Source organism: Xiphophorus hellerii, chromosome 19, assembly GCF_003331165.1.
Source record: "Xiphophorus hellerii strain 12219 chromosome 19, Xiphophorus_hellerii-4.1, whole genome shotgun sequence".
In the NCBI taxonomy this organism is placed as follows: Eukaryota; Metazoa; Chordata; class Actinopteri; order Cyprinodontiformes; family Poeciliidae; genus Xiphophorus; species Xiphophorus hellerii.
Window position 1 is genome coordinate 15,472,693 of NC_045690.1, and position 1,153,433 is coordinate 16,626,125.

At 38.6% G+C, this 1,153,433-nt stretch overlaps 40 protein-coding genes and 1 long non-coding RNA gene across 70 annotated transcripts; 21 read left to right on the forward strand and 20 right to left on the reverse strand.

The window, feature by feature from the left end:
• Nucleotides 1-19,880: 19,880 nt before the first annotated feature.
• On the reverse strand, nucleotides 19,881-25,097 carry pcare1 (photoreceptor cilium actin regulator 1). The gene is made up of 2 exons (XM_032546557.1): nucleotides 21,392-25,097; nucleotides 19,881-20,593 (listed from the first exon to the last, which is right to left on the reverse strand). The coding sequence occupies exons 1-2, from the start codon at nucleotides 24,688-24,690 to the stop codon at nucleotides 20,470-20,472; spliced, it is 3,423 nt and encodes a 1,140-aa protein (XP_032402448.1). The 5' UTR covers nucleotides 24,691-25,097; the 3' UTR covers nucleotides 19,881-20,469.
• Nucleotides 25,098-27,071: 1,974 nt separating this feature from the next.
• Nucleotides 27,072-28,799, reverse strand: LOC116708731 (uncharacterized). The gene is made up of 4 exons (XM_032546705.1): nucleotides 28,529-28,799; nucleotides 28,392-28,450; nucleotides 27,210-28,051; nucleotides 27,072-27,135 (listed from the first exon to the last, which is right to left on the reverse strand). The coding sequence occupies exons 1-3, from the start codon at nucleotides 28,549-28,551 to the stop codon at nucleotides 27,231-27,233; spliced, it is 903 nt and encodes a 300-aa protein (XP_032402596.1). The 5' UTR covers nucleotides 28,552-28,799; the 3' UTR covers nucleotides 27,072-27,135; nucleotides 27,210-27,230.
• Nucleotides 28,800-31,454: 2,655 nt separating this feature from the next.
• Nucleotides 31,455-34,550, forward strand: spdya (speedy/RINGO cell cycle regulator family member A). Of its 2 annotated transcripts, XM_032548320.1 has the most exons (6): nucleotides 31,455-32,093; nucleotides 32,267-32,325; nucleotides 32,409-32,494; nucleotides 32,581-32,752; nucleotides 33,445-33,775; nucleotides 34,275-34,550. In XM_032548320.1, exons 1-6 carry the CDS (start codon nucleotides 31,883-31,885, stop codon nucleotides 34,334-34,336), a joined length of 921 nt encoding a protein of 306 aa, XP_032404211.1. In that variant the 5' UTR covers nucleotides 31,455-31,882; the 3' UTR covers nucleotides 34,337-34,550. The 2 variants fall into 2 exon arrangements, with proteins under 2 accessions (XP_032404211.1, XP_032404210.1); XM_032548319.1 differs by having other exon boundaries at nucleotides 33,445-34,550.
• Nucleotides 34,551-34,893: 343 nt separating this feature from the next.
• trmt61b (tRNA methyltransferase 61B) lies at nucleotides 34,894-39,833 on the reverse strand. Its single transcript, XM_032548318.1, has 7 exons — nucleotides 38,886-39,833; nucleotides 38,693-38,795; nucleotides 37,178-37,368; nucleotides 37,009-37,100; nucleotides 35,874-36,076; nucleotides 35,717-35,791; nucleotides 34,894-35,642 (listed from the first exon to the last, which is right to left on the reverse strand). Exons 1-7 carry the CDS (start codon nucleotides 39,618-39,620, stop codon nucleotides 35,608-35,610), a joined length of 1,434 nt encoding a protein of 477 aa, XP_032404209.1. The 5' UTR covers nucleotides 39,621-39,833; the 3' UTR covers nucleotides 34,894-35,607.
• Nucleotides 39,834-41,385: 1,552 nt separating this feature from the next.
• Nucleotides 41,386-55,568, forward strand: wdr43 (WD repeat domain 43). Its single transcript, XM_032547795.1, has 18 exons — nucleotides 41,386-41,626; nucleotides 43,278-43,412; nucleotides 43,679-43,800; nucleotides 46,093-46,213; nucleotides 46,331-46,449; nucleotides 47,792-47,894; nucleotides 47,981-48,045; nucleotides 48,370-48,529; nucleotides 49,228-49,314; nucleotides 49,426-49,551; nucleotides 49,638-49,787; nucleotides 49,891-49,977; nucleotides 50,064-50,095; nucleotides 50,190-50,253; nucleotides 50,338-50,451; nucleotides 51,345-51,414; nucleotides 54,680-54,738; nucleotides 54,833-55,568. Exons 1-18 carry the CDS (start codon nucleotides 41,420-41,422, stop codon nucleotides 54,962-54,964), a joined length of 1,953 nt encoding a protein of 650 aa, XP_032403686.1. The 5' UTR covers nucleotides 41,386-41,419; the 3' UTR covers nucleotides 54,965-55,568.
• A 5,735-nt stretch (nucleotides 55,569-61,303) lies between these two features.
• On the reverse strand, nucleotides 61,304-67,951 carry LOC116709510 (excitatory amino acid transporter 3-like). Its single transcript, XM_032548102.1, has 13 exons — nucleotides 67,834-67,951; nucleotides 67,600-67,740; nucleotides 66,343-66,435; nucleotides 65,548-65,644; nucleotides 65,418-65,460; nucleotides 65,277-65,339; nucleotides 65,001-65,179; nucleotides 64,793-64,900; nucleotides 63,235-63,357; nucleotides 62,921-63,112; nucleotides 62,664-62,798; nucleotides 62,220-62,333; nucleotides 61,304-61,415 (listed from the first exon to the last, which is right to left on the reverse strand). Exons 1-13 carry the CDS (start codon nucleotides 67,937-67,939, stop codon nucleotides 61,337-61,339), a joined length of 1,473 nt encoding a protein of 490 aa, XP_032403993.1. The 5' UTR covers nucleotides 67,940-67,951; the 3' UTR covers nucleotides 61,304-61,336.
• Nucleotides 67,952-140,657: 72,706 nt separating this feature from the next.
• alk (ALK receptor tyrosine kinase) lies at nucleotides 140,658-571,383 on the forward strand. Of its 2 annotated transcripts, none has more exons than XM_032546829.1 (29): nucleotides 140,658-142,044; nucleotides 325,047-325,157; nucleotides 345,277-345,435; nucleotides 415,204-415,408; nucleotides 479,133-479,266; nucleotides 498,367-498,498; nucleotides 506,991-507,119; nucleotides 508,708-508,811; nucleotides 513,156-513,328; nucleotides 515,927-516,021; nucleotides 526,194-526,307; nucleotides 535,760-535,925; nucleotides 537,581-537,728; nucleotides 540,086-540,196; nucleotides 542,039-542,180; nucleotides 544,131-544,298; nucleotides 546,539-546,637; nucleotides 552,275-552,430; nucleotides 553,316-553,429; nucleotides 555,543-555,729; nucleotides 556,454-556,544; nucleotides 556,722-556,786; nucleotides 556,871-557,000; nucleotides 558,349-558,446; nucleotides 561,531-561,623; nucleotides 567,546-567,647; nucleotides 567,743-567,877; nucleotides 568,064-568,154; nucleotides 569,141-571,383. In XM_032546829.1, the coding sequence occupies exons 1-29, from the start codon at nucleotides 141,303-141,305 to the stop codon at nucleotides 570,170-570,172; spliced, it is 5,226 nt and encodes a 1,741-aa protein (XP_032402720.1). In that variant the 5' UTR covers nucleotides 140,658-141,302; the 3' UTR covers nucleotides 570,173-571,383. The 2 variants fall into 2 exon arrangements, with proteins under 2 accessions (XP_032402720.1, XP_032402721.1); XM_032546830.1 differs by having other exon boundaries at nucleotides 140,659-142,044; nucleotides 345,277-345,423.
• LOC116708797 (uncharacterized) lies at nucleotides 319,045-319,847 on the reverse strand. The gene is made up of 2 exons (XR_004336780.1): nucleotides 319,704-319,847; nucleotides 319,045-319,633 (listed from the first exon to the last, which is right to left on the reverse strand). It is a non-coding gene; the product is annotated as an uncharacterized LOC116708797 (long non-coding RNA).
• A 4,481-nt stretch (nucleotides 571,384-575,864) lies between the features above and the next one.
• On the reverse strand, nucleotides 575,865-605,462 carry LOC116708719 (CAP-Gly domain-containing linker protein 4). 5 transcript variants are annotated; one of them, XM_032546689.1, is made up of 17 exons: nucleotides 605,350-605,445; nucleotides 602,552-602,614; nucleotides 602,150-602,296; nucleotides 600,840-600,979; nucleotides 600,158-600,251; nucleotides 599,848-600,009; nucleotides 598,909-599,027; nucleotides 593,508-593,756; nucleotides 589,529-589,664; nucleotides 589,296-589,421; nucleotides 585,895-585,990; nucleotides 584,285-584,479; nucleotides 584,070-584,204; nucleotides 582,592-582,715; nucleotides 579,420-579,484; nucleotides 578,357-578,435; nucleotides 575,865-578,112 (listed from the first exon to the last, which is right to left on the reverse strand). In XM_032546689.1, exons 2-17 carry the CDS (start codon nucleotides 602,589-602,591, stop codon nucleotides 577,746-577,748), a joined length of 2,274 nt encoding a protein of 757 aa, XP_032402580.1. In that variant the 5' UTR covers nucleotides 602,592-602,614; nucleotides 605,350-605,445; the 3' UTR covers nucleotides 575,865-577,745. The 5 variants fall into 5 exon arrangements, with proteins under 5 accessions (XP_032402580.1, XP_032402579.1, XP_032402581.1 ...); XM_032546688.1 differs by having other exon boundaries at nucleotides 589,529-589,667; XM_032546690.1 differs by lacking the exon at nucleotides 602,552-602,614 and having other exon boundaries at nucleotides 589,529-589,667; nucleotides 605,350-605,462.
• A 90-nt stretch (nucleotides 605,463-605,552) lies between these two features.
• On the forward strand, nucleotides 605,553-607,701 carry cimip5 (ciliary microtubule inner protein 5). The gene is made up of 3 exons (XM_032546694.1): nucleotides 605,553-607,118; nucleotides 607,229-607,268; nucleotides 607,382-607,701. Exons 1-3 carry the CDS (start codon nucleotides 607,006-607,008, stop codon nucleotides 607,577-607,579), a joined length of 351 nt encoding a protein of 116 aa, XP_032402585.1. The 5' UTR covers nucleotides 605,553-607,005; the 3' UTR covers nucleotides 607,580-607,701.
• An 848-nt stretch (nucleotides 607,702-608,549) lies between these two features.
• Nucleotides 608,550-614,080, forward strand: slc66a3 (solute carrier family 66 member 3). Its single transcript, XM_032546693.1, has 7 exons — nucleotides 608,550-608,695; nucleotides 610,028-610,110; nucleotides 610,758-610,827; nucleotides 610,931-610,988; nucleotides 611,327-611,447; nucleotides 612,350-612,391; nucleotides 613,121-614,080. Exons 1-7 carry the CDS (start codon nucleotides 608,550-608,552, stop codon nucleotides 613,219-613,221), a joined length of 621 nt encoding a protein of 206 aa, XP_032402584.1. The 3' UTR covers nucleotides 613,222-614,080.
• A 19-nt stretch (nucleotides 614,081-614,099) lies between these two features.
• rock2a (rho-associated, coiled-coil containing protein kinase 2a) lies at nucleotides 614,100-648,937 on the reverse strand. Its single transcript, XM_032546687.1, has 32 exons — nucleotides 648,122-648,937; nucleotides 634,176-634,257; nucleotides 633,985-634,085; nucleotides 632,203-632,340; nucleotides 631,830-632,090; nucleotides 630,585-630,729; nucleotides 630,362-630,500; nucleotides 630,186-630,277; nucleotides 629,923-630,082; nucleotides 629,769-629,823; nucleotides 627,278-627,366; nucleotides 627,144-627,192; nucleotides 626,918-627,053; nucleotides 626,483-626,574; nucleotides 624,845-625,091; nucleotides 624,515-624,621; nucleotides 624,144-624,303; nucleotides 623,272-623,432; nucleotides 622,987-623,171; nucleotides 622,836-622,905; nucleotides 622,121-622,224; nucleotides 621,844-622,030; nucleotides 621,675-621,768; nucleotides 621,500-621,594; nucleotides 621,221-621,412; nucleotides 620,981-621,149; nucleotides 619,317-619,387; nucleotides 619,146-619,234; nucleotides 618,987-619,065; nucleotides 618,625-618,892; nucleotides 618,315-618,528; nucleotides 614,100-615,502 (listed from the first exon to the last, which is right to left on the reverse strand). The coding sequence occupies exons 1-32, from the start codon at nucleotides 648,218-648,220 to the stop codon at nucleotides 615,499-615,501; spliced, it is 4,134 nt and encodes a 1,377-aa protein (XP_032402578.1). The 5' UTR covers nucleotides 648,221-648,937; the 3' UTR covers nucleotides 614,100-615,498.
• A 3,581-nt stretch (nucleotides 648,938-652,518) lies between these two features.
• sobpa (sine oculis binding protein homolog (Drosophila) a) lies at nucleotides 652,519-695,186 on the reverse strand. Of its 5 annotated transcripts, XM_032546463.1 has the most exons (9): nucleotides 694,832-695,186; nucleotides 684,346-684,466; nucleotides 683,331-683,540; nucleotides 681,623-681,814; nucleotides 679,785-679,936; nucleotides 677,483-677,506; nucleotides 669,795-669,890; nucleotides 661,897-663,871; nucleotides 652,519-656,015 (listed from the first exon to the last, which is right to left on the reverse strand). In XM_032546463.1, the coding sequence occupies exons 1-8, from the start codon at nucleotides 694,925-694,927 to the stop codon at nucleotides 661,898-661,900; spliced, it is 2,865 nt and encodes a 954-aa protein (XP_032402354.1). In that variant the 5' UTR covers nucleotides 694,928-695,186; the 3' UTR covers nucleotides 652,519-656,015; nucleotide 661,897. The 5 variants fall into 5 exon arrangements, with proteins under 5 accessions (XP_032402354.1, XP_032402359.1, XP_032402355.1 ...); XM_032546468.1 differs by lacking the exon at nucleotides 681,623-681,814; XM_032546464.1 differs by lacking the exon at nucleotides 677,483-677,506.
• Nucleotides 695,187-699,852: 4,666 nt separating this feature from the next.
• Nucleotides 699,853-733,396, forward strand: pdss2 (prenyl (decaprenyl) diphosphate synthase, subunit 2). Its single transcript, XM_032546469.1, has 8 exons — nucleotides 699,853-700,362; nucleotides 707,279-707,413; nucleotides 715,670-715,868; nucleotides 723,024-723,098; nucleotides 723,691-723,861; nucleotides 727,335-727,466; nucleotides 728,986-729,021; nucleotides 732,642-733,396. Exons 1-8 carry the CDS (start codon nucleotides 700,109-700,111, stop codon nucleotides 732,795-732,797), a joined length of 1,158 nt encoding a protein of 385 aa, XP_032402360.1. The 5' UTR covers nucleotides 699,853-700,108; the 3' UTR covers nucleotides 732,798-733,396.
• A 6,943-nt stretch (nucleotides 733,397-740,339) lies between these two features.
• bend3 (BEN domain containing 3) lies at nucleotides 740,340-747,052 on the forward strand. The gene is made up of 4 exons (XM_032547148.1): nucleotides 740,340-740,531; nucleotides 742,124-742,178; nucleotides 742,258-742,424; nucleotides 743,003-747,052. Exons 2-4 carry the CDS (start codon nucleotides 742,127-742,129, stop codon nucleotides 745,229-745,231), a joined length of 2,448 nt encoding a protein of 815 aa, XP_032403039.1. The 5' UTR covers nucleotides 740,340-740,531; nucleotides 742,124-742,126; the 3' UTR covers nucleotides 745,232-747,052.
• A 242-nt stretch (nucleotides 747,053-747,294) lies between these two features.
• mtres1 (mitochondrial transcription rescue factor 1) lies at nucleotides 747,295-750,368 on the reverse strand. The gene is made up of 4 exons (XM_032547151.1): nucleotides 750,284-750,368; nucleotides 748,674-749,097; nucleotides 747,750-747,822; nucleotides 747,295-747,668 (listed from the first exon to the last, which is right to left on the reverse strand). The coding sequence occupies exons 1-4, from the start codon at nucleotides 750,300-750,302 to the stop codon at nucleotides 747,486-747,488; spliced, it is 699 nt and encodes a 232-aa protein (XP_032403042.1). The 5' UTR covers nucleotides 750,303-750,368; the 3' UTR covers nucleotides 747,295-747,485.
• A 956-nt stretch (nucleotides 750,369-751,324) lies between these two features.
• On the reverse strand, nucleotides 751,325-758,186 carry LOC116708965 (transmembrane protein 151B-like). The gene is made up of 2 exons (XM_032547149.1): nucleotides 757,487-758,186; nucleotides 751,325-754,881 (listed from the first exon to the last, which is right to left on the reverse strand). Exons 1-2 carry the CDS (start codon nucleotides 757,562-757,564, stop codon nucleotides 753,472-753,474), a joined length of 1,488 nt encoding a protein of 495 aa, XP_032403040.1. The 5' UTR covers nucleotides 757,565-758,186; the 3' UTR covers nucleotides 751,325-753,471.
• A 3,451-nt stretch (nucleotides 758,187-761,637) lies between these two features.
• Nucleotides 761,638-762,637, reverse strand: grxcr1b (glutaredoxin and cysteine rich domain containing 1 b). Its single transcript, XM_032547152.1, has 2 exons — nucleotides 762,124-762,637; nucleotides 761,638-762,021 (listed from the first exon to the last, which is right to left on the reverse strand). Exons 1-2 carry the CDS (start codon nucleotides 762,526-762,528, stop codon nucleotides 761,983-761,985), a joined length of 444 nt encoding a protein of 147 aa, XP_032403043.1. The 5' UTR covers nucleotides 762,529-762,637; the 3' UTR covers nucleotides 761,638-761,982.
• A 1,553-nt stretch (nucleotides 762,638-764,190) lies between these two features.
• Nucleotides 764,191-769,802, forward strand: utp25 (UTP25 small subunit processor component). Its single transcript, XM_032548212.1, has 12 exons — nucleotides 764,191-764,322; nucleotides 764,877-764,916; nucleotides 765,145-765,325; nucleotides 765,408-765,620; nucleotides 765,708-765,796; nucleotides 765,983-766,393; nucleotides 767,182-767,398; nucleotides 767,483-767,685; nucleotides 768,012-768,194; nucleotides 768,657-768,766; nucleotides 768,856-769,101; nucleotides 769,191-769,802. The coding sequence occupies exons 1-12, from the start codon at nucleotides 764,222-764,224 to the stop codon at nucleotides 769,441-769,443; spliced, it is 2,247 nt and encodes a 748-aa protein (XP_032404103.1). The 5' UTR covers nucleotides 764,191-764,221; the 3' UTR covers nucleotides 769,444-769,802.
• Nucleotides 769,803-771,182: 1,380 nt separating this feature from the next.
• LOC116708843 (b(0,+)-type amino acid transporter 1) lies at nucleotides 771,183-786,031 on the forward strand. Of its 2 annotated transcripts, none has more exons than XM_032546903.1 (7): nucleotides 771,183-771,934; nucleotides 782,091-782,224; nucleotides 782,302-782,431; nucleotides 782,514-782,638; nucleotides 782,725-782,812; nucleotides 782,891-783,137; nucleotides 785,947-786,031. In XM_032546903.1, exons 1-6 carry the CDS (start codon nucleotides 771,233-771,235, stop codon nucleotides 783,119-783,121), a joined length of 1,410 nt encoding a protein of 469 aa, XP_032402794.1. In that variant the 5' UTR covers nucleotides 771,183-771,232; the 3' UTR covers nucleotides 783,122-783,137; nucleotides 785,947-786,031. The 2 variants fall into 2 exon arrangements, with proteins under 2 accessions (XP_032402794.1, XP_032402795.1); XM_032546904.1 differs by lacking the exon at nucleotides 771,183-771,934 and adding an exon at nucleotides 773,241-774,324.
• On the forward strand, nucleotides 780,594-782,082 carry LOC116708845 (b(0,+)-type amino acid transporter 1-like). Its single transcript, XM_032546906.1, has one exon. The coding sequence runs from the start codon at nucleotides 780,772-780,774 to the stop codon at nucleotides 781,417-781,419; it is 648 nt and encodes a 215-aa protein (XP_032402797.1). The 5' UTR covers nucleotides 780,594-780,771; the 3' UTR covers nucleotides 781,420-782,082.
• On the reverse strand, nucleotides 784,408-788,411 carry adprs (ADP-ribosylserine hydrolase). Its single transcript, XM_032546905.1, has 6 exons — nucleotides 788,095-788,411; nucleotides 786,552-786,648; nucleotides 786,261-786,468; nucleotides 785,981-786,168; nucleotides 785,744-785,844; nucleotides 784,408-785,034 (listed from the first exon to the last, which is right to left on the reverse strand). Exons 1-6 carry the CDS (start codon nucleotides 788,285-788,287, stop codon nucleotides 784,670-784,672), a joined length of 1,152 nt encoding a protein of 383 aa, XP_032402796.1. The 5' UTR covers nucleotides 788,288-788,411; the 3' UTR covers nucleotides 784,408-784,669.
• A 1,039-nt stretch (nucleotides 788,412-789,450) lies between these two features.
• Nucleotides 789,451-813,605, forward strand: LOC116708842 (zinc finger MYM-type protein 4-like). Its single transcript, XM_032546902.1, is given in 30 exon segments — nucleotides 789,451-789,696; nucleotides 790,903-791,488; nucleotides 792,509-792,561; nucleotides 792,653-792,799; nucleotides 794,439-794,502; nucleotides 795,660-795,856; nucleotides 795,987-796,111; nucleotides 796,905-797,130; nucleotides 797,335-797,547; nucleotides 797,694-797,844; nucleotides 797,955-798,070; nucleotides 798,599-798,979; nucleotides 799,081-799,231; nucleotides 799,962-800,116; nucleotides 801,162-801,336; nucleotides 801,422-801,535; nucleotides 802,091-802,134; nucleotides 802,313-802,451; nucleotides 807,738-807,859; nucleotides 807,938-808,055; nucleotides 808,784-809,029; nucleotides 809,132-809,208; nucleotides 810,061-810,190; nucleotides 810,269-810,420; nucleotides 810,497-810,623; nucleotides 810,626-810,680; nucleotides 810,682-810,962; nucleotides 811,781-811,874; nucleotides 811,959-812,033; nucleotides 812,491-813,605. Coding segments are annotated over 30 exon segments (4,695 nt in total). The 5' UTR covers nucleotides 789,451-789,657; the 3' UTR covers nucleotides 812,633-813,605.
• A 1,198-nt stretch (nucleotides 813,606-814,803) lies between these two features.
• Nucleotides 814,804-824,035, forward strand: nrde2 (NRDE-2, necessary for RNA interference, domain containing). Its single transcript, XM_032547970.1, has 19 exons — nucleotides 814,804-814,929; nucleotides 815,180-815,285; nucleotides 815,443-815,646; nucleotides 815,743-815,883; nucleotides 816,226-816,500; nucleotides 816,666-816,886; nucleotides 817,139-817,363; nucleotides 817,536-817,725; nucleotides 817,874-818,007; nucleotides 818,696-818,816; nucleotides 819,253-819,431; nucleotides 819,539-819,710; nucleotides 820,130-820,350; nucleotides 820,588-821,080; nucleotides 822,052-822,437; nucleotides 822,527-822,669; nucleotides 823,293-823,434; nucleotides 823,617-823,688; nucleotides 823,777-824,035. The coding sequence occupies exons 1-19, from the start codon at nucleotides 814,869-814,871 to the stop codon at nucleotides 823,900-823,902; spliced, it is 3,612 nt and encodes a 1,203-aa protein (XP_032403861.1). The 5' UTR covers nucleotides 814,804-814,868; the 3' UTR covers nucleotides 823,903-824,035.
• Nucleotides 824,036-825,757: 1,722 nt separating this feature from the next.
• On the forward strand, nucleotides 825,758-834,128 carry calm1a (calmodulin 1a). Its single transcript, XM_032547976.1, has 6 exons — nucleotides 825,758-825,904; nucleotides 831,593-831,623; nucleotides 831,707-831,850; nucleotides 832,606-832,712; nucleotides 832,810-832,945; nucleotides 833,037-834,128. The coding sequence occupies exons 1-6, from the start codon at nucleotides 825,902-825,904 to the stop codon at nucleotides 833,063-833,065; spliced, it is 450 nt and encodes a 149-aa protein (XP_032403867.1). The 5' UTR covers nucleotides 825,758-825,901; the 3' UTR covers nucleotides 833,066-834,128.
• A 2,226-nt stretch (nucleotides 834,129-836,354) lies between these two features.
• Nucleotides 836,355-856,677, reverse strand: ttc7b (tetratricopeptide repeat domain 7B). 4 transcript variants are annotated; one of them, XM_032547971.1, is made up of 23 exons: nucleotides 856,477-856,677; nucleotides 854,534-854,688; nucleotides 854,372-854,447; nucleotides 852,990-853,082; nucleotides 852,571-852,728; nucleotides 852,111-852,232; nucleotides 851,383-851,461; nucleotides 850,608-850,783; nucleotides 850,446-850,509; nucleotides 850,222-850,359; nucleotides 849,931-850,119; nucleotides 849,710-849,827; nucleotides 849,037-849,094; nucleotides 848,798-848,870; nucleotides 848,492-848,652; nucleotides 848,292-848,408; nucleotides 848,109-848,206; nucleotides 846,497-846,772; nucleotides 844,723-844,773; nucleotides 841,290-841,430; nucleotides 839,934-840,136; nucleotides 837,773-837,846; nucleotides 836,355-837,481 (listed from the first exon to the last, which is right to left on the reverse strand). In XM_032547971.1, the coding sequence occupies exons 1-23, from the start codon at nucleotides 856,595-856,597 to the stop codon at nucleotides 837,334-837,336; spliced, it is 2,889 nt and encodes a 962-aa protein (XP_032403862.1). In that variant the 5' UTR covers nucleotides 856,598-856,677; the 3' UTR covers nucleotides 836,355-837,333. The 4 variants fall into 4 exon arrangements, with proteins under 4 accessions (XP_032403862.1, XP_032403865.1, XP_032403864.1 ...); XM_032547974.1 differs by lacking the exon at nucleotides 846,497-846,772 and having other exon boundaries at nucleotides 856,477-856,676; XM_032547973.1 differs by lacking the exon at nucleotides 844,723-844,773 and having other exon boundaries at nucleotides 856,477-856,676.
• Nucleotides 856,678-857,400: 723 nt separating this feature from the next.
• fam177a1 (family with sequence similarity 177 member A1) lies at nucleotides 857,401-861,638 on the forward strand. Its single transcript, XM_032547489.1, has 5 exons — nucleotides 857,401-857,526; nucleotides 857,719-857,898; nucleotides 859,521-859,587; nucleotides 859,683-859,780; nucleotides 859,863-861,638. Exons 1-5 carry the CDS (start codon nucleotides 857,512-857,514, stop codon nucleotides 860,073-860,075), a joined length of 573 nt encoding a protein of 190 aa, XP_032403380.1. The 5' UTR covers nucleotides 857,401-857,511; the 3' UTR covers nucleotides 860,076-861,638.
• A 1,183-nt stretch (nucleotides 861,639-862,821) lies between these two features.
• ppp2r3c (protein phosphatase 2, regulatory subunit B'', gamma) lies at nucleotides 862,822-867,342 on the reverse strand. The gene is made up of 13 exons (XM_032547488.1): nucleotides 867,157-867,342; nucleotides 866,926-867,050; nucleotides 866,724-866,828; nucleotides 866,347-866,459; nucleotides 865,810-865,907; nucleotides 865,647-865,717; nucleotides 865,411-865,543; nucleotides 865,115-865,170; nucleotides 864,905-864,980; nucleotides 864,666-864,802; nucleotides 863,391-863,528; nucleotides 863,241-863,300; nucleotides 862,822-863,153 (listed from the first exon to the last, which is right to left on the reverse strand). The coding sequence occupies exons 1-13, from the start codon at nucleotides 867,221-867,223 to the stop codon at nucleotides 862,959-862,961; spliced, it is 1,374 nt and encodes a 457-aa protein (XP_032403379.1). The 5' UTR covers nucleotides 867,224-867,342; the 3' UTR covers nucleotides 862,822-862,958.
• Nucleotides 867,343-867,825: 483 nt separating this feature from the next.
• On the forward strand, nucleotides 867,826-879,621 carry prorp (protein only RNase P catalytic subunit). The gene is made up of 10 exons (XM_032547143.1): nucleotides 867,826-868,489; nucleotides 868,589-868,727; nucleotides 868,825-869,059; nucleotides 869,136-869,434; nucleotides 869,537-869,584; nucleotides 869,668-869,800; nucleotides 876,891-877,001; nucleotides 878,768-878,916; nucleotides 879,053-879,251; nucleotides 879,408-879,621. Exons 1-10 carry the CDS (start codon nucleotides 868,150-868,152, stop codon nucleotides 879,534-879,536), a joined length of 1,782 nt encoding a protein of 593 aa, XP_032403034.1. The 5' UTR covers nucleotides 867,826-868,149; the 3' UTR covers nucleotides 879,537-879,621.
• Nucleotides 879,622-880,318: 697 nt separating this feature from the next.
• On the forward strand, nucleotides 880,319-884,026 carry psma6a (proteasome 20S subunit alpha 6a). The gene is made up of 7 exons (XM_032547145.1): nucleotides 880,319-880,511; nucleotides 880,956-881,050; nucleotides 881,161-881,242; nucleotides 882,096-882,251; nucleotides 882,389-882,567; nucleotides 883,175-883,269; nucleotides 883,385-884,026. Exons 1-7 carry the CDS (start codon nucleotides 880,436-880,438, stop codon nucleotides 883,440-883,442), a joined length of 741 nt encoding a protein of 246 aa, XP_032403036.1. The 5' UTR covers nucleotides 880,319-880,435; the 3' UTR covers nucleotides 883,443-884,026.
• A 2,676-nt stretch (nucleotides 884,027-886,702) lies between these two features.
• Nucleotides 886,703-890,304, reverse strand: nfkbiab (nuclear factor of kappa light polypeptide gene enhancer in B-cells inhibitor, alpha b). Its single transcript, XM_032547144.1, has 6 exons — nucleotides 889,829-890,304; nucleotides 888,064-888,169; nucleotides 887,764-887,974; nucleotides 887,584-887,672; nucleotides 887,246-887,503; nucleotides 886,703-887,146 (listed from the first exon to the last, which is right to left on the reverse strand). Exons 1-6 carry the CDS (start codon nucleotides 890,287-890,289, stop codon nucleotides 887,111-887,113), a joined length of 1,161 nt encoding a protein of 386 aa, XP_032403035.1. The 5' UTR covers nucleotides 890,290-890,304; the 3' UTR covers nucleotides 886,703-887,110.
• Nucleotides 890,305-903,284: 12,980 nt separating this feature from the next.
• Nucleotides 903,285-906,019, forward strand: insm2 (insulinoma-associated 2). Its single transcript, XM_032548310.1, has one exon. The coding sequence runs from the start codon at nucleotides 903,703-903,705 to the stop codon at nucleotides 905,491-905,493; it is 1,791 nt and encodes a 596-aa protein (XP_032404201.1). The 5' UTR covers nucleotides 903,285-903,702; the 3' UTR covers nucleotides 905,494-906,019.
• Nucleotides 906,020-906,053: 34 nt separating this feature from the next.
• Nucleotides 906,054-967,663, reverse strand: ralgapa1 (Ral GTPase activating protein catalytic subunit alpha 1). 7 transcript variants are annotated; one of them, XM_032548305.1, is made up of 47 exons: nucleotides 967,526-967,663; nucleotides 964,181-964,291; nucleotides 964,014-964,063; nucleotides 963,039-963,096; nucleotides 962,800-962,843; nucleotides 962,508-962,685; nucleotides 962,295-962,410; nucleotides 961,860-961,998; nucleotides 961,557-961,765; nucleotides 960,235-960,549; nucleotides 959,224-959,403; nucleotides 959,057-959,128; nucleotides 958,819-958,967; nucleotides 958,306-958,429; nucleotides 958,021-958,167; nucleotides 957,850-957,940; nucleotides 957,023-957,184; nucleotides 956,341-956,487; nucleotides 950,808-952,574; nucleotides 947,438-947,562; nucleotides 947,117-947,351; nucleotides 946,177-946,362; nucleotides 945,906-946,076; nucleotides 945,580-945,773; nucleotides 945,387-945,485; nucleotides 945,022-945,177; nucleotides 944,225-944,353; nucleotides 943,969-944,094; nucleotides 943,388-943,446; nucleotides 943,131-943,239; nucleotides 939,839-939,949; nucleotides 939,680-939,748; nucleotides 939,450-939,587; nucleotides 939,173-939,356; nucleotides 937,669-937,787; nucleotides 937,428-937,547; nucleotides 936,577-937,201; nucleotides 936,273-936,388; nucleotides 935,716-935,840; nucleotides 932,500-932,571; nucleotides 932,254-932,377; nucleotides 931,867-932,022; nucleotides 928,620-928,778; nucleotides 926,873-927,000; nucleotides 911,105-911,229; nucleotides 909,951-909,979; nucleotides 907,926-908,036 (listed from the first exon to the last, which is right to left on the reverse strand). In XM_032548305.1, the coding sequence occupies exons 1-46, from the start codon at nucleotides 967,629-967,631 to the stop codon at nucleotides 909,954-909,956; spliced, it is 8,151 nt and encodes a 2,716-aa protein (XP_032404196.1). In that variant the 5' UTR covers nucleotides 967,632-967,663; the 3' UTR covers nucleotides 907,926-908,036; nucleotides 909,951-909,953. The 7 variants fall into 7 exon arrangements, with proteins under 7 accessions (XP_032404194.1, XP_032404198.1, XP_032404193.1 ...); XM_032548303.1 differs by lacking the exon at nucleotides 909,951-909,979 and having other exon boundaries at nucleotides 906,054-908,036; nucleotides 962,304-962,410; XM_032548307.1 differs by lacking the exon at nucleotides 909,951-909,979 and having other exon boundaries at nucleotides 906,054-908,036; nucleotides 952,371-952,574.
• A 162-nt stretch (nucleotides 967,664-967,825) lies between these two features.
• brms1la (BRMS1 like transcriptional repressor a) lies at nucleotides 967,826-971,631 on the forward strand. 3 transcript variants are annotated; one of them, XM_032548312.1, is made up of 9 exons: nucleotides 967,826-967,949; nucleotides 968,803-968,966; nucleotides 969,477-969,567; nucleotides 969,649-969,776; nucleotides 969,855-969,934; nucleotides 970,027-970,123; nucleotides 970,209-970,298; nucleotides 970,380-970,444; nucleotides 970,528-971,631. In XM_032548312.1, the coding sequence occupies exons 2-9, from the start codon at nucleotides 968,828-968,830 to the stop codon at nucleotides 970,624-970,626; spliced, it is 789 nt and encodes a 262-aa protein (XP_032404203.1). In that variant the 5' UTR covers nucleotides 967,826-967,949; nucleotides 968,803-968,827; the 3' UTR covers nucleotides 970,627-971,631. The 3 variants fall into 3 exon arrangements, with proteins under 3 accessions (XP_032404203.1, XP_032404204.1, XP_032404202.1); XM_032548313.1 differs by lacking the exon at nucleotides 967,826-967,949 and adding an exon at nucleotides 967,968-967,987; XM_032548311.1 differs by lacking the exon at nucleotides 967,826-967,949 and adding an exon at nucleotides 968,219-968,353.
• Nucleotides 971,632-972,572: 941 nt separating this feature from the next.
• Nucleotides 972,573-993,734, reverse strand: mia2 (MIA SH3 domain ER export factor 2). Of its 6 annotated transcripts, none has more exons than XM_032547764.1 (29): nucleotides 993,519-993,734; nucleotides 993,256-993,389; nucleotides 991,983-992,069; nucleotides 987,715-991,861; nucleotides 987,532-987,590; nucleotides 987,372-987,492; nucleotides 987,061-987,161; nucleotides 982,784-982,915; nucleotides 982,295-982,316; nucleotides 981,541-981,629; nucleotides 981,363-981,434; nucleotides 980,672-980,782; nucleotides 980,509-980,580; nucleotides 980,278-980,382; nucleotides 980,041-980,163; nucleotides 979,784-979,933; nucleotides 979,508-979,598; nucleotides 979,319-979,386; nucleotides 979,167-979,237; nucleotides 978,996-979,097; nucleotides 978,435-978,531; nucleotides 978,266-978,333; nucleotides 977,774-977,859; nucleotides 977,539-977,652; nucleotides 976,483-976,632; nucleotides 974,411-974,566; nucleotides 974,225-974,277; nucleotides 973,974-974,154; nucleotides 972,573-973,893 (listed from the first exon to the last, which is right to left on the reverse strand). In XM_032547764.1, the coding sequence occupies exons 1-29, from the start codon at nucleotides 993,616-993,618 to the stop codon at nucleotides 973,682-973,684; spliced, it is 7,074 nt and encodes a 2,357-aa protein (XP_032403655.1). In that variant the 5' UTR covers nucleotides 993,619-993,734; the 3' UTR covers nucleotides 972,573-973,681. The 6 variants fall into 6 exon arrangements, with proteins under 6 accessions (XP_032403655.1, XP_032403656.1, XP_032403654.1 ...); XM_032547765.1 differs by having other exon boundaries at nucleotides 991,588-991,861; nucleotides 993,519-993,721; XM_032547763.1 differs by having other exon boundaries at nucleotides 987,372-987,590.
• A 2,656-nt stretch (nucleotides 993,735-996,390) lies between these two features.
• gemin2 (gem (nuclear organelle) associated protein 2) lies at nucleotides 996,391-999,306 on the forward strand. Its single transcript, XM_032546998.1, has 10 exons — nucleotides 996,391-996,638; nucleotides 996,764-996,848; nucleotides 997,459-997,548; nucleotides 997,685-997,744; nucleotides 997,848-997,952; nucleotides 998,255-998,299; nucleotides 998,376-998,444; nucleotides 998,604-998,714; nucleotides 998,819-998,877; nucleotides 998,994-999,306. Exons 1-10 carry the CDS (start codon nucleotides 996,517-996,519, stop codon nucleotides 999,031-999,033), a joined length of 786 nt encoding a protein of 261 aa, XP_032402889.1. The 5' UTR covers nucleotides 996,391-996,516; the 3' UTR covers nucleotides 999,034-999,306.
• Nucleotides 999,307-999,874: 568 nt separating this feature from the next.
• pnn (pinin, desmosome associated protein) lies at nucleotides 999,875-1,005,249 on the reverse strand. Its single transcript, XM_032546995.1, has 9 exons — nucleotides 1,005,088-1,005,249; nucleotides 1,004,609-1,004,686; nucleotides 1,003,918-1,003,989; nucleotides 1,002,953-1,003,028; nucleotides 1,002,730-1,002,824; nucleotides 1,002,554-1,002,629; nucleotides 1,002,240-1,002,395; nucleotides 1,001,995-1,002,133; nucleotides 999,875-1,001,541 (listed from the first exon to the last, which is right to left on the reverse strand). The coding sequence occupies exons 1-9, from the start codon at nucleotides 1,005,198-1,005,200 to the stop codon at nucleotides 1,000,337-1,000,339; spliced, it is 2,010 nt and encodes a 669-aa protein (XP_032402886.1). The 5' UTR covers nucleotides 1,005,201-1,005,249; the 3' UTR covers nucleotides 999,875-1,000,336.
• Nucleotides 1,005,250-1,005,597: 348 nt separating this feature from the next.
• Nucleotides 1,005,598-1,013,696, forward strand: spata7 (spermatogenesis associated 7). 2 transcript variants are annotated; one of them, XM_032546996.1, is made up of 12 exons: nucleotides 1,005,598-1,005,818; nucleotides 1,006,319-1,006,381; nucleotides 1,006,705-1,006,794; nucleotides 1,007,164-1,007,211; nucleotides 1,008,040-1,008,158; nucleotides 1,008,283-1,008,722; nucleotides 1,009,468-1,009,513; nucleotides 1,010,100-1,010,218; nucleotides 1,010,318-1,010,368; nucleotides 1,010,528-1,010,605; nucleotides 1,012,343-1,012,400; nucleotides 1,012,489-1,013,696. In XM_032546996.1, exons 1-12 carry the CDS (start codon nucleotides 1,005,776-1,005,778, stop codon nucleotides 1,013,098-1,013,100), a joined length of 1,767 nt encoding a protein of 588 aa, XP_032402887.1. In that variant the 5' UTR covers nucleotides 1,005,598-1,005,775; the 3' UTR covers nucleotides 1,013,101-1,013,696. The 2 variants fall into 2 exon arrangements, with proteins under 2 accessions (XP_032402887.1, XP_032402888.1); XM_032546997.1 differs by lacking the exon at nucleotides 1,006,319-1,006,381 and having other exon boundaries at nucleotides 1,005,599-1,005,818; nucleotides 1,006,719-1,006,794.
• A 464-nt stretch (nucleotides 1,013,697-1,014,160) lies between these two features.
• ptpn21 (protein tyrosine phosphatase non-receptor type 21) lies at nucleotides 1,014,161-1,031,312 on the forward strand. Of its 2 annotated transcripts, XM_032547785.1 has the most exons (20): nucleotides 1,014,161-1,014,372; nucleotides 1,016,343-1,016,641; nucleotides 1,017,574-1,017,743; nucleotides 1,017,917-1,018,014; nucleotides 1,018,808-1,018,875; nucleotides 1,018,974-1,019,044; nucleotides 1,020,172-1,020,259; nucleotides 1,020,386-1,020,474; nucleotides 1,021,222-1,021,309; nucleotides 1,021,964-1,022,043; nucleotides 1,022,137-1,022,244; nucleotides 1,023,014-1,023,074; nucleotides 1,023,789-1,023,864; nucleotides 1,024,092-1,025,590; nucleotides 1,026,924-1,027,064; nucleotides 1,028,502-1,028,720; nucleotides 1,029,134-1,029,262; nucleotides 1,029,948-1,030,182; nucleotides 1,030,288-1,030,445; nucleotides 1,030,540-1,031,312. In XM_032547785.1, exons 2-20 carry the CDS (start codon nucleotides 1,016,462-1,016,464, stop codon nucleotides 1,030,666-1,030,668), a joined length of 3,687 nt encoding a protein of 1,228 aa, XP_032403676.1. In that variant the 5' UTR covers nucleotides 1,014,161-1,014,372; nucleotides 1,016,343-1,016,461; the 3' UTR covers nucleotides 1,030,669-1,031,312. The 2 variants fall into 2 exon arrangements, with proteins under 2 accessions (XP_032403676.1, XP_032403678.1); XM_032547787.1 differs by lacking the exon at nucleotides 1,022,137-1,022,244 and having other exon boundaries at nucleotides 1,014,162-1,014,372.
• Nucleotides 1,031,313-1,032,843: 1,531 nt separating this feature from the next.
• On the reverse strand, nucleotides 1,032,844-1,038,948 carry fam98b (family with sequence similarity 98 member B). The gene is made up of 8 exons (XM_032548274.1): nucleotides 1,038,756-1,038,948; nucleotides 1,038,449-1,038,597; nucleotides 1,037,870-1,037,998; nucleotides 1,037,617-1,037,792; nucleotides 1,035,578-1,035,658; nucleotides 1,035,387-1,035,503; nucleotides 1,035,141-1,035,308; nucleotides 1,032,844-1,035,041 (listed from the first exon to the last, which is right to left on the reverse strand). The coding sequence occupies exons 1-8, from the start codon at nucleotides 1,038,791-1,038,793 to the stop codon at nucleotides 1,034,760-1,034,762; spliced, it is 1,140 nt and encodes a 379-aa protein (XP_032404165.1). The 5' UTR covers nucleotides 1,038,794-1,038,948; the 3' UTR covers nucleotides 1,032,844-1,034,759.
• Nucleotides 1,038,949-1,040,925: 1,977 nt separating this feature from the next.
• Nucleotides 1,040,926-1,080,820, reverse strand: spred1 (sprouty related EVH1 domain containing 1). Its single transcript, XM_032548272.1, has 6 exons — nucleotides 1,080,071-1,080,820; nucleotides 1,064,119-1,064,377; nucleotides 1,058,033-1,058,201; nucleotides 1,052,762-1,052,808; nucleotides 1,046,850-1,046,993; nucleotides 1,040,926-1,045,548 (listed from the first exon to the last, which is right to left on the reverse strand). The coding sequence occupies exons 1-6, from the start codon at nucleotides 1,080,100-1,080,102 to the stop codon at nucleotides 1,044,868-1,044,870; spliced, it is 1,332 nt and encodes a 443-aa protein (XP_032404163.1). The 5' UTR covers nucleotides 1,080,103-1,080,820; the 3' UTR covers nucleotides 1,040,926-1,044,867.
• Between the last annotated feature and the right edge of the window lie 72,613 nt (nucleotides 1,080,821-1,153,433).

Here is a 1,153,433-nt window from a genome sequence, read left to right on the forward strand (position 1 = left end):
CATCATCTCATATCACCCACAAGCCCCCGCCTCCTCAACTGTCTCTCTGCTAAATAGTTGACATTGGTCCATTTGCTGTAGCTCATGACTCACTGGTTTCTGTAAACTGAAAACATTTCCTCCAGCTGTCCTGCCACCTGAGGGGTTTTGCTGCATCCTGTTTCAGTCTGCCACGGATGCTCATCGTTGACAAGAAGCATTTAGGATAAAATTGAGTACATGATTTACACCATTATTAGCTCTTCAGAGAGAAAAGACAGTTTCAGGGGGTTTCAGGTTCTTGTACAAGGAGCTATTTGCTCCTTGTACAAAGCTGAATAAGTAAATGCTATGACACAGATAATTTATGTTCCAAACTTCAAATCCTATACAGTTTTTTTATGTGTAGTGTTTTTAAAAAAAAAGGCACAGAACCCTTTTTACACTCACATCAAATCAGACTGAAATGTTCAGCTAGGATCACCAAACATTTCTTTTTTGTTAAATGAATGAAAAATGAGACAAAGAAATTACTGTCACATACACCAAGATAACACTAAGATGTATTTTAAGACAACAACTTTAAGACTTCTTTAAAATACAAAATAAATCCGTCAAGATGTCAGGAAAAGAATTGTGGACCTCCATATGTCTCATTCGCCCATATGTATAATTTTCAGATGCTTGAAGGTCCCATATTTGTCTGGTTGACACGGAAATTTCCAGTCAATATACTGTTCATTTGCCAGCTAATAACCTACTGTTTATTAGCTAGGACTACAAAGTCAGTATTTTGGAGCAGTCATCAAACTTTCTCATTTCAGAAGTTTGAAAATGCCACGTAAAATTTGTGAGCAGACCTGAAAAGGTGGTTAAGAAACCCTGATATGGTTACATCGCTTCTGTTAGGAAGTTACAAAAAATGCTGAGAAAGTGTTTATATAAGTTGTGAGTTTCAATTCATCCATTGTATATAACCACCTATCATTTCAAGATCCTTAGTGCCGATCACCAGCAATCGCTGCATACAAAATTTTTGATTGCAAGGGGAAAGTCAGTTGAACTTTAATAATTATGATAAAAATGTTAAACAGTTGGAGTTCAGATTCACACAAAACAAGGCAAATAGCACCTTATTTATCAAACCCATAAAAAATATAGAATTAAAAAATAAAAAGTTTAACTTTTTAACTGTTAAAACTAAAGTCCTTTTGTTATTCTCTTGTGGCAAATTCAAACAAATCAGTCACTTCTCATAAATACTTACCCAGATCAGTGACATATTTAATGATTATGTATTTATTTTTAAACATTTTTTTATTATAGCACACACTCTAAAATTCACAACATCCAAAGAAAATGGAGGGAGAAAATTGTTCCAACAAATTGCTTAGATTGCTTGTGCAAATGAAGCAATTCCCTGAACAATTACAAGGCAACCCACAAAGAAATGTGATTTTTCATTTCAAGGGGCAAAGCCATCTGAAGCAAATAATGACTACATTACATTGTTTCTGAGCAAATCTAATTTATGTTATGTCTGAGTGAAAACAAAGCTATTACAACCCCCCACCCCAAAAAAAAATTCCAGTGAGTGTTCTCAGCACTGAAGGGGGAACTGACGGAGCAGGTCAAAGTGTGAAACTGTGTTTTCTGCTGTGACAGTTTAAATTAGTGCTGCAACTTCTTTGGTCGTCTTTACAGCTGTTAACCTGTAGGTCTCTGCTCACAGTCTTTCTGCCTCCGGACCATCATTAATAACCCCTTTTGACTGCCTGCCTTCATGTCATCAACACGGTGCATAACATTTGGTCTCTGTCTTTGCGCCTCTCATCCCTCGGTTCATCAATGCCTTTCCATCTGTCGCCACACCTGCCCAGAGAGTCTGGAGCACAGAGCTGAGGACGTCTTGAAGAAAGTGACACAAGCCCATCTCTGCTGCAGTGCTGGCTGTTTGCTCTCTGGTATACTCACCACCACTTTATGAATAGGTCTTTCATTCGGAAAGAAACAAGAAAAATGTGGCATCAAAGCCTTTTTTCATCATGTCCAGCAGTTTCTGGAATGGCTGACAAGGCTCCTTCTCAGGGTACCGAGGTGTAAAGGGGCGGCTCAATCAGATTGATCTGTGGTTTGCACTATGAACAAGTTTGGCATGTCTATTCAGTCAAAAAGGAGTAGAAGAAATGGCTTTACCCAAGATTGGTAATGGATTTATGTCTCTGAATCAGTGCTGACTTTGGTGTGCAACTGAGTGGCATATACTTTATAATGCTCTGTCATACGGTGCAGTGTGAATGAGTGGTGAGGCAGACGCAATGGAACCAGGTTAGATGAATAATGATGATTTAATGACGAAAAAGACAACACAAAGTCCAAATCCAGGCAGCACTGCAGAGCGGAGACCAGGGTTCAACACAGGTAACACTAGCTATATGAATGGACATCAAGACAGAGACAGCACGCACAAATGACTAGGACCCGACAAGGACACAAACACACAGGTGGCATTAAATACACAGAGGGTAATCACAGAAACGAAACACACCTGGGAATGATCAAGGGGAGACAGGACGGCACAGAGACTCAGGGACACAGAAAACTCAGAAATAAATACACAGAAAAACACAGATCATAACATGCACAAGATGTGTATATTTGAGCAAAGAGATGTGATAAACGACTATTTGTTGAGACAAGCATGAAAGCTCGAGACAGATGGAGCGGGGGTTATATGTAAATTTTTGAGTGTTAACTATGGGGGAATAAGGTTATGTGTCATTTTATGTAGCATATGTAAGTAAATATGTGGTTTTAACTAAGGTCCATATGTGGACCTTAATTAAAACCCCGAAGTGTAAGTTAGTCCTGAGAACCAGCTGTGCAAAAAACAAAGTAAAACAAAAAGAATTATAATAAAATTGCTCCCCAACTTCTCTTAAATTCAATACATTGACCATTTTTATTTGCTCAACAAATACAGTACATATTTTTATAGTTTTAAAAAAATATATGTGTTCACATATCCCAAAAGTAATGAGCACCAAAGAACTGAGAGCAGCAAAACATTGCTATTGGATTTTATCAAATGTATTTTTGATTTTTTTTTCTTTGAGGATCAAATCTCTCTTAGTGGCAAAGCAGAGGGATGTGAGCTGGTGCAGAAATTAAAGAGGATGGTGCAACAACACTGACGTCCTTTTCCTGGAATAGCTCTCAATCAGCCTTCAGCTCAGACTCAGCATCCAGTCTGTAAGTCAGGACTCAAGCTACTGGCAAACAGAAGTGAGATGAGTCTATAAGCTTGTCTCTTTCTAAAAATATTCCAAAATAATGAAGCACCTGTAGGTGTTGGAGATGTGCCTGTCCTTATTATTTCTTCCTCTTAGATATTACAAAGTCAGACTCTTCTGAAAGTTTCTGGGGAATGTAGGTTTTTATTTGAATTCTTCAGACTGGGGGTTTGATTTTAGCTGTAGTCACAACTTATCTAACGGTGTACAACAGGTATCCAAGAAAGGCTGCCAAAGATTTTTAAGGATTTTACATGGGTGAAAGAATTTTTTTCCAAAACCTTTATTATATCTTTTTTTGAACTATATCTTTTTACTGCCACTTGTGCAAATTCTTTACAACTGAATACTCCCTTTAAGACCAACTAAAAATATTCTCTCATCAGATAGTCATAACAAGCCCTAGTTTTACTGCCCTTGTTGCTGGACAATCAGAAACTCTGAGTCTATTGACTTCTCCTGACATTCTTTTTTTATTATTTATGCTTTTATTCAATGTGTATGTGTCATGAATTGGTGGATGAGGTGGTGAGGCAGACGCTTGAGACCTAATTTGAAATGAGAAGATGATGGTTTAATGCTGATAATCAAGAAAGTAACACAGTCCAAAAACAAAGTCCACAAAACCTGGCAGCACGACTGAGCGGAAGCCTGGGCTCAACGTCGGTAGCGACAGGATAAACGAGGGGACATAAAGACAGACTGATACTACGAACGACAGCGTAGACAGACTGGTGCACACAACAAGGACCCGACAAAGACACAGAGACACAGGTGACACTAAATACACAGGAGGTAATCAGGGAACGAGACACACCTGGGAACCACTGTAATCAAAGAGAGACAGGACAACACGGAGATACAGAGACACAGGAAACTCAAAATAAACACACAGAAAAACACAGATCCTGACAGTATGTTCAAAGGAGAAATTAAACATGACACACAGAAACAACATGGGCTGAAACAGGTGGCAAGGTGGAAGCAGACAAGCCATCATCCAGTGAAAAAGTTTATGATATTCTCCAATAACTTTGCAGTACTCTGCCATTTAATTGTTTTGGTGAACTGAAACATTATTACATTACAAAGAGTAACACCAAAAAAAAACCCAGTAGCGTTCGTTTTCATACAGTGCATGTAAATAACTAGTCCCAGCTGAATTTATACCTGGCGTGTTCAACTGCTTGAGATGAATTTAGCCAGGAATAGCGGAGTAGAGACGGCCTTCAATTGAACTCAGTGGTAAATGTATGTTTGTCTTTTCACATTAATCAACCTTTCTGACACCTTCAAGTAAAGTAATCTACACTTGTGACCTCCTATGTCAGATGTACCAAAAGAGAAATCAAGTGGCTGGCTATGATTCATTTTCTTCGGAACATTTCATTTGATTAATTGGAATAGAGCTGGAGGCTTAATGTGACTCTGTACTTCATGGAAAGAATCAGGGCTGATACCTGATAATTTAGTACAGCCAATGACTCATCTCACTACTCTGACTAATCCTTTGAAACTGCGCTGGTGTTAATCCCAAATTTGTCTGATAATCCTTCCAGTTTGTAAATTACAAATCCTGTCGGGGTTTGGTTTTAATACGACTCAAGTTTCGTTTAGTGACTATTTGTCGGGAGGTGCTCCGGTAATTTATTGCAACAATTTTCACTTAAATCAATGCTCATGCACTGTCCTCTATAAAACACTTAAAAGTATTTTTTTTCAATACACAGTCATATATATAATGATTTGGGTTTCTCCTCGCGTTCTCACCAGACATTACTGTCACTGCATTTAAGAAACAATTAATTAAACCTGGTACTTGAAAATGAAAGAAGAAGATTTACAGAGGCAGAACTAGAGGTTCAAGGTGTTAAGAGATATTTAAACTGACTGGAGGGAGAGGTTGTAAGCAGTGGTTTTGTGAAGTTTTTACAGAAGCAGTGTAGAATTGACATCCACTGATTAGGGATATGAGTTAAACAAATTTTTAATGATGCCTTTGTAGAAAAAAAAATCTATAATCTTAATACTACAAGAATTTTTAGAAACACAAATTTGGTTTAATGTGGATTTTGTGAAATCCGCACAAGGTCAACATTTTAGACAAAGGCTGAAATTCAACCAGATCCACTTAAATCTTGGAAGAAGTCAACAGGTTGCATTTGAAAGTCAGACTTGTTTCACAAAAGACATTTTTTGTTTAGATATCTTAATAGGTTTTAACAGAAATCATCAATATCCCAGTCTAAATGCATAAAAGTTTCAAACCAACTAGAGAACACTAGTTGTTTGGCTATTGGTGATATAAATCACAAAAACCTAAATTTAGACCTTGTTTTTATTTATTCATTTCGAACATGCTAGCAGTACAAAATAACAGAAACTTATGAACTCCTACCCCATAAACTCTTAACATGTTTTCAGTTATGGACCCTCATTATTAATAATAAAAAAAAATAAAAACATAGATGCATTAATTTCCCATCTTGTATGTTTTTGGGGTTTTTTTGTTATGAACTCACCAAACACACATACAGTATGTCTAATAGACATCCATACATCCATATCCACACACACTCATATGCATTGGCCTCAGTTTACACGTTACATATTAGTGCTATCTCTCACCCATGTTTCAATACCTTATAAAAATGGCTTGTTGTATGAAATTTTGACTTTGTTTCAACTTCTCATTTAACTTGTTCCATAATCTTACACCATGAATTGAAATACAAAACCTCTTTCTTGTTGTGCTTTTAAAAAAGTGTTGATCGACAGATCCAGTACATGAACGCCACTGTGTCTAACAAAGGTACTGAAGAGGAATTTTTAACTTGTTTATCACTTTTTCTCAAGATATATGGAGCTTTGCAGAAAACAATGCACAACTGTGCTGCAAGAAAAATATATCAATTTTCTTATCAAGCTGTGCACAAAAATAAACTCCATTTTGTTTCTCTGATTTCCTGCTGTTTCTTATGCAGGAATTCATATTCCTGTGTCAAAAATGTAAATTGATTGTTTTCCGCAATACTTTCTTTGTCATTTCCACTTTTCAGCAATTATGCCACCACATCCAGGAAGGAAGGATGAAAAGAGGGATCTTTATGATGTTAAATAAATTGCATTCTAAGTGGATCTATCAAATATTAAAGACATGCAAAGTTTGTTTTGAATCGCATATCTTTTTCAGACCAGCACAAAACTTTTCTCAATTGGCTTTGCTTTCACTTTTGAATGGGCCCCTATATTAATGTGGAATCCTTTAGCTCAAATTCAGTGTTCAGTTCAGTGAAGTTGGAAAAAATTCGCACCACTTTTCAGGCTGACTAGTTTAACTGTCTTAGATCAGATGAGAAGTTTAGAAAGCCAGAAAAGCAGAATATCTGCTGCTTCACACTGACACAAGACTTGCTTGAGGCACTTTCAGGGCAAATGCCTCCAACAGGCTCCCTAAGGGTCAGAGGGACCGAGAAGTTCAAATTTACAAAATGCTGAAGTGCTCTCAATTCTCGCTGCAGACAGAACTGAGATGATGTAATAACCAAGCTGCAGCAAAAGCAAAAATCATATCAGATTTAAGCTTTGAAGGGTATGAGTCATGTTGTGATGTTTGTAGGATGCCCCAAACACAGAGACTGACGGTGGCTGAAACAGACAGAGATATATTACTCATGATAAACAATAAACAAAGAGAAACTTACAGATATCATGGAGCAGAACATAGAGCATACCGAGGATGGGAGCTGAGGGAATGAGTCTAATTAACATCCAGAGAGCAGAACCAAAACACACTACTTACAAGATCAAAACTAACATGGGGGATTAACCCCTGGGTTTTCTTCTATGAAGACACACAACGTTTTACAAAGGTAAACTAATGAGAATTAATTCTAGAGATTGGTTACCATAAAAGGGATGATTAGAAGTGTCACACCTGGCTGACACAGAGATATTACAAACAGATTCAGACATAAAATCGGGGACAATTTTTGTCACGCAGCATTTGCCCTTAATCTGACCCCAATAAAGCAGCAGGGTTATGCACATTTAGGAGTGGTCAAACATTTGCAAAAATGAAACATTAGAAGCAGTAAATGACAATTATCTTCTCTTGTTTCTCAGTAGGAAATTAGAATTATTATGGCTGATATATGAACTGACACCCGAGCAGGTTGAAGTTTATAACGGATTTAAAGTCCATGCTGTAAAGGTCAAACAGAGTTTCAGAGCTTCAGACCAGGAGTTTCCAAAGTTGGAGCGGGGAAAAAATGAGAAGACTAAAGCAGTTGATGTTACTAAGCAAAGGTATTGTGGCAGGTATGGAGATTATTTGAGTTTTGTTCTTGACCTATTTCATTCAGTTTATGAAGATGAATGTGATGAAGATGAGACAAACCAAGACTTTCAGAGGCAACCAGTTGAAGTTGGTCTGCTTCTGCCAACATTTGTTGCTTTCCAATCCAAGAGGGAAGCTGGCTTCAATGGTAAAGCCAACAATAAAAGTGAGGTGGAGAAGGATTGTCTTTAGAACTTCAATTGGCTCTGACAGATTTATTATTCATGTTTGGGGGTTTCTCTCTGTTTATGCTCACTGCTTATAAATCATAGATTCTGCTTGTAACTTATGTGACAGGCTTGGCAGTGCATGCAGCTTTTTGTTACTTCTGCCTGCTGGTGTTGACTGGTATGATGACAGTGACGTGGGTTGTTCACTATGTGAGGGCATGGTGGAGATAACCGGCACTTCTGGTAGTCATGAGGATGTATTCCTTGCTGTCATTCTTGCTGGTAGTGACAGGATGAGGCAGCAACTCTTTGGGATAGATTGTTGGACTTGGAAATCATCTTTCAGTTCCAGCGTCTTCACAAAACAAGTATTAAATGGCTTTTAATACTATTTCACAGTGAAAACTCCCTCATTTCAGGCTGATCGTGCAGCAGTGACATCTATTTTATATTTTATGACCTTTCATGCATTTTTAGGAAGTTTTACAGCTGCTTGTTCTATTTCTTGTTATTGTTGTTTGTCTCTAAGTCCAACCTGCCAGTAGGAATAGAGATGGAAATTAGTCACTTAGCTATAATCTCATTGATTTACATGCTAATGTTTGTCAGATTTTTTAAAGATAAATTGAACTCAACCTTTTATTTGGAAAAGAAAAGTACTCAGAAAGAGTACTTTTCCTTGAACCATGTAGGAATCCATATCTGTATGAAGGTCAGCACTGTGGAGCTTTCCTGTAGTTATTTTTAGCTTTTATTTAAACCCAAACACTTCCGCCTTGGACCTCTGTCACTGTGACAGGAGCTCCAAGACTTTTATAATGCTGCTGCACAGTTGTCACCACTTGTCAATCTGCTAAGGAGAATTTTTGTGCTCCTGTCCTCCTTGCTGTTCATTAGTCTGCTGCTGGCCATGCAGTGTGGGCAGGTACTTTGGATGACAGCTTTGACAGCTGTGGCAGTGCGGAGGGGGGGGAAAGTGGCTGGAGCTCAGTATCTGCATCCTCATCATGCACTTTACTTGGCATAAAAGTGACCAGAGATTCTAGTCCTAATGATAGATTGCTTCTGCAGATACACTTGGGATTTCCACCTCAGTACCTGTGGAAAATACACCCAGAAATCATTTCATGTAACACTCTAGCAAATTCAGTTCGATTTTTTAATTTAGTCTTATATCTTTTCACATATGGCTGCACAGATGAGCCCGAGGCGACTAACTCCAAGGGGTAGCATATCGGGTTGGCTTTTTAGTAAGATTTAGCATTTCATTTAAAAACCAAAGTGTTTCAGGACCTTACCACCTATTGTTGGGTATTTTATTTTTAACAACAAGCAAATATCTGCAGAAAACCACAAGAACCAACACAAAAGATCAGAAAGTGTCGACTTTTTGGAACACAACATATCATTTCAAAAACAGAAAACGAAATAAATGCTAACATTTAACACGGCTTCAGAAGATTTTATTTTATTTTATTTTACTTATTTACTTTTTTGTTGTCTGATGTCTTCATATTTTCTCTTTCTGAGGAAGCTGTTGTCTGTCTCACATGGTGAGGTCACATGGGGAGACATTTTGGCAGCACCGGCCACAACAGCTTGCCAGTGCTTCTCTCTCAGCCATTGCTGCTCGATGCCAAACCGAGGGATGAAGCATGTTATCTGTAACTAATGCAGTCCATCTCTGCTCTGAGATTATCTGACATCTCATACCAAACTCTCCATTGCGCTGTGGCCATAGTCAGGGAGGAATGAACTACGAGCGCTGTGCCAAGCGGCCAGAAAACCCCTTTGATATTTTAATCAGCATGTTGGGTTATTGCTTTGCAAAACATAAAAATTCTTCCAACGGGCAAAGAGGTGCTACAACCAGCAGGTTTACCTTTGTGTATAAGCTTTAATTTGATCACAAGCACCACGTGGTTTTGGAGTATGAATTTACAAAGTTGAATGAAGTTATGAATCTGAAGTGGATTTCTTTTTACAATAAGTTTTGCATTTTTTTATTATTATTATTTTCTTACACATTCAATATTTGTAAATCCAGTATTCTGCTAAGCTAATTGTAGGAAATGCCAGTCCCTTGACAGCTCTCGAAGACACACACCATTGGCATAATTATTAGGCATGGAATCATGATGACATTATCATTTTCAAAGCATATTTTACCATTTCTACCTTTTACAACCTGGTAAATAGACTGGCATCTTTTGGAGTGCACTCCTCAGGACTTTTGCTGACTTTTGTGAAATCAGGAATTTTCTATGGTGTTTTTTTTTTTTTTTTTTTTTGAAGCAGGAGATAATTCACACATGTGGTTTTCCACATCCATGCTCAACATTAATGGACATCTTATGAAGTTGATTAAAAAGACAAAATGGATGAACTCAAAAAAGATGCATTTTGTGGCACAACAGCTGGAAAATGGTTGTAATGGTGAAATGTTGCTATGTTTAAATTATAAATTGTAACACAATAGGACACATAGCTATTACATGTTGTTTATAGTGGCAAACTACATATAAGGTTAGATTAATCATATTATGGGTTCACCCACTGCATGATAGCAGCTCTATGTGGTATGTCATAGAAAACAAACATATTTGAGCCATATTTGAGCCACACAGCAAGAAAAAAAAAACCCTGCCGATTCTTGTGTGTCAATTTATTTAACAAATCCTCCGAGCTTAAGCTTAGAGAAAAACAGAGCTTTCAAACAGTCATTCAGCACAGAGTGCTGCCCTGGGGATGGTTAATGTCATATTTCTTTTACTCCTGCAGAGAAACTGCTGGGGAAGACACAACAATCTGTTTTAAATTAACATATTCCTCAATAGTTTGGTCCTGATTTCTTTGCAACTTGTGAAAATGAGGACATTGTTTAACATGCACCATTTCTAAGCAACTTTTTACATTGTCAGCTACAAAAACGGTGCTATACTGGTTGTGTTTGTCATTTACTATCACTGCTACACTGTTTGAGAGACATATGAGAAATGTTCAGATCACTTTTGGTTAATGTAGACTTTTGCCACTTTAGAAAACTCTGTGTGCTACCTTTTAATTATATACAAAGTGACACTGCAAGGTTTCAAGCGTGCCTGTTGTTGAAATCCTAATGAGTCTACTCATGCAGACAGACAAACTGTGTACCAGCTTTAGCTGCAAGCTTTAAATGATTGTTCTGCAGATATTGCAATAAAAGATAAATATAAACAGACTCCTGGGTTCATGCCTGTTTTAACAAGTAACAAACTGTGGATACATCATTATTTTTTAACAGGCTGCATATTTACTGTTTCTCCATGGTGAACTTTTTTTGTTTATTGTTTTTTTATTTAGGGCAGACGGTGTTAATTCAATTGCCTAAGACACACTGTTGTGTCATTAAGTTTATTTTTAAATCTACACTGTTATTAATGTTTTTAATAAAAAAAAAAATGTATGTATCCCAAAAATCTTAATGCATGAGAGGAGATGAGGTGGAGGTGAAATGGCAATATATATATATATATATATATATATATATATATATATATATATATATATATATATATATATATAACAATGTCTCTATGTTAGTGTGAACAAGCCCCTAACAGGATTTAAATTTTGGTCTGCTCGGTTTGTTTCTTTCAAATACCTTAACTACCTTTTTGCTGAAAGAACGTTTTCTGCTTAGGCAGTTCCTCTCCTCATTCATTACAGAACTGTCTCTGGTGTGCAGGGGGAAATGCAGCTGCATCTAATTACTCAACATCTAGAACTCTTTGGGTTCTACCTCCAAGCGATGCCAGACAACACAGCGCGATGCTTAAAAATAGAACCGTGCTTTAAAGGATCGCTAGGTGGAGCACAGAGAAGCGACAGGTGGCAGACACACACTAGTCTGCACCTTAGCGCTTTATGTGAAAATCCAAACACTGATTATGAGGTTTTCTGCCCAGAGTCTCTGTCGTCCTTCCCCTACCACAAAATGAAGCAAGTGATGTCTAGAGTTTTTATATTTTTATTTATTGAAACCACCATCCCACACCTTTCTGACTCAAAATCTTGTAATAAATGCTTTAAAAACTCACCCAGACCAGAATCCCCCCCACCTAAAACCCTTCACATTTAAAAGTGGGCACAGGCACCAGATGGGAGGCTGATTCCCCTCTGCATGCCTGTAAGTGTGTCTATCCCCAAGGCCAAATGTGCATTTCATGAGATTGTGATCAGTTAAAGAGTTAAAGAGTTACACAATGAAATTGGGGCCCACAGCGCTATTCTAAGCACAAAGGCCTACAGATAGTGGCAAATTTCACTTGTTTTTATCCCTAATTTAAATTCATATCCCACCAATGGAAATCTTTAAAATTTGAACGGACCAGTACATTAAGATCTGCATCTTTTGCCTTCAACATTATAACCCAGTACATTGACCTCATTATGGCAGACAAAGCCTTGAATTGTCCTGGCATCACTTCTTAACAAGGAAACCAAAATATTCATTTACTTACCCACCTGACCTGCGGGATCCATTGTACAAAATTCATTAAGAAAAAAAAACAATTAAATGTATTTCTAACTCCTATACTACTTTATCATTATTTTCAGCTTTTGTGAATAATAAACTAAACCTTGGCCGTGTCCTTCATCAATAGAGAAACTCACCTCACCCCAAAATTAATAAAGTTTTGAAGCTCAGAAGTTTCTTAACACACATGCTTTTGGACATGTAAATTGACTCTAAGAAAGACTCATGTACTTTTCCTTAATTGATCGGATGAGTGGTGAAGCACCCGAGTGTCGCCCAAACAGACGTCACTCTTTTTAAATCGTGAGTGAATTCAGAGTTTTCCAGGATTTTAGGGATGAAGACGGAGGCTTTACACAGGATTTCGATCATTACAGAACAAGAGGAACAGGGATGAGCTGGATTTTAATCTTGGCTCCTTTAATAGGCTGGGGGCACCAAATGTTTAAAAGACGTCTTTAAAGAGCTTTGTCCAGGGCGCAGAATAGGTAGGTAGTTTCTTATAGTGGCACGTACTAATTTGCTGGGGGTTTCTAAAGATGGTATCGTGGGAGATTTTCTCAACCCGGGTAATTATAAGTGGATTGCAGGAAACGGGAAGTGCATGTTAAACAGCTTCCAAACCATTTTTCACAACAAATTAAACTGTTGTTCCAGTGAACTGATTAGTTTCCATCAAGAAAATAAATTATGTGAACAGTCTGACAATACGCATAAAAATGTGCTCATGTTCAATATTTTTTTAATAAATATCAGTGCTGTTCATTATTATGACTAAATCCAAATGGATATATTTGTTGTTCATGTTTCTTCTCACTCAATAATATTTGATGTGTAATTCAATAAATATCACACACTGGTCCACGGGGGAAAGCTTAGCAGGCAAACAAGCATATCACAGAAATGCCTCGTGTTTTTACAAGCCCATCTTGATGTTTGCTTTCATGCTGCTTTTCCTCCTCCCTCTCTTCTTTATAGATCCCCACAGATCTACAATCTCCACAAAATGAGGTGGGCTTTCCCTTCTGTTTTCCACCTGCATGTATAGATCCAAGTCATGGCCATTATTCCGAGCATGTACCATGCCCGGTGGGAAATGGCAACGTTGCCAAAATGATGGATGGAAAAATAAAGGGAGATGAAAAACAATTCCATAGAGAGTGGTTAAGGTGCCGTGTGGAAGTGCCGGAGTTACAAGGTACGGTGCAGGAAGTCAATTTTAATTAAAAGTTTCTGTCAAGTCAGGGGACTTGTTTGTAGTGTGGAGAGGGCAGATCAGTGGCCATCAAAGAATAACGAAATATTCAGGTACATAAAACAATAGGGCACATGTGACAATTTTCTCTGAAAGACTGATTCGTAATTTGGATCATAATTGTCTTTAAACCGATTATCAAAATCCAACATTACCTCATGCTAACTTGATTATAAAGCAAACATCATATTTTATTTCAGCCATAAAACTTGTACATTTTTGTACATTTTTCAAAGTTTCTCAAAGGAGATAATTACTTTTAGATCAAATTTTTTATTGTTTTTAGTCATGCCTCTCTCAAAAACAGGAAGTAAGAACCACATATGGAAGAAACTGTGCTAACAATCCATAAACTAAGTTAAGATGGTGCCTCAGGTTTGGGAGCTGGGCCACACCTCAGCAGTCTTACCCAGCAGTCCACTTACATCCAACGTCACCCATCCTTCACAGTCTGCCAAATCCTTTCATCCCCACCCTCTCTTACTCTCTGTCGGACCTCACTTCATCCTCTGTCATCCCCTCACCCTCATTCCTTTAAACTTCCCAGCTTCAGTCGTCATCTTTTTCCATTCCTCTTCATACCAGGTTTCATCTGGAAGTCTTACATTGACTCAAGAACAGTCCACTTCCTGAAGACTGTATCCCCATGCTGAGTCTCCTCCTCCCAAGCCTTCATCAGCATTACTTATCGGTTGAGCAAACTGTTCTGTGCATCTGCTTTAGATGGATTGGAAGGCAGTACTGAAACATTAATTTCCTTTGGCATTGTCTTTCAATGCCTTTAAAAGAGACAACCAGACAATAGTGTGAATAGGATTATGAAGTACAAAAATAGCTGGATAACGCAATAATCTTGTTTTAAATGTGTTTTAAGCTAATTAAATATATATATACATATATATATATATATATATATATAGAATATCAGACAAGGAATATCAGAATATTCCTTGTCTTCCAAGAGTTCTTGAAAAAATCTTTGCAAGTCTTCAGGTGCATGTTATAGAAATATAGAGCGTTGGAGTTCCCAGTGGGTTTTCAACATACACAACATTTCAGTAGGGAAGTTATAGTTGTTATTTATGTCAGGAGCTCCATGTTGGACCCAATTTTGTATCATGTTTTAGTGTGGGAGCAGTGGATTGATGAAGAAGGGCAGTGGGGTTAGACTGGTAAGAATTTGAAGCAATACAGCAACCCCATTATAGCAGCGGCATCGCGTTAGCAGGCTGGTATCATTAGGTGAATTGCTGCATCCTGACTTGGTCTGATAAACTTTTGCCATGGTGTGGCAATGGGAATTTTGTGGCAAAATGAGTCCGCAGAAGAGATGCAATACATCCTTTTGTGATGTGGCAAATAGAAAAAATAGATTTAAGCACCACAAAAGTCAAGAAGCAAACTGATTGCTGCCCATTGAAGGAGGATTTCTAAATTGGCCCATGTAATGTGAAGACACCCTAATAGCTGTCAGACAACCTGATCTGCAATAGATTTCCTGTAAATTTTTGTTCTACTGCCAAACACGAGGACATCTTGTTCTTTGTGGCACATTTCAAACAGTTAATTAGCTCCTCAGCAAGAGCTTTCGGGTATATGCAAGTGTTAACTTTGGTGCACAGAGCTGATGCTGTGTAATGTGTCAAGTCCTCACATTTAAGTCCATCACTGTCATGGGAAAACCTCTCCACAGCCTAGAAAGCTGCTTTGGGCAGCAGGTACAGGAAATTACAATTCAAGAACTTGATTCATATTTACCTAAAGACAGTCTGCTGTAAAATTTAGGCTCATCTCCCCCCCACTGACTCATCATTTCTGTTGGAAAAGTCCTCTACTAGCACTGGTGTTATGCCACCAGATAAGGTCCTCCATCAGTCACATCAACCCCCGAGACATTGTGACATTTGCTGGGATGAACAGTGTCGCAGCTGCTTACCTGACCTTTCACAAAGGCTCCTTCAACACTGTGTCAGATTGAATGCAGAGTTACCCTCGACTGCATTTCTGCCTTGACCGCAATTTAAAACTCAATCCAGACTCCCGAATGAAGGGTGTGATGATGTTGTACGTCTAAAAAAAATGTGTCTCAGAAGGCACTATGCACACACCTGTCTCCCCAAAGAGGATTGACTGAAAGTGTTACAAAGGATTGGACATTTTGTATTGCCTCTGGAGCATGTTAATCTTTATAGCATGTCAGATTGAAATTTTCTCATTAAAGAAAAAGAAGGAGAAAATGATCAGAAATGGACTTCAGGAGATAATCGCAAACCTTTAAAATGTGTAATGACCCAAGGTAAGAATGCCTTTGCCAACACTGCCACCCAGTGCACAGAAGAGTTGGTGCACTTATTTTTTTCTGCCATCCAACTTCTCAATGGCAGACCTAATGACTAAAAATATTGCAGCTTCTCCACAATTACCTTTTGGGAATAATGGCAGACATCTAAAGATAGAAGAAACAATCTGTGTTTACATTAAATGTATGGAATCAATCCATTTTTAAGTGCCCCACTACTTTCTATTCCAGAGTTGACAAATCTTGAATACTGATGTCATTATTAGGATGCAGTGCACACCAACACCATGCAGGGATTCCAGCCTTCAAACAACTAGAAAACTCCACACTTACACACTCACACTCTGAGGTAATTGTTTGGTCTGCATTTCAAAAGATACACCATTAGTTTTTAAGGATTCCTCTTCTTGTCTTTCTTAAAGCAACATTGTTCATATGTTGCTTCTTTATTCTCTCCCCTCTGAATACCAATGACGATGACCTCCTTGTCCTTTTCTTTCAAGTTTTTCCTTTTTATATCCACTGATGCTCGTTACCGCGCAAGCCAGCTGATTGAAACCGTTGCCGTTAATCATCAGATTTCATCCAATCATCACTTCGACACTCAAGTAATCTGAAAATTCAGGCTGTCATGTCATTGCACATCTCTGATTGTGCTATCTATATGCAAATGATGTGTGAAATGGGATGGTGGCTCAGTGCTACATCAGGCTTTTGTTGGAGAATCTGTGCTTAAAAACAAACCCATGTAACAAGGCTTCTTATATAAAAATCCATTTTGATATTTTTCATTTGCAGCCTCCTTAAACAAATAACCGAGGCATGAGGTATCATGTGAACAATGTGACTTTAAACCAAGGAGAACTTACTTCCAGATTTTCAAGGCTAGGGCAAACAAAACAAAATGAGGAAATAACTTTAATAAAGACACTTAAACCTATGGTTTTTAAATGTTTCCATTCAGCCTCTTACAAAAAACAATGAAAGTAAAAAATAGTACTAATAATTTTGCACAAAAACTTTTTAAAGTCAAGTGCTTCAGCAAAAATAACAACAAAAAATTTGTTTAAAATAAAAAATATTAGATTGTTTATTTTGCCCACAGCAATTCCTTATTCTTATAGTTTATCTTGAAAAATAATGTATGTTTCAAGTCATTTCATTCTCTTTTATTAATTTAAATACTACCATGTCACAACAAATTGTCTTCTTAGGGAGTAATATTAAAACAGCTCCAGTTCTAATCTAATGTCATTAAATGAGACTTTGAGACTGTCAGATGTTATTTTGTCAGCCAAGTTAATACAATTCCTTATCAATCAATTTTAATTAAATTAAATGAAATAAATTAAAAATTAGCAACAAACAATGTAAATAAATAAATAAAAACTGTATAGTTTTATATAGATGATTCAGTCTCCATTTTTGAGACAGCGAGAGGCCATAGTAGAAAGGAAGAACTTCTTTTTAGGAGGATGAAACTTCCAGATGCATTAGATTAAGATGAGTCTCCATCTGGCTATCTGTGCAGACTATGCATGCAGAATAATAATCCTCTTATTCAAGAGGATATTTTTGGTCACAGTAGAGTTGCTAACAGTTACAAGAGATTTTAAAATAACATAATCGGAGTATCGACCACAGACTCCAGACTTTATTTCATCCTTATTCTCAAGTAGTTCCATTCATCCATCTACTCATCCACATTTTTAATGGTCTGGTTGTAGGTTATACTATTAAAATATGATCACTGTAGAACCTTCTGACAGATCTATAGTAAGGTCATGTAAGCTTTAAAAAACTCTAAAAATGACTCAGAATTTGATTAAGTAAAAAAAATATTTATTTTGACTTTAACATATGTAGACAACTTGTGTCAAATATCTCAGAATTTTGCCTATTAAGCTCTAAAGCGCTTGGAATTTACTAACAAAAATGAATAAAAACCTATGTTCTGCCATAAATCAACAAATTCAACAGTCAGGACTCTGGACTGTTGAATTTTGCTCATTGTACAACTCCAAGGAGCCAGAGAATATGCTGCAAATGTATATGTTTGTATATGCTTAAGTTTTAAAAGAAAAAGAAAAAAAACAGTTTAATACGCTATAAAGCTGTGCTGTAAAAGACCAACCTGCCTGTATTGGATGTTGGTCAGGCAGAATGCCAAAAATCCCCACAGACTCTTTTCATGCTCATGCTTCCTCTTTTTAGTTGTGTTTTCTAAATCTCTACATCTATGTTAGTCCCGTCCGGCCGGAGCTCACCTTTAGGTTATGCCTATTTGACACAAATAGCTATCAGGTAGTAATATCAGGAAGCAACCATGTCCAGACCAACAGTGGGAACTCAGTGGGTATGATAAGAGGCGTCTGTGACAGCCAGCAGGTCATGTTTTTCCCTCTTCCCCACTGAACCAGAGCATTCAGCTCCACTGAGCCAGCAGAGGAGTCCAGTTGTGTAAAGATGGAACTCTGTGGGTTTATTGAGTTTACTTTGGTCTTAGATGTTGTGTGATGAACAGAGTCTGAGACTAGGTCTGAAAGATAGGTGAAGCTAGTTAGTTCGGCTCACTTGTACAATAATAGTTATTATTTCTTAGGGACTCTCTACTGACTGGGCATGCTGGTTTTACACAGCTCTACTGTATTGTACATAAATCTAAAGCCATTAAAAGTTTATTGATATTTCCCTTCCAGAAAATAGATTTTTTTCCCCCATGCATTTCTTTCTAGTAGCTGAAGAGATAAAGTTAAAGTTTTTACTGTAAACTTTACAAACTTTCTGCATCAGTTTTCTTCTGATTGGACCCATGTGGTTGGGTCCAGTGAGAGTGGCTCAGTACAATGATACAAGAGACATTTATTATTTTTCTAAATTAACATTCTTGTTCATCTGCAGTTTCATAAAGAGCATCTCCATTGGTTGAAATTCCACTAAAATGCATTGAGAATGGAATAAAAAGATGATTAATTAGGGTTGTAGCAATACACATAGTGTATGATATCGTGCTTTGTTGATAAAAAATTCAAATTAGACAGAAAAGAGTGGCTTTATATTAAATGAATACTGTGATACTCATCCACAGGCCTGTTTGATCTATTAAAACATGGCTCAGCTGTGGCAAACGCTCTTTCAGCATGAACCCAACCTGCAATTATGTCAGCATAATAGTGCTACCGCCACTGAATATTATGCCAAGAATGAAATTTCTTCTGCCATTTTTCACATCCCTGAGATGCTTTCAGCATATACTTAGCCTTGGGTTTATTTCTCCCTGGAAAGCACAATAAAAGATGTCCTCTGATTGTTTAGTTTAAGGTGGAAACTGTTTCCATTTCAAGGAACAGAGAACATGATCAATATGATACCCACGAGGGGATAGAACTGGAGATCTCCAATTATACAGTTTTCACAGCAGGTTTCTTCCACTTCCCTTTGGGAAAACAATCACACTTTGCACTTGGCAGAAATTAAATCACAAGTCTATTTTTGTCCCACTTTAGGAAGACTGAGGATATTCTCAGGGAAAGATTGCACTTTTATATTTGAATGTGTTTTCTGCAGGACAAAAAGGTTATCTTCAAAAGCCCTCAAATGCAAATGTCCATCTACATACAATTTATCAGGATCTAACTACGGTAACTACTCTAGTAAATAAGTCTAAAAAGGTGGAAAATTCAATTGTTTGAAAGGTTAGTCCTCAATGTACAAATATCCATCATCTAAGACATACAGAGAATACTTGTTTATCTGCATTTTATCCAATGAAGTTTTAAACTCTCCTTGCAACTCTCCCTGATGGGAAAATGGCTTCACTGCAGGACAGAATATGTTATAGGAGCAATTTTGAACATTAGCAAACTACTAAGAGAGAGCTGCTGCTGGACAGCAGTTAAGTGCACCTTTTTTTGGATTAAGCACTATTGGTCATGGAGACAATGGCGCAAGTAATGGCTTTGTTCTGTTTTTTTGTTTTTTTTATTAACAATAATTATAAAGAAATAGTAAAAATGACAGACTGAAAAAATTATGAATGCTTTTTAAAGAAAATTAAATAAATTTCACATCACTTTGCAGAAAATTACAGCATGGACAACAAAAATTAAAAACAAATCACAAAAAAAATATCAAAAAGTAACGACTATGATTTTTCAAGATGTTTCTCTTCATAAAAATGTATGTAGTTCAATTTAATAGATGACATAAATGTTTAGCACTTAGTTTTCTACCACCAGTTTTGACCACACTTGTCTCAAATTGAATGTCTGAGCAGAATTTGTTTTCTTTAATTTGTTAAATGTTACCTACAAAAACCTGATCATAATCCTGATCAGACTTGTCCAACAGATGCTTTATCATAATCTTCCATAACTAATAAACAAGTCTTATATTTTGTAAACATAAAACCCAAAAACAGCACAATAACAATAACAGCTAACAGCAACACAACTTGATGAGAAATAAGCCAAGTACAGAGTATCTGGAGGTGTGTTACATGACATAGTGGATGGAATTAGCTCCTCTTCTCTTCCAAGTGAAATAAACAAGACAATTTTAAATCCACAGTAATGCTTGCTAATCTGTAATCCCACAGCCTTGGTGTTGGCCCTGTTTAGCTCCTGTGTAAGGCCTGTCCGACAACACACAGATCCGGGTGTGATGCAGAGCGTGGCGTTGTCCTGAGGTCTGACTGGCTACCCCATAATTCACGGTGCCTGGCTGGATTGTCATCTAGCCTGTTAAAGTGAAAATAAAATTTACTTTAGTGATAAGCATAGCATGCCTGGTGGGCTCAAGAGGGTTGTTAACAGAAATCATCCTTTAAATTAAACGCTGTCAGGTCACATTGTGCAGAAGGAAAACAACCCTTATCTAATCTGAAACTGTTTCTGAGCCTGGTGGTCGGGCTCTGGATCCTCCTCTGCCTACTTCCAAGGGACGAACCACAGTTGTGTTCACCAACATAAAACTTAGCAAAGGATCAATTTCCATTTGGATCATGAGGCTAATTTTGTACCATTTCTGACAGTGATTTGATTAGAAATAACAGATGGACAGAGAATTGGACTTCACCTCTAATAAAGTAATTAAAGAAAAGGTTATTAAAAAGACAATGTGGCTTTTAGGTCTTGTGTCTGGTCTTTGATGTCCAATAGACTACAAATACTGTTGATGTGCTCCACAGGCTTTGAGACCTAACACATTAATTTGTTCTACAATTATCCCTTTTCCTTTTGTTTCTTCAGTGTCCAGTGTCCAGTGTCCAACAACTTTTAGCTATCTCTTCGCTTCATCACACCTGGCTTCAATAACTCATTAGCAGAGCTCTCTAGAGCTTGACTGCATGCTGGTGAGACAGTCTTGCCATTGAATTAAAGTGTGTAGGGAAAGAGACACATCTAAAAGTTGCAGAACTCTGGCCCTATAGCACTGTAGTTTGAGACCTCTGTTTTAAGTCAAAGTCAACATTTTGAGAGACCTTCAGAAAGCATGACTATTTTGTTGAAGGATTTAGAAAAAGAAATAAATCTTACCCCTTTGTACATATTGCTGGCTCACTTCCACATGTTTCAGCCACTGAGGTCCCTTGAAATCGAGAAGTCATGTTTAGACTTGGCCTTCTGTCTGATTGGCTACGTCGAACAAAGGGTCGTGGTCCTTGTACAGACACAGGGAACCTTCCGCGACTCCCCCAACAACTGGAAAGAACTGAAACTCTGTTCGAAGTCCATGCTTGAGATGGTTGGATAACTGAACAAGGCTGGGCCTCAAACATGGATGGAGAGACTGGGCAGAAGACCGAACGAGCATTACTGAACATCTGTGCACTTGATTCTTCAGTGCTGTTCTTTCTTGACCACTTTTGTACCTTTGGTGAGGCTGGTGGAGATGGTGCTTTGAAAGGGTAGGAGGTGCTAGAGTTCTGGTTTGCAACAGGTGGGCTGGGAAGTCTCCGTTGAAGTGCTGGTGGTGTAGGAGGTGTCTTGTTAACAGGGGAACTATTTGTTGAGGGTGTCGTAACTTCCTTTTTTGAACCAAGAGGGCTGGGAAGTCTTCTATGCAAACTACTTGGGGTAGAAGGAGTGGAAGGTAACATCCGTCCTTTAGAGACAGGCGGAGTGCCAAATGGTTGGCTACTGGCAACTGAGGAAGGAGGCACAATAGTTGCACTGGTATTAGGTTGAGGCACTGAAATCTTGCCATTATGCTGTATTTTAGGTGATTCTCCTTGGGGTTCTGAGGTTGCTTCCCTACTAATTGAGGAGCTCTCCGAGTTCGAGTCGGAAGATCGTTGTGTGTGTAAGATATTTCTAACTTGATGGTTTGAAGATTCTGTCTCCCTTCCATCGGTCTGACTGACTTTTGAAAAAGCAGGTGTACCTTGAAAAACAATCTTCGTTGACTGTGGTAAGCCTCCTTTGCTTGGTAATACTGTGACAGTCTGAAATGAAGCTCTAAGTCTTTGGGATACAGCAGGCCTTTTTAGCACAGGTGACTTTCCCACTTTTGTAGTCCCATCTCCTGCTGCAGTCGATCCACTTTGGGCACTTTCAAAAGAAGTGTCCATCAGTACTTCCAGAGGAGGTGGAGGAAGATTGTCGATATCAAAATAATAATTTTTTTCAGATGTTGTGGACTCAGGTCTACAGCTGGTCACTCCAGTACTAAGAACTGCTTCTACATTTCCTAAGCCAGGTAGGATGGGAACACCACACTTTTGTACCCCTTTTAAAGGCCCAAGAACTTTAGGAGTTTCTCTTACCTCTATACCCTGGCTGAAGGTGTCAATCAGCTTTTTGACTGAATTCCTGCCCCTGTGAAAGCCAGATGACAGTTGTGGTGATAAAGGAGGGGTAGGTGGAGGAGTGGCTTTTATATGACATGTGGATTCTGTTTTTTCTTCCTGTTTATCTTTGTCAACATCACAGATGATTTCATTTTTGTTGCTGTACTTTAAGAGTCGTGTTTTGTCTTTAGGTGATTGGCTATTATTGTTTTTACCTTGTGGAGGCTGTTTCCGATTTATTGCTGGAGATTGAGCAGGTGAATTTCCTTGAGTTTGTTTAAATGTAACCGACTTTGAGTTTCCTCCCACTTTGGTTTTACTCATCCTTTGTAATCTCTGGTTTAGAGCATTCTGAGTCCTTTCTAGTTCAAACAGAGTTGGATCTTCACCTTTACTCCGCAACGATTCTGCTGACCTGGAACGTTGACCTCTGGCAACTGGGTTCTTTTTTATTTCTGTTTTCCGAACAGTTGTTGCTGTTTGAGGCCTCCTTGGAGATTGCACCTCCTCATCTGTCCAATCTTGTCTAGTGGTCTTTGGAGTGCCTGCTACTTTTGCTTTGGCACCAGTGTTCTGCTTTTGTACAAACCGTATTCTATCACTTACAGCATTTTTCATTTTGAGAGTCATTTCTACATTTTGAGGATTTTCTATGCGTTTTCTTGGTATGCGGAGTGGAGGAGTTGCTGAACTCGTGGTTGAAGAATTAGATCGTATCGGGAATGCTACTTTTCCATCCTTAACACCTCTATCTCCTTCCTCTTCATCATTGTTGTTGTCGTCACCATCATCTAAGGAGGCCAAGCCAAACAGCAAATCTCTTTGGTCATTAGGCACTATGGTACATGTAGAATCAAGTGAGTTGAGTGAAGTGAGAGAAAAACTTGGACTTATTTGAGTGCCATATTTTTCTATTGTTGCTCCAGTGTTGTTTATAGCAGTGTACTCTGTAGGACTGAGTGGAGTTCTGTTTGTCCCATTGGACCCACAACTCTCTCGTCTATGATGCTTTTCACATCCATTAACGGATTCATTCTCAGCCCCAATACCACTGTCCTCACTAAACAGAGCTGAATCCTCTCCTCCAGGCTTGCGTAGGGAGGCCATTTCTATTTGGGTTAAGAGTCGCATCATCCTGGCCTCCAAAGTGCGTTTGATTTTCAGTTTCTCTTCTAAAAGCTCTGACACTGAGGCAAAGTAATCCACTGCTTCCTCCAAAGCAGAGTCTCCAATTCCACAAACAGTCCGGCTCACATTCCTCATCCTCTGAGTGGTGTACTGAAGAAGCTGTTGCAACAAATCTGGTGGCGATTCTGAGCTAATCGGACCAGACATCTGCTGCGAAGAAGATGAGAGATTTTTCATTTGGCTTGGCCAAGCAAGATGTTCTCCATTTTCTTTCAAAACCTGTTCCCCCTCCTCTGTTATTTCTTCCAGTCCCTGAATTATTTCCTCATAGCGCAAAGCCATGAAGGCTATCATTGTCTGCACAGAAATCTGAGTTTGGGTGGCTTCTTCCATGAGCTCAAGTACAGAATCATATTTGTTTATACTGGGATTCAAAAAGGCATATGCAGCTTGATGAGCCTTTACCAAAGGTTCTGGAAAGTCTACTTTTTGATCTGTAGATACCTTTTCCTGGTCTTTCCTTCTGGGACCTTTAGTACCTTTGGCTGATTTCTTTGGTTTCCTGTGAGACTTTTTATCAGCCAACTCCTGCTTGTCAATGTTTTTATCCTTTCTTAGGGGCAGTGTGACTTTTTCTGTTGCTGTACTCTCAACTTTATCAGTGTTCTTTACCTCCATGTTCACTTCTTCAGTGGCATATCTCTTTTTTTGTGGTGTCATTTGTGCTTCTTTCTGAAGTACCTGGACATGTGGAGATTCCTTGTTCCCCTTCACTTCCCCTTTTGCAGATCCTGTTACGTTGTTCTTCCTTCCATCTTCATCTATCTTGTTTTCTTGAGGCACTGCAGGTAACATTCTTTCCCTCCTCATGGCACCCAAGCTGCCCAAATTGGTGCCTTTGGAGGGTGAGCAGCCCATTTTTTTAAGTCTTGAAAATACAAGGTGACTTCTATGTTTTCCCACAGAGCAATTGCAAGAAAAATGAAAATCCAACCAAGATTCTTATCCACCTGCTGTATCTGTCATTTTCAGATGGCCGAGGCTGTACAGAATTACACAATCCCTTACAACAAGTCGTCCATCGAAACAAAAAGCAAATAAATCCATTTCAAAAATTGCTTCTACCAGTTACAAATACAGAAAATAAATCCACAGAATTGTGGTCATATTAAAATTTGTCTGTAGCCTGCTGTGAAATGCGTCCCTCTGAACCTTCTGGAGGACAAGCAGCTGAAAGGATTAGTAGGGCTTTCAGTGAACTCCTCCGCATTAACATATGGCACGTTAAACCAAATAAAACTCACCTACTTGTAAGAACATAAGCTCATTTGTGTAATAGGGGCTGGCCCATGATGGCTTTTTATAGCCTGCAAAACAATATTGTAGTTTTTACTCCTCACTGAAAAGGAAAAGTGATTCATTTTCAGCAGGCATTCAAAAACATCTTTAATTGTATTCTCAGTTATACATTTACATGAAGAGCTTAAATTTTACTAGAATATATATATTTTAATGTAGCATTCAGCTTAGAGAGTCATGACATGACTTGTACAAATTCTGAATTTTGCAGTCAGAATGGAACTAAAATGGAAAAAACAGGTGAAGATTTAATGTCATTTTGTCTTTTACATTCCCCCCCACCCAAATTATACAGCATTTTAAGTAAATTTTTCATTTTGGCCTCCATCCTCTTTTATAACCATACAAAAATCAGATTAGTCCAGTCAAATGCTGACTAATGCATAGAAAAGTAGGTGTAGTGATGTTACGTGATGTGCCGAGGCTTCGAGGCGTGTGTAGAGTAATGGAGGGGGCGTTTCCGTAAAGCGCGTATCGAGGCTTGCTTCATTTAGGGGAGGAGCCGAAAACGATTACGTCCGAAGCCTGGCTGTACCACGTGACTGCTTCGGGAAGTGGCTCAGATGTTGGCGCGGGGTTTGACAGCTTTAAAAACCCCACAGGCTCCATTCAAAATGTGGGTTGTTGTAGGCGAGTTGCGGTCAGTTGAGAGAGTGGATAGAGTTTTGATAGTAGAGTTTGGATAGTGGTTATTTAGTTTGAGACAGTTAGTTCGGTGTTTGGAGAGTTTAGGAGAGAGATAGATAGATAGATTTAGGAGCGCGAGGACAGGATAGGAGTAGGATGGAGCCGGCGAGAAAGAGGAGGATTTCCCCTATGTGGGAACATTTCGATTTGATCAGCCCTAACAAGGTAAGGTGAGCTGAACATTTGCAGATGCATTAGGTTTGCTTATGAGGAACTGTATTTTTCACTGTTTCTTATTTTCTGTAAAGGTGAGGTGTTTATTGTGCTCCAAGGAGTTGGGGTACAATAATAACACCTCATCCATGTAGTGTCAAAAAAGAGAAATCGTTTGAAACCAAAAACTGTGGAGAAATTGTTTCTTAATAAAAAATGCATGAAATCATCCAAGTTACACAAGCATTAGCCTATTCACTACCCCCTCCCTAGTTCCACAAGCACTTTCACTGTCCTCTGCCTGATTAAGCCCATGCCATTTTTCTAGAGTCACATGAAAAACATTACACAACATGCCATATCACATGACACTACTATTTTGGGAATAATTACACACAGAGGATACATTCAAACAATATTTTATTATACACATATGTGTATACATAATTTATGTAGACAAATGATTTCATCCTACACCTTTTGTGAAGTCATTCCCAAGAGCCATAATAGACAAAAATTCAATGCATCACATGTGTTAAGATACAGCTGGCTGTGATTATACACCTGGCCAGTAGGTGGTTTCGTGTGCACATGAAGCCTCAAGAAATGAACCCTTTCTCGAACCAGTTGGCTCAAGTGGTTCAATGCCTCATGAGGCTTCATCTCACCATCACTAAGTAGGTGTAATTGACTCAGACCTAAAAACAGAGTTAAAGTAATCTCCTTAAAATTTCTATAGAAACCTTTAACCCATTGAATGACTTAGCAAACATTCCAGATCACTACAACCCAATCAGAAAACAAACATGAAGCAGCATTCAATGCTCCAATCTCAGTTCAGAAAATGAAGCCACCAGGTCTTCCAAAAAAAATGCAATCACCTACTACCTATTGGTTCAGCAGCAGCCCTTCATGGGTCAGTTTGACTAATCCTTTACTCTAGTCTTTCCTGAAATCCAGGGAAGTGTCTGAAGCAGTCTGTTTAATCATAAATGAAAGTCAGCACAAACCAGCTGAGTCAGTTTCATCATGAAGTCCCTTTTTGTCATACAGTTGCTGCAATGTTGCATGATAAAGATAGGAGTCAAGCCAGTTTGAAGTTTCCCCATCAGTTTTATTCAGCTCTCTGTCCACATCTGAAAAGTTCCAGATAAAAAGTCCACCCTGAAAGACAAGACAGGATCATGGACACAGATGTCAACTTGTGTTCCAGCAGTAAACACTCAATCTTGCCTTACCAAAAAGAGACAATTTGCCTTCTAAAAGTCAGTTTCTGGAACATCTTGTTGCTTCATTGTGTCAGTTTCAGGCTCTAAAGAATAGTCATTGCTGGAGTACAGATTGTCAGAAAGGAGGTCTCCTGCTCTGTGATAGCCTCCGTTTGACTGCATGAGGTGAGATGGAGGGTACACAGAAGGCTCAATCATGCCCACTGGCACCATGACATATGGGCCAGCCTGAGCAAGTGGCATTTCACGAACTTCCATTAAAACATTTCCAATGAGAAACAATTCAGGATCAAGTACTGAAGGCTGCCAGGGCAAGTAGCCATATGGAGGGGAAGGGCCCACCCCATAGGGAGGAGATGCAGACATCCTGTGGTCATATGCTTGGAGAGGCAAACCATTCATGCCATAAGCATAACTGTAGTGAGGAGACCCAGCAGTGCCATAATTGTAGCCATAAGGAAGAGATGCTGCATGAATGCCACCATAATTGTAATAAGGAAATCCCCTAGAGCCATCACCATAAGTATATGGATGAGAATCAGGGCTTGGATATACAGCTTCATGGAATGGTCCAAACCAGGGATTGGATAATGGATACAAGCCTCTAGGAGTTGAGTTCATCAGTGGCTGCATTGAGAAGCCAGCTGATCTCTCCTCTGCATGCAATGGAGAGCCAACATAAAAGGCTCTTGGTGATAGAGTATCTGGGGCACTAGTAGAGTTGGAGTTAGTGGTCTCAACAGGAACTTCAATGGTGGAGTTTGATTCATTTCCAACAGATGAGGATGCAAACTTAGAGTCTGGAGTTGCTGAAGATCCAGAATTCAAGGAAGTTGTTTTATTGCCATGATCTGGTGAGGGAGAGAGAAAGTTACACAAAAGTGACCAAATGTGTCAAGTCTCACAAGTTGCATGAATGCAAGCTGCTAGGAAATGAGTGGTAGTTGTTAGGCACCATGTTGTCTGTATGGAGCCAATAAAGGTTGAATTGTACTGTTCTTGTCACCAGCACTGTGAAGAATCTGTTAAGGTTTCTCAAAACATCTACTTTTACACAACTAGCAGATTTTATTTTTGTCTCTACACCTTGTCTATTGCAACTAAAACCAAGAGAAAACTGACAGGAGTTTGAATTGGTAAAACCTAAGTTTCATAGTGTCCATACTTTCAGGGTTTGAGATTTTGACTCACCAGTAGGAAAACAATTTCCAAGGCAAAAAAGCAGGCTGATCCATGGCACCCCACAAAACCTTTGCATTAGAACCAACATTGAGACTCATTTTACTTTAATAAGTTAGTCATCACACCAAGCCACTTCACTAACAAACCTTAAACAGCCTCCCAGGAACATTTCTCCCTCAAAAGCATAGGTCAGCTACAGTGAGTGATCCTTAGAGAAAAGAGTCTGCTCTTAAACAGCAGGCTTTGCAGTCATTGTGCTTATTGGAGACACCTGTAGCATAGTGAGCAGGTGCAGTGGTTCTTTAATTGGCCCAAGAAAATTTATGTAAGTGACAGACAATCTGGTTTTCATTTAGTAAATGTCAATGTTTGTTGTATTTACTAGTAAATAAATAAAATGTCTTCTACATAGTCATTAGCAAAAACCTACTCAAAGTACAAGTTAAAAAGGACATTTCAATATATGAATATGAAAATACTAAGAATACACATAAAACACATACATTTGAATAACAGCACTGTTGATTATGGTATAAATTAAAATTAGTTCATGTATCTTTTTTTGGTAGTCAAAAAATAGATAAAACAACTTTTAGCTGGCTTTTATTTAAAGACTGAGTCACTGAGACATGTAGTTAATACTGGGCATATTTAAGGCTTTAATTTTGAACTTTAGCACTAGATTATCTTAAAGACTTTACATGACATACTCTTGTGACATTTGGAACAAAAGTCTACATTTAAATAATAACAAAGATGTGGTAAATAAATAAAACAAAGCAGCAATTTCTGTGCAAAATATAAATTAGTGGGTTGCTCATAATTCTTCTAGCTTCATGCAACAGAGACAGAATTAGTAAAAGTTTAGGATAAAAAATAGAGAGGTAAGTGCTGTCTATAATGTTTGCTATTTTTAAATCTAGATATGTATACATTAGCTATAAATGCATCTGAAATGTTTGGGATTTTTCCCCTGTGGTGTGCAACATTTTGCTAGATTATCTTCTACATTGCTCACTGAAAGATGAGCCTCCCTACTTTTCCAACATGGTCTTAAAATGTCTTGAGATGTATTATCTTGTTTAGGAGCCTACACCAAGTCAGCTTGATAGGTATAAAATATTGGAAATGTTTTATTAGTTGTGCTTCTTTCATTTCTACTCATACCGCTGATGTTAGCATTGTTCTAACGACTTGATTTTTAATATTGCCCAGCTTTTTTAATGATGAAATGAATATCAAATAGGCAAGGACTGGCCCTTATCTTGCCTTACCAATATGGCGGGCGCGTCGACGTACTAGCGTACTGAAGTTCAACGCCACGTCAAAGAAGAAGAAGAAGGGAAAAACACTACGAGTTGTCAGCGCGTCTCGCGCTAGGGAGGAGTGCTTGCTGCGGATCCTCGAACTCTGTGAGTTGCCATCTACTCGGGTTAGTGTCTGTTTTTTGTCTTAACTTTTATGGAGCTCACCAACCAACAATAGCTTTAACTTTTATTTAACGCTGATACTTTTCGTTTTTACCGATGAGAAAAGATTTTCTGAAGAAAAACCGAAAATGTGTGATTTCGGTGAGCTTTTAAGCTAGCTACGCCATTCTTAACCTAGCAGAAAAGCTATAGACTTGACTAATTTTGTAAAATGTCAATTTAGACCAAACGTTTAAGTAGCATCTTAGTCAAAAACTAAAAATAGTGACCTGGAGATATAATGGAAGGGGTGGCCAAAGTTGGCCGGACTTTAATGTTCAGATTAATTACGCAGACACCTGCAAGTATGTGCGTAAGACTTTTCCGCTCCAAGTAAAAACGGATTAAAATGTATCTTAAATTCATATAAAAATCCAATTTTCTTGCATATCACTTAATTGTTACGGACAGCTGGAAACATATTTTTGTGTCAAAACTTGTACTAAACTAATGCAATACGTTAACATTATTAGAGATTTTTCAGCATATCGAAAACAGTTCCGAATCAGTCATTTTTTTAATCTACTTTTATTATTTAAAATTTAATATAAATCCCGTTTTGGTTAGACACGTGTGTTTTGATCCCAAAATGGTTGATCTTCATTTTATGTTATATTCAAAACTCTTGCCTCACAGAGCTTGTATTACCTTTTTCTGAATAAATAACGGGACCTACTGGGTATGACCATATAGAAAACATCTGATCAGATCATCTCTACCTTTGAATATTTAGTTATATGTTTTGGAAATACTGAGCTTTGGTTTTCTTTAAGGTCAACAACAATTCACACAATGAGTCAGTGAAATGTTGGCCAATTTTCCATTACTTAACGATACTGATTTTATCTTCTTCTGATTTCTCTCTTAGAACTCCAAGTAACAATAAAACACTTGTTTGATAAAGTGTTTGTGGTAAAGCAAAACTTGATTTCTCCAAAGCATCTCAAAGTTGCGTAGATGTGTCGTTGCTTTACTGAACATCTATGATTACAGTTAAAATCTCTACATTATGAACCAACTAAAAAGTACAACAGTATATCTCACTTGCTACTTAAGACAGATTATGCATTTTTTTGTGACAGTGAGAATCAGAGCGTTCAGAGTGAAGGGGGGGGGGGGAAAGAGTCCTTTTGTTGTCATACTTTCAACTTTCTGTTATGTGTTGAAGTCTTGCTCCAGTATGTGTTGAAGTCTTGCTCCAGTAAGCCTCTGTAGGAACAAGTTTCCTATCTAGAAGACCCCGCTTTCTCAAATTTTGTCTTTATTCACATAAGCGAGATTGAAAATTGCAAACTTTAAGTTGCTTTCGCTCAGCTTTAACTTTGACACTGAAGAGAGTTTTTGACAGATTCAGGATGGATTTTTGTTGTTGTTGTTGTTTCCAGCCGGCCTATTGGATCTGTCCAATTATAAAATTTGTCCATTTTGCCTCCAGTTGTTTATCCCACTGCATTTTTCTATTTAATAAGCTCATTTATTTAAACTGATTAAATCCAACTCTTTTTGAAAAAGTAGGATATTTTGTATTTTCATACATAATTTATTATGCATACTATTGAAAAATGTATTTTTACATTAATATATATTGAATTATAATTCCCCATCAAATTATGTCTTTAACATTAAGAAAAAGGTCTGTGCATTTAATCAACTGGAAAAAAAAAGATTATATTTTAGTCAACATGAGATGGTTTGAGTTTTTTTTTTTTTTGAATGTCGGGATGAAATATTTCTGAGTGCTTACATTTCTTTAGTAGAAACAAATGTTTGTTCGTGTTGTATGTGCTGAGATAAACTACTGATGTTTTCTATATGTTAATGAAGTGAAACAAATGTATGTGATGGAATTAAGCTAAATTTAATCAGATGTGCCTGGACTGTCGAGTGGGATTGCTTCACAAATCACCCATCACCTTTTGGGCTCTCTCAAGCCTTTTAGAGAAGTGGATTAACTTAAAGATCTTTGACTTTTCTTCCTTCTCCAATCACCAGACAGCAGTAGCCTCCTGAACATATGACACAAGCTTTGGCATGATGAAAACTCCTCCCTCTGCATCCCTGCGGGTCAAGCGCAAAAATGTCCGTCAGATGCGAAAGCATTTCTGCCTAAGCAGAGCGAATAGTCAGGACTCTGAAAGTTCCCTGTGGAAGATCCAGTCCGGTCAACGTGACCCGTATTTTACCAAAATGCCTGCAACGGTCATCCAGCGGCAGGAAATGGCTTCGTACTTGCGTCTTTTTGGTAAATTGGCATGTGAACGTGTGCATGAGTGACTGGATGTAGTATGAAGTACGTTGGGCTCCTCTGGGCCTGATGAAATACTATACAAATACAGGACATTTATCAATTACCATTTAAATTAAAAACATCTGGTGAGAGAAGCTTAAGGAATAACATAATGATTTTGGTTTCAGATGATGACCTGATCCAAGACTTTCTCCGGATGGACTGCTGCTACAAAATGACTGACAAGGTAAAACCCTTTATACTTTATAACAAACCTTCATTTTGCTTAATTACTGTGTGCCGACTTCAGGTTTTACCCTATTTTGTCAGTACCTTATAGCCATGACCTTTGTGTACTTCAAACGGGCCCACTTCTCTATTGCTGAATACACCAGAAAGAATTTTTTCATGGCCCTGTAAGTCCACAGAAATCAGAAGAAGCTTTACAGATTTTGTTGGAAATACAACATTCCTGATATCAGCATTTGTTCTGTATCTGTAGCTATCTTGCCAACACCATGGAAGAGGATGAGGAGGAAAGCAAGTATGAAATTTTCCCGTGGGCTCTGGGAAAGAACTGGAGGAGACAGTTTCCACGTTTCCTTAAGCAGCGAGATGAGTTATGGGCTCGCATCTGTTACCGAGCTGCTGTCAGTAAGAGCTGCTGTGAGGAGGTGCGAACATTTGTCTTTGAAATGAGGCTGATAAACTCAGCGCCATCCAGAAATTTCTATCCTCTCAGCATGGGCATTATGATTAATTTTGGGGCTTTTATTCATACATTTGAAGTGGTTTCTTTTTATGGTTGAAGGGTGTTATAACAAACAATATTAAAAACAATTTGATGGGGTGCTGTGCACCTTGGTTGGTGGAGGAGGCGCCCCACATGCAGAAGTCATAGTCCTTGACGCAGTTTCCCTGGATTCAATTCCTGGTTTCAGACCATTTGCTGTGTGTCTTTCTCTTTTCTCTGCAGCCTCTTTCCTATCAAATGACTGTTCAGTAAAAGCCATTAGTGCCAAAAATAGTCTTTTAAAGAAACACTTTGACAGACGAACTTCAGTGATTAGTTGATTTTCTCAAATCCAAAAAGGGTGAAAGTTATAGATACAGCTCTGAGACACACAGATGCACTTTGAGAAAAAAAAGTTAGGCAACCTCCTTATAGCCAGTGTTGAAATTGGTTCTATAATCACTCCACCCTAAAAACAGAATGGGTTACATTGAGTATTAAAAGCCCTCGAATAATGGCATTCATACTGATCAGTGTGTGTGCATTTCTGACTGGTACCCTGGCTTCTTTCAACTTTAACAATTTTGGATTAGTTTGGGTTTTGTTGACTTGTCTCCCTGCCTCTGTCCCCAGGTAATGGCCATTGTGCCTTCTCACTTTGTGTGGCAGCGGCAGCGTTCCGATCACCACAGTGGCGCCCTGAGACAGTACAACACACAAGGCCCTACTCGTTTTCCGCGCGGCCCATCCGCCTCCCCCGTTTCCTGTGCCCTCTGCAATTGCGGCAGCAGGTTGCATCGCATCTCCTCCAGCCAACCATCTGCACAGACCACAAGCTACCTGAACCCGTTTGCTCCTGCCTTTACATTCGAGCTGACGCCACCCAAAGCCTCCAACAGGACGGCAGAGGAGGATAAAGACGAGGCACCGAAATTGTGCTGCTTCTGTCCTGAAAAGCTTCCAAGTGAGGGCCAGAGGTTATTCAAAAGCCAGAATGCAGAGCGCTTTGCTAAAGATGAAACAAAGTGATGGATTTCTTTGTTTTGCTTTCAGTCTTTTTACTGATCGTCTAAAGTCATCCTGAGTATTGCTTCTCCAGATTTTATAGAGCTTTTCTTTATATTATTGGATATCCACTAGCTATCAGCAAAAAAAACAACTTAATATGACATGGCATAATGGGCAATGTGTATTTAAATAATTTAAGCAAATGCATAAGATTTTTTTTACATCTGTCTTCAGAAGATGGTTTAAAAAGTGATGTATTTGGGAAACCAGAAACAATCCAGGAAAGAAACCAGACATGCATCATCCTTGAACAGATTAAGTGAAATAATTTTTAAATTAGGCAGAAATAAAGTAGATCCTTGTTTCCTGCCTTTTTGAAACAATTGCTTGCCAACTAATATAAGGAATAAATTGACATCTCCTAATCTTTCTTGTTTGTCCTTTCTCTTTGATAGGGGAGACTTCTTCCTGCGACTCTTCCTGCGACCCCTTCATAGACTGGATCAGCGAGATGTAAAACCCAAAGCTAAACTTGGCTGTTCCACCTTGTTCCTCTTTGAACCAACTGAACCGTTCTGTGCAATAATCCTTTGTTTATCTAAAACTTTGAAGGTCAGAGTCTTCCAGTTAGTGGTAACCTGAAACAAACATAATAAACTACGCTTATTCAATGCACATAAATATGAAATAAGTTGCACACAAGCTAAGATTGTTCCAGCTACAGATTTCTCTACATATTTATCTACAGTATTTATTTAACTTATTTGTAAATGAGATGTTTTGCAACATTTCAACCCTGGGATGCATGTTGGATTGAGTGGGGGAATCTTGTGGGTATTTTTATTTTTCCAGTTGTGACTTTTTGATGAGCCAATGCCTGTGAGTTTAAGAATACAAAGGCTGAACTTAAATTTGTCTCATTGTTTTTTACTGGGCTCAGGTGCCAATATGACAGCTGTTTTATACTTAGCTAAAACATCTTTGTTACTGAGATACCTACACACAGGCTAGAAAATGTTGGAATCTGAGTTTAGTATGTTACACATCTGGATAGGATTGGAAAAAGACAATTGATTCAAGTCTGGTTCATGAGTGTATTAACATGATTTGTAACACAATTTCTAAAAGTATTTCTATCACCTGTGAGTTTTCATGCTGTCTCTTTAACCAAATATGCACATAAAAGTTGCATCCTCGTCAATCAGTCCTTCCATCCATCTCAGTCTGGCTGTATATCAATATGCCTAGTTATCCATGCATCTGCCAATATATCAATTGGTTCTGCTATTTTCTCCCATCAGTCATCCATCAGTTTCACCATTCACCCAGTTGTCCATTCTTTCATTTGTTTGTCCATCCATCATTTTGTGGATCCTCCATCTGTTTTTCCATTCATCTGTCCATCCAAACCATCCATCACTCATTCTTCCAGCTGTCCAACCATTGTCAGAATCCAACTGTACATCTACAAAAAGTCATCCATTCACTCATTCATCAGTTTATCAATTTAAACCAGCCTTCTAAAGTCTATTCATCCACTTGTACATTCTGTCTTACAATCAGTGCATTTTTCAGGTTTCATGTTTGGACCTTTCTTGGGATATTCTATTTAAACTATTTCAAACTTTTCTATCCCTTTGCCATATAAATTTTAAATGTATAAATTTTTAGATTAAAAAAAATATAATGATCCATATTTCCATCAGTTTCTTTTACTTTTCAGGCTCTGTGAGGTAAAATTCAGCTCTTAAATTATGTCTTGTATCCAGGGGTCTTCAGTGACTGCGGCTACTGCACAAACTTCCTCAGCTTCACCAGGAATGCTGAAAAATGAAATGTCATGATCAGAATTTCCTACAAACATGAAACAAAACCAGAGATTCTACCTCATTCTAACCTGTGTGACTCATCTGTTCTGGATGGGGTCTGGCTATGTAGGGAACATTGCCAAATGCTGGCCCAAAAGGGGCTTCTGAAAAGACAACCAACGTTTACAGGGAGAAAAATTCAACCATTAGGTTTCAAAGAAATCATTCGATTTCATTTGCATTTACCTCCATCGGCCCCATCGGATGATTCTTCTTCGCTGCTCGTGTCTTCACCGAGGTTCGGAGCTTTCCTGGTGCAGTATTGTCCGTCTTTCTGCAGGGCAGGGGCCACCAACCAGTGCCTGACAGGAACCTCAATGATGCGTTCACAGAAAACAGGAAGTGCAGAACACCGGAGACCCTCCAGCAGATCAATAACCTGCGTTATACTGTGAAAGGAAAATAGTGCAACAGAATTCAGTTCCTGCTCATATATACAACAATTTGAAACTTGAAATCCTTAAACATAACACCTCTGAAGGATGTTGCCTGTTTGTTTGGTCATAAGCATTCATTTGACATAGATCTGTCAAACTAAAACCAATACTCGAAAACTGCCTTTATTTAAAATTAAAAAACACATTTAGAAAGTTCATAATTCAGAGACTTATAGAACAATCAGCATTGAAGTCCCCTTTTCTTTCATCTTATTAAGACTTGCAGGCATGTTTTTACAAAGCTATCCCAAGTTCACACTACAGCATGTCAACCATGTTGAGATCTGGATATTTACTGTGCCGTTGTGACATGATTGTCCTGCTGATCCACTCTGGGCCAAGATTCAGCTGTCAGATGAACTCGCATCTCACTCTAGTAGAAAGGGGAGTTCATGGTTGAAACCTAAATAACTGAAAGGTGTTCAGGTCCCATGGCTGGAAAAACAAGCCTAAATTGTCATTCCTCCACCATTGCCCTGCATTTGGTTTATTTCTCAAAAGGTGCTGTCTATATGTATCTCTATGTTAGTCTTGTCTATTAAAAGCCATTATTTAAGACATCCTTCAGTTTATTCATACAGAATTTAGAACATGGGCTGTGCTGCAATGTTTGTAAAGAAAAAAGACTGTTTCAACCTTTAGAAGCAAGCCATACTTGTTATGCCTGAACTGACCTGTCTTGAACATTATCATGATATTTAAAGCATGCAGCTTCAGATTCAGTTTTTTGGGGTTTTTTTGTTAGTGGCAGCATTTTTATTTTTGACATTGTCGCCTTGTGTTGATACTTCAGGGTTTTCAGAAACACAAGAAATGTTTTAATTTCATAAAATATCTAGTCTACTGCTGTTGAAGCCTTTATGTGTTTTGAAGCGGCTGCTCACTTTGCGAGGTAGATGACGCAGACAGCTCCAGGATGCAGGTGTGGCAGCACGGTGGGTAAAACCAGATGAGGGTGTATCAGGTCGAGCGCAACCTGCAACAGAAAGCAAGTCTGACGAATGAGCAGATCTATTAATGTCAAACGTGTTAAGAAAACGTCATGACACTGACCGAGTGAAATCCTCGACCAGCGAGGAGTGACGAGGCTGTGCTGAGGTCAGCGTTCAGGAACTCCACGTTGTTGGGCCACTTCTGTCCTCGTCGGAGAGCCCAGGATGTCCTCCAGCGCTCGTAGTTCTTCACTGATCTTCTGTGGTGATCCTCCCTCACCTCTATGCTCAGCACGCTCCCTCTAGAACCAACTGGAGGAAATATCTGGACCATATCATTTCTGAATGTTGAATGAGGTCTCATTTTCATCATAATCTTGATTCACATTATTCATTTATAACATAGATTACTAGAAACTAGTCTTAAACCTTAATGTATTACTTAATATCTTCCTTTCTAAGAAACTAGACTTGGATACCTTTTGATATGAGCTTAAATATGCAAATGAGATGCTCCTAACTGGATCTGTCAGATTTAGTACAACCCTGCAGTGTCATTCATACTCATGCACTTTATTGTTGATCTACAATGTGTTGACACCCCGTCAACTACTCCACATGTTGTTGCTTCACAATCGCAAATATCAGTGTATTTTATTAGGATTTAAAGTGATAAACCAACTTAAAGCAGTGAATTAATGCGAAATTGAGGAAGAGAATAAATGGCTACAAATCAAGACCATTTGCATTCAGCCCCCTGAACCAACTTTTTAATGTTTCAAATTTCACTGAAGTTACAGTTGGGGTATGTCTGTCTACTTTGCACATACAGAGGCTGAAGTTATGCCCATTCTTCTTTGCAATGTAGCTAGAGCTATTGGAAAGAGTCCTTCTCTGGACATCAATCTTCATGTCTTCATTGTCCAGCTGGGAGGTGAACCTCTACAACATCCTTAAGTCTTTTATAACCTCTCACAGCTTTCCTTTATTAATTGCCTTGTGTTTAGTTCATTCATCTTGGCATCCTCCAAGTCAGCTTCTATTTCATAGAAATAGAAGTTTTGTGTGACCAAGAAGGTCTATTTTGGTCATATCTGATCACAGTACAATCTCCTAAATGTTTACTTTGCCACATACACCGAATGGTATGTGGTAAAATCAAAGACTTTATTTTAACAATGACTTTCTTCTTGTCACTCCTCCAAAAAGGTCAGATTTGAGCAACAACCAATTGTTGTCGTTCTGTAGCTTTTGCCTGAGACTGGTATCGCCCAGTTGGATGTTGGACTGCCCAGTACTGATACGTTTGCAGTTGTGTTATACTCTATGATGGATGTAACAAAGTTCTATGAAATATTGTCTTGTGACCTTATTCTGTTTTAACTCCTCCACAGCTTAGCTATCTTGGTCTTCATGATGCTGTTTGCTCTCTAGCAAAACTTTGAGGCCTCAAGAGAATAACATTGCACTGAGATAAGTCCACTTCACAGTTATGTAGTAATTTGTTTTGGTCTCTCACATAAAAACAAAATAAAATACAGTTTGAGATTGTAATGCGACAAAATGTGGAAAAAAGTAAAGTTTACTAAAACCTTTGTAGTTGGGATGCAAGATAGGAAAAGTGAGACAGACAGACCTGCTCTGGACAGAAACAGGGACATTGCTCCAGACCCAGAGCCTGACTCTAGCACACAATCTCCCTCTGTAACATCCATCATCAGCAGCATGTTGGCTGCATCCTGAACACACAAGGAGACAAAGGTGGAGGTTATTAATCTGACACTGCTAATATCCTCTGCATTTAACATCTTCACTCATACAAGACCTACCTTAGGATAGGCGATTGCAGGACCCCTCTTCATATACAGCACATAGTCCTCCAGACTGGCACGCCGAAAAAAGATGGGAACATCCCTGCCTGTCTTCAAGAATTTGCCTGCCGGTTGCCCAACGATATCGTCATGCTTGATGATTCCCCAGCTGCTCTGCAGGCGGGCCCCTGGCTGAAGCTGGAACATCTTCCTGAACTCCACCCGTCTCTTCTTTCTGTACTCAGCAATAAGCAGCTCCCCAAAGGTGAGCAAGCTCTCCCCTAGGAGATTGGGGTACACATGCCCCTCTGCATGGTGAAATGCTGCAGCTTTTGGCTCCTCTCCTACCTCATGGCCACTGTGTGTCTCCAGATCTTCTTCATCAGTGACTGTCTCTGGATCACATCTCTGTGGATCCTCTTCATGCTGTTCCTGCTCCCTCAGATGCATCACCTCTGGGCTCAAAACATCCTGGGGCAGCAGACTGCTTATCCTCTCCAAAGGGGACAGGGGCCGCTTCCTCCTGAAAAGGAGATCTTGTTTTTCTGCCTGCTTGGGAGTTAGTTTTAAGGAGTCTTTGCTCTGTCCATCATTCTCATTAGATCTCACAGAAGCAGTGAAAAAAGTTCTGTTGCAAGGACTTTTCACGAGTTTCTCAAACACATCTCTGTTCCTGCTGTGAGTCTGAATTGATTTGCAAGCTGTCACCAGTCTGTGCAAATACATACATCTTTGGGTTGCATGCACAGTCATCACTGCCAAATCTTTCACAGAAACTAAAGGAGAGAATCCCTCTGAGAGAATCCCCTCTGTAGCCAGATAGAGACGTACACAGGGACATGCAAGATAATAAAAAAAAACTAAAAACAGAAATACGTTATTAAAGTGCGTTATTAAAGTTAACTTACACTGAAATAACTAACAGTTAACGCGTGTTTGCACGAGGAAGGAGGTCTTTGCTTCTAAAAGCACGTGTGACTAGCGTCATAAACAAGCGCCTGCAGCAGTACTTCAATCTTGCCTGCAGATGGCGGTATTTACTGAGAGGCTTTTTTTTTCCATTTTATCTTTATACATTTAAAATATTGTTCTAATTGATGTTATTCCAAAGATAAATTAATAATTATTAAACAAAATAATTCAATAGAAAATAGTTATTTCATTTCAGACGTCAATCTCACCGCCATATTTTGGCATTTTGAATTGATAGTTTTGCAAAACTGTTGAACTCTGTTTGTTGTGATAGGATGACATCAGCAGCGCAAGTCTCTTATTTTACATTGGAAAGTAAATCAATGAAATAATTGAGCATGTGTGCCAAAATCTACTTCTGTTACGATTTATTTTAGGTGCAGTCACAAATTTTGTAAGTAAGCAAAAATTATATACACCTTACCCTGTTGTAAGGTGTATAATAAGCATTACCTATTACAGTAGGTTATACACATTACCTACTACTGTAAGTATTCTGATTAGGAAAAGTTTTTGTTCTGCCAGAATTTGTTTTGTAATTATGCTATTTTTTGGTGTTAATTTTCTTCATTTTATTCTTTAAAATACCAGAATTTGCACTTAAAGTAATATTTATTTTTCCTGTATGATGATATTACTTTTGAATATTAGATGAGTTAGCACCAGAGAACCCTTTTAAAAAATACTATTTTATTTCTTGGACAGCTGAGTGAAAATATGTTAAAGTAATTCTTATTCGTTTACAATTGTGAGTATACTCTACCCACCGCTATCAATTCCTGACAGAGCTGCAATTTAGTCTGTTTAGACTTGCTCACCCAAACCTTTACACGTCTGAACTTTCTTCTGGGACTGATATCAGGGCTTTACTGTAAAACACTGGCTGTGTTGCTTAGCCACTTTGAAAATAGTTGGCAAATGATTGGAATCATTGTCTGTTTGGAAGCCCTTCTTTCTGATATCTTGAGATTTGGATGGCAGTTTCCCTATTTTATCACAAAATACAGCAATAGTCATTTGGCCAAAACGTTTCAGTTTTAGTTTGACCAGACAAGCCAGGACATGTCCTCAAAAATGCATTTTTTTCTTAGTTCAGATATTAGATGCTCTTCAATATCTTTAGTCACCTCCAGGCTCAACTCTTTGTTACTGACTCTTCATTAGTAAAGACATTGATGTAAATGATACGACTTATGAGAAATTGTTGAGCTTAATTTAGAGTCTGCTCTTGTTGAAAGCTATTTATCTATTATACTTGTGGTGGGGTGTTCTTATATGTTTTTATGTGAGCAAAATGTGAAAATCTGCAACGTAATTTTGCTGTGCATTGTTTCTTTGAGATAGCGTTGAATGATAATAAAATAAATTTTAAATCTTCAGCCTCGAATGCCACTAACAATATGGCGGACGTGTTTACGTCTCATTTCCTATGTGGGTTGAATTCTGTGGGTTGAACACTGTTTGTTGTCTAGCAGCAGCCAATGAGAAGTCGGAACCCGTGACGCGTTAGTGCGCATGTCCTATCACGGTCACACGTGGTTTGTGTAAGCACGTAGCAGACCCAAATTAGCGCTGCAGAAATGGCGACGGACGGTGTTAGCCTCTCGCTGAAGCTCCCGTGCGTTTTTTCACCCAAATCGCGACAGTACTTAGCCGTGTGTGCCCAGGATGGCAGACTTCGGGTCTGGAACACGGACAGTAAAACCCTTCACCAAGAATATGTGCCTTCAGCCCATTTAAGCGCCACCTGTACGTGCGTAGCTTGGGGACCATGCCGGACAGTGAAGGTAGGAGAGCCCGCTGTTAGCTGCTGCAGCTAGGCAGGCCTAAGAGACTTAAATTGGTGTTTACTTCACCCCAAATCATGAAGTAAGCGACTTGTTGTTTAGATAAAGCGAATACAAAGATTGAGAGTTGGCATCGGTGTTACTCCAGACAGTTTATATGTTATAGCTGGAGCAAGGGTGCTTCAACTCGACTAGCTGCGCAAACGCACATGTTACTCCACATGGTAGTCACAAAAACCATGGACATCGTCTTGTTACAATTTTACAGTTTAACCTTCTTCTAAAGGTTATGAGACTATAACAGACTTCTATTTGTTATTCAATACTTTGTTTTTATGTTGTTAATTATATAAAATCGTTATTAGAGTCAGCATGAGGTGTTTATGAAGTGCGTGGGGCGCTTTCAAATGGTATACAGTAAAGTTTTGAAGCTTATTAATGTCAACTAATTGACATTAAGTTTATCTGTTGTTAATAATGCCTGGGATAAGATGAGGTGGAAGTAGAGGATCTGGAAAGTGATAGGAAGATTTTCCGAAACCTCTATGATGCGTGTAAATTTAGGATGCTTAAATCGATCCTAAATCATAAATGATAGAAGATAGCTATATTGATTGTGTAAATGATTGTAAAAAATTGTCAGTCTCTATTTGCATGTTGTGCCCACTTGTTGCCTTACCCAGTAGAGAAACCACCATAAGCCTGGATTTAATAATTGTCAGTTTATTCCTGTTTGTGGTTTAGTATCATTGATTATGAATTGTTGAGAAAAATATTTAAATCTCACAGAAGAACTTGGATTTTATATTACACCCTGTTTCCATTCATTGTGGTTCTGATCTCAGTGGATGTAAGTTAACTCTTATGAAGTGACAGATTTTTGAGCTGGGGGTAAATCACAAAAAAATCCAGAGGAACCGCCTAGAATTAAATGTGATCAATCAGAGTAACATTACATTTCCTTACAATAGATTGAAGTAAATCACTTCTAATACTTATTGTGGGTAAAAACATTATGTAGGGTTTCTGTAAAACATTCCTTATCAAACTACAAAAGGATAAAATGATGAAGAGGTGAAACTGCCAGTACCCAAAATAATTTTTCTGGATATAATATGGCTTACCTGAAACTTTCTAGTTTTAAATAAAAATCATCCAGAACGTTATGTATATATTATATATATATATATATATATATATATATATATATATTTATAAATTTAAATTCCGTATTTGTGATGTACATTTGTATTTAAAAGAAACATTCCAAAATGTGTGTGTGAAGTACTAGATTGACCAAAGGGACAATCTAGTATATAGATAGTCTATATACTATATACAATCTAGTATATAGATAGTCTATATACTATATACAATCTAGTATATAGATAGTATGTATATAGATATCAAATATACCAATATAGATTGGTATATTTGATAAACCAATATTCTTTGGTTTATCAAAACCAAAGAATATTCACTCCAGAATGCTGACTGACTTCTTGGTCAGGTGTGTTTGGTAATGTAAATTATAAGTCAACATTTTGTTTTTATTTTTCTCTCTTTATTGGTGCAAAAATGACCTGAGAATTTAAACACAAGTTGCTGTGATTTGGAGACAATCTCTTTCTTGTTACAAATCTGCTTTTAGGAGGGGCCTCAGAGGAAGAAGAGGAAATCAGAGGCAGCCCAGGTGGAGGAGAAGGCTGATCTGTTGGCTATGGGCACAGCAGCTGGAACTGTCCTCATCTACAGTACAGCGAAGGGATCCCTGCACTGCACTCTGGTAAACACAGAAATTATTCTGTACTACAATGTTAGTCCAAGCTGTAACCTGAAGCGTTGATATGTCTGACCTTGCAGAATTCTCCACTGAAAGCTTGCATGTTTACTGTAGAAAACTGCACTGTTTAAAAAGATAAATGCAGGAGAAATTTTTAGACTGATATAAGCTCAGTTTCTGTTTCTGTACAGACTGTGTAAATTGTCTGTCTTTTGGCATCCTCTAAAATATTTTTCGGACTTTAAATCCTTAATACTTTTCCCTGGTAGGACGGAGGTCACAGTGGAGGAGTGAACTGTGTCCACTGGCATCCAGAAGACAGCTTGTTATACAGCGGCTCAGACGACACAAACATCGTGGAGTGGGACCTGCAGACCGGGAAGACACGGAGGTCAGTGGCTGCTCCTCCTTTTGAGATGCAGTACCTTCAGGGTGAAGACGGTGGGAGAGGAGAGCTGACTCAGTAGAAAATATATAGTTGGAGAAGATTCTGTTGATATATTTTTTAATTCATTATAAAATAAATTTTATTATAGAATTGCTCCGCTCATGGTAACAGCATGTTGAAGTAGCTCTGTTATGTTAAGTCTGGTTTGTTCTATCTGTAGACTTTTTTTTTTTAAGTCATTGCATGTTTGGGTAATTGTTCCCTCTGATTTGGGATCCTGTGCAGCTGGACGGATTTTTGCTCGTACATTGTTTGTTTCAGACATGATAACACATGACTGTGGCAACTGTGTGGTGTTTTTGCAATTGGGAGCATCTGATTAGCATCTCAGAAGCTCAGATAATGGCTGACTTACAACCCCAAATCCAACCAGAGTTGAAAAGGAGGCTTCATACACTGTAGATGCAGAGCAAAAAGAGGAGGAGGAAATTCAAACCATCTCTTCCATCGATCATAATGGACAAGGATCACATCCCTGAATAAACTGCATCACTCTCCTCGGCTTTCTAACCATACAGCCAGACAGAAATTTAAAGATAAGAAGCAAAAACAAAGGAGCTGGAATATCAGTGCTTGCGACAACTCATGGTGACATCCTGAACATGTTAATGTGGAATATTATCTCTGCTGCCTGGAAATTGAGCTGTTGCCATGTCACAACAGCCATGAGACTGTCATATACCAACTGTCCTCAGAGGTCTTCCTGATTTTTCTTTTTTTTTTTGTAACACTGACTGCTACTGGAGATTCTTCCTTCCCACAGCATCAACATCCACAGGGACTCTCTTAAGATGCCTGGATGATATAAGTTATAAGAATATTTTATTTAAATTTGGGATAAAGTATTTCTGAATTGAATTGTTATTGGGTGCTATTTATTTTTTCTGTATTCTACCTCAGTTCAAAATCTGCCCTTCTAGCATATTGACTCTGTTCAGCTAACATTTAAAAATATATATCAGAACGATTTGTTCCTGAAGTACGTTGGTGGATAAATCACTCTGAAAGTATAATTGAACTGCAGGACCAGGGTAGGAATCATTCACCGCTCCCTCCATTTCTTCTGGATCTACTAAGTTGTGTCTTCAAATGTGTTCAATGTGTGCAGCAAGATGTTGGAGACCTTCTATCACAGTGTTGTTGCCGGTGCCATCTTCTTTGCTGCTGTGTGTTGGGGAAGCAGCATCAGAGCCAGCGACTCTAATAGACTAGACAAAATCATCAGGAAAGCTGGCTCTGTACTGGGACTAAGGCTGGAGTCCCTGGAAACTGTGGTGGAGAGGAGGACATTGAAGAAGGTTCTGTCTATTATGGACAATAAACAGCACCCTCTCCACAACATAGTGGACAGACAGCAGAGCACCTTCTCACATAGGCTGCTCCAGCTCCGCTGTCGTAGGGACAGATACAGGAAATCCTTCCTCCCACATGCCATCTCACTGTACAATAAAAGCTAAATCACTGTTCTGCACTAATCAGTCTAATTTTGCACAACTGCACTGTGGCACACTTGCTGTACATATATTTACATATACATTCTGTTCTGCATTTTGAATCCTTGCAAGATCTACTCTAAGCTGCTTTTTATATTGACAGCATGTTATATTTTATTCTTATTTTATTTTGTCTACATTGCTACTCAGTGGTGGATGTTGTGTGTCTTGTCTCTATGCTGCTGTAACTGCGAAATAATTTCCCTGCTGGGATGAATAAAGTAATTCTATTCTATTCTAAGTTAAACTCATATAACTATATTGGCCATTTACAGATATTTGTGGAGAAAAAAGGAGTTAATTCTTTAGAGTTTTGGGATTTAAAACTACTTATTTTGTGAGGCACAAATAAAATCACCCACCCAGAAAAGTACCAAAAACAGGCAGCTGCTCACGGTTAATGTTTCTCGTCTCTCATGCTTTACTTGTACGGCAAAATCCTTACAGTTGCACTTCTCTAGTGGTGACTTTTTGTAAGTTTTAAGTTGCTACTGGAACAGAGTAGCTAGAAGGACACTGGTTGTTCTCTTAGAGTTATTTTCTGCTTCTAATTTGAGCAAAGAAAGTGTGATGAACGTAGATAGCTTCTGATGACATTTGTCTTTTTTTGCGGTAAAAATCAAGTGGAAAGTCAAAACTGCGTCTTAAACACTTGGATCAAAACTCACTGCCTGTGATAACTCCACCTCATTAATAAATCTCCTCCCTGTTTTTTCCTCTCTTTTTTTTCTCGTCCAAACAGTAAGTGGAAAGCAGACCGAGCAGCAGTGACCAGTTTATGCGTGAGCCCCGATGGGAAACTTCTGCTCTCGGCTGGACACGTGATCAAAATGTGGGATTTAGAGACGAAGGTGGTCTACAGGGTGAGTGTTCTCATTCTAAAGGTTTTATTTTATCTATAAAGTCTGTGCTGGAGCCTAGTGAGAATAATACGGTTCTGTCTTTTTGATGAGTTCTGCGGTGGGTTCTTCTCTTTGCAGAAATTCACAGGCCACTCCACAGCTGTAACGACCTTGCGATTTGCCACCACGCGGCCTCCCGACAGCAACGGCCTTTACTTCCTGTCAGGAGCAGCACACGATCGACTGCTCAGTGTTTGGTGAGTTAATGAGAACCTTGAATGCTTGAATTTGGGTTATGTTGGTAGATGTTCAGTAAATTTCAGGCTCTACCCTGGCCCACTGGGAAATATGCCGTGAGTTAGACTATTCTAACTCACCACAGTATAGTCCATGATGTTGGGAAGTTTTTGGGCTTTTGACCTTAAGACGACGTCAGAATAACAAACTGAGTTTCAAAATATTATATTTAGGAATCCAGATGACATACCTAACCACATTAAACCCTGAACCATCCCATCTTACCGAACTTCATTACAATTTGCTCAGTGAATGCGACAATCTACTGTTTTCCTCCTGAAAGCCAGAAGGATTTGATCCTCACCACGGCTATCTCACAACAACTTAAAAATGTTAAGGAGAAACTAGATCAATCTCAACAGGCAATTGGTTGTTGAGTCTGACAAAATATAGACTCTGAGCACAGAGCAATGACAATGGGAAACAATTGTTTCTCTTTAAAAAAAATTGCCTTTAGGGGTAACAGGTTGTGTATTTGGAATAAACAGTGAAAGTCACAGGTGACCTCTGAACCAGAAGAGGATGCTGACAAGCGTTCATGTAGTTTATCTGTAACCATCACTACGGCAAATGAGTGGATGAAGCTAACATCTGAAGCTCTCCACACTGAAGCAATGCAGTATTGACATTGCTTTGATATAGTGAGCACTTACACAGTCTTGTAAATTAACAAAATAGTGAGAAATGTTAGTGCTGGTTTGTGCAGGTATAATTTTCAAGGTATTAAATGCTTTAGGCTACATGCTTAAGCTCAACTATTTGCCTTCATATTATCTGGTCCAGAAGAAATAAGTGGATTTTGTTCTGTTGGTGCTGTGACCTTTACTCTTTCATTTATGGTATAGTAAATTTTTCCAGTACACAAGTTCTGCATTGTTGTACATGACCTATTTTATATTTTATCTTGTTTTTAGAAGTTTGCTTTACATTAGATAGAAACTCACTGATTCCATTCGTTTCTATTTTCAGTTCTAATGTGGCTATATGGAATCATGACCCAAAAACTGATGTAAATATGATTATGATTAACCTTTAGACTCCGGTTTTTAACCAGTAGCAGCAGAGATCAGATCAGTGAGCATAAAGTGGAACATCCATCAAGACTAATCTGGGTACAGAGCCCAGTTCCTGTGAAATGTGACCCAGCCTGGGGATCTTTTAAAAGTCAAAGCGTGAAACATTCATCGAAAGTCTATTGTCATCTCAAGTTTAATAGGATCAAGCTGGATATCACAGGTCAGCATGTTTTGATAAACGGCTGAATTAATAAATTGCTCCTGGCCGTGTGTGTCTGATGTCCAGGCAAGTACGAGAAGATGGCAAGGACAAAAACTCTGTGGTTTCCTTCACTTTGACGGATGAACCCCAACACGTCGACCTCATCACATCCAGCAGCAAGGAAGAGGTCGGAGCCTGGCATAATGCGTCTGCAAGGAATATATTGTTGTGTTTTCTGTTCACTCCTGACTTGCATGTTTTTATTCCCTGCAGGCTGTGAGGCTGGCAGTAGTGTGTAAGGACGGACAGCTGCATCTGTTTGAACACTTTTTAAATGGGTAAGTCCTGTTTCATCCTTTAAATGGTGGGAAAACCTGAAAGTGGTTAGAAGAAACATCTTAGTTCATATTAAATCTTATGTGCAAAAAAACCCTGGAATAATTTAAGGAGGCACATGTGAAAAGTGACTTAGAACTCAGTAAATTTTTATCTGCTCCAGCATTATTATAAAAAAGCCTGCTTAAGAGGGGAAATGTTATGGAGCTACATGGGTTAGCCTAACATTAAAAACGTAAAGATGATTTCAAAGTGTTGGATTTGTTCTCATTTAATCCTTGGGTCGTAGGAAATACCGCTAGATCTAACTTAAGATGTCCACACAGGCCTTGTAAGAAGCCGCTGTCACCATCGTGTTCGGTGCAGATGTCTGACACGAAGGAGTCCCCGATGCCGATCCCGCTGCTGGCCGCTGCCCTCGGAGCCGATCCGCGGTCGGTGCTGCTCGCATACGGCAACTATCTGCAACCCGTTATGGAGAACGCAGTAAGTGGATGTTTTTATCTGTCACAATTAAATGAAGTTTTTAATTGATTTTGGTAATGTGACTCCAGTTAGTGAACTGTGGTACAAATCCAGATGGCACTAAACCTTTGCCTCTGAAAGATGTAAATAAATGCTGGTTATTAGTGTTTTTCTAATTTTTTTTATAAAACATTTTTTGTAAATTTGTTTGTTTTGTGCATTTTACTTAGATTCCTTTTGGGCACATTGTTCAGAGAATAAAACATTTGAATGAAATTAAAATCATCTACCCATTTTTTCTACTTATCCAGAGTCTTGTCATTTTTTCTTATTTATTTGCATTCATAGATTTTTTTTCCTTGAACTTCACAGACCAAACCTTTGCAAAGAAATTTTATGATGACTGGGATTCAGTCACATGAAACTAAAACTGTTCCATCTGTTTTTGTAACTCCACTTTTTGTCTTTTCAGTGGAAGATATTCATTTTGATGCTATAATTTCACAGAAAAAAGTAAAAAAATCTCCGTAATGCATGTGTGTGCTGTTTGGTCAGATAAAAGAATTTACACAGAGGTTTAATAGAAATCACAATAGAAAACATCAAGACCTGCCACTCACTCTTTTTAGGAAGAGTTGTGATTACACCTCAATGTTTTTGTCTAAAACTCTGCTCTGGTGGTCTGATTACCTTCTTCTGTTATTCTTCCACCTACACAGGAGATCAACACGGCAGAGAGACATGTCTGTTTGGCTCGAGACCTTAAGACCAACCTGTCCCTTTCTATGGAGACCACTGTCTCTAAGGTAACCAGCCCTTATTTTTTTTCTTCTGTTTTTGATTTGAGGTAGAGAAAAGTTTTCAGCAGGTTATTGTTTCCAGATTCATAATCTGTTCACTAAATCCAACTTGTTCAGGTGAAAACTCCAATCGTCAACGCCAAGAGCAAAGTTTTGATTCCGGGGCTGCCCGGTCACAAAGCTCCAGTAGTGTCGGCTCCACAGGGAACGGAAAAGAGGAAAAAAGACGCAGGCAACAAAGAGGTAGGATCGTCACCACAGACACGGAGCATGTTAATGAGGAATCTTCTCTGCTTGGATTTACTGCATCCATGCATGTTTGTTTGCAGATGTCCATAGCGGAGCGGCTCGGTGAAATAGACCTTGAAGCATCTTCCAGCCAGAAAGGCGCTCCTAAAGCAACGGCCTCGCTGCAGACGGACAACTATGCGGTCCTGCTGATGCAGGGCTTGGAGAGCAAGGACGCCAACATCCTAAATGTACGTATTCAGACGTTTTCAACATGCTCATTAGTAATTAAACACCAGTCAGAGAGTTCAATGGTCAGTTAAGTAAAACAATATGTATTTTTTTTTCTTGCAGAAAGTTTTCCAGACCCGTAAAGAGGCGGAAATAAAAAAGACGGTTGCTCGATTACCGCTGCCTGCTGTCATACCGTTGGTTGAAGAGGTGAGAGCCACTAAGCTTCATTTGAACTCTAGAGACACAAACCTGCATCTCAGTAGCAGTAGTTACTCATCCTCTGTCTTTCACAGCTAACAACGAGGCTCCAGGGAAACCCTTTAGTGTAAGTTCAAGACATTTTCTCTGCAGCCTTTTCCCATTCATGACAAAGTCAAGGTCCTGTGATTTGACATAAAGCCTGTTGTTCCTTCCTGCAGGGCGTGTATGATGGTACGGTGGCTCAAGGCGGTCCTGGTGCACCACACATCATACCTGGCATCCGTAAGTCCATCTTTTCCTTCTCCTCTTCTTGACGTCTAAAGCCAGCAGCCATTAACACGTCACTGTTTCTGCCCTCTGATGCAGCTGCCGGACCTGGTTACCCAGCTGGGTGTCCTGTATCACATGATCGAGAGCAGAGTGAAGATGTTCCACAAACTGACAAAACTGCACGGGAAGCTGCATCTCCTAACAACCCAGGTAAGGGGACTAAAGTATTTTTAAGTCATGTTACATCTGACTCCTCAAAGAAAAGCATCAGTTGCTTTCAGTGATACCTGAAACATACATAAAATGTATACACAGCCAATCTGTGAGCTTTTCAAAATAACCTTTTTTTTATATATATTATTTATTAGCCAAACTGTGCAGAAACATACAGTGACTACAGCAGAACAACCTTATTTTTCTTTAGTTCTATGATTTGGTAATATTGGTAGATTATTATAATTTTTTTATTTATGTTTCTGATGGTTACATCACTGATTGACATTAATTAGCATTGCTAATCATGAATTATTCTTTCCCTTGCCATTTGGTTTATTGAGGTCAAGATGTCGAGAATCCAAGTCCTCCTCAATTTGCCCTTTTGACTCCAATATCCAGAAAATAGCTTTTGGTTTTGATTCATAAAAGAAATTGTTGAATTTTGCCTCTCCTTCACTTGCACCAAACATGTCAAAACCAATATTTTAAATCAATGAATTTCTCGATTTTTCTTTAAAGGATATTTTTTAAATGTCTGCTCCAAGGTCTAAATTGCAGCTCTATCCGTGCGTCAATCTGTTTTTCCTGTGACAAATGGACAGTAAAAATTAGAGCGGATAAACCAATTAACATATCAATTTATACTTTTGTTTTTATATTTTGATAGTTATTTGTTTGCAATTAATAACATGGGCTTAAATGTGAGTTTGATGGGCTTACACTCGTATGTAGAACGTCCCATATTTTTTCCTATCAGGAATCAGAAAATATAATCATAGTGTTTGTTGTGCATCAGAATGACTTTGCAAACCGAGATCTTCCGTTTCCTCAACCAGTCAGTTTCTGAAATAGTTTCTTAGTAATGCCTTCTCTCATTTGTCCACTAGGTGGCAGCAAACGACGACAGAAACGCTGTGTCAGATGTCGACCATACAGCTAAACTGGTGTATGAGGAAGGTTAGTGTGAAATCCAAGTGTGTTTTTCAGCTGTTTCCTTTTGTGCCTTTCTTTCTGAACAGTTCTCTCTCATCAAAACCTCCTTTCTGTAACTCAGGAGGATTCAAATGAAAACTTTATTTCAGGTGTAGTTCATCTGTTTTTTTTAGACACCAGCTTCTGACCTTTCATCATCCCGTAGTTGACTCAAAGACCTTAGACTCGTCCATCGTTCATGCAAACATGATTCTTGTTGCCTGGCAACCCAACCGTCCATGTCTCCTTTGAGTGGAGCAACAAGTCTGCGCTCTGTTGGCTCTCATTTCTCATTACCTTACTGTATGAAGTGCTTAATTGAACCACGTGGCAGGAGAAAACGAGCTTTGCTGAAATAATTAACCTGAGCCTAGAGTTCCTCTCCCGCTACACCTCCCACCACCACTGGTCCAGGATTTTAACAAAAAACTGCTAATGAAAGAAGCTGATGAGCAGGAAGAGGAAGTTTCTTTCCCCTTTGTATCACTGCTGCTGCTGCTGCTGCTGCACTGAGTTTATTATGAGTTCAGCATGGGAGCATGACAGGAAGCTTCGAGCCTTCCTGAGTGCTGAATCACTCAGTGAACTCAATTACTGTGGTTAAAATCCCCCCAAACTGAATTAATGATGAAAATCTGATTATCATGTAGATACAATTGCTACAATTAAAAATAGCCCCATTGTGAGATTAAATATCCAAATATTTGTGAAGTTAAAAAAATGAATTCATTCATTGACTTGACTGTAGTTGGGTTCTTCATTTTGCTGTCATCATTACCTTCATAAATGTAATGGCTGATAATTTCTGTTCATAAAAAAAGGTCCAAAAACAATTTCCTAAAATATAAAATTTGAAGCCAAAGATCTGATTCCTGAAGGGTTATAATGCTGTTTTAGTTTGTTTTTTTTCCATATTGACATTCCAAAGGAAATAGACTCAAACAGCCCTGATTCTCTTGTGTTGTTGCTCATAAGTTTAAACCTATCTGTTTGAATCTAAAGATTATAATCCCATAAATAGAGACAACTATCTGAATTGTGTACTATCTAGTAACATTGTTTCCTTCTGCAAGCTAAAAATCTGTGTAAAGGTTCTGTTTTATCAGTGGCTTTAGCCTGATATACATGCAAGGAGTCTGTATCAGATTAGATTTATAAAATAATTTCACTCTATAATAATGCTTGTATCTGAATCTGACTTTAAATACTTTCCCACATTGCCTTAAGTTTGTACAAACTTTAGTCAAAGCCATTTATTGATTCTTCTAATTAAAAGCTGCTTCATGATAACTCCAGTGTTCAATTTAAGGACGGCTTTCAGAGTCATGAAAGAGAGATAAAAAGAGCAACGTCTGAGATTTCTGTGTTTTCCTGTCTTAGATAATTATAGAAAATAAAACTAGAACAGGGAAACTTTAGATTATATTCTATGTCCTGTTCTCTGCATTGTAAATGTATGAAGGTTTTAAAACAAGCTTCTCCCACCAGTACACTGGTTTCATAGAGATCCTTATAGTTGCCTTATTATCAACTCTTTCTTTATCAGGATATAAATAAATCCAGAACTGTTTCTGTGCTGAGTTATTACACGGGTAACAGGAAGGATCTTACTTCTTTTGCTTTTTACCCCAAGCTGATTTATTTTTTCGTGTGTTGATCTCATCTATCAGCTTGTGTCCCTTCAGCTCCTTTCAGTCAACTCATGTCAGTAGTCTGCTTAGCCTTCAGTCCATTTGTAAAGCTCTGTCCTTTCAGCCAGCAGTCCACTCGTTTGGTCGTCCATCGAAGAGTCTGTCCATCTGTTTGTTAAGCCAGCAGTCTGCTGGTCCGTTGATTCAGTTCTTCAGTAGAGTAGGCATCCAACTGGCCCTCAGTCCTTAGGGTCATCCCGTTGGCCACTAATCTGTGGTGCATTAGTCAGTTCTGCTGTGCTTTGGGTCAGCTGTTCTTCCAATTCCTAATTCATCTGTCTACTCTGTCATCCATTGAGCCAACAGTACTCCCTCTCTCCTGCATGTTTTATTTTCATTGATTCAGCTATCTGTCCATTTCAGTCTTTCATTCATCTTTTTTTTAGATGCCCTGTTGCGACATCTGTCTGTCCATTCAGCCAGGGAATTAAATATGGACACTTGTAGGTTTTGTATTTATTTAAAGGCTGAGAACACTTTTTACATCAGCTGTAAATTTGCAGAAAGTCTACATTTGTTTAAACCAGGGGTCTTTAGTGCCCTTTTCCTGCAACTTTTGGATTCATCTCTGCTTTAGCACACCTGAAACAGAAGTCTGAATTACGTCCTTGGCATGTCAAAAAGTTTTGCAAAGGCCCGGTCACTAACTATTTATATGATTCAGGTGTGTTAAAGAATGGATGCATTCAAACGTTGTAACCCAGCAGGGTTTCCCCCAGAAAACCTGCTAATCCTGGTGGTAGCGGTGCTAAGGCAATCCACCAGCAGTTCAGTGTGTCTGTCTTAAAATATTTAAAAAGTTAAAAGAAATTTGAAGGCGCACAAGCTCAGTTTAATGCATCAACTACAAACCTAGCTTAATCCGCTTTTACTGTCCCTGTTACTGGTGCATAAAAAAAAAAACCTACATAAAATAAACAAAGCTTAGCCTGGCGGTGGGCAGCTAAAGCCTGGAGGCCCGCCAGACTATTAGGAAACCTGTTTAAACCAGCAGTCTGGTAAACAAAAGGGCCAAAAATAATTCTGATATTTCAGTCTGGAAACGTGTTTAAGTTTTCATTGAAGCTTAAGAGTTCATTTTTTTAAATTCAGTTACTTAAAAAAAAGCTAGAGTACTTATGTTTTTTGGTTTTTATTGGGGGGAGGTTTAGTCAGTTTGTCCTTGATTTTTATGTCATCTTTCTTTTTCCAGAGCAGTCATATCTTTATAGGCTGATACTGTTCTGTCTCCTCACTACTGTGGGGTAGCGGAGCAGTAACGGAGTGCATTTAAATCCCATGTAGTGGTAGTTTTACGTTTCTTCAGTAATGATAATGGCTACCTCCTTCTACAGTCTTGTCTCTGTTTATTGGGACCTAAAGCTGCAGAATATGCAGCAGCATCACTGTGTTGGCATCAAATAACAGCGTACTGTCATTACAAAATGGCCCGGCCACATTGAAATGCAAATGCTAACACTTTGAGCCCTTTTTTTTCTTCATGAGGGACGGCTGGTTTCCAGACATTCAGGATGAAAGCCCTGCAGCTCATTCACTTTCCTTTGTTTGCCCTTTTGCAGAGTCATCTGACGAAGAGGAGGCCTCTGGTGACGAAGCTTTTCCCAATGAAGACTCTGATGTAAGTTGAACTGACTCATCAAAACACCATTTTTCTATAATAGATTTTCAGATCATCCCTGAAATTATTTTCCTTCTTCTTCTTTCTGTCTCAGCACTGGGAAGAAGAGGAGGCAATGCAGGAAGACGAAGGTGATGAAGAAGATGAGGATCCAGACAGCAGAACGGAGCCCAAAGCGAACGGAGACGAAGACATGGAGCACGAAAATGAGAGTGAAGAAGAATGAGAACAAAACCATTTCAATGATCCACAAGGACCTGAAAGAGTTTATATATGAACTGTTGTTTTATTTTCAAACTTTTTGATTTTATTATCAGAATAAAAAATTAAGGGACACATTTCAGGTAGGCCTTCCCTGCCTCTCCACGTCGGCTCGGCCGCTAAGATCTCCAGCTTGTGGTTCTTCTCACCGACTGAGCAACGTTCAGTGAAACTACAACTGATGGAAATCCTCAACTGTTCTGCGCCAGCCTGCATCCCAGCTCCACATCCACCATCATAGAAAAGCTCGGCTGCTGCTCAGTTCGTTTTCTGCATTCCTAAATGTGTCCTTAATAAGTAAAGTATTAGAACATTGTTTGTTCATAGTAATATTAGTCTCTCTGACTGGTTTAATTTAACTCTCTGGAGCAAACACATGCAAGCTGAGCATCGGAGTGGAGCTGGGATGGAGACTAGCCTGGTTGTCAAGGATACAGGAGTTGGGACTGCAGGGTGAGACCATTCAGTCCCACACAGTGTAAATCTATATGTACAGTGAAGTGTTTGTACGAGCTCTTCCCTCTACACAAATCTTTGGAATTAAATGAACTTCTGTAAAGTCTCCTGAATGACATCTCTTTACTGTTTTTTTTTTTTTTTTTTTAAACATGTCCCATCTTAAACCGGTTTCTCTCCACTGCCTTCAGCTTCAACCCCCCAAAGCAGAGGACCAGCTTACTGAAACAAATCAGGACTTTTGTGCCGAGTCGGGTGGATAAACGAGGTTTGACTTTACCGTCTGAGGTTGTGTGTGTGTTTCAGAGGTGTTGCAGAGTGGCTGGTGAAATGGCTTGAGGTCAGAGTTCAGCAGATGACGATCCAGAAGTAGATGGTGTGTATGATGCAGTCAAGCAAAAGGACCAGGAATGTCTGATAAAATAAAACTTCCTTCCTGAAATGTACTGGATTTTGTAATCACCTTAAAAATTCTTGAACTGTCTCCAGCAATAGTGTGATAGAAACGTACAACCCCATTTTGCAAATGTCCAGTGTTTAAAAAGAGGTTTTTCTGTTTATTGTAAATTTAGTGAGCAGGTTTTGGTACATGACCTGACATGCCACACTGAATTGATAAATTATATTTTTAAGTCAACATACTGAAATGTTTTGCTTTATTTTTAGCAGCAATAACCCCCAGTCATCAGTTTCTACATTTCTATATTACTATCAGTCTTTGAAGCTCTCTTTCATTAACAACATGACTTCAATTCATACATTTTTTGCTGCCTACCCGTTTTTGCTTAGCTTTTTTATAGTTCCACCAACACAATTTGAGATCTGGGCTTCAATGAGACCTCTGCAGTACCTTTATTCTTTTTTTGGCCTTTTTGTTGTTGATCTGATGCTTTGATTTGGATCATTGTAGTGTTTGGTGAGTCTTGCACATTATGTAACAAATGTCTGAGGACAAAACAAAACAGCTGGATTTATACTGTGATCAAATCACACACAGGTGAACTATGTTTGCTAGCTGGGAGACTTCTGGAGGCAATCAGCTACATGATTTTACTTGGGGACATTGGAGTAAAGGGGCAGATATGCATTTTTGTTTGTAGAAACTACTTTTTGTAGTTTCTTACCATAAAACCCAATTAAAATGCACCGAGGTTTATAGTTTTAATGTGTTAAAACAATATAGACAGTTGTGAATCCTCAATTATCTTCATGCTTTCACTTTCTGGGTTTCTTTATTTTAACTTTCGATAAATTAAAAATAACTCAGAGAGGAATTTTAATGTTAGTAAAATTTGATGGAAAATGAGTACAGAATAAAGATTAAAAAGATCCAGATTTCAAAGTGTCATTAAGAAAATAAACATTTCACCAAGTTATATTTGCCATTTCCTCATCTCTTCTCCAATTCTATTGTCCATTTTAAAGTTTATGGTTTATTTAAAGGTCGTTCCTTTCATCTTTCATATTTAAGAGGCTGGGCTTAAGTAGAACTTATCTATCCGTTTCATCATTATTTGCATTCTCAAGCACATTAAAGCCAGAGTCCACTATGAAGTGAAAACCATTTCAGGTGACTGACCCCTCTTAGACTGTCCAAGGGCAATCATTTCACCACAGCACACGACAGCCGGATTAATTTGGCGTCACGTTCACAGGCCAGTAGCTGCGGTTCCTTTGTCCTTTGGCCTCAGGGTCTCTTTAAGATAAGCAGAATCCGTCCGCTCTGTTCATTAAAGCTCCCCGGAGAGTTGTCTTCTGGCCGTGCAATTGACACCACTTCGTAAGAGAGTGGATAATCCAGAGAGGAGGCGTTGGCTCATTAGTGGAGCGTTTGAGTTAAGTTCAGCTGAGGGCGGTGAAGAGAAAACAGTCTGTCCTTTCCCCAATGATTAGTGATGGCTGGCTAGTTGGAGCCTCCAGTGCTGGTGGTTAACCATTCATGGACTAAAATGTCATTGTTCCACTGAAGCTTTAATTGTATGAATGAACACTAGGCTCTCTGCAACACTGAATAATGCATTTATGGGTGTGCTTTAAAAATGAATGGGATGCATAATTCACAAGCTACATTAGTTCAAACTTTTTAACAGTGCAGAAACACTTTGAGGCACATTGTTCCAGTGGTTCAGGCTGCAGGGAAGGTGCAGAAACAAACATCCTGATGGAGACACTGGGGAGACTTTGACTTTTTAAATGTTGAGGGTGAAAGCATCCAACTGTACCGTAATGATGGATATCAAGTTGTTGTAACTATATATATACTGTATATATGCATATATATACAGTATATATATATATTCATTTTCAAAGAAAAACATCAACTATAACACTGAGCTAATATAAACATTTCAGAGGAAGCAGCCATTTCAGGAAGGAAATGAAAGCAAAATGAGTGCATAAATTAATGAGGTTCTTAATATCACTGCTGCATAATTAAAGCATAAGTAGATCCTATCAATGTGTGTCTCTTTATTAAATGAGACGTGGATCTTTAAGGCAGAAAGTTTCAGCCCAGGTTCACATGTGCAGAGCTTCCTCTAAAGCAAGGGTCTCAAACTCCAGGCCTCGAGGGCCGCAGTCCTGCAGTTTTTAGTTGTGCCACAGGTACAAAACACTGGAATGAAATGACTTAATTACCTCCTCCTTGTGTAGATCAGTTTTCCAGAGCCTTAATGACCTAATTATTCTGTTCAGGTGTGGTGCAGCAGAGACACATCTAAAAGTTGCAGGACTGCGGCCCTCGAGGACTGGAGTTTGAGACCCCTGCTGACATGCCACCATGTGGTTTGAAAATGCTTTCAATTCATTTCCATATTCAGGGTGCTGAAGGCAGTGATTTTAACAGTCAGATGATTTTTAATGTTTAAAAATGATACGCAGTTGATAGATCACTTTTACTGCTCAGGACTCTCTGACCTGATAAGTGAATCTCTGCAGCTCCTCCAGAGTTGCTGGATTTTATGGTCGCTTCCGTAGTCTGTCGATTTTGACGGACAGCCATGTCTTGCCTGCTGATATTTCAAACTGAGTAACACGTAGATTTAGAGGATAAAAATAATGCAACAGAACATCCTGTTAAACGTTTACTCTAAAATCCCCATAAAATCACATGATCTTGGGCGTGCCGTGGTGGCGGAGGGGTTAGCGTGACCCACATTCAGAGGCAACGTAGCCTCAACGTGGCTGTCGCGGGTTCGACTCCCGGACCCGACGACGTTTACCGCATGTCTTCCCCCCTTTCCTGTCAGCCTACTTTGAAAAAGGGACACTAGAGCCCACAAAAAGACCCCTTGTGGGCGATAAAAATAAAAAAAATCACATGATCTTTATCTCCAGCGTTTATAATTGACAAATTGTAGACATTAGAGATATTCTTGCGTTACCACAAGCAACGAGTCCCAGGATCCTTATGCTGAAGTCCCACAACGTCTCTATATGACACACCCTAGATGTTGTCTTTGTAGGCCCTCAGTGAATTTCTATAAGCCCTTCAGAGCCACGTCCTGTTTCAACAGAGCAGGCCACAGGAGACAGTGGGAGCAAGCTAAAAGGAGAACATCAGTCCAGGAATAATAAACAGCCTCTTCGGAGCACTGACAAGTGGATGAAGCCAACTTGTGTCATTCCTCATGCCCACAGAGAATTATGTGAGAAAGAGTCGTCCACCTGAGAAATGTTTCTCATCTAACGCCTGAGGGCATTTTGACAGGAGCGTCTTACATATTTCATTAGAAGTCTGACCAGTCAGAGCTAAATTCTGGAGTCCTAAACAGAAAGGTTGACAGTGTTTACTTTCTGTCTGACATGTGGACACCTTGTTATTTACACCACAGGCAGAGAGGGGATACAATCTTTACTCAGTGTTATGTTTTGGGGGTTTTTTGTTGCCATTTTTAATGGTTTGACGTTATTTCTGTTTTGCTTTCAGTCTCAAAATGTTCCGTTTCAACCTACAACATCGCGAGGGCGCAGAAATTACACTCCTACTCCAGCTGTCGCTACGCTCTTGTTCAAACTGTCATTTACAGAAATATTGTCAGGTTTCAGGTCTAAAAATGGCATTCACTGCATTCCTGAGCCATGGTTTCCAGGCTTGTTGATGCTTTACATTTGAACTTTGGCTGCTTTTATACATTTTAGTGGTTTAGATTTTAGAGTTTGTTTTCTTTATATGTTTTGATTTACTCTGACCTGTGAATCAATGGGGTGTAAAAAAAAAGGAGACAGCCCGTGGTTGCTTTCTTGAAGGATGTTCCTGAATCTGTCCCACTGTTATTTTGTTGACCACCTTGTCTCTCAGTTTGACAGTTTTCTTCTTGACATCAGAGTGCATCAGACCAAAGAGCATCGCCTTTTTGAGGCAAAATGGAAGGCGGCAGCACACGGCTTGCAATTCGGGCCATTGATCATGAAAGACCAAGACAAACATCATTTCAAATAGCTCGGAACAATCTTCAATTCAGTTTTCATAGCTTTATACAGATTATACCTAAAAGAAGATGGTGACTTTCTCTTTGGAAGCAAATGACAATCACTGACAGTTGTACATTTTTATGTCTTACACAGTTTTTCTCCTATAGTTTTATGAACTACAGGTGTCTTTGAATGGTTTGTTATAACATAAAACTTATCGTACATAATCAGTCTACAGTTGATTAAGTAACGTTAAAAATGCTTGCAGACCATAGTTACTATTTTCATTTTAATCCTTTTTTTCCCACTTCTGCCATCAACTGAAGCATTCATAAATGCAACATCTAGTGTTTGTGTTTATTTGACATTATACTTTTTTATCTTCAGTGATATAAAATTCTAACATTCAGGCCAAACTAATAGGACTTAGCTGTGGCAGTTTGCCGAGACCTGATTTGTGAAAGGGACATGAAGGCATGGAGGTCTGTGTGTCCTCCCGCAAATTCTGCAACGTCCATCATTTGATGGATTGTTATGCTACTTCTGATCCTGTAGGTGGAGCTGTTTGCCTGCAACAGATAAGTTTAAACCAGGGAGGTTCAAATTGCAGCCTGGGGCCATTTTCAGCTCTGGGAATTTTTATTTATTTTTATTTTTTTGGCCCCAAACTGCATTTTAAGACAGCCACAAATTAGGCCCAACAGCTCAGATGGTTGACACAGACTGACATAAAAAAAAAGAATAAAGAAAGAAATGCAAAATAATTGAAGTTTTCTTAAAATAGAAAATGTTAGGCAAAGCCCAATGAATTTGTTGTTTAATTAATAAAATGAAATGGTTTTCATAGTAGATTTGACCACAAATAACCAGTGACTTTTCATCCAAAGGGACTTTGGTGCAAACAACACAACAAGCATTTTTAAAGCAGTCTCCCATATCCCGTTCAAAAATTTACTGGGCTAGAAAAAGAGAAAAGAATTGATCAGATTTTTTTTGTTGTTTCTTTTGATAAGGCAAATATACAAAGCTATTTTTTAAAACAAATATTCCAAATGGACAATGATTTACAGATCCCTTTTCTACAAAAATCATCATAAAACATGATGATTGTGTGCTTAATGTATTCACAAATAACTGACTTTTTTTTTTTAGTAAAAAAAAAGAAGTCACAATTCTTCCCCCTTTGGTGAGTGGACACTCACGGATTAAACAAACGATAAAGACGTGAGATGAGTTTCTGGCTACTACTCACCAGAAACATACCCATCATGCAACATCTACAGCAATCTTAAATGATCTTAGTTCCAAAACATCTGATTGTCTATGTGTTTATGGATAAATTGCATCACGAAGAGATAAAGACTGCTGCAGTGTTTAATGGTGAATGGAATAAATGAAAATCTAAAGAAAAAAAGAACCAAGCCAGTAATCAAAGTGAGCTCAAAAATTCAGTTTAACTGATTGGAGTTCACGAGGCGGATGTGTAGGCGTTCCAGTGAGTTTGCACTTCTTCATACTCTTCCACAGCAGCTTGCCAGTCTTGAGCCCTAAACAAACACAACGCAGGAGGAAGACGAAAACACTTTGTAATTCCAAACATGGTCTGTATTAAAACCAAGTCATTGATGAACATCATGAGTCTGGAGTGTACAGCGTGTATGTTCATTTAACCTAGACTGAATGGTGGTATAAGTCAAAAATTGATAGATTTCTAAAAATTGTTTACTGTGTTTTTGCTTTTTTGCCACACTTAAATCATTACTAAAGCTGATTGTTTTATTTTACTACAGGAAAAAAATAGATTTTTTAAAATTCAGCCATGTAAGAGGGTTTTTGAGCGTAACCCGTCTTTCTAAGGTCATTCCAGCACATTCCAATATAGGAATGTGATCTGGTCACTCCTTATGAGTAACCATAAGGAGTGACCTTATAGTGTGCCTTGATTTATTGCCATGATGCAAAACTACAGTTCAACCTAAGGTCATGAATTGGTGGCTGGATGTTCTCCATCAGGATTTTTATCCATGAGACAGTGTTCATGGTAATTCATCCAGATCCTCAGATAACAATAGCAGCCCTGCATGATATTTGAGCCTGCTTCATGTTTTCTGACAAGCTGAATGTAAGTGGTTTCTTAGTCTGGCGGTAGCAAGCCTTCTGGGTGTGAGTAGTGAAATAGAACCCTCTTTTGGAATAAAGAGGGTTCATCAGATTTAATTAAAGATCTAACTCAAGTTATCTTCATCTGACGGTAAAAAATTGCTTTGCAATCTAAAAAAAATTTTTGACTAAAAAGCGAAAATCTTATAATGAAGTACTTTTTCACTGCATTGTGTGTGAGGAAAAATTACTTTGCTCTTCTCTGGTGAAGGCTCGCAGCTATCAGTTCGTCTGTGGACAGTTCTTGGACAAGAGCGATGCCGATGCAGTCTCCCAAGACGTTAACAAGAGTGGCGGGGTGATCTCTGAAGAATGGCAGTCAAATGGGAGAGCCAGAATCAAGGTTAAATCACACTTGAGTAGTTTTACATGAACTCATTCTGACTTGTAGCACTGTGTAAAAAGTTTTAATCCACCGGTAAACTTTAAATTAATTAACAACTTCCACAACGGCTGAGCTTTTGTTCTTTGAAGGCGGTCTTTGTCAATAATCAGATTATTATTATTATTATTATTATTATTATTTTTTGAGGAAAAAGATAAAAAATTTAAAGCGAGAAATAAAATGCTAATATTCCTGCCTGAACTCTTCCTTGTAAACCTTGTGTCTGTCTTAAAGTCGTGCCGAGACTTACAGAATCCACTCTACCGTCACCAGGATCCAGGCGCCACTCAGAGGCAGATCTGTGGCGTTCAGGATAAAGAGGGACGTTAAGGCTCCGCACGCCGGGACCCCTTTGCTTATAAAGCTGAACGCTGCTGCCGCGACCCTGCACAGGGTGACAGTTTCTTACACTTACACCATTTATTCAATCTCCATCCACTTAAATGCTGTTTGACAAAAAAAAAAAAAAAAAAAAGTAATGATGAATAAATCAAGACGGCAACTGACCCAATACTGAACAATAGGTTGAAGTCCAGATAGATGTTGTGCACTAGGGCGATGAAGACTGCAGCCGCAGCCTGATACAGAGCTGTCCCGTTCATGTTTATATTGGTCCCGATGGGCAGCATAAAACGGGTGACTTTGTTGTGAATGTTGTTGTTCTTGCAGCAGTGTAAAGTGACCGGCATTGTAGCAGCACTTATCCGCACATAAAGGAAATAAGAGCAAAGGTTTTCGAGTGTGACCGCGTTCAGCTTGACAACGATTATACAAGCAAACGGCCGCTATAAAGGCCAAATAAGGCAGTGGACGTGGGTCACCTGGAGGAGAGGAGTAATGCAGTCCGCAGCGCAGGTAAGACCCCGCGGATGACAGTGAAGGGATTACTTTGCGCAAGCACAAGATAGATCAGAGGCAGGACAATGGCTCCGTGCAAGAAGAGCCTGAAACCCGTTGTAAAAGAAGTCAGCCAAACAATACGTGGTACATAACATACAATGCATTGCAACATGTCCACATTTTTTTTTACCAGCACAACCACAAACTTCACATTCGATCAGGACTTTACGCGACAGATATATGAACATGAATGGAAATGGCAAACGACAGAACTGAAAGTGTCTAAAAAGGAAGTGAGAAGCCCCGCTGCTCTAGTTGTTCACTTCAACAATTAGTTTATTCGTGGTTCTTGATGAAAGTATTTCCAGGAAGGTGGTCATCAGTGCAAAGAGAGACAACCTCCATGTGATCAAGTTAGCCACAACATCTCCACATGGAGTTTGGTGGCTGTACCAAACTGTACGGCCACCAAACAGTTTGGTGTACTTGGTGTACACTGTACTGTATGGCCACCAGTACAGTGCCATACAGTTTGTTTTCGGAGTCAAAACACCAATGTTTTGTTAAATGAAGAAGCTCCGCTGATCATGATGGGTCCTCCCACACTAATATTTTCAATGTGATCTTGTCATGTCAGGCTTTCTGCCCTTTTCCATCAGGGCTGTTATGCCAAACAGAATATAGCATAAAATTTAGATAGGAGTGCAGATTATTATTTTTTTCATTAAATCATGAGCTGCCTGCTTGAGTTTAAAGGGGCAGTATTATTTAAAATCGACTTTTTTGAGCTACACATCATGTTATAATGTTAATCCCTCAGCAAAAACATACCTAGAATGTTACCTTGATTCCTTCATGCATGTTTGAAAAATCCTTTAATCTCCCATGGCAACCATTCAGCTGCACAAAAACGCCTGGATGGACCTAGCACCACCTTGCCAGCAGCAATTAGCAAACACCTGGTGGAACCGCTCACCTCCTTAAGGTTAATAGAGGAGCGACGTTGTGATGACTTCTTGAAGGCAGAGTTTCAGAAAGAACAGGATTTTTTAAAGAGACAGAGGCCCAATTGTAAGAAGTTAAATCAGGAAGTAAAATTTCTTTTAAGTTGTAATTAATATAAATTGCATTTTTATGACCACTGAAGGTAACATAGTTACTAGGTTATACTATAAAGTGGCACAATGTGCCTGGAAAATATATAATACTGCCCCTTTAAATGTGGTTTGTTCACAATTTTCTTTTCACTTGCTCCTGTTTCCAGGCTATATCCTTGACTATAAAATCCACGTACTTGTAATGTCTTCCTTGACTATTTTTATATAATCTCAAGAAAAAACAACAACACTTGCAACACTTGTTTATAACACTCTGTTAATTGCTCATGTGACATTGCTTTGGTCTTTAAAGAACTCTGCCAGCTGCATCTGTGTTTATAATTCTGAACAAGCGACTTCCCACACTCAAACTTTTTATGAATTAGAACCCTCTTTGTCAGGATGGATAAAAATTAAATTGAAAAACTAACAAGTAACTTACCCAGCAAGAACCATGCCAACAAATTTCACCAGATGAAGGCCTATATCAAAGTCATTAATGTTGGTAACCTGATATATTGACATGAACAGGACTCCCACTGGTAGGTAACTGTAGCCGGAAAAATTACAATTCAAATGCTACCGTGAGAAAACAAATGACAGATGCTGAACAGTTTTACGCACTCGCTGGTTACAGAGTTCATTCTTACCTGCGAATCAAGTGGAAGAAATCGTCAGTTATCTGACTGATGGTGCAAATCAGCCGCACTATGACCCGCGACTCTTCCATTTCGTTAAACGCCAGTCCAGACATAAAAGAAATGAACAAGAGGCCGAGAATGTCCACTCCGTATTGGTAGGTACCTTGATAATCTATGCCAGTCTTGTTCTGAAGATTTGGAAGGACCCATGTCAAAGCTGAGGTTGACCTTCATCGGTTGTCACAGCTGATATATGCTGAAATCATTCTAGACCAGAGTGGTTACCTCAGTGATGCCAGCGTTTGTGGCGACTCCAGAAACGGTAAATTCCTTCTTTTCCAGACGGTACTAAAAAGAAGGGAAATAGCTAATGTAAAACACAACATTGAATCAAAACTATGAAACTAAGTCTGAAACAAGCCGTACGTGTTTGACAAAGGACCGCATCATACTGTCTGGAAAGATGTTCCTGTAGAGACAGACAAAACATTTAACTGAGGAGAAAAAGAGGCTTGCAGGAACCTACAGAATAAACAGCCTGCAAATGTCCTCCCACCTGTACAAAACCAGGAAGGTATCGATCGAGAAGAAGTTCTGGTCTTCCGGATCGGGGTATTTGAATCCTGACCGCAGCACCCATATCAGAGTCAGTCCTGCAACATACATGCATGATAACACCAAATGCTGTAAGCAGTATGATCATTTTTTTAACCAGAGCTATTGAATTGTTGCCACTAAAAATCTATTTTATTTTAATGAGACTATTATTGTTTGGATTGTTTATCAATTTGAAAAGAAATAACAACGAAGTGCAAACAGTTTTAGACAAGATGCTGCCAAAACTTGGGCCTCCATTTAAAACTGTTTCTTTGTTGAATACGCACACTGCCTTGCAAAAGTCTTCATACATGCTGACCATTTTCAGAATTTGTCCCATTACAAGCACGTGTTTTATTAAAATGTAATATCTTATTACACACTGTTATTAAGACAGAGTGTACTAATGACATTTTTTCCTGTGATGGAGTTGTGTAACGCTCCTCTACCAAGAGCCTCTTAGCTACGCCTCTGGTTAATGATCTAACTGTCTAACCTGAATTTATTTGAAGGTATCAGAGCAAAGACTCTGAATATGAATTCAGGCCACACTTTAGAGATTTGTTTTACATAAAATGGATTAATACAAAAAATGACAAAGTGAAAAGCTACAAGAGGTGTGATTGTTCCGGCAAGGCTACAGAATCAAAAATTTAATCAGAATTAAAAGAAAATAAGCCTCAAATGAGATTGATTCCAGTAGTGGTCAATAATTCAGTTTTTGCACCATTTTTTTAAAGAAAATTTCTCTCACCGATGACCACAGCGATCAGAGTTGTTGAGAGGAAATAAAGTCCTGTATACAAGGCAATTGTCTTGGAGGGTGCGGTCTTGAAAGTACGAATTCCTGTAAGAAACAAACAGAGCTGAACATCGTCTGTTGCTCCAGATCCATTTAAAGTTTACATTAACTTGACAATATATATCTGTTTCTTCAAGTTGACAGTAGAGCTGCTACATTTCATTCAGAAAAGTATAGTCATCCTTAGCCCTATCTTTTTTTTTTTTTTACTTGATACTCCTTTTACATAATTTTATTATCTGTTGGTAGATCCCTGCATCATTCAGACACCAACCTGTAATTGAATAAAAGTGGATCTAAATCTAAATCTGCCAAGGGCATGAATAATTTTGGGAAAAACATAGTTGTTACTTTACTGTTAACATTTAGATTTGCATTCTACTTCATGTTACCCATTTTTACAAATCTTTTTTTTTTTTTGGTCTTTTTTGTAGTTTTCACAAAGGCCATAGTATGAGAATTTCCTAGTTATATTCTTGCTGGTACATTTGACAACAAGCTTGATTAAATTTTTGAAAAGAAAAACAAAGACAAAAAAAAAACACATTTCAACTACAAATTACATTTGGTAATGAAGTCCACTTTAACAAATAGGCGCAGTCAGTTCAAATTAAAGCTGGATAAATGCTCTCAATGTACTCAATTTGTAGGATGGAGTTGAAGTTGTCTTGCGTTACACATATTTGACATGTAATATTTCTAAACTGCCATTATTGTGTATTTATCTACTTGTATTTCTGCTTTCTGTTAATCCATTAAAATTTACAAACACTATTTTGAGGCCAATCACAGTTGTACACCCTAGTTGTTTATTTGATTCATATGGAGACTATTGTTTCATTTATTCATTAACCCCATGTCTCACATTAAAGTCATAAAACAAGTCATATATATATATTTTTAGCTTAGTTACAAAACAAGCCAGTTTGTGGCAAGAAAATCATGTCCTTGCTGAAAGAAGTGGAATTTAAAAGATTACATGCAACAATCTGTCTGCCTGTATTTTTCACATAGGTATGCAATGATCTATTAATTAGTTCTTTTTCATAGTAAGGGAAATACTTCCTATCCAATTTGATCTTTATAGGAGAAGAAAACAATTAGATTAATAGAAGGTAATTAACAAGAAGAGGCACAATTAAAATGACAAACATTTTTCTGTATTCAAAGGGACATGTGGCAACACTGAACATAAAGAGTCTCGCTCACCCAACACCACACTGCTTGCAATTAGGGGGATGGACACCCCCTTAATCATGTGAGACAGTATATCTATTGGAAACATCAAGTACAGCTCTTCCACTTGTTGGAGTTCATCAAAGGTCTTCACAAGCACGCCAATGATTACCCCTTAAAACAAGCAACATGCAGAAGTGAAGGTGGCTAGTCAATAATAACCTTCTTTTTCTGATGATTCTGAAGCTGTTTGTAAAACAAACTTACCCAGTGCAACAGACCCCAAACAGGTGAACACCAACAGGTTACTGACCATGTAGCTCACAATTCCTTCCCATATCCCAAAGGACTTCGCTGAGGGTTGCTCCCCCATGGTCTTACCTGATCAGAAACAAGAAAACGAGACCTTATGAGATTTCAAGATTCAAATAAAAGTACCGAAGCAAACTTGAGAAACAACTGTTTAGTGTTGACGTTCAAACAAATGCACATTTTGCTGGTTAAAAATACATAAATTAAATGTCAACAGAAAGATTTACTATGAGAACAGTTAGCTGGCTATTTAAACAATGGTTACCTAGCAACGCTATTATCTCTAATCTGTAACTGAATAGCAACAACACTTTTATAAAAGAAATAATCAGGTCTTATGTCAATTAGCACTTTTCAGGACAATGTGGACCATTTGGAATTAGCGTTAATTAGCAAAAATATCCAGCCATTGCCAATATTTGAAGATTATCTGGGGGGTTAGAGTCGGTTTATTTGTTGTCCAAATTGACAAATTTGAATTAAAACTAAGCGTTTTAATTCAGGATAACAACCGACAGCTGACAGAAAGTTCTTATAGCCACAGTGAGCTTTTGTCTTGCATGTTAATACACAATTTGATCACTAAGTTGTTTTATGCAACCACTGCACATAATCAGTTCAGTTTTACTGCTATTTTAAGTTGAGTTTTTTTTTCAAAACACATTAAAGACAATTGAAAAGTGAAGGAAAACTCTGTTCCCTCTCTCCATCCATTCTGGTTTCCTCCATCTATTCTGGTTCCCTTCCATTCCTGGGACTTAAGTGACCATTTTGATTTCTTTCCAGGGATGTTCTCACAATCTGATAAAATAAAAATGAATAAATCTTTTGTCTTTCAGTGTGGAGATTTGACATGAAGATTCCTTTGAGATGACAGAAAGAGAGACAATATTAAACATTGGGGACAATGTTATCTCCAATGTTTAAAGTTGTCCAGGATGTTTAATGTTGTCCCCAATTTTTTATTTTATCTCCAGTGCTTAATATTGTCCTTGATGTTTAAGGATATATAAGGTTAAATTGTCATTATTACAATGTTTACTACAATGTTCCAGATACCTTGTATTTGGAATGTTTTACTTTATCTCCAAGTTTAATGCAAAAGGAAACTTCTGGAGATGAAATTTGACAGCTGATAAACATTGGCAATAATGTTAAACATCAAGCATAACATTAAGCATTATCCTTGATGGGATAAGGTCAAATATCCTGGATATTAAATGCTAAACATTGGATATGAAGTTAAATATCCCGGATGGTGTTAAACAGCCACAATAACACTGAATGTTAAACATCAGACATAACAATAACTATTGGTGGCTAAAGCTTAACATTGGGGACAATGTTAAACTTTGTAGATAAACATTGGTTATTATAACGTTATTTCCACATGATTTATTAATTTTGAATTCAAGTCTGCAAATCTTGGAACCTTAAAGTGTTTTTAATTAAATAAATCTACTTATGTTCAGCAACAAACTTCTATCTTTTTTCCTTTACAATTCTGAAGTTAGTAATTTAGTTATAGTAAAGTATGTATTGTATGTTTACAGGTTAAGCTAAAGTTTCAACAAAATGTTGGAGAACGCTGATTTCATGGAACTACATTCAGCCAATAAATTAAAGTTTTTAAGGTATGGTGAGTTTTGAGAATTTTCACTGTCAAATATCTGACTTTGGATGATGTGAATTTTGATTTCTTAGTTTGATTGTAATGGATCACAACTTTTCTGACTTTGTTTTAGAACTGGTTGAACAACGACTCCAACTTTTCTGCTGTATTATGAAAAGGTATTATGGAAATGTACTTAGTGCCTCATGTTTCTTTCAACACCAACACCCACTCATATTTTTCTGAGCTTCTGTTAGGGTCTCCCTTGCAAGAATATACATTACAGTAACTATAATCTAAACTACTGAATGCAGTAGTTTAGATTAGTTTAACATTTACTTCTATGTTAAAATAATTTTCTGTAGGAGGCCGTTTTTGTTACATAATAAAAAAAATGACATTTTCAGGATGAAACGAGTCGTGACTCTCTTGCTCGACATTCTTTATGTAGGTGTGATTTCTGTGATTTTTGAGCTCAGAGCAGCTGTACTTGATAGAAAACTGCTGTATCTCTTACCGGAGATACATTTGGAATACCATAAGAGTATGCTGCAGAAAAGAGCTACCGTGTTCTTAAATTGCATGCATCAAGCAAATTAACTAAATTTAAACCACTAGATGTCAATGTTGTTCAGTCTTTCATTGTGCAAAATTTACTGTCTGATACTTTCCATAATTTAAATTAATCTGCAGGTCCCATTATGTTACAGGCACACCACAATACCCAGAGCTGTTTTCTCCAAATAGGACCAGCTGCCACATCAGAGAAGGTCAAGTTACTGAGTGACCAGAATGAAAAGATCTTCTCCTTGAGTTTCCTGAGAACAGCTCCAACAATATGTCACTCCTTTAGAAGTGGATGCCAATGTGAAGTGTGTCTTTTAGTGTGTCTAAGTCGGCGCTCACTGACCTTGCCGGCTCGTGCTGCAGCTTTCTGTTGGTCCTGTGTCATTGCCTGGAGACAAGGACAATGGCCATCATTGCATGCTAAATCTGTTTGAGGCTTCAGGCAGCGAGTGTCTTGCCTTTATGCTCCAATTTTGTTTTGCTCAATTAAGGAAATTTACAGATAAAACAGCAGACATGAGCCAAAGCCTAACCCTACAGGGGATTGTCTCAGTAATAAATAAGCCAGTAGAGGAATAATACTTACTGGAATTTTCAAAAACGTTCCCCAAAAGGGACAAATGTTCTGAAAATTTTAATAGTTTAAAGGAAGAAATCAATATTTTAGGAGGGCTTCATATTTTAATTTGGGAAGGATTTTAGATGAAATGCTCAAGGGACAGATGCAGCTGATTAGAGAAAATAAGAGATGCAAGAGTGTCACTTTGCAAGGCTCATGGGAAAATTATTAGTGTAAAAGATTGAAAAGAACTGTTTTGTTTTAATTTTTTGTCTTCAGACTGATTAGTATTATTGCACCCACAGCTATGCTTATCGCTGATATTTTCACCATAAGAAACAAGACAGATCAATTCACATTTCCCAAACTGAAGGACTGGTGACTGGCTTCTCTTATAGACTGGCTGAAGACGCAGATTGGTTACAGGTGTGTGGAATGAACACCTGAGACCACCCTCCGGGCAATGCAGCCTCCTGGCTCCATCTGGTGGATGACCAGAGGAAATGGAAGAAAAACCCCAAAGAAATCAAAACCCCAGCTTCCCAACATTCATCTTTTCACAACAATTTCATATAAACTCTAACACATATCCTGTACATTCTGGGTGAAAAACAAATATTAGGAAAAAAAATGTACAAAACATTACATGAATGTTCACACCTTAAAACGTGTACATTTACTGCAGAATTACGAATCTGATCCTATAGTGTTTTGGTGTTAGTTTGTGTTTTGATATCACTTCTGAGTTCTTTATTATTGTTTGAAATGTCTTGCTGAATTAATTTAATTCCTTTGAGTTTATTATTTATTATGGAAAGGTCGTACCATATAGTTCATTCCTTTGTGTTTAGTTTTCTTGTGTTGTCTTTGAACATTTTGTTTTTGTTCTGCTTGTATGATTCAAGATCAAGCTATGTGCTTAAATAGTAATTTCTCAAATCAGTTTTTATTTGTGTACTGTCAAATTGTACAAACGTAAAAAAAGTCTATATTATTGAACTTTAACTCATTCCTTTAACTCGTGTGTTTGTAGCCTTTGTGTCAACGTCAATTTATTTATATGTTGTTTATATTTATATTTATATGATGTTGATCAAAGTATTGCGCAATTAGATAAAATGAAGCAAAATGGAAAACAATAAAAACAAGAGAAAAATATTTAAAAATAAAGTTAAATCAAAATACAAAAATATACAACAAACTATCATACAAGGCCCTCAGTCTTTGTGTGAATGCCAAATGCCAAAGAATAGAAATTGGTCTTCAGGTAAGATTTACAAGTCATGAAAAGATTAATTATTTTAAAGATTTGGAGATCAAATAGTAAAAGGCAAATCACCTCTGAATTTTTGTTTGGACCTAAGAGCATCTCAAAGAAACTGGTTGAATAAAGTACGCTTACTGGAGTGTGAATGTTAAGAAGATCACAGGGATATCATGGGGCTGATCCTTTTAAAATATAAAAGTAAGAGATAAAATCCTGAAATCAATCCTAAAACAAACACAATGCCAATGACGAGAAGGACTGGAGATATGTGTACACATTTTTAGTACCCGTTAAAAGACGGGCTGCTGCATTTTTGATGGTTTTCAGGCAATGCAGATATGATTTACCCAACCCAATATGCAAGGCGTTACCATAATCCATTGAGGTAATAGTGTGAATCGACCTTTCATGGGAGATATGACTTCACTACAGCAATTTGTCTTAGAAGGAGAAAACTGGATTTCACAATAGCATTTATATTTTTATGTAGTTTAAAAGCCTTATCAAAACCCAAAATTCTTGGCAGCAAAATGACTATCAAGCTAACAGCCAAGATTGCCAATGGTTATGCATTTCCCAAAGTTCATGACATCAGTCTCATTTTCATTTAATTTCAAATAATTCATTTTCAGCCAGATTTCAATATCACTCAGGCAGTGCAAGGGTGACTGAAGTGAATTGACCCTGTCTTGCTTAATTTGCAGATTAATTTTGATATCATCAAAACAATGTCTAACAGTTTCTAAAAATGAACCCCAAAGGAAATATGTAAAGGTTAAAAACAGAGGACTTGGAGGGTCCCCCAAGACACCTTTCCAAGTCAAAGGAGCCATAGAAGAAGAGCATTCTCCTAAATAAACACAAGAGCTGACTAACCTGAACTAACAGAACTGACTAACCTGAAGTAAAGCTAAGTTGTCCTTACTGGATTTTCCTCACTTTTCCATTTGTTAGCTGAAGACAAAGTTTGAAAACCAGTTACAGCTTACCAGTTACAACATTGTTGAATTATTTCATAAAATCCTGCAATTCTTAAGGGAATTGTTTAGTTATTTATATTATTTTTTTAGAAATAAGCCTTGTTTGGGCGTATCGTGGTGGCGTAGGGGTTAGCGCGACCCATATTTGGAGGCCTTGAGTCCTCGACGCGGCCGTCGCGGGTTCGACTCCAGGACCCAACAATATTTGCCGCATGTCTTCCCTCCTCTCCTTCCCCATTCCTGTCAGCTTACTTTCGTAAAAGGGACACTAGAGCCCACAAAAAGACCCCCTGGAGGGGTAAAAAAGAAATAAGCCTTGTTTAGTTAATATATTATTATTTAAAAATTTTCTTTATGTTTGTATTGGGGCAGACGTTATCTTAGAAACTATACTTTTCATTTAAATACATATCATCAGAATTGTCAACACTGTTCAATACAGGAAAAAATGCTGTATTATAGTTTCAATACCTCCCACCTCTAGACAAATCTTGTAAAAAACATCTTGATGACAGGATGGAGCAGGAGATGGATGAACTAACTGAGGTGGGAGTTGCTCTGGTCAGTCATCCTGATCTGACAGGGGAAGCTTTTGATTTATTAATCTGTCTGTCTTAACCCCCTGTAGTTATGAGATCATGCCCAAAAGAAGTAGTTCCTAGTAGTGGTTGAAATATAATTCTTTTGTAGGAGCTCCTCATCTCAAAAGATAAAAAGAAAAGCTCTGTCATCTAGAAGAAGTTCAGAACTGAGCCACCACTTTTCACCATCAAAGCTAAGGTGACTCAGGTTTCTTCTATAGGTTATTTAACTTTGAAGGGGGGAGGAGTCAAGCCCAAACCACAAAGAGGAGACCCTGGGTAGCACCTAGACATTATAGTAATGAATATACAGCTCTAACTAATTAAATTAGATTAGCTCTTAAATTATATGCTACTTTAATAATTCAACTGAAAAATTTACAACTGGAATGTTGTACTGAAAAGTGCGTCACATATTCTACATGTACTGTATTTACCCTTAAATACTGGGCTGGGGTTCCCTTTGAATGGATTATTGCATCAGTGCAACATAGCATGGAGGTGATAGCTCTGTGGTACTGCTAAGATGTTTAGGAAGTCTATCGTTGGCTCCCTCTGTTGTCTTTCATCTGTCACTTTGGGGTATTAGACAGGCTAATCTGCTGACCAACCAAGCACAGTGATGCCATGGTCAGTAAAACAGGTATGTTGGCATTATGACCATGTGCTAAGTCCTGCTAGTAAAGGGAATCAGCATCTCTATAAAATTTGTCAGCTGAAAAAATGACACTGACAAGAAGTCAAGCAACTTTTCTCTTTAGTCACACTGGGGTAGAGCTGCTTCCTTTCCTGTTCACCTTTTGAAAGTAAAATGCAAAATTTACTGTCGTCTGAAGAGAAAACGTATGAGTTATTTTTCTCCTGGTGGTACCAAAATGCTTCTGGTACCACCGGTTCAGTATCCCATGCTCTGTATCTGTCTGTGTGTGGTGGCTCTTGAAACACTTAACTCCAGATACAGTTCACACTTTGTGAAGCTCCTAAAAAGCTCTTGAATTGGCTTCTTCACACAATCAACTTGAAAATGTCATTTCCCATGTGGCTTTTGAACATTTCTGTACAACATTTTTCCTCCTATGTCGAGTAGTTGCCCACAGTTTGGGAACATAAGTCATCTCCAGGATTGTATAGTAATGGGATTTTGTAACTGGAAAATGCCTCAGGTGGATCCTCCAGGGGAAGTTGCAGAATGTCATTGAGGAAAAAGATATGTGGATTTCCCCAATTCCTCTAAAATCCAATTTTTGGAGAACTGATGTTTGTAGGTGCTAATGGCTTGAAGAGTTTTATGGTTCAAAATATTGCCATAGACAGAATTGTTCAATAATCCTGCCCTTTTCTGTTATTTTATTAATAGCAAACTTTGTTGCATAAAATGGGATATTTGGTGAAAATGGTTATGACTTTGAGGAAGTAATTTATTTTTCTAATGAGCTATTGCTATTTTAGGAGAAACAAAGCAATTCAGAATGTTCTGTTACTGCCACCTGCTGGAGAAGTCTTGTTTGTTTTGCATTGTCACTTTTGATTCCTGTTTGAGGTGGTGAAAAGATGGCTATTTATGTTATTAAAAACAATACCCAAACAGAATTGGGCTCAGAGACTAAAATTTTCTTTGACCCCCACACATTTCAACACATTTCACAGCATCCAGGTCTTTGTTTAGCTATAAGTCATACATATGTGAGGTTAAGAGACATTTAATTGTATTCCAGCACATGATTTTGCAAATGAATGCAGTTTGTCTGCCTGTTTACCATCCATTGTAATGCTACAGCCAAACAATGACGGTGTCAAAGCAGATTAATTAAATGACTCCATGCAAATTTGCAATATGTATCAGCATTCACAATATTGGAGTTTCTGTGACACTGCATAATGAAAAACATTCACAGGTCACTGATTCTATAAAGGGGAAATGCGACCAAATCAACATGAAACAAGATGCCAACTTTTGTCTGCCCCTGAAGTTCGAACAGAAGCACTTGATGTATATTTGTTGTGTGATTTTTCATGTGTGAAACCATAAAGCTCAGCAGAGTTAACAATGGAAATGAGAAAAGAAACAACACAAGGACTTGCTGATAATTTATTCAAGCATGGGAATTCATATGAACAGGGGAGGCTGGAAGAAGAACTTTAGGCTCCTTAGTGATCTGACGTCCCACAGTGTGGCGTCGATGATTCTCCTACCACATCTTGCAGGAAAACAAAGACCAACAGACACATGGAAAAGGTGTAAATGAGTTACTCAGGAGCTCAGTAAACTGCATTAGTCTTTGTGCAATGCATGTGGTGTTTCTGTGCTGCTTACACTCTAAACGTTGACAAGTTAACTTAAAGAAAATATTGGAAACTGATTGCCTTAAAAAATGTAAGTAAGTTTAATTACTTCACACATGGTGTTACTTCTGAAAACATTAGAAATGTTGCAATTTTGGTCCCCAATCAAACCGAGTCTTACTATCAGGTGTAAAACCACAGTAAGGCATCTTTACCAGTTCACATATTTACTGCCATGTAACATGAAACAGCTTTTTTGTTTATTTTGGTTTGTTGTAAATTGTTACTAGATGGCATAAAATTTACACCAAAGTGTTTAGTGTTGGGTTACATGCATTGTTTTAATAGATGTTGTTTAAAGATTTATGTATTTGTGTTTTACATTTCTCCTAGCAAAGTCTGTGTGCCTGACTTTTTAGAAGAAAAATGCATTCCTAGAAAAAATTGCTACTACATTAAGACCCCATGTTAAGATTATTATTGTTCAGGCATTCTGTTACCTTGTATATGACAATAGAGCTTGGTATAATGACTCTATGGCCTTTTCACTGGAGCATGAGTGTTATTTTTACCGTCTTAGGATTGGACTTGTTGTCTGAGGAACCAACAAGGCTCACTATTTCACATTTTGATTTTGAAATGGCCAGTAAAGAAGCTTATTGTTTTCATGTGGTCCTAAAATGTAGTATTACCCTCTGATCCAGTTTTAGCAAAATCCCAGTCATTTCTTGATTTTCGCTAAGATGTGGCTGAAGGCTGGTGTGGCTAAGATAAGAACTGATCCCCAGCTGCTGGGAGAGAGATATAGGAGCAGGTGATCAGATGTGATATAATAAGCAGCAGAGCAAAGCGCTTGGTTGTGCAGCTTTTTATGCAATATAGCACATAGAAACCAGTTTAAGGGGTAGTTTAAGGAAACAGAAATACAAAGAAGTAGGGAAAAAGAAGTACATATAATATTAGGAGACTGGCTCATTGAAAATAGCAACTTTCTCTATTTTGAGTGACCAAAGCAGATTAACATAAACTATTTTCCAGCCAGTTGTATGATAGACATTATGCAGCAGATTGAGAGCTTCCCTGATGGACCGCAGTTTCTTTTGTGTTGTGAAATGTTTTTACTTTACCTGCTTTAAAATAAGTCTCTCTAGTCCACCATTCTTTAACGCAACCTGGTGGTTCGGGTCAAAGAAAATAAGGTGTAAAATGATTTTCCTATTCCATAGGGTCTATAGTTTAGGCAGATGCAGTCAAAATGCTGAATTGTGGAGCTGTTTTTGTGTGGTTGAGGGATTTTATACCTATTGGTCTGCTCTAACAGTGGAAATTCATCCTGTCACACTCCTGCATGTCAGCATTTGTCATTTGTCTTGATTAGCTGTCTTTGGAATGATATCTTGCCACTTCATAAACCAAAAATGGAAGAAAAAAAGGTGATGGTGAATCCAATCAATACAGTAGTAAAACATACAAAACATGCAAATATTTTTCTTCTCTGCTGTTAGGATATGTTTAGACAATATCCAAACAGTATTAGAATACAGTAGCAAAAAAGATGAATATATTGGTACAAAATAATTTGCTTTTAGTTACATCACATCTACAATTGTAAAACCACCTGTAAGGGCATTCTGAGAGAAATTACTGTTAATGGGGTGAATAACAGAAACTACAGCATTTAGTAATAATAATATAGTAAGTTGTTAAGGCAAGCGTACTATATTTCTTTAGTTTGTCAATGTTTCAAATTGAATAGTTGCAATATCAAAATAGTTTTCCTAGGTTTTGAGGTGATAAAATTAAAATCAAGAGACTGTAAACAGTTTTCTTCATTGTGTGTTCCAACAAGGTGGAAGAAACAGAAACTGACTGAGAAGAAGCTGCTGAACAAGCTGAAGAGTCGGGTCTTTACTAAGAACCAAACCAATTTCAGCTAACTACTATTAAACAGAAGAAGAGTGGTCAAATAGCCAGCTAGAATTATTGTTGATGTCAATGGAAATCATATACTATATGTGAAACTTTCTAAATGCCATTTATCTAAACATGTCTCATTAAAGTTGTTTGTTGTATAATTTTCCTGTGAAAAGGTGCTAGAGTAAAAATTAGTTTTCAAGCTAATAAAATCTGTGTAAAGTTCTGAACGACATTATATATTAGAACTAGAGATATAGCTAAACATGGTTTTTTGTTTAATATTTATAAGCACAAAGAAACTGTTAACAATATAATTTGCCACAAAAAAACCAGCATGTTTTTGTCTAATAAAGACTTTAAAACATTGGGTTTCATACAAGCTTGTATTCAGAACTTATATTCAGAATTTCAACATTTTTAGGTAAACATTTTTGGGAATAAAAACCATAAGTTTTAAACTTATTAAGCTGTTCAGTTTTAATATATATTAACTGGATGAAGACAAAATTGCCTTTATAAATGGGGTTATACTACTGTACAGTACAAACTACATAGCATTCCTCAAAATTGTCTTAAGTCATTCTTTAGTTGAAGTCAAGAAAAAAAGACAAAAATGTTATATAAGGTATAATTAAAACATTTCTTTGAAAAGAAAGGCACTGACTAACTGCTGGTCACATTATTGCTGTGTGATGGAACAGTGTCATAACTGCTGATTACAATAAGTGGGGTTCGCAAGAGTATGACGGGATGCATGTGCCGCTAGGTTTCTAAACGTCCCGGGTGCCGTCGCATGGGAACTGTTTGCTGCTGATGAAAATTGAGGTAAATCAATTTTCCATTTTCTTTCAGGACTTCACTTCAATCTGGTGTCAAGCTAATGACAGCATGAGCCTCTGGGACAGGAGTCATTCATCAGAGGCATTTAAAAGCAAACACAGCGCTGGTTTCTTTCTTGCTGCTCATTAGTTCAAACAAAATTACCTCTGAGGAGAGCTGCTTGCAGCTATCATGTTCTTCTCTGTGAGGTAGAGGATTTTTATTCCCCACAGGAGCTGAGGGGAATAAAATTGTGAATTACATAGAAGACATGAAAATATATTGTCATTTATTAATTTTTCTTATATTGAAAAGTTTAGCCAACGTCAACATTTTGTCTCCTAAAGCTGAATAATTCATTTTTAAAAGTGGATGGATGGATGGATGGATGGATGGATGGATGGATGGATGGATGGGTAAAGGCAGGCTGAAAGACTGATGATAGAAAATCAATGGATGAGTTGATTAGGGAAGATGGATGAATAAATGGATGGTTGGATGACTGATAAAGAGATGCATAGATGGACATGGATAGGTGGGGAAAAAATTTACTTGTGAGTGAGTACAACATTTAGAGGAGTCTGAAAGTTCAAACATCTTTCCATGCTAATGAGGATCTGGAAAATAATAATATTATTTTTTTACTTTTTCAGACACTTTTAGACCAGAAGGAAATCCTGTGAATTTTTATATTGACCGTATAAAACTAATAACTTATCTCCATGAATCATGTTGGATAGAACATTTTGGAACTGTTAACCTTTAACATGAGGTAAAAGACAAAAGTGATTATTTTCCTGGATTACATTACATTCAGTAATTTCTATGAACACAATTCTTTTGTATGTGTAATGGAGACAGAGTAGTAAGAGGACTGTGTTATAAAGGAGAGAGATGCAGTGGGGTACTCTTTAAAAGGAAAATCCATTGTAATCTCATCAACCTTTGGGTCAAAATTCAGGCAAACTTTGCAACCATAGAACAGCTCTGCACTGCCATGTTTGATTTAGGTCTCTGCTTGACATGCAAGGCCATTACACAAAACTCACAATGAAATAGGTTCTCATTTAACCAAAACAGATAGATGGGTTTGGGCACAGGAAATCGGGAGGTAAATTATAGATTCATAATGGTTTTGTAGCTGCTTTATTGGCTTTAGGCTACCCTGCAGCCCCAGCCCTGTAAACCAAGTCAGACAAGCTCCCATGTTGAGCAGAAAAGTCAGAATAAGCCTCACATTATCCTTCCTTCGCTGCCTAGAACCTTCTGGATCACCGGGAATGCATCATGAAGGAACCCGATATAGAGATTAACTCCCTGAGAGGCAAGTAAGGTCAGCTGCACCATATACTGCTCAATACTACGGTTCTGAACAAAATGCAGCTCAAAAGAAAAAAAGTACTGGTGGAATTAAAACTGAAACATCATATTTTTTCCTTTACTCTGTAAAGTTTTTGGCAGTATTTAGAAAGCAATTGAGGGCATGATACAGACACACCTGATTCATGTGATGCATTATATCCTCAACATGTCATTAAGTACCAGAGAATCTGAATGTATTTAAGTCAAGTATGTGGCATCAGAGAAACACAACAGGGACTCCTGAGCACCAGGAGAAACATATTGTCAAAGAATTAAGGCAGTTGTGAGACCAAAAGGAATCTAGCCTGGTTCCTAATACAGGGCTGGGAAGTTGCTAATCTATTCTTTGTATTCTAAAATGATAAATATCAACATCATCATATGCTCTAAATGAAGAGCTTTATAAAATAAAGTTTGTTTGATGACTGTTATGGGTCTTTAGAGAGAGAGAATGCAAATTTTCCAGTTTGGAAAAAAAGCTGGAGTTTATACGGAAAACTGATGGGTACATGATTTAGAGTTAAATACTATTGAACATCCATCCATCCATCCATCCATCCATCCATCCATCCATCCATCCATCCATCCATCCATCCATCCATCCATCCATCCATCCATCCATCCATCCATCCATCCATCCATCCATCCATCCATCCATCCATCCATCCATCCATCCATCCATCCATCCATCCATCCATCCATCCATCCATCCATCCATCCATCCATCCATTTTCTTACACTCTTGTCCCTAATGGGGTCAGGAGGGATGCTGGTGCCAATCTCCAGTGAACATTTTGGGCGAGAGGTGGGGTACACCCTGGAGAGGTTGCCATGACATGTTCACATATATTTCAAAAAGCATATAGTTGCCCCTGGCGGTCAGCAGCTATTTACTCCACCAAAGGTTGTTGTTCTCTCCAAACTATGCACTTCAGTATCCACAGACCCCACTCAACAATTCTACGTGACCTACCACTTACTAGCAGAGTTGCTGTTGTTCACAATCTCGTGAACTTTATTATACCACTACCAGTCCACTGTGAAAAATTTGGTAGCAAGAAAAGTTTGAAATTGGTTGTTCTGTAAAGTAGTCATTCTTTTGACTGTAGAGACTGTTTGCATGCTTATGAGCTGGATTTTAGTTCTTCTTGCCGTAAAAGAGCAACAAATTTCCTAATTTTGTACAAAGTGTAGAGATTGTTACTAGTGTTTTGCAAGCAGCGAATAAATAAAGGCCTATATACAAGACCTTTGATTAAATATCAAAGACCTACACATTTTCTTGGCAAGCACTGGCATTTGAAATATGCCATTGCATATAGTGAACCCCAGTATACTTTGCATTTGCAATATTGCAAGCACTAATATTGCAGCAACAAAAGTGATTCCACACTCGCACATAGAGAAATTTTGTATTATTTGAAAAACTAACCAAAAAGACAAGTATAAGCAGATCCTTGGCTGCTACAGTTGTCTGTCATTTGCTAAGTTAAACTGAGAAACCAGATCATCCATAAGGCCTCAAGTATCCAGCTTAAACTTACCTTATTTTGCAGTACCTGCTCGGGTGTTAAGATATACTTTCATCACTTAAAACCCCCACCAATTACATTTTTTTTTTGTTTTTATTGCCAGTGTGGCACAGTAGATCAACCAGATACTGCAGAACCAGATGCTGTAGCAGCAAAGTAGTTGGGGCCATTTGTTCCATTATGCTCCCAAAAAGCTGTGCTGAACTCTTTTAAGAGCATCATTTTGACATAGAGTTCATTTTTTGCACTTACTGACTTTCTGGCTCAACCTTTGGTGTGAAATTATCACTTTCCTATATGGTTGCTAGGTTCTGGCATCAGGAGAGAAAGCTGTAACATTTGCTTTCTAAAATATTTGCTTGTTAATCTTTCTATTTTATCCTCCTTTCATACATATATTTTGCCTCTTTATACAATGAAAAGGTTTACGAGGGCGGTTTTCCTTTGAACTGTATAGATAATTACATTTTCCTCAAAGAGAAAATTGAGAGTGCTGCTACAATAAACAGTTACTTAGAAGTACTTGATCTTAGACTTTAAGAAGGCTCAATTCAGTGATCGCAGAACTGATCTTCAGAACCCAGTGTTCTGCATATTTTGAATGTTGCCCTCTTCCCACATCCAATTTTCTATGAATGGGTCAACAAAACGTAATGTATGATGAGTGATGTAATCATTGAATCAGGTGCAGTAGAGCAGGGACACATTTAAAATGACAGGACAGTGGGACTGAAAACCAAGGGAAGATTAGAAGGCAAATAGAGTGCTCATGATTTTTTTTTTTACACTTAAATGTTTGTAAAAAAAAAACCCTGTATTTTTGTATTAAGATAAGAGATACCTAAACCAACCAGGCCATATGTGAAAATGTAATCCCTACACATAATAACGATTCCTTCAGGTGTTTGTAACCTTACAGAAAAATCCCATAAATTTGGTATATAAAAATTAGAAGTGAAAACCATGTGGATAATAGGAACCATGTCTGGATCTATATTCATGGCAAGTTTCTGCAAAGATGATAGAGGTCCGAATGTCTTACATTGTGAAATTATGAGCCTTTTGTTAGCACAAAGTTATTTTAATTTAGCCACACCCTAATGCCTGGTTCACACGTCTAGATTTTAAAACCGTCTGCTTATTTTCAAAGCCTGAAACATGACAGTTAAAGTCTTAGCCACAACTGGTTTGGTTGTACATTGTGATGTACAGTCACAAGGCAGGAGCAACACACCACACAGGATTCGATTTCACTCACTCATATTCAAACGTCAGATGGGATATCTCGCAAAACCTTTTGAGACTAAACAGAAGTTTGGAGTAAACAAAAATGGCAAAGTTTGTAGACTATATTTAACAGAGAGAAAAATACAAAGACTTCTGAGTGAACTAAATAATTCTTAGCTGACCACACATGGCAAGAGTATCTCTTGAGATCATATTTAGAGCCATCCCAATAATCTTGCAGCTGATGAAAGAGAAGATGTAGTGGTTGAGCAAGTTTGCAGATGGTGATGCAGGCCAATTTAATCCCAGACATGACACCACATGATGTGTGTAGCACATTCTGAAGTGTGGGTCTGAATGATCAAAAGCCCTGGGTGTTGAGGATCAACAAATCATCCCACTGGTTCCGGCAGGTGAACAAAGATCCACTCCTCGTTGTGAAAGTGGTCACAGCTTGGGATTTAACTGCAAGGATTGATGAAGTCACATAAAAGGAAAGACAACAGCAATCCAGAGAGAGTAGACAGGTCACATCTCCACAGGACTGAGGCTGAATATCACATAGTCACTGGTGCATCATGCTGAGGACACTGACAGGGGTCAGGTGTCATCTCTGCTGCCAGCCTATTCAACAAGCTGTCAGTCAGTCTGAATGGAAAATCAGTAAAATAAAAAGAACAGCAGCAGTATATTTCAGTGTGTGTTTGAATAATGTTATGTGTGAAGGCAGGCGAGGTTGTTAAATAAATATAGATTTCCCAGTTATAGTTTTAGTACAACTTGCCTTTTATTTTTATGGCTTTGTCTATAACAACTGGCCCCTATTATACCACTTCACACATCAACACATGAGCCATTTATCTGTGAAATACAGACATTCACTGATAAATGTGACAATTTGTTTTAAATGTATGTGTCTAAAATTACTGGAATTTTTTTTTCTTAATTAATCAAATCAGTCAGGTTTATTTGTTTGGCACATTTCAGCATCAAGGCAGTTCAAGATGCTTTACATAATAAAAACACAAAATTGCAAAGTTATAAAATAAACAAACATTTTACCATGACCAAAATCATAACATCAAATGTGTTGGTCATATTTGATGATTATTGTGGTTCAAAAGCCATTCTAAACAAGTGGGATTTTAGTCTTGATTTATAGGAACTCAGTGTTTCAGCTGTTTTGCAGTTTTCTGAAAGGTTGTTCCAGATTTGTGGTGCATAGAAGCTCAATGCTGCTTCTCCATGTGTGGTTCAGAGCAGACCAGAACCAGAAGACCTCAGTGGTCTGGAAGGTTGTTACAACAACAGCAGATCTTTCATGTATTGTGGTCCTAAGCCGTTCTTCCGAGCAATCTAAATCACTTTTTTTAACACATTGAATATGTCAGGAATATCTATAGGATTTCATTTCGAGCCAACACAATAATAGGAGTACATAAGATTGTCAGAAAAAGAAAGATTGGGTCAAAAATCTGCATAATTTGCTTGTCCTATGAACCCAGCATAAGGGAGGAACCAGGACTTAAAAAGGAAGATTGAAGAACTGTCTTCAATCTATTTTCTGTACCTCCTTATACTCGCACAAGGAGCAACATTTTCAGTGGTTGTTGGGCGACGCTTGGACTGTTCTCCACTGGATAAATATACACAAATTCAATTTTTTTGAATTTTTGCATTAATAAATTGTGCTGCTGCTAAACAAATAATTAATTGAAAGTCTTTTTTTATATATTTATACCAGGGAACCTGGTAAAGACATGTACTTTGTTAAAAGTTGTAAATGCTACGTACCCATGTTAACATCAAGATTTACGATACATTAAAATATACGTACAGCTTCTTCTAAAATAATAAATGAAATATGAGTATTATCCCTTGTATACTGAAATAAAATTTTCCCTCATAGACAGTTTCACACATGTGACTGTTAATCCCATCAAGAAGGAACTATTTGTGGAACATCCATGATTTAAAAGTCGACAGAAGCCTAATGAAGCCCCTGGGTCAGAACAAGTATGTCGTGATAATAAACTGAGATGAATCATTGATTGTTCGATGGTCCTTGATGAAAACTGTAATGTTACCTTGTGGTCTGCTGCTGCGCTCCAGATGAAGCCTGTTTTCTCTTCCATTCAGCTGAGTTCCCTTGTGGTTGAGTAAAAATGTCACGACGCTTGTAGCACCAGTTGTGCAAAGCTCCCTGGAGCTCTGTGACCTATATAGAAAAGAAGCTAACTTGAATGTTAAAACTATATTGGAGGGTGGCCACGTCAATCAAGTACACAGGAGTATACAGCGACATATTCAAAGGAGGAAATCATTATAAAATAAAAGCAATAGAAGCTCAATTATTTTTTTAGTGCAGTCTTTTAAAGAATTACACTTGTAGGCAAACTGAGTCCAGATTTTCTAGCCTCTTCATTACCTTAAAGTTGATTAATTTCCTCCACGGTATGCTAAAGCTGTCATTGTATTATGTCATCAGCATACAAAGATGCCTCTTTATTTTCAGGATGAAAAATAAAACCTTAATTTTTTTTTTTTATGTTTGTGGATTTCAGCATCACTTGTTTTCCTAAATATAAATATTTCTGTATTCTACTCCCACATACTGATATATATATATTTTAAATCTGTGTTTTATGTATTTATGCAAGTCACTATAAGTGATTTGGACATCTGCTTAAACTGCCTGTAGGAGTTATTCCATGGAAGATTTTCAGACATTTCCCAACAAGAGGAGACTTTGAGACACAGGGCACAGTGGAGTGACTGCTGTTCTTGGGAATGTCTCAGAGGACTCCCAGATGAATGTAGCTGTGGAGAGGCTGATCTGTCTGTTGCATCCTGCAACCTTATCCCTGACATGCGACAGAAGATAGATGGATTCATACTTCATTCTTCATTTTACCAAGTGTATTTATTCATGTTTTCCTTTTTGACATTCCTGTGAATGCTCTTCACAGCTTCATTCAGAGGCCACAATAACCATCACCTATATCAGCAACAGCAAAAATCATCTCCATGCAGGCAACCGTGTTATGCAGCTTCCTATTATAATAATAATCCCATAGTGGGAAAACACACATAGTGATAGCTTACTGTATGAAGCAAGTGCTGTTTTACTATTCCCCTGTCCCATTTATTTAGATCCATTTCAACAGAAACCACAATGCTTACTATCTAGCCTGATGACCCTCAAAGCACATCTACAGCTGGATGTATTGGGTCAGGAGTTTGCAACCTACAGTCTCTGGAACTGCATGTGGCTCTTTGGGCCCTCCACAATGACTTGTAATAATTTTGTTAAAAAATTATGTAGAACTAAGAAAAACTTTCTATAAGAGCAGACTTATAGCAGGTTTTCTCTCTGGTTTGATTCAACATCTGTATGGAAACTCAAAAGAGCTTAATAGAACAACAAATACATACACATTTTTTTAGATTTTAATCAGATCAATCGATGGAGATTTTGATGAAACAACATTGTTTTATGTCAAACATAAACACAAAATAGAATGAAATGAATTAGTTTTATATTATATGAGCAAGGACCTAACAGTTGTTCAGTATTCCAACAACTTGAGGCAGGTCCTTTGTAGAAGTTTGAATCTGTTTATTGGAAAAGTTACATTTTCTTTCTTCTAATATTGCAATCAATCAAGTTTAGTAATTTGTAAAGGGTTTGGCTTTACTCAAAGCTGGGTCAGAAGTTGCTCTTTGTTGCTGAATTGACTGGTGACCCCATGTCTAGGTTAAAGGACGTATTAGAATGGCCTACCCAAAGCCCAGACCTAAGTTTATTTGAGAAACTCCAACAAGACCTAAAAACTTGTATAAACTTCTGCTCCCCATCCAATCTGACTTAGCTTGAGCTGTGTTGCAAATAAAAATGGCCTCTATGTACAAAACTGCAACACACTTGTGGCCTAGATAGCAGAAAAGGACTCTAGGACTGACTCTAAGTAACTGAATACGGATACCTGCCAAAAAAATGAAAACCATGTATCATTTGCATCTCTCTTCACATATAATAAAATACATTGTGGTTGTAATGTGGCAAAATATGAAAAGTTCAATGGGTAGGAGTACTTGTGCAAGGCATTATGTAGATTTATGTTTCTAATTTCAGCAGATTCAGTCATCTGTAGAAGAGATCTCAACATCCTGAGCCATTTTGATGTCCTCTTCTGAAAAGAAACCAGTCAGTAAATCATCTTTCTCCACATTTTTGTCCTATATTTCATATAAGCTGGTATTTGCACAGTGGCAGTAATGAGATTGGCTAAAAAAAAGAAGCAAGAACAAGAATTGATGAAACAGGCCTTACAAGATGACCAATGGAGCCTGGCCAGTGAATGTGCAAGCCAATATTACAAAAGACAGAGTGTATGATGCATGAAGAAATTTCAGAGAAGGAAAGAAACAGAGAGGATTTAGAAATGGTGTTGCTGTTGTTTACCAGCTTGTTCACCTCAGCTTCTCAGCAGTCAGCTCAAGTACAGGTAAATAGTTGGGCCTTTTTAAAATAAATTTAATATCACTTCTGGGCTTTACTTTTCATGTGAACACATACCAGTGTACTCTTAAGCTATTTATTTATGTATGTTAAAATTTCAGAAAAATTTCAAATTGATAACTGTGACACTGTTAAGGTGTGATAGAATGATTCCCCCCCCCCCACAATTTCCCTAAAGAATAAAAAACTCATCAGACACTTCCCTTTATCCCCAGGATTAAACCTCTTTGTGTAAAAATACTGTTGAATAGTTTAAACATATTAAAAATTAAATGTTTCCTTAAAATATTCTAATATTTTACTATGTGAGAAAGGTAATGTAGTTTTTTTTTGCTTCTGTTAAAATGCAGATTAAGTTAATTATTTAAACTCAATATTTTAGTGGTGTTATTCTATCTATCCACCAAGGTTTTACTGATTACAACTTAGTCATGGGAAGAAAAAACTAAGCTGAGATTCCAAGCTCTCCTTCCTATCTCTAATTGTTCTGGAGGGAAAACTGAGGCGTTTCTAAGCCAACTGCACTGCTATTCCTCAAACGAATATTTGGTCTGTTGTAGAGGTTTCTACCTCTATGGAGATGACTGAAATATTTCTCGAGAATCTCCTCAAGAAAAAACCTTAACTAGAACCTGAAATCACTTCACCTGGTTCATTATGATGCATGCTTTGGGGCAACGTTCAATCAACTATCCAAAAATGCAAGTGGTCTGGCACAACAAACCCACCAAATTGTGTCCATCTATATAAACTGACAAACCAATCAAGCTGAACCTTAATCAGAGAAGCAGATAACTTTAGAGATTCAGTTTCGAGAGTAGAAGCATCATAACGTGGGCATGTCTTTAAAAAGCTGGACACTGTTGTCGGGAGAACATCAGTTCTCCATTTTTGAAGGTTATGGATTTAATTACTGGATTTTTGCTGATGATGTGGTCCATTTGGCTTCATTCAGGTAACTCTAGCAACAGCTGCAGGGATGTGCGGTCAAAGTGTAAAAACATTTTTTGAAGTCCTCTGCTGGTAAAAGGAGCAATTTTCCTCTCCCATTTGGGAGTGAATCACTGTCCCAGAGCATTGTTCAAGAGAGTGTTGTAAAAACACCCAGGCAATGAGGTGATCATTTTAAATAAAAATCATTACTTTATTGCTAAGAAACTGCATGTATTTCTTACATATGAAGTTAAATATATTTATAGATACATTTAATAAGCAAGCACAGATATACCAGTGCTAGCAATGTTTATAAGACATTAAACACATAATGTCTTATGTGTTTGTAACCCAGGGTAAAAACTGACCTTAATCCCGCCTTTGCTTCTCCATTGGTTAGAGTGACAGTCAGTCACACAGTGCATTCAGCCAATCACTGCGTCTGGAGTGGTTAATCAGGCCTGCTCCAGCTTTCCCAGTCAGGTGTGAGGGGGAGAGCTAGAGACAAAGGAGCTACAAGTTTGTGCTTCCAAACAATTAATTCATCTTTTTGTTTATTATGCACTTTTAAAACTCACAATATAAAAATCATTTAGATCTGAATACCCAGTGAGATTGGAGCCATGAAGTTGTCATGCACTGAACTACAGTATATATGGAATTGGTGAGTAGTGAACACAATGTTGTTTTGTTTGGTTAGCATGTTGTTGGTGGTAGCCAATGCTAATTGTTGAGTATCAATTGTCACATGATCTAACTTCTTAAAATCAATATATGTGTTTAAGATAATTAGATAAATGCTGATATCTTTATTTTGTCTGAAAGATTAGATTGTGGATATAATTGCATTCATTTCTGTATATAATAACTGAAACAAGTCTAGTTAACTAGCAGGCTGGTCCTGTTTATTTCAATACCTGCCAGGTGACCCTTTTAGGGTTAAAGGATGGCAAGCTTCTGACAACTGGCTGGGGCCAGGAGAACCTGAAATTCACTCCATACTGGTCTGGTAGGAGGCTGATGGTCTGTAGCATTTCCCCCTCATCATATAGACACACAATCCATTATTCGTCTTTTCTCCATTGGGAACCAATTGCGCTTGGACATTTTCACCTCAAATAACTGGACAATTGAAATATGAACATTTTAAATGTGTGTCAGACATTGTGCTGACTGGTGGGGAAATCTAGGACTTTGTGCACATTTATATGGGAGATCTACTGCAGTACTATGTGTGTATATATACAGTATATATATATATATATATATATATATATATATATATAGTATTTTTGGGGGGGTTCGATGTATGTTTTGTGTCTCGTGGTGTTAATTTTAATTTTCCCTTCTATAAAATACATGGCATTGAAAGCAGTTATTCTTTTGTATTGTTTATATTGATTATTGACAACAGCTCCAGTAGATGAATTTAGTCTTCTGATATTATATGCCATCTAGTCCCTTAGTACATTAAGTAGTGCTACATATTTAAGACATTATGTGTCTTAAACACATAAAGTTTAAGACATTATTATTTTAAGACTGCATAATGTTTGGTCTTAAAATAATAATGATAATAATAATGATAAAATATATTCTTGTCTTGTTTACACAAAATAATTCAATCTGAAAATTTGAATACTTTTTAAAGTTTTCTAAACCGATATTTTTGCTTTGCTTCTCCAACTGTATTTGTGCAGCTGAAGTTAATGTTCTAATTTTGTGGAAAATGTCATTTTACTTTTTCAGTCTATATTTGTTATAATTTGCTGGCAGTGGCATTAAAGAGAAAACATGTTCTTTCTTTTCCTTTGTTTCCTGTTGAATTGAGCAAATATTTAATTACATTTCACTTACATTGGCTATTACCTATTCTTCTTTTACATCAAAGCTTGCACAAACAAATAAAACCAAACATGTATCTGAAGTATTTAATCTTTGTGAAAGCTAAACCAAGAATTACAAAGACTTTGTCTCCTAACCAGAACAGATAGATGCACTAACTCTGTCATCCAAAATATAATTCTCTTTGTTAGATTTTTTTTTTAATATCATGTAGGAGATTTTCTATAGTCTCTCATAACAAGTAGAGAGACAGCCTACAAAGAGGAGCAAAACCAAAGAAAAGTTTTCTAGAAACTTAAAGTTGACATTTATTGCATGGCAGAAAAAAGTTGAAGCAAGTCTACTAATCTGTTCTAGGGAATGTTTATAGCTGTTAAAACGTTTTTTTTTTTTTGTGTGTGGGGAAAATTTCAAATAGTTTCCTGAGTTCATTTTAAATCAACACTGAACACCCTTATATATGACATTTTTCCTTCCAGACTAGAAACCTTAGTGGGTTTAGAAGAAGAATGTTGTTCCATATGCACAAAGGACATGTCACTCTGGTCTGCCCATAGTTTTGTTAGATGCCCTCGCGCCTTCTTTCAACCTCCGCCTCCATGAGCATGTCTTAGTTTTTATGTCCCTTATCTTATTGTCTGAGGCACCTCTTCTTTTAAATCAATTTCATCCATGGGGATTAATAAAGTTGAAATTAAATTTAACCCAAGCTGCAGAAGATATAAAGATGCAAATGCCAGTGTGGCATCTCTTTTCACATATTGAATCGTGATATAATGTGCTTATCCGGAATGCCTCCGACAGGATTAACCAGAACGATTTAAGATTCCCTCCCCCCCTTCTGGGAGTTCAGGGCACCAAAACACTGCTAGATACAAACACAAACACAAACACACACCACCCACAATTGTGTTGTAATTGACTCGGTTGGTGAAAGCTGAATAGCACAGAGCAGTAACTCACAGACTCAAAAGTCTTATTTATGTTCAATCCACTCTGCTGCTCGCTCCAGGCGAAAACTGTACCCGCTCTGTCAGCATTGTGTTTTGGAGCTGAACAGAAGTGTTCTGTAATAAGGAGCTGGGTGGATGCTGCTAACATTACCTCTACTGAGGATGGATACTTCCTGTGGCTGTGTTGCTCCAGCTAGGCGGTAAGTATGAAGCATATATGCTACGTGGTTCCTCGTCTGTGACTTCTTGGTTTATATCTTTTATACTGTGATACTTCAAAGTTTGGTCCTAAAAATGTTCTATTGGAAAAATAAATGGGCATAGCCAATTCTGCTAAAAGGATTTTGTTGAAAGAATTTTGTGACGTGAAAAATTAGATAAACGATTTGTAATTTCAAATCTTTTTTTTTTTTTTCTTTTAATGTGACATTTATTCTAAGGACTTTTGCCATTTTATTCCAATGTAAATAAAACAGAATTAGGTTTTTTAAAAATGAACACAAATTTTTGCATTGTTTTAATATCTTTATAGTGATGCCTGCCTCATTTCTTATCAGAAGCAAACTTCTTGGTTCAATTAAAATAATTTTAAATCTACAATTAAAAAAAAACATGTGAGATGAGGAATCTAAATTAAAAACAACCACTGATAACCCTGCAGGTGTGCTCCTTGCACTCTGTGAAAACGGCTCACAGTGGAGAAAAATCCCTACCTCATTTTGTTCTTGAACAATGACAGACCACAGAGGAAGAACTATCAGCCCTTTTCACAAAACGGTTCAAGCAGGGGTGAAGGCACCTTTTAGCAGTCACCATTGTTTTGTGAATGGACTGATGTGATGAGGGTTGTCGAAGTCAGCCTGCCCACCTCAGTAACTCACCTGACTTACCAAGTGAGGGAGTCATCACAGCCCTGCATCAGCTGAATTGCGTAGGAGCAATTCAGATTTGGAGGTCAAGGAAGTAATATAGTGATGCAGGGTAACACAGACAAAAATGACAAACATACAATCACTTCAAATTAAAAAAATTAAGTTGTGGGAAAAATTTAATAACTAAGAATTGCATGTGTAAATATTCAGCTCTACATCCGCCAAGACTAAAGATGGGGGTTATCGTTCATTCTGCATCCTGTGTTTGAACTAACCCTTAGTGTTGCAGATTATTTCCCAGGACTTTTAACAAAGCAGTAATTATAAAAAAAAATGAGTAGCTGTAAAAATAATGGTGCACATCTCCTAAAGTGCTTAGCCTTATCTCCACTTATAAGAAGTGGTTTCAAATAGGTTGCAACCACACAGCTACTCCTACTGTATGTGCATTTGCATTCCATCATTTTCTGTGCGTACCTGTTGGTGACGCATTTTTGCGAGGCACCAACCCCAGAAGACCAGAGTTTGACACCTCCTGTCCGGAACTTCACCTCAGAATCATTTACATAATTTATGTTGTTTACTCTCATTCGACTCGACTAGTTCATTTGTAATGAGACTTCAGGCTTTATTTATCTACAAAACAGACTTTCACTCCTCCCCCAGAAGATGTTCTTTTTGCAAAATGCATCCCTAAAGTGACAAAACAACCCCAGCCACAAAGATGTGACTCCTGTAACTGACGTGAAGCTTCAGCTCACATCAAAGCTCTCACTAAGCTGAGACTTCATCTTTCTCCGCCCACCCTTTCTGTCTTCAGCCATCGTTCAGGGAGAACATTTGAGCTGCAGCGATGTCTGGATCAGAGAGTCGCAGTAGGTAGCGTGATTTGTCTACACTGATGACACACTGCTGTGGGGCAGATGGCAACTTCTGATTCTGGGCCAACATGCTTCATGTTTTTGGCAAAGAGTTCATATTTTTGTTGTTCATGAAAATTACATCAGGTGAAGAGAAAATGGAAATCTGCTAAGTACACATCCAAGTACAAGACTTTGACCGTATACCCAATATCAGCTTTAACCAGATTCGGTTTTATTTATGAACCATAATGCTACAGAAGACACATTTGAGTTTGGTTGCAGCTGTTTTGAATGGAAGTTATTGTTAGACATTTGTCTAAGTTGTTTAGATGTTTCTGAAGAACACAGCTCTCGGAGAACCCAGCTCCTGGAGTATAACCAGCTGCCTTAAATGACTGAAATACTGGCAAGAAAAGTTGCACAAAGTCAATTTTTTGTTTTGAGAATGAATGAATTTATGTGATTTGTCATTTCATATTTTTGTTAAATTTATTTTATTTAGGTTTTTTGTTTTGTTTTATTGCAGAGCTTGAACTGAACATCAGCAATTGTGCAGCTTTTGTTTGTGCTCCAATTACTTGATTTAGAATTACTCTAATGACTTCATCCTCTGAAATAACAGCTGTTTATTTGCTTTTTGCAGGTTTAGAGAATCCCACTTGATACAGTAAACACACCTAGAATATCACTTATCTGTTATTTCATTACTGTGAAAGATGGTAATGTAGTAACTTGCTGTCAAAGTTTTGTTCTGACAAATTCTTAATATCAACCTTGGAAACAAATACCGTTGGCTAATGTCACGAGTACCTATAATTTAAAATTGATGGGTTGGATGCATATAAGACACTAAATTAGCAAATCGTATCAAAAATTCTAAATATGTTTTACCTCAATTTTAGAAGGACAGTGTTTGTAAATGTAAGCAGAATATATGTTTGAGTTGAGGCAGACTACTTCCCATTGTGTTTAATCTTGAAAATATCACATTTTACAGTAATAAAGCAAAAATGACTGAATAAAATGACTATTCATTCTAACCACTGAAAAGGCAGCTGTATGACTAAAGCCAAATTGCCATCAGGGGCTCTATATTAAACAATTGATCTAATGTTGTTCTTAAAGTCAGGATTAAATAAATTTCAAAATATACTAGACCAACAAGTAAGAACCTAGAACTCAAAGATCACTCTACAATCAGAAAAATGAAATTGCTGTCAGTTTAGGTTTAAAATTTTGGACTTTTGGATGTTTACCATGTCCATGATTAAATTCAGTTTTAATCTGTGTGAACTGAAGGTCGATTTTCGTGCAATTAGGAGTTTAAAAAACTCAATCATATGAAAGTATTCATTGTTACAGATTTGAAATTGAGGTCTCTAGTCTGCTAACATTTCTGAAAGGCAAACTGAATAAATGGAGATGGCTAGAAACCTGCTTCAAATGTTTGACTTTTAGAAGATGATTACAGATCTTAAGGAAGAGAAAAACATATTCATACTGCTCGTACGGTGAAAATTTTGTCCTTTTTTTTCTTATTGCCTACCTCCATCAACAAATGACAACCAACCAGAACAGCTGACGGCATTGGGCGGCATTAGAGGTTTCATTATGCGACTGATGAACCAGTGAAAGCAGTGGTTGCAGTGTGTATTTTGGAGCTAATGAGGAGAGTCCTGGAACTTTTGAGGCTTTGAAGTTGGGCGCCAAAACCCAAGTGGTCAATTTTCTCACCCACTGGCGGATTTAAGCGCATCAAATGCTTTGATTGGTGTAACTTGGTTCCCCTGTTTCGGTTCTTAGTGCCAGAGTGACAGCTGAAAGCTCAAGCCTGTTAAAGGAGGGGAGTCGGGACAAATGGAACAGCGGAGACACAGCTGTGGGGGAAAAAAAAAAAGGATTAATGGGGAATCTGTTGCTTTTATCGTGCACTACATAAAAAGCTGAATTTGACATGCATGTCAAGTTGAGGCATGAGTGTCCTGGAGTATGTCTTGAAGAATAGAAGTGTTGAGGAGTTGTCTTTAAGGTAAAGAAAATAGCCTTTGTGCTTCTTTTCCTGATTTTAGATTGGGTACAATGAATGATGATTAAAAGCTAAAGAATACATCAATTAATTTCTGTCCGTCATGTTAAATTATCAGAAATATCACAGCTTAATTACGCCAAGAGATTACCTACTACAGATTACCAATTGGATTTATATGTGGACTTTGACTGGGCCGTTCTAACATTATGCTTTGATCTAACTTTTCCACTGTAGCTCCGGCTGTCTTCAATGCCCCCCAGAAGGTGAACTTTTCTACAAGCCCAATTATGCTTTCTCCCATGATTGCCCTTGAAGGCAGTATTTCATATAAATTCTGACCAGTTTCCCTGATCCTGGCAAGAGAAAGCTAATCCCCTTAGCATAAGGCCACCACCACCATGTTTTATTGCAGAAATGTAATGTTCACAAAGATGTTCAGTGATTGTTTTTACCAAACATAGAACACCCTTTGCATGTTATTAGTGTGTGGCCTTCCTGGCTTGGAGAAAACTTTAAACAGGACGTTATCTCGCAGCAATGACTCTCTTCCTGCCAGTGTTTCTATGAGATTTGTGGAGACCATGGCTGATAGTTGTTCTGTCAACAGATTCTCCTTTCTGAACTACAACTTCTTGTTGGGAATCATAACATTGTGAGAAGGTATAAAAGTTTGTGAACCTACGGAGCCCCTACGTGAAATGGGGATTTTTTTTTCTTTTGCCTGACCTAGCAAAAATATTGCATTCTCTTGCAAAAAATTTAGCAAATATACCCTTGCCTATTTTGTACACAGTCGGTAGTAACAAATGTCAATTTAAAAATCCAAATACATTTAAAGAGCCTCAGTGAAAATGTGTTTATACATTCTTAACGCTGATGCAAAAACCTGATTGAAAATTGATTTATTACTGCATGTTCATGTTTGTTTGTGTAAGGGTGAGTAGGACTGCGCATGATAACAGACCTTTATTATCAGACTATCACCACAAAAAAAAAAACATAATCAAAACTGCTAGATGATTTTATCATCTAGCAAAATGATTCCAATTTATTTTTTCATTTATTTTTCCTTCTTATAAAAAGTTTCTGTTTATAACTAGGGACTGAAAGAGATGGAATGCCCATGATTGACCTGTTTTGCTTTTACATTTTGCACATACAGTAGGTTTGTGGTGCATTTGTATCCTACTGAAAAACACATAAAACTTGAGATATCTCACTAACGAGATATTAGCATACATGTAAAACCCTTAGAAAACTTTATATCATAGTAGAAAGACTTTCAGATTCAAGAAGTACATTATTGCGAGAGAATCCAGAACCTGTTATGAGGGAACGCTACATGTAAATTATCCTCTGCAAACCAGCTTGGAGCATGCTACAGCTAAGAGCTGGTAATCTTTAGATCTAAGAGGTCTACTGAAGAGTATTGTACATATTTGTTATGGCATAATTCAATATTTTAATATTGGATATCACAATGAATAGACCACGTGTTGTATCATGGGACTTAAATATCACTCCATCAAATAAAGACGTTTTTTTTTTCATTCTACAAAATAGAAACTTTTGTTCCATGTTTTGTCTCCAAAGATTAAATATTTTCTCACGCTTTTTTTGGCAAAGATTCGAAAAAAATCCTTAACCTGAAGGAGAGCAATGCCACATTGGAGTGAGTTTAATGGGTATATCACTACAGTAACATGTTTCTTGGTCACAGTTTCCTTCACTAAATATTTACTAATAAGGATCAATTTCTTCTGCATTTTCTCCTCTCACTTTCTCTCTCTGGCCTGTTAGTAATGCTCAAATATTGCAGAGGAAGAAGCTGAAACATAACCTCTTCTTTCATTAAATCACAATTACACCATTTTCATAATTAGTTAATTGGCACATCTAGAAACCTCAGCTCTTGTTTTATAAAGGAAGAGGGCTACTTTTTCTGATTTGAGTCACCATCTTGTTAATATCCTGCCACAACCGCCTTGAGTGTTGTAAAGCAACACTGTGCAATGATTGGAAAACAATTAAGGAACTAATGAACTGAACATAACGATTCATCTTCAGTCAGATTTCATTCTTGCTTCCCATAACCAAAGAAACAGGAAGACATGAGACAAATAAGTGACATTTAGAGCCATCTTGGGGGAATTGATTACTGAAGGTGAAAGAACTGAGGTGTAGTTGTGCTGAACATAATTAGACGGGAACTATGCATCATCTTATTTGCCATAATAGAGGAAACCACAAAGTATTTCTACTTTTCCAATGAGTCCATCATTATCAGAACCTTGCCTGAGGTTTCAGTGAAATGTAAATTTCTGCTTCAGCTAGGGAGTTGTTGAGCAGGTTTGGATTTGATTGGACAGTCAGCTTGTGGGTATTATCAGTGTTACAGCTGATATTTCATGACTCATGCTTTAAACCCGAGAGCTGAATACAAGCATGTTTGAAACTGTTTCCTTTAATGTTGAGTAGATGATGCATCCAGACATTTACATTTAGGGAAAACCTATTTGCATCAAAAATCTTGTAAGATTTCGGATACAAATAGATTGATATCTAGCTGTTCTTTGCCTGTGTATCAGACTAAGTTTTAATAATGACAGCTTTCTGTTCATTCTACTTCCTTTTTGCTCACTTTTATCTTCTCTTTCTGCTTTTAGTCTAGAAACCGGAGAGATTTATGTCAAATTTAAATAAATTAAGTGTCCTTAACATCAGACAACTGTAGTTTCAGAGACTGGACTCTAGGAACAAATAAATTTGGACATCTACTAGCTACTGTATATGTGAGATTTTGTTTCTCACATATACAGTAGCTAGGTAGTAAGGACAAGGATCTTTTTGAAGTGGGGTTCTGTTGAAACATTTTAGTAATGAATATCTACTAGTACACTTTACTGTAGATTTTATTATGTATTGGATACATAATAAATACGCTCATTAATCCACTTCATTGGTCCTGGAAGCTAAAGGTTTGTCTCAGAGATTTGAAGATAGATATAAGAACATCACACCTGAATTAAATGCTATCTTGTTGCAACTCAGAAAAAAAGTAGGACTGAGGTCAAAGGCCAGGCCATTTTACATGTTTTAGCATTAGCTTAGTTTTTTTTTCAAATTACATATAAAGAATTTACACAACACATGAATTTAATGATGATACATAATATCAAAACTGCAAATACATATGTTCTGGAGAGCATTTACAGTAGTGGGTAATGAAGTTGGGAGTCATGACTCTTAAGACTTCTAGTAGTCATTTTGGTTTTGGGACCAGGGATTATTAACAAGCTTCTGGAAGACTTAATGACAGGTTCGGACATTTAATCATGTGAATTTGTTGCCAGAATGAATTAAATCCTGCTCTACCATGCCTTCCGAGGACTTTTATTGAGAAACATGTCTTCATGCCTTTCGAACACAATGAAACTCATGTTTCCGAGCCTAATCAATAGCGCTCACATTCTCCTGTAAACCATGGTTGAAAAATAATAAAACTTTGCAGAGAGTCTCTAGTGCCACCACTCCCCTCATTCTTCAGGCAAAAATCCAGATATCACATAGTTAATGGGGGCAATGGAGGAGAAGCTGCTCTGACTGCATTTGTGTGTCCCCAAACTGAAATGTTTATCATCGTAATAAAAAAGCTCATTTGTGGGAGTCAACACCGAATTTAGAGAATGAATTTCTTTACTACTGAATGCTTTGTAAGCTTTTTCTGTCAACTGTGTAACTCCTGTGGGTGGGATCTGTCTTCTGAAAAGACTCTGTGATGAAGGGCTCCCCAGTGCCCTGCTAGCCATTTTCAGCCATAAAAAAATCACAGTGGACACAAAAATGAAGCTACATGATGCACTGAGAAAGAGTGGGTGAAAGTCTCCTAAAAAAAATGAACTGTAGCCCTCTAAGCTGGTTGTAAAAAGTGTTACAAGCTGTGATTCTTGGTGGGCACAGGGGTTGATAAAAAATTATTGAAAATTCAGCGTGACAGTAAAGACAGCCCTTTTTTGTCTGAAACTTTAAGATAATATTTATCCTTGATGTTTGTTACTGAAAAACAAGTCAGAGACAGGGCAGCTGATTTAAATATATATATATATATATATATATATATATATATATATATATATATATATATATATGTATATATCAACAATACATGGACATAAAAATAAGAAAATGCATAGTAAAGTTGCATTTGCAAGAGGTGATGAGGAATGTGTCTAAGCAACCAAACGTAATGGAGCCATTATTAACAAAAGTTTAAATTTGCAGGAGTGCCCTACTATAGAGGGTATGAGAAACTCATTTACACTTTAATAGACTGGATCATCACAATACTACCATGTTTAAATGTTAAGTGCCATGATATTTTTATGCCTGATGTCATAGGATGCACATCTTCTAAGACTTTTGTACCAACAGTTCACCAAATATTTTCTGGCAAGACTTGTAGATCATCAACATGGTTGTTTTTGAGATAGGCTTAAGTATTTCTGCATGATCAGCAGTGGTTTCACCTTGGAACTCTCATCTGAGTCCAGTTTTTACCCAATCCAAATGTCAGGAAAGTTGCTTGATTATGTTTTTGTCCCCACAATAAATTGAATTATAATTTAAATAGTGCTTTTTCCATTTACTGAACTTATCTCAAATTTGTTTTGGGAATGTCTTAGGAATTTAGAATAGGAATTATACATTAACAGCCTGTTTGAGGTTACATGGTGGCTCAGCACCAAGAAAGTCCTGGGTTGAAGTCACAGTTAGACCATTTCTGTGTGGAGTTTATATGAGTTATCGCCTCCATCATTTGACAGCATTGGGGTAATTTGTCTCTATGAATTGTCCTGTGTGCACCCCTGTATGCATCCATCCATCCATCCATTTTCTGTTCACCCTTTGTCCCTAATGGGGTCGGGAGGGTTGCTGGTGCCCATCTCCAGCTACGTTCCAGGCGGGAGGCAGGGTACACCCTGGACAGGTCGCCAGTCTGTCGCAGGGCAACACAAAGACATACAGGACAAACAACCATTCACACACACACACACCCCTAGGGAGAATTTAGATAGACCAATTAACCTAACAGTCATGTTTTTGGACTGTGGGAGGAAGCCGGAGTACCCGGAGAGAACCCACGCATGCACAGGGAGAACATGCAAACTCCATGCAGAAAGACCCCGGCCGGGAATCGAACCCAGGACCTTCTTGCTGCAAGGCAACAGTGCTACCAACTGCGCCACTGTGCAGCCACCCCTGTATGCATATAAGGTTATTTATCCTGTGTCTCTCTGGTGACCTGTCACTGGTCACCAGAGAGATAAAGGTCACCTTTTGCCCATTAACCTCTGGAGACAAACGTCACCTCTACAAGAGGTGTAGAAAATTCAAGGATGAATGAAAATAATCAATTTCAACATAAGCAGTACTTGTTGAGTTATATGGGTTAGCAGTATTTTGTTGGTCCTCTCTTTAGAAACCGTAACATCAGATATAAAAACTTACCCTAGTAAGTAGTAGTAGTATGCCACATCAGACCCATAATCTTATCTGCCCCTGACTAAAACAATCTCTTCAGGTTTCGCTCTACTATGCTACCAACAATTAGTCTGACGTTGAAAAAAATTCTGCTGCCATCAATCGTCTTCCAGCACTGTGTTCTTTTTCTTTTGCATGACAGTCATGCATTTTGACTTCTTTTATAGGCTGCACTCATACACAGAGTCACTCATTTTGGAAGAGAGTGTCAGTAAAGAGCGTTCCTTGTAAACTATGAATCATTAATGCCTTCACATTCGTGCCAGTGCGAGCACTGTGAACATTATGAGAAGCAGCTTGATGTTTAATATGCAGCTGCTGTGAAAAATATCTAACCCCCTAAGCCCCCATACGAGTGACTCTTGTCATACATTTACATGTCTGAGGCCCAGTGAGATGACATTGCAGTGAGTTGACTTTTATTTGACTCAGTGATTCAGCCTGATGGAGGAACTTTTATGAAAAAAAGAGAGAAATAACCCTGGCCTTTTTCAGCCTCTGCACACTGAAGCTGGTAGGTTGAACTCAAAGAAGTGTACAGAAAGTACAACCCTACAGCGGCAGTGACTAAGCACCCAGAAACTTTTGCTAAAATGAAAGCAAACATCCTCACCTCTGTGAAATTTGTTAAACTCATCCTTTGCCTTTTCTGTCTGACCCCCAAAGGCCCATCCAAAAAAGATATAGAAAATTTGCATTTAGATTATAGCCTGAACTATGTCACAGCTGTACTGCACAATGTAACGGTCGCTCTAATGTTTGATTCATCAGAATTTTTTTTCTGATCTGATGCTATGGTGGTTAATTTGCCCAACTTTGCGATGGTGTCAGATTGAACACTTTCAGTCTAACTGTGCCACCCTGTGCCCCGTCTCTCCTCTAATTTCACTCCTGTGCGGTAATTGCAGTATTAGGGTCATGCTGTCAACAAAGAGGCGTCTCTCTGCTATGTAAGGACTTCCCAGTGAACATTATCAGGAAAAAATATAAGATAATCAGCGTACAGCGAGAGCCCTCATTGATTTGCTCGTAAAAAAAGAGTGCTCAGTGTGATAAATGAAGAAATATTGCTCTGCAAACTGCAATATCGCCTGAGCGGCAGCAGTTTTACAGGCGTGATATAACCATTTAGTGTTTTTTATTTTTGACTAAACTATGTCGTAAAAAATCCCAGCAGTGTAGCTGCTCTGTAAATCACAGAAAACAAAGACTTATCCATCATCCTTCAAAAGCCTGTGTCAGCAGAGAGAGACAAGATGGAAAAAAAAACTGGCATCTACTGTCACATTCATTGCTATTCCTCTGCTCGTATCTGCAGGTGCTGAAATGGAGGTCTACAAATACAACCCAAGTGTGCATAAATAAGGCAATTAAAAAGGTCTTGGAAAGCAGAATGATGTTGTGCAGTTTTTAAGGTTTTTCAGCCAACATAAGTTTAAAGAGGTCTGGATCCGTAGCTCCCTGGGGTTTCTGAAATTATTTCAAAGTTTGGCTAATTTTTATTTATTTTCTGGCTAGTTCTTGTACCGCCAACCATGTCAGCAAAAAATGGAGTGCAAACATTTAAAGCACATGTGTCAAACTCAAGGCCCGTGGGCCAAATCTGGCCCGCCATATGTTTTATGTGTGCTTAAATATTATGTTATCAATCAAATCGATGCAGTTTTTATCTGTTTACTGCCAAATTATATCACTCAGTCCCTCCAGTTTCTTGAGAATTATTGTGGAAATTCACACAAAATCAACAAATCCCTGCACTTTTTTTACACTAATAATTGGGAGTTTATTGCAGATTTTTCTCAAAAATTGTCAAAAATGTTCTTGTACTAAACAGCTGCCTCAGCTTTTATTGATGTCAGTTTATAGTCCATGTTCTATACAGTGAGTAATAACTATCCCAACTAAACGCAAATGTCTCCAACAAACACTTTGATTTTTATTGGGAAACTCACAAAAGGAATCACAAAATCCTGGGGGGACTGAAAAGATGTTAAATGTTATTTCGTTTTGAGAATTCATTGATATTTTAAGTTTGGTGAACAGGTTTTATTGATACAACTGGTTCTGGCACAACCGGCCCTTTAAGAGCATTCATGATCTTGATTTGATAAAACAAAAATTACTTTGACACCCTTGATATAAAGTCTACAGCAGATCAGCAGTATCTGAATGCAGATGGTTAAGCCGCTTGCCCCTCCCCCACATATTGCAAAACACCTTATAGAGTATTCCATGCTCCCTGTTTTTGGTGTCCTTAGCTTCCACCCTTTCTTAAATGTAAAAATGTTCACAATAGCTAAAAACTGAAATTTTACTTTCATGAGATAGTAGAATATGTCTTCATTATTTAAGGTTCAGAGTGCATTGGCAACTGTGTAATTTTTTTAAATATCTTACTTTGAAGGTATGGCTTCTTCTCTGAATGGCCTTTCAGCCTATATCGGTTGCGAACTCTTTTCAAGGTGAATTATGACTCTTACCAGATTTAGTGAGCGTCTTTACAAGGTATCTTCTGGGGTTGTTGCATACATTTTTCCCTCTAGGATGCACATCCTAAAGGTGTATCCTTGTTCACCACTTCGATACAAAACCCATGTCCTTCCTCAACAAGAAGAACATATACAAGAGAAATAGAGAGACTGTATTCAGTGAGGAATAATTTGCTCCAGGTTTGACCTGGTTGTATATTGTGTTTTCTAATTTGTGTTGATCTCAAACAGTGTTTGAGGAATCTCTGTTGAATATGTTGAATAATTCAGTTCAGGTCTGACTTGTCTAAATATGTATGAATGTAAAATAGACAGGGTCAAATGAAGTGCAGACTCAAAACAGACATTTGTTGATGCAAATCGCACCTGAACTTCAGTATCATCAGCCAGCACTGGTGTACAAGGATATTTGTTTTGAGTACTTTCATTGCATACACCAAATGGGACACTACAACAAAACGGTTAGAAAATAATTGTTGAAATTACAGTGGGTGAGCAGTTTGAGTTTTTGAAACCTAAATGATTATTAGGTCAAAGTTTAGTGACATTCTCCTGAAAATGGTCAAGTAGTAAACTAAAAATGGAGATCTTCTAGAAATTTCTTATCGTATCCTGACAATCAACAATTACAACCGGCCCATCTAGAAGTACTGAATGCATGACCACATTTTTCAGCATGACATTGGAGGAGGATACTCCTGATTATGTAGCAATATGCAGATGAAAGAAAAAGGGTTCTATAGTCCAAGTTGATATAATTCAGAGTGTGTTACAGTCTAAGAAATGTGCAGCGGATCCCAGGTCCGAAGACGATCTCGTAGTTCTCCACAATGCATTGGAGTACGAACAACTAGTTGGATTTCTGTGTGTTTGTCTCCTCTGCAGAGTCTGTGATCCTGTTATGTACCAAGCTTAATTGGCGATTATCTCACTGATGTTGCGAGTCTTTTATCATCCGTAACAAGTTTTAATAATGCGAAGGATGCCTGCACAGTGATGCTCAGCAGTGAAAATGACAGAGCTTGTATGTGGGGAAAGCTAAAATCCATAAGTTCGTTGTATTGCAGTCTACGTAAAGAATGGGAGTTGATAAATCTTTTGCAAAAAGACAAAACAGGCAAAGCATGCATGTTTTATCAGCCCTTGGGATGTGAATATGATGCACGACAGTGTAATAAAGTATTTCAGTGCGGCTTCGGATTTTATCAAAACGCGTAGATGTGCTGCTGTGGCTCGGCTACAGCACTTCAAATCCATCAGGGATGAGGGACTACATGAGCCACTCTTGCCTCCTTATTCATGGTGAAACTGGAGCCCTGCTCTCGTTGATGCCGGGGAGTTTAAATTGAGCATCTGTTTACAAAGTAGTTTTTTTCAAGCATTAATCAGGGAGCATTTCATTTTTTTATGAGGAGACCGTCTCTATAGGTGACAGCATCATTTAGCTTGAGAAGGAATGATGTCCGACTAGATTACAGGTTCATCGTTCAGGAGCACTGATCAGGAGCCGTGCGTGGCTCTGCATCATTATGCACTGCCACAACAACACGGTTGCTTTTAATTAAATGACATAGATACTTTTTTTAAAGGCTCACTGTAACTACACGGCATGCATTTATGAGGTGATTCAATCATCTGTGGAATATTTATTGATATGTTTTACAGTGTGCAGCTCCAGTTTTTCATCCAAAGACAAAAGTTTTAACATCACAAGTTGCAAAAAAACTTCTTGCTATTATAAAATCTATAACAAGAACACATTTTTAAGAGCAGCTTTGCAGCTGTCTGAGGACCCATGTTTTAGATGAGAACTGTTTTGGGATTAGTTATCCACAATTTAATGTCACCAGGAGTAACTGGAAGCCTCTATATCAATCTTCAGCAGTAATTTGCTCCTCGGTTATCACCACAGCTGCTTCACTGAATAGCTCTCTGACTTCATAAAAAATAAATGAGTTTGTAACCGTTACACTGGTGTTCATGCTGACTTGAAATGTTAATGTGCCCAAACCAACTTCACTCGCAGTGTTGCAGCTTCTCTAAAGAGAAGGAAAGTAAAACACAACATATGTACTAGAACTATAAATAATCAAATGCCTTAAAACTATTCACTAGTGCAACACATCTCAACCTCTGGAGCTATTCCTCCTCTTTTCAAGTCTTTATTGTTCCACACAATGACTTAGATTGATTTAAGCTAAACATAAAAGCAATTAGGCAGTTTGTATAATAGTTTTTCAAATATCTCTTTAAAACAATATAAATGGTAAAAATTGCCATCTTTAGACACCGGCAGTAACCTTAAAGACGCGACTGCTCATCAGTACGTTAAGAATTTTGAGGGCTTTAAAGGAGTTCCTTAACGGACATAACTTGGAAATTTTTGAAGCCATTAAGTCTACATTTATGTGGATTTTTAATGATATATTTTTAGCAGTGAAATTAACATGATATTTTTTTTATCTCTTAGCTGGAGCAGCTGGTAGGGATCACCTGCTTTGCCCTGCAGTGGTTCAGATCCCGAGTTCCTGTGTGAATATTCATGATTTTACCTTTTCCCCCCCAACTGCTGTCCCTTGGGGAGTACCACAAGGCTCTATTATAAAGCCACTACTATTTTTATTTAGTTGTTGCCTCTTGATATGATTTTTAAAAAGCATGGTCTTATGTCCCAGTTTTATGTTGACTGTCACATTTGTTTTCCTCCAAAGTGCAACAGGGCAGCCACTGTTAAACCTCTCCCCTACTACCTCAGTGACATCAGGGAATGGATGGCTCTATTTCCTTAGATTTAGTTAAATAAAGTGATGCTTTCCAATCCTTCCTCTTCCAGTTCTACTCCTGTTGGTCTCTTACTTCATATGACACCTTCAGTCTTCCAGCACTGTGTGTTCTTTTTCTTTTGCATGACAGTCATGCATTTTGACTGTCATGCCAAAAATCTCTGGTTTACATCTGCTGACTGTGCTTCCTCTTTCCATGTAGCCTTTGACCTTTGTGTGTCCCAGTAAAGATTGGTCCCAGTTTGGACCAATAGCCCTCACAGATGTAGTAAGAGTGTTTTTTATTGCTTTAGCTGTAGCACTAATGTAGTTTTCAGCAACTACCTAAACTTTACATCAGCCTGAATACTACAAAAAACTACTATATAGTATAGTTATGTTGTTCTTTTCAGTGAACCTTCTCTTGTGTCTCATCTTTCAAAGAAGAGCCGATTCTTTTGGCTCCCAAACGTCTCTTAATTTATTATCTTCTCAATAATTGAGATTAATTTTATGTATTTGTTCTGTTACAAAAACAGGAAATCTTATTTTTGTATATCTTAGTTGAACTTTTAGTTTTTATTTAATACAAAAACGAATTAATGAATATACTTTAATCCCAGAGGAGAAATTCACAAATGAACAAAACACTGCAAGCAAATCTACCAAACAAAAACATAATAATAATAATTTACTATTATATAATATTTTTAAACTGCAGATAGACCCGACTGTTGTCTGTCCCGATTTCTGTGATGGCATGATCCTAAATCATCACAATGGATTGGCCACAAGGCTGCCATGCTGATTTTTTTCTTTTTTCATCAACAGTCAGATCATGTAAGGAATTTTCTTTCTTGATTAAATGTATTAACTTCACCAAGTTATGTTATCTCTCACCAATAATTACCTAGAGCAGCATCACAGCATCATCTTTTTCTCTGTGCTTGTCCCACTTAAACCAAGTGATGGACATTAGACAGCAGGTGGCTTCTGGGTATTTTAACTTTTCTTTCTACCACCAACAGAGTACTATAAACTACCCTTCAGCCAAATGACATGTAATTGAGTTTCAGTGGCAAGGCAGACTTTGAGTAACTTTATAATTGCTGCATTCCTGTGGTGACTTTATGCTGCACATCATGTCTCTCTGAACAAAGATGAGAAGGATGTTTCTCAGAAGCATGACCAAATACATACAAAATCTAAAATAACTGGATTATTTGGCAACCTTTCCAAATAATGGCAACTAAAATTCTAATGTATTCAGAAATGATTTACACCCCATCCTGTTTAGGTTTCATATCAGATGAATAGAACTGTAGAAATGTTCAGATTGAATCCTGACACCACAAACAGAAGATCCCGCTGAGAGGTCGCAACAAATATAGATTTTACCATCATAATGTCCAGATGTCAGAGTGATCAGGGTGAGTTTGCTCACAAAGCCTGAGTCAATATTTCACTTCTCACAAACTGGTTGTACTGACCTCTCTAGGTTCACTGTTCTTGTTGCCATACCAACTAAGACTTATTATTGTAAGTTGATTTTTGTTCAAAAAAGTTTTCCTGTAATTGTGTAAGGATATGACTTGCAGTGTTGTTGATTATATTTGATCACTCTAACTTTCTTTTCCTTATTAAGCTTATGAAAAATTGAGTTCCTCAAGGGTTCATAGATATTAGACCATAAATTTTATACCATACAGACATAAGAGTGTATGCGTTAAAACTAAAGCTACACAGGCATGGGGTCTTGGTGGCGATGACAGCCCTTCAGCTCGGGTGGCCAATGGGCGGTTGTGTACCTGGCCATCGGTGGTGTGTTGTGGCGATAGGAGGCATGGCTTTGCTTTGGCGGAGGAGCTGGCCAGTCGGCATATAGGCTGGGGAGACATAGGGTAGGTGCTGCTTGGATGCCTCCAGGTCCTTGGTGTTGGGTTGGTGGGGTTCCAACCCCGATGTTTGGCCTCCACTGCTTCTCCCTGCTGCTCTGGCCCCCTGCTGGTGGCCTGTCTGTGGTTGGGTGGGCGGGGTAGTGGAATGCACCTTGTTGTGGTGCCGGGGTGGCTGACTGGTTGTGTTTGGCCTGCTACGGTGGGTCTGTGCAGGTGCCTAGCATCAGTAGTTTCATGGACAGGTGGTGGGGGGTTTGGTGTTGTTGGCCAGGCTGCTGGGAAGGGTTCATGGTTTCCTGCTTTGTTCACAACTGTGTTGTGGGGTAATGTCTGTGATGCTGGTGGGAGGATGTCACCGAGGGATTGCAACGTGTGCTTTGGGGGTTCTTTGCAGCCACATTTGCAGCAGTGATGTTGGTTTGTTTGCATGGTTGCAGCATAGCTGGTTGTCTGCAGAGCTTGTGGGCGCATCGTTGCAGTCCCCTGACGGTTCTGGCTTCTCTTCTGCTGTTTCTGGGAGAGCTGCTCCCAACCCCAGATCATACCATTTTCTGAAAATGATATGATTTGGGGGTAAGGAAGTCAGTGGGACAAACGTGACAATGAGGTGAGTCCATTCCCTCAGTCAAAAGACATTGATGAGAAGAGTGAGGCGCAAAAATCCATAAATATAACTGACACCTGTAAGCAAAGCAGCATCTGGCTGCTGTTTAAAGGTATTATGTAAGATATAATATATTGAAAAATATTATCATGGGTCTGTTTAGTAGATTTGCTTGCAGCGTTATGTTCGTTTTTGTGTTTCATAAAACTTAGAAGCTTGATTAAAATACAAAAGTAAGAATGCCTGCTTTCGTAACAGAATAAATACATAAAATTAGGCAAGTATAAGGCTTTTCATATACTGAACACTGAAAGCAAAATGATTTATCATAAAAACATTTATATTTGCCAAGTTAAGCTAAAATATGAGGCTACGGCTGAAAATAAATTAAGAGCTGTTTGGGAGCCATGCCACAAGAGCTGGTTCTCTGAAAAGAGCCAAATTTTCCATCACTAAATCTTAGTGACAAAGATCCTGAAGCAGAGAGAGAGAGCTGCATAGTTTGAAACATATAGTGAAATAATTTAAATTTAAATCTGTAAATTAGCTATGCAGCATGGTTAAGATAGGTTAAACTATGTTGATGTTCATAAATCAAGAATTAGACTACACTTTATTAGAAATTAAAGAAATAAGAACAAAAAATATAATAAAGATACTACATTAATTCCACTTTAACATGGAATAAAGTATTTATAAGAGACAGAAATACAGGTAAAACATTTTCAGGGGGTTTTATGGACACATTTTGAATCTAAGCTTTACTTAAAACAAAGAAGGAAAAGTAAAAAGGGAATGCAAATTCAAACTGCCGCAGAGGAAGGATTTATATTTTAACGTGGTCTGACAGACCACTATCTCACTGAATTATCTGAACAGCAGCTTCCACAGAACCATTAAGATCAGCAGAATGAGAAATCTGTACTCGAACAGCTGTTGTTCCGACTGTGAGGTCACTCGGACACTGACGGCCTGTTGGTTTTGTTCCAGTTCGTTGGAAATTTTGGTGGTTCTACTTTTTATCTGGAACTAGGTTAGATACAACTGGGAACGCCAAAGAAAGCCATACTATATGACTCAGCATAAGTTTGAGGCACTGAGATAAAAGTAGAAACAAACTCCTGCAAGAACTCAAACCCAGAGTTAAATGAAGAGAGTGAATCATACAATGCAAAATAAAAATGTGTTTTGCAAATGAGTCCAAAAGAGTGATCAGACCTGAAATCTGTTTTTGTCTGTTTGGGCCATTCATCTGTCAGCAACAACAATGACACGAAGATTCACTGATGTTCTGGTGGGGAATCTTTTGACTCTTTCTTTAGTTTTTTCTTCTTCTTCTTCCTATCTGAGTAGACGGTGTGCAAACCAATGTATTTTGGTGCTGTAGTTAAAACTGTATATCTGTGAGTTAAGTTAAGCTAAAATAGAATTAATATGGGCGTGTTCTCAAACACAGAAGAGGTACATAAATGTCAAGTGGGATTTTTTTCCAAGCCATCATAACTGGGACACCAATCTCAACACATTTTCTCTTTAGACATTAATGTAATTCTCCTAACAGCAACCTGCTTGACTGACATCAGCTCCTGCTACTCGGTGACAAATGCAGTTTGGTGATGTTCCAGCAGTACTTAGAACAACACGCCTTCCTGTTGTGCTGTATTATGAAAAAGTGCACAAAGTCATGTTAATAATGAGATTCTGTCATGGTGTGTTTGAAAACTAGTTTGTCTTGTTGGGGCTATGGGAGGTGGGAGTTCCACGTTTGATTAAAAGGTGTGAACATTAGTGTTAAAATATATCATAAATCCTCAACAGTCTGTTCCGCCAGTGCGAGGTCTTGTTAGGATCTAGAAAGATGTCCCTATCCTTTTCAATGCCTTTTGTCCATCGTTTTAAAACTTTTTGTGTCAACATAAAAAAAAAAATGTGTGAGCAAAAATAAATAAATAAATATATATATATATATATATATATATATATATATATATATATATATATGTTGATAAAATACTTGAAATGTGTTAGTTGTAGTTCAGATTAAATTTTTGTTGCTTATTAGCCTCACATTGTTGTAGTGTAATTAAATCACTTAAATCTCCTCTGATATATCCCACTCCAATAATAAATTATAATTTAATAACAGTAAAGTATCAGTTATGTTTAGTCATATTTATATCTGTTTCCATGATTATTGACAGCTCAGGTAAGGATGTGTAAAAGTTTTATTTTAATGCAGTGGCAATATCTAACAGTTTTTAATTTGATATTTATTCAGCTTTCTACAGTATAGAAAATGATTATTTTCAACAAATTGCCACATTTATTTGTGCCTGTGAAAATGTCCCACAGAAGTTTTCATTTTGTTTTTAGAAATTATTCTTAGAATTACTACTTTTCTGGTCTTAACATACAGCAAAATAGGCAGCTTTATTTTTCGCACTTCAAAATGGGAAGAACAAGAAAATGCTGTTCAAGTAGGGCAGCTGTGTAATCTCAGGTCAGAATATGGCTGCAAGAAAATGCCTACTTTCCTATATTTACAGTCTTAATGTCGAAAGAGGCATGAGCTGAACAGAAAGCCTGAGAGAGAACTCAAGACTCTGGATGACATGAAAAGAAATGGTTATAGATATATCTCTTTGTATCAGTCACCCTTGGGATATATTATAGAAAAAGCCTACTTGTTCTCTTGCTGGGAGAGTATTAATGCATAGATGCCAGAAAATGTGACAAGATTTACTAAAAATAAAAATGTCTTAATATGCATATTTTTAAAATTCTTCCCACTGAAAATAAGGATTGATCAAAGAAAGAGGCTGTGTCTAGGAGCCTTGCAACATTTAGTGAATGTTGCAAGGTGAATTATTACTCTACAAAGCCTCACAAGGCCGACTATGCCGACTTGTCATGGGAACTGGAAAAAAACGATCCCTCTTGGTTTTGTCATTTTTCTGTGAGATAGGTCACCATCGGCACGTTTTAATTCCTGTAATATCTTTGGATTTGGTGCAACATGAGTAGAACATGATGATGAGCTGGCTAACTGTAACCTGTGTCTGCCATATAGCTGTAATCAGCTGGATCTCATTTTTTTACTCCCACTCTTTACTTTTCTGTCAGTTCACCTCTGGTTGCCAAGCGGCTCAATGAAATTTTTATTTCCAGTATAAGGTGCTACACAGAAAAGGACGAAATCCTCACAGCGTATCAGTGTATGTGGGAGGGGATGTCAGTCTGTGAGATCGAGGCATCGATTAATGGAAGTAAATAGCACATGCAATCGCTGCTGAGGTTATCCAGACTGACTGAGCTCCGTTGGAGGAACGGCAAAGGTCTCGAAATTCATGTTATCATCCTGTAGTAATTGCAGTAAGGTTTGATAGCCTGCTTCTTTTTATGGGAAGAACAGTTCAAGATTAAAATACTCCTACTGTTGCATTTAAAGAGTTGTAAACTTGCATCTTTGCTTATCTCAGGCATTCTGCTTTTCTGTTGAAGGAGACAGAAACTGTATATAGAACATGTTTTGATCTCAGTCTGGTATTTTTTTTGTTGTCTTAAAGATCTATGCGTAAAAGCAACGCACAAAAAACTAAGTTATGCCTAAATCAGGAATGTGAAATAATCAGTGGTAAATCATTGTTTGAATATAAGCATTTGCATCAGATTTGATACAGACTGAGGCATTTTCTTCCTAAGTCAATCAAATAATGGTGTTGGCTGCAGACACACACACAGACATGGTTTTTTTCTTTGCTGCCAAGTGGTGGCGACAAAGCCAAGTTGCTCTACAACCCTGGTGAAACATCTCAAACACTGGCACGCTCATGTTTAGAATGAACTTCCTTTATCTGCAAAAGTGAAGTAGTAAATATGTGTGGCAGCATAAGTCAATATTATCCAAATATTTCCAGAAAAAGAGATCCAGGCTTGATAAGAATCTAATAACTTTGCATCCGTCTCCTTTAGATGTTACGGCGAGATGCAGGTCTTCATCTGTTGCTTGACTTGGCTTCCAGAGGGTGACTTTCTCACCATCCTAATCTATGACTATGTGGTGGGAACCATCCAAGACAGCGCCACAACATGCCAACGTCACCTGCTTCAAACTGACCATGTCGCCCTTTGCAGTCATTTTACTTCCTAGACAAACACACAGGTAAGATTATTGCGCTATGGCTGAAAGAAGGTCGTCATGTCTACGAGAAGGCTATATGGTTTCCATGACAACAGTTTCTTTCTATCGGTCCATTTGTGTTCTAGTCACATGATTAGTGAACACGCTACTGCCTGCACCTTCCCTTCAAAAGCAGCTATTTTACTTGCTGTTGCGTTTTCTAGAAATCCTGTTGAGATGCGCATGATGTCATCCATTAGCTTGTTTTTCCTCATTCGGGTGTCAGTAACGTAGCCAGGACTTGTTCAAATTTCTGACTGAGAAGATAATCACATAATGGTGCTAGTCAATGACTTTAACTAAACACTCGGGGCTCTAAAGTGCGACCTAATTTCTTAATAGTCCTCCTGAGTCTTTACACTGAAAGAATCCCTGAGGTTCAACAAGACACACATGCCCTAAATAAGACAAAGAAAGCATAGTCATACTGTAACTGATTACTTTTTTCTGGTGTTTGCTAGAAAGAGTCCTATGCTTTCATAAAATGTTTCCCCAAAATCTAAAATGGCATCTGGTATTAATTATTTTGCTGGTATCGTATTGTGCTAAAAAATTAGTTTCAATTTCAGTTCAGATAGAAAGGTCATCTTAGATGCTTGTGAATGATTTAATCTGTTTTGTCTGATGTCAGAAAATGCATCAATTCCTAATGATTTTCAAGAAGTTTCAGAATTTTTGAAAGAAAAGTAAAAGCAGAAAATATGTAAAAGCACAGCTGAAAAAAAGACAGTCCAGTAAGAGGCCTTGTTCAAAATACATTGTTCCGCATGGGATTTGAGGCATGCATGTGATTGGAGGTAAGGAGAAGAGCGGAGAGAGAGACGGCTGTTGGATGTATTTTGAGTGCAGCCTGAGCTTGAGCAGTTTCGTTCATGTATCAGCCTCGTTGCAGACAAAAGTAATTAAGTTTATACAATAAAGCCACAGTTATTCATGACTTCCTCGGCCATCTGGACATGGGAGTCTCTGAAAAAGAGTAGCTGGATCACATCAAATTTGAAAACCAGCTCCATGTAAACTGTCTCAGTTTGAAAAGGCGGATGTTTTTGGTTTTGCAACTGAAATGCAACTCAAGCCAAACTGGAGTCACCATCTCAGGCACATGGCAATAAGCCATGTATTGCCATGGCAATAAGCATGGCAATAAGCATGGTAATTATGAAAAATAACTATACAAAAGCACATCTCGAACACAGCTGAGGAGTGAGTGTGAAGAAACGATCCTTCCTTATTAAAGCATTCCTGTCGATCCATTAGATAAAAGCCCCAAGGACAGAAAAACAGCACACCACCTGAATGGTCCTCAAACATACAGCCAATTTAGAAGCTAATTAAACCTCAGCTCATCACACAAGATAAAGCAGCTGTTAGTTTATACAACATTCGCTGGACGGAAATGTTGATGGTGCTGCATGCTGTCAGACCTCAAGCTCCAGACACTTACACCTGTCTCCCACAGAGACGCCTGTGCGGATAATCAGTTGCTTCTGTCGCACAACACGGAAATTTAATTTTTGCCCACAAAAGAGAAACAAATCAGTGGAAGATAAACCAAGTCTCTGTGAAGCACCATATCAATGATTTTAGTGTTGATTCATCTGTGCAGCATTTCATCCTGTGGAGTTTAAATGATGTTAATGGAGAACGCTACGTTACCATTAATCAAAGCCAAGTGATATGATCAGGACTGACAGCTAACATATTGACTGGGAGGTTTCAACAACTGTCTGTATTTATTAGTACTGCATGCAAGAAGTAGAGTGACTGTACCTATCATCCTGGTAATAATGATAGACGAATAATGATCAGACAAATTAAGGGTAGAAGTTAGAAGTTGCTCTGTAGCAGGAAATCACAGTTGTTTTATTCCTCTAACTTCCCACAGTCTGTTTACATTACTCTGTCAATATTCTGTCCTGTGGTACAAAGCAGACAATTTTTTATGACTTCTGTGGTTAGTCTGATTTCCCTTTATCAGAAAAGGCTTTAGTTGGGTTCAATTGGCTGTTACCACACTAGATTAGTCATTCCTCTGACCAATCTAGTTGTAGATCTCCATTTAGAATTTAAAATTGTGGCTGCTGGAAAATTTGAAGTTGGGTGGCCACATAAAAAAACTTAGTTTTTCTAGACGAGGATAGCAGATTTATTCATTTCATGGATAGTGGCAGACTGAGCAATGTGTTCAACATAGCTTTAGTGTCCTCCATTGTTTTTACTCAGTTGTGATTTGTGAATTGTGTGAAAGTCACTTGAACACCGATGATCTGAACCAAACCCAGTTGAGCTGTGCTGCTTGGTTCTAGTGGAACAGGGCCTTTAGATAGCTTTGCTAATACATTTGAACTTTGAAATTGATGAAACAAGTCACAGTTGATGCAAAGTAAGATGTGCTCTTCATATCATAGTTTCTGAACAGACTCCATTTTTCCATTTTTTGCCACAGAATATTTGAATCGGTATAACTTGGAGGATTAAACATTATCCACACAGACAGGTTTGGTCAGGATTAGCTTTTTTGCAGATGTTGTAGTGTAAATTAATAACTATAAAGGGATCAAATCTTTTGTTTTCTTTTTTGTCCAGTTAAGAAAATTGGATTGATCCTCTTTATATGCATCTGTAAATAGCAAACCTTAGGCTGCAAATTCCTCTTCTGCACTGCATCAGTAATTTATAAAGACTCGAGCTGTTTGTTTTGTCTGCACTCCTTGTTTGATTCCCCCTTCGCCCATTATTTGTATGGCTTTGCACAGTAAAATAGTCAACAACAACTCACAAATCCCACAAAAGCAGCATCTCTGTTTCTCACCAGAAAAGCGGAGTTCTCATAAACTCTCTTGCCTCTTTGTTTTGTATTAAATCTTAAATATGTATTCAACATAAATCGGTGGATCTTCTTAATAAATTGCATTAAAGTCAGATTTAATATTCTTGTTGCTTATATGATGTTGGTGATGCTTGTATAATTCTTAACTGTCATGGGTTATTAGTCTTCTTTTAGTCCTAAATTCTGTGTGGGAATGGATTTGTGATATTAAAACATAATCTTCTGTGACTGTGTCAGTGAGTTCACAGGCAGAAAATATAAAAAAATTGTCTTCAAAGAACAAACCTTCAAAAGAAGCCTGAAAACCTTTTGTTGCTCCTCTTGTGGAAAAGCTGCTCTGAGCTTCCAGAGTGTCTCACACTTTATAAAAATACAAGAAAAGTGGACAGAGTTAATTTAGCTTAGGCAGCGTGGACTGAAAGGCCGGTGTGAGATTGTATGCGAGTGAGATTACACAGAAAAAGAAAAAGAGACTCAAAGTCAGCGGCAGATCCTCCATCATCTGCTTTCAAAAGCTTAAATCTTAAATGCTTGAAAGTACAAATTTTGGCTAAGAGGCTGTTTACATGGCAGATTTGTAGGTACTCCAGTATGACCACTACTTTTGTTTCCTTTTGGTATTTTTTTTGTTCATACTCCGTGATAATAAACTCACTTTCATGCATCTAATATATATACAAGAGACTGTCTCTGAAACAGTGAGTTAAATTTGATAAAAGAAGTCGGTTTTCTTGTGCGTTGTCAAACCGCAAGAGGCATAACTGTGTTGTCATATAGATTCAGTTCACGTGCGTCTACCCTGCACAAGGATCATTGAACCTCTTATCAATGATGTACCAAAGGTTGCTCAGATGGTGGTGTACCTGTTGGGTTTGTATCGTTTCACTTTGTCCCTGGCTTTTGTTTGGTGACTGTCTCCCTCCATCACAAAGTTTGCCTTTGGTGGCAAAATGCTAAAGGGTTGTTTACACGCACCCCGTGGGAAGGGGTTGGGGCATGAGGGGGGCCATGATCTGAAACAAAAGCCGCCTGAGCTGTTAGAGAAGTGCTGGGCTGACGAGGGAGCGTGCTGCAGTATAAAACCCATGAGAGAAGTGCCGTGTCAGCGCCGCAGGCTTTTAAAATCTGCCGGTTGGTGTTCTTGCACTGCGATGTCTGCTTTCAGGAACATGTAGATGTAACAGAACCCTCAGAGAAGCTTTAAGAGGATCCCGAGGCAACAAGAAAAGCTTTATAGGGATGGAGTAGAAACGGCTCATCCTTTTTAGTAATGACATTGTTGTTGTCAACCTCTATTAGCATCAGTTTACATGTCCTTTCTGTCCAGCCATAAATTATTAGGTCGTGAGAGCAGCCTGTGAAGGAAGGAGGAAAAGTCAGACTAACTCTGGCCTTTCTATGGTAAGTTGTTTTATTTCATCATAAGCTGGAGCTCCCAAGATCAGCTTAGCATTTTTTTTTCCACCGTGACAAATGTCTATTCTGTGGTTTTTGATGTTTCTTTTCTTTTCTTTTTTGAAAATCTGTGAAAAGCATGGTCTTATGGATAATTCTTCAAAGGTTTCAAATCCTCTTTTGTCAACGTTTTTGTAAAGACAAGCATCCCTGCATATTAATATTAATTGGTTAGAGAGAGTACAAGGGAAAAAAGGTATACATAAAAGATTCTAGTTTTTTTGTTTGTTGTTGGGCCAAAGTTCTGCTGTCAGATAGGACATTTAATGAGTTCATGTTCAAATAAATGACAGCAATATTTCCAAATCAATGTGGCAACAAAACGGCCCATGTTATCACCCCTCCATCACTGTCTTAGACACTTAGTATACATTATTAAAATGCATTTCTAAACTCAGAATGCTGTTTTAAAAACATAAATTATTAACATTATCTCCTTTAATTTTTTATCAAACATCTCTTTAGACTAGTCTAAACGTCTTAAATGTCTTAAATATCTCCAGCTTGTCAGTATTATTTATTATAATCTGATTTTATTTATCTTGGAAATATCCTTATAATTCTTCCCAGAATCAGTAGCAGCAATATCAGCATTGTGTTGACAATGTTCCCGACAAATAAACTACCAAAACTCCTTTTTTCAATTATTTTTCTTTTTACTGCTACTTTGTAAGAGTGTACTTACTTCTCCAGTGACTGAATATTGTTAGACTGTATGACCACCTGCATTCAGTTGGAAGAAAAAAAAGAAAATGTACTGAATCGATGTCAAAATGCTTACATTTAAATATTAAGCTCATTTTAAATGAAGGAATGTTTGCAGCTGATCATCACAGGTTTATCCAATGTCTTCAATATCAGTATTTCTCCGGGATAACAAACCTCCCACGCTGATCAGAATGTTGAACATGTACAGTAGCTGATGAAAGCTAGGAAGTGGCAGACAATGTAAGAATAGCCGATTGGTTGGTGATGCTAAATGAGACCATGTTTGAACGTTTCTCATCTTCTACATGAGTCATCCATCGAGGTTCATTTAACATATATTCACCCTGATGTGTTCACAGTGTCCCTGATGGCGTTTAAACATCGCTGAGCCAGTACTTAACTTTGTCATCACTGCTAATATATCCCCAATTAAATCAGCTGGTTTGACACCAGAACAACACTTGAGTTGTTTCCTAATTAGAATTGTACGTCTCTGATTGCTGTTATGCAACTGATCTACAGAAAACATAAGTTGTTTTGAGGCATTCCTAACTTTAGAGTACTTTGTTGTTGTTTTTTTCCCTCTTGTTTTGATCTTTAGTTCTCCAAGCATTTTGAAGGTCTTCCAAAGCTTTTTTTTGGACTTTTGCTCACCCAGTACCTAATAATTTTTCAGAGCAATATATTTTTGTTAGTAAAGCCACTTAACCTTGTGTTTGAGAGTGACTATACAGTGACTCTGCATCAGCCCATTTGGCTTGCTTTGCCTTTTTTTTTTACTACTTTCAATAAATATAATCATTTTATGTTTTTTTTTTTTTTTTTTTGCCTTAGTGTTTTACTTAATTTTTATTTATTTATTCTTTTATTATTTTTTTTAGAATTTCATCATTATTATCCTAATGTTTTGTTTTATTCATTATGTTATATATTTTGTAAATGTATTTTGCAAAATCAACTTTTCTTTGCTTTAAATCATGTGATTATGCTTCTTCTTCCTTGAACTCATACATGGAGCATTATTTTGACTCATCCATTCATTTTTGAGCGATTGTTGGGGACAGAGGCCAATTTCAAGCCGACAGATAAAACTTTGCTGCAATGTCAAATTTCTTTCTAGTTGTTACAGCATTTGCATAACAACTGGACTTAGCACAGTTATTTGATTGTGTTATAAAATGGCACCATGTGCCTGGAAAATGCATAATACCTCCCTTTAAATTTATGATTTTTCTTGTTTTTCACAGTTTTTTAATAGAAATGGGGAAGATCAGATGGCAAGCTGAGGGCACTGATCAAGACAGCATGGTCCTGACTTCCTAATAGTCACATGCTGAAGGATTTTACTCTGGATGATTATGATGTAAAAGAAATATACACAGTAGTCTCATAAACTGCATACAAGCAAGTGTTTCAAATGTCAAAGTGCTTTTCAGATATGTCAGATTAAGTTCAAACATAAGAACACAGCTTGTTGTAAAAGCTTGCTGTTAGTGGCTTATCAGCTATGACTGACTGAGCCCTTTGCTGCTTAATGTTATCTTCCTCAGAGATATTTTAGTGTAGAATAAAATGTAAGGTAGGCTTAGTTTTGTAAAAACAAAAAACAAAAAACACAGAGAGGTGAACGTCACTGAAAATGTTACAGTGAGTTAGAAGAAAACTCCGTGGCTCCATTGGGTAGCAGCAAGGAGCTTCAGTAGACAACAGCAAAGCTGACCTGGATACAAACAGTTGTTGTTTGGTAGTTTATTGTGCAATTGTTTACTATGTACAACATGTTAGAATCAGTCAGCACTGCAGTTCTATGATGATGCCACCATCTGGCCTCATGCATCCCAAAATTACAACCTTACCAAAGTCTTTCAGTGTTTCACCTCCTGATTTTCACTTCCTCTTGTGACAGATTGTTGACTGACTTGGTAACTTATTGCTTAATTTATGATGCTTATGATGCCATCACTTAAAATCCACCTAATTTCCATTCTGGACATATAAGCTTGTTGTATATGTCCATTGTAATTTTGAATATGCACTAAATTACATCCAAGTCAAACCATTCATCGCTGATAAGATAATGTACACATGTACAGATGAGAAAGCACACATTATTGCTGGAGACAACAACTGGAGGCCTTTCCATTGTCAAACACATTGGACCTCAATTCACATAATTTCTTAACACAATGAGCACGGTGAAGTTTATTAAAGAGTTTCACAGGGCTTGGACTGTGGTTGGTGACTTTACTTCAAGGACACCATGCAAACACATTCAGGAAGCTACAATTGTATTCCTCATGTCTAAAGAATCTGAACTGAGTTGAAAAGTAAAATGATTGGACTTTTGCTCCTAGAGTTTAGATAAAAGTTTGTTCTGCAGTAGAGAAGCACAAACTCCAAACTGCTTTAGAAGTGTAAGCTAAACATACATCACTCTGTGTAGTGACTCTATAATATGTTACTTAACATTTCAATAATCTAAGTTATGGATACGGACCTGCAAGATGAGTGTGAAATTAAAATCTACTGTTTCAACATTTAACATTTTAAACCTCAAATCACGCCCAGATGATTGATTAAAAAACTTTCGGGTTGCTTTTTCAAAACTCATTGGAAACCCCAGAGGGCATCATGCAATTTTCATGGACTAAATAGTTCTCATTATGTAAACTCATCTCCATGTAAAGAAGCTAAGTATGCCTTGCAGCTCAGCAAATTACAGTGTCAGAGCCTTAAAGCTCCATTAAACATGATCCACTTAACTCGTGAATTTCTGGCTGATAAACCTCATTCACACTTTCACTCTTCAACGCCGTCTTCTTTCGCTCAAGCTTGTACACCTTTTTAAAAATATGGTGAAAATATTTATTAGCAAAGGCATTAATAATTCACTGGAATTAAACACGCCTCCAAGGACATGCCCTGAGACGCTATTAGAGGTATAATAAATGTGCAGCATATGGCGACACGCGTGCAACTGCCACCCCTCATTTTTGCTGAATTTCCACGTGTATGATTCATTCAAGACCAGCCGCCGCCAAGTGCTACTTGTGGTGGCAGCTTCCCAACTTTATTTATCAAGATCGACAGAGGCGGGGTGTCTGCCAATTTCTCCGCCATCCATTTCCAAAGTAGCATGTAAATATAATTAAATTATGACATAACCAAATCATGTAAGAGGCTCTAATGGAGTTGGTAACCGTCCTCAGGTCTCTGCATGAACATTGTTGTGTCGGACTGCTTTAGACGCAGGGGACGACAGCTGAAGAGCCCAAGTGATGTGGAAGAGAAATGGAATTCTGGTAGGATCCTACCTTACCTGACCCAGTTTAATATTTCTTCTAAAAGGAAATAAAAGTCTGTGTGAATGAGCAGATTCCTCTCTGCTCGGCTACCCAGAGCAGTTGTGACAGTGGTGGGACACAGCCAGAGAGAGCAGCAGACTGAGAGTAACGCGGAATAATACAGGGAGTCATGTCGGAGAGAGGAAAAGATGGGGAGAATGTAAGTAAACAGGAAACAGCCCCTCAGGCAAATGAATATCATTGAGAGGTATCACTGCAAACAGAAAGGAAAAAAAAAAACTCCCTCCAGGGGAAAAAAACTTGCCCTAAAATCTACTTTTAAGCTCCATGCCTTTAAATAAATAATGATAAAAAAGCATTCCACCTGCTCTGTGGTGTCTTTACACAGAGCAACTGATTACTCATAATTATTTTTAGCTATTATTACTTTCTTCATATTCAGATGTTTACATACATGTCCTCTGTATTTAGTACAAATATGTTAAAGCTATATGACTATATGGTAATCCTGACTGACCTATCACATAGAAAGTTTTGGGTGAGACAGTGAGAACAATGAAGTTCCCCGCTCTTTTATATAGAGTATGTAAATATCTGGCTTCATCTCCGAGTTCTTGCTTGGAGCTTTAATTATTGCTCCTCTATTCTTAATAGAGTTCTTAATAGCACAGGGATTAGTTGGTTCATTTAAACTTCATGCAGCCCCCTTGTGATTTAATCCAAGAGAGAGGTTAAAGAGGAGCATTTTCCTCCCAGGAGCTAACCAGATGTACACGATGCCTCTCTTCTGAAACGTCTTCTTTTTTTTTATTTTTTATGACTGAACGGTGTGAGGATGGGGAAAAGGAGGAAAGGAGTATAATTAGCAACATATGTACGGCACGCTACCATTCACTGCAGATACACCTTCCTGTTCCCAGCACTTAAGAAAATTCTCGTTGCGCTCTCGGCGCTGTAGTCTTGTTGTGGCAGCTTTATGAGGCAATTTTTCTCTGAAAGTGTGAGTGTGTGTGGGAGTGAGGGTGAGAGGGGTGAAGATGGTGGGAGGGGAAGGGTGTTTGTCCTGTGTAGAGATATAGACCCTTGTAAGCTCCTCGTCCTTGAATCTGGCCTTGGACCTCTGTTGCATTTCCTCCCTTGTGCATCTCTGTCAAGAGATCAAATAACAGCAAAAACTAATCTGAGGAGTGGATTGGCTGTGGACCACCGTTTGGATCTTTATCCAAACAGAGCAGCAGGATGAAATAGTCACTGTGTACTTAGTGAGCTGAACATACAGCACTGATACCAGCAGCTAAGAGAAAATAGAACAAAAGTATTTGACACTTTTTGTTTTTCATAATGCTGTTTGTGATTTAGTTTCTTTGCTGTGTTGCTGTAATAAAAGAATCAAAGGTAACACTTTGATGGGTTGTGAATAAGACTGTCATGACACCGTCATAAACATGACATAACACCTGTCATGAACATGAGTAAGTCTTCATGAATATTTATGACTGCTGCCATAAAGTGTCATTCGGAAAATCATGAGACTTTTAATACAAAGTTGACATTATTCAAAATGTCTTTGTTATGACGACTTGACATTAACCAAGAAATCATGGTCTGACATAAATTTGTTATAAAAGTATTACTGATTAAACTTTAGCTTTTATAACGTAAAGCTACATAATTTTTAAAGTTTAATCAGTAATACTCAAGTAAAAGTACCTTCAACCTGATATTAAACATACTTCATATGAAACTAGTTCTGTATTCAAAAAGTATTTGATTTTTCTCATGCAATATTCTAATTTTAAATGTTGTGATTTCATTAATTGTAGGCAGAAAATTGTCATAATTGAGAAGTAAAAGCTTAAACACCAATCTGTGTGTAAGAATATAGAATGTGTTTCACTTAGTGAATTGAGTTACTAAAATACATTATCTTCTCCAATGTTTTGAATATGACTGAAATAGAGCCAGGTTAGTTTAGATAGCTTCTTGTTCCTTAAGGAAAATTTGTTTGATGATCTGAAACATTTAAGAGTCACCAAAAACAAAAGCAGAAGAAACAACCGAGGGTCCAAATACTTTTTTCAAGGTATTTTGTTAAGGTGTTAGAGTAATCTCTGTACACAAGCCTCAAGTCTAACCTCTTGATTTTTTTTCTATTCAATAGCAAAAACATTTGGAGCTGTAAATAGAATAAAGACCCACAATGGAGATCCTGTACAAAAGGACAGTCCAAACTGCCTGCAGGTGTGAGAGTCTGTGTGAAGTTTTGCTTTGGTGTAATTCTCAAGCTTGTGAAAGGATGGGAAAATGTGTGTTTGCTGCAACAAGCTGCAGTTCCCTGTGTCCCTGTATACAATGCTGCACAAAAAGATGGATGAATGGCTGAGTGTGTGTATCGGTCCTGGGGTTGTTTTCTGTCAGGAACATTAACCTGCAGTGTTGTTCCCAGGTCTTGTTTCGGGGTGGAGGTTCAGTGTCTTATGATAGAGCAGTTGGACCCATCCTCATGTTTTATTTTGCTCACATGCGATGCCTTCCCGACTGGATGTAGCCGACTCGCAGCAGGAAGGAAACTTATTTTTCAGAACATTTGGAGAGAGAGGCAGAATACTGAACTATTATCAGAAAGTTGAATGTTTTCTTTGTTCTATTTTTGTTTTTTGGAACCACAGTTTAAGTTTGAAGTTACCAAAGTTAGTTATCGCCTTAAAGAGGTGAAGGGAATTAATAAAGCATAACATTATGTCCAAATGCCTAATAGTCTGTTCCCCCTTTTGCTGTCAAAGCATCCCTGACCCATCTATGCTACTGGGCCATTCAGAGTTTGCGATGGTACCTGTCTCCTGTATGGTAGCAGCACATCCTTCAATTCCTGAAAGATGGTTGATTGACTTTGACCTACTTGTTCAGCACACCTCACAGATGCACAATTAGACTGGAACCCAGAGAATGTCGAGAACAAGTCAACACCTCAAACTCCTCCTGCTGCTAAGGTCATTCTGGTTTCTCCATCAGCGCAGACAGAGCCGGGCGCTGGGAGCATGTTGAGATGGAAAAGCCGCACAAAGTTCTTAGTCCACAAATATAAATCCTTCTCACCACTCGCTCAACGCACCTCTGAAAGTGCCACTACAAGTTATTCCTGTGGTTCACGTAGATCTGTGCAACCTGAGCTAATGCTGTGGGGTTTAAACTCCTACCTTGATCAAAAACTCTGAAAAGAAACAAAATTCTTCACAAGGGGTTGATGTAAATATCCATACAGGTCAGCCTGTGTCCAATTTGAGTAAAAGGAGGCTCTCGGGATCCATGCTGAGGTAAACTTAAGCTGCTGCAGCGCGAGAGGCAACGTGCAGAGGCGCCAGCGGTGTGATTGGTCTGGCTTTAAATGGATAAACTATAAACCTACCTTCTATAAACATATCCTTTAGGAATACATCTGCTCCGCCAGTGAAACACTCAAAGCAACAGAGACGCTTACAATCCGGCTTTAAGAAAAAAAAATTGTTTTTTTATTTATTATTATTTTCCTAAAAGCATAAACAAGAAAGGCTTAGCCTGGCGGTGCATGGTGGACCGCCAGGCCTATAATATACTGGGGGAACCCTGCCTTCTCATCGTGCATGCCCTGTCCTGATTTTGGATTATAGCAACACCAGTGCATGGCATGATCTTTATATTACATTAATTATTAGAACTGAATTAATTAATTAAAATCTCAATGTTCTAATTTATTGAGATGTTAAAAATGTTTAGTTACTGCAGTTTCAAAGGATTAGTTTCTCCTTTTAAGAGAGCCTAAACAGAGAAGTACCTTTTCTGTCAGGTACTGTTGAAGAGTTCAGGTTTGGGTGAAGTTGTCGTAAAAGGTTTTTCCTGTCAGCACTCTCCAGACATCAGAAAGAATAAATTTAAATGACTCTAGTCGACTTACAAGATGAAGGCATCAGATCATTAGGCAGTAACATGTGACTTGTATTTAGTTCTAAGTTGTCTTCCAGTTTTTGTGGTTAAACACTGGAGTATTTGATAGCAATTGAGTGAAAATATGCTAAAATCAAATTATCTCCTAAATTATTTAGTAATAACAGGCTGTTCCTATCTTGTTTCGTTTTGGGCCTGACAACACTGGAAGATATGAAGAGAGGAAAAACGGTGCTCGTGAGAACAGCTTGTGGATGTAGCAGTCTGAATTCTGCCAAACTCCTGCTTTACTATTCAGAAGACAGACCAAAACAAAGAGGAGTGGGGGGGAGGGGAGGGGTGTCTGCTGGATCCACGATAACAAGGAAACCTAAAAGAAAATGGAAACACTGGGGGACACGACCAGTTGAATTCAGGGTCGCATCTGCTTTTACTTGTAGCAATTTAAAGAAAACGAGAAGCCAAGATGAGGGCAATTTCTTATTTCCGCCGGCTCCTGGTGGTCCGCACATGCTGCACATCCTACACCATCCTGCCTTATTCTTCCTTTACATGCCACTAAGTTATTCCGCTTCTGGAATCTGTAAATATGCACAGCTGCTAAATAAATGCCGTATTTATATTGCAATGGAAGAACGGAAAGCATCGGATGTGTGTCTGTTGGAGCAAGACTGAAAGATAAAAATAAGAGGATAGGGATGAATATAAACTGATGATTCTGCCAAAAAAGGTCGTGCATAGCTGAATAGCATAGCTTTAATCTATTTTTATTGCTCATTTCCTCCGGATGCAACCCAATTGAGAGATTTTCCTTTTTTTTTTACATTCAGACCAGGATTATTAATGTGCCAGTTCGTACTGTATGCATCCTGTCCAGCAGTTAATCCACCATTTATTCACCTCTAACCCCTGTAGTGACCACAAGCAGTTCAAATCTGAACTTTCACACACACGTGACTGCTTTCATCAAGGCCCTCTGAAATATAATGATAAACCTTCTGGATTCAGGGTTTCTATGAAGTCCAGAATGTCCAGAAATGTATAGAATTTGATTTCAGTATTTTACTTGTTTGGACAAGTACAGAAAAAGAATAGAAGTATGGAAACATATCCAGGTTTCCACAAATATTTTTGTAATTCCTTTTGTTTTAAAGTTGTATTTTCTTCTATTTTTTCCTTTCTTCGTTCTGTTCATTCTGTCTTGTGTCTTGCGTCTGACCTGTCCTTCATTTTGTCCTCAACTTGTTCGTTCATTCCTTACTCAGTTCCTCCGTCTTTCCTTCAGGAAGGCTGATCACCAGTAAGAACAGCCTGCCTTGCTGTTCTTACTGGCGATCTACCTCCCTTTATTCTTCCTGTCCTTTCTGTCTTCCTTCCTTTCTTTATCTAAACTTCCTGCTTTCTCTATTTTTTTTTATTCCTGATCTGCTTCTGTCCCTGTCTTCCTTTTTCCCATTCTTTGTCTTTATTTTTATAACATTGTTATTCTACCTTCCTTCCTTCAGTCTCTAAAATTAGATAATATTTTAAGTATTTATTTCTTATTCAGAAAAATATCACTTTTTCTCTCTAAAAAAGCAGACAGTAGATTTTGTGTTGGCTCTGTTGATTGAATTAGTTTTTGTATTTTAGTAAAAATAAATAAAATAATCTGATAATAAATATATTTGCTGGTTATGTGTAAATAACCAGCGAAATGAATCTTATTTCTGAGAAATATATAATCTCTTAAGATTTTTTAAAGGTTACTGATTTGGAAAGAAATGGTTCATAACTGACTTTTGATATATTGAGACATTTGATGCAGACTGATTATAGTAACACGTCATCTGCTAAACCTCTGCCCGGATATTTATGTCACAGAGTCTCATTCTGTGACCTTCTCCTCTGTCCACTCAGTACATCATCTTGAGGTTTGATGCCCAGTAGCAAGGCGCCAGGTCATATTGACAAGCATCTGTTGAAGAATCACCCCAAAGCCCCAGACAGCACCGTCTCCTCTCCCATTTTTTTTCCTCAGCCAGCCTGGTCTTCGAATTGGTCCTCACCATCCAGCCGCTAACGTCGTCTCCAGAGTGGGAATTCATCAGAAGTCGGTGCCGGAGTTGACCGCAAATAGGCCATTAGGCTCCAGCAGGTCGATTGTGGACTAATTGAGAAAATATCCAACACCGACAAACTCACCTAGCTGTGCACAATCCATAACTCTCAAACGAATGATTGCTGGTGATCACTGGAGATTGTGTGACGGGTTTCCATGACTGATGAATCTGCATTGCAGCTAACAAATCATGACTATAATATTTTTTGTGCTTGTTCATTCATTCAGGAAAAGGGTGAGTAAACAAGAGACTCGTCCTCTGTTAGTCTGGAGGCCTTCATAGGAGTTTTAGCCGTGCACCACCTCTGATCAGTAATTCCCATTTCCACACAGATGGGTGATGAATGATCCCACAGCTAAACACATTCCAGCGCACAAAGGCAAGACTGTACTCATTGATATAAGAATATAGCAGCCCTTAGAGAAATGTTTTTTTTTTTTTTTTACAGATGGAGGGATAAACCTCGACATGAAGGAAATTCGTATTTCTAAGCTATAAGCATATTAAAGCATACAGATCCAATCCCAAGCATGATGATAAGGACCTGAGGTAGTGTGTGTTGGCGTGTGTAGGCGTTTGTGTGTGTGTTGTTTCATTTTTTAAGAGGCTCCCAGTGCCAGAACCGCTTCCTATTTTACCCTGCATGTTTTTCATCATCTTCGAGGCCTGTGGTTGTAAAAATTCATTTTCAGGAAAAGATGGATTTCTTTTAGAAGTGGTCAGCTTGTCAATTTTTAAACATTTCCAATGCACTCAGAGAACCGCGGCACCCATTGAGGCAGTGAATTCATTGTGAGGTGCCCAGCCGACAATAACAACATGAAGTGATGAAGCAGAGGAAAACGAGTTGCAGGTTCTTTCCTTCACTCCCGGAGAACATGTTTTCTATCAGCAAGTGAGGAAAACTGAACTGCATCTGTCCCAATCTATTTGGCTCATAATCAAGTCAGTTGCAAAGGTGGAGATAAACACAATTATTATCCTTTTCTGTACAGATGGGTATAAACTGTATCACACCTGATGATCGCATGTTGTTCATAGTAAAATCAGGTGATCCTTCAAGAAAAAAACCCTCATATATGCCAAAGAAACGAATGTCCACAACCCGGTTTCTAGGGAAGCTGAAATGCAACGGTGAGTATTTCACAAATCTGGATTCTGACTCAGTAGCTTATTTAAAATTGTATGCACATAAAAAAATTAGAAAATCAAAAAAAGAAATAGCTGTGTTGCATCATTTGTTCTGGGAAAGATGTGATGAAAATTACTCAAAATGTTTTCATGTTCTTATTGAAGTTCTCTTCTTTTTTGTGTGCATTTGCGTGTGTGTGTTGGGGGGAGGGGGTGAACATCAGCTTTTCAATGCTTTTATAAATAAACATGCTATGGTAAGACGTCACTGACTTAGCAGTTTTTTTCTTTTAACATCATAGTAGTGGGTTTAAATTGGTATTAACTGCTGTTCAAATTAACACAAAGTCTGCTAAAATACTGAAATGCCTTGATGGTTCTCATCCATCCATCCATCCATTCATTCTTCTTCCATCTATCCATCCATCTTGCCAGTTTTTTCATCCATTTATTTGTTTATCCATCATTCTATCTAGCCACTCTTCTGTCCATCCATTCATCTGCCCATTGATCCATGAACCCATCTACTTGTACCTATCCTTCTGTCTGTTCATCCATCCATCTCTCCTTCCATCTATCCATTTGGTCACCTGTCCTTCCTCTTGGTTCCATAGAATTGAGCTTAAACAATGCTGCCAAGAATATATATTCAAATAAGATGGCAAATATCAGTGTGCTTGGTATTCTCCGTCCATCCATCCCTTAATTTTTCCATCTGTGTATTGGTTTATTTATCCACCCATCCATTTATTTGTCTATCTATTGGTTCATGCATCCATACGTCTGTCTCTGTTGGCTAAGTCATTCATCCGTTCGTCCATTATTCCATCTGTCCGTTCATTTGTCCATCTATCATGCTTAAAAAGTAATGTTTTTGCTCGTTCTTACAATTTACCCTTCATCTAACTGTCTACAGTGATATTTTCCAAACCATGCTTGCATGAGGAAGCATGAGCAGAGCAACTGTACAGTATCACATGGCAGTGATAGTCCAGTAATTCAGTGCTGAGCTTCCGTAGTGTGATTGAGGGAAATCTGCAAATACAAATGACAGAGCTGTAACAGAGAGAAATGGCCCCTGCAATCAAGGCTTCAAAGCTGAGTTATACACAGTGCCAACTGAATATGATGGCTGCTTAAATTTTCTAAACATTTACGAGAAATAATATAAAGATACCCAAGCTAAACCATAAACCCAGTCACAATGATCAAATAGCCCATAAAACATTTTAACTATTACACCGGGAAGCTTCAATAAAACAGCTTTTAGGACGTTGGACTTATAATATTTGATCTGATTGGGATCTAATAGGATGTAAGTGAAAATAAATTTGCATTTACTGCAAATTTTTGTCTCGGCTGTTTGGTTTGGTTGTTTTAAGCAGAGTTTCACATCATTAAATGATTCTGATATCATGCTGCTTGTAGCTGCGCTCATATGAAAAGGGTCGTTGATGTTACATATCATGTTTTTGGTTATCATTAATTCTTTCCATAATTATCTTATTAGTGGTTTTGGTTAACTTTTTTTTGTTTGTTTTTCTCCTTTATTTTCAATTGTCTTTTAGAAAAGCTCATTCTTAGTTCCATCTGACTAAAACAGACATTCTCAGTCAAAGTCCTATTAGAGTTTAGCAAACTTGCATGTTTACTTTTGTGATGTTACTAAAAAGGATTTTTTTGGTACTGGAAACACTCAATGAGGGATTACAGTATGTTGCTATTCTAAACTGGTTGTTATGGAAACTTGGTGACCCTAAAATGCCACTTTTTACAGCTTTGTTTCTCACAGTTCCACTTGTTCTAAACTGTATGATAATTGCTCTGATTATAGAGATGAACAAGTTCAGGCAAGAATCTATTTTTTTGTTGCTGTGTTCTGACTCATCTCTGCCTTACATTAACAAGATGTTCTCTCTTCTCTCCCACCTCGAGAAGAGGCTAAGAGAAATTGCCCTTTGTGCCATGTCATATTTACTCTAAAGGAATCAAGATGTTCACAATTACCAATTCAGTTCCTCGGCACTGATCAACATAATAAATTATAAATTATTGAAGGTTACATTCATTTCATAAGGATAGGTAAGGGTGCAAGTGTGTCAGCAATAAATTGCGTTTCAGCGATAATTTTTAAACGTGGGATTTTGGTTCCTTCTGTATAAATGTCGTCACATTAAGGATTTCATTATTTTTAAAAACTTTCTTTGTGAGAATATGCTTGTGAAATAAAAGGTCAAGTTATTTCACGGCTTCTTTTAATTTTTCTGCCATTGTTGCCGATAAGTAAGAAACCAGTCTAGAGATGCAGCAGTCTATTTCCGATATGATTTTCGTAAAGCTTTAAAGTGGATGTATCATGCTTTTAAATATTTACTTTTCACATTTAAATCATTCAGTTGTGATCCATGTAAAGTGGAACTGCAATACTTTGGTCTGAATGCTGGTTATTGTAGCTCCACAAGCCCGTCTTTCCGCTGTTTTAAAGTGTGTCTGAGAGCAACTCGTTTTGGCGCGAACTGCAGTACTTCACACAAACATGTTTGTCTTTAAGGAGCTAAAAAGGGAGCACACGCCTCTAATATAGGCAGAAGGTACAATGATACAGTGATCAAAACAAGGGGTAGGATATCATATAAACACATAATAAATTCATATCTATTTTTTTAAGACCATTTGCGGCTTATCATTGTACTGTGTTCATTGTTTAGACAGACAGTTTAGATTAACAGACCCTTTAATCAGAGTCTTTCAGCAAACCCATCTTGAAGAACTCATCCTTTAAGTGCTTCATGTAAACAAAGGGGACTTCCCCCAGCAATGTGGGAACATTTCCAAGAAAAATAAAATTTAACCAGGCACTTAGAAGAGGTTCTGATGTCATTTGATGGTGCGATCAATTGTGTAGTTTAGTACTCATAGCAACCAAACATTTAGACAGATCTACTTGTTGCTTCAACATCCTTGAAGTTGGATTATGATTAGCATGTTTACCAAAACAGCTGCCTCTGAGTATTTCCTCACATTTTCAAAGGCTGCAACCATTTCAAAATTCAGAATGTTTTCATGAAAGACTCATGAAACACTCAAGGATAAAAACTAAAACTTCCTCTGACCTTCCTGTTACCTGCTACAAATTTTCATCATTCTTGCTGTCTTCCAGTCTGAATGAATGATAGACCTACAGAGACATGCTATTGAAAAGTACAGGAACAACATCTTTGTGCGTTCTGTGTTTAACACCTCACCAACACTGAAAATTGAGAACGTAACAGCTCTTACATTGAAGACCATTCATCCACATGGCAACAAACACAATGGAGCATTTACTGATTGGAGAAAGATCAGAACTTCATGTCAGGTTATTTCATGTCCTGTTTAAAATCTGGCAATTTCAGTCACCAGCCAATTTCTCGATGCATCTTTGCAGTTGCTGTAGTTCAGTAGGAAGATTAGTGTTTTTGTGCATAATGCTTTACCGTAAGCTGCCTACTGATTGGAGTAGGAATCTGTGAACTTCTGGGAATAGAGATGGTTGAAAGCAACTTTAAGTGGTTTGCATGACTAGAAAAGTGTTTTATTTCACACAAATAAACCAAGTGCTTCCTGCTGTAAAAATGCAAATTTGTGGTGCATTGCTATTTTGCTGTAGGCTGTGATGGCGGTCTATGTGAGTCCATAATGTCTGGTCATAACCAAACTGCATTCAGAAATGTGCAGCATTTGCAACTTTTAATATTGTTGCCGCATGTGTGTCACAACACCATCTTCTGCTTATTTTAAATTTACCGTGGACTGGAACCCAGTAAGTAAGTGATTCTGGCTGAAGCTGAGGATGACAATTTTTTAGAATAGCTAAAGCAAAAATGCAAATAAATCTAGTCAGTGACAGCTTGAACACTAAGCTGAGACCGTTTTGGGCTTTCATGAAAATAAATATCTGGAAAATATCCTTATTAAAAAGTCAGAGTAAGATTTAAAAGTTTCCTTTTTGCTTCAGAGAAAAAGACTGTTAACTAGGGTTTAAAAACCAATGACTGTGACACTGAGGTGACTGAACACATTCCAGGCCTGCATCAAGAAATGATCCGACCCTTTTAGTCATGTTAATGGCAACCAGTTCCTTTTGAACTGGTAAAATGCTAAACTTTAAAAGATAAAGATGTTGCTTTATTCTCACTGATCAGACTTTGTGAAGACGTGGTTTGAGGAAGAAATGAAAGCACAGTGACATTCAGGGTATCATGTGAATTAATGTCAATATATGTTGTGAATAAAAGCATATTTATGTTCAATAATCCACCGCCCTCCGTCCGTCTTTCCAACCATCTGTTTTTCTGTCCGTTCTTTAAGTGGTCTTTAGCACTTCAGGCTTTCTGTGTGTTTCCAGCATGTTTCTTGTGTTTTCGCTCACACACCAAGTTGGGTACTAAAAAAGAGAAGTGTGAACCCTAAAAACATCTTACATAGGAACTTTATTTGAAAGTAATTTCTCATAAAGAAATAAGAAAAAAATCCAAAGACATAGCACATTGCCTTGATCGTTCATCTGATCATCTACTGAATGCCATATTCTTTATCTCTTTGCTCTTTGGTAGTAACTGTCTTTCTGTTGAAATTATATCTGTTGTTTAAGCACAGATTAAAGAGGCAGATTTAGATGCAAATAAAACCTGAATAATTTCCAGATAATCCATACTCGTACAATAAGGTAGAAATAATATACCAGGATGAAACATAATAAAAAGAATGTTGAAAATACACAGGCGAGGAATAGTTGTCTGAGGAATAGGTCTGAGATTTTCCTCTGAAAATCAGGAAAAACAAGGAAATGCAACCCAAACTCAAAGAAAAGCTTAAAATTTCAAAATTCCTCAAAACATTTTGGTTATGATGGACAGCATAGTGAAATAGTTGGTAGTTTCTCATTTTTCACAGTACTCTAAGTGCTCTTTTTAAAATGTGCTCTGTTTATATCTTCTGAACATAATTAGTGTCCACTGTTGCCCTCCATCTGTATGTTGGAGGCAGAACGGGAAGCGTCGTTTCTCGTGTGTGCCTTTGAGGCTGGCGTTTGGTAAACACGATCACTCTGTTGTAAATTAAAGAGAATTTTCAAACAGTTCCTTTGGTTCAGAGGAGGCTGGAGGTCGACAGTGTCATGGTGAAAACAAGTTTGCCCACGCTGCATCCTGTGTGCTTCTGCAACCTTTTTATTTATTATCTTCCTCGCCTGAATCTGAATACATAACAGTTTTTCACACCTTGATGAGGAGACGGAGGGACATGTGTGCAGCCTTTATAAAAGGCTAATGCCTGCCATTAGTCTAACTAACTGTAGCCACTTTACGAAAGATGCCTGAATTTAATTCGCAGTCATGGTTGGCAACATCGTAAAGTGACATTTGGCAGGTTTAACTGTCATACAAAAAAGATACATCTGTCCATTTACTGCAATTAACACTGTTGTCCAAAACTGTCCTGAATGGTGTTTTTTTTTTTTGTACCAACTGAATCAGGCTAAAGTTTTGCTGGATGCAGGCATTACATGCTAACTGTCTGGCTATAGCAGGCTCAACCCCTGCAGTGCAATGATTAATGTGAGCATTGGTCATGCACAGGGCTCAGTGGACCTGAACTAAAGCCTGACATTTGTCAAGTTCACCACCCAGAGCATTGCCACTTATCAAATGTTTACCCCACTGTACCTGTAAGCATGAACTATACGAGCTGACCACCCTGCTAAGCTCTTATTGGAGCTGTCTGCAGGAAAATCTTCAACACTTTCTCTGCAGAATCATCTGTTTTCCACAGTTTTCCTCTTAAACCCTTATTGCTTTTCTTCAACACGGCAGGTCCACAGGGTTTGATTTATGGAACCAAAGTCATGAGGTGGGAATGCTAAAGGAAGCTGGAGTTTTGCCTTGATGTAGCAAAAAACACAGAGCTGTCTCTTGGAGCCCAACACCTCCTTTCTAAACCACTTATGTTTCATGATGTGCATGCAACATCTGCAAAATGTAAAATATGGCTGGAAGAATGTGTAATTGGAGGATTTTTATTTTTATTATTTGTTGCTTTTCTCAGGCCAACTCTCAAAACATCGAGATCTGCGGAAGCAGCACGGAGCAGGCCGTAAGGTTTAATCACGCTGGCTGCAAGAGGCCACCATTTGCAGAGATTCAGCTGTTGATTTATGGGTTTTGCTGCTCAACATGAAAAGCAGCGCCCGAAGGGGGGCGGAGGGTCTTTGTAAGAACTTATCTGTGTGTAATTTATCACACTACCACTCCCCCACCAACTCTTTATTTCATGGACTGACCTGTGAGCTGGATTTCAAACACAGCCCCTGGGCAAAATGGAAACTGGGGTATAGATGTGAAAAATGGATGGACCCCTGTTGGGTTTTCTTTTTAAATATGGGGGACATGGCTCTTTGTCCAGGGATTCGTGACCTTTTGGACACTAAAGAAAAAAAAATAGAATAAGTTGATACTTATTTGCATGGTCAGTTTGTTTAAATAATAATAAAAAATATCAAAGATTTATTTGCATTGTGCGAGAACTCCAAGAAAAGTAGATTAGAGCCTGAGACAGGCTCTTTGGACAATGGAGATGGCCCCTTTCTGTTCCAACATGACTGTGCACTAATTCACAAAGCAAGATCCATAAGGAAAAAGAAGGGCAATTTTAATGTGGAAGCAGGAGATTGCATAGTCTTGACTTCAACTCAGAAGAATACTTTTGAGCTAAATTAAAGGCAAGACAGTAAACCAGCTCTTTTTGTCAAACCTTAGTGTCTTACCGACGGATGGCTGTCCAAATATTCCAATAAATGCACTCCTATATCTGGCGGAAATTCTTCCCAGAAGAGTTGAAACTTTCATCTCTGCAATGGGTGGGCTGACATAACGGTTCATGTCTATATGAAGGCAAGTGACCCAACACTTTTGGCAATGTCGTGGACATCTAACCTATCTTTGTGGTTGCAGAGCTGACTTTACAGGACTGCATGTGTGTGTGTTTTTGAATGTGAGGCAGCAGAAGGATTCCTGCAAAGAGCAGCACCAACACCTAGTTTTGGATTTGTTTTACTCCATGATTACTGATGAGTACAAGTGACTGATCAACCACAAAGTAATGAAGTTGTCTTGGTGGTCTGTGTGTGCTTATTACTGGGAATAAAGCAATAGGCGTCAAGAGGGAGAGCCCTTCTTCTCAGCCAGCAGAGCTCCAAATGAACCCATCTGAATCATCATTATGTGCATAAATATCTGTTCATCAAAACCAATTTAGCGTGAGAAATGGAACGGCGGCTCTGATCCTTGATTTTGGGTTTTGCTAGTTAAAAATCAATTTAGCCAACATTACGGATGTATTTAATCTTTTATTAATAAGTCCAGATATTGTCTTGTTTCACTGAATGGCTTCACAATTTCCACTGTTCATTTGCCCCGAGAACCCAAATGATCAAACTTCCATTTAATCTTGGAAAATCATCTGCTATTGTCTGATTAAGTTTATCTGCAGATACCTGTTTGAAGAGATTAACTGGCATTTAACCATGTTTTATCTGGCCGCAGACGCTGGAGTAACAATGAGGCAATTACGAGGCAGAGTCTCAAGCGTTAATGTGAAATATTATGCAGAGAAAGGGAGCAGCTTGTGTAGCATCAAGCAGCAGAGATTAGATATTGAACAGATTGAGTGTGTCTGCAATGTGGCCTCATTCACTCCATCCACCGTCATTTTTGATTCCTCACCTTGTCCCACTATGAATAAAACAAGCTTGTTTTGAATAATGTGGTCAGAAAGTGGATACATAATTAATCTAAAAAAAAGTTTTTTGCAGCGTCTCCTTCCACTTTTTCTCCATTTCAATCAGGTCAGATCAAAATATACAGACATATCTATAGGTTCTCATGAAATAATCTGATGTTTTCCCACCATTCAACCATGCTATTCCAAAGAAATATCATGGACTATGTCTGGAATTGATCAGCTCAGATTATTTCCCTGCCCTTTTTCTTAAATGCACTATAGCTGAAAACTCCTCATGGTTGGACACATTTTATGTTGTTAGATGCACAAAACTACTTGTAAAGATGAGAAACAGATGCTGAGGTCATTATAAGTACAATTTTATGTTTAAGGTTGTGCCACAGCATCTCAATTGGGTCTAAGTCCAGAATGGACCAGACTGTTCCCTAAATTAAATTTTGGATCGGTTTTAAGCTCTCCGGACGTAAACATGTTAGTTTTACACAGTATGTAACGAGACACACACCAACCAGAAAGTTAGATTTATTTTCTAGTGAGTGTGTTTTCCCACTCCCCGAACCCAAAGATACACATTTGCCATTACCTTGCAGCTAAAATCCAGTAATTTTTTCGGTAAAATACTTGTGCTTGATGTGTAAGGACGGACAACTGTGTGGGTGTTTTTCAGTTAAAAATTACATTTTGACAAATTAAGAACAAGACTGCAATCTACTGCTTTTTCACACTGCAAAAGTGAAATTGTCTGCCTTTCAGTGCATCATGTTGTGAACAGCCTAATCACAAATAGACCAATAGGACCTTGTCCCTTCTACTCAATCCGATTCAAACAGTAAATCCGAGTCGAAAAGGAAGGGGGACCAGACTGTCGGACACTTAGGCAAAGATCTATCAGTAATAAATGTTTTAAATGACCTCTCCATTAGTAAATCTTAATTACTCAATAGGTATCAGCACAGAGGAGGAACAACATATTGACTGGTCAACTGACCTGATAATTCAGTTTCTTTAATATCAATATTGGATTTTTTTTCTCTTGTGATTTAAATACAAAGTATTGTTGTGCAATCAGAGGGCTGCTGCTGCTCAGAGCCAGGGCAGAAAATGTAGGACTATGTTATGAATAATGCTGAGTAGCTGTGGGACGGCGGTAATAAAGCACAGCAGCAGGGCAGCGAGCTCAGCTGGGTTACTCTCTCCTGCTGATGGGGGTGAATATGATGTGCTGATAATAATCTGCTACACACACACACACACACACCCCCCCCCCCCCCCCCCCCCCCCACACACACACACACACACAATACAGGGATGGTTCTCTCTAAAATGCATTCAGGACAACTTTAGATCGGTTCTTTTTTTAGGCAGAGATCTTCCTATTATCAAGAACCATTTCTTTCAGGGTCCTTGTGCATTGCAAAAACATTTATAGATCCAGGCTTCATCCCCTGTCCTCTTGACCAAAAGTTGACCATCCTTTATGTATTTTTTCTGTGCCTCTTTACCTTCTTCTGTCCTTCCTTCTGCCTCCCTGTGTTTTTCTTTCTTTGTGTTTTTTCTTCCTCACTTTTCTTCTTTTATGTTTCCCTCTTTCATTATTTCTGCATTTTTTGCTTCCTTGTGTCCTTTTGTCATTCCTTTGTTTCTGGTGTAATCACTAGACTTCCTTATTGGCGTCTCTTCAATTGTCCTTACTTCCTTTTTTAATTCTTTCTGATTTTCCTCGTCTGTTTTTCTTTCTTCGTGTCCTTCTGTCCTTTTCTCCCTGTGTCTTTCTATTCTTCCTTCCATGTGTTATTCCTTCTTTTCTGTTATTTTTCTTTTTTCTTCACACTGTTTGTTATTGTAATTTGTAATTATTGTAATTTTTCCTTTTGTCTTTGCTTTCATGTTTCTCTTCCCTCTCTGTCCTTCCAACCATTCTTCCATATGCCCTCCCTCTCTTATGTCCTTCACTTTTCATTGTTCCTTTACTTGTTCTTTTTCTTTACCCTCAGTTTTTTGTCATGTTTCCTTTCTACTTTCTTTCTTTCTTGAGTCCCTTTTTCTTCTCCTTCCTTCTGTCCCTCTTTCTTTCCTTCGTTCCTTTTTTCCTTTCTTCTTTCCTTTGATATTTACTGCGTGTATGTGTTTTGCAGGTTCCACCTAGAAAACCTGGATAGTGTAAAAATGTTCACCATAATGTCCTTGGGTAATGTTTGTTTGTCATATCATAAAATTAGGTGACATGCATTGAGAACTCATAAATGATAAGTCTGAAAAAGAATTTGTATAAAGTTTGGAAAAAGTATTTTCTTTATCTTATTTTTTATTGTTTTACTTGTTTGCCTCCCTTGTTATTACATTTCTTGGACAGTTTATCATGGCTTGTATCTTCATCCTGTTCTTGAGTTTCATTTATTTAATCTTTGGTTGCTTTGTTTTGTTTTGCTGTCAGCTGGACTGTCCTTCAGTTGAGTTTTATTTTTTGAACTGTTCTTTTGAATTTACATCTTCGTGACCTCCGCTGCGCTTCTCCTCATTACACCACTCCATATTCACAATCAACCCCATTCTGCTTTATCGCTCCAGTCAGTGCATCTTTATTTACTTTTTTTTTTCTCAGTCAGTTTCTCCTGCATATCTCTGATGTTGTGAAGTAGTCTGTCTGCTGGTTGGTACTGTACACTGATTTTAATATCACAGAGTTGGGTTTTGCTCCTTAGTCTTCCTCTAATGTACAAACAACTTTCATCAAAAAGAGTTCAAGGGATTATTAAATAAATAGCTATATAATCTTGTCCTGTTTTTGGTGTCTTCACCACAGAAATATTCTTGGCAGATAGGTCAGTCCAAGAAATAAGTGATCTTATCAAATTAATTCAAAGTAAGAGATGCACAAGTTTGACTATATGGCTAGTAAACTAAAAAAAAAAAAAAACGAGTTATGATCACATATTTGTGGGTTATAGGAGATTTTAAATGCCTTTCTAACTGCAAACAACATTTTAATTTGTATAATTATTTTACATAACCCGCCAAAGCAAATCTCTCTCTCTAGTCTTCCTAAAGATGCATAAGCACATTTTGTGCTTACCTCTATGTTAAAATTCAACTGTTTTGTTTTATTTTAAAAGGGGACAGTACATATTCAAGGTTTCCCCCAGAAAACTTGCTCAGCCCGGTGGTTGGGTGCAATCATCCAGCAGCCCGTCATGTTTTTGAGTTAAAAAAATGTTTAAAGTTTAAAGGAATTTTTAAAATTTATCTTGATAATTATGTGCTATTAAAGATTGGAAGATTAATATGTGAACACAAACTATAAAGTCTTAAAAAATGCAAACATTTTTAAAAGACTTAAAAAAATAAGCAGTGCTTAGCCCGGTTGGGGTCACAAGGAAGGAACCCTGGTGGCCCGCCAGGCTTACACAGGGGGAAACCCTGATATTAATAAAGATTGTTAGACCTTGTAAACACAACTTTTTGAAAACATTGATGTGAAAGCAACACGTTCAATTTAACTCGAAACCCTAAGTAAGTTAAAAGTAGAAAGAAGTAGCTTTATGGGGATGCATCATCATGCTCTGTTCTCTGTGCCATTTTTAGTTACTGCATTCACATTTCAACCTGCAGACCTGCCACAAAACATCCAGGACCTGCTTTCATAATTTGTATGAATGCCTCTCCACTCTTCCTCCAGATGCTGCTATCATAATTTCCAAATAAAATGCTATGTTTACTTTCATCTGAAAAGTGAACCTTAGATCAGTGAACTGCAGCCTGGTCTTTTTTTCTCCTTAACCTAGATAAAAAAGCTCCAGCCATTTCTTTTTCATAGCTGACTTAACACAAAGAATGCAAAAGTTTTAGCCCAGGCTCTGGATGCAGCAGTGTGTGTTGCCGCTTCAAGCACCGACTCCAGCTGAAGTCCACAACGTGTGAATCTCCCCTAAACTCTTAAATGGGCTTTGCTTCACAATCCTCTCAAGGCTGAGTTTATCCCTGTTACTTGGGCACTACTGTATGTTTCCTCCCTCTTAACGTCCAGTTTATGTGGTTGCAGCACAGTTTGAACAGCCAGCTTCTTTAGCAACAGTCATTTGTGAATTACTCTCCTTTTCAAACTCTGTATTAAAATGTTGTTTTTTAATTAGACTGGATATTCAACTTTCCACAAAAACTTTGCCATCAAACGTATTTCTTATGCTCTTGGTCAACCTTAAGTGCTTTTAGATTAAACTAATTTTGATATTAGATAAGAATAACCTGAATAAATACCAAACAGCGTTTTAAGGCTTAAATTCTTCATAAAGTGCTGTTGTATGACTATAAATGGATATATTAGGCTCTTATATTTTAGAGCCTGAAATATAAGAACCTAATATTGAGCCAAATGTTTTAATTGGCTGAATTAAAACATTTCTGCAAAGACGACTGGGCCAAAATTCACACTCGGAGATTAAAAAGAGTTACTGCCAGTCATCTTAAATACTTGATATTAGGTTTTTTCCCCATAGATCTGGCACAGCTAGTGTTTAGACTTAAGGGGAAAATTCTGTTTTATATAGTCAGATTGATTTCCTTCTAACCCCCATGCTAAACTAAATCATGTGAAAACTGCATTTTGTAAGATTTAGGTCATTATCTGAAAACCTGTTCGATGCACTGGAACCCTTTATCAGTGCTAAATTATAGTTCTAGTTTACTAAAATAAACTACTAATTACACAAATAAGTAAATGTCTATCAGTATTCTAAAGAAATGACTCACCTGTATGATTCATGTAATATCGCAGGTAAGGCAAGTAATGATACAGTATTTAAAATACAGATTTTTTTTTTTTTTAAATGAAGGGATTTATCAATGAAACTGTATTTAAGCAGGAGTATGCGCTAACGCCATCTAGTGGGTGTCCTCTTTGATCAACTTCAACGAACAGAACAGAAACGGGGTGGGGGTATCTCCAGGTGAGGGGACGTGGCAGAGGAGCATTTTCTGGCAACGCTGCGCCTACAACCCAACAGACCTCCTGATTTCCAAGTAAGGAGGCACGAACTGGCAACATGGCACCTATTTGATCTTCAAAACAAAAAAAAAGGGCCTCTGGTCGTAAAATATAACAAAGCAGAATGGGACCCAAATTGCCGCCCTATGAAACTATGTGATTTGCACACAGCTTGGGGAGAAAGCGACTAATCCAATCCAATTTCCGGACACGTAAATAGACTAGATGATTCATTGAAAAAAGGGGGGGAGAAAAGTCATGAGGGACAATGCGGAGTTGTTCTGAAATATCTTGAGGCATTTCTAATTCCAATAAAGATACAGACTCCGTCACTGCTGCTCTGAGGGCGCATAAGATGCGTCCGCGGTGCCTGCTGAGGGATTTTTTCTCTCCTCCTCTCTCTCACTGGCTGACGTTGTATGGATGTGTGAATGACTTTACCGCATGTTCACGCACGGAAGAGGCGACGATCAGAGATTAGAAGCAGGAGGAGGATTCAGATGTTATTTCTTAACTTTAATGGACCACCGGAATTTTCTGCTCCCTTTCTGAATACACGGTTGCGGCGTTCTCGCCCCCCCTCCTCTCCGCTGACAGAGAGACCACTTGTACCGCCGTCACAACTGTGCCAAGAGACAGGGAGTCTTTGAAAGGCACCGAAGCGGACCCGAGCGGCATATAAATCACCGTCCCGGAGTGCGTCTTGTTGCTGGCACAGGCGATATAAGGCATTGTGGCAAAAGCACAGAGTGGAGGGAAATGAGACTCTTTTTTTTTCTTCCCGTATGAAGAGCTGAGGACAGCAACAGTGAGAGGAGAGCGGATGTAAAAGCCTGTTATTCCTCGGGTGCGCACCGGAGAGGAGGCGCAGGACACGCAGTATCCATCCATACGCACTGTGATTATTTTTTATTTATTTATTTTTCATTCTTGCATTGCTTATGTGATAAGAGAAGGGCATATTTGGGATCAAGAGGCGATTTTTCCTGAACCTACCGACCCCACTTGTGAAACCATGAACGTCGGGTTGTTGCTTTTGCTTGTTTGTTCTGCGGCATTTTTCACCGGGCTGCGCTGCGCCCCGCCAAGGACCACGGCTGACATGGATGTCCCCGCCGCGGGCTTCGGCGGCACGGGCGGCGGCAACAGCGGCGAAATCGGCATCAAGCGAGACTCGAACCAGACCATAATGTCAAGAAACAAAAGGAGAACCCTGGCCGTGGATTTCGCCGTGCCCTCGCTGCTGCGATATTATCTGGCGGAGTTCATAAAGAGACCCCTAAACGGAGATTGTCGGAGTTTGAGCGGCTGCTACACGGTGCGCGCAAACTTAAAAATGCATTGCATTCCTCTGCAGAAAACCATCGCTACTTTTGTGGAGCCGAGATACGCAGGAGAGTCGGGAAACAGGTCCGCTGATGGACAGCTCCCCTTCTTCTACAAGCGGCCGCTGTCCAAAGTTCTGAATCTGGGCTTAACCAAGGCGAACAGGAAATCCAACCAAGTGGTGGTGGAAATAGGAGAAGATCTGGTCAAAAACGGATGCGGGGGGCTGGAAGTGTACGAAGAGGAAACAGTGCTCCTGCTTGAGGTGGACCTCAGGGAGATCCTGGAGTGGTGGCTCGGAGCGGACGGGGGCCGGCTCAGGGTTCGACTCATGCCCGAGAAAAAGGCGCAGGTGCCCGGGATAGAGGACCGCTACACAGCCGCCATTCGGGCTGCAGATCCCCGCCTGCACCTGGAGATCTCCTCCCGCGGTGAGTTACCGTTTCTCTCATGCCATGCTGCTCTCTGTTTGATTGACGGTCCGCTATGATCAATTCTTCATAATAAGTTTGGTGCGCAAAATAAAGCGTTTGGAGTTGATTGGGTGTAATTGTCACAGAGTTTACCCAAGGATTTATGTGACCCTAAAAACCTAATTTCAATTTACGGGGGCACGGAGTGGAGGGAGCACTTCTGGTGGCTTTTTATATGGTCCATGAATAATGACACAATGCTTACATCTGTAGACTCAGGAAAAAGCCCATTTCAATTTTGCTTTTACAACCTACCATGGGGGGAAAAAACCCCAAAAAACAAAAAAACTTTTACATGATGATTTATTTATAAACAGAAAGGTTTTCAGATACAAACAGCTGCCATTTTTAGTGTTAAATTATAATTCTGTTGACATAACCTTTAAACTGTGAAGCTTTTGCTGTAGTATGTTTACAGCGGGTCGAAGTTTGTTTGCGTTCTCTTGGGCCTCCTGGCCAACAGGGGGTCCCTAAGCAGACACAAACTTCCCTAATAGCTCTACCAGGTGCAGGTGGCAGAGGATAATAACGCTGCGAGAATAAAGTGATTTTTAGTTTGTGCCTTTGATCTGGGTGACTTGCCAGACTCTTGTTTCATTATTGATGTGTGCAGCAGCTCTGAGAAATGAACTGCATGTTGATTCAACCCCCTAACTTTGGTTATTTACATCTGCCACCCCTTGCTGAGTGTGTGCAGCATCTACAGCATCTATCTTCCAGAAAGAATGAGATGCCTCAGTGGAAAGGGTTTATTGCATATGAATGAATAATAACATAGAAGAAGCTGGAGTTTTATCATAGTCACTTGTTTCTTCTTACCTTGTTGCCTGCTTCCCTGATTCTAAAACAAATGTGCATATTTAGGCCTTATTTTTATTAGACCCAAATTATGCTGTTATCTCCAAGAAAGTGTTTGCAGTCATTTCTCGAGGGCTCTCGCCTTGTTCTTCTGAGCATCGGCACAATCAGTTTAATTGCTTAATCACTTTGATGAGGGAGGTTGGCCCAGAAAAATGCACAAGAATCTTTTTTAGACAAACGGCACAGCAGAGGTTAGCTGTACTGGTAGTTCTGAGAGAGAGGATGCGCCTTCAGGAGGCAGATCAGGTTTAAACTCCCATACACACATGCACACACACACCCCCACACACGCCCCCACGCACACACAGCCTGAATACAGGAATGCAGTAAATACATGTGAAGTGATAGATATTCTGAATGTTTACAGTCCTTTTGCATGCTGCTCAAAGGAATTAAATGGTATGAAAATAGTTTTATCCAAATGTCTTGATTTTTTTTTCCTTTTTCCCTTCCTGTTTATTATTGATACCTTCCAGTAAGAGTCTTGATAGTTGATCATGGTTCAAGTTAAAAGACTTGAACTGCAGAATTCTTTTCTGGAACCATCGTGGCTTTACAGAGCCATTAGTTTATCCCTTGTATTTCCACTGAAGCAATCAGGGTCAGAACAGATTATGAGGGTAGAAATTTATCCTAGAAGCCTATAATAGTACTTTTATCTGTAGGTTGGGCTTTGCTGTGAGACGCCTGCTTGCAAGTTGAATTTTCCCAGCATTTTCTTCCAGTCAACTCTTGTCTCCCATCTCTCTTTTAACTTTAGATTACACAACACGCTTTTTCTACAAGTTTTTTTTTTTTCAAACACGGTCTAATTTATTGACTCTTGTCAAATTTACAACTCTTACATTCAAACGCTTTAATATGTTTAACTCAACTTTATAGAAATATACATTTTGTTAATGCAATCAAGCGTGTATTTCTTTCCATTCATGTTTATTATATCGCCAACAGATTTCATCTCAATGCACTTTATTAGACAGATTCAATTCTTTTCCAAAATAATTAATCAAATCTAGTTAAATTTAGCTTTATAATGCAAGTTGTAAAAGGTTATCCAATGGAAGCTAAGCTGATGAAGTCATTAACTTTGCAGCACTCCCTCCTACTGAGCATGCAGTGACAGTAGAAAGAAACAACTCCCTTTTTAGCTGTCTGTGAAGATGAACAGAGTCAACTCTTTAGTTTTAGTTTATTATTTTAATGTGTAAATCTTTCATATGTAGATTTTTTTTTTCCAGTTTTAAAGAAACAAAACATACCATCAAATCTTGTGTGTGTGGTTGGTCTTCCTTTAGAATCAATCTCTCTGACTTTATTGATCAAAACTCTTATATCACTCACCTCATGTAAAACTATTTCAATCCAGTTTAATAGTGAATCCATTGTGACATCCTTAGTTATAACTGCAGAACACAAAGTCATAATCCTGACAGCTCCTGGCTACAAATGAGAGTTAATGTGTTGGCTCTGCATCGATAAATTGTCTTGAAAGCTTAGTTGTGTTTAATAAAGTGTAATTACTGTTAAAAAAAAAACATTGTTTACAGTTATTTTGCTGGAAATCTTGTTTTTACCTCAACAGAAGCCATTCTCATAAGATGTCTGTATGTTTTATAATATTTCCAGACTCCCATAGTGATAGGAATCACCTCAGCATTTAAATAAACGACACTGTTTGCACCTCTAGGTAGAAATGCTCACAAGAATCAACCTGAGTAAAATAAAAGATTCTGTAAAAACGTGTTCTATGGCTTTACGTTCCATGTTTAAAATAACCTTCTGAAATACTATGCCTCAACAAGACTTTGCAAGGTTACAGTTTCTGGATTGTAGTCTTGAAAATTATTGCAGTCAAATTCATAATCCTTTCGCTACTTCTATGGAAAATATAAAGAAATTAGAATGAGAATCAAAATATTGTCATACTCAATAAACCTTTCAGTCTTTCCTGCCCTTTTAGACAAAGTACTTTGTTATATTCCACTCCCATCTTATTAGAAATGTTCCACCACTGGATAAATGAGAATGTTTTATATTAATCTGCAGCTGACCTTCTTTGTAGGCTGACAAATTGATCCTCACCATTCCAAGGCTCTAGCCTGCCAGATGCTCTCTGCTGGACAACTGGAAACTTAGCTGTGTGGCAGAATATTTTACTATTTTATAAAACTGTTCTGTTATTAGCTGGAAGCCACAACTATTGAACTCGACTCTTATGAATCATAGCAATATATTGATTTCACTCAGTGATTGAAATATTACCTCTTTTGTGATATTTTGATTAAGTTGCATTAGGTCGTAGGTTTTCAAGGTCATGTTTTTAAGTTTCTTCACTTGTACAGTTTTCTCAAAGATCTGAAAAATTCTAATTATTTACATAAAATTGGCAAACCCGAGGTTTAAAGCTTTTTTGTGTTGTCTTCTTTTGCTCTCTTAAATATTTCTTTATAAAGCAAACACCCATTCTTGGATTTACAACCTTCACTAAATATTACACTGCAATTGCACCGAGCAATATTTTGCAGATTGTCAGGAAACATTAAGGTTGTCCGAAACTGTGTTGCAGAATGAGGATGGTTGTCTCTGGTGATTGAATCGACTTTTTTTTCTGACAGCATCTTTCTTTTTTACTGTATGAGTCACTATTCGGCAAAGCTGTGAAACCCAGCTGTACAATTTACTTCAACTAAGACTCACGGATCTGAATAGCAGTGGCGCTCAGCTGCAGGCATGTATCTGCATGATATTAACAGCAGGAACGGGGACAATATGACATCTGCAGTATGGGAGGTTGAGCTAGTTGAATATCTCTCCACACTATCTGACGTAGACAGGAAAGTTTACTTTAATTCCCACATACATTCACGTGGTTGCGACAGACTGGCGACCTGTCCAGGGTGACCCCGCCTCTCGCCCGGAACGTTAGCTGGAGATAGGCACCAGCACCCCTCCCAACCCCACTCGGCATAAGGATGTACAGAAAATGGATGGATGGATGGATTCACGTGGTTAATTGTTTAACCAGGACAACCCTGACTTATCCACAAGTTATCCCAAACAAAACGAGCAAAGATACTCTCCCACTGTGTTTTATTTTATATGCATATGACATCTCATGTCATGTAATAGCAGGCTTCTCTTCCTTCACAGCTATAAATACTTGCAGGTGTGAGGACAGCTGGGATTTGATCAATTTTGTTTCACCAGGAGCTCCCGGTGGAATTTTACAGAGGTTTTTTTTCTTATTAAAATCGGAGACAAGTTTTACTCTTCATGCTCATGTAGATCCACCTAAATCTGACCAACAGCTGTTCATACTGATGGTCACCATCTTTTAAAAATATATTCTCATCAGCCTTGTTTGTTTGCACAGTGTTTTGGAATAAAGAGGAAGAAAAGAAGGTGAACAAATGGATGTATAGATGGATAAACGGATGGATGGATGGATGGATGGATGGATGGATGGATGGATGGATGGATGGATGGATGGATGGATGGATGGATGGATGAATTGGTGAACAGATGTGGAAAGGCGAGCTGATGGATGGAGGCAGAATGTATTTTCTTGTTTAGCATTTTATTCAAACAAGCATATGTGAACACACTACAACAACAAGCTGTAAAAACAACTACTGACAATTTCAACTGTTTAAAAATGTAATTATTTTTTGGTTTAATTTAATACTAAAACCCTAGCTATATTAATGTTGTAGATTTTCAACGTGCCTCTGGTCTTCACAGTGAACATTATTATTTCAAAATAAGCTTGGAAATGATGCTGTCTCAACGACTCACTCCCACACCTCACAAAGTAAATCACGAGCGTGGACAAGTGATTTGGCGACTGTGTAATTAGATGTAGGTGTCAGTCTGAAAATAAAAGCTTTTCTCTATGAGTCAGTTATCCTGTTAGATGACGAGTAACCTGCTGTGAGAGCCCTGGGCCTTTACCAAAAGCACAGAATGGTATTTAATATAAAATTCATCAATGTGCTGGATTAATGAAATTCTGACGTCCACTTTGTAGCGATTTACAAATTTGTTATTACAGTTGCAAAGAAACAGTTTCTTTGGGGGCAAAATGAACTGAAATCATTAAAAAGTTGCAGGTTTGCCTCCCAGCATGCGTGTTCTTCTGATTCTGTAAACCTCCCGCTAAATGTCCAGCGTTCTGTGGAAAACCACTGAGATACATATTTGCAGTCACAGTTTTCGTCCTTCTTAAATGATCATTAGATTAGCTGTTTCTGCAAGGCACTGCTGTGTTTACCTGTGTGTTGTGCGCAAACAGTTGCAGTCCCTAGACACACCAACCACACACACCTCTTTTTTTCAGCGTTCCCATCATGTGTTCCCCATCCCAACTGCATGTTAACTTTAAAGGATACGCCAGAAAAAGGGGGGGAAATTAGAAAGACCTGTTAGTTCATATTAGTAATCTTAATTTTACGTTAGACCAGTGTTCTGTTTTAATGTTAGACTGCCTTAGTTTCTAGCACCCCTGGTAAAGATGTGTTAAAAGCCTTAAATACTAAATTTTATTGCAATTGCATAATCTCAAGTTAAAATGAATAGAAAAAAGTGAAAATCAAGCTTTTGATTTTTACACCCTTAAACCCCCTGTTTAGTGCAGTGGAGGAGTCATCATGCTGTGGGACTTTTTGCCATTAAAATGCCTGGCCTTTTAAACAACAATCTTGTGAGCTCTACTAAAAAACTTTGAATATATTTTATCAGATCTTTAAAAAAAAGGGAAAAAAACCCACACACACAGCATATTGGCCAATCAGCACTGAATGATTTACTAAATGAATCCCAACCTGTGGAGTTGGGGCAGTAGTGAGAACCCAGGACTCTGGATGATCTGGGAAGGAGGTTCAGAGAGAATTGGTCAAATATCTCTCTCTCTCTTTATGAACCAACCTTGAAGTGTTATAAAAGAACATCAGTAGCCTATTGGGAGTAGTGGGGTGGACAAAATATTGGTAGTATACTAAAAAAAGTGCCACGAGTGATTTTGTTCAAAATAAATGTTTCATTGTCTGAGGTGCCAATAAGTGCAGAGGTCAATATGCACTTCTTTGCTTTTTTTCAGTTTTTCTCCCATGTCTGATGACAGATCCTCACATATTCAGAGTCATACAATTTGGATTTACTTGCTAAATTAAAGTAATTAGTATTAAAAAATTCAATTCCCAGGAATAGTTTAATGCTGATACTGGAAAAGAGAAGAAACACTGTCCTTATATTTTAAACTACTACTGCCTATAATTAATGTTTCCTTCTAAACAACTAGGCTTTCTTGTCTTTTTTTAAAGTAGTTTTGGTTTGTAGATCTGCAGACTTTCTGAAGAGGTTCAAAGCTTTTCTTTGGGTTTGCTTTTCAATCCAGCCCTTATGCATTACAACATGTAGGGTTTAAAAAAATTAAAATTTGACAGTAGAGGACTCTGTAGCAGATGAAGATCATAAAAAAATTATGCATTTAAGAAACCAGATACAGAACCTGAGAGATGAATCATCCTCCGCTATGTTGAGTAGGTTTTCTTGTATCAACTCCATATGAGGGTGCTGGAAACGAAGTACATAAAGTATCAAGTTTAAAATTGGATATTTTAGTAGTTTTTTTCATGTGTTCACAGAACACTAGTTAATCTCAGGAAATTTTGAGAAATTCTGTGCTTGAGTTATTAAAAAGGTTAAAGTTGAATGACTTAAGTAATAAAATAAAAAAGCTCAGGTAAAGGATTAAAAATGACAGGAAATCAGTAAAACTCTAAAGAAAAATCTAAAACTTGATGTACACATTTATACTCAACACCAGGGGTCTGCAATTTATGGCTCCAGAGCTGACACCTACTATAGTTATTATGTTTAAATAACTTAAGCAAACATTACATTTGGGCTTGAAATAACAATGAATAAATCAACTGACGTAGCATTTTACCTAAAAATAGCTTTAAGCAATGTTTACTAACGATAGCTAACATGCTAACGGTGGCATTTCCAACAGACATCATATAAACATCAAAATATTCAGGAATATTTGTCATTCAAAGATCTTGTTTCTCACTCAATACAATATACTAATTGTATTGTATACTACAATTGTAATGTACTTTATACTAATTATATACGCACACAATCTTACACTTTTTCTCTATATAATAACACGTATTCCCATCTCAGTGTCAGATTCTCCCTCCTACATACAACACAACGATCCTGATGAATGCAAACTGTATTGTTTCCTTGTTTTAGCACTTTACACCCCTGCCTTGCCAATGTTTCACATTTTCTCTGTGTACCTTCAGCAGTAAGATGCTGGCTATTAGGTTTAAATAAATCACCACCATGGCACCCACAGTAATTTTACAAACAGGCCTGCAGGAATCCGTGCACTAAACTGTGCTCTGTGCATTTGTACTTACTCGTCTTATTGGCCCAATGGGCGACATCATTAATGAGAAATATTTCTGTGTTACAGTAGAAGAGAGAGGAAAACAATGCTCAGCAGGGGCGATAAACCACTCACCTCTACTTTATTAACCCATGTTAAGTTCTCCAAGTGGCACAGTAAAATAGGCTGCACAGGACTCATTAACCAATCTCAGCAGAGGGAGCTGGAGAACGTGGGGACCCCTGCTTCATTAACCTGCACATATCTTCCACCGAGTGCATTTCGATGTTGATGTTTCCAGTCGCACCATTAGCAGAGATAGTCTTCATGAACAGAATGAGACCAAGACCCTGAAGGAAAATAAAGATGAGCCCATCACACTTGAGAGGAGCAGCTGTTTACTTTCACAGTTCTCCTCCCTGTGTTTGCCCCCCAGATTTGCCCCAAATAGAAACTCGCGCATTCCCGATTTACCGTTTAGCATCCTGCATCTGTCAGTCGCTGTGAGAAACCTAAAACTGAATCCCAGCACACGGACGCTCTTGCTGTTGGGCAAATGTGAGTGTTACTCCTGAATCATACAGAAAGTCGGCAGTAAATTTGTTCTTAAGTTGGATTACACGCTCAGTAGCCTACTTTGTTTACTGGATGTGGCTTGCGGCTTTTTTTGGAAGAAGTAGCTTCTTGAAAGATGAATAAAGTTAATTTTCCATGTCTCGAAAGCGTTTCTCTTGTCTACTGACAAAGCAGCTGGTGGAAGAGCCTCAAGAGAAATTTTACAACTCAGAAAAAGTTTACAGGCTTTGTTTGTTTGTTTAATATTTATCGTGCATAACCATTAAAAAACTTCTAAATGTGATTACTCAGGCACGCTAACATCCAGTTTCATTAACTTCAAAGAACAAGATTACCGGTACTTGTTTTTTGGAATAATGAATACACGTTTGTTCATTATATAAGCATTGAATTAATTTAGAGGTCTTTAAGTTCAAATGTAGGGTCTGCAACTCTAACGTACTTAGAAATGTGCAATGCTTTTTATAGTGGTAATGTGCTGGTTCAACTTTTAAAAGCTGAATTTCTGTGACATTCTTTCTCTAAGTTGTAGAGCAACTCTATATGTTGAGTAAATTAAATGCTCTTTGTTTTACAGGGTTTTGTAGGAGGTTTCATTTTTTACATTTTATTTATTTTAATTATAAAAGTTCATGCTTAGTTAAAAGAAATACAGTTAGATCATAATTGTTTTGGTGTTCAGAACAGCCACCATAATGCAAGAGACTTGACTGCAATTAATGTTTTTAGTTCTCTTGTAACCTTTCTATTTTGTACAGATTTGACAATATTATGGTCTACAAAAGTTTTAAAGGGATCCTCAGTAAATACATAAATTAACTTTGAAGTTGCTATATTGTGTTGATGAAAAAATCAAAAATCTGCTGCAACAGATTCCCTTCATTTTATCACTGAATTCACTGATTTCAAGTTTCAAATTGGTTACAAGGACGGTACCTGGTTCAGGTGCTTAAACTAGTGGGTGACTTTTTTCCCCTATTGCACATTTAAGTAATTACTGGTTTTAGATCATTCAGATTCAAGGTGACGCTCCCTTACATCTGAAAACACTTTGTCAGCCGCTGACTGTAAATCAAGGCAAGTTTTCTTTGTATAGTACCTTTCACGCTCAAGGTGATGAAATGTCCTTTTCAGAATCAGTCTAAATAATATATGATTAAAGGCAAGGGATATGTTAAAATTAAAAAATAGTCAAATAGAAGCATTGCTTTGGTGGAAAAAGTACAGTGTACATTTAAAACAACAAAAAAATGCTTAGGATAAGAAGATGATAAAATAGCATCTGACCTTGATGGGAACGCTATCATAAATTCAGCCCTGATTTAAACAGCACATCTTAGATTTTCTGAGAGTTGCCGCCCAACCTGAGGAACAGAAAGTAAAGGTTGCAGCCTCATGTTTAGTTTTCCTTCTGATAGCGAAGAGTAAGAGAAATGTTTTTTTATGATCTGATATGTAGATTCAGCAAAAAAAATTTAGTGAGTTGTAAACCAACAACAAGAGCTTTTCTTTTAGAAACAGGGAACCAGTGCTACAATTTAAGGACTGCTGCTATATAACCCATTTCTTGGTGTTAGTCAGACTTTTGGCAGCAGCATTTTGGATGAGCTGCAGCTGCCTACAGCGCCTGAAAATACATCTCTCTAACAATAACTATGCTAAATATAAACACATAAACCAGTTTTTTGTGTGCAGTTTTGAAGGAAAACCTTTAATTTTGCCAATGATTGTAATGCTTTTTGAGGGTGATTTAGTAATTAATTTAAAATTTAAGTCAGTCTAAAAGTTCTGTCTTGATCTATAGTTTTTAACCAGATTCAGAACAATGACTTCTGTCTTTTTTGCTGTATGTTGGGTGAAATTTTCCCCATTCACACATTTATATATGTAACTGTAAATAGGCACTCTGATTCAAGTAGCTACCATCATGGCAACCTGCATTAGTCTGAAGGAATCTCCTCTCTTACTACTTCTCATCACTTCTAGTCAAGTCATTGGTCAACCGTCTGGTAAGAAATGGATCCACTCATCTTCTAAGAAGGGATTTTTCATAACCGGGTAGTTGACCAAATTGTCAAGCCAATGTGGCAAGTTTCTCTGCTCAAAATTATACAAAGTAAAGTACCAAGCAATGCAACGCTTGTGCTAAATTTGGTGTAAACCCCACCAGGATGAAGACGGTCTAGATTAGACAGAATCAAAACTGTTTGTGAAATAATAAGGTTCCATAACAAGGCAAGTGAAGACCTAAAATCAGCTGATAATTATCAGGTGAGCGAGATCTGCTGTGATCATTGTAATGATTGATCTGAAGAGCTGCAGTTTGAATGTGAAGGTTTCAGTGAAAATTGTAGGAAATTGTGTAGTAAATTTTGAAACTAAAGAAGAGACACATTTTCAGAGCTTATGTTTGTGGTTTTGTGGTAATGTTTTTTTTTTTTTCCCCTCAGGGCCACAGCACTCACTGCTTCAGGACCAGTGTGACTTGTAATTAAGAGCAGGGGAGAATCCTGCTTACTAGTAGGTAGTCCTGAGGGAGAACATCAGGTCATTTGTTGTGAGCTGAAGCTCAAACAGAACTGGGTTATGTAGCCTGATATACTGTGGCTGAGAGGGAGAAAAAACATCTATGATTTGGAAACTGTTGCAAAGAAGAAGGTGTGTAATGTCTAATAGAGCATTGTCAATTTGTTTGGAAGAAACCACTTACATTTGCTGGATTGGTTTTCAAGGTTGTCTGTCAAGCTGAAACAATTTGTGTTTTTGGTGGTGAAACGGCAAAATTCACAAATTAATTTCCATTTGATATCCTAAACAAACATGTGATGGGAACACAATCTAATTGTGTCTTAAAGGTGGAATCTACCTGTTGACCTTTAATTTAGTGCCTCAAAGGGGAAAGGCAGCAGTGTCACCTGAAAAGTGACATCACATTGCATTCTGGCGTGCAGATCCGAGGTAATCAATGAGACTCTTGACATTTAAAGCTTGTATCCATCAGCTGCTAATAGGCAAATCAATAGGAAGCCAGAATGACATGCCACTTTATTATTTATGTGTTTGTATGATCAATTTGCTGAAGGAGCTGGCAGCATATTGTGACAGCTTTGGGAAACTCTGGAGACCTTCAAGCTGTTGATCAATACTATAAGTTGGTGGTGAGTTGAGGGGTTTAACAAGGGTGCATTTCATGAAACTGGGGGTGAAGGCTGAACAGGGAGTTTAGATTGAAAAAAAAGAAGCTACTGCAGCTCTAGAGTGTTAGATTTGGATTATTTGTCCTTAAGTGTGAATGATCAGACAATCATACAGTTGCATCTGCATGAGGAGCTTTTTGCCTTTCATAGTGCTCAACAATCAGTGCTGCATGAAGGAGCTAAGCATGAAGCATTGATATAATCACTGCTATGTCACCACATTCATTCCCATGCTGTGTTCACTTGTAGACTAACAGGAAGAATGGCTGATGGATCGGTCTCTGTTCCAGCGCCTCTGAGTTAAGAAAACTACAATTCTGTGTCCATTGCAGATGGTTGAATATTAATGCATTTTAATGAGATGCCCTCTGAACCTGCCCACATTCATTTATGATGGCCGCTCTCAACCAGGCTGCTGTCCACGTAATGAGACGGCTGATTTGTCTTGACTAGGGGGGGATTGTTAATTTGGCTGCCTGAGATGGAGAAATGTATGCTGAACAACTCAAATTATTGGCTCCGTCTCAAGAGCTCACAGAGTGCAAGTGTAGCCTTAAGCCACATGCTGTTAGCTACATGCAACTAACAAAGCAGTTCCCCTGCAAAGCTTGCAGAACCAAATGACCTCTTACAAATTGCATGGACTTTGGTACAGCTTTGTTTTTCAAGTTAGTCAAAGCCACCCCAAGATGACCGCCTCGGATCCTGCTGCAGGCCTGAGGGCATCAAGAGCACCAAACATTTGACAGGAATAAAAAAGTGAAACTACTTCTGATGTGGCATTGTAAATACTATTACTAATGGTTTGCTAATTAGTGCCTTCAGAACTGCTTTAAAATTCTGGAGATTTGGTCCTGGCCCCATTCTGTTTGGCTTCTACCTTCCACCCCCAGGCAAATCTAATTTATTTATACAAAATAAAAACAGGATAACTATGAAAAGCAGGTAGCGCAGTTACGGCTAATGACCTGTAGACAAAAAAATAAATAAATAAATTACATTTGTTGATTGCAAGAAGTATGGTAAAACTGTAAAGTACCCCTTATGAGTATCCAGAACCTTCTTCACAAATAAATTTTTTTATTAAGGATGGTATATTGTTTTACCATCCTAACAATATAAGAGAGATTTTAATAAGATAAACGACAAACTTACAACCTTGGGCCAGCTCTGGCACAAATGGTCACTTATGATAATTGAAATCATAAATGCAAAAAAAAGACATGTTCTTTGACATGCATGTGTGTCTCTATTATAAAGCTAAGTTGATACAAATAGATGGCTTTAAAAGTTTGAATTTGCCAAAGGAAACTTGTACTTTGTTCAAAAGAAATATCAGGGGTTCTCTTTTCCATATTAATGGTGTTAGTATCCATATTAGCTGCTTTTATAAGTCTCCACACTTTCTTTCAGCATTATTGCACCCGGTTCAGATCTTTCATTTGGTCTTTCAGGGCTGTTGATGGGGTCAATTTTTCCCTTTTCATACTCCCTTTTCCTTGTCCATTTAATGACATATCAGGTGTTCTTGTTACCAAAGTGATCCCTGCTTTGAACAAAATCAGCGCACGTACTTCTTGCTCTAGTTGGTTTTCCTACGAATGTCATTCTTTGAAAGGTGCAGAAACCCTACTACTATGTTCTCATATCCTATTGTTTTTGTCATTTTTGAAGAAAATGTCAACTTGAAACTTGTCATAGAGCTCTTTTGTGTTTCTTATTTGGACACCAGGATGTCATATATGTCTTTATTTGAATAAATACTGCTCAGGCCTTTTTGCATATGAGTCAGGAGTAATTTGGCCGCCTGGGTTGGTAAAATGTAAGGAGAACATACCTCTGACATTATTTCCTTAATGTTAGGATTGCCCAGAGAGATACTGTTGCCCAAAATCATGACTGGCTATGCACTGAAGTAGAAGCTGGATGATGATGGAGGGGAAAGCAGTAAAAGCCTTAACTGGTTTTATTCAGTTCAATTTTAGTTCCTCTTAGGTCACTGTGATTTAGTCGGATTCAAGGTGACTTTGACTTTGATTTCCTCCTGTTTTGTCATCCTCCTCCACCCCCTTTGATGCTTAATCTTTTTTTATGCCACTTGCTTTTTCTCTCAAAAATCTGCGAGCTGCCTGGTTGATTAATGGCAAAGCTTGTAGGAGGCCTCAGTGCGGGTGTTAAGTTCAGAGCTTGGTGTGAAGCAGGGACGCGCATCATGCATGAGCTGAATGTAAAGCTCACACCCTTGGATGCCCCACTTCCATAATGAGGGAAGTAAATAATGTGCATAAATCTGTGGCCAGCCTTTTCTGGAAGCTCCATGGTGCATGGTGTGGTTTTTGTAAACATTTTCTAAATTAAAGGCCATGATGCCAGCATGGGTTCAATCTAGAACTTGCAACACTTCTATAGGCAGAAGACACCATTAGTTCTGTAAAGCTGCCAACAATGTTTGAAATTTCTTTGTATTCTTAACCAAGCAACTGTATACCATAGTATATCTCAAATACAAAAATCTGTGGCCAGATAAAATGGCTATTGTTCAGACTAAGTCACACATTCAAAGTGGTTAAAAGCCACAGTATTGATTTGTGTGTGTTTTCATATCATTATATGTCTACTGTAATGCATATAAATTTATTTTCAGGTTTATTTCCCACCTATAAGTTCCTAGATCTAATGAGATTGAAGGATAACTTTTCAGTCAATTAAATAGCTACTAGTGAACTCAGAATGTTTCACATTGCCATTTGCTGCCAGCTTATTTTTTGTTGCCAGTTGTCAGAGAGTCACCAAGAAGCTTAATTAGAAAATAGGAAAGCTTGATGTTTTACTGAGTATTGTTTTATTTTGTTATTTTCACCCTTTAACCCGTTTCTACTGTGGTATGTGTGTGTTTTGGAAATGTTGAAAACTTGGTGTAGGACCTCCATCCATCCACCCATTTTCTGTACACCCTTGTCCTTTAGAGGGGTGCTGTTGTCTATATCCAGCTAACGTTCCGGGCAAGAGGCAAGGTACACCCTGGACAGGTCTGGTGTAGGACCTGACTTTGGCAATATTTACAATTAGAAAGTAGATAGAGAAACTGCTGCTTGAGTTAGAAATGTTAATTGCACTACAGATCTAATAACTTAGCAAAGCTGTGTTAGATGAAAAATTTTACCAATATACTATATAATTTTTAATTTGGTTCACCTGAATGGAAAAATCAACTTCTCTTAAGCTTTCACATACACATGCAATGAAACGTCACCTCTACACATTACTAATTGACCATTCATCCAAAAGGCTTTTTATTTGTCAATTTGTCACTAGACATAGTAGTTTTTAGACAATTTTACCAATGTTGTTCTTCCATAAAAATAATAAAGGACTTGTACTTGTTCATCAAGTCCAGAGGACCCCAAGGTGCTTTATACTACATTTATTCATTTAAGCCTTCACACACACATTCACACACTGATGATGGCAAGCTACACTGTAGCCACAGCTGCCCTGGGTCAGTCTGTCAGAAGCGAGGCTGCCATGCACCGGGCCCTCTGACCACCACCAACAGGTAAACTGTAGCGGTGTTTCTTAGGTTGATAAAACCAAATTGGAAGTGTTTGACCATAATGACCATGCTTACATTTGGAGGATGAAGGGGGAGCTAGCAAGCCCTGGGAACACCATCCTACTATGAAGCATGGAAGTGGAAGCATTATTCTGTGGGAATATTTTGCTGAAACAGAGATTGGCACTGTGAGGACAGAATGTTAAATTGAAATACAAGAACAACACTTTAAGACATCAGCCTGGAAATTAAGCTTTTATACAAATATATCATTCAAATGAACCTTGACCTTCTGCATTCCACCACAGTAATTACAAAGTCACTCAAGGACAAAAAAAGCCTTTTTTTTCTGTCAAAAAGCCTTTTTCTCTGTAAAAGAATCTCTTGATCAATGTTCTGACATTTAGCAAAAGGAAAATGATTTTTGCTTGCTTGAAATGGCAAAAATGTGTCTGATTTTATGTCAGATGAGGAATATTTATATATCTTTTTGGAGTGCATGTTTTAACTGCAGATCTTTTAGAGGATTATCTCAAGTCTTAAATGATTTAATGCATAAAAGGCATATATCTAGTAACATAATGAGGTTTTTCTCCCAAACGGATGATTACCGTTTATATACAATGATCAGTCAGGTGGCAAGATGGCAGGGAGGTGTGGAAAGAAAAAAAAAACACTATACGAATTGTGTAACACACAGCTGTGTGTTGTCAGATCCAGCCTTCGTACGCCAGACTCACATGAGTTGAACCAAGCCTGTCATTGTGACTCTTTCATGGAGAGCATGAAACCTCAGGGGTGAACACAGTCTAAAGGGGAAAAAAAAGCTCCCAACATTCAACCCGGAGTTAAAAAGCTATTAACAGATGTGACGGGGTCGCCGTACACATGCAGCTTGGCAGCCTTAAAGGAGCAGCTTGAGTGCTCTCAGGACACATCCCCAGCTCCCTTTATGATCTGTAATGGGATTGTTGGAGAGCGCCAGCAGCATCCTCATCACAGGACAAAACCCACTTAATGGGATATGATTCGCCATGAAAGGGCAAAGAGGAGCAGTTTCTCGCTGAACCCACTTATCCTTTGAAACCTCCACACCCACTCATGCCCACCCCCTCCTCTGACCCTTCCAGTTGACAGCTGGAGTGTGAATTTTGCCCTGATTGTCCTGCTCCTGTGCCATGGATGGGTGTGCGTGCATACGTGTTTGGAGTGCGAACAGACAAAAGTAGAGGCAGAGGATCAGTGCCATGAGAGATGCTGTTTGTGTCTTATTGAAGCCGCAGCTCGCTCGGTGGGCTAGGTTGACTCAGGGGATGGCACTGCAACAAGCTCAGCCACTGAAATCTGTGGAAAAGAATACAGAGCAGCAGCTCCGCTGTTCTGAGCACACCGATGCCTCAAGACGGCTTATCTGAGACGGAGTACGGAGAAGTGGAAAAGTTTGAAGTTTCATCTTCTGCCATGCCTCTGCTGCTGTTTGTGTTTTAGTTTTGCTTGTGGAGCAATAAATCATTCAAGTCTGACTATCAGAGTCTCTCCTGCTATCCATTTAGTTCCAAAGAAATAGTTGAAGATATGATGTTCCTCATATGCAGTGGACAAAGTTTATAAGCTGTTCTTTAAAGAACATTTTGTTACAAGTTCTGTCACTGTAAAATCATCAGAAATACAGATTTTATGTAGTGGTCATGGTGTGAAAACATACTGGATTTAAATATTGGCTTTGTGGTCTGGATGTGTACTGCATCTCAATAATTTAGAATATCATTGAAGAGTTAAAGTAATTTGACTTGAGAAGGGAAACATATGCATTTCAAGGGTTTATTTTAGTTCAGCAACCTTTAGTCAGAGGAGAAACTTTTGCTCTTGCACCTGTACTGAAGAAAACTGAACAAAAGTTGTTAAAATTGCTATCTAAAGCAGCCATTTTAGCACCTCATTCATCATAAATGTGTATTTATGATGAGTGAGGTTTATTTGATGGCATTCGCAAAAGTAGACATTTTTAATATTTAAAACTATTTTGACAGTAAAATATGTTAACCTTTATAAAAAGACAATAAATACATAATTGAGAATGGAACATTCAATAATTGTGGAAAAAGAAGGGAAAAGTTGTTCAGTTTTCAGGCCAAAATAAGAGAAACGTACTAAAACCTATTAGCTTGTAACGTTAGTGACAATCAATGAATCTATTGCTGTAAGAACCAGCATTTTTGGTATACCTTTAATTAAACCAGCCTACAGATTAACATTTTTGGATGTCCAGTACATAGTCACTGACACCCTGCAAAAAGAGGGTGAACCACCATAGGTCATTACTAAAGAAACTGGTTGTGGCGGTCAGAGCTTTAAGACACAACACACACTATCTATAGTCAATGTTATTGGACATATCCAGGAAATTGGCTACAGCTGGAGAAAGAGTGAATAGGCACAGAATCTACATTCACAAATACATACACGAATCTATGTAATATGTGTTTACATTTTTCAACCAAATTGAAGAAATATAATGGCATTACAATTTATTGAGATTTACCTAAATATTAGGGGATCAAAGAATGTACAGGAGACTCCCTTTAGGGCCTTATTTGTGATCTGGAGTTCCGTCAGAGAATCTTTGCTTTCATATCAATCCCATAACTGTGAATAAAATGTTACACCCCTCAGGTTGATGCAATTTCTGGAGAACTCAATGAAATGTCTGCTTCATTCTTCAAAATGAGGGTGTATAGAGGCACTTGACTCAATCCTGAGTAGTGTGGAGTGACATGCTCCTTTGGGACTGTTTGTACTGCTTTGCACCACCATGTAAAGGCAAGTTTAGTCTCAAATTATGCTCATCTGTCAAAGCAGGTCATACCAAATGTCAGTATTGAGGAGCACATAGAAAGGAGAGGAATGCAATTTGTGAGTTTTTTTAGCAGCTTCTAGATGTCCGTATTGTGTAGATGGACATTTCTGATCTCTTTTAACCATCCATCCACTCTCAATTTAACGAGGGGTCATCTCCCTGTCAACAGAACAGGCGTCACAGTAAAACACACTTCATTCAAAGTGTTCAGTTTATTATTCACTTAATTTATTTCAATTCATCTTTATTCATATTTGTTACATTTCTTTGGAATATTTATTAATTCAAACATGAATTATATTCCTATTCATTATTTTACTCAAGTTAATCTTTACCAAAAAATCCCAAGTTATTACTATAAATACGGGTTGGAAATGTGATTATATTGATTGTGAGGGGTCATTACTTAGATCTCTTTTTTGACTACATATTATGTAGCAAGGTTAGGCCTCACCTGGGTGTTGATCTTTGTTCCTTTTGAAATTGTAAGATGGTGTTCAGATTAGTCTGAGACTAAATGTATTTCATGTCTTGAGTAAATGTTATTAAATGCCAGTTGTCAAAAGTTCTTCAGAGATGTTTAAATGTTATTCTTCAGGGGGAGCTCTTGTTCAGGAACATGTTTCACATAGCAAGTACATCTCACCCAGTCCTGTGGATATTTTTGTTGTTCTTGTTGTTGTTTCTTCTTCACCGTTGAATTCGTAAAACTTTGTGCTTTTAAGTAAGGAATAGGAGTTCTGCTTCTCTTTTTCGCCAGTTTTATTCAAGCATTGAGGAGTACAACAGGAAAAAGGCAATGATGTATTTTATACAATGGAATGAATGTCAACAAAATCATGACAGGTTTGTTCTTGTGATGATGTGACCTTTTCTTGTTCCAATTAGATAACTATTGATGAATTATATTATTCAGAAACTGTCTAAGCAGGTTTTTTCTCATGCTGTCTACAGTATAAGTGTGAGAGAGCTTGTGTCTAAGTCTTCTGTGTGTGTTTGTCTGTGTGTGAGTCTTGACCTATTTAATCAGGCCAGGGTGTCATATCACGGCTGGACCCAGGACTGTCCTTGTTACAGACTAGAGCCAACAGCAGTTTCACTATATCTTATTTTGACACTGTTGCTCAGTTTTGACCTGTAGAATGCCCCAAATACAACTACTTGCACCCACTGCAGGCATCCAGACAGACCCTAAAACTACAGATTTGTTTTTGCTACTGCAATATCTCAACCCTTTGACAGTTGTGGCAACAGCATGAACTGCTGGGTTTTTAATTGCTTCGTTTTGTGGGCGTGGCCCACTGTCACCGCATCCTGGACTAGAAAGACAGATGCAACTTGCATTTTATGATCATCTGTAAAATCTAACTAAAATAAGCAACATTGACCGTAAAAATGTCCATTAATGGAGAATGCCATCCTTATAGAATTACAGTTCTGCATATTTTTCCAGTTTGTGGCTAACACATATTCCTAATTGATCATTAAAAGCCATATACGTTGTGTTATTGTTGTTGTTTCATGCAGATTTAATAAAATGTATGAATATTTAAGAACCATTATGTTACTAGAAAAGTCTGAAACTGTCTAATGAAATGTCTTACATAGCCTTGAAAGACGAACTGGCTATTATTTTCTACATACTAATAGACTCCAGCTCTGGTTTTATCATTCCACACACCTTTTCTTTCAGAATAATATCTTCTAGCTCAATGCTTTTCCTTGGCCATTCACACTGTTGACAGGGTCAATTATGTTCCACACATGCTTCCTTTGCATTGTGCATATAACTGCATATTGGGTGTTCATGCTACCAGAGGAGTTCTTGTTTGAACAAAAGCTGTGCTGTTTTCATGTGGCTTGCCTATTTGCACAAGACGTATTTCCTTCAAACCTGAATGCTGCCTTACATCTGATAATCAAGCAACTTCTCTGATCATGTTCTAAATATGATTGACTTAATAGATGTTTTCAGGGAAATAAAAAATCTCAGTAGCACATTATGACCTAAATACATCAGTCATGCAAACTTCAGCAACCTTATGTGGATATTGTCTTTGTTTAAATTTAATTACATTTGTATTTGTGTTGCATGCACAATGACTTCCACAGGTATTGTTATAACCTCCAACTTCTATGTAGTTGAATTTTATGTCAAAGGTGATCACAAAGTGATGCATAACTGCAGTTCAAGCAAGAAAGTAAACTAAAATGTGTGGTGTGATGTTAATATTCAGTACCCCGAAGACTTTATAAAACTACATTTTGCTTCATTTACAGCTGTCTGTTTGGGTTAGTCTCCATAAGCTTCGCATATGCAGAGACTTGGAGTTTTGCCCGTTCTTCTTTGCAGAATAACTGAAGCTCTGTCCGAGCACCATCCGATTGGATGGTGAGCTTCAGTGAACACCAACTTTCAAATATTTCCACATATTCTCAGTTCCTTCTTCATGTCGGTCTTTCTGGATAAAAGAAAAGAAGGGTTTCCCCCAGTGTATTATAAGCCTGGAACAGCGTCCCCAACATGCTGATATTCTATAATATCAGAGACTGTGATGAAGTTAAATTCTGATGGTTGGAAGCCCCCAAACATCAGAATTATATCTGCCCTTTAAAAGCAGTGTTTTCGAGGCAGTGCTTGCATGCTGTGATAAATATCTTAGCAAAAAAGCCCTGATGCATGATTAGGTACTTTCACACTTCTGTTAATATCATAATAAATAAAACAAATTATAATAATTATTATCTTGGGCCAATATTTCCTGTCTTTAATTCTGCAACCATGATGTTACCACCACCATGTTTCACCATCAGGATGGTGTGCTATTTTTAGCATATAGTGTTTTGCATGTACACAAAAAAACAAATATAATAGATTAAGGTTTGTGTTTTATGTTCAAAGTTTTATAAAAAAACATTGCGTGACAGTTCATTGCATCTTAATTGTGATGTTTCTCTAACCATTCATGAAGACACATCCACCATCAGTGCAGTTCTTCAAAACTAAACAGTAATCTTCCTAAAACAACACCTGCTACATTGACAATGCAGCGTGAGAGACCAGAACAAAGATCAACTCTTCAGTTTTTAAGTTGGTGCCAGCTGGATGACACATTGTCGACCTTTCTTTGTTTATAGTGAGTCCATGAAATAAAGCCACAGCGCTTGCCTCAGCACCCTAAAATCAACTTATTTTAACTCCACCAACAAACACACTCACACAGCATGTATTACATCTACACCCTGACCTTACTGTTCCTGTGGTGTAAAAGTAGCAACAAAAATGTTGAGTTGCACAAAACGAGTATTGCTTCTTGGGTTATATCCAAGGGAATGGTTTAGACTCGTGGCGGTGGAGCTGTCGATTGTGCTGCAGAGTTTTGCTTATCACAATCGTGAAGGTTTTGCTGACCTGAAAATACAGAGAGGATAAGAGCCCTCTTCTCACTCTAAGGGCTCTGCCATGCTGCAAGCGGTCACTATGGGTGGCCAGGCCTGATGCTCTGCAGGGAGGCTTATTAGCATGGGGCTATAGTTATACAGTAAATCATCTGCTAAAGAAGTGCAAACGGTCTTGAACAAAAATAGCAGAGAAACCCATGCCAGCTTCCACTGTGAACAAACAAAAAACACTTTTTAATATTTACTGCAATTGCTCACATGGTTCTTTTCACAATATTTTCCAAAAGTGTACACCACACAGACAAGATTACTGCAGATCAAGGCCCAGTTAAGTGACTTGAAGCCTTGAGAGTGAATTCTTTATGCAGTGGCTGATGAGCTCAAATAATCTGACAACGTTGACCACTAAAAAACATTTTACAGTGTTTTTCCCATATTGCCCGCCCCTATGACCTGTATTTGTCTTTAGACAAACTGTCTGAAATGGGTTTTCCAGAAAAGTCTGTCATATTAGCTTTGACTGCACTTCAAGGGGACATCCGATACGTGCGAAGAGGGCTCGTCAGGAGTCTGATAGATGACAAGCACTTTAAGGAGCATGCTGCTAAATCTTTTATTCTCATCTGCTGTTAAAACAAAAAGTCTGACTCGACTTTCGTGTACGCTGATTCATGCTTCAAGTTTCCACAAGTCTAAGCTGCTGACTGACGAGAATGATAGGGGACCTTATGTGTCACCTTCCCGGCTTTTCATTACAAAAAAGCTTGGCTACTGAAATGTGATCAGAGATGGAAAAAATGCAGCTCTTTTGAGATTGGCTTGGTAAAGAAATGTTGCAGTCTGCATTTCTTGTTTGTTTCTTTGTTGTTGTTTTTTTTTTTTACACTTGCAGGATTGTAGTTCTTAACTACCCACAGTGGACTAAAATGGGATAAAGATGTTTCTTAACAGACTGTGGTATAATTCTTCCAACTCTTCTTTTCTAGGTGCAAATACGGCACCGTGAGGTGCAAGAAAATGACATGACTGGCTGGCTCCATCTTTACTTAGAAATGACAAGTTGCATAACAGTTGAAACTCCAATAATTCAATTTTGGGACTGATGGTGCAGCTTTATGTAGTGTGACTGGCCCAGTCATGATTCCAGGACAATAGTCCTCCAAGAAATGACTTTCTAGACTTGATGAACTTAAGAGACACATTTTGGCAGGATATGTGCCCTAGGATGCATAGACTGGATAAAAAGAAACACAATTGTATTGCTGTTTGGTTGGGGAGGCAAATGAGCTTTAAATTAATTCAGGTTCATTTAGACGAATGGACCGACTTGGTATGTATTTCAAATACTATCCTACAGTGAAGCAGTACTATTTCCTCCAAACCTATTTTTGAGGAATTAATCTGTTACACTGAGAGGTGTGGTGTGGAAGAAAAAACTCCTCAAAGTTGGCTGTAGCATAAACAAAGGTGGTTTATTAGGCCTCCTTTAGCACAGCATGGCTCACAGACAAGACAAAATGACATCTTCTCAAGCTTTCTTCCCCCCCTTTTGGCTCAGCCAACAGTCCTCTTATATACTGTTGTCCCCACCTTCTCAATTAACTGCCCAGCCAATCAAAGTCCGGCAAACATGGGCCTTTCTATAAAAGAGCTGGGTTTGAGGCGGGCCTCCTCTTTGGTAGGTTCCAAGATGGCCGCTACAAGGACACACCCAAAAGGTAACAAACATTTCACAAACAAAAGGATCACATACACATTCTAGAATTTAAATGTTACAGAAAAATATTATTGCTTCTTAACATTTACTCACTTCTTCCCCCTCTGGTTTACAAAACTCAGGTAAACGAGAAAGGTAGTCAGCAATAAGATTTTTCTTACCTGGACAATGCTGTATGGTGAACTGGTATGGCTGAAGGGCGAGGCACCAACGTAATATACGGGCATTCTGATGCTGCTTGGAATGCATCCACTTCAGAGGTCTGTGATCAGTTTGCAGAGTAAACTCCCTTCCTAGGAGATAATATTTTAAAGAGTCCAAAGCCCACTTTATTGCAAGTCCTTCCTTTTCTACTGTGGAGTACTTTTTCTCCCGGTCAAAAAGCTTTTTACTTAAGAAAAGGACAGGTTTCTCTTCACCAGCTTCTCCCTGAGCTAGCACTGCTCCAAGACCAACATTTGAAGCGTCCACTTGAACAATAAACGGCTTGGAAAAGTTAGGACTCTGTAAAACAGGAGCTTGACAAATCAGTTTCTTTAAAGATTGAAATGCATGTTCACAGTCCTCCTTCCACATAATTTTAGAAGTAGACTTTTTTGTCAACTCAGTCAGAGGGGCTGCCAAAGTTGAAAAATGGGGTATAAATCTTCTATACCACCCAACTAAGCCCAAAAATGATCTCACTTGCTTCTTTGTTTGAGGTCTGGGAATTGTTTGAATGGCTCTTATTTTTTCAAGTTGTGGCTTTATCTGTCCATGGCCAACAAGGTAGCCCAGATATTTTACTTCTTCTTGTGCCCATGCACACTTGTTCACATTCAGAGTGAGACCAGCATTCTGGATCCTTGCCATTACCACCTTTAGATGTTGTAGATGATTCTCCCAAGTTTCACTGTAGATCACAACATCATCCAGGTAGGCGGCAGCAAACGTGGAACAGTCACTAAGAATAATGTCCATCAACCTTTGAAAGGTAGCTGGTGCTCCATGAAGACCAAATGGTAGAACCGTGTAATGAAATAAACCCATTCCTGGAATCTGAAAGGCTGTGTATTCCTTACAGGATGGATCTAAAGGCACTTGCCAGTAACCCTTACATAAATCTAATGTTGTGATGTATTTGGCTTTCCCCAGTCTTTCCAGTAGCTCGTCAATGCGTGGCATGGGATAAGAATCAAAACAGGAAATGCTGTTTAACTTTCTTAAGTCAGAACAAAAACGTAGTTGATTTGAGTCTTTTTTAGGAACCAACACAATGGGATTTGACCACTCACTTCTTGATGGCTCTATAACTCCCATTTCCAGCATCATCTGGACCTCTTTTTTCAGTGGATCCATCATTCTTTCTGGAATCCGGTAAGGCTTAAGACGAACAGGTGTTGTATCTTTCAAAGTTATTTTGTGTGTTATAATTTCAGTCCGCCCAGGTACATCTGCAAACAGGGATGGAAAAGACTGTTTAATCTCACCCAGCTGTTGCCACTGATCAGGAGTCAGATGCTTAGGAGCCTTTTCAGATTTGGTCAATTCTCTGCATGGACTCATTTCAGCTTCCCCATCTTTCAACACAGCACTATCTTCTGGCTGAACATCTTGTACCATCAGGATCTGCTTCACATCCATTTCTGGAACATTTCTTTCATGATACTCCTTTAATAGATTTACATGAAGCAGTTGCTTTGACTTTTGTTTTTCTGGACAGATAATTTCATAAGTCACTGGTCCTGCTCTTCTAACCACAGTGTAGGGTCCTTGCCATTTAGCAAGCAACTTACTTGGCCCACTGGGCAAGAGTACTAAGACTTTCTGGCCCGTCTTCAGCTCTCTTTCACGGGCACGTCTGTCGTACCATACCTTTTGCTTATGTTGAGCCTTCTCCATATGATCTTTAACTTGTTCTCTGTACTTTTCCAGGTTGTCTCTCATCTGAAGTATGTAGGAGATGATGTTTGTTGGTGAAGCCGCTTCACTGGACCCTGATGCCACTCCAGCCACCCAGTTCTCCTTCAGCATATCCAAAGGGCCTCTAACCTGTCTTCCATAAAGCAACTCAAAAGGAGAAAAACCAGTTGAGGCTTGTGGTACTTCTCTGTAAGCAAACAAAAGGAAAGGCAACCATTTATCCCAGTTTTTGCCAGCATCATCAATAAACTTTCTCAACATTTGCTTTAATGTACCATTAAATCGTTCTACCAAACCATCAGTTTCTGGATGGTATGGAGTAGTACGAATACCTTTTACACCCAGTTGATCATAAAGAGTTTTCATCACTTGTGACATGAAATTGGTACCCTGATCTGTCAGAATCTCCTTTGGGATACCAACTCTGGAGAAAAGGTCCACTAAACACCGAACAATGTGTTTAACCTGCAGAGAACGTAATGGATAAACATCTGGATATCTGGTTGCATAATCACAGATGACTAATGCATATTTATAGCCATTACTGCTCTTAGGTAAAGGACCTATGATATCCATGGCGATTCTCTCGTAAGGAACACTCATTATAGGTAATGTCTGCAACTGGGCACGGTCTGAAACTTTAGTAGGGGCCACCAACTGACAGTCATGACATGTTTTGCAGTATTCAACTACATCTTTATATAATCCTGGCCAATAAAAACGTTGGGCAACACGATTATAAGTTTTTGCCTGTCCTAAGTGCCCTGACCATGGTATAGTGTGACCCAAATGCAGAATTACTGAACGGTATTCTTTTGGCACAACAAGTCTGGGTTCATCAATGTCTGCTAGATACAAAAGTTTATCCCTTATAATGAAAGGCTCTCCTGCTAAACTTTTAAACTCAGCAGCACTCTCTTTTCCACCATCTTTATGTGCTTTATTAAAGAGAGGTTTCAAAGATGGATCGTTTTCTTGTCTCTCTTTAAAGTTATTAGGAATTTTCCACTGGAAATCAATACATGGAGTTAATGGCAATGCAGGTTCAGGGTGTTTTGACCTGCTTTTGTTCCTATTTTTCTCCTGTCTACGCTGTCGTTTTGATTTCCTGATTTTATTTCCTACTTCATACAGATCATCATCTACATCTGGCAGAGGTTCTAAACCCTTTTTCATGGAACGTGTGGTGACAGCACAGGAATAAGCCACCGAGTTTTCTTGAACCAAACTGTCTAGGATTGGTAAATCTTCTCCTAGGATAACATCATATGCTAACTGATTCAAAACTCCAACAGTCAACATAAAAACATGTCCTTTAACATTAATAGTGACATCAGCAGTTGGATACTCTTTCTGACATCCATGAACACAAGTAATGTTTACCGGTTTGTTAAAGTTAGGCAGTACATTACTCAACAAAGATGATTTCACCAGAGTTTGTGAGCTACCTGTGTCTGCAAGAGCTTTTACAGCTTTGCCATTTATCACCACATCAACTACATGTTTATGTGGAATCACGTCATCAGAAAGTTCATAATTATGTTCTTTGGAAGGTACCACACATAACTCTACTGACTTACTTTTTCTTAATGGACATAAAGAAGCTTTGTGACCAGGCTGCTGACAATAGTAACAAATGAGACCATACTTTAGTCCAGACTGTGTATACTTCTTACCACCCCTCTTGTCCAAATTGTCAGCATTAGTTGCACCTGGAGGTTTTACCTCCATAGACCTTGGTCTCTCAGTCTCTCTTGACTTAAAAGGTTCTCTGTGAGCAGCCAGGTAACGTTCAGCCAGGTCTGCCGCTTCTTCTCCAGTCTTTGGATTGTTCTCCTTCACCCATGTGCGGACGTCTGGTTGAAGCACACGAAGATACTGCTCCAAAATGATTGTTTCCCCAATCTCTTCTTTACTCCGACTGTCAGGCCGCATCCATCGCCTGTAGAGTCCCTTTATCCGACCATAGGTTTCACGTACACTCTCTCCCACTGGAACACTGATGCTTCGAAACCGGAATCTGTAGGTCTCTTCTGTTACATTAAACTTAGACAACACAGCAGCTTTAATAGCGTCATAAGAGTCAGACTGGTCCTCATCCATTCCAGCATATGCCTCAAGGGCTTTTCCAGTCAATAATGTGACCACTCTAGCAGCCCAATCAGCTGGTTGCCATCCCCATGTTTTAGCAATGCGTTCAAAACGTATGAAAAAACTTTCAGGATCCTCACCCTCCTTAAAGTCAGGTATTCTCGGATCACCTCCACGGGTTGGTTCCACTCTTTGTGCTGGAGCTCCTTGTGCTATATGCCGCTGGGGCTGAGATGGAGAATGAGGTTCAGCTTGGTAATCAGAGGCTCCTTGGACTTCCTCTGTTGCAGACAGCTGAGACAGTGTCCTAGTCTCTCGCTTTGGGAAAGCTGCTTCTGTAGAAATGCCAGTCTCGATAGACAGCTCATGTTCAGCATAAACATCACTTCGCAGTTTTGGCATGTTACTGCGCAACTGTTTAATCTGATCAAACAGTATTGCTTCTGTACGTTTAGAACGTCGCATAAATTCTCTTATTTCATCAAAGATGTCAGATTCAGAATGTTCTTTACTCACAGCACCAACTGTAGTCTGCTTAGGCCGCACAACCGGTTCAAAAATGTCTTCACCAGCCATGGCTCCTTCAGGTAATGAATCCGGCTCTGCTGGTCCTCCGCTTTGTCCTTCTTCCATCTCAGAAAGGGGGCTTTTCTTTGTCCCACGAGTTCTTCCACGTCCTACTCCTCTCATTTAGCCTGTCGTCTTCCTTCATTCACAGGCGTAAACCATCCCACTTCTGACACCACTGTTACACTGAGAGGTGTGGTGTGGAAGAAAAAACTCCTCAAAGTTGGCTGTAGCATAAACAAAGGTGGTTTATTAGGCCTCCTTTAGCACAGCATGGCTCACAGACAAGACAAAATGACATCTTCTCAAGCTTTCTTCCCCCCCTTTTGGCTCAGCCAACAGTCCTCTTATATACTGTTGTCCCCACCTTCTCAATTAACTGCCCAGCCAATCAAAGTCCGGCAAACATGGGCCTTTCTATAAAAGAGCTGGGTTTGAGGCGGGCCTCCTCTTTGGTAGGTTCCAAGATGGCCGCTACAAGGACACACCCAAAAGGTAACAAACATTTCACAAACAAAAGGATCACATACACATTCTAGAATTTAAATGTTACAGAAAAATATTATTGCTTCTTAACATAATCATTTTAGTTCTGAATTAATTAGAAATCAATAACATTTTTGAACAGTTGATTCTTTATCAATTACTGCAGTGATTGATAATATAATAATTTGGGTAACCAATAATAACATTTTTGTTGCTCTTAAATGATCACTTTCAAATCCAAAAGACCATAAATAAAAGTTTTGATTGTTTATGAGCAACAGGCAGTTCACTACAGCTGACTGTAGGAGAGGGAAAAGTTATGTTTTTAGAATGCTACATCCTTGAACTTCATTTAGCTTAGCTGCTGTTAGCTTTTGGAGAACAAGATGTTGTTCTCTGGAGAACAGGACATACATACAGTATATATACTGTATATATAAAATGTAATCAAACATAAGTACTGTGCTTTGTGATAGCATTAATAGAAAGTTTATATTTGGTCATGAAATAACTACTAACCTCAATGTATTTCATTGTATTTTTATTGTCAAGTGGAAGAAAAATTATTTCGTGGCATGTTGTTGCCCTTGATTTTATTTTGGGGTATCTGCGTTAATAGACCTGAATACATATGCAATTTTATAACAAAAGGCAGTGGGACTGCTTTGGAGCCTGAGGAAATCATTTCTGTTCATTGCTTTCTGTTGTTTCAACACTCATTTTTGGTAAAAAAAAAAAAAACACTCCTTCAGGACAAAATATACAAGCTGTCTTTTTACAAGTACGCTTTACCTTATCACACAGTGCAACAATTATTTTCCATTATATATAGATAAAACTGTTTCTCAATTCAAAATTATTTGAAGGAGTTTTGATGTTAACAAACCTCCTAGAGACATTATTTATTCGCTCAGCCTCTAGGTGTAAAGACTCTGTTGCAAAATTTGGAGTTCTACTTCATGTAAAACTTTACTTTCTGCTGCGTGAACAAACCTCCAGATGGAAAGTGAATTAATCAGCAAACACCTCAGAAGCTCATGCATCAGAAGGCATTCTTATGCATGACTGCATTTCTCATTGCACACCAGAGCATGTTTTTATAGGATCCAGTAAAACAAAGTGCTGGTTAAATGTCAGCAGGGTTAAATATCCTTAAATCACTCCAGTGAGGCAAGACTTGACTATGGCCTGGTGTTATTTTTCTTTCTTAATGACCAGTCTCTTGTGAATAACCATTGTTTTGTTACATTTTTGTTTGTTGATTTGCACACCTATATATAGTTCCATAAGAAATTGATATGACCTTGGGTAAAAATGCTGTGGTTATTCAAGATTTTTAAACAAAGGTTTAATTTAAAACAGAAACACAATTATTTCTTAAGCTGCAAAAACAATACATTGATTATAATGGCATTGATATTATTCAAAAACTTGCATGTCATGTCAAGATTTGAGCATACATGTAAAATAGATACTGGCTGGGGTTAGTAGAAGTTAAGTGCCTGTAGTACAAAATACTTAACTTACTGAATTATGTTCACTAAAATTCAACTTCATACTTTTCTGGGAACAGGAGTATGTGTTGTTTTCCTTTTCTAGAGATACTTTCAACTTCCCTCTGAAGTTGAAAGTATCAGGCCTGAGATAAAAGGCCTGGGGTGATCCCTGGTACACCAAAGTTTTAAACTGTTCCAGTTTCCAACTGTTTAAAATGTCTGCCATACTGGCATTTTAATGAGATGCCAGAGAAAGTGCCAGAGGGAGTCGAGCTTTCTCTAGCTCTACTGAGCGTGGACCTGGGGGTCTGCAACCTGTGGCTTTTTTTACCCACCAGTGAATTTTCTTTGCTTTGGCCAAAAACAAAGAAATGAACAACAAATTTAAGAACATTTTAAAAAAGGATAGTTAGTTTTTCTCTGTGTTTTTAAGCAGAAAAACACACAAGGTCAAATATTTTTGTGCACTTAGCAGTAATTTTTTTAATCTGTTTGATCTTTTTAAATGTAATATGTGTTAACGTAAAATATATTTGTACCAATTATTAATTTAGCTGCTTTTCTGTTCATTCTTCAATTAAGCTTTCGTTTTATTACCAAAATACTGTGATGTTTTACCTGAAGTTATCAAATCATGAAAACATCATGTTCATTTTCAGCTTACAGAAGGGGACCCAGCCTGCAGATCATTTGAACTTCTGCAGTTTCTTACTTCACCATGCAAAGCTAATCAAGTCTTGGCTACAGCATTTTATTCAGCATAACACATTTTTATTTCTTCTCCGAAAACTTTTTTTTTTTTTTTTCCCCTTGGTCAAATGTGCATCACTGTTATTTTAATTATCTCACCAAGTCAGTACAAATATTGAGAAGGGCTGCAGCTCATCTGTGACTGATTCCTTGTGCATCTTCCTCCTCCCTTTGTTTTTCTAAATCCTTCAGTGCATTCATCTTTCACGGCTGCTTGTTGGCACTCGAGACAAAGCTCGGCACATTTTTCAATGACTGGGCAAAGCAATGCGTGGCTATTACTAAATTAAAATGAAATACAATATTGGCTTCACCAATTTATGATCTTTGCTCCTCTGCTCACACAAGATTAATCTCTTTCCTCATGGATCTGTTACAACAGTTCAAGCAATCTATTTACAGTGATTTATGCTGCAAACACTATTGTATCTTTATAGTAAACAAGTGTAATTTAGATAGCTCCATGCCGTCACTAAAGGCAAACCCCATCAGGAGCTGAGCCAAACACGACAATGACAAATTCTGGCACGCATGTAGAATTAATGGACACCTCATTTGGGTCTGAATCTCCAACCTAATGGAGATTTTCCATCCTTTTTGACATTAATGTAATGTGGAGCCGTGCAGCTAAGTTCTCTCTGCATCTTTGCCAAGTTCAAAAGCATATACGGTAAATGGCTTGTAATGACCAGTACTGTGACAGCCAAGATGGAGGACGCCGGAGCGAAAATGGATGAGCCAACTCAATGTAAAACAAAATATGGATGGGTCATTTAAAGATTAAAAAGGAGGAGGAGTCGTATCACTCATTTAACGGAGGAGTTGAGAAGAGGACGGCAAACCCTTCTCCTCCTTCAGTTCTGGTGGACGAAAGGATTGACCAGCGGTGACTTTGAGTCATTTGTCTTTTACTGGGTTGCTGCTTTCATATTGAATAGATCTCGATGTATGCCAACTGGCTGTTGGAGCGGTAAAAGAAGAAGAAGAAAAAAACACAACAAACAAATGGAAAGGAGTGGCCAAAGTAATAGATCCAAGCAGAAGAAAAACAAGATCCAGCTCTTACCCTGATTAAACATCCAGGCCATCAGTGGGGAGAAATCTATCAGGGATGGATCGTATTGGCTCTTGCTTTAAAGAGACGCGAGCCGGCGCGCTGAGCTTTCACTCTCCTGACCCACATCATGACATGTTTTGCAGGCCTGAGAAAAAGAGAGGAAAAGAAAACTAGCTCTCAAAAATCAATGCGGAACTTCGTTACAAAGAGGAACAGCTGTGAAAGAAGCTTCACACAAACTGTTCAAGGCAAGAAACAGAGTACAACACAATCTCTTAATCACTGACCATGATGGATCATAAACGGTTATACATCATAAACAGTTACAAATGCAACCCAACAATACATTTTCTGAAGACCTTGAGATTACAGAATTGAATCTGAAGTGGACTCAATGGATCACACAGAACCATGTTGAGATAAATGAAAGAATGGGTTTATGAACTACACTAGATTAGTCGGAGGGGGAATTGGAGCATTTATCATCAGAACATTTATCCTTGAGTTTGAGCTCTATTGTTCGATTAGAGCCATTGATGTAGTAATATAAAACATATAATAGTTTTAAAAAGAAAATGATTGATTGCCAATTGTAAGAATGAATGGAGTCATTGTGGGTTACTCTGAGCAAGGTAAGCCACTGATAGTTGAAAATACAATTTACTTTTGTTGAGTGGTCAGATAGTTGGTTTCCTTGGGTCTAACTTGGCCTAACCAGGTTCTGACGGTAAAAGAAAACCTCCTGATTGGGTGAAATTATTTTTGATACCCAGGAGCTTCCAGAGGAAATGATTGAAATTAGAAAGAAAATCTTTCCTCCCTGTGTTTATATCCTTTATATAACAGTCATGTTAAATCAGAAATTATTCAGTTAATTTATTTCAGTGACTCAATTCACTAAGTTAAATACATGATATAAATTTCACACAGGCTATTTTGACTGGCTTTTCCTCAGTACCAGTTTTATGGAAGCAAGTTTGACAAATATCAAATGAAACAAAAACTAAAACTTTTTCAGTGAGCTTGAGTCAAAAAAAAAAAAAAATCGGTGCTATCAATCGGAAAGATTTTTTTATGCATTTTACTTTGAGAGATATTTGCAACTTAGGTGCGCTGTGTCCATCTGGGGCTGTCCATTTTGTATCAACTTTGTGCCGTATTTCTGCTGCTGAAAAGCTTTTTTACAGTTTGCTAGAGCTGCAGCACCTGGTGATTTTATAGCGTAACTGGATGGTTTGAGTCCTTTAATGGAACAATGATATATTTTTTAAGTCTATAAAGATATTTAACAAAGTTTATCCTGAACATAAGTTAAAATGCACTTAAAAAATTGTCAGTGCTGGGTGCAATTTTAGAGAGACCAATTAACCTGACAATCATGTTTTTGGACAGTGAGGGGGAAACCAGGGTACCAGGAAAGAACCAAGCATGCTTTTGTCGACTACACTTACTAACAGACTTTATTCTCTTATGGGTAAAACAGATTTGTATTGTCTTCACCCATACGTGGGCAGTTTAACTGTTTTTGTTACTTTTATCATACAAACATGTAGGAGAGATGATAGGTTGAGAAACCATTAAAATGTCAAAGCTAAAGTGGAAATGCACTTTTATTCCACAGAATGTCATTAGCCTGTTTCCAAACACCACCAGCTGGCAGCACACAACTTATCATTTATTCTGCACTGATGTGAGGCAGTAGGAAAGTTGCTACTTTGAAAGATTTCGCTGCATATCGTAAAGTGCAAACTCCGCCTGTTTGATTTAAAAGCTTGCCGCCCCGGGTACCCAACCATCTGGTCCATCCAAGTGAATGCCAGCAGTTTTAAAGCCAAGAGGTTGGTCACAGAGGTTCGTGCCACCAGGCTGAGTGCAGTTATTGATTTTTCACCGTACATCCCACTGCCTTGGCAGACGGAGGGGGGAGGAAGAGACTTCTGAGCAGAGAGTAATCTCTCAACGAGTTGGTGTGTGTGACACGTGTGCAGCTGGGGAAAGATTGTTGAGATTCTCTCATTGATCCACTCTCACCCTCTCCACAGTCTCTCTCATTTGAATAAAAGTAGGGAATATTTTTGTAGAGTGGCACAAGAACATCAAGAGTCGATATGTCTCAAAGAATGAAGCAAAAAGGTTGAGATCCTCCTGGGATGTTTGTCTGAGAGTGAATAACTAACAAAGAAGAGGAGTGAAGGACAGATGATGTTTGGGAGGAAAAGGGGAAGCAGTTTGGAGCCCGAAATGACAAAAGACAAGAGAGACAATTTTATGCTGTTGCATGTATTCCCCCAGTTGTTGTGGGAATACATATTTCCTTATTACCTTGAACTCTAGTTTACTTAGCATAGACCTCTATCCAACCCATTCTTACTTATTTGGTCACAAGGTAATGTGTAGAAGAAAAACTCAGACCCTTCTATAGAGAAACCTCATTTAAACCACTTTTATGTGAAATCACTTGACCATCGACACAGACCAGTAAATTAAGAGCTCCTTCTCATCCTTGCCACCTCAAACTTGGTTGTAATCGGTCCACATTGATGGTCAAGAATCGAACAGAAACAAATTATTTTCGAAAACCAAAGATGAGACCATGAGGCTGTCAAACCAGACTCACTACTTTCCATTTATGCTTTGAGATCCTATCATTAAACACTGCAAATTGGGTGGGAGACAAGAGGCTGGAAACTCTGTCATACTTTGTGAACATCCTCGACAGAAATTAGGTATTGCTAGAAAGTGTTTTCTTCCACCTGTTTTTTTTTTTTTTTTTTTTGCCTGGCACCCAGACAAGCCTCTTATCACTAAAATGTCTTGACCGTTCTCAAGGGAGGTGTTAAGTGTGTCCTCTGGCTTCCTCTACCCCTCAGTCACAGTGCCTTTCCAGGACATTTTGAGGAGGAAAGGAGCCAAAGTCACATACTTAGAGTTGTTGGGAATGAACAAATTAGGAGGAAGTAAAAACTAGGGTCCAACTGCCACTAATCAGAACAAAGACGTGATTCACAAAGCAAAAGTCTTTTGATGACATGCAGTCAGTTGAAGCCTATCAAATGTTCTTTAATGAAAAATCGATGTGCAGGAAAATTTCTGCTTCTACATGAGTTACAGCCTCACATCCTCATTTAATGGCAAACCTTTTTGAGCACTGACTAAGCTGATAAAACTGCACATCAGGTCTTTCCCCCACTTTTTTGGGCCAAGTAGGAGCATGGTGATTAATTAGATCTTAATGCATTGTCTTCCATCTGGCAGGGTTACTAATGTCTCCAGGATAAATGGCTGTTCAAACTGCTGCCATTTTATCAACAGCAAGGTTCCTCTTGCCATTAAAAGTGTAATAATTTGGGTTCAACTGAACAGTTTTTGTTGATAATTTCAATGATTTGCTTATTAACACATGTATTAGCTCTACTTCTCCCAAAACCTTTTGAGCGGGCGGCTGTTGGCCCACGAGTCTTCCTAAATTAGAGCTCAATCAGTTTAGAAAGCATGCATGTAGGGAGAAACAAAAGAAATTCATGCAATTACAGTTCTCAGAAACGGAGACACCCAGTGCAGCAAAAAAGTGTCTTGTATTGACTAAGCATGGCTCATTACCTTAGCTTAGATGAAAGCTGTAAATGTGGAATGGAAAGTCATTAAAGTCAGTGGAAACATTACACTAATCATCTTGCATGAGTTCAATTTGGTATTTTTTTATTTTGTCTGAATGTTTTGGTTGAGGGTACATGTGACCACAAACTAGAAGTATGCATGTTTGCTTCTTTTTAAGCCCATCCTGAGACATACAAGGAAATGATAAAATCCTACACATACATCTAAATTTGAATATTGTGTAAAGTTGCAACATTTCTTGCCAGTCACTCAAAGAGAAACTCATTTACGTTAGTTGCTAAGTATACGTAGCTTCATCCTCTAAATTTAAGGGCAATATTTTTTTTCCTTATAGAAAGCAGTTCTGTTAGACTTTAAGGCAGCGTTTAAAATTCAGAGAGCACATCCAGCAGAAAGCACAATGCATCCAATGTGAGAAATTGTGATTTAGTTTCAGCACACATCATTCTGCTCCAACCACTGTTTGTTTGGCCTGGGGTTTATGCTGTTTTAATTTATAGAACTTCCTGTGTAAACTCACTTGTATGTCTTCTCTGCAGTTTGATGAACATTGACAGATGACTGCGGTGAATGTGAACAGGAGATTATAGACAAACAAATTAACATGTTAGGAGGAGAGGGATGAAAAATAAGAGATGGACAGGAAGTTTAAATATGAGAAAGAAATGTGTCACTCTGTTGAATGACAACTTTTGAGTTCATTGGGCCTCGTAAGAAAACATCAAAACTCTTTCTTGTTCTTTATGTTGTTTCTGAGGAGAGCAGAATGAAAATCTACTTTCCATGCACTTATTAAGCACCCTATTAAAATAGCATACTATTAATTATCTAGCGTTTGTTTTTCTTCCCTGAAGAAAATGTTCCCATTAGTATGTGCTTAGCATCCTTTGAGGTCTGACTTTGAGGGATGCAGTTCAACAGACTTACTAGGCTTATTGTATGAAGCACAATTTGCATGTGAGAAAATTATAAAACAGGAAACGTTTAAAATGTTTTCTTACAGATAAATGTAATAAATGCAAATGTTTTAAACTCCCACTCAACTAAGTTGACAAAATGAAATGGCAGCAATCTAAGATCGAAATATGCCAAACAGCAAATTGCATTAACATCAAAGCTGGAAGAGCAGTTTTGCATGTTAAATCGGAGAATTTGTAGTATTTTCCTCTCTAGGGTATAAAATCTAAAAAATGCAGGTTGTGTGTTACACATGAAAACAATTTTCTGGATTGTCCACATGTCTAACCTGGTAAACCCCAGCCTCTTGTACTATGCGTTGTTTCTTGGTGGCGTGAACTTTTGTTGAGGTTTTAAATATTACCCAATTGCTAACATTTGCCCATGACCTGTGCTGTAAACAAACATCCACTACCGCTATGAGGGAACAGCCAATCCAAATGAGGTGGCTGTTAATGTTGATTTAATATTTGGAAGCATGGCCAAAATGCACTGAATGACTTTGTTAACTTTCTATGCTGTCATTGTCACACTATTGAATTGACTACAATTCAAAAACAGCGCAGAAAATTGAGGTCATCGTTCACAATTGGCTCAGTCAAAAATTTGCCAGAGAGAATTCGAGTCAATGGGAGAAATCTTACGATTGCAGGTCTAAATCAAATTAAGTCTTTGTTTAGACATGACATGAGACTAAAATGCAGACTCCAGTCTCAATCTCCTTTTTTTTGTGGATTATCTCAGAAGTCATTTGTGCATAAATTTAACTCCTTTTAAGCCCAGAAATTCTGTTTAGCGTCTCTCACTTTTACATATAAATGAGCTTATTAGAAACTATAGGCAAGGTGTTATTCCCAGCCAGAAATACAAAGTAAAACAGCTGTTCTTAAAAATGCAATAATAATTTTAATTTGATAAAAGCAGATCTTTTGCATTCAGTTGAATTATAAAATTTCCGTAGTGCCATATTCTTAGAGTATGTTTGCGTTCCAGCATTACAACTAAAGTAGTACATTAGCAAAATATAATGATGAAAGTTAAAGGATTTAAATCATACGCTACCACAGATCAAAAGTTATTCATCAAACAGCCTAAAAAATCTATCCAAAGAGCAAAGATTGTCACTCGTTTGCAACTTCATAATAACAAACTTCAATGAGTTTCAAATACCAAAAAAGAGAGAAGTAAATCAAAGAGAAACAGTAATAAAAACACTATATTTTCATATAACTGAGCCCCATACTTTTGAAGTCGTTCTCATTCGTCTTTGCTTTAAGGAAATACCCAGAACTTTAGAAAAACATGCTGGAGCTGGAATGTCTAGGGAGGCAAGGCAAGAAAGTGGCCTGGCTTTGATTTAGCGTTGCCTGCTTCACTGTGTCTGTGAATATTGAATCAATGGGGCACCATACCACAGAAAAACCAATATGTAATTTCCCCCCAGACACTTGGTGGGCCTTAGCCTCTTTGCACCCAGGAGAGAACAGCGCTCTTGTAATAGCCGTCATTCAATTGAAAACTACAAGTGTGGCAACAATGCTGCTTTCTTACAGAAACACTATACCCACTGATAGTTTATTCAAAGTATTTGTTTTCTCTGCCAGAGACTCTTTGTACAGTAGCTGCAAGGAAAAAACTGCCAGGCTTGACATAAACCGTGGCATACGACACAGTGAGGGGTATGGTAAAACAATGTAGACGCTTATTTTTAGCTCTCATTTATTCATGATTCCAAGCAAAGCTCAGAGAATGGGGGCAAACTGGGTTGAACGCCACATGTGTCAGGTCTGAAAAGCAAGGCTGAAAATTTGAATAAGAGACAATGAAGCAGAGCATCAAAGAGGACAAATCGGCCGAGTCCAAAGCGCAGGTGCAATGATATAAAATGAAACGGCTTCATTTATGTAAGCTGGCTAGTGAAACAGTGTAGCAAAGCATAAAAACTACTGATGGACTCATTCCAGACTGGAAAAAGAGACCATCTAAAACCATTTGTGAGCCACACAGGAGATCATTAATAGTAGTTGTAAACCTTTGTCATGCCTACTTTCAGAAGCTTTAAATCTGTACTTTGTAAAACTAAAATGTTTCAGACTATTGACATGTTGGTTGTGCTTTCGGTTTCTGTTCACCTATAATTTAGTTGTATTACTTTTACTAAAATTTAAATAGATTGATTACACATTAAAAAGAACTTGACTTCCTCATTGTTTTTATGATTGTTTTCTTTTAATTTGTAAAGTCAAAAATGAACCAAATTTCTTCTATTTAATCACCAGATTTGCTCTTATCATTTTAGGTACACCCTTTAAACTCTGTAGACTATTTGCTGACCACTTGCTGACTTAAAAGTTCAGCTTGATTCTCAAATTCTGTACAGGACTTAAGTCAAGAAAGCTTAAATTTATTTTGGAAGCACCAAGATTATACAGAACAAGCTCCCCACTAGTAACTTGTTGATAGTTGTGGGGATGCACTTCATGACCATATGTGGTGACAATAGAAAATATTGCATATATAACTAACTACAAGTTTTCTTCTCAGCTATCTGACATTCTTGTTGCTCATTCCAACATTATGCAGATCTACAGTGTAGTGTTGGGTTGTCCTGCAGAAGTATATTTTGAGAATCTGCTCATCTGCTATAATAGCAAAAAATTGACAATTTGCTGCAGAAGATGATAATATTTACTTGGATTAAATTAGATGTATTTTTGAGATCAAGTGATAGATTATCAACAAACCAAGATTCTACTTTAGCAGTATTTTACACTCATGGACGACTTTGGCCGAAAATATAGCAATTGTACACTTACTAACATGATGCAGTATAATAAGGGTGGTGGGTGGCATGAGGGAGATATAAAGTGTGAGGTTGTGCATGTCTTGTTAGTAATTAACAGGATTTTTTTATCAAATTGATTGTATTTATTTTATTCTTGTGTAGTGATAAATGAGTATATTGGACTCGTTTTTTTATGATAGAAGTGTGCATTCGACAGCAGAAGTACTGAAGGAGAGATGAGTCTGCCTTGGATCTGCTGTACATGCCAGAGGAGGTGTGTTGCTCCATTTAGGCCTTTGGAAATTGGCAGTTCTGCACGATATTGTGCGGGACAGTTGGGTTTAATTTGATTCTCTGCAGCTGCAATAACCAATATGTGCCAGAGGGTCAATTCACCACTTTAAAATAAGAGAGAAATTAGTCTTTTTTTAACTGTCTTACATCCATTGATGTCCCAAATTTAGTGTGCAGTCACTCAAACCGCAAATAAATGGAGACATGGCTTGTAAGTGACAGTAGTTTCCAGCCAACAGATATATCATGAAGTGGGATTGGCCAGTATATTCACAGTTTAATGAATCGAATGTCGAAACATAATATCTGTGCCCAGAACTACACCAGTTTTTGATAAATGAGCCTCAAAGAGTTGAGAGTACTAGTATCTTTAACTGATGCATCATTTAGCACCAGGATTACAATCAATCAGGGAAATGAAGAATTTTTCCTGGGTAACTGAAAATCAAATGCTTCTCTCATTCTATCACATGCAAATCTTTTCAGGATTTTTAGATTTTTTTTTTCTCTTTCTTGGTTAAAATCAAACCACTATGCAAACTGCAGACTGTTAACGCCTGTGTGAGAATGTGTGGAAAATCAGCAGAAGACCAAACATTTATTTCTCCCACTGTAGCAAGAATTCTAATCAGCAAAATGCAAAAGATAGAAAATGTCCTATTTGCAAATGTTTAAATTACTTTGACAGTACTTGGGTATTGCATTCTCGCTGTGATAAGCCTGCAGATTTTGCCTTCCCCATCAAACGTGTGTGGAGGAAGAATGTGCATCCAGCATGTACAAAGAAATCTCTTGTAGCCTGCCGCATCTTGTTTCCATGCTAAACATTTGGGGATAATTCAAGGCTTTGCTCCATGCTGTCATTAACCGCACACACGGGTAGGGTTCCATGTTTTCAGGCTCTGCTCACTGACTTTGTGCACTCACTGTGGCCACTTAACTCCGAGCTCATCCCTTTGCCTGAGCAGGGAGAAGCAGATGATGAAAGATGACCTAGATTGTTTCTTTGGAGTCGGGCTGTGTGCATCTCGGCGTGTGAGCGTGTACTTGTGTAACAGGAAAACAAGGTGGCATATTTGGGGAAACTAACGGAGTCTTGTTCCCTCTGGTCCTCATAAACAAAAGGCAATGAGACTGCAATTCTCCACAGGCTGGAATTAAAAGCTTCCAACCACTTACGCAGCTCTCGTCTTTAGATGGACACTTTTATGTCTCGCTGTGCCAGATGCTCTTGGCAGTTCCTCCACGTAGCATGCATCCAGTCACGATTATAAGGGAAGCATCATTTAACTAACTTTTCCTTTTTCTGGCATCCAAAATTCAAATGGAACAGCCGTGAGCTTGCAAAGAGGCACGACAAATACCTGACCATTACTATCATGTTGTTTAAAAGATTCTCATCCCCGCTCTCTGCTTTTAATCATTTGAAACAAATTTGCCTTTGAATTTAAAGGATTCTTCTTACTGGTACACTTCAAATGGGACAATTAAACTGAAGTGCGAGGCAACAGCTAATTAGTGGTTCAAAAGAAGGTTGGTAAAAGAAGCAAAGTCAAGACGTTGCTTTAAATTACCCATCTATGGTATTTACAAATGTAAAATTGGGACATTGTGCTAATGAGGACTTAATGAGGGCTATTATACTAATCAGAGCACACATTCAACAGTGCTGCAGAGTTGCCATGTTTCAAGTGGGGAAACGGTCTCTGTATCACCACTGTTTGCAAAGCCTTGCAAAATGATGCGATTTATTTGTCAATTTTTTTTTTTTACATTTTTCCACATAAAAGTAGACAATTTATAGGACTTTACCAAAGTATTTATACCCTGTGAGATTCTCAGAGAGCTCCTATCTTAGCCATAAAAATTTGGCCAAAGAGTACTAGCATAAAAGTGATTTAGCCACCTACTGAAAGCAACTCTAATCAAGAAGTTTACAGAAATTCATCTTGGTGAGGTGTGGTTGATATGGTTGCTAGGTGTGTTGCTGTTTTCTAGAGACTGTGACTGGTTCTTCTTCTACCTTTTCTACCTCTTGTTTAACATCACAGTATATTCAAGAGTTAGAGTGACACAGCCAACATTCAGGAATACATTTATCTGTAAATATATGTCTAAAAGTGAAGTTAAGAGGCAAAAAAAAAAAAATCAGTTTCTGGACATGCAAAGCTGTTAGAGACCTTTCCCAGAAGGCTTCAACTGTGAGTGCTGCAAAAGGTGGTACTACCAAATTCACTTAAAGAGCTGCATACAAATGCACACCAAAGAGATATAGACTTCTGTTTCAAGATATCTTTGAAAACTATGTATCCTGTCACTTATGCACTATGTTGCGTCAGTCTATCACAGAAAGCCCTGTTAAAATACATTGAAGTTTGTGACAGTACCATATCAGAATGTGAAAGAGTTACATTTGCAAGGCACTGTATATTTCCTGCATTGGAGAGATGGTCCTGTTGATGACAACAGACATCTCACAGTCACGACTGCAGCTCCTGCGTATGGCTCTTCTTTTCCATCGCTGCAGAGCCAAATGGCTGTATGATGGGCTAAGAGAGTGCCCTTAAATAGAGTACGTGCCTGTGAGGCTTTCTCAGCCAAGCAGACAGCCTCTGTTCCACGCCATCGACATTCACAAGCATAATTAAAACTTCTTCTACTGGCAAATGCAGGGGACTAATTGTCTCAGACAGAGGAGGCAGTATAAGGGACACATGCTCACAAACACAGTGTTTTTTTTAAATATATACTCTTAAGTGATCATATACTCTTGAGTGCCTTTATGCACAAGCAGAATTTGCATAACTTCCTGTACGTATGCAGAGCCCTCTTTGATTTGTAATTAATCAATCGATTAAACCTTCAACTTGACAAGAAAAAAAGGCAAATTTGCATCTGCAGTAATTTCTAATGCTGTAAAATGTTTTAATGGTCCAAGTTTTGTCAATTACGTCGATCATTTCCTCCTGCTCATGTGACACATCTTGTGCTTGTAAAGCGGAGTCCATGGGCTGATGTTTAAAACGAAATGCTTTGTGTTTTCTCCTTTTAGTTAGCTAGAGAAGATTTTCAGCTGGAGGGAACTAAAGAAGACGTTTTCTTTTCAGCCTTGAGAAATATGTCAACAGGTGCTTTCATTTAGCGAGGCACACTCCAGACAGCACCAACTTTTGTTGTAAATATTTGTCTGGAATTGGACTCATCATTCAGGAATCATAGGAAATTTGAAAGGAATAATTTTATGCCCCACCTTTTGTGGACACTGGCTTGCACACACAGGGCAGATATACTGCTTTACTACTATAGAGCATATAGTAGCTAAGTGAGCAGAAATATATGGAACATGGCAATTCTGCTTCAGGAATACCCCAATTCACTTCCATCAGATAGATATTTATAACTATCTGTGGAGAGAGATGGAAGAAAAGACGGAGTAAGCATTGTATGGCAAACAATTGATCGAACGGCTCAGGTACAAAATGTGAACTTAGTTTTTCCCTTCCTGGCCTTTTGAAGAAATGCTGAGTACTTTATATTTGTCTACAATTACAGCAGGAGGACAGCATTTGAGCTGTCATTTTCTCATTTCACATCGACAGCACGCTGCACACTTAAGGTGCATTCACAATAGCCTTGTTTAGTCCACTTTAATCAAACTGCTTAGAAAGTCCAATTCCTTTGGAGAGATGTGAATGCACAATTGAACTCTGATGTGGACCAAACAGTAAAACTCTGGTCCGCCTAAAAATCCAGGTGTCGGCTTGCTTGATGTGAAATCTGGTGCGGTCTGGATACATATGTTAATGCCAAGCGTACCAGAGACCGTTCCAAAAGCATGAAGTGGATCGTGACGCAAGGCAAATCTGATTAACCAAAAGAAACGCACAAGTTTAGCACCAGTGGGTGAAAAGGTTTGTGGTCTTTGATAAGACAAAAAATATACCCGCTAAAATCTGTCGCTACTCCATTTCTGTTAACATTTCATGAAGAAGGAGTCCTTGAGGATAGAGGGGGTTTTAGATTGGAAGCCATCTCCAGGTTTAGTGATTTAAAAATTTGAATGGCATAGGATGAGATTGAAGGAATAGCCAGATACCCAATGAGAAGTACACAACCAAAAGTCTCTGCAGTAACACTCACAAAGAGCATCACACAAAAAGAATGCAAATCTTTGATGTTGCAGGGTTGCAAAACCGATGCAGGTATTTCACACCAAGGGTTTGCAAGTAAATATAAAATGTTACACAACTACTTTCATAGATGTTTGACAGATCTGGTTGTTTTAAGTGTGTAGAGCATAAGTAAGGATGAAAGCCTTAATGTTGGGTTAGGTTTGAACTCTAGATACCCTGGATAAAAATCAGGCTCAGTTGAATGTGAAAGAAACAAACTCTCAAAAGCAATTAGTATTCCTGAGCCACTCTTATGAAGGATTTACAGCATATATCTTTTTTTTAAATGAGAGAAGACAGTCCCATCTATTTGCTTATCTCCTAAACTGTATGTGATTTACAGCTCTACTGTGTAATTTTTGATTGGATCAAAATTTAAAATTAGAATTAAATGCATAAACTTAATTAATATAGCGGACATGTAATTTTTGTCATTCTCTCCAAAAAAAAAAAAAAGGAAATCAACAGGAAGTGTCTTCTTTTATGAATGTCTTGGTGTACATTGTACATAAACAAGTCACTAACCACATAGCACAGACAGTGGTGGTGAACAGCTATGATGGTTTCAATTTCCATTTGATGTAGTTGTAAAGTTGTACATTTCTTTGTAGAAAATTTGTGGAAGTCTGATTTCAACTCCTACAGTCTAATTGTGAACTTTCAGCATATAAAAGTAGATTCTCCACACATTTGTGATCTTACAGTGGTGAAACGTGGCTATTTGTGACAAAAGACATACTGGTGAAAAGATTTAAGAAGCGGAGCGTAATGTGCATCCATCTTTTGAAAATATGGTCATAAAAATAATGTCCCCTACACAGCCGAACTGTCTTCGAGTTACTGCTGCCATTACAGCACGAGCAAACTCGTGCACAGAGCCATTATGTTATAAAGCAATGATAAACAGCACAAGTGGAGTGCCTTTAAAAACATCCTGGATGTCTTGTTTATGCGTCTAGTACACCTTTAAAGCGCTACGAAAATGCTCAGAGCATACGTCTACCTTACAGCAGCACTTTCCTTTAAGGTATTTACTTTGGTTACGGGAGATATTTTATATTTACATCATTTAGTGGACACTTTTATCGAAGTCATGACACACAAATCTGTCTAATGGACAACATGATGGAGGTTATGCTTCAGGACATATTGCTACATGGTGGAAATAAGAGGTTAATCCTTCAGTATTGACCAATCTACTGCCACTCTCAGAGCTACAGGATTCCAAAGAGTTCATATAAAGATATAGTTGTTTACTATGGGCAGCAAAAATAGTCTGTTATTGATCAAGTTTAAGTGTCAAATGCTTGCTCTATGTATTCTTTTCCTCCAGTTGAACTTTAAAATTACCAACATAACATTGCCTTTTCAATGCAAAGAAAAAAAAAACCCTTATGCATAGCTTCCAAATGTCAGAATTTACAACTTGGAAATGTACAAATGTTTCTGCAAACTCGACTTCAAACCCAGCCTCTTGCACAATTTTGATTGCTGCAATAAGCTCTTTACCACTGTTATTGTAATTCGTATTAACTAAATGACAAACACATAGTGGCTGGCCTTGCACCTTTTACCTTTTACCTAAATAAATGAAGTTTTTAACCATATTCTGATTTAGTAAGAGGCACCTGTAATACAGTATTCTAAGTACAAGTGTAAAAAAAAAGGCAAATCACAAATACCAAAATAATGTAGCTTCAATGTTTGGGCATATATTTGGTGAAAGGTGTACCTAATCTAAAACCCACACTTTTACTTGTCCTAAGAAAATTTTAAATTGATCTGGTTCTTTGCTTAAACTATAGTGACTCACTAGGAGTCTAGTGTTAGACATAATATACGTTTTATTCCTAGTTTGCTAAAACACACAGGAAGATTTTCCAAAACATTGACCACCAATAGTAGAACCTGCTCAGTAGAAGTGTTGGCTATAACTGCAAGAGGAGGGAAAGAAACTCTTTTAATAATTATGAGATGAGCAGGTCATAGGTTTATGGAACCAGTAGATAAAGAATCTCCGAGGCTTTGGAAAGTTCTTGATGCCATGTGTTTGCATTCCAGGTGCATATCTTTTAAAATTCCTCCCACTCATTTTTATCTCTGTCAGTGACACAAATGTGCAACTGGAAGTTAAAGGACAGAAACTGTTGAGGTGGAAGAAGAAATATGGGTCAGCAGAAGCCATGCAAACAAAAAGGCCCCTTTCTTTTACTTTGTCCAAGCTACTTTTGTGCAATAACTCAGCCCCACTAACTCCCACCTAGGTGTTTTTTTATTAATGTTCATGAATATTTCTGAATATTCATAAGCTTGAAAGTCATGTGCAAATGTTTTATTAATGTCAAGGTGCAACTTTCAGAAAGACCCTGAGGTCCTGTTAGCTTTGCTGTTTACACTTCTTATTTTCCACCAAGGCATCCATTCATGCATACACAACCACAAACATGCACATATTGTTTAAACCCCTCCAACTGTTTCCTACAAAGCACAGTCCATGTTACACAGAGACACCTTTAACGTCACCGACTGGCTGATTTTAATTCAGAACAATCTGCTTTGTAATGACAATGGGGAATAAAAGCAGCCCCTGTTAATGCCTAGCAATAATAACGCAGGTTTCATGAGTGTGCCTCTGTGCCTTCAGCATTCTGTGTTCTTCCATAATTTTTATGCATCTGTTTGTTTGGGTGTGTGCATGCATGTGTCCAAGCATTAAAGGCTCTCCAGAGAGCCTGAGACTGAGATCAAAGCCATGCAAATAGAACTGGGGTGGTGCATTTTGTATTGATTTGGCCCCTCGCTGAGAAAGGGATTTGTGGATCTGCATGTGTGTGTGTGTGTCCCATCTCCTTTGGAGAGTGCTAAGGTGTGTGGCAGTGCTGCTAGCTGTTACTTATGCAGGTACAACGGAGTCCAATATAATGTTAATGATGTTTAAAGGTCACGGAAGCTTTAGCAAGCAAAGCGCAGAGTCTCCAGATGAGAGACAAAACCCACCGCTGAAAAGCGGCACGTTGTCTTTCCAAATGCCTGAGCAGACTATTAGCTGTGGCTTTGTCAGGTAAAAATGAAACTGTACACCAAAACCCATAACAAAAAATAAAATATGAAGAACATTGGCTTAGCCGTGCGTGAGACTCTCTTGGTCACATTCACTCACTTCATATTTGATTAGCGGCACGTTGTCTTTCCAAATGCCTGAGCAGACTATTAGCTGTGGCTTTGTCAGGTAAAAATGAAACTGTACACCAAAACCCATAACAAAAAATAAAATATGAAGAACATTGGCTTAGCCGTGCGTGAGACTCTCTTGGTCACATTCACTCACTTCATATTTGATTAGTGCTCCCAGCACTGTGGTAATGTTTGTTGTACAGTTTTCATATTGATTTCTGTTGGTAAAAACATTTTCTGCTTGCCAGCCAATGAATACATGGATGAGAGACACAGAAATAGAGGGAGCAAAGCCATAACTTTGTTAGCATCACTGAGTTGCTGAGTGTTGCAGAGAGGAAGCGATGAGCAGGCTTGATGAGTGCATTTCTGACAGCCTCTAACTGTGTGGGCAGCGGTGGCGTAGGTTAGCAGCCCTATGTGCACACAGAGGAACACGCTCAGATGAATAAAAGCTCAGGAAACCTCCAACTTCAAAGAACAATTTCTCATTTAGATTGTCCATTCAGAATTGCACAATAAAGAAATGGGGGAAAGACAAATCTTTTTATTTGTATATGGTTTTTATTTTTCAGTTGTAGTTGTGTAAAGTCTCTGTAAATTTGATGTTCCTCTCTTCAACATAGTTATAAAAAAAACAACTTTAACATGTTTTTGAATTTGACTTTAAGGATATAAAAATTTTTGCCCTTAATGTTCATTGATAGATGAACAGAGCGTTTTGATATAAGACGCACGGGTGGACAAATTGAATAAATAAATGATTGGATAAGCCAGCTAAATTGCAAGAGGATCAATGAATTTATGGGATAATAAATAGGATTTCAAACTGAATGAATAGATGGATGGGTTATCGTTCTGAAGGGCCAGTGTCCTGCAACACATGAAATAAAAGTAACAACACCGGGTGTAAATAAAATTGTGTGCTTAATCATTTCTATGCACTATTTAAGACTATTGTCTTAAATACTGGTCTGAAATACTGTCTTAAATACTACATAGTATTTAAGACATATAGTATTTAAATACTATATACTATACAATTTTGTATAGTCTTAAATACTATAAATACTATACTATACTGTATAGTATTTAAGACAGTATTTGTGTCTATGGACAGTTTTGGGCTTGCCATCTATCTTTTATAGTTCCCCCCAATTGATCTGGTAACTATAATGCACTGTAATGACCTGTTTAAATCACTTAATTTTCTTATACTGTTCTAGGTACTTTTGAAATTGAGTATTTAAAATACTGAATATTCTGGCTTTACAATTTCTACTGGGGAACAAAATAAAAGCGAAAGTAAATTTCTTCATGAATCCACTTCTTTTTTAGACATTTTCCCCACACTCTCCCAACTTTCATTATTGTTTTATTTTTTACAGCTTAGACAGTAGATTAAAAATACAGCATCATTTTTGGCTGTAGTGGTGAAATAGAACATCATAATCAGTGCTGTCAATACCCGCCATCATGGCATTTCTTTTATATCGAGCTTCTCTTCATAACTCTGGGAGACTTTTGGTTTTTTGATCATTTTGACCTTTCACAACATTCAAACACCGTTTCACCCGCGATTAGTGGCAAAGCGGGGGTTATTAAAAGTGTTATCAGCGTTCACACAGGCTGAGCACATCCAGTGAGGTAGGAAATAATAATTGTTACTGGGATTTATCTTCATTTTCCTCATTTCCTGCTCTGTCTGACTGGAGGGGGCGTGAAGAAGCGGGTGTGACGTTAATTTCTGGGGAAAAACTGAGATGACAAAAAGCGGGACCAGTGGGCGGGTGCATGCGAAGGAGCACACGTGCCTGTTCTCTGAAAATACAATCAAGCTAAATTTCTTTGGATGGCATTTACTTTGTCATATTTCTCGGGGGCAGATTTTGAGGACATATGGGCGCTGCAGACTGGAAATGTTAAGATGATGTGACATGGTATTTGAAGAAGCTCTGTGTGGGACCCTCTGAAGTTACCGAAATGTTTGCTCAAGGTCACAGGAATGATTTGGTGTTGTCTGCAGCGAGTCTTTCATATGACACGCTGCATATGCTAATCAGCTTTTGAGTACTTCGAGTCTCGAAAGGAAAAGAAACACCTGCCTTCTCACTACTAAAACATTCTGCTCACTCAAATCAAAAATACATACAATCTTGGTTTCATGTGCTCAGGTCAACCTTAAACGCAATGATTCTGACAGTCATGAACTTTAAATTAAAAAGTAGATGCAAAACTTTATTACACTAGCTGTGTAATCTCTCCCAGCTGCTTTTATACGTCAGCAATAAGAGTGTGTGAGTTCTTTACTACAACTAATGTCCTGAGCCACATAGAAAGGAATTTTTAATTTGAATCTGCCATGTTTTGCTTAATTACTTCTAAAGACTTGCGAGTTCTGCCTCTTTCACATTTCTTTAAGCCTTGTGTTCTATAAAACACTGAGTGTCAATACAATCAAGTTCCCTGTGATTTTCTACACCCACACACAAACTGAAAGTCTTCGCCTCTGATCATTTTAAACAGCTTGATGTTTAGCATCTGAGCTGGAACCCAATTTAATTTTCCAAGATTAGACACTGATAATAGTGGGAGTCTTTTCAATCTGCATCAAAGAACAAAATGTGTTGTGTGAATGTGTTTTCTGAAATCAGGGCTCATGTATTTCAGTTTTGGATATAGTTTTAGACGGAAGGTCTTTTGATATTTAAACAGTCAGCAAATGTATCAAATTTGTGCTTGACGTGAAAGATGCAGTTTAATCATAAAGCAACACAAGCTCCTCACTACAGTTCCTTCTGAATACTTTATTGTAAATTTGGGATTTTTCAAATTTTCTCGAAACATCAAGATGACCAGTGGTGTAGTTTAACTATCCTGATATCGCAAGAGTGGGGAGGAGTGGGAGATGGACAGGTGGACTGGGTCCTCGTCTGCTATGCTGCTCTTGATTTACCAATTCACCCACATTCCAATTGTCACATTTGGTCTTGAGAGATGGATCATGAGCTTCTCCTGGAGACTGACTTTAGAGATCGAATGATGGAGGTTCTCACTTTGGGGGGAGCAGAGCGGAAGCTGTCACTCTTTTATGGTGAAAGGAGTCATTGCGGTGATTCAAGCACCTGATCGAGATGCCTTTCTTTTGGAAGTCGCCTGGACACCAAGTATTTGAAGAACCAAATCCCACTGGATGGACAAAATATCCTTTCTAACCAGGAAATTCTTTGGGATTCCCTAGCTTGACCCATAAATGTGTCGGTTTCCTTCCAGGACTCCTTTCTCCAGCAAGATTTAAATGGATGGATTGAAGCGAAAGAGGTCACAGCTGGAGAAAGGTGTACGCACTGATGTTTTTCATTTCAGGTTAGCTGTTTCTTGTGTTGTTGTAGAGCAGATAGATTTTTGGGGGTTATGGTAGCACATATGTCCTGTTCAAATACAGACTAACCAAGCCTGACTTGGGCTAATCAAGTCAGGCTTGGTTAGCCCATTTGATCATCAACCAGCCACCATTCAGCCACACATGTTGTTGTGACTTTTCATGTTGTATAAATCTCACTTCTTTTCTGTATTTACTGAACTAATGCTAATGTCACTTTGATCGTGAAAAAAAACAACAAAATTACCCCAACAGACATACACTAAATGTAAGTAGAAAAAGTCTAAGTGATTTATTAATTATTATTTATCATTGTTTCAGCACATTTTGAAAGTCCGCGGTCATACAGAAATATAAAGCAGTCAAAGCAAAGCCCTGGTGAAAAAAAGCTACATGTAAAGAAAAAACAGTAGTGGACCTAAAACAAAGACTTGTGAAACCCCACATCAATAGCAAAAAAACAAAACACATTATGACACAATTAGATCTAAAACTCTGAAACCCCAGGGAAAACAATAAACTCACAAAGTTCATACATTTCTTTTTTCCATATTTGTTTAAATCTCTTTAAAATTACACTACACATTCACATGAGATATAATTCACGAGTCAATATTTTAGAGGAAGCAGTTCTAAAATAATTCAAACTTTGTATTCCAAACGCCACTGTTAGCAATCTGTAGACAAAAAGTTACCAGCTCCTAATCCTCCTCTCTTGATGTATTGCAACAAGCTGAGATGGGAATAACAAATAGGCAGTTGGAGTCGGGTGACCACAGGTGGTGTCAGACCAGAAAGGATTTATGTGTCAGAGTCGAGAAATTCTGAAAATCTGTTCTACCATCAGTGGGAAAACTGTGTGGAAATAGAAATATCAGTTGCAGTGTCTGTAATGCATGTAAATAGCTTAATAAAATTATACTGATCATTATAATTAGTGCGAAAATGTAGTCGCTAAGTTGTGTACATCTGGAGAGGCTAATATACACTCTATCAGGTGTACACACACATGCATGCTGCATTTTTTTTTTTCTTCTCTTTATTTGGTAGAGGACGCACATCACCGGATTGCACAGCTGTCCTCTGCCGCACCAGTAAATTGATGCTAATGCAATTACCTCTGTTGCCTTCAACTCAACTCTACTCCAGATTCATCCAGGGTGAGAGTCGGTGTGCGCGTGAGTGTTTGTGTGTATATCTGTGTAAAGTTGGGGAGGGGCGAGCAATAGACAGACGTCCGGATTTAATTAGGAGAAAAGCATTAGCTGGAAATGGGTTCGAAATGCAGTTAAACTGCCTATATTTCAGCAGCGGGCCATACATTTTCACAGACATGAATATTGCAACAGCAATACGTGTCCCTACATAAATGATCAAAGTGGTCTAAAGTCTTGGAGTTGTGTAAATACTGTGTAAACAGCAGCAGGTGGATATTAAAGTAACACATATTCACCTGGCGTCAGCTAACTAAATATTATATAGGGGATCAGCATGAGAATGTGTGTGTTTTTAGCTTACTAGAGGCCTTAGCCCTTAGCTCAAATAGATTCTCTCTTCACTAGCAGGAGGAAAAAATATCTTTATGAAAGCTAGATGTGTGTTTATCATATAGAAATCTGTAATTTCAACATGTCACAGAGCTGTGTGAGGCTGTGAAATGCATCCTATGACTGAAAGCAACAGATTTAGGATTGACACACACGCCTTAAAGACTGCTTGCATGTAATGAAACAAAGGGCAAAGGTTACATCTTTAACTCTGCTGAAGGACAGATTTTAAGTGCAGCTATTTATCTCCAGTTTGATGGCCTCAACCATTACAGAGAGGAATTAAATTTTATGATAATGTGGTCTACTTTTGTTTTTGTGGTTTATGTGATGCAGTGTACATCTCCCACATCTGCTCAATGATTCTTCATAATGTGATTTGAAGCGAAGGATGTCATGGAGTAAATACAAGATGCCAAACTATCTGGGTGCTTACAATCTTTTGGTAAGCACCCAGACTCTTTGCTCTTCTGCCCATTTTAGATGGTCAGCTGAAATTTATGACTTAGGTTAAAATGACTTAGTTCTGCCAAAAATATCCTTTTTATAATAGTCATTTCTCAAGTCAGGATATTTCCTCATTTCCTCTTTATTGAAATGGTTCAGAAATCATTGTGAGGTTTAATGTTGAATGTGTATTTTGTAAAAACAGTAAATGCACAACTTTTTTCTTTTTTTATATATTTAAAATACCTTGCAGAGGTGAAATTACAAATAGCACACTTTGAATTTCTGTAAATCGGAGCCTGATGTGTGTGTGGGGGGGTGTGTGGGTGTGTGTGTGGGGGTGTGTCTAATTCATGTTTTAAACTCATTATTATGAATGTGATTTCTTGATCTTACAATATTGACAGTAATCATGCCTTGTGAAATTAGCTATTAAAATTTTTTGTCATAATTTATTTATAAGTAAACAAGGGACATTTATATTTTCACATAGGGTATGATGGTTTGGATTTCACTTTTGCCCCCTTAGTCACTGAAATTATAATTTGAAAATTGATTTTCCTATTTACTGAGATTGTCTTTGTCTGATTTTGAAACATGTTTGATCTGAAACATTTATGTGTGAGACAAATGCAAAAAGAGGATTCTTCAAAACGGCACATATATTCTGCTGTATATTATCTTGTAAGCTGATAACAAAAATAAAATCTTGTAAGCTGTTTAAAAAAAACACATTTCATAAACAATAAACATAATCAATCAATATTTATTATCTAAGTAAACGTGAATAGTAAAATATAAGAAACCAGCTATTCTTTAAGAATACATTTGTTAATGTAGTGAAAAGAGTAATTCAGGCATCTTATTGAACTATTGGTATTGTTAGTTATGCGTGATACAATTTTACATCTTTATAATTATTTGCTTCCTAATACAACTTTAGTCCAAAGGGGAAAAACCTCCAGCTCATCAGCAGATCACCTACGTTAATTTTCTTTCTTACAAGTTCTTGTCAAACAAAACAAAAACATTTGTGGCTCATCTTGGTGCACTGCCAAAATGTGAAAATTCATTTTGAATTGAGCCGTCTTCACACTCCCCTCCTTTGATTTCAGAAAGTGGGGCATCTGTCGAGGTGATGTGTTTATAGCGGAGCAGCGTGTCTGATTAAACCTGATGGCACTCTGTCAGGCACACACTCTGTCCTGAGCAAGATTTTTAATTAGTTTACGATAATAGACCTTTTCTCTTCAGTCCCTCTGGTTTTGGAGCTACATCACATTCACTGCCATTAAAAAAAAGAGGCATGTACACTTTGGGATGATGCCCAGCCTTCTTGTAGAAGAGTTTTTCAAGGTACAAAGAGTAAAAGTAAAACCCAGCTGCAGAGCGTGATTAATCCATTTTGTTGCTGCTGTAAGCCACGGACACTCCTGAGCAGGTTTCATCGCTTTATCTTCCCGCGCTATCAAGAGACACACTAATCCTGACAACAGATGTAGTCTCTCATTTACTCGCTGCCATTCATACGTGATAACAGGCCAGCTAGCAACTATAAGCTTATGACTTGTGTTAAACTACAACAGCTTGGATGACGGTGGATGTTTTGATCTCGTGGTGAACTGATCAGTAAACATGCTGCGTGCAACCTACCCACAACATTACCATGTGCCAAAGCAGCTGTGCATGCACCTTTCCTGCCACATGCATCCCCGTCTGTGTTCGCTTGATAACAGCATAATCCGCAAAACCCGAACAGGGGAGACGAAAACCGCGCTGTGCTGAAATATCAATCCACACAATATCCCCGTAGGGACTTGATATCGATCTGTTAAAGGTGAGCATTTGTCGCTGTGACGTGACAAAGTAAACCGTCCGCCACTTCTATCTGCCACGATCTCCACTGCAGGAAATGGGAGATTAATGCTGTTAAGGATGCATGAACACAAGTGAAAGCTTTGATGTCAAGTTAAGAAGAAAGGGACTGTAGAACTGTAATTTTTCTGGTGCTGACTATTTTTTTCATCAGAAAGTGTTAATTTTGAAAAGTAACTTATCATATTTTAGGGTAATTTTGAGCTGCTGTTAAATGTATAGCTTTTTAAAGAAGATATTGGGCAGTAAGCACTGCTTTTGGTGCTTTATTTAGTAAACATCCATGTGTCCATGCATACATGGGGGCTGACCCTGTCTGCAGTAGGTAGAGAGTGAGACTCAGAGAACACCCTACACAGGTCACCAGTCCATTCAGGGGCAACACACAAACAGACCAGACCACCATGTATGCACAAATATGCAACCACAGGTACAACCATAGAATTGTATAAAATAATTTTCTTCTATAAAAGGACAGTTCTGTGTTTCCTCTGCAGAAGGAACAGATAAAGAAAACAGAAGTTTGCTTTTCTTTGATGAAGTTTAAAAAGCTTGTATCATGACTGCCAGTTTGATGTCACTGAGGTCATTTAGAAACCTACATAAGCAAAGAACAGCTGTTTAATTAAAGCTGCTTGCAGCTCAGCGACGCTCTGGCCATGTCGCAGCTGCAGGAGTTCCAGCACCGCCACCTCGCCATCATCAGTAAAGCTGTCACACCATCCCTGAACTTAACCACTAAGCGGCGCTTTTAGCAAGCTGTCTAACATACTGTACCTTCAGTCCTTTCCAATTTGGGTCTAGCAGCATGTCTTAAAAGTTTAGTGGAAATCTGACCTTCCTGACAGCAGTTATGGTCATTACCTGGTTGGTGGTGAAGGATTATTGAGGCCTTCCTGTCATCAAACTTCCCCAGCCACGTGGTGAGCAGCGCTCCCTGATGATGTGTCAACCTGATGATGTATGAGGGACTTAAAGCTGTTAGAAAATTTCTAGGAGGTGGTGTTGATTAAACTTCAAATGTTATGGGTTGACAAAGATCATTGATATCCAGTTTAGGGCAAATTTGTTCATGCATGTGTGATTTAGGGTTAGGGTTTGCAAAAACATTTGAGCTACACCTGGTAAACTGGCAGATGTCTCAGGTAGTATATATATATATATATATATATATATATATATATATATATATGTTTTTTTTAAGATTCTTGTTTGGCTCTAGTGGCTTTATTGCACAGTAAAGATGGAAGACATTCAGGAAATGGCCCAAGGCTGGGAATTGAACCCAGGACAGCGGTGTTGAAGACTACAGCCTGTGCACATGGTGTGTGTGCTCTACCAACTCAGCCTATATTTTCATCTTTGTTTTTGGAAGTTATTTACAGATAAGTGGTAAATATATATTTTTACAGAAAGTGGGGTACTGAAAAGTTCTAGTGTAAAACATGTTTGAAAAGCATGTTTGCATTAAAGGTAAAACGAGGTCAAAACAAACTCTAAGAGGCTGCACTTGGAATGAATACATTCATTGCTTCTGCAGGAAAAACTACTGACTTGAACCCTCAAATTCAAGCCAGTAGTTTTTCTTTTCTTAGGAAAGGAGGACCAGAGTGACTAAAGCAATAGAGAGAGATGGGGGGCAGAACTGATGGACTGACAAGACGAGAGGCTGCTGGCAAAGACAATTCCACAACTCAGCAAATATTGGCTGAGCACTCTACGGCCTATAAAGTGGACTCAGCAGGTGCAAGTGATGTTTTCGTGATTGCTTATACATTCTTGTTGGTTAGTCAGCATTGAATTTACGAATGTAAATTGTCGCAGCTATTCTGGGACAAGACAATGAACTACAAATCGAATCCTAGAACATTTTAGGCAATGATTTAAATATTTTCTAAGTAAAGTTATGTAAGAAAAACTAAAAACTGAGTATGGTAAAAGTTTTAATTTGAGCTACTAACAGATAAAACACACTCATTCTGAAATAAGATGGCCAGTTTTAGTGTCTTGGCTTTAAATAATTGAAACTCTGGGTTTAAAAGTACACACAAAGTTTGTTCAGTTTTCAAAAAATTGGAAAATTAATGTATTATTCATCACAAACTGATGTGAGCAGTTTAAATTTAAACAAAGTTAGTCCAGTCCATATTTATTTTTTACTAAATTGTATAGAATAAATTCTTGGAGTTTGTCCAAATGGCATGAAATAGGAAAATTATCCATTACTTCACTGCTAAATGGAAAGCCAGCTTATGCATATGTTGTAGAAAGACACAATAATAAAGTAAAACTAAGAATATTCTTGGACTCATATTTACATATTACTGTGAAAAAGTAAGATTAAAAAAATCTGGAGTTTTGAAATGGCCAGAAACATGAATATTAAATAGAATCTACTATTTTATAATATATTTAGAAGTTAAAAGTAACTGCTAAATAGAAGAAGTTAAAAGTAGTCAAGAAACCTTCAATACCTGAAAAGAAAAACAGTTGGTTTGGAAAAAAAACAATCTGGAGAAGTCCTTAACAAACCAAGACAAACCACAGTCAGTCAGATGAAACTGTACAGAATCAGTCATTAATCTGTTCCACAACACAAAGCAAGGGAGGTCAGATTTTCTCATTAAGTTGGAATATTTTGCACAATTTTCAGATATATTGCATCACCTATTTTTTCACTGCTGCACAGTCGAATGAACTGAACAATTCTGGTAGAGCTCTTGTCAGGACCTTGCTTCAAAAATGCCCACATTTTATTTTATTTTTTTTCAGTTATTGCTCCTACTGAACTTTAAATCAGTATTGTCAAACTTGGACTAGTATTTCAAGATCGGCTTTTGGTGTGCACAGACATTTTTTGGAGGGCTGGTTCTCAAGTGGAAACAAAGGGCAACTTGTGTGGCACATTGAAGTGCCGGCTGCCTTTGCAGCGTGCGATTTATTACAGGCACAGTTTGAACATGATGTTTATATACATACAGCATGTATTTCAAAACAATATTCATATACTGTCTGATGCAGATGTTTAATAATGTTCAAAACTCTACAAGTTTACTCCTCTCACAAATTGACAGCATCAGAAAAAGTCTAGCAATGTAACAATAGTGTCTACAAATTAAAGAACCATTTCAAATCTTCAAATTTATAAACAAACTTGGAAAAAAATAGACCTGTTCAAAGAGCACAGACTTGACTTAGAGTGCTAGTTCAGTCTTATTTAATTGAGTTGCTCTAATGCCAATTGCTCCTTGAGATTTTTAAAGATACCTTGAAACAGTGAGTTGCTGTGGTTTGGTTTGAAAGTCTTCTTGACCCCCATTAATGTGATTCCCTCTTTAAATCATGCAGTGGAGCAATTACTACATGCTTTAATGCAGTCGGTCTGAGTCTAATCATTGAAATAAGCTACTTTTTTTTTTAATAGTATTTCTGCACAGAAAATCAAACACTTGGTATTACAGACCTCAAAGGATGCAGTTTCGCAAATTCCACTAAATGTTTACATTGAGTCATTATTCTATATGTGAAAAGGCAAAAAAAAAAGTTTCCATGTTGTAGAAATGCAATTTAGCTTCTATAACCGTCGATCAGAACCAAAGGTTGTCTCTGCGTTGTCTGAGGCGAGCTGTTCAAAGACTATGAATAATTGATACACTCAGATGTTTTGCTGTCTTTGCTTGATTAGCATTCATAAATGTAAAAGTGTGGAAATATCTCTGCGCCTCTTATGTTGTATTGTGCACAGAGTATACTCAGTTTTACTTTAAGTGGGTTTAAATGAGTCGGTGGCACAAAGCAAACACTGCTTTTAATAAATGCACAAAGTGGGAGTGGATGTGTATCATGTTGGAAGCGAGCATTTAAGTGTCATACATCGCTCTTGAGTTAATGTGTTGGGTTAATGAAGAAATGTATGTAAATTGGCTTTTGGCAGGCGGGCACCGCTCGGCAACTTGGCACACTCCGTCTCCATGTGTCACAGGTAAAGAGATGCTCTGAAAGGATTACCAGTCAGACACCCTGGGGGAAAGATACGGCATTTGCGTCGTTTTGCCAATAGCTGTAAATAGTCCCGCTCTGCCAGAGAGTCACAGTTGTCTCCTGTTCTGCAGACAAATGGCTTCAAACAACTCATACAACATTCATCCCTGTCCTACCTCTCCCCAATTTTATCCCAGATCTACCATCTCAAGAGCTTTTCTCGTTGCTCACAAGTGAAATATTTTTCCTTCATTAAAAAGTCTGGTGCAACTTGAGAATTTCTAATAATTCACACTGGAGCGATCCTGGACTGACCGATCTAATTGGCTAAAGTAGTTCAGCAGTGAGTAACGACAGCCACAAGTAATGTCTCTTACTCAGAGATGGAAACTAACATCAGATGCAAAACTATCTCTGATACTTCTAAGACTGTACAACGTACATTTACTCCTGTAAAGCCGGGGGGGGGAGGGGTATGTTAAAAGAAATTCCACTTTGACGAGTCATCTTACATTTTATCTGCTTATAAAGCATCATATATATTAATTGTAAAACAAACCCTTTAGAGGTAAAATTGTAAAAACATTTTAGCTGCAGGAACCTGGTTGTTAAAGTGGGTTCACCCTTCACTATGTCTGCTCTGGTTTCTACAAATATTTAAGACTTTGTCCACTATCCTCTTTGCAGATTTAGTCAGATTTAACTGTGAAAAAATAGCATTTTCTTCTGGTAAAGCTGTTCATTCTTAAGACATCAATTCTCCTGACTGATACCTTTAAGCTATGAGATCCTTTGGACCCATTTTATCCTTTCTGTGAACTATGGTTTTATATTAAGGATGTAAATTAGCAAATTTCAGGTAGAAAATCTCAGCTTTATTCTGTAAATCATCTTCTATAACTGATGGCACTTGAGCACTCGAGAAGACTGAATTTAATTCAACAGCACAACAGTATTTCAGGTTGTGCCCACTGTGGAGTTGTGGGAGAATTCATTGTTCCTTTTTTGATTCATATTGTTGGAACATGTGTAGTAGAGAGAGACCCATAGGAAAAGTGTAACATTTTTGTGGTAGAAGTTTGAGCCAGAAAGGTTAATATCAGATCATTAAGGAACAAGATTGTAATGCAGTATTAAAAGATTTGTGAAGTTATGAAATTAGGTTTTGCATTTTCCTGAATGGGCTTGAAAAGATGCATTTTATGGGTACAGATGTTGAATTCTAAAAGTCTTATGTTTCACTTTTGCAGAAGATAATCCTGCAAAGAAAAATAGAAAGAAAAACAGAGCAGCATAAGAGAAGATAAAAACAATAAATGCCCCATAAAACAGCGTCCAGAAGTGAAAGAAGAAATGTAAACAATTGATCCGGGTAAAGCATATGTTCAAACCTCGAATGAAGATGAAAGAAAAACATCAGCTGTAGAAAAAAAGAGAGCATTTTTTTCTTGTACTCATTGACCTGATATACAGTATACAAACTTGTTAAAAGAATATGATCAACTATATATATATCCTATTGTTTCATAACAGAGTAATCTACTAGAAAGATCCAAGGAGAATCTCAGAAGTCCTTCACTCCAGTGTAAAAGATTTGGGAAAATCCTATGACAGAAAACATCACGTTCAATTTCCAAATTTTAATCAGAAAATCGGATGAATAAAATAAAGCATCAACAGATTGTTTCACATGGATTCTGTTAAATGACATCATATTAATTACTTAAAAGCTGCATTATCCATCTATCCATAACCGGTTGTTGTCTTATTGTGCATCATCTAAAAACAAATGCGGTTGGATTGCTGGTCCCTTCAAGCTTAGTCGATATTTACAGCAAACGCACAGATGCTGTAAATTAGATTTGTCATGTTAACAGTGATCGCAGTAACATGGGCTGAACCTGCCTCACCTTTTTGTGCACTGTGTTTTTGTAACACTTCCTGACCTGAAAATGACTGAGGAGGAGTCGGCTTCCCATTTCCCTTAACGTCTTTCCCTCCCATTTATTTTTTCTTTGTGTCTTTCAGATTTGAGACAATTTCATATGCACACTGGCTTTTATTGGCATCTGGGGGTTTGTGGTGATTGCAGCATTAAATGGCTGTTAAACCAGCTGTGGTTGCAGAGCCGTCTGTGGATCTCCAGACAGACAGGTGCTCCCAGAATATCCCAGCCCTCAGCAGCCCGTCGCTTATCTGTGTCTCCTAATTAGGGAAGCATATGGATTCAATGTTTTCCCAGCACTTCTCTCAGACCAGGGAATTAGTTGTCTGTGTCGCTCTGTGGAAACCAAGGAAGTGATACTGTATGTATCAATAAATCTGTTTGGGCCTAATTCAGATGCAGATATGTGGCTCTTATGGGTCACCCTGTTATGGCCATAGGAGCAGAGTAATGACTTGAAGTATGTGACACCTAAAGCTGAAATACAGTGATAAAGCGTAAAATATATATATATAAAAAATATGCTGGGGTAATAGGTTTAAGAGAACTGATATTTGGGCATCTTTTTATAGAGCTTTGTGGCCAAACTGGATTCTTATGGGGTTTTTTTTATTTTACTAAGTACAAAGTGATAGTTTTCAATAACATCTCTCAAACATACATTCAATATATTTCACTCTTTATCTTCCCCAGTAAAAATGAATAAACAACCTGCGAATAAATTCCTTTAAGATAAATGTTACTTAAACGTTTGAAATTTGTGCTGCATTTTTCCGCTGATGAAAGCTGAGAAATATTTACCTGCAAACCTGTGACTTTCTGATTTCCTATGTGTCTGTAAATATGAGAATTAGAGCCGTTTAGCCTTTTTCAAAATGGGAAAAATAAGAGACCATGCCATCCAAGCAAGGCAAATGTGTCTTAATATTCATGATTTTGAAAATGGCTAAAAGAAAAAATATATATATATACAGTACAGACCAAAAGTTTGGACACACCTTTTAATTCAATGATTTTCCTTTATCTTCATGACTATTGACATTGTAGATTCACACTGAAGGCATCAAAACTATGAATAACACATGTGGAAATATGCACTAAACAAAAAAGTGTAAAACAACTGAAAATACCCCTTATATTCTAGTTTCTTCAAAGTAGCAACCTTTTGCTGTGATAACTGCTTTGCACACACTCTGCATTTTCTTGATGAGCTTCAAGAGGTAGTCACCTGAAATGGTTTTCACTTCATAGGTGTGCCCTGTCAGGTTAATAAGTGGGATTTCTTGCCTTATAAATAGTCATGAAAATAAAGAAAACCCATTGAATTAGAAAGGTGTGTCCAAACTTTTGGTCTGTACTGTATATATATATATATACAGTCAGAGCAATAATTGAAGCCTAAAAACCTCTGGAACTGTAAATAATCTGGATGAGGATTTAGATCTGTTCACTACAAACTGTTACAAAGGGTAGTAAGGGAGAACTGCAGCAGCTCGTGACATTTTATGGCGACTTAGTTTTCACAATGAATGTTACATATAGCCTGTTTTTTCAGGGACATGCCATTCAAATGTTTTTACTGTTCTATACCATTATAATTGTAACCAAATGAAGCTTGACCTTATAGTGCAGTCAAATTGAAGCCTTAGATGTTTTAGCAGATGAGACTAAAATTGAGCTCAGGTAGGAAATAAAATTAATATATGAAAATCAACCTCATGTAAGCTGTTAAGTATGAAGGGGGATCAGTGATGCTATGTGCTTGCTTTTCTGTCTTTAAAAGCCAGGGGAACCTTGGCTTTTAAGCATAATCAACTCGCTGAAACGCCAGGACATTTTGAAAACAAATCAAGTGCCCGCTGCCAGAAAACCGACAATGGTTAATCATTGAGTCTTTTCAGTTGTCAATGATAACTGTTCTAAGTGAGCAAAATGAGCCTTCCGCCATTGTCGTCTTAGCTCCTAGATCCAAATCCCATTAGAAAAAATCTGTGAGGTGAGAAAAGAGCATCGGAGAAAAAGTCCTAGGCTCTGGATGCAATACAGAATTTTTAGCAAATTCAGATGCAGTGAGAAAAGTCAAAGATCCCGCTTTTTACGAGCCAGCCTTGTGAATTATTATGGGGAATGACTAAGTGCTGTCCTATTGGCAAATGAGAGTTGTAGGAAGTAGTAACAGCAGGGATGCCAATAATTGCGACTCTGGAAATGTTATTAAAAATAATTATTTCCTAACCTGGGATTTTTTCCCGCTAAATGAATTCCAGTTAATGTTTTTTTTTTTTTCTTCAATGTAACATTATGTTTTTACTAAAAAACATGCATTTTAGGGCTATTTTATCATCTTCACCAGAGGGATGAGGGTAAGTGTGGATGGTGCTGGAAATGGTTGAGTGACAATCTTGTCAAAAGCACCACCATCAGCTTTCTTTATTCATCTCTTGTAAAATCGAGACCAATTAGCAGACTTTCTCTGTATACCAAGCTGCTCTCCTCTTAAAGCTGCCGCAACTGTACCATTGAGACTATCGCTAGCTTTGCACTGAGTCACCAGGGAGCATGAAGGGATCCACGTGCATCACGAGAAGCCTAGCAAACTATTCCCTCTGGGACATGAAATCCTATATAACAAAATCCCAGTGCTCTGATGAAAAAGCACTTCCATGGTCAGAGTCTTCTGGAACGTCAAGGCAAAACATGACTGCTTCTTCTGGTAGACAAAAAGTCCATAGACACGGACGCACCTCAGCAATATTTAATGCTTGGATTGCAGCGGTATTACTTGTGTTTTCCTAAGAATAGTTCCAGAAATGCAAGTGGGGGTGGGGGTGGGGGTGTGTGTGCCATTGTACAGCTTTATCTTATCATCAAACTATCAGTGCTTAAAATGTGTGCATTGATGGCTGCCATGTACATGGCATTATATTTCTACCTGAGAACATTAATATCTCTAACTTTTAGGTTAATAAATAAGGATCCTCTAAATGTAGTTTTAGCATTTCTTCAGAAAACATGCTTCTTCAAACACGAACCAATTGAATATAAAAGAAAAGTATTCATTTCCACACGTTAGTTCAAATAATATGTTCCATTAAATTGATCTGTCCACAGTTTCTGGGGAAACACTAAACAAAGGGCTTCAGTGATGGCACAGAATAACAGCATGTGACTAAAAAAACTATAAACATTTGAACGGATATTTGTTCTTGTCTTTTTTTATTTCCTGGCTCCCTCAGCAGGCCTTACAATCTGTCATTGCTATTAGAGTCCACTCCTTGCTGAGAAATCACATTATATAGATAGCATGCTCACTATCAGAAGCCGCCCAATGATTTACGAATGCATGTGGATAAAAGTGCTTTTTTTTAAGCTTCTTGGTGTGGCCCATGGCTGTAGATAGGGTTGCTTTACTGATTGAACCAGTGTTTGCTTTAGAGAAACTGCAAGATGTTTTTGGTTCTAATGGTTTAGAACCACATTGCCTGAATCAGAGCATAAAAACATATTTTGATCATTTATAATCAAAGCTTCAGAGGAACCGTTGGCACATTTCAAAATAATGGTGTGGGTCTGAGAGTGTCAAGATAACAGCACAGTTAAACTGAGATAAAGAATATAAATACTTGGTTTGGGTCTTATTCTTTACCGCCTATAAATGTCACAGTCATCTGTCAGGTCATCATTTATGTAATGTCCCAAGTATTTACATTATATTTGTTAAGAACAGTACAAGACAGGAGAAGTCGAGAGTTAACAGATGCTTATCTGCCTTACATCTAGCAGGCATTATGTTGCTCTTCTTGGGGTTACACTTGATGTCAAAGTCATGGTCATTTTGGGAACATACCATTTGATAACTGTTGAAGGTCAGAACTGTATGTACATAGGACTACCAAATCATCTACATACATCAGGTGATTGATTATAAGGTCACCAATTTTACAGCCTGTTTTCCAGCAATTTAAAAACTTTGATAATTCAAAGTTTTTAAATTGCATATAATAACATCTATACATATAGTTATTCTATATGTATAGAATAACATCTATATGTTAATATAGATGTTATAATAACGTCTATACATATAGACGTTATTATATGCCAGACCTTATCTAAAATAAACTTTGTTCATTTTATTCCAAAGTGCTTTTGTTACTGTGTGCATGAAAAAAACTAACCCAAAAGTTTTTGGGGTGGAGTGTAAGAGTCTCAAACATAGTTACAGAGCGCTTTAAACACTCACCATCTTATCTGTTACTCAAAGTAATCAAACTGATTTCTTTCTCTAGACAAAATCACTTGAACTGACATCAGCTAGTGCTTCCCCTGACACTACATTGATGGAAAATATTTTGGCGTTTTAATATTGGAAGATCTTTCAGAAAAAGAACCCATCATACCGTTGTTATTCTTCTCTCCATCGCACTGCTACCTGTCTACCATGTGTTTATCAATATGAGAACATACATGGGGAGACAGGAAATTGTCACAGCCCTTTAGGGTGAGATATTTTGGAATAGATTGGACAGTTAAGTCAATTGTTCAAAGAGGATGGAGCAATAAAAGGAGGGATTTTTGCAACTATTAGACCGTTAGACAATAATTTCTGGCAAATTAAACCTCAACGAAGTGGCTTGCTGAAGTTAACTAAGCTTTCCTGTAATTTCCCCTGATGCCAAAGTGTCTGCTTTTAGGACATTTCACAAGAATGCAGATTTGAAGTTGCTATTTGCGTTCACTATTTGAATCGCTGCTCACGCTTCAACTCGCTACAAACTTTAATAAAATTATTTTTTATGATCCTCTGCTTCTACTAAACTAAACTGTTTTATGCTTATACTCCCAATGCAAATTGAACTTTACATCTGTCTCCCTCTCATAGTGAGAACTGTTGTGGTCTTTTCAAAACAGTTGTCTTCAAAGAAGCAGAAAGTTTCTAAAATGTTGTACTTGAGCCAAACTCTGTCTTGAAGGGTGTCCAGAAAGTTGTAGGTTAAACCAGAGAATGTATTGTATCTTTTTATCCAAGAAAAGAAAGACCCTTTCTCATATGTCCATTTTTTCCTCCATGACTTGAAGAATTCCTGGCTTACTCTATTAGGTGGGATGAACTGGAGACGAACAAGAAAAAGGGCTCAGGGAGTAATAAATCAATGATTCAGGGTCAATGTAATAGAAAGACTTCAAAGTACCCGGCATAATTCCCACCCATCAAAGCAAAGATAGTGATTCAGCTTCAGACAGCAGTTTCTTTGATTCGCAGGTGTTTTCACCTAACCCTACAGATGGCTCTATCCTGGCTCTGAGCTGCCAACAAAACTAGTGCAATCTGTAGTTTGCTGTTCCTGACAACAGAATGTTAAACAAGCAGCAAATTAAACATTACTTAAGATTAAGAATTCCCTCTAGATACAAGTGACCCAAAAGAACTTGGTGAAATGTTGTTGTTTTTTTTCCTATTGAAGAAGCAGGTTGATTTAAATAATGAGATGAGTGATTCATACAGTTAATACTCTCTGTTCTTGCCACAGGCAGAGGTAAACTAAAACCTCTGATCTGGGATCTGCTGTAATAATCTTTTCAGGAATTCAAATGCCTTTTTGAGGACCCTTAAAAATTGTCCTGAGAAAATTTTTAAACTAATTTTTTTGTCTAATTTTGTGCAAACATATGCAATCCATATCTAGATATGGAGTTAAAAGTAAGATTGGAAGCAGGAGGGACCTTCACTTCTCCACTAGAGTTTTTAATATGCAAAATGTGGTAGCTAGACAGAACTCTGTTCTTCTTGCCACCCTGAGTAAAACATAAAATCTTTCAGTTCTTGTGGGGCATGTGTTGGCCTTTAGACCTCATTTGTATCCCCAGTCTGTTCTCCTGTCATCTTAATGCTAAACTTCTGATTTTACATAATTTTCCCATCTAGACTCTAGACTGTGCAGCCCAGATTGACCGATTGCCCAGACTTGGCGTTGACGGTGCTCGGGAATAGAGTCCTAGTCAGAAAGTATCATCCAAAACTAAGGAAAAAAAGAAAATAATGGATCAGATTATGAGCAGAAGAAAAAAAAGACTTCTTTTTATAAATTACAGTAAGATTTGTTGTTTTTACATTGTCAACCCTTTTTAGGCCTCAGGAATCACAAGGACACAATAATTGCCTTGATAGTTAGAATTTTGTAAGGTCTTATCTTGGTAATTGAAGTATTAAATTATTAAAGTCTGCAAATTGTGGAGTAAACGTCTAGGCAATAGAATGAAATACTTTATATATGTGAGCTTTTCCACATCTGGTATTTGTTTAGAAATGATCCTGATCAGGGGATTTGGCACAGTGCCAGGCTAAGTCAATATATTATCAGTGATAAACTTACCAATGCTCTCTTACAGAGTATAAGCATTTAATGTTCACTGGTTGCTGGAAAATGAACCTTCAGCCTGTTTGAAGTGTTTCAGCCCCCGTTCGGTAACATATGCCATGTCGTTTTTCTTATAGGTCTACATAGCATTTTACAAATAGGCTAAAAGGTTCCATTTTGTTCTCATCTGACCAGAACACATCTTTTACATGTCTGTGTCCCATACAGGTGATCGATTGATCTGGAATTAGTTAAACTTGATTTTATTTCCTGCTTTCAAAGCATAGTACTTATGTTCACCACATTTTCTTTAAATTTGTGTGGTAAAACATTTTGAAAGCCATGTGTCCTTTTCTTTCCGTCACAAGTACACACTTCTTTATGTTGATTCATCACATAAAATCCTATTAAAATCCATTAAAGTCAGTGGTTGCAATGTAACAAAATGTGGGGAACACTATGGTAAGGCACTGTGTAATCATATTATGCAAGTAATCTATCACACTCCTTGAAACAATATCCATATGTATAAGTCCCCTGTTCCCACAAGCAAATGATTATGAATAGAGGGCTTTGACTTTATGTGAGATTGTATTCACACTAATTAAGGTCATTAAGGGTTGAGCTCGTTACAGCATGCAGCGGGTAAAAAAAACAACAAAAAAACAGCATCTCTTTCACACGACTAACACACCTACGAAGCCATGTTCGTTAGCAGCATATCTGCACTATGGAGCCCACATTTAGTCTCTCTAATCTGCACCATGTTTTAAGGAGGTAGTAAGGAAAATGAGCCACGCTAATACCTTCAATCGTAAAGCCATTAATATGCAAAGGAACAAATGAGGAATCAGATTTACTGACAATTATTTCCCCCATGCTCCTGCCTGTGCTGGCTCACAATCCAGATGAAATAGAACCAAATGAAGAAAAAAAAAAAATTTTGCTTGAACTCAGACTGGCTTGACATATTAAACAGATTGCTCAGGCATGCTTTAGAAAACAGCATAAACACCTTTGGGGAAAATCTTGGCTAATATCTTATTTTGACTGAATGCAGCGCAGCAACACTGATATCAAAGATTTTACACAGTGTAAAACTTATTAATGTCTGAATAATTATGAACAAATTAAACAAATATGGTAAAATATTTACATTTCCAGACCTTGTATGATCTTCTTGTGATCCACAATATATAGAGATATCTGGCATACATTCATTGTAATCTTAATTCTTTTAAAATATGGGAAAGTCTACATTTTTCAGATGGTATTCTGCAGGAAGTCTCTAACATGCTCCAGTGTGTCTTAGCAGATCTGGGGGTGTTGATTTTAATTAAATCAAATACTACAAGTAAGAGACAAGACCTCTCCGTGTATGCGTCAAACAATATTACTCTCCTGGCTCGGTGCCTGGATGACCTCGTCATGTTCAGCCTGGGAAACCTGCCACAGCGGCCAATCCCTGTCTAACAGCCGGATGGATATACGATCTGCAGCAGGGCTGCTAATTCTCTGAAAATCGGTTTTGCTCTGAATGGTTGGGGACACAATTAACAGGCCCAACATGTAGATTTTGATGCCCAGCCTAATTTCCCATCCAGCACTGCACAGACAATGGGAGCTTCTTCCTTTTGTTCCCGATCACTGTGTCCATATTCCCAGGAGCACAAAAGCTCCTGGAAGTCGTTTCGAGTCGGACTCTGTTTCACAGTTGGCTATCATGGCCTCAATTATCACTTTCCTTGCTGGCATATAATTTCATATGCTAACTGTACTTTGCCTGAGTCAAACACGGACAAAGGATGTAAAATCCACATATTATTCCTTAAAAAGTTTAGTTTCCTGCTGGATGTGTGAGCCCAGATTTAGCTACAACATAAATTACTGCCAGTGAATTTTTCTAGGATCAGTCTGTTAGATTTTGATGAGACTTCTGACAGCCGGATGTGATTAAATTATCCCATTTAACAGGAATTCATCTGTCGGATTTGATTCTGTTGAGATCCGCTGAATGTCACCCAAACAAATCAGTTTATGTGGAAGTGTGTGGAAAGGTGTTATCTGCCAATCAATGTTCAATGCTGTTTGTGTTTAATTCATGTGAGGAGATGCTTCTATTCATTTTTCAAGCTTCGCATGAAGGTGGGATGAAGGAAAAGAAATATTAGATCTTATTTACAGAAGCATAGATACAACGTGGCTAAGTCAAACAAGAAAATGCACTTGATAAGTGATAATACTGATGTTCTTGACATATGATTGGCAGAATAAAAACACACTATTTTGTTGTGAATTGCTTGGGAGAAAAAAAATGTTAATTTCTTCAAGCATAATTCTAAAAGGATCCATGTTCAGAGAAGTGACACTAAAATTATAAGTATTTGCAGATGCTGTCCTTCACTTTTTCACAGTAAACAAATCAGTCTACAAAGTCCTGCATGATTCTCATTCTGCCCAGCTGAGGTATGAGAATAGAAACTCAGTGATGGGCTCTCTGAAGGACGAACAATCATCGAGTCACAAAGCGTTTTGTATTTTTTGATCATGAAAGGCCACTTTGTTGTGGGTGCCATCGAAGCTGCAAGCAGTACAAAGGGCCATGATTTCCTGCTGCACGAATGATGATTTTACACGACTGTCTGATTGCAATTTGGAGTTGTTAAGGGACCTTTTTCTTTATTTGAAGGACATCCTCAGACTCAAGATATTATATCCTATTACCATATCCCCACCCTGTTATCAGCCTCGAATGAGTCTCACTGAGAGGATGAATTACCCATCCTAATTTCTCCAGCAATCTGGCTTGACCTCATACAGCTCTTTGTTCAGTGTGCAAAAGAGACACTGAGAAAAACGCTCCACTTAAACCAGTGACATCTCAAGGTACAACAAATGATGATTTATACTTTCAGGGAATGTATTGCAATAATGTACATTTGATTGAACCACACAATTGCAGCGTGAAAAGATTCAATAAACATTTTTCTGGACTGCACTGTAGAGCTGCTGTTTGGACTGAAGTAAGAAGGTGCTAAGCTGAGATTTTTGTAAGTAGTAAACAAATACATTTCCTAAAGGTTATATGGCAGAAGGATATAAACTATTCTTTTTTTAAAAAAGAAATAATGACCTAGAGTATTTCTGCCTCTTGACCTCTTATATAGTTGATCACCTTATAACCAATAACCTCAGATAATGTTTGCGACTTTGCGGACAAGATTAAAATGCATTCAAAATTGCCAAATGAAAGAAAAAAGCTTGCATTACTTTTTAAATTGACATCTCAAAAAAATAAGACAAAAAATAATAGTATGCATATGAACTGTGCTGCTCATGGTGGCAGCAAACTTTGGTTCTGATTTGTTCTTTTTGTAGTTTTTTCATCTTTTATTGAAGCATTATTATGCTCTTACTTTTCTACTTTTGGAAAGCTATGATTTGTAACTGTGGCTACTAGTTTTTTTTGTTTTTTTTTTACTATTTCTATTACAACTGATAGAAGCTGATTTGTGTTTGTATTCATCTATAATTACTCTAATAGCCCAAAATAAAATCCAACATAACCCGCTGACTACAGAAGTCACCTTTCAGGAAACATAGTCTATTTCTGTGTGATTTAATCCAGGCTGTCCTGTCAAGGCCCCTGGGTTTCTCTGAACATTTGTGATCAAACATGATCATAAATACTAAAAAAACACAGCAGACAGATCAGAAGTAAAGTTCAAAAGCAGGACTAAATTATAAAAGACTTTGAATAATAGCTACAGTATGTTTATGATGGCTAACTAGCATAAATGGTGTTATTCAAAATGTTAAACAGCAATTTCTACTCTAGTTCTGACAGCAGAAGAATGTTGAGCCGTAGCTATGGAAAACTGTAGATGTGACAGGTGTTTCAGATTTTATTTTTAAAAATGGAAACCATGTGTGATTTACGTTCCTCTTTGTGATGATGCTGATCTGTTTTATAAAATTTGAGATTTGTCTTTGAAACATAAAATCTCAGACAGTTTGAGTTTTTTCAAGACACCATAATAATACAATGTGCTACAGCCGAGAAGTCTCACTCTCTTCTCATGTCAGTGCAGGACGTCACCAGATCTGTTGCTTTTTAAAGGCTGAGAAAAGCTAAAAGTCTTTATTTTCAAGGGTGGGAAACCACTGCTCTCAGAATACAGAAACACTGTGTTGATCACGTATTTAGGCTTTGTGCCAGAGGCATTTTTAAGTGAACAGTTGTTTTTATATGCTTTGAATTTCAAGGGAAAAATCTGCTGCTGAAATCAACTTCTGACAGTGCTAACCACTTTTTGTTTACATGCTGAAGGTGAATCACAAACACAGCTTTGTAGATTCCATAAAAAGAGCAATTTATCTCCCAGTTAATGCTTAAGCGTATGCTGACTTGTCTGCATAGCCATTATCTCCCTCCTTCCTTCATTTCTGCACGAGAACATTATAGTTCTCCATTCCTGACTGTTCGGGTGGCTTGTAAATCGGGCCCATTGGGATGACTTATATAAAGAACTTTGAGTGTTTTTCTGCTCAGAAATGCTCAGAGATGTGAAACCGGGTGACAACTGCCCAAGAAAATACACACATCAGCATCTGATGAAGGCTGATATGGGAATAAAAGGATCAAGGCGGGTGGCCCCTCTCCCATTTCCAGCATTGGCTGAACATTTAAGGGACACTTTAATAGGATTTTCCTTTTACACAGCACATTTATGATTACTTCTATGGAAAGTTTTATTGTCGATACAGTAACTGAGCAATCTCTTTGTGATGATGGATGGCCATCGTTTTAAAAATCATGCATGACTAGAAAGCATGTAATGAAGTTGGACCTTTCATTTGCAGTAACGCAGCAAGACAGGAAGGAAAGCGTTTGTAAAACAGCTCCGGGGCTCATGTATGCGTTGTCGAGATGGTCATGGACTGATTTCATTGCTGAAGGAACAAATTTCCCAGAAAGTAGTCCAGTTATCATCTAATAAGATATTTTACGGCTTGTACAACCTGAGAGTGTGATCTTAAATGGGGAGTTTTACAATTACATTTTCAGTTTGACATTACAGAAGTGTTGTATCCCTAATTCATTGTGCCAAATCCAATCATGGACACCAGAGTAAAGTGCTAATGAAATGTTAAGATCAGTGCTGGTTTTTATAAACACGAGCTGATTGAAACATGAGGCCGTTTTAAAAGAAAAGTTTTGTGGGTTTGTTGGGTTAGCGAATGTTGGCTTTGACCAGCTTGAGTTTTCTTATTTTTGTCTTTCTCAGTAGGCTGTTTTACAGTCTAATTTTGGTTTTCTGTTGTTCCTAATTAGCAGTGCATATCGGCAGTATTTAATCTCCAGGTGACATCACCACCTGTTACTCATCCCTCACCTGCATCCACTTAGTCTTATCTAGTCATAGAAATCACACCTGGTTGTCATTGTTTGCCGACTCCCCCGCTCAGGCTGCCTGCTGCTTAACTTTATGTTTTTTTCATTAGTTTAACAAACTTTTCAAAGCTTAATCTTTGCGTTCTGATTGCCAACGTTTGATATCATTTAGAAATTTGCATTTACTTACTGTTGGCAATAATTTGTTGGTTTCAAGTACAGTTGAGTACTTGAAATTCCCAAATTTGCCACACAGGGCAACCACAACAAATTCAAACATGTTCATCAAGTCTATTCCTTCCACCTTGTAAAAAAAAGCAGTTCAAATGCATCATTTAAAGGCATAAACGAATAACCTTCATGGTGATGAATGGATCCTACTTTGTGACTCAGCTTATGCTGTTAACTAGTATCAGCTACAAAGCAAACTGTGCAGAGTTTTTCTGCCAGACATATTTTGTTATCAAACTCGAAGTACATCATGTGTCACAGAATGTTTTCTTACTTAGAGAAGCACCGTCTGCCATGTGTTGTGATAGCACTGGAACTAGCTGCTTCTGAACGTGTTAGCCGGTTACAGACGGGTTTTAGATGAGAAGCTGAAGGCGGCGTGTTCTATAATCTCTTCAGCTGCTGAAAAGCCTTCGACACAAAAGATACTCCAAAGGAAAAGACAGAGGGGGAAAAAGAAAAACAAGTTGTAGCATTGAAAAAATGTTAGGTCATTGCACTGCATAATAATACCATGTTCCAGTAAAGATGAAATGGCGGGGAAAAAAATTGTTAGTTTTCCTGCAAACCTTATTCAAACTTTTTTTTTTTACCCCTCCAGGGGGTCTTTTTGTGGGCTCTAGAGTCCCTTTTTATGAAGTAGGCTGACAGGAAAGGGGGAAGGAGAGGAGGGAAGACATGCGGTAAACGTCGCCGGGTCCGGGAGTCGAACCCACGACAAGGACTTGAGGCCTCCAAATGTGGGTCACGCTAACCCCTACGCCACCACGGCACGCCCCTTATTCAAACTTTTTATAGCTGCAAGGAAACAATAAAACAATAAGGGCTATTATACCAGAGTATGTGAAATGGTGTGAAATATGTTTCTGAGTACCTTTGAAGAAAGTACATAAAATTTAGTAAATAAAAATGACAACAAATTTAAAGCAAAGGAAATGCAATGTACATTATTTTTGTCAACATGTAAGTTTTGTTTATTTTGCTTGTTTTTGTTTTTGGAATAATCCCGCTCATTTTTGAAGAGGTCCTTACAAAACACAAAATACACAATAATAATATGAATAGTAATAAGTATTTCAAAAATATAATACAAAACATTTAAACTCAGAAACACCCACCCATGCTCACCCCCGCTCACACTCACCCACATTCTCATACCCACACATACTCAATGCTTCCCCCACACCAAACCAACTAGTATATGAAAAAAAATAAACAGAATGAAATACAAGTACATATAAATTCATAGCAATTAGCAAACAGCTGGTGGAACTGCGTGTCTGTCGAGCTCATTATACAAACGACTTCTCAGTCCAAGACTCAGACGAATGATTTGAGTCGTCCATTGTGTTGGAAACAACACAATGGACAAACATTGTGACAACGTTCTGAGGGTTTAGTGTCGGAAACAACAGCAGCTTCTTGAAGAGACGGAGGCGTCAAAATTGCAAAGTCAAAGTTTTTTAGGTCATGTTTTATATACACTTTATTCAAGACAATGATTGTCTTTGATGTCTTCATTGAAGACAATCAAGAAACACAGTTACATGATTGCCCCCTCAAGAAGGCTTGCATGACTAAACTGAAGATTAGTGAAAAACATCTTAAAAATAGTGCCTGTGCAGCTAATTTGGAGTAAACCTTTAACTTATGCCCTAAATAAAACACAATTGCTTGTTTAGAGATTTGTGCACTCAGTTTAAGGAGGCATGTGTTTAAAATGTGCCAGTCAGCTTCTTTGCGAGGCTTAAAACTCCAACTTTCTTCACTGCAGAGCTGCAAATCAAGCATCCTTGTTTGCTAATCTAGATTCAGCTAATTCACCCCACATATTGTCAACATTAGCTGTGTGTGTGAGTGTGTGATGATGATGTTCATCTGCGTATTTCTAATACTGAAATCCAAATCACCACTTTAACATTATGGCTAAAATCATTCAGTCTAAGTCTAAATGTAAAGCCTACATTTTATCTTACATTGCTGCATCACATCACCAAAGCAGTATTTACACTGCGCCTGGTGCCAAGCCAAAGTGTTTTAACACTTTCAAAAAAAACACCTGCCAATCAAATAGGGAGCTTCTATTTTTATCCTCTTTTCTCCAACCGATGGTTGACCTCGTGTTGGTGCTAATTTCTCACTTTCAGTGGGGGGTTTTCTGCTCGTGAAAAGGCTGCGTTTGAACAGTAACTCCAATTTTCTATAGAAAATATAGCAGCAAAAATGATCGACATGAACTCTGATTGAACAATTACACTCCAGTTCTATCCTTGTCACTCACCCGGGGTTTTTTTCTGCATTGCTCTGTGGGTGCAAATTATGTCTATGTGCTTGAAAAGTAAAAATTAAGTGATAAAGCTTTAAAATTTTTAATTTATGCATTATGTGTACAAACAAATATAATTTGCAAAGTGGAGCTACAAGAGCTGATGTTATATTTAGATCAGTACTGAATAGAATATACATTATTGATTGATCCCCAATGGGAAATTGCTGAAAAGCAATTGCTGAAAAGCAATAATAATATTACTTATGCTCTGCATAGGTCATTCGTTCATACCAAACTGGCCAGTTGGGGGTTTTTTTTAACGTCTATCAGTAATATATCATTTAAACAATCTGGTCCGTCTCTAGAATATGTAAGACAGTTTATTTATTTATTGATTTGTATGTATTTCTATAACTGAAACTATTTCCAGTGTTTTGCAGAATTATTCACAACCCTTAAAAATTTACATTTTTCACATTGCTTCTCAAAACTACAGCTGTCTTCTTTTAGAGTTTTATGTGGTAAACCACATAAAATGATATATCACCATTTCATGTGACTTCTGAGGTGTATCTGTATTCTACACCAGCTCTGAGCTGTAATTCCTCTCACCAATCAAAACATGGCGGCGTGTTCATGTTGGAGATCCTGAATAACAGTGATTTGGGCAACACGTCTCTGCAAGGGTTATCTCTCAAATATAACCTGCACATTCCAGAACCGTTAAAATAATGCATTAGCAACTAGAGTAATTATCAAAAAAAGGAAAAAGCAGATTTATATATATATATATATATATATATATATATATATATATATATACAGTACAGACCAAAAGTTTGGACACACAGTTGTGTCCAAACTTTTGGTCTGTACTATATATAACCTAAACAGTTTTCCTGTAACGGTAAATTTTTTCTCCGCCACTAGCATATTGAGCAATGTGTACATGAGCTTGATTAACAGCACTAAGACCGTCCTCCTGGCTCTGATTGGTTGTCTTTGGTTGAGAGCGGTGCCTTTCTTCAGACGGCAGTAGTAGCTCAGGGAGGAGGTGGAGCAGACAGATCTTTTCACAGGTTATCTATCTCATATTGTACTGTCACACCATAGTGACAGTACAAGACAAGTTTAAACAAATATGTAAAACACTTTTTTTATATAAAAATTACATACTGCTGCTTTAAGAAGCAAGTTGGGGTCAACATGTGAAGGAAGCATGTCCTCTGCAGCAGAGTTCAAATGGATAAAAGCAGCATAATTCACCTGCTTTGTGGCCTCTAGCAGGAAAGTTACTTTTAGTCTAGCAAACTATACCCTTGAAAATTACAGCCTGTGTAAACTGACTGTCCTTTTGCATGTTTAGGAAAATTGAACATGGGTCTCAAAATGAGAGCAAATGCAAAATCATTGTTTCCATTTTAACACAATTTAGTCAATATAATATATGTTAAAGATTTATTAATACAGCTTATTATAACTATGTGCTTGACAGAGTAGCTCCTCCATGGCTGAACAACAATGCGAGTTGGTTGATTTGCACATTTGCCTGTCGGCAAGAAGGTCTCTGTGGTTCCAGTCTCCACAGAGCAGGCCTTTCCATGAGGAGTTTAAATGTGTGGGTTCCTTTTCTTCTCTCTGCGTACTCTAGCTTCCTCCCACAGTACAAAAACTTAAAAATTTGATTATTTTGTGATAGTAACCTGACCCTAAGAGTGGGAGTATGCTTGTAACATGACAAAAAGTATTTGATTTATTGTGTTTTAGCATTGCAAACTTGAAGAGTGATTTTCAAGAAGGGTTTACAATGGATTCAGTTGCATAGATATGTACTTCAAACAAAGATGAAAAGAAATATGATTTTCACAAAGTGATATTCATAGAGACTTGCCAGATAGTAAACTATAAGCACAAGGTGGATGCATCTCTCAAGTTTCTTAGATTGATGCTGGATTTTTTTCTCTTCTTTAATGAGTGATATATGACTATAGACAGTGTTGTTTAGGCTCACCACTTCTTTTCTTCTTAAAACTCTGCACAATATCCTGTAAGGGCCTGGTGCTTTTATAGTAGGATGATGGGTGCATTGAGATGTTGGGTTGCGGGGGTGTACATGCAGTATCTGCTGAACCTCTTGCCAAACAGGACAGTTGTTTTTTTTAAGTCTGTCAGTAATATATCATTTAAACAATCTGGTCAGTCTCTAATGTGTAAAACTGATGTTGTTCAGTAGTTCAAAATTTTAAGAATTGTAAGTGGATAATACATCTCACCTGGTAATGATATAAGGTTTTTCACAGCAGGATTCCACAAAATAAATATTTTTTAATTTGTTTTGTTTTATTTTTTTATGTATGTCGTGTGTATTGGAATTTATAACACCACAAGAGAAACAAAAACCAAGGCAATCGGTTAGCATTGGTAAACATCTTGGTAGACAAGTAACTTTTTAAAGATTTCTATACACAACCAGAATCATTTAAGTTGGAAGAAGAATCTGTAGCAAGCAATGATTGTATCATCTTCTTCAGAAATTTAAATGTCAATCTGTTTTTCTTCCGGTTTAAATGTGTCTTTCTGATATTAAGTTAAATAGTTACTTGATTTGTCAGTACAGTGGCATTATTTTAGCTGACCCAAACCACTTCTCTTTCTGACTGCAGAGGAACATGATAGAGTAAAACGATTGTGAGGATATACACTGCTCCGTTGGTGAATGCCTCTAAGCCCCAGGAGCCTGGTTGGATTAGCCTCTTTATTAGTATAGCTGTCTGGCGCTCATTTTGGAAAATGTAGATGATACAGTCTACAGGAGACACCATTGGGACTTTAAAATCAGTGAATAGATAGATAGATAGATAGATAGATAGATAGATAGATAGATAGATAGATAGATAGATAGATAGATAGATAGATAGATAGATAGATAGATAGATAGATAGCATTTATTGTCATTGAACAGAATTCAACGAAATTTCCATTGCAGCTCCCGTGCAAAAGAGAACCAGAGCAAATGGTTTTTAGAACAACTTAGCTTGAAATGACCACTGAAGGTTTGGCAGCAGAAATAGTTTTGCTGGCTAATCGTCTGTACAGATTTTTTACCTTCAGCTAAAATGCTTTCTTTGTGTTGTTAAATTTTCACATAAAATCAACAAGATTGTTTATATTCCGATTTGATTAAATGTTGTTCGGTGTTTAAAAACCTTATGTTAGCAGACTGCATAAGCTATAGATTACTTCCTGAAAATATTTACTTCAATGATTATAATATTATGGCATTCATTATGCAAAAACATCCACAGATATTAATTTGTTTAGTTACTATAATGAAACAATAATAAAAGATATTCCTGCAATGGGAGTTCATGTATAATTCCTAATACATGTTCAGAATGTTGTCCCTCTTGTCCTACTTCAACAACTTTGATCAGTACTAATGTATATTTGTTCTTTAATAATTAAATTCTGAAAACTTTTCTTCAGCCAATTTCAGTGTTACTGCAACTGCAGCCTCCTGTTAGGGTTAAGTTTTATATCCGATCTGATGTCTGGAGTCCACAGTAAGGTTGCTTCCTCTGATCCCTGAGCTTTTTTTGTATGCAAAAGCCCTCAGCACTCGGCTTGTCTAATCCGCTGAGAAAAGAGGCTGAGAGCACAGCCGTGTTGCAACCGGAAAGATAAAGAGGAAGAAGTAAGGGAGGCTCCGTGACATAACAGAAGTAGGGCTGCTTTTTCAGTCTCATCAGCATCAAGAGGAGCAAAGTTCAGAAAACTATGAGCGATGTGGACAGACCAAACATAGAAAAGACCAAATGCTTCTGTTGCTTTTCTTCACTTACATCCAGAGTGAATGTTGAAGATCACCTCTGAAATCAAATTATGAACACTGGGAACACTTTGCCAGAGGGGTTTCCGAGGCATGAGGGTGTGTTTCTTCCATTCGTATGTGGACTTCAATGCTCCAGAGAAACATCATTTGCCCATGGCTAATAGCAGTGACTGTGATCTTCTTCTAACACTGCCTTCATACCTGTTTCTGCCTATGCATCTGGGTCTCTTCATCTCTTTCTCACCATGTATACCCTTGGACGGCAACCAGCCCCAGAGTGGCAAGCTTAGCATCCATGGCACAAGCCAACACTTTGAAAAAGTGCAAAGCTGCAGACCAAAGCGGCTTAGAGAGGCAGAGCACACGCAGGCCTCAACGTGAGTCCCTTTCATTTGGCACAATCGGCCCCGCTCACCTCGCGCCCATGCTCCCGGCAGGCTGTGGTGGGAGATACCGCTGTGTGATCACACCTGACAGAGAGCAGCACAGCACACAGGTGCCCTCCGGCTCTGAGAGTGCAACAAGCCCGCTGTTGATCTACGGCTCCACTCAGCAGTTTAGGAACATCTCTGCACCAAAGAATGCTGCCCCATCAAAGCTGCAGCAGACAAAATGTTTCCATATCTGATTCCCTTTTAAGTTTCCTCATAACTGTGCTCAGACAGGCCACAGACTTTACTATGAACAGCGTTTGATGTTTATTCACTGCATTTGTCAGCAAACTAGTAATTAGTTTGGTGTGACTGAATTAGTCATTGGACAACTTCAAGCTTTGGGTGTTGTTTCATTGCTTTAATTCTTACAGAACTCAGGCCGGAAGCTGATTAAGTAATTTGATTTAAGTATATTTTTCATACGGTCTCTCATTAGACAAGGCCTAGGAGCTAAAGTGTTGAAGGACGCTAGTAAATTATCTAAATGTGTCTGCTGTACAGGTTAGGCAATATAAATTAGTATAAATTTAAATTGTGCTAATGTGAACAGATCTGTAAAGAGATTCATTAAAAATAAGGCCTAGAAATGCCTTACATGTTGTTGACCCCAATGTGGCTGAGATTAAAGGGCCTTGATCACAATGCAGATAGATGCAATAATTAAAAATTTGATTCGTTGTTTATAGTATGTAAGTTGTTTTACAACAAGTCATGAATATAAACTTCATTGATATAAAAAACATTTTGCCTCTAATTGTAGTTCTTAACACTTGTATGCAAACTACTGCTGCCTGTGAATGTAACACACAGACCAGGAGCTTAAGATGAATTAAAAAGGTGATTCACTCTCTGGACATCTACAACCTTTTCTAAGATATTGTTACAATATGTCAAAAATACACATTGTTTATTGCTAATTGATGAGAGAACATACACCCTTTGGTTAGTGTTTGATCAGTACTTAAACCAACACAACACTGAGGAACCTCTTATTGCCAAATAGTATATATTAGTTCATTATGCATTCCCTTACAACCATGATTGGTACAAAACATTGAAAAATCTTCATTTTTGTACCAGAGAAAATCAGAGAACATGACCAAAAGTCCTTTAGACTACAGCAGCAGCAGCTCTACACCAAACTCCCCCAAGGATAATGCATATTACAATAGGCTCCATTACTTGGTGGAGGGGTCCTGGATGATCCCGGAGGACATGTTGTCCTTTGGCCCCTCGTATGTTCTCGCATGGCAAACTGGCCAGAGGAGAAATAAAACTGGAATATTCTGAGGGTCCTGATGGAAAACCACCAAAGGAAGTTGACATCTTTCCTGAGCTGGGGGTAGCAGGACTTTTCTGGGTGGAGTCCCTGATGATTGAACCTTGGTCCTTTATTAGCTTTATTAGGCTGAGGTAACCCCCTCCAGGGAGCTCTGCAGTCAGCTGGGTCCAGTGAGGTTGGGTTCAATGTGAGTTGGGTCATAGGCAATGGTGTTGTCCTAGTGACCTGTATTTTCACAAAGTGCATTCCTATTCAGTTAGAAAACTTGTGCAAGGCCAAGCTAACCTGACCATATATCAGAGTACTGTAACCCCTACTCGGATCTCACCTCAGCTGAGATAGCTGCTCATAATAAACTTCGTACTGCTGTTAATAATTACAGCAGATAGTTTTCTTCCATAAAACTATCAGGGCTGAGAAATGTCAGTCAGTCCTCATTATTTATAAATGATGGCCATCTTCAAGCATTTTTATAAACACAAACAAAAAAATCTTCTCTCAGTTTGGTTGGCCAGTTTCCAAGAAAGACTCCAGACAGTTATTGCTTCTGGTTTTTCTAAAATCATTCAAAAAAGCTTCCTTTGCAGCTCTTGCAGAGAACAATTCATTCTGGCTGATCTCTCACAGTGTGTGGCCTATCTTTATGGGGTTTTGATTTATAGCAGAACATTTTCCCCCATTCCCTGCCTCAGGGAGGAAGAATCAAACTTTTGTGAAACAGACAGATGTCCAAACTTGGTAGCTGAAGCCAGAGCAGCTGCCTGAAATAATGCAGAGCCTGAACATTTTGATGTAGGCAAGGTAACGCTGGGCTGCAGCAGCACAGAGGGGGTGAAGTAAAGGGCGGTTGCCGAGAGTGACGACAACCTTGTCATGCCTGAGTGGAAGGATGGGAGATTAAGTCCACTCACTGCTATCTTCAAGGGCCTTCTGTTGGAGAGCACGAGGGGCAGCTGTTCCTTCATCAAAACCTACCGTTTTAGATCACCTGGGTCCTTCTGAATTGCAGCACTTCTCTTTTTGGGTGTTCAAGCATATCTTGGCAAGCTTTTAGCTACTTCTTGCAGAGATTTGCTTCACGCTTTCCTTGTTTGATTAGCAAATTGCCTCCTGATGGTCAATTTTTCCAGCTGACAAGATGCTCAAAGTTTTGTTCTGTGCTTGCAGTCTGAACTCTTTGCAGTACTTATGTTCTGACTACGTAGCAGGTCAATTGCTAAGTGAACTTGCGTTAAGCTATTTGTGGGCGTGTGAAGGTGCATTTTGTGCAAGTGGGAGGATGTGTGGGAGCACATTTTCCAGTTCTAAGTTAACTTCTTTGTTTCTTTTTCTTTTTCTTTTTTTTTTTACCAACAACACTAGTAGAAGGTAAAAACCCCCAAGGGTTCCTCTTGAAAAAAAAGAATTTAGACTGACCCTTTTTCTATTATGTTGCTGACAATTTTCTACAACCAGAACGCATGCTGTTCTCAAAAATCAGATACAAGCATCGTGTTTCTATTGAGAACAGATGGTATTTTGTTGTGCTGTGATGGAAAAAGATTTACTGGTACTTAAACTATGCCTTCGAGAAGTATTCACAGTCTTTGTACTTTTCCACATTTTATCACATTATAGCTAAAATTTAAAAAGGTTTTAGTTGGATTTTATGTGATAAAACAACACAAAATGGTGCATAATTCTAACTATACTATATAGAAGAATAGAACTGCTTTTGCTGCAAATATAGAGCTACACTTCAATTAGCTAAATCTCTCTCCCCTTGAACTCCAATCAGCCTCCCAGTCCCTGAAGCAAAGTGTCACCACAGCATGATGCTGCTACCACCATCTTTTATAGTGGTGTGGTGTATTCAGGGTGATATGACAGGTTAGTTTTTGGCATTTTATACCAATAACGTTTTGTTATGGTCTCTTATTACCAGTGCACTTTCTTCCACCTCTAGTTTCCCCATACATGGCTCACAATAGAAGCTTTTTTTTGCCACTCTTCCAATAAAACTTGGCTTTAAGTAATGCACATCTGCTAGTTCATGTCACAACAGATGCTCTCACCTGAGCTGTGGATCTTGACTGACTGCTTCTGATTAATGCACACCTTGTCCTGTCCTACCTGCCAGTTGGACAACCATGTTTGTAGTTAAAGCGTACTCTTTCCATGTCCAAATGATGGATTAAACGAAGCTCTGTGAGACTGTTTTATAGTCTAACTGTGCTTTACAATTCTCCACAACTCTATACCAACCTACCTGGTGTGTTGTGGTGTATTCCTTGGTTTTCATTGTGTTATTTTGTTCACTAATGTTGTCTAACAAACACAACAGCCTTTCATAGTAACAATAATGCACTCCTTTGTTCTGGTCTGAGTCTTGTAAAAGTTTTTGGTTGTACAATGATAAAATGTAAACAAAAATAAATAAAAATCAAAGGGAAGTGAACTTTTACTGAATGCGCTTTGGGCCTGTTTTTGTGACTCCTCAGCTCCACGCTGGGAGGTAGGGACAGAAACTTACCCCCTCTCAGCAGCATCTCTGAAATTCTGATTAACCCAGGGTCAGGTTAGTCAAACATTCTCATCAGCGCTCCAAAACCTCATCAATAATTTCATAGAATGGCTTATCTCTCTAGGTTTTCTATTAGGCAAACCTTTTCCTCTGATATCTTAATCTGATTGCCAGCGTGAGGCTTGGTCCTGTTCTGCCTCCACCTGGCCTTTTGGCTCATTATATCAGCAAATGAATGCAAATGGTGATAGCTGAGACATGCTACTGCTGTTCTGTTTTGTTAAAACTGCTCTTGTTTGGGGTTTCTGTGTACTTTTGAAATGGATTCAACAAATTATATGTGGTCTTTCCCAGAAGACGTTTCCTGACTTTTATTAACAGCCTCTGTAGCTGTTGCAGCACTCCCCACACGTGTTATGAGACTAAGTTAGACTTAGATTGCATGCAGAACAGAAACGGCTTCACAGTAAAGAGGGAAACGGAGAGAAAAAATTCAAGATTCACTGCGTATCACGTTCTAGCAGGCAGTCTGGTACCTTCAGAGCAACGTGGAACGATCAGACTCATAAATATTGTCTCCTGTGGGACTGATGAAAAACAAATAGCCAATTAAAATCCAGCTTGCTGCTGCTGAGTCTTCTCCTCCTCACTCCTTGCTGTCTTTGTGCTCTATCTGTCATTCACCGCACAGCCTAGTTTGCTTGACTTAGGTTTCAAAATTTCCTGCTGCACAATTTCCTTAATAAACTGGAGGATCCAAGGAACCTTGTTTGCTTAAGTTGTGCCCTTATGCAAACAGTTCAATACAGCATCTCCATCCTCCATGGAGGTTTATTTAAACAAGCAGCACTCTGACATGCTCTCATCTGTTTCACTTCACAAAATTTTGACTTTCAGATTTTCTGTTGCCATCCCAGGCGAGTGGCGCTGCATTGGAACACTGACGATGGTTGAATTGGACACGAAACATGAAAAATCTGTCATCCCTGCTGTCGTTCCCTGCTTTGATAGGTGTGAAGGGAAAGCGCAGCCTGACGTGTTGCTGTCACTTGGCTCATTGTGACGTCTTGCGCTTGTGTTGTGACCACTCCTTAAGTTCAAACGCTCAAACACGGGTAACTGCTAACATGGGGTAAAAAAAAAAGAGTGGCTACTTGAACATCCGGTCGGTATGAGCCGGAGTTATAAAAATCAGCTTGGCATTTGGGCAGGAGTGGAAAACGAAAATCAAATCCTGTGCTCAGTCGTAACCTTGTTTTCTTTTTTCTTTTCTCTGGCTGTCTCCCCCCCTGTGCTCATGCTGATTAACTGATCTGGTTGTGCCTTTTAAAACACCTATGACCTAAATGAAACATGATTTAAATCAGGAAGAAAAGTGGCGAACGAAACATCTGACATACAGCTGTATCTTAATGAAGCACAATAAAAAGTGAGCACATTTCAGTGATTCGTCCATAAAACTAGCTTAAATCAGTTGCACACAGGGATATATTTCCAGCATTTATTTTTTTATTTGTGTTATTTAATTATGATATGGTATGACCGTGAAATGGCCAATACCAAGGTCAGCAACCTTTTCATTTCAATTAGCCATTTTGGCCCGGTTCCTACAGAATGAAACTCTGATCATGAGTCTTTAAACCTATAAAGCCAGTCATGCTTGTAATCACCTTGTTATTGCCTTCAAAGTTTTTAATAGAAAAAAATAGGTTGGCCTCTTAAAAGAAAAGAAAAAAAATTATACAAACTGTACAAATGCATACAACATTTATGCCATAAACTTCATTTAATTGCCAAGGAAGGTTGAACATAAAAAGTAATTGTTGAAGAAGCTGGCTATTTAAAATGCTGCATTTAAGCATTTTAACGAAAGGTTGAGTGGAAAAAAAATGTGGTAGATAAATGTGAACAGAACAAAATATAAGCAAAACTTTGGGAAAATCAAGTTAACTCGTAGTAATTTTGTGGAGATTCAAGACGAGCTGAAGGCTGTTTTTCCAGATTTCTGGGCTCTCTAAACCTTTTAATTGTTTCACAGCCTCGTCATCATCACGCCACTCTGTATTATTGTAATTATTTAAGCAAAATGAGTCCCAGGCTAAATATGAGAGCATAGTATTCACAGTACATGGACATGTTTTTCTTGAAACTGATATTTATTTTTTTTATTGCTTTTTAGTACTATTCAAATAAAGCTTTAAGCCATACCCACCATAGAAAAATTACATCACTGTCCATGTGATGAGTAGATAAAATACAGGAATGAAATTACATTAGAAAAATAAACTTTTTGTTTATATGTTAATCATTGTGATGGACCTTTATACCTGAGGAAACACCTTAGTTTTGTTGTTGAAGGAAAACATTTCTGCAACCAGTCTCTTCTTGGGTTTGGGAAGGGCACAAAAGCTTAATTTCCTGTCGAGATCTCTGCGCTCTGCTTTGGTGGTTCTGAGATTAGGATCACGACCCCTCAAATTCTGCAGAAACATCCTCCTCCTTTCATACAAACACGTTGCATTGGCGAGGAAAGCTCAGCCTTTCAGCTTCTGTTGCTCTCTGAATAACTGAGCACAGCCCATTAAGCCCCATTGTGACGGCAAAATCAAATGCAGCTCATTGTTGTTTATTTTTGCTCTCACTAATTGAATTGCGTGACAATTGCCTGATTTAGAAAAAAAAATCCAAAAGGAAGCAATTAATATTGAAATTTGGGCAATTAAGCTACAGTGAGGACAAATTTGACTCATGGATCAGTATTTAGACTGGCGCAGGAGGAAAACTTTATATTTTGCACTTGCTGTGTTGATGATCCAGAACCTCCGAACTCCCAACACAGCTGCCGCCTTGACATTTTCCAGAGTAATCTAACTTTAAAAGGAAAGTGTAAAAACTCCAGCTTTGTATCGATGTAGAAATCCATGAGCTGTCCTTAGTTACAGCAACTGTGGCTCTGAAATCCAGAGTATAATTGATGCGCTTTAGGTGGAGAAATTCCTCCAAATAAGTCATGTTTAATTAAATCCACACAAATTAATTTTATTCATTGTTTATGAATATAATCATTCCTAACTAGGGAATTCAAAGAGTGGGCAGCGCTGTTTCTTGGGTAAAGAAATGAGAAACCGATACTGTGTTGGAAAATGATATCCACACTCAGTCTATTTACATACATTTGTGACTGTAGCTCTTGTCAGTGAAGGAGGAAACCTTCTCTCATCCTCAGTCAGTCACGGAACTAAATTATGCCAAAGCGATTCCTCCTTGCTTTGAGGCGAGAGCTCTGATTCCCTCATCACCGCCAGCCAGCGGTCCTTGCCAAATACAGCCCTCATCTGAAATACTTGCCAATCAATCATGGGTCCAAAGTTTCCCATCAGATGCATGCTGGAAGCCCACAGAGCGGATCCAGATGGTGTCAGAATTTAAAACGGCTTCCCTGATCTCCATTTTAACCACCGTGGCTCTTTCCTTCTGACCAATCTGCTTCCTAAAAGCCATGCAGTGACATTTGGCCTCAGAACCATCTGCAATGCCCCTGCTAATGTTTTATCTATAAACTGTCAGAAACGTTCCCAGATGAACGCAACTCAGAGGCACAAGTGCTAAAGCAGCCACAGTTCTGTGTGGGGGAAATCAACATTGGACACTATTAACAGAAATAAGTGTTTTCATTTTAGTGTTGTGATGAGGTCAACACTGTGAAGGCTAGCTAACTGGGTAAGGCCATCGTACAAAACCTCGGCTTTTGTGGAGCATTCCAGATCAACAGGACAGTATCTAGCAAAACTGTCCTGTAGAAGGAACAAGTTTGAACCAGCAAGTGGGTCATGGCAAAGGTTCACTGGTGCTTTTCTTTTGACTGTTTTAGTTCAATAACTTATACCGAACTTCTAAACTTGTAAATGATTCTATGGTGATTGCTATGAAAATGCTGTTTTACCAAATTCTGGGAATATTCAAAAGGAACCATTATGTAGATTTTGCATTTAAAATTAAACCGAAAGTAGCGTGATTAATTGAATCTCCTAAAGTGGAAGCATGTGCAGTTTATCACTTCAATCGGTCACAGGCAGAAAGGTGAAAAAAAAAGCAATTTTCATTTTGAGTTTTAAAGATTAGAGAATTATACAATAATGGAAGCTGTTCTTTAATCCATATTTTTCAAGGACTTGTAGGACACTCTTTCAGTCTTTGCACCTTTAGACATTAAAAGGCCGTCATGATTAAAATCAGCATTTGGTGGGCATTTACAATCAACTGTAGATACTTCCAACTTTGCTGCAGTGGAAACGTGTAGACACATTTATCAACCACATATAAATACGGTTCGGCTCAAATGTTTTTAAGTCATTTGTAAAAATGCTGAAATCAATGCTGTTGTTTTTTTGTTTTTTTTTTAACTGGCAAAACTATTTCGTCATAGAAATTTTTAAAATAAAAACAAAGCATGCTTCATAGAATGAACTAAATGTGAATGTGGGTAATCCATGTATTAAAATTTATTTAGGGAGGGTCCGAAACCCAACTTAATGCATTTTTCTGCAGATTTTTTTTTTTAATACAAAAAAAATGCACCTTTTTTTTTTTTGCACTTGAACCAGTCTTGGAGCTTAGGCCTCTGAGCATGAAACATAAACGAGCACAAACCTTGCCTTGTTCATGCAAGAGAGGAAAAAACAAAGGCTAAGCTGACTGTTTGTTTCTCCCTGAAAGCCAGTCATTCTCAGCTATTTTCCCTTCTCCTTTTCAAAACCCTTTTAATCAGTGCGACAGGAATTAATAGTCAGACTCCGATTAGTTTGCCTACTCACATCCTCGCTGCCCCACGCAATCATTTCCTTGCCATTTCCAGCATCTCCGATGACAGATTGCTCACAGCATTTCCCATCCTCTCCTCAGCCTTCCCTCCTCCCCTCGCTCTGTCTCTTTTGGCCGCGTTTGTGTGCTCAAGCCAGGAAGTCCTCTCGGCCATGTAAAGGTTGCAGAAAATCACTCCTCAGTAAACTGCTGTAGGGATTTCTGGTTTATTTGTTTTGCAAATGTGGTGTGAGGTTTTAAGAAGTGATTGAGTTATGAGTGATTTCTTCCACTGAGCATCTTAAACTGGCCTCATTTGTTTCATTATTGGTATTAAAAGGAGTGTAAGGTGCAGAGGTATCAGTGACGGCATTCATGATGAAAAGTCACACAAACTTCGAACCACAGTGTTTAAAAAAAAAATACTAATCTCTTAACAAGCATACTCTGACAGTTGCTGCAGCAATTTTATGTTTTTCTTTCCTCCTTTCTTCTTGTTTGTTTTGGGGAAATAAATGTGGCAGCTTTGAAGGCTTTCTCAGAGCTGGGATTTGCTGCATGTTTGCCATTTCCTTCAGAGGCTCAGAGGTACAAAAACAACATCTAGATTTTTATATATCCAAAGATGAGGAAACCAAACAAAAAAAAAATCAAAACGCATATTTCACGACACAGAGCAACACTTTTGGAGGAAAAAGAAAACAATACAACAGAAAATAAAGACGGCAACACTATAGAAAACTTTGAGAGAATATTTTTGTTTGGTGTTCTTGCATTGCTCGCTTTTTAAAAACATTTTTTATAATGCACTGTTTGCAGGAGAGCTCTGTTTTGTCTGAGACTCCTCTTGTTGCTTCAGTAAAACTCAGACTACGGGTGGCAGAGATAAAGTAAACGCACATACTGACAAATTCCTCCATGCATATGCAGCGACGGGTGTTACTAAAGCTGTGACATATTCCCCGTCTGAAGTGCAAGTCAGAAAAATCAACAGCGGGTGGATACGCTCTGCAGTCGGTCTAGTGATGAGCAAGGCCTGTTTGCGTTAGCGTGACCACACTCTGTTACACAACACTTGTCATCTGTGGAGGCCAAAGCTCCCATTAGCTGTGTTACTGGAGCCTAGGAGCACAGGTAGGGACATGCCGCTCAGTTATGCATCGGAGAAAACCACTCGAGCTCCTGTCTGGGGGACTGGAGCGTCATAGCTTAATTTGCTGTTTAATAAATCAGTCAATTAGCCAGCTTATCTCCAAATTTGCTAATGTAGACAACAATGAGCGCCCCTGCCGGATCCTGAACTGGCTTGTGCTTCCTATAACAGGGGTCATGTTAATTAAAGTGGGAAATTGCAGCGGGTTCCTGCTTACTCCCGTTTGTCTCGCCGTCTCTTCCTTTATGTGTGTTTTTTGTAGTCCTGCCATTGACGCTTCCCTCGGCTGACGTGCAAATTGGCTCCGTCTCGATCAGCTCTCTCTTGTTGTGCTCGTACCCTGCTGCTCGGTAAATTGCGCTGCTTCACTACTCCTAGAGAAAAAAAAAAAAAAAGTCGGTGGTCTGGTAGGTTGCTAATGTTGCCTCATCAGGCGTCGTTAATCACACCCTGAGTGCAAGAGGTGACAAGGTTTTAGCAGAATCAGTGTTCTTAAGGGTCATCGGTGTTTAGACAATAATCTGAACTGATGGATCGGACCAATTACCTGGATAGTGTTTCTATTCAAAGATCTGCTTTTGATTCTAATTCAAATGATTTCAGAACAATATTTAAACGAAGCAGTTTAACATTTTTGATACTGGATTTTGTTTAATATGTAATTTGATCTCAGCATCATGTCATCCACCCCTTCTTGTCAGGATCCTCCTGGTGAACTTTTCGACCCCCCTCTGCATGTAAAAGTATTTTGTGATTGGTCAGAATCTCAAGGGTGTGTTTGTTTATGTGGAAAGCGGCCCCATTTACTCAACATTCAGTCAGAAAGCAGGATAGATAGTTTTTGTTCGAGGTTGTGAGGAAGTACGTACTATTTGGTTCAAAACACCCAACTCCCTTTCCTCAATCCCGGTCTGATGCAGCAGGCAAATGTCCCACCAATGTCTTCTGTTCTTTTTTTTGGGTTCCGATGAAATGGAAAATAAAATTTGACTTTCCAGCTTGTCAATCATTCCTCCTCCTCTGTGAACTCGTAACAGTCGTTTCTCTCTGCCATGATTGTTGTGTTTACTGTTGGAACCCAAGCGCATGACAAAACACCATGATGTATCCTGCTGCAGGAAGGATTTTACAGGAGTTCAGCTCAGTGTGTCTTGTATTTCCATGACTGGAAGTAAAATCATTATGTTAAATGTACTATGAGGATTTCTGCCTTTTCACGTTTACACAAAAAACATGCCACAATGAATTTGTGGCTTATTTTTTCCCCGCTTCTACTGTTACTACACAACAGAACTGATTAAACCCATAAATAAGAAGGCATTGATTAAGCTACAAATTGCACCTTTAATGTTTAAATACACAATATAGGCACAATCGACATTTAGTGAAATATGTTTGCTATATTAAGGAAAGTTAATTTGCTGATTTTGCAACAAATCAAATATGTTGTGATGTAGGTGGGTTGACAGGACCTCCAAAGGTAGTCAGTTTAACAAATACAATCATTGTCTAACTGCTGGAACCGTCCTTATGTGCAGAACAGCTGCTGACGAAGCTCATGAGCCATGAATGAGAAGCTCATGAGCCATTCTCATTCATGTGATCTGCTCCCTCAATGTATTCCTCAGAATCATGCCTCTCATTATGCCAGTCATGATTGGAAGCTGAATATAATGTATGATCTGCAAAAATGCGTTCTTGCAAACTATACAAAAGACTCCATTTCTTTGTGAGGCATTTGAAGATGTTTCATTCTTCACAAGTCTTTATACTGCCCTCCCACTGAAGCAAGTTTCTTAGTGGTAACCTAGTTCATTTATAATTTCTAGCCAGTCACATTATAGTTGTAGGACACCGCACAAGAAAAAAGATTATTGCCAAATAATCTTTTTTATTTGGCAAGAACTCTCAAACTAATGAAGATCTATATTTTTGTGTCCGGCAGGCCATTGAGTTTCTGCTGAGTATGTACCCAGCTTAAAGTCTCTCCTTGCTTCAGATTGTTTCTCCATCACTTATCTGGATGGCTTGACTGGAGCCAAACTAACTGGAGCTGAACTCTAAGTTCTTTGGTTCTGATAAGTGAAATTGTCTAACAAGTCATTAACTGGCATTCACCCAAAAACTATTTTTAGAGTTGAGCAAACCGTCTGAGACTTCTCTTGCTTTTGGATGGCTGACCACGTACAGGGGAGATGGACACTCAGGAGATTGTCTCTGAAATTCACTCCTGCCCCCACTTTGACCCGGTGACTTCAGTTTCTCTGAAGTCTAAGCCTGGCTTTTTGCATGCAGTGGTTTCTCAAAACTCTCACAGCATTTGCTCCACTGCTGTTTTCCTCTCCTGTTTTACACAAACGGAGCTAAGAGTTTCTGGAGAAGCCACCAGCTCTTGTGGTGTTGGGCAAAACCCAACATGTCCAGGCCCTGTCACAAAGCAGCAGCTTTCTTTCTGGATTGCCTCAATCCACACCTGCCAGAACAAGCAGGACATGCTTTGGTGTGAGCGCCCGCTTTGTTCCCGGCGTCTCCAGGACTTCCAGAGGGGCTTCCATCCAGGATAATGTACAGCTGCAAGTTGGTTATGTCCACTTGCCATGGTACATTTTATTGAACTGGATGCCTCTGCTGTTTCTTAGTCAGCTAGTTCTTCCTGTGGTCATTGTTGGGGTTAAAACAAGATATTTTTTTGCAACTAACTTGCAGGTGCTCTTGAGACCACTAGAGTTTCCCTTCAAAATGTACATATAGGTTATTTTCGCCACCTATGCTGGGGTTTTTGGGAGAGAAGTTATCTTGCAGATTCAGTGTGTGTAGAAGTCAGCAGAAAGCACAAGACCAGAAGAAATATCTCACGGCATTAAAAACTCATCATGCTTATTGCGCCACAAACATCACTTTCACAGAAGCTGCAAAGAGGGAGGACTCCTTCAACTTGCTATCTTTTAATAACGCCACAGCTTCCCCCTTTTCCTCGCTGAGGCTGTTTAGTTTCATCAGCTCTGCAAAACAAGCAACATCCCAAACATTTCTATTAAATGTCAAATTATTTCTCCTTTGAGGGATAATAACAGGGCTTCACACATTGTTTTGTGTGATATTAGACTCGTCGCAACTCCAGCTCGTTGCTTGTTGTGTCTCACGCAGAATTCAATGTTGTCCCAGAAGTGCAGCCTGCAAAATGATAATGTTTCAATATTGATTGCATCAGTTTCTCCCAGGTTAAATAAAACTACAACAAACACCCTGCAGATCTGATTAGGCAAACCATACAATAATCTTAATGACATTCATGAGAGTGTGATGATTTCTGCAAGCCGTTGTCACTACATCCACTACAGATGGGAAATGAATTTGACCTTTGGGCGTGCTTATCATTCGGCATCATTTTATTGAAGAAAAGGGTTGTCGCATGTTATTTATTTATTGAAAAAGGATTAGATTTTATTTGTAGCCTTTCTAATTGTGCAGAAAAGCATTGAACAAAATCTAATATTTTGTGGAAGGGACGGATGGATCCTAAAGGTTAGATCCATGGTCTTAAATGTCACTTTTTTTAAATTCGCGATCAGGTCTGTAACAAAACATCGATCTGTTTGCTTTGGCTTTCTTCTTTTGTCACCCAGCAAGTGCTGCACCTTTAACATAAACTGTGGTTTCATTTCTTGTGCCTTTTGATTTATTCCTTTCAATATTGCGCTTAATAAAGTTTTAAAGGTTTAATGCTTCCCAAAGTTCCTCTTCGTGCTGAATAGATGAAGGAGAGTGTGATTGCTTTTCTGTGGAGCCTCATTAAACTGTTTCTGTGAAGTTTTTGTTCCTGCTAAATTATTGTTTGCCTTCAGCACAGGAAATAGTAAAACGAAAAATCTTTGGCATGAACTACAAATCAGGAAAACTTTAACCAAGTAGCAGCACTGGAAATTGGAGTACTGAATGATTAATGCTTGGCAGGAGCTTAGCAGTTTTGGCTGCATGCATGAGAGACTCAGGTTAAAATCCTGAAGCAGAGCTTTCTTCCTGGTAGAGTTGTTTGAGGAGCTACACATTTCCTTGATGCATTGTGTGTGTTTAGAAATCTGTAAGGTACCAGATTTTTATAGAAACATAGAAACGTTGCCCTTTCTGCTGCCTGGCCAAGATTTTACGGTGAGTTCTGTACTATTGAGGTAATTCTGCAAGTCTATTTAAGGCCACATCCTTTAAATTTTTTCAAGAAACCATCAAATGTTAACTATGGATTTAAACCTTAGTTTCATCCTCATCCCAGATGGTTCTGCAGTGTTAAACTTTTTCACATTCAATAAACTTTACTTTACTTTGGTGAAGATTTAGTCTGACTAAGCAACATAGAGGATGGACAATGTTGGTTAACATGAAATTTTAAATGTTACCACACTTTCAGTCTAGACCATGCTGATACATGAAAATATTTCATTGATCTAAACCCTACTATTGTTTCTCTGGCCAAATCTTCTGCACAGAGAACCTCCACCCCAGTCTAAAGTCTTTTGTTGTCTCCAACCGGTTTTGTTCCAGGATCGCCCTGAGTTTAGTTCAGCCTTCCATCAATCCAGACCAGCTTCCATATCTCTGCTAAAGAAAAACAGCATGATGCTGCCAGTATTTTCCATTTTTTCATCCCACGCATGTTTAACATGTGCACCATTAAGTTATGTTTTGCTCTCATCTGACCAGTACATCTTCTACGTGTTTGCTGTTCCAATTACATTCTGTGTGGTGAACGGCTGACTTCATATGGCTTTCACAGGCATTTCATGAATTGAAATCAACTCATCATTCATATTTCTGATTTCCTGTCCCTGAACTGCCGGCTGTGTTTTGTTTGCGTGATGTTGTTTGTTAACTAATGCTCTCTGACTTCTGATACTGTCACAAAACAGCTGTGGGTTTTGTTTATTTTTGTTTTCCAGATTTTTATTAAAATCTTTTTAAAATAATGCATAATTTTCCTTCCCCTTCACACTTTTTCACTGCGTCTATTGCATAAAATCCCATTAAAATAATTTAATGTTATAAAATTGTGAAAGTTCTAAGGATTTTACAAATCTTTATGTGGCACTGCAGATGAAGATGCATGATTCTCTTGGCTCCTACTAATTGATATTTGGCCTTTAAAGTTTCTCTCTCTGTCTCTCATTGGATTTCTTATGGATACTCTTGTTTGTCATAAATATCTTCCCTCCGTAATTAGATTAACTCATGCAGAGACGAAGCTCCTCCTTGTGTAGTACAGAACCTGAGCCGTGGCAGTCATTTATATTCAGGGCCCTCTGAATCATTTCTGTTCTCTGACAACTGTAATCTTATTTTATAGCTGCTGTCTGACTGTTTTATTAATATTATTTAACATTCAACTATGTGCCAGTAGGGTTTGCGTACAGCCTAGCGCCCATTAAATATTACACTTGCTTCTTTAATCAACACAAACCACATGGGGAGATACTTTAATTGGCTTTTTAGAGAAAGGAATTTATGCAGCAAACTCAAAGAAATGGAGGTTAAGTAGACATATTATATATATTTCAGCTGCAACTGCAATGTTAATGAAACCAAAATACGTGTAAATATCAACTGATCAAAAACAAGTATAGCTTGCATTTCAGTAGAAGGGCAAGGGGTAGGAATTGCTCAGTGTTATTGATTTTAGTTGACTCACTATCAGACCTGACTTTATTAAAGTACTAGTGGTGGGACTTGATTAAAAATGTTAATTGAGTTAATTGCAGAGTCTGTAAATTTATTGCTGTTGATCACATTTTAATCAAAACCCATATGTCTACATAATAAGAAACATTTACAATCTAAAAACCTTTTTTGCTGCTAGAGAATTGAATTGATAGACACCTGAGCTCAAAAACAACAGAGATATTTGTTTTTAGTCTGTTAAAGAGGTTATTCAACCCTTAGATTGATGCAAAGTGTCATTATACCAATTCAGTTTTCAAGTGTTAGGAAGCCCTGGTCATTCATATAACTTAATCGAAAAGATATTTCTTTAGAAATGTGGGTGGTGAATGCCAACGTTAGCACTGAGGATGTCTGTGTTTGCATTGAGATGATATTTTAGGCTTGAATATATTTGGTGATGAGCCAACTCCTTTTTGCACAACTTGCACATAACACTATCCTTTACCAGCATTCCATCAGATTGTTTTATGAAACAAAATTTACCTCCAGAGGACCAAGAAAAGCAGTTTTGTTGCCCATCACTGTTGTTTTCAAATGGCGCTTGTGCTTCAGACTTATGGGTGTACCAGAAACACAACGCAAAGATTCCAGTTCTGGACTTTAGCATGCAAAAAAAAAAAAGAAAAAGTGACCATACAGCCATTATTTCCATGATGGAAATGCATTACACCCACAAAAACTGAATTAAATCTTATTATGATCAGTCTGAAGGCGGTATATAAATATATTTATGTATCACTTTCTGTGCTTCATCCTGATAATGTTTTTGAGTTTTGTTGAAATATTTGACACTATGACTGAATTAGCAGTAAAATAAGTATCCTAAACAAACTTATTTTACAGTTTTACAGTCCTGACCCAGGAGTAGAGGTTTTTCAATCTTTTTTTTTTCAGGCTGACTTTTATTGTCACAGGGGACCAAATGTGCTTGAAGGTCCTTGTTTGGCCAGTTTGAGCCAAAATAAGCTGTTGATTTGAACATTTGAACAGCTCTGACTCCAAATCAACTAGAACATATATTTTTTACATAATTTTTTCACTCTGTACTCAAGTTTCAGTGAATATATTCTGTGAGTACGTCTGCCAGACGTAGTATTGTAATAAAAATATTCTAGGAAGCCTTTTGTATTCAGAAAAATGTTAACCCAGACCCCTCATCACCATTTAATGTGGTATCAATTCATACTTGCGTATTAATTGTCTTTACAGAGTTAACAGTAACATATTTGATCTTAACTCAAACTTTAATTATGTGAACCCCCTTTCCAGCTCAGAGTTCTGTCATTCCTAAAACACAGAAGCCTGTTCAGGAACTGCTCATTCAAATTTGCTTCATATCTCAGTATTATTCATGTAGCTGTTCTTGTTCCTAAAAAGAAAGCTTGGCGCGCTGTGGAAGTCTTCGCCACACGTTTCGCTCAGTCAGCAGAAGTCGAGGACAATGAGAGCCAAAGTTATTACAGTTATATAACCTGCTATACATCTTTTATTGTGATCAAAATTAAGTTTTAATGGCAAAAGTGATGTTTTTAAGAGATTTGGTCAGTTCATTTAAAATGAATAATTCAAACATTGTAAAGACATAGTTAAGTGGGTCAACGTCTTTAAGTGTTATACTTCAAGAAAGGATTTTTTTTTATTATTATTATTATTACAGACTTATGGTGATTTACCTCTTCCTCCTTTGCTCTCCTAAGATATAATTCCTCATGTAATATAAATTTTGGTTTTAAGATTTAAGGTCTAAAATTCGTTAAATAAAAAATAAAATACAAAATTGCTGTAACACATTTAGTTTTGTTGTAGAGGAATTCAGTTCTTTATCTAAATGAACCCTGAATTCTAGACAACATGTTAGATCCTAATCCATACTTGAAAAGTTATGCATTTTACAAACATTCACAGAGAATACAATTTGTTGGCTGGCAGTATTTTTCTAATGCAATGTTTTATATCTAATAAAACATATTTAATAGTTTCACTACTTGCAAGGTCGCCTTTTTGTTATGTCTTACTTTCCCTTTAAGAGGAATTTAGCAACACTCTACATACGGTTAAGAAAGGACGAGTATTTTAATAGGACACCTATAAATAGGCAAATAGGCAGATGTCATTCCACTCTTGTAATATGTTTATTGTTTCCTCAGTGAGTCACAGATGACCTCATGCAGCATAATTTTGCATGCTAAAAAACACTTTTCCAAACTATAATTTATTTCTATATTAGCTCATAAGATTGGAAAAAGGGGGTCAATAGAGCCCAAGCTTACCTGTTTGCACCGATGGACACTAAATCCTCCTCAAGCAGCAGCTGTAAGCTGTAAGGTCAAAAGTAGGACAATGTCTGTGATCATCAATCTGCAGTGGAGGGAGTTAATTCTGCACAGTTGTAAATGTGTCCTTCGAGACAGAGTACAGGCATGACCGAGAAAAGGAGACTGACGGCAAGAAAGCAGAAAATTGCCCGTGAGATAAAGAAAAGCGGACGTGAAAGAGAAGGAGTCTCTTTTAAACCACGAGAGCAGAAACAAGGTGCTTCAGAACAAAGTGTGGTCTTTGTTGTTGTTTACTCCAGTGCACTTTAATCTGGCTCCTCATGTCCTTGTTCATAATGTGATGCTCTATCCCATCTTCTTGTTTTCTTCCTCAAATAACTACTCCTCTCTGCACACACCTGTCATAATAGATGAGCTGCATTGACGGCTAAAGGGAGGCCTTGGGGAGAGGGAGGACAACAAGGCATAATGCATAGAAAGATATTCTGTTCCATAAAGTTTGATACATTTGGGCTTTTTACCATCATTTGGTAACGTCTCACTTAGATTAAGATTTTTCCACGTGGCTTGTCTGCACATTAACAATACATGCCATAAGAAAGATAAAGTACATGAGAGACACGTCTAACTGATTAGATGCAAATCAAAAAGAAGCACCTCAGAAATAATAAATGAAAAACCAGATTAGAGGCTCGCAAAACTGCACAGCCTTTACAATTTCATCATTGTAAAACTTATGCAAATTTCACTATAATGAATTATTTTTAACTTTTATCTTTTAGGACTTTCCATAATTTCATCCAGATGTAAGAAGAAACCTAGTCCCATCTAAAGAAAAGCCCAGATTATGATTATTTTTGATAATCTGTCATTTTTCAGCATCAAACTTATCTTTTTAGAGCTGTGGTTGAAAGTTCAAGTGTAATTTCATCAGACTGTAAGACGTTTTTCCACGAGTTTTTGGGAGATTTTAGTCAGGTCTGCAGGTTTTCTTTGCAAAAAGTGAGCTTTGTTTTGCAACCCTACTACTAGTTCTTTGCCAGAAATATCTACAGTTCATTTCTAAATTTAAACTTAGCAGTTTAAATTTTGCCATTTCATCAATTTTGGAGAAACATCCAACACTTTTAATGTCCCTGCTTTTAAGATTATTGAAGATTGTCTTTGCATTTCTCTCGTATTTGCTACATGAAATGCTGTGAAGCTTCTGTAGAATTTTTTCTACTGATATTGCTGTATACTGGGACGCTTTTGATCTCGTTGCTAAGTATCGCTTTAGATAAAGGATGCAAATGTCAATGTAACTGATATTCATTTCTGGTTCCGACTTATAAAGTAATTAATGTTGCATGTAAACCGAAGAAAACTGAAGCTGAAATTGGATCAAAAGGTGATTCAACAAAGTTTTATATTAAGTGTGTGCACACTTAGACATCACAGAAACATGAGAGTGTCAGAAGGAAGGAACAGCCACTTAATGTCTGACTCTTTCATGTCAAATTCTGTGCTTAAGCTTTAGTGAGCAGTTTCTCTACCTCTCAGAAAAGGAAATGATAGATTTTGTTTTACTTTTCTCCGATAAAGATGGTTAATTCTCTTTGAAAAACGTCAAGACTTCACATATAGAGCTCGGTGCAGCTTTGCTCAAACCCCTGAAGAGATTAACTGAAAAGCAGATTCAAACACACCCTTCCGACAAAATAATAACCAGGGAGAAATAAGACCTGGATTCTGTCTTCTTTCAATTATCCATTGCCTGGAGCTGGCACAAACTGGATGCAACATTTTAACAGGCACTGCTCTGATGCTGCGTTCGCTGCATGCTTTGTGCTCTGTAAATACGAGCTGCGGTAGTGCAGACTGTTATGAGACAACACAAAGCAGAGGCTGTTTTTGCAAACTGTCACCAGACTAATGAATTCAGGTGCACAAACAACACACCATAAGCCCATGGATTTTTATAAACAAGTGGCTAATTTATTGTAATAAAACAATTGTCTCTTTAATGTCATATGACACAGTTTAATCATGTCTGATAATCATTAATTCAAAACTATTAAAGTTGAAAGCAGCAGGGTGAGTTTATGCAGAGACAATCTATTAATTATACGTTAAATTCAGTTAAACCTCAGGAGTTTAAATGGAAAAGTAAAACTTCTCTTGATAAAAGATAAGTAGGAAATGCTTCTGTTTAACCTATTTAATATCTAAAAAGATTTTAAATGCACTTTTCCTATTTATTTAATATTTCTGTGTGTATACATCCTTACTAAAAGGGCACAATTTCACATATAGGAAAAATCAAGATGTTTATACTTCACTCTACAGAATCAATCTAAACTACACTCCACACTATTTCTCTATAGGCTCTTGTTGCAGTGTTACAGCAGGGCATTGTTCACTAATTGCATCTGAAGCTGTTCAATCATCCTGGCTCTCCTACTTACTGAAGTGTTTGTAGGCAAGTGTGATGAGAAAGAGAGTATGTGTAACATCATAAAACACTCTACAGAATTATGGTTATTATGTATTCATATCACAGCAGATGCTTTGTGAACTTGCATTCTGTTGAACTGCAGCCTGTAACCAGATGATATAAGTGCACTTTCCTTTTTATATGAGTGGGGCCTTGCTAACAAATATTTTAAGGACTTAAGGTGAAAGTTAAGGTTAAGTCACAGCATTGATTTTCTTTGCATTTGTTTTTAATGAAGGTAAGATACAATTTACTTAATCTACCTTTTAATTGGACTTGGATGCATTTCAGTCTGCTTCATAACTTTGTACTTCTGCAGAACTTTGTCAAAATGTGATTTTTTTTGTAAATATTTCATAGCTTCTGCATACAGTGAATTTCCTTTGTCAAAGAACTTAAATTAAAGCATATTTTTCATTACTTGTATGATTTGTTTTAGTAACAAGACAAAATTGCAGTGTGGCTCTTTTGTTTTGTAAATAGTTACATGGTGTTATTTACCCAGTCCAAACAACCTGCTCATGTCCATCTATATATAACTTTCAACAGCAGTAAAAATATGTAGGATTGACTTTATTTTCAAAATACAAGACTCTAGTAAAAATAGGAGTTACATCTTTTATCATCTCCTGCCGAAACAACCAGAGATTGGAAAACGTTCACCCCACACATGGCCGCAATAGTTGGTATGATTGAGGTTTTACTCAGGTTTGCTAATAAAACGTAATGCTCCACATGTTTGCTTTAAAACTTACCAAAACGAGTATAATAAAATACACCACTCTGACATCACCATATGTAAATGTGTACACACTTTGGAACTATTATGTATCTACTTTAAGAAATGAGTAAGAAATTATTTAGAATAATTTTCCACAATCTTATCAAAGTCCAGTGTGGTATGGAGACTGAGATCACAGTAAAAGGGAATAGTTTTTAATTGAAAATCTTCAGAAAATTGTCTGCGGTGAAAATCAAATATACTGGATATTTCAACTTTTTATTTTGTCTGATTAAATCATCAAAATGCAAATTACTAAAGGAGGATAAAGGTTTACAAAATAGTGAAGTACATGGTTAGGAACTGGAAGGAGTTGTGGACTGCTGTATATAAATGGATTCTGTGCCTTGAGACATTTGTTGTTGATTTGCACAACATAATTAAGCTAAATTGAATTGAAAGTAATGACATTACAAAACAGAACAGGGATGAACTGACCCAGACCTATCGGCAGAACACCTGGCAGCTCATTCTTGGTCCAGTGGCTTCGGGCTGACATCAACTGTCTGGTTGAGTGCAACAGAACTCCAAATATTTTCAAAATGTCTTACATTTGAGAACAGAGGTAGTGTTCCTTTATGCTGTTGCAGTTACTTCCAGTTCATTGTTTTTCTAAACTTTTAGTGCTGGTATTCAGGTTAATATGGGCAGTGAGAGGAATTTAACCTGCATTATTATATTGCATTTAAGCACATTGGTTTTTATTCAGTAAGCAGCACATGAAAGTACTTTGCTTTTAGATGTCCTTTTCAAAATACACAAGTAAAATTAAGGTATGATGATTTGTATGGTTATCCTGGAAGAAAAAGGGTTTGTTGGTATGAAAGCATAAATCTATGGTCTAATAACTTTCTCATATCTTTAAACAGAGTTGCTTCAAGGGTTTTATTATTATTCCCACCTCCCTGTGCTTTAAATGGTGTTCTTGCTGGGCTTCATTGTACACATCTCTTCAAGCAGATTGCTTTGATAAAGACTAAGCTTCAATTTTCCAACAGTTTTTTTTTTTGATTATGTGTGTTTGTGCTCTGTCTACAACAATTCAAAATCCAAGCCAACTGGTGGATAAAAAGAGAATCATCTTAGGGGCGAGCAACAAAACAATGTGCCGCTGTATAAACAGAGTGCTCATTATTTCTACCTACAGTATATCTATTGTAGAACTTGGGGAGATGGATACAGCAACTAATGGACCTGCATATACTTATAAACACTGTGTTCAATCTCTGTGCTGCTTTTTGATTTTCCTCACACATATTTAACCCATCTTGTCTCTCTGAGTGAGAAGGTTAAATGGCTCCTTGTTAATTGGTTGTGTCTGTGCTTGTCTGTCTCCCAATCCATCCATTGTTGCACCTCAAGGGAAATTAGGTCATTAGCCAGGACTGGCGGCTCCGCCTACATGTGTAGCTTTTCTTTCAGGACTACCACACAGATATTGGAGGATTATGAATGTGGTGCTGTCACTGTTTGCAAAACAAATGATCCTGCAAAGTGTTGTCATTTCACTGCCTTCCATAGGAATCAGCTGTATTTATCTTCATTATTATGGATAAACTGTTGGTATCTGTTGCTATGTAAATGGGGGAAAATAGGTATCTAACTTTTTCATATCGGCAGTAATCCACTCACACAAATATGCCCAAATAAGTTCATATGGTCTTGTGTAATAAAGTGTAATGACTGAAGGAATAAGTGTTTAGTGTCATAAAAATTGCTGCAAAAGGCATGCAATAGACATGGAAAAGTAAAAAAAAAAAAAGTAAGTTTTATAAAAGCAACCCTGTTCATCTGTCCAAATGAGCATCAGCTGGAAAATCCTAATTGAGGAAATATAAAAAGGTTTTTATTTACCGAGGTATTCCAGAAGCACCATCTCATGATGGCAAAGACCTTTGCAGCCATAATGATGGCATTCATAATAGAAGCACCATTGTGGCTATAATTTTGAAGGGCAAATACCGTAATTTCACCATAATCCATCAACAACAAGCTTTATGACCGGGTGATCAGTTGTTCCCAAGCCAACAACCACATACAGAGAGCTTCAGACAAACCTGGAATTAGAAGGTGCAGTGTTTCCATTAAAATAATTAGTAATGCACTCAACCGCAATAGCTTAACCACATTCCATGTCTGGAGAAGATCTAAACTCACCATCACGCCAACGGAGGAGGGAACATGATTATGTGGGGTTAATTTATTTACATAATGGTACTTGCATGTAATCAAAAGATAAATGAATGGATGAATTGTCTTTTCAGCAAGACAAGTCCCAAACTAGCCTGGGCGTTTCCTTCCGATGTAGTTCCGCTCGAGTCTCCCTTAAATGTGCGGTATAAATTTTTTCAGTATGCATTTCATCCAGGCCAATTAGCAAACAAAAGGAGGAGTTGTGAACAATGACAATGAGTTTCTGTGCTGTTTTTGAATTGTAGTCTGCCTGGTTATAGTTTCTCAATGGCAACAGAGGAAATGAACAAACCCATTCAGTCCATGTTGACCACATTTCCAAATACAGATCATTTAAAGTCAGAGTGAGATGAGATGATTAAGACATTTTATGGCTGGCAGAAATGTCTTGGCCCCACAAAACAAATTCGCAAAGAATTATGCAATAGCTTTTAATTCTTTGGTCATAAGGATTAGATATCTCTGAACAGTAATTTGCTTGCAATGACATTCTATTGTAAAGAATAGTGTTAGAGATTTGCCCTTTAATTTCCCATATTTGTTAAATTTAAGTTGTGATGGAACTCTTTCTTTGCAAAGGAAATTGAGATAATGTGTTATGAAATAGTACAATGCTTTCTTTTTTCTAATTTAATGTTTAATATTTTAATGTATTCTTTTATTTCAATTTTAAATATCTCTAAACACCTACTTGAACAAAATAGAGATTCCGATATTGTTGAAAAGAATATGCTGTAAAGAATATTGTTTGAGATGATGAAATAAATCTGTATTGAACAGCAATGACCTGGAAATATTTTAGAAAAATACACAAGTTACAAGGCTTTGCAAAACCTTATGCTACTGTAGACTTCACTTGTAAGATTATAATTACACAATTTTAATAACAATAGGTTATTTAAAGTGGGCAAGTCTGAGGCATGAAACTCAGACTGGCCCACTAAAAATGGGTCCTGAACAAGGAACTAGTTTTTGCCAGGCCAGTTCCAAACACATTACCAAGGAATCTTTCAACTGGTTTCGGAGAAAGAAAATACAGCTGCTAGAAAAGGCCTTTCTGTGAAATCTAGTTGGAAATCTATGAGAATGTCTGAAGATCAGAGTCCATAAAAGGGCCCAGAAACCTTAAGATTTGAAGGAACATCACACAATATATACCCGTTGCCATGGTAATATGAATATGTACAATGCTACAATTCCAAAGGACTTCTTTGAAGCTGTTTTGTAGGACATTATATTTATAACAGGGTTCAGCACCTCTAGTCCTTGAGTGCCAGTGTCCTGCAACATTTGGATGCCTTCCGGTTCCAAAGTTAATTCAGGTTTTTCATCGAGGTGTGTTGGAGCAGGGGTACATCCAAAGGCTACAGGAGAGTGTGACTCAAGAACTGGAATTGCTGATCTCTTATTTAATGTGTCATGCATACAAATTCTACTTGTCTGTTATGTATTTGGTCTGTGGGATGGACTTTGACTGCCCTCAATACACATTCTTGCTGCATCTCCATATTCAGTGATACTTACTGAATCCCATGTTCTTTTGATAACATGCACAATGGACCCAAATCACAAGTGTGCCAAACATGCAACTAGTTTCTTGTTGTTGCGCAACACCCCCCCCCTCCTTTCTGTCTCTACTGTCTCACTCTCTACTTCCTCTTCTGAGAGGGGAGATGTGCTACCAGCTCTCCTTCTAACGGGTTAATTGAGTTTCCTAAATCTGCCGGGATTTACCCTGTCCAGAACTGAAGTAAACTCTGTTTAAGCTGGTTTCGAGAAACGATTCGCCTGGTTTTCTGACGGCCTACATCCAGGTGTCCCACCCTTCTTCCCCCTGTGAATTAGCCAGACTGAGCAGCCTACAGCCAACTAGTTTCACAGAGCACACCTGTTAACGGTCGCTCGTTCTCTATTTTACAACTTGCATTTCTTATTGAACCAGGTAGGTTTTAGTGACTCGGGTGAGTCCCAAGGATGACGTTTTAAATTTGGGCTACCAGCAACCTAAAAACATTTTAAACTTTTTCCTCTCCAGAATCAAACATCACAGCTATTTTACAACCATCAAAGAACTTTAAGGTGACTCATTAACTGAATGTCCACAACATCTTTTAGATTTTCTTTATGCTAAATATTTTATTAGTAAGGCAGTTTTGCAAGGGTCAGTACAGCTTAATTCAGTAGCAGAAATAATCAAATAAGTAAAATCAATCATCTAGTCTATCTTTCCCTACTGCTGATACTGAAAACTGAAAAAAAAAGAGAACCTTTGAGAGAGACGGACGGAGTTTGGTGTTTCGAACCCCAGACCTGGCTTGATGATGAAGAAGGTGCTGCAGCAGGAGGAAGACGCCGATCGATGAAGGCAGGGATCTCTGTAGGTCTGATGATGAAGAAGGTGCTGCAGCAGGAGGAGGATGTTGATCGGCGAAGGTCAGGATCTCCGCAGGTCTGATGAGCTTCTTCTCCGCATGGATGGTGAGGTCACACAGGACTTGGTGCTGGCAGGAAAAAAGGCACCAGTTCTTCTTCTTTGTCTTTGCCTTTGTCTTCATCTTTGTCTTTGGGGTCTGAACCCAGCTGATGAGAGAAGTGCGATGTGAAGCCACAGGTTGTGGGCCTGACCGGTTGGTCTCCATGAGCGGGACAGTCTTCGGCTCCGTGGCCCCGGCTCTTCTTCAGCTGCAGAGTTCTTTGTCCATCTCTTGGCTCGAAGCTGCCCGGAGGATCCAACAAAAGGTTCCTCTTTTGCACCTACCTCTTATAGGGTTTATCCACCCTTTTGGTGCGTTTTCATTGGCTGTCTGCTTAGACAGATGACCTCACATCCATCACTGTCCTTCAGACATTATGTCCTAATGTCTGTGCTTCTTTGTCTCGGGGTTGCTCAACCTCCTGTGTCTGCTGCCTGCACAACCTTTTACCTAAATAAGGCGTTGATCATCTCTGCTCTCCTGTTAGTTCCCCTTTTTCCCTTAACCGTTCACCTTTCACCTACTCTCTACCTCCAACATATCAGTGATGTTTAATTGCAGTTACACCATTTCAAGTTTAATGTCAAAATCACATTTATATCACATTTATTTTCTTTAGCTTCTCTGATTTAGCATTCATTTATAATTTTATAACCATAACTTATATCACATTTATTTTCTTCAGCTTCTCTGATTTATCATTCATTTATAATTTTATAACTATAACTTATTAATTACTCGCATTATAATCCTAATGTGAGTTATTACAGATGTTTTCTGAAAAGAAACCAAGAATAATCCATGATTCTAATTATTTGATACCAAAGTTACAGTTACTTGTTTTTCTTGTAAGTGTTCCCACAAATGTAAGTGTAAACATTATTACAAGTAAACCAATATTAATATAAGTATTTTACTTTGAATCTTATCAAATTACTCAAAATGTTTAGATTTAATTCTTTAAACTTTCATGCTTTAAAATAAGAAATAGTCTCAGCTATTTTTATAAATCTACAGGCTGGAAACTTTCTTCCTCTTTTTCCAGGAAACCTGCTTTTCCTGTTTAATGACTCTCTCTGTCTGACTATGATTTCTTATGATTAGATAGAAAAAAGTAGAATTAAAGCAAAGTTTGCATGAGACAAAACAACACACACAACCAGATTTATTTTATTGACACTTAAGTCTACTGTTGGGCCTAGATGTCACTTGAGTGATTCATTTTAAAGATAACTTTATTTATTATTACTGTTAAACTAACTTTATTGACACTTAAGTCTACTGTTGGGCCTAGATGTCACTTGAGTGATTCATTTTAAAGATAACTTTATTTATTATTACTGTTAAACTAAAATCTCCAGCATGGGGAAGTGGGATGAGCTCGGATTTTCTTGACACCCCCTCCACGAGGTCAGACCTTTCACATGCTGGGAGTCCATCACCCTCCTGCAGTTCGCCGTCCTCATCCCCTGGAAAGAGAAGATGTTCATCTGGGATGCGAAGATGCAGATTCTTCATCCTCAGTTGTCACAAAGGGCTCAGTGTAGTCATCAAAACTCCACTTCTCTTGACACCCCCTCCTTGGAGTTTTGATTTCCCCCATGAGGTGATGAATGTCGAAGAAAACTTGGATCGTTCTGATTCTTGTACAGGAACTTTCGCTGGATGAACTGTCGGTTCTTCAGGATGTGGGATGGTTCTTTAGGGAAGATGGGCTGAGACAGAAGGCCTCAAAAAGAAAAAAAAATTTCTGGCTGTTCAGCAGAGCAAAGTAAAAAGCATAAGCATCATGACGCTTTATCTGTAATCATGATCCTTTTCCATTTTAATCCATCAGGTTGTGACAGGAGTTCTTCTTTAGCATAGTCCAATTTCTTCACGGCCCTCCCAGTCCAAAGCTTTGAAGTTGTTCTTTGAACGGCAACCTTCCTGTAATAGTGGCCAGTCTACTGTAGGATGGCATGGTGCTTGATTCTCTGGCCATCTTCTGTAATGTTCTGGTTTGCTGTAGCTAAGAACTGGCTTGAGCACTGCTTCCTCATGGACCCCTTTCTTCATCAGTAGTACTGTGTTGAAGTTCAGTACTTACTTTACAAAATCTCGGGCGTTGAATCTCAGCTTGATCACCATAGTTTCAGGCCGATCTTGAGCTTTAATCCAAACTCTCTGCCCTGTTTTCAGTGACACTTCGAGCTGCAACTTCCCTTTTTCTTCTCTGAGCAAAAAGGAGAAGTGTCTTCGCCTCCCTGCTTTCTGTGACGTGAACGGAGTTCCTCTGCAGGGGAAGACCTGCTCTTCTAGCAGTTGTCACTGTGTCCATCAGCACCAAGAGGTACTTCTCACCTCTCTTTCCTGTTGTCCCCATTGGCTCTGCTACATCCATGCAGACTGAACCCCATGGGACTGTGCTCTTGATGAACAAACCTTCCATCCGCTGCCCTGGGTGCCCTGCGTATCGACCACATACCTCAAAGTCACACAGCTGCATCAGATGGGCTGAAGGGACATCCAGCAGTCCTGCTTGCTCAATTCTTCACGGGGGAGTAGCACGCCTGCATATTCGAGGGCCTTATGCACGCACCGTACTACCTGCTCCCCGTGCTACTCTAGGACCACCTGTCCTTAGGTGTTCTGTCCCACCTCGACACCGGCAGAGACAACCTTTCTTAGTGGCACGAAAAGTCGTCATCTTTGCCCCTTCATAGGGCTTCTTCTCAGGTGTGCGCCTTGTCGCTGCACCTCAAGTTTCGGGCGGAGCCTCAGTTCTGCTTTCTTCTTCCACAAATCTTTGTGTGCCACTGGCTTGCCCTTTGCAGTCTCGAAACCATTTTCTTCCCAAATGGCCAAGTCCTCTCTAAGGGCCTGAGCACAGTAGTAACTGTCGGTTACTAACCTGGCACTTTTGATTTTCCTTTTCACCAGCTCCAGCAATCCTTCCAGTACTGCCGTCACTTCTCCGGCTTGAGCGCTACCGGGGGCTTTTCCTTTCTGACGGCATTTCTCTTTGCCATCCTGCTTCAGAATAAATCCCCAGTATGCCGACTGGTCGGACCCCTTTCTGGATCCATCGGTGTAGATTGTCCATTCCGGTTGTCCTGGCTTCTCAGATGTCGCTTGCGGTCGTTTCTTACTGGTGGGTTGTGCTGGTCCAATTTCAAGCTCCGGGTCCAGCAGGATGTCTTTAACCATGTCTGCGTCTGTGTGATGATGTCAGCTGCTGGTGTTTGTTCCTCTGTTGCCGGATGTCTTCTCGATGGCTGCAGTGGAGGACGCGGTGTGCTTCCTCATCCATCGTCAGCTGATGATACTTTTCTGTGTTTCTTGTGCATGCTTGCAGGCTGGTCTTTTCTTTTCTTGTCAACATGACATCACGATCCACTCCAGCAAGAGTGAGCCAACTTTTCTTTGTCAGGGGTTGATGTTTCAGTTCCTCATTCTTGGAACCAACTTCCCCACTTGCTTCAGGTCTGAGTCACAGTAGCTGTGCAGAAACTGATGCAGTTCTGTTGAGGTCTCCTCTTTCTCCAAACAATCTGGGCGGCCGGCTTCCTCCGGTTTCTTCCCCAGATTTTCCTCCTCGAAGTGATCATCCATCACTCCGTCTCTCTGTCGGTTCGAGTTGTCTATCCCCCAAAGCCTCTCTTTGCGCTCTCGAGCAGGGATGGGTCTAGACTATGTTGGCTACTAGCTTCACTGTCTGGATCCGGTCATTTATCCTCAGTAGAAGCTTTCCCTCACCTGTATGCCATACAGTTACTGCGAGGGTTGTGACTGATGGCCTTATCAGTCACCACTAACTCTCTTCCCTAAGAGTTAGTGACCCAAGTGAGCTATTCAGAGTCTCACATCTGTTTTCACTGACTTGGTGTCTTTGGGGCCCGCCTACTCAGTTGTGCGCCGCCCCACGTTGGGCGCCACTTGTTGTTGCGCAACACCCCCCCCCTCCTTTCTGTCTCTACTGTCTCACTCTCTACTTCCTCTTCTGAGAGGGGAGATGTGCTACCAGCTCTCCTTCTAACGGGTTAATTGAGTTTCCTAAATCTGCCGGGATTTACCCTGTCCAGAACTGAAGTAAACTCTGTTTAAGCTGGTTTCGAGAAACGATTCGCCTGGTTTTCTGACGGCCTACATCCAGGTGTCCCACCCTTCTTCCCCCTGTGAATTAGCCAGACTGAGCAGCCTACAGCCAACTAGTTTCACAGAGCACACCTGTTAACGGTCGCTCGTTCTCTATTTTACAACTTGCATTTCTTATTGAACCAGGTAGGTTTTAGTGACTCGGGTGAGTCCCAAGGATGACGTTTTAAATTTGGGCTACCAGCAACCTAAAAACATTTTAAACTTTTTCCTCTCCAGAATCAAACATCACAGCTATTTTACAACCATCAAAGAACTTTAAGGTGACTCATTAACTGAATGTCCACAACATCTTTTAGATTTTCTTTATGCTAAATATTTTATTAGTAAGGCAGTTTTGCAAGGGTCAGTACAGCTTAATTCAGTAGCAGAAATAATCAAATAAGTAAAATCAATCATCTAGTCTATCTTTCCCTACTGCTGATACTGAAAACTGAAAAAAAAAGAGAACCTTTGAGAGAGACGGACGGAGTTTGGTGTTTCGAACCCCAGACCTGGCTTGATGATGAAGAAGGTGCTGCAGCAGGAGGAAGACGCCGATCGATGAAGGCAGGGATCTCTGTAGGTCTGATGATGAAGAAGGTGCTGCAGCAGGAGGAGGATGTTGATCGGCGAAGGTCAGGATCTCCGCAGGTCTGATGAGCTTCTTCTCCGCATGGATGGTGAGGTCACACAGGACTTGGTGCTGGCAGGAAAAAAGGCACCAGTTCTTCTTCTTTGTCTTTGCCTTTGTCTTCATCTTTGTCTTTGGGGTCTGAACCCAGCTGATGAGAGAAGTGCGATGTGAAGCCACAGGTTGTGGGCCTGACCGGTTGGTCTCCATGAGCGGGACAGTCTTCGGCTCCGTGGCCCCGGCTCTTCTTCAGCTGCAGAGTTCTTTGTCCATCTCTTGGCTCGAAGCTGCCCGGAGGATCCAACAAAAGGTTCCTCTTTTGCACCTACCTCTTATAGGGTTTATCCACCCTTTTGGTGCGTTTTCATTGGCTGTCTGCTTAGACAGATGACCTCACATCCATCACTGTCCTTCAGACATTATGTCCTAATGTCTGTGCTTCTTTGTCTCGGGGTTGCTCAACCTCCTGTGTCTGCTGCCTGCACAACCTTTTACCTAAATAAGGCGTTGATCATCTCTGCTCTCCTGTTAGTTCCCCTTTTTCCCTTAACCGTTCACCTTTCACCTACTCTCTACCTCCAACATATCAGTGATGTTTAATTGCAGTTACACCATTTCAAGTTTAATGTCAAAATCACATTTATATCACATTTATTTTCTTTAGCTTCTCTGATTTAGCATTCATTTATAATTTTATAACCATAACTTATATCACATTTATTTTCTTCAGCTTCTCTGATTTATCATTCATTTATAATTTTATAACTATAACTTATTAATTACTCGCATTATAATCCTAATGTGAGTTATTACAGATGTTTTCTGAAAAGAAACCAAGAATAATCCATGATTCTAATTATTTGATACCAAAGTTACAGTTACTTGTTTTTCTTGTAAGTGTTCCCACAAATGTAAGTGTAAACATTATTACAAGTAAACCAATATTAATATAAGTATTTTACTTTGAATCTTATCAAATTACTCAAAATGTTTAGATTTAATTCTTTAAACTTTCATGCTTTAAAATAAGAAATAGTCTCAGCTATTTTTATAAATCTACAGGCTGGAAACTTTCTTCCTCTTTTTCCAGGAAACCTGCTTTTCCTGTTTAATGACTCTCTCTGTCTGACTATGATTTCTTATGATTAGATAGAAAAAAGTAGAATTAAAGCAAAGTTTGCATGAGACAAAACAACACACACAACCAGATTTATTTTATTGACACTTAAGTCTACTGTTGGGCCTAGATGTCACTTGAGTGATTCATTTTAAAGATAACTTTATTTATTATTACTGTTAAACTAACTTTATTGACACTTAAGTCTACTGTTGGGCCTAGATGTCACTTGAGTGATTCATTTTAAAGATAACTTTATTTATTATTACTGTTAAACTAAAATCTCCAGCATGGGGAAGTGGGATGAGCTCGGATTTTCTTGACATTCTTCATACAGGGAACATTGTGAAACTGACATTAACAACAAGAGCTTTTGTAGGTATTACATGAAAGAAGTGAACTCAATGTTTTTTTTACATTTTACACTTTATTACACCTAATCAGACTTTATGACTAATTTGTTATGATTTCTTTATATTTGTGGATTATTTGACTGTTAGCTACATCCGATGTGAACATCATGTCAGCAGTCCCATTATAAATGCAATACATACTCGCAAAATCATTATTTTGCCCTCTATGGCCTGGTGTGATTCCTGACTGGCTGATAAACAGTTGTGTCCAGTTAAACCTGACTGTATTATGTGGCGACATTTTGACAATGGCCTGCATTTTTCTGTTCTAATCCTCTGCATGTGTTTGCCTGCGTGTGTGTGTCTGTGGATTTCCGTGCATTAAATCTGTAATTAAGCTCATAATGGATCATCTTAATTGCAACATATTTTTAATAAATTACCTAATGGAGAAGGCTATCTTTGGCATGACAATGTTTAAAGCCCAATTAGTTTCAGCATGGTGCAAATTGACATGATGCGTCGCATCACACGCTTTAACAGGATAGGCTTATTATTTCCGTCCCCCCAGAACAAATATTCTAATAACCTCTGTCCGAGGAGGGGAAACACTGATAATGGAAGGTAGATCCATGACTGTGTGGACTGTGGCTGAAAAAAGTATCCGCATATGGATGTCTCACATCAAAGCAGCTCCTTCAAAGGCAGCCATTATATTCCGGTCAGGAAAACTGAGGCATTTTGAGATTGCAAAGACACGGCACGCCCTGCACCCCTCTCTTTCTCTCATGCTACTCTTTTTACTTTAATCTTTCTTCCTCCGAGTTAATCATCGTACGGCTGATGGGGTTTAAAAGCAGGGATGTTGAGAGGGAGCAGGACAGGAGCCGGTCACAGGATGACCCCTTTATCAGCAGTGAACAGGCTGCGACTGGGCCTCAACTTCTCGACTAAATAATTCCTCTGGAGAACTTTGGTTCTGGCTCAGATTGTGAGGGCGCTCTCACAGGCGGATGTGTCGAGGTAACTGACCCTGCGGCTGGTTGTCCGGGTCTCCGGACTTTGGGAAGATGGTGCATATTTTATCAGAAGTCCATTTTCTCTGTAAGGTAATTGATACCATACTATATCTGGTGCCTGGACATTTTTGAAGTGCGCCTACCATTTTTTTTCTTCCTTTTCTTAGACATCTCTTCCATTTTTTTATTTTTTTTTCTCGTAACAACAGACTTTAACCGTGACACATCCAAGTGCTTCGGGATTTGTGGAATTTTTCCAGCTAAGGATGAAGGACAGCTTGGAGGCTTTATGAAAAATACTGAACAAAGCGAAAGCAAAGCTCAAACACAAGAAAAAGCCAAAGGTGACAGCAGTTACATTTTATTTTTGCTGGTTGAAATACAAGCGGTTTGTACTACAAACAGCTGCCTTTTTTAGTTGCTTTCTCTTGCGTCCTAAAGCGAATGCTGACTGTGTGGTTCATCTTTCAGGTCTGCAAGCAGAAGAACATGTGAATACTTAACTTAAAGCTTTTTAAAATGCTGAAGCATGACCCCAAGATCTGCTAGGAGTTGCTAAAATCCCCTGAAGATATTAAATCGTTCTCTTATATGCTCATCATATGCAGAAGAAAAAGTCCAACATCTCGATCTCCATACATTGAACTGAGACAGATTAAGACTTTTTGCTCACAGTGCTGACTGCTGCTTTTAATTACTGCAGCACTTTCAGCTGTGGTGACTGTGTTTTAACACAAATTGTTAAATATGATAGGTTACTGTTGCATTCATTGGTGTGCAGATATATTGACCAGTTATATATTTTGCTCAAAACAGAGGTACAAGGATATATCAACACAACGTCTTTGAGCAACTATATATGATAACATAAGACAAAGGTAATTTATTTAGCCTGCGTTCACACTGCAGCATGTAGTGACCCAACTCAGATTTTTTTGGCGTAATGCGACCTGTATCTGATCTTTTCATGACAGTCTTAACAACACTGGTTGGATTATTTTTGAATGCGACCCAGGCCACTTGGGTATCCGATATGCATCCGATTCAAATGTGACTTAACCTTAGTTTATGACAGTAAAGTTTTCATAATGTATATTATCCAATCAAATCCAGTAAGGTTTAAAAAAAAAATAAAAAATCCGTTGGACAGATGATCTGTACCTCTGCAAAAAAAATAAAAAATCTGCATGCTTTGAGCTTCATCTTCACATGTAAATTTTCAACAAGCTATTGAAGTCTGCTATGATTTTATTAATGGGCGCTTTGCTGATCACTGGACACTCAACTGGTGCATCTAACTTGAGTTACTGTCAGTCAGAGAAAGGAAAAATCACACTCATTGTGGAAAAACATCACAGAATGAATATCAACCATTTAAAAGTGCTAAATTATTGATTAAAATGTTTTCATTTCAGGGAAAGATGCAAATTGTGATTTCATACCAAGTAGATGAAACAAATCTCATTCGAAAAGAAATATCCAAAGAGTAATTTTCCACTTACTGCACAATATCCAAGTTTATGTGTTACTGTCATCACATGCATCCTCCTCGAGTAAGAAATGCAGATTTATTTTTCTTCCATTTTTTTTTATATTGGAAAGGAGAATATTTCTGTTGATCGACATCTTGTTCCATTAGTGAGTTTTTTTTTAGTGTAGCTTCTACGTGTATAGATGTCATTTGTTCTAAAACAGTTAAAGCAAACATACAGCATTTACATTGGTAAGCAGTGAGTTTTCCTTCCCACTAAGTTGTGTTTGCACTGGTTTTTATCAGTTCAGCACTGTTAAAGATTTGTTTTAGGTTTTTATTTTATCAAACACTGCCAGCCTTTTACAGTCGGATATTTCAAATTAAGAAAACTGAATTTTTCATCCTGAAGGAAACCTTGCAGTCAAACAGCAATTCAGAGGAAGAAAGATATCAGAGCACAAGGTCAGATTAAAATGTCTTATGTACCGAAATATTTCTTCTACATAAACCGTTTATGAGTGCCGTTTTATGTCTTGTATGCAAATTAAAGGAGTCCAGATCAAACTTTTCTTGATTAACAAGGATTTCCACTTTTCTTTAAGGTCATTACTATTTTGAAAATTCCTTCTCCTATGCTATAATACATAAAAAAGAAAACACATGGCGCAGGTTTCTAACAGAGGCAGTAGTAAAATTACAAGATTATTTCCATCTTTCCATCTTAGCATGTTTCTGATCTTCATCTGATTTTATTAAACTTGGGAAAAAGCACCACAGTACATGTTGTTGGTTGACAGACACACAATGGAGAGAGTCGTTAGCTTTGATGTATTAATGAACGTTTGAAAAAAACACCCAGATTTTTCTGTATTTAACCTGCCAATCACCGACCACCGCTGAACAGCTCAACAGAACATTTCTGATCTGATCCTGATCCCTGGACACTCAACTGGTGCATCTAAATGTAAACTTCACTGCAACTCCAAAAATGGCAATTAGTAGATCACTTTGGATCTAGGTTCTAAAAGCCACTGAGAGTATAGAAAAGAAATTATTCCAAAATTTATGTAAGCTTGGACAGAAAAATAACATATGATTTAAGTTGCAAGGTGAAGGCTGACATCTGTCACACTGGTCTAAAATTGAAGAGAAGAATTTAGATAAACGAGATTTTGAAAAGTGGAGTATATGACTTTAAACTGTACAAGCTGTAACAGCACATGGTGTACTTAGATGTATACCTGATTTCTGTTTTTATATGTTTTTTTAAGGAATAAAATGTGTTCTAATTATCAAACATATTTACAAAGAGACTATTAACAAGCATTTTCTTCTGTCATTCTCATGCATGTGGGTTGAGGCAGGAGCTGGTAAGTTGGATTAAACATTTTATTTTTCTGGCTTTCTACTTTTATTTTTTTCCTATATTCATCTGATAAAATATTTGTCATTAATCAAACATTTTAATAAAACTATTCTCTGTAGAGGATTTATTTTGTGCAAACTAAAAATTTGATTTTCAAATGTTATGAATGTCAAAGGTGAAATTCTCTGTAGACAAATTCTGTTCTGTTGTTCATACCAACATTGGCCCTATTCACTTTTTTTTTTTTTTTGCTTTTGTTAGGTTTATGTTCTGTTCAATGGTTCTCTTACCCACAAGTGGGCAGTTATTTTTTCCAAAGGCAGTAGACATTGATGGCAAACAGGCATGTTTTTGAGGGAAAAGCCATCAATTAAATACAGTTTATTTAAGTACAGTCTCTACTTCATAGTAAGTAAACTAAAATATGGTAGCCATTGCAACTAACCAACCAAAAGTGACCCAAAACTTATACGCTATGCCTCTATAGCAGAGACAACATCCAGGCCAGCATTCTTACATGTAAATAATCATAGCTACATCTCCATTTTTACACCGCACATCACTGGGCTTAATTTTAAGTTATGATGTCAGGAGACGTACAGTCACCAAACTGTTCCTGTGGGACAGATCAGGGCTAATCTTCCAACCTCGATCTGGTGTATCTTTGTTTTCAAATCCTCTGAGGAACAATAGTTTGACCATCTATAAGAGATAGTTTTCACCTATTGGTAGAGTGTGAATATCAAGAATGGAAAGTTATGGGAATTTCAAACAATGATTAGTAAAAATATAATTTAGCTATTTTATTTGTTAATTTTTATCTAATCTGTAATCTGCTGTAAGCCGTGTTGTTAGACCTTCTCAGAAGTCAATGGTTATTTTATAATCAGTGGTAGCCTAACTGCACAGTGAAGGGAGGAAGCATGTAGGGATTGCTGGGTCAGCTTCAAGTTTGATTCTTCAGACTCCTTGTCTGTTTGGTACCAGATGAAAACTGAACCATGACTAATCCTGTTTCACTCCAGGTGCATGTTTAACACACAGCCCCATTTCTTAGGGAAACTCTGATTTCTCACAGCTAACATGTGCAGGACACTGTGTGCCTCACAGCTGGTGCTTGTGCAGCAAAAACAGAAAATGAAAAAGCTTGCCTTTAAAGAGAAAGTTGTTAGTAATGCATTCAGAATAAACTTTGTAAGTTAGATTCACCCCACTGAACCATAAAATTTGCAGGTCTGCTGTTACCAAATCAGGAGTTATTCTTTAATGAACTTTATCAGAAATGTTATTATCATGTTCTAACTTGAAACATGAAACATCTGCTTCTAATTTAGCATTGATTTCTCTCTTTACTAACACCTAAAATGTTTGTGTTCAAAAAAAGGGAAAATAAGAAATGTCAGTATTTTACTTCTTTACTAGAACTAAGTGCAAGATTGAAAATAACTTGAAGGCTTCATTGAAAAAAAAAATGTAGTGATTTAGTTTTGTGATGATGTGTTTCTTCTATTATGACTTGAACATTTTTTCTCTCTACATAGATATTCACAATTTAAATCCTGAGCTCTGTTAGCATTAAAGCTGCAGTGGCTTGTTTCTAAGATATTCAGTCCGAGGCTGCAGACCAAAAATCCATCAGAGGTTCTGACTCCTAAAGTGAAGCTGAAGCGCGTCAGGCTGGCTGAGTCTGATTTTATTACACCAGGTTAATCTCTGAGGGGGGGTTATTTCCTGTGGCAGTCCAAAGCTATTTATATTTATTAAAGATTAATTGTTGTGCAAAAGCCAAAGGCAGGAGCAGAGTTTCTAAGAGGTTTTGGTTTCTTTTTCTCTCACCCCAGTCTGTGGGGGGAGAATTGTCGCACAGTTGACTGATTTTCTTGAAAATTGCAGATGGTAACTAAGTTGTCTCAAGGTCCACCGCTCAAGTGAACCATCTGATAACTTATTTATAAATTTGTAAAGTAGAAAAAGCTTCACTTAGGTCATGTGTGTTAACAAAAAATATTAAAAAGAAAAAAGGAAACAAGAGGGAGACTCTTCAACTGTAGTTGCATGGATGCCTTTTTTTTTTAATGGAGTGGGAGTCGGTGTCCCTGTGAGATCGGTTTCTATATTCCCACAGTGATGTTTCCAAAGGCAGTCAGGTGGATGAGATGAGCACTCCGAGATGTGAGATTACCCACCTCAGGAAGGCAGTGCCACTATAAAGGACAAATGTTGTCCATTTTTTAAACGACAAGACGAAACAACTCCATTATATGACAAGGTCAGAAACAGGGCACCAGTGGAAAGGAGGGAGGGCACCATGCAGCAAATGGATTCTCAGCATTGTAGATAAGGCTCTGATGGCGGTACAACCGCCTACACGATTGTATTATTTTCTGTCACAAAAGCCTGTTGTGTAGCCCAAGATACTGTGGCACAAGGTCGTTCCAGCTCTTAGCTGCTGCCCGAGCGCAACATCTACCCAACATGTTTGATTCAGAGTTTCTTCGAAAGCAGCATTGACGTGTCTCCCAACACAAAGAAATAGGAAAGCCACTGAGCAATTTCACCGTCAAGGCCTAGCCTCACATATGAACTTTGTTGACTACATAGTTGTCTCCTGAAGGTGGCTGGTTTCACTGCGTTTTATTTGTTTATCAAGCAAAGGGGCTAAACACCAAAGCACTCTTTTAAAGGTTTTTATTTAAAAAGATGTTGAAAGCCAGATCCAACTTTCCTTCCATTTCACAATTATTTACTGCTTTGTATAGAGTTAGCACACAAAACTTCAATAAAATACATTCAAGTTCATTATTGTAATGTGGCATGTGGAAAGGTTTAAGGGCAAGGCCCTGGTTTCAAATTGTATTGTATTTGTGGCCAGGCATCAGGCGGAAAATTACTGGGCCAAGTATAATGAGAGCCTTTCTGCTTCATGTCAAATGTGTGCTGTCCAGACGTCCACAGGAGAGAAAAGAGGCACTCGCCATTCATCCCAGATTCCGGCTGTCGCATTGCTTTTAGACTTAATGCAACGTGTCACCTCAGGCTTTTCTCTCACCAAAAAATAACCAGCCTTCTGCTTTCATTTTCCCCACCTGAAAGCCAAATGATATTTTGCACAGAGCTGAAAGCTATTTGTGAGAGATGGTACAGATGCTCCTCAGACTGGTAATACAGAAGGGAGGCATCCTCCTTTTCTTGTTGTTGACTGTATGCAGTGGAGCATGACCAGCAAAAGAGATGGGAAGCAAAATCCCCAGACACTGCAAAATAAAACTTGTGGTGTCTTCTCTTTATTTCTTTTCTTAGCATGCTTCTGATTGTAAACTATAGTCAGATTCATTGCCGGTTTTTGGGTGAATGGCAGCCTGGACAAGCCCTTCCCTTGGTGTTCCCTTACACTCACTCACATAATCAATACCTACATAAGTATCCCTCTTTGTTTTTGTTTTTTTCAAATCAAGATTTCTTAAACTACAGACAAGGTTTCAAAGAATGTGTAATCAATATGAAATACTGTATATAGGCCATGCTGATCAAAAACGACCCTGTATTTTGTGCCACATCTGACACTGTACATCACGTACAAACTTAAGCCTCATTAGTCAGCTGTGGTGTATCATCACATTTCTTAAGGTCCTTAAACTGCTGAGTTGCCACTCTTTGTTGGCTGAACATGGAAGTCAGCAACAAAAAACTCATGTTGGGCGCAGAAATGATGGATACATTCCTTTTTTGACAAGGACTAATGTCACCTCAGTTGACTAATTCCCACTGGGATCTGAGCCCTATGACCCACATTAAAATCACTAATGGTTGCATCATATACAATATTCTGTAGTGTAAGGAACATCTCATAAGCAGCTCATTCTGAAAGAAGCTCCAAATAAGCAGGACTGAACAGGCAAAATCGTATTATTTGAGAATAATTTTGTACGACCAGACATATCCCAACTTGTTCAAGCAAGCATAACATTTCCTCTTCAAATACTGCACCAATATGTGACTGATGTTTAGCTGTGCTTCTGCCCGATTGTTTATTTGCTTACCCTGTTACATCATTACTTTGTTTCTGTCTGGGGTGGCTTCCTTGTGGCCATTTGACCACCACTTGTCACTGGCAATCGAGTCTTTGATGATCAACCTTCAGAGTAATCAACATGGAGTTACATTTCCAATACTCCTGGAACTTGGTGTTCCGGTGTAATACTGTGCTACTGCTCCAGGGTTAACACCGGGTGATTCAACCTAAATATGTTGGTGCCATACTACTTCCTGTGATCCCAAGAGTTTCCCACACAGGTGGTCACCTGAATCTATGGGCAATCAAAGTTCACCACGGGAGGAGTCCTTACACTGCGCAGCTTGTCACGCCGTGCTGACACCGCTATGGACTCCTCTACACAGTCAGTGGATTTCTTCACTAAAGGGAGCATAACAAATGCACACTCTGTTACCAAAAATTATTTTTTAAATGACTTATTTTGCTCTGAGGGTTTATACTTTTTGTTCATTTTTGAGACATGGCAGTGGGATAATGAAGTTTTACATCTTCTGGAACTCTGTCCTGAGGGGTGCTCTGTCTTTTATCTGCACCACGGATGACAGGCCGTGGAGGTGGTACTGCTGTCTATTTATAAATGGACTTTTTTATGTCATTTTAGATAATCATGATCAGAATCAGCAAAGTAGAGCCTACATATGCCATTCTGATTTAACAACCACCTGGACCTGTTTAGTCTCTTCTCTCAAACTCAGTCAAACTAAATAAGACCATCATTGCTGGGGACTTTGACATGTATGTAGATGATCCAACAAACCATCACGCTATTGAATTTCTCAACGTTATGGGCTCTTGTAACTTCTCTGAGCCTGTGTCTGAGCTTACTCACACTACAGGCTATGATATTTGACCCCTCTTTGTTACTGTAGAATTGGTAAAGTTAATTTAAATGTAGAGATTTTTAAGCATGGAACCGAATTTTAAGCCTACATCAAAATGGCTGACATTTGGGCCATTCCTTTGTTCCACACAGTTTGTGAACTCCACCAGTAACACCAGCAGCAGCTTATACCCTCAAGATAGTACTAACAAAAACATTCACCATGATAGTGTTTCAGGTTGAGAGATTTAGAGCTCTGTGCTTTTCCAGACACATTTTCTGCCAATATATAAAACTCCATCTTTATCTCATCATAAAACTGTTTCCTAGGAAACATTTGGCTTTTTTGATGGTGTTGATTTTGGAACAGCTGCTTATTTCTTGGCTAGCGCTCTCAGTTCAGGTCGATGTTAAACTAGCTTCATTATAAACAGTGACTTTTTAGTAATTTACAATTCATGCAGGGTTGACTGTTGGTGGTTCCTAGGTTATTTCAGAAGATCCAAATTAATCATCACTGGGAACCATTTGATTAATATAAACTATTGTGTACTTAAGTATTCCAACAGGTCTATGACCCCAAACAGCAATTAAAACATGTTTTAGAACATAATGGCCCTTAGTTGAACCCTTAAAGTACAATTTTGACCATGTGAGTTGGAGAAAATCTACAGTAAATTATTAGTTGTACTAACTAATCCCAATTAAACATTTGCAAGAAAAGAACAGCTGGAATGCATCATTAAAAGCCCCAAAATTAATATGATGCACCATGACATGTGGATGTGAACTTCTGGCTTCTGGCATATGCGTCCACAGTTACAGGACCTTTAAGTGCTTCTGTATATTGGAGCAACACTAAACACAATATGCTATAAATACTAGAACAAAAGCTCCCAGGTCAGTTTCCACATCAAGCATAAGTTAGCCTGGATAAAAATGTTTGACTGTCAGATTTTTAGTAACTCAGTTGGGATGAATGTGTGATGCAGAACAGAAATTGAAGTCAGTGGCAAATGCAAATCAATATAAATTGTGTAGCAGCTGCATAAAAAGTAAGCATTCACATGTATAAAATCCATGACCTAGTTAGTAGGATTCTTTATGATGAAAATATTGCCTGACAGGATTTTATTGATAGCCTAATGATTGTTTTGTCATATGTGAAGTACACAGGGAAAACCTGCTAATGGAAGAATGTATTTTTGTTCCAGGTTCACAACATTTAGGAACTATTCAGCAGTCAGCTAGTTTGATGTATTATTTTCTGTAAATTGTTGAGGCTGCTGCATCAAAACAAAAGTGATTAGTATTTTCACATCTGTTTTCTTCACTTATCTGCATTTTTAATTTTTGCAATGTCATGAAAACTCCAGAGGCTTGCAGAGGCTCTTGGCTACACAAAAAAAAAACCCTCCAACTGGAGCTGCAACACTCGGTTACACTGACATCTGTCTGGAAATGCTTCATTTCAATTGGAGATAAATTACCATGAGATATACATAAGCGGGAAGCCCGGAGAACCTTCTGCAGTTGTGTTTTGTCTTGATAAAACTGCTGAAGTAATTAGATTGTTTGATGCACTAACATAGCCCTAATCCACTGTCAAAGTTTGCAGAAAAACATTAAGACGAACTCATCAATTGTAATTTTTTTGGGCATATTTAGACATGAAGCTTCCTCAGCTACTTTATTTTTTTTACTTTTTGTGGTACTTAAATAATTTTCAAACATATTGTCCACCTTGGCAGATAATCTTTCTGATCATTTGTATTAGAAATTTAACTTTAAATTTTTTCTTTGCTGTGGATTTTTTATCTATCGTTGTAAAAAAAATGTTCTCAATGGAGGAACCCCAAAACCTACAGAAAAAGGTGATCGCTTGCATCAGAAATTTAGAGCTTTGCTCTAATGGTCTTAACGTTGAATAACTAATGTTTCAGCAATCTTATGCACATTTCCCTGATACACCAATTGTCTGGCCACAGGTCAGGTCATATGACTTAGTAACAAAGGGAACCCCAGCCGCCAGTACATTCTGCCTTTCACTTTGACCGTCATTGTGTGTCGGGTGGAAAATCATGTTTGACATTGCTTGGGAAAACTTATTTATTTTATCAGCATAATAATGTTGAACCTAGAACACAGTTTGCAGGTTATGCATAAAAATATTGATTGTAACTTTTTAAAAGCTGATGCTGTAGCTAAATGACATGCTGTCTTCATACTATGGTGTAGAAGCTTCACTGGGAATACTTAGTTAGGGACTCCAACATCCATCTTTCAAAAATACTGTTTTATAAACTCTGAGCTGATCTGGTCCAGAGATGACTAGTTTTAATGCCTCTAGTGGATGGAATAATACTTCAGTAACAGACATCTGAAATAAATGATCAGACTGCTACTGCAGAATGCCTTTTGCAGAAGCAGAATTGTAATAAATGCTGTCTGCAAAGATACCGAAATGAAACAGAGCAAGCTTTTGTCATACGGCTGCATTCACTCTGAAACTATAATATTTCATTTCTGGACATTTGTCTATTGGCCCCATTTTTCCGACTTTTGCTTCTCCATAAGGGCAAACATGTTTGCCTGCAAGGACAGACAACAACAACCCCATGAACCAGCCTGCTACGACTGATTTCAGCCTCTCTGATTTTTTTTTTCTCTCCATCTTTTCCCTCTTTTTGCCCTTTCCATCTTTCTCCATCTGTCTGGGCTGGCAGAAAGGAGTGGATGTTATCCATCAAAACATGTAGTGAAGTTAGCCATTCTGCGATGTGAATGCTACCATGTTTTTTTTTCCTCTGTTGAATGCTGCCTCTTGGCCTCCAGTGTGCTTTAAATTTGGATCTGTATATTCATGCTTGAAGAAGCCAAAAGCCACTACAGGGAGCCGTTCCTTCCCAGCATCCCTTTCCTTTGGCTGGCGATAACTTCAGTCAAGGATGTGGGTAAAAGGAAGGAATCAGGTTTAAAAGGCACGCCTCCACCAACTGTGCCTCCATGTGTTTTCCTCTCTGTGGCACTACTAACATTGGCAGTTTGACACTCTTACAGCAGAAACTGACACAAGCCAGTTCACGCAAATTAGCCATTTTTAATTTCCTGCTGTGTGACCCTTTTTGTTCCTCCTTGTTTTTATGAATGCCCGCTATAATTTTCAAGCAAAACGAAAGGGGGGAAAAAAGCTTAACTATTGCCAAGAGGGTAGGTTGGTAAAATGTGTTTTTTATTGTTAGTTTTACTGTAATCTTTAGATTGATCTCCTGCCAAGGCAAAATATGTTTTGGATTGATTTGAGTTTCCACAGGGTTTTTATGCACTGATCAAAAGGACTGCCTCAGAGATATAATTGTAGGAGAGTGGGCAGTTAAGTATTTATTTGTGACAGTCACAGATGAACTAAAGAATAAAGGCAGCAAGTAGATAAAAAGGCAAGTGTATGTTGCACAGGAAGTCACTTTGTTATAACTCCCCAGATTGTACATTAGCTAAATAATTCTTTTGTAAATCTTTGAAACAAAAACAGCCAAAGGAGACTTTGAAAGCCACTAATACACTAAAATAAAAGACCAGGCAAACAAAATAACCAATTTTGGTTTTACTCTAATGCATCATCAAACCTTTTTGTTTCAGTGCACCCATTTGGACAAAATCCTGCCTAGTATTTTACAGCTAAATATAAGGATAAGATTTTGACACATTAACAGGTAAGCTATATAAATCACCTAATCAGTGCAATAATTTTAAAAAATCCATCATCTTATTCATTCATCTACTAGCATTACTAGCATTTTTGTTCATGTTTTTTTCTCAGGGCTGAAAAATCATACAACTGTCTGGAAAAATTTAAGAGAACTTTTAACTTCTGCTGATTTGACCATTTGCATGTACAACTCAGACCAGATATTAAAAACACCAAATCCTCTTCTCACTATCTGTCAGTAATTCAGACTTTTAATGTTTTAGGGCTGTTAGTATTACCAAACTATTTCTATTTCCAAATGGCAGACTAATGAGAGAGAGCAAGAGACTTTTAAAATTATTATTATATATTCTTAGTACTACTTACTCTGAAGCCTGAAGTCTACATACACTATGATTATTGTGCCCTTATGCAAAAGCAAAGAATCGTTTGTACATTTAGTTATTTTGAAGTATAAATAAACTGTAGCCATTGCACCATTCAGCAAGAAGAAAGACTCATTGTCCCTGAAAACAATTGTGTAAGAAGCCCATTACTGCAAAGGCAACAACAACACAAATTTCTACATGTACTCCAGGTCAGAGACCCTAATATCTGAAGACATGTCTTGTGGTTTGAACAAATTAAACCTCCAGTGTTTGGTGAAAATGACCACTGTTACATTTGGAGGAAAACGATAAAGCTTGCATTCCTGAAAACACCATCTCAACTGTAAAGCACAGAGGTGCCAGCATCATGTTGTGTTGATAATGTGCTGGAGGACAGATTAGTTCAAAGCACAAATTAGATGCTATCATGAGGAAAGAATCATATTGAGATTATTGAAGCGACATCTAAAGACATCAGCCAGGAAGTTAAGCTGGAGTCTCCATAAAATACTCTGAAATAGTTTAACATTGGAAGATTTCATAAATGAATATTTGTTGGGTGAATAGTATACTGAATTTCAATTGCAGCTTTTATATGTCCTTACCTCTTAACTTACTGTAGAGTAGTTGGCAGTGAAGGGGTTAGGGGGTTGGATATTTTTTCACTTGAGGATTCCTGTTTGTGTCATCATTGACTGTGGTATCATAATTATACTTCAAAATCTGCTGTTTTCAGCATCCCTTCTCTCAACCCACCTAATAAAGTGCTGGCAGTCTCCCTCTTAAGAAACAGCAACCCGTCTTTTTACTCAATAAGGTTATGTGAGAAAAAATCATTGATTTAGAGCAGAAGGGCTTGCTTTTCAAAAAGAGGATTGGTAAACTAACTTTTCCCTCCGAGCTTCCAATCAGGCGCTTAGAGACACAGAAGCAACGTTGGGAATTGAAGGGGAAGTCGAATCGATCCTTGACTGAAATTGAATGGCCTGAAAATCAAGCCGTCGGGGCTGCTGTCTCCCTCGAGGCTACGGGCTTCCCACACTCTTCTGCCTCGCATGAACATCCTGCTGATTCAAAAGAATGCATACATCAAAGTGGGTCAAACCATTCAGGGGATAAGAGCCACAGAAATTAACAGATCAATCACAGAGGCAGAGAGTTCTATGTTGCCGCGTCAATCCGTCAGACACACTGATTAAGTAGTAATATACGGATTCATCTGCAGTGACATAGTTTAGTGATGTAAATAAGTCAGTGGAGCTCAGGGAAAATTAATGACCCACTTTGGGTTTCTTTAATTTCCATATGTCCTCTTTTCTGATGTTATGTTATTCTCAAAGAGCTTGCAGTTACTATTGACTTATCATGTGTATTAAAGTACATTTAGTCAGTATGAATATGTTTGTATGTCTACATGTATTTTCCCCTGTTTTATACTGTATGATATTGTGTTGTATGACCTCTGAATATAGTCTCCAGCCCCAGTATGGATCTAGCATTGTTCCAAAGCACACTGGTTACTTTCCCAGAATGGAAATTATACATTTACAGAACTTACAAGGTAGTAAATGCTAACTTTTAGAAGTTAGCATTTAACCTTGTCTTGAACAAACTGTACCAATTAGTTTGACTATTCCTACAAAGTGATTGAATAACTTTTACAGGTTATTTTCAGAACTTGAAAAGTGTTAGTGGTTAGTATTCTGGATTACCTTCTCTGAATTTATAGGCTACTTGAGAAATTACAGAGCACTTATTGGAGTTTACCTGTTTCTTTGCTGAAACTTACAGGTCTCTCTCCACTAGTGGTTTCTTTCTTGAACTCATCAGTCTTTTCAAAGAGCACGCATTCTGAGATGACTTGTAAACAGGAACTTTCCTGGGTCTAACAGGTTACATTGTTGACTTGTTGATTGAACTGGTACCTGCAGGTCATTTGGGGATTGGACTCTACAAAGGTAACTTGTACTCTGGTGCGTTCCATATACTTGTGCATTTTTTCTGACAATGGAATTATGTTGTGTATTTAGAGTTGTACATTGTGCTTGCAAAGATATTTTATTTGGGGACTATTTTCTACTTTGAAATTAAGCATTTATGAACTTTGAGATTTTTCAGTATCCTGTGAGTCACTACAAAGTAACCTGTAAGTTGAGAAATGTTACATTTTTTGTTGTGTAGTAATATCTTGTTTTAATTGGCTTCCTGCAGCATATGTTTTGCACTGAATACTATCCCGGTACTTTGAATTTTGTTAAACCTAAACAGTGTTCCCTCTTAGAAATGTGCATTTAGCATGTAAAGTTTAAAAACATGTCAAGTTCCCCTAAAAGGAAGCTCAACTTCAAATTAACTCCTCTTGATCTCCAATGACTGAGTCTTGCGAAAACATTTCAAGGAGGGATAAAAGGCTTCTTTGCTTACATTCATCCTGCTGGCACTCGGCATATGTAATGTGTCTATAAAATGGTAATACACAGTAAAAAGATAAGAAGAAATATACTTTCATATTAACAATGATTTAATAATGGGATCTCAAAGCAGAGGCCAGTGTATAAATCTTGTACATACATGTACCAACTTTAGCTGCATGAAAACATTCTACTCTAAGAATTGTATAAGCCTCCAAGGTAAAGTCTTTACTCTTCTATTCTGTAAAGAGGGAAGGTGTTGGCTGAAAGAAAGAAGAAGGAAGAAAATAAAAGGAACAAAATCAATGGAGATAAATAGATTTTTTATTGAAGTATGCTTTCAATTTTTTCACAGTGAAGCTCCTATCTTTCTTCATTGACTTGCTTTTTGTCTTGTGCAGTGCCCTTTTTCTCATTTTCCTCTTCATCTTGCAAAGTACTGCAACATACCTTTATCTTTCCTTAACTTAAAGAAAAAATACAGATTTTGTATCCTATTATGTAGCCACCTTTAATTAACTGTTTTAGTTCTGCTTTTGGAGGACATTGAAGACACCTTGCAGGATTCCTGAGGTGCTTTTTTATATTGACTGTCAAACTATTATCATGCATGTGTGTTCTGTGGCTTGCGGTAAATAGAAATTGCAGTTTCTTGCACCAATGGTATACATGATACAATATAATATTAGCTATTTTGTAACCGCACTTGAGTTTCATTTCTCCCAAACCAACCTCATTCTGTTTCTCACACACACTTCCCTCAATATTCCTGATCAACCTCGTGCTTTCTGAATTCATCCCACATTCATTCTCGATTGGCCAACACAGGCAGCTATATCTCAAGCTGCACCTCAACGATTTGTTCCCTCCTTTCTCTCACCTCCTCTTCTGTTTCTCTATCTGGCCCGCTCTCAGTATGTCTGTCACGTTTGAAAGTGCCGTCTCATAAGTTCAATCGATAGTGCAGTCAGGTCTCTAGAACCTGGACTGCTTTGTGGACAGAATTCCGACTTGCCTCTTGCTCCAAACTCCCCTACCCCCTTCAAGACTCAAGAATACTGCAGCCCCAGCACTCCACGGATCAGAGAGCAGCCTGGTTAAAAGGACAAAGCAAATCCAACCACATCACTTTATCTTTTTGGAAAAAAATTTAAAAACTGTCACTTCTGACAACAAGAAAAACACAGAAAACTTCAAATGCAAATGTCCCTACTTACTCCTTTTATCTGGCAAGCAGATTGAACAGAACAACAAAGATGATGTGAAATCTATCCCACACCAAGATCTATCTACTCCTCTCAATGGTCGTTCTTTGTAACACACTATAAAATGGCACTGGCAAATGGTCCATTAGGGAACCATAGTGCTGTGAAAAAACTCATTGGCTTTGTGTTCAGGTTGTTTCTACAAAGGAAATATCTTTATCACAGTTCACAATGGGTCTGAATTAACTTCCTTATCTAAAACTTTTTATATCACCATCTAGGGAGGCTTTAGGCTCACCCAAAAGAAAGTTTTTCTTTTATCTCTGATAAGTTTTTGCTGGGTGTTGCTAGGTATTATATAGAATGGGTTTAAGAAAACCTCAGGGAGTTTTTGTGATGCAAGATGAAATGTATTTTGGAAATGGGCCCAGCAACAGGAAGATAAGTACGTGCCCACTGAGGGCTGCCCAGTGTTCAGAAACATCAATACTTTATAAACATTTTCTGAAGCATGGTGTGCTAAAGACTCAATTTATTACAGATTTATTTATATTTCCATTTTAAGCAGCCACAAGTTCCTCTAATCATTTGAACTGGTTTGAATAAGGTGCCCAGATTAGCAGATACTCACAAAGATGATCAACTTCTGAATTATACAGTTTTCAAATGCTCCTTTTTTAACATAAACTAAGAAGTAAACCCACTGTACTTCCAACGCTTGTGTTGTTCTCATATAATTGGAGATATGCATTTTCAGTATTTAGTTCAGTCATGCTAAAAAAACAACGGTATTTGAAATACCTTTAAAACCCTCAGTTAAATACTAAAATTATTTTAGAATAGAATAGAATAGAATTCAACTTTATTGTCATTGCACTGTCACAAGTACAAACAACGAGAAACTACCACACCTCCACATTCATTCCCACTTGATTTCTCTAGAATAACACATAATCACATTATGTCAGGTGTACATAATTAGGACAGTGTTAGTCCACCTTTTAAAGGAGGTTTGCCCTTTTAAACTAATGTGGTGCTCTTGACTGCTGGAGTGAATGTAAAATCCCCGGTGAGATTTAGAGATTTACGGTGCATTCACACCAGCCCTGTTTAGTCTGCATTTATTGAACTCTAGTTCATTTATGAAGTCTAGTTCATTTGTGTAGATGTAAATGTGTAAATCAACTCTGATGTGGACCAAAAAACTAACTTTGGTCCGCTTACAAACCTAGGTCGTGACTCTGTTGAAGTTAACTCTGGTGTGGTTTGAATTTACACGTATATACGAAGTTCGAGCGGAACTATAGTACAGGGAATTCTGGGTAAATACAACCGAGGCAAACGCACGTCTAGCACATGCAGGAGAAATTACTTCTAGTCAGACATGGACTGAAGAGTGTTTGTTTGGCACATTTTCTGAAGACAAAAATGAAATCATACAACCGCTAAGATCTGACTCCACTTTGGTTTTGTTTAAATTTTGTGAAGAAGGAAGTTGCGCTCATCATCTTGATCTGATATTTTTGTCTTGTTTCCTTGTTGCTTCAGTGCCACCACAGACGAAAGAGGTAAATAAGTTGTTTAAAGGTTTTTGTTTGCTTGACACAATGCAGTGTGAAAGCAAACTGCACCAGCTGCTGAAAATGTAGCAAAGGCTGCAATTTTGTTCCTCTATTGAACAAAGTTAAACACCTGAAAGTCTACCAGACTAGCAAGTGTTAAAACAGCCTTGAGACTTCAACCATTTTCAATGAACAGAAAATAGTTTTTAAGTGGCTGCATAGACAGCATCGCACAGGAGTGACTTGTTACTGCTGATCCAAAAGCCAGAACAAGACTGTATAAGTTTACCTTTCATGGGAGGAGGGCAGGGAGGAAAACTTTGGTCTCCAAGAAAAAAGATGAAGGTGTAATGATTTTCTTTGGACATATATGCCTACTAAGGAAGATGTGATTCAAAGAGGGACTCATTCTGCAATTAATAGTTATACATCTGGCCAGAATGTAATAATTGGACACCAGAACAGGGAACATATTGGACATGAACCTAAAATGCAGCATTGTGGGAAATGTAGCTTGCATCAACTATGAGGTGCTTAAGCAGGAGTGATTCAGAACTGAATCTTATGATGTGACAAGGACAAGAAACATAGCATTGAATCCGCGAAAGACAGTTTGAGAATGAAGAAATTGACAGTCCTGGGCTACCCATGTACAAAACCTTTCAGAAATCTCACAACTGGAAGTGATGAGTGGCATAAAGCTTCCTCAGACAGATGTCAAAGATTGGTAGACGGTTACAAAAAGTATCTCACAGAAGTTTTTAACCAAAATAGGCGACTCGTACAAAAATGTGTTTTCAAGCTTATTCTCATAAGCCTTGTTAGAACCTTGTTTTAACCTTGTTAAAATGTAAACAAAGTATACTTGATGTGCATAAATCTCTTTCTTTTCCAGAAATAGAAAGTAGATAATACACCAACATGTGAATATTTCTTGCTAAATACAAAATATGTAATGATAGTGTATAATTTTTTCACATGGTTGTATATATTACAAGCTCATAATTGTATTTAGCCATGGTGAAGGAAAGTTTTGTTTATCTTGATCTCTGCTAAAAATACTTGTTGAATCATCTGTGTGCAAAAAGAAAATTCATTTGCTGTGAATGTGTTGACGTCTTTTCACCCACTTGTCATCCTCCCACAATTTTTTATGAACACTTCATTCAAAATGCATAGTCAGGTACAAGTAGTCCACTTGAAAAATAAAATCAACAAACATCTAAAAAAAACATTGAAAGCCCTTCATAAAGCCTGAAGGAATGCCGCTCATGACCACTTTAAAATATGACCAGAAGTTCTTGCTCAAATGAAAACAGGGGTATAATTAAAACTTTTGTGGCGCACAGCCGGTCCGTTTATGGTCTTTTTAAATAATTCACATTCATGTGTCATTAGGAGCAGAAACAAAGTTTGTTTTCTCGGCTTGTGTTTGCACTCGCACTGCGGTCTGTCATGTAATGCTGTGCTAATTGGAGCTGTTAAATTATGTAAGACCGTGTGTTTCCCATGGAGGAATGTTACTCTGCCTTCCTCTGATCCCCACCACATCCTTATAATGATCCTAAATCTCTACATACAACAAGGAAGCATCATAGTGCATATAGTGCTCTTTGTTATACATTTAGTTTTATTTATCTACCTACAAGTGCTAAATAAGTGTTTACTAACCCCCCTGAACTCCCCACAACAAATAACAGTCCAATAAAAGTCACAGAAACAATACACTACAACAATGCCAGCAGAGATGCTTTCACGCAAAGAAACATCTGCCAATAAAAACGCAAATTTTCTGATGTTTTATGACTATCTCCTCGCTAAGGAACCAGCTAGGAGAGAATCTACTGGAGCATATCAGTCTGTCCTGTCAAACTTTATCCTTCCAATGTAATGTACCTCATCTGCCATTCAGCTCCACTGGAGCCCTCTGCTAATGTATTATTAAATATATTTTGTTTCAACTATAAATCTCACATAAAAATCCAGTTGAGCTCTCGGGGTCACTTGGCACACATAGGCAGGGAGGGGAGGGAATCTGCTTTTGACATGAGTCTGCAAATTTGACACTCTCAAAGTGAAGAGTGTATTCATGGAGAGACTCATTCTGCAATACGTGCTTGTACATTTGGTCAGTTTTAAGTTGCTCAAACTTCCCTGCTGGTTTAGTTCTGTTGCTTCTGGCATAAGTAGAAGTCGGACTTTAATCGGCATTAAATGCACATCCAGTAATCATAAAAACTGTAATCATGACAAGGAATATCACTGAAACGGGACCTGATGTCTATTCAATCTCATTTCCCTACCCTGTGTGATCAGCTCTCAGTAAACCCAACATAGACACATATGACAGGTGGATAATGCTTTATAGATTAAATGTGTAAAATATTTTTGTTTTTGGATCTTTCCTCCAAGGTCTTGAGATATCATTTTTGTGGAACTCTTCTTTTGTTACATTTATTAAACAGATCTGCTAAATAAACAAAGATTTGCTGGTGTAAAGCTAATTCATTTGTTCTTTTTTCAGCAACATTTTTGTCCCTTGTGCCTGGAAACAAGTCAAAGTAAAATGCAGTGCTTTATTTCACCATTTCATTCAGTTGCCTTTTTAACTATCTCAATATATCCTTGCTCAGTGTATTTGCAGAGCAATACTTGCAGCTGAGTTGGTTTCTGGTTCTTAGGTCTCTTTTTTTAAGATTATCACACCACAGTCTCAAAACCTTTATGATTTTGATTTAAGATCTGGGAATTTAAGATCCATCCACCTATCCAGCCATCATCCATACATCTTTCCATACATACAGGAATGTTTTGTATATTATTATTGCCTAAAGTGGCTGACAGTTTGAACCTGGAAGAGTGTAGAAAAACATGCATGAACTGTTATCCGAGTTATAAAGTTGTGAAGTGTGCAATAGATCTCCTGTAAATAAAAAGTCTGTCAGACTCTGAAACTTTAATATGTTTTATTTGTATCTTTCAACCTCATAAGGTTAAAGTAACATTCTCACTACTGCTCTTATCATCTTTACTGCTTTAAAGTTGGACAAGATGAAGTTATGCACCAATTCCTCGTAAGTTCTCCAGAAAGTGTTTAAAGAGTGTCACAGTGTTGCGTGCCAAACAGAAATCCTCAAGTTCAGTTCTCCAACTTTTGTGTCGAAGCTGTAAAATCCATTTGACTTTTCTTGCTTGACAGAAAGTGTCTACACAGCAAGCGTGCGAGTATTTATTCACACTCATGATCACGGTCCTCACAAATGCTCTGATGAGCAGAGGAGCTCGGCCTTGGAAGACCACACTCATGCTTGATTAGATGCATGTCTGAAGGTGTGTGCATGCACGTGTGCGTTTGGGGAACGCGGCATAAATTGAAGGCTGCATGCTGCCACATTTCTCCCTGGGGAAAGGCATAGAAGAGGCTCCTTAACTATCAGGGCGGACAGAGTCAGCACACTGTTAGCAGATGCTGATTGGCTCCCTCCATTTCTACCGTCATCCCAGCCCGCTGCTGACCTGGGGCATTGATTTAATCACTCCTGCTGTGGCGCTGTGGCACAGAGAGTCACTCAACTTCCACTGTACATGATCCTCTTCACCTCCTCCCCTCACACTCATTAACTCTTCTGCACTCTGTCTTCATTCCACAGGTATGCACATGTAATATGAGTTTATATACATATACAGTGTAAGGTCCCTGTGTGCACATGAAGCACAACTGGCTACCCACGTAGCATAAAGCAGATTTGGATTTGCCTGACCAAATAAATAACTGTGAGTGAGAATAGCTGCCCACATACACAGCTGGAGCCACAGCTCTGGGTGTGTAGATGTTTGTGTGTTTAAGTAGATTTATCTGAGTCAGAGAGAAATATATATTTATCCCCGTTCTTTTATCACAGTGCAGAAGTATGAGAGAAAATCCTCCCTAAGGAGAAGATTGTGGTTTGGATGTGAGGAGATGAATGTTCCCAGTGAATGTCCTGACAAGTTTAGTAGCATGTCTCAGACTGTGTGTCCTGGCTGTGTAATGACCCACCATTACCCTTCCGATTTTTCACCCGGAGCTCGTGCCGGGCTCTTCCTTAAGCACTTAGTGGGAGCGGACTCAGCAGCTGTGATGTGGATGCCTGCTAAACTTCCTTCCTGTGGCATTTTGTTGGTCCCTGTTGTTCTGCGGAACGCTAACAATCCCAGTTTCTCGCTGTCCCTCCCGACAGCAGCAACTGTGTGCTGCGCAGAACATTGGGGGCTGGTTTTAAAAGCAATGTTTTGATGGCAGTTTCTGACTCAGGATAGAGAGATTGCTGCCATATGTTGTTGAGATTTCAGATGGATTCTTTTCCACGTTATAATCAATAAATAAAACACAATGTTGAATTGAATTGCACAGAAATGCAGTTCAATTTATCTGTTAACTCAGCATCATGTATGCAGAGAAAATATTAGTACAAGTAGTCATCCTTCTTTAATATTCAATTCTCTGCTTCACAAAGTGTCTTTGTGCCTTTACTGTAATTTTTGAAGACATTTTCTATTTTATGCTAATTAATCTTTCTTTAGATATTAAAACTATTCCATTTAGCTTATATTTAACATATATTATTATTATATAGATAATATTATATGTTTAATTACATAAAATGTTTGTTAAATCAGATAATTGAACATTATGGACAATATTATGGACAATATTATTATTATGGACAATAAACAGCACCCTCTCCATCACATAGTGGACAGACAGCGGAGCACCTTCTCACATAGGCTGCTCCAGCTCCGCTGTCGTAGGGACAGATACAGGAAATCCTTCCTGCCACATGCCATCTCACTGTACAATAAAAGCTAAATCACTGTTCTGCACTAATCAGTCCAATTTCGCACAACTGCACTGTGGCACACTTGCTGTACATATATTTACATATACATTCTGTTCTGCATTTTGAATCCTTGCAAGGACTGCTCTAAGTTGCTTTTTATATTGACAGCATGTTATATTTTATTCTTATTTTATTTTGTCTACATTGCTACTCAGTGGTGGATGTTGTGTGTCTTGTCTCTATGCTGCTGTAACTGCGAAAAATAATTTCCCTGCTGGGATGAATAAAGTAATTCTATTCTATTCTATATATATTGGATAAAGACAATTAAAATAACAATTATCTTTATTCATTTATTAATAAAAAAAAAACTGCTATCCAAACCAATCCAACCTCATGATAATAAGTAATTGCCCCTAACCCTGAAAACTAGCTGAGCCACATATGGGAGCAATAAATAACATCAAGAGTTGCAATAACTGGCAATAAGTCTTTATAGTTAGCAGTCTCCCATGGAGGCCATTTTGCCTAGTCTCTTTCTCATCATTAAATCTTAAACACTGACCTTAACTGAGGCAAGTGAAGCCTGCTGTGGTTTAGATTTTGCCCTGGTTTGTTTTTTAGCACCTGGTCATCGTTTTGCACATCAGGTAGGATGGAAATCCAACAAAAGAAGCCCTTTGTTAATCTGATCACATCTTCTGGATTGTAGTCGATGGTCTGTGGATGATATACAGGCTGCAGGACAGGTGTCCTGATGTGGATAATGTTCGATTTTTCTGCTCTTCTTCAGATCTAAGCTGAGTGAGAGAACTACAGGCTGAAATTTACAACCCAGATACATGATACTGTGACATTTTGTAGAATCCGTGCTTAAATCTAACCTTTCTCTGCATTTCCTTTACCACAGGCAGAAGATTGTCGGCCTAGTGCCTAAAGTCATCGGTTCGGTTTCTAAAATTACACTTCCTCGTACTGATGTTGGTTTGTGTATGAGACTTATGCTTCAGATCTCCCTCTTCTTGTGTCTGAGATAAACCTTCAAGGAGATGCTTGACAGTGATGTGAGGGATGGGGGCGGGGTGTCTTTTCCTCTCTGCCTGCAGACAAGGAGTTTCAAAAGCCTGTCATCTCCAATTTGCCTTGACCATCAGTTCTGAATGACATTTCAGACACTGAGAAATTACAGCCTAGAACCCGTTTTTATTGACTTCTTCTGTTTCTTTCAGGACACCAATTTGCCTCATTTTAGACCCTCGGGCTGATGTTTTAAATTCAGCATTCACTTAGGCCGTCTCGGTAACTGACATTTCTTGATCTGCCTGATAAGTCCTAACAAGTCTGATGTAAGGCTTAATCAGGTGATAACGGTCTGAGAGTGTTGCAATGAGTTAATAGCCGGGTGGGAAATCCAGCGTGAATTTTTAAACTTCATTACATAAGAGACAATGGGGAATGTCTTGATTTTTAGGGGTTGTTAGGAGGACACTGATAAAGCAGCAAAGTAAATAACAAATCATCAGATGTGGGGGGTTGTATTTGGAACAACCTACCAATATTTGATCTGTATTTGCTTGCCCACTTTCAGGAAGTGGGCAAGCATAAAGGTTTCAGTGAGCTATCACAATCTGAATTGTGATAGGTGAGTGGGTTGGAGAATATCAAGAACTGCAACTCTCAAGATGTTTTCACAAAATTAATATTAAAAGTGGTCCTAAAAAGGAAAAGGTAGTGAACCAGCAACAGTATAGTGGCTCTGTGATTCATCTGAGGAGTAAGGACTGGCTCCTGTGATTCAGACCAACTGATGAGTTTTTGTAGCTCAAATGTGAAGCAGATAATGCTGGTTCTGAAAGTAAATGGCAATGATAGACGAAGGAGTACTAGGAAAAGGTAGCCAGTCTGATGAAAAGCGGTTTATTTTACACCAAGCAGACAGCAGGTGTAGTGAGGTCTTCAAGGATTGCAGGATCCCTTAGCCCATCTTCAGCAATCCTAGTAGGGTTCATGCCTTGCTGTGTTGCTTATACAGCAGAAATGGACAAATATACTATTTTGCAGGAGCTCATGGAGAGAAAAGAGAATTTAAAGCCAATCAGCACTAAAATATCACAATAAGTGCATGAGACTAGTAGCTGTAATGTTGTCCTTTAGAAACCAGGCTTCTTATTTAAAAACTTCTCATGCAAAGTAGAGAAATCACCTTTAAAACTTTTAAGCATAAATAATGCATGGCTCTATATGCACATTTCTATAATGTAACTACAGTTGCCACATTCACCATAATCGTTATGATTATCTTCCACAAACTATTATCCTATAATAGGCCCTGTAAGTCTGTTGTGTCTGCTGCCCAGCCATGAATGTGTGGGTGTAAATGATAGCTGGATTATGCAGATAATGCTGACAGCTGGACGTGTCTTCAGTATTAACTGACTGAGGACTGCCATGAGACCTTTCTCTTTCTCTCTCTGTCTCCTTGCTTTCTTTGTCTCCCTGTTTGCTAGCTCCCCTCAGCATCTGATCACTGTTGCTAGCCATGAACTTGGCCTGAATACGACATGTGTGTGAGAGCACAAATGACACATTTACCAAGCCAGTTTCGCTTTGCTGATGCTTTTAGCCCCATCACATTCTTTTTATTTCACCGCCAGCGCTGTTGGAAAAAGGATTTCTGCCTCCTATCAGCAAGACTCTTTGGTTATGCTCACAAGCGGCTAAATACCATTTGGGTGAGAGAAGCTTTCTGCCTGGGCCATGAAACAACCACAAAGACGCTTTGCGAGTCTAAGCTAAGCTGAAACTGCGCTATAAATTTAGTCAAAAGCTCTCCTGCATTCAGAAACCGTTACATTTATCTCAGTGTGAAGATAAATATTTTTAACCCATCAGAATTCAAAATGGCATGAATAACCTCCTGTTGTACTGCTATAAAAAAGTTATCATTCACCTTATTAATCTATATTTACTGTGTTTGGCTGACATGACAAATTTGAAGATATTCTCCTTTTGTTAGATTTTTTTTTCTTGTCTATTTCTCCTGCTGTTTAAATGCGCCGTCTTCACCCCTGACCCTGTGTTATTCGGCAGTTTATTGATCTGCTGATGAAATTCACTGATTTATTTTGCTGGAAAAGCCTAACGGCAGCAGAAATTAGGTTCAGTGATAGCAGAGACATGATGTGAAAAACAAAATACCGTTTATCCGTTCAAACCAAGACTTCTCATGAACTGTAAGTCATCCACAGCCACAATCAATCAATAAAATAGTCCTGAGTGACTGGAGCAAAATAGATTTTAGTTATAAAACCTTTATAATTATATAACTTTACAAATAATTTGCAGGTTTAATTAAAAGAGACTCTTGTTGATATATTTAAATGCTTTCTGACTATAACTGTGCTATTCGTAGCTGAACTCTGAAAATGACAGGCCTTTTCGGGCCCTGGCTGTTTGCTAAACCTTATTCACAGATTGAACATCAGTAATTCACCATGACAGGCAGCCTTATTATCTCAAGCAGAAACCTGAACAACCAGTTCCCTGATGCTGCACTTTTGTCCCACGTTAACCCCCGTCAGCCTCCGTGACAGGTGTGTGAGGCAGCCATGGCCAAACTTGGTTTGCATGCAACTCAGAACACACTGTACATGATGTCTGGTCGTCTTGTCCATGCATGGATGGAAATAGCTCAGGAATCATTACCAAGACCTGTCACGCTGTGCAAGCTGATGTGAACCCAGTAGCACAAAGACAATGAATGTCTTTGCTTCGTTTTATGTTAATTGTACAGATTTGTTAATGGATTCACCATAATTGTTTCTCTTTGGGAGTTTTGTTGTACAGGATGTTGTTGCTTAAAGCAGCAATTTTGAGGTACAATGCAGCACTAAATTGAAGAGCAGTTCCCTTAAAAGGCCGTGGTCAGTAATTGTTTATCTTCTTTGAGTTGTGAGATGCAATAATGGAACAATATTTAGTTTAAACCTGGATAAAAACATTTCACAGAAAATACTGCTGTCTATTTTTCTTCATAATGAATACAATAAAAAGCATAACAATATGCCTAATGACTTGATACTGTAATGTAAGACAATATTTTAACAAGGAGGTTGACAGTAACTTTGAGAATGCTTTTTTTTTTGTGAAGTCAACTCACCGAAACTAAACAGCCAGAAAGCAAACTCTAGATTTATGGGTCCGTCTGATATTCCAACCTCTACGTACATAAGATGCAAGGAAAAGCTAAAATAATTTTTGTTGAAGAAATGGACTCGGCTTAGAGATCATGTGAGGAGTTTTGTCATTCCTTTGCATGTTTTCTGTGCACATCCCACTAGGAAGAGACACCAGGACAGACTCCATTAGCTGGACTTCTTTTCCCACAGAGCCACAAATCAAACACACAAAGTAAAAAGAGAGCTTAAACAAGGAAGTGTATAGTTGTTTATTTTATCGATCTATAGTTTTTTCAATCAATCATCAACAGGATATCGTCTCTCTTCTAAACAACATTGATCCTCAGCATCTCAGTGAAGAGTAGGCAAACTCTCTTTAACAGCCAATGAGCTGTACTTCTCCAGTTTTTACACAGCCGGGGATGAAGCATCAGTGTCTGATGGCCTCCCTGCTGAGCTGCAAACCTGCCTGTGCTGCTGCAACAGACAGCTGTTCTAAAACAAGTACGATAACGACACTTTCAGGCTTTTTATCTGGAACAAAGGCTGCTCTCTTGCAAAAGTCCACAAGATCTTCTTCGCTATTCCTAAACACTGAAACTGGTTTGGAATAGATTCTGGTTATGGACTAAAATGATTAATAAAGCTGAAATAACAAGATGTATTTGGCGTTTTTAACATTAAATTCATTTGTAGGGAGACATTTACATCCACTCATGAACTGAAGTTCCAGAGTAGAATGGCTGTAAATCATTAATGAATATTAAAGGGAAGAATCATGTTCACAAGTTTGAATTTATTTAGGATTTCTTGCAATCCACACATACATAGAAATACATATCCTCTTAATATAAGAGGATATATCTTGTTAAAGTAGGCAGGCCTACTTTAACAAATTGCACTTCTGCTCACTGTGTTTGAGGTTCTCAACAACATCCTGGCAGAATATGTGACCACCCTTTTTGGTAAAAAGATTAAATTTCCTAAATGAATTGATTTCCTGGCACAATGTTTAAAAAGGCCTGAGTAGAATCTTAATGTTCACCTTATTTATTCATACAGAAGCCAGTTATGATGCTTGTTTGCATTCACTAGCCTAATAGGACATCAAACTTCCTCCCTAATGAAAAAAAAAAACTTACTCCCATAAGTCCATTATTCTTTCCTCTTTGTGCAATGAACCAGACAGTGCTACTGAGAGCAAACAGTCCCACCACTTGTTGCCACCACATTTTCTATTGTGTCCTGTAATGAGAAGTTTTTACTTTGACTTTTCCAAACAGATTTTTTCTTATTGTGGTCAGATAGCTCAATGTTTCTCATCTGTACCTAAAACACTTCTCCAGAGGACAACAGGATTCACAATAAAAGGGTTGCTTTGTAGAAAACAGATATCAGGGAGGGCCAAAGATTTGATTTTTCCTCAGCAGCCTATTTGAACATGTATTTACTGTCTTGAAACATGTTTCCCTTTGGCCCAGTTTATGCATGTCAGTCCAACTCTACACAGAGGACGGAATACAGTATGATAAAGTGCTTTGATAATTGAAATGAGACAGTCTATTGAGGTAAAGAGAGAGGTCTGGTAAGTTAAGAATTACAAAGATGAGAGAAGAAATTGTCACTATGTTTCTTCGCATTTAATCGGGCCACATTCCATTGGCTCAAAAGCAACCTCTGCTACATTGTTTCTACAAAGTGCTGACTGAAACCGGAGCTAACACAGACATGAAAGATAGGACTAATGCCCATGGTTTGCTGAAATACTTTTTGACTTATGTCTAAATAGAAAAAGGAAAGAAAGAAAAAACATCTTTTTTCAACAGAGCAGAAGCATTTATCATAAATAAATGATGGCAAAATGTCGCTTCAGGTATTAGAAAACAGCAGAAAAGCTGTACAGCTGAAAGAGGCAGAAATTATCCTGGAGTTTGGAGCTTTTTCTTCTCTCCAACAGATGTTCCAGAAAGTATATTTATTCCTTTGTGCATCAATTTGCTCTTTTAAACCACTTAAAGTTGCAGGATGTAGTAGGTTACAAACTGTAGAAGGTCCTTATGCCAGTTTGGTTTTTTAGTGCAGGTTTTAGGGAGAACCAAAGATTCAATGACAACCTCTATGGTAACCAAATGTATAATTTCAGAGACCAGTTTTGATGTGTCATGGATAATTTTCTCCTATGTTGCACCCAAGAGAGTCGATCGTTCTCTTTTAAGACTCCAACCACTTGAAATACACCAATATCTCACACAATGAAACAGTTCCACACCGTGATGCTACCACCATCATGAAATGCTCTGAGGCTTAATGGCCTCATCCTGGCTTTTTCAAATATACTTCTTGTTATCAAGTTCAGTTGTTGTCTTGTCTGACCTCAAACTCTTTTCTTCAGCAGACATTTAACCTGTTCCTATAGGTATTTCAAGATTTCATTTGTGGTCCATAGAACCAATTTGGACCAGAAGCTACTTTTTAGGGTTTAAAGTATTAGTAGTCCTACTTGAGTAGCTCTTATTTGCAAGAAGAATACTAGAGGATAATATAAGAATCCATAAAAATGGTTGCCTTTTCAAGCTGTAACTGATCGCTAAATTTGCTTTGCATAGGCATGTGGCATTTTATTTAGCGTTTTTACAATTTGCAACTCATTGACTGTTTATTTGTAAAATAAGGTCTCCGTATCTGAAACAAAAGACTTGACATAGATTTTTCCAAGTTTAGAAGCAGGTTAATCTCACTGAACCTTTTCTGCTCAAAGATGACTGAAGCTTAGGAGAGGATAAAGATACAACCTGTTCTTATGCTGGTGTTTGCCCACCAACACCGTAAGTGCATAAAGTTTGCAAAGTTCCCTTCTGAAATGTACTGTCAGTATGGAATGTAAGAATAGTTTCTTTGGTCTATTTCTCCATGTATGTTTGGGTACAGCATCATTTATTCTGTACTGCCAACTTCCATATCTTTTCTCCAGCTCAATTTTATGGTTTTAAAATTTCACTCTTGACTATTCTATTACGAAACAATATACCGGAAGATAATTTGAGAAACCAACCAGGCTCTTAAAAAAACATCCAAGCCTAAACGATTGCTCAAATCAGTGTTTTTTATTTTTAGTTTTTAACAACAGCTGAAACAACATTTTTGGAAAAGAAAAACTAAGAATTATAACAAAGCTTTTCACTTCTATGTGACTCCAGGCAGCTCGTTAAAAAAAAGATCTTTCTTGCTGGCATCACTCATCCCATTGTTTTGGTGTCCACACAATATGCTCAGCAATAAACTGCAGATCAACAGCTGCGAGCAGAAAGTAGGATAATGGATCATTTTGAAGCTTAATTTGTACAAAACAGGAGCTAATTTGACAGAGTATATGAAATTAAATTCAGATGCAGGACAGACTGTCCATACATTGCAGTTTTCAAACATTATGCAAGAATACTTGTTTTAGCATAGTGGTATCTCATAGCTTGTTTTGCAACACTAAACAAACCTATTGCTTAAAGTTACAGCAGGTAACTTTTATGAAAATATCTCTTTTACATATTTGTTAAAATTTCTGACAGCATAATATGAGACAGATCATTTATTAAAGAAAAAACAAAAAATCAATCTCCGATGTGTGGTCCTACTGTGATCTGCAGAAATACACTGCCTCTGAACAGAAGCAACCAATCAGAGTCAGGAGGATGGTTGTAGCGCTGTCAATCATCATTGTGTACACACTGCTCATACCCTGCCCTTGCTCCATGCTGCACTACAGAAACCTCCCCACAGCATAGTCTGATGTGAATGCTTGTGATAGTAAGCATAGCCACCGATAACAGCAGATAAACATTAGGTTGTTTCTTTGTCAGAGTTACATCAAATGAACAATTTTGAGCTTGTACGCAGTGTGTGGAGAAGAGTGTGAGCAGCATGTACATAGCTATGATTGACAGCGCTATAACCATCTTCCTCTGCTGGGAAGGTTCACCAGTCTTCCATGTTTTCTCTGTTTCCAGACTGGGTTTCAATGTGGTTCAGTTTGTAACCATTTTCATAGAAAGATGTGAATGGCATATTTCTAGTGACTATTATCCTACGTCAAGTTGTGAGACATGTTCTGTTCAAGTGGTCCTGTGATTCTCCAGACCAGGCAGGGTTCAGAAATAGGTCTCTCTGGTGAAATCTAACCACAAAATTTGATTAAATACAATTAATTCATGATTTAACAAGGCTGAGAAGTATGTCATTGTGTGAGGTCGAAATAATTTGAAATCTGTCTTTTGTACTCAATAGGTAATCTTATCTTATATTAAAACGACTTTCAACTAGGACACGAGCAAAAACAGTGAAAATTTATAATGCAGTAAATCCTTCTGTGCTTTAATATTTCCTGTATGACACCAGTAGACAGCTTAATAAAACAAATCCTTCATTGTTTGCAATACCCTCTTTAGTTAATGTTAAAGTTACATCAGCTGTTTACTTCAGCTTTTTAGACTTAAAAAAGTAGTCCTTGTTCACTTCATGTCACTGCCACTTTTTTTCAGTTATGAATGAACCTTTTACAAACTCTTTACAGAAAATCCTTTTTTTCTTTCTGTTTAGGTTTTTTACTGAAGAATTATTATACTTATGTCTCAGAGACTTCAGAAAAGCTTTCTCCCCTTCCCCCTCCCAAACAAGTTAGGATGAACAAAGACATTCCTCAGGCACCATAATAGCAATCACTTTTGGTACTTTAGAATTGTTTTCTATGTATTGAAATGCATTTAAACATGTACTTTTACAATAAGGTAAAACAAATATGAGCAGTGACTGGCTTGGACCTGTAGGCTGTCATGCTGTGGCGTATATCACTAGCAGTATTTTATTGAAAAATTGATGCACTAGATGGTGGATTGCCTTGCCAGAAAATCTGTAGTGAATCATCACTCAGGGCTGCCTAAAGCCCACTGAAACAGCTGGGTGGGTTGTCCCCTCTGTCCACTGCCTATCAGGGGAAACACTACTAACCACTGAACACCTGTTTCACACAGTAACCAGTCTATGCCCTGAAGGGAAAACAGTTGAGACTAACGTTCCCTTACTGCACGAAGAAACTACCAGGTTCTTGAAAGCAAAGGAGAAGGCGTTTGGAGAAAGAAGACTGAATAGCTGGGAGGGGACACCGAGAATTGGGAGCGGGGAGGATTGGTTGCTGCAGAGAAGAGCAGAAATAGATCATGAATTGAGTTAAAGGAAGAATTAGAATTCTGGTGGGTAAGTGGTTGGTGATAAATGGGCCTTAAACAAAAGATTAAGCTTACAGATCAGTTGGGATAAGATAGGAGAATAAAATGGGATCCACTGAAGCTGGAAAACCTGAAAAAAAGTGTCTCCTAGGAAAAGCAGATTTTCTTTGATTAATATATTGGAAAGCTATCCATCAATGCCACTCTGCGGGCACTTCATTAAAATCAAAGACAAACTGGAACTTACTGGGAACACATATTGGACCAATCATGTCAGAGCAGAGAGAAAATGAAGGTTTCCTCTTAAAAATAAGCATTCTTTCTCCTTTTTTCCTTAAACATTCAGATCCACAGGATGGAACGGTTACAAAATCCATTTTGTCTCTTTTGTACTCTGAACAACACAATTTCCAGCATTGAAAAACACTCTCTGATTGTATTGCAACAGACTATTTGCAGAATGAGTGTTTGCAATCTTCACAAAGTGCAGCTGCTCTGTATCATGTTTTGACACGAATCGTGGTGCAGAATTTCTGTCTGACACTTGCACTCGGGTGAATAGCACCAGATTGTGCAACATCAACAGCACTTGGAAAACCTCAGAAAGGCTCCTTCACTGTGAACATGCTGAATCTGTATTGAGTTCACTCTCTGCTTACATGGGTGCTATGTGAATAGCCACCCTGATGGTGTTTAGGAGAAACACAATAATGAGGGGAAACTGGGGCACAATGGTGGCAACAGTGCCTGCCATGCAGCTCTGGAGGCAGATTGTAGAACAGCTGTGAAGAGTCAGATTGGTGATGAAGAAGAGCAGCGGAGATGCTTCACCTTCTGAGTTTTACAAAGGATTTACACTCCACTGCAGAGCCTGTGGACTCTGCCTGTGCTTTGCATCAAAAGACATTCACACGGTGAAAAGGTGGGCCTGGGGAGAGCTGCAGCAGGTTTCCACATCTAGTCAAGGAAACTCTGCAGCAGGAGTTCACAATGTTGTTGCCGTGCTACAGGAAAATTTACTCTATCCCTGTTTGCACTGCACTCCTGTTAAATTGAAAAAAGTGAATAGAATCTAACTAGTGGAAATTGTATAACACATCTACTTTCAGATTTTAAAACTCTCTATGTGAGATGTTGCTTGCCCTCAATTTATTTGCATTGAAGCAGAATATAAATCAGGCAAACTGATTTTTCATCAAATGTAGTTGATTAATTGTTTTCATCTCACTAGAGTACAACATAGGGAGCACATATCGAAATGCATTTAATTTCCCAGAAAGTCATTGGCAACTGCTGAGATTCTCATTTGCACAATTTTCTGTAATTGCTTTTTTGTTTTCTTTACATTTTCTATAGTTGCTTAAAGTCCTGTGTGGTCTGCCCCCTTGCATATCCTGACATGTTGCCAGATTATTGGATAGAATACAATAACTATCCATTCAAACGTTTACTCCAATAAGGTCAGTTCATGATCTTCAATCTAATTGACAGGCATGTTTGTATTCTGTTAAAGTAAACTGATTTTCACATGTAAGCAACTAGAAGACTTTCAAAGTCAACTTGGTGTTTTTAGATGCCAAGTAAGGTAGTGACAGCCCCATATTTACTTTCATATGTCATTAGCCAGCCAGCTTCCCATCTTGAAGAGGTGATGTGTCGATTAAAGATGATCTGCCCAGTAATCTGGTTAGCATATTTTTAACAAAAAACTCCAACGCAGTGGTGTGTGTCCCCAATACATATTCATACTAGATGAGTTGCTCTGAATTGCACTGAAATAAATTCAATCTCTGGACTTTACCCAAGGCTGGTTAACCTCAGTTGACCAACATCGTGTTTAGAACTGGAGATATCAGACACTCTTTTTCTGCGTAACCCTCCATATGGATTGTGCCGAGTTCCCCTCTAGACCTGCTTTGGTTAAGGCTTGGCTTATTTAAAACTCGTGTGCAGAATTATGATGAATATATTTGTGAATTATGACTGACGGCAGCTGAGGGGGGTGTCTTTGGTGCTATAGTGGTTCTGTTTTTTGAAAGCTGCTATAGACTAACACTCCCCAAGTTGTTGCTGAGCACTGTTGGTCAACAGGCTGAAAGGAAGTTTCTGTGCTTTGCCCTTGCCTACAAGGTCAACAGATTTGTAGATAGATTTATGTTACATAGGTATATTTCAGATACCTAAAAATGCAGACAGCCATGGCGTGACAACTTAGGAAGTAAATGTTTATTTTTTGTACTTGTAAATATATATCAAAATATGAGTAACAATAAATTATTGTTATACATTATGTTACATAAACTGCAATAATCACCAATAGGAATAACCGTTGCTCTCCTATTTAAAATAAAACCAATAGGATCTTATTTTATGTTTCTATTCTTGTGGTGGTTACATAATCTTGTGAAACACTTCCACTCATTGCTAAGATACTGAGGATCTATTGCCAGCCCAAGAGTAGTTGAGTAAAATACCCACTGCTCTGTTATAAGTAAAGCCTTCAGGAGCCCATATCTTTGAAAATGAATTGAATACTTTTAACAGACCTTGGATTCTCCTAACCTTAGGTGGTAATTTTCTCTGCTACACCCATCAAAAACACAACAATGACTTTAGTTTGCATGCTCGTCATGTCTCACCCTGAAGGATTCTGTTGATCCACACATTCCCTGCTCTGACACTGCTGTGAAGGCTTGACACATGCAGATTCCTGGAAGAGATGTGCTTTCGCCCAGCAAGATAACGCTGAGGGAGTGACGGGAGGAAAAATAAGCATAGCCCCATGGAAGGACATCCGGGTGTTTTATTAGCCCTCGGTTGACCCGCCTGAGTTGTGGCTCTGCATCCAAAGTTAGTGCAGCATGAAGCTCAGAGCTGCCCCAGAAAAACAACAGCAAGAAAAAAGGACAACGCTGGCGAGTTAGGTATGGATGAATTTTAAAACTAACATTGCAGGATTAGAAGAAAGATGAATTGATTTAGAGTTTCTGTTATGTGTTCAATACTAACTTAGTCTTTATAGATAGCTAGACATTTCACACAAAGTACATAAAAGTGGTAATTTATCTCAATAACAAAAATTCCTCACAAGATCCTCAAACGAAAAACAGGATTTAATATTTAATTTAAACCTCAGAGACTGCTATTGTCAAATTACAAAAATAGAACAGAAGGTTTTTTTGTTGACAGTTGGAACTGTTTACACTGCAGAGTAAAGCCTCCCCAAGCAAATTATTTTCATTTATTTCATTTTCCCCTTAAAAATCTTGCCTGAACAGAAACTTTTTGTGGAGTATTGCTTTTAAATGTCTTTAATGTCAGGATCTGTGTTTTTCCGTGTTTAGTTAGAGTTTTTTGTGTCCTTGAGTCTCTTCGTTGTCCTGTCCTCCCCTTGATTGTTCCCCGGTGTGTCTCGTTCTGTGATTACCCTCCCGTGTATTTAACTCCACCTGTGTTCCTTGTTCCTCGTCGGGTCCTCGTCAACGTCATGTCAATGTTCGTCATTGTCGTCGTCCATGTTAGCTTCTGTGTGGTCAGTGTTTCCTTGTGCCTGCTGCTTGTTCCTGGACTTATTTATAATTAAAAATCATCATATTCATCATACCTGGGTCCGCTGCATCTGCCTCACCACTCCACCTCAAACCGCTTCATGACAGAAGGACCCGACCAAACCGAACGGTGAGGCTGCCCAATTATGGACCCAGCAGGAGTGGGGTTTCCCCCTAAAGGGCAGAGCGGCCTGTGGCGGAGGTCCGGCAGGGAGGACAGGGAGCTGGCGGAGGCTCTCGCCGACCTGCAGCGGGAGCTTTTCCGGGGAACAAGGCTGGTGTTAGCACCCCCCGGATATGGCCCCCGCCGATTCCTTCGTCCGGGAAGCCAGCGACGTGAGCCGCCGGTGGAGCCGGCCCCTCGTCGCCTTCCGGAGCTGTCACCTCCGCTGTCTGCCCGGAGACAGCGACGTGAGCCGCCGGCAGACCCGGCCCCTCGTCGCTTTCCGGAGCCGCCACCTCCACGGTCAGCCCGGAGACAGGGACGTGAGCCGCCGGCAGACCCGGCCCCTCGTCGCTTTCCGGAGCCGCCACCTCCACGGTCAGCCCGGAGACAGCGACGTGAGCCGCCGGCAGACCCGGCCCCTCGTCGCTTTCCGGAGCCGCCACCTCCACGGTCAGCCCGGAGACAGCGACGTGAGCCGCCGGTGGACCCGGCCCCTCGTCGCCTTCCGGAGCTGTCACCCCCGCGGCCGGTTCCAAGGCTTCGCTGCGGCTCGCCCCCGCGGCCGGTTCCAAGGCTTCGCTGCGGCTCGCCCCCGCGGCCGGTTCCAAGGCTTCGCTGCGGCTCGCCCCCGCGGCCGGTTCCAAGGCTTCGCTGCGGCTCGCCTCCGCGGCCGGTTCCAAGGCTTCGCTGCGGCTCGCCTACGCGGCCGGTTCCAAGGCTTCGCTCCGGCGCACCCGAGGCCGAGTCAGCCGGCGTTCCAGCCGGCGCACCCGAGGCCGAATCAGCCGGCGTTCCAGCCGGCGCACCCGAGGCCGAATCAGCCGGCGTTCCAGCCGGCGCACCCGAGGCCGAATCAGCCGGCGTTCCAGCCGGCGTTCCTTCCGAGACTCCCAGTGTTCCTTCCGAGACTCCCAGTGTTCCTTCCGAGACCCAGACCCCCAGCGCTCCGACTCAGACTCCCTGTGTTCCTCCAGAGACTCCCTGTGTTCCTACCGAGACCCAGACCCTCTACGTTCCTTCCGAGACCCCGACTCCCGAGACCCTCTACGTTCCCTCCGAGACCCCGACTCCCGAGACCCTCTGCGTTCCTCCTGAGACCCTGACCTTCTGCGTTCCTCCTGAGACCCTGACCTCCTGCGTTCCTCCTGAGACCCTGACCTCCTGCGTTCCTCCTGAGACCCTGACCCCCTGCGTTCCTCCTGAGACCCTGACCTCCTGCGTTCCTCCTGAGACCCTGACCTCCTGCGTTCCACCCAAGACCGAGACTCCCTGCGTTCCACCCGAGACCGAGACTCCCTGCGTTCCACCCGAGACCGAGACTCCCTGCGTTCCACCCGAGACCGAGACCCCCAGCGTTCCGACCGAGACCCCCTGTGCTCCACCAGAGACCCTGCCTCGGGGGGCTCGTCGTCGCCGTCTGTGGGCGGCCCCCGGGACTCATCGCCACCTCCAGCGCCGCGGACGGCCGCCGGACGGCCTCCGTGGTTCCCGCCTCCAGCGCCGCGGACGGCCGCCGGACTGCCTCCGTGGTTCCCGCCTCCAGCGCCGCGGACGGCCGCCGGACTGCCTCCGTGGTTCCCGCCTCCGGGGTTCCCGTCTCCGTGGTTCCCGCCTCCGGGGTTCCCGTCTCCGTGGTTCCCGCCTCCAGCGCCGCGGACGGCCGCCGGACCGCCTCCGTGGTTCCCGCCTCCAGCGCCGCGGACGGCCGCCGGACCGCCTCCGTGGTTCCCGCCTCCAGCGCCGCGGACGGCCGCCGGACCGCCTCCGTGGTTCCCGCCGCCGCGGACGACCGCCGGACCACCTCCGTGGTTCCTGCCTCCTTTGCCTCCGCCCACCCTGTGGGTAGTTTTTTGTTTGTTTATGGACTCTTGGCCCTTCTTGTGTTTCCGCCCACGATGGTGGGTAGTTTTTTGTTTTTCTGGACTCTGGCCCCCCGTCCAGCGCCCCTCCGCCCACCCTTGTTGTGTTTTTGTTTTTTCTGGACTCTGGCCCCCCATCCGGCGCCCCTCCGCCCACCCTTGTTGTGGTTTTTTTTTTTTGGGCGTCTGGTAGCCGCCCTTGAGGGGGGGGTACTGTCAGGATCTGTGTTTTTCCGTGTTTAGTTAGAGTTTTTTGTGTCCTTGAGTCTCTTCGTTGTCCTGTCCTCCCCTTGATTGTTCCCAGGTGTGTCTCGTTCTGTGATTACCCTCCCGTGTATTTAACTCCACCTGTGTTCCTTGTTCCTCGTCGGGTCCTCGTCAACGTCATGTCAATGTTCGTCATTGTCGTCGTCCATGTTAGCTTCTGTGTGGTCAGTGTTTCCTTGTGCCTGCTGCTTGTTCCTGGACTTATTTATAATTAAAAATCATCATATTCATCATACCTGGGTCCGCTGCATCTGCCTCACCACTCCACCTCACACCGCTTCATGACATTTAAGGACAGTCCACACTGGAAAGATTCTTGAGAGACAAGAGTATTGATGTCCAGCCTTTTACCCTTTCTCGGTCGTTCTATGGCCAGATTCAATCCAGATCTAATTATTTTCCTGCCTGGTAATTGATGAAGTTTAAAGCCAAAGTCATGGGATAAGTTTGTGGAAGACTGGAATACAGGCAGGAATATTTTTAATAAATGTGATTTACAAGTCACAGCCCTAAACAAGTTTATGCAAAAAGGACAGAAGTAGGTGGAACTGAGCAGAATGCTAACAGGCATGGCAACAAGGTGATCTGACAATAACTCAAAGAACTTAAGAAATATTTGTAAAGAAATGGGGAGTGATTGTTACAAGTGAGGCTAATTCAGGAATGTGCAGCAGGTGAGGGAAAGGGAAGCATTGAAGGATATTGGCTGGAGAATGGCACTAAATTAATTTACACAGAATTGGGAAAACTAACAACGAAACTTAATAAGATGACAATAAGATGATTAGAATGTAAAACACAAGGACAAGATGGCTTACCACTTTACGTCCAGTAATCTTTCATATCTTTTTGACAGAATAGTTAATATGTGCTTCTCTGCATACCATACATTTTTCACTGTCCTTAAATGTGTCTACTAAAGCACATCAGTTCAATCTAGATGTTGAAGAGCATTTGTTTACACGTACCCCGTCACCAACCCAAGCCCTGACGTGACAGCTGACCTCAAAAATGACGGTTCCCATCATTTTCCCGCTTTGACTCCTCCCTGGCTCGTGGGCCGCACTGGCAGCTGTCAGGCACAGAGCGGCATGCGACCAGGCATCAGACGTCCTGGCATTTTGCCCCTCTGTCTGTGACAAGCGGCTGACTGACAATGGCTGCCAGGCTGACAGCCTTTTCAGCCGGCGTCCCCGTGTCCCGGGTTCCAAATGTTATCATTACAGCGGGGGGACGAGTATCATCATTTTCTCCTCGCCGAACATGGAAGCACTCCCAGCGAAAGTGGCTGCGGTGCAGCGGCAGTCAGCGTTGTGTGAATGACAAGATATTATGGCAGCTGTAGTGACAATGGTTCATGCACACCAGGGGCCATAAAAGTAATTCATTTGCTGTCTCCCTCTGTTTCGACGACAAATCTACAATTATGGCTCAACCTTCGATGCCCTTTAGTTGGGGGGAAATGGGCTCCTGCCTGGGGATGGATTTTGCTGTCACAAAAAGGGAGGGAAAGAATGTTAAAATCCAAGGGTGGCAGAAAGTGGGAAGAATAATGGCCAGAAAAACCTTTAAGAGGAATTACAGAGGGCAGCTCTTGTACCAGCCAATCAGAAATGAAGCCAGTCATTAAGAGGGTCTTAATCACTTAGCTTGGTGCCAAAACCTGAAATATTAGTTTGGACCACTGGTAAAGATGTGGGCAAAAAAAGCCTTAAAGTTAATGTATCTTTTATTGTAGCTGAGTAATTTCAATAATTTCACCATTACCTTATAGTGCAGTAAATTAATTTATTCTATGACTTATTATACGTTTTTCCAGAGGTGCAAAAATCTAAAAGCAGACTACATTTTATTATAAATATAAATGTGACAAAATGGACCTAAGTGACACAGAAAGAAAGGCAACTAAGGGATAAGTGGTGATAGTAGAGAGCAGACAATCAAAGGAAAAGCTCTGCAAACGAGGGAGTCAAAGGCCCGCCGCCCCCACCAAACAAAGCAGTTCATCCAAGAGTCTCTACCCTGGCTCCAGATTAATAACAAAGGGTGGAGGGGCAACATCACTGATTACTGCTTTTCATACCCTCCACTCTAGTTATTCACTTGTGGGTGGGAGTTACAGAACAAAGTACCGATGTCCATGATTACCTGCTTTCAATATGCTTTCCTCTTCATTGTGCTGTAGCTGCACAGGCACAGGCTGTCAATCACCACTGGTGAATAGCTGAACACCTTTCCCTTTGTTGGAGGTAACCGGATGAAAATCACCACCCGGGGAGAGGTTCTAAGCTTCTTGTTTAAGATAAGACTGGACACTTTATGTGCAGAATTAATATGGTTTGGTTGGCTTATAAATCTTGTCAATCAGACAACGGCAGGGAAAGGACACTTGTCACTCCAGGTCTGTTTACGCTCGGTGAATTATTGCTCCACTGGCTTGCTCACACACAGATAAACCTACAAATATGCATGTACACATCCAGATACTTAAGCTGTCACTGACTTTGAGTGACATTCACACATCTATGGTTGCATGCTCGGTTCTTCATTTCTTACTCCTACTCCAAAGCTCGTCACACAGTTGGGTTGTTTGCGATGAGCAGAAGGAAAGGCAAGGAGAAAAAAAAGATGAAAAATGAGCCAAATCGTGTCAGACCGCTGGCAGCCCCCATCAAATGCATCAATGGGTCCAAGGTGTGCAAGGACAGGGTGCAGGTTTTATGACTACTGCTGAACATAAATACAAGCTGAGAATGTGAAATGGAAATAAGTCTGTGGGGCAGAAAAAGGGAAAAAAGATGCACATTTTGCAGAAAATAAATGTAAATGTCAGCTAAAGTCAGACTAGGTTCTATCAGGTCCTTTATCTGAGTCTAAAACTTGCACTGGATAATATTCCTTGAAGTAAGAACCCATTCCACCCTACAGTACCCAGACATCACATACTGTACAAACATGACTGGATTAACCTGCCTGAGTTCCTAGCTAATCCTCTCCATTCCATCCCACGCTCCCTGTGCAATGTGAAGTGTTGCCTCTGGTCATAATACTGAATCAAATAAGTATGTTGACTCAGGATTATGCAAAGCTTACAAGCTAAAACTGACATAATGGTTTTTTTGAACAAACGATTTTTACATTTCCTTACACAGACTATTCCAAGAAGTGAAGCTGCTTGTGTTTTGTTACTTTGGGCCAGTAAAATTCACTTTTACCATTTGGTTCTGTGGAATACGTATGGGCACTCAGTGTCTTTGTACCTTCGGCAGTGAGGGCAGGCGCCAATGCATTCCTGGAAAATGAAATTAGCATTTCCTTAATGCAGAGGTAATCATGAAGTGACGGATGTTCTGATATTTTACTTTAGAAAACACAATGGACCAACTCCAGCAGATGACATGGGTCCACGAATCATCACTGATTGTCCAAACTTCTCACTGGACTTCAATCAGATGTTTCTAACATTGTTTTGTTTTCAGGAGTGAATGAAAACAAATAGTGTAACAGTAGTAAACCTTATCCTCAATATGCTCATGTGTGGTGGCACTCCAGCTGCAGTTTACACCCTGTTAATTTCCCCCATTCTATTGAAAGAATGCTGCTTTGCAATCGTCCAATGGCTACAGTTTTTCTTTTTGTTTGTGCATTTTTGCTTTCACATCTCTTTTTCACTCAGATTCAATCCAGATCTAATTATTTTCCTGCCTGGTAATTGATGAAGTTTAAAGCCAAAGTCATGGGATGAGTTTGTGGAAGACTGGAATACAGGCAGGAATATTTTTAATAAATGTGATTTACACTCACCTCAAATTGTTGTGCTTGGATGCAGCACTCTAGCAGCCAGTTTCTCTTGCAATGATGCTGTCTGGGTTACGATGCTTGCTCATGAGTGACAGTCTACTGGACAACTCTGAAGTCAGTGGTCCTCTCCAAAATTAACACAAATCTACAGGGGGTTACATTTGGATGTGACCAGAGGCTTAAGCAAAATAAAAAGTTTCAATCTGCCCTTTTGCACTAAATAAAAACTAGGACAGACTAACCTAAAAAAGGATGATGACTGTCGGGCTTGGTTAGCCCATCTGAACAATTTTCAACCATCAATGAACATCTTTGAACAGAGATGTTCTTAAATATTAATTTTCAACCACATTATGTTGTATAAATGTAAATGAACAATTTCTTTTTCTATTTTGATGTTGCTTGGGTTTGATTCTTTTTTTTTTTTTTTTTTTTTTTTCTCCGAAGAGTTTTTGCGGCGCTAGTGGCTCGTATTTTTTCCACAGTAGGCAGACAGGAAGGAGGGTGAGGAGAGGGGGGGAGACATGCGGCAAAGGTCGTCGGGACCGGGAGTCGAACCCGCGACGTCCGCGTCGAGGACTAAGGCCTCCAAACGTGGGGCGTGCTAACCCCCTGCGCCACCACAGCACGCCCCGGGTTTGATGCTTTTGCAATATGCATTTGTTTATTTAAAGTGCTTTTAAATCCTTACTTTTCACATGTGAATCATTCACTAATGGTCTATAGTAGAACTTCAATGTTTTGGTCTGAATCCCTCGTTATTGTAGCTCCACAGACCCCTTGTCTTTTTTTTTTTTTTAAATGTAGATGAGGTATTTCACGCCCCGTCCCGCTGAAGAGGACTCTGGTGCCATTAGAATACATATGTGAATGACAAGCAGATCGGAGACCATTCCAACAGGAGGAAGTAGACAGGAGCGCAGGGCATTCTGGTTAAATATAACCAAAATAAGCCCGAGTCTAGTGCAGATGGCCTTTTGCCAAGAGAAATCCTACAATCACCAAAATCTGATACTACTCCATTTTTGTTTCCTTTGGTGGTTTTTGATGCAGCGCCACTGCAGGCAGGAGAATAAACATGTTTTCAAAGGGTTGTGCAATTTGACAGTGAATCACACCAAATGAAAATGTATAAGCTGCAATTTTGGTCCCCAATCAAACACAGTCTACCAGAATATTGTATTTAAAGCAAACGCTTTTCATGTGCTTTTGATGTTTATTAGACATCAGCTTTCCCCTTGAATAACACCTGTAGACAGAACAATCTAATAAATTTCAACTAGGTGTGCCAAGAGTTTATATTTTGATTGAAGCTCCATAACTAAAACCCCTTATTTCAGTAATTTGAATTTTAAAAATACAAGTGAATAAAACTTTTTCTATGGGTTTTATTTTACTAATTGCATTCAATCTTTGTGCTTCTGAGCTCAGTAGGTTTTATAGTCATTTTAAGTTGTCAATTTCAAACATGTTTCTTGAAAACTATGTATGAACATGCAATAAAAACCATGACAGAGACGTACTAGTTTGAGGAAAAATGTAATTAGATTAGAACTAATTCAATTACTATGTTATGCATTTCTCCAGCAGAAATAGTATTGCTACTGCAACCCTGGAAGTTATTCATTTTGTTTTGATTTTTGCTATTCTGTATTGATCTCTGAATGCATTGTGTTCTGCAAAACATTCCAAGATGATTGAAGTGAAGAAGAAGATCCTTTTCATTTGTGTAGGTCTGTGCAGGGTTTTGTTTGTTAATCTCTATTGCACACTCTCTGCTATTGATCAACCTCACTTCCTGTAACACAAAAGATTTTCATATTAATTCTGAATGAATGTAGATATGGAAGCTCTCATGGGAGGATTCACCGAAAGGATTTGGGGGCTGACAGCAGTACAGCACTGCTTCCCTGCAGCAAGAAGGCCGGGGTCACTGTGTTGAGAGTGCATGTTCTCCTTGTTTATGCATGAGTTTTCTTTGAGTTCTTCAGTTTCATTCAGGAATCCAAAGAGATGCATGTTGGATTTAAACTACTATCCTAAGTTGGCTTGAGAGAATGTGTGTCCTGTGAGTTTCTGTGTCTTTGATGGACTAGGGACGCTTACCAGTCTCTGGTTGGTTAACTGATTGAGATAGGATCAAGCAACAAAGCAAAGGCTAATTTCTACAGCATTTTCAAAACATAAGTTAGAACATAATTTATGTTCAATACATTACAAGACAAGAAACATCAAACGGCAAGAATCAAGAATTCAGCAAAAACGAAGCAGTCTGAAACATACTTGAGAGAAACACAAAAATAAAATGTTATTTAAGGAAGGCGTGTTTACAATAAGTAATCCTGTCAGGAAGTGGTGCGGGTGAGGTGGTGAGGCAGACGCTGTAGACCCAGATGAGATGAATAAGGGATGTTTAATGATAAATAAGTCCGGGAACAAGCAGCAGGCACAAGGAAACACAGAACGACGAAGAAGCTAACATTGACGAGGACCCGACGAGGAACAAGGAACACAGGTGGAGTTAAATACACAGGAGGGTAATCACAGAGACGAGACACACCTGGGAACAATCAAGGGGAGGACAAGACAACGAAGAGACTTAAGGACACAAAAAACTCTAAATGAACACAGAAAACACAGATCCTGACAGTACCCCCCCCCTCAAGGGCGGCTACCAGACGCCCAAAAAAAAAAAACCACAACAAGGGTGGGCGGAGGGGCGTCGGATGGGGGGCCAGAGTCCAGAAAAAACAAAAACACAACAAGGGTGGGCGGAGGGGCGCTGGACGGGGGGCCAGAGTCCAGAAAAACAAAAAACAACCCACCATCGTGGGCGGAAACACAAGAAGGGCCAAGAGTCCAAAAACAAACAAAAAACTACCCACAGGGTGGGCGGAGGCAAAGGAGGCAGGAACCACGGAGGTGGTCCGGCGGTCGTCCGCAGCGGCGGAAACCACGGAGGCGGTCCGGCGGCCGTCCGCGGCGCTGGAGGCGGGAACCACGGAGGCGGTCCGGCGGCCGTCCGCGGCGCTGGAGGTGGCGATGAGTCCCGGGGGCCGCCCACAGACGGCGACGACGAGCCCCCCGAGGCAGGGTCTCTGGTGGAGCACAGGGGGTCTCGGTCGGAACGCTGGGGGTCTCGGTCTCGGGTGGAACGCAGGGAGTCTCGGTCTCGGGTGGAACGCAGGGAGTCTCGGTCTCGGGTGGAACGCAGGGAGTCTCGGTCTCGGGTGGAACGCAGGGAGTCTCGGTCTCGGGTGGAACGCAGGAGGTCAGGGTCTCAGGAGGAACGCAGGAGGTCAGGGTCTCAGGAGGAACACAGGAGGTCAGGGTCTCAGGAGGAACGCAGGAGGTCAGGGTCTCAGGAGGAACGCAGGAGGTCAGGGTCTCAGGAGGAACGCTGGAAGTCAGGGTCTCAGGAGGAACGCTGGAAGTCAGGGTCTCAGGAGGAACGCAGAAGGTCAGGGTCTCAGGAGGAACGCAGAAGGTCAGGGTCTCAGGAGGAACGCAGAAGGTCTCGGGAGTCGGGGTCTCGGAGGGAACGTAGAGGGTCTCGGGAGTCGGGGTCTCGGAAGGAACGTAGAGGGTCTGGGTCTCGGTAGGAACACAGGGAGTCTCTGGAGGAACACAGGGAGTCTGAGTCGGAGCGCTGGGGGTCTGGGTCTCGGAAGGAACACTGGGAGTCTCGGAAGGAACACTGGGAGTCTCGGAAGGAACGCCGGCTGGAACGCCGGCTGACTCGGCCTCGGGTGCGCCGGCTGGAACGCCGGCTGATTCGGCCTCGGGTGCGCCGGCTGGAACGCCGGCTGATTCGGCCTCGGGTGCGCCGGCTGGAACGCCGGCTGATTCGGCCTCGGGTGCGCCGGCTGGAACGCCGGCTGATTCGGCCTCGGGTGCGCCGGCTGGAACGCCGGCTGATTCGGCCTCGGGTGCGCCGGCTGGAGGTGAGCCGGAGCGGAGCCTCGGGGCCGGCTGCGGGGGCGAGCCGCAGCGAAGCCTAGGAACCGGCTGCGGGGGCGAGCTGCAGCGGAGCCTGGGAACCGGCAGCGGAGGTGACAGCTCCGGAAGGCGACGAGGGGCCGGGTCCACCGGCGGCTCACGTCGCTGTCTCCGGGCGGCCTGGGGTGCGCCGGCTGGAACACCGGCTGATTCGGCCTGCGGTGCGCCGGCTGGAACGCCGGCTGAAACGGCCTCGGGTGCGCCGGCTGGAACGCCGGCTGAAACGGCCTCGGGTGCGCCGGCTGGAACGCCGGCTGAAACGGCCCCGGGTGCGCCGGCCGCACCGGTTGGGGGTGCTGGTCCCGGAGCTGGAGCTGGATCCGGGCTGGCGGAGAAACTGTGCGGCTTGGGAGGCAGAGGTTCGCCAGCCATGACGGCTAGAGCCGCCATACGCTCCCACTCTGCCTCCCTCTGCAACTCCACCAACCCCGGGAGCGGAAAGCGAGGAACCCAGTAGTCCAGCAGGTGTCCCAAGCGGATGGCGAAACCGAGGCGTCGGATGGCAGCGTATGGCTTGGCCATTGCTTCCTCGTACTCCCTGATGGTTTCCGTCAGCTCCTTAAACTCATCTGGGTCCATGATGAAAAATAAAACCAGCGTGCCTCACCGTACTGTCAGGTCGGGTCCTTCTGTCAGGAAGTGGTGCGGGTGAGGTGGTGAGGCAGACGCTGTAGACCCAGATGAGATGAATAAGGGATGTTTAATGATAAATAAGTCCGGGAACAAGCAGCAGGCACAAGGAAACACAGAACGACGAAGAAGCTAACATTGACGAGGACCCGACGAGGAACAAGGAACACAGGTGGAGTTAAATACACAGGAGGGTAATCACAGAGACGAGACACACCTGGGAACAATCAAGGGGAGGACAAGACAACGAAGAGACTTAAGGACACAAAAAACTCTAAATGAACACAGAAAACACAGATCCTGACAAATCCAATTGTTCAAAGATAGTTTCACAACTTTATACAATTAAATCACAAACCTCAATCTTGATTAGGGATAGTTAGAAGACCTTGATTTAAGGACAACAGGGGTCTAGAGCAAGGAAATGAAGCTACCAGCAGTTTATTAATATATGGCAACTATGTAATTTATCACTTACAAGAACCTGGGGTGATGTGAAGACGAGAAGATATTTTTGGTAAGCAGTCTTGTGGAGAAGCTTTGGACTGTATGTATGTGATTAACTGGCTCGTTGTTTAAGCAAGAATACACAGAGTTGTAGTAGTTTGAAGATTTAATTGATTTAGTTGGAGGAAATTAAGAACCATCCAATTACTAATCTCTGAGAAAATTTTAGTAGATCAATATGCCTTGTAAAATCTGGTTTCAGCAATATGTATGTCTTAGTATCATAAGTAAAACATTGATATGAAAGAGCAAAAATTTTTCATGAGGTGACCAAAGAGAAGCGTATACAAAGAGAAAGGATAAGGTTTGACTATTGACGCCTGTGGTATACATCAGCTCACAGAGTAAGTCTCTCCAGTTGTCACATAAAATTACGGATATACGTAGAAGAACATGAACCACTGACAGGCAGCTTTTTTTAAGTGGTCAATTACTGTAGTTCGATTAACACCAAAAGCTGCTGACAAACACAAACAAAAGTAAGAAAACAAATTTCATCACAACCTAAGTTATTGAGTCATTAAGTTAGGAAGGAAGGCAAGAAAGAAGGAAACTATTCTGACCTATACAAATATACTTATGCTATACTTTTTACTAAATGGCTTCCTGTAATTCACATTGCTACTTTTATCCACCTGGACACCAGCTTCTGTTTGCAGTTACTCATCAGAGAAGATCATTCAGGTGAATCATAATTACCCTGCCTACATCGGTCTGCGTATGTACCGTCTTACTCTATATTTGCACACAAAGAGAAAAGCATCTGCTGTTTTTTTCTCCAACAACAAAATGAAAACACATTAAATGCCTTCCAGAGGTTGGTTTGTGTTTCTCTGCTACCGGATGCTCTCCAGATTCAGAGTGTTTGACCATCATCATGCTTGCCCCATGTCTACAAACCTATCACCAACAACATATTAATTAAAGGCGCCTGGCTGCTGGGAGAGTGGAGGTTTAGACTGAAGCATGTGTCACCAGACCTGAGCAGGGTTCCTTAATACAATCCAATAGTGAACTCTGGTAGACTCTTGTAAACACCTGCAATGTCTGTCATAGCATGTGGCTGACTTGAACAGATTTTTCTCAAGATCCAATTCCGTTGAAAACATGAATTTTAGGTAATTGTTCAGAATAGATGAAGTAGCTGTAGTGTCATAAACATATGAAGTAGTCTATAAACAGCATTGCCACAGGATTGGTTTCCATGGTTATGCTTAAAGCAGTTCTCACTTCGTTATACGGACTAGAAGATTTTTTTAATATACAGAAACTGAATGAGGGTATTTCATATTTGAGAACTACACTCAGAGAGTGTGAGTTTCATCAGGAAACTCACAGCTTCAAATAGGACTGTATAAAACTATTTCCTCCTCCTTTATTTATTCATATGTGTAGTTTTTTACACATCTTTTTGCTTTCACCAAGTTTGACTTTTAATTTACTTTTAAAAAAAAATTCTAATGTCACTTCAACGTGTCCTATTGAGATCTGGCTAAAATCATATTAGGTGCCACTATGGACTGTAAAATAGGAGGAGCAAACAATCTTGTAAAGTGATGTGCTCAAAAAGCAAAAATTGTCTGAATTTCTATCATATGCATCCATCCAGCTGAAAACGCTCATCCTGGCAGAGTTGCGTAGGTAGCTGGTGCTGTGTCCCAAAAATCCCAAAGATCCAGGGACAGTATTTGACATATTTGTTGTGCAATTACTATAAGAACCCATGTTTTTACAGCCAAATCAATTAGATACCTTTTGAGTGATCTAATACCACATTTTAGGATAATTTTGATAAATATGTGGTGGAAAACTGGAAACCATCTCTGAATAAAATTCATACTATCAACCGATTGTCTGTTTTCAAGCCCTTATAGTTCCTGATAGCCACTGCAGATGTTCTCTTAAAAAAGAAATGACTGAATGATACTGAAGTGTGTAGGAGATCCTTTGATCAATAATGTCCCACAGGCCATGAATGTAGTTATTTTCTGAAGAAAATTACCTTTGATTGAGGATGTATATACAATGGTGTGAGTGTGTGTATAGATGACAGAGAGATTAGGTATGTCTCAGGTGTATGAGACGAATGAAGAGTGACCTAATGCATCACTGCGACACTGACAATAGCAATACTGAAAGGCTGTAACAGAAGAATCTTGAGGGATTCCTCCTCATCCCCAGAGTGATGTGAAAGTGACTGTGGGATGAGATTTGGGGAGTCAGGGAGGTGGCAGCAGAAAAGTGTGAAAATCACCTTGCCCAAGGGTATCCCTCACAGATCAATATCTGAAAATTGATGCCAAACAGTGAGTAGCTACATGCCTGGGCTGTGCGCGAGTGTAATAGTCCTAAACATAGCCAGATGAACAGGAGCTCTGCAATTCAGTTTTTCTGTAAACACCACAAACCAGTTCTAGCGAATATGGTTGCGTTTCTCATGCATTCATATTTTCACATTTCAATTTGAGGCTCTTATGTTAGATACTTCAACTTGCATGATGTGGGCTTGTGTCTGGTATTTATGAGAATTTAGTATCTTACCATACTTAGGGCTTCCCTCAGCATATTATAAGCCTGGCAGGCTACCAGGCTTTTCTTGCTCCCCCATCAGGCTAAGTGTTGTTTGTTTATTTTAACTAGTTCGTAGCAGCCCAGGTTTATTCTTGCAGATTTGGTTTTAAAATTGTCTAGAAATTATTTGTTAGAGAACGGTTGCAAATACAAACTGGCTGGTTCAGGTTATCTAGCTCTTCCTCTACAGTGTCTCTGCAGATTTTATTTTTTACGATTTGTTAAATCCTAGTACATGGTACTATAGTGCAATGGCCCATATAAAATGGCTCTGAATATTTAATGCTCACATCAAGCTTTATAGGTCTTCTTTTTATGTACGTTGAAATTTTAAACATCCTTTGCAGTTGTAACTAAATACTTTAGAGCTTGACAAAGGTCACCAAATTCAACTTCAGATTCATGTGGTTCCATCAGCTGTTGAAGACTAAAGGTTGCTGAAGCAATGCCGTTTCATTACTCAACTATCCATGGTCGATTGCAGATTTGACCTAAATTTCCCAGATTCCTTGAAGTTGAACGCTAATAGTAGGAATGTTATAAAGCTACTTACTTTCTTGTAAGAACATAGTTGTTAAACATTGTTAATCCTCCAAACCTTTGTCTGTGTTTGTGTCTAATTATTACAAAAATCACAAACTGACATCAAGAGGTTTGAAATAAAATGCCTATTGCTGTCTGAGCCACTTCACAAGTGTCGCAGGCCTAATAAAAAAAGCAAAAATTCATTTGAAATAACAAAATAAATTAAGCTAATGAGAAAAAAACAATAATATGCTAAAGAGATACTGTTTGAAGTGGAACGAGATACAAAACAATGGTTCATTTTTTTTCATACAGTTTAACTCTTGGGCTAATGGTAATAATTGCACTGACTTTTGAAAACTAAGAGCCCTAATGTTAATTATTCCATATTTTACTCACAAGCAAAAATGTTGTTTTTCCTGCCCTCCCAGGAACATTCAATCCCATCTTAGTGAAGTAAAAAGCTTTGCTAGTCTAATTTGAAAGATTTGATTAAATGTAGATGTACACACAATCAAAAATTACAATATATTGTTTATTAGGATAGCAAGCTAGCATGTCTTAATTCATTCTACCAAAGGTTATGTTAAGTGGTTTTAATATCAACAGACATTAATTGCAAACTTATAGTCAACAGTGCTTGTAGGCATGTATTTATTTTTGCTCTGCGGAAACGAGAAGATGCTTGTCATTGTTTAAGCACAGTTTGAACTCCTAGTGAACAGCATAGGTCCAGGCAGTCAAAAGTGGAAAATATTATTAGATCAGACCAAAAATGCTTTCTATGCATTTTGAAATTCACATGACTTGGTATTGTGTTTTTAGTCCAGCTCTGTCACAATACCAGAAATATAGCATTATAGCTTTTTTTTTTTCAATTTTTTTCTCCGAAGAGTTTTTGCGGCGCTAGTGGCTCGTATTTTTCCTACAGTAGGCAGACAGGAAGGAGGGTGATGAGAGGGGGGAAGACATGTGGTAAAGGTCGTCGGGACCGGGAGTCGAACCCGCGACGTCCGCGTCGAGGACTAAGGCCTCCAAACGTGGGGCGTGCTAACCCCCTGCGTTATAGCCCCGCATTATAGCTTTTCTGATTCAAAAAGTCTGTGAAACATTAGAGAAAGTGTGCTTACCAAACTTTTGAAACTACAGAGAGGATATCTGCAGATAAAGAAGCCAGTTTCTCGGCTAAAACCATGATTAAAAACTCAGTTTCTGCTTGTTTGCATCACATTTAGCTTTGACTTGTGAGTTTTTTTAAACCATACTTGATCTTTTGAGTTAGAAAATGAAATATTTTCATCTAGCTTATAAAGGGGCTATGATGTTTCTCTTTAAAACCACATGTTAACACCCAGTATATTGTCTACACTATTACTAATAACAGTAAAGCTAATGTGAGAAGAGCTGTAAATAAAACAGTGACGTGGTGTTTGTAGATAATTAATGTAGCCAAAATAGCACCAAAATCTTTATGAAATCCTGAAGCGCTCTCTGTGCTTATTTTCAGCTGCAAGCGGAGGCAGTGAGATTGTGCATGAAATGACAGCTCGAGAATACATTACTCATCCAAGCTGTGCTTTTAAACAAAAACCTGCCTTAACCACTTGTATTGATTCATGAGGAAAAGACTCAATTTTTACCCAGACACTTATCCTATAAATATATATTCATATTTCTGCAGTTATTATTTTCTTATTCTTGGAACGCATGTAGCACTGAGGAATCTTTATAGCATCACACAATTGTTATGCTAAATGCTTATTTCTGCATGGTTTTGATTATAGTAATGCAAAAATGCTTAACAGTGGCGAATTCTCTTATCAGTGTATTCAAACATTGCATCAGGCTTGCAAGGTTCTCTCTAAAACCTACTCTGCTCAGATGTTTTTCAGTTGGAAACTAAAATCAACACAAAGCATGTTAAGGGGTTTTAAAACGCAGCAGCACGTCCACTTACACAACTCTGCCGAAGAAATGTCAAGGGACAAACTGTTAACAAGCTGTGGAGATGATTTACTAGCTGCGGCTTGCCCTGCAGTAGAGGAGTGGAATGGCACAGAATAAAGAGCAGCTGCATGTGTGAAGAGGTAGCTGGATGGACTGACTACCTCACAAAAAGGGATAATGTGTGTGTTTGTGTGCAACTGTGGAGACTGGAGAGGGTTCAAACAAGCAGATAGTGGCGAAAACAGTAGAGAGGGGAAATGGCAGGTCAGGAGTCAGGCTGGATTTACGGAGTACTGTTTCCGTTTTTAAAAGCTTTCCTGTGTCACATTAACTCCAGTGATTACAGGGGTAGTCGTAAATCATGTCCACTTTTATGCAGCTGCAACTCTTTCTGGTTGGATTGTGGGGGAAACATGTGGCACAGCTGTTGCCAAAATTTGAGGGGCTGAGCACAAAATGAGCATACGTGTGTTGTTGTGTGTTGCAGTAATTGATTTGCAGTGCAGGGAGGCTGGCAGAGTCGGGCTTTTCAGCTCAGAGGAGTTCTGATTGTCTCCTTTTCAATAATATTTTCTCTCTAGATCCGTGACTCGCGGTGGAGACATTATCGAAGTCATAGCTGTCTAATGAAAGAATGCCTTTGCCAGCGTGTTTGAAAATCTTTCCTTCATCCTATAATTTAGTTTTCACTGAGATGTGCTCCACATTAGTGAAAATGGAAGAGGTGATCCTCTCAAAACAATTGCCACGTAACAGGAGAAAGAGATGTAAGTCTAGATCAGACAGAGAACTGAAAACTTCATATTTTCCAAGCTGTTGTCTAAGTGAACAGAGCTTGATTAAGAGTTTAAACACTGATGCCTAAAGCTAATGCCTAATTAAACCGTGATATTTTTCTAAATCTGCTATTGGCCAATACCTATATCTGAGCATTTTAGATTGCGCAAATAGAAATAGTGTTGCTTTGTTTCAATCTACTTTTTTTCAGCTCTCAAAAGGTTCTGATGACCCCCCCAACTATTTTCTATTTCCCCCTAATTCATTCTCTGCATTGCAGCAATTAGCTTCTCATGTAATTAAGAATGGTTGGTTTCAACCGTGCTCCACATTAACGTTCACTGGAAACCAAAAGAGATTGATCTTATTCCTCTGACATGCTGTCATGTTGTTGCTGCCACCGCTGGCCTTAAAAAATGATGTCTAATGGAGCAGTTGCATTGCTATTGTTCTGCTGGACCCAGAGGAGAACCAGTTGGTCCAGTAATTTGTCAAAATAGTAGCTGCTAAAACTGTAATGATGCTGTGAACAAAGGTGTTGCTGACTTTGTTGAAAACTTAGTGACCTGATCGTCCCAACTTTGATCTGATGGAGAATCTCTGGGTTAGATGGAGATTGGACGCATTAGTAAAGGCTAGCTGCTGCAGCTATATTGGATTGATTAAAATTAATTACTGCACTTATTACCTAAAGGGATTTCAGTTGTTGAAATATGTTTAATATGAACTGCAGTAGCATTGCTGATATGTTACAGCTCATTGAAAGCCATACTGTTGAAAAGAGGTTCAACATTCTTTGTTTTATATATATATAACAAAGAGTATGTTCTGGATTTTTTTTAATGTTTTTTTTTTTCAACATGAAATTGATAGTTAAATTACAGGACATTTTCTTTTTAATGTTAAAGAACTGACATTCAGAATTAGATTACTTTTTCCAAATAACAGACAAAACAACAATAAATTTGTATTTATTTCCTTTATTATAATGCTGCATACAGATATTTCCAAGGCAACAGTGACGGTTAAATTGGTACTTTAACTCTGCGAAAAAGAGAAATACAAAGGTATGTAATTGACTCTGATACATGGACATACAGCAGCGCTTTACAGAGCCCTCGAAAGGTCACAGCAACAGGGTTTTTGAGAGGACTGCACTTGTATTACCTGGTAATAATGTTTGCATTTCATCTGACTCACTGAAGAAAGCCTGGAATGCAGAAAATCAGATAGATGCTGTTATAAAAGGTTGAAAAACAAGTTTCTATGTCATTTTAAAAAAGTGATGATTGCTTCAAAAACTGATTTTTAATTTAAAATTAGCACATAATTCCTCAGTGCCAATACTGTGCTTTAGAGCCATTACGATTCATAATATTTCAGACAGATTTTTGTTTTGAAGCATTCCAGGCATAATTCTCAGCCAGTTAAGAGCTTCTTTACTCATTCAGCAAATAAGCTCTTAACTAACCAGCAACAGTATGTGGATTCAGGATTCTACATCTTCAGAGATGTAATGAAAAGTAGTCCTGAATTTAAATCAATGCTTTTGTCATCCTTATTTTAGGACTCTATTAGACTGAATACCAAACAAAACCACATTCACCTACAACTGCGATTATGAAAGGTAGTTGGATTTCAGTTGTTAAGTTTTTTATATGCAACGAAAAATATATTGGTTAAAATACAGGCAATATTCAGTAATTTGAAATAATCATCAAAACTAAGCACTAGCTCTTTCACACTCTTCATTGGCTAAGAGCTACACAAGCAACTTCATGGCTATGTTTGTACTCAAAGGCAGAAGCCATCCATCAGTCCATCAGCTGGAGGAGGTGAGCTCTCTTCCAGACTATCCAATTTAAAATTTAGTAAAAGGCAGCTTTCACTCAGGGTAGGTCAATCACAGGCCTCACACACACACACACACACAAAATCATTGCTGTTTCTACACTACCAATTTACAGGAGTTGTGCTATCATGTGTGTTGTTCCACACTCCAAAGAAATATAAGTCCAGAGAAATATATGGAGGTGTAGCGGTTTTACAGGCTGTACATTAAAGTAAAAACCAGCGCGTCTCAACAAATTACTATGTCAGCATAAATTTGATTTCAACAGTCCAATTCAGAAATTAAACTCGTGTTATCCAGATTTATTGCACGCTGAGTAATAGATTCCAAGCATTTATTTGTGTTAGGTTTGATTATTTATGCTTGCAACTTAGTTTCTTGAAAAATCAAAACATTCCATAAGACCAATAGAGGATTTCTAATATACAAATATTTGTCTATTGAAAAGTAAGTCTATGTACTGAACTTTACATGCTCCCTATGCTTTGTTGTGTCTCGTATAACTGCATCAATGCAGTGTGACATGGAGGTTATCAGTCTGCGGCTCTGCTGAGGTTCAATGGATATCTCTTTGATGGTGGCCTTCTGTTCAGCTCAATTGTTGGGTCTGCTGTGTCTCATCTTCTCCTTGAAAATACATCATTGGCTGGGCTTAGGTCAGACCAGTTTGCTGGCCAGTCAAGAACACCAGCACCACAGCCATTAACCAGGCAGTTTGGATTTGTAAAACACACTGGACCACCACCACCAGATGACATGACTCCCTAATCATTCTGTGACTGTGCTAAAGTCACAAGCAACTTGGTTTCTATTCTTTTCTGTTCTATTTCCAGCATCTGACATGGGATTTCTCAATAAAATACAAAATTTTGTTCAATCTCAAACAAGGGCCAGGATAACTGAACAGCTGTCCAGTTGTTTTTTACCTTAGCATCTGAAGTCTTCGAATCAGGAACAGTTTTAATGTGACAACCATGGCATTGTCTCCAGCTTCTAGTCCACACCTTGGAAAACTGTTCACTTTTTACAATGGCTGTTTTCCTTCCACATAATATTCCATTGAAATAGTTTCAATGGAATATGACAGCACAACACTGTAAAGAGTGAACTTCTTCTGCAATAACCTTTTGTGGCTCATCCTCCGTTTTAAGGATGCATCTGTCAACAGTGTTTCCAAAATTGTATTGGTCGCAATACACCATTTATGGATCTGAAGTCTATGTTGGCCATATGTAATGTTCTGTTTCAGCTTTTAAATTAAATTAATGTAATAAAATAACTTTTAGTTGATATAATTTTGTGATGTATCTGTACTGTATGTAAAAAAAAAGACCCATTTAGTCAGTGACAAATATCATGACTAAGAATCAAACTTCTCCAGTTCAAAAGTTAATAACTCCATTATTGTGCCATTCAGCCAGGTCTGCTATATGCTCAGCAGGTATAACTAGATTGGGCGGCACCAGCGGAGACTTTGCAAGTGGCCTCATTGTTTGGCTCACGGTTGTCGAGAAGGTTCAGTCACAAAGCCTGCTGTTTTCTAAATGGAGGCAGTGTGTGTTTAGATCTATATGTGGTGCACCTAAAAATGCCACCATAGTATTTGCTTTTTTTAAATTAATTTTGAAATAGTTTCAGGTAAAATTTATTCTATTTTCTAAAAGAAAAAAAAAGTAAATTAACAAATTAAATTTTGTTCACAGTTAAGCATTACATTTATAATGCTTTCCTGAGGAGGGGACGGGAGTGGTAGTGGCGAAGCGGAACCCTTGTTTGGGGGGCGTTGCTTCCAGGTTGGGTTTGGGATGGACTTCCGGTCTGCCCCAAAAAAAGCAGTCTGGATGCTAAAGGCAGCGCTATGTTCCATTCATGACTCCTGTCAATTTGTTCTCCAGATTGTGTCATCGCATATAGGAGAGACATCCGATCAAAGACTGGGCCCTGATGGCAAGCATGTGATGGCGGTAATGTCTGGCCATTGTTTTTATCTAAACAGAATTGGATAATGACCGCTCTCAACAGCCTGTGTTTGCATAAAGATTCACCAAAACCTAACCTGAAAATGGATTCCAGCTGTTTTTTTTAGCTTGAGCGTCCTCACAAAAATATAATTAACTAACCCAGGTCTGTCAAGATGTCAAATAGTAGTCTGATGACTCATTTGTGTCTTGTATTCTCACACTCCAATATATTTCCAAGAATTTAAAGGAATATTATTCTTTTAGGTAGTACATGCTTACATCAATAACCTCAGGTAAAGATCTTAGAAAAGACTGCATGTATAAACTATATAACCTTGAAAGAGCTGCTGATTTGGAAACCAGAAGATTATTTACAATTGAAATGTTATCAAAACTGATTTTCTCTTTTGATGGTTTCAGACCAGAGTGAACATTACATAGCTGTTGCTTTTATTCCAGTATTTAAATTCATGTGTTTGTCTTTCATTTGTTCAAAGCAATATGGATGTATTTGACATGCTGACTGCATGCAGAATGACGCTTTGCAACGTTTATTCCATCAACAACAGTAAAATAATTTTGATCATTCATCTCGCTTGTTTCCCTCCCATCCATCCATGATAAAACCCGCATACACACTTAGATGGAGAGAGAGCCGTGAGCATCATTCTGTCGTTCTTCTTTTTCTCTTTTCCACCGTGACTCTTGATGCCTTTTTGAGGTGTTCAAAGGTGTCTGCCAAATTTGAGATTGAGGCATAAAAGAAAGACCCACTGGGGGGCATGGAGTGGAGTAGACAGGAAGAAATTGATCTTTTTTTGGCGCAAATTTGTTCTGTATGTGTTACATCTATTAACATGCTTCACACATTTTCAGTTAAATATGTTATAGTTATGATTAATAATAGTGATTGAGCCTGATACTTTTGGTGTCCCCCTTCCTCCCAGCAACTTTGTGCCCTATCCAGAGTGTGTAATGCTCATGGGCAGAGCTACAGTACTATGCATAACCTAATATAATTGCATATTCTTTGGATATTCAATGTTACAAGGGGCAACATTTCGATCAGACTTTAGATGAGGTATAAAACTGCAGCCAAGTGAGCTGACACATCCATATACATATTCTAAATCAACAACAAATATATTCTTATTTTTGGAGATGAACTCAATCAATGTACCTCATATTGTCAATCCAGGATATGTCTATGTCTTATTTTCAGGAACTTATTTTTCCCAAATCCTGAGAGGTGATAGAAAGCTCTCTGAATAAGGTACTTGCTGATTCTCCAAAAATCTAGAGTAAAATTAGGTAACATTTACTCTGCATATAATATATTTATGTGAAAATAGTAAGTATGTCATAAATATAAATTTTTGATGGTTATACCTCTCATTTTCTCTTCATTCCATTTATTTTTGCTTGCAAGGGCACCCCTACTGCTCTACCGCTGTAATACCCCACGCAAGTGAAGCTAATCTTCCTTCCCTTCATCCTGTACAACTGTTGGATGTAGGGAAGGAATATACCAACATGCTAAAAAACATCCAAAATCTTTTCCATTTTTTGAACTATTAAATCTGGTCACCAAAGGGTTTTACACTGCAATATCCTAAAACTGTTTGATTTTGTATTTGCTAGACTTGACTCAATAGTGATCTTTTTCTCTCTCTCTTTAGTCGCCACAGCTAAGACCCTATTACCAACTGTACTATGTTTTAGACCAGTTACTTTAAGAACATTTTGATAGAATAATCTGAACCAGTACTAAAGATACCTCAATCAATAAGAAGCCATGCCTGGAGGTGTTAAAAAACTCAAAGGTCTTCGCTTTTGTGCAACTTTATTAAACAAAATCCACGGTTCGAGCATACAGCGTGTGTAGTTTTCTCTCTTTTCGTATCTATCCACAGGTCATGAACTTTAACTCCCATCATGCATTGTGTCTTTCTTAAAGGGGTATTATCATGACAGAAATCTATAAAATAAAAAAATAATAAAGTAGTTTGAGTACATATTTAGTCATAAACCAAATGAATTGTTCTAACTAAATACTAAATCAAATGAATGCTTGTCCAATAAGATAATTATACCTATTAATTTAACATTATCACGTTCTTAACATATTTCCAGGGCTCTACACCCTCCCCTACTAAAATAATAAAATGTTTTCAAAACATTTTACACTTTAAAACTTAAACTTGAAGTTGACTCCTGTATCCACCCCTTACTGAGTAGATCTAAATGTGGTTTTTCACTTCCTGATACAAATGATGAGGGATTGAATTGTATGTTTTTGTCACTGGAATGCTGTCGTTGAGATGTATTTTCATCTGCAGATCAGGTATGCATCCTATATCCCACTCATTTTGTGCAAATACATCACTTTCCTCTCTTAGCATTTTTCTCACTTTGTCTTGATGTTCTGCTGTTAAGTGTGAAACATCAACTGGTGGATCCCACATTTGTTTGTCAGTTTTTCCTTCATTTTCTGTTGTCACTTTCATGTCTTTGGTGTGTACATGTCTACTTTCACTTAGTGATCTCTTTGTGATCTCTTTTACATCTTGTACATTATCCACTGTGAATAATGAACCAATTATTGTCCTGTTTTGTAGTCTGATATTGTTGTCTGTGTTGTTTTCGACTACAACTGAAATTGTGGCTCTCTTATCAGTTGGTATGTGTATTAGCTGCTGCTGTATTTGTAATCCTTCTGGCCATGGTGTGCTTTCATTTGGTTCCAACACTGCATATTGTCCCTTTAGCACATTTTTCTTGAATTTTCCACAGATTACTTTGAACATTTGATGTTTTGGGATAATAACATCTTGTCTCCCTAGCCTTACTGTTTGACTCTCCGACATAGATTTGTCTTTACTTAACACGGAGAACACTGCTTTTGCTTTTTTGTGTCCTACGTCTAATGCTGACCCAAGACTGTGCAAAAACTTGTTGGGAAGAGTCCTATCTGTTGATATGTTTGACTTTGCAAGTTCTTCTATGACATTGAAACCCACTATTGGCCTGGTAATTGGCTCAGAGCTTACAAGAAACGGTACTAACAGTTCACTGTCTCTGTAAGACTAAACTCAACTCCTACCCAACCCTCATAAGGTATCTCAGTCCCATTTGCTGCAGAAAGATCTAACATACCTTCCTCAAGAAGCTCTTTCACTGATCGAACCTCGGCATCTGGTAGATGTTCTCTTTTCCAGTTTAGATCCACAATTGACACTTGTGATCCCGTGTCCCAAAGAGCTGTGACTGGAACACCTCCAATGTTGCACTGTACAAGGTTTTTGCGTCTTATTAGTTTTGCTGTCTTTTCCTGTTTTTTTGACAAAGGCACATCCTTTTGTGGAACAGCACTGTCAATAACATTTGCAATATGTACTTCGATTTTATTGACATTAACTATTGAGTCTTTCTTTTTCTGACAACCAACAGCCCAATGTTCACTGCTTCCACATTTAAAACAGTGTGTACATTTTCCTTCTGGGTTTGACTGTTCACATTGACGACATTTTCTGGGGCTTTTTCTGGTAGCACTTGGTTAGTATGGCTTACTTCTTATGTTTTTGTCTTCAGTTTTCACTTTTGCCTGAGTCAAATTAGCAACTTGTGTTGAAAGATTTTGGATAGCTTCATAAATAACTTTGTTATTAGCTTCCAGCTTTTCCACAATGGGGTTTGGCTTTTCTGTCTGGTTTTTGCTTTTCTTTGAGCTTCCAACATTTTCATTTGCTCTTTTGTCTGGTCGACAGTTTATTCCTTCTTTCGAGTTCAACACTGGAGGCAGCGCTCATTTTCTCAAGAAGCATTTCATCACTAACAGTTGCATCCTGCAAGTAAGGTTTAATGTCCACTCTTACAGCATCATCTTGTAATCCAGTCAGAATAGTTTGCAAAAACTGTGTCTGCACAAGCTCAGGATTGTATTTTAGTCCAGCTTTGGCTCTATCAGAAGCAGTCAACACTTTTTGTCTAAGGTCCACTGTGCGTATAAGAAACTGAACAGGAGTTTCTCTGGTATCTTGTACTGCACGCGTCAAAGCATGATAGAGTTCTGTTGCATCTTTCTCTATGAAGTGTGTCCTAAGCACTTGCCTGAGAGAGTTCAAAGATAATTCTGACCTACTCTCTAGATAACTTTTTAATTTCACATCAGGTGCAATGGCTTGGATCACTGCTTCAACGATCTCTCCCTCATCGTATCCTTTTTTTAGTCCTCGTTCCATTTGTCTTTCAAGACTAGTGAAGTTCAGTTTATTCTTTTGTCCCACATCACCGATTTGTCCAATAATTCGAAAATCCTTTCTGTATATTGGATGCAAATTTACTTGGTCTTTGACTTGCGATGACTCTCTTTCAGAACTTGGTGAGCTGCTTGATATTTGCGGTGGTAAAACTAAAGGTGTAGTACCGATTTGTACCAGCAGAGGTTGCTCACCGACCACTTGTTGCTCAGCAGCGGTGCCCTCTGACGCAGCACCTGACAAAACACTCATATCAGTTTTCTTATTCAAGTCATCTATCAAATCATTAGTGGACAACAACACTGATAATCCATTGTCCTCTAAAGAAGTGACATCTTCGCTTTCCAGGTGAATAAGCATTTTTTTTCTTATTAACCGACATGACGACTTCACCTCTTCACTCAGCTGCAGGCCTAGCGCTTCACTTAGGGCATTTATCTCATCCAGTGACAGAGTAACCAGCTTCTTCTCAATATCGGCAAATAGAGATTCCCACTCACTGTCCATGATGCTTCGTCTTTGGTTGATTCACCGCTTGGAAAGATTCATCTCCGTTTCTTCATTAGTTGTTTTTCGTTTACAGTAAATGTCGTCTGGCTAGCCGCATAGCCACTTAGCATAGCCAAGTAGCATAGCCTAGCACGTTCGTGTTGCTCCGCCGAAACGTAGTTCCTCTTCATACAAAAAAAAATCACTTCTCATTGCAGAAAACATTTGCTGAACCGGGCGGAAACACCAAAATTTATGTTGCACCCTTAAAAAGAACTAAAAAAACTCAAAGGTCTTCGCTTTTGTGCAACTTTATTAAACAAAATCCACAGTTCGAGCATACAGCGTGTGTAGTTTTCTCTCTTTTCGTATCTATCCACAGGTCATGAACTTTTAACTCCCATCATGCATTGTGTCTTTCTTAAAGGGGTATTAGCGTGACAAAAATCTATGAAATAAAAAAATAATAAAGTAGTTTGAGTACATATTTAGTCATAAACCAAATGAATTGTTCTAACTAAATACTAAATCAAATGAATGCTTGTCCAATAAGATAATTATACCTATTAATTTAACATTATCACGTTCTTAACATATTTCCAGGGCTCTACACCCTCCCCTACTAAAATAATAAAATGTTTTCAAAACATTTTACACTTTAAAACTTAAACTTGAAGTTGACTCCTGTATCCACCCCTTACTGAGTAGATCTAAATGTGGTTTTTCACTTCCTGATACAAATGACGAGGGATTGAATTGTATGTTTTTGTCACTGGAATGCTGTCTTTGAGATGTATTTTTCTGAAATATCAGACAATCTGGTTCATTATACACACAAATATATCGACTGTCTCTTGAGGAGAAGATCTCTGACATGAAATAAGAACATTTCAGATGTTTCTCGGTGGGTGCTTTGATGATGTAACAAAACACAAAATCTTAAATCATGGTCAGACGGTCCAAAGAGTTATTACACAATAGTTTTTGCAAAAGCAAGTGTGTTTCTGCTGATGCTGTTTATCAGCTATTTAGAGATTCACAACTAGAAACTGCCCACTTACATCATTGCTTTGTTATAAAAAGCGAAAAGGTGCGTTTAGGTGCTATATGAAGAGCCTTTCTGCTCTCTAATTCAGTATACCGGCTTTAAAACGAGGACTACTTGTTTTGATGGCATTCTATTGATAACTGCTCTGATTATTTTAATCCCACCTATCAGTTGATGTCAATGCAGTTAATTATTCTTCTGTTTTTAAATACAGAAGTGTTTTTGCTTTTTCCAGAGTTGATCAAAGGTTCAGTTTGAACATGATTTATCTAGTATTTTTGTTATTTGCTATGTACATTGTCTATAAATCAAAAAGCCATCATGGATTTTTTTTGTTTTGATTAATAGATACTAACAAAAACTACTCTAAAGTCTGCTGGTGTCATTACTTGGTCTGTTTGAGAGGAAACTAGTGAAGTGTTCATCTTGATGTCATCTCGGCTCGCTGTTGCAGCCTGGTTTCCTGGATTAACTTAACCAAAAGAAGGTCAACTCATATTGTTTTAGTGGTAGAGAAATGGGCTAATGAGCTACCTGAGTACAGTTTAAACCAATGCAAATTCACAGGGAGGAGAAAATAGTAGTTAAACATCAAAATTAATTTGACGTCATTTAAGATGTAGACATCTTATGACTTTATGAAAATGACTTTAGTTTGCACGTGGACTTGTTGTCTAAATAATGCATTGATCCAGAAATGGATCTAACTATCCAACCAGTTCATCTGTTTATCTGTCCCCGATACCGCCACCTAGCCATTCATTCATCCATTTATCCAACCCTCCTTCCGTACATCTATTCATCTACTCCTCCCTCAATTTAGCGATCTCTGCCTCCCCGTTATCCATTAGTACATCTGCCCATCTATTCATTAATTTATACATCTATCTATTTGTCCTGTCTACTCTCAATCGTCTGTTGTCCTTTTATCTATGTCTTTACACGTCCGCCAAACAGTCTATTCTTTCATTTGTTGATTCATCCTTCCATTTATCTTGTCTGTCCATTAATCTATTTGCCCCTCTGTGCCTCCGTCCAGCAGTTTTTTCCATTCATCCATTCTGTGGATGGATAAATTTACACCATTAATTTCATACTCAACCTCTGTATCTTAACTTTGATAATAGGTGGAAAAATGGACAGATGACTCTGGAAAGTTGAGCTTAGAAAAGTATGAAATTATGACATTAAACCATAAGCAGAAATTTTTGCTTCTGTAAACATAATTTCATTTAGGCCTGACCTAAAATTCATCTCACAGAGCAGCACAACAGTAGAGGAGAGGGGTACATTGTGATTTGAACACATTATACGTCCCGTGAAACACCCTGATAAGCTTTAAGCCTGGTTTCACTCAGGAATGCTTCTCCTGTTAGAATATCAGCAAAATCACAGTGAGAACAGAAACCAGCTTATGTCTACTAAAGCTGCGATGTTTTTGTGTTTGGGCATGAGAGGCCATGTGAGTCTGCCTCCTGTTGGCAACCAGACAGCCAGCCTGCTGCTGTTCCAAAAAATGTGGAAATTACATTTGGATCCCCACCTGGTGACCAAATTGTGGAAATAACCCAGACGTCTGCTCTGCCAGCTTCTTCTTCAGTTGTTTCCTTTGAGAGTCAAGCTGCACATTAAATGTTGGCAAGCTCTGCTAGAGGAGTCCATACTGCCATTTTAAAGTTTTTAATATTACAGAGTTTATTTATTATTTTTTTTCCAACCCCTTTCAGTTGTCTTGCCAAGTTCTGTTTATTTTTGACTTAGAATATGTCTTTTTTTTCATTCCAGCAATGTGCTTGAATATATTTTAAAAAGAAGGTAAGGTGAATTTGCCAAAACTGAAGAGAGTAAGCTGTCAATGTGGTTAAAGGGTTTTCTTACACCTCTCAAAGCTTTTAGTTGAACTAAACTGTACTTCTTTAAGTAACATGCACCACTGCGGTCACAGCACTAGTGTAAGTAAGTCACACAAAACCTAAAGTTTAAGACTTGAATTTACTTCAAAAAGGCATGTTTTCTAATTCCCTTTAATATTTGCATGTCATGTTATAGTCCTATCTGCAATCATTTACATATTTCTGTATAGTGCATAAATTTGCAATGGCATTGGCACCTTTTGATGTTTTCCTTATTTTGATCATTTAAAACTTCTGTGTTTTAAATGATCCTGCCCCTTTGCCCCTGTGCTCTATGGTGGCCCATGTATGGAGCCCTTACTCCTCGTAGCAGTAGTCGCACGGTCAATTCCCGCTCTGGTGACATTTGCCGCATGTCTTCCCCCTCTCTCATTACCCTATTTCCTGTCGAACTATTTTCAAATAAAGGCCACTAGAATCAACAACACCTTTAAAATAAAACTACAGTGTTTTTTGGGAGGATTATAAGCGAATGTGACAACATAAAGTAGCACAATAATACAGGTTGAAAATGACACCTGGTTTTAAAAGTTTTTTCCTAACAAATATCTGAAAAGTGAAGCTTACATTTCATCCCCTGAGTCAATACTTTTGCTGCGATTTCTGCTACAAATGTTTTTGATGTCTTTATCTTGTCTTTGGGAAGAAAGCTTTCCAAAGAAGGTAACCTATGCCCATTCTACTTTGCAAAACAACTCAAGCTCAGCCAGACTGGATGAAGAGTCTTTCCACAATAGATTCACAACTGGATTTTGACTGGGCCATACTAACACATGATCTGATCTGTCCCATTACATCTCTGACTTTTTGCTTTGGGTGGCAGTCCAACAGAGAGACGAAGTTCACTTTTACAATCTTTAGGAGTCTCTTAACAGGTTCGCTTCTATGATGGTCCCATATCTACCTTCATTAATTTTCCCATTAACTCTGACATCAGCATGATGCTGTAATCTATTGGGTCTTTTGACTAGTGGGTGCTCTTCATTTTAAGTTTTCCTCAAACTTAAAATGACTGTTGCTATGGATATATTTCAACAGGTTTGAAGAGTGCTGGCAAATAGTTGTCCTTCCAACAGATTCTCCCACAAGAGTTGTAGATCTCCTCCAGAGTTACCCTGGACGACTGGCCCCTTCTCCTTACTAAAACTCTCAGCTTATGTGAACAGTCTTTCTGATTAGGTTTGTGTTTGCAATACTTGCTGCAGTTTTAGATTATTAATTGATCAGAGCTTTGTGAGATATTCAAAGTTTTTCTTTAGATTATTTTATTACCTAACCCTGCTTTAATCTTCTCCATAGACTAATCTCTGGTGTTTGTTGTATTTTTGGTCTGCAAGATGGTGTTCTCAACTAGATATATGATGATTTATGGCATTCGTGTTGAGGTTACATAACACACAGGAGAACTCTGTTTACTTAACTTTCTGTACGCTTTCCAAGCTTCATATTTGTAAAACATTTTTGAAAATGTTTTTTCCTCTTCCTTTTGCATGATTCCGGCACAATCATTCAGTACTCTGTGTTGGTCAATGACATTATGCCCCAATAATATATATTGGAGTTGATTGTGGAGCCAAAAGGAATCTATGCAAGGCATTTTATGCTAGTCTCCTGGAAGTTCATTCATTTCTGTGGGAATTACTTTAATCTCTGAAACTCTGCTTGCTGCCTCACTTCTCTACTGAAACTTGCCTCTAACTCCTTTAAAATATTTAAACTCTGCAGCTAAATTTGAGTGTGTGGAACTAGGGCACATGAGTTAGTACACAGCTTTTTCATATTCACTCGGGATTGCAAGATATCAAAATATAACCCCCTATGAAAGTAAAAGGATATGTTCTTTTCAGGAATTTTATTGCAGAGAAACCCCAGGAATAATGTGTGTGACAATCGTGTTAGACTAATCATGAGTATTTCACACTGAATAAAATAAATGGCGGTTTGTAGGATAATGACATATCACTCTCAAAAAAATGTTAAAAACTTTGGTGTTTTGTTAAATTTATTGTTCAAAAACCTGCATATTGGGATAAAATATATTTTATAATTCTCTAGACACCATTTTCTTTTCATACATATTTGCCTTATGAAGTTTATAAAAAAGTTGCTCCCATAACTTCAAAGATAGTGCTGTTGTCCAAAATGATACAGTATAAAGTTGTACTTTTACAAAATAAATTTTAAAAAAAAGCATGAACAAATCTTGGACCTGTGTGACTGGTCAAAACAGAGTTGTCTATGAAAGTGTGTTTGACCAGTAAACTAAAAATAACAAGGACCCCAGTAGATTATTATTGTTTACTGATATCAAGTCAAGCTAAATTTATTTATAAAACCACAAGAATGATTAAAAACAGGAATTAATATTCCCATTACCAACGCCAGCCACAAAAATTGGATTTAGATCAGTTACCTCTATGAAAATTTAGCAGTCATAACCAAAGTGTAAGACCTGCTCCAAATCATTTTCCTCTGTTGGGCATTTAAATGACTGTCTTCATTAAAACTGAGATTCTTGGCTCTTTACTGTAGATGTCTTTCTTTTGATGACTCATTTGTTATGCATTGCAAGCATTTCTGAAAATGAGGCTTCTTGTGGAGAGATGTGACGCTGTTGGCTTGATTGGTGTTGTATAGCTTCAAAGAGAGGCCAATCAGTGTGCAAGAGTAAAATAATTTTCATTAGAGCGCGCCAAGGAAGACCAGCCAGTGTTGTGCTGAAATAAATTGATTTGTTTCTTTGATGAAATCTTTAGTTCTTTTTTTCTTTTGAGACAGCACTTTTTTGTATAACATACAGAAATGAACATTTTTAACCTCTTGGAGCAGCCTAAGTACTGTCAGGGACAGTCCACTGATGTTATTAATCTTGAGCATGCTGGTTTTGAAGCATTGCATGATCAGAACAAAATTCACTGCATGAGAAGCTATACATTTGTGGCAACCTGGGGTGGATTTTCTTTATTATGAAACCCAAATGTAAGATGTTAAAGTTTAAGATAAGGGAAACCGACAACGCCACCTGGAATAACTCCAGGAAAATAGAATAATAATAATAATAAGGACACAGGTACGTTCTACTGGGAATGAGACAAGATTCAGACAGTTCTACAAAAAATTTATTAAACTTTAATAGATTGTTTAAATTCACAATAACCTGAAATTGAATAGTTAAAACAGTGAATGTCTTTTTAATAAAGTTGATTATAAAATGTTTAAATTTCAAAGGAAACTGAGGCTTACCAGTGGGGGGAGAGTAGTGAGGAAAGGGGCAACATCCAGTGAAAAAAAGGGATCACCCTGGACACTACAAAGACACGGCAAACACACACACACAAAAAAAGGGGTGTTCCACAAAACACACGAGACAAGACACCGCCACCAGGGATCACCACCGCCACCACAGAAGCCTCAGTCCCTAAAAGAAAGAAAAAAAATGAAACAATACGAGTAAAACAGTGATACAATAGCACTACAATATTGCTTTTTATCCCGGTCGTAGTGCCATCGATGCTCCCGGCAACGGGGGAAAGTTCATACAAATCTTTTAAAACAATTCATCGTAGGCAAAACAGCAGCGAGTGTACATCCAAATAGAATAGTTGTCAGGGACTCGGCAGGAGGCTAAAAAATAAAGTAGATTATTAATACCACTGCTGATAAAAACTATGACTTATGGTAGCTGCTTACCTGTAAATTACCACACGGCCAGATAAACAGATCCACAAGTTCACCTACGGAGCGCAGCTGTAACAAAACACTACATAAAGGCTTCGTTTACATGAGACGGATGTTACCTAGCCATGCTAGCGCTTACCTTCCCGGCAGCAAACAACCGAACAAATTGGTCCAGAAGTTGGAGGCACAGCAAGGGAGGCTAAACAAATCAAACCAGCTTGCATTAATGGCTATGATAAAAGCTGACAAACAAAGAAACAGCCACGCTTACCCAGCACCGCTCAGCAAACTAAGCAAAATGAGTTGACGTCATGATGCAAGTAGTCTTGTGGCAGGTAGAGACCTGCTTATATGCAGCAGCTGAAATTGATCTTAAAGTGGCAGCGTACCATTTATGCTGCTACACATTTATCACCCGACAGACGCCTTTGATGTTTCAGTCATATACTAGAAGCATATTGTTAAAGAGGAAAGTTATTAGGTTAGCTTAATTTTGGAAAAAGCATGGCTCTCCTTCCCTCCTGTTAGCCCGGGTCCGATCGGATGTCGTCACGGCTGCAAGACAACGGCGAGGCACAATGACGTCACATATCACAGAGTTTAATTCATACAAAGCACCGCATGAATCCGTTAACAGAGCTGCAGAGGTACAGAGATATACATTTTATACAGACAAGGGGAAACAGACAACACGAAACACATAAGACAGACAAAGGCGCCCACGTGGAGAGAAAAAAATGGAAAAAAAACTCAAACTCTCGGGTGCTGACCTGGAATTATAAACTAAAGAGGTGTTTCCCTATTTAATATATGCAAAGAAGGCGTTCCGTTCTTTGACCTATTAGAAACTCCGTAGGGACTCAGAAAACTTGGACACTCCCCTCATTATGGCAAAGGTGTCTGTTTTTTATCTAAGTAAGAGGGCGGACCACTTCGTGCCCATCGCTGCCTGATACGGAAGATCCCTGGCGCCAAACGTCCTAAGATGAGATTTCACAGACACCTCCGTAGTCCCCACTCCCATTGGAATGCAAATTTTATTGCTCTGGTGTGGGGGAGGCAAAGGGCCCTGCTTCGGCCTGCTTCTTCAGCTGAATTCCCAAATGCTCAACAGAAAACTGTTCCAAATAAGAGTGTTGGCTATAACTGTTACACATGTCGTAGATTAACTGTATTAAACATCAGAAAATAATCATTTTCCTTTACAATATTTTCAATGTAAAACTGCTGCTTTCTTGATTTTAATGTTCATCTTTCCTTTCAGAACCACTTTTCTCTCATATAACCCTCATTATGTTAGTGAATTCCTTTCAGCAGGCTGTGATTCCTGCTTCTGTCTTGCCTTTAAAGTCCTGTGACAGCTCTGTGAGCGGAAGAAGCAAGTTTACTGGGATGGCCTCCTTCTGTACAGAAGCGTTACTGGAGGCCTCAAGTTGAGTTTCATGGGCAGCACTCTGAGCTAATAGGCTGCATTCTACAACTGGAGTAAAAAAATCTCTGCTTGTTTACAAGGCCGGGTTTGTGCCAAGAACATGCTAAACGCTTCCCCCGACTTAAAGCTAACGGCAAACGCAAAAGGTGGCATATTAACAAGAACACCTAAATCTGTCTGCTTTGCTTAACCTCTTAGACTTTAGTCTTGGAAAAACATGACAACTGCATTAACGTTTGTTAGCAACCTCATGTTTGGGAGATGAAGCCAGTGCCATATATCTGCAGGGTGTGATCAGGTGAAGAAACATGTGCTAATTGGGGTGCAGTAGCGTGTGTGAATGTTGTTGTGGTTTAAGAGTTTGTGTGGCATTTTGTGAAGGCCTTGATGAAAGCCTTAGTCTGCTGATGGAAATCAATGGGGCCTTTTGTAGTAGAAGGAGAGCAGCCAGTTCCAGGCCTCTGTCAGCTGATGTGGCGTTGTTGGACTTTGACAAGTATTTAATGGCGCGTCACTGGGCTGGACAGGTGATCGATTTATTTAGGCAGTAATGTATGTATCCCCTGGTAAATCTTTAATTAATGGGGAAAGAAGAGGACAATTGGGACGCCGAGGTCCGAAGCATATGAAAATGCAGCAGGGTAAAAGGGGGGAGTTGCTTACTCATTTCCTTTTTAATTAGGTGTAAACTGCTTGATACTGCTGTTGTGTTTCATTACATTTCCAAATGCCTTCGTCAAGCCTAATCTTCTTTCAGCAAGACAAGGTTTTTATGCCAAAGAGTGGAGAAAATAAGTATCAACATGAAATTTACACATAGAAATCTAAATAATCAAATAATACCACGGTGCGTATACAAAACAAAATAAGTTATTCCATAAATTATATGTAATAAAAATATAATAACATTATGCACAAAATGTGCATAATGTTATAGAAAATTTGTATCTAAGTGCCAACCTATATTAGCTACAAGATTTTTCATTACCAGTACTGACCTGTTTCAATGTAATCATTGGAAGAGGCTTGGCTTTACACATTATCCCAAAACCTTAAACAAGAGTTATGTTTGAGGTGAAAGAACCTCTAGTTCATGCAGTTTTATTTAGACCAAAGAATTATGATTGAACAGAGGGATTCTAAGCCATTCTTGATCATTTGAAGATGAAACCAGGGTGGATTTTGTTATTTCAAAATCACAGCAAATAAAACTTTTAGTTGGCTTTATAGTTGCTAGAATGTCCCAGACTTTTACCTGGCTAAAATAAAAAGATCAGAATAAAGAACTGATGACATACACAGAAGAGGAGGTAAAAAAATTCACATTTTTCATGGACAATTGGTGCCTTTTTTTAATTCAAAAAGACGCCAGTGCAATGAAAGGCACTTTTCTCCATATGGTAGACGTTGTAAAACTGTTATCGCCAAGTATTTAAGAAATGTAATACTATTTTTAATACTTACTCCGTACAAAATTCCACTTTACTTCACATAAATAACTTTTTTTTTTGTCAACAAGCCTATTAGAAATTTACTTACATACAAGAAGCAACAGAAGAGAATTCCCAGTTATCCTAAGGGGAAGAACAGCATCCCAGGAATCTTATGGTCCCACTTTAGAGTACACCATCTCTAAGCTATAGCAGAGCAGCAAATCTACTACCTGGGCACTTACCCTTTTTCCACTTTTCATGGACAATTGGCTTCTTTTCTGGACCACTGCACTGCTATGAAACAGAGGCCACAAGCACCACATACATCATATATAGTACTGTCTAGAAAAAAAAAAAAACTATTTGTTCCTCTGCTGTTTTGTGAACCTTTCTGTATTTCTCCACTGGTTTCGTTTGGTAGTTTTTAGGTTTCTGGGGACCTTTTGGAACAATGCACAATATTATAAAAATAAAAAAAATTGTCCTGTAGAGATGTCTGGGATTAAGAAATCATTTGGAAATCCAACCATCATACAGAATGTGTATGATGGAATTACTTTATTGTCAAAACGTGAACAGAAAACACTCTTCCTTTGCTTCACAATGTATTGCTCATACTACAGTCAAAAAGATAGAGCAGGGTGTATGTTCATGCATAGGGATATTAAAGTGACAGTGTGACTCTATCTTTATGCATCAATCCATTCTGTATTTGAAAGATTTCTGGGTGTGGGTGGAAAAAAGTAACACTATTAACTCTCCCCTGAATGTGTGGAGGAGATTGTGTTTATGTTTTCTATGAATATATTTTGAAAGACATTAAAAACCACCAGCCTTCTCGGTTCCATGCACCAAACAGAAACACGAACTGATAAATAATTTAAAGCTCACAGGAGCCAACTCTATATTTTTGCTACATTTCTTGGACATGTTATCAGTTGATGTTTCATGCTGGAACATTTTTAATTAAGGAATAAACTTTTACAATTCGTCAAACTCAGGTTCACTCATCTGTTGAGCATACTGCATTTTGCTATCTCTTTTATTTGTAAAACCATTGCACTGTATAGAAAAAGCTGTGGTTTGATTATTCCATTAGATTTAAAGATATTTCCAACTACACAGTTTGTGTTAGGCTCCTCTATGTTTGCCAGTTTCAGATGCATTGAACATACAAAGTTTTAATATTATTAAACTTTGTGTAATAATTATTACCAGTTGTTTTCAACAGTAAAATATATACATGCTGTTTTAAATATAAAGGTACATTGCCAATAATATTTGGTCAAACATCCCTGGGAGAAGTTTAGAGAAATAACACTTTTTTGCAGTCATCGCCAAGATTCTAACGCATTTCTGGCTGATATTTGACCCTCTTGGGAGAATTTATAGAATTCATTCAAATCTCTATTGCATAGTTTCCATAACAAAGTATTAGAATTAGGATTCAAGAAACTTTGCTTGCCTTCTTTACTCATTTTAAAACCATTTGAATGTGTGTTTGGGATCGGCGTCTTGTTGAAGCAAATCTTTGTGTCCATATTTCAAACACTTACAGTTGAGTTGAGTACAGTTGGCCAGGGCTGGAAACACTATCGAAAATAGATGGATAATCCTTAAAAATGGAGACAGTTAAAGGAAACCATTCAATTTGAGAAAGATTTTAAAATGACAAATATGTAGGAATCCTGTTTCTTGTTTTCAAAAAGAGAAGAGAACATCAGGAACAAAGGGATTTCTCCTGACACGGATTTCTGAACTCCTAATCAACTAGACGGCGGTCGTTCTCAAAATCCATTAAATCTGTTTCCAGTCTAGACAGTCAGACCTTGATGGCAAATAATAGATGAGACCGTTTCAAGAATTTTACTCAAGTGTTATGAGAGCTATGCTGCATACAAAAAAGTAATATTATTTCACTAACTTTGCCTAAAAAAACAAAAACATGGTGCTTTCAGACCGTGAAAGGCAGCAGTTACAGTCAATTGCTCTTTAAAGATTATTTAAAATGGCTGCAGGATTTATGCAGGAGTCTCCTCTTCTGTCACCAGTGTATTAGTCTGACTGTACTATAATTGTCTGTGAGTTAAGGACAAAATGAGAACGTTTGTGTGTGTGAGATGTGAAGGGGATGGGGTTATCCATGAAGTATAGGAGAAAAGTCTTTACATCTACTTTACAGTATCAGAGTTCAGTTTGATGTTGCGATAATTAGTCTTTGAGTTTGGAAAGTGAAGATGAAGCCAGACAAAATTAGTCTAACCTGCCCTCAGGTAATTATGCAGTATATTGATATCCAATAACCAATTTATGGAGCTCCTTGGACTCTTCTAACTCATCTCCACTGAGATATTGTTCGAATTTAGCGAAATGAATCTATAGAGGTTGTACTGCTGGGATGCAGCATTATGTTCTCTTTTAATTTTCAATGTTTCTTGTACAGATGGATTAAAAGTCTGCTGTGTTTTTGTTGTTTCATTAATTAGTCTGGTTTTAAACAATCACTACAAGTACAAAATAAAAAAGAGCATTATCAGTTGCTGAATGCCTTCTATAAGCTATAGTGTTGTAGTTTCTTTGTCTCTTGAGCTGATAGAAAACTTTTCTGTCACTGCAGGTGAATCTTTGGACAGTAGGAAAGCTGGCGGAATTCCCAGAGGATACTGGAACTTTTCCTGGGTAGCCGAGGATGACCTAAGTTTTCCAAATGACACCATGGCCAAGTCAGGTGAGTCGGTTGTTGTCAGCTTCCCTCAGAGAGGCTGAGGAGCCTTTGTCCTCCACTGTTTTTTTTTTTTTCCCAATTGGCCATGACACCTGGCGTCAGCTTCCCCTCAGTGCACATGAACATCTCTTTCTTGCCTGCCTCCAATCATCCCTGCTGGCACCATCACAAAGCTTGGTTTTGCTTTGATCAGCCTGACCGTGACCCCCCACTTCAAGGTTCCAGATAAACCCAACTTATTTTTACACATATCACAGATGGTTATTTAAGGTAACACCAGGATCAGTAGTAGGATAAGGAAATGGAGCATCAATAGAAACTAACAAAGAAAATGTGAGTAAATATTTACTGTATTTTATAAAAATAAAATCGTACAACTATGCAGCCATGGTAGATTTGTTTAAACACAAGCATAGGTAAGATGAAGAACTTTCAAAAATGAAATAAAATATAATGGAGCAAGAGGCTCCATTATTAATCAAATGTATTGATTAGTGCACCTATTAATTGTTATTCTGGTGCAGAATACAAACCCATTCAATAAACTGGAGTATTATTAAAAAGTCCATTTAGTTTTGAAATTCTATCACTGAATGAAACACAAAAAACAAAACACATGATTGTACATTATTTAGGCCAATTACACAGATATGGATGTTTTAAAGCTTTTACTTATTTTAATTATGATGATATTCCACTTGTAGTTAATTCAAACACAACATTTTGTTAGAATCAGGCCAATAAACCATTTTTTAAAATAGAAATGTGGACTTACTGGAAATTATTTTAATACTTACTTAAAGGTTTTGCTGTTTCCAAAAGGTACTTTTAGTCTGACTAGTGAGACTCATTAGGAAGTATATCCTACTTTATTGAATTTAACTGTAGATAACTACACCTGCAAAAAATTAACTTTGAACATTTAGAAGCTCAGATTTTGCACATTGTTCTTTGCAAAATAGCTCAAGCAGGGTTTGGAGGGAAAGTCAGACCTAAATTAGATGTAGGTCTGGGCTTTGACTGGGTCATTTACATATATATGTTTTATTAATCTAAACCATCCATTCTTCCTGTCTCAAGTATTTCGCTCCTAACAATTTTTCGTCCAGGATTGTCCTGTATCTTAGCGTCATTCCTAAACAGTTTACTTGCCAAATGCCAATGGAAAAACATATCCACCACCAACTGTCACAGGAAGAAGGGTTTCAATTTGCATATGCATTGTATCAGGAACCTGTCACAAAACATGGTCGTAGCGCCCTCATTTCTTACCTGATTTCTATAAAATATGGTATAAATTAAAGCTGAGAAAATTGCTGTCATAAGGTGTGGTGGATGAGTGGTGAGGTAGAACGCCAGGAGACCCAGGTAAGAGAGATGGTTGTTTTAATAATAAATAATGTTCCAAACAGTCCACAAGATTCTGGCGGCACAGCTGAGCGGAAGCCAGGGCTCACACCGGTAGCAACAGAATATACGCGTGGCAAATGAACAGGCAAACAGAAAGACGTAACAAGCGACGAGGACCCGACAAAACACAGAGACACAGGTGAGACTAAATAGACAGGAGGTAATTAGGGAACGAGAAACACCTGGGAGTAATCAAAAGGAGACAGGACAACACGGAGACTCAGAGACACAGGAAACTCAAAATAAACACACAGAAAAACACGGAACATGACAATTGCTGATGTACTGATATGTAAAAAATGTATTCTCCGTGGATATAAATCTATAAAGAATTTGTTTTCTATCAATTCGTGTCAAGATGCAAGAGAGGCCCAAGCAAATTTCTCTTTTATTTTGGTTAATAATTTAATTTAACATAACTGCTGCTGTTAAAAGTAGTTTAAAATTTCACAAACCATGCCACCTATGCTTTATGAAATATGTCATCCGATTTGATGATTGTTTGTAGAACGTGGTGATATTCATAACAAACGACACAATTGGTCCAGTTTTTGCTGTTTCTTGAAAGCTTAAAAATTACAGCAGCTGCAGTGCACCACAGCAAAGGGAGTATAACGCTGATAAACAAGTGGGAAACAATTTTAAATCATTTATATTCTGCCTTTTCTCGCTTTCTGTGTCAGTTTTAGTCTACACACACACACCCACACCCACAACCCCCGACCCGTTGCCATGGCAACCAACACAACACCTCTGCTAACCTGCAGAGCGGAGTGTAATATATTGACCAGAATGCCCTGAGCTACAGTCAGTTTCCTGTTTGCGGATCGTTCTCCGGTCTCCTTGCATCCACATATACATTCAAACCGCATCAGACTTCCCTTCAGCCAAACTAAGACCTAGGTTTTTAATTGTACCAGACTTTGCTTATTTGGCCCGCATTAAAGTTTTATGCATTCACACCTCCCCGAACGAACCAGACCTTAAAGACAAACAAACTAAAGTTTGATTAAAGCAGACTAAACAGGGCTAATGCGAATACACCCTTTAAGTCCAGTTGCGTTGGAGTCTTGCAGGAGCGTGCCTTTGCTTGGGAGTGAGTAAATGTTGATTGAATCCACATTTTTATAAATTCCATCTTTTGTCATGTTTAATCTTTGTCTAGATTAAACAAGGGATTAAAAATTCAGGCTTGAGGGGCCACTTCTCAGCCACAGTTTAGCAATATATTTTCATTCTGACGTCTAAAGACAAAATAGGAGAACGAGAGCAACTTTGGAAATTCAGCTGCATAAAAGCAGCTTATCCTAACAGATGCACAACATCATCAATAATAAGCACTTTTTAAAAGATGTTTTCTTTTACCTCAGGCAAAAACTTAAAATTAGCAAGTTTTAAACTGACGCTGTACTGAGAACGAAAAGGCAGTATCTTTTTAGAAAATGCCGGATAAATGAAATAGCTGTTTGCCCTTTTGATTAGAATAATAATGAGGAATGGTCCTGCTGTTGAGACCACTTGTAAAGTCTCCTCCGTTGTCTTGGAATTTCGACTCTCCTTTTTGGTCCCTGCTTTCAGACTAAAATCCAAAGGATGTCATCAACAGTTATGTCATATACTGTGTATCGGTGCATAAATTGGCACTGCAGCTCAAATCCTGAGCTGTAAGCCAGAGGTGCAACAAGGAATCATAGGTAGATGGTGAAAGTGTCTTTTATATGTCCTACATTTTTGTTTCCAAAAGTGTTGATATAATATTTTTATGTAAGGATGATATTTCAAGAAGGAAAGTGAGGAAGTGAAGGCTACAACTGAGTCACCATTACCATATTTTGAGCATGTGATGTAAGACAGGAGATGAGTCACTTGTGACTTGCGCTGATTTACTTATGTGTCAGGGTAACTTTCTTGTTGCCAGTTTTAATCATGGCCATATTTTAAAAACAGAAATTATGTCAGTAGAATGTTGCATTATGCATAAATATTCCTGCAGCTGTTGTGAGCATGGTAGTGCATGCAGTTCTGGGCAGATGAGACGCATTCATTAGACACAGTTCTTGGCATATTTTTCGGAGCTATCATTTTACATTTAAATATAGCCTAAAATATGTTACAGCAATTGTTTTGAAATCATACAGCTTCATTCAAAACAAGGCTGTATATATGATGGAAACTGTGTAGCTAAAATATGCTGCTAAATTACAGGCAACAATCGCGCTCTTGTGACTGTGTCCCATTTAAATCACTCACCAATAATGTTCCGGATATTGCACTATAAGGGATTCATGATATCAGAAAATCTTGTAATGGTGATACTCAGGCCAGCTGACAGCTTTGCTTGATCTGGGAAGAAGATAGTCTTCCGTGGGAATCCATAACCAGTAGAAAATTAATTAATATTTGCGACACGGTTGATGTGGTATCCCATCTTATATATTCAATTAATGAAATATCTTATTTAATATTTCTTTTATTAAATAACTATTTTTGATTCCTTTGCCAAAATACGTCCTGAAATAATTTAAACTGCTACTTGAGTCTTAACCTGCACAGAAACTCAGCAGCAGACCAGTCACTTTTTGTGTAGCATTTCTAAATGCATTTCTCTGATTAATTCCAGAGACAATCAATCAGAGCCAGAAGGAGAGTCTTAGTGCTGTCAATCACTGCTGCTCCCCCCCTTACTCTCTGCTATGATACAACTCATTCCTCATAATAGTTAGCATTGCCACCATTGGCAGTGGATAAACAGTTTTGCTGTAATGGTAAATATTTTTTTTCTGTCATTACCACAGCTGTAACATGTGCACAAGCATGATTGTTAGTGCTAACACATGTGAATCTCTGTCAGATCATACTCATTCACTAACTTGATTTCTGCCATGCTAACTTGCTATTTTGCAGCAGTGACAGTATTGTTTTTGATTTTGTTGTTGTCTTGTTATGTAATCCCAATAACAACAAATCCACACTTTGAGCTTCTTATTTCCTCCTGTTGCCATTTCGGATCATGTTATCTGCCTGTCATTGATGACATCTTGATGATAATACACCTGCACTCACCTTTAACTGACTTGACTCAAAATTGAGTAATCTGATTCATACCCCCTATCCTAAAACAGACAATTCTGAGTATCACAGATCTGAGCAGGTTTGTTCAGAGTATCTGCCTTATCTTCATAATTTAAGCCCGTTCTTTAAAACAGAGCCCAGGTTGCATACAGTGCCGCATGAACGGCACATCACTAGTGTACATAGTTGATGGATGAGGAAAGATGAAGCTTGTGGCAGTGAAAAGAAAAACAGCGAAAGTGGCAGAGGCGATTAAAGCAAATGATGGTAGGCACAAGAAAAGAGCAAGAAATATGACAAAATCTGCAATTTCATCTCTTCTGATTTGCTAAAACAATAGAGATATTGTTGCAAATTTCACACAAATGCTGAAAAGTTATATCTCTTTTGAAAAAGAATCAGCTGACGAAGCCAATAACCAATTCTTACTCCTTCAATTTTTTTTGTATGTTTCTGTGTTTAGACTAAAAGTGCACATCGCAGTGAATTATTTGCACTTTATCTCCTTTGATACTGTCTGAACAGTATTGATAATGTTACAAATTCAGTTAATAAACCAAACTTGGCAATTATTTTAAGACTTAATATAATTATATGAGTTGCAAAGTTTCAGCAGCATATCTTAAACTGTTTATTAATCAGGTGGTTGTGTGTAGAATGCTTGTGCAAGAAACTCGTACAGTGGCTTTTACAGATAAATAATTAAATATCAGTTTCTCAACACTATTTTGATTTGTGGCCAGAGTGTGAAAAAAAATCTTTTATATCTTGGTCTATTGATCTCTAGAGCAAGATATGAAAAAGCACAACCTCTACCTCCTACCAAGCCGTCTTTTTTTTTTTAACCGTTCACTGTCTGCCCTGGGTTTCCACTTGTAAACATACGCAACAGATCTCTGACAGAAATAGCTCAGTTTGTTAGTGCCATAAGAGCAAAAGACACATAGATGAGAGAGGTCCACCTGCTGATCTCTACCTGCAACTTGAGGCTTGATCCTCAGGTGACAGCCACAGTCCTTTTATTTATCAAAATGGTGCAGCAGCTGCCTGACCTATACTAGAGCGAGAGATTGGAGCTGTGTTTTCCTATCTTTGCCTGTAGCATACCAAACATTTTGAATTTTACTGAAACGTTATGGCCAAACCATTTTTGGATTTGAACCCAGGGCCCAGGACAGGAATCCCGTTTGCCCCCCTGTCATTCTGCCTTGCCAATACTATTGGTAAATATTGTGATGGTGATGATATTAGTCGCAATATCATCATGATAATATCATAATTTGTGTCCAGTGTGAGCATGTTAGGCTCTGACTAAATGTTATGTTAGCATCTACAATTTGAAATCATAACACTTCGAATATATTAGCCAACAATTATTGCACTTTAAATAGTCCTTTTTTCAATATAAGTACTACACACACTAATACTGCACTAAAAATTTAATATATTGTGCAGTCTTTTACAGTATTCATTTCTCTTGACAGGAGCAATTATTTTGTTGGAACGTTTTCAGATAAGCCTTGTGTTTCTAAAGATACACTTGACTTAATGTTATAGCAGAGAACCAATGATTAAAGAAACACCACAGTTCTCGGCCAACCATAAGATTTCTTTGCTTCTTTCTACATTTAAGAGAGTGAGAGACTCAGGGAATAAGTCATTTGCTTTTAGAAAACCAGTTTTCACAATCTCGTTTTTTACTGTCCTAGTCGCTTGAATCTGAATTTGCAGACTTTCCTTGTTAAAGTATTCTGGAGCTCTGTATCCTGCCTAACCCCTCAGTTTAGGCACCCTATCAAAAGATAGAAAAAAAAGAAATTGTGTGAAGGTTTCTGTGATTACAGACATCAAGACCATAGCAGTCCCAAGCTTACAATGAAGAAAGACTCAACATCTTCTTCGATTGAAACATTTTTCTCAAATCACCTTCCTAAAATGCATTTACCTTTTGTTATTATAAACCTAGATTTAAAAAATACTTTCTATGTTTTCCCATTCAATTTCAATAGTTTGTTTTATTTCCTCCAAACTATTTAATGAACTGACTTTAGCCAAAGTAACTAATTTAGCTTATTTTGTTTTCCCACTCTCTAGCTTTAGCTCTTTCTTATTATTGAGCGGTGAACAGTAGCCTTAACTGAAGTCTCTTCAATGTCTGTTTTTCATTTGTTTAATTTCTTCAAATTAGATCATGATGAGTTGCTTTTTGAGATTTTTAAGCCTACTTCAAATTGTCAGACAGGTTCTATTGAATTGATTCTGTTGGTCACAGAATAATCTGACCTGGGTGTGACTTGTGAAACAACAGTTCATGATTTAACAAGGATGTCAATTATCTTTTTGCAGGCAACTAGATTGGTTTGGATCCCTTTCTTACTTTAATGAATAAAATATCTAAAGTGCTTTTTTATTTATCTAAAAAGTCTGATATTAACACATGTTTTATAATCTTAAACAAGCAAGTTGTAAAAGAGAAGCAAAAATTTAAAAATTCTTGAAGTGGAAAAATATTTTTAAGGTACTGTGTTTACTATTGTAAAAAAAAACAAGCATAATCAAAAAAATAAAATAAAATAAAAAATCAACCCTAATATTAACATTAGGTTACTTCATTGTAACTTGGGTTTATTTAATATATTAATATAATAAGGTGAAGTATGGATTGACATCCAGAGGAAGCCAATGGGTGCTTGTTAACCTGATGTTTCTACTTTAGTACTGCTCTCATCAGATTGTGGCTCAAATTGGCTTCCCTGACAGATCAGCAAGCACCAAACTGCCTGTCTGGACTCTGGCTCTCTCATGTTGCTGCAGCAGCTTGTGGTAACAGTTTAAGGGGGGGACTTAGTGGAGTTAATCAGCTGGAGAAGAGTATCTTGAAATAACTCATGCTGGGATGTTCCTAGCCTACCAGAGTTTTCTTTTTGTCTTTTTACATTCGATGACTTTGCTGACCCCTTGTCTCTGGTATGCTGGCAAATCAGAAGGAGAGCTTCTCTGAGATCAGTGAGGCGATAATAATGTGGCTGGAGCACATCTGGGCTGTAAAAGCCAGATGACTGCAAATGCTAATGCAAATCATGGCACAGCTTGCTGAGGCAAATTAAATGCTGATCGAACACGCAAGAACCATTTTATATACTATATTTTTTGTTGTTCTCTACATAATGGATTTGAGTACACCGTGTTTTGTCTTCATAGACATGCTGAAACATTTTGTTTCTATAGCGTGATTGCACTGCTATGTTTTTGGTATGAGTGACTGGAGTTGCACTGCATGACACAGAACAGCATCAACAGCTGAAAAAACGAGAGTTGGTTCACAGCAACATGGCATGGTGAACATGGCTTCAGGCTGCAGCAATAGATCTTTGCTCTCCCCACAGCATCTGCTGTCTGCTGTCATTTGTCAGCAGTTACAAAAGCCAACAAAGACTGACTGGACATTTGCCACCAGCTGCCCCCATTTTCTCTCCCATCACCCTGCTTCCATTAGCAGCCTTTAGTTGCAGGGGCAACAGAGTAAACCAGATTCGTTATTGAAATTTCTGGCAAACTTCTGTGCCTCTCTGTGTCAGTAATAATATCAGTGCCGTCAGAAGCTGTCAGATATTATCAGCTGCTTTTCCCACAATGTTGTCTTTCCCCTGTGGAGAACAGCAGCAGGGCAGATCATCGCTGTTTTCTGTTTAGCAAAATGCTTCCCATACGGTGTCTTCATCAGTTCGATTTTCCTTGTTCTGATGGATTGTCCTGGCTCATCTGCGGCTGCCAGCTGCAGCACACTCGCGCCTTCAGATGGATGTTGGCCACTTGAGGAGCTGCCGTGCTCCACAATAGAACATCTGCCTCGCTCAGCTGGTAGTGTTGTTCATCAGTAATGAGGCTCAGTGGTAGAATAAAAGAGGTTTTTAGAGGTTAAAAGGCAGGTGCTCATGGCAGTCTCCTGGAGACGTGTTAAATCCACCTTATTTCTAAGTGGAGGCATTGCTGTTGCATAACTACTACTAAGGGTTCACTTGTACAGTCTTTGGTTCTCTCTTTCTACGATCTGGACTTTGTTTTGACTTTAAGTTTTGATAAACAGGGTTTTTGATATTTTAGTTTGTATTTTGCTTGAATTATAAATTAATATCTTATAATTGAAAAGCAATATCCCACACTTTTAGCATCTTGGTGCAGCACTTTTTAATCTGTTATCCAGAATTGTAAGTCTGAAAGACCATCAAGGAAAATACTAATCAGCTAGCAACCAAGAGCCCACAGTAACTCTGGGGGAGCTACAGAGATCCCCATCTCAGTTGGTTAATTCTGACAAGAGATTCTGTGTCATGCACTCTACAAATACAACCTAACACTGCGCTTTTTTTCTGTGCACACGATCTCCACAGTAATACATGGTGACGTCAGATGCAGTTTTCTCAGCAAGAACAGTGAACCTGGTCAGAGTTGATGGGAAGATGGAAAAAGCTAAATGCACCTCAAGAAAAGCTGTTGGAGGCAGAGTAGGAACTGAAACTGGGGTGGAGGTTCAAATGATTAGCAGAATGACTAAGCATGAAGTCAAAACTACAATAGAACAGCTTAGCTCAGTGGTGTTTAACGTCAGTCCTCAAGGGCTGGTATGATGGTGTTTCAATTCTTTCCCTGGTTAAGCACACCTGAATCAAATGATGCATCATTAGCAGGCCTTTGACATGGTGAGGAAGTAGTAGAATGTGCTTTGTTGAACCAGAGACACGTCTTAAACAGGCTGGATGCCTTGAAGGGAGTTGATCACCCACAGTTTAGATCAAAGCATATTCATGCGTTATAATGGCCCAGTCAAATCCACACCGAAATCCAACAGAGAAATAGTGCCAAGAGTTGAATATTGTTCTCCACAGGTCTTAATCCAATTTGATGAGTTTGAGATATTTTGAGAAAAATATTACTAAGCTGGTAGAAAATGGTCCAGAACACTTGCAGCAGTGAGCCATGTGGTGTTGAAAACAAGGCTGACGGCTTCTGAGAAGATCTCTAAATAGTGCAGTGTCAATCAGTGTGGAACAGTGTTTGTCAATTCTGGTCCTCAGGGACCACTGCCCTGGATGTTTTAGATGTTCCCCTTCTACCACACACCTGACTTGAATAAGTGGGTGATTAACATGCTCCTGCAGCGGTTGATGGCATGCAGGGGAGGTCAAGCAATCATTTGAACAAGGTGTTCTGGAACAGAGACACATCTAAAGTATGCATGTCCCCAAGGACCAGAATTGAGAAACACTGGTGTAGAATATTGAACTTGAAATTGAGCAAAGGAAAAATCTGGTTAGGGAGCAGGATGGCTTTATATATCGATGAACAATGTTTGTGACCTAGCAGAACACGACAAACCATCCTCCTAATTGTTTTCTTTATTGGTCTTTCCCCGTTCTACTACTACCAACGCTCTTAAACGACAGAAGGGAATGTTGCAACATTTATTAGTTGTAAATGTCTGAGGAATCCACTCTACATTTCTGTCTCCTAGAAGGTACCTGAGTCAAGTTTGAAGAATACTTAACCCATTTAATCCCACCAGCAACAATTATTGCCATACATTTTTTCTAACTTCTGTGAGCTCTAAAACAATAGTTTTGACTTTTGGCAGCTAATTGAAGTTTTAAAATAAAATAATAATGTGTCTACTCTAAGCAATATCAATCTTAAATATCTAGTGTGAAAGGTCACATGACCAGACCTCTTTACTTTCTGCTTGTAATGCTGGAGGTAAATGTCAGTCACAAACATGTACAAGAGGAAGTCAGCAAAATATTAAAATAAACAAATATTAATAAAATATTTTTAACATTGTCAGGATCTGTGTTTTTCTGTGTTTATTTAGAGTTTTCTGTGTCCTTAGTCTCTTCGTTGTCCTGTCCTCCCCTTGATTGTTCCCAGGTGTGTCTCGTTTCTGTGATTACCCTCCCGTGTATTTAACTCCACCTGTGTTCCTTGTTCCTCGTCGGGTCCTCGTCAATTTTTCGTCAATGTCTAGTCTGTTCGCCGTCGGTGTGTCTCTGTGCGAGCTGCCTTGTTACTGGACTTATTTTCATTAAAAAACATCATATTCATCATACCTGGGTCCGCTGCATCTGCCTCACCACTCTCACCACCCGCACCTCATGACAAACATATGTTCTTTCAAGTGTCTTCTGCTGATATAGAAAGAAAATTGTATCCCTTCATTCATCTTTTGATCATAAGGAGAGTGAATGTAAGCATGGCAACAATTGTTGCCGCTAGCCTAATACATAGACAGCACCTAGCATAGCAAAGCCTGAAACTAGTTTAGGACAGGGCCACGGTGTAGTGACTGGTCTGATGGAACTGGGAAAATTTCTTCCCAGATGCAGATTTGTTCATACTAACATTTTTCCTGATTTTGCCTCTTTGATGAAATGACCAAATGAGGTCAAAGGTCACTTGGCACATTGAGACAATGACATCTGAAGGATGTAGTATTGAATCTTTATGTATCTAAAATATTTCTGAACACTCTTGTAACCATTCCTTGTTATAACAGATTATGTATGTCATGATTTTTCTTCTTTTTTATATGCATAAATAGGCTATATATACAGTATGTAATGCAGACTATGCAGTTTCCCACCGGCAACAATTGTTGCCGAGTATAAAATCTACATTTTCACTAACATAACCAACATAAAATGTAATAATTCATAAATATCATGTTTTAGGGAGGTCCAAGGATTGAAATGCATGCACTTATTGTGCAGGAAAAAATTGGGGATTAAACGGGTTAAGGATCCTTATCTAGGTTTAGAATTGGAAATAGTTCAAGCACCACTTTACATCTCAAGAGATACCTGACAGACAAGAGTTGTCAGACAGCCACTTTCAGTGCATCTATTAATCAGCAGTGTGAATGTGCAGATGTCGCTGTGTTGAAGACAACTAGACCAAGACAGAGGGATGTTGTTTTTCTGTCTGTATTTAATGTTTAAGTTGCATAGGTTGTTTGTTGTTATGTGTTCAGATATTCAGAATAAATGTGCTAGTTTTGAAGGGTAAAAATAAGCTGAATCAAAGTAAAGGAACTGCTTTAGATGGAAATTCAATGGCCACATTAGGAGAATTTGCTGACAAAGTTAGTGCTGCAGCCTGCAGTGCCTGTTATTGACTGAAACAATGGGAAGCTCAGAATGATTTAATGATCTGAAACACTGCAAGACAAATGGGTTTTTCAGTGCTTTGGATTTTGTTAGGACTCCCTTAAAAATCTTCAAAGCCTTCAAGAATCTGTTGTGCAGGACTTCAGTGGACCCCCTGCCAGCATGCCATCTTTGTGTTACTGAAGAGGGGATGAAAGGGATGAGGTGAGAGGAGTTCTTAGGGAATGGGAAACCTGACGCTGAACTTTGATCCCCTCTGATCTGGCATCACAAACTGTCACATGTGGTTCAGTCAAAGCATTTTGATAACTCTCTCCTCCTCTTCTAAACCCATTACTGTTTCTTTGATTAACATGTCTAGGAATCTACTTTGCGATGGAATATAAAATCATAAGCAAGAGTCGTCTGCTGTGTTAATAGATTAGGCATAAATCACTATTTATCATATATGTCACATTTTGAAATCCATCGTTCATTTTCAAACCTGGTTAGAAAACAACGTACTGTAGGAGTACAGCTGATCAATACTGGATAGATTTTGATAAAGTTGCTCAAAAATATTTTGTTAAACACTTTAGTGATTTGTTCCCTCAACAACAGAAAAACATGCAGTTTTATATCTTTTACTCATTTTATTTGCTGTACTTTTCATACCTGCTATGAAGTCACTCCCCACTCCACTATTCATCTTTGTGTTTGATTGATGACTCCAGCAGCCATCAGGGGAGATAAATTGCCTTGTATATCAGGGCAATAAAAACTCAGATGCATAAATAAGCAGAGTTGAATGAAATTGCCAAGTAATCAGGAAATAAACATATTCATCATCTCAGTTTAGGAGCCATTATCTCAGTTTAGGAGCTTCATGGGGATTTTTTGTTTTGTCATTCCTAAACATATACAATGTTGGATTTTGTCTAATTGTGCTCTTCCAGCATTCTCGTTTATACGTCTACTCAGCTCACAGTCAAAGAAACCCACATCTTTGCAATTAAGGGGTAAAATATACATTTGAAAATCTTGTGATCCTGATATTGGGAAGAATTGACAATGTTGACAAAGTTCTCGTATATACTTCCATCACTTTGGTTTTTTTTTTTTTTTTTAAACCCTGTATAGCATTTTCAATCATTGAAGAAAATCATTTGGATATTTTGTTTGCAACATTATTGACATTTTAGTAACATTTTAGAAAGTTGACATAAAATTACAGCCTGCATAGAGTTTACCATAAAAGATTTTCTCATCTGTATCGACCCTAGTCGTTTAAGTCAAACGAACAAGCACAAACAAATGCCTTTTTTTATTGTTGTCTTGTTTTCATTTTCTAGGTTTACAAAATATTTGGTTGCACCTTTATTAACATCAGGTAGCTTTTTTCTTTGTTTGTTTTTTTAATCAAGAAGAATACTAAATGTTCCTTTGGTATACAGTAAAATCTTAGTGGCCATTCGAATCTGACACACTAAGTGTCTTTAAATGTCTTCTGTAGATGTAGCTTTCCTAAATCCTATAAAACTTTATGACCACATGCTATCATGTCCTTAGCAACCTGTAAATATCATTACTGGAGGCCAGATGCTCACATGTTGGCATTAATTGTGATCAGTATCTGTTGTTCTTAGAGCTCTTCAAATGGCCTATAAAACCCGGCTAGGATGACCCGATCCACAAATAACAACAGTAATGTGATTAACGTATCAGTCTTTTTACACAAGCATTTACAGGACTTATGAATTATGTTCAGATGAGCGGAGATCAGTGACTGAAGATGATAAACCTTCGGAAATTAAATTTCTTCCACCTCACAAAACAGACACTTAAGATTGAGGTTTAATTTCAAAATGAGATAAATAAACAATGGTGACTCATCGTTGCTTCCTGAGTTTTAAACAAATAACTGCACAGCTCCTCCCTGTCAAGACAATTATTTGAAATCAATGAGATTAGTTATGGGATTACCATCCCAAATACCTGTTGAATGCACATTGTGCAATCTGACATGTACTTCTATAAAGAGCATATAAATGCGTAGGGCTAACAAACATACATAGACTAAATTGCGCTGATATAATATTCCAATCACTACAGTTTTTACAACTAAATACATGTACAACTTCATTATTTGTTTGAGAATAAAAAAAACACTGTAAATGTGTTTTTACTGTTTCTAACAAGCCAGAAACACTTGGATAATTTATATTGGATGTATGCGAGTTTGGTGCAAAGAGGTGTGAAAGGAGAGTTATTGTCCTTTTAAAACCAGAAAATGTACAACTTCTCTTAAAGTTGGAGGTAGTCTTTGCCATAAAATCTAACCTGTAATGGAAAATATCTCGGAGGTTCTTCTGAAAAGGACACCACAATCCTTCTGACCTGAATTTACTGTAATTACATTTAATGTAATTTGATACTGGGTTTTAAAATTTTTCATGACTGTAATTTACTTTATCCTCATAAGATAGTTTAAGGAGGTTTCAAGAAAATAATTGGTTCAAAACATTATAGAAGGAGTGGCCAGACCAGTATGAAAACAACCCACAATTCAAAAGTTTGTAAATGGCAAAACGAGAACCACAGGCAGCATTTATTCTTTACATTGCTTTAAATTCTTAAATCCATTTAAATCTACACAACACCAGAACTGAAGGAATTGTGGATTGGGAAGATTTTGGTATTAAATTTATTTAATTTAAATGAATTTAAATTAAATAAATGTATTTAAAAATGTAATGTAAATAAAATAAAATGTAAATAAAAACTTTACATCAGAAGCTTGAAAACCACTGCATCAGAGATACTTTCATATGAATCTACCCCATGTTTAAATAATCAGCACTGTTGAATCTTCCAACTGAAAATGTTTCATTTCGGTTCTACATCAATGAGCTTTGATGTTTTTCCATCTTCCTAAAACATTGTGGTGGCAAGATGAAACTTTCCACGTGGTTCCTAAAGGTTCTAAAATAGTTTAAAGAGCAGCCATTATTGAATTTACAAAAGTCAACACATATTTACTCTACTTGAATGTTCATGTCTTTCCTCTTTTTAAAAGTGGCTAAAAGACGGACCCTTATATTGCATTTTATTTATATCTGTGTAACAGAAAGGTAAGGATTGTCTATTAACAGCTCCTAGTAGACTCTCTACTTGAAAAGTAAAGTATAAATCTAAAAAGAAAGCTTGAGATCCATTTATGTTAGCAGGAATTGTTTGGGGTGTCTCGAAAGGTGGCACAGATAATATGTAAAAAAGAAATATCTCTTAGTGGATGTTTTCACTACCGAATAAATGCATTTTCAGTGTGATATTTTGCTTCCGCAATAACAGATAGATATATTTAAAATCTGTTTTTGCAAATTTTACAAGGTATGCTTGCAAGTGTGGAAGTTGCTTTATATTTAATTTACTCTCACCCTGCTGTGCGTAAATTGCAAATATAGCCCTGTCTTACAAACAGTTGCTGAAGTCCATCAGCGCTGAGTATTTGTTGTTTTCTTCAGGCGGTGACGATTGTTGTTCTTCTACTGCAACAAAGATAAAGCCCATAAATTTTTCTCTCAGAGATATTACAGTTTGCGAGCGAGAAGCTGATTTAAATTCAGTCTGTGTTTTCAACACTTACTCTGTGCTTAGGGACAAATCAAATATTAAAACAAACTTTTTTTACAGGAATTCTGTTTGTCATGACCCGCTAATAATTAGCAGTGCTTATCAAGCGCTTTAGGAGGCAATCAAGGATAACTTTTGGCAGATGCAGCCAATGGGGGAAATGTGCTTTGCATTTATGGTAAACACTATTTCCTTAAATAACCACTCTACTCATAATGACTGCACTGGTATATTAAACTTGTAAATGAAGCAAAGTCAAAAAAGGATATGGTCCTAGTAAATTCAGGGGAATAAAAGTCACAGATGTCACAAAGAATGAATAAACCATTAAAAGCCGTGTCTCTGGTCATTTGGCAATTCATCAGTTCTGAGTCGCTTTGCAGCAGCAGAAGGTGGGTGAAATTGGATGACAGCTCTGGATCATACTCACGACAGTTGAATCATATCTCTCGTCCCCATTTGGCAGTATGCAGCAGCGTTTGGCCTGTCTGCATGCCAAATGTGTCTGTGCGTACATGAGTAGTGGTCTGATATCCTCTGGTGGAAAACATGAGGAGACAGCTGTGCAACTTATTTATCTATGTTAGTTTATATGAATGCAGAAAATATGCAAGTGTGTTTGTTTTGTGTCTGGACACACATTCAAATCAAAGTTCATATAAACAGGCATAGATGTGTGAGCCCTGGATAATTTCAGAATGGAAATGTACCGACTAACAAAGCACAATTAATCTTGATTTTTAAACATGTGTTAGCTAGTTGTGTTGAAAAACTGCATGAGTGTGAATAATTTGAGGAATTTTGGGTGTATGATTACACAGTACCCACAGTGTGGGTTTTGAGTGCCCTTCGATAATTCATATCTAAATAATGGCTGGCAAAATAAACAATAGCCACTGTTAGAAAATGCTTATTTAACTGTTAATGGAAAAGAGAAAAAATGCTAAAGTTATTTGTCTTTGCAAAAGTAAAAATGTCTTTGTTACAAAAACTCATTTAAAAAGAATCTTGGTCTTTACAAAGATAAAGATTAGAATAAAAGTTAAAAAAAGATGTATCGGACTTACAGGAGTTACTTTAAGAAGATATAAGTGTAAACTAGAATATAGGAATTAGGATCACAGCTTTCATCCGATAGTTGAGAGAAATCTGCAACCTGCAAATCCAGAGCTGCAAGTGACTCTTTGGCTTTGCAGTTCACTTAATATTTTGAATGATGTAATATTGCCCTTTTTGTTTCATTCTTTGGTTCTGTGCCCCCATGAAAAAAACATTGTCTCCACTCTGGGCCCCCCTGGTAAATTTGGTCTACAGCCACCACTGTGAGCAATATCATGTGTGCACGCTGTAAAAGCAAAGAGTTATGAAAAGAAGAATAAAGTTACTAAAATTAATGCTTATAGACATATATTCACAATGTGGCATGGAGGTAAAAAGTGAGACGAAGGACAAAAACAAAACATCTACTTGTAAAGTGCGTTCACGCATCACTTTGATCATTTGGTTAAAAACAAGCTCACTACGTACCAATCAAAAGATCTGTTAGTGTTTTAAAACATATGTATTTCTTTTACATTGAGTGTATTGGACTTATTTTCAAGCAGTTACAAGAAGGGTCTCTAACACTACTCCTTGCAAGCTATTATCCTACAGATTTTAGATCCATCCCTGTTCCAACATCCTCGATTCAAACGATTGAATTACCTCTTCAGCATGTCATCAAGCTTGGCAAAGCCCTGGTAACGAGCTATTCATTTGATTCAGGTGTGTTGGAGCAGGACTGCATCTTAAAGCTACAGAACAGAACAGTAGATCTCAAGGATTAGGGCTGGAGACCCTTGAGTTATATTGTGCATAAAATGTGAACTCAGCTTAGATACAAGCAAAATAACTTATTGATCTATAGTAGCATTGTATAGTAGCTCCACTAGAGTAACTATGAAAATGTTATTTTCTACGTTGCCATGCAACACCTACCTCTGAATAACAGATCAAAACTTGGATGGATCAAATGCAATAATGCATTGGCTAGTTGGAAAGAAAATTGCCATTAGAACTATATTATGTATATAAATACTATTTGTGTTTGCATTGTTGCTGAAGCGTCGCAGCAGGCGAGTTCATGAGGTAGAAAGAATAATACAGAGATGCTTAAACCACCAAGAAGCACACAGTGTTAATTGTAACTGTGGAGTTTGCAGCTGCATAAGTTTAGTCCTCACTTGCAGAGGGAAACTACAGGAACAGACGTCTGCTCAATCTGCTAGCTATAGGCTAATGGTGAGTTACTAAACATTTGTTTGATAATCTGGTTTGTCTAACTGGTTAACTTATTTTACTGTTAGGATTGTAAATGAGGGTTGATTGCTGTATTGACTATAAAATCGATATATACACCATCCTGTTATTGCATTGGGTGTTCTACTAACTGTAAACTGTCACAATGAAAATGGACCATTTAAAGCACTTCAATCATCTGTATTGGACAAACCGTGTCAATACAGCAAAGTTTGTGTTGGTGTTTACTTTAAAACCAGATTTATATTGTTTCATACTTGTTGAGCAAAAAGGGTTTCCTATAAAGAGACGGTGAAGAAATCTCTCCAAAGTAAAAGTTTTCACTTTCACAGAAGTTGCCCACTTTCAGATTAAGTTTTCTGTCATAAAATTTGATATTTGGTCTTTATAGTGGAAAAAAGGCAGAATATGTGTAAAAGCATTTGGTTTTCTTGTTTTTATCTTATTTATTGTCATGATTTATTTCAGATCTTCCCCTATATGTTTAAATTCTAACTGGACCACTTTTAGATTTAATTAATGAATAATTTTTCAGGCTTGTTATTGATTCTCCTACTGTAGGCTTTATAAGAATCTTTTTGTTTGGTGTTCTCATGCACACTGCATTTTACCACAACATATTTACAAACTGTTTTCTGGACCGACAAAGTATTGATTTAAATCCTATTTGTGTTTATTTATTGCTTATACTTCTGTGCTGATTCACTTATTCATCAAATGGGTTTCCTTTTCTCTATCTTTATGTGACAATAGTAATTTTTCAGTTGTAATTTACATGATAATGGGACATGATCTACTAAATAGTTGCCTGTAGCTGTTTATTGTTGAAATAATTGTTCTCAATTTTAGAAGTTGAATTTTCTTCCAGTTATGGGTGTAACTAGTATTACATTTGCTGCAACACAGTATTCGTTTAGACAGAAAAGAGATGCTCTGCTATAGAAGATTTTATGTTTATCATGGTGAGATTTTTATTACTGCTATTAGAGAATTATTATTTTTCAGCATTTTATGCTGTTTGTTGGTACGAAGTGAAATTGTCCTGGCCCAATTCAGGCCATTATTCTGAGTGAACTTGGGAAACGGACATGGAGAGATAATACAACACTCAGTCCATCTCTTGTGGAGCATTACTGTGAAAAGCGATTCAAAAGTGACCAAGCTGCCTCAGAAGCGATTTAACAAGCCACAGGGATGGACATTTATGAAGTTATCTGCAGGAAATGAAGGACAGATAAAAGTGGGGAGCCTTATTTCTATCCATAAACACCATATTTCTGTGCTACAACAACAGTATTTAAATGAGATGGACAAACTGTTCATTGGCTTTTTCACCAACATTATAATTAACTCTCTATCACTCTGAAGGCCTCATTTAGAGTGCTTAATACAAAGCTTCATCTCATAACCAAGCATAGCTAGGTAAAGCTTATTCGGTAGGAAATCACCTAAAAAGTATCATTTGACTTGATTGGGACCGAAGTCGATATTTTTATTCAAGTCAAAGCACATTATTTCAGCACAAACATCACAAACTGTACAGCACAGAGCTGGTGGGTTGATGATTAGAGGCTGTTTTCCAGCCATACACAGCTGGGTTCACGGAAAAATGATGATGCGGATGATTATATCTGTGTCTGAACCAGTCATAGTCTGCTGTTTGGCTGCAGCATAAAAGATGCGGAACAAAAACGCTACAAAAATCACAGTACGTATGTGCAGGAAATGTCTCCATTGACTGAGCCGATTCCATACTTCACAGATGTTTGTGTGACACTGGGAAATAGACAAGCTCTCTTCAGTGTAACCATTGCCCAACAGTTTTTCGTGCTTTTCAAAACACTTCTGCACCTCTCCCATATGATAAAGTGTGCCAGTTGGGCTGCAGCAGATGCGACCATGCGCCTGTTTGTGCGAGAAGCCCTGTTAAGCCCAGGGCTAAACTGTGCAGGAGTTTCCCTCGCCAAGCGACAAAACTGCCAGTCTTGCTGTTTTGGATGTTTATTTTACCACCTCCTCAAGTCTGGCAACACGCATGTTTCATTGTTTGCCATATTTGAGAAATACTTAATGCATATCATTTTGGATTAGTGTTTGTGGCTTAGCATACCCAAGCTGCAGGGTACGCAGTTTGGAAGCTGGTGATTAGTATCACTTTGTACTTGCTGTTGTATTTTTATTGCTGTTAGAAGTTGTGTGTACTTTGAATTTAAAAAGTCTTTTACCAAAAAATGTCTAAAAATAAAGTTCTAAAGCATCAAAGAAAATCAAATCATTGTTATTCTGGGGATCTCTTTTATTGTTATATTTTGTTTTTGTATTTGTTCTTTTACCGTTGTTGATATGCTCTTCCAATTTGTGCATTAATGTACCTGCACTGATTTGGTGTAATCTGTCCAAGGAGGGTTATTTCTCTTTGCAAGATAATTAATTGTAGGAGTCAATTGTGAGAGGCAAGTTGCTATCTTTGTCAAACGATAGGTTTTTTTTTTGTTTGTTTTTTGAAGCCGTCTGCTTGGAGGTGTATTAGCTGTGAGTGAATTATTTGAAAGTTTATCTTTGTGCTTCTCTAGATCGGCAATGTCTTGGCAGGACATGCAGCCTCCAGCATGAGGATGTTCCCGAGTTGACATGGAGCATCGTGGCAGCAGGAGACCAGAGGGATGAACGGAACGGGAAAAGTGAAAAGAACACGGAAAGTCCTCACGGTTGGGAGGAAGGTAAGAATGAAGGTATCACGTTTCCCCTGTTGCAGGGGAATTTTGTTTTTCGATAACTTCTAGAAGGTTTTCTGATTATGTTGAGTTTGGACCAAAGCGTCCATTAGTCATAGCTGTGTTGAAATACCATAACTAGTTCAAAACGGCTTCTTTTGTCATAAAACATCACTTGTTACATTGCAACAAGCCTTCCCACATCTGCAACAACTGTCGATTCAGACTATAACTGGGAACATCTCATCTTCCGAAGTGATAGTAAAATAGGAGAGATAAGTCTGTTTACTTCCCTTAAATGTTTTTCTGTCCCTCTTTAATGATTCCTGGGACCAGTGAGATCGCACGTTAGATGAATCTGAAAAATGTCAAATGTACTCAGTGGTAAGGAAAGGGAGATGGACTGTGGATTTGACCCATGGCCGTCCTGCAAGTGTAGTTTTGGTTGTAAATTAAGTGTTGACTCACTTAATTCACAACCCCCAACTGTCAACTATTGAGGTAGAAATAAGGAAACGATATCTGCACAGACTGATGAAACAAGAACTATTCTGATCTTTTTCTGTCAGGTTGGCCAGAAGGGTTCTTCTTACAGATCAACACATTTCACTACATTTTAATGTGTAATGACAACAGTGGTCAATTCTAATTTAAATTTAATTAAAATTCAGTTGGTTAATGAATGTTTCTAACTGCTTGGAAACTTGTTGCTGTTATTCCATTTGCTAAAAGGGGACATACTTTGTTAACCTCAGTCTACAGTCCAATCTGCTTTTATGTAATTTGTCAAAAGACATTGAGAACCTAATAGCTGAACAGTTTATGCACCAGTTGAATTTTCTTTTTATATTATGTAGGTTGGCTTTATAGACAGACAACTGCCATTTTATAGACATGATTAAGTTTCTACTTGTAGAAATTTACTTTGTTGGAGACATGTTTCTTGATTTAAATAAACTAACAATTGTTGTCGGCATGATCTTAGCAGATCTACATAAAAAGAATAACAAATTGTCTCCTATGAAAGTATTAAAAAGGATTCTATATCATTTTTAATCTGTCTTACTTACCTTGCGTTCAAATAACCTATCTGTAAAAGGGAAAAAAAGTCATACAAGAATAATTGTACCAAATACTTTAAAGTGTTTTTTGTTTAGGAACAATGGGATTACTGGTAGACATTACTGAAAAGCAAAATAAATAGCTGTGCATTTTCAAGTCATAATGGTCTGCTAGCCACAATTCAGTTGGTATGTTTTGAAAAACAGATGGGCGAGGAGGTTCTTTACACATATAAACGTTTCTCTTTAGAAAGGATGGGGTAAAAAAGATGGAGACTTGAAGGCTTTGATGTATAGAAATAGCTGAAGCCGTTTTTTATAGTGATAAAATAATGTGTTGTAAAATGTGAAACATTAAAGCCTGTAAATAGGCTATGTTACTTTCATACAAAAAGCTGGTCGTTGGGCTGAAGATGTGCAGATGCAAGCTGGAAAATCACTAAGGTGAGCAGGATCAAGCAAGAGTGCTGCATCCATAAATAGAAGCTTACCTTGACTCAATGCAGACTCCCAGAAAATGAATAATTAAAGCTGTTTACAACAAGATGTGACGAGATCACTGCTGAAACTTGATTTTTATCATATTTTGAACTTGCTTGCATTGTCTCTGGCCATTGCTGGACGCTGCAGCACATGGTACACTCTGCTCATTCCTAAGGGCAGTAATCTGAGTAAATAAAATATGTCTGAGGATATGCAACACATTTAAAAAAAATATATTGGCACTCATAATAGTTTTGTCGCAAAGTTGTTTTCTAAACTGGATCCTTAACAAGTAAAGACAGCAGCAAATGCAGAGGGAGGTACAGCTCAAAAAATTTCCATTTGTTGTAAACTGCTCGAATCTCTGCGGAAAGCAAATCTCCTGTGACGCTAATTGATTGAAAATGAGCCAGGGCTGACGACTCCTGAGCAGATTGTGAATTAGACTCTCTGGTGAGTAAAAACAAAGACAAAAAATTATCTGAATGTCTGTAGCCAAAGACAGTGTGAAAATGATTGAGCATTGATTTCTAGCTCTTTTGCACATAATGGAGAAGCTGGAGCTGACTGGCAGCAAATTCAAGTAAGATGCTGTTTGTTGGAGCAGTTTGTTTGTAATGAAGAGTGGCCCCACGGAGGTCTGTCATCTGTCAACCAGAGGTGTCATCTGGATTTCTAACAGGCCAGAGTACGATTGGCTCTGCCTTGCAGTCTTGTATTGCCTGGTTTTGATGTTTAAGTATGTAGTATGCTGAAGCACCTACTGTTTGTGCTGTAAGTAATCTTGAGCATTATTACCAAAGGCAACTGGACTTCTCTTATCTTGAAGACTTTTTAACTCTCATCCAAGAGGCTTCTTCGGTGCTGAAACCTGGGTTGGTACTAGAAGACTTATAAGTTGTAATCAGAAACAATCACGCTGACAAGGCAAAAGAGGTCACTAACGAGGTCATTGTAATGACCTCTGTTTGATTCTCTGTTATGGTTGTTAACACTGATGATCCTAACATGTCCCCAACAATGATAACGTGTTATCGGTCATCAGAAAGATACAGCATCGAACTGAACATGTCCTCATAAAGAGGGAAGGCAAGAACAAAGCTCATAAGTAATTCAAAAAAGCACTTTAACTCAACTGGGTGTGTGTTAAAACATCTAGGAATTTGAACAAAACAGTCAATTCAGGCTAGTGTAGGACAGGGCAAGAGGAGGCAGAAGAACATAGCCATCCCATGTCTGACAAATTAAGCATATTTTCTAAACACAATGTTCGAATGCATTTTAAATCTGGTAATGCTCTCAGACAGAAATTGATTCAGCCCAAGGACAAATCACTCAAATCACAAGCTCAATGGTGTGGTATTTGCAGCCCAGTGCAGTGGAATGCAGAGAAATGTTTGGATCTTTGTATTGGAGAAACAAAACTTCAGCAGCAACAAAAGGATGGCACAACACAAAAGAGCCAACTCATCAGGTCAAGACTCAACAGTTTATTCCAACTCTCAAGGAGAAGGGGCTCTACTTTTAAAAGCAATAATGTACATACACTGCCTGGCCAAAAAAAAAGTCGCCACCAAAAAATGGCGGTCCAATATTTTGTTGGACCGCCTTTGGCTTTGATTACAGCCCGCATTTGCTGTGGCATTGTTTCAATAAGCTTCTGCAGTGTCACAAGATTTATTTCCATCCAGTGTTGCATTAATCTTTCACCAAGATCTTGTATTGATGATGGGAGAGTCTGACCACTGTGCAAAGCCTTCTCCAGCACATCCCAAAGATTCTCAATGGGGTTAAGGTCTGGACTCTGTGGTGGCCAATCCATGTGTTAAAAAGGTGTCTCATGCTCCCTGAACCACTCTTTCACAATGTGAGCCCGATGAATCCTGGCATTGTCATCTTGGAATATGCCCATTCCATTTGGGAAGACAAAATCCATTGATGGAATAACCTGGTCATTCAGTATATTCAGGTAGTCAGCTGACCTCATTCTTTGGGCACACAATGTTGCTGAACCTAGACCTGACCAACTGCAGCAACCCCAGATCATAGCACTGCCCCCACAGGCTTGTACAGTAGGCACTAGGCATGATGGGTGCATCACTTCACCTGCCTCTCTTCTTACCCTGATGCGCCCATCACTCTGGAACAGGGTAAATCTGGACTCATCAGACCACATGACCCTCTTCCATTCCTCCAGAGTCCAATCTTTATGCTCCCTAGCAAACTGAAGCCTTTTTTTCTGGTTAGCCTTACTGATTAGAGGTTTTCTTACGGCTACACAGCTGTTCAATCCCAACCCCTTGAGTTCCCTTCGCATTGTGCGTGTGGAAATGCTTTTGCGTTCACAATTAAACATACTCCTGAGTTCTGCTGTTGTTTTTCTTCGATTTGATTTGACCAAACGTTTAAGTAATCGCCGATCACGATCATTCAGGATTTTTTTCCGACCACATTTCTTCCTGGAAGACGATGGTTCCCCACCATCCTTCCAGTTTTTAATGATGCGTTGGACAGTTCTTAACCCAATTCTAGTAGTTTCTGCAATCTCCTTAGATGTTTTCTCTGCTTGATGCATGCCAATGATTTGACCCTTCTTAAACAGACTAACGTCTTTTCCATGACCACAGGATGTGTCTTTTGCCATGGTTGTTTAAGAAATGAGGAGTTACTCATTGCATCAGCTGGGGTTAAATAACTTGTTGCCAGCTGAAAGATAATCATTTATGCAGTACTTATCCAATAGGAGGCTTGTACCTATTTGCTTAGTTAAATCCAGGTGGCGACTTTTTTTTTGGCCAGGCAGTGTATTTTGGACAGAAACTCACACCTGGAAATATTTAAACGAAACAGTGCACTTGCTGACATTGTTGAGAACATGTTAGGATCATCAGTGCCAAACACACATACAGGTAATGGAAAAGAGATTAGGTTTGGGATCTTAAAACCAAGTTGGTACTGAGAACATGAAAGCCACTTATGTAACTTATTGGGTAAAGCTAAGTGTGCCTTAAGAGTGGGTGGGGGAAGACATGAAGACCTTTAACAATTTCATAGAAATTTTACAAAGTATGAAATATTTGACAAAGTGAAATTTGGGGTATGAGCAATTAACTCGTACATACCTATTTTCCTTTTTCCACTCTTTTTTATCTCTTTTTTACTTCAATTACTCTGTGACCTTCAGCATTTTGTGTCCAGTCTGCTACCCTGGGACTCTGTCCAACTGGATAAATAATACAATAATATGTAAAATGCACGTTCAAAACACCAGGAGTGTTTTAGCAAACAATTTTTAGACTTTTTTCAGCCCTGTGTGACATGAATATTGCACACTGAAATTGCAATGACGATATATGTTGAAATTGTTCTGCTTTTAAAACAATCGGCATCAGGACAGGTAATAGGAAAAACTGCAGACATAACAGCTAAAAAGTCCTTATTGAGTATTTTCCACTTACCTTCTTGGTAAGGAAAGCACAATCTTTGCTTCTATAGTCCTTTGGGTCAAAACAGTAAAATCTCCTGCTCGTGATCCTTGCTGATTATAAGTTTCATACAAAGTTTCTCAAAGTTTGATTTAAAAATGAAACTGCAGAAAACTATTACCTGTTCATTTCTTGGTCACAGGATTGCATCTAGATAGATCAATGGTCCACTTGCCATGCAGGCAGGAAAGCTACCTAGTTGCTTTTTCTGCACCCAGCAACCCTCCTATCTGAGCAAATAATTATGAACTATTACTTTGGATGAGAGGCAATTTGTTGTACTTATGTATTTTGTATCAGGAATATAATAACCCTGGCATTTGAAGCAAGCCTTTACTTTGGAATTGGTCTGTCCATGTCCAGCCTGAGCCTAAAACACAGTAGAATCAGGACACAGAGCAAAAATATTACCTCCTTGGCAACAGACCTGGGACATTAGTTGATTATTTGGATGTAAAAAACAGTTGAGCAACAATAAGCGACAACAGATTACTTTCTTTCAGACATGTACTACTTCTGTTTATACTTTTGTACTACTTCTGTTTAGCCTAATTGTGCTGTACTGCAGCCACAATTGGGAGAAAAAAATAAATTGCAGAAGATTTGAGTTTTTTGCTGCTCTTCTTTTGTTTTGTGGAAAAATGGCTTTAGTTCTGCATAAAAAGTAAAGACTACCATTTTGGAAAGATTGGACTGTTTTTTTTGGCTTTGTAATGATGGCTTTTCTTCACAAGATGGCACAATTTAAAGTGGGACAAATATAAATAAATATACTTTGATCACAATACAACAGGAATATGGCAATATGTTTAGGTCTTTACCTTTTTTAAAATACACTACGTCTTTCATGCTAGCACATACACCAAATTAAGCTCAATCTAGCACTCAGAGCACTGATTCCAAAATGCATGTATTTAATGCCCTATCCTTGGATTTTTCTCGTCTTGGACTTGGCCATGCATGGTTAACAATTCCTCTTTTAGCTGAAAATCTTGTAAGTCATGCATTAAATTGACCAAAGTCGTTGAACTGCCATGCATTTAAATTCTTGGCCACTGAAGGAAAGGGCATGGAGATTCCATTAAAAATGTATCTCCCCTGGGAGATCTAAGAGGTAGCTAAGATAAATGTATAATTAGACCACTTACTCAGTTTCAGTAGAGGTATTTGTGACAATAAAATAGCTTGATTCTCTCCAGATCAATCTCTGCTAAAAGGCTTAAGAAGTGGTTAATGGACCTAAACTGCACAATATTTCAAACCATTTTTGTGGATGAGGAGTGAACATGCGCAGAGGGAAATGTTTCTGGAGAATCCTTCAGAGAAATTAACTTTCTACAGAAGTAATTTTTCTAAGAGAGGTGCTAATCCATTTAGTGAAGTGACAGGAGATCTTCTCTGTTTGGTGCTTCTGTTTTGCTGCGATCTCTGCAGAAGCTTCAGAGGAAAATACCATTATGCGCAAAGTTGAAAAGAAAGCAGTACCATTTAGTAGTTATCGCTCATATGCTTTTGTATTAGTTCATGTAATTGTTTTGACTTAAGCTGCAACTTGTTGGTCTGATATAAAACATTTTGAAGCAAAACATATATGGAAAATTTACTTTGTGCAAATATTTAGGTGACATAATAAGAGAAATGACTGTTGCTATGTTTAAATGAAGACTACAGGACTCCATCTACTCATATTCCTTTCAGATGGCTTTTCTCAGAATCTGCAGCCAACTTGATGACGTGGTGCTAATGAGCTGCCAAACATCTGTCAAGACTTTTTTTCCCTCTTTCTTTTTCATCAGCAAATAAACCTTGGGAGCTTTGACTGAGCCCAATACTTATTAAATCCTTAAGAAACCAAAAGGAGTTTAAAGACCACGTTTTAACTAGAACTTCTAACCTTGAAGTCTTCGCTCTGTTCTTTCGCCTTTTGTCAAGGATGTCGTCAGAAAACCACACAATTGGTGTATTTGTCAATAATCCTGCAAATAGCCCAACTCCGACCTTACTGCTTTGATTAACTGCCCCGTTCAGTGAAAGCAAGGTCAGCGAAGTGCATCGGCTCGAGGTGGAGCTCATTGCTTTTTACCTGCAGTACCGTTTCAGTAATGTATTTACAGCCCAACCTAATTACCTGCAGCCTCCAAGAATCCTAATTATAACCTCATTAAAGCTTTGACATAGTCTGGACAGCGGGAAGCTGTTGGTGGGGGGCGAGGGGAGTGCAAAATTTTAATGTTTTGTTGCTAAATTACAACAAATAAGGAATACATTTTAAAACCATTCTGTCTTAGTGTTCATATATCAACAAGAAAACATAGTGTCATTGAATGTGTTACTTAGGGTCTTGTAAAGACGCAGAAGGTTGATAAAATATCCTTAGGAATATCTGGATATGGCAATTTACTCAAGTCTAAAAATGATGAATTGAAGCAATAAGCTAATTTTTACTGACAGTGAACTAGAAACTGTGCAAAACTGGCTTAAAAACTATGCTAAATAGGCACCACTTGTTTTTTTTTTTAAACATATAAATGAATTTTACTTGTTTAATGTAAAGTAACAGGAGGAAAAGGACTGGCATTGTCTGACATGAAATTGTGTAATGTGGAGGTGTTTATGAATGATCCAGTGTGGCAGAGGTGTGCTGATTATAGTCTGACAGGGCTGCATTGTCACACCCTCATTCTGAAGTGGATTCACCAAAGGAATGCAAAAGTTGAAGCCCAATTACTTTATACATATTTGGTGGAGTCCTCTTCAGTTTCTGACTCCATTTGCAGTCAAACTTTTGTGAATCTTCCTCAGTCTCTTAATTCAGAATCCTCTTAAGGCTGCGGTTGTCCCTGCTGAATGTGCATATTTTTCTGCAACATTTTTTTGCAGAAAAATATGCATACTGATACCCTCAATACTGAGGGTATCAGTACTGCTGTAAGTGATTATCATCACAAATACCAGAAATAAACACTTGAGTTATATTACTCTATGAAATTTTCCATTTAATGGGTTTTGTTTTTTAATTGAACAACCAAAGCCTTTCCATAATATTGTAATTAGAGATTCACCTGTATATATGCAATGTAGCTGTTCTGTAAGTGGAGGGATGAAGACCCATATTTTCCCCCTGCAATTACAAAACAGTCTGTCACCTCGACATCTCTGACAACCACCTATTGACTTTTATTCTATAAACTGAGGTTTTGCACACCATTTAGCCAAGACTTTGTAATGCAATGGATGAATACAAGTCTGGGCCAGCTCACTTGAGCATTACGCACAGACACATCCTCATTGCCCTCATGTTCAGGTCAAGATCAATAAGCTGATTGATTAAAGGACAGATATCTGGCCAGCTGGCAGCATATGGGTAGGGGATTGAGTATAGCACACACTGGCCCTCAAGAAACCAATCGATCTGACCTTTAGGGATCGATGATCCACTCAGGAGTTAGTGAGGAGCATCTGGCAGTTAAAATGGACCCTCTTAATAACGGACAGAAAAATCTACTTCTGTGGCCTTGTGGTGAGTAAACGCAGGGTTAATGGACCAAAAATGAAGAGTTCCGTTGTTCTCGCTCAGTTACCATCAGTTCATGTGTTCCTTTATGTTCAGAAATGAAAAAAAAGGCCAACATGCTGTGACTTTTCTTCTGAAATGATTATGTGGCAGAAGAAAAATGTATCCTTGATTATTCCCGGCTCCTCCTCCCTGAAGACATTTTTTAACATAGCAACCGCAGGCGATGTATCAGCACCAAGGCAATATACCTCTGAATACATACACAACACAACAGATGTCAATATGTCAGCAGCGCAGAACAGAAAGACTAATTGGATAGTCTGCAGACTGTATGCTGATTACATAAGAAGGAACGTCGACATAATTAGTTTTTTTTTGTTACTGAAAGGTATGGTGTGCTTGTAATTGCTTGCCTCTCTTTTGTCTTTAGCTATACTTTGTTAAATGTTGAAGAGTGATGAGATGGACAGTAATGGCCTCTTTGTAGATTCTGCTGGCATTTATTTGACAGGAATCTCATTTTCAAAAAATCTTGCCAGCCTGTGATTACATGGACAGCTAAGAGCTCAAACACAGAGTTAAAGTAATTCTTCCATTTTAAATTGCTCAGGTTAATTTTTATTTTTTACATTTCTAAACTAGCCATGCACTGGAGATTTCTGGGTAACTCATTTGAATCTACCCAGAAATATATAAAAAAATGGCACTTGCAATTTGCTTAAAATATCACTCAGTGAAATACTGTATCTATCAGTGCCTCAGTTCATTGACATTAAAAATGTCAATAAAAAGTTAAATGATCAAAATAAATTGCATAACCAGTGTTTTCCTGCATCAGCCACATAGAAAATTATTTTCATAAATAGTAATACTGGCTTATATTCCTTAAAACTAACATTTCCAAAATCCATTTCTTGTTTAAGACAACAGCATTGATTTACATCAAGTTTTATAAATGGTGAAGACAATTTAAAAACAATGTGTAGAGGACAAATTTTGAATTTTTACATGCTTTGGTTTTGTTTTGGACCAGTTTACCTGGACTTTAAATTGTAGCCTTTCTACAGAAATGTAAATGTGGTACAACACATTTCTCATGCTTTTTCTGTAAGTTATAATTACTTGCATAAACTATGGAATGATCAGTCGTACCAGTCAAGACATGGAAATCAGGTTCCCTTAATTCACATCTAGAACTTAGACCACACTGATGTAAACAGCTTCAAATGGTCTGTTGTGACACTTGGGTATTTCTCAACTCTCTTAGATGTGTGAGGCGTTGAGTTGTGTTCATCATCCGGTTCTACGGGAAACTGATCACAACAAAGTGCTCATCAGTGTGGGATGTAGCCAAAGGACATCAACTCCTTCTGTGACTCTCCCAGTCTCTTTGCATCTCTGTTGCAACGCTCTAATGACACTCTGTGACACTTTAAGCTCAGTGGCCACTTCTCCTGAGAATATCCTGTTTGAAGCCTTGCCGTGGTGAGGTGCTGTTCATTAGGTGTCGTCTTGGTCTCCTGATGTCAAAATGAAAATGTCATCATGAAGAGGACCGTTCAAATGCCAACAAATTTATGGATTGATTCATGGATTCAAACACGTCTTTGATGCAAAAGCACTGAAACGTTGCACAGTTGGACATTTGCATTCAAAAGTTTAGGAAAGGTCACATTAAGTTCACCTGTAAAGATTATAGTGCATTTTAGGCTCATCCTGTTTGATTGAAGTAGAAATATTGGCTAATAGAGTGTTGTCAACTGCATTGAGTCATTGACTTTGCAGCAATCCTTTCCGAACAACCATGTGGTGACAGTGGAGAGGAATAGCTCCTTTTTAACATGAATGAACCTCTAGCAGAACCAACCTTAGTCTGCTATAACTTGCCAGAGGTGGAGGGGACAGAAACCTGACAGGAAAAAATGTAACACAGAAACCAAGGAGTACTGTCCACTTCTGTTAGAGATTAGATTGTATACGATTTTCATATGGTGTCTGTCATATTAATGTAATTTACAAACTGTCAGGTATGTGTGAAAAGGTTGTTTTCATATTGCCTGTACTTTCCTTTGAAGTTATTATGCTGGCCTATATATACATTAAAACACCTCCTTTGATCATTAGACTTCCTTCACAAGTGGTCTGAATAATGAATCATGTTCTATAGTAAGATTGTTGACTTGAATTTCTTTTTGGAGTTTATGTCCTATGTACTGTAATGTTTACTAAAATCAAACTGCTGCTCTGTAGCTACTTTGTTTTAAGAATGCATTTAAAGCTGTGGTTTCCAAGGCCTTAAGATTTTAATCCACACAAAAATAGCACTGGAGATTTCTGATCCCAACTCTTTATGCTTGTAATGTTAAAGCACTGAAAAAAAGCCAGTTTTGAAAGGGAAAAATAACATCTAAATGCTTCCTATTCAGTTTCACAAAATAACATAAGTCCAGTCAAACTAGAGTATTGTGAACATCAATTTGCAAGTACTTTTAAAAATTAATTTTAACTGAATTTATTTCTGGGCTTTGAATAGGCCATTCTAATTAATGAATAACCTAGTCTGTGCCTGGTCTGGAGTATGCAAAAAAAAAAACAACTAATCTCTAGGCTGCATGTAAAGTATTTAAATCAATGCTTCACATAGCAATATACAGTGCTTTTTCTCGGTTTTATATATGCTAGTGGTTGTCTCCCCTTCTCTGGATTTTTTTCTTTTATTTAATTTTTTTTTTTACTTTTTTGGTAGTAACAAAAAATAACCTGGTCTGTGCCTGGTCTGAAGACACTGGTAGCTCTGATTTTACCTTGAGGGCTATTAAAACACAGGAAGGACTGGAGGCTTTTCTACACAGTTTGTGATGTGATGCTGAGCTACAGCTTCAACTCTTGTCCACTCTCAGAATGAACTACCTTCACGGCTCCTTTACAGTAAAGGATTTCTATTACTTTTGCTCTGCCATGTACTTTTAGGATTTATTCAACTAAATAGAAGGCAGACTTCCTCCAATTCATCCAGCTTCAATAAAGCCAATGCTTATGGAAATTTGCTCTCTCCAGCTTTGTAGTGCAGAATTTAAGCACCCAACTGTCGATATAAGATCTTGTTCTTTCCTCTTCTGTATGAAGACATTCTTTAAAGCTAAGCATTTGTTATGACTATAAAATATTACATCATTATATCCAGTTTCTGTTTTCCATACCCAGTTATTTCTTTCCGAGTAGAGATGAAGCTCAGATCCATTTATCCTCCCGCTCTGTCCTGGAATTTCTCAAAACTTAAACACCAAGATCTTTAAGATAGATTCATAAACAACATTTGAGGAGTTGAGTCTGGGGCAAGATGGGTTGCTTATACTTAGCAAAGCCTTTCTTCCCATAGCAAAGAGCTATTGGTTAAGAAAGCTACATTTTTCCAAAATGGACAAATAATTGGAGGCAATTCCAGTGTAGAGAGAGATCATTGTGGGATTCTACAACTAGTGGCAATCCAAAGTCTCCAATTTCAGTGACTCAACTCTGTCTTCCAAAATGTCAATGCTCACCCCTACAGAGCAGGATTTATAGAAAACTGATTTTTGGAGTGGATGAAATGACCTTATTGGACAGTTGTGGAGTCAACCCGGGGTGTTTTTTTTTTTGTTTTTTTTTACCAGAGTGACTGGCAAATCACATTGGCTGACTTACAACAATTGCTTGTTGAGGATTTGCCATCCCACTTCAGTGTGGGATGAGACAAAGGTGCCAGACTGTTGTGACTTTGTACAGTTCCCCGACGGCCCCTGTTTCTAAATGAATAAACGGTTGAAATGCCCAAATCTCTTTTTGGGGGCAAATTTCAATCATCCTGTCCAATAAACACCAAACAAAGTCAATAGCGAAATAATCTATTGGATATTTAATGAGGATTAGGCAAGTGTTCGTGGACACAACCTCCACTGATGTTCTGTCCACGAATGTAGCTTCTTTAAAACTTTAGAAATCATCTACCAAACTCAAATCTCTTTACTTTGTATGGCATGTTTAGTCGAGGTGAGGGGTGAACACATGGAAATAAAAGAAAAACTTACAAAAATGAAAAGAAGTCCTGCTGCAGTATAAATTGTGAAGTAGATGACTATCCTTGTGACATTTTGCTCACCATGCTTCCATGTATCATCAGTTATATTTTAGATTACTATCCTTGTAGCTACAACACACCCTCTGTCTGATCTTCATCATCTTCTAATCCATCTAAGTAGATGGATTAGATCTACTTGGAGGAAAAACTTTTTCCTCAGTGAAAAAGTTTTGATCAAAAATTTTCAAACCCCAAATTCAGAAGTATCTTTATTGAGGCTCTGTTGAAGCTAAAAACTTTCTGTTGTTGATCCCAGTTGTTTGCATCTATCCTCACCATCTATTTTAGCCTGTATATAGCAAAACTCACATCAGAAGAGCCAGACCTTCACAGTGTGTAAAAAATGTCCCTTTTTAGTCCATGTGTTGCATTAAACTTTTTCTCTCTCATTGGTTACTTACACTTGTTAGAAAGGAAGCAACACCTCTTCTCATGTACTTTATTGCCTAATCCCAAAACTGATTAAAGGAGTTCCATCAGATCCCAGGTTGAACAGCCAATAAAGATGCTAGTCAGTACTCAAAGTTTTACCTTCCTCATGTTTTGTATTTTGTGAGTTGATTAACTTCTTGGTAAGTTTGCATTTCTAATTGCTTTTTGTATTAATATATTCAGAGGGGCTTTGTGTAATTGCCTTTTACTCCAATTTCTCAAACCACATACATGTGTTCTTAACTCAGTGTGCTGCAAATGAAACACATCATTTGAGCTTATGAATTTAGTCATTACCTAAATAAATGGAATGTGAGAGTGTAGCTTACTTTTCAAGACCAACTCTCAGATGCTACCATCGAGACATATTTTTTTATTTTATAAAGTAGATAAAAAACTGCTTCCCATTTATCAGTTAAGATCTGAAATACAATCTAAATGGGTATTTATTGTATCTCATTAAACATGCAGAGCCAACCAAGATAAAAGGGGACCTTGCTGATAAAGTAACATTATCAACGCATCAACAAGTCTGACTCAATGGCTGTGACAAAAAATAATTAACAATTTCAACATTTTGTGAATGCCAAGTATTTACCTACTTTTTTTTAATTTTGTTTTGTTTTTTGTACTTCTGACAAAGAAAAATCTTAGTAATTTCTCCAAGTAAACAAACTTAACTCAGTAGAAAAGGATATTTATTTTTAAACAATAGGGAGAAAGTTTTCTTCTCAAATGATGCCTCCAGTGACCTGAAAACTTTTACATTAGCAAGATGAAGATAATTTACTGTTTTTGTTTGTGGATTTTAGAAAACTCAAAACTCAGACAAAATGTTAATCTGTTCTGTGTTACTGTCAGCCTTCTGTAGCTAAGCTGCTGGAGTTGTACGTGAATCCTCGAGTACAACAGGCTTACTTATCACTCTGTTCAAAGTGCTTATGGTTGAAACATGTGGAACAGCATGTTTCTTTAATTTAATGATAAGATCCCAGAAAGACTTACTAGGGAGAACTCTGAACCACATATTTACACCCCGTCCCCCGTATCGTTCTCTGTGTGTGGCAACCCAGCAGTCACTTAGATGAAAGCCCTCAGAGTAAGTCAAGGAAATACATATGAGAGGAAAAAGGATAAGACAAATCTATAGACCAAAAGATATCCAGAGATGAAAGGAGCTTGTGAAGGAAGCAGAAATCAAATGAAGGTCCTTGAAAAGACCTCAAGATCAATCTTGGCTAGTTTCACCTTATGGAGTAAAACTTGAACTCCAAGTTTTGATAGTTGGGTAATTTATTCATAATGAACTCATTAGGAGAAGTTGATCTTTGAGTGCTCAGTTGGTGAACATGACATCTGATGTATATTTTTTTTTTATTTTACTTTAAAGCTAATCAGACACTTTAATGTTACTTCTAATGAAAAACTAAAGAGATTTTAAACACAAAAGCCTTATTCTGGCTTTTCACCCTTTAAGTACCAAAACAAACATCTACTGAATCAGTATTTGTTGTAATTAATGAGGAAACTTTAGCATAAGAATGGAAATTCTGCAACACAGACAATAATACTTCCAGTAATCTCAAAGAAGAGGACTCTTGGTTTTTATAATTAGACATATATTGCGACTCTTATCTCTTTAGAGCTTGGATAGCAGCAGTGATTGTTCAGTTAGACAGATTTCAGATGTTGCTCACTTATTTAACAAAAAGCTTGCTGAGCCAAATCAGCAATAGCCCTCGAATTAACAGTGTTACTGTAATGATAACAAACTAGTTTGCGTTGCAATCCATTTTTCACTGACTGGGAGTTGTTCTCCAACTGCAGATTAATCTTCAGCTTTTTATGCAGTGTTTTCCTGAAGCGTTTTCATGCCTCTCTTCAAGTTGGCTCACATCACAAGCCTAGTCCCTTTATTTCTGATACCCATCAATAAAATCATGTGCTACCAGTTGCTCCCAGAAAGCACCAGATAAGTAAATGTTCTACCTGTATGTAATCTCGTCTACTAAATGGTGGGACTTTTTATGAGTTTCAATTCAAAAAGCTAAGTTCGAATCCGTTGCTGGCAAAACATTATTTGATTTATAACACCTCCTTCAATGCCACACGCACACCTTCATAAATGCAGATCTCTTACTTCTTCATCTGTAACTAAAACTTTCTTTGCCATCTGGCTTTTTTTTGTTAAAATATACTGTATATATGGTTGTTTAGGTTATAAGTCAACATAACAGATATTTGACGGATTGTTAATCCAGTCAGAATCATTAAAGTCTGCATCTTGATGCATCACGTTTTTCTCCCAACCCCTAATGAAGACCAAGGAACACAGGTCAGTGTTAAAGTTGTGGAAAATCTTTAAGCAGGTGTAGTTTGGAGAAATACATCTCAAGCTTTGAGAGCTTTGAACATCTTAGAGAGCTCAGTTTGAAACTTAATTGGAAAATGAGTATTGCACAGCTGCTATCCTAGTAAGGCATGGCAAACCACTTAAACAGACAGGCCACGTAAGGGAAACTTAATCAGAGAAGCAGTGAATAGAGCAATGAAATCTACAGCACAGGAGGGAGAATTGGATCTGAGACCAAAATTCAACTCTTTGGCCTCAATGAAAAACTCTGTGTAACTGAAAACTAACACTGAACATCATCCTGACACAGCATCCCCAAAGAGAAATATGTTGCATCTCCCAGAGCTGTGGGGAGGCTTTTCTTTAGCTGTTAAAAGGTGGTTATACAAACTGTTGCGCAGATTCTAAACAAATGCCTGCCTTACTTTAATAAATTAATCTAGATTTTAGAAACAGCATATTTATTGTTTTTCTGTGCAGTCTGATTTCCTCTTGCAGTTAAAACAAATGCAGCTCTTAGCTAACTGTGGAGTGCCAGCAATCACAGTTTGTGTTGTTCTGTGAAAGACTGGCCACCTGTCCAGGGTGAATGCTGGAGATGGGCACCAAGCCCCTGAGTACAACTGTGTCCAGTCTGTTAGTTCTCAGTCAATTAGGCAAATTGATACAAAGGTACAAACTGTATTTTTTTCTTTGCTCATACTTTCACAGCATGGAAAACAGAGGTTGGTCCTTTCAACTTATGAATGTTTAACCATTGTGAGTGTGCGTGAATGTTTAAAAAAAATCAGCTGTTACTAAGTGACAGCTCAGAGTGGAGACGAGCTGTTTAACTGACTAACAAGGATTAAATAGAGGATGTTAGTTGGCTCATTTCTCACCTTTTAAATCGGCACTTTTTTCCAGATTTTCTAGATTAAATTTAGCTGAATTTAAACTGTACTGAATGTATTTCACTTTTAGGAGAGACTATGATGATAGCAGTGCTGTTATGTGTAGTACACATCTGAAACACAATGCTGTAGATTGCAGTGAGGGAGAAGTTTTGATATACTTGGTTGTTTTGCACAAAGTGCTTACATCAAAGGTTAACAATGCGGCACACAGACTGTAACAAGGTCTTCTTGCAGGTGTTGGATGCAGAATAATCTGCCTTTTGTTGTTGGTGTCACACACATGCATACAATTTCACAATTGCCTTTGGCAACATGAGACAGCTCCACAACCATCTACAGCAAGCAACACATGAGGGTTTATTTTTCCTGACATGACAAGTTGGTCTGATAGCATTCTAAAAGCTCCAGAAGCAACTAACAAGCATGATGGAAAGTACAACTTTTTAAAAAAACTCCTCCTGAAAAAGTTTTACAGTGAAAGGATTTGTTGGATTGTTGCTGAAAATTTGAAATCAAAGCTCATCAAAGTCAGGAAAACATGACTTGGGATAAAAAAAAGGAAACAAATGAGCTCCCTATGCAGAACTTGGCAACATATTTGCGTCTACCACAATGAAGCTCAAATTAAACTGCAAATCTTCCATTGATCCATTCATTTATTTTTCATTGCACCAGCTTAATCCCAGCTGGTGCAATGAATAGCAGGTCAGAGGATTGTTTCAAGTTTTGGCTGGTGTTTTTCTGTTTGGAGTTATTTCTTTCCTCCAAAATTCAAAAAAACAAGCAGGCTAGCTTAATTAGTGACTGAATAGATTTTGTGAGTGTGCATGAAATGTAGATGATGCAGTGCTAATGCAGAAATACCCTTTAAATCTTTTCACATTTAATCATATTGCGGTTAAAAAAAACCCTCAATGTATCTTACTAACATTTTTTGAGCTAAGCCAACATAAATAATGCCTAATTTTGAAGTAAATTTAAAAATCAAAGTGGGGTTAAAACAGTTGTCCCAAGACAATTTAAGTATTACATAGCTGTCACTTTTATGTGGTTTAATATCTGTAGGAATAGCTGAAGATTTGGAGAAGTTTAAAGCAAGGTTAGGTCGTAATCCTGTTATTGGTGCACCCATAATGATAAAACAATTCAACATCCAAAAATAGTATGCTTAAAATCTATCAGGATATGGCCATCTGGCAAAGAAAGCAATAACCAGAGAAGCAGACAAGGTGCCCATGATAACTCTAGAGAAGCTGTAAATGTCCATGTCTCACATAAGAGAATCTGTTAGCAAATTTTAATTGTGCTCCCTACAAATCTGTCTTCAATGGGCAAGTAACATTGTTGAACTGTTGAAAGAAGTCCTGTTTGCAGTTTGCTCCAAGCCTTAGGGGACAAGTCAAATACACTATGTTCAGAGAAGACAAAAATGTAACTTCTGTGCTAAATACAAGACAATCTGCTGGTGTGCTAAATTAAGGAGAATCTAGCTATGGCAAGCTATCAACCTTTGTACATTACTCCCAAAATGAAACATTATGTTGGCTGTATTACGCTTTGGCAATCCTTTTCTTTAGAAGGGAGCCTTTATGGAAAGATTTATGGAACTAAACCCAATCTTGGGGAGAAAAAATTGTTAAAGCTGCAGAGGACTTGAAATTAGGGCTAGCTGTTGTCCTTATAGCATGAAAACGCCCCAAAACGCACAACCATATTTACAGCGGAATCATTTGGATTGGTGCATATTAATTTACTAAAATAGACCAATAAAAGTTTAGAACTAAACTGAGTGGAGGTGTGGCAAGACTAGAAAGTTGATCTTCAAAAACTCCTTCCAGTCTGACTAAGCTTGAGGTATTTTGTAAAGAATGGGCAAATATTTCGGAATTACCCCCTGCAGAATGACAACTGTTATTGCTATGAGAGTTTGTACTAAAATGAACTGACTTAGGCAGCTGGATACAGATGGCCAATGCCTTTTTGAAATGTGTTTAAAATGCTTTTGAAATTTTTTGAAACACAAAATTTGAACATTTCAAAAATAAATTGTGCACAAATGTTAATGTCTCTGCTTAAAGTGTATTTTACCTAAAGGTCATGTGGATATCTTCTGAATTTAGTGCCAAGTGAAACAAAAACATGAAGACCAAAGTCACCTAAGTGGTATTTGTTAACCTTAAAATCACATGCAATGTTTTCTAAGGTTTTATATTCCTTCACACTCTGTGTGTTGCATTATTTATGAAGCCAGTGTCAACTTCAGTCTGAACGACTCTTTGATTTGGTGTTAGAAAATTGACGGGAGAATGTTTGGAGACCACAGTGCAGCACAGATCAGACAGGATCTGTGTTAAGATCTCGACTAATCTGGCTGGATCAGGACAGAAGGCTCACTGCGGTCCACAGTGACATAGATAACAGGCAGGAGGCAACCCTAGATGCTTGTTACTGTGCAGAGTCTGATTCTGAATGTAACTTATGCAAAAACAAGACAATGCAAAATTGAATCAATATTTATGATTGGGGATTTAAAACTTTTACTGATTCGTTTTGCTTGTAAGAAATTATTTTGTGTTCCCCATCTGGTTTTGATGGCGATTCACTTATGTGAGGAAAAGAACATAGAATGCTGTAAGCCATCTAAAAGGCAACGACATTATCATTGTCCCTCACTCTGTGCTAGATTTATAATTACATTTAATACTTTTTGTTGGAAACTAATACTCATTCATTCAAACATGCTCTTGTTTCTATGTCTTACTGTCCTTCCAATCTCTTGTTCTGAATATTTCCCCATGTTCCTTCAAAATAAAACACTTTCAGCCAGAAGAAATGCCATCGGTGATGTGGAAGCTGACTCAGCTCAAAAATGGTTTATTTTTCAACGTTCTGATTTCTTCTCAAGTCATTATTATTCATGCTATCATTGGCAGCAGGCTGATAGAAATTGATGGATCAGAAAAAGGGCTTAGGGAAGCAGGTGGATGGGGCAAGAATGCCAAATGATAGTATGATGTTATTAAAAAAGAAGAGACACTGTCAGAGACAGTGAGATGAATCTGGAAGAAGGATTAGGAAGGAGAAAGCGGGTGTTTGAGGAGGAGCGGAGAGATACGAAAGGCCTGACTCGACTTCATAGGACCATGTAGACCAAATGGAGAGCAGAAGAGAAATGGGGATGAAAGAGATTGTTTCTGATTCTGATATTCTAAGAAGATGACTTTAAAAAATATGCCTGGTATTTGATAAGCTTCATATATACCCGGGTAATGCAGCTGTACTTTCTGGGGAAAAGGAGTCAACCTGTTCCAGACTTCAAAAGAGCTTCAAAACAGTTTTGCAGAAAAAATACATGTATATGGGTAGAAGTATCTGTTTTAAAGTCAGTACACCAGCGGAAAAAACTATGTACACCCCTGCTTTTCCATAGGATTAGGAGTAAAAGTAGCAACCTTTAGCAGCAAATCGAATGCATTTCCTTCAATTAGCATTCGAATGAAATGCAAGGTAGAAGTACAATGACCTTTGAGAAGCTACATTTGCTGCCCATGAGTCTAGGAAAGAGGGAAGAGATTGTGTCTGAGTGGGTAGTCATCTTGGAATCCAAGAGTTGTGGGTTTGAGTCCATCCTGTTCCTGTCACATATTGATGTGGCTCAAGGCAATAACATTTATTCAAAGTGGCCTCCGAATCCCAGTCTGAGGTACTTTCTGGGTACTCTGGGTACTCCAGCCTACTCCCACAGTCCAAAATCAATACTGTTAGCCTCTCTTTTTGTACTTTCTAAATTGTCCTTGGGTATAAAAGTGTGTGAATGGTTATATGTCCAGTGTTTCTCTGTTTGTCCATGGTGTATAACCACTCCTCCCACACACACACACACACACACGCCTGCAAGAATAAGTTGGTATAGCCAGCCCTGTCCACATGTGTTTGCATCTTAACAGCAGCTGCAGACTAAAACAGCTTCCTTACTCCTGGGAAGACCTTAATTCTCAAAGCTAAGGACCTAATTCTATTTCTAGTCCTTTATGATTCTATTAGTTCCTTTAGTCCGAGCAGTAGTTACGTAACGCAGAACAGTTTCAATTAGTTCTTCACTCCTTTGTGAAGATGTATATTGAACACAGGAGTAACCTTGTATGCAGTGAGGCAATAGAGACAACTAGGCTTTATCATTGTAGAAGACTAATAAGAAAGTAATTAGAAAGATGGATTGTGTTGGCCTTTTTTTCTCTTTGTGGAACTAATGATGCCTTTCTGTCCTTTTATTTGGTGTGAGATTCTGTTCTCTGGGTGTAATTCCCAGGCAAAAATCAGGTAAACTTTATTTATTGAGTTATTGAGATTTATTGAGAAGCAGCTTTAGCTCAACAGTCGACAAAAATGATGTGCTTTTTGTATGAATGTTTGCGTGTACAGGCAGACATCCGTTGATGGAGATAAAGAGACTATGACACACAGTTTTGGTAGTTCAGTGAAGGTTTCTGAGCTAATGAGACCTTTGCGAACAAAGGCTCTTTGCATGTTCATCTTTTAACTGTCAAACTAATAGGCACTGAGTGCTGTCAAATTGTCAGTTTTGAACAGTAATTGTTCTTTATCTTATTGAACCTAATCCAGACACATGAAACATTTTGAACAGACCACAGTGAGTGTTGTCAGTTTGTTTTTCTTCTTTATGCGTTGATGTCCTTTCATTAATAGCTAAGGGATAGAAAAAACAACAACTGTATTCTCTTTTTGTACTAGATTAAAATCTATAGGGTTGGTATATCTAAGATTTAATTATAAAAATGTCCTTCATTTTCTTACATTGTTTGGACGTATTTAACCCTTTTTCTCACAGTTTACATGTGCAGTGATCAAAAATTAATGGAGTGAAAGTTAAAAGTTTTGATTTCTCTAAAGAAATCAAAACTTTTGATTGACTGCTACAGACTTGATTTGTCTGTAGCAGCCAGTGACAATGGATGCCGGGGAAGAACTTTTTCTTGTACTGTGATTTGTCTGAGATCTGTTGGACAGAACAGAAACTCACAGGGGAAAGAAACTATTTAGGAGGAAAAATAAAGTCTCTGTGACCACATTCAACTTTTATAGCAGTCCAACTTTTCAGAGTTTCACAGACAAAATTGTGACAACTCAGTCTTGGGCAAAGTATTATTTTTTTCACTGAAATTAAAATTTTACTCTCACAACCTTACTAGCTCACATTTCAGTTAACAGGTTTAATCATCTGCAGAGCTTCCAGCTGCTAACCTGCTTAGTGAAATTAGAAATTTAATTTGTAGTACTCATAAACACTTCAGAAATTAATTTGGTGAAAATAATCATTCTACAACAGTGGCTTTAAAATATAAATGATATGATTCTCAGGGTTGTTTACACAACCACAAATGTGTGTCAAAGTCTAAGATTCTCATACTGTATTGTTTTGCTGGCTTGAAGAAAAAAAAAAAAGCTTGAAATTTTAGGATGTTTATTGTCCAACCGACTTGAGTCAAGTGGCTGAATTACCTTCTCAGTATGTAGATAAGTTGTCCAAGGTCCTGCTAATGACCTGCCTATTTGACTCAGGTGTATTGAAGCAGAGACAGAGTTGCAGGACATCAGCGCTGAAGAACTGGAATTGCAGACCCCGATAAGAGAATTTATGAAAGGAAAGTGTGGATGAGGGTGATGGCATGGAGGACTTCCAACCTTGAAGACTTAGAGCTTATTGAAGATAAATCTTAAAAATACCAGTGGAAACATGCATTTGATTTATTTGTTTTAATGGTTTGGTTCTCGATCAAGATAAACTACTAAGACACCCAAAACATCCAGGGAAGAGGTTTCTAACACAAATTTAGAAGGATTAATAGTATATGTACTTGATTATGAGTAATTATTTTGGTGGCTAATCCTATTTTTATCGTAACTGTCCTGAACCTTTTTGGTTTTTTTTACGTGATTAGATCAAAGCCGAAGGCTAGATAATTTGATTATGAGACCTATTGTCTATGTACTTTAATATAATTTAAAGTAGCTTTCTATAGCATTTATTATGATCAATGATTTAGATTCTCTGTTCAGATTATTTATGGCTTCACGTGGCCTTGTACATTAATTATAAGGGACAGGAATGTGTAAATTCAGCCAGCTTGTTGGTATCATGAAGAATCCCTTGAGCTTTCATTCTTTTAAAATTCTGCTGCTGTGGATCAACCTCCAACGTCAGCCTTGAACATGAAAATGCACAGTCCTGCTTTGGCCTTAGCGAGCAGCAGTTCTTTACCTCCCCTTGACAACTGCTAATGTGCTTTTCTTGAACAAGGTCACACCGACCCAGAATGAACAAAAACCTGCTTGAGCAGAGTTCAGTCCAAACGTCTGCTCCACTCAGAACGCGTTCCAGAGCCTGTCTGCTGCAATCAGCGCTCGAGGAAGGTCGTCCATTTGTTGCTGGAACTTGTAACAGCCAATTTGACCTATCAGCATCGGCATCAGTAACATCAATTTGCAAGTGTATTTGGCTCGACTCTTAATGGCTTTGGCGCGGGAGCCTGTGGAACATCTGGCCTTTTGCAGGCGGAGTTCAAGTGATGTTGATCGTTGATATGTCTCACGAGTTTGAACACAAACACTGACTGATTCTGCCCACCATCAGTCACACTTGTGTAGCTTTTTATTTCCTGCTTTTGCACTCACCTGCTCGCTGCAACCCTCACATAGTGTATGCAGACACGCTAACTGAGCGCGCCCAGTAAGGGTGGTATGGTTTCCTTCACAGCGGGTTCATCCTGCTGCTGCTGATGTGAACTGATGAGGCCTGTCAGCTCTTAGCGCACCAGGCTAATCTCATCATACTGCTGCTGCATATGAGCCTTAGTGCCTGCACTTACTCAGCTGCTGGCCCCAGCCCTAATTTTATGAACTCACATAGCTATGCATCTCTCCTAATGGCATTAGTGTCAAACAGTTTGATAAGGATGGGTGGTCTCCCACATGATTGGCTCTAACCGCATTCCCTTTACCACCCCACACACACTTGCGCACCCCTACTAGCCACCTGCTGAGGTCTAATGAATGCGATGATGCTCGTGTAAAAGAACGAGAAGACTGAAGTGACCTGGTAGAGAGGAAGAGGGGAAGGAAGATACGACAGGAATCAGCTCCAGTAAAATATAAGAAGAAAATGCCACATTTAATAGCTTTGACCCTGATAGGCTTTTCCAGCACTGAAGCTATTATTACAGTGCTGTAATTATTGTTGCTGTTTTCATTTTCAGAGTTTATGACACTGACATTCTCTGCTTTTCTTCATACCTACAGGGGTTCTCTGTAATTTTGGTTTTATTATATGTTTTACACCGTTTTCCAGTAAAATGCATAATCACACTCAGAGGAAGTTACTATGTACGTAGATTATGCACACTACACAGGTCTCCTCATTTCTATGTACTGGTTGAATTATAGCGTAGACATTAGCTGTTTATAAAAATTTCTTTTTTCTTCCACATCAAGTCTGACCAAATTGTCCAGTTGGTCCTTCCCAGTAACAACTGGGATAAGGAGACAATAAATTTATCATGTTATGTGGTCATAATATAATACTTAACTGACAGAAGACACACTATTTGGAGGTGGTGGGTATGTTTTACAATGTTATTAATTTGGATAGCCCTGGTCTAAATAAATAAAACTAATAAGCCTGATTTCTCTGGTTGCTGTTGCTCTGTGACTGCCTTGATTGTTTAGTTTCTAATTCTTCGACAGATTATTCCATGTCCACTTGTGGGTTAAAATGCCAATGAAGGTGTGGTTTTGGCACACTTCCAGTTTATTTTATTTTTTATTTTTTGGAACTTTTCCCCATGAATATGCAGCGGTGGCTTTTGCTGGAACACTACAATCACTCAAAATACAGAAAATGATCTAAATTCAGTGGTGGATAAAATGCAGTGCACTCCTGCATGAAGCATGTAAAATAGTCTTCCTGTCTCTACTTGTAGGTCTGTCATTAACTGCACATGTATTCAAAGCCTAAACAGTTAATTTGTTGTCTTTGTGTTAGAATCATCTTGTCACCTATGCATTAGTGGTTTTGCAGACGAAACATTCACTGTGTTGTTCTTGGAAAAAAACATTAAACTGTGGCTTTTTGTCTCACTGTGGATGTGTTTAGTGTTTCCTCTTTGAACAGACCAGTGGAGCAGGTGTGTAAACATCTCTGGATCCACGTTGGAAAAATATTTGTCATCGTACAAACACAGATTTCATACATGCCTGAACGGATTTCTTCTTTGATTTATGAACACTTTTTGCCGTCATGGCTCTGCTTTATTATATTTTGCCCCAGAGTTCCCAGTCATTCAGACTCAATTGACGACAAATAGCAGCCGTGACAGCAAACCAGAAAATTGTTCTAGTCTTTAGAAACTCGCTTTAGCTTCAATCTGGTGTTGTACCCTGCAGCTGCGTTGTTAGTCGTTAGTCACTGAACAGAACACATCACAGCATGACCAACAAATGGCTAATGGGGCTTTGTGTTAGTTTAGGCGGCCGAGTCATGGTGACGGGTCCTTTTCTGTCCCAATCATCCTTGAATGCAGTCTATCCCTGTCATTTAGTGCGATGAGACGGAGTTGATTCATTCTGCCTCCTCTGTGCTCACCACACACACAATGGTGTAGTTTTTTAGGTTTTTCCTCAACTTTGTCTTTCCTTAGCTTGTTGCTTCACTTTTAATTTCTTGCAAAAGTATTCACACTCCGTCAATTTTTTGACATTTTGTTATTTTACAGCTACAAACGTCAGTGTATCTTGGGGAGGGATTTTGTGGGTTAGTCCAACGTAACATGGTTGTTAATTATAAAATAGAAGAAAATTACAAACCCATAATTTTTCTGTGCTTGGGGAACACTGCATGTAAAAAGACCCCAGGACTTTATTGAGGCAATATTGCAAATACGTCACACAAAACACTATGATGAATGGCTCTTTTTAAATACAAATAAAAATGTTAGAAATGTTGCATATGCATTTGTATCGGTCCCCCTCCCACTTTATAGAATCTCCTTTTGAAGCAAGTATAAGTTGTTGTTTTTTTATCCTTTCACAGAAGGAGAACTAAGTTATTATTATTATTATTGTTATTAAACTACAGGTATATACAATTGTGGATGGAATGTTAGATTGATAGTTTGTTAATTTCATTTCTGTTTGAGTTTATTGCTCTGAGCCTTTTTCAGTGATGGCTTTTCAAGTGATTATAACTTGGAACTTTAATTAACGAGTTGGTGAAAATGTTGCTTGTGTCAGCATTTCATAACAGTGCAGCGAGCCCTTGTTCATGTTGGTGAACCAAAGAAAACGAGCTGTCTTGAGCTGCTGCGCTTAATGAAATAAGCATATTTTGATTTGTAATTTGGATACATCCAAATTACTGTCGCATGGGGGATTTTTTATACATTGTTTTGTACCAAGCTGAAATTGTATGCAGTGTAACAGAAAATCATTCGGGGTAAACTCCATGTTTATTTTTTTGTTTTCATTCTTAGTCTTTGTGAGATGTAACTAAAAGAGAGAAAATTAGGACAGAACAATGTTTAATAGAAAATGTTTGCTTTTACACAATTTAAATCACTATGAGTCAAAATAAAGTTCATGCTGTAGTATTCTTCTCTGTTTGTCAGCATTCTCACTCTTGCACCATGTTGAATAAGTTAAGTAAACATTCGTCAGTGTTTACTAGTTTTAATGTATTTTACATCACATGCAACAGAGCTTAGTCATTATTGCTGTTTTCCCAAAGGTAGACGCTTCAGCGCTGAAACTCTGAGCCAACTCGGCCTTCCAACGTGGGTCTCTCCGGATTTCCTCAGGCTGTTCAGCATTTCAGCCACAATACAAACAAGTTTCTTAGCAGGACTGCTGAAATGAGGACCTACTGAACCGTTCGATTGGCCCTCTGCAAAGCAGTGTTGTATTCTCCATCTTGCATCCAAATACATAGTTTAAATTCTACATATATGTATTCATTCATATTCAGTTGCTTGCATTTTTTTTTTTTTTTTGCTGTATAAGGTAATTCATGACAGTAAAACTTCAGTCTTTTAAAATATTGACACCAGGTTTGAAACAAAACTGACTCTTACGCTCCACAAAGAGGAATGTAAAGTTTGCATTTAATTTGGAAATCATAATTCCAGATTCTGGAGGAAGAGTGGAAAGGCACAAAGTGCATGTTGCTTGACGTTCACTGTGAGGTTTCTGCAGTCGGTGATGAGTGACTGTGGATAGTCGAGCACTCCTTCCTTTGTTCTGCTGGCAGGCTTTATGGAGGTGCTGATTTTATTTTCTAGCAGGATTTGGCACTGGCTCTCACTGCCAAAGGTACCAAAAGCTGATTCAATGACCCTGGTGTTACTGTGCTTGATTGGCCCGCAAAGCGGCCTGACCTGAACCCCATAGAAAATCTATGAAAAATTGTCAAGAGAAGAATGAAGAGACCAGACCCAACAATGCAGATGACCTGAAGGTCGCTAACAAAACCACCTGGGCTTCTATTACAGCTGAGCAGAAACACTCGCCTCTTATATTTTGACATTGAATTTTTTCAACGGAGGTACAAGGTTGTACCTCACAAATCTTCATTATTTGTGAGGTACAATCTTGAAACACTACAAAAAATAAGGGCTTGAATTATTTCACTTTGTGTGTAATATTCACATTTTTTAAGAAGTCAGATAAAATGTCCACTTTCAGAAAAAGCTTCTGTTTTCAACCACTGTTACAACACCTAAGGATACAGCTCTATGTTTAAAAATCTGAGCTGACTGAAAGAAAAAAAAATCACTGGTGTAAATGAAAAACAAGAACTGTTCTGTTATTTGGGGTATATTTATTTTCATGAACACTAAATAGAAACATTGGGATTGCAGAATGCTGTAAGTTGTCTTTAATTTCTCTGTTTGTCTCTGCTGCAATTTAAAGCTCATTCTGATGTTTTTTTTCCTTACCATCTGCTGCTTCTTTGGGTGTGTAAGTGGCCAGTTTGTTTTTTCCTTTTTTTTTTTTTTTTTTTTTTTTTTTTTACAAAAAGCTCAAATAGCAAATAGAATTTATTACATTGATGACCACAGTTGTTTATTTTGGGGGGCGGGTTTAGGGATTTTTGAAATCTTTTACAAATTTTGTCATTTACATTTTGATATATATATATATATCAGTATATATATATTTTAAATCAGACTCCAGAGTACAGTTCTCCAAAGCATGTTTTAATCTCTGCTTTGTTTTGCGTTAGCACTTAATATAATACAGTAAAATCAAATTCATGGCAAATAAAATGAGCTGTAACTTTATTGTTCTGTTGCTGCCAAATGCTCACTAGTTAATGACTATCCTCTAAAATTTTATGTAGGCTACAAAGTCATCATCATGTACTCTAACAATGCAATGGATCATAAACTAGAAATTTCCACACTTTGAATGACGATTAGATGAGCAAAAGGCTCAAAGTAAAGGAGCTAGATCATTGTTCTTAAGTTACTGGTTCCATCTTTATCTTATTGTTGGTTGTAACAACAATAAAGCCAGTCATAGCTTTTAAAATTTTAGTAAATTAAAAAGTTACAAAAGGGACTTCATCAGAATAGTTTGTTTTTGCTAAGCTGAATTGGTTATTTGAAATGTCAGTATTTATATTCTTTAACACTTGATAATATTACAACATAAAGATTTTTATTTTTTGTATGTAATAGATCAACACAAAAAGTGCATAACAGTGAACAGAAAAAAAATTCTGCAAGGTATTCAAATATGATTTGAACAAAAAAAATCTGGAGAGAGTTGTTTATTGCAGCTTCTGATGTTTTTTGCTCCAGGATTTTACTTTGTTTGCATCCATATTTCCATTCTCTGACTATCTTCCTTTTTCCTACAGAGTGAAAGCATCTCACAGCATGATGCTGCCACCACCATGAGTTTCAACTAAACTGTGTGTTGTGCATCATGTAGCATACAGGAGGTGATGGAAAACTATCATAACCAGCTCCTGATCAGCAATCGTATGGTCGCACAAAAGTCAAATCAATTTGAAATTCTGGTGTTGAACCAGCACAACAAAATAAATTTATCTGAAAGTCCCACTCTACACATTCGAAAACACTGAAGCATAAGTGAAGCTATTGCACTTTGCCCTGCACAGAATGGCAAGGATTCCCGTGGAAGCACATTTGTTCTTGTGCATCCTCTTCTCCTTGAGTGTCTTCTTCTCTTCCAAGTTTTTCCTCTTTGCAGTTCCGGATTCAACAGTCTGATGTGTTGTATACACACGTACAGTGTGAGCAGTCAGATCACATCTGAGCTTCGGGTCGTACTGTTTGAGACCATGACTGAGCTGGAATTGAATACGGCTGGAAATATTGTGGAATGCGTGCCCAGCTCAAGGGGCTGAATACATCAGCACATGGTTTACACTTGAAAAACATCCACTTCACAATTGTGCGCTACTTTGTGCTGGCCTGTCACTTGAAATCCCTATGAAATGTGTTAAAGTTTGTGGTTGTAAAGTGACAAAAAAGTACAAATGTTCAGGTGAGACCCCATTTAACAAGGCAGAACATAAGCTTGTGGTTGTTAATTTCATAATTCTCTCAACTCCCCAAGTTTATGCCTGCTCATTGTTTACGTTGACTTAATATAATTCATTCTTTCTCTCAGAGGACTCAGAAGTGGTGTTTCATGTCTGACTGTTTTCTCTATGTACAACATAGTGGAGGAGTCCTGAATGATGTAAACTAGTGTGTTTGTTCATATATTCCTGTAAGCAATTTGTTCTTTTATTATCTTATTCAGCTCAAAGCAACCAGATAGACATGCATCTCTTTTGCCTATAGAGTGCTACTCTATAGGTGTGGATGCTTCTTCAAGTCTTTGATTACTCGTCGCATCATGTCTGGCTTTACTCTAGCATTTTTATGTTTTTATTATAACCACTCGGTTGAATGAGTGGACTTGTAAGCTACTTGGATAAAAGTAAAACAATATTTTCCCTCCTCTCCTCCTCTCACCACTGAAATGAAATTGCCACAGGTTCTTTTGATCTTGTCCTTGCCTCACACTTATCAGTTTCCCCCTTCCTCTTACACTCACTCATTCTCTGTGGGGTCATCGACTTCTATTAGTTCCTCTGCAATGACCACCAACCAGAGAGAAGCCTGTGGAGTTCACTCTTCCTGAGAGAGCTATGTGTGACTGAAACAAGTCGACTGTAAAGCCGAAGAATTGAAATGGACCTGTCATTTTAAAGAGCACTAGAGCAGCTGAAGAGATCTTTCAGTGTGTTGTACAGCCAGCTGTCCCCTGGCTGTCTCTGCTCTCATTGTCCCCTCGACATGTGCAGATGGCATTCAGAACATGAACAGTGTTGATAACCTGCAACAGATTTAAATTTAAAGGTTGGGTGAAGAGGAGTCTTATTTAATGAAACCACTCATAAACATTTTGAGATCACTTTTTGTCATCGCTGTTTCAGATGGCCTCTGAAATAACAAAAAAAAAGTGTTAGTTGGACAGATTCACACAGCCCATAATTTCCTAGTTGTTCACCAGCATTTTAACTTGACTAACTATGTACTTTTCCGGAATCTTCCAAGATCTATAGGATCTTATACTTGTGAACTACTTTGTCCTGCAGTGCACTGGATACCTTTCACTGGAACATACAGGACAGTTCTGCAGTTGTGCAGGGGAAATTCCAGGGTACTTTCCCTATAGTTAAAGGTTTACTTTGAGAAATTTACAGGCAAATTACTGTAGATTAGGGGAACTTGTACGTGTACTTCCCCAATACCTTACACAGGAGATCCACAAATCTGGGCCTTGAAGGCCAGTGCACTCCAGGTTTTACATGTGTCTCTGCTTCAACACACCTGAGTCAAATAATGAGGTCATTAGCAGGACTCTGACAACTTGACTGCATACTGAGGAGGTCGTTAACCAATTTGGTTGAGGCGTCTTAGACCAGGGACACATCTAAAAGTTTCAGGGCACTGGATTTGAGGATGCCTAAGGGAAGAATTTACTTGTGGGAATCTTCAGGTTACTTTGAGGTACTTGTGGGAATCAAGCTGTATCGTTTGGTGTCTTTTGAATTGTGAGTATCCCAGTATTAGGAAAGTGCTTTCCCAGAACTTTATTAGCATTTTTTTAGACTTTTATTATACTTTCTTTGTACGTTCTGGGTAATCTGACTACCTAAGAATCTGAGGAATTTTTAGGTCATTTATGAAATGATACTTTCCTGGAACTTTCAAGGTTCTTTCCAATAATTTTGTGTTGTGTCTAAAATCAGTCTTCAATGGTCGGTGTTCCAAAGTTTTTTTGGTTCAACACAACTTAATTTAATAAATTCATTAGATAAAATCAAACTTAATTCAATCATTTGTATCTTCTATGTTGGAGCTGAAACACATCTGAAACAGTCCAGGTCCAGACTTTGGTCGTCTGGTTTGCGGTTGTCTAAACTTGCTAAGATTTAGGAAAGTGCTCAGCAAGTACCAGGAAGATTAATTCAGAAGACCACAATTTTTCTTTGCCAGTAGCCAGAATAAAAGATATATTTATGACTTCATATCCAGAAGTTTACATTACTAAGATTACTATGACTTTAAACAACTTGGCAAACCCAGATTAGGATTTAATTGCTTTGTAAACTTTAAGTTAACATTATTTGAGTTAAATAAAGGCACTCCTAAACAGCACAGCCAAGAAAGTGGAATTAGAGTTGTGGACCTCCACAAGTCTGGTTTATCTTTGGGTAACATTTCCAGATGCCTGAAAGTTCCTTGTTCATCCTCTGGAGAAAAAAAAAGCATACAAGTACAAACATCAGTGGGAACCTCCAACCATTATACTTTCAGGAAGGAGATGGAGTCTGTGTTCAAGAGATGAATGTGTTTTGGTGCAAAATATGTGACTCAACTCCAAAAGATGCTTGTTGAAACTGCTAAGAGCAGTGTTGTATAAAGTACTGAAATCTCAGAGTCAAGTAAAAGTACAAGTACCTCTCCAAAATATGACTTTGGTAAAAGTCGAAGTCACTGACTGAAATGTTACTTGAGTAAAAGTCTTAAAGTATTTGAAACTTCTTGTACTTAAGTATGGAAATTACTGTAAAAATGGATGTACTCAAGTAATGTAATGAAAAGTACAAGTAAAAAGTAAAACAAAGCAAATGCAGTTTGAATGACATTTTTTATATTTTGGTAAACTTGTCAAATACACTTAAAATAATGTACACAACCAAGTGCAGGCAAAATTAAACCTGCTAATAGATATACCTGCAGGCATCATTTAGTTAAGAAAATTAGGTGCTTTACCTATAGCACAAGGTTAACTTAACCTGCTTTACAACTGAACCAGCTTCTTAGTATACCCTCCAGGACAGAAAATACAAAGTTTTTGTAAGCCTTAAGTTTTCCCTTCAAGTAAGGTCAGTGCTGAAAATGAGAAAAATAAATAGTACAGAAAATGCGGCCAACATGAAGAAAAAGAGCTGTTACCATTACTCTACTTCACAAATCAGTGAATCAGTCAATGCTACAGTCAGTAGGTGGTGCACACAACTGGTCATTATGCAAAAGAAAAAAAGAATTGGGAGGGAAATGCAGCTTATTGGCATCTGTAAACCTGGTTTTGAACTTGCATGCCTTTCCTATATTCGTTAAATTTAGTCTAAATTGCTATTGCTATGGCTTCTGTCCCCCCTTGAACAGAGGAGTCTAGGTAGCCTGCTACAGTCAACATTAGGCCTAAGCTAAATACACCACGTGTGGAACTGAAACAATGCCAAACAAAGTTCATTTATGGTCAAGATTTCACAATACAGTAGTGCCTAGTGACCAAGCTATAGTTACTGAAACAGGAGGATTATAACCATTTCATAAGAAGTTACCTCGATGTGTTTCTTCAAGTTGGACGGGGAGTTTTTGTAAGATAGAATTTCCATGTGACTGCTACTGATTGCGAGACTTGCTTTGTGTTTAATGGGAGAAGCGAAACAGGTGTATCCTAATTAAAAGTAAAGAAATCAAGAAATGGCAAAAAATGTGGAATGAAGATAAGAAAGGAAGAAGATTATATGAAGTACAAAAGTCAGTTTGAATTCGAAGCATTAATGAACGAAACAGAAGAGAAGAAATAATAATTAGTAGATTAAGAGTAGGTCATACCTACTTAAATGACATGCTTTATAAAATAGGGAGGAAAAATAATGATAAATGTGAGAGATGTGGAGAGAAAGAAAATGTAGAACACATATTGATGAACTGTAAGTCAAATGAACTCGAAAGGGAAGAATTAAAGAGAATAGTTAGAAATATGGGGCATGAATGGAATCTTAAAGGTATATTAGGAAATGAAGGAAACATAACAGATATTCACAAATTAAGGAAAGCATTGTTTATTTATCTTAAGAATACAAAATTAAAAAGTAGAATTTAATAGATATGAAGTAATGCTTCTACACACTCATGTACAGTAGGTGGCGGTATGCACCTTAAAGTTGCTTGTGATCCGCCATAATAGAAAAGAAGAAGAAGAAGAAGTATCCTATTGGTGGTGATGAACAAGCCCAGGCAAGCAGGCTACGGACTTTGTTCGGTAGCCTACTTGCTACTTGCTAATCAGTAGGTGGGGTCAAAACACTTGCGTTTCTCTCTCTCGCTTTTTTGTAACGAGTAACTAAACCACACATTGAAAATGTATCGGAGTAAAAGTACGCAATTAAGTTCGGAAATATAGTGAAGTAAAAGTGAAAGTCATCAAAAATTTTCATACTCCAGGAAAGTATGAAGTACTCCAAAATATACTTAAGTAAAGTAGTGAAGTATTTTTACTTCGTTACTATACAACACTGGCTAAGAGAGTGTCATCAACAGTGAAATGAATTCTGCCCTCAGTGAGGAAGAATAAATTGCTGTAAAAGCAACATAAGAAGCTAGATTATAGTTTGCAAGTGCACCTAGGGACAACAACTTTAATATTTTGAAATGTTTCCTGTGGTCTAATGAAAATAAAATTGAAATGCTTGTCCTGCCAATTGTTATATATAAGGGGGGGAGAATAGGAGAATTTCAAACTAAAGAACACCAACCCGACACAGGTGTGATGTTTTGGTTATTTGCCAGATAGTTGTGGTTATCCTAACCGAGGTTATGGTTGGCCTAATTTAATTCCATACAGTTATGCATTGTATGCAAATATCTGGTTTCAACTACATCTAGCAGGCCATTTGAAGAAGACAACAGAATGTAGATGAAAAGTTTTAGGGTTGGTTCAGAGTACAGTAGTGTTCAGTGTAGATTTTTTGTTTTTGTGATTCCGCATCTTTGAAAATCCAAGCTGTATTTTCAACCTTTAATTATGCATGTAGTTTACCATCAAACATCATAATGAAAGTTGTTAAGACCATTGCAGAGTACAGGTTCCTCATTCGCCAGCAGTGCTGCAAACCGAACTAATCTCCCACAAGAGGGTTACCTGCCCCATCTCACTTTGCACTTCAAAGATTCCACTAGCCTTTTATTTTTTCCCTACATTTTTTCTCCTTGCTTCGCTTTGCACGCCTAATTGTGCTCAGAGCTTTGATGGTGGGTGGGAAGAGAGTGAGCGCCACGTTAAGGAGAAGAGGAATTGAGCATTGACTCTAATTAGATGGAGAGCAGGTGGAAAATAGCTCGGCGTCTCAGCACTATAGGCAGCTTTCTCAAACAGAATCTTTTTTAGGGGGGAAATCAGGGTAAGGTTGAAGCAGCGAGTTCAAAGTCGTTGACTGGCTGATGAATGCGCCTGCTGCAACCCTTCAGGTAGTGTGGGGCACACAAAGCAAAGACCAGGCAAGGTCTGTTTTGTGCAAAAACTTGATTGTTGCATATCCCGTGGGTAATCGCCCTTAGGCTGCAAAGCAAAAAACAAAACTTTTGAAGTGAAAAGCTTCACGTTTCTTACCAGAAAACCAAGAAGGCCTCACAGGCTGTCTAAATATTAAGCTTAATTTTAAGTCTTCCTTATTACTCTTTTCTGATTGGCTTTAATGCACACTGAAAACTTGTTTTTGTAAGCTTAAACCACTTTCAAGCCACTATTGAAATGTGTTACCAGGAAGCCTAATGGGCAAACATGCAGAGATGTCAAACATTTTTGGTTGTGAGCACCTATTTTCCCCTTATAGTGCTGTCTGCATGTGTCAGGCTGTGGTGCTTACCCATGCTGTGTCTGACTTTTTATTTTATTTTTGTTGCCTCGCCCTTTGAAATAATTTAAAGTGCCTGTAGCGTGTTCTGCTTTCCTCAGCAGACAGGCATCTCTTCAGTACCACTTTTTCTTTGTCTACAAAGGCGGAGGCACAGCAAGGGCTGTCCGTAGTGTTGTAGTTGGACTACAGAGACCGTAAGAAATGGAGGTGAGGAGGTTGAAAGAGAAGGTGGGATCGAAACAGACCGCCAGTGGTGGCAAAAACATATATTTTATTGGAAAGAGAAAGCAAAGTGAAAAAGGTGATGCTAGTAATGCCACAAACAGAGATTGGACCCACTGATCAGAAGCTCTGAGAGAGAAACAGCTAAAGTTGAAATAAGAGAAGTGAAAAACAAATGTGAAACATAGATGTGAGATGAGAAGAGAGAGTAAGAAATATGGTCACAGACGCTGATGGAGTAAAAAGACATTAGAGGGAGAGAGATGTGTAGATAATACGTGGCAGGGAGAAAGATGGATGCCAGAAATAAGAGGCACATAGAGCGCAGGAGACAATGATGGAGAGTGAAGACATCTTAGGCAGATAACATTCAGTGCCCTACTTATATCTGACAACTGAGGAAAAGTAGACGGGCTGCAGTCTGAATATAAAGAAAAAAAATTAAAGGAAAGTAGATGGATTCAGTTGTCAGGGAATTATGGGAATTGAACTAGCTATGATAGTGTGGGCTCTTTTTATCAAGACTCTGAGATGGTAATCAGTCATCCTAACAAGATGAAAAACGTTTCAGTGCTTGCATTTGTTCTTGCTAATTCTAGTAAGAGGCAAACTTTTAGGTTTAGAAGTAACTAAATTTGTCTTTTGCCACATCGGAGCTGAACTCCACATGGACACAAAATAATTTGTGAGCCAGTTGAAATTTAATTTTGTGCTTTAGTCTGGCGTGTTTTTTAATAAGTGTCCTTATCTAAAATGAGAGGGGTATTGTTGTGGCACAGGCAAAACTTTCTGCTGCAAAACTCTGCAGCAGAAATAGGACAATTTTTCAGAATAATGTGTACTATGTTTTTTCATTTTGAGAAGAAAATAGAATGTTGCATGTCTAAAATATAATAATACAGCTCATACCTGTTAAGCAGTATCTTAACATGAATGTTGGAAATAGAATGCAGCTGCTGTTCAGCCTTTTTCTTCTTTTTCCTCATCAATTACAACACCACAGATCTTGTCTCTTGTTCATCAGTGGTTTCACATGAGGAATGCATCAGTTGTAGCCCATGTCATGGCTTTGTCTGTGTGCAGTGGATGCCTTGTGAGGATTGGATAGTCTTTGCTTTAGAAAGCTCTCCCAGCTGTGATTATTTCTGTTGCTTGTGCATATTTTTCCACCACACTTTTCCTTCCACTCAACTTTATAATATTATGATTGAGCACAACAATTTGAACACAAGCTGCAGTGACCTATTGTGATTTAATGACTGCTGATTAAGTCTGCAGCCTTCTCCATAATATATCTCCATTAAAATCATTTTCTATTGTTTTTATTTAGTATTCAAATTTTCAGAAAATTTGAATTTTTACCTATAAACTGCAATTTTCAAATTGAACAGGCCAAAATTTTCTGAATAAATCCTTCTATTAGGATTAGTTTTCTTGAATTTTGCCAGCTGAGCTGCCCACTATTATTATTGAACTAAAGAAATAGGAACTCTTTGAGGAAGCATTAAGAAAGAGTTCAAATATGCTATTAAAATGGATTCCAGTTTGTTTGATGGTTAGATGAATGTTTGTCACTTGTTAAACAAAAAGACAAACATGAATCTGAGAACAGTCAGGGACGAGAACTGCCATATTAAAACATAAAAGGAGCAGAGTTTACCAACTGTAGTTTGAAAACAGCATGAGTATAATAAGGAAACATGCTGGTTTACTTTCTATCAAATACTTATGTATTTTTGTAATGAGAGACATTTTCAAACAGCTGAATATGTATTTTATTGGCAAGAGAAAAATGTAGCACCCTTGCCAATAGAAGTTGAAGTATATTATTGTGTCTATACCATTTCTAATTTAAAACAGACAATACTTGACTAATGTGCTGCTTGACTTCCTTCTATTGGGCCGAAAGAAAATCATAGATTTAAGAGAACTGACAGCAGGAAACTTGTAAGAGAAAGAATAAAAGAAAAAAGCCTATGTGTGTGAGGTATGGGCTGTTCAAGCAAACACATTTCAAGGAAATAAAAAGTACAATTTCAAATTATTAAGAAAAGTTTTCCAGGAGTGCCCTATTACACATTAAACAGAAGAGCAGGAGTATCTCTGTGTGTGGTTTTCCTTTAGTGATGGCTGTATTGCGGTTATGGACAGTAGGACCTTGTTAGCTGCTCACTTCTAGCTCTCTGTGAGCAGCTTTAAATAATGATGCCATTGACACTGCACTGTGTGTGTAGTGAGTGAAGTTTGAAGATGCTGTTATCACTGGATGAAGTGAGCCTGTTACTCCACTTCTGGCTGAAGAAGTGTGGACTTGTCCATTTTTAGCTGCTGCCAGCAGCTCCAGCAAATCAGTTTGTCGTGAGGTGGTTGGAGGTCGAATCTTGAAACATCCAAACATCACTCCACAGGTGTGGAGAAACAGTGAGAGTTTTTATTATGCTGCTTACATTTTTTAATACAGCTCAGTTAAGTTGAAATCCTCCTCTGTTTTGACAGGATTCTGATCATTAGGAAAGAAATGTAAACATGTGTGATATGCTCACGGACCATTTTATTAGGCACATCCTATTAGATCAGGGTAGGAGCTCCTTTTGCCCTCAGAAAGAACCCATGCCACTTTTTATGGCATGGGTTCTACAAAAACCTCAGAAACATTTGTCATAGATTTCTGACTACAGTGACTCTATAGTATCCTCCATGATATAAGATATTCCCCACACTATAAAATAACAGACTGATATAATGCTACAACCAGGCATATTATGTAAAATCAGTTTTTTTGAGCTTTATACATCATGTTATATGTATATATCATGTTATAGTGCTATTCCCTCATCAAAAACAATGTAGTGTTGTTTTGTTTCTTTCATTCATGTTTGAGAGATCCTTTAGTCATCCGTGGCAGCCATTTGCAGGGTGTCTAAATTCTTGGTCTCACAAAGTGCCGCCTATTTCCACAAATTGGCCGACTTTTCGTGACTCCCATGCTCAGCTCCACCAGACTAGCAGCAGCAGCAACTAGCAAACACCTGGTAGAACTGGGTGTCTTCTGAGCTAATTATACAATCTACTTCTCAGTCCAGCACTCCTAAGAACGGTTGTAAATGGCATAACGGTGGAGCGTTGATGTGACTACGTGCTGAAGACAGACTGTCAGAAAGAGCTGGAAATTCTTAAAGAGACAGAGGCAAATTCTACAGCATCAAATTGTGAGGTCAAATTTCTTTTAAGTTATTTTTGATATATACAGCAAAGTTACTTGATTGTGTTATAAAGTGACACTATGGGCCTGGAAAGCACATAATATGCTCCCTCTCCCAAACCACCAGCAGAAAGCACCATAGCTTACACTGCAACAATTCAAGAGTTGACCGCATAGTCTAAGATTCAAGTTCCATTACATTAATAATTTCTCTGGTGTAAAGGTGTTCATGATGGCTGTCGTTGTTTAATGTTGACCGTCTCTCAAACTGAAGACTGTTTTAGACTAAATTGGGTTGTTTCTCTCCCTGTCTAGTTAGCTACATCATTAGAAAGTCACTTCAACATGAAAGCACTTGCTGTTCTTTTCATTAAGAGAAAACACTCATTACTCATCACACAGCACCTTGACCGTTATGTTGTAATTGGCAATATTTCATTCAACATGATTACTTCTTGGAGTTGATGACAAAGAATTTAAATGTGATTTTAAATCTTGGAAATCATCCGGTATGCAGTTAGCAGAGAAAAACCCTCCCAACCCCATAACGTGCTGTATTTAATGAAGGAGTTGACAGTATAACCACTGGGAATAACAAATTCCAAGTGTTTCATGAAAAAGGTAAAGTAAAAAGCAATTTGAATCAGAGGTGTGGCACTAACAGCTGATGGTCAGTATTTTTCTTTTACCTTTGAACTTCAGCAACTCGCCTTTGTCACATCCAGAGGGCTAATTGCATTTAGTTGGTGCCATATGATTGGCTGTTTCTCTTTTTGTTAAAAAGCAATAAAGATGTGTGCCTAATAAGTGAGCTGCTGGGGGTATTTTCTATGTAAATTTACTGTAAGGAGTCTTATTTCAGAAACACTAACCTTTATGGTGTGCGTTTTTGTGACAGTAGAATTCAGGATATTGGATTATCACTGGCTCGCTGGCCTCAAAAAAATAAAAGATAAGCATTCAGGCATTTCTGTAGTTTAAATTGGATTTGCAAAGTTCATTGCCAACTTATGCTAAAATAATTTGGATTAAATGATCTATTCTCTCTTCTTTCTGAGCTGTATAGCTGTTTATTAGCTGTTTCACTAATATGATGAAACTGTGCCATCTGCATACTTTCAGAAAGGAGTAAGAGGTTGTTGTCACTGTGAGGATGTGGTGTAACAGTTTGCTACACCTCTGCTCGCTATGATCCTGCTGATAGACATCAAAAATGATCGTATTGGAGATTAACCAATGTAATCTGCTTTATGTATAGCTGAATAAACCGAAACAAGTTTAGTTGTAGCTTTACTTTGTGCTGCACTTTCTTAGATGGTTTGTTGAAGCTGTTGCATCTTTTCAGTCTTTCATTATGATTTCTGTTATTACATGACTACATATCTCTCGGCCTCAATAATAAATGTGTCAGGATTACTGGGATATTCTTATCCTCCTCGAAAATGATTAATTATAATTTTAGCTTTTTAATAAATAAGTAATATCAAAATAATTTAAATGTGAATTGGGGCAAAACCTTTGGTGATAGTAAATTAGATCTGTAAATAAATCAGCCTTAAAAAATGCACTAGATTGTTTATTAGATTAAAATTGTAATTCTAATTCTTATGATGAAATTGTTAACCAGTGATGCTCAGCAACACAAATCTATTAAAATGCAATGCATCCTATGCATATATTAGAGAAATGAAATAGCTGTTGCCTTTCAGTCTTGCCCATTCTGGCTGTATATAATCCAGTGAAGATGCAGCCGTAGGAAACTTTCTTTGATAGAGTTTGCAGTTATGGGGAAAATAAAATAATCCTTTCTGCTTCAGTGGGAATAAAGCGGGAAAGAAGAACCCATGTGACACTAACTGATTTCATTTAATTAGCTGATAGTAATAATTATGACCATATCTACAAAAAAAGTTGATTAAAAAGACACCATTTAGTTTATATTTACTTCTTCTTGTGTAAAGCTTAATTTAATTATTCCTAATTGCTAAATCTTGAAGTCAAGTTCATTTGAGTCGCACATTTCAGCAGCAGGGCAATTCAAAGCACTTTACATGGTGAAAACATGAAATGACAAACTGCAAAAAACATTTCATTGCAGTGGAAAGCACCACAAGGACCAAGCTGCAGCTGTGGTGGCAGTTTAGTACTGAATCTAATGGCAGAAATAAGCTGTAATTCTGGTGGTGCAACCCTAAAGGATCTTTCACAGCTGACATATAACGTTACTTCTGTTGTCTACAATTTAGCTGAGCATTTATAATAATAAAAAAGTGAGTTGAAAAAAGGGGGCATCTGTTTTCCCTTTTGAAATAGAGATTCATTTTACTCATACAGATGAAAGACTTCTCTTTTTGTAAAATCCTTGAATTGTGGTTCTTAATTTGAGTCAGACCCAAATGCCTTGGGTCTATAGCTACAGGTTATGAAGCATAAGGTGCAAGTTCTTAAAATAATTTCCAGGAATCATAGTAGCTTTTATTATTAAAGTATTATTAAAATTATACAACAGCAGACACATCCATGACTTATATTTGTGATTTCCTTTATTTTAATTGCTTGTATTTAAATTTATTTATTTTTTTATATAGACATATTTGTTTCTTTAATAAAGGTGATGATATCACAGTTGTTGAGGTTTTCTTTATTACATTTTTGTTTAATTGGCTTATTTGTAACGTCTGTGCACTTTAATCAGCAATAGTCAGAATGAGTTTTGGGACCTAGACTTACAGAAACATTGCATGTTTCCACAAGTCATTGTAAGATTAATTTTTTAGTATGAATGAAACTGAAGCTGTGAAGTCCATGTGAGCTTTTAACCATGACTTTCATAATTAAGCAGACGGTAACCACACTGCAATCAATCAGGCATGTTGTCAGGCACTCTTGATCACACAGCTGATCACTCCTGCTGACACAGGTTCTGTTCAGGGTAGTAGTAGAGCAGCCAAGCCCTTATTAGTGTCCATCAACTGTTCTGTTAAATGCCAGGCAGACAGTGCATCTGTCTGAAAATACCACATATCTGAATGCAGAGAGGTATATCTCTGCCATTTCAGTAGCATCACCTCTGCCAAGCTGGGGTGATGCTCCCAGCCAAAGGAGTTAGAGAGCTTGCAATCAAGAAAACATAACCATCCCAGAGACGACAGGCAGGAGAGCCAGTGAGGGCTTGATGGAAAATCAACCAACATGGCTTTTGGATCAGTGCAATCACACAGAACCTCTGAAATGAATTTCTTTTTGAGTGCTGTGCTGCTTTGGGCAAAAGAAACAACAACTACAGATTGTCTCACATAGCAGGCCAATTCAATCAAAAACAGGAGCCCCAAATGTCCCCCGAAGTAAAACTAATTACAGACATTGCAGCATGTAAACGGTGACAACAAGGATGGAGTTTAAAATCTTTGAATTATGACTATGAGAACAACCATGATGAGGCCCAAACACTTCACATGAGCTCCCATTTCATGTGGGAAATACGTATTGAACACAAACATTTTATTCTGTAAACTCATAACTTAAGGGGCCTATAGTTGTAGGGTGATTTATTCTGACTATTTATATGTTAGATTACTTAGGTTGTCATTAAACACCTGAGGAGAATTTCATGTCAGTACACGCAGTAGTGCTACAGTATGTCTACAGTAGAATGAAACAAAACAAAACATGTGGACATACTGTACTCAATACCTATTCTCCTCATTGTGTCTGATTTAGAATCTGTCAGCGCTACGAAAAAAAAAGTAGGAAAAAATAACAAGCATCTATAATTCCCAAAAACTTAGACGAATCACGTTTTATTGCATGGTGGTACAGGAAAAAACTAAGAAGGCAACTTTTAGAATTTATTTTGCCCCAGGATTTTTTGGTAAATATCAATAAAAATATATTTTTTACTTATTTATCTAGGAGGAGATGGCGGACAGTGAAGTGTTTGTCCAGTCTGATCTCTGGCCTGCAGTGCTCCCTGGGCTCTGGATGTGTGGACTTGTTTTTGCTGGTTTCAGCCCAGCAGTGTCCATGTCAGTGGAAGTATGGGCTTGGTTACCATGGCAATCACATTCTCCTCTTCCTGCAAACAGAGATGGAACAACAGTGGCAAAGATGCAAAGAGAGTGCGAGAGAGAGGAGCGGCTCTCAGAGGAACACATTAAAACATGGAGCAGCAACGTAGACGAGTGGAGGCTCCCCGTTATGGGATTGGCTCACTGCTACTGTATTAAGAAATATGAAGCCTCTTGTAAAGCCAAAATATATTGCTAATAAGGCCAAGGGATTGTTTGAGTCATGTTGATGAGCTTCCTGTGGCTCTTGACAGTGTTTCTTCAGAATACTGTATATGGAAATATAGTTTATTGATGTATAAAAATGACTTATGCATTGCATACTTTCATATCCAATCAACATTTTTGAAAGAAGTGAAGTATACTGCAGTCAGATTTCCATATGTAGATACACTGCCTGGCCAAAAAAAAAGTCACCACCAAAAAATGGTCACACTCTCTAATATTTTGTTGGACCGCCTTTAGCTTTGATTACAGCCCGCATTCGCTGTGGCATTGTTTCAATAAGCTTCTGCAGTGTCACAAGATTTATTTCCATCCAGTGTTGCATTAATCTTTCACCAAGATCTTGTATTGATGATGGGAGAGTCTGACCACTGCGCAAAGCCTTCTCCAGCATATCCCAAAGATTCTCAATGGGGTTAAGGTCTGGACTCTGTGGTGGCCAATCCATGTGTGAAAAAGATGTCTCATGCTCCCTGAACCACTCTTTCACAATGTGAGCCCGATGAATCCTGGCATTGTCATCTTGGAATATGCCCATTCCATTTGGGAAGACAAAATCCATTGATGGAATAACCTGGTCATTCAGTATATTCAGGTAGTCAGCTGACCTCATTCTTTGGGCACACAATGTTGCTGAACCTAGACCTGACCAACTGCAGCAACCCCAGATCATAGCACTGTCCCCACAGGCTTGTACAGTAGGCACTAGGCATGATGGGTGCATCACTTCACCTGCCTCTCTTCTTACCCTGATGCGCCCATCACTCTGGAACAGGGTAAATCTGGACTCATCAGACCACATGACCCTCTTCCATTCCTCCAGAGTCCAATCTTTATGCTCCCTAGCAAACTGAAGCCTTTTTTTCTGGTTAGCCTTACTGATTAGAGGTTTTCTTACAGCTACACGGCTGTTCAATCCCAACCCCTTGAGTTCCCTTCGCATTGTGCGTGTGGAAATGCTTTTGCGTTCACAATTAAACATACTCCTGAGTTCTGCTGTTGTTTTTCTTCGATTTGATTTGACCAAACGTTTAAGTAATCGCCGATCACGATCATTCAGGATTTTTTTCCGACCACATTTCTTCCTGGAAGACGATGGTTCCCCACCATCCTTCCAGTTTTTAATGATGCGTTGGACAGTTCTTAACCCAATTCTAGTAGTTTCTGCAATCTCCTTAGATGTTTTCTCTGCTTGATGCATGCCAATGATTTGACCCTTCTTAAACAGACTAGCATCTTTTCCACGACTACAGGTTGTGTCTTTTGCCATGGTTGTTTAAGAAATGAGGAGTTACTCATTGCATCAGCTGGGGTTAAATAACTTGTTGCCAGCTGAAAGATAATCGCCTATGCAGTACTTATCCAATAGGAGGCTTGTACCTATTTGCTTAGTTAAATCCAGGTGGCGACTTTTTTTTTGGCCAGGCAGTGTAGTTGAAATGAGACATTTACAGAGATTGTGAATGCCAAAACAGTCGTAACCTTTTCTGTTTTAGGTTTTTACCAAAGTTATTTATTTTCTAATTGCCAGAATAATGAAAGCATTTGTTTTTCTATGTACATTCCCTTAATATTTAGCAGAGTTGCTTTTACACTGAGTTGGGTGAACATTTGAAGTCCCTTTCTATGTATTCGAATAGTTGACTGCAATTTTGGGCCATTCGTTTTGACAGAAATGATGTAATAGAGTTGGGTTTTTGGTGGCCTCATTGACACTTTTTCAATTAAGCACACACATTTTTTATGTGACTGAAATCAAAGCTGTGCGATGGTCACACAAAATATTGACTTTTTTGTAACTACTTTGACTCTATATTTTAGGATCACTGTACATTTGGAAGATGCATCTTAGCCCACACTAGGAGGTTAGAAGCATTTTGTTAATCACTGGTCCATTTGGATATCCTCACTTATATTAATATATCATAGATCATGACCAATAGGACAAGATCTCTGACACAGGTGGCTAAAGTTGAGCATCCTCTGTAGAATGATTAGGGTCATCCTTACGATTAGGTTGAGGAGCTTTGTTTTGTGGGAGGGGATCAAAGTAGAAACGCTGTATTTCCAAATCAAAATAAGTCAGGTGAGATCATTCTGCCATCTTCATGCTTTCCATGAAATGTTTAATGCCGAAGGAGACTCCTGGACAGACCCTATGGGAGGGGTTATATTTCAGTTCTGGCCTGAAACAGAACTGTGAAATGTTAGTAGGTTAATGTTGTCAGGATTTCCCTCCTTGACATATGACTTTTATTTTCAATATATTTTTTAAGGTTTTATTGGCTCTAGTGGCCTTTATTTGATAGTTAATTGACAGGAAAGTGTGTAATGAGAGAAGAGTAAGACATGCGGCAAAGATTGTCAGGCTGGGAATCGAACCTGCGACAGCCTCGTCGAGGACTAAGGCCTCCATATGGGGTCATGTTGTGCTTAACCCCTGTGCCACCACAGTACATCTGACATGTGACTTTTGTAACTGCATCTTGGACAAGCAGAGGATGATAAACTTTATTTTTTATGGTTAACTTCAGAATTATGTATTTGGATACATTATAAAAGTGTTAACAATTTTCACTTGGAAATGTTGGTTACTTGGGGTCAACAGGTGCAAAGACAGCAGAAGGTAAGAACGTTTGTGTGGACAGAGTGTGGCACCGTCTTCCATGTTTTAGAAGAGTCCCTGCTGGCACCTTACATCAACTTCAAATTATTAGGAGTCATTCAAGTCACAAACTGTTTAGACTTGATGTAAGTCTGAAAGGCTGAATCAGGTAGATTACTAAAACATTCAAAATGATGTGACTTAGAAACACTGATATGGCTGAATGCTTGCGTTTGGGACTTTCTGCCCAAAAAATAAAAACATGTATCTAAGAACGATGATACAATTTATTTTTAAAAAACATGAACTGTGACTTTTCATGTGGGAACCCATTGTAGAACAGATTTTCTAAACTGCATAAATACCATATAGATTTCTAATTAGGAACCCTTAAGTGGCACATCTTCTTCTGTTAAACTCTCGGCTCGCACTAAGTACTGGTGTTACTGGCCCTGACGTGGGAAGGAGGGGAATCGATAATTTCCATCAGCGTAACCATCATCGCAGGCTGTTCAACTGTAATCATTCACTCTGACTTATCTCACAGAACCTGTTTGTGTCTGAGATTTGACTGGCTCAAGATACAAGGCTTGATAAAAAAAGCAGATTTTTTTTGCCCATCTTATCTCTGCCAGCCTCTATCTACCTCTGCTGTTTTATTTGTCATATCTACTCATTCTATGATCTATTAACACAAACACCAGCTTGCTAAAAAGCCTCGCCGCCTCCATTGTGGTAACAAACTGTGTTTTGATAATGTGGCTTCACTCAAGAGGAATTGTGAATTAGTTTGCTGTATTGGACACCATATATCTCTTCAACCACATTGTCTGGAAGCTTGAAGGCCAGGCTACACTCATTTTTCAGTCCTCCATTATGGTCGACTTGTATGGGACAGTTATTAGTTAATGAAATCCATGCTGAGTTTCTCACTCTGCAAGCCAGCGGAGACTTTGCAGTGTGCAGTCACAAGTAATTAAAAGAAGCGCCTGTTTGGCAGGAATGCTAATTTAATTAGCTTTGCGCTGTGTGAATATATGTGAGTGTATCCATGACGATGCTTTGAAGTCCGTGGATGCCCTAATGGGCGGGCAAGCATTCTGAACCGAATCCATTCATGTGTTTATGTTTTTTAAATGCCTTTTATTGTAGCGCAATTAAATGCGGACTCAGTGACCCTGCATGATCAATAATGAATTTGTGGGACAGTTTAGTCCCAGAATATTGCAGTCGCTACTACGCTAAAGCACACAGCAACCAATCTATCCATGTAAACAACCAAGCAGACGTGGAAACCCTAAAGAGCTCAACTTTTCTTTGAATATCTGTGAAGATGTGAGCAAGAATTTTGATTTTGGACAAATTATAGTGGAAGTAAACAAAGTGCAACAAAAAGAAGGTGCTAAATCGTTGTTGTGTGCATAGAGTTGTTCATGCATGTCTCTCCTTGCATGCCGATCCATGTGTTTGTATACGGAGTAGACTTTGTCACCCGTAGCGCAAAGTGACGCCTGCCATCTGATAATAAAAACAGCCTCGTTGAGGATGACTGAGTGCTCTTGCAGTTGATTTCATTCTGCTGAGGTGCACACTAAATCACCACAGTCTCCTCAGTGTATTTCAGAGCACCAGCAAGTGCTGCAGGACTCCACACATTATCAGCAGTCTCACACCCTTTCAAATGGTGTTGGTGACTTCAAGACAAGCTGTGAGCTGTGTCACTGCAGCACTGATGGCTCCCCAACTTGGTGCCAGAAAATTGTAATTTTTCAAGTTTTCTAGTTGCATAGCTAATTATTTGGAAATGTGAAATGACTGAAGTGTCTAAATAACAAAAACAAATCAACAATAAAGAATTCTTCAAATCATTTTGCCTTACCATAGGTCCCTAGTTTATTTTTCATGATGGATTCAACTGTAAAGGCTAAATATTTCAGATCCAACCATTGTGGCAACAACTGCTATGAAGCACTTGTAATGACTAACAGCATATGGGTGTAGAGAAATTTTGATCTACTGTACTTTGCAGAACTGTTTAAAATGAGTCACACTGGTGAGTTTCCAGAGAGCCATCTGTGTTTTCAGCTAACATTTATAAACTTGAGTTGTTGGATTATTTCAGTCATAACAGGGTTGAAATCTGTGATGTTGAATTATTGTGAGCCTGTTGGAAAACTTTGGTACAAGTTAGGAATATTTTCTTGCTTGAAAAAGTTGCTAAAACCATTTAGAAAAGTGTCCCAATAATGTGTTCTTGACTTCATCTTTCTAAAATTGTATTGCTATTACTTCCTTCCATCTGTAATATACACACACACTAGAGGAAATGCTTGACAAATTCCCACGTTACTAAATAAAGTTGTTTTCTGCAGTATAGAAAACAACATTGGAGCAGTCTGCATCAGTGGTCCCCAACCCCCGGGCCGTGGACCAGTTGCTACCGGGCCGTGCAAGAAATAATTTAATATTTCCGTTTTATGTATTATTTGAGTCTGGAGGATCTTATATTTTGAAAATCCTTTAACTGGATTCTCTCGGTCACGTCTTGCGCGCCAACATTGAGCCCACAAGCAGCAAAATGAGTAGGAAACAGATCAGATGTCTTTGGAAAGTTTCGTTGCGAAGGGGAAAAGGCCCAGAGACGAGACAGGAGAAAGGATTTATCCCGGTAGGTGATTCCCACATTCCAAGCTCTGCATGATATGGTGACCGGCTCGTTAATGAGGCAATGAAGCCTTAAACTGCTTCGCCATATAGAGACCAAGCACCCTGTGCATAAGCAACACTTCGGATGTCATTGTCTCTCATCACTCCCAGATGAGACCGTATTGTTGCAAAGAAACAAGCTCAGGGCTCCATTAGTCGTTATTGTGAGTTAAAATTTTCACAAAAGTAAAATGTTCGTTTTTGTGGCGCATCTGTATCTTATTTTGAAGGGATATGTAAACGTTACCATAGCGACCAGAGTCAGAGAGTGTTAGGACAGTGGTCCAGAGAAGGTGAAAGGAGTAGAGCTTGTGAGTTTTATGTCTGGTTCACACGCCACGATTTAAGGATTGTCGGCCGATTTTCCAAACCTTTGTGACCACACACGAAATGAGCCGATAAAAGTCCAACAGGTTCGATCGGTTCGTGTGTCCAGCCACACGGCAGGAGCAACACACCACACACGAACCGATTCCACTCGCGAACATCCCGATTCCAGAAGAAAATCCAGTAAAACCCCCAACATGCCATACATGAGTTTAGAATAACCAAACAAGGATGACGATGTAGAAGCAGTAGTGATAGTTTGTGGACTCATTTTAAGCGATAAAAGACGCAACAATATATATAAATATATAAAGACGGCGGGAGCAGCCACTCTATTTGCTGCACTATGATTTGGAGGTGAGTTATGTTTTTTCGTAGTTAACATTTTTAACTGAATAAACATAACCACATATAATAAACATATATAAAAATGACCTTTACATATAGTAATAAACATTTCCACATATCACCTCTGATGTCCACCGGACTCTCAGTTGCCATGTCAACTGTTTGGGATTCCCATCCGTGCTTACGTCACCGCGCTTTCTGATTGGCTACCCGTCACATTCAACAGGCTGCGTTCTGCTCCCAGTCAGGGAAAACCCCACAGGCTGCGATAATCAGGCCAAGACGTTGAACATGCCCGATTTTAGATTGGGCATATCCAACACACCACCACGTAACACACCACTCACTGCAGGACATTGTAAGATTGTCGTAAAGGGAAAATCAGGGCAATTAAAAAAAAGTCTTTAGAGGGAACAACAACATGCAAAGGCATTATTTGACGGTTCTCCCTCCCTCCCCCCTGGGCCGCAGTAAAATGTCTTGTCTGGTCCACGGTAATAAAAAGGTTGCGGATCACAGGTTTACATTGTTCAGACCAGCCTACACTTCTCTGTTTAAATTCACAGTTTAGTTCAGTTTACCAGCTCTGCAGCTGATGAGAACGTAAATATAGACATGAAAAGCTAATTCCAAGGGTTCATAATCATGCTTGTATAACTATCTATTTGTAGTATATCTAGGGTTTTACTGTATGGACCAAAAACAACACAAAATGTTGAAATAAAAGTGTTCTGGATTAAAACACATTGGCTCGATAAATTCACAATTAAGATTTAGTAATAAGCTCTAAAGAAAAACAAACAATAGATCTTTGATTTTAGATAAAATGTTGTTTGAAATGGCACTTCCTGCTGAAAATCCAGGGAGCATATACTTAGCTGTCCTAAGAAAATCAACAGAGTTTGCAAGGCAAGTTGATTTATATTGCAGCATTCATGAAAAAGGCAATTCAAAGTGCTTTACATTACATCAAAGGAACGGCAGACAGAAAATAACAAAGCCTAAGCATAAAAGCATTGCATGAAAGAAAAAGATATTGAAGTGCAAATATTAAAAGCATAAAAAAACAAATGTTTCAAACATTTCAAACAATGTTGCAGTGTTCATTGTGTTACTTTAGGCAACAGTCACACTAATTTAGACTATGCTGTATTAGGTTTTTAGGTATTTTGTGATAGCGACAGTATTTTATAAAAATGAATTGCTTACGCTTGAAAATAATGGATGAATTTTAACCCATTTCAAAATCCATTACATTTTTACAGAAATATCTCTGGTATGTTTGAATGAAAAGTTAATGATATTTAAATATGGGAAACCTTACTATTAATAATGCATATTAATCATGTGATAGGACACTTTTTAGGAGCAAAAATATGGCACCTTGTAAAACCAAATTGCCTAAAACACATTATAGGGTCCTTCTCTTATGCCGTAATATGTGTAATTGTGATAATAATCATGATTTCAATACTAACAAAATTTTAGTAACAGTGATTTTAGATTTTTGCTCTCCCTTAGTTGAGCAATACTTTCTGCTCAGATTTTAGAGGCAGTCAATGTCATTATAATGGAGCTCCTAACAATGGAAATGATCAACATGCTTTGTCAGCTTTCTGTTTTGGACCTAAGGCATAAAAAGAGTCTTTTGTTCACATTTTTATCTCTTTCTTTATTGCTGCAGTTCATACTTTTAATGATGTTGTTGCGAAACTTAAATCTGAAAGCAGAGTTGTAACAATGAGAGAGTAATTGATCAAATTAGGCAGAAGAAGCTACAAAATGTGCCACTGCTGAGCTGAAAAATCTGTCTGCAGCTAAGACAGTGCCAGGTAAAAGTGCAGACTGTTTCTTTACTAAAATGTAAAAATTTAAATTTGCTCTAAAAACACATGCAGTGCTTTTAAAATATATGTTGTTTCCACTTTAAGAATGGAAAAAAAATGCCTCCTGTCGTCCTTCAGAAAAACTTACTGCTGACAAAAACTTAACATTCTACTTCTATAGACGTGACCCTGTTGTTCTGTATTTAACCTGGTCTCTCTGCTAAACAAAGCTATTGGCTGAAACTAACTGTATGTCCTCTCTTTCACACTAAAGCCTTTGAAAACAGCTCAGAGCTTATCTGTCTAGATAAGTTTTTCTCCTGGAAAAGCCCACTGAAGGAGCAACTACTGTCATTAACTTTCTTTCTTTAACGTTGAAAGTACTCCTGGATCAGTGCTTATGCTTCTTCTTTTTTGTTGTTTCTGCTCTATCTCCCCAAACCCCCAGTCTGTCATGGCAGACATAGCCTCACTGAGTCATGTTCGGCTGCAGGTTTTTTCCGGTTAAAGGGGCATTTTTCCTCTCCACTGTCGCTAAATGGATGTTCAGTTAGAAGGAATGCTGCAAAGTCAAGGACACAATAAAAGAGATTGTCCTCTGTCGATACATGCTTGTTCAGGAGGAGTGAATGCTGCAATTTAGTGACTCAATGCAATCTGCTGATTTCCTTAGATAGAAATTTTCCCAAGCTAATTTGGATATTAAACAGAAAATGTTGCCTTGTTTTATAAGTGGGATCAATTGGTATGTATGTATGTATGACTGGATTGAATTGTAAGTTGCTTTGAGATGATGTGCTGGAAATTGACACAATAAAAATAACCTAAATTAAACAGAATTGAATGTAGAGGAAATTAGTTTCTATTTATCCTCTAATGTCTAAAAAAGCCTAAAATAAAACAAAGCATTTTAGAAGAAAAAGTTCTGATATTAATTATTTTGACATTACCAAACAAATTATAGAAAGAACCAAATTATAGAAAGGATTTTTGAAGAAAAATCCTCCTCCACACTGTCTCCTGCCTTCAATCTTTACTATAAGTAAGACACATTCTAAAGATGTCAGTCACTGGAATTTGTTTTGTTTTTACTTGCAGTTATCTGACCCATCTGCTTGGATCAGGGGTGCCCAAAGTCTGTCCTTGAGGGCCGGCATCCTGCATGTTTTAGTTCTCTCCCTGGTTTAACGCACCTGGATCCAATGATGGCTCATTAGAAGGCCTAAGCAGAACACTGACATGCTGAAAAGGTTGTTACTACCACCAGGGAGAGAATAAAACATGCAGGTGCCGGCCCTTGAGGACTGACTTTGGGCACCCCTGGCTTAGATGGACCATATTGCCAACTTGGATATCGTTCTGACTGTAACGCTTTCACTTCCTTGTTGTCTCCTCGGCTGCTTTTCCAAATACTTGTTTTATACTTCCTTTACAAAATCCTTTGAGTAAACCAGAACCCATCACAAGACAACGCAATGGCTCTAATCATCTACATTTTTCCTGTTTTTGCTACAGGACCGTGCTTATCAGACATGATATTTCAAATGTTTAAGCTATAACAGCTGGACTGCAATGCTTCTGGTGGGCACAATGAGAAAAATTAATTTAAATTCTTTTTTTGTCTGATTTTATGGCATATCTCCTCCAGAACACAAGGTCCTGTATACGGAGTCTGTGCTTGAACAGAGTCCAAACCACTTGCTAACACAGCAAAGAAAGCTCATAAATTCTCTACCTGCTTTGCCCTGTCTGTGGTTTTTGGCTCCATCCCCGCTGGATGCTTCCAGGCCTCGTGTTGAGAGCAGCTTTGGGATGTCTCAGAGCGAGCAGGCCAGGCAGGAGGTGTTGGCAGGGGAAGGAAGTGTTGACTTTCCCCTGTGGACTGTGCTCCATCAACTCTCTTTACCTAGCTGAGAGTTTTGCTCGCTGGCTGGCCCTCAGTCTGCCGCCAATCCCCAGTCAGCCATCCCACACAATCATAAACCAACACAGGGGAAAACGGCTGCCTTCAAGTGGAAATGTGACTCTCTCACGCACTCATGCACATGCTAACACAAACACATTAATTCTAATCTGCGCAAATTAATTAACCATGCACACAAAATGCAGACTGTATGGTTTTTGCACATTAGCACAAATGGAAGACAAACACAATGTGTTTTATTTTATTTTTTCACCTTTACATGTGAGGGAGGCTGTGCAGAAATGTAGAAAAAGGGCATATTTACAACGGTATAATTTTTAAATGAGTTATCACAACCAGCACTCTATAATGATTCATAATCACATAATATTCAACCTGCAGGAGATGTTATCATTTTTTATAGGGAGTAATCAACAAGCGATCTTATCTACCTTCTAACAGACTTCATAGTTTCTCTGGCTGGATCAAGCTTTTGCCAGGAGGAAGTGGTTTTTTTTTTTACACTTAATGAATACTTGGATGCTTTTTTTCCGCTCAGAGGATCTACTAATTTATGTATTCATTCTTTTTTGTCTTGACTACAAAGGCAGAGTGTGTCCCAGTTCTTTATGCATTTCCCTTAGCTGTCGAAGCCCGAGCCTAGTTGCCAAGCAAGACTGTATAACTTCCGTAAACCTGCACACACTTTCAACACGCTTCTGAAGTTCATTTTTATTATTCTCTTTTTCTTTCTCTCTTTCAGTCAATATGCAGCTTTAATACGCGTCCTAACAAGTCACAGAATTGCAGCATGCTTGAAGGTTACTTAATTGGATTTCAAAATGATTTTTTTCCTGCTAAAGTGATTTTTGCTATGCATAAGCAATGACCCTTTTTGCAATGTTGCCAAGTAATGTGCTGAATTATTCTCTTCCTTTGACAATAAGGAGGCCTATAACACCTGTCTAACACCAGAACGACACTGTGCAAACATAAAAATGACAAGACAACTGCTGCCATTACCCCTTTTGAAGCCTTTTACTGTTGGTAATATTTATGTTGTAAATATTCAGGAGGAAATTTACAAAGAAGATCAATCTACAACAGAGTCTTAGGGCCATTATAGACGAAGGGGAAAAAAAACATGAGGCCACAGATGTGTAAATTTCCACCACAAAAATCAGAAATATTAAGGTTAACTTAAAATAAATACAAGAAACAAAGTTTTGAAGTTGAAGAAGTTGACTAAGATTGAAATAGTAAATTTATGAGATGCTCATATATTCTGATTGTGTAAGGAGAAGAGCTGGACATTTTTCTGCATCAGAACATCTCCAAAGTGCAGACTCGACATGAACGTCTTGAACGGGATCTGGAATAAATGCTTGAAACGGTGAAGAAGAAGAAGCTGCAACTTGATTGCATTTTTTTTTTTTTTTTTTTATCGCCCCGCAAGGGGTCTTTTTTTGTGGGCTCTAGTGTCCCTCTTTTCAAAGTAGGCTGACAGGAAAGGGGGAAGGAGAGGGGGGAAGACATGCGGCAAACGTCGTCGGGTCCGGGAGTCGAACCTGCGACAGCCGCGTCGAGGCAAAGTTTTGCCTGAATGTGGGTCGCGCTAACCCCTCCGCCACCACGACACGCCCAACTTGATTGCATTTTTGAATTTGAATTTTTTTTTTTGCTTGGAAATTTCTCACTTTCACAACATCAAAGAATATCCCAGTTTTAATATTGGAAATCTGTGCCTTTAATCATGTAAATTGTCATTATTTTTATTGCAAATGTATGACTTTTTGACATCCTAGAATGTCCGAGTTTTTCTTCTAAACATGTGAAACTAAATTTGAGTTTTGTAGTAGAAATGCAGTCTTCCAATGACACTTTGATCTGTAGCGGCTCTACTACTCTGCCATAGCAATCTCTTCAGGTTTTTGCTGTTGGCTTGCATCTACTAATTGGTTTTTCCCCTAAACTGGCTTCATAAAGCAAATCAGATTTTACTAAACACATTCAAATTCAAACACTTCCATTAAGTCCGGCAGACGGGAGCAATTTATAACCTGTTGTTGCCTAAGGTTACAGTTGTCCTCTGCTCAGCTACTCTGAACTTTAAAAATGAACAATAAAAGTTGAAAATCAGTTCTAAAATGGACAGAAAGCCAATATAACGAGGATAACGGAGGCGATGTCCTTATGTCTAGAGGTGCTGTTTAAAAGACGGGAAGCTGTGTTCTGGACAAGTTGAAGTTGAGGGAGACCAATACAGAGTCTGGTACAATAATCACATCTAGAGCTAATAAAGGCATGAACATCCTTCTCCTTGTCAAAATGATTTAAAAAAGGTTTAACATTTGGCGAGTAAATGCATAAGGTGGAAGCTGGATCTGACCGCAGAGGTGATTTGTTTATTAAATTTAAACTCCCAATTAAATATTACCCATAAGTTCCTGGCAGTGTTATTTAACTTGATGAATGGATGAAAGGGCTGGAGTTCAATAATGATAAAGAATCTTTGCTCTCCTGTCTCATCATTGTCTTCACCACAAAACAAGTGTGGAAGCTCTGATATGTTGTGCCTTTGCCCTTGTCAGAGCTCATTCCTCTTTCTGGGATGGCAGCATAAATGTACAGCCTTTAAACAGCACAGTATCCTGTCTTCAGAACCACACCTTTTCTTAGATCAGTGCATTTCTCTGTAAGACAGTGCAGAAGAAGAAAGAATAGATATGCATCTGCCTCCAGCCCTGGCTTGTTCCTACTATGCAGAAACTTTTTTTGATCCAAAATATTTCCAAATGGAACATTTTCATCCAGCAGGGTATTAGTCATCCAGTTTTTTTTGTTACAAATGTTTGATTTAGTTGACACATGTCACGCATGGTTTGACATTCTTCGTAACAGTTAGGCTGCCTTCCACTTATAGCTGCTTCCATCTTAAATGAAAGGTTAAAACAGGATCTTTTGAGTTCAGTTTCATACTGAGAAAATCTCCAGATTCAAAAAAAATTGCACAAACATTCTACCTAATAGACCTACAGAGTTTCAATCAATCAGTCAATCAAGTTTATTTGTACAACACCTTTCAGCAACAAGGCAGTTCAAGGTGCTTTACATAAAAACATAATAAAAACACAAAGATATAAGTCATAGGAGACGCCACAGTCAACAACTGAAACATTACATTTTGCCAAGTGTCATCAATGCACATAAAAATGTTGGTCAGTGTTTCATTTATTATGAAAAGTCATTCAAAACAGGTGGGTTTTTAAGTCTAAATTTAAAAGAACTCAGTGTTTCAGCTGTTTTGCAGTTTTCTGGAAATTTGTTCCAGATTTGTGGAAGCTGAATGCTGCTTCTCCATGTTTGGTTCTGGGGATGCAGAGCAGACCAGAACCAGGAGACCCCAGAGGTTTGCAAGGTTGATACAACAGCAGGTCTTTGATGTATTGTGGTGCTAAACTGTTCAGTGATTTATAAACTAACAATATTTTAAAGTCTATTTTCTGAGCTACAGGGAGCCAGTGTAGTGACTTTAGAACTGGGGTGATGTGCTCCATCTTCCTGATATTAGTAAGCTGTATTCTGGATCAGCTGCAGCTATCTGATTGATTTTTTTAGGCAGGCCTGTGAAGACACTGTTGCAGTAATCAATTCAACTGAAGATAAGCGCATGAATGAGTTTCTCTAGATCTTGCTGGGACATTAGTAATTTAGGACTGGAACTGTTCTTCAGGTGATAGAAGGCTGACTTTGAAACTGTCTTTATTTGGTTCCAAGGGTTCAGGTAAGAGTCCATCACTACATCCATATTTCGGGCCTGACTGCTAGTTTCTAGCTGTGATAACTGATTATTTAAAAATAATTACTATCATTTGAATCTTAAGCCTAATTTAGAATAAAAGTAAAGGTGAATTCTATGCTAAGGCAAAATGAGTAAAGGGGTCAGTTCATTCAAGGCCTCTTTTAGCCCCTGAGAATTTTGAGACCAATTATACTGTAGGTGAGCCATTTTTTCTAACTATATCTGTGCTTATTGTGTTGATAAATAATTTACACTTGAAGAAGAAAAGACTAATGCGTCTTTTCTTCTGCGGCATCATAAAATTGATGCCGCAGGTTTGAAAAGCCAGAAGGGTGTTTCTTATTGGGAAGATTGTTGGCTTAAAGAACAAAGCAGATGCAGAAGTAAAATGTTTATGTGACATTTTTAAGAGGTCCACCACTTGCGCTGCTCAGTGTGGAGCTGCATAAATGAATACATGAAGAGTGCACTGCTGTCCTTGTTTATCTGGAACTGACAGTTACAGATGGGTCTACTGTGGACTCTAAAGACGTACTGTACTTCCTCCTTACTGGGTTACCACTGGATTCCTCTCGGCTGCTGGAGACACAGCATCAGTGGTTGCCCACATGCGAACACTGTCAAATGTTCTGTTTAGAATGCACAAATTGGCTGCCGTGGGGATTTCATCGCAGGTCTCTGTCATGGTGGAAGTGCTTTGTTTTTTCTTTGTTCTTGTACAAAATGTGTTACCTTAAAAGGCTGCAGGTCTATGCGATGAAAAAAACTTTGTAGCATAACAGAATCAATCACAGCTAATGATACCGTTGTTTCCTGCCTTGCTGTCAATCAAAACAAAGTAGTGTTTTTAATTCGGAGAAGTGAACAAATTCAATTACTAAGAACATGGGATTTACAGATTGCATGAAATACAGGTTTTGCTTAGGGATCTGAATAATCTGGCGTTTTAAATTAATCTTAAATGTTTGCACACATAAGGAAAAAATCCTGTCAATGCGTCCCAATTAATGTTTTATCTTGTCTTTGAATGCGGAGATTAGAGTTTACCCCTTGTTGTCCCAGGGGGAAATTTCTGATAAAAATACTATATTAAATATTATATCTTGTGAAACTTTTATATATAGCATACTTTACATGTAAATCTGAAAGTTCTACAAAATGACACTAAAAAAATGTGTTTTCATATTGCAGTGTTTATCACACAGACACAATCTAACAAAAGGACAAAAACAATACAGACATAGAAATATCATACAAATTTCCTCAGTATTATCTTCGGGAAAACTAAGGCGGCTGAAATATGACTTTACTCAAAACGCACCATTCACCGTTTAATGTATTCTCTTGGTGCGTAGCTATGAGGGGCCGTTTAGGACAAAATTTACGTTTTGTCTCTCACACACTACCAAAAACTCTCGCATACTCCAAAAAAGTAGCCACGCACACTCCAAAAAATTACGTTTTGTCTCTCACACACTACCAAAAACTCTCGCATACTCCAAAAAAATAGCCTCGCACACTCCAAAAAATTACGTTTTGTCCCTCACACACTACCAAAAACTCACGCATACTCCAAAAAAATAGCCTCGCATACTCAAAAAAATTACGTTTTGTCTCTCACACACTACCAAAAACTCTCGCATACTCAAAAAAATTACATTTTGTCTCTCACGCACTACCAAAAACTCACGCATACTCAAAAAAATAGCCACGCACACTCAAAAATTACTCACGCACATTCAAAAAATACTCAAATTGCGTATACACACACTACTAAAATGTCACACACACACACACAAACGTTAACTTTCTCGCTCACATACACTGTACTAACAGCTCGCACATTCACAAACGTTAACTTTCTCGCTCACATACACTGCTAACAGCTCGCACACACACAGACGTTTATCTCTCACATACACAAGACTAAAGTTGAACACACACACAGTACTAAGACTCGTTTTATGTATGTGTGAGAGCGAGACTTTTTATGAATGTGTGAGAGCGACACTCTTTATGAATGTGTGAGAGCGAGACTCTTTATGAATGTGTGAGAGCGACACTCTTTTTGAATGTGTGAGAGCGACACTCTTTTTGAATGTGTGAGAGTTGTCACGGAAGAGGCGGGGCATAATTTTTGGATCAAACTGCGCATGCGTAGATCCTAAACTATAAGTTTCGATTGTTGACTCACTGTATGTTCTATTACTTAGTATATTTGTGCTTTTAAATATATATAGAACGTTTAACTTTCTTGTAGATTAAATGTGCTATAGAAATAAATGAATCTGATTGATTGATTAAAAATAGCAAAATTGCTGTAGTACAATCTGTCCACTGGGTGCCAGATTGTAGCACTGCGGGCAGTCGTTGAATCGTTTAATGCGCCTGTCAAAGTGCTGGTTGCCTCCGGAGAAGATAGAATGGTGTTTAAAATGGCAGCTGCCTGACCAATTCTCTCTCGTTTCGAATTAGAGTTAGCCATGTTCGGTATAGCAAACTCTTTCTTCTTCGGCACTAGTTGGCGCCGGTTAATAATTCCTGTAATACTGGCACCCAGTGGACAGATTGTACTACAGCAATTTTGCTATTTTTAATCAATCAATCAGATTCATTTATTTCTATAGCACATTTAATCTACAAGAAAGTTAAACGTTCTATATATATTTAAAAGCACAAATATACTAAGTAATAGAACATACAGTGAGTCAACAATCGAAACTTATAGTTTAGGATCTACGCATGCGCAGTTTGATCCAAAAATTATGCCCCGCCTCTTCCGTGACAACTCTCACACATTCAAAAAGAGTGTCGCTCTCACACATTCAAAAAGAGTCTCGCTCTCACACATTCATAAAGAGTGTCGCTCTCACACATTCATAAAAAGTCTCGCTCTCACACATACATAAAACGAGTCTTAGTACTGTGTGTGTGTTCAACTTTAGTCTTGTGTATGTGAGAGATAAACGTCTGTGTGTGTGCGAGCTGTTAGCAGTGTATGTGAGCGAGAAAGTTAACGTTTGTGTGTATGTGCGCGAGCTGGTAGTAGTGTATGTGAGCGAGAAAGTTAACGTTTGTGAATGTGCGAGCTGTTAGTACAGTGTATGTGAGCGAGCTGATAGTAGTGTATGTGAGCGAGAAAGTTAACGTTTGTGTGTGTGTGTGTGACATTTTAGTAGTGTGTGTATACGCAATTTGAGTATTTTTTGAATGTGTGTGAGTAATTTTTGAGTGTGCGTGGCTATTTTTTTGAGTATGCGTGAGTTTTTGGTAGTGTGTGAGAGACAAAATGTAATTTTTTTGAGTATGCGAGAGTTTTTGGTAGTGTGTGAGAGACAAAACGTAATTTTTTTGAGTATGCGAGGCTATTTTTTTGGAGTATGCGAGAGTTTTTGGTAGTGTGTGAGGGACAAAACGTAATTTTTTGGAGTGTGCGAGGCTATTTTTTTGGAGTATGCGAGAGTTTTTGGTAGTGTGTGAGAGACAAAACGTAATTTTTTGGAGTGTGCGTGGCTACTTTTTTGGAGTATGCGAGAGTTTTTGGTAGTGTGTGAGAGACAAAACGTAAATTTTGTCCTAAACGGCCCCTCATACGTAGCGGTTCCAGGTGGTTGTCTAGTGGATGGTGGGATGCACATGGTGAAGCTGTTTAGTTCTGCTAGATTGGGAATGGGAATGTCAAGGCAGTTTGAAACATTTTGTGAAAACAGGTAGAACAATTAGGAAATGCTCTAGTAAACCAAATGCCTTTAAGTTTGTGAATGGCAAAACAGTCCAGTTTGTTTCTTTAATAGATGTCAGCAGTGTGTTGGGAAGATTTCATTATTCGATGTGAGTTCATGAGATTTAAGGTCTCAATACAGGATCATATTAAAAATATATATTTTTACTTTAAAAATACAGTTTAAAAGTGAAATAAATAACTCTTTTTGCTGGATTTACAAAATATTTTAATTAACTGAGAAAATATGTTTTGGGTTTTTATTAGAAATAGACTGGAGGATTAATTGTCAGGTTTATCTTCACATTAGGATGGACATGGCTTTTGTCTTCTGTGAACTTTTTGACCTTGTTGTAATGATCCAGAGGAGGCAGAGCTGATCAGTCATCCATTAGCAGCACGATTATGTCTGTCATCAGACTAGCTTAGAAATTAAGCTAGTCTGTGTCTATGCACAAACATTATTTATGAATAGAGTGCAAAAAAAGGGGGGGCTGTAGACAGGGAAAAAAAAAATCATCCCCAGAGGATCCAAGTGCTAAAGGAAAATCTACATAGAGCCTTTTGAAAAATGGTTTTGGAATTAAACTGTGAACTCTACTGGCAAGAATCATAATGTGCAGTGTTGAAAAATCCTTTGGTCATCTCCTTGTATTTTGGCCAAAGGGCCAAATATATCACACTAAAATAAGAAGAAGTGACCAAAAAGTAAAAGGTATAGGAAATCTGAAAATCTGGTAAAAATGTATAATAAATCCCAACAATAAGCACACAATCCTGCAGGATAACAGAGGATGCAAAGAATCAATACTGACTGACTCAGGAAACAACACACAAGATCATATTTATGCGTGCATATGCACTGAAAGGACAAATAATGGAATCAGCTGACCATCTAGAATGAAAAACATAAACCAGGACTTAGAGCAGGGGTCTCAAACTCCAGGCCTCGAGGGCCGCAGTCCTGAAGTTTTTAGATGTGCCACAGGTACAAAACACTGGATTGAAATGACTTAATTACCTCCTCCTTGTGTAGATCAGTTTTCCAGAGCCTTAATGACCTAATTATTCTGTTCAGGTGTGGTGCAGCAGAGGCACATCTAAAAGTTGCAGGACCGCGGCCCTCGAGGACTGGAGTTTGAGATCCCTGACTTAGAGACTAATTAAAACCGAGACATTGTATACAAATTTGACTGCAGAAAAGCTTTACAGATCTTGGAAAACAAAACCAAGACTCAAAATTCTAGACTGGAAACTGTCTTTCATGTTAACGTTCATGGTGCAGAAATTGCAAATGGAGCGGCTCGGCAGTGGCTGGCATGTGGCGCTGTTCGTTCATTTGGGAACGGCCCAGATTCTATTATAGCTCTGAGTATAAACAAGGCCACTTAATCAGTCAGCTCGTTGGGCCCACACACTTCATCCCTCAGGCTGAAATCACCGCTAACCATGCTTAAATCATTACTTAAGCTCTCTCCTTACTTCCTTATTTACTCTGCCTGACATGGCGACACTTCGCTGAATTTCTGAATTTCCCGTCTTTGTTACGTTCTGCATTACATACTTGATAGCTGACTAAAAATAGCATCGGGGAGCTGTAGACTGGTGATTATTTGTCACCTGGAAAACAGAAATTTACATAATGTAAATATTTTATTCTCACGGTGAAGTTGCAACAAATTAGCGTACACAAAAATGTGACTAATCACAGGTTCAACATTTATGAACATTTAACATCAGTCTGTAACATGCATGCCAATAAACATTCCATGAGGAATTTATTTTAAGTTTAGAGATACAGAAAGCATACAGCATCATGCTGAACCATCTTTTATAGCTGCAAGTATTTTTGGGCATGTCTACCAGCTTTAGACCCCAAGAGACTGGGATTTTTTTTCCCCATCCTGCTTTGCATAAACAGCTCAAGCTCAGCCAGATTGGATTGAAAACATCCCCGAACATCTTTTCTCAGATCCTCAATTATATTCCAATCTGAACATTAACTGATGTATTTTAACACATGAGTACATTTCATTTTAGCTCTGTCTGCATGTTATCTTATATTATTTGTGTTATCTTATTAATTTTCTGTAAACAGTATTTTAAAATATAGTTTTTTTATCTTTCAAAATTTTCAGTCTAATGAACAAACTGTTTAATATGAATGCCTTCAGGTACTGCTTTAACCAAATGACTTTTTTTCCCTTCGTACATAAGAGTCAAAGCACATAAAAAAGACTCGAAAGTAATTCAGGGTTCTGTAATTATACACAGGATGTTGTTTTAAAATAACTGGAGAGTTGAATCTACAATGAGCAAAAATGCCTCTAAAAATGTTTTTCCAATAATTGGTTTAGTGTTAAATTACTCATCCTGCAGCAAGTAACAAGGATAAGATATTAGAGTTGTGACTGTGGGAAGCAGCCTTGTTACACATTCAGAACTGGTTCAACCACAGCTTTGTCATTTTCACAGTTTTATCAATTTTTAGGAGCTGTAAGAGGTTTCTGCAATGCATCATTATAAAATTATTCATTCCCATTCCCTAAACTACATCTGCTCTGCTCTTGGTTCACCAGGTAAATAAACATTTATGAACAACTACTAGATGGGGGAAGTTTATTACATTAAAAAGTAAAAATGTTGTTGCTACAATTATTTGTGTTGAATATAAGCAGATGTTCCAAACTGCAATTAATCAGCTTTCTGCATTCAGCAGAGAATGTACCTGACCTGCTTCAGAGAAACCTGTTGCAGTCTTGCTATTGTTGCTGCTCCAGGATACAAGTAGGTGGTTAGGAAATATGTTCTTGTTCATGGAGTAAGAAAGCAGCAGAACAGTGAGTCATAAAAAATTGTAATTTGTGAACAGAATCTTTTCTGTAGGAAACAGTACTTTGTTTAGACCTAAATTGGTTGCTGGTGAAAGTAATGACAAGCCAACTTGCTTCTCATGTTTTCCAGTTTTGTCTGCACCCTTTTCTACCACATTTTTCTTTCCACTCAACTTTCCATTAACATGCTTGGATGCAACACTTTGTAAACAGACAGCTTGTTTAGCAATGTCTCTCTACTAGAACACTGAAGTCAGCAGTGTTTCTCTTAATTGTGTGGGCCGTATAGCAGAATATATCTCTGTACTAATTGTCTGTAAAACTTTAGGTTTAGTTTTAGGTTGTCATTAACTGCAAGCTTTAATCATCAAAAACAAACTCTTGAAATATATCACTCTGTCAGCGATTTTTGTACTTGGGTATCTTTTTAAGTTTACTTTTTATAAGTTATTGAGATGACCCTATACATGCTTCAGCAATTTTTCAGTGACAAAATGTTGTTTTTTGGGGGGTTTGGGGGGAGGTTTGTTGCTTAAAAATATTTAGATTTATTATTATCTGACATATTTTTGTGGTTTTTAAAGATCTTTGACCTTCCATTAACAGTGAAGACATTTTCTGGCAAAAACATCTAAACTGGATATCAGCTCATAGTCCAAAGTCTGACCAGTAGTGCCCCATTCTTGGCTTAGCTATGAAGTATATTTTTGGAGTTGTCCATAATATGCCTGTGTAGGATGCATAAGTGAAGACTTTATGAGATGGAGTTAAATAAGTAAAACATTTTATTAAGCAATGCAGATATGTTTACAGATTAGGCAACATTTAGAGATTAAGTTAGTTCGAATTTAGCGATTTGATGGAGGGACAGACCCAATAAAGTCCCCCCTGAAACTAGAGTTACGCTGCCTTTTATAGGAGTGCGGGAGCACACCTACAGTCCTCTATGTGTGGCACCACTTCTTGTGTTAATTGGACCTCCGAGCTGCGGTCTTTATCCCTACATGTCCATATATGGCAGCCTGCAGATGTAAATTGTGTAGGCCTCACCTTGAGTGTGTTACTGAGGCCTAAATATATAACCTGCTTTCAGATACTACAGATTGATCTTTTTTTCATCCATCCATCCATCCATCCATCCATCCATGCATTTTCTTACAGTTTTGTCCCTATTGGGGTCGGGAGGTGCTGGTGCCTATCTCCAGCTAATGTTCTGGGCGAGAGGCGGGGTACACTCTGGACAGGTCGCCAGTTTGTTGCAGATCTTTTTTTCTTCTTTTTTAACTTCTTTTGCCCAGCTGCCTTTTGAAAACTGACCTCGGTTCTTACATAAGTTAAAATGTGAGGAGTTTCCTGAATCCAGGCCCAAAATTTAAATACCCCAATATTTGAGCCACTTTATATCAGATTTTTCTTGTTACACACTGCTCTACCATAATGGAAAAGAGACAGATCATCACCAGATTGTTCATGTATCCCTGGAAGAAGAAGCTTTTGGAGGACACTATAATCCCAGGCTTTATTTTAATGACAGTGTATTACAAGCAACCCTACATGTTGATGTCTCAGTGTTTGCACGACTCATGCTAGCTCTCTTATTTTCCTTTTCAGTCAAAGTAGGAGTCATCAGAGAAATGACTTTCCATTTGGCACTTGTAAACAAACCATTTGCTATCCATGTAATTAAACCATGAGACATCAGTGTATCGTTTGTTGTGATACATTCATGAATTATTGAGAAAAATGGTTACAAAAATGCTCAAATCTTAAGTAATTTAATTAAAAACATTTATTTTACACCTTATTCTCATTTCTTTATAGCCCTATCTCCATTTAGGCCCAATATTCTCCCAAAATGTTGCTGATTATGAACCCTGATCAAAACTAAATTATAGTGAATGACTTCCTTCTTATAGATGTAAATCATAGGAGTTAAACAACCACATTTCCTTACAACAGACCGTGCACCGTATGACCGTATGAGCAGAGTGTAGAAAATTACTTTAGACATCCTATTGTGGAACATCTCACAGCAGCCGTCAGACTTTGATGTTTTCCTTTGACAGAATCATCTTCTTTGCTGCCCACTCTCATCACAAGATCATTGTCTGAAAGTTTACTTTCCCTCTTTCCAAAGAGATCCACTCACATCTACCTGCAACCAACTCTGAGCAAGCCGTGCACTGGTGGCATCTAGGGTTTGTCAAAATATTTGATCCTTTGATATGATCAATACTAAAAAAAAAACCCCACAATTTTAAAAGATCCTAATTTGTGTCAAAATTGGTAGCTGAATCTGTCATCTTGAAGTTTGTTCAGCTTCAATGATCTTATGAACTTTCTACATGGGTGGTCATTTTGATGCAAAGTTATAATTATAATACAAGTTGACTGAAATTACTGCAAAAGAAACCTTTTTATGTCTGAAAGCACTCAAAAAACACCAAAGAGTTGGAGCTGAGGGGAAACGAAACATTCAAATTTAAAATTCTTAACCACGGTCTAAAAGTGCAACATCTGTTATTCCCTTTGAAAATGAAAACACAACTGATTTATCAACTGAAATTTTTCCTCTCCAAAGCTCCCCCCGACCTGTTGGATATTACGTTTTTAAGGGGAGGTCAAGTTGAAAGCCGTCAGATTCCAACTGAGCAATTGATGCCCACCTACAGAAAACACCTGTTGATACCAAACTATGAAACCCGCTCAGTTGGAGCACACTTTTGAAGCAGAAATGATTATTAGACTATCAAAAGATGGCTTTTTACCAGCTCACATACATCTGTTTTCTGGTGTGAACAGAATCTCTGAGGGAAGAATGAGAGCTGTGATTGAGAATGTGTGGTAGCCAAATATTTGGAGCCCCTGGGCCAGAAGCTTGTGCTGGCCCTGAGTTAATGCATTTTGCTATAAGAGGATTTGGCAGCAAAAACCATTTGAATGGCTTGTATTTCTTCTTCTTTTAGCCATTCAGTTACAATTTTATTTTCCGAACAAAATCTCTAGCAGTTTATGACATAGAATGCAAGAACAGGCCAAGAGCCACAACTGATTGAATCTGTAACAGAAAAATGTTTACCATGTTTTGGAAGTGAAAGACAACTTTACTTTGAGATGAAGTTATCTAGTTTCTGTTATTCTGAAGCTGGCTTTGTTTTCCAAGGCTTACATTCAAGTAATATTTTTGGAATGTGGCTGATGAGTTCAGTGTTTTATAGGCTGAGATGCTATTTCATTTAATTTTCGGGGGTCCATGGGGTACCCAGTTCCAAAGTGAAAGAAGTACTGAATGCTGAAGAAAATGGCAGCTACTTGTTTTATGTAAAATGATCTTATCCTTCAATAATAATTAGAAGATGTTGCTAAATTGAAATGTAAAGCACTGTGTAATTAACATTTACCACTCGCCTTAGTCGACTGACATTGATGAAGCTGTGCCGACAGGGATGGCCCATTTCAGGTTTCTGATATGGGTGACATGGGGAACTGCCCAGGGCGACATCTCTTCAGGAGGCGAAATTATGAGACCTCCCTCCCCTGGTCCTCTGCCAGGGATGTGAACCTAATGAAAACGCTTAAGTAACGCACTTTTGGGAGAGGGAGTGAGGTGCAGGGAAGCCAAAGGGGTTTTTTGCCCAGGGTGCCAAACAGGCTGTGTGCCAAAGTAGGCCCTCTGATCCGATGATCGAAATCACCAAGCTCTGCTGGGCAGCAGCATCCACAGGTGAAGCTGAAGCAGAAATCTACTAATGGAATAAAACAATTTGCTCCACAGTTTGCTGTTGAAATTTCTACTGTGTGGTAATTGCTCCAAAAACAAGTGTTTCCACTCTTTATTAAAACCGAAATACAAGAGTTAATGGGTCTTTGCCCCCCTGCTCCAGCACCCCGCAGGCTGAGTTTTAAAACCTTTCTGTCAAATTGCTTCTAGCTTTGGAAGAAAACATTTGGCCCCAGTGTTCTGCAGCCTACACCAAACTGTCTCCACTCTCTGTTAGAGAGATGCAAATTAGGCATAACTGGAACACTCTAATTTAGGGGCCCTGAAATTGTGAAGTTATTCAGAACCTCACAGGATAAAGAAATGTGGTGGTTATCAGGCCAGGATAAAAGTGAAGAAAAAAAAAGAAAAACACTTCAAGAAAAATGTGAGAACATCCACTAATGGCTTCTGATGCTTCTCCTGTTTTTATAATGATGTTCACTGACTCTTGCTTCAAACCGCATGTCAAATTCAGATCTTTCTGTTGATTAACATGCAAGAAAGTTTATAAATAAGAGAAATTTGAGCCAAGGATTTAACAGTTTATGTACAGGAGGAATACGCAGTAGATTTACAAGAATGTTTCCAACATCCAACAGGGTAATTTTGACTAAGTAGAATTGTGGAAAAGTAAACTTTACTTTGAAAAGACATTAATATTTATAGTGGCACCAATCAGACTTTTGTGGCACCCAGTAAGGCTTCCACACTGGTGTTAAATATTAATGCAGGTTGTTAGTGCATCAATATGATATAATCACTGACTGGCAGAAGATTTTAGATGTTCCTAGTTAATGTTTCTAAGTGATCAAATCTTATCTTGGACACTAAATGAGAGAAACCTTGAAGCTATTGATTGTTGTCAGAAGAAGATGGACCACATTGTTACCTGATGCTTTGTTGAATTTCAAGGCACCTTAGACAACAAACAGATCCAATTAATATACAACAATATATAATCAGTTTACCTCAATCAGACAGAGTATATTTCAATTAGACAGATTCCAATTTGTTCTGAGTCATAAAACAGTGCAGTCAAATTTTGTATGTTATCCCAATCAGTGAAAAGTTTTCTATCTAAGAAACCAAACCAATTGTTTGAGTCACTGTCCTTGCAGCAATCCTCTAGATTAAAGCTCTATTTGGAGGGTCTGATCATTGTTTTTCACTCATTGGATGAGAGTTGTTCAGAATTACTCGCTGAGGGTGGAGTTGCTAATTGTATGCCAATAGATGTTTAGTTAATCTGGTTCTTTCACAGTCTTCATTAAAAGTCTTAAATGCTTATTGTTTAAGCGTGTCGTGTCGCTGGATACGTGTCAGGTGGAACTTTAACAGCAAGGTGGCACTAGAAACTGCATATATACCGCTATATCCAAAACGGTTTTCCATAATGACAAGCCTCACCTTCTGTTTGTCTTGCATTCAGTCATGTTCTGTTAATTTCTTTAGTTTGCTTAGTCAAAGTATGCTTAAAGTGTAATTTCTGAAAATACAGAATCTTTCAGTTGCTTGAGTCCTTGGATAAGTTGCACCACTACTCTGCAGTACAACTTTTTGCCAGATTAGTTTTTCTTTCTTAACTCCAGTGGACTCCATTAAGATAATAGAGTAAATCGGCAAGTCAGAAGGGAAAGACATGACCTGCAGCAAAATATCAAAACCTAACAGTCTAACCAAGGTCAGGTATATGGATTCATTTTTTTCAGCCTCCTAACATTTTGTGATATGTCTGGAGGTTTAAAATAAAGTCCAACCCGATCATAATACATTGTCTCCCTCCAGTATCTTACACAGAAAATGGTTTCTGAACTCTAAACTATATGAATTTCCTAAATAAGACAAACTTTATTTTTTGTGTTACAGTTTCTTTAGTGTAATGGAATGCAATATAAACCGAGACAACATACTTTTTTTTTTTTTTTTATTAAAAAACATTCTGTAGCACTACCCTCCTATTCATAGCTTTTTGGAGAGGGACACTTACTCTACACAATCCACAACTTAACATGTCAAATACTTAGAAAACTCAACTTTCAAGATATCCTAATATGTAAGCACATACATAAACATAAAGTTTAAAACAATTTTCACTGATAAGAATCACAATGCAATTCTCAGTCAAACGGTAAGCAAAATAACATTCTATGAAAAATACTTCATTTAAAAAAAAAAAAAAAAAAAAAACAATAAAATGAATGTATAAGCCCATAAGTGCAGCGAGCACAGGGGGTGTATTTCAAAATTTTGGTGCTACAAACTGGAAAGATTAATTCTTGGTATGAGACTTACCACCAGGCAAATTTAAAGATGGTTGGTAAACCTGCAAAAATCTTTTGGAAAAACAAAGAAAATAGAATCATTTTCAATGCAGCTTAGATATGTTTCTTAAATTTTAAAAGCAGTTCTGATTTAATTAGAATGATGCCCAAGTAAAACATGACTCTTGACAAAAAGAGACTCAACTCAATTGACAGAGAAGATATTGCTTAATTATTGCAAGTAATAATCAAAATATATTATCTGTATTGAACCGAGGAAAACTGTCATTTAACCATCAATTTATTTCTAGCCAGTTATTAAATTGGGCAATTTTGGAATCTTAAATTGAGTTACTAGAAATTAATGCAGAACTGACTGAGATGTTCTTATAATTGCCAAAACATTGGAAATTAAATTATCTTAGCATTTAAAAACAGACCTTCTGATATTTATTCGTCAAATATTTTCTCTATGCAAACAAATGTACCAATGCTTGTAGACGTCTAGATGAGGTGAGCTTTGCTCAGAAGTATTAAAGCTGTACTAGTAATAATCATTTCCTACTTTGTGTATTTATTTTCTATTATAAATATAAACATGCAAGATTCATCCAACAAAGTCTGTTTAGCAGTAAGAGTTGTAGACTTTAATATTATCTGACCCTGTGGAAGCTCATATTTTCATTATACAGAGGCTAAAGTGCAGTCACGCATTCTGGAAATGGAACCAATATAAAAACAGAAGAAATACATCAACCCCTTTTGGAGAGAACAATTCAGTTTTATTTCTGCGGCAGTGAGAGCATCTCATGACCTTCATACACATGCAGGGATGAACTACAGCATCACCATGAACAGCTCCTGTGAATCATACAAAATAGGTTTTATTTTCTGTTTTGCATGTTTTCTCCTCATCAAAAATACTCTGCGGAGCAAATAGAAATTGCATTTTCTTCCTTTTAACTTGAAATTCTTTGTGCTTCCACAGACGTGCGCCTTTCTGAATCTAATCAGCATCCTGCTTGATTGAGCACCATAGTTCGAAAGTCAGAAAGAATTTGCTTAAAAACTTTAAAGAAAATTTGCTTTGATTTTTCATCTGCAACATATTCATGACTTTTTTTCCCCCTCAGACTGCAGGATACATTGACTTTTCATGCATTTTCAGAAAGGGCTACTTTGAGCAAGATTTTAAAAACGATTTCATACCACACTCCATCTAAATTCTTTACAGCTTCATGTTCTTGAAATTGAAACTTTAATAAGCTTGAGGTTTTAAGAAAATGCAAATAAGCTCTCTAAAACTTTGCCCTATTTTCTCAGTAAGACTCTTTGTTCCTAAAACAAGTTTTCACCCTGAACCTCTTTCTCGATATCTTCCAGGTCAGTTCCTCTGGGTTAACAGTTCAGCGTTTGGAGGTCCCTGGGTGATGAGCCCCTGGCTGTGGGGGAGTGAAGGGCCATGCAGCCTGGACATGGCTGTGTTTTTCCACCCCAAACAAAGCGGACAGTACACGGTTTGGGTCATAGAACGAGACAAGCCACCTGTCGCTGCCTTCTCCACCGACGCTCTGCCACGCATCACAGGGTAAGTTAGCTGAGGGGAGGTTTATCGGGAAAACGCAGTACATGTTGTACATCTGTCCAGAATCAGACTTACACAGGTTTAAACATGGTTGAATGTAGATATACTCCCATGGGAAAAACTCTTTACACCCTTGCCTCATCCGTGGTAATTCACAGGTATAACAGCAGCCAGGTGTTGCAAGTCAAATGCACTTGATTGGCTGATCATTAGATAATCAAGTGTGGGTACACCTATCACAGCAGGAGGTTTTAATTTTTTGTTTCTGAGAATATTGCATTGGATTAATCATACCTATGTTCAAATTTTCCAAATGTCTTTGCTTTTCATACAGGAAACTAGACCATAATAGCAAGAATGACAAGAAATGCCAATCTTTAACATATTATTAATGTCATTGTTATATGGCCAATTTTTTAGAGTCTGAAATGTGCATTTGACCTTGAATTGTTCTGACCGGCATATGGGATTTAACTGAAAGTAGTATTTTACAATGAAGTGATCAAAAATAAGTAAATAAATAAAGAAATTAATAATATGTGTAAAATATTAATAAAAATATGCTTGTCAGAATGGACATCACTTTGGTGGGCTGATTAAAAGGTTTTTAAAGATTACAAGGAAGTATATTGTAGTTTAAGGTTCCAATCATCAATTATTGCGCTGATATTACTTTTTTTTTTTTTTCTCTGAACTAATCCCTTATTAGCACCATGTCTGTGTTCCTCTTTTTGGGCTTTTCATTGAGATGTGAGTCTGACCTTTTCTCTTTGTTAAGATGAATGTGCTTTAGATTATAGCTTGTAAATCAGCTGTTGCATTTTTGTTTCTTGCTGTTTTTGTGTGTAATCTCCAACAGCATCGGACTCAAGTGGAATGTCATAGACTGTGCATGTCCTGTCTCGTGAAGGGTTGGTTTGCTGGAGAGAATGCTCATTAACATTTATGTGGTTATGCAAGCGTTCAGACCTCTGTGTGCTGTTATGGGAGAGTAGCAGGGATGCGCTCATTACGCCTGTGACGAATTAGACTGTGCATTGTGTTGGGTCTTATTTGTAGTCAGCTACTGCCGCCCACATACACCATCTCTGCCAGCCGGAAACTCACTCGAACACATTTCTGCTCCGATGGGAGAATGCCTGATTCATAAAAAATATAGATGAAAACAAAAGCCAGGAGAGCCGCTTGCACACCTTAGAAGTAAAGGTTTTGGTGCTAATTACTTATCTTTGCATTGAATTTCTGTCCTTTGTTTTGACATGTTTGCTAAATCAAATCATTAAGGTGTTTAGCACAGTCTGGAATACATTGTTCCAAAGCCATTATTTTTTCATCACACATTGTTTACATGGAGTGCAAATATTTCAATCCTGCAAGGTCAAAATTCTGTTTTGTATTCACACTTTCTTTGTTGGAGTTACCTGGGGGCTTTGGCTTCTTCCTGGTTTTCAAAAGGTGTAGCTAAGGGCTGAGGTCCCTGAAGTACTGCTGACAACCTCATTGGACTAGAAAATGAGGCTCCAAAAAGCCTCTTTTGGAGAGTCATTGTGTATTTTACAGGCACATAGATCCATTTTTTAGCACAGTGGAGTAAGAAATTGTTACCTTCAGTTGTGCCGTTGTCAGCACTGATCTCAGGATGGGTCAGCTGCAACCTATGGCCGAGCTCATGCAGAACATTTCAGCTGGATTTACAGGAGGAGATTTTTCCTGGGTCTGACATCCTTCTTCAGGAATGTTTCTCCTCGCTTCCTTCAGTGGGTTAACTTACTAGCTACTTGAGTTAAGTTAACTCCCACAGATCACACCCTTTAATGGATGTTCTCCACTTTTTCACAACATGCTCTTAAAGTTTGCCCAGGTTAGGTTTTTGCATCTTGAGTTACAAATGGCAGAGGAGATATTTTTATCTTCTATTTGTTTGTCAAGCCACCGGTAGTTACACCTTGTCAGTTTATTCATTCGAGCACCATGATTAATTACACCTATCTGAGGACTCTAGGGTGACTCACAGAAAGAATGTCCACCATGTGACTGTCTTTGTATGCTCATTTAATTATGGGTTAGGATTAGGGGGATTAGACAGCATTCAGCAGTAGCAGAAAACAGATGCAAACATCAAATCAAAGAGATATAATAAAATCGAACTCAATACAACACCTCTCACCCTAATCTCTGTCACGTCATGCGCTGGAAGAACAATTTATGAGATGGAGAATAGAACCGCAAACTTCAGCTCTGTCCAATCCCGGTGGAGTGAGGGGGACCCTGTTGAGGCCCTCAGGCCTGGATGCTGGAAGAGTCCTGAATCAAAGCTGCTGGGGTTGGAACATGGGGGAATTTACCTCATGTGCATACAGGTGCTCTGCTGCAGTCCCACAGCTTCTGGGTCTCTTCCAAGTAGATCCAAGGCATTATTGATCCATCTGGGTGTCAGAGAGGACCTTATGGAAGGAAAAACCACCTTTTCTCTTTTGTGTGGCAGACTTTTAAGCATCTTGACCTGAGACTGCTCAAAGGTCACACTCACATCACAGACTGACTTTTTCCATTGTCGCGCTAGTCACAGTTCATGTTTTGGTGCCGAACATCTGTTCAGCCTGCACTTCCATTCAGCACCCTTCAGCCTCACTTCATGTTCTCACCAGATGCTTAGGAGGCATCACCTCACCCTACTGAACTCTCAACGGTGATTTAAGGTCAACTGTTGCTGCCAGCACTTTAGCTGAGATTACAGGACTGACTTTGCTTGTGTAAAGTCAGTCATTACACAATACTGATTATTCATTTCAAAGTTAATGGTTACAAAATACTGATTATACATGATCAAAATTAGGCATTTGAGAACATTTGTTATATATATATCAAGCCTTCTATTAAGGCTAAAATCATCAGTACAATATTCATTCTTAAGTCCAACAACATGAATTTCCTGGGCACCAACAGATTACATGACTATCAAAAGTCCTCATGGGGAGAAGGCCAACTCCTACTCCAACTTCTTTGACATAAAAATACTGTATATATGAAGCATATCCCACAAGAAATTTGACTTTACAATTTGACCCCTTGTAATTTGCAATCTGTCTCTTTAAGAAGCTCCCACTCTTTCTGACACTCCACCTTCATCATGGCATCAGAACTGTGCTTCTCATTATACTTTTACCATTGTTCCTAGTAGCTTTGCACTGAGAAGTAATTTATATGATAAGCTCAGCAGACGTGAAGTTCCACCAGGTGTTTGCTTATTGCTGCTGGCTAGTCTGAAGGGTGGTGGTGTGAGGATGGGGCGCTCTGTGAGGTGGAAGCTGAGCTTGGAGACTGCAGCTCACTGACTGCATCAAAGCAACACTGGGTGTGTGTTTAATGAGGTAATAACATTATAACATGGTGTATAATGCAAAAAAGGCAATTTTACATAATCATCCTTCCGCCCCTCATTTATTAGTGACTGTCTGCAGGATATGATGTCAAGGTGAGATAGTTGCTAGTCAAGGGAACAGCTAATGGAGTAAATTTCCAACTCCAAATATAGCATATCTGTCTGATCAGGTATCTTGCTTATCTGCTCATCTTTTTCAATATGTTACACAGTGAAAGTCAAAGTCTACAATAAAGTGAAGGAGCATGTTTTCATTGTGCTAGTATGCTTTGAAATTACTTTCTGACTTTACTCTTTTCTGCAAATAGGGATTAAATATAACTTGATATGGCTATATTTTACTTTTATATAATTAAAAATAAAGTTCTACCAAAACTGGACAAATTCTTGCGTTGCTGTAATAAATTTGCGGCTTAAACTTTTAAATGTCACTGTTTATTTGTTCTGACACGCTAAAATGTACAGAAAATAAAAGCGCATTTCTCCTCCATCTCCCCTCCAAACAGCCTGCAGCCTGTCACAGTCTGCCAGCAGAGCATACTGTGTGAATGTTGTTTGTCCCAGAGGCAGCCAGTGGCAGAGTAAAAAGTAAATCACCTGCTGCTCCCTCAGGTTAGACGGGATCCTTTAAATTTTTTACATTTTAAATATTGTTTTGAGCGTTTGTGTCAACAGCTTTGCACATTACTCATGCAGCCAGGCTACAAACGTTAAAATCCTGTTCATGTAATAATGTAAAGACTATGCTGTAATCCAGAAAAGATTCCGCATTGGTGTTTTTAGTTAAGTGATATTAAATCTTTAGCTGAGGTTTTAAAAGGCGCAAACATTTTTGAGTGCACAGTACTGCCGTTATCTATAATATATAATATAATATAATAACATCTATAATAATGTATGGAATAACTAGACTCGACAAAGATAAAAATAACTACCGGTATGTATGAACTGTAGTTATGTGAATTTTTTTTCATTAAACTGGCATTTCTTATAGATATATTCCCTCTTCATACTGAGACCAGCAGGCAGATGCAGCATGCCGAATCAAATGTTACGTTCAAACTGGAGTATAGAGTAAGAAAAGTGCCATATAGGGAACAACAAGGCAGATGGGAAGGTCCGGCAGCCCCCCCGATTGCCTCTTTCTGCACCATTTTGTAATGTGCTTCTGTTTTTTTAGCTGATTCAAACAGGAGAAAAACTTGCATGAGGAGAATGATAATCCTTGTCTCTTCTATAGTTATTTAATATGTGCACATTAGAGTAATTAGCCAATGTTTTACAAAAATTCTCGACCTGCCATCTGTCATTTGAGCCCTAACTCTCTTTTTTATTTGTCTCTGATCAATCTTATACAGATAAATTAGCAAGTTATTTGTGTGAGTGCTTTGATGCACATGCTTGCAGGTGTGAGGGGGCAGTTGAGCACTTTCACAAACAGCTCTTCCTATTTTCACTGTGGGAGAAATTATTTAGCTCTATGTTGCCCTGTATTATCCATAAGTTTAAGGCCAATAAAATGAAACCGACAAACACTTATTGTCGACCAAAACAAGAGGATTATCTTTCAGTTTCAGGCTTGATATGGAGCCTGTGGGACACCGTTTAGTTTAAACTGCACAAAAATGTTCCGCTCATTTTTTCTTTTGAAGGAGCTCCATTTCAAAAGATTGTTTCTGTCCCTTTAAGGGTCAGTTTTAGCAACAGATAGTTTATCAAATGCTGCCAAAATACATTCAGTCTGTTTTGAAGCAGGACCACCGCTGGGACGGCTACAGGAGCATCTAGAAGTTAATGTATATAACATCCATGTGTGCAAATCTCCACATGTGTAATATGCCTATATGTGACAGGTCACTAAGAGAACCTTTACTATATTATGTATTGCAACTGAAATATCATGCGGTGTCTGATTTGTGAGAGAGGTGACTGAAGGTTCACACAGTGGCAGAATAATGTTCTCCAGGGCCTCCACACCTCATCATAGACGTCGTATCTCTCCCTGCTTCATTTAGTGTAGTGTTACCTCACACAGCGTCCACCGCTACACATCCAGAGGAACATACAGAATAAGGAAGAGCTTGCTCATCATTTGCTCCTGCAATCATTTACTCCTCTCCAGCACTGCATGCACCAAATGCTCTCACTTCCAGGGTGCATCAGTGTGAGGCATAATGTGATGAGTTTTTGGTGTGAAGACCTTGAATGCACTTCAACATCGGAGTGGAAAGAGGTTGACATCATTTAAAACACAGCAGTGTAGCAGTATCATCCCAAAAAGTGATCAATAGCTCCTTTAATGCGGGGGAAGGAGGCATCGGAGGAGGCAAATGTTAGTGCTAAACTTTAAAGTACAGTAGGAGCATTATGGCAAGTGATAAATGATTACAATACTCCCTCCTACACATCCTTGAATATTAAAGAAAGGCTGACTCTCGACCTGCACACCTATTGGAAAGACTCCCATTTTGCTCGCACTTTTCAGGAGTTGAAATACTCCCCAACAATAGCATTACACTAACCCTTCCTCGATCTGCACTTCACACTGTATTTTCTACAGATCTTGAAACATTCATCACATATTTTCCTCATTTTAATTCTGTTTTATGAAAAAGTATTTACCCTCTTACAGATGTCTTTATATTTTGCTAATTGTCAAACCAATTTGTTTCTAATCATCCAATGCATTCTAATATCAAAGGAAAACTAGGTAAAAAAAAAACAAAAAACTTTTAGTGAGTTCATTTGTTTATTTTCACTATTCATACCCGGGCCAAAATACTGCCAAACCTGTAACCCTGTTTGACAACATTTTGACAGAATACTTTGATGTGGAGAAATTAATAAGCACATAGGAAACAAGGTCACAGATATATCCAAATCTTTCAGATCTTTCCGTCTGAAAATAGTTACAAAGCCATGTCTGAAGTTTTAAAACTCCAGTGAACCTCAGTGAAGGGCACAAATCACAAATGAACAATGAACAGTACTCAACCTCTCCAGGAGTGACCGACCTACCCAAATTATTCCAGGAGCACATCTTCATCCAGGTAACCACAAAAGAGATAAAATAACTGAGAATTCATGGTTCAAGAGACAGGCAAATATGATCTTGAAAGAAGATTGTCCAAGAAAATCCTGAAGAAACATGTCTAGTCATCTATTCACAAGCGTAATCTCAACACACTTGTGTTATACAGTAAGACAGTGATACAAAACACCCAGCACATTCACCTCAGAATTACCTAACAAATGAAGGTTTTAAAGTGAACTAGAATAAGAATAGACCTAAATCCAGTGGCCCTAAACAGGCTTTTTAGGCTTGAAAATCTACTTTTTATCTTTAGTAGATGAAATCATTGAAAACATTTTTTACTGATTCAGATTATCTTTGTTATATATATATAGGAGTATATATATACAGTATATGTTTGATCTGAATACTTCATAGTATTGGAGATATTTTATCTTACTCACAATTTATTCCCTGGACAAATTGTGAGTAAAACAATTTAAAAGAAGGTATTTAAAAACCTGTCTAAAACACGCTGCTGAAAAGAAAAGCTACAATAGTAAAATATATATTTTACTGTTATTCCCCTGACAATTGGTGTCCCACACAACGGAGACAGGTGGCTTGTAACAAAATAAAGCTGTGTGTTAATTTCACATTAAGCCAGCTATAATCCTAAGAAGTATGAAGGATTACCACTGCCCACAACTTCATTTTTCAATTTACAGGTTCACAAATGAAACCAGATGTAGCTTCACTGACATCACATCTTTGCAGTGGTCCAATTCTAAATGCTGCAGCTTAGAAGAAAAAAGGGAATTAGGGGAAACAGAGCAGCTGCAGTTTAAATGTGCTTGTTTGATGCCTTTCATTTTAAATGTGCGTATGTACAGTGGGGAAAATAAGTTTTCGGTGGATAATTTTCCCACTTACAAAGAAGGGAGAGGCCTGTAACTGTTATGGTAGGTAGATCTCAACTGGGAGAGAGATTCTAAAACAAACCCAGGTTTGCAGATGCTACAGCAAGGACTTGGGCTTCTGTCCACATAGAGACAAATTTAGGTGTAACGTGTGGAGAATTATCAGTTCTCCAGGCTGAGTTCTTGATGTATGAGGTTAAAGAAGAGTCAGTGAGTTGAATTGATGAATTCCATTTATATATACCAAAATACAGCTGGTCCATTTCACATGGTACCTTTAAGAGCTAGCAAGACAAAATGGCAACCCAGAAGAGTTTGTGATCTCCTTTGTTATCCTCTACCTAAGCTACGCCCCATAGAGGGCGTTCCCTAGTGTGACATCTCCTCTACCCATAGCTCTCATTTGCATTTCCTAACATGTCATTTCATTTAGCTTTAGCTTAGCAACTAGCTAAAAGAGGTAGAGGAAAAACACAGAATTATTTTTATTCTCAACAAAAGGCAAAATTTTTTGTTGTTTAGACTGTGTGTCCACATGGATCTGACATTTTGGGAAACCAAAAACAATAATTTTGGAACCACGTCCCAGAGCGTTAGATTTCAAAACGTCCGTTTCATGTCTGTACACGTGAGCCATGTTTTTTTTTTTTTTTTTATTAAAAAAGATGATGTCTTAACTTTCTCTTTTTCTATTACTTTTACAAATAACATGGTGAAGTCCGGTGTTGTTCAGTGTTCCAGCACCACCAAATGACTCAGCATACTTACTACGGTGTTTTCAGTGGTGCTGCAACATTTCTTAATTGTTTACAAAAATTTAACGTGTTTGTCTCCATGTTGACTAGGCATTGGCCCACTCCTCCATACAGATCATCTCCAGATCTTTCAGTTTTCGGGGAAGTAGCTGGGCAATATAGAGCTTCAGGTCTATCAAATGATTTTCTTCCGGGTTCAGATCTGGAGACCTGAACCTGGTTGTTTGGCCACTCCAGGATCTTGAGATGCTTCTTACAGAGCCACTTCTTACTTGTCCTGGCTAGATGTTCTGGTCATTGTAATGTTGGAACACCCATCCATTACCCATCTTTAATGCTGTTACTGGGGGGTAGGAGACTGTTGCCCCAAATCTCGCAATAAATGACCCAATCCATCCTCTCCTCAAAATGCAGTTAATCTTTCCCCTTTGTAGAAAAGCATCCAAAGCATGATGTTTCCACCACGTACTTCACGGTTGGCATTGTACTCATCCTTTTTGATCATTTAAACACATTGAGTTGAGTATACATGAGGATGTTCTGTTTTGGTCTGATTTAACCACATGACCTTCTCCCTTGCCTCCTTTGGATAATTCAGACCATAATTAGCAACCCTCACAGGGGTACAGATGCAGGTGTTTAAAATATTTTAGAAAATTACCTGTATCTTTCCCTCTCTCCTAAGAATACCTATAAAACAAATGTCACTGCAACAATTTCATAGTTACTTTTTAAACTTGATCAGAGTGTGATAACCCAACATTTCTTTTTTCCCTCAGGTGTAAATATGGCAAGGCACATGTCCAACATCTGTGGTGTAATTTTATGGATAGCAAACTGAGAATACTAAAGGCAGCATTTAATGACAAATTTAGACTCCCTGGGTATTTTAGTGCAAGTTTTGTGTATCCAGCGTTTTCAGTTTTGATGTTCAATGGAAACATTTGTATTGTTCAGCCTACATGTAGGAAAGACAAGAGAACATGCAATTTAATGGTAGTGGATGTTTGTTAAACCCAGCAGATTGCAGCAGTAGACAATCGTTTGAATTGTGTTGCTGATTTTGCAGCATTCCCTCATACTGAACATGCACGTGGCAACAGTGGTGAGAAAAAACTCTTCTTGCAGGAAGAAAGCTGCACAAGAAGCACAGTATGAGCGGCCATCTTCCATAAGCGACTGGGAGTTTGAGAAAAAACAGCTGACACAAGAAAATGTAGAAGCCCTTTTCCCAGAGTATTTTCTATGTTAAATAAATAAAATTAATGGCAGTAGTAGCACCTTCAGGCTTCATTTAGTAGAAGACCCCATCTTAGCAGATTCTGAGCTGGTTTTAAGAGCTATAAAATGATCTCTGGTCAATCTCTGCTTTGGCACATACTCTTAGCCAAAGCTTTTCTTAAAAAAGGGATGGGGTTAAATACTGATAGACAAGAGTGTTTTCTTTAGAAGGAAAATGTTAAGTTGTTGACAGCAGTAGCACAACCGTTGCACCTCTTCAGAAAGGTGTCACAGCTCCTCCATTTATAATAACATTAGCAATTTTATTATTATAAAAGAAACCACGCAGGCAGGGAGCACAAGTGAGTGAATAAAAACTTCAGCTACAAGAGAAATTATTTTTTTATAGACTGAAACAAAAACAAGTTTTATGAAACTTTGTTTTTAAAGCAATTATGTATCATCTTAGCCCAAATACACCCAGGAGCTTAAAAACTAAGAATAAGGGGTCAATGAAATCACCTGAATTATGATGTTGTTCTCGTGTGAAATGTTTATCTTCACTACTAAATCAGACAGAAGTGATTCTATGTGAAACAGCACGTAGTCATTCTGCAGAGTTTCCAACAACCATGATTTTTATGAGTCCTTCAGAGCTAAACTAGCATGAGAGAGACGGGTCACCTCAAGTCTCTCTCCCTGGTCAATCTCTGCATCCATCCCTGTCATGGATGGTCTCCACTCTTCTGCTTAATGCTCGCCAGCGCTGACCTCCACCTCTCTGCAGAGAGCGGTCGCAGCAGGACCACATCTGATAGGAACTCTTCTGCTCCGAATCCGGGAGCGCTTCCAGTAAGAGGACTGCAATTGTGAGGGATCATTAGGAGAAGAGTCCCCTTAGAACTCAGATTTTCGTTTCATTTCCTTTCCTGCCAAGCATGAGATGACTTGTGTATTGTGGTGAAACACTTTTTGTCTTCTAACCAAACATTTTTACAAAAGGTTTTTGTTTTTTTCAGATTTCTGAACGAGTGATGTCAACATAGTGGTCAAATAGGTTCCCACATAGTTTGGAAAAGTCTGGAGTTATTGGAGTATTTTCCATGTCTGGGGAATCATGAATTAAAACAGACTAATTACGTAAGATAAGGACAGGATGTGAGTAATCTGTGAAGCTGACTGAGGCATGGGGCAATAGAGCGAAAGGTAAAGACAAGTTGTGATGTGTTGTACTCTGAGCATAAAGGAGAAGTTGATCTGATGTGAGGAGTCATGTGTCTTGCAAGGCTGTGCAGACCAGTTATCAATTACATTTCTGTCACAGTTAGCATGACAGAAATGTGGGCAGTCAGAAGATCACAAAACCTCAAAGAGGAACAAAACGCAGTAAAATGGGGTGAATGGATAATGGCCAGTACTTGTATATTGCTTTATCAAGTTGAGAGAACCCCAAAGCACCTCACACTACATTTAATTAAGCAAGTTAAGTTTCCAGACAGCAGAGGCATAATTAAAGGTTAGAGTTGTTTAGGAAAACCCCCAGTAAAAATGTGCTCAAAGGGTCTAAGAATGATTTAAAAAAAAGTTTTTTAAAGTTACGAATCTGGTAAAAGTAGCAAACAGTCAACAGCAGACACAGGAATCTGTTAGCATCAAATGGATGCCTGAGTTGTACCTGGGTTAAGATCTGAATTCAATTATGAGCTAATTTTTCTTTGGAGCTTCAGATGTCAATAAGTTGTTGTATAACTCAAGGTTGGTCTTTCTGTATCACTTTGCTTAGTTGTATGAACAATAGTTAATTGAGAACAACCTAATGAATTAAAAGGACAAATCCTTCTGCTCTAATGATGATCTGCTTTGTACTAAAGAGGTGAGAAAAGGATTTCATTGTGATATCTTGTTTTGGTATGTTTGTCATGAGGGATTAGTCTTACAAAACAGAGCAATGAACACTGCCAAAGCAGGGAAAAAGAAAAAGCTTTGCATTTTTGTTCAGATTTCACAACTTGACATCCTCCTTCCCATGTATTTGTCTCCTGAGTAGCCTTCTCTGCTATTTTCCTGTTTCAAATGTAAATGAGAGTTGTTCGCAGCAATGGCTACATGCTGTTCCTGCTGGCTTTTATAGCAGTTGTCAGAGAAAGGAAAGGAGACAGCAGCATTATTTTCACTGACTAATACATTCTGCTTCACAACATCAGTGGCAGAAGAAATGAAATTTTAGAAGTGCGTGTACAGCTCAAGGAGCGCTGTGAAATGTGAAAGAGAGGTGACTTCTGATGTCTGCTGGTTTCAGATCTGTTTTCCTTTTCAGCACATTAAAATATTAAACATCTCAGAAGGTTTTTGTACGAACAGGCCTGTTTCCGGGACTGTTGTAGCAGTGATACTCACAAATCAGCACAGAAGAACTTCAATTTATACTAGAATAGCAACCCTGTTATTACGGGTTTGTTCAGAACTCAAATGGGCCAGTTAATCAGAAGTTCCCAAAGTCATTCAATCTTCATCTGAACCTTTGATCATTGTTTAAAGAGATAGCAATCATTCTGTATGCAAACTTTTGATTTTGAAGACACCAATAAATAATTTTCTGCCATCCTTTCTTTTGTTATTGTGGCATTTAGCAAAAATAAAATATTTTGGCTATTAAAGTTAATCTGATTTAACTTTAGACAGTGAGAAAAAAAATAAAAACAGTTGTTTCATTTAATGCTTATGTCTCTTTTTTCATACAGGAATTTTCTACATACATTTACTCTTATATGTGCATAGTTTCATAATCTTTCAGCCACATTCTGGTGGGAGGTAATGATGGGACCTTGTCTATTGCAAAGGAAATGAAACATTCCCCGCTTAATATAGGTGCTTGCTTTGAAAAAATGAGGCTTACCACAGATGAGTTCCATCTTGTCATCTTCCACTTGAATACTCAACACTCCTTTTCTTCTCATGCACTGTTCATCTCTTCTCTTCTTCTCCACAGAAAGATTATATAAGTTCTTGTGGTTTTTATTCCCTGACTCTCTATTCCTCTCATATTTCTCCTCTTATCTATAGATTTCTCATCTTATTCTCCCAAAGTTGTCCTCTTTTCTGACACCCAAAGTTTTGTATAAGTCTGAAGGAGGGGATGTCTGAGGAAAGTAGTTTTAGCTTTTACTTTTGATAGATGTGTGAAAATGATAAAGCTGCGAATTTTTAAACTTAGCACCTCAATCATGAGAGCCTCTTCCTCTGATGGTTGCTTTGTAAAGCATGGTTGGAACAGAGATTTGTTTGGCCCTTCTTCTTCTGAAATGCATTTTCCAAATAACCTATCAAGTGTTTCTGTTTTGAAACCAGTCATGTTAAAAAAATAAAGAAAAATTGGGTCACTGGTGGATTTAGGGCATTTAGTATTTAGATTAACTACTATGATAGTTGCTTCATATGTCTACTTCATGTTTTACTTGATAAGTTTCACAAAATTTCAGTAGGGATGGATGGAAAGAGCTAGTTTATTTTTGACAGGTTGATATCTTGCAAATTTCTAGCATTTTCATCAAAATCTAATTGTTTTCTGAGAGAGAAAGCATTTATCTAAAGTCTTCCTCATTATGAGGTAAAATGTCTTCATCTGAGAAACTTTATACATTTGCAGCAGAAATCAGCAGAGACTCTAGAGGGAGATATTAGGAACATTTGTTATATAATCAACACTGTTAAAATACAAAGTGCTTATTTTTTACAAGTTTATCAGTTAAATTAAATGTCTGAGAGAAAGCATAGCATTTGTCCCTGTAATATACCTGAAACTGAAATGTAATGAGTTTGATTACTTTGAGAAAACAAGCCAAACGTTCCCTGACAAATGTGGAACAAGACTGATAAGTACTGCTAGCCTCAAAACTATGCAGGAATAACAAGCATGATGGGCCTCTTGGAGATTAATTGGCGCCACAATTTTCATAGGTTACTTGAACTTCTTTAGTTGAGTCAACTGAACAAATGGCCGCATTACCCAGGTCTCTGGAGGGACTTGCATCTCTTCTGTCTTGCAACAACTTTTGAATCCCCTAGAAAGAGCTGTGAACTCCTGGATGTCTGGATTTTAATCATTTTCCTTTTACCTTCATTACCCAGTCTCAGATGGGAAGATGATGGATGGATCAATTTTTCTGGTCCCATGAAGTTTTTCTTTTTTTAACTACAGCATCATCTCTGTTTAACAGATGGGTCAGTATTTTTTTTCAGAGTACTGAAATCTTTCATCAGATTTTATATTGACTCAGTCATACTGTCACCCACCCCTGTTAGTTTTTCAGTTTAATTCATTTTAATCCTGTCACAGATTTTAATGATTGTTTATTTACATTTTTTTTTCTAGTAGTGTCTGTTGGAACTGCAGTTCCTCATTTGCCACCTGGTGTTTTCAAAACATTTTCTCTATGTTATCACAGTAGTCTACAGTTGTCCCACCCAATTTTATCATACATTAGTGCAGTGGTTCCCAAAATTTTTCTTCTGGGCCCCCCCAGTGGTTCCCAAAGATTTTCTGGGCCTCCCTATGGATTACAATAAAATTCCCCCCAAAAAGAAAAAAAAATCAACTGGGCACACACATCGTTCAACCAGACATAAACCTATACGCATATTTTGTTTTCAAACTCCACTGAAGTTTATTTCACACTTCAGGTTGCAACAAAACACACTACAAACCATCTTAACAGTGAAACACTTTTGTGTAACCGTTCTTTTTTTTTTTTTCATACATCCATAAGGCTTCCCGCGCCCCCCTGCAATGGCCCCACACTTTGGGAACCACTGCATTAATGTATATTCTATTCAAAATTATTGTCAAAAATCAATCCATTTAATTAAAACTCTTAAGTCAGAGATAATCAGCATCTCTGACTTAAATAATAAATCACTTCAGTACATCACTTTCATTTAATTCAATTATGTTTCTGTAAAACAAGAAAGGAGTCATTATCAACTTAACTCTTCGTAATCAAAATTATAGTTTATCTCTTGTGTAAGAAAACAGGCAATGTTAATCTCTCTTTGGGCCTTTCAATATTATTCAAAGTGCACTTACTTTGACTTTGTAATCATGCATACAAATAAGGGAGCGTCTCGCCGATTTCAACAATCTTTAATTAATTTAGGAACTCTTCCTACCTAATATTTAATGGATTTAGTTTCTTCATGTTAAGCCAGGACAAAAAAGTAAATTGAGTATTATTCAGGAGCATTCAGAAAATTTGACCAAAAACAACTGATACTAAAACAGTTACAGTTACGTGTCGGCGTTTTTCTCGTCTCTGCTTCACTGTCTCCCTGTCTGTTGAAATCTGGTGCGATATCAACTCAACCCAATATGCCTTTTTCTCAAACTGTAATATTTTCTATGTTTTTATTGTGAAGCAGAATAAACAAACAGATGTAGTGATGGATCAGTCTGACAATCTGCGCTGTTCTCTTGCAGCCTGGAAACATGACAGAAGTTTGATTTGCATACAACATCGACAAAAGTCTGTCATCCTTTTGACTTTGACTCTCTCTAACATTTGTTTTGCGTCAGAAATATTGGACAGTTTATCGGAACTGCAAAGCATGTTGGCAGGAAGCAATCCGCCAAGTGCTGCACCAAAGAGGCACTCCACTAAAAACACAATCCTCAGTACAAGTGTTGCAGTGATGTTACGAATCCGTTTGAACAGTTTGGGGTGTCATCATGCTGGCCACATGAAAGTGGGCATCTATCCACATTCAAATGAACCGAAATATAACAACAAAGATGTCAGCTAGATGGTTGAATTCATTAATGTTGTTTGGCGACTAAATGGTAATATTAGTCCTTTTTAATTAAGCTTTCTGGTCATGTGATGAAACTTGGGTGCACGCTTGTCCAAAATCACAATGGATATCAAGTGAAGTATAAAACAAGGCTTATGAAGGTTAGAAACTGTTAAAAACTCCCAAGGCTTTTTAGAAAACCAAATATATTAAAGTCTAAAGATGTTAGTGGGTTTGATGCATCCATTTGCAAGATAATAACAATACAATAAAATCTATAAAATCCAGGAAAAATAAATGTACAAAGTTACAAAAATACAGTTGAGCCTGTCAGCCATAATTATAAAGTCTTCTAAACATTTGGACTAATTCAGACAAGAAGCTTTTGTCTTGCAGTCGTCTTCTGATTTCTTCTTTTGTCTTTCACAGTTTTGAAGACTGGCAAAGTGAAATGAGCCATGTGAATAGGGCTTTAATGTGGCTTTTTTTCCCCAGAAGACTGAAAGTACTTACATAAAAAAATATCTCTTTTTGGAACTTTCAGTAATCAAATCAAATTTGAATGTATTTTAAGGCTCTATAAACCTGTATCTTGTTAAGTTCCCTTGCTAATGAATATAGATTTTTTGAGTAGATCTCGCTTTACATCATAATTTATTTTATACTTTAGCCTGGAATTGAAGCTACCAATACTTTTTATTTAGAAATTAACCTTAGTTTACTGTCTAGGATTGAGCTTGAAGCACCAGTTCATATTCATGCCATCAGTGCAAGAATTTTTGCATAATAGCAAAACATGTCATGTTTGTGGTCACACTTCTTTCTTTTTTAATTTTCCAGTTTGGCATTTCTACAGGCAGTAAAAACAGTGGCAGGTTAAATTGTGCATCATTCCTCCTGGGAGTAATTTTGTTGCCAGTATACAGCCACCAATGCAAGAGACGTTACTGTTATTCTCAGTGGATAATAGCCACTGGATATCTGTCAATCATCATGAGGTGTCTGATGCGTCAAAGGTGGGACATCATCTCAATTTGTGTGACAGGGCAGAAGAGGCTAAAATTCTGTTCGGTTTCCACAGTGCAATTACTCTTGTGTTGTTAGTTTGCTAGCCAGGATCAAGGTGACATGCTATTACCAATGCATCTGAAACCACAAGTTTACATAAAAAGACATACTTTTTTCTTCACTGTCTGAAATGAAATTAGACTGAGCTTTTTTTAGAATTACCAAAATTATTTCTATTTGCAAGATGCCACCATAATGAGAGCAAAAATAAGTCTTAGGTTTATTTAAGAATTTCTTCAGTGTTCATCTTTGGGAACAATTTCCAGATGCTTGAAGGTACCATGTTTATCTGTTCAAATAATTATACACAACTAACATTACATGACTTTATGGAAATGTCCAAATATCATGGCGCTGTATCCCAGAGATTTCCATGTTTTGGACTACAACTAATGACTTCAAGTGTATATTTAATACCCTAAAGTACTTGTTCTTCCATAGTGTGCACATATAGATATTTTAATGCGTTATTTTACTGCTGAGGCAGTTGTTATACAGTATACTGCTCTCTTCTCTGCCTTCAGTCAGTGCTGAACAGCTAAATCAGCCTGACGTCAGATAGCTAACGCAGTTAGACATAACAAGCCCAACTATTTCTGACATGAAGAGTTCTGCTTTGGTCTCAAAGTGTTTGTTCTCAATGCTTCCCTCTTTTCTTCGGCTCCACGAAAAGGTCAGTCTATCAAACTTTAAACCAGACTTAGCAGGTGGTGAATTCTCAGAGGTTCTCCAGATGAAGCCTTTATGGCTGTTTGATGGAGAAAATGATGCCTGCATCCTGGATAGCCTTTTTAACTCGCGCTCTAGTCTTGAAGTCTTGTTTTTCTTATAAAAGCACATTGTCAGAATCCAAAAAGCTTTTCCCCCTTCATTCATCAGATATTTTCTATGGATATAAATCATAATTTATATTCAGTGTTGGTAGAAAATTGAATTCAGTCATTCATACTCATTCGCAAACTAAGGCACGGTGGTCAAATGTATCCAAATAGCATATTTAAAACCAAAAGCTAAAGCAAATTCTTTTCCATCAAGTAAATATTTATAACTAATGTAAGATTAAATAAAATGTGAACATAAAGAAATAAGCAAATAGTACTAAAATGGAAAATAATTAAGATAAAGAAAGATATGTGAAATCTATTGAGAAAAAAAGAAAAATTATCTTTCAGCCTGGTATCTAAGTGCTCTGTCTTAAAGGTTTCTGAAGACAGATGCTGTAGTATGTAAATAACAAACTGCATTTGCATAAACTCAATGTGCAACAAGTCCAGGAGGGGAACCCCAGAGACCCCCTCCTTAGTAACATCCCCTGAGAGGCGACCAGAGGGCGTCCTGATCAGATCTCCAAACCACCTCACCTGGCGCCTTTTGATGAGAAGATCAGCAGTTGTACTTTGAGATCCCCGTAGATGATGGGGCTCTTCACCCCGTCTTTCCCCAGAGAAAGCTCATTCTGGCCGCTTGTATCATAAATCTTTCCGCGATGATTCATATCTCATGACCGTCGGTGAGGATCAGAACGTGGACGGACCAGTAAATTGAGAGCTTTGCTTTATTTAGTCAGCTCTTTCTTCACCACAACAGAAAAGCCCACATTGCTTCAGAGGAATTTCCGATCTGTCAATCTCCTGTTTCATTCATTATGACAGACTCATGATTCTGTAATTGAAATAAAACTCACATCTAATAATTTATTCAATATTTTTTGTGATTGTTTTGGTTTCATAACTTCGAGTAGCTTATGCATCCTTGAATATGTATTTTTATGTAAATGTTCTAACTTTGAAAATCTGCTTTTTACCACTTGTTTATAGTCTTCCAGAACTAAAATTAACGTCCAGCTGTTGTTGCTCACGGTACTGAGGCGTTTCTCTAGATATGCACAAACAAACTCATATTTGGAATGGAAACAGATGGTTGTTACAGCCCTCTCTTCCTGAGGGTTGATTCCCCACATATAGCTGCCATTCACGCTGCCCTCACACATATCTTCATTATCTCCAAGCGCTCAATTGCTCCCCTGGAAAACGGCCTCTGAAATTGCCGTTTCTGCCAGCTGCAAAACCACACGTGCACAAAGCGATTCTCTTCGCCTCCTTTATTTACCACAAATAAATAGATAAAAGGTTTGCAAATAGAATAAGCATAATTAGTACTTACCAAATGGTGCTTGTTATTTAATCATGCCAGAGTTAAATTATTACAGTATACAAGAGGCGAGGCTGAAAAACGTGAGATGTGTGACTGAGGTCGCTGTTAAACCTTAATGATGAAGCACATCTGTTGGCGGGGGTCCTGAAATGTGGGTAGAAAGTGAGCTATAATTATGCTCAAAAATAAGTATGCTGTCAGGTGAAGGCCATTTGCAGGCCAGAGATAACAAGTGAGGCAAAACACATTAACTATAAGTTATAAAATATAAAGTGCTGCATCACAGTTTTTTTCCCCTCAAAACTTCATAAACTCAGTAAATTTTGACCAAAGATGCCATCAAATCAAGTTGGAAAGTGAAAGTGTGGATGTAAATATTGTTGTTTCAAAGTTTGCAGCAAGCAAACTGCATATACTTCAAGTCTGTTGTTGAGAGTGTCACCCCTTATGCCATCATGTGTTGGGGAAGCAGAATCAGAACGAGGGATCCAGAAAGAATCAGAATGCCTTCATTATCATTGTACAGAAGCTCAAAGAGAATATATACAAAATCAAAAACCTAATAAAGAAGGCTCCTTCTGTACTGGGAATGACTTTGGAACCTCTGGAGATGATGCAAAGAAGGATTCTTCAAAATCTAGAAAATGACGAATAACCCTGACAACCTTCTTCTTGAGAATGTCTTGGGTCACAGGATTTTTCACATTCCCTGTAATACAGACAGCTACAGGAGATCTTTCCTGCCAGTGGCCATCACTGTGTACAATAACTCTTGGAAGAATTTTAATTAATGAGTTCAACAACATTTAATTTTTCTCTGGGATCAACTAAATATTTTGAATATGAATTTAATTGAAATGGTAAGATATGAACCTCCACAATAAGAGCCTTATAAGTAAATTTTGTCACTGTAGACCGGTGCAAAAATGTCTCTGTTGTTTTATAAGTAAAATGTCTGTTTTATTTTGAAATTAAGATTAGTTAGACAAAACTAATTTGTTCTGTTTAAAAAAAATACAAAATTCTTATCATTCTAATAAGTGACTACAGCATGTTTGGAAAAGCCTTTTTTTTTGTTTGTTTGTTTTATTTATTTCAAACATGATAGAAGCATAAAATCACACACATGAACAAGGAATGCAAAACACATATTTTTGTACCACAATAATCTTAACATGTTCGTAAAGGAGTAGGAAGAAGTAAGAAACTTATGAACTCCTACCTCATAAACTCATACAATATTTTGAGATGGATCCTCATTAAAAAAAATAAAAAATAGGCTCATTAATTTTCCATTTTATATGGGTTTACATATGTCTAAGTATGTACATACCTGCCCATACACACTCAATGTGTTAGTCTCAATTTACATGCACACATTTGTTCTAATTCTCACCCATGTTTCTTTATCTTGTGAAAATAACCTCCCTACATTTCCTTTTAAATTGAATTAACTTTTGACTTTAACTCCTCATTTAACTTGTTCCATAATTTTACACCTTTCACCCACAGTTATGGTGTGTAATGTTTTTTTCCTCTAAGAGACAGTATTTTATGCAGGAATAATGTGGAAAAAAAGTGATACTTTCATCATATAGCCCTCCTGCTAACTGTAATATTGAGTTTAAAGTGCCCAGGTTAAACATTTTTCATCTTGGTCATTCCTAGCTCATTCCTAGCATTTAACAGTTAGTCCTTCATCTACCCCATAACATAAAAGCCTGACATGTCTCCTTGTGCCATATAAGGCTGAGTTGGACGGCATTGGTGTTCTTCAGAAAACTGAGATGTATAATCTTTTGTACAAATGTCACACAGAGATGAACATCTGTTGCTCTGCTGCCTTCCATGATTAATTTATGTGACGAGTTTGCAGCGGTGCCTTGCATTCAAGTAAATGACAAACTCTATGCAAATGCGCATGCCATTTCATGCGGTGAAAGAGAGCGAGCAGAACGCTAGTAAGTGACGGATCACACAGTTCTGTTGCAATAATGAGAGGTTCGTGCTTTTTCCATACAAAAGTGGTTTCACTCCACTCTGATTAAACTAAAAATGCAATTTCAGATTGATAATGTTGCCTCCATATGTTCATGCACATTAACTGTATTACTTAAGGTGTTATCCGTAGCCACAATAAGGAAAGTTGATTTGAATTCCATTATTCATACACAGAGTAATTTAAAATATTTTAGAAGAAGTAAAGAAACACAAGTTAAGTTTACATTAAAGTATCAATCACATGAAAAACAACATCCCAATTTAACACAAATAAACTGGTAAGACTGGTTGCTGGTCTAAACTCTTTGAATAGAATTTGAACCAGGCTAGCATAACATCAGGCAATCACATTCATTATTGTAGTCTGATATGATGAACTGCGTTGAATTGAGATCCAGTAAAAGCAAGTTTTGTAAGCGTAACTGCTTAGACAAATGTTAAAATCTTTTAGCAGTGCAGACTGTCGTAAAAGTCAGATGAAAGAAGTTCAAGTGTTTCTGAAATATTAGAACTTTCTTTATCTGAAGGCCAATCTTGGAATTAATTCCTCTGGTAACCAAGATTTCTTTGAGCTTCCTTGTTGAACTTTTGAAGAGAAAAAACTTGAAACAGTTGCAGAGTTCTTCTCTTTCTAAAACATGATTTTCTGTCCACGTTGTCCTCTGTGCTCTTATGTTCATTTAAGGGGTTTGTGATGAAGGGATTCAGTACAGGTGGCAACAAAACATTTTCTCTCTGATGCAAGCTTTAATGTTGCCTCAAATATTTAGAGACGCAACATTGACCTAAAATGTGAATTTTTTCAGTTGAAATTCACGAGGCTACAATTTTCTGTGATTTACACATTCCAAAATATAAAGTATTGTGCCAAAAGACATGTCGCACTTGCATTAGTTATTTAATAAAGGCCTACAGTTTTTTTTCCCTCTTAGTCATAAATTGATCGTTTTTTGGCTTCACTTTCTCTAAAATTCTCATCCAAATCGGTGTAAGTTTGCAAATTCATTAAACTCAGATGAGATTTGTCGACGTTTGTCAGGAATCAACAAAACTTGACTGTACCTACATGACAGTATTTCAGATGTCCCAGTTTTCTTGCTTATACTGCTTTGTGTGGAAACATGTTTTCACACAAACAGTGCCAAAGAGTCGAGAGATAAGTCAGAAATACCAGCTTGATTTTGCTGCCAAATTTATCTCTAGCAGCATGAAAGATGAACAGGAGCGCGCCAACAGGCTCTGGTCAGGTTTTGAGGAGGTTGATTACTGGCTTGTAGATGCACAGAGAAGCTTGTTTCAAAAAGGCCAACCAGAGCAGTCGATACTGCAGCCCGCTGGGATTTATCACTGTATGCTGGAGGGCCAGAATACCACTGATCATATTTCGCCTTGGGTGAAAGGATGACAGGATATCGTAAATGTACAACTTCAAAAATATTTAGTGATTGTATAAATGTGGTACGGAATTGTTCAATCTGGTAATAAAAGAGATTTTTTTTCTGGCTTTTAAATCTCATCCTCTACATTCAAAAGCTCCCAACTTCATTAACATTGTTGCTTCTGAGGAAGGGGCTAATCTCATCAGCTTCGCTCATTTTTTTTTTCTTTCTCCCCCGAGAGCTTCTTTCTCCAAGAAACTTTGGTTGTAGTTCTGCAAATTTGTGCACTTTTGTTCAGTTTGCCTCCAACTGACTTGGAACAAAGTAAAGGGATCAAAGCGTGGTTTAATCTTAAATCCCTGCAACTGAAGTTATTTCAGTAGATTCGGGTAAGATAGACGCCAGCCATCCTTGTATGAGGATACTGTTCATTTCTGTGCCAGATCAGATCTGTGCAAATGGATCAAAGCAATGAGCGGAAACTCGTTATTCTTTGAGCATGAACTGTGTAGTTTTATTTACAGCATGTTGATGAGATGTCCCAGTTTGTGAGGGAACTGGATGACGGTGTTTAACTTAAAGAATCATGTAACTGGGTTAGAAGGTTCACGGACTGTGAAAATTGGAAGAAATTAAAGGGAGAAGAATATTAGAAGGGGTGTGGGTTGGTTAAAATGTAGAACCTTCTGTGTGTTATGTTTACATGCAGCTTTTAAATATCAGTTTACTCGTGTACCTCCTTAACACCACAACCCCTGGGGATCAATTTTACCCCCTGAGTTTTCAACCTTCAGCTCCGTTTTTAATTTGACGTCCTGTGGCTCTTACTTCAAGACTCTTCCTGCTATGGTTGGTTTTGACATCTCCTCAATTATAGGATATTTGTAGCATAAAATACAAGTTCTCACCATGTCTTTTGCACCGCACATAGAGTGTTTTTTACCCATGGAAGCACTTATGTGTGTGTGTTTCCATGACAACGAATCTGTAGTTCAAGATTTGGAATGGTTAGAATAATGGAATAATTTGGCTTGTTTGAATGGAAGAAAATTTCATTAGGTCTACAACGGCTGTTTGGATGTATTTAAATCCTATACATTGAATTTATGCCTCTCAGGATCTGACATAATATCCCTTGTGGTCAGGGTAGATTCTTACACCACTCAGGCCTGGCATTATGATCACTTACTGATTATCTCGTGATCATGGTACCTTTTAGAGAATGGGATTTATGTTGAAGAAAGTTTACATTTCATTGTCAATATTGTTAAAGTGGGAAGAAATTGCAAACAGTGTCTCGAAAAAGTAGAGAAACATCACTAAATAGGGGTTTTTTGCATAACCATAGAGATGTCAGGGTCAAAATTGTATTACATTATAGGTGTGGCCTTATTCAGCAGGATAATGTAATTTGTGAACTCGGCCCAATCCAGTCGGACATCTGTAAAAAGTCCTGGACAAAGTATTAAGTGAAGTGGTCCCAATGTTACGTATGATTGCTGTCCACTAGATTACAACGCTGGCTCACAAAACAGTCCCAAAGTGCAATCTGTGGCAAGCAAAAGGGTTGAATTTTGAATCAGATGTATGGGGTACCAATTGAGCTGCGTATTCGTGCACCAGGTTTGACAATAGTCGGCTATGAATGGGTTAAAGTGCTTTCACAACACACTGTAAGTTAATGTGTATCTAGTTAATTCCATAATAATGTCAGAAAATTTTATATTCCCGTGGCTCATCAAATTAAAATAATCACAGTCAGGAGATAAAACCAGACAAAGCAATAACTTCCAGTGTGTAATGTCCAATAAAATCCTTCTGACAACTAAAAGAGAGCTGTTTAAATATTAGAAATCATGCACAAGTTAAATGCATTCTACAAATTCTGTCAGTAAAGCTATAATTAAGAGTTTCTGTTTTAGCATGCCTGCAGGCTGGTGAAATCATTTATTTTGCAGCAGTCTGTTGACATTTGACGTAGGGAGTTGGTAGTGATAATCCTGCTGTTTTTTGCCTCTAAAATACCAGCTGTTAGTTCTCAGCTCTCAGATTAAAGGTGTTGTTTTATAACAACAGAGGTACTTTAAATGCTTCTGAATTAACAATTCTGTTAGGACCTAGGGCCACACATTATTTTTTTAATTTACAGGAAAAGATTGTTGAAAAATATCATCCAGTTTTTTTATACACTGCGGTAATGAACAAATATTTTAATTTTCCCACATAACCCAGCTCTGAGAAGTATTTAGCACATTATCATACATCTACAAACCACTGCTATTTCAGAAAGGTATTTATGGTCTACAATTTAAGACAAGGTGCTGATACATAATAGCCCCTCATTAACTGTAGGTCTGTAAAAGTATCCAGCTGCTAATCAGCTCCGCTTTGAGGGCTCTGTACCTCCTTTTATAACAGAGTGCAGCATGGTGTAAGCACTTGAATGGAACAGAAAGCATTTAGAAGAAGCAAGTCCACGCTGTGGTGCATTTTCAGGTGCAAAGCTGATAATGGAAAAATGCCATGAAGAGAAGAATTGAGATTTAGCTTCCTGGAGAAGCCATTTGGAAGGAAGCAGAGAATGAAGTGATGCAACTGGGCGATGTGATGTAGAAATCTGGTTGCTGTGTTTCAGTAATACTGTGGATTTCTAAATGTGTTCTGATGAAAAAGTTCTTCGTTAATCAATAGTTATGTCTGAGTAGCAGCTGTCTCTTTTGAATTGCGTGGTCATCTGGTGAGAAAAGCACCAACTGGCTCTGATATAACCCAGATATAATAGAACTTCACAATATGACTGATTTAATTAAATTTGAAAATAAGTTTAAATTTCTGAAAATCTCCTCCCTTGGATAAAAACCTTGTTTTTGTGACATGAATCTGCTATTTAGAAGAGCAGGAAGTAGAGAGCCTTACTGCCAGGTTGGCACTTGGAACCAAGGGCTTCCACTCTTTCTGTGACAGTAAGATTAGGAGGTTAAGTGTCAGATCTCTTTCATTAACTACAGGTTAAAAAGTTACAGTGTAAATTCTAGGAAAGAAAGCTTTAAGTTCCCTATAGTAATCTACAAAGGTGAACACACAGATGGGGTGCCAATGGTTTTATTAGGAGCAGTGGTAAGTAAAATTGTGAGAACCGTTGCCAGTGTGAATTGCTCTGATTCATGCATCATATGCCACCAATGTATGTTGCCCGAAAGTTGGTTTGCACAATATATTCTGAATATATTGTCATCACAATATCAGTGTGTGGAATATTGATATTGCAGAGGAGTGCATTACTTATTGGCTAATATATTATCAGAGTTATTAACTTACATTTTACATTCAAAAGTAGTACTTAGCCAGTTGGACAGTGTCTCGTGGCAAGAGATGTTCTTATTGGACAAAAGTGACATTATCCAAAAGGTTAAAGATCAGAGAGTGATGGAATCACAGGATTCAATATGCAATATGCTCACAAATGTGAGCATATTGCAACTGATATCATGATTGCAATATTTATCGCCATTGCAAGATTTTTCAGTATTGTGTATCCCTACGCTAAAGTTCTGTAAAAGTAGCATTTAATTTCCTGGAAGAAGACCAATAAGTTGGAAAATAATAAAATGGCTCGTAGCAGTAAGATAATCCTAGGACCGAATCCCGGCCTGGCATCTTTCTACATGGAGTCGGCATGTTCTCTCCAAGTTCTCTAGGTTATTTGGTCTCTCTAAATTACCTGTAGGTGTGAGCATGATCATGGTTGTCCTTTGATGGACTGGGAACCTGTCCAGAGTGGACTTCCCCTCTCACCCAATGCTTCTGCAGATAAGCACCAGCCCCCTGTGGCCCTCCAAAGATAAACAGGTATCGACAATGGATAGATGGAAAATATTCCAAGATTTTACAGTTTTTCTTTTTCTTAAAAATAGTTTATTTTAGTCTTACTATAAAAAAAATAAAAATAGACTTCCAATCTGGCCTTTAAGTGTTTTTTCTGTGTATGATATAAAGGATCTCTTACTGTAACATTGCAGGTTTCTGATGTATTACTTTTAACCCTCCATCAACTATTTGCCCTAGAGGACTATTTGCGAGAATATGAATGCTTTTCCCAAATCTCTTGTGATTGGACATTTTATTGCAAATGAGAAAGTGTGACGAAAAAGAAACACATTTTTCTTGTTGAATCTCAGCGATCACTTTTTTTTCTTTTCATTTCATTTGTCTATCACCTGGTGTCGTTTAATAACTTCTTCTTGGAAACAGCTGGTTTTCCTTGTTGTGTCAATGCAGTTTAAGCCAAATATCGATTGTGTAGACATGATGTGAAAAGGGATTGTTTTCAGCGATGACTTCCAGGGAAAAACACGTATTCTTTCTATTTGTTGTAATTGAAAGCTACATTCTTCAATCTGATCTTGAAAGCCTGAGAAATGTGTTTAAACCTAATTCTGAGCTACTTCTTTAGAAAAAAAACTCACAACTTATCTTTCCTTGAGGCTCACAGAAAAAAACCCCAGCTTGAAATAAGTTTAATCATGAATGCTCTTGTGTATCTCCTTAACCTTGGTCCCACTGGTGTTTACTTTGACATCTGGATGTATGCTGGTTTTCACAAAAGATGGTCTCAAAACACAATGTGCCCCAGGCTAACCAGATCAATCACGAGCATGAGCTCAAACAAATATATATATTTCTTTTGTTAACTTTGGGTGATGGAAATCAATGCCAGTGCAAAGAGTAACTTCACAGCACGAATCTCCTTTATTCCCTCTGGCAGATGGGAATAGGCATAGTGGGATACCTGACTTTGTTTGCAATCCTAGGATCTGAAACAAGATTACGCTGATTTAAAGCAGCAGGAGTCTAAATGTCAGTGCAAGGTGCTGCCCAGAACAAGATAAATGGAGCTCTCTGCCGCCTCTGACACATAATGACTCCTGCAGTAAATACTGGCTTTTGTCAGACTACTTTTTGTAGCCAGTTGAATGAGATTACCGGGATGTGTAATACCTCCAACGAAGATGTTTCAAGAGAAAGGATACCTCATCATGTACAATTTCCACACACATACCTCGTTCCCTTTTTCATCATTAGGAGCCGACAGTTTCTGGTCAGCCAAAAAGGCTCAGCTGCAGACCCCGGCAAGGGAACCCTTATCTGTCTGTCCTCATTCATTACTGCACCAGGAGACCTTTCACCATCCAATTGTGTGGTCCAGAGAATGAGGAGATTCCTGTGGGATCACAAATGATGCGCTATTCAATAAGCCGTTAAGGGCCTACCTCTCATTCTGCACCTCAGCAGCCCACCATCTCAGAGTCATCTCACCAAGAGTTCTTCTCTGACCTCCTTCAAAGCTGTTCGTCTCCTTGAATTTTGGCTGCTGTTCAGATGCCAGAGAAAGTCAAGTGTTGAAAGTGTGAAATAGTCAGGGGCAAGAGCAGCACCTCAATGAGTATCACATTCTTCCTTCCCCAGTGATATTTGCACTCTGCAAATTCTCAGGATGCCATACAAAGCCCCCACCGGTCCTCGATCCTCTACTTTAACCCAGCATCTTCCTCTCCCTTCCTCCACCCACTCACTTTGTCATTGCTTTGTTTACTTGAACAGCGCTTCAGTGAAGCAGATGCACCTGTCCTCTGAGCAACGTTTGGCATCTGGGTACCTCCCTTGGCGGATGACTTTGTAAGTCATCAAACGCTCTTTTGAAGCTTGCTCAGTATTCAGGCGCCGAGGCGTGCCGGAAACATCACAAGTGAAACCGTTTCAGGCATCCGTCTCATTCAGAAAGGTCAAACCGCCACAAGCACTTTTGGTCGTTGACTATCTTTAAACACAGGGAAAAAAGACGATGTGCAGGTTTTGATTTTAAACTCCTCACAGCTTCACTGTTTATGGGTGCTACTCATCCAGCTGTATTTATTTGATAATGTTCATATTGTGGTATATATTTGACAATGTCATACCACTGATTTTGATTCATTGTGTCCAATTGGAACTGCTGCCTTCCATTCAGAAGAAGAGGATTTAGTTGTTCTACATATAAAATCATGTTCAAATATGAGATATTTGGATAATCAGCAATGACGATGGATCATCGCTTGGTATGACGATCGATCTTCATACCAAGCCATTGTTCATCCAATATTCTTCCACCTGCTTGTCTTCTCATCTTGTGCTTTCAGTCTTTCAGGGTCCATCACAGAGCGACAGACACTTCCAAGAAAAACAACCATGCACACATGCCAAAACACATGACCGATAAAACCAAATATGTCATTTTTTGTACTTCTCTCTGATGTACCCAGAGAGAACCCACACAAGTACAGGGAGAGCATGCAAACTGAGGTCTTTATGCAGAAAGACCCCAGGCCAGGATGTGGACCTTTTTGCTGCATCAGTGTTACCAACCAGCCTCATCAGATTTCTCAATCAAATTTTCTTGGAACTGCAAATCCATTCGTGGAAGCTTTGTCTCGACATCTTTATTGTGGCTTAGTGCAACATGCAATCAGTCAATTCTTGGACTTTTTTCCACTGAGAGCATTTGACAGTATTTTTCCTCTACTTATCTCATGAGAGATAAGTAGAGGGAAGTAGAGGAGTGGGTTTTAAATCAGTTAGAGCAAACATACATTTATTTAGTATTTCAGAGGGAAGGGAGGTTCAGCTTTATAAACTACTCTGCATCCAAGAGAGAGAAAAAACCTTCAATCCTCATATTTACTGTTTATCAAGATAAAAATTCTACTATCTTTCCTGCCAGAAAAATACACCTTAAGTAAAAGCTATACTCAATAATTTATGGCAAGCATTTAGAGTTTACAGCGACTTTTTTTTCAACAATTATCAGTGAATACATTATTCAGTAATGTCAGCTTTTTTCTTGATTACATTTACATTTTGGAAAAAAAACATTCTTCAGTTTTCTGTTTGTAATATAAAGTGGAAATAGTTACAGATTTATGAATAAAACTGATAAGATGTTTCCTGTGTATTTTCTTTAAACAGAAGTGTAAAACAGGAATATATTTTTAGTGTTTTCTTTTGACCCATTGCAGAAAGTGGGTCTTATTTATGAGTCTTATTTTCTTATTTTGATGTTAAATTAATGTAAAATAAATGCACATAAATGGGCATGTAGCAACTCTGTATGATTTAAAATAAGCAAATTATAAAGTTTATTGGCTGTTGTTGCTTTGTAGAAGCAACAAAATATAAAAATATCTGCTCCTAACTATGAACGACTTTGTACCAATTTCCTGGTACAATTTCCTTTGTACCAGTTTAGTGTTGTATGTATAACACTAAACATACAAATCCTGTATGTCTAGTGTTATTCGCACCTCCATCAACTAATTACTTTTTACTTGGGCTTTTTGAAAACAATTAGTGATTTATTTTTGGCAAGAACCTGTTGGTGAACTTGTAAAAAGCTTGCTGAAAATTATCTGAAAACTTTGAAGTGGAAAAAACATCTCATTGAAAGCTTTTATGACTTTGGGTTCACCATGTTTCATTTAGAGATGAGGTTAGCTTCTTCAAGGATATCATTTTAAGCTGTTTCTACAGGAACGTAATGCGAAGTCATTTTAATAGGTTTCTAACTATGGGATATCTGTATCTACTGTATGTTACTGCCCATGCACTGTAATTATGATACATCTGGATTGTGATAGATAACATCCACTTAGATGTCTTTTTCATCGGCGCAGCTGCAGGTCAACATTACCATCATCATAGATATATTCATTAAACTGATGACAAGTGCATTTTTAATGGCATGGCGGCTGGTGACCTTTAGCAATTTGCAGTAATTGTTTCAACATTGTTCTCAGAGGACTGAGGAGTGACTCAGAGCTTTCACTGTAGGTTAAACAGAGAAAGAACAGACCTTTGAAGTCCATCACTATTAACATTGTAGAGGGTTTGTTTTCTTGGTTGAGAATTACAGACGGGCACTGGTTTGTATACTCAAGCAAATTAATCTGGGAGTCTTGGAGAACAATAAGTCACATTGCAACACTGTAAAGGCTATATTACTACAGAGATGTGAGTTAGAGGAACGTAAGCTGTGAAACTATATTTGAGATGAGAGAAATATATGGAAAATGTATGTGTTGCACCATTTTTTCGTTCTGTTGCAACATGTTCCATTGTGGACCAAGATGGCTATTACAGAATTGGCTGAAAGATTGGATTAAACTTTCTGAATTTTGTTGCTCAGTTTTCCTCAGTTGTTCTGTTTATGTTCTCTTTGTTCTCTTTGTCTTTACAAAACACTAAGAGGAATCTAACCCACCGGCTTCTCCTGTTCATCTTAAGGCCACTGACATAAATAGGCTCAACTGTCATGGTTAAAAGAAAACAAATTTCATAGTTTTGTAGTGTTTTATCAGCACATAATTAAACATGATCTGGTTCTAAAATTACTTAGGTCCTAAATGCAAACTGCAAATGGTCACATCAGATTCTGCAGGTCTGACGCAAATCCTCAATAAAAACACAACAGTAGAGATCTTAAAGAAACAACGGCCCATCTATCTGGGAACATTAGATGATTATTTCTATATTGACAACCATTTGAAGTTAATCATACCTAACAGTACAAAGTTGTATTTGTCTGAACCACAATACTTTAGTGATCATGTCTTGTAGTTTGGAGCATATTAGAAATGTTTGTCCATGACACAGTGCCATGAATGGAAAAAAACAAACAAACACAGCTTATCATCAAATATTACGTTGCACCAGCTGTTAAGCACGGTAGTGGAGGAGTGATGAGTTGGGCATGATTAGTTCTCTCAGGACCGGGACATTTTGTTTAGTGGGCGAAAAGTGGTCCTAATATATGAGTTATTTAGTTTGTTCACATGTAGCTTTCCTATTTTCAACTTTGCTTGATAAGTAATAATTAAATTGTGAATTTTAACACTTTTTGTTATATTCATGTGAACCCTTAAAACTTATTTGCATTGATATTAGTACTTTTTTACTCACTGTAAAACTGTTTATTGAGTTTTTTGCCCTAAAATTAAAAGCACTCCTGCTAGTTGTTTTGGTGCAAGATGTTGAATGTTTTCTGACTTGTTGGTTGTGTATTTTAGTTGCTTCATCGCATGCTTCATTCCTTTGGAAACCTTATGCTTAACAATAAACAATAATGGAAAATTGAATGTTTTCTGCCGGTAAAACCTAATAGGTCAGAAAATTATGCAGTTTCTTTCCAGTTAGAAATAAATGCTCTTTAGATTTACTTTCTCTGCGTTTCAGCCTGCCAGTTTGTAAATTTGGTAGGAGGTGAAGCAGAAGTCATTAATTAGGGTTTAGGTAGGGAAGAAATAAGTCAGGAAAAAGTTGGGTTTTTTCCAGGCTGCTGTTCAGACACCTTTGTGTTTCTGGCACTGTGGAAAATAGCTGCCTTTTCAGTTCCAGGATTCAACAAGCACACTGTGTGCAATCCATTTCCTCTAAATCAGGTATGAAGAACATGATGCCCTAGAAAAATTTTTAAAAAAGCTTCTGCAATGTGGAAAAATAACTCAATCTTTAGCAATGTCTACAAATCTGTAGCATTTAAGCGCCAAATTGTAATTAACAGTAACACAAATGTGTTTGCAATTAGTAGCACATTCAAAGTTTCCCAGTTTTGTGATTATATGTTTTTTTTTAAATGGAGTTCAAGCTCCCATAAATACAGCATTTCTGAAAATTATCTGCCTTGATGAGAACCATTTAAGGATTGACAAACATTTTTCCCTCAGGTCTTTGCCTGATGCTTCTCTGGGAGAAATATCTCTTGTGCTTGAAATGTAACCTTGGCAAACGACAGTTTAGCCAAACTCACTGCATTTGTCTGAGTTTAACGTCTGCAGGTTCTAAACATCCGATGACATTGAATCAATATATAAGAATGACAAAAAGTGTGATCTTATGTTTTTCACAGATTGGAACAAGAAGTGCTAACATATTGGGGCAATTTCTGCTGTGACTACAGCTTTATTGCATTTAATTGATTTTTACATAGAAAAGTTGATAGGTTTATTTTGTCACAACCTGCAAAGAACCAGCCAGAGACAGAGATTAGGTTTCTTTTGATTTCTTTTCTGCAGAATAGGAGAATTGAGAACAGACGCGACGAATCGCTGTCAAACACTGTCCGGACTCAATTCTACCAGTTCTTTCTTTGCATTTCTCTTTATTGTATAGAAAAAGGAGGTTGGGCTTCTCTTCACACAGTCACACAGAGAATTGACCAACCGTCTTTACATTCTGGAACCTCTCATGGACATGCCCTTATAAGGGCATGTGGCTGACCACAACTAATCAGTTACATATGGAACTAATAACACATGAATGTTTAACGTTTTTAGCTTCTAAGCAAACATCCTAAACAAAGTTAATAACATACTACAAAAGAAAGAGAAGTTAAGTAAATATAAAAAGAAGAATAATATGAGAGTAATAATATAAAAGAATAATATGAAAAGAATAATATGAAAACATAACTTGTAAAATAAACTCATGAGTAAATGAACAGGAGGATAACTTTCCTAACATTTCCCACCTGTTTTTCATATTAAGCATGAAAAGTCTAACACAGACATCAGGAATACATCACTTGCTGGCACATTTTCAATGCATCCATCATAACGTTAGACATCAGGGTGCCCCTCAGTGATAGAGGCAACAAGTTGATATTGATATAGAACATGTCCAACAGTTTTGGCTATCAGAGATTTTAGACATGGGATTATGCAGGCAGTAAAAATACAAAACAAGAAAAGAATAATAAGAAGAGGCATCATTAATTTCAACAGCAGGTGCCACCATGGTCCAGATATGAACCAAGAAAGGAAATCTCCTTGTGAGGGAACAGCATCCTGTAACATGGCTTGTTGCAGATTCTTTAAGGCAGACATGGCTTCAGCAATATGAGTTTCATTAGCATCAGAAATATAAGTACAACAAGATGTTCCTATCATTACACACACACCACCCTGACTAGCTGTAAGTATGTCTAACACCATCCTGTTTTGGAGAACCATCAGTCGCATTTCACTAAGTTGTTGATTCTGTCCTCTCTCAATGTCCATGGTAATATTTACCAGGGTCTTCATTCTGTAATCCAAAGTTTCAATCATCAGCATAGATTTTGCTACTCCAACCCATGGAAAAATTGACAGTCCCCATTTCCCAGCAGTACTCCAATGTTTGTGTTCTTTGGGAACATTTGAACCCCAGATAGGATCATGTGGCTGGAAAACAATTTCTGAATTTCTCCGCCGTCGCAGGTGATGAGAGTGTACTGCTGCAGTAGATACAATGATGGTATGATCAGAGACAAACACAGGAGCACAAGTACCTGACCAGTTCATGGGTAGCGATGCATAGATATTACTTCCTCCACACAGAAACCAACCACCCTCAGTGGGATAATTTCCTCGAGGTGTCCACATGGGACATGGAATAAGAGTCCCATCAGCACTTGGACAAACGGAGCTAGGAAATAAATCAGTGATATTTTGCTGGCATCCAGGTACATGGCCTACCCGAACAGTCCAGTTTCCTGGTGGAGAATGGATACAGACCGGATGTTTTGTCCCTGACATCGTGACAGCTTTCATCCGTGATGGGTATCCAGTAACATTACTGTAGGTGAAGATGGGCGTCACGCCAGTGCACACTCTTTTCATCAGGATGTCACCATCTGAAGTGTTGACTGGAGTCGCTGGCATGAAACGTAAAGCACAAGAGGCAAAACAGACAGCTTGGGACCTGTTCATGGGACTGACATACAGAGTAGGTTTTCTGGTAGACTTTGGCATCACCGAGCAGACGTAGCAGTTGGTCATATTCCGTTCTTTGGCCAACATCTCCACATAAGTCTGCCATATGTTGTCATGGTGATGGTCTGGAAGGTGTCCTAGCCAGATCTTCATAGCAGTGGTATGGACAAATCTTCTCCCCAGATGGATTAGTGAGGTTGGACTGAAAAAACAGGACACGCACACAGCAGCCACAGCACAAAAGAGGCCCCATCTCCATGAGGACCCCATCTTTGCTCAGTTACAGAGATGTTAGAGTTTACCTAGGACTCTATGGAACAGGGATGTGATGAGTTCTTCTGCTGACGTTGAGATGTGTGACCCTATATAGCCACGCCCCTTTGTAGTCAGATCTTCCCCACTGCCCCCACCTAGGTCTCCAACACTCTCTGCAACTTACAGTGGCTGAGGTGAATCCAGGATGGTCTCTCAGCGATCTTTACTGCAGTGGGAGTGGTCAAAAGCACTTGAAACGGTCCCTCCCACCGTGGGCAGGCCCAGTTCTGTCTCTTAATGGCCTTGATGAAAACCCAATCGCCTGGTTTCACCACCTGGAGGTCCTGTGAAGACAAAGGTTCTTCTGGCAGTGAATTTGCATTTGACACTTCTTTAGACTGTAACATTTCTTTCATGTAATCAGCTAAAGTTTTTTCACTGTCATCTGGTGGTGGTGTGGTGTCTTTAAATAACGGAAGCTTAAAAGCTCTGCCGTGTACTATTTCAAAAGGAGTTAAACCATTCCCAGTGGGCACAATTCTCATGTACATTTTCACTAAATCCAGACACTCTGGCCATGGCCTTTTGGTTTCTTCCATACATTTTTTAAGTCTGGATTTAACAGTAGAATTTGCTCTTTCAATTAACCCAGCGCTTTGGGGATGGTATGAACAGTGATTTTTTAATGTTATCTGCAATCTGTCTGCCATTAACCGAATGACTTGATTCACAAAATGTGGACCATTGTCACTGTAGATTTTCTGTGGGATGCCATGAGTTGGAATGATAGTTCTGCATATTGCTTTAGCTACAGTTAGTGCATCCGCATATTTTGCCGGGACAATTTCAACCCATTTAGAAAAAGCATCAATCATCACTAAGCAATATTTATAGGGACCACTTTGAGAAAGTTCAATGAAATCCATATGCATAGTCTCAAATGGGTATTGTGGCTTAGGAAATTGACCCCTCTTTGGTCGAACATTTCCTTGTGGATTATGTCTTACACAGATTGTACATGCTCTACAGAAAGTTTTAGCATATACATTAAACCCAAACACTGAAAAATGCTGCTGAATTATGTGAACCATCCCACCTGTGGACACATGGCAACAACTATGAGTCAGAATTGCTGCAGCATTAAAAAGACTTTTAGGAAGAATAGGTTTATTGTTAAGCATATAAAGGCCTGTTGTGTTCTTAACAGCACCCTTACTGAACCATGAGCGTTGTTCAGCACGGTGAGCAGCTTGTTGGTGTGACAGGAGAATTTCTAGATCAATAAGAAGTTCCTGTGATGTCGCATGATATATCTCTGACACACCAAAAGCGCCTGTAGCAGCTAGCTTAGCCGTGTTATCTGCATAACGATTACCAGTAGACACAAAATCAGTCCCTTTAGTGTGAGCAACACATTTGAGAAGGGCCAACTTAGATGGTAAAAGTATGGCCTGAAGCAGCGATAACAGAAGCTTAGCATGTGTAACAGATTTGCCAGTACTAGTAGTCATACCCCTGCGTTCCCATTGTTTAGCAAAAAAGAAAACTGTAGAAAATGCATATTGACTATCAGTATAAATAGTGACATCTTGACCTTTAGCCAACTCACAAGCCCTGGTCAAAGCAATTAGTTCAGCAGCCTGGGCTGAATGATGAGCTTTGATCTGTTTGGCTTCAACTACTTCACCAGCAGAGGTCACCACTGCGTAACCTGTTTGAGTCTCCCCTTTGTAATTTTTGGAACAAGATCCATCCACAAACCATACATTGCCAGTTTTTAATGGCACATCAGACAAATCTGGACGAGGTAATTGTAATTTTTCAGTTTCAAACACACAGTCATGTGGAACACCATCTGTAGCAGTTGGAACAAGAGTAGCAGGATTAAGAACAGTACATCTCTGAATTGTTAAATGAGGCTGAGAAAGCAAAAGTGCTGTGTAGGAGAGCTGTCGAGCAGGTGACAGAAAAGACATTTTTGCCTGCAACAACAGCACATCTACAGCATGAGGAACTAATAAATTTAGTGGGTGATATAAGACCACTTCTGCTGAACTTTCTACCGCTAGAGCAGCTGAGCATACAGCTTGTAGACATAAAGGAAGTGCAGATGCGACTGAGTCTAGCCGTTTGGAATAATATGCGATAGGTTTTAATTTTCCTCCATGAGACTGTAACAGGACTGAACACATAAACCCATTTTTACAATCAACAGTTTGAACGAATGGCTTCCTGTAATCAGGTAGCGCAAGAACTGTGGATGAGATAAGCTCTGTTTTCAAATCTGTGAACTGTTTTTCAGCTTCAGGTGTCCATGTTATCACCTCAGACATGGCCATAGGAGTCTCATAAATGAGATTAAGTAGCAGTTGTGTTTTTTCTGCAAACTGTGGGATCCAGGCTCTGCAATAATTACAGAGGCCTAGAAAAGCCATCATCTGTTTTTTTGTTACAGGTTTTGGAGCATTCGCTATTGCAGATTTACGCTCATCATGTATTTCCTTCCCATTTTCAGAAATCTGATGTCCCAAATAGCGAACTTGTTGTTGAACCCACTGTAATTTTGATTTGCTAACTTTATTTCCAGTAGATGCAAGGTGATGTAAAAGTTGCAGAGAATCTGCTTTACATGCTGCTTTACTTTTAGATGCTATGAGAAGATCATCTACATATACCAGGATTTGACTACCATTTTGCGGAGTAAAACTTTCCAGACAAGTCATAACTGCTTGTGTGAAAATAGTTGGACTATCAGCAAAACCCTGTGGCAAACGCGTATAAGTATACTTTTTTCCTTCAAAAGTGAAAGCAAACCAGTATTGTGAGTCAGGATGTACTGGTATTGAGAAAAAAGCATTACTTATATCGATCACGGTGAAAAATTTGCTTTCTGGGTCTAGGGAATTAAGCAACGTGTGTGGATCTGGAACGTTTGGGGCTCGAGTTTGGACTGCTGCATTTACAGCTCGGAGATCTTGGATCATCCGCCAATTTTTTCCATCAGCCTTTTGTACTGGAAAAATTGGAGTGTTACATGGTGAATCAAAACATGGTCTAATTATTCCAGCATCCAAAAGGTCCTGTACAACAGGTTTTATTCCTTCCTGTGCATCCGGTTTTAACGGGTATTGTTTTATTCTGGGCCTACACTGTGATTTTGGAGTAATAGTGACTGGTTCCACTATAGTAATTAATCCTACATCTGTTGGACCTGTGGACCATAATGAAGCAGGCAAAGTCTGTAGGTCATCCTCATCAGACTGCGATAGTAGGACTGTAGAATCTAGATTAAGTCAAGGAGAATCTGTAACTTTTGGTTCTGTATCGAAGAGAACTCTGTACGACATTCTCCAAAGCTGTGTACTCGGACTGTACGTCCAGCCTAATTTTTGAGAACAAGGCAGAAAATCAGATGCCATTTCTGCTGCTTTTAAACGGGGACCTGTGTCTCTGCTTTGTGTGTCATCAGCTTTAAACAAAGACAGATGTGGGACCCCTGGTAGGCAATAAAGAGATAGCTGTTGTGTGGGCAGAAGCACAGAAGCTGCTGCAAATGAGTTTCCGTCAGTATATAAATACTGAGTAGTCACCAACATTGGTTCCTGCTTTAAGAATTTTTTTGCATATCTGTCATCTGTTGTTAAACACACATTCATGATAACTTCTAGTTCTGCTAACGGTGTTTCATCAACAGGGACAGACAGAGACTCTTTTGCTTTGATTAAGAGTTCACTTTTTTCACTTATCTGTTTAAGAAATGGCAGCTGCAGAGCATAATACATTGGTTTTTCAGTTACTGTGGCCATAACGTTTTCAACTCTTACAGCTTTCATTCCTCCCTTTGTAGGGAAAATTGCAATGCCTAATTTTCCCATCAAATCGCGCCCTAAGAGATTAATTGGGCAGCTAGGTGAAATTACAACAGGGGCGTGCAGCCTTTTTCCTGTCTGAGGATCACAGATGTCAATACAGCGTGACATCCACTCCTGTGAAGTTTGACCATTTGCTGATTTTACAAATATAGGAGTATTGGAGGATTTGAGTCCTACACTGTCTTTAACGCAAGTTTTACAAGCTCCAGAGTCACATAAGAAAGTCACAGGCTGACCATGGACAGTCAGAACAATATACGGCTTTTCTTTTAATGCATTTAATAGTTCCATTGTCCCATACACATTAACAACGTGAGTCTGAACTTCGTTTTTAACAGTTGATTCATCTAGTCACGCCTGATAAGGTCGTGAATTGCCCCTGCGACCTCTCCTCCTCCCCCTTTGGTGTGGCGCCTGTCTCTGATTAGGACATTCTTTTGACCAGTGATCTAGTGACCCACAAATCCAACACCCCTCCTCTATTTGTGGTATTCTATTTCTTAACTGAGACAACCCCCTAGACCGAGGGCCACCTCTATTTCCTTGAAAACCACCTCTATTTCCTTGAGGGGGTCGGGTGCTTTGAAATGAAAACACTTCCTCTGGGTCAGAGGTGGAATCTGCCCAGAAGATTTGTGCATCTCCCTTTGTTTTTGCATGTTTCTCTGCATGCCGTGCATACTCCATTAACTCATGAACGGTGGAGGTGTTAAATGCTACCAGATGTTTTCTAATCCATTTAGCAATGTGTGGGAGAAACCCGGACATTAACATATTTTTTAACTGTTGTTGGTAAGGAGAGCCGTTGTGATCACTGAACATAATGCCGCTATGAAATTTATATTCGTTTTCAAAACGGATTTTAAAATCATCGACATCTTCCCCTGATTTTTGTTTAATTGAACCAAGGTGGGAATAATCTGCATGCCTAGCAAAAACCTCTCTAGCTTTTTGTTGAACTTGATCCCACTGATGTTGTAATTCACCTCCCATAGTCGTTTGGTATGGTAAAGCAGTTCCTGGAGAACGGATTGAGTATCCAGTATAAGTGCCCCGGACTTTTGCCCAATCTTTCCCTAAAGAAGATTGCAAGGCTTGGCCAAATTCATATCCATTTAATCCATAAGAATTATAAATCCCTTCCATATCCATGATCCATTTATCAAGATCTTCTTTTGGAGAAGTTACACCTTCTACAGCTTTTCTGGCTTCTTCAAGAGACCACGGACGGAAAACTAGTATTGTAGGTTGTTTATTTTCCTCTCCCGGATTAGGATTTGCAACCTGAACCATCGGATATAACTCTTCTGATGGCTCAGACAGTGAAGGGTACAACTTTTGATATGAGCTAGAAGAACCCGGAGTTTTAGAAGAATTATATGGAGGAGGATTTTCCATTTGTACATGGATTTTAGCAGTTATTGGGGTTGTTTTACTACGAGTAGATTGAGAGGGACCCAAAGTTTCCTCTTTTTTTCCTAGTTTTTCAGGCTGGCCTGTTGAAACCCCCCTTAATGCCTCTGGAGCGTCCTCCTTTGGGTCAAAGGCTGGGGGTGGGGTTTTTTGTGCACATACTTGAGCTCGAGGTTGAGTTTCATTATCTTCTGGTCTAACAAACAAAGCTTCGGTTTTTCGGCCTAATTTATTTTTAGCACGCGCATTATGTCTATTTTGTGCCTGGGTTAACCACTTACGTGCAACTACAAGTTCCTTTAATTTTTTCTGTTGTCTGGTACCAGTTTTTGAACTAACACTTGTTTCTAATTTACACACCACGTCCTTCCATTGTTCCACTTTCAATACACCATTTACTCCGTACTTTTTTTTCCATTTAGCGAGGTATTTTAAGTTACCTGGCTCCATCTCACACATAAACTTTTCATCCCCTTTAAGACTTTTCACCTTCCCATGTGAAGAACCCATTTTTTACAGTGTTTTCGTCCCGTTCTTTATGACACCTAGGGTGGACGCTACAGAACGGGGGATTGGAAGTGGGGTGGTGGTTAAATTCTTGTCGTGGTAATCCTCGCTTCGACTCAACTCAATAAATGATTTGAGTGGAGGATTCTTGCTACACATCCCCAACAAGGCCCACCACTTGCTTTCCCACTGTGTTTTTAAAGGTTTCACAGGTTTCTTTCCCTTCGTGTGTGTTTAATACTTTCCCTTATTTATTTTACATCAAACGGGGGACTGAAAACCACCCGGATACCACATTATTTACTTACTTGGCTGATTCCTGCTCTGTCTCGGGTCTGAGTCCCGTCAATCCGCCGTTGGCTGAAAGAGGTTGACCTAAGACACTGGCCCAGCGGGGAATTTACCCCCCGGGACTTTCAGGTTAAAGAACCTGACTGCCGGCAGTTTTCAGCGCGTCTGTCCTCCGTCTGTCAGCGGCGGGTATGTTGGGAATCCCGGACGAGCCCCCAAAAATGATAGGTTTATTTTGTCACAACCTGCAAAGAACCAGCCAGAGACAGAGATTAGGTTTCTTTTGATTTCTTTTCTGCAGAATAGGAGAATTGAGAACAGACGCGACGAATCGCTGTCAAACACTGTCCGGACTCAATTCTACCAGTTCTTTCTTTGCATTTCTCTTTATTGTATAGAAAAAGGAGGTTGGGCTTCTCTTCACACAGTCACACAGAGAATTGACCAACCGTCTTTACATTCTGGAACCTCTCATGGACATGCCCTTATAAGGGCATGTGGCTGACCACAACTAATCAGTTACATATGGAACTAATAACACATGAATGTTTAACGTTTTTAGCTTCTAAGCAAACATCCTAAACAAAGTTAATAACATACTACAAAAGAAAGAGAAGTTAAGTAAATATAAAAAGAAGAATAATATGAGAGTAATAATATAAAAGAATAATATGAAAAGAATAATATGAAAACATAACTTGTAAAATAAACTCATGAGTAAATGAACAGGAGGATAACTTTCCTAACAAAAGTCTTTATCAGGGAGCAATTGCAATGACCCAACCAGTACTGCTCTAAAATGGGTTAGCACAATTGGTTGATATTAATATGGCTTAAGAAAGGTTTTAACAGTTTTTAATGTGAGCTGCTCTTTATGAAGCACTCAAGTGGTGTAGAATCATTTCCTGCTATTTGTGTCTACATCAACCACAGAGTAAATGAGGTCTTTCCTGCAGTTTGGCTTTTTTGGACTCAAATTTTAGGAACTGCTGTTTCAATCTGTCATCAATTTTAACTGCTAACGGTTTTAGTGGCTGTAACGGATATAAGAGATTTAGCACTTTTTCTAGAAGTGCAGCAGTGGGTGTTTTAGCTGCAAACTTCACATACAATTTTTCACCTTTAGTTGCTCTGATCAATGTTTTCCAGTACTACCGCCCTCTTCTGTGGTCTCTGTTGGGATTCTGCAATCCCCCTAGACCACTGCATTTCTGTAGGTTAGGTTAAAACTCCACAAAATCATAATTTAGGTATCTGGGATGCAAAAAATTACTGCTGGAAGTCTGAGAATTTAGAAAGCACCTGTCAGAAGAAGTCAAAATATGCTTTTATGTGCATCAGTTGTACTTTTCCATCTGCTACACATGTATCTTTATTATTGAATGACTTCTCTCTACAGTTACAAAAGTTTATCAAGTTATAAATAAAGAAATTAGTCCCTGTCAAAGTAAGAACTCACTGACACAATGGGGAAATGAGTATTTAACATGTCGATGTTTTCCTTTGTAAATACTTACGGCATCTGTTGTTGATTTCATGTTCATAAGACCACTAGAAATAATGAAGAAAAACAAGATCAGTACATATTCTCACTGCTGCACAAAAGCCTTTCTCCGCTGTAAATACATCAAAACTTTAATCAAATAAATAAGATCATTAGCCGCTTGTTGGATCCAAAGCTGCTGAAACAAAACTAAATCAAGAACTGGAGCTTAATCTGAATAAAAACATATTTACATCTCCTTTGTTTTAACTGTTTAGGCATTCTTGAGCTTTTGTTGTATATGTTTTATGTCTCTGTCAATAGATGCATTTCAGTGTCCCAAAGCACTAACCTCGTCTCACCTCAGCAAACAGCAGTTAGAATCGACTGGCGTGGTGGCTGCATGTTGTAAACGACAATCTAGCAACACGCCTCATTGCATATGTTTGCAAGTTTATTCCATGCAGCACGTGGAGAACTTTACCAGAACCCCAGACACCTGTACATGGACTCACCAACAGTGTGTTTACTCTGGGTATTGAGATGTTCTGATTTGTAATTTATTATGTTCTTCATTTGCTCACTATGGAAACAAAAGGAAGACCACAGATACTGCCCAAATTGGGGCTGAGACGGTTAATCGGAGTAATCAGGATGAGTCAGTTATTGAAACAATCGTCAACTAATTTAGTAATTGATTAGTAACTTGAGTTTACAAACTCAGAAGAATTGCTGAAAGAAAAACATTCTCAGATAATTAAGCAAAAACTATTAAAAAAAATAATGCATACATTTTGCAGTTAAGGTAAAAGAAAATTGCAAATATGTTCTACCTAAAATTCCTCACATTGCACACAAGGTTCAAATTATATTGTAAGAAATCTCCTTTTATATACATTTTGCTATACACTTGTGGGTTTGTTAATCCACAAAATGCAGATTAGCCGTACACTGTATTGATATTAATACAGAAAGAATTGAGCTTTTCACATTTTTGAAAGTATTTTTTTTTTAGCAGGTACATCCTTTGCTCCAAATGAAATGCTATTCCATTTTAGACAATAAAATTTTTATTTTCCTATTTTAAAAGAGAAATTGAATTATTTTATGTATTTCCAGAATTGTATAAAATAGGCTTGGATGAAAAATCTTCAGAATGTGACCATTTTCAATACGATTATTTTTTAGAATAATTAATAGAATAATTGATAACTAAAATAATCGTTAGTTGGAGCCCTTGTCCAAATTCAGATCAATAATATTCCATCCAGACCCAGATGGCATCCTGATGACATTGTGGTTTCCTCCACTGATCATTAGGTAATATGTCTTAAATATCAGCAAACACACTCTTCATAGTTTTAAACTCGTGTTTAACATTTCAAATGCCATGTTTTCTTTAGTAATAATCCCTGTTAAAACACTGGATTAGTGATGAGTTTCCCAGAAGGCCAAATGAACTGGCTTGATGTGCTGACTGTGTCTCCAGACATTCATTTCTGTCTTTTCTGTGACTGTCAGTCAGCCGACAGCTCAAATGTCAGCCGCCGTTCAGGAGAGTGAAAGGCAGCAGGAAAGGCTGCCTGATTGATTGCAGTTCTGATGTAACGTGGACTGGATTACAAGGCTGCGGCTGTACCAGAGCCCAGGATGGCAGGTTTTGTATTTAATGGAGAGAAAAAAGATGGCGAGGTGATGTGGGGAATGATAGTGGAGTGAGGGCGAGCTGGGAGGAGAGAGATGTATTAGCAGATACTGAGTGAAAAAGGGTGTTGGTCAGTGATGGACACAGGGAGCTTGGTCGGCTGTGACGAGCTTAGAGTTGCTGATGTGCAGCGTTGATGAGGAACCCGAGTGAGGACAGGCACGAGCGATGATTTTCAAAGTGAGGATGGACAGTGAGTGTCGACTGCAGGAGAATTAGGAGAAACTTAAAGCTGTTAGGAGGAATTTGAACTTTACCATGTGAAAGCTTTTGTACCCCTAAAATCTTTTCACGTTACGACTAAAACACATCACTGCATTTTACTTGGGATTCTATGTAATGAAAGAGAAAGTTTACCTGGTTTTTAATCTTGAAAATAGAAATACATTTGAAAATTGTGTTGTGAATGTTTGATGAACATTATATTCAAGTTGATCTGACCAGAGCACATTGTTTTCCATGTCTGCTGTATTCCCAGCTTGTGGTCAAACTGGAAGGAGGAGTTTTTCCAGCTCTTTGGATGTCCTGTCAGCAGATGCTCCCATCTGATTCAGGTGGATCAGCTTTTTCCTAGGATTAATGGGTTTTCTTGCTCTGTATATGTTTCAAAATTTGAGCTTTAAGATGTTTGAGGAGAACCTTAATATGAATTCTAGATCTATTTTCTGAAATATCCAATTGTTTAGAAAAATCCTTGAAGTCTGCTTTGCAATCATGTTTGATATGGTGAAGACAGAACAATAGCTGCAGTTGTGAAAGATATCCATTGAGCTGACAAACCGATAATCAAACTGCGCTACAGGAGACGACGATCCCTGCTATTATTGATAAACTAATACTAGAAACCTGTTGTAAAGGGTGTTTGTTTTTTTTGTCCTATTCTGGGCAGCACTCCAGCTAAACATTACAACATGACACTGAATCCATTTCTGCTCCTTGTGACACTGAAACGAGATCCTCCTCATTTATAAATGAGATGAAGAATTTATGGCGGGCTCAGCCCCTCTAGGTGACCTTGAGGCCTGGAGATGTGCCAGAAGCAACAAATAAAGCTTTATTAGCTCTGAAAGTGAAAGCTTATGCTGAAACAAATTAGGCTGATGGGATCATAAACGTATAGATTAAATGTTGCAAATATAGCCATATTTTTTGGGCCATTTAAAGTACCATTATACCGCTTTAATAGGATGCTTGAAAGAAAATAGTTAGGTCTGAGAGTATTTCCAAGTTACAGATATATGGTGAATATTGGCTGAAAGTGCACGCTCTCAGCTCTAATTTGATGGTATTCATATTAAATGAAATTGAGCTTATTAATATGGAGAACGCTCTCCTTCAGGAAAAAAGACATAATTAGGCAGATTTCCATAACCTCAATTAAAATGATCATATTTAATATGTTTTATGCGGAGAATGACAGCTAGAAGCCTGCTACCTAAACATCAGTAAAAACATGATTTATTTTCTCTGCTTTTCAGAAGCCCTATTACGTCCTTACTGCAGCTGTTTTTATTTGTTGTTTTTGCCTTCTGCGAGTGAAAGATAGCTCATCTGAGGAGAGATCAGATGATCGACTTGCCGAATATTCAGCTGTTTCATCTTCAAAGACTCCTGGGTTACTTTCACAGTGATTTTGGGGGGTTATTGTCTGTCGGTACTGTGAAGTAAACCACCATCTGTGTTTCCGAGCTGTTTTTGGCTGAACCTGGGAACACAGCAAATGTCACTACTTTCATATTTATCCTCTGCAGCTCTCGCTGACGCACTGGGTGTGAACATCTGGACCATGTCCTGACTGAAGGTGATCCCTTCTGGGTGAATTGTGCTTGGAGTTAATTACAGTTTGTTGCATCCCAAGTTTTTTTTTTTTTTTTTAAACTTGCCACAGTTTCTCAGATGTTTTAAGATTTTTTCCTAATTACAGGATCAATATTTCAGTTCAAGGTTATTGGAAGAAGCTGCTGTTAGTGGGTGGTTTTCAACATACTCTTTCTTCATGGTAGAGTTGCAACCCCACACACTCACTGAATCAGAAGAATTCACCATCAGTACCACTCGGGAATCAAGGAAGCTCTGACCTTCTCTGGACAAACGATTTCCCAAATGTCCCAAATAATCAGAGAAATGTACCCTCCACTGCTCCTCTGCTGTCAGTATTTCCTGTAGAATATCAGTTCTTCAATTGGATTGTTTGGGGGCAGAAGTCAATTACAGTTCATATTTAAAAGTCTTCTACACAATGATGATGGCAATATTAAATAAGCCTTGCTCTAGGGGGAACATGAGTCTAGAAGAGCTTCCTCAGGAGAATACTGTCCTGGAGACTATTGGACCTGTTTTGACTTCTTGGTGAATTTTCTTTCAACTCCTCCATGTTTGGCTATTTAAATGCAAAGCAGGGACAGCTGCAGATTTCTCTTTAGAGGTAAGCATTGCTAACACAAGACAATGATTTCCACCACATCTGTCCCTCTTTTAGACCAATCAATCTGCTAATTAAACTGATTTCAGATGAGCTCTTCACAGCCTCCAGATAGCTGATCAGTTTTGCTAGGACATAAGTGGTGAAAACTTTTTTGTTGTTGTGTTTTTTATTTTTAATTTAACAAAAGTAAACTTTTTAAGTCAATACATCTCTGATTTTTAGGAGTGTGTAGTCATTTAGTGAACAGTCATAATTATGTGAAAACGATCTCAGTGGTCAAGGCTATAACTGGATGTGAACGTCAAATCTTCTACATTTAGCCAAAACTGCTGGTTAACTAAAAAGAAACTGTCAAGCGGTGGTCAAACAAAATAACTGGACCTTTCAGATCAATGTTTCTTCATTTGGAGTAATAATGCACTCAAATACAGAGGAATATTTGAAATCTTCAAATACTTCAAGCCTGTCTAAAAACGTTTATAAATGCCTGTTTTTATAGTTCAAACACCTAATATACCTTAATGTGCATTAATACACAGTGAAAATTATATTGGCACTACTGCAGAAGCAAACTTTCATGGTCTTCTTTATGTCTGCATTTACAGCTAACCAGCACCAAAGTAAATAAATGCAGCTCCTGGATTGGCTGGTTTGCAAATGCCAGTTAATAGGGTGTGAAGTAGCATTGGGCCTTTGTATTTCAGATTCCTCAGTTGCATTTTTTTTTAGAATATTTTAGATGCATGCTACAAAAAAAATAATTACAAATAGGCAAATTTTTAAACATGGGTCAACGAGGTACCAGATAACTTTTTTACTCAACTGTATTCAAAACTAGAACCATATCTTTTACTTAATGGATGCAGATCCTCATGCCTTTCATTAAAGTTTCTTTGTGGTCAGATAAAATGGCAGGCAACAAAAATATGAAGGAAAATTGGTTTCCGTCTGAAATTAAACTAATTACAATCTTTTGCAAATTCATTTGAGAAACTCAAGTAGCGTTTTTATGCAAGTACAGAACGCCAAGAATCTGGATATTATTCTGCCTTAAAAATGATACCCTTTGGATAAAAGTGTCTGTTAAATGACCAAATGTAGCTGGGAGGGTTTTTAGAAACATACAACAAAATGATTTTCTGGCTGGTCTTAAAAGCATATATCCATAATAAGTGTTTTTCAAAGCCTCCATCCCCCATGAGTTTGCATTAATAAATAATGGGTCACTGAGCTAAACTGGGTATGGAGCCGAATATATTCTCTAATGGCTTTCGTGTTCATAAATTCATGATTTTCACGCATTAAATGTTTTGTTAGTGTTTGCTTTGCCTCAAGGGCATCAGATGATCCCTTTGATTTTTAATGTTTTTGCTGTGTTTTTAAGGACCACAAAGATGTTTGAACTCTTCGGTTTGAATAGTGATGAGCACCTGTGCCACATTTAGATATTTTTCACCTTTTTTCGTGCTGTTTGAGTAGAACTCATGCGTCGGGTTTGCACAGTCTTACAGCCCCATGCAGCCCGTTTATGTCAAATTTCAAAGACATCAAACAGCTGGCGCATTCACCATGCTGACCATTTTTAGCTCACTAAAGAGATAAAAATAAAGATGTTTTTTTAAAAAAAAAAGTTTTGTGACACACAATGAGGCTGGATAAATTTTTTATTTAAATATGACAAAACTTGTTGTTTCCACCCGTTAAGCAGATGTTAAGTTTCAGCTATGAACCAGAGGAAGATGTGACCTTTCTCAACACAAAGTGACAAGTTGAAGCCTTTCAGACAAGTTTTAAAAAGCAGGAAAAGTAGATAAACTCTGTTCGTTTAGAAAATGTCAAATATGCACAATTCATCAAGGGCTCTAAAAGATTCCGTTAAAATGGTGGCGTACATAAGCACTGACTAATCAGCGTAATTACAGCTTTTCTCTCACTTATATGCACATACATTTACATACATTCATAAATCCATTGAGGCTAACCTGTTACCACTTTTGGAGTTTATATATTTTTGCATTCAGTCATTAATATAAATCTACAGCACTAGATTTAGGTGTTGTAGATAAGTCCTGCCGTAAATTTGGAACAGATGAAACTATAATGAAACTTCTAAACAGATATAAAAGGAAATTTTAATCCAGTCTGTTTGATTTTGAGCTATTTTGCAAAGGACAAATGTTTTGTTGAATCACACAAAAAGTAACAGTATTGACTCAAGGGAACATGAAATTAGCAAAGCTGGCATTTGCTAAATACATTTTTTGAAAATCCTTATGTTAATAAGGATAATAATCTTCCATTAAACAGTGCTTTCATAAGGACTGTTTAAAGGAAGATTATTATTTATACCTTCAACTTTATTGCTGAACAATAGAAACAGGCAATAGAAAATGAAGGATATGTGACAAAAAAATAGTAAAAGTTCAACAGACTGTTTTGAGTTTGAAAGTAGAGGATCCTCTCCTCTTCTGTTATTCATAAAATAAAATATGCAATTTTGAACATGTTTTCTTTTTTTTTTTTTGCTATCTTTATGAAATGAAAGAACTACTTTTTAAACTCCAGGACATGAGCAGGCAAACTGGAAAAATTGCCCTTGGTGATGAGTGGTTTTGAAAGGGACTGGAGAGCAAACTAAAAGGTTCCCCTGAACGTTTAATAAAATGAGCTAGCTCTGTTTTTTTTTGTTTGTTTTTTTAATGTTTTGAATTACTTTTCAGAGAAAAATAACAAAGTACATTCAGTTACATCAGAAAATAACTTCCTAATCTAAAGTTTAATTTGATGTTTTTTGATGTTTATGAGGAAATTTTTTTTTTATTTAATGCCTAATTTAATGTCTGGCTCTCTTGATGTTCTGGTGTTGGTCCTAGTTGAAAGCTTTGTTTTTCTGCAGGTTGGTGACATTGGCCTGAAAATGATTCGGTGTTTTTTTCTATTTCCTCTGTTGTCTGTTTGGTTTGTGAAGCATGCTTTAGAGGAAATTAATTCAGTTCCAATCAAATTTGCCTCTTTTGATCATGACCACATCCTCTTTTAGGCCAATCTGGTGACTTTGTCTTTAGCCAGGGGAGAAGTACTTTCCATTAACTCTCACGCTGTCTTTGGTGATTTGTGAGACATTCAGATTTTTTTGCCTTTGGCTTGTAACCTTTGTTCAGCTGAACAAGATGGAAACCACCTCTGCAGTTATGTGCTCAATGTGAGAGAGTCTTTTATACCTGAGGCTTGTAATCTGTTTTGCCTTCCCCATTGCAACATTTCACCTCAATGACAACAGGCAGGTTTATGGTCAGCCATCACTCTTTAGAACAATAGGATCAAGGGTCAGCCTGAGCCCTTCTCACTGCGCAAGAGCGAAAAATATCACTCCCAGGACGAGTCTCGCTTCGCACTCCACTCATACCTTTTGGTAAAAATATCTGCTCTCTGTGCCTTTTTTGACAAGTAATCTACTGCTGGCAGCTGCAGAGAGGGAGCCTGATGATAAATCTTTTCTTGGACCGGGCATGTTTTATGGGCTACACGTTCGCACTGCTAAACCACGCTCCAGAGTTCCTGCTGCAGATATGCTGAATGTAAAGCAGGCGGGCTTTAAAGTCAAAGTTGTATGGAAAAAGTCTGGAAACTCCACATGACTTTCAGGATTGTGGTTTGTTGGAGCGATAGAAAATATGCAATTTGACAAAAACTTAGATCAGGTACACCAACAGAGATACTGCATTGATACTTAGTTGAGAATCCTTTGGCAAACATAGCCGCCTCCAGATGTCTCCTAAAACCTTTGAAGAGTGTCTGGATTCTGGATGTTTGATCATCCTTCCCTATAAAATCTCTCCAGTTAATATTTGATGGCTGTTGACCATGGACATGCTTTAGACAATTCCTTATATTTTCAGTAATATTCAAGTCAGGGGACAGTGGTGGCCACTCCAGAGCATCATATTTGTCCCTCTGCATGAATGCCTTTATAGATTTGGAGTTGTGTTTTGGGTCATTGTCTTGTTAGAATATCCAACCTCTGCGTAACTTCAACTTTGTGACTGATGTTTGAACATTGTAGAATTGGGCTGAATTCAACTTAGGCTCAACGTTAAAACGGCTCCCAGTACCTTATCTAGGCACAGATCCCCACGACAAATTTGAGTGGGTAGCCAGCATTTTCTTGGATCTTCTTCCTCCATGTGAAATGTTTTTGTTTTGATTCAATTACTAGATTTTCTTTTCTCATTCCTCCAAAGTACTATGTTCCTAAAAGAATCAGGTTTGTCTAAATGAGGTTTTGCATAAAGCAAGTGACTCCATTTGTAGTGCAAATGCAGAAAGAGGTTTTTCCCCCTCATCACCCTGCCTTCAAGGCAGGAAAATGTTCTTGCAGGGTTTTAAAGGTGATCTGTCAGTTGTTTGCAACCGTTCTCCCAATCCTCCGCATATGCCTCTGCTGTAATTTTCTTGGCCTGACCTATCTGGGTTCAGCAGTAGCTGATTACATTCCTTGCAGTTGAGACTGACATTTTAAAGCTCTAAAATTGCTTCTTGTATCATCACTGGACCCATGTCTCTGAACAGCCTGTGTTTTTAGGAACTTTTGAGTGTTGCTTTGAGGATCCCATGCTCTCACTCTCCATAAAGACAACTTGCAATTGGCCACCTTAAATATCCTTTCTCATGAATGGTCAAACCTGTCTATGAAGTTTGAGATGTAATGAGCAAATCCAAACGTTTTAATGCTGCAAGTAAATATTTATCATCAATAGGAACAAACTGAAACCTACCAGATAAACATGACCTAAACCAGGCTGGGACTGGTTTCTTGATCCTCACAGAGGTTCTTTCATTTTGTGAAAGAATGTTGTGTTCAGCTTCAGCAAATAGAACGTAGATGTTTATTTTGTGATGCAATAGGGAAAATCGTTAAAAATATTCACCAACAGTTCTAAAACCCAACTCAACCTCTTTCATTTATTATATTAATTGTAATAAAGTTTGTTTTTTAATCGAGATCTCTATTGGACTTTTGTCAAGACTTATTGTCCAAATGGCCACCTCTTTAAAATTCTTCTCGAACGTTTCAGTCTAAGCTTCAAGTTGACCCGATGACCCCAGATGCCATCGACTGGGTTCTCTCTTTTGATATGACAAAGTTCATCCATAACAACAGAATACATTATACAGCTGTCAGAAGCTGCATGTCGCTGTTGCTGACTCACCTCTCTGTCCAAAATTTGCTCTCCTCTCTTAATGAAATAAAACAGTGCAAACGAACAACAAAAAATACACACCCACCAGGCAGGTTTTCTGCTTTTAAAGCGGAACAGGGTTTAAGGATCCAAAATGTAGAGCCGACCACCCAGTGTATCTGAACAGCTAGAAACGCCTTTACAGGTAGAGTGGGGAAAAAGAAATAACACATCAAGTACTGCATCATTTTTTAGTATGGAGAAGGAATGGCCTCATTACAACCTGTTCCTTAAATAATCTGCTCCCGACCTTGAAATGGAAGATAAGATTCACTTCTGTTTATTTGGCACCAATGCACAAGAAATGCACATTAAAAAACGAAAAAACAAAGCTAATTTATGTATAAAACAATGGTTTCAATTCAATCCAGTCATACATATAAATTCAAAGTCAATTATATACAGTCCAGTTTAAATAATGCAGTGAAGTTTAGTTTATTATTGCAGTTGGTAAAACATTTTCTACTGAAGGAAACCAAGCCTTCAATGATTTTGCAGCTTTCATTCCTCCTGAATGAGCACGTAATGACCGTAGGCAATTTATATCTATATTGATGTACCAAATAAAGTTGATAAACAAATACCTTCAAATGTGTTGCAGTTTAATACAAGTGAGTTCATGCAATTTGCTTCTTGACATCTTTGCAATTTTATTTTATAAGAGGTGTGCATCTTTTAATGAGGAAAATAATAAAAATGAAATTTTAGGATAGCTGTTGCTCAGTTATTGGACTCGGGGTTTTTGGGTTGTTTTTTTTTTCCTCGAGTCTTGCACACCAGACAAATTAAAGCTGCAGAGAGGCTGTTTGTAATGACTAGAATAAAGCAAAACAGAGGGTTTGTTCCTTTCATCTTCCCCTGCAGGCACATGAAGGTTTCATGGCAACTGTTCTCACCACCTATTCACTCGAAGGCTTTCTTTTTGTCACTGGGATATGTGCTCTGTCAAACCGGCCCAATTTCATTTCGTTTGAATGGCGGAGGTTTGCATTCTGTCTGATTGAAACGTGGTGCAGACATGCAGGCAGGTTTCATAGAAGATGGCAGTCATGAATTCAAGATTTTTTTGTACGGCCCAAATGATGGAAGGGGTTAGTAATAGCTTCTCGAAAGCAGAACATTAACTTCATTTTTTTTTAAATCATATTTGCAACCACAGCGGTAGCTGGAGTATAGAATGTATTTGTCAACAAGCTTTCACTGTAAACCTTATTGTGTCAGTGGTGTGGAGAAAGGTTATGGTGGACACTCGTCTGTTAGTGTATTTTTCTGTGGAATGTAACTCCAACTGGCAGAGAAATCACCTAGATTTTCTATGGAGAATATTTAAAATATTTGGAAATGCAGCTTGGCAAGTTGTAATACCTATATGCAATGCTACTTGACTTGCTATTGGCTGGTGTTTTCAAAGCAGCCAATCCCCGATCGCCATACATTTTCTTTACTGCTGATTGACTAAAGAGCAGAGATAATGAACACTGAAAATATTAGCTTTCTGCAGCAGTACTAGGAGGATTTTCACTTTGTATGTTGATGCATATTAAGGTGTGGTTAGCTGCTGTTTCCATCCAAATTTGTAGTTTTTTAATAAACTCTTAAGGAGAGCTATACGTTTTTGAGATGTGTTGGGTTCTCTGATGATGTGTATTCATATCAGGGTGTTTTGTGCAAAGAGATCAAATCTTTAATCAGTGACTGACCTCTCTGCTCTGAGAGTCCTCAGGCATCACTTTTGAGTAACACAACTCATGCTGCTGTTTTTTCCCCATCAAACAGCATCACTGATAGCACAAAATCTAATCATACCTTTATGAGGTGAGCATGATTGGACTCTGTTTTGGACATTTTCAGCCCTTCCTGCAACTGGGCGAGACAGACTGGGTGCTGAGATTTAATCATCTGCAAAACTACGTTTCATCCATCCTTTCAGTTGTTTTACAAAACAGGAGAATAACACCTCATTGCTATTTAGCACAGCCTGCTCATTCAGATTTATCTATAAGATAAAGACACCGCTGCCTTAAGTTCAGCTAACTTAGAGGACTTTTCATCAAAGATTTGATTGGAATCACTTTGAAGCCTAACCTTACAGTCCAAGTCTCTGTTTAGATGTAAACTGTTTTGGAAATGATGCTAGAATATTTTTAGACATCAAACTGGCTTTTTGCGTTTTTGAATTAAATGGACTCTCACAGTGCCGGAAAGCTTTAATGATCAATGATTATTTATTGGCACAAACTCTGTGATTTGAGAAACACAAACTCTGAGCTCTGAACAGGTTTTTATTATTAACTGCAAAATGTTTGCACTTTTGGAGCCTTTACTTACTCAAATTAACTATTTTTTGATTAAAGGCATTTCAGTATTTTTTCTGTGGAAGTATTAAGAGGGATTTGTGTATAAAACACAGAGTTACTCCCACTGGATCAGGCAGAAATTATTTGATCATGGATTTGTCGGTGGTGATTGTGGATTTACTCCTCATGATTGCAGCTTATGTCATTATTCTTGCAGAATACCATTGAGTTATCAACAAATAATTACCAGTCAGGCCTTTTCTAGGATTTCTAGGATTGATAATGCCTGGCCCCATATTGCAAGGAGCTGTAGGCAATACCTGGCAGCTGAAAACATACCAGTTCTTGGATGGCCAGCATCCTCTCCGGACATGTTGCCCATCGACCTGGTTTGGGACGTTCTGGATCGGCGTGTACGAGAGCATGTTAAGTTTATGACTAAAGGACTTCCAAACTAGAATAAAGAAGGCATGTGGCAACCTGAGGACTCACTACTGTGGGAGTTAAGACGATACATATTTTAGTACGAGGTCTATGTTGATGAGGTGTCTTCTATTTTTAAATCACAGATATGTATGCTTGCTTAACTTAATTAAACAGAGACCAGATCACATGTAGAGACCTTGATATAACAAAGTAATGATGGCACGCTGTCTGGATGGAAGCATTTTCACTCTCTGTCAGTCAACAGAGTATTGAAATAGGTAATTATATTTTGGTATATATTCACTCTACAAGACTAACAAATTGCTACCTGAATTGTTAAAAATGTCGCTAAAAAGACATTAAAATGCCAGAGAAGTTGAATAAAACTCTGCCAAATATCAAAAAGCCTTTAAAAGCATTTTGAGCAGTTGTTCAGCCAATAAGTGCTCAACTATTTTCTACTTTTGTAATGTCCACTCTCAATGAATAAATAACATATTTTTTATCACAAGAACAAACCAAAGATTCTGTGTAACTTCAAATATGTTGCTGCTGATGTAGATAATGTTTAATTTTGCTGATGGACATCATTAAAACCAAATTAAAATGCATTCACACTGATTTCTGCTCTCCAAGCTTTTATCCAAACACTCCCACCTTAGAAGTCTATGATCGAAACATATTTAAACATGGAAAACTTTCCTTTGATGGGCTGAAACAGACTAGTAAATACCACTCACATATTCCCTTTTTATACACTGTAAACATACAAGTTCACTCCCAACATGAAGAAACATTGGAACTATACTACTTAAAATTATTTCTGCTTTTTATTTTTAATGTTTATGCATGAAGGTTTTGTTGTCACAAAGATCTGCCCATGACTTTTTACTAGGAAATGGGGCCTAATAAAGAGATGCAAGAAAAGTATAAAAATTTTGCATGATGTTTGGTAAAAAGCTAATCTCAGGCAGGTATGGTTCTGACTTCATTATTTCAGTAATTTTTTTGTTTTGTTTCGTTTTGTTTTCTATAGGAGATTGAGTTGCTAAATGTTCTCTTTCCCAGATGGGAAGCCTTTTATATTTTAGATGTTGTTCCTGGTTCTTTTGTGACTTCTTGAATGAATCATTGAAACATTTGCAATAGTCTTTTAGAAGATTATTCTAAATATCTTGCACACCACTGCTATTAACCTTGTCAACGCTTGCTTCGAGATGACAAGAAAAGCTGAATTTAAACACAGTTTCACCAAAGTCAACATTTTATGGCTGGCTGATGCATCCTGGTGTTCTTGGCACTTCTGACTAAAGTAAAATAAAGATTTGAAGATTTGAAGCAAATACACATAGAACCTCTATTAATTTTACCTTTTATTTTTCATTTATCTGTAGTGTCAGCACATTGCACTTCTGCCAGCTACACTATTAAAAAGAAAAACAACAGCTTTTTTTCTACACATGTACAGGTAAGCTGCCCATAACATATGTTGTGGTCTGGTGCCACGTGATGAATAAGTCAATTAGAGGAAGTTGACTTTTTTCCTTTTGTTTTCAGTCATCATTCATTTCCTGGTAGCGCAGGGCTTCATCTGCAGCATTTTTTTGTTGTTGCAAAGTGAACATGCTTTAATCACAAGCGCTGTCACTCTTTTGGAGCAATTTCCCTTGGCTCTCTAAACTACCAGGTTGCAAAGTAATTGAGTTTGGGGTCATAATTAAAAAGTGCAAAGAGCCATGTGATCCAACCCCACCACACCACAAACCCCCCAACCTCTCCTGTACCTTTCATCTTTGTAATAGCTCAGCAGTGTAAAGCCGCAATGTTTTCATTACTGAATCTGGCAAATTCATGGAGATCTCGCATGCTTTATGTGCCTTATAAAGTACAGCAGAAAACCTAAGAAATTGGATTTGCAGTTTAATTTAGCATCGAGAAGGTGAACTTAGAAATTAGCTGAACATCAGTCATGGAGGAAGCTTCTCTGCAGAATGAACTGCAACGTTTACATGAATGCTAGGAGCCTGGGCTGGTAGACTGATTCGAGTGAAATGATGCCCTCTATTATTCTTTGAAAAGAATGCGTCCTCTAATTTTTTTATGGTACCTTAAAGCTCCCAACTCTGTAACTTCCCACCTCACGGCTGCTGTGATATTTCAATCAGCACAGTGTCATTAAAGAGCACTCCCACGGAGGAGTTGCAACCTCTGAATTATTCTGAACCATACGGGGTGTGGGCGGAATAACACATCTGATTGTGAAGCTCCAAGAGGAAACCAACTCATATGATCAATGGGAAAGAAATATGAAGCAAAGACAAGGGTGGAAACTACAAGAAAATGAAGTGTTCACTGAAATGCGAGTTGAACTTTACTGGATATGGGTGGGATAGATCTCAACATGCCGTTTCCATGCCACAGGTGATGATTCTGCAACTCTGCCTCATAGCAAAATGCTAAATAGACAAGAAATGGAAGTCATTTTGTTTGTGTTTGTAGACACTTTCTTCATGAAAGTGTGGCTTTCAAATATATATTTTAGTTGAACATAAGTTTTGTGTCTGTACTTGTGTGACTTGTAAGCAGGGCAGTATTTTTTTTCCCCAAAGAAAATTTTCTTTTAACATTTTCTGATATGGTGAGGGAATTGGGTTTAGAAGGATGGATGTTTCTGTTGTCTGGAGGTTTTCTGATGTACAAGCTATATTTTGTGTTCAGATGTTGGTTATTATTTATGTTCATATGACCGATAAAACAGTCTGGGTGAATTGAACCAATGAAAAAAACTTGGGTGCTTTTAAAAATGTATGTGTGTAACATACTCTTAAATTAACTGAAGTCCAACTGTTTCAAAACACACTTATTAAATTAGTTCAAATATAACCCAAAATAATAAATGAAGATCAGGAGCTACAACTTTAATTTAAATTACTAGACCAAAGCACAAAGTGAACCATAAGACTTTGCTCATTGAGACATTTTTAATGTAAAATATGCTAATGGTCACATTTAGCTACACTGATTACTTTTTATAATAAACTATATTCCGTGAAAAAAAAAGTTCAGTGATGATGTGCATTATTTGGGAAGTGAAGAATTGACCAATCACTTTTTCAGAAACGCAAAAGCACACACAGGATCCATAATCATTATTCCTGGTGGTGACTCATTCTTTCTGACAGCAACACAAAGGCTATCAGAAAGAAAGTGATGTTAGTGATGCAGGAGCCCCGTTTGGATCCTTTTTGTTGGTTTTGGGGTTGCTGTGGTTGCAAAATTTGCATCAGTAAAAGAATAAAAATGTTCAAACTCAGGAACCTAATCATCTTAAATATTTAAGAATTTTAAAATGTGAACAATGGCTCTGAAGGTTTTTACTTTTCTCTGAACTTTGGTTGATTTCCTTGAATTCCTTATGCTAATCTATTACTTTTGGATCAATAGTTCTTTCATTTCTTCTACCTTTTAATTGCCATCATGTTTTCCCCCAAAAATTAAATGAATCGAAACTTGAAAACACTGAACCGTCAGAAAGTGAACGACCCACATCACAGTTCAGAGCCAAGTGTTTTGTTTTTTATTCCCACTCTCCCAGATGGCTAAAGAGCATCTGGTTCTTGAAGTTATACTATTTGTGCTAGGATTACCTGCTGCCTCTCTTCTGCTTAACTGCAGATATGTGTTTTAAAATAATTCCTTCACCCTGATAAAACTGGCTGGAGATATTAGAGCACAGATGGGCACTGAAGTGAAGCAACCAGCCAATCAACAGTAAACAACAAGCTCAACTAGCCTATTTTGTTGTCGTTTTGAAAAGAGACCCATGGTTTGCTGCTTCTCTTGCTCATCATTATTCTTGTGGTTTTGAGAGGTTTGCTTGGACCCCACGAGTATCATTAAATACCTGCACTCACTCATGCAGTCTCATTTATTTTTTAACATTTTCAAAAAGAAAAGCCAGGCAATTTAGGTGTTATTTTTATTTTTTTATTGGCACTTACAGCTGAGTTTTGCTCATTTAATTTATTCCCAAAACTACCATTTATCCAATGCCAGACATCACCTACTTTTACAATTTAAATTTATGCCAGATCAATTACACTAAGAAGATTTTTAAAAATTGATAAAAACCAGCAGAGCCTGACAGTTTTTTGTTTTTCTTTTGGATTTACATCATGTCCATTGGTCATATTTTTCAATCAGGCAATAGCTTCACTGCTCCTCCTCATAAATCTCATAAATTATTTCATAACTTCAGTCCTATGCACTCATTACCACCGACTTTGTTTCTTTAGATATCGCTTGATTCCCCCATCAGATATAAAAATGTTGTTTATTACTGTTAAATTTATGCATTGGCTCTTGAGTTCTTCATCCATTTTGTTTTTTCTTAATCTGACTTTAATAAATTGGATTACTTTTTCTGTAATCATCTAATGTTTCAGTAAGGAAATGACAAGAATCTTGTCATGTCAAAGATGACTGACAAGTGCAAATCTGTAGATCTTCCAACTTTTATGCAAATGAGCACTCAAAACTGTTTCTGTCGATAATATATTGCTCACACCTTCATTTGTTGACATCTTTGGTTTTATAAACTGTAATTGTTTTTGTGACATATCCATAGCAGACTTTTATAAATAGGTAATGTGTCAAATACATGGAGGGGTTTGAGAAGCCCCTAGTTGCTGCCAAAGTACTGCTTCTTGTTCTATAATGCCTTTATGTATCATATTTTCTGTGGATCAAACTAAAAATGGGGACAATTTATCTTTGCATGGAGACTGCTTATTATAAAGTTCTTAAAATTTCTGCAGTTTCAATCTTGTGCTGGAGTCAGGATTAAAAGAAATCTTTACAAAAGACATCAGAAAGTGTGAAGGGCTATAGATCAAGAGTTTAAAATGCTGCAAGAAAGGCCAGATATAGAAGCAAACTTTAAAGGTCTGCTATTTGCACCCTGTTAACCTTTAGATAGTTATCAGGTTAGACCTATTATTCCATCTAAAGTTTTTTATGTATGTTTATATCCTGTATATTTGACATGTTTTAAAGTGTTTTTTTTCTGGATTGTATTTATGAGTCTTGTGGTTCCTCTGCCCAGAATTTTACAGCCAGTTTCAATGCTTTTTGTAAACCTGTCAATGTCAGTTTCTGTTGATTCTGGGAGCTGTTTTTTTTTCCTTTCATGAGCAGTCAACTGCTACTAGTATTAATATTATTTTTTATACTTTAATACTAAATAATAAAGTATTTAATACTTTAATACTTGTAAAATATTAATTTTACAAGTATTAATTTTTTTGAATTATAACAAAAAAACTTAAAAACAGCGAAAACATACAACTAGTTCAACTTGTTCTTCAGTTATCCCTGAACTTTGTCTCTGTGTTCTTGTTTCTAGGTCATATTAAAGTGTACACCAGGGATGATTTTTGCCTGTTTGTTTATATTTCAGGGTTTCATCTTCTGTAATTTGCTTGTGGCAGATTGATTCATTTTTCAGTCTGAGTAATTTATGTATCTCAGAAATGTAAGATGGATGTTTTCAGACGTGACTCGTCAGAATTCACAATGCCTGAGAACTGCCCTGAGTGCTATCCCAAATTATAGTCTGTGAAATTGTAAAAGCCTGACCATTACTGTACCCTGAGCTGGTCTTTCACACTTTACAGTGTTCATAAAGTTTCGCTATGAAACGAGGAGTATGTCTTAGGGGGGAAGGTATGCAGTGTTCCTAAAATGTGGTGCATAGTGATGCTTCCCATACTAAATGTAGTTGAGTAAAAAAAAAAAAAAAAAGATGAATAGTTGATTAGGAGTATACGTCTCTCAGCATTAAGTTCTCTTCTGAAAGTAATCAAAAACTTTGGGTTTCTGCTGCGTTCTGGCAGTTTAGTTTGAGAAGGAAGGATTCATTCATCTGTAACATGCTGCGCCCTCCTGCATAATCTGCCCTCCTCCTAACATGTCGACCTAATCCTGTTGTGTTCAGGCTGGTTTGACAGTCAAAATCAATGTGGCTCAAGTAGAGAACCCACTTCCAGCAGCAGTCATGTCAGCAGCCGACTCCTCCTCCACAGCCCATCTCGTAACTCTTAACCCCAGCCACCTGAGTGCGCACCTATTTGTTTGCAGTATCATTTTCAATCAGCCTCATCTTAGTGCCACTGAAAGAAAAAAAAAAAACTTCTATCTACAAACAAGTGATTGAAACACATAACCACATCTCATAGGGGTTAAAAATCCCATTACTATGTAAAGGAGTTTCCATTCTGTCCCATCTCTGAGTTTTATCGCAGATACATTGGACAGGGTACTTGAAGTTGAATGTTTGCATGTGATTGAAAGCCGTGTATTTATTTGGAGCACTTTGGCTCGAGCACCTCAGCTGGATTGCTTTTCAGTATCAAATAGTGCAGGTTGTTGCTATCCTCTGTTTTGTAATGAGGTTAGTTTTGTTTTTATAATGTAAAATTCAAAGAATGGCACAGTTTGAGGACTCCTTCATCTGTCTGTGATTCTGACCAAACGTGTACACTTCAGTGCAATGCAGCATTAGTAGCTACTGCCTCAGGGTGAAAAATCTCATCGTGGTGGAAAGTTGAACTTTCTGATGAGATTTATTTTTTTCGATGTTATGATGCAAAGTTAAAATGTGTCAATGAACTGTTAGCGCTGTCATTAAAATTCCCAAGATAGCCAAAGCTGCATAAAAACATCAGTTTGTTTTGAAGGAAAACTTTCTTTGAACTACAAGTCTTACAATACCTCTTTTTTATATTACGTTCCCAAATTTATTCTTAATAAAACTCTATAAACATCCCACCTTTTTTGTTTGTCACAATAATGACTAACTGAGCCACTATCTTCCCATCAAATTAAAATTAAAATGTTTAATTGGTATTTGTAAAGTAATATGTATGAAATGTCTAACTGGCTAATATTTGCTAATATCCCAAGCTCTTTTTTATAGTGTGGTTTTATTCCAACATGTCTTTGAGCCTGTGTTTAAGTTGGTAGAAGAAATGCCTTCTTTTCTTTTTCTCATATACACTGTTTGTCCTTACAGATGAGGCCTTGTGCTAATATAAACCAGAACCCACAAGACAAATAAACCTTAATGTGGTTAGGACACAAGCATCCCACATCCTCACTAACAAGAAAACACAGCAAATGAAAATGAAAAGCCAGACATTAGCCAGAGCCGAGCATTGAGGGAGCAGAAATGAAAAGCATTATCAAATGAGAACTGTCAAATGTGCAAAAAAGATTGTTGGTCAGTGCAGTGTTGTTTTTCTGTTGTTTTGTAAAAGCCCCATTATACCAAGCAGCATTGTGAACAAAGGTCAGATGATTTTGAATAACCAACAAGCTGTTTGCAAGACACAATGGGACAAAAATGAGAATTACTAACATCAGCCTGCAGATTACCAGTGCACATAAATCCCACAAGAGCCTTTAACATTCATTTTTTATTTCATGTATTTACATATAGGACCACCTTGCTTGGATGGTCCAATAATAATGGGATTTAAATGTTTGAGTGATGTTGCTTGGCAGCTCTGCTCTGATATGCTACTCAGTTAATCAGTCCTGCGTGTGCCTGTAGAGACGTAGCCATGATAAGCCATAAAAATTATTTAACACCTCAGGACTTGAGCAGAATATTTGCAATAATTTAGCAGATTGAGTTAAAAATGTTAACTTTGAGCAGAAAGCTCTGTTGATTTTAGTATTATCATATTTTACTTTTGTCAAATACTTTCTACATGTGTCTTTATTTTACCCCTACAGGAAGTTGTTTTCTGTGATTTGACCTGTGGCCGAACCCACTGGGTTTTCGGCTAACAGCATGTACAGCACATATTGCTCAGTGCCATCATTTCAAGGTTATCATGGACACGGTGACAGCACTCACTGTATCCAGGGTTTCATTTCCTCTCTGTTATGGAGTATAGCAGGGAGCAGGTCCAACACTGCAGAGGTGCTCAGTAACACCGCACTTTGGAGCTGCGACATCATTTCCTATTTGGTCAGCATCCTCCTTCTGCTTTATGCTGCATTGGGGTGATAAAAGCAGAGGGGGGGACAAAAAATATCTCAGAGAGAAGTGACAGGGCAGAGGTGAGAACGATTGGGGAAAACATGGAGACGTTATAAATGTTGAGCTCGAGCTTAGACGTTTGGGAAATAAGAAAAAATTCACAACCTGTTTGTGTGTGAATGTGCATTTGTATTTGCTTGACTAACAAAGCATAAAATAAGCTCTGCAACAAACACAGGCAGCTTATTATTTCCTTGTGCGCTCATCATAATTGAAATGTTGGGTTATGCTAAGTTCTCTCAGCATAACAGAACAAACCATTTTGAGACCTTTTTGAAATCCTTATAAAACAGGGAAACATTTCCATATTTGTTCCTTTGTAGTTTTGCACCACTTATAAAAACAAATCTAGCCTTAAAAAAATAAATATTTGCTTTATTATGAATACCATAGCATTTAACTTTCATGATGTATTTAGCTGAGTGGCATAAAGAGAGAATTAATCCTGGTCATCATTCCTCCTCCACCATGCTTGCCAGTTGTTATGTTTGATGCTGATTTGCAGTGATAGGTTTTTTCTTAACAGTGTGTTGTGCATTACGTTCAGACATCTCTACTTTGGGTTCATTTATCAAAGTGACATTGTTCCAGAGGCCTTGAGGTTCAGTCAGATTAAACTTTTCAAGCTGCCATGTTGGGGTTTTTTTGCTCGTTTTTTAAATAAAGAAGGGTCTTTCTCCTTCAGTACTTATCAACAGCTTGTCCTTGTTTACTCTTTTATATAAATTTTCTGTCATATTGCTGCTAATTTCACTCAAACAGTAAAACAGCACAGGCGTGCTTAAGGGTATAAACACAGATTCTGCACGTTGACTTTCTCTAATAGAGAATGACAACAGGAAATCTGTTGAATGTCTTTCTGCACTTGAGACCAAGTTATTTTAATTATGTCCTGATTGGTAAAGATCTCAATTAAAATGGGTTCTATTTTCTATTTGCTGTTTCTGTTTTTCATCTCTGGCAAGTAAATACAATTTTGTTTAAAATTTAATCCCTTCTGTTTGTTTGTGTCCACAGCTGATAAATTTTAAATGCACAATAATCAGTAATCCTGATCATGGGCCAAAAACACTCGAAATGACCCAGTGCCGTAACTGAAAATATAATTTGTTGTGCATCATTTTACTTAACTGTAAGCTAAGAAAACACATGAAATGTTTAGTTGGTGCTAAGCTTTTTTTATTTTCGTTATTTGAAACAATTATGTTACCTTGTGCTTCAAAAATACCCAAATCAGCAATACAGTGATCAAAATAGTCATCTGTATGTTTGGGGAAAGGGTAAGATGGAAGATCTCTCAAAATTGTCCACCATTTGATGCAGTTGAAATATACAGAGACCTCTTTCTCTCTTATATTCAAAAAGACCAAAAACATCGTAGGACTTTAGTTGTTAGAGTTAAACTTAAAGTATGTCCTAAAATTAGCAAAATAAACTCACATATTTTGGTTTTTCTATTGTATTTTTTTGTCCGTGAGGATTTGATCCCTGAAGCGTGTAATATGTGACCAGGCATTTGTGACTCCTGTAATATGAAGATAATTCATGCTACCGGGAGCAGATGGTCATGGTCGGCCTGCAAGTGCCTGGTGCTTATAAACCAAAACTCAAAAAACTTTCATCAGTGAAATGTGTTTACAGGAGTCTGCTTATATTTAATGCCTTGACTTGAAACTGAGGGGATGGGCAGCAAACAAGGGGGAGGGGAAAAAGAGGAAGACAGGGAGGGAGAGAGAGAGAGAGAGGGATTGTTGATGTGCTTCGAGGCAGAGAGAAATCAACGCAATTTGCTTAATAAAATTAGAGCCAGTTGAAGTGCACAAAGCCCGCCACTGGTGGAGGAAGGACAGCATTCAGTGCAGCACTCTCTCTCACATACACAGGAAACTTCACCTGAGTGTGCTGGTGTTGTTTCTCAGCTTGCACACCTGCTGTCATATTCCTCTTTCAATTCCAGGCACAGATCACTACCTGAACTGGATTATCTTGTGAGGTGGGCTTTAAGGGTGGGCTATGCATCAGCAGATAAAGGAAGAAGGGGACCCTCCCAAAATGGAAGGGGATGAGGAAGTTCCAGTGACGACTTCCAGGGAAGCCCTGGACAGTCCTCCCTCTGAGCCCCCGGGAGCCTCCACTGAGCCGGCCCAGACCCTGCTAACGCCGAACCCTCACAGATGCTGCCGCTGTTTCTGTCAGCCATGGTGTCTGCTCATTGCACTGACCCTACTCCTGCTTTCTCTCCTCGGCAGCTGGGCAGTGGTCCACCTCACCCTTCGGACCAGCAGGGGGTCTCCTTTTCGGATCTCAGCCAGCTACGATCAACGGATCCTCCATGATGATACTGCCACAGTTGAACCTCACTTCACCACCAACTGCACCATGGGTAAGTACAGCAAAGCCTTTGTTTTATTTGGAAAAGGTTTTAATATTATTTATTAAAAGTGTATTCAGTAGAAAAGTGTGGGAACTATTTTTGAACATGTCGAATCACAAAACTTGATGTCCTTCAAGAGACGTTTCTTCTAGGCGTGTGCGGGTGTGTGTGTGGGGGTGTGTGTGTGTGTGTCAGCTAAATGTGTCTCACATGTCTGCACCGTTCCCAAATCTGCTCAAACATGTCTGGAAGTCACATAGCTACTTTCTGTGATTTTTAACTTCATTATGTCGTGTTGTGCAATGAAATGCGTAGACTGGTCAAGGCTCAGATAATATCCTCCTCTGTCAACCTAAAATTCTCCCAAATTGAATTAATATAACTGATTCAATTTCCTCTGAACTAGACACAGAGACACAGCAGCTCCCGCTTCAACATGTAATGGGTGCATTTTTAATGATGTAGAGATGAAATTCCCATTTCCTATAAGCAGAGTTTAAAAGATGCAAATGGATTTCAATTGTATCAAAATAATTAAATAAAGCATTGTAAGCATTTGCAATATTCAGATGCCTTTGCCACATGTTTTATTTAATCTGTAGTTGCATGAGTTGCCTCAGTGAATACATCTAAGTTCGAAAATGACAACTTGTTTACCAGACAGAATGAGAGTCTCCAGAACTCAGATAAAAAGGAGTAATGAAGTAAAGATAACCAACCAAGGGCTTCTTATCATGAGCCAAATTAAATTTTGAAATTGGCAGCAGAGCTCAGGAGATCCCTACAAGGATATAAAGTTGTTTACGAACTTGTTATTACATTGCCATGCATTATTTTTGCCCGGACATCTTTATGTGAAATTCTATTTCTATTTGACATTAATTTATCAACACAGTTTTGAGTTTACATTTTTAGAGAAACTGATCAGTTTAAGCTTCAGTAAAATCCAAGTAGTCTGCAGCTCTGCAGGTCATGCATTTCATTTTCTGTGGAACCTCTTTCATATTTACAAGCTCTCACTGCTGCTATATTTATGTTAAAATGGCATTATGTAAGTGGCACAGGACTAATCTTGAAAAGTACTGCGCAGGCTGCAGCTGACATTGGATGACGAGCAGGGTGTCCTCCACTCAGTTAGTCCAGAAAAAGATCAACATTATCCAAACATTTATAATTTCCTTCTGATTCAACTTAAAAGTCAAGTAAATCCGGATGCAGTCCACACCTTAATTTTAGAGCACCCTTAGCTACAGGCCATTAGGGAAAGAGCTGTTGAAGATGGAGCTAGTCATTAATTACAGTGTTCAATACGAAATTCTTCTGTAAGTTTTGTCTGGATGTGATTAACTGGGACTGCAAAGCGAACAGCTTATTAGCAGAAATATCCATGAATCACAACAGAGGGAGGAAGCTAATGTTAGTGTCACTGCATGATTTGTCCTAGAAGCAAGATGAGTGCTGTTAGCTCATTTGAGCATGTGGTAAAAGAAAAACTTCCAGGAAGGCATTTCTTTCTCTTTTTGTTTAGTTTTTTTTTAGTTTCTATTCATTGAGGGAATTATAACAACATACTGGAAAATAGACCCTTTAATGGGAAATAATATTTTAATTACTGTCATACATTTACACTTTGTAGATCTACATATAGCAGACTGAACCGAGATCTAGGTTTGTAGACAGACTAGAGTTCACTTTTTTGCTCCACATCAGAGTTTGATTACACATTCGCACCTCCCCAAACAAACCAGACTTTCCACGTAAACAAACTAGAGATTGATTAAAGTGGACTGAACAGGCCTGATGTGAATGCACTCTAAATACCTTAAACTTAATGGTGCCCATTACACTTCACTGAGAAAACCTGGTATTAAAAAAGGCATTATCTGATCAGCGTTACAGAGGACGGTGGGTCTGACACACAGCATCTACAGCAGCTCTGTTTCACACCATCAGTAAAAGCATGGTACAATAGTTTCACACATATGCTTTATACTTTTTAATACATACATTTTGATAGGTTTATTTTGTCATAACCTGCAAAGAATCAGCCAGAGACAGAGATTAGGTTTCTTTTGATTTCTTTTCTGCAGAATAGGAGAATTGAGAACAGACGCGACGAATCGCTGTCAAACACTGTCTGGACTCAATTCTGCCAGTTCTTTCTTTGCATTTCTCTTTATTGTATAGAAAAAGGAGGTTGGGCTTCTCTTCACACAGTCACACAGAGAATTGACCAACCGTCTTTACATTCTGAAACCTCCTATGGACATGCCCTTATAAGGGCATGTGGCTGACCACAACTAATCAGTTACAGATGGAACTAATAACACATGAATGTTTAACGTTTTTAGCTTCCAAGCAAACATCCTAAACAAAGTTAATAATATACTACAAAAGAAAGAGAAGTTAAGTAAATATAAAAAGAAGAATAATATGAGAGTAATAATAAAAAAAAGAATAATATAAAAAGAATAATATGAAAACATAACTTGTAAAATAAACTCATGAGTAAATGAACAGGAGGATAATTTTTCTAACACATTTTAATGGGATTAATGTTGCATTTCATTGATGTATTTTGTCAAACTAACACCAGTAATGAATTGAAAGAATTCTGTTAATACTTACAGATAATAAAAAAGAAATTCTGTATTGTGGAGAACTTAATCCTGATGAAATTTGAATAATAATTGAAATAGGGTGAACATTTCTTTTTTATTATATTAACACAGTGGGGGTTTTTATGACTTACTTCTTTTTACCTATAGGGAACAGGTGATTGAAATCAACACTGACAGAAAAACAAAGCAGAGCTTCACTCTGTTAACTCTTAATTCATGTTGGCCTATGAACAATCTAATCTTTTAGTGTTTTTGGCTCCTAGAAGACAAATAAGATCATCATCTAATCATGATTATAATAATTCCATGGACCTTTTGAAAACAGCAATCTGTTTTCATCTAGCATGTGTTCTCCTTGGACTCATGACACAGGAAATGCCGATTAGCCACCATTTATCTGATGAGCTAAAAAAGCTGTTCTTAAATGAGTTCACAACTTATTTGAGATTCAAAGAAAATCACTAACGGGATGAGTTGGGTAGTTACTGTTAAATCCAAGTTCAGCTCATAATGATGAAAGAACATGTTGTTATGGTTATTTAAACTTTCACTTAAATGAAGAGGTATCTGAACATCCTGCCTCAGGCAATTTGCAGTTTGAAATTAGGAAATTCTCAAATTAAATTAGGTTAAACCTTTATGTACTTTGAATTATATGACTGGGGCACAACAGGGGATTTTCAGGAAATCTGAGAGACAAGATAAAAAAGTTAAAGTATCAACAAGTGCAGAACTGGTTCCCCCAATCTAGATGTGCTCATTACAGATGTATGAATGCAGGTTACATGAGGTTCTATATCTTAATTATGGGGATCAGATTCAAATCTCCTGTAATTTGCACTATTTCACACTGTTCTGGTCTTTTTGATGTCATTTTTAGAGCTTTCTTTAGGCTGTGTATTCTAATGACAGGCAGTGTAGCCAACATTATTTTAACTTATAAAGACATCCTTCTTTGGTATCAAAGCCATGACAGGTGTGTTTGGGGTCTTTTTCTCAAACGAAAATCATTCAGACATTGGGTTTTTATTGAGTGGATTTGTTTTCTTAAGTTTCTTATAGTAACAGATGGGGGAAAAAACCAGCATATGTCCTTACAACTGGAAAGTTCACTGCAAGAAATAACACCAAGACATTTATGAGCCCATCAAGATAAGATGTTCTCTCTAATTTTTCAGCTGCACAATAAAAGGGAATCTGAAAGCTACAAGCTTTTTATTTTTTTTTATTTGAATAGAAATTTGTTTAAAAGATACAGCTTAACAATTACAACAGATTGCTTGAAATTGTCAAATAGAAGCAAAAGATACAAGTAATAAAACACTGGAAAGAGGAAAACCCTCCAGTAATATTTTCTGCATTGTTTGAAACCCTTAAGCTGAATCTGGTCCTGTTGTTCTTATTTCCTAGTGGAAAGGACTGTGTAGGATGAAGCCTTTCTAATAGGTATGTACTGAATGTACTGAAGGAACACTAAAGGCAGTGAAAGTCTTTGAATAGAGTCTGTAGTCTCTCTCCTTTAGTGATGGAAAGGAGGTTAGAAACAGTGCTAGTAAAGCAGTCATTGATTTTTGAATGAAAATATCTGAGTGCTGGCAATAAAGGAACTGATGAATCTCTACATCCATTGATGAATCTCGGTGCTCCACAATAAACAGCACCCAACATCTGCAGGGACTTAAAAGGAGCAATCGTATAATGTCATTGAAGTCAATGTAAAGTTGCACAGTGTCAACAGTGAGTGGTTTTATCGTGTTTAATGAACAACATGATTTGGTTCTGTCTAAGAGACCCAGAGCCCTTAAAGAAAAAGGTTTTTTTAGTTAATTTGCCAAGATATGTACTGTATAAGTCATGAATCAGATCGGAGTGCCTTATTTATACGATGTAGCAGGGATAACTGCTGTAATGTCTTTATTTGACCACAGCTGCTGAATTTCACAAATACTTAAGATCCCCTCTAAAAGACACCTACTTCTTATTTTGTTGTTCAAACACCAGATATATCTTAACTTCCAGGATGGTCCTTTAAAAAGCCAGGTGAAAGGCCTGTATGCTGAAGTCGCTAGGATGAGATGTGATGACTTTTAAGTGGTAAATATTTTTAATAATTGCGTAAAAAGTGCAGCATAACAGTTTTGTCCAGAGAAGGGTTGTATAAAATCACCAAAACCTTTGTAGAAAGTTGTTTGCTTTGGACTGTTGGAGAGATCAAAAACTATTAAATTCAGTACTTCCACAATCGTTCACAAATTTCTCAAGTTCTCTATTCGGGACGCAGAGTTTTGAAGCGGGTCACAAACATCATACAGTGGGGTTTGCTAGTCTATCTATTCTGTACATAACTGTTCTGTTTTAGCCAGAATCTATTAAAATGCTTCTCTTTACATCTGCATCTCATTAGTGTGAGAGCTTTCTTGATAATTGTGCTCTATCCATATTTTTCATGCAGTTTCCTCCTGTCCTACCAGCTGCCCTACATCCACAAGCACAATATGCCCTTCACCAACTGCTGGCAAGGTGTTTTATGTTTCTAAGAAGGTTATTCAGGGGAACTTTGCACCTTTAACTGTCAAGCGGACACACCAAATGATGCCGAACAGATGTTCAGTTCTGCATTGTGATTCCCTGACGTCAACAGTTACCTTTAACTGGCATTTTTCTGACATTTTTCCAGCTGTTGGTGGCCTCCTTCAGTACTTTTGTAATTTCCTGGTCACTATAATGACCAGGAAATTCTTACTCTGTGATCTGGAAATAAATCTTGGTTGTACTCCCGTCTACCCCCCTAATAACTAAATTATCTATTCAAAATTAACAACATTGGAATCTTACCTAAACATTATGCTATGAATTTCTCCCCCTGCCTGTGGCCTCTTCTTACTCTCTGCTTTTGTCTGACTGTCCTGGTCATTATATTCTTCTGCAATAGGACAATTTAAATGTCTTTAACCTTGTAGATTATCGTGAGCATAAATTATTTCAAAATGAAACCTGGAGAAAATTCTAAATTAAGTGTTTGGACTTCAGGTCAGAGCAACAGGGAAGAACTTTTGATTTCATGCAGCTTAACTCCCCCAGCTGGTCGTCTGATAACAAACCAGCAACACCTGAATCTGTGTAATCTAAATGAGGCTTTCTGATATGCCAGAAGTGAGAGAAATAATGAAGACAAGGAACTGTAAAAAGTGGATATCTAACTTTAACTTATAGGTCCTGGTTACCCTGTCGGGAGAAACAGCCTGTTTTATTTCTTTACCTTTATGTAAAAGTACAAAACTTATAAAAATTATCTGGTGTTTGCCAAGGCCTAATAATTTTTCACAAGTGCACCAACCTGCACTGGAAAATTAAGTTAATTACACCCTTACCAGTCTTATTACATTGTTAAGGAATTTTGTATCACCTTTCTTTCCATCTTTGTTTCAGTTCATTGAGATTTGCAGATATTTGTTTTTGCATGGCTCTCTTAAGATCCCACCACAGGACTTCAATCAGTTTGAGGTTTAGACTTTGACTGGGCCATTGGGTCAATACCTTGTTTTCTTTTATCAGCCATTTTGTTGTAGATTTGTTGCTTTGTTGGCAGTTACTGTCCCGTTGATGACTCAGTTTGGACCAGGTTTCCACTGTCAGGTGGCCTCACATTTGCTCTCATCTAAATATCACGGGATATTTAGTATCTGTGGCTGCAAAACAAACCCAAATCATCACACATCCACTACAGTTTGACTATTGGTCTGCAGATTTTTTTATAGTGAGGTGATGTGGTTGGTTTTCTCCAAATATTGAACCGTGTGTTATGACTAGACATCTCTGCATTGCTCTCCAGATGTCCAGATTTCTCTTGAAACCTCTTCCTTTCAAGAGAAGAACTTAAGTTATTTTTTCAAATTGTTCTATCATTTAGCATGATAACTCAGGCCATTGAGTCAAAGATGGATTTCTGGGGATTTTGGAAATTTTGCTGAGTATTGTCAGGTTAATTTGCATGTGATTAGCAACAACCAGTTGCTACTTTACTTCTGAATTTAGTTTATGCTGTGGATATCTTTTATGTGATTTTAAGTTTCATATGACATGCTGGTCTAACATTGACTGTGTGACTAGAGGTCCACCGATTATTACTTTTGGGAGATTGGTGATTAGCTTAACTTAGATGTGGAGCCGATCTTATCTACCCATCATATCTACCTTATCAAAGGTCTAAAAATCAGCCACTGTCCTATTGAGCTGGTGTGAGAGACGTTTGATTGACACTCCCACCAACCAGGTCATGTCTGCATGTTTCCAATTGACAATAGTCACTCCACTGTTGGCAATTCAGGAAATTTATTGCTTTATTTAGCAACATTTCAGACGTAAAAAATCAGTATCAATCAAAATCGGAAACAGCAGGTTAGGTTTTTTAAGATTGATAGGAGTAACCCTAACCATCAGTTTTTAAAGCAGAGATTTTATAAATCTGCTTTGCCCTGATTCTCCTTATATTAAAGAAATTACAGCAACAGAAAATCAAAAAGCTCAGCTTCCATCCATATTGTTAGAGTCAAATTTTTTTGTCTTTGTCACTGTTAGCACCGAGCACAGTGGGCACCGCTATTACATGCAAATCCAGTAATAGTTGAACAGCATCTAATTGTTCTCAGCTCCGGGTTCATCGTGTTCTCCTGCCAGGCAGCACATAAGCTGTGTTGAGCAGAGAGAAAAGGCACGCAGACTTGCAGTACTCTCCTCAGGCGCCACCTGGGTCCCCAGCACAACACCCACTGCACACCTCCCACTCCCAAATGAAGCCCTAATCCGTCTCGGCACTCTCTCAGGCTTTCAACACCTCCCTCGTTTTCCCCTCCAGCACCTGCCACAAACCTGAGCTCAGATTACCTTCAGTCCTATAAAGCCAAGCAAACAGTCTCCCACCCAAATAATACTTGTTTGTTGTATTTCTTCCCTGTCATTTGCACACATTATTCAAAGGCTTCCAACAATCATCTACTCAGACAGAATCGATTCCAAACTTTGTTTTGTTTATTAATTAGAGCGCTTTTAAATTTAATTTGATCACTTTCAACGCAAACAAAAAATGTTCTTGATTTTCAGTGCTGTTGTTGTATAACAGCAAAGAAAGTATGAATCATTCTGATGGAAGTAAATCATGCTAATGATTACTTTTATGCCCAGTCTCCTCTTGTGAATTTTGAATCACCACTTAAGCAAATCTGCTTTGTGACCAATTTGGTTTTAAAAATCATGAAGTGATTTTCAGGACGTAATGTCTTCATTGCATCCTCCACAAAGCACAGCTAAACCTAGTTACATCGGTGTACATAAGCGTATACAACGTAAAATGGATTCTTGACAGGTGTAGCTTTTGATTCAGATCAAGCATTCGGTCTTCTTGAGTTTGTACCTGCCTTGAATTATACTGAATATTATTGACTAGAAATAAATATCAGCAGTCTGTATTGGATTTCCATGACATTTGTTTATATACAACATTCAGCAAAAGTAAGAGTTTGCAGAGGTTATGAAAGAGCACAACCTTTTCTTTGTGCAAAGCAAAGGTATCCTTCACCTGACCATTATAAATAATTGGACAAGAAGTGGGTCAAAGCTCGACATTCAACATGAAGATTTTAAGATTTAGATTGACACGAGCCACATTCTAAAGTAAATTTAAAATAAAATGTTTTACGTTACTTGAAAATAAACAGTCCTCAAAATCTGACAGAATAGGAGAACATTTTTAAAGCACAGTTGACAAATATTCTCAAGTGAAAGTCATAGCATGCTGATAGACTCAGACTGAATGATGAGCTTAAATCAACCAGTGTTGTAAGGGCTTGCATGCTGTAGGATGTCAGATTAAATGTGAGAATATTTACAATAGTCAAAATTGTTTACATTACAAAAACTTGTTCACTTTCATATTGTTTTTTGTTTTATCTGAAATGACTTCTTGACAATGTCCATCATCGCACCTTAACATTCTCAAAAGATGCTGATTTTTCTTGTCAGTGTGGTGCACAGAGATATGGTCAATACAGCAGAAATAAATGGTGCTGCTTCTGCTTTCTTCCTTCAAACCCATCTACTTTAATTAAGTCATCAGTCACCGGTCCAACAAGCAATCCAATTTGCAGCACCTGAAAGTGACTTGTGTGGCTGTGTCTCGCATTCTGACAGTCCTTTATGGTTGCAACAAAGCAAACATCATGAAGGATTTTAACCTTTAATATATTTTTCATCCTGGATGTAAACAGAAGTGACCGTGTGGACTGACAAGCTCATTACCAGATCATATCAATCTCAGATTTGACTTTGACTTTGTCGGTGTGCTGTAGCACGGCAGAGAGATAACAAAGGTTTGTCCTTTGGAAAGCCTCTTAAGTGTTTGTGCCCATGTGTTAGGAAGGAAAATGTAGGTAAAGCCTAAGACATGGCAGCTGTGAACCCTGAGGAAAATTGAACCAGTGACCTTCTCTCTCCTGGACCATTTCCTTATCCATTGTACCATGCTGCTGCAGGTTCTCAATGGAGCATCACGACAACGCCATACGTCACGAATAGATACAGGCAATGAGGATGTCCTGAGGCGCATCAATCAAATGCAGCAATGTGAAGGCAGGGAGGGAAAGAAGTGGAGTGAGATATAAATGGAGCCAAGTAAAGTTCCTTAATAGAGTCACAGGAGGATACGTTTTTAATTTCTTTGATCACTTAAATGACAAATGTCTAGATCCAATTTTGTGTTTAAATGGCACTCTCAGAATACCAAGTGTTAAAATGTCGGAACTAAAAAACATTCGTAAAAGGATGTCATGCACAGAATCAGTGGCCCGTGAAGATGAGCAACAGAGTACAATTGAATGCATTGTTTGCAGTCAATCTTGCAAACAGGCATCAAATCATGAGTGCACACCAGATTCATTCATGTGCATGTGGGCAAAGTTCACAATGTCAAACAGGTGTATAAAAATATGATTTGAGACGCCTTTGCTCAGAGCAGCGGGTGACTTCTTTTCTATCCGGACCTAAAAACAGATTCACATCCGACAGTACACAGACGCATGTAAAAAATTGGAATACCTCCAAAATGTCCAATATTTTTGTCACTCGTTTCAGAAAGTGAAATATATATTCCTTTCACATAGCGTGAAATTATGAATGTAAGTTAGATGACAATGCCTTCCAGATAATAAAATCTCCAAATTCAGTATCTTGATAAGATTAGTAAAAAATGATTTTTTTAAAACAGATATTTTTGGCTTGTGAAAAGTATGTTCATTTCTATGCACCCGATACTTGGGTTAAGCTCTTTTTCCATGAATTACCATGAATTACTGAAGCAATATGGCGTGGCATGGTGGAGACCAGGCTGTGGTTCTGTTGAAGTGTAATAAAAACCTGATTCTTTTCTAACTGATATATTTGAACTCTTTCTGCTTGAGACAAAACTGACCCTTGAACCAGAGACAGGAATCCCCTTTTCTCTTTTGAAAAGCCCTGCTTTAGACTTTGGAGGGGATTCTAAGGTTAAAATATTGAAATTTTGTCAACTGTGTGTGGCGGTACTAGATTAAAATCAGGAATTTTGTGTAATTTAAATTTCTGGACCCAAATAAGTTGCTCCACAGCGCCATCCTGGGAATTTCACCCAGGGAATATTACCTTCTTCTTAAGGCACACAGGTTCGGTCATGCATCCATGGAAACATCCGAGACAGTTTCAAATGTACAAAAACTGTTTATTAAATTCTTTTAAAATACTCTTTTTAAAACCAGTTCTTCCTAACAAAAAAAACTAAAGAAAACAGAAGAAACTACAGTAGCTGAGGTTACCGGCAGAAGGGGCCACTATAGGGACGGCATCCAACAAACACAGCTACAGTTTAGATTTTACAGAGTTATGACCTTTTTTTCCCACAATGGCATTTCTAAAGAGTTTGAATAAAACTGGCTCATTTACTTGTTGTCAGACTTTGCATTACAACAAAAATAGCTTGACACAAAGATTGAAAATATTTCATTGTTGGATTCTTGTAAGTTCTTCATATTGACGACGTTAAAACTTACTGTGTCAAAATTATGAAAATATTCTTTCAGGCTCATTTACTCTGAGCTAAATGATTATTTTTCTTTTCAATTCTCTGAAATTCCTGAAGGTTTTAAAGAGATGAGTCATTGCTTGGAAACTGTTGAAGAAAAATCTTGGTAGCAAAGAAAAATCTGAGTCATTTAGAAAAAACAAAGCCCATCAGTTACCAGAAGATTCAGCATGCAGAGCAAAAGCTCTATCTGGCAGCACTAGTGTTCATCACACTCTGCCTCTAATCTCTTGCCTTAGGCTTTTCCTCAAGAAGCAAACCCTCAACACAAACTGGTTGTCTGTTGCAGGCACCTTTCCAAAGCAATCTACACAGGCGGTTTCATTTTAAGATACTGAGCAAATGTTAAATGGCCCAGGGCACAGAGTAAAGTGTTCTCAGCATCTGTACGCCAAATGAAACAGATGTCTAAATCAACCCTAATCTGACGTGGAGGAGAAACCTTCGGGGTTTTACGGACCTAAAGCATTTTTGAATTGAAGCCAGTAATTAACATACAGGAACCTTAAATCTAATCAGATTCAGTGTTGGCAATAAGAACATTGGCATAAAATTCTTAATGCGTTCACCGAGGCAGTTTAATACATTTAATGTCAAACTGTACACTCTAATTAGTGTGTAGCTACAGTACCTATGGAAATGATGAAAATGTCCATCTGCTGCAATCAGAGCACCAGATTCATTGACCCCTGTTGAGATTTACAGCCTGGCTTCAATGTACTGTTAAAAACATTTCAACTGCATTGATTTTATTGCAGAATGTATTTCAGAATCACAGCTTTTCACATTTGTTAATATTCTCATTGCTTTTGTGAATAAACCTGTTAGGAAACATCTATGATGATGTTTGATGATGATGAAGCCTGTCAATATCTTCTTCCATAAAGTATTCCATTAGGAACATCTACCAATAATCCAGGATCAATTTGGTGATCATCTCTGTTTTCTAGCTTGATTGAGAAATGTGTGATGAGACAAAAATGATGACAAAGTGGTTCAATGATCAGGACACTTACATTTTTGACCTCTGGTCAGGAAACTTGACACATTGTAACGCCACTAAGACGCTGTGGTCAGTTCTAATGAAGCAGGTTTGTAGCTAAAGTCAACAGTTAACTTCAAGTACTAATAAGACAGGAATGGGTTAGCTTTATGTCCAAACGGCATATTGAGCATATCAGAGTCGTGAAAATCAAGGAAAAACACTGGCAAGACTAATTCACTACAAGACACCCATAAAATATGAAACGTTAATGAGGAAAATCAGATAAAGTGCAATTTTTCTGCTGTAAATGACAGAAACATGAAAATCATTATCCTGGGAATGTTAAAGGTATTACTTTCCCCTCCCATCTCCACCCTGTCCGCCCTTCGGTGTGTTGCTCTCTCCGGCAGGGAGCATGACAGATAGTAATAGTGATTGGGCAGAGCTCGCACCAATCGAGCGTGACTGTGTGCAGTTAATTGAATTCATGAGCAAATATGTCTTGTCCCATCGACTGTCCAGCAGCAGGCGCAGCTGCATCTATCTTCAACACTGCAGCCGCTGTAAATCTCTGTGAATGGCTTGAAATTTCGCCTTTAATGGGTCGCCAAGATAGCAGTGCCATCGCTGGCTGAGGTTTCTGTCTGCAGTAACCAGCACGGACTTTGAGAACAGAAATTGCACCATGAAATTAATGAGGTTTAACTACTTTTGAAGTTGATGATAGACTAAATCAAGTCGGGTAAAGTTGTTTACTTTCTGTTCTCCTGTCTGTTTGCAATTCTGTGGACAGCAGATCTGCAGGCAGGCACTTTTCCAGCCTGAAATCCCTCCTCATGCACAGGAATTTCCAGCCCTGACTGACTGACATGCTTGCTCATCTGTAGGAAGACAAAAGCTGTATTAATTTCAGTCTCAGACTTCCTCCCCCAATTGTTCTGAAAAGTGTTTCTGCAGCCCGTCTGCAACAACAAAGCATCTGTTTGTATTCAAATCTGCACACAGTGGCCAATAAACCGTGTCAAGTTCTATTCAGACAGAGAGACGAACTGTTTTGCATGATCTGATAACCTGCAGAGAGAATTATGTTCATCTCTCAAATCTGATCGTCATGATACGGTTATGCAAAAGTTTTAAATGTTAGGTGTTGGTATCGAATTGGTTTCAGCTGATGAACCATGTAAAAAAAAAAAGGAAGTTCAGTGCGTTCTCGTACGACTAAAGTGTGACTGTAAGACATTAACAAAACATGGGTGAAATATATAGTTTTTCAGGACACAATGAAGATGTTCTGGTCTTTATATGAAAAGCTGTTGGTGGAAAAAACATGCTTGCTGCTTCCATTGGATGTAACTGGAAATGTAAAGCCAGGTAGATGTTAATACACTTGGTTAAGTGCTCATAAAGTTGCAAAAAGCCAGATCTAATATTTCAATGTCTTTCTAGAATTATTAACATTATTCAGAAGAGAAACAGCTGCCAATCTTTTCAGAAAGGAAAGTGACAGCAAATTTACTGCAAGATAGTCCGTGAAGGTTCAAAGAAATGAAGAATTACCAGCTCCATTTCAAACTCTGCATACCTCCCTTAGCATTTGTAATTCATTTATTTAGCAGGGGAATTGAATGGATTACCCAAAAGAATCTGATTTTCTTCATATTACAAAACTTCAGAAACAATGACCTTTAGATAGATGAGGTCAGAGCAGAGACGTATCATAAAGGCAGCTTGCAGTCTCTAGATATGTTTACATGAACATAAGTAATCCAAATAAACAAACAATAGGAATGCCATGTAAATGCCCCAGTCAGAATATTCTAACTGGTTTCAGATATATTGGAATGAATGTGAACCGAGAGGGCTGGCTTATGCCGATTGACCATCCGAACAGTTTACATGTAAACACTTATTGTGATCATGTTACTCTGACTGTGGCAAACTGACCTTACTGGTCTGTTGATCTGTCATCATGTAACACAGGAAGACACAACGGCATAATGCTCAGCCTGTAGCCTAACTAGTGAGTGAGGTAACATCTCAACTATTAGAACCTGGGGCGGGTCCAATCCGTGCACTCAGGAGACAGAACAAACACACTGCTGCATTTGTTTTAAGTTCAGCACAGACAGGAGTACAAATTATTTTGTGATTTTTAGGGAAATTTTACAACTTTGCTCATGTTAGTGCTTCTATTCTGAATAAAGCCTGGTCCATGTAAATGCACATCAGAATTTGATTCATAATTTTATCACTATATAAACGACGCATTCAAATTACTTAATTTGAATACATTTGACTCTGATCAAGGGATTTTGCGCATGTGAATATATCTATTTTGTCGACCAGGATCTGGAAATCAAATTATTCTGGAGACAAATGTGAGCCTGTTGAGCTGACATTACCTCAAGGAGCTGATGCAATATGTCACAGAAAACTGGCCTAAAATCCTTCCAACAAAGTGGAAAACTGAAAGTTAGACAGTAAATAACAACTGGGAGCTGTTGCAGCTAAAAGTGGTTTTCCAAACATAGGGGGAACTTAGTGTTTGTTTTTTGTTACAGTTTAGCTCAGATTGAAATATTGTGGAGTATATTGTGTCATTTTCATGTTCTGTTGCACAAAATCACCCAAAAGAAAGCTAAAGGTAAAGATCAATTCTCCATTTTCATTGGATGAAGTATTTAGATATATGATGTTGGGTTTTTTTTGTTGTTGTTTTTTTTTACAAAACATAGTTTTGAAAGTTTCTGTGTCAACAAAAACACCTTAGCAACACCACAAAGAAATTTACAGTTGTATTGGTCATCATCTGATGCATAAAATTACAAGATGCACTGAAAACAATGCTTTTTTTATATATTTGTTACCTTTTCTTTTGAAAATTTAGGCTTCTGAGGCAAGATTGATGTTCAATTGCAACATATTGAGAAGAAAGATAGCCCTGAAAAGCTATTAAACACAGCATGGCCAGTACACAGACCATGTACTGTGTACTGACCATTCAACCCAACACATGACACATGACCCAATACTGTGGGTCATGTGTTACTAAAGAAGACTTCTTAGAAGATGGAGTATTCTGTTTTTTTTCCTCATATAAACGCCGCCTGTGTTTGCTGAACAAGCACTTAAAGGCTTTAGTGAAAATGAAATGACGTCAAGATGAAAACAAGAGAAAGTGAAAATCTTGCTGGGAAATCCCCAAATTAATAAGGAGCACATGAGCAGGAAAATGTAATTAGAGTGGTCAAGTTGAAAAACTGGTTCATTTCTTTGAATCACTTATTACATTGTTTTGATCTTTGTTATTTAAACTTTTTGTTGTTGAAGTTGCAATTAGTTTTACACAGGATGGAAAAGTTTGGATTCTGTTTTCTACCCAATGTTTCACCTCATTCACTCCCTTTTTTAATCAGCTGTGCTGCTCTGAGTCCTGTAGTTGAGGGTAAAAACAAAACCAATCAACTATATGTTATTTCTTAGTTAGCTATTATTTAACCATGAATAATCCCATCAAGATTATGTTGAAGCCTTATGTGCAGTGTGAAGCTGGTTCTGCGTTTCATTATAATGAAAAGCTCCAGATCCAGAAACGTCCACAGCGGTAACAAAATGCAAAAACAACTCATGAAACAAACAGAAAACTATGTGAAATGTAAGGCTCTCTTTTAACTGGACAGATATCACTGCTGCAGAACCAGCATGACCAGGATTTTTCTCATTATCTACTGAAAGTTGTCAGTCATGTGAACCTCATTGCTTCAGATTGTAACAGATGACTCTGACTCTTCCTGTCCTTCCTGACATTTAGATAAACAAAGCATGCTGAGAAGCAAGTAAACAGGAGGATGGGACCTCCTTTGTCTTCCTGATTCTTCAGCTTCACAACAGAGAATTAGTTTGGACTTCAAAGTCAGAATTTAAGGAAGTGGACAAGATCCAAAAATATGTAGTGAAACCATATCTACACACACACACACACACACACATGAAGCTGATTCAGCTGTTGGAATCCAGTGTTATAAAGCAGAGAAACATCCAAAATATGACAGAAATGCAGTGGAAAACCACTCACTCTGGATATTTCCAATGCAGTAGGTGTAGGACGGTGGGATATTTGAAGGTCAGGTTTGGAAAATACCAAACTCGGCCCTGGAAGGTTTAGACTATTATTTGTATTTTATGTGATGAACCAACACAAAGCAGAGCAAACTTATTAAGTGGGAGTAAATATTGTACATAGTTTTCAGAGTTTTATGTGCATTTGTATTCACTCTTCCAGCTGCAGGTATTTGGGGTGTGTGTCTATCAGCAAATCTTGCCAAAGAATCTCTATTTGGTTTACTTCTGATCTTTTACTTGGGGAATTCATTTCCTTCCACTTCACAATTATGCCTTACTTTGGATTTTCACATAAAATCCAAGTTAGTTAAATTTTTGTTTGTAATAAACTCCTATTTAACCCTTTTTAGGAAACAATTTTGGAAAATACACATGTTTGGTCCAAGGCCTGTTTGTTTATAGGCTTCTTTATGTGAAAAAACACAGTTTGAAATAGTTTAGGCTCTGGAATGCAGTTTTTTTCCCCATTTAAACTTGCAAGACTAATATTTCGACGTCTAACTCTATCAGACTATCACTCTTGTGTTTGTGTATCTGTTCGAACAGCAGATATTCCGGCTCCTCGGCTCTCATTCATCATTCTCCTCACAAAGCCCAAAGCAACCCCATGAACACAAAGATAACAAAACTCTCTTGATCCCACAGGCAATTCATCCCCCACTGACCCACTTGTTTTCACAATCTGACAAGTGTGATTTAAGAACTGCAGTCTGCGCGCAGTGCAGTGGCCATGTCTGGCTGCGCTTACCTGCTTCAGGGGGCCTAAAGTTAGCCGCATCACCCCTTTTACACGTTACTACTCCCCTGTCACCAAACTAAGACAAATCCATGAATTTAAATCTAACGCCCAGAGGTTTTGGTTCACTCTGGATAAACTTCTTTTATTTCTTTATTTGATGAATTGTTCTGTTAGTAGATTATACAAAAAAGAAGCAGCTGCCGAGTACAACCAATGCATAATACAACAACCCTTTTCCTTAGCTAATTGAATTTTCCTGTTAATGTCACATGTCACTGAGGCTGTATTTTTGTGCACAGCTTTTAGTTTCCCAAAAGAGTCCAATGAGGCCGTTTCTATGGACCGATACAAAAGAGTATTCATCATTAGAGTCATTTACTCTGGCTCATTTTAAAAAGATTGTGAAGTGGATCATTCACCGACGTGTTAAAGTAGCTTTCCACAGCCATAGAAGTCCTGGCACAGCAGTGGGCCGTGGGAGGCATCCAACTAATGTGTTTTTTCACCTCCCCCCCAATGCCTCTCCCCCCAAAAAAAGAAATCTCTTTTTAATCCATCACCAGGTGTGTCAGTTTCCAAGTGGGCGCTAATGCTTCTCCATCACACAAAAAAGGAAAAAAGACACTGAAGCAAGCTGAGAATGAGCCATAACTCTGAGATTTCTGGCCTCTCCTCCATTGGTAAATAAGCAATGGTTTCTGTGCAATCTTTAGTATTTTGTGGCCATGGCTAATTTAGAGCTGATGCTGGTAACATAAATTTGAGGTGTCCACTTAAGCTTTTTCTGCCTGAAAGTAAGCAATTTAATACCAGGCTATGGTTTAATTTAACCTTAATTTAACAACTTGGAAAACTGAAACAAATCCTAAAGATGAAGAGATAAAATAAGTGATTTTAGGGGGGGCTTGTGTGGTGTAGCAATAGAGCAAGTGCCCCGTATATCTGGAGGCTATTAGTTTTCAACAGAGGCATTCAGGGTTCATCTCTGGACCTCAAGACTTTTGCCGTATATTTTCCACCCTTCATTCTGCTGCTTCCTGTCTATAGACACCATAATAGCAGCACAAAAGCTTTTTAATCAATGCTACTTCTTTTCTGCGATCTGGACCCAAATGGTCACCATCAGAATATGCAAAGGCTGCCATTCAGCAGGAAAGCAGCTAGTTTCAATTAACTCCAAGTCCTTCAGCAAAGTTGGATCAAATATTTGACTTGAATTATTCCTGATGCTTGTTGGTGGCACTGTGGTCAAAATACTGTTTGAAGTTGTGTAATCAACCTCTAGAAATAATGAATTAAATTATTAAAAATTATTAAAGGCCAAAAATGTATGATGTTCATGTTGGACACACTAATGGCACACTAATTGAAGTTGGTGAAACCAACAAAAGCTTGTTTTCTTGAGAAACTGGAAACCTTTCCTCAGGTTTTCCCTTGTTTTTGCAGATCAGTCACTTTCCATGATGAAGTATTTTGACAAAAGTTCTTTATAGATTTAAAAATGAAACAATGCTAACTTTTGGGTAGCATAAGAAGATAAAATTTTTGCCAACATTTCAAATAAAAATCTGCCTTTAATGTTTTGTTTCCTCATTTGTCCTCCTGCTTCAGGTTTTGGATGCTGTCGCCTCAATGTCATTCCAAACTTTCTGCATCTAGTTCAGCTGCAGCAGAAATGCATTAATTACAAATGTCGTGATGAAAGCCGTCGTGGCATTCCTGCGTATCTCGTCAGCGCAGCTAGCAGCATTCGCTCCACATTTGCCTCTCCGTGTCATGGGATTGTTATCAGACTTTCAACTCCAAGTTCGCCTGAACAGAGAACAAATCTGCATATTACAGATCAAGGACAGACTACAGAGAGAGCAGCCAGTCACTCGTGATAGTAATCACTTCCCCCTTTTTTTTCCTCATGACAAAGGGAAACAAACAAAATCCCCATCAGTGCTTTATGTTTTAGTTCCCTGATCTCTTGTTTTTTTTTTCTCTGATCAGTTTCTGGTGATTAAGGGGAAGGTGAGCAGTCAGTTTCCAGAACCTACAGATATAGAACTTGATTTGCATAGATATGCAAATGCACCTGGTGACAATTGAGCTGCCAAGACAGGTGATATCAGTTGTGTGTGTGCGTGCGTGTGGGCGTGTGTATGCGTTGATCACACCATATGTGAAGCCTGCTAACGGTAACTAGGTCATAGTTTTCACTGCCTGTGTTCCTCCTCTGATGGATGAGTACTGTATTCACAGCTCATGCTGCCTGTCTCAGGTTATTTATGATGGTGCATGCAGTCTACGGATGTTATGGGTTGTATTGGCCTTCCTCACAAAGTAATGTACTCTAAACTTTTTTTTATGTTTTTTAGTTATACTTTCTCAGAGCTGCAGATTTAAGTTTTCTATCTAACATAATGCATTAAATCTCTCAGGGATGTTCAGAAAACAAGCTTAATCCTCGACTCAGGTGGTTTACTCATTCGTGACTACACTGTGAAAACGCTCCACCTTGACTTTGTTTCACTCTTCTTATTCTCTCAGCGTCCTCACCAGGCCCAAACATCACCCTGGAGGGACAGTACCACTGCTACAAGGGTCCAGCAATCCCCCTGGACAAACTCTGTGACTTCAGCACCGACTGCCCGCTCGGAGACGACGAAGGCAACCGTTGCCGTAAGTAGAGCGGGACACATTAACACAATGATGTGCTTGAACCACAGCGGGGGCATGACGAAAAAAACTTTACAGGGACAGAACAGATTTCTGGAGGATCTTAAATATTAATCTGTTTTTTAAACCAATGAGACATGTTGTACTCATAATTATTTTGTATCTGTTCTGTCAAATACTTTATCTACTGACAACATCGGCAGCTTAACAACAAAATAATAAAACTTAAATTATGTCTTTTTACAGTAGACATAACCAGGGATGGAGGGCTCAAGACGACACTTGTTCTTGAGTTCTCCGATAGATGGCAAAGACTATTTCGATCTGTTTTATTGCATGTGTAAAAAGTAATGACCAATCTAAGATTACATAGGGGCAATTGTATAATATAACAGCATGTTACATAAATAAAATAAATACAAAAACACAAGTTATTTTCTGAACAATTGTAATGTTGATGATAAAAGTCAAAGACATAGAGAGCATTTTAAGATGTCTTATGGGTAATATAGGAATATAGTAACTCAAATACAGAGTGAAGAAAAAAACATTTCTAGGAGGATGAGAAAAAAAGTTTTTGGATAGTCAATGGATGAGATGATGTTCTCAGAGTCACCTTAGACAAAGCCTGTTCTCTCATTACTTACATTCACCACTGAGAACCAGCTCAGTTTTGTTAACCAACAAGTTGCATCCTGGGCAAAGTGAGAAATATCCAGTTATAAGATTATGTTTCTGAAAAAAAATTGAATGATTGTATATACACCCACTTGGTACAGCAGGGCTGGTGCAGATTTATTGTTTGTGTATGAAGGTATATGCCGCCACTGTTAGTCTGCTGCCCATTGATTAAGGTGAATTGTGGAAAATCACCTTTAAGGAACCAAACCCACCCAGTACAGCTGACCGTGTTTGTGTGCCCTCCTGACTGAAGCACAGAGAGAAAAGCCCAAAATAAGGGCGCAGAAGATATGCATGGCTAGCAGTTTTCACCCTTGACATATTCCGTAGTTGGTATTTCTATCTCCTTGCACATTTGTTTTCTGCTTTTCTCGGGGCTTAGGAGCAACGCTAGCCAACTATGCTGATATCTTATTCACAAGTCCCCCAGGCCAGGCGCTTATTGTGTGTGTCTACTTGTGCGTACCCTGAATCTTTTTATAGCGCCGCCCGCATGTACGCAGCTTTAAATTGTCTCTGAGATTTGTGTGTAACAGCTCAAGAGTCTCACGTATACCGTTGAAAAGAATAACAACAACAAAGTCGCGGATTAATTCTTGTTGTGTTTTTTTTACCTACATTAAAGCGACCAGAATTAATTTGCCTGTACCCACAATGCAGGTCAGCCTCCCCTTGTGCTGCTTATTAAAATGATGCCTACTCCCATGTGTGTGTAGGTTTGCTCACAATGGGAGCCGGGAGATAAGAGGGTAACGATAGGGTGAAAATCCCAGCCAGGCGCAGATTCCCTTTCTGCTGCGAGAGGATTTATTAGCGCTAATTGGCTTGAGAGGCAAACCCAAGGGTGTAATCTCTCTGTGAATGTAATAACTGTATGTGTGTATAACATTTTGATTTTGGGAGACACACTTGCACATTTGGAATAAATTAGTCTATCGGAAATAAAAGTTGGATTTTATGTGTCGATGATCTGGTTTATGTTTTTTAAAACAGTTTTATGTTTTTAAACAGGGTTCCTACTATTTCTATTCATCAGGTCATGTTCCACATTTGTCCAGGCTCAACATTTCCACAGTCCTTTGTCCTCTAAGAAAACTTACACAATAGGAGGGAGGGAAAGATTTAAAATTGTAGAAGTTAGACTAAACGCTGGCCAAAGTGAAACAGAAAATTACACTTGTATATACAATTATGGTTAAAAACACAGAATACAAGCAAAACAGAAATATTTTAAGAATGAAAGCCCACAAAAAAGGCATTGTCCCATGTCTGAGGAATCTTTATAGTATCTGCCCTCTTAAGTTCTGCCACAGAATGGGTCCAACCAAAGTAATCAGTGTCACCCCTGCAAACTAGATGCTCTTAGTTAGTATATCTGAGTGTTCTTGCTGAAATCTGGTATTTCAAAATGTCATTAAGTGAACAAGACCTAACCCATGCAGAAATCTAAAGAAAAACAATATAATCCTGAATTTTATCTAACACCAAACAGGAAGTGCTGTTTTCTCACTCTTGTCATTTGTCAGGAAGCAATTTATTGTGCCTGATGCAAGCAGCAACTTCACAGTAAAAAGCAATTGAGCCTCATTTAATTGTGTCTACTAACTTCTGTCTTCTCACATAGCTGAAGCTCAAAATAAATGTTTATGAGCAGAATTCAGTTTGATGTTTAGTAAAATGTATTATCATATATTTGTGCAAACTAAGTCATGAATTTATAATCCAATTTAAAATAATGTGTTATTCAACTTGATAACATGAGTGAAAATAATACAGAAATGTGTCCTTGTTCATCTAGGTGAGGGCAGTTTTCTTGCGTAACAGTTATTAATTATTTGGTTTAAATTTACACAATTGACAGTTTGACTCATTAGTCCTCAGGACTGAAGAGTAATGAGCTGTGAGAATAAAAAACAATGTTTAGACAGCGTTTCTCTTGTTGCCAAATTAACTTGATGTTCTTTAATTTCTAAATTTAAACCAAAACAATTTTCCACTTCACTTGAATTTTCAATTAAACCACCTTCAAATGTTTTACAGTATTGTCTTAGCCTAAATGCAGCTGCAGTATTTCAACCAAGCAGAAATCAAAGTGAATAACTTTGTATTTTGTTGCGAAGATTTCCGTTCAAATATATGTTTATAACTCCTAATCAGTTCAGAAAAACATTCAGTGTTTCCTTACATCATATTTTCAGGGTGATGACATCAACATCTAGATGAGAAATAAAGTAAATATTGTGGTTATGATGAATCCAAAGGGAAACGTATTCAAGAATTTGATGGAACTGGTCCTTGAGGAACTCCAAACTGGCTATGGACAGAGAAAGTGGTGTCTGAAATATGATCTATAAGTGATGATGATGATCTTCTGCACCAAAGGTAGCACATAAATCTAACAGCCCTTCATAGCGAGGTTTCTTGAGTGGTCTGTTAAAACTAGTTTGCTAATTATTTTTAAAGCATTTGTTTCCTACCATGATATTGTTTAATCCAATCTGATGAATATTGTTATTAATTATGTTTATTTTAGCAAATCTAGAAAAGAATGATTTTTTTTTTCACTCCCAAAAAAGTTTTCAACAGGTTTATGGAAGAATAAGGAGATCAACAGATCAAATATATAGATTTATATATCGACCTGATGATACCTTGATGGGCAGATGGGCAAGCCTACAGACTGACAATTAGGATTGGGAATAAAATCTGAAAATGCAAATGTTTCCTGTTCTGTTTTCTTTTTACACGTTTGTTTTGGTAAAAATCAAGGTAAAAACTGATCATCTAGCTGAGAAAAATGTGTTGCCTGCTGAGAAATGTCACGGTTCTGTTACTTATGTTAGACTACTCAAACACCAGCTGTTAACTGTCCTCAAAACTATGAAGAAACACAACCTTTATCTTTTAACCTTATTAAAATCAAGGACCAATGTTGATCAGACCACCTTTAAACTATCATATGTCTTTTGTTTTACCTACGTTTGGACCTGCATGTTTGTAATTCATTTCATATTCTTCAGTCACCCATCCTGATTACCCCCTGGCACTCATATCACATAGCATCTCCTCTCTGATACCCTATTCTCTATGATCTATCCACCAGTTATCTGCCTCTGATTTGATCTATTTAAATCCTTTATAAGCTCTGCCAAGGCTCATTATTGGGAAAAAGCAGAAAGAGGCTGGAGGAACAAGCTCAGCTGGTGTCAATCACAAAGATTCCCGACATATAAGGAAGCTCGAGTCCCCATGGATGATCCCTCACCATCCTACTAGCGCATCATTATGCACAAACACATCTTCAACTCTCTGAGAGTCCCAGCTTCCTCTGCTTGATCTCAGCCCGGCTAAATTCAGCAGACGCCCCACTGCCTTCCAGCTCCACATTTGCCCCGTAACAAATTGGAAATGCTGCTTTGCATCAAAGCGTAAGACGCCATAATTTAAGGGGTGTTTGAGGTTTTTATTTTTTCCATTATATTTATTCAGCCTTTATTTAACCAGGAAATGTCTTGAAATGGGAAGATCTTTCAAGGGTAACATTGCTCCAAAAATATGTAAGAATTGCAGACTTTAATTGGTTTTAGCATTTGATTAAAATGTGTGTAATTTCCTAAAGCAATTTCTTTAATTGTAAATGTAAAGTATTAAAATACTGTTGTTCATTCAAATACCAGAATCAGCCCAAAATACTTTTCTGTCTAGTTTTTTATTTCCCTGACTAACTGTTAAATCACTGATCATGGAAAAAATACTTTGTGTCTCGCATTGACACCCCAGGCCTGATTCACACCTGGTATCAACAGCTGTCCTACGAGATCAAATCACAAGTCAACCGCTAGCATCAATAATTAAATGTCACTTCTTCAGTCAAAAAGCAAAACAGGAAATCCGAAGGTTGACTAAAGTTTTCTCCAGTCTTGAGAACCCTTCATGTATCTCAAAAATTTAGTTTAAAGTTGATCAGGGGTCTGTGATCCTAGCACAAAGTGTTGCTGTAGTTCAAACTTTGGATGCATCTCTGCTTCATCACACCTGAATCAAATGAACAATTAATGAATAGGTCTTTACAAAACTTGACAAGCAGGTAATTTAGCCTTTTGATTCGGGCAGGAGGAGTTGCAGGACAATCGCACTCGAGATTTCAGTTCAGTCTGCGTTACATTTGCAGCATTTTCTTCAGCTTAACAAAGGTTTCTAAGTTACCTTTGAGTATTTTCCAGATTAACTTTGTGTAGTAAAAATCTGAACTCCTACAAAATCCACAGTTTCTAAAGCAACTAATTTACCACTTACTAAAATTAGCACTTTGTTGTGGAGTCTTCTGATTTTAAAACACAATCCTGTTATTTTTGGTAATCATTTATCGCCGTCTATGCCACATTTTGAGTCGGTACATTTTCTCAATGTTCTCCAAATGTTTGCGATAGTTGCAGGTAAATCTCTCTGTCTCTATAAATCTCTATTTTGCTGATATTTCTCAAAATATCAGCAAATGTTTCAGACTTTATGTACTGAAACATAAAGTCCATCTTCAGCCTTTAAGAAAACACCTTGAGGTTTTGTCTTAAAACTGACATTTGGAGCTGCTGCTCATATTGTTGTCAAAGCCAGAAGCATGCTGTTGCAACCACAATGTTTCACTGTAGGTGTGATTTATCTATTTATTTATTGTATTAGTGATACACAGTGGATTTTTTTTTTTTTTGCCGAACCTGTTTCAGAAATGTCTCAAAATGCTGCTCACCTCAGTCCTGGAGGAATTGTGTTTTGTCGTGCAACCTTTTACATTTACATGAAGAATGCAGCAGATTATCACAAAGAGAACACAATCAGCACTTTGCACAAATGTCTGCAGCTCTTTCAGTGTTGCTGGCAACTTTATTGGCCAATAAGTCTTTCCTTTTCATACAGTGTGCTTTGGAGAAAAATACAGTTTTTTACTGTCAATCTTGTCTCATACTTCTATGGTTTTAACTACAGGATGCTGATAATTGTGCAAAGTCCTGCTAGGCAAACTGAACTTTATTTCAGACCTTTCAGTTTCCCTTCAAATGAGTGGTGAGGCCTGCTTCATGTTTTTTTTTTTTAAACTTTGAATGTCACAAACTGAAGGTTTTTTTTTGTTATGTTACCCTTTACTTGAATTTAAAGCTGTGCCATTTATAAATACTTAACTATCCCAGATGTTTATGTTCATACATGCATGACATGATGATATATGACTTTTTTATGCATATTATCTCATAGTGACTGGTTTATGCAAGGCAAGGTTATTATTGTCACGAGATACAGTGGATTTCTTGTAGGAAATGTAGGTTGTTTGCAACAGACATGTTCCATTGAGAAATGTGTGTTTGTTTTTAAATTCAAAACATGTTGCTGTTACAAAATTGCCAATCTAAGATGGCTTTTGTTGGCCTGCCTGGTTCACCAAAAGAATATCTCCTTTATACTTTACCACATGATCTGTGAAAAGGCCCCAATCCCCAACAACTTTTAAATGAAAGAATCATAAAGTTAACTTTGTAATAAAGCTTTGAAATCAAAAAATGAAGCTTTTGATATCATGTTCAAGTGAAAGAGTGATTAAATATTGATGAAATTCACAATATTTTCTTAGATCATAAAAGGAGTATTTGTAATCAGTAGGTTATTTGTTTTTATTTGTGGGTTTCCCAGCTGAGCCCTGCTTTCTGTGGTTTAAATGTTATGACTGATCATGGTGTTCATGTGGAGACTCGAAATTGGCCAGAGGGTCATGTTTTCTCTTTACTAACTCAAACATTTTAAGAGAAATATGTCTGAAACTTCAACAATTACAGAGCAGCATATTACATTGCTGGCTGAAAATCTTAAGGTGGATGGTGGCTTTTTCTTTTTTTTTTTTTTTTTTTTGGTAAGAAGCAAAAAAAGAAAAGATGAGGATTGTGGCTGGTGTCTTTTTTTCTCGGTTTGTTTTGTTTTTTGCTAATCAGTCCTTTTTACAAGGTCAGAGTAAGCTTTTCTAGTGCTTGTTTATTATCCTTTTTTAAATTTTCATAAATATAATAAGAAATCTTCCTATTTAAATGTAAAAACCTAAAAATAGATTCAAACTAAGACAAAAACACAGTAATCACATTTAGATATTGTTTTTATTGTAAAAGAAATAAAGAACACTCTCTTGCTCCTTATTGTTTCCCTATTAGTCACAGAAGAGAAAATGCACTGACTAAAATAAGCTCTGCCTTTTTACAAGGAGCTGCCCTGAATGTTCAATCTGAGTAGCACACAGCTTAAAGTGAAATGAAGTTGCAATTAAGAATGTGCAGACAAACAACAATAACACTGAGGGGTTTGTGATTGCAGATAAGAAATTGAAATCACAAAAAGTTAAAAAGGTTTTAAAGTGACCAAAGTTATCATTTAGGAAATCACTTCTAAAGTCCTTGAAGAGAAAGTTAACATTTTTCAGCTTTTATAATAAACATTTAAGAACTCCTGAGGCTAAATAAAGGCTTTTTGTGTTTCACGGATTTCAAGTCAAATGGTATAAATGAACACTTTAAACTGCACTTAAACCCGCATCACTCTGTTCCACGAGAAGTGGATCACTTTCCTGAAACTCACGTTGTCAATAAATGAATGAATGCAGAGTGGAATGCTTTTAACTAAATTGTATTATTACCTCATCTGGAGTGAGAAGAGTTTCTTGCAGCACTACAAGGTCCTTATGATGGGAAGTACTCATTGTTGTCTCTGACTTGGACCTTTTAAAGTTATTTATTCTTCTTTTGAACTTTTCTAATGTATAACAATAGAAGATGGTAAAGTGGTCAACAATAGTAGATTCTGCAGTTTTTCGGTACCTTTGAAACACATTTGATTTCTCTTCATCAGCTTTCTTTAGACACATGTTAGTGGATGGACTATATAATGTAGCAAATGAACATTTTGTCCTAAAAGTTGATGAGATAGCCTATGTTCACACAGCAAGAAAATACAACACAAATAATTTTTTTCCAATTCCAATCTTTTTGCACATAAAAAAGTCAGATTTGTGTAATTTCCATATGTGGTACTAAATCGGATACGTATTTGATAGTTTTCAAAGTGTGAGTCTTGTGTCATAATGAACTTAAATAATGATTAATACAAGCAACTTTCTCTTTTACTAGCTTCCTTCATCCTATGATGGTCTTGGTTTGATACAGTTGACTCCTAATGCTCAACAACTTTAAAATCGATCCAGAAATGGCAGCATTTGTTTTTATTTCAGTAATCATTTTGTTGCTGTGTGACGTCTATGTTGTTGTTCTGTGCCTGTGGGTCACTTTGGGGTCGTAAACTGTCCACACAAAGTCTGATTGAACAATCTCGCAAAGAGAAAAAAATTTGAGTAAAAAATTGGAATTGAGCATCAAGACTTCTTGTGTGAACATGAAAGTTGGAAGATGAATGTATATCAAAAACTTTAATCCATGATTTCACATGTGTAAACTATTCAATCACCAGCTTTGTTTTTCACCGACATTATGTCACCAAATCTTCTTTCTTCTCAGACTATTCAATTTTTATTCTTTCCGGTTTCCCACTTGGTGTAAATCTGAGATTTCTCTGCACCACTTCCACAATTTTCATCACCACATCAAATCCTGTGGGCCATTACCCTGCTCCCCATATCTACTGTCTCTTTTTGAGCCTCTCCGCCTTTACATGTCACTCAACTCTCTTTTCTCTTTCTCCTTGGATGTTTGGCTGCCAGTGATGAGTCCACTTTCTTGCTTCGTTATACATAAATCACTGAGATATTCTCTCCTATCTCTTTCCAGGAAACTTTCTCAACGGTAGCTACTGCTCTTTTGAAGAGGGCGATTGCAGCTGGCAGTCAGTTCCTGGTCGAAACCTCTCCTGGAGACGATCCCCATCTAAAGGAACCAGGCAGAGCTGCCCCTCATCAGGTTCGTATCATACGCGTCTCTGATGTAATCATATTAACATTCATTTCCAGCCTCTCAGAAGTCTAGGTGAGCCTTACAGAGATGGACTTCAAAGAGGCAAATATTGGGCATTTCAAACTGCAAAATAACACAAAGCTAACCTTGAACATATTGACTTTGTGAATTTGGAACAACTGAGACTTCAGACATGCCAGATATAGTATTTCTTGGCTTGATCAGTGGTCAGAACACTGGAACAAACAGAATCCCACTGGATTTAAGTGGCTGTGGAGAGCTGGCCTTATTGTGAGGGGTCGGCTGAAAATGTATTTATTGATTCGAGAGGAGCAAATAAATCTGTTGTTTTCATCCCTATTGTGATGTTAACTTCAGTCACTGTCAATTAATTCTTTGAAATGCTTAAGCAACAGTGCACAAAAACAGAGACAAATTAATGATATGCAGAAAAATAGAATGGTTTTGTTTAATAGAACGGTTTTGTTTAAACCTATTGAAACTAGATATTTAACTACATGGTATAAAAATACATTTTGCCATTTTTCTCACTCTGTGACATTAGATGAGATTAAAATATTTTTGTTTCAGGTCTGGTAAGATTACAAAAATTGTTTGCAAAATGCCAAAATAATAAATGTTTTTATCACATTATTTAAATTAAGATATTTGACATTATTGTTCCTTTGAGCAGTCCATCCACCTGATGAATATCTTTCATTTTAAAATATGCATATCAATACATATCAATCTCAGAACAAAATAAAAAATAACTTGTAAAGCTGAATTTCATAATCCACAGTGAAACATGGGATGAATGGCTAGTCAGAGAGGAAGCCGCCCTTACTCCAAAAGCAACATAGAAAGTGAATTATAGTTTGCAAATATACTCAGAGGCAAAGATTTCCCTTTAGTAGACATGTATGTTGTTGTAATAAAGCTGAAATTAAATGTTTGGCTACAATCATTGTCACTAGGTTTGAAAGCAAAGGGGGAAGCTTCCAATCCAAACTGTGGGACATAACAGCATCATGCTGGGTGCATTATTTGCTCATATTTATGAGTAAGGAACATTATGTAGAAATATTTTAGCGACATCTTAAATGAGCAAACATTTGTGCACATGGGTTTGATCCCAGTTCGTGACATGAGAATGAGTGAAAGCAGACCTGGCTGAGTTCTGTCAGGGGAAATGGGCCAAAAACTTAGCAAAGTACAATGAGCTGTTTGTGGAAAGTTACCCGAAAACAATTGACCCCAAGTCAAAAAGTTAAAAGCAATGCTAGCAAAAATTCCAGAAGTAATATTTGGTAGCATTTATGCTCACAGGAAATGTCTGTAAGTATGAATTAGAATTTATTCCACTCATGTTTCTGACATTTAGCAAATACAAATAATTTTCCTCATCCTAACTGACCTAAAACAAGAAAAGATTTTAGTGTGATAGATAATGAGAAAAAAATAGTTATCTCTCTTACATGGTGTATGTACAGTAAGTGTTTGGTTTAATTTGTCTTCATTTTGAGTGTACAGTTGATTACGTATTTTATATTGTGTCCCTTCATACCTGTGTTATATATGTGTTTTTGCAAAGGGGTAACATTTACAACAGAGGGGGGCCATTCCAAAGGTCAGCGGGGCTCAGCGCTGCTGAAGAGCCCTCTCTTCCCCCCTCCTCTAAGAAACTCTCCCTGCACGGTGAGTCCCTGTAGTTTTTTATTTTTATTTTTTTCATTTATAGTTTACAACAAAACCCGAACCAGGTTTATTCATTGCCTTTTGTTTCCTGAAGTTTTGGAGGGAAATGAAGATTTTTAGCCTCGTGTTGTTAAATTTTAAAAACTTTGCGTGTTGGTTTTGATAAGGAGATGTGAGTCGACTGATTCCTCTCCGGACATTTATTAGGAACATCAGGGCATAAAACCATTCTTTTATGGAAGAGCAGCAAAACAAAGCAATAAGTTTTCCAGTTTAAAGTTTGTGGGAGAATAATTAATTTAGTTATAAATGTGGTCAGAAACTCAGAAAGCAAAGAAAAGAGAGTCTGAGCTCTGAAATTTTTGTGTTTCAAAAGATTCAAAGAGAAGGTGACCACAGGTTGTAAAACTCATGCATTTTTAAAACCCTCAATGTGTTCTGGAGTGAAGTTGTATATATTCTGTGGTATAGAGGTTTGCTTATTTGTTTTATTTCTGCTCTGTACCCTGACCTTTCCAACCACCTCTTCACCCTTTGCATGCTTCTTCAAACATTTACGCATGAAGGAACAGTCAGAAACTAGAGGTTAGAGCTTAATGCAGAATAGATGGAACAAAGAGGTAGATCTGTGGGTCAAAGGGTCAGACTATAAGCATTTTCAGAACTCACAGAGCACTGGAAATGTCGTTAAAACAGCACCTGTAATGTAGGACACAGTAGAGACGCACGATGTCTGTGAGCAGTAGCTGAGGCCGCCTCCATACTCTGTTACCTCAGAGCTTCATGACAAACAGCCAAAGATGAGACAAAATTCAGCATTAGCCCTTTAAATCCTTCCATTTAATTTTAATTTGTTGAGTTTGATGCGTTTTCTCCACTCCTGGATAACTTTGTTCAGAATTGCTGACTTGTAGCTAAGAGTCAGATCAACTGTGCTTCCATGTCATAAAAATACTTCCAGCCTTGATGCCCAACATGCTTATAGAGATTTCTATCAACAAGTGTAATGCTTGGAAGCATTTAGTCACCATACGCTCAAGACAGAGTCTGCCCCATTTAAACAGGGAAATTAAAATATTTAGTTGGCTCTGAGAATCACAACGTTTACATTTAACTATGTTTTTACTGTTTAAATCCTGTGATAACATATGTTTTTTACATTTTTAAATTAATTTGGGCATAATATTGCCCACACCAATTTATGCTGAGTCTGAGATGTGCCATTTCACCCCTCAAAAATCCAACTAATAACCCAGTTTGATTTTATTAACTGTACTGAGTATAAATAGATACATTTCAAAACTCCATTTATTTTAGGACCCAAGTGAAACACATTTTATAGATTAATTACACATAATGGATGTGTGAAAACCTTTATTTCTGTTGATTATGATGATTTTCCACTTACAGCTGAAAAAAAATATGGCATTTAAAATTTGGAATGTTACATTTGACAAATAAAAAAAAATGCATTTTTAAAAACACAAGAGTGGGCTTAATGATCCACTGCATCTTCTACCCTTACGTCCACTCCCATAAATCTCCTTTCTGGTTTTCCCCTTGGCCTCCAGCCTGGTGTCCCCAACCTCAGCGTCCTCCTACTGATATAATCATTGTCTCTCTTCTGAACATGTCCAAACCATCTCAGTCTGGACATGAGCTGTCCCTCTCATGTACTCATTCATGATCTTATCTATCCTCATCACGCCTAAAGAGAAACTCAGCATCTTGAGCTCTGCAGCCTCTAGCTCTGCCTCCTGTTTTTTCCTCATTGGTAACGTCTTTAAGCCACACAATATCCCTGCTCTCACTACTCTCCTTTATTTCTATCACACCTGACACTTTTCTCCACCCATTCCAACCTTCTTTCAAAAGCTTCTTCACCTCTTTTACACACACTATTGCTCTGGACCATTGATCCTGAGCAGTTGAAGTCATCTACATTCTTTGTTTATACTCCCTGTCACCTTTCCCTTCTCATTCACATACCTGTATTCTTTCTTGCTGCAACTAATCTTCATTCCTCTCTTGTCCTCCACCTCTCTAGCTTTTATTTTAACCGCGCCCTGCTCATTCTGCACATCACAATGTCATCTGCAAATATTATATCCCATGAAGACTCCTGTCTAATTTCATGTGTTAGTCTGTCCATTACCAAAGTAAACAAGAAGGGGCTTAGAGCCAATCCCGGTGGAGCCCCTCCTCCACCATGATCTGCGGTCACTCCTACAGCACACTTCACTGCTGTCTTACAAACCTCTTTCATATCCGTCACCACTATAATATACTTCTCTCCCTCTCCAGACCTCCTCATGTAATACGACAGCTTCTCTCTCTCCTCCCTATCAAATGCTTACTCTACATATACAAAGATCCAATGTAACTCCCTCTGGTCTTCTCTGCACTTAAACCAAAAATAGCATCTGTAGTACTCTTTCTTGGCATCAAGTTACTTGGCCCACATTTGACCTAAGCCAAGCTTCCACCACTGTTTCTTACAGCTTCATTGTATGAGTCATTGTACTTTGTTACATGGTGAAAAGAAATTGCATCCTCTTTCACTTCCATATAAGACATTTTAAAACTGCATCTTCTCTTTACCATGTGCTAAGATGATTTGAATCTAACCCACAAAATAAAACACACAGCAGATTCCAGACTTTCATTTCTTCAACAAAGATGAAGCCAAAATGAAAAAAATAATAATTATAATGTGACCACATTTATAAAAGAAGGTTTTCTCTTATTTGTTTGTTTAGTGTACAGGTGCATATTCATGTGACACTAAAATGAAAAGATTTCAGCAACGACCATAGAGAAAAAAATTGTTGTTGGCCATCAGAATGAAATAATTATAAAACTAGTTGCAAAAGTATCTAAAGTCTGTCATTCTACATTCAGAAAGATTATTCACAACTGGCCATGAGGTGAATGTGGAATGCAGATGGCCTTTTTAAATGTAGACCTTTGTTCTGTGAGTGAGTTGTTTCTTTATATTAACAGACCAGAGTAGAGTCCATTAAACTGCAGATGGTCGCAGTTCATACATCTGCACCATGTTCACTAATGAACAAGATCGTAGATATGTAAATTCCTTTGGATGAAACAAAATCCAAAACAAGACCCAGACAGAGTGGTCGCCCAAGAACCAAATAACCTAGAGTAGCTTATTCTCATGTGCTGTTCACTGTTTGCAGCAGTGTTACACTCTTCTGAAAACTCCTGCACTGCACACTGAAGGTCATGACCCATGGACGCTAACTGAACCACATAATCTTCAAAAGGCAAAGATGAAATCATAAGGCTCACATGCGGCCATGGGATATGGGTCACGACCGAAAGAAAGAGAATCCAGATACAAGGAGCTGCATCCAGGCTGCAGAGTGGACTCATCTTTAAAGACAAGGATGAGCTCAGTCATCCTCGGGAAGCTTGGATAGAGTCGCTGCATCAAAAGGAGACAGCTGAGGTGGTTCAGGCATATGATCAAGATGCCTCTACTGCGCTTCCCTTCAGAGGTTTTCCAGCCACATCCTACTGTGAAGAGAGAGTAGAATACACAGAACTCGTAGGAGGAACTATAACTTTTCACCTGAGATTAACTGGATCCCCTGTAGGATTTTAAGAGTGTCCTACGGGGGAAAGGATGTCTGGGTTTCCCTTGAGTTCAAATTCAGCTTGTGGGCTAATAGTTAAAATTCATAAATGCACAGTTGGAAAAATACTGAATAAGTATGGCCTATTTGGAAGGATTTCCAAAAGAAAGTCACTTCTTGTCTTAAAAATAAATGTCAAACCAAACGTCAAGCACAGGGCTGAAGAGATAATGATTTAGGCTTATTTTGGTCACCACTTAACTAATCTTTACATGTCAAGGTAAGCGTTAAAAGAGATGCCATTTGTCCAAAAGTTGAATGTGGCATAAAGTCAGTAATGTGTAGAATGATTACCCCAAAAAGCAGCATGTTTTCCACAGAATGACTGGAAGAAAAATCTATGGCAGAACCTTAAGCGATGCCGACACAAATGTCTGGATTCCTAAACAAAATTAGGCAATGTTGAAAGAAGAGGGGACACAATTGCTGTCTCTGCACTCAATTTTGTTCTAAGCAATAGTAAATAGTTTTTTCCATACTCAGTTTTTCCTGTATATGGAATTCTTTTTGCTGTTACACTTTTGAGGTTAAACATACAACCTGAAATAAAGATTTCTTTCATTTTTTTGTTTTACAAGAGACTTTTTTAGTCTCTGCAACAATGGCAAATCACTAACAAGCTCTAACCCCCACTTTAAACTTTTGTCTTTTTATTAGAACAATTGAAATCTTCTCTTAACTCCAACAGGTGAGGTTCTGGTTCTGTTCCGGAGGCTCACAGCGGGACTCGTTATCTCTGTGGATCGTGGAGAACAGCACAGGGCCAGACGAGCAGCGCAGGCTGTGGCACTCAGCCAGCGAGTCCAAATCCGAGAGAGGCTGGAGGCTCATCACGCTTCCTCTTTACGGGCTGGCAGACTGGTACGCTCACCTGCTTCACCTCTTGACAGACAGCAGTGATTGCAACAAAGCAGTGTGTTTAGATTGTCTGCAGGCGTCAAACTGTCAGCTCCACTTTAAATGCTTAAGAGCGGATAAGTCATCTGAATCGCATTCAAACATGACTCTGACACAGCCACACAGATGCTCACCACTTCCTCACACCCCTTCAGGTGGAGTTTTCGTTCATTTTTAAGGAACTGCTTCCACTCGGCTTGACAAAATTAATGAATCCCACCGGGGTATCCACAATGGACTTTCCAATGAGTACGTCTGTGAAAAAATTTTAAAAAAAATACCCCCCTTCTCTCTTTTCTTTCAACCTGTCTGTGACCAAATGAATAGAACCTAATACACAAAACTCTCCCTATTCTGCTTGCCTTCCAATTAACTCTGGCCTTGATTTCCCTTCAAGAAGAGATAAATTAAAACAAATCAAACAAAGAAGCAACCCAGAAAAGGGCATTTCATCTCTGTTTGCCTAAGTGAGGGTTTCTTTCAAGCTTGAACAATCCCGCTCCTTGGAGAGTGATTAATTTTTGATTCCTGGGTTATGTAGTCAGCTGTGCTTGTGCTTTTGATTTGAATGTCATGTCCATAAGCACTGGGTGAACCTCCAAGACTTTGCTCAGTGACCTTTGTAAAGCTTAAATAGAAACAGAAAGGCCACCTAATGTGTAGGTAAAAGTCAAGAATCAGCAGATAATTTCGATATATAAAACTGCTACCAAGTGAAATATTACATCCGCATCAACATAGAAATCTTTCACCATCTGTGAGAGGACTGCTTCTATAGTTATATTAAATATTTATGTTAAAACAATTGATGCACATTTCATGGCTACTTTGAGTTATATTAAAGTGCAAAAAATAATTTGTTTATAATAAATCTGTGCTGAAGAATGATTTGTTTCCTCTCCAATATTTAATAAGAATATTCATTCTCATTAAAAATTCATGACATAACCAATTTGAAGAAGCAAATAGACTTTTTTTATCAAAATTAGGGTTTATTTCATCAGTCAAAATATCTCCATGTAAATTATGGATTATATTTCTTACTTATTATTCTTAGGTCTAATTCCTGATTTAATTGAAGTAAACACAAAAGAAAAATTAATTAGACGATAACAGTAATTCTATATCTCTTCTACTAAAGCTAAGAAGAAAGAATAATAACTGAATGTTTAACATATTATCTAAACCTAAAATATGCTATCCTTTTCTGTCTCTGGAGTTTAAAGAATCTGGAGACTTGTATCTTGATTTTGAGGTACATCAATAATAGTCATTTGAAGAGAAAAATTAGATAACTAGATCAGGTCCTGTAGCTCTCCAGGTTCCATTTCTCAGCATTTGTTCAACCTGAAGTTCGTTCTGTGGCTGGGACATAGCAGCCGGCACAGATGCTTTAGTGGTTTCCTGCTTTGGATAATTCCACATCCGAATTGGAAACAAATTAAAATCCCTTGTAAGAGAATCACTTGAGACAGTGAATGTTTGGTGCTTACATGCTCCACAGACAATATACACATAAACTGTTCTAGTTAGTCAAGCTAAACATTAATATTAGATGCTACAGAAAGTTTAAGATGTCCATATTCCTTTTGTCTTTAAAATATTAGTAAATTCCTATTGAACTGCAGAGCTGTGTAACACTGGCTGCTCTCTCTCGCCTCATCGGTCAATGATTACGATAAAAAGACGTCCTGAGTACCTTATTCTACTCAAATAATAAGTGTGATACACAAAAGCATGCTATTGGTTTTTTTTCTTTCTGGAGTTCTGTTTGGACTCTGAATCGGTGAAAAGAGTTCTGGAAATCAAAGGTGTAACCAGTTTGATTCTGGCAGAAAAGTGCCACCTTGACAACTAATAAGAAATATAATCTTCTTTCTACTCCACCATTTCAATTACTTAAACTGGTGGGAAGCAAAAATGTAAATCACTGTCAGTCAAATTGTATATATAAGGTCTTGCATGTTTTTTACTCAATCTCTTGGACAAAAAAGTCAAGGATACATTTCAGAGTTTAACATATTCATTCTTATTAAAAATTCAGTTATCATTTATTTTCAAATTACTTTTTAAAATTTACTTTTAGAATTTCTGACAGCTCCCAACTAGGCTCATTCATATTTTAAAGAACACTTTGACATCTATTAGCAGACATTCAGAAATCTTCTTTTGAATGCAACACTTCAGGGTCATAATAACATTCATGTTCTGTGTTTTTAAGACCCCAGGAAGCTATTAGTGTGGCATAAGCTGCTGTTTGGCCACCCAGTTTGAATTACATTTCACATTTATGCTGTTTTTGTAACCATGGCTACATTTGTACCTCTGTTTTAACACCACAAATGGTTTCACTTTGAAATAAGTCACAAAGCTCATTTGTAAATGCAGAAAACACAGGATTTTGTTAACAATAGAAACTGAGATGTCAGGAAGCACACAGAGTACTCCGTCTAAAACCAATTCTGTCCCAAAGCATAATAAGGCTTCATCGTTCTTCACCCAGAAGCTGTCTAATCATTTCAAAGTTGTTTTAGTTGTTAAATCATATTTGCCTCTCCTCAGGTACTGGCTCCAATTCAATGCAGAAGATGGACTTGGTTCCGGTTCAGCCATGTCTCTCGACAACATCTCTTTCAGCATGGACTGCTTCCTGGCATGTGAGTTTTATAAAAATCTTATTTTTTCCAGTCTTGTTTTTAGCACTTGATTGTGATTAAGATTTTTTGACAGTGCTTGATTTATTGAGTTTCTCGGGCAAAATGAGTGGTGGATGATGAGCTCAGTAAAATTGATATATCACTTTTATTTAAAGGTTTTATCAGGAAAAATACAAAAATTAAATGAGCTAAATGAACCTCAGCACTTTATTTAATTGACAAAAATAATTGAGCCCATTCTTAGCACATTCATAGGAAACAAAGGGGAAGCAGTTTTTTGGTACTGAAAAAACCCCAAAACAACTCATTAATGAGTAACCTCCATACATAATAGCTGAATTTTTGTTTGTCTGGTTCATTAAGGTGTGTGTTAACACAAACCAAAGCGGGAAGGCATGAGCAATAATCTCTGAGAAGCAATAATTTTTACCCACCAATCTGGGAAGAGCTTCCAAGTGATTAAAGTCAATCTTCATGGAGTGAGGAAGATTTTTGGAAATCATTTAACATAAATAAACAATCCATCTGCAGACTTTGGCAAGTATGTTGAGTGCTAACCTTCTGAAATGTTCTTCAGGTGATAAAAGGTCGACTTTGTAATTATCTTTGTATCTCATAAAGACACAAAGTCTCATCTGAGTCCAACACTGCACTGCAAGTAAACTGGGTCATGGAAAACATGAATGTGATCACGGCAGCAGCAAATCTGCAACAGAATAGTTGGTGAAAATTCAAACAATTAAGACGATGCAGTGGCCTAGTCAAAGTCCAGACTCCAGAAACAAATATTTAGTAAAGAGTGGGCCAAACCTCTCCCACAACGATGTGAGCGATTGATAAAGTCACACGGAATATGTTTACTACAGATTAGTAAATATATTTCCTTCCTTTATTAAACTACTGGTTGTAAACAGGTTTTCACTCATTGCTTCTGCATTTTGGTCTTCTTTATTTAAATAATGTAAAACATCCTGTTAGTCTCTATTTTGCACTAGATAAATATATGATAATTGCCATTTAAGCACATTTTCTTTTGTTAAATTAGTTGTAAATTGTAAGCCAAAGCCATTTAAAGGCAGTTTTACTATAGATGACAATATTTCTACTCCACTTTAAGAAAATGGTGTTGGGTAAACCTGCTTGCAGACTTGGCTCCACATAGATTAGCAAATCTTTGTAGAAATGACAGTCAATGATATTTCTTTAAAAGCACTTTCTCTAAGAACATCTGATGTGGTTCTAAAATGTCAGAGCTGTTTCTGGCTGATTGATGAGGGTTTATGTTCCAGTGTTTTACTGCTAGCTTAGAAAGGTCAACCCTCGAGTCACCTCTTCAGATATTTTTGTGTTATAACTGAGGCAGTTTATTGGTACGAAAACATGAGAGCGATGACAGCCGTGTAAGAATGGGAATGAAAGGTTAGGAGTTCAGAGCCTCCCCCTGTGTCTGCCTATTTGAGGGAACCTGTTTGAACTGTGATGAGAATAGTAATGACTCAAGCATCTCCGACGCCGAATATAACTCTAACAGACAGAGCTGTGCTCAGATGGAGCAGTGGTGAAGTATTATTCTCTGAAGGGCAGGGACATGGCAGGCTCACACTCATGCATCATCTGATGCTTGTAGGTTAATTATTACACTGATCCTGTCAGGATATGGAGGCTTGTTGTGCCAAAAACTGTTAGATTTTAGATATACTGGAAATGGTTTAGCACTTATCTAGATTCCAGTATTCATTTCTTTCGCAATTCATCAGTGCAGACACAATCTCAACATAGTTAATCAGCTGAATGCGGTGTGACCAACTAGCAGAGGAGGGGTCATCATCATCCTCCATCACCCAGCCTTACTGGGCCAAGGACTGTTTTATTTAAGCACATCACATTTTACAGAAAATATTTGTGCACCAATTTATGTTTTATGTCCTCCGTAGCGGCATCGCCGGAATGACAACACTGTGAAGGGATCATCTATTCCTGTTTTGCTCTTTTTCCAGATGAAAAGTTCTTCATCTTGCAGCCCGTATCTATTACCACCAGCCGCACTTGACACAGTCGCTTTTTATTGCCTATATGTCCAAAAGAGCCAACATGAGATGTGGGCGCTCTTAAAGGCGTAATTTCCAAGAGTGATTACTGTGACTGATGCACATGATGGATATCTGTGCTGAGTGACACAACACTGTAATGTGTTTTGGTGGGAAAACATACCGGGAACATATTATGCAGAGGATCAGCCATCCGTGGCTGTTACCCTACACATCTCTGTGCTGCGACGTGATATATGGTTGGAAAATCACGGTGATGATGCATCTGTTGCCCTTCAGGTGTTGGACTTGGCTGTCAGTTTTAGCATTTTAGTTTCATCCATTATCATTAAATTAGTTTATTGGGTAAGACAGCATAGGAAGTTCATTCTTCTCTTTGTGAACATGTGCCTTTGTTTATTTCCACAGAAATTACCAGAACGTGGAGTTTGGATTAAAAAATAAATATTGTATTTAGAAATGCAAGCTAAGACATATATAATAATATTATAAGGTAGTGATGATGGTTATAAAATATCTTTCTATGACAACTTCATGATCAGGATTCATTGCAGCTTTTATTTATTGGACTCAACAAAAATCAGAACAATGAAGAAGTGTGTGGAGATTTAGGAGGGATAATTGTAGATTTAGACTAGTTTGTAAAATCTTTTGGAGCCATTTTTAAACAACTGCAGATTTTAAGATAATTACTTACAACAATTTTACATAACTACAAGATATTTGGAAGCGTCACCAAATCAAACAGCTCGAGGATTGAAGCTAGGGTGTTTAAACAAAACCGTGAGCCTAAACACACATCAAAACTGGTTTTGGAATCGATAAAGGAGGAAAAGATTATTCTTCTGGAATGGATTCCAAAAAGCTCCAAATTATTGGATAAGTGTTCATGGTTTAAAGCCAGCCAACCAATAAAACTCAACCAATTCTGCCAAGGAGAGTGGTCAAATATCCAACCAGATTTATGACAGTAGCTTGTTGAAGACAACAAAAACTGTCAGTCGAGGTGCATTTTGTGAAAGGACATTCAACCCATTATTTGTGGGGGTATAGCTGCGTCTTTGAACCTGTATGTATAAATTTGAACCTGATAAAAGCGATTATAAATGTTTAGTAATTTAATCTTGGAGAAAAGAATGATTCAAAGAAATAATTTTAAGGTCAACATTCAACATTTATAAATCTCTGAACAGAGCTTCAGTCTGTTCTTGAATTTATTGAAAACTTGTTTCTTCCAGCCACATCATTTATAGTTCTTTTTTTTTGTTATTGCTTTGCTAATTACAAAATATTTACTTGAATTTTTATCTACTACTTGTAATGATAATACAGATACAGGTTTTTATCAATTACCCCTTAAAAGTGCTGGTGTTAGAAATAAAGAGCAGACATTTCACAAACCCTCAGTGCATTTGCAGTGAATACTTCTAAGGCTGATTAAAGTGTTTTATTCATACCCAGGGCCTCATTCATAATCTAATTTAGGATTAATTAGTTCTCCAGTATCACCTAAACAGTTAGTACTTATTAATACGCCCATACTCTACAGTGGAGATGAGCTCATCTCTAAGCAAAGTCTGGACTTGACATAAACAAATTCTCCTGCAGGTCAAAGTAAGACTGCGGTGAACTTTACATGAGCTTTATGAACAGTGGATAAAAGGTCAGCTATCAATTACCAGACAGAGGGATTTATGTTTGGCTGTCCTGTTCTCCTTTATGAGTTCTTATAATTAAAGCCTTAGCTTTTTCTTTTTTATAGTTTCAACCAGAACTCTGCATTCTTATTCGGTGACTTATTGTTTTTTTTATAAATGCTTCCTTCTGTTGTATTTTAGTGAAATTACAACACATCACAACACTACCTAGCTTGTGATTACACATGAGAAGAGTAAGTGGTTAAATGAATAAATACATTATCAACTGCCAATAGTTTATTTTATGTAAATTGATGCAACATCTTCAGGCTTATATGTCATGTAGACACTAATATAGTCAATATAAATGCTTAAGGTAGGACAACACCACAAAATGCAATCGTCAGGATATTTTAAGTTTTAAGTTAAAATTTCCATCTAATGGACCAAACAGCACCATCTGTTCTCCTCATGTGAAAACAAAAGAATTGGAGGAAACATGCAAAACAAAGAAGTAAGGATAAAGACTCAAAACTATGTCAATTTTGTATGTAGCAATAGTTATTTTTGCAATTCCAGGTGTATGCACATAGATTTAAGCAAATATGATGTTTCAAGTTGAAATATTGGTATATGGTGGTGATGTTAAAAAGCTCAGAATTATTGATCCCCCTATGAATTTCTTGTTACTGCATTTACAACACATTACTAGTTTCAGAACATCAAATACAGTTGACAAACATCAAATGAGTAAATTCAAAAAGAGGTTTTGAAATAATGATTTTAGAATCAGAAAAAAATCAGAACGCAAACTTTCCTTATAGTTGAATGACCCGTAAACCCATTAAATGGTTGTCCCACCTTTTCATGGAGTCATGTTGCATCCTTCGAAGGCCAGATTTGAAGACGGATTATGTCCCAGCAATGTGGCATAATCAGTCTTAGTCTAGAATATAGACTGCCCATTTTCAAAGACTTTTCCAAATCCTTCTTATCCATTTATTTGACGGCTAGGTCTGGTGTCTTCGCAGACCACGCTATATCAAGTTTTCTTACAGGTCAAACAGAATATTTTTGTTTTTGTAACAATGGCAGATGAAGCAGGAAATGGAACAGGAGTGGAGAACAGTTTTAAATATAAGTATATTAATGCTTGGTGATACAAAAGTTAAGCTAAATGTGTTAAGCAGTTGTGTTGTTGGGATTTTGTCATTCAAGTCAACATGTATTTAAAAAAAATAGGTATTGAGAAAAATTAACTCATTTAATTAATTAATCTAAATAATTAGAAAGAGACACAAAAAAGACAACTTTTTCGATTGCCATTTTTACCAGCTTGTGTTTAGCGCTGTCACAGTTGATAGGAACAGGACAAATACTGAGATAAGAGCAGGAATACATCTGAAGGCTGGACGGTCCAAATTCATCTCACTTACGTTCTCTATGGTCGACGAAGGACGCAGCTCCATCTTTCGTCATTTGCCACCTGCAGTACTTAGATTATCTACCAGAGGGCATTCACAAATGTTTGAGCAAAATTTCAATTATGGAACAGAAGTAAAAGCCTAAGAAATGCTAAATCTAAAATGATATGTGTGGCATTAAAGAATTAAACACAGATCTCTACATTTGACTTAAAGCAGCATTGCTATTATAAACAAAATTCTAAAATATTGTCTATTTATTAACCCTGTGTTTCCCACCCACCCTGGCATCAAAACTGTTAAAGACTTGAGACATTTTGAGATGTGCAGGTGTGGTAACAAGGTGCCTCTGCCCCCCCACCCCCCACTCTCCTGTCCCCCCAGCAACAGGTCTCTGGGGCGCATCAGGTAGCTTATAGCACAATACTAATGAACAGCGACAGTCACGGCCACTGATGCCCTGCCCTGTGGATCAAGCAGCTCAGTGCTGGACCCGAGCAAGCGAGCTCTTGTTCCCCCTGCAGCTGCATACCAATGCTGCAACGTGTTGTTATGCCCAGAATAACAATGCAGGCAAGTTTATTAGCAACTCTGTCGAAGATTCAAAAAGTTGGTGAATTTACTGACAACAAGTAAAACATCTACAGGTCCTAGTTACAGAAAGATATGACTGCATAGAGTCCTTCTCCTGAGCAAACAGCCACTGCAATCACTCTTATGCTGCATGTAATCTCTATCTGTATCAATGCTCCTGAGCTGCAGTCTTAAACAATCATATTTGTGTGTGGATTGTGGAGTGAGGGAATGAGATATTGATTTTCCTGCAGCCACATCTGAAAAAAAATGCACAGCTGAGTTTTTCAAACATTTGAAGACAAAATTACATGATTTTTTCTTTTTGCCACAGGTAACGTTCAGCAGAGACATCAGCTGCAGCAATTAGGTCCAAAGCTGCATATTTAATGCCAGACTAAAGATTTATGATCAGACAACCATTTAACAGAAAATTTTGCCCAGAAGAAGAGTCGAGGCACGTTAAAGTTTAATAGTTTGCTGTAATTCAAAGCGAGAATGTTTTGGTTTGACCAAATCCAGCTCTGCCACAAAGCAGAAGGTTTCTAAAGCTCTTAGCTGCTGAGGGACCCCCCTGCCATATTGTCGTAAATGGTGAGACTTCTGCCTGAGGTGACGGGGGATCCGGGATGGTAGAGCGGGAGTGCTGTTGTGCTAAAATGATTACAGAGATAAAGATGAAAAGTCTTGTTTATCTCCCCTGATGCTGCTGCAATGATGTAGGAGGGTAAAAAGCAGGTCTGATTTGTTCTCACCAAGGAGGCAAATGACACATTGTGGGCAAGTCGTCGGCTCATCGCAATTAAGAAACCCGCAGTCAGATTTCAGCTGGAGTTCCTGTAAATCTTTTTCAGCTTCTCTGAAGAAATATTCGCTCATCACAAGAAATTTGGTGAAATATAAATATGCAACTAGTTACAGTAGAAATATTTGAGGCTTAAAAAGGAAAAAATAACAAAATAAACTTACAAAATAAACCTTTTTTGCCTTTTTACCAAACAGCGCAGCTCTGCGGGGAGTAACACGAAGCTGCAGTATGAACAGCCGGTCTGACGTTATGCTGTGTAAGACGGCTGCAAACCTTCACTGTGTTTCTTCTTTATAAAATGCAAATTAACTGCAGAAGCCATAAAATTGGCCTCTCCGTGAGCAAATCCACATAGAGAATAGGAATAGGTTTTAATATGTGGGTTATGTGACTATAAAGGATCATTTACAATTTCAAGTTTTTGCTCTGGGCACAGAAGTCTCAGAGTTATTCATAACCTGAAGTCTGGATGTGGCTGAAACAATCACAATATCATCTTTCTGCATTATTTACTGAGAGAAGGAAGGGAAATAGCGTTAATTTGAACCTGCCTGTCTTTTCGCTCCGGGTTTATCCAACAAAAAATCCAACAAAATATTTCTTTGACTTTGTAGAGTAAATACCTGAATTTGCGCAGCAACAATCAAGGGTCATGATGGAGAAACATAGCTAGGATGTGTAAAGAAAAATCAACAGTAACAGGTGAATAGAATCTGTGATCAGAGCAGAAAGTTTGGATCTAAAGCTGTGGGAAAAAAGATCGTTTAGGCAGCTTGAATACTGTTGTTTTTCTGTATGTCCTAAACTAGGACAAACAGTACAACAACAAAACAGTCTGAGAATGTGTGTGGCACTGTACAGAGGTAGGAAAGATTATCAAATAATGAGCGAGAGACTGGAGTGTCATTCAGGGTGATGCAACACTGAGTCACATCTTTTTGATCCACTGTTCAAAGGTATTAGGAAATGGCCTGCTTTACGGGGTAATCATGGGTTGTTTTTGTAAAATTGGTAAATCAGAAGGAGCTTACTGTTCATCTTTTGTGAACTGAAAAAGAAAACTAATTTTGTATCTGTAAGCTGAAAAGGCTTGCAAGGTTTTGAATTAGGTAGCATGTTTACAGGTCAGGTGTGCTATTTGTACTAGTAATATTAATTATTGTACTGTCTGCTGCTTTTTTCTACCAACCAAGCAGTGATGTAGCCATCCAGCCCTTATCTTCTGTTTATTTGAGTTTGGGTCACAGAGGTAACGTATCCAGGAGTAAAAACTTAGACATCCCTCTATTCTGTATCCGTTTCCAGCTGATTCTCCAACCTTTCTATTCCAGAAAGGAAATACACTAACCAGGTGTTCCTCTTTAGCTTCTTGTTTTCGCAAATAGCAAAAGAAAAATCTGAATAATTTCAAATAAATGTGCCTAACCTTTTGGATCCATGTGTTAAATGTGAGAGGCTTTGGTTTTAGAGAAACATTTCTGACTCCTTTTTGAAACTCTGCCAGGAGTAATTACTATATTTCTGAAGGTAAAACAGGGTCCAATCCGGCTCAGGCAAGGTGTACTTAATAAATTAGCCAGTGAGTGCATAGTCTCTCTCAGCGGTCTGGTCAAAGCAGGACAAATCTCAGGAAAACCTCTTATGGAAGTTTCTTCTGCTACTGATAGAGCAAACAACCAGGTTGGATTGAAATAATAAATACACTAATATTTTAAATTATTAGAACAAAGTTCCACAAAGTTAAAATTCTTGTCACTCCACAATTACAATTTTAGATTTGCACTTTCAGGACTGTGTATTTTAGGTTGTTGACACAATGCTAACCCAGACTGAGCTGCTGAAATATGCAAGGAAGGATTACTTTCACTGTGGACAGTGTTGTATTTGTTGCATCAGAGTGATCTCTGAATCCCTGTAGGAGTGAAACATGCCCACAAAATTTTATAGTCTTTGCTGTTAGTCACAGCGATCCTCTTGCGGCTTCTTTCTGGTGCGCTGTGGTGAATTAAATATCAACCTAGAGACTGCAAGATGGGAATTTAACTTCTGTCAGACCAATTAAAGATCTTGTTGGAGGAATTGCAGTTTTCATTTTAAGGTTCCCTCTTCTCATTTGGCTCTGTATATAGTTGATTTTAATCTCACTCAGGACCCAGATGCTTCTTCTTCTTTATTGCCATTCTTCTCTTTGGATCTAGGAACTAAACAATTAGCAAACAAGACCTCAACAAACTAAAGGTTTAAAAAAAACCAGGGTCTCTGTCAGATTCTTTTATTATTTGAAGTTGCTGCCAATCAGAAAAGCTTTATGTAAATGCTGCAGAGATTTTCCACATATCTTTCTGAATCTTACTTACAGTTAAGAGAAAGAGAAAGTTTCTCCTGACTTTCCATACAAATCAGAGACGATTGGGTGCAAAGGGAGCGGCAACCTGAACAGGTGGAAGCTCATTTCAGCTGCTTGTATCCAGGTCATGATCCTGTCTAATAACTATAAAGGCCTTGGAAAGTAGACATAGCAGTAATAGTTTAACTTTTTAGCATAACTTTTTCTTCGTCCTAGCTAGCATCAGAGCCTGTATCTGCCTGTGGAGCTTCATTTGACTATTCCACACCCACTCTATTCTGCCATCCTAGACCAGAATACTTGAACATCCCACGCTTGTGGCAGACTTGCTCCCAGTGGTACCAGAATGGCCTCAGAAGTGGAGAGCCTGAGTGTCATCCCAGCTGCTTTTCACTGAGAACCATCAGTGATCTTTTCTTTTACTGATCATATTCCTGTTTCCATTAGAAAATAAGACAAAAAAACCAAAGAAGATGTTAGTTTTATAAATAAAAAGCTTTTTTTTGTAAAAGCACCTCCTTTAAATGCATTTCTTTTTACTAAAAGAGAGAGGCACACAATGTGTTAAGAGAGGCTTTTTTGTGCCTCTCTAAAAGAGAGACACATTCACAAAAAGCAACTATTTACAGCATTCTTGGTAATTAGAAGAGTGATACCATTAAAGATTTAAAACCTCTGGCTCTGAATCACATTTTTCACTAAAGACTAAAATACAAGTTGCTGCCTTGGGTGAAAAATAAAGACCAAATGTTTTTCTATTTCATTATGCATATCACACCTTGACATTTTATATTTCTTTCACTAAACAATTTAGAAAGATTAATTTAACTCATGACTTCTGTGAATGACTGTAACAAGAGCAAATTATAAAACTTGACTGCGTACCAATCTACATTCCCACACAAAACTCGCATAAGTGAGTTTTGTGGTGGAATAACTTGACAGACCTGCTCAGAGTCATGACCTTTACCCCCTTATGTACCTTTGGTAGAGACTGTAAGCAAAATCTCCTGACAACATCAGTGCCTGACCTCCTAAACTTTGCATAAATTAAACACCTCATTAATTAAGTAAAGAGCTGTAAGTCCTTTTAGTTTACAATATGTGTGGCTACAGGTTTGATGAATTGCTAAAAATTAACCAGACTGAATTGTGCTTCCACGTCTTCTGCTAGATAAAGACTGGATGAGATGGAGGGAAGGATGTGTTTCTCTCTGCTGTGTGACCAGAGGTGGCATAAACTAAAAGAATCACCACTGCTGGTGGCTTGACACACCCCCTGAGATCTTTACTCACTTTTGCTTTTTTCTCTGAATTTCTTTTGTTTAATTTCAGCAAACGGGGAGTTTCCACCGGTGGCCACCAGCATAACCCAACTCCCATTATTACCAACCAGTAAGACTCCAGTACCTGACATCAGAAGCCCTCCGGTGATCGCCACAGATTATTGTAAGTGTGTTTTATTGCAATAAATTAGATGCATGTGTGAGTGAATGAAGGAAAAAAGGAATCTGGTGTTTTTTGCATCTCTAACACCTGTTTTGCCCTCTCCCACACACTCACGCCTACACGCTTTAATGAGCTACAAATACTCTTGTCCTGCTAGGTATGGTGTCAGTGTGTGGCCTGGAACAAAGTAAGTGTGCCCCCTACTGGTGTGCTCTGTGTTCAACAGCTGAGCGAGTGAATCAGAGATCTCCTTCGGCATTAAATGGAGCAGGACGGACAGTTTTGAAGTGTAAAACCGTCCAATTTGTCTCCAGAGAATGTCAGTGGAGCCAGATCCACTGACTTGACATTTTTCATCTCGCACTCTGTAAATTTCTTACTTCAAAAGAGTAAAGACAAGCAGAGGTTCGTTTTGCAGATTCTAAGCTGCAAGTTAGTTACTTTACTATGAGATCTTCTCAGAAATGTTCTTCCGCAGAAGCACTTTGAAGTACTTGAAATGCATTTTGAACTTTTGAAAACTTCTCCTCTAAAAGTTATCAGAGTTTCTCCTCATAGTTTAATGTCTCCTGATGATTTTATTTGTCAGCCATGGCTTCTAACACTTTGATTATTTACATGAAAGGACCAGTGTGACTGTTCAAATGCAGTGACCAGAAAACTGATATTTATGATGTTCACTGACCACAAAGCAAACATCACATCTGGCACATATGTTGAGCTGCACAATAGGAAAATAATGAGCCAGGCTTCTATATACTGCTGTTTATGGTTTTATTGAACATTAAAAGAAAGCACACCCTAATAATTTTTCCTAAAAATCCAGGTTAGCAGCAAATAATGAAGAAAGAAATGACAGAATTACAAGGTTGGAAACAAAATGTTATGTAGTCACTGAAATAACTTGGAATGCAACATGAAATTGATCTGGGCAGCTCAGAGAAGGGAATGTGGTCTGTGTCATTTGTGCTTTTAATTGACGTTTAAAACGTCTGATACACACTCAATTCCTCTTTCATGCTTTGGCCTTATGATATTTACCATATATTGTCAAGGATTAAACTTTCTATCTTCAGGCAAGGTTAAGGCATCTGATTTCTAACCAACTCGTCAGCTATGTAAACCCGAAGGCCAAAATACTTATGACCTCCTCTCAAATATTACAAAAACATCACCCACAATATCCCATGGCTGTATCGACGTCTAAACTTTCATTTCCCTATTACTTTTAAACACTGCACAGTTTTTATGCCATTGTGTTTTGGTTTTCATCAATGTAAGTAAAAAGTCTGTACATCCCTGTTAAAGATTACAGTTTTGTAATGTTAAAATAATATTAATCTAAAATAACTATAAACACATTCATACTCGTTGATTACGAGTCATTAAACACCAAACAAAATTTAAAGTGCCTCAAGCTAACACCAAATAAAGTTAAACTACTCTAGTAGACATTTCCTGACATGTTCAAAGTTCCATCTAAAAGTTAAACCATATTCTTCTGCTGAGACTGTCTGAAGCACCATTGAGTTCATATAAAGGTATCAGTCAGAACAAGGTTACAAATAAATTCCCAGTTCATTTAGTTAGCAATAGAACATGGTCAAGATAGTTCATCAAGTGGGGAAAATATGTGCAGGAGTAAAATTCCCAAGAACTTGACGTACCTCCTAAATCAATGAAAAGACTAGAAGAAATGTGGTCAGGCCGAGTGCTTAGAGCCCAACAGCAACATTAAATGAGCTGCAGAAATTTCGGGCAAGAACAGAAATTGCCTCGTGGGAACTAGGGCTATGACATCTTTGCCAGAAAAAAAAATGTGTTAAATATTCCTCTTTAATTGCTCAATATTTTGAAACCTGGCCAGAACAGACTGAATGCCTTTGTTTACTTCTTCTACTGCCGTTGCCAAACTACAGCCCTACATAGGCAGACTACAAGTATAATACAGCAGAAAATTGACATCGTAGTTCACAAATCTTCCTTCTGTTCACAGACTGGCCACAGTGACAGACTACTTAATAGGACATAGTGTTATCATAAAATGAAAAGGTTCCCCACAGTATTAGTTTAAGGATGTCCACTACCACAGTATTTTTAGTTTTTCCCTGAAAAGATTCCATTTTTTTCACTATTGGGGTCTCCAGGTTAGAGGTCACATTTAAGTTAGAAAAATCTCTGAAATGATTTATTGTAATATTTTATTTTTGTTTTGTTTTGTTCCATCACAAGCCCTAGCGTTGTGGAGTGTGAGGACTTTTTATATCCAATGCAGTCCAACAACTTTGAGGTCTGGTTATAAAAGGTCTGCTTGTGTCTTTTAAATGCTGTTTGCTGAATTTGAGTTGGCACCAATTCACTCGAATGAAGCTGCTAAAGCCTCACAGGAGCCACAGAAGAAAACAGTTATCAAATTAAAGATTCTGAGTTTCTACAAAATGAAAATATTTACTTTGGTATTTAAAAAACACAACACATTCTGGAAAGCTTCAAAGATTCAGCACCGTATTTTTACACGGAGAGAGGAGAGTGGGTAGAAACCTTAGGAGCAGCTCAAAGAGGAACCGTCTTTATTGTATGTTTGCAGACTAATTGGCTAAAGTTTTTAGGATTATCCAATTTAATGCCTTAGGAATGTAGAACAATGAAGTGACTGTGTGAGGGAATGTTTAATATCTGACACAGCAGACACAAGAGCCAGGCAGTTTCTGAAGAGAAACATCCAAGTGTCTTAAGATATTTGCTTCAAGGGCAGAAAGAAAGCGGTATAATAGGTTTACACAAGTAATACTTAGGATGGTTGGGAAAAGGGCAGCAGGCCTCAAAGAAGGATGGGAGTTTGAAATCCCACTGCTCTCGCCCTTGTGATTATCATAGATATTAAGTCAGGGGGAAAGAAGTTGAAGTTGAAGTTCTGCGTTGGCCCTTCCACAGGCAGCCTTCAGCGGCTGCCATTCGACAGCCGCCTTCTTTAGCCTGGTGCTTTGACATGTGGAGGACAGCATGGCAGACCTGATGAGGGCTTTAGCTCAGCAGATCTGTCACTCCAACAAGCCTCTCATCTTCCCCCGGACACACTGGGTGATTAACCCCACCAAACGTTCATGTCTCCCCTCACTCTCCTCTTCACCCCACTATCTGGGACGCAGACATTTTGTTCCCTTTCATTTCTACATTTGTTTCTTGTCTCTAGCATGTAAAAAGCTGTTATTGACTCTCTCTTCGCTTGTATCACTGCCTTCTCACTCTGCTATCCCGTCTCACTGTCAGAACTTGCTCTGATCTCAGTCTGTTGTCCCACTTTTTTCCTCCCATCCCCCTGACATCACCTTGATTCTTTTCTTTTTGTTTATGCTTTTTTTCCTTCATGAATTTACCTCCTCTTTGGGAGCAGAAACTTTTAGTTCTCACAAACGTTATGCTCTGCAGCATCCGTACCTGACTCATCGTTTATTTATTTATATAAGAGATGGATCAGAATAAGGATACATACTGTATATGCCTGAATAATTCTTAGGTTTTAGACCAAGAACCTTTCATTTATTTCTTGAATTAATGCAGAAATTTATTATGAAGCTCATTTTGTTGTAATAATAGTTTGTCATTGTCTCCACAGCTTCCTTCCTCAAGAAAAAAAATTAAACATGTGGGTGTAAGCTTGAAGAAGTGGAGCTTTGAAAATAAAAAAAATAAAAAACTCCAGTTCTGTGAGGTATATGAAGTACATGGGTTGCTAAGATCCACCTGACATTACATGTAATGTTTTCTGAAGGTTAAAAAAATTCAAGAACAAGATTTTTTTTTCCCTTTTCTATTCCAAACTTAATTAGCATGACAAAGAAGTGGATCTTCAGCTGTGCTGAAAGACCATATGCATGTTGCAGCATTGAAATAAGGATAATAGCAGTGGTTAGTTTGTTATTAGTGCAATATTTCTACAGCATTTACATCAGGGGTTGGCAATTAAATTTCCAGAAGGATCACATGTTGTTTCATTGTTGTTTTGATTGGCCATATCATCAGCTAAATTAAAATATTTCAAAAATAGATGAGAAGATATTCTCTAAAGTAGTTATGGACAAGCTATCCAATATTATTTGGAGACAATTTTTGTTAATATGTAAAATTTCAAGTGTCAAACATTCACACTCTGCACAACCTGACTCAACCTGCTCTAATGCCCACACCTGATGTGTGTATTTGTGGGTAAACTCAGAGTGTTTACCCACAAATGAGTTGGAGTAAAGAAGGAGAATAATCTGTAAAATGTGGGCTAATAACAACATCAGCATTGCAGTTTTTACCAGTAGTATCGCTATTAAATATTAATTGTGCATCTTTACTTTAAATGTTTTTACTGGCTACAGAAAACAATAGTCAAATGCTTTTGAACAGTGAAAGACAGCATGCCTCATTAACCACTGAAACATTATATTGTGATACTGTATTTAGTTAACTTTTAGAAAAACATTGACTAAAAATGTGTGCTGGATGCTACTTTCAAGCTTGACTCCATCTGATTTCACCGGAGGGGGGCTACATGATATCAGATAATTGGATTGCAAAGTTACTTCCAACACTTGTTGTGACCTTTAGCATATACTGCAAAACTCCATCCAACTTGCTAAAAATCATTTTTTCACAGGAAGTGACCAATCATAACAACCAAAAATAACAACCAACAAATCATGTATTCCAAGCTGTATTTTGCTAATTAATCAGCACATTAACTGATACTGAAATTATGTATAGTTTCGCCTTTACTCAGAAGCCTGTGAGTTGATAGTAACTCTTATAGAAAGGTTTGAAGAGGTAAAACTTTATACATGTTATTTTTAAAATGTTCTATTCAAAACCACAAGTCTAGGACCTTTATAGATCCTAAAAATACAGTATACAAAATTTGCCTGTATGTCTACTTTGCCTTTTGTGTTAGAAAATAAAGCCAGTCTCAGTTTTCTTTGTCTTCTGGACATGTTTGCTTGTCTGTGGCTGTCAAAGATTTTCTAAGCTTTGAAACAATAAGTCCTTATAGCAGACTGTCATAATGCCGCAACATATCACTGTGTTCACTTTTTATCCAGCAGGATGTGAAAGGATTAGATTCTTTAAACAAACCCTTCTCCATTTAAAGACGAGCCAGTTTCATTCACAAAACAGCAGCAGCAGCCCAAAGTTTGTAGATGAGAAATGGCATCAAATCAAAGTTGGACGACATGTTGATTGAAGCATTCTGATGGGTTCTGACAACAGACGCCATCCCTTGAGCGCTGTCTACAGAAAGGAGCTTCAGCCATTTTAGGTTTGCGCATTAGCTGCACAGAATAAAAATCTGTCAGCTTCAATTGTTTCCTTGTTTTTTTAATCATTGACCTACAAAAATTCCTTATAAAGTGTTATTTTCAGCTGAAGATGGAAACAAGCAGTCACCAAGTCGGATATAAGATGGATACTGAGTCACATAAACCAGGGGTTTTAATTCATTTTAGTCTTTACTCTTCAGGTTTTTATTTTAGCATTCAGAGCCAGTCTTAGTGTGACAGTCTTGATGTATCTTTCTAATGACCGGCCCAAAGAAGACACCAGCTGCAGGATAAGGTGTGCTCGTCTTAAAACAGGACGCCAGTGAGGAATAAATTGCTATTGTTCTCAATACTGTGTTTTTTGGGGGTTTTTTTTAAAAGGGTGAGTCTTATTGGCGATAAAATTAGGGATCATTAGGATGAAGAAGCTAGACAGTTAATGAAAACTTAATGTGAGGCAAAACCCATTCCTGTAGTAGTTTTTTCCCCTTTAGGTAGAAGTACATTTCCATAAAACAGTGGAAATACAACTATTTTAATTATTAAAACCTTTAGAGCAACCTTTACAAAGAATGAGATTAAAAATCAGACTGTTGAACCAAAATTATTCTTTAGGTATCATAATCTGATGGATTTGATCTGCATTTTACATATTTTGAATAAATTTGGTTTATGACCTGCTTAGCATTTCACAAGATCACCGTGTTCCCTTTGTAGTGTTCATTTAGTCTCTTCCATTAGTTTCCCCCAGTTGCATCAGTCTCCTGTTACCGACACAGCTGTCAACTATTAGCATCAATTCCTTGTCTCCATCCCAGTAATACATAGAGTCCCGTCAGGCATGACATTATGACAAGTGAAGTGATCCTCTCCATCATACCACCTGTTAGTGGGTGGGATATATTAGGCAACCAGTGAGCATTTTGTTGTTAGTTGAATTGTTAGAAGATGGAAAAAACAGGTCCTATATAAAATATCTACTGGCTCAATTGTGGTTCAAGATACAAAAGTAGATATTTAGGTTCACTACAAAAATATATATTTATACTCAAATGGACACATGAAACTACCAGAGATTTTAACCAAAAGTGAAATTACAAAAGAAAAGAAAATAACATTTGCTCTTTTTACATTAGCATGAGGAACATGTTGTTCAAATCTGAGACTCTGTGGCCTTTTTTTTATATAACAGCACCATTACCAAGATTAGCTCACTTTACACCACAGTCGACCAGGAACAGTTCACTTACTCGCATTTTATGTGATCGACACTGATGATCACAATATGTTGCCATGCAATGAAAGCAGATCTCTCCTGTGTTTGACCCGTCACTGCATTGAATGGCCGGGTCTGTTTAAAGAGCTGCCGTCAGCTTTAATGCAGCCTCAAAGCCCTGATTGACTCAGTTGTTTCCTGACTTATGGGGATGAATCCACCCAGGCCGACTGTCATCATGGCAAGAGTTTAAAAAAGAAAAATCTAAATCTGAAGATTTCTGCTTTTGACATGACGTGCCTTGCAGCGCAGCCTGACAAAAGCTCGGTCCATCTGCCTCTTTGTCCGTCCGTCTGTTACAAGCAGAAATGCTCAGATGCTGCTGATCAGTGGTTCTCAATGATTTCTGCATGCTATAAGAACATTGGTATTGTTGATACTCTCTGCCCCAAAAATGCCTTTGTTGGCCATAAAGAAATAAAATGTTCTTCTACAGTATAACGCAAAAAACACCATCTGGAGTCACTTTAAGAACCGCGACATGAGTCACGACGTATTTACTGTTGCCGTTCAGAGGTCATGGAGAATGCTGGGATGTTGCTGCAGGAGCTTCATTCCAATCAGAAACATCCTCCTTCTTCTTTCTCATGAAGTTTTTCTTCTCTGCTACACATTTAGAACAATTTCCCTCTGATGAACACTGCCAGCCCTCTTGCTGATGGAGGCCACTGCTTGTTATGGTAATTGCTTACTACTGGTGGCAAAGTTCATGGGTTCATGTAGTACTCAGGCAGGGATACAGTCCACTGGGATGTCTTTTGCATCTGGATTCATACTTGTTGGAAGTGAGAGGACCAGACGAGTGTGAACAGAGCGGTTATTAGAGAGGACTCTCATCTCTGAGAGCTCATCTTGTTTTTGTTTGCTCTGCCCAAGTGCTCATCACAGAGTTAGTCATTACACCAGCTGTGTGGTGGGTTTTCGACGGGAATTCACTCACACTGGACCAATAAGAACTATAAAAATGGGGTCAAGTGGGAAACCATCTGGACATGAGGGAATCATTTCAAACACAAGAATGGTTTGTGCTCAACACCGAATGAATTAGGGGCCAAACTTCACAAATACAAATAACTTAAACAGAGAGAGATTATGTTGCTGCCTTCACTATTTAAGCATGCCTGGCCTTACCTGGTAATCATTGATATTATTGATATCATATTGATATTAGTCACCATGTCTCTTTCCCACAGAGTCAGATGTTGAAAAACGCATTGCATAATATAGTTTCTGGTTTACGTCTATGCTTTGACTAGGCCTTTGTACCTCTGATTCTTTTCTCTTTCAGCTATTGAGTTGTAGATTTGATGCTGCGTTTGAAATTGTTGCCCTGTTAGTGGCCCAGTTTGTGCTAAGCTTCATCTGTTAGACAGATTGCTTCACATTCGACCTTCCTGCCAGGTCGTGTGGCTGGGAAACGAGAATAAATCATGAAGTAGATGAACGGATTTGCAGCTGTACCCTTTCACCTGTTACAGTATACTTTGGACAATAGAAGTTACAAGCTCAAATCATCACCCACCACCGTGCTTGACAGTTGATTTGACGTGTTTGTGCAGATATGAAGTTTGCGTCTTGCTGTTGGACCCCGTCAGTGGTGCTGGGACGTAACATTTCACAGATGTAGCCCTGCCCTAGTGCCTGTCTATCCAGTGACTTTCATTCAAAAGCAGACTTTGGTTCACCCAAATCTGCTTCTAAAGAATTTTGAAAACATTTCTAAATTCAACAAATATGACTCAAAAGAGTGACCCGGATCCTGTTCTTAGTGCTAAGCATTGACTAAAAAATTTTTTTAGTCTAAATTTGAAAAAAGCTGCCTATCTTTCTTGAAATAAAGAATTCATCATCTGTTTCTTACTTTATTTTTTTTAGCCTGTGAATATTTTGGACATGATGACTTTGGTCAAAATGCCAAAAGGTTTGGACACTCTTCTCTTAGTATGACTAGCAGCTGCTTAAAAATATTTTTCTTTCTGTAGAACAGTGGAATTCAAGTAGTTTGGCCTTTTATTATTTATTGGATTATGGAACAGCAACAATACAATGCTACCTTAAGTCATTGCTTTTATATTTCCACCTTGAAATTTTGTGAACATCTATATTATATATCTATCTTCTCCATGGTAACAAATGGAGAATATGCTATCTCCATCTTTTATAGAGATAGTAACACTGATCATGATTAATCTATCAATGAATTTGATTACCAGCTCCTTACTCTCCCCTTGAATGCAGTGAAGTCAGATTTAATTTATCACATACTGTTTTTTACTTTATCATAGATTTTGTTCTAGAGACAAGGAAATTGTGCTACTTGTTGTTTTTTGTCACTCTCCTCTCCCTCCTTTTTGTCCAGATGCATAAACAATTAATTGAAAGACGGATGACTCTGAGACAGAAGTTAAAAAGTCTGCCTCGATGCTGCTTCTGAAATCAGGATTTAGCGCCGCAGCTGTTCGTTCCTCCATGTCCATCTGACAAGACTGATGTGAAACTAATTGCAGAGAAAAGAACTTAAATTAGCTTTGACTCATGGGATTACAGACAAAATGAGCAGAAATGTTTATCACCTGTGATCCTGTCAGTGCCTCCCTGCTGCTATTATGGCTATGATCTCAGTTTGAAGCTTACCTTCACTACATGTAATAATGTGCTTTATATCTTCCATGGAGCAGAGGGAAATGCTTTAAGTGTTGAATGACAGCAGAATGAAAGAATTGAGAGTCTGTGGTGTGCATTGAATGTCAGCCAGCTCATCATCCTTGAGTCTGCATGTGTGACAGAGTCAAACTATTTGTCTTTCTGCAGCTGTGTGTATGTGCTTCACAAAGAGCTAAGCCGTTTGCTTTTTCCTTTTTCTTCATCTGCAGCCAAGAAATGGTTTTTTCACACCTGTGGGGCTGTGGGTCCTGAGGGCCCGACTCCCACTCAGTGCCTCAACTCCTACAGGAGCAGGAACATCAACGTGACGGTCGGCACCCACGGGCCCCTCAAAGGCATTCAAATGTGGAGGGTCCCAGAAACGGGCACCTACAGGTAGGCCTGCTGCCAGGGTAAACGCACATTTACAAAGCCATTTTCACTGGAATAATTCATAGTCATTGTTACTGTGAGTTTTTATGCAAACACTTCAGATTTTTCCAGACCTAATTTTATGGAGCTGACAGATCTTTCTCTGTCCATTTTAACCATGAAATGTAAAAGTTCACTATGAGTTTATGACATATATTTAAAACCAACAATTGTTAGTGGATTAATGGATGGAGAGACGAAGCTTTTTAACAATGGGAACGGGAATAACACACATTCATGGTTTTTTATTCTCCTTCCTTATGCAGGTGGGAAATCAAAGCACTTTTCCTTTGGAAGAATTTTTTCTGCAGCTGAAACCAGATATTTATATGATTGTATATGAAGACAGAAAAACAATATCTTCTCAATATCTTGCAATGTATCATACTAAACATTTCCTGTTTCTGGTCAGAATGACTTTCTTTCCAGCTTCAGACAGAATCTTTGCAAGTGTTTCTCTTGTTCTGGGTAATATAACATGATAAAATATAGTATAATGTAATATAATTTATATTGTTCTGGGTTTATACAATAGGTACACATTCCCACGATGTTTATATTTGTATATAATTGATTGAATATATTGACATGGGACTTTTGATGTAACATAAAGTAGCAAGTTTGAGGCGTTTCCTTAAACTGCAACACACACCTTGTTGAACCTAAATTGTGTAAACTAGCCAATCAGAAGCTTACATAGCTGTGACATCATCACCTGGGCTTCAATACATTATTTGCTAGTGATTTAGTCATTTTAAAAGGCAGTTTTACCAAATCAAGGTAAATTTATGGAAAACAGTCATTACTCTGAAATAAATGATGGAGAGAAAAAATATTTTATGCAGTCTATGTAAATATCTAATATCAGCTGAAATGTTCTTACGGGTCAGGCCCATTTCACTTAAACTGATGAGTTTCCATCTGCTGCAATATAGATTGCAAACTCAACCATTTGTACTTCTGATGTTTTTGCTGCAAATATGACTCTCCCCTCACGCCTACCTCCGCTGCTCCATGCATCAATCCTCTACGAGCGAAGAGAAACATTCCTAACAGATTCTCTTCAGAAGGGAGGACATGTGGCATGATTCACTCCCCACCTGAATCCGAAACCACCCACCTCCACCATGGTGGAGCTTTAAAATTTGGAAATTTGTCAACATTCAGAGCTAGTGTGTTGACTTCACGGTGTGAGGTGCTCCATGATTATTGCTGCAGCCTTTTAGAAATCGATATTGCTCCTGTGGGCACTCCTGAAGATATGAGCCGTTTAAACCTGGATTTGACTCAGAGTAGAACTCTCTGGAAGCTCCAATTGCACGAAAACAAGTTGCACACAAACAACTGTAAAGCCTGGGGCTATAAAAAAATAAACTAGCAGCATTGTGGACAGCACATGTTGTTCAGATTTGTTCTCATACTGCCTCAGTTGGGCTTAATGTGACCCATTAAATGAAGCTGATAATTAACCACAGAAATTCATCTGCAGCTGCCATAAGGCAAACATCTCCCCACCAAACTCACAGAGGAAGAACCCAATGCTCTATATCTTCCTTCCTGATAATCTTTAAATATGTGTCTTGCATTTTGTCTTTATCAACATGTTTGTTGCCGCTCAGAATCACTGCCTGCGGTGCAGCTGGTGGGCGAAGCGTGATGGCCATGATCAGGTCACTCGGTGTGTACATCACAGCAGACTTCCTTCTCAGGAGGGCCGAGCTGCTTCACATCCTGGTGGGACAACAAGGAGAGAACGCCTGCCCCAATGTGAGTCCAGCAGAGCACCACAGCCAAACAATTTACTATAAAAACTGTTGTTTTAGTATTTAAGAATCCCTTCCAGCAGAATCTGGACCTAATAAAGAGCTAAGATTAGAACATGTCTTCCATAAACTTGAATGTCTCCCTTAATCAAAACAGGGAAGCTTCAGTAGAAGGTCTTCTATTTGTTCCTTTCTTGATTAAAACTTTTATTTATATTCCTGTAGAGTTTGCATGTATTCATTTGACTTCTTGCTTCTCTTTGAAAGGGAAATGTTCCTCAAATGTGACAACTTGAACACTAAAAGCTTGTTCACCTTGAGTGAACTTTCTACAAAGGCTCGCTTTCAAAACTGACTCAAACTTGATAACATTTTTACTTGCAATCTTCTGCTGCTAAACTTCATGTTGATGATGAAATGAGGTTAAAAAACTGCTCAAAACCCTCACAAACAAGGACACTCACCCATATCTGTAGTGAGAGTTGAACATTTTCCAACTTCACAAGAAACTATCAGCACAAGAAGGAAACAATGGCAGGCAGTCATATTATTTAATGCAAAAGCACACAGCACTAATTCACATTAGAAATGTAGACATCTAAAATGTGAGTTTCTGTAGACAAGAAGGGAACCACAACCGAGGAAGACGAGGCTTTCAAATGAGTTTAGTCATCTTCCCAATAGAAGCAGACACCTGAAGAAATAAACTCTGATTAGTCTTAGATGTTACTTTACCTTATTTAATGTTGGAAAACAAATAACAGGAGACATATTATGTTGAATATATTTTCAACATATGTTGAAAATATGTTATGTTCAAATGAACTTATTTGAATAAATAAGTTAACTTGAGCTTATTTATTCAAATAAATAAATAAGTGTTTTTCAATAACTATTTTAGGATCTTCATATACATAATGCAGTAGAGAAGTTGGGGAATGAGTTCAAAATCTGAATCGAAAATCTGTGTAAATCATACTTAATCTTTTACATGAGGAAATATTTACAAATTTCTGTTTTGTCTCACAAAGTAAATATGCAATTAGTTATCCTGTAAATCAGTTTAAATATTTTGTTCTTATAAATAAAGTTTAAGGCTCACAATGAAATAGGGTATTGATATGCTCTGGAGAGTACTTCTTTATGACAATGGTTATAATGTCTTTTTAAGTACTTTCATTGTAGGAAAACCACAAGAGAGTAAAAAAGAGACTGAAGTGATACTTGTGGCCTGTCAGTGTTGTAAATTGCCAACTGTTAGAATGTCTTGTTTCAGAGCTTTCTCGGAAACAGATAAATGAGTTATTTAGCTTGTTTGGAAACCAGGCGTGACATCCTGTGCAGCCTGGGTTTTTTTCCAGACCTTGTAATTGTGTGTGGCCCCTTCCAGCTGCTATGTGGGTCGTTACTGCTGAGCTATACCTGCGCTTTGTCTCTGTATTCCCACTCGGCTCGTTTGTGTTGTGGTTGTTGTTTTTCTGGAAGAGAAAAAAAACACCCTCCTCTCTTCTGTCCTGCGATTATTACTTTTTAACTCAACATGTCTTGAAATGCTCTGTGCACACAGCAGAGAGGGAGTTACAAAGTTTAAGTGAAAGTGTTTAAAGTTCCTGTTATTACCCCTCAACCCTGACAACGAGACCAACACCTCACTACAAGATTTCCCTTTGGAGACGATGAGAGCTCCTTTGTCTTCAGAAACACACATAGACACACACACGCATGCACCCCTGCAGAGTGAAAAACTGCAACATAAAAACCAGAAGACTCTTGGATCATTTGAGCCCCTCCACCTGTCAATCACAGTCAGACTTCTTCTCTGTCCTCCCTTCAAGGCCTCTTAGAGTTTCAGCTCAGACAGATCTGGGAGTTGAGGCTCAGACAGAGCGAGAGAGAGAAACGTGTGCCCCTTCACACTTAAAGGCGGCCCGGCTGCAGGCTGTTCAGCATGATAGCGCACACAAAGCAGCATCGGTCCCTGAAATCTCAGCCAGGTAGAGACACTGCTTCTGACATCACTCGCTAGCAAAATGTCCAGCTCCATTTTTATAGACAGAAGAAAACAGGGGTAACATTCTGTCTTCTTGCGATGATACAGTAAGCCTTACAGTAAAGACGGCAGCTGTTTTTGCTATTCAACAAGAATAAAAACAAAAATCTGATTAAAGCAAAAGCTTAAATTGTCTTGGAAATACAACCGGGCTGCCTCAGTTTTTCCACCTGGATATGTCTGCTCACTGCTACAAAGTCAAACTCCCAAACTCAAAGAATCTGGGGTTCAGCTGCCGCTCCGTCTTCACATATCTGACATTCATGATGTAAAAGTCTTCAGCGAACTGACATCTTTTTCCCCCGCTGCAGTCCAACGGCGCGCTGAATAAGATCTGCCTGGAGCACAGCAGTCCCATGGTGGAAGGAACTCAAGTGAAAGGAGGTGGAGGAGGCGGCGGCGGGGCGACGTATGTGTTCAAGGTAAGAACATATCAAGGTTTGGAAAGGATGGGGGGGGTTAAAAATTTACCAACAGCTCTTGAATTATGTGAATAGGTTGGTGGTCATGGTCAAATAGGCAAAAATCAGCAGTGAAGCGTTACTTTTCCTGGTAAAATGCAAAATGTTGTAGTCAAAAAGAGTTGTTTTTTTAAATAAGTTCTATCCACTAGAGGATAGGACATAAAACTATTATGACTTTATGAAAAACAAAGCATATTTTTATGCTGGAACATCTTTTAGAGGAACCCTATGATGTGGTTCATTTTAAGTCAACCAAATAAAGATGAAACATTTGGATTTTTAAAATCTGATGTAAGCCTTAATATTCAGTCTTTATATTTGACACAAACTCAAATGAAAGGTGTTTGTAAATTGTAATTGACTGAAGCCAATTACAATTCCTCCCCTGATCTCCAAACCTTAATTTTATTTCAATTTAATGTGATAAATGAACACAAACCAGCTCATAATTGGAAAATTATAGTTAGTATCACTCTGAAACTTGATTCATGCATTTGCTTTCCTGTCTCTTAATCAAATCAAATCCAGCAGTGCCACTCTTTGCCTTCAGCAGTTGCCTAATCAGCTAATAAAGTCCAGCTGTGTTTAATTCAAGCTCAGAATAAATCCTGCTGTTCTGTGACGGCCTCAGACATTTGATAGAGAACATTAGTGAACAAACGGCATCAATTCATTGTTGGGAAATGGAAAAATGATGCCACAAATACAAACCCATTGAGACATGGGTGTGTGTAAGATGACAAGAAATACATTAATCAGAGAAGTATGGTATGAAGAAAAGCTTGCTGGATTATTGCTGATTAGAAACTGCAACAGCTCCTGTTTGTAGTTTGTCTCGATTCAGTTGAGAGGAGATCAAAACGTAACTTTCTGAAACTGCCTGGAGAAAAAACTTTCACTGCACCATCCATGGTGGTGGCACAGTCATGCTGTGTGGATGCTTTACTTACAACAGGGATAGGAAAGGTGGTCCAAGTAGATGGGAAAATGTGTGGAGCTAAACGCAGGACAGTCTTGACAAAAATCTGAGGAAATAATTTATATTCACTTAAGTCCATGTCTTGGAATGGGCTCAGGTCCCCATTGTGAATCTGCTTGAGGATCAAATTACATCCATGTTGAGAGGCTCCTTCCATATTGGGAAGGAGCCGCATTTATCATATTAGCCGTCTGTATAGCATGTGTAATATTGTTCAAGTATTTCTTGCATGAATAATATTTTGTGAAATGTAGGATAATTCTGCTCATTAGTTTAAATATTTTATGTCTAATACAGTAGGTTAAAGTTCACAGCTAATGGATTTTTTTACGTGGAAGTACAGAAAATGTGCATTCACGTTTATAATCAATATGCACCTTTAGTTTGTGTTTATTTTGAAATTACAATAAGTGTATAATACTGATTATGAACCTTTGTTAAAATGTATTAAAGCCCGTTATGAACCAGAGATCCACTCTCAAATATATTCTGTATCATTTAATGAAGAAATTGATTCTCTCTTTTCTAATCAGAAGTATTAGGTTGATATAATGGATCACTAAATCTATATTAAAAATTTTACTAATGCAACTGCACTTTTTCAATTCTTTGTTTTATTCAAGAAATTAGTTGTTCATTGGTCCTCATGTTAAATTTACATAATTGAGGATGAGCGCAAGAAAAAATTAAATTCAGATTCTTTCAAGTTTACAGATTCATTTTAACTTCAAAAAGTTAAAATGAAGTGGTAATGCATGTCAACCTGGGAAATGATCCTGAGATCCTAAGTCACTGTAACACTGTAAAAAATGCTGATATAGGTGGACAGAGGAGTGTACATCCCTCTCATCGTCGCTGCTGGCGGAGGCGGGCGAGGCTACAGCAGCCAATCAGAAACCCAGCTGGAGCAGATGGACTATGACCCCAGCCAACCAGGACGCAATGGGAAGTCTCACTCTTCAGGTACGCAACATAAGCACAGCACACTGGTTTCAGTGCTGTTAGTTTGTGTGTGAGTGAATGCTGTTGAGAAAACAGTTGTGCATGCATGCCATCATCTGTGTCAGTGAAATAAGTCATTTCAGGGGAAACGCACTGACGAGGTTTATATAAGTAATTACTGTTTCATAAATATCCCCCCTTTGTGTGTCAGAGTCTGTGCTCAAACACAAAACAGTGTGATAATTGAGTTCTGTTTCATAAGACAATTGGGGCAATCAGAGACTTGGGTTGGCAACTACTTTACTTTAATTCCCTTTAAATTCAAGTAAAATCCCTTTTCACCATTTCTTCGATATCCCCAGTCCTAACCAGTTGTCCCAAATGTGTAATAATTATCGGATTTGTGCAAATATTTTAGTGTCTGTCCAAAATACAGTCAGAAGTTTGAAAAATCCCACTGTATACAATATTTTGACCCTTTCATTATACTGCTAAATTCTTAAGCACAACATGATGCGGATGCTACCCTTACCATTTGCGCTTGTTGGTGTGCAATTATCCCACCTGTCTACTTACAACCAATCAACAGACGGTTCAACACCTGGTGATGCATAACAAGCCATTTCTGTAACAACATGCAGATGGTTGCAGAGATCACTGAACTGAAAAATCAAGCAAAGTCTAAAAAACACCAGAAAAATAAAGCATTGTCTGTTTCCAGTGCAGAATATATAACACCACTTCTTTTGAAAAAAGGAACATTATGTTATAATGAATTTCCTTTTGCAGTTGCTGCTTTTGATGTTTGTTTTCCAATGTCTCTGTGAAAATGTCACTGCATCGTGATATTCAAATCAATAAAATTGGTTTCTATGGCACGTTTTTTAGTTGGAAAAAAACATTTCTTTTGCACTTTCAGTTGTTTTATTGACAGTGTAAAATATTTGAGGTAGGATCCTGATTCATAATTATTCATCAGAAGCCACCTAGAAGATGATTAAATATGAATCACATTCTGGTCGCTTGAGGCACTCATCCTGAGCTCCACAGAAGTAGAAACATTGTTCTGGTCAGAAGTATTTTTGCTACCATTAGTTGCAATATTGCATTACAGACTATAATTTTATCAGTCTGTCACTATGTGTTATTGAAACAAACAACAATCATTTTTAGCAGCTGACCATACTTCAACATTTGATGTATGCTAACTTTGGCTAACCCCTCTAGAGGTTAGAACATGCCATCTTTTTTTGATGTAGTATAGGGGTACTAGCAATATCTAAAATTAGCCAAGAGACTAATATTTTCTAATGCTGCCATGTTAACAATAGCTCAGTTTAAAGTCTTAACTGCAGCTGATAGGCCATCTTTGCTTAACATGCCAGCATTAACACATTAGCTAACAGAAGCTAACAACTCTGTAAGCTTGAATGCTGTCTTTAGCTGAGAATGGGAGATATGCTAAAGAAAGCTGTGTTTTCAGCAATAAAACTGGTGCTACTGTCACAAAGACCAGGCTCTGCAGCTTTTATGGAGGCACATTAAAGTCCATGAAATGTTCCAAATGTAGAAAACATTAAAATAATTTTTGCAAGCATTTTAATTGTTGATTCTGGCATTGTTTCTCAGTTTCAGCAAGCAAACCTTGGTTGTAACTGTGCATCTTTCAGACCTGAGCTTTGGCTTTGTAGTTTCTCCAAGTTTCTCATTTGGTCATATTCTGACAGGTTAACTTGCTCTCGACCCACAGGGTGCACCGTTTGACTGACGGTAAACACCTTCTTTTGTGTCCGCTTGTCCTGCCTACTCCTCAACCCAAAGCAACTCAAAAGAATTAGACAAAGACAGCTAAGTCAGTGGTCACCTATCGAGGTTTATGTGTTCAGTGTCCTTATGGAGGACTGTGTGTGTGTGATATTTTCAACTTCCAAAGCACTTTGACATTAAATATATGGGTTTGTTTGGTGACAGGTGGAGGCGGTGGTTGGAATGACAGCTCTCCTGTCAGCCAGGGTGGTCGGCCGTTGGTTCTGGGAGGCCAGGGGGGGCAGGCCTGTCATAAGTTCTGGCAGACCCGTGGTGGCTTTGGAGGCGGCGGGGGTGGATGTACGTCAGGGGGCGGCGGCGGAGGCTACAGAGGTGAGTTCATGAAGACCTGCCAGTTCCTCCAGGTTTCATAAGCTGCTTGCCAGTGTGTTGTTTTTATTTTTGTTAAAATAACTATTTTTCAACCTTTACTGTTACCTTTTTTTAATGCTATATTTAACCTTGAATATTTTTTTTGTTTATTTTCTTAACTTTTGATATCTGCTCTTTAAAGCAGTCTGGCAAACATTGAGCATAAAATCAACCCTTTAAGTACAGCTGAGTGGCGTTTCTGGGAAGCAGGTGTCAGACTGAAGAGACCGTCACTGGTCTCCTCTTTGGCTGTGTTCATACAGCATCCAATTTTATTTCCCCAAATGCAAGCCATGCCTGTTTGACTTTTTCATGGTTGTTTGAGCAGTGCAATTCTGATATATTCACCCTCCAAAAAATCTGAAATTTTCCCACTTCCATATGTAGTGGTAAATTTGATACGTATCTGATTGTTTTCAAAGTGTCAGCAATCTGAACGGTCGTGTCCCATTTTATCCCACTTTTATGTCATTGATATGAGGGGTGCATCATTATTCTGCAGAACACACCAGGTGCGGTAAAGTTGGATGTGAATAATGGCTGAAAAGTATAATCATGAAAATATGAAAAAGTCTCTGTCAGTGAAACACATTACATTCCAATCCCACTACGTACTTCTGGCTGTGACTGTGCATCCAAACTGACGTCAATACAAACGTTGGCGTCAATGTACTTCAAATGACCATTGCTATTACTAGTGCTTTTCTTATAAGCTTCCTTTGTGTTGTCATGGTTTTGTGGCAATACTTTTGACTCTCATTGATGAATACATTTTAAAATTGATCTATAGACACAGCATCCATTATTACTTCTGTAGACAGGTTTTAGGTTGTAAATCGCTAACACTGATTGATTCCAGGTGCATCATTCAGTAGCATGAAGGACTATGCAAAAAAACAAAACAAAAAAAAATCAGATGTCAGAGAAATATTGGACTTGAGCATCCAATATCTCATATACTATGTGGACTTATTTTATCTGACTGATTAACCTACAATTAACTCAGGTGCATTTCTTCATGAATAGATTAATAAAATTAACATAGATGATGTCACAGTTTCAGAGAGGATTAATTACCACAGAACTACAGTGACGGAGCACTTAATATAGATAAGATGGCAGAAGAGCAAAAAAAAGTAAGTTCCACATGACTCATGAAACTTGATGCTGCTAAACAGACAATAACTTTAGGCTGTCAAAATAAGAGCATCACATCTTATGTTTTTTGAACAATAACAATATTTGTTGTCAATCTGTTGCTAAGAGATCAGCGAGTTTTCTGGTAGCAAAGTGCCATGAAGTAAATATCTGATTTTTACTTTTGCAAAATTTGCCAACTCTAAATTTGTTGTGTCTAAGCAGATAAGTTGTATTTCAAAAGAACTTATTTTTTATAAACAATAATTAATTTGGTGTTAAAAGATGAGCGTTTTATTTTTAGTAACAAACTGCCACGAAGTATATAGAGGAATTGTTATTGTTTTTTGAACAATAGCAATATTTGTTGTTAATCTGCTGCTAAAAGTTGAGCAAGTTTTCTGGTAACCAAGTGCTACAAAGTAAACATTTGATTTTTACTTTTGCAAAATTTACCAACTCTAAATTTCTTGTGTCTAAGCAGATACGCAGTATTTAAAAACAGCATATGTTTTATAAACAATAATACTACTTGTTATTAATTTGATGTTAAGAGATGAACGTTTTTTTCTGGTAACAAACTATTTTGTAATATACTTACCACCAATGACAAAAAAAAGATCACTTTTCTGCAAAATTCACCAACTGCAAATTACTTTAGTAAAAGTAAAAATCAGAAGGCAGTGCATTCACATTACTACAAACATTAGCAGGCAGTGCCTTTTCCCTAAAATAAGCTTTTTAGCTATTTTTTTTTTTTTTTATTAATCATGTTTAGCACACATACATGGAGGAATGTCAATGTAAAACATGCAAGTCATGCCCCAAATGCCACTAGCAGCATTTACGCTAACAGTCGCATTTTGGCAAATTTTAGCTTATACACTAATTTTCACATGCTTGTGACTCTCCATGTCATTGAGTACGTTGCAGTTTACTTTAGCGTTCTGATGCTAAAAATTAGCATCAGAACGCTGGTTTCCAACCAACGGGCACACTTTGGTAGGCCCCGCTTAAATTTCTTCAGAAATGTTCTAGTTCATTCTTAATCTATTCTTGTCCAGGAGGAAACACCTCGCTAGAGAACAACCCCACAGCCGACGGGGATGATGGTACGTCGTTTCTGGGTCCAGATGGAGAGCTGTTCCTTCATCCTCTGAAAGGTAACATCGGGAAAAACACAAAAAATTGAAACTATTGACTACATTTTACAGAGTTCATAAGTGGGAATAAAAACTCTGTTGGACAATCTCTGAACCGTTTCACTTCCTAGCTCAGGGGTGGGCAATCCTGGTCCTCGAGGGCCAGTGTCCTGCAACTCTTAGATGTCTTCCTGGTCCAACACACTTGAATCCAACAGCTGAATCACCTTATAAGTGCAGTCAAGATCTCCAGAGTCCTGCTAATGACCTCATTATTTGACTCAGGTGTGTTGAAGTAGAGATACATCTAAAAGTTGCAGGAGACCGGCCCTCGAGGCCTGGAGTTGCCCACCCCTGTCCTAGCTCAACATTCTTGCTTTGGTAAACCTAACTGCAAAAAAAAAAAAAATTAAAAAATTTAATTGCCAACAAATACCTGCACAGTCCTAGTTCATTGAGTCTGCATTTAAAATTCAGAGCAAGTAGTTGCAGAAGGTTTACTGAAAGGAAATATGACGTCAGTGAGAGAGCTCTCTGCTGACACAGTGGAAAACATGAAGTTGTAAAAATACTTCCAAAATCAGGTTGGTTGGTTCCAGTCCACTGGTTCTCTACTTTAGACCAAGGTTAAATAAAACAAAATCAAAGCAATGTTTTTGAAAATAGGAAGTGCACAAGAAAAAATATGACAGACACTTTGAGAGCAAATAGTAATAATTTAGCTAAAGGAAAAGAAGCCTAAAAACAGCCTTCATTATTGTCTAAACTGAAGGGCTCAGTGGGCTACCTAGAAGGACTGTGGATGACTGGATGAACCCTGACCTGCATTGACCAAGGAAATGAGTAACATTTGTTTGGATCCTATTAAACATCTAAATATGAGTGGCTTAAGAAAACAAGCACATTTCACAGAAATCAATGACTATATGAGATTGCGCATCAGGTGAATGAGCAGCACAGACGTTGGTCGATATTTTTTCAAACAAATGTACAGGTGGACGTTTTTTTCATCCATCAGCACAAAGTGGGTTTGTTGATGACGAATTTGAGTTTTTATGGTTGTAAACCTTTTCCTGTTTTTCCAAGTTCAAAAACTGTGGCATATAATGATAATTGGTACCTGGAATACATTTATGGGTTCTCAGAAAAGAAAATCGTAGTATCACCACTTTAAAAGCCTCACACAAAGCTAATTAAAAACCCAAAAAAATGTTTTTTAAATGTATTGATCTTTGTTGCAATTCTCTTTTCAGCATGTTTAGAGAGATTATTTGAAAAACTCTCAGTATAAACTTAATTGAACAGAACTGAACAAAGCTCTTTTCTTGACCACTGAATGTGGAGCTGGGAATCATTTTACGTAATCAAACATTACAAAAACATGTTCACTGCCAGAGGTTGCTCAGTGCTGTTGTGAAAATATATTGTTCTATAACTAAAACGTTCTATTCTGTGAATGAATTTGCACCAAATGAAGCTTTCAAAACCCTCAGTGGTCAGTACAGGAGAGTAAGAACATCTCGGCTATGATATCAGAGGAGCAGGCCACTGACATTTCAAGTTACGACTCCAAAACAATTCTTGTTTTATTGATCAGCAGCTCTTCAGGTAGAAAAGATGAATTTATCAGCACTTTTTTTCGTCTGCAACCTGTGGTCCTTCTCCTGTTCTGTTCTGCTCATGCATTTGAACCCGACAGGCTTTTAAAGACACAGACGTTGAAAACCTCACCGCTGGCTAAAAGCTTGTTGACCATTTACACATCAGCACTCAGCTCCGTGAACAAAAAGACACAGAAAAATAGACAACACAGTAAAGTGGTTTTTCAAATCGCCTCCATCTATCTGAGCTTCAACACAAGCAAAGCAGCTTTAGTCAACAGCTCCACAACATTTGGTGGAGTAATAGAAAATATTTCATGCCTTTTTATTTTAAAATCTACATGTTTATCCCTTATTCTCTGGAGTTGGTTTGACAATAATGAAAGCTTTAAAGGTGGCAACTCAGAGCTGACTTTGAATATTTTATTGCAAGTGAAATATTTTAGTGATTGCATTTGAAACCCGAAAGCTTTGCAGGATTTAGTGGGCCGGAACATGTGGGACATGTCTCCATTAGGCTGTCAGCAGCGACAACTTGGTGGCAGCAGTGTGGGGCTGAAAGGACCAGAAATTTACTTTAATTCAAAGAAAAAACATCATGGAGTGATGCAAATACATGTGACCTGAAAAGACAGAGCATTAATAGCAGAAGAAAAATAAAGCGGGGCTGAATAATAAAGAGATTTAATTAATTTGATGCCCATTTGATTAAAACAGGAGTAATTTCATGGAAACAGAGTCATGTTTCATCACAGCCTAACATTCACAGTAAATCATTTACACAGAAAATTGCCATTTATCAAATTATGGAAGCAGGATGTGGGTGGGAATGATGAAAATGGAAGAGATGAAATTGTTCACAAATTAATGGAAAAGATGAAAAGTTTGTCACATGAAGAATAGACTGATAAATAATTAACTGGCTTGGTAAGCTGGGCTGCAATCCACCATTCACCATCTGTTGACCTCAGCTCATGTTTATCATTCAAACAAGCTCTCAATACTTGAATTGATCATTGATTTCTGTCATTTTCCCAGTGAAATCCAAAGAAAGCTACAGAGTTGCACAGTTATTTAGGTGCTTTAGCTGATTCTGGCAGAAGATCAGAACTTTTCCTTGATTTAATTAATAGTGCTTAAACTTACTTATCAGTAACTGATAAGTTATGCGCCAGATAGATACCTGTCTACAAACAAAGCCACAGATCCGAATCATTTTACAGTCAAAAATGGGGATAAGAGGAATCTTAGTGTGAACATGTGATTCGCAGCGGTGCCAGTGCCTGGCATCGTGGTAGAGCAGGCACAAAATATCTGAAGGCTCTTAGTTTGGGATGTGGCTGTCCAGGGTTAAATTCTTCATCGTTCGACCTTTGTTTCATGTCTACAAGAAGGAACAAAGCAGATTCTTGTTCTTGAAGAAGTTCAAGCCTTTCAGTGTTTGCAACAAAAAGCTAAGTCTGTTGTGGAGATATGTGTAATCTCTACTGCCATCATCTGTTGGGGCAGCAGCGTCAGATCCAGGGACTTAAAAGCCTCAGTGACTGGATAAAGAAGGCTGGTTCTGTTCTGTGGAACCACTGGAAATAATGGTGCAAAGAGGGTCTCTATAGGAAATAAATAACAGTACAACCCTGAGCATCCTCTTCATCAGACTGCTTTACAACTGAGTATCTTCAGTCAGAGGCTTCTTCAGATACCATAGTAAGACAGGTGACTATAGGAGTTATTTTCTGCCCACAGTCGTCACCATCTTCTATAACTCTTTGAAGAACTTTACATAATTTGAGTAACAGCATCATTTAATTTCTCTTCAAGACAAATAACATATTTTTGAATAGGACTGAATTTGAATCTGCAAATATTTTCCAAAAAACCTTTCATCCTCTTCACTCAACATGGAGGAGCTGGCTGTGTCTAAAGATGCACAGTACACCGCACACATATACTCATTAGTATGCAGTGAGCAGCTCGATTCAGGACATTTGTATTCTTCCTTGGAAACCTCCCCAGTGTTTCTGGGTTAGATTTATGTATTTGTACTTTCAGTAGATAAAAGAATCATGGGAGAAAATAGATTCTGCAGATGACTGCATTGCCTTTGCTTACTAAATAGCACATGCTTTCACTGACAATCCATAGCTAATTCATGTGAGACTGCTTTGTCCCTGCTGCATGCTGTTCACAATCAAGACACCGGAAGTCCTTGTATCAAGAATAAGAAAGTGTTGTGAAATCAGTTTGAAATTCTTTGTGGCAGGAAGCCGTAATCCCAGAGAGGGAATGAATTGTTGCAGATAACCATCAGAGCAGATTGTGTTTCTGATTCAAACATAAGGGTCAGTGTAGGCCACTGAGATGAATACTATACACACTGAGCAGGAAATGATATTAATGGAACTCTATTTACAGGGATTAATGGATGGATGAACCATTTTCAACAAATGTTTGTTATTAGATTGAAATTAGCTGCTCCGGTGTTTTTATAACTGGGTGCTATGCAATTAAACAATTTCTCCTTATTGTCCACCCTGCATATCACAACTTTTATCACTTCATATGAAAGAGTTTCGGTATGTTGTTGGTTGTGTAGGAACTGCTCAAAGAAAGACTATATCTCAAGAGAACCTCCAATTTCAATAGGATTGTAAAAACAGATTAAATTTTAAAAGAATGTAATGAAAATCTGGGGCATTTGTTCACACAATATCAATACTGGAAACCTTAAATATTAGAAAACTCGTCTTGACATCTGTGAACAGAATCAGTTTTTGAGTTGCTTAGATTTATGTTACTTTTATTTTTTTTGTCTTTTCCCAAATGTGATGCTGCACCATTTGAATAATGGATTATTTCTCGTCTGCAACTTCTCCCGGATCATCCAGAATTTCAAAACATCCTATTCAAGACACATGCTTGTCCAGAGCTGCTGCTGTTTGCTTGTTCATTAAACTTTAATCTGTGTTACAAAACAGTCTGTAAGCAGGCTGACAGAGAGGAACATTTACCATCCAGGACAGCTTGTGGATCATTTCCAGGAAATTACATCAGAGTTTTAACTATTGCTTATTTTGCTGACACAGATTCCTTATTTTTTAATTATAAAATGCCAAATGGATATTAATTGGCCTGTAAAGAAATTAAGTCTAAGCTTAAGCAGTTATCAAAATAGCAAAATATAGTCAAATATATCTGTAGTTAGCATTCAAAGAGGTTTTTCAATTGGATTTCTTTAAATGAAACAAAACTAATTATGATTTAGTGTTTTTCATTCTTTGTATTCACTTTAAGTGCTTAGTGTGCTTACAGTGGTGGGAATCATGAGAAGTGTGAGGTCTTTGCTGGTTTAAATGGAAAGTTACAGTGGCTCTTTGAATCTACAGTTATGTGGGAAAAAACACTATTGCTGCTTTTGTAAAATGTATCAATGAAAGCAGAAGCAAGGGGCTTTGATCAGATACACTTGGTTAACTAATCATCAAGCTAAGCGTCTCTACATGTTGTCCTCTTGTAAGACGTTTGCTGAACCTCCCAGGAGAGGACGCCCCAGTAAATTCACCCTGAGTCAGACCATGCAATACTCAGGGACCAGAACAGAAAAAAACAAGAGTTTCTTCTTAAAAGATACGAGGCATCAAATGAAATGGAAAATATGAAAACAGCATAACATAAGGCCAAGAGCATTGGCTCAGATAAATGGATATAGATATTAAAAAGATGGGTTGCATGTATAGTAAGTGAAGCAACAAGAATTTAGAAATGAGTATTTTTTGATAGAGACCAAAGTAAAAATGCTAAGCCAGAAAATCAGCAGAAAAACCACCTATGACATTCCAGTCATAGAGTCAGCAATGTCTTCCAGTGTAGACTAAAACATATGTCCTCAAAAATCATTTTTGAGACCCAAACGGCTTGCAGAAGTGACTACAAATGGCGATTGCAGGTAAACCAGAGTGTGCTTAATATTCTCTACATGCAGGTTATGTACTGGTGTTTCAGTTTAGATATCCAGAGACACGTCTGATCTGCTGTTCCTTCTGCGTTTTCGCACCAACAGCCATAGAGGGAGACGGAGAAGTGATCATCAGCCCCGTTCAGAACTGCAGCCATTGTGAAAGCAGCGAATGCCACGAGAGCCAAGACGGCATCATCTGTTACTGCGACGAGGACCTGGTCCTGGCCGCAGACGGCGTGTCCTGTATCAACGCCTCGGGTCAGACCCTTAATCTTCCACACAATTGCTCCTAATCTCTCATCCTTTCGCCTAAATAAATGTAGAAATGAGTTTAGCAGGATTTTGCCTCTAACAGAGTGTGACTCAGAGAACAGATAATGAATTTATCTCCAAATGTAATGAAGCCTGGGGGGGACTGAGATTTATTATTTCTTTGTCTTGGGATTTTTATTTAATAGACCTTTAATCATTTATGATAATAAGTATAAGCTAACTATAGAGGTATTAGTCAGGTTGTGTTGTCACAGAAAGGCCCTCTATCTTGATGTGGATTTAGAAAACTCGAGGTTTCACCCTCATTCTCTGACTTCATGCAGAGATCTTTAGCCAGTCCTCATCAGCAGAAGCTAAATATCACTTTTGACTCTTCTTCTTGGGTTAAATTAGGAATGAGAGCCATAGACAAACTCCTGTGAAGGTGGAATTGCCTCTTCAAATATAATTTGTAATCTCTGTAAATAATACATTAATGGATGTCATTCGGAAAATAATTAGCATGGCTGAGTGTCACTCGATAATTTAAAACACAATGCCAGGCCTATTACCATCACAATAATAGGCCTAAGCATAGCCTGATCTGCAGATCTGTTTGCATTAATGATGTAAGGTCATTAAAGGGCACGCTCTCAGTATGGTCTGTTTCGCTTTGCAGATTTGTTCTTCTGCTCAGACAAGAGAAATTAGATACCCCCCCTCACAACTCACAATTTTTACATGCACCAGCCGTCCCTGCTCCCCAGCTCTGTTGTGTCATCCCTTTCACATCATTAATTAAGCCGGAGATGTGTGTGGCTCGCTGAATGTTAATGCTCCTCCGGGGAAGATTACCAGTGTGTGATGCTGCTGCTTCCTGTTGTTTCTCAGAGGCGACCCGGCTGCCTCCACAGCCGTCTCTCTCCCACCTGGCTCTGGGTCTGTCTGTGGGTACGTCGGCGCTCATCGCCGCCCTGCTGCTGGCGGTGTCTGGTGTCATGATAAGTACGTACAAAGCGCCCTCATGTTCCACGGTTACGGTGTCTCTGTTTGCCTAATCGTAAGGTCAGACACAGCTTCACTGAACTTCACTTCCCGGTCAAGGAAGCAAAGTATTTTTGTGTATTCATTGCATAAAAAGCTGTTACAACATTTTCACAGACTCCTATTGTAAAATCCTATAATCCTGCGACTCTCATAAATTCCCCCCCAAAAATTGATAACTGAGCCTTTTATGTAAATGGCAGCCATGTTTGATTTTGATGATTTTGAGAAAACGCAGTTGTAATTACAACTTATGACTCAATACACAACTATTACAATGTACCGCTACATCCCAGTATGAGTGTTAAATAAATATTATCTTTAGTTTTGTTTACTCTATTGTAAGTACAGAACTATTTAACTGTATCATTCTTCTTTTCTTCTCTTCCAACTAACCACATATTGTAACCATTTCAAGAGTTCTCCAGACTTCCTCAAAGTTGATCAAACTTTTTATTTGTATTCTGGACACTATTTCCCTCATTATCATAGTACCATACAATAATGTAATGTACTCAACACTGACCTATGAGTTATTCAGGCATAAAAAGCTCGTAAACTCCAACCACAATAACGTTGGTTCATAAATATATGCACTTTCATTAAAACAGTTCCAGTGCTGGATTTCAATTAGTTTTTCATTAAAAACATATCCTCAAGTAAATGCTTGGTCATCCCTTGTTCAGAAAACAATAAATGTATTCCTCTTTAAGAATGGAAGGACCTTCTTGACAAATCTTCTTTTAAAACAAGTAGTTCTTTAAATGTATGTTATAAAAAACTAAACCCAATCAAAAACAGCATTTTTGTGCCTTTAAACAATCTGACAGATAAAATACTTTCCAGTGTAATAAATCTCACCCTGCATGTGTTTTCAAGTCCCGTCTGTGTGTTAGAAAGTGATGCTACTCACAAATGAACTGTGACCTTCGCCGGTTTCTCCCTGTGAAGTTTTGGTTAATGACGGCGTTTCCTGCAGGAGGTTTACTACCGACAAGGAGCCGATTGATGCCCTCCAGGGTGAAGACGCCATTTTTACTTGAGCTGACTTTTTAAAACATAAACACACCAAACATGTTGATTCAGCTTCTGAAACTGCACGAATTGGTTGACATTACAAAATAAGCGCATGTTTTTAAAGTTGAAATTGCCCACAAAAAAATGAAAAAATGTGTTGATAAATTCCTTTTCTGATAACTTTGGGTCAAAAATGCAGATCCCTGCTTCTGCGGTAACAGAAACAGAGCAAGAGCTGGACCTAGTTCAGCCTCTGAACTGGTTCCTCTTCTCTAGTCTTCCAGATATCACTGTTGAAATTAATACATTTCATTTAGTTTTGTTCTGGTTGCATAAAAGTCACTGTTGATGCCTCCTCCCTTTCAGCCTTTAGCAAGTTTCTGTCAAAACAAAAGATGATCCCTGTGGCCAGGACAGACCATCCAATTGGCTGCTTTCAGGCAACGACAGTCAGATATGCAGACATGGTGTCATTCCAGCTCACTCCCGCTCACACTCAGACGACCACCCCCACATGTCGAGGAGCTGGATTTAAACAAGGACACAGCAGAAAGACGAGTTCTCATGATGGATAGCTGCTTAGCCATCAGCGGACAGTGCTTGTAGATCAGACATTACTTTGTAAATAAATACACACTTATAACTGCAGATGAATAATATGTTTACAGGGTCGAGGCTTGTTGCTTTGGTCTGTGAGAGGTCGAGATGTCTGACATTCGTGTTATTTTGAGGCGGATGATGTAAATATCAGTTTGTTTAAGATGATGTGATTATTTTAAAAACAGATTTAAATGTTGGATTTAATGTTGAGACTCTTTCCATCATCTGACATAGAGGGTTCAGCAACTCAGAAACAAAAATAATTCAGTGTCACAGTCCCTGTTCTTCAAACATCGGTCTTTAGGGAAATAACCTCTTTAAAAGCATTCCAGCCTGTCTAGTGTAGCCGCAAGCAATAATTTTCTCCAAGAAGATCGGTTTCAGGGCTTTGTTTGTTTTTTAAATTGTGGACACCTCGACAGGGGAATCAAACTCTTTCGTTTTTTTCTATGACCAGTGTACAGGCGAAAACACACAGAGCTGCAGTCCATTCAGCTGGAGCTGCAGAGTCCGGACTGCAAGCTCAGCAAGCTGCGAGCCTCCACCATCATGACCGACTACAACCCCAACTACTGCTTCGGCGGTAAGACGGCGACAGTCAGCGACCTGAAGGAGGTGCCACGGCGCAACATTTCCCTCACCAGGTGGGGAAATCACTGCAAGCTACAACTGCTAGACTAAAGAGAAGAGTCCGATATAAGAAGCAGCAATGTTGGCCTTTAAAAATCTAATTTCCCAACATAATTTTTTATCTCATTTATAAAGGGCTCCTAATTATCTAATATAATTTAAATTAACCGAGGAATAGATGGTCATCTTTGATTGGTCCAATTAAAGAGTCATATGATGGACGATCATCCTGGATTGAGGTTACTGTCGCCTGAATGCTGCACACTTCTTCACATTATGGCCACATAAGAAAATCTTCCTAAAAAGTCCCTCCAGAGTCACTTCTGTTTAATTTCTCCAAAATCATTTGCTAAAATATCTTCACATGTTCAGCGTGAATGCTTTAATGTGTGATTGTCATCCTGACTGTTCCTGTCTGTGAACCTTTTACCAGCATGTTTTACATTTTTACAATGGATTTGCTTTCATCTGGGTTGTCTGGTGGTAACGCTGTCTAGTAATGTACCTCTATTATATGGCAGTGTCTCTCAGTATGACGTTGTCTGTATCGTTATGAAAAGGACAAATTTGTACATGCAACATGGGCAGAATTATTAAAGTTTGAAATCTTACTTTGGTCCTGCATGTACATTCCTATTTAAAATGGTCTCCGATTCAATTTGTCAGACAACGTAGCCTGTTTTAAAACATAAATAGTGATGGAAGCATTAAATGACAGGGCTGTGTGCTTCCTCGCAGGGGTCTGGGTCACGGTGCGTTCGGGGAGGTGTATGAAGGTCTGGCTGTGGGGATACCTGGTGAACCGAGTCCACTGCAGGTGGCTGTAAAGGTCAGTCCTGCTGGGGAAACAGCAGTTTAAAAGCTCAAACTTTGTTTTTATAAATATGGGTGCAGCTTAGATGCTGGATAAGGGAAATAATGAACTTCAGCTTAAGCATCATTAGTGAAAGGCAGTATTTATTTCTGCACATTGGCATTAATCGCAGAATAATTTCATTCACTCCAGACACTTCCTGAGGTTTGCTCTGAGCAAGATGAGCTGGACTTTCTCATGGAGTCTCTAATCATCAGGTAACTGCAAAACACACACGGTTCTCCTCCTTATGTCTTGTTCACTCAACAATGGTTCTATTCCCCCTCTTCTCTGTGTTGCAGTAAGTTCAACCACCAGAACATTGTGCGTTGTATTGGAGTGAGTCTGCAGGCCATGCCCCGGTTCATCCTGTTGGAGCTGATGGCTGGAGGAGACCTCAAGACCTTCCTGAGGGAGACTAGACCCCGACTGGTGAGACACACCGCTCTGCCTAACAGTCGATTACTTAAATAACTCCTTTACTTTAGGAGTGACATTAACTTTAAAATTGTAGTAAACTCATCAGGCACCATCAGCATTCGTTCACCTGCTGGAGTCTCCCCAGGGACTCTTTAAACTCTAACAGAGCGGCTGCTAAGTGCAGCCAGATGCAAACTGTGTCTCCAGTTTGGTGCTTGACAGGTGGCCAACAGTTTTAGAAATAAAACCGCACATTAGAGGCTTTCTATTCACATCCTGTGCTTAACAGGTGAATGCACATGTGCAGGCATGAAACAAGGCTAGATATAGGCAAGACATGAGCGACATGCAGTGTAGTGCGTATCCACATGACGGGGAACGGTTGATCCAAATCACAAAAACTATATTTTTGACCTCAACAACAACCAGTTCCAACACTAAGCAGCTAAATGAAAAAAAAACGTACCTGTACTCTAAAGGTGCATATCAAGAAAAACACACTACTGATGGTTGACATTGATTTTTATTTCCTTGCAAAAGCAATTATTAGTTGGAATGACAGTCTATGATGAGGTATAAGTTGGGGGAAAAAGGAACCTCAGAAATAACCAGAGAAATTTCAAATGGCCCACACAATGCCAATCTCTGCCAAAACCGCTGATTTGAAAGTTTCGCTTTAACCTTCATCAACAACTCTCTCAAGAAGAGGCCTTTGTTTTAAGAGGTGAAGCAGCTGACTGCTGGCTCTGCCTGAGTAGAAAGCCTGACTAATTAACCAAATAATATCATCATATTAGGCTGGTGTTTCTCTTTAAAGCAGAACTAAAACATTCTAAGTGTTTCATCAGTATTTTATTGAAATAACAATTTTTCAGCAGCAGCTGGAATAATTGTTGGTTTTCTGTGATACATTTTTGTGTGAAGGAATTGAACCTTTTCATGTCCTGGAGAAAAAGATCCCAAATTGAAGCTCTTGAGCTAAACTTGCACTTCATCTTTAGAATGGCGTGGCTCTGACTGGAGGAGCTTCTTAATCATGGGGGGGCCTTGGTGTAGAGCTGCTTCTCTTGCTGATGTGGTTGCATCCTGCAATACTAAAAGGAATTAGAATCAATACATTTCAGATGGGTTACCTGACTCTGAATGCATTCCTGCCCCATGTGGGAGTTTAGAGACTCTAAACTCAGAGATAACACTATGAAACTGAACATTTGCTCCACTTTGGAGCAAATGTTTAAAAGTTTGTTGTATTTATGTCTATCTGAAGTCTCTGCTCTGTATTTAGATTTGCTATCGTCGTTAGATAAACTGAGTAATGCCTTATTTCTGGCCTCTTTCTGTATCTCTTCCGGTGGTTTAGGACCAGCCGTCCAGTTTGACCATGGTAGACCTTCTCAACGTGGCCAGAGACATCGCTAAGGGCTGCCACTACCTGGAGGAGAACCAGTTCATACACAGGTATCTGAACAGATAAGAAACAAAAACAGCAATGCTTATAAATATAGTGAGTAAAAGTTTGCCCTCATTCATCAAATAGACACACTAATAAACTGCATCAATCCAACTCTTAACATATGGACTCTGCACACTTCGTGCCTCCTATATGATCTCAGAAAGAAGAAGTGAATGAGTTTAGAAAGCGAGCGGCCAGATGGTTCGGCCGGCTTGTGTTTTTACGGTCTGTTTCTGAGCCACAAGTCAGAGGAGCAGATCTGCAGTAACCGTGCTTGGTGAAGGATGAGAGGACGCACGTTAAAAAAGCTCTAAAAAATGTCCGCAAGAAAAGAAAAAAAAAAATCTCGTGCATTTCTAAAATGAGGAAAGGTCAATGCTGGTTCTACATTTGTGTTGATGCAGTATAATAGGATCTTCTTGTGGACTTTTAAGCATTAGCTGCTGACAAATGGAGCCTATTAAACCTTGTTTGGCCCAGCGTGGCACAGTAAAGCTACATCAATCCGTCTAATGGCTGACTCTTAAAATATTCTGCACAACCCAATCTTCTCTCTTCAAACCCGTATTAAAATTGCCCCGACTGCTGTCCTTGAGGCTTATTTCAGTTTTATGAAGGTGTGTTTACTTGCTGTTGAGTAACGGGCGCTGGATGAACAGCGCTCGTTTTTCAGGTGGATTAAAGGCTTGAATCATGAGCTGTGTGCAGCTTCAACAAGTTAACTCAGAGGGCTAATGCTGTCTGAGAACAACTTAATCTGTCTTTTATGTTTCTTTCATTATTTCTCCAGCTGAAAATTCAGTAAATGACCAATGGCTCATGGAGTGTTTTATTTGTTGTCTTCTTTATTTAATGCAGGAGCCTTTGTTGTGGTGGGAGTGGAGGCAGATTTGTGTTGAGGAAATGAACCTCAGATAATAAACAGAGGTGAAAAAATTGACATTACAACAAATTGTTTGTGAGATTTGCAGAGAAAAAACAACTTAAAATTTACTGTTATTAAAGTCAGTTGTAAATGTTTATATAAGGTTGTGGGCTGCATGGCCTTCCAGCCAGACCTCTGTTTGTGGCAGCAGCTGTTGCATTTTAAAACTCGTCCTTGCCTGGAAGCGCCAGATTTCCATGAATTCTCCTCCATCATTATACAAGGACTGCTCGGGTTTAAATATAGCCCTTCACTTGCACTGTGGCCCTTTTCAGAGGTGATATATAAAACGTGAATGGGTTCATCACTTCGATTTAAGTGACTGCACTCAGTAATTCAAACACTTTTGCCTTGAAATTCCTCTCGACTGCATGCAGACATTTCCTCGGGAGCAGCACAGGTGAACAGTATTCGCAGAAAGAGGCTGCATAGAAGCAGTTTGCTTTCGACAACTTAACAATTTTCTGGCAGAACATGTAACATGGCTCACTGTATAAACCAAACTGGCAGTCATTGGGCATGTTAGCAAGGGCAGAGGCAAAATTAGCCATTTGGCAACTTAGGAAGCCTATTGCCTCAAAAAGCACCTAAAGATTTTCCCTGCTGATTTTAATCAATTCTGATCCTTTCTCCTACATGCAAACAATAAATATGCTAGAAGCAAAGGCAATGTCGCTGTGAAATTGTGCCTCTTATTTTGCTGTAAGGCTAGTTTTGCTAAAATACCAGCATGGCCAGTCAAACGTCATACTTTCAACTTTCAGCAAATTTAAGCAGTTGCATGTAATCGTTCCAATGAACGTGATTTTATTTGTTATTTTAATTGATTTATTTTTTATTTTATTGACACAATGAAGGAGCTTTGTTCTCTTCTGGCTGCTTCCAGTTCATCGTCATCAATGTAGCAAATGTTGAAATAGTTTTCTGGCGTTTTTCTCAGGAGTCTTTAAACACATCTTGCAGCTAAACAATATTAATCACACTACACATTTAATGAAACTGTAGATTGTTTATTAGCGTAATCCGATTTGATTGAAAAGCAGATCGGCCCAAATACAACCCGCACCACTAGCACCAGCATTGTCTCCCTCTCCTTGAGCAGGACTGCAGCATTTTATTCTTCATTGAAAGTAACATATTTCCCAGCTCAATCAAAAAGATTAACTGTGATAAAATGTCAAGGAAAACCTATAGGGTTTATTCAAACCTGAAGCCGCTGGATTCAGTCGTGGTGAAAGAGGCTTTTGATAAAGATCTCTGGGTCTTTTTATGTACCTGAGAAATGCCACAATTGAATGTTTGCAGCTTACTTCTGAATAGCAAAGATCTGTGGCGTGATGAAACAGATGAGGAGTCTCTCTGATTGGTTTTGAAAGCTGAGTTTATTAACAAGGAGCTGAGAAGCAGTCACTTCTCGTTTCAAGATGAATTACTCTCAGATTTAAAGTAGTTTCGAAGCAACTTAGGTTGAATAGTTTGACACTCTGAAGTGGGAGACCCGGTTTTAAAGGCATCGGTTTAAATCAGGCTGAACTAGAACTTTATCCTCATTGTGTCATTTCTTATCTCTGAATCAGGCTGCCGAGGCCAAACATCAAAACAATGTGTTTCTTTCTGTTCTGGCGTCCATCACTGCGAGTTATTCAGCTTCATCCTCTTCCTGTCTCATGATCTGCTTTGAGCCGCGTGTAACACAATGTCGCCATGGTTACGTATTTGCCACAGCTCTGTATGCTCTCAGCGTCGCTCCTTAAAACTTCCAGACGGTTTGGTGCCTGGAGGAGTAAACTGCAGTGTGTGTGTGTGGGCTCTACATATATTCTCCTTAAAGATTCAATCTGTGCTGTGCAAATATGAGATTTCCTCTATAAGCCGCTCTCCCTGCATGACTCTGCAGCATTTATATCCAGAAGCTGCTAAATGCCGGCAAGCCCAGGGCGAGTCTAAAGTTCAGAGCCAAAAGGGGAGTAACTGTGGGCGTTTTGCACACCAAACTCTTTTATAAACATAAATGCATGCAAATAAAATGCTAAACTACAGAAGAGATGAGGCATAAGTCAAGCTGTGCAGATGCTCTGCATCCCCTCTTATTTAAATGCTCCATCCAGCAATGTGGGTATGAGTTGTGATCTCATAATGCTCGTTTTTTTTTTTTTGCTTTCAGGGACATTGCAGCTCGGAACTGCCTTTTAACCTGCAAAGGGCCGGGTCGAGTGGCCAAGATCGGAGACTTTGGGATGGCTAGAGACATTTACAGGTACACCGGTATCTGCAGCACATGAAATAATGCTTGTTCTCTCAGGATAACTCATTTTTGTCAATACAACAGGGACCACATTAACATTTTCTTTGTAACTTTATTTCTAATTGAGCTTTGGACATGAAATCTACATCAGTTGTCAAAAGTAAGAAAAGTATTCCTAAATCGGTGAAGTCAGCTCTGATTTAACTGTGTAATAAGGGGGTAGTTAAAAAAATAGATGGTGTGAGACCTGGTTGCTTAGACAACACTGGTTCATTAATTAGAATTTAAAAAACAGTTTTTATTGCACCTTTTGGCACAAAAAAATCCTAATTTAATTGGATCCTCTAAAATATTTTAGTTGGCACAGTATGATGGGTATAAAATAACCCATCTGCTACCACAAAGTGGTTCACAAGAAACTTGTGGACTGAAATTTGTCAAATTATAATAAGTGTAATTTGAAATGGTTTGAAAATCTGAATAAGATTTTACTAGTTTTTCTGCCTTGTGTAATAAAAAGTGTTAGAGTTCAGCTGTGTAATTCATCGCTTTGCTTTACTGATTCATCATTTAATCTACATCAGCTCATATGTAGCTGAACAATGTCTTAATTATTCTAAAATTCCAGCAAACACAATTTAATGTGATGAAGTTTAGATGAACCCGGAATCCAGCAGGGAGAGCTGCCAAGCCTTTCATCGTCTCAGAAATTAGAGCAGAGGGAATCTGTCGCAGCGTTTCCCGGTATCAACGCCGCGCTCCTGAATCATCCGACGGGCAAAGCTGCTGAAGAGCCGCACTAGGACAGCCTGATGTAATTGCGGATGTCAGATCCAGGTTCTGGTCCCTTCCTGGTGACACGGTGTCAGGGTTTATGATCCCTGTTCTGATCATATCTGGCAACTTAACTGTTGTATTATTTCAGCCAATTCGCGATGTGGTGCTACTGCCGTGTGCCAAGAGCCACGGACGACCATTTCTGAGGTGATCACTGGGGACAGGCAGCACAGTGAGGGACGAGGACTCTGATAAATGCCAGATTTTTATACTCGCAGACGTACCAGCATGCACAGGTTTACGCCGCCTCACCGGTGCAGATAATGAACAGCTGTGGTCAAAATAAAAACAAAAACGTTTTATTCTTCCTAAGTTATTGGGCTCTACTAGTTGGAACTCAACAGGAATAATAGCTATTTAAATTTTTGTAAAATAAATAAATAAATAAACAAGTTTCCAAACTGTTATGTAGTAAACAGAGAAGAAGCAAACATGGACAAGCTGTGTGTGACATACGGAGTGATTAACTGATCAGCATCAGAGTGAGTAATAAATATAATTAGGTAAAGTGGATATAAAAAGTGAAAACACTCTTGTTGAAATGCTGCAACAAAATGAGGTCGGGGTAAATAATTTAATCTTTTATGTAACTTTTAAAACTCAACAAAAAACATCCAAAAAGTCTTTAAGTCTTAGAGCAGTAAAAAAAAAACAAAATGTGGTTTAAGTTGAACACTCTTAAACTAAGACTTTGATGAAGTAACCTTCGATTCTTTTCCAGCTCCCTGTTTGTCAGAAAGATATCTACCAGCATGTCACATCTTCACTTGCCAACTTTTTTTCCACGTTTCTTTGCAAAAACACTGAGACTATCAGATTGTGAGGACAAGTCTTATCCACAGCCCCCACTGAAAGACTCGGATTTGGTTCTGGACTCAGTTTTGCTGATCTCGCCCACCTTCAGTTTTCTAGCAAATCTAAAAGTTGTGAGCCCAAAATGGAGTTGTTCTAAAGAGAAAAGTAACCACACACCTTGTTTTTTCTGTAGTTGTGTTTCATAAGACCACAGTGAGGTTTTAGCCAGGCGTGGCTGTTTGATTATAAGGCGAAGCCTGATGATGGGGAGGAACCCAAACAGGCAGGATGAAGTTAGGGGCTGCTTTTGCGTTCCTATGGCCTGTGCGTCTTCCATTTCGAAATCTTCAGAGTTCAAAAGAATGCTAGAAAAACGTAAGACTATCTGTGAGCTGAAGGTTGACACAAACTGGGACAGATCCTCCAGAACCATAAGACAGATTAACAAAACACAGAAAATGAGCAAATTATTGACACTAAAGATGACTCTGCAAGCTGTTGTTTAACGGGGTGCACTTATTTTTGCAATACCAATATGTTCCATTTTGGATTCATCTTAAAGCCAAAATCTGAAACCTCTTAAATTATTCGCCATGTTCTTTAAAACACAGGAACTGAAGCAGGGTGTACTTTCTTACCGACAGGCCTGTAGGAGTGTATCCAGGTGCAGACGTTCCATAAAAGCAGGCTGGACGTCCAGTTCACCAGTTACAGGTGTTACATCCAGGCCATCCTGACCTCCGCTGTTGCTTTTTATACCTGATTCATCTTCAGAGTTACACCAACAGGCATACAAAGCTTTCAGTATCTTGAGACGTCTTAATCCTCCCTAATCCGCTGCTCATTGAAAAAGGTCTTCATCAAAATATTTACCTGCTCTTGCCAACAGATAAACCAATAAGCAGCAGAACAAAAAGCGTGTGTTGATCGATGTTTCGCAGCAACCTTGCTTTTCTTCTAAAAGCAGCACTGTGGGAAAGCTGCTTTTGTCTCATTGAAGCTTCGTTGCTGTTCTTTATAAGGACGGACACAATGATTAGAGGAGCACAAAGAAATGGGTGGGGGAGAAGATGATGGCAGTATCCCGTTCTGTAATTGTACGTCTAAACATGTTGCCATGAACCATTTCCCTTCACTGCTGGGATCCTTTCACTTTAAGTGAAAGATTAAGGGGCCGGATGAATAAGAGCCCTGCAGGAGCACTTAGATAATCTGTCAAGCAAACAGAATCTGTTAGTGATTGTTTTCTCTGCCTCAGTGATTGGGTCATTTTCCACTGCCAATCGTAGAAGTATGCATTTCCCTTTTAACTGTATTAGCAGCTTGCATCTCATCTGAATTTATTTCTGCTCACTGAGTCCCTGAAGACCTACTGCTGCAGCTCTGAGTTAAAGGAAATTAGCATTCTGACTTTAGATTTTTAAAAATCCGGTGAATTTGTATTTTAATACTCTAGAGCACGGGTGACAAACTCCAGTCCTCAAGGCCCAGTGTCCTGCAACTTTTAGCTGTGCCTCTGCTGCACCACACCTGGATAGAATAATTAGGTCATTAGCAAGGCTCTGGAAAACTGATCTACACAAGGAGGAGGTCATTAAGCCATTTCATTCCAGTGTTTTGTACCTGTGGCACATCTAAAAACTGCAGGACAGTGACCCTAGAGGACTGGAGTTTGACACCTGTGCTCTAGAGTAACAGTAACTCTGGACAAATGGACCTGCTTTTGTGTAATTTCTGAGACTGGGCTACAGATTGGCTGTACTGCATGAATATTGCCTGTCTTATTAGGCCTCTGCAAATAGTGTGTTTAATATTTGGACTTCATTTCAAACGTCCCTTTCAACAAATGCAGTGCAGAGCTTGGGCTCTCTCTGACTCATTCAGACCTGAATCTCCAATAATCAAAATGCAAAATCTCCATCAGTTTTAAAACATAACCCTTTATTGTTATTGCCAATAAATTAGAGTATGTATTTCAATAAGGCTGGTTTGTCAGATTAAAAGCATGATTTGAAAAAAGGAACAAACTTCAAGCAAGATTTCAAAATAATATGAATCTGTGGATTTTCTCTCAAATATTTGAAGTCAGGCTCAGTTATGTACATGTTTACACTAATATTTGGTCCAGTGTTGCTTTTAGCCTGGCTGCACCTGCATCATATTTTGCAGACATGGCAAAACATCTGGCAGAATTCTGGCTGGATATTTAGAGGATTTGGAGTTAATTTAAGTTTCAATTAAGTAACAATTTCCTGTAAGGTTTATATTTTATCTGCTTCAAAAGTTTTGTGTTTTTCCAAATTGAGTCTGGAAGAATATATGGGATTATTGTCCTGCAGGTCAAGAAACACCGGATTGTCAAACCAATGTGATGTCATTGGTTAGGCTCATTTGGGACCAGATGGCTGAAACTTGGTAAAGATGTTGGAAATGAATGGAAATGCTTGAAGCCCGGGTCCAGACCAGGAAATCCACCGGATTTAAATGAATCTTTGATTCATTTAAATGAATCTCAGATTCTGTGGAGAGGAGAAGTCAGAAGTTTGTTGATGTCTCCAAAGAGTGTCTGATTGAGCTGCTACTGTCCAAGGTTCCTTTACCCATCAGTGGGCATGAATTTATTTGAGCCTGTATATTTAAATAGATAAAAATTCAAGCTCGCTCTTTCAGTTCTAGTTGAGAATTATGTTTGTGTTAAGCTGGAAATAGAGCAGCTCAAATAAACCGTGTGAAGTGGAACTTCATGTCCATGATGTTAGACTCTCAGATGAGCTGCATTTATCCAAGCTTCTGCTGCTCGTCACTGAATCATTTTATGAAGAAAGTTTATTTTTGCTGCATTATATATCTATGTATCCATTCAGAAAGAACCAGCTGAATCGTTTGCTCACACTGTAATAACAGATCCGCTCTGGTCGGCTGTGGGACAAATCAGCAAAGCTGCTGCAGCTCCTTTACCAAGTTCCAAAATCTCCTGGCCTGCGGCTGGCAAGCGCCCAGCACTCCCTGTATTATCTATCATCAAGTGCTTTCTGTGTTTATAGAGCAGTGTTTGGGGAGAAGATTGACATTTTATGACTAAGTTAAATGCCAAATTGATTTACTGCTCTGCAGAAGCAAAAGATGCCAAACAAAGGCAGCTGTGACACCACAGATCATAAATCCTCAGACGCTTCTTTTTCTTCATGGACGCGGACTGGCCTCACATCTGTCCTCGCTCTGTTCAATAAAGCAGGCAGAGACCTTGATGAGCATCAAAAATTAGATACAACACAAATGAGATCCTTTCTTTACCCGTGCCTGGAATTAGAAACAGCTCAATGAGTGATAGCCTCTCTTTTTTCCTAATTGGACATTCTTTCAGAGTTCCCAACATCAACCCAATCTGCAAATTAGGTTTATAGAAAAATGTAGAGGCTGGCAGCTGTTTGCAATAAAGAAATCATTTAAGGACAGTTTAAATAGCTCAACATAACTAATGTTACCAGTGTGGTCTCCAAATTCAACAAAGAAAGCCACTTTAAATTACTTTAAATGTCAAATCTGTTCAACCCCTTCATGACAAGCATCTTTAGTACTTTTATACTGTTCTGACCTGCTGCTCCTAGTGAATCTTAGCACACTTCTCTTCACTAAAGGCCTCCGTCATTAATATTCTCGATATTATTCAATCAGAGTTCAGCGATGTTCAAGTGAGGAAAAAAATATGGCCTCTCTAGTATCTTCCTTTCAAGTCTTCTTAAAGAAAGAAAACTTGGATGATAATTATTGGAATTATCGTTCAATAATTCCTAAACTTCAACTTCCCAGGATCCTCTGGACGCTTGCTTGAATCCATCTTGCTGAGGCCTAAAAACGTTTACCTTGTTTCTGCAAGGCAGTAATCATTTCCCTGAACTTTTTGGACCTTTCTCTAGACTCATATTTGTAACACGCAATGAAACATCACTTTAAAGTCGGATATTTGAGCTATTTTGTACATAATTGAAACCCTTGATCTGTTAGGCCAGGTGTTCCCAAGAACACGCCTGGTTTGCTAAAGTTGAATAATTTTTGGACTGAAGCTGTCAGTATAGGTTTGATTTAATGATAATTTAGTAAGAAAAATGTTTATATTACATTTATAAACATTTTTATAAATATTTATAAATTATTACATTACATATTACAACAATATGTAATGTAATATGTCAAGAGACATATTACATTACATATTACAGAAAGGCCATGGCTGCCATTGAGAAGCTTTGTGGTTTTCGGCTGCAGCTGATCGTCCTTTTCAAACTCTGTTTATTTGCGTAGGGCGAGTTACTACAGAAAGGGCGGGCGCGCCATGTTACCAGTGAAATGGATGCCGCCTGAAGCCTTCATGGAGGGCATCTTCACATCTAAGACAGACACATGGTGAGAATCCTAATTTTGCCATCATCTTTCCATCCTCCGTTCTCAGGTTTGACGACATCCACTGTTTAAGACTAAATGTTTTTTTCTCATCACAGGTCATTTGGTGTGCTGCTGTGGGAGATCTTCTCTCTGGGTTACATGCCTTATCCGAGTCGCAGTAACCAGGAAGTGTTGGAGTTTGTTACCAACGGTGGGAGGATGGACCCGCCTAAAAACTGTCCTGGGCCAGTGTACGTGTTCAGTTTCATTGCTTCTTTGCAGTTCCTCATGATAAAACGTCCATTCTTCTGAATAAAACCCACAACATGATCATAGACTCTAATCTTATTAACAGAGGCTACCAGATTGTTATTTCAAAGATTTCATGATGATGTGCACTTTAATAAGAACATTAACTAATTTCTGCCGTGTTTTAGGTACCGCATTATGACCCAGAGCTGGCAGCACCAGCCTGAAGATCGACCCAACTTCTCTACCATTCTGGAGAGACTTGACTACTGCTTACAGGTAATCCAAATTCTGTTGGATTATTACATTAGTTGTAAATAGTAGTAGAAGTTTCATTTGTGTAATTAGAACATTTCTGATGATTCTTTCATCTGTTCAGATGCACAGAAAATTTTATTTACAGTTAATTTGAGTCTAATGTTTTAAAGAGGCAAAAAACAACTCTAGCCTACAGAGCTGTAGTTCCAGAGGACTGGAGACCACAAAACGTTTAACAGAGATGCACTCACTTGACATCTCAACAATCATCATGTTTTTCCATCACTTCTACGACTACAAGCCCAGCTCCAAGTCAAGCAGATCGATTCTACAGTCGCTGTCAGGAGCTCAGTGTTTTCCAGGGTGGCACTGTGATTGGAGGCAATCAGTGCAAAGTCTAGAAATGTGCTTAATGCTAAATATTGCACAGTTCACAGTTACTGTAATGAGGAAAGCAACAAAAATGAAGGACATGTGGAGTCACACAGCAGGGTCAGTGGACACAATAGCTCAAACGTCATCCTGCAAAGATTCCTGACCTCAAACTAGCAAATATCTTTGGGCTAAATTAAATGAAGACTTGAACACAGGTCTTCAAGACCAACATCGGTGTTTGACCTCAGAAATGTGCTTCTTGAAAAATTCCCAGAAAAACAAACACTCCTAAGGCTTCCAAAAAGCTTTCCTGGAATAGTGCATGTTGTGGGTGTTTTATATGCAGACTAGTGAATACTTTTGGCAGCAGGATGTCAGTCAGTGTTACGAAGACACTTGAAGGTAAATATGGGTCCTCAACCAAAAATAGCTGAATGATCCAGTCCATTACCGCAGATTTAGGAACATGTGCCAGTGTTTTCTGCCAGAGTTTCTTTATTCATCTGAGAGACTGATGAATAATAATGAAGCACAGCTGCACTCAAAGTCTTTTACCCTCATGTAGCGAACATGAAAATATGAATAATAAACAAATGAAACAGGATTTTTATGTGATGTAAACCTCGTTTCAGGACCCTGATGTGGTGACCATGGCTCTGCCTGTCGAGTATGGGCCCGTTCCTGAGGAGGAGGAACAAGTACCCGTGCACCCGGAGGACCCCGCAGTGCCAACAGTTCTGCTGAATGCCCAGGTGCCTGATGGGGAGGCTTTGCAGCTGCCCCCATCCTATCCCACAGAGGACAGGAGAGGGGAGCATGTGGTCCTCACCAGCGCAGCAGCGGAGGCCAAAGCACCGTCGCCGGCTCTGTCCCAGCCGTGCATTCACCAGCCCCACATGCAGACCTCTGTGACCAACACGGTCACCTCTGCTGCCCCGTCCACTCTCACTGCCAAGGGACCTCACCCCGCAGCCCAGCCGAGCTCGGAGGGAGGGCACATAAACCTGGCTTTTACCCAGGGTCACCCGCAGGAGAAGGACGGCCACGGTGGGAAAAACACCAGTCTGTGGAATCCCACGTACGGCTCGTGGTTCCTGCAGCAGCAGAGGAAGCAGCAGCAGCGGCAGGGAGGGGTGGGAGGGCCGGGGGGCAGCGCCGGCAGGGTGCCCGGCGAGGGGCAGGAGCATGTGGGCCGGACAGTGGCTGAAGTGGCGGGCTCGCTGGGTCTCCAGCACCAGCACAAGCAGTTTCAGCATCAGCTCCAGCAGCAACACCAGCTGCAGCTGCTGCACCACCAGCAGCAGCAGGGTCTCTGCAGGCCACTGCTGCCTCCCCCGCCTCCTCCTGCTGCCCAGTCACCTCTGCTCTTAGATTCAACGGCTTTGCCCCCAGCACCCCTGTACCGACTGAGGAGGTTCCCCTGTGGGAACATTGGGTATGGCTACCAGGATCCAGGCCTGCCGCTGGACGCCAACCCCCCTATGCCCCAGCAAGGCACCTCCATGAGCTCAGCAGCCCACCAGAGAGGGCCATCCATGCCCACTCCGATGACCCTGGGCCGTGCGGGTATGTCAGAGGACAACCGGCCGCTGCTTGTTACTATGGGGACAGTGCAGGACACAAGGCTGCCCAGGATGGAGGGCCATAACGCCACCGTGCTTTAGCCCAGAAAGTCTCTTAGTTTTGGTTCTTCATGTTGAGGCAGAACCTCTCTCTGAAATGGGTCTTTTACCGGACACGCCCCACCCCAAGCCCCCTGGAGACCTGAAGCACATAAAAAAGCTTTGAGAGGTGGACAAAGAAGAAAATACAGAGTAAAAGAATTTTAAGTCTCAAAAATGTATTTTTTCATCGTTGTGAGTAAACCGAGAAAGAAAGTTTGACTTCCTGTATGTTTGTGGCTAGAAGGACCTGAGGGAGAAAAATGATTTTATTTTACCAGACAGCTTGATTGACTCGAGTGCTGTTGGCCCACTGCTACCACTCCACTACAGAACCAGAACCACGGCGCGGTACAGAACTTCGACTATTTTTCAAAAGTCAGACACTGGATTACCAGACAAATTTATACTGGGGGGAAAAACTGGAGGATTTAAAAAAAAAAAAAAAGTGTAGATGTTTTGCTTGCCTGCTTGTTTATTTATAAATTCATTTATTTATTATTTGGAAGTGGCAGTATAAATTATTGATGAACGCCTCTTCAAATCCAACTTTTTTTTTTTATCTGCTTTCATATATTTTTATCAGTACAGAGCAAAAAACAATCCCAAAAAAATGTAACTCAGGTTACAATTGAACTGTTTGTTGTTTAAGGTGAATCTTAAAGATTGAAGGCACATCTAAAGACCGTTTACTCCGTTAAATATTTCTTTTCCCTCTACATATAGAAACCATTGTTATTGTTGGATTGATCTTGTACTTTGATTTCCATCTCTAATTTGTATATTTTATCCCTTTTTTCTATCCTAGGATGGCTGTTGTGGAATATAAATGTGTGAAAACTTGGTTTTTTGCTCCCATCGTTAACGAGTCTGTTCTGTTTGGTTATTGAGGCGAATGACTATTTTTTGAAGCCTTTGCTTTGATGATATTTGGTCAGTCCATGAGCTGTTACCACACTCTGTATTTATAGTTTTCTATTGGCTAATCAGTTATTTTGCTTTGTCTCCTGTGCCTGTGTTGAACCACGTTCACTCCGTGTTCCTCTTTTCACGGCTCACCCGTCGTTTGATGTATAAAACCCAAATGCACATGTAAATGTTGTATAATTATAAAGTATTGTACTATGGCTCTGGTAAAAGCTGTACATTGCCCTTCAGAAAAAGAAAAAAAAAACATCCGCCAAAATTAATAAATTACTATATAATGATTACATTTACTTGCAGCTTTTGTTTCAGGTCTTTATAAGTCTTTAACAGTAAATGGCCCCAGAGGTACTGGTTGAATTTGGTTCACCTGCAGACCAGAACCGAGCCTGTAGAGGATTGTGCACATTTTAGACGGATTCATTCATCCCATCGCCAAAGGGGAAAGATACACGTTTACACTCCTTTTCATCCATGACTTATTTTAGTCATTACATTAACTATTCATATTTATTGTGTGAATGAAATTTTAAAATATATGCAGAGCTTTGTTTGTCCACTTGTATTTGAAGCTTCAGTCATGATTCAGGTTTCGGTGAATCTGCAATCAGCAGCAATAAATGATTTCATTTCACCTCATTCTGATACTTTTTGGTTTATTTTCACTACAACCCTGCATGCTTCCCTGCTGCCACATCATCAGCTGACTTGCAGGCTGCAGCATGTCACTGCATGTTGGATCAAGTTCAACATTTAGAGCAGTGGGTCTGTAGAACCACTGCTTCCTAACAAAGCTCAAGGTCTAATCTATTTTTTCCAGTCAATCTGCTGTAGATTTGTTGTAGTTGGGATCATTATCCTGTTGACTCATTTCTCAAAATACTTTAGTCATGGTGGTTTGTGACTGCACATTGCACAAACCATCATTCCTCCATCATGCTCTACAGATGGTGGAAAGTGTTTTCTATTTCATGATGTGCCAAATCACACTGCCATATTCTTTAAAGATCAAAGTTTAAGGTTTTGTTCCTTTCTAGTATTTCTCCAAGCATCGGCTTACATCAGGACAGCTTTCTGGAATATATCATACCATAAAACGACTAAACAGTATAGTCTGGTAAAGACCCTGTCCAGTATCCATCTTATATGTCGTTTTATTTATTTTTTATATTTAAAATGTCCCTAAACCAGTTCCTGTGTTACATGTTCCTTAGAAATTCAAAGTTTTGAGAGGGCAAAGTTGCAATATTTTTCCATTACTATTATGTTACTTGAAAATTGTTTTAATAAAATATTATTGTTGATCAAACATTTCTGGGACAATCAGCCAGCAAAATTTGTTACCACAACAGGCCTATTTGTAATGGGCACCATTGTTGATGTCCCTCCATCTTGACAACCAGAAAGCCTCCAATCACACTAGTGTTTTTAGAGCTGCTCTCACTGATAATCACTTAATTGGCACCTTCCAATCAAACCAGGATTTAGCTCAGAGTTTTGTGAGTGCTTTAAGTATTTACAATTTTGTAACACAAAAGTTAAGTCTCCTTACCGTTCTGATCTAACAACATTGCATTTCCGTCTGACTCCATAACCCATCAATACACAACCTTGTGAATGTCGTCCTCACCCCTGCTCACACTATCAATCTTCAGTTTGTATCTGGCTGTAAGTGATTAAATTATCATTGTTCGCCTTTGGTTGTTTTCGCAGTGACATGAATTTTACTCAATATGACAATTTCTCCGTACTGAGCTGCTCCACAAGCAGAGCCGGCATCTTTTGGAGCACAGCGGAGCTGAAAATGAGAGAACAAAAGGGCAAGAAGAGTGCAGGTCTCTCCAGACGCTCAGGAGAAAGCTTCGCTTATAAAGATGCCAGACTGGCTTTCATTGACATTCATTCCGACCTTAGCTTCAAGAGGGTGAGCTGAAACCCAAGAACGTTACTTCAGGACAACAAACTGGAGCCGTTTTCACCTGCTTCTAATCAGGAATGTAAAGACAAGCAATCCTCAACAGGAAACACTTCCTGACAGCCCCACGCAGACACTAAAGACTGTTTGATCATCCCATAGAAACTGTTCAGACAGAGCCGCTGCTCTCCTCAGCTGAAGCCTCGAGCAGCATCTCCGTAATAAACATGCAAAGCACTGCAGAACTGCGGGAGAGGAGGAGCAGTGGTGATGAAGGTGAAGCACTAGTTATTATCCAATTGAATATTCTGGTCTGATCTCCAGGTTACATTATAAACCGGTGAAGGAGAAAGCTACAGTAACGGCTGGCGTAGCTAATAAAGGGAAGTACAGCAGCTCATTTCGGTAATTTAGATATGTAATAAACAGGATTACGCACAGCGAGCTGGTCATTATAGTACATAAACCAGGCGAGGTGAATGGAGACCCAACAGGATTATCTGTGTATTGTAAACACGAACAAAGGCTTGTGCAGCTGCCGGTTTGTATTTATCTGGAAACAGCAAACTGGATTCCTCAGCTGAGCTCATTTTTCTCTCCATCACACCAAATAGTTTGAACTCACTGATCATTTGTCTCCTGTTGGGCAGACAGCACTAAGTGCTTCCATCCAGAGAAAGTTATTTCATCAAATTCAGCTGATAAAAAGCTAAACCTTTGCTACTTCACACAAATATTTATGTAGAAAATATTTTTTAAGTGTCTAAATCTCAAATTTGAACAGAGAAGTGAAAATTTCTTCCTTTGAACCATAGTTGTACATAAAGTAACATGTCTAATTCGATACTAATTAAATTTTCTCAAAATAAGCAAAGCAATTTATTGATAAAGTTGTCTTAAAAGCTTTGCAGGAGATAGTAGCACTGTAAAGTTTAGAAAAATCTAGCTTCTCATGAGTTATTGGTAATAAAAATAACTCCGAATTGCAGCTTTTTAAATTCTAATCACAACTGTCAAGAGTTTTATACTTTAGACTTTTTTCCCCCCACGTGTCTCAAGACTAATTAATATACACCAGTGAATTTGTAAAATACTATTATATTTTTCTCCTCCAGAAAATAAATTTACCTGAATTACATTTTTAGTTGTGGAATTTTCCTGCTGTAAAAATTTGATTCTTTTTTTTTTATAAACATATTTTTGCAAAGAGTGCCAATAACTGGAGGGTCCCATCAACCAGCATTAAGCATTTCATCTCAGGAATTGTGACCTTCTCGTAAACTTGTTTACTTACATGCTGTCTTTGGATAGTCTGGATGTTTCATGAGTCACAAATGTTTTGTTGACTAAAACCGAACACAATCCATCCCAAAGTAAACAAATCGTCGCAAAACCTCAAATTCCAGCAAAACCTTTGAACGGACCAAACTGAAGGCAAAATTTTCACTAGTAGCACCAAATTAGCCGAGCGCTCAGAACAAAACGTCCAGCAGATAAGAACTTTCTGGAACCAAGAGAAAGGGCAAACAGCTAACTGGCTCAAAAGACATCATCAGGACTGGAGAAGATCCAGCTTCTCGCAGCTCAACAGAAGATATTTAAAGATGAAAGCGAGGCATGAGTCAGTCTCCTAAAGGAGCTGTGTTCATGCACAACAATGCTCAGCTGGTTTTTGTTTCATGTTAACATTTTTCAGTTTCTAAGGGTTAAATTGCTCAAAGACGACATGAATCGAAAGAACGAAAGCATGTTTTCCTTCAGAAACCAGTAAACTGTCCCTTAAACATGCATCAGTTGGTTTCTGATACAGAAATCCCTCCTCACCGTATCTGCCACCCGATGTTTGAATTAGAAAACCTGGATGAGATTCTGGTCTTGATTACCAGGATTATAGTTTCAAACGAGGAAACTGCTACAAAAGATCAATGCAGAGGTTCCAGAAATATAATCTAAGCAGGACAAGATAGCGAAGAAATGCTCAATAAATCTTTTAGAACACATCTGAACAAAGACAAACAATTGGGCTCATTACATAAATCTATAATAAGAAAGTGGAGGATGTGGGTAGGCACAATTAAGCAGCACAGGGCCAGATTGCTACAGAAAGCTACTTCATGATTTCAAAGACTCTCTTCCTGCACGCAGCTTCTCTGCGTGACGTCTGAACCCTCGCTGAATTTCTCATCAGCTGCAGGTCTCCTGCTTGATTTTACATCTACAACTTGTTTTCATAGGCACTTCTGCTAAAAGTAATATTGCCACACAGCATGAACATGTGTTCCTCATTTCTTTTCAGAACCACTTCTCCAAATAATAAACTAAAAGGTTGGATGCACAACCTTAGGGATAACTTATAGACAGACACCAAGAGACAACCATGATGGATGACTTTAGTGGTAATTTAAAGGAGCGCCTGAAAACCTGAATGAACAGAAGCAAAGTTAAGGATGGATCACAGGTCCAACAGAACGCTACGAGAGACCGATAGACATAAATTTACCCAACAAGATGTTGCATCAGTAATGGTTCTACTCACTGTTTTCAATCATAATATGAATTTAGTTTTTCACCTACAAATCCATCTCAGTACTTTGGAGTAAACTCTGCCTCTGCTGAACCCTCTCCTCTGTTTAGGACTATAGAGATAAACAATAAGCATAGAAAACAATTTACAGCAAGCAATCAAACCTCAATTTGCTCCACAATCATGGCATAATATGGCATGTCATTCCTATTCAACGGCAAATTTGCGAACGCTGGTTCCATCGGGGGGTTTTCCAGCACAGACCGAAGAAACCTGCAACCTGCAGGAATTGAACAGCTCGTTTTCTGTGGAAAGAAATTGAAAGCCCAAAAGACATGATGAAAGACTTATTTTATTTAAAGGTTTTAACATGTAAAATCATAAGACTGAACCACTTCTGTCACACCCAGTGAAGACTTTTCATTAGTGCAGAAATTCCCATCCAACAAACTACAGGTGAACAAAGAAGATGTGAAAAGAGAAAACATCAAAGGTGGCTTTAATATAAAGGAGAAGCTCTTCTGAGTGTAGATGGAAATGTTTCAACTTTAGATAGACCGTTATTGTTTTTTTTTCTACCATTCATCTGTTGCAGACATTTCAGACAACCTTGGCTTCAGCTTTTCAATCACCTGGGGCCTGACCAAAACAGATCAATGAGGGAAGGCCGCTGGAGATTCTGCTGCTGCCGTTGTGGCCAGCATGCTCTAATTGGACGGGCCTTGAGTGTTTTGCTGAACAGAGGCCTTGTTTTCCACATGCACAATCAATGGCTCGTTCTCCGAAGAGCTGCCCAGACACACTAATCAGGTTATATCCTTGTAACTTGTGGATGATTATATAGTTCTAGTGTCAAGCGGTTTTAATTAGACATACCATATTATTTTGGCCCATTAAATGCTATTCCATAAAAACATACTTTACTCGAGTACTGTTATATGGATTACCACAGTTAAGACCACAAAAGGTGGACAAAATACTTTTTCTTATGCAAAAATGTATGATATGATTGTGTCAAAATGAACATTTATAGCCTTGTTAGTAATGGATGAAAACTACTCAATGTGGACCAAATTCTACAACATGGATTCGATTTCTGGACAAACTAATATTTCCTACAATAACACTTCTATCTCTGAAGTGTTATTGACTGTATGGGATTATGGCGAAATGTCAATATCTTTTACCTAGATGTGCTTTTTATAATGTGTGGTCACTGTATGTTTTTAACTATTTCTTATATATTCTGGGCTTAAGTGTTTTCTTAACTATGTTTATTCATTATCAAACATAATGGCAGGAAAGGCATGTTACATCTAAAGGAATTTTTGTTTTGGTAGAAATATGCTCTTGCATTGTATGAGCAGAAGGGCTTGCAGCCTGCTTGATTCCTTTGAAAGCATGTAGGACAGTGTGCATCAAGAATCAGAGTTGGGAACCATTAAGCCATAAAGGACAGTCAGCTCTGCTTCCAAATAATGACCCAATACCTCAGCTGATTGTTTGTCTATATGGGGTTTCCTGATGTCAACTTTCCGGTTTTAAGTGGCTCGACTCCCTTCTTTCAGTGGTTACTCTACTGACCCCCATACTAGCAACACATTAGGGCATAAAAATATATTACACAGCAGAGATTTCAAATAAAAAATATTTTTAGTCGTATTACCACCAACCATCCCTAACCAGGTTAAATATGCAAACTGACACCAAACAGAATCATTTATCTGTAGCAAAATAACAGTCTGTAGAATAAATGCTGTTAATGTGGCTGTATCCTGATTAAGATAAACATTTTTAATCATAATAACCAATAGTAACTTTGACATCACATACACTATGACCCTGTTGCATAATCTCCTGTTTCAATATGCTCCTGACTGACATGCACTCACATTAACACATAAACAGCCTTAATTAAATCATAATTATTTGATAAAATCCCAGCTGATGTGATCAAAATTAGCTCTTTGTTTTAAAAGATGTTTTGCAAACACCCAATCTAATCTTATTCTATAACAACCAGGCTTGTCAGTGCAATCAGATTAAGTAGTGCAGAGAGATTAATGAAAAACAAATTTATCTTTAACTTTATAAAGTGCTTTTTGCCTCTAGACCTTAAAGGCTAATAAGCAGTTATTTATTTAGCTCCAAGTTCTGCAGCACAGAGAATGCAAAAAGTTCAAAGATCTTTGCATTCAACCCACCCCCAGTTTTCAGCTTTTCTCATTCACCAAGTGGGAACCGTTGATGCCACGGTAGGTGACGCGGCTGGGCCGGACCAGCACGCCATAGCCGGGCCGACACGTGAAGTAGCGGTGGCCGCCCACAGACCCGTCGTTCTTCCCCTTTGGGCTTCGAAGCTCCAACCCCAGCCAGAGCCCCGGGGCAAAGTCTGTGGCTCCCAAGAAGCGGATGAACGCCATCTCGTTGGCGCTGGTCAGGAAGACCTGCATGCCCACATGAAGACGCACCTGGCCGTCAGAGCAGGACGACAGACTGGATCCTGCCATGCTTCCAGGAAGTCCTCCACTGCTCCCACTCAGGGTGCTCCAGCGACGGCGGTGAGGGGTAGAGCGACTTCTTTATGTTTTGTTTGTGAAAATAGAGTGGAATAAACAGCAAGGAAGATTTATGAGAAAATATGTGTTGAGAAAAAGAAATATCAGGTGATTTATGAGCTCAGGGCTTGATCCTCAGGCCCTTCTCTTTAGAATGCCGTAGCCATTTCAAAACTCCTGATTCTGACACTGTTGCAGGAGGATTAGGATGAAGCTGAAAGGCTCAGGGAAGAAAGGTGTGAAAACTGTTTTAAAAAGATTCTCACCTGGAAACCGGGCTCCTCCTGTTCCCCTCCTTTGGTGTGGCGATGGCTGATGATGTGCTGAAGCTGCGACGAATTGTCCCTGCATGCCAGTCATAAGAGTCAGGGATGTTCCACAGAAATGCATGCTAAGAACTGGCCTCACAGAGAGAAATGTACAAATATCTCCAGTCTAAAGTTTCAATCCACTCAAAATTAAGTGTTGCAATTTCAGAGAAAGAGAGAAGGTTGTTGAGCATTTCTAGTTCTATTGCTTTGCTCAACTGCGTTTCTTTGACAGATGGCTGGAAAGATGCAATACAGCTTTTAAAATGGACCCTAACGGCATCCCACAACATAAGAGAAACATCATCATCATTGTTCCAAAAAGCTTTATATGCGTTTACAAATATTCAGAGAACTTGGTTGCTGTAAGGCGTTGAAGATTAAATCGCCAACATCTCAGATCGGGCATATTCTCAAAAAGCTTGAGGACTGTGGTACTTGGTATTGTCAGAAAATAATTTCCCATGAACTAAGAAACAACATATCCTAGTATAAACATTACATACTTTGGAATAAAAGAAGATCACCCTACCGTAAGAGTTAGATAAATACCAGCCAAATATAAAACAGGTTCATAATTTTAGTGAATAATTTTACAGGGTTGCATGTTTTGGAATATTTCACTACCAAAGTTGAAGATCTATCTAAATAAGTGTCCATAACAAAGTTGAAATCACCACCAATTAGGCTGTTATTAGAAATGTGTGGTTTAAGACCTTTCTAAAAAATTCAGGGTCATTATCATTTGGTCTGAATACATTCAGTTGGGTCATTTCGGTATAACGTACCTCCCATCCCTGTCCACTGTAGGTATATAATTAGGCTTGGATGGATTTCAACAATAAACAAATTCAAACTTCTGTCCGGGGTTTGTGTTTTGAAAACCCCTGCAGTTTTTATCATTTAAGAAGAAGACTGTTAATGGACGCTTAAAATCCCCAAATTAATGACATTCCATGATGAGTGCATGAAAACCTCTGTCTGTAGCTGTACTTTTCAAATAATTGAGTCTAATCCTTACCACTGACTGGATGACTGAGTCGTGATGTGGTGAGCTCTGAAAGGCAGTCAACGGAACCGTGGATCCTGGGAGGAAAGGAATTAAGTATTAGTCTCCTCTCTGAGGTCTTAAAGTAACCATCGTGCAAGAATAAATTTTTTAGATCTCTAAATAAAGGCGAGTTAAATAGTTGCCAGTAGCAACCTTGCAACAATCATATTAATGTTTTCTTAACCTCATCTAAACCTGACAAATGGAAGGTCTGAGCACAGATATGAAACAATAAGCTTCAGAAATTACAACAGTAAGAGCACAGAAACAATAGCAAAGAGTGTTTGTGAAAGGATGGAGCATCTACTTTCCTAATAAGTCACACTAGATGCTTACAGCAGAAGAAACAAGGAGGAGAAGCAAGCTTCTGGAGAAGAATGTGAAATCCTTCATTAGACAGCTGGAAAGCATGCACGCTCTCTATTCTGAGGTTAATTAGGAAACAAAAGAGGAAAGAGAAATAAGAGCTGACTCCCCAAAAAGCAGCTTCTATCTAAAGGAAGTGCTAAAAAAAAATAAAAATAAAAGCAACAAGAAAACCCTGAGAGGAAAATATGAACAGAGACAAATCATCCAAAGAAATGAAAGTGCAACAGTCCATCAGCTCTGATAAACTCTTTCACAAACGCACACATCGTTATAGATGACAACTGCCTTTTAATGGCTTTTATTCAGTTATGACCATTATACACTTGAGGCGCTGTGCTGCTAATGTGCCATCCAGTAACTCAGTGACTCCATGAATAATACTGTCAGAGAATTTTCCCAGGAACAAACTGATTTAATAAACAGCCACCTTGGAAATCCTTACAATTAAGGAAGCACATCTGTATCGGCACTAAATTAACCTTTAAAAAAAACCTGAGGTTATTTAAAAAATACATATATATTTTTGAAACTGGTCTGCTGAGAAGCAAAAACCTTGAACAGCTGCTGCCCAGCTGCATGTTCAGCAAAAATACTTAGAACTTATTAATCATGTAATATATGTTTAGTGTAAAATACAGATGCTGCAAACTAATTATGGGTTTTCTAATTTTGCTGTTAGAGACACATCTTAATTGATAAACAAAACTTATTGGAATCATAAAAACCAGGAGCTTTAATTTGTTTACAACAGTAAAAAGGAAACATTTGGGTCATGGGGAAATTTAATAAGGGCAGAGCTGCAGGGTTTGATATTTCATACTGAATGCAAGAAGATTAACATGTACACATGCCAAAATACCAGAACAATATCAAAACAATATGTAGTTATACAGTTTGTCACACATTTTCCCAAGCAGATTTTCTGATTGCTGTCCATAAAAACATAAAAATGCATTACAGGTATTTTGATAAAGGTAGCAATTTTAAATCCACTGGGAAAATAAGTGATCACAGATTATCCCTATCTGGGCATGAAAATAAATATTTGTCATCCCAGACAACAATAATTTTTGGGCTGGTATGGTTTTCTTGTTTTGTTTGACACCCGAGTGACTGATTACAATATTTCCCCATTGAAGACTAGAACATGTAAAAGAAAATGTGGTGGAGGTTCCTTAAAAGAGGTAGCAGTTTGGATCAGACTGAACATGATGTGCCTTAGTTTCATATTAAAATTACAGACTCCAACATCTCTCTGCTTAGCTTTCAAACCGTGCAGCCAGGTCGGGATTTAAAGAGGAGCAGCAAAAGCAAATGAGGTGGATTAGCAGTGCTTGCCAACAACCTATTGTGAAATCCAGGACATGTTAATGAAATCTCTCTGCTGCCTGGATATTGAGCTAACATGTCATGACAGCAACAGTCTTCAATCAGAGGCCTCTAGAGTTTATGAAAGACTGACTGCTGCTGGAGAGCCTTCCAGCCCACAGCATGACCGTCCACAACGACACTGAGGATACGAGTGATGCCAATATTTACTTTCCTTTTGGAATAAATAAAGTGCTTTTAACTGTTGCTTTTAGAGACTGAAACTGGTTTGAGTTTTTAGTTTTGGTGCACTTAAATACAAGAAAAGGGGAAAAAAAGACTTTTCATTGTTTTCATGCGAGTTATGGATCACAACCAATTAAAGATAAATTGAATGATTGCAATCTCTGGCTGGTTGATTAGTGTTCCCACATCCCTGACCTGTATCTGATTTTACTAGCAAAAAAGTTGCAGAGAAAATATTTGTCTTTATGAACTAATAAAGTAGGAGTTTTCATCTTGGCTCATTTAATTAAGAGTGAAAAAGGACAACTGATTTCAGTGTCTGTCAATCAGCCACCAGAGTCTGATTTTAATCTTTTTCCATTAGGTGTTAACACACACACTAAGACCAACAGTGGTACAATGCTGGTTACTGCTAGTTCTAAGTATAGCAAAAAGGATTTATCTTCAAATTGGGAAGCAGCAACCACAGAAATGAACACCTTGAAAAGCTTTTGGAGACACGTTACATGTCTTACATTGATAGCAAAGGGGCTAGCTGGTTGAGAAAAGATGGATGAATGGATGATAGAAATACAACAGAAAAATTTATGTTTCTATACTTTTTCAGATTTTTATAACAAAACCAATCTGCTTACTCTTCCAGACTGTTTTGTTGTTGTAGTTTGACAACCAAAAAGCCCTGCAACTAATCTGCAGTTTAATCATCTTCTGATTTGCCGTTTTAAAACAGATGCATCACAGACATCACATTTTAACATACAATTTAGCTGACAACCTGTTGTGTGAATATGTCTTCCTTTAAATATTAGTCATCTTCATTTAAAAGCAGACGTTGCGGCATCTGGCTCATTACAAGGTGTCACATTAAATTGAAAAGTCTTGCTGAGCGAAGGCTCTAGGCTTCACGTTTGATAACTCTGACTCAAGTTAATCACCAGAACAGAGGAGAACCATTTACCGCACAGAGGGCGAAATCAAATATGTCAACGGCCACGCAAATGACACTGTCAAAGGAACTCATTAGTGCCATCAGACGTATATATGAGGGCAATCAAAAGCAGCCTTGGGGATTTATTGTTGAATCTGCTCTGAATGTTAAATAATTCGATTTTTTTTTTCTGGCTAAGTCCATTTTATTTTCTCTGCAAATGACCACAGAAGAAAACTTAAGATTTGTAAGAGCAAGAGGCAGGTGGCAAAAAAAAGTGCAGGTTCTCACCTTTGAACACGAGACGGAGGAGCAAAGACTCCATGTTTTGGAGGGCAGCTGAAGTATCTCACGTCTCCCACTGAGCCGTCATTTTTGCCATTTGGCTTGTCCAGTTCAATGCCTAACCAGATACCTGCAGGGAAAGAAATCCAAAGGCATCTAAACTACACAAGAAAAGATACACGGAACAGAGTTCTTATATTTCAGGTGCTCTCCGACACCTGAAGCCAAGTCACCAATGATACTCATAAACAATGTGAACATAAAGATCTTAAAGGCTAAACTATTAAACTTGAGGGTACATGGTTCCTGCACATTTTTCATGTCAAAGGGTTGAAGGTTGACTTGACAGACCACTGAGAGGGTGGATGGATGGACGAAGAATATGCACTGATGGCTGAAGGGATTCAAGCATAGGACAACAGATACAAGATAAAGTCTGAATATTTTTTTTAACCAGGTTTACATTCAAAATAATATTTCAGACATTTCCAGGTTTCTACAGATTGTGGTGGGTCTCCATTGATGTGGCTTTCTGACTAATTCACCTTTTATAGTTAAGCTGAAAAAGTCCTCTACTACTGAGAGACTACTTTTAGAGATGTAAACCAGCTTATAAACAAGCCATCTATAGCTTGTTTATAAGTCATCTAGGAAGGTCATTGTGGCTCCTTGCTGATAAATAAGGTTTTTTATGGGTTGAAAAATGGGAACTAGTTACCCAACTAAAAGAAAGTTCAAAGTTAAGTTTTGCACATGGACATTAATATGCTCACAGTCAACAAGTAAAAAAGAAAAAAAAAAAGAAAACATGTTTGCTTTTGGTGCACTGAAGTTAAAACGAAACGGCGCTGATTTAAGAGTATCAAAGGGGGAAATAAGACTGAAATCCCGTCGTGGTGTGAGACACATTAGTATTTATTTATACATGACTGATGCCTGAGGAGAACCGCTGTCTAAATATTAATGAGTCGTGTAAACTGCTGTGTTTATGTTGGGTGCGGGTTTGGTCTGAAGCAGCTTTTTGTATTAAAGTGAATTTTTTGGGAATTTTTCCTGCTAAACCAGAGAATTTCCACTGCAATAGTTTGTCACCATATGTAAGTATGAAACGAAATCCAGAAAACATAAAATAGGAGTGTTTATCTTTAGAAACGTGTGCATCACTTCATAGGAATTTGTTTCTTTCTTCAAATCTAAAAAAAAATTAATAAAATGGTAACTTCTGTTTGACAGCAATTACTTTCTAAAACAAAACTGTTATGATGTCTCTACATCTCTGGCTCCTGTTGTAAAGAATGACAACTCAGAACAGGAAGGTTAGATTGAAGATAATTTAAATGCAGTTTTTGTACCTTCTGTTATAATTCTTAAAGAGGAATGGGATGAAGGTAAAAATCTTATCACAAGGTTACAGTTTCTCAAAGCTATAGCACAAAAGTCTGATTAGTTTCGTGCTAATCAGAGAAAAATGTATATTTACTAACCAGGAGCAAAGCTGGTTTTTCCACAGAATTGAACAACACCGGTTCTCTGTCCCGCCACCAGCACCCTCTCCCCCTGTTGCACCTCAGAGCTGTCATACAACGAGCTGCTTCCTGAGGGAGTTCTACTTCTGAAACCTGCAACACAAGCAACAAAAGACAGTCCAAGGTTCATGATGCCAGGATCTTCCTGAAACCTTTGGGTCAGTGTTTTGTACCTGCAGTCGGAGGAGCTGAGGAGCGGAAAGAGGAGTGGAGTGCAGGTGATGGTGTCATCCTGGGACCTGGGGAGATGTTCTCCTTTCGCTGCCTGGCAGGGAGGCGCTGCCTAGGCAACGGACGAGGTCGGCCACCTGACCCATGACGAGAGTCCAACGAAGATGATGAAGACGAAAGGGAGCGGGAAAGAATGCCTGTGGGGGGCAGGAGGATCATACAAAAAGATTAGGGAAAGAATATGCAACCATAACTCAAAGACCAAACATTTATGTTAGGATCCCACCAAACCGCACAGCAGAATACAAACACAAACATCAGGGTTCCAACACATTATTCAGGTAAAATTCAAGACTTTCTCCACAAGACGAAAAGAGAGACTGACAGAGAGAACAAGAAGAGAAAAAGAAGATCAAAGAAAGACAAAGAGTTATCCACAGAGAGAGGAAAGGACGTAGAATGCGAAGAAGAGAAGAAAGAAAAACAAGAACTAAAATGAAGGAAGGTAGGACACCCAGACGAAAAAAATGGCACAATGGAGAAAAGAAAGGAAGTAAGACGAGGTTTGAAGGACAGAAGGAAGAAAATCTAAAAGGTGCAAGGAAGAAGGTCAGAAACAAAGCGAAAAAAAACTTTGGAAGGGGAAAGAAAAAGGGATACTAGGAAAAAAGGAAGCAAGAAAAAGAAATATACAAGTACATGAGGATGAAAGAATGGAAGGATAACACTTAAGACAATGCAATAGAAAAAAAGTATGGAAATTAAAATTTGCAATGTTATCCTTTACTGGATAACACCAGTAAAGGTGCACACAACACCAAGTTGCACTCTTTACCAAACTGTTCCAGACTGCATAGGAACTCTGAAACATCAGAACAGCGGGTGTTTAAAGAAACGGGAAGAACCAAATGTGCCTGTTCCCTGCTTAGGATGAATCCACCATCTTTCTATTCATGTCTGACTCAACCTACGATTAACAATGATCTGTTATTTATTTGTGACATGCAGGATAGCAATCCAGACAATTAAGGCTGGATTTTTCAGCAGCACAAACCAAGAGACCTTGTTCCTTTTGTTTGGTGTGAGCGATTACTGGAATCCAACTAAAGGCTGACGTGTTAATGCCCTCCTTCAACATGGGGGGATAAAATGAAGCCGAGGGCTCCAATTCCCACTTTAGAGGCCATTTGGGCGCAGGACCTCATTAGGCTTTTACCTTCCACAGACCTTCCCAGGCTGCAAGTTCATTAAATGACCACTGCTCTGAGGGTAATTGGTTTGGTCTGTGCCAAAGTGCTTTAAGAGGAGAATTCAGGTCTAAACCAACAGAAAAACAGACATTAATGGAAAAGAAGCCTCTAGTTTATGTTTTGAATCTATGTTTCATTACAATTTGCACTATACTTTCAGTATAAATTTTGTTTGTCATCATCACTGAGCTCCCCAGAAAAACAGGTTTTGATGCTGGATTCATGCATTACAATTTCGCAAGATCAAGTGGTTTCTGAGGTTTATAGTTTCCACACTTTTAGTAAAGCTCTACACTAATAATGCAAACATTCCCAAACCACAATCTCTACACCAACTCAGGAGTCAGCACACACCACAGTACCTGTGTTATTGACTGAGGTGTGGTCCTCTGTGCTTTGACTGGGACATGGTGGATGCTTTTCACTGTCAGGTGTTTCTTTAACAGAGGATGATAAACCTTTCCACACAGAGACATTCTGTTCTTAATCATACAGACAGTAATGATAAAAAGACAGGATAACAAACTTTTATTTCTAGGATATAAGGTACCAGCACATGAAATGGTCACGTCTTTACCGGGTTAAAACATTATTCAAATTTAGGCTCAAGTTCACAGCAGCAGTAGATTCCACAGAGCCATTTTTTATTGAACCAAACAAGAAACCAACAAGGGAAAGAAGGATGTAAGTATTAAGTACACCCATGATACGTCCACTGCATTTAAGAGAAAACACAGCCGACAGGTCCTGCTGCTTAAATACACCCGAGTACTAACAGGTGCCTTAATAAAACGCCAATAAGATAATAGATCAGCTATGTTGCTAGAGAGGAAATTATAGACATTTGTGAACAGTAAAAGTGTGGTTAGTATCTCCAAGGTCAGAGTTCACAGAAACAGTAAGAGTCCCATCTGATAATCCAAAGATCACAAAAGAAAATATTTGTATTGGCACATCCATATAGAAACCCCCCTGGTCACAATTACAGGTGGATAGTAACCAACTAAATTTACTTGAGAAACCTTTTGGTACATATTTACTACTGGGAGTAGTTTACTAATGCAAAGTACTTTTTACTTTAACTTGAGTAATGGTATTTTGAAGGAATGCTACTCTTCAGTAAACTTTATCTAGTCTAGAGGTCATTCATCCATTCATGGTGGTGAGCTACATTGTAGTCACGGCTGCCCTGGGGTGAGGCTGCTATGCACCAGCAACACCGGGCCCTCTGACCAGCAGGCAAGGCGGGTCAAGTGTCTCGCCCAAGTACACACGACAGAGCCAGAAAGTTCCAACTTGAACTGTGAACTGTAAAAAAGTGTAGCACTCCAGAGGGAAAGTAAAAAAAGAGAAATAATCCTATAAACATGGAAGAATTATGTAAATAACAAAACAAGCAAACAAATTTTTTCAAAGTAATTTAAATATGCCGAGACAAGCAATTAAATCCAAGCCAAATCTGAAATGGCAGCAAACAAAGCATTTAAAAAACACATCTCACATGGCAAACTACTAACAGTATTCCCACTTGAGGCAGAAAATAGCTTATAAACTATAAAACTTTACAACTTCAGTGTTGTTATCCCGCTTGTAGTAGTAAATTAACTACCATTTAAATCACAAACATTTTTAATTGGACATCATCGAGCAAATATCTGAAGCAATAGTAGGGAAAAGAACATCCCTAATGAGGATTCAGGCGACACATTCTCAAGTTTTATTTATAAGAAAATACTAAAATCAGAGAGGTACTATATTTGTTTTTATGTTTTTTAGCCCATTGAAAACAGAGGGAAAACACTTGACTGCATTCAAACTTAGAATAGCAAACATTTGTTGTCAGTTGACCTTTAGCTTACAGAGCCCTGCAGGTGTTCTCCATCCCCATCCACACCCTGATGTTCACTTCAGGTGGCAGAGGGAGGCTTTATAAATCTAAGCAGACCTCCTTTTTGATGCCATGTATGCACCTTCTGCACTCTAAGGCTGGCCCTAATCAGGACCAGGCTGGCATTCTTCAGCGTCGGTCTGACTTGGTTAGAGAGAACAGACAGTTGCACAATGAGTGAACCAATCTGATCGATAAACACAAGCGAGCCCTCTCCAGCGGTGATCCAACGGGACAGTAAAATGTAGGTGTCTCTGAAAGTTGGGCTGACAAAAGGCCTGAGAAGTGAGCAGTCATAAATTAGCCTAGTTCAGGTTGAACAACGGTGCAGACACGTTTGCCCTCAGATGCATTGTACGCTGTTCGTAAACACTCACTCACACACCTTGTGATTAATGGCTGCCAGGCCACTCAGCCTGTCTATGCCCTAGTTATTAAACTCGGCTTAATTGGACTATCAATCACCAAACAGCACAGGCCTCTCTGAGGTCCGGTATTCCAGTCACATCCCGATCAATCAGCATTCAGAACCCTGACAATTACAACACCACAATACAGCTGTAAACCTGAGAAGTGGCAGGAATAACGAAAACATAAGACAAGGTTTCTGAGGGAAATTAACAAAGGAAGTCATTTGTCAGAAGTTGGTGGAAACGAGCGTTCAAGGACTGAGAGAGAAGGGTCTAATGTATGCATTGTCCTTTGGCAGTGGTTCAGAACCCACTTTCAAGAAAGATTAATATAAAAAGCTACGAAGCAATAAATCTTGGATGCAGTAACAGTTCATTCAAGATAGGCAAAATAAAAAAGGATCTTGTTCAATGGAGAAAAAAAAGAAGCATAAAAATTACATCTATATGTGACTAAACCGTTTTTAGTTGATGGCTTTTCTCCTGCTTTAGTTACCCTGCAGGAGGCCTAACCACCTCAAAATGCTAGAATGAAAACTGACAGGACACACAATGCAATTTATCTATATAGCAGCAATTCGTAGAAATAGGAGCCAATTTGTGAGAGCAAGTGTTTAGGCATCCCTGAATGGCTGCCAGTGGAGATTCAACAATTTCTCAAACAAGCATGAAAAAAAAAAGAATCAAAGCATGTATATTCTTGATGAGCGAACAACAATATACATGATGTGAAGCTCAAAAAGGTCTTTCACATAATATCCCTGTTTATACATGGCGATGTTTAAACAGGTTGATGTAACTGGATCATTGATAATTTAATTGATGTATTAATATGAATCATGCATCATTAAATCCCTTTTGGTTTACAACCATCTAAGTTTACACAGCTATATCATGCTACAAGCGACATCTTTTAACATTATTTGTTAAATGAAAATGAGCTTATAACCTAAATTCTCTTGATAAGCATGACAATGCAAGAAAGTCATTTAGGGCAGCATTCTTGTTACCCTAAAGCCGTGGCCGTTTTTCTCCAATAATGTATCTATGGCCGTCTCCAGGGAATGGTACAAGAAATTCTCTGACATGAAAAATCATCTGCCTCCTTTTGACAAGATTTTTTCATCCACATTCAGAAATTCTTCATTCCTTTGGGCCAGTTGGCTTCTCAAGCGCTCCGTCTCTGTGGTCGAGGTTATGACATGCCTTTTTATTACTGTACATAGTGGCAGACCTCCTCAGGGAAGCATATTTTCCTAAAAGCTTTCATGCTTCACCTTGTTGCAATGTTCACTGAACCTGACAGAGTCAGAGCACAGCTTAATCCTATGAGCAGAACCAGGGAAATCATTGTTCAACCAGACAATGCTGCCACAACAAAACCCTGTTCATAAACGTTACTGATTCAAGCGAGTCTGAATAACAAATGCACTTCATGAGCAGCTCTCTTTTTTTTTTTTTTTACCTGTGTTAATCTTGGACGTAACACGGGATACGTCAATGCGACGAGGAGGGCGCAGAGGAGGCTTTGTAGAGTTCAATTTATGTTTTTCCAAGGGTTTACTTATCTTGGACAGGGGTGCAAAAATTCCTATGAAAAAAAAAAGCACAGAACAAAACAAGGAGTCATGACTCAGATTAAAGAGTGGATGAGTCAATGTGTTTGATCATTAAGCATTGCAGCATGACATGGCCCACCATGTTTGAGTTGACAGGTGAAATACTGAACCCCTGCTACGCAGCCATTATTCTTCCCCTCTGGTTTATCTAGCTCCACTCCAGCCCACAGGCCTCCAGAGAACTCTGTGCTGCCGCAGAACCGTAACGTCCCAACCTGCTAACACAAAATAAATATGAAACAAATACGAAACATTACAGTATTGCATTACAGAGGGTCAAAGCTTCCAAGTTATCAATTAAAATTGAATATAAATTGATGAGATTATGAAAGATGTAATGTGGAGAATAAGCCTACAGCCAAGTTGCACATAAACAAAGAGGAACACTGCCACCTAAGGGGTGAAATACAGTCAATCTGCTATGCATAGTAGCCAGATATGTGGGTGATAAGCCAGAGACATATTTTTGAGTCAAAGTAGGACAATCTGATTAAAAATCTAAAATTTTTCTCCCCATCTAGCAATGTCATGTCCTAAACAGCAATGTCATGTCCTAAACAACTTGCTTTGTTGGGGGTCCTATGCTTCATCTCCAGCTGGCAATGTGGCAGGGGGTTGAGGGACATCTAGACTATGCTGTGGTGTTTGCCATCTTCAGCTTAATGAATTTTGTTATAAAACCGCAAATCAAAACATTAACATAGAATATTATTTTAATCAGCCAGTTGCCAGAAACTGCTGATTGGAACCAGCTGGTTTCAGCTGACAATAGGTGAAAGCAGTTTGCCTAAGCGATCACAGATCACGTGAAACAACACTCTTTAGCGCAGAAACTGTAACAATGTTCAGTGGAAGACTCAACTATATTTTCAATATCAGTGATTTGGTTATAATGAATTAAGAGGAAGCAGAATGTTTTAATCAGCTGTTTAAAATGAAAATATGTTGGCTGTTCATGGAACAAACTAGATTTGAAAAATATTGGCAACCTTTTAGAATTCAATACAGCGTGACTCTGAGCAGCCAGATCTGAAGGTGTTGTCAGGATATGTTTAAACTTTTAATTACATGACAACACCAGCGGTTAAGGAAATTGGCTGTTGGCTTTCTGTCAGTCAGTGTTCACAAACAACCAGCACAGAATATGTAGTTATTAGGGACGCAAAATAGACCAGCACCAACATCAGTATCGGCTAATACTAGTCATTTTTCAACATATCTGTATTGTTCCAATAAATTAAACCAGGCCGATAACAACCGTTATTTATTTCCATCTCGCTGAAGTTTGTTTCTGGAGCTGAGGAGATTATGTAGGATTTGTTTGGTCATGTAACAGTGATGCATTTGCAGGATTGTGGAGAATTTAACTGAAAGAAAGAAATGGAGGGAAAGTTGGCTGTGTGATAGTTTTTTTGAAGGTGTTAAATGGGTAGTGAAAAATATACAATACAAAAACATTTCATATCGGTGCATCACTTGGGTAAAAAAAAAAAAACTGTTAATTCCACCACTGAGGAATTTTTATATTGTTTCAGTTCCGCAAGCTAGAACTCTGTGTGGGTCTGCAAATGCAATTTGTTTAGTTACTGTCCAATCAGCCTCTGGTATGAAGATTGTCAATATTTTTGCCAATATTTTTATTTTTAATTTCAGAATTAAAAATAATTATGAAATTAGAAGCGAACAAATTAATTTGGATCTGTGATCAAAGGTTGACAAACTGCACAAACCTGGTTTTCTCATGCAGTTTATTTATCAAGATTGAATAATTTGATTTAGTGAAAATACTTTTGTATCTTATTTGCAATGCTATGTTGATTTGAATAGTAAATTTGAAAATATTCCAGTTAAACACCACAGCTGACAAATCTAACAACCTCCAACATTCTTAATCCAACAGCCTCACCTAATATGATCTTTGCAAGTTCTTGCAAAAAGTAACTTTTCCTTTGAATCACTGAAATCTGACCAACTTGGATCCTTAGACCATGCTCTCTCATGCTTCAATACAACTGAAAAATTTTAAGGTCTCATTTAAATTTAATAAACTCCTGAGCACAGTGTAGAAGAAGCAGCCCCTTATGTTATAAATTCAGTTTCTGGGAACTGGCGGTGTTTCAGTTTTTCAAAGTTGTGCAGAAGAAAAACATTTAAAAACCCACTCCCTAACATCACTGCATCAAATTTTCTCTTCTGTGTTATGAAGGTAATAGAAACCCTGCAAGTCTATAGAAACAGAGTGTTTTAACTAGGTACAAAGTTCATGCCTTTCAGCATTAATGGATTTGTGCATCAGTGTGCTCTGAATGTGGAAATGAAAATTGGACTTTCTAGATGCTCAAAACAATATTTCACACACTTGTAAAATAAAGGTCTAGTCAGCAAGCAGACATGTAAAAAATGCAAAAAGCCTCGAGACTCAGCTAGGGTTCATAAGATGGATCGGAAACTTTTTTACAAGTCGATGGGTTTACAGATGCGGTCAGAATTTTATTAATTAAAGGCTTTAAAGATTTAGTTGGACCATTTTTTCCCAGGGTGGAATGATTAGAGCACATACAACTTTTTAAAAAACAAGAAAACAAGTCATTTTTAAAAATCAAGAAATGGGATCACAAGTTTGAATACACAGTTTTTACTCTAATGCACAGAGCTGTACAAACACCTCCGCTAATATTTAGTGAAACATTCCTTAAGTTGCTCTTAGTAGTCACCAACAATGTTGGCTGAATAGTTGAGCAGTCTTCTTGGAGGAATTGGCAGAAATAATTTAGTTATTAATTATTATTATTTCTTTTTGCACACACAAAAAAATCACTTTCGTGACTGTACGACAGAAAAGGAGGGGTTTAGAAAAAGCAGTAAACCCCTCAAACAACTGTAGATGCTAAATTTATCAAAAAACATCAATATAAAGATGATTCTGATAGAGTTATGGAAATATACCGAAGCAAGAGTCAGGTATTTGATTCAACCAAACAGAATTAATCACACATCATGGCACAATCATACATTTTAACACATCGAAAATGAGTGAGGTGGTACTTGTGATCTGAACCTCAAATTAATACCTACGCTCAAACATAATATGACAACTATTTAGACACAACAGGCCTATTTGGAAAACACATTTTCTTCCCAGAGAGGTGAGCCTTCTCTGCTTTCTTAGAGCGCTTTATGTCAAAAGGATTACATATGGTTCAAGCATCACGCCGATCATAGCTGATCAACAAGACTGAAGATTTTCTTTAGGTATAAAAACGTTTTATGACAAAGACGCATTTTCTGATACATGCTATACCTCAAATAAATACAAAAAAAAATAGAGTTTACTGTTGTGACACTGCAACAATCTGACAGCCAAGAGCATAAATTGCCTGCTAGTGAGGATATTCCTGAAACGTAACCTGTAATTATACTGTGACTTGTCAAGAGACTTTGCATTAATGCTCATTGGAGTGCTGGTTTGTGCTGATAACAAGTGTGCCACTTTGAGGCAATAAACATGTGTAATGAGCTCAAGTGAGAAGTATGAACAACAGTCACAGTCTAGTCAACACCGTTGGTGGTGCAGATCAAAGAAAGGTGTAAAAGAAGATGACTCACAGGCAAAGAAGATGCATAATCAGTACAGGCCTTTCACTCACAGATGCAGTCTGTAACGGATGTGTGCAGCCTGTGAAATGCATTTAAGAAGATCTATAAAAAATACTAAATAGTCACATCAATGTGAGATTCGGTTCCATCCTCACTGGCATCACATCTAGGCTTGTTAAATGCTAAATTAAATAAGACACTCCTGTATTAGGCTAAAAATACCAGATTGTGACTTGCTGCTGCTGGGAAACGGCTTATTTTAAAAAGGTTTCTTGTTTTTTGCAAATCACTGATTCCTAATTAGAAACTTAATCTAGTACAGTAGTGAGACTATGACAAACAAATATAACAGGGGTGTATTTGATCCAGTACAGCTTGACTGACCTCTAAGCAAGACTTCTCCATCAGAGGAAAAAAAAAAAGATTGTCTCTTTTCCTTCGTCAGCAACATGAAAACAAACCTTCTGTCCAGCAATCACCACACGATCCCCGAGTCGGATTCCCATGGATGTGAGCTGAATCCTGGCCTTATCAGAGACAGCAGGGATGACCTGGCCTTGAAGTGTGAGGGGTAAAGGGGAGCTGGGTCTTGGTAAAGCCTGCCTCAGCAGAGTCCGGAGCTCTTTGGCCATGGCGGCAGCATCTGCCATCTCCAGGGGCATATCCAGTGGATCAGGTACAACATCTGCTGGACACTGCCCTTTGTCATTCTAGAAAAAGAGGGATGACTTATTTAAGAAGTGGATTTCATTTTATTTAAAAAAAAAACAAACTGTAAAATGCAATTGGTAAAATCAAACACAACCAGCTATCCCACAACTCTCCAAATATTAAGCAGGTATAGAAGATTTATGCATTCTTTCATTTTTATGTTTGGGTCTATTTTGATCCAATAAAAAAGCAGCACAGAGAACAGATTGTTTACCATTTTCATTTTCTTCAAAATGAAAATGGCCACTACTTGCAATATCAAAATAAGAACAATTGTGTCAATGCACTTGGATCGTAGCAAATAAGTTTATTTCTCCAGGTAGCTCAGCTCAATTGTGTGAATCGCTAAAATGCTAAATTTATTTATTTATTTATTTAATATTTAAGTTTATTATGATTTTAAACTGCAATTTATTAACTGTGGTTTTGATCCTAATATGTGCCAGTTGAATAACATGAAATATTATGACTGCAGATTAAACCCAAAACAAACTACCTTGAGCAGGTGTATATTGTTTCAAAAGAAATAATTGTCCTGCAGGGGACTATGAGAAATAAATTATGGAGCATTACCTTAATTTTTAAACTATCAAAAAGCTTTCAAATCAGGTTAAAAAAAAAAAAAAACTCCAAGACAGGCAAATTTCAGCATACGGTCAGTATAGTCTCAATGCACACTGCATTTTCAGATAATAACTAACCAAACTGCAAAGGTAAGAAAGGCCCAAAGAGCAAATTATGACGTCATAGCTTTGGACCCTTCTGATAGGTTAACTGACACATTTGAGCTAATTAGAGGTACACCTGTGAATGTATTTTAAATACACAGCTTTCTTTTCAGCATAAAGGGGAAGTAAAAAGAAATCTGCTAAAATATCAGTAAGAGAATTTTCTGGTTCATCCTTGAGAACAATTTCCAGATGCTTGAAGGAGCCGCTTTCATCTGTTCAAACAATTATACGCAAGCACAGACATGATGGGAATGTCTAACCATCAAATCCCTGAGGAAGGAGATGGGTTTTCTTGTCCCAATGAAAGTGCTTTGGTCTTAAATGTACAAAATGGCCCCAGAACAAACGCTAGCAAGACAGTGTCATCATTCACAGTGACGCGTGTCCTGTACCAACATGGGCTGAAAGCCACTAAGTGTCCAAACCTCTAAGCAAGAGGTTTGCTTAGAGGTTTTACTTTTACTTAACTGCAGCGCTACAGAAGTCCAAGCTTAAAGGTAAAACTTCAAGCTCAAGGAGAAAAATACAGGACTTCTATCTAGTTTACAATGAAGACTTCTCCTTCTGTACTTTAATGAGAACACCTGCCAACTTCTATGCACCTTAGACTCACTATCACTTCTACATCACATAGAAACATCAGAACTTGTGCCCCTTTTGAAAGAGATCACTTATTTCTCTCACATTCTTTAATTATATTTCAACTCCCAGGACAAAATCCCCTTCAGTACATTTCAAAGAAGCTGATCAGCAGAAAGTAACATAAAGGTTTACCCAGGTGACTCTACGACAGTGAAGATAGACATCTTTGAGTCAGCAAGCTATATTTCAGAAGGAATGCTGCACAGGGAGGTTGTTGTAGAGGTCTGACAGAGGAGAAACCTCAGCAGGAACACTTTATTTGGTTATTTTATGTGGTTTATACGGCACTAAAAATAGTTTGATCTTGTTAATGTTCAAACACTAAGCTAATGCCCGCCCCTCACAATCTGCCTTGTGTGTGGGTAGGTGAGACATTGAGGCAAAAGAAATTAAATGCTGTAATACCTTTACTCATACAATAGTTTCTTTATTGGAAAAAAGTCTAACCAAGTCATATCCACATATCCAGTTGTGTTAATCACAGTTCATAATAAAATTTAATCCCAAGCAATGCCTCACAGCAAGACATTCTTTAAACTCTTTCCCACACCGACATCGACAAGCTGCAAATGGCTCTCTCTCCCACACAGCAGCCCCTCTGTGTCTACAACAGTTAAATTATAATGTTCAGAGGTTGTCAACAGGCATGCTGGAGAGTTATTTACAGCCTGAAAGAGGCCATTTACTGAAAAGGGTTTCACATTTCTATCCACTATAATTTATAGGCAAACTGAATTTCAAAAAAGCAATTCTTTACGTGACAAACATCAGAAATTATTTAGAACATATATGATAGTCAGGAAAGTGATACTTGTAGGCAACCATTTTAAAATTTGGGACAATAGTGTTTGAGAAAACATGTCAGACAATAAAAATATTATCCACAAGACTCTCTCATTCAGAGGGGCAAATGTTAGAGGTCACTACAACACCCTGAGCTCCACCACGGGAATGCCAAGGTGTTCCCAGGGTAGCTGAGGAACCAACTCAAAACTCATTTCAGCTGCTTGTATCCATTTCTTTCAGTCACTACCCAGACAGCTCATGATCATAGAAGAGTGTAGCAACGTAGATCAACGTTTATGCTCATCCCTACTTAAAATTAAGTTGTGTTTTAATGAGACTATATTCCATTTATTTTCAAATGAATCATCAGGATTGTCAGATAGACACTTACATATATCACTACATGAAAAGGAATAAATACATGAGTTACACTTTTACAACTGAATTACAGGAATAAATAAAATTTTATAGCATGATTTTCCGTTTTCAATTCATAAAATCTGCATCAACAGCAATTACTCTATCTCTTAATCAAAACTTTTCCTCTGCTCAAAAGAACCTTGCAGGGCCAGACAAGACAATCTTTTGACAAAAACACTCAATAAATATTTTTAAAACATAAATATTATATAATACAAAATAAAAGTTAGACATTATCATGAAATAGTGAACATGTTGAAAATACAATTTCAGTCCAAGTCCTAAAAAGCTACATTATTGAGCAACATCCATCTCCATAAAAAAAGAAAAAAAATCATGTCAAGATAAACAAATTGGATCAAAGTAAACAAAGTGGTTCTGGTAAATGATGAAAAACCGAGGCAGGAAAGTCAGGAGACACCTGGTTCAGTCATGAACAGCAATCTTACTGACATATCAAATGAAGTCCCAGGCAAAAATGTTTCAACTTGGCAAGAGTAAGCAGCAAACATTCCTATCAACTTAACTTTAAATATCTAAATTCAAAAGTCAGACCAGATCTGGTCTAAATATTCAAGTCCAAGTATGCCCCTAGGTTTGCATTCACAGCCCAAAATAAACTGGAAAATGAACAGAGAGAGCACTTATGGATGCACCGCAGAGCAAGAAAATGATTGTATAATTGTGCATAGTGCTTTAGTGACCTCCAGTGGAAGCTGGCACTAAAACAACATAAAAACCAACAAAGACACAACTGACAGCAGAGATCTCCTCATGGAAAACTATAAATTAATCTAAAATCTATGGCCTAAAAGAGTCTGGTGCATTTTAATGTCGTCAAATGACAGCAAGATGGTTGATTTGTTTGAATTCACACTTTCTATTTAACTTTTTTTTGGAGAAGGGGTACTGCTAAAAAATTATGACATTTAATTTAAAACCACTTTTCAGTGTCGGTTTAATCATGTTCAGCATTAGTGCATGCAGCCGAGCCTTTTTATGAGCTAAATGAGACAATGGATAGATTTAGGACAGATGTTTATATTCAGTTCAATAACGATTGGTGTTGATTTCTTACCATCTCTACACAGGTTTATCATGTATTATGTCAAAATGCTAAGGTCAGAGAGGGGTCCAAGAAATAATGTCAGATATTTCTACAGCAGTGAAATCTGGAAAAACCAGAGTCAGAAACCGGGTGGACATATGCATATTAGAACGATGTTTTCAACAGTTCATGGGACAGAAAATAAAACCCAGATATAACTATTTTCAGCAATTTTTTGTATTTGTACAAACCTGGAAAAAAGCCCCCCAAAAAGTCTAAAAACTTTTCCAAACTATGTATTAATCCAGTTTGCCTTCGCATGAGCTAAATTTCAGCTGAAATAAATTACTAAGATAGTTACCACCTATTAGTCAATTATGCATTTATTATATTAAATATGCTAACTGAATGTATGAACCAATTTAAAATTTGTCTGCATTATATCTAATTCTGGAAAGTAATTCTTAAGGTGGGAATTGATGTAAATTACATTTGCAGAACTGCAGACCCTCCCACCTCTCACAGAAAAACAGCTGCACCTGAGGACAGATGAATAGACCTCCTTTCTTTACACAAAAGTAAAAAAAAAAAAACACTAAGTGGAATAAATAACACAGATGATTACAGCAAGGATCCCAGGAAGTCGATATAAATAAATGCACCTGTCTTTTTCCTGCTACAGCCTGTTCTGAAGGAAATGTTCGCCATTCCATACTGACATTTTTCTAAAGTCTAGACCCATTATTTACAGTCCATTTGAGCTTGTATAGCAAGCAATTATTTCTCAGAGTTTCAGTGTGAAGCATTAATAAAAGAAAACGTGTTCTGTAGCTTTTGATAAACCATACGTTTCTAAAATAGCTGAAAGTTGTCCTACCTCTCAAATCTGCCAAGGCACAAGATAACTGGGTATGGCTCAATTCACATGGTACATATACAATGCTTTTCACCTGTTTTTGTGGCAAGAGAATAAAAATATTTTTTATCCATAAAAGTGCATAAATTGTGTAAATTATTTATACAACTGATATTCTTCAGATGCAAAAGTTTTTAACATGTTTGATCTCTTAATCAGCTCTGTAATCTATTAACTATTTAAACCAATCACTTAGTTCAGCTACCTAATTACAGGTTAATTACATAGTTCTCCTTACTTATAGATTGCAGCACAATTCAAACTTTGTGGTTCTTTTAGCTTTTAATATATTTTAAAGTCTTATACAAGTTGCATGTTAATACATGTTAGTAAATATAACACTGGCAATCTAGCTCAGATTAGCTAGTACAATTTGCTACAGTGCATCAGGAAAGTATTCACAGATGTCTTTCCTGATGTCTGAACCTGTCATGAAGAATTCAAAAGAATCAATTCCCTTTCTAAATTAAGGAAAAATGGATCAGTGCCAAGATGCAACTCCAAACAGTTGAAATGGTGTGCTGAAATAATTAATGAAATCAGAAGTCAAGTCTGTTGGTGTGTGATTATACAGAAAAGAAAAGACAGAAGAAAAAAAAAAAGCATACCCTGAAAGCTGGATTAGCTCCCAACTCCAGGAGACGTTTGACAGCAGATGTGCACAAGTTGGATGCAGCAATGTGCAGAGCTGTGCCAAACTCAAAGTCACTGCAGGTGGCATCAACCTCTGCAGAGAAAAAGTAGAGGAATTAGTTTAATTTCAGGGGTAGACTACACAGTGCTGTGCTTCTCCCATTATACTGTAATAGGAAAATTGCCAGTGTTCATATAGGCCTACCTTAAATATTTTTATATTTTGAACTCGTACAACCACAAACAGAGGATTGTATTTAAATTTGCTGTGATAGACCAACAGAAGGTAGTGCATAATTGTGAATGCATTTGTATAGAGTACACTATAAATCAAGCCAAGCAATATCTTGTAATCTCTCAGTTGCACTACCTATCTTTGTATTGTCATCTTTTTATTTCTTCCAGGATGGCCTTGTATTTGGCCCCATATATTCCACCAGAAGCTGATCAGAAGCCTCCCAATAGCTTGATGTTACCTCATGCTATTGTCGTTTTAGCAAGTGATTATTATTTTCAAAGGAATGTGATATACTAGTATTCCACTAAACCTGGCATTCTGCGTGATAGAAACTTCTAGTCAAATCTAAAAAGGGACTTTTGTACAAGTTTTCTTTATCCCGTCTGCATAGCTTGTAGAAAACTTCAGATGACTGATTATTCAATCTGCAAAAAACACAATTTCTCTGTATCCACAACAAGCAATAAATACAACACCCTCACCATCTGCTGCCTCCATTCACCTGTGGATGCAGCTAATAACCTTACAACCCAGAATGTTTACCACAGCAAGAAGATTAAATTGCTGAGGCTTTAATCCCTGTGGCAGTTGGTGCTGGAAATAGAAATGCATTCCCTGCACTGAATGTTGCCACAATCCTCTCCTCTCTTCTCTGGCAGCAGTTCCCTGGTCTCACCTCCAGGCTGAGAGGCCTGCAGCACCACACCGACCAGCTGGGGAACGTCAAAGTAGGCAGCGTAATGCAGCGCCCTCATGTTAGTCCAGCGTGAACGAAGGTTGGGATCAGCACCCAAGGCGAGGAGCTGACGGGCAAAACTAGCTGCCGTTTCTGCATCACCTGAGGAGAAAAAGTATTGTTGACTTTCTTTTGTTTTTTAAAGAATTTGTTGAGAACATTTCTTAAACTTGAGAGCTTTTGTTCGGCAGTAAAACAAAAGTCACAGTAGATTTGCATTGAGATTTAGAAGCAGTGGAAAAGAACTAACCAATTCCAGGAGCCCCAGCCTTACAACAGTAGTGCAGAAGGCTCATATCGGTCAATCCATCTCGGTCATTCACACCACAACCTCTCTTCAGGATCTGTGCAGAGACACGATGTGCAATGAGCCTCAAAGAGGCAAATGTCACTGTAGGGATGTCAAGTAACAGTGAAATTCAGGTACAGTGAAGTGAAGAATGAAATGATCCTCTGATAATGGCACTCCTTTTTAAATTTAGACACCATCAGGTACATCAAAAAGGCATTCATTTCTCCAGAGTCAGAAGAAGGTGTGCAAGAAGAAATAATCGCTTACTTAAACCCTTAAGAGGAAAGTAGAGGAATTCTCTGCACAATTTACTGCAATGCAGGTATTTTCAATAACTTCTGATAAAAAGGTTTCTGGGTGAGTGGAGAGGAAATACATCTATACAATGTTTTCAGCTTATGTGAGGATTGGGTTGCAGAAATGAGAAGTTCAGGAGAAAACATCCCTGAAAAATATTTCAAAACTTCAAAATTTGTGTGGAAAGGCTTATTAGCCAATAACACTTTTCTGTTTTAAGAGAACCAGTTTAGAAAACCCGTAAAGACCTCGCTGTGGCTCAATCTGAGTTTTACTTTAATCTATTAAGTTTTCATTTAGATTTTGCATTGCAATATTAAAGCAACAACTGAGAATCAGTCACCTCAATGCCAATGACGTCAATGTTTTTCTGAACCTGAGGTACCCATTGCCTGAGGACAGCAAATAGCTCAGGTATGGTGGTGTTGGGATCCTGAAGAATTTCTCTGCACTGCGGCTCAGACGGGTCAAAGAAGGAAAATTCTGGAGGAAGAGAAAAAACAAGAATAATGGCAAAACTAATCTATTGCTATTCATAAAACCATAGAAAGACATTTAGTCCTGATATACATTAAGTTTTAGTATTAGATTATTAAACTGCATCAGAGTACTATGATCCTTTACAAACTACTCTCCTTAAATCAGATGCAGTAGTTGACATGAACTGGGACAATTGAGAATTTAACAACCCCAGTGTGGCTGAGGGATCAAATTGACAACATTTCCTTTAATCTAACCAATTTAAAACCTGACATTTGATTTACAATTCTAGGGAATGTTCATTTTCAGCACAACAGTCACAAAAGCTATATATTACCTGTTCAGTAACCAACAGGACTAAACAATAATATAGGTATAAATGTTCTTGAGGGTTTCCTTGTGTCATCACATAAGGGTTCCTCCTGTTATCTCCCAGAGGCATTATTGAATATCTGGCTGAATAATAACTGTAAGAAGTCTGAAATGTGTGTTAAGAATATAAACCGTCTGTTCATTTCCTTCCAAAAGTATTAACATCCTAAAATGTTTTCATGTTTTCCCAGAAGTACAGCATGTATGCTCTAAAATCCTGTTCTATTTTAGAGCATAGAACATGCTCTAAAATCCTAATAGAGCATACATTATGCAAGCATCAATGACTTGATGCTTAGCTTTCATGTCATTTCTACCATAATGAAATAAACAGATGCTTTACAAGACATGCATTTCCATTAATTTCAGAAGAAAATTTGAAAAATCAGTGAAGTCAATTTCATAGAATTAAACAATTTGGGAAACATTTCCAAGGTAATGTAGACAAATACGACTGAAGGATAAGGGTGAATGCTTCAGCAAAGTTAGCTAGGGGTTTTCACATTTTTTTCCTAACACTTATTCTACACTTGAAATGTACAAGATAAATGTCACATTATTTGTAGATAAAGTTTTGTGGCTTTTCTATTGTCTTTCCTGCATCACAAATCCTCTCATTTCAATCTTTGTTTTGTTCTTAAAATTTAACCCAGCCCGGTATGTTTTCATTATTAAACCAATCCTAAGATGTGACTTAACTAAGCATCTCTCCATTTCACCTGTCAAGTCATTAATTCATCGTTCTTTTTTCAGAATGACCCAAATCCAGTTATCATGTACTGAGCATGAGCAGATCCTCACCAGAGTCACTGGGCATGGGTGCAGAAGCCACCTGGTGGATAACCGCCCGCTGGTGGGGAGCATTTCTTGTGAAGCAGCCCAGGACAGCATCTCCTTCAGCAGGCTCTGAAACATCCTCCTTCGTCATCTCCCCAGAAGGGCCCACGGCTGGAACAATATTAGAAAGTCTATTCTGAGAACACAAGTAGGTCTTTTCTCTCAATAAAAAAAGCTTTAGCACACTGAAGCTTTCACTTGGTCCACTTCAAGATTTTTTTTTTAAACAAAGTAAGCTTTCTTTTTAAAACTACTGGCCTAATGTTCAAACAAGGGGGCTGCAGGAGAAGCAACATGGAGACTGGAAACAGAAACTATGCTACAAATTCAAAACAAGCTCAGATTCACACACAGCCCAAGACTTACTGTTTTCTTTTCCATTATCCCCTTTCTTGATGATCTCCATGAGAGCCTCTCAGTGGAGACAAGCTAAAAATCAAAAGACACAGACTGGGTCCAATAGCTGAGCAGAACTTCAAACCAAAATCCTTCCAAAAATAACTTCAAGTAAACTGGCTTCGGTCACTACGATCTCCGATAACAAACTCACTCTTTCCATTTACACCTTGTTGATCCTCTGACTACCAGGTCCAGTTGCTATTTACAGACTGTGCACTTTAAAGCCACAGTGGTCTCACCTCTGATCTCCCAAGATGGAGTTTCACTCACATGTGCACCACTGACCTCACTGCCAACTCGTCTGATTTGCCAGACATCACAGATCCACAGTGTAGAGAATGTGACTGGAGGGTGAAAGTGCAAATAAACACTGTCCAACAGGGCAGTGAAGGTGGTTAGGGCCGTCTGTCATGATAAAGGCTTTTCTAAATCCCAGTTATAGCAAGTACCCAGGCTGCTGAGGCATCCAAAGGAAAAAACTATTTAATAATTGTGTCTGTTGCACAATTGTTTTAACACCTCATTCAGGAAAAAATAAAACGCACACACACAAAAAAGAAAAAAGCAAATTTTCAAAATGCCGAATATTGTCAACAATATAAAACAAATTCTTCTTTATTTGATTTGAATATATCAAAGGTAGCAGCAAAAGTTATGCAATTACTCATTGTCAAAAGTCTGGAGATAGCTTGCACTGATCACAAGACAGTTCAACTTCTGGCAGCATTTTTGTTTTCTTTCATGCATTTCCATTTCCTTTATATTGCATTTTCTGTATGTTACATTTATATCTACTTGTCAATCAATCAATCAAATTTTATTTGTATAGCAGATTTCAGCAGCAAGACATTTCAAAGTGCTTTACATCATTACAAACACAGAAACACAATGCAACATAGAATCAACAATCAAAACACAACATTAAGTCAAGTTCCATCAATAAATTTGTAATTGATTACGTTTCAAATACAATCCTAAACAGGTGGGTTTTTAGTCTGGATTTAAAGGAAGTCAGTGTTTCAGCTGTTTTACAGTTTTCTGGAAGTTTGTTCCAAATTTGTGGTGCATAGATGCTGAAAGCTGCTTCTCCTCGTTTGGTTCTGGTTCTGGGGATGCAGAGCAGACCAGAACCGGAAGACCTGAGAGGTCTGGAAGGTTGATACAACAACAGCAGATCTTTAATGTATTGTGGTGCTAATCCGTTCAGTGATTTGTAAACTAATAACAGTATTTTAAAGTCTATTCTTTGAGCTACAGGGAGAAAGTGTAGGGACTTTAAAAGTGGTGTTATGTGCTCTATCTTCCTGGTTTTAGTGAGAACGCGAGCAGCAGCATTCTGGATCAGCTGCAGCCGTTTAATTGATTTTTTGGACAGACCTGTGAAGACGCTGTTGCAGTAATCAATACGACTGAAGATGAACGCATGGATGAGTTTCTCTAGATCTGGCTGAGACATTAGTCGTTTAATCCTGGAAATGTTCTTCAGGTGATAGAAGGCCGACTCTGTCTCCAAAACACAGACTAAAGCATCCAGCTCGGCGGTGTTCAACACCAACCAGAATTTTTTTTTTTTTAATTCAAGGTTAATACATGTTTTCAGAAAGCTAAATGTTAGTTTGACTCCTTTTTAAAAAATAAATTAAAAATCACAATAAGTTCAATTTAACACCTACATTAATAACAAAAAAATTCAATACCTCACCTAGCATCTTATATTTAACTTACTTCATAACTAAAAAAAAAATAAAATAAACTGTCAACTGAGTTAGGTTAAATAGATGGACAACATCCAGACTTTGGACACCCCCTGACTTATGACATTTAGAAGTTGTACTTAAAGATGGACTTAACTTCACAATTCACTGTTATCCTGGCAGATTTATTCTAATATTTCAAAAGAAAAAAGCGGTGCTGCTCTCCACCTTTTAGGTACATCTCTGCTCCAACATTCCTGAATCAACTACCTACTCAGTCAGTTCTGCAGAGGCCTGGTAATTAGCTATTTATTTCATCCAGGTGTGTTGAAGCAGGGATAGATCCAAGGTTGCAGGACAATGGATCTATGTAACTTTAGTTCTATACATCTAGTATATATGCATGGACACACACGTGGCAAGTTTGATATAGGTGCACCTCATTATTTCAATACCAGCTGCTCCACCCAAATACAGGTCCAATTAACTAGGATAATTAAGAACACCTGTGGACATACTGCTAATCATTTTATACTCAAACAGCATGCTAGCTGGTAATAGACTGGGGTTCTGTGGATTTCTATATCATGTTGTACAGTCATTTAATAAACTTGACGATAGCCAACACAGCATCAAGACCTGAAGAGATGCAGGAGATGCTCAAAAGTGACCTCCTGCTTATGTCACCTGTACCTATATCTGTGTGAGCAGAGGAAACGACTGAGTGGTGTTGTTCTGGACGTCCAATAAATACGGAGTCAAGTTTGTGTTCTATGAAGGTTAGCCAGTTAGCATATGTCCACAATAAGCTGATAGCTCACCCTCTAACAGGCAAACTACAACTTACTATATTAATGGTGTTCCTGAGAGTACGTGCATACGAGTTAAGACTCGGTGCTGTTAAAAAGTTGCTGAAGTCATTTCTCACACTCTGTTAGCTCCTTAAATTAGAGTTCACCAAGAAGAACAAACACTTAACCCAGAATGGATCTGTCTTCGGAAAATTAAGGACCTTGTCGAGCAGCAAATGATTCAAATTTTACATTTAAGGCGGATAAATATCAACCTTACCTTTGTTTGGAGGCGGGTTTCAGTTCATCAGCAAAATAACCACAGAGCTAACACTAGCGGATTATTTTTCCCTCAGCCCAAACGGCTACAGTTTAGCTTTTACCTTTCAGAGTAAAAGCTTCCATCATCAACTTCCGGTTTTGAAAATAAAACAAATTCAGAAAAGAAAATTAAGGAGTCTTTACTCAAGGCAAGCAGAAAACATACGAAGGCTGCATCTCAGTACATAAAATATGACATAAAAGTCATTAAGTCTTTAAAGTGAAATAGTATACACACGGAGCAAAAGACTTCAACCGTTTCTTTTTTATGACTCACAGAAAATGAAAATTCAATATTCAGTTTCTTGGGAAATTTAACAATTATGTAAAACCAAAGATGAACTATGATATAGCTTACATAATCCCATAGAAGACTACTGACTTCTTAGTTGTCAAGTAGTTACTGATCCTCAATATGGAGAGTTCCTCACAGAAATTTACAAACATATTAGTTGTTAGATTAGATTTTTTTATTGACATTGCAAAAAAAAAAAAAAAAAGAAAAAAACACAATTGAGCACACTCAAGAACAAGCAATAAATGATCAAATAGATTACAAACAAAACCATAAGCAAATCCTCTCAAAAGAAGTTTTAAGTTATTGAGATGTTGTGTTTCATGGGTGTTATGTTAAAGTTCAGTGTGGTAATGATGACTTTGGGAAAGAAACACAAAACTAATTCCGACCCTCGATTCAAACCCTACTTCGTTCCTTCCTTCCAACCCTAATCCAAACCTAATTTTTTCCATTCTTTCTTGCTTTCTTGCTGCACTTATCATTATTGAGATTGACAGAATATAGAATGGCCATACATAATAGCTCTTCTAGTTCACATATGTCTTGCTAGAGTTATGTATTGGTCAGTGAGGTGCTATGTATTGTCCCTGGCACTCAATCACTTTGACATAGGCAAAACATATGAAAATGGGTCAATGGAAGGCCCTTCCATTTCTTGTGTGCGCTTTCTCCTGTGGCAGAATTGAGAATTACAACACATACTGTAGAGAGTGGGAGAGTTTCATCCCGCAGCTGGACAGTAATTAAATAGAACAGCTTCAAGCAGTGCTGTATAAGAACTCCCTCTTGTGGCGGAATACAGAATGACCACACATAACAGCTCCTTGGTGATGTTTTAGTTCTAGAGCTAAGTTTATAATTTTAACGTTCACATGTTTTTTTTTTCCCATACTGCATTGAGTATGTTACGTTAACATGCTAACAATAGGCTACATGCTGTTTTAGCTGCCTTTAGCTCTGCAGGTAATTTTAGCATTTACATGAGTTATTTCACACTGTTGCAGTAGGTCAACATGCTAGTGCTAGCAACGCTCCTTCTCCTGCCAAGTCTGGTTTGACAAATAGAAACATCTCACAAAAAATCGTGAATATTTTCTTAAAAAACAGTCAAATTTGTATTAAGTGCTGGATTATGAGTTGTTGGACTGAATACTCGCGAAGGTGCATGAAATTGTAAAACATGAGGTATTTGGTGCATGTTCTCTTGTTAGACCAGTTTCCATGGAAACGTAAACAAAACGAACCGTGATTTGGGTCGGCTTCCCTACCTTTTACCCGAAGTTAACGGAGATAAATCTCTACCGTGCCGTCGTCAGCATGGATCCCTCGAAAAGCCGCTCAGAGTATGACGAGAGTCGCAAAAATCCCGTAAGTCTGGCCGAACAGTGGAAAGACCTGTGTGTAAAAGAGAGGAGCATAGCACTGGGATGGTAAGCTTAAGAAGTATGAGAGGAAAAAAAAAAAAAGGTTTGGCTCGTGTAAACCTGGCTGTTTTAAATGGTGTCGAAATCATTTTCACCAACAAGCTGTTGTTTCACAGGGATGAGACCTGGGGCGCTGTCCTGGGTTGTGGCACACAGGTAAGGAGAAAAAACACCACCTGCTTTGTTCAAAACTAAGAAGATATTTACACAACAGCCCCTACACACTTTGCCACTCCTCACCCACGGCGACAACCTGTGGATGTTTGCAGGATGCCCCAATGGAGGAGAAGTCTTTACCGAAAAACCTTTCGGTCTATTCCGAGTTCGTCCCCAACACCGCCAATCAAGTGTATGGCAGCAGACAGATCATGCCTCACGGGAAGGAGATGATCAGACAGGACGGGTTGCCACTCTTTCACGGAAGCTACAGAGGAAAGAAAAAGGCTGCGGAGAAGGAACCATCATAAAAGCATAAATAAGGCGTCAGTGATTACTCCGTGTCCTTTGTCAAAAAAAAAAAAAAGGAGGCAAGCCTGTCATATATTTCTATACCTCTTGAGATGAACTTGCAAATGCACTGAAAGAAAAATTTTTTGTATTTGCTGCTCCATTTACTGCCAGATCTATCCAGGACTTCAAGAAAACGAGCAAAAAAGAAGTGGCTGTCAATCCTTAAACCAGCGAAGAGATTGCTTTTCACATTTTTACATGACAATCACGGACTTCAATTGTGTTTATTGAACTTATGTGATAAACTGACACAAATCAATACAAGATAGATAGATAGTTAGCTATCTAGATAGATAGATATGTAATTGTAACAATATTCGATAGAGTACTCAATTACTGGAACAGTCTTTAACAACAGCTCTAACTGAGACCATGCTAAAGTGTAATTATAACATTGTATGGCAGGGTTCTTCAGCTCCAGTCTTTGAGGGCCAGTTTCCTGCAACTTTGAGATGCGTCTCTGCTTTATTAAATTCGAAAATGACCCTGCGCTCAGTATTTACTAGGTTTTAAATACTGTGGTTGTTTCTGAGCCAATCATCTTTCAGACTGTGTATGCGGAAATGAGAAACGCTGCCACCGGCTGACAGGAAACTGTCGTGTTTATGCCATATCAACGGATGTCAAGCGCATTTTTTCCAGATTAAAAGCATTTGTTCATTTATTTAATCACGTAATATAAATACTTTTTTTGTCATTAAAATATATTTATATAATTTGTATTTTATTCATCGATTTTGATCATTCCTGGTCACAGTAGTTTAGCGAGCGTACACAATTAATTTCTACTATTATTTCGAAAACATACACCGGATTTCCGATCAAAGTAAAAGCACCTTAACAGTGTTCGCATCACAGCAGCATCTGGAAGCTAGTGTCATTTATAAAACTATATAAACGGTTTAAAATAAAACTTAAAGATCCAGCATGCAGTCCGACACTCTGCTGCACATCGCCAACTTCAGCACGCTGTTCATGTGCATGGTGCTAAAGTTCCCGCAGATCTTCGTGTTAATGAGAGCCAAGCGTTCAACAGGGATCAGCCTCAACAGTCTGCTGCTGGAGCTCACTGGGTAGGTGGACTCTGCAGGACTTTCTGATGCACTTTTACCAGGAAGGCCTGGTAAAAGTGATTCCTAGCTGTTAGAGAAAGATGAGCGGTGACGGAGGTGAGGAAGGGCACAGCTTTGATGTGTCGTCTTCCTGTTCCTATACGTGCATGTGCATAAAAAGAATAGGAAGTCTATTTTTACAGTCTAGTTTGTTTAAATACGTGTGAAAGTTGATTATAAGTCAAGTAAAAGATTGTTTTTTTACACTCAGTGAGATTCCAGTGTAATGAATGTTCGTAATACGGCCAGAACTGGACCTGTTTATATGAATCAGTGCGCCAACTGCTCTCACAAACTGCCCTCTGTTGGATTTGTGGGGATAAACATCAGACTGACTGTCCAAAGCAGAATAGTACTAGTCTGTGTCCTGATTGCAGCTGCTCGGAATGTTTCTGCTGATAAAGAAACCTTATCAGCTTCAAACACACAGCATCCATCTGGCAAATGAGCCGAGGATAAGAGAAGACCCAGAAAGACTGCAGACGTTTTGAAATAGAAATGTACAGATGCACGGCTGATTCTGTGGGCGGGCAATGCCCCCCTATGCCCACACAAATTCAATGGATGCACCGTTTTAAAAAGTTCTTAATAAAAGCCTGAAAAATGTGTTATGCATATTCAAGCCAGCTTAATCATCTTAGCGCTCAATACAAAATGGATGCCACACTTTTCAGATTTTCACTTAAAAACTAATAATCCAACCTCTTTTCCTTCCACTTCACAGCGAAGCACCTCTTTGTCACAGTGAAAACCAATTAAATACATTAAAGTTTGTAGCTGTAACATGACAAAATGTGAGAAAGGTTAAAGAGTTGTGGATAATTTTGCCAGGTGCTGAGCATATTTGAATGTCTCTACAGTAAAATCACCATCATTGTTGTTGTAAAGGAAAACTTGCAGAAGAATCTTGATGGAGTTTAATGAGCAGTACACGATGCCTGAAAGAAAACATTTTAAAATATATAAGAAGTTTTTAATAAAACAGTGGTTTAATGATATTTGTTCTGATTGAAATCATCAGGAAGTATTTGATGTGGTCAGGAGGTTCTCTGTTTTTTATCTCAACTCAGGTTTTCAGATTCCTTTTCCACTCTGAACTCAAGATTTACCTCATCTCCAGGAAATCAATGCATTTCTGAACATTCTAGATATTATTCTAGTACCTGTACATGTAAACAGTTATACAAAAGTCTGGTGATGGGATTCATGCTTACACAGTTGAAAAAAAATTGCATTAAATAAATAAAAGCTTAATTGATTACATTAAATAATCTGACATTTTATTCTTTTTAGGTTCATAGTTTTTGTAACGTACCAGATGTACTACGACTACCCACCCCCAACATACCTGGAATATCCCATCCTCATTGCTCAAGGTTTGTAACAAATAGCGTAACATAAGTATTTTATTGGCTAAAAGGGGTGCTTAATATTCTCATTTTTATCCTAATAAAAATGAGAATATTTTTATCTATTTATGGATTGAATATAATCAAGAATAACAGTGTTAACATTGATGTTAAGTTTGACACAATGTGAATAGAGTTATAAGGCATGAATATTACTTTGAAAATCTTTTTAAAAACTTTTAAACAAATGCTTGTACACGCATTAGAACATTTTTTTATGTTAACATTACCCTGAAATATTATATGTTTACATTCATATTATTAATCCAAAGATTATATACCTTCTACCATTTCTGCTAAGAAGAATTGCCAAAAATCCAGCCAGAAATAACCTGGACCTCGTTAAGAGCCACAAAAGGGTTTGATACTCTTCAACCGACTAAGGAACATTTTTCAAGCTATTTTTGTGGGGGTTTAGGCCTGGATGTAAAATGTTCAACCTGTTTGGATGAGGGAAAACTTGCAGGAAATTCAAACCAGGAAACTTTTAAATATATAAATATTAGAAGAATCTGAATAGCTAGCGAATCAGCAGTACGCCAGTGGTCCTTGAAATGAAGCTGGAACCTTGCCGGAAGTGATGTACGTTTATAACCTGCTCTGTGTCCCGACAGATGTCATCCTTCTGCTCCTGATTCTTTACTACAACGGCAGCCTGCGGCAGAGCCTGGTGTACGCCTTGCTGTATCCTTACCCTCTCTGACAGTGACAGTTGTGAAACTACTTGGTGTTGAAGGAAATCAATGACCCCCCGGCAGCATCTTGTGCCTTAACAGATCGTGCTCAGGTTGGTCGGAGGCTGGAGGCTCCTCACGGTGGAGAGGTGGATCATAGATCTGGCCATGGTAATGCATCATTTTCAAATGAGTCACACATTGTCCCACAGTAAAGAGTTGGCACGTCATCAGTCAGGAGTAATGATGTGGAGGGCTGAGAGGAGACTCACCCAGAGCTCATTTCTCTCTCTCTGAAACACATCAAGGCCTGCTGGTAAATGGGATGTACATGTCTGTAGGCATTTTGCATTTAAATAAATGAAGCAGCAATTCTTCCACTTAAAGTTTAAAATGTTAGACAGCACAGAAAGTAACTTTTTTTTTTACTTTGTGGAGTCCAGCTCACCTGCAGTGTTCAATCTGTCATCTTATAAACGTGTAATATGTGACCTGCACTGTCCTCTCAGAGCCTGTGCACATTCATCAGTGCAGCCAGTAAGTTGACCCAGCTGCAGTGCATGTGGAGCTCCAAGGATGCAGGACAGGTTAGCGCCCTCTCCTGGGGGATGGCTACCTACACGTGTATGGGTGAGTGTGAGGGAACTTCTTTTCCAGTGGCTGTCAGGATAAAGAGGGCTGCCAAACTAAAACAAATTAACCTTTAACCAATATTAACTAGGACTGCACAATATATTGCAAAATAATCATTTTTAAAAAGTATAAAACATTTTGTCTGAATGGCGGTTAGTACATGTCAAAGTCCTTAACATAATGATTGCTTTGCTTATTTAGAAAGTCGGGATTCTTTTAAATAATTCCTATTGCACATATGCATTATTGATATTGTTGTTATTGTGTCTTGTCTCTTGTCTCTATGCTGTAACTGCGAAGTAATTTCCCTGCTGGGATGAATAAAGTACTTCTATTCTATTGAACATTGAATCTCCCTCTTAATGAATATGAAGTTACCCGTAGTCATGAGGTTTTTTTTTATTAAAAAGTTTCTCAGACATCTAAAATGATATTAAACAAACATCATAATCCAGTATTCATTGGTTTTTTTAATGACATCATCATTAACCACCTCTGATTGGTTCATCAAAATAAGTTAGGAAAATCCACCCTTCCCCCCAACCTCCAACCGTCTCCTGATTTTATTGGGATACAACCAATGAGGTAAAATAACCCACATAGAAGTAGTAAACCCAAACAGGTAAATTATAAGATTAAATAAACTAACCAAAGTCGGATTGCCACATTTTTAATTGCAGTCTCTCATTTCCGATTTAACAAATTTAATTAGCTTCAACAGCTCATCAGTTTCAACTAATTCTTCCACTTAAATCACTTTCAGGTCATGAATATGGATAATCCCCCTTCAGTTTGCTACGCGTTCAGTAAATCAGCAATTCAACACGTCATTAATTAAACATGAGAGAGTGCGGTTGTATAATGTGCATGTCATTAACTCCGCTTCCTCTTTGTTCCAGCGCGGATTTACACCACCTCGGTGACGACCGGAGACAGGCAGGGTAAGCCAGCGTAAAATGACACAAGGCAGAAACATTTCATTTTGTTCTCTAAACGCCTTCCACCGCAGCAATAATGTGGAAGCGTGGTGCACTCTGGGAGTGACATCTCATAAAAAGGCAGTTCTGGATGTCTCTGTTTAATGAAGGCAAGAGAGATTTAGAAGAGAAAAAATAGAGTGCATTAGTACCTGAACTCTTGGATTTTTGACTCCAATGTTTAGTCTCAAATGTTATTCTCATCTTCAAACTAAAGTGCTGTTTCGTATTGACTTTTATTTTCGAATTTTAACACAAAAAAAGTCTTTAAAATTATTAACCAAGAATAAATTTTGGACAACATGCTTGAAAAGTATTTAAGTTGTATTTCCATTTTAAAAGATGAAAATAATGTTATTTTGAACTTCAAGTTGGTTAGATTTTCTCTGGGACTTTGTTGGGATGAGCCATTAATTAATTAGATTACCTGCAGCAGATGACACTTACCGTCTTTTGCCAATTATTCAAAAACATATAACTAAAATTTTATAAAAGGGTATTTTTGAAAAATATGAAGCTACATTTCAATGCAGGTTTGGATGGTTTTTCTGCAAAACATCTTAAAATGCAAGCGTATAGCTTCTTATCAGACAGCCAGCAACCACGTTTTGATTTCTAAAGCCAGTTCATAAGTACAAATCGGTTTAAATTAAAAGTAATTCTGGTTTGTAATCACCTCCTTCTTTCTCACAGTTCTGGTGCGGTTTGTGGCAATGACTCTGCTCAACTTCTGGGTGCTGCTCACTGTGATCTATTACCAACGAAGAAGCAGCAGCTCAAAGAAAGATGACTAAGCTAGAGGTTTCTTCTTCAGCACTTACTGGGTCACCACAGGCACAAGAAATACAGAAACAATCTAAAGGTAACAGTTACTACCGTTAAAAAGAAAGTACACCCTGTTTCATTTCTAGTTTTTACTTATGAGGACTTAAATGTTCTGAAATTTGTTCAAGGTACTAAAGTAGTTTAAACACAACCTTGAATGTAAAACAACAGATGCAGCTGTTGGTGTCTTTAATCCTAACAGCTTACTGTAAAAAACCTTATTTGACTAAAGTTTACCTGCAGGAGGCCGCTGAGTTACTCTGAATTAATCAGAGAATCAACAAACAGTATCAGAAACACAATGTGTTTAAACAGGCAAGCTTTAAAGAAACAACAACTTAGATATAAAATGCTAATTAATTTTATGTTTGATTTTTCAGTAACTCATGAAAGTATTGAACTCCTAGTAGGAAGTTATTTATACAAAGAGGTAAGAAATGGGTCTGTGATGAGATGATTTGACCTGCAGCCATTTCTACATCTGAGCTCACTTTTGAATAATTTTGCAACCTAACCAATTACAGATCTTTTTTGTATTATTTGTATAAAGAATTGAAAGAGGGTGTATTTTTTTTAAATAATTATGTTTTACCAAACATTCCAATAACAATGCTTTTCCCAGTAGTTTTTAATACATTTCTCCTGAATCTACTTTTATTTTTTAAAATTCCATTTTTAAACAGTGAGGATTTTCTGTAAAAGAATATGACAGTTTGCAAATATCCAAAGTCTTCCAACTCAGGATAATATATACTGTGTTTTTAATAACTTTTGTATGTGAATTTCTTTCTGTAACGCCTAAATAAACCAAAACATTTGACCTTTTTACATAGTGATTTCACTGAAATTCTTTAAAGCATTTATTTGTTTGACTTTTTAAAAACATTTGAAACCAAACGGCACATCCATATCTTTATTTCTATAAGTAGTTAATATAATCATCATCATTATAGCTGTTTGGTAGCAAACATGCAATCTGGATGTAAAGGCCCTTAAATACAAAGTGGACAAGGCTGTATAAATAATATAATGTGCACAGTATGGCATGTAAAATATATACTGTAGATATTTATATGTATAAAACATGCTTCTTGGTTAAAGGAGAGCAGTTGGTACACAAAACACACACGGTTTGCTCTCCAGGCGCCTGTATGAGCCACATTCACACAACGACGTGTAAAAAACTTGGGAGTTCAGTTACTCTTGACACCAAAACATCGGAACAAACCTTCAGTGGACTAGTGCTGCTCAGGACGAGGTTTGCATACCTTCATTGTCACCGCTGCTTTCAAAAAACAACCTGGCAGGGGTGGCGGCGCGTGAGAAACATGCAAGTTCACTCCAAAGCAGCTGGCAGTAAAATAAAAGCTTCAGTCAAGTATATTTGGTAATACGATGCCTGGGTGCCGCCTCTGGTGGAGCACCACATCTACCTTCAAACACATCAAAAGGAGAAAAACATGATCGGTGCGTTTAGGTAAACATTATCTCGGGTCGAACAGTGCAGATTTGTTCCTTTTAATGCCATCAGAGCAGGATGCTGCTCACGTTGTAACGTCTACTGCAGACAAAACAAGTGTTTCAGTGACAGAAATCATAATAAGAGGCAGCCAGAGAATCATTTACTTAAAATAAGGATTCACTGCGTTCCCCTACTCTGTGACTTTACGTGAAGTAACAGCTTGTTGTACCTTAATCGGATCCTGCGACTCACCTGAAACAAGAGCTGTGGAAAGTTAAAAGCTACAATCATTGTGTTGAGAGAACAAGTCATTTGGGGGAAAAAACCCAACAGAATCAACTAAGTGTTGTGTTCTTTGAACTGTTCACAGTTTCTTTTAGCAGAATGTCTTATATTTGGCCACTAGAACCTCCAAAGGTGATGTGCAGGAGTTTCCTGCATGTCCCCTCCATCAGACTGTTTCCTGGTGAGAATAATTGAGGTAATTGAATCCCCATTCATCCATGCAGCCTCTCCGAAGAGTTCCTGTTTCCACAGGAAGCAGAAGGAGCTACTCCAGACTTTGCACGACAGACTTTGTTCACAAGCCAACCAGCTCGCAGAAAAGAGCGCAGTCAAACTCAGTAGCTGTGAAGTGGCTGAAAGGAGCTGAGCGACAAGGAGAGTGGAGAGATTTTCCTCCCAGGATGAAGCAGGAGACGGACTGATGCGAATTGACGTGGAGTTCCAGATCTGCAGATGAAGCTTCGAAGGAAACACCGCCCCGGAGATGCATCTAGCAGGGTTAACTGGAGGTAAAGAGACAGACAGACAAAAAGTTAAGCACACCAAAAACATACGCTTATTTCAATAAGGACTTAAAAAGTTTGAATTTATTGCTTTTTATGCACAACTCCGAACATTTTATACCTCTTTTAGCAGAATTGATTTAAGCTACAGTAGTTTGTTTTCTTTCGCAGAGTTTGAGGATTACAAAAATGTATCGTTCTGATGTTTATTTGAGAACGTTGTGGTTTCAACCATCTATCTGCTCATATTAAGTGAAGTTGAAATCATTTAGAAGTTCATCTTTGCATCTACTTTGAGAAACGTACCAACATGATGCTGCCACCACCATGTTTTGGGCCTTTGAACCTGAAAGATTCAGTTTGACTTTATTTTTCTATTGTCACTTTAATGCTGGCAAAGACATTGCTAGTTTTATTGGATCATAATCAGAAACGGCAGGTTATTAGGTTTTCTGAATCAGATTCAGCAGCACTTTCTAAAATATTTAGATTATTGCATATATAATCCATGCAATTATATTCTATACCTTCTGAAGACAAAAATCTACAATGTATTGAAACTGTGCACCCAATTCTTGCTTTAAAAGTCCTTACGGTTGCATGAAGGTAAATCATTTCCCATAGGAACAAAATGGTTCAAATAAATCATTAAAAGTCCAAAGTGAATACAACATCCAGACTTTCAAGGCATAGGTAAGCATCTGTTGTGTTGCGTTAATGATGCAAGTATTTATTTTGAAGAACAAACTCTCCCAGAGATTATATGATTCTACATGCAGCTTGGGAAAAATTAAGAGACCACTTAAAATGATCAGTTTCTCTGATTTTACTTTTTATAGGTATATGTTTGAGTAAAATGAACATTGTTCTTTTATTCTATGAAATACTGACATGTCTCCGAAATTCCAAGCAAAAATTTTGTATTTGTAGAAAATGAGAGGGCTTTCAGACCTCCGATAATGCTAAGAAAACAAGTTCATATTCATTTAGAAACAACAATACTAATGTTTTAACTCAGGAAGAGTTCAAAAATCAACACTTTGTGGAATATCCATGTGGTTTTTAATAGGGTTCAGTGCAGTAGTCTCTTAATTTTTTCCAGAACCGTATATTAGACAGAAAGTCGTGAACGATCCTATCAAGTTATAAAAGATTATTTTCTCTGTTCTAGACACCCAGTGACATTGATCCTATCAGGTAAATAGTTTCCCAAACAGCACAGAGAAAATTGAACCATGTGTATTCACCCCCTGCATGTGGCCCGACAGCGCCGCTGAGAGACAACAAGACAGACACGTACACAAACGCATCCAGGAACTTGGTCGTTTACACGGAGAACAAGATCAGAGGAGTCAGTTGTACCAAATGCTGCAGGAGTCGACTTGCTTTGTTTTTAATCCATTTGATCTGCGGCTCAAGTCATAGGAGCTGAAACATGTTTTCGATCAACAACAACAAATGTTAGCCCATCAAATTTAGCAAGAAATAACAAATCAGACAAAAAGAGTCCTGAGAAAATAAACTATGGAGACAGAACTTTAACAAAATACAAGAAGCAGAGCTATTTCACAAAAACACCTGCAAGAAAACAGATTACTAGGTGTATAAAACCTGAAATAGAAAACAAAGCAATTACATTAAATACATGGTCCTTCAGATTGAGGACTGTCAAGTGTTATAATAAAAAAAGCACAGTTTCTGCAAGAAAATCCAACAGACACATTAACAGCCAAGAATGTTGGTGTCCAGTGTTCAGATTGGAAAACTTTTTTTGTGACCAAATTGAAGTAAAATTAATAGAAGTAGCTGACTAAATAATCTGGGATAATTAAATACCCTAGTGTTCAGTGGTTTTATATCAGATCAGTTTTGTCTTCTTCCTATGCAGAGTGCGGACGACTGACATGGAAAAACAAATCTCACTGTAAAAGAACTGAGCGTGTACTGGAACCATGTGATCTGAGATTGAGCTTTTGGAAACGCTGTCCTGGTGGGTCTGGTGTGAAGCAAAGAATGAATATATAGGAAAGTCCCCCATGCTTATTGCTAAGCCAGGTGGAGGATCAGTGATGCTGTGTATCTGTTTCTCTTCCTATGATTCTGGACACCTGAACATAACATCAAACTCTTTGAAATATCTGGAGAATATGAAAAAAATGTGATGGCCTCTGAAAGTAAACTGAAAGTGGGGATGTGTCCAAATTCAGGGGCTGCACCCTTCGACGGTCACCTACAACAATGCAACTAAGGCTGACAAAGGCAGCTTTTAGATGCATTTCTGTTCCTACACACCTGATTTAAATGACTAGCTTGTTACCAGGTCTCTACTAAACTTTCTGGCGCTGAAGAGTTGATCCAACCATTTGATTCAAATGTGTTGGACAAGAATGCATGGAAAACTCCCAACTCCCAAAATCCTGGGAGTTGGATATCCCTGCAATATCTTTAAATGCAGACACTGCACTGCAAACACAGCAAAACACACACCCAAAAACACAGTGTTACCATCATCAGAAATGTATGGAGGAGCAATCCTCATCAATGTCATCCAACCCCCAGAGCCAGTCCTGAAGACTAAACTCCTCCAGTCTGAAAGGGGGACATTAGTTTCTGTGATTACCGTTAATATGATGACCTGTGTAAGAATGCTGTCATATAGTGGGCGATCCCAGCCATGCATCAAAAAAACATGAACACAGAATCTTCAAGGTTATGTTTTCCACCAAGTTAACCATGGAAGCAATAAAAAAACTACTATATTTCATCCTTGGACACTTTCTTGAACTAAAAGAAGAAACCTTTGATTTCATACCTGCTTTTGCTGGTGGGGAGCGGTCGGTTTGGCCTCCTCATGGACTGGCTGGACTGAACCCTCATGGAGGTGCGTGGCGAGGAGCGACCAAAGTGCTCCGGCGGCGGAGGCTTCTTGGGAATCTTCTTGACCAACCGGTTCACCCACTTCTGCTGCTCCTCTTGGGAGGTGGCCAGCAGCAGCAGGTTCTTGGCTGTAGACACGTCGTAGTTCACTGGCGGTGGAAGAAGAAACTCGTTTTCATTCACCTGAACCCGAACGAGGGGCACGGACGACTTGTTCGATACAACTATGCAGAAAAGCTTAACACCTTTGCAGGGAGCGATGATCTCCTCCTTCTTGTCCATGTGGTCCTTGTGGCACTTGATGTGGCAGCGCCGGCACTCCAGAGCCGGTGGCGGCTTAAACATGTTCCACAGCGGCTTGGTGCACGCCTCACAGTTGGTGGGGAAGTGGTAGAGTGTGGGGATGAACTCGTGGCCTTTGTGGCAGATGTAGCTGGACTTCTCACCGATGGGAAGCGGTTCCACGGGAAACTCCGGCTCTTTTTTGCTCTCACCTTCATTGGCGTAAAGAATCTAGCGGAACCACAGATGCTGGTTGGCCATTTCCATCCTTTTAAACCTCTCAGAAGTTAAATTGAAGACATAGTAAAGCAGAGGGAGAACACACCTGGAATATCCTGGGAATCTCCTTGGCTTCAGCACGGTACACATCTGTCTGAGTAACGGGCCTCACGTGGAAAAGTTTGCTGCAAAGTGGAAATAAACATTAATTTCTTTCTGAACACAAACATCTCTCCTGGGTGGAAAGCCCCGGCGATAAACTCACTCTATATCGAGAACCATGCAGGGGATGGACTGCTCTCTGTCGTGTTCACTGTTGTAGAAGAGAATCTTCTTGCTGCTCACGACAACGTACTGCAAGAACAAAACGAACATAAATAACAGAGCTAAAATCAAATAGACGCTCTATGCCAGAGCAAATATGGTTCATTCAGACCTTTTTCTCCCATCCAAACTTCTTGGTGTTGTTTCTGACGGGAAGAGAGAGCCAGCCCTCAAGTCTCGACTCTGAGAGAAACAACAACAAACGTTATATATTCAGTTCAGAAACAACACTGCAAAATGATCCCTTCGCTTTCACTTAACATAAACTGTCAAATTCAAAACTGGTCAAATAATGTACAGAGCAAGAAATTATCAGTTACCAGAAAATATTAAAAATACATTTCCTGAAAGTAAGGGGGGTTTACAAGTTAAGACGAAAGCTGAATTTTAGAAAACATAAAGCTTGTACAACAATGAGGAGCATGTGCATCGCTGCCTGTGGAGTGAATTTGTGGAACAGTACGGATAAAGTCTTGAAACGTAAAAATATAAATCAGTTAAAAAAATTATTTAAAAAAAATCTATTGCAAATAGATGTGTATATGGATGTGACAAAATTTTAAGCACACATTCAGGATCTACTGGAATACTGTTCAGGGATTGGTGGCAGAGCTGTAGATTAAATATGACTGGATGAATGAAATGTGTTATTTATGTATAGTTGATACATAAATAAGAAAAGTTTTTGCTTTGCTAAAGATGAAAGATATATGGAACTCTTGCAGGAGACTGTGGATAGCAAGTATGGTGTAGACAGCATAATTAATTGTACAGATATCATTTGGAAAGAGTAGAAAATGTGACATAGAATAAAAACTAGATGTGTAAATATTTTTAATATGGCTTATATGTGGATGAGACAATTGGTGGTCGGATTTAAGCAGCTTTGGTTTCTTCCTACTTTTCGAACTGGATATAAAAAGGTTTTTTAATGTGTGTTTAATTTTTTTTTTCTTCTCTGACATTTTACATGTTCAAAATAAATAAAAAATAAAGAAAGAAATATTCTACTTTGGATGAAACATTTCAATGCATTATTAAGGCCATTATATTAACAAAATGCAGTTTTAGGGAAATCAAGCATTATTTTAATAAATCAGATTTTGTTGTGGAGCTTCACTTGAGTTGCTTATTATGCTGACGAACAGTTATACCATTCTTACCAAAAAAATATGAATTTTCTTTGGACAATTTTCTTTTTATTTTAAAAATTGTATGTTCAATGTAATTCTGCCTTCTCTAAGAAACATTACAAGAATTTGCAGGAACAAAAAGCTAATGTACACTAAAGTTAAATTGCTTTTACTTCTAAAAGCAATGAAAGGGTGAAGAATTCTGGGAGCAGAGAGACTTTATATTTGTGAGGCCTGATGAATCCATCCACTGATCCAAGATCAGGTCGCAGAGGGTTGAGGTGTTGCCAGACCAGAATAACCTCGAATGAGCTTTGGGTCTTCACTTTAGTGGCAGACATGCTCTAAAATGAGGCATCTTGACCAGAAGAACCAGATATAGAGGGAGCTTATTTCAGCCGCTAGAATCCAGGTTGTTTTCTATCCCACAACCATCAGTGAGGGTCAGGAATATGGAAAGAACAATAAATCAAAACCTTTTACCTTGACTCTTCAAAATTCAAAACTCATCTGAGTCTCCCTAAAGCAGTTTTGTAATCTTCTCATTTGATAAATATGCAACAAAGCACACAAAAATGTCTTCTTTTATGGTTTTATTTTTAATAAAGCTGTGCAGCTCTGTCCACAAAGGCTGCATCCTTACCTGCGTAAGCATCATCAGCGTCAAAGTCTGGCCCGCTGCTGATGCTGGCAGAGTCCATGGACTGAACACTAAGCGACTGCAGCAGATTCCTCAACTGCTCGATGTCGCTGTCTTTGCTGTCCAGAGCCATCTGCAGCTCAATGCGCATCTGACTCTCTTCTGCCAGTTGCTGCACACAAGAAAACATATGTGAAGCCAAAAGGCTGCAAAAGAAGCAATGAGGGGGAAAGCGTCACTTACTGCTTGCATCTCGTTGATCTCCTTCTGGTATTTGATCATGGTGCTGTTGAGCTTTTCCTTCTCTGACCTCAGTTCCAGCTGCAGCTTCCTGTTCTCCTTCTCCTTTCGCCGCATGTCTGTGTCGTTTCCACGGCGGCTGCCTCCCCCGCGGACTTCCTTCCTGTTCATGATCTCCGCCAGTTTATTAACGGCCTGCAGAGGTAGGAGGGGTTAAACGAGGTCAGCTCCTCACAGAGGCAGGGGGAGCCGAGGCGACGACCGTGAGGAGAAAACACCCACCTGAGTTTTCAGAGTGCGCTCTGACTGCAGCTGCTTCTCAAACGACTGCTTCATCTGGTTGATCTGCTGCGCCCAATCCTTCGACTTGTCCGATTCTAAAGGATCAAGAAGAAAAATGTGAGCAGCGATGCATGTCATACTTGTACTGATGTTATAAAGTTCTGCGTTTATCAACCTTCAAGTGCTTCCTTCAGTTTGTTGTTCAGTTCCTCCTTTTCGTTGGCCAGATTGGCAACGTCGCTGGTCAGAGTCCTGTTGGCCTCCTCCAGCTGCACACAGCAGGAAACACATTCAGAACTGTTTTGTAGGTTTAAAGCCGGGAGGCGGGTGTTTCTGGGACCCACCGAGCCGATGGTGATGTCCTTCTCAGCCAGCTCCTGGCGATGCCGAGCCATCATCTCCTTCAGCTCCAGCTCCTTCATTATCTTCTCCTTCTCCAGATCAGAGTACTGCTCCTCAGCGATGGAGCGGGCCAGCTGCTCCGAGTCCGCCTTCGTTAGAGTGATCTCCAGCTGCGCTGCCAACGAGTCCCTGGAAGAGATTGAGAAAATTAAACTCAAATCCGTACACCTGAGGGAGAATGGAGGAGTTTTATTTTGGATCTCCAATCAGCAGAATCACCTCTCCTCCTGCTGCTCCTGCAGAGACTGCTGCACCTCCTTGTAGAGTTTAGTTTTCTCCTCACATTCCTCCTTCAGTTCCCGAACCTGAGTCTTGTAAAGAGTCTGGAAAAGAGGCATGTCCAAAACGCAGAATTATGAAAACATGACTAGTAAATGAAGATGCACCAAAAACACTGTCTGGTGACACTAGCTGATAAAGTTTTTTTTTGACTATTTCTGTTAGTAAAAGGCCCAAACAAACAGTCCACGGTTTTGATCATCAGCGAGGTGATTAAGATGGAGTCACAGGAAGCACAGAGGTTTAAGTTACTTAACTGCAAGAAAGGGACAAAGAGGTAGAGACGGAGAGCTAACCCTGACTGGATATCAAGAATTCAAAACAGACTACAACATCCTTTTGACCTTCTAAAGGTCAAAAGTTTTCACATTCAGAAGCTCACTAAGGATTTATAAAAAACAAGGAAAGATAAATTGACCAACAAATGGATACAAATTTTATCCATTTTGAGCAATAAGTTTAGGAACAAAGTCTGTAGAAAAAAGATCTGAACTTTTTCTTGAATCAAATTCCAGACTGCATAGTAACTCTCTAGTGCACCATAACGTTTTACTGAATTTTGCTCTTCAAAGAATCCTCTCGATTTAAAACATGGTCTGTTCAACATGCAATAAAAACAGAGAAGCAAACATGCATCATTTGGCCACAAACTCACAGAAAAATACTGCTCAGCCTCCAGCTGGTCCTGTAATTCCTTCATTTGTCCATCTGTGTCTTGTCTTTCTCTGCAGGTGGAAAATCAAACCAAATTACTGACACTGAAGATTGTGACGGCTTGGAGCAAAAAGTAGAGCTGATGAACTGACTTGCGCAGCTCCTGGTTCTGTTTCTCCAGGCTGCGTTTTATATCAAGCAGGTGGTTGGTTTCCTGCTTGAGCTGCTTCTCCGAGGTTCTCAGGATGTTCAGCTGCTGGTTCTGGGCCTTCAAGTCGTTCACAGTCAAGTTACGCTTCTGGGTCTCCTGCTCGATCTTAAGAGTCAAGTTCTTCACCTGAACAAACACAGGCTCCTCTTAAAGACAGTACTTTTAATGCCAGTTAGAAGGCCCGGACAGGTTCTAACTGGGGTTGTTTTCTGATCCAAACACTCACCTCCTCCGTGAGTCGGTCCTTGTGTCTGCGCAGCTCGTCCAGTTTCTGTAAAGCCTGTTTGTAATCGCAGTCCATCATGCTGCTGTGTTTCTCCAGCTCCAGGATTCGGTTCTCCAGCCGCAGCTTGGCCGCTCGCTCCTCCGCCAGCTTCTGCTCCAGTTCTGCAGAAAAACATCCAGGGGTACTTTTCAATTTTAAACCAATAAAGTAGAGCTAGTATGGTAGAGTGGAGAGGACGATTTAATTACAATGCCAGAACACAAAATCTTACAAAGTATTTTTTATCTACTTTCTGGGGCAAATATCTTAGTACACTTGAAATAAAACTAACTTCCAAGTAAATTTTCAGCACAATATAGGAACTTGTTATAAATTAATAATTCCTTAATATTAAAAGTACTGGCTATACATGAAATAATATGCAGGTGGAACAGGACATTTAACCTAGCTCTAATTCCATTGGCAGATTATTTCACTGTACAAAGAAACTAGACCAAAACTACTTAGTAAGGTTTCATGTTTTTGCAGTGTAATCAGTTTTTTGTTTTACTAAATACTGAAAGAAATTCTTCTGCAAATTTCAACCTGTATTTTTGTATTCTCCCCTGAATCCCAGTTATGGATTCTTGCCCAGAATTTCACTTCTGATCTTTTGCTTACTTTGTGTTAGATTTCCTTCTTCACTTCCACTTAATTTCATCCAACTTTCTCTTTTGTTGGACCGTGTTGCAAATAAAGATCAAGTATCTCAGAATCATAAATCTGCCAATCTGCCTTCTCTGAAACAGCTTAGCTTGATCTGATTTGAGCTTCCAGGAAAAAGCTTCAATCTTTGCTTTCAGATCCGATTGACCATGTAAAGCAGACCTTACCTTTCATGGACTCGGACTTGGCGCCCTCGATGGTCACTTTAATCTTGCTCTTGTCCGCCAGCAGACCTCTGGTGGCTTTATGCGAGGCCTCCTCCTGCTCCAGCTCCTGCTGCAGAACCTTTAGTTTGTAGGTCAGTTCTATCTCTTTGTTGCTCATCTCCTGCACAAAGAAAAACAGGCAGAAGGCGTTCTGATTTGAAAGGAGACACCAAACACAAAACAGCAACAGGAAAATATATCCGTCTGACAGAAAGCGAGCAGGGAGACGCGGCGACTCCAACAAAACAGATTTACAGTGGAAAAAGCAAAAACTTTCTAAGACTTTGTAATGTTCATATTTAAAGTAGCGCAGAGATGGTTTTTTTGTTTACCTTCTCCTGATCAGTGTATTTCTCCTGAAGCTGCCTCTTCTCAGTCTCAGCTTTGGCCAGAGTCTGTCTCTGCTGGCGAGCTTCTTCCTCCAGCCCAGAAATACGTCCTGCAAAGTGCAAAATAAACTGTCGGAGGGCGCTATTTCACAAAAAATCTACTAGTGAGTTTGATAACCATCTGAAAATTATAGAAAAGTCCTTCACAAAACCTGAAGTACAGTATCCAGATAAATACTAAGTGTTACTACACTGCCAAATTCATGGAGGAAAAATAAGTATGGAAGTCTACCAGCAGCCTTTCAGGAAGTGCTGTGCTTGTGTTTTCCCTACCCATCAGGTCAGTGATGGTCTCTGAGCCCTGGCTGTGCTCCCGCCTCTCTGACTCCAGCGCCGCCTGCAGGCTGATGCACTCCTTCTCCAGGCTCAGCTTGCTGCGCTCCAGCAGGCAGCATTTATCCTGCAGCTCGCGCACATTGGCCTCCAGCTGCTGCAGCTGCTTGCTGCTCTCCGTCTGAGCTTTGCGGAGCCTCGTCGCCGCTTCTGTCTCGGCCCGCAGCAGCGTGTTGGCTTCTTCCAGCTGTGAAATCATCCATTATGCGACTTAGTGAGTGAGAAGATAACGGGCAAATAAACTGAAGGACGTCAGCGTCAGCTTTTACCAAATGTTTAAAATCTGATTAATTTATTAATCAGATTATTAAAATCTGATTAATAAATTAGTAAATTCACTCTAATATATTAGAGTGGATTTACCGTCACTCTAATTTATATAATATGTAGCTTAGGGATGTTGTGAGAGCGCACAAAACTTTCAGCAGAAAACAAAGCCTAAACTGAAAAAGAAAAGTTGCTCTTTTTCAACCTTTTAAGATTCCAATTTAAGCTTTTTTAAAATGTCAACTCCTTAATCATTTTTTCTTAGGTTGTGAGAACAGAGCTGCAGAAATTAAAGACCTTTCCTTATCATAAACAAAAAATAAACATTAAAACCCAATAAAATCATGGTCAAGAGGCACAAATCTTTTTATATTCTAATAGATAATGAATGAAGCATATATATTGTTATATAATAACTTTGCAGACAAACATTTTGAACTATAAGTCAACACATTTTCATGTTTCAATGACTTTTTTTTTAAAGGGATTATATAATTCCTTCATATTTTACAACCTGAAGCGGCACTTCAAAAACGTTCACATTAATTATTTTATAAATGTCTCCTGAAGGTTCCTTGATCTTCTGAGAATTTGGTGTTGCACGGAACTATTTTAATCTCTAATTATTTCCACATCTGCTGAGTTTGCAAAATGGCAACTAGATGTGGATCGTTCCCATCTGCTCGATTTAATGGACATGTTTGAATCTGCTTTCATTTAACTGAATATGTGTGGTGAATGTGGTGCAAAAATAAGCAGCAGAAAGCACGTGCAAATTATGCAAAAATACCCCACTGGATAATTATATTGCTTTGTGAATTTAACTGTAAACCAGTTGGATAATTATTTGAAAACAATGTGGATGATCTGTTGGATCTCATTAGCAGCAGGTTGTTTTTGGTTGGAGAGAAAATAATTTTGACCTCCAGGTGCTTTGGAATGAAATGGTCAGAAGATGAAGAATGGACAAACTGTGGAATGAATACAGCTGAGAAAGCATGTAGTTTACAGCTTTGCTTTTAAAGGTTGTATAAATGTGGAAGTACATTCATGTCTTCCTGCTATTTTATTACACTTGAGTTGAGTCTGGATGATCACAAAGCATTCTCAGTGATCTTGTAGCAGATCAGAATTCTTGAAACGACAGTTTTAAGCTTTAAATAGATGTTTCTGCAAGGGAAATTGTTGCATCGATCAAGTATATATCTAAATATGTGTAGCAAAAATTATAGTTGGTCTGCAAAAATGCTTTTCAGCTTCACCAGGCTGAAAGAAGATTACAAAAGTAAATTAATAAAGTTGGAAAAAAACCTGTTTCTGCAGGTGAATGTTCTTCTCGTTGGAAATATGTGAGTTTTGATTTCTTTTCTTCATGTCATCCAGCTGGTCTCGAAGGCTGTTGACTGCACAAAACCAAAAGTGAAGCAGGGATAAGTTAAGGTGCAGCCATCTGTGCAAAAACTTTAAATATGCAAACCAAAACAGACAAGACAAAAGGGGTCTTCATGTTTTAGTGGTTAGGAAACACTTTTATAGTTTGACCAGGTGGGGGCAGCATGGCACACCTCATCTTATAATTCATTTGCATCTATCTATCCATGGTAACGAATCGATCACTTTATTTTTCACTCAGCAGCAACAAGGAACAGATTAAGGAGTGAAAACAGGAATGATTAGTATGCAAGTGATTTAAAGATTTTAATAAGACTATTGTCAGAACCTGGATCTGCAAAGAGAGCCTGGTACCTTCGTTCTCCAGGCAGCGCTTCCTGTCAGCCTCGTTCTCGGCCTTCCGGTGGCTCTCCAGACTTTTGTGCTGCAGCAGGGCCTTCTCCCGCTCCAGCTGCCTCAGATTTGATTCCAGGCTCTTTCTGCTGCTCACCTAAAAGTCAATCAGAAAAGGAAAGAAAGCTGGGATCTCTTCGATTCTGATCTGAAACGTCATAGAAATCCTTTAATTCCAGACACGCACCTCTTCCTCAAGTTCTTTGGTTATTTTTTCTAAGCGGACGGTTGCGGCTCTGCAGAGAAATACGTGGATAAAACATGAGTGAAGGTTTCAGCAGTTTGCACACCACAGTAGCAACATATTTGCTGATCTTGCACCTGCATTTGTTCTCTAGTTCATCTTTGACATGTTTATCTTTATTCATTTGAAGCTCCAGATGGTGAAGTTTCTTCTGAAGCGCTGCCGACTGAAAACAGAAAACATCAACAAGTGTTTAGAGGAAGATAGTTTGAGCTTCATTTGAGCAAAGCCTGAAACCAATGTCTGTCTGAAGATGTGAACAGCGGAGAACATTTTGGGAGTTTGCAAGGATAAGATGACCTGCTGTTCAAACTCAGTTATTTTAGTATAGCCCACAAATACCAAACTCACCAATAACACACCTGTACACACTGAGGTTTCCCCAGGTGTTTTTTTTTTAACATGCAAACAACCTCAAATGGTAAACTGCGACTTCCTCATCTGAAATTTAGAGCAACGTGTTGCCAAGAAAGGTACATCCTTTAATAAACTTTTTTCTTTTCATCTTTCATCTAGAGATGCGTTACTGCACAACTGTGGGATACCTCAAGGCTCCATCTTAGATCAAGTCCTTTTCTTGTTTCCTCTGGTGCACAACAACCTATTTTGCCATTTTGCTTATCATCTACAGATATCTCTGTATATTCTAGAAGAAATATTTACATTGTTTTTAAACTGCCTTATAGATAGGCATACATGGGACGAGACAACTTTCTGAAACTCATCAAAAACAAAAACAAAACGAGCGCTTAGGGGATTTAGGTTGTGACAGTGACATTGGTCCAATAACTTAGAAAATACTTCACTTTAATCTACACTGATCAGGACTAAAACTAACTAAATAATCTTTATAATGATGTTCCTAACCCAAAAACACTTAAAAAAACATCAACTTGCTTAGATTTACAATTAACAATGAGCAATAAATAAAAGTTGAAGAGGTAAGACAAAACAACTTCTAAAACTCAACTGGAGAAATGGAGGGAAGAGGTGTACCTTTGAGTCACCAAATCTCCATGGCAACCACTAGATGTTATTTACAAGCAAACTGATTGTTTGGGTGGAAAGCCAGGAACAAGCATTGTCTGCCTTACCATCACAAATTTTAAAAAGAGGAAGCCTGCTAAATGCTACAAGGGCTTTGACTGGAACTGTGCTTTGATCAGATGAAGCTTTTGAGTTTGACCTTTCCTGCAACAAAACATCCATGTGTGTTTGGCATAGAGGTGGTTAACTTTATGAAGGGAAAAAAACAGTGGATAAAGTGGATTTGTCTACTCATGTTTGTCATTTACCTCTTGAAAAAGGCTACATTAATGAAAGGTCAAAGCAGTATTATTACCTGCAGAGGTACATCAATAAAACCTTCTAATAAACTGTTCATTGTAGTCATGGCTTCCTTCAAATGCCCATGTAACATTTTTACAACACCAAATGGAAATGCACTCAAACATTCAAGATAGAGGCTGCACTTTGATCCCCAGAGGACTGGTGGACTGTGCTGTTTAGAGCTGCATATATGGGATTAGAAAGCTAATCAGTAAAACAAGCCATGACTGAAATCTGTGCAGTTAATAGTGAACTGAACTGAAATATGAGGGAGGATAAAAGCAATTTGATTTTTTTCAAAATCCACCATTATGGATGGTGGATTTATAAAATTTATTTTAACCACAACAAAAAAAAGTTTACTCTTTACAGCTTCTGCATTCCTCACTAGCTTCCTGTCAGCTGCAGGATTGATGATTAAGATGTTGGATTTAAAAAATTTTTTTAACCCCAAACAATTCTTTTCAATGTTAGATTTTTATCAACTGTACCCCAAAGCGTCAGAGTTAAAGGGTTAAGATTTGTCTTTCTGACTCAAGTTATCTAATTTTGAGAATATTCTATTCTATCCAAGTTACAGCTGTTTAATATAGCCATAATAAAAAGAAAAATACCATAATTTTTGGCTTGCATTTGAAATATGTGGGTCTCACAGCATCTCAAACGATAAACTAATAAATTATAAAGTATTAAATAGTTATTTATGTATCAAAAATTAAAAACACCAAACCCTGCTTGAGTATCAGCCATTGACATCACTGTTGAGGAACTTTGGTCCACTCTTCTTTCCAATTTCACTTCATACTTTCATACACAGACAAGATAATGTTGCCCTGATTATCACTCCGCCATCACCGTGCTTGATAGCTGATAATAGGTGATTGTAAATGTTGTGTTTGAGTTCAGGTTAATGTCTGAACAACTCTGCTTTAGTCTTATCAGAGTAAAGAACATTCTTCCAGAAGCCTGAGCAGACCTTCGTTGTGCTGCTGTAATATTTGGATTATTATTATAATGACAGGAGATATTCTGCTTCAATTACCTGTTATAAAAGATATTCAGTTTAACAAGATATGCCGGTATACAGCATTATAAAGAAGTTAACAGGTTTTCAAGATTCTTCCATTCTTGAAAAGTAAAAGCAGTTTTGTTTAGTTTATCTTAAGACTTGAAAAAAGCATATGATTTAAAATCCTTTACCACTTTATACACCATCATTGTGTATTTATCAGTATTTACCTCTCCTTTGGCGTTATCATGTGCCACTGAGGAATTGTTGGCAGAATTTAACAACCTAAAAGGGAAAAAAGAACCAAAAATCACATGTGGTTCAAGCAGGAGGCCAGTTTCTAAAACAATTAGGGAGCAATCAGCGAGAACGGTGATTATTTACTGGTCCTCTTTGAAATAGGTGAAGCCAACAAACGGTAGCTGATTTCCAACGAAAGCCTTAGGTGTGGGGAATGTTTCGACGTCGCCTTTGTCGTCTTCGATCTCGTCAAAATTACTGGTGTCTATGTCGCTGCTCAGCTCTGGGACCACTGGGGCGACAGCTGGTTAGAAAGAAGGGGAGAAAAAAATTAAAACTGCTGGAAAAGAAAGTGTATTCTGCAACATCTGCGTGCGTGAGAGGAGAGCAAAGCCTGAGACTCGTACTGTCCCTGATGGTGTCAAAAGTCCACTGGTCGTTCTTGAAGAACGGGTGCCGTTTGATTTCCTCCACTCCATTTCTGCCCAACCGTACGTCTCTAAAAAAGAAAAAGAAACAAACATTGGCATTAGTGATGAACTTGGAATAAATTTTACATAAGGACAGATTGATTGTTCCCCACCTGTCAGTCAGAAAGGCACAGATTATACTCTTGGCATCTTTGGAGATGTCCACATCATCGGGAAAGTTTAAGGAGTTCTTGTGATCCATGATCTTACTGTATGTTCCCACCAAAGAGTCGGCATAGAATGGAGTGTCACCTGAAAGGCAGCAGGTGGTAATGAAACAAAAACACTTTTATGTCCTTTCAAGATATGAATGAGTCGATGAAAGGGGTCACTCACCCACAAGCATCTCGAAAATGAAGACGCCTACAGACCACCAGTCGCATTCCCTCCCATAAAACCCATCTCCTCCCTGAGACTTCAGCACCTCTGGAGAGATGTAGTCTGGAGTGCCGACGGCTGTGTCGCAATGGACCATCCCCGTCTGCAACAGCAAAAATAACCGAGTAAGATCTGCAAACTGGGAATCGGACTGCTGACATGTATTTTTGTTGTTTTGATTCTCTGTTTTTTGTGGAAACGTTCTGATTTAAATTTTTAAGGTAGGAACAACTAACTAATAAACAAACACAGAGCGACATTTTAAGTCCTAACTTATAATGTTAGCTCTAACAATAGAACTAACAGTTCTGTTGTTTATGATGTTACATAAGTGGAAACCAAATATCACTTCCCCATGAATTAGAATATTACACAGGAACAGTAAAAAGAAGATTTAATACAGAAAACGTTTTGTTACAATCTACAAAGTCATGGGGGAAACTGTCAATGATTCCCTCTCCAAGGAGGACTTGGCACCAAAGGTCACTGCTAAAGAAGCTGGTGGTTGACAGTGTTGTATCCAGATTGACATGAATACAAAGTTGAGTAGACGGATAAATTGTGGTAGAAAAAGGTACCCTAATAAAAAGGGATAATCCATGCAGAAGTGGTAAGTGAATATACTCTACACTGACAATATTCACCAAGCTGATATTTCTTTATTAAAATAAACAAATGTTTCTGAGAAATTGAATTTTAGGGGTTTTATTTGCTGTGAGCCAATAATCAAAACTGACAGAGCTAAATGTTTTAAATGTGTGACAAATTTATACGAGTTTTATGTTTTACACTGATTTACTGAAATATAGTAAAAACTGAACAATTTCTCCATGTATTTAGATGCAGCGTATGACAGGTTAATAGAGGTGGCTTGGAATATCATCCATAAGTCATCCCATCCTAAAGATAACTGTGCAGTGTTTCATCTTTTCTATTTGCAATTCATACCAGAACTGCATGAGACTAATTTGCTTTTTTTTTGTTTTTGTTTTTTTTTTACTTAAAAATTGTACAAATCAAAACAGAAAACACTGAGGTTAACAATGACAACCACAGTTAATTTCAGCTTGCTTATTTGCAAAAACAAAACCGCTTTTGTTCTGATTTCATTGCATAATTATCCTGATGAGCTACAAAGACAGTGGACTGTTGCAGCTGGAGGAACGGAAAGTGTCGTCAGTGAACTGCAACAAGCCGACTCACAGAGTCCATCTTCATGCAGGTCCCGAAGTCAGCCAGCTTCAGGTGTCCGTGTTGGTCCAGCAGCATGTTGTCCGGCTTGACGTCGCGGTGGATGAAGCCCATGGAGTGGATGGAGTCCAGAGCCATCACCACCTCTGCTGCGTAGAACTTGGCCCATTTCTCTGGAACGTCGTAGGTGCTGGTGAGGTTGACCAGGTCCCCTCCTGGCATGTACTCCATCACCATGTAGAGGTAGTGCTCATCTTGGAAGGCACAGCACAACTGAACAGGAAAATAATCAAACAGATCCGGAACACACTGCTTTAATCAAATCCACAAACATATGAGCTTCAAACATTATTAACAGGAAGTGAAAATGTTCAATATTTCACACCTGTACAACCCAGGGACTGTTGGCGAAGGCCATGATGTCTCTCTCTTCCCAGAAGAAAGCCGAGTCGGAGCGCTTGATCATCTCAAACTTACTCAGAAGCTTCATGGCGTAGACTTTCCGGGACGGTTTGTGTCGGACCTGAACAATCAAAATAAAAACAAGCTGACACTAGTCTACAATGGTTACTGTGTGGCTTTTGTAGACACCAGTATGAGACAATCTCGGTCATAAAGGATGGCAGCCCCATCCTTAGAGACATGGCCGTCTCTCTGGACCGCAACTTCCTCTATGTCATGTCTGACAGACAGGCTACCCAGGTTCCTATTGAATACTGTGAGCAGTAAGGGACCTGTGGAGAGTGTCTGAGATTCAGAGATCCCCACTGTGGCTGGTGTGTCCTGTATAATATGCTCTCAAGGGAATCGATGTGAGAGAGTACATAAGCTGTATCGTTTTGCTCCAAAAGTTACTCGTCTCTCAAATTTGTAATGAATTTTTGTCTTTTGATTCCTCATCAGTTACTAAAGTCAAGGCTGACCTTGGGTTCACTTGCACAGTTTAGAGTTCAGTTCTGAGTCCATTTCTCTAAAACTCAACTCTCACAAATCTTTTCCAATTCCACAAACAAGTGTGACAAACCTCCTTGGCTCAATTTTCAACCCAACACATATGTCTTGTTTGCTACTCACTCACTAATGGCAGAATTATTTGATACCATTTCAAAGATGCTTTCAATGACCATTATTCCCTCCCCACATGTTGCCATAATTGGACTTCCGGTTTACCTCGAATCAATTAGACATTTTAGCGTTAATTTTCTTATTGGCAAGACGCCATCTCCTCCTTCGCTGGAAGTCAATTAAAGCTCCCAGCACTCAGTGGCTCAATTCCACCAAGACTTTTCTGAAGTTGGAGAACATTCAATATTCACTGAAAGATAGCTGATCAGTTTTATAACATGTGACGTCCCTTCCTCCTGACATTCTTCCACTTTCTTCATTCCCTGCTCCCTCATTGAGGAACACTCCACTCCCTCTTACTATTTTTTTTCACTAATATGAATAGCTAAAGCACATTTTATTCATTTACTACACATAAGTATCCTAATTTATTTGTTATTCATATTTTAATTTGTGTACATTGTTTTTTCCACTCGATTACATTTTTGAGGGCCAAAGTAGAAAAATAAGTGTTATAGGAGATGGTTTGTGTGCCTAACCTTTCAGCCATTATGATGCACAGAACGTCTGCTGTACCAATATACATTCATCTTTATCAGTGACACGGACATGATGTGATATTCACTGCATAGATGACACCGACTCCTATCAGAATGTGCCTTTAGTCCTAATAAAAATGCTGAATTTGGAATGTGATGTGGTGAGTCAAGGGCAAATAAAAATTTAAATCAATCCATAAAAAAGTCACTGCATTTGTTAAGCATTATTATATTCTCATCTCATCTCTTAAAATCAGGAAAAAGAAACATTTCCGCATGCTCTATTTTCAGTTTTCCAAGTTTATCTGAACTGTGTGAAATCCTTAGATTATCCAGAGATGAAATGGAAAGTGATGATGGATTAAAGAGTCTCTTAAACTTTGGCTTCCTACACTGTCTTCATTTAAATTTGCCTTTTATTTGGAAATCCTCAGAATGTTAAACAAGATTGTAGAGACATAATTCATAATTTCAGTAGGTTGACATTTCTAAATAAATATTAGTGTCATGTAATAATCGAACTAATATAAAGCTATTCATGTCTTCAGCAGATCAATACTCACCAACTGGACTTCACCAAACGCCCCTCGCCCGATGATTTTAACTTTTTCAAAGTCTTCAGACTTCATCTGAAGATCTCGAAGCTCCCTGGTAATGTTCTCATCTGGAATAAATATTCACAGAAGATAAAGATCAAATCACTTTATAAAGTTTTGTTGAAGGCTTTTAATTAAGACATTATAAAGCTACTCACATCTGTTTAAGAAGGTCTCAATGTTTTTGTTCTTTCGTAGTGCCGGGTAGTCTAAATCCAAGACAAGAGCGTTTATCGAATCCTGAAAAACGTGGGAAACAATCAGACTGGCCGGAAAGCAGCTATTAGCAACAAGCAAACAAATATACAGGACAGGCTGCAAAGTGTGTTTTTAAACAGTAAGTTTTCTCTCCATTTTCCTCCTCCTGTCAGTTTTTATTAAAACCCTGGTGACTCACCAGCGCTGACGGAAACATTAGCATCTGAGCCGTTACATAACAGACCAGAACACATGAAGTAACATCATGCTGCAAAGTGCGAATCATGACCAATCACTTCTGTGCTCTAAATGTGGGGGAACCTTCACACCACCTGCAGGAAACCGCATCCTGATTTACAGCTGAGGTGTTGGGTGAAAGAGCCCACCCAATAACAGCCACCCCTCACTCAGACTCAGCACTACCAGCCACCCGCTGCCACTTCTGACAGTTTATTTTCTGTTTTCTCGCCGAAACATCTTGGCATCAGTGATAGTCTGAATGAAAGTGAGCAGCTTTTCTCTGAGAACACAAACAGAGAAACACCTAACCCAAGACTGAGACAGAGGAGGTGACTAATTCCTCCATCTGCCTGCATCAGTCTGTCTTTGATCCATGAGCACATTGTCTAACATAACCTTTTGAAAACAGTCGATTCCAAGTGAGATGAGTTCCCTCAACACAGCGAGGACAGATTCCCCATTTACCATATGCCCCAGATACCTACTCCAAACTAATTAGAAAACATCGAAAAAGCTCTTTAGCAAGAAAGTGCTCTAGTCATTATCAACTCAATCTTCCAGAACTCTCTGCTTTTTATCCAATTCTAACATAAGAAAAAAGAAACTTTCCTATCCAATATGGATGAGAGGGATCGGATACATGAATGAAAAGATGGATGGAGAAGTGCAAATAAAATAAATAAAAAATAAGCACCTCATTCCCACCATTTATGGTGTTCTCCAGACAGCATCGAGCTTTGAGATCATTGAGAAATGTTAATGAAAACGACCAATAAGTGTTGCACTACAGGCAAAACGGATATTTGAAGTATTTACAGCAGTACACCAGTAATAATATTGTTTCTGAACATAACCATACCCTTTTTAATCCCCCATACATAGTAGCTTGGTGAGTTTTTATTTAAAAAGTAGCTTTAGAAAAATTCAGATTTTTCTCAGTGCTTTAATTTGCTCGTCAGTCACTTTAATTAGCTTTTTATTTTTACATGAAAAATAAAGGGAGAAAGAGCCAAAAAATATTCCTGATGTGGTCTAAATTCTGATTCTGATTGTATGGCAGTAGTTGAAGTGCAGGTACTTTATCAGTATTTTAAGAAAATAAATGCAGAGACGGCTTTTCACAAAATCACGGAAGGAGAAAAAGTTTATTCTAAGCTACAAGGGGAAAAAAGGGTTTATTTTTTTCATTTTTGGAAAGTAGAATAACTGAATTGTAAAAGTAACTTCAAATTTTCAGGCATGCGCTTTAAATAGACTGGTTAGATGGTGGTCATTATTGACTGGACAATCAGCAATCAGTAAATCACCACAGGAACTCCTATTTAGAGCAGCTGTAGTTCCAATTTTCAGTGTAAAAGCAGAAAAGCAGCACCAGCTTCAAAATGTTCAGCCTTCAGGTAAAAATCACCGGGACTGACTGAAGTTTAGTTTCTGAAAACTTCTGTAACTTAGTGCAACTTCTTCATACAAAAGTCAAGTTTTTATAACTGAAGCTGAAGCTCGGGTAATAAGGGACGCTATTAAAGAAGAATGATGCTGGTCTCTAATCGGTGCATTGTGTAACAATAAGGAAGCCATCTATCAACCTCTGGCAGCTGTGCATTCCTGAATGGCTGCTGTTTCAAGCGTTGAATCAAACTGGACCAAATTTGACCCTGCGCAGTGAATACTTTGGCTTTGTGGCACAACCTTCTTTAAATCTAACTCACTTCCTTTGATATGCTTTCCTCATCTTTCTCACTCCTTATCTCACTCTTCTTGCTCCCTCCATCGTTCTGTTCTCAGCTGAAGTTGGTCAGTGGTAAGCCGAGCCGAGTGCTCAGTTTCCTCATCACAGCATCACTTCCCCATTAAAGGTCTTACCTCACACAAAACTACTATTTAAGGACAAAAAACATACACACACCACACGGGGTGGAGGGGAGTTACCGAGTGTCAGCGTGCACACACACACATGCATGCGCGAGGATCTCCCAACGAGCGTGGGCAATACAGGAAATGATCCACCCCACCCCGGGGCCCACAGATAATTTCACTGTGTCATGAAGCTGATCTCTGCTAGAAAGTCATTTCCTCTGAAGCTGCAGAATTTATCTACAGCTAAAAAAGGAAAAAACTGTATTATGAATGTATAATTTGGAATGGTTTACCAAGGTAAGTAGCCACAGATAAAGTGGCTCTAAAAAACGCCCTCTGAAAATGCCAACATCTGAGATGTAAATTGACAACCAGGTTTTTCTTAGCGAGAAAATGTCAAAATGTTTGTTAAAAATGCAGAAAATCGTCTGGCTTTCCAAAGGGAGGCATGCACGTAAATTTACTTATTCGTGACTGTTAGCTCACGAGGTAAGCGTTTTAAACAGAGTAAACTTCCTCTTGATCAGCTGAGGGGTAATGCTGATGGTTTATCGTTTTAAACTCAGGAATAATCTGATGGTTTCATACAAAATGTTCCTTTGAAGCTTTTTTAGGACTGCTGCACTTAAGTTTACTAATAGCTTTTGATGTTTAGAAAAAAGTAATAATGACAAAGAATAAATCAGCCAGCTGTTAGTCAATGTTTTTGATTTTAGGAACTTCCACCTGAGAACAATGGAGGCTGACAGTCATCCTGAGTGCTGGAATGTGCAAATTTTTTACTCAACCTGACAAACAACTTGAGATCTCGGTAGTAAATTTCCTCTTTGGTGCATTGTGCATAAATAAGGTTTAGACCCCAGACAGCTGTGGTTTAGAGCAAACAAAATAATAGTAGGTTTTTAAAGTGCATTGTTTCTGCATTCATGAGCAACCTTATTCTCAAATCAACAAAGTTGATATAATTTTTTTTGTATAAGAATTAACTTCAGCAGCTCTAAATGCAGGTCAAAATTAATTTGATGCATGAAAAAAAATATCAAATGTGATCATTTTTAATGTAATTGTACCTTATTTTCTGGATGAAATATTAACACCACCAACCTCTACGTGCTGTTGCAGCGATAGATATTATCAGCTTCCTTTCTTCACTAAAATTATAGAACTCAAACCATTCCAGAACCATAAAAAAACAATATGTTAAATCCAGATGATGTCTGAAAGAGCAGAAGGGAAAAACTGAAACATTGTAAATGTTTTCTGTCAAACATTAGGATTAACAGAGCTGTGAGTGGGTATTAATCTGCTGCTGGGGGATATGAAAATGACTGCAAACAGCTTCTCTGATTTGCATTACTAGAAACGACACCTACAAGACTCCAGGGAACATTTCGCCGCCTCTGAGTCAAAGTACCTATTTATAAATATTAAATAACTGGCTAATGTCTGTAGAAGAGGGGAGCTGATTCAACCATTTAAACTTTAATAAACATTCCTGACAGGATCTGGACGTATTCAACTCACGTTATTGATCAAATGAAAGCCTGAATAAAATAAAAAACATGATTGGTTGAATTGACCAAATTCAGGTTTGTACATTATAAGAAAATTAAAGGAAATCAGAGTATAAATATAATACAAGTCCTTAAGCATAAGCATTGGGAATCAACATAACTATAAGGTTCCAGTTTTTTGGAAGTTTGTTCCAGATTAGAGAAGAATAAAAAGTGAATGTTGCCTCTCCAGGTTTGGTTCTAATTCTGAGGATGCACAGTAGCCTTTTTGGTGATGTCCCACTGGGCAGAGGCACAGAATCAGCTCAAGACAATAAATCTCCCTTCAAGCCCAAGAACACCTTTGGATCCCCCGGAAATGCACGAGGGTTTTCCTCCTGGATTTGTTTTCAGAGATCGCTATGTTTGTTTTTGTTTATTGTGGAACAGTACCAGCAAACCAATCTGAGTCTGCATGCTCCAAGTTCAGCGTCTGAAAGAAAAACTGCAAGCTGAAAGGTAATCAGTTGTAAACATCAAATTAGAAGCTTTAAATCCTAATTAGTATTAATTACATACGATCTAAAACCTTTTTAGTCTATACTCATCAATTAAATGCCAAGTAAAAGACCCTTTCTGTGCATGAGGAAGTGATCTCCTTATCCAGAACACAAGGTTTTAGACAAATTACTGTTGATACAAGTAATTAAAAGCTACACAGCAAGCTCCTTCAGCACAGTGTCACAAATCTCATGGAAGGCATGTTAACAACCCGGCCTTAGTATCTCCCTGAGCTAATACAGGAGTATATATATCTTATCAGAGTGAGTGGGTCTATATCTTTTAGGTGGGTGTTTATCTATTGTTATATTGTCATCCAGCTACTTGGTTATGGCCGGTTGCTTAGCAGCTGCAAAACAAGAAAAAGTTGGAGCTACAATGAAGGGGCAGGCAGGAATTTGCTAGAGCTCCTATTCTGCACCTTATATTCTTAATATTAAAATCTTGTGTTGACATCGCCCTGCTTCCACTCTTCATCACTCTCTCAAGAATGATGTGGATCTCTTAGTCAGGAATGCAATGTTGCTAAAACTAAAAGATGCACTAAGGAAAAACACCCCGACCATGCATGCTACGCGTCCCAGCCTCCCAGCACCCGTCTCATCGGCAGGCATGTGGAACGGCAAAACAGCAGCTCTGGGCTTTAAAAGGATTGAGGAAAAAAGTTAAATGTTTTGATTAAATTCCAGCCATTTTAAAAATAGTCACGCAGATAAACGGCAGAGACGGGCAGAGCCAGGGGACTGTGCCAGGCAGGACCAATAAACTCTCTGACAGAGACCCGAAAGCAGGAATCCTGGGCTCGCAAATAGCACAGTAATATCTCCATGGGGAATAACAACAGCATGTCTTATTCATGCGTCTGACAGATTTCTGTCCCATGCTCCTGTGCCCTTCACATTTTTGGCACCCACGCTTTTATTATGAAGCATACCGAGGAAGGTGCCAGAAAAACAGTAAGAAGGGGTTCAACGCACAAGTTCCTGCAGTAGGCCCAAACTGCTCACACTAACCAGCCTTACTCTATGCTTACAGTACCTTACGCAACCTGAAATGTGTGGGTGATATCAAGTCCAGAGGATGACATACCAACAGAAGTAACCCACATGATTTAAGCTCAGACTCATTTTGCTAAATTTAAATACATAAAATTTAAGGGAGGACTAAATGTTCCTAGTACTGATCCTTCTTCTTCATAGCTTCTGTAATGCCGTCTAAAATACGAGACATAGTGACCCATTCCTCTGCTTGTAGTCGATGTCAGTTTGCTTCTGTTTATCCAACCATGGTTGGATAAACAGAAGCAGAGCTTAATCCCATGATTCTCAATGGAGTTAAGATCTAATACTGGATACTGCTCTGAATTGGTCATTTTCTGACCTTTGGGCCACTGTGGTATCACCTTTGCCTCCGGAGACTGTACTCAGTTGAACTGAAAAATACATTGATCATTACTAAACTGCTCCTGGATTGTTGGAAGAAGCCGTTCTTGATCCTACTCTATCTCTGTGGCTGTTTTGTTGGACAGAGTTGGGAGGAAGCCCACTCCTTTGGATGAGAAGCAACCCCACACAAGGATCGTATCAGGCTGCGTAACTATTGGCATCACATAGGACTCATTTTATCTCTCATCTGTTCCTCTCTTGACAAATGATTTACAAAATATCCCAAACAATCAGAGAGAGGATTCATCATAAAAAATAATTATTCAAATCTTGTGCTGTCCATCCTTGTACTGCCAGCAGAACTTCAGTAAGTGACTGGTGTTTGTCTTGGACCGGAGAGACTCGTTTGCAGGGATGGTTGGTGTCCAAGGGTTTTCACTTTAATATGTAATCAAATTAAAAGCACTGTCTGCCAATAATGAACAATATCTGCGTGGGTGGCAATGTTATTCTGAAGTTCAGTACTCAGAACGAGATGCCCTGGGGATCAGTCTTGGCCTTCATCACTGCAAATGAACATCCCTCGGTGCAGTTCTTGAGAATCCAGAAAACTTTTCTCTCAGCTGCAGTTTTCTTCACATTTAGTGTAAATGTGAAGAAAACATTTACACTAAATGTTGACAACTGCTTGTTTTGGAGGTATTCATTTCTAACAAAATAAGACAAAAATGACTTCTAAGCATGCCTTTGACAGCAGATATCAGTTTGCTAAAAATGTTAACAGGACTTTAATTGGCTGATGATGTGGTTGTACTAAAATTAAGCTATGATTTTTAACTTATTTAAAAATTTTAATATCTTAAGCTAAAATATAAAAAAGTTTTTGCAAAGACTTAATTCTCATTCTATTATTCCACACAACACTTTAATTGTACTATTCACAAAAACTGAAGCAACAAACCAACTTTTTTCACTCCAAAAGCTTTTGCAGAGATGCCTGTTTTTGATTATATAATAATCAACATATTCTGCAGAATATTTTTAACCTCAGGAAATTATATGATTACATCAGATTAATCTACTGATTTTAAAATCTAAGATCTTCTAAGTATAATTTCAGGCCTTTTGTGACAGTACTTAGGCCAGAAAATGGTTTTAAAATAGAAACCACTCAGACTAACGGAACGATACAACTGGGCTTGATTTCAGTTTTAATCATTAGGGATGAACATGGCTAAATTTTTATATAAATATTTGTATTTCCACAGACTATTTGAATTATGACTGCCAGATTTAACAGTGCAGCAGTGAGCTCGACAGAGCACACACAAGTGTTCTTGTTTGGGTTCGTTAAAGGAAACTGTGAACTGACTGACAATCCAAAGCTGTTTGCTAATGCATTGTATTGTTCGAATGCTGCTGCTGACTGCACACAATGCTGCCTGTTGTCGCTAAGATCAACAGAATAATGCATCTGCTTGTGAAAATGAATGCAAAAGTCCCTGAATCAGTACATGAGTGTGTGTAGGAGGTTGTGTTTCTCCATCGGTTTGTGGTGGAGAGATAAAACAGAGGCCAGATGGATAAAGTGGTGTAAATGCGTGGGAGCCTTCTGTTCTCCTCTGCCTTCTTCTCTACCATTTTAAACTAAAAATAAGACTCGGGTATCAAACTCTTCAAGATGGTATAAACCAGAAGGTGAGACATGCAGTGATTGGGAACAATAAAGTCAGAAATTGTTATGGCTGGGGATGTTTTCAAATTAATTGCTACAACAAGCAAAAAGTTTTCATTAAATATTGTTTTAATAAAAATTATGTTATTTGAACAACCGTAATTTAAAACAAAGTCTTTACTCAAACATGGACTAAAACAAATTTAAAAATTGGCTTGATCAGGCCTAACTGGCTGATTGAAAAAATAATAATAATAATCAGCCAGACGTTTTTCCAATCAGTAAACACTCTTCAGAAATTAAGGTGTTACTGCAAGGTAGAAGAGTAAAAGAGAGCTTGTGTCAGTGGTGTGTAAATATGAATTAAGCCATAAAAAAGAAATTATGGCTGCAGTTTATTCAGGATGTAAGAGAGAAAAGGAGAGGATGAGTTTTCACAGATAACAGGAAGGATAAACACAATTAAAAATACTTTGCAGTTTTCAACTTTGGCCTGTCATGAAACTGGCTGGATTTGAAAATCTAGCCAGTTTTCAAATCTGGCTGGATTTGCAAATCACAAATGCAAATCCAACTTCTGGGGAAAAAAAATGTTTAAGAAACTAAAGTGGAAGCTTTAGTTATTAAAGAAGTTATTAAGAAGCTACACGTTATATATTTATTGCAAGTCATATCATTTTTGCAACATTCACCAAAATTTTCTCATATCACATGCTTTCCAATAATGTGACAATCTTATCTATATGATTCATATGCTCAGGCTTCAGAGCCTAGGTATGATCAGTTCGAGAAAATCAAAAACAAAAATAAACTCATACATTTGAGATACATTTAACTGGTGGAGATATCCAGGGAAGATGTTCTCCTTCCCTGGATATCCCGAGATATCCTTGGAAAGTGCTTAGTCAGGTTATAAAGATTGTAACTTGGAGGCAGATTACTTGCTTTTGATGAACCAGAGCCAGCTATGCAATAATAGATCTGGAAGCAGCATGCCATGTCGAAGGCTTCACATGTGCAAAGATTCTGCTTCTCAGTAAGACGCCAGACAGGGAAAATAATTAGCTAAGAAGTTTAGAGGCTTTTTGTGAGGACCAACTGCTCCTTGTGGGGACAGAAGCCTGGTTCCCACAAGGGGAAACACCGTTTTTGGGTCAGGGGTTAGATTTAGGACTAAGGTGTGAATTGAGTTTTGGTTAGGGTTAGGCATGTAATGGTTAGGTTTAGGATAAGCGTAAGGTTTAGGCTGTGGAAATGAATGGAAAGTTCCCACAAAGATAGCCATGTAAACATGTGAGCTTGCGTGTGTGTGTGTGGGTAAACGTGTCCGTCAAAGATTAAATAATGGTCTCTATGTGATACACATATAATCAATCTGAAGTGTAATTCTTCCTCCCTACTTTTTTCATACTTCACCAAAAGCGGGAAATATTAAAATAACATTCCACATTTTCCAAGACAGAATAGAGACCACAACACTTCTCAAAAATGATTATAATGGTTGAACTTCCCATTTTGATACAAGTCTTTAAAAAGAATCCCAAGGTGCCAAGAGCAGCTTAGCAATACGTGACTTCACGATGCTCTATATCTTTCACTGCAGTGGAGCAAAACCTAAAAAAAGACCATCCAAAATGCTTAGAATCTCACCAAAGGAGGTGTGTAGCAGAGAGACTGGTTTGTTTTCAAGAAAAGGAAAAAAAAAAAAAACCTGACTGTGGCCACCGTCCCCCAGTGCCTTATAAGGCAGTGTTTCTTTCCAGCAAGCACTCTGAAGCTTAGACTTGAGAGCAAGTCAACTACACTCCAGAGATGAAGCAGATTTTAAGCTCGACTCTGAGAACAGGACGAGCGGGGCCTACAACGTCTTCTGCATAGACAGAGCAATACTTATGGGTTCAAAGCATGGAGGGGGAGCAATGCGATAAGGGATAATAAAGGGATTGAAGATGTGATTGAAGATGTTGAGCAAGAGCAGCAGCAAAGGGTAGGAACAAGAAATTGACCACAGGGATAGAAACAAACTAAAAGAGTGGCAGAACATCACACTACCTCCAAGGCATTAATATGGTCCATATAAACCTATGCTTTGCTTATTAGATCATCTAGACACACTAGGTCTGCAGCCAAGTCGAAACACACTGAATTGGAGCTATAGTAGAAGTACCTGAAGAGGGTCTACTGAGAATTTAGAGAGGCAGGTAGAAAGAGACATGGTTAAAAAGTGAAAGAGGGAAAGTGCGGCCGTTCGTAAGGACTTTGAGCCGCATGTTCAGCTGCCAACTATTTACTCACTGAGGTCATTTCCTTTAGGATGTCAGGGAAGCAACATAGCTTGCAATCAAGTGTCCAATTTGATTTTTTTTTTTTTTTTTTTACTTCAAATCGTCTCTTCTTTTGCTTGTCCTGAAACATGGCTCTCCAGACTAGCAATACAATCAGCAGTCGAATAATGATTAGAGTTTACATGAGGGGAAGGTAGCTGAGACTTCAGGATCAGGAATGCAAAGAGAAGCAACTTTCTAAACAGATGAGAAAATCTGTTTTCGATGAGTTGTACATAAGGAAAGTGACAGTTTCTGCAGATTCCCATCGGCCCATTTTCTCAGGAGAGCCAGCAGCTTGGCAGCATCTGAACACATCCTCCTACACACCGACTTATAAGCAAAAACCTGAAGCAAATTACTGACTTTGTTTTGCTGAGCAGTAACTGAGAAGACCAACGAAAAGTCAACAGTTCAGCTTCTTCCAGTGAAGTTCTTTTTTTAGCTGTTGCTAAGCTACAATAGCAGGGGCTGAGGTTATGAACAATTATCAAGGCACTTCAAGTATGTATGTTTTTATTCGACCTGCATGAGCGCCTGCCTGAGCTCTCTGTGTGTCTGAAGCTCACCCTGGACAATAAAATGTCTTCATCCCAGCGACAGAGTGGCGGCTAAAAATGGAAAACTGCAGCCTGTTTCTCCTACGCATGCTTCCTTCTCCATCTCCTCTCTCTACACCTCCGTGTCCAGGATGTAAACACAACCAGAACTGAGTAATTTCTTTGGTGGACGTTTGTTGGGGAGACCAGTACTGGGTCATAGTGAGTGAATCAAGATGGGGCTTTCAAGGGAGCAAGATTATACTTATTAAAGGGGTTTAGAGAGGTTTCTTTTTTAATAATGGCCCAACAAATGTTGAGTTTTTTCACAAACTATTTTTAGACAACTGCAAGAAAGCAATAAGGCCATCTGAAATTCCTTTTGACCCCAAATTCCAAATTTTCCCATTTATTTTTCTTAACAGCAAAAAGTATCTTTTTCATAAGGTGGATGTATTGAGTCTCAAAAAACTTAACTCAAATCTATCAGGACTAACTTAATTTTACAGTAAAGAAAATACTGTAAAAAATACTCTAGATCTCTAAACTGTACTTGTCTGTTTAAATAAAACAAGGAAATGCGTTTATATGCATGTTAATAGTAAAGTCAGTTCTTTTAATAATTTAAATACTTGTGAAAATTCATACAATAGTACAGTAAAAAACATCTTTCCTTCAGAATTTTCTCTGTGTTTATTACTGTTTATCCAGTACATAAGACCTATTTATTCAAACGGGCATTTAATACTACTATTGGGATGCTCTGATGCATTTTATGTGCTGTTTTTGTCTTCCCTGTTCTTTAACATTTCATCATTTCCTTTTGAAAAATATGTAAAGAAGACAAACCGAAACAATCCTCGAAGGAAAAAGAACATAGTCGATTGCCACATGTCTTTAGTTTGCTCTCTTCTAATCAATTCTGATAATGGTTTTTTTGACAATGTTCATCTTGAGTCCTTACCTTATGGGTCAACCGTTTAATTACACTAATCTTAATCACAATATTTTTCCAGTCCTGCATTGAAGGAGCTGCTTTGCACCATTTTCTTGTAATTGCTTTCTTGCAAGCTGCCAATTTAATTTTCAGTAAACAATACATACATAAATAAATACTCAAAACTTGTTATTAAGTAGCACAGAACTCTAATAATTACCTACCAAGTGTGTGTTTGTACATGTTTGTCTTGTGTCTCTGTGTTGACCTGTAATGAACTGGCGACCTGTAAAAGCTGTACCCTGCCTCTCACCTAAAGACCCCTGGAGACAGGTTAGTTCTACTTGTTGCACAACATAAAAAGCAGAAAGGACAAAAAAACATGTAACTTCTGCAAAATAATCATATCAAAACTGCTGCTGAATGTATCATTGTTGCTAAAATCCAAAAACCATGGAGAAAAAACACTAAAGCACAACAAAACACTTCAACTACATGTTTCCCCTCATCTTTAAGGTTCTTAAATCCATGGAAAATTGTTCATAACCAACTGGAACAAGAAATTGTTTTGGGAAGATCTTCCTTTCCCATTTAAGCCTAAAGTTATTATATACACACACATAGACACACACTCGAGTAATGGAAATGATTTTTTTCCACAACTGTATGCAAGTGAGAACTCACCACGTCCAGCTGCACTTCTTCAGACACAATTATGAATAACCCTTCTCCAACCCAAGTAGCATCGCTGTACCGGCTCAGAATACTTCCGATACTTCCAATATTTTGTTTCTTAAACATACAGGCTTCAGAATGTCTCAGAAATTGAGTTTTCACAGTACTCATGCTAAATGAAAAGTAATAATGGCTAAAAATTGTTACGAGAAGAAAAACAAAACATTAAATCACATAAATATACAACTCTATTTTTACACACCCGCTATTCTTTCCCAAATAATAATTTACTTAAAAAAACATAACATTTTCAGGCACATCAAAGGGTCCGCTATTTTATTATAAGTAGTCGTGACTAAAAAACGAGAGTACACAATCTTTCAGTTCTAGAGTTTAACATACACCAACATGAAAAGCATCTCAGATTAACCTTCCCCTTGTGCAAACTTTGGGCATCATTTGTTTGGATGCAGCTCCCTGCTCACTCTACTGCTAGCCTTCCAGTGTGTCTCTTTCTTCGCAGTGAACAGATCATCTGGTCTTTACCAGGTGCTGAAATGATTTAAATCCAACTTCAAATGCACAAAAACAACAGATTCCACACGGTCCATTTATTAAACAAAGATTAAGCTAAAATAAAAAAAAGCTGTGCAAACATCAAAGCCCAGCCTTTCTGCTTTTAGAGGATTTAAGAGGGAACATAGCAGCCAGGTGCTGCTAAACAAACCACTTGATTAAATGATGTGTGACCACCTCTAGAGAAGAAAACTTTTTGAACATTGTTGCTCCGGAACAAACAGGTGAGTGATAATACAACTTCAAGGTGGAAAAAACATCAGTGGTGACCTTAGAGCAGGTTAAAGTCCTGAAACTTTTAACTGCGTCTCTGTTTCAACACACCCGAGTCAAATGAGCAGGGCCTGTATAATCTTAAGACTAAAAGCAGTTCCTAGTGACCTCATTTCACGAAAAATTATAGAATTTCTGTTATTATAAGGTCTTCCTTAGAATTTTACCTCTGTAAAATAAAAGCTTTTTAAGGAACTGCTAAAGTGACAAAATGTTGGGAAATTTGAGGACTAAGATGACAAGGAAGATGGCAGAAAGGAGACATGTTCTCCATCAAATGGACAGATCTGTGTCAACAGCACACATTGCTTTTTGTTGCTGTGTGGCAATTCATTGAGTTTTGCATAGTCATCACCATGACACACTCTTCTTAATCCAGCCCAGATTCAATGATTGGACAATTAAGAGTGTTGGGCCAGGGACATACCTACATGTTGCAGGACACCGGCCCTTAAGGTTTGAGACCTCTGCCTCAGAGAAACAACTGCTGCTACTTAATAATCCGGGAACTATTACAAACTATTGGAACGGCATCATTCTCCAGAGAGAAATGCTGGCCACAAGAGAAACACATTTGTCAGTTGCCAGTCGTCCCAGCAAGGTCAGAGTGTGAAATGCTCAGAGAAGTGAGAATACACTTCACTTTACAGATCTCAGTTCGCATTTTAAAGGTTAAAGTTCATGACAGGATAGTTAGAAAAAGACAGAACAGGTATGCCATGTTTAAAGGAGCTCAAGGTTTCCATCTCTAGCTGACAGTGGATACAACTGGACAGGCTGTCAAAGACTAAAAGGACAACCATTCATTTATGCATAAACACACACCTTTATTATGTCCACACACACAAAAAAATACAACTCTAGAAACCAAAGACTGTTTATTTTGGTCTCACAATAATAATTTGGTGTATTCCTTTATCAAAATAAATAATGTCAGTGACAAATGTGTTGTTGATGGAATATTTTGACAACTGTTTGGAAAGTAAGCTCCAAAAGAGAAGTGGTTTTACCAGTGAGACAGTGTGCAGCCGGTTATTAACCTCATGTGCAGACATAACAGGGGTACAGGCGGGAGTTTTGGCCGGAAATATTGGTCCCAGAGAGCACTCCAACAGGGACATTCTCCTGCAGTTAATCCTAATCTGCAGACACGCTTCAAAGAGCCCCAAACTGCACTGTCTGCTCTGCGTCTTAACTATTAATCAGGCCTGTCTGAAGTGCATCCACAGCCTCCTTCTAACCGTGCCTTTATTAAAGGTGAACATTACATCAAGGTGTCCGATTTCTCAGAGGTGTTCACTGCCAAAAGTGTGCATATATGCGTCTTAGGTTACAGACACCATCATTAATAAACCATTCAAGCAGACTTACCAGCAAACTTTCCAGGTTTATGGCTGATCTGGGGTCTCTGATCATGTCCTCCAGCCTCTTCAGCCGGTTTGCCATCCTCTTCTCGGCGCCCAGCGACATGGCTGATTTAAAACAAAGTTTCTCTAGGATTAATAAGAAAGTTTCCCCCCTGAACTGTGTGGAGTTTACATGGGAGCCCCTCTTTTGTTCCTGGCTAACGGCCGGAGGCCTGGAGGAGCAGCCTTTGGGCTCTCAGCCCACCCAAATAGCTCCAAACAACTGGAATACTGGCCAAAAAATGTAAAGCAAAAATGGGTTAAAATATTCCCAAAACGAGTTCTCCAAAACCAGCGACTCAGCTAGTTTCGATTGTTTCAATACGACAACGGTGTTGAGTTTTCACCTCCCGTTAAGTGAAAGATGCATTTTTCCCTCAACTCGGTTTGAAAGTTTGAATTTGGAGATAGCAACAGGCAGCAGGGCGTTTTCTCGGCGCCTCCCCCTCGCTTCTTTCCTCCCTCTGTGGGTCTCGACCGCTTGGAAATCCCGACTTTAGGAGAAAATTCCGCCATTCAACGCCGTCCGAGTTGCAGTTTGTCCGCGCCGCTGTCACAAGTCGCCCGAAAAGCGGCTGTTACGTCCGTTCTCTTGCAAACACTTCCCCGTCTGAAATTCTTCAAGCATTTTCTCGTTTGTCCTCCTCCTCTTCCCACCTCCTCCTCCTCCTCTCCTCGACTCAAACACGGCTACAGGGATGGACACGGAGGGGAGGAAAGTTTGGAGTCTTATCCGTAGAGAGAAGCCCTCCTTCTAGCACACTTTGCATCTACTGAAGTCGAAGTGTCTCTCCTCCCCCCTGGCATCAACGCAAAATGACTCAATTTCCCATAAGCCCCTCTGCCCCGTCCGCCAATATGAATGGAGTGTTTTGAGCCTCTCTTAGCGGAATGCAGAACGAACAGAAACAGTTTCCTCATTGTACAATTTAACGATAGGGCCAAACTAATTTCACCGTGACCAGACATTTAAATGTGGCACTAGAACAGAGTCCTTTTTTTACTGTTTTATATTAGTTTAGAATAACTATTCATTTTTAGCTTGGTTATGGTTAAAACAATGCCAGAATAATGAAAGAGATTATTTTTTAGAAAAGTTCTTAAACTTTCTTATAAACAGATTAAATACTGTGGTTACGTTATTACTGATGAATTGAATGGTGATGATAATATACAGAAAGATGCATGAGCTGCTAGAGTAGGTGCTGGTGGAAAAGGCCCAAGGAAACGAACAGCTACTAAACCTTCAGCTCCTCTAAAAATGTTTGAAATCTAACACAGCCATAGATTTTAACATTTGTTTATTTAGAATGGGAATATGTTTAAATTTGATTTAAGCTGTCCATGTTGCACCCCGCATTTTACCCATTGACCGCTGGAGATAGGAACATGCACACCTTGCGACCCCACAACGGGTAAAGCATGTTGTGGAATGGATGGATGTTGCACTATAAATAAATTAAAAGATTTTAAAATGTTTAACATTCAAATTTAAAATGCAAACAAACTGACAAGCTTACTTTGTGAAAGTGCAAAGACTTCATAGTTTGTTTTTTGTTTTACCATAGCTACAATCGGATGCTATAAATTTAATCTTTGTTTTTGACCTTCAGTTGTTTTCACAAATACACCTCAGCAAATAACAACCAATTATCAGTGATGATCTTAATAGGAAGAGGGATTTCTAAATCATATTCTGCTTACGGCCAGCCCTGGGCCACATGATAATGACACTTTTTTACCAGCTTCTGCCAACATCTTCACAGCCTCTTTTAGCATCGTCTGGGGTTAATATGCACATTTTACAGCAAAACACATTTGTCTCTTGGACACAGAACCTGTTTTCATCCTGTACAGTACTACTAATAATGGACTAAAAATATCTTCCTGAAATATTGTCTGACAGTGTGACATTTTCATCATGATCTATTACAAGAGAGCAGTATGTCTGTCCAAGGTTAAATCAGACCAACCCTCTTTAGTTTTAGATCAGTTAGAATAACCAAATTAATCTTTAAAAACTTGGTATTTAACAGTATATAGATCAACAATGAGTGGATATAGACTTCTGACTGAACCAGAAATAATTTTGCAGTGTAGTGTGGTGCGGTGTATGGCAGCTAATCTGTCACTGAATAAACTTTGAATAAGGTCTGACTTTAAAAAAACAGAAGATTCTAAATATGTTGGAGCCTATTTATAACCCATATTAATAAAAATGTATGAATATTATGAATGCACTTGTTTTAATTTGCAGTTTGTCATTCTTTCAACTTCTTCCTGAGAATACGCTCTAATAGTCTGTCACCACAAGAGGCTGCTACAGACCACACCATTCACTTTTTCAATCGCAGAGTGTCAAAGGACATCAAATAAAACATTAACTTTTGACTTTTGTACCAATTTGTGGATTTTAACCATTAGTTTATTTCTACCTTTGACTCGCACTCAGCACAAATTAGTCTCAGGTTTTTTTAATATAATTATTAAATAATGATCTTTATTCATGTATGTGTTCATTTAAATGTTAGCTGAAATGATCCACTCGTGAAGTATTGAGTGCATCTTCTGACATTCATGGCTATAAATATTCCAATTGTACAAAAAATCTATCAGTGACTTAAAACTTCACTGTCTTTTAAAATAAGTTTTAGCTTTGGCAGGAATATTGAACTTGACAGGAAGTTTTTATTTTCTATGTTTAGCTTTATCTGTAAACAAATCTATGCCTTAAATCTAATAATGGATGATACACACAGAGCCTCATTATATTGTCAAAAAATCCAACTGCCCCCAGAAAGTTTAGCCAGATGAAGATCACTTGTTTTACTGTTGGGGTGATGCGGTAATTCAAACGCCATAATTTGAGTTCCACTCTGTTGTGTCTAATAGGATGGTGACAGTACAGCATTTACAATTGCCACATTAAAAAGAGTAAAATGAGAAATAGGAGGAAAAAAAAAAAAAAACAATAATTGAGCAGAGCGTTGTAAGGATTGAGCCAGCAATTTGACCCAAACCCCATTGCTACCTCTCGGTGGTGCCATTGTTTAAGAATTTCTACAAAAGTCAAACAAAAAGAAATGGATGAAGATGCTCACTTTCCCTTGCCTCTTATATTCACCCAGTACCGATTCTTCCCATTTTTTCTTTTACTGTACATAGACATGTACAGTATGTTATCAAATATTGAATTTATGACTAGTATGTGCACTAATGGACAGAAAATGACTGAAATAGCATTGTGTGTGCCTCTTATTTATTTCTCTTCATGAGTAATTCACTTTAATTAAACAATAACTGTTACAACACAAAATTAGTTTTTTTTTTCTCCAAAGCAAGTTTGGCCACATGTTATGTACAAAGTCATAATAAAAAGTCCTCCTTTTGTCAGCAATGCCTCCAGTTTAAAAATTGAAGGTCAGGTTCATGTCAAACTGTCTCTTTCCTATTATTTGCAAATTCAAAACATGTTGACAATAAATAATACCGTAAAATGCACACAAAAAGATTGACAGTCCACCACGAGTTCATAACGTCGCACATATTGCATGTTGGGGAGGAGAGGGACTGAGGAACATTGAGATTTTCTTCTTAGCAAAAATGTGACAGTTCATACAAGTTACAGAAAAAAGCTGATCATCTATACATTGACACTAGCAAGATAACAAAGTTGTTTCCTTTTGTACAAAGAAGGGAGAGTTGTCTTTACAAGCAAAGATCATTGTCTAGCTGTGGAGATTATACAAGCAAGATTTAAGGCAACTTCTCTGTTGTTTTTGAAACACAAGGGCATTGTATCCCATTTATTTAATTTTTTTTGTCTGCCGACCACTTGTTTTCTTTTATTTTCCCAGCTTGGAGTTAGTTGCATTGCATAATCCAGGCTTCTGAAGTAGGCCTGTATTTTATAATCAAAAAGGAATGCTGGAGGTTCATCATGACTCTTGCAGCTATTGAGAAAGATGGATTAATTTGTCTAAAATTAGACTCCCATATCTTCAATGCTTGCCTCAAATAAAGAGGATATACCCCTTATGCCGCCAGCAGAGCATAGGGACGAGTAGAAGCAGTCAGAAGTTGGCATTTTGTCACAGTCTGGGAGTATAAAAAGGTGTCAACAAGAGAAAAGCAAACATAGTGACACGTGTTTAGGACATCATCAAAACAAGACATTTAGGTTTGTCAGAGAAAGAAAAATCCCAACAAGTTAGACTTGACATTTAAATTATTTGTGGCACCAGAATCAAAGAACAGGAAACAACCCCATCACTCGTTTCCAAAAGAGCTATTGTTTGAGGCAATTAAGCAAAAGGGAGTTTTACAACAAAAAAAAGAGCAGTGGATTTTATATTTAAAAAAAAATTACTTTGCAGTGACAATTGCATTAAGAAAATTGGCCTCTTTCAGAAATGTTTGACACTTTGTGTTTTTACAGAGTTCACTTAAATTCATATGTCACTTGTTTGGAAGTAAAAACTCCAAATTAATGTTATATTCTGTTTGCTGACGATGTGCATTTGAGCAGCTGATTAAGAACAATTTCTTCCTCTGACTTTGATTTTTAGAGTTCTATGCAAAACAGGAAAATAGGAAACTTAAACACTGTATTTGTTCCCTCTCTGTTGCTTGCAGAAAATAGAGCAGAAGCTTTGCAAGGACTGACACTGACCTGAGGCAGACAGTAGGTTAAACCTAAATGCCCACCTCACAGCTCACAGATACAGTTACATGCAGTGTAATCTCAGCCGGAGTTTCTGTTTGCAACCGCCTCACAAACTTGTACATGGTTACATTTATGAAGCCTGTCAGACATGAGTTTGCATACGCTGTATGTGTGAGCTAAGAGCAAATGTTGGGTCTCTTTTAGGTACAACTCAACAGTGAATAAAATGTATGCTACTACAAGACAAAAAAAAAAAAGTGGGATTGCCAAGTTAGTGCATTGGATACTCTTTTTTATCTTTGTTGACTGTAAGTACCATTTTAAAAGTAATGTGGTGTTTAAAACCATTCTTAATTTATGGTGTGCCTAGTTTTTCTTCGCATAAGTAGTTTTAATAGCCAACTATTAGTTACTAGGTCTAACATCAGAAAGATGACTTTACAAACAAAAACTACAGTAGGTTCCATGTTTTGTCTCTGAACACCAGAGTTCAGTGCATCTCACCACTGAAATGCAGACTGACTTCTGGCTTCATCTGACTGAATGCAAGTCGATCTGGATGGGGGGGCAGGTCAAACACACAAAGGACTAAATTGCTTTACAATTAAAAATTTAAGCTAAAAAATGTTGGCTAAACAACATTAGGTAATTTAGTATGGACTGTAGAGGAAACATTTTACAACAGTCCTAAAACTGTGTTCAGTTATATAGAAACAAATCAGTTATTAATCAGAAACTGTTTGTATGATAGTTAGTAAAGTAAATGTTCACATGTTTATTCTTAATATCTGATGTATTTCTTTAGTCTTATATGTTTAGCAATTGTTGTGTTATTGATATGTATTTTATTGTAAGTCCTGCTGCTTTGAAGAGCAGGTATCCCTCAAAACAGATTTTGATTTGAATAAGACATTTTACCCAGACCAATAAAGAATAAATTAACCTTGGTGATTAGTGCTCAGTTAGTTATTTTCAAAATATATTTTATAGCCAAAATATTTTTAATAGTTGAGTCTGAATTAAATTATGCAGCAAAATTATGGCTTCATTGGTAATATTTATAGCAAAATTATTATTAATAAAAAGGAACCAGTTAGCATCAGTGGCTAATTTACTCCCTAGCATTTTGCTAGTGACACATTAGCAGTTAGATTTAACACATGGTCATATCTGGTTTAATAACTATTTTTCATAATAATTAAAGTCATTTGTTAACAGTTGACTTACTGACACTCAAATGTGAAGTTGATATTTTTAACCGAACTACTGATTTGGTAGGGATAAGTTAATTGTCAATTTTACATGATATGTGGACAAAAAAAAGAAACATTGCTAAATAGGTTATTAACATTGAAAGATTGAATTTTAGTCAGTTGGTTAATGTTGAGTCAGATGGACTTTATATAATGAGGGCACATGTTTTCATTTTTCTAATAGTTAATGATTTATGAACAAACTATTTTTGTTTCTATCTGAAATAAGTTAGAATATTATGAAAGTTAGCATCAGTGGCTAATTAGCCCTACCCATTCGGTTTCTAATTGCTACTGATGAATCATTAGCAACTAGCCAGAGATTAGTTGAATAAATAATGATTTATTAATAGTCAGTTTAATTTAATCAAAATATAATCTTGGTTTATTCCTACACAGTCACTGATTTGATAAACATAAATTAATGATCATTTTCAAATGGGAAACGGAGAAAAAAGATAAACTTGCAACTAAGCAATTGGCCTTTAGCTAGTGATGTTTTTCTGAGTGAAATTATGCCAAGTACTTAATGACTAGGAAGTGATTGTTAAAGGACAGTTGGTCATTACTTAATAGGAACAAATTATTAAACAGCTAAGCATTTATTAAACCTATTCGTTTTAAAGTAGATGGGAACAAAAGGGGACAATTACTAATGTTACATTTCTATTAGTAGTTACTTCAAGGCTTGTTTCATGTTCATTTCAAACTGACAATTGAGACATTATTAGCTAATGATTAGCAATTTAATAAAATGTGAAGAGGATTAAATTGCAATAGCAATAGCAGTTTTTTTTTCCAAATTTGTTCCAAAATAGTTTCTTTGTAACTCTGTTAACTTTACGAAGATTACAGACATGGTAAATGGGTGAAAATTTTTCTCTTTTTTTCTAACAGTTTTCCCTCACAGTTAAAGATTGAGATTTATAAAAGGGGCTATCCCTCGTCTGACACCAATAAAAGTGAACACGAGTATCACTGTTAATAAAGACGTTAAACACAAATTTCCAAGGCTGAGGTTGGCAGATTTTCTACACCGCATTTCCAGATTAATTTAGGAGCACAGAAAGGCTTAACATGTTCTCAAAATGAAGAGCCTCTGAGCAAGTATTAGCCTATCCCATTGGTTTTATGACATTCATGAAAGTCAATTTTGATAACTCTGTTTCTTTTTTGTGCTATAATGCATGTAGAGAAAAAATCTGAACAGCAGATGGCTAGTGACATTAACACTGTCCCCATTTAATCAATTTGATGTTTTTATCCCACCAAACAGAAAGTGTAGATATTCAAGAGTATGACTCCTCTCATTAGAAATTAGCTGCATGAACTGTTCTGATGTTTGTTTCTAGTTTCCATGTATCAATATTTCAAAACATGTGAGTTTAAAAAGGATAAAACAAAATACAAGAGCAAACATTTAGTACCTTGGTTATAGTGTCATCTCATTTCAAAGCTTTTCACAGGTTCCACGCTTACGTCTGAATATCACAGGATGCTCCATAGTAAAAAAAATATATATATAACCAGAGCTTGTGTTGAAGGGGGGGAAGTGCAGACTGAATCTTTAAATAATGAGAAAACCACCGGGGGTGTGGACTTCTGATAATCCTCCTGTTGCAAGAATTTACTGTCTCTGGGTTAAAGGTCAAGAAGTCCTGCTGGCCAAAAAAAAATTTTATATATAAAATTCGGCCCTCAAAGAGTGTCATAAAGAGAAGAGAAGCCCTGTCTCCTCTGCTATGATACACGTCATTTAGTTTTCTTGGATTCTCGTCAGTCTCGAAAGGCGATTAGTAGTGCTGGTAGATGGTGAGATGACAACAACCTACATGTGCGTGTGTGAACGTGAGGAGTGGTATAGCTTGGAGTGATGGGATTTAGAGGTTGGGGGTAGATAGATGAGTCGCTGATGGCACTGCGGTCATAAGAGCATCCATCTGTGAAAGAGAGAGGGAGGACAATGAGACAGAGTCCAGGTTGTATTGATCAATTTATGATCAGCTTTTAAAGAGAAAATCTTGTGGATTAATTTGTGCATCGTTTTGAGCTTTCATGTCCATCTGTGGTCAAAAGTTTACAATCCATCCATCCATCCATCCATCCATCCATCCATCCATCCATCCATCCATCCATCCATCCATCTATCCAGGGTTGGGGTCATGGGGGTAGCAGTTTAAAAAGGGAGGCCCAGACTTCCCTCTCCCCAGCCACTTGTTCCAGCTCCTCCGGGGGAATCCCGAGGCGTTCCCAGGCCAGCCGAGAGACATAGTCCCTCCTGCATGTCCTGGGTCTTCCCCGGGGCCTCCTCCCGGTGGTACATGCCCAGAACACCTCACCAGGGAAGCGTCCAGGAGGCATCCTGCCCAGATGCCTGAGCCACCTCAACTGGCTCCTCTCGATGTGAAGGAGCAGCGGCTCTACTCTAAGTCCCTCCCGGATGACTTAGCTTCTCACCCTGTCTCTAAGGGAGAGCCCAGACACCCTACGGAGAAAACCCATTTTGGCCGCTTGTATCTGCGATCTCGTTCTTTCGGTCATGACCCAAAGCTCATGACCATAGATGAGGGTGGGAATGTAGATCGACCGGTAAATCGAGAGCTTCGCTTTTTGACTCAGCTCTCTCTTCACCACGACGGACCGGTACAGCGCCCGCTTGACGGCAGACACTTCGCCAATCCACCTGTCGATCTCCCGCTCCCTTCTTCCCTCAATTGTGAACAAGATCCCGAGATACTTGAACTCCTCCAGTTGGGGCAGGACACCCCGTAGCCCCCACACCCTCACCCCCGAGCTGGAGAAGGCACTCTACCCTTTTCCGGCTCAAGACCATGGCCTCGGATTTGGAGGCACTGATCCTCATCCCAGCCGCTTCACACTCGGCTGCAAACCGCTCCAGGGAGAGCTGCAGATCACGACCTCATGAAACCAACAGGACCACATCATCCGCAAAAAGCAGAGACGTGATCCTAAGGCCACCAAAAAGGATCCCCTCAACACCTTGACTGCGCCTAGAAATGTCCATGAAAGTAATGAACAGAATCGGTGACAAAGGGCAGCCCTGGCGGAGTCCCACTCTCACCGGAAACGAGCCCGACTTACTGCCGGCAATGCGGACCAGACTCTGACACCGGTCATACAGGGATTTGTTCCTGATCACTGTTTTCTATTTGTCATCCTTTTTGTAATACCACACACTCCAAGAGTTCCAATTCAACCTCAGAACACCATTCAGCCCATGCGTCTTCCAGCATTACATCACCAGTAACATTGTCCACAGCCTCCAAATGATCAGATTCCTACTCAAACTCACTCCTACTTAAATCTACAACAGACTTTACTGAATGTTTTGTTCCATCAACAAATCCAAACAAACCAGTTCTGTAAAACTCACCAAAGGCTTAAGTTCACTATCAAAGTCATAAGGCAGAAATAACTGCATTATGCTTTGGTAAAACTTTTCTGGCTCTTATGTTTCAGAGAAATGCGCATATTGAACATCTGCTGGTTTTGTCCAAATTATTTTTGGACAAAACCAATAAACCCAATAAACCCAAAGTCATTATTCAACTTTATTGCATTTCTACATTCCTCATTTTTTGTCAAAACGCTTTAATCTGAAGCAAACTTAACCAGGCACATATTATTAAACATATTATCATTCGGCCTATTTTTATAGTGTTCAACTATGCCAGTTATCCAGAATTGTCTTTTGAAGTAAGATCCTGTGATGTAGCTTTTGTCTCAAAACAGAAATGGGAAAACTCATTTTCACAATATCCCAGTTGGAATAAAAATAACTCTCTGAGAACACTCCTTTAAATGCATGTTGGTGAGTCTATACACTGCTTCCTTAGCACAAACATCACGATTATGCAAATAGACACTACCAAATCTCTTTAAAGCCTCTTTAGCACAAACATTTCCTTCTTTGGCTGCTTCTCTTTTTGTCCATTTCCTAGAAGAAGACCAATTTCACTTAAAATTTTTGACATGTAAGATACAATATAAACACAACATGCATATGCATCAACACAATACTGGATATCAATATTTGCATTACAAGCTTTTTACAGCGGTCTACTATATGGATTAATCCAGATTTCTTTAATTTGCCTTTTCAACACCATTCCTACTAAATTGTTTATGTTCTGTTTCAAATACATCTTGATTCATGCACAAGCCTTCAAACATTTCTTCCACAGTACTATATGGACAGTTCTCACCCTAACCCTCCTTATTTTTATTTTAAGACAATGTAGTATTTATTACAAAACAGAGACATGAGAGTCGTCTTCTCTTATGAACAACCTAACCAAACCAAAACAAGAAGAACAGATTCAATAAAACACTGATAAAATTAATAAATTACAAACTTTAAAAGGACTGTTTCCTTAAAATAAGCATCACTGCTGTACCATTTTTTTTGTTTATTTGAAATCTCTGAAATGTATTGAATCATATGAATACCTGACTGAAATATTAATGGAATTGCCCACCGATGTATATCAATCCTAACATATGAATCCCCTTGTTGCTATTTTAGTTATTGTTTCATTATTATTCATTTATTTTTTTTCTTATCAATATTACTTTGTATTTCCATTTCAAAATCTGCCTCTACTATTCCCTCTACAGAGTTACACTGTTGTAATTGCCTTACGTGTTTGTGCTTACTTTGTTTAAATAAAGTTTAATAAAAATAAATAAATAAATAAAAAAATGATGGAGACAATACATAAAGATCAGACTGGCTTTGTCAGGCAAAGACCGACAAAAAGACAACATTAGAAAAACATTACACATTATGAGAGAAGTCACTTAGCAAAAACTAGAGGCACTGATATTAAGTTTAGATGCAGAGAAAGAATTTAATTCGGTAGGGTGGTCTTTTTTATATAAAGTGCTTTCAAAATTTGTGTTTCATACAACGATAATTGACACATTTAAATCGTTATATACTAAACCAACAGCTAGAATTAAAATTAATGGAGATTTGACCAATTCATTCACTTTGGAAAGAGGAACGAGACTGGGGTGTTGTGCGTTGCCGCTTCTCTTCGCCTTGTTTATTGAGCCCATGAGTCAACTGATCAGACAGAGTCCGGATATAAAAGGGGTTACAACGACATCTGGGGAGCAAAAACTATCCTTGTTCGCTGACGATTTATTGATAAGTATAACACAGCCCACACAGACAATCCCAAAACTGATGAAGTTGCTCGAAGAGTTTAGTTTAATCTCTGGTTACAAAATTAATATAAATAAAACTCAATTATTAACATTTAACTACGATCCACTGTCTTCAATTAAGACTGGGTACAACTGGAATTGGGAGGCTGAGTCTATCAAATATTTGAGTGTTTCACTATCAAGGGACTTCTCAAAACTGTTTGATACAAATTATGGCCCACTAAATTTGAAAATAAAATCAGATTTACATAGATGGAATGTTATCCCCTTTTTAAGTTTCAGCTCCCAGATAGAATCCACCATGATGACTATCCTTCCACAGTTACTGTACTTATTTCAATGTCTACCAGTCAGAATCCCACCTAAACAGTTCTCAGAATGGGATAGATTAATAGTGAGGTATTTGTGGCAGGGTAAAAAGGCCAGAATTAAGTTTAGAACTCTGCAACTAAAAAAAGAAAAGGGTGGAATGGGCCTTCCCTGTTTACAGGAATAGTACCATGCAGCCCAGCTGAGACCTTTAATCTGCCTGTGTTCACCGTCATACATCGCAGCATGGAAGGAAATAGAAGGCACGACACGTGGTAAATGGTAAATACTAGTCATGGTAAATAACTAATGCCTTAATAAATGTCTTAGCATTTCTCTACGAAATGAGAAAATATTTTAGAAAGAGCATTTTAGTATTTGGACTTTCCAGTGTCAGTCTTCATAAAAAATAAACCTTCACATGTATGATTATTACAGCGGATTAATTCTGTTCATGTTAGCTGCTGGCTGCAGCGCTTGATTTCCCTCTTTTGTCATCACTAATTGATTTCATTCAGAGCACTCACCTCGTGCCACCCTAACCTGAATTTGCCTTTAAATTGCTCAAAATTGCAGTTTCATTTAATTAGTATTCAATAAGCCAAGGAATGTAGCATCAACTGTAGTGAAAATGTGCTGAATGGGTCTTTTGACAAGAAAAGGTTTCCATTTTGGTGATCGAGAATGCGATCTAACAAATTTTAAACACTCATTTTGTTTGGAAAATTAATGTGTGGGCTAAACATCCTGTTCACCAGGATGCTATTGAATCAGACATCTTTCAAAAATTGTTCTCCACAAGAGTTCCCTAAGTGACATTCAAACACATCTCCCTGCCGCAGCATTCAGGTAACGCTGAGGAAAATGGAGCACTATGTTTCAATCATTTCTTTCTTTTTTTTCACTTCTTTTTTCCAAAGTCTGAAGTCACACTGTGTCTACCCAAAAATCAAGCAGCACACTGTCACTCTGATTAATCTTTATCACTGCACCTGAATAATCTAAGAGGACAGAAAAGAGTGCAAAATGTTTTCTTATTAGACTACAAAAGAAGAGAAAAAGTCTGAGTAAAGAATATTTTATAGATTGAGGAAATCCTTTTGTGTTACACATTTTAAAACCACAGAAACCCTAAAACTCAGTCATAATTTGATGTCCGACGTAAAGGGAAGGACAATCAAATAAAACGTGGGTACTATGGCTTTCATTCCTAGGGCAGTATGTATCACAACACAATAAAAAAAGTCATATAAAAAAAGAAAACAAACCCAGACAACACATTCTGTCTATCCATCCATCCATCCATCCATCCATCCATCCATCCATCCACAAAAACAGATCCCCTTCTTTCTGTGCGAGTTATTCTGCCCACGAACCTTATGAACAGAATCGGGGAAAAAGTGCAACTTTGAGTCCGATGCTCACCAGAAACAACTAATCTCTGACACTGACCTAAAGGCCCTGATACCTCTTACTCCCAAAGTACCGCCATAGGGTTCTTCAATGGGCATGTTTAAACACGTTCTCCAAGTCCAATTGCCTGATTACCCTTTTCTTACACCGGTGAGCTCCGATATTCAAGTTCCCCTCAGTCTCAAAGAATTGTATGTTATTTTTTTAAAAGTTATGTGAAAAAAGGTAAAAACAAAGTATTTTTTTTACCGCACTTTACATAGATAGTACTTAAAATAAAATCTTTCCTTTTCACTTGTCAAGTGCTTTTCGTGTACCAATTCTGTGCGATTTTACCAAATTATCCAGAAACGTGTGACACGAGGGTTTTGCTTTGGCTGAACAGAATAAAATCAAAGCTTACCAAAGAACAAACATGATTTTAAAACACTGAATACTAGAACTTTGAATACATTAGTCATACTTAACAATACTCTGTTCTACTGATCAACACACGGTCTATAACATCTCTCAATTGTCAATTGTGGAAGTTGATTGGTGTCACACGCTGAATTGTATCCACTGATTACAACAAAATAGCAAAACAAGTTTGTTTAGTTTAAACTGAATTTGTCAAGCCAATTTGTTAACTACCATAAAATTAGACAGCAGTTGGTTTGGTCAGTGATACTAAGAAAATGACAGCATTTTCTGAGCTTCTTTGGTAGAAAAGCATAAGGAAGAAGAACCTCTAATAACTCTATAGAGCTAGATAATCTTATCACTTCACCCTCCTCCTGTAAAAATAAGAAATTCTGCAACTTTGGAATTAACTCGCAAATTGCAGGTAAAGGTAATGGCCCATGCCAAAATGTTGATGTGAGATTCCCTAGAAGTGTTTTTTGGATAATACCAAAATTCACTTACCTCACTTGTTTTGATTGCGGATTCGCAGACACCTCCTCTTCAGCGGCGGCTCCAGCTCAGGGCTCCCACCTGCTGACAATGGTGCACTGATGGAGCAGGACAGGATGGCTGTCTTGTCAGCGGCAGGCTTTGGCACAGGCTGGATGACGACACAACCTCCCGCTGAGAGAAGTGGCAGGGCATAGGCGTGTTCACCCTCTTCCATGCTGGAGTCAGGGTCTTGCTTACTGTCCACTTTTGTGTCCACTTTCTCATCTTGTGCTGATATTCGTTTCCCTGCCTCACCCACCGAACAATTGTTTTCTTTCAGCGCCTCGCGCTCCAGATCACCATTCTTTGGCGGGTTCCCCTCATCCCTCTCTCCTTTTCGGTCTGGATTGAGAAGGGAATGCCATCCAGTGCCATTGACTATTACATTACAAGGGGCAGCAGAGTTAGCTTGAAGCTGAGGAAGGGCTAAGGACTGGGTCCGTACTGATGTAGGCAAGAGCGCTGGTTTAAAATTAGGACTTATTTGACTCTCTGGAAGATCAGTTTTGCTGGAAGGTTGCACTGCAGAGTCCAATGACTTAAGGTGTGTGCCTGTATCCAGTTCTGTAAAACTGCCCTGTGGTAAAAGAGTGTTCTCTGCATTACTACCTACACATTCCCTCCCAAACCCATCAGCTGGTGGAGATCTTGATTCCTCCACTTTGACCTGGACTCCAGCGAGCATGGTCTGAATGAGGTGCTGCTGGCCTGGCTTTTGGCCCACAGTTAGGTCAATTACACCATCAATCAGTCCAGAGCCACTGGAAAGACAAAGACTGCCTGGATTATCCTCTGCCTTCACAGTCAAGTCCATGAACGCTGTCCTGCTTCTCTCACCAGGTACAGGAGAAACCTGTTCTCCACCTGCTGGCTCTGTCTTGTGGTCCCCTTTGTCACTTCCAGAAGAACTTGGAGAGTGAGCCCTAGAGGATGATGCTTCTGAAGAATCTGGAGCACTGTGGACAGAACTACTGCTCTCTGGTTGGTCCCTAGAAGTCTTGGAGTTAAAAGGGATTGGGATTGGAATAGGTATTGGAACTGGGAGAGGTACAATGACCGGGTAAGGGACCAACAGTGTTGGTGGGGGTACCAATGGGGCTAAGGATGGCATGCCAAAGTTCATCATTGGGGGCAAATGGATGGGTCCGTTGGGCATCATGTTGACAGGGGGAAAAGGGGGCAGACCTGGTATAGGTAGGCCAGGGTGAGGAGGGATCATACCTGGATTAGGATTGGATGAATGGTGGATGTGTGGAGAAAGGAGGGGTCTGTGCATGGGACTTGATGCTGGACCAAGGGTTCTTGGGGGAGGAGGTGGACCAATCCCAGGGATTATGGGGTTTGAAAGTGGGCTGTTAGGTCCCCCTGGATGGGCAGAGGGGCGAAGAAATGGTGGTCGGATCTGCTGCATCATTTGATGTTCCATGAACAGAGGCAGGGGCATAGGTCCTCTGGGTGTCATCACCATGGGTGGGCTGCCAGAGGGAACCCCCACTGGTGGATGCAAAGGAAGAGGTGGAGGGGGAAGTGTTGGGCTTTCATGAGGTCTAGGTGTGGGGATTTTGGTTGAAGTGGATGAGGAAGGGGAACACACAGCCGCTGTTTCTGAAGGTGAGGTGGCAGAAGAAGTAGAGGAGACCAAGGCAGAGGTGCCAGAATGGCTCCCTGGTGAAGGAGCCTTACGCCGAAGATCTGTTAGTGGCGTACCCCAGGATTCAGGAGTCAGCAGCTGCACCCCTCCACTGCACTCTGGTTTTCCCTCCCCTCCAGCTCCATGACCAGGGTTACACAATGCTCCAGGCAGGGCAGCCTGGGTTTCCTTGTAGAAAATGTCCATTTTATACTGGTTTAGGCATTTGGCACTGCAGAACTGCAGCCTGCGCTCACCAGCGCCAAAGTCCAGGTACTCCTTAGTGTGGCGAATATGTTTGCACCAGTCACACACCTGCAAAAAAAACAGCACATAAGGTATGTATCTTGTCATATACATATAGTACAGCACAATATTACTGTATATCATCATCATCTTGCTTAATAAGTAAGTTAGTTTATATTTGTAAATATGCATCCCCCATTTGCTTTTAACAACTCTACATTTACAGAAGTGAAAGCAGACATAACAATATTCTGCTGCTATGCAACTGAGGTGACTGTCTTTAACAATCTGCCCACGCAACAAGTTCTCATTTGCACTTTCTGTTGGCCTGAAAAAGACACTCACTCTCAGTCCTGTGACCAATGACTCTGATACAGCTACAAGATATTTTCCCTCAGTTTCCTTCAACAAAATGATTTGAATATTGTGCCAACTTGGTAATAAATGCAGTAAAATACTTCTGGCAGCTTCTTGCAGGTGTCTAATTGAACAAATCTATAGGAAGGCTGGGAACAATATCCAAATCATGTCCTTTTGGACATTCAGATTATATTGCTAGTCATTCCATTAATTTCTGCTTTGATCAGAAGTAACAAACATAACATGGTATTCCACAAAAATACATTAAAGTGTTTGGTCTTAAGAGCTAAAAACTGAAAACAAGAATCACCTATTTTTTGATTCATAATGAAAAATAAAGAATGAACCCCCAATTTTATAGATTTTTTAAAGATAAAATGAAATAAAGTTTCTTTTATTTTTATTTTCTTCTTTTTTGTGTCACTGGATCACAAAATGATTATCAGATGAATTTTCTGACGTTCTAGTGAGTCATAAGTGTTTTCAGAGTCCTTTCATTGGTGTGAAATAATAATTGTTCTTTCAGTTTGTATTGGAATACATATTATCTTAGAAACTTTAATTTGAAACATAAGTGTGATATTTATCTTTGAATCTGTTATGCTAAAAAAACCATATTAATAAATACAAATATTTTTGGTCCATATTGCCCAGCTGTAGAGAACGTCAAGCATGGTGCAGGTAGGGTAACAGTCTGGACAACGTATGAGAGTTGATGGAACCATGAGTTCTTCTTCACACAACAAAATCCTGAGGGAGAATTTCCTGGTGACCTTTAGTTCAAGTGTACTTAGGTTATGCAGCAAGACAATGATCTAAAATATCTAAAATGTCTATATGGCTTTAAAAAACTAGCATAAAAAATATAATGGTCTTGTGAAGATCTTGTTGAAATCCTGGGCTTAAGAGTAATTTCCTTTAATAGTTTTTTATTTACTAAGGTTATCCAACTCTATTAAACAGTTAATGATCTGAAAAAAATAAGTGTGGATTCTACACTTTTTTTGCCATGAAAATAGACATACATAATACATTTCTGTTGCCTTTCCATCTAATTGTTATTTTATACAGCTACATGGAATCCAAATGTGTGTTGGCTCGTCTTAAATGTGAAGTTTTATGACCACTGCAGTGGCGCTGATCCCCAAAACAGGCTGCTGCAATCTTTCATCAACACCTTCACAGTGCAAAAATGTGAGCATTTTTCTTGACGGAAGAAAATGAATGTGACCCCCGGTGGAGCAGATAGCAGTGGGCGAGCCCCGAACACGGCGACGCTCGTCAGGCCACACACAGCTCACTCTGTCAGCTCTGGGAGGAGTGGCAGGTCCTCACTGGAGATAATTAAGGCATTAATCAGTTGTCAGACCCTTCAGCGACATCCATCCATCATACAGACCCTTTTGCCCCCCTGCTGAATGTTAATAAGTTGAAGGATGCAACCGGAAAGCGGATAAACTCCTGTTTTACATGGTGCAAAGCAACACTGGTTTATTAGAAAGAATCGGGTCTGACAGTGACTTAAAAAGATTAAGTCAAAAAGGCTGTCTATGTGCATGCATTTGTAAAATAAACTTTATCTACTACAACTTTGAAAAAACTGACGGGTTTTACAAATATTTTGTAATTCTAAGCAATCATACAAGATAGAGTAAGAAGTTACACGCATGGTGACATAACCATAGAACAGATCTGAGACATAATTTCATACATAATCACTAAAAGTCATTTTAATTTTAGATGCTTTAACTGTTCAATTAGTCCTACTAATCCAATGAGGCGTAACAGAGTAAAAGTCCAAGAAGTGTTCTCACAAGTTGAGTTTTATATTCCTAGACCTTGGATATTTTAAATTATAAATGTACTGAAATTTTCCTCGACTCGAAAAGACAGACGGAGAGCACTTAACGACTTTCTGCACTGTGAGTGAAAATTTCACCGAGCATTACGCTAATGGAGTTGTGCTTTCTCCTTCCCTCTCGTCTCGCTCCACACTCCTGCACACAGATGTTTGCAGTTCAGCCTAATTACGGCCATTTATTTCCACCGTGGCCAACGAACCAGTGTTGGTGGTGTACTTTAACCATTTGCACTACAGTTATCTGGCTTGGAAAAGAAGCAGCCGTTCTTTCTCCTCTCACCTTCTGAACCGACAATGAGAAGGGAGAAAATTAGGAAGAGCCAGATGGGCCTTGTTAAAGGTTGTGGGGCAGGAAGAAACTATTTTTGATGCAACAAGTTGCATAGCTATACCAGAAAGTTTTAGTAACTGAAGACGTATGTACAGATTTAAAACAACTGCAGAAGATAAAGACGGGGTTTCAGAAAAGACTGATTAATAAAGAGGATTCTGAAAATGAAAAGGTTATGGTGAATCAAAGAGAGAGTGCTAAGGAAACACTGTCATAATTAGACAGATTTTACAAGTAAAAATAAAGTTGGTATTGCATGGATGACTTAAATGGGATCTTATCTGGGTCAATATAGACGGTAACGAATAATTTTTTTAGGGATATCTCCAATTTCAAGGGGTGAAACGCCCTGGTGGAGTGTGGCACTGCATCCTTTTTGTCGTATATTTAATTATAAAAGCTTAAAAAATAAAAACTTTCTATGGCTGAACTGCTGCGTTGTGTCATGTCTTGGAGCATTTAACCACCATCTATTGGGTGTTACTGGCAGAAAATTACATGTGACTCACTTTTGCTTTTCACCAGCTGGCCAGATGTTTGCACAGACTGCTTGTCCATAACACCCTTAAGGCTGAGAAACTAGCTAACCTTTAAATAAGTCGCTCAATATGGTGGCGTGACTGTCTTACCTGATGGCTCAGGGTTGTAAAATGAACATTTTAACTTAAACCTGATGTCGTCTTGGACTTTTCAGAAACCACACAGAAAAAACAAACAGGTCCCAAAGAAAGAGTCTGTTGGCAGCTAAGACACGTAGAAACTGTGTTCAAACTGCAGCAGCCCAATGGCTCACTACTTCCTTTGGTCTCTCAGCAACCAGCACAGCTGAGCCTTGGGGTAATTTGGACCTTCTCAGCAGCAAAGAGCCATTAGCAGCAAGCAGAGTGATTATACCAATTTCTATGTGAAAGGAGGTGACCGCGGCATTAAGTGATTCAGCACTTAGTGAGAGAGAGATACAATACTTTCGGTTGTTGCCAGGAAACAGCAGGATGCTATGAGTACGGCAGCCACACCAGCAGCAATGCTGTCATTTTCCTAAACTAGCGTCTATTTGAGGCTTCAAATTCTTCATAACTAAGCCATGCAGGAGCGCTCAGGCCACATATTATGGACATGTTACAATAATAACTGACTACACCAATAAGCTGACATCACAACATTGAACCCCAACAGCATCACTTTAGGCATTTTGTTCATGCTGGTTATGAAACAAATCCATCACTGAAAATCTGAAACAATTTTCTACACCCTGAGACTTCACAACACAACCTTCATCCAACTGAAGAGGAACTTAGTTTGATAAGCCAAGGTATGCTCCAAACAATCTGCAGAACATCCTGACCACTCTAGACGTCAACAGCATTAATGCACCGAATGCAGCCAAACTCTTAGCAGAAAAAGAGTTTGTTGGAAAATGAAGCTCAAAGTAGGTTTACTTCAATTCAACCTCTTGAAGACCATCTGCAGCAAATACCTTTGATGCTGTGGGTACTAATTAGGTTACATCATTTATTTTTTTGTTGATTATAATGACCTGATCAATAAAAGAAAAAGGATAACTGGTTGATTTCCTGTTTCTGGGCTTCACATTAGCCACATCGTGTGTGTGACTTCGTTAAAATCTGAATGGAGAACGAAAAGTTCAAGGAGCAGATAAAAGTCAAAGAGGTACAGGCCTGTTCTGTGCGTCTGTCAGGCTGCTCTTGTTACAGCCAGTCATCATATCGGTCATTATAAATGTGACATGTAAAAACCCTCCTGTCTCGACCAAGTGAAGCTCGGTTGGAGGATTTCCCAGCACACACTACGGGCCGGGGTGATGAGTAAAACCACTCCAGCTGCAAGAAAGATGAGACTTGAGTGGTGGATCGTGTCTGAATGTTCCTGTAGAAACTTTGATCTCTAGCAAAGATATGAAATGTTTCTGTTGGCCTGCAGCTGGCTGTTTCCATTAAGAAGAAAATAATCAATGTTTTCTTAAATATTTGACCTCAAATATTTGAACAATGTGTCCTGATGTGATTGAATATCCTTATAATGATGCCAACAATTCCAATGTTGGTCTCTTAAGAAAGAACTGGTATAACTATGAAGAACAGTAAGTGACACTGGATTAAAATAAAAATATAATAAAAAATCTTTTAAAAAACAGCTAAACCATTCAATGGATTGCAACAGCTAAGTATTTGCTAAACAGCCACAAAGTACAATAATACTGACAGCCATCCATTCACTGCCATTTGCTTTTCAGAGGTCAACCAGCAAATCCAGGAGAGAAACCTAAAAAACAGACCTACAGCATGATGCTGCCACCACCATGTTTAACCTTAGCTGTAGTCTATTCAACGTGATGTGCTGTATTAGTTTCCCACTGCACAGACGCTCTTCATGTAAACCTATAAATTCAATTGGGTCTTATCTTACCACACCATTTTCTTCCACATGTTTTCTGTGTTTCCTATGGGACTTTTGACAAATTGCAAACAGGACATCTAAAGCCAATCTGACTTTTTTTTTCCTCAATAAAAGTCATATTGGAAGATGCTTGCAGATTGTCACACTTGAGTCGCTGATGTCTGCAACTCCTCCCGAGTTACCATAGGCCTCTGGGTTGAATCTCCGGATAATAATGGACTTGTAGACAGCTTGTTAGATTTATTACTTCCTGAAGATGGATTGAAGAGTGCATGGTAAGATGCTCAAAGCCTAGGATATTATTTTGTCACCTAATCCTGCTTTAAACTCCAGAGAACAACTTCCTCCCTGACCTCTCTGCCATGTTCCTTGATTCTGCTCTGAAATCATCACTGCAGTGTTTACAGTTAAAACCTGAAGTTCACGTGTGCAACAATAAATTAATATCGGACATTCTTTCTCTCATTATTGTGACAATTTGCAAATAGCAATAACTTTGGTAATTCTAACCTGATCTAAAACAAAAGAAGCTTGGTCTGAATTAGTTTCAGACAGTGAGGAAAAAAGTGTATGTAAACTTATGGTTTCAACTGTATACTGAGATTAAATGACACTCATGTGGGCTCTATTAAACAACTAAATAATTTCTGAAGGTAATTAGTTGAGATAGATTTTATTTAAGGGTATCAGAGGTAAGGGAACTGAATAGGAATGTATGCCACACCTTTCAGATTATCTGTCTAAAAGCTAAATTATAATATTTACAATTTACTTTCCAATCAGTACTGACTGTCACATAAAATCTCAGTAAAACACACATATTCATGGTTGTGAAATGACAAATGTAGAAAAGATCAAGGGGTATGAAAGCTGTGTTTCTGTCTTTTTGAAACAGAATACAATGTGTGATGGAAAAAAAAATGTTTAAAAGAAAAAATGAAAACATCAAAATAAATGTATGCATGTTCTTAAAAGCCTTTGAGCTGAAACTGTGTCTGGTGTTAAATGTTCATGATTCTTACAAGAACATCGCTGTTTGTCTTGAAGACAAGCCGGGGAGCGTCCTGAGTAAAGACGTGCCGGGGTAATTTCCCTCCAAGGCCGCCGCCGTCTCTCGTCTGAGGAGGGGGAGGAGAAATAATGGCTACTTTTTAAGGATGGTCAAATAAAACAGGTGAACAGAGGCAACAAAAAGTCTGAGAAATGCAAAGCAAAGAGAGACATAAACAAAACTGAAATGGTGATTGCAAAGTTGTTCGACAGGCTAACTAAACGTGCAAACATGCATGTGCAGATGTTTAGTTCAATGGAAAAATGAACTAACTTTTATCTGAAGTAAATTTTTTAAAAAGTGATTAGTTTTGTCTGTACAGTGGTAGCAAAAGTATCCATATCCCTTAAACTTTTACATGTTTACATCATATTACAACCATAAGCGTCAATCCATCCGCATCATGCTGCGGGGACACTTTTCTTGAGGAAGGAGAGAGAAGCTAGTTACAGTGAATGGGAAGATGGATGAAGGTCAACGAGATCACAATGACGTTTGAGTGGCCCAGTCAAAGTCCAGACCTAACTCTAAAACCTCAGTCTGTGGCAATATTTGAAAATCGATGTTCATAGGCTTCTTACTCATCTGAATGATCTTGAGCTATTTTGCAAAGATTTCTAAAAATGTTGAAAACATACAGCATTTCCTTTCCACATCATAAATATGCTTTAGTTTGTGCTGACTCATCACCTAATGTCCCAATAAAATGCACTGAAGGTTAAGGTTGTGATTTGAAAAGGGTGAATACTTTTGCAGGCCATGCAAAGGGCATAAAAGGTTAAAATATATGTCCCTAAAATATTAAAAAAGGACTACTCAGTCCTTTAAGTGTATAAATCAGTATCAAATGGATGATATTTGATAAATCTGTCCAAACAGTTCAGATGTGTCATTTCCATGAGTATCTTATTGCAGCATTAAAAAAGATCATCTCAAACACTGATTGCTGCAGGAAAATGAGCTTCCTGCACTCTGAGTTATTCATTATGCACGGCGTGAAAACGGAGGCAATCTGTTATGTCAGGTGTGGTTAAGATGTTTCCGCAGTCGCTTCATTGTGTTTTTTATTTTAATTTTTTTTTTAAAAATCAACTTTTGTGTAGAACAGAACTTTGTGTGATACAAGTGGGTCATAACGTGCAGCTAAAAACCACTGAAATGAAGACTTAGCAGCTAATATTATAGATGTTTATTGATAAGTTCAGATCCTTGTAGATCAAACACTTGGTCTAAACAGGTGTTTGACCTGAAAACTCCCGAAAAACTTTGATTTGTCTGGATAATTTCATCATTTTCTGCCACTTCATCTGTTCTGAAGTCAGTCATGTGCGCTACTGACGCCAGAAATGGTAAAGGGACATTAACCGGGCAGAAATCTGAAGACTCAGTAACTCTCTGTGGCGAACACACGCGCACAACGACAGAAAGATGCAGCATTGTGCTATTACCCAGCCTCCAGTTTGTGCTCTGACCCTCTGGCCCCGCTCCAGTTCATTTGCATATTGCACTAATGAGGTGTTGGCACCGTGAACAAGGCTCAAGGCTCACAGAGAGCCACACAAAGACAGACATAGATGGATAGACAGATATGCAGTGTAATTTTATTAACACTGTAATGAATATATTTAGAAATGGAAATCAAGGGAATTTTAACAGACAAGTTTTGTATGACTATATTATTAGGAATAAAGAAAAAAAACATTAAAATGCGTAAAACAGTCCATGAATGGTTGAATGGTTGTTTTAACATGCTAAAAATGCTTACTGCCCAGCCATCCATCCATCCATCCATCCATCCATCCATCCATCCATCCATCCATCCATCCATCCATCCATCGTTTCTAATTCAGGTAACAAAGGAAGACATCCTCCTCGATGCTCCTCTCTGTTGATGCCGCGGTCCTGTGGGGATGTGAGGCCAGCTGTCAAAGTGCTGTCTTCCATCTGGGCACGCGTACTCGCCCAGGTGTGCGTGTGCCCATCAGCTGCCAAAAATAACCACTCTTCCAAAATAAAAATTGCTTTCTGAAATCAGAAAACCAACACGGGTGCACAGAGTAATAACAAGAGAGAAAATAAACCCCTTGAAATATATATATAAAAAGAAAAAACCCAAACACCAGCTTGTTCCGGTTTTTCCGTGGTGCCGTGGAAATTTTTCCTCTGTGATGTTTGCACATCGCAGTTTGTACCGCATCCCGTTTTGAAGTGTGCAGCAAATGTTATTCTTGCTGTTGCCTCTGCTGCACAAAAGTGTTGAGTCATCTCTCATTTCTTTAAGTTTTCCTTTCAAGCAGCTGGACCGTCTTGTCAGCTTTAGAAGTGGTCTTCATCAGTTGTTTGTATTCTTTCTGAAGCTCCTTCAAATATTTTTTTTTTCTGGACTGTGGCAATTTAAATCTGACCTGTTAATTACTGAAGCATAAAAAGTCTCCTAAAACTCATGGGACAAGCCAGCGCTTTGATGAACACAAACATTTTCTTCATAAGAAGCGAACAAAAATGTAATTACTGATGCCAGAATAAGTGCTCTGGTAAAAAAATTAAAATACTTTCCCAGACTTTATCTGCAGTACAAGTTAAAGAAATATCAAAAAGCCTTCCAAGTTCATGTTTACTTTTACAGTCTCCACATCTTGTTAGTTGGAGTTACTTTTTTCTTTATTTGAGCTGGATGGCTGGCAGCTACGAGATAATCACCTTCCTCTCTGTGCCCTGCAGCGGTGTAAGGCAGGCCTGCAGGCTTCCTGAGCTCCAGCGAGCCTCAGCTGCAACGTGCAGACACTTTACAGTCTTCATCACGTGCACAGAGAAATCCACACGCAAAACCCACACTTACAGACACACACTCTGATAGATGCCCTCATCTCTCTCATACATTTCTCCCTCTTTGGCAGCTGATGGAAAACCATGGAGAGCGGAGGAGCAAGGAGGCAGGTTTGTGTGCATGTTGGGGGTGATGTGACATTTCTGGGCTGACATGAAGCGACACTCTGCCCCCTCGTGCCTGGAGCGAGCTCTCGGGGAAAGACACTGATGGAGGTCTGGGGTCTCCGAGGAGAAGGAGGGGGAGGTTTAACAGTGTGAACAAGAAAAGAAAAGTGTGTGCTGCAGCAGAAACAACCTGCGAACTGAAGTCTTCTCATGCCTTTTAAATGTGCCGGTTTGTTCTTAAATAAATCATGACGAAAACCAAAAAAAAGTAGTTTGTTTTCACCAGGACGGCATTTGAAAAATATCAAACCAATCGACAGCAAAAAAACACCGAAACCCAACAGCTTGGAAAAACAGATTGATGAAGCTATTGCAGCACAATTTCACCAGTTGAACTGGCAAAACCCTGAAAAAACAAGCATTTAATTCACAACTTTATATTATATGAAGCACCTTCCTTGATTATTGTTATTGTGGTAAAGCCCTTGGATTAAATTAATCTTTCATTGCAGTAATTTCACACTAAATTGAAATATAGTCTGTAATCTGATTACTTATTTACATCTATTCCATCATCTTCCCTAAAAACAGTAACATAAATTTCAGTGAAGAATTTTTAAATAAATTGCTTTTTTAATGAGCGTATCATTGTTTGTAGTAACTAATATTTAGTAACCCATACCTAATTGTTTACCTAATAGTAAATATTATGTGACAGAGAGGTTTATTCTTTCTGGCACTTTTCAAAAGGGGAAAGATGATTCAGCAAGTCATTCAAATGAAGCAGATCTTTGCTAATCTTCATAAATCATAGCTGCAGGGAAATCACTGCTTTCCTAAACTTGATCATATATGAAGTTAGATCATTTTAATTAGACATTTAAAATAATAAAAACTGAGGTAAACAAGACTAGATGACAAGTCTACACAGAGATGAGAATGGTAAGTTAGGTTAAAAAAATATATATGCAAGCCCCACTGCTCAAGAGCTGCCAGAAAATCAGCTTCTCTATCCTGTCATCACAAACCTAAACATGCAAAGTTTGCTAAGTGACCTGGAGTCAATAAAAGGAGGAATTATTTGGGAAAACACATAAGACACACAATTTAGCACGGTGGGGAATCTAATTCTGTGAGCCTGTTTATTTTCAAAAGGCACTCAGAGCCTTGTTAAAATGTATGGCTTCAAAAAATGTAAGACTGTATAAACCAATCTTGTACGATGGCGGCACCATGAATTAAAAAAAAAAAAAAGTCAAAGTTAAACGCACCGAATAAATTTATTGATTTTATGTCTCATAATAATCTTATGTTATTAAACCCAAATGTTTTTTCCATAAAAATAAAGAAAATTGGTTTTGATGTTAAACTGGTTTGGTAAAATAGATACGTTTTTTTAAGGTTTTTCAGACACTTGGAATATCAAAATTATTATGCCAGTGCTTCTTCTGTGTTTGTAGTTTGCTTTTTGCATAGGTAGTCTTGTGGCCTGTGTAGTTATCATTAGTGACTATCTAGTGTCTCTATTGCATTAGCTTAGCCTTCCCTCCCTTCACAGCTGCAACCGTTAATTACAAACCCAGCATTTATATAACTCTGACTCCTGGGATCTTATAGCTATTCTGCATCTTTCATGAATTCAACCATTCTGTATGTTTGTTTAATTTTTATTTCTTTCATTACATGTCATCTTTGTTTTGATCCAGCCTCCTTTCTGTCTGCTGTTGGGTCCTTTTAATATCTTTAAACATAGCAAAATACTTTGTTAGTACTTCGTTACTAAAAAGAGTATTTTGCCTTTAGCATAGATAACCTGCTATGAGCACAACATGAAGCTGATCGGTTTAATACGACAGCAGAGGTAACTTGTGCTACGTTCAGGGTATCATTCGTCTGCACTAAATCCCAAACTTCATTCTGGTTTTCTGCTGCAAAAATCATGCAAATGAAATTGAAGGTGTTGCAATTCATGAGCTTCTCGTCAACAGCTAATGGCTACAGTGGAATATCTATTTTATTTAAATCCCCCAAACAATCTAGGAGTAAAAGAACACATCCCGGGAGGACTTCTGCATCTTTTCAATCCCCATTTCAATTTAGAGTAGGATCAAAGAAGAAAACAAGTCATTGAATTGAATTGAGTTTTGAATGAGTCAGAAGCAATAAATAAATAAATAAATAAGAATGAGTTGACTAAATTATTGAGTGCTGGAAAGTAAGAGGAAGCAGGATCTTCCATATTAACTGAGAGGCTAAAGACACAGTAAACAGAAACATAAGTGATTAGCTTAAATTAAACTATCCATCATCATTCGCTGAGCACAGACAAGCCCCAGATAACGTGGAGGTATGCAGAGATGTGAGAAAGTATCTGCCGCTGTCACATGAGAAGGCGATTGGATTTCATGAATGAAGCAGCTGAGGATGCTTCATGCAACACGACTCCCACTCATGTCCCTACACCCCTCACCCCACATCTCTTCACCTCTATCCAGAGTCTGCATAGATATGAGGAGATGTGAGGAAAAAGGAGAAAGCCTGCAGGCTGCTTTGCTGCATCCAACCTTGTGGGTGTACGGAGAAAGAAACATATGGGTATCGTTTACACAAATGGACTGCAGAAATGTTCGACAGCTAGACAAAATATGGAATCTGAGCCACTGAGGGAGAGGAAGACTGTTCTGTGTTTGTGATGTTTGAACACGTGCATTCTGCTGATGAAACAGCCAACATGTCTTACTGGCAAAGAGCATGACTGCAGGGGAAATTATTTCAAATGTGGACAATCTCTCGAGGAGGAGATTGACTGTAGCAGTGAAACAAAACAGATTTGTGTATTTTATTAAGAGCTTTTAACTTGTGTGTAAAGTTCTGATAATTTTTTTTGAGAAAGTCAGATGGGGGGGAAAAGATGACTTGCATCAACTTCATTATACTTACTTACCAAATTAAACTTCTTCATATTTTTGTGTTTTTCAGGTGCTTTATTGACCTCTTGTGTGCTAGACTACGGTATTAGAGTCCACTGCACTCTAATACAGTGGATAGACACTACAGACCTCCTCTAAAAACGTTTATATCTGCTTATTTTAACAGTTCAAACACCAAATGCTTTTCAAAATGCATTTATATGCAGAGTGGAAACTGTTTTAGTGCTACTTCTTTCCTTACCTCTACTCCTAAGATAAAGAAACTAATGAAAAATGGGTAACACTTTATTTGACAGGGTGTGTATAAGACTGACATGACACTGTCATAAACATAACATCTGTCATGAAGATGAAGGAGTTTTTATGAATGTCTGACTGTTGTCATGAAGTGTCATTTGGTAAATAATGACACTTTTTACTGCAACTTTAAAAGTTGCATTAAAAGTCTATTAAAAGTCCTTTTAATGCAATTTCTGTAGCAACTTGTGGTAAAGCTGTGTTTATGACAGTGTCATGTCAGTCCTATGCACACCCCGCCAAATAAAGTGTTACCAAAAGATTCATACCACTCCGGGATTGGCTGCTTTGAAAACACGAGAAACAGCTTCCCAAAACAGTTTTTTTTTGTACTCTCAGAAAAAAGCTGCATAGGTAAATATTTTACAAATAATTAAAAGTTTTGTTCCACAAAAAAATCCACAAATATATAAATCCACGAATATTAAACCAATAATGGGTCGGGGTCCATAAATCCACAGTCGCTGACTTCAATCTGAAGTCATTAGAGAACATTCATGAACAAAAAGCTGCATAAACGTCTCTAGACACCAGACAGTTCAGGAATATCTCACTGAGAATCTGTCACAAGTCTTGAGAACTGATGCTCACAAATGAGATTTTTTTTAATTAAATCACCACTCTACAACACTTTTTGTTGGTTTATCACATCAAATACCAATAAAATAAATTAAGGTTTGGAATGCAAACAGAATGTAAAATATTCTAAAGGTATAAATACTTTTGCTCTTTACGTGATGGTGACGTATGGTACTGAGCAGCAAGACAGTGGTGAGGTGTGAGGTAGGAATAACAGATGGATTCAAGGTGAGGGTGGGATTGGAATAGCTTTACAAAAATCTTAATCAAATGAAGATAGTTGGTAGTAAACGTAATGAAAGTGGAGGACATAATGGCTCAATCACACAGCATAAAAAAGGTTCATTACCCAGTTTATACGTTGAAAACAATGTTTTTATTATTACTATTGTCTGCAATGAGAAACAGTTTTACACTGTATTCTTGCAATGTTCACAGAAGTCTGTTTCATTTGAGTTTAATTGAGACAATGTGTGAAGAAAAAAAATAAACAAACCCTAAATATGTCATGACCTGCTTTGTTACCTTTAACTATTAAATGAGAAAGACCTAATTTGGTATACAAATATAAAAATAAAACAAGTTTTGAAACAGCCCTCTTTTGATGTAATATAAATGTTCCTAATGTCAGTGAACCCTTCACATCACCTGAGACTGTCAGATTATTGGTCAACACTTTGTATGATTACGCTACAGTTTTATCATTAACAATGCAAATGTGAAATAATGTTAGCATCATCCTATAAACAATAGCAGTTAAAACATTCAAGTTGAATTTTACATGCTTTGGGAAATAGTGTCAGGGGAAAGAAAGACATTAAATGAACAAACTGCAGGTGCATTTATTCGCTGCAGTGTGGTGTTTATTTGGATGAATTTCAGGACGGACAAACAGCAGAGTAAAATATGGTATACTCACTGTATAAGTCCTTATATATCCCAGCTTGGGTATAAAAGAGAAAGGAGATTTGTTTAACCACAGTAAAGGAGATGAGAGTGCAGTTAAACAAGACGTTTTGTTTGTTGGAACAGCACTCTCCACAATTATTGGTGCTCCTGGTAAAGGTGTGCAAAAAGGCCTTGAAATAAAGAACCTTTTATTGCAAGAGCATGATCCCACACTGAACAAGTAAAACAAAAACAAATAAAATATAAAATATAAAGTTTAGATATATATATGCGTGTGTGGGGGTGTGCAGGCGTGTGTGCGTGTGTGTGTACATATATATATAGTCAGAGGAATAATTCAAAAGATGGAGCAGAGCAAACAACAGTTGATCTGTGACAAACTGGACAAGGAGGACAAGGATCTTCTATTACTAAAGAGAAATAAAACATGTTTAGTAATCACGTTTTGGCTGCAGAAAAACTAGTTTCTTGGGGTCACCAACTCTCAAGAACAACAATTTATTTGAAAGCCTTTATACATGAATTCACAAGGGGGGCAATTATTGTGGAGAGAACTGTACAACTTATATTTATGATGATTGGTAATAGTAACAATTAGACTACAGGCTATTTTATGGCATAATGATGCTAGTTTACAAAATATGAAAAGCTCAATAAGTTGATTAGAAGACAAAATTATTTCTGTCAAGATGGATTTTCTGTCTACATTGCAGTTTTGCTGGTCCTCGCAGCACTTTTAAACTAAACCTTGGTCTTTGTTGTGACCAACCAGTCTCTAGAAATCCAACTTGGTATTAATCATTAATTCATTAGTTATCTATGATACATGATTTGTTGGGTAATCAATTAATGAATCAAAAATTCAACATACTTTATTGTTTTTGGGGGGGGGGGGTTACAGATTGGGGTGTAAACAGCAAAACGGTGTAAGTTTAGTAATGCTATTGCTAACTGCATTAGTGGGTAATATTTCTGCTTGTTACAATAAAGTATACATTTATTCAAAAAACAAAAATGAGAACGAAAATATAATAATGCCCCACAGCTTTATGTTTGTGATTAGTCTGTTGATCTCAGTTAGTACTAAGGATTAGCATTGGTTTCTTTACAGTATTTTATTCAGTTTTTCTGCCCTAATAAATTAGAAAAATAAATTGAACAAGGTCAGACAAACATTCTCCATATTTATAAAGAATGCTGAGTCTTCATGCAAAGCAGTTACACTAGGTTAGAAAATAACAAACTTGGAATTTTTAGTTTTTTTGTTTTTTTCCTCTTAGGTTGTTGTAATTTTTGTTATTTTAGCTTCCAAATTGTAAACAAACTAAAACTAAAAGTAATTATACATCAGTTTACCTACGTTGGAGTGAAAACGTAGTCACTTCATATTGACTCAAATTAGAGGCCCTTTTGCACTGCTCAGCCTGGGTTCAAGCTGGGTCAGGTGTTTCTGCACTTAGCACGTACAGCCCGGTACCACCCCGCTCCCTGGAACCCCGAGGGATCTGGTTCCATTCGGGCCGGCCAGACCTTGCTGGTTTGAAGTCAGGCGTTGATTGGTTCGTTTGCTGTGGAGACTGGTACAGAGACGAGTCATCTTCCAGACTTTTTCAGAGGTCTTGCTAGACTTTAGATTCTAGATGAGGCTCAATGCAAACATAATTGGGCCAGAGCCGCAGTACAGCGGATCCGTGTCAACTGCGGCCACGCCGGCCCTGCAGTGCAAAAGGGCCTTAAAAACAACGTGGTGTTTGCAAATGTAGCCTTAATTGCATGTAGCTACTACATAAACAATGGTAATGGGAGTCAATTAGCAACTTTATTGTGCAGGCATAAAATCCCAGGAGGAATCGATGACTGACAAATGATTATATTAACAGGAATAATGGTATGGGGTAAAGAAAGAAATTTTTATTTACTTTGATTAATTTGCATGCCAAAAAGTTTACATTTCCAAGTTGTTTTAGCTGCAGTCAAGGGCTTGAAGGTAAAACATTTGGGATTTTGAACTGGGAAGGACATTTGTTTGTCCATTATATGTTTTCATATTAAACAGAGAAGATAGCTTTAGATGTCTACTGTACAGACTCCTTCCAAACCATTGATAAATCTACAGAAATTATTGAACCCCCCCTCAACCTTTCTGCTTAATATTTATTCAGTCAACTGTAAATTCATGAAGTCATGGATCCATCAGCTTCATTTTCCAGTCGGTGTCGGTGATGTCATGTGGTGGCATGATAACTTGTGACCAAACGACCCTTAAGAAGTGTCTAGAAAATGCAAAGCTGACGAAAAGCAGGGGTTCCTACCTTGTTTCTCTTGAAATAGGCTCTGCGACAGGCAGCAAAGCACTTCTCGCTGCAGAAGCTCTTCAGTTCACTCCCCATGCTCAGAGAATAGCGTTTTACGCCGACCTTCTGGCACCAAGCGCACATAATCTGCACATTTAATGTGTCTTCATCTAGACAAAGGGAGAGAAATAACATAGCTAGAAAAAAAATCTATTTTCTCAAAAAATACATTGTAAATGTTGTGAGCTGAGTTGGTAAGAAAATATGCTAAAAAACTGAATTAATCCAGAAGCAGCTGTTGTAGATGATATAGTAGAAACATATGAACATTAAAACTCTTTAAAGGGATGTATAAACCAAGCATCAGGTGAAACTGAAGAAGAAAACTGCTGAAAATGTTAACTTGGTGCAAACCAGTAATCTGTGCTGAAGCATAAGCAGATCAGCAGAAAAATTAAATGTCAACTCCACTATGCGTGAAACAGAAGTATTTGTTCAAAGATGTAAAAAAAACCCCTCAAAATGTACACAACAAATTCTGCAGAGTTAAATCAACACTATGCCGAGTCTATTTGGTCCTTTTCAGAATTGGCATTGATTTAACTTTTACAGAGTTATTTCAACAATAGTTTGAATAGTTATAACTATTTCAAGTGTTAAAATTACTACATTTTTTGTTTAAATAACTGAAAGAGTTAAATGAACCCCAATTTTGATAAGGACCAAATAGATAGTCGATATAGTGTTGATTTAACTTTGCAGAATGTGCTGTGTAGTTTTATTAAAACAATGAAAGATGTAAAAATTTGAAACATCTGATAATGTATCAAATTCTCATGGTCCATTTTAAGTGTGTTTGGTGTTTGACTCAGTCTTCAAAGTCAGCAAGCTGTGTCAATGATTTGAAGACTTTGAGATGACTTAAAAGTTATTAATAAAACCTATTCAGTTATTTCTATATGATGTGGGGGAAAAACACATTGATAAGAAAGTCTTCTTCACAGTTCCTCCAATCCTAGCCTGTTAAACAGTTAATCCAAATAAAAAGTCTTCAGTGTCTGGGTTGCAAATTATTTTAAAAGCCCCTTGGTGATAGTGAAAGGCCTCTTCTGTGGTAAACTGTGACTCCTGATTATGAGCTTTGGGCTTTTAGTGCAGTTGCCGCTGAAATGAGAAAGATCCTCCAATATTCCCTCTAGCATCTCCCAATTATCACATTATGACTGTGCGTGGGTGAGGGTGGGAAGGATGAGGCCCCATTAGTATTTCACCTCGTGTCACCTCTTTATCACTGCTGGAAGGGCTTTTCACCTCTTCTGGAGCTTAATGGATCTACAGGGCCATCCGATTTTAAGTAAAGACTAACTCACAATTAGGGGGAAAAACTCTCTTGGGCCCTAAAAACGGCAAACGAGACTCAGTCTGCATTTCCTCTTTTTTCTTCTCTCATTCATATAATCAATACCCACTGCGAGTATTACCGAGACAAGGGCTAGGGCCAAGAAAAAGCTTAGCGTTTTTAAAGAACAGAATGAGTGGAAGGATACTGCATGGTACCAAAACTAATGTAAAATTACTAAATCTTTCTTGATGTATTTATAAAAAGGGAGATGCTTGCCCCTCCTAGGAAGCTCTCATAACACTCAGGCGGACAGTTATCACTGTAATTATGCAGCCTCCCGACTAGATGCCACCATCATTCTCCATACCTGCACCTCAAAACAGCCTTTGTGGGATTTTAGTGGAGCACATGAATTATTCAGAGTGTGTGTGGATAGGTTGGAGGGGGGTGAGATGAGTTGAAGAAGGTGTCAGCCTGGTAGTTAACTGGTACCAGGCTTTAAGTGGGGCCGCACCATCTGTTTTCCTGCCTGGGCAGGGCCAGTGGGGACTCGTCTTGGGCGCTGCCAAGGCGGCACACTCCCTCCGTCGGAGTGTATCAGCCTCCTGTCCACAGCAGACACGAGGGATAATGAAGCCCCCTGTCAGGCCACGGAGCGCTGACATTTCCTCTGAGAGTTGATGGGGTAATACTGGCACCTGGGCAGCTGGTGGAAAACAAGGTGTACAGCAGGTATCGAGCTCGTTAGCTGGCCGTCTCTGGCTGATATGGAGGCCAAACTTTTCACACTGTATAAACATTTGTGTCAATGTCGGTATCACTTTCGTTTGTATGGTTTTCTGTTAAACAAATGGAAAATTCGAGCTGGGTTTTGAATATTCCTTTAAAATTTGAGGTATTAGAACATTCTCTAATAGTTTAGGAGTTATATCTGAGAAGGTTAGCTCACCTCAGATGGTTCATGATGACATAAAACAATTGCAATATCTTTCAAATAGGATGTGACTGAAAAGGACCTTTAAAAACCAACAATTAGATATTCAAATTAACCTACTAATGGACAGTGGATTAGAGTTTCATGCTTCTATTTATCAGTTCCTGTGAAAAGTCAAATTACAGCCATGTAAACATCTCGACATAAAGCCATAGATACTGATTTCAAAATCTTAAGGAAGAAAACAAGGCACAATGTCTAAAGATTTACTTTGTTAATTTAAAGAAGATAAAAATATACTAAGGTTGTTAAGAAAAGACCGACTGAACAAAATTAAAGAAGACTATCAGGACCATCTGACCTCTGAACAGCAATACATGGTTTCTGTCATCATTTCAAAGTAGGACACTTCGGTTTAAGTTTTATTAATACCAGTAAAGACTGAGAAGAAACATTAGTTTGGGCATAAATAGGAAAGCGGATTTGAATATCATCAGCAAACAATGTAAAGGAATTCTGCACTTCCTAAAAGGAAATGAATATTTTGAAAACAAGCTGGGGCCAAGACTGGAAGCTGGAGGAACTCCACATTAAAGTGGTGTTGCTGATCATTTACATGTGGAGTTCCTCAGGGTTGAATTCTAGGCCCTGTCTTGTTTTCATGAACTGAGAAATTCCTTCTGTTTAAACACTAGTTTCAAGTCCATGCAATGTTTCTGCTTTAATAGCAAAATACTAAAGCCTACAACAGGAGTCTTCAAATCCAAGCCTCAATGTTCAGTGTCTTGCAATTTTTAGATATTTTCCTGGTTCAAGATATCCATATTAAATGGTTAAATTACCTCCTCAGTCTGCAGTTCTCCAGTGACCTGCTAATGACCTCAACTGAAGCAGAAACAAATCTAGAAATCACAGGATACTGTCCCTCGAGGCCTGGATTTGAGAACTCCTGGTCTATAATGTCAAAAGTTCAACAAGCTTTCAGTCTAAGCAATATGCCATCTCAGTTGGCATGTTTTTTAAATGCAGCAAAGTTCAGCTGAAATGCCTGGAAAGACAGTCTTCCCCTTGTAGATTAAGACATGACACATTCTTGATAGCATAACTAGAAGACACGGTAGTCAAAAACAACGGGCTAAACAGATCTGATTGTGACCATTGTCTTTTATTAATGGTAAGATTGTTCTGGTCTTTTTAATCTCTTTTATCTTCAACTTGTATTGTTTAAGTGTGTTTCAGTGAGAAAATGCCTAAAGAAAAATAGAAGGAGGCATTCATGTGCCAATACCTGCAGGGGGCTTGATAAGCGGTGGAGGGATCATAGGGACCACTATTGGCATGTTTCCATGCTCCTTGGTGCTGGGCGTGGAGGTGGATGGAGTGCTGGATGGCTCGGCGACTCCATTTCTTGAGTTTGGCAAGGACAGGGAGCTGTTGGCTCTGTCTGGAGAGCCTTCACTGCTCTCTGTCGAACCTGGGATTTTTGGCAACGAGTTTTCTGTACAGATAAAGGGTTCAAACAATTTAAGGATTTTCATGACCAACAGATGCGTCCACTCGCTGCAAATGCTGTTGTAATGTAACATCCTAAGGTTGAGAATATCTTCCTGCAACACAGAAAAACATCTTTTCTGTTTCAAAATAATCCAAGCGGTACGAGCAGTTTGCAACTTTTGCGCGTTACCCAATCATACAATTTAAAACTCTCACTCTGATTACGATTTGTGTTTGTGAAGCTACATCTGAATGAACCATAAGAGTACGGGGAAAATGTATTTTGAACGAAGACCTCAAGCTGATTGAAATGATGAAAAAATATCTGCAAATCTCTATGAAGTGAAGTTGTTTTATGTGGGCCAAAATCAAACAGTAAATGACTTCATGAGAGTTTCTGCTCTTAAAAGTGGTTCTATGTCATTCTGAACCATTGAGTGTACTTAAGTTTTTTCACAAACATCAACAGGCTGGATCATTAGAATTTTCTAATTATGTGAAACCTAACAATTGAGAGCAGGTGCGCTTTCTTTTTAGCGCAACTGTTACACCATTCCTCATGTGTTCTCAGGTTTTGTCAGTGAGTGCAGTTGCAAAAGTGTATAGTTAGGAGGTAAAAACACTGGTTCAAGTTGTTATTAATAAACATCATGAGGTTTAGATCTTATAAAATAAACAGTTATTGACAGAGAAAATTACTTAATAAGAGATGCTGCAAAATTCAAACTTTGAATTTCAAACCAATGATTACAAAACCACAGCATGCAGCAAAGAGTTATCCATTAGGGTAAGCTGAATGTGAGACTTGCCTTTGAGTGCTGAGATGTGCTGCGGCATCTCTCCAATCTCCAGGTTATCGGCGTCCCTTAGCTCCACCTTGTCGTAGCCGTACCAACCCAGCAACTCATTCATGGTATTCTCTGCAAAACTCTGTAGCACAAACAGACAGGGGACAAAAATACTTATAAAAAAAAACATACAATAAGGACTTAAGCTTCCTTAATGTTGAATTACAGTACTGTCAAAGTTATCGCCTATCTAATGTGTTTTATGTTTTTGGAATCTTTCTATTAGATATTTCACATCATAAAACTGGCCTTATTATCAGAAAAAGGTAATGTGAGTCATAAAAAGGATTTGAAAGTATTGAGAAGGTAATACCCTCTCTTATTAAATCATGAATTAAAATGATTAACTACAGTTTCAGTTCAGCAAAATTTTCACTTAAGCAAAACTAAAAAATACCAAATAAATAAACAGAAACTAAGCAGAAGAGGAGGAACAAGAAGCTAGAAACTATAGCATAAAGTCACTGTTGATTAAAACAATAAATCTGTTGCTTAGGTTTAGGTAAGTATCACCTTTTGGGTTGAAAAAGCATCGTAATATGAGCTGACATTTTTGCCCAGATGTCCAAATGCATATTTTAAAACCCATGCAGGTGAAACAGTAAAGTATTTCTTTCACAACACAGTGATTAAGCGCTTTAGTTCAGAGCCATAATGTGGTTAATGTATGTGGTTCATCGTCAGCATACGTCTGTCTCTCAGCTGGAACATTTCCAGAAGCATCTGTTCAATGAAGTGTTACTGCAGTACAAGATTCAGCCTTTATTTGGCTATAAAACATGAAAATGTTCCTTGTGAGAATAAATCTATTGGGTCATTACAAAAATATTAGTCCCAGGCCAGGAAATGATCAGTAGAGCAAATGTTCTTATAAGAGCAAATCTGGTCAAAATTAGTTATGAACATGTTTCTGGTTTCTGTAGGTTGCAAGAGTAAGTACTGTGCAGTCTTTCACAGTTAAAAATTTATCTAGCTGTAAACTGTAGCCCAAAAGTAGGAAAATTTGTGTTTGGGTGACATAGCAATAAATCAAATGTGTTTATTTCGCTTTAAAAATGCTGTATTTATAATACACTGCATTTATGGATATCGTGACAGGGTAGATTATGTGATGTGCCCTACATGCTCTCTTCCAGCTTCTGGTAGAGGCAGTGTGATGATGTGGGGCAGCATCTTCATCACTGGACAAATAAGGTTTTTCCAGTGATGAAGATGCCTAATCAAAATTAGATTCTGCAACCAGTAGCAATCCCATCCGTTCACTCCGAGAGACTGAACATTAACACCTATATGTCAATGCTCACCCCACAGAGTGAGGTTCCTCAGACTAACTACAGAATGAGTGGAGAGGTTGGGCCAAACACCTCTAGTCCTGACCCACTGAACACACTTGGAACCCTATAAGGTTTGAAACTTATCTAGTTTTTAACCCTTCATGTCCTAAATTTAAAATGTATGCCTGGATATTTTTTGCTTATTTTAATTGTATTCAGTTTTTTAAATGTCTTGTGAGTAAATATATTTGCCCAAATATCCACAATAACTGGAACTTTCAATATCTAGCAAGTTATTTTTACAATTTACCGTCTATTAAGAGAGTGGCTCTCAGATTAATTTCACTCTCTGGTATGGCAGGGGTAAAATTACAGTAATAACACGATATTGGCTGGAAAGTGCAACGTCTCCCCTTTCAGAAACTGTTGGAATTAAAACTAAAGAGTAATGTGTGTTTTGAAAAGTTACCTATAAGTTCTTCAATTTTAAGAAACTAACTTCTAAGTTCCAAGAAAACATCATGCAAGTTTCAGAAAGTAACCTGAAAGTAGAGCCATTTTTTGCAACTTGAGCCGTGAAGAAGTTGTGCTGTTATTTTTCAATAAAAAAGAAATAACTAAATTTAACTTAAATTTTCGGCTAACATTAGCTTAAAGCTCAAATACAATGAAATGTATTTGAGCTTGCAGACTCCACCTAATTATGTTAAATGTGTACAAATGAATTAGTTTGTTCAGAATGAAAATTACATCAGCCCACTAACTTAAAAAATACTTAATCAAAGATCATGCAAAATTATGTGGCTTAAAAGGAATTCAAGCAGAGACCTCAAAGAATAAGCTCTGCATATCTGAGACACCAGGAGGAGCAGAGACCTGCTTCATCTCATCTTATATAAAAGTTCTTGTTATTCCAGGAAGAATTCAGTGAAAGTGATGGGAGGGTACCACAAATGAGGAATGACATGAGTTATTGATCACTCTGTCATGAAATACCACTGTGGAAAAATGGTCAGTGGGAAGATGTAGGAAATTAACTGTGGCACAATTCTTGTCAATGACAGATTACAGAAAGCATCATGCTGTTTGTGCAGTGTGATCTGATCCAATTCCACACAAATTTGTGAGTTTTCTCCACCTGGATTGTGTGAAACATTATAAGCTTTTCCTAAACGTTTTCTGTTTTAAGATTGGTTGGAGTGATCACAGTTATTGAAGAATATTATATTCAATTCTGATCAAAAATCTTAATATTGTTGACATTTAGCAAAATACAAATAACTTTGATAATCCTAATGGATCTAAAACAAGGAAGTTTTTGTCTCATTCCATGTCAGACGGTGCAAAAAAAAAAAAGAGACTATTTTTGTTTTTCCACAGAGAATGTAATGATTTCTGCTGTAACAGTACAAGGACATCCTATTCACAGAAGTTAAAATCAACTCCAGTTACTAATAATATTATCATTCTGCAAGCTTTATGAAAAAGGTGTTTGAAGGTGTGAAGGCTGCTAACGAGGACAGCTCCAGTAACAACACTCCTCCTCAGATAATGATGAATGACAGCAGTGCTCTTTCTGCCTTAAGCTTCCCGGAAGTCAGATTGATTTTCACAAGTCAAAGTTTGGTTGTGACAGCTACCAACACAACATCGCTGTCATTCACAGAAACATTGTATGAGGATATCTTTGGAACAGTAAGAGGCAAATGGGTTTATTTTGGTTGTTATGCCAAGTGCCATGAAAAAGTAAAATTGCATTTTGTGACTTTATAGCCACAGACTTTAACGCATTTTATTAGGACTGAATGTGTCAAACCTACAGTAGTGTGTATTTGTTAAGAGGAAACAAATATATAAATCATTTTCAATTCTTTTATACAAATAAAGGCTAACAAGCCTAAAAACCATGTATTCTGTTTTTTCACTTCACTGTGCTGCTTCAAGGTTCAATGATTTTCCATGCAACGTGACTATAACACACAATAGTTTTTGTAGTGGCTAATTATGTTTTATTGTCTATTAACTTGGTCACAATCAAATCTAAACAGAAAATGTGAAAATATGTTTCCACCAGGGGCTGTTAAATAACAAAGCTAAAAGGAGCAAAGCACAAGGGCAGAAAATTGTCCAGCAGTAAAGGTGAAACCTTAAGAGGAGAAAATCCACCTATTGAAGAAAGGAGTCGGAGCATAACCTGCACCTAAATGTACTCTAGAGTAAAACGGATATAAGCCGTAAGGTAACCACACAAGGAAGACAAAAACACAGCATCTCTGTGTGTCTCCCCTTCCTTCCTGCCAACCTGTCCTCTCTGCCACCCTACTACTTTGAGAAAGTACGAGTGTTATTAAGAGTGCAACCCAATCCTTGTTGGCGACTCATCAAAGCAGTTGCACCAACTTCTTGGCTGTGGGTGCACAGAGGCAAAAGAAGCACAGAGGTAACTACAGATGTATGTAAAGAGGATGCATAATAGCCTTTAATCTACATAAATGGCTAAAATGCTAATTTAATATGATTATAACAAGTGCAAGTGCTTTAAAATGCACTTGCACTTGTTACAGAAGATATTTCTGCTCTTTTGTGACAGATGAGCCCATAGATTTGTTTCATAGATTAAAACCTCCAGCGCAGAGACGCTGAGAACAAAAACAAAGACGAATGGATGAAATTCACAATGTAAGAAAGAAGGTAGCTATTATTTACTACTAGAAGTTTCTAAATGCTCATGTATTCAAGCATCTTTCAGAAATCAGGTGTTGACCAACATGTAGAAAAGTTTTCATCAAAAATCCCCAAATCAAAGCAAGGCACTAAAATGAAACATATGGACCCAAAAACCACAGTGAAAAACTCTCACATCTTTGCCTTATTTAAAAGAGAAGTTCTCCTGTCTTTCCCATTTTGAAGGGTGGCTAAGAGAAATTTGCCTGAGTCTCACATCCTACTTAAACCTCAGAGAAACATAAAGTTATGGACTTCTAAATAAATGTTTCCAGACATGTTGTCACATAAAAGAGCTAAATAAAATTAAAAAAACTTTCACTCCTCTTGAATTGTTTTCATTTCGCTAAAAATAATATTTCTTCACATGCAGTTTTTGTAACATATGAATCAATTTCCTTAAATCAAAGTCTGGGTTTTTCTGAAGTTTGTAATACAAGATTGTGCAATAAATGTTAAAGTTTTTATTGTTTATTTTCAAAGGGTTAAAAAAAAAATCACAGATATTTCTTGACAAAATAAAAATCAGGGCAATCTGACCCAAGTCTATAAGACTCCCACGCATGTGAAATGGTTGCGTTAGGAAAACCTTTTTAAAACAAGTTCACTATAATGTTCTGGATAAGTAGAAGTGTGTTAATTTCATAGTACAGATACTTTTATTACAGACGCAGCTCAAACACTGATACTTCTCAGTCATATTTTCAGAAACTTGTGTGATATAAATACATAAAATTCTGCTTCAACAAGCTTCTCCTTTGTTTCCCTTCAGTCAGACCCAAACATAGCCAGCAGGGCTTGTGGTGATGATGATGGTGGGAAACCGACACCTTGCGGTAGGAAACCAGAGCAGGTTACAGAACACTGTGATAAAATTCCAGAATCCACACGCCAACTTTCCCCCGTCGCTTCCCCCTGGTTTCCACTCCCCTGCCGCCTCTCCCTCTCCTCTGCTTTCATTCCCCTCTACTTTTCTTGATACTTGATCCAGCAGGGACGCTCAAGTTACAGTTTTTACAGCTTAGCCAGCCCGGCTCTGTATACATTCCTTTCTCCCCTTGTTCCTCAGCTCACTTCTCGGCCTTTCCGATCCCCTACATGCCCACTCCTTCTGCTCTGCAACTTCTCACTGGGGCTTATTTTACCCGTGCAGCCAGATGAAGGAAACTCTGTCAGACTGTTTGCTTTGTTGGGGACGTATTCGTCCTCAAAGGGGACATTGTGAATCAGTGTGTTTCTCTAGATTTGGTCAGATATATTTAAATTGTGAGAAGGAAGCAAACCTGACCTGTGTTTTGGTTTTAGTAAAGGAGCATCAAAGCTTTCTTCAGAAAATCAATGCAATAAAATTCACTAAAAGGATTGAGGCAGAATCCTGCTGTAATGGACATTGGGTTTATCACCCAGTTTATTAGAACCGATCCATGTTCACAAGGTTACCCTTTATTTCCAAGTGTGTTCGATTCACTACCATCACGCTACAGTATTTTTAGCCTCTGGATGGATGAAGAACCAAACTGCAGCCTCACAAGCTACGAAAACAAAAACACTGCAAAGCAAATGAAGCTTTACCTCATTATTATTTTAACATATTATTCCCTGCTAGTGATTTAATAAAACAGCTATTTAAATTCCATTAGCTGCGAAAGAAACAATGTCAGTAGCAATACATAATAAAGTTGTCTGAAATGAACAGGCTATGTTTCCTAAACTTAAAGATGACTTTTATTTTCATACAGATTCCTTCAAAAATGATTATATATTTTTCCTTTAATGAACTTACTTCAATTTAAAATTAATTTTCTGGAATTTACAGGGCTATTTCTTGAACTTCTGCTTAACTTTTCAATAATATAGGAACTATACTCAACTTGAAGGATATTTTCCAGAACTTACAGGTCACTTTGTCGGTTTTAGGATTTACTTTCCAAGATTTAAAGACATTACTTTTGGAACTTGCATGATGCTTTCTAGAAACCTGGAAGTTACTTTGTTTGAAGTTACCAGGAACTCTTCTTGAACCTATAAATAATTTGCCTGAAATATACGAGTTACTTTCTTGCAACTTTCAATGTTATTTTTAGAAATTAGGGGATATTTTCCTTGAACTTGCGAGTTAATTTTTTAAATGTACAGGTTATGTTTCATCAACTTACAGGCAACTTTCCAGAGCGTAAAGTGTGCTGTTGTGGGATTCCGATGTTGTGTTTGTAAAACTTACAAGAGACTTTCCTGGAACTTACTGGTTACATTTCCACAATTTACAGCTTATTTTCTCTCACCTTACAGATAAACTTTTATCAAAACTTAAAGGGGACTTGCTAGATATCTGAAAGCACCTCTAAGCTTGCTAAAGTTTACAGTGGGGCTTTTCTGAAATATTCAAAACATGTTCATGCGACTTTTAGATTATTTTCCAAGTAATCACATTCAATTTCCTAGCAGATTAGCCACTACATTAATTTACAAATGAATCTAAGTTTCAGAAGATAACAGGTGACATATCAGTGCAGAACAGCCCTCCATCTATTGTCTATACACATTTTTGAGTTCAAATTCAGGATGTTTCTCTAGCATCAGTTCACCAGTTTACAATCTATTCAGTTCAACCATAGAGACAGGTGAATCAATTACACACATTCCAAAAATAATGTAGTCAAGTTCAGTTTATTATGTCACCTGGAAAAAAGTTTTCTATTTGGAAACACGGCCAAGTGTATCAAAGGACTGATTTTGCACCAATCACACCTCCTGAATGAGGATGGGATTATTTTGGTTGGATGAGAACATTATAGCAATTCCTGACATTCTCCATTTTTGTTTCACATGAGACTTTTATCAAATGCAATACTTTTTAGGTAGGGAGCTAAAACGGGAGATTTTGTGAGAATATTTCATAAGTTATTTCAGCAGATTACATAGTTGAAGGATATTTAATCTAAAAACAAAGCTATTTAATTAAGCTCTTTAAAATAAGATTGAAAGAAGGTTACATATTATTTTTTTATGGATTATATTTGCAATTTATCTAAATAAGTCAAGCAAGTTTTTAACTGAAAGCCAGAAAGAAAATTTAGTATTTTTTTAACCTAACTTCAGATTTTTCACCTAGCCAGTTTCACTTATGATTCTATGTAAAACAATATGTTAGATTTAAGATTCATACAGTGGCTCTCAAAAGTTAATAACCCCCAGTTACAATGCCAGGTTCTTGTGATATAAGAAAATTGCATTTAATAAATAATTCAAGGTATTTTTTCACCTTTAATGTGTGAACACTGTCGCAATTCAGGATGTGGGATTCCCACCAAAGAAGACTGGATACTGAAATTGACTCAAAGTTTCCTCAACAAAGTATTAAGGTAAGGATAATGCACAACCTTGTAATTGTACCTTTTTTATTCTTTATATTTTCTCTTTCCTAACTGATCGATTTTTGTTTTTTTTTAGCTGAATCATAAAGGCCCAGGGACTTACCCTTCTATTGCACTCCATAAAAGTTTTGAAATGTTTTAATATGGTCTTTTTCTCTTTACAAAAATATGGTAATTAGACAGAGACAGCAAATGATTGAAACCTTGATCCAAGTCACAGTAAAAAGCAACAGACAAATTAGCTCAGATCAAATTAACAAAATCTAAAAGTATTTTATTTATTCAAAGGGACAATAACGACTGACACATTTAAGGTGACGTAAACTACGATCGGGATATTTTAAACAAACATTTTCAGTTTAAAATGCAGAGGCTAATTTGCATAATATTTCTAAAATGAAATCTGTGCAAAATGTCAAAAGAAATCGTTTTATTGCAAAAAGTGAATCTCAAAAACAAATACTAGCAAAAACTAAGTTCTCTTGGTATTATGAAGTTGCATATTGAGGAGTCAAGAAGAGAAAATAACCAACATTTGAGGGTTAAGTTTTAAGGAAACTAAAAAAAAAACCCAGAAAAGACCGGACATTTAGCCTTAGAGAAGAATTATCCTTTGTTTTGTTTCCTGCTCCTGAAACTTGATCAAAAACAAAATTTCAAAAGAAAATGTGAAGAAAATGAGGCCAAGATTCACCAAATTATCTGAAAGAAATCCAAACAGACTTGACACCTGATGACAAATTGTATCGCTTCAATCAAATAAGATGCTTAACTGACATGTCACAGCTTCAAAACACATCATAAAACATGTCAGTCGACTGAATTTTGAATGATTACTTGCGTCGTAAAAAAAAATCTATCATTTAACAGCCGAAGAAAATGCAAACCTGTGAACTTCATCTCTGAGTGACGACTGGCATCATGCAATCATATGGTCAGTGTGACAAATCATTATCAGTTTGACTTCTGTTTTATTCCCAGCATTTTGCAGCGTGCATGATGAATAATAACAATGACAAAACTGGGAGGGAAAAAAAATGGGAGCTGTGCTTCAAGCTGACCTCCATGCCAAAAAAAAAAAAATCAGCTCATGAATATTTTGTTCATTTTAAACACTTCACCCATAAGGAAAGAAAAGAGAGCCTGCCCTCTGGCATGCGTCCCGTTGCAACCGTTCTTTCTGTAATCAGCAACGAAGACATCAGAGCTGGAAAAGGGGAGTGAGTGAGTAAGTAAGAAAAATAAATAAATGGATCAGATGATGGATAAGTATGGAGGGGGTGTTGGATGGATTTAATTTAATTTATTTATAGATGTCCTTTTTGTGCATCTGTTTTTATTTTTATTTTGCACTCCACATATGCAGATACATCGCAATAAATTTGAATATTATTGGTTGATTTATTTTAATTATGATGTTAAGGTTTGAGGTCTGTGTGGCAACCCTAACTCTAACATGCTCCCTGTGGCTTGTGAATCTCTATAAAACTCCTAAACTGAGTTTATTTTACGATCCAGTTTTTCCTTCCACTCAACTTCCCATTAATATGCCTGATAATAGAACTCTGTCAACAGCCAATCTCTTTGGTAATTACTTTTTGTGCCTTACTCTTGAAGATGTATGTTGGACAACATTAAAGTAAGCAGTTGTCCCCATCATTATGTATGGGGACAACATACATAATGCTGCCCTGTTATAGTCAGCACTGATCTGACTATAATAAGTCAGTCTTGTATACAAAATTATTTTTCAGTCATTTTTATTCTAAATAAACCCTTAAAATATATAAATTTCTATATGAGGCTTATAAGCACCACCTATTATCCACTTGCATCCTTCCGCTCTCATCATAATCAGATTTTATTCCACAAAATAATCATTTTATCATCAAAAAAATAAAAGATATACGCAGATATTTAAACATGTTTTCCAGCTTGAGGCACTGGAATTGTGAGATGTATGCATTTTGACAGAAGGGGTCAAAAACAAAACATCCTCACTGTGAATGAAACGAAGAGTATTTGTTCCTGTTTTAACAGTACCAGAAAATGAGCAGTGACACATGCGCTTTGGGAACGACACACACACACACACACCTCCAAACACGCCAACACACACATGAAAACCATTTAATCTCGCAGCCAAAATATGATGAAATGAAAACACATCACTGCATTTATTCTTGATGTGATCACCTGCTCATCCATCCCCAACAACAGTGGAAACACTGGCTGCTCCTGCGTCTCCAGCCAAATGTGTACAAACAATGAGGGGATGCAGACAAAGCGGGTTGCCTCTGCACACACACATGCACACACATAAATACCAGGAACATTTTCATGCTCCACAATGAACCGCATGGAGCTCAAATATCCCAGCGTGCACCGAGTCAAAGAACACAAACCACTGAAAGAAACAACGCGTGGCTCAATGTGAGGAAAAAGGGGAGAGGCCGAACACAATGTGCTCTCCTCGACAGAGCGCGTAAAGAGGCGCACATCTGGATCACACGCCTCTGGGCAGCTGCTCAACACTCTCACAGACGCACGCACGCACACACGAAATAATGCAAACCCACGCAGAGCTCCCAAAGCATCACGGATAGACTAGTGTTTACCTCAAATTGATCTCTTAATTATGCACATTGGCTGCGCTAACTAGTTCCTGTATGTGTACGATAGTATTAATAGTAATAGTAGACGGACTGTTGACGCCTTCACTGACGCACTGGATTTTCCATTTACTCCAGGATGAGCCATGAAAAGCAGGGCGCACAAACGGCGTGATTATGACAGGCGGCATTACCCCCTCAGAGTATCCCTTCAACTTAAGAGTGAAAGTGAAGCAGTGACCGTGTGCCGCATCCATTGTGTGAGGCTGCACAGCCTCCCATTTCAGCACATGAAAAAAAAAATAATAATAAAAATGCACAAACATCCTAAATTAAAGTTTGGTTATTGTGTAGCAAACTGCACAAAGGTGCAGCCAAAATCCTCCTCTGAGGGACAGCTATTGCTCTAACACAGACACACTCCACGCGTAATCTCATGCAGCTTGGCACACAGCCTCTTTACCTTCATCTCTTCATTTATTTCCCTTTTTACCGGGTGCGCTGGCTTGCGGCTTCTTTTATTTTCCGGAGGTCTGCCCTCTTTTTCCATTTCTGCCATGTTTTCTCTGTGATACTTCTGTCAATATTTGCGGTGAGGAGGGGAGCGGAGGAGGAGGAGGAGGGGGCGTGTGTGAGAGAGAGCGAGAGGAGAGAAGCGGCGGCAGCTGTTTACAGCCGCCACACGCCGGAGGTCCTGCGGCTCTTCAGCGACCCGAGTGACGCCGGGGATCCCGCCGAGGGTTCGCGGTGCCCGGCCGAGTCAGCCATCTTCTGCGCCGTATCCTCCGCGGTCCGTGCGCCGGTGCTGAGCCGCCTCTGTGAGTCAAAGGAGAGGTTGAGTGAGGGGAGAAAACGAGACAGGGGGAGGGGCGTCGGCTGAAACATTATATGACGCGCTGATGATCAGAGGTAGGCTATTTCTTCTCGCTTTCCAGTGGAGCGCAATCAGAGCGGGCCCTATCCAAACAGGTGCGCACACGCACACCACTCAGCAAGACACTTCAGCAGAGTCTGCTGCTGTCATTTTAAAACAACAAACGTCACGTTCAGAGCGCTTAAGGTTATCCATTGTAACTTCAGCTGGATCAAAGTCCCTTTTAACTTTTAACTAATGTACAAGAACGTACTAATATTAGAGAGAGAGGCGCAGAAAAATGTAAACCTTTAGTCAAGGTTAAAATAAAGTTTCCTATTGTGTTTCTCTACATCCACGGCTCCTAGGCTGAGGTCCAGATGTATCTCAATACATTAAAATATTAAAGAAAGGTTAAGAAATTCTGCTAAACTTGTAAAATGTTAGATTAATTACACACATGGGGATATATTTCAGCCTTGATTGCCACTAACAGATATTCGGAAAACCCTAAATTCTCAGTACATTTTAATGTTGTAAAATACCAATAAAACCTATTTAATGGTACATAGAAAATAAAGCATAAATGAATCCAGAAATGTCAGACTATCAAAAAGTATTTAACTGTACTACACAGTATAAACTCAGCTGTGGCTCCTTTACAATAATTATTGCATCAATGCAGCACGGCATGGAGATGTCAGGGAAGGTCAGGTTGCTTTAATAGCTATCTTTAGCTTTTTTTTAGGTATCCATTTAGTTCTGCTGGAAAAATAAATCAGTATCCCCACAAAGCTTATCAGCAAAGGAAACATGACTTTTCTGAAACTAGCAGATGACATGATTCCCCAAATCATCACTGACTGTGGAGACTCTGTGCCTTTCGTTTCTTCCTACAGACTCTTTATTTCTAGAATAAATATAAAATGCACTTCCATCTGAGAAGAGGACTTTGAAACATAGAGCAACAGTTCTGTCCTTGTCCTGCTTTGCCCTGACGTTTCTCACTTTGTCACTGGCTCTTTCTTAAAGTATGAAACAAACAATGTAGTAATTTCTGAAACTCTGTGTGAATCTCCCCCAAACTCTTGAATAGGCTGTTAACCTTCTTGAGGTTACTGTTATCTCTTTTGCTTATGCACCTTTCTTCACCACACTTTGTTCTTTCACTTAACTTTCCATAAATAAGACTTGTTGTTGAAAAACTGTCAAGTTGGCAGTTGTACGTGATAAAATATGCAATTTTTTCAAATTTAATTTAGATTTTTTTTCCATTGTAGCTGTAAATCGCAATAACCAAAATAAACACAAATACACTTGATTATTTGACTATACGTAACATTACATTTACATTTTGAAGCTGACTTAAGGAAATAAATTATCAGTGATATTTTTACTTTATTGAGATGCTACTGGAAAGATGTTAGAATACTTCAGGAGGTTCATGGATTGTGAATTGCGTAGCTCTAAAAAACTGTTTTGGGCTGAAGAAGAGTTAAAGATAATTCAATTCAACAACTTCTTCTAAATTGTCATTGACTGCACCAACTACATCCACTCATGGGTGTTGCTTGCAACAGAAGTTAGTGTCTCTGTACATTACAGCAGATCTTACAGTATTGCCATACTGTCAAATGGCACAGGAACCAGAGGCTTTTCATAAATGTTCTGCGCTTTGTGCATGAATTTACCTGCTCCTGCTGCACGTCGCCCTTTGAATCACAATGAGGAAAGCCTCTGAGAGTTTTGGATGAGGCTGCTCATGGCAAAGTGACACCCATTTCAGGCGGAAAATCAGCAGGAGCGGGAGCTGTGAACCGTGATGCAGGGTCAGGGTGAGATGACTCTTCACATCCCTCGCAAAACCCGCAGCAGGACAGCATCTGAATCACAAGATCCTGCATTCAGAGGGCCTCAGACACTTGATTTATTTTAACTTAAATTGGGAATAGTTCTATTTAGGAAACACTGAATGCAGATTTATACACTACCTTTCCAAAGTTCGTGTATTCAATTTCTTTCCCCCCACATTTTGTCATGTGACAACCACAAACATCATTGTAGTTTGCCTGGATTTTATGTCATAGATAAGAATCTGGAAAGCCTTGCATGCATGTATATTTAACTCCTTTTCCTCTGTTACCCAAAAATAAAATACAGAACAAGCAGTTGACTTTAGGATTACAGCTAATGCAGGGGGCTACATTACAAAGTAATATCCCAGGCTTTGAACATTTCACAGAGCAGTCGGCTGTAACTTCGCTGCCTTGGCAACAAGTACAGGAGATCATTGCTCCCTCAGGCCTTTCACTAAAAAAAATGGACAGTAACTCTGATTCCAGTTTCTTACAGATGATTTCTTTACAACATTTTTGTTCTACTCTTTTTAACTCTAATTTAAGCAATAACTATACTCTGGGCATACTGCTCTTTCAATACTTTGTACTTTTTATTAATTAGTATCACTTGTGTCTTACTAGACATTGTTCATAGCATTTCTGTTGCTCCGGCAACACATTACTCAGTCTGGGATAAATAAAGTACATCTATTCTATTACCCAAACATGGAAAGAGTGTAGCAAACATTTATTATTTAGAGAATAAATCAATTCGTTTTTAATAGTTTGGTTTTTGAGCGGAGGAAGCAGACGGTCGTGTAAGATGTCCTTGACACTTCACTAACAAGCAGACGCAGAAGGAGTCAATAAAAGCATTGTTTCTGTGAGGACATTCACCAACACACTGGAAATATTATATTGTCACAGTTATTGTGTTACAGGAACTGAAAGGTGAGGAGCTTCACTTCTCATAACTTGGACTGTTTGGTTAAAAATGGTATTTACTGGAAAGGAGATTTTTGTCACTTGGTATAAAAATGGCGCAAGACATGTAAAGTAGTATTTAGAGACGTGTAGAGAAAATGCTTTGACTATACACTTATAAACTTCCATAAAACACATTAAAACTAATGTTGTACACATCCAGTTTAACACATGCACAAATAATTAGTAGCTACCATTTTATCTACACATTTATTTCAGGAACTTTGTATTTAATTTTTTTAAATTGAAATTATTAACCTTTGTTGACCTTAAATTCTGCAGGTTTTATCTTATCCATTGTCCTTGGAAGTTAACAGACAGACAGGATTGTTTAGATTTCTGACCAATTAAATAAAGCCTGTTTAATGATTTTTAGCTCAATATAACCAATAATTTGAAGTCTGCTCTGGCAATTTACACACACTTTTTAAAAATGTGCGCAGCTTTTAAATTATCCTGAATTTCATTTGCACTGTGAAATGTTACAAGGTACGGCTCTACAAGGCTAAACCATGTTACTGTATATTTGTATTTGTTTCTGGTCATCGACCTGCTGGAAGGTGAACCATTGCCCTTGCCACAAGTCTTTTGCAGAGTCTATTAGCTATTTTTGTCTTAATTTTGCTCAATCTTCTAATCTTTTCAGCATCTTTATACATAATGCTGCCACCACCATGTATTGCAGCAGCGATGGTGTCTTCAGGTTAATGAGTTTTACTTTTTCTCCATAGATGGAGCTCAGAATGTAGGCCACAAATTTAAATTTGTTCTCATCTGACCAAAGCATCTTCCTGTGTGTGTTACATGTCCGGTTATTCTCCTTATATACATCTAGTTTGTCAGTCAGTTAGATTGCTAAGCTGTGCCACCAGACTGAGGGACAGGATCTTTCCAAGAGCTCTGAAAGCCATCCCTCTTCTCCATGCCTCCCTGTATTCACAGCCACACCTACTCACTGCACTTTAAATACTGCTGAAGATGTTTTTGCACGAATGGGTCAAAAAGTCTTTTACTCCCCACATTCAACAGCTGGTGAAGATGCTGAAATTTTATATCAAGATTAGATTCTTTTTATCTTTTAAGGCTAGAAGGCAATTGCTTTATGCTACTTTCAGCTCTGTAATGGACTATCATGACATTTTATACATGCATGTGTCTCTTAAATTTGACTGGATACTGTTTATTATAGAGCTTTAAGATTTATAACAGGTGTTAAATGTTTTAACCCCTTAATGATGAAACCTATGTCCTCCTGAAGCTGTTGACTTACATGAAAGCACATACAAGGTTCCTCAGTGACCTTAACTGTCACTGACTGTGAAAGTTAAGGTTTTAAACATCACTTTCTTATAAAGTAGATTTTTAATCTCAAGGGGATTTTCCTGGTGAGATAAAGGTTAATAATAATAATAATAATAATTATTATTATTATTATTAATGTGCATTTTTATTGCTTTAACATCTGTTGTTTATGCTGCTAATGTTTCCTTTCACACTTTATTGCAATAAGGACAATATTAACAATATATACAATCTGTAAATATGTATCTTTTATTCTTCTATTTAAAAAAAAAATTTGCTTTAATTTATTTATTTTTTTTCAATTTTATATTTTCACGCCCTCAATACGACAAATCAAAATCTTCTGTCTTATGACTTTATCATCACTAAGCACAGTGTATCCTTACTGTATCACTTCCCAATTATACGCTACTTTGTGTTGGACAACATAAAATTCCAATGTGATATTATAAATTAAAAATTGAAACTAACCAGTGGTTTTTTTCCCGGAAGTCGTGTTGAGGTGTCGCGTTTCCTGACGTAAGGAGTTACGTACGTAAACATGGCGGCGCCCTGTCTGGGTTAGTGTGTTGTGAAACAGACCTGGACGCTCTTACTGTAATGTCAAACCCGTTTTATTAGCGTTTTTTGGGGGGGTGTTGATTGCTTTTTATAGCAGCGAGTGGACGGCAGTAGGTCGTTTTAAATATGTGAAGAAGCAGAGAAGCCCGGAAGTGTTTTAGATAAAGTAGCAACGCGATTTTAGTTCAGAGGTTATAATAACATGTTTCCAGTTCCTTGGTCGAGTCTGACCCGCTGGGTGCCCGTGTCCGTCCGTGGACTGAGAGGTCTCAGCCTGTTCTCCAGCTCGGAGTCCTCCTCCAATTGGAGCAAAGTTGTGTCGGACGCGGAGAAGATCGTCGGGTATCCCACGTCGTTCATGAGTCTGCGTTGCCTGCTCAGCGATGAGCTCAGCAATGTGGCCATGCACGTCAGAAAGCTGGTGGGGACACAGCATCCCTTACTCAACACAGCCAGGTAAGGATCATTACTGTCTGCAGGTGTTTATTACTGGTAATTATGGTGGATATTGGCTGCAGCTAATCAACACAGAGTCCGGCTGTACAGTTTGCCACAATGTTAATATAAAAATGTTATGCTGTCCAGGAGAGAGTCACTTACAAACTCAACAAGGAAGGAAGCTACAAAGGGTTATTGTTAAAGAAGCTGGGTCTTCACCGAGTGTTGTATTCAAACGTACTAACAGAAAGTTGAGTGGAAGGAAAAACGTACTCAAGGCATTGGAGAACTGCAGTCTTGTGGGAATTGAATTCAAGAGTTTGGAGAAAATTCACAAGGTGTGTTGTGGCTGGAGTACATGCTTCAAGAACAACCACACACAAACGTATCAACAACATGGACTGTTGCAATTTCTTGTGTCAAACCAGAGATGTCAGAATCATCTTACCTAGAGTAAAGAGAAAAAAGGGATTAAATTGTGCTTAGTGATCCATAATCTTGTTTTCAAATGGAGATACATTTTGTATTATTTTGGAAATCAAGGTAGTAGAATCTATAGGAAGAGCCAAGAGGCAGAGAATCCAAGTCATTTCAGGTCCAGAGACAATTTGAGTAGCCATGTCATCCTCACGTCTTGGTCTATACTGTTTTATCCAACCCAAATGGGTTGCTGTTCTATGCAGAACAGCATAGATAATCTAGTTTTGTCTGAGGAAGATAAGACACATCAGAGTCAACAACTTAGATAAGACGAAGCTAAAAGACAGTCAATGGTCATCAAAGCAACTCAGTCTTCCTTTATACCTCAGCAGTGACACAGGCTGATCTCCATGCTACTGATGCAATAAGTCATGGATAACAATACTCAGCAAGTACTGAGTGCATATAGCGTACAGTACATAAGCATATGTTTAGTATGCTGACATTTCTGTGCCATATGTAATGGTCTTAAGTAATAATCAAATTTTCTGAGAATGTGAATTTTGGGTTTTCATTAGGCAGAGTAGTCAAAATGAAAAAAAGTCTGAACTATGTCACTCTGTGTTTAGTAAATCTATTCACAGGGGTTCTTGTTAGAAGAAGTACTTGGCCACTTTTTTTCTTTTCAATAATATCCTAGAATATTTCATGCCTGAATGAAGTTAGGTGGCTGGAAATTACAGAAAAAAACAGCGCTAGTGTAAAGAAAAGACCTTCACTGGAAATGTTTTGTGTGTAAAAATGAATTCTGCCTGCTTTGGTTGCAAATGAAACTAATAAATGATTAAATTCCTTTGTAATGTAGGCATGAAACACCATTTTTATTGGAAATATAAACATGTTGATGTTCATCTGGATGCTCAGTATGGTCAAAAATCCTGAGCTCTTGATGATGATAATGACAGTATCTCACCTTGAAGTTTTTGTGATAGTCTATTTATCAGTTAGATTTCTTAGACTCTTTCTGATGTTTGCCTTTCTTTCAATAAATAAAAATATTTAGTTGAGAAAATTGGTATTAATCACAAACATCTTGTTTTATTTTGCCAATGACATATTTTAAATGAAAAAATTGAAACCGTTGCCTCATTAGCCTTTTGCTCTCCAGTCTTTCTTTCATGTCAGTGTATCACATAATGCTGCTGTGGATGTAAAACTTCTTGACTTTACATCCACAGCAGAGTCTTGTCTATAGTCTTGTTTTTCCACAACAATTCAGCCTTGCATTGAGGGGTCATTTATCTAAATAACTGCCTTCAGTATTACAGTGCATTGTTTGACTGCATGTTTGTGTTTGTTATGTCATATAAGTCACTTCTACGGTTGCTCTTGACTCCACCTGCAGATCTATTGATAGTATCCCCTTTCACCTCTGTCTCTGTCAGGCTAAACAACAGTTCAACACAATCAATAGTTATTGTTTGTTTTCTCTCTGTAATGCCCACTGCTGTGTGAAAGCTGCAGTTTTATCTGACTTTAAAGCCGATTACAAATTTTTTGCTCTAATAAGTGCATTGGGGGCAGATGGTGCTGCTCTTATTTATCTAATTAACCTGACATATAGATGTGGACAGATGGAGCTATTCTATTATTATTTTGTATCTTTGTTTGAAATGTCTTTGCAAAAGTATGAAGTTACAGACTTTTCACAGATTCTGGAAAAGTACAAAATCTAGTTTTTTTTAGGTATGGATTAGAAAGAAAGAGAGCATGGAATGTTATTTATTTATTTATTCCCTTTATTACTTGAGATATAAAAGCTGCATCCATCCATCCTAACCATTCCACCCTTCTTTGTGTCCATCTTTAGATGGTTGTGTGAATGGAGAGATGAAAGGATTGGTGATGGACAAATGGATAGATAGATGGAGAAAAATGGATGGACTGTTGTGAAATAAATATGGATGGATTGTTGCAAAATACGGAGATGATGATGTTCATATCATAGCAATTGATTGATCATGAAATGGACAGTTGGCTAGATTCATGGATGGATGAACAAATAGATGGATGGATTTCTGAATGGGGTAGGATGGATGGATGGATGGATGGATGGATGGATGGATGGATGGATGGATGGATGGAAGAACTGCTATGGGATGGATGGATGGATGGATGGATGGATGGATGGATGGATGGATGGATGGAAGAACTGCTATGAGATAGATGGATGGATGGATGGATGGATGGAAGAACTGCTATGAGATAGATGGATGGATGGATGGATGGATGGATGAACTGCTATGAAATGGATGGATGGATGGATGGATGGATGAATTGCTATGAAATGGATGGATGGACGGACGGATGAACTGCTATGAAATGTATGGATGGACGGACGGATGGACGGATGGATGGATGGATGGATGGATGAACTGCTATGAAATGGATGGATGGATGGATGGATGGACGGACGGATGAACTGCTATGAAATGTATGGATGGACGGACGGACGGACGGACGGATGGATGGATGGATGGATGGATGGATGGATGAACTGCTATGAAATGGATGGATGTTTGTTTGTGGTGAAGAGAAAGAAATTACTCAACCTTCCAGTCTGACTAACTTTACAGAGAGAACACTGGCAATGACATCAGTCTGGTGCTGATTTATAGACGGCATCTGAAAGCACATGCATTGGTAATTATGATTTATAAATCAACTTAGAAAAACAAGGAAAGAGACCTGGAAGAGAGAGTCCTCAAACACAATCCTGTCACTCGGACGACAATGGAAAGAGGAACCCAAGGGTGTAATAACCTATACGCCTAAATCTGATATGACAATCCATTTGGGTGTTGTAGCAGCAGGGAATGCTGCAGCAGACCTCTTGACAGTCTGACTCCTCACTGTCAGCTTGCGTTGGCTGGTTCGTATTTCCCTCTGTGTCTCGGCTTTAGATGCGCGGCGGATAAAAATATCCACAATAGCAGACAGGCAGACCCTCGTGGCGTTGGGTTTCGGTTTTTCCTTTCCTTTCATTCTCAAAAACTGCTGCTCAGCTAACTTTGCCCCAAAGTGTGGAGTTACAGCGAGGGGACTGCAGCTCAGAGAGAAGAAACTTTACTTCCCTTAAGGACAGTCCTTGAGAGTTTAACTTGGACTGAAATTCACTTCCCCCCAGGCTTATGCTTAGTTTTTTTAATCTTCATATTCACTTTATTAGTGAATCATCAGAATGTTCATATCATAGCAACATCAAAATCCCACTAAAACAAGAGCAGAAATGTGACAAACTCCAAAAAGAGTCAAAACATCTGCCTGTTTTTAGGTTGCCAAGGACTTCTTAGACTTACAAGAAGACTAAACATTTTTAGGGCCATTGTTTTTTTTAGAGTCCCTGAAAACTCAGATTGTTTTCTCAGCTTTCATCTAAAGCTGAAACAAATGCATAAATAATAATTTTTTTTTTTGCTTTGGCAAACAAGAAAGGATCTCAGAAATGACCTTAGGTAAAGCAATTGATGAAACAATCCAGGATCAATTGTAAGGCCAGTTCAAAACTGTTTGGACTCCATTACAGAGAGAAAAAAATATCACAACTGGAAAACAATGAGGATTTTAAACAAGTGGACAGAAAAATATAATCAATCTGTGCATCTCTGATCATAATTAAAATTAAATAAGGATGTTGTTTTTTAAGTTAGAATGTTTTATTGTTTATTTAAAATATTCTTTAAATAACTCTTCCTTTAAATAAATAAATGGTTATTTGTCCCAATAATTTTGTACCAAAATTAAAGATTAGAGATGAGAAGAAATCAGAAGTCATTTGGCCAACAGCCTTCGTAATTCAGAAAGCAAATCGAATCCTCTTTCTTTCATAAGAATCTGGTAAGAAATATTGCTTTCAAGATCTAAAACTTGCTCAATATTTTTATCCAGAGATTTACAATAAAAAGTTTTGTGCTTTTTTGGAAATGTGTGAATCAAATCCTGGAAACTGTGGGGTGAAAAGACTCTCGGTCGATATTATCGTATCATTTTAACCCGTAACCGTGTCTACAGGTGGACGCATCGATTCAAACCTCTCTCCTGGAGGAAAACTGCACAGTTAGCGTTCATTTATCAGTTTATTGTTTAGGAAAAGATGTCAGAGCATGGACACATTTGCATGTGTCGACTCCAGCCCTGGCAGGCTGCAGCTCCCTGAATTCCTGCACTGCGATTGCAGAGCAGAGGGCGTGGTGACCTGTTCACAACCCTTTAAAATGACAGCAGCCCATTCCTCCAGCTTCACTGTAGCCCTCACCATCTTTCTTCTTTCACATCATCATCGTGTCCCCACCCCTTTGCAGGAGGCCGGCTGTGATTGATTGATGCATTCTGGTGTGCGTGCTGACATAAATATTAATCATGTGCCACCTTCAGGCCACTGTCTTACTTAGACTTTCCAAGAAAGGTGCAGTTTTACGGGTTCTTGCTTTCTGCTTGCTGATCTAACAACTATTTTCCTGTTGAGTAAAGATTTAGAGTGACAATAAATTGTTCCTCATGAGCTGTAATGAAGAAGAGCTCGACCTGTCATTAATTTCACACATTTTATGTGACGGGAAAGGTTGTTGTTTTTTTTTTTACCTCTTTTTCTTTTCTTTTTTTTAAAGAAAAAGCTTCAGGGTTTTATGGTTTCTCGTTTCTTCTGTGTCTATGTCTGGTTCCTCCAGCCTCGCTGCGGTGCAGGGGAGGGTCAGAGAGGGTTGGTGGGGGGGTGTTGTTGAGGCCCGTGTCTGGGCATCGAGCTGAGGGGGGCGTGACCGCTTGTCTGCTCCGGAGCTCCTAACGAGAGCGTGATTCATGGCACGAGGGGCTCCCATAGGGACGGGATTAGAGGTGCTGCGTCTAACCGCTCCCCAGAGAGAGTAAAAAGATATTTAATCTGGTCACCATGGAGGCAGCCATCGCTGGGCTTTGTGTGTGTGTGCTGCTGTGGATGTGTCAGCTGGTTGGGGTGGGAATAACCCCCCGACTTTAAATGCCTCAGAAGAAAACACAAACTGATCAATTAAATTCATGTTTTTACTATTATTTTATTTTTAGAAAATGCACGGCAAACTCCCTAAGCTCTGCTATTCCTTTTATCGTTTGTTCTCCTAAATTTAGCTTTTGTTTAATCCCACAAAGTGGCCAAAACCTGACAGTTGTTTGTAAAATATATACAAAAAAATCACAGTGCAGATTAATATTTATTTCCCCTTTTTAATTTGGTTTACATTCTGCATCAGTTCAACTATGACCATTTTTATAAAAAGAACAAATATAATCACCTTAAAATTTTAAATAATCAAAATTTTCACCTAGATTTACCTAGAATAATCAGATGTCTGATCTGATAATTCATTTTATTCATTTTGTTCTCCTATAAAGACTACTACATACAAAATAATACATATTTGATAGAGTAACATCTTTAAATCCAACATAAAACGAATAAATCACAAGATTATTTCTCACTGTGCATCAAAGTGCATGCTGTTTGTACCCTCACAACGCTGTCAACATAAAAGATTTTTGAGATTCAAAAGAAATGACACCTTTTTCCACATTTAATGCAATTTATATCATGTTTTAATAAAAGATAGTCTTGAGAAGAAATGTAAAAAAAAAATAAGAAGGTGAAAGAAGTGTGCAAACCCGTAAGCTCACACTTTACTGAAACACCTTTTCATTTAATTTCAACGTATTGGTCCCAGACCTAGCATCATTAATTAATCATTAATTAGTCATTAATAACCATGAATTAAGCTCATAGCAACAGGAATTTCTTATTTGGATCCTTAAGCTAAAACTGCATTTTACAAAAAAATATTTTTTAAAGTCATTTTTAAAGGGGTTAAAAAAATAAATCAAGTCAACGATCATTTTGGGATATTGTTCTACAAAAGTATGCTCTGATTATTTCAATAAAAATACATGCAAGATTTCAATGTCTATTTCTTGGCCCCTTGTGTACTTTCATGGGTTTTGAACTGCGACTCCTCTGATTGTAAAGGAAACCAGCAGATTGCATTGGATCGCTGCGACGATGCATTTCCTCATCCTGAGCAAACATTAAGAGGAAACATTCCTGTTGTTGGAAATATATCAAACCCATGAAATGATGGGCACACACTAAGTACTCTTCCCCAAAGTCTACGTTGAAAGTATGCATATAATCAAAAAAATAAATATCTGACTCTAAAAGCAGCCATAAAAAACATATTTTCAACACAAAAAAAAACAGAGCTTCTATGTAGTTGATGAATATAAAAATGGGCTAAACAAGTAGCAAATTCACTCAAGAGGACATCTATAGAAAACTGATTTATGCAGGATGTCAATGTTAATACATACATTTTGATTATTTGATAACTGTTGATATATTTCTCTTTTATTATTTCCCTTCTGTTGTGATTGTACTTTACTCCTACATCATGTGAATCAAGCTCGATGATCTGTTGGCGTCTCTTTGCAGAGGCTTCGTCTATGACAGCAAGAACAATCTTCAGATGAGAGGACTGATTGTCCTGCTGCTGTCCAAAACAGCAGGACCGAGCCATGCAGCCTCAGAGCTCCTCACTAAGGACATGGTCAGCGGCATCTACCCAAGGTGATTCGAGGCTAAAACATAGCAGATGGATGATTTGACTAAATGTTTGCTTGTTTCTAGAAATTATTCACCTCACATTTTGAGGGTCTGACATAAAAAATAATCATAATCTTCTTTTACAGGAAGAAACGAGGTTTTTAGAACATTACTAGTGTATAATAAAAGGAGCAGCTGAGCTGTTTCTTTCTTTAGATAAATAGATCACCCACCAGTCTCCCACTCCCAGTCAACAGCAGCTAGTTTGTCACTTCTCTGTGGATGTTTATGCTGCCTGAGAGGAAACTGTGGGCAGTGAACATCTGTGGCATCGCAGTGCAGGGCCTTAAATGCGCTCGGCAGGCAGACCGAGACAGGCGATCCCGCTTTTGCCCCAGTTATGTGGCAGCTTCAGGATAAACAGGGAAATAAGAGTCTGGAGTCAGGTAACTCTGCCTTGTCTGCTGTGGTTATCGTCCACATCAGCTCTGCCTCATCCTCCGGAGACAGTGTGGGCACAGGTAGGGTAGGAGAATTTACCTTTTATAAAATAAAATAGAGAAAATTAACAAGTATCTGACATTCTGATGAATTCTAACAAAAATACGAATCTCATTTTGAGCCTCATTCATACCCTTTATGGAACCAACTCTAAGGAAAATCTACTCTATGCAAAGTGATGTTTGGAGGAGTTGGGATTTTTTTTCACTATCATCCCCTAAAAATATGTTATTTGAACATTAAGGAGTAATGTGAATATTCAGGTTGTAGCAGTACACAGAAGTCACGGTTCGGTACGTACTCAATTGTTAAAGTCTCAATTGGAAACGTTTTCAGTACACTTTAATCAAGTACATTTACTAATTTAATTTCATAAAAAATGTAAAAAGTGCAAAGTATAAAATTACCTGAAGATTTGGTTGGATTTATTTCAATGAATAAAGTAGCATAAGCAGGCATTGCAAATACCTGGAAAGATGGATGGATTACAAGGCAATGTAACCACATCAAAATGGTCCATATAATGTTAGAAACTTTTCATAAGACTGGAACCTTATTTGAAGATAAAAAAAAATCACCTTGTGACAACCTAGTCTCCCAGCTGTACCTGAATGCAGCATAAGCAGCTGCTGGAAAAATCCCTTTTCATCAACCAACTTATATTTTATAGGATGAATGGAGTTTGGGCGGATTGGATGCTACAGATTAACCATTTGGATGTCAGCAGATTTTTCTCCACTATCAGGGATGTTTACATTCACCTAGACTTTTAGCTGAGTGCAGAGTAAGCTATGTACCTTATTGCTATTCAATTGTGCATATGCTGACATAAAGTTTTGGTTGTACCACCTTTTGTTTTCCTGGAAAACAAACTTAATCTTCCATAACAGAGTTTAGTGATCGCTGGAAGTCCTCTCTGTTTTGTTTTGGTGTCACTTTTTGAAGTTGCTCCACAGAACATTGCATTTAGTTACACAAACCAATCTGTTTCAGCACACAGATGTGCCATAAATCCATGTTACACGGATAAACATACCGGGAGCGTTCCTGCAGACATAAACAGTTCCCCAGTTATCCTTCAAACAAACACTAAGTAGGAACAGCATTTGCAAGAAAAAAGCTGTAATGTGATAATGGTGATGTTATCCAGGAAAGTTGATGACAAGCTCTTCACTCAGTCTTATTAATAATAGCAAACAATATACAAATAACCATTGTCAGTCCATTTCTGATTGAAATCATAAAAGCAGAGTTCCGGAGCATATTCTGCATACCATCACTGGTTTAATTGTGCTGTTGGGACTAGTTATAGAGATACTAAAGATTATCTTGTGTTGTGAGGTCATCATGATGAGAAGCAAGAAAAATTTGAGTTAAAAAAACGTCTATCAGTATCACAATATTCAGCTATATTCCTTCAATGAAACTCTACTTCAATCGTTTATAGTATAATACAGCTGTATTTTTCAGTACACAGCCCTGTATCATAAGATAAAAGTGCGGACAGAGTGGCTTAAAAACCAGCATTTTGAATTTTTGGACCTGTGGTCAGACCACTACACACATCCCATAAGAATGTTACAACACCAATATTAATTGTGCAGCTTTAAAAAGGACAGACACTTTCACCAGAGAGCATAAAGTTGCATTATTATACTGACACACTTTGCAGCTGCTGTCACTTTCAAGATAATAAATTGACATTTAAAAAGCCTCTCTCAGACGTGACCTGCTGTCCCTTAATTTTATGCTAATTGAGTACATCCTGGTCCTCTCTGCATCAACCCACGGGTGCCTCTCCAAAACATTTTGCAGTAGGTTGCTTCCAATTTGCTGCAGTCTGATTGAAATATGTGGAAATAGGCAATTAAGCAAGAGGAGACTTTAATTTTAAAGGAGCTAAACAGCAACATAGATGTGTTCTTCTGCAATGGACCATCTGCCTGCATTTTCAGCTGCTCTGATATTCAGGAAAATGCTGTTTAATTCTGCAACTCTGACTACAAGCACCAGAGGGGAAAAAAATGTGTTTGATGTGGCTGTTTTCATGGTGTAAGCTTGATGGTTTCTTGGTTTTAAATATCTGACAAAAAGTATACAACCACCCTATGCCCTCTGAGATTTCAATTTTGTATATAAAGGACATAATAAATAAAATTGATAATTATTATTATAAATGCTATTATTTAGAGGAAAGTCAATTATTTTTAATCACTGATAGCATATAATATATTGACTATAACAGGTGTGGTTTCTATAATATTTGTTAACTTTAAGTTGTTTTAGATGGTTTTTATGTTAACTTTAAACCTTTTTTAAAGGAAACCAAGCTTTGTTTAGTTGATTGATAGCCTATCTGCCCCTGTAGCTAGCTTGCGGCCAGCTACTTAACAGAAGCTCTTAGCTAACCACTTGAAGTTTTAAAACCCCATCTCCTTAATATCTGGGGAGTAAGAGATCCATCTATTCTTACTGGAAACTTTCAGAGCAGCCCTTGTTGGTTTAGCATGCACGTGTGCCAAATTAACAAAAGTGTAAACTTTAGAAAAGCAGCCCCAACATGAAGCAGGATGTGGACTCATCACCATCACTGAAGTCGGATGTTTGGGATCACTGTTCTGTACTAAAGTTATGATGGAGGAAATTTAAAGGTGGACAAAAGCACAAAGGTCAGCGTCATTTAGAGGCAATAATGTGTAGCTACTATCTAACTCTACATAGTAGCTAATAATTCACCTGAAACAACATCAACCTGAGTGTAAACATCACTGATAGTGGGGGAAAATCAGCTAAAGTTCAAATCAATTTAACTCTATTGGGTTGGAAGTAGAACCAGATCCTTGTTCACATGATAAGCTGACTGGTAGACAACTTTGGATTTTAGAGGCAGGAGGTGGAATCGGTCCGACAGTCTTCTGATAGCTAAACAACTATTCAAGCCACTGGGCCACAGATGTCCCACGGTAACCGAGGAAAACCTGTTGTAACCTTTTTTCAGCTAACTGACCAACTGTGGGCAGCATCAAATAACTGAGGACCAAAACTACTTCAAAAATCAAATTAAAAAGACTTTTAGCTATAGACACTGTGATGGAAACTTTATTTTTGAAAGAACAATTGTGAAATCTTAACATTCCTTCAGGCTGATAATTAACTCACACCTTATTCTCATAATTAATAACTAACATGGCGTGCAGACGGTCACAGAGTAAATATTTGAAAATGTGACTTCGTCAGAAACAAATGATTAAGTGTGCAGATTCTAGGCCTTAAACATAGATCGAGCTATTACACATATCGAGGTGTGCAGTGTGGTAATGTAATATGAATGTAATGCTTCAGATGACACTCTGAGGTCTGCTTGGGCCTCCTCACATCCACACACACACACACACGCCCCCACGCACACACACAGGCCAGATGCCAGCATGCGGCTCAGGACAGGCATGTGGGTGTGTGCCAACTGTTTTCCAGAAGTGACTGCTGTGCTCCTGGTGCCTGAAAGGCTTCTTTCTTACTGCAAGCTGGCACATCTGTGTGGTGCAGCCATGTCTGAGCACAAGCATCCTGACTGCTGAGAAACCTCTCCCATCCTGCCTCCCAAAACAAACGGCATCTCGAAGGTGTTCAGACCTGGTTTGGTTACCATGCAGTCGCATCACGACACGATCTGGCACACACATCAGATCACTGGTTCCAACACACAGCGTTCGCCCAGTCGTGAGATGGATAGTCCAAACTGAAACACACACACGCCTACACACACAGACACACACAGCATGATTTGATCACCTCATTTGCACTAGTTTGCTCCCTCTCTGCCTCCACCTCTCCTGGGCTCATTAGCACCTCGGATAATGGCGAGATGGAGGGATTGAGGGAGTTGAGGTGGGGTGGGTTTTGGGGGGTGATTGAAACCTCCGGGGGAAGGTCTCCTCCCTTCTGACAGGGAGCATTTGTAAAACATTTCCCACTCTGCTGCCTGACACTGATGATTCACCAAAGCACCACCAAGATAAATAGATAGATGGACAGATTGAAACACTCGCCGCTCTCGCAGATTGTCCAACTTGCACCAGCCACACCTTTTAATTTTTTTGTTGTGCGTGTCCAGTGAAAATCACGTCACCAGTCGCATCAAACTGGCCGCCCGATGGACAGGCCAGGTTTTTAAATCGCACACTGGAACTCACTTAGATCCGCAAGTCTGTGTTTGATGCGAGGCAGACTGCAGAGGGAGGAAAATGGAACAGAACAGTCAGGACAAGGGGCGTGGTAAGGGGGCGTTACACCTCAGGAAGATGGCATTGGTTGCTATGCAACTGGGAACCAAAGCTATTTATACATCGGCCCCCTTGTCCCCCTTTTTCCTCCCCAAGCTCCACTGCTGCTGATGAAGGCCGCTAGATTGGAGGGTTTGGATTGTGTGTGTTTCACTGTGTGGGATTCCTTAGTTTTTTTACTTAATTTTGATTAGAAAAACACAAAGAGCAAATTGAGGTTACACAGGTGTCATTCAGATCCCTTCGGTTACCATGTAACTCATAATGTTTATTTTCTCTTGAGACATTTTCAATTTTAAAAACCTCAAACCTTTCGAAACTTAATTCTTAAAGCAGAAAACATCAATGACATGCAAATTTTAAAAAAAATATTTGCAGATTTGCATATAGGGAGCAATCAAGATAAAAATCACAATTGCATGTTTCTGCCTAATTTTGCTAGTGTAATCAAATCAACACCTGACACACTGACACAGCAGCATGCACTCCGTATTTTCTGTCAACTCTGCGTTATTAAAAACAGAAAGTAGTTTACAACGGGAACTAATAGATCAGTGCTAATTATTTAACAGGGAGAACTGGTTTATTTGAATAATCAATCTGGTTTGTGTCATACAATCGCGGAGGAGATTATGCACACCCCATGAACCACCGCAACCAGCAACAACGCTCTGCAGTCGTTTTCTGTACGACTTCATCAGCCTCTTGCATCGTTGTAGAGACATTTCTTCAGTTCAGGTTCATTTCTTTTCCGCTCAGCTCTCTTAAGGTCCCACCGCATTTCAATCAGTTTCAGGTCTTGAGTTTGACAGGGACGTATAACACCTTAATTATTTTCTGTTCCAGCCGTTCTGTTGTAGACTTGCTGCTGTGTTTGGGATCATTGTCCAGTTTGCACCAAACTCCAGCTGTCAGACAGATGTTTTTTGTAAAATCATGACCTTATAAACTTTTCCAGATTGATGAACAGCAACAGTTGTTTCTGACAGATCAATGGTGAGGTCTTTTCACATTGTGTCAAAACCCCACTTTATATACTGAAAAATAAATAATTGTTTCATAATATTATTTGAATATCTCAGGATTGTCAAAGTTTATATTGAATATGTATTTGTCCAAATACGTTCCTTTGATGAGGTGTCCCAGTAGTGGTGGCCATTTATCGTGAAAGATTTCCTATCAAAAGTATTTTTGATTTATAGTTGGATTGATAAATTTCAATAATGATGTATAACAAAACTTTGACAGTATTATCAGAAATGTTATCTTTATTATTTTCTCCACTATTTGTTTCACAAGAGCTTTAATAAACATCAGAAAAATACGATTAAATGCAGTTAGTGTGTGCATATTAGTGATATAAATCACATTTCTTTCAGTAAGTGGCATCCTGAGTATTTCTATTGAGAATGTTTTTCAACAGCAGTATTTGTGCTTGTGTTGCTATGAATGCTATCAGTCACAGCCACAACTAAAAAAAGGAAGTACTAGTTTTTTAATCATAATTTTTTATCAGTATCACAATAGCACCTGAGTCCATATAGCCACGCCGGTGTCCCAGTTTTTTCAAATGATTGCTGTTTAATTTTCCAAAATCCTTAAAAACCAACAAAGGTGTCCTTATTTTTTAGTTTCTGTCACAGGACATGGAAGGAAATCCATCTGCAGTGAGAGAGGATTTCGTCTTTAACAAATCCCTACAATCGATCGTTTACATGAGAAACCAGAAGATAAAACGTGTTTATTATGAATATTCGGATGAAATAGTCATTGTAAGGTCGACTTGGAATTAAAGTTGTAAACCTGTACGACCTAAAATCATAATGTTTTGTTCGTCTCATTGTAACAACTCACTCTCCTCTTGAAGTGCAGCTATCACTCTGATTCACCCCGAGTGCATTCGACTGTCAGTCTGTTAATTTGCTCTTATTTGAGCCCTGAACTTATTAACTCTCTTTGGGGGAACGACGCTGTTGTTGCCGTGCGCCACCAAGCAGCGAAACCGACCAGACAATGGGTGTGATTGAGGGGCAAAATACATGACATTATTGAATTTTAATCACATCTTTTTGACGCAGAGAATGGCAATTACCTGGCTGCGAGTGCGTATATAGGAAGGCGTCGTAGCTCGGAGCAGACGAGCGGCTCATCAGGTTTTCACGGCGGGTGAAAGAAGGTCGTAAGTGGCTATCAGCGCACCCGACCCTGTCTGGATGGATCCCTCCTGTCGCAGCGTGGCGAGCTCCTTCCATATGGAGAGAGGCCTAATTATCCCCCACCAATGACTGAATCAACATTTGATTATATCCTCCCTTAGGCTGTTCTAAAAGACTATTCAAACACCACTGTTGTGTCGTTTTTTTTCCCCCCTCTCCTCATAATCAAGAATGGCTGTTATCTGATAATGATAAGTTTAATTTCTTTCTTTATGCAACCCCCTGACACTTTGTGTGGAGAAATCTCTGACATGTCTCTTGGTTTTATGCCTTGGGGGATGAAAAACAGGGATTTTTAACGTTTGTCAGAAAATGTTTCTCTGGATCTTGACGTCAACAGTTCTGATCACATTGATGTTTGTTGCTAGTGTAATTTCTACAGAGTATAGGTGAAAAAAAGTGAAACTCATCCGTTACATTTTCACTCCATGAAATATTTTATTTTCTTAAATATGCTAACAAAATTTTTTTTTTTTGTTTCCCAAAAAGCTAAAAAAAAAAAAACAGTAAATAAGCTTTTTAATACAGGAACATCTGATGGGTTCTTGTGCATCTTTTTTCTGGCACAAGTTTTATTTTCTATCAGTTTTCCATTTATAAGCTTGGATAGAGGCTGTGTGAGCAGCCAGCTTCTTTAACAATGACTTTTTGTGGCTTACCCTCTTTGTTGACGCTGTCAATGGCAACCATCAAGTCACAAATCTTCCTAAAAATCATTTAAACTATAACATATAATCTATGAGTTTTTCTACAGCCAAAATATACGTAAATGATTACTGGAAAAGGAGCTGGCTGGTAACAGATTAGTGTATCCAAGCATATTATTGGAAAGTTGAGTGGAAGAAAAAATGTTGTCAAAAAGCAATGGTGTTTTTTTCACGTTGAGTTTTCTGAACAGTGGAAGTTTGAATTTCATCAGCTTCATCTAATCAAAATTAACAGAAAAAATCCTTTGGAATATATCACACTATATGTTATAATTCTGAAAGAGTTTCACTTTTTAGATTTTAATCACTGAAATAAACAATGATAAAGTAAGTGATATAATGCACCTGCATGTCAGATGAAAAGGAAGTATTTTAGAGTATTCTTCTCTTGTGCACATTAGAAAAAAGGCATCATATGCTCTTTTTTTGTTGTGAGGCTGTAAACTGCATATTTCAAAAAGTCAAAAAGCTCTTAGTCTGTCAAGTCTCAAGAGATCCTCCTTTAAAAAGCAAGACAAGAAAAGCTGTTTTTTTCCTCTTATTTTTATTTCTTCTCTTTTGTTTGCTTTATAGCCAGAGGAACCTGGCAGAAATCACAGAGCTCATCCACACAGCATTCCTGGTACATCGAGGGATCGTAAATCTGAAGGAGTGGACCGTCTCAGACGGACCGCTGAAGGACATGGAGTTTGGGAACAAGATGGCCGTCCTGAGTGGCGACTTCCTGCTGGCTAACGCTTGTACAGGATTGGCCGAGCTCAACGACACTAAGGTAGACTTTGATAAAGGCAGGAGATTTTCCAGCATGCAAAATTAATCTTTGTCCCATTTTGCTCTGCGTTTATCTCTGATACGCTTCCTATTTCCTGCTAAAGATGAACATTCCCACTGTATGATGCTGCCACTGCCATGTTTCACCATGGGGATGGTGTGTTCAGGGTGATGTCCAGTTCGTTTCTGCCTACTGGTGGACATTTATCGCTTATCATTTATCATGATGAATTTCTTATCATGGTAAGAATTTTCATTTATTGTCACGATAAATTCAAATTGTGACAATATTTTCTGTGTTGTCAGGATTGTTAGTTTTACTATTTTCTCAGTATTTATCGATACTCAATGAGAGTATCGATAAATAGAAATCAATTTGAAAATAGGATTAAATGTTATTGTGACTGGCATCCTACAGAAGCGTATTACAGGAATGTTTTTCAAGAGGAGTATTTATGATTGTGTGGCCATAAGTGTAGCATCATAGCTGTACAGTTACCCAGAGAAAAAAGCAATAAGTAGTTCTTACTGTTGTTGTCACATCTTTACCAATCACAATATTGTGATAAAACTATACGTCCATATTGCCCAGCCACTATTTGTACCACACAGATGATGCGAGATGTAAGTTTTGGTCTAATTTGACCAGAATACCTTCCGCCACATGTCAGCTGTCCCACCCTACCTGGCTTGTAGCAATCTGCAAACATAAAATGCTTTTGTGTTGCACAAAAATCATCATAAAAACAGGTATAAATACTTTTGTGATTGGAGTTCTTGAGGAGACCTCCAGGTTCAGTGTTCAGCTTCGTCTTTCAGTGCAGAGGTAATGCTGCTGGTGCGCCACAGGTCGTATCTGCTGCCTTGCTGGTAACGCGTCGCTGATAGATGCTGTCACCACACTCCTCTCTCCGAATGCGGCAGTGAATCAAAATAACCTCCACAGTTATGCTGGCCCTAAGCGGCTTTCACGCTGCCCTTTCTTTCGTGCTCACAGTCTGGCTTTATCTCTGCTCCTCGGCAGCCAAGAAGTGCTTTACCAAACGCACCGTGCAAGCAGCATCAGTGGATGAGCCTGCATGAGAAATATAGCAGGATGCAAAAGAACATGTTTTACTTCAGTGTTGAGAATCAGTCTCTGCAGAAATACACAGCAGTGCTTGTTTTTCCTCCCTCAAACAAACCTGCAGGGCTGTTTATGAGCAGTGTGAAAGTAATCTGAAGCAACCGCAGGAAGCATACCCACAGTGGAAGTTTTTAACGGACATCTGATAGCTACCAGTTACTCGGCTTTGAAAAGGTTAGCAAAACGAAATGAACTGAGGGGAAAGCACACCACAGCAGGCACGGAGCTTTGTAATTTCAGGTGATATTTTGATGTTTGTTACACCTCTTAAAGTCTCTCAATTATAAAATTTCACTCCTCTTATCATAATTTTTCAATTCTACGTATGCATCTTGTCTGCTTTGAGGGTTTCTTATGTTGTTGTTGATTCAGAGAAATAACTGATTTCAGGCACAAAAAGGCTTCTAAACTTAAACGATGCACTAGTAGATATGCAGATATTGTTCCTCTACTGAAAAATATTCTTTTAGACCTCACAGCGCTCCTTATTGCTCAACTTTCCTCATTTGACAGTGTGCTGTCATGGTGAGGTATGCCTTGTTGATAATGAACCGAATCAGAAAGTGAACCTCTTAATTTATTAGTTTATATTTCAAACCTCACCTGTGGTCATGAGATAGGGATAAAAAATTGTTTAGGATGACTCTGCCTCAGATTAAGAGGCAGACCTAGAACTCCCTACGGGGTCTGTATGTAATACTCATATTCAGTTTGATGTATAAGCATTTGATGTATGTAGAAAAGTATTTAATTTATCAAAGACAAAAAAAATCTAAATTTCAGCTTTTTATGTTTAATTAAATGTGTTTAATGGCCTTTATCTTTGATTATTTTGAGTTGAGTTTTTGTCCGGCTCATTAATGAGTTTTTTTTATATCCAATCTCAGTCATCATTGCAATATCGCAATCCCAAAGGACCGTTTGGAAGCAATATGTGGTAGGATGTAATATTTCAAGTTCCACAGATGCAAACTCTGCACTCCAATAATAAATCTGAGCTGTTAGATAGACTTTCACTTCCCTCGATGCCCACGGTTGATATATTTTTTTTTAGTGGCTGAGATCCTAAAGCCGCTAAAGAGAAGTAAGAACATTGTAAAAGAAGAGTGGAGATGTTATGCTTTGCTGAAGGACATCTTGCTGCTTATTTTTCCAAAAGCTCTAGGTTATTTAAACTCTGTTTTAAAATGAACACAAACTGGTTTTATTTGATGTGCCAAATGAAGGACTAAAAGTTCTACATTTAGCAATTTTGAAGCTATTTTTTGAATTCTTGAAGCTAAATTCTTGGTCTAGATCGACGCTTTGATCAGACGACCGAAACACCTTTCAGGCTAGAGGATCAAAATCTCTCCCCTCCGTCTGGCAGAGCCCAGCACCCCACAGTGAAAACTCATTTCAGCTGCTAATTCTTTTTTTTATTATGACCAATATGTCATGCTGAGGGTTGTAAAGTAGATGTAACAATAAATCGAAAGCTGCGCCTTCCTGCTTACCTCCTTTTTAGCACAACAAACCAAAGCAACCACTCCAACTCTCAATCTGTCAAATCCCTCTTGAGCAAGGCAACAAGGTACTTAAACTCTCCGCTTTGGGCAGAGACACACCCTGGTCCTTGAGGAAGCATTACCAGAACCAGGCCTCAAACATAAAGGAGGTCCAATTCTAGAGTTAATTCTTCAGATTTTTCTCTTAGCATCTCAGCGAGGGTAAGAAGCCTCACGATACATTCAGTCGTATCCATCATCACAATATCTGTGTGCAACGTTACTAGCATTAGGTTGAATTCAATGTTAAGGTGTTCCATAGTTCATTTTTAAGTCTCACACATTCATGCTTTACATGCCAATACCATATGGCCGTACTTTCACTGCCAGGAAGTGATATAAATGTTAGTTATCCGCTTTCTAAAGCTCACAGGAAACAATTTTCATATTGCATCATGCGCAGTGCCTCTTTCTATTATAAGCTGTGACGTACAAGCATTTACGAGTATTTGGACATTGTCATGATCAGTTATGCAATATCAGTGTTTGCAACTTCTAGTTGTAGTTGTGCTGTTCTAACAGAATGAATGTGTATGCTTTTTTTCAGTTTTTTGTGTTATGCTACAAACCAATTTCCCCTGGGATATTATTGCAACAAAGGACAAGATTGAAGAAAATCGCAACAAAAATCATAATTGCAATTCAATAATGCTATCACAACTAGTTTGTTTCCCAATATGTTTTAACCCTAGGGGTTAAATTATGCATTTGATGACCGCTGGTTAAGTTATTCTGATATTTTCTGTGTTATGGCCTGAAATACATGATTTTGCTGATCTTATTTTCATTTTAAATTCATTAGCGGTCAGCTTCATTCAAGAAAACTGTTGCTTTAAAGCTAACAATTTATTCACATTTAGAAAGTATTGCCATCCTTCAAGACTACAGTAGGGGAAAAAAAGTTTACAAAGGAAATAAATGAGTTTTATTCTATTTGTAGTTGTGATTTCCATCATGCAAATTGCGTCTCAAGCTTACAGGTGTGTCTGTAAATGGCTGTGACATCTGACAGCGGATCATTATTTGTGGATGAGCCTTCAGCAGCGTCGCTGTCACTCGGAGCGTCGGACTGGACACCTGTCAGTGCTGCCTCCCCAATTATTTCCTGAGTTCTTGGGTCCATTTGCAAAAATGTCACCTCCTCCTGTCCTCTTCCGGTTGTCATTACAGATGTAGGCAGAAGACATAAAAAAAGAAGAAAACTTCAGGCCGAACGTTTCATGAAACCCATATATAATAATTGAATGTAGGATAAGATGTTAAAGAATAAAACCTGTGAGCTAAAATAAATACATCTATCCATCTACGCTAACCCATCCATCCATTAATCAATCAATCTATCTGTCCATCCATTCATTCATCCATAAATTAATCAATCCATCCATCTAACCATCCTTGGTAAAGTTTACAATTTTCCATCCATCCATCCATCCATCCATCCATCCATCCATCCATCCATCCATTCATCCATCCATCCATCCATCCATGCAAATTATCCATCTATACAATTATCCATCTATCCCTCCATCCTAATCATGCTCTCTTCTTTCCGTCTGTCCTTCCACCTGTTCACCTGTTGCAGAGTTTAGTGCCACATAAACAGCAACATGTGGCTCCAGAAGGGAACTGCAGAGATTTCTCCCCAGTGAGAGCTTCTTCCAGTGTTTTCCTAGTCGGAAATAATACACGTCTTCCTTCCAAAGTATTCCTGGTCTGGCTACAGGTTTCTCATCTCAATGGGGCCTCTTCATTCATTTTTCTGTCTGCCTGAACAATTGAAATGACAATAAAACAAATAGGAAATGAAATAGGAAAATTATGTGTAAAACAAAAGGTGAAAGGGAGGAGGAGGAAGCAGTGGCTTATCCGGTCCTTCCCTCAGACTGAGCTGAGCTCATTTGAGCTGTTTGTTGCCACGATCTGGTCATACACCAGGGTTGAAATGTTAAATGTCAAGTACTTTGTCTTTTAACTGCAGATGAAAACATTTGTCCTGCTTTGTCTTCATGTACAAGTCCTCACCCTGCTCACCTGTGTATCATAACTAGCTTGACAATACGGGCTTGAAGTACTGATTTTGAATATGTGTACATAATAAAACAAAAACTGTAATAATTTAAGTCCTTTTTCACTATTTCTCCATCCTAATTTTCCAACTTTACTTCATGCCTCCAAACTGCACGGTCAGCCTTTTCATCCCATCAGTTTTTTTGAGCTAAAATCTACAGTATGGATCTAATTTTGTGAGGAATTATAACAGGCTGAATGGTTCTCCTCCTGAGTAAACTTAGACTTTTATATTTATTTCCAGATCTTTTTAGTAAAAAAAAAAAAAGATGATGGATGAGCAGATTTGGAAGTGTTTGGGATTTTTTTTCCTCTTTTACACTGAAAATGATGGAGATTATATGTCGTGGCCTTGAGAGGAAACTTATGCTGCTGCTTGTATAAACTGTAAAATAATCTCATCACAGGGCTCCGATTTCTCCCCCCTCTCAATTCTGTCGGCAAAACACGATCTGGCTGGATTTGGGAATGGAGTAAGAGGGAGAGTTAATCTGATACTTTCCACAAAAAAAAAAAAAAAAACACAGGTCTCTGTCCGCCCCCCTTCCCCAGGCACGCCAGGCAGAGACACCACATCTGGTAATACTGTAGGCACATTGTCCTTCCAAGTCTGGGTAGGAAGCTCGGGTTCCCTCAATATTTTCCCCCGGTGGATACCGTTACCCAAAGGGCGCTGCGAGCCTGACTGAGCAGCCACATCTCTGGAGCTTTCTGATGTACCCAAGGATGTCTGGAATGAACCGATTACTTCATCGGTTCATCCCAGACCGATGAACCGATGTCTGTCTTTTCTACACAGAGTTTGATGTTTTCTCAATGGATCCAGAGGCTGAAAATGTTGTCTTTTTAAATTGACTGCTTGGAGTTGCCTGGTTTCTAGCTTCATGAGCCACAGCTGCTGATTGGCTGGACATGATCTTCTTTTCTTATCAGTGAAGACACAAAACTTTACCAGCCCACACTAACAGCACTCTTAAGGCTGGACAATGTCTCTGAGTGAGGACTAAGTTAGCCACCATGCGTCATTTTTTATATATTTTTTTCCTGCATGTTTCATTCTTCCTGCTCCAAACATACCACTGACCCTGAAGCCGAAAAAGCTTCAGTTTTGAGTCGCTGCTCTGGTGACTTTGGGTCGGTAGTGGAAGCATGGAGTCCATGGAGTACATGGAGTCGGTATTTAAGTGCCTCAGATTGTGAATGTCATGTCTAAAAAATAACAGGCAACTAAATCACTTTTAGACAGCAGATTATCCTGACATTATGAATGTCACTGACTTCTTTAACAGAGTCGTGAATACTGATTTAGTTTTTCATTGTCCTTTTTGGCTTCAGTTTGGCATTCTAGCTTTTTAGGAACCTTATTGTAAAGTCAATGAACTTCGATTGACAGTTTGTGCTTTCTGCATTGTACTTACTTTCACTCTATTTTAAGACATTGCCTTTAGGTTTTATCTCCTCTGTATTTGCTATAGAAAAAGAAAAGGAGTGAAAGAAGAACAGAGAAGCTTCTCTGGAAGCTCTCAGCTTCTCTGCCTTGAATTGGACAGAAAGTTGATCTGGCTCTCGCAGATGTACTTTTTGTAAATTTAAAATATAATGATGAATGGAAGCAGATCTGGGAGTGCTTCATGACATCTCCAGAAGAAACCCCACCCCTCACCCTGTGGTCTGGTAATGAGCAGCTGAGCGGCGCTTCACCTGGTGCCCAGCACACCTCACCTTAGATTAATCCTCCGAACCAGCTGTTCAGGCGCTCCCGATTCAATCACAGGAGAAATTGTGGCTTTAATTGCGAATGTTATGGATGGCATGATTAGCGGATCGGTGTTGATCGACCTCATTTATGTCTACGTTTTAGTTTAATCTCTTCCGTTAGTGATTTATAATGAGGGAGATACTCAGTAGTTCAGATTCCTCTGTGAGTGAATCAAAGATCTCAACTTTGATTCAAACTGTAATCTAAGACAATCATATGCAGACGCTGCTTCTTAGTGAAATCCCTCTAACAAAGCATGAGGTTTGAGCTAAATTAATTAGACGTGCAATACTTTGTAGGCCTTTGATCTAAAGCTTAAAGTAAATCCTGAAAAGATGTTACTAATTGATATTTCTCCTCTGTCTGTAACGTTGGTTGACATCAAGTGTGCCTTAGAACATGTTTGTAAGTCATCTTCTTTAGCGCTATTAGCTTTTTATTTTCCTTTTTGATGTCTTTATTCATCTCCTCAGTTTCAGTTTTAGAAAGGAGGCGAATCAAGCTGTGATTTACCTTTAGCTGTCCATCCTAGACTTCATGAAATCAACACTTTGTACGAACATTTACCAACCAGAATCAACTCTATGTATATGAGATTTTCTAACATTTTTACAGTGTTTGAAGAATTTATTTATGTTTTTTTTTTCTGTTTGGCAGGTCGTTGAACTGATCTCCAGTGCCATCTCGGATTTAGTCCAAGGAATATATTATGAGAATTACTACAATGTTGAGGTAAATCAGTCACTATTGAGAACATGACATTAAACAGTTGGTCTAATTGCTGCTTTTAGAAAAGAAAATTCTAAATTTCCAGAAAAAAAGACGTTTCCACGTTTTAGGTGCATTAAGGTCACAAATCTCGGACTAGAGCTGTGACTTGAATAAATAGTGAGTCTTTCTCCTTGGTTGGTTCTGACTTTAGGCGCTACCAGCTGCCTTTAAATGAGAAAACATCCTGATAAATAATGAATCAAGACGGACTTTCTTGATTCAAATTGACCACAGTGCTGTCAGGCTGCAGTGAAATAGATTTCCCTATAATTACTCTGTTTTTAGTTAATGCTCTACATTCACAATGATCTTTCTCTGCCTCGGCCTAAATGTTTTTCCTTTTGTTAAATTTAGTAAAATTGGTAGAAATTATAACAGCACCGTTTTTTTCTGTAAACATGACTTTTAGAGAATTTGTTTTCCCCTCTGTGGTATTCATCTTTTGGCTGCAGGATTTGTGGGAAAAGCCTGAGTGAAATGTCTTGTTTTAATTTGAGGAACTGTGTGTTCGTCTGTGGGAACTTTGAAGCGTCTGCCACTGTTTGCCCCGCAGGACGGTCTCGGCGACGGCATGGACGTGACGCCCTGGGAGGACCAGGCGTTTCTGTCCCACGGGGCGCTGCTGGCCAAGAGCTGTCAGGCCGCCATGCAGCTCGCTAAGCACGACAGAGAGGCCCAAAGACTGGCCTACCTCTATGGGAAACACCTATCGCTGGGTCACAAGGCAAGTCTTAGGGAACGAAAACAGTAACCACACAGAATGTTTTATGGAATCCTTTGACTTTGTGTTGGTTTATCAGATTTTTTTTCCTCTTTACTGAAGAATTTCTGGCGACTTGGAAGGAAAATATTAAGAAATCTGATATTATTGAAGACTTGGAAAGAGGTTATTTAATAAAATAAAAAGAAATCTAATAAAATATACACATTTAGGTACTGTGCTTTAGGAAAATATTGAACTTTTTCACATTTTGTCACATACCAACCACCAACTTCAGTGTAGAAGAGGATTTGTATGATATACCAAAACTCAATTCTGGATAATTGCTTGCATTTGTTTTCGTTCTTCTGATTTAATGGCCTGCAAAACCACCATTACCTAAATCTGTAAGCTTGTTATATAGTATCTCTCTACTAGAGTGAACATTGTTCCTATTCTTTTTTGCTAATTACCTCCAGATCAATCAGATTGGCTGTGGACAACAATTTTCAAAGTTTCAATTTGATTTAGATTAGTGACGCACCGATCCACTTTTTTCACTGAGCTTTAGTATCGGCCGATTCTGATCTGATGCAGAAAAACGCTGAGTTGACTTAAAATGTTTCTTCTTTTTTTTCCAAAGAACAAACATAAATGAACGGAATTAAAAATGTATGTGATAGCTCTGCACCAAAGATGTAAAAATAACACAACTTTAATTTGTTCAGTCAGTGCAATTAGAAGTATAACAGCCAATGTAGATAAATAATAGAGAATCTGAAATTGATAAAAAAATAAACTGCAGCGATCCTTTCAAATAGTTCAGAAAGATCAATTAGTAACTCTACAGGTAAAAGCCAGTAAATTAGAATATTTTGAAAAACTTGATTTATTTCAGTAATTGCATTCAAAAGGTGTAACTTGTACATCATATTTATTCATTGCACACAGACTGATGCATTCAAATGTTTATTTCATTTAATTTTGATGATTTGAAGTGGCAACAAATGAAAATCCAAAATTCCGTGTGTCACAAAATTAGAATATTGTGTAAGAGTTAAATTTTGAAGACACCTGGTGCCACAAACTAATCAGCTGATTAACTCAAAACACCTGCAAAGGGCTTTAAATGGTCTCTCAGTCCAGTTCTGAAGCCTACACAAACATGGGGAAGACTTCAGATTTGACAGCTGTCCAAAAGGCGACCATCGACACATTGCACAAGGAGGGAAAGACACAAAAGGTTATTGCTGAAGAGGCTGGCTGTTCTCAGAGCTCTGTGGTCAGAAAAAGTGTACAAGCGATAGGGATCACCGCGCCCTAGTCAAGATTGTGAAAAAAAACCCATTCAAAAATGTGGGGGAGATTCACAAGGAGTGGACAGCTGCTGGAGTCAGTGCTTCAAGATCCACCACCAAGAGACGCTTGAAAGACATGGGTTTCAACTGCCGCATACCTCGTGTCAAGCCACTGTTGACCAAGAAACAGCGCGAAAAGCGTCTCACCTGGGCTAAGGAAAAAAAGAGCTGGACTGCTGCTGAGTGGTCCAAAGTCATGTTTTCTGACGAAAGCAAATTTTGCATTTCCTTTGGAAATCGAGGTCCCAGAGTCTGGAGGAAGACAGGAGAGGCACAGGATCCACGTTGCCTGAAGTCTAGTGTAAAGTTTCCACCATCAGTGATGGTTTGGGGTGCCATGTCATCTGCTGGTGGCGGTCCACTCTGTTTCCTGAGATCCAGGGTCAACGCAGCCGTCTACCAGCAAGTTTTAGAGCACTTCATGCTTCCTGCTGCTGACCTGCTCTATGGAGATGGAGATTTCAGGTTCCAACAGGACTTGGCGCCTGCACACAGCGCAAAATCTACCCGTGCCTGGTTTACGGACCATGGTATTTCTGTTCTAAATTGGCCAGCCAACTCCCCTGACCTTAGCCCCATAGAAAATCTGTGGGGTATTGTGAAAAGGAAGATGCAGAATGCCAGACCCAAAAACGCAGAAGAGTTGAAGGCCACTATCAGAGCAACCTGGGCTCTCATAACACCTGAGCAGTGCCAGAAACTCATCGACTCCATGCCACGCCGCATTAATGCAGTAATTGAGGCAAAAGGAGCTCCAACCAAGTATTGAGTATTGTACATGCTCATATTTTTCATTTTCATACTTTTCAGTTGGCCAACATTTCTAAAAAATCCCTTTTTTGTATTAGCCTTAAGTAATATTCTAATTTTGTGACACACGGAATTTTGGATTTTCATTTGTTGCCACTTCAAATCATCAAAATCAAATGAAATAAACATTTGAATGCATCAGTCTGTGTGCAATGAATAAATATAATGTACAAGTTACACCTTTTGAATGCAATTACTGTAATAAATCAAGTTTTTCAAAATATTCTAATTTACTGGCTTTTACCTGTATATGTAATGTAAAATAAATAACAACGCCTTATGTTGCTCAGAGAACAAAAAATAGAATTAGACTGAATATATTTTCCCTTATGGGTCAGGCACATTTTCACTGATTCCATATCTGGAATTTCTTTCAATTCTAGCACCGATACAGATATTGATATCGGATCTGTGCTTCTCTAATTTAGATGTGGGCTTTAACTGGACCGTCCTAACAGATAACCAGGCTTCGATTTACACCATTCCATTGCAGCTCTGGTTGTATGTTTAGGGTCTTTCCTTATAAAATTTACTGAGGTTTGTGATTGTAACATGCAGGGATAAATATGTTTGCTGTGAAACGTAACAAATTTGGTGCGGAAAACTGAATAAATTTTAATTTTGTCTCACTTTCGTTAACACTCCTTTTTTTCTTAGCAAGCTTTATCCCTCCTGTGACAGATGTACTTTTTGTGACTGTGATGAAGTTATATCAAAGCAAAAGACTAAATGAGCTTCCGATCCACATGGAGCAGAAATGTCTGAAAGCATGAGTAATTGGCCCTCCTCTAGTTTCACTGTATCTGTGTTAATCAAATGCTTCAAACTGGAATTGAATTGGCAAGAAACGTCGTAGAAAGAGGACACAGGCAAAAAGATGAAATGCAGAAATTTGGAAGGATGCTCCAAACGGTTGTTTTGTACTGAACCTGAATGTTATTAGGACGCAACCTAAATGCAACACAAAGTTTGTGCTTTTTGAGTAGTTTTTGGAGGACCTTATGCACAGTGCTGCAGTGGTTTGCCATTTCTTGCCGAGGCTCCCTGCAGCTGCTGATCTGCGGGGCCTCTGCAGCACGCTGGAGTCACAGCATGGTGAGCGCTGAAATGAGCTCTTAAAAGGAAGAACTGTCCTCATCAGGACTGTTGCCTCTCACCAAACTGTCCACCCCACTGCTCATTAGCAGGACCTCTCCCAGTGTAAGATAGCCAAATGTCACTTCAACCACTTTTTTTTTTTTCTTTTTCCTCCAGTGTGACGGTGTAATTGGTAGCCTGAATGTTGCGGAGCAGCATCATTGACTGTTTATGTGTTCCACCTTTGTACAGCTGAACTCTGACCTGCAGCCATTTGTGAAGAGCAGGTTGGGAGAGATGACTTCGTTCAGCCTGAGCGCCGCCCCGGTGGTTTTCCACCGTCAGATCGTCGGGAAGGAGAAGTGGCACCAGCAGCTCGAGGAGGTAAAACATGGACAGTCAGTCACACGGTCAGCGGTTCTGGTGACTCTTACCATCTCCTGTAAAAAAATAAAAAATAAAAAAAATCAAGACCCAGTTAGGCTGCACAAGTCAGCTGTGATCTCAGTTTGTTTATTTCACAGAGATGAAGCAAAGTGTTAAATCCAGCTGCTCTAATGCTTCCTAAACCCATTGAGTTTAAATGCAGTGAAGAGAAGCTGCTTGTTTATGCACTAAAGTGTCAGATTCTGTGGTGAAAAATTTAAACTTTTAATTAGAATTAAATTTGGAAATCAATTTTTGTCACTAAATCAAAAGGCTTGAAACTTAAGCACCATCACTTTTTATACTTTACTTTTTATTAGTGCTGTATGTTCTGGGGTTTTCTGATCTGTATTGTAAGTGTTTAAAAAAAAAAATACATTAAAAAAAGTCTCAAGAATGCCTCCACCAAAGCATAATTGTACTAACATATTCTATATTGTGCTAAAAATTTACAAATCTTCTGATTTCCTCGTCTTTTTGTCAACAGAGTAATTTAAAAGTTGTTTGAACTGTAATTCTGGTTATACATTGAAGGTTTTACTGGATGTGGTAACGTAAAAATAGTGACAACGCTTCAAAATTCACTTAGGAAAGAAATAGAAAGCTTCACTGATGGGATTTAAAAGCTGGTGAAGAAAATTTCTGGAAAAAATTGCGAAATTTGATATATTTTCAAGATGCAGATAAGTGAGATAAATAGAAACAATAATGGAAAATATTTGTATTTCTAGACTTTGTTACCTTTCCAAAAGTTTTATCTATCGATCCATTTGTTCAACCATTATCTGTTTGTATATTCTACATTTTAACCTAACATTTGCAGAAATATCTGCTACTATTCCCAGGAGAATGTAAGTGTGATATTTAGTTGGAAAAACTTTTAGGAATCCCCAGATTAAATCTGAATCACAAACAAAGAAGACTCCTAAAGAATAGAAGTTTAAAAAGACAATCTAAATAAAAAAACATAACAGCATTATCACCCCCATAATCAGCTTTAGTTATAGAGAGAAGAGGAGATCTTAATAACTGCCGTATTTATTAATACATGAGAAAATATCTACTAAACACCAAAGATTTTTTTTAAATAAAAACAGGAATCACATTTTATGACCTCAAAATGAGCATTTGCAGATCTCCATGTAGCCAGGACAAAAAAATCCCTATTTGAAACCCCCAGTTTATTTTGTCTGAATCTCTCATTTACAAAACAAAAAGCACCAACGTAGTGGCAGTTTTAACACTTATGAGCAGTCTGCTCTGTTTTTAAAGAGATTGCGTCACAATCTAGTGACGATGTTCGGTCCCAACAGAAGTGAAAAAAGGGGTTAAAAAAAGAGGAAATAACACCTGCATACATCACTGAAGAAAGAAAACTTTTTGCCTTCTAGGCTTTTTTTAATTAATGAAATTTGCAATTTAGTTCAAAACAACCAAAAATCTTCACTAAAATGAACTCTTCTGTTTTGTCTCCAAGGCAAAGACCTTGAGAAACCAGTTGGATTATAGTAAGGTAAGGTGAAATTTTCAACTATCATGCCTTGTTTTTCAATTTCACCTTTTTCACCTCTTTGAGCATTTCCAGAAACAGTCTGGATGTCTTTTCACTGCAACTCATGTCGAAGTTAGGAAATCGCCTTTCCAAAGTCAACGTGTGAGGCCGGAATGGGACCAAAGCAACAGAGGGGAGGGGTCTGGGGAGCGTTCGGGGGGTGGGGGGTGTTATCTGGTCCCGTCTGAAACCAGAGCTGGACGGATTGGTTACCGAGGCCTATTTGTGGAGGAGACATCGAGGCTCTGAGACAAGAGGTATTGTGAGAGAATCTCCTTCAGCCGAAAAGAGGAGAGAAGTTTTTAAGGGGAACCAAGGAGGGAAGCTAGAGAGGAGAAAACATTAATGTTGTGGATTTACCTAGAAAAATCTGCATGATTTCTATGATGAAATGTAATGTAGAAAAGAAACAGATTTTCTTAAATTGAACCACACTTTGCCTTATTTTTTTGTGCTAAGAAGTCAGAGACACCTTCTGAAGCAAGCTATGTCGATTCACCACATTTCTCATTATTCTTGCAGTAATAGTTGAAGGAAGATACCCTGAAAGCCAGATTGTCCTTCCTTAAACAAAGGAAACAAAAGCGGATATCTTCTTTTAATAAACAGCAGAAGAGTAAAAAAGCAGCCAAAGAAAAACTGTAACAGACCTTGAGTAACCCTGATTTGGACAACAGGAAATGTGGGCCTCTCTCTCTCTTTTTTTTCCCCCCCTGATACTTTTGGCCCAGAAATGAAAAAATTATGTGTCTCAAAAACTGTGATTCTTTAGAATTCAAATTACTCCTAAAATTATTCAATTATTCTTTGAGTTTTGTCTCCTGTAAATCCAGGCATGAAAGAGACCAATCTATTCGATCAATACTAAATGTACGCAGTCCATTATAATACCGGGTTTTTGTTTTGCAGAAGAAAATTTGACTAGGATAAATTATTTATAGGCTTTTTTAGTCTTTTAATTTGAATGTAACATGTACATCATGTACAAATTAGCATATATTTTAAGGGAAAATGTAAATATATAACACAAATCATTTAAACCATCTTTATTTCAGCATTGGGGCTTCTTTTGGGGCAGTGTTTTGTCGTATTTATCCACTTTTCTCTGCAAACATTGTCTAACTCCGTCATAACACACAAATGGAGGATGCCTCTTCTCCATAGCCGTCTTCAGATTACCCCACAGATTTTCTTTCAGAATTAGTTTTCTCTCATGAAGCCATTCTTTTGTGTTTTTCACATATGCTTGGACTCGAGCAGGTGCATAAAGGTTTTGGGTCATAACTCTCTGGTATCTAAAACTGCTCAGAATTTCACAAACCTTAACAAAAACTGCAGTGGTACTCAAAGAAACCAGCCCCAGAAACCAGAGAGTGATGCTGCCACCACCATGTTCTAACTTTTTGGTTACAAGCTGTGTTATTTCTCTAATTACGGGCCTAATGTTTTACATTTTATGCCATTCGTTTCCATTCTATTTGTTTTTTAAAGGGAAGGGATTCTGTCCAGCAGTAGTTGCTGGAAGAAACAGGAGCGCACTGCTGTGAAGGTAGAGATCTCTGATTGGCTGAAAGTTTAAACTAGTTGCTCACACTTAGAGGATTTTCTCAATGTAAAAAGTTTAGAAAAGCAATATTTACTTTGCTGTGTTTTTAGCTGTTTATTTACATTGATTATCCAGATTATATGACTGGGGTAGATGCGGGCAGATCACCTGCTGCAGAGTTTTCTGCACAGCGCGATATACACTACTATATTCCCAGGTGCCTCTGCTGAATATCAATAGCATGAAGATAGGCTGGAGAGTTTTGATGCTGAAAAGACTACGTCTTTCTTTTTCCCAGTTTCTATGAAGAGCTGGACCTTTAATCCAAACAGCAGAGATTAGGGAATAAAAGCATCAGGGAACTGATGCAGAAAGAAACAAAGGTATCAGGCAGGATAGTACAAAATGCATGTAGAAAGCTAATTTTTTTTAAAATAAATAAGCAGGCAGGATGTTTTTGAGTTTAGCTCCTACAGTTATTTTTTTATTTAACTTCTTCTTTCTTAAAGGAAGGCCTACGGGGGTTTTCCACTTCCAGAATTCATGAGGCAAAACGCCCTCAGCAAAAAGATGTCCCAGTGCAGCAGCAGGAACACGCAGCTAGAAAAAAATAAAAATAAAAAAAAATACAGACTCAAAGCTGCTGTTAATGCTTATTGAACTTGATGTCTTCCACTTCAACATGTTGGAATGAGGAAATGTGATGTGCAAACTAAGCAGCTTTATTTTGAAGTTAAAAAAAAAAAAGTATTTCTTACAGAATTCTTTGGGGGATTTTTTTGTCACATTTTAAAGTATCAAATCCCCAAACAAATCTTAATGTTGAACAAAGATAAATACAAACTACGGTTTTCAAATTATAATTCTTATCCAAAGCTACCTGGCCCCAGTGAGAGTATGTATAAAAACATGGAACAGTGAACTTTCCCAGCAATGGAGGGTCGGCCAAAATTACTCCAAGAGTGCAGCGATGATTATCTCAACAGGTCAATAAAAAAAACCAGAACAACAGCTAAGGCCTCCCCTACCTCATTAAAGGTCAGTATTCATGATTCAACAACATGAAAGAGAAACGGGATCCAAGGCAAAGTTCCAATGTGAAAACCTTGACTGACTGAAAAAAAACGGTAAAAGCTGTCTAAAATATCTAACATTCAATGTTAGATGAATGTGTGGATCCTGTTACATGTAGTGTAAAGCTAAGGCAGCATTTCAGAAAAAGAGCATTATACTTACAAACATGGTGGTGGTGGTGTGGTGGACTGGGGCTGCTTTGCTTCTTCAGGACCTGAATGACTTGCAGTAATTTATAGATTCATTTCCTAGAGCGTCCTGGAGGAGAATCTCCAACAATCAGATTGTGACCTTAAGCTCAACAGCATTCCAACACAGTGATCCAAAGCACACCACAAGCCAATCTCTAAATGGCTCAAAAAACAAATGAGTTTTGAAGTGGCGTAGTCAAAGTCTGGGTCTAAATCTTATTAAATCGCCATCATTTATGCTTGAAGACCTCTCTAATGTGGCTGAAAAAAAACAATTTACAAAGGAGAGGGGGATAAATTCCTCCACAGAGAGGTAAGGGGTACTTAAAGTACCCATTCAGTTATTATGTTTAAGGGTAAATTTCTTTTTCAGGTAAGACCAGGTCAGTTCGATTAGCTGTTTTCCCTGAATAATAAATAAAATGATCACTTTCGCAACAGAAGAGATCTGTAGAGGCACACTTGGCAAGAGTTTGGTTCATTACTTTATATTTTATATTGTAGTGAAATGAAGTATCATTAGTTAGATGATATGAAAGCTAAGAGTCTCAATTTTCCAAACAACATAAAAGTCCAACTTTAAGCTTGCAGATAAACAAGGGAACCTGCATTCCAGCTGACGGTGTGTTCGTGTTTGTGCGGAGGAAACTGACGGCCATGGTCCGACTTTAAGAGCAAACTAACTTTTCCTGTACATTCATTGACAGCTGCACAGTGGCAGCGCTGACACAGACGTGACAAACTAATGCCTGCTTTCCCTCCTTCCGCAGCTCCTGGCAGCGGTTAAGTCGGAGAAAGGCGTGAGCTCGGCAGTGGACTTGTGCCGTTACCATAGCAACAGGGCTCTGGAGGCCATCCAGGCTTTCCCCTCCTCTGAGGCTCGATCCGCCCTGGAGAACATCGCCTCGGCCGTCAACAAATTCTGACTCAAGCACGCGCACACACACACACACACACATAGAGACACACTCCTCTGTGGAGAACTGAGAGAGTCTTGGGTTGGTCATGACGCCGTCTTCGTGTTTTTTCTTCAGAAACTCCTACAACTGTTCATCATCGAATAAAAACTCATCACTCCGGCTTCGTGCCAGATGTTTTTGCAGCTCCGATACTCCCCCTCTCCTGCTCGGGGAAAATTACCGGCAGACTGCTTTTTAAAGAAAGAAAAAAAAAACGTCTCTTTATTGTTACCTGGCTTATCAGCACAGCCACATACCGGGCAGAACATCATTTAAGATGTTTTGATGAATTGTTAGTGTCATCTGGAAAATGTGCCATGAACAGCAAGTGAGGCACTAAGGAATACTTACTCTCAAAAATGTCCTGTTTTCTTTTTTTTTTTAACTATTTAACATACTTGTTAGTGCAATGCTGATGCTCTAAACTGTAGCTGCTTGAAATTTTACTCTTTGCCAAACTGAGGAGCTTCACTACAGAAAAGGGTCCTGTTTTACCAATTATGCAGCAAAGAACTGCTTTACTGCAGAGGCTCGACTCAGGTGAATCAGGAGTTGTAATGTCATCATTGTTGCCTTGTTATGTCAGTCCCAATGCCTGTTTATCTGTGTGTGTGTGCGTGTGCGTGTGGGTGTGTGTGTGGGCGTGTGTGGGGGTGTGTGGGTGTGTGGGCGTGTGTGTGTGTGTGTGTGTTTATGTGTGAGCAAGAGAGAGATTTGAGGCAACCCAGGGGCGGGGAAAGGTCACCCAAACCTCTCCCCTATGGGCCAGCCAGCGAGCGCATTGAAGCTCCGCCAAGCAGTAATTATTAATGAAGAGACCTGAGCAAATGGACAGGAAATGCAGAGGTATTGATTGGGCCGGTTGCCCTGCTCTAAGCCGTACAGACTGGCGCCAGCCTGGTGGCCTGTGGTTTCCCAGGCTGCTGTCTGTGGAGGGCATGGGGGGCGGAGGAGGCGCAGCTAAGGTGTGAAACCAGGCCACCGCTGGCAGCTGTCCGTCTCACGCCGGCTACACCTGAAGGACAGAGTGTACAAAGAGGGAACAGGGAAGAAAAGTCTGTCTCCTGTAAAAGAAACGCAGAATGTAATTATTTACAAGTTACTCAAAACTTGTATTTAACTTGAAACGGTACAAAGAAAACATAATAAATATATGAATGGAGATCATTTTAAAACTTTATCCTGGTTTTTACTTTACTTTTAAGATTTCCTTCCACTAGTGGCCTTTATTCAATGTTTTAGACATTGCAAAAGTTTCTTTTATGACTAAAAGAGAAAAATTGGGCAGAGGTTCTTTGATACAGGAACTACTGGTAGTTTTGAATCCAACAGAAAATGAACCAATTAACAGATTTCCTCATGTATGTGTCAGACCATGAATTTTTTATCGGATTTTTAAAGACATATTGAACACAAATGAGTGCATCAACGTTTAAGCTGATGTTTGCTGTGTTCAGTTTCTTAGTTTTGATGTAATTATTTAGATGAGAAAAAAAAAGTGATTTTTCAGTATTTTAGCCAATAACCTGCAAAAGTCAAAATCTCAAAGGCAATCATCTTTGGCCACTTGACTGCTGCATCTCTTCTCATTTTTCATTTAGTGTCTGTAACATATTTTATAAATGTTGGGACAGCTTAAGTACTTTGCTATATTGTACTTCCTTTTAACAACTCAGAAACAGAGATCAACAGTTTTTTTTGGTTTGTTTTTTTTTTTTTTACAAGTTTTAAGGGAAAGTAAGCGCACAAAGTTTACTTCTAAACCACTTTTTAAAGTTTAAAAAACCCCAAAAGTGCTTCACGATGAAAATGCAGAAACAGAAATTAAGAACAAGAGAATAAGAATCTGCTTTAGGCCAGAAATTTACACTGTGCATAATTTCTTATTTTTCCAAATAATGGGAGCTAGTATAGTATTACTGTTTCTTTAGATATGACTCAAACTGCTGGGTTCCAGTTGAAAGTTTAATGTTTCCCTATTTTTCCTTCTGAGAAAGAATTTCAGGAATCAAGTTCCTCCTCTTGTTTTAATCAACCTTTCTTAACAGCACCTTCAATGCTCTGTTCACATATCTGGAAGTTCGACCAAAGTGACCCAAAATGTTTGGGAGCACAAATATTAGGATGTAAATTAAAGTAACTGATAAGCAGTCTCGTCTTGCAAAAAGAAAAGGAAAAGTTTGATTGAATCCTGATGATGGGAAAACTTCTAAGGTTTGTAGAAAGTGGATGTCAGAATTCCTGCAGACTGAAAGGTGGAAGGTGCATGTGAGCATGATGGAGAAACGGAGGCGGATGACTGAAAAGAGGTTAGATAAGGAAGGTGGAGTGAAGCGTCTTAAAAACTAGCCTCCTGTTTGTCTCTCTGTTGTTCGTCCACATCCTTTTCTGGTTTGGCTTCGTGGGTACAGCGAGGTTCTCCTTGGGCCAGGGAAAGCCTCGGGCTCTTCATGAAATATTCATCCTCGCCGTGAGGAGACATGAGGAAAGTTATATGGAAAATTAAAAGGACCAAACAAGAAAAGAGGCTGGGACACAGTCAGAATGGCAAATATAGTTACCAAACAAAACTTTTTTTGGTGAGTGAAGGCTGGTCATAGCTGTGAAACTGTTGCTCCCACTGGGAATAAAGCAAGTGTTGCAGAAGAGAGTTTAATAGGATGAGCTTCTTTAGCTTCATCTTCAGGAGAAAACAGTTCCTGCAGCGATAAAGCTGAATGTTTAATGTGAAGCAGAAACCGTAAGGGTTTTTTTTTTTATATATTCCTAGAAAACATTTTGCTACCAGCATTAATCTGCTAAAAATCTCCCATGAAGCTCAAACTTAGGCGAGAAAGAGAGAAAATGGAGGACTTTTTTCAGTTTTATATGGCAGGAACCAGACTCTGTGTTTGCTTTTCCAGTTTTAGAGTCTTGGGTATCAAGAGAGCAGGAGCTGGGAAAGCTCTGAGTTTACGTCCAAAACATGAGGCGGGAACAGCGGCCCAAGTGTGGCTGGCTGGTCCCAGACGGTGAGCGGTGAAATTACAGCCGGGTCCGGCAGAGAGAGACTCGGTCAGGTCAGCTCCGTCCGGCTGGTTCAATTACACACCCACAGACACACACACTCTCCTTCAGAAATCACCCAGTCTTTTAGACTTCAGTTAAATATCATAAGGTCTGCTTTTCACCAATTTGAAGTTTCCCCCTGTAAAGATTGATTGTATATGGATGCCCTTTTAAGGAGGAATTTTACTTTTTTGAGTTTTACATCATGGAATGATTTCATTACCTCATCAATTCCATACCTGGAGTGTTGCTTTGATTGATTCTTTCACGTTTGAGAAATCTCTGAATGTCCCATGGCAGCCATGCAGCTGAGTGGGAGAGCTGAGTGACTCCCCCACTCTGCTCCTCCAGACTAGCGACAGCAGAGTAATTGCCAAACATTTTAAAACTTTATCCTGGTTTTTATTTTATTTTTCAGATTTTCTTCCACTAGTGGCTCTTATTCAATGTTTTAGACAGAAATGTAACAGGCTGTGTTGTGATGACATGCTGGAGGTGGAGTGTCAGAAAGAGCAGTGCTTCTTAAAGGCCAGTTGTCAATTGGCCTATTCACATAGGCCAATTTCAAGACCTATGAGATAAATATGACTCTTTTAAGTCATATTTGGTGTATATGCAGTGTATTTATGACAACTGAAGGTAACACTATTACTTGATTGTGCTATAAAATAGCACTATGTGCTATAAATATGTTGTAACTTATATAAATTCAAAGTTTTTCAAAAAGTTGTAAATGGTGATGGATCTCCTTTAGCACCTTCCTGTCACAATATTGTGCTTTTTTAGAAGAAGCAAATCAGATTGTATTTAATCCTCAATTTTTCTAAATATTAATTGCTGAGGAAACTTAATCACCTTTATGATTAGATGAAACAGCTGACTCATAATCAGTTTATTTCTTCATGTTGTCTAAAAGGCTTTAACAACAAAAAAACCATTGACTCACATGTTAGCGTCAAAAGAAGTCAATGTTTAACTTTAAGTTACTTTGTAAGTTTTGAATTTGAGTAAGTGATGAAGTTAAACTGCTTTGGATTTTTTTTTTTATTATTTATATCACTTTGAAAACAATATATCTAAAAAGGATACAAATCTTAATGTACTGAAACCCTGTAGCAAAAACACATGTTTCTTCTAACACTATCAATTTGGTGGTGATTTCTGTGTTTTCATCATGATCAAAATTGGTGATCATGAAAACACCCGAGTCTGTAACTCCATTCAGAACCTGTGTTCAGGTGTTTAAGATTTACTACTAAATCTCACTTCCAATCTGGTTTTGGCTTTCCAGCTGTTCAAATGTGGACCATTTTTGATCAGTGCTTAAAATGATGTTTAACCTCTTCTTTTATTAATCCACAAAAGCAATGGATCTCCTGTAGCCCCCAGTTTTCTGACCCTATAAGGAATAAGTCTATATAAAATGACTGCTTGAGTACGAGTGTAAAAGGACGTTAGGATCTCCATTTGTCTTCCTCCGAATGGCCTATCAGTAAACACCTGCTAATATCATCACAGAGCAGACAGTGATGGATGAAAGTCATTCTGCTCAGATGGGAGCAGTACGGCTGATTGGCCTCTTCGACACCAATGAGCATATTGGCCAAAAATGACACTTTAACGAGCTCTTCCCTGCGTTAAGTGCTGCCCGCCGGCCCCTCATCCCTAGCTGCCGCCTGGCTGACCCTGGCCCATGCTCCCCCCCCAAAACCCTCCCACATATCCATCCCCTCCCGAATGAAGGCTGCTCGCTTCATTGGCTGACAGATCAGACTGCCATGGAGACAGCTCATTAGTGGAATAATGAGAGCCACACGTTGTCTTGTTATATCATCTCTGTATCGACATATTTGTGGCTGGAGAAAGAACATGTACTGTGTGCATAAAGTAGATGATGATTAACACAGGATTATGGTTTAGGGGGGTCTTCTGGCTTCAGAGGGTTTGGTGCTCGGCTCCGGTCCTATTTAATGCATCGCAGTTCATTTGCATCGGCCAACTAATTGAATATTTGTTTAAGAAAGTTTCAGCTGCCATCAGCTTATGTTATTAATTATGGAATCCGTTTTCTTTCAGATTTAGACATTGTGCAGTGATTTATTTTCTGACAGAAGAGCTGCATCAAAATGATTCACAACCTCCAGGGATGAAGCTTATATTACCGTTAATCCTTTTTCAGGATATTTTTATGTTTCTAAAGGGGTTCATGAATGATGGTGGTGATTATCACTAGTTACAGAGACAGAAACAACTTTAGCACAGAAATACATTTTACACTTTTGAGCTGCAGAAATCTACTACCAGTGTACTAATAAGACGATGAACGAAAACATGTTGTTTCTGTCACCGAGCACTTGATGGCGATGTTGTCCATCATCTGTTTTCTCTGTTATTCTGTGGAAAACGCTGCCTCTACCGTCTTGATTTAAAATTTAAGACTTTTAGTATTTCAAGTGTATGAAAAAATGTTTTGAAAATTAAACATAGCACGTGTAGTTTATTTTTTTTATCATTGTTTATATGTTTCATGTGTGTTTCTCTGTCTGTGCATAACCTTTAATTATATCCTTTGTTTTCAAATAATGCTATGAATAGACTTTGTGGTGTTCAACCTAATGTTATTTCATCTTGTCATGAAGCTACAGTTACCATGTATTACAGCTTGCAGTTATTATTATATAATATTGGTGAAATATTTGCTCTATAAATTATCATTGGTAACCAGAGAAATGACACTGGTGAAATTCTCTCTGTTTTTTATTCTTTAAGATGCCACTTTGATGAGGAGCTTTTTATTTTACATGGTCTTCTTACAGGCATAATTAAATATTTTTGTAACACTAAAAAGACATCTCTTTTTCACACCCACTTTCACTTCAAGATGGGAATTGTGACACTGAGGCCATCTGTCCCAAGATTAAAATCTGCAAGTGAAAAAGCACATCAGTTTTTAAACTACTACTCTCTTCCTTGTCGGCTGTTGCACTTTATTTTAATTTTTGAAACAACACCACATGTACACATAGGCTCTGGCATGTCATGTACCTTCTCATGTAAATGTTCATGGTGAGCCACCATGGCCAAAAATACTGCAACCATTTTTTGATTCCACAGCTGTGTGTAGGTCCATAGCATGTTGAAAGTCCAGCACCTTCACACCAACACACCATTGGAGTTCTTTACAATCTAATTCTTTATTTTTATTTTATTTATTAGTATTTCTCAAATTAATAAAAATACACTACACTAAAAAGCCATCTAAGACAATTGTTGAGGGTGTCCTAATTTTGTCCTAACAGTATCTCTAATTCATTTCAAAATATCAACTTATGTTGACAATTTAAATTGTTTATATACAAATAATAGTTTAAAAAGATACAACCCAGGAGTTGTATCTAATTAAATTTATATAAAACCAGATGAAAGCTGGGGATTTTGGGGGGGGGACACGTGTTTTTTTTTTTTCTTTTATATCTGCATTTTTATCCTTTAATTTAAAACTATTTCAAACATTTGAAAAATGAGTGGTGCTTCTAATAACTTGTGGAATTAGATGTTTATGGAAGAAACACTGAGTGATGCTGTAATCATAGTCAGAGATGCAGAATTTAAAGTTTACAAGTTCATCCTCTGAAGACCCAGTGCCTAATTCAGGAAAATCATTATTTCTTACATTTACTTTCTCCTCAATCAGTTCTCCTGATCTCCATATGGTATGTTGAAAAATTAGGAGGTTTGAAAGGCACTAAAGTGTGATTTTGACATTTTCTGAAAAATACTTGTTAAAGTAAAAAAAACTCTACCATTGTGTTCAATAAAGCTCAGCTCAATTTGAGTTTCTCAAGGAAAGAATTTCTGATTTATTAAATCACACAAACCTTCTCTGTTAAAACCATTAGTTTGCCTATTAAGTTGTTGAAACTAAATACTAATCTCTCTCATTTTCTCATGATCTTTATTTATTACAGTTGTAACATTCCACCCCATGACTTCTTGCCAGCTGTGACTCTGGTTGGCTTGTCAATAAATGTGTTTTTCAGTGATGACATGACAAGCCACAAAACAGTGGACTGTGAAGAAACTGAAACTTATTTTCTAGAATTTACTAGTAAATTTACAGAATTTAAATACCACCTTCATGGTTACTTTAGTTAATGACTGAAGAGATGCTAAAAAGAGATGCTTTGAGGATGCTGCGATTTTTGTTTTTGTTTTTCCACAGAGTTCAGTTTACTTCATTTATTTTTATTTTTCAGAAAATAATCTCCTTGCACGTCTATGTGATGTATTTTGTACTGCTAAAGTACAAAGTAAAAGCTTTTATCCTACCATTAAAACAGGCTAATTACATATATCTAGTATTTATGATTGCGTAAAATGAAGTTTCAGCTAATAAGTTTTTCAAAGCGCTCCAAAATACCTGAACTCATTAGCTTCGTCTCCGTGGGTTAGCGGAAGTGACACAGCAAGCGCGCGCCTCCTACCGTTACGTCACGTCACGCGACGCTGCCGAGAAGCCGAGCGAGAAAAGGAAAACAAAACAAAAACATCAACAACAACTCAACTATTACATTTTAAAAGGAAGCACCTGCAGCCCGCGGACATGTCCGGCGCTTTGCTAACCCTCCTCATGGATGACATGGAGTCGAAAAGGTTAGTTCCAACCGCCGGTCACGCGCGTTTGACCGTTAATTCACCACGACTCGTCCACGCTAACGTCACTGAGTCATTAACGGTCACAAAGCACAGGTGATGGGGCCCTATTTCATCTCTCAGTGCAAGGAGCAAGTTTTTGCCTCGTGTTTGGGATGGAAAGTGTCACATTCTGACTGTTTTCCTGTGTTTTTGTGTTCAAACGGTCATGGGCGGAAGAATGAGGAAGTAGCTGGTTGATGTAAATGAGAAGACAGCTGTGGATAACATGGACTGCAGAATCATCCTTAATTTTCTTAATGTGTGTTACAATAAAAATGTACATTATTCTGACTGGCAGAGGACTAAACTGATATTGGTGTTGGTCATAGCTTGTACTAGATTATTTTTTTCGACATCTGGCCACATGTATTGCAGAAGCAGCAGCAAAACATGTTTGTGTGGTGCAAACAGGATGCGCCAGTGTTTGCACCACACAGGACTCTTGGACGCTTTCCCACTAAGACTTTGCACTATTCTGTTGCTGTCCATCATCGTCCCTCCTGCTGAATTTAGATCCTTTTTTCTTTGATAAAAAAGTACTTTTAAAACCCCTTTCTTGCCACAACCTGGCACTTGCTGCCAATCTTGAACTGAACCTGCGCTTTTGGCATAATTTTGTAGCATATCTTAAACATTTTCTTCAGTGCAACTTAGCCTTGCTTCCACAATGCTTTTTGCTTTCGTTTGCGATCAGAAATATTTCCAAACAGCTGATTTTGACTTCCTTGTAAATACAGTAGAACAGGTTTGTCCAAAGTTGGTCCTCGAGGTCCGGCATCCTGCTTGCTTTAGTTCTCTCCCTGCAGGTAATAACAACCTTTTCAGCATGTCAATGTTCTTCTTTGGCATTCTAATGAGCCATCATTTGATCCAGGTACGTTAAACCAGGGAGAAAACTAAAACATGCAGGATGCCGGGCCTCGAGGACCTACTTTGGGTACCACTGCAGTAGAATATCTGGATATGCTTTGAGGTCTCCTCCCAGAGGAACATTCGTGGAAAACCTGAAAAGGAATGCATCCTGATCAGATAACTGAACCACGTCAAGTCTGAATAGTCACATATACATCTAAAACTTCAGTTTCCTTTCATGCCAAGCCATAATAATGCACTGTGTTTACTTTTGAGTTAACACAAGACAATTATATTAATCACTGATATCAATATCAATCATTTTTGCATTGCGACAATGAAACTTATTTTATTTAAGATCTTTGCATCAAATTAATTTGCATCTAATTAATCTACACAGCTAACTAAAATCAATGTGATGTCTTTTTTTTATTGAGACTGCATGCACAGTTTCCAAATACAAAATGTATGACCCTACCAAACAATTAAGCCATGACTGTCTGCTTTAATTTTTGTATAGAGCTTCCTTTCTTTTTTACTGTCACGTCTAACTTTAAACACTTATTTAGAATATTTGGAGTCTGCACAAGTGTACACATTCATTTTCTTAATATTTTCTGCTGAAACGCTCATGTGATTGGTTTGGCTGCGTCACTTTATTCATGGTTGTGTTTTTGTGACGCGTTTGCTTTTTCTAGGCCATGAATTCCTGTGAGGATGGAGGAAATTCAAATGAAGCAATGCTTGAGAAAGGTAAGTCACAAACATCCTTATCGGTGGTGTGGTGTGGTATAGCTGCGTTAATTTATTCTAATCCTGGGATTATTTACAGAGCATCAGCACATTCAGGATGTTAAAAAGGAGAAAGAAGATTTTGCTGTTTGTGAACGAACTCAACCACATGAAGGAGGGTCTCCTGAAGTGTCAGAGGCCAATAAAAGGTCGTCCGCTGAGACACATCAGTCCACCAGTAAAAAGAGAGCCAGAGTCTGCTCTGAGGTAAAAAATAATCCTAGATTAAATTACTTAACCAACTTTTATTTTCTCATATTTCATCTTACAAAAGCTGTTAATCTTTTAAGGTGGTCCTTATCAATAGTTTTGTAGGCTTTAATGGTCTTTCATTGTTTTGTTGTTTTTTTTTTTTTACTTTGACTCTTTTTTTCAAATTCATTTAAAATTTTCCTTCAAGCAACCATATATTATAAGTATTTATCTGTAACCAACAAATCAATCCAAGTGAGCAAAGAAATAGTTTAGAACGAGAAGAGATCCATCATAATTGAAGTCTAAATCTGGGATTACCACAAACTAACCTACAGAAGATTAAGAATACATGAAAAGGAAGTAATTAAATGCCATATGCTAACCATACATTTGTAATTTGCCTAAAGAAGCATTTTTCCAAACCATTTTCAGAGACAACAAGAAAGACTGCCTGTTTGGAATGAAAAGATAAAAAAACCCCAACATACTATGTGGTGAAACATACTTTATCTGTATAGATCAATGTGCTTATCTTCTTTTTGCTTTTGTGTTTGGTGGGCATTTATTTGAAAGGTGTTTGTTCTTTGTAGGTGAGGAAGTGTCTGACAGATGAGAGCCACAGGCATGAGCCTCTTTGCCTCACCATGGCTGGAGAAAAGGCCCACTGTATCCAGGAGAGATCAAGGCTTTCCTACAGAAAGCCTCTTTTCAGCATCTCTCACAGGATTTCAGACAAGAGAAACCCACCAGGTCTGGATCAGCAGGCTAACCACGGCGGCTTGAGTCAGCTCAGCTTCAGCAGCATCCTTTCACAGAAGCTCCAAAGTCCAGAAATAAACGGCCCAGGTGACATCCTCACCGCCACAGAGTCCTTGGGTCAGACGTCAGCAACAGAGTCAAATCTTTACCCACTGATTGAGAAAATGTTTTTCATCCTCAATACCCTGAACTCCAGCATGACTCAGCTGCACAGTAAAGTGGACTTGCTAACGCTGGAAGTCATGCGTATAAAGAAGCAGATCAAGCCTGCTGAGAGGATGGCAGACTTCCAGCCTCCTCCTGAATATCTCCTAACGAATGATGAACTCAATCAGCTGATGGAGCACACCTCCAGCGCCGGAGAGCTCAGCTGCCAGCTGCTTGTCCACCTTTTCCCAGAACTGTTCAAAGCCAAGGAGTGCCCCCATGACTGCATGGCAAGCAAGAGAACGCTGGAATCTCTGCACCTGCAGCTGATCCGGAACTACGTGGAGGTTTGTTATCCCTCGGTGAAAAACAACAGTGTCTGGCAGGAGGAGTGCCTCCTTCAGATCAATGACTTTTTTAATCGCTTCTGGGCACAGAGGGACATGGAAAGCGCTCGGCTCATCAAGAAGCAGGCGGTCACTGGTGATGAGATGAAAGTGGAGTTTCCTCAGACATATCGCTTCATTAATGAACAGGGTCAGGAGGAGGATGTATCCCTGGATAATCAGCAAGGTAGCCTGCCAGTGTCCGATGATGGGTTAAATACTCAAGCTGCAGAAGAGCAGGATGACTTCTCCTCGCCGGAAGATTTTGTGATTTTCCTCATGCATCGTCTCTTCCCAGAGCTTTTTGAAGAGGGAAAAATTCCCGAAGTCTCCAGCAGTTACAGTAATGTGGGCCAGCTCATTCTGGACTCCGACAAGATGGAGATCCTGAGGAAGTACATGGAAGCAAATTTTCCTGATGTCCCTGAGGACAGCTGGCTTCAGTTGTGCATCCAGCATATGGAGGACACACTGGAAGGGCCACACAGCAATGGGAATGGGAGTGAATCTGACAACATCAACTACGATGGCTATGACCTGGCCGGCTTTCAGGAAGACCTTCCTGTCATCGGGGCTCCAGAAGCCGGTGAATTTGATAGACCTTATCGCAAGTCCAAGAAGTCGCTGCTCGCAACCGTGGATTTTGAAAATCTGAAGATTCCTCCACCAGACTTCAGCATTCCCCAGGAGTACATCTTATCTAGGGAGCAGCTGAAAAGCAACTATGAATGTAGCTTGTCCATTGGCAACTTTGCCTCACGCCTGCTGGTGCTCATGTTTCCCGAGCTCTTCACCCATGAGAATACTAGAAAGCAGTACAACTGCAGTGGTTCTCTTGGGAAAAAGCAGCTCGATCCTGTGCGTGTGAATCTGATCCGACATTATGTGCAGCTGGTCTACCCTCGAGCCAGGAACGACAGAGTGTGGATGCTTGAATTTGTGGGCAAATTGGATGAGAGGTGCAGGAGGCGGGACACGGAGCAGAGAAGATCTTACCTGCAACAGCGCAAAGTTGGTGGCCAAGAGCTAGAGCAGGAATTTCTCTGCCACATCAACCACATCACTCCAGACACTAGAGAGGATTCAGACATTCCCTCTTTACCTCCCGAGAAAAGCAGCAAAGACTTCTGTAAGATCCCCCTCGACAAACTGACCATTTCCCAACCGGACTTCCCCGTACCTTCCGCCTACCTATTATCGGACTCTGAGGTGCGGGAGGTCGTCCAGCAGAGCCTTTCTGTTGGGAACTTTGCCGCACGGTTGCTGGTGCGGCTCTTCCCGGAGCTGTTCACTCCGGAGAACCTACGACTCCAGTACAACCACTCGGGCGCCTGCAACAAGAAGCAGCTGGACCCGGTCCGGTTGAGGTTGATCCGTCATTACGTGGAAGCGGTGTACCCCGTGGAGAAGATGGAGGAGGTGTGGCACTATGAATGTGTCCCGAGCATTGACGAACGCTGCCGGCGGCCGAACCGCAAGAAGTGTGACATTCTTAAAAAGGCCAAGAGGTCAAACACTGTGTCATAGTTACAGTACTTTACAGTTAGTCAACACGCATATAAGCTGAAACAACATTCTTAAGCTCATGTTTTATCTTTTGCCTCCAGCAGCAGATGTTTCAGACTTTATTTTCTAATGTATTAAAAATGTTAAACTGTTCTTGTTTATACGTCAGAGCTGTCATAGCTTGTCTAACACATTTCTTTCATAAATCTAGCCTTAAAACCACATTATAACCACAATAGTAGCTACAATTAAGAGTCACAATTTCTCTATTAGCAGTAATTACTGATGTAGCATCGTGCCACCAGAGTTTTAATAATAAAGTACTTACAGATGGGCCTATGAGTATTTGCACAAGAACATTTTTTAAGAATTTCTTTCTGTACATCACAAAAATGGGTTTAAAATTAAGCAACTGGGTGAGATTCAAGGGATTTACAAATGAATAACATAAAATTGAATTGTGCTAATTCATAAACCAGATTGTTCATTACACCTTGATAGTAGTTAGTTGGACCCTATTTTGCCTTCAGAACTGCCTTAACTCAATGTGGCATAGACGCAAGAAGGTGCCACAGACAACAATCTTTGGGATTTTGGATCATATTTTCCTAATAGGACCATGCAGTTGTGCATTTTTCAGCTCCACATCCCATTAGAAATTGCATTCCAAAGATTCTCTGTTGGCTTGATTATAGGTGCCTGTGGAGGCGACTGGGGTGCAGTAAATGCATCATGTTCAAGAAACCAATTTGAGAATTTGAGCTTCGTGACATTGTGTTTCATCCTGCTGGTAGTAGCCATCAGTAGATGGGTACACTGTCATAAATAGATGGGAAAAGTCAGCAACAATACTAAAGGTACTAAGTCACCGAATTTGTGCCAAGAAAACATCCTCCATGCCATCATACAATTGCCACTTATCTGAACCACTTATGACAGCCAGGAAGGATCCGTGCTGTTTTTTTGTTTATTCTGACCCACCATCCAAATGTCTCAGCCTAAACTAGAGGTTTCAAACTGCTGTCCTCGAGGAAAAGAGTCCTGCAACTTTTAAATGTGTCCCTTGTCCTACATACTTCAATTAAATTCTGAAACTGCCTCACTAGCATGCAGTGAAGCTCTACAGAGCTCTGCTAATGAGTTTATATTGGAGCCAGGTTTGCTGAAGCAGAGAGACATCTAAACGTTGCAGGACTCTGGCCTTTGAGGAATGCAGTTTGAGACTGCTGGTGTAAACCAAGTCTCGTTTGACACGGTCACTTTTTTTCAAACTGTTTTGTCCAATTTTAGCAAGTCTGTGTGAATTGTGTCCTCAGTTCCCTGTTCAGAGATGCTATTCTGCATACCTCAGCTGTAACTATTGGTCATTTGAGCTACTGTTGCCTTTCTTATTATCTTGAACTAGCCTGGCAATGACATTTTTATCCACATAACCTTCACACACTCAACCATGTGACTTTTAAAGTCACTTACATCCCCATTCTGACATTCAGTTTAACTTGCTATTTGTGTTCAGATGAGGTGAGGTTAGAATCTGGAAGAGGTGTACTTATTTAAGTGGCTAGTTAGTGTAAATTGTAACCTTAAACGTGACCCCTCAAGTTTCTATTATTTGGCATTGTGTTTCTAAAATGCAGTCCAAACTAATTGCTAAATGATCAATCTTGAAACAATTTGTGGTCGTGTACAGAAGCAAAGCTCCTGAGTTTTGTCCTTGTCTAAATATTGATGGGCATATGACTGTACATTAAGCCTTCTTATAGAAGTGTATGTTATACTGGTAATTTAACATGACAACGGGTCATGATAACCTATTTCTAATAAACACAGTTTTAAAAAGCAGTTGGGGTGTTTTACTTACTACTGCTGTTGTGATATAACCAAATATTTAAATTTGGGCCTGTTCTGACAGTGGATATACCTGGAAAACCTCCACAGGGAAGCATACAGATCAGATGTATTGGATCAACTCCTTCTACACAACAGACCAGAGCAACACTCCCCTAATCATACAAAACCCTGATCAGTGTATACATGATTTGCAGAAATGTACTCTAAACACCTCTATAAAAGAGAAGAATAAGTTTTACACCTTTAAAATGCACCTTTATTGGCAAATGATATAAGGGGGAGGGAAGTAAATAAAACTTTTCTTTCACACCTTATCTATTTCTAACAAATACACTGATCACTGGAGAGCAAGTACCTTGAGGTGAATTTATAATCCCACTCATGTGAGCACTTTTATACCTTTTGTTTCAGATTCATTACAAGTTCATGGTTTGAAGGCTTCATCCTTGGCAAGTTCAAGGCCTTTCCACCTCCTTATGGAAACTTTGTATTTATCGCCATCATTAGATTCACCTAAAACCTTTCTGAGAATGACTCTCATCAGAGTGACGGTGTTAGCTTCGCTGTTCTCTGACAGCACGAGGTCCAAGGTGTCCCCAACTTTAACCTGAATAAACAAGAGAGTTTAATTTTTGCAAGAGCCCAGAGGATCGGGGGAAAGCATTATTCAACAGGTAGTGACACATACCGTTTTACTTTTCTTGATTAGTTTCTGTCCATTTAGTCGGAGCTTGTTGCTGTAGAACGCATCCTCGATTTTGCTATTGTGAGAAGAAAAAAAGTTAGTCTCCCTGTTACAGTTAGTGCCCTGAAAAATAATCTGCCCAGTTAAATGCTTGGCTTTTTGTCACATTTCTGATAAAACACACCTTAATATCAATTATAAAGGGAAAATTCTTCAAACCAACTTGGCTAAATGTGAAAACGTTTGCCCCCTATTCTCAATAACTGGCCATGAGGTTTTTTTAAATAACTCTGGAGGAGATTGACTGTTGCTATGACGTGTTTTTTACATCTGATGCAACAGGACACATACCTAATGAGACAAGTCTTGGGGATCATCAAATATGAGCTAAACATTAACTATTTACGCTTGCAGTGCTTAAAATGTTGCTCTAGGTTGCTGAATGAGCTGTTGAGGTGCTCTTGCAGTAATGTTGGTAGACAACACTGACCAGTCAATGAAGCAATGTCAATGACTGTTTCTTATTCTTTGTCAAAACCTGTAAATCAATGTGTTGAGGTCTTTTATCCTGCTTCATGTTGTCAGACTGGTTGTTTTTAGGTACCTTCTTGATTCTACAAGTCAGGTAGTAATCAGACCTATTAAACTACAAAAATGTGGTTAATCACATGGGGCAGTTACAGTTTTCACATATGAGCAAGTTGGTTTAGATCTTTTCCTATTTAACTAAATCATCAATTGAAAACTTTATTTGTGTTTACAAAGATTTTCTGAAAATTATCTCATTTGAAATTTGTTTTCTCATTTGAAACATTTGAGTGAAAACGGGGAACAAAGGAAAGTGGAATGAGGTTTACCGCACTGCAAACTTGGAAGTGTTTATCAGATATGCAAAATTAAGTCTGACACCTAAATCTTCTGACTTACTTGCGTGCTAAATCCAAACCAGCCTTTAACACAACGTCATAGCGGAAAGACGGTACATATTTCTCCATATCTTTATAGTCTTTAGGTAAATTAGGATCTTCATCTTCATAATCGCTCTCCTCAGGGTCATTTTCATCCTCTGAATCATCTTCCTGTTCCTGGGCTGCACGTGAAGGAGCTTTCTTCTTGCTTTTAAATCGCAGATGGTACAAAGACCAGGTCTTGAGGGCAGGGCGGTGACCACCAAGTGCAGAGAAAGTCGAGCAGCCCCACAGCTGCCGAGTATGAATGGTTCTGGGGCACCACTCAGTCCTCCTAGGTCCATAACCAGCTGCTAGCAGGTGGCGAGGGTTCAACCGTCCGAACTGCCTCATAGCGAGTACCTGCAGCACCAGGCTTCGCATGCTGGAGCTCCAACCTGTCACTATAAAAAAAAATATGCCAGATCAGAAAAGCTCTCAGCGTGATATTCAATATTTCCACTGCCTAGGTTGCTGATCTGGTCTTGAACTGCTTACTTTCCTCTTTGAGCATTGATTTTTCATTAAGCTTGTTTTTGTAGCCTACAAAACAAGCTTAATGAAAGTCCAGATCCCGATCTGGACAGAAAGTCCAGATCGGGATTCAGTCTTAACGTTTTTAAACATGTTGTCAGACGTTTTGGACCACTAAGCTTTAGCCAATCCATTATAGTCCACAAATCAAATGTTATTGGACCTTCTCAGGCTCAAACTCAAAGACAGAAATGAAATAGCCCTCAAACCAAAAAAAAAAAAAAAAAGCAGCTCCATAAAATGTACTTCTGACCAAGAGCCTAATTTTCTTCTGGCTGTTATTGCACATGTTTATGTGGTAGTTGGTACTTTTTTATTATTTTAAAATATATATTTATTTTGTGTTTTGATGATTAAATTGCGGAAGTATTCCTTTACAGCTCAATAAACTGTTACCTCGGCAACTCAACATCAGGTAGGTAAAAGACAACCTTCCGTCATAAGTTATTATCTTGACCTCACAGGCAGGTCGATGAGTTCTAATAAGAACATAATCAGCCCGTAAACATGTTCATGTTTCACTTCAGCAACATTCATGTGAAATAATTCTGAAAATAAGTAACGAAAGGTCTACGTTTAGCAGTTCTTCAAAAAATAAAAGTCTTGCAAATTTCCATCAAGGTTTGTGTCACTTATGTCAAAGATTCTTACAAATATTCCTCAACCAATTACGCAGAACAGTTGCAATAATTATTTTAAATAAATATAAAAATGCTTAAACGAGGATGTCTGAAGATGATTCACTTATTTTGAAATGTTACCGGAAGTTTCCTCTTAGTGAGCAATCCGTCAAAAATAACAAACCTAAAATGATTCGAGTTGCTGCGTTTTCTGACCCCGTCTAAAGCCCGTGTAGTTTTGTCCAAATGTTTCATACTCAGATGCATATTAAGTAAGTGGTTTTATGCGGAAGTAGGTGCTATTAGCTTAGCGTGTTTTTTCACTCGGGGCGCTCGTAGGTGACACGCGCAACAACCCCGGAGCTTTTAGTATGAAAACAACAATTTAACAGCATTTTTTAAAAGAAGCTGAAACTGTATTGTGTTAAACACTCACCTAAGGAATAACCTTTCATTGCTCTGCACTTCGTCTGTCTTTCCGAGTCTGGTATTTGTAGCAGCAGTTATAAATCTACTGCCATCTATCGCTTGGACTTGAAATTACAGCATTGCCTTTTCACCAAACAGACACCTAATACTATCAAAACAACCTCGTTTTCTCTCAGAAGCAGTAAAATATTCCAACTCCTGCATAAATTATGAAGTGGAGATAAAAATATGTCGTATGCGTCCATACTCCACTATGTAGGTTGAATCTCCTACAGTCAAATGCTTACAAGCACTCATTACAGGCCTGGATGTCATATTAATTGTAGTTTTCCAATTGTCTATTTGAACAGTCAACCAGTTGGGAAGATTATATAACATTCAATTACAATAAATGTTAAAAGCAGTACAGCTTTGTTCCATTGCTCTTGAACAGCGGTACAAAACATGAATCGGTTGATTTAAGACTAAATTGAAGAAATTGAAATACTACCACTACTTTTTTGTTCAGTATTCACTCAATTACTTTATGTCTCTTTATGTATGAAACCAGAAAGCTACAGTGGTACTGGGTTTAAAAGCCTCATCTTGTCATTCTTTTTTTTTTCTTATTGTGATCAAACAGCTCGATTTTTGTCTATGCTGACCACAAAACAATTTCTCAAAAAGTATTTTTGGCTTGTTAGTATAGACAGCTTTTTTTTTCCAAGTCCTTCTAAAATGTGTTGATTTCCAGCCCATGCATATAAAACTGGGTTCACTTCCGTGATACTGCTGTTCCAGCAGTTTCCAGTTGATGGCAGATTTGAGCTTTGATTGTTCCTGAGGATTTCCTCTGCTTTCTAACCAGGTCCTTAGTTAGAAGAATTGGTTAATCCAGTGAGTGGTGTCAAATAAGTCTTTTAGCGGCCAACAAGAAACTACTAGCTGTTGTCAATATAATTTTTCTTAAAATGTGACTCATGCAACAATTACCATCTGCAGGATTTTAAAATTTTTTGGTTTTATGTTTATCATCGGTCCCAGACCCTTAATAAAAACACCAGCAACATTTTTATCCACACAACAGGAGAGACCCAGACATTTATTGCATTTTTAATTTTTCCAGCATATTTCAAATTTCAATACATGTTGTCAAGAGTAACCTTGTTATTAATACAACCCATTTTATAATATTAACAATGCCAATTTAAAATATTTATTTTGTTTAGTGTAAATAATTTACATCAACATTCAGCTCCACTATGGGTTATAATGTCTAGTTGTCTCATGTGCATAATACTGATGTCACTACGTTGAAAACAATGAAAGAACAACATGTCATGTCCTAGAATGCATACAATACCTTTCTGTAAGATGCTTTGAAAAGTCCTTATTGTAATATTGGTTTATTTTTGCATGTCTTAATGTAAGTGCATTGATGTTTTTGCATAAACAGTCTGTAAAACCCACGGAAAAGACATTCCAGAAAAATTAAACGGCAGAAGTCAAAGTCTTCTTCGGAACTGTAATAGTCCTTTTTTTGAGTTCTCCTGTCACATTAGACTGTAAAAATTCCCATTTCACAGGTTGAAATGAAGCATCATTCATTTACAATGGACACACAATGGACATACAATTAATGATGCTGGTGGTATACATTCATGAATGTTCTATGGTTGTTAACACAGTGTCTCAGGAGTAGGAAAACATGCAAAGTAAGACATGGCTTCCATCTTTCCACTCCATGTTTAAATTTGTTGGTTCACAGATAACACCCATCTGTTCAAATGTTCTAAAGGTCTTTTTTTTGTCCATCTGGTTGGTTTGTAGCACAAGTTGTCAGCTTCTGTCGTGGCAGGAGGCAGCAGAAGTTATATATAAGACAAAAATATTCAGACGATGCATGTTTTTGTTTGAACATGGGTGATTATGAAGGTAGAGGTGGAATCTGTGTGATTGGATTTAGCTGCTCAATAACAAAATGCTCTCCAGTTCTAAGGTTTAACATGAGATTTAATTTCAAAATGATCTGGTCATTACTGGATTCTAGATTACTGGGTGAAACAGTGATGATTTGGGGTCTAAAGAAAACGGCACTGTATCCACAAATCCCAATGACCTGAAGCTGCATCATCAAGAAGAGTTGGCTAAATTTCCTCAACAATATTAAAGTTGATTAAAAAATTTTGAAACTGTTGGTTCATGTTAAATTCTGCCACACAAGTTTTTCTTTTGTGACAGAAAAGAAAAACTTTTCTGCCACAAAAGTTGGCAGCAAGGTTTTTCTTTTTCTGCCAACAAGAAATATGTTGTGTGTTTTTGTACTCCTGAGGTTATATTAAAATAACCTTATAATCTTGTAAAGACCAGACCATTTTAATGTATGTAAAACATTAGAACTGAAAGAGGTTGTACACTCCTTCTACCATCATTGCATCCCTCAGATGCTGCTAAGTAGCACCAACAACAAAATACCACAAATAATTGTGATATCCCGTTCAGTAGATACATCAGCCTGTGTAATGTTAAACTGAACAACTAATGTGTGTCTTTTCTACAAAACAGAAGCGAAAATGAAACTTCAGTCTATTGTCTGTTGATGTAAAAGGCTTCCTGGAAAACCAAGAATGTTGATGTACAAAATGACTTACAGCACTTTAGAAGAATGAGAAACGCTTTATGACCAAGTGATAAACTGTCCTGATGATTTTGGAGCTCTTTGTATTGATCGGTGTATCTGTGATGAGCAGAAACATTCTGTTTAGCGATTCTCCTCGTTTCGTGTTATCGCTGTTATTGCTGTAATCACAAGTCTGCTGAAATCCGCCCTGACTTTATCCATCTCATTACTTCAGGAGCATTTGCTTTGCTGCAAAATTGTGAGGAAACAGGAGAGATATTATCCCAACCACCTTATGAGGTAACTGAAGCTTCAGGTTTCGGATGGTCTGTTCAGATGTCCAAAAGTATGGCGATGATGTGCAGTGTAACAGTCTTTGTCTCCTTGGTTGTCCCTGGAAGCTGAGCTGATTTTGTTTTCCTCTTTCTTCTGCACCAGTGAACCACTCTTATTGCTTAGGTGGTTCACAAAGTCAAAACTCAGGCAGTCGTTTCTGATATTATCGCTGTTTCTGGCTTGTTTTTTCTCTGTGTTTCTGGTATTGATAGTGAATGCATGCTACAGAGGTGTCACTGTTTTTTGCAGTGGTTGGGTGATCATAAAGAAGTCTCCACGCAGGAGCCATTTCTGTGGAAAGATCTGTGGTTGTGGCAGGTCTCACTGCAGTGGACGATGAGCACAGGGTAGCACAGGGCGTCATCATAGTGTGGGGGCTCCTCTTCGTCAGTGGCGAGCCGTTCTGACAGGCAGCGGGTGTTTTCGCTGGGACTCTCCTGGTCGTCCAAGCTGCCGCTCCTCCAGAAGCAACTTCTCTGGGAGCCATAACGGCGAGCCAGGGAGAAGCGGCTGCCGCTGAAGGGGATGCGGGAGCTTGCACCTGTGCAGATGCTGAGGGCGCTCCTGGAGAACACAGAGGAGCAACTGATGGCCCGGTGGCAGCGCTCACAGTTCTGACGGATCCCACTGAAGCTGTTGGGACACTGGGCCAGATCCATCAGACCGGCCTCTGAGTAACTGGGAACCAGCTGCTGGTTTGAGCGAATGTGCCACTCCAACTCGGTGCTGTCAATGGTGTTGACGCGAGGGATGCGGCGCCAATATGGCCGATCGTCACACGGGGTCACTGGAAGGTAATCGTGTCCGAAAAGCTTTTCTACACGATAATGGACATATGCAGTGCGGTATTCAGTGAAGACTCTGAGAGGCCAGGAGAAAGTGAGGAAAGACGCAGCCCAGAATACATACTGGGACAGATACCAGGGATGGTGCTCTGGGTCAGCCAGCACCATGACATACTCCTTCAGGTCGATGTTTTTCAGGTGCATACCCTCTCTGGCTTCCATGTAGTCATCCAGGCCCTCATTGTCAGTGAAAAACCTGGCTCTCTGTGTCAGGTATGAGTTTTCAGACTCCACATTAGCAAAGCTAAAGCACTTGGTGAACCGCATCTTTGTCAGAGGAGACTTCTCCAGGCCCAGAAGCTGTTTGGAAACATCTTTGACTCCACAGTGACCATGGTCAAATTCAGCCTCGGCTACGTGGGTGTTGACGCGCTCGTGGTACACTTGGGTGCTGGTATAAGCATCTCCGTTTCGATAGCGTGTGACCTGTCGTGTTCGGCGCACATAGTGGTAGCTGATGGCTTTCCACCAGATGCAGGGCTTCGCCTGCTGCATTCTCTGGATGCGCTCATAGATGCCCTCCACATCCACTTTGTGCTGCAGCTCGTTCTTCACGTGGCAGTGCCAGCACTCCACGAGGTACACCAGGTAGAGCATGCCCAGCAGGGCCAGGGGGATGTAGATGTATCCGTCAGAGCAGGGGCTGTCATGGTACATCATGGATTTCCCTTTGAAGGCGCTGTCAAAGGTGAGCCGGGTCACCTTGGTGACGTGGCACCAGACCATAGCCCCCATGCAGCCATACATGAGGACAGACAGGAGGAGGCATTTCCAAAAGCTCTCCCGACATAAGGACTTGCTCAGAGATTGCTTGAGGGGTCTTTGCTGTGAAAAACAAATGAAAAAGAGCCTCAGTTGTAGCAACATAAAAAACAATAATCCTGAATTGATTTCCTGCAAAAGGAACAACTTTAGATATATTTTAAATGTGTGTATGATTTAATCTTATTGGTCTCTTTTTTAGGAACACCTGTTCAATTGCATACTGGGGTCTTCATGCACAACTATCTCTGATTTAAAGAGAATGGTCATCTGGATGAAACAGCCCTGTTTGACAGACACCAGAGGACAATGGACTGAGTGGTTTGAGACAATAGTAGCCCAAATAACGACTCATTATAAGACAGGTACGTAGCACTACCTCTTCTGAACGCACAACACATCATCTGTACTTTGCCATAATTGGACCTGCTGCTACTTCTTTGGATGGTTGAGTGCCTTTAGTTAATTTAGTTGTATATATTGTTATTATTATTATTGTGTGTTTGCTTATTTTTACTGTATATATTTGACCTTTTGCACGGGAGCTGCAATGGAAATTTCGTTGAATTCTGTTCAATGACAATAAATGCTATCTATCTATCTATCTGTCTATCTATCTATCTATCTATCTAACACATCGAACCTTAAGCAGATGGGCCACCGCAGCTAAAACTAAGAACCGGAAAATGATAACATGTAAAAAATGTTGTCTGGATGAATGAGTCTCAATGTCAACCGCAATATTCAGAGAGTGATCAAGTAATTGTATGGGAGAACCTTTAATACCAATTGAGCATCATTTAACCACTGAGTATGAGTATTGATGCTGACCAGGGTAAATGCTTTATAACCACATTACATTGTAAAAAAAAAAACATTTCAGCAGGAGGTCATTTTATGACATATCTTTCTGCATAAATTACTTTTCTATGAGTATTTGATCAATTGTTTCTGTTGCATTTTATTGCGCTTTTTCTCTCAAATTTTGTTCTTTGGTTCTTTGCTGATGTTTTCATTTGCTTTACATTCCCTTCACACATGGTTTCAGTTTACTAGTTACTATAACGTGTTTTAATATTCTATCTCACAGTCCTGGTGTCCTGGAGGTTTTAGGTATATATCTGCATTGTTGTGATCAAATGAATTACTCATCACCAAGCATCTTGCCGTCTTGTTCATGAGTGATGGCAAGAAGAAACAGGAAATTGATAGAGGGATTGAGACTTTGTCTCCAGTAATGAAGGTGTTGCTCCAATCTGTCATGGTGGCAAAAAGAGGCTGAGCTAAAAACCAAAGCCATTAATTTTCTGGTTTATCTGCAGATCTTGGAATAAAAAGCCTGAAATGAGCTTCCTCTGTAGGATGGCTGGGCTCTGCCTTGTTAAGGTAGGTCAGAATAAGATAAGGTAAGGAGCTCAGAGAAGCTGAATCAAAAGGAGTCAGTTAAGGTTGTTTGGGGATCTGTTCAAGATGAGTCTTGGGGCCTCCTTTTTCTGGAAGATCTCACTGAGGAGAGACTCCTGGCAGAACCAAAGTCATGTAGTTCCTCTGGCTTGAACGGATGGTCAGGAATTTAAAGCAGGTCTGTTTTAGCAAGTAAATCATTCAGAGCAGTGAGTCTGGTTTGCTAAGTTTCAGTTCATCAGCAAATTGTCTTTCAAAACAAGATCTTCTTGTAATCCATAAAAGGGTCTCAATCAATAGTTTTATATGCTACAGACTGTTTGTTCTTATTCATTTTATGTAATCCCAAAATACAGAAAACAAGATTGGATTCCCCAAAAGCTTTTAGCTCAACCAGATCAACTTAACAATGACGAATCACTCTTATTTTTTTCCCATTTTATAAAGCTAATCAGCTGTAAACAAAGGGCAGTCTGGAAGAAAATGTGATGAAAGCCACAAGTCTTGAAAATGGTCTGGAGGTTCACCTTCCAAAAGGACAACAACACTTATCAATTAACCAGAGCTGCAACTAAATGGTTTAAATCAAAGAATATTCACATGTTAGAATGGTCCAATCAAAGTCCAGGCTTAAATCCAGATGAGAAGGTGCTGCAAGAGCTGAAAATAACTTTTTGCAGTCTCTCCATCCAACCTAACTTAGCTTAAGTTATTTTACAAAATGAAAAATATGTCATAAATTTTCTGTCTTGGACATGGAAAGCTGATCAAGTCATAAGCCAAAAGACTTTGGCTGGTGTTGCAGGACCAGGTGGTGCTTTGTTTCCATCACATAAAGTCAAAAATACAACGAAGATTGAGGCTATAGCATGAAAAATATGAAAAAGTTCAAGGGCTTTCATTACTTTTTCATGGCACTTTGTGCTTTCCAATAACACCAGCATCCTGCAAATAACAAATGGAAAATGTGAAATTCCTGTAGATTTAGCATTCTTTACATGGATGTAGCGTCGCTGTCTCATACTGTAGCAGTTTTTTCAGAAACTACAGTACAGGCCTACTACAGTTCCTAAAGGTGACTGACAGGTAAGAATGCTACCTGAAAACCTAAACTCGTTTTCACTGAAATTTACAGTAGCATAGCACGCCGATATAATGGAAAAATCTCCACATGGAAGACCATGTGGCCTGGATCCATCTTCAGCATGGGCACATTGCATATGCGATAAAAACCCTGAGAACCCCATTAAGAACAGACTCTCACCTCCTCCCTGGTGTCCTCCTCGTAGACGGTGGTGGTGCTGCTTTCACTGGCTGTCGCAGCCGAGGCTGGGGGAGACATGGTGATAACAATGCAAGGCGTGGAGTGGGGATCAAGGAGGGATTTCACCGCCTTTTATCTGCCTCTGCAGCGGCTCTCATCCCACACGAGCCGCTGCGTTGGACCCGCGATCATCCGGGGACGTTTCCGAGAGGAGAGTCCGAAACAACAGCGTTCCTGTGGAGGCAGAGAGAAGGAGGAGGAGGAGGAGGCGGCGGTGTTGGTGCAGCATCCTGCCGGTGCCCTGCCTCAGCTGTCAGTGCCGCAGTGACATGATGGGAGATGATGCCGGATTAGCTGGTCGTCATTACGAACGGATGGTGCCCTGCCCCTCGGGGCCCGCTCTGGATCCACCGTGCAGCGGGTGGGACGGGGCGTGGGTCCGCCGTCCACGGTGCTGGCTGCCTAACTGAGGCAGGTGGGACGTTGTTGCATAAATCTGCGACTTAAAGGGAAAGTCCAACCTAATGCTGACTGAGGTTAGGTCTGTCTCAATGAATAGAATATACTAGAACAATATTTATTGAACAATATCAGTTGTTCGATAAAAAAAATTAGTAAATAAAACTCGGAAATTAAATAGATTTACTACACAAACTAATATATTTCAAGCGTTTATTTCTGTATGTGTATGTGTGCGGGGGCGGGCGCGTGTGGGTGTGTGTGTGTGGGGGGTGTGCGTGTGTGTGTGTGGGTGGGTGTGGGTGTGTGTGTGGGGGGGGGGGGGTGATTACGGCTGACATTTAATGAAACAAGAAAAAAAAAATTTTCAGAACATCAACCTTGAATGTAACCTATATTTAAACTTATAGTGTAATATGATGACAAAGACCCATTTTTTAAAAGGACAAAAATGCTGACATGACTTGTCTGGATTTTTCTGGGAGACATCCTGGGTAAGCCATAAAAGGTTATTTCTGATCACAGAGTGCTGTATTGGAAAATTGAGTGGAAGGAAAAAAAATGTGGTTTTAAATACCCCTGTTCCACACGAGCAACAGGGGTAGCTTGATGCAGAGCACTTTCATTTTGTGGTTTGTTACAATTGGTTTACTCTCTTTCTTAACTGTGATCTGAAGTTATGTATTGGTTAAGATTCAGATTGTGATCTTTAGTGTTTTTATTATTATTATTATTATTATTATTATTATTATTATTATTATTATTATTATTATTATTGGTGTCTATTAGTCATTTTGTTGTAATAGTCTCAGTTCCCAAATCCGGAACAGGTTTTGTTCTGGGTTTGGGTACCCAGAACAAAACCCAGAACAACCCAGAACATTTTTTGCTGCAAGGCAACACTGCTATCAGCTGTGCAATAGTGCAGCCCCTGGCACAGTGTCAAGCCTAACGGTAGGTTTTCTTTCACTCTTCATTGGATTTGTTCTGCTGAACCCTCTGAATTCAGCATAGGGATCCTGCAGCTACAATTTCAGCCAAAGAGGAGCCAACTATTGGCTGACGAAATGTGATAAAAATGTACTTCACACTTGTCTGATTTGTTTTTAATTGAAAGCCATGCATAATTTCCCTTCCACTGCACTGTGATGCTCTATAAAGTCTCAGTAAAATACACCGATTGTTTTGGTTGTAACATCAAAAAATGTGAAAAATACCAAAAGGTGTCAGAGTGTTTGCACTGTGCTTTAAATGATTTGTTATTTTTGGAGCTTTATCTACAGAAACAAGTTGTTGCTCTGTTCTGTCAAGAGGAGAAACGGTCATCAGCTCCAGCCTTCATTGGATCTGCAGATGCATGGATGAAAAGTAATGGCTGCAATTATTAGATACTTTTCATATCAAGCATAAAATAAATAAAACGTTAAATGTGATAGTTGCAAATACCTTCCAGAACTATACTGTGACCAATATTGCAACCAATGAACATTATTTTGCCTTACTAAGGAATAATTGATTGTATGCATAAAGATTAAATATAGTCAATTAATCATAGTCCATGTCTTTTATTTATTTAGAATGATTCAAATGAATGATGAGAAACGTCATCCTCTCTGTCTTTAATTCATTTACACCTAATTGTTATTGTTTCTCATACAACAATGCATTTCTAATATTTGACAAAATTGGTTTATATGAGTTTCAGGAGCATGTTTTTGTAAAAATTTCCACTCCAATCCAGTGAAAATCCTAAAAGAGTTCAAAGAAATTATCACATTCATCCATCATAATTACAAAATGTTTACAAAAACGCTTCAGATGTCAGCCATGACATGTGTGACAAAGTCTCATGACTTTCTCGCTCACATTCAATTTACAATTTACAAAAAGAAACCATCGTAAAATACAAAAAGAACTCCTTCTGTATCTCTGAGCAATGAGGAAACATCTTTACTGAAAAAGCATCGGGTCAAACCGAGTTGTTGCGTGTGATTAGTGATGCCATGAGATGACTTTTGATGTAAAATGACTTTTTATAAATAATCAGAATGAAGCAAAAATTTAGAATCAGCAGCAGGTTCAAATGTTTTTAGAAATATCTTAGAATTTTGTTAGAAATAATAATTTATAAAACATTTTCAAAACCAAATCCAGAATATGCAGATATATCACACAACTTTCACAAACTAATATGTTATGATGAGCCATAGTGATTTACTAACATTGATAACATTATGATAACGCTTCACACAGTGGATATAATAGTTCTTGAAGTAGTTGTTAATTTCTCAGTCTTTCATTTTCAGGTATGGTGTTAAAATGTTGCGATAGCAGTATCACAAAAAACAGATCAGTTTGTTTTACTGTCTTACTAAAAAGAAAGTGCAATGGAGTAGGATGTAATAAAAGTGATCTGCCTTAAATAGTTTTAACATTAGTTAAATCCAACATCAGTGAACAAAACACAACGGTCATTATTTAATGAATGAAAATGAAACCCAAATGGTAAATTTGGTTTTAGAAATATATTAATAATAATATAAAAAAAACTAAGTACACCCTAAATATTTTCATAGATTTTAGGGAAAGTCATAGTCAAATGCCCCCTTCCATATTTTCACTGATGCAACATAAACCGCCTCCCTCACTTCCTAACCCCTCTACTACTTCTATTATTATTCACGGCCTCATCATACAGATTACTGTAACTCTCTCCTTCTCGGTCTCCCTCACAAATCCCTCCATAAGCTTCAGATGGTTCATAATTCAGCAGCATGCATTATAATCAAAAGCCCCTTGCTACACCATTTTGTCACCGTCTTTCAGCAACTGCACTGGCTCCTAGTTAAACCAATTCTTCTGTGCGCATTTAAATTCATTCACAGCCTCACCTATCCTTCTCTATCAGATCTCTTGCACATTGCCACCCCCATCCATTCCCTGATGTCATCCTCCTCCTCCGTCCGCCTCACTGTGCCGTCCACCTGTCCTAGCACCATGTGGAGTCGAGCATTGACCCCCAAATCTGGAACTCCATCCTGCCAGACGTTCACACTATTGACATTCTCTGTTTCAGTCAAGCCTCAAAACTCACCTGTTTTAAGATACTTTACTCTTTCTTAAACAAGGTGTCAACACAATGCCAAGATGGAAAGACATTAGCAATGACCCTGGAGAAGAAGCCATTGCTGCACATGTATCTCCAGAGGATTATAAGGCCATTTTCTAACTCTTTTTGTCTCTAAATAGACTATGGCAATGAATAACACATAAACTCTAGAACAATATCCTTTGTGCAGATGAAACCAGAGATGTTTGGCACCACATTTGGAGAAAACCAAACACAGCATATCAACACAAACATCTCTGTCACCTTCTGTCAAGCACAATAGTGAGTAATAAATATTTGAACTTGTTTTGCAACCACAGGATCTTGTCACTTTCCAGTGACACTTTACATTTTTCTGCATATAGACGAAGTCTAGAGTCAAATGCAATGCCATCTCTCCAACAGTTGAGGCTTGGACCAAGATGGCTGATCAGTAAAACATCAGTTCAACAGAAAGGTTAAAAATGAAGTAATCAGCATGTGGTGGGACCTCAAGAGAAGTATGCTAAAAGTAATAAAGAGCAATGTTGTGAATGAGAATAGGTGGAAAAAAATCTTCAACAAAGATGCAAGAGACTGTCACTCTTTGATAGGGTGTACTTAGTTTTTTTTTTTTTTTTTTACAAACATTCATTTTTGCAAATAAAAGTTAGTAAATAGTATACAAAATCTTGTTTGTTCTTATAGGCTGAAGGGTTTAATTTATGTAATGAAGTAGCTCGATCCTGATAAAGACCAGAGTGACCTTAGAAATAAAAATAGGTGTACTTTCTTTTAAGCTGATTATACTAATTCATCTCATTTTGTTTGAAGCACTTTAACAAGAATAATATTCCACAATAATCAGTAAAGAATGACTCCTCTCATTGCACCAAGTCTCTAAGAAGTGTCCCAGATATTTAAGAAGGACATTGCTTGACATGAACCATCACTCCTTTTCCCAGGGTCTTCTTCTCTGATGACGACCCTTCAGTGAAAGAAAAAAAGGTAATGTCTGCATGTAGTCATATATATATATATATACCAGGCTTGAGGGCAAAAAAAAGAATGAACAGCTGGACCAACTTACAGAGTACATATTAGAGAGGTTGTTGAAAAGCACTTGGCCTGCGCTCACTTTGTTCCTCACCCCTCGGATGGTTCCGTTCTTACTGCAGATGTTGATCCTCTTGTTGCTGAACATCATCTCCCTCTTGACACTGGCATACAGCAGCAGGTCATCGGACTCACAGCCGTTCTCGTCCCCGGCAGCCTCCAGGCCGTTCAGGTGCCTGTTGGCCTCACTGGGGGGCGGCAGACTTCCCTGCTCTGCCTCCATGCTGCCGGTGCCGTCCGAGTCTGCAGAGTCAGAGACCGAGCCGCACCAGGTCCTCTCGTCCTTGAACACCTCAGCCAGGACTCGGCCACTGTTGGCAGATGCGACTCTGAACCGGACCGTTTTCCCGGCTTTTTCTTTCATCTTTGGCCCATCCATTGAAATCCAAGAAAAGAGTCACATGCATCGCTTCCCATTCAGACAAAACAGAGAGGCCCTTTCAGCTCAAGTCATCGGCGGTCCAGTTATTTATCCAACAGCAGGGTTCTCACAGGTGTTTCAAAGGAACTGAAAATACCCCGAGCACACCTTGTGTGCTCCCAAATACTCAATAATAGATGTGCCCTTGTCATGGTAACAGCTAAAACAGGCAAAGTGTAAATTGATATGATCGTGTTCAATAATTGATCAAGGTTAGCACGCACCTTATGTCTGATCCTTTATGGTCTGATAACTTGCAAAGTTGGGGCAAACACCTGGTGGTCTTAATTGATCTTTGGAGCAATGTCCAGCATGCTGGTCTGAGACCGAATTAGTGTTCCTCCCTTTATACACTTAAGATCACCTCAACAGCAGAGCCACTGACAGGAAAGTAAATATTAATACTTTGTTTCAGTCCATGACAAACATGGGCAGGACAAGAGGTTAAGAGTAAATTTATTATTTCTGATGAATTCTCCTTCTGATCATTTAGTTGGATCTGGAAAATCATATAATCTGAGAAGAAAAGGTGAGAGCTTGCATGGGCTCAATGATCACATGTACTGCTTCTCATCCAAGAGCATGGACGTCCTACCACAGAGAAAAGATCTAAATGTTTTTCATAAGCAACTTCTTCCATCCATCCACGAATGGTTCAGAGATGATTTTTGCGTGGTGGAGCACTGCTTCATAACACAGAAATGCTTGTATATGAGAACTTTCTATATTGAATCCTAGATTTTAAGGCTATTGAGAATAATCTTCCAAACCGTTCAGTGATTTCTTCCATTGTTTCAAAAGTCAAAATGATACCAAACTCACTTAAATCCTGGTACATTGCAATTTAAACTCCCAAGATCTTAACCTCACTGAGTGATCATGATCAGTTCTCAAAACGCAGGTGGAGAAAGAGAAGCCAACCAGCTGTGATCAGTTTCAAAAATAGATGACCACCAGTTAGGATTTGATCTGAAAGTTGGTATCAAGGATGTCTGGCTGAATAATAACAAGTACAAAAATATAAGCATTAGTACTGGAAATATTTACTCTGCTCCTGAAGTTGAAGTGAAATATTTATAAAAATAAGAATGAAGTTACCAAACAGAGTTTCTGCAAAAACAACATGAATAAACACAGAATGGTCATAGCTTAATGATGTAACATGTTGTGTAAATCCCCTTTTTATTACCAAAATTACCTTGACCTGAAGCACTTTTGTTCTCTGGACTCGTCAGCCTCAGAAAGAGGCCACAGCAATCAGGGAATACTTTTTCCAATTGTCGTTTTAGTCCAAGATTCCCCAGCAGAACATTTACCAAAGTATTTGTCTGCTTCTACTATATCAACTTTGAATTAAAGAAAATTCCTTTCACTGCTCAATTAATAAATACAAGGTGCCATGATCGTAAGGTATTCTAATTGGCATAATTTACGTCAGTGTTCATAATGTTATACCTGACCAGTGTGTTAAATATTAAATTTATTTATTTGCAGTGCTGTAAATCTGTCTAGGACTGCTTCTGTATTCACCATAAGTGGAGCGGAAACCTACAGTACCTCTCTGCTCCTGTAGGTGGCGATAAATACGCTCACTGAAGCACAACCAACGCAGAAGAAGCTGCACACGTGTGACAACAACACGTCGAGAGTCATGGGGAAGCGGCGGCAGAATAAGCAACTTTTCACAAATTTGTCCAAAAAACAGAAGAAACACTTGAAGGAGTTTGGAGAGGAGCATCCATTTCACGACGTGTAAGCATTATAACAGAGAACAGTCTTTTTTATTAAATGAAGAAATGCGTTTTATTGTCAGTTAGGATGCTACATTTAGTTCAGACTACCTTCAAACAAGCATTTTAACCTAAAACACAAACATAAACGCGTAATAAACGTGTCTAGTTATTCATTTGAATAGTCTGGGTTTATTTTGTAGACATTTATTAGCTGTAGCTAATAAATTAAGAAGCAAGTTTATGTTGCTTCTTAATAAACATTATTGTTAAATGTTCCCCGTTCAGGTCTATTCCTGCTCTATTGTCTAAAGTTGCATCTATCTGCCCTTCCATCCATTACTTTGTGTTATTGTTGTTGTTCTAATTTGCACTATATAAATACCAATAGATCACAACAGGAAACAAATGCAATGTGTTGCGGAGATTATAAGCCCCGGGAGCTTATTATGACTCTCACCTTCAATCCAGCTGTCCATCCAACTATCCATCTAGTCACTCATGAGTCTGTCCATCAAGTCATATCAGACCTGTCTTAATCTCGCTGCTTAATTTACTGATGTGTGTTTTTCACAGTGTGAATGAAAGACCTGAAAGGACCCAGATTGTGGACCTGGTGAGTGTTCCTTGAGTCTCCTGATCAAAAACCAAAATAATTGTACTAAACAATAATTTATTTAATAAATAATCCTTCCGAGTGTCTTATCTGCTCCATGCTTTGAAGTTAATCCTCAACCCTTTGGGAATATTGAACCGTAGCTTTGTTTAGATTTAGTTTTACTATAAGTATTTAGAACCGTTTTGGTTTTTTTAATGTTTTTTTTTTTTTTTTTGTTCGGTGTAGCCATCAAGCCCAGAACAATCTGACTCAGAACCTGTAAACAGGGAAGAGGAAGAAGATGAAGAACCGGAGCAACAAACTGCCTATCAGAAGCTTCTTTCAACGCTTAGTGAACCCACAGCTGATGCCCAAAGCCACGAGGATGAAAGCAGTGACGACGAAGAGGAAGAGCTCCTCTTTGAAGGCGAGGAGATTTTTCTTTTGTCTTTAAAAAATGTTTGACAACAGTTTGTGCTTGACTAAAATAAGAGTTTAATGTGCATTAGAGGGTAATGTTGAAGCTGAGGATGCAGGGGAAGAGGAACATGGAGAAGAGGAGCGTGGTGATGAAGAGGAGGAGGGGGTTGATGAACAGAAAGAGGTGGCAGGAGATAAAGAGTTTGTGGACAAGGAGCATGAGTCTGCATTCTGTCTGGAGACCAACTTCATAGAAAAAGGAGAACAGGATGAAAACATTCCACAACTCAAGAACAGTACAGGTAAGAGCAGATAGAAAACTTAAATAATCATTTTTTAATGGTCTTTTTGATGTGTTACATTTTGTTTTTATTCCCTTTTTTTTACAGACATGTTTTTGGTCCATCTGGATACCGAACTCACTGAAGAGGATGTGCTTAACATTACATCTGGCTCCAAATCCAAAACTCAGATCCCGGTATAAACAAAGTCACCTTGTTACAGCATAAAGCAGCTTTTATTTATATTTTTATTGATGCAGGACATGGTAAAAGAGAGCCGGGTGATTTCCTGCAGATTGGTTTATGTGGTGGGAATACTTTTCCACTGTACTGTGTGTTGTACTGAGCCACTTCTAAGGTTTCTCTGCTCCCTTTTTTTATAGTGGGCAAAACTGGGAAACCTTCTCTGCACCAATCCTATTGAAAGGTTCGGCCCCATCGGCCCCCAAAAAGACACAAACCAAACTGTTTTCCATAAAGTTTTGGAGAGCAGCTGGAGGAATCTGAACCAGTCATTTAATCCTAAAGGACAAGCCGAAGAGATCAGCCCCCTCCAGATGGAGCTGCTGTCTCTCATGGGGTCCTACAAGGACCTGTATCACCCAGAGACGTGCCATTTGAAGCAGGGCCCATATGTTCGCAGTGCATACTGCCTGCATGTGCTCAACCACGTCCTGAAGGCCAACTCTAGAGTCCTGGCTCACAACACCCAGCTGAGAGAGCGGAAGAGTCAGGCTAAAGCTGGAGCTGAACCACAGGAAGAACCCAGAGACCAGGGACTGACCAGGCCAAAGGTAAACAACTAAACGCATGTGTCAGGTCAGTTTTAGCTGCAATTGTTTTTTTAATGAAAACATCAGAGATCTCTTCTATGTAAAACATTTAGTTTTTTAGAAATTTGTTACCATGCAACAACCAAATTAACCTGGAAAACAGAGATGCACATCTGCTGACCAGAATCAATACATATTTCAGCTGGACTGACCTTCAGAAAATGAATATTTTATATTTTTATTTCACTGATGAGTGAATACACCTCATCTAATCACTATCAGGCTACAGAAACAAGAAATAGCTTTTGTTTGACGTTACTTCTGAGTGAAGAAGGCTCAAAGTTTAAAATTTAATATCCACGATTGTCAGTTTTAACAGTAAGTTTTTATTTTATTGTGCTCTTACTGTTGCCTCTGCTTCTAGTAAGACGTAGAAAAAAATAAATGCAGTTTTTTTTTTATTTCAAATATATATATTAGAAAATCTGCATAAGTCAAGGTTTTACATAAACATAGTAGACAGAGTATAGCATATTTTAAGGAAAAAAATATGTAGACCTCCTATATTCCTGATTGTTGAATAGGGCAGATCCTGAGAAGTTTTGCTTTTCAATCTTGTGGAATATTTTCTTATTTTTCTTTTGTCCTCAGAGAAAATAAAATCTAACACAGAAGAAACCCATTGTGATCCATTTATGGATCTCTATAAAATCACACAAATACTCAGCCATTGGACTAAAAATTGTTTGGGAAGGGGTTTAATTTAACCCAGACCAGAACATGTAAGGATTGCAACCACTTTGTCCCAGGTTCTGATCCTGGTTCCATTCCGGGGGGCCGCTCTGCAAGTTGTCCACACTCTCATCAGCCTGCTGGAGACCAAAGGCAAGAAGATAATTGTCAGCAACAAGAAGAAGTTCAAGGAGGAGTTTGGAGAAACGGAGGAAGAAAAACCAGCCAACCTGCGCCGGCCTGATGATTACCACGCCGTCTTCTCTGGCAACCTGGACGATCACTTCAGGATAGGTACGTCTTCACATAAGGAGTTTCTAAAAACCTCCACCACTTATCTGACCCTACACCCTGATGGTTCTGCACTCTCCCTCCCAGGTGTGTCCATAGTGAGGGGCAACATGCGTCTCTACGCCCCCTTCTACTCATCAGACATCATCATTGCGTCTCCGCTTGGCCTCCGAACGGTGCTGGGAGCCGAAGGAGAGAGTAAGAGAGACTACGACTTCCTGTCATCCATTGAGCTGCTGGTGCTGGATCAGACTGACGTCTTCCTCATGCAGAACTGGGAGCATGTTTTGGTATGAGGAGTTTACATGTGGCACCACCTGTTGTTGAAGTTTTCCATTCTTCATAACTAGAATATTAAGTCTATCAAAATAGGCTAGAAATTTTGGGCTTTTGAACCAGTGATTTTTAAGATTTAAAACTCAAATCTCAACATGTATCTAACTAGTTCAGCATTCTTCTTCAATATATTATTTTTATTTATCTTGATTTCTTTTGTCAAGCTGTATGGTTCTGCTACTGCAATGTTTGGTTTAAAGCATAGTAATTATTGATCTGTAACCTACAAACCTAACGTGTTCATGTGTTTAAGTTTGTAAGTGTTGTCCTCACCCTGCAGCATGTGATGAAGCACATGAACCTGCAGCCGCTGGACTCCCACGGAGTCGACTTTTCCAGAGTGCGGATGTGGAACCTGAACAACTGGGCCAGACACTACAGACAGACGCTGGTGTTCAGCTCCATCCAGGACCCGCAGATCAACAACATCCTCACTAAACACTGTGCCAACTACAGAGGACAGGTCAGGCAGTAGAGATACTTGCTCATTTTTGTATTTCAAAGATCTGAAATCTTATGACTCGTTTACACCGAGTCGATCTTCAGTGAAGCCGTAACATTTTTTGCTGCGATCCAGCCGCTAGTTTGCTTGATACCAGTGAGTCTCTCACACCGGCACTTTTTGAAACCAGGTTTCAGCGGGAAACTTTTCTGTAACACCCCCTGCAGAGGTGTTACCATTCTTTGACAATAAAAAATCTGTGTAACAGCATCTGAACATTGTAGCTTTATGAAACGGTAACAATATCAGAGATTTGCCATTGTTAAGTTGATCTAATTGTATCTATCCACTGATTCATACACTTCATTTATTTTAACCTTCACAGTTTTCTTAATTTAAGCATGCTTGAGTAGGAGATCATTGCATGTCATTATTAACACCTGACTGAAATTTGTATGCTTTGTGTTTTGGTTTTTGTCTCAGATTACAACAAAAAACATGCCAAAGACAGGCTCCATCTGCCAGGTGCTGGTTCAGCTGCCTCATGTGTTCCAGATGTTTTCATCCGACAGCTTCATGAATCAAGATGCTCGGTACGTGACTCAACTAAAACAACTTTTTAAGCTCCTCACTGTGCCTTTTGCTTGAGCTATCCTTCATCATCTCCTTCATCTGCTTGTAGGTTTCAGTTCTTCATTGATAAAGTACTTCCTCAGTACAGGGACTCTGTCATGTCCCACACTCTGATCTACATCCCGTCCTACTTTGACTACATCCGACTGCGAAATCACATGAAGAAAGAGGAGATTAACTTCACGTCCGTGTGCGAGTATTCCAGCAAATCAGAGGTCTCTCGAGCCAGGCATTTCTTTCTGAAAGGAGAAAAACAGTTCCTGCTCTTCACCGAGCGCTTCCACTTCTACAAAAGGTCTGTTCTTCTTTTCCTATCCATCAAATTGTGTGGTAACTCCTATTCTACTTGTAACAATCTGCTCACATCGTTCTTATTTCATTCAGGTACGCTATCAAAGGGATGAAGAACCTGATATTTTACGGCCTGCCCACCTTCCCCCACTTCTACAGTGAGGTGTGCAACATGCTGGCAGCAGGAGGTCAGGGGGAGGAGGCCAGCTGGACCTGCACTGCCCTCTATTCCCGCTACGATGCCCATAAGCTGGCTGCCATCACCGGAGCCCAGCGAGCCGGACAGATGCTGCACTCCAACAAAAACGTTCACCTTTTTATCACAGGAGCAGAGGACAAAGCCTGAACTGATAACAAACGTGCTTGTTACTAGTTTTATCAATAAATTGTGACTCTTTCTTTTCCTATCGCAAATATTTATTGGTTTATTGGATTTGTTGATGCATTTCTAAAGGGACCATAAAAAATCTAATCTTACATAAACATTACCATAATGGTTGTTCAGAAGTGCTGATTACCAGGGAAATATTTCCTCATCTGTTTGTTGGTTAGAGTGCTTTGAATTAATGACATCAGAGCTGATTAAATCATTTTTGTGACTCAGGTGTATTGAAAGTGTCAAATATGGAAGCCTGTTTGTACCAATAGTCAAAAAAATATATCACTCCCAATAAATGTTACAAATGAATAAAGTGCTGAAATTTATGGGATACTACAGCATTTCTCTTAAAAGTTAAAAAAAGATAATTAAGTTCAGTTTAATTATACAGCGACAATTCATAACGAGTGAGTAGGTAAATATCTGTATATCATTTCAAAAATTGTGATCCATTTTAGAATTTTGTTTCAAAACATGTTTTGTGGAAAATTATAATTGATATTGCATTTTTGAGTCAGCTAACTTTTTTGTGCTAATTACATTTCCAAAAATTTCCTATTTGCTGGTGATTCCAATTATTTCTTAAAAGATCTAAGATTATCATTTATCAGAACAAACGTGCTATTCTGCTTTATTAAGTTACCTTTTACATTTATGTTTAAAATCACAAAATTGCAACCAATAAATTTCTAAAAAATTAGTTTATGAGCTCCAGAGAAATAATTTGCCTTTTCTGGAAATTACCTTGTAAGATCAGAGAAATTAACCTTTAGAAAAGTAGCCATGAGATCATAAGATCTCATTGACATTGACTGAACATCCTAGAAAGAACCCTGTGAACTTGAAAATGGTAACATGTAATGTAAGATGCAAAAATGTAATCCTTAATATTTGGAAAGTACACTGTTAATTTACATGGAAGTAATCTGTAAGTAGACCACATGATCACAAAAAGTAAGCTTTTAAGTTCCCTAAGAATTATATGTTCGCTCCAGAGAATTAACTTGTAAATTCTTGGATGTAAACTTTTAGTCCAAAAAATTTTGCCTGAATATTTCATAAGGATTGTTGCCAGTTCCACAAAGTTATCCTGACCATTATGGTAAAGGAAACTCAACTGTCCCAAAAAGTATCCAATCAGTGTTGAAAAGTGTCCAGTTAGTAGGAATACAATGTGTAAGCAATGGAGAGCATCCTGTGTAATGAGTTATTGAAGTTCTATAAAGTTAACCTGAACCTTCAAGAGTACATTGTAGGTTCTAGAAATCAGTCTGTAAATTGTGGATTCAGCCTGTTTCTACTAGGAAAATGGGAGCTGTATAATACAAGCCTTAGTTGGTTTTTGTTTTTAATACAGAATCCTAATTTTTGCAGTTGTACTGAATAGTTTTATAAGCATTTGTCTAATTTCTGTCACTTTTGCATTTGGTAATAATGGCCTCCCATAGATGACTAAGCACATGCTGAGCTACTTCTGAGATTATAAAACAGAAGCACTTGCGTAAAGCAGGAGAGACTTTCCAAACCAATAGTTATCAGGAGTAAAAACAAAAGACAGCATAATAAAGAAATATAATTATCACCAACTGCAGTGATCCATTCAAAATGATAAGCTGTTAGGTAAGACATCACCTGTTCAGATGTTGTATGAATCGCACACATAATTATTAACTTCAAGAGTGACTTTGGTCATGAAATTACAGTTTTCCTCCGCTGCCGGAGCTGACACGCAGCAGATGGTCTCTAACCCGCAGAGATGATGGAAGAGAAGCAGCAGAAGCTCAGCCTGAAGCGAGAGGTGGGGCTGGTAGGAGCCGTGTCGCTGATTGCGGGAACAATGATCGGATCTGGGATCTTCATGTCCCCGCAGACAGTCATCTCCTCCATCGGCAGCTCTGGAGCCAGCCTGGTGTTGTGGGCCAGCTGTGGCTTGTTGGTGATACTGGTGTCTTTCTGCTATGCTGAACTGGGAACCGTTATCCAAGAGTCAGGAGGAGAGTACATCTACATCCTCAGGACGTCAGGTCCAGTCATGGCCTTCATGTTGGCCTTCAGCTCTATCTTATTTGTGAGGCCTGCTGGAGTTGCAGGCATCTCCCTGAGCTTCGCCCAGTACGTCGTGGCTCCGTTCTACCCAGAATGCCCTCCTCCAGTGTCTGTAGTGAAATGTGTGGCTGCAGTTGCAATCTTGGTTTTAGCCATCGTAAACTGCATGAATGTTCGCTTTTCAATGTCAGTGCAAGTGTTTTTTATGGTGGCTAAGGTGGTGGCTTTGGGAATCATCGTTGTAGGAGGGGTGGTCATGCTTGCCAAAGGAAACGCGGAAAGTTTTCAAAACTCCTTTGAGAACTCAAACGTGGGCATCCATCCCATCGGTATTGCTCTCTACCAGGGACTGTGGTCGTATGACGGCTGGAACAATCTGAACTATGTGACAGAGGAGCTCAAACGTCCAGAGGTAAGAAGTCACAAAATAAATCAGGCAAACCTATAAACAAAAATTCAAATCTGCACTAGAGTACTCATAAACTTTATACGGCATTGTAAACTTCAAGTGCACTGCATAATTAAACAGCTTGCAGTGCCATCTGTAGTAGCAATACAGTTATTTTATTTACTCTGATCTTATCAGCTTTTTACATCATCATGGAACTAATTTTAGTCCAGATTTTACAATAATACTGCAAAGTTCAGACCTAAATCTCTCAGAGTCAAGACCTTGACCAGTACTGTTAACTAAAAACTGCAGTTTGAGCTTAAACAATGTTTTTTAACAGCAAAATAACAAAATCAGCTAAAAGAAATACCCAAGAATGGAAAACATGCTTCCATCTGCATGCTTTGCTGTGCAGACTTTATTTAGTTTATGACTTCTTCTATCTTCATTTGAAACTGATGAACAGAACCACTTACTTTGAAGTATTTTTTATAGTACATTGGTGTGCCTCTTGGTCAGGTCTTAATAGACTTGGCCAAGAGGCCAAAAAATGAAATGTTTTACATATTATAATTTTAGTTGGTTGCAGCTACTAGCACTGTTGTCTTGCAGCAAGAAGATCCTGGGTTTGAATCCCACCTGGTATCTTTCTGATTGGAGTTTGCTTGTTCTGTCTCTGCATGCATGTTTTTTTTCTGAGTACTCTGGCCTCTTTTCACAACCCAAAAACACTAATATTCAGTTAACTTTCTTCAGTAAGTTGTCCGCCTTATGAACTGGCTGTCTATGGATAGAAAGTGGAGTCACACATTCACTTAGACATGTAAACACCCCTTAGAAAGTCCCCTACCTAGGATTAGTATCCTAGAACTTTGTTCATGTGTTGCAGCAGTTCTAACAGATGCCCCGCTTTTAGGAAATTCAGGTTTTGAGACGTTTGGCAGCTTTCCTAAATGTTTGCGATTTGTTAATCTTTCCCACTAAATGATAAATGATTGGCAGAAGTCACTGCTTCTGACAGGTTGATGTCTTGGTGTTCACACACTCTTCTTTGCCCCATCTTAATCTCCTGCTTTTGCAGAAGTACTGCTGACTATCATTTAAGCACTAGTTCATTTATTTATCAGCACATTATGCTAATTTCTCCATTTAAGTCCTATTTAAAAACGTATATTGCTTTTGTCAGACTAATACCACTGAGGAACTAATATTTTTATGTCCATTCTGGGTTTTCCATGTGTTGTTGAATCTCTTAAGTCTGACCTTTGAATTTAAACAGTAATTTTCTTCACATGACCCTGCACTCTGCATGTAACACTAAGCCCCTGTAGATAGTTTATCAGTGGTTTAAAGAAGCAATAAAATCAGGTCAGGTCAATCAACAAACCGTTTAAAGACAGCCAAGAAATACAGTGCTTTAAATTTGACTTTGCTTAGTTTTATTTGAAGAAGTTGGTCTCATTCGGTAATATCAAGAAGAGAGAGAAAGAGCACTAAATATTTGCATGAGTTTCACATTCTTAAATCTCAGCCCAATATAGTCAAACAAATGAAAGCAGCTCGAAGGGATGTCAAGGTCGAACAAGAAACATCTCCGTTCTTGATAAGTCAAGAGTAGTTTTACCACCTGTTGCTCTGTTTAACATTACCTAATGGTAATCTATGCCAAGATCTGAGGTGTGTTTAGTGGAAATCCGAGCAGGCAGTAGCATTCTCCAACAATGGAGCAAGGACTGAGTCTGAAGCGGGAAGTTGGGATAATAGGAGCCATGTCCTTCATTGCTGGGACCATGATAGGATCTGGGATCTTCATTTCTCCACAGTATGTCCTGCTAGCAATCGGCAGCCCCGGGGCCAGCTTCATCATATGGGCCTGCTGCGGCCTGATAGCCATGCTGGGTGGCCTCTGCTATGCTGAACTGGGGACGATCATACCAGAGTCTGGAGGGGAGTACATCTACATGCTACGGACAGCTGGAAAAATCACAGCCTTCGTGTTTGTCTTCAGTTTCGTCAGTGTCATGAGGCCAGCCAGCGCCACTGGGATCGCCCTGAGCTGCGCTGAATATGTGGTGGCCCCGTTTTATAGTGGCTGCGCCCCTCCACAGCTGGTCTTAAAATGTGTGGCAGCTGTGGCGATCCTGGCCTTGGCTCTGGTCAACTGTCTCAGTGTCCGTTTGGCCACTGGCATCCAAGTGGTCACCATGGCCATTAAAGCACTGACGCTGGCGGTGATCATACTGGGAGGAGTCGTGATGCTTTTTCAGGGCAACACTGCAAACTTTGAGGACTCTTTTGATGGAACAAATGTAGGCGTGAAAGCCATCGGCATCGCTTTCTATCAGGGCCTGTGGCCTTATGATGGCTGGAATACTTTAAACTATTTAACTGAGGAGCTCAAACGACCAGAAGTAAGACTGATCAGATTTGCTATTATTTCTTAACAGTTTGCAAAAACATGTAATTAATCTCTTAAAGTGGTCTGGATAAATAGTTATGTAGGATTTCTGAAAGTTTCTTTAAGTTTTTCTTAGGACTTTGACTGCTTTACCTTTTATTCTCTGTATAGTTATTGTTCCTGATAGCACTCGCTGGTGGTGTTGGAGTGGAAATGAGTGACAAGTGTAAGAAGCAGCTAATGTCTAAGGAAAAGCTTAGAAAGTCTGAAGAACTGAGCTAGGTTACAAAACATGATAGTCATGCTGGGTGGGCTCTGCTGGTCACATCAGAGCTTGGAAAAGAAATACATCCATATCTGCTGTTGACTATGGGGGAAATTTCATGTTTCTTTTCAGTTGCATCAATGTCTGCCTGGTTCTTTTACCAAAGTCATAAGAAAATCTTTGAAAGATATGAAAACCCTGAGAAAGATTTCAAGAAAGTCTGGCTTCTTGGACCAAATGAAATTACAAAGTATTGAGACTTCATTCCATTTTGTGTGTTGATTCCAGTGAGCTAAAATAACAGAAGAGTTAAAGCTGGTGTTTAATTAACCAAAGCTCCCCGAGCTATAGATACAATGATCCTAGTGTCATATCTGCTTTAACACTACGAACCCACATGCAGAACACAACTCGGGACGCGAAAGATCAGTTAAAGTGATTTATTTACAAAAGATTTCCAGGGTAGGCTCTCAGTCATCGAAGGGACGGCGACAGACAGGTAAGTCAGGACTTCTGGGAACAACAACAGATCGGGAGGTGAGTTCAGGGACCGTGGGGATTTTCCAGAGCTCTAAAGTGTATGCTTACTCGGGGAGGAGAATAAACAACGGCGTGGCCAGGTGTGGAGGCGCTGGAGGTGGAGGTTGTGCTGCGGTGGAGGGCGGACAGGTAATAGGGTCCAGACGGCGTCGCAAGGGAAACTCGGGACTACAGCCAGACTTGACGTTGCAGGAACAGCTGAAAAAAATCCAAACAACAGATGGCGTTAGCTCAGAATCGACAGGAAGCTCGACTAGGTCGCTGGAGAGGGCTCTGGGTTACCATTACAGGCTAACACTCAAGCGTTGGTATGCTGGCAGTCGCCGTCTCTTGAAGTCCCGCTGACGAGTGGATTGGGAACCGGTGTGACGGTGACGTCAGCCCTTCAGTCCTCCTATCCTAGCCTCCATGGTGCCATCTGGTGGCGATGGCAAGCCATAGGAATGAAAAAAAACAAAAAAGGCAAAACAAAAAAAACCCCAACTCCTGACAGTACCCCCCCCCTAACGGTCGCCACCTGGCGGCCGAGACGACCTGGCAGGCAAAGAAGAGCGATAATCAGCGATCAAATCCAAATCCAAAATGAACGAACCAGGGACCCAGAGGCGCTCCTCCGGGCCATAGCCCTCCCAATCAACAAGGTACTGCCACCCCCGACCCCGCCGACGGGAGTCCACAATCCTGCGAACAGTGTAAGCGGGGTGCCCGTCAATGATACGGGCGGGAGGAGGGGGTTCAGGTGGAGGGCACAAGGTGCTGGTCTGGAGAGGCTTAACTTGAGACACATGAAAAGTGGGATGGATCCGTAGCGAGTCTGGGAGACGGAGACGGACAGCTGACGGATTGATTATGGATTCCACCTCAAAAGGTCCAATGAACCTAGGGGACAGCTTCTTTGACATAGATTTTAACTGAATGTTCTGAGTGGATAGCCAAACCTTCTGACCAGGAGAGTACACCGGAGCCGGAATCCTTCTGCGATCAGCGAAACGCTTGTTCTGAGTTGAAGTTCTATTGAGGGCGTTGATGGTTGATCTCCAGACGTTCTTGCAGCGCCGGATGTGGTGTTGGACAGAAGTAACGGAGATCAGATCCTCCTCAGCGGCAAGAAGTGGGGGCTGGTATCCTAGGGAAACCTCAAAAGGAGATAAACCAGTAGCGGCAGAAACATGGCTATTGTGTGCATACTGAACCCATGGCAGGAAAGTACTCCAGTCAGATGGATTGGTGGATGAGAAACAGCGGAGGACCGACTCAAGTTCTTGATTCATTCTTTCCACTTGACCATTGGTCTGAGGATGATAACCAGAAGTTAGAACTACTTTGGCCTTGAGAGCAGCACAAAAATGTCTCCAAACTTGGGACACAAACTGTGGACCCCGATCCGAAAGTATCTCAACTGGGATGCCATGTAAACAGAAGACATGTTTAATCATCAACTGAGCGGTCTGAAAAGCACTGGGGAGCTTGCGAAGGGGAACTAAATGACAAGCCTTGGAAAAACGGTCTACGATGGTGAGTATAGTCGTCATCCCTTTAGAGGGAGGTAACCCAGTGACAAAATCAATGGCAATGTGAGACCACGGACGCTTGGGAACAGGTAGTGGTTGAAGGAGTCCTGATGGGGGCTGATGAGAGGACTTGTTCCGGGAGCAAACAACACAGGCTCGCACATAGTCCTTAACATCCTTATGGATGGATGGCCACCAAAACCTGCGGTTTATTAGAGAAATGGTGCGACTCGTACCTGGGTGCCCTGAAAACTTAGAGGCGTGGATCCAATGTAGAAATCTGGCTCGGACAGCTGAGGGAACAAAAAGTTTATTAGCTGGGCAATCAACAGGTGTAGATTCAGAGGACTGAGCCTGCTTTATGAGATCCTCAATCTCCCAGGTGACAACACCCACGGTGCAGCTGGGGGGCAAGATGGTCGCAGGAGTCTTGTCTGAGTTATCAGCAGCATATTGCCGGGACAGAGCATCTGGTTTCAGGTTGCGTGAGCCTGGGCGGTAGGAAATGGACAGGTTAAATCTTGAAAAGAACAGAGACCAACGGGATTGACGTGGATTGAGGCGTTTTGCGGATTGAAGGTAGGAGAGGTTCTTATGGTCAGTCCAAACTAGCACTGGATGTTCGGCACCCTCCAACCAATGTCGCCACTCCTCCAGGGCCAACTTGATGGCCAGAAGTTCCCGGTCGCCCACATCGTAATTCCGTTCAGCAGGGGATAACCTACGGGAAAAGAAGGCACAAGGATGTGTCTTATTATCAGTGCTAGATACTTGGGACAGAACGGCTCCCACTCCTGTATCGGACGCATCAACCTCCACAATAAATTGTCTGGACGGGTCGGGCTGAATCAGGACAGGGGCAGCAGAAAAAAGAGACTTGAGTTTTTTAAACGCTGCTTCAGCTGTGGGTGTCCACAGGAATGGAGACTTTGTGGAGGTTAGAGCGGTTAAAGGAAGAGCTGTTTGACTGTAGTTGCGAATGAATCTTCGGTAGAAGTTTGCAAAACCTAAAAATCTTTGGAGCTGTTTACGTGTATCAGGGGTCGGCCATTCCACAACTGCTTTAATTTTGTCCTCCGTAGGGCGAACCTGTCCGCCCTCAAGTATAAAGCCCAAGAAGGACACTGATGATTTGTGGAATTCGCATTTCTCTGCTTTCACATAGAGTTTATTCTCAAGTAGTCGTTGCAGAACCCGGCGGACATGGTGTTTATGTTCAGTTAAATTCTTGGAGTAAATGAGTATATCATCCAGATATACAAACACGAATATATTCAAAAAGTCTCTTAAAACATCATTTACCAAAGCCTGAAAGCAAGCTGGAGCATTGGACAGGCCGAACGGCATAACTAAATATTCAAAGTGTCCCAGAGGTGTCTTAAAGGCCGTTTTCCACTCATCACCCCTTTGAATGCGAAGCAAATGGTAAGCATTTCTTAAGTCTAGTTTGGAAAAGACCGTGGCACCATGGACAGGCTCAAACGCAGACGACAACAGAGGTAAAGGATATTTATTTTTAACTGTGATTTGGTTTAGCCCACGGTAATCTATGCAAGGTCTCAGTGTTCCATCCTTCTTGCCAACAAAAAAAAATCCAGCCCCCAGAGGAGAAGAAGAAGGTCGAATTATACCTGCTGCCGAAGAGTCCTTAATATACTTCTCCATAGTCTCCCGCTCGGGCCGTGAGATGTTATACAGTCGACTTGAGGGTAACGGGGCCCCTGGGAGGAGATCTATGGAGCAATCATAAGGTCTGTGAGGAGGAAGAGAAAGAGCTTTAGCCTTACTAAAGACAGGAGCCAAATCGTGGTAGTCAACAGGGATGGACGATAAATCCAAAGGATCCACTTCTTGTTGCTCTGCCGGTGGCGGACCTGGGGGAACAGCAGACCGGAGGCAGGTGGAGTGACAGTTAGTGGACCATGAAACAATGTTCTTATCTGACCAGTTTATGTGAGGGTTATGTAGTTCCAGCCAATCAAAACCTAGGACGACAGATGATGTGGCTGTGGGAAAAACAAAAAAAGAAATCAATTCGTTGTGGTTACCTGAACTAACCAGGAGAAGCGGTTTGGTTTTGTGAGTTATGGGTGGAAGTGATTTTCCATCTAGAGCGGAAACTCTAAGAGGAACTGGTAACTCGACAGTCTCAATTGACATCTGTTTAACCAATTCAGAGTCAATTAAGGTTCGTTCACAACCAGAATCAATCAGGGCTGTCAAAGGAATGGTCTGGTTATTGTAACTAAGGTTTGAAATTATCGAAAAGCGAGGAGAAGCTTGAACATGTCGGTCCACCAGATCTCCCCCCTCTACTGGCGGACTAGGGGGTTTAACCGAACCGGACAGCTAGCAATGAAATGTCCGGGCGCGCCACAGTATAGACAAAGGCGAGACCTCATCCGGTTTTGTCTCTCTTCGGGGGATAACCGTGTACGTCCAAGTTGCATTGGTTCTGGTTCAGGTGAGTTGAGTGAGGAAAGGGTTGGGGTCACAGGAGCAGAAGTCTGTACGTTTCTGGTAGATGAAGTTCTGCGGCTCCTCTCCCTGTTACGGGATCTGATCCGGTTATCTAACCGAATAGTTAATTTTATCAGATCTTCTAAGGAATCAGGCTCATCGAGCGTTGCCAACTCATCCTTTATCGAGTCACTGAGAGCGTGAAAGTAAGCGCTCTTTAAAGCTGCCGGGTTCCAAGCCGAGGCTGCAGCCACTATTCTGAAGTCAATTGCAAAGTCTGCTACAGATCTTTGTCCTTGTTTTAATGACCATAACTCTCGGGAGTTAGCGGTCTTGTCAGGGTCACAAGTGAAAACCTGTTTGAAGTCCGCCAAGAACTCTGTGAATGTACAGGCAAAATTAGTGGGGTCAGGAAACTTCGCCTCAGCCCAGCTAAGAGCTCTACCTGACAGGTGAGCAATTATAAATGCAATCTTGGCCCCATCGTTAAGAAAGCTCTGAGGAGAATGATTGAAAATCAATGAACACTGCATTATGAAACCCTTACATTTGTTAGAGTCACCATCAAACCTTTCTGGCGAGGGTGGGCGGATCTCCGAATACATGGCGCGGCTCACTGGAGCAGGATCGGGAGTAGGGTCCGGAGCGGCGACTGGAGGCTGTTGGGATGAAGTCTGCAGAAAGTTAGCTATTTCTTCAAGCCGACGGTTCGTTTCTGCTTGACTGGCGCTAAGATCGCGAAGGACCTTTTCATGTGACTGAATCGCTGATTGTTGTTCAGCTAAAGCCCTTCTGATTGTGTCTGCTGGGTTCGGTTGTTGGCTTGAGTGTTCTGTCATATCTGCTTTAACACTACGAACCCACATGCAGAACACAACTCGGGACGCGAAAGATCAGTTAAAGTGATTTATTTACAAAAGATTTCCAGGGTAGGCTCTCAGTCATCGAAGGGACGGCGACAGACAGGTAAGTCAGGACTTCTGGGAACAACAACAGATCGGGAGGTGAGTTCAGGGACCGTGGGGATTTTCCAGAGCTCTAAAGTGTATGCTTACTCGGGGAGGAGAATAAACAACGGCGTGGCCAGGTGTGGAGGCGCTGGAGGTGGAGGTTGTGCTGCGGTGGAGGGCGGACAGGTAATAGGGTCCAGACGGCGTCGCAAGGGAAACTCGGGACTACAGCCAGACTTGACGTTGCAGGAACAGCTGAAAAAAATCCAAACAACAGATGGCGTTAGCTCAGAATCGACAGGAAGCTCGACTAGGTCGCTGGAGAGGGCTCTGGGTTACCATTACAGGCTAACACTCAAGCGTTGGTATGCTGGCAGTCGCCGTCTCTTGAAGTCCCGCTGACGAGTGGATTGGGAACCGGTGTGACGGTGACGTCAGCCCTTCAGTCCTCCTATCCTAGCCTCCATGGTGCCATCTGGTGGCGATGGCAAGCCATAGGAATGAAAAAAAACAAAAAAGGCAAAACAAAAAAAACCCCAACTCCTGACACCTAGCAGCTTATATGATGTGAGTTTATGATCAACTGATGGATGTAAAAACATTTACAACCACACTTTAGTTAATCATATAGTCTGCTGACTTGCTGCCCTCTGACCAGTTACTGAGGTCTGTGTCTGCAGACTTATTGAGGTTTCTGTTGGAGCTATTTGGTCTCCTTTATTCCAGTTTCCGTCATGGCAAATAAAAAAGCAGAAGCACTGAAAATGAAGCAGGTGATTGGACTGGCTGGAGGCATAGCTATGGTATCAGGAACCATGATCGGTTCTGGGATATTCATGTCCCCACAGTTTGTTCTGGCCTGCGTGGGAAGCCCCGGAGCGAGTCTGGTGATCTGGGCCCTCTCGGGAGCCGTGGCTCTGTTTGCTGTGCTGTCCTACACCGAACTTGGGACCATCCTCCCTGAATCGGGAGGGGAGTTCATCTACATCCTCAAGATATATGGTTCATTTCCTGCTTTCTTCGCCGCTGTCACTTTTATCCTGCTGGTGAAGCCTTTCAGCATCGCTGCCATGTCCATCAGCATAGCAGAGTATGCCATGGCGCCATTTTACTCCGGCTGTCAGCCTCCCCAGCTGGCTGTGAAATGCACCGCTGCTGTCGCCATCCTGGTTGTTTCTACTCTCAACATCCTGAATGCCCGCATTGCTGTCAGGGTCCAAGTGACCTTCTTGGTGGCCAAAGTTTTAACACTTGCAGTCATTGTGGTTGATGGGATGGTGCAGGTCATAAAGAGCAGCGATGTGTTTATGGAAAATTTAAAAGTTGAAAACTCATTTAAAGAGACACATTACTCTGTGAGCGCTTTGGGGATGGCTTTCTAACCAGGTATCTGGTCTTATGCTGGCTGGTACAACCTAAATTATGTCACAGAGGAACTTAAAAGACCAGAGGTGAGATTTTGGATTGCATTAACTTCATCAGTTCAGTGTGTGGGAATGTTAAACCAACATTAAATCTCATCCTGCAGTTCAAAAACAGGCATAATGAATGAATGAAGTAGGATCATCCGTGCTTCAGGACCACTATAGTGACCAGGCTCCATAAAACAGATAGATACCCTTAACTGAGATGAGAGATGTTGTGGTTGTAATTTTATGGAACGATCTCAGTTTCTATGGATTAGATTGGCTTATGATTGAGTCTTGGCGCAAACAAGTGCTGTATGATTTTCCTCATTAATGGTTATATATTAGGTTATTTTGATGGAAAGTAGTTTTCTTAGTTAAAGGTTTAATTACAGCAACCTTAATCATTTGCAGTGCAAATCAGTCTATAAACCATATAGCCTAACAAAGCCCTATGTAAAATCTAAGACCACTTTAGAAGATTACAAGAAATTTAACATTTTGGAAGAAAATTATTTTTGAGGAGGTATTGTGTAGAAAGTTTTCGAAAAGGACATTTTATTTTCACGCGCCTGTTTGAGAAAGTAATTTCAACAGTAAGATGTTTGATCAAAATCAAGAGTTGGCTTTGCTTCATATTTTCACAGGTAAACCTTCCCAGAGCGCTGGTGATAGCCATTTCTCTGGTCACTGGCTTGTACCTGCTGGTGAATGTTAGCTATCTGACAGTGATGACACCTAATGAGCTCATGTCTTCCACCGCTGTAGCCGTCACCTGGGGGTAAGAGCACGTCTGGTTGCCCAGAGTCTTTAAGTCTGCAAGAATTTCCAGTTTAATCAGGAACATCTCTCCGTCAGGAACAAGGTGTTGGGAAGCTGGGGTTGGATCATGTCGTTGGCTGCGGCCTTGTCTGCTTTTGGCTCCTTAAACGGGACGTTCTTCAGCGGGGGTCGAGTCTGCTTTGTGGCTGCCAGGGAGGGTCACATGGTACCTTCTGTCTATTTCACTTAAACACAAACATCTGTTTACAATAAAGGTTGTCACACACATTTATAGGGATCTGTTATAGCCAGATATTCTCTCCATGGCTCACGTCCACCGGCTGACTCCCTCTCCGGCTCTCATCTTCACCACTGTGATCTCTTTGGTGGTCCTCATCCCCGGAGACTTTCAGAGTATCGTCAACTACTTCAGGTGAACTTCATCTCATTTTTTCCTTAAATAAATAAAACAAAACCATTTTCACTCTATTTTAAACAACTTTTCACTGCTGTTGTTAGTTTCACAGCCTGGTTTTTCTATGCCGTCACTCTGTCTGGACTGATCTATCTCAAAATAAAGAAACCGGAGCTCCCCAGACCATACAGCGTCAGTGTCACACTCTTGTTTTAACATTTGTAGCAATTCACAACAGCTCGACATCATGCCTGTTTCTTCTCCTCACAGGTTCCCATTGTCCTCCCCATACTGATCCTGCTTGTGGCCATTTTCCTTGTTCTGGCCCCCATCATAGACCAACCTCAAATCGAGTATCTATATGTGGCGTTATTTATCCTAAGTGGCGCTATAGTTTACGTACCTTTCATCCATTTCAAGCTTTGCCCGGGAATGTTTGATAAGGTGACAACGTTCCTGCAGCTGTTCTTGGAGGTCGCTCCAGCAGAGAAAAACCTCTGAGCTCAAGCTGCTGCAGGTAATCTACAGAAAAATAAGCTCCTGAAGCCAATTATGTAATTGGTTTAACCGGACAATCAATTATGTAATGTGTTATGTGTTATCTATTTGCACTTATTTAAATTAAAAGATGTGTTATGTGTTGGAAAAAAAAATATTAAAAAAAAATTTTATGGTAAAAAAAATCTTGCAGATATTTCTTAAAAGTTGGTGCATTTTTGTTACTGAAAAAGCAAACATTACAATAATTTGTTTTAATTCTCAGCAGCTCCTTTATTTGGTTAAAACAACAATAAAGGTAGATAGATATGATCTCTTCTTATTTGTAGCTGTATATTTCAGATTTCAGTGAAAGAATCAAAAGGGAAGCAAAGTTGAAATTATCATTACACTTTTAGAAGATGATTGTTGAAGTCTAGTTGGCTTTTATTTCATTATTACTACACTTTAAAATTACTAACATTAAAATCTTGAATGAGTTACGGAAATATTCAGCTGTATGTCCATTTGAATGACTTTTAATTTGTACAAGTGTACACATTTTCAGATTTTGCTGCAGAATAGCTATGTTAGAGTACAATGAAATAACACTCACTTTTTATGGACATTTTCAAAAACATCTTGACTCCACTTTCTTGCCCAGATTTATCTTCATACTCATCTGCAGAAGGCCTTATAGTTTTCTGTCAAATTGCCACAGAGTGCACATTTCACTCTGTACCACCTTTGAATTTTTCTTTCAGAGTGGGATCTAAAGTCTCTTTAATCTCCATCATAAAACGGAGAAGAAAGATAAAATTAACCGTTTAGCCCTCAAATGTTTCAACCTACAATTAAATTTGTTGGATGCAATTTATAGTTTTCCCACAGCTGCAGTTAGATTGAGGACCATCTTCCTGTCTGCCTCTCTGATGAAAAGAATGGTGGCCTGCGTCACAGAAATAGCGGGAATCACCATAGCAACCACTTGCTCCATTTTTCTTTAGCTTCTCAGTAGATCTTTCTGTCTCATATCGATCCATCATGGCTGAAGCCTGTGTAAATTCAGCAGCTGAGTAAATCTTCAGCAGCATAGCAAGTTCTTCCATTTTTCTAAATGGCATAAAAGGAAGAGGTTTTAACTTGGAGTTTCAAAATAAGACTCACAGATACTGTATGGGTTTAAATTGGGAGTCTAGCTCTGTCACAGCTGATGTTATTACTAATGTGGCGTTAAATAACTACATTGAGTTATATTGATTTTTAGGTAAAACACAATTTCTAGTTGGCTCAAATCAAACACTCAAAGATTTAGGGTTTTAAAAGGTTTACTAATCGTCTAAAGGAGAAAAAACATTGATGGACAATTTGTAGTGACAAAAAATTATTCAGCATAAAACAGGTGAGCTTACGATATGGATGTCCAGTTTCTATATGACCTTGCTCACCTTTATATTCAGTCACTTGACAAACCACAAGTGGACAGTTTTAAAAACAAGCACTTCTCTACACCAACTTAGCAGTTCTTAACACTGGCTGGATCCAAACACAGTGAAATCGTCTTTGATGACATCAGTCCTTTTTCTTCTCAGTCCCGTTTGACTCCGATTTGTCCTCACAGCTCTCTGTCTCACTTCTGCCCCCTTGTGACGTCTGGTGGTAAAGCGCATGAAGCCGCGCTGCATTCATGTCAGCGTCCTCCGCCCCCTCACAGCACCTCATCCACCTCTGAGGAACGGCCTCGACTCCGTAGTGGGCCCCAGCGATGGCCCCGGCCATGCAGGCTATGGTGTCTGTGTCACCTCCCAAGGCCAAACTGTACGCTATTGTCCTCTCCAGGCCTCCGTACCTCTCTGGAAGGTAGTCCCGTGGCTGAAGGCAGTGGAGGACGCAGAAGATGGCAGTGGGGACAGAGTGTAGAGCTGCGATACCGTTTCCTGGATGCAAAGCAGTGGGGGGAAAAAAAAGTTAAAAATCAATTCTTCACAAATAAAATGAATTAAACCAATCCTGCCCACAGCCACCACTTTAATTAATGCACTGCAGCTGAACAGAGCACAATTAAAAAAAACTATTTATATACTTAAACTTTCTGCGTTGAATAACAAATTAGAATGTAAACTGATGGCAAAAACAGATAAATACATATCGGCATAGTAAAAAATAATAAATGTATAGATAAGAAAATATATTAAAAATGTCAGGAAAAACAAATGAAACCCCCAAGAAACAGTAAATGAAAATAGAAAAGTTTAATAAAATTAAATAAAACATGTGAGTGCTGTTCAGAAAAAGTTTATTGTTGAGAGGTTCTAGCTCTTTTTTGCCCATAATTTAAATGATTTGTCTTGCATCTTTGAATTTGAGCACGTTTCATTCATAAAGAGATTTACGTTGCTATTAAGTCATTTCTGATTTAAATAATTGATCATATTACTCAATTAAACCACTTATTTCTCTTCAGCTAGTTGTACTTTCCATCCATCTAAGAACATCAGGACCTGGCTTCTGTGCTTGATCCTAATCCCAAAGCAGGGATCTAATATAATCCCTGGATGTTTGTTTAATTTACAAGAAAAAATAATAATACACACAGATAGAAGTTCTCATATGAAATTAAATGACAAAGTGGGGAGGTTTACTGACCCAGTTCAGAGATGACTTCCTCTATGCTCACTTTATTTCTGTCCATCAAGTCTCTGACTCTGTGGAGACGCTCACAGAATGGTTTTTCTGCTTCTTTTAGGCTGGAAAGATACAAGACATTCAGAAAACTGCAGAAAGACCACCTTTGGAGTTTTGGATTTTTTGACAAAAATCTAAATTTTCTATTGTGTTTTTTTCTGGAGGAGCTCTTAAAAGTTCTATTCATTGAGAACTCACATTCTGGCATCACGAAGAGCCTCCTCCTCGCCCTCCACTTCTTCCATCTCTGTTATCAGCCTACTTATGAACTGCTGAGGCAGGCAGAGCGCCCCCTGGAGGGACAGATGAACAGCCATTGCCTGCAGGACAGCTCCGTTATAACCCAGAGAGCAGGAGTGTGTCAGCATGGCACCAAGACAGGCAAACTGCAAAGAAAAATAAACTGTGGAGTGATGATCAACCTCACATTTACATTGGGGATTTTGCTGTTTTTAAACATCACAAGGTCACCACTGACCCGTTTAACATCAGGCAAATTAGGAAAAGCCAGCGCAAAGGGGGCTGCTCTCATTGCCCCGCCATTTCCAAATGAGCCCCGACCGTTAAACTGATCCCTTGCTGGTTGGTAAACGTCAACAAGCTGGGGGGAGGCAAGTTTCTTCAACACCTGGATCACTCCAGAACCATAACCTCGGCCGGGGGAGGCACTGTACTCCTTCGCAAACCTACAAGTGTGAAAAATGTAGGTTAAAATTTTCTGATATCAGACTTAAAATAACCAGGGATGCTGATGTTGGCATCAGTCTACCTGCGGGCCAAGTCCTGCTGATCGTATCCAGACCGGTTCAGAAGAGACTGGACCACACAACGCGTCATCGCAGTGTCATCACTGTATTCAAGGACGCCTTTAAAACACAGAACTCAGATTAAACATGTTGCTCCTCATCAGGACATGTTATTCTCGCTAAATATACTCCCTGCACTCCAGATTAGATTATCTAAGCATCAAAAACATATATTATTGTATTACAAAAGATCATTATAAAATACAGACTCAGAAGCCCATTAAAATGTTGTCTACATCGTTTTAAACTGTGTGATTGTGAGCGTGAGCGGGAATAAAAATAGCAATAGGTATTTTGTTCCATATAACACAGTAGGAGTGTAACAGGTAAACCTTTCTGGATGCAAACTCGACTAAAAACCCACCTGTTTAGGATTGTATTTGAAACGTAATCAATTACAAATTTATTGATGAAACTTGACTTAATGTCGTGTTTTGATTGTTGATTCTATGTTGCATTGTGTTTCTGTGTTTGATATGATGTAAAGCACTTTGAAATGCCTTGCTGCTGAAATGTGCTATACAAATAAAATTTGATTGATTGATTGATTGATAAGATAGATAGGAAACCGTGGATCTTCCATGTTAATGGAAGATCTGCAATGACTGTGTCAATTGGCTGTGATAAATCTGAGTATAAACAGATTGTATATGGGACTGCTCAAGGCTCAATTTTTGAAGCACTTCTATTCAAGAGTTACGGGCTCCCTAAGACACAAAAAACATGTAATTTTTTTTATATTACATGCAAAAGTAAAAATCTGAACTAACTGAAGCTCAAAATGACACAGAAGGGTCAGAAACTTAAACTGCTGTGCAAAAATATGTTATGCTCCTAAAGATTTTTCACATTTTCTGATGTCAAAACTACAAACAATGTATTTTACTAGAATTTGTGAGATACTATAGCAAAAAGCTAGGCTTCTCAACTTTGGAGTCAACTTCCTGAAAACCTGAGATGAGCAGAAATGATTGAAAACCAGGAACACAATGATCAGGCTTTTCCTGACTAATACCAATTGTGGTAACATTCACATTTTTAATTATTCAGAGTATCTCTTTGAAGATTTAAAACATATAAAAGTGGGATGATTGTGTAAGGGTCCTTGAATCAATTGCTAGTCCTTTAAAGGCAGCCGAAGCAGTAAATTGTGGTTTTGAAAGCAATTGAGAATCAACTGATAAATCCATTAATACATAAAAAAATTTGTTGATCATTTAAAGATTAAATGCAGCAAAATGCATGCTATTTGGTGATGTGTCTACAGATCCAAAATAATCAAACTGACCACTGATCAGTGTCAATGACATGAGAAAAATTAACATTAAAGAAAAGTATTGCTTAAAAAAAAACTATGTACAGCAAATAAACAGCCTTATAAAGTCATCCTTCTCTAGTTAGAGCTGTGCGATTCAAAGACACAAATTGTGACGGGCTGCTGGAAACAAAATGCCTCTTGAGCCCAATTTCCCCAAATATAATCTTTAAACGCATTAACTGACTCACAGTTTCCTTTAGTTTCATCTTCCAGGCCGCTCAGGTGCTGCAGTACGGTCTCCATTGGAACCTCCTCCGCTCCTTCAAACTCTCCACCGACGCAGTCTCCCAGCACAGCCGCCACCAGCGCTCCCCTGAAGCGGGACATAGACGCCGGGGTTCCCGCAGCCGAGGCCGCTGCTCTCACTGCCATCATTGCCATTCATCCGCGCCTTCGTCCTACGTCCGGTGAAATATTTACTATATGACAGCGAGAAGGGCCGATGACAACAAATGTCAGTTGAACTCCTGCAACGAAATGCTTCCGGAACCTTGTTTAGTTTCCGGTTAAAGGTTCCGATCGTTCAGCACAGAACCGTGACACCCTAGAATTTCTTTCCACCACTAATCCATGAATGCGCACTAATCTAGCTCGAGCAACTTCTGGTACTCACATTTCTAACTGGCAAATAACACCGACTACCAAGTGCTACGTAATATGTGCGCACCAAACTTTGTTAAACATTTGGTTGTTATAACAGATTTGATAATTATATTGAAATTAATTAATGATAATTACAGATATATGTAAAAAAAAAAATGTAGTCAGGTTTTTTTTACATATTAAAAATGACGACACAAATAGATTGGTGGAGCTCTACTGAACAGGAGATCTATTGTAGTTATTATTGCTATGAATTGAACATTCCAATTTATAACAAGACATCTCAGTGCATTTTGCAGAACAATTCAATCTACATACATTCTAACTGATCCTAGTTATCGAACAATGCAGCAAGTCTACTTGCTATGTAAATAAAAAGTAAAACGTTAATAGCAGGCGAAGAACATTTAGTGGTTAGCAGCATTATCCCAGCAAATGCTCCTCTTTAGGTAGGTACCACAGCCAAATACACCAGACCAGGAGGGGAGAAGAGGGAAACTGAGAAAACATAAAGTTAACAGTTAAAATAATAGCAAATAATGCTAATTCGAGAGTAGTAGAAGAATAAAGTGTCAGAGTGAAGAACAAGTCAGGATGTCCTCCAGCAGGGATATCTTAGGATAATCTGTATAAGCTTTATCAAAAAGGGAAGTTTTAAACCTACAAACTTCCTAGAAATAGCTAGGAAGGAAAAGCCTCAAGTTGCATTTGTGGTACGTCGGAAAAACGACTAACTTCTAATGCAGCAAGTTAGTGTGTTGGCCTAATTATAAGCGAGTGTTGGCATTTGAGGGAGGTCTGGAGAAGGGAATCAGGAAACACTGAAAAGCCTTTTTAAGGCTTTGATTACAAAATGCCATTTACTACATCGCTAGGAATAAAAAAAAAAATAGAAAGGGAGCACTTAGTCTAGGAGTTACGGTAAAGCTTTTTTGATGTAGTTGTGTATTTTCTGAAAATGTCTCTAAATAAAACACTCGAGGTTTAATAATTGCGTGTATTATTTGTAGAATTAAATTAGCAGCTAATCCTGATTAAATGCATCATATTTGTTGTTGGTCCGTCTTGTAGCACAATTGAGGCGGAGGAGGAGGAAAAAAAGAGGAGGTGGGCATCTGGAAGCGCGGTGTCTGCAGCATAATTAAAACATGGCGGAGTCGGAGGAATTTCGACTTAAACGTTTAAAGGTATGAAAATGAAATGATAAGTGATCATCAACAGACAGGTACGGCTAAACGTATTAGTTAGCGCAGTTTCATTTTAACCTTTGTAGTTTAGGTTCAGCTTCCGGTAGAGAGGTGCTCATTTTTGGCTAGCATCGGTTAGCTAGCTACATAGCCCTGCTTAGCATCTTGTTTCAGGAAAAAAAAAATGGAAAACGCAAACAATCACCGCGTTTAGCTGCTATTTCTGTACACCTTTAGGTCCTGTATTAACCCATACGTTTTAGGCTTGCGTTGCAGTTGCCTCCATTTCTTACAAAACACGATCAAGGACTGCTGTGAACAATAAAAATAGCAGATTTTAGTCAGTTTTTTCAAATTCACCGCAGTGACTTCTGAAGGCGTAATATTTCCACCATCTTTTTAAATTGTCCTAAGCAAATGTTGTACGTTTGCGACTATTTATGCATCTGAAAATAAATTAAACGGTGATTAACTACTTATTATTAAAGAGTTGGTGACACGCCTCTTGCACACAACTGGACCATACTAGGCCTGGATCCATGTAATACTAGGGAGGTACCCACAACTAGAGGGTCAGAAATGTACATAAAGGCACCCCCGTTTTAGGGTTACCTTTATGAAGTTACACCTTTACCACATGCTATTTGTAGTTATAAACAAACTTGTAACATAATTCTAGCTGGAGATTTGTTCTCTGTCATTGTCTGGCTTTTTAAAAGTGGTCTACAAATCCTCAGTTTGGTTAAAGTAAAGGCAAAAGCAGTATTGATTGGTACTATCTATGTATTGATTGGCTGCTTATTTGAGATGAAGTTACGGTTGTGATGTAGTTATACCCACTTTGTGCACTATGCTAATACCTCCATGGTACAGCCCCATTATATCCCATTATTATGCTTAATACTTGGTACAGTGTGTCGGGTCTAAAGGTCCTGTCTTGACTCCTCCAAACATTCATTGACCCTGTTAGGATTAGAGAACATCATGAAATGATCAGTTCATGATGAACTAAAGTGGAGACACCACTTTATAGGTGTTTTAGCCAGTCAGCAGTAATTTATTAACATAATTCAGATGAAAAAACTATCTGAGTATCAATTTGGAGGAAACCTTGTTAGTGTACGAGTGATGGAAATTCCTAAGTGCTTATCAGTCATATTGAAAAACTTAAGGGGATTCTTTCCTAATGGATTTTCTTCCGTTCAGCGCGACGAGGAGATGTCCCGAATGTTCGATGAAGTGATGGGGCTGGGAGAATTCGCCGACTCCTCCAGAGGCTCTGTGGGTTCCTCCAAGAGTGGCGGTCAGCCAGAATCAAAGGGACTGGACGAAACTTTAGAACAAGCGGAAAGTCAGCCGCTTGAAGAAGATAGCAACTCTAGCAGACAAGAGAAAAAGACAGATGAGGGGACAGGAGAGACAAGTTTTCCTCCCCTCACTTCATCCTCTTCTGAAAAGCTGTCCTCATTTAATATGGTGAGGAGCGAAAGAGGAGGTGGAGGGAGTGGTGGAGCAGCCTTTGATGATGCACTGGATGGTCTTCCCTCTTATGGGCCTGAGGAGGAGGATGAGGAGGACTGGCACTATGCCCTGCCGATGGGCTCCCTAGAAGATGTTGATGTGGGTAAGGCCAGCAAAATAAGTCAGCTTGGTCAGGAGAACAGTGCGTCTCAGAGCAACCCCTTTGACCAAAAACCTGAAGCTGAAGAGGAGGAGCAAGAGAATGAGGGGAGCACCGAGTCTGCCAACACCTCCCACTCCTCCCAGGATAACACCCCGGAGCACGACAAAGGTAAAAGTCCACAATGTATACTAAGAAGGAGATTAAATACAATGCCCCAACACTCTCTGGAAAAATATATAAACTACTAAAGTACTCTTCATGTCTGGAAATTAGAGTGCGGAAAAACTATTTGTTTTTACAGACTTTATTCACTATCCTATTTTATAAATATAGGTTCCATCCTCTAATCTGCTTGTTTAGCCATTTGTCCATCTATCCACTTGCATCCATTCACACATTTGAGCTCAAAAGTACTCGGCCTACTGACAGATTCAAATCTGAAGAAATCTTTTTCTTTAATTGGAAGCAATCTTAATGTTTTGAAGAAGCCCAGTTGGTTCAAAACCCCGACTTGAATCTGATCAAGAATCTGTTGAGGGATCTAAAGATTAAGGTAATGGATAGGAGGCCTTGCAGCCTCATAGACTCGGAGCTCATTGCTTAAAATTGATTGTTAAAAATACGATAAAAGCTTACCAGCAGCTATAACGTAAATAAAAGATTCATTGGTGATTAATGAGCTGGAGATGAATGATTTTCAACCTGCAAGTTTCTTCAAATGTTAATCAAAACAGAATTTTATTTTTTTTTTATAATTGGCACCCCTTATCTAGTCATATGTCCATCTGTCTGTGTGTCATCAGTACTGCCATGCAGATTCACTTCACTATGTGGATCCTACTTATCTCCTTCCTGTCTCTGGTTTTGGTGCTTCCTCATCAAAATGAAAACAATATATCACTTCCATAAATATATGTAGTGGACTTTAGTATTTAAACTTTAGAAAATGGGCAAAAAAACTCTGGAAATTTGAGTCTGGAAAAGTCATCTTAACACAAACAATGAGCTTAAAACCAAGTAAAAAAAGTTGTTTTGCTTTGTTCCACTGAGCGATTATGTGCTAATAGAGGATAACATACGGAGGGAGTCAGTTATTGCCTGTGGGCTTCTCTTATGTTGCTGGTTATGGTGAAATAATGGTGTGCTATCATCTCTCCTGGTTTACACACACTCTCTCTTTATTGCCAGCTGCTGGGGGCCTGAACCAGACAGAGGAGACGGAAGACAGCCAACAGGAAGAGGTCAGGATTTAAACAAAATTTGGAGTAGTGTCACTTTCAAATTGGCGCCAGTTATCCATAAAAGCTGGGGGGTGTTTTGGTTTGTTTTCAGACGTCAAGGAACACTCAAGGGGAGGATCATAATCCTCCGAAGTCTCCCACGATAAACATTAAGGACGAGCCGATTGATGAAGGCTATGATGCTGCTTTGCTTCCTCAGAACTCAACTAAGCAAATCAAAGAGGAGCTGGAGCAAGAGGTAGGTCGGTGTTGTTATGTAAAACTAAACTAGCTGCAGATTTAGTGAAGTCTCAGTTGAGATTGTTAGGACAGTTCAGTTTAGATTATTTTTTAAAGTGCAGTGGGCCCCCTGTCTATTCATGATTCAGTAGTCACAGATTTTCTGTGGAATGTAACTTAAAAATTATTTACAGAAAATTCTGTTGTTTTTGGTCTTTAAACTACGGTGGCCGACAGGTGCAAATGCGCAGCAAAAGAGAAACATGCAAACAAAAAAAAAAACACGCGCACAAATTAAATGCGGCAAGCAAAAAGCAAATAAAATGCAGCAAACAAAAAGAGAGACGCAAACAAAAAAGAAGACACCCCCGAATGAAATGCAGCAAACAAAAAGAGAGACGCAAACACCCCCGAATGAAATGCAGCAAACAAAAAGAGAGACGCAAACACCCCCGAATGAAATGCAGCAAACAAAAAGTGTTGAAAACGGAAGTGCTCCAGACCACTAGGGGGAGTCAAAGAAAATAGTATTCATTTCTATGGGACCAGATGCAAGATTCTTCTTCTTCTTCTTGGTATTTATTGGCGGTTGGCAACAAACTTACAGTAGCATTACCGCCACTTACCAGTATGGAGTGTGGTTCGAGATGGTCTATAAACTTTCACTTTCTACCTTTTCCCTCCATTAACTCCTGATTAAACATACCCCCACACATACACACCTGCTTATATTATCCAACTTGCTTATAGCTTTATATACCCCTCTTTGATATTCTTTACACACTCACACCCAACTTGCTCTACTCATATCCTATGAAATAGCTTTGTTTTTTTAAGATACCGAATAATTATTTGAATATGTCTACTCCCGAAATCTCTCCTCAAAAATTCTATTAAATTAAACCTTTCTTTAATACCTACACACTCTCTCAGCATGCATCTTCTCTCTTCTTCATACTTACAACACTCTAAAATAACATGCTCTATTGTTTCAGACTTCTCACAATAATCACTTTCCAGATGCAAGATTCAGAGAGATACCTTTACTTTCTTTCAAATTTCTTTCTCTGAATCTTGCATCTGGTCCCATAGAAATGAATACTATTTTCTTTGACTCCCCCTAGTGGTCTGGAGCACTTCCGTTTTCAACACTTTTTGTTTGCTGCATTTCATTCGGGGGTGTTTGCGTCTCTCTTTTTGTTTGCTGCATTTCATTCGGGGGTATTTGCGTCTCTCTTTTTGTTTGCTGCATTTCATTCGGGGGTGTTTGCGTCTCTCTTTTTGTTTGCTGCATTTCATTCGGGGGTGTCTTCTTTTTTGTTTGCGTCTCTCTTTTTGTTTGCTGCATTTTATTCGCTTTTTGCTTGCCGCATTTAATTTGTGCGCGTGTTTTTTTTTTTTTTTGTTTGCATGTTTCTCTTTTGCTGCGCATTTGCACCTGTCGGCCACCGTATTAAACTCTCCTATGAACATATGCACAGCAGTCACCAAACTCTTGCCTTTGAGGGTGAATATTTTGTTATTTTCTGCAGGTCTTGCTCACTATGAAATTGTTTGTTCATTCATGAGTGGAGCTGCATTTCATTTTCTATGTCCTGATGCATAAAACCAAGTAAGAGTATAAAGATGTTGCTTTGTTTTTGTCTTGATGTTTTCAGGAAGAGCTGAGGATCAGCTCTGTCTTCTCTGTAGGAGGAGGAAACACTTTCACGTCTTCTACCAGTGAGTGTCTTTACTGTTTACTTTAAAAATAACGGGGCTGATTATTCAAAAAGACAAGTCTTGAAGAAAAAGGTGGTAAAATAAATTGTTCTCATTAAGATCCCAATCAAACTAAGACTAAAGCTTTTGTTACACTATTTATGTTTTTTGTGGAATACCTTAGCCATGTTGTATTTTTTTTACCATGTTTTACATGATGACGTGTCTATCTTGTGAGTTTAATGGGCAGCAGTTTGGTGCAAGGGCTCTGGGGAGCATCGTCTCTCTTTCTGTTAGTGTCACAGTTTGTCCTTGTGTTGCTGTGACATTGCTGCATATTTGCAGTTGTCACAGGTGGGAATGAAGAAATGGTTCACTCTGCTTTCATTGCAACTCGCCTCAGACAAGCAAAGCCTGTCGTTAGCACAAAACCACAGATGTTCAAGTATAAAAAGATATATTAAAACGCAGGAGTGGAAAAAGCAAATCCTTCAGGTGGGCAGCGGAAGTGCTGAAGGCATCATGAGTTAAATTATTTTGTTTTTCATTTACCCAAGTTATCTTTGTCTGATATGAGAATTTGATGATCAAAACATTTTAGAGGTAATATTTAATGGAAAAATGCCTTTTCTTTTCACTGTACAACAAAACATGCTTCTTAAACAGTTCTTATATTATAGGTCAGACAGTTTTATGTGAATATTCAGCCTCTAATTGACTCCTTTTTTCTTGAATTTCAAAATCTTTTTAAAAAGGAATTGAAGACGCTCTTTAGCCTGTCAAAGCTTCTACATAAACCACTAAAGCTACATTGAAAATTTACAAGTGGAAGCTAGAAGTTTTTTTTTCCACTGTACTTTTTCAGCACAAGTGACTTTGCTTGACTCTTACATTCATGCTTGTATTTCTGAAAATGTTTCAGTTTTCTGTGGCTAATTTGAGAAAAGTTTCAGCATCCTTGGTTGAAATGCGTAATTTATTGTCTAGCACTTTAAATTGAAATTTGTCTTCTTTCTGCGTTATTTCTGTTCTTATCTTAGATCAAGAGTTCTTACTTAAATTTTAAAAACAAAAATTCATTCAGAACCAGTAGTCAGACTCACTGGTTATTAGTAATAAACAGTTACATATTTAGTTTAAAAAATGTATCTCCCGCCCCTCCTTTTTATTAATCCAAGTGCCTCCAGCTGTTCCGGCCCCGACCACGACGCATATTTTAATCCCCACCAGAGGAGCAGTCCTGCAGGCCGTGGCTTCCCTCCCAGTTAGACCAGTAGTTTCAGTCCCGACTCCAATACCCACATTGACCGCATTCCCTCCGCGCCCTCCTCCACCTGCGGTACCTGGGAGTGTTCGCTGCAGCGGCTGTGCCAAGGTAAAGTTTTCCAGGGTTTACACTTTAGGTGATAGATTTTGTTACATCGCTGCTTTTTCTTTATTTATGGTCTGTTTTGTAGATTTGGAGGACATGGGTGTTTATGTCATGCTGTCTTAATATTTTCTAGGTTTTGCTGAAAGGCCAAACAGCTTTCCAAAGAAAAGGCTCAACTCAGCTCTTCTGCTCTACAGTCTGTCTGACGGGCCATCTTCCACCAATCACAAAGGGTCGCGCATGTTTCCAGTGCAACAGGTAGAATTTCCTGTCGGCTGCAACGCATCAAGGCTTTCCATTACTTTTTTTAGCTACCATATGTGGTCACTTTGAAGGTGTCAGTCATGAAATCTACCAGTAACTTTGGGTTTGTAAACTTATAAATCTTCATTTGTTACCAGTAATAGGTGTAGCATAAAAAGAACAATCAGGACATTTCTGAACTTTTCTCAGGATCTCAGATTTATTTGGAATTGACACAAAAATTCACTCAACTAAAGATAATATGGGAAAAATCAACAAGAACTGTCAACCAAGAATTATATTTATTATTCTACTGTCTCATATCTACTTTCTATGGGCAAAATGAATTTACTAGCAAATATTGAGTAACAAGTACTACGCTAATTAAACCCTACAAATTAAGTTTTATTTCACAGGAAATGTTCAAGTCAAAGAGAGACATTTTATGTTTTTACTTTGATTTCCACCTTTAATCTGAGAGGAAACAAAAAGAGTTGACCGTGATTCAGGAACATGAGAATCTTTATTTAACATCTTCATTGATCAGCTTTCAGCACAAAAACTATTACAACAGAAATCCGCCTTGACTGGTCCAAAATTGAGATGCTTTACCTCATTGAGAGACAACTGGACTTCTGTGGCTGAAGTAGAGATCTTCAGTTTGTATCTTGAAGCTTGTGGTTTCTGGGGAGGAGACATAAAGAAGCACTTCTCAACCAATTAGAAGCAAACTTGGTGTCACCTGAGAGCTGTGTCGCGTTGGAGAACCAATGATCTGCATTTATCCTTCCCTCTGCTCTGTTTGCAGGGAGATCCTTCAGCCAAGGGACATGGTCACAGTCCCAGCAGAAAACAGCACATTCATGCACTTTTGTGGCCAGTTCTGTCTGTCTGTATACAGACACAAGAAGAAACAAGGCGAAAAATTTATAATTGATAAACGACCTGAGAGGAAGCCTGAGAAGCCACCCGAAAAACCAGTGGAGCGTCCAGCTGAAAAACCCTTCTGTGGCGTCTGCAAATCCACCAACAAGGCATGATGTTTTAATTTTTTTTTTCACTTTTCTGTTTAGCTGCATGTAAAAACCTTTACATTTGCTTTTGACTATGATGCAAGTCATCTTTAATAAAGGTTTATTGCATGGATTGTGTCCTTGAGATGTCTTTGCCGTTGTTTTTGTCCCTTTTAACTCGAGCTCATTTGGTGTTTTTGTCTTTGATCATTATTTCTGCAGCAGATTGAGCATGAAGTCACCTATCAAGGGAAACTGCACAGACTCTGCAGTGACAACTGCTTCTTAACCTGGCGCAAACAGCGCCAACTTGCCTTGAACTGCTGTGAAGGCTGTGGGCTTTACTGCAGCAGCAAGTCGGGTTCCTGTCACATGCTGACCATTGAAAAGTCTCAGCTCAACTTCTGTAGTTCCACCTGTATTGGTACCTTTAAACAGGTATGTTGCAAGAACTGAAGTAGGTGTTTCCCTTTCTATTGCAGTTTTAGGTTGAATTTCTGTTTTTCTCAAATCAAGTCGGTAGAGACAGAAATTTTATGGTCAGGACTCCCTGAAAAATTGTGAGCAACAATTTATTCCTGCAGAGTTGCAGAAAGACGACAGAGTGTGCCAACTGTCATAAGACCACAGTGGTGTCCTCTACCATCATGGAGCGTGACCACAAGGGTAAAGTTCAACTGTACTGCTCTCCAACATGTGTGGAACAGAGTCGGCCACCCAACCACAGCCTCACAGGTACGATGCCATGGATGTAGCATTGTTAGTTTGGTCCTGCAGACTGAATCTAAAGGTTCAGCATTAAAACATGATAGTTTAGTTTATGTTTAATTCAACTGTTTTTGTAGGTACTCCATTCCCCTGCGGCCTGTGTAAAGTTTCTGCGGTTCCTCAGTATCATCTCGCCATGGTGGATGGCACCATTCGCAGCTTCTGTTCCTTAGCCTGTGTGACCACATTCAGGGTAAAACATCAGCCGTATTATTACAGATTAAATAGATTAAATATGTAGAATTCAAACAATCGACCTATGATTAATTGGTGAATAATGGTTTATTAGATTCAAATGAATTCCAATTGATTAACTAATCAAGGCTGCTACACCTTCTTTTAGTGTTGTAGTTTGCCCGCCATCCAGCAGGGGGCGACACTGGTCCTCCTTAACTGGAGCCAGTTGATGCAGAAACAAAGATGGTGGAGGGATCCCAGAGCAGGAAAGAGAAATGGTCCCAACACAGTGTGGGATGGAAACTGGACTTTATGTGGTTCTGTTTAGAAATATAAACACTCAACAAGTGAAAAATTTAGCCCTTCATCTTATGGAAAGATTCTATTGATACAAGAGAAAACTCAGGTTTTTAAGAAAATGGAAACTTATCAGTTAATCGTTAGTCGATCAATAACTCATTAACTGATCACTTGCATCCCTATATATATATATCATGTTTAATTATGTTCTTCCTTATGAATTTTTTGTACAATTATTTTGCAGAAATCTCCTCCCACATCTCAGCCTGATCTTACCAATGGAACCTCGTCTCTCAGGGACCTTCCCAATAAGGATGCTCCAAAGCCGGGACCCTCCACCGCAGCCAATGGGGTAACCGGAGCCACCTCTGTCCCCCCCATTCCTCAGGATTACTCATCTTCAGTCCCATACCCAGGACACCACCCCAGTTACACGTCGGTACCCCCTCTAGTGCCTCCGCATTCGGCCGTGTCCACTCCTACTCTTCCTGGACAAGCCCACGCCAGATCCCCCCTAGAACAGCCTGTCAAACCGCTGGAGGACGGGCTGAGTGATGCCATCGCTCTGACCTGCTATCAGTGTAGCAAACAGTTCAGCAACAAGCCGCTGCTAATCACCCACCAGGTGGGAAATTTGAGTCACTCTCTTAACTTTGTTCTATCAATATGTGAAACCCTGCTGACAAACATTCATGCCTCTTATGTCGGATTTTTGTCCGCCTACAGGGTCGTATTTTGTTGTTATGCAGTAAATCGTGCTGTGATCAGTACAACACCCAGAAAAATGTCCTCTCTGTGTGCGACTACTGTAAAGAAGAAAAGGTCCTTTATGAAGTCACCAGCTTCAGTCACCAGGACGTGTTCTTTTGCAGTGAATGTACGTTAAAAGATCATGTTTTATTTTCTGCTTATGCAAAAGATGTACTTCACTAAACATCCTACAAAAATAAACACTGGAAAATATTTATAATATAAAATGTAGAGTACCAATTACTCTACCAATCAGAATTTTGTGGCTGATTTTGATCTGTGTTTTAGCGTCTTATATTAGAGAATTTTGCAGCTACAACGGCAAATATTATAAATACTAATACTAACTAAATGCATTTCTTAATTTCCTATGATGCAAAGTCAAATTTACTGATATTTATCTATGCTCTTGTGTAACAAATGGGAGAAAATAGTATTAAAAAACTGACAGTATAATTGTAGATGTTGTTTTTATCATTAATTCAAATTTATCAAGACAATTAATCAAAGTTCTTATCAGAAAAAATTCACAATAAATAAAAAGACAATAAATGCACAGATCAATTAAGGACAAAATCAATACATTCCTCCTCCTTTTTTATAATCTCTGGCTTTTGCAAGCTTACATTTTTACAAAGTCGTCAATAAAAAGATCTGCCTGAATCTGTTTGTTTATACTGTAATATGGTGTTTAGAGATACGGAAATCTCTGAAGGTTTGAATCTGGAAAAGTATAGAATTTTGATCTAAATAAAGTGAATCCTCAAGTCAAGTCAGCTGCAGCAGGTTTAACAGATTCATTGACAAGTTTCGGATTGTTAATCTTGTTAAAACGGCGTTTCCTTCTTTTGCCCCAGACTGTAAGCAGTTCTTCAAACAGGAACGCGCCCTGCGCCCTTGCTCCTACTGCTGTGGCCTTGGCCAGAAGATGATGCTCAGTCACTATGGAGGGAAGATCGAGGAGTTCTGCAAACCTCACTGCATGTCGCAGTACACGGTGCTCTACTATGGAGTAAGTATAGGACAGACGTCCCACAACAATGTGTTCATACAGCAAGTAACAAAAAAAAAAAAACATTGAGGCAGCTCATGCCCAAAAAAGGAAACAAAAACTTGTCTTAAAGAAGTAGAATCTCCTGTTATCCATTGTGGATATTTTACCTTTCAGGAACATCAAGGATGTAAAAAAAATATGTAAATATTAGGGTAGAAAATCTATATTCTTTCTTTTTAGGTTGATTTCTTCTTTCCCTCCTCTGATTAGAGTGTGTATAAACAAAATCGTTATTCCTCCCTTGGAGATTTCAGTAAAAACTTCATACTCACGTGTAAATATTCTGAATAAGAGCCCTTATCAGAAACAGGAAGGAAGGTCAGACTCTTTACACCAAGCAGCACGAGGATTCAATTTGGTCATTTTTTCTATTTTTTTATTGTGTCTATTTCTTTAGCTGTATCACTTACAAATTATCAGCTTATTTATATCACATAAATTCACAAGAAATGTCTTCTTAGAGCAATTTCAAGAAAAACTGGTTGAATTAATTTCCAAATATACAAAAATGCTATTAATCTTAATCCTAGCAACCGTTTAAAGTCATGTACACAGTCCAATCTGATCATAAATGTAATATTGTTTAGAATAATGTGTACAATGTTAATAGTTTTTTAATTATGACACTTAATGGTAATTTGTAACAATACTCTAGTTGGAAGAAAATGTGTGTAATTTATAAACTTTGCCATCTGTCATATTCATGTTTTTCACAGTGAAACAGAACAAATAAGGTTATTATTATTCTGTGATTCATATTTGGTTCATTTTCAGGTATTTCTGCAGCGCTGGAAAAATTCATTTGTAAAATAAATCAATTTGTATGCTTTGAGTGAGAATTTGACATTTTTTGTAGTTATACATCAGATCTGAAAAGCATGAACTTCCTCCACAGAGCATGTGTAGATTTGGAGCTCTGGGTCAGGGTCTGTTGGCTCCCCTCGGTTTAGATCCCAGTGTGATCAAATCTGATGTTTTATTCCCTCACTGTTCCTCTGCCCAGATGGGTCGGTGCGACAGCTGCAGGAAGCAGGGCTACATGAGTGAGAAACTGCAGTGCCTGGGTTCAGTCTGCAACTTCTGCAACATGGCCTGCCTGCTGCAGTACTGCTGCCTTCATTTTGAGGCGAGCCAACACACCAGCAACGGCATGGCCTCTGCCCCGCCACTGCCATCCGGTAACAAGTTATTTAAAATCAAAGTTTCTTATCCAGTTGTCTGTTGCTTCAGTAAGACAATCTTTCAATTTAAATGTTTGTCCAGCTCCAGCGCAGCCTCATCACCCCTCGAAGATGAATCCTGTCATTGCAGATGTTGTCTCTTTAGCCAACGGCTCGGCCTCCCAGCCCAGCGGATCGGCAGGTACAGCGCTGACCGGTTAGTTTCTACCACTTACATCCTGAAATTTTCTAAGTCCATTTTTTTTTTACTTTATTTGTTTGACTTTATTTATTTTCTGCATCTTAAGTTTGCATAGCTAGTCCAGAAAACATGTTGAAACTCTTAATTCAGCTTCACTTTTTTCCCTAGAAAATTACACAAGTCTTGTTCTTCTGCAGTATTTTACTATGTTTTTACTTTATTTCTTTTTTGTTCTTCCCCTTTATAAAGTATTTTTGGGGCCTGCCATAGCAATGCATAGGAAAGCAAAGCAAGGCATTTCAATGCCTCCATGCAATGCATGGAAGGCACCTATTATTCTACACCTCAAAATAACTGTCACTTTCTTTCACCATTAAGTTCATTCTTTATTGTTCCATTTTGTTAAACTGGTTTTATTTGTTTATTTGTTTTTATCCCATTGTCAGTTGTGTTTTCCCCTTTAAAACTCTTCCACACACAGACGTTTGAACTAATTTAGGCCTTCTGATATAGCTGTTTAATTTTAGTTTTTGTCGTGTTTCTCATTTTGTTTTTATCCCGATTTTGCAGGAGAGCTCCCATCCTCCAGCATAGATGGAAAGAACCTTGATCATGTATGAACATTTCTTTTTAAAATACAGTTCAAACTGAATATATATTAAATATCATTTAAACAAGATTTTAAAAAGCATTTTTGTCCTTTTTAAACTGCTGAGGTTCTAACTGTTATTTACCTGATTAGAGAAAACATATTTATAGGAAATAATCAGACCAAATCTGTGACGCCCGCAGGCCAGTACTCAGACTGACGCCATGCGAGCGCCCGCGCCCCGTCGCCGTCAGATGAAAAACAAATCTGTTCTGTGCCGACCTTTCACCATGGACCAGGAAATCATGTGCCAGCTGCCTTCACCTTCCCCTGAACCAGAAGGTAACTACATGAAACCCCTTTCACTGTTTTAGGCTTGCTGCAAGCTAGAATGCTGCAAAGGAGACTAATGTGCTCCTAAGGACTTTAGTGGCTACCTTTTATTTTATTTATAGTCTTATGCAGCTAGCAAATGAAACATGCCAATGTTAACACTTTTGCATGTCAATATGTAACTATGAGCAACGTAATGGAATATATGAGGGGATGAATTTCTGCTGTTTCACATCTAAACATGGCTTTTGAACAGTCGCCAAAGAAAGAAGTCCTGCAATCTATTCTGAATGAACACTCGGCTTTACACTCATTTTACAGTGTGGGTATATAGTAGGTCTAATATGAAATGTTTAGTTTGTATATGTTGAGAAATTTACAAACTACAAACATTCTCATTTTCTCATTTTTATCACCTGAAGTGAGATTTTGCGGAGTAGTTCTTAGTAGTCAATATTCTTTCTCTATACAGCAGTCAGTGATCTCAGTGAGGAGGAGATACAAATTACAATATACAAATAGGAAATTTGTACTTTTGTGTTAAAAATGTATTACAGTTTAAAATAAATTGAATTAAATGTTTGTTTGTTTTTTCCCAACTGTGTGAATTCCTTCTTGATTTTCTAAACTCAGGTCATTCTGACTGCTGTGTAAAAACTTGTTTAAAATTTTAAAGAAGTTTTTTTTAATAGAGAATCATCTGGACTAATATCCCTAAAACAAGCTTTTGTCACATCTTAGATGTTTTATTGAATGTTCTTCTTCTGGGATTCATTTAAATAGTTTTCTTAACAATTGCACCAGCTCTGCTAGATAGCTCCTCGCAGTCCGACCAACCATCCAGATCGCCGCCGCGGTCTCCGAAAATCCAGGAGGAAACTGAGCCGAGCAACCTCACGCCAGCTCGACTAACCGGGCGCCATTTCCTGGGTAGAAAAGAGACGGATTCCAGCTGCAAGGTGTGCTCCCAGAGGAGGAAGAGGAAGCTGGATGAAGGCGAGGCTGGACAGAAGAAGCGAAAGATGGAGGATGGTGACGATGAGCCAGAGAAGGAGCAGGAAATTTCTGTCAGCAAGGAGAAAAATGAGGAGGAAGAGAAGGATGTGGAGTCTGAAATAGAGTGTGGCACAATGAAGAGACAGACACCGTTTTACTGTAAGACATGTACTGAGGAGCCCAGCCTCTGTCCTGTGCCTTGTTTTGAACTTTACCACACAAAACTTAACTACGAAGCACCAGGTGAGCCTCTCGAGTAACAGAAACACTTTAATTCATACCAATAAACCTGTTTTTATGCTTACTGATGCAGTTTAATGTTTATATGCTGTCTTTAGTTGTTGAAGTACATGTTGACTTCTTTTGAGGGTCGAGTTTGTCACCCGGTTTTTCTCTCTCCAGCTTCCTGATCTGCTGTTTTGAGAAGCCATCTCCCATCTCTGGCTGCAGACACAGACAAAAAACAAACTGCAGCCTAAAAATCTTCCTGTTCAGTCTCACACTACGCAGTCTGTGCTAATCCCAAACCATGCTGGGAGCATCTCTCACTAAATTGAAAAACTGATCTTGTATTTTCTTTGTAATTACAGGGTTCCTACAATGTTGAAAAGTATAGATTGGAATTTAAAACCTTGATTGATGTGGACAAAATAAAATTGTAGACATTTTGTGGGGGGGGAAAAGAAAAGTGTTTGCAGACTCCTCTCCATATACTGTCTCATAAAAATCTGACTTTGCCCAACAAATTTACTCATAAAAAGTAGAGTAATTATTAAACCGATCACACATAATGGAAGTTTTGAAGTTATTAACGGATGTGAACTACTTTAAATCATTTTGGTAGGATTTGTCTCAGCGTCATGGGCTCGTTGTCTATTGATTATCAAAAAAAATTCTTCATATAACATAGGGATTGCACCTCAAAGAAGTAGTTATTTTTTGATTCATTATTGTCACAACTCTTGGGTATAATTAAGGGGAAAAAAATCATTGGTCTTTGATGGATATTTTCAACATGAATAAGCAAGATAATAAGCAAATATCTCCAAAGTTGGTGGTTTGATGTGTCGAGATAGTGAGATGTTATTTAATTTAAAAAAAAAAAAAAAAAAGGCTTACTCATGTTCTCTTAAGAATGAGACTGGCTGTATTTGCCAGAAAGTTTGGGCATTGAATTTGAGATAAAGATGCAACAAAACAGTCAGAGACCTCAACTCAGGTTAATTTAACTGTTCTCTCTACAAAACGACTGAAGATAAGATAATGAAACATTTTGCTGCAAATGTTTCAAGATCTTGCTATTTTGAGATAATATAATAAAACCTTTTGCGTGACAAACTGGGCAAAAATATTAAGATAAGATAAATCTTTATTGTCATTGTCACAAGGACAACGAAATCTAAAAAATGGAAAATGTTTGCATGAGATCCAAACCATTTTATTCCTAGATAATGATTTAATTATCAAGATACGTAAATAATTCAGTTTAAATTTAACTTGAGATCTGGCACAACAAACATAGTAATCCTGATCAAAATATTGACCCATTGTAAAGGTAAAGTTCATATCCTGAGGTAATGAAAAATAGAAACTTTTTGCAGCAAAAACTTTTGGGTTCTGTTATTTCAAGATGATTTTATGACAATTTTGCTACAACAAAACAATCTTGAGATTTCAGTTAATATCCTAATTGAACAATTATTACTATATAATAAGCTTCTCATTAAATTTCTAAATCATTTGCCAGGGAAGGTTTACATGATGTCATCTAAAGATAATATCAAAAAAGCATAAAATGATCTTCAGGTCTTATCGCGAGACACTGAAACCTTTGTCAGCAAGTGGTTAGATATTTCTAGATAATGTAATGAGAACAAATAAATACACCAGTAATAAAATAATAATCCATCTGAACTATTTTGTTTTGTGAATTTTATGGACAGTCATATCTTAGAAACTTACATGATGTGAATAACGACGACCTAATTAAGCTTTTGTCACTACAAAACAAACTAGGGGTTTTATTTATATTAAAATTATTCACATGAATGAGCTCAACATTGTATTCTGATACAAAGAACTTATCAGCTGAACATAATTATCTTGAGCTCTCATCTTAAGACGGCAAGCTAATCAAACTTTTAATCAGTACCAAACACTTCAGGTTTTATCTCAATATGAGATGTTTTGAAACTCCAGAAGTCATTTTCTCAAGATAAAAATTGGTCTCTAGACAAATAAAAAATAATTTCCATTCATATAATTTGGGGGTTTAAGATATCTGCTGAAAATAAGTGTACACAGGAACATTTGTTCAGCTTTGTCAGTCAAAAATTGCTTTTTCTAAATTAAAGAAATCGATTTTTCCACACAGATTTGAAACCTTTATTGTTCTTTCACTGCACACTGCCAATAAACCTGAAACTAAATGTTTCACAAAATCCCAACATTTGTATTTATTTGTATTTGTAAGTCATGTAGGAACCCTGTATATTATCTTAAGTTAGCAGTATTTAGTTTCCACAGGATTTCTGTGATTTGCTGTAGTACTAAAGTTCTTCTTTGTGTTAATGTTGCTTTTACTGGTTGAGGATGAAATACTTGAAGGGCTTCTCGGATTCTCGGAGCCTACTGTAAGATCTAATAAACTATTACCTCATTAATATATGTGTCAGAACACATCAACATGTCATTAAAGTTACAGTGCATTGTCAACTTTTACTCATCACATTTCATCCTTTTACAGCATGTTTTTTTTATTTAAACATTTCCTCTGAAGAACAAGTGCAAAACTGTTCATCTTTTTATTAGTCATTTTCTTTTTTTTTTTCCACCTCATTTGCTTTGTGCCATGTTTATTTTCTAATCGATATTTCAGTATTAAATTGGTTTCCTTTCATTAAAACACTAATTTATGGTGAACTTCTAGAGAAAATGACATTTATGGATTTGTGGATGCAAGCTTTTTAATCCATCATCATCTGTTCAGTTATGAATGAATTCAACTAGATGTCTTTAAACATCACATTGAGCGTTTAAATCAGAATAAAACACTGTTGCCAGGATAATGTGACTTGAGCTGGAAGCAAGCAGTGTGAAGTTTTGTATCACACACAGACTGTAACCTGCAATTTTGAATCGCCTGTTCTGCTGATCCGTTTTTGTTGTTACTCTAAGACTGTTGAAGTTACAGTGACGTCCTTGCAACACTTCACTGATGCATCAGAGTCGATTCCAGCTTTGTTTTACAACGGTAAAGTTTACTTTGGACATTAAATCTTTGTCTGATTAGGATTTTTACCAAGTGAATTTTAAGTAAGTGGTCTTGTTATAAGAAAACAGTCTCAATAAATGGTTTTTGAAAAGAAAAAAAAGACTTCTCAGTTCTCTGTTTTTTTTATCCGATTACACTTGTTGGATGATCCACAGAAGATATTTGTTATTCTCAGTTATGTTGTGGCATGCTATCATCAAATAGTCAAAGGTTAGTTTTACTTTTAGGACCTCTGACCTACAGAAATTTCTGGATGTTGCGCAGCAGATACGTGTATAAATGTCGACATCTGCTGGCTAAATATTAGAATTGCACTTTGGTTTATCGAAGGGAACTTTAAGCTATGTAGAAATAAAAAGCCGCCAATGGTGTGCAACATTATGTAATAATCTAAAACAGAGTAATACCATCTTAAGTTTATAAAAAATATGTTTTCATAAAGCTTTATTGGTCAAAAGAATAATACAAAATAGAGAAATCTATATTCGTTTGGTTTAATTTAGAAAAAACTGCTTTGCAGCGTTTTAAACAATATATAAAAGGATTGGGTTTTTTTTTAAAAAAAATCTGAAACTGGCCCTCGTACTAAAAAAAATTATATTGCATCAGTTTCTTGTGATGATTTCCATTGGCACACAAATTGTAACTACTTTGTCTTTAACGAGTTTCCTGGTTTACCTCCAAAGTCCTAAGTTTTACTGTAACAATTAATTAAAATTAATTAAGGCTTCTCTTATAGCTTTTATCCATATTGCTTTAGGATCACAGTTCCCTGATAGATCAGGGATCTACAACCTCCACCTTTTTGTTGTTTCATTCTTTTGTATTTTTCAACCATAAAAAATCATAGATCTGTGAATTTGGTCTAGAACCGCTACTGTTCCTTACAATATGCTAAAAATAAATGTATTCCAAAATATTTTGTTGTATTGCAAGTGTTTATTTTAGATTAAGATTATATCAATAAACACAAGAAACTCTAACCTTCCTCTTTCTCCCTTTACTCATTATTATCTCCGCTGCAGACAGGGAGGAAAACATGAAGGTGTTCATGGTTCCAGTACCAGTACCAGTACCAGTCTTTGTCCCAGTGCCTATGAACATGTACTCCCAGCACACGCCTGTTGCCATGGTGGTACCCATGCCGGTATGTGCCAGTTCACTTTGTATGAAATGGGAATAACTGGTTACACTGGGAGTCGCTGGAACTGAATCTGTTTTCCAGATTCCAGTGCCGATTGTTGTCAAGCCTCAGACCAAGGATGTGAAAGATGCAGCTGTCCAGATGGAGAAACTTGATGAAGAGGAGGAAGAAAAAAAAAAAAGATATTCTTCCAGTATAGGTAACGATTTCAGAAGAAACAAAATCCCTATTGGAATCAGTTATGATCATCAGGAGGATTTAAATTGTTTCTTCTACAATAAATCATTTTAATTTGGACGTCTTAAAATGAAGCAAAAAAAAACAATCGAGCCAAAGCCCCTGTCAAAATAAAATCTAAACCGCCTTGCCTTACTCCTGATATTTTCATTTAGTCAACAAAGTTGCAGGAAACCAGCAATCGACTCATGGGCCTCTGCTTTAATGAAATAAACATAAAATCTTTTACGATGCCTTCAAAGTCCTGGTACTTTTTACACTGTTTCTAATGTTATAACTTTATACTTTAATGCCTTTATTATGCAAATATCATCAAGTGAACTCCAGGGAGGCAAATAAGTTTAAGTGATTTGAAAAACAGGCATGCTTTAGACAATTAGCTGAAAGATTACCTGATGTACTTTATTACTCCTAAAATTTCTTCTTTGTTTCGCTAACTGAGCTTTCACTACATGATTTCCCAGTGATGTGAGCAACAAGGAGAGATGATGAGTGAAAAAGTCAACTTTAATAGAAAATTTGGCTATCTGTAAGGAAACTTTAAACTATGAGCAGTTTTGTTACTATATAAAACCAGGAAGAAGTTTTATCTAAGATGTTTTGCTTCAGACTCTTCAGTCGTGATTTAGGTTCAGGACTAAAATCTTCTTCTTTCTTCTGCTTCTTGGGTTTGTGTGTTCTTTGCTGTAGATCAGTGCAGTTCTGGGGATGTTAAGACTGAAGTCGTCAGTCCCACAAAGCAAAATGAAGAGATAGCAGCTCAGACTGACCTGCTTCAGACTGAAAACTCAGAGAGAAGCACAGAAGCACCAGATCATGAGACTGATGACCAACCAGAGACGGGGACGGCTGTCATCAATCATCCTCCCAGCAGCAGAAGCAAAGATCAGCCTCCTTCCTCTCCTGTGATGGATCTGGAAGCTGACCTCCAGCCTGGTGCGCTGTCATTTATGGTTTATTTATGGTTATAAGAAATATAACTGATTCAGCTGTATAAACACCGACGCTGAGAGTTTTTTTTTATATTTGTTTTGACAGAATTGTTGAATCAGAACTCGTCTGTTCAACAGCGAGGAGTTAAGAGACGCAGAGAAGGTTCCTACGGCAGGAAACGGGTACAACACTTTCTGACAGACCAGCCTTGTAAAATTTAAAGATAAGAGAAGCTCAAGTCAAACGAGGCCAGGACAAAACTCAAAAGTTAAAGTATTTTTTTAAGAATATAAAAGTAAAGCAAAATTAGACGGTTTTAAGTAGTTTTAGTGATTATAGTTAATCCTTATAGTTTTCTCAGAAGCATAGTTTTGCAACTTTGCTTCTGAGGACAATATTACAAATACAGTGACAATATGTACTTCAGCCAGTAATTATTTTTGGTTATTTAGTACTTAGTACTATTGCTATTTGCTTTGTGAATCACAGAGAGCAAAGATGTGCAACAAGCAGAGCTGATGCTAGATTTTGCAAAAATGTAGTTGGTCAGGATTAAAGATTTCTGCAGCGTTCACTAAAATAATTTATATAGTCCTTTCTCTGTTGAGCTTCTTATGTTACATATAAATAGTGAAATCTCATTATACAACCTTTATTCAAACTATTTGATTTGATTTTTTGGGTAGACTGTACCAAAAGCAACAACAAAAAAAGCATCCAAACTGATCTTGTTTTACTTTTGCAAACTAAGTAAATGTAGCAGAAGTTAAAACTTGTGCTTCAAATAGCCTGTATTCACTGTTAAATACAGATTATTTAGTATATTTAGTGTATTAATTATTAAATACAGATTATTTCACAAGTTGGTGAAAGTAGAAATATGTCCTTTTAATGCTTTATTTGAGTAGAACTGCAGGGTATTTGTCTTATTTTTGTTATCTGTTAATATTTTAAGTGGGTTTATCATTCTGAGATGCATTTCATTATTTCAGAGGGTTGTTTTGAACTAAAGCTCTCACCATCTGTCCATCCAGGGTCGCAGGCGAACTGGTTCTGCTGATCGAAGTGTTTCAGGAACACCTGCCTCCTCCAAGCTGAACCATCTGTACGGGGTCAAAGCCTGGACGAGCTGGATCCAACAAAGCAACAAGCAGCCAACAGAATGTGAGGCAACGTCGTCGTTCATTTCCTTGAATTTCTCCAAACTGCTCCCATAAACATTTTATTCTTTTGCCTCCACAGCCAGTCGAGTAGTTTTCAAAGAGGACATCGTTCAGTGCAGCTCCGCTGAGCTGGGCTTCGCTCTGACCCGCTTCATCAGAGAGGTCCGGCGGCCGAACGGAGAGCCCTACAGCCCGGACAGCATCTTCTACCTCTGTCTGGGAATCCAACAGGTGCACAAACATCACCCTGGTTTCCAGTTTGGTTTATTCAGAGTTTTCTGATCTAGTTTGTCTTCTCTGTGAACAGCATCTGTTCCTGCGGGGGCGGATAGAAAACATTTTCACAGATGAGGTTTACAGTCAGTTTGGCAGCGAGCTCAGCAGGATGCTTCAACTTTGGAAACCAAAGCTGCAACCAAGTGGTACATCACTGAAGTCAAGCTTTCAGTTGGCCATCTTAACTCAATCAGAACTCAAGTTTTTCCTGATTTTCCCAACATTCCCATTTCCTCCCTCAGGTGGGATCGTTCCCTCTCGCATCGAGGAGTCTTACCTGTGGGAGTGCAAGCAGCTGGGTGCCTATTCACCCATAGTGCTGCTCAACACGCTGCTCTTCTTCTGCACCAAGCACCTCCACCTCACCACGCTGGCAGAGCACCAACGTCTGTCTTTCTCCAACTTCACCCGGCGCTACAAACCCCAAGGCACAGCCGGAAATGTTTACCTCCAGTACGAGAGAAACAGCACAGGGACATCTGGCTCTGAGCAGAAAGGTGGCGCCTCGAAAAGCAACTTTTTGTGGCTTTTTCAAATTATTTCTTATAGCTGAAACTAATCCAGTCCTTTATATTAACTCACTGCAGCTCTAAAATGTATCTCCCCCTTTACATGTTACAACATTTACCTTTGTGAGGCCAAGAACATCAGCAAGAGTGTAGCTTCAAACACAGCATGTGTGCAAGATAAAATAAGTACCGACTCCTGCTCTCCTCCATCATTCTGTTGTTTTTGAAGTGAACCTGTCAATGAGGAAGGGTGGACAGTCAAAGAGCTTTCCAAAAGTATTCATGAACCTTAAACCTTTGTCTCATTCTTCCACATTCCAGCCCAAAACTTTACTGTATTTAATTGAGATTTGAAATGATATACCAACACGAGGTAATGGCTCACAAGTGAAGTGGAGGGAAAATTAATTTTTAAACTGGTCATGATCAATAATTAGAAATAGATTTTGACAGATATATTTATAATTTTCCTCTGTTAGCTAAACACTTGCTGTCTAGTAGATGATTAACTGTCTACACATCTGTTAGGTCCTGTCTCAGGCCTTTGTTGGATTAGTTTTCCTGGGTATTTAACTTTTAGATACTCGTTCCTGCTGGTTTTCAGTCATGTTCTTCACAAATTTGACATATTCCAGGTTTTGGTTCAAAGGATGGGATCAAAAATGTGTTACGATGCCAAGAAAATATCCTTTAGAAAGACTAGTGGGCCTAGGGTACTTTTACAGAGAGAAAGTCTGCCTGCTTGGAAAAATAAGAAATAACTTCGAATGTATTTTAAAATGTGACATACCTCATCTTGCTTCCAGAGCATCAGATAGGGAGCAACGGAGAGATGTGGGAAAACGCAGCCAACCCCCTGCAGTGTCCCGTCCGACTCTATGAGTTCTACCTCTCTAGATGGTGAGTCCCCACAGAGGCACACAGACACACCTGCTTCTGTTTAAAGACAATACATCTTAGGTTTGTCGTCTTGACCTCCTACAGCCCAGAGTCTGTGAAGAATCAAAGCAGCATGTTTTACCTCTGGCCTCAAAGGAACATCCACACATGCAGGTCAAGGTGAGAAAATTGTCTTTTATTTCCCTCTGCAGACAAGAAACTAAACACAAACGCGAAGGTTCCTCTGATGTCAAACCCTGGGAGAGAAGTATTTCTATAACTTCTGCCTTATTTGATCTAATGTACCGTTGTCTTTAGTATTTTGAAGAGTAGACAAAAAAGAAGCACTGTTTTACATCACATTTATACCCCAGGAAAATGAGAAGTCATGCATCACTCGCTAAAACTTTTTAGACTCTCATATATGCTTACAAATGTAAAAATAGCTTTAGTCAGTTGAGAAATGTCATGTAGCATACAACTGCTTCTTTAGAAAAATCAAACACTCCCAGGTTACGTATTGAGAAGCAGTTGGTGAAATGTTCCCAGACGGTTTGATCATACTAGAAGGTTTAAAAGAAAGTGTTTTTTTTTATTTTTTTATTATTACGGTAATAACTCCTGCATCTGTCATCAGCAGCTCCTACTGGTACTCGTCCCAGCCGCTGGACGCCTCCACCCTCCAGAGCATGCTCACTCGCATCTTGGCAGTCAGGGAGGTTCAGCAGGAACACGAGCGATCAGCTGCAGCTGAGGGACTCTCTCAGTCGTCCGTGTGACAGAAGAGACCAACATTTTAAGTGTGTTTTGCTGTTATTCCACTGTTTGGATGTTTTATTTTTAGACTATATATATATGATGAAAAGCTGTTGGCTCTCTTTGTTTCAGTGCTTTCTCTGGAGAAACTTTGAATCTTCCCCAAGGACACTCGTTATTTTAAATGTTATCAATTCCTGATATGATTTAGCACATAGAAGATAAACATGTCAGGGTAAACCCTAACCCCTAACCCTAACCCTATCTGGGCAACACTTTCTCTTAGTGCCTCTTTTTCATTCTCATATCCTATTTTGTTCTATTTTAAGCTCCTTGTGGCCTTTCATAACTACCGTTGTTAATTGGCTGTTTTAGTTGACTGTGTACTTTTATTTACAAGATTTAGTTCGGTTACAACATTGAGCTGTTTCCATTTTTATATTCAACATGCAATGTTCAGTTCCTTTTCATGAATCCCAGATGTGCACTTGTCCTGTAAATGTTTCTGTCATCAAATGTTATTGCATCTGTATGAGAACTCATTACAACTGAAGCCCCAAAGAGTTTAATTTGTTTCAGACACAGAAAGCTGTGTTGTTAAGAAATAACAAAAAATGCTAACAGATTACAATCAATTTCTGTGGCTAGTTCCAACACTGCATAAAAATATTAAAGAACTGTTTAAAGATAATCTGTGTGTTTTGAACCTTTAAGCTAATTAACCAGGGAATTTGTGCTTTCACCCTTTTTGATGGATTGACTAATAATTTGATAAGCAAACTGGTGTCTTCAGTGCTGAATTTGCTGTCCACATGATGAACACAGAACATATATTCAGGCCTCACTTCTTGGAAATACATACATTATATTTACTCTTAAGAATCTAGAGGGTTCCTACTTTTTTTTTTTCCAATTCAAAATTCAACAATTTTTCAGATGGGTTTCCAGTGCAGTAAGTAAATTTTCTGAAGAACAAATACAAGATCTTATTATGAATTTAAAAATCTAGATATAGCAGGAACATGGATGGCTATAGGATTGCAAACTAAAAATCTGTCCACCACATGTCTGAGCCAAGTTAATTTACCTCAGTGCTTAATTTGACTGATTACTGTAATTTTTTTTTATATCCATAGGAAAGCTACAAATACATGTAGAGGAATGAGGTCTTTCAAACTAGTGGCACATTCTTCTAAAAAAGCAGGTTTTCAGTTCCTTTATGAGAAAATGAGCTAATTGTCTTGTAAAAGACTGAGCATTATGCAGCTGTAAACAAGCAGATTTGTTGGTCTAGGACAAAACATTAGATTCAATGAAATTCTGAGTGCTTGGTTATGCACCTTTGAGTGACAAAAGTACTAATCCACAGCACAGAATAAATGTTTACAAAAACGATTTAAAATTTTTGAACAAAGCATTAAGTGATCAATGTAATACAATCAATGAAACCGCCCTAAATACATTACAGACAGAAAATTACTAAACCTCAAAAGATGGGCTAACTTGTGAAGTAAAAAAAAACAAAAAAAAACAGGTTATGTGAACAGTCAATGTCATACTGGTCTTACTGGAAGAGTTACATAAAAAAATAACCTTCACAGCCCCACTGAAAAATGATGAGCAACCAAATAAAAACAGCACTCAGATAAAAACTTTCTTAAAAAATATTCAAGAAGATTTGCATGCGCTCCATAATGAAAAACTGATAAAGAATAAATCTATAGTAAAAGCAAAATCAACAACAGATTAAACTTATATCAGATGGATATAAGACTAGTGACTGACTCCTTAACAGAAAAATAAGCCTTTAACTGCATGTCTGGCGTTTTACTGGAGTACTTAAAAAGCAAAAATGTTTAAAATGCAACTGTGATTGTTTAAATTTGAGTGATGACAAATATCTAAAAATAAATGTACATATAAAAAAAGCAAAAACAACTAAAAGAATGTAAGATAAATTTTTGACTACATATTTTTTTCTACTTGTTCTTTCGTCTATGTTTTATTTCGTTTAATATTTTTAGTTTACATTGTGATCTTGTCATAAAATCGTCGTTAATTGTATATTCTACTAATTACCTTGAATGACATTTTCAATGCATTTGTATGTTTTTGTGTTTTTATGTATTTATCTTTCGTTTATATAGTGAAACAACTGACATAATAAAGCCACATAATAAATAAACGATCGGTAATACAACCACCACGTGACGTCACACTCCTGCGACTGTTTACATCCAGCGTACGTGCGACGCGATCATGGCTCTTTTCCCAGCGTTTGCTGAAGTATCGGAAGACAAAGTTGAAGATTCGTCGAAAGGTGGTAATTCGTTGATTCATGTTACGCGTGTTTTGCGTTTTAGTGCATTCGAGTTAACATCCTTTCGTCTTTACCTGAAAGAAAACCAAGCTCATCAGTTAAGACTAAACATTTGCAACGGTCTTTAACGTCACCTCTCATTCGATCACATCTAAAAGCGGTTCACATTTCCAATCAGGAAATAATAATATAAATAATAAGTAAATAATAATAATCATATAGTCAATTTAATTGTGTGTTTTCCCTCCAGAATTAGACTGGCTCAACAATAAGAGTTTTCAGGCTGGAAATGCTCTTTCCCTTCACAGTCGCTTTTTAGAAAAGTCCATTGAAAAGCCAAACCAAAGGGAGGAAAGGTAGGAATGATCTTCCTTCTGCATGTAACCTTCTAGTATCTTAAGTTGTCACTACAGCAGCATGTAGGACTCTGACAGCTACATGAGGTTCTGAAAATGCTGTATAGAACATTTGAATGATAACATTTTACAGTTGATGTTCCTATTTTTAACTCAGTGTTGGAAAGGATATTACATGCTCTGATGGGGAAGAGAGGGGGGAGGATGATGGGCCTCCAAAGAAGAAGAAAAAGAAGAGTGAAAAAAAGAGGAAAAAGAAGAAAAAGCACAAAAGGAAGAGTGGGAGGCTTTCGGACAGTAGTGGATCAGACTCTGAAACCATCTATCCCAGTGATCTCAAGAGGGAAGATGAGGGGATTGGGTGAGAAGAAATACTCCTAATTTTTGTAGAAACTAAAAGCTTTTCCTCTGTTATGCATTTCTGTTTTTTTGTGTGTGTATGTGTGTGTTAATGCAGGCAACAGTCTGCTTCATTAGGAACTCGTTTTTCATGGTTGGATGACGTCCAGTTGCCTACAGAAAATCCATTCTGTGTGAACTGTAAACCGGACCCGGCCAACTGGACTTATAAGTCCCTGTACAGAGGAGACGTAGCTAGGTAGTGCACACATTCTCACAGAGATTTCTCTACACTTTGTTTTGTTTAGTTAAAAAAGGATCCTGAGAGCACTGGAAATATAAGACCTGAAAATTGTAGAATAAAGACATAAAAAATGTGTTAAAACCCTGACCATTGTTTATCAATTCATGTTAGCTGTAAACATATTGAGTGTAGTGTTGAAAATCTAAAGAAAAACTGCAATCAATCAAAAACACTGCTATTTCCAAAATGTTAAAATAAGGAAATAAAAGACAGCATGACACTTTTGTACAACATCGTAAACTAAATTTAAAATAAGACAATTGACTGCAGCTTTGTGACAACGTGTGTCTCTCTCAGGTATCGGAGAAAAGGAAGTTCCTGTTTAGGTCTGGACTTTCGCAGGCAGGGAGTCAGCTGGGAGGATTCTGAGACAAAGCAGAAGAAGAAGAAGAAAGTCGGGGTCAATGGGAATGCAGCTGACAGATACTTTTCTGTAGCCACTCGAAAGCTGCTGCGGGCTGCTCCTCCTGTTCCTGTTGTCCCGGCGACACCTGAAAGTGGGGATGCACTCAACTCAACCACCTTCCTCCCTCTGGGTGATGCTGAACAGCACAACACAAGACATGAGTTAGGTAATGATTCAAGGATGTTAACAGTAAACAAAACATCGCTGACTATTCTGATTTACAAGATCCAAGTAAAGTTTTTGTTTGAGTATGCAAAGAGAAAGTTAGGTAAGACTCAAAAGTCCTTAAATGTTTGTTTTAAACATTGTTTTTTTTCTGGATCTTATTCAGATAGCAGAGCACAGACGTCAGTAAACCCCCTTGGCGTGTATGATTCATCCACCTCCCTGTGGATGCAGGGGAAGGGACCACTGCTTCAGGACGACGTGAAGCAGGTCACAGAAACAGAGGAAAAGTCTGAGTATGTGGCTGGAAGGACCGAAGAGTTTAACCGGCGACTCAGAGAGCAGCCAGCAGATACACAGCTGTGGATAGAGTTCATTCGCTACCAGGTAATTGAGAAGAATATGTTGTCATATAAATTATAAAGATCTCCATCAAACCTAAAGGATAAAATGTGAAAATAGGGCACCGTTTTCACAAACAAGCTCTTCTAATTTCAAAATAAACCAAAGCTTTCTTATACATTTCATCTTTGTACTTTTTGTACGTTGATAGAACTTGTAGGATATAAATCCATGGAAAAGAATAATATAATAATAATAAAGTTTGCTACTGTATCTGGACTTCCTCCGCTCTTCTAGGATGAGCTGAGTGCAGCTGCATTTGGAGGTGGCGAGGAGCAGCAGGGCAGTGATTTAGCGGAGCGCCGCAAGTCGTCCTATAGGGCGATTCTGGAGAAGAAGCTGAGCATTGCTGACAGAGCCGTGGAAACCAACCCCACTTGTGTCGCTCTGCAGCTCGAGAGGCTCCGGATCTGCCAGGACCTCTGGGAACCCTCCACTTTGGCTAAAGAATGGAAGAAACTGGTAAATCTTGTGGTCTTGTTCACCTTTTGAGATGTTGGCTGATTTTTTTTTTATGCATTTGTGGGCAATAATTAATATCTTTAGACAAATTATTCTCACTCCAAGTACTTAGAAATATTTAGGCATCCAAACTGGAGTAGAACAATTGCTAATGGTAGCTGCTATATTCTAGGTGTTTCTACATCCAAACAGCGCCCCCTTGTGGAGGAAATATCTGCTTTTTACGCAGAGCTACTTCAGCAGTTTCTCAGTGACAAAAGTCAACTCTGTATACGGAAAGTGTCTGAGCACGCTCAGCGCTGTGAGAGACGGCAGCATGGTGTCCCACTCAGCTTTGCCTGGAATTGAGGAGGATATGCTGGGTAAGATTTATTGACTATCTGAGACTATACATAGGCTTTCATTTAACTTCCTGCACAGTTTGGTAATATTCTCTTTCATAAAGTGATTCAGAGCAGCATTACAACCTTTGTCCCCAAATGAGCTTGTCTTTTTTTTGTGTGTGTTCAGATATCTTCACCCAGCAGTGTCATTTCTTGCGGCAGTCTGGTCACTGTGAGAAGGCGATTTCTCTGTTTCAGGCCATGATCGATTTTAGCTACTTCAAACCTGACAGTGTGAAAAAGCTCTCCACAAAGCAGCAGGTACACACACACACACACACACGCCCGCACACACACTTGCACAAGAACATTATAAAGAACAGTAAGAACATTAATCTGTAGCTGTTAGGGACTACTGAGAAAACCTGCTTGAATTTGTATAGAACTCTATGTATTAGTGGGATAATTGATGGAAATTGAATGTTTTATTACTCACAAACCTTCTTATAGGATCATCTGATACTCATAACACTGTGAACTCAGTGGGAACACTGATCATCATTTTTAATAATTGCGTTCATGTACAAATTATCCAGATTCATCGGTTCTTTTTCTTCAGAAGCCAGATGGAGGTTCCAACTGGACAACAATCACAAACACATAAAATGGCTCTGAGAGGATAATACAGGCTAAACACCAAGCTTCTGAAATGACTGTTGCAAAGCCCCACCAGAGTCCAGCCATTTTAAACTCAACCAATTCTTCCTGTTGGTTGCTACGAATGTTTTGTGACTCTGGTATAACTCTGGTTTAACCACATTTTTGTGAGACTGTATAGTTCATCCACAATGAATTATCTGGCTGAAGGTGATCTGTATGCTAATATTTGCAACTGAAAATGTGTAACTATCCATTTATTTGGTTGTATTCCTGAGTCATGTTGAGAATATTTTATTTAGAAAAGGAAAAAAGAGGCAGAAAATTGTACTTTATGTTCCTGTTTTTGCAGGTGGATTTCTTTGAGACGTTCTGGGACAGCGGAGAGGCGAGAGTTGGGGAGATAGGAGCCCGAGGCTGGAAGGCCTGGATGACCCAACAAGAGCGAGGAGGATGGATTCAGCCCCCTGCAGGTGAGATGCTTTTATTCACTTACAACTCAGTAAATTGGGATATGCGGTTCACTGAGACTCGTTAGTCAGATTAAAAGTACCTTTTGAAAATAGCAAACTTTAAATAGGTAGAAAACATACTTATTAATTAGTCCATATTTATGTATTGTTTTTTTATTGGTCTAATGTGATTGTGTTATTTCAAATAATTAGTTTTCATTGACTGTGATTAATTAATCTATAGAAAGTGTTTCACTTAGTGAATTGAGTTACTGAAATAAATGAACTTTTCAGTAACATTCTAATTTATGGAGATGTGCCTGACAGCCTTACAGCTCCAAGGTACAAGTAGGATACATAGTTCATTATATGGATCAAATGGGGGTGAGTTTGGTTTACAAATCCTTTAATGAGAGGTTTCTGTGTTTCCGTCTGCTTTCCGTTTCTCCACACTTAGAGGAGGAAGAAGAGGAGGAGGAGGAAGAGGATGAAGAGGAGGTGAAAGACCGGAGTCAGCCCAGAGGGACCGTCTGGCTGGATGTGGAGTCGTCCCGTGAAGCAGCTCACTGGTTGCCCTGGAGACCTGACAAAGCCAAAGGCCAATCAGAGGAGGACTGTGAGGACCCTGACAGACAGGTGCTGCTTTCTGATGATCTGATGACGTTTGAAGTTCGATCTTGGAACAGGTTTAAAGATATTTACTTCATTGAAACATCTCTGTTTCATCCTTTTTCCATGTCCAGGTGCTGTTTGATGACATCGGCCCATCCCTTATTTGTCTGACTTCACCAGAACTCCAACTGCGGTTTCTTCTCAGTTTCTTGGCCTTTCTGGGTTTTCCGGTAGATTTTGTGCTCTCTGCTGCCCCCTATCAGCCGAGCATGCTCCTGGAGAACCTCTCACTGCTCACTCAAGGTAATAAAATAACTGGAAGTTTTCTAAATTTTTTAATAAATTAAAGTGAGTCGATATCCTTGAATAATCTATACAGTTTGCATGAATAATTGGGTCTTAGAGCCTGTTAAAAATCTATCAAAATTCAGTTATGAAGGCTAGGTCCTTTATCTAAATACCACCTATCAATAAGAGACACTTTGACACATATTTACAGATATTTAACATGTTCTTTGGAAATAGCATTTCAATGTGATAATAACTATAATACCTTGAATACTGTGGATGAACTCAGTGTGAGTGAGAAGTTGCTGTAGGTAATCTGGAGCATATTTTATAGGTACTTAAAAGCCGATACATGCATATAAGGTTAGATTAAAGGAGTCCACCTACAATTATCATAAGGACCATTACAGATGTGTTTCCTTCATGTCTCACAGGTGCAGAGCTCCAGCGTCCTCTGACTTCCTTTAACCTCCTTGAAACGGGGATTAACCCTGTAGGTCACATGACCACTCTCCAAGGAACAAGGAAGTGGTTGGGGCTTGGAAAGCAGGGTGAGAAGCTTCTCACCAATGTGTTCAGCATGCTGCAGCCTTTCCTTCCTCCTCCCCATCGAGCCGTTCTGTCTCTCAGCTGGATGCTGTACGAGAAGCTGAAGGTAGACCCAGAGCAGCTCAGAAACGAGCTTCACCTGCAACACATCTCTTTGTTTTCTTTCAAAGTGTTTGTAAGTTTATAGAGGCCAAGATTAGTAGTTCATCTCTACAAGTTGCAAAACTCACAAAAGAAATTATACTTCTTGAAAAACATAGAAGAGGAAGTTGAAGGCGGTTGTATACTATCATAAAGTAATGACTTCAAACTTTTCAGTCACATATTTTTCTGTATTTGTTAGGTTTTGCGCTGTCTGCGCAGCGGCAACAAAAAGCGGCTTCGCGCTCAGGGAAAGAGCAGCAAGCGGGTTGCCAAGAGACTCCTCAAAGAACCCGACAATCGCTCGTCCCTAGTGCTGTGGAGGGAGTACGCACACCTGGAGTGGGTGCTGGGCAACCTGGACGAGGCTCGGAAGGTGTTCTCCACGGCGACGGCGATGGGAGGAACCAGGGGCCTTAGTAGTCCTGCTCTGTGTGAGCTGTGCCTCCTGTGGTCCCAGCTGGAGGTGGAGAACTCGGCAAAGGAGCCGGGAGGAGTTGCTAATGCAACGACATCGCCAGCTGTTGCGGTTCTGACCAGACTGGCAGAAGGAACGTCTTCGTCTTCATCCTCATCCTCCCAGACCTTAACCCCAGTTTCAATCCTGAAGGCCAGGAGATCGTATGATCAGGCTCTGAGCTCCAGCCTGTCATCTCTGGACCAGAAGATCCAGAATCATCAGCTCGACGGAAACGGTGAGCGGTCTGTGTTTTATTGTCTCCATGTAGAGACACAAATTAAATCCAAGGAGAACGTTTCAGTTTGGTCTGATTAGAGCACATACTTCTGAGAATTACCATCCAGATTTCATTGTCAGGGTTTCAGTCACATTCTGACTGTTGAGATGAGAAACGAATAAACCAGAATAGAATAACTAAAGTTTCACAGGATCATAAATAACGCAAAGACTTTTAACAAAAATGTGTATTTCTAATCACTTTTACAACAAACAACACATATTCCAAATTCTGCTAAAATAATAAATCATATTAATTATTATAATATTGTTATCTATAAAATTGATTCATTTCAATTGCAATTAATAGATTTAAAGAAAGTTTGTTTTTTTAATGGAGCTAAAATTCAAAGCACATTTTTAACATTCCACAGAATATTATGTGCAAGTCAGAATTCATACATTTTGATATTATAAAGAATAAAAGTAAATCCAAGAAGCAGTTTTCAGAGAAACAATGAATTAACCAGGATTAATTGTGTTTTTTGGATTTTATTCTCATCTGTCAAACACAGATCTGTACAATTAATAAATCATTTAAATAGAACCTGCTTGATAGCATGAAGTAGACTAAAAGATCTCAAAAGGCCGATAACCATGTCCTGGATTTCAAGAACAGAAGGGAAAACGAAATCTTTGACATCTGTTTCCAGGAAGTCTGAAATTATCTAATAACTTTGCTCCTTCAGGACTTGGATAATAACTTTTTTTTGCTGAACCAATGAAGCCTTCAATAGAAAACAGCTTTTTCTGATACTACGTTTCTTTTTCTGTTTAAATATGAAACATTTGGGTCTGACAAAATGAAAAGAAACATTAAAAATATGTAAGGGGGAAAATACTATTTCATAATCTTTGAGGTCAGATTGGTTACTTGTTTGACATTCCAGTAACATTGTTTGGTTTGGTTCTTCTTGCTTGTTGCAACAGCCCAAGATGAGCCGCAAGAAGAGAAGCTGAGGCTAAGAGGTCTGGTTGGCTGCTATGCTCTGTTTCAGTACCTAACAGTGAGCATCCAAGCTGCTAATGCTGTCTACAGCCAGGCCAGAGAGAGGATGGAGGACCTGCACCGCTCATTAACAACTGAAAGACAGCTCGACCACGATGAGGCAACCAGCCGGCCAAGTCGTTCCGTCCTCAGCCATCATGTCAGCTGGTTGGCTTCAGACTGTGAGGCTTTAGCAGTGCAACAGGCGGCTCTGCTGAGATACAACAATGGTGTCGGTGTGTGTCCTTTGGCAACACTGAGGCAGATGCTTACCTGTTCCCTCTCAGCTTGGCCCTGCAGCGCCCCCCTGTGGAGTGTTTACATTCAGGTCTGCTCCTAAAAAAAAAACACATCTTCCCCCTTCAGAGGCTAAAATTAAAGCAGTGGTCAGAAATGATGAGCGTCTGTGTGTTTTAGGTGGAGAACCGTTACCATAGCGCCGGCCGGGCACGCCGGTTTTTCCACACTGTAACCAGAGACAACAGCAGCAGCGTGGTACCCCGTCTGTTTGCTATTGTTGCTGAACAGCATAGGAAGCAGCTGGTGGTTGCAGCTCAGAGGTGAGGCTGAAAGTGATGATGAGTATCAACAACAAAAATTCAGTCAAAGGAAAGTACACCTTCCTCCATTTTTGGACTTTTACCTAAAAGGATATAATCTGGTCTTTACAGGGTTCATTCACAAACAAAAAAACATTTAGGACAACTGATGACCTTCCCAGAAAATGTACTCAAAGTTCAGAGCTTGCAGTGCTTGCAGAATTAACAAAAAAGAATAATAGCCCCCAGAAAAAGACTCAACATTGTTAGAGAGGAGAAAGTCTCTTCTCTGGGGTGTACTCTATTACTTCAATGCATGTAGGTTCAAGTTAGCATTAACTTCCTGAATTGTTAGGCAAATTTGTGGTATTTGCAAATGCAGAACCTTGGAGTCACTCTGTTGTCTTCGCTAGTATTCAGGAGTCAAATGTGAGGCCTTCAGTCCAACAGCTCGGCAGAAGCACTCATACCAACCAACACTAGGTTATGATAATTATTTTTATTAATCAGACTGAATGCTTTTTATTTGGCCTGAGACATAAAACCCTCGGACGTAAACAGGGTGTGCATTCTTTTAGCAATGACTGTATAAATATAAACTTATTATAAACAAATTTAATCAGAAATGTTAACATCATTTGTAGGTCTTGTTGCTCAGATGAGGCCCTGCCCATACTACCAGAAAATGGTCTCAGCAACCGCATCCGCGGACTGTTCGAGGGCGCCACATCAACAGAGATGGGTGCTCATTGTCCTCTACTGTGGAGGATGTACATCCATTTCCTGGTGAGATGATAAATGTCTCATAACATATGCAAAGACACAATTAATACCTGTCAAGAACAGCTGCAACAACTGTGCATATAGTCATCTTGATTAACTTCCAGCCTAGCTAGATTAATTATCTTGTTTTATTATATAACATTTTTATTTCAAAGGAAACATCTTGTGCTTCTGTGTCAATATAGGTGTCAGAGGGGAAGGTAGATAAAGCCAGAGGGATATTTTACAAAGCACTGCAGAACATTCCCTGGGTGAAGGTAAAACTCAGATTAAAAGTTACCTTAATTTTACTTATGTATTTAATTTATCTTCTCTTTGTGTTAACACTTCGTATATATTAAACAGGGTTTGTATATGGATGCGGTGCAGTTGTTCCCTGACCACCTGCAGGAGTTTGTGGATCTGATGACAGAGAAGGAACTCCGACTAAGACTGCCTTTGGAGGAGTTGGATATACTCCTGGAAGACTGAAAGAACTCAGATGTTTTGTTTGTTGAATGTTTACTTTGGTGTTTCCTATTAAAATACTTCAGTGCAAAGTTATAATATACTTCAAATTGTTAATGTAAAGATCTTCTCAGTAATAAAAATAGTTTATATGTTTTTTGGGTTTTTTGTTTTTGTTATACGTTTTTACATTTTAAACTAAGTTTAAGTAGAGAATCTCACTTTTACTTTTATCCCGTATTTCCGTGGTAGCAAAGGTCTTATTCCTTCTTTCGGTCTGAGGCTCACCACTTTATTAGGCAACACACCTGTAGATTACCTGCGAGTCATCACCTGCTTTTTTCTACTACGTTGTAGCTGTGGAGACGTTGCCCTCATTGCCGCTCCGTGCTTTGACGCATTGCAGATCTCTCTGAGCCAATCACTGGCCCCTTTACGCTGGTAGAGTATGCGGGTTTGTCTTATCCAATCAGAGAACGTCTTTCAAAAGCAAAGCCAAAGCGTCCTCAGCGCTCCGAGTTTGGACGCTTAGATCCGTATCCTTCCGCTTGAATAAAAGTAGGCGTAACATAAAATAGTCCATCACTCTCGAGTGACCGTGCAAGCAAGGTGACCAAATAAGCGCATGAGATTTTTTTTCCCCCCAAACTTACGTATTGTTATAGCAATAGACCTAAAAGTGTTTTGTTTCTGCAAAGCAGTGTTTCTAAGATTAGTGTAGCACAAATTAAATGGATATTTTAATACCTAAAGTTACAACAGTACATATATATGTACTCAGGCTTAGAATCACACTTAAAGCAAAGCAATATGCATTATTTCAAAAGGAAGCCACCCATGCAACAATGTGGACATTATATGGAAGTCAAAAATCCTAAAAGTCCTACCCCTTAACCGTTTTAAAATTTACAGTCATCTGGAAAAATAAAAATGGATTAAACGGCTTTCAGCACCAATGTTAGGTTTGGTCCGAGCTTGAATTGTCTGACAAATAGCCTCAAATATGATTATGGAATACTTTGCTATGCATAGAACTTCATGTTTGTCTGCCAGATGTCCACGTCTCCTGGATTCAAAACAATCTCAAATCATCAGCCCTCCACTATTAGGCTTGACAGTTGGTGAGTTGTTTGAGTTTACTTTAGGTGTTTACTTTTCTCTGGGCCTGCTGCTGTGCATTGTGACCAAACACCTTATCTTCGGTGAACTCCGACAACACAGTTCTAAAAGTGTTGGGGTTCTTTCAGATGCAGTTTTGCAAGTGGTGCCACAATGTTGTTTTTATATAAAGATGCTTTTTTAACAGTATTTTTTTTAAGTTCTTTTTTTACGTAATTGATTATTTTAATATAACTGAGGACTGTTCATCCTTAGTGCTTAATTTACTAATATAAGGCATTTACTTCCACATAGTAAAAAAACACAGCATACATTTTTTTACATTAACAAACTACAGAAACGAGAAAAAAACATGAATAAAAACACGGATTAAAGTAATGTTCAGTTAATATAAGGCTACCTATAAAGAAATAGTTATAATAATAATTATGCTATTTTTATTCATTGTTACAGTAAAATGGTGAAGGTAAAAACTGAAATTAATCCAAGGAAGCAGTTAGTTATGGCTTTTGTGCCAGCGCATATTATAAGAAAATAATTTCGTATCATCTCTTCTGTACAGAGTCTAGGAACCGTCCAGAATTATGAGGAAGTATTTAAGCAACGTCACATGGTATCAACCATAAAGTAAAAGCTTGTGGTAGCTAATGAAATTATCCAATATATACCCTGAAAGGAAGAAAAAAATAACGCTTTCAAATCCCATCATGGCTTCATGTCTAACAGCGTCCCAGAAGCGGAGTAAAGTTGTACTCCTCCATAGTGCGGATGAATACAGTGAACAGCAGAGTGGTGATTCGCCAGGTCTCCCCGCCTTTAGCTAGCAGCAGCAACACTCAGTTGGACCCGTCCATTTCCTCTCTTCTCAACCGCCGGCAGGCTAACAGCTCAAACTCCCACAGACATGGTGAGTATCTAACCAAGTGCAATTTGCCATTGTGTACGAATTGAAATTGTGATTGTTTTGCGGTGACTTTTGAGGTCCATTTTCGGTTCGGGAGTATCGTTGCTAAAACGTCCCGGTGCCTCAGTGATTCGCACACGGGGCGAGCCGGGCAGACGCGGGTGGACCGACTTGAACCGTTGACGCTGTGGGTTATATCAAAAGCTTCTCACCATGGAAGTACCGCAGAATGGCTCTGTTAGGTGTGTAAAATGTTACCCTCACTCATAGGTTGTGGCCGTTCTGTTTGTTAGCATCACAGCTATTACCTCACCCCGTCCAATGAATGGTTTTCCGGCATTTGACAGCCGCCTTGTCGGTTAACGATGCATTTTTCCCCCCCTCTGCATGAACTGTTCAAAAGGTTTAAGAAAATGGTACAATTGATGTTCACCCCGAAGCCTTCATATTAATAATACATGTGAGAATTGAGTATATAAAAAAGAGCTAAGGTTGAGTGGGTAATGTTCTCTTCGTTTCTGAAGTCATTTTTGTAATGGATGTCAAAATCAAACATGTTTCGTAATGTGTTTAACTATATTTGGACATTATAATCACCCACAGACACAGACTGAAATTGAATCTTCCTGCTTCTACCACAGAATTGAATACGCTGTGTGTAAAAATCCAGATCGCTATCTGCGGAGCGAGTGAAACAGAGCCTGGATAGGTGGAGATATGTATGCCCTGGAGACGAGGGGAATAAAGTGAGGATCCATGTGTTTGAATGAGATAGACAACTGGAATACAGAAAGTTGAAGTACCTGGGGTCAGTAGCGACTCTTGCAGTAATGACGCCCTGGGTTTGTCCCTCTTCCTGCCGCCCACCACACATTAATTGATCTGAGTTGATTGACCAGTACTTTTCAGCTCATCTCAATCCAAAGTCCCAATTTCAAGAAAGCATTGAATTTCACCCCTTTCTTTGTTTTTACACACTAAAATGATGTTTTAGCAATACTAGATTATATTTTAAACTATTTGATCAGTGTAGGATAATCCAATTGTGGAATAAATATGTATAACCTAGTCAAATTCAGCAACAATTTTGTTGCAAATGATTTGTAAATCTAATGACTACTTTTAAACTTTGACTTGAAAACAAAGTTTTTGTTTAGGTTCTACACTGTCCTGTCATTCACATTGACTGAACATGCAAAGCAAAAATAACTTTGGGGGGGGGTACAATTTAGGTAATTTCCAAGCAAGTATGTGGGGACAGTGGAGAGGAAATGATCCCTTTTAATGGGAGGGAGCCACCATGGCTCAGGGAGACCAGTCATCTGCTGTGACTCACTAGAGGCTCAGAGGGCATATTGAGATGATTGTCAGGGGTGATGTGTAACAGTTTATTACCAGCTGTAGTAGTGACGAGGAAGATTTATAATCAGGTAGCGAGCAAAGGTTACACCATGAAAAAAAAATCTGTGCTATATTTATGCATCAGCCATTAAATAACCCAAAAAAGAGGACTATGGTGTTGCTGTGACTCAAAGAGCTACATAGGACGGCCAGAAGAGCCCCAGTCTGTGTGTGAGGCCAGAATGATAACAAGGTATCAATCAGCTGTAGCAGTAAGCAACAAGCTCCAACCAGGAAAGGTCTGGTAGTAATTAGCCCTGACCTTCTCATCTGTGCAGGGGAGTTTCTCTGATTTGGATGCAGAGAGAAACAAATCTGTGAACAAGTATTCACGCCAGTAAACCTGAAACGTCTCCGCCAGCAGGTCTCTAAAGGACAAAGTAGGTCTCTAAAGAGAAAGCAGCTGCTGCAAAAATCTGATTCCAGGTTGGGAGGAAGTGTAGACACCGACCAAATCAATTTTTAGTAATGTCATTAGCCTCTGAGAAACGGATTTGGTCAAATCAGTGAGGCCGGTGATTTTGAACGACTTGGAGATTTGGTATTAATAGAAAACAGTGAGCAGAGCAGAGACTGTTCAGATTGTCATTGAGATGAACAAAAGTGGAGAGAATTAGAAAGGAACCTCTCTGAGGGAAAGGTTGATTGTTGAGGCTCAGATGGGTTGGATATGTGCTGGGGAGGGAAACAGAGTCAGATCATAAAGATTAAACAAATGAGGGGATGAAAGCAGAATGCAGAGAGTGAATGAATGAAGATTTATTTGAAAAGTATTTAGAATAGGAATAACCTTATTGCTCCTCAGTGGAGAAATTCAAGTGCAGCAGCAGAGTGGCAGTTATTCAAAGCATGTAGATTCACACAAAGATAAAAATGCAAATGTATATTTTTTCCATTGATGGGGAGAAAACTGGTGATGTTTGCTACTCCCCACAAAAAGTTACATTCCTGACAGTCGGCCAATAAAGTGTCCATCCACCTCATAAGAGGAATGCAGACAGTAGAATAAAACTTGTTCTACAATGAATAGAACAATAATGAGGCCTGTGTCAGTAATCTGGTCTCGATTTCTGTACAAATACCCGATCTGTTTTCATCTACCTGTTGCAAATAGTTGGGTGAACTGGATCAGTGCCAGATCATGCCTTGGCCCTTTTACAGATGGATTAAAGTGATCTTAAAGATGAATGGATGTCTTTGGTTGACGTTGTGTTTTGTTTGTTTTGTTTCCCCTTAAGTATAATTTGATTTCTATTTTCTTGTTTTACTTTTAAAAAAAAAGTAAAAATGTAGGTATTTTTTTTATTATTATTATTCTACAAGAAATGAGTTGCTGTGCTTTGATGGTTTCTTTATAATAGTTGTAGCTATTAACTAGGAGTCATCTAAGCCAAAGCTCACTTTAGATTTCCAGTCCATGTCAGCTGGGAAACAAGTGTCTGCATTTGCTTGATGGCGTCTTTAACAAACCTATTGATCTTTGATTTTATAATTGCTAATTCAAGAATCATTTCCATTTCAGTTTTATGAATAGTTATGCGTTTTTGCAACCATTTGGAGGCAATTAAAGAGTTAAATGTTTTAAAAGTCAGCTGTACGGACTCCCTCCTCAGCTTGTACCATCTGCTGGAACAGGAACATGATCTCTTCAGCTAGACATTTCTCTACCTTAAGTGAAGTCTTAGCAGCTTATCAAACATCGTTGAGCGGATCAGTTATTATTCTCCAGCAGCTGCTTGGTTGTAAAAATACCTGTGTGAATTAATTTCTTAATCATTTCCCAGCCATCTTATTAATAAACTGTTTTCAGTGCAGCGCTCTGACACAAAGGCGTTTTATGATAGCAGAGGGTTAAAATCAGTGTGTGTTCTGGTTTGTTTGTTGGAGACAAGGTCATAAATGGAGACTACAAGGCTGTTGCCAGGTAATAAATGACAGATGTAAAGACTCTGCTCGGTGTTCTCAAAGCATCACAGCTCCTTGTGAAACAGGCAGTTAGGAATCCCTGCCACAAGTTTACGATTTCTTTTTAAGGTTAAAATCAAATGAAGGCTGAATACATTATTGTGGGGCTGGGAAAGTATTGTAAATTTTCATTGAAATTTCAAGTTTTATCGTCAAGTAAGACTGTTTTGTTTGTTGGCTGTTACATTCCCTTGTCATGACAGTCTCTCATTCCTCAAACAAATATTGCCTGAAACTCTGGAGATCAGAGAATATTGGAAGCTTTATTGAAGAAAATGGGGATTTATTGCAGCAGAAAGCATCAGTGCAATATTTACCACTAATATTGAGCTGTGTGACTTCTTCATGTTGTATATCTTACTACAATGCAGTTTTGCTTTGTGTCATTTAATTTCATGTATTACAGTCCCTAGAAACTCTTTTGACATAAGCAGCTCTCAGAATGGAGAGGAAACCCTGATTCCCATATTATGATACATTCTCTTCAAGCTACTTTATATTCATGCAGATTTTTGAGTAATTTTGATAAAGTAATGTTATGATCTGGTCATTTGTAAGCATATCTCATAGTGATTCGATCTAATCAGTGTCAGCTGCTTTTTATTTTTTGTATTTACAGTTGGTGTATAGTTTTTGTTTTTCCCCCCTTTATTGCCCTGTGATAAGTAGCTGAAGTAATAACTCTCCAGATTACTGTGCAGCAGGGCAGGTAGGAATTATAAAATGAAGATTTGTACGAGTTCAGGGCAGTGAATTAAAAAACAAAGTTTGTTAACTTACCTTAAACCAATCTTAACTGTCATGAGAGTGAATACCAAAACAGGTTTGTGTGTGTGACTCACACATTTAGTGCCTGCGGATGAAGTGACGCTCCATGCAGTGCAGGAGGTTGGCTGACGGCTAACTGATCCCTCCCAGGAGATGCAACTGTAGCTGGGAGCTGACAGGCTGCAGATTAACGCATACATGCAGACACAAAGAAAAGGCTTGTGACCCCTTCTGGTGCGGACACTTTTTACTCTCACACACTTAAAATTAATTTCCTGACATGTTTGACCGACCCTCCACCAGCATGGCCTCCTGGCCTCTGCCCACACTCTTCATCTGTAGAGCCCATGCAGAGGCCACACACTCCGCCAGCGGCTCCATGGTTAAGCCGTGGCGTTTACAGGCGGTACTAATCCACACTGTGCCACCAGCGTGGCGTCGGATGCAGCGAGGGAAGGGGAAAGGACAGCGTCTGGACTCGTACGCCCACACCTGTAAAATGATTGACGGATAGATGGACAAGTTGCCAGGACGGCGTCAACAGAAAAGCCAGCTGTTACATCAGCTTGTCATCTAGATCAAGGAGGAGAGCTGCCACCTGTCAGGTCGCTCCGATCTGCTGGGATTGTGGAAAACTCTGTCATCCATCAGCTTCTAGAAGGACTGAAAGACGGGTCTGGCCATTTTCCAGCCACCTTTTCACCGTTCAGGCCTCCGTCTAACAAACCCAGGAGGATTAAAATCATCCAGCCACTTAAATATTTTTCTTTGATGCAATTGTTGGGATGACAGGATATGCTGCTTCTCTGGTACTTCTCAATCTGTTTGTCAATTGAGACCGAATGATAGATGTCTGGCCATTATTCTTACCATCCAGCCATAACACGGGATATTTGCCCTTCCTGCCACTGTTCCCTCATTATGCTGCCTCAGAAAGTGGCCATGTACTCAGCAGAGGATGAGCTGGTGAGCCTTTCCACGTTCTATGAGCTCTTAGACGAACAACAGCATTATTACATGGAGCTTATCCAGCAGCAGGAGAGGAACTACAGGGCCTTCCTGCAGATGTTGATGGACACTTCTTCCAGCCGCATGGACAGCCTGGTGCGTGAAATGCAGGACCTGAGGAACAATCTGCAGAGGACCAAAGCTGAGCTGGCGGAGGTTAAGAAACAGGGCGTGCAGAATAGCAAGCAAGCCGAGTTCCTGGCTGAGGGCTTGATGATGGTCCAGGGGGCGCTGGATGGGGTCAGCATGAAAACCAGAGACACTAGTGGAGGAACAAAAGGAAAAGTTCTGGATGTAAAGCAGAGCAGAGGAGGATCAGTGTTGAGGTTTGATGGGAGAGGAGTTAGAGGCACAGGAGCAAAAAAGTCAGAACCAAAAGCTGCAAAACTGGTGGCAGACCTCACAGATATCCGCTTCGAAGATTTTAAGGTTGTCAGCAGAATTAAGGGAGTCTACCTAATGGTTTGGTTAATGGGGGCTTTTATGCAACATGCTTTGTTAGTGTCCATGTGTGACTGACTTCAAAAAGTCTGTTCTGTCTCCTTTTAGGCTGACCAACTAACAGAAGAGCAGATTGCTGGTAAGACGAGTCAACTCAAACCCTGCTTCTCAATCTTCAGGTTGAAATTTTAGTTTAATTGTCATCTTCTTTTTCCTGCCCAGAATTCAAGGAGGCCTTCTCCTTGTTTGATAAAGATGGAGATGGTACCATCACCACCAAAGAGCTGGGCACAGTCATGAGGTCACTGGGTCAAAACCCAACTGAAGCTGAACTCCAGGATATGATCAATGAGGTGGATGCTGATGGTACGCCGCTTTCTTTAAACTTTCTTCTGTTCAGAATCTTTTCACCAATCATTCAGCTTTTTAGTCGTTTTCATACAACCTGATGTGACCGTGTGTGGAAAGAACCCACCAAAAACATGCCACACTAAGCAAATAAAGTAATTTTTAGACTGCATCATGTAAAGTCAGTGAAACATTTTTAAATGGAATACAAAGCATAAAATTTAACAATTTTTATGATAAAATCTATTACAAACCAGTTTGAAAGAACATGTATATATTAAAGCCAAAAGGATCTAATTAAAAACCCTGTCAAACAAAATAAATCTTTCAATCTCCTGTGACAGTCATTCAGATGTCTTAACACCCGTTCATATAATGCCGTGGTGGAATCCTGTTTCTCCTGAATCTACAGTCAACTCCACTGACACAAAATGGTTCACCAGCTCACACTGGCATTGAAATATTGTTTATTAATATAGTATGTCCCCCCTATGATTATTTCTATGAATGCCATCAACTTCAAGCCCCACCAGACATTAATAGTTCCTAATCCATTAAACAGTTTGATCAATTAGTCTAATTAAAAATAATTTCATGTTGGTGAAAACTGTTTTTAAAATGATAAAACATCATAGAAAACCACATTTTATACCAAAATACACAGCCAGTTTAATGTTTGCAAACTTGCAAAAATAAAACTGCACATAAATTCCCAGGGACTCGTAAGGTAAAAATGTGCCATAATGCATGTCTGTCTGTCTTGTGTCCTCCAGGCAACGGGACTATTGACTTCCCCGAGTTTCTAACTATGATGGCACGAAAAATGAAGGACACAGATAGTGAGGAGGAGATCCGGGAGGCCTTCAGAGTCTTTGATAAGGTGGGCCCGGGTGTGTGTGTGTGTGTGTGTGTGAGAGAGAGCTGATGCGACAGAAGTGCGAATGTTATAATTGACCAACCGTGTGCGCCTTGTCCAGGATGGTAACGGATACATCAGTGCAGCAGAGCTCCGTCACGTAATGACCAACCTGGGAGAGAAGCTTACGGACGAAGAGGTCGACGAGATGATAAGGGAGGCCGACATCGACGGCGATGGACAAGTCAATTATGAAGGTATCCCATCTAAAATGACTGCGTGCGGCAGCTTCTGCGACTTTCAAATAAAAACATTATTCTGATAGTTTTCTCTCTCTCTCCTCCACAGAGTTTGTTCAGATGATGACCGCCAAATGAACTGAACTTACAAAGAATCAGTCAAATGTTTCACTTACCTCTTATTGCAAAAATCTACATTTAATCATACTGTTCTGTATAGACAATTTAAACTGAATGTTGGAATAATGAAAATCTGTCCATATAAACAAGTTCAAAAAAAGGTAAAGGCAAAAAAAAAAAATCCAATAATCTGCATGTACTGGCTTGTATTCCCCATCTCCTCCGCGCTGAGCTGACCAATCACATCTCGGCTCATTAGACTAGCAGCCTCATGCAGCCGGCTACTTCGGCCGCTGCTCCTCTGCTTCTTGGTTCCATCTGCCTGATGTCATGATGATTTGGGCGGGTCAACTGCCTTTTCTTCTATAAAGTCTTGTTTTACTTTCCCTTCATGCATGCAGCGTTAACATGGGTTACTGTTGAGATCTCGGTGACAGAGAGCTGTCGTTGGACCTCAGGAGGAAGGGGTGGCTGGGAGGGAGCGAACCAATGGGACGTTCGCTTGGCTAAATAAAGTCAGTGATATTTTTAAGAAAAATTAAAATGGAATAAACTAATTTTAGATTTGGTTCCCATCATGTCTATTAATCACTTTATCCTTTTGTGTGTTTACCTTTTTTTCTTTTTCTTTTTATTGAGGGTGAAATGCCCCTTTGGCAGTCTTTGTCTTATCCAATATGGAGGTATGGGTGGGCTTTAAAGATGATTATATACAAGCACAGCTTCTGAGGCTACATCTGCACCAACGCTTGTACCAGTATGAGTATTAGTTTGGTTGTTTACAGGCACTGAGTAACGTGAAATCTGAGTTCTCTCGCTGCAGACGGGTGCAGGCTGCTGCCTCGAAGGCTGTGCGTGTATGACTCCACGTGGTGGGGCGAGTTTCAGCTTAATGGGGGACAGGGTCGGCGCTTTGCAGCATTTCTACCTTGTTTTTGTGTGTGAGTTTGCCTGTGTGCGTGTGGGTGCAGCGAGGCCCGGTCCAGTCCAGCTGTCCTGTTCGGTTCAGTTGATCTGCATTCCAAGATGTACAATGCTAGTCTTTACATTTTGTTTTTCCAATAAAATCTCATGAACTAAATTCGACGGGTGTTTGTGTATTTGTAGACGAGCTGACGTGTTTGTTTGTTTTTTTCCTCTGGGGGTGGCGCAGCTTTAAGATGACTCATCAAAGCCTCTGACTGTGTGTGATGTCTTGCTGAGCCCACCGAACATATTTTTTAAAAGGAACCTCGACTATCAGAAAACACTCTGAAAGTTAAGTGCTGCAACATCACCATTAAAAGAAGCCTTTTCTTTTTCTTTCTCCCCCCCCAAAGAACAGTTATCGAAGACTAACCACAAATTATTCTGCAGTTCATCAGGGTGTGTGTGTGTGGTGAAAAAATTCTCCGGGTTGCCACAAATGGCTGCCGATGAGTTGTTGCTAGGCAACAGAAACACAGATGGAAATGGAGGAGAAATGGGCAGCAGAAAACCGTGGGAGTAAGAGGATGGATTTGACAATTATAGAATCAGAGATCCAGCATCATAACCTACAGAAACGACATTATTTCAAGTGTGATTCTCATCAGTAGTAGATCTGGACTCTGCAAGAAGATATTGGATGTTTGTATGATTGGGAATCGGACAGGATAAGTGTAGGAGGTGTTGAATGCATTTCTCACAGTAGCTGGAGTTATGTAACTGTCTGAAGAGTATTTTTACACAATACTGCTCTGTACTGGCATTCCAGTTCAGAGTTTCCAATGTACCGCATTATATTCTTCTACGGAGACAATTCAACTTTACATTTTTCTACTGACAGAAGACAAAACTGGGTCATGTTTTCAGGATGCAGTCAAAAGAAAATGCACCTTCTTTCAATTCTAGGATTCTGCCATCAGAACAAAATCAGGATGAAGCTGTTCTTTATGAGGCTCTGATGTTTAATCCTACCCTCAAGTTTTAGAAAGCACATATTTCACATTAACTAAAAATGAAACCAAAAGGGAAAGTTGAGGTCTGGACCCTACAGCTCTTTTGATTTTGTGCCTTTTCAGGCATTCTGTTGTAGATTTGCTGCTGTTCGGGACCATTGCTCTGTTGATGACTCAGTTTGGGCCAAGCTTCAGAATAATCGAACAGATGGGCTCATTGACTCCAACAGATCCACTTCCTGTGCCTGAATAACAAACCTGGGTCATGACCTCTTCACCTTCACAGTTGGATTGAGACTTGTGTGATGATTTGTTTGATCCAAAATCTCTACTTTGGTTTCCCTTTGTTCAAATTACATAGTCCCAGAGGTTATTCAGATGCAACATTGTTACTCTGAGTTGTCGTTTTATTCCCCTCTGTGGGGTTACTGTGGCTCAGTGGAAAAAACAGTGATCTTGTCAAAAAGTTGTGGGTTTGATTCCACTTTCTCTTAGCTCCTACTTGTCTACTTATCTACAAACTGGTTTATGAAGATGTGACTCTAGTCTTTAGTCAGTATGGCTAAAAAAGCTAAATGTAATTCCAATCTGTTTACTATTAACCTTCAGAAAATTGTTAATTTCTTATTTTCATAAGAGGTGACCAGAGCATCGCGACATCTCAATTCTTCGTTTTGGTAGATTTCAAAAAAAAAAATTTTTTTTGTAGGTTTGCTGCTGGGTGTGAGATCACCATCTTGTTGATGAACCAGTTTATACCAAGCCCAGATCATCACCTCTCCACCACCATGCTTCACAGTTGTAATGAGGTGTTCTGTTGAGACTGTAGCATCTAAGAGTGGAGCTCTATTTACATCTCTTGAGGATAGCAGAGTCTGACCTTGAGGTGAATTTAACATCCAATCTTTGTGCATCATTTTTCTGTAGAATGATGGATTTTAAATAGTTTAGAAATATGCTCATAACCACACCTGGATTATGTATTTCCCCTTGGTGTTGTGTAATGCACTCCTGCCTTTTTATCGAGGCAGTTATACTCTAGTTAACAGAGTGCATTTAATTGGCAGTACCAGGCTGCTACTTTAACTCTTAGGTCAAAATGAAAAAAGGGCTTAAATCTCCTGATTTAATGATATTTTTTATGGTCTATGAGTTTCCAGTTTTACTGGGCCACATCGATGACCTTCCTGAGAGATTAACTGCTGGTGACATGTGAGACTCGGGTGGAGACCTCGGGGCAGCATGGAGCTGTGGCTTCCTGACACTCCAGGACAAAACCTGTCAGCTCTGTGATCCTCTGGGACAAAGCAGGACACACCTGAGAGAGTAACGGACACCACTGGCCCCGGGGTCATGCCCAAAGAGAACACCACACACAGCTTTGCAGAGGCGTTTGTTTACCGAGGATCTTTATTATTGTTATTATTCTAATTTCAGTCATCGATTTACAGCAAAAACGACTCACTGACTGATCACACCGAACCCGTTCCTCTTCTCACTTTTCCCCACAGCATCGCTCTGTATAATCATAATTTACTCTCTAAAATAATAAAACACAAGGGTTCGTCAAATATACAGCGATAACTCTTTGTATTTATAATAATAATAATAAAAAAAAAATTTAAATTAAAATAACCTGGTTGTGACAGGATGCAAAGACACAAACAAGGTGGATGGATTTACACAGAAAACCTGATTTTGGAGAAGTACTTTGTAACAGATTCCTGCAAAACATTTGTTTGTCAGTAACAGTGTTTCTATTGTGCATATGAGGATATAATGTAAACCAAATAAAGCATGCTTTGTTGTGATAAAACTGCTACAAAACCCTAAAACATCCGGTCATCTGTGTAAATCCATTAAGGTTTTTGGCATTTATTGACTGATTGAGCTTATGATCATGTCTCCAGTGGATTATCCAGCCGTACAGTAACAGAAATCCTCTCTGGCTTAACAGCAACAGGTGAATTTTGTTGTTTTAGCGAGATGTTTGGCTCTTAAAGCAAACGTAAATAAAACAATTTTCCTGGCAGTAATCGGATTTTGAACAAACTTGTGTGTTTCTTTGGACTAAATAAAATGTAAACAAAATCTTAGGCTTCTGAATGCAAACAACATCGTATTTACAACAACAACAACAACAAAGACGCATGGGCAAGACGCAGGAAATGGGTTGGCACGCATACACAGAGGTGCACGCACAGACTGAAACAAATGCTTCAGCACCAACACGCACACACCCACACACACACGGTCAGCAAAGGAAAATACTGTTATTTGCATTATGTACAAGGTGTGAGAAATGGCTGCACAGCTGTTTGCATGCAGTCGTGTGTGTATGGAGCAGGTTTGTGACTGCGTTGCGTCTCATAGCGCTCGGGGAATGATGGTGAACGGCAGGATGGGGCTGCTGGCCTCCAGCTCCAAGGCAGTGAGGAAACACTCGGTGGCGGCAGCGGCGTTCCCCTGAGCCTGCAGCACCTCGCCCAGACTGTTCCACACGTCATGAGAAGTGCTGATGAAGCAAGAGGCAAATTATTTTCACTGCTTAAATGTAAATGAGAAAAAAGGAAATTGGCTAAAACAAGCATATTGTCGCCTTCCTAAAATAATGGTCTGAGTCATTTGTTTGCCAAAAAACGTTTTAGGCAACAACAAAAAAAAGGGACTTAGGCCATTATTTCAGGAAGGTGGTGATCTGAAAGTCGTATCTTTAAGAAATATATAAAAAAAGAAAAAATAAACACATTTAAAAGAAAAGATACAGGGAAAAAGTACATCTAAAGAGATGTGATAAAAAACATACCTGTTGACCTGCACAGCATCCCTTAGGACTTTCTCAGACAGACTGTAGCGCTGCAGCTGGTGCAGAATCAGACCCTGAGGAGACCCATAAACATCATCACTGAATCATTATTTATAATAACTGATAAAAGTCTAGTGTCAGTGATTTTGATCAAGACAGCCATGAACGCATTTTTTACATATAAACAGGACACAATGAAAATGTTTACCAGGATCCAAAATCCTCTAAATTAAATGTCCAGTGTGCAAAACAAAAATGAAAACATAATTCCAGCTTCCCTAAGACTCAGCAGGGACAGTAGTAAGCAGGTTCTAATAATCAAATGTATTTGATTAATTAATTACTCGTCACACATCCATAAATGTAGGAGCTTTCTCAGTTTGGAGTGTACCGGTGTGTGCGTGTGTGCCAAGGCAATGAAAAGGTGGAAATACATGAGCAATAACATTAAATAAGCAACTGTAGTCATGCCCATGAATCTGGCAATGGCTATGAAGTTATTTCAAAACTACATGGAGTCCTTTTTTTGTTTTTACAGCGGAACAGATAAAGTGGAAAATATTTAGGGTGTCAAACAATTGCACCAGCAGAAGTAAGTTTGGGTTCAGACATACAAAAGCTGTTTCAGACTTTGAATGCCTTATTCTAAATGTTCACGTTCATAACAGCTCTGTTAGTAATAGACGGAAAAAGTATACATTATTTTGAGAGGATGCCAAGAAAATGCGTTTTCCTCTCTAAAAAATGTATATATATTACTAGCATTTTTGTAATGTTGACTTCTGGAATGATGTCCATTTGGACAACTGAGATCAAAGTTGCCATGTTTGGAGGAAACCAAATTCCTCAACCCAACCGAGAAGCAAGGTGGTGGAGGGACAACGATCTGGGCTTGTACTGGAACTAAAGAGTCAAGGAGCTACAACGGACCAAAGTCAGACCACACCCACATTTGGCTACTGGGGCCTTATTAGAGCGGCGCAGAAACCAGGGTTTACACATTTCAATGGGCCGAAGCGTCGCTTTACATAAGACTGAGGCGAAATCCTTCAAAAATGAGGTGAGAGGCTGATAAAGTCAGACAGCAAATTACTGAGTTATTGCTGCTAAATGTGGTTCTAAAAGCAGCTGGATGGTTTTTCACTCATAGCTTTTCCAATTCGGTACCATCTTGTTTGACAAAATCTTTTTTTAAACAAAAGAGTGGAACTTATTGTACTTCTGAGATTAGACTTAATTAATGTAAGGAACCCAGGAAAGACCAGACCATTTATTATTATGGTGTAATATATGAAAGCCTTAAAGCAAAAGAGGTGGTTCACACTTTTAACCACAGTGCCAGGCCCACACAGGTGTTAAAAAAATCCCCACATACATGAAAAAAAAGTTTTTCTTATCAATTTGAAATTGTACTTTTTACCTGCAGTACTTTTACAATTGCATTTATATTTTTGTTTACCACATTTGAGTTATAAATGTTAACATAACCAAATTATACTGCATGTATTTTTGAGTAAATGGTTGTACAGAGTTTATTCCTGATTTGTGTTCAAAAACATGTTAGTAATTATTTCTCGTCCTCTTAGAAGACCCAAAAGTAAAAAAATTAAAAAAAAAACTTTTTCTGCCAGGCTTTTATTTTTGTTTCTACCACAAAGAACCACTGTCAGTTCAAGGAGATTTTGTAATAAGAAGCATTTTCTACATATCTGAATCATTTCGACACATTTAGAAAGTTTGAGCTTCTTCAGCAGCTGTGAAGAGGCGACAGACAGGAAGTCTGATCAAGTCGAAGGCAATTTCTCCAGGAATTTGTCCTGCTTAGTTTAGACTTGTTTAGCAGTCATGCAAACACAAGACCTCTGTTGGAAACATTTAAGCTGAGCGTTGCATGCATCAAGAAGAAATAAACAGCCACGGGTCTCTAATTTAAGACACTAACTCAGCACTGATGTAGGCTGATTTGCTCAGGGCAGTAAACGGACTGTGAATATGTGTTGCTTCAATGAGGAAAAGGAAAAAAAACAGAAAAAGAAAAGGACAAGATTACCTTAAAAAAATATGAAAGTGGCTTATTTGGAGTAAAATCTAAAGAACTGAAGTCTGCTTCAAGACTTTTGCACAGTGTTGTAGAAACACAGCAGGGGTGTTGGTATCTTACCAGTCTCTGCATGGTTTTGACATGAGTCGGGTTGATGGACAGGGCTTCTTCGTACCATCGTTTGGCTTCATCCACGTTGCCCTTCAGCTCGGCTATCTGGCCCCTCATGTACATCATGTTGTGGGAGGTGGGGGACAGGTTTGCGGCCTCCTGGGTGCACGCCGTGGCCTCTGCAGGTTTCGACATGCCGATGTACACCTCAGCTGTGGGAGTAAACAGACACCCAGAGAGGGGAAAGGTTGCAGACTGCCACAAGGCGGCACTTATTGGAGTAAAGCCGTGTCAAAATGGAGTTATATCGCACATAAAAAAACAACAGAATCTATGAAACTTTGGTCTCAAAGCGACGCAAACAGAGGGGCATGCGATCTGAAGCCTTCATTACTTCGATGATGAAGACTGAGCGATATCGGCAGAGCAGGAGGGAGGAAATGAACAGTGCCTCTATCTGCCCTCTAATTGGCTGATTACATTAGTTGTGTCGCCAAGCTGGAAATGACCGGCCGACGAGAGGAAGCAGCCGGGCAGATAAACAGCAACACAAACCGCCTCTGTCAGTGTGCGTGTGTTTACGGGAGCCGTCTGCTTCTGTTTACATTCTGCTCTGCAAATGTCTGCAGCCGGTGCAGAGAGAAGAATCAGGGCTCCGGCGCACAGAGAGGGAGATCTGATATCCAATCACTGTGCTCTCAGAAAGAGCTGACGGCAGCACGCTCGCCACGTCTGCTGGAGTAAGTAGGAAGAAGTCAGTTCAATATGCAGATGAGTCTCTTTTCAGCTGCTTGTAACCAGGATGTTACCGTCTAGGTCATGATCTGTGCTTTTTTTAAAAAATTTTATCTGTATTGATTCCCAAGTAAGTAAATTTTACAAATCATAATGCCAATTGCATACTTAAGAAGAAAGGATACATAAACCTGTGAATTATGACAAATAAAACAACGTTACAACTCTATTTCCAAAATTAAATAGTAAGAAATACAATTAAAAATACACAAACTGAAAACATAAAATAAAATAATGATAAAGTGCAAGTGTTATAAGAGTAGATCATCAGGGTTGTTTTATCAAGCTTTGTCTCTGAAAAGAAAATTGGATCCGAGTTTCAAATAGCTTAACTAATAACTTTGTCACCATAAACTAAAATGTTAAATCCATCCAGTCATCTATGGTTGGGTTGTCCTGTGATAAGCATTAAATATTTGTTTCTTTTGGAAGTTTATTGAGGCATTTTACCACAAAGGAATGTTCCAGATCCCAATCTGTATTCAATGACAACTATGGGTTGAGAAAACCTCTTCAAGGAAATGTCGCTTTCGATAAGAGTTCACGTAAAATCAATGTGTGGAAGCAGACCTGCATGAAGCCAGATCTGAGCCAGGGTCAGCCAGGGGTGCGGGGGTCCGTGTTTGGGAGCGCTGCTCTGCAGGGAAGAGGCCACCTCCGACAGAGCCTGCTCCACCCGGCTGGCTGCTATGGACGTGGCGTGCACCGAGCCTGCGGGGTGGAAAATCCATCGCTTTGTTAAAACACACAAAAAGCTGCCAAAACCTACAGACTGACAGCTGAGAAGCAGTTAAGCAGAAAATGACTTTTAGTTACGCGGCCAAGAGCAGAACTCACTGACCACACCTTCAGGAACGCAATGAGGAGCTGAAGTGTGCGTTCTGTTGCAGTGGAGAAGCTCACACCGATATGCAGTACACACCATGCCACACTGTTATGGTGCTGCATAAATGAGTTAAAAAATAAACATCATGCACAAACTACAACACACTGCTGCTTAGCAGCTAAAAACATCCAGGCTCTTTACAATATACGTTGATGTCAGTCTACACTGTAGTCTATTTTTTAATTTTCTGATTTTAGTCAGAACACCCACTCATACGTGAAAGATGGCAGAGCTAGAGATAAAAGCGTTTATTTTAAGCTTTAAAAAAGGAAAAGAGAACTGCTGATAAGTGGATTTTGGGGAAATGACAAAAGGAAGTTTCATTTGCTCGACACAAACACAAGCTGGGAATCCTGCTTGCGGAGGCCGTTTTGGAAGCAGTCACTTACAGTGCTCTGCAGCACATTATGTCACATTAGTTCTGTGTTCATTTAGCACAGAACTAAATGAACTTCACTGGGATTTTAAGTGATAGACCAACACAATGTAGAGCATAAATGTGAATTAGTTTGTTTCTTCACAAACAACAGAACAGTTTTAGCTGCTTTTACTTCCTCCCCTGGGATTCATCAGAGAAAGTAATTGAACAAACAGAATCATAAAGACGAAGAAATCAAAAGAAAATTGGTGAGAAGATTGGATTACGCAACAATAACCCAGTAAAACCTCATAGAGCTTTTTTTTTTTTTTAATGTAAGAGAACAGACCTACCAAGACACAGTAACTAAAATAAGCTGACATGTCTGCATTAACCAGAGAAGCAGCCAAGAGGCCCAAGGTTACTCTGGAGGAGCTGCAGAGAATCTGATGGTTGGTAGGACAACCATCAGTCATGCTCTCCACAAATATGGGCTCAATAGAAGAAAAATTAAAACCATTGTTGAAAAAATAAATGAATAAAAATGTCTCAGTGATCATGTACGGAAAACAAACGTGGAGAAGATTTGGTCAAATGAGACCAAATTAACTTTTTGGTCTACCAGCAAAACTACATCTGTATTAGAAAACCAACACCTCACATCTCTCTCAGCACATAGTAAGACATAGTGGTGGCAGCGTCATGCTGCTGGGATATATCCTACATCAGGGACAGGGGAACTGATCAGAGCTAAATACATTTAGGTCAGAAAACTAGGTGGAGCCTTTAGAAGACTTATAACTTTAAAATGTTCAAGTGATGCGAGTTAGCACCCAGAAACCTTTTTCAGCATCATTTTCCTTGTCTTGGTGTTTCACAGTTTTTGCTAATGTATGTTTATATTAGCCGACAGTTTCAGTCCGTTTGTGCATGATCTGAGCCTGGAAGCAGCTCTGTGGTTTCCAGTCATTCAGGTGAGAAGCAAATTTTATTTATTCAAATGACATTTAGTTGAAGCTGTTCTATTAAACAGGATGGACGTCAGACACACACATCCTCTAAATCACGTCTTTGTTTCTCGTTTGTTCTTGTGAGGTTTGTCTTTAGTTTATTTGTGGCACATCAGGTAGGACAATTCACATGTTTGTGAGAAAGCTTCTTGGAGACGAGTATTGTAGTAATATGTTTATATTATAGCCGAATGTGACAAATGATTTAGTTCAGGAACAGGAAGTAGTCTCGTCTTCTCCTTCCTGAAGTCAATAATGATTTGTTGTTCTTTCCTGTCCTTAAGGAGGAAACAAATGCTGGAAAAGTCTAGTTTCTGCTCCAACATTATCACAATAAACTACTTTAAAACCCACTTATTTCTTAAGTATTCCCAACATGATGGACAGCTGAAGTCCCCCTAAACAAAACTATGTTTCCATAAATAATGATAAGACTAGTACTTCCTAGGAATTTGTAGGGTTATGCGACCGTCAAATATGTGACATATTTAAACTCTTCGTTTTCTAATCAGGTCACACAGACGGCTGTCTTCCATCGTAGGGTGAAAGATGTGGTTTTTGTTGCCGTCAGTGTGAGCAGCGCTTAGACTTCGAGGTCAAATAAGTAAGAAGTTCAAATTTCTCCATCATGCACCAAGACTGGCTTTTTGCTCAAGTAAGAAAGCTAGATGCTTCATTTTCTGACTGAAGATGACTGTATTCCCCCTCTGTGGGACAATAAAAGCTATTTTTTTCCTATTACTTTATACGATATGCCTTCTTGTAACCATTATGAATTTCAGGTTAAAGTTAATATGGTTATGACGGTGATTTTCATTTTTAAGACATTTTGAGGGATTTTTCAGTACTTTGTATGAAAATATCTCCAGCTCCCTTTTTTAAAAGTTTTTAAAGGGTTGTCACAATAGCATCCTACACATCACTTCCTGTGTCTGTCACTTCCTAATTGGAGTAACATCCTGGATGACGGACACCTCTAAAGTCAGGAACTAATCATCAAGATGTGGCATTTCCATGAGGAAACAGCCTGATCAGATGAACCCAACGAGGCCGCCTGAAAGTCCCAGAGATCCGGTGAGCAACAGCCTGATGTTTTTAGCTGGACACCAGGGAGGCAAATTCACCTTCACTCAGAATAAATAAATAGAAAAAAAATGTCTCCATTTTGATTAGAAATAGATAGAAAACAGATTAAGCAAAAATCTTTTCACACAAGTTTTTCACAAAAATCTGACAAAGTATCAGAGACTAAACCGTAAAACATTAGGACTATTGACCATTTTATCATCCACAGCAGAAAAAGGTTGTGTTTTTTAATTGTGTTTGGTTAATTTTTTTGCTACATATCTTAGTTTGATGAACAATAGACGTAGACTTAGATTTGAATCTCATGTCGACTTTATACATTTTTAATGATGTCTTTGATTGCACATAAATCACAGCACTGGGAAATAAATCAAACTCCCTTTTTTTTTTTTTTACATTGATAGAGCTCATTCTCTAGGAAACTAAAGAATTCATGTCAGATTGATAAATATATCAGACTGATTGGTTTATTAAATAATCATAATAATCTAATTTAATCCAGTACTAATTATCTTCTACAACCTGAATGAGAAGATGGAAAGTTTTGTGAACATTCCTCCTTGAATAAATGACTCTTACCAGGACAAAAGTAGGTAGGCAGGAAAAAAAATATAAAGATGGATGAAATAAAAGAGATACGGTGAAGGATAGATGGCTACTTACAAACAGAAAACATGGAGGGAAAACCAAGAGTGTTAGCGTCCTGAGGGCCGCCTTGGAAAAACAAAAACGGAAGGATGGGAAAAAAAAACAACCATTTGTTAATGATTGAAAAGAGGAAAAAACAGAAGAAATAAAGAGCACAAGGTTTTCATTCTTCACAGGATGCTTAAGAACCACATGACAACACACACAAAGTCACGTTATTAATCCTGTTTGGTCAAATTAACACTTTCCAAGAAGCCATAAATTTGAATTAATTTACTGCCAAACCTTTTTATTTTGGTTCATTCCTCGTGAGTGATTCATGTGGGGGTTTTTTTTTGGTGGTTTTTTTCTGGCTTCCCAACTAAACTAAAACACAAACTCACACACACACACACACACACAAAGATGATAACATTAACAGACAAGAAGACAAGATGAGTTTGGAGGGGAGTGAGGCAAGGAACAAAGTGGCATCTGAAACAACAGAAATATTGTTTAATATAGGAAATATAGGAAACTAATATAGGAAAAGAAGATGCAGAGCAGTAAACACAGCAGGGGGAAAAAAAACATTTCCTTCAATACATCCATATGAGGTATTGGAAATACTTACGTGCCCTGCAACTTTAATTTCTAAAGTTTTGAGTCGTTATCTTTTTATCCATCTAATTTTACTTGGATGGAGAAAGAATCTAGATCTTTGAGTAAAATATGCCAGTTTACTTTATTCTGGTGATCTATAGACAATACAGACCAGAGGTCCTCAAATCCAGGCCTTGAGGGTCAGTGTCCTGCCACTTTTAGAATCCTCTCTGCTTCACCACCCCTGAGTTAAGTAATGATTCAGGTGATGATTCAATGATTCAATATCAGGGCTCTGGAGAATTTGACTGGAAACTAAGGAAGTAATTATGCCATTTGATTCAGGTGTGATGGACCACCTAAAAGTTGCGGGTCACCGGATTTGAGGACCCGTCATATAGACTAATATTAGCTCTTGCTTACAATCCAAAAAGTGATTTGGTATCTGTGAAATGTTTCCATCCACAAATGGATATGAATATTATTGGTCTTGGGGCCTTTAAGGATTAATTTGAATGGTTCCTCTTGAATGATCATACAAAGAAGGCTTTTTTTAAAATCTTACATGAAATGTATTTTTTGTACTGTTTTTACTAAATTACTGCTCTGATGGTGTTCTTTCTACAAATGGCCTTTTTAAACGCTCCTGTTAACGATTAATTAGTTACTAAATTGGTTGACAATTATTTCAATAATCGATTAATCACAATTAATCATTACAGCCCTAGCTAACATGAACATATATTTTATTTTGGATAATAATCTACAGCTTCAGACATGGACAAAATATCAACAGGGAGATTTTATTTATTTATTTATTTATTTTTTACAAACTGTTCAGTTTACCACAAAAATGTCCTCTTGAGTTTCTGCTACTTAATATTTTAATATTTTAAAACTTTTAAAACTTAATAACATTTCTGTGATCTTACTAAGTGTTTATTTGTATGTGATGCAGGTAACTCAGATCTGATGAGTTAGGTAAAAATTTAATGCCAGATTAAACACTTGGCTGAGTGTTCTCCTCAGCTAATATTCCTAATCATAATCATGATTATGATTAGTGGTTCAACAGCATGCTATTGTCTTTTCTTAACAAATAGTTACAAATTAACACTCCAACTCTACGGCAGTTCTACAGCCAAACTGTGTCTTTTCAGGCCACTCTGCACACCATGCTACAAACAGGGTGTACATGAAGGCTCACTACAGTTGGAAAGCTGCTGCAGAACAACGTGGTTGCAAAACGAGTGAGTCCTGGTCTTGGTGGGTGGAGGAGGAAGAGGACGGGGACGGGAAAGGGGAGGAGACGGGAGAGGAGAGAGGCCGGATGGGTTTCTGGTTGGAGTGAGAATGGGAGGGGGCTGGAAAATGTAGAGCGGCGATGAAGGGGAAGACAGCGGAGAGGAGAGGGAGGAGAGGGTGGACGGGGAGGTGGGAGAGACTGGTTCAGAACCAGAGAGGGAGGAGGAAGAACCTGAGACTAAAACAGAGGAAATAAAACAGAAAAAGAATCATTAACGAAGCAATGAAGAAATAGAAAAGAGCAGATAGGTGATAGGTTTTCATACCCCTTAAAACACATTATAAAAACAAACTTAAGCGCATTTTATTGTGACTTGATAGACCAACAAAAATAGTGCATAACTGAGAAGAGAAAAGAAAGAAGTACAATGTTTTAAAATATTTTACAAGTAATCCGAAAAGTGCAGCATGCATTTGTAAAAAGTTGTCTTTACCTTTACACCCCAAAATAAACTCCAGTGCAACCTATTGTTGTTATCAGATGTCACCTAATAAGTAAATAGAATCCATGTGTGTGTAATTTCATCTCAGTATAAATGTCACCGTCCTGCAACAGCCTCAATAACTTGTTGGGGAACTTTAGTGAACAAACAGCATCATGAAGACTGGGACATTCCTGGCCGGTCAGGGAGGAGGTTAGAAAACAATATCCAAAGCTTTCAAAGCTCAGTTCTGCCTACAAATTTGACATTTAATAGCAAAGAAAATACAACAATCAGTTCTGTTAGCAGTTTTCTACAAGCCATGCAGGGATACAGCAGATATGCAGAAGAAGGCACTCTGGTCAGATGAGTTAGAAATGTAACTTTTTGGCCTGCATGCAAAGCGTTGCCAGTATCAGAAAACTAACACTGCATCATGCTGAATAAATCATCCCCACAGTGAAACATTGTTGTTGCAGCATCATGCTGTGGCAATGCTATTCTTTATCAGGGACAGGTGATGCAGTTGGAGTTGATGGAAAAAAGCTAAATACAGGAAAATGCTGTAACAAAAGCAGTTGGATGCTACAAAAGACTCAATATCTGAAAGGAGCTTCAGGACAACAACCATAAACATCCAACCAGAGCTACAATGGGATGGTTTAAGATTGACACATGTTCATGTGGTGGAATATCCTAGTCAAAGTCCAGACTAATCAACTGAGAATCAGTGGAAAGATTTTAAAATCCCTTTTTACAAAAGGTTTCCATCCAAACTGACTGGGCTGCAAAAGACTCCCAGCTGTAGTCAAACTGACAGCCGGTTTTAACAGAGTATTGACTCAGAGGGATGAGCATATACTGTATGTATGGCACACTTCTCAGATTTTAATTATGAAAACATTTTAAAGTAAAGTATACTTCTCCTCATACTTCACAGTTCGGCACTACTTTGTGTCAGTCCATCAGATAAAATCCAAATAATAATAATAAAAAAAAGCAGGAGCATTTTTCAAGGCACTGTGATAGAGTAGCTGAAAGATCCAGGAGCCCTTTGTGTTTGTCAGCAGGTGTGTGTGTGTCTGTGCCCACCAGCGTCAGGGTCACTGAAGTCAGGCAGCGTCATGGCGTTGAGCTGTCGTCTGTCTGGTATGGCCCTGTCCAACAGGCTGCTGCCACGCCCTGAATCACTGCCAACCACAAAACCCATCAGTCGAGACAAACAGGCATTCGGTTTCTTTAGTAATCATACTTTTGTTGCACTGGTGTGTGTACCTGGGGTTGGTGAGGTTGTAAAAGCTCTTCCAGATCTGGAGCATGTGTTTACAGGTGAGCAGAGCTTCCTCCGGTCCTCTACACATGGCCTCCAGCTTCACCTTCGTATACAGCAGACTACACAGCACAAACACCATCAGCTCAGGGTCTGCCACTCTGTTAGACAGACAGTAAATGCTGTTTGGGAATGTTTCGCTCACTTGAAGTTCTCAGGATACTCGGACAGGGCCATCTCTATGATGTTGAGAGCGTCATGGTAATGTTTCTGAGCAGAAAGAAGCAGGGCCAGCAGGTGGAGGGAGTGGACGTCATCTCCTTGTAGCTGCAGCGCCTGTCGAACATACCCTAATGCCTCGGGGATCTACACACACACACAGGACACACACACACTAGAGGTCTTCACTAGAGTTAACATAAAACACAACCCTGTGGAACTGAAAGGGAAGTAAACCTTTTTCTTGTGTTTTGAATGCTTCAATTTTTGATTTTTAGTTTGTTGGCGTTACCTGTCTGGAAACGGCAAGCTGCAGTGCCAAATAAAAAGCTGCCAGATGGTCAGTGGGAGACATGCTCTGAGCTCTGCAGATGAAAAACAAAAACATTTTGTGCTCAGACATGTTCAATCAAAAATGACATCAGTAATTTAAATATTTTAGAGAGAAATCTGCCTAGTACAGGACAGTTCAATGTTTAGACTTAATTCTAAAGTATTTAGCTAAAGTATTTTTAAGAAACACATTGAAACCTCTGAAAGGCCGACAAAGCTTTCCTCTGGTAGTCCTCCTGTGTGCTTCGCAGCGATGCTGAAGAGATGCAAGCACACAAAATAAAAGCTTCAGATATGACAACCACAATTACACACGCATAAGAAAAAAGCACATACACCTATACAAACACCTTGTGGGTTTTTTTCCCTGCCTGACTTATCAATCTGTTACAATCTCTTAAGTGTTCAGACATTCATTTCTGCACAGCTCTCTGAAGATCCCAAAGTCCTTATAACCCCTAACAGATATACAAGTACAAAAACAGTTGCTTTCTATGGTCATTGCAAACTCCTAAAACCTGTTTATATAGAGCGGATCACACCGATGACCATCAATTATTGAAGTCCATTTGATTACTTCAGTCTTGATTCCTAAATGGAGCTGAATGGGCGTTCTAAGTTTTTTTTTTTGAATTTACATAGATTTCAGATTCAGGTTTCACCTTTGTTTAATAAATAACCACTAAGCAAATGTTACTGCTTAGTGTCACATTTTCATCTTGAAAGTTAGGTTTTCAAGAGCAAAGCAGGAAGTCAAAATTCAAAAATGAGTGAACATCTCAGCTTCCTGAAGGGAATGAATAATGAGAGTGGAATATGTCGTTTGGCTTCGTTCAGCTGAGATCAGATTTAAATTAGTAAGCAGACTTGCCATCAGTGGCTTTGAGGCTGTAAACCAGGCCGGCAGCCAAGTGACCTTTGGCTTTGAACTCCGCTGCCTTCTCTCCCATGTCAATCACCATCTTTGCAAACTTCTCCCCTTCGTCCAACTGAAATATCAGCGGATCAAGATGTAAGACAAAACTACAAGAAAGAAACACGGTAAAAGTAAAGCTTTACTTTCACTTCTGGAAAGAGCTGTGCGTTTCTTACCCAGTGCAAAGGACCAATGCACAGTTTAACGGCCAGCAGTGGGATGGTGGGGTCATCAGGCTTCAGACGGATGCACTCCTTCAGAACCTTGACAGCACGAGCGGATTTGCCGGCAGCCATTAGTGACAAGGCGAGCTGGTACCACAAATGGAACTCCTCAAAAGCGAACTTCATGGCTCTCTCCAAGCACTGGGGACGGCAACACGGTCCGTTTTCTCAGAATTTGTTGGTCTACTTGGAAACATTAATTTCAGGAGTGCAAGTCAGTGTGGGTGTGTGGTTTTATTTTACCTCCGACAGCATCTCATACTGCCCCCTCCTGCCCAGCGCTATGGTCAGCAGATCATACACCACGGAGGCAGACTGTAGGCTGATGATCCGATCGTTGTTGTGCTCAGGAATCCTGCTCAGGACAGCATCCCGGTTGGCCTGACACAAAAACAAACAAAGCTAAATAAGTCAAATCTGCACAGCATGACAATGTTTTAAAAGTGTGACTCTATAAAGCATCTCACCATAGACTCACTGATCAGCAGCAGCAGCAGAGCTTCCTCTGTGTTCTCCTGAGGACAAAACAAACTGAAATGCAGCAACAGAGAGATGAAGATGGGCGGAGATGAGAAGAACAGAGAGACTGTTTTGAATTCCTACCAACAAATGTTATAAAAATGTCATACTTCTCTCCGGAGTACACTCGTGGGGGTCGGCTCAGGGTGTAGTTCCTGCGGTAGGTATGCCCTTGCTGCGTGGGATTATCCAGGGGTGACACTGTCGGAGGATCTTCCAGAGGAGACCAGTAGCTCTGTTCACACATTCCTCGGAGCAGGATCTCTGCGAGCTGTCGGGCTATCGTCTGCACAAACGATGAAGTTACAGACCAAGTAGGGCAGCAAAACAGCATGAGTGCACTGATTTGTGTGATGTTCAACTTAAATGGCACATAGAATAAATCAGCAAAATCCTGCACCAAAGTTTTAATATTTAAATAACCATGTCGCAGTAAGCAATTAATGATGATGAAAAATTAAAATGAGCTTTAAAAATTACATTCTGAGAATTGATGGGGTTTTTTTTAAACTGATGTCGTTTTATTTACTCTTGTGTTTTATTTTTCTGTTTAATTTATTCTTTTTGATTGTGATTTATTTTGGACACTTAAAATGTCTTCCAGTTAAGGTGTGGAGTGTTCTGTACAAAATGAAAGTTTATTACTCTTTGAGAACTTGTATTATGCCATTGTCAGTATATTACTCTAAAAAGGTCTCAAAACAACATTACTATTGTTATCGTGAGAGGCCTACATTTAAGTAGTAATTATTCTTCTCAAATCCGAAAGGCTGTCAAACACAAACTCATCCAACTACATGCAAATTATTTAGGATTTTTAGAATTAGCAGCTGAGAAAAAGAAAATCTGACAGACAGACAGACATTCTCCCCAATGAATTCTCACCATGCGAAGGTTCTGGGTGGTTCTGGTTTCAACAGCCCGAAGAATTTCCCGAAATCTGCCCACACCCCGAGTCAGGTTTCTACACGAAACAAAAAAAACCAAAAAACGACAGAAGAGATTCTGTGACTTTTCCGGGTGCACATGCCTCCATGTTAACAAGATTTGGCATGTCATGTTTTGCAAATTTTAAAAGAAGAAAATATTTCCATTTTACAGCTAAAATCATATTATCAACTGACTTGAGAATTTAATAGTGATCTTTTAAGATTCCTTTCACTGACTGATGGACAGACAGACCATTATTTTAGGGGTGGATTGATAAATAAATGGACAGATGGACCAAAGGAGATGGAACAAAAACAAACCTATAAATAAAAACCTCATACCACTCTCTACTTTCTTTGAGCAGGAAACTTCACGAGTTGTTGCCAGACTAAATGTAATCCAACCTTTCTGATCCTAAAACCGCATAAGGTGTCAGAAAACCTCAAAGCTGTAAAGTCCTATTCACACTGTACAGCATATATCAACCTGTTAACAACTTTGTCAGATCACAACTGCAAAAAAAAAAACTGAGTGCGATTTCTGCCAAGTGACTGGTCTTCAACAACAATGTAAAAACTTTTCTGTCAGCAGCATGTTTTTATTCTTGTTTTTTTCCAGGACCCAAAGTAAACTTGCATTAATATCTATTCTTCCCTTTTCTCCATCCATGTACAGTATCTTACCCGTTCTTGAAGTGAATGACGTGGGCCCTCTGCAGGCCTGTCTCCAGAAAGTAGCCCAGTTCCAGATCCTGAGCCGTTGGTCCTGGCTTTGGGCTGCGGTTCTGAATACCTGCTGATAATGCCTACAGAAACAGAAACACAACAGAACAGCAAAAGTAAGGGAACTGTTAAGACAAAATTACAGAAACTTATGCTTGATTTTTGTCCAAATCAATAGAAACTAACAGAGAGGACCTTTATATAGTTTCATATATCTGTTGGTTTCCTACTGTTCAGGCTTTCTGTATATAAAGACGGCTCTGTTTGTCAGCTGGCCATCATGAGCAGAAGCACATTTATCAAACTTACTCACTGCCAGTGTAATAATCATCACACTCCCACAAGGATGGCACAACATTTCCTGGCTCTAGAAGTAGCTGGTGAGTCTTCGTGTTCTAGTTTCTCCCCCTCAAACACAAACCTTCTCCGCTTCCTGCAGGTACAGCAAAGCAATGTCTCCGGACTTTTCATAGCAGGTGATGATTTCCTGCTCCCGTGCTACTGGGCTCCGATTGGTCAACGGAGAGCCGGAGTTCGACAAAGAGGGAGAGGAATCCGGGATCTTCTCTAGACACAAGCCTGGGAGAGATCAGCGAAACGGAAAAGGAAGCAAAATGTGACGGAAGTTTCAGTAAGCTTAACTGCATCATGTCTCAAAATATAATTTTAATATCTTAACATATCAGATTAATTCAGTTGAGTTAGAGAAATACAGTGTTGCCCCCGTGTGGAGATAAAAAGCATTGCTACAGAGATTAGTGGAGATTGGATTTGAGGTGTGGAAGTGGATGTTAAGAAGGTCATGAGGTACAAATGATTCCCATGTGTGTCTGTGTTTACCTTTGGTGGCGTAGGCCTCTGCTATCATAGACAGTCTGTACACAGGAGCTCCAACCAGCTGCAGGTCGTCCAGGTTCACCCGGCTGTAGTGACCTGGAAAAGCAGAACTTCTCTGTTCAGTTCCTGGACTGTGGATGTCTATTAGAACAAGAATCAGCTCTTCAAAGAGGCCAAACATCTGTATTAAAGTCTTCTTGGTCAACACACTGGGTCTGTACATAATCTGGAAAAAGGTATTTTAGGTATTTTCAGATCTGGAGGAGTAGGAGTGAGTGTAAGACTATAGAATAATATTCATATTTTCTCACTTTATTCCCTATTCTCTTGTCTAAAACTTGTACTCATTTCTCCTTTTGTTTCTCCATTCTTTTTTCAACCCATCCTCATACAGACAGACATTATTCATAAATAAATAAATAAATAAATAAACTGGCCTATATTCATAGAGCATTTTGATATAGAACGTGGAAAATGTGTAGCATCCCTGAACAGTTTTTCAGCTGCTCTGAAAGGTTTTTTATATATAAAAATATAAGAAACAGCATCCAGCAAAGTCCTGAAACAGAACCTGACAGAATCACTGGCTAAATCCTTAGAAACAAATGAATCAAGTGACAAATTTTTAAGTTCAGCAGTACGGAACCCCCTAGGGGACATGGGGAATTTTTTTTTTACTTTACTTCGCAAAACGTTTGCGTTACCTCGCAATAGGTTTTGCGTTCTCTTGCAATAATGTTCTGATCAGTTCATGCGGTATAATTGAATACTGTAAGCCTTTCTTATGGGAGCCATCATACTTTCTCCTATTATATAAGACTTTCGTGAGGTTTTTCCATGTATGTTAATATCTCGTTGCAAAATATCTGAAGTTTTATATCTTTTTCTTTATGATAGAAAGGCACCACAAACCTATGATATAAATAGAAACTTTCCGTAAGTAGGAAAGAAAAAAAAAATACATCCAAACTACTTGGACTATTTCTGAATTATTATTGCGGGATAATAAGTCATCTGACAGTTTAGATTGTGTCTCTTCTGTGTTGGTCTGAATGATTTAAAGGACCGTTTTCATCTCAACCTCATACAGACAGACAGACATAAACATGCAGTGAATAAATCGATTTTCAATCAGTTTTTTTGCACCAAAGAGTTAAGAATAAACACTGAGGCTCTATAAATGTGAATGCATTTGAAATTTAAAATTGACATTTGTGACTGTATGCAAAATACACCAGGAAAATATTGCAGTAAGCATATTGCGAGGGAATGCAAAAGTATTGCGAGGTAATGCAAAAGAGAAAATCTTCTCCATGTCCCCTATATGGCTCCGTACACCAGCATTTAAAGTAAGAAAGCATCAAACAAAAAACGACAATGATTACCTAAAGCTTCACTGTGTTCTCCTTCAATATAACAGAGTTTGGCCATCAGTAGGCTGGCTTCCTGGAGGTAATCGGCCTGAAGAAAAGTTAGATGGAAAGAGTTAAATTTGTACAAGAAGTCACCCAGTCAGAGATGCATCAGGTGCTCTTTTCAGAGTTTACCTTGAGGTTTCCTCGGTCCAGAGCAGCTATAAGGTGCTTCCTGACCTCCACCAGTTTGGCCCGTGTGCCTCGGGGGCTTGAACCCTGTTTGATGGGATTTTCTTTCAAGTACGTCTGGAGCTTGGATTCTCCCAACAGCAACTCACCTAAATCATCTACACACAGAAAGGCAAAGCACTTTAAGAACGACAGCAACTAGCGAAGAATTCAAAAAATTTACATGTTGTTACTTCACAGGAGAAAAAACAGTAGTGTAAGCACCAACTACAATACCAGAAAAAAAACATAAATGGGACAGTTTTATCCAAAATTATAATTTTTTAAATGAATATGTCCTGTCAGTGGTCTCCATTTATAAGGATAGAAAATATTCTGAGCTTTAACAAGTAACACAGAAACAACACAAATACCAGGAAGAATTAGGTACCAAGAAAAGCTGAAGCAGTCCCTAATCCAAGTACAGATCCTGGTCACAAACCAGTGCTCAAAGCTCCAGTGGATCAAGTTTATTTCCATAACAGGAGCAATAGTCAAAAAATAAATAAATCAGTAAGTCTAGTCTCCACCATAACACAGACTAAACTTCTGTCAAGAGCTTGGTTTTAGTCGGCAACATAATGGCATATTTTATAGAAGAATGTGTAAATATCCAAAGTAGCACTTTGCAGGTCTTTGTTTTACACACAAGTTATACTGGAACATTATGACTCTATTGGCCTCCTTACTTCAGCAGATCCTGTTTTAAATGCTACCCTTTAATTTGTGGAAGTCCATATCACCTGATGTTTCAGGTGCTGAAAAACATGAACTATTTCACAGTAAAGTGACACAGAGGGATGGAGATCTGTTAGCGGAGACTGACTGATGCTTTCCTGTTAATGGAGTTCTCCTTCATCTTTTTGCCAGATTAAGCTTTTTGTTAGAGCAGATTGTAAAAGTTCACAGCTGTTGCCAGAATTTTCCATCCCCTCCTCATGAGCACGAATGCGCGAAATTCAAATTAAAAATTGAAAATACTTAATTGATCCAAAACGGAAATTAAATGTTGTTGTGACTCATTTAATTAAAGAGTTTACTGTTGATTTATGCTAATCCACACAAGGTCCAGTCCACCTAAAACCTTCAGATTGACCCAACAGCTTGGATTTCGTCATCTCTAAATAAGAATATATTTATATAAGTGGCTCCAAAGTACCTTCCCAACTTGTGCAAATCTGTCATTTTCTCCTTTAAGTCGTTAAGGAGTTCATTGGGCTTTCCTATAGTCCTGTGCATGCTGAACAGATTGTTTGTAAACAACACTATCAGTATCGCAATATTAACATTACGATACGTCACCATAACGCTTCCTTTTAAGAGTTAGCAGGCGGAGGTCAGTGAAAGAAAGTCAAATTTGTGTTTCGGCAAACGATGTCGCTGCATAGAACAAAGCTTAAGACATAGAGTTAATTAACGCATTTTTCTGAATAGTTCGGCTCTAATTAACCCCAACAAAAAGTGATAAGTAAAACTAAAAACAAACACAACGTGCTGAAATCTGCTAGCATCCAGAATCAATCAATGTAGTGACGGATGTGGAGCAAGAGAGAAAACATTATTTGTCTTGTCTCACTTTAGCTTTCTTGACTAAATTATTTGTCATACAGGATGAACATGTCACACAACCAGCAAAAAAGCTAAAGAGGAACATGTTTGATTGGACAGTGGTGACCCAGACCAGGTCATATCCTAAAATTCAAGGTGTGGTAGTGTAAATCCACCTAAAGTGGACACATAATTTCTGATTTATTATCTTTAGCTCTAACCATTTAATTGCCTCTGAACAAAACAGAGTGCAAAACATCCTGTGTTATGAGATGTTGCTGTCAGGAAGTAGGAAAGACCCAGGCCGGGGAAGAGAGGCCTGATGAATAAATGCTACCGCTGCGGGACGAGCTTCCTACCGTTGGATATAAGTTTCGCCGGCAGCTGCCGAACCAGCTCCGGTATCTTGTCCCACTGGCTCTCCGAGCGGCAGCGCTCTATCTCGGTCTCCAGTCGTGATCCAGACTTCCTCGCCGTCATGTTTCGTGACTGAGGGAGAGACTGGACTCGGTCACAACAGGCTCCCTCTCTCTCCCTCCAGCTGGAACAACCGTCAAGCTCACACCTAAGCACAACATGCAGGCTTCCGGTGAAGGAAAATAAAGAGGTAAAACAGTGACACCTAGCGGTCAAGAGGGTGTAATTCTACAATTTAAGCGGAAGCTGACTGCAGACTCATTTATCAACCGAATAAATCCATTGATTAAAAGTGACATGTCACATGGTGACATGTGTCACCTTCAGTGATGTATTGATCAATATTTTTCTTCGTTTTAGTCCAGTGTATGCTACCTAGGCTCAAATAGTTTCATAATAGTTATTTTTTATTAGAATCTGAATCAGAATCTTCTTTGTTGGTCAAGATTGACCAAGAAACACATTTACATGATCAATTACTCGATCATAGTAAAGTAGATGGAGCAGTGTTTTTAAATATCAAAAAGGGATTACACATTACACCATGACATTCAGATATCATATAAATATTTCTAAAATATAATTACAAAAGTGCAACTTTTTATAATTATTTTTTTTGTAAATTTACAGATTCAAAACAACTTAATTGGTCAATGTTGTGTGCACAAAAAGGAAATTTAACTTCGACTTTTCAAGTGCTCACAGCAGTCATAAAAACATTATTTACTGAACTAATTAATTTCGTACAGGCATATGTTCATGTATTTTTCATTCGCATTAGCGATTATATAAATATGTGCTTAATTATCAAACTAAATGGCACTTCTGAAACTGGAAAGTCCGTGAGAAAAACATTCTTTTATTTTGAAAGACAGGAAGAAGCTCAAACGTCCGTAGTAGTGCGTTGGAAGGAGAGAGTTAGATGACAGATTTGTCCCTTTTATTGACTAATGACAACGTTTCATTGAGGCAAAAATATGGAAGCAGAAGTGGTAAGTGTATATTGAAATAATAATTCTTAGGTTTTAATACGTATTTAAGATAAAGTAAGGACTTTTTTTTAGATATTGTTGCTATTACTTCCTTAGCCGAGAAGCTAACGGCTGAAACAAACGAACCCAACACTTTATGATGATAATGGCTCTTTAAATTCAGTCTTTTTTTTGTTGTTGTTGCTGTGTCAGCATACAGCAGGGTCCACAGAATTTGAGACTGTGGAGATTGCTGAGTGTAAGGCGAGGAAGGTGAAGGTTCCCCGGAGGATCATTCACTTCGCCAACGGGGAAACCATGGAGGAGTACAGTACTGATGAAGAGGAGGAGGAGGAAGAGGAACATGTGAAGCAGGTCGTTTCAGTTGATACGGTAGGATGAGTGGATTACAAAGGCTCTGTTTTATTTAGTGACCATGATCCAGACTTTAAGAAAAGGTACTTTTACGAGGACTTTGGCTGCTCATTCAGGCATTTCAAGGCTACGCAACTCAAAAGATGACTCAGTGTTGACATTTTAAAAACGAGATCTTAATGGACCTTAGCTGCAGCCAAAAATAAAAAAGTGTTCTAAATTATTTTTGTTGAATCTAAAAGAAGTATCAGTAACACAGTTTGACGGGCATTAATTTTGTACCAGAGAACTATTATTACACAGCAGAGATCACTCAAGTTACCTGGAATGTTTCAAAGCCTCCATTTGTTTTTGTTTTTCAATCTTTGCTCTTTTGTTTTCACATGTAGGTGCACCCCAGTAAATTGGAATATAATCAAAATAATTCATATATTTTTGCATTTCAATTGAAAAAAATTCTATTTTATATAGATTTATTGTGGACAAGGATTCAGCGGAAGAGTTCATGTGCTTATTTAGATGATTATGGTTTACAGCTCAAGGAAACAACTTTTACTCTCTCATACAACAAGTAGACTACATCAGACCAACTTGAAATCAAATAATTTTAATATAGAAATGTAAACATCCTGGAGAGTATTCCATGTACCGTGTATGCAGTCAGTACCGTACTTTGGTCTGTTTTTTTGAATTTATCACTGTGTCAATTCAATGTGGCATAGAGGTGACAGTTTTATTTTAATCGTAAACCTACGTTTTACTAACACACTTTAATCTTTTTTGACTGATACAATCACAATAGAGAAACTTGAAACCATGTTTTGGTATTGTTTAATAGGTGCCAGACTATACTGGGAAATTGCATAAGCACAGCTTGTCAGCAAAAGGAAGCTTTCCTTTAAAAATGTCTTCCAGTCAGCTCCTCCAAATCATCACTGATTGTTGACCTTTGACACTGATTCTCAAGTAACTTTAATCCTGCCCCCGACTCTTTAGTAGACTCTGAGATTTCCTCCTGAAATGCTGAATTTATTTTCATTCAAGCAAAGTAGTTTGGGCCACCTAACAAAAGTCCAGTCTTTTTTTTCTCTTTCTCTCTTTGTCACTCATAAGACGCTTCTGACCATTTTTCTGATTCAGTAGTAGGTTAGCACAAGGAATTTGAGAGTTGTAGCCCATCCTCTGGACATGTCTGGCTCGTGGCTCTTAAAAGCATGGACTCTAGCTTCTGCCCACATGATGTGAATCTCTGTCTCAAACTCTTGAATGAATTGTCTTGCTCTTTTCCTTCTTGCTTGTGCATCTTTTTCCTTCCACTCATCTTACTTCTAATATGTTTGTTAAAAGCTGTGCCAGATTTTTGTTTGTTTTGTTTTTTTCTTTGGAAGGGAAACCTGTCCAATCAGCTGTCTTCATTATGGTCGTGTAGGCGATTATCTTACGATAAGATATTTTTATAGAAAAACAAAATATTAAATAAGCTCTTTGGTATGCACTTGTATACACGTGTGAAGTTTCCTAAATGGTCAGAGTAACATTTTCTTTGTAAAGTAATAATATAAGTTTATTAATTAAATAAACAAACTGAATGTCAAATTATGTGAAGTCATTAAGCATATTTTCCTGTATATGTGCTCCAGTCCAAACTGACCTGGGGTCCTTATTTCTGGTTCCACATGTGGAGAGTGGCAACCTCCACTATTTCAGGTAGCGCCTTAATTTAATCTTTAAATATATATGTATTTTTCCTTCATAATAATGCTTGAATTTGTATCAGCTATTCTGTGTAATCTTTGTTGCAGTGTGCGACTACATGGGGGAGAAATTGGCCTCTCTGTTCGGCATCACCTCTCCAAAGTACCAGTATGCTATTGATGAGTACTACCGCATGAAGAAAGAGGTGTGACCCATCATCAATTATGTCAGCCATGTTACAGGAAAGTCTGACCTTAAAAATGTAACACTACCTTCTCTTCCCGCAGGAGGAGGAAGAAGAGGAGGAAAACCGTCTCGCTGATGAGGCAGAGCGCACGTTTGCAGCGCAGCGGCGAGGCGAGCAAGAAAATCCGGCTGCGGTGAAGGAGCAGCCGGAAGGAAATGGAGCCACATTTGTAAACGTCAGCTTTGAGCTTGAACCAGAGTCGTCACTCAGGAATCCCGATCCAAGCAGAGTCCCATCTCCTCTCCCCTCCTGAAAAAAACTGATTCACACATTTCAAATTGTTGGTTAAACCTGAACTTACTCAACTCCACGCACTAATTTTTTATTTTCCTTTTTATTTTTGTGCTTTTTTTTTTTGTTGTTGTTGTTGTTGTTTGTAACAGATTAATTTATTCACAACGGTGGAAGTGGCTGGGGAACGCCATATCTGTGAATGTGACTTTGAGTGTTGCATGTAATCTATGCAACACTAGATGTCAGCCTGGAAATGAGCCCATGGCTGAGGCAGCGAAGAAAAGGCTGGGTTGATGCTCTGTGCATTAATCTGTTCTTTTTCATCAGTTATAAAGAGATGAAGCCGATCAGAGGGACCAGGGCAAATATTGATGCTACACCAAACTTATCAGCTGAAGACCTTAGCAGCTGGATAGATTCTGGGTTTTCCAGACCGTTTCCTGGGTAGTTTTCTTCAATTCTACTCCAGTAAAAAATATCAGGATGAAGTGTCTTTTACTCTACAACAAGGTCCTGATGTGTAACCACATGATCCCAGCAGAACAGTGCAGTGTCCCTTTTCGTCACCCAACACTTTGTTCTGCCAGTATGTTGTGTGGAGAAACACACTTTAAAGGAGATGTTACAGACCAGCTGGTGGTTTTGATTGGGGAGATGTACATGATGGGTGTGAAATATAGAGCGAATAGTAGTTGTAGTCTTGCATTTCAACAATTCAAAGGTGCCAAAAAAAAAACAAGACTCCTGAATGTAGAAACGAGTAAAAAACATTCAGAATTTCAAGATGTTTGAGAGACCCCTCTCTGTGCTGACTCCTCTTTAACTGTGAATGAAAGGTCCAATAAACACCAACATATTTGCCTTATATGAGTGCTATAAAGGGACATTAAAGGCTGAGTATATGCATAAGAGCTTTACTTTTGTATTATTAGAACAGGTTTGTGTTTAACCACAGAAAAGAGGATTTCTGGTGTTTGATTACACTCCAGTAGATGTTTATACGTTACCCCTTCTGTTTTAGTTGAAGCCGATGAGAGTCGGCTGATTTGAGGTAAAAACTGACTTTGTAAGAGAACAACTGATATATCCTCTAATTTACACCTCAATTTGTTACTCCATGAGCTCTTTAAATCTGCACAGAATAATCGATTAATGTTGAAATATACTGATGATTATTGGTTTGTAGAGATGTCTACAGAGCTTATGTATTTATAAGTGTCCTTGCTTTGGGCATCTTAAGCTTCTTATTGTTATCCACTGATATCACTATGTTGACCTGCTTCAGATCGCAGAGGGCGAACTCGAGTCATATGTGTCGCTAACAAAGAAACAGAAGTGCAAAATAATCCTCAGTCTGATTATTTTTGAATGAATATGTTTCATTAAAAACAACTTGCTGTCTTTGTGCGTGAAGAAACAGAAAATATGCAATATATTTAGTCATTTCAATAGGAACCTACTGCCTATATATTTATTTGTATTGTCTGTTTTAATACATATTAAATCACAGGGGAGGTCGATGTCTTTATTACATCCATTCATCAGATAAAATGTTACAAATTGTAATAAATCTGACAATTTATTCAGATTGTTATTTTTCCAATTTAAAAAAAAAAACGGTTTTAGGTGCACAAAACAAAATTTGTGACTTTTCTCCAAACATTGTCCAATTTAGACATACAGGCTGAAATATGTACAAGTATTCCTACTTACACTTGGATAATTGTCCCTTGGTATGTTGCACCTTGACCAGTTTAACTTCATCAACCATCTTGTGGTTTAATGGGCTTGCTCTCATTTAAACAGCCAAATGTTTCAATCGTCACTGGATTTGTGTCAAATATGCAGTCAGCTTTCACTCTTACTATCCAATTAGTGCAATAAACAAGTAATCCAGGGAGTGAACAGGCCCACATCCCAACGTTTCAGTCAGTATGAAGTTCTTTGGTTTGAAAACCTCACCTTAACGCCTCCAAACATTCACCGGCCACTACCTGAATTACCTGTTCAGTTACTTGTTAACACAAACAGCATTTAGATGTGACGAATACAAACTGAGCACCAGAATGAGGAAGATGGGGAGTAATAATGACTGTTGCATGGCCGTTTGTAGCAGACAGGCTGGAATGTTTAGAAACTAATGACATTTTCACAATTGTCTTTTATGTTTACAGTCTAAAAAAAAAAACTAGTTAGTGGCACAACCATTTCCACTCAAAGAGCCACTTTGGCCTCCGCTGCCATAAAATAAAACTTGCAGCAAAAGAACAATTTTCTAAACATGCGCAACATCAAATGTTTTATTTTGAAAGCTAGAAAACTAGAATTTACTTCTATTTTTGGACTTTAAGCAAAATAAACCCACCATAACAAAAGAAATGGAAAATGAAGAAAAATAGGAAGCAGAGTTTCAAGCTGGTTACTTTTAAAAGCTTGTTGTAGATATTAAAAGCAAATTTTGCAGAACAACTTAAGGAAAAATTCCTAAAATTACAATTTCTTTATGGATCCATAATCAAAAGCATTTATTTTTTGGCTTCGTAGAGCCACAGTGGAAGGGCCAAAGAGCCACAGGTTGCAAACTCCTGCTTTAGACCAGACTTCGGCTTCCTAGTGGCTGATCAATACTTTCAGTACTTTTCACCACTGATCTTAATATGAAAATAATAAATAAGCAAAACCACTGGTAATGTTTCAGCAGTTCAAAAAAAAAGGTGGTTTACATAATCAACCTGGATGAGGATACTAAACGCAACAACACTGAGTGTGATTTGAGAATAACTTTATACAAATGATTTCTTTACACAAGTATTTTTACACAATCCACTTCTCTGTAAACCAGTCTCCATAAAAAATAAAAGAGTGGCAGTCCTGCTGCCGCCAGTATAGATCAAGATTCTCTTCAAGTGTCGTCAACGTCAATCATATTGCTGCCGTCGTTGTCGTTGGCAACCAGCACCTCTCTGTTTTCGTAGGTCCAGAATCCGTTGAGGTCGATCAGGATGCTGACCACTGTGTCCCCCTGGCAGCTGTTCACCAAATCCTGGAGCGTGATCTTGTAGGGGTCTTTAGGCTTCACCATGTCAAAGATTTCATCCTGAGGACAGACAGTGCTTGAAACAGTTATCAAATCTGCCGTACACGTCGCCATTACAGACTTACAAACTGTCTATGGCTGCTTTACCTTCACATCCTGGAAAGAAACAGGCTCCTGACTGTGCAGCTTCATCTGCTCCTGAATGGCCTAAGGAAAAAACAAAAGACACCATCTGTCTTGAAAGGCTGCTGAAATAAACAGCATTGATTATTTTTGCACACATTTTGTTGTTGTTACCCTAAAAAAGAAGTTCAGGGAGAAGACGTTGAGGTATCCTTGATTCTCCATGTCCAAAAGTTTAAAAATATACTGCAATGCTGCAGGCTCCTTTCTATTTTCCAGGGCCAGTACAAAGTCCAGATAGGTCTTATAGTCCTGGAAACACCAGAAGAGTACAGGAAGTTTAGGAAAACATAGAGAAACAAGCTGGTTTGACAAAACCTTGTGAAATTAAAAAGCTAAAAATGAACATGTAAGGATTTTATTGCTGTTTATGTAAAGCTTGGAATTACCGATTTCTCTTGAAGGACTATGATATAAAAGAGGTATGACAGCAGCATTCAGAATATTTTTTTCTAGTCTTCATTTCATGAGTGTTCATTAATTATTTTAATTAGGAGCAAAAGTGACATCATGTGTGTGAAAGAGCAATAACAGTAAAATAGGTCAGTGGGAGTATTTTAAAACAAAGGAAAATAATTAAGGAGTCAAATTTTTTAATTGTTTTTTGTATATTAAAGTAGTGATTAGAATGATCAGTGCAGTTAGCCTGTGCAGAGAATGTAGATCCTTACATTAGCACTGAGATTTCCAAAAAGTTATCAAAATTCCTAAGTCCGACACAACGGACAAAGGCTGAAAGATCTAAAGGGTGAAACAGCAACTTTTCCATTATCCTTCCTGTTATTTGCTACTAGTCTTGCTCTCTCGCAGTCTGACTGAGTGACAGTCATGTTGTGAAGCTTCCTTTCAAATAGCTTCTTAGATCCCTGTTCTTCCTCTGACTCCATTTTAAAACACCTTTCTGAAAACATCTACCTTTGAATCTTCCTTACTCAGCAACTGCATCAACACCAAAGAGTGTTGCTCTTTGGTGTTTGGTAAGCACGGCCAGTGAAACCTGGCCGTGCTTACTGATTGGTAACATATCGTCAGTGTCAATTAAGCTGAAAGTCATCTGATTCTGGTTAATAGCTAGTCTCTCTCTGCTTCTCTAGACAATATACTACAGGGGTCTCAAACTCCAGGCCTCGAGGGTCGCAGTCCTGCAACTTTTAGATGTGCCTCTGCTGCACCACACCTGAATAGAATAATTAGGTCATTAGCAAGGCTGGGAGAACTGATCTACACAAGGAGGAGGTAATTAAGCCATTTCATTCCAGTGTTTTGTGCCTGTGGCACATCTAAAAACTGTAGGTCTGCGGCCCTCGAGGACTGGAGTTTGAGACCCCTGATATACTGTCTTGGTAAGCAGCAAAATCTTAATCTTGTTAAAAGTTCAAATTGTTTTACCATTTCTCCATCGTAGGTGAGACATTCCTGAAACACCCTGTCCAGGAAGACAGAAGTGAGGGTGGCCGTGCCGTAGCGGGACAGCTCTTCTTTGCTCAACATGCCGTTGTGATCTTTGTCCAGGTTCAAGTACTGGCCTGTGGACATGAAGGTTAAAAGAAATCTAGATTTCAAGAAAAGCAGGAAAATCTGAACAAACAGCAACACTGAAACACTGAAACACTTCTACGATTTCTCACCGTAGACTCTGAGAGCCGACGGAGCTGAGAACCAGTTGGACTCTTGGCTTTCTTTAGACAACTCCTCATCTCTCAACTGGCATAGAAATAATAATTTTAAAAAAACAATTGCAGAAGACTGAATGCTTTCATAAAGTTTTGTTTCTGTACCTCTAATGAAATGTATTTACTGGATATTAAACACTCACAGGGAGGTAAAAACAATCATACCTCTAACAAGTCATCCAGGAAACTGCAAGCCAAAATATCCTGGATTTTAATCTTTCCTGTCAAAGGGAAAGTAAATTTTTTTTACTACACATAATCAGCAATATTTCTAATATATTCAAGCAATGGAGTGCCTATAAACACTGCGATTACTAACATATTCATCAGAAAAAAAGCTCTCTAATAATAAAGAACTTTAATTTGCCCAACTAATCCAATTCAACACAACACAAGTTCAATGTAGCTTCCTCTGAATTCATTGGTGATGATGGCAACACTTGAGTCAAGTTTAGACTCACCGGTGCGAAGCGGGTCAAGGAAGAAAAAAAACTTGCGAACAGCTGTGCAGACATAGAAAGAGTAAAAGGACTTCTCCAATCCGTCTAGCTGGGGCAGAGTGGGAATCAGTTCCAGGATGTAGTTCTCCAGATCCTACACACACACACACACACGCACATCCCCACACACATCAACACTATTGCTTGAGGAGGAAACAACAAAAACATTTATATTCACTTCTAGTGAAATAACGTACAGACTCCCTGAGGTAGCCTTGTCCCGCCACGTCATACAGACTCAGACCAATTCGGGTTTGATGCAACCACACTAGAAAGGAACAGAAATGAGCAACAATTAATGAGAAGATGGTAACTAATATTATTTAAGCCTAAAAAGAAAAACAAGAAGTATATCCAAACCTTTCCTCATGACATAGTTAAAGAACTGCATGATGGATATTCGGCCGTATGGGTCACTGCTGAGCAGCTTGGCGTACACTCTTGCTGTAAAAAAATTCCTACGGGAGAAAGTGAAAAACAAAAGAGGAAAAAAAATCTGAAATTTGAAATTCTTAATCCATCCTCCAGTGAGGATGATATTTAACTTTAAATTATATATTTAAAGTTTTAGTCCTGTAAAACCTGAAGTATTTACTGTGTGAATAATTGTCCAATCCAATTATTTTTTTAACTGGGCTGAAATTAATAAATGTGAGAATAACCATCTTTATTATTTCAAAGTCAAATAAATGGGTCTCCTTTTTGATTAATAAAAAATAAATCGTTTTTTTTATCCAATTAGCTGAAATGAGGTTTGTCTATAACCTCTGCCTTAGATATAAGGTTGAGGAGATCTATCATTAGCCAGACAAGTGTATCATATCCAACTTAGGAATTGCTCAGCCAGGAGCCCTGTTTTACATCCAGTAGAGTACAGATAGCAGGTTAGCAACCTACCTGCACTTTGGCCCTGCCTTTTCCCCTACTTGAAGGTAGGCTTCATAGTTTATCATCGCCTCATCACCACTTACTGGCGGGACTTGATGTTTATCGAGCAGAAACCACAGATTCTAAAACAAAAACAAACAGAAAGAGAGGTTTTAAAGACAGATCAGCAGAAACGAACATGAGATTTGAGATGGGTTCTTGCACATTTTGTCAAGTCTAAGCTCTTCATCTGTCCTGACTAGTCATTTTTATTTATTTTGCATAGATGTAATGACACTATAAATTTAAGTCAGATATTTCAACAGTAGTTAGGCTTTAAACAGAGAAGATGCAAAAACCAGAGGACTGGTTATACAAACTCTATGATAGATGAAAAGATGTTTTACCTGAAGTTCTTCATTATCCAGCAGCTCTCTGCTTTTTCTCTGCAGGAAGACAGCTCTGGATTCTTCTCTCAGTTTCTGCAGCAGAACTTCATCTTCTGCTGGAAGCTTCACAACATCACATCATGTCATTCATTTACACTTCACCCCCACAATCAGGAGTCTAATGCACTACTTAAGTTAAGGTTTACTCTTATTATGTTACCTTATAATAGAACCGTGGGATGGTCTTGTAGGACTCATCTGTTCCCACTCCGCTTCTCCATTCTGAGTAATATTTGGTGAAAAGTTCCGTCTCTTCTGCTTTCTTCTCCTCTTCGTTCCTCGAATCTTCAAAAAACAGTAAACGGGAAACAGAAACAAACATTGAAGACCACTTACATCTGACTGGTGCGTCAACGTCAGCGCTTTAAACGTTACTTTGATCATTTCTGACCTTTTTTTAAGCCAGCCAGCCTCCTTTTCAGAACATCCGACCAATGTGTGTCTTCCTCTTTAGCCATACCGGCAGCAAAGATTAAAATAAATAAGGTTTACTCATTAAAACCAAAAATATAACTAGCTAAACAGATACGGACACTAACAATAAAACTAGCTCCAACTGTCACTTCCGTTGAGAAGTTTATACTTTCATAATAAAAGTACATTCTTTTGTCTGTAAATTCCATTACAAATTTTATTTGTAACCCGTGTTGTTTTAGAAACATGATCATAGTACTTAAAAAATAATTAGACATACGTGTTGTAAATCTAACTGCGCACTGACTGTTCTGCCACTCCTCTTTTATTTTTTATGGAGACTGGTTTACGGAGCGTTTTCTTGGCTGTATGCTTTTATTTTGAAAGCCATCAAACACTCAAGTTTGCTGAAATCCGAGTGGCATGGAATTTCTAACTCCTCATGGTGAAAATATGAGAAACATGTAAATGGGCAACACATTTAGACCATTGTCAATGTATTTTAGTTTTTAATAAAAACATTTTTCATGTGGTTAACTTATATTACTTCTTTGCTTCATTTGAATTTAAATAACTCAAGAAGTTGCCGTGTAGCTCTGTTTTTCCGAGGTACATTGAATGCAGCATTGGAACCCAGTCTATTGCTGATGACGCAGTAACCGTGCATCCTGGAACTCGTGCCTTCAATTGGAAACAGCCTGAAATTATTTAGTCCTAGTTTTTGTGGACATTGGTTGCCGTGAGTTATAATTATGAGTAAATAAGCCGTAAAGGTTTTGTTTAAAGTACCGCTGATATTTTAAAGTAGAAAAGTCGGCTCGTAAGTGGTAGTTTGATCAGGAATGACCTATACAGGATGTGGCCAGTTTGTATAGAAAATAATACTTTAACATTTCTATTTTAAAACATAGATAAAGGATCACTGCTGCTTCACCTACATGTGAATATTTGAAGAGTTACACATTCAAGAATGGGTTCTACCTTGTTATTAAAATTCAGAATTTGTTTTATATCACCACAACTAACTTCCACTGCACGCTTTCTATGCACAAGAGATATTAAGCCAAACCTGGAAGGCAGACAGATAGACAGAAAGAACAGTGGACAAACTAGAATAGCAAACAGAACTATCAGACATGGTACAGAGGATGTAAACACTAAGAAATCCAGCATGCTGCTGCAGACCTCTTTTCCCAAATCTGTTTTTGCTGCCGGGACAGCAAAGAGGACAGCAGAACTGATGAAGAGGAAGGCACCAGCAGTCTTTGAGGAAGAGGAACAACATGAAGAGGAGCAGGAACGCATGACGGGTATGGTGACTGCAATTTAAGACATATCTTTTTACAACCAAACAGTCCTACTTCCATATTTGCTTTTGTTTATTGTACTAAACAATTGGTGTTTCATAGGAAAGTATCAGCCTCCTGAACGGCCTCTGCTTCCTGCTGAGTGGAAAGACCTGAGGGAATCTCTGGGAAACCGGGAACGTTTTGAAATCCAGATGATGAACACCTTATTCACTTGTGGATCAGAGCTGAACATAGCAAAGTAAGAGATGATGAGAGTGTCTATAATGTTTTAAGCCAATTTTCCTTTCAGTAAACAGGAATATTTGGTATAAAGTGAATATCCTTCTCTTTTCCAGGTCCTTGCTGACTTTTGTGGCGATGGAAAAGGGCACGCTGTCCTATGAGCTGCTGCTACGCTACCTGACACTGTGTGTGAAAGGCGGACACGACGATGAGGTGTTTGACATCTACAGAATCATGCGTGGAAGTTTCCCTTCACTCGACACAGGGGCTTCCTCCCTTTTTATTAAATCCTTTGGCCGTACTGCGAGGTGGAGGGAAGCAGTTGAGATCCTGCAGGAGATCAAGCAGGTGAAGTACATTCTTGTTTAGGAAAATGACTTGAGTACATACTCTCCTTATTAACTTTTGATTTGTATTATTTTAGGTTTTTACACCATCACCACGTAACTATAGTGACGTTATTGCAGCAGCAGTTCATCACAGAGATGCAACTACTGCCTGGGGTTTATACGATGAGCTTATTGAAAAGGGACTGAGTCCTCATCAGGAGACCTGGGATGCACTTTTTACAGGCGTGAAAGAGAGTGAGAGGGAAAAAGAAATGGGAGCCATGACTGAGTCAGAGCAGCATGAGAGGCTGCTGGGAGTTCTGGTGTACATGAGGAACAACCAGATCTATCCCCAGCAGAACGTTGCAAACACCATAAAGAGCTGGTTTGAGAGGTAAGCAGTGATGGAAAAGTTTATTCCCTGTGCTTTAGTTTTTTTTTTTCATCATTTTTTATTCTTTTCTCTCTTCATTTATGTCTTTCTTCCTGATTTTAGTCTCAATGGACAGAAATGGACTGCAGCCTGGAGCACTGCTACCCCAAAGTAAATACACATTTTGCTACTTTTTACACGGTTCCCTTTGTGATGTTTTGTGCCATTTATTTACAAAGTATTTCTCTCCTTAGAGGTGTGTGTAGGTGTTGTGGGTCAGAGCTGGAGTCTATAAAACTGAGTGCTGAGGAGTATCAGGAGCTGAAGGACAGAGTCATGACCGATGTCATTCAGGGGCGAGATGTATTCAACAAGACCACTCCTGAGGTACGGATTCGCACAAAAACAACGTCTTTTAAAAATGGATTTATGTTGTTTCTCATCTTTAAAAGTCATAATTATTTAAGGAGAGACTAAGACTAAGATGTTAAGGTTAAGAGTTTCTCTAAAATTTTAACTAAAACTGGTCTTAAGTAGGCTTTGCTTTTCAGGGACCAAAAGCCCCAGAAGATTTTAAAGTACCTGGAGTTTCTTGGTGTAAATCATTCCATGATCAGGATCACTGTCAGTTATCTGAAGGCATCATTTATGACAGTTTCATTGTGGTTAAGATCTGAAACTGAATTAAAATCAATTTCAATTCATAAAAAGAATGTAATGTAATAATCTACATATTTTTTTAGAATTAAAACTTGTGAAATGAGTATGGTAGGAACAGCAGACTCGCACTTTCAGCAGTGTGTCTGCTTCATTGAAACACTCGTGGACATCTACATTAATTTCTGTTGAGCACAAATGCTGAAAAATATTAAATTTTTCAAGTTAAAGTCTCTTAAAAAGGCTTTGATTGGAGCAGTACTCTCTTTTTCAGTTTCCATGGTAACGCTGAGAAAGAAAGTCGGTGCTTCCTTTGATCAAATGTTTCCACTGGATAGAATATATTACTGTATTTAAACACAAACTCCGAAAAGCAATGATATTATCAGCATAAGTGGCTGAGGTTAAATGTTGTGCTTGGAAACAACTACAGAAGTTCTGGTACAGAAAATATAAACTGCAGAGGAGGAAAAAACTGAAATAAAATTCTGGGAATATTCAACCACTGAGAAATGTTTAATATCCTTCCAGATCGAAGATCAACTTTTATTTCAAAGTCCATAAAAGTGCTATCACAGCACATTTCGCTTTTGTCTGATTTGTGCCTGGTTCCTGCAGTGGAAACGGAGGTGGAGAGAAATTATTCCAGAAAATCTCCCTGGTTCTGATAAGGTTCCTGTATTCGAAACGGACCTCATGTCAGCATACGATGGAAAGTATATATATATATGCGTATATAAATACAAATTATAGCATTAGAGAAACAAAATCTACAAGTCCTGTGTTTAAGAGACATCAAAATAATTGTGAGGACCTGCCTCATGCGTCTGCTAGAGGGCATCATTGGTACACAGACACACCCGACTGATGACTGAAACTGACCCGTTCAGACTGTTACCAATTTCTGAGCTGAGTTTCACTTTATTGTCTGGTAATGGACCCAGAGCTCCGTCAACGGCGTTAGGTTCAAGTTTTAAATCAGTTTTTTGCAGATGAACAAACCTATTTCATGGAATTAGCAGCAAATAAGAAAAACTGCCTGGAAGAAAATTATATAGTCTCTATTTCATTATTATGAATCAGAACAAAAAACCAAAAAAAAACTCAGTCATTTAGAGAAGATTTTAACACTTTTATATTAAGATATACACATTTATGACTAGTTTGGCATAAAGCAAAAAAAAAAGTTTTTATTTCTTAATATTATTATATTTATTATTTTGTAAGTTAAAACTGGTACTTCAAGAACATTTTAACATTTTCTGATCAAGATTTAGATTTTTATATACACTGTGTGTCGATGACAGCCTGTTAGTTTAAGATAAAGTGACAAAAACCGCACAGCATTTTTTTTATCTGGGTTATAGGAAGTTTCTAAAAACTAGAAAGTTAAAACTGGATTCCAAAACATTTTATAAATTAAATTTCATATGAACTAAAGTGATGTCTGTCTTGAGATTTTTAACTTGCTGGTTTATAAATATCATTTTAAGAAAAAAAATCATATTTGTTTTTGACATCCTACCTCACAGGCATAAATATGATCCTTTTAGATTTCAGTGGTAAAAGTAAATATGACATATTTTATATTATGTTTGTTCATTGGAAATGTTTTGGAAAGGTAAGTGTGATTTATATAAAAACAAAAATGCTAAAATTCCCCCGCATTAAATAAAGTTAAATCCCATTGTTGAGGACATGTGACATAAATATGATGTGAAAGCTCAATGTATCCAAAGTGTAAGTCATTCAGCTTAAATCTTTACAAATACAAAACCAAAGACACACCACCGGTGTGACAGGCAGTTGAATAAAACAGAACGGGTCTTAAAATACTGATATTTTAATGCTCCCTGCAGGACTACAGGAGAAGGCATGGTGTTGACATTTTTCAGTGCTTTACTTACAATAAAATTAAAGAAACAGTATGCACAGGAAAAACCTTGGCAGCACAAGTGATATGCAACTAATAATGTGCCATGTTGTGACCAGAGAGCAACTTTTGTCAGTGTTCCTTGAAGTTCTTCACTCTTCAGATAGCGGTTGTGGTTAGATAAGCTATTTAAATTTGGGGACTTCCCACGTGTAGCGTGCCATGTAAATATGGGCACAATCTGGCAAAATTGAAACGACTTCACACCCCTTCTAAAAGGGCAGGTGTTATTGTGTAAAAAAAAAAAAGATCAAGATGCACGCAGAACATTTTTCAACCTTTAATCAATTATAAACTGTACAACTGAGTTGAAAATCTGAGATCTTTCTTTGGAGAAAAATAAACAAAACATGCTGATTGCATAACTGTGCACAACCTGCGCATGTCTGTATTAGAATGATGGGACTTTAGAACAAACAGAATGCGCCATCATTTGAAGCACCTTTGAGTGGTTCAGCTGTTCTCAAATGGTTCATAGTTGCATCTCACTGCAAAAGGAGAAAGGTGCAAAAGAAAGTCCAATCCAAGTGGATGAAAAACTCATGAAAAGATATAAACGACAACCTAAGGAGTTTCTCAGAAGGCCTTAACATAATATTTCAAGGACAATGTGACAACAACCTCCCATATTCTTCATATGTCTCAGTTATGGGGAATTGGAGAAAAGCAGAACATTTTCTTACAATTAAAACCTGGCTGCATTTTGCAAAAACACATTCAAAGTCTCTCAGATGTGTAGGAAATGTTTCATAGTCTGATAAAATCAAGGTTGAATTTTTTATAACATTCTAAATGGTATGTTTGGTGCAATAGCAACACAGCACATCACCTGAAAAACTTTGTATCTACAGCGAAGCATGGTGAAGGCAGAGTTATGCTTTGGGGGTTGAAGGTAAAACTGAGGTCTTAGAGGACTTATGGACAGTTCCAAATAAAAAATACCCAAACCTTTTGGCTTCTGCAAGAAACCTTAAGATCAAGAGGAACTTAATCTTTCAGCATTTCAGTAACAGGAAACAAACAAATCAATAGAAAAACAGCTCCATTAGAAGGTTTAAGCTTTATTATGGCCCAGCCAAACTCAAATTGTGATATCTCGAAATATCTGCTGGGTGCTATAACGAGGATATGAGGTATGATCACAGTTTGGCAAAGAAATGTGGGAAAATATTCCAAATTGAAGATGGGATTGCTGAGATAGATTTTAACCCAGAAAGACTGAGAGCTAAAATAAAACCAAAAAGTGCTTCAACAGTTTTAGATTAAAGTTGTTAATACTTATGCAACATTATTTTAATCTTTCAATCACCCCATTTATAAATGAAATTTAAAAAAGGACAAATAGAGTTTAGGAAATAATAATCAGTAGCTGAGAATCAAAACCTTCTAAAACTTTAAAACTGCTTCTAGATGTGCCAGTAAAACTGAAGTAGATCTATTTTACCTGCTACAGACAGGAGACATTGGTATGTAAAAATCTGAAAAGAACAAAGTATGCGAGAATCTTCCATAAGTTAAAAACTTTTTTCAAGAAAAAAATTAATAAAAATCCCCCGTTTCATATCTGAAAGATTCTGTGATGCATTCAAAACATTATTTATGGCTTGAGGAACAAAAAGACTGACTTTGAAAGCCGCTTTCTTTGAGATTTGAAATGTAGAAATTATTTTTGGTATTTTAAATTAAAATGTTTATGCTCTTTGGAGATTATATAACCTTTTAATTGTTGTAATAGGAACTTTAACCATGGCGATCCCTCTCTGTTGCCTGTAACTTGGCTAAATGTAACATGCAACACGTTAGAATCTTCTGTCAGTTGTGATAAAGTGTTTATTCTGCAGCTCTGAGTCAGTGGAAATGCTGCTGTTTATTTTTACAGAAACAAATTGTGATAACAAGGCACCTGAGTGGTAATGTATGCTCAGGAGTGTGTGTACAGATGTGGGAGTGTGTGTGTTTTAAGCAGACATATTATCCAGGTCATCACAATGAGGCCGGTTTCAGGTATCAGCTTTGGAAAGTCCCGGGATAATTACTCTGGACTTTGTCTCTACCGTTCACGTCCTCCTTTGTCTGCTCTCAGGCTCCTCTTTTTCTTCTTTCCATCAATCATTCTCTTCATCTCAAACTCCAGTGAGCTGCTACTCACTGTTAAAGTTGAGGGGTTTTTTTTCAGCAGGCTGACAGGCCTTTCCTTTTTCCTGCTCACAGTTACATCACAGGAGGAATATTGCAAAATTTTTTGCATTTATAAGGTTGCATTTTGGGCTGAATCTTAATGATACTCTGCAAACAGTTTCAGGTTTCAGGTCCTGGGGAATTCACAGCAGCCTATTTCCATATCTATCTAAAAGTGAAAGCACCAATAATGTTTCCACACTGGTGCTGTTCTGAGCTCCATGGCAACTTTCCTGTTATGGTACGAAGATGCAGACCAACATTAAAGACACAGAAGAACAGGCCTCCCAATTATTTTTCCTAATCATTCCTTGTAGTCCTCAGACAATCCTAACTAACCGGACTGATTGTTGGGTCTCTAGGGGTCTATTTAGCATTTGACAAGTCAGTAGAAGGGGCCATCTGATGAGTGATCCTGCAGGTTGGGTCCAGATTCATTTCTGGAGTCAAAGAATGAACAAACCCCTGATGCTGTCACTGTCTGGGAGGCTCACAGTTTGTCTCAGTTCCCTTCCAGCTAAAACGGTCTGTTTCCACTACTGCAATTCGAACCGTCTGCTGTGCAGAGTAATTTTAAGCATCTGCTAAAAAAAAAAAAAAAAAAAAGACAGACATACTAAAAAGAGAACCACAAATGAAAGTCAAATAAAATAATTCAAAGAAATTTTACAAGTAACTCAGTTGTTTTCCTTGTCGGGGGGGAAAAAAGTTCAAGCCCACATTTCTGTCACAGGTTATGCTGTAAGTAATTGAATATGCTGAAGTCAAATTCAAGTGAGTGTCAGTAATTTCATTAAAATTTCTGCAACTAATTAATGCAGCTGAATACAGCATTTCTTTCCATATACATTAAACGGTCTCACTTCTTTTTTAGACGCTTAAGATACTTAACCGGGAATGCCATGGTAGCTCAATCAGGAATTTAATGGGTTGATCATAATTGTCCCCCTGCTTATCTTTAATGTGGTTGTTCTCTTTCCAAAACTTTCCAAAACTTCCAAAAGCTTTATTTGGTCCAAAATGTTTCTTAATAGACACCAATTAAAGTTATTTGGCGTAAAGTGATGATAAGTATTTGGGTAGTCACATTATGAAAGTTAAAAAGGAAAAAAAAACAGATTTTTTCAAAATGAATTTCAAAAAGTGCCAGAAAACATGCCTAGCTTACCTAAGTTTGGGTTTCCTTCTACAAGTTTAATGGTTGCTGGGTTTTTGGGCCATCCGTCCTGACAGAAGTGTTAATACTGGCTTGGTTTGCACACACACACTTTCTCAGCATTGGACACACATTTTCTGACTGAGATCAGGGCTTTGTGATGACACTTTGTTGTCTTCAAATCACTTTATATCTAATTGGGTCTAATTCCTTTTTAGAAGACACGTGTGTGCCAGACCTGAACTCTCCGGTTGGATTCTTGGGATTTTCTGTCGATATTTGCGTCAGTAAAGCTGCCTGTTTGTCCTGATCTCTCCCATCCTCATCTGATAGTTGTACCGCTTGAAGTTTAATGTTGCTTTTGGACAAGTGGCTTCTTCCTTGAAGAGTGGCCTTTCAAGACATGCTGCTGCAAAACAGACATGTTTCTGTTTAGATAATACCGTTTCTCCCAGCATCTTCACAAGTTCTTACTCTGGGGTTGCTAAGCACATTTCACAATAAAAAACCCCAAAAAACATCCATCTCTGGGACACAGAACGTGTTTTGTTCCTGAGTGGAATCATTTCTGGAAATTCCCATGGCATTTATATGTATGTATAATTGGTGGAACAGATTAATTTGATGCCTTCAGGCATCTGGAAACTGTACCTGAGGATGAACCAGACTTGTGGTCCGTAATTCTCATTCTAAAGCCTTGTCTAAAGGCTTGATTTTTGGTAGCAATGTCAGAGTCACTTTAAAATGCAGATGTTTGAATTAATGCCAGTCACGTTTGGAGGCCTTAGTCCTCGACGCGGACGTCGCGGGTTCGACTCCCGGTCCCGACGACCTTAAAATGGCGCCGGCTCAGCTGGCTGCCTGCAGACGCAGCTCCCGTCGTGTGTGTGTTGATCTGTGTATAAAAAAAAATTCTTGCTGTAACTGCGAAATAATTTCCCTGCTGGGATGAATAAAGTAATTCTTCTTCTTCTTCTTCTTAGGACATTTTAGTCTTATTAATTATCAGACATTGAAGGGAAAAAAATCTTTTTGTGCAGTTTATGTAACCATCTGTTCTTAGTTGTGTGTACTAATGTAACTTTATTTATTTTCACTTTATATATACTTTACTAAAAGCATCCCAAGCGATTTAGGAATACCATCCTCCAAGATATTTTAATGTAAAACCAAACAAGTGAATCATGCAAGTGAAGGTATTGCTGTGTTCTGAGCTGAAGACACGTTTCCATTTTATGTATGGCAGCATGCTATATTAGAATTCAACTGGCATTTCTTCTGTGTAGGTTTGCAGATAAAGCTATTTTTGCAGCTTTTTATTAGTTTTGTGGTCTGTTTTGGGGGTGTTTGCATCTTAAACCACTTTCAGATGACGCCTACACTTATTTTTTACACTGACCCTGGTGAAAATTCAAATGCAGCATTTAGATCAGAAATGATTACTGACACATTTATTTATTCAAATCTATTGTCTTTATTTTCTCCTTCAGCGTCATTCGCTGTCAGAGTTTGTGCTTCGTATGTCATTGCTTTCTGTCTGTGCTTCTGTTCAGGAGTTGGAGAGCTTTAAAGCGTTTGTGAAGAGGAAGCCAGCTTTTGATGTGGTCATAGACGGGCTGAATGTTGCAAACATCAACAAAGATAAAACCAAGCTGTCAGAGACGGTGAGAATGCACACAGATGCATAATTACTTGGAACGCAGTTAATTAAAAGCAACATATTTATTTATAAAAGATATGTGTGCTCATTTGACAGATGCACAAGCTCAGTTTTATCGTGTAGATTTTAGCGTGTGTTTTTTTTTCTCCCAACACAGGGGGTTTTCTGTCAGTTTCACAATGAATAACCTCATCTGCCTGAATCTTAGATGTGCACTAAAACTGTCTGATACCGGATTTTAAACTTACCTAACCTACTTGTCTGACTGCCCACATCTATCTGTCTGTCTCTGCTGGTCTGTGTGACACTCGCATCATCGTACTCACACATTTTGTTGCTGCAGGGCAGGAAAGTACAGACAGATAAGACTGTTTCCCTATCTAGTCATCTGCTGCAGTTTGTGGGAAAGCAAAATAAATCATGAAAATTAGAGCTGCTGAAATTTGCATTAAGACCATAGGCAGGAGTTTTTATTCAAATAATTGACTGCGTGAATGAAATCAGAAACGAGCTCCACCTGTGAAAAACGTAAATACCAGATGAATTCGTCAGAACATTGGCGTCACTAAACCTGGTGGCGTGCAGACGTTTGAGCCCCTCGGAGGGGAAAGGTCAAACAAGAAAGATGGCACAGGGTTTAAGGCAGGAGTGTCAAACTCATTTACATTTGGGGCCAAATCAATATCATGAATGCTCTTAAAGGGCTGGTTGTGCCAGAGTGTATTTGATAAAACCTGTTCACAAACTGTTAAAATATCAAGGAATTCTTAAAATTAAATATTATTATTGAACATCTTTTCAGTCCCTCCAGGATTTTGTGAAACCTTTTTGTGACTTTTGCAATAAAAATCAAAGTGTTTGTGGTTCTAATTTGGAAATATTTGCACTTATTTATGATGGTAAATGCAACTTTTTTTTTTACTTGCTGTGTAGATCACGGACTATAATCTGACATCAATTAAGGCTCAGGCAGCTGTTTAGTACAAGTAAGAAAGGTTTTGAGAATTTTTGAGAAAATTTGCAATAAACTCCCAATTATGTATTAGCACAAAACAGTGCAGGGATTTGTTGATTTTGCATGAATTTCCACAATAATTCTCAAGAAATTGGAGGAGCTGGTTGATATAATTTGGAAGTAAACAGATAAAAATGACATTGATTTGGTTGATAACATAATATTTAAGCACATTCTGTGTTTAGTCTAGAATCTGGAGGGGCACATAAACAGCTATGGTGGTCTAGATTTGGCCCAGGGACTTTGAGTTTGACAGATGTGGTTTAAGGCATGATTTGGGGTTTTGTTCCAAGTTGGTATAGACTGAAATAGAGACAGGATCTCATTGCAAACATCAAAGACTTTAATCAGCCTATTGGAGTTATGGTTGAATAACACGTTTTGCTATTGCTCAAAATATTCAGCAGGTTCAAGCTGCAATGAGTGGCTCCTTAAAATGAACATGTTGGTTCTTACAGAGTTTCCTGCATCCTAATATGTTATATATATGAGTTTCCTAATATGCCCCCCCCCCCCCCCCCCCTCCCCCCTACTTAATAAGTATGCACAATTAATTGGGTTGAATCTTTCTAAACTTTTTAGATGAAGATTTTCCCATTGTAGTAAAATTAGATTTTTTGAGGGTATTTATACATTTTACCATAAATTAGCTGATTCTAGTGTGTCTAAATTATTCTGTATTTTCTACCACAAAATATCGACATTGCACTTACTAAAGGGTGGTGCAAATGACAGACTTGTATGTGTTGTTGCAGCTGTTGGCAGTGGTGTTGGAGCTTGAGCGTCAGGCCCTCAACATCCTGGTGCTGGGGAGGAAACACATGTTGAGGCCCTCCAAATCCTGGGACAGACACAACATGATCCTCATCCAGCAGAAAGCGCATTGCTTCTTTACTGAAAACATGTGAGAGTCTCAGAATGACAAAGTAACACTTCCTAAAGTTAACACACCAAGCAGATGGAGGTGGTGTAAATGGCATCAGAGGATGGAAGCAACCAAATAATTATTTTGGACCTGACACCTTCCATCTCTCTGTTAGATCTGAGGACGACCCGTTCCTGCTGTATGCCACTTTGCATTCTGGGAACCATTGTCGGTTCGTGAGCAGGGACCTGATGAGGGACCACAAGGCCTGCCTGCCAGATGGGGTAACTAGGCGGCTCTTCTTCAAGTGGCAGAGGGGCCATCAGCTAGTGGTGGCTGGGTATGTCGCCGCTGGCAGGAGGGTGAAATTTCTGGTGAGTGGATGGTTGGTTACAACCTCTTGTAAGGTCAGGGCTGTAAAGAGTAAACATTAGGTCGACATTGTACCATCTAGGCTACTGCTCCTGCGTATTTTTCATGTGTGAGCTGTCTCCAAGGCACAGACTGACTGCATCTTTCTGCTTTATTAGAGTATTCCCTGCTTTGACACCATTGTCCAGACCACAGGAGATACCTGGCATGTTCCCTATGATGACACTGGGGACAGAAGCACATATGAGGTGCCACAACGGTGGCTGTGTCTCACCAAAAAACACTGAATAATTTTTTTAAAGATATGTAAAAAAAATAAATAAATAATAATGTTTTCATTTGTAGTCTTGTGAATAAAACTCTTAAATCTTGTGAAGTTTCTGTACATTTTATTATAAAACTTTAGCATCACTTTAAGAATAACAATAAAGAAGATGGAGTTTGTTTTTTTTACCACAAACTATGATATTTGGAAGTCATGACTGGGTTTAAAATGTTTGTAACACAGACAAAATCTAAATATATGAACTTTAGGGAATAGTGATAAGGGAACAATATGATTGTAAAAATGCATGTCTTCTATTGAAGGTTAACAAAAGCAGTTTTCCTCAAGAGCTTTATTGTTGATGGAAAGAAATTAAATTGATTTAAATCTCAAGATTAATTGGCAATTTATCCAAGAAGTCTCAGAAGTAAAGAGTTTTAGTTATGTTGGATTCTTATCAAATTTTGCAATCGTACTTGAAGACTTTGCCCAAATATATATGCAACAAATATCTTTTGAGAAATTAATTACGATTAGCTTTGAACAATTTATTGAATCTCAAATTAATTTAAAAATGTTTCAACATCGGGTCTTTGGATCTTTACGTAGCTTTGTGGTTGCACGAAGAGCAGAATCATGTATATCATCCATTAGTTAATGATGAACTCGGGGATCTTTTTATTTTTACACTAAAACACATTTTAACCGTCAAAACTACAGCTGTTGGACTTGCAGCTGTTAGCTTAACGTTCTAAAACATAAATTACAAAAAAGAACTACAAGGGTTGACCCGGATGAGGAAATCTTTCCCCAGTCACTTCCGGTTCAGAAATTCTTTCCATGTTTTTGTTTCTCCTACCTGCCATTCTGGTTTCAGTTTAATCCACTTTCTCTTTTTATTTAACCTCACTGATTGCCGCCATGTCTCGGGGGTCCAGTGCGGGGTTCGACCGGCACATCACCATCTTTTCCCCGGAAGGAAGGCTTTACCAAGTCGGTGAGCAAAGAGAGGAAGAAAGCTGCTCAGTCATCACTGCTAACAGCCTGCTAGCATCTGCTCAACCACAAGACAGAGATTCTTCACAGGGATTAATAGTGTATTTTATTAAGTATATATTTGGCGTGTGGTTCAGTTGAGGACTATAGCTGTTGTATATTTTTTAGCTGATATTTCTTTGGTACAGCAATAATATTGCCTACCTCCCAAACTGCTATCTTCGCCTAAATAAATCTAAATAGCGTAGAGTGGTCTGTTATGAGTCAACTGAATACAGGTTCATCTCTTGAGTTACAATTCAGTGGGCTGTAAATAAAAGTCCCACATAAACAGTAATAGGATTTTCTTTTTCTACTTTTTTGACGTCTTAATTTAAAAAAAAAAAAATCCTTTCAACTGTAAAAGACTGTAACTTCTGTTTTTCCCCCATTCATCCTTCTTTAGAGTATGCATTTAAAGCCATCAACCAGGGAGGAATGACCTCTGTGGGGATCAGAGGGAAGGACTGCGCCGTGGTCGTCACCCAGAAGAAAGTTCCAGTCAGTATAAACATACAGCTGTTCCTCTGTGGAAGCTGCTGGTCGAGTGTGGATTTTTATATATATATATTTTTTTCTCTGAGCAACATACTTCCTCTTACATTTGTCAGGATAAGCTGTTGGACGACACCACGGTCACTCAGCTGTTCAGAATCACAGACAACATTGGCTGCGTCATGACCGGCATGACTGGTAAGCAAGTGAAGGACCAACAGTGCTTTGGAAAAGTGTTGAAATCCTTTAACTTTGTCACATTTTGCCCCCTTCTAGCGACACGTTTTAATGTAATTTCTATTAGGACTGCAAGGTTAAATACAATTGGGGCAGTGGAAGAAAAATAGATATATGGTTAAAAAAAAATCTGAAGTATGATTTGCTGTTGCAACAGAATCATGCCAAACAAATCTAACAAGTTATTTCTTTTTATTCACTTTTTTCTAGTTAATTTTAGCTGGGGGTTTTTTACTTTGGAAAGAGGGGGAGAGGAGGCAGACAGCTATGGAAGAGCTCACAGCTCGGCAGCAGAGGAAAATAAACTGCTGCAGTGATTGTTACAGCAATCACTGCACAATTTCCTCCTAAGCTGTATTATACTGCTTGATATTTCTTGCTATTTTTTGTTTGAGAGAAAAATAACTCGATAATTCATATCTCTGTCTCACTGAACAGTGATTTAAGCTCATGACTGGAGTCATTATTTTGTCTAGGAGAGCTGATAATCCCCTCCGTATCAATTCATTTTTACAGTTCTCTTCCGTAATACACTTTATTTATCTCCATTTTTTTCCACATCTATTCTGATTTGCCTCCCTGTTGCTGGTGAAGAAAGGTTTCCCATCCTGCCATGGCTGCAAATATGGCTGTTTAGTGTTTTCTTTTAATAACAACTTTCTTCCTCCAGCTTTTGGATTACGTGACTAATAGATGACCAGTCAACAGTATGTCCCACCTAAACCATGGATCTCTGCATCTTATATTTTTTGAAATGTGAAAACGTATGTGTAGAATGTATTTCTGGGGCCAACCTGTCTGCGTCCTCTGACAGCTGACAGCAGGTCTCAGGTGCAGAGAGCACGCTACGAAGCTGCTAACTGGAACTACAAGTACGGCTATGAGGTCCCAGTGGACATGTTGTGCAAACGCATGGCCGATATCTCCCAAGTCTACACACAAAATGCTGAAATGAGGCCGCTCGGCTGCTGTGAGTAATTATGCATGTGTCCACCAGAGTCTTTTTGGGATTCTATCTTTTTGAAACCTGTAGTTCTGATGTTGCAAAGCCAACTGTTGACCCGGATCAGCTAGATGTTTTAATCTAGCCCTGTGTCCCTGCTGCAGGTATGGTTGTGATCGGCATGGATGAGGAGTTGGGCCCGCAGCTTTATAAATGCGATCCAGCCGGCTACTATTGTGGCTTCAAGGCCACTGCAGCTGGGGTCAAGCAGACCGAAGCCACCGGTTTCCTCGAGAAGAAGATCAAAAAGAAACTGGACTGGACCTTTGAGCAGACAATAGAGGTAGAGACAGATACACATGCAGCATACGGTACAGATGCAGCATGCACATACAAAAGAAACAGCTCTTTTAGTATAAATCACTGCTGACGGACCAGGTTTTTATTGCACTGACTTTTAAATTTCATGCAAGCACATTATCCAAAAACATTTACTGAATTATGACGTTTCTGTGAGGAAGAGGAGCACCTTATCCCAAAAGCAGAGCTTGATCACTCTGCAGTGGAAGCTTGTGCTTGGATTTGGAGCAATGATTCATAACACATAGTTAAGGTGAGGATTTGGACCTAAATGGACTATCGAGAGCTTCGCTTTTGAAGTCTGATCCCACTACACCAACACAGTTAAACTTCTACACTTTGAATATGAGCTGTTCTCGTTCTGGAACCCTTAAATTTCCAGAGTAAAATGCCCTCCTTGATTTAGAGCCTCATTCATGTACAAGTAAAGCCCATCACTGACTTAATTTAAGAGTTTCAGAAATAAAATATACCATATTTTATTTTTTATTTGCATTATGAGTCTTGTTGTTTAGAGCTACATCTCTTTTAAAAATTAAGCTTTTGCTTATAATCTTCTTCTCTAAAACTTCAACATCTTTCCTTTCCAGACGGCCATTTCTTGCCTCTCCACTGTTCTTTCCATCGACTTCAAGCCATCGGAGCTGGAGGTGGGAGTCATCACGACGCAGGAGCCTAAATTTAAGTGAGTAAATACCAGAGATAAATTTTAAAACATGTTGTAATCCAGCTCCTTCCGTAAACAGTTTTACTTGTCCGACTAAAAGCTGCATCCATAAAATTGAATGTTTGTATTTCAGGATTCTGTCGGAGTCTGAGATTGATACCTATCTGGTTGCTCTGTCCGAGAGAGAGTGAGGATCAATGGGAAAACCAGAAGTCTCAGCTAGAAGGAAAAATAAGAGGAGCTTCATTTGTCACAATTCAGGGAGATTTACAACACAGGGAGGTCAAATCTGGACATTTTACTGCAGGTTGGGTTGAGTTTTTCGGCCAGATGCACTGCCTTTTACCAGCCTCTGTTCTTCCAAATCATAATTTAACCCACAAAATCCCCCCCCCTCGCCCCACCTACATTCTCACTTTTTAAAAAGATTCTGGACTTTCAGATCGGTGCTCCCAATGGCATAAAAGTACAACACACTCATCAGTTTCGTTGTTTGACATGAGTGTGTCAGTAGCTCTACAGCTGCAGAGCGGTACCTCACCGGTTGCGGTGGTTTATTTTTTACTCAGTACGCTCTTCACTTGCGATCTCTGGAGTTTCTTGTTCACGCTCCGGGAGCAGCTGTGGGAGTTTTCCCGTCACTACAATCATCTCCAAACGCCGTCAGACTCTGCTCAGGACAACAACAACTAACTCAATGTTCAATTCTCTCCTCTCAGCTGCGATCTTTGCTGTATGCCGCTGCACTTCTATTAAATGCGGTGTTTTTATTTAACTCCAAAGTCTCTATGTTTACTCATTTATAGTTCAGCTGAAATTCAGCAGTCTTACAGGAAATGTGCAGCTTGTTTGACTCGGTTTCATAACAAACCTGATGATCTGAAATGGACCGTACACTCATTTAAAGCTGTGTCTACTAATGAGTCTGCATACAACATTTTCATAATGGCTACACTTGCCCCTTTTACCGTCACTATTTTTGAGCTTTTGCAGCTAAATTGGTCATTTAAAATAAACGGCAAGTGAGAAGGCCCATTTGTTCCTCAGAATATTCAGATTTCAGATGTGGTTTTAACTCGACCAGTTTACAAATCAGCTAAAATATTAGCCTAAATGAGGTCACATGTAGGCCTATAGCAAATGAGGTCACTCACCTTTGAGGTCACTATAGCAAATGTGTTAAATTATTGGGATAAATAATAATAATATAATAATAATAATAATGGCTTATTAATGCTAGTGTACCCACTTAGATCAAGATCAGAAAGCTACATATTTAAAGAACATTTAAGACTGGATCTGGAAAACATCTTAAATATCCAAAATAAACAAAACAACCGAAATAACAATAATTAAAATGGATTATGAAATCGCTGTACTGCATTTGAAAAACTAAACTTGGCAAAAGTGGCAGGCAGTTCAAACTAACTACTGTATACAAGGTATCAAATGTTTGCAGCGTTTCTCAAAATGGCAGCTTTTCAACAATATTAAAACAGAGCAGCTCTTTAACGGCCGTTGTCCAAATGACAATGATTGCGCTCATTTTAATTTATTATGCTCTTAATTGATTTAGTCCTTATTGTGGCAGGCTTAGTCACATGCAGCTGTGGTAAAAAGTAAGGACACTCTGCGACCACAAACATGGCAGCAAATCTACAACATAATGGCTGAAAAGACAAACTTAAAATAGTTGTGCAAAAATGTCTGCAAAATAATTTACCTGATCATTTCTCACAATGACTTGAGATTAAATATAAAGTCTAAAGATAGTCCCATAAGCTTTTGATCTTAGCTTTTTCATATATAAACAGTCAGAGAAGAGCATTTTAATTATTCCATAATATAACCTAGTAGTTTAATTTTTAATTATTAATAATCTTGGTCGCCATTTAAACAGGAATGTCATGAACAGCTGAAGCGTTCAGTTCCTGGGAATTTCCTCTCAAATCTCCCGTAGCCACACCTTGCAGATAAACTTCCTTATTCAAATGACAGAGCAGTTCACTTCATTCCACAAGCAGGGACAAAAAATTTCCAAAGCCTCTTATCTGTTTTTTTTTGTTTTGTTTTGTTGTTTTAAATACATGCACAGAGGACATCAAAGCCCGACTTCCACTTCCTTATTCGCTGGAAGTGAGCTGTAGAGCAATCTGGTTTTCCCTTTTAAATATGAAAATACAGGCTGGCTGATGAGAAATGACTCGGCTCGGCTGTCATGCTCTGATGGAGGCATTAGGATGACCAGGCCCATATATGGCGGGAAGAGGGCACATGGGTAATTTCCTGCGTAATTACAGCCTCGTAGTGTTGTCAGGCGCTGCTGATTACATGTTGCCTTTTGAGACTTTAACGTTTTTAGATTTTTACATGTTTCTCATGGTTTACAGGGGAATAATTAAAATGTTTCAGCGGCTTTTAGTAGCAAATATGTGGAATTTCTATCAGGAGACATTTCTACTGTAGAGTCTATGACACGCTGGATATCAACTCTTGGACCAAATTCTGACTGATTTTGACCTTTACTTGTCATATTAGTGCTTGGAGTTGATCACAATTTGTCCGTTTCTGTTTAAATGATGACTCTTGAGGATATGACCACAGATTTTCTTTGGGGTCAAGGAGAGTTTCCAAAAAGTAAAAAAGTTCTGACCCTAGTGACGCAGATTTCCCTCAGGCTGGAAAATACCCAAATCATCATCAGCAAACGTTTCCTGGTTTGCTAGAAGAAGTTATTCTTGGAAGACATTTTGATCCTGTTCATTAATAGCAGCGATCAAAAGCCTCGACTTCCTCCGATGGGAAGAGACTAAATGAGGGAAGTTCCGTCTTGTGGAACCTTTCAGCATTAATCTGAAAAAAATAACCTTTAACCTCTGTCTCCTGCTGTCCATCCTGGACAATTTCAGCCTGTCCTTGTCAGATTCATACCAGGTTTTGTTGCGAACTAATGATTGCTGCATGTTTCTGTCCGAAGGCAACCATTAAACACAAAAAGATGATATTAAGCACATCTGTTGCTCTTTTAAGAGTTTAATTAAATTCAGCTGTCCTGATTTAATTAAAATCAGGACAGGTGATTTCCCAGCATCACCTGTCCTGATGCAACTACATCAAAACGAAATTAGCTCATAATTTTGAGCAAAACATATCGAAACTTGGTTTCTCAATGATCGAGATGCATCAATATAAAAGGAAATTAGACTTTTTTCCCCACATCTTTGACTTTAAATTAATTTGTTGGAGTCCAAATAACTATGATGACTGTAATTTATGGCTCTCAGTAATTAATTAATGCTGATCCCTGTATAATAAGAGTAAAGGACTCCTTTTGTCTAAGCTTCACACATTATTAGAGAGAGGGGAACAGCAAGACTCGATCGGGAATACTTGAAAAACCATAAGCAACATTTACTCTCCATTTCCCACAAATCAAGTCACGGAGCAGGTCTGAGGTGTTAAATATGAGTGTTTTAATTTAACTGGAGTGCGCTGGAACTGTTTGCCATCTCACATATACAACCTGCTAAACTGTACACATTCACAGCTTCCATAAAAAATACATCTTCATATACACAGCATTTACAGTATCATACAACAGAGCTGGAACAGGGTCTTCAGGGGATCCTCTCACACAGCAGTCCCGTTACAATGTGTGCGTTTCGCTCTCCTGCAGCGGTCACTGTCTCGTTTTATATCAGGAGCTGCAAGCCTGGGCCGGTTCGGCAGCAGCCGCGTTGACTCGCTGCCATCTTCCCAGCATGATGTTACAAATAAATCAGACATGTGCCGAGCTGTGCCGCCTTCATTCTTATCGTAATCATCTTGGGCTGTTCTGCAACTTCCTTTTTCTTTTCTGCTAATGTCCGTTCCACTGAATGTCGTCGTACATTCCCTGCAGACACACACGACGGGGAAAAAAACGGATTACCCAACCAGTCAAAATTTTGACACTTCAGTCAGTCGCTCTACTCCAACTGCGATTTCAACACACCTCTTCGTCCGACTCCTCCGACGACGACTCCTCTCCGCTGTTTTCTGATTCAGAGAGATCCCTCAGGTCCGGATGGGTCACCGGGAACAGCTCTTTCTGGATGTCGCAGTTGTCCAAACCGTAGGTGAGGTGGAAGGGAGTGTGTCCCCCGGACGACAGGAGGTTGGGGTCTGCTCCTTTCCTCAGGAGGAGTTTGACCAGAGCGAGGTTCTGCTGGTCCACGGCAAGATGCAGCGAGCTGCGGCCGTTGTGCTGCTCCTGTGCAACAAGGACGTCGTGTTAAAACCAAAACATTCTCCACGTCGGCCCACATTCTGCGTCTGGATGAATCTGCTTACTTTAGCGTTGATGTCCGCTCCGAGGTCAACCATTTTCTCCACCAGCGAGAGGAAACCGTGAACTGAAGCCAGGTGGAGGCAGTTCTGACCTGCATGAAACAGAAGAGGCGTCGATTAGAACCGACTCCTTGCCAGCAGCGTCCGCCGTGCCGGCGCCAGCGTGCCTCGACGCAGTCTCACCGTTGTAGTTGCAGGCGGCCATCGCCGTGTGCAGGTGCTCCAACCTGCAGTTCTGTGTGATGACGCTGAAGCAGTACAGGTTACCGTGGCGACAGGCGATGTGAAGAGGCGTGTCGCCGCTGTTGTCCACCAGCGTGGGGTCGCAGCCGGACGCGAGGAGACTGGAGCACACGTTCGGCTGGTTTGTTATCACTGCTAAGTGGAGAGGAGTCTGTGGGGGAGGCAAAGCATTTATGTTACACTATTGATCGGGATCAGAGCAAATAAAATGTTAACAGAGGAGAGGGGAAGATCACATACCTGTCTCAGGTCATTCTGTGCATTGAGGAAAGGTGTGTTCTTTGAAAGGTCAATCATTTGTTTGATGTAGTCCTTTGCTTCGTGGATGATGGCCAGGTGGAGCAGCCTGCCGAGAAAAAGGTAGAAACAAACCCCCGTTAGACAACAAAAACAGAAAAGGGAACAAATTCTTATACCAAGAATCTGATTTACTGCCTGGAAAAGCATGTATGCACACAACTCCACTTGCATCAACAGGCTTATTTTGTATTACTCCCAGTGCATGTTTCAAATAGTTTTTTTCATTATATTTTAATAAATGGGACGTCCAGAACTGAGCAGCCAGAGGCATCTTCAGATGGAAATTGTTTAAAAGCTGAAAGGGGGGGTAACATAATGAAAATCTAAATAACAGATTTCAGCAACTTTATAGATCTATTTTTTATTTTTGAATAGCAGTTTTAAAAATATATATTTTCATTATGTTGCAGGAGTGAAAGTGCTAGAATAGTTAAACTAAATCTATAGTGCACACAGAGCAGTTTGCTTTCAAGTACAAGGTGTTTATAGAAATTTACAGCAATAATGTTAAATATCCAACTTTATAAATCACTATTATCTCTTTCTAAAATCAGTTTTATTGCCATTTTCTTATTTATGGAAAATCAAGACAATTAGTCCATCTTTCAACAGCCTGGTGGAATAACAGGACCAAACAAAAGGTAAATGCTCCCTTTCAAATTAGTGTTGTAGTTGAAATTCAATGAAGATATTTTGTAACAAATAAATAAACTAATAAAGTTTCTATTTCACCCTCTTGGTAAAAGTTATCAAAAGCAGCTGAGCAACATGCAGCTTTGGAGCAGCAGGTTCTTCTTTATTAATATCTTATAGGTCTATTAGAAATATACCAGAATGTGAATAATTAACTATCACACCTTTTTAAAGTCTATATGTAACAGAAGCATAATAAACTTCAGATATTTTTGGGAGGGCTCTTATAAATAATGGGGGCCCACCTTTGGAGACTTTCTGGAGACGGCCCTGCCAGCAGTTTAAAAAAAAAAAAGGAAAAGAAACGTAGTTGTGATTCGGTTCTGCACACGTTTAATCTTGATTTAAATGTTTTGAAAGTTTTATGTTATTTTTGCTTTGGTGTAAATAAAGCACTTTACATCGTTTTAATTAAATTCCCTTTATGGATACTCTTAAGACGAGGGTTATGAGCGCGGACTACATTTCTGTGCGGAGGAATAACATTGGGACAAAAATAACAAAATTTAGGGTTACTTTAGGGTATTGTTTGTTTCCACTGGTTTTGAGACAACACATTCTCTGTCAGAAGACGGGTTTATTCGTGGTTTCTCGGTATTTATATGGTAGCACTTTAGGGAAATTTTCCCAGTTTTCCCCTTCTTTGCTCTTCACGGGAACGCGCGTCGGTTGGATTCCTTGGCGGCGCGCCCGGGACTTTCCCAATCTGACCTCCTGATAAATGGCCTTTTTGTTTACTATATCCACAGCAAGAAAAAAAAAAAATTACTTTGAAATCAAATCAGACCCATTAACCGGGCTTTAATAAAACTGCGACTAAACCTCAATGCTTATAAACAACAATAATAATAATTCCGGGCTAATGTAGGCCTGGGTTTTATGGAGGAAGGCATTCCCGACGGGGAACGAAGGCATCAAATTACCTCAAAGACCCAAAAGTGAGGCCCTGCGTCTCAGGCGCCCCCGGTTATATAAATAAGCATATAAATAACCCGGTGGGTAAAAAACCTACGTGTCTCCCTCGTCTGTAGTCTGCGTCTGCCACTCCTGCAGCGGCTCTTCGGTCCGAGCTGCGGCCTGCTGGCGCTCACTCTCCAGCTGGAGCCGATGGAGCTCCTCCGCCACAGCCTGGTACTCTTCCTCCTTCAGCGAGTCCACGCCGCTGTCGAGCCGCTCCTCCGTCGACTGGGCCGCTTTCCCTTCTTTAGACTCCCGATTGTAATCCATTTGGTTTAATATACTGGCCCGGTGAAGGTCCATGTTGGTTCTGGCAGTCCTAGTTGTACTGTGGATGAGCGTGCGTGCGCTGCAGCCTGTAAATGCCCTCTGCGTGTATCTGGCTGCAGAGCGGGCGGAGTTAACACATAGGTGGGGGATTTCCACCAAACTGACAACTAGAATAACTTCGCAAACACACAGCAGAGCCAGAGAGGGGATTTCTGCCCAGACTTGAATAATAAAAACGCTTCTCATTGAGCATTATGCGTTTGCAGGATCAGAGGCGGAATTAGTAAAACAAGGGGTCCGAGGCACGCATGCAACAGCACCCCCCCTTTGTGTCCCCTTTCTTTGTCAATAGTTTGTACAAAGATGCAAGGTCATAAAAAGTCACATAAAGTCTTAGATTTTATAATCTAAGTTTAGATTTTCAGTGCTTGGACTTAAACACATTTTCCCTCGTCATCTTCTTTGTCTTAGAATGTGCTAGAGGCATTTTTTCCAGAAGCTTCCAGCTCTGAATAAGGGATTTAGTTAAGAGTCTTTAGAGGAAAAGAAAACAGCAGGGGTCCCCAAAGAGCTCTAAAAATATTGCAAAGTCATTCTATATGATTTTTTTTCTATCAGTATCATATAGAAGCTCAGAATAATGGAGCTAAAAACCAAACTCTTTTTAAAACATGCTAAAAAAAAGTCCTGCTTTACCACAAGTCCTGCAATATGCAGTTGCATAGACATAAATTAGAATATTTAATTCTAATTCAATATCTTTCAATGTACATAAATATAAACACCTTTTATTCATCAAAAACATCTGTTATTCCATAAACTATAGAAACTTTTTCCTGTTTATCCATATTAATTAAGTTAATATTTACTTTGTTTCAGTGTATTTTTAACGGGAACTTTAATTTAATACCATGCAATCTTTAAGAAAACAGTTGACTATTTTAACAGAATAGCATTCCCTCTGTTTTTCCCCATAGTGTTTATACAAGTGCCTCTCAGTAAATTAGAATATTAAAGTTTATCTAATTCAGTAATTCATTTTAAAAGGTGAATCTCAAAGATTATCTTCACTTTAAGTGATATGTTAGTGTTTATGTCTCTTGATTTATATAATTATCAGGTAATGAAAACCCAAAATTGATAGAACATCATAAGGGATTTTTAATACACAAATGTCTGCTTATTGTAAAGTCCATGTACTGTACAAAACACACTCATGTTCTGGTTCCTGTGGCTGGAAATAATGCATCACCGCAATGTCTGTCACTCTACTAAGTGTTAAGGAAGTCCAGATTGCTTAATTCACGGCTTTTTGACAGAAACTACATTTTGTGTTTCCATTTGTTGTAATCTGTACTCATCAAAATGAGTAACCTCTCATAAGACAAATCCTTCTCTGCGTCACGCATGTATGTAACATAAATGTAACTTTTTGCACTGAATTACTGAAATAAATCAACATTTTATGTTACTCCAATACATTGGAGTAAAAATGTACCTGTATAAATCATGCAAGGTGATTCATATGAGTCTACAGCAGCAAGAATTTTGATGGACAGTTAATTTAATACACTGCAAGTTTTATTTCTTTTCAGATTTAAAATGCACAACTGTTTAAACATGGATTACAAAGAGGTGATCTTGGTCGATGATGAGACTTAAAAGGTCGGCAAATCACTTTTTTTTTTTTTTTAAGGGTCAGCACAAACACTGACTTTCAGTCTGGGTGTTATGACACTGTGACGAAACCACAGACCCTATGATGTAGGGAAACCAATGTTCAAATAAAATAATTTCAAAATATATATATATTTTAGTCCACCTGCCCCAATTTCACAGGAAAGTGTGTAATTAAAGAGGCTGGGCTTTAAAAGTGTAATTTCAACCTGGAACCCACCATGAATAAATATGAGACTCACTGTTTGAAGGTATTGAAGGTACATTACTCACCTCAAGCAGCTGAGTCACATGTCTGGAAAACACCTAAATAAGCTGACAAGGTGATGTTTTTTTTACCTGCTTAAGCTGCAACATAAAGTTACACATTAAATATATTGTCTTGTTTTTTTTTATAATTCAAGACAATATGGTCCAAAAACTGGTCCAAAAATGTAACTTACTAGAGCTTGCAGAAAGTCTGCTAGGACGTTATTTATTGTGATTATAGTTGAAGAGTAGAAAGCTTTGTCATGACAACCATGTCAAGGCCAAGAAAGTCTTGTTCATAATTTTGCATCCTAATATCACATGTATTAGCTATTAAACTAACTTCTGAGCATGTATTCAGGACTTAGCATGGCAGGATTCGTTATATTATTTACAAAATTAAAAACAATGTCCATTGTAAAACACATCAAGCCTGGCACAAAATGATTACAATTTGGGGCATCAGAATATAAAATGAACTTTGTCTTTTGCTGACATTCCTTTGAATAAGGACTGAATGTTTTGTAATTAATTTCCCAAATCTCTCTGGAGTCACTTAAATAAGGTAAAACTAAAGAACAGTGCAGAATGTTAGGCTGGTTCTGTGTGAACAGAAAGGTGTTTGGTAGTGAAACTATGATAGGCCCACATCATGAACTGTGAACTGAAATAGTAAAACCCCGACTCATCATGTCTACTTTTCCATAGACGGACATTCATTCTTGTTTAAAGAAAAAAGCCCAACAGCCGCATAACGTTCAGATAAAAATAAGGATAATGCAATTTTTCTTAGTAAGATTTTCAAATAAAGTTCAGGTTAATGACTCATTTTCAATAGTACCTGAACCTTGATAAGAAACTGGTTTTAGGTTTATTAATCCTATGAATTTAGTAAAATGTTCTTCAAATGACTGGAAATGCATAGTTTTATTTTAATTTCCGGGGGAGCAGACCCCACTAGGACTGTGTCACTCCACAGCTGCTTGTGTCTCATTAATGTTAGCAGATGTTGGCAGGCATGATGTGGTCTAGAGATTCTGTTCCAAACTGAGTTTATACACCTCTGGAAAAAATGTAAAGTTTCTCTGATTTTACTCTTTATAAGTATATGTTTCAGTAAAATGAACATTGTTCTTTTGTTCTGTGAATTACTGACAACATGTCTCTTAATTTTGTGTGTGAATGTATGTAAATAAGCAGTTAGATTTAGAAAACCGCACCAACAAATATCTTCTCATGGGTCTTAGACCTGCTGGGGGCTAAGCACCTAGAATCGCCCCTGACAGTAGATATAACCTGGTGGGTAAATACAAATAAATGGAGAGAGGTGATGGTGGAAAAGCTTTATTTCTGCTAACTTAGCTCATAGTAAAGAAAACAAAAAGCTCAATTTCTCAGATAATTTGACCATTACAGAAGATACAAAAGGATTTTATTGCAACAATCTTGGCTCACAGAAAAGCAACTTGGATCTGTAACAGATTGCGAGAGCTTAATATTAAAATGAGTTTTTCTTTGTACCACTGACTGCAAACCTTTTTCTCTTTAGGTGAGGTACTTGTGAAGTTGTCTGTGGTTAAGGAGAGGCTCACCTCAAGGAATGCAACATGTTTGTGTGTGGTGGCAAAGGCAGCATTTATTCATGCTGCTTTAATAAATGTTTTCCTTTAACTCAACTTTTCACTAATATGTAAGTATGGATGCATGGTGTGCTGTGGTGGCACAGGGGTTAAGCACAACCCATATATGGAGGCCTTAGTCTTGTCGCAAGTTCGATTCCTGGTCTGCTGACCTTTCCTGCATGCTTTCCCCTTCTCTCATCACCCGCTTTCCTGTCAATTAACTATCAAATAAAGGCCACTAGAGCCAATAAAACCTTTTAAAAAACTATGGATGCATGACTCTGTGAACAGCAATGAGTCCTTTCAGTTTCAGCTAGCCCTCCTTTTGAACCTTTTCTGTCAGAAGTAAAATATTTCTGTATTACAAACAAGTTTTTTTTGTAATATTCTAGTTTTGAAGAAGCTGATAAAACTGTTTTGTGTTTATTTGAGTCCCTGGTATCTTAGCTACTTTTGTCTAATGTGCAGAATTTATCTGCTGCAAGCCAGGTTTTCATTCTAAAACTATTGACCCTGCAGGCAAAAGCATCACCTAAAGAAGCTGTATTTCATTTGCATGCCATTATTTTCAAATTGGTTTGGTGCAAACTGTTAAAAAGTGTCACTCTTGAATATCGACATGCTACAGGAAGGGAAACAGTTTCTCTTTTGATGAGAGACAGGAGGCTGGAAAGTACTATAACTGCACCTTTATCTGCAAAGCCCTCATAAATAATTCAACAAGTGTTGCTCAGCAGCTCTGCTGGAAACGGTGGGCCGGACTGCAGGCCCTGGGGGGGCTGCATGGGAGTTTCTTCTAAAGGTTAGAGTGTTATTTCAGACGGTGTTTGCTGTGCAGTGTGATGAGTGAGGCTACAGACGAGCAGTGGAGTTTCCCCCCTTACACCCGCGGATGCTGACCACACGCCAAACTGCAAGCAGTTTGTGCTGAAGAGGTAGAAAGTAGTAAACGTTTTAAAGGCCAATGAAAACCACAAGAAAACATCCAGAATAAATCATTGCTGTGCGTGATCTAAAGTACTTCAGTAGCTCAAATCGAAGGTTGCAAATACGCAGGTTATTTTCATTTCATGAATAAGAACCCCTAGTAGTCTCTTGCAGGACTTGAAATTCTTGATTGGGCTTGCAAGACTCCACAAGGTTGCGACCGATCCCTTTTTGCAAAACAAATAACAGCCTGAACATAATGTTCTGTGGGCCTAACGGGGAAACTCCAAGCTTCCTATTGTTCATTCGAGCGACCAGTCAAACCAGGAAGCTCAGGCCTCACTCTCAGCACTTTTTTTGTTTATGGTCACATAACAGCTGGTTGGCAGGACGTTAAGAAAAGGCAGAGACTTGCACAGAGGAATTCACAAGGCAGGATGCAAGAAAAGCGGCCACTCCACTATGAAAGAAAACAAAGAGTCGACTTTATCCCACAACTTATCTTATTTCTTTTAATGCATTTTTTAAACATGCTTTGGAGAGCAAATCAAATACTTCCAGGTTTAGCTGTCTGGGAGTTTTAGTTTGGATTTCTGCAAACATTCTAAGAATGAGTGTCACCATTTTAGCTGAACTGGAGGCCAGTCATATGAGACCAGTGACTGGAAACCAGCATTTGAAACAGCACAGGAAAAACTCCAACATGATGAAAACATTCAAAGCTTCAAAATGAGCAGGGAAGGGAAACCTGCATTTAGCTGGATTTATGTGTGTGATGAGGTGTGTGTTTTTTTTTACGGATATTTGTTTATGCAACCTGAGTTTATGGGATTATTAATATTTGGAGAGTTCAAGGTGGGTAAAAAAAAGTCAGCTGGCAATAATACAAAAAGAACCATCTGATTGTGAGATACAGTGCATGCAAATGAGAAAAATTGCCCGAAGAAAAAAGGTGCAGTCCGGGATTCGACTTGTACTAATTGTTTCTGTTTTATTAGTTCCAGGAGATTAAGCCACAAATATTTAACCCTCAGGCATCAGACGAACCAGTTAAACTATTTATCTCAAGAAATTTCTCCAGAAAAAGTGGCACTGAAAATGATAAAATTATAGAACATCTTTTAACTTTAAGACACCAAGATGCATTGATTGATTATCACCACAGATTCAGACAAGACTTTCCAGCAAAGAGGCAAATGCTCAACAATCAACAACTCAACTGACGTTAGCAGCTTCTGATACGGAAAAACAAAATACATCTGGACAAAATTTTGTGGGACAAGATTGAGCAAGATTTGACCCACAACAACAAAATCAGTCAAGTGAGGTTTTTAACCCTAAGTATACTGATGCAGCTCTCAAGCACGGTGGTTGCTGCATCATGCTGTGGGGCATCGCTGCCAGTTCATAGAAAAAATAAAAACAAGAGAATTACCTCATTCTAAATCTGTATATTCTCTGTAGTGTTCAATTTATGCAAGTTGCTGAAGGTTTGTTGGTTTATTGTTCTTATGTTGCTTTTAACTGGAGTTGTTTGAAAAGTGCTTTTAAATAAAATGCATTAATATTAATAATATAAAGCATGCAAACATTTGGAATGGACTTTTTGGACCTCAAATCTATTGAAAATGTGTGGACTCTTCTCAAAAACCAGATGCATGTCATGAGAGCAACCAGTTTAAGTAAAACCTCCAAGAATAGTGATCAAAAAATCCAGACAGGATTATGCCAGAAGTTTCTTAACTTGCTGTAAGGAGAATATGTTCAAACACAAGAATCTTATTCTATATAAGAAATCATTGCAGTCAAAAGTTGTTGCTATACTGAGTGGAAAAGAAAAAGTTTAAATAAATCACATACAGTGAAAGCCCAAAATGAATAATCGAGCTAATGGTGAGTGGATAAAAACGTCCGACTGAAGCTGTAGAAGAAAAATGAAATCCTGAGTCATTCAGGAGTCACTTTGAAATGATACTGCAAGGTCCGACTCAAGACGTGTCTGAGTGGTTTATCTCTCACCTCTTAAGAAAGAAAAGCATCTGTTAAATATTTGTAAGATCATTCACAAACCTGTGGAACATGTCTGTGTCAGTGGGAATCCCTGGGGATTCTGCACAACGTGCACAACACCAGCTGATTCATGATGAATCACTCAGCCACACACTTTGATAACACAAGGGTCAAAGTGAACAGTGACTCATTAAAAATGAAGTGTGACAGGGAGGTTGGATCAGCCTTCTCACCTGTTTCTTTACCTGTTTTTCCACTTCCTGGGCCTGTTGGTGGACTTCACAGGCAGATTCTCTGATTCCTCATTCAGGCGCTCTACCTTAGACACACATGACTCACTTCCTCTCCTGTCTGGATATTTCTATTTTAGACAACAATGTATATATATATATATATATATATATATATATATATATATATATATATATATATATATATATATATATATATATATATATATATATATGTATGTATCTTTTAACCACTCGATATTAAAATCTTCTACAATTTGTAATCAATTCTCTAATTAAGATTTTTCATATATTCAGCCATTAGGGAATGTCAGAAAAAAATTGCAGTCAGGTTAATTTTTACTTTTGTTTAAGGCAATTTATAATCACAGCTGTAAAAGTAATCCCTTCCAAATCTTTATGATTCAGCTTTAAGTCTTTAAATTTGGTCTGGAAACTCACAGCACCTCTTCCTAATTACCCTGGAATTAGGAAGACTACTGGAAGCATTCAGACAACTTCCTGTTTACTAAATGTTAATCAGACATTAGGCAATTTTTGAAAATGTTTTGGGCTTCCCAAAACAACCGCGATGGATTTATGCAACAGAGACGAAACTACTGAGTAATGCAAGAAGAGCCTGGTGATCCTCCTCTTGCCCAAGAAGAGGATCAACGTCGTGCTCTGGTGTTCGTTAAGGTGCTGACTTTCATCTTCACGTGAGAACTGAAGTGCCTGAAACGTTTCCTTTAACTATTGATTAAAGAGTTAAAATCTGCATGTTTGTTTTGAATTATTGCAATATAAACTCTGTGAACATATATTCATATTATTTAATAATCTGAATTATTAAATAATATGAATTTTATTTATATTATTTAATAAAATAAAATAATATATTTTTATTGAGACTGATTATTCCTACACAATAAAAAGGTCTAGCACAACTGATCAACCACTACGCAACACATAAAATGTGTTCAGGCATCATAGATACCAAATAATAATGAACATTATTTGGTATCTATACTAATCTATACCAAATACTTTCTACTTCCTGGAATTTATACTCCAGGAAGTAGAAAGTACAAGAATGCTTGAGAAGCAAGTGATGCCCGCAACCTGATTTGCAATGACAACAAACTATCTGCTTTGTACAAATTGGAAACATGTCTGCTTGAGTTGCTGTTGACTTCAGGTCTGACCTTGAAGAAGCTGAACTTACCTGATCTGATGAAGCAAAGGTCAATCAGCTGGCTGATCACAGCATGTATGTGTACAAAACATTGTAAAGATTGTTAGCAGGTTATTTCTATTTCTCACCAGAACGTGACTCAAAAATTCAAAGATTTGACAGAACAGATAAGGGGGAAAATGAGCTGTAGTAAAATTTCACCACTAGATGGCGACAAGTAATCAGTTTTCTGAGGAGAGTCAAAACCTGAACCCTGCAAACAAACCGAGCTATAAAAATCGATTTTTAGGAGTTTGTTTCTAAGAAAAAAAACAAAAAAAAAAACTTTCCATGCGAAATCGGAATTTGAATTTTATTTGTCTTATTGTAAGAAAGAGAGGCCTTTAAATTATTAAGGCATGTTGGGGGTTTTTAAATAAGAAAAACAACATATTTTTTCCCATTAAAACCAATAATGCCATTTGGTAAGCATACCCTAAATGGTACCAATATTAAAGATTGAAAATAGTAACCAGGTGCTACTTATAAAATGTAATATTATTAGCAATTTTTTGCTCTGGACAATAGTGGAAAGACATCAGCAAGGAATTTAGAGAAGCAGCCGTTGCTGAGGATTTCCAAACTATTTGCAATCTATTATTGACCATAGAGAAAGATTAGTAAATGGAAAACATTTTATCTGCCAGTCTTCCCAGTAATGCGCAACGCAGAAATTCAATGCAAGATCAGACCATGCCATGTAGAAAGGAAAAACCTTCATCTCAGACTCTACAGGCCTCAGCTGGCATCCCCAATGCTAACATCCGTAACAGAAAAGTAAGAAAAAGAATGAACATGTGTGGCTTGTTTGTAAAGCGGTGAATTAGAAAATCTTGTCTTTGTCCGAGGAAAAATGCCAGCAAGGCCTAGAAAAAATGTTCTTTGGACAGATGGGACCAATTTGACCATAATGCACAAGGCCATTGAAAACCACAGCAAATATCAGTCACAGTAGCAGATCAGTGATGATTTGGTCTTATTTTTCAGCCACAGGATCCCCTTACAGCCCTGAAGTTGACCATGTAACATTTAGAATATAAAATGTTACAGCTCATAATAGTAAATCTTAAAAAAGCCTGAACAAACACTGCTTATTTGCAAAGGGTTTCCAGATGATCTAAAATCAAAATGGCAGCACATCTGAGATTTGCAAAGCGACTGCGTAACTTTGAAAACAGTCGATCCATCGCAAACAAAATACGAGAGAAATGTTGTTAAAAACAATAAACAGATATTAAAGAATGACTGAAAACTGATCAGAAGACTTCCCGGTACGTCCAGTCGGGCTGGAAGGTCCAGGTTATTCCAGACAGACGGATGGACCGGCTGTTCAAGCTGCAGTCCTTAGAAGATTGTGACTGAGAAGCACAGATCAATAGAGTCATTTCCAGCAGTCTGGGGAATTATCCAGCTCACTGCCCACCGATACCATGCAAACTAAAGACACACATTCACACACACACTCTCCATGTCCTAAAGCCAGCAGCCTCTACACACTGAATCGATTTATATTTTTACAGGAGATTGACTGAGAGAATTTAGCCCATCTTCAGATGACTGAAAGCTGTCTGCTTCATGTTATTTCAGCCCTGACTCCCACCTCGCCCTTTCGTCTCATGATGTGATCTGACTCCTTTAGGTGTGCATTGGTGTTGCACTAAGATAAAGATTTTCTCAATCTTCTTGCAGCAGAAGAAACATCACCATCATGTCATCGGTGATGTGGTAGAAAACCTCCAGATAAAGGTTGAATTTTAGGCACAAACGATGTGAAGCATTCAGTGGCTTACAGAAGCTTCATACCTGTTGAATCGTATCATTTTGTCAAATTAAAACCACAAACTTCAAACTATTTCATGAGGACTTTCTATGAAAGAAGTCATAATTAAAGGAACCACCTGCAGAACTAAGAGAAACTGTGTTTTGCTTCACTGGAGATTCCTCTAAATCAGGGGTGTCAAACTCCAGTCCTCAAGGCCCAGTGTCCTGCAACTTTTAGCTGTGCCTCTGCTGCACCACACCTGGATAGAATAATTAGGTCATTAGCACGGCTCTGGAGAACTGATCTACACAAGGAGGAGGTAATTAAGCCATTTCATTCCAGCGTTTTGTACCTGTGGCACATCTAAAAACTGCAGGACAGCGGCCCTAGAGGCCTGGAGTTTGACGCCTGTGCTCTAAAGCATTGTTCTCAGTCATCCTCAGATAATAAACTTCTGATACAAAGACGAAGAACTGGATCTGGCCAGATTAAATTAACATTTTGAGAGACGGGGGATCAAAAACCCAGCGGTCATTTTAACTGAGCTTCAGAGATCTGATGTGGAGACAGGAATGCAGGCCTCCACTGATTTTGGCTTTATGGTGGAGGCACATTCAACATTTATTTTATTTTAATTTAAAATCTTGCATTCACTCTGTCAATATGTGACACTGAGTGTAGAATAATGCATGATTGGTGTTTCCACATCCTGACCAGCAGTGGTACTCTGAATCAGATAGTTTACAGAATTTTAAGGGATAATATAGATTTTTTTCAATGCTGAAAAACTCATATTGTGATTCACAAATCACTCTGCTGTTATAATATTTCCATTCCTCATTTACTTTGAATTAATACAATAAAAACATTCCTTTGTTGTAGGTGTGTAAGAAAATAATTATTTGTAAGTCTTGGAATATTATTTGAATGTTTTTGTCATGTTGTCATTGTTGAAATCATGTTTACTGCCTAACATGCAAACATTTGATCAGTAAAGTTAGCATTGAATCTGGTCAGAGGCAAACAGCTAACTGAAGCTGAAATCTAAGCCCAAAGTTTTTCATGAATAAATGTTTTGATATGTAAAATAATTTATTTTAAAGCTATTTTGTCACTATTAAAGTCAGATATTTTAAGATTTGCAACTTCAGCTACAGAAAAATAGGTGTTTGAAAGAATCTCTTTCAAAAGATTCTTTACATTGTTTTTGATTGCTTGTGCTTTCTCAGATCACCAGAACAAATGTGTTAAAATTTGGTTTTAAAAGTTCATATTTTAATACTCTTAAGAAATTTCCAGTGCAGTTTTCCCAGGATATAAGGAAGAAGATTCTGTGATCCAATGAAATATTATGCTTGGAGAAAACCTGCTTGGTGGTAGCATCATGCTGAGTTTTGTTTTTATTTTTATTTTAAATAAATTATTTTTCTCCCTGAAGTGGCTCATTTTAGGTGCAGGAGGAATACCTCCGCTCAGATCCCTAAACTTATCCTGCAAATGGGTTTCAATAATAAACTGAGAGGTTTGTCTTTCCCCTCATCCTCCTGCAAAAAAAAGCTCCAATCTAAATTAATCTCCCACTCCCACAGGCTGAAGAAGATTGAACTCCTCCACTTCAGGCAGAGACATCAACGATTTTTTTTTAAAGGACATTGGAAAAATAAGAATAAGAAAATTTTTTGGAAATTGCTGAAAATAATTTCTGAAATCTAATTTTATATGCAGGCATAAAAAAAAGAGTTGTAGAGTCTCATCTTTTAGAAATATGGGCTCACATATTTCTGTATTTTTTAAAATACTGTTAGTGTCGTATGGTTCTTTCATTTTCAACTTTATACTTGATCATGCTTGTTCTCAACTGCTTTTTAAAAATGTATTAATTTACTTTCAATATTTTAGTGGTTGAGGTTTAATTAGTTGTTTACTGCGGGACTCTTTTCCTCCATCCTCATCTCTCTCTACCTCTATTCCCCAGGCGGCCCTATACTTCCAGGCACCGACCCACGTCTGGCCGGGTTGCAGAGCTCCTGGCCCGGCCCGCAGAGGGGCCCCAAAGCCCGGAGGGCTGGATGACGGACAAGAAGCACCGATCTCTTTCCGATCTCTTATCAGCTACAGCAGATTCTCGGGGGACTCATTCAGGAGGAAAGCAATGCCCACGGTGTTGTCACACATCAGCGGCACAGAAACGGTCATTAGCGGTATTAAAAGAGATAAGATCGGGATCCGAGTCCCATGGGAGCCGTTTCTATTTGCACACTGAACTACACAAAGAATTGGTTCCGTTTTTTCTCTTGATTGGTAGCAGGCAAGCCCAAAACCTTGGAACAGCTCCCAATGGTAAGACGGGCAAAATAAAACCAGTATGGTCATAAAACACCCCGGGAAAAGACATGAATAGGAAGAGAAAGCGCAGTGAATGACAAATTAGACGCATGAGTGAGAACTCAATGCAGAAAACGTGAATAACAGCAGAACATCCGCCAAGTTGAACACAGCCAACATTAAATCTGTTACTTATCTTACTCGGTATTCTTGTTTAAGTCTACCCTGAAAATTTCGAGTCAAAAAGCAAAAACAGAAGCAAAACAATAATTTTAAATGATATATTTGCTGCAGAAACAACAATTTTAAATTTATATCTATTTTGGTAATACAATTCTAATTACATGGACGCCTTACACTCGTTGATTGACAATGATTATGGCTTACAGCTAAGTAGTGTTCTTCAAAATACTACAACAGCAATAATAATAAAAAAGATTTTTTTTTATTACACATAAGTTACGCTCAGCATAATCATAGGGGAAGATTGTTGACTTTATCAGGCAGAAAGTTGTTGACATCCTTAACAAGGAGGGTCTACAACATAAGGTAATGGCTAAACAAGCTAGCAGTTTTAAAGGTGCTTTAACTATTATAAAGTTGAGTGGAAGGAAAAACTGTGGTTAAGATGAGAAGGTACCAGCTATATGGATGAGCAGCAATATGGGGAGTAAAACAGTTTGGTGGAGATTTGCAAGCTGATTGGCTGTAGTTGGCACTTCAAGAGCGACCATACACACACATGCGTGCGCGCACACACACACACGCACACACACACACACAAAACTGTTGCAGTGCTTGTGTTGATCATCTCCTGAACCAGATGGGTTACTGGACGTTTGCCAAATGGTTTAAAGTCTTCTTTATAGAAAATTTTGCAATCCAGGCAACTGAAGTCCAGACTAAAGTTTCCACAGGCTCAGATGATTTTATGGTGCCATGTCATCTCTTGGTGTTGCTCCACTTTATTTTACTGTCCAAAGTAATTCACGCTTTCTCCTTCTGACAAGTCCTTTGGACATGGTGATGTCATTTTCAGCAGGATTTGGTACATCATGCCCAGGATTCCAAAAGTATCAATACCAGATTAATCAATATCATATCGCCGTGATAGATTGGCCATGAAACTCACCTGACCGAAACGCTACAGATAATTTGGGAAGAGGAAGATGAGGGAAACCAGAGCCACCATCAGCTCAGCCGCATATTGTACTTTTCTTCAGACTGACATTTTTGTTTTAAATGTTTCTCATTGATCTTATGTAATATTATTTTTTTCTCTAAATTATCAGAAATCACTGTCTCGAAATGTCAAAAAGTTGCGTTTTCTATGCGACATGTTTTTTTTATTTTTTGAGTCATTTAAACACCTTTATGACTCACTGATGTTAGTATGGGGTGGAAAAATCCCTTTAATTCATTCTCTAAAGCTAGATTTATGACGCTGTCTCCAAAGTTTGAACTAATTAGTGACAGAAAAACATTGTTTTCTCGCTCTCTCTCGTGCGCTCATCCAACCTGCGCGCGCCTCTCCATCCCTCCCTCTCTTCACTTCAAAGCTGCACTTCAAAGTCAGTCTCCACACACGAGCTGTTCTTTCGCAACATCCTCGCCATCATCACGATGCCTCGAGGATTCTTGGTAAAGCGGAACCGCCGAGGTTCGGCGACGTACCGCGCACGAAGCGACGGCACCGGCACACCTGAAGCGCCCAGCTGTGACCGGAGTCGCGCGGAGGCTGAGAGCTACGGTTCAGTGGGACTCTTGAATCACCTTCCAGGTGGAGCATCGCTGGAACTCCGCGAGGATCCGGGCAGGGAGGCGTGGAGCCCCCACGTGGAGCCCGCGGTGGAGGCGGAAGCTGACCGGCGCGCACAGTTACCGGAGGCCGAGGTGGACGTTTTGAGTGTGGACGGTGACTTCCCCTGTTTCTACCCACCTCCACACGAACCGACCATAAACAAGTCCTGTAGTCCAGTCAAACCAGTGGGAACGAGGCTGCTGGAGCAGCACGTGGAGAGCGAACAGCAGCCGTGCTCCCCGGTACCGGACCTACCGGACCTGCCGTTCCTGGTGAGCGCCGCACCGACCTCCGTGTCCGCTTCCATCGAGAGGCTGCTCGCAAGCGGCGGCGGCAGCAGCAGCAACAACCGTCTCCACGCGCAGTCCTATGGTCACAATGACAAGTACGACCCGAATCTGGCTCACGTGCACTTGTTCCCGTCTCTGACCCTGATGGGTCAAGAGAACGCCACAAGAAAGCGCTCGTACCTTGATTCGGACCACCAGAACAAACTCAGCACTAAGCAGACGAAGAAACCCAAACCGAACCGGAGACAGAACTTCGAGGATGAGGTCACCACGTCTCCGGTTCTGGGTCTGCGCATCAAGAAGGAGAGTCCGGAGCTGAGGAGGTCTGCTCCCACCGGGACTCAGCCCCTCGGAGAGTTTATCTGCCAGCTCTGTAAGGAGGAGTACCCCGACCCCTTCTCCCTCGCGCAGCACAAATGCTCCCGCATAGTGCGCGTGGAGTACCGCTGCCCCGAGTGCGACAAGGTCTTCAGCTGTCCCGCCAACCTGGCCTCCCACCGGCGCTGGCACAAACCACGTCCGGTAAACAACCAGGGCATAGAAGGTCACGCGAACCGGACCCAGCCGCTAAAGGAGGCACGAGCCTTCGTCACGCACGAGCGGCAGCCGGTGGACTTGGAGGGAAAGGAGAATGAGTTGCTGCGCGCGCACACCAATCAGCACCTGGACAGCTCCCGCGTGCTGCTGCTCCACGGTCGGACCCGAGACACTCCCGATTCCTCCTCCACTCACTACCGGAACCCGGACCTGCAGCAGCACGTGAGAGCCGCGGACAGCCCTCCGTCCGGACTTCTGCGTCTGACCCCGGGCGAGCAGCAGCAGCAGCAGCCGCCGCTGACCTTCGTCCGGTCCTTAGCGGAGGAGGAACTGTACGAGTGCCGCTACTGCGGGAAGAAGTTCCGCCGGCAGGCTTACTTGAAGAAACACCTGGCCGCGCACGAGATGACAGCGCGCGCTTCACCAACCCCATCGTCCTACAGCCAAGCGCGCGACACCGGCAGTGTCCAGAGCGGCCAGGTGTTCCTGTGTCACCTGTGCGGCGCGCGGTTCCCGTCGGTGGAAATCCGAGACAAGCACCGCGTGTGGCACGCGATGAGGGACGAGCTGCTGGCGGAAACGCTGGGGGGAGCGCTGGCAGCGGACGGGTTCCACGCGCACAGAGAGGAGGGCAGCGGCAGGGAGCGCGAGCAGCAACAGATCTTCACGTGCAAGTACTGTCCGTCCACGTTCTTCAGCTCCCCTGGGCTCACGAGACACATCAACAAGTCTCACCCCACCGAGAATCGACAGGTGATGCTGCTGCAGATGACAGTACGACCATAAAAAATGATCAGACTGATCGATTACCAATGACAGGAGCCAAACTTAAATGTAGATTTTGTTTTGTGTATTCGGACTAAGCTGTCCCTGTGCCTTTAATTTAAAACTTAATTCCGTTTTTCTGATTAACACGGTAAAGTAATCTTCAATTATATATCCTGTAATGAAACGCAAGGCATTAAAATCTACGTGGAGAAATTTAAATAGAATTGAGGGTCGCTGTCCTTGGTGCTGAAACAGCCAATAAACCGGTATGGACTTTGAAGCAATTCCTTATTAAGTTGATAGAAAAAAAAATTACGGTAACGTGTTTTGATAAAGTTTCAGCTCTATGATATTTTCATACAGAAACAAAGCATTCAATGTAACAGATTGCTACATAATTCATATCAGTATTGATTTTAAAAATGACTATGGAGTTAGAAATACAACCGAAGCTCCTAGAAGCTTGTACAGATCTATTTTAATATGTTCTACGTTCACTGTGTAACTGATTCCAAGCTACTGTCAATAAACATATTGATGATCACCTTTTTTTGTCACATCAATAAACATTCAGGAACCACAGGTACAAATCCTTTATTGTTAAAGTCCATTGTTGCACATTGACACTTTATTTTGTGTTTGAAACAGCTACACTGTTTACAGGTTTGCTGAGTTTGCGAGCATGTGTGTGTGTGTTTGCTGAAAACATGCAGTTAGTGCTGAAATGCAGTTTCTTTTTACATCAGTAGTTACAAACATCTGCCAACATGTGGACATCCAGAGCCTACAGAGGTGGCGGGTAATTCAACTTAAATGTGACTTTCTTCCTCATCTCGCAGAAGAAACATTTGTTTTATTTTATTTTTGGCTTATGCTTATCAGGTTTTAAACTGAGTATTGTTAAATTATTTTCCAGGAAACTGATTAAGAAAGGGACAAATTAAGAGATGATGAGCATGCAGACATGGGCAGATTTAAGAGCTGGGACGGAGCAGAATTCATAACAATAAATTGTATTTTGACCTCTAAAAATAATTTAAAGGGACCAGCACTCAGCTCAACTCTAAAACACAAAGGAAACATTTAATCGGTCTTATTAAAGAATGGCATTTTATCAAAAAAAAAAAAAAGTACAGTCCCTTTCCTTTCATTTATTTCTTCATCTATTTTTATAAAAATATATGGCTGAGACTGCAAAAAGAAAACTAAACTAATACTGGGCAATGGATATGTGAAGGGAAACCAAAGTAACATTTTCTCCAAATCAGCCCATCTAATTTGATCTGGAGATTTGTGAAGTCGCTAAACAGAGAGCGGATTAATGCTAAAATATACATATTCTAAAATCTCTTATCTTTGGCTCTCAATCTGGTTTTTGTCGTCTTTTCCATCAGGACCCATTTAGCAACAAGTGAAATGCTGGAGTTGTAAAACCTGACATCAGCTGAAGTCTGTGGAAAGAAAGTCAAACCAGAGAGACCCTCCGCCTAATTAACAATGTGAACTAAACGGGCTCATTTCTAAATTTCCAGATGATGAAGTGCAAACTGATGAAGAAAAATGCTCTAGTTAAATGTAACATTCTGTAGTGTTGACCTATGTTTTTATTTATAGCAAACACATGCTCTGAGGTTAAACCACAGTTTTGGCTTTGGCAGCTTTTCTTGTAATCTTATTTACACAACAAGCTTCGTCACACTGTACATACTCTCATAGATATCCACGTATCTAATATATATATATATGTATATATATATTTATACTCGTAAAGATATACAGAATACATATTTATAGTCAAAGAAGCAAAAAAAAAAAGAAGCAATCTTGTTTTTGGAGGGACAAATAAAAATACAGCATTTGACAATTTTGTTTGAGTGAAAGCACAATTTACATAAAAAAAGACAAAACAAATGCAATGAATATCAGTGCTTGTCCACAGTTGACAGCATGACCTAGGTTGTGATTTCTGAACCTTTCTAACTTCCACAAATATGTCTGCATTCGATAAGAAAAACACTTTCTCCTGCAGCTAGCTGCAAATATACTGATGTGTTTGTTCTGACGTTTCATCCAACCAAATGTCCTCTCTAGCATTGCTTGCAGAGCAGTGTATGATGTGGCACAGTTCATTTTTAATACGGTTTTGCAGTCTTGGTAACACAGGTGTTTGATAACTTCCTCACATGGCACGTGTTGGTGTGATCTAATACTGCACAGCTTAAGTTCTTCAGCAGCATTGGAGTGAGTGTTTTATGAAAGCAAAGCTGCAGATTTACACAGTGAGATTATACCAGATGTATATTTGTAAGTGCGTGTGTGTTCAGTGCAGGAAAAACAGCCATTGTTCACCCCTGATGGATGTGAGATGCGACACTAAGCTATATCCGTGAGGATGAAGTGATCAACTGGAGAGACTCAAGTCTTATTGGCGGATCCAGAGGACCGTCGCAGCTTCATCGACATGCGGGTCTTGCTAGTTCGAGGAGACATGGGGGACGGTGAGTCGATCCCGGCCTCCCCAAGAGCCGGACTTTCTCCCCGAAGCATCTCTAAGCAGGAGCCTAAGGAGTTGGGGGAGGAAGAGGAGAAGTTTGATGCAAGGGTAGGTGAGGCGAGCGGGGGGAAGGGTGGATGAGCAGAAACAGGATAAGGGGAGAACAAGAAAATTACATCTTATCCCAAAAAAAGGTAGACTGAGGCAGACTGCAGAGATTCTCAGTCAAACTAATCCAACAGACAAACAAAGGACGCAAAACGACTCACAGACAGGCAGCTACCAGACAGACAAACAAAACTACAGCAGAGGCTCTGGAAGCTCAATGTCATTTTGTATCTTTGTTCCCTAAATCCCTAAGACGTGCTGACAGATAGAAAAATACCATGAAGGAGCTCACCAGTCTGCGTTTTTAACACAGAAATACTTTATTAACAATAAATGGCCAATGAATTTTACTGATGCTAATTTGCTCAACTATTTGCAGCTTTTGGGGTTTAGTTACAAAAACATTAAAATGCTGTCGATGCTGTCAGACTACAGTTTTTTTCTCCAGTTCATACCATTCACAGCCAGCATGAAGGACCTTCTGCTTTAAGCCTCTGCTCTTCTCCCTCTGCTGGTTTAAGCTGTCAACAGGTTTAGGGACCATAAGATACAAAACGCTATGCTCTTCCGAAGAGAAGAAGGGAGAAAAATGGAAAAGAGAAACGCTGACAGGAAAGGGAGGTAAGGAAAAGTAAAGTGAAGAAGGGGAAAGTAAGTTACATCAAATAAAGTACACAAAGAAAAATAAAGTGAGGAAAAATTAAATAGGGCAAAGTAGGTTAAGTTACAGTTAAGGGAAGAAAAGGAAATTATGTAAAGCAACATAAGGGAAAGAAAGCAAAAGAAGGAAGGGAAAAGAAAAGGAAAGCAAGAAAGATAAAGTAAAGTAGGTTAAAATATAATTTAAATTGAGTAACATAAGGTAAAAACAGAAGAGAAAAATGGAGGAAAAATTAAATGAGTGGAAGAACATAAATAAAGTAGGAGGATTATAAGAATTGGGATAAAAGCAAATGACAAGCATGGATCACAATGTGGAACGAAGGAAAAAAGAAGAACAAGAGCAGACAGGAAGTGTGGGAAAGATGTAATTCAGGGAAACAGAGGAGGTAAAGTAAGAAAAACATAAACAGAGATACAGAAAATATGAAAGAAGGAAGGAGTTTGAGAGAGGAGAAAGAAAATACACAAAAATGAATGAATGACAAGAAAAAGAAACAGAACTATATGTAGTAAAGAATCTGAAAACATTCAACAAAGGAGGACAAAACACAGACCAACAACCTGTTTTACTATTAAGACACAAAAACCTGATTTATTTAAACTTTACGTTATGAGTAAAACATGATCAATACAGCGTTAGTTCAAAGTTCACATTCAGACAGCTTGTGTATGAGTGGAGGGCTGCTTACCCGCAGTAACGTGAGTGAGTGAGTGAGATAGAGAGAGCGCAAGAGCAGTGTGACGTCACATAAAAACCAGGAGGACAGGAGCAAACAGCAAGGTTAGATGTCAAGATTCACCAGGTCAGAGTGATGCCTCAGGTTAACAGAACAACCATGAAAATCACCAAGCGACTGAACGAAGAGGAGGGCTTAAAATGTCTCATCATTAGAGGAGGAAGTCTCACTTTCACTTCAGAGCAGTTTGGTGTCTAATATGGATCAAGTTCGGATCTGAATCCATGGAGCAAACATTAGCAGAAGTTATGGCAACATCAAACTACCCCGGTAGCCGAAAGTGAAACCTCCTTTTGAAGAGAAAGAGACTGCCGTTATTAACATGCAGACCTGCATACAATTTCAAAAACACACAGGAAGAAACGGCAAAAAACACAACGTGGTGGAGGAGTCGAAGAGAGAAACGTTAGGCTGGAATGTCAGAGGGACGAGCGAACCAGAGAAAAGCTTTTCAATCACGTAACCAGGCTTACCTTTTAGCTATACAGTGAGACAAAACGATCTAAAGGAAAGAGGGGAACAGAAAGAAAACAAAACAAAAAAAAGAAAAAAAATGAAGGAGGAAAAAAAATATAACAGCATAAAAGAATAAAAAATAATAAATAGAATTGGTGAAATTAAACAAACAAAAACAGAAGAAGAGAAGATCGTCACTTTACTGCTAGGGGAGGGGCACTGCAGGTTAAATCAAAAGGACAGAAAGACAAAGACGTTTTTCAAAGCACAGGATCTTTAATGTCCAGGTGTTGTTCACAAACTTATGATTTTGGGTAATATCTGGACTTATACATCAAAAGTCAAAATGTAAAGTGCCTGATCCTGTGCCCTGAAGTTTGCAACTGAAGCAAAGTACTGACAAACCAACACTGAGCAAATTACATCTGATTATAGAGTACATATTTCAGGGGAGCGAGACACACGTGAACTGGGTTATGCCAGATGTAATTCAGCCTTAAAGTAGGTTGATTAAGATTATCTTGGTAAAAAAAGATATTGATGCTTTAAACAGATTAGAAGGTAAAATGAGGAGCAGGAAGATATTTAGAAAACCCCACACACAATCACACATTTAACACTGAAACAGAAATACTACACTAAAACACGCCTGCATAATAAAGTTGCACCACTTTACGATAAATGTAACTTCCTGTTATTGATACGACGAATGGCCTACATGCAGAAGTCACTGTGAATAATTACAATTAAATGAGCGTCTTAGGACAAAGCAAAAGTTTAATGTTTTGCTAAAAATCAGTGAATCAGTGTAAAGATTCACAGAACAGTCACATATGATTCCCACGTGTGTGGCTGGCATCTCTATTGCCGATCAGATGTTGCCCAACTCCTCAGAGATGCTCTGGAGAGAGAAAAAGGCCGAGCGCAGCTTTGAATTGAAAACTGTGGCTGGGATTCAGACTGTGAGCTGCCAGGCTGTGGGAAGGGGAAGCGCTCTACTTCGGAAAAATTAATAATCCAACATAAGTGGGGACATTTTGATCCCAAAACGGAAGAAGTTTTATAATAACAAACAAAAATCAGTTCACTGAATTGTTTCACAAACGCTGAGGGGGAAAGGTGAGAAACACTGAAGTGTTAAAATGTCGCCTGACTGGGTTTCTGGCCTTACCTGTGTCGGAGGGCGGGTGAGTGCAGGGAGCTGGGCTGTAGACTCGAGCAGCGTAATCCTCAAACGTGGTTGGCTCCTGGTGGTGCTGCACAATGGTTTCTAGATATCGGGCTCGCTCCTCATAGCTGAGGTCGAAGTCAAGGCTAAACTTCACCAAAACGTTGTCAAGTAAAAGAAGCCAAAATTATATTTTTCTCCTAATCTTTTTTTCCTGGAGTTGGAGGATTTTGGTAACAATAGAAATAGGATCAGCTAAAATAAAGCACAATTTTTTTTTAGTACAGTAAGGAATGCAAGTTGTAAATATGTAAATTCATTAAATTAAGAGGCAAAATAATAAATTCATGATGTACACAAGCCAATACATACAATAAAATAAAATATAGTAAGATAAAAGAAATTCCCTTTAATGGGTGTATTCGAAACATGTACAATCTTGCAAATTAACGTGAATAACGACAAAAACCCCAAACCCCCCAATATGTCACGAAGAACAAATTTAAGAACCTGTTGGAGCTCATGCAGAAAACAGAGCATGAACTAAATAAAACGTTTTATTGGGCCAATTTAAACTTAAGAAAAATGCTATTATAAAGATACGTTTATATAACATAATTTATAATTTGCTTATTTAAAAATTGTTTAATCAAATGAAATCAAATATACTATACTAGCAGATCATAAAATTAATTTTAAAAAGAGAATCAAAACAGCATTATTTACTAAAAACTAGTTTAAAGAATGAATAAAAGTAAATGTTGTCATAATTTCATTTAAAATCACCAAGAGCCTATAAAATCAAATATTTTACGTAAAAGAATTTGGCAATTTTGTAGTTTATGAGCTTGCATAAAATAAAATTTCATATCCTTAACAGCTGATTGCTTTGTCAAGAAGTAACTAATGTATAACTACCTTTTTTGTAAACAAATTTATGTAATGACTAAAAACGACATTGACTGCAAAAAAGCAAAACACGTTAAATGAAAACAAGAATTCCAAGAAAATAGTTTTCATCTTATTTCATCTAATGGATTCTATGAAGAAAAATTCCCATGTGAACGAGAAAATCGAAACTCCAAACACTAAATGAAATAAACAAAATAAGACATAAACATGAGCACTTCCATCGCTCTCTGTCACACTGAGCAGCTCAGAAAGCGGCTCTGGTTTAAGCAGTGATCTGTGTGAATGAAAGGCAGAACTTCAACTGTCCACCCATTAGAGATAACCTCATTGATACAATGACATCTGCCCTCTCTTCTTTAGTTTGTCTCATACATCCAGCCATAATGACACACACACACACACACCCCCACACACACACACACACACACACCCCGACCAGCCCCCGTCATCCACCAATATAGTCCAATAGCATTACCATTTACTCATTGAGCTCCAATAACTAGGGGTTTTCAATGGGAGCGTGTTTTTGCGTCTGTGTGCCTGCGTTTGATAAAATCGCCTGCGTGTGTGTGTACGTAAGTGCATGGGTTAATGTCTGAGTGTGTGATGGGATTAGGCCAATGAATCTTCAGAATGAAATCTGTGTGTTTGTGCCTCGCGAAACGGGGCAGCCATCTGTAATAGCGCCCATGGGTTTTCTATTGGGTTAGAGAGCTGGTCTATGGGACACAAGGAGAAAGATTCAGGTCTAATGGTAACTGATTCGGTTAGGGACGATGGTAATAACAATATGGCTCCTTTAAAGTGCAGTCGGCCGGATCGAGGAGAAAGAAGCAAAGGAGGAAACTCGGGTAAACTTTGAGGAGAGTAATCGGGACATTGAGGAGTCTCCCCTCCCCCGTTATTCACAAAAAATGATTGTTTCTAAAACACTTTTCAACTCTTTATCCCTACAAAACGTGAGGTGCAAACAAAGTGAGATTATGACGGTGGAAGAGAAGTTGCAAAAAGACAACGGGAGACAGGAGGAAGAGGGGTGAGAATCCTGCAGCGAGTGGCAGAGAAGGTGAGAAAGGAGGGCAATATTTAAGTAACAATAAGGGAACAACAAAGCGAGTATGTGAATGGACGTCATCCGGAGGGAGCCGAGGGAAGAGCAGCAGGTGAATGCAAAGCGTGAATCCACCGTCTCTCACCCCGAGTCGCCATGCGATCACACCGTTTGCCTTTTCCTGCTTCCCTCGCTCCCCTGCGTTGCACTTGTTCCCCCCTTCCAGTCAGTGTGAGAGAGGTGGATGAAACGCAATTAGGGGCAAGCAAACCACACCTAATCATTTTCATATCAAGTTTTAATAACATGTTTAGCAGCAGGGAAAGTGAAAATAGGAGGTTTTGTGATGGCTGCAGCGTTTTTTTTGAAAAGGTGAAAAGGTTTAAAGGACACCTGCTGGAAAGAAAGAGGTCTGGAGAGATGGGGAAACAGAGCACGAACACGGAGGAAAACATACAGAAACGCGGTGCCACTGCTGAGATAAATGACAAGAACATCACTTTACTTTTCTGCAACCTGACTCGTCCAGCCTCCTCGATCCTTCTTTGTTCATCTCAGCGAGGGTCTCCACCTGCAGACTCATGTCACCATGTCACAAACTCCCCTACAACGAGGAAGGGAACATTTGGAGGGACTGACATACAAGACTGATGCTACACACACCTTGACACCAATGAGGAAGCTCTGCCACTAAACAATACCGCAACTTTTTACAGCAAGGAGAGAAGGATCTATTAGCAAACGTGTTAAAACTAGTCAGTAATGTTGGCCGATGTATTGATAAAGAGGAAATTTAAAACTGAAGGTGAGGAAAGAGTTTCTTTTAAACTGACCTGAAGCGCAAATTATATTATTGAAATCAGGGATTTTGGTAAAAAGTGAAGAATGTATACTTATTTGCAAACTAATGTAGCCAGTGTAAGTATTTGACAATGACTGTCAAATACTTAGAGATAATATATTATACTAAAACAATCCCACACAAGACCTGTAAGGCTAGATAAATGACTGGTCTGATTATCAAATTCTGGTTGTAACGGGTTGTTTCCACAAGGTGGGGGTAATGCACAGAGTCGCTTGCCAACTAATGTAAAGCAGTAGAAGAAGAAAGCTTGATCTAGTTGTTTAAATGTGCAACAGCATTTCCACAAGCAAAACAAAAGTTTAAAAGTTTGCAATTTACCATCTCCAATAACCTGGCATATTTTTGGAAAGAATCACATAATAAGAACTATGTAAATTCTAAATAAAGAAAAGAAAAACAACTTTTAGCTCTTAAAAATGAGTCAAACTAAGATAAGCTAAACTAACAAGTTATGCTAGGCTTACCGAAAATAAGCAAAAAAAATAACAAAGAAAAAGAAAAAAAAAAAGAACGTGTTAATTAAAAGTACTTTAACACAAACTAAAATAAATAGGTTCTGGTAAATTTGTTTTGAGAATATAAATAATAAATAAAAAAGGTAAACAATAACTGACATAATGCTTAAAACATTAAGAACTTAATATAAGTTATAAAATAATATTATATATTTATATATTTACCAGAATTTTAGAACCCCTCCTGGACATTCCCACCCACAAACACAACAAACGCAAAACAAAAAGCATGAGTAATCCAACTTAGAAAGCTGAAATGTTTTATAATCCATGAAAGTTCGATGCAAGTTTATCAGCAAAATGATCCCATAAAAGAAAAATCCATCTAAAGAATATAGGGGGAAAAAACCTGAAATCTGACAGTAAAGAGTGGCTATAAGCTGCAGTAGTTAGCAGTGCAGGGTGATCAAATCTGCTTTAAATATATTTGTACTTTTATCTCATCATGTTTGGCAATTATAGTGGGAAACAGACAAAAACAACAAACTTTCACCCAATCTCCGGCCTGCTTGTGATGTCAACTCTGTTTGTCTTCAGAGCAAACTGCTGTGAAAAAGCTTTGACTGAAGCCAGAAACCAGGAGATTCTCCTTTTACGAATAAATTTAATTTTGCGTTTAAATGCGATTTCAGTTTCTCAATGATGTCACCTCCTAGCTTATGTTGCTATAAATTTGACTTCTTTGAGGCAGAATGCTCATTCTTGACATTAGAAACAGCAGCTGAAATTTAATTTCAATTAATTTCTAATGACTGTTTTTCTAATTCTGGTTTCTCTACAGAAGACATGCAACACAAATTAAGTTTATATTTGAAAGAAAAAAAAAATTAAGTCAAAATCAGCGAGAGGTCATAGAAAATAGATGTTCACACATCTCTGCCTCCATCCATCCAACCCTACTTCCCTCCATCCAAATGGCGGTCGCCACTATGAAATCTTCTGTAATTGAATTTCAGATGGCTCCTCTTATAAAGTCATTAGCTGAAAAATATCTCTTTCAGATGGAGAAGCAGAGAGAAAGGGAAATTATGAGGGGAGAAAGACAGGAAAAAGGGAGAAGAGGAGAGCAGAGAGGAGAGGGGGTGGATAAAGAGGCTCTTTTGTGTCGAGTCAGAAACTCATTTTCTCGTGCGTGGCTGAAAAGATAGAAGCGAGTGAAGTGTTCATGCCATCCCTGGCGCTCCCTTCCCTTCCCCCGTTGCGCAGCTCATTGTGACGGAGTTCGACTCCTGTGATCGCTTGAGACGGAGGGTGGCTGGAGGAGCAGAGGAGGAGACGGGGGGAGGAGAAAGGAGCTTGTTAGCACATTAGGAGCTGGGACCACTGCTGGGATGTGTGTGTGTATGGCAATGTTTGTATGGAGAATGTGTGTTTGTAGTTTTGGTTTACATGAAGCTGAATATGTCACGCAGATGTTCGCACAGGACATTTTGACACAAAAGATCATTTTGGAGTTTTTTTTCCCCCCACAGTTTTGCTAGTAATAAGGGAGGTAAAAAAAAAAATCAAATAATTATTAAACTTAAAAAAAACCCAAAAAACTACAGTACACATAATGTGAAGACCTTCTTTTTTTCTCTTTTCAAAGTTAGTGGGTGCAGTTTATACTCGGATGTACTCAACAGCCTGGAAATTATGGTAGAATAAGAGGGATTAGTGCAAAATGAACAACTCAACACCTTTGTTGGGTTCCTTAGAAATTATTCTACACATAAACTAAGCTTGCATTTAAAAAAAAAAAAGAATCAAATGGCAATGAATGTAACAGACTGTCTTGTAGATTTCCTTTAAATGACATTTGCTCTTAATCGGTGTTACATAAACAAACTGAATTGAACATTATAGACACTAATGTTGCCTTCAGAGTTAAAAAGATTTGCTTACCATTTTACAGAAACGCTGGTTTCATTCCGTCCCAGCTTTCTTACCACATCGCACAATTACTGGTTCATCTTGAGAATGGGTTCATTTATTTAGGTGCTTTTATTCATTTATTTTTTGACAAAAAGTTGACATTGATCAATATTAGATGTAGTAGTTCACAGTTAGCTCGCTTTTTGGAAATTTGAAAAGTTTGTAAAAGAAATTCAAACTTCTTTCTCTAAAGGGACAGTTGTTAAAAACGCCATGAGCAGTTCTGAGTTATAATTCATAAAAACGTTATTCTATCAATAATTCATGAGATTTTCATAGACACTGAGGCTGACTGAGTTACAGACATTAACGTCATTTAACGGAGTCAACAGTTGTTACAAGGATGATCAAAGTCAAAAGTTCAAATTAAGTAACCTTGTGACACTGATGCTTTGTTTATGCATAAAAAAGAAGATCCTCTCCGTTTGTCCCGTTACCAAGACAACTTTGTAATTTTCTTGAGAGGCTCAAAATTATGTTTAAAAATGAGAAAATCCTCTAAAGCTCATCTGTAAGATACCTCTTCTTTCAGGAACACACAATCTCGGTTAGCATCTCGACAACACACACACACTATCTGTCCTCTCCACCCCAGGCATTGGAACAGACAACAGAGGGAAGGACATCAGAGGGATAATACAATTGGAAAAGCTTTGCAGCGTGTAATGATAAACCTGTGCTTGTATGTGTGTGCCTCTGTGCCCAAAGGAACAAGCTAATGGGTTTATATCTTTCTGTGATAGCAATGATATGGAGGCTTTGTGATTTCATTACGAGTGTGTGTGTGTCCACGTACGCCAACGATGAGGACAGAGATAAGTTGGTCTAATGCACTGCTTATTGTTGCCGGACGTCAGGCATGAAAGAGACACACATAGGGCCACAATTGCATTTACCCCACCTATTCATCTGCTCTTTAACCTGGTGCAGAAGCAGAAGCCGAAGAGAAAAACACAGACGTGATACATTAATTGGCCCCTTGTCGCCCGACTATTTCACTTTCTGACATGTGTGTGTGTGTGTGTGTGTGCGTGGGGGTGGGTGTGTGTGTATACGTTTAGACGCTCACCCTCCTCCCTGCTACCATCAGGGAGCCCTAAAGCTGCCAGCGCAATTACAATTCATATGCACTCAACTTCACAAACACACAGCTAAAGTGCATCAAACTGTCACTAAGGCTATAATAACAATTCTCATATTAAGGAGATGAATCCTATTCTTATCTGCAGGCAGTTAGACAATACTGCTCATATACATACATTTGTCCATAAATAATATTAATCCTGATAATAAAGAAATAAAAGGTGACATATTTGTATTACATGTTTTATTAAGAGAAAGCTGCAAATCTTTGAATGCAAAGCATTAAAACACAATAAGACTGAGGTCCGGACTTTGACTGGGTCATTGTAACATCTTCATTCTTTTATATTCCAACTACTCTGTTGTAAATTTGCTGCAGAGTTTGGGTAACTTTTTCCAGTTGGTAACCCAGTTTATGCCCAGCTTTAATTGTCGGACAAATTGATTTACTTTTGGCTATAGAAAACTTTGATATAGAGACGAGTTCATGATCCATTTAATGGCTGCAAAGATGTCTGCGTCCAACTGGTGGAAAACTCAAATCATCACTACTCTACCACCCTGCCTGACAGTTGTTGTGAAAGGTTTGCGCTGATGTTATGTGACACGCTAACAGAGAGTACAGTCATGCTGTCTCTGAGTCAATTTACAGCTCACCAATTTCCACACCTACGAATGAAAACATTGCTTCATTCACACATCTGCTTAAACCTGTTGATTGTTTTAGTGGTGAATTTTGTGAAGAGAGGAGTTTACTAATTATTGAGATAAATGGAAGTATAAATGTTAAAATCTTACATTATTTCCCAGCCAAGTTAGGGTCAGTCGACGCTTTTAAAATAGGAAAGAGTTTGACCACAGGTCAAATCAAAAATAACCATTAGCAAGTTCCTTCTGGGAGATACGTATTGGAAATAAATTCTAATTTAAGATGAAGATTTTTTTTTTGTTAATTGTCATGTGTATACATTTCAATTTTGGGATGTATTGATTTATTTAATTATGGCACCCTTGGCTCCCCATGTATGATGGGTGGTCCAAATTGTTTGCGTTTAGGGCTTCTACCTGATTGTGAGCAAAGACCTTTACTTTCACATCTCCACCATCAAAGGAAGCACATTAGCCTCGTCATTCATGCATGAGAGGGTGCATGAATGATAACCACCGAAAATATTCAAAACAAAACATGAACACCAGATTTATGACCAGATTTAGATCTTTAAGACTAATAGCCTTAAACCTTTAACCACCTGATGAACAGGTTGAGTTTAAATGCATCACTTGTTTTGTCTCTGTCCTGTTTTTTTCCCCATTTTATATTTTGAAGCTCTATCTACACTCTTTTCACCAACTAGAATGAAATGCAGATACTTATCACTCTTTTCTGCTCTTAAGAATTAGATCAGGACGTTTTCTAAAATACACTAAGTTTAAATAACTAGCAAATTCATCAGCACAGATCCTATAATGAGAAGAATGGCAGCCGTTTTGCATTGTTACCCTGCTGAATGATTTTTCTAGCAGTGCATTCATGGGCAGCAACAGTTGGTTCTGTAAGCTAATTGCTAATGTCTTTCTATTTGTTGACGTTGTGTTAACTCACACACCTGTATGCTCCAGAGAGGCAACTATCTGTCTATTCAACAACTTTTGAAAATGGTGCTCAGACTTAATGTTGATCAGTTAATTAAGTTAATTTAATTAGCAGCACCTGGCAGGCTTCTTTCAACTCTTAATTCGTGTGCCACATATTTTTTCACATCTCGCCTTATTAGTTTAGTAACAGCTATTAATTATTACAGATTTTGTACAATTCAAAAGCTCTCCGGCCTTTGGGACAGTTTTTACGGTCTCCACAAGCCCAAATTCAAGGTGGCCATTAGCGCTCATGACAAAACAGTTTGCTGTGCAGCACTTCTCGGCCTCGGTCATCTATGAGATCCCTACTTGAATCTTAAACACCTTGTCACACAAAATACTTACATTCACACACCGAGCCACAGAGAGCATCCGCGCACTGACGCACACACAACGCCGCAGATTAACTTGTTTACCAGTCAGAGGGGGGTCTGCTCCAACAAGGTGTGATCGAGCCACTGATGGCAACAACTGATGTGCCTGCACATCTCGGTGACAGGCATTTACGCAGACTGACATCGGTCTCTCATTTAAGACGGGAACCATATATTTCAGGACTTGGAGCATAAACATGGTATGAAGCAATGTTCTCAGTATTATTTATCCAAATCACAATGCTGAATTTACGTGCAAATCTGAGCTTGTTTAAATACTGAAATGTGTGTCTAACTTAAGAATTATTATTTAAGAATAATGGCTCGTATAAAACCAATAGCACCTGAGGCCGTAGAGCTCAACTAGAAAAGAGTCCTCAGACTGTGAACGAGTTGCTGTCTGGGCTGGAGGAAGTTTATGGATGCATGGATTAATGGAAGGACTTGTAGAAGGAATGATGAGTGAAAGGATGGATACATGGGATGGATGAATGGATGGACACATGAACAAAGATGGGTGTGTTGAGAGATGGATGTTTGTGGTGGAAGATTAGACTGGAAGGGTTGGATTTGGATGAATGGCAAGATGGATTTATGAAGGAATGACTGGGATGGAAAGAGATGGATGGCAGAAAAGAGGGATATATAAAAAGACTCGATTACAATTATTTCTGACATCCAGTATACTCTCCCTGGAAACATTTAAATTGGCATTTATAGCAGCAAATAAAATATTAATGCTATTCTAAGCGTATTAGAATAGCATTAATATTTAGCCAGTGTGTTGATTTACTGAGAAACTGACCTCATATTCTAACAGATTAACAGTAACAAGTACGCCTGTGTCTTTATAGTCGGATAGACAAAGACACTTTTCCCAGGAGGAGAAATGGAACAGATTAGCTGTGATCCCGTTCGCCTCATCACTTTCTTTTCACTTCCTCCAACCACCCAACAGGAAATAATTAACCACAATAACCTCCACCCGAATCGAAGCTCAAGGTTTAAATCTTGACTCGTTCCTATTTTTGATCAGATCCTTTGTGGGATCCGTGATGGCTTTTTTCCCCAAAATTTTTAAAAGAAGCAGCTTAACTTCTGCCAGTTTCTCAATCACTACTCTAAACGTTGATGTGTTCATTTGAAAATAAAAGGCAAGATGAAGGCAACAGCACAGATTATTTTATACCTAAATGAAGCAGCTTTTAGGTGTGATGGTTCCAATAAAGGTTATGGATAACATGACCAAGTTTCATTATCAGCAATAAGAAAATGTCTTCAGATTTTTTTTTTCCCCACCTTTCCACCGACAGAATATAACACACATACACTCCTTGTCACACACAGCAGATTGTAGCCTCACTTGGACAATAAGCTCTATTGTGGGAGCTGTCAAAGAGAAGCCAAGCAGGCCGCTAGCGTTGGCTGCTGCGCGTGTGTGTGTGTGTGTGAATATGGGGGATAATAGCGCTACATGCCCAGAGCTGCCATCATTTCACAGGGAACAGTGTGTGAAAGAGAGGAAAGAGGCAGCCACACACACACCAACACACAAACAAAGCATCGCTATCATACTGAGCCATATGCTGACCCCAGCCTCAGTGCCGCTATCTCTGCCAATCAACTACTACAGAGGGGGACGTCCCACACTCGCTGTAATCCTGGGAGTGAAACGTTTACACAGACGCCATCACGTGCAGGAGTGGCACTGCATAGGTGATGTACATTTAAAAAATGTATCCACACGCAAACACTCGCTGGCAGTGGGTGTTTGCGTGGTGGTCTGTGTTTGTGCAGCAGCTTAGCATCACTCCAACATTGTTCCCCAGAACCACAATCACCCAGAAGCAGATGGAGGACTGCCAGAGACGCTGCAGAAACAGCAATCACGCACACTTACACACTGATCTCTGTATTATAAAACCTCAACTGTGACTCAAACCAGAAGTTTTGCTCACAAAACTGAGTTTCTACAAGAAATATTCGCTGTCGTTCAGGTTTGAAGCATTTATATTAAAGATTTTAACCATTAAAGTGGCTTACTTCTGAACCCTCCTTGAATATATTAAGATGTTAGATATTGTATATAATTCAATACTAATTTCTTATTGATCTGCTGAAGTTGTAATAGATGTGAAGGGAGCTATTCAGTAAAAGCACTAAGCATAAAGTATCTGAACGTCTGAAAACTACTGCGGCACTTGCAATTTTAGGAAAGCTCTTACATTTAGTACATTGAACAATCATTTCAATGTGTTTTCTAAATATTTATTACTAATGTAAGTGTTATTGCTTTTATTAGATCTCATTTTATTTCAACTTGATCCATATATATATTATGTAAAATAATTATATTTATCTTGTTTGTAGTGGCTGCTTGTTCGCACTAATTCAAAGGTTGCATTTGTCACTATATAATATTCTAAAAATAGAAATACTTATGAAATATAATGATACATTTTAAACACGAGCAGTTTACAGTCTTATTATCCTATAGCATGTCTATAATTATTCTTACCTAGTAGCACCTGAAGCTACACTGTGTGGAATAAAGCGAAATTGATCAGATTTAAATTACATCCAGTACTTGCTTCAAGATATGACACCAATCTATCACTCAGCAGGCAGCTCCTTACCTTTGTCTGGTCTAATCAAAGGAATGCATTGATGGCGGTATGCTCCCCTACACTGAGCACAGATCTGCTGCTGTGTTTGCACAAGTTATCAGAGGGCAGAGAAAGTTCCTGAAAACTGGTGAAGGATGCATTTTCATGTGGGGAGTTTTGGACTGGACCTTCTTCCTGCAATGGGCTGATATTGTGAGATAGAGCCATGCTCGCACACAGCTGCCCCTGCGGTCTGGCACTCCAAGTGCTTTTGGATGGCTCTAGTCATGGTGAATGAAAGATCAGAGGCAGAGAAAAGGCAGATGGACTGCCCCAAGGGCCAAGAGACTGAGAGGGAGAGAAGAGGGCAGGCAGGAAGAGGAAAAGGGGAGAAAAAAATGCCAGTTATCACTGACATACTTTGCAACGCCAACCTGCCCTTCGTTTCCATATTCCTCCTCTGTGCGAGTCTCGTTTTGTCACACAACAGAGCAATGAATGACACACATCTTGATGCAAGACTTCGTGCATTTATTTTTTTACCTTCTTATGTGAACAATGTCACAACTTCCAGGTATGGTTGGTAAATGTTGCCGATTACATAGACATAAAAAGCTAAAGATAAAAGTCTGATAAATGATATTTATAGGAACTCATGACAAAGAGGACAAGTTAATCTGCAAACATGCAAATTATCAACAGATGAACCCAGTCTCTGAAATCTGACTCCATCTGGTGCATCATAATTCACTGATGTCGCATTGATGGAAATTTATTAATTATTGTGTAAAGCTCAGACCTGCCCACTATAATTTTGGAAGATTCAGATTGCTCTGTAAGAGCTTTCTGAGCTTTATTGCATTTATTATAAAAAGTTTTCAATAAAAGTTTTGATCAATTATGTTATACACATTTCTCTCTAAATATATAAAGCGCCAGTGTTCCAGGTTACTGCCCTGTAGTGTCAAGATGCCAAAGTCCACAAATTACTCCACATTTAGTTTACATCTCAAAATCTGATGTAATTGACTCTAGACTAGAGAATACACAATTTGATTACCATGTGAGCATTGTAGCTCTGTGGTTCCACATCAGCCACACTTATCTTCCACTGCAGTTGAATTTCTGAAATTGCCACTCAAATGTTGCAGAAATTACCAGATAACATTAGTTAATTCATTCTACACAATGCAGATTTTCTTTCTGTGCTGATGGAGATTAACTCACCACAGCATGTTTTATGCTTAGAGTGGCTCCAACTAACAGCAACCTAAAGGTAAAGGTAATTTTATTTATATAGCACATTTTCAGCAGCAAGGCAATACAAAGTACCTAATATACTTTCTGATTAATTTAGCTAATAAACATTAATCTCTACATAAACTTAATTCTTAAACATAGAAGAAGAAAAAAGCACAGCAATGTCGCAATAAAAGTCAGAATTTTACACTGACCATCTCAATAAAATCAATCGATTTTCCCACAATCAGACCAAAGTAACATGTTCTTTGCTACTGCAAGGTGCAGAAAATAAAAAGGACAGGAAGCAGGGAGGAAGTTGCTGAAAGAAAATATTTGAGTGTTGACACCCTTTTTGACACTGCAAAAGTGTATAATGATGAACTGGAAACCATGAATATATAAATAAGTGTTACTGGCTCAGGAGTGCCTTAGAAATGAGGAGCTCCTGAAACTGAACGGTCAATTTGGAGATGTGTGCACACCATCTATTTAGGTCAAAACCTATATATACTTAGCAATGAAATTACCCTGATTACAAGGACGCTATGATGTGATAATATGGGAAACAATTATATTTTTGGCTCAGACCTTTTAGTCCAATAAGATCTGAAGCAGTAAATTCACTTTCTGCAGATTTACATCAAGATGGCTTAAATCATGACGAGCTTCCAGAACAACATTCACTAAGATAAAAGAAATAGAAGTCGGTAGAGGAAGAAAAGAATTAAAGAGGGAGAAACAGGAATGTTGGGATGGACAAGAAGGGATGTAAAAGCCGACAGAGTTGGAGGAGCTGAAGGATAAAAAGAAACAAAAAGAAGCAGAAGCAGAGAAGTGGTGACAGAGGAGAGCAGTGAGCGTAGCAGAGACATGGGGAGTCAATAATGACTGATTACTGTAATTCAGCCTGTCAGAGACATCGACCTGCTGCTTACCACCGATCAATACACACCGGGACTCTCTCCAGCTCACACAAACACTCAGAACGACGCATGCAAGACATGTGTGTCATCACATACAGACTGTCATCCATATATAAACACACTGAGGCTGTAACACCGATGAAAGACAAAAACATTAAGGTGCAGAGGTGTCTGCACAGTGGAAGTGAGACACACAACAAGCAAGCAAAAACCAGGACATAAATATGCAAAAGAAGGTGGAAATGAGATTGGAAATCTCTGCTTTATAGCTAGGAGGTCTTTCTTCTTCTGTTCTTCAATTAGCCAGTTCATTTATAACAAAAGCAGAATAGGAGAAACAGGTAAAAGTCAAGGAAAAGAAAAGCAAGAAAGATAGAAAACAAGGACGAAGGGAACACTAATATGAGGAGAAAAGGTAAAGCAGAAGAAGAAAACAAAAAAATAAAAAAGATTGAAAGATAAATAAAACAAACAGTTGAAAAGTAATCTTACATCTTCCTAAGGACACCCTGGAGAGGTTTTGCCCATTAGATTATTTTCAATCCAATCTTTAAGTAACATGCATGCCTGGGTCCAAATGCTTCATTCTGTGTTGATTTGTGAGCAATATCTTTTTTTTAATCTTTCAGTTCTGCTCATCTTCACAGGCAGAAGTGATGACAAACAATTATATTAAATGTAGCTTCAAATGTTCTCTTTATAATAATGAGGTTAGCTCACCAATTTGATTTGTATAAACTTATATTACATAAGTCCAAAACAATTTCAAAGAAATTATATTTTGTAGCCTACATAATAATGAAAGACACGGCTCACTTAACCGTTGTTCAGCAAATATCAACTCCCTCCACAAGAAGAGGTCATTGCTAAATACGCTGATTGGTCGCTAAGGGCTGCATTCTAGAATATTAATAGAAAGTTAGATGGAAGGAGGAAGTGCGGTAGAAAGACGTTCACAAGCAAAAGCGATAATTGTGGCTAGGATTTGAGTTACATTTTTGATTACAGCAATGTGGTTCTAAAGAAGAGTATGTTTATTAACAATGCTTGAAGTCTATTCTCAAAGATACTTTTAATCTGACAAGCCTGAATACGACTGCATGTCACTCAGTGGGTGTGAATGAATCTGTTTAAATTCCACTTTTAAATTGATTGTTAATTAATGTCCTAATGATTCAAATTACAAAATTTTATTGAATGCATCTGTCCCTACAAAGACAAAAAATAAAATATGGATTAAAAACATCAGAGAAGGTTTGCAGGGGACATTTGCTGGTTTAATTTAGGCAGCCAGAGGATTTTAAGAACTTGAAAAGTTGAACAACCCAGTTTGGAAGCTTACTGCCAATCAATCAAAAGTTGCCTTTTAAAACGAAGAAATTCGCAGAAAAATGGACAGAAAGACACACGGACAGCGTCATTCTGAGATCAAATTGCTAGAACTGCAGTTTGAAGGAAATTCTTACCTTACAAATCAGATAGTCTCTGATTGTACATTCATTGAAAAAGCTGGTTGTGGATACACTTATTGGATACATTATTTCACCTCGGGAGTGTTCGGACATTGTGAGTGTAATTATCAGTACGTGCACAGGTGGACACTTGTGTGGAGGTGTGTGTGCGTGTGCATGACTGTCTATGAGACCGCAGAGCAAAGCCTCTCATTTAGAAACTGAGCTACCGAGGAGATTCATCAATAAGTATCGACTTCTGGCTTCTTCAAACCGAGCTACCATCACACCGGATCAGGCAAACTGTACACGCTCTCGTCCGTTTCTCTCTTCCCCCTTCACACTTGGAGACGCGCAGCAACACATAGACAAGACATCCCCTGTACCTTCCTGCGCACCGCTAAAATGCACTTCAGACGAAACACGGCTCTATCACAGGACCAAACATCACTGGACATTGATTCGCAACTGTTACTCCTCAAGCTGAGCATCAAACAACATTCTCACTCACACAAACACTGAGAATTTAAGCCGCACTGCTCAGAACCCAACTATTAACAGAACTCTACTACAAACACTTTTTTTAGTAGCTGAAGTTGTTCACAGAAAAAAGATATTTTAGAATCTTGCAAACTTGCTGGTGACACCAGAACTCATATTTTATCCTGCAGTTTTAAAACAATAGAGCTTTTTATTGGGTAGCTTGCATCATTTTGTCTCAAATTTAACAGATATTCTCCAAGAAAACATTTTTGTTTCATCATGGTAAATGCAATTTTGATCGCTTGGCGTCTGCCTGAAAGCAGATTTTGCCAAAGCAACACAGATGTTAAAGAGTGTATATAAGGAGTGCACATAAGTTACACCATGATTGTAAGGAATAACAATTTGAATAGCATAAAACTTTTATTTACCAAACAATTGCACTAAAATTGGAAAAACTTTTGTGATAACTTATCAAGTTCACAGAAAGCAGATATTGGAATGAGAAGGCAAACAGAAGGCATTTTTAATGGGAAGACGCTTGAAAACTCTGTGAATCACATTTAAACAGCTAAAACAACTCACTGAAAACTACCAAAAGTTGCATGAGATAGAAGACCGACTGAAGACAGAGAAGACAGGGAAGGAAATCTCTGCCTCAGCGACCTACCTTTAGCTTTCCACATTCTGATAACCGAGTGCTTCAAAGGATACAAGTTCTGGTAGAGAGGAATGAGCGATTTGAGAGCTCGACTTGCGTTGATGGCTGTGGCTCTGACCATGGTGGATAAAATTTTCATGTCCACTATAGCACCATCAAACAGTGGCCCAAAGAATGGCACCTAACACAAACACAGGGGGGAAAAAACACAGCTTAAAGACGAAACATCTAAACTTCATGAAATAGAATACAATCTGGAGGCTACCAGCCAAATAATGACTGACACAATAGGTTTTTTTTTTAAAAAAACGATACAATATTTGATTCAGGCAATGGCTATCTGATTGAATTCAATACTTTGCTTGTGGAATCCACCAAAGAGAATAACGTTAAGCTTTTATTGGGTTTGTTTCTGGACCAGGTCTCGAAGCCAAGCCCGCTGTGGCTGAATATATGTGCTTTCAGGACAACAACAGAAGCCATATCTTATCTTACTTGTTCTTGGATTCAGGATAATTCAATATTTTTGCTTGCAGAATGAATGAAGGAGAATATGATTATGCCATTAGTGCTGTGGTATCCATGTCATACAGAAAAAAAGAGCTTTTTATTGTGTTTGCTCTTGTTTGAAATAGAGTTATGCCATCAGTGCTGCAGCATTAATGTCTGTGGGTTTTAGACTGATACATTAACCAGATGAAAGCATATTTGTGTATCCTAGAAAAGAAAAAAAATATCAATTGAAATATGAAAGCCCCTCACATTTACAGTCTAACTCCTTATCAGCTTTCATGATCTTTACAATGTCAGGGAAGATATAAACAACAACATAGCGGCTACAAAAGAGCATTTCAATAGTTTAATCTCAATCAATGAAAACTCACTTTGATATCCCAGCCTCAATACTGTTGTGATTATTCCACTTATTTTATAAGCTGACTCCATGCTACATTTTATGTCTCATATCGCAGTACTTTGAGAAACTGTATTTGCACGCCTTAACAGTTTATCACTTAACAACCACAGACATTATTGTGTTCATTGGATTTTGTATGATAGACCAACACAAAGGAGTGCATAGTTGTGAAGTGAACAAAATTTTTTTTTTCTTTCATAGAAATCTGAAAAGTGTGGTGTGTATGCAGTCACTTTGAATGGACATTTTTCAAAATCACATTTTGTGGCAATTACAACTAAAAAATTCAAGTGGTATGAATATTTTGAAGAGTAACCGATTTAACTATCTGTTATAAAAAGAAAACTGTTTAAGCATAAGGGAAATTACATTTTCAGCTGGTTTCAACTTTTTCATTTCTCAAATTTACAAATAGCATGTTTGGTCATGATAATAATCATTCTGTATAACTTAAACCATATTGAATTTAACAACTAAAGTGAATAATAAAGTTAAAACATTTCAAAAGAATTGCTTTCCTACAAGCTGATGTGTTTCAGAAGCTTAATTTCTTCTATTCTTAGTTCCTCTGCTCCGCACAAACCTAAAGACTAAGGACTAAAGTTCTTGCAATGTAAACATAACTTAACAGTTCCAGAGGTAACATCCGCAGAACCTTGCCTCAATTACTCTGATTGGTCAATGATTTATATTTTGTTTTTGTACAATTACAGCTCAGCAAAAGATTGCACGTCTAGTTATTTCTGATTAGAGCTGTGGGAAACTAATTATCATTACCAGAATTAAATGATTAGCTGAAATGATCTACAGTTTTCAGAGGACTCCAAGAATGCACTGAAATACCAAACAACATATTTTGGGCTGCTTAGATTAATTTTTTTTACCTCTGGCTTCTTGAGTATTTGGATGGAATACATGTGGTTCTTCATAGGGTATATGATAATCAACACATCCCCAAATTCAGTAGGGATGATCCCTCGGCGGTAGTCTCTGGAATGTTCAGACCAAATGATGTGGACTTCGTCGTTGCCCAGGTGTCGGAGCTGGAGCGTTGGGAGGTGGAGGAGGGGGGTAAAGATTGATGGGCAGGAGCAGAAGAGTGAAGGGGGATTAATAATCCGACCAAAGCAGAAGAACACTGTGAAATCATTGGTTACAATGCAAACAAAATACATGTGCAGAGATAGTTTCACAACTAAACGTTATAGGCTGTATCCATCAAAAGCCAAGGCTTTTTGATTTGGGATGCATGTGCATGGTATAGGTGGCCCTGGGAATGATGGAGTGACCGGGAGAAGATGGAGAGTCGTCGACCAGACAGAGTGAAGCCCTGGGAAGATGGAGTACAAGCTGGAAGATGGATGGGATCATATGTGACGCTGTGAGCAGGCTCCAGTCAGAGCTGGTGACAGCGCCGTCATTAACCTTGATGTCTGCCAACACACACACACACACGCACACACCCCTTGCTTTCTTTACTTTTCAGGTTTGTCAAACACCCTCAGATTGATGTCAGTCTAGACTTTGGCTCCGAGAGAAATAATGATGCAATTTCCTTTCAAACATTTAAACTTTTTCCAATATTTATTCTTTTAAGTCAAGATTATTTCCTTTATCCTTTGTTCCAAAGCAGCATACATTCTTGTATGTTAATAATTGATCAGAGCAATCATTTTTGATTTTAGGATTTTTTTTTTAAAATGAGTTTCTCTCTGAACTTTAGACAGTATTCTTTATTAAACAATATTTGTCCAGTAGCTAACAATTTTCAGAATATTTTTATGAGACATTTAATTCTTTAAACTTTCTTCCTGTATTTTCTGAGATGATCTTAAATAGTAAAATTAATTCTGATGATCTGAATTACAAAAAAAACAGTAGAAATCTGTTACTGGGTATCCTGAAATCCTGGAAAAAATGGTTTTAAAGACAGGATGTCAGCAGAGATTTGATATTGTTTCAAACAGTTTGGTCTAGATTGCTCTTATGACCAAATTTTTGTAGTGCATAGAACAAAATCAAGTATAACAATGAAATGAAGTACCAAAGAAAACGAATAAAGATTCAACTGAAACTATGTCATAGGACTAGAAAAGGGAAAACAAAGAAAAGCAGAAATTAAAAAAAGAACTTTAAGAAACTCAAAATTTATCCATGCCATTTTGCCAAACACCAATCAACCCTTCAAATGACATTGTCATTTGGCTGTTTGACAGCCTCCTTATTATGATGAAACTACTTGGATTTAAAGGCATAAATAACTTGGAGCCATTGATCTTTCTACATTTCTCTAATAGCAGGACACATATCGGATTGTTCCATTATCTTTCCTTGAGAGATTTTTCTGTATTTGTAATTGCAGGTCAGAAAGAGTTTTGGTGAGAATCAGAAACTATGAAATATTTTTGGATGTCAGGACAGTTAGAGGTTTTTTTAACCCAGTTTTTTTTTTTTTCATAAAGAAAATTAGAGCAGTGTCACATCAGTTGGTGTAATGCTCCTTTAATCCTTTTACCCTCGCAGTTGTGTTGCGATAAGACAACCACAGCCCAGCAAAGAGGGAAACCTGGACAGGAGCCCTGCGAAGGCCTAAACTGATTGTGTTTGCGTGAGTGTTACAGGAGGATGGAAGATAAACGCTTTGCCAGAACCAATGTGCGTTTGTGTGTCCATTTAGACCGTTTGTGGACACGTTCGCCAAGAGCTGTCTGTACGTGTTTTTACGTCTAAGCCTAACGTGTTATGGCTGTATGCGCGTCTCCCTGCAGCGCTAACACAAATTTATAGCCGTGGTTAGAATGAGGTTAATAAAAACCCTCTGTGGATGTGTGTTAAACAGGTTTAAGTCCTGCGTGAGTGCGTGCGCGCAGGTGTGTGTATGTGACTATGCATGTTTGATGGGACCATCAGCTGATCAGTGAGACGGATGGTGTCGGGCCAGACGCTGCTAATCCAATCAGCTGCCTGAAGCGATGTGATAGGCCGAGAAGCAGGAAGTATGATCTGATTAAAAGGACATTATGGCCATGTGCAGAGCACCCGGAGCCTGGGGGGTGACAGGTGTGATTACACACACACACACACACACACACACAGATATAGACACATACAATAAAACCTGCCTGCCTAGGCACTTATACTAGCCTCACAACAAATGCAGACATGATTGCCAGCCCAACCAAAGCAGGATTACTGAGTAAGACAGCGTTACCAGAACACAGCAGCAAATAACATACATTTCTGCTTATTATTAATGTTGAATATTCAATCTTCTAAATGAGAGGGTTTAATTTAATTCATTGAAACAGTTTTATTGTGATACATTTAAAAAGAAAAAGGATGCAACAATCAAATCCTGCTATTTAGCCAACAGAAAGCAACAATATCAGGAGCAATTTAATTTGACAAATTAGCATTCAAAGATGTTAAATTAAAAAACAAAATTTTTACAAATAAAACAGAACTGGATGCATGTCTGGTTATTTTGGGAGACATTTGACTTTGTTTAGCTGCTTGTTTGCCTGATGATATTAAGGAACATAAAAGTCTGATGTGTCTCATGGACACATTTAAAAATGTTACAAAGAAAGCAGAAAATACAGCGTGCAACTGATAAAATTACCATCAGTGCAGGTTACCATACTTGTAAAAGTGATTTCAGTAAGTTGATTCTTCTATTAATTATTCCAATGATTAGGGATCAATCAATCAACCAAGCTTATTTGCATTGCATATCTCAGGAACAAGGCAGTTCAAGATGCTTTACATTCTAAAAATATAATGGGTCAAGGTTACAAGGACACAACGACTGAAATGGACAGAGCAGGTGTTACAGAACAGACCCCTACCTCCTGAGCTGCCATCTCTCTAATTAGATTAATAATTTCCATTTCCAGACAGATAATAGTTTCTACTTCCTGCTCTATTTGAGGCTAAGAGAGAAAAATTACAATTTGCTACAGAAACAGCAGCATAGTGCTTAGATGTTTGTATCTGCATCTATAGTGTGATCTGTTACAAGTAAATACATCACAAGAAATAAAGACAGCACATGCAAAATCGTGGCAAATAACTGAATAAATTGCATTGCTTTGTGAATTCCCCCTTTTTTTGTTGGTGTCATATTTGTACCTTTTTGGTGAGGTTCTGATCCTGGTCAGGGGGCATGCGAGTGGACACGTGATAGATGACTTCGGTCGTGGATGTGGCATAGTAAGGTGTCGTCTGGCCAGTGCTGTGATTTCTCTGAAGGCCTCCCATGAACCCACAGTGAGTCTTGAGGTCGACCTAATTCATAACATAACATGCATAATGACACTCTTGTTTTCATTTTGAAAACATAGACCTCCTTTGAAGTTTCAAGAACACCTTAAAAGATAAATCTGTGTATTTCTGACTTGGAATTCAGGATTTTAAGAAAATCCACGCCTGCCATGTTTAAATAATTTGTCTACTTTGTGATTTAGGATGACAAATTCTCCCAGTAAATGTAGAGTATGTAAGAAAAAGTTTTAGTACCTCCCACCCGAGTCCTGAAACAAAATCTTCATAAGCCTGGCTGCCAGCGGTGTTGGTGAGTATGGAGTGTTTATCCTCTTGACCTTCAGCCACGTAAAATACTGCAATCTTGTGAGTCTCTCGGCTGAAAGACAATGACAGAAAGTAATCAGCACCAACAGGGAGTTGGTTTGAACTCTCAGGTTAATAAATAGGTTTCAGAGAGGAGTTAAAGGAGGTTCACAGAGAAAGATGAGCGCTGCTCACCACTGCCGTGAGTCTAGATTCTTCAGCTCTCTCAGTAACTTCTCGTTCTTCCTCAACAAATGAAAGTTACTCCTGCAAGACACAGATACACGAGCTATAAGCCATTGCTGCCAACACTGCTTTGAGTTAAAATATCTTAATCCTTTACCTTGATTTGAAATGACACAGTCTGTGTGTAAGAATAACACTTGTATGGAATGTTAAAATCTACAGAAAAGATCATCTTTTTGTGCGACTCCATCAGAATATATTTCCATTCAGTAACGTAGATTACCACTCACTTTAACTCCCAACTATTTATAGGAAAAGTGATAAATAAAAATATACGAAACTGGATTTGTGACATAACGAGGCTGAACCAGGAACCAAATTTATCTCAAAGCCTTGCACATTGAACAATGTACTAAAAAACCCCAACTGCTCGGTGTTACAGAACTGCTGCAAGTGTGTAGAGTGATAACTTATGGCCACCAGGGCTAATGGGAATTAAACTTGACAATCTGTAGTTTGGGAGGCTAAGTAAGGATCAAAGCCTTTTCTGTCCTACCATCATGAATATAAACATGAGGACTAAGTTAAATTTAACTTTAACTTGAATCTTGTAATCTAATGCGATCCGCCTGGTCTAAAGGCCAGGCGGATGAACCTGGCCTTTATCTGTAAAGTTATCTGAACCCCAAACTTTATCTGTTTGGTCTAAAACAGATAATGAATAAGTGTTGAGTATGGTAGCATATTTGGGGTGTTGTGGGCCTGTTCTTCTCTCAAAGACCTAGGAACCTTGCAAAAGCACATGGCATCTTGAAAACACTGAAATACAGAAACATCAGAAATACAAATCAAGTAATCACTAAAAAAAAAAAGCTCAGTTTCAAACATGATCATAATCAAAAAATAAAGTTCAATAAACACATGGTTTACCAGACACAAAATCCTCTTTCCACCGTACCCATCTGAGCCCTCAGACCTAAATCCTATAGCCTGTGTAGTGAGAGAGGGGTAGGACCCTAGATGACCTGGAGAGATTGTAAAGGTCCAACCTGGAAGACTAATTTATGTCAGGATAGTAAAACGTGTTGCATAGATTTTAGTAGGTTAAAAATGGTGGTGGAAACAAGAATAGATATTTTTCATCAGGAAAATATATTAAAGGTTGCATTTTTCTTACTCCTTCATATTTTGCGTTCATTGAAGAAATAGAGCTATTTGGAGAGTAGCTCCAAGAGGTTATTAGGAGCCTTACTTACTGCAGATATATACAAAACTAATAGATTATGGCTAAAAGAACAAGATTCACAAACCAAGAGTGTCTGACTATCAATTTAAAGAAAAAATAAAATCTTTTTAAGTACAAAAAGATGGCCCTGAAGTTCGTGACAAGTATGTTTAACACCTTTTGAAAATCAAGTCTCTGACTTCAAAAACCATCATTGTGGGGAAAAGTCTAAATGTCCAAAGTTTCGACACTTTCAGGCTCTCAAGAAAGAAAGATGGGCTGTGATTTTTAAGAAAAACAAAAGCCTCTCATGCAGAATAATTTGTCTAAAGGCGGTTGAAACTGTGCCAACAAGCGACCCTCAACCTCTGTACGGCTGATATAAAAACCAAGACTTGGGCAGTGAAGCTTGGAGTGGACTGATAATGACACGTCGTTCTTTTCACTCTTAGAAAAAGGGAAAAAGAGTGAGGGAGTGCAGGAGATAAATAGAGAGAGGTAAAGAAAAGGAGAGAGAGAGGGAGAAAACGAGAGAGAGCAATTTGCTCTTTATTAAAGTGATACTTGGTAATGGCCTCATTCTCTGCTCTCAAAGACTCCATTTACACCCTGGATTATAGGGAAAAGCATAAAAGGGGATACACATGGGTGACTGTCAGTATCTTAGTGTCTGTAATGCCTCATATGAATACCTGGAGAGAAGTTGGTGACAATAACAGATGATTAGACAACATCTCCTTTTTTCCTTTCATTCTTATCTGCCTCCTTATTTTCCCTTTAAGTTTCTTGAGCTTTCATTTCAGTCTTTTTGCTTCATTATTTATCTTCTTTATTATCATTACGACTAAATCTACATGGGTCTGAATCATCTTGGTTTCTGATTTGCCACAGCCCCCTCAATCGCGCTCTTCTTCAACTACTGCTTTTTTATTCTGACACCAAATGGGCCGAGTTTGATCAATAGAGCGCTGTCCTCATTATCACGCACACACATGAGTGTGTAGACAGGTCTATTGTGTGGCTCTGAATGCAGAAAGTGTAATTCCCTGGATAAAGTATAAAGAGTGATGAGCGTCCATTAGCTGGCCAGGCGCATTTAAAGCAATACCCCGACATTGTGAGTTCCAGCTCCGAGTCATTGAGAAGATGAAATGCTGCATGACGTGAATGGGGAGAAACATAGTCTCTAATTAGCTCAATGTAGTTCACCTTTTTCTTTTATATGCATTAGGCAAACATTTGGTTTGCTCTGGGGAAGAACAAAATACAGAAGATATCCCACACATACCTTTTATGAAATTACCCTTCATTTGAAACATCTCATGCTAAAATGTGCAAAGAAATCTTCCTGTTAGGTTCGTTGCTTAGGTGAAAATCCTACATCCTTAAACTTAACGATGATAATCCAGGCTTTCTGTACATTTTAATGTTAAAGCCCCAGACTTTTCCAAACTTAAATTAGAAGGGTGTCATTCCTTTGAAAGCAGGGGTGTCAAACTCATTTTCATTTTGGGCTAAATTGAGGTCATGAATTTTCTCAAAGGGCCAGTTGTGGAAAAATGTATTGATAAAACTACCCACTAATAAACTGTTAAAAGATTAACAAAAAGCTGCATCTTGTTAGTTCACTGTGAATTTATTACTGGTATTTCTACATTGTACAGGCTTTCCAAATATGAAACTTTGAAATAAAAAATAAAGACTAGATGACTGATTGGATGGATAGACTCATCAATATGTGGAAGGGGAGATCAATGGCTGTGTGTGGATAGACTGAGGTTTTTCAGAACAAAACAGGGAATGTTTTAAATCTCATTTCTTTATTCATATTTTTCCGGACCTGGAAAATACTCAAACACAAAACTAAACAAAAAAACAACCGATGTAAGCAAAGAAAAGAAACAAATTGACCAAAAAATAGCAGAATGATACTTTCAACATTAAGTTAGATAAGTGTAGCATTTCAACACAGTTTTCCAGTATTGTTGAGGAAGCCTTACCTTTTCTCCCAGGAGTTGAGTCCCAGTATGTTGATGAGGAGCCTACAATAGTAGAAGGCCGACTGAGGCGTCTCAGTCTCCGGTTCGGTCTGCTGCACTGCTCTCATATTCAGCTCCTCACCTCTCTAAGGAGAAAATGTGTAAAGAAAATGAAGCACCAAGGATGATTTGAATTTACAGCTTCTGGCAAAAAAAAGGAATAACCAGTTTTAAAGGCAGCTCAATCAGTTGCTCTAGTTTGTAGCAAAACTCAAATCACAGATAAGACACCAAACTAATTGTATGGTTTTTGTCTCAGATGTAAAAATAAGATGCAGCTTCCAACAATTTTACTAAAAGCCACTCTTTCATGATACATTCATCTATTATGTAACGGCTGACTCATTAAGAAAATTGCCCATCTTATAAAGCTTGTTGGATGCATCTCATTTGTATGGAATGGAACAATAAAAAAAAGTTTAGACTGCTTGCAGAGACGGCCACAGAGACAGGAATAACAAACCAAAGCTTACACTACATGGAGATTATTTTTCATAAGGAGAATCTAAACAACGCACATGAAGGACAAACTCGCGCTCTGCAGCACTCTGTTTCAAGATGGCGTTGATCACATCATTCTCCTGCTTCTCTGACACACACCCTGGAGGGGGGGCTGGGATGTTGAGTGGCATGCCTGTGAGAACCAATGGGGAATCAAAATTAGTTTGGAAACCTTATTTGGTTTTACAGCTTTATATCTGAAACATTACAATACACTAGTTCATAAATTCTAGTCTAACTTCAATATATGAAAAAATGCTTGCATTTTATTACTTTTTTTAAAGGTTAAATAATTGTTTTAGCTCACATAACCAAACATACCTGCTCTCTGTAGACACTCTGGACTAGAGTAACCCAGGTACTGCAGCATCTCATCCAGCGCATCATCTCCATCTTCCAGAGAATTCCACGCTGGCACCGCCTCCCGACACACTCGCTTAGCTAGTGGTGGAGCAAGAAGCTTTTCCGAACCAGAATCCTCGTCCACGTGATGGACATGCATCTCTGCCTCCTCCTCCTGCTCTATCTCTTCCACAGGTTCAACGTTTCCCCCTCCTCCTGGATCTTCCCTCTCCTCATCACCAACTTTTCCTTGCTCCTCGGCTACTTGAAACTCTTGTCTGTCACTTTCCATCTCTCTTTCTTCCTCCTCCGGCCCCCGCTCCTCCTGCCCATCTACTTCATCATCTTCCTCCTTCAACTCCATCTTGTTCTGCAGACCTCCTGATGGAGTGCGTAATTGAAGGTTTGCGCTGCGCGGCGACTGCGTCTGTGTTAAAAGTGTGCGTGCCGGACTGTTCGGGGAGCACAGGGGAGGCCCGTAGAGGACTGCCGAGTCCCAGGAGTGTTTTCCTGCAACATCTCGGATGATGACACGGACGCAAGCAGGAGCAGAGGACAAGCCAGCCGTCATTCCTCCTCCAGGGACACCGGACTCTGATCGGATCTGGAAAAAACAGGAATAGCAGGAAATGCCAAAGTCCTGAAATTAAAATGCAACGAATGACAATAACAGTTGATGCACATCCAGACCTGGAAAAATCAAACTACACACTTTTTCAGACCATGCAGGAATACTGTACCTAGGATCTAAAAATGTAATCATCAGCTCAGTTAAGATAAACTGTCATTATGTCAGGAAAAAAAAAAAAAACTTGTCCAGATGACGTTACCTGGAGAACAGAGAGCAGTGTGGAGCCGTTCAGAACCAGAAACTGAAGGTTGGGCGAATTGAAGAGTTCTGGTCCGAGATCTGGACTCCCACAGAACGGGTTGTCTTGGTTTTCACACACCTGTGAACAGACTTCAAGTTAGCAAAGTACAAAAAGAATAATAATAACAACACATTTAAATGAATCCCTCTCCTTTAGTAAGGAGCTATAAAATCTTACTAGACCAAAAAGTTACGAGCACCTGACTGGACAGAGTTGCGGGCCCTCCGGACATTGGATAATGTCCCAGATGATTCACCAGATGGGTTATAACGGTTCTGGCTGCAATGGAAACCAGGCCTTGCTGGATACGGCTACGAACTGCAAAGAACAAAAGAGTGTTCTTCTAGCTAAGTTGTTTCATTTTAATTTCACTTTACGTGTATTTACTTGGTATAATTTGTCATATCGTTCACACACATACAAAATCATCATATAATTGCAACAAAGTTGTTGACAATAAATCCACAAGGATCTATCCTACAACCATGATTATTCATAATAATTGCTGATCTCTGCCCAAATCATGGCTGTCAAACATATCAGCAGATCTAACAATTCTTAAAATAAATGGAGTTGGCGCATTTTTAAAAAACCTATTTTTAAATTTTGGATTGAGGACTTCCTGATATCTCATGGGGGAGTTAAGATGTTAAGTAGGGATTTACTTCTCTGTCCTACCATTGTAAATGCAAATATTATGTTTCAAAACAATTTTGAAACTCAGATTAGGCTTTTCAGCAACAAATACCCAAGTGGGTCTGAAAGGGTTAAAAGGATATGCATGTGGAAAAACCTCTCTCGCTTACTGTGAAGTATGGGTTATACAATGAGCCTATTTCTCTTCCAAAATGCCCTGGGAAATCAGTGAGACCTCATGGGATCATGAACTCTTTAGAAATAAAAGGACATTTCAAATAAAATCTGCTACTTTCTATCAGTAAACTCAAAACATACAGCAAATACAAAATTTACTTCCATCTCAGTCCTCAGAACTAATGGAAATCTTTAAGGTGAACTGACACAAAAGCTGAACAAAACTAAGATTTAAATGTAAAATTCTGTGTTATTTAACAAGTTCAAGACATTGAAATTGTTATGTGCCTTATTCTAACTGAATGAAGGTCGTCCCCCCGCAGAAGAAGCCAGTGTCATTATATACAGCCCTGAAAGTAGATCCTTGTTAATCAACACTGTCACATAGAAAAGCACACAATGATGCATGCAGACTTCCTAATGAGTCCTTATTGACAGATTGATTGGTGAGTACAGATATGTATTGATCAGGCACCCTCAGTGACACCCTAAACCTCAGGGCTTGGCTCAGGATAAGGAGACAAAATGAGGAAAAGAGAGAAAACTTAGTGAAGGTAGTAGGATGTTGCAGAAGTTAAAAATAAAACCGAAGAAAAACGAGAAGAGAAGAGAAGACAATACGAGAGACGAAAAGAGGAGACGGGAGAAGAGAAGCATGGTGCATCAAGGTGATTCAGTCATTAGACTCCTCTCTGAGTCCCGTTGGATCATAGCAGGAGGCAATAAAGTCACTCACATGGATGCACGAAGGTGTGTCTGCATACACATACCTTTCCGGTCAAACTGTGCAAAGATTTTGTGGATTTGTGTGCGCGTTTCTGTATCCGTGCATCACTTTGCATGAGCAGAACACACGTTGGCTCATTACAGAGCTAGATTGGATAAATTACCTTCAGTGACAGGCTGCAGTTTGCTGGAGCGCTCCGAGTCTGGGCTGTGCAGAGGTTCTGGTTCGCGGAGGCTCTCTAATGGCAGGAACGGGTCGTAGTCTGAACTCGACAGGTCCGACAGCTGTAGTGGGAAGTACTTGGGACTGCTGAAAGACTGCGCTCCATAAATGCACCCATGCAGGACCTGTACATGTTACAAAGAAAGCAGTTTTAAAAAAGCCCAACTGTGTCTGTGTTTCACTGGCGAAGGCACTGCAGCAGCTACAGACACGTTTACCTTGTAAATACAGCTGAGCAGCGTTTTGGTCGGTTGCTCCCTTTCTGGGGGGCTTCGTGTTTGTACAGGCTGGAGAAGAGTCTTTGGGGGCAGAGCCATTACCCAGTCCAACAAACACAACAGAAGGGAAACTACTAGCTGCAGAAAACACAGCAAGACACGCATGAACCCGCTTTCTGTGGACGTCTCGTTCTACAGAACATTTTGAAAAGCGTACAGAGATTTGTTACCCTCTTATCCAGCTCATAAGAGGAGGACTCGGTGCTAGGCAGCAGATATGTGATAGTGGCAATCAGAATCTAAAGGGGAAAAAAACAGACAAACCTAGTTTAGGACTTTAAAATTGTAGTAATTTTATAAAATAGAAAGTCTCTAATATGGAAAAGTACCTCTACAATCTTCTTTGGCGTGTCAGGAGGGAATTTCTGAAGATGATCCACGTAACTGATCAGAAGATGAAGGATGTCCGAGGCCACCAAGGCAACAGTCTTATTGGGGTACTAGGAGATGGAATAAAATTATTTAAACAGAACCTAAAGTGAACAGAAAAAACTAATAAGTTCTCCTCTTGTCATTATTTACTAAACAAAGAAAAACAACACGAAGGACAGTAGAACATACAATGATTCAACAACCTGTAAAATCACCTTTAGCAGCAATAACTCTTATTAACTGTTTTCTGTCTGTTACACCATTGCATGAAAATCTTGGCACACTTTTATTATTGTTATTGCTTCAGTTCTTTGAGATTTGCAAAAATTAGCTTTCTGCACAACTTTTTTAAAGTCCTACTACAGAATTCCAGTCGGATTGAGGTCAGGACTTTCACTGAGCCATTGATACTTGTTGGTGTTTTTTTATTATTATTATTTCAATCATTTTGCTGTAAATCTTCTACTATGTTTGGGATAATTGTCATTTAATGACTGTTGGACAAGCTTCTGCTGTTGAACAGATGGCCTCAAATGTGACTCTAGAAACCTTTAGTATGCAGAGAAGTTCAGGGTCAACTCAATGTCAGTAAGTTGCTGTCCCTCCACCACTATCCCGGTTTGATTTTAGAAATGTTAGGCCTGACATATTTATACTTATACACATGACAAATTGCAATCCATTGTTTTATGTATTCAATAAAATTCAACACACATAAGAAAGAGATACATTTTTGTAAACATAATCCATCTTTTGTTTGATTTTGTTGCTTATTACCTATTCACTCACACCAATGATGTGAAAACTTTTTACATTCAGAGCTAAATCGCCAAGTTGAAAACTCTCTAAGTGAACCACAAAAGTTCATTGTAGCTAAATAAAAATGAAAATAAATATATGATGCCTTTTAAGTAAAAACAATCTGCTAAAGCAAAAAAAAATAAACAAGCAAACTATATAACCAGGTTTTTGTTGAAAATGAACTTATAGAAAGGCTCATGCACCATTGGTCATTATAGCACAAGCCTACAATTTCTAGGATACTGAGGGCGAATTTTTTTTTTTTATCTGAGCTCTGCAACCCAGAGGTCAATGTAAAAGTTTGTCAATGTTTGTGGTTCTATTTACCACGAAATTAAGCTGAATGCAGAAACACTAATACATTAAAAATAATTTAAATCATAATAATATAACAATTTGTTACATACATTTTGAATTTTTGTAAGAAGCTTTAAAACACCATATTAATATCTGTCAAATTAAACTAAAATCTGTAGCCGTCGGTAAACTGTACAATGTCACGATAAAACTCAGAGTGATTAATGAGAAAAGGCTGGATTTAAACCTCAGGCACAAACAAGAGCCAACGTCTGAAAACCAAAAATGTTTGTTGATGAAAGGAAAGGAAGATGAGGCGGCCAAGAGGAGGAAGTGGCTCTGCATGGAAATATGACAATCCCTTAAGCTTTGTGTATAATTGTGTGTACATGTAACAGAGCCTGTAGCTGAGGCGACTGGCTGCTGCTACCAAAGCAAGAGATTCAGAATTGAAGAAGACATGAGTGTATATTTATGTAAGAGAGAGAGTGTGAGTGTGTGTGTCACAGCTTGCAGCATTCCCTTTGGATTAGTCTCCTATCTGAAGGAGAACCAAACATATTTGCAGTCCAGGTTTTGCTCCCAAGAGCAAGTGAATGGAAATGTGCACTGGTGCAGTTCCTTAAAAAAAAAAAACATTGGCTGCCGATACACAAACTGGGGATTCCAAGGTCGAAAAGGTATGTGTGTGTCTGTTTCTGTCCGTCTAGAACCACTTGGCTCCGGATGAGACAGTAAATGTTGGACAGCATTGTTCTGATCCACTGGCCTGTCGTTACAGAGCCGGACAATAACAACTGCGACAGTTTTACAAGGAGAAGCAAACATCTCCAGTCGCAAATATTAGGCTGTTGTTCTGGTGCAACCAAATGATCTACAACTAAAATGTAAATAGCTATTTTTTTTACATAAAAAACAAACTCATAAATAGAGTTATACAGTGAGGGGTAGAAATCAAGCATCATAAATTATTTTTAGAATTTTTCACAAGAAAATTATAATATTATTTAGAAATCTCAATTAACTCCTGCAAGACAATAAATGGAAGAAATTTTCCCTTTAATTAAATAAATATAAAACATATTCTGACTATATGTGCAGTAACTTACTAATTTAAACTTAAATTTAGAGACTACATTTATTTACTTATACCAGGGTTCCTACAAATTTCTATGTCAAATAGGGCTGCCACCATCTAACAATATTGTTTCCTTCCAGCTGTTAACTGATATGTTGATAAAAAAAAAAATCAATCTAAATCACCAGTTTTATCCAAAACAGCTCTTTATTTTTGTTAATTTTACAACAAATTTATTTACAAATTATAGTTATAATAATAATTATAAAAATACAGTAATGCTAATCAAGCTCAGGGATGCAGCTAACAATAATTTTAGTAATGGAATATTGTTCCAACTATTCTGACAATTAATCGAAAAAAGAAATTCATTCTTCAGTTTTCTCATTTGACCAAGCTTTTTTCAAGCTAACCAACTAATAACTGAACAGCAAACTGTGCTTAGTGGGAGATTTTTTTTCGGAATCTGCACCAGGTGAAGCTAAAGTGAGTTCTGTGTACAACATATTTACAAAGACGGTTTTTCAGCTGTAATGCAAAATGTACAGATTTTCGTACGTTTTTGGTTTGTTTACTGCACTGAGAATATTATTTTTACAGCCTTTTGGGGTTAGTATACTCCAATTTACAGTTAATCAATTGCTAAATTAGTTCACCATTATTTTTAATAATTGATTCGTCATGATTAATGTGACTATTTCAGCCTTAATAAAGCTATGTAATTTAGTATTCATTAATTCATGCTGGGGGAAATAAAACAGATGCTTAAACCAAAAATTGTTAGCTTCCTCACAGATTCAAAGTCCAGAATTTGACTGAGGTTCATGTTCAAAATCCTCAGTGTTCCATCATAATTTCAGTAGACTTTGTGGCTCTTTAAGCACTACTGAATAACTCACCAAGACCCTGCTTAGACCATCCACATTCTGGCTCATTTTTATCCTTTTTTAACCTTATAATAGGGTCATCATCCAGTGTGAGAGAAGTGGAACAGTGATAGCAGTAAGTGCTACAACATGTAGGGTGTATAAAAAAAACTGGGACAGAATATGACTCATAATTATAAAACCTACCTTCAGGGTCACACAGATTACATTGAGAGCTTCTTTAATCTGAGGATGTTCAGTTCCATGAGACAACTCTTCACACAGCCAGATGCCCAGGCTGCACAAAGCCACACATCTGACAGAGCAGGGACAGGAGCAGCGAGTTATGAAACACACACTCGAAGGTTTTTTTTTTTTTTAAAAAAAAACATTATCTGACACCACCTTATGTTTGTATTAAAAAAAACAGAACTATAGAACCGTTTAAGTTACAGAACCCATACCTTGCAGGAGCAGAGGGTTCATCCCTGGCAGAGGTCAGGATGGTTTTGATAATGTGTTCCTTAAAAAACAACAACAAAGATTTAAAGACTTTGTCAGCAACAACAACAACAGAAAACGTCTACAAAAGGTGCTTGTAATGAAGAGTCATTTTAAGTGGTATGCAAACTATAGCACACAATCAAGTTAACACAAAAAGTTAAGACAAATTCACACACTTGTTGGTCTTTTCAGTCGGTGTTAATGATCGCTTAGTGATTCAAAACCGGGTTCTGGCTCGTAAGAAACCAAAGAGAGGGCCTGAGGTGCTGCCACGCATGGCATTAACTGTTTACACAGCAACAACAACGCAAACAACATTACTCCCACAGCTCTGAGCCGTTTCAGGAATAGCTGATGAGACATTAACCTAATATTCTGTGCTGAGATCCCCTATGGACAAGCAAACCTGAGTTAAAACATCAAGACTGACCTGGATGACACAGGAAAATAGATAAAAGTTTTTGAACATTTTTAAAAAGCATATTTCATCCTACGCCTGTGGCTGTCATGGCGACCTGCTCCAACCACACAAATCACGTACCTTGACTTCAGGGAATTTAGTCCGTACAATGTCAGCAGTGGTCGGATGGAGAGCAGCAAGCTCCTCATAAAAGTTGGGGAAACACACAAGGGACCCAAGAAGAATCTGGGCCTCGACTCTTGGAGCCTTGGAGAAAAAAAAGGGAAAGCAAATTAAATACATTTCTCAATTATTGTCTATTCACAACTTGCCATTTTTTGAAAACCTTTAAGTCAGTGTATTCCTCTTTAAGACTCAGTGCATCCTTGTGCCTTACATTGAGTGATGAACATGCAGTGACTCTGGAAGCTGCGATGATAAAGTCCAGGATCAACATGGTGGCTCCAGGAAGACCGATGCTGAAGAACCTGGGACTGCAGTGCTTGATGATGGTGTTCACAATGTCCTGAAGAAGACAGTTTGTCAAAAAGAAAAAACACTTTTTCTCAATATGAAGCAGAATTATTATTTAGGGGCCAACTGCTTTGCAAACGTTTTGACTAACCCCTCTATTTTCTTATATTTTGTGTCTAAGTAGCCAGAATTGCAATTCTGGCAATTCTTCCAGTAGTCATGTATCAATTCCTCCCCAGGTTTTCTAAAGATTGCTCTGAAACAGTTCAGAAAACCAGATACTCTCTACTGTACAGCCATTAAAAAAGGTCTGATGTCTTTAGCCAAAAACCTGGAAATGGTCTGTCACTGGATGTTTAGTAGGATAATAACCTAAAATTGTTGAACATTAATCTTTATCCATCATAAATCCTACAGAAAAGCTCTGGACTGAGCTTAAGAGAAAAGTGCATAAGATTGTTTGCTCCAACCTTGTCAAATGTTAAAAGATAAGACTAAGACATATTCTAGTGGCAGAAAAGGGGTTTGTGCAAATGTCCACTCTATAATACCCCACTGCAAGCAGACAGAGGCAGAAATATTTGATTCATTAATGGTATATTGAACATTTTATCTGCCATTAAAGTATCATTAAATATTCAATAAAATCTCCCAAGCTGAGTTGAATTTTCCCCATTGTTAGTCGTATTGTTTACAGTTGAATCCCCTTGTAACACAGACCTGGTCCTGGTGCAGCAGCCCTTGGTGCATGATGTTGTAGAAGTGCATGAGAAAGTCGGTGTTTGGGGAAACATCTTGACGTCTTTTCATTATCCTACAAATTAGTTTGTAGGCATGAAGCTTTCCCTGCTTGTAACGCTCAGTCAGCATGGTGGCCTAAAGGAAATATGCAGACACGCATAAAAAAACTATTAAATGAAAATCTACTTGGCTTATTTTTCTTCCCTGTTATATGAAGCAAATATATTTCCACAGTTATTTCACGGACATACTAGCTCATATTCCATCACAGAGACACTTCTTAAAGCAAATTCAAAGGCCCTAGTGGTGCGTTGTAGGCAAATACAAATTTTGATCACACTTACCTTAAAGAGCCACGGGGTGAGGATTCTTAGAGGAGGAATCAGAACAGGAGGTGGGGGGGATGACTGGTTGTCCAGAGAAATCCCCAAATTATCCCTAATCTGAAAACAGAAATGCCACTAAACTCAGATCCTGGGTGAAAATTTTGAAATTATTTCAAAATAATAACAGACAGACAGATTTATCTGTACTAACCTTGGCCAAGTTCTGCCACAGTTCACACAAGTAGTCAAAAACCTGAGCATGGATTTCTGGGTCTTTGATGGTGTTAACATCTCCCAGGATACCCAGCATCCTCCTCCACATAACCGTGGCAACATCTGCGTGCCATCCAGTTAGAGAGCCGCCTGCCATCACACTGCAGTCCTCGCTGGGGAACTCGCTTGTTTCTGGAATCAATACGTCAATCAGAGACTCTTGTTTGGTTGGAGGAGAATAAAGCGAGAACATTTAAAGGATCTTTGTAATGTTTACATTCTTAAACTATTTACCCCCCCTGTCGCTCCCACTGTCAATTTTACCTAGATCATCTGGGGTCTGGAGTACAGAGCTGTGGAGTTTCTGGTCCAGCTGCAAGTGTGTGTGTGAATGACTGTGTGTGTGATCAGTGTGCTCAGCTGTCAGCGTGGCTGGGGAGGGGGTCTGGGAACGGGAGCCCCCGAGGGAATGCATGGGCGAGGCACTCTCAGAGCCTAACCAAGAGTCAGAAAGACATGTAGAATTGAACAGAGAACATCTCCTGATTATAATTGCTTCTGGTGCTTATTACTGGACAACTTCACAGAAACGTACCAGTAACGGTAACCGTGTGGCTAAGGCTGCTGGTCTCTGAGTCCATGTGGAGTGTCGTCAAACTGGCCACTTCGGGCTCGTCACAGGCTAAGCCCCCTCCTAGACTGTCCTGGTCCAGTGAGCTGCCTCGGCCGCCTCCTGTAGAACCTGCTCCTCCTCCACATGCATCTGAACTGAATGTAAAATCTAAAAAAAAAGAAAGAAAACACAATATTTTATGGCTGGATGGTTGGAGCCAAAATGTTCTTTAGACCAGGGGTTTGCATCACACGGAGCTGGAGATGCAAGTGACTTTTCATAACCTTGGCAAAAGGTAATAAAGGACCAACAAATGGATTTAAATAAAAATATGATAACAAGAACAGGTTTTAGCAATTTTCCTGATTTTTTTAATAGAAAAATTGCACTTATTCACCAAAGAATGACTCCAAAATAATCAGTAATTAGGTCTTTAGGTTGGAAGCTATGTGCTTGCCAAGATTGTGCGCCCAGACAAAGATTTTGACTTTTACTTTAAGCACTCATATATACATCTTTGTTTAAACATCTAAAAATAGAAATAAAATGATGGTTCTTTAAATACAAAAACACATTTTCTATAGTAAATATTTATGAAAAATTATAAGCAGTCTAGTTTTTCAAAAGATCATGTAACGTTTCTGGCGATAAGCATATTTTATTTAGCTGGACTAAAGGAAAAATGGCTCTTTCAAATACAAAGGTTGCAGATCCAAGTTTTAGTCTGTGATGTGACATGTTGATAATTCAACTACGATTTGGTATTTTGTGCAGCTACAGTACAGTCTGTTGAACTGTAAAAAGATATCTCCGGGATTTCATATAGAACAAATAAAAACAAAACTAATAATTAAAAAAAGAACTTTGATTTTTGTTCTCTTTATACCTTAGGAGTGCATCAGAGATAAAGTCAGTTTCTTACTGTCAAATTTGCATGCTGAATACTGAAAGGCATTAAAGGAATCCGACTGGCTATCTGAGCTGATGACATCGGAACCGCTGGCACTAGCAGGTGACGTCCACTCAGAGGGAACTCCGGGGTCATCAACGGGTCGAGGGTCATCTGTGGGTCTTGACCCCGCCCCCTGACCGGCCTCCAGGAGCTCTGGCAAGTCCTTGGGAACCTCAAGACCCACTGGACTGCTTCCTCGACGACCCTGTTCGTCAGAGGGACAGTGGTGCTTACAACTTTGATGATTTATGCCAATATAATTACAAATAAATGTATCCAAGATTTACTGACCACTGTCCCTTTGTTTCTCAGTCTTTCCTGAATGAACTCATCCATCAGGTCAGAGAAGTTTGGGTTGCTGCTTCCAACATCGCTGGACACGGGGCGGGCCTTCTGGACCACCTCCTCTTTGTTGGCTACACACACGCAAAAGCAAATAAACTTTGAGAAAGCTTTTGCAGTCAAACACATGATTACTTAAAGGGAAAGAAGTAATAAAGTATAATACAGGGGAGGACGTATCAGGATTTCTGAAGCATGGAAAACCTTAGAAAAAGCTTGTTCATCACCAGAGGAACACCTTCCCAACGACAGGTAGCTTTAGGATTGTTCAGGTAGCTGAACGTTGTTATTTAGGGATCAAAATATTAAGATACTGAAAACTAACTTGTTCAACTACAGGCCTAAATCAGTCAACAACACTGTGAGAGCAGTCATCTAGAGCAATTTCTTACTATAATGTTAATTTAAGAAAGATTTTTCATGACATTATCTCAAATGAGAAACCATGTGTTATTTTTGTTATTCCATCTGTAAAGGAATATCAAAAACTTAAAAAACAAGAAATTGAGTTCCTGAGCATATATTAATGAAAAGAACTAAATTGAAAGGAAAAAAGGGTTTAATTCCTGAGAAACAGAATTTAATATTCTTTTGTTGTTAAAACAGCTCCATTAGTTCAGCTCAATTTATCAGAACTGCATATCATCTTGACACAACACTGATGTTGTGCTTCAAAAAATTATCAACTCGTTAAGTATAAACCTATAGGTTTAAATATCCTATTATTTCAAGTTGACTGGTTTGAAAACAAGTGGAATTATTTTCAGTTGTCTGTTTCAAATATGTGAATGAGTTTATTAACTTCAGAAAGTCAGACTTTATATGTTGAAAACTAGAACATTCCAGAGTTACAAATGATTTTCTGTACTTTAGTAAACTTTGTTGCAAATTCTAGAAACTTTTTAAGACTGTGGAGAAACGGTGAATAACACAGGATTGGTTGTCAGCTACCACTATCAGCTTCGTCTAAGGCCAATAAATTGTGAGATTTATGGATAGTTATTCTCGACATTTTCTTAAGATGCATAACAGCAGCAGATTATTAAACAATATGAATTTATATTAAAATATCACAACACTCATAACATAGACTGAATCTAATGCCTCTCCTAATTGTGAGAGCAGTCTGGATGTGAATGTACTTTAGGGGTTCTTGAGGATTGTTAAATAAACAAAAAGCCAAAACAGCGGGCGTACCACATCTCAGATAAGCAATGCAGGAGTTAAACTGAATCATGCACAAAAAGTAAAAGAGAGAGTATCACTTAGTCAAACAAGTAGCAAACCAGAGGTCTAATATTAGTGCAGTTATGATTCTTTGGCTTAATGTTATTAGCTTGGATGCAACGAAAGCGATTGGGGTGAGTGTAAAAGCAGGAAGCAATTAAAAGTTCAAGACTGTTCTGGAGTAAATCTGCCACCTTCTTTGCAGATCAACTCTATCTCATGGATCTATGGCTGCTTCCAGGCCAATAACAGGAAGGAATTTAGTCAATAAAGCTTTCAGTTACTCAAAGCAAAGTGTCAGGATTTCCTTTATGGCCACCAGACTGGCTTCAAAATACCACAGCCGCTCAAAAACATTAAACTGTGAAGCCTTGCAGGTTTAATCTTACCTCTATCTGCAATGTGACGTAACATGAAACAAATCCAAACTAAGTTCTGCACACAATTAGCCTGTTGCAACTGCAAAAAGATTACCCGAGAGTAGCATGTTAGAAGTCAAAAAACTGTAATGGTTATTTGCCATCATGAGTGAATGGAATATGATTTTCAATCAACAGATGTATCAACATTTTTCTTCCCCCAATAATTATAAATGAAAGATTATTTCATTCCTGCTGCACTTCAAACTGCTCAAGAGTGAGTGATAAAAAGGCCTTTCCTAATGGAGTCTCCTAAAAAGATTTGCTCATAGGAATATAATACAGATAGTAAGATTTTCCAACCTAAATATTAATGTTGATCCCTTAGTCTAATAGGACGATTATGGTAAATAAAGTCTTGAATTGTTAGCAGCCGAAGTGGATTTAGGGTAAGAGCAATAATTTAATTTTACCCAAATATTTCTTCTGACTGGAAACAATAATAATTTTAGGGAGTGGTCCAGTATGCAATCTGCTCTTTAAATTTGTATGACTATTAGTTTAAATAATCTTAGAAATTGGTAAAGATCTGATTATTTTTATTAGGCTTTATTAAATAAAACCCTAGCCCTGAAAGAGAATGCGCTTTAACCATGACTGTAGCTTAAAAAAAAACACAAAAAAAACACAAGTAAATTTGCCGTCAGTGGATTCATGCAAGGAAACAACCTCTATTTCAACACTGCTGTTAAAATAGCTCAGGATGCCACAGCATCACTTCATTACCTGTGTTACAAATAAGCTGACAAAACAAAAGAAAAAGTGGCACTTGTTGAGAAACAAAACAAAAAACAGGTTGAAAAAAGGAGATGTAGCAGCAGCTCCACATCAAGACAGATTCAAATGATGAATCTCTGTGCTCTCATAAAACATTTTCACCAAACTTTCACTCAGGATGAGAATCAACAGAAATATTTGTAATGGTGGTTAAATAGTGACCATTAACTTAATATATGGGCAAATAACCATTTCAGCAAACTTTATTTCTTCCTTACTGAATTAAGTTCACCCTGTCACTGCCATGACACTGGTTATTCTCAAAAGGCCCTGTGCTGCCATCTAGTGGAGTGGAAATGTATAGCATATTTTCCTACTTAATATTTGTTGTCCTACAGCAAACAAGGGTCTGAAGCTGGAAAATCCAGCTAAACATCCAACATCATTCTCAATTGCAGTTAGTTTTAGTTTTGTTGATGTTTTTAACTTTTTTCCAGACAGTAGATTGTCATTTTCTTCTACAGTTTCCAGGAGCAAGTAAAAGAGACTCAAAGAGGCTGCATGCAAAAGTTGAGGAGAGGGAGGAAAAGATGGGGAAGGAGGTGCAAAGGTTAAAATCCCGAAGCCCTTAAAAAAAAGAGAGAACAGGAGGAGGGATGGAGCTTCTGGCCTACAGAAACAAGTGACAGGAGGTGGAAGGACGTGGGGTCCTTGAAAGGAGGCAGGCTGGAGGAGGAGGGGGGGGGGGGCTACGTTCAAGAGCAAAACATCAACAGGGAGTTTCAGGTTCAGTCCAAGAGCAAGATGATGAGTTTCAGCCAAAAATATCATTCCATCATATCAAACCAGTTAAAAACAGCCAAAAAGGAAAGAGAACGGCTGGTGTTTGTGTGTTCGTGAACATTTCTCTCCACTGTTTTGTCTTCTCTGAGCACTTCGTTCGCCTCAATCCTCACCTGGCGTTGTCGTCTTTCTTCCAAAGTAGCCCAGGACGTGGGAGTAGAGATCCTTTAGCGAGGCGTCGCCCGAGCTGGCCCTGGTCTGTCGCTGCGGCGATGACCCCTGGGATGACCCCTGGCCTCTGGGCCGAGGTTTGGAGGACAGGGCGTGGACAACGGTCTTATACATGCCACCGAGAAGAGCGCCCTGGTGGTGTCGTGAGGTAGTGATGCCGGGCTCCTGGGAGCGTGAGCGGCAGACTCGGGACCGCAGGGCAGAGCGTCCCAAACGTCCTCGCACTCCTGAGGAACTTGACAAACCCTCAGAGTTGACCTCTGGGCCCAGACCGGACCCGATACAGGACCCTGGGAGTTGCTTCTCCCCTCCTGTCCCCAGTCTGTCTGCAGAGGAATCTCTGCTACCTGCAGGAGCTCCGGGCAACAACTTCTCGTTTGCTCGTGTTTTATGGCCAGCTCCGTTCCCTGGGCCGAACTTACCTGGACTTTCTGCTCCTAGCTTTCCCCCTGAGCCCACCCCAGCTCTGGCCATCTTCTCCCCAGCCGAGTGGCTGTGAGTGTGGAAATGACTGAGGCGACGCAATCTGGCTCTCCAGTGGGCCTCCTTGTTCTCCAAAGGATTGTGGAACTGGACGGACTCGGTGGAGGGCCGGAAGCTGACATGGACCCCGGCAGACTGATGCCGCTTGATGCCACTGCGAGACATTTTTAACTTGGCTGAGTCGGAGGTTTGGGGAATTGATGATTCGGTGTTAGGTTCGGCTGTGATTGAATTCTGTCTAATCAACCGCGCCCTCTGTTTTGATTCTCCTTTATCTTCTTGTTTCTCTTCTATCTCACCCCACGAGTCAAGTTTCCCTTCGTGTCCTTCTCCAGCTGTTTTTTTCTCCTCCGAGTTTCTCTCTAAGCTAGTGCTCCCTTTAACACTGGGAGATGGCCATTCACACTGTAGCTCCAAACACTCGTAGATACTAGGCTGCTCTGCTTCACTCTCCTCTGTGGAGTCCACACTCCTGTGTCTCACTGATTTACTTACCTGCCTGTCCTCATTTACCACCCGCTTCTCCTCCTCTAACTGGGATCTGGCTTCCCTGCTTTGCTCCTGTGCAGGTAAAGCCACAAAACCTTCTAATAGATGACCAGCACCGCCTCCCTCTTTGACCTCCTCTTTCTTTTCACCTCCTTTCTGAATGAGATAGTCTCTGATGGAGGAGAATAAATCGTCCTCTTCGACTTCACACCCCACCTCCCCCTCATCTGCATCAATTTCCTTTTCAGATGAAAAAGCGAAAGCGGAGTCCCAGTCGCTCACCCAGTCAGAGCTAGAGCCGTGGCTTCCGGAGCCGGCTCGGAGCCAGGACTGGTTATAAACACTAGCATCATCCTGTGGTTCTGAGGACAAGGAAACACCATTGGAGAGGGTGAAAGATGTGGGATTAGAGGAGGTGAGGGGTTGTGAGAGAGGCGGAGTTGTGTGGCTGTTGGCTGCAAGTGAGGAGGTAGTTGTGGAGTGGTGGTGCGGAGAATTCAGGAAGGACATGGGATTCCGCTGGGTGTCTTCACCTTTGACCCGCTCGGCGATGAAGGGCTCCATGATGTCAGAGGCGCTGCTACTCCGGGCGAGGGAGGATGGCGCCGGGGTGTCCAGGTCACAAGCTCCCCCCTGGAAGACCTCGGAACCGGTGGTGGGCGGGGTCTCGTCGCTCTGTGACGAGTGCCGCATTCGTGAAGTGCGGGACGTCAGCGTGATGGGGGGGTCCTCGAGATCTGGTGATTAGAGGGTGATGAAATCAGAGACCATGAGATCCCTGAAATAAGTCTGGAAGAGCTTAACACATAGAACCCACTGTGACATGCATTTAATATGTAATTGCAGTGCTGTGGAAGACTCCTTCTGCTTTATTGTCAGTCCTAATCAATTGTGTGTGTGTGCGTGTATAGCGTAACAAGATGAATGTGCATTTTTGTAGCTCACTACATAAATTAACTTTAATGAATCACAACAGACGATAAAAATATCAGAGCTAAGACATGAGTTTCTTTTGTTTGTGCTTTCAATTTTTGTGTGAGGAAATATGTGAAAAAGTGTTAAACCCTTCCAAACTTGCTTTGTTTCTTGCTTTCAAAGAGATTTTCTTGTAATATGTCAAAGTGGCCTTAATCAATAGTTTGAAATTTACAACTGGAACTACGGTTCTATGAATCCTGGATGACTGCCAAAGGGGGTGCTTCAAGCACTGAATGATCAGTCTTGCGCATGCGTAGGTCGAGAGTTAATCACAACAAAGTCACCTATGACCTACCGGTGACCCACGTGACTATATAGTTACATGACACCTGCCGCTCAATTCCTCAAACTTTTCGCAAGATGCAAGGATTCCGAGGATCTAAGCATTCTGGTGGTCATCTGGGATTCATAAAACCGTAGTTACAGTTGTAACTTTCATTCTATTTCATCCCTACTGACCGCCAGAGGCAGTGCTCCAAGCACTGGATTATTTATGTCAACAAGGTCACGAGGAATCTGCAACATCCAAGGGACAACCACTACAACACCTACCTCAGTGTGATGTTCATGGATGCTGCTTCCCTGAAGGTGATGGGGCGGAGCCACATTCACCCTGTAAAACCGAGTGTGAGCATACCCAAAAGTCGACGATACCACACAAGAGGTAGTGCCACGCCAAGCCTGACTTCCGGAAGCATACTTAACATACTATCGATCCACTGGGGCGATGGCCAAGCAGTCATGGAGAGAGAGTTCATGGCAATGCCCAGGAAGATGGTCTCCTGTGAGGGAGTCAGACTGCTATCTCCATGTTCACCTGCAGGCCAGGCGTCCCACATGATCGATCACTAACTGAGTGTCAAGGACCGCTTGGTCTTGTGTTGCGGCAGCAGAGGAGAGGGGGCCACTGTGACGCATCGGGTGAACACCGGGTGAACGAGAGGAGCCTGAATTGGAAATGCTTCCTTTGGGAAAAAAATGAAGGAACTGCCAATGGGGCGAAGCAATCGGGACATGAGGTGGAAGTGAACCAGTCACCTGCAACACTTCCTGGTGATCAGCATACGAGCAAAAACACCAACGCCTTTTGAGTTATATAAGCCACAACACTCAATCAAGGAATGCGGCAAATGAACTGTTGGGGATTCTTGGCTGATCAAAATGGGGCATCCTGCTTTACTGCTTTTTTAATTTGTCAATATCTCAGTCAGTTTAAACATTAATTGTAGGAATCATGGACTTTTTTTTAGTTTTCTTTAATTTTTCTTTTTGTCCCTTTGATTATAATGTATGTAGTACAAAAGTTATGCCTTTGTGTACACTTAAGACTGTCTGTCCCATTGACTCCCATTATGACCAAATATTTGCAGTGGACAGTTACCTAAGCATTTTAAAGGAACTTTACATGAAAACCAAACTAACCTAAGCTTCTGCTTTCAAAATACAAGTAAAAAAAGTTTTAGGTGTGATGACCCCACTAATATTACCAAAGGGCCCGCCCCTTTATTTCATCAAGTTTCAATGGGGAAATGCTTCCATTACCTTCCAAAATGCATAACAATGAAAATATTGAACACCACAAAAATAGTCCTGGTGCATTGGCAGTGATGTAAGGGAAAGTGTGAATGTGATTGGGAAAATATTTTAAAATTTTAAAAATTAATGTTATTAATTTTCAAATTGGTTGAGGGTGAAACACCCACAACTAAAATATTCTTATATACTGTGTATCCTTTTGAGTTTATTTTTGGAAAATATTGTAAACTTTGAATTTTTCTCCTTCGAAGAAAAAACATCAAACTTTTTAGGACAAAACAGGCATAAAGAAAATAGGAAAAAAAATTACATATGAAAAACATCATATATTTGGATAGATCTGAAGCTGTTGGAAAGATTTATTGCAGTGAAAGTGAAAACAATAAATACTGAATTTTTATAATAGCTTTATAAAGTGTACTATTTTGGGACACAAAGGTGTTAAGTGTATAGTCAATTTAAAATTCCCCAAGGGTTAAAGCAAACAGTAAACTACTGCCCTAGAAAAGAAAAACAAAACTTATCAGTTATCGCAGCAACAACTGCAGATCTGCTAAAAAACAAAAAATACCTCGTGGAGCCCCTAGTGAGTGAAACTCACCTGGAGCTCCGACCATACGCGGTGATGAGGCTACTAGCAACAAGCCCTACCCTAACCCTAAGTGGTAAACACAGAAGGTACCAGCTTCGCACAATCACACCTGCACACAAGAAGAACTAAAGCGCCAGCTGTCATGTGACTAGAAGTGGGTCAGAGGTGATTTTGTTGTGATTAACACTCAACCTGTGTATGCATAAGAATGATCATTCAGTGCTTGAAGCATTGCCTCTGGTGTTCAGTAGGGATGAAATAGAACTCCAGGTGTTGTTAATGGAAGTCAAACTTTTCTTTGGATTTCAGGTGCCCTTTATATTTCTCTAGTCCTTGAACCCGACCATGACGACAACATATTGTGTAGTATTCATGTCAAAACAAAAAAAGCAAACAAATGGAGAATAAAAGTTTAATTTTAGAAATTTTAGTAGGTGTAAAATCTCTGAAAGTCACATCTTAGGAAACAAAAATGTGAAATTTGAATATGCAAAGAATGACATAACATAAAAAGTAAGTGAACTGTTATCTTCTAAGAGTAACCCAGATATGCTATAATTGTTTTTAGTTGGGTTTAATATAATGACTCCTATGTCCAATAACCTGGAGGATTTTGCCACAGTGCTCATGCCGCAAAGCAACACCCTTAAACCTTCTAGCTGCGTTTTTGTAAAATGAAACAGCTTTTTATTTTGTTATAACCACTTATGAAGACTTCAAACCTTTCAATTTATTCACAAAGTAAACAAAATTATTCTGAACACATATAGTACTTAATGAGAAAGAAGATTTTTTTTCAAAATCAGAAATAAGCCACAAATCTCTGATTTGTGCCTCTCTATTTTACATAAAATGCACGATGACAGTTGTAATTCACATAAGAAACAAACAGCATGCATGTACAAGCATCAAGAATGCTTAGAGAAAATTAGAGGACTCTGAAATAAAGGATCTGTAAGAAATAACTGCATTAAAATAAATTATACATATCACAAGCGGTGAAAGTTACACAAGACAGACAGACAAGCAAACATTTGAAGAAAAAGAGCACAGGCATGCGATTTAATGGACATGGACAAGCAGGAATTCAAGCAGGACGTATTATGAAAAATGAAAGTTAAAAGTAAAGAGACAGGACAACAGGTAGGTCCAGTTCTACGTGTACAGATACACATCAGACACAGTGAATGCTGAATGTCAAAATGCCTTTCTGTAGTATCAAATTTCCTGCTACAGTGCCGGTCAGTATTCAAGGTTGGTTTAAATTGAAAAACAGGATGAATGCCTGTTCAAAAGCATGCAAACTACAAACAAACAAACTTAATAGAGGCAGTCAGACGTGCAGGAATCTATTGCTTCCAGGCAGCAGGAAGACAGGTAGTGCAAAAAGAGTGTACCTGCCAGATGGTCGGCAAGAGGGGGTAGAAAAGGGTGGTGGTGGTGGAGGAGGACAGGAATAGGCGGAGCCAGAGCAGGAGCACTCTTAGCACTGCGAATAAAGGCGGAGGACAGCAGAGAGTCCCCCGTAGAACAGCTACGCAGGGCTGAAGAAGTCGGAAGAGAAATCGAGAAAACGGAGGAAAGAAACAGAAGAATATTGTTGTAGTGAGGAGTAAGGAAGAACGGTGAGTGGAAACAGGCAGACGTAAGGATGAAAACCAAAAAATGATTAGGAAAATAAAGAGCAGAAAGAAAGAACAAAAAAGGGAAGTGAAGGTGAATACCGGTAAGAGATTGAGAGGAGAGGCAGATTTGAAGATATTTATAAAACAAGTCAGAAGGGAGAGAAAACGTTTTCTGGGTAGATTGAAAGACAAACACTGAAGGTGGGGAGCACTGATTCAGGATTAGCTCTGCAGAAAATACAAGGAAACAGTGAGAGGCTGGTGGAAGCTTCACAAACAGGATCACTCAAGTTCCTGCATGAAACACTCGACATGAAAATTAAAACAAATTTGCAGGCATGGGGCAAGAAATATTACAGACAAGAGCTGGTTAGCATGAGCAACTCTGCCTTAAATTAATGAGTTATAGAATATAAAATAAGATGAAGGGAATTCAAGCAGAGATGATACTGACCTACAGTCTTCTGGCGAACAATACTCCTTGCCTTTTCGATGCCCGGTGAGCCGGCTGTGGTGGCGCTTCGCTGGCGCATGGCGGCCGCCTGACCTGGCTGGTCTCTGCTCCAGCCTTTAGAGAAAGACCGATCCACGGCCTGCCGCTGGCCCTCCGTACCGACTGGAGGATGAACAAATAACAGTTATTTAGGAGCAGCTAGTGATTGTAGTGTTACATATTTCCTGTGTCTTGCAAAGTTATAACCTCAGACCAGTTCATAGCTGTGAAATGGAGGAAAGGGAAATATGGATTAAAAATTTATTGCAAACACAATTCCATCACGTCGCCCTGAACACACCGTCCCCACAGTAAAACATGATGGTGGCGGCATTCTTCTGTGGGGATGATTTTCTTAAAAGAAGCTCCTCAGATGGAGCTGGTTGCTGAGAAATCCATGAAGAATACCATGTTAGAGGCTTGAAAATAATTGAGACTGTATGGAAGTTCGCCCTGATCCCAAAACCCCCCATGGTAACAAGTGGCGGTGGAAGCATTATGCTCAGGGAATGCTTCAGACTTCTCTGTAAGACATTTTTGAAAACCAACCATCCTTTTCCTTCCATTTGAAGCTGGTCTATCAGATAAAATCTTGATAAAATACATTGATGCTTATGGTTGAAAATGACTTTCACAAGGCATTTTACTGCCTTGACACTGAGTGCAGATAAAGTGCCTGCACTGCTCCTTGGCTTTTCAAGTTAAGGGTAATAATATAACAGATTATTTTCATAGTCACAGTTGGGGCTGCAATAAAGTACTTCTCAAAGCAAACCATGTCCAGTAACCTTTTCCTTTAATCTTCTTCTGCTTTTGTTCACTGAGTTTGTCCAGAGGCAGCTCATTTAGATCCACGCTGTACAGGTTCCTGGCCAAAACCTAGGAAACAGAGACACCATCAATCTTGTTTATATAGAAGCAAGAAAGCAGGCAACATTAAGGTAAGAAACCTTTAATACCTTGGTGAGGGTCTCCATGGTGAGTGACCACTCAGTAACCAGCTCCTCCCAGCAGGTCAGAGAAGAAAGCACACAGAGGAGATCATCCCAAAGTTCTCTGCTGATATACACGTTCAAGTTGCCCTTAATCCAGGCAACTATTAAAGTCTGCAAAGAAAAAGCAGAGTGAAATAAAAAAGAAGGTTAAAAATATAAATCTGCTTAAATAATAACTAGTTACTAAATAAACTAAATGGTCTTTTGGAATAGGGACATAGAAACCAAACATTAGTGTCAGCTGTGTACCTGAAAGATGGGGCCAGCCAGCCTGCCGGACAGCGTGTTGATTTTCTTCCCTTGAGGCATGATGGATGGAGGCCTTTTCATGACAGATTCTGTCACCCTCAGCAGGACCAGTAAGATCTGCTCCCTACAAACAAGTACAGGAATATTTATTTTGTTTTTAAAATCAGAATAGCTGTTTAGTCGAACACAAGGAGATATGATTAAGCATTATTTTTTTGTTTTGATTTATCAATAGCAAATGGAACTCTCTGTGTTTGCCAAAATAAATTGCATTCTAATCTATCGGGAAAAGTGTAGCTAAGTCTCTTTATTTGATTTTTAAGTGAATTTTTATAACACCACATGATGTATTACTTGACAATAAGTCAAAAGCTGCTTTTGACTTATTGTCACACAAAGTCACACATTTTCAAATATGTTTAAAAAAACATATATCTGTGACAGTAGTAGAAAATTGAAAACAGTGACATACTGACATATTTATTGGCGTGTTCTGAGTATTTTTTCTTTTACCATGTTTTCTGGTCCATGGTTTCGTGCATAACTAAGCTGCGGTAGATGTTTAGGACCCGTTTGCACATGTCAACATGCTCCTCTAAAAGGATCTTGATGTCATTGGCGGGTTCCAGCAGGAAAACGTTGGCAGAGTGGGTGATGAAGACCTGGAGAAGACACAAAGGGTTTTATAAAATGAGAAAGAACAAGATAGAATCATCTTGAGTGTACACCAGAGCAAAGTGTAAGATCCTGCCTGTAGTGTCGTTTGACCTCCAGCATGAATACTGTACTCCAGCAATTCGCTGTCAATCTCTTTGTTGATTTTCTGAAAAATGCAGAACATAAATTCATTATTCAACTGCTACTTATAATTATGAATATTTTGACTGATTAGACTTTTGTTTCTGAAGAAATTCCCACCTCAGCCTCTTTGTCTCCCAGCTGAGAGCCGGCATCCAGACTACTGGCAGCAGGAATGGGATACGGACCTTCCTCTGGCTCTTTCATAAACACTGGCTTGTCCTCCATGGAGATCCACTCTTGATAAACACGAACCACTTTTCGCATCACAGCTGCCTCACACATGGGAAGTAGAAATCCCTGAGTAGGAGGAGAGAAAGTAGATTAATTCATTTCCATTCTTACATTTCTATTAATAATTTCAACTGTCCCCCAACGCAAAAAAAAAAAATTCATTAACCTCCCACAAGTAACTTAAACAAATATTGTATTAAATCCTTGAACATATCCTTACACAAGGTGTGACATTGTTATTGCCATTTACTGATAAACGGTATTTGTGTGTGGAACCAGGCCCAATGTAACAAAAGAGTAACATTTTGCGGAAATGTACTGCATGTGCAATGTTTTTGTAATTACACAAAATATGCAGAACACAATGTAACTTTTTCCTCTGGGGCGACCATTACACTCTGAATGTTTTCTCTTCTGATGCAGGCATCCGACTTTTTGCTTTGGATCTAAGGAGCCGCTATCCAACATGCCTTAGAGGTTCCCTTTCTTTAACTTGTACAAATGAATTGGCACAAGTTAAATAAATAGAAAACAAATCCAAATCACCATCCCTCCACCTCTGAACTACCAAATAAGGCTTTGGAGTCTGAGATGAAGCATTCTGTTTTTCTGCACTCTGATAATGAGGTAAATCTACAGGGACATCCACAGTAGGAGGACTGACAGCTGCCTTTAATGTTTTTTAAAAAATCTTTGTCTAATAATAGTTTAAAAATGGGTTTATTAGCATTTTAATATTACTTTTACAGATTGCTGAATTAAAGAGGCCATATATCTCCGTATAATACAAATAAACTTGGAATGAGAATATTTAAGGTAAAAATGTTTAATTTAAAAATGTAACTGACAGAATATCAAAAAAGTTGAAACTGATCACTAATATTTATTTTCCTTCACCTGTCTGAAGATCTCTATGATGAAGTTGACGTTGGTTCTGGAGTTGGTCAGCACTCTCCTCACCACCTCCATGTCTGTCAGCTGCTCTTCGTCCATGGAGCACAGGGAGGAGGAGCTGGGCTCTCTCTCCGTCAGCGTGGAAGTGTTGGAGTGGCTCTGCTCCGGCTCTCCTACACCCACCGGACCGCCGATGCTGCTTCCCGTCGGCCCCAACGAGCTGCCGCTGCTTTCTAGGTGACTCTCGGACCGACTCCCTCCTCCGCCGCCGTCGTCTGAGCTGCCTGCTGAGCGAGCGGCCAATCCAGCAGCTGCTCGCTGAGACAGACGATTAATAACAGTTAGTACAATGACTATAGAAGCCAAAGTCTTATAAATCAAGCAACCACCTCTGTGCTTGACTTGCAATTGCTACCAGATAGAGTTTTAAAATAAGAAAAATATAGATTGATCTTTTGAGATATCTTTAAAAGGAGACAGGATGAGGCTTTACAACCAAAGAATACAGAAACCACGAGTCTAGCACGATTTCTGCTAGACCTCATGGCATTTTGCCTTGCCAAACTGGATGGAATGATGATGAAAGAGGCCTCGCCATTCTTCAATTTAATCTCCAAACAACACCTAGATGGTTGAAATTTGGATGCAATTGGATTTTCTAACAGCACAATGATCCCAAACAAAGATCAAAACTGGTTTTAGATTGGATAAACCATCCTAACGCCAACAATATGGTGTTCAAAAAGTCCCAGCCTCAACACTACCAAAAATACATGCATCAGGCTGGAGTTAAAAGCAGGAGAGAAAGTCACCTTTAACTCTGAAATAGTTGGGTATTGTTTCAAATAACAGCTTTTTTTGGTACTGCACAATATTTCTTTTGTCTTATGTGCAAAGCTCCGATACTAACACATTGTTAACTCCTCCTCCATCTCAGTCTATGTTGACATGTGCCAGCCTGTTTCTGATTTGAGCAACCCAGAAGAGGTCACAGAGCGCTACAAGGTACGGAGTGGCATGATGGGCAGTCCGCTGCACTTGGAACAGTGCAGCCCCGCTCTGCAGTCAAGCAGCACATTCATAATAATTGTGTTTAAAGCTTCCTATGTGAAGGCAGCATTATACTTAAATGCTTGGTCTGTTCCAGAAAACAAATCAATTTGGATGGCAACAAACTTGTGTGGTCAAAGTGAAAATGGCTAATGGTTGAGTTTGAGATTCTGCTTATAATTGAGATTCTGTGTGGATTTCAGAAAAATACACAATAAATTAGGATAATTCCTTGAAAAAAATCATTAATAAACGCCATATTTAGAGGACAGTACCTGTATGTTCTTTGGGACGCTCTCGCCTTCTGTTCCTGGAATCTGGGTTTGGGTGTTGGGTCGCGGTTCCAACCAGAAGGAAACGAGCCAGCGGATAAAGATGACTCTGGCCTGAAGGAAGCTCTCCTTGGTGCAGTACACGGTTTCACCACCATCCTGCTCTCTGCGCACCACACTGTAGTAGGGCTTAGGACGCATCGAAGGTACATCTAAAGAAACATAACATCAAATGCACTTCAGCAAAACACACAAATCTGTTTCCAATGTAATTCATGGAAGTCTTCCTGCAGTAAGAGCACTGACCCAAGATGGGGTTGTAAAGGCTCGTTTCCATAGCGAAGTTGGGAAATATGTGAGGAAGGTAAAACTTCCTGAAGTGGCCAAAGAGGAAGCTGAAGCCACGTTCATGGTTCTCTTTACACCGCCACTCCAGAGACTTCGCCTGGTCGATACACACAAACAAAAAAGCCCTGTATTATAAAGAGAAATTAGGCCGCACAAAATGGGAACAAGTAGAGAGAAGCACCACTGTGAATCTTATCAGTGTGTGAATGTTTGCACACATGTGGGTGAAAGCAGCAAGCAAAGAAATTACAAGCAGGGGATGCAATATGCCTTTAAATCAGCAACACCAGCCGCATTTATCCCCTGTGTTTACCATTAGTGATATTAGTAAAGCGTGGCAGCATTATTACATCGTGGTTTCATTAAATATGTTAGTAAGAAAATGGATAATACCTGGTTTACCATGTATTTCAGCAGAGCTTCAAGGAAAAAGGCAGTGAGGTCATCCTGGTTCTTATCGCCGGACTGTGGAGCGACCAATGGTGTGATTTCTTCTGGGGTCACTTGAGCTGCAGAAATGAAAAGCAGGAATATAAAAGCTGCATTCAATGATCCATTGGGAAACAAACCACAGTCTGTATTAGTGGGTGCTTTAGTTGTACGAACTCTCAGTCAGACTCAGCGGCGGGTTGATCATAGTGTCCAGGGTGCGTGGGGTGCCACGTAAGAGAGGAGCGGGAAAACCCGGAATCAGACATGCAAACATGCACAGCTGCTCGCTCTCAGCGTTGCTCTGCAGCGCCTGCATCCACAGCAAAAACAGCCGCACGCCTTCCCGACGGATCTAAGATGTGGATTAAAGAATTTAAAAAAAAAGAGGAAAAAATTCAAATCAATAATACTTAATCTATGATCAAGGAGATGAGATGTTAAACATCGTTTTACATTGTTACATTACCTTCAGAGAGTTTCCAGTGTGAAGCAGCTTCTTAAGAATTAGTCCTGGAAAAATAATATAAGCCACATCTTCATTAGTTTACTCAGCTATCTGGTTGATTTTACTGTGAGTTTAAACAAGAAAGCTGCTTAAAAAGCACTTGCTTGTTGTCTAAATTGTTAGGAAAATGTGACTGAAAGAAGTCTTGACAGAAAAAAGAATTTTGGTAGTAAAATGTGTTAGGAGTAAGGAAACCGTACCTATGCTGTGGAACTGCCACCGACTCTGGATTCTCTCTGGCAGAAGTTGAAGGATTTTCTAAAACACAAAAATATACAACAGATTGGTTTAAGGGAGATTTAAATTCAAATTTTTAGACGTTTCCAATATTTTAGTAAGATTTTTTTAGGGTGAAAATTAGGTGGCCATTTAGTATTAAACTTAACATTTCATTTTATTTTATTCAGTGATTTTTTTATTCATTATTCTTTCCTCTGTAAAAGGAGTACCATTTATTTGGAAAATATTACATTGCAATAATACGGTTAAATATCATGAAGACAATATCGATAGTAATGAACCAACATTTTTTATCAGCACAATGCTCATTATTTTCCAGAACTTTAGAATCTGGTCTTCTCAGATTTAGATCCAGCAAATACAACAATCATTAGAAATGGACAAATCGGATTGAAGAGTTTAAATACGTTGAACATGAAATAAAACAGCCACCAATCTAACAAGCCACCAGTTCTTTGTAATGTCAAATATTTTGAAATGATCTGTACTTTATTAATTTCTCTTCTGCAAAAAAAAAACAGTTTAAACAATAAACTGTATTGTCCACAATTAGGGGTGGACAATACAAACACATGAGATCATAGTTTCATAAACTTATGTGTGTGTTGTATTGTTGTTAACCTATTTAATATACACACACAGACTTGTGTTTTTATTGCCAGTCTAATTTTTAGGTCTTTAAAGCAGCAACTGGTTAGAGGTCTGTAACGTTTATCAAGATTATTCCTAAACAGTTGTTGTCAGTCCCTAGTTTGGAGGAATCTGAAATCACATAGCGACAATGCCAAGTGTGTCTGGGTTCTGTTCTGTACCCACAATAAATCTAGCTGGAAACAACAAATCCCAAAACAATCTGCTGATAAAACTCACAGACACATTAGGCCATTTGTTTACCCAGAGTGAAATAATACATTACCACTTTCTGGAATACTTACCTCAAAGATGAAGAGGATTGAGTCCAGCTCCTCCCTCTGAGACTTATGACCTGTAAAACACAGAGCCATGTTAAAAGACACATTAAAAAAAACAATCACAAAAAGAACAAAAAAAAGGGAAGATGATGGATAATGTCTTTGGCCGTTTACTAATGGGAAAACTTTACCTTTTTGCTTGAGGCTGACCTCAATGGTGACAAAGTTTTCAAAGAAGACATAGTAGATATGGGAATAGTACATATCAAAGAACTGCTTCAGATCTGGAGCCTCGGAATTTTCTGTGAAGAAGAAACAGAACGAGGCTCGGATTTATCTGGGAAACGAGTGAAGGAACGAATCCACAGAGGCCTTGCCAATTTGTTTTTACAATCTTACCAAGCATAAAACAAAACCCATTACACATTAATTTGTGGAGTGCAACTAATAGCTGTCAACCAATTACTCTGTTTGCAGTTGCGGCCCACTATTTACAACTTCATATGTCGAACTGAACAGCTCTGCTGAGGTCATCATTTAAATAATGTACGTCAGTCTTTGTTTATCGGCATTCTGCAGTTGAAGAATGTGTTTAAATGCATCAGTGGTAAAAAATTAATAAGACTCTTTGTTAAAGATTAGACATTTCTGATCAGGAAGTAGTTCTCAGAAGTATGAACTCAGTGTTTAATCTGACTTCTGCAAATTTACTTCATGTCATGATGTTCCGCGCTTGCTTTTGCTCTCATTTGGATTTGTGTATCTTTTTTTTTTTGCCCCTTATTATTTTTCACAGTCACACAATGCTGATTCTATAATATTTTATTGACATTCGCGGGTCTCTGCAGAGACACATTTTGGATTCCTTCTTATACGACAGCTGAAAGTCAAACTCACATCAGTTTCAGAGCTTCCCTTGTAAGGTCTTGGCTGGGAGGTTTATCTTCTCCGACTGTAGCTGACACATTCAAGCAAAACTTTTATCAACACTGTGCAGCTGACTCTTAATCTAAATAGAAAATCTATTTTAGATTTTCATGGCTAATAATAGGATGAAACTCAAGGTTTCCAATGTCAAGTGAAACAAACATTAAGATTTGTTTAGGGAAAGTTATTGTCTGTTATATATTACATAAAAGACCAAATAAACCTTAAAAATGGAGGTGATTTAACTGCATTTCCCCCCCAGGGATTTATAAAGGATGTTCACAGAAACAAGAGGGAAGCCAAGATTTGTTTTGTTATTATTATTGCTGTTTAAAATCACTATAAGGAACAAAAATGCAGATGTTTGAAACCGAGACAACGGACGTGTCTGAGTGTTGCCCAGGATGTACACCACCTCTCACCCACATGACTAAATCCTCATGACCAAGCACAAATAAGCACCTATAGAAGATGGATTATATTGCTGAGACTTCATCTACAGTAAAGTCTCTCATGCTCAAGTTTTGTGCTCCATTTGTGCTGGTTTGAGTTGCAAAAATGTTGTTTTGTGCCACCATCATTTTCAAGAAATTATAAACTAAACCTCTGCGTGACTATTTTAAGTCCTAATCTTTAAACTATTGGTGCCACAAACCTTTGCAGCACAAACTACTGACACCATTTCTGCTTGAGTTGGGCAGTATGAGGTTGACTCATAAACTTTAATTAATATCTTTAAAAGAAAATAAGCTAAAACTGCTGTAAAAGCCCTAACCTAATACAAATGTTTGACAGACGTTAAAAACGTAGAGAGGGACACTTCAGTCAGGTAAAGCATCTAATTAACTGCAGTATCAATGATTAATCCCTCATTTGAGATACAGATACAGATCATGACTGAATGAACAAGATCCTGCATATGGGCTTTTGTTTGTTTTTCTGTATAGAACATAGTTTAAGTACTTTAGAAATGAGCCACATTAGATTAGACTGAAAGTCTATAAAACGTTCCTTAAGTTTATAACAAATAGAATAACTAAACTAGCAATTTCACCAAAGTTTCATCACCCAAACCAGAACTATTGTGGTTAAAACTGTCTTGGTGCAGGCATGTTTCGCTGGTCTCTGTGGTTGTTATCATAATTTTGAGTTCCCTACAGAGCACAGAAAGGGGGCACACCCCTCTCACAAAGACAAAAACAGAGGAAGTTCCGCTATGGTACTGGACACAGAGAGGAAATACTAGAGGCTATTTCCCCATCCGGCATGAGCTATTAGTGAGACCCAAGCTTGCCCGAGCACTCACAGTTCCACCAGGTAAAATATCAGGTCCTCGTTTCTCCGACACATCACAAATTGTTTGTGCTGTGAGAAAACCCACTCAGCACTTCTCACTCTTCTGGTTCCTGTGCAGAACGCAGGCACACCCGTGAAGAAATCACCACAACCTGACTGACAACATGCGGCATCACAGTGTTTGCATTTCAGCCTGGAGGACACACAACACAGCAAAACTGACATAATTTATTAAACACATCCATGTTTTCTAAGGATTAATGGTTCTGTTCAGTTAGTATGAAATGTTCCCATTTGGTTATGAGAACTTGACAACATTTCTCCCACAAGATTTGGTCAACTTTATTCAGTCTGGATGCTTTCTCTGGAATAAAAAATATTTCAAATTACAACTGTATTCCTAAACCCATGCATAACAGAATACAAACAATTGTCAGAAGAAAACACTACAATGATTCTGGATTCAACGTAACTGGTTACAGATGAAAACTAAAGACTGAATGCTGCAAATAAATCAAAAGCTGCTTAAACGAAGTGTGTACAAACAGATGCATCAAGCTAACTGTAGCTTTACTTTGCTCATATTTTTTTACTTTAGGAGATTGGCTTATCAGTTGAATTATACAGGACATATGTCACATTAAAGGTAGCGTAGAAATGCTTTTATTCTGTAAATACAGCTTACATTAAGTAAAAACAATCTTAGAGACAGTCCAAAATTGAACATTATGGTACATAAACATTACTGTCAATATTTTCTTAAACTTTTTCCCAGCAATTTTTTCACTTACTTAAATATGGTCTACGGAGCTTCTCACACTTCATACATGTTTGTGATTGGCATAGAAAAAAAACATAATCAAACCACCACCATAGATAGAAACTTCTATCTTCCAAACTCCACTTTCCAAAAACATAAACAATAACCAAGAGCGTCATAAAAAAAACACCTCATTTACTCTCAGCATGAATAATGAACTCTATACAGCTAGGCTTCTAACTCCTTAAGCACCATTCAAATATATCTTCAATTTGTAACAAGGTTAAAAAAAAAAATAGTGTGACCTGTCTTATTTTTATAGGTCATTTCCAAGATAAACTTATGTTTGAAATATCACAATGGATTTCTTTCTATTTGAAAACAACAGTAAGAAATAACTGAAGCCTTAAAAAATAATTAGTTGTGCATTTACTCCCACAGAGAGCAACTTATAGATGCTCGAGATTGGCCTGACATGCACCAAGTATGTATGTACACAGGCAGGGAAACACAAGCTAACCTCTTAGCTGCTTACTGTGGATCTTTAACTCACCTATGACACTTCTGAGATGCTTGAGTCTCGTCAACACGTCCTTCTTCGGGTCCAACACTTTCTGTGTTGATTTTTTAACGTCTCCATGAGGCTTTTTGGAAAACATTCCCGAGGCAGGAGATACAACAACAAAAAACCGCGACGGTGAGGAACAGAAGCTGAGGGGGCTAGCTGAGCCGCAGAGTCAGACTCAGACGTTAATCTTTAACCGTCACAAGAACCTCGGCGCTCCCGGTTCATTAACACCAGTCCTCCGCTACAGAGCTGAAAATACCCATCAGCAAAATTGCCCCCATTCTGGTCAAATTAAAGGCGAATGTGTAAGACATAGCGGGGCGACGCATCCATCTCTAAACCGCACCTCCCTTCTTCCACTCTGGTCAGGGGCGGCTCGTACGACGGTGGCTGTCATGGCGGAAACAAAGTGAGTGATATAAGAAACAAAAATCACAATAAATACAAGTAAGCGGTTTTCAAACTTTTGTTAAAGTGATTGTAATATATGCTGCGCAAATTTTTATGTATTTTAAAAACTAAGAAGTCACCAACAAATAAAGTTTTTTAACGCCTTTTTAAATATTGTAAAGGAATTCTCCGCCTTAGAGTGACTTCTGGGTAATGCAGTTCAAAGCCCATTTTGTAGGCCCTTCGTTAGTTCAGTTTACCATCAAACTAAACTACAGTTCCCATAAGAACTCATTGCTGAGATTTGTTTTTAGCATGACAGGGACACAAGTTGTGCGCAAAGAAAAACTATTTTAACATTTTTATAGTTTTTTTAAATAATTTGAAAGGGTTCTCGTAATTATCGCCTTTCTCAAAAACTATGTAAGTTGTGATTCAAACATATTTACTTATTTTGCGAATTTGTGATGTTATCATGTTTGTTATCTAACTGGTTTGCTAACATGCTAACGAAGTGCTAACATTATTTGTTTGTAAAGTTAAATTATTAATAAAATACAAAAGCTTATCGAGCTACGTTTGCTTACATTTTAACTAGTAAGTACATCAATTGGATATAATTACTGATTATTTACCCCCCTCAGATACACATGTGGTGTAAACAGGATGTAAGAAGAATTTGGGAAAATAATAAATAGTAAATGTTCCTATTTAACCATATTCTTTAATGTACAAGCGTGTTAATTGAAGGTTTTCTATTGTCTTACATAAATGTGAAAATACAATTATGTTTAAAAACGCAAAATATAAATATATATATATATGTGTTTGTTTGTTTTTTCAATTAATCGCTTAATCGCATCTCTGTTTAGAGTCTAAATTGGAGTTGTTGGTGCGATGCCGGTGCACCGCGACCGAGAGAAGAAGGAGAGTGTAGCAGAGGAGATGGAGGTAGAAGAACAGGAGCATGAAGCTTCCAGCTCAGACGAGGAGGAATCTGACACCTCTTCTGTCTCTGAGGATGGAGACACTTCTGGTGAGGAAACTCAGAAGTTGGTTACTGTTGTTTTTATGACGTGCATAATCCGTAAAGTAGACTTGCAAAAAAAAAATAAAAAAATCATACCTCTTAAACTTTCTCACATTTTGAAATTGCATGTAATCCTGTTCTCCCTCCAATCTGAATGAAATTGAGAAAGTCTGGAAACAAGAAATGACAAAACCTGCAACCGTCTCTATAGGGAAGCTGGTACATTCATACTGGTTAACAGTTGCAACTGTAATTACATGAAGTAGAGGTTCCATAAATCAACAGGACTGACTAAAAATGCATTCCATACATTTTATATTTCATTCATCTTTTTTTTTAAACCTTGTATCTTTTTCCTTTCCCTTTACAATTATTTGCTAGTTTGGGCTGGGTGTATCAGAGCGAATCTCTGATACACCCAGAGATTCGTGTATCAGAGATACAAAATGTTCAAAAGGTATGAGAACTTCTTCACGTCACACAAGAGGAATGTTTGGTCCTTTTTGAATTTCCCAGAAATGGATGAGGAAGATTGTGAACGGAGGAGAACGGAGTGCCTGGATGAAATGTCCAACCTGGAGAAACACTTCAACAATCTGAAGCACCAGTAAGATGCTGATCGATTTTCGGTGTACTCAGTGTCATAACAGCGAGTTACATCCATTCTTCCTCGTGGCATGGTGTGCAGGTTGTATCGAGAGCGACTCAGCCAGGTGAACTGCAAGCTGGCGGAGGTCGAGGTCGGACGGGCAGCAGAATACCTCGATCCTCTGGCGGTACTGCTGGAGAACATGCAGGTCCGCACTAAAGTGGCAGGTAACTTCAGTTCGTCTACAAATCCTTTTACTCCTCTCGCGGTGTTCAGTCTCACAGCCTGTATTTTTTCTCTGTCAGGTATTTACCGAGAGCTGTGTCTGGATTCTGTGAGGAACAAGTACGACTGTGAAATCCAGGCTGCGTGCCAACACTGGGAGGTTAGAAACACCGGTTATCCACTAAGGTTCTCCTGGACAGCTGAACTTTGTTTTAATTCATAACTTTTGTTATGAATTGTGTGTGTGAGCAGAGTGAGAAACTGCTGCTGTTTGATACAGTGCAGAGCGAGCTGGAGGAGAAAATCAGGAGACTGGAGGAGGACAGACACAGCATCGACATCACATCAGGTAGCGCGGTGACTGCAGTGTGTTTGGCGCCGCAAAGCCTTCGGAGCTTCTCGCAATGCCTCTGAGTCATCTTGTCTTTGTTCAGAGCTGTGGAATGATGAGCTGTCTGGGAGGAAGAAAAGGCAAGATGCTTTAAGTCCAGATAAGAAGAGGAGGCGACCTTCTGTGGTTTCTGATATCCTTTGTGTCGCAACATCTAGGAATTATACATTTCCTTAAAATTTTAGCAGTTGAATGTGTCCTTAACCCTGTTCACGTCCATATATTGTCTATATGCTGCCAGATTTGGACATCCTAGAGGACTGGACAGCTATCAGAAAGGTGCACATTTAAGATTGTCTGTCCATTTCTTCATTACCAAGTGTTTTATGCATTTTTCAACACCGTTTTCATTTGTGTTGCAGTCTGTTGCTACGTTGGGCCCTCACAGAGTGAAGGTTGACACGGACAGCTGCTTGTTCCCCTTCCGATCTGACAAAAATAGGCCGATTCTCAACTGCTGAGGAGCCCATACGCATGTTTAAAAGCACATAAGGACTTCAGCGTACAAGCAGAGGTACGAGGGACACTAATCTGAACGTTTCTACTCCCCAAAATCTGGTGGCAATTAAAGCTTCATATTTTAAGCTGCCAGTAATGCAGTTTTTTCTGCACAATAAAAAACCTCCAACATTAATGATCCTTTCAGACAGATGTGGCTGCTTTGGTTTAGACTCAGGCTTTTACAGATGTAAACGGCATCTTCATTTGTCTGATTTTGTAAAAAAAAAACAACAACATGAAACTCAAAGCAATCACTAAGCAGGTCGTAGAGTTGGTTTAAACTTCTTCACAGTTAAAGCAGTACAAACGGTTCTCCCACTCAAGCTACTTGGCTTGAGTCAATTATTTTCTAAGAAACTGTCCTTCAAAAGAGGAATAATAATGAGTGAATAGTTACAGTGTTTATGTCTTGAATGTGCATCCAGTTGGATTTTAAACACCCTCAAATTGCAGTACTTAATTTTCTAGAAAACTAATTTTAGATGAGGATGCCATTGTCTTTTTACATATTAAGTGAAGAGTAAAAAAAAATATTTTTGGTCTATCAATTGGAGAATTATTAATGTTCTCTGGCTTAGCTTGGAAGCTTTTCTGTGTCATTATTTCTGATGTTCTTAATCATATGACCCATGATTACATGTATGATGTTTTAGTTTATCTTCAAAAAGCTTTTAGTTTACCAGGGAATAACAGTTATAATTAAAACATCTGGGCTTTTTTTCAGTGCTTCAGAGCATATTGCAGTGCACAATGTTGCCTCCTACCTCTTTTTGTTTTTAAGAATAATTTCATATGATTAGAAATGTTGGGCTCCTTTTTTTTTTACATCCTTCAAGTTTCCATCTGATCAGCAATAAGAACAGTATTTTGTGTTTTTTTGGCAGATCGGTTCATGTCAGGTGCAGTTGTGTCTTTCCTGTTAATCCTGTTGATGGGTTTTACAAATAAAGGTTTTTATAAGTTTATTCCGTGTCTCTGTGAAAACTCAGGATTGAAGGAAAAAAACAACACATCGACGGATCAGCTCAGTCCTACCACACCAAGAGTGCCAAGCCCTGGATTTTCATAGGTCATTACATCACCCATATGAATTAAATATTAACCATTTCCACATTAGAGCTACCAATGTGCTCACAGAATATTAAAGAGGAGGCAGGAATTGCTGAGAGAAAGCTTTAAATCACACTGTACTCTAAACTGCTTTTAACCTGTCGTTAGTTGGCTCCTGCAGAACTCAGACAGGCTGAAATATTTCAAACATTTGAATCCGATATGATGCAGGCTATGAGCCTTTGAGTATTGGTTTGGCATGATTTTTCCATAATACTGACAGCCTTACTTTAAAAGGTAATTGTCTTAAACATTTTCCCCCAAAAATCAGGTGTTTCCAACCAATTAGAATATCAAGTACATTTTTCTCATTAATGCACTTTGAGGAAGATGCATTGTTTTATGACTATTATGTTTATACTTAAACATTTCCTTTCGTTATCTCTTCTGGATGTGTGTTATGTTTTCCTTCCACTCAACTTTCCATTCTTAAGTTTCGATGCAGCTTAAGAATGGACCCTGTTGACTTTCTGTGTTTTATCTTCTTTGTGGAGGTTCAGGCAGTTTTCACCTTGATTAAATAAGCTAGACTGCAGCTGTATTAACATGCTTATTTTAAAATTATTATAAGAAACAGAATTTTGGGTTTTTCTTAGCTATAAGCAATAATAGACATTAACTGAAAAAATTTTGGAAATAAATTACTTTGCTTAATGAATAGGTTTCACCTTTAGAAGAGAAATACTAAAACGAATTAACTTTTGAATTATATTCTAATTTATTGTAACGTTCCCATATGGTCCTGGAATCGAGTTTCAAATGCGCACAAATTTTGTGAAGACACCTGACATATCTGTTCTACTTTCATTGAAATATTTATTATGTCTATTCATTTACAGCGTACAAACCTTTCCGAAACTGGGTTTGAATTATGCAAAGGCTTTTAAAAGACAATCAAATATATGAACATATTTAAAAGGCCTGAATGTTAACAATAGATGAAGATTTTTAAATATTAAAAACATTTCATGTACACAAAATTTGAAAAGAATTACATTGAAATGTTCTGCAGATGAGCACAAAGATTTACATAATTACATAAGTGACATATAGAGAAAGTTTTAAAAGTCTTTATTCATCTATCAAATAATCACTTTTTACAAAATTCACAAAGCTGACATCTGGGAGCCTCTCTTCCAGTCAGTCCATTTGACTTGATTGGAGTCACAGTTTTCATTTGTAAGTCACTGTAACGGCGTCAGAAGCACCGCTAGACACCTGCTCTCCTGGTTTGAAACTAAGACAGAAGATGAATGGAAAGTCTATTGAATTTCAAAGGGAACTCAGAATTTGTAGTGAATTTTAAGAAAACATACTTGTTTGACCTCTAAGGAAGAAGATCAAGTATGTTGACCTGGCTGTTTTAAAGAAAATTATATTAACGGTAATAAAAATGCTAAAAAAAAAACAACAACACATTTTAAGAACTCTAGTGTGGGGGAAAGGTAACCATGTCAGGCATAAAAGGTGTGTTTCTGTCAAAATAAGTTGTGTTCATTTATTTTTCTTTCTCTGTCGTTGACCTGAATTGCAGACAAATGTCAAACAGTCTATGTGCATTTTCAACATAAGATCCAGATAACAATGTGTCTTGCCAATATGACAGCTTTAACCCACAAAGGTAGAAAGAAGTAAAGCATCAACTAAGGTGTTGATTTTAAAATCAAGAAGTGGTTGGATGACCTCTGACGGGATGGAGAAGAAAAGGTTTTACATGTAGGAGAAACAGAACTGAGGCTCTTGCAGCAACAAATCAGCATGATGGAGATTGATGTTTCTGCTCTACAAACACTGTTCAGTAAATATCCCTCCTGGCCAATAAATAGCTGGGGCAGAATGAAGGGAACTCCACCTTTCTTCCATCTGCTACTGAGCTGAAATGGATCCTCATGGAAACCGTCAGGGTTAGATGGCATCTTCAGGCGAAGGTCTGTTCTCTGGTGACTGGCTTTGAGGTGGCGAAGGCAGGGACCGCTGACGAGGAGGAGGAGGGCCATCAGATGGAGGTAGCGCCATGGGGGGGCCGTAGGGGGCGTTGGGATTAGGAGCGGGACGAAGAGGTCCACCAGGTGAGAAACGAGGAGGAAGCATCATTCCTTGAGGATGGGGAGGCCACACTGGTAGAAATACAAAGCAGTTTCAGATTAAATCCTTAGATTAAATCATCTAAGTTCTAAACATGACAACGATTTCTTACTGGGCCTCATGGGAGGACCCCCTGGTATCCTGGGATGGTAGAAATCAGGAGGGGGAGGGGGTCCATACGGGGCTCTACGGGGAAAGGGGCCATCTATAGGAATCCCTGGGGGTCCAGGTGGAGCAGGGCCACCCATCCTCAGATCCAGTTCAGGAGGAGTCCTCTGACCACCAGGACCAGACTAATGACACACATCAAATCCTTTAGTACCAATAAAGACCAAACATATAGTATCTCACACTGCTGCTCACCTCTCTGTGGTCCTGTTCACCGGGTCCAAGACGGTTTTCTCTGAACGAGCCGTCTGCATCGACAAACATTTAGTTTATGAGAGAAAAGTATATATAGAGTGTTCTATGCAACATACAGAATCACTCGCCGCATCAAACTTTTCACGCTTAAGTAGCTGCATACAAAAGTAATCATTAACAGCTCACCTGCCATGTCTAGAGGGTGAGGTGGTCCCATGGGGAGACCTCTAGGTGGCATAGGGCCAGGTGGGAGGGCCCCAGGAGGAGGCAAAGGTCCCAAAGCCCCTGGAGGAGGAGGAGGTCTCCTGAACATGGGACCTCCTGGTTCTGGAAACATGTAGCCTGAGAAAGTAAAAAATAAAAAAATGAAATAAGTGCAAAGGAATCCAACAAAACTCAGTTTCAGGTGATGATATTATTTCTGAAGTTCTTACTTCTAAAAACAGTTTAGATTTCTAAGCTTTGTATATTTTGCCGCATTATATCCAGAAATGTTTTACAGGTATCTTACTTCATTTTGATCAGAAAATGAAATTATGAAATTATGAAGTGCTAGAAAATAATACATAGTTTAATATTCTTTCCGAATAAGAAATTTAAAGGCATCTCATCCATTTAAGTTTAGCCACCTTGACTCTGATGCCCCTAAATAAAATCCAAATTGCCTTCAAAATTTGGAGTGCTTAAAAATGTTTTTGGATCGCTTAAAAAAAAACAACTGTTTTTTTTTTTAAGAGAACATCATTGAACAAGCAGCATCATGAAGACCAGGGAAAAGACCAGATATGTGTGGAATAAAATTAGGGAGAAGTTTAAAGAATAGTTAGGATATAAAACAATATTTCACACTTTGAACATCTCATGGGGTATTTTGTAGTCAAGCATCAAAAACGAAAACATGGCGCAACAACAGACCTCACAAGACAAGGTCATCCACCTTATATAACTTTACAAATACAACAGCTAGCATGCTTTTTTCAGGATTTTTTTTTCATGATTGCTAGTTTGATTTGATGAGATGGAAGATGAAAAGAAACACATGAGAATGCATAAATGTGTTTATTTATTAAATATAAAAGGTATAATATCAAAAGGTTTAACAGAGATTTTGTTGCTATTTATCTCTCAAAGATGACGTCATAATTCTCTTTAGAAACTCACTTACAGAGCAAATCAGACCTCTCTAAATTGGGTGCAGCTGAATCAAGTTGAAATTATTCTAAGAACGTGTAAAATTTTATACTAGTTGGTAGAATGAATTTATGATTTTATATGTTGCCTCTGCAAGCCAATGTTTTTGTTGTTTTTTTTTTCAAATCAGTCTTCCCTCTTGCAAACGCAGTTACATACAGACCTAAATCACTTAAAGTTAATGAATAAGAAAAACCTCAAGTACCAGCTAGCAACAGGAAACATTTTTATATTTTAAACTGCATTATTTATGACATGTTGTCTCAGCCTGCATTTCTTTCATCAGCACGCACAATGCAGACCAGGTGTAAAAACAGACTGGCCAGGGCAGAATTAAGCCTCTTAGAATCCTGCATTGTATCCCGTCTCGGCGCTGTGGTGAGAGATGAAAACAATTAGCAGCTAGCTAATGTGACTGTTTAACTTGCTCAGACAAGGTTACACAATCATTAACATGTTGCTCTGTTATTGCGAGCTATGACAAGCAATGCGCTACAACCGCATGAAGACCATGCGTCATGGAGACGGGGATATTAGTTACTGCTTTATGTCAACATCTCTATGAAAGAGGAACCCACACAGACAATGACTGCTGTTAACATAATCAAGGTGCACATGCACAACGAACACCGTCGTGTGATGGTGATGTGGCAGAAATACAGCTGGTATATGAAGACATGTTGTTCCTCTGACTGATTAAAAATGCTCCTGCAAACTGCTTTTGATCACAGTTGAAAGCTGTTTCTTCAGTTTGGTACGAATCACCACAAGGAAGGCAAATATTTGCACTTCTTTCGGAGGCAGTCCCAGTTTTTAACACAGTGCTAACTTTTTGAACTCTGATTAGTTTAGTTTAACTTTTTGAACTCTGATTAGCCGATCGGCTTCCTTTCGCTGGCAGCTAAAATTGTACATTAAAAAGAATAACAAAAGCAAAAAATACACAACGAGCTGCCTTGAAATAACCTGTTTTGTTTGTGGTTAAATGACAAAACAACAATTTCTCTTTGAAAAAATGCCCTTTGATCAAAGCAAATGTGCTTTCAGAATTTTTTTTTTCCACACACCTGGGGGTACCAGAGGCCCAGGAGGTCCTGGTGGGGGACCCCTGCGATCTCTCTCCCATGTGGGAGAGTTTGAACCGCTGTCTGAACGAGGACCTCCACTGCGCTCCATCTCTGCTTGGCCACTTGGGGGCTCCCCTGGACCACGAGATACTGGGCAGGAAAGCAGTAAGGAGGAAAGAAGGGGCAAAGCAAATAAGATGATGAAGGGATTGATGTGAAAGAAAAAGATGGAAAGGAGGGAAAAAACAACCCATGTGGGTCAGACAGAGTGTGTTGGGGGGGAAGATAAAGGCAAGAGCACTTTAAGTCAGTCAGAGAAACACAAGGCTTGCAGGCGTATTGTCATGTTAAACTTTTCATGGTTGCCGATTGGTGGATTGCAGACAGCATGCATAACATGGCTTGTCACAGTATGTACAGAACTGTTCAAAAGGTTTCACAGACATTTAACTTTTACAACTTGTCACAATACAACCGCCATACTGCATTTTATTTGGATTTTATGCCACAGCCGAATACAAAGTAGTGCATGATTATTAGTCGGAAGGAAAATGTTTTTGGTTTATAATAAATTAAAAATATGTAGCGCCACCTTTCACTGTAAGATGCATATCTACCAGCTTTGCAAGTAAAATTTTCACACAAAAGTTTAGATGGGATGAAAAGCATCTGTGAACAACAAAACTAAGTTACTCTAACACAGACATGCTTTAATCTAAACCACTCTATTGAAGCTATGAGTTAATAAGGTTACTTTTTAAGACAATTTGTTGCAAGGTGGATTTTACTTAGGAATATTTATATAAATTCATTCCACCCTTTTTATTTTATTTCCACCTCACATTTATGCACTACTTTGTGGTTCTAAAACACATTAAAGTTTCTGATTGTGACATGAAAAATGATTTTTTTTTACATCATTTACTTTTGAAAGGTTCTGTATCATCATCTAAATCTAATCATGCAATAGTCACCTAGCTGACGCCAACATGCAAACCTCATTGGGCAACATGGTTGAATAAGAACTTGCAACATGCAAGTAAATTGACTGTTTACCTCTGGGAGACAGCCTACCAGGCAGCCCATCCATCAATGTTGGAGGAGACAGGAAAGGTCTCGTTTCAGACGAGGGTCGGCCCAGAGGAGAAGGACCATAAGGCGACCTTTCAGCTGCAATGGAGGAGATTTAACATTTAAATATAACATTTCAATTTGAATGGTACCATTTACATCAGATTCCTCATGAAGGTTACTCAAATTAAGACATATTCGTTAAGACATATGGGTTTACCTCGGAAAGGCAGCGGTCTGGCCAGGTTGTTCAAGGCGTACGGGTCTTTATCGAGGGAATCCAGTTTAAACTGAGTATCTGTGAGTCTGAACACACATCATCAGTAAAAACATGGGAAACTTTAATAGCCTTAAATAAGTAAAGTGTTAAAAATATGAATGGTTTCTGTGCATTTTTCAGGTCAAATTTCCCAAACCTTTTGGGCGAGTGTAAACAGAAAATGTGATCCATTTTCTGCTTTCAAAAATACTTTATTCATCCCAAAGGAAAAATAAATGTTATTGCAACTCATTAATTAAAATTCTTCAAAGCGTTATTGTAGATAGCAATGGCTGTTGACAGGACGGCTCACTTGTAGCGCTCTGAGATCAGTCATTTCATTTATTCACTTCTTAATCCAGCAATATAATGCGCCTAAAATAATCACATTTATTTGTCTTTGTTAACACAGCCGACCATATTCAGCAAGACCAGGTGTGTTGCTTTGCTTACTTTTGTCTGAGGAGGGCGTTCTCTCTTCGGATGTCTCCCAGCTCTCGCTCTGCTGATCGCACTGCCAACTGGAAATATTTACCAGATAAATCACAATGTATAAACACCGAAATGCACTACAGCACAGCAAAACGCTCTTTGAGCTCATCTGTGGCAGAGCTTTACTGACCCAGTTATTATGAGCCTTCTTCTCATGGGCAGAGATTTGAGTGTGATACGACTGTTTTGTTTTCTCCAGCTCTTCTTCCATCTCCTCCGCTCGTTTTCTGAAAACAAAGCACAAGCAAAATTGTGAAGGGAAGACAAATGCTACTTCTGCTTTGCCAGTCCACTGTGGTTTCAGTTTTAAGAAATAAAAGTGTAAAGATGTATTTATGGAATTATTAAAATGACAGACGGATGGACAGATTGATAAAATATTGACAGATGGATAGATGATTGGAAAACATCTATCCAGATGGCTGGTTAGACCTTTTACAAAAAAGGATGGACGATGACGTTACAGTAAACATATTTACTTTTTAAATTAAACCAGATGATCTAATCTAATTGCTTTACACAAAAAAAAGTTTGAAACTATTTGTGAAACCAAACTTCCTCATCAACACATTTTTAGGAATTCAGATATTTAATCACACAGACAGTGGCACATGAAATAAAATACAAAAAAACTGAAAACCATTTTTCTTTTCCAAATAGAATTCCATATTTTTGCAGACACAGGTGTTACCTGTAGTTATTCAGTTCTTCCATCGCCATTGCAATGTTTTTATCAGCTTTATTCAACTTCTCCTCCTTCTGGTGACGCTCCTTCTCCTCCACAGTCAGCATTCTACACAAAGGTTCATGATTACAGACTCATCAAACACTTTATTTAACTACTAACTGTAGAGGTATGAACCTGTGCAGCTTGAGCTCGTTCTCCTGGTACATTTCTGTCATGATTTGCAGTTTCTGTTGTATCCGCTCGACCTGCACACATGAACCAGGACTATCAGAACAAATGACTCAACCGTATAATAAACCTCACGGTAACAGTTTGAGGTTACCTACCTGGCCCGTATAATTCTCGGTGTCAGATTGCAGGGACAACTTCTCCTTCTCCATCTCCTCAATGCTCACTTTAAATGGAAAAGAAAAAAGCAGAAAATATGATAAGATTTCCGAGGCTTCTTTTAAGAGTCGATTAGTTAGTTCCTCTTTTTCCACTAACATATCAGCATCTGACTACAGTTAACCCACATTGCAGATCTTCTTTTGCTTTGATTTCATCATTCAGCTTCGCAAACACTCTGTCTTTATCTTCATCCACTGATTTGAGGTCTGCATTCAGCTGCACGTAGACACAAGTACATTATTTAAAAATGATTGTTCAGTGGGTCATGATGGCATGTGCTAACTGGAAAAACATTTATATTCTGAAAAATAACACAAATATACTAATTGAAATGATTATTTTTTAAATATGTGCTTGATTTACATTCAAAACTGTAAATTTTTTAGACTTTGGCTTTGTACCTTAGCAGCAAAGATGAGTTTCTGGACTTTCTGCAGGTGAGCGTCGTCGTCTTCTCCCGGCGTCCCATTGGTTGCCTCCTTTTCTCCTCCCTCCTCACCCTCTAGATCTGAATCCCAGCATTTCATTTGGAGCAGCCGATCCGTCAAGGACTGGGAAGAGTTATAAACGATTACACACGTCTAGCAGCAAGCATGTGGCGGTACTTGAACTTTGCTGTTCTCCTGATATGATCGATGTTCATAAGAGGCAACCACACCATTATACGATCATCCTTGATGGCCACATCCTGCAACATTGCACTGTGGGCGACCTCGCACCTCCGCATCTCCTCCTCCAGCTCGCTTACTCTTTCTGCCCATCCCTCCACCTCCTGCTTCAACTGTGATAAAAACACATGGACAGAGATCTAAAATAATGATGCAGAGGATATAAGAAGAATAAGAAAGATACAAATTCATGTATGAAACCCTTTCCTTAGTTTACAGAATCTGACCTGATTGTTGCTCTCCTGTAAAACAGTGTTCTCCTCTTCTGCTGTTTCCAGGTTTCTCTGTAGTCTCTCGCTGTTCATGCTGTAAACCTTCAGAGTTGTTTGTGCCTAAACAACAAAAAAATGCAATCACTCTGAGAAGTGGATAGAATAAAATTCAAGTAAAAGACAAAGAGAAGAAGAGGCAGGAGAGCAACTGAAAGATAATAGCTAGAAGGGAATAGAGTCAAGCACCTGTTCCTCTTTTGAATGGAGCTCTTTGGTTTCTTCTTCACATGCTTTCATGCTTTCCTCAAGCAGAGTTATCTGTAATAAAGGCAAAAAGATGATATCACTGTGGATTCTCGGTTGGGATAAACACTATGATTACAGAATATTTTTAAAAGTCCGGGCCTACCCTCCTTTCTTGCTCCTTTCTATGTTCTTGTTGCTGGGACAGCTGCTCCCTCAGATGTCCAACATCTGTCCCTAGCTGCTTTTTACTCTGTTCCAACTGTTCGGCTCGGCCCTACCATGAACATAAAAAACAACTGTGTTTAGAAAACTTGTAAAAATAAAAAAAAAAGATTTAAAAAAGTCAGTCCAGTTTCATTAAGCAAGAAAGAAAAAGAATCAGACAAATTTGGGTCATGCTAATTCAATTTATTTGACTTTTATGGATAACTTGAGGTTAGTTGGATTCAATAATTCGGAGCTGAATCTGAATTTTGCCAGTTTTATCCGATTTCCAGTTTCACCACAAATTTCAAAACCAAGTAATCCAAGACGATGTGGAATGGTTAAATTTGGTAAACTCATCCAGCTTGAATGTTTAAAATTAAAAGTAGCTTTGTGGTGCAACACCAAGATAAATATACAATACATGTTGACCGTTATGTCAGTGCTTTCAATAACAAGAAACCACAGTAATGTTCCACAACATGCAAAGACCTTCTTATCAGCCCTTTATCCTCCAAAACAACAAAAACCTGCTTCCAACAAGATAAACATATGCTTTTTTACTGGAAGAATGAATAAAATAGAGTTTAACTTTAAGCTTCACACATATGTTTACACTTCAATTCAAGTCTTTGTTCCCTCTGCTTTACCTCCAAGTCTTCGGATTTTTGAGTCTGAGCCAGAACGCCGCTGTCCCCGAGTAAATTCTCCAGGTCATCATACTGAGAATTACAGGTTACAAAGAAGTGACTCAGTCAGTCCACAGATTTGAAAACAACACAGAGAAGGCTCTGGCTCTCAAAACACTCAGTAAGCATGAGCACCAACCTCTTTTTGACACTGACTGAGAGTCTCCAGGACTTTACACTTTTCATCCAGCAGCTGTGCAAGTTGCCCAGCCAGCCTCTCTTCCTTTTCTGAAAAACAAAAGATATTAAACAAAAAAACAAAAAAAAAAGAATTTCAAACTTGTTTTTGCCATTTTGCCTGTATAATGAAGCAAGATGAGTGTCTTATCATGGTACTTTCAGATTCAGTTTGGCATTTTCAATGTCACAAAGCTGGTTCTGTCACCATGGCAACTTATGTTGGAAACCAAAATCTGCTCAACAGACCAGATTATGCTCTAGAGCCTACCGCTGAAATGACATCCTCGCACGATTTACTGCAGTGACTTTTTAGACGATTTAATGTCAAAGTAGATTAGATAGATACCTTATTAACGTCAAGTTATTTTTCACAGTAGTTTATAATATAAGTAAATCCAGAGCAAATAACATTTACAAAGTTCTAAACAACATGTAAACTATAAAAAAACCCACTTCTGCTTTAATAATTTGGCTGCATATTAATTTGCAATTAGCCTAGCTTTCTGTCCATTTTATTTGACATTATCGTCTGTGACTCTGGGTTGAGAGATGAAGTCAACAACCAGCTTTATAGCAACAGGAGGCAAGGTGTTTAATGCTAGGCTTAGTTAAATTGGATCTTTCAAGGAGAAAGCTTGTCAATTAAATGCCAGCAGAAAACAGCACTGATGGTTTATTTAGAAAGTTGAAAGGTATTTGTGGTGAAAACTTACTTCGATACAGTCTGCTCTTTATCTGTGTGGAAATAAGAGCAAAAAAAGACGATAAATAACAGAGTGATTTTATGCTGAATTATTCATATATTGTGAACATATTACGAAAAAGTTGTAAATAAAGATGAAAAGATTGTGACCCCATGGTCTGACCACATTTCGAGTTGCGACAAATGTCAAATGCCTGTTTGGTCATTTATTTTCTTTTAGTGGCAATGGAAGCAATAACAAACACTTTGTCAAAGCTAACTAAACACTACAGAGTTGCACCACTCCATCACACATAATTTGTAAGACATAGACATAGCTATTAATATTTCTTTTTGGCTTTGATGCAAAACTTCTGTAGGTCACACTCCAGAAGACAAATATTAGCAGCTACTAATTGTTGACATTTTCCTGTTTGCTGATAGACTGAGGGAGGAATACAACTTTTATGGACCAATAATTATGTGGCTCGCTGGTAAACATTCAAGGCAGTTCACTTACAGATCTATAACATCTACTGGTGAACAACAGGAATGTCACCAGTCCCACCAGGCCAGTGAAGATTACCGGTTCCCATGGTACACCATACAGGTCTGGCCCTGGCCTCATGTCATCAGGCAGTAGTGACACAGCCTAAAAGAAGAGGGAGGAAAAAGAAGAAAAAAAAGGGTTAATTTTTGAGTCTGCTTCTTTTCATTTAAATCTTTACACTTTACATCCCAGAGTTATTAACAGCTGATAGCTATGTTGCAATTTCAAGTCTATAGTTCCATTACCCAAAATATTACATTACCAAAAGAGCTTTTGTGCCATGACATAAAAGACAGGCTTTCACCTAACTCCTCTCTTTAACACTTTTCCATTTAAACGATTATGTACCCAAAATTTAAGGTTAACATTTTTAGGGCTGATCATACGTTTGTTTCGTTTCACACAAATGAATGTAGTTAAAAATATTACTTCAACTTAAATCTGGAAAGTAGAAATATCTCACACAAACTGACAGGCAGGCGGTGGAGGAGTGATACTGAATTTACACCTACGCATAGTGTAGCTCCATTACATTCGATCAGTTTTTTTTTTGGATTGCATGTTTGGACAATTATTCGCTCTGGTTTTGGATGGTGCACACCTGCAATAATTTTTGCTTCTACTTTATTACCTTTGGAAAGTTGTTATGATGCCAACTCTGGCCACATGGTATTGTTTTTAACACTAGGAGCAGCTGATTAGCTTCCCAGAGGCTCACATAAGACCTGAACTGTGATCCCAAATACCAAAGAAGTTGAAAAGGAGGCTAGAAAGATGTAGAGCAAAGAGAGGAGGAGGAAGTTCAGACCTTCTTTTCCACCGATCATAATGGGCAAGGATCATATCTCAGACTCCAATGTCTCTCTCTCTCTCTGCCTAGCTTTCCAACCTTATGCCCAGACAGAGATTTAAAAAAAGTTTAAAAAGGAAAAGCACATCATGTGGATTAGCAGCGCTTGCCAAAAAACTGATTTTGTCATCCAGGACATGTTACTATGGAATACCATCTTTACAGCATGCCATAGCAGTCATAAGACATACTGACAGTCTTCAGTCAGTCTTCTTCAGATTTGTTGCAAGTCTGACTCCTACTCACAGTATCACCGACAACAACGATTCTGAAGACACTTGGATGACGAGGTACGAAAAGATTTAATTTTCCCTTGGGATAAATAAAATATTTTAAATTAACTGAATTGAGTTTGAGCTGTCTCAGGAGTAGCGGTAAATGTGAGATCATTTATCCTACAGTTAAAGCTTGACCTAATCTAGGTCATCAACAGGAAAATCACCAGCTCAACCACAACACCAAATCTACAACAGAATGGCTAAAAAGAAAATGATTAGTCTAGACCACAATCTGATTTGAAATGCTTTTAAGGGACCCGATGAGAGCTGTGCATCAAGGATTGTCTGCTATCCCTAATGAATGCTGTAAAAAGGAAGGGGGCTAAAATCCCTCCATGGCGGTATAAGACACTAATAAAATCGGAAATAAATTTTATACCGAGTTTTTGTTGAAAAAGGTGGTTCTACAGGCTGTCGAATTCTGAATTCATATTTCACACATAATGTTAAATTGTTGGGTTAATCCTTTCTAGTAAACTTTCAGTGTGAAATCAAATCAATTTAATTACAAATTCACAACCAAAACAATATAACTGCAATTTTAATTACAATTTTAAAAAAGAGGAACTCTGGGTTATTGTGACAACTTCACTGGAGTCCTAGGCAGTTGCAGTCTGATTACCAAACAGCTGTTTCTGTGGGATTATTACAGTTCAGTTTGCCATCACAGAAAATGCGCCCAACAGAGAAATATAACATAACGCTCATCATTTCTCAAAAATTAACACAACCCCCAAGACAATAAAAACTTAACACAAGAGAAATGCTGACTGACTGAACCAGCTAACTATGCTAATGCCTATAAAATGGTTTCAAACTGAAAGATAAACCATGACAGTGCTGGTCAAAAGCAATGTCGGAACACACGCCTGAGAGTAAAGATAGTACTACATGTAATAAACCCTGATCCCAGTCCGTTATATTACTTCGGCTCTGGCGGCTAAATGGGAAATGCTAACCAGAACCTGACACATATTAACGTACATCTTTCAGTTTCTCCACGGCGATGTTGTAGTAGGTTTCTGCTGTCGCCTGAAAGTCGGCCGCTTTGTTGGCCAACTGCTCATTTTCCGGACGTTCCGTCATGTCCAAGTTATTTCATTTGGCTTAATATTTAATAGGAATTTCATTAATACTGATTAGAGAAAGACAGGCTTCCTACAGCCGGGTTAACGGCTATTTCACATCCTATTCACAACGCCGATCATCCAGAAAGTACCATATTTTTCAGTCATTATAGACGGAAGCCGGAATGTTAAATCTTCTCCACCAACTAGAAGGAATATCTTGAGACCAAAATTATAAGGAAATATTTATGAAGATGTTTATAGAAGATATATGTAAAAAAAAAAATCACATTTACATTTTTAGGCATGCTATGTTTAAAAGGAGTTTACAAGCCCCCCCCCCACGTTTGTGAATGGTTCGTTCCAAACGTCACCAATTGTAAGATGCCACACAGGCACATCGGAGCCCTTTCAATGTGACACCGTAGCAGACAGGTGTCATCCATAGATTGTTTATATATCTTTATATTCTATACTTTACAGATACAATTCATTATGTCACCACAAGACAAATGTACTTTTCTGAAAATTAAGTAACAAAGGGGATATATATGTATATCTTAAGAATTATGCAATGTACATAGTGTGGCAAACTTTGAATGTAAACAACTTGGTAATGACAGCCCTGTCTAAAGTCAGCCTGACGGCTTGAGCTCTAAATGTCATACTCACCGACCTGGCCTCACTTATATCCATCTGAATATAAAGAATCTCTTGCCCTGTGACACCATGTAGACCTGAAATCCAAGTTGGCCTCTGGTGTGTATCAAATCCAACCGTAAGAAGCTACAGTATGTCGGCGTCAAGCCAGTCTGACAACTGAGACGAAAGCAAACTTGAATGCCAAAGGGAGAGTGAGATCAACATGTCACAGGTTCAGTCTTAAAGAACCAGGCGCCTGCAAAGGACTCATTGCCTGTAGAAACCAAAAACTGCTCTATGCAGTTATTGGTTCAACATGAACTTTAAGAAGGAAAATTATTAAAATAATAAAATATTATACTTTCATCTCAAACATTATTATTTTCACCTTGCATTTATGAGTATTTTTAGATTTTTCTGTTTACTCATAAAGATAATCCTGCCTGTTAAGGTTAGTATTCAAAAAACTACCATATTCTTGCCTTGGTGAAAGAGAAATCTCAGTAGGGGTGGACAATGCAGCACTGCTTACTGTAGGCTATGGGATTATCGTGATAACAGTTTCTCATCTTACAATAATAACAACAGACTCCAATTTAAGATGTGCTGTGGATCTCTAGAGTTTGGCTGCTTCTGTGAATTATGCTCTGCTGTCAGTTTTTGATGGAAAATCTACAACATAGGTACGTTTGCAGGTTTTTGTTCTCTTCCCATTTTAGGTCTGTAATTGAACTGTGCAACATTAGATTTTTACGGTTTGTTTCTAACCTAAACTACCTTTAACTTTCTCCACAACTTTATCTACGACTTGTCTGGTGTGCTTCTTGGTCTTCATTAAGCTATTAGTTTTGCTATGTTCTCTAGCAAACGTCTGACATCTCAACAGAGCAGCTGCTTTTATGCTTAGACTTTATTATCCAGAGCTGGACCTATCTACTAATCAAGTGACTTCTGCAGGCAATTGGTTGCACTGTTTTTTATTTAGTGGTGTCATAGTAATTGGGAGCGAAAATAACAGCACATTCTTTTAGGTTTTGATTTGAAAAAAATACAAAATATACATAGTTTGCATACTTTAGCTACTATTTAGTGTGATCTCACAGAAATATCAATGTAAAACTCATGGAAGTTTATGGTTGTAATATGACAAATGGCAAATCTTTACCAAAGTCATAAGTTGTTAAAAAAAACAACACCACAAATATCTGAAGATTCTCACCTTTGTAAAAAGTTGCCTCTAATTAAATAACCAATAACTCTTTAGTATCTTATGCTTTTTTGTTTTAAGGTGGTTTTATACTAAAAACATATTCACTTAAAGAACTATTTCAACATAAATGGCTTATTTTATGTCAAGCAAACAACTCCTACTTTCTTTCTGGGGGCTGCAAATGCAGTCTTGGGTCTTACCTGCACATGAATCCAAACAAGGATTTCCATCACTACTTGAGCACAATTTATGGAGTCCTCAGCTACCCGATGAATGAAATCCAGAGTTTGCGTCATTACCCCTAGAGTCAGAGTCACACTTTTAGTTTTGTTGATGTAATTAATGGGCTATTAAAAGAATATCGTACAATAATGTATAATAAAGTCTTAGTCAAACCTGTTTTACATAAATGAGAGGTAGCAGGTCAACCTCACCTTAATGAAATATTTCCTCATATTTACTTCTCCTTCAATATTTCTTCCAGATTTCAGCAGATTTGGTTTTCTCATACCTTTCTGTTTTGATCCTGGCTGAGTGAGATGGAAGGATGCAATATTATCTTTACTTCCTTCAACTCTTCTTTCCTCCTCCTCATAATTCCAATCTTTATGTTTGCCATCATCATCATCATCATCATCATCATCATCATCATCATCATCATCATCATCATCTTTATGTAAAGAAGCAGTTTGGGAATTATCTTCCTTTTCTTGGCTTGAACTGTGCTCAGCTGCATGTGACAAAGGAACACACAAATACACAGCCATGAGGACAGACCTGAACCGACAGGTTAAATTAAATCAAAACATCAACAATATGAGCCATGATAGTTAATGCAAGTTAGACAAAAATACCTTGATGATTACTGACATCTGATATTCCTGTGCTGACAGTCTCCTTCACTGTTTTCAATAACGTTTCCAGCTTCTGCAGTGCAATAATTGCACTGGTCCTTTGTTTGTCCTCCTGCGGTGCATCAGTGATGCTCATTCTGGGAGCCACAAGAGTCTCCATGTTGTGTTGCAGAAGTCTTTCTATATCCAACAGTATTGACTGATCATCCTCTGCAGTCGCGGCCTCCGAACCTTTCAAAATGTAATCTAAAAATTGCAGTTTGTGTCGGCCGAAGAGGTCCTCTAATATAACTACATCGTTCGCGTTCATGTGGTGGAGGAGATTTTTGTAATGTTTGGTGAGGGGTTTTGTTTTGGATGGTTCTTTGGTGACCAAATGAGCGCTGTGGGGGAGGTTTTCAGCAGAAAGAGGATGAGACTGCGATTGCTCTGTGGGAAATGCTGCGTGTGTTACTTCAGCATGAAATGAATCTGTGGGGAACTCTAGTTCTGGAGTAATGGAGGGGTGAGGCTGTGATGGCTCAGCTTCATTTGTGTTGAAATTATGAACAGACTGGGTGGACTCGGGCATCTCAGGGGTGGGTTTTTGGGAGAAAAATCCAAAGGTGTTTTCAATAAGACCAAAAGCTCCTCTACTTTCACTGTCTGTTCCCTGAGGTTCTGTAGACTCAGTTTGCTCAGATGTCTGAACTTCACTTTCAGCAGAGTCATGCATTTCTTCTCTGTCTTTGTAAAATTCATTTTCTGTTTCTGTAGCATATGTTTTCCTGGTTTCTTCTTCAAAATCATTATCTTGTCTGTCTTTTTTCCAGTCGCCATCATCATTTACCTTCGTTCCAGTCCGTTCTCCATCCTCAAACCCACCTACTTCAACATTATCATCCTCCACTTCCTTCTTTGGGTGCTCGTTTTCTTTCTGAAGCTCTTCTTTGTTCTGTTTCTCTACTTCCTTCTTCTCCTGCTCCTCGTCCTTTTGGATTTCAGTCTGTGTGTTCATTTCAGAAACCAAAGAAGCCAAGCTGGAATGATCCAGCATGTCAGTTTGCTTGTGTTCTAACTGTCCCTCCCAAACCTGGTTTTCAACTTCCTTTTTTGCTTGTTTATTTTGCTCCTCAGATTCCTCTAACCTTTCCAGTGTGTCCTGCTCATCCCCTAGTAACACATCCCCTATTTGCTGGTTTTTTAGCTCCTCTACCTCCTGCTCATCTTTTTTTAACTCCATCTCCACTTCCCCAGAGTCATCTGCTATCTCAATTTCATTTTGCTTCTCCAATTCCTTTAACTCTTCCACTCTGATCTGATGTCCATGCTCTAGTAACTCCTCTACCTGTTTCTCTTCCTCATTTAGCTTCTTCATCTTCTTCTCCCTTTCTTCTGTTAACTCCATCTCCTCCTGACCTGAGCTCTCCCCAGAAACTTCTGACATCTCTTCCTCCTCCTGCTCTGTTTCATTTGGCTCCGCTGATTCATTTAACCTTTCCACCTGGATTTGCTCATGCTCTACTAATACTGTTTTCCATTTCTCTCCCTCCTTTAGCTCCACCATCTCTTTCTGCCTTTCTTCTGCTAACTCCATCCCCTCTTGATTTGAGCTCTCCACAAAAACATCTACCTTCTCCTCTTTTTCATTTTCTTCCTCCAATTCTTTTAACTCTTCCACTCTGATCAGATGTCCATGCTCTGGTAGCTCCTCTACTCTTTTCTCTCCCTCCTCCATCTCCTCCATTTCCTTCTGCCTTTCTTCTGCTAGCTCCGCCCCTTCCTGACTTGAGCTTGCCCTGAAAGCACCTGACATATTCTCCTCTTCCTCCTGTCCTATTTCATTTGGCTCTACTGATTCCTTTAACCTTTCCACATTGACCTGCTCATGCTCTAGTAATACTGTTTCTAATTTTTCTCCCTCCGCTTCCACCTCTTTCTGCCTTCCTTCTGCTAACTCCATCCCCTCCTGACTTGAGTGCTCCCCAGAAACGTCTGCCTTCTCCTCTTTTTCGTTTTGCTCCTCAGACTCCTTTAACTCTTCCTCTCTGATCTGATGTCCGTGCTCTGGTAACTCCTCTACCAGTTTCTCTAGCTCCTCTGTCTCCTCCTGCCTTTCCTCTCTTAACTCCATGTCCTCCTCTGAAATATCTCCCATCTCTTCTTCCTTTTCTGTTTCCTGCTTATTTAAGGCCTCCAATTTCATGTTCTGTTCCTCTTGCTTTACTTCCTCGATCTGTTCTTGTACCTCTACCGCTTCCTGTTTATCAATTTCTACCTTTCCCTCTTCTTTTAACCTCTCTTCAGTTTCTCTTTCAGAAACTATTGTTGATTTCATTTGATTTCCATTGAAAACTTCGTTCTCAGAATCTGATGTCTCTTCCTCAGTTAGTTCATTCTGGTCTTTTACAGTTTCCTTGAATCGGTCAACATCACCGTCTCTTACAATCTGTGGAGACTCTTTAGTCATGTAAATGTTTGGTTTGGTTTCATTCAAACCCTCCTCTGAGACACTGTCATGCAGACTTTCAGTGTTTCCAGAAAGTAACAGTTCATCATCCTTTGAAGTGACTTCCACAGTTTGTGTTTCTTGCTGCAGTCTTACCTTTCCCTGATGAGGGGAAGAGCCAAGCTGACTCTGGTCATTGCTTTCCTCCTGATCACCACTGACTTGAGTTTCCTCTGGCAATTCAGACTGAACTCCTAGTATTTCCTGTCGAGATGGATCTGTCACTTTGTTAAAATGCTCTTCTATATGAATATCCCTGTTAACTGGACTGTTTTCTGACATTAGAGTGGATACTTCAGTTTTATGAACCTGGTTTGTTATTTCAGCACCTTCCTCCTCCAAACTTCCTGGAGCCTTGATTTGAACATCATGATTTTCACTTTCCTCCATGCTACCTTCAAGTTGCTCCATGGAGTTTGAATGTAATTTCTCTAAGCTGTGGTCAGGACCTGAACTGATTTCAGGTTGCTCAATAACCTCATCATTTTGACTGATTTGTTTATCTCTGGTATTATGTTCACCAACATTTTCATCATCTATTTGGGAGGAGTTATGCATTGAATCATCTTTGTTGAAAATCCCTGCATCAATATCTAAATTATTTACATCCTCTGTGTTTGAATGATCAATATTATTTTCTGCAGCATCAATACTTTCAGCACTGACCGGTAGTGTATAAGGGACCGTTTCAGCCTTTACTTCTTCTGAAAATGAAGCTTCTGGTTGACTGATATCCAGGCTTTCAAATCCAGATGGTTGTTCTAACATTTGATCCCTTTCTGGTTCCCTAATACCACTTTCTTTACTTCCATCAGCTCCAGTGTTACTACCCCCCAAACCAAAAATTCCCCCAATTCCCGTCTCCATCCAGGAACTAGATGGCTGCTCTTCCTTCACTTCCACATCTTCTCCTTCTGAATCCTGACCACTTGAGCCAAACCCCAGCCTGCTCGCCAACCCACTGCCCAGCCAACTCATTGTCCCCATGTCTTCCTTCTCCTCTTCCTGTAATTTGCTGCCTTCCAGGTCCAGAGACATCCTCCTACTCCTAAACTTCTCTGTGGGCTCTTTCTCATGACCTGTTTCTTCATTTTCTTCATTTTCTAAAGCAACAGTTTTCTTCTCATCACCGAAGCCAAGCCACCCAGTCATCGTTGAGGTAAAGGTATCTTCCCTACCTTTCACACTATCTTCATCATTGTTAGGTTTGTCTTCTCCTCCAATGCCCAGCCAGCCCGTCACAGAAGATGTGAGTGACGCTTCTGATTTAGTCTCCTTCTCATCTTCCCTCACTTCTTGTTCTGAATCCCCTGACTGCTCCTCTTTAGCAAAACCTAACCATCCTGTCATAGACGAACGCAGCCAGGAGGAGGATGGAGACCCACCTTGTTGCTCTGGAATTGCTGAAGTCTTGAGTTCATCTTCGAGAAGTTCAGTTGCATCGACGAGATCTTTGTTTCCACCTTCATCTTCTCTTTCTTTTACCGTAGATTCAGTAGACAGCAAAGTACCTTGAGCATTTGTGTCATGAGAGTGTGGGCCGATTTGGCTGGATTCGGGTTCATGGCCTTGAAAGTTAAGATCTTCGTCTTCATCAGTGTCCAGATGAGACATGTCAAGAGGATATCCAGACTCATCCATACAGAAGAAATCAGATTTCTGCCAAAAACAAGAATTAAAGTCTCAAAGTGAAGAAAACGTTACAGTTTTAGGCCAGCAGCTATATCATAAACCTTAAGAGAGAGTATTTTTTTAGTATCTGATCAGTCACTGATGTTACCTGGGTCTCTAGCACTTTCCTCATTGTGGCAAATACTTCCTCCTCTTGTACTGCATCCTTTGGGAAGTAGCCAAATTGTTTGTCAATCTGAAAGAAATATAAGGTTGGTGCAATCATCTATTTTAAAAGTCAACAAACACAAACACATAAAAAATGTCCAAGGTTATTCTGATTTTTATTTAAACTTAAACATCTTGAAGTAACTGTGGTTGAAAAAAATTAAAATATATATTTTGAAAAACATGAGGGGCCTAGAGATTTTTCCCCATATTTTTTCACATCACAACCATGAGCTTCTATATACTTTGCTGGGATTGTATGAGATAGATCAAAACAAAGCAGCACATAACTACAAAGTGGGACATTGACACGGGGTTTCCAATTTCTGCAAATAAAAAGTATGGAATGCATATGTGTTCAGGCGCTTTACAGTGATACCCTTAAATAAAATCCAGTGCAACCAAGTTCCTGCAGATATCACCTAAATAATAACTGGAGTTCATCTGTATGTAAGAAGGCTCCTTTTCATTTTAAAACAAGTTATATAGTGAATGCAGAAAACATGTAACAGGGGTCTCCAAATCCAACGCACAAGAGCTACTGTCGTGCAACTTTCCAATGCATCCCTGCTCCAACAAACCTGAGTCACATGATGGAATTACATCCTCAGCATGTTATGAAGTTCCCTGGAAATTACCCATTCATTTGATTTAGAGGTATTACAGTTGCAGGACAGAAGCACTTGAGGACCCCTAATGCAGAAGAAGATTAAATATGGCATAGTCAAAGTCTAGACTACAATTCAATTGGAGATCTGTGCCAGTGCTTGGAAATGGTTGCTCATAGATGGTCTCCATCTATAATTATATTTGTACAATTTTTTTGTAAACCATTTGTATCATTTTTTATCAGCTTCACAATTATGCAGTATTTTGTGTCACTCTATCACATTAAATCTCAACAAAATATTTTGAAATGTGTGTTCGTAAGAAACTGTGAAAAACTTTACAGTTTATGTGCTTTTGGAAGTCATTGTGACTCTCCACCTATAAATACATACAACTACTTCATAAATGAAACCAAACCGGGAGCAGGGAGACGTCCCACAGATCCCAGCATCACAACTGCTCAGGACTCACAAACAAAGCTGCTCTGTATTATAATCAAGACTTATCTCAATAAGCAACAACCTAAGATAAGATGCTGGTTGTATTAGGTAATATCTTTGTTATTTTCACCATTATAACTATATAACTGCTGCTTCAAAACATACACTGCCTGCCCAGAGGTCTTCTCGTTTCCCCGTCAGTTTGTGGTACACAAAAATTGTGTCTCCTCGTCTGAAATCCAGGAATCTGCAATCCTTTCCTTGATGGTTCTTTACAGCCTGAACTCTGCTCATTGGACCTAAAGAAGCAAGCACAAAAGTTAAAGGCGACACATATAATCATAATCACTTTACCGGAAGTTTAGACGTAGAATTAATCCTACAAGTATAGTTTGGCCTAGGACTTGTACCAAATCGTTTGGACTTACTTTCACATTCTGGATCCCCACAGATCTTGTAGTCAGACAACAATCCCATATTTAAGTCTGTAAAAAGCATAAAAAATACAATCCAAAGACAGTTTTCCATAGTTATCAGATTTTTTAAAATTGTATCAAATGAAAATGTCCATTGCAGGGTGGAAATAACTCTCAGTTCAGCTGGCAAGTGGACATTGCCTCTGTGCTGTTGCTGTCACAAAAGCTCAATGGTGAATGAAACAGTTGAGATAAGATATGAGGCCTGCAGAAAGATAATCATTAACAAGGGTTGAGTATTGTGATAGACATTAAAATTTTTTTTTGGTCAAAATTTTTTTTTCTTCAAACTCTAATACAAGACAAAAAAATGTCTGTAAAAAAAGTAATCATTTTTTAGTATTCTAATGTCTGTTTTTATTCTGTGGCCTTTGAACTTTATGAAGCTCATGGCGCATTTAATTGCTTCTCAGAAGTCGGAATGTTTGAATTCCAAGTCACTGAGATTAATGAACTCTGAAAATGAAATGATACAAATTCTGAGAAAAAGTTAGTTTTCTTAGAAAAACCAACCTCAAAATTCAATGAAATAATTGACTGTCAAAAAGTTTTTATTAAACGCAGGAAATTATATATGACTAAAAGATGAAAAAGATAGATTACTTGTGAATAACACAAGTAATAAAAACAGCCTTGGACTATTATGAATTGCTTCAATCAGGCTTATGCTGTAACTTGAATAAATGTATTTTCTTTCTTCTCTAGATGTTCAAAGGCGATGGTTTATAGTTTGAGATATAGCCACTAGCAGTAATTTACATTACTTTCCGAATGTCTCTCTATGTAAAATTCTATTATAATTAAGTTTATATATAGGAATAAAACTTCTTATGTTAGATATTAACAACTGGCTGAATAACATTCAAATTCAAAAGTAATTTAACGAGCCCAAAGGGAAATTAAATGTTGAAAAATGTGTGACATAAAAGTAGATCAACCAGGGCATTTAAACTTAAATGGAGAAAATAATTTCTTCTACAATCTTTTTTAAAACAGGAGATTCTTACAAGTTCCATTTAAAATGATCCACATTCTATAATTGTGCTTGTGGAATATTTTAAACTAAGATTTTCCCTACAGTTATTCTGCTATGTAAAACAAAACAATTATATTTGTTCTATAATACAGATTAAAAAAAAAAACTTTATGGAACTAAAGCAAACTTACGGAGCCCTCTAGGGGACATGGGGATTTTTTTTTCTTTTGCGTTACCACGCAAAACTTTTGCGTTCTCTCGCAAAACCTTTTGCGTTACCTCGCAAAACTTTTGCGTTCCCTCGCAATACTGTACTGGTCAGTTATGCAGCATAATTGAACACTGTAAGCCTTTCTTACGGAGGGTGCCGTACTTTATGCTTTAATATAAGGTTATGTGAGGTTTTTCCATGAATGTTAGAATCTTTTTGTGAAATATCTGAAGTTTTATATCTTTCTTTAGGATAGAAAGGCGCCACAAACCTACGATATAAACAGAAACTTTCCGTAAGTAGGAAAGAAATAAAAATACATCCTAATTTGGGCTATTTCTGAGTTATTATCGCGGGTAATAAATCATCTGACAGTTTTGATTGTGTCTCTGTTGTGTTCGTATTCTGAATGGTTTAAAGAGCTGCTTTCAGTGCCGCTCCATCTTAGCCTTAACAGACATAAACATGCAGGAAAAAATCGATTTTCAATTTGTTTTTTGCACCAAACTGTTTTTATTATTAACAAGTTTTTATTATTAAAAACACAACAAAGTAATGATGGTAAAGGGCCGCACTGGGTTAACTCGGGGAATCTCATCTGTCTGTGTATCAATCAACTCCAAACCTTTTCTTTGTTCTGTCACAATTATCGATTTATTCCATTTTGATGATCATGCTCCAAACTTTGCCAGGACTGACCGCCCCGCTCACCCGCTTCCTAATACACACAAAGCCAGTATCCTTCCCATTCATACCTGGTGACGTCACTCCCACGTCGACACACTAAGTGTCAAAGCCGCGTGCTCCTGTCATATCAATAATTACTCATTTCATTCATATGGCTCTTACAGAGTCTCAGTGAAAACTTGTTTATTATTATTAACTGTTTGGTGCAAAACACTGATTGAAAATCGATTTTTTCCTGCATGTTTATGTCTGTTAAGGCTAAGATGGAGCTGCACTGAAAGCAGCTCTTTAAACCATTCAGACTACGAACACAACAGAGACACAATCAAAACTGTCAGATGATTTATTACCCGCGATAATAACTCAGAAATAGTCCAAATTAGGATGTTTTTTTATTTCTTTCCTACTTACGGAAAGTTTCTGTTTATATCGTAGGTTTGTGGCGCCTTTCTATCCTAAAGAAAGATATAAAACTTCAGATATTTCACAAAAAGATACTAACATTCATGGAAATACCTCACATAACCTTATATTAAAGCATAAAGTACGGCGCCCACCGTAAGAAAGGCTTGCAATGTTCAATTATGCTGCATAACTGACCAGTACAGTATTGCGAGGTAACGCAAAAGTTTTGCGAGGGAACGCAAAAGTTTTGCGAGGTAACGCAAAAGTATTGCGAGGGAACGCAAAAGTTTTGCGAGGGAACGCAAAAGTATTGCGAGGTAACGCAAAAGTATTGCGAGGGAACGCAAAAGTATTGCGAGGTAACGCAAAAGTATTGCGAGGTAACGCAAAAGTATTGCGAGGGAACGCAAAAGAAAAAAAAATCCCCATGTCCCCTAGGGGGCTCCGTACAAACTAAACAATAATTGCAGTAATCACAAAAAAGAAAGAAAAACTGAATTTCACGGCGAAAGAAAGGCGCTTGTTACCACGGTAACACATCTCGCGCGCAATAGCGACCTCATCATCCCGCGTCTCAACAAACAAGATGGCGCCTATTCAAAGAAACGATGCAAATTAAAGTGTAACTGTTTTGCTTTTTAGCTGCTGTTTTGGTCAGTGATTGTTAGAAAATGAAGTCGGACGTGGAAGAGTTAATGCCGAGGCTGTTGCCGGTGCATTGTGGAGAAGGAACCGAGGACCTGGACCTCAGTGGACCGCCAAGGAACCCCCAAGAATATCTGCGACAGGTCCAGTAGGTTTAGCTCAGTTCACTTTTAATCCAGTCCATCCTGGCCTTTGTTTACACTTCAGGGTTCTCCCCGTAAACTCAACGCAACTGCTGCCCTTGTTTCATGTGTTTATCCCCTTGTTTTTAAGGCTGGAGGCATCACTGTGTCCTGATGTGGTGGTTGCTCAAATCGACCCAAAGAAACTGAAAAAGAAGCAAACAGTCAATGCTTCTGTGAGTGAATGTACACAGTACTGCTCAGATTTATTGAAGAATTGGCTAATTATGTTAATAATGCATTCTAATTAGGAAGCATTACCTGTAGCAAAGAAAAGTATGAAGACAAATGTGATTCTTCTCTCTTTGTACTGTATTCCACAAGTTTTCACGCCTCTTGAACCTTTCACTATTTTGTCACGTTGTCTATTTTGTTGGGATTTTATAAGCTGCTTTAAATCTGGTCTTCTTTGCAAAACCACTAAGGCCAACTCAGACTGGGGAATATCTGTGAACATTAATTCTCAAATATTGTTTCAGCTTTGAAACATTTCTAAGCTTGGAAATATTATGGCTCTGGCTGTACAGTTGAGGTCATTGTGCTGGTGGAAGGCAAACCTCTGCCTCAGTCTGAAGTCTTTTTCAGCCTATAATGGATGGGTTGTCTCTTTTTTCCCCCCACTTTATATTGATGCACTCCTTTGTTTTTGTCTATCAACCAAAATCCCAATGTTAAAGACTATGCTTTTAACATGATGAGAGACGGAAAAGGTCAAAGGGTATGAGCACTTCTACAAGGTATTTTAAGATCTAAAGTAACAGAAGGAACGTGTGTGGTGTGTTGTAGGTAGCAGGGTGCCTTGCTGCTCCTGTAGGCTTCTGCCCCAGCCTCAGTTGGCAGCAACACCAAGTCAGTAACTTTTCAGACGTCAGGCAGGTATGCAGAAACTCTTCCTTGCACACTGTTATTAATTCCTAATCATAAATGGCTATCTCAACACATTTAAATCAGTGATTTATCGTCAAAGATGGAAGTTCAAGCATAATTCTTGTGTGTTTCACACTTTGTTTAGAGCATCACTAAGAACAGGACACACTGGAGTAATCACATTCTAGATGACAATGTACAGATGGTAAGATGTCTTACAACACCGGTAGGCTAAGATGCCTTTGTGTATTTGAGTTGTTGATCACAGAGTCAGCTTTAAAAGCCTTGAAATATTTGTTTTTTCACAGCCAAAGCTGACAGATGAAAAGGGCTGGAAGAGGTTTTGTTTAGGAGAGAAGACTTACCTGGGTTCTTCAGAGGCAGACCAAGAGCCAGCACTGGACTACAGCAAGGTTGTAAAACTTCTACATTATCTGTAAGACTCAGACTTCCTTAGCAGCCAAAAGAAGTCTGGAAGTAGACAACCCTGAAAAATCTGAGTTTGGGAAAGTGGGAACTTTTTACTTTTAGCCATGGAGCCAGGTATAATAAAAACTTTAAACCTGCTTACATTTGAGAAAGATTTATTAATATTTAGGTTTGGACATTTTTTAAAATTTTGGCTCCACAACAGAAAAAATGATAACCTCAAACATCAGAAAAAATGCTTAATCGTTTAATGAGAATGTGGGACTAATTATTTGTTTGCATTCAGGTGGGGTTTCCTCCACTGCTAAGCATCGTCAGCAGATTCAATCAGGTAAGCTCAGCGCTCGCCACAGATTCTGACAGTTTAACTCTATTTAGTTTCATCTCCAGGCTCTGTGTCTCTGCAGTCCACGGTGCTGATGCTGCTGGACATCCTTATCAGCTGGTTTGAAGAGAGAGAATTTGTTCCACAGCTGGTGAGTTTGGCTATTTATTTACTCCAAGGTTCCTAAGCAGGAAAATAGCGGGCATGTGACATTACACTGCAATATCCAGTTCTGACCAGGCTGACTGGCTAATTTTTTCAAAATTATTAAGAATTACAGCCCAGGGTCTGCTCCCTAACTCTTCAACAGGGTCGTTGGTTGTACGCTCTTCTGGCCTGCTTGGAGAAGCCGCTGCTGCCTGAAGCCCACTCCTCCATCCGGCAGCTGGCCAGGAGATGTGCCCAGCTCCGTAGCACAATGGTAGGCTTCCTAGCTAGTCACCGCTTAATTTGTCTGGTTTTCTTTTTTCCTTCTGTCTGTAATTTTCTTGAAATCTTCAACCTCCTCATTGCTTGTTTTAACAGAATAGTCAGGAGGATGAGAACTTGCCTGCTCTCAACCTGCTCATCTGTCTTGTTGCAAGGTGACTTCAAAAATACCTACTATAGTGACATTTTTGTGACTGCAAACATTTTTACAATTACAAGTAGAATCCATTTTTCCCTTTGTGTTCTGAGCTCTCTCTTTTTTCATCTGCAGATACTTTGAACAGGTTGATCTTGCAGACCAGCCGGAGTGAACGGGAAGCTGAACTGTAAACTGACTGATATCAGCACATTGGGACATATTTTGTTCTCAAGGCTGCATGTGGAAATGGATGAGCATTTTCACACAATATCCCACCAGAGCATCGACAGGAAAGCCAAAAGCAACCCCAAAAGGGCTTGACTGATTTTTATAAAAAAAGAAATCCATTTACATGACCACATTTTTGCAACTGAAGATGTCATCCAGTGAAAGATTATGTAAAAAAATTTATTTGTGTGCATCAAATAAATGGTTTATAGGAAAATGTCTTGTGTGAACATTATCAGCCAGGATCATTTACAAATTACAAGGTCTGGGAAGCACAGAATCATTTTCAATGCTGATGCACAACTGACAGGGTTGCAAAGTTTACTCTGTACTTGGAGTGACGAGTCAGAGCTGCTCTGGTAGGTTTACACCAAGGAAACTTAAGATAAAACACCTTCAAAGCACGACGACAGCCTCTTACTTTACTAAAGACTTACTATACACCAACATTGGCACTGATATAAACATAAAACAGTTACTTTTGATTTGCTACATGTTAGCTTTCTATCACTGAATACTAAAATTTACTTAAGAAAAAGAGGTAGTTATACTGAGAATGGTAAAATATTCACTTAATTTATGATTTCAGAAGATAGTTTATTGTACTAAGTTTTACTAAGGGGCACAAAAGTAAAGAGGACTAAATATAAATGTACACCACACTTTCCAGCCTTATATTTGTGAAAACCCTTGAACCCAATTATCAAATGAACTCCTCTTCAAAAATACACACTGCTTTAAATTTTAGGTTGTATTGTAACAAAATGTGAAAATTTTCAAGGGACAAGAGTGGAAATTGAATTTTAATCAGACTGAAACAACAAAAGTAATGTAGAAATACACCCAGAATAAAAACATACCCAAGATATTCCTGCTTTTATCTCAGCTTTATTCTAAGCAGATCTTGTAGTAGAAAAACAAAAAGGTTTAAGAATCAACGTAGTAGGATAAATCACATTTGATTTAAAAGGACGCAGAAGGAACATTTTCTCTTTGAATCGTTCCCACACTTGCAGTGAGAACAGCTCTCAACCAGAGGGAAACGAAGAACAGAAATAAGCAGTTTTCCACAAATTTTAAACTGGCTACTGACAATCTGGACTGTAAGAAATCCATCTATTTTAAAACATTTCTGTCAAGAAAAGAAACTGGTGATTTAAAAAGGACAAATGTGTTTAAAAACCGCCACCACGTCAAAGAAAACAGCTGAAGATTTATTCACCATTCTGGTTATACAGAAGATCACATCAGCGTCTCTTGTCTTTCCTGTCTCCTCTATTTTTATGCTCCCTATCGCTCCGGGACGGCCTGCCCTTCTTCTCCTCGCTCCTTCTCTTCCTCCTCTCCGCCGAGTCTCTCCCTCCTGACTTCTGTCGACTTCTTTCCTCCTTCTTCTTGTCTCTGCCTCTATCGGACGGCCTCCTCTTTCGCTTGCCGCCGTCTCGGCTGCGGCTGCTGCTGTTGGACGTCGAGGACGATGAGGACGAAGACGATGACGAGGATCGGCTGGATCCGGAGGATGAGGAAGAGCTACCGCTGGAGGAGGATCCAGACGAGGAAGAGGAGGAGCTGTTGCTACGACTGCGATGTTTCTTTGCGTCTTTCTCCTTCTTTCTCCCTCTGCCTTGTTTCTCCCCTTCCTCCTTTGCAGGGGCATCAACCTCCTTAGAATCAGGCAGCTTTTGTGGGCCCTCCTCTTCGTCCTCCTTTGATTTTCTCTCCTCTGTCTGGTTTTCCGCTGTGGAGTCCTGGACGCTGGACTCTGTTGCCATGTTGTCCTGTGTGGGACTGGTTGGATCCTGAGCGAGGGCAGCAGAGGCCGTTTGGGGTTCTTGACTTGGAGAGGCGGTCTCCGTCACGGGTGACTGTGCTGCTGGTTCTCCCGCAGCAAGGCTCTGTGGGGGCTCGTCGCTGGAGTCTGGGACCTCTAGGCTGCTTACAGCTGCTTCACAGCTCTGAACATCTGGAGTCTTTTCTTCTTGGATTTCTGTGGACACCTGCTTCCTGTCTGTTTCTACCTCTACCTCCTTACCCTTGTCTTCCTTCTCTACCTCCATCTCCTCTGACTCTGGACTTGCTGCCTTCTCACTCTTCTCCTTCTGCTCCTCTCCTGCCTCCTCCTTGCTTCCCTCCTCTCTCACCTCCATCACTTCCTCCTCCACCTCTTCTATTTTAACCAACTCCTCTTTCTCCCCCTCCTCAGCATCACCCCCTCCCATCTCCTTCTCCCTTTCCTCCTCCTCGTCCTCATCCTCATCCTCGTCTTCCTCCCTCCTGGATTCCCCCCTTTTACCTCTCTGCTTCTCTACCTGACCTGCTGGCTTACCCTCCGCCGGGCGGTCCATCCTTGAGGCTGAGCTGCCATCCTGGTCGCGGTTCGGCTGGCGCCGGGGACGCGACTCCATCTTGCTCAAATGTTCGGCAAATGCCTCACGCCTTTCCTCAAACACAGCTGCACGGACACAAAATTTTATAGGTCAGCGTTATTTAAAGAAAGAACTTGGGATTTCTGAAATGTTGTTAGAAGTATTTATCGCCACCACAAAGAAAAAGAGCATCAACTTATAAACCTCAGGGTTTCCTGTACATGCAAATGATCACAGCATGCCGCCACACCTTATGAATAAAGTTTAAACATCATGAAACATTAAATTTTACTTTATTTTGGAAAAATCTAAGATGGCTACTGTGTACTGCTCTCAGGGGTGGAAAAAAAACCTAATCCCTAATCATATCTTAATTATTACACGGCATCAGTGGCCACCTAAGACTGTGTTCCTATACAACATGTCGTTAGAGATCTTTTTCAAGAAACCCAAGAAAACAAAATGCTCTAAAAGGCAGGCTGCAAAAAGTCGTAACGCCGATGTCCACATAAACACAATTTAAAAAGTCGAACACTGACCATTGAGTTTCTTGGTGGATTCTTCGAGGAGTTTCTGAGTTGCGGAGCACATTTTTCCAGGCCGATAGAAGATATGAGGCTTGGTTTTGGTGCGAATGTATTTCACCAGGTGATTATTGTGGCTGTTCCACTCCTCTTGCTATAGTTGGAGGTAAGAGGCATAGTTATAAAGCAGTAATTACTGCATGTCAAGGTTTTTATACTGGTACATCGGTATCAATAAAACTGTGATAACATTTTCTTACCAGCTGAGCCAATTCTACTTTCTGTTCCAGCAGTCTCAGCTCTGTCTGCTTGGCTCTTCTCTCCTCGAACAGTTCTCGCTTTTCATTCTCTACTTTTTTCCTCTCAGCCTCAGCTTGAACCTCGAGCTTCTGCTCTATCTCTGAACGTCGCTTTAGCTGTGATCCAAACAAATGGTAAGAGTTACCAGGAAAGGAACAACTAATGCAACAAGAATCATCCAGTGCGAGTCTAATATTATCATATTAGACTCGCAACTCAACAATAGTTTATTTGATCTAAAACAAACATGATAATAATAATAATAGTTGCGCACCTTCTCAGATGAGACGTTCGATTCTTGCTTGAATTTCTGCAGTGTCCCCATCAGCAGGCCAAACATGCGCCGATTCCTGACATTTAGATCAAACGATAAATTTTGTTTATATATATATTTTTTATATATATATATATATATACATTTGATTATATATTATGCTTGTGTTGGCTTACCTCTGTTTCCCCTTTTCATCCATGGTTTGATCCTGAATGAGGTCTCGGCGTGTTCTCTCCTTGGAGGTAGCTACTACAGATGACTGCAACGCCGGCTAATGATTAGGGAGAAAAAAACCCCCAATATATAAGCCTTTTTTTTAAAAAAAAAAAGGAATAAAGACAGTACAGAGGTATTTATCCAGTAAAGTTATAATAAAGCTCAGCAAATGTTGCATTTTACTTTTTTGACATCGTCATCGTCCTCGGCGTCACTGTCATGACGCACGTCTCTCCTGGCCCTCTGATCACCTGCCAGCCTGCACAAAAATAAGCAAATACAGCTAAACAGATCTGCAGCCAGGATTCACACAAAATAAATACCAAAAATCTGCACATGTCCATAAATTAAGTTGTGTCTAAGACAGTAGAATATGTGAAAAAAGGGTGATGCAAAAAGGCATAAATCCTCATCACAGCAGTTGAAATCTACCATTAATTAGAAAAGCAACTCTGCAACATAGTGCAAGGTTCAGTCACAACCTATGGTGTATAAAAAGTTGTCTCATTGCTGAGGTCAGATTTATAAAAATGTACATTACATTTATGTGAGTAAAAACAAAAATGAGTTTGAGAACAAAAAGGTCATAGCCCTACCCATCCCAGAAAGCATATTCATGCATACCTTGACATCACATACTTCTGTTTACTAACTAAACATAACCATTAGCGAGAGGAAGGGTCAAACTGCTTCAGAGAACTTTTGATCTCTATTTAGATAAATAGCTAAGCAAAAAAAAAAAAAAAAAATCATCTTTTCAGATACTTTTAAGATTTAAACCAGTAAAGTTTCAGTACATTGTGAGCTCACTTTTGGGGTATTTATAAAAATATTTGCCATGAATGCAATGGTCAGTTCATAAAAATAGAATCTCCAGCAAAAAAGGGCAGGGTAAAATATCTAACTCGAATGAGAGGGATAAGTGAACACAATGGGCAAACAAACTACCAGAGGGACGGATGATGTAAGCATAAACAAATGGACAAACTTCGAGTCAAATTTATAAAAAACTGTTGATTGATAACTTTTAGATAGCTTGAATTAAATTCTATGCTTTTATAGACCATGTGGGGGTCCCAGCTCCTTTCCTAACACTGCATGCGGGGGAGGATCTCAGCTGAAAACACATTAAGCCATGCAGTTCTCACCTCAGCAGAGCTCCTTCGATGTCCCTTTGCTTGGCAGGGGGCCCGCTGCTTCCCATATCTGAGAGACTGCGTCTGAAAAACAACGCAAAGTATTAGGAATAACAAACAGGGGTTTATGTTTTTTTTTTTTTTAAAATAACCACTACTGTTGTGTTATTCTACAAACATTTTTCACCACTAGAAAATCACTAAAGGTTTATTCTTTATGGTCACCCTTCCATGTGTAAATGTTAGGATTCAACCCACTTAGAACAGTCTTTGAGCAGCTTGACGTAACACGTAACAGTGTTTCTTCAGAAACACTGTTTAATGCCAACCTGAGCAACAGAAATATCAAAATGCATATATAGGGTGAGCAATGTGCTAAATGAGAATGTACTTCTTACACTAATGTTTTGACCTCTGGGGTGGATTAATTGTTTAAAGTCACATGATAATAACGCTCTTTCAGATTAAATAATTTGGTTTGACATACATCTAGTTTGTAAATGTTGCCAACAAACCTACCTACAGGTTTTCACAATCTATTGCTCTTTTTGTACTAATTCATTAGTTTTTATTTAAACCTTTCTTTTTCTTCTTTCATAGTTGGGCTGTATAGATGAGGCAAGTTTAATTTAAAATGTCTTGCTTCTACCCCGTCAGTCATTTTGAATTATTTTTAAATCTGCCCCCTCCCCTCCGTTATTACCTGAGGAGATTGATTCCTCTGCCTCTACCTCCTCCCAGGCCTACCGTGGGGCCACTGAGCCGACGCAGCTGACCCGGTCTGTAAACACAGAAATTAAAATAGTCAACAGCAAACTCGCACCAGCTAAAGGAGAAGATTCGTTGTTTTGAGAGTTGCTTCGGCCCTACACCAGAAGTAAAGCAAATTTGCGCTATAAAAAAAGGAGGCGACATTCTGACGATCGGCTGCTGCCGATCAGCAACTCCGCTCTTGTAGATTTAAGATAATACAAACTTGCTGTGTAAACTGCTTTTTACTTTAAATATATAATTAACAGAACAGTTTAAATGGGCATGTCGAAACAACAGGGAGGTGGTGTGTGTGCCTGCAGGCTGGCCACCTCCTGCTAACTAAGTTAGCACACATTCAAGGAAGGTTAACAGCTTCAATAACAAACGTTTATCGAATAAAAATGTTCACCGTGTTTATTATTCGCTTACCGTGATTCATTAGGGTCCCGCCCGGTCAGTTTACGAATATTATCCTCCACATTTTTCAAGTTTTCTTTGGCTTTTTCGAGCTGGTCCTGCAAGCTCCGCACAGCCACCGCCATCTTGCTCTCCAGTTAGCGCGAATCACGTGTGCGTGTCTTTAGTTTCGCTAGAGTGTCTTCTTTATCTCTATAAACTGGATCTTGCTCTCTGTCGCCGCCTGCTGCTTAAACAAAACCTCAATTTGTGTTCTCCTTGGAGTATGTGACCTCAGATGGCGCTGTTCTTACATTTTAAATTGCCTCTGATCTACACTAACACGTTTAGATTAACTTTTTACTATGCTGATTTATTTATTACATTCTATATGCGACTGATTGACAATTAAAGATTAACTCATATCTTTGGTAAATAAGGGATAAAAAACACGGAGTTTGAACAGAATCATTTGGATCTGTGGTAAAACCGTAACGATAATGCTTCCCGCTTGGTTCAGCCCCCTCTTACGTATACTGGCGTAATTACGTAGCCCATCTTAGCAACCAGCATGGCGACAGTAAAGCTTCGCTCAGTGTTTGTTGAAGCTAGTTAGTTAGTACCTCATTTTGGCCCGTAAACATGTTCGCATTTGAACAACCCGAGGCTTCTGGATATACCCGACCCCTGCCGCCATTCCTTTTGAATATACCTGAAGAAAATGGGATACCTTGAACTTAACGTTTCAATGGAGTCGAGGACAGGTGTGAAATTATTAGCATTGGCTAGCTCTTCGTAGCATTTTAGGCTCCTCAACTAATTCTTCTGAAGACTTTAGAAAAACAAACTGAAATAATTTTATTGGTTCTGCCTTGGACATATTATTTACCAAATGAGGACGAATACGTCTTATTTCTGATGCTGTGTTTCAATTAATTTCAAAACCATATGTTGAATGACTTTACTGAATATATTGAAATACAGTTTTAAGTACATAGTATTTTCCTTAACTTACGTTTTGATATTATTTGCATATAGTTCATTAATTTTTTACATTATCTGCTCATTGAATGCCCATAAAAATAAAATAATTATATTTACATACTTCTTTTCTTCTTTTCTGGCATATATAGAAATGATTGATTTCCTCCTGTCTCTTGTCATCATGCAGAAAGCATACAAATATTTACATGTGCCTACTATGCACCATCTGGTAATTTTTACTGTATGCAGCTGTCCAGTTTAACATTTGTGTATGTTTAAGGGAGTGTATCATCTGGACTAGAGGGCAGCTCTGGAGTGAGAAGGCAGAAAATAAAAAACATCCGTAAGTAAACCCACTAAGGAACAGCAATTATCTATAGATTAGTTTTATAATTTATCTACCTGGAATCTGATTTTAATGATTTTTATAGGTTTGGATAAGAAATTATTAGTATGTTCATTCCTTTTTTCCTTGTCATATTGTTCACATTTGAATCCTGGCCACCTAGAAATATGTGACTTAAATTCATTTTCAACTTTAGGAACTGGTTCAAACAAATTGGGAATCTTGAAAATGTAACCCATAGAAGAATGACATTTTACATGATAAATGTTTAGGAATCATTTCTATTCATTAATTTTTTTTTCTGCTTTTTTTTTTTTTAGCTTTCTGTCCTCAGTCCTCCAGCAAAGCGGCTCAGTCCATCGTTAAAGATCACATGTTGTCCCATTATAAAAAGATTTACTCAGCTAAAGGTGAGCTACATTTTAGATATATGTTCAATAAAAAAAGTAGGTGAAGTAGCAGACTGCTAACACACTTGATTACTTGATGATGACCTGATTACGACCTAGTGTAACCACCTCTACATGGCAGTATGATTTAAAAACCATGGGACCTCTGAAAATATTTGGAGATGTTTACTCATAATACATCACACCAAAGTTGGCAAAAAACATAACACGCATATCAGGAAACGCACGGTGGGGAAGTTATGATGATTTGACCTGAGTTTACAGGAACTTTCTTTTTACCACTTATCATTACAAAAACAGATCTTAGCATATTTAACGCTAATTAGGTTTCACTGTAATAATTATTATGTTTTTGTCTTTCTTTTGCAGCTACTATTGATACCTCTGCACCCAAAAGCTTGATGCAAAGTGTGAAGTGTAAGTACCCAATTATTAAACTGTGTTTCAATTAAAAAAACCTGATCATAAATTATATTGTTTTCCTTTTCTTTAGCAAAATTTTAAAACTACATTAGAATGCCTCGAATAGTAGCATTTATTGGAAGCTCAATTACATAACTTGGTATTAAAGTTATGTAACTTGATGTTTTTAATGCATCACTTATAAGTAGACATTTCATGCTAACACTATATAGACTTTGAAGTTAAATATTAAAATCTCAAATGACATTAAATTACTCAGTAATACTAAGCAGCTATATATTTTTTCTTGCCCTCTGGTGGGAACTTGTTAAAACTACACATGTTTCTGTAGAGAAAAACGTTGCATAGATCAGGAACGTTTAATAAATTATTATTCAGTAAACAAAATTGACCCATGAAAGAATCAATATAATCCTTTAGCAGTTTACCTTCTTTGGGTTTTGAAGTTATTAAAACTGGCCCAAAGTGATCTGTAAAACTATAATTTTCTGTGCTTAATCAAAAACTTGACATTTATTTTGGAGATAAAAACATAAAAGTATAGAGGGGTGCCAGTGTTATTCCTGCAAAACTAATTGGGCATCTACAAGTTGACTTAAAGCTAAGCCAGGACTTTTTTAGGACAGTGTCCTCCTTGATTGATTCATACCTACACAAAGTTTTCTTCTCCTGTCTTTGGATTGATTTAAAGTTATTCCAAACAATACCTAAAACATGATTACAACTTAGTTTTACATTTACAGTGGTCCATTGATGATTGTGAGAGGTCTAAATTAGTTTGTGTTGAGGTTTTTTTTTAATGGTCTTCACACTTGTTTACAGACAATGATCAGATCAGAAAGCAACAGCAGAAGAAAGATGATCGTCCTTCTTCAGCTTTCTCTTCTTCAGCTTTCTCTTCTTCACATAGGAATAGCAGGACGTCCTGCTTCTCAGCACAAGTATGAGATTACATTTTACTCTGTTCATTTGGTTGTTGGTGCTTTGCAAAACAATATTGTATGACTTTAAACTTGCTCCCTTCCTCAACTCTTGATAAAATGCATCTTTCATTTATCTGAGCAGTATGGTGAGAACCCCTACCACTTCTCAAGAAGCTCCATCGTCGCCTCCACCCCGAGATTAAACAGCTCCGTCAATGCCAAGGACATTGTTTACCCATCCTGTTCAGTCAATTCCCATTACGCGCGCCCGTCATCAGAGAGAAGATACCGAAGCCCTGACACAACTTTTCAAAGAAAGCAGTCCACATGTTCGCTGGTAGCTTCAAGAGATCAGGGTTGCTACAACACCTTCCAGGATCCTGTGAAGAAGACGTACAGTGGAGACTTGCTCGAAAAACATTCCCAGCACTTTACCCAAGAGAAACCATTTACTCCCAAGACCCTGAAGTCAGATAAGAGTTCATACCTGTCAAGATATCGCTACTACAGAGGACCACAGATTAAATCATCTCAGGATGACAGCAACTCAAAACTGTTACGTGGAGAGACAGTTGGTCAAAGGTACTTTAAATGAAGAAAATAATTTCTTAAGTAATCTAATAGTGACTTAAATACAGTGCTTTGCAAAATTATTAAACTTTTTCACATTTTGTAACATTAGAACCACAAACTTTAATGTGTTTTTGTAGGTTTTATTGCAATAGACTAACCCAATATTGTGCATAATTATGAAGTGGAAGAAAAATTATACATAGTGTTAAAAAAACGCAATAAAAAAAATCTGACAAGTGTGACATGCACTTGTCAGATTGCATGTCACTCTGACAAGCAATTGACCTTTTCACCCCTAAATTCAATCCTTTGCGTGCAATTGCCTTAGGAAGTCATCTAATTGTTACTAGTCTGTCTGTGTGTAATTTAATAAATATAGTTGGTTTCTGAAGGTCTTCAAGGTTTCTAGGAAAACCTTTGTCAATAAACAACATCATAAGGACAAAGGGGATGTAAAATTAGATCTAAATCCTACTCATAATCTGGCATCGTTTGAAAACTGATGTTCAGAAAAGCTCTCCAAGCAATCAGACAGCGACTGTGTTCTTACATAAAAAATAATGGGTAAAACGTATTGTGAACTTCTCAATTATGCCTCTCGTAGTGTTAGCACAAAAAAATAGTCAAATATATTAACGTTTGTGGTTGAAGTTGTATAAAATATGAAAAAGGCTCATTGGGTTTTATACAATTTTTCTATAGATGTAATTTTTTGTCTTACCATCTGTATAATTGTTTTTTTCTTTTTATGCAGCTCAGACCACAAGGAATACACTGAAAAACCTGATGGCCCGTCCCAGGTAAGTTTAAATATTTGATATTGAAGAGAAATTTGTCCTTGAGGGTCAGTGCAACACAAAGTTTAGGTGGCTCTCTGGTCCTACACTCCTGCGTCAAATAGATGACATACCTTTTAGCATGGGATCAGAGTCCTGCTTATGACCTGATTAATTTGATTCCAGTCCGATGGACCAGAGACGCAGGTAAAAGTTGCAGGATTCCAGCACCTGAGGACTGGGGTGTGTGACACCGCCCAGTAAATAATGTCCTCAACTTAACTCCTTTGTTTATTTGTGTTTAAGGGCTATGAAATCTTTTTAAAAATCCTTTTTTCTTAAAAGTAACTTTTATGATTTATTGAAAATAAATTCATGAACCAATGCTATTGCTAGTGATTCTGTTCTTAATGTGTTTTTTTTTCTTTATCACCCTCTTGTTGAGTGGGTCATGAAAAATCTGTGCTGGCTGCGTTTCTCAACAATGTCTTGTGGTGAAATATCAGAGAAAAACAAAGCAGAAACCTTTAAGATAAATACTTTCCACAACAGAGATGAGTTATAATGAAATCTTGCCTGTTTTCATTTCCTGTTCTGCCTTGTTTTACAGGAATATTCCACAGAGCACGAATGGTCTGAAGATGAGGTCACTGGTTCTTACTTACCACCATTACAACATGAGCATAAAATGAAAAGCAGGGACAATTCTTTCTTTGACTCCTCATCCAGGTGAAACAATGCAGTAGGTTAGACATGTAGCATTTGTTTTAGATGTTATCTAGATAAGTTGACAAAAAGTTCAAGTATACTTGTGTCCTGCTTTTGTAGGTTCTCTCCAGAAGTTGGAAAGTCCCCTATTAGAAGCCGTATTTTGGCCGAGTAAGTTCCCCTTGGTATCCAAACAGACGAGGTTTAGACAAAAAAAGAATATTTACACACAATTTACAAGCGTGGCCAAATAATAATACTTTACCAAAATACAAACTGTAAAGAAAATCAACACCTTTAATTAAAATGTTTCTATTTGTTTGGCAACAGAGAAGAAGAATTGCTGTACCTTGAATTCATTTCTTCTGTGACTGAGGACATCCTGTCCAGGGGCCACATCTCTGACAGGTTTCTTTTTAATTTACTTTGCCACAAATATATATTCCCTTGAAAATGTATTTATTACCCTTGACCTTTATTAGACTTTGTCCCATTACAATCACTAAGTATTTCATTGGGGTTGTATATGATGGACACAAAGCACAAAATAAACACATAAAGGAAAGAATTGTGAAGTGGAAGGAAAGGGACGCAAGGTTTTCAAAATTTGTTCTAATAGAGATTAGGAAAGCATGGCATGCATTTATGTTCAGCCCCTTTGAGTTAATACTTTGTTGAACCATCTATTACTGCAATTAGAGCTGGAAGTCTGTTGTCTGTATTTAGATGGAATAAAGAACATCTGTAAACACAAATTTTCAAGATCTGTTAAAGATTTTAACTTTAAGTATAAACTTTGACTGAACTGTAGTAATACATGGAAATTATTTGATTTGAGCTGCTCCTATTTTATCTCTGAATGTATGTTTAGGACCAAGTCCTGCTTCAATGTGGGGATGTTGCTTTTAAGGTGATGACATAGTGTTTTACATGTTGGGCAAAAAGTTCAGTTTTGGTTCCATCTGACTGGAGCATCTTCTTCCCTACATGGCATGTGACAAACTGCAAACGGTCTAATAAAACAATTACTTTCTCGTTGCTGCTCATCCATAAAAGTCAGATTTGGGAAATACATTAATAATAACTGTTCTGTCAATGGATTCCTCTACCCAAGCCTTGGATCTCTGGATCTCCTCCATAGTTACTGTGACCCTCTTGGCTACTTCCCTGTTTAATGTTCGCTAAGCCTGGCCTGTCATTAGAGGTGGCAATATGTTTTTGTGGTTTGCAGCTGTGCCATAACCTTTCCATTTCCTGTTGATGAATTAAACAGTTCTCTGTGAGACACCAAAGGTTTGGGAAATCTTCTTGAAACTTAAACTTCCTTTAAACCACTACATATAATTATCCCTGAACCTTTTGGTGTTTTCTGACAACAGTTATAGACATTCATAAAACCTCCTTCATCTTCATGACAGATGTCATGTTATGTTTATGACAGTGTCATGTCAGTCTTATGCACACCCTGTCAAATAAAGTGTTACCCAATTTGTTTTCTAAAAAAAATCTCAGACTCTGCCAGAAGGGCTGGATTTGTACTGAGATTAAATAATGGTGTATTCTCTTTGTTCTGGGAAGTTGAATTTTCCAAAATCTCAGCCAGAAAAAACATCAAGAAAGCTCCCTGAAGTTGGAATTTTGGGTGGGGAAAAAGTCATAATGCTAAGCAAACCTGAATTTATGACCTAGTATGGGTTTGCGCCTAGAGAATATAAGAAATATGTTCTCTAAGTTTAATGTTGCCAATTTAACCAGTGGAAAGATGCTCCTTTTGTGTTTCAAAGCTTAAAACTGAGAGAAATATGTTTTTGGTTTGTATTGCTAACAGTGGTTGCTAACAAGAGTGTAAACTTACACTCTCAACTAAAGAGTTCTGACTTCCAAGAAAACTTGAACATGGCAGCATAGTTGAACTGGACTTCATTTTGGGGTATTACAGTAAAAAGGACTGAAAACAAATGCGCAGTATTTTATTTGAGAAAGAAAAAGTTTTGTAAACCATGTATGAATATGGGATGGATTTTTCATCTTGGATGATAGCTGGATGGATATAGAAGTCTCATTTTATTGATTGGTGATTGTTAAATTGAAGATCTATCAGTTTGATAGAATATGTAGAGTTTAATATATTTATGTTTTTGAAAGGATGCTCAATCGGGTGATGAATCGACATATTGAAATGAATCTGCATCGGCTTGATGAGGTAACTGTATAGCTTAAATAATATATCAAATATGTTAAATAAGTATTGTTTACTGCTTAAGAAGATCCTCCTATGCTTATTTTTTCAGGGTAAAATGCGCCATCTTCTGGAAGTGTTGAGTAATGAGTTTGAGGAACCATTCGACATATCCACCTCAACTAAAGTCCCTCTGAAACATGGGAAAGCTTTACTTGATTCTGTATTTTCACATTTTAAATTTGGGCCTAAGCCAGTAGAGACTAAAGAAGACGATGACGTCATTACTCATGCCTTACAAATTAATCATCCTGATTTGTCAGATTATGACGATCTTTCATGGGTTTCTACACGCCCATGCTCTCCTGTAAGAACTGCTTCTTCAACCAAAACAAGGGCAGAGGATGAGAAGAAAGAGAATGATGAAGAAGGTGTTGGCTTAAAGTTTTGTAGTGGTGATCTTATAGACGGTAGTCAAGACAGTCAAGAGGACTTTCTTCAGACAGATATTACTGAAATGAATGTCCAGAATGAAAACTGTGAGCACAGCACTACGAGCAGTGATGTGAACCAAAGTGATAAGCTGTCTAAGGAGGCAGAGGATCTGGGAAACATTTTGTCAGAGTCGTTGCATATGTCTAGCAAAACAGACTCTGAAAACGTAGTAGCTGCTGAGGAGACGAACACAAACCAACATGAAGATGTCAGTGATGATGACTTCTGAGCTGTGCTGTACTCAGGGATTGAATGCGGTTTTTATATTCGGTTCTCAGATGATGTTGTTTCAGACTGAACTAACAAAGGGTATTCTTGAAGATTTGTGAAAGTCATTTAGCACTGGTTATGTCTTACCAGGCACATTAAGAAGGTGTTTCATTTGTGTTTTAATCTTTTTAATGATTTGTTTTCTTTTAAAGTTCAATGAAAATGTTCCTGTTTTTGAGAAATCTTTAAACTGGGGTTGTACTTGACCATAACTGTAGTTAAGATATTATCAGTGTTATTTTTAAAAAATAATATGCGGATTTCTGAAGCTTAGATGTGTGAAATAAATAGTTTCACAAAAAAAAAAACTTTTTATGTGAAAACTTAGAAATGGTATCTGCCAGAAAAAGCCCCGTTAGTTTATTTGCATTGCCCACTCATGCGTAAGCCCATGTGCAGCTGTAGCATGTGCACTTGTTTTAACTATGTATTAATAAAATGCAACAGGCTATACGTTTGTTAAGTTTGCCTTTTTATGCTTTTGATATGTAGCTTTTATGAGCGTCACCAGAAAGTGTCTTCTGTTTGCAATAAACTGTTTCTTCTTGAGTTTTGCAAGTTTTCGTCTGTGTCTTAAAACGCTCGTATAACCCGAAGAGTTAATAATCGCGTCTTGGGAAATTTAGCAAACAAATAAAACTTTGGACAGCATCATGTGTGTGATTAAAGTCACTGGGTGAACTGCGAGTCTATGCAAAAGGTAAACAAACATGTCCGCGGACAGCAGTTCGTGACAGCTGTCCCGTTTCTGGCATTTTCACCGCTCAGCATTCCAGCTGTCTGATGTCATGCCACTGAAAACCCCCGCATATTCCTCCGCCGCTAAGGGACTACAACAAATTTGAATAAGTTTTCAAATAAAATATTAACACCCACATAGGTTGTGTGTATTCAGAGTGGACTGCTAGTGTTTTTTCCACTTTAGTTCGAAATGTAGGTGGGCACTAAAGCGTATGTACTAAATATACAGCAGCGCGGAGGAAGACAGAGTCCACTTGTTGCTCTTCCAATCCCAGGAAGCGACACACGCTTGGAACTTTAGCGAACTGTTGGCCCAAGAGAGGCATGGAGTTGCTGCGTTAGTTCAGGTCTACGGACTAACTACAGTCTAGTAAAAGTCTCACTCAAAATCAAAAAAGTATCCGAAGAGTTGTTCTCAGCAGGGATCGATGACGAAATCTTTAAGGAGCTGATATAATTTGGACTTTTAAATTGCATCTCTTGGCTAACGGTAAAGTTAACACCTTTTTTCTTTCCAAAATATTTACCGGCGACGTCAGCCTCCCGAGGGTGCAGTCTATTTGCTGGAACAGAAGTTAGCTGGCTAGCTAGCAAGAGTTGGCTGGTAAATTGAATGACTTTGAAATATAGCAAGGGAAAATGGGGATTAGTTATAGAAGACGCCACATTATTTGTCCAGCTAATTTGAATATAGTTTGAATTATTTAATAGAATGTGAGATTGAATCTGCGTGGAGTTAATGAAAAGGCACTGTTTTTGTTTTGGTGTGTTTTTCGAATCACAGGTTCTAGCTGTAGGACAAGGCTATTTCCCGGGAGGGGATTATCCAAGCAAAAGCCTGAAAAATGATAAACGTAGGTCAGGCGGTGGAATTAAAATATTTGTGCAACTGTATGTTTTTTCTTCCAAATGAGCATTAAAACAGCTAAAAACTGAATGAATGAGAGATTAAAAAAAAATCACGTCAACAAGGTTTGTAAAGTAGAAAATGCAGCTCTGAAGATGACGTAAAACTGTGTTTGTCTGGATTATGACACCAGAAGAAATGACTTCTCCCACAAGTATCATACATTTTAAGATGAATCACTCTTCCTCACCTCTTACCTCTGGTTTTTAGGAGTCTGCAGCTGCAGCTCCGGGACCGCATCTGGCTCGTTTAGCAGTTTTCTGTGTTTTCATGAAAGATCTACATAATTTTGTACTTCAGAATGACATTAGTATTGAAATATTTTCTTTTTTTTTTCCATGTTTAAAAAGCAAACTGTATTTTCCCTCCCTTCAGTTTCCACAAATATGACATGTTCAGTTTAAGAAAAAATAGTTTATTCTCAATCTTAAACATTGGCTGAGTGTATATTTCTTTGATTGAACAATAAAACGTTTATATTTACAGAAAACGTTATTTGTATGAAGGGTTATGCATGTTTTATAGCTCTAGACTAATTTATTAGAAGCAAGGAAGAAGTTACTTTGTACTGTAAAGATTGCTGACCCATGAGAAGAGCTAGCACCATTTTTTCTGTGGGTGGAGGAAAGAAAAGCATGTTGTTGCCTAGATATTTAAGTGACACACTGGGAAAACACAGATGTAAATATTTTCAGGTAACATATTTTATTTTACTTTATTTTTTCTTGACCAATTTCTATTTTTAAAGTGTTCTGATAAGTTTGATAACACTGTTAATTTTTGGAAATGAATATGAAAATGTAGCAAAAATAAAAGATTTCTCAGTTTCACTAGCACGCACAGTTTAATGCATAGCAATATTTTGTTTGATGTTATTTCCATTTTTGCTCAAATAAAAATAAATGAATGCTGTAAGATTTTTTTTATTAAAATATATTTTCACAAAATCAAGAAAACACTGAAATGTCTACCTTAATTTGTTCTAATGCATTACATTTGCAAAAAATAATTTAGCGGGTATACAAAATTTTTGACCAGTTTAGAGTTAGGAAAACATGCTACTGCTATGACAGTGATTGAAAATTAGTCTCATTTTCTTCATTACTCTCTCTTCCATTGTGTTTCTATCCCTCATATTTTTTGTGTACTGGGAATACATTTTCAAACAATTAAGTGCAATAAACTTATTTTTTGTCATTTAAGTACATTTGACATTACATTTTTTCTTTTTCTAACATGCAAAAAAACAGTAGGCTGACATTTGCTGCAGGATTTATTGCTGTTCACGTGATGCAAACTGATCTATTTAGTCACATAGTTTAATTAGAGAACTGATGCTGTGTTAGCTTCTTAAATGAGTGCATCATTTTTTAGTATTTTAACCACTGCCTGAAATAAGTGCCCAGGGATAGCGAGAGTTGGGGCTACGAAGGGTAGTATTAGAGTTGCTTTGTGACAAGTAACAAGAAATATTTTTTGTTATACAGAGTTTTGTTGTCCCTCTATACTCGTGTACTCAGCGCATGTTTTGTCTTTCTCCTCTCGCATATCAGAGCTGACATTAAATGATGATCCTCATGACTTGAGACTTTCTCACTGTGTTGGAGCGAACACCAGAAGGGAGTACTTCCTCTGGACGACAAGACAACGCCACCTGTGAAACGAGTAAATCATGCCCTTGCCATTTGGCTTTAAGCTCAAGAGGACTCGAAGGTATACTGTTTCCAGCAAAAGCTGTCTTGTCACTCGGATTCAGCTTCTGAATGGAGAGTTTGTGGAGTTTACTCTGTCTGTGGAGAGCACTGGGCAGGAATGTTTGGAGGCAGTAGCCCAGAGACTTGAGTTAAGAGAGGTATGTATGGGTTTTCATTCAGTACAAATGCTGATTGTTTCTTTTAGGACTTACTATCTCAGCAGTAGAGTATTTTAGTTAGGCTGTCCTCCGGTCAGACTCCTTCTTGGAACTCCAGAATCGAACAGAAGAGACAGACAAGCAATTTCTTTCCAAATCAATGTAACATTGGAATATATTATTTAACTAATGTACACACAATCATAGAGCGCTACTTTAATGGGAACAACATCTAACACTTGGTATGAATTGTATTTTTAAAATTATTTTATAAAAAAAAAAAGAAACTATTCCAAACGTCTAACAGTGGCATAGAAACAGCACTGAGTCCGAATTTTTTTTTTTTTACCCCTCCAGGGGGTCTTTTTGTGGGCTCTAGTGTCCCTTATATGAAAGTAAGCTGACAGGAAAGGGGGAAGGAGAGGGAGAAGACATGCGGCAAATATCGTCTGGTCCGGGAGTCGACCAGACGAGTCAACGAGTCAAGGCCTCCAAACATGAGTCGCTCTATCCCCTACGCCACCACGGCACGCCCCTGAATCAGAATTTTAAAGGTTTCAAATTTCCAGTAGAAACTAAAAGTAAAGTTGTTTCTGTTGCAAGAGACCTGATAGCTTAATATTGCACTGCAAGCTAAATTGAAAGCAAATGCTTTAATGTTATTTACTGAGTAAGAAGAAACAACAAATAATTGCAGGAGGACAATATTTATATGTTCCCTAAATATTTAAAACAATTAAAAAGTCTCAAGGATGTTTTAATTGGGCTGAAGTTCTCTGTTAAAAGCTGTGATATCTTCCAATATCCAGCACTGAATTTGTTTAGAGGCTGTCATTAACATTTTGCCAGTAACTTCCAGATTGCCTGATGCTGCTGTCCTCCACCACTCTGTGGCTAATGTGTATTTGTTCCTGTTTGTCTGTGTGTTGTAGATCACATATTTCAGTCTGTGGTACTTCAATAAGCAGAACCAGCAGAGATGGATCGACTTGGAGAAAGCGTTAAAGAAACAGTTGGACAAATATGGGCAGGAACCCACAGTTTACTTTGGAGTTTTGTTTTACATACCTAGTGTTGCCCAACTGCAACAGGAGATCACAAGGTGAAGTTGAGAAAACCACCACAACTCCCATGATGTAAACATTTAAGAAACAATGATTCAAGAGTTCTAGTTTGAGTTCTTGAAAATCTGTCAGAGAGATTAATGTCATACTTTGATTGCACTGAAGCCTATAGTGTTTGCTCTGCTCTTACTTGCATGTCACTGTCCCACAGATACCAGTATTACCTACAGTTGAAGAAGGATGTTCTGGAGGGCAGGATCACATGCTCACTGGACCAGGTTGTTCGTTTAGCCAGTTTAGCAGTACAAGGTAAAAATCTGTGCGCAGCTTTAGGCTTTTGCCAGAAATGTAATATTTTCTGTTCCTGTGTGTTTTTGGCCCTAACTCCGTGTACATGCAACACACTAAAAGATCATTTTGAGCCTCTTGGTGTATTTATTCATTCATATTAAACAAAACACCAAATTAGTCATAAATTACATTAAATTACTCATGCTGCTCAGACAAACATTTTTATAGTCAGTTTTGGATGGCCAACTTGTTATGATTTATCAAAAATGCTGCATGTTTTCCAGCAATGGAGCTAAATAGGTAAGTGCAGCATTTTTTGCACCTAGAGCTCCTATTTAAAAGTCAGCTTTGTAAGCAGCTGGTAAAGAGTGCCTTCTACGTAGAGCAAAGTCCTTTTTTGATTTTTGCGATATGCTGCCTCTGAATGTCAACATCTGGTTTGTCAAGTTCTTCCAATTGATTTTAGATTTCTTCACTGTGTAATTTGATATGTTAACTCGGAAACTGTTATTTTGCTTCTGTCAGCTGTACCTCTCAATCAGTACTCATATCTGAAAAACTGAACACATCTGTGACTGTTTTTAGAAAACAACCTGAAGCTGCTAATATGTTTTTCAGACAATGGTACAAAACAAAATGGATCGTTCCAATTCTAAAATTTGACCGTCATGCAGTGCTGTATTACACTCTACTGACGTTCCTCATGGGTTTTCTTGTTAAAAATGCAAAGTGCTATGAGGAAATGAGACCTGAGAGTTTTGTTTTGGAGTTTATGTGTTGAACTGCACTCACTATTTTTTGATGCCGACAGCTGACTTTGGAGACTTCAATCGATACGACTCCCAGGAATTTCTTAAAAAGTTTGCACTATTCCCTATTGTAAGTATTTAGGTTTTTTTTATTTTCTCCAGTATAGAAAGTTACTTTTGCTCTTTTGTTTTACACTTTAGCTGTATGAAACCTAACTGTGTTTGCAGGACTGGATTCAGGATGAACGCGTGCTGGAGGAGGCCACTCAGAAAGTGGCAATTCTCTATCAGTCATTTAGGTGAGCATGTTTCCATCCATCGATTCTTCTCTGTGCTTGGATCAAGAAATCAATAGAGCTTAAGTTCAACTGGCCACTTTGCTCTCCTATTTTCTACCTACTCCTTTCCAGTCTGTTCTTTCCTTTTCAAATTTCTTAACTATTAACATGCCAGTTTATAAACATGCTGAAAAAATTGCAAAAAATGTTTTCTGGTGAAGTATTTTGATAAATAGGGATATATAAACAGATACTCTGATCCTTCATATGATTTATGTTCTCTCATCAAACTACAGATGTAAAAAGTTAGTGTGGATCACTAAATTATTGCACTGTTTAACATTTATAAAAACCATTAAAATTTTTTATTTTTTTATTTTTTGCAGAACTTCATACCATAACTTTATCAATTAGTTTTCAAAGACTTGTATGCGTGTTCAATGTGCTAATGGCGGAGAAGCAACTTGCTGTTTCCAGAAAACTTTATCCACCGCTGGCCGTTCAAACTAGCCTGAGCATTCATGCCAGGTCCTATTGTGACGAACTTGCAATAGCGCAGCAGACATTATGGGGGACCCTCCTCCTGGCTCTGAATGGTTGTTTCTAACTGAGCTGTGTTTCACACATTTGCTGAAGTACGTAAGCTCCCTGATGATGTTAAGAAAACTATAGTAACCTTGAAAATAAAAGCAGTATCATTATATTTGCTGCACTTATGGTATTTACATTTTTACTCCGGTCAAAGGTTGTCAACAGGCTGGATTCGGACCGCAGGCCGTAAAATGCCCAGGTCTGTTCTAGGTGGTAGTTGTTCTTTTTCAGACTTGAGCCTTAACTAATGTCAATAAAGCATGGGCTGAATGCCATGAGGAGTAAGGTTCAAATACAGTACAAAACAAACTTATTGAAGAAGTGGCAAGAGGAGACAAAGCCAGCATTGAATCAATGTTTTTTTTTTCACTCCAGTTTCCAGAGATTAGCTTTCTCTCTACCCACCTTATGACTCTGTAGCCATCAATGTGTACATCTAAAACAAAAAAGTTGACTCTAGTCATTGTGCTGTGACCTACTTCAACAGTTGTATCCTTGTTTGCTTTGCGTTTTAAGGGCGTTTTCATTTTATCATCATCCATTTTTCTTCTGTTCAGAGGTTTTCCAGCTCCTGAGGCAGAAATGCTGTACATGCAGGAGGTTGAAAAGTTGGAAGGTTATGGGCAGGAGAGCTATCAAGCCAAGGTGGGTCTGCAGCATCCGCCCTACAACTCTGCGCTCTCCAAACCATTCAGAACAAAGCTATTTGGTTGGTGCAATGTGGGAAAAAACAAGCCTTTATCAGTTTATTTTGATTCTTTTTTTGATCAGGACAACACAGGCATAGACGTCACTCTGGGTTCCTGTCTTGATGGTATCTTTGTAAAATATAAGAATGGACGTTCACCTTTATTATATCGGTAAGTTTGAAAGAAATTCATGCCATCTCTTGCTGTGCACTGCCTGTCAGCTGGTTGAACAAAGGCTGCTACACTTTCTCCTTGCTTACTACAAATTCAACCATTTGTAAATGTTTACATGTGTGAAAAGAGCGGATAGCTGAGCTGTGGCACGGAGACTAAAGGAATGCCACCTACCGTTCTTATTCAAGAGAAGATGTTTTAAAACCAGATTTGGCAAACAACAATTGACAAGTCTGTAAAGCAACTGAATGCTAGCTTGTTACCTAAGCTAATAGCCTGACTATGTCCCATTAGTACTCTAAATTGGGTGTAAGTTGACTGCTATATGTTTCAAAGTTAAAATGTCTATAAATAAATGTAATGGATCTCATTATGACTGTAATAATCAATGTTATGGTATTTTCTCAGTAGAAGGAATGTTTGGTGCTATGCCTTTTTTGAATTAAAGCACTAAAACCATGTTTGTCAGTGTGTAAACACTGGCCCAGGCCTAATTATAATTATCGTGTAAGCAGTGATTAATTAATCCTGCTGGTATAGAGGAAGCTGATAGTGAAATGATTCCTCTAGGTAACTGAAATACACTGTCTCACGGCCTAAATAGTAAATGACAAGTATTCTAAGAATATGTATCTGCAGGACAGAATTATTTTTAGGTATTTAGTGCTCCCACAATTAAAATAGTCGACCATTGTGTCTGTCTTACAGCAGTAACATCCTTTGTTGTTTTTACTGCCTGTTCAGGTGGCATGAAATTACCAACATGAGTCATAATAGGTCCTTCTTTGGCCTGGAGCTCAGCAACAGAGAGGAGAGTGTTCAGTTCCAGACCGTAAGTCTGTCCCTTCTCAACCAAAACATTGTTCTGTTTAACTTTATTTGGCTAAACTGGAATTTTGCATTTGTTATGGACTTTACCACTGGCTTAGCGGAATCCCTCTTTGTGAGTGTAGCATATATTTAGGGTGTGTTTTTAGCGTACCAATGTGGAAATACAGAAATAGTCTTGCGGAAGTATTCACACTCCTCAAACTTGTTCATATTTTGTCACGTTACAACCACAAACCTCTATGTATTTTATGTGAATTTTATGCCAAATAACAACACGGAATAATGCATGACTATGATGTGGAAGAAAAATAATATACATTTCAAAAAGTGTGAAACTCTGACACCAACCTCACCAAAATAAAATCCATTCTGCTGCCAGAAGTCACCCAATGAGTTAATAGAGTCTGTGTTTTTAATTTAATCTCAGCTGTTCTGTGAAGACTTTAGAAGTTTGTTAGAGAACATCAGTAAAGATGAAGATCAAGAAACACATAAGACAAGTTGGGGACTTTGCAGGGAGGGTGAAAAATATGTAAAAGCTAGAGAGTGTATATATTTTTCCACTGCACTGTTCTAATCAAACTAAGTTAAGTTCACCTCTGTACCTTTTTTTGTCTTGTAGTTTCAAATATGTGTTTTCTTTCTTTATTTGTAGGACGACATGGAAACTTCTAAATACGTCTGCCGCATGTGTCTGGCCAGACTCAAGTTTTATAAGACCAACAAGAGCAACTTGTAAGCATTTTGCAGCATGTCTAGCCTAGTTCCTGTCTCCTTCTCCTCTTCATTCTTACCTCATGTCTTTCCAATTCTCCTCTCTCTCTTCAGAGAGGAGAGTCCCCCCCTGCCCTCTGAGAGCTCCCAGAAGTCCCTTCTCACTCTATCCTTTCCTCGTTTTCCAATACTCTCTCGCACATCTCTGCTTTCAGATAAGGGGTGAGCAACACTGCCACCCTCTGTTTGTCTGTTCCCACAAGTTCGCCACCTGAGGACAAAATAAAAGCCCTCTATATTGCCTAAAGTATTGAACTGTGAATAAGAATGTAGGCGAGCCAATAATTGCGACCACATGTTCTATTTTTCTATTTTATTCAGATTCTACAAGCATTTGGTCAAGAATCAGTCGCTCTTAGAGTATCAGAAAATTCTAGTTCCATAATAAGATGACACCTAAGCACAAAGTCCATTTTTGAAATCTCGCTTTGAAACAACTAGTGGTGGTTTATAACAAAATGAAGGCAATTGAGAAGAGAGTGCTTGGCCACATAAAGGCGTTTATAGATCAAGAACAGGGCACAGAACTTCACGAAGCCATAAATTTTACTTTTCTGCAGTAAAGCATTTTTTGTTTATTGTTGTCACATGTTTTCTATGAGTCATAAGTCCATAAAGCAATGTCCATAAATCCATATTAAAGCCTATTTGTTAACGTTTATGTGTCTGAAGCGTCTCAATACTCTAGATATTATAGCATCTATGTAGATTTTTTCTTTGATCAAACATACCAGTTTTAAACTTAGTCAAAACACCACAAATGGGTTCTGACCCAACACTAATGAGCATTATGGACTAGAGACCAGGAAGCTTCCTGAAATGGATTTTCTGGGTAATTTAACATATTTATACGATAGAAATATTTAAACCAGTACCATTTTAGTACCGCTTTGTTTTAATAAGCTTTTGTTGTTTTTTTTTTTTCTTTCAGCCAAACTCCACCTACAGCAGTCAATTTAGTCAGACGGAGGTCTTCAACGAGAATATCTCTGGTAATGTCCACATTGTCCTTCTACACACCTGTTCGGTGGAACCAGTTTTATTTCATGCAATGTTAAACACTCTTTTTGAAATTTTCCCTGCAAAATTTGTTAAAATTGACAAAAGCAAAACTTTCTAACTTTTTTATATACGGTCTTGCTTCTGTGTTGCCTTAATATTTATAGATGTGATCATTTTAATACATAGCAAAAAAAAAAGATAGTACTAGTGGTTTAATGTGGTAACTCAATAAATGAACTGTCTGTGAAAATCATATTAATTTCATTGTTTATTTCATATTTTCTGCCCTCTGGCTCATCATAAAATAATCTCAACTTTAACTGTGGCTCATAAAGTAGCCCCTAACATTCTGTTTTTTAATCTGTATTGCAGTTTATCCGCAGACCAAATATCTTTTCTACGTTGCTCTTGAGCCCTGCCCACTGATTTTAATGTATGCCAGAGAGATTTAATGAATTGCAACACAGAAATGTAGAATAATCAAGTACAAAAAATCCCTTCTGACTGTAATTATAGTAAATAATGCATACTCGTATATAAATACTTGTGTATTTCATGAATTGCAGAAATCTTTACACCAGTTATTTATTTGATGCATGGTTTCCACATTGATGTAAATTAATCTGAATAGAAATAAATATTTAAAGACTTTTGACTCTAGTAGTTATGAGAGTTGATAAAATCTCTGTTTTGTTTCTTTGCAGCCAAAGTCTCAGGCCTACTTGATGCCCCAGATGCACTACAATGGTCATTTTACTGAGCCCTACACTTCATCACAAGGTAAGCACAGACTAGAAATAGGGTTACTTTCCCACATCAGGCAATGTGATCGAAATCCGCTTTTTTCCCCCCATAAGTGACCCATATCCAACTTTCTCACCAATGTGCCCAATTCCAATCTTTTCTCTCCTTTTTTTTTGAATTACCTTACTTTGTATTATGATCTTGTGACGATACTGTCGGCTCTCCCCACTGAGTAAACTTTGGATGTTCCCACTCTCTCGTAGATAACCTGTATGTGAACCCCCAGAATGGTTTTTACTACCACTCCCAGACCAGCCTGGACCGCTCTCCTCTGGAGTACAGCAGCGGAGGGCGTCTGCGAAACGGCAGCGTGTACAGCGCCCACAGCACTAGCTCACTGAACAATCCCCAGCACTACCATCAGCCCTCGCCCATGTCCTCCAACCCCTCCATTACGAGTGACATCACCAGGCCAGACTTCATTCCCTCCCATCGCCACAGCGCGCTCATCCCACCCTCCTATCGCGCCACTCCTGATTATGAGACGGTGATGCGGCAGAAGAACCGAGGCATGGCGGGGGGCATGGTTCTGTCTCAGGAGCATCGGCAGAGTCACTCCATGAGAAATTTGAACATCGGGAACTCGTACGCCTACAGCAGACCGGACCCTCTGGTTTACAGCCAACCAGAAATAAGAGTAGAGTATGGCGGAACGTCCCACCATCACCAGTACCCCTTTCATCTGGGCTCCAGCTTCCACAGCCCCTCTCCATACCCCTACCCTCCAGAGCGGAGGCCCGTTGTTGGAGCCGTCAGTGTCCCGGAGCTCACAAACGTCCAGCTGCAGCAGGCGCAGGAATATCCGGCCCCCAACATCATGAGAACGCAGGTCTACCGACCGCCGCCACCTTACCCGTACGCTTACCCGCGTCCTGCTAACAGCACCCCCGACCTGTCTCGTCACCTCTACGTCAGCAGCAGCAATCCAGACCTGATAATCACGAGGCGAGTCCATCACTCTGTCCAGACCTTCCAGGAGGACAGCCTGCCTGTCGCACACTCCCTACAGGAAGTATCAGAGCCTCTGTTCAGCGCTCCGCCGCATCGACAGCCGTACCACGCTCACAAGCGAAACTCCATCGAGATCGCCGGTTTGGCACACAGCCTAGAGGCGGTGAGGGTCAAAGAGAGAACTATGTCCTCCTCAGCAGCGGAAGCAGCAACCCCACCTCCTGTGGTGCATTCTGGGTCCCAGGTTAACGTGTTTTTAGAACATGTTAAAACAGCAGAGAGGGGAGACGCACAGTACGGACACAAAAAGTCTCTGTCTGATGCAACAATGCTAGTTCATAGCAGTGGGGAAGATGAGGAGTTGGAGGACGATATTGGGTGTCACACTCCTCTTTCACAGGAAGCGGTGGTTATTCCAGAGCAGCCGCCGCTGCAGCATCGCAGCCTGACGTCTCTGTCCTCTGTGACGACTCAGCAACAAATCCCAAAGGAGCCGCCTCCCGCGTATCCTATAGGGTCTGCCCTAGACCCCTCCAAAACCAGCTCCCTGGTCTATAAAGTTCACCCTCGGATCCACAAAGGAGAGCCGCTTTACCTGCTGTCAGATTTGAGACAACCTGAAATTATGCCCTCAGTGTCTGAGAGCGATGTGAGCGAGCAAGACAATCGCAAGCCTAAGAGAGACTTCAGTAAGGGACTTGTGTTCTCGCTTCCTGCTGGAGGGGAAACGTTGCAGGGTTTACCTCCTCCTGTGAGTTTCTTCTCTAAAAACCAGTTTTTTTGTCTTGTAGCAGATTTATTGTTATCAGGGTTTCTACAGAGTCTGGGAAAGTCTCAAGATGTGAAATTTGATTTAGGTGTTCTCCAACTCTGAATAAGAAGACTCCGTCCAACCAACCATTAATTTTAATCCTAACTACTGTCAGAAATATCTGATATAAATTCATAATAAAGTTATTTTTTTATATTTGAATTTAAAAAATTGGCTAAAAAAAGGTCAAAGAGCTGGAAATTTAAATCTTGTATTCCTGTCACAATGGCAAATTTTGCTTTATGATATATGATCCCAGTAGTTTTTGTAGCAAACGATAATATTTTTGTTTATGGACTATTTTCAACTAAAATAATGATAATGGCATATTAATGCAAGTTTGCGACTCTTAAAGACTAATAAACTTTAATTTTGTAAAGAACACTGGAAACTAATTCAAGATATTTTTATATCAAAAATAAAATACAACAATAAGAATAAAGAAAGAGGAAATAAAAAACACACAAAACCAAAACCTTAAATAAAATGAATCATTACCTCTTTGTAAATGAAATTGCTCTTCAAAAAAATATTAAATATCAGACTGGAAATAATTAAGCTCATGTTACAATTAATCTTGAAAAGTTTTGAGTTTTGAGATTGGATGATATGTATGAACCCTGTTGCAGGCCTTTTGTCAGTCATTTCCTGTAGACCAACATACAAACATTTGTTAATGAGAAGAGTTGTTCCCTGTAAGAATGCGAAAGTGAAGGTGTTGGCAAGACGAGCAGAAGAAACCAGACAGCCAACAAAAGTCGGCGTTAGACGTAGAGAAGCAGCTGGCAGACACTTCTAGGATAAAGTAATAAAGCTGGAATGTTAAAAATGAAACACAGGGCATTACCCCTGATTGTGTATGAAATGTAATATTTCTGTGCAGTGAGCTGCTCTGGTCAGCAGTGACCATAAACACACTTTGTCAGGTTTTTTTGGAACAGTTCTTAAAATACTAATTTAGATGTTGAATTTCTTTTTTTCAATTACGTTTTTGAAAATCACACAAACGGACCTTGAGAGAGAAAGAAGGAAGATGGGTTGGAAGTTTGCTTTGCCTGCAGATGATAACCACAATAGTTTCAGGTTGACAAGTCAGCAGGGAGGAATGCTGCTCTGCTTCCTCGTTGAACTGGAAAGGTGACATTTTAGCTAAAGAAAACAGTCAACAAGCATGCGCCGTCCCTCCCCTCACCTGGCTGGAGTCCCTTTTTTCTCCGCCGCTTTTACGCATTTCCCCTGATCTTTTCTCTTTGTCTCCGCTCGGTCACAACAGGGGATGAAGAAAGGATCCAGGTCAGAGGTGAGGAAGATGGGCCCTCTGAAGCTGGCCCGTCACAACGGCCTGTCGGTGTCCAGGAAAGTGGTGCAGAACGAGGTCATAGACGAGCCAGAGCAGCCGTCTAACGATGAAAAAGTAAGACGCTTCAGTTTTCACTGCCTTGCTCCTCGAGAATTAACACGTCTAATGTTTCATTTTCACATTTAAAACTAAAGAGAGAGATGTTTCTCTAAGGTTAAACAGCTGATCAGCAGGAGTTGCACGTCTTGCTGGTGTTCATAGACTTCAGGTGTGGATTTTTATTAAGAGGGAAACATAATGGAGATTCTTTCAGGTCCAAGTTTGATTAAGTTGTCTAAATTATGGTGCTTTTGTCTGAAAGTGTGAAAACATAATAATAAACAATTTTGAAGGTCATTGTTATTTGACTTGAACAGATGACAGCTGTTGTGCTTTTTTCTCTGCACAGCAACAATATTTACACTTTTAGAAAGTGTATTTAAAAAAAAAAGAGGTAAGAAGAATTTAACCAGGGTTGTTCTAACAGCTAACATTAAACTTATGCTATGACGACAACAATTACCGTAGTTAGACGGAGTGTAGTGTATTTTGTGACTCTTCTCTGAGATATTTTTAAAGTCTTTCTGCATTTTAATATCTAATTTTTATCTGTTTAAAATAAAATAAAAAATCCCCATGAAAAGTAGTCTAAGTTGTTTAAGATCTGACTAAAGATGAGGAAGATTATGCACAGCTCACTGCACTGAATAATTTATTCTCTTCATGAAATCAGTCCGGGGTCCTAAACCTGGGAAACATTTACTGTAATCCACACAGATGCTTTTGAATAAATCAGAATATCATTAAGAAATCTTTATTTTCATAGCATTTCAATTGTAGTTATCTAAACAGAGTAATTGCACGGAAATAAAAATTTATTTCTGTTGATTTTGATGATTATTTAGTTGCTCTGTTGAATAAAGTGTTGCCTTGGTGAAATGTCTCACACAGCTCAGACAGTGTTAGGGTTTCGTCTCTATTGCAGCCGATCAGCTTGAGGCTCCGCTGGGGCGTTAGGGAAGCTCTAATTACGTTATTATTGACCTTCAACTTGTCTGCACTGTCGGGTCTGGTCTCTCTCATCTTTCTTTTGACAATACTAAACCAGCTGGTGTATCTGGCAGCGTGGCCAGGTGCCGAGTCCTCCTGGAAAAATAATAAATCAGGATCTCCATAAAAGCTGTTCAACAGCTGGAAGCATGAAGAATGTTCCTGGTAGACAGCTGCGTTTGGTTTTAGACTTGACAAAAACCCAGACATTTCTGATATCATCCCTGGTTAAATTGTTCCTTAAAAGAAAAAAATGTGACTGTAACTCTTGTTATGGATAGATATCCTCCAGCTGCAGTCCACCTGAAACTGAACCCTTTTTCTTACACTGGCGCTGGTGTGCAGTCTTCTTAAAGATGCGATTATTATCAGTGCTAGACAAGGTTTTTTCCTTTAACTCAACTTTCCATTAACATTCTTAAACATAATTGGGTTGGTCTAAAGTGTGTGTGTGTGTTTCAGTGTAAGTTGCTGGAGCAGCATGTGGAAATGGGGGAGCTGCTGAAGGAGTTTGAGAGCGTCCCAAAGCGCGTTCCAGGAGAGGATTGTAACACGGCCCTGCTTCCAGAGAACAGGGACAAAAACCGCTTTGTAGACGTCCTGCCTTACGACAGCAGCAGAGTGGAGCTGGTTCCCACTAAAGAGAACAACACAGGCTACATCAATGCATCGCACGTTAAGGTAAGAGACGCACGGAGATGTTTAATAGTGGTTCACAAAACCTTTTGGCTTCTAATGGAAAACATTAGAAGCAAGGAGATGCAACCAACAAACCAGTTAAGCAAGGACTCAACCAGCCTCTACATTTAAACACCTGGAGCTGCTGCTTTTCCACAGGAGGAACATTATTGTCACAGATATGATATAAAGGATTGGATTAATTTCTTGAGATCTTCTCAGGGCCCAAATGCTTTCCTAGACCACTTTTGGTTTCACATTTAGTCTCGCTTTCTAGAATTTTAGCAAGTGCACTGCTGCTATTCAAAATGAGTATTTAAGCTTCGTCAGTCATGCGTGTCGGATTATCTGTGGCATTCAAATCTGCCACACTGACATTCCTGCTGCTTCCCACTTCCTCCCATTGTCTCCATTAGGTAACAATAGGTGGACAGACGTGGAGCTACATCGCTGCACAGGGTCCTCTGTCTCACACGTGTGCAGACTTTTGGCAGATGGTGTGGGAGGAGGACGTCTCCATCATCGCCATGGTGACTGCTGAAGAGGTGTGTTCATTCCTTACAATCAAAGTTAAACAGTTGCATTTATTCATTCATTTGGGTTCATCTAAAATGCTCAGATACATCGCCCTGCACAGAAAATATGAATTATTCTCTAATATGTCATTAAATGAGGCAAAACCTTTACTATTTTTATGTTCTTTTGGATCTACCAGATTATTTATGTTTGATAAATGCCAAAATAACCAGATGTATTTATAAAATATATATTATTCTTTAAATTCATAAATTTTCATACAACTATTATTGCCGTGGTGGAAACTGGTAGCAGAGTGTCATTCCCTTTGAAACAATGGATTTTAAAAGGATGTCTAAAAAAATATCTCTCATATTACTTTAACACTGTGTAAATAATACAAGACAATTCAGCGGTTATTTTAATGGGTTGAAGTTGGAAGTAAATTATAGATGAACAGCTTGAAAGCTTTCGCTAAAGGATACAGACGGCTTTTAATTAGGAAAAGACGTTATTGTGGTATTTAGAAATGGGCTTTAGGTTGTTGACTTAAGAGCCGTATCTAGCTACGGATATACGCTGATGTCATCAGGTGACAGGATAGAGATCTAGAAGGTTCTTTTTAAACAGAGGTAAAGGATGAGGCCGAATATGGTTCCCTGAGGAACTCCTTCTACTACAACGCCAGTTTTCCACATCCCTGCCTTCCTGCAGGAGAGCGGTCGAGAGAAGAGTTGCCGCTATTGGCCTCGTCTTGGCTCCCGGCACAACACGGTGACTTACGGCCGATTCAGGATCACCACGCGCTTCAGGACGGAATCTGGCTGCTACGCCACCACAGGGCTGAAGATCAAAAACGTCCCCAAGGACCAAGAGAGGACAGTCTGGCACCTGCAGTACACGGACTGGCCTGACCACGGCTGTCCAGAGGACTTTAAAGGCTTCCTCAGTGAGTGGAACCAGTCTGCTCTTTATGATCCAATCTATTATTGACTTATTATGAAATATTTTAAAGATAACCTGTCGCTTCTTCTTTCTGTGAATACGTCTCCAGCGTACCTCGAGGAGGTCCAGTCTGTGAGGAGACACACGAACGCCATCAGTGACCCGAAGAACATCAACCCAGTGCTGGTCCACTGCAGCGCAGGAGTGGGTCGCTCTGGAGTCGTCATCCTTTCTGAGCTCATGATAGCTTGTCTGGAACACAACGAGGTAAACTATCCTTCGTGAAAGAGGAGGAGGAAAACCAGAGCTAGCGTTTGTTCATTTGCGAATGAGCATTATGTAAGAACCGCGACTGTTTCAGATGCTGACCGTCCCAGAAGTCCTCAGGCTGCTGCGCGACCAGAGGATGCTGATGGTTCAGACGTTGTCGCAGTACACGTTCGTCTACAAAGTTCTCATTGAGTACCTCCGCAACTCCAGGCTCATCTAATGGGCGACGCATCATGGATTACTGCAGAGAGGAGGATTAAGCATTTATAACAAACTGCACTGAGGCAGCTGCTCATATCTGTCCCAAGCGTGGGCGCCATAATTTGGACCCTGTTTTTGCTAAGTATTAAATCATTTTCATTCTAAGAAGTGAAATGATGAGAAGAGACGCCACATGAAGAAACTCAGACTGTGACCTGCCTCTTAACAGTATTATCTAAAGATATTATTTTTTTACACACACACACACACACACACCCACACACACACACACAGGTTGTTTAATAAAGCCCAGCACTTTGATGGTACCATGTGTACATAATGAAGCAATGCTAAGCTGCGTAAAACAAATACTTTGTCATACATGTTATTGAAAACTTTTATGTTCATTTAATGAAGGATACTTTTGAAATCACGGATAGGTTCTTCTGAGTAAATAAGGAAATCTTTGAAAATTTAATTTATGTTAATAATTTGATTCAAAAAGTTAAATGTGGAAACATTATGCAGTGATATTTGATAAGTATGGCTTACAGGTCAGTTTGAATATTACAGAAGACAAATAAAAAGGTGTTGTACACTGCAAAAACACAAAATCTTACCAAGTATTTTTAGTACAAATATCTTGGTACGCTTAAAATAAGACAAAACTAACTTGCAAGGAACTTTTCAGCAAAATATAGGAGCTTGTTTTAAGTCAATAATTTCTTAATGTTAACAAAAAAAAGTACTGGGTCCATTGGCAGATTATTTCACTTACAACAGTGGTTCCCAAAGATTTTCATCTGGGCCCCCCCAGTGGTTCCCAAAGATTTTCTGGGCCCCCCTATGGATTACAATAAAATCCCCCACAAAAAGAAAAAAACAAAATCAACCGGGCACACACATCGTTCAACCAGACATAAACCTATACACATATTTTGTTTTCAAACTCCACTGAAGTTTATTTCACACTTCAGGTTGCAACAAAACAAACTACCAACCATCTTTACAGTGAAACACTTTTGTGTAACTTTTGTTTTTTTTTCATTCATCCATACTGCTCCCCCCCCTCCCCCCCCCTGCAATGGCACTGCGCCCCCTCTGGGGGGCGCGCCCCACACTTTGGGAACCACTGACTTACAACATGAGAGTAATGATATTGTAAATGAAGTAATCTGCCAATGGAACTAGGAAGATTTTCATCAATATTAAGAAATTATCAACTTAAAACCAGCTGCTTCAGCTTGGTGAAAAGTTACTTGGTTCACTTGAAATGAGACAAAACTAAGAAACCAGACTAAAAATACTTGGTAAGATTTTGTGCTTTTGCGGTGTACAACTTTGGGTTTTTATCAGCTGTAAGCCATAATCATCAAAACCAATCTCACGATATATATCAGTGTTAATACATCCACATAACGAGTTTAGCTTTTTGGATTGAATTAACCATGTTGGATTATATTCCACTTTATTCAGATGTACCTTTGTTGTATTGTTGCTTTGTTTCGTCTCTGCTGTCTGTTGGGAAACTCAGAAAGTAGCTTGTTGAATCTGAGATCGTCTTCTAGAGTTGAGATAAAAAAAATAATCAGGCTGTTTGCATAAAAATATGCATTTGTAGTGTTTTAACAAAATCTACTTTACCTCTGAGGAGCTCTAAAGCCACACACCTGCTATAAGAGGGACAGTGAGGACTGGACTTTGTGAAAAACTGGACGGCTGAGAACTGGAACGAAGAGAAAAGTGCTAATTTTTATTTTTATTTTTTGGAGGGGAGGGGGGAGTTTTATTTATTTATGGGTTTATAACAGTTGGAGTTTGTATTTAAAGATTTACTATTTGCTGCAACTAAAAACAAATACATACACTGTCTAAGCTGTTACAAAGTGCCTTAAGAACTGGGAAGGCAGAACTTTTTTTTGTATTTTGGAAAGCTAAGAAGGACATGCTTCTGAATTAGTGTAATTTATTGAAGTGATAAAGCATTTTGTGAAGGAGATACGAATGAAACGTGATTTTATTTTTTTTCCTGTATAAATCAGACGACATGCAGCAGTGAGCTGGTTCGGCTGAACGGAGCGTCTCCGGTTCCGACTGGAGTCGCCCCACGTTTATTCCTCACTCCGATTATTAAAGAAATCAAGAGTTTAAACTGCACAGAAACAACGTTTACAGACACTCTGGAACAAAAAAATAATTAAAAGTCTCAATTTATTGTTGTTGACAAGTTTTTCAAAGACACAACGATGTGAGCTGAAAAAAAAAATGCTTTAGATTTTTCTTTTTAAGAATTAAAACTAAAGTGTAAACGTTCAACCATGTACAGGTATTTTTGTCACTGTAAATTCTGCTCCAATTAAATATTGTAAAAATGTTTATAAACTATATGTATTAAAGCCAACATGCTGTTACCGATAAAAGTAAAAGTATTGAAATAAGTTGTTCTTGCATCAAACTGTTGAAGTTCAGTCCATTTTATGGAGACTGATAGAGGCTTTTATTCTTTTAAATCAGATTCGAGGACTCCTATCTACTCCAGGTAGCACATTCACAGCGCTGCTGGTAGTTTTCAGTTTCAAATCTAATACAAATTTAAGAGGTCTCTCCTCTTTTCATGTGAAATAATGTAGAACAATTGACTAAATGTACAATTTTCTGCTCATATATTTACGGTAATAAAGTCCTCACTCACTGTGGTTAACCTTTTCCAACAGCTTTCAGGTCAGACGTTTACAGTCACATCATGCTAATTCAAATACTTACTTTTGGTTTTTTGATGCTTTGTTTACTCTAGAGGTGGGCTGAATAAACATTTTAAAAACAAAGAGTTAAGTTTTCTTTTTCACTAATCCACAAATGGTCAAAATTATTGATTTCATTTTGTCAGTGCTATGCAAATAAACTGAGATGAACACACAAATGAAAGCTACTGAAAATGTGTCGCCTAGGTTTAAATCTACAAGAATGGGAGTCAAAAACCAACCAGAATTATGGCAGATGCTTGTCGAAAAACTCAACTGGAGTTTAATGAGTTACATTTAGCCAAATATTAGAGGGCATCCATGTACATTTGAGTCTGCATGTAAATGTAGATTCAATGACGTCCACCATAAATTCAAACTTGTGCACCCAATTATTAGAAGTTGTTGTGTAAATACAAATAAAGAACAATTAAAAATCATATTTAAAAATCCAAAACCGATATTACATTAAGAGCTAAACGGGTTTAACTTTTAACCAGCACTGCAGATTTGATCATAGTCATCCTCTGATCCACCCGCTCTAATACTTCCAGTGTTCACAGTTAAAAATACGTTTTTTTTTTGTCAAACGTAAAACAATTAGCATCTTGAAGCATTCCATGATGAGTTTCCCAGGACAGTGTTGCTAAATAACAAAGTAAAACACAATTTCCAGAAAAGCTGTTCTATAAGTCTTGTTTGTCGACCCGTAGCTCCCAATTGGAGCTACATTACATTAGTTTAATTTAACCCACTTATTACCTCTGATCTCGTAATGACTAGAGATGCACTGATTGCAGTTTTCTGGCCGATCATCGATCTCTAAAGAGCCTGACTTGCTGAATCCAGTTCTGGTAGATACAGATTTTCTTGATAAGTGACACTGCCAGGTGTTATAAGGTCATAATACACCTTTGGAAAACACTGAACAATACAAACTTGTTCTAACTGCACATGAGGTAGTGTTCTCAAATAAAATGAGAAGTTTAGAGCTTTGCTGTCTAAACTATTAAATTAGGTAAACTAATTTAATAGTTTAAATCAGGCCTCCTACTGCAGATGTGGAGGTAGATAAGATTGATGGATTAGATCGGCTTCACATGTATCGACCGATCACATAAAATTAGGAAACATTGCCGATCAATCAGTGCACCCCTAGTAACAACAGCTGATTTGCCCATAAAACATATAAAACAACACAAAATACTAAAGTCTGATGATAAAAAATAAGGAGGGAAGGCTTCCCATTGGCTGGCATCAGATGAGTGTTTTGTTCCACCAGATATAGACTGAGTTGAGTTCATGTTAGATTATGGTGTGCAACTTTAGCTACATTTGGATCAAATGAAAACTCAAAACACAGCAGATGCTAATACTGGTATCGTCCTCTCTTCCCTCCGTGTCCTCCATAGTCTCCATGTCTGTTGTGTCCTCCTTGGTTCCATCCTCCTCCCTTCCATCCTCCACCACCTCCCCATCCTCCTCCACCTCCTTGACTCCAGCCGCCGCCGCCTCCTCTTTCTCCGCCACCGCCGCGCCCTCCCCATCCTCCACCTCCATCTTGCCTCTTCTGCCAGGGGGGCATCTCAGGCGGCGGGGCGTCTATCTCGGAGGGACGTCCTCCTCGGTCCGGCACTCTTCCCATCAAAACCTGTTAAGGTAACCAAACGTCTCTGTGAATATCACCCGTCAACTTGAAGTATTTTATTTTTATTTTTTTGTATGTGGAAGCGTAATTTGCGTCTTGCACCTTGTTGACGGCGCAGGCGGTGTTCACCCGGCTGGAGCCGCTGCTGGTCTTCACCACGTTGCAGATGTCCTCCCTGGCCGCCAGCAGCTCGGCCACGTCCACCGAGGACTGAGGCTTCAGAGAGTGGCGCTTGGGCTGGTAGGCTCTGGCCATGCTGTCCACCTTCACCTGAGCAAACAAGACGCTCTTAGCAACAAAGCCACGCTCGTTGGCTAGTTTTCAGTGAGTAGCTCCGTGTTTACGTGCCTTGGCTCTGTCTGACCAGCCGAACGACTGAACGGTGACGTCCAGCCGCTTGATCAGCATCCTGCGGCGACACTCGTACTCTGACGACAGAATCGTGTTGATGCCGTGCAACTTCTCCTGCGGGGATACGCTTCGGTGAGAACTGGGCTCGGCAGGAACGTAAAGCGCATGACTTGAACTTGTTTACATACCCACTGCTCACTGCTCAGAGACTTCTGGAACACTGGAGAACCAATGAAGCCTTTAGGAAGTTCTTGAAGCAAATGTTCCACCTACGATTAAAGGTTTTCGTACTTTAGTAAATCATTTCTGCAAGGACGAACACCCCAAACAAAGAGTATGTGCCCCATGCGCACCTCTAGGCCTGTCGCGATAAACGATAAATCGATTAATCGTACGATAAATTAAAACTATCGACGTCATTTTAATTATCGGCATTATCGTCTCTTCCGGCCTTTTTCTCTTTCTGTTAATGACACTGAATGAAAAAAAGACTTAACTCCGGTGCTCTCCACTGACTCCTCCACACATTAGCCGACAGAAATCCTAGGTATAACGGTTCGATCGGGTTCGGTCCTGCCGTGTGGTGTCCAACAATGGGCACAAAATAATGGCTACAAGTCCAGTGAACTAATTTTAAAACCAGGCATTAATCAATGCTTTACTACAGTCTACCTGCAATGCATGTGGCTAGTGTCAGCGTAAAGTCCTGACTGAATGAAAATCATTAGAACCTATTTACGTCACGTTAATGAAGAACAGATGAAAAGTTACCGGGTTTATCAACTGCGGTAGTAATTTCGCTCCAACTCCTCCTCTTGTCATTTCTATATTCTTTGCATGTTGAATAAACATTAATGTTGTTTCCACATATCATCTCCAATGTCCGCTGGACTTCGGGTTGCGCCGTGTCAGCTGTTTGGGATTCCCCTACGTAATTTCCCCTCAGAAAGTGCGGAGGAGAATCCGCGCTTTCTGATTGGCTACCTGTCACATTCAACAGGCTGCGTTAAGATCCCAGTCGGGGAAAAACCCTGATTTAGATCGGAGCGGCAACGACGATCTACCGTAACACACCACACAATCTTAGAAAGATCAACGTTTTAAGATTGTTGTATGGGGAAAAATAGGAGCAAAAAATCGTGTAGTGTGAATTATTGCATCAGGTAGTCGATGTGCCCATCTTCTCTATTTAAATCTAATTATTACTGAAGGGCAACATAGTATACAGACTTCATAATCTGCACTCTTTTGGTTGAATGCAGTATTTATTTCCACTTTTACTTTATGTTGTTTAGTTTTTTTTTTTTCAAGTGCGTTTTTTGTTAATGGAGACTGAGAATCCATTTTATTTTTGTTTTTGGTTGTTTTGTTTATTTTGTTTATCAGTTCCAGTGTTTAGTGTTCTTTTGAAAATAAAGTGTATCTATCTTTGGCAAGAAATCGCATGGATTATTATGTCATTTCCATTAAATCAGTGTAAAAAGGTCTTCAAACAATATTATCGTTTATCGCAATAATTTTTGAGACAATTAATCGCTCAGCAAAATTTGCTATCGTGACAGGCCTACGCACCTCTCCTATTCTCGCACTTTATGTTTCAGATCATCAGGCAAACATTAATATCACACAAAGAGTGAAAACAGGAAGTTGTTTCCAAATGTATTAAAGGACAAAAATAGCTTTCTGTACTCGATGCTATGTTAAAATATTTCCTGCTTTTATGAGTTACTGCGAGTTGTGAGGCACCATGTTTGAGACCTTGACCTCCTTTGTCCTCAAACAATGTCTTGGTTTTACACTAAAAGACATCGAATGCTGTTTTCGAACTAAAACGGCTTCTGAATAAAAGAACTGCTACATGTGGATTATACTGACACGTATCCTAACCACCAGAGGCTAGAATATTATGACTGCTGATATTTAAAAAAACATTTAGATCAAGCAATATTTTATTATTTTCTTTCTACGTTTTTAAGAAGTTCCAATGTAAACTGAGTAATAAATGAGGCTGCAGCAGTCCTCATTTCTAGCCTACACATATGGTCCTAGTCAAATCTATGTGAAAAATGTTATTTTTCACATTAAATCGTTTCTTTTCCTACTAAATTTCCCAAAGTATTGCAGCGACACCAAGTAGAATCTCATTGAAATCAACAAGTCGTATACAGTAAAAATAGAGACGTAACAAATCAGGCCAGCTAAAAATTGGCCACCTGACTAGCCTCACCTTGTTTTTCACTTGAGAAAAAACCTCTGCTGCCTCTCTTCCTCCAGGCTCCGGCAGCTTCAGCGTCTCACAGATCGCTGAAAGCTCCCGCTGAACCGAACTCTCATCTCGGTGCTTCTCAGAGTCTCTTCTGCCGCTCGCGATCTGAGCTGCCTGAAGCTCAGAGCTCAAAAACACTAAAACAAGGCCATCCTTGTTTTAAATTTCTCCCAATCTTCCCTCAAGAAGCTGATTAAAGGGGGCGAACACTTACAGACAAACTTTAGGTGGTCTTTTGTGCTCCGTGTGCTGCCCCGGAGGATCCCTGAAACGGCTCCTTCAAAGGGACAGTGCAGCTCTTTCAGCAAACCGCTCATCTCTACCTGAAGGCTGTCCATGTCGTCTGAAGAGAGAAAACCAAGAGTTGGAAAGTTTGAAAAGATGGTAAGAGAAAAAAATATATATAATCAAAATTTAGGGCAATTTGTTTAGGCTAACTAATATTAAAAGTGGAACTAAACCACAAAGCCTCTGAAATTTCAGTACAAGATCCTTGATGCTACCAAAGGGGGGTATTATGTATTTCCAGGCACACAGTATCATTTTATTGCACAAAAATGTCATTATTAATAAAATGCCCTTTAAAAAGAATGTTTTTTTCTTAAGGGGTGTCTAAGAGTTTCTAACACATGCCACATTTTTCTGATTTTGTGTATTAAATAAATGACGTATCTTTCTACTTCACAATTGTGATAGGCCATTAGTAATAAGGTGTGAAGATTTCTGCGGAGCACTGAATGGTTCAAATATTTTATCTTTGAACCTTTAGTTGTCATTTATGGGCGTGACTCACCTGGTCCAGATGTAATGCTCTCCTCCAAACCACAGACGGGCTTCAGTCTAGACGCCAACCACCGACAGAGGTCCACATACTCCGGGGACGAAAGGCCTCCCTCTGCCGCTCTTAGCAGCACCTTCTCCTCCAATAGAGGCCCGTCATATCTGCGGAGCGTCGCATACAACCATGAGGTATAAAACATTCACAGAAGTCAGACTTATGTCATGTATCCTCAAACCGCAACTTTAGTCGTCTTCAGTCCTACTGAGGATCCGACTTGAGCTCGTCAGCTAGTCAACATGCTAGCAGCGATTTAGCTTACCCGAGCTGCTCCAAGGAGTCCAAAATGTCACTCTCCATCCCCGAACTGTTGCTCCGTTGGTTGATTAAAACATGGTAATGTTACGGGTGGATGTGTGTCAATATAGACATGATTTGGACCCATTCATTTTCACCATGATGCCCGTGTATCCAAAGGCGTTCCTTCAGCTACATAAGCCGGAGTGAAACAGTGATGATGAAAGGTTCCGCCACCGGTAAAAACATAAATTCACAATAAAAGTAATAGTAGTAGTAATAATAATAATAGTAATAATAGGTGGACCATAATCATACTTTATTTAAATGTCAGATATTATATATATTATATATACAGTACAGACCAAAAGTTTGGACACACCTTTCTAATTCAATGGGTTTTCTTTATTTTCATGACTATTTATAAGGCAAGAAATCCCACTTATTAACCTGACAGGGCACACCTATGAAGTGAAAACCATTTCAGGTGACTACCTCTTGAAGCTCATCAAGAAAAGTGTGTGCAAAGCAGTAATCACAGCAAAAGGTTGCTACTTTGAAGAAACTAGAATATAAGGGGTATTTTCAGTTGTTTTACACTTTTTGTGCATATTTCCACATGCGTTATTCATAGTTTTGATGCCTTCAGTGTGAATCTACAATGTCAATAGTCATGAAAATAAAGGAAACTCATTGGATTAAAAGGTGTGTCCAAACTTTTGGTCTGTACTGTATATTATATAAATGTCAGATATTATATATATTATATATATATTATATAAATGTTAGATATAATATAGGCGTATGTGAAAAATGAGCTAAGATCGACTGAGTCATAGACATGAATGTCTATTTAGTTGAGTAACCAAAAATTGTACTCAGGTAGAAGGAGCAAAACCTCAGTACTTCCGTATTAGACAAAGAAAACAACTAAGAAAAATAAATGCAAATAGCAAAACTTTTAAGAAGAAAAAACATCTTTTAAAATCACATTCTTCCAACACTATTTTTTGGTGTCGCATAATGTCACACAAGTAGAAGTTAAAAAATAGAGTTTAGTGTAGTAAAATTACACTTAAAAGTAAAAATATCCCTAAACTTTATCTAGTAAATTTAACTAGTTTCTACCCACCTCTAACTATGACTACTACTCCTAGACTGAGCAGATGAGATTCTAAGGGGCAAATAGTTTTTTGTCCTATTCTCAAATTTTCTGCAACGTAAAATAATGCCATTCCTATCTATCACCTAATCATCAAGCAGCAGGATGAAGTTACATGACGTTGTTGTGCTTTAAATGCCCATTTTGACCGGCTTAACACACTGGTAGGATATCAGTTGACTTATCACCAGATTGAAGTAGGCCTGGTGTTCCCAAAAGAGGTTCCAATCTCAACTCTAAGAAAGCAACGTTTTAGGCTCTTTAGGGAGAGAGTTAACACACTATGAACAATTTTTAACCTTTAACAAAGTGCATGAATCCCACGTATTGAAGAAGTCTGCTTTAATATGAAATTGTGACTTACAGTGTATTTATGGTCTTAACTAAACTAAAACTCCTGTTTTCCTGGTATTTTGGTTTCTTCGGAGTCCAATGTAGTTGGAAACTACAACTCACAACCTCTTTACTAAATCACAAGAATGTCTGCCCACTTCACAGCAAAATGTAAAGAAATACAAAGTGATGTGTTGCTTGTTTTGATCTATTAAATAATTGGACATTGGAATTGCAGCATTTGACATGGCCTCACCAGTCAGTGACGTTTGCATGTGTCTCTACCACTTCTGCTCATCTAGAGACAGACTTTGGTAACATCTAACAGGATTTCTCTGTATTTACGGCCATCATTTTATCTGTAGGTCAAAATGTTTTGATCTTACCAGAACACCTTCCTCCACATGTTTGCTGTCTGACGCATGGCTTTTACCAACATAACTTCTTCTTTCTTTCTGACTTTTTTCCATAAATACCAGATTTCATGGAGAGTAGGACTAAAGACCTGTTTATATTCCACAAAAACAGAGAAATTGTTTCACAGATCTGTGAGAACAAAACGATGTCCTTCTGTTCTTGCAGTAGGTGGGACCTTTGAGGACTTCACAGCACTTGTGTATTCAGATCTTACGGACTTCTTGGATTTTCTTTCGATGTATTAGAATAAGAGCATATGCAAAAAAAAAAAAGCACAAAACGGTTAAAATTCACCATTTTATTATGATAATGTTATTTGATATGTCAAATTACAAGTGTATGATGTAACATAAAAACAGTTACAAACATATGTATGCATATTTACATTATATATTTATGAAAAGTAACAAGCTACATCTGTATAAAGAAAATACAACTATGACATGAGTTATTGGTTCTCTAAATTTTACATCAGATACTTGGTATTCTCAAACCTGATAATACCTAGACATGTAGAAACCAATTAAACCAGGATGAGTGACGTTAAACTGTAAGACAGAAACTAGGATGGACGTGAGGCACTTTTTTTTTTTTTTGAGGTTGTCAGGATGCGAAAGTCAATGGCACTAGGAAACTCAAAGGAAACGCAAATGCTCGGAAAATATGCACTGAGAAAGAACCAAAGAAAAAACAGGCAGTGTTTACAGAATAGTTAAGAGTAGTACCACTTATACTGCAAGTTCTTAAAAAACACAAATGTCTTCCACTACTTAGAACTAATCACAAATGTTACATCAAGCGCTGTAAGATGAAAAGGGGGAGGGGGGTATAAAGCTCACACATTATCAGTGCACCAAAGCATTGGAGAATTGAAACAGAACCACTCCACTGCTGTGTAAAATAATCTTTTCTTTAAACAATACACTGAAGAGAAAACAGGTTTATATAGCTTCTTTGTTTTTTTTTTTTTTTTTTTTTTTTTTTAAATCTACACAATGTCAAGAATGTACACCTGTATGCATTCCCAAAGATATGCACAATTTCCAAGATCGAAAGAGGATAAAAGACTAGCAGCAAAGTGGTTAAAACTGAAGTCTTAGATAATGCAGGTCAAAAAAAAATTAATATATATATATAAATATATATTAAAGCGGACAGACACATGTTGCATATATATTACAGTACAAGACAGGAAGTTGCACTGCGCTGGTTAATGCAGAACGAGAAGGGTTATTTCAGCAATCTCTACACTTTTTTTTTTTTTCTGTATAAATGCACGTCCGTTTTCTTTTGCTTCTCAGCCAGCAAGTTTTAATCAGGTGCATCAAACCTCGGTCAACCCGATTATGATGGGAGAATAATGACAAGCAACCAAACGTTTGGTTAACACACCAACTCCCTCTGCACGCGCACCCACGCACGCCCACACACAAGAACGCACATATACAGGCAACACTCGCGCACACAGAGCAATCAAACGTTTAAAAATGACGGCTGTTATATGCTGTTGGGGACTTAGGCTTAACAGTCGTTCATAGCTGATTTCTCTGTCAACACAATAAAATTAGTGATTGTATCTAGCAGCTTTATATGTGTATTTATATATATATATATATTTATTTATATAGCAAACTTTAGAAACAAGTGGACACCCGCTACTGTACTAGCCTTCCTTCTACCGTACAAAACTAGAGAGAAACTCTATTAGAAACTCAATAGTCATATCCATCACAAAACCCTCTACTTTTCAATGTGAAATAATACTAAAAGGTGATCTATGTACAAACTGCTGTCATTAGAAGCTACGGTATGGGCTGACAGCGACGATAAATACAGTTCTATCTTTATAGACTCCAAAAGAAAAGAAGCTGGGATTATTGTCAGTACTTAAATATAGTGTTAGGTATTTACAGGCGCTTGGTTTGGTACCAGGGGTCGGGGCGGCTGAACTATCGCTAGCGTCCCCGTCCCGTTACTGACTCAAGTCTGCAGAGACGACAGTGTTTTTTGAGTTTAAGAGTTTGCATAGAAAGTAAAGGGAGCATCGGTCGGCGTGGAAGCGGGGGGAGAGCGGACTGAACTCAAGTCCAGACTGGAGCGAGCTGTTGGGGCCGTCAGGGTCAGGAGGTGAAAAGATACCTGCCTCGTTCACTGGGTGGGGATGGATTAAACTTGAATTCTGAAAAACTGAAGATTAAGAAAGTTGGCGTTGATGGAAAAAAAAATCAATCAGGGAGAAATATGCATCGAAACTGAGCTGGTACTCCTTTAATAGTTAAAATAGGCGAGCTTTAAATATTGAAGCTAAAACGCAGCTTGCTAAGAGAACCTAAAATGAGTACTTTACTTCCCCGTTGGACCTGGATTGACAGTAGTTCTTAAGTGTAGATGAAATAATCCAAGGTAGTGCAACCAGCGACTCTGGTTCTGTCCAGCTACATCCAAATTCACCTAACACAACATTCTGAACGTGCTCAGAGGCAGTTTTTAATATTATTATTATTGTGTTCATCTATGTGTAGAAATCAGAAAAGGTAGTCTGGCAAGGTGTGACACAGGGAAGCATTTAAATAAAGCAGAAACACCTCATTGAGTCTTTTCCTGGCAATTTAACGTAAATAAAAAGAAAACACACAATCGCTGCAAATATTTTTTTAAGTGCTGGACAGAACCAGGAAGCCGCCATCTATCCAGCTTCCCTTCCTTCATCCGCCTTTTAATCCAGCAGACAAAACCTGCCTTAAGCTCTGAATCGAACCCTAATCCAGCCGTCAGTGGGGCAATTAAGACCCAGCTGTACATATGAAGACATATGCACGTGCACTTGCAAAAATACCTCTGCGTTCCCAAAGTAATGCATTCATTCAGGGCCTGTTCAGAGATGACACATGAATGGAGAACTTCTGACACGCTACCGGAAAGGACAGAACACAAAAACAGATTCAAAGGACAAACAGAAATTTGGAGCCGGTGCTGCAACCAAAGCTTGGAGAGCAGTGCTTTGACGAGGGGTTCCCCCCTCTCTCCACAGTCCAATCTGAGTGTTAAATTAGCCCGTAAACTTGATCCAATATTTAATAGTTTCTCAATCGGAGTATATCCTAAATTTAAGTGCCTTGTAATTTAAACCAAGGAGCTCCTGCTCCTTTGTTCACCAAGGTAAAAACTTGCTGGTTGAGCAACATTTCAACCTTTAATTTAAAACTAATTACAAATGTGCGCAAGAAGAAAAAGAAGTGAAACAATACAAATCATAAATTCTCTACAGTTGTACATACGAGGGCTCCAACGTGTCTGTGGAGTAGATTCTAATGGGATGAGACGGGTCAGGAGGGTTCTGTGTGCCTCGTCTGAGGTGGAGACTGGAAAAGCTGTTTTAGGGACCATTTTACCGCTTCTCATTGTGGGAAAACAAAAAATAGCTTAAATCTGGAATGCAATCAAATTCAATAAATAAACCTAGGGTCAGGAAATCCATACCGACAGAATGAAGCTTTGACTGTTTGATTTGTGGCTGCAAAACTTTAAAGTGTTACGCTAAAAGATGGGAAATGACACGCCACAAGAACCTCTGAAGGTTACCTTTACTTTGAGGGGATAAATACCATTTAGTGCACTTTTTTGCTGGCTAGTAATTACATCGTCTGCAAATCCTTGAACCATGAAGGAAAGGCCACTGTTTCCCAAACTGCAAATCCACAAAAAGCAAGAACACATCCCTTTTAGAACACTCAAACAGCAAGTAGTTAGTTTTCTTGTCCTCGACGTGAAACGGTTGAAGTTGTTGCCGTTTGTACAAAATTCGTTTTTCCTTCATGGAGTTGCATGTTGTGGCCCGACTGTCAATTTATGAGGGTGAATGTCAAAGACCTGTGTGTGTGTGTGTGTGTGTGTGTGTGTGTGAGTGTGTATTAAGATCTGGTAGTCTGTTGATCGTGACGTCTCCTCCGTCTCAGCCTTAGGCTCCTGTACCTAACGTGTTGCTCAGAGCTCCCACAAAGCATCGTGGTTTGTCCTCCACCGCTGCTCGTCGGCGACAAACACAAACTGAAATCTCCGAAAGCCCTCAGAGCTGGGGATCAACGACGCATCACCCCTTCTGAGAGAGGAATGAAAAAAGGATGCCGGCTAGTAAATTTCCGCTTGTATCCACTGCCTTTTTTAAGCTAGCTTTGAGGGTGTCCCAGAGTCCGCTGTGAGTGGAGGTGGGGCGTGAGGGTCCGGCTCACCCCGCGGCCTTGTGCTTGCCCCCGCAGCAGTGGCAGGCCTCGCCGCAGTGGTGGCAGGCGCGCAGAGGCAGGTAGCAGCACATGCAGGGCGCGATGAAGGACAGCGCCAGCAGCGCCAGCCAGCGCAGGCAGAACTGCTCGTCGGACGTGTCGCACGAGCACGGGTCCGAGAAGTCCCCTTCCGAGTCGGACATGCAGTGGTACAGCATGCTCTCGGCGCACAGCATGCAGCTGACTTTGTAGATGCACTGCTTGATCGGGTCGGGCGCGTCCTGGCACTGCCCCCGCCAGTTGTCCTCGTGGTTGAACATCTCTCGACAGTAAATGCAGCGCGAGCGCTCGCCGTCCTCCCGCCGCCGCCGGCCCTTCGGCTTGGCGAGAGGCGAGGGCTGAGTCTTGATGGCGGGGTCCTTGCCCAGGCCCAGCCCGAGGCCCGATCCGATGCCCATGCCGGGTCCAGAGAGGCAGTCGCTGCCGGGGCCGTCAAAGAAATACTCGCACTTCTTACTGTCCAGTTTGTGAAACGAGGCGGGGAAGTCCATGTCCTCTCGGTCGGCCTCGTGTCTGCTCATGACCGGGTGGCGGTAGTCCTCGTAGCCTCGGATGAGAACGTCCTTCCGCGGGTTGATGCGGACGATCTCCTCTTCGTCCACGCGGAAGCTGACTCGGCGAGTCGACTTGAAGGAAACCGTCAGAAAAGAGAAAAGTTAGGTTAGTTGGATTACCAAAATCAAAAATAAAACTTGGTTATATACAGTGACATTAAAAAGGATTTCCCCCGCCTCGCTTAGGGGTGGGTATTTATCGTATCATTTATTATCATTTATCGAGACAAATTTCTAATTATAAAACTGTGATTTATTGTTGTCACAATAAACTCCAATTAATGATGTTTAAAAACCTCTAAAACTGTCCATGTTGTCGAGATTGTGTGTCGTTATCACAATAGTACCACAAAATATTGCGGTAAAATTTCAAGTTCATATCGCTCTCACCTACTCTCACTTAAATATTTCAGATTAAACTCTTTTCACACAGAACTTAAGAGAAAAGCCCTTTCTGACCCAACCTAGCCCTACGTGAAAGTGGTTAAATAAAGAACCATCTGTACTTTCACTAGCCACACCTAATCCAGATTACTATCCAACCTGTAGGATCAAGAAATCAATTAATTAAATAGAACCAGTTTGTCATTATGAAGTACAATAAAAGACTCAAGTCCAGATCTGAGGAGATTCATGAGAAACAAAGTCACTTACATTCATTTGTCTTGACAGGACTCCAAAGACATTTTTTTTAAGGCTTTGGGATTTCTGATATCCACAAACAAAATAGTGGTGAATGGGAAACAAGAGGAAGACTGTGGCTGACAGAATGCACTGACGATGTAACAAGAAAACTCTACGGGTCCTACCTGCGTCAGGTTAATGATTCAACAATATGACAATAATCATGATCCCAACAACTTGGGGAAATATTCAGTAAACCTTTTGGAAGAACATCATCATACCAACAATCAGACATGGTGGTGGTAGTGTGATGCTCTGGGCCCGTTTGGGTTAGCCTTAATCTCACCTCATGCAACTATAAAATCTGCTTTGTATCAAAATATCCCGAAAGAGGATCTCCCACCATGAGTTTGTGACTTTAAGCTCAAACACACTTGTTTTATAGAACATCACAACAATCCAAAATTTACCACCAAGTCCAAAACTGAGTGGGTAAAAATAAATTGGAATGGCGTAGATAAAGTCTTATCTAAATGTAACTGAGATGGCGTGATGTGACCTCAAACAGCCCATACAAACTGGAAATCCCTCCAATGTGGCGTAAATAATTCCTCTGTAGCATTGTGACGGACTAATTACCAGCTATTGCTAATGCTAAATGACATTCTATGTGTCTGATATTGAAACTATGGTTACAAACGTGAATTTAATTCAACAGGCGGATTTCAGCAGCTCCACCAGAGACCCACCTGGGGAGGCAGGTACCGGCGGTTGTCATCGAATGGCTGGGGGGGCACGTAGCAGCCCCTGAATGGCTCGGCGGACACAACATTGCTGAGAGGAGAGAAGGGCTCTTTGATTGGCGTACAGAGTGAGGGAAGATCATCGCACACCTGGAAATGGAAGAAATCAGGTAAAAATCCAACATGAAAACTACAAAATTAAACATATGAACTGTTGTAGTGTTGCCTCCAGTTATGGTACCACAGAATGTCAGCAGTACAATGATGCATTTGAAAACCTGGTATGCCAGAAAAAGGCCGCAGGACAAGAATAGTTGATAGCTTTACTACAGCGCCCCCTGTTGTTATTCAGCCAGGGCACAAGGGTGTGAAAAGACTCGATTAATCCAACCTTTTATTTATATTACATGATAAAAATCAGTAGTACCACTATAGGTGGCACCCTTTAAGTTTCCACAATATGAGTGGGACGCATGTATTTTTTAAAATCTATGCTTCACTTTTTTATGTTGACTGGAAGCTTTAATCAGTAATCCATAACTCTGTTGTCATGGGTTATAACAGTGTTTCCTGGTCGCTGGGAGGCACAAAGATCCACTTTTTTTAGACTTTTTCCACAACTGCCGTGTTAAGTACGGTGGAGGATCTGTGAGGCTTTGGGCCTGTTGTCATTCAAAAGCTGAAAAACTTCTCACTCTTTGAGATGCAGTACTGGGATATATTAAATTAAAAACTGGTGACTTCTTCCACCAAAACAAACCGCTCAGACATAAAATCAACCTCCTTTCATGACCGTCTCAAAAACCGCTCTAAAATTAAAAGGCTGAATTTCTGTAAGATTGAGTGTGAGGTTAGGCTTTGCTTTAAACATATCAACATCGGAAGGACGCCAGTAATTGTTAAAATTTACAATCACCTGAGATATATTCAAAGACGTGAATCTGGACTCTGCTAATTTAAAATAAAAAAGAATGAAACAAATTGCTGCGTCCCAAACATTTGACATCCTCTAATTCCTACTTTATCATTTCACAGTCAGAGGCACTAATGGTCACTTTTCATGACCAAAACAACTTTTGACTCAAGATGCGTAGGCTGTTCATGTGTGTGCGTATAAAAGCGTTCCACTTTAACCACCAGGGGGCATCCTGCACCCACGCTTTACCAAATGACTGTGCTGTGTGGTGATGACTCAAGGCCCTTCTGTTACAAGAACTCAAAGTTCCCATTAGGCTTGCATGTGTTCCCACAAACAATCACACACACACGCACGCACACACACATACAAAAATGGCTCTTGAAAGAAGTGAAGCCAGCAATGAAAGTAAATCTTCCTTTTACCTTGTGCTGACTGATCTCATGAGGAAAATTCACTGTCAAAATCAGGCAGGATTAGAGGATCTATAAATAGCATTCCGGGGTGGATGCAGAAGCTAAATATTCTCGAGCTGTAATAAAGGGAGTATTTTGAATATAGCAGGCCGTTTTGAGGGCAAACGAGAGAAAATGATCAGTAACTCCATTATAAGCTCTGATATTCTGTGCATCACCGGGGCAGAGATTTTCCAGCTTGTTGTAGCTCAGGTAAAACACACATCCTGACAACTTTGATCCAACCTTATCCAAGCATTACACACACCAGCTTGAAGTCCCTGTTTTCCCACACACATCCCGACCTCACAAGGCAAGGTTAGTCCTCCTCTCTCCTGCCTCCCTTCTCCCTCCCTCTGCATATGGAGGAGGCGGCTGGCTCCGGTTAGTCAGAGCTGTGTGTAAAGTAGCCCACGCCAGTGCTTTAACGCGCAGCGGAAATCTGGTTTGCTCCTAGCTGCAGCTACAGTAATTACTGTCCTGTGGTTGCTAAGAGATGCTTCCTTTAACTCCTTTCCCCCTCTGCCTCACTTCTACTCCCCCCTTTTCAGGCTGCAAGCACATGGTGGAGTGTATGCACTCCTTTTTTTTTTTTTTTTTGCCAAACACAGAAGAATGTGATAGCATCCACCGTGTCTGCATGGGAATGTGAGGAACAGAGACAGAAGAAGCTGTAGAGGAGAAAGAACAGAGCAGGAAAAAATGAGATTGCGCTGTGTGTGTGTTGGGGTGTGTATGTCAGAGCCGGAGAAACAGAGAGAGCACCAGAGGCCAAGAGTCTGCAGAGGGAATGTCATAAACTAGCTCCAGCTGGGGAAATGCAGCATGGAGCCTGAAAAGCCAAATGACAGCTGTGTGTGTGTGAGAGAGAGAGAGAAAAAGAGAGAGAGGGAGAAAGGGGGAAAGGATCGAGTGGAGTGGTGGAGGTGGAGGGAGTTGAGGGGGTGAAATGGGAAACAGACTTGGGCTTCCTTTTAAAGCGCTTGCCTAAGCCCCGCCATTCAAAGGCATGCGTGGGGGCCAACCTGAGGCTGATCTGACCCTGGAGATGTGGCGGGCTGTTGGGGGCAGGTGAGAGGGAGGGGAGTCAGGGGCAACAGGGCTGCGCACCAACATCAGGGACACTTCCGCCCCTGAGAGGACTGGGAGGCCCGTCAGCATACTGAAACGCTTACTAGCTCTCTGCAGCGCAGCCTTCACTTTACAATTTAAGAAACAACAGAGGTGGGTTGAGTCTGTGCTTCTTCCTGGGGAGTTAGGGGACCAGTTACTAATCTCAAATATAGTAGAAAGGAAGTTTTTTTTGTTGTTAGTGAGAATTAAGAATCATCTGCTCTGCCTTAAAGGACTCTTCAATATTCAGGTGAAATTGAAGCAGCAGTATAAATTAGCGAGGACATTATGTCTCAAGTCTTTACCTGAAGGTATGTTGTTTGTGAAGTCCATACCTAAAATATGCCTTTTCTGTTTTGTTGTTTCTGTCATTAAAATCGTGTTGTCAGTCAGCTGAACCCGTTAAACAGTTTCGGTGTAGAAATGGGCCTGATTTGATCCAATGTTGGTATCAAACTGACACTCTTCAATCAGGGCAACAGATCCAGAAATGGTGGTACTGTGTTTTTGCAGCACAGGAAGTTTAAGCAACAATACCAACTGCACACTTAAGAAACAAAATATAAAAATTAAAATCTCTTAAAAATTTACATAAACTAACATAAAGGAGAGGGAAAGCATTTGTTACTCATGTGTCAGTAACAATAACGAAGGAGCGACGAGGAGCTTCGGCAAACACTGGGCAGTTAACAGGAAGTTTCTTCTTTATCTACTTTCACACATCAAACTCGTTTTAAACTCTATATGACATGAAACATGTAGAACATGTGAAATACTTTGAAACAAGGTAGGAATGGTTACAATCTAAATACCTAGTGAATGCTTTCACAGTTGGCTAAGCAAACTATGCTAACAGAAAATGTCAAAAAACAAAACAAAAACACCTGTAACTTCAAAAGTGTCGCCATCATATATTTCTGACTGTCTTTTGGTGCAGCTGCTCTTGGATATTTACAGGGTTTAACGTAGCGCCCGTGAATAGTGTTCACCATAGGTCAACGCCACGTTTACAACTAAGCAACTACTGTGTAGCACTATGGCAGAGCTTTAGCTCAATGCGTACCGAGGCTAAGATACCAACATTAACCGAAGGCACAGGCAGTCAGAAGACATGAACAAACATAAGATTGCTCATTATACGACTTTATGTGGAGAGTTTATCACCTGGGTTCACCATCACTATGATGCTTCAACATCATGATGAGGAAATTATTCTCAATCAAAATTCCTACCAATCTCTGAGCTTTGCCCACTTCATGTCCAGGAGATGATCTGAAGTTGATTTTTATCACTGCATGTCGTGTTTTATGGACAATTTTGGACAACAGATTTCGTAAAAGATATGGAATATCTTTAAATATGAAACCAGAAGATAAAGTTTTATATTTTTAAACCACCTCTACAGCAGATAAACTCCATCCATGGAAAGATTAGAATTTGAGAATTATAGTCAGATATATCTATTCCAAAAAAAGTTTTTTTTAGGCTATTAGAAAAGTTTACTTAGATGTCCCGTCACATCTCCCAGAAAACAGAAAAAAACAAAACAATGAAATTCAGTAAATTAATAAATAATTATTGAAAATATTGTTTCGTCTTTTATCCATTCAGGTTTTCTACAGCGATTCTCCACTGTAAAAAAAAGAGGAAAAAAAAGACGTTTCTATACCAGGGAGATCCTGATTGGCTGATAAATTTTAAGCTCATAGATTTTACGGAGGCTGTAAACGACAAGTGACCAACAAACTGTCTGCGTACCAAAGTGATAAGAGAAAACTTCCTGCCAGAGCCAAATTAGATGGGAGTTTTCCTGTGCTGTTAGACGGAGGGAAAATAGAGACACTTCACTCCGAGCTGACGGAAGGACTGTTGTGGTACTGCATGATTCCTGGCAGTGGGCTGTCACAGCTGAGCAGGCTTATTGTGCAACTACTTTATGGGTAAAATATGTAACATGTGCATACTGTCTGTCTGTGTGTGAGTGTGTGTGTGTTTTGAGAGAGGAAGAATGTGGTAAGCTTGTGAAGGGCATGCATGTGGGAGCTTGGCCTCAGTGGGCAGGATGTGGGTGGAAGGGACCATCTTCAATACATTTCCAAGCACACATGTGGAACAATGCAAGGCTATGAGGAAAACCTATTCACATCATCAGAGATACGTGAAGCTAATCAGTCAATAAATAAGATTGATGGTTACATCATCTAATTAGCCACTGCTGCCTGCTTAATAACAGCAAGGTTGAAGTTCTTCTGGACTCCAGAGCAGCTGATTTTGAAGTGTTCTGATAAACGTGAAATGACGGCGAGGAAGTGATCGCAGTAGCGGCATCACTTGAAACTGCTACACACCTTATTGGATGGTGGCATTCGCTGGTTCTCTGACTGCAGCGCTCGCCTCGGGTTCACTTCTCTTTCTCTGTAGCCCGGGCCTCCGACCGCAACATTCAGATGCCAAATCACCATGGTGATACCCTCGGTGGCTCACTGAACCCCATGAACACAACCCGCCCCACCACCACCACCCCCCAATTCTACCAGTTTCTAAGTGCACCCCCCTGCTGCCTGGCAACAGTGGTGCCATTGGATTTCCTGTATGTTTGGGCTGATTCCTTAAAGAGGAACTTTACCGCGAGAGCAGAAATAGAGCGTCACCTCTTGTCTATACTCTCCTGCTCCATTTTATGAAAACTTTGATGCATCTGGCAGATTCAGAGGAAATGACAACCTTCTTGGGAATAAACAAAATGCCAATTGTGGGGTGGACTGGCACCAGAATTTGCATTAGACAATAACAGAACATGACCATAACGAATGCTTGTTTCAAAAGCATAATCCGAAATATCTGATTCCATAAAGTATAGCAATGAAACAATCAGATTAATTGCAATTTAGTAATCGATTAATCGCTAACTGGAGTACACAAGCTTCTGGAAGAACAACACCCTGAGAACGCCTCAAGTGGCATAGTTTTAGCTTCAACTGGTTCAAAATCTATACTAAAAAAACACATTATTAAACACCTTTTGCTACCCAATTATTAACAGGTGAAATGAAAAAAATATCTGTCCATCTTTTGACTGACATGTCTGTGTTCCACCTCATACGAACAAGTCACTGATATTCAAAAATATGTGTGCGTTTGCTTGAACAGTATGCTTGCTGCTTCTTTATGCTAGAACTACTCATTGACAGTCAATCGCCACATTGCAGAGGCTGACCTGGTTTTTGACTTGCATCAAGGAGTCGTTGTTCTTTACATTAAAAGGTTGGTCACAAGGCACCACTCATGATGTCTTTTTGTGGTTTAAAGATCTGAATCTTAAAGCTTTGGGTTTGTTTTGCACTGCTTCTCAGTTTCTAGCCATGATCAGTCCCTATTTATAAAGTAAAAAACAATGTGGGAATCTTAATTATATTGAAGGGTCTGTAACTCACCGGTAGTCCATCCTCAGGAATGTCCCCTTCACCAAACGGACTAGACACTGGAAAAGAAGAAGGGCACATGAGAAACGTTTGACCTGAGCATTTCACTTAATCCGAAAAAAGTACTTGTGTAAAAAAAAAAAATCTGGGTACTAGTATAGGCAAACTCATAGTTTAAAACTTCACCACTAGAGGGCAAAAACTTAAAATAATCAAGAGTGCTGAACCCGACAACCAAAACACAACATTTCAAGCAAACATTGTTAAACATTCGACTGAGTTCTCAGCAAACCGATCTTTCGTTTTTCTGTTTCACCATTAATTTTTAAAGTCTACTCTGCTAAGCACGGCAGAAGTTTTATCACAACGGATCCTTGTCAGGCCAGAAAAGGTCAAGGCTTCTGGTTTCCTTTGCCTGTCGCCTAATGGGGAAATGAAAGCTGCTTTGTGTAGGAGGGGGGACGGACGCAGAAGTTAATGAAATATGCAAGTGCCGGAATAATGTGACCCCAAAACGCCGTGAACCATTTTTATATCCAAAACATCTTCTTAGTTGATAATAGGAGTCAGAAAACCAACCTTTTAGATGAACTTTGAGAAGTTAGGAAAACAATGTGATCTGTGTTTTGTGTAGTAAATAACTTTAAGAAGGTAAATGTATGTTTAATGGCTAGTACTTCGCAAAGAAAGGAGTTGCTTTAACATATCTCTGTTACATAATATGTAATACTTTCAAATGACAATTGTTTTCCTGAGTGAAACTGAAAAACATAATAGAGTGAAATTACAAATAATAATGATAAAAATAAGCTCTTTTTTTTACAACACAAAAGATAAAAAATAAATTTAAAGAAGGAAATATTGATTTGTGGACAGATTTTATTCATAAAGTCTAAAAACTAGCGGCCCTTTTATAAACAAACAATGACTTGTTTTAATGTAGAAATACATGCACCTGAAACCCAATATTTAAATAATTTTTCTTACTGTCTTAACTTTAAAAAAAAAAAAAAAAACAATTCCTCTTTATTTAGTAAAATTGCTCTTTTTCCTATAAATGTAATGATGGAAAACACAGAACCCCTGACCTTCTCAAACAGCATGAAGTTAGTAGTACATGCATGTTTGAACAGACCGTTCAGGCATTTGGAAATTGTACCCAGCAAGATTTGTTGCAGTCAATAGTCCTTTTCCTGATGTCTTAGCACAGACATAAGGTTCTCTCTCATTATTCTGACATTTAGCAAATCTAAATAATTTAGGTAATCCCTGCTGACCTAAAAAACGAAAAGTTCAGTCATATTGAATGTTAGAAAAGATAGAAAAAAAGCTATTATGGTGTGTGTAAATATCTGATTTAAACATGAAGTTTAATTTGCCTCTGCTTAAATTTACATAAACTTCCTAGAAGATCTAAACATACAACCAAGTTTAAAGTAATATGTTCATAAGCTTCAGCAGTACAAGACGGAAACATTTCACAGTTAAACAGAGTAGAATATTTCAATGTAATTACATTTGTTTAAACTGGGCCTTTCCCCTCTGTACTGTCCAGTAAACGTTGCATTCAACTGTACCTTGGAAGTGGGAAGTTGTAACTCCAAATCAAGCCAGTTTTGACCACAAGATAAACAAACATGCTTCTGTTTGCTCTGTAAATTGCTCTTTGAAAAGAAAAAAAAATCATCTGAGTTACTGATCAGGAAATCAAACTTCCTGTGGTGTGGTTATTTTGTCACTAAGCTCTCCCAACTGGCAGTGAAGGCAGAACAATGTCAGCAAAGTCTTAAGGAACATCAGTGACATTTCCCATCACACAATAAATCTTTGTTTATTACATCTTAAAAAAAAAAAAAAAACAAGAAAACATGATTGGAAAATCAGGAAAAACTTGGACCGTTCCCACTGGAACATTATTCCAGAGAAAGTAGTTTTACTGTACCACTGGCACCAAGTGAATCTTATAAAACATTGTCTCATTTAATTAAAATCAATTAATTACATGCCTAATTTAAAGCAGCGTCAGTCATTTGGCTGTGCTTGGGATGAGAACAGGGAAACATGATAATATCGTCTCTGTCAGGAGAAAACATTTTACTGAGCCTGTGTGAGACGCCGTCTGTCTGTCAGTCGCTCTGTCCGTCCATCTCTGAGTCACATGGAGGAAGGCTTTGTGTGTGTGTTGGTGAGTGTGTGTGTGTCTGCGTGCATTGCTCTGCTTCCAAGAGAAAGAGGCCTCTTGCAGCACGACTCTGGCAGTGCTGGGCCGCGAAGCTGCCTGAGCCATGTGCCCGCCGTTGCCTTGGCAACAGCAGACTGCAAGACTGATATGCACACGTGCGCACACACGCGCAGGCAAAAACATATTCGCTCCTGCTGCACACACACACACACACACACACCCCCACACGCAGCAGTCCAGCAGTACAGCAATGCAACAGGAATACAGACGAACTCGTCTGCCTGCGCAGAGCCGAGGCATTACACAACATCGCCAGAATACAGAGAATGCCAAGCGAGAGACGGAAACAGACAAAAGGCAAAGGGGTGGCAGGGTAAAGAGAGGGAGAGACAAGTGCGGGCGCTAAGGCAGAACCTCTCTTTCTGATGTTCACATGAAACTCTTCACATTTGGAGCAGCTATGAGCTGACCCCTTCATTCTTTTTTTTTTCCCACGTTGTGCGCATGTTGAACAACAAACTTCAACGTATGTTGGGTGGAGGCTGTTATGTAATGCAACAAGACAAATTGGAACCTGACTGCGAAGCTTTTACAAGTAGGAATCTGAGAAGATCATTCAGTGGTGTGCATTTGTATTAAGCCTTTCTCCTCCCAATACCCCTAAATAAAATCTAGTGCACTAAATTCCCTTATGAGTCATCAGAGTCTACCTGCGAGCAATTTAGTCTCAGTGTAAATCCGGTTGTTCCAACCAGAGAAAACCAGAGAAGTTTTTACTAAGGACCAAGCAAGACACCAGGCAGGTCAGGGATAATATTGGAAAGAGTACAGCGCTGCAGAAAACCTAGTAAAACATGGCTTTCTACCTTAATGTGATAAGAACAGAATTAACTGGAGAAGCAGCCAGAGCTACATATTTTAGCTCTGGACTCTGAAATGATTAATCTGATTAATTGTGAATAATTGATTATTGAAAAAGTCAACTACTTTAAAAATCAATTAATTGTTAACTGGAGGACTCAGACACAAAAAAGGTAATTTACTGAAATATACATATTCAGAGTAGCAATTAAGTCAAAACTGTACGGAAAATAATTTTTTTAATTTAAGATAAAAGAAAAAAAAAAAGACACGTTTTAGCCAAAACTTCTTAAGAGGCATAGTTTTAGCTTTTTGAAAGGAAACTTTAAGAAGTCCCCGTTCTGTTTGCTCCAAGCCATTTAGATGTAACAGCAAACATGAGGAAGAAGGGGCTCTGGTCAGATGAAATTAAAACTGAACTTTCTGGCCTGCATGCAAAAAGCTGTGATATGGAAAACTAACACAGGACAAAATCCTGTACACACCAGTGCCTAAGTGAAACATGGTGTTGGCAGCATCATGCTGTGGGGAGGCTTTTCCTCAGCAGGTTCAGGGCAGCTGGTCAGAGGTGAAGGAAAAAAATTTGAGACCGGGACAGAGGTTCATCTGCTCGCTTGACAACAACCATAAACATACAGCCAATAGAATAATTTAAACCAAACCATATTTGTGTCTTCAAATTGCTCAGTCAAAGTCCAGTCATAAAACAAATAGATAATCTGTGTGGTAAAAGTATTTAATCTGGCTGCACTTGAGCTATTATGTATAGAATGGGAAAAATTAACTTTGCATATCCAAAAAGATTACTGCAGGTTAAGATGATTTGAAAAAGTATTGACTCACCACACTTTACAGGTTTTACTTTGTAAAAACAATTCCTTCAACATCACAGTTATTTGCTACTTTGTGCTGGTCTAAGGGGTTAAGATGAACAAGTTGTTCTATGACATGAAAATTTACAGATTGAGTTTTATAAAAACATTCTCCAATCTGAATAGTGCGTGGTTGGTAGAAGTGTTATCTTTTAGATAACACTGCATTATGGCTTCTCTAACAGGAAATGCAGTTTGAAAACCCAAGCATTAGCATTAAATCAATCAATCAATCAAGTTTATTTGTACAGCACATTTCTGCAACAAGGCAGTTCAAAGTGCTTCACATCATAAAAACACAAAAATACAAAGTCATAGAACACACAGTCAACAATTGAAGCATTACAGGTACCTTCAACCTAGAAGCTGCCTGGACTTGTGCCCAAAAGTTCAAATCTCAGATAAGCAATTGTGGGCAAGAAGAGACTGATGCAAAGCAGTGATAAGCCTTTATTATACGATGTACTGTTCCTCCTCTATACTCCCCTAGGGTTCCAGAGTCTAGAGAGTTAAAAAAAGGGAAAAAAAGATTATATCTTCCCAGCTAGCCAGCTCACCTCTTGTGTAAGAATACTGGGTGGCAGATTGCTGAGTTCGCAAGCCTCCTACTAATTGGATGACTTTGAAACCTTTGGCTCTGTACAGAAAAATATTGCTTATCAGGACCCAAAGCTGCCAACTCAAGTCCATCACAACTTAAATAGCACTCAGTACACCACAAGCCAAAGACTACTCCAGCCATTCCTCAATTTTAGCAAACAGAAACCAAACCTGACTGATTTCTCCTGACTGAAGTACAAGCCATGTCTCAGAGTGCCATCCGTTCTAAAAGTTTCTCATCTTGCTTCAGCTTCTCTCTACCTATGAGACACTGAGTGAAGCCTTAAACTGTCGGTCTCTACAGGAAGACCCAAGATTATCTAAGCAACTGGAAGCGACAGGATATCACAAGAAGGGTCTTGCTTGGGTTCGGCGAACAAGCGGCAGCAACGGTTCAGTCATCAACACCAATCGACACTACGCATCTCTCATCTCTCCCAGAACAGAAGCTAGGTCGGCCGTTACACGGCAAAGGTAAACACACTGCTTCATCATGATTTTTTACAAGTATAATAAGATTAAGAAATATGGTGGAAATTTTGGCTGAATTCGGAACAAGTATTTCTTGTTAGCGTGACAAAGGAGAATTCTACAAGTAACTCAGATGTTTTTGACAAATGGGAATAAAAAGAAACAATAGCCAGCACTTGACAGATGTATTTTTAAGGTAAGGTATGTTTGCTGAGGACGTAATGCTGACTTATCTGGTTTGACCTGCTCTGAAACACAGATAAAAGCCACACAGACACCAGAGTAGCACGCCCACACCTTTGTTAATGTCCTCAATGGCCCGGCGCACTCCCCTGTCAAAGGCGCGAGCATCAGCAGGGCTCTGGAACGTCAGTCCAAACTTCTTGTCATTGATTCTCCAGTGGTGGAAGATGGGGTTGACCTTATTGTATACCAGGTCTCTCTGCAGAACACATTCCAGCACCACCTGAAGAGAGACACACAGTTTTTCAGTCAACAAGGGTTACATGGCAATAGATCCAACTGTGCAACAGACCTGATTACAACATTCAGGGAACATTTAGACCTCATCTAAAAACAAATCAATGGTAGGTCTATAACTAACTCAGATTAGGTGTAAATGTTTGATCTGCAAGTATCCCACGCAGTCCTCATGTGGGGCACAAAAAGTCTGTAAGTCAGAGAGAAATGGCACAAAACAAGACCTAAACTGATGTATTGTTCTTATTGTTGTACTACAGTCTTACCTCTGCTTCCAAGACAAATTTCTCCTATTGGAGGCTAATAAATAATCTTATCTTATCTTATTTTATCTTGATATGATAATATCATAACAGTAACATCAACGAGTGTAAAAAGTACAAGTATTTTGTTTATTTTAGGGGGCAAGACTGACTTAATGAAGGCAGAAAGTAGAAAAGTATTCACATTTTTTGTCATTGCGGATGAAAACAACATGCATTCTGTTGAACATCAAACTGAAAGAAGGTTACTGCACTTTCGACTTGCTTCCAGAAAGGCAAATAGTTATTTGGAATATTTCCACTCACAAATAACACAGACAGTCATAACTAAAGGAGCAGCACCCATAAAAATTAAGGTATTGCTGTTTAAAAACTTCAGTAGCTCTGGCTACCAGCGCAGATAGCCCTGCTAATTTACCTTGTTACACTCCCAGTGTTAACCCACAAAGATGAGGGAAAAGAAGTATAAATTGTGAAATAAACGCTACATTTCATGGGTGTTTCTGCTACAGTTTTGGTTAAATCTGAGTATTAAGGGAAATACAATGCTGAAGATAACTCTTATACATGTAATAATCAATAAATAACATTATTCTGGCAATCCAATGATTGATAGCTGTGTTTGCCTGAAATAAAAATAAAAACTTTTTTTTAAAAATTAAGAACAACAAACTACATTTCTTCAAGGTTACCACATCATAAGGATTTAATCTCATCTCATCTTGGTCATCCTAAAAGCTGAAGAGCAGTGGTTTCAGGAGACCAGGTGTGTGTGGGAATGTTTTAAAGCCAGGAAGCCCCGAGAGCAGGGCGGAAAAGAGGCTGTGCTTCCAAAGCCTATTATTAATCGGGGCTACTGGGCTGCCTGCTGGTCTTCCTCTGGGTAGATTAAATGAAATGAGAGACGGCCATTACCCTCGGTGAGGTTTTCACTGACATGCACGAGAGGTGACTTAACCGAGTGTGGATGTCGGAGCACGCACATGGTGACACAAAGGACAAGAATGAGTAAATACTGTAGCCGGTGTAATTAAAATGAAGACACTGTCTGTAATCTGGGGGATAACGGCTCCTAGCCAATACTCGATGAATGCGAGTATGCGCAGGTCTGAATATTGGAAGAGATTGAAAATGTTGATGGTGAGTTTCACGAAAGAGTGGACATGTCATTCTATCTGGGCGAGCTGCTTTGTAACCTCTCAGCATGTCCCCGTACCTTTCTTAAAGAAGAAAAGAAGGGCCAAGGGTTATGCTTGTGTGTTTTCCCAGAGCTGAAGGATAAAGGGAGGGAAGACGAGAGGGATGGGGATGTGGAGAGGATGGGGTGACGAGGCGGGATGATGGGGGGAGGAGGAGGGGTGCGCATAGTGCCTCTGGGGGTGACTGTGGAGGCGAGACTGAATGGAGCCAGAGCTAGTAAGGTGAGCGTCGCAGCAACGCCTGACAGAGGAAGAAGTATCACAGTTGCATGGCAGGATGACACTTAACACCACATTCCACAATGTGCTCAAAGAAAAGAGCAGAGGAGGAGGAGCCACCTTTCCAGAAAAGCAGACAGAAAGCGAACACAGACAGGATGTGTTAAATGAGGTGAGGGACAAAGACGGCTGGATGCGAGATCCGTGTAGAACGGTGATATTGTAAGACAAGACCGATTGGGACCAAACACAATGAAACAAAGCAGGGAAAAAGTAAACCAGAGAATGCACTGGACGCTTTGTATCGAGAAACCTCATTTGATGGTAATTTTTAAGGAAATACCTTTGAAAGCTAAATGTTAAAATTTAGCCTGCTAATATGAGTCAAAATGATTACATGAAACACTGAGATACAGCTATTCAGAGTAATCCTAGACACCACCACATTTACGGCTCAAAGGCTACCTGTGGTGAAAAGTAAGGTGCTGAGGCCGAGAGCTTAGTCAGAGATTTATTATAATCCAAGAGCTGGTATGGTCAGTTAACGTCCACCAATTAGATCTGTAGTTTTAGGAGAGGCAAGAGTGAGAGAAAGGGGTGGAGAGGAGGGAGAGAAGCAGGGAGGAAGTCGGCGAGTGATTGGTGGCTATATGGAGAGCCAGCTGAGTCATCACCAGCACACTCTGTGCCGCATCACTGCGCTTATAGACAAAACCCTTCCACCTCTTTTCTTCCGTCTCCCATCTTTATGGCTCCACCTCCACTTCCTGCTCTTTGATTAGAAGCCATTCTTTTCTATTTGAATTCCTCTCGCATCTTATGTGTCCTCAGTCACCTGATAACAGCTTGCAAAAAGACTCACATTTTGCTTTAAATTAAATGCAATTCTGATCTGCTTTTTGTCTGTCTACGTGGAGCTGCTGCTGCTTAATTCAGGCTGGAACATGTACTTAAATCACACAGTGCCTTGAAAAAGTATTAAGACTCTAATGTGTCACAAACACAGGCTTCGATGTATTTATTTTATTTATTTGATAACGACCAGCACACACCAGGGCATAGTTGTAAATTAGAAAGAAAATTATAACACCTTTTCATAAGGAGGGGCAAAGAGACTCATGGGATCTCCAGAGATCCATAGGTCAGGATGAGGTCAATTTCAAGCTTTCTGCTTGATAATCAACCTCAACAGTAAAGGGCAAGGTGGTGGCAGCATCATGCTGTAAGGGAAGGTGGTATGAGCTGATGGGAAGATGAGCATACTGGGTGTTACTGGCAGAGCTTTCAATCAAAAAAAGCCTTTCCACCAAACCAGCTACAGCACTTAATTGGTTCTGGATGTTACTAAATAGTTCTTCATGTTTGAACCCAGAGAAACTCTGGACCTGGCACCGAAAACAAGTGCTGCATCAGAACTAACATGCTGCTGGGGCAGACGAAAGAACCACTTTTGTCAGAAGTTAGGGGCAGTGGGGAACGGCAGCCATGTCTGAAACTCTGTAGTAAAATTTCATTTTTGATCGGTCAAAATAAAAAAATACTTCTCCAAAGTACAGGTTTGCTTAACTCTCAAATAAAAACAAAAGTGTTTCTGCTGTAAAAATGTGGCAACAAGAAATTCTGTAGCAGCAGGCACTGATATTGAGTGTTTCTTCCTCAATGTCTAACATTAGTATGTGGTTTGCTGTTTTCTTGGAGTCATCCCTTTGATGCCCTCAGACAGTCGGTAGCACTGAGGTTGACGCCAACACCCTGGCACTGGGTGGCATCCCGACAGATCTACATATGGCCGTGTGTTTGTTGTGGCGACTGGGGACCCTGGCGGTGATCGGGGTGTTTCACCACATCCCAGAACAGTTGCCGGGGTCTCTGAACCACGTCTACGCCGCGTCTGAACAACAGCATTCTCGTCACACCCTTTTCCTGTGCCACACGCGTGCTTGTGTAGCAACGCACAAAACACGAACCCGTCGCAGACATGAAACACGCGTAAATAAGCTCAGTCAATAAAGATGAAAGCGGTGATTCAGGCGCCCGTGTAACAAGGCTCTAAAGTCAGATAGTCTGGGGTTGCCAGATTCTGTGCATCATGGTGGCCTCTCCTCTGTGATCTGGCATCCAACATTTCTTGAACCAAGAGATTTATACTCACATTACCACAGAACAAAGATATTCTAAACTTTATCTACTGGATCTGGCTTGCATCTAATGTGCACAGTAATGACAAGGAATTCAGCTACTCAAGAAGAAATAGACTGATAATACGGAATATAAATAACTTCAACTTCTTTGCTAATATCTTACGTATTACTGTTTAACACAGCGTTAAAAAAAGTGGTTTAAATCATGCATTTCAATAACTGTCAAAATTTTACACTTTTTTCTTTTACAAACATTTTAAATAAATGCAAACTGATTATACTCTGAGCAACTTTTATTTTTGAAGAGCTCTGAGAGAAAACAATATTCACAGTATATTTCATTCGCACACATCCATACTTATAGCAGCGGAGCTGTCATGCAAAAAGCAGCTCCATCTGTTTCCTGGAACTTGGCGTTCAGTGTGCCAGAGGGGCAACACACAGAGGTCAGAGATCAAACTGATAACTATTACTAAAGGACAACTCAGTCTAGGGCATAAAAGTAATTAGTAAGAAGCAAAAACAACAAGCGCTCAATCTGTGATATATATTACCTCAGCTAACTGCTCTTTTCCTTTCTGCATTCATAAAAAAATGTTTTACTGAAGGAAAATATTGTGTAAAAATTGTGTTAAATCTTCCAGAATCCTGCCATGCTTTTTGAGTTTCTCACATCCCTCATCCCACATTCTCATCTGAGTAATGTGGCCTTCTCCCTGATGAAGTCATCGTGCATCACAACATCACGCAGTTTGCTCCTATTTTCAGTTACCTGAGCCATAGAGGAGAGCCAAAACACACTTCCTGTGTGGCTGAAAGTGTGAGTGAGGCAGCAAAGGGACAGGAGTCTGAGAAAGCTGGGCTCACTATGATCCTGCTCAACAGAACACACTGTTTATCATTTGCACAAATTATTGTGCTTTAAAGGGCACGTCTGGATAGAGTGTAAAAATTAATATAAATTTATTTGTACAGTTCCTTTCAGAATTATTTGGCAGACTCCTGGTGTAAATGTGATGTTCGTTTTGGGATTTTAATGATTTATTTGAATCATCTTTTGCCAGAGTGGAGTAGTCATACACTAGGTGTAAAATTTTGAATTTTGTGTTACATTTCTCTCATCTGTACAGTCAAATATGTGCATACGTCCCCACCTATGTTTTGTTAAATATCTCTTAGCCATCTGAGCCTCTAACACACACATCATCAACTTTTTGCCATTATTCTCTGCGATTATGAGAAAGGCCATTACAGATGCTTAATGTTAGCCCAGTTCATCCATTCAAAAAAATATCTTGATGTATGTTTAGGATCATTGTCAATAGTTTAATCATTTAGCCGCTGATATTTCTCCTTTACTTTTCCATCCACATGTACAATGTTGCGTTTAACATTTCACATTAACTTCTTTAGAAATACTTATCATTGTGTCTAAGACGCTCCGTCTTCATCTTGCCTAACCGTACAGATTCTTCTGGAATAGAGAATATGTTCTTGCCTTTTAATATTAATGGCAGACTTGAGCCCTGGTGATTCCTTGGCTGTTTATCCCAGATACTTTCTTTAATTTATGCCGGCGCAGTGGTGACGAGCCTGAATAACTTGATAATATTATTTCAAACTGGAGGTCTCAGAATCTGCTCTTTAGAAATGACTTCAGACAGCTTTTTGGGTAAATCTACAATTCGCCTTTTCAGGTTTTCATTGAGTTTTTTGGGGTATTCCCATTGGTCAATTGATGGAGTGCTGTCAAATAAACCCTTCTAATGCTGAAAATGACAAAATCTACTAATGTTATTTATCACCAACTAAAAGTTAATAAGGTTTTAAGGTAGCAGTACATCCTAAAACACCAATTATTTAAAGACTTAGGAGAATGTATGTATGAGCTTGTATTGATAAGAAAACCCCACTTGAAATTCAACCATTTTGCTCAAACATTGTACAATCATTCCCCACTAAATGCAACAATGTAATCATGCGTTTTTCCATTGTATGCAGACTTTTCAATGAAACTGCCTGCATACCATTAATATGATTTTATGTAATGCAGTGAATTCATGGTGTAGGCTTTCTCTCACCAGTTTGTCTTTAAGTCTTTCGCCCCTGATGTGAAACTCCACAGCGGTGGGACTGGGACTCGGACTGGGAGTGGAACTACAGGGGCTGAGGTTACTGCCGCTTCCTCCGCTGCCTCCGCTGTGGGTGCTGTTGTTGTCCTCTGCCCGGCTGACCTTGTAGACGGTGACACAGCTAAGTCCTCCACCCCCCAAGGGAAGCCACCCACCGCTGGAGTCATCCCGAGTCATGACCACTGCTCTCACACGCGCATAACTGTCACTGCATGAGAGCGAGGGAAGAAGACAAGTAGGGGGAAAAAGAATGAAAAGAAATGGAGTTAGCTGCACTGTGCAAAACAAGTGATATTTACAAATTTGCTGCATTTATTCCCTTGTTTGCATCACCTAGATCCCATAGCTTTAGCTGACATACTATTTGTACTAAACCTAAGACTAGGATGAGAATCTTCCCAAAGAACATATAAGGTTCTAGTTTACATTTGGATACTGACAACAATAGCACAGGTTTGAGACTGACCGATTTATCATTAGCTAAAAACTAGTCAAAAAAGTATTATGCATTATACTATATTTGCTGTGATGTAACCAAGTACAGTGACAGGTGCAATAAAGACACAGCTGGATAATAAAGGGTAGATTTCCACAGCAATATTTCACAAAATGATAAACATAAAAACATAAAATTCAGTTTTGTTTTTTTATGACGTCACTAAAGGTTCAAGAGTCGAGCCTTCAGTGAATATTTTGGTGGACAAGCAACATTTCACAGATTTCCACGTAACTCTGAAATATTGAATTCCACTCCAGTCTGACTTGGTTGTCGTCTCAAACCGTTGCGTTCTATTAGGGCCAAATGTTGCCACATATGATGTCGCCAGAGTCAGATAAACGTGAACATTGTTTTTGATGGAGTTTTACAACAAAACAGTAAAACAAACATTTGACCGGGACATGTTCTATAGGTGACAAACTACATCTATAATGAGTTTGGTTTACAAAGCATTTTTGGCTAGTCATTTTAACACACAAAAAAAAGAAGTATTTTTTACATCAAGAATGTGTTTACTTAAAAATCTCGGAGAGCAGATTTGCCTAAATTCTGCATCAGAAGTGTTTTTTAGTAACAAATCAACTCCATTTGAGCATTATAGATGTAACATATTCAAGGAACACATAGGAAATAAAGAGAAAATGACAACAATAATGTTCCTAAATTCATTGTGTCATCTTTCATAACAGGCTAAAAGCTGTCTGAAGTTGTCAGTGTATCTTTAACCCCAGCCAGAGGGTGACTGACCATGTGGTCATGTTCAGTCTCTGGCCACAGCTGAAACCAAACATTTCATTGAAAGCAGAGGTTTTTAAACTAGATAGTACATTATACTCCCATCTCCCCTTTGAATCACAAAATAAACCTTTTAAGACAATACTTTCATATGCATATACTTCAATTAAACACCAATAAAAATCCAACAGCTTACATGAAGTAACACAGTTGACATATGTAGTCAGACTTAAAACAAATGAGATGTACACTAAAAGGTTTTTCTCTTAATTTGATTTCGATTTTCTTGGAGTTTAAGCAGATATAAATATTCAGTCTGAGTATCTACACTAAGTAACAATACATCCCAGTTCATCCAACATATAAAGCAACAAAAAGTATATACAGTATATTTCTATTGAGGGATTTCTGTGGACTGCAACTCTGACCAGCGTTAATAACCAACACCAACATGTTCTGATAGAAATGCAGCTCAATGTTAATCATAGTGTGTTCGGAAAGTGGCATGGTTTGTGTTCTGACGCCATCTTACTTATGATCTACTTTTAAGATTTTTGAAGCAGGTGAAAAGGATTACACCCTTGAAGGAAAAGCTGAATGTGTTTTATCATTTCTCAAAACTTCTTAACATAAAATTCTGCTAACAAACAGCAGGTTTTCTGTCCTAGTAAATAAATAGTTGTAAGTAAACTGAAGATTGGTGGTTTTTCAGGCTAAATCAATAAATCAAGTGAAAAGTTAAAAGCACAACAACCGCCATAAAGGACTTAATGAAACGCTGTGTATGGTAAGAGTAAAACAGTTTGTTTGATATCTATTCCAATAACTGCTCATTTAAAAATCAAAGATTAAGTTTGACTTTGCTCCTCTTGTTTTCTCACCTTTAGTCAGATCGTTCCCTGATGAGGTAACAGTGAACAGGGCCATCGGAAATGACAAAGGTCAAGGCGTGTTGAGGGCTAGTAATACATTAAAGACGAGGAAGATTACCAAACCAAGCAGAAAATAACTCAAGATGTTTGCGAACAGATGACTTCCTGTGACAAACTGTTCTCCGGTCAGTTTAACCAGCAAACATGATGTCAGAATGTGAAGCGTTTGTAAAGAATGTCACGAGCAGAGGCCAAATGTGAATCAGACACCAAGCGAGAGGATTTTCACTCCCAGTGACCGTATCTGCCTTCATGTGAAAGCTCTTGGCACCAAGAACACAAGAGCACAACATTTATAAAAACATAATAAAAGATCCCACTGGCAAAATCAAACGCTCACCATCTTCAAGAGGAAGGGGATTATTTCTATTTGGTCATTAATAGACAAGTGTACCATTCTGAAATAAAACTGGGACACCCAGTCATATTTATCAAAAAGACTTTGAAACAAGCAGTTCTAAACATTACTTTTTCTATTCATAATATTAAAGCGATTTGTCCTTGATATACTGAACTGAATGATACTGCAATAGATATTCTTTTAAAATAAAAAATTATAGAAACCTGTGTTTTTAAATTGCTATAGGAATACAAGTATATGTTGAGAAACTGAGAAAAGAGTGGTACCTTTAGGAGAACCAACATCCCAGACAAAACTTTCTGTTAAAAGTTGTATAAAAATCCAACAATTGACATTACTTAGAAACACAAGCAGACTATGACAGGAAATTTTGTCTCATCTTGTTTATTTATCCAATTTAAATCTGTTCTATTGTTCAAGTCAATAATTTAATCTACAGTACTAACAAAATTGACAACACAGAAACTAATTAGCTATATAAATAATGTGAATCAAGCAGGGCTTTCTGTACTTTCTAGAGTTTAGCTGTGTGTTTGAACTCACTGCTTTGCAGCCAAAGAAATGCAGCAAATCATTGAGTATGCTGCACATTAAAATACGGACGAATGATTTGCACAAAAAGAGATAGCAAGAAGAGAAATGAGGAACTACAAAATCTAATATTTCCCTAAGAAGCTTGAAAACAGCATAAACCTAGCAAAAAATAGACAGCTATATGTGGAGTTATAGGTGACATAATTTGAGGCTTTATTGTAGCTAATTGACAATACATACATGTATCAAGATGTCAGATGCACCACACAAGGTCACACTAACCACATTGTTCTTCAACATGGAAAGTACAGTATGTTGAAGAACTCACTGCAAGTGAGTTCATTTCCTTGTCAGTGAAGTGTTTACAAATTAAGTCAGAAAAATTGCAAAAAGGGCGAGACGTTGTTAAAGTGAACATTTTTTTTACTGAGGAATGTCGGACGTTCATTCAGGTTGCAACAATATAAGACTTTGCAAGTCATTTTGCCCTTTCACATTTTGATGTTGAGATAATTAGCAGCAACAGCTAAAAGGATGAGCTGTTCAAGCACACTGATCTTTGCGTCATCAGAGACGTCTCATAAGAAAACGAATGGTGAAATTGACCCAGGAAACCGTGGGAATAACATAAAAACACCAAATTAACCGTGTTCTAGTTGGTACAAGTTGGAAAACTCTTTTGCTTTTTGTGCAGGCTAACCACAGTTAGCAATACAAGCCAACAACAATGTATTTCTCTATATTTTGCACTGGGAAACGATGTAGCAACATGTTCTCTAAAGGAATGTTTGATAGTATTGTTTGTGAAATATTTATTCGGATGGAAATCAAAGAAAGCTCTGCAAAGAAACGGAGATCAGTAACTATCACTGACTGTTATCAGCAAGGCAATTATATTACATTTTGAGCTTGGGATTGGTAAAAAGAAATTCTGTGAAAATTGTCTCCTCCAAGGTCATTTCTGTTACGTTTTTCAGCTTCAAACTTAAAAATGTTGACTTTGCAGTAAAAATGTTTTTCATAAAATTAAATTAGCTCCTTAAACCAAAACGGCAGTGCCAAAGGATAAGAAGGAGGTTTTTCTTTTTTTTTGCCCTTACATTTTTAGAACAAAAATCCCCGGAAACAAAAATTGTGTAGTGCTGTCATTGTAGTAGTATTTTGATCTAAGGAATAACATAGGAATTTACAGCCAATGATGAACATTATTTTATTCAGGCTAAAATGTTAACTCTAAAATATTTTCAAATGACTAAGTCCTTACCTTACAGTGCATCATCTCTTTCTCTATGGTGCTGCGTCACCTACGATATCCTACTATAAATATTTGACTTCTCATGGCAGGAAGGAAAAAAAAACATTTTGACAAAGTTTATTACAGTTTTTAGAGAAACTTGACCAAGATCTGCATCAGCAGGTCAAAAAAAGAGATTGAAAACTGGACATATTTGAAATACTAAATATAGACATGCCCAGATGTCTTTAGATTTGGACCCAACTGAAAAAACATTTACCAAATTTTATATTTCTAATCATAAGCCTTTTTAATAAATTTTCAAAAGTTGAAAATGTACCACCAGTTAAACGCCTAGATAGGTTAAATGTGTTGCCCCGGGGCTTATTTGACAGCAACTAGTCATGGGAAACTCAGAAAACAGGAAAACCTCAACAAACTTCCCTTTAATAACCACACATAGAAAACACCCCATTCTGATGATATCTAATGACTTGAGTGACAAAGAAACGGTCCAAGAGAACTTCGTTCAATCATGAAAAATAAGGTTTTGGGGCACCACAGCAGGCAGTGATTGGGATATGCTGCTGCTGCTACTCTAACACCCCTCTACGGACACTAATAAATGGATGCGGGTGCTGGGTGCAGAAGGGGCTGTCAGTCAGACAGGGGTCCCTGGGGTGAACAGAAGGCAGGCGGTGGTGTCAGTCAGCCATGACCAGAGCACAATGACCAGGGCCTGACCCTTCAGGCCTCCCATCATACACATGCCAGCAACCATGACACTCTGAGGGGAGGGGGAATCGTGAGAGGAAGTTAACCGGACAACAGATATGCGGATCCTCTTAAATAAAACTTTTAAAAGCAAAGCATTCTTTATTACTTAAAGAGTTTAATCTGTAGGATGTGTGCCACAATTCTACAAACAACACATTTTAACTTTATAAAGCTGTCTCTTTAGTCGGTGAACTTGGTTTCCTAAAACGCACAGTGCTCTGCATGCATCTATCAGTCCACCCTGTGCACATTCACAGCTCATCGAGGGATGGTGGAGACAAAAGCCGGCCTCCACGCCCCTTGCTGAGAGCACACAGTCAACTGGACACACAATTGTGAGCGGAAGCAGATCAGCTGGCTTTGGCATGCAAGAGAAAAAAGGGGGTGGGAGGGAGGGAGTGGGGCAGGATGAAAGAAAGGAGCCCCCAATTCTGAATTATTCCAAGTTATTCTGCTGGATGACTGACTTCATTTCCGTGCAAAGCAAGGGGAAAAGAAAACCGAGGGGGTGATGAGACTGAAGCCGAGGAGGACAGGGAGAGGCAACTGTAAATAAGGATCGCGCGTATGTCTGAAGGAAAACTTAAGAAAAAGAAATAAATAAAGTATTGTAATAAAGTACAGATTTTTAAACTATACAGAAAAATCATCACTGAAAATCAGGCAAAAGTGTGAAGAAAATCAAATGTCGAGTGTGGTATGTGAAAACTTATGTGTGAATATTTATATAAATTTCTAAAAGCAAAAACAAGTCTTGGAAATCATCACAAAAAGAAATATTTTTCAAAATTCCAACTGAGGCAAAGTTACAAACTAGTTAAACTATTCTAAGACACAAAAAAGCACCACAGTTGTATTTCTTATAATTAACCAATAATAAAAAAGCAAAGTAGTAAATATAAATATAGATTTGCTGGAGAAGGATGTGATCAGGGAGACATGGGCCCTGAGGCCACTTTCTCCAGTGTGTGGTGGAGAAGGGGGATCCTGGGACAACCATTTCCTAAGTGGACAAAGTGACCGTTTGTCTGCTGCTCCGGCCCATGGCTCACTGGGCTCCAGCATGCAATTATGCTCTGCTCCCGTCTCAGTCTTGGGTTTTCCAACCCAAAGGGGAGTGGTGAAGAGGAGCACAGAGGGTTGAAGGGCTGGAGGGTTCTGGGGGACAGGGTGGGCAAGAGGGTGGCGAAGAAGGGAAGATGAAGAGAGCGAAGAAGAGGAGGAGGAAAGGGGAAAGAGAAAGGATGTAGTCAGACCCCTGGTTGCTCGCCAAGTCACCCTCCCTTCCCTCCACTCCATCTCCTCCCCCTCTTCTTCCACACAGGCCCTCCCCGGCTGCCTCTTTGTACACAATGGCCGCTTCTCTGCTGAAATTTCACGTTATTGGATCCCGGGCCTGGAGTTTTGTCCTCCCACAATGTCCAGGCAGCAGAGCATGCTGCAAGGGAGACACACTTTGCAAGCTAAAAGCTGGAAAACCATTCGTCCTTTCATTAGCATCTGAAAAGAACAGAAAAGCTGCCTCCCCTCCCCACCCCCCCATCTCTTTTTCTTCCTCCATCACCCCTTTTCCTCCCCATCTTTTCCTCAAATCAAAACCTGAGGAAGGCTGTGAAGCTCAGTCAAGGTCTGCTAGACCACTTTGGCTCGTTGAACTTTTTAACAGACGGCCAAAAAAGAAAACAAACAAACAAAAAAAACATCATTAAAATATCATTGGAGAAAATAAACACAAGCTACTTATCCCAATCCGATTCTATAGATTATCCGCAGAAAGAAAAAGCTATTACCAGTAAAGTAGGTAAAACATGGATTTCTACGTCAAAAGCTACTTTGGCTGTGACTCATTCTCTTTGCCTAAAAGAAAATAACGCTATCTTCAACAGTTATGTCAAAACACAATGATATTTATATAATTATGTATTTCTGACTGATTTCATATTATGGACATATTTACTTTTAGAGTATAAGTGGGCATATCAAGGTTTTTAAAAACCTACAGTTCCACCATACCTTTACTGCTATTACAATTTATTTAATGAGATATTAGAAAGCAAATTGGGGATGTTTGGTCTCCTCTACATGTTGCTGCTGGCTGCCAGTCAGCTGGCTGAAAAGAAGCTTCTCCACCTTTCTTGCTGAAGACTCCCACTTACTCATCCATACTTTGCGTACTCTGTGAGCCTTGCAGTGTGTTCACACTGTCTGCAGAAAGCTGAGATTCATAGTCAACCATACCAATTGCCTACATTTCTCATGGCAATTTCCTTCATTTCCTACAATCTGAATGGATACTGACAAGTTTGATGAGCTGGTTGGGGGCTTTGAGTCCACTTTGAGTATGCGCAGACCTCCATGGAGTATGTATTTTTCCAATGTTTGGAAATCCTTCGCAAGGAATGCAAATAGTCATGAGACAGAAAACCCATCACTCTCATTGAGGTCACATTTTCTGAACACAACTGCCAAGCTACATATCAGCTAAGTAGGCAAATGCAGGTCGATTACCCAAGCATAGCACAATATTTAATCAAATAATCTTAGAGATGCACATTGTCAGATTGTTTAAAAAGTTTTATTTTGCACACCCGCCAAAAAACAATGTGTCTAATATATCAGCAATAAATATCATATACGACATCGGCTGACTTTTGCTTTTTATGCTTGTGTTACCCTAATAATAGAGTAATATAAGGCAGAATATTCTGCTCAATAAACGCTTTCCTCTAGATGTTTAAGTTTATACTTTACAGTAAAAAAAAAACAGTAAATAAGGACTTTAGATAACATTAATATGACCATAATAATTAATATGTTGAATTACTTTAACTGCAGCAGTAATGACTGTTGCTTTTCTGTTCTAAATATATTCAATTAGATCTGGTGATACATTCAAGATACACTTTGTGTGTCACTGTTGGGAAACTGTTGTATTTTTACTCAAGGTTATTAAACCGTGAGAATTTCACAGCGGCCCCAAGCCTTGTAGATTCATGTAACCTTACATAGACATGACATTACTGTAGACATGACATTTCTTATTTAAGTAGATATAAGAAATGTATTAAAAAGAAGTAAGCAATATTGCTTCTACTGTAATGAAATGTGTTTTTATCATTAATGTTATCTTAATGATAAAAATAAAACATGGAACCTGGCCATGTATTCCACCCGTGCATCTAATCTGAATGGTGTAAACAAGCAAACTAATTAGTCTCAGTCCCAGTTTAAAGAACCAAATGCAAACTAAAAGAAGACACACAGAAGACAAAAACCAGTATGGTTTATGGTTAGCTGTGCAAGCTGCAATATACATTCATAGTAAAAGTACTTTTGAAGAGGTTGTCTGTTGGCCATTAATAAAGTAGTTTTGAAGAGGCTGTCTGTTGGTCATTAATAAAAGCAGATAGAAGTGTGAACACTAAGCAGGCAACACAAGCTTGCTTACACTAGCTGCAGTGAAAACTAATCCGCTGGTTATAGAAAGAGAAGTGAAAGAAAAATTTGCCCTATCTCTTCTCAACACCTCAGGCTGCTGGTGACTCATCTCCCCTCACAAGAACATTCAGCTTAGCTACCAACTGACTAAGAAAAAAAGGGAAAAAAACAAACAAAAAAACACACAAGCCTAATCTGCTGCTGCTGCACGACACAGCAAAACCTAAATGTTAATGGTAGTTTTGGTAGTGTCTATGGCAGACAATCTTTCCATGCCAAATTAACCTGCATTCCATATGGAAACTGGACAATCGTCATGAGATCTCATCGGGATGACATCTTGAACAATAATTTTCAAATCAAACCGTCCATTGCTGGACTGGGCCTGCTATCCCGACATCACAGTTCCAACTCCCGCTGCCCCGTGGCACACTATAAATCTAAAAAGAATCCCATATGTGTATCAAATGCCAGAAAGCTATTCTCAAACATTCATCAAAGCTGCATATTGAGAGGATCTTAATTCGAACCACAAGCATTCGGTAAATTAAAACCTTACGCTTGCCATTACAAAAAGAGGAACCACAAAATTCAACTGCAGCGGCTTCTCTGCTCGCCTTTGATGTGAAAGCAGTCCCACAGGACCGGGCCATGTAGCTGCGGGAAAAAAAACAGTCAGTATATCTTTTGAAGCTACTTAGGAATGATCAGCCATCACACTGAGATGGTGGCCTATGAACTGCCAAGACAAGCTATAAAACGAAGATGATGAGAGTATAGTTACATAAGTACAGTCAAATATTCAACGCTATAGTTGACCATTCTGGACAAAGACATCTCATTCAAGCAGGAAATGTCTTGCAATTTGATGAGTCAGGAAACAACTTTAGTAACCAATCGAGAACTAAATATAGTCAAAATCTGATCAGACATTTACAGGGCAGATGAAAATACAGGCTTGAACACTTATCTTTTGTTGAAATTTTGGCAAGGTTTTAAATTTTATATAACAGCTATTACTTTTTCTTACATTCACCAATCCAGGATCAGACCTTATCTTTTCCAGAAGCACACATGGCAAATGCTTCTATAAAAATAAAGACGCAAGAACATGTGCAGCTGTGTGTATACGTGTACGCGCAAAGACACATACACAGAAACCCCTTCCTGTTTTCAAAGCGTTTGGAAACTCAATCAAAGACACAAGGTTTAGGATTTACATCTGTGCCCTTTTATGTCTGTGGCTCAACAGGAAAGAACCATCTTAGCCCAGCTGCAGAAAAGAGTTCCCAACAAGGCCAAGCCTTCTTGCTCCTGCATGCAGTACGACTGAAAACAATATCTACAATTCAGTCACTTTGTGCTACAAGCAATTCTTAAAGGCATTAAGATATGGTCTGTGAGCATCAGAGGCCCGACTGGACAAAGAAATAAAGACAAGCCTCCTGCTATGTACAGTAGATGCTATGATGCAGACACACTCACATACAACTCAAGTCCACGTGTGGTGTAGAGTAGACTACTAACTCCACACAATTCATTCATCTTTTAAGAAAAGTACTTTTCTAATTCGCTACTGACATTTTGTTCCACTTAATGCATGCTCCTAAAATACTTGAAGAGGAAATGAAAATAATAAGAAGGAAGTAGGCTAGGTTTAAAATACAGAAGATCCAAGCCTTAATCTGACCACGGGGATGGAAGAGTCCATTACAACGCAAGACAGGTTTCATTTTGATGATGCGTCCCAACCACAGACATCACAAGACATCTGTAGATTCATATAAAAAACTAACCATACTTCACAGCACAATAGTTTGCCACTACAATACTGGGTCACAGAGTTAGTCCATAAAAAAACAAACAATGCTGATTACAAATGTTAACCCTTATGAGATAAAGTGAGGTTTTAACTGCCTGTGAAGGGAAAAAAAACACTGAGGATATATCATGCAGGCACTGTTGTTATACGCAACCTCAGGTTTGTCAAATGAAATATTTTGTTAGCTCCTGTGAACCACATTCATCACAACCAACTCTTCCTCAAAAGAAAACAGAAGCAAAACCAAAGACGTGTTTGAGTGTTCAGCTCAAAAGAGATTGCCCTGGGGTAAGATGTGTCTGTAACTTATATTCAACCAGTTAAAATGACTAAAGCTGTTACAGGCATGGATGTGTACTGAGGTTTCAAAAAGCTACAATTTTAATAAACAGCCACAATCATGATGTTATCATGCTTAAAAACAGAAAAGAATGACTGTATTTGAAAGACAGTCATTGAGTCAAGTTTCTGAATCAAAATCAGAAAAGCTATAACTGTTAGATTTTAACTGTAAACCAAAGATCAGCATTTAAATAAAAGCATGCATATCATGCTATTACATTTCAGTTTAAAATATTTAAATAATTTGATAAAGTGAAAGAGTATTTTTAATCAAGGTCATATCATCAAAATCTCATCCTGTCACCAAATGGAGGGCATGTTCAAGAAACTGAAATAACTGCAAAATTCACTGACTATTGAAAGGTAAATGCAATATTTAGCTTGCCATGAGCTTCACAGAATGAGTCATTACCCAGGCCATAAAGCATGCTAACAACTGAAGAAGTCATATACCCTTGTCGTTTTGAGACATGATGGGGGTTGCTTGGGAAGAATGTTTTTGGGAAGCTCTGCAAAACTAAAGGGAGTGAAAACAGCTCATGTGTGATAAGATCAAGACACCCACATAGGCAGCTGGAACACTGAGCTTTCAAATCAATCACACAGATAGGAAGCGGACAGAGAAAGCAGACTGAAGATCACCTGACTGGCAAAAGACAATATGGCAGGAATCGCAAACAATGAGGCCATACCCAGTGTATGTGTCAGTCAACTGACATTCTCTAAGGAAAAAACAAAAATGTATGAGGGCATGTAAAATATCTGCAATATCCGTCTGAAGGTGCAGACTGGCAAGAATCTATTTGGTATTAAAGAGGGGAACTCTCCACACATGCCGAACAAGACACAAACCAGAATCTCACAAGGCTTTATGAGCTCTTTGTGTAATTTCAGTTTTGTGAACACCACTGCACCAAGGCCAAGGAACATGTTCTCAACAAAGGCTGTGCTGTGTGTCTACAACAGCTTGGTTTACCCAACCATCTTTTAGACAAAACTACCTCACGGCCATCGCTGCTTGAATCCTGAGGCAATTTTAAAATCCATTTATGAAGACTGCAAGCTTAAAAGACACATACAGTATCTCACAAAAGTGAGTACACTCCTTGCATTTTTGGATAATATTTTATGTTTTCATTGAATAACACTATTTTGATACAGTGTAGTTATTGCTTGTATTCTGCTTGTATAAAAGTAAATTGGCTGAAACCCTCAAGATAACATCTTTCAAAAGTGAAGACACCCCTATGTTAGAATCTCCAAACTGTGCTCCAGATTTCATGTTTTTTGCGGCCACTATTATTTTTTAGAACTGCTACATCTCTCTTGGGCAGGAAGTTCACTAGAGCTTCACAGATTGCTCCGGATTCCTCTTCCACTTCCCCATGATGACGTCATGAAGCTGCTGGACTTTAGAGACCTTGCATTCCTCCACCTTTAAGGAATAGGGTTTAGACATGCTTGGCCAATCCAGAAACTTTACTCTCAGTTTCTTTAGTAAGACAGTGGCTGTCTTAGAGGTATGTTTGAACTCATTATCATGTTGGAATACCGCCCTCTGGACCAGTTTCTGAAGAGAGGAGCTCAAGCTTTGCTTCAACAGTATATGTTGGCATCCATGGTTCCCTCGATGAACTGTAGTTCCCCACAGCTGGCAGTATTTATGCAGCCCCATGAAGCCATGACGACCAATTTGATGCAGTGTGCAATGTAAGGTCTAAACAACAACTGGCTGACATCCCCCTTTTCACTTAGGGGGGTACTCACTTTTGTTGCCAGTAGTTTAGACATAGATGGCTGCTACAGTTATACAACCTGTAGACATTATTTTACATTGTATCAGTGTCACATCTTCAGTTTTCACATGAAAAGTGATTTTTTTTTAGTACACACATTCATGAGAGACTGTATACTTTTTTAGAGGTAAAGCTTGTAATACAAAACAAACAAAAAGTGAGAAAAAGGTAGTGGACCACAGCCAAAAGTCAAAGACTGGTGATGACTCTTTGAATGCCAAAGTTGGGCATCAATGCACAACACAATGTCCAATTCGAGTCCATTAAGAAGAGATTTTTATGGTGATTTGTCTGGTAAGAAGGAGGAAGTCAAAGGAAATTATGTCTGATAGAAGCAGGACTAACAAACTGGACCCAGAGATTTATCAAATCTCTGTGACTAGCCTAATCTGTCTTTAATTCACCACAGTGGTAGATAAAAGCTGTTTTTTAAAATTATTCCCAACTCTGGTTCTCCCCCGTCCTTCATGTTTTAGGTATCCCTTGCTGCCAGATGCCTGACTTAAATACCAAGGTTGATTAACAGGTACTGGACGGCATGCAGAGGAGGTCAGGCAATGATATAACTCAGGTGTGCTGGAACAAAGTTACATCTAAAACTTGTAGGCCTGAGAACTAGGGTTGGGAACCACTGTAAACACTAAAATACTAGTCATATTCAGATAGACAAGTTCTGCTCCTTTTCTGACTGGCATTGTTACACTGATGTGTAAAGTCACATCAGCACGTTCCTTCCAACTGTGCCACCAAAACAGCCTGCTTTATATTAGTCAGCTGTGAGATGGTTACCAGTCTCACTTTTCTCCATATAATCAGATATAATCACTAGTGAGGGTTTAGCTATTTATACATACTACAGAATCAGGTGGCAGCTGCAGCCAAATGTTTTCTCCTGTAATTGGCTCAGACACTGAGGAGAAAGTGAGCTACAGCTAAAGCTAAATGAGTGCAGCTATTAATTTGATGTTATATGTGGGCATCAGCAGGTGTTTTGTTCTGAGAGAGGACACAAAAAGAAACACTAAACAATGTTTTGTTTTTCATCTGATAAACTTCAAGTTTAAAACTTAACAGGCACAGTTGCCTCAGTGGTCTGGCTGACTTCCTTGTTCAGCTATCTGTCATAGCTTTCACAATTGCTTCATAGATGATCTTTGTAGCAAGGTGGCCACACATCTCGCATTAATTTTTTTTAACTAAGAAAACAGTGTATTCTATGTACAACAATGACCCATCAGACACTCCAGATCCGTATTACACGCAATCATTCATGCATGACTTGCTTCCTGTTTTTAAGAGAATGTGGACACAAGGGCTTTTGTGTTGTGAAAAAGTGTTTAAAATGACAAGTCCACAAATCTAATTATGATTATGTATTTTGTTACTTGTGGTATTTATAGCTATTTGCTTCTACAACATAATGAGAATTAGCCAGTCAAAGAAAATATGTTTTCCTTAACACTTGTCAGCAACCTGTTAGTTGAGCAAGATTTATTCAGGGATTCTGAGTATATTGGGAAAGACTTTTTTTAGAAATAAGCAACTGACTTCCTCCAAGATCTAAATACACCTGGGCAATGGGAAAAACCGAAACGTCTTCAAAAAGAAAAAAGAAAGACAACCTTCACTCCGTACTCTGTAGCTTCCATTACAATGAATCATACCACTGGCAGAAAGGTGGTGGAATCATAGCAACAATGTTCGGATCGCTTCATCATGTTCGCTGCCGCCATCATGCAGCATGGAACAAACCCAGCACTGTACTTAAAACCCACTGATAATACATAAGCCCACGGCAAAAATTCCCTCAGTGGGGGTTGTTGTGGATCCTTGATGTTGTTCTAAGGAGACGGGTAAAATTTTACAAATGCTTAAAGGTTTGGGTTTTTTTTCTCGTCTTCAGGCAAACACAATGAGAAGTTTTATCTTATCTGGTAGCATCACACATAAAAAGACAAAACAACAAAAAATACTACATTAGATTTAAATTAATCAACACATACAGTATGTGTCAATTCTGCACTGGATAACGTGAAAAAAGGACAGCATGGCAAATGTTACATAAGATCACAGAAGTGCACTTCAAGGACAAAACCCCATGCATTAAAATCAGTCAGCACCACAAAGGTCAGATATAAGAAACTGGAGAAGAAATGGGTGTGTTTCAGTCATCTAACCATGACAATGTAAATGGCTGTAAAGGACATTTTACTCCCTCTGTGGCAAAAAGTAAATCCTCGGAGATGGGGAAAATGATTATATGTCGTTATGAGCCAGTCATATATATATATATATACCCTTTGCCTCTGTGTTTATATGTGCCCGCGCAGTATTTAACCCAAAAATGCGATCGTCGGTGGCGATGCAATGCGAAACAGTGTACAGTACTGTGAATGGGCAGGCAGGTACTTTATGAATGGAGGAGATCATGTGACCGCAGCACCTCCCGAAGCAGATATTTCTCACTGACTGTCAACAAGCGCTCATGAGGGGGAATCGGACCCATTAAAACAATAGCTAAACCCGACCAGAAATGCGTGCGACGTGTACGAAAAGCACGACATGTACAGATTACAGTCAGTGTCGGCGGACCGCGTTGATAGGTCGTGAATGTATCGCCGTTTCACGGCGTTTTTATGAATGGGGTTCGTGATATGTAAATGTGTGCGATTGAGAAAAAAAAAAAGTCATCTTCTTCTCTTATAAATGTCGCCATAGTCATGAATAGTTTTAATTTGATATGTATAACTGGTTATGAAAGACTAGATTTAAGCTCAAGGATTAAATACAGGATTTAAATGCACGGGAAGGTGCCGAAATCATGGCGGACAGCAGTTGGCTACACACAGATCCACACTGTCAATATAACGCAGTGTGTCCATGATGTACTCAGACTGACAGATATCTCAATGTATACTTAAACTGGACTTGACTTGTCTACTCTAAACATACGTACATTTAAAGAGGCGATTAGTACAATACCATTATTATTATTATTATTATTATTATTATTATCTAAAAATGAGTTTAGAAATAATTTTTCCACCTTATTGAATAATTCCAACATTACTGTGGCTTCAATACAGAGGCCTAATAAAAATTCTCCCATCGTAGATGTCAAATATGTCAAAACAAGAACACGGAGCAGGCATGGCATTGTTTCCGTATGTACACATGTTATTACAATTATAACAAATGTGTGCTCTTGTTCTTCCAATAGTCCATAAACAATTAGAAGTTAAATTCTGTATTATAAAAGGCAAAGCATAATGATGAAATACCAACGCAGCAAAGTCAGAAATGTCACTGGGACGGCGTGTAAAAGCACATATTAATACCTAAAGGTACCTAAATACTAATCTGAACTGTATTTATATATGCTACTTGAATATATGTATACGTCTGTGCATATGTAAGTGAAAAGTACTCACTCGTTGTTTGTATTTGTTGAATCTTCACTCATTTTTTCCTCACGAGGATCCAAATCCTAGCAATAGCATCGACGACGCAGTGACGGCGGGATAAAATACCACAAAAATCACCATTTTCCTTCATAAAAACGAATAAACCTTATTAAGGACGTCGGATGAACGTTGTACAAAGAGGGGGCATGCCTAACCGAGCGTCCCCGAGAACACCGAGGGAAAGCTAGCTTAGCTCTGCTGGCTGGGACTAGTGTAAAGCAGCGAGGAGGAATGACAGCCGTTGATTCATTTTATCCTCCCTGGAAGTAAAATCCGACCACAACAAATGAGCCAGCGGCACCATCCTCCTTCAACAAACGCACAGCAGATCCTCGCTTTGCAAGAGTGTTTATAGATCCTTCAAAAAAAAAAATGAGAGAAAACGCAGAAATCGCCGTAGACTTTTGAACGTTTGGCAGGTTATTTACGTCGAGCATCCATTCGCCCAACTTCAGCTCCAGGACGACACTTGAAAAAGCGCTGTGCAGCGGCGGCTCCGTCAACGTGTCCGAGTATTCTGCAGTAAAGGCATCCGAAGCCAACAAACAAAACAAAAAAAGAAATTGTCTGTTGTCAGTGTGCATACACAGGGAACAATCAATCAAATACAGACATGAAATTTCCAGGAAAAGTTGGTGGACATCTGCTTTTATCGAACTCCATTTTCAACTCGGAGGAGGAGGAGGGGAGGTAAAGGGGGGATGAAACATCGGAAAACTGGGCGGATGTGTAGACCCTCGCTCGAGAAAAATCGGATCCTTCCGCGACGTAGTGAAAACATGTCACCCTTGCAAGAAAATATGCCCACCTAGCAAATAGAAAGTTCCGACTTGTTGAAGAGTAACTAGCATTACACTTAATCGCCTTCCTCTGTATGCTTGTGCGGTCAATTAGCTAATTTTGATGTGCAAGGGGGTTCACTAAAGTAGTCCCAACACTTCCCAAAAGAAGTTTGCCTTCAATCACGCATTGATATAGGAGGGAAGCGTCTGTGTGATACCACGCGAAGTAGAATATTATTAGGAGAAAGACTTGGGGCTGACGTATGCCCTCAGTCACAAAAATGTTTTTTTGTTGTTGTTTTTTTTCTGTTTTACTTCATGCAGTCTTCTCGTGGTCGACCGCACCCGCACCACTTCTTAAAGTTTGCACGGAAACAATTGATTAAAGCTATGTAAAGACATATATATCAGTGAAATTATTTATATATATATATATACAGTACAGACCAAAAGTTTGGTGTCCAAACTTTTGGTCTGTACTGTATGGTCTGAGCATAGATAGATATGCTCTGTAAACGTTAGTGGTCATTTCACTCACTATTTGTTAATGTCTTGGTATTTTTTTTACTAAATGTTTCTGGTACAAAAAAGTTTCTATAAAAGGCTGGTAGGGACCTGAATTACTTTTATATATACCATTTCGTACCTGAAACGGCTTGGCACAGTACCTGGAAACTATAGTATGAAAATACCAAAACCACAATGTAACAAAATGACATTGTGGTACTTGGAATGAATGAAGGACTATTTTGTACATAAAAAGTTAGGTACAACATGGTACCTGAAAATGTCTGTCTGGTATCACATTGGCATGAAGGGACTTAGACTTGGAATTAGACTTTTAATATCCGACTTTTTTATGCATAATTTTGTCTCTAGAAAGATCAGATATGAAATTACAAAAATACAATATTATTTAATTCATGGGACAAGTTTTCTACATGAGACAGTTGGGTATAAATGGTTTCTAAAAATAGTATTTCTTGAAACTTTTTCAGATTCAGATTTATTCAAGTCCCAAATGGGCATCTAATGTTTTTTGAGGTTGTATGTCATTCCAGGAAAAAAATAAAGTATGAAAAGGTACCCAACGTATGAATGCTTAAGGACAATCTTGTCCTCTTTTCTTTTTCTTTGGTACAAAATAGTTTGGTCTCCCACATGTGAGTTTGTACCCTACAGAGGGAAGTTTAGTACCATAAACCATGAAATGCTTAACATTGACTAATAAATGAATAATCAAGTGATTCACCAGGGTTTAAGTACTTGGGTTCAAAGTAGGTTGTTTATTGGTACGAAATTGTGATAGGAAGTGACAGAACACCAACTCATGGTATGAAACTTGGAATTAGCAAAGGAACGAATTGAGCCGGAACCCAAAGTAAGACTAATTTATTTATGAGTTGCATGGTTTAAAATACGATGATGTCTCATGTTACCCATAAAGCGTTCTGAAACTACCCTGCACATTTGTGGAGTTATAAGTGTATACAAATATAACATATTGTTAGTGTAAAAGAAAGCTGTATAACAGATATAAAAGGTTTCTCTTATTTAAAATGCTTAAATAATGATGATAAAGTTATCCTATCTTGATCTATACATGAATTATCATTTAACAAGGGAAACTCACTGTTTCTATTTTACTTAGTGACTTTGTCGCTGTACAGTTTATAGGAAACGTTCAAGTCTCTCTAGTAATGTTTTATTTAATTATTTATTTTTAAAAAGCTACTTACAACAAATCCAGCAACATTTATTTTGTGTTAAAATTTTTGGAGAGTCTGACATGAAAGCATGCCTCATTCTTTGTTATCTGAGCAAGCAGAAGGTGCTGTTGTGGGCCTTTCCATCCCATAACGCTCACACGTGGTTTACTTCTAGCACAGCAGTCCATCCCAGCTGTTGTGACTCTAGGAGATTGTTTACCTCTCCATGTCTAAACTGCGAACTACTTTTGAGAATGACAAATTTACATATTTAAGGTGTGTTCTACTCTACTCACTTATTTTGATCTGTTATGTGTTAGTAGATCAACTTAGTAAGAGTTCAAAACTGTTATAAGAATTGTGATTGTAAAAGTTATTATGGAGAAAGAGCTTCAGTTTACATTTAGCTTTGGCTAAGCAACCCTGCTAGTTCCCGAACTTTCACCTTACAAAGCACCCCTGCCCTCACTATCTCCTTCAGACTAGCCAGCAGCAATTAGCAAGCACCTCGTGGAACTGGAAATCTGCTGAGCTCATCATACAAGCTACTTTGCAGTTCAAGGCTGGTAAAAACATTGTTAAAGGGTTGATTTAGGAGCTCTGCTACGATGACTTCCTGAAGGTGGGGTTTCAGAAAGAGCAGGAGTTTTTAAAGAGACAGAGGCCCAGTTTCAAAGCACAAATATCAAAGTAAAATTTTGTATATTTGATATATGTAGAGAGCATTTTTATAACAACTGAAGGTAACATAGTTACTTGATTGTGCTACAAAATGCCCATATGTGCCTCGAAAACACATAATACTGCCCCTTTAAAAGGTTTACTGCTGTTTTAATAACATGAATGTTAAATTGCATGCCTTAATCACAAACTAATTTTTTTTTTAATCATTATTATCTGCCAACTGGTATCATATTATCTGCCAACTGGTATCATCAGTAGACACTGATAGCAATGTACGTCTCAGCATTTTTTGCATTTAGACTTAAAATAACATGCTTACAAGTAGAGATCGCATAGTGCTATGTGTACCTCTGACTTAATGTGATACAATCCATGAGTAACTGGTAAATAGTTCATGTCTTTAGGTTTTGCTGTGTTTTAAATGCACGATATCCATAATGGATATTGAACTGTGCCAATAGGTGCTCTTCGCCAGTGGGTGCAAATTGTTATATTAACCCTTTTGGGTGAATTCCTAACTCTCTTTTACTCCAACATCAATAAAATACTGCACTATACATTAATGTTTCTTTACCAAATACCTCTAAAGAGGTATTACTGTAATAAAAATGTTTACTCTTTCTAAACCCTTAGAAATGTTTCCTACATAAAAGTGTCTTGGAAGTTACTGTGTAAATCCATGAATGGATCCCTGAACCTTATTTGCAAATGTGTCAAAAGCTTTGCAGAGTGAATCTGTGGCTTGGTTGTGCAAGACTTAAATGCTATTGGATTTCTCTGCTCTGTGGAAAGCCAAGAGATCAGGCTAAATGATTCTGTGTTGTTGTCATAGAGACAGCATGTTGTGTGAGAAGTTTCTTTGTATTTCTCTGGCTTTCTTACAGCTTTCGCCTCGTCCTTATGTTGCCACCATATAAAGCACCCTTCATGTCGCTGTATACAGACAACCCATGCGTGCAGTAGCTTCACTTGTGCAGCTATGACACATATTTTGGACTTCCTTTTTGTTGTTCGATTACGTTTTCTCTGTTGAGCTGCGTTTACTGCTCTGCAGCTGACTCTCTGAGAGCAAAGGTGAATCGTTTGTCAGTGGTTTTTTTTCTCTTACTAAATTACTTATGTCAGCTTGATATGAATGCTTAGAAGCTTGTATTTGCACAATCTGTATCTCTGTGGAGAGACTCACACTGAGTGATCAAGAAACAGAGGACTAACTCTGTTATTTAAAAACCATGACTTCTTTGCTTCATTTCTTCCTTTTTAAATTAGGTTAGCATTTGTGACTGATCAGGCTTGCAAGTCCAAATAAAGTGTTCTTTGTCTAAAATGGAGCAGAAAAAACCAAGTGACCATGAATTTTCCCACTTGCATGCCTTTATCCTTTAGAGTATTTAGAGTTCAGGAAGTCAGCCTGGTTTCTCATCTCACAAATGTGGATGACCCTCATGCATTTCCTGTGTTTTTCACACACTTAACACCACACAATGTAGTGTATTTAAACAGGGCAACAGGATGTTTAGCTAACAGAGACATCCCTTGACTTCACTCCCAAGTGCAATCAGTCACAGTTCTCCTCAAGGCGGTAAACAAGTTAGCATTCCGATTCCAACAAGCAACCACGGAAAATGGGATTCACTTATCTCAACACAAACCTCTTTCAGAGCAGAACTTTACTTGACTTTTAAAAAGAACATTTTTAATCACTTCTAAATTATAAACCTATGGAACCTATGCGGGCTCTTGTTTAGTTTTTTCATAAGCAACTGTAGCTTATGAACTGCAGCATGTTTCACAACTTGACAAATTCAAAGTTAAAAATTCCTATGCAGCACATTGGTAATCATGCACTTTAACATTCAATTGCTCTGGTCAGATGAGATCAAAACGTAACTTCATGACCTACATCCAAAACTCTATGTGAAGTAGAAAACAAACATTGCACATTAGCCCAAACATGCCCATCCGTATCATGAAGTATGGTGGTGGCAGCATAGATACAAAGTGTTATGTGTGGATGAAAACAAACACTACACATAACCCGCATAGCATCCCCACAGTGAAACATGGTGGCAGCAGCATTGTGTTCAGGAGATTCTTAACATAATGGGATAACATAATGATGGGAAGGTTAATACAGAGAGCAATCTTGAAAGAAAACTTTTTAGAGGCTACAGAACAGTTGAAACTGGGGTGAAGGTTTACCTTCCAGTGGGATAGAAACTTTACACATACAACCATAACTATAATAGAATGGTTAGAGTATTTATGTGTTAGAAGAGGCCAGCCAAAGTGCAGTGCTATACTAAATTAAAAGTATGGAGCGAACAGTGGAAGTTTTGATACAGCTTTCTGCCCATCGGGTCAAGACCATCGGACACCACAAGAATTAGAAAACAAACAAATAAATTCTTCAGTCATTTTTAACCCAAACAAATTTTCTATTGGCTATTTGCACATCCATACAATAGAGAGTGAGTGTGCCCCTGTACAGTATAGCTGTACACCAGACTTTGCTGAAAATGTAAAAAGGGTTCTGATTTTACTGTTTTGTCTATCTTTTTAAGTAATGTATTGGATTTTATTTAGCTCAAAATCTGAATTTTTCTGGTCAAACGTGAAGTGCATTGTTCCACATAAACAGATTTATATATATTTTATATATAGGAATGCAGAACAAACAACCACACTTGTATTGAGATTCTATCCCCAAATTAACCTGATATTCATGTTTTTGAACTATGGACGGAAACTATAGTGACTTTGTGTAATGAGACCCCTGGACTTTCAATAAGAAAGCATGACGATAACTGATTCCAACTCCTAACATTATCTTCATTTACATACTTTCAGTCATATTTAATGAACTCGAGGGTTTGTTGTGTGATCTCAGGGTTTCTCCCTTAAAAAGCTTTTGCAGTTTCCACATTAAGGCCTCTCAAGTTGTCTCTTTATTAGACCCATCTGGATAACAACAGCTGACTCCTGGCAATCTTCACCAAAAGGTGTGGCTTGAACAAGAGAGGCTGATTTTTAAAACACCAGGCAGGCGAGTACAACAATGCATACCTATGATTAGTGCAGGCCAAGCCTCGGAAGCAAGCAGCTTTTTGGCAGTCTAATTGCAGGGTGGTGAGTAAAAAAGGTGTAGTGGCTGAAGAGGAAGGAAGTGAGGGCTCTCAGGCATGTTTGATGTTCAACATACTTGCTTTCATCCTCTGACTTTCTGACAGGAAGGTTTCCTTAATGCTAGTTCTGAAATCTTTCTCTTTTTTTATTTTTTTAGGTCACTTGAAAGTATATCTCACAAGATTTTGTTTCAAGAACATTTTCCAAAAGACCATGTGAAAAATCTGAGAAGACTGAGTCAAGCACAAAATATTAATCTTGTAGTTGCACCTATGCATGGGTGTAGATTCAGCTGAGAGTTACCAAGAGTTAAACATATGGGAAGTTGTCTGAACCTAGTGGTTAAATAAAGATAATTCTACCTTTTTTTTTACTTTAGTTTAAAGTAAAAAGTAAAAAAAAACAGACAAAAATAATAACATGTAATAAGAAGAAATTTTATTATATTTATGCCATGACAGCTCAGTTTTTGGTTTTGAAATGGAATAAGAAGAAGCATAAACTTGTTCAGTCCTATCCCACTAGGGCTAATATCTTCAGCTGAAGACGAAGTTGTAAGAAAAGCATCTACTTATGCCTCAATTGTGAGAACTCTTCCACCTGAGTTTGTAATATATTTAGTTAATAAATGTTAACTGAACCATTTGAGCCATATGAAAAAACCTGATCTGCAAAAAATGGGAAACTAAATTAGTTTCAGTCAGTGTGGCCTTTTTCACCGCTCCAGACTCTGCTACTTCCCTTTGTTAGTGTGTTGTGCGTGGGTTTGATTGAAACCTGATCTATCCAGGGAAGCTGTGTTTAGGGTGAGGTGGACAGGCTTTTGTTACTGCCTGAGGGTGTTTATTTGGGCGGCTTTGGTTGGCTTCCCTGTAATCATCATCCAGCCCCACAGGATAGAAGGGATTAATGAATATGTTGGAGGGGAAGTTAGAGATGACTGTTTACAATTCTCATGGGGGTAAAAAAGAAACGGCATGTGAGACAGGGCAAGAAGAAGAAGTTTGGCATGCTTACTTGTGCAGTCATGTGTCTATTTATGTAAGATTACAGGTGACAAAAAAGTTTGAAAAGTCTGATTAATTCTGCCGAAACTAGCATCAAGACTATCTTAAGTTTTCTTTCTTTAAAGGATAATTTTACTTTCTTAACTGCATAGCCCCTTGTAAAAGTTGCCAAGCGACCCATGTTAGCTTTGCAGGAACCCACAGCTCAGGTGAGAAAATCTATCATCATGACAGCTGTTATTCATGCACAACATGAATCTGATCTTTATGGAAGGGTGGCAAGAAGAAAAACATTCCTGAAAAAAATCCAAAACAAGTCTAATTTCCATCTGGTCTTAAGTCATATAGGGGACACAGCAAATATGTGATAGAGGGTGCTCTGATCACATGTTTGTTTTTTTTTGCCTTCATGAAAACGCCTATGTGTCAGAAAACAAAACACAATGAAGGCAGAATTATGCTTTGGTCTTAATAATAATAACAAATTTGAACAAATTTAAATGAACAATATTGTTGCCAGGCTAGGTGATGGGCTTAACCAGAAGTGAGGGCCACTTTCAATCTTTGGTCAACTCTGACTTTTGATAATTGTAAATACTAAATAATACATCTTGGGCATTTGAGTGAAAACAGGGCTCAGATTCTGTAGCATCCCAATTTTAACCAGAGATTGTGATGTAATGTTTGAAAAGATGATGCACAAAATCCAAAAAGCAGAAAATGAGGACCACAATCTTTATTTTCTGTTGGATTTCTATGGTTTCCATTGTACATTCACAATGTTGCATGAGGGGAGGAGGCAAAAGAAGTGTAAGCAAGAAAAATGGTGGTGATACCAATGCATGAAAGTAGAAATGTTAGAATAAAATTCAAACGTTGTATATAGATTAAAACTACATGTTACTCTTGGTTCTTCTGTGAATGATTTTAAGAATGATTTTGTGCAAAAAAATGTGCAAAATTTATAGCCTTTCCTAACCTGTTAAAAGAAGTATAATAGGTCACCTATAAGTCATTTTTTTAAATTCTATACTTCTTGGAAACAATCAGGGCTCAGTGTGACTACTGAGACTCGAGTGAGTGTTGTAAAAGTGTTTTATTACTCACATTCATTTTGCGACTGATCTTAAATTACAATTTATTTTATTATCGGAAATGTTTAAATTTTAAAGAAAAGCCAAAAGCCAAATACCAGAGCAATTGTATCTGCAATTGCATATTTACAAAATGTCTTTTCATTCAAATTTTCTGCTAATAATCTGCCTGGCCCCTCCTTTAGCCTCCTCCCATCCAGAGCTGTCTAGCCTCATCCTCCTCCCTCTTTCTCCCCTCCTCTGTTGGGCTCCACTCCTTAATCCTCCCGCTCATCTGGGAACCACCAGCACCCCGCCATAAAGAGATGCATTGTGCCCAGATTATTTGATTGTTTTCAGATGTCGAAGCATTCCTACACAAAAGAGGAAGGACAGAGTTTGTCCAAAAGCCTAAGACTTCTTAGCCAAACTGATGGACACACAGGGAGGAGTAGAAGGAGGAGGAGGAGGGGGCAGAGAAAGGAGCAGACGCACGAGTCAGGAAGTGACCTCTGCAATGCCAGATTACAAACAATGTGCTCTCTCTACTTCTGCAGTCCTCGCTATGGAACATACCACTTCTGTTAGCGCCAAGGGGGTGGCGCCTATAAGAGGAGGGAAGCATGGTTTAAACCTGCTCTGTGTGCTGCTTCCATTCAACGGTACGCAGTGGGAGCAGGTTGGTGGCATCTGGGCCAGGAAGGCACTTCACTGATGAAAAGTAGCCGCATGGAAGTGGATGAGGTCTGACGTGGGTTCTGGTGGTGCTGGAAGATAGAGTGGAAGATGAGCAGGGAATGGCTCACATCCCCCAGACATGAACTATGATGTTATGGCTAAGAAAAGAAGGGAGATGCAGGATGACAAACAAGGAAGGAGATGGGGAATGCATGAATAACGGAAGTGAGAGAGGATGACGAGCAGCAGTCTGATTCAAGGTCCGTCAAGTTCCTCGACTGTGAAACAGTGGACTTTTTGTTCTGGGGCTGTTTTTTTTAAACTCAGCATCCTGCTTCCAGTGGTCTTCATCAATCTGTTTACACATAAGATCATTACCCCATCTTTGAAACAGGCCTACTTCTTTTCATGTTTGTCTTGATTGGGTTTGTTTATCCTGACAATTATTGTTTTATTCTTTTTAAATCTACAGAGAAATCAGATATCCCTGAAAAGAAAGAAAACACCCGGATGAACACATGCACGCACCCCCCCCGCACACGCACACCCCCACGCACACGCACACACACACACACACAGTCCACCCCCGTCTGCACTGTCATGAGTGACTCACAGTGCATCGCAGCACCATATGAACTTCAAAAAGAAGCTGGCTGTACATTCACAGTGAATTCAGCCCCTGTTCTTTAAATAGCTCACCCTCCCCTTACAGAAAAAAAAAAATCATGCAATAAAAATGTTTGAATCATCCAAGAAGAATTAAAGAGCCAGCCATGGCTTTACTCTGTAGAGAAAAAAAGCAGAACCCAGATTATTCTTAATTTCCATTGATTAAAGCTCACGTCACCAAGGGAACAAATGGTAAATCCCAACTTGATTTCTTCCATGTTATAACCACAAACCTCTATGTAACGTTTTGGGAAACTTTATGATAGTCCAAGACAAAGTACCAAATAATTTGGAAGTAAAAGTAAAAGGAAACACTGTTTTCAAAATTTTCTCAAAACTGAATAGTGTGGCATGCATTCACATTCTCCCCAAACATTTTGAAATCCTCTTTTGCAGGAGTTGCCGCTCCGAGGGTTTTGGCATGTGTCCTTTCCACCTTTGCATATCTGAAGCTTGAAATTTCTGGCTATTCTTTTTTGCTAAACAGTAGAAGCTCAGTCAGATGGGATAGAACGCATCTGTGAACATCCATTTTCAAGTCCTGCCACATATTCTCAGCTACATTAGGATCTGGTCTTTAACCCGACTATTCTAACATTATATTTTGATTTACATCATCCCATTGTAGCTGTAGCTGTATGTTTAGGGCTTTTAATTCTGTAAGAATAAAACCTTCTGAAAGGCCTCCGAACGGTTTTCTTCCATAATTTTCCTGTGTTTAGCTTGATTTATCTTTCTATCTGCTTCCCAGGCTTTGCTGACGAAAAGAGTTTGGAGAATCAGACTGTTGCCACCATGTTTTAGTTTGAGGATTGTGTTTGTAGGATAGTGTTTTCCGCTGCATATAGTTTTCATGTAGACCAAAAACTTCAAAGTTGGTTTCATGTAACCAAAGTATCTTCTCCCAAATGGACTATGAACCAAAAAGGCTCTCCTTGGACTTCTTGGCTACTTCTCAGGCCAATGCTCACTTTGTCCCACCTGTCAGTTCAGACAGATAACAATGCTTTCATATGCTTTAAGTTGTGCAATTTTATGTGCATTTTAAGTTAATTTATTGAATGCTATCCTGTCAGATTTTTTAAAGTCATTTGCTGCAGCGGATGTTGTTGTTAAGGTTATTATTTTGACCCTAACAATTTCATGGTGTGTTCCTTTATCTTCATCTCTGATAAATATTTGAGGCCTTCCGAGAGCAGATGCATTAACACTGAGATTCATTTATTCACTTTTTAATAATGAGGTTACTACTGAAGGCAATTAACAGCATTGGATTTTATTTACGGGTGTAAAGGAGGCTTAACATAGAAGCATAGCTTCTCAGATTCGTATTTGCAAAGTCAAACTATGTTTTGCTGTCTTTCCACTTCACAGATGTGTTCTACTTTGTGCATACAACATAAAATCCCAATAATCAGCATTTTGCTTTGTGGTTGTAGCATGACAAAATGCAGAAAGGTTCAATGATTTTGAAAACTTTTGAAAACCCTTATGATCTGTAAACACTGATAATGAAATAGAAACATAGAGATTAGTGATTTAGATAAAAAGTATTTTGTTCACTGGTGTTAGACCAGACATGAACATTTTGTAGGTTTTTTGGAATGCACCTGGCCTGATAGACAAGCAGAAGAATGCTGAATACTGTCTCTCGCCCAGGGAGGTTGGGCTGGAATGTGGCCCAGGCCCTAATTCTTCTCTTCACTGCACAACACTGGAGAGCTGCTGGTTTACACACACACACCCACGCCCACGCACCTGCACACCCACACACACATGCCCACCCCCACGCACACACACACACGTGGACACCCTTCCAGTCCGAAGGCCTGGTTTTGCTCACAGGCAAGGTTCCACATGCACACATGTGTCTCTGTGCTCACAGTATGAGTGTCTGTTGCAATGGGCATAAATCTGCTTTCCTGCTTGTGTATGACTTCGTCTGTTGTGTGCACACAAGTGCTTGAATGAGCAAACTTCTCTGGAGTGCAACCTGAGAGCAATTAATTTTTCCTCTCTCGCTGGAGCTGTGTAATTTTCATTGCTTCACGCATTGTTATTAAGTCGTTCCATGGTGCTGCAAATTCCAACTAACAAAGCAAGCTCGCTGCTTCTTTTAGAACTTGCCAGATCTGCTGCCCCTTTGCTTCAACCCCCTCAGATCCCAATACACTCCACTGAGTCCTTTGAGCGCTGCAATTTTTTAAATTATGCAACAAAAATTCGGATACAATGAAACCAAACTGTCAATGAAAGTGGATGTCCTACCGAACGGATGTGCTTTCTCAAAGACTTCTGACCAAGATGACAATTCTGACTGATTGAGAGGCAATAATATCACTGCTTAGAGAATGGATTAAACTTAAAAGCAGTTCCAAAAAGTAAGATAGAAAAACAGATGCTTTGTTTTCTGTAAATTTGGCCACAGGGGGAATGATAATACCGCAGAACTCATCACATGCTTCCAGTACCACATGCCCTCAAAAGTCCCTTGACTGGATTTTTACAGAAAGGAAAACAACTGTGGTACACTCCCAATTTACCAGAGTTTGTTTGTATTTATTCAAAAGGGGAACTGTTAGGAGTAAAGTCCACATAGTGCTGTCATTTAAAGCCAATTTACAGCTTGGTAGTCTTGAGACTTCCAGAACCAACTGATTTTAGTATTGCTTATTTATCTCTGTTTTTACACATAGCATCTCAGATACTGAATGGGAAAATATGACTAATGAGGTTAAAGGGAGGAAAGTGTCAGATGGAGGTTTGAAAGCGATTGAATATGGACAGATTTGTTGGGCAATGCAATGCATTCGATAGAGGAAAGCCTATCCAAAGCTCCTCCATTCACACTGAATGTAGCTTTATGTGGGCTGATGGTAGCAGAAGGCAGTTATCAATGTCCACGTGCTGATATCACGTGGACATTGCTTCATTTCAAAAGTACTTCCCACTCTATGTGTATTTCAACCGTTTGTTGAAATTATTGTTTAACGTTTATTTATATGCATCCTTAGTGTTGATCGGTGTATATTTTTGCTTTGGAAGTGTCCTTTTAGTTATCACCCTTGTTCATATATGTTTATACAGATGCAGTTTTACCAGATTGTTTGTACCTCTTAAAGTGGTTGAAATCATGTAGGTGTGTGAATTAAAATGCAGCAACTCTGTTGCTAGGAGAACTTTGACCAGCTCTGATACCATTAGTTTTCTATTAGGTTTATGCTGCCATCAAGTGGCTGCAAATATTGTTGCACGTTGATACTTGCGGAAGTCGTATTATAAGCATTATTAGTCTCGGTCTTTTTCTAAAAAGTAATACACATGTTAGAGAAGGATTTCTAATATTGCGCATTGTAAAGCGAAGTCAGGATGCCATTTCTTTCAGCACATTAACTGAAATCATCAACGACAAAGTCCTATTTCACAAAAAACATTAGACAATCTTCAAAATAAACATATATAATAATAATAATAATAATAATAATAATAATAATAATAGTTTTGCACTAACAAACCCTGAATTAACAGATTTAGAAATTAATTACCTATAGCACTCCCGTGGCTCACTTCATGTATTGTAAGGGAAGCTACAGTTGAGAAGGTGAGTAGATGAAAAATCAAGTTCTGTAAAGAATCGCAGATCCTTTGTATTCGTTATTGTATACGTTTTCCACATTTTAATTACCACTTTTATATTTACAAAAGTGATAGATCTGCGCGATAATACGTGACCATTTTCTTGACAGGACTACATAATTGAAAGACTCATATATGTAAGGTTTATATCTTCCTAACTGAACACAATATTATTTAGTCATTTTATTAAGATGAAAAAATTTACAAGTATATAAATAGATATGCTACTTATAACATATACATATGCTATAAGATATGCGTATCTATAGCATATCTGCAGATATGCTATAGATATTTCAGTCGTGAGAAGATGTTGATGGAAACCCTACCTTCATATTAAGGTATTCTTCTCAGCTTGGAGGTAGAATGTGCCTAACTCTCTTCCACATATGGTACGCAGATGACACAGATTACTGCCATGAATACTCCAAGTGAGAACATCACAGCAGAGGCCTGCAGAGACTGGAAAGATGATTCCTTTCATCCTGCATTACAAAGCAAAGTATCTAAGAATGTGTGGTCGTGTACACATGATCACCAGCAGCTGTAGAAAGCATGTACAACTTCAGTATGTACAAACTGAATTCTTTTAATAATTAATTTCATTATATCAGAGTCTGCTATTTACAGTATCTTGTTTCTTTTATGTTTATGAATGAACTATCATATTGCCTAATGTACCTATGAACATAAAAAAATAATATGTCATGAATCAGCCGGATCATATTTCTTTCTTTTTTGTGTATTTTATGCCTTTACCAGTCAGTTGTTTTGTAATATTTTCATCAGAAAATGGTGACAAATGTAACTGTCACAATAATTTCTTGTCCATGAAGGACTACTCATGCATTTGGGGGGTTTATACCAATGACATTTTCAGTGAATATTTGCTTTAGAAAAACAAGTAACATTATCTTTTTCTAATTTTTATACCAGCTTTGCCTTAGTAAACCATTTTATTTTAGAGTCATAGTGTCTTAAATCTCTCTATTTTTGTTGGTTTTGTTATTTAAATTATGGTAACAATGAGAAATTAGTGGAATAAGATAGATGCAGTAAATGTGATAAAATAATTTATAGTTTACCAGAAATAAGGTACTAAAGAAACTGACAAATCGATGCATTTGAATGCTCTGTTTGATTATATCAGACGAATTTCAAAAATCCGGTTATTGAGTGAAGCACAGTCATTACCCAATTGTGCTCTAAATACCCAGTTCACAAATTATCCTGCGCAACAATTGTAGTACCACAGATTTATGTTTTTTCTGCCTCTGTGAGCTGAGCATTTAGAGTATCTGAACCCTGAAGTTATTTTTTAATAAACCCTATGTGAGCAGCTGCTCACACACTTTCATCTTTCTCCTTTATGTTCTCCTAGCTGCTTGTCATTAAATACAATGCCAGGTTTATCTCTGGCTGTGTGAGCCAAAATATACACATTTGACACTGAGGCTGAAAAACTGAAAACTTTCCTTGGTGTTGCAGCAACAAGCCTGTGCAGGCAATTTGGAGGTGTGCGTTTTCTCTAACACATACTAATCTCAATGTGCAAGCTTTGTGTGGGTTCTTGTTTATTTTAGCTACGTATTCCTTTTTTTGCAGTCAGAGCAGCGGCAAGACCCCATGCACATACCAAAGGCATTACAGCAAATTACTTGGAGTGCTGCCAGCTCTATGGGGGCATGATTTTGAAATAAAACCATCACAGCCAGTCCTTCAGATTCTCTGATCAACCAACCATGCAGCTGTGTGAGGACTGTGCAAGAAACTATTAGTACCACTTCTGCAACACAGCTTCTCCATGCACTACACCTTAATTTGCTGCCACCAAAATAATGAAAAGTCACAAACTCACCAAAGAATTGTTACTCTAAACCAAATCTCAAGCTCTAACACACGTAGCGAGGATGATACTGTTTTCTTTCTGCGCTCCTGACGAACCTCTGCAAGGCCTTGTAGAGACCATGCCACATTCTCACTGATTTCTAATGTTTCCTGTGTTCAGATGTTGCTACTGGGTTGTTTTTTCAGCTCAGGTTATTCAGAAAAATCATTTATTGTTGAAAAAATTATTTGAAGTTGTTGTCAAAACTTTCCTCATTATTGCTTCCATTTGTACAAAGCCTCCTTTTGAGCTTGACAAGGATTTGGAGTCCTGCATGTAAATAACTCATTGATTGCCTTGTTGACTGATCAAATCAAGTGTTAAAAATGTGCAGAAAAAAGGATGGGCTTTTAACATTGCAGCAATTGACTGACACAATTAAGTCAGATGGAAAGCGAAGAACAGAGAGACGACATTATCAGAGGGAAGCACGTTCTTTAAATGGTCAGGAAAACTTTGTTTAAAATAGTTTCAGACATAGCAAGCCCACACCCTAACATGTTAAGTTCTCATCTGCCTCCTCGAGGCACATCTGCAGTGCTTTGATCACTGTGGTGCTGTCCTCCTGTCGTGAAGGGATGAATGTCACTATCACTTAATGCAAAACCTTGGCGAGAGTCTCAGCATCAAGCATGTCAGACAAAATGCACAGGAGGCTACGATTTTACACCACAAATCTGCTAGTTTTGGCATCTTTTTGGCAAAACACTATTTGGCATGTTGTGCATCCCAACTCATTTTGTGGTTTCATTTGAGTGCACCCCCAGCACGCTTTCACAGCCTGATGAGTGAACCTCTGGGGATTCCTTTGAACTTCACAGAGCCAGGAGCAAACCAGATGCCAAACAAAACCACTAGCATTCAGAGAAGTTGCAGCGAAAAACAATCTATTTGCTGAGAAGTGGCAGACATAACTGATTGAAATTATCTTCTGATCTGCTTTAGTTTTTGTTTTGAAGTCATCAAACAGTACCTTTAATCCTTTGCTCAAGCTTTTGCTTGATAATAAAGCTGCAGAGGTTGTCGCTATGCAGCGTACTTCTTCTGAGAGCTTCTGCAGTTTCAAAGTCATAGGGTTGCTGTCGCAAAGCTGAAAAATATTGTTAGAAGTTTCTGAGGAAGCAGGAAAATTTCTTTTTATCGTTGCATCGTTGAAAATTAATCAATATTTTACATTCTCATGATGACTAAATAGAAAATAAGCTTTAAGATACTTGAATGCAATTTATAATCTTCAAATTTACATGACATGCATGTTTTTGGTCGCATCCAAAAACAGGTGTAGATGCTTGGCAGCTTTATACTGTTTGTACAATAATACAGTATCAAAACAGACAATACATCTGTTTTTGGAGAGTTTAGTTTGTGATAAAAATGTATTAATCCAGTTGGTAGATTTGAAATTGAGATTTATCCTTAAGACTGAACAAAGTTTTTATGCCTCTGAAGGAAAAGGGAGAAGAAAGAGTGAAGCTTTGAATGACTGGAGTTAAACCTTTAAATTAATTGTTAATGTGCTTATTAGCGGATTTTTCCATTTTCCATAAAAAACTCTCAAATCATTTCATCACACTTATTCTGAAATAGGTTCTTTTGAAACTATGTAAAAAAAAAAAAAAATCTAACTATAGACCTAGATCTTCCTTTAGAAATATTTTCTTTGTATTTAGTCTATGAATTCAAGCTTCCTAATGCATGTTCCTTAGTTCATCTAGCAGCAGTGACGGAAACTGTCCACTTGAGAGTGCCAAAGATCAGAATTGAATTTCATTACTCTCAGGTTCATGTATGAGCTTCATAAAATCTCAGCATTTCATTCAACTCCCCCTTGAATTCACGAATAAATGAATGAATAACATTTTTATTTCAAACATGACAGCAATAAATATGAGAACAAAACAGGCATCAAAATAAAACAATCATGTTAATGTGGAAAGAAACACAAAGGGTCAATTTCCATAACTAAGCTTATATAATAGATATAAATATATGGAGTCTGATTAAATTTTTAAAAATAAATATTCTGCTTTTGTTCTGGGATTATTATGCAGATTCCTCACCAATACACTTTCCTCTTAATGTACAGTGAGGTTTCTGGATACTCCCATGGGGTTTATGTATGGGTGTAATTATTTGAACAGAGAAATGTGGCAACTTCTGCATCTGCTAATTGCACCCAAGGATGAGCCAGACTTGTGGACGTCCGCATATACTCTGATTATTTCTTTTCATTTCTCCATGACGCCACATAAAAACAACATGTTTAAAATTGTACCTTAAATTACTTCCACAGGTGTGCATACATTTGGCTCATATGTTAGGAATTAACCTATCAGAAGCTTGTGAAGCCATGACATCACTCGCTAGATTTCCCACATTGATTAAAGACATAGTAATGGGGTAACAAAACATCTCTTGCTCATTTAGCAAATACAAATAATTTCAGTAATCCTAACTGATCTGATTTAATGTTGGACAGTGAGGAAAAATAATATCATTTTATACCATGCATCTAAAACATAATGTGTGGAACATTATTTTTAAACTGTACATGTCTAGATAAATTCACTCAGACTTAGTGATATATAATTTCCTCCATGACACCCAAAAAAATGTATAAAGGTAAAGCTGACTGGCTTTCAGCTCTATTAGCCATGGATACTGACCCCAAGGTCCCACTCATCAGATTTGCACAATGCAGCACATTTCTCAATATGTTAAACGTTTAAACTTGTAAGTCATTTGTTCCAGTTTTTAATCATGATTCATTTTTCTGGATAAATGTCTAAATCTCCTGGTTTAAACTGTCAAAATGAATAAATCCTAAATGATAAATAGCTGATTAATCTAAGATAAATTATGCATAAGTCAGGACTTAGAAAACACATATTGCTCTAGAAAATGACAATGAGTGGATTTGATCTAATCCATCAGTCAGGTTTTGACGTCTTTATGGTGTTCTTTTTTGGGGTGAGAACCTGCAGAATGTGCCACTGGTGTGAATTTAGTTTGTAAAAGTAATGTAAATCGAAATTTAAAAAGGTTTGTAGACAGATTTAAACTGATTGTGTTTTCTTTTTTCTTTTCTTGCAATTCTTGTCATGGCAGTTCCAAATGCATAAATATATTAGATCAATAATATATTGATCTAATATATTGATTTATATTGATATATATAAATAAATATTTATTGATTTATAAATATCAATAAATGTTGATTTATTATAATAAAATAATAATTTTATTAATCTGTTTGCTGTTTAAAAAAAAATCAAATATAAAACAAAACTTAGAATTCAAAAAGCTGTTGGTCTATTGTGTTTTAATTTGGATTGATAAATTGGATAAATTGATAAATTGGATTGTATTGATTTATAAATATCAATAAATGTTGATTTATTATAATAAAATAAAAATTTTATTAATCTGTTTGCTGTTTAAAAAAAAAAATCAAATATAAAACAAAACTCAGAATTCAAAAAGCTGTTGGTCTATTGTGTTTTAATTTGGATTGCAATGAGGAAAATATGTTGCCATTTAAACCAGTATGATTTTCATATGATTTCTAAAAATCAGATGTTATGTGGGTCACAATTATTCAAACTCTACACTGAACCCTCCTATCCTCTTGATCTAAGTGTGCCAAAGCATCTACAAAGGGACAAACCCCTCAGCTCCCAGAGAGCAGAGCACAGGGTAACCCAGGCAATGCTTGCTGCTCTTCCTCTCTGAACTCTGGTTCCTTCACCTTCAACTGCAGGCACAGGAGCCATGGGAGGGGGGAGAAGTAAAAGGAGCAGAGGGAGGAGATAATCGGGGCGGGATGGGGGTTGGGGGTGTGCCACATTAAAAGAGGAAGTTGATCCTCTGATAAACACATACTGACACATCCCACTGGACCCACTGTCTGAGATGGCAGCCAGCTCTAAATGTGAACTTGTCTGAGCTGCAGCACTACAAGGAGAGGAACCACATGGAATTCATGTTTTGTCCCTAGGTTGTTCGTTTGAGAGCTTTGGAGGATTTTAATGTGCCTCTCTGTACCTCGCTGTTTCCATTCAAGGGCTTCTCCAGACGCAGCGCAGCTCTTCACAGTAGACATGCATAATCATGGCAGAGAGCAGGAGATGGAACAAAGGGGAGACATGTAAAGCATCATATACATATGGCTCTTTATATTGTACCCCTTTCAGGTAATCTTATGGGTGTTTTGGTTTTAGGTTTGATTTTTCTGTTGTTACACACAAAGGAAACAGCCACAGTGCTGCACTTCAAAGGGGCCCCTGCAATCCCACATAGACCACATTTCCGTGGAGCGCGCTGTGTCGCGCTGCTCCGTGTTTAAGACAGACAAGAGCTGTGGTGGAGACCACGGCTTCTCATTAAAAACACTGCTGTTTCCACTGCAGATTGCAGTGCTGTGGGAAAACTACACAGGGAGGGCACCCCTTGCCACATCTTGTGCTGAAAGATGCAGTGTTACATGATTGGAACTGTCAAATAAAGCATACAGTTGGAGGAGTCTCATCAAAATAAATAAATAAAGACAAAACATTTTTAATACACGTGATTGGCAGGTTATTGACAGAAAAATGAGTCGTCTTCGTGTTTACAAATGGTTAAAGTTTTTTTCTTGAGGGCCGCACATGCCTGATCAAAATTATCATTAACAAATTATAATACTTAAAAAATCAGAAAGGTTTTAGAAGCCACGGGTTGTCGATACATCTTATCAATAACAGACTGCAACAGAGAAATGTGCATTCACTCATTGGGATATGTATGCAAGTTTTTTTAGTACATCTTGCCTAAACCACAGTTCAGTAGACAAAAGTTATTATTTATGTATTGCAGGTGAATGGCAATCAATTATGTTGAATGTTAATTTTTCTACAGCATGTTTTGTATAGAAAGGTTTTTTTGTAGCATTCTTTGTCGCATCATGAAACTCTTGAGATATAAGGACAGTATACTGTTGCAAAGGGGAGTGCAAAGGTATTTATTAGAGGTGGTGCACTTTAATTTCCTGGCCGTAATGAGGAGTCTTGGAATCCTCACATTGTTTTTACTGTAGAGTTTTAATGTACTATTCAATTTACCGTGCTCTCCACAGGTATTGAAAGTAAAAATATGTATGGATACTAAGGAAGGGTGAAAAAAGGAAGAAAGAGAGGAAAAAAAAGAAAAAAGAAATTATTCTTGTTTTATCACAATAAAGTTGATTCACTGTGGAAAACGTGCCACTTTAAGAACTAATTGTTTCTGTTAAGTAATTTTTGCCACAATTAGTACTATTCCTAATGAGTCCTTTGAACTAAATGCTATATATATATATAACTTTTTGAAGCTGAGTAGTGTTTTGACGAGCTGTTCATTTGTTTCACTGACTTGCTATTTTTATGGGCTGATAAATATATGAAGTAAAGTTAAAAAAGTTTCAATATTAGTTTTCTTGGGAATGTTTAAAACTTGAGATAGGACCACTAGGTCAATCTTACTGCTTTTAATACTGATACTTTTGCATAACTTTATTTTACTTTATTTGTCATATGCTTTCTGACTTTTGTAACTAGTTCTCTACTGAAAAAGAGATTTTAATCTCAATGAGATTTTACTTTCATAACCAAAGAATACAACAAATAACAATATAATTGGACCTTGTAATTTCACTCTCTAACACTCTTCAAAATGGGAAAAGAAAGAATAAATGATATTTAACTAAGGTGTTTGTGTAGATTTTCTGCTACTTCATATATATTACTTTGTCAAGTAAGACTTGATGAAACTAAAGTCAGAGCAATATGTAATAAGTAAGAAAAAAATGTTTTCTCTCAATTTCTTCTTTTTTTGAAGAAATGTAGATGCTGTTTTTTGAGCTAGGTTCAAAAGTGGCTGTATTATTTTAAAGTGTAGATGTCAGTTTTAAAAAACTGGTTTTTAATTTACTGAATTTTGACTTATTTTATTCACTAGTTTTACTTTAGTTTTGACAACACGATTGAAAACATATACATTATATTCACGTACAAGAGCGAGCTCATTGTGGCAATCCTCTTGGTGAGATTCTGACTCTCTGTTGGTGACGTGATTAATGTCAGTTTTACCCTGAGCAGAGAATCCCCTTTAGAGTCAGAAACAATTTTTACATATCTCATACTCAAATTTGCTTTGTAAGAAATCATATGGACAAAGGTGATAAACATTTATTGTATATTAGTTTGACAAAGATCATTACAACTCATCATAATTGACTCAGAAGGGGTTAGATTGTCTGGTATCATGCTAAACTGTTTCTAAATCTCAGAAATCAGCCTGCCATCACCTCAAAAACATCACCTTAATAAAGAAATCCCAGAAAAGCTGAGGCATGTTTTTATCTGTTATTGTAATGGTGTCTTTACTGAAGCTTCAGATCATCCAAAATGCTTCTGCCAGAGTCCTGACTAACACCAGGAGAATAGATCATATCTATGAAGCTAAATGTAACTAAAAATCTTCTGATTTCACATTTTTATCCAATTTTCTGAACGTTTAATTTTAATTTCTTAACATAAAAATCTCACCAAAACTGTTCATATGTCATTTATTTTTAACATTTATTTTTTCTTTTTGTATTAAACAACCTGAACGTTCCCCTTTGCCATCATCGTTTGTTAGTTTTCAGAAATAGTAATCTTTTCTAAAAGCAGGGCTGTAAAGTTTTCACACCCCTGTTAAAGTCACATCCTAAATCACTTCCCTGACTCCGTGTTTTTGAAAAGATATATTTTAAGTCAAGTTATTTGTCAGTTATCTACTGAATTGTCCACATATCGTTATTTGTTAGTGACTCTATGCAGACAATGTAGACTGCAGATCAGTCCATCAGAGAAATAAACAAGGGAAAGCCGTATTTAGTCTCCATGGTTCTCAGTAAAGGAACTTACTTCTAATATACCTCAGCAATGCAAAAATTGTTGTCTGAGTTTAATTGGTACTAAAAATATGATTGTTTGCTTCACCTTTCCCATAAACATACAAGAGTATCATATTATTATTTAACATGTTTGAGGTATTTACTTCAATGAGCTTATTAATTTTTATTCCTTGTCATGAGATTCTTCCATTTTTCTGTTATTCTATATATTTCTTGCTTTAATCTAAATTTCCTTGCCTCTACTTCTTTATTTACCAGAAATATACTTTGAGTTGAACCTTTAAGTACCCTATGAAATAAAGGTTCAACATAAATAAACGTGACTTGTGTTTTTTCTATATATTTTTCAGCTTAAAATTGGATTAGAAGCGATTTCCCTGATTATTTGTAAGTAGAGGCAATTTGGTAGACTCTCAAAAGAATCACCAAAGTGGAACCTGTGCAGATCTGATGATTGACCAGAAGCTCGTTTACCAGACATGTCCTCTGGATGGCAGTGTCAGGCTGTGGTCCTGGGTCTCTGCATCGGCTCCCTCATTAGTGAGGTCTAGCAGGCCCCCTCCGACATGTCTCATAAATGTCAACACCAATACAGCAGGGGGACAGTTGGACCTGGATGTAACAAACACAGACGCCATGAAAGTCCACTATGCCTGTCAAATCAATCACCGAGACAAGTCACGAGCCGCGTCTTCACACCTCACATGTAAACTACCTGCAAGTTGGCATTTCATTAGTTTAAAGACATAAGGTACACATCCTCATTCTCATCTTGAATGCAAAATTAGGTTCATATGGATATGTTCTCAGCATTTTTCTTCATTCTCACCATACTGCAGTCAATAAGTCCCTTCCTTGTACACTCGGTGCCACCATCTTCCTTCTGTCTTCCTCCTCCTCTTCATCATTTCCCTTTTCATTCTCTTTCCCTTTTCTTTTCCATTATCAAGCCTCTGCCCATGCTCTTTTCCATTCTCTTCCAATCGGGGCACAGGAGCAGGTGGATTGGAGATAACTTGCGCTGTGCTTTGTTTTCGCCCCGACACTGTCATTAATCATTGCCTGAGCCACACTTCAACATATAATAATAAGGACTGGCTGCTGTGTGGGGGCTGCCACCCAATTGCCTTTCATTGCGCGGATGCCAAATTGGACGTGAACGGCCATAGCCAGACACTACTCCCCTGTCCCCAGACTGTCTCATCATTTAGGTATTTATCCATCTCAGCCTTGTCTGTGGAGCTTCTCGGTGCCCTCCCAAGAGGCCTAAGATTGTTAGGGGGAGGATCAGATTTGTTGCTCCGGCTTTTTGGCTTTGATTCTGTGCCTATAAGTTAGGGATTAGAAGCAAATTTCCCACAGGGCAGTGGTGGATTTTCAGGCGTTTAACTGTTTAACCTGTCTTAGTCTTGCGTTGCAAAGGGGTTTGTGCGATTGTGGGCGGGAGAGGAAGTGGGTTTTTAAAGAAAGACTGGACATCAGGCCCAGGGAGACATGAAGGGTAAAGCCAAAGTGAGAACTGAACTGATAGATGGAGCTGAGTTATTCATCATGCTGCTAAAGGAGGTGCTGTGATTGACTTTGAGGCAGTGTTGCCTTCTGCGTAGTACAGATTATAGGTGTTTAATAGTAAAAAAAAAAAAAAAGACCACATGTTGTCCTTTTTTTAGCTCTTTTTTCTTAACTTGTTAACTTGTGCATATTTTCATTGATTCTACAAGCTCCTTCAAATCCTGTTGTCTTATTTATTTTAATAAGTATTTCATTTTTGGACTACAGCCACCCTTTGGCCTTTACTCTGAAAAGGACAGGGGTGTGGTCTGTCAAACATAATCTTAGTGGATTACATTGATTTTAAGGGGACTTTGGAGCCTCGAGTGTGAACATGCACTGCTTTGGGCTCTGCCACCTTCATATGTATACAGTCAAGGCCTGAATCCTAACATGTACAAACAAAACCTTGGAAAAGTATTCATTTCCCTCCAACCTTTTTAAAGTTTGTCACAAAAAACACAAATATTTTTATTTTTATTTTTTTTTTACAATTTTTGGGGATAGATAACAAAAAGTAATGCATTAAAGACAATTTTAGAGTTTTATTTTCAACAGAAATAATTTGTATAGTGCAAATTCACAACAAATGTCTTCTCGAGGCACTTTGCAAAAAATTGTCTCAGTTCAAACAAACATACCTTCCAATTGATTCTAATTATCAAACAATACAGTAAGTTTAGTTTATTATTCAAATTAGTTTAAAAGTGTCTGTCTCAGCCAGGAAACCCAGCAGATATTTAAATGTTCAATATCAGTTACCGGGACGCCTATTAGCTAAAGCAGCATTACACTAATGTTACTTGGTCTTTTAAGATTTTAATTTTATCTTTAGATTTTTGTAGAACTAGTGGCATTTATTTAGGAATTTGGGAAGAGAGATAAGGAGGGAAGACATGCAGCAAACGGGAATCGAATCCCGGACGGCCCTCATGCTGTAACTTGGGTTTTGGCTTTACCACTGCTGCCCCTCTTTTAACATTTTCTTTTAACTTTTTGAAAAAAATGAAACCTGTAAATTGAGCATACGGGTCAGTTGGATAACAATGTTTGTTCAGTATCCATCCTTCTTTCCCATCAACTCTTCTCCTTGCTGAAGAAACGAATCTCCAGAGAATGGAGAAAAAAGGTTAGATCGCATATACCAGAGCACATTCCTCCACCTGTTTGCTGTATCCACTACATGGCTTATGTCGACCCCTTCCAGAGTTTTTTATGCCATTCGTTTAACAATGAGCTTCTTCAGGCCACTCTTCCAAAAAAGCACAAGAAATTCAAAGAGAAGGAGCTGTCATGACAACACCTCTGCAGCTCCTCTAAAGATACAATGGGCCTCTTGACTGTTGTAGCATACTCTTTCCAATTCCGTATTTATTTAGGGATATGAGTGCAATGGGGGCTAAGTAAAAATGCATGTAAGATAAATTCAAGATAAAAGATTCTATAAAGAAGTGTATAATACATTGCTTACACTTTCACATCTGTTTAATTTATCTGCGCTTACAGTTTTGCTAGCAAATGGTCTCATTTTGCACTTTGTGTCTCTCCATATGCATATTTCATGAATTTCTATATCATTCTGACACTTAGACAAGATAGGCCATGTCTTTTTCTCTGCTGTAGAAATATACTGCAAAACCATATTGATCTTTAATTAAAGAAGCTCTTAACCTTGGCTGTGTAGAGGACCCTAAGGCCAGTGAGTTAATTAATGTACTAATAGTCATAATATTTGTGCTGTGCACGGGAGGTACATAAAAGATTATCTATTGTATGAGCAGTTTATCAGGCCAATGATGCTGGAGCCCCGTGCTGTGCGTATATCAATATTATGGGCTAAAATCTGCAATACAGACAGAAGGAGAGGAAGAGTCAGTCTTTTAATATCTCCTTCGGTTCATCAGCAGTTTAGCAAGGCCTCATTTTCCCTCCTGGAATTCCTCTCTGATCATAACCAGGCGAGCATCGACGGGCGCTTGCAGACACTCGCGCTTTACTGCCTTGACAATGCACAGCATCTATAAGCCCCCTAAAAGACCCACTTCTCTCAAGGCGAGCCAGGGGTCCCACTCAGCCGTTTACTCCACACTCCCAAAGAGGGAGTCTCATCCCCGGATCAAAACCTCACGCCGCTGACCTTTTAGTCGCTCCCTCCAAACAACACAACCTCTCATAAACAGGTCCCACAGTGGAGGGCAGGCAGAGAGAGGAGAGGTATGTGTGCGTGAGCACCCAGACACTGTGATATCACCCTTTATGGCTTTATTGATTTCCTCTCAGGATGCAACTATTAACATTGAGCTGTTACGGTGGCTGCTGCTGTGTTGTTCTCTGCAGGTAAGACCATTGGCTCACCCCCGCACCCCCCACCCCCCGGCCTCGTCAATTGTATATGGGGGATTGGAAGGGGTGGGGGAAGCACAGGGGAGGCACATGCTTTTATAATTAAGGTCAGCTGGGATGCATTACGGCATTTGGAGGTGTTAAAACGGGCCCTCCTCAGAGTGTATGTTGGCATTGCCCAACCTCGTAAATTAGCCCCGCTCCCCGCTGCTGTTAGGAGGGGTGGGATAAGGTAGACTGGAGGCAGACAGGAGACTAGATTAGATTGCATTGGATTTTAATTTAATGTCTTTCCTCTAAGAATCACTGATTTTATTTGTGTACAAATGAGAACCATATGCTACCTATGAACATCAAAATAACTTGATTTAATTCACATGTGTAAATTTATGCCATCATTGCGTTCAAATGATGAAATATTTTGGCGTGCAACAATTAGTCATTCAAACTTGAGTACACAGCACCACTTGCTTTCTGAAAACCCGCATAATGGACACATTCAGGTAAATAATGAGCAGGTAAGTCAACAGACAGTCTTACACACACACCTCTCTACTCATTCTGTGTGTGTGTGTTGGTGTGTGGGGGCGAGCCCTCTCCGGACCAAAGCGTCTCTAGTGCATGGGGCAAAACAAAGCGGAGCCCTTCAGGTTCACAATGGGAACACTGTCAGCGAGCACCGGGTGGGGAGAGGGAGCAAACAGAACACAAGAGTTTCACAAACAACCTGCCATGAGGCATTCAGCAGGACAGGTCTGACTGCGACACCCGGCCCACACCCATGTGCTGGGGTTGAAGCAAGGGTCATCGCTCATAAGAAGAAATATGTGCAGGGAATCAAGTGCGAAGGAAGTATTCTTATTTCTGGGGGGGCTAATTCTTGTAGCTCATATCTGTGATTGAAGCAGCCTATCCTACTTTTGAAACTTTTTTTGGTCCCAATATTTGTTTTATTTCTGCACTCCATTCACAAGCCAGATTGGACTAAAAACTTACAAGAGCAACCACATGACCATCATGAGATGAGAGCAAATTGAACCTGCACCTACTTTTGTGTCAGATTGCAGCTTTTTTCTCTTCAGCCACAAACATAGCAGGTTCAGAAATATGGCTTAGATGAATACAATACATTTATTTAATTTAACAGAGAACTTTTGGTCCTAACCTAGTGAGGTTTCCTTCAAAATGACATGAACATCTGACTAGAGGAATGACATCTCCAAATCATTTAGTGATGCTGTGGATTGTAAACAAAAGTGAAATGATACATCCCTTTGGCTGATTAATATTGATTGACATTAAAAGTGTATCAGATTTTACAATTACTACATGACGTCTTTGTAAATATAGCTTACGAACTTGTAATTATGTGAGAATTAAAGAATAAGATCTTGCCAGTTTCTGAATGAGACAGAAATTCTTTGTTTTGCCTCAACTGCGCCATATAAATGGCTTTGGAGTTATGTTGTTTCTGATCTGTTCACTTATCTCTGCATGTGCATCTGGAACATCTGTTGGACTTTCCACAATCATAAGAGTTGGATTCTGTATCTAAAAGGGAGAAAGCCCGATTTTAAACTAAATTAGACGATTGACATCTTACTGGAATTTTTAAAATCTTTTAAAAATTGTCTTACCCGATTTTTTTGTGCTTAGGTGAATACGACAGTGGGTGACTTTTTTCTTTCCTTCTTGTTCTCCTGTCCCAAAAATACTTTCAGCTTTGAGCAGATGGCATTGTCTGTTTGGTTGTTGAAGCTATTTTAGGAGAATAATCTGCTTTTGCATCTTGTTTCAGAAATAGATACACATGTGAGCTATGGCTTGCACAAATGTGGTACCTTCATATATCTTCCTGAGTTTGATACTCCATATCTTAAAGTACGTATCTTAAAATCATAACATGCAGAGCTGGCCCAAAGAATAAGCAAACAAAGATACTGCTTTAGAACCCCAGTTCAGCATTGGCTGTCAAAGAGTGTTCACACAAAATTCAGATGTCATAGCCTCAACATTTTCATGTCATTAATAAAGAATAGATTGACTTTTGAAGATTTATAAATGGCAAATTATAAGAGTTAAAAATTCTTTATTTAAAACAGAATGGTCATACAGAGGAAGATAATAAATATCATAATTTAATATTTCTAGTTCATGATTTAGTAATCATGAACTGAAATTACTGTTTTATATGTTCTCTTCACATTTTTTTGATCACTTGAATCTTTTAGAAGAGAGTACTTTCAGCATTGTTTCCTGCCTTGCTAGTAAATTTAGGGGCATTAAATGACCAGGCATTCAATCATCAAAGACTAGTTAAAATGATTAGATATTGTTGGGTTAGTGCAGTGGTGGCTCATAGGTGATGAGCTTAACAGGAAGTGGGGCCCCTTTTGCATTCAAAAGTTTTTAAAGTGTGTCACAAAAAGAAAAACAAACAATTACAAATTTGGCACTTCATCAGTATGAAAAACAGTTTGTTTCTATGTTTTTAATATGGATGAGATTTACTTGTGAAACTTGTTTGTTAATAAACCAATAAAGATGCTGAATTGCACTTATCTTCCATAAAACTGAAAGACAACATGCTCTACTTAGGTTTTTTCTAAGTGTAAAATTAACTTCTGTATTCAGCTTGTTACTGGTATTTTTGGAGTGCATTATCAGTGCTTGTACATTCAATTTAACGTACAAAGACAAATATTCCAGGTAATATTTAACAGATTCAGCAAAAAATAAATAAAATGACTGTTGTTTGTGGCTCTCAAAAACATGAAACCTCTGCTCTACCTGCTTTTATGAGCCGTCATTGCTGACTGTCGTCACACCTAAAACCCACCTCTAGCTGCCAGTATAGGATCCTAAATGAACAGCAACAACTGTTCCTTGTCACATACTCACAGAGCTCAGAAAGACAGATTTGACCGAGATTTCTCAAGTCTCACGAGACACCAGCTGCCTTGAAAGGCAAGAACTCCACAAACTGATACAGACACAATCGCAGAGGAAAAGGAAAACAAATTGTTGCAAAGTCTCAGTTTTAAATGGAACAGCTATTATTGATATTATAGTTTAATGCTGATTTAACTTGATGACTCTGCAGGCCGTCTAGACAGACGTAGCTGCTCTGTCATCACCCTCATCCTCCTGAGACTGTAAATTGAGTGCCAAAAGTCTGTGAACATGCCTGCTGACCACAGTTTATATAACATGAATAGTATGGCCTAGTTTTTAAGTGCAGTTTTGCTCCTGTTACCAACAAAAGGATGATAATGCATAAAAAAATGTAATAAAAGAGAGATTAAGATAGGAAATAAATATTACAGTAGTGTCGGTAATGTTTTGACAATAAGTATTCATACCCGTTGAACCTTTACACGTTTTGTAACATTGCAACCACAGATTTCTTTGCGTTTTATTGGGATTTTATGTGACTCACAGAAAGTAGTGCATCGTTGTGAAGCTGAAGAAAAGGGATACATGACTTTTGAAATTATTTACACGGAAAAGTCAGTTTATGTTGATGCCAATGTCTTGGTAGTTGTGGTACATTAGTGCTATACTATGTTCACTAACATTCTCTAATCAATCTCTACAAGTTGTACTGCTACTGCCTAGTTTTTTATTTAGGGGTTTTAAAGTGATAAAGCCCCAATAATATTCTTTGTATTTTGTAGATAGAACAAAATGGGAAAGCAGGTGTATTAATACACCTGCTTTGTCATTGTCCTTTTTTTTTTGTCAAATTCAATTTCAAAACAGCCATAATCTCCTAGTGGAGGCTAATTTTACTGAACTTCTGGCAATAAACTATGAGACTTACTGACTGGTGCAATACAACAGCAGGGTGGTGTGTGTTCAACATGAGGGTTTCTTCAATTTGCCCACAAATCGTCTGAAATTTGTAGTTTTAGCTCTAATTATTTCATTATCATCACGTGGCTTGGTCTTGCACTGCTTGTAATTCATCTTCTTAAACCACAGTGTGACAGTCTGCTTAAGTAAAATAGATTGGAAGTGTTGAACCTTGCAGGATTGTCACAAAAAAATATCTATTCTCGGAAATGTATCTGCCGCTGGTGTTCATTTGTGTTTTTAGACCACTATTTATTTGACCATTATGTTAAATTGTCCTTAAAGACACATTTGGCACCATTCTCAACATCTCTTTGGGAGGCATTCAAGTATACCACTGAGGGTTTAAAGGACTGATTACAGTAGCTTTAATCTGAATTAATGGGATCACAGATGTGCTTGAGTTTAGGGGTAGAGGCAGTAGGAAAACAGCTTTCAGAGCTGGATGTGAGTGGTGCCAAAAGCTTGTTAAAAAGTACCTCACTTATATTTTTATGTAGGATGTATCTTTGTCTGTTTTATGTTCCTGAATTAAAATTTGGGCCTTTGTCATTCAGCCTATATTTATTTGTTTTTACTAAATCAGGGTAGATCTTGAAATATATTCATGAATTTCCACACCAGTGAAAAAGAAATTGTGCCAATTATTGGCGTGCGTCTGCAAAATTAAATATTTGCAGCAACTCTAGAGTTTAGTTTCAGCCCTGTTTTGAAGTCCTGTTGTGATCCCGAGAACTGTCAAGCACAAGCAGGCAGCCATATAATGAGGGGGCCCTTCTCTGCTAAGACCACGTCTATTCATGGGGTCCGGAGTCTCTGGATGCTAAGTGGCAGCCGAAAAATTCCAGCTGTGGGATCAGGCACGCCGCATTGGGAGGAATAGTGCGAGGCAGAAAAGGAGTACCAAAACAAGCAGAACTTTTGGTCGATGCTGAACACGTCGACTCCTGTTGAGGCTCCAGCATCGCTCTCAAAAGTTAAAACCAGTGGAACTCATAGGACATGAAGCATTCAGCACCTTTTGCATTTCAATTCTACATGGTAGAGAGGGGCTGTAAAAATTTGGCGGATCCTGGTTAAAATGGCAGGTTTTTATTGATGTAAAAAAATGAGATCACGATAAAACTTTCTGGAACTTTTTACACCTTTACCCCTTTACTTTGACCTCTAAAAAACTAAAAACTAAAATATTATAATAGTAGGAGTGTGAATTCCTCTAAACTAATACTTTGTTGAAACAGTCTTTGCAGGTAGGAATCAGCATGGCATATCATGACTTGGCAATATTTGATGACTTTTCTTTGCAAAATGCACCAAATATGTCAGATTATCTCTCTTTTCGGGTCACTCCAGACCTTTGAACTAGTTTAAGTTCCCAAACTTTCTTCTTCTTCTGGTGAAATTAGTCTTTTGTTGATTTGGATTTTTGCTTTGGTGATGAATTATAAAATTCCTCTTCATCTGTAGCTTTTTTGTGTAGGCTTGAAGGTTTTGGTTAGGATTTTATTTCTCTCCCAACCAAAACCTTTTTGTTTTTCAATTTCAAGGTTGCAGGTCGCAAGAACACTGAAAAAAGTCACAAAATTAACAGTGATTTGTGGACCTTTGGTATACACTGTATTCGAGTGTCATTTGGAAAGTATCAGTTTAGAGTATTGTTGTTTATTGTGTAGAAAACAAAGTAGCCTAATGCAATGAAAATAAGTTTTTAATTTACTTCTACTTAACGACAAACGCATGATAAATAGGGTTCCTGAGTGGTCCTTTTCTGCTTACACAAAAAGACGTTTGGGTCCTTCATTATCCCCTTTGGGTAGAGACTCACAATGCATTATCATTGAATTTCAGAGACAAGACATTTTTCTGCAGCAATTTACACTCCCACAATTACAGCACTCTGGCGCAGATATGGTGTCGGCCCCTCCTCCTTGACCTTTGCCCCAAACGAAACAGGGAAAAGTGTGCTTCCTGATTAACGGCTGGCTGAGCTACATGGCTCTAGCGCCGGCACCTCATGCTCTCAAGCTGAGGTGACAGTCTTCCAGGCTCTTTATGGAAATTAACTGCAAAACACAGCCAATTAGACCCGCGTTATTTTCAACGACTCAGCTTTTCACCCCGAATAAAAGCGGGCCTAGATCAGACCTGCACACTCAGACGCTGCAACAAATTAACGCAAAGCTGGTGGCCTGCCAGTTAGTGGGCTTTTTTAGGCTATAAATCACGGCTGAAGCAGATGATTTAAGATCGGATTTTTGAATAACTCTGGTGCCATTTATAAATCAATGCAATTACAAGAGGAAATTTATTTTGCCATTCTTAAAAAAGACTAAACAGCAGCAGAGTTTAATCAAATGCCGTTCAGTGATTGGAATATATCTAGCTCTTATTTACTGTTGTTTGGAAGCAATATTTTTCCAGGTTCTGCATGTTTTTTATTCTGAATTTGTAACTTGGATCTAAGCGTCAGCATTTCATCCCACCAGCTAAGAGATGGGGCTCTTAGCTTGATACGCTGTCTTAATTTTCTGCTTTCTCAGGTCACGGCGAAGAGCAGTGGCGCAAAAGTGAGGAGGAGGGTCCTCGCTCTGAGAGCAAGAATACACTGTGGAAGTTGCAAAGGGCAGAGTCTCTAGGAAATCTACTCTTTCTTTGGAAAAATGTCACGGGAGAGATAGGAGATTGGCACCACAAAGGGCCCAAAATAGCACGGGCTGCTACGCGTTGTCAGACAAGATTTGGGCTGAGACGTTGACTTTTGTTCTGCAAAGTATTGGCCCCTGACAGGGAGATGGGTGGTGTATAAATTGTGATTTCTCCTCTTCCCCTGGTTATGTGCAATACATTACCCCGCTGATAAACCTCAATCCCTGCTGCTGGGACTCAGGTTTTTAATGTCACAATTATTCCTTGTCTGCAAAAAGGTTTTTTTCAGGAATGCAGTGGCGGAGAAAAATAAATTAATCTCAGGTGACCAAAATTTATTATCTGTCTATGCAACGCATAACTTCAGAATATCTTTGTCACCTTTTCCTGCTCTTCAGATAAAAAAAATAACAACAACAAATCACATGGCGCGGCGTAAAGTTTGTTGATAATTTTCCTATGGCGAACAGATCAAAGCAGGACGCTGGGGCTGCAGAACCAGGCAGAGAGGTTGACCCTTGTCTGGGATTTTTAATGAAAGGGTTAATCTTCTCAGAAGTGACTATTCAGGAGCAAGCAGTGTGACCAAATGAAGAATTCAGGTCTGGGATAAAAAGGAGAATAGTGGTCTAGAGGTTTGCTGTTGGGTGACAACGAGGAAGCCCCAGAGGTAAAAATGATTGTGAGTCTGACCAGGCCTGTTCCTTGGTTCACGGCTGAAAGGGGAGTGAAGCAAAATCCTTTTACATGTAGAGTTACATGGGCTGTTTTATTAATAATGACCAACAAGTTTGTATTAGTGTATATGTAGGTTTAAGCATATATATTCAAAACAAAACATGGCATAAATGTGCATTTTTTTCCAAGCCTCTGCTACTCTGATGCATCTCTGATCTTTAAAAGCTTGGGCATGGAGAGCAATAATCAAAGAAACTGTCAGCTACCTATGCTAACTCTAGAGGAGCTGCAGAGATCTGCAGCTCAGGTGAGAGAATCTGTCAACCTGACAACTTTTAGTCATGCTCTCTGCTAATCTGGCCTTTAAGGAAAAGGGACAAGAAGTCATGTTTGCAGTCTATAGTGGAGACAACAAACTTGGTTCTGAAGAGAGCAGAACTAAACTTTCTGACATGCACCAATGCTGTCCCCTAATTAACTGTGCAGGCAAAAAAAGAGAAATCATTTTTGCAGAAAAAAAACCTGTGCAGATTGCAGTTTCTGTTTTAGCTCTTTGGGATTACTTCTGTTATCAAGCCTCTTTTGTGTGATTGGTTACACATGTTTCCTCTTGTGAGTAATTCTATTTGAAAATCTTCCAAAAAGAGGGATCCTTTTATAAATTGTTTAAATTGACTATTTAAAGGGGTTTGTAAATCTCTTAGTAACAAAGGCAAAATGGGCCACTTAGTAATTGAAACAATGGAAATTGCTTACCACTTGCTGAGGATCAGCCATTTGGCTGCTTTCTGAAGGATTAATCATATGCCATTGTATAGTTTTGTATAGTTTTAATATCATCATTCTTACATTTCATTGAAATATATTTATACTGTAAATTAATTAGTGTGCCCATTTCATCTCAGACAAAATAAACATAGCAATTTATACAAATAATAATGTTCTAAGTGAAACCTTAAAAATGTCAAAGTTCTCTTTTTCTGAGACTTAAAATGATAATTACTTTAAATAAACAATGATAAAACAAATAAAATATAGACAAACAGAAACAATAGCTAAGCAGATTGGAATATATTTGAGCCTATTAATCTGATTAATGCAAAAGGCATTAATTAGCTTATAAATGTTTGCAATTTACATGTAGAGTCAGTTCACACAAACATTTAACGTCCCTAAAGTGAGATTTTCTCTTAATATTTCTTGATCTTAGAGTTATCAGGATTTACAACAATAAGGACAAATAACAGAGGGGCGTTAACCGAATAAAGCAAATGACAAACACGTTGTTCAAAATGTAATCAAAACTTCTCCACTGTGCTTCTTCTCCAATACCCTCCGGAAAGTTCCTGCATGTGCAAATTACATGTCATTGTCCTAATGGCCTGGGGAGGGGTTGATAAAGGAAGACTTTGCCTAATGCTTCCATAAATGTGTTAGGCAAAGTCCAGCCGGATGTAATTGTATCTAATATATTTACAAAGGATTGATTTCTCTCCCACAACCCACCCACCATCCAGAAACGAGCAGGAGTCAGTTCATCCAGGTCACTGTAGATGTGATCTGTGTCCACTCTGTCCTCTTTACACTAAGCAACAAAGCAGAGTAGTGGAAAGTATTCGAGCGCAGCTTAATGAGGTAATTAGTCAAAGGCCATGACGATCCTGTGAGGCTAATACCTGTGACCTTTTGATCCTGGATTCCTGACACACATCTCTGGAGACTGAACAGGAAGGACGACTGCAATATGTAGTGTCCTCAGGCACACGTCTTGATAAGTTTTGGCAAAAGAGAGAGAAAAAAAAAAACTTTAGACACTTTAGACTTCAGCAGAAGAACCCCTGTTTGATTATTCTTTTTTACTTGCTACAATGGGTTTTCTCTCCGTTGCTTGAAAGAATACTTTGGCTGTTTGTGTTTGCTGTGGGAAATAACTTCTGGAGCATTGACAAAGGCTAAGAAAAAGCACAGGAATGGTAAAGGATGAAGAACACAATGCATGCAATATTTTTTCCTTCCCCTGTTCTTTTTATCAGGTTACATGACGAGAGGCTTCATTAATCACCACCTCGACAGCCTCTGCCAAGGGGAACTAACTGCATTTGGCCCAATTAGAAGCTGTAGAGACAATAGGAACAGCACAAGTTGTGCCTTTATGCCAGGAGCCAAGCATCGCCTCCCTGTCATTACCTCTAGAAAGGGAAAAATTAACCCCTACCAGCTTCCCTGCTTTCCTCCATTGATCCAAGGCTTTTGTGGTGTCCCTGGAGCGTGGCAGACAATTACAGATATTATTACATCTGCATTGATTCTTTTAAAGAGAGCACAGCGTCTCTAAGCAATTAAAAAAAATTACACTTCAGAAGTGGGCCAATTAAAATGCCCCTGGCCAACAGGGTGGCACTGGAATGGCGAGGACAGTCGCAGATTTTTAAAGGTTTATTAGTGAGACTTTTAAAATAACATCATGTAATAATGATCTGCTGTGATTGAGTATGTGCTTTCTAAAGGTTCCTTGGTCTTGAGATCCTTTTCTAAAGTAATTTTGGTGTATCTACACAAACTAGATAATGGAACTAAATGAGTAAATAGTTCAACAAACAAGTCAAAGAAATAATCTCATGTTTAAGAACAAGAAAGAACAGAAATATTAATCTTTTGGGAATAGTATCCACTGCCACTTATCAGGCGCATCACTCTGGTATTGGATTAGACCGAATTTTGCCTTTAGAACTGCCTTTACTTTTCATAACAAAAATTCAACATGGGGTTGGAAATATTCAGGAGATTTTGTTCACATTAACAGGGCAGCATAACAGATTTCTTGCAGTAACTACACCATTAAATCTCACCACCAAAGCTGAACTGACACAAAGAGGATGTATTTATGCTGATGTTGTCCATGTTGTTTAGATTTGGACTCTACTATCTGAATGTTGCAGCTAAAATTAAAACTCATCAAACCAAGTAATGGAGTTACAGTCTGTTGTTGTCCAACTTTGACTAGCTTGTGTAAATTGTTTCACTGGTGACAATATGATGATATTTCAACATGCACGTCCTCATCTGATGAACTATCTGCAGATTTTGCTGCTACTAATTTTGTTTTGAATGGCCATTATGTAATATTGACCTCAGTGTTTGATGATTTGTATGTAGTCTCACTGCTCTTTTGCGACTTTCAACATCCTTGTTCTTGGTTTCTTTCATCCGCTTTTTAAAAAATCCACATTTCTTGATTTTTCTTGTGAGAATAAAAGTAAACATCTTTAAGGTACATTCATACAAACCCTGTTTTATCCACTTAATTCAAACACTAGTTTGTTTTCCTAGATTAGAAAGTCCAGTTCAACTCTGCTCCTACTTGAACACTACTACAGTAGTCGACGTAAAACTTTATTTTTCTCAGTTTTTTTGTTAAAAACACAAGAACAATGATGCAGACCAAAAAAACGAAATTAGGTTTGTGAATGCCAAGTGAACCGAAATACCCGTTTCGCTGCAAAAGCAGGAAGCAGAATATTGTGCAGAGCACTCTGGGTAAATACAACCAAAGCAAAAGCACAAGTCTAGCGCTAAAGGACTATTTTGTCAAAGACAAAAGAAAAATCTTGCCACTGCTAACATCTCAAGGCACTTAATTTTTGTTCACACTTTGTGAAGTTGAGCTCAGTGTCTTCTTCAGAAATGTTCTTATTTTCTTCAGTGGTCCTTGGTACAGGGCCACCAAAGGCAAAGGGCTAAACGTATTGCTCAAAAAATCTGAAAATGTAACAAATGTTACAATTTTGGTTCCCAATCAAACTTAGTCAATCTGACTATCACTTGTCTAAATAGAATTGGACAGAAAACTTTAAAAAAATAATAGTAATGTATGCACTTTAATAACACCCAAATTACCCACGTTGCATATACAACTAGAAAGCAGTCTCAAATGCAAAACAAAGTTCAAAGACAACAAAGTCAAGTTGTTCTAATAAAACTCAAGAGGTATTAAGAAATGCACACACAATCATATACTTTTTTTTATTTTTATCTGTGAACACTATCAAACTATTAAAGATGATTTAATGGTAAGGTAAAAATGTACAATCCACTGCAAATAAAATAGGTCAATTGCTTTTTTTTTTTTTGCAAAGCACCTTTATTATGAGTTATTGCTTTGTAAATTGTTAACCGAGGCACACTTGAGAATACCTGGCCCAATTGTTTTATAATTCAGAACTTTCTTTTGGAGCAGTGTGAATTGAGAAGATATATTATTGGATTATTCAGTTTTGCTTTTGAAGAGGTAAACAGCAACAACAAACTTAGAACCCAGACAAGAAAGACTGCAGAGAGAGTAAACAGCATTTGGTGCTTGAAGAGAAAGGACAATGAAACCCTGAGCTGCAGTCGTTTTATCATACAACACACGGCGTGTGTTTGAAGTGTAAAAATCACAGTTTCTTTAATCCGTGGAGCATTCAAATACATTTATTTCTCTTGGATTTAAAACAGTAACAAAAGCAGGCAGTTAAAAACAAACAGCTCCCGACAAATTCAGTTGATGCTGAGGCTTTCGGCTTATGGGTAAGCCCTCCACATATTGTTTTGTTTTATTTTTTTCCTTGGCTGAAATGCATTATTATTTATCTATTGCGCTTCTTGATTAGAAAAAAAAACCCACAGTTGGTTTCGTGGTTGGATTAGAAAGTTAGAAAGGTTAAGGATGCCTAACCTGTGTAATCCACTTACCAGAGAAACAACGACTTTTAAACATCTGAATATGAAAACACAACGGATTAAAGAGGAAACATTTTGAAATATCATCAAAGACTGAAATGTTGTTTTAAGGATATTGCTAAAAGATTTTTTCATGGGGCTTTTGTTTGAAAAAAATAGTGTACATTCTAAACTAATTATTCTTTATGCTAGTGATCACAAACCTCAAGTTTGATTTAGAGGATCAACATGCATGAAATGGAAATTCATACTCTTAAATGTAGAAGGTTTTTTTCTGATAAGATAAATTTGGATTGCCTAATATTATTTAATACTATAAGATAGAATAATTATCCTGCAGTGACAAAATGGCTCTTAAATTTAATACTTATAGGTAAGAAGGCATACATTTATATTATGGAACTTAAAAGACCCAGGAAATTATCATTAAAACTCTCGTTAGAGTTGATTTATTTGAAATGTCATTTGCTCATTGTCAGTTCTGATTCACATTTAAGATTTAAGCAAAAGTATTATGTAATTCAGTCACATCTGAATAAAATCTCCCAGTGAACTCTAAGAGCACCCCGAAAAATCTAAAACCTTTGGTGAAATTATGTGACCTGTCTCCTCTGACAGTCTGTGCAATGACACGCTTTCAGATCCTGTTTGGATTGGATGAAATGTAAATGAATGAATGCATGGAAACCCAAACGGGAAGCTGGATTCTACATGGGTCAAAGAGAGGAAGACTATAGAGCGGAGATAAATTGAAGCAAGACGGAGGGAGGGATTCTCATGCAAACTGCTGTGCTTGGACACACCATGCCACTCGCATTATGGTGACATCAATGGACAATGCAAAAACACCCCCTCACCTCATCACTTTGTCTTTTTTTTGTAGTGCATCCTATGGTCTCTATTCCTTTGAGAGGTGAAAAAAGGTAGTTAAAGTAAAAACTGCAAAGTCATTTATCTCAGCCATGTGAAAATGCTGTTGGCTCACAAATACTTGTGAATTTGATAAAAAAGTATGGACTAAAGAACAAATATTATTCAATTCAATGGTGTTCAACTTATTTAAACCATATTTTAAGCTTATGTGTATGTCACCACCTAATTTATTCAATGCTTTTTGGAGTTGTTTTATTTTTATATGCAACATAAGTTTCTTATGTTCATTACAAACATCGAGGTATATTTTAAATGTTTATTTTTGGTCCTTTTCAATGATTGTGACTTACAGCTACTGGAAATTTAAGTCATAAAAATTAAGCAAGCAACAGGGATAACCAGATTTTTGAGGATCATTGATTTGATGCTTAAAGAGCCACACAGATGTATCCATTAGATGTGCTGCAGCTGTTGTTTTACTTATATTAAACCAAACCTAGACAATCCATAGACAACATCAATAGCATCATATCTGGGCTAAAGAAGAAAAGGGATGGGAGTGTTCAACAGTCCTCTTTTCAGATTAAAGTTATTTTGCCTTTAATTTAGATGTTGAAGAGCAGAGAGACACAGAATCCACATAGCAGTCCAGTGTGACGTTTCCTCATTCAGAGAATATTTGACCATTTTTTGGTGAACTCAGGAGACCTGTGCTTTTATCAAACTCTGTCAGGAAATTTTAAAGCGCTTTATGTTTCATTTTGCTGGAACAATTTGCACAAATGCTGATTAAATTATTTTAGCACTTCTTGGCACCTGCCCATGCTACTAAAAATAACAACATCTGTTTTAAGACCGTTGTGTTTTTGTGCTAAACTGACCAGCAAACTGCCCGGACCTAAAACTCTTTGGAGTATTGTCAAGAGGAAGATGAAAGACACCCCAAAAAGCAGACAGAAAGCTAAGAATGAGCAGATTTGGTAGAACCCCCCCCCCCAAACTTTTTTCAGCATATTCTGTACTTGTCTTTGAAAAAACAGAATTTTTGTTTACTTATCTGTCCTCAAAATTAATAAGAATTAAAACTTTTAATGTATGTTCTATACTATAGGAGTTTTATCTTTGAAAGTATTTTACTGAAATAAATAACCTTTTAACAAATATTCCAATTTATTGAGATGCACCTATGTGTATTACTTCTTTGGAACTGAATGCGGCCTTTTAATTTCAGCTATGTTTTCTTGCATTTAAAAAAAAATCATGCAAATTGCAAATAATGTTTTGGCCAAATTCCCTCTTTCACTCATATATTTATTTTTATTAATTAGGCCATTGAATGATCAGTTACTCCTCCCCCCCAAAAAACTGACCTTGCTGGTTATATCATTCACTGTTAATCTTCACTATAATTATTTTGTTTATGACAATAAAAAGAATAAAATGTACAATAATAAACAAGCAAACTTTGAAATTGAGCAATGTACATTGTACAACGCAGTGGCTTCAGACACTCTTTATAGCTGCTTAGGTACAAACAATGAAACTAAACACACACACACAAAAAGAAAACCTGAAACTCCTCATTCAGGTACTCCAGCAAGAAAATCAAGTTTCCCCTGCAGCCATTAAGTGCCAAACTGTGTCATAAATGACATGCATCTATCGCTTCCATGCTATCCATGCATGTGATGTGATGGGCGATTGAAGGCAGTTTCTGCAGAGAGTGGTAGGGGGTCATTATTAAGCCTCTTATATTAGCGCCCCCTCCCACATAGCTATGGCCATTTTTTTTTTCAGGACCCACAACCAACAAAACACCCTAAATTCTGTGGGTTAGACTTGACAAAGAAAATTATTCCCAAAGTTTACTAGCAGCAAACTCATTTCACAAGAGATTGAATTGAGCCTGTATGGCATGACCCACTTATAGTCAAAGTCACACATGAACGCTTTGAGAAGCCATTTGAGCAGAACAGTGCTGTTAGCTAGCTACAGTCTGAGCCGATTGCATGTCCTATGCAATACGATTTACATGTCTCTCCATCACATTCACTTATACGGTTCAAGTCACAAGACCATTTGAATCACTCAGAGGGAGGACAGTGGGAGCACAGCATTCGTTTTATACCATATGTATCTACGCATGTATGTGCTGCATTGCTTCAGAGTGGGTGGCAACGGAAGCAGAAAGTTTAACCTCTGCCGGCTGTGAACACAATTCACAGCGAACTGCAGACAAAATGAGAAGCAGTGCCGCGTACCCCGGTCGGAGAAATGTGGGTCTTAGAGTCGTCTCTTGACAGGCTGGGCTGGATCGTTTTCTCACCCCAACTCTGTCACGAATATGTGCGCCTTAAACAGACCTCAGCCCAAAGTCAGCACCTCGGGGAATGGCTGCTTCTTATTCATTTCCTCGCTCTCTCTTCGCTGTCTTTGGTTCTGAGCACCATAGTTGTTTCCTCTCTTTCTTCCTTAATCGTGTATATGTATATTTACAAGAGGGCGTATAACTGGTGTCTTGGGAAGGGCAAGGGGTGATGGGGAAAGGGAAGCCATTAGGGGAATAAAGAGAGGTGCTGCCTCAAAGCCAAGCTTCACAGGCCAGTGAAGCAAATCAAATTGGGTCTTGTTCTTGTTCTAGTTATAGTGGTGGAGGGATTGGGGGTGGGAGGGAAGCGGGGGCATGCAGCTGACAGAAAGGCCTTGGGGACATAGCAGGGCTGGGCATGTCTAGGATGGGCCCACTAAGGGATGCAGGCATGACCTCTTAACTCTCCTGAGCCACAGGTGTGGCTTTAGAGGAAGAATTGGGGAAGAAAATGGCACAAACACCACAGAAAACATACGTTTACTGTAAGTGCTATTAAGTTTTGTGAAAATTTCTTGCTTTTTACCTTTTAATTAAATTAGCACATTATGGTGTCTTTCAGTGACATCACTTCAGTCAATTATAATTGTAATATCACAATCTTTATATAAATTTGACTAATATCATTATTCTCTGTTTCTTTTATTGGCTTTTGTGTTCTTCGTTTTGTCCAATTAAAACGAAAGTCTGAGGATGGTTCTTTGTTAAACAAGTAAAGACTAAAGAACTATACTGGCATAAAGAACTGGCATTGTTGAGCTGAAAGTATTTTGTGTATCAAGAAGAACAATCTGTTTAATCCTTACTATGTAGTCATGACAACATGACTAAACTTCTCTAGAGAAGTGCTGCTGGCCAATATATCAAATATTTTTCTTTTTATAAAGTACACTTGTAATGTCTACTTTGAAAGAGTCCATCATGTACACATTTCCATAGCAACCATTCCCTGCATAAACCCTTAAATAGGTGAGGTGAGAGGAAGCAGGAGGCAACATAAGAAATATAAACAGTCCAACAAGAATAAAGTCATATGACTTGCTAAAAAGTTCTGGATCATGGAATGGTGATGAGAGAAAAAAAGAAATTTTTAGTCCTGAGTTGTCATTTATTTTATTTTTTAAATATCCTGTCTTGGCATTTTAGGCATGGCATGCTTTTCCAAAAATATATCTCAAGTTGTTTTTCTGATTCCATGATTGACTGTATTAAATCAAGGCTTCAGTTGCTAGAGTGGTGAAAAGAGCAGATAGTCTGCAACACTCAGGATCCCAAAAACAAGGTGGATTTGACTCTGGAAGCACCCCATCCCCTCGTTCCCCCACACACCTTCCTCCACTGGGACTTGGTCCCCAAGCTGCCCACAAACTCGAGGGCAGCAAAACGTCCCGGCACAAAGCAGGAGAGACCCATCTAGCTCCCAACATGTCAGGACGGCACAAACCCATCATGATTGCCGGAACACAGAGTCTTTCTCGACAACTTGTCACCAAATGGAGAATGGAAAGCTCAGGAAACCACGGCATAGCAGAAAGACTCATCAACCACTTTAACATTATGCTGCTAACAGTATGCTACATAGAGTTTCATAGCAAACCTTCATAACCAAAATCTTAAGAAGAATTTCAACAATCTTTATTACCACTTACTTTAGAGGGTATTTAATTTTGCTATAAGAAGCTGTTTACTCAGCTGTGTAAAATGGCTTTTATTCTGACTTTTGCATTGCTGTGTTGTATATGAAACAGTCTGTATATGAAACTTTGTGTATATATACTGGCCCTGCGACAGATTTGCGTCCTGTCCAAGGGGTACCCTGCCTTTCGCCCGAAACGTACGCTGGAGATAGATACCAGCACCCCTCTGGACCCCACTAGGGAAAAGGGTGTACAGAAAATGGATGGATGGATGGATGTGTATAAACTGAACAACGCAGGAGGTAACAATGAGAAGGCGTTTAAAGAGAATCGGTTTATTGAACAGAAGTCAGGGTTATTGGTCTGGTCAAGGAACACCACTTTTAGCTCTGCGGAGAAAATCGCAGGCTAGTGACGGGAATGTCAGAGAATGGGCACGAGTGTGAAACAATGAGCTCCACTAAGTTGCAGCGATGAGAAACAGAAGGGGAGGCAGCAGCCACAGAGGTGCCAGAGAGAGAAGGATGGTTGGTGGGGGACTCTGGGGCGACAGCCTGATCACAGGGGAAGGAAACGTTGAAACTAGGGATTTCTGCAGCACTTTTCAGATTGTAGAGTGAAACTCGGTGGCTGAGAATCAGAGCACGGGCCAATGTCAAGATATTCAAAAGACAGTAGGAGTCTGTTATTGGCCAGGCAAGTTGAGAAAATCAACATGGTCCACAATTTAAAGACAAATGAGAGCAAGGAGGGAACACTAGCAATTTACTGGCACAATGATGTCGATAACCTGTTAGAAACTGGAGATCTTGTTATACTGCACACAGGTGAGACTAGAAAACAAGTAGGCATGGCCCTAAATAAGGTTGAATTGTGAATAGAGCATTGACATGAATCCCTTTTACAGTTCGGTTATATGACGGGACAACTGTTAGCTCTGCACACGAGGGTTGAGGATTATTATAGCATTGAAGAGCAGACTTTAAATGTTGTGATGTTTAACATTTAAATATCACAATGATTTACAGCTCTGAAAAAAAAGACCACATCACTGAACCCCATTGAAAAGCTAATGGTTATTCCACCAGAATAACCAGAATTTTTTGAACTCTTCCTGAATAAAAATATTAGTATTAGTATATTATTATACTAATACTAAATACTAATATACATTAGTATATTAGTAAAGCACTGCATTTTTTTTTGTCACTTTCTGCAAATAAATACAACATTTTTGCTTGGAATTTTGGCGGAATGTTGTCAGTAGTTAATAGAATAAAAGAATAATGTTCATTTTACTCAAACAAATACCTTTAAAAAGTAAAATAAGAGAAACTGATTATTTAAAGTGGTCTCTCATATTAATACAGAGCTGTATATTGTGTATCATAATGATTTCCAAATAGTATTTTGCCACATCATCAAGCTCTATAGTTCAAAGCTACACACGAATGGTTCTGCTCAAGTATAACTGTGTTTTACCAAATTCCTGCACCTGCTGGCTTTCTTAGTTTCTTACCTGACATTATATTTAAACATCATCTCTACCTTCAACTGAATTAGAGTTTTACCCTTCATCATCACATTTTTTCGTTGAGATAAAATGATAAATGAGTGGCATGAGATATTTGACACAAATTTCAAGAGTGATTTCCAACACTCACATGTTCCCATTCTTCAAGTGTTTCTAAATAGTAAAGTCAAAATAATTAATAAATGTTGAACATAACACTACTATAACTCTAGTAATGATACGTGGGTTTTTATCATTTGACTATTTCTTTTCATTAGATATAAAAAGGATTATATAATGCAATTTCTGTAATGTAAAACCATATTTACATGTTAACATTATCAACTCATACCTAAATATTACAATTATTATTTGAATGGGGAAAAATTGTGAAGAGCGACTTCAGCAATTAGGCTGTCCAGATATTTGCATCGTGAATCATGAGATTTCATATTGTTACTCACATCTCTACAGCACTTTTCCTTACCTGTAGCAATACCAATCTACCTGCTTTGCAGTAACATCTCATTTATGACTGCTTCAGTCGTCCATTCCCATAATGTTCTGACTAAGATTGAAATTATTAGCAGGTTCATAGCAAAGCTTATGAATCAGTAGAGGACTCCAGGTAAAGGCCACTGAAGCTTAATGAAAGATGAGATAGAGATGCTCTATATATAGGGCTTTAGTGTTATTAGAAATACATGCAAATAGCACCAAAACCTTAGTCAACATAATGTTCATTGCAGTCTATATAATAGCATTGCCTGTGGGGCACAATTGATTCTCCGAGGTAAAAAAAAAAAAAAAAAAATCAGATGTGTTAAAAGAAACCATGAAATGCTTACAGTTCATTCAGTTTCTTTGAGAGATTACCGCCACACATCAAATTCATTACATGCCAGGAAAAAAAGGGGGCGCTTGTGTGATGGATGGTTATTCGCAAATGGACTTGTCAGTGATAGAAAAATGCACATGCTTTAATTAAAGAGATCTGGACAAGTGGATCCAGAGTGAATCTGGTTGTCTCGCCACATCTGCATGGGCATGACCATTTATCAAAACCCATCACAGGACAAAGCTAAGTGAACTCATTAGGGCTAGTGTGAAAAAAAAATACATTGGTCATCCATCAATTTAAGATTCAAACACAAGAATATAAAATGTATTTTAATTATCTGAAGGATGATTATGTGGCGAAAGAGGAGGGACAAATTTATAGTAAAGCAAATCTAAAACAAAGCTCAAAATGTCACATTTTGAGCTGCGAATATTGAACAAGAGAGAAATAAAATAGCATCATAGTTATGCAGTAAGCATGTAATAATAATGACTTGGGGTTAACAAGGTTCTAAAATGTTTTAAATCTGACCTGCAATGAACAAAGACACGCAAAAGACCTCACACTGTTAGAATTTGCTAAACAAATGCAAACTCAAAATAAAAAAGTGGTGTATATACTGTATATATATATATATACTGTATATATATATATATATAACAACATTTGCTGCTCCCATATGAAATAAGCAATGAAGTACTAGGAATGGAAATCTGTATTCTTTATACTTTCCAGATAATTTTGCACACATTACGTTAGAGAAATTCCAGGCTAATCCAAAGCCTTCTTTTTATTTTGTTTTATTGAGAAATTCAGAGATGGACTTGCTGGTGTGCTTTGATTCACTGCCCTGTTTTATAATTCTGCATGCATGGCTTTTCTTTTGGAGTAATGGCTTTTTCCATGCTGACTGGCATTTCATCCCATGTCAGTACAGAACTCATTCCACAGTGGATAATGACACATTCCCACCTGTGTAAGAGAGCATCTTCATATAGTCTTTTGCTTTTGTTCTGACGTTAATTCTTACATTTTGCACCAAACATGATTATCTGTGGTGCGCAGTCTACTTCCTGAATGGCATGATGGCTGGACATTTCCATGGTGATTATGCTTGTACTTATTTAAATAGATGAACGTGGCCCCTTCAGGCATGCAGGAAATGGACCCCAGGATGAACCAGAGTTGTGGATGTCCATCATTCTCTTCCTGTCTCTTGATGATTCTGATATAACACAAGGAAATACTGCATGAGACACTGCAAAGGAAGAGGTCTTTTTAAAATAATGTATATATTTAAGTAGATTCTTCTGTAACAATCTATTAAGTGATTTATTCATATTTCAGAATTTCTTTAAAAACATATTGTTTCAGAAGAAGAAAATAAGAAGAGTCCAGACCGTTTTGTTTGGATTCTACAGTGTCTGGAGGAACAAACGAGCCCTCAAGAGGGTTGTTAGTTTTTGCAGCTTCTCGACGAGAGTTAGAGGAGGGTGGGCTTCAGGGCTTTTATGAGTTCCTTCTCTGATGTTTGGCACAAGATGTTATACGCTGTATCCCTTTTACAGATTACTTACATTTCCTGCAAACTATATCTACATTTATTTTACCAATTGTGCCGTCAAAGTCAGTTTTATACACCAACCAACCAACTAACTAACTAACTAACTAACTAACTAACTAACTAACTAACTAACTAACTAACTAACTAACTAACTAACTAACTAACTAACTAACTAACTAACTAACTAACTAACTAACTAACAGCCTTGTCCCTAGTGGGGTCGGGAGGGGTGCTGGTGCCTATCTCCAGCTAATGTTCCAGGCGAGAGGCCGGGTACACCTTGGACAGGTCGCCAGTCTGTCGCAGTTTTATACACTATATTTGTTAATTTTTAAAATATGGTTAAATTGTTTATATGAGTTCCAAGGTGTGGGGTGATATAAAAGCAAGATACAAAGAAACTCACAATTAAGCAGCCACTTATCATCTTCATTTCAAACCCTAAATTACTCTAACATGCTATTTTAAATTCACAAAGAAAATCGTGGTAAAATTCTATGCTACACTGTAAAAAAAATAAAACTAACACTAAAATGATTTGGAAGCAAAAAAGACACAAAAAAATGATTTTATATTAAGTTTCTGATGTTCTATTCCATAACATGTGCTAATATAATCCTGCACTTTTCTCATGATCAGAAAACAAACAACCCCCCCAGATACTTTTGTTTAATTATATGCCACTACTGAAGAGCCCCTCCAGTCAAGAACATCTTTATTTTGTGATTGACGACAGCGCTTGATGTAACTGAATGGAGGCTGCACCCCTTCAGTTTGAGAGGCTTTCACTCCGCCATCAGCCTAACCGTGTGTCCAGTTTATGAAATATTCATCAGTCATTTAATTTGGCTTTCCACTCATCCTAATGACTATATTTAGGTAGCATTATGATATCACTCCTAAAAAGAAGAGATAAATAAAAAGAAAAAAGCTCTGCTCGTCTAGTTTGAGAGATATCAGTAAATGGTGGACGAATTTGTCAAAATGTAAAAAGGTAAAAAAGTTTTAATATCTATTCAATTTTATCATCAATCATTTTTTTAGGTTGCAACATCGTTTTTGTTGTTTACATGCCGGCATATGATCTATTGATGCAAAAAAGTCACGGTGATAGTTATCAGTTTTTTCAAAATTCATTCTTATGATTTATATTTTTTGAGAATTGTATCCTTAGCCTTTCAACAAACCCTATGCTTATCTTTCCCTCTGGTAGAAGTCAAAAAATGCCTTGCAAACAGTGACTAAAATGTATGTATCATTTGTGAAACTTTAAGATTTCAGATGCATTTTATGGCTCTGTGCATCAGCTGTTTAGTAGTTGATTTCTTTTTTAATCTATACAGTCGACGTGCTCTTGGTTGGGGTTGATGCAATAAACACGTAACCTTAATGTCTAATGCATCTTTTATGATACAAAAAAAATGTTGTACTAAAAAAAAAATCTAATTAAGAGTTAGATTTTAATATGTAAAATTATTTTATTATTCTTGCATCAGGATTTGAAGGGCTACTGCAATTAAAATGCTATGAGGATACTGTTCTCATCAAGCAGTTATTACCCTGCCAATGAAAAATTGTGACATTTATTAAAACTCACCAACGGTCATACACACTGAGTGATTAACAATAGCTAAGTTAGATTTCACCTTATTCTTCACTTATTTGCAATTCTTATTGCAGTGAGACAGTTAATCTATCAACAATAACTTATTGGATGTTAGGGCTTAAGCCAAGATGTCCTCAGTTGTCTGCCGTGCATTTCAAACAGGGGGCAAAAAGCCGTGGTACAGTTTTACAAACACAACTGAGCTAACACTGATTTATTTCCCCAGTTTATATAACCGATATTAGGAATTCATGGACCTGGCAAAAGGGATTAGAGCGTTTATTTCAGGCAGGAAGATGATCCTGTCATTAATGGTCGATACTTTCATCATCGTTTTAAACCGAAGGAATTTGCCCAGTGACGAACGGTGGCGGACACAGCTATCAGGGTTGTGCAGCTGTACTCGTTATCTGCCGGCGACCTGCTCTGCTCGCGGAACGTGGACCCGCACCCATCAAACTTGGATTAGTCTGTCAATCAAGCCTCAGCGGCGCATATTGTGTTACAATTTCCCCCAAATGTCACCAAGATCAGAGTAATTTCTTGGCTAATTGCTTCTCGTCCTCCTTTAATGCTGCACGTTTAATGGTTTTGTTACATTCGTGACAGGATGATGTTTCTCTCACACTGGCAAGGTGATGAGCAGAAAGAAGGGCCCTGGTTTTGTTTAGAGAAGGAAATGAAAGAATAAATGACTGTTAAAGTTCAGAGGGCGTATTTCTGAAATGGCACCAAACAAAGAGAAGAAACTGAGAAATGATCCCAATCTTGCCACATTGTGACATCAATTACACCAAATTCTCATTAGAAGGGGTTGCTCCAAAAGTCTCCCAGCCTTGCAGGGGTTGTTTTATTCTGCGGGAAGCGGCGTGTTATGCTTAAGATCTGTGTCAAAGCCAGCTCAGAAAGGCACCAAGGATTTTCCCCTCCTTCTGAGGCCTTGCTTTACTGTATGCCCCGGATTTAGGTTAAACATGACAAATACAATTTCAAGCATTTTATGGTTTCCTCGTGCTTCGCAGAAACTAACAATAGTTGCCACAATATAGCCATTAATTCCCTCCTCTGAGAAACCTCTGAAGAAGGAAACACTATTAACCATGTTAACTAAAATACGGAAATACCAATTCCACTGAACATAATCAGCAGGATTACACTTACTATTCATGTCAAGCAGTGGTAGAAGGAGTCGCACAAATAATCGCCAAAATTCCTCAAAGGTCAAACAATCGCAGAGGAATGTATTCATTACTAAACCAAAATGAGGACAGTTGCAGTTGCCAACTAAAAAAACCTGACAAGTCTGCTAAACTTGAATAGCTACAATTTGCTTGTCTGCATTCAACTGATTATAAAACTTGTAAATGATCTGTACACCTCTAATTGGAGTGTGATTAAAGTCAGCTTGTGGCGAACAAAACCTCAAAGGGAATGTTCAAAATCTTTGAAGTGAGGTTCTGTTCTCCTATTTGACCAAAATCATAATAAGGCCACTCGAATTTATTTTGATCGTATGGCTTTACAGCCAACCTAACATTTTGCATGTTCTCTCTGTGCAAACACATGTCCGACAACATGACTGTTGGGTTGATTGGCCTCTGTAATTTGTCCTTACACTGAAAAACGAAAATAGTTGAACCAACTTGATTGAATTGCTTAAATTGGTAGCAAGTAATTCAATTACAAATTTAAGTCAGTCTTACTCAAATCATTTAGTTTACTTCAAATAATATGTAAACTAATAAAGGATTGTTTTTTATTTGAGAGTAGTTACACAGGAAAGTGGGTAATGAAAGAGACAAAGGTCATCAAGCTGGAATTGAACCTATGACGGCCAAGTTGAAGATTAAGGTCTCCTTATGTGGGTTGTTCTCTACCCCTGCACTACAGGGTGGTCCTGTACCAACCACCCTGGTTGGTACAGGATCTGCTCCTGGTGAAGTAAAGTCAAAATAAAAAGTTCCTTTATGTTAAAAACTTGTAATGTTTAAGTTAATTCAACACAAAAAAGTAAGTTGTCATTACTAAACCAAAAGAATAATGTGAGATTAATGTAAATAAGCTCATAACATAAACTACAGGGTCGGTGTAATTGTGTGTTTGTTGAATTTTAATATTCTACGCACTCAGAATTAAATTAAACAAAAAATACTGAAAGCATTTTGCGGCGCATATTCATTTGCAAAGTTTAATAACTTTGAACTGGATCTTGTTGAATGGCCTCTTAACATTCTTCCAATTGATACGCCATGGTATACCAAGGAGGCCGACCAGGAAATCACAAGCGCTTACGATCACTCTAAATCACTATTTATAAGTGACTAGATGAATTAAAGGAGCAACATTTAAACATTTGAGAAATTCAATGACCACAAGCTATAAACACAGAAGGAGAGAAAAGAAATAACAGAGCAACAATAACAAACACTTAACTGCTTTCCATTAGTGCACTTAACCTCCTCTTCACAGAGAGCAATCCCACTTCACGTTTCCTGTGGCTAAATGTGTGTCTCTAATTCACAAATGAGGGGACGTTTTGAGTGGCCCCTCTGTCTAACCGATGAGCAAATGCTGCAATTAACTTTTCATCCTCTTTTTCTAGGCAGGGAAGGTGTTTTAAAGACATTAGCCTGCAGTCAACAGAGTCTTCTGGCTGGAGTTAAATTTAAACATGCTTTTCCCCCTCTGAAGATAATAGACCACTTATGTTGTATTATTCAGGGTTGATTTAATAGGAATACTAAAAAGAAGACAGCCAAGAGACAATGTTAATGTCAGCAAGTTTCTTTGTTAAAATAATTTTAAGTTTAGCGGTACATCACAATGCAGTCAAGTTGGCACAGTTCCAATCTAAAGTTTTTCCTAGAATGTGTAAAAAATGTAAAAACAATCAGGGGTGTACGAAAGGTGTAAATCTGAAAGTTGCGGTGAGAATTTAAAGTAAGAAAAAGCAGAAATAATCATATGCTTAGCACTGAAACTACTCAATAATATGCATGTGTCAAGACTAAACCGGACTCGGTCCTGTAAAGATGTCACTGTGTCCAGACGTGCATGTGAGTGTTTGTAAAAGCGTTCTTCGCTGTGTGTGTGCACTCAGTTGTGTGTTTGTGTGTCATTACGACAGGAGCCGGTTGCATCCACGAGCAAAAATGGCTGCATAATTGGCGATGTCCATGACATGGCCCTCTCTGTAGGTGTTTTTTCTGCATGTTGCCCAGACTCTAATTACGGGGGTTTCAGCTGAGAAGTGAGGCAGGCAAACTGGAGAAGGCGCCATATACTGTCAGCTGATGGGTTGTGCTGTCTCAGGTACAGCTGGGGCTGCAGAGAATCCCTGGAGTGAGCTTGGGACAGACCCGGGGAATGGCCGTATCAACAAATCTTAATCAAAAGCAAGAAATTGTCAGCTGTCATACACTTTTTGTGATCTCTGATACCGCGCCCCTTCTCAGACCCAGACTCACAAATGATACAGCTCTGCACGCTCTCACAAGGACCCCCCCACCCCCCTCCACACACACACACACACACACCCACACACACTTAGTAAAGCATATAAATAAGGCACACTCACACACACTCACATTGATGGATGCGCATTCACAAACATTGAAAAGAAACCACCTGCACCTTATTTTGGAAAATTACAAATAATGGATGGGTCTGCATTAAAATTCCTGGTTTAAATTTTTGCATAATATCACAGATAACAGGGCTAACATACTGTATATTACATTATATATTATATAATGTATAATTATATAATATAATTATACATATTATTATATTAATATGTATAATATAAAACATCCAGGAAAAACTGGATGTTTTACCTGTATTCTTGTTGTTATTATTCTTAATATTATAATTAGTATTATTATTAATGTCTTCATAGTATTATTTTTGATAATTGCCTTTTTTTATTAAGGTGGAACTGTAACACCATTGCTCAGTTTCTCCACTCTTCAGTGCAGCAAAACCACACAGCTGTGTTTTGGATGGCGGCCAACCCTTTTAGTTTAATGAATGAAATCAGCACTTACAAGTTCCAACACAACGTGCTCCAGCTTAACAATGGTGCATTTTCATTTTCAGAGCCAGATCTCGGCCACACAATACCATTTTATTTTTTGCCCCAGGTCCCCCTTAAAGACAATCTTAAACTTGTGCTCCAGTTCAGGAAAGGGATGGAAAGGCTGTGGTGGCTTTGATCGACCAACTGTTACTAAGAAGCTTTGAGGGGGTTTAAAGGAGCTAAAATGTATAAAATGGAAGGATCAAGAGCAAGTAGAAATTTGACGGTTCAGAGGCAGGTTAAAAAGTAAGAACATTCCCATACAATATATATCCAGTTAGCACATATTAAGGGACGGCAGATGACAAAGGTGGAATCTGAGAGCCGATTAGCAGAAGTTAAACCTTTACACGAGAAGGCGGTTGACACATCTTCTGCCCAGAAGGACACAATTTTAAGGACAAAACAAAATGGCTTCCCATGTTATTCTATGTTTAGGGGAAAGGGAAAAATAGCTGTACTGGGTCTGGGTTCATTAAACAAATAAAAAAACAACATTTTTTTTAAAGACATGATAAGATTTCTTTTTAAAAAGAGTTTTGTGGTGCTGTTGACATTTTTTTGCAGTGTTCAGACAGAAATGTGAGGTGAGGAAAAACAGAGAAAACCTGCAGTGAAGATCAGCTGCTCAAGGCATTTCCATATGAGGTGCTGTTGCACCACATGACCCCCGATGAGTGGTTATTTTTTTAAAATCAGTCTGTTCAAGTTAGATATTTGTATCTAACTGAATCTTTTGCAATTTTGATAGTATGCAAAGTACTTGGATATGAATATAATCAGTAGCTTTAGTCAGTAATTTCAAGTAATTTTCCATAATCTAAATTAATTGAGGCATAATGTGAAATTTTTAGAAGTAGATAAAAGTAGATTTTAGATGAGAGTTTAAAATTCAAAAATTCTATCTAAAATGCTCTTCTGTACCACTGAAAGAAAATCCATTTGTTCGACATCCAAAAGTGTTTTCATTACAATAAATTCAGAATCAGTTAATTAGTGGATAAAAAAAACCAAACAAAAAAGAAAAACATTTTAACAACCAGAATATCATTAGTGTTCGAAGGAATACTGTAATCTTTTAATTTCTCTTTCGCTAATAAGGTTCCATCAGCAGAGGCCCTGCCCTCAGTAATATACCAGGATGGGACTGTTAATGATAACTGTTATTTATTTGACTGCTACCCAGGTTTATTTGGGCCAGTGTGGCACCGTGAACCTCGCTCACTTTGGTAATTAAACGAGCTGATAGTGCAGGATGCTTACCTGCAATTATGCTGTTTTAATGAGAAGCAGCGGATGGATAAAGGGCGAGGCGCTGCCAGCCGGAGACAGCGGAGCATTGGTGTTTTAATAGTCACTTAAATACTCTTAATTTAGCTCCCAGTAATGGCAGAGCTTGCTTGTAGGAAATATCTACAGTTCCAGGCACGACTAAGTCACAAGAGGCTGAGGGGCCATTTGAGGGATCGGGGGAAAAGTAAAAAAAAAAATCTTTCTCCTAGACACACGGGCTTCTGTTCTTGCCCAGAGGAGGTTCTCCACATCTTCTGCTTGTTATCGGAGGCAGGGTTGGCATGTTTTCAGCTCTCAAGAAAGTTGAAGGGTGTAGACAAAGGTCTGGCAGGCTCTCACACCCTCTTGGCTGCAGAATCTGTCAGTATCAAGCTGAGTGATTTCATAGAGCAGGGCCAATGTCTAAAAATTGAGGAAAACATAGTTAGGAATATACATCTGCTAATATGATCAATTTATAGATGTTTATATTGAAGCCGTGTATTTTTGATAAAAGGAATGCAAAACAAGGGCAACCATAAAGTACTGTACGTAACAAATGCATTATGATTTTCAAAGTTTCTCCTTCGAAGATCTGCTGATTTTTTTCCTCACCTTTTTGCATGAAACACCTGTGAAAATTCATAAGCTTAGCAGTGTTCCTGTAAGCCAGTTATTATAACTCCTCCACTACGGCTCTTCACGGTAGTGTGATAACAGTCATTAGGGTAGCTGTGGGAGGACACCGGGTCTTATTGGAGGAACACGGAAATTCATTGGCAAAACAAGCACCTTCATTAACAGGTGGGAAGCTGTGCAAATACATAAATACGCCCCGGACTTACACCTGCAAGAGAAAAGCAGCTGGAATAATTAATGCAAGGACTGTGAATTACTGCAGTATTATCATGCTACAAAATAACGAGTGACAGAATCTGGAAGCAAATGCACATTCATCTAATTTTGGATGTATTGAGGTTATGTACAGTACTTTGGTAAAGCATCTATTCCTCTTGAAGTTTTTCCAGAAATGTCATAATACAACAACGACCTTGAGTGTATTGTTCCTTTTGTGCTTTAAATTAGTCCAAATAGATGTGAAGTATTTTAATTATAGACCACATTTCATTCTCAACAAGGGCATTCTTGTTGTTTTCTTGACTTGGCAATCAAAAACAAACAACAACAACAAATAAAACCACTAGAACCTTTAAAAAGTGTATTTAAAAAGAGTTGAGTTAGAAAGGGGAAACATGGTGCTTAATACAAGACACCAGAAACTGTTTGTCTTCAGCAGTCGTATGAATGGAAATGAATGGAGTCCATTTATGTAAAATTTAATTTCAGTATAAATTAAACTGTTCTGTGAAGATCTCAGAGGTTTGGTGGAGAACATAAGATACCAAATATCATCATGAAGACCAAGAAACTCATCAGACATGTCAGGAAGAAAGTTGTGGAGAAGTTGAAGTCAGGGTGAGGCTGTAAAGCAACAGCAATATGACAAGGTATAAACACCTCACTGCGTGGGGTTCAACCCATCATCTGAAAACAGAGAATGGCAAAACCATTAAACCTGCTAAATCTTGGCCACCCAGGCAAAATGGGACATTGGACAAGGAGAACATTAACAAGAGGCCCATGAGGACTTTGGAGGAGGTGCAGAGAGCCACAACTGATGTAGGAGAATATGTCAATACGATGCAAAACACAGCATTGGTGTATGAGGTGGAAAACTAGCACTGCACATCACTCAGAAAATGCCCAGTGAAGCATGATATTGGAAGTATCATGCCATGGGGATGTCTATTTTTGGCATGGAAGCGGGTCAGAACTAAATACTGAATAATCCTGGATGAAAACTTTGTAGAGACTGCAAATTACTAGAAACTGGGGCAAAGGATCAACTTCCAACATGGCATCAAACTGAATAATGCAGCCAGAGCTACAATGGAGTTTGTTTTGTATCAAAGAATACAAAACAAACTGTATCAAGAATTGTGCTTTCTAGCACAATTCTTTTGCTAGAAAGTTCAGTCAGAGCCCAAAACTTTAACCAATTAAATTTCTGTTACAAGAGCTGAAAACTGATGCTGACAGACTCTCAACCTCGATCTGACTGATGGCTTAACGATGATTCAACATATCATGCACAAAGATGAAAGAAATAAAATGTCTCTATATTTTTTACTGCAAAAAAATATACATATATATACAGTATTTGCAGCTATTTTCTTTTGCTTTTAAAACATGATACATCATGTTTTAAAAGCAATTGGAAAATTGGAAAAATGCACAACACATTTTTAACATTTTTGTCAGGAAAACTGTTTGATAACCGTCCATCTCCTTCCTTCTACTTAGCAATGTGTTGTGGTTTGTCACATAAAATGGTGTTTGTAACTTGTAATTTGAGTTCTTTTTTGAATCTTTAAAAATATTTATCAGACTAGTACACAAAAAGAAGATATTTTTAAGTTGTCTTTGATAAGTGGCTCATGATTAGCAGAACACATTTTATACACTTTTTTTCATTTTTCAGTTCTGGGTCTTTGTTTATGATGTATTTTTTTTTAAAATAAGCAGCAAACTGGCATCAGATGGGCTCAAGAGGCACTTTTTCTGGGTGACACATTTAATGCATAACATGCTTCCAGTGAGAGCTGTTGAATAGGTAGCTTTTTGAAATGTGCCTGAGTGGCTCCCCGCTGAGTGGTAAGCTAGGTCTTTGATGTATCACGCTGTAATGTGGTTGTTATCTATAATCGCCTTGAATTCAGGCGGGCCGCTGCTGAAGGAGCCACACTGGCAGCGTGTTTCTGTGGTACATCACAATGTGACTATTGTCTCTTAAAAAAATGTGCCACCTTTGCCCACTGTGACCACAGCTAAAACAGCTTTAACACACATTTTTATAAGGAACTAGAAAAATAGAAATTCAGATTAACACTGAGAAAAAAAAAAGAATCGGTTTGGTAACGATTTGAGGAAAGTATAAAACAACCCTGGGCGTCATTTCAATCCTGTGGCCTTGTGAGATGATGTTCATTCAGAGCTTTCTGATGCTTATGCAAATTTCTGACACCATAAGTTTAAACATGAAATAAACCTGATGCTATCGCATTAAGCCGTGATTTGAAAGGTAGGAAGCAAACAAGAGTTTCCGATACACATCAGTGCAGGTTCAGCAAGGAATATGGAGATTATATTTTGCATTGCATGAATAACAATCAACAGTTGAGGGAACAAAGAAGTATTTTGAAATATGAACCCTATTATCGACTAAAATGAGACCCCTAGTAATGGGGTTTTAATGTTGTACCACAAAGAAGAGAGTTATCTGACAAACAACTAAGGAAGTGACTTGGAATTTTCCAGGAGAGTCATTATTGCTGTTGTTTTGCTGTCGTACATCATGCTAATAATATGGGTGCTCTACAAAATCAGAAACCATAACACACATTTGTGCTCATCCATATGGTTGAAGAGACACTAATCTGCATTACCCGTTTTATGAATGCGGTAATACAGACATTTTCACGAGGCTGTTACAGCCTCTAAAACAGTCTGATAGGCTGCCTGGAGACAAATAAATAAAGTTAAGCATCCAGGTTGTGGTTGCTCAAGAGATCTACAACATTATTACCATCCAGCCTGTGCTTAGGGTTTTAATTTAGCGGTAATAATTTGCTTATGGAGGCTTTCGCTGTTTATCGTTCTCTGATGCGCCAATGGTTTTTAATATGGAGATGTACCTAAAATTGTTATAGGTTTATCGTAAGTTTACTGGGAAATTTCTGTGATTGAAGAAATTTCACAAAAATGTTTTTAAATAGATTAAGAAATATAAGAATGTAAGAATTGTGTTCAAATTCGACAATACATTCTGCTTTTACTTCTGCAGATTAAAGATTATTTAGTCTTCCAAATTTTTTGTGAGGACACATTTTCAAATCTGAAGTGGTCTCGTTCACTGCTGATGTAATCAGTCAAGTGTTTCAGTAATTACATCTGTGTATGACAGAAAACTCTTTAAGAGTCCAAAAGCTGACCTGAGTCAAATAATCAGGTCATTAGCAGGACTCTGGAGAACTTGACTGAACACTGAGGAGGTGATTCAGCCATTTGAATCAGGGACACCGGTCTGTAAGCTGCAGGACACCAGACCTTGAGTACTGAAGTTGATCATTTTGACTGTAGTATTCATCATAACCGAAACAACTTGTAATAGTAGTTGTGTCGAGCTATTTGAGTTCCTTCTACTTGATTTTATTTGTTTCAAACAGATACTAGTTTGCACCTTAATCTAATTTGAAAAAAATATTTCAAAATTTTTGTGAGAATTTCCCACTCTGCTTGTTTACAGCATTTGAAAACACAGGAAAACCAAAAGCAAGAAAGGCTCAAATTAAAGAGCCAGAGAGAAGTCTGGTGGTTAAAGGGCAATGGGCGACATCGTAGGTGTGGTGAAGGGGGGGATGAGTGTTTGTAAAAGAGAGTAATCAAACTGCAGAAAAGACCAAAATATAATATTGAATGCAGCTTACTCTCTGACATTAGCTTGGCTATAATAGTTAGGTTTGAGGGGCTATCCTCATTGAGACCTGCAAGAATGAATGAAAGTGTACCAGTTATGCATCATTACTAGGGGAAGAGCTGTCCACTTCCTGCTGGGAAGAGATGCCCTCTCCTTTCACATTAAGCAGAGTAGTTCACAAAATAACAGCATACCAAGTGTCTGTCACCACTCCCCCACCCCACCCTCTCTTTGACAGAGGGCTCATCCGAGGACCCTTTAGAAAAGGATACGCCTCCATTTAAACTTAAAAGCAGGCCTCTAATTCACAGCTTACAAGAGCGGAGTCATAATGGAGTGCAGTTAAAAGATAGAACGCGAGGAACGGGTGTCAACAGGACATAAAAATGCGCAATTACGTTGGGTAAAACATGCAATTTTATATTTTTCGCAAACGTGTTTGAGTGAAGTCTCGGATTGCAAATAAACAAGTAAAATAATAACAGCAACAAAATCACAAAACAAGTTGAATTTGTCCCCTGAATTGTGAGGAGACTCAGAAAGGGCCCCGTGCATCATCAATCCACATTATGAGAGTCCCTCTTCTTTTTTCTTTTTTTTTCATCACGGCCTTATCCACTTCAGAGGTTCAACAGATTAGCGATCCACCAGGGTGCAATGGCTTTTCAGCGCTGTGCTTAGTGTCCAATTTGAAGTGTCTAAGAGCATTCTTGTCATTAGTGTTTACTCGAGATTGTTTTTCAGAGAGCCCAGTCTGAGTGTGACATTAAAGACAAATAAAACTCCATCAGCCGTGTTGATCTTTTCCAAGACTCCGTAGAAACGGGCCCAACATTTTATCTTGCAAGACAGCGGCTTTAGAGGTTACAGATAGGCCAGTTTGCTGGTGCTATTATTTACCAAAGGAGCAGAATGTCAGCCCTCCTATACACATCTTTGCCTTTTTTCCTTTTCATTGTTTGCTCCCTGTCTTTGTGAAAGGGGGCACTTTATGGTGGTGAGTGGCCAGAGAAAATATTTCTATCTTGCCATCAGTGGATCAATGGAGATGTTTATACCTGTCCAGGGGCACAATGTTCACTTCATAATAATGGATAATAAACAGCTTGTTGATTTAACGCTTTTGTCCCGGTCACTTGTCGATCTCTGAAACACTGCAATCCAGAGTAGGGACACACATTAGAGTCAACGCTCACACCTACAGCAACAAAAATGGATCAAGCTGCAGGGTGAGCTGGACCCTTACCTCGCTGGACACACACTCAGACCCTCCAAAAAAACAAAAACAAAAGAGAGGCTGATGGGCCAAAGAGGCTCTCAGTCATTAAACTGAAAGGGTCGTTTTCAGTTCAACATACAAAGACTTAGAAAAGTATTTTCACTTTTTAAAAACTTTTTTCACAGTTAATGCGGTGGACCAATGCAAAGAAGCACATGATTCAGCAGTTTTTCCTTATCTGAAAATCTGAAAAGTGCGGTGTGCATTTGTATTTATTAACCCCTGAGTAAAAAGTTTGTAGAAAAACCTTTTGTGGTCATTACACCTCCAGCCCTTTTAAGGAGTGTCTTTGCACATCTATAGACTGAAATGTATATCCATTCTTTGCAAAATAACTCAAGCTCAGTCAGTTTGGATTAAAAGTCTCTATGAACAATATTTTTAGAGTGTAGGCACATAACTAAAAAAACTTTAAATGGGTCATGTTTAAACCTTGATATGCCATTATATAAACCATTTCAAAATATACTGACTGTATATTTTGGTTCATAGCTGGAAAGTAAATCTCTGCCCAAGTCTGAAGTTTTTAATATAATTTTCCCCTTAGAACTGCCATGCGTTTACCTCCATGTATCTCTCTATCAATTTCAATTCTGAGCAGTTTCTTTACCACTTTTAAACCAAAGAATCCCTACAGTGCCATCACTATCCTCAACCCTGGGTTACTGTATTCAGGGTGATGTGAGGTCTTTGTTTTCATCTCACATCTAGGACAGAAAGCTATGTTATGGTGTTATCTGATCCAAGCCCTTCTTTCACATGTTTGCTGTGTCCCTACATGGCTTGGAGCTTTTGTGGCCTTTCGTTTTAACAAAGACCTTTTAGTTACTACGATTCAATAAGGCCAGATTTATAGAGTGCATGATTTATAGCTGTCCTTTCAACAGATTTTTCCACTTCACCTGATGATCTCTAAAATTCCTCCATTGTTTCCAAAGGCCTTCTGACTGTTTCTCTGATTAAAGTTCTTGTTGAGTCTTTTATTTTAGGTGGACATCCATGTCTTAGTTGGTTTGCAGTTGTACCATTCTCAACTACAAATCTTTAGGCTTGAAATTTTGTTTTGTAACTTTCTTTCTTAAAAGTCTCTAGAACATAACTTGTCAGCTCTCTGCTGTGTTTTGGTCTTCATGATGCTGTTTGTTCACTAATGTTCTGTAATGTCTCGTTTCCACTGAACGCTAAGGCACAGGTTGGTGTGATTCGGTGCACAATTTTGTCTGTTTTTTTTGTAAATGCTGCTCATACAATCAACCTATACCACACCATGCCTGGGCCACCTTCAGTTGTATCCATAGGAAAATGGAAAATGTCACTGCTTGCGACAAGCACCACATATATACTTGTCTATCATGTTTGCCATCGCACTAGTATGACGCTTTATTAGGCATTCGTATATTGAACTGCACTGACTTTGCAGTCAGGCACAACGAGGCACAAAAGCTTTTTAGCCCTCAATCAGAACAGCTGTCTTTTTACTTAAATTAAATTACTACTATTTATAAAAACTGCATTTCATTTTGTTTAGGGAGTTAGAGATAAAGGTACCAAATACTAATGCACATCACATCTGATTGATGATTTAGTACATGAAATCCCAAGTCATTCATTCAAATATGTGATTTTATTCTAACAAAACATGTAAAAGTTGAAAAGATGCTAATTCTTTTGAGTATCTAAAAGGGGAAATTGAACAGAAAACGTACTCAGAAAGATACATAATCCTCACTACATTTAATGTTTTCCCTCTTCAAAGGAGAACTTTTGATTTATATTGCAAAAATGGTGATCAGATCATTAAGATTTCAGTAGCCACCAATTACATTGCACATAAACTCAACTTTACAAATGTTAAGCTGTAGGGGCGCTATTAATATATTGCCAGAATCATGATCGATGACAGATACCTGCTGAGCAGTAGTGCAAGTCAGCTAAATCTACAAACCCCCTCTAGTTATACAGCGCTCCACATGAACCATCCCTTTGTTTTTAATCATGACTTCTCACCTTATCTATATTACGAAGTATTCTTCAAAGAGTAATAACGTCCCTTCACGTGGAGATGATTTTTTAGCCCATACTTCTGTAAAACACAGACCTGTGGTCATTTTGTGGCTACAGGCAGACTTGAGAGAATGCAGCGTCTGGCTTCCTGGCTTCAGCAAAGTGCTGTGCTGGGAGCAGAGGAATGAAAAGGCTGCGTTTGTTTTACATAAAGGCTGCAGCCATCAGGGCGCAGCAGGACAGGTGGAAAGTGGCTCTCTGGACCTGATAAATCATGACCTGCATTCATTCTTTCAGCACATTCAGACCCAGACACATTTCTCTCCCAGCCAGCTCTGCTGACTCCTCATTTCTAGCTCTACTTTAATACACGACCCTCTGCCAGGATCTTAGCGCCTCTTTTCAGGTTAAGGAAAAGTAAAGCCAGAACAGTAAGAGAGCAGTTTCAGGTTTTAGAAGCTTAAAGACAACACATTTCACATGACATGATTCACAATCCACAGAAACTATACGCGGGCATATTTCCCTCGTTCTTTCAGGTGACTGCTTGGTACCCTTAAGGTTTAATGGAATTCATTGCGATGAGTGACAGGTTCTGAATAGGTCGAAAAAAACTGGGAGGTGAAAAAAGAGCATTAGGCTGGGCTAAAGAGGTGGGGGTGGGCTGAGGACTGACACCATCTTGTTTCAGTGACAAAAGCTCACAAACACTCTCAGGCGCACTAGACATACAATGAAGGGTCAAGCTACAATAATGTGAATAAGACTGTTGTATGCATGTGCTCGCATGTGTATACATATTACGGACTAAAGCTTTTCACTCTCAGTGGCCAAAATGCAAAATACAGAGTTTGGAGTGCCCCACAAAAAACAAACAAAAACTGTAGATGAAAATAATGTGTCATTTAAAAACGTAGCTGAGTGCAATTAAGACAGATACGACTTTGCTTTACCCAACTGAAGAAGCTTAGGCAGAATCTGAGTTTGATGACCACTGAGAAACCCTGTGAGCCATGTTTTCATTCTAACATTACGTTGTCAAAATTACCAAATCCATTTGGACCTTCTTATGTTTTATTGTGTTACAACTTTGTACAACTGTCAACATTGAACACAGAGACTTCAGAGCGAAACACCACAACAGCACTTAATAATACAGCCAGAGCTACAAGGGTCATTTTAGATCAAAACACACACATATGTTAGAATAGTTCAGCCGTAAATTTAATTGCAATAAAATTTAAGTGCTGCTTTCGATCAAATACGACTGAAAGATTTGGCATAAATTTCAGTTTCCATACAAGCAAAGCTAGTAGAGATACAGTATATAGCAAATAACCCTTACCCTAAATATTTCTATGTGAATTTGTAAAATATTTGGAAAATCATTTATTACTTTCCTTCCACTTAAAAGTACTGCAATATTTTGTGTTGATCTATGACATCTAATGCCAGTTATATTATATATTATATATATATTATAGTTGTTTATTGTAATGGCAAAAAGTTTAGGCTAAAAATACATTTAGGTATTGTAGCTCATTTTTTTAAATCTAAGTAAACGCAAAAATAATTACATGCCACTCAGTCCTATGGTGCTTCACACTTCGCCTCATAAAGGCCATCAAAGTTACTTAATATAACATTAAGTTATTCCATCCATCCATCCATTTCCTTACACCCTTGTCCCTTAGAGGGGTGCTGGTGCCTATCTCCAGTTAACGTTCCGGGCGAGAGGCGGGTTATTAAGTTAATGCTAATTCATATAATTAATTAATATAATATTAATTAACATTATATTAATATGAATTTATATAATTAATTAACATTAATTGCATTAATGTTAATTAATATAACACTGAAACATGAAGTGAAACATACTTTATGTTTCACTTCAGCTCAATGAAACATAAAGTATGTATTCTGACCAATTTGCAAATTGTTTAATCTATTTAGCCTTAGGCCATTCTACCCATCTACAATTTGTACAAACCATACATTATTTGTACATGACTTGGTAATGTTTCATATCTGCTTTCAGTCTACAGCTACAAAATGTTGTTATTTTACTTCAGTAAATAATATCAGCCACCAGGAAGTTACTGAACAATATTTTGTTTTGGCCATAATATATAGTAAACTGTTCTCATAAGGTAGAACAAAATGCAAATGGTGATTAGAAATAATAACAAAAGGACTCATAGTGTAATACAAAGTCTTAAGAACATAGTTTGGTATCAAATTAAACTATGTGAGATTACTATCTATCTTTTTTCCAAAATATATGAAAAGACTCAGGTAAAAATGAAAATTAAACTGATATGACTTAAATAAATGGTTTAGAACGGGTTCTTCTCCTGGTACCAACGAGTTAAGGGTTTGGATAGGCAAAAAGGTGTAGCTTATCTTCTTAAATTAAGATCCCATCCACATTGGTGTGGAAGTTGTTGAGACTACTGAATAACCAGATTTCTTATGCATTAAACTGACAATGACATACCCTCCATAATTGTTGTTAATTTGATATTTCTTCGGTATTTGTCCTGGATTATAATGTTGACCACAAAGTCCAAATTCGTCTGTAAATATTTGCAATCATATTCCAGCTGCAATCCCTCAAACCACAGTTTAAACATATATTAGAATGGTATATATAAGGTTGATTAAATTTGATTACTTTCATTGTTTGAATTCTGGTCACTCTGTCTGAAAAGCCAAAGTGCATTCATTTGATACACTGAGGTATTTCTCTTGATAATGTAACCAAACAGTCATTTAAATGAGATCTCCAGTTCTTAGCAGTAGGGATGTGTGCACAACAGCAAATATCTAGCCTGATTTATACTAGAGTAATCCTTTAATTAATGTCTGTACTGTACTGTGGAAAGCCAGGAGAAGATCATGTTTTGCATAAAACCTTTAAAGCTATTGCTCTGCACCTCAGACGGTCTGTCGCCGTCATTTTGATCACTCTGACACATTCATGTCCAAGGTAATCCCCAATCTATTTCCAGGCCGAGCTGAAAGTGATTAGCCTTAATGAAAAGTCTACTCTGTGTGCGTGTGTGTGTGTCTTTTAACTGTGTATACCCAAATGATGAGGAAATGTAACTTTTGCACAATTTTTTCTATAAATGTAACTATTTGGTGTTGAAGTACAACTAGAGTGTCTTTCCATAAAAAAAACAAACAAAAAAAACAACCCTCAGAAATCTATCAATCATTGTGTCCCTTGTGGCAGCCTGAGGGACAATGAGAATATACATGTTTAATATAAGAGTATCAAATTGGCCGAATAGTCATTTGACTAGCTATGACTGAAGGAAACAAAGAATCTGTGAGCAGGGAATCTTTAAACGATGACCTGCATCTGCATAGTGAACCCTGCTAGGATTCAGAGAAAGTTTTGACAATGTTCAAAGAAAACGTGATGGAAGCCTGTGAGCCCCGAATGCTGTTTGAACATGCATAATGCTCTCTCGGGAAAAAGACCGTCTTAATGGCGGACATCACTCAGACGGGCTTAAGTTGGTCTTAATGTTCCGAAATGGGTTCTTTAAATATGCAGCGCGTAATGATCTCCGATTGAAATATATCTTTTTTCTTGAACATGGAAGCTGTTTCTTTTTGTTTCAGGGGGAGGATAAAAACAGACAAAATGGATATAGAAGTTTAATTTCTTTCTGTTTGACAGGTTTAGAAGTGAACATTATACCTGTAATACTTAAAATCCAAGAAAATCTCTAAACAACGTACCTGGTGACATTAGTGCCTTTTGAAACGATTTGACAGAAAACATTCCGAGTCAGCACCAATCAGCTACACTGATCCTCATGTGAAATGAGCTTAGAGTGAACTTTGTTACTATTGGGAGATCTTTGGGATCCTGCAAGATTCTGGGCCTTTAGGGGAACCCGGGAGCAAAAGCTGGGGTAAATGTGACTGATGCAGATTTATTCTTCAGTAATGGGATGTGGTTGTAATTAGAGGAACTTTGGGGTCAGAGGAATTATTAGAGAAAGCATCCTGTTTCTTGTTTGCTCCTTGGAAAATAGATAATTTATCTGCAGTTGCTAATGACACCTACCTTGTAACTTGCAACAACTTAAATGAAAAGAGAGAATGAATCCGTACCATAAACAAAATATGATTAAGGGTTAAACAAGCATGAAAGACAATATAGGGACAAATTAAATCTGGAGCTCAAGATTTTCTATGAATGACAGAGACTTTGAAACAGATGATCCAATGTTTTCTACAGTACTTGTGTCACGTTTTCCCATCTGGGAATCACTTTGACAACCTGTTCATAGTCTGCTGTAAGAAAATGAGGTTATGACTACACTAAATAATTTCTGCCAGCTGGAGGCTGGACTTATTTTGGTTTGATCAGGGGTCAATAAGCTCAAAAAGGATAAAAAGGAAAATGGAAACAAAGTGTGATGAAAGGTTCAGATAATAAAAACTATTACATTTCAGTATGTATTATATTTGAGCTTATTTACAAGCAGTTGTCTCCTTTGTTCTCCAAAGTATCTAAAAAGAACAACAAAAATGCTGATGGGGAATGGCTTAAGTACAAAGATATGAGATGGTTTGTTTCTGGGTCCAGAATGGAAGAAAGAAAATGGAAAAATGGAGATGTGAAGAAATTCATGTCAGCTTTGCTATCATTTGTCCACACGAGCAAAATGCCGGAAAAACACAAAGAAATAATCTGCAGTTTATAAGGTCTTCACATCACTTCAGTGAAGCTAACTCTTTGATGTGCTACTTCATATTCCCATTTTCACATCTTCCTATGGGACTCGGGATGAAATTATGCCATATTTTGGAGCGACACATAAGCTACAAAACAACACTCCTCACACCTGATATTTGGATCGGATCTAGCTTTAAATGATTTTAGCCTTGAGATAAAGAATCCCAAGTAGGAACAGGGAAAGCCAAGAAGACAATGGATACAGGCCAAGGGACAGAGATCTCATCTTTAGCTCATGATTGCACTCAGGGTAGACTATAAGTAAGATTCATTAGGTCATTTTTTACCTGCGTCTGCCAAGAACTGGAATGAAATGTTAAATGTTTCATGGGCTAAGAAAAGGGCAGAATTTGTCTTTGGATTTGCCATGGGAGGGACGAGGAAAAGAGGAACGAGATGAGCGGGGCCATGATGGAAAGATATGAAACAATGAAAATAAACAACAGACTGCGAGGACAAGGCTCTGAAAAGCAACGGAGAGACTGTGAGGGAAGGAAAAGTAAGGGAGAGTAGAAGGAAAGTGAGCGAGTGGAGTGGGGTAGGGGGGGTGAGGAAAGGAGGGAGCATGGCTTGGTGTTTTGGGCTGTCTGATGGATGAGGGTGTAGTGGGGTTGGTGGGGGCGGTGTCTCCTGAATGATGATGGCCTAATATCATCATCCCCCTGTCAGGCCTAATAGGCTTTTCTTGGTAGAAATCACTCACACAGAGCCGCCATAATGCCCAGGCCTCTGACAGCGTCATCCATCCACTCAAGCCAAGCGAATGTCTCCAAACTAATAAGGAAATATATGGTTCAAGGAGATCTGAAAAATTAAACATGTAGCTTATGAACAATTTGTTTCACAAGGATGTTTATTACATTTATCAAATCGTACAGGGGGCTGATGGACATTTGTTTTTATTTTTATTTTGCTGTGGCATCCTGTTTGAGACTTTGGCCTGGAACATGAAATGCTGAGATGGCAGGTCTATAAAGTATAAGAAAAAAAAAAATGCCATCACCTACACCTCTTTTAACTCATGGCTAGCCTCGTCCTTCAAGACTGCCAGGCCTTATTTTTGTCCAAGACAAGTATTGCTCCTTCATCTTTGTAAAGCTATATTTTTTTTTGCTATGGAATTGAGAATATGTACAAGCAATGAGGCTTTTTATTACCTGGAATAAAAATACCTTTTGAATGTTTATTCAGCGCTCTAATAGCCTATTGTTCACATCTTCTAAAATGATCTAATTTTAGCCGTGGAGCTTTAGAGGAGTCACCCAGTCTTGTTTTCCTCTCAATGTTTCTATCCACAGTACACCTGTCATTTCGCTATCTTATTGCAATGGCTGATCACAGGCCTCTTTAAACATGGTTACTCTCCTCTTTTCCCTCTTATCTCCTTCCACATCCTGCCGCTCTTGCTGTCTCCAATCGCTGCTTTAATCATGTGACAATTTCTCAACAACAACCCCACCCCCATCAACAGAAACCTGCCACGATCGATAACAGCAAAAACTTTTTCATTGTCTGCTCTTAAAAGCTCGGGCCCCATCAAAACGATCAGAATTCATTATCAATTGTGGAATGTAAAAACAAGACACACTCGCACGTTAGGCAATCATTGTTTTGGCCTCGCTGGAGGCTACACATACATTACTGACACGTTCTGAGCACATTTACATCAAGAGTTCTCTGCTCTTTTTCTATGCATATAAACTAGTTACTTTTTTCTTTCTCTGTCAGTGAATATTTAAAGAACGGGTCCTCATATACATTCACACATATAGTCATACAATGCAAGACATGTTGGCATCCAAAGTAAAGAACTAAAAAATTAAACACACAGCTTATGAACAATAAACAATTGAAAAGTTAGAGCTTAGACCAGATATTTACATACAGTGATTACCAGAGACGCAAACTGAACTTCTCCTGTTTTAGGTAATTGAGGATTATTTATTCTCACTTTTTTTTTCTAAATTAGAAATTTGCTTACATTAGGATAACTGAGTCTTTAAATAATTGGGACATTCTCAGGTGATGATTTCATAACTTTGAAAGTTTCTAAAATTTTGACAAAATTTGAACTAAATGAAGGCACACCTGTAGATGGATCTTAAGGCGACAAATTAAACACACTCAGACTCTGTGCAACATCGTTGAAATTTTAAAAGAAATCAGCCAAAACCTCAGAAAGACAACTGTAAACCCTATATGTCTGGAAGAACTGATTCATTTTACGTAATGGATGACATCATGAGGAAAGACCTTGTTCTGGAAATGTTGGATTCTCAAGACATCACCCGGAAATTTAGGAGTGAAATGGATCAATATAAAAATCTGTTCCAAATTGGCTTAAAGACAACAAAGTCAGTGCTTTATTGTGGCCATCATAAAGCTCTGATCTCTGTACGGTGGCCAGGAAACCTGAAAAATGGACCTATGAGCTACAGGCCTGCATTATTACAGATAGTCCACTTTAATAAACAATTTACAGGAGGCACTTTTCCATCCTCACCTAAAGTTTCTGTTGCCAACATCTTTTTCTAATCCAGCCAAATGACACTGTCCCAGTTAAAGTACCAATTGAGTTTCACAAACTTCACACATTCATGTTTGTGATGGCAAATAAAAAACAGATTTTCCTACCATCACTCCCAGTCAATCAACTGGAATTTAGAAAGTGTCTAATATGAATGTTATTTATAGCCCAGGCAAATAGAAGGGTAACTAGAAGTTTCCTATTTGCCTACATAAAATAAGAACTCTGTTAATTAAGTAGATTACATTTTTAGATAGATGAATTTTGAAAGTAAATATTCAGGCTAGCAAAAAAGGTTTTAACACTTAATTGTGTGAAAAAGCTATTTCCTGACTGGATAATTTTTCTCTCACTAAATACTTTTTTGTCAAAATAAAGGTAGAATTTTTCTAAAAATTTCAGCACTACATTATTTCACTATAAATGAAGAATCTATCTCAAGGGCAAACATGACCGGCAGGGATAGCTATAACTACTACATCATAATGTCCAGCAGGCATTCCTACGAGACTTTGAAATTATTCACTTTTTTATATGTGATTGAAGGTTTTTGCCTTTTGCTGTTCATATTCTGCTCTTTAAGTTGGTTAAGCTGTTGTCGCTGCGGACATATGGCCATGTTTAATGACCTGTCTCATTTTGTTTAACTGACATCATAGCTTGGACCAACGGCTGTGTATTCAGCTGCGACCATTTTTGTTTAGCGCGAATGCTGACGTGCACTCACCTGGAGCCCTGCTCTCATTATGCTGGTGGCATACAGGTTCGTCCTTCCTACGCCCCTGCCCAGTTATAGTTTCAACCTGCAACATGCAGAGTGTGTGTTAATAAGAATGGGGCTTGGTAAGGTAGGCTGCGAGGCCATTGTGGTCTCCACGCTCCCTGGTTTTCTTTGTGCCACAACAGCCCGGCGATACAGTAACAGCCAGAGGCAGAAAGGAGATGTCTGTCGTCGGGGCGGCTGGTAACACTTGTTTGACCCACCCTTCCAGGGGGGCTGGTGGAGAATAGAGGCGAGGCAGCTGGTAGACTTAACAGGAAATGCAGTGGTAACAGTGTCAACAGCTGGCCCCATGGCCACGCAAACCAAACGGCCGGCAACAGGCGATATGAAAGGCTACGTGTTTGGATAGCTGCGGGGATTCGGTTTGGACTGCATCTCTGTGTAATGATGCAATACCAAAAGAGCACCTTTGTGTGCTTTCTCATTAGAGCTTTATGCTCTAAGCTCAGTCATTTCGCAGGTGATGACAATGTGGATGCTGGTAAATGTTAAGCAAACAAAACAAAGGCAACAGCTGAAGGGGGAACAGAAAGGGAACACTTGAACTGCTGCTTTTATGCATGTAATCCATACTAAAGTCTCTTTATTTATTTATGCATTTAAGAATAAGTTTGGTACATCAACAAAAACAGAGCAGATGTAACAGATGATGCATAAAGTGAAGATAAGAGTGCATAAGCTCCTATTTCCCGAAGGTGTTTCTGTGACCTCACCGTCGGGTCAAGATGACCCCCTAAAGAGTCAATAAATCACAGTGTCACCTTTTCTGCCTGATGCCTCTTGCTATCAGTAACTTTGAGTGTCCTCAGCATTCTTTCACTTCCTCTGCTCCTTGCTTGACCCTCCATTCAAACAAACCGCCTGTCAGCAGCACAGCGACAGGTACGACAGCATCAGCTCAAGGTGAGGAGTGATGTCTCCCAAAAAGTAGCACTCACCCTGTGCTCAACTTTCCGTCTCCAGGCCAGCGTCGGGAAAATATCAACTTCTGCTCCTGCTGTGTTTTCATTGCCTCTTATTGTCATAATGATGTCATGGTTAGTAATTATTGAGCGTATACTCAAGTATTTGAAGAAAGAATTTGTTTCAAATTCCATGTGAGACTTATCAAATAAGAGACATTGATCATTTTTATTTGAAAAAAGAAAATCTTTATTTAAGACTTACTTACATCCAATTTTCCAGGAGCTTAAATTCACCCTTACCAGATCATTGCTGGACATATCCGTTTGAATCTTCTGGTATTATCTACCATTTGCTAACTTTAATACCTTGCTGGGATTGGTCTGCGTTGGAGCTTAAGTCTGTGTCAGACTTGAGGATTTGGAGCTCCTTTTATGCACAATTCTCTACTTTAATATGAGGGACTCATTGGGGTCATCTTGGAATGAATGCAGCCATTAGTTTACATTCTTCGTCATCATTAGATGAATAAATATCAATGAGATTACCTCGTAAGCCTCAGGAAGAACCACCCCGCGACCCAACCGCTGCTGAGCCCTCAGACGAGGAAAAAGTATTAAAGGCCGATTTCAGTTTGTAAAATCCCAGCAGGGAAACAGCTTCCATATTTTTGCGCCGGGCTGAATTATCCGGGATCTCTTTCATGTTACAGTGAAGCTGGAGGTTCTTTCTTGTTGGGAGCAAAACATGACTGTGATAATGGTAAGGAGGAAAGCCAACAGACAGCAGAATCTGCTTTCAATGACCTTAAATACCTTATCTATACCTCTGAAGCCACAGTTGGGTGATTGGCAGGTCAATTTGTGATAGTATTGGCAGATGTAGTTGGTGCTCTTAATGCTCTTTGCTTCAGATAAGTCTGCTTAATATGAAAACTGTCACATTGTACATTTTCTCATGGAATCATCAATCCGTTCACCTGTCAGAACAGACATGCTAAGATCCCATTCTACTGTCGTCCCTTCTGTGATTTCACTTTATGGAGATTATTCTGCACTATGAAGCCGTTAGGATTATTCGTCCGGTTTGTTAAATCAAAGTGAGCCCCCGCCCCATGAACGCAGCATGCTTACAGAGATAGGGGAAGTTAGTGAGAAACGGAGGACTCCGCATGTGGATGTTTTCACCGTGTCCGCTCTTTGTCCGATCTGCTGTCAAACCCATCAAAGCCCTGTCCTCCCGCTCAGTCGGTACTTTCCTGTGCAAATTAACAGACTCAGTGGTGACTAGATTCCAATTTTAAAGCAAAGTGTGCAAATTAGCCATGTTTTTTGTTAATTAAGCCCAGTGCTCTGGGTAAAGGCGGTGGGGCCATTGTTGTAGATGGGGCAGGTGCAAATTTATTCTCTGGGGAAGCCCTCGCAATTTTGGTCCTCCAGCCGAGTCCCATCCTCAACCTAATCAGTCCCCAGCTTGAGAAATGTCCACATTTCATTGCTCTCTTGCTGGGAGATGCCGCTGCGAGTGGTCAGAAATTATTCATTATTTGAGAGCTTCATTTGTAACATTTCCATTAAAGGTCGCCACCATGCAGATCAGTTCAACACATTGGAATTTGGGTAATTATATTTGCCGGACAAAATGTATTGCCTAATTTTTCTGTGTCTCTTTATCCCAGTGGAGAGCCTAGGTGTGGCAGCAGGTCCTATGCTGCACCACTTTCCGTTAGGTTCCTCAGATATGCTGCTGCGGGAAACTGTCAAGGTCTCCGAGTGGACTGTTGCATGCTGGGAAAGCTGTCATTTTTTATTGTAGAAGAACATTGAAAAAATATCTACTGATTTTTTCTGTTTCTCCTTCAGTGTGACTCTTAAACATTTCAGGTTATAAAAAAAGTCATCAGACAACAACAACAAAAGTAGCTTCTGCCACCTTGATAAACCATGAATTAATTGTGTTTAATTGCATATTTCAAAAGTGAAGTTCAGTTCCACTAGAGCCCAGAACCAATTACTACCAGCACCTGTATGATAGCACTAAGCATCAGATTTACATCTTGGCTTTGTCTAGGCCATTCCAAAAACCCAAATTTTGTTTTGGCTGAAAATTTTGCTTAATGATGTTCTGCTTGAAAGCAGAATTTTATAGTTCAATCAAGAACAGCAAGTCATCCAGGTCCTCAACCAAAACTTACCAACAATCAACCAAGTTTGATTGTTGAAATTGTGTTTTTCTGAAGTGCTATGTTAGTTGAACTCCTCTAAAAGCCCTTAAAGAGCTCAGTAAGATCTAATAATTTGGAAAGGGTTAGAAACCTATTTCTAAGACTTTGTGATTCTGGCAAACCACAGTAACAGCCATCATCTTTAGCACCACACAGCACAAAGAGTACAAAGTGATACTGGACCACTTTATAGTGTATGGATCTTAAAAACAAAGGAGATGTTTGTAGATTTTAGGAGAAAGAGGATTAAATCAAATTCTATTTCCGTCATGGGAGAAGAAGTGGACGTGGTTGAGAAATCTAAATATCTCAGTGTTTATCTGGACAACAGGCTAGAGAAGCAACAGTGAAGTTGTCCACAAGAAAGGACAGAGTGGGCTAAGATCCTTCAAGGTTTGCAGCAAGATGCTGCAGATCTTCTATAAGTCTGTTGTTGAGAGTGTCATCTCTTCTGAACCAGAACCACAGACTTAAAAACACTCAACAACCTGATAAACCACACCGGTTCTGTTCTGCAGACAACTGTAGAACCTCTGGGGATGACAGTGCAAATAAGGATTTTACATAAAATCAAGAAAAGTATGGAGAACAATGA

Coding starts and splice junctions, on each gene's coding strand:
- pcare1 (XM_032546557.1), bottom strand. CDS start 24,690: ATGGGCTGCTCACCCTCCAAAGGCACCAATTTGGGCAGCTTGGGTGCC. Junction 20,594..21,391: donor CCAGCAATATGTACAAAGGG/GTAAGATTTATT, acceptor TCACTTTAACAG/GCTAGATGACAATCCAGCCA.
- fam177a1 (XM_032547489.1), top strand. Junction 857,899..859,520: donor AGGTCGTTTCAGTTGATACG/GTAGGATGAGTG, acceptor TATGTGCTCCAG/TCCAAACTGACCTGGGGTCC. Junction 859,781..859,862: donor ACTACCGCATGAAGAAAGAG/GTGTGACCCATC, acceptor CTCTTCCCGCAG/GAGGAGGAAGAAGAGGAGGA.
- gemin2 (XM_032546998.1), top strand. CDS start 996,517: ATGAAGTCGGACGTGGAAGAGTTAATGCCGAGGCTGTTGCCGGTGCAT. Junction 997,549..997,684: donor ACTTTTCAGACGTCAGGCAG/GTATGCAGAAAC, acceptor CACTTTGTTTAG/AGCATCACTAAGAACAGGAC. Junction 997,953..998,254: donor CAGCACTGGACTACAGCAAG/GTTGTAAAACTT, acceptor GTTTGCATTCAG/GTGGGGTTTCCTCCACTGCT.
- prorp (XM_032547143.1), top strand. CDS start 868,150: ATGGGTTCTACCTTGTTATTAAAATTCAGAATTTGTTTTATATCACCA. Junction 869,801..876,890: donor TCAACAAGACCACTCCTGAG/GTACGGATTCGC, acceptor GCTTCTGTTCAG/GAGTTGGAGAGCTTTAAAGC. Junction 878,917..879,052: donor TGCTTCTTTACTGAAAACAT/GTGAGAGTCTCA, acceptor TCTCTCTGTTAG/ATCTGAGGACGACCCGTTCC.
- adprs (XM_032546905.1), bottom strand. CDS start 788,287: ATGGCAATGATGGCAGTGAGAGCAGCGGCCTCGGCTGCGGGAACCCCG. Junction 786,649..788,094: donor AGATGAAACTAAAGGAAACT/GTGAGTCAGTTA, acceptor TGTGTTTTAAAG/GCGTCCTTGAATACAGTGAT. Junction 786,469..786,551: donor CAGCAGGACTTGGCCCGCAG/GTAGACTGATGC, acceptor TCACACTTGTAG/GTTTGCGAAGGAGTACAGTG.
- nrde2 (XM_032547970.1), top strand. CDS start 814,869: ATGGCTCTTTTCCCAGCGTTTGCTGAAGTATCGGAAGACAAAGTTGAA. Junction 816,887..817,138: donor TAGAGTTCATTCGCTACCAG/GTAATTGAGAAG, acceptor CCGCTCTTCTAG/GATGAGCTGAGTGCAGCTGC. Junction 822,670..823,292: donor CTGGTGGTTGCAGCTCAGAG/GTGAGGCTGAAA, acceptor CATCATTTGTAG/GTCTTGTTGCTCAGATGAGG.
- mtres1 (XM_032547151.1), bottom strand. Junction 747,823..748,673: donor GGTTTGGATTTAGCACGCAA/GTAAGTCAGAAG, acceptor TTCTCACAATAG/CAAAATCGAGGATGCGTTCT. Junction 747,669..747,749: donor TAATCAAGAAAAGTAAAACG/GTATGTGTCACT, acceptor TTGTTTATTCAG/GTTAAAGTTGGGGACACCTT.
- pnn (XM_032546995.1), bottom strand. CDS start 1,005,200: ATGGCGGTGGCTGTGCGGAGCTTGCAGGACCAGCTCGAAAAAGCCAAA. Junction 1,004,687..1,005,087: donor CGGGACCCTAATGAATCACG/GTAAGCGAATAA, acceptor CTGTGTTTACAG/ACCGGGTCAGCTGCGTCGGC. Junction 1,002,396..1,002,553: donor CGAACGTCTCATCTGAGAAG/GTGCGCAACTAT, acceptor TTTGGATCACAG/CTAAAGCGACGTTCAGAGAT.
- LOC116708843 (XM_032546903.1), top strand. CDS start 771,233: ATGATGGAAGAGAAGCAGCAGAAGCTCAGCCTGAAGCGAGAGGTGGGG. Junction 782,432..782,513: donor CTGCCAGGGAGGGTCACATG/GTACCTTCTGTC, acceptor GATCTGTTATAG/CCAGATATTCTCTCCATGGC. Junction 782,639..782,724: donor AGTATCGTCAACTACTTCAG/GTGAACTTCATC, acceptor TGCTGTTGTTAG/TTTCACAGCCTGGTTTTTCT.
- grxcr1b (XM_032547152.1), bottom strand. CDS start 762,528: ATGGATGGGCCAAAGATGAAAGAAAAAGCCGGGAAAACGGTCCGGTTC. Junction 762,022..762,123: donor ACCTCTCTAATATGTACTCT/GTAAGTTGGTCC, acceptor CTTTCACTGAAG/GGTCGTCATCAGAGAAGAAG.
- mia2 (XM_032547763.1), bottom strand. CDS start 993,618: ATGGAAAACTGTCTTTGGATTGTATTTTTTATGCTTTTTACAGACTTA. Junction 991,862..991,982: donor GGAAAGTGCTAGAGACCCAG/GTAACATCAGTG, acceptor TGTTTTTGGCAG/AAATCTGATTTCTTCTGTAT. Junction 974,155..974,224: donor GTGAACAGGACCACAGAGAG/GTGAGCAGCAGT, acceptor GTGTGTCATTAG/TCTGGTCCTGGTGGTCAGAG.
- sobpa (XM_032546463.1), bottom strand. CDS start 694,927: ATGGCAGAAATGGAAAAAGAGGGCAGACCTCCGGAAAATAAAAGAAGC. Junction 683,541..684,345: donor GCACATCTCAGCACTCAAAG/GCAAGTCTCACA, acceptor TTATCTGTACAG/AAAACTCGTTGCCAAAAATC. Junction 677,507..679,784: donor CCTATTTCAAGAGAAACAAG/GTAGGAACCCCT, acceptor TTTATACCCAAG/CTGGGATATATAAGGACTTA.
- calm1a (XM_032547976.1), top strand. Junction 831,624..831,706: donor AACAGAAGAGCAGATTGCTG/GTAAGACGAGTC, acceptor TTTCCTGCCCAG/AATTCAAGGAGGCCTTCTCC. Junction 831,851..832,605: donor CAATGAGGTGGATGCTGATG/GTACGCCGCTTT, acceptor TGTGTCCTCCAG/GCAACGGGACTATTGACTTC.
- LOC116708731 (XM_032546705.1), bottom strand. CDS start 28,551: ATGTTCCTGGGAGGCTGTTTAAG. Junction 28,451..28,528: donor TTCCTGGGAGGCTGTTTAAG/GTTTGTTAGTGA, acceptor TCTAATGCAAAG/GTTTTGTGGGGTGCCATGGA. Junction 28,052..28,391: donor TGGAAATTGTTTTCCTACTG/GTGAGTCAAAAT, acceptor CTCCCTCACCAG/ATCATGGCAATAAAACAACT.
- nfkbiab (XM_032547144.1), bottom strand. CDS start 890,289: ATGAGAAGCGTTTTTATTATTCAAGTCTGGGCAGAAATCCCCTCTCTG. Junction 887,975..888,063: donor CACAGAATGACCTGAGACAG/GTATGTGATCTT, acceptor CCTCCCCCACAG/ACTCCTCTCCACTTAGCAGT. Junction 887,147..887,245: donor CGGAGGAGTCGGACGAAGAG/GTGTGTTGAAAT, acceptor GTGTGTCTGCAG/GGAATGTACGACGACATTCA.
- ttc7b (XM_032547971.1), bottom strand. CDS start 856,597: ATGACGGCGAGGAAGTCTGGATCACGACTGGAGACCGAGATAGAGCGC. Junction 849,095..849,709: donor CAGCCTCAAAGCCACTGATG/GCAAGTCTGCTT, acceptor GCATCTCTTCAG/CATCGCTGCGAAGCACACAG. Junction 837,847..839,933: donor TCAAAACCATGCAGAGACTG/GTAAGATACCAA, acceptor GGGTCTCCTCAG/GGTCTGATTCTGCACCAGCT.
- ptpn21 (XM_032547785.1), top strand. CDS start 1,016,462: ATGCCCTTGCCATTTGGCTTTAAGCTCAAGAGGACTCGAAGGTATACT. Junction 1,021,310..1,021,963: donor AGAGTGTTCAGTTCCAGACC/GTAAGTCTGTCC, acceptor CTTTATTTGTAG/GACGACATGGAAACTTCTAA. Junction 1,029,263..1,029,947: donor CCATGGTGACTGCTGAAGAG/GTGTGTTCATTC, acceptor GCCTTCCTGCAG/GAGAGCGGTCGAGAGAAGAG.
- LOC116709510 (XM_032548102.1), bottom strand. CDS start 67,939: ATGGGGGAGCAACCCTCAGCGAAGTCCTTTGGGATATGGGAAGGAATT. Junction 65,340..65,417: donor TGCGGTCCTTTGTCAAACAC/GTACGGCTTGTT, acceptor CCTTCTTTTTAG/TACCGTCTGGAAAAGAAGGA. Junction 62,799..62,920: donor AACCTATTGTTCAGTATTGG/GTCAGTTGCCGT, acceptor CACCCTGTGCAG/GGTCGCGGCAGCAGCGTTCA.
- ppp2r3c (XM_032547488.1), bottom strand. CDS start 867,223: ATGGCTAAAGAGGAAGACACACATTGGTCGGATGTTCTGAAAAGGAGG. Junction 866,460..866,723: donor TGGATAATGAAGAACTTCAG/GTAAAACATCTT, acceptor TTTTTGTTTTAG/AATCTGTGGTTTCTGCTCGA. Junction 864,981..865,114: donor TCCTGGATGACTTGTTAGAG/GTATGATTGTTT, acceptor TTTCTATGCCAG/TTGAGAGATGAGGAGTTGTC.
- alk (XM_032546829.1), top strand. CDS start 141,303: ATGAACGTCGGGTTGTTGCTTTTGCTTGTTTGTTCTGCGGCATTTTTC. Junction 345,436..415,203: donor GGAGGAAGGTAAGAATGAAG/GTATCACGTTTC, acceptor GATATCTTCCAG/GTCAGTTCCTCTGGGTTAAC. Junction 507,120..508,707: donor GCAGAGCTGCCCCTCATCAG/GTTCGTATCATA, acceptor GTTTTTGCAAAG/GGGTAACATTTACAACAGAG.
- LOC116708845 (XM_032546906.1), top strand. CDS start 780,772: ATGGCAAATAAAAAAGCAGAAGCACTGAAAATGAAGCAGGTGATTGGA.
- fam98b (XM_032548274.1), bottom strand. CDS start 1,038,793: ATGGAGAGTGACATTTTGGACTCCTTGGAGCAGCTCGG. Junction 1,038,598..1,038,755: donor GACTCCTTGGAGCAGCTCGG/GTAAGCTAAATC, acceptor GACGCTCCGCAG/ATATGACGGGCCTCTATTGG. Junction 1,037,793..1,037,869: donor AGACCACCTAAAGTTTGTCT/GTAAGTGTTCGC, acceptor GCCTTGTTTTAG/TGTTTTTGAGCTCTGAGCTT.
- psma6a (XM_032547145.1), top strand. CDS start 880,436: ATGTCTCGGGGGTCCAGTGCGGGGTTCGACCGGCACATCACCATCTTT. Junction 880,512..880,955: donor AGGAAGGCTTTACCAAGTCG/GTGAGCAAAGAG, acceptor ATCCTTCTTTAG/AGTATGCATTTAAAGCCATC. Junction 881,051..881,160: donor TCACCCAGAAGAAAGTTCCA/GTCAGTATAAAC, acceptor TACATTTGTCAG/GATAAGCTGTTGGACGACAC.
- insm2 (XM_032548310.1), top strand. CDS start 903,703: ATGCCTCGAGGATTCTTGGTAAAGCGGAACCGCCGAGGTTCGGCGACG.
- bend3 (XM_032547148.1), top strand. CDS start 742,127: ATGAATTCCTGTGAGGATGGAGGAAATTCAAATGAAGCAATGCTTGAG. Junction 742,179..742,257: donor TGAAGCAATGCTTGAGAAAG/GTAAGTCACAAA, acceptor GATTATTTACAG/AGCATCAGCACATTCAGGAT. Junction 742,425..743,002: donor GAGCCAGAGTCTGCTCTGAG/GTAAAAAATAAT, acceptor TGTTCTTTGTAG/GTGAGGAAGTGTCTGACAGA.
- utp25 (XM_032548212.1), top strand. CDS start 764,222: ATGGGGAAGCGGCGGCAGAATAAGCAACTTTTCACAAATTTGTCCAAA. Junction 764,323..764,876: donor GAGCATCCATTTCACGACGT/GTAAGCATTATA, acceptor TGTTTTTCACAG/TGTGAATGAAAGACCTGAAA. Junction 765,621..765,707: donor ACAACTCAAGAACAGTACAG/GTAAGAGCAGAT, acceptor TTTTTTTTACAG/ACATGTTTTTGGTCCATCTG.
- rock2a (XM_032546687.1), bottom strand. CDS start 648,220: ATGTCGCTGGGCGCCGAGAAGAGGATGGCAAACCGGCTGAAGAGGCTG. Junction 624,304..624,514: donor AATACACTGATCAGGAGAAG/GTAAACAAAAAA, acceptor TTCTTTGTGCAG/GAGATGAGCAACAAAGAGAT. Junction 618,893..618,986: donor AGATTCCCAGGATATTCCAG/GTGTGTTCTCCC, acceptor TGGTTCCGCTAG/ATTCTTTACGCCAATGAAGG.
- ralgapa1 (XM_032548302.1), bottom strand. CDS start 967,631: ATGTTTTCCAAAAAGCCTCATGGAGACGTTAAAAAATCAACACAGAAA. Junction 947,352..947,437: donor TGAGAAACAAAGGGACAGTG/GTCAGTAAATCT, acceptor TCTGACGAACAG/GGTCGTCGAGGAAGCAGTCC. Junction 935,841..936,272: donor AGCGCGAGTTTGTCCTTCAT/GTGCGTTGTTTA, acceptor TTTTCTCCTTAG/AGAGGTGAGGAGCTGAATAT.
- brms1la (XM_032548312.1), top strand. CDS start 968,828: ATGCCGGTGCACCGCGACCGAGAGAAGAAGGAGAGTGTAGCAGAGGAG. Junction 968,967..969,476: donor TGAGGATGGAGACACTTCTG/GTGAGGAAACTC, acceptor TGAATTTCCCAG/AAATGGATGAGGAAGATTGT. Junction 970,299..970,379: donor GCGACCTTCTGTGGTTTCTG/ATATCCTTTGTG, acceptor AACCCTGTTCAC/GTCCATATATTGTCTATATG.
- spata7 (XM_032546996.1), top strand. CDS start 1,005,776: ATGGGATACCTTGAACTTAACGTTTCAATGGAGTCGAGGACAG. Junction 1,008,723..1,009,467: donor GGAGAGACAGTTGGTCAAAG/GTACTTTAAATG, acceptor CTTTTTATGCAG/CTCAGACCACAAGGAATACA. Junction 1,010,219..1,010,317: donor TTCTTTGACTCCTCATCCAG/GTGAAACAATGC, acceptor CTGCTTTTGTAG/GTTCTCTCCAGAAGTTGGAA.
- wdr43 (XM_032547795.1), top strand. CDS start 41,420: ATGGCGACGGACGGTGTTAGCCTCTCGCTGAAGCTCCCGTGCGTTTTT. Junction 46,214..46,330: donor AGACGAAGGTGGTCTACAGG/GTGAGTGTTCTC, acceptor TTCTCTTTGCAG/AAATTCACAGGCCACTCCAC. Junction 54,739..54,832: donor TTCCCAATGAAGACTCTGAT/GTAAGTTGAACT, acceptor TTTCTGTCTCAG/CACTGGGAAGAAGAGGAGGC.
- trmt61b (XM_032548318.1), bottom strand. CDS start 39,620: ATGACTGTGCATGCAACCCAAAGATGTATGTATTTGCACAGACTGGTG. Junction 37,101..37,177: donor CTGGTCGAGGATTTCACTCG/GTCAGTGTCATG, acceptor TTTCTGTTGCAG/GTTGCGCTCGACCTGATACA. Junction 35,643..35,716: donor AGAACAGATGAGTCACACAG/GTTAGAATGAGG, acceptor TTCATTTTTCAG/CATTCCTGGTGAAGCTGAGG.
- spdya (XM_032548319.1), top strand. CDS start 31,883: ATGATGAAAACTCCTCCCTCTGCATCCCTGCGGGTCAAGCGCAAAAAT. Junction 32,094..32,266: donor TTCGTACTTGCGTCTTTTTG/GTAAATTGGCAT, acceptor TTTTGGTTTCAG/ATGATGACCTGATCCAAGAC. Junction 32,753..33,444: donor GTAAGAGCTGCTGTGAGGAG/GTGCGAACATTT, acceptor CTCTGTCCCCAG/GTAATGGCCATTGTGCCTTC.
- spred1 (XM_032548272.1), bottom strand. CDS start 1,080,102: ATGAGTGAAGATTCAACAAATACAAACAACGA. Junction 1,064,378..1,080,070: donor TCAACAAATACAAACAACGA/GTGAGTACTTTT, acceptor GCTCTCATGCAG/TGACAGTTATGCGCGTGTGA. Junction 1,046,994..1,052,761: donor TTCCTGAGGATGGACTACCG/GTGAGTTACAGA, acceptor TTCCATTTCCAG/GTGTGCGATGATCTTCCCTC.
- pdss2 (XM_032546469.1), top strand. CDS start 700,109: ATGTTTCCAGTTCCTTGGTCGAGTCTGACCCGCTGGGTGCCCGTGTCC. Junction 723,862..727,334: donor ACCTATCGCTGGGTCACAAG/GCAAGTCTTAGG, acceptor ACCTTTGTACAG/CTGAACTCTGACCTGCAGCC. Junction 729,022..732,641: donor ACCAGTTGGATTATAGTAAG/GTAAGGTGAAAT, acceptor CTCCTTCCGCAG/CTCCTGGCAGCGGTTAAGTC.
- LOC116708965 (XM_032547149.1), bottom strand. CDS start 757,564: ATGTCTCCCCCAGCCTCGGCTGCGACAGCCAGTGAAAGCAGCACCACC. Junction 754,882..757,486: donor AGGAGGACACCAGGGAGGAG/GTGAGAGTCTGT, acceptor TGTTTTTCACAG/CAAAGACCCCTCAAGCAATC.
- LOC116708719 (XM_032546688.1), bottom strand. CDS start 602,591: ATGGAGATCATCAAGAAAGGGGATAATGGAAAAGAAAACA. Junction 593,757..598,908: donor GAGCTAATCCAGCTTTCAGG/GTATGCTTTTTT, acceptor CTCTTTTTCTAG/AATGACAAAGGGCAGTGTCC. Junction 584,205..584,284: donor CTCAGCTCCTCCGACTGCAG/GTACAAAACACT, acceptor CTTGTGTTGCAG/GTTTCAGAAGTAGAACTCCC.
- slc66a3 (XM_032546693.1), top strand. CDS start 608,550: ATGCAGTCCGACACTCTGCTGCACATCGCCAACTTCAGCACGCTGTTC. Junction 610,111..610,757: donor TCCCATCCTCATTGCTCAAG/GTTTGTAACAAA, acceptor GTGTCCCGACAG/ATGTCATCCTTCTGCTCCTG. Junction 610,828..610,930: donor AGCCTGGTGTACGCCTTGCT/GTATCCTTACCC, acceptor GATCGTGCTCAG/GTTGGTCGGAGGCTGGAGGC.
- cimip5 (XM_032546694.1), top strand. CDS start 607,006: ATGGATCCCTCGAAAAGCCGCTCAGAGTATGACGAGAGTCGCAAAAAT. Junction 607,119..607,228: donor AGGAGCATAGCACTGGGATG/GTAAGCTTAAGA, acceptor GTTGTTTCACAG/GGATGAGACCTGGGGCGCTG. Junction 607,269..607,381: donor TCCTGGGTTGTGGCACACAG/GTAAGGAGAAAA, acceptor GGATGTTTGCAG/GATGCCCCAATGGAGGAGAA.